A 1,153,433-nucleotide genomic window follows, 5' to 3' on the forward strand; every position below is an offset into this window, starting at 1 on the left:
TTAAACCACAGAGCCTAGGTCTTGCCGATCAGAAGGTCGGTGGTTTGAATCCCCATGACAGGGTGAGCTCCCATTGCTCGGTCCCTGCTCCTGCCAACCTACCAGTTCGAAAGCACAAAGTGCAAGTGTATAAATAGGTACCGCTCTGGTGGGAAGGTAAATGGCGTTTCTGTGTGCTGCTCTGGTTTGCCAAAATTGGCTTAGTCATGCTGGCCACATGACCCGGAAGCTGTACGCTGGCTCCCTCGGCCAATAAAGAGAGATGAGTGCCGCAACCCCAGAGTCGGCCACGACTGGACCTAATGGTCGGGGTCCCTTTACCTTTACCTAAGGCCCCTATTGGCTTTTCAGGTCACCTGGTTCTTTTGATTGCAATCTCCCTTCTTATCACTGTCAATGTGGAGCAGCAAGGCTCACACCAGCCAGTTCCTCTACCTTTTGGAAGGGCTGTAACCGAGAGGTAGATCACATGTTTTGCATGCAAAATGTCAGGTTCAGTCCCTGACATCTCCAGGGCTGGGAGAGAATCCTGTCTGAAACCCTGGAGGTATTAGAATCCCTGGTCAGTGTCAATAATAGATGGACCAACAGTCTAACTCAGCATAAGGCAGTTTCCTGAGCTCCAATGTCCCATTATGTAAGCACTGACACATATTATGGTAAGGGTTAACCAGGGTTATAACTTATACAGATTGTTTACTCAGAAACAAAAATCAAGGTTGCAACAGGGAAAACATGCAACTCGGCTTTACTTACTGCAGACAGCAATAATAAAATCTGTTTGCCCACAAAGCTGCAATACATTTGCATACAAGGCTCCAAGCACAACAGTACTTGCTGAACAAATAAGGCTCACTGTACCTGAACCTTTCATTTCAAATAAGGGGAATGCCAATCCTCTGATATTTGGGGGAAACCAAGACTTGGACATTTCCCAGCTATTCTAAGACAAGACTTCACTGATGGAACACTGATCCTATGATTCATTTTGGGGAAGGGCTGTAGCTCAGTGGTAGAGCATCTGCTTTTCAGGCAGAAGGTCTCCGTTTCCATCCCTGGCATCTTCAGGCAGGGTTGGGAAATATTCCTGTCTGAAACTTTGGAGAGCCATTGCCTGTTCATGTAGATCAGTGTTTCCCAAACTTGGGTACCCAGCTGTCTTTGGACTACAACTCCCATCATCCCTAGCCAGCAAGACCAGTTGTCAGGGATGATGGTAATTGTAGTCCAAAAACAGCTGGAGACCCAAGTTTGGGAAACACTGATGTAGACAATGATCTGCATAAGGAAGCTTCCTACTTGCCATCCTGAAATCAACTTGTAAAAGCCCAAATGCAATATTAAATCAACACAACTGAAGCTAACTCTCTTAGACAATTCTCACTTAACTGCCCCTTTATCTCTCCCCACTTGTATAAACCATTTTCCTGTGCAATGTTTTTTCCCTCCACCTTTTTTTAATTAAACGAGAGAGATAAATGACCTTATTCTTTGTACTATTTTCCATTTAAAGGCTGTATTTATTATGTGACATAGGATACTGGTATAAATGTCTTTGTAAGCATTTGCCTGAAAGCTGAACCCTCCCATAAAATATGGAACAAGGGCCATAGTATTAATTTCAATTAAGATTTCACTGGACCTCCCAGCCATCTGGTGCTAATATCACATACAACCCCTTGCCCCCAGTAATCACCTTCACAACTCTTCCACGGGACCATACATTTGCTTTTTCTTACTGTTCCTTCCAAGTTCTGCCAAGTCTGCACAGCCTTTTCAGTTCAAACTATTTTTCACCTGTCATCATCTGATCAGAGCCTCATTTCTTAACCACAGGTCACTGACCCATAGTACATCACCCATGCTTGTATTCTATTAACTGCAAGCATAAGCATAATGTTTCACATGAATTCAGAGCAATGGCTTCACGTCTGTCAGGCCCATAAGTGGTTTGCTGGGTGGGTCAGTCATGATGCTAGCTTCTCACCAGGGGGTTGCTGTCCCTTAACAGGAGGGAGATTGGGCAGGGTGAGGAGGAAGGGAACAGACATGGTTCAAACACACCAGCAGGAATGCAAGCTTGGTTCTGCTGGTGCCTGAGCACCTCAGTGATCCCCCATCACCTTTTGCCCAGTAAGCAAAAGTGACCCTTCTGGCAAAAAGCAATTGCTGTGACTTCTCCCTCACAGTGGGAGAGCCAGTGTGGTGTAGTGGTTAAGAGTGGTAGACTCATAATCTGGTGAACTGTGTGTCTCCACTCATCCACATGCAGCTACTGGGTGACCTTGGGCTAGTCACACTTCTTTGATGTCTCTCAGCCTCACTCACCTCACAGAGTGTTTGTTGCGGGGGAGGAAGGCAAAGGAGAATGTTAGCCGCTTTGAGACTCCTTCGGGTAGTGATAAAGCGGGATATCAAATCCAAATTATTATTCTTCTTCTCCTTACCCAGAGAGCTTCTAGGCAGGCAAATATTCTTACTATCCCAGAAAGGCTTTTGATACTTTTAACAGTATGAATGGTGTAACACAAGATGCCTCATCAAAAAGACTAGTTTTGAAGGTGCACAGATGTGAGATCGCTCTCATGGTTGTGCTTGTCTTCAACAATGTCAAACAATTCAATTGGGCTGACTGCAGGTGGTTGACAATCTATCACACAAGAGATCTTGGAAAAAGCAGGATTGCCTTAGTTACAGAGCTACAGTTCCCAGAGTTCCCTGGGAAGAGGGGTTGATTGTTAACTCACCCTGGGAACTGTCACTCTGTGAAGGTAACAGGGGTCTCCTAAGAACTCTCAGCACCTTTAACAAACTACAGTTCCCATGACTGTTAAAATAGCATCAGCGATTCAAATGTAGAGCGGCACACCACCTCAGTCTCCAAGCTGTGTGACGTTTCAGGGTATCCTCACACTTGCCCAGGGTTCAGTTAACTTGGAATGAGGGACAGCGGAGACTGGTGTCTTCACAATATATGGTTCATTTACAGCTGAGTTATGATGGAGCGGCTCACAGCATCAACGCCCCAGAAGGTCTTACTTCTTCCATGGTTGTAGCCTTGAAATCAAGCATAGCTCTCACTATGGCTTCTGCCAGCTTCTAGTCCAGCTCTCACACACCCTGCCTTTTTTCTTTCTCACTACTCGCTAGGTGAGGTAGAGGGCCAACACATTTGCCTTCTGACACAGAGCAGCTTCCTTTGTCAGACGATTAACCATACTTAGGTGTTAACTATGAGCCTTTCCTGGCTAATTCAGCAATGGATTCCTCCATTAGATTCTATCCCTTGGTGGATCGAGGACCCGAAGGATTAGAAGGGGCTCAGGCATCATGCAGCTGAGCCCAACCCAAAATTCACAACTGTGCGGATGTGACCTATTTCATACTTGCTCAGCTACTGTAGTTGTGAGGAAACCACTTCTTTAAAACAAAAGTAAGGTGCTAGTCCTTGTGGAAATGGACAAAAATGAATACATGCAATTACATGCTCGGAAGGGGGCGGAATTGTTTTGTTTGCACATTTGATTATTTTAAAGCAGTCTCACAGACTCTCCAAGTGTCCCTGTTTTCCAGGGACAGTCCCAGATTTACAGAAGCCATCCCAGTGTCTGATTTGATCCTGGAATGCCCACTTTTCCTTAGGAGGTTCCTATTTTGATTGGAGAAATGTTGGAGGGTATGGAGTTATGTGACCCCCCCCACACACACCATGGAGATACTACCTTTAGAAGACATCTGAAGGCAGTCCTGTATACGGAAGTTTCTTAATGTTTAAAGTTCTATTATGATTTATATATGTTGGAAGCTGCCCAGAGTGCCTGGGGCAACCCACTCAGATGGGCAGGGAAGAAGAAGAAGATTATTTCCCTATTTTAATCAGTGAAATTTTGGAGGATATACTTTCATCAGAGTTTAGCTCTTGCTTTTGAACATAACCCTGCGTGAACTTGCAGACTTTTGCCATTCTGGCAAGAGATGCAGCAGGTGCACGGAAAGATGAGAAGCGATATCAAGTGGCTAATCAGTCCTGTGTGGAATGCTGGCAAGCGCTCAATTATTGAACACAGACATATTCTCTTTCAGATTCCATATTGTGCGGGTCCGTATTGTATATGCCTTCTATCTAAATAACACACTGAAAAGTCAAGCTGAGTGAATGAAACAGCTGTGCCCCAAAACAGTACACTGTGCATGCATAGCTCCTTCAGAACTTTTCCTTGACCTCCCACTCCTTAAGCAGTTATCAGTCCCAATGGCTGGAAAGGGTCTAACAGCTCCACGTGGCTGTTTAAAGACAGAAGGGAACTTAATGAGTCCTGTACGCCATGAAGAATTGAATGTGGAGATCAGGCCCTCTGCTGGTTGTAGGCATAAGAGCTGAGAGTTGATGTTCCAGCTGCAAGATCAGCTCTTGCTTCAAGGAAGCTAATATAAATTCTCCTTTATGTGATTTATCTACAGATTTGAGAGCCAAAGGTTCTTGCTTTGGGATGAAGGAGGAATATATTTCTCATGCATGCCAGTTCACAGCGAAGAAATTGAAACAACTGAGAGAAGAAGATATGCTCAGCTACTTAATTAATCATGTGCTCAAATCCCTGCACCTTAATAATATCTTAGTGTCCTTGTTTAAAACAACAACAACCCAAAAGCAGCCATTAAAAAGGAGTCCAGAATATTATCATGGACTCCTACTGATAATTATTCAGGCATTTTGCTAAAGGTAGTAAATAGGATTCACTCATGTGCCCTTTGAGACCTTGAGACAATTCAGTATTCATAGTAAATATATCACTGAACTTCATAAGAGAACAGTTTTTTTAAAAACAAAGCCCAGCTAGCTACTTAATAATTTACCAATACCGATAGCAAGGAGAATATCTAATAACGAGCTGAGATTGACTTTCAAATAAGATTTGGTTTTTGCAACAAAAAAAGGAAAGAAAAGAAAAATGTTTAGTTTTGTTTAGTTTTTAAAAATCCTAAGCAACCGACCATTATTACAATTAGAATCAGGTTCTTGTGACATTACTAGCTTGCTTTACGGACATTTGGGGCTGGCAGAAGCAGGAAACAAAGGCTTGTGCTGGAGGAAGTTGCAGAGCCTCGTTCATATATATTTCAGAGCATTTTTTAAAAAAAAAATATATTTCAAACAGCTCTTTCAGCAGCTCTGTGGAATCAATGCCTTCAGTGAGAATCTTTGTTTATAACCATTCCTTCACAAAAGCAGGGAAACATGGCCTTGGTAGAACAGGGGACCATTCAGCATCTCTTATAGAACCATTACGAAGCAACCTTCACAAAAAAGGGAAAGACCCCACAGAGGAGAAGAATGCAAATTAATGCTGATATTTATATGGCGCTCAAATTATTTTCCCAAGCATTGTACGAGCATCCTCCTCCCTGTCAGCACTCCACTGGTTTCTAATAAAAGAAATTAAATTAGTGATTTATCTGCTAATTCCTGCCATTATTGGACCCTACAGGGAAGGGAATAATAGATGCTTTTTTGAGTATCAGTGACACTGGATTGGGCAGGGGGCACCTCTACATCATTCTCATTCATTATGGATCTCCAAGGAAACGGTAAGGCAGACTAGATGCACCTTTGATCGGATCCAGCAGTGATGCTCTTATGTTCTTATGATGGCCAGGCACAAAACCTCCCAGGAGACAGTGAATGAGTTGCACAAGTAAGGAAAGTGTTTATTTGTAGTCAGTTCTGAATCTTCCCTGAGATACTCAGCTTTGACTCTCTCTAAAGGAGCCTTTCTCAAGCAGGTTCCCATAACCATTGCTACCACAACAGGAATGTAGAAGCCACACAATGAGAGGTCCTTCAGTCACATTCCCTTCCTGGGGAAAATGCTAAAGAGTTTGGTTATGTTTATTGAATTCATGAATTGCTTCCCACAACAAGAAGTCTCAAAGCAATTCATGAGATTAAAATACAGTAATACAAATATGCAAACCTTAAACATGGTTAGAATAACAACATCCAGTCATTGATTCTGTCCAAATGCCTGGGAAAACACAACAAAAAACATCTTTGCTTGGTGCTGCTGAAACATGGATAAATGGATAAGTGTTGGAGCCAGCATGGCCTCTCTGGCGAGATCAGTCTACAGAAGGGGAGCTACTACAGAAAAGAGCTGCTCCCTTTGCACCACCCTCAGTTGTAGGAGGCAGAGAAGGGCATTGGACGACAATTTCAGGGTCCAGGCAAGTTCATATGGAAAAAGGTGGGTCTTTAGGTATAAAGGTAAAAAGGTAAAGGACCCCTGGACAGTTAAGGCCAGTCAAAGGTGACTGTGGGGTGCGGCGTTCATCTCGCTCTCTGGCCAAGGGAGCCAGCATTTGTCCACAGACAGCTTTCTGGGTCATGTGGCCAGCATGACAAAACCGCTTCTGGTGCAACAGAACACTGTGACGGAGACCAGAGCTCACGGAAATGCTGTTTACCTTCCTGCCACAATGGTACCCTATTTATCTACTTGCACTGGCATGCTTTTGATCTGCTAGGTTGGCAAGAGCTGGGACAGAGCAACGGGAGCTCACCCCATCACGGGGATTCGAACAGCTGACCTTCTGATCGGCAAGCCCAAGAGGCTCACTTGGAATGAGACCCAGAAACAAATTGGCAGCCAGTAGAGATCTCTGAGCAGGAGTGCCTCAATCCTGTCAGCAGTCACACTGCAACTTTCTTGTTTCCTTGACCAAATGCAAGAGGAGCAACCAGTTGATCTCATCAGGTTCTCGAAGGCTCCAGGAGTCCTTCTGCCTCCCACATTGGAAGTCAGCAGCCTATGGACCAGAAAGAATTCTGATGACCATCTACTAGAGGATGCAATGCAGAGAACAAATGCACTTTCCTACCCGACTGCCCAGCCACATGGTCGGCATGATTATGTGCACTAACCTGTACTCAGCTGACTTCAGAGTTTGACGCGCTCTACTCTTCATCCAGCTTGCTTCAGAGCCCATAGCTTTCTAAAATATGAAGGAGTGATTCAGACTTCTGTTGGCAATAAGTTGTTTTTTAAAAAATGGGGATTTGGATTAAATTGCTCTCTGCTTCCTGTTTTTAATTATATGTGAGGTCTTAGGAGAAAACCAGTCTTCTCATTCCATGATGGCAACGTTTACTTACTCATTTTTGGTAAGGTGTTTTGTTAAAAGCTTTTTTGGACATCCAAATATACAATGTCTGTTTCCCATGGAAGCTGGCTATGCGAAGGGATAATTGAATGGGTGAGTTTTTGTTTCTCTCCATTCCTCTTCCAATCTACAGTTATCCACGTTTCCCCATCAGTTTACAATTTGGTAAAAGTTCTCATGAAAATTCATCAGCACAATTTGTTAAATATATACATTTTTGCAAGCAGACAATTCCCTCTAACATTTTTGCATGTTATATACACAATAATACACATTTTTTTTAGAACAGCCCCCCCCCTCTAAATGCATTATTGTACAAATTACTTGTTTGGAGAACTGCAAAATTCAGAGCAGTGTAGCTTTCAACAGAAAACTGTTTTTCAGTTTGCACGTATTGTTTCGGGAAAGTGTGAATTAGGTAGTTTCACGTTAAAATGAGAACTGAAATAAATCTCTTCCCCATCCCTTGTCTAAATAGCAGCTTCACATGGGAGAACTGGGCTGGGCTCAGGAGTGGTTACATAAATGAATACAGAGAAGTTCTAATTGACTAACCAAGAAATAGCCAGCTTCCATTCTCCCTTATTGGCCTATTCAGCAACTGAAAATGTGCTGCCCATCTGTCATGTTAGAGGTGGGATGGCAGGTGGGCCTGAAGAGGTACAACCTGCATTACTCCTAAATGCCCAGTGCACAACATAAAGAGGCTGAGGGGCTCTGAGGAGGAAGAGACGACGAGAAATGGAAGGAAAAGGCTCACAAAGAGTGACATAAACACTTCAGAACGACGGGGTTTGAACAGCCTAAGTTGTCGCAAGGTGGAATGGGCCAAGGGCTATTCTAAGAAAAGCCATCTGAAGGGCATGCTGATCTGTCGGAAAAATGAAGTTTTCTCTGCATTTACAACAATAGTGGGATAATTTTTATCACTGCTTGTAACGACTGTAGCTACACTCACTGAGATAATAAGGGTAATCAAATCTCATGCTTCAGGGCATAAACTGATCGCCTGAGGGGATCAGGAGGAAACTTATTCCCTCTTTCCACCTACAGCATTGCATATTAACATTACAGTGCGGGGGGCATGTACCTCCCTCTGAAGCATCAGTGAATGCTGAAAATAGGCGCCTTGTTGAAATAGCCTAGGGAAATAATCGTAAACCAGTGACAAACATGCAAATCCTGCAGTCCTGGAAGGGACCTAAGATTCTAAATATTAAAAACACAAAAGCTCTGTATTAGTACAGTTTCCAAGAGGCATGTATCTGAAGGAGAATGGGAAAGCTGTTTCCTATTAACATTCCACTAGAAATTTGAATTTTCACTTTTAGAAACATCAGCATTATGTGATCCGAGTGGCCAGAGGATTGAACTATAAGCCAGGAGAACTGGGTTCAAGTTCTATATGCTGAGTGATCATGAGGACTAGTGTGATGCTGCCGAATGGAGCGTAGAGTTTGCTCTTTTCCTCAGGAACTGAAATGTTGGTGTTTGGATTTTCTGGTGGTTGAGGACTGAGGTTCTCACTATGAATGTGAACTCATGCTACCTGGTGCTATAGATAGCAGCAGCAGGAGCAGCGGCGGCGGCAATAAAATGACTGTTTCTTCACAGAAGTTTATTGTGAACTCAGTGTCTGGATTTGCTGTTCCCAACTTGTTGTTTTAATAGGTTTTCCACGAAGGTGGTAAATTCAGATTAAATGGAGAAAAAACACAGCACTGACCACAGTGTGTGAAGTGTGGCACCACCATTGCTCCACCCTCTTGGCTGTGGCAGCGCTGCCACTCACAAAGGTTGTGATGGGGTTATGGTGGTGTCAGGGGTGTGGGAAGCACTGGGTTGGTGACAGCAGCATTAGAATCTAAAAAATGACACCCCCTTCAATTATTTTCAAATGCCATTTTCTTCCTCATGAATTGATGGAGAATGGTTGCATGGAAATGTGGGGGAACATTTGGCACAGTGATGGAATTTGTCCTGGCATGCTTGATTTTTTTGAAAAATGTGGGCGAGGGGACTGGATTAGGGTTGTGGCATGGAAGGGGGGGGCATCAACATTTTCCGCCCACCACAGTCCAGATTGAGGCCTCTCCCTCAACTGTCACCAGGGAGCAACCATCAGTTTGCCATCAGTTTGCTTCAGCAGGAAAGATGGGAAGTAGGGCTCTTTCCATCAGCTTTGCTGAAACACCAGCTCCATCAGGTACCGCCTACTCTTGAAATGGGCCAGCAGGTCATTATAAGAACAAATGTTTAGGAATTGGTGCCTGGGTTTGCCCCGTCCCCATTCCGTCCCCATTCCGCCCCCATTCTGCCCCCATCCCCTTTCCCTTGTGTGTCATTTTTTTGTTAAGTCTGTGGGAAGGGAGTGTCTTGTTTTAATTGACTGCGTGTAAATCACTATGGGAGCCTTTTCAGAGGAATAGTGGGGCACATATGCTCTACATAAACACTAAAGTAAATAAATTGGAATTGATAGGCCTCATGCCAGCTATTTGAAATGGCAGTAAAGCACCCACTGACACCAGTGGAAGCTTTCCTGCCATTGCTAACAGCAGACACAGGAGGGTGGATACGGACTGAAACTTTAGCTGAGACGAAAGGTTCAACCCTGCCTCATCTCACACCAGGGTCCTGATCTGACTGACTAGTCTCTCAACCACCCCCAACATTGGCCATGGATGGGACATGGAGAAAAGCATCCTCAGTAGGGAGTGGGCAGGCTGGTGTGACAGCACAGAGGCCCTTGGAAAGCCTGAGGTGTAACAAAGTCATTGCATTGACTTCACCATATGCAATGGAACTTCCCCTCCTTTCCTCTGTCTGCTTTTCCTCTAAACTACCCTGTTCCTCAGGGCTGGGGCATTCCCCAGTCAGATATATTCACCTGCACAGTGACTTCACTGGATGCAATGGAGCTTATTATCAAATTCACACAGACACTGGTTCTATATTATTGCAATCTAGTACAGTGGTACCTCAGGTTACAGACGCTTCAGGTTACAGACGCTTCAGGTTACAGATTTCGCTAACCCAGAAATAGTACCTTGGGTTAAGAACTTTGCTTCAGGATGAGAACAGAAATCGTGTGGTGGCAGCGGGAGGCCCCATTAGCTAAAGTGGTACCTCAGGTTAAGAGCAGTTTCAGGTTAAGAACTGGCCTCCAGAATAAATTCAGTTCTTAACCCGAGGTACCACTGTATTTGTACTGACCAGTGTAGCCCCAAATAGTCTCCTAGATTTGAGGCATTCAGCCCACTCTGTAAAGAGATTTTTTTAAAAAAAGAAATCCTGTTGCAAAGGTGAAGTTGATATTCCTGACTTATTGATGCACGGTTGCTTAACTTCTCCCTAGGCAAGGAGGAGTATATTAAGGCAAATGGTATGTAGGAGATCAGTGCCAATGTGTCAGACATCTATTAGCAATTTCATATTGCAGCCAGATTTTTAAAAAGACAGCTGGTATCTGTGTTTATGCTCATACTTAGCTGCAAATATGCTAACAACTCTGGGAAGAGAAGTTGAGGGCAAAAAAAAAAAGGCAGTTACTTTCAAGGGTCTTGAGTGAAGGCAGGTGGTTCAATATTCATCCTTCTTTTCATTTGCTGGCAGCAATTCAGGAAGTCAAATAGTTCTGGACAGTTGTTCTCCTGGATGCTTCTTAACGAGAGACAGCTCTGTAAAATCTATTCTATCTGAACATTTGCATTTTCTGATATTTCGGGGGGGGGGGGAGAGCAGCCAACATTCCTCTAAAATTCCTCACTGGTGGGTGGGGCATAATATCTTCTTTTACTAGCTCGAGCAGCTGCTGAACCAAATCTGTGTTTGGCTTCTTCGGCACGGAGCAGCTGAAGAAACTAAGAGGAGTAAGAAAGACGTTCAAGGCAGATCTCATCTCTTATACTGTCGGTGAGATGGGGGAAGTTGGAAAGAGATCTCTGCAGAGCGTAATGGGAAGTCACAAAGCGAAATGTATATTTAACCAATCTGGAAACCTTTGCTGCAGGCGCAAACAGTTCAGTTAGAAGACGAACACATTCACTTGCACTGGACAGACACGCTGGCTAGACCAAGAGCCGTAGGGGCTTGCCTTATTCCAAGTCAAACTATTGGTTCACTTAGCTCAGAATATCTGATAGCAACTCTTCAGGGTTTCCCACCCCTATCTGAGATTGGACCTGGGACTTTCAATATGCAAATCAGATTCTCTTCTACTGAGCTGTGGCCCTTTCTAATTTTCGGACAGAGGAGACTGAATACTGACCAAATCTGCCTCTTGATTGTCGCACACATTAGAATAATTATTTAGCTCAGGTGTAAAATAAAATAAAATGGGAAGCCCTTTTTTAAAGGCTTCAAAAAGATAAAGAATCTTTGTGGTTTATTTTTTTTTAATTATTTTTTACTAAGCATCTCATGGGAAAAAACACTTTAACCTGCTGTTTGCAAAACATAGGTACAAAGAAAATTAGTCCAATTACAGACAACAGCAGCTGTGGTTCAATGTCAAATGTATGGGGGTAAGGGTTATTTTTCTCCTTTATGCAATTTTTAAAATTAGATGTCTTTTGCTAGGGCATCAAATTTCTCCCATTCTCGAATCATAAGGAATGGCAGCCCAAGTGTGCATGGATTAAATGCAAACATTCCAGTATCAGAAGAAAACATATTCTAATTCCTTAATTGGATACAGCATGTCAGTGTTACTTGTTTTAAGCTGCAAATCTGATGCAGGTTTACTTGCGAGTAAGCCCCATTGGACAACATGCAACTTATAGAGAATACTCATTGCAAAGTATTGGAAGACACAAGATTTCCCCACTTTGGAAGAATGGCAGATGAAGCTGATGGACTATATGGAACTGGCAGAAATGACTGGCAGAATCCGAGACCAGGGAGAAGAGGCGGTGGAAGAAGACTGGAAGAAATTTAAAGACTATCTGCAGAAATACTGTAAAATTAATGAATGTTAAAATGATGTTGGACTGAAAATAAGTGGCTTTGGTATTAAGGCTAATAAGAATATGTAAATATAGATAGTTATATGGATGAAAATTTATAGTTATAATAGGTTAAGAATATAGAGTAAAGATAAATGAAAGAGGGTAAGGATTTGCTGAAAGGATTTAATAAACAGGAATACAAAAAGGGGAGGAGGTCAAGGAAATAAGCAAATGAGCCTAAAGATATTGAAAAATGGATTATTATTATTTTTCTTTTTTTCTTCTTTTTCTACTTTTTTAAATGTCTGTCTTTTTTGTATTTTTTATTATACTGTTTTTCCTTTCTGTAAAATCTCAATAAACATTTTATAAAAAATAAATAAATCTATAGGATTGTGCTACATGTAATTTTTTTTAGCAATCACTTGGGATTTATATTTTTAAAAATAATGCATGAATAAAGTGAGTCGCTCGTACAGCATTGCACGGGAAGATGAGAAAATCTTTCTGAGTGCATTCATTAAACACATCATCCAGTGCTTACAAGATGCTGGGCTTCCACCCACAGCCTGTGTTAATTCCCTGCCTGTCTGTCCAGCAGATGCTTCATGCTGGGAACTATGAACTGTGCAAAAGAAGAACAGCAACCCATAAAGGGGATTATGTGATGGAAACACGCAAGCCCACATGGTATGCTGTCCACTCTTTTTCCAGATATTTCTGGTTTTGAACTAAAATAAGAGTGGGGAACCTGTTGCCTTCTAGATCTTGTTGGACTCCTGCTCCCATCAAGCCTAGCCAGTGTGGTCAGGGATGATGGGAGTTCATAGAGTTGGAAGGGACACTAAGGGTCATCTAGTCCAACCCCTGCAATGCAGGAATCACAGCTAAAGAATCCCCAAAAGATTGCCATCCAACCTCTGTTTAAAAAAAATCAGCAGTGAAGGAGAGTCCACCACTATCAAACAGCTCTTACTATCAGAAAGTTCTTCCTGATGCTTAGGTGGAATCTCCTTCCTTGAAACTGGAATCCATTGGTTCAGTAGAATATGAGTTTGCTCCATCTTCCATGTGACAGCCCTTAAGATATTTAAAGATGGTTTGTAATTCAGCAACAACTGGAGAGCCACAAGTTCCCAATTTCAGAACCAAAGCATTATATAACTACAGGGTTGAAGATTATTCATAAGTATTTCCAGTCTGCATCTGTAATGGAATTAACTTTAAACTGTTTGTATTGTTTGATCACTTGTTTTCTATCCTGGGCTCTTTTGGAAAGACAGTGCATAGATTCAATGCTATAGTAGAACTTCTGGTTGCGAATGGGATCCATTCCGGAGGCCCGTTCACAACATGAAAAGAGCGCAACCCGCAGCGGCACGTCTGTGCATGCACGGGTTGCAATTTGCCGCTTCTGCACATGTGCGTGACATCATTTTGCGCTTCTGCACATGTGCGAGCGGCCAAACCTGGAAGTTTCTGGTACTTCCAGGTTGCCATGGGACATAACCTGAAAGAACGTAACATGAAGTGGATGTAACATGAGGTATGACTGTACAGTAATACTAATACTAATACTCAGTGCTGTTTTTTCCTGGGGGGTACACAACGGTACACATACCCCTTAACATTTTGTGAACCTTTGTACTTTTGTCCATTTACTGTATTTATTTTTCCCGATTTGAACTATAAAATGGTGATTTTCTTGAGTCAAAATGAGAGTACTCCTAAACTTTTTTTTTAAGAAAACAGCATTGCTAATACCAATACCAATACCAATACTAGAGTAGGGTGCACCTGCTGAAATTCCCTCTTTGCATAACTATTAAAGGTGCAAGAGTCCTGTTCTGTTATGCATCTGGCCACCCTATTTACATGGTGCACTATGAAATTAGTAGCACATTCCTATACATACTTAAAGGTAAAGGTAAAGGGACCCCTGACCATTAGGTCCAGTCGCGGATGACTCTGGTGTTGCGGCACTCATCTCTCTTTATTGGCTGAGGGAGCCGGTGTACAGCTTCCGGGTCATGTGGCCAGCATGACTAAGCCACTTCTGGCGAACCAGAGCAGCACACGGAAACGCCGTTTACCTTCCCGCTGGAGCGGTACCTATTGATCTACTTGCACTTTGACGTGCTTTCGAACTGCTAGGTGGGCAGGAGCTGGGACCGAACAAGGGGAGCTCACCCTGTCGCGGGGATTCAAATGCCAACCTTCTGATCGGCAAGCCCTAGGCTCTGTGGTTTAGACCACAGTGCCGCATAATTACTTGGAAGTAAATTCCATTTTAGCTAGTGGACCTTAGGAAGGAAAATAGGGAGCTGCCTTATAGTGATCATTGATTGATTTAGCTCAGTATTGACTACAATAACTGATACTGGCTGCACAGGAACTCAAACAAAGCTATCTTCCAGATTCTTGTTTTGTTTTTTAAATTGTTATCTCATTTTTTGCTTCCCCATTCTCCCTTTCAAGAGCTGATTCACACAACCAAATTTGGAGTCTATTTCAAGCCGCAATGGAGACTTTTTTTTTTAAGCCTCTCCTCACAATGCATGCTGAAGTGGCCATCCCGCTTTCCAACTTGGAAGCCATCTACTTAGCTTTACCGTGCCACAACAAATGTTCATTTGGAAACATTCATAATGGCACACTCTACTGGAATATGGATATATATGGTGCTTGGATGACTGCTTCAGTGGACTCAAATTCAAAACCCCATCCAAACTGATGGATGGGGAAAGCAAGCCTGTATCCATATTAGAACTCCTTGAAAGATTCCATCAGTGGTGTCTCCGAAAAATTTTACCCATCACTTGGGAAGACAGGCGAACTAATGCCAATGTACTGGAAGAAGCAACTATCACCAGTATTGAAGCAATGATACTTCAACATTAACTTCATTGGACTGGTCACGTTGTTCAGATGCCTGATTATCATCTTCCAAAGCAACTACTCTATTCTGAACTTAAACATGGAAAGCGTAATGCTGGTGGTCAACGAAAACAGTTTAAAGACTCTCTCCAGGCAAAAAAAAATGTAGTATAAACACTGGCTTGCGAGCACTCCAATTGGAGAACAGCCTTTACCAAAGGTGTCATGGGCTTTGAAGACACTAGAACTCAGGACGCAAGGGAGAAACATGCTCAGAGGAAGGCATGCTTGGCAAATCCACATCGTGATCAGCTCCCACCCGGAAACCTATGTCCCCACTGTGGAAGAACGTGTAGATCCAGAATTGGCCTCCACAGTCACTTATGGACTCACTGTTAAGACCGTGTTCATGGAAGACAATCTTACTCGGCTACAAGTCATCGCCAAAGAAGAAGACCCGTTTTAGAACTGTGCTGTCCTGAAAGTATTAATGCCTTTTTGTGAATATTTGCAGAAAAAAACATGACTTTATATGATAATTTGAAGGTAGGGTCACTCTTGGGGGGAGGGACCTTAAGGAACAATCCTATAGCAAAATCTATTGGGATGAACCAGAAGGTGCCCATGTTGGGATACCTGGTTCACACCCCTTCAAAAATTGTGTGTTCATGGCCACGGCCCCCTGGCACCTCCCCCCCCCCACAGTGCCCCTGCATCCACCCACTGCTAAGATCCAGGCAGAGGGCAGGGAGTGGCGGTGAGTGGCGCTCCTGCCCACTCAGACTGGTATGGGGCCTTCTGAACCCCTGGTCAAGCCAACTCCTTGTGGTTTGCCTGTTGTTTACTGTATGATTGCTAACTGGATAGGATAACCCATGTGATTACTCCAGGAAGGAGGAAGATGAAGCTGAGGAAGATGAAGCTCAGTTGGCTGTGGGTTCGAGCCCCACATTGGGTGAAAGATTCCTGCATTGCAAGGGGTTGGACTACTAGAGCAGGGGTCTGCAACCCTCGGCTCCAGAGCCGCATGTGGCTTTTTTACACCTTTGCCGCGGCTCCGGGGCGGATACTAGCGAGGGGAGGAGGCGCATTGTGCGCCCCGACACTCCCCACTGTGGCGGGTGCTGTACTGGATGTGACGTCGCATGGGGGCGGTGCGTGCATTAGTCACGCACCGTCCCGACGTCACCTTCCCGCCCGCTGTCATATCGGACATTAAGGTAAGAAACAATATATGCAGTGTTATATTTGTTTTAAATGTTGCAGTGGTTTTGCGGCTCCCAGTGTTTTTTTTCTTCGGAAACGGGTCCAAGTGGCTCTTTTTGTCTTAAAGGTTGCAGACCCCTGTACTAGAGGATCTTCGTAGTTCCTCCCGACTCTACAATTCTATGAAGCCTCCAGAAAGAGAAAGTGGTGGCAGGAAGCAGCATCCAGGGACACAATAGTGCTGAACAAGGCATTTTAAAACAAACAAAGCATGATGATGGCATAAATTTTCAGAGAAATTATTTGGGATAGCTTTTGTCCCCAATGAAATGGCTAATTTTAATCTGCATGCTGAAAAAAGATTATTCCGCATAGCTTTAATTGAAATAATAAGCCGCAAGAGTGGTTATATGAGTTTGCCATGACACAGAATGGTGTTAGTTTCATTTTAAGCTGAAATGAGCCAGTGTTCTGTAGTGGTTAGAGTGTTGGACTAGGACCAGGGAAACCAGGTTCCAAATCCCCACTTGGTCATGAAGGTCTCATGGGCCAGTCAGTCACTGTTTCTTGGGCTGTCCTACCTTACAAGGTTGTTGTGAGAGTAAAATGGGGAAAGAGGAGAACCAATGTGCCACCTTGAGTTTCTCCGAGGCGGGATATAAACAATAACTAATGATTAAAGGAGATTAGAGGTTCAAGATTAGGAAGAGCAGACTTTTAAAAGGATGATTGCACTCCTGGATAGCTCGTTGGTTAGAGTGTGGTGCTGATAAAGCCAAGGTTGCAAGTTCGATCTCCGTATGAGATAGTTGCAAATTCCTGTATCCAGGGGGTTGGACTAGATGATCCTCAGGGTCCCTTCCATCTCTATAATACTGCAATGGTATGGTTATAATTCACGGAGGCTCTGAATGTGCACCACACAATCTACTAATGATGAGAGGTCTACTTCTTCTGCTCCAAGATCATGCATTTGTGTGAAGAGAGTAGGCTTTTGTATTATGGAGCACTAGCAGTTCCAGTATTTTCAGAAGAGACATTTTAAGGAAGTGAACTTCAGAATGTCATAGAACTTAAGGTATATTCAGCTGCAGTGCAGACCTAATGGGGAATGTGTCAGCACCATTCACAATAGATGTAGGTGCAAAAGAAACTGAGAAAGGTAGATTTTCCTCCTGACACTTCAACACCTGGTGGTAACCTGAGATAAACTCAGGGGTCTGACACAGCTGTCTTATATAAACTGTCTTTTGTACTACTAGCCGTTGCAGTGAAAAAGCTTTTTCACCTGTTATAGTTTAGAAAGTGATCATGATGAATGAGACTATGGACATTTTTACACCTACTGGCTGCTGCGCAATCCTATGGATACCCACTCTGCAGTGAGTTCCAGTGAATTGTCTTGCATAATGCAAGTTGTGTTGGCTGGCTGGCTGCTGAGTCCCAACAAAGTCTGTCGAGAACCACAACCCTAAAATAGCACCAACCTTTCTGACACAGCGTCTCCTTGCTGGCTGGCACCCATTGAACTAGTTGTTACAGTTGCATTCCTCTCGCTTTTTTCATTTTGTGGTTTTTGCACAGAACATTGGAAGCTGCCTTCTGCTGAGTCGGACCATTGGTCCATGTAGTTTAGTACATTGACTGGCAGCTTCTCCCCAGCGTTTCAGACAGAAGTTTCTCCTGGCCCTACCTGGAGATGCTGGGGATCAAACTAGGGACCTTCTGAATGTATGACAGATGCTCTGTCACTGTGCTATATGGCCCTTACCGAGACAGGGAAATTCTTCAGACTGACTCTTCTAGTTGCTTTTCATTGCTATCGGCCAGCTTCTTGAAATGAGTTAAAATTAGCCTATCCCCAAGGGTGGTGGATGCAATTCCTTCCACTTTGGTCTCACCTATAAATCTGGAGAGCAGTTCTGTGCTGCAGTACTTCAGCGTTGACAGCTTTGTAGTCCAGGGTTTGGACTCCAGTGCTACACCAAGCTCTCTTATCATTTCACCTGGGTAATGTTCTCTGTCCTTCTTCTAAAATTGCCAGTCTACCTATACGTTCCTCATCTTTTGATTTCCTCCTCTCCCTGGCACTCTGCCCCCCTCGGGTTGCTGAAGGGGTGGTGGTGTAATATGGAAATGAGTTACTCTTAATGCAACAGTACCCCCTACTGACCACGCGGGGAGTACCGCCGTTCCAATACACGGTATCCATCCAGTATATTCGAATCAAGTTGCTGTGTGAAATCAGTGCCATCGGCGGGGAGTCTTTTAGAGAACGGGGGAAAAAGGGGATGGTGGGGAGGTGGGGGTGGAGAGGCACTGTAGAGCGACGGTATGAGGCAGGATTATTAACAGCGCCATTAAAATAGCCGAGGAAGCTGCGCTCGTTAAGTCGGAAGCGCTTTGACTGAAACGCACGCAGAGACCCCCACAGAGGAGCGCAAAAAAGGCGTCCTTTGAAAGTTAAGAGATGCCATCAGAAACTCATCTCCCGCCGTGCCGGCGATGAAACCGGGGATGGGGTGGGGAGAACTAGGGGGCTCTTCGGCGGCCTTTCCCCCACCCTCTCTCTCTAAACCCAAGATCGGGCGGCAGGTGCGTCGCCACAGAGGTTCGCATTTGCTGCTGAAGCAAGGCGCGCTAGCTAGGTGACTGGATAGAGAGGTGCCGAGCAAGGCGTCCGCGACCACCCCGCGCACCCTTCGCTTTCCGGAAAGCAGAGCAGGTCGTGGGCCGCCTCGCCTCTGCGCGGCTGCTTCGCGGGCGCGCGCGCGCGTGTTGTGTTGCGAAACCTTGCGAGCGCGTGATGCCTCGCTCCCCGTGTGCGCCTGCTGAGCGTAGGTATTTAGCAGCCAACTCTATCCGAAGTTAAGTGAATAATGACGAAAATTACTATTTTCAGCTGGAAATGTCTGTAAGCGCTTTAGAAGATTTGATCTAATAATGGCCTCCCTGGAAACCTTGCATTTTGGTGACTTTCATGCTCCTAGCAGGGGGGCTCATCTTCTCTTCTCTCTCCTTAGCGCGGCTTAACCGCAATCCTTATTATGCTCTGGCTGAGCACGAAAGGGGTGTGTGTGTCGGCGTGCGTGCGCGCGCGCCAGCGGGAAGGTTGCTACCCCCCCCCCCCTTCATCGCTTTCCCTTCGCTCGATGTTTCGCCTTCTTCGCCACCACGAGAATCACCAGGCGGCTCTTCAAAGGAAACCCACCTCAGTTGCTTGTTGTCGCTGCTGCTCCGTTACAAAAGCAGTCGAGAGAGGCTCTTGGCACCGAGGTGGCACACAACGCAAACACGCTGGGTGGGGAAGCAACACCCGGGCACTCTTCCATTGATTTCGCTTTTGCGAGTGCTCCAACTCCTCTGCCTCCTTGCAGGAGTCCTTTCTCCGGCGTCGAGTTCCCGTGCAGAAGCATCATCTGCTTAATTACATTGATCTCCCCTTCCCTCCCTCCTCTCGGATCGCCTTGTGCCAAAACAAGACGGGATGCATTATTGGGGTTTTTGCAGTTGCTGAGGTCAAGGCAAGTGACGGGAGCGAGTGCGTGGCGTCCGCCCTCCCCTACTCTGAGCGAGAGACGGCGAGCGAGAAAAGGCAAGCGTTAGGACTCGGGGGAAATCTCTCTTTCTCTGCCCCCCCTTCCTCCTCCTCCTCCTTCCCCCTTCGCTTCTTCAATCAGCTTGTGCTACTCATCAGATCAGGGATAGCTGAGGCTTCAGCTGTGTGCGCCAGAGAGCCGCTCTCCCAACTCCTCGGTCTTTCCAATGCAAGGGATGTTTGCAAGGCGCGCGGAGAACCACCGGCTGTGCTGCTGCTGCTGCTGCTGCTCCCGCTACCACCCTGGGCAGGGGATGTGAACTCCCTTAAAGAATGACTAGGATTGCCACGATTGTCATTCTTTTGCAGCTGTTGCAAAAAACCGGGGGACAGGGCTTCGCAGGTAAGGGGCGTTGGGCTCTCGCCGCGTGCCTCCGTGCAGCGGGTGGAGGTGGGTGTCTTGAACTCCGAGCCGCGCTCCTCAAGACTACCGTGGGTTGCGCTGCGTCGCGTCCTCCCTTTCCTTCCGGGTGTGTAGCTGCGAGTGTGAAAGACTAGGTCAGATGGCCATTCCTTGCACGTTGGAAGCTGGACTCCTGGCCCCGTTTACTTGGGAGTCCGCTCCATTGAACTCAGTGGGACTTGCTTCTGAGTCGACCTGTATAATTTTTTTCCCTAAATATATATATAAATGCATTGTATTGGCTGGCTGTCTTGGCTTGTGGGAGATTGACTTCGCATGATGGGTGTTAAGAGCTTATCTGGCAAGCTCTAGGTAGAAGCTGAGCTATAGGGAATATAGGCGTTTTGCGTTTACCTTGCCCATCTTGTTACACACGCGCAGCCATAAAACGCCAATCAGGAGGCAGCCTTGAGCTTATTTACCCGGGAGTAAGTCCCATTGAACTCAAGGAAGCTTGTTTCTGTGTAGACATGCATAGTATTGCACTTTCTTCAAGTGTGATGAAGACAGCTGAGGAACGTGGCTTCCACAGGCAACTGAAAATAAGGAAGCAGGTTAGAGTATTGTTGCCTTTCAGTATCAGAAATGGAACTTCCAAATAAACTGTATTGTGTTTGGCTTCATGGGAATTTTTTGTTGGGGGGGGGCACCATTAGACATGTTTTTTTATTTTAGGGAGCATTGTGTGATATTTGAAGGCATTCCTTCATTTGCGGAGTCAAGGCACTCCAGTCCTTTTTATAGTAAACAGTTGGTCTCCCATCAAAGGAGGAGGAGGAGAAGTGCCAAGTGTTTCAGAAATGTGCCACATCAGGTTGAGGAGTCCGGCTGTACCTTTAAATCACAACTTGAGAATGTTTTAATTGAAAGTTCATTGGGTAACTCCTCCACCCCTTTCCCCACCAACCTCTGGGATCTAAAGGGCTGGAATAACTTTATTTGGATGGCTGACAAGTCTGATTTGTTCTTTGACACTTGTCCCATCGCTGTCATTTTAATCTTGAGAGAGGTTGTGTCTTGGAACATACACAGCCCTTTGGAATCTCATTCCCTTCATTCTTCAGTCGGAATTTCCTTGTGAGAGATGATTCCTCACATGGTTTCTTTATCCTGCTGTAAATTTCTCCCCCTCCCGCCGCCGTGTAGATTCCTCACATGCTTTCTTTGTCCTACTGTGGACTTTCTTTTATTTTTAAAAGTCTGTCTGAAAAGTAAATAATAATTACCTATATTTAAGAAAATGTCCATCTCACCTACCCAGTTATTGAAAATTATTATTTTAAATGCCTACAATCCATTTATGGAGACAACAGCTGTAAGGCATGGCTACTTGGGTATTACAAGTATTGAGGCTCGACTCCAGCAACCTTCAGGCTTGAGTGCAATTCAGCAGAATGGTCTTTTGGGCTAAGAAGATGCTGAAAGATCAAAGAACTCTTGGCTGCTCTGTGAAATATACTCCTATTGGCAGAGCATGCAAATAGGGAGATCACTGTTCAGAAGCCTGCAAAAAAATCTCTCCTTGAAGGCTTCTACTGAAAATGTTAAACTTAACTTTAAAAAAAAGGAGGGAATCATAATAATGGAAGTGACCCTATTAAGCTCTGCAAAAGGCAGAGTGATCTGCATAATGGTCAACAGAAAGTAACTGACTGAGTTACTGTATTCTGGACTTTCCTGGTCTGGTGTGGCTCAGATGTTTTGGACCACAGCTCCCATCATCCCTGACCACTGGCCACACTGTCTGGGGCTGGTGGGAGATGTAGTCCAAAAGTTTATCAGATTGGGAAGGCTGCTATATGCAACGTATATCATTGCGGGGAAAGGAATAAAAAACTGATAAATTCACCATTGTGACACTCATCCCATAAGAAGGGAGTTCACTCAAATATCATTTCCACTGTTGTGGCTGCTGAACAGAGGACTTCTGAGATGTGTAAATTTCAAGACAAGTTAAGTTTAGACTAACATCCTGTCAACATATTGACATGGAAATAATCCCCCATTTTCAGTAGACTTGCTTCTTCCTCTTTTAGGATTGTTACATGAATTATCAACTTGTGCTTGAATCTTTACCATGTTGGATTCTGTAGAACTTGCTTCATGCTTGCATCGTCGAAAAGCGGTGATCATATGAGCATTTGTTCTGCACCAAGTTCCACTTGACTCAGCAGAACTTGCATAATATTTGTGTGTTGCCCATTACCATTATTGGTAACATTATTGCCCATTATTGGTAACACAGCTTGCCAATGGCAGATCCCCTACCTGGAGGGGCAGCCTGGAAGGGGGAGAAGAATCTGTCAGATGGGGTAAGGGGGTAGATTGAGAGTTCATTATCAAACAGCAGCACTGTGGTCCTTTAATCTGAGTTTTGGTATCAATGTCCAAACTTTTATAAAGCGGAGGAGGAGATTGAGGTGGAGCCAGAAATGGGAGATGGCGAACAAATGTAATTATAAAACTTAAAAGTGAATTGGGCCCCACAGATTATCCAAGGGGTCAGAAGCTTCCATTATCACTGTTTGTTAAGGAAGAAAGCTAGTGTTTGCTTTCTGTGATTGTGAATGCCACCTTTCACCCCCTCCTTCAGTTTCCTGCTTTGCTGCTGAAAAAGATAAAAGAATCTTATTTATAGAAATAAACATGACTTTGGTGAGCCACTTCTGTAAATGAGGTTATGGGAAGCGCTGCCTGATTTATTTTTAAGATTACACTTAACCACCGAAGACTTAATGCCCTGTAACCAATTTGCACAGCTAATACTCTGATAATGAAAGCAAAGATGAAATAAACGTTCACAAACGCCTCACCTCTCTGATGGATTTTCATGCCTAACCACATGAAAGCTTCCATCTGTTGCAGCCAGTGTATTTTCCCCGTTGTCCATCAGATGGTGCTGCCTTCATAACTATTAGATGCAATTATAGACTCGTCCACACAGGCTTTCCCATTGAGCTATGCTTTCAGTGCCTTTCCGTCTTCTGTCAAAACTTCCAGGGTGTCCAGTTCTCTGAAGCTGGCTGTTGGAGTTTTGTTACTTGTTTGCAAAAAAAACACACAAAAAAACTGGATCGCAGAATATTGGATCAAGATTGAAAAACCCAAGACTGAAGTGGTATCTTGGTACTGCTTACACCTCCATGTCCCATAGAAGCCAGCAGAGCTGAGGCAAATGCAAATTACAGTCTTGTTTCTTGTGAAATTCTTGAGCATCAACTAGTAGACCTAGCAGTCCTAACCCCACTTACCTGGAAGTAAGCCCCACCAAATTCAGTAGGACATACTTCTGAGTAGACATGGTTAGGATTGCACTCTTAGAGCAGTACAGTAGTACCTCGGGTTAAGTACTTAATTCGTTTCGGAGGTCTCTTCTTAATCTAAAACTGTTCTTAACCTGAAGCACCACTTTAGCTAATGGGGCCTCCTGCTGCTGCCGTGCTGCCAGAGCACGATTTCTGTTCTTATCCTGAAGCAAAGTTATTAACCCGAGGTACTATTTCTGGGTTAGCACAGTCTGTTACCTGAAGTGTATGTAACCTGAAGCATATGTAACCCGAGGTACCACTGTAGTTTTCAAACTTTCCTGCTACAGAGAACACATTCCACACACATTTATCTGCTGATGAACTGTTGTCTTCTGTGGACAGTTATAGGGAGGCAATGACAGCTTGGGCAGAGAATATGTGTGAACTGAAAGTACCTTCTAGAGGCAGTTCTGAAAACCTCCACAGCTGCATATTGCATGGGGAAGATTGGTAGTGATGAACAGAGTGGGAATCTTCTCCATCATTACTGATTTTGTCACTGAGAAGCCCTTGGTAAGCTTGAATAAGAACAATCCAGCAATTTTTCCCCCATACTTTTGGAAAGACCACAAGTGGGACATGAAACCCGTAGCTTTCACCTGCTGTATTTGCCTCCAGTATTCTGTGGCCTGCTGCTTCTGCACATAAGAGATCCCATTTAGATCTCTCAACAGCTATTAGCATTGATAGCTATCCTTCATGAATGTGTCTATTCAACTTACAAAACCATCTAAGCCAATAACCATTACCACATCTTGTGGCAGTGAATCCTACAAATTACACATTGTGCGAAGGGCTTTGTTCTGCTGGTCCTGAATCTATAGCCAATCAATGTCTTTATGTGAGTTCTAGGATGACCGGGCTTTCCAAAGTTTGGAAAGCTGCGTCTTAGCACTTCACATTTTGGGTGGAAACAAATGACTGTTTGCCAAATGGGAATGTGTCACAATTAGGATGCAACTGACAGCAAGCCAGGGCAGTTTCCCCACACATCAGTGGAAGTTCTCACTTTGCTGTAAAGTGATCACTTCTCACATAGTTCTGTGTACCACTTGTTAAACAATCATCTGCACTCATCTTCTGTTAGAAGTTCCTTGCCAGACTGCTGCTGCTATTTCCTAATATGCATACCACTTGTGGCAAACGATCATGTTTTCTATGCTCGCTGGAGCAAATGTGCTTCCCTTAGGACTTTCAGATTTGTTCCATGGGTTTTCTTTGCAGGTTAGAATAGTAGAACGTTTCATGCACTCTTTACATTGGAGTAGTCCATTAGCTTCAGAGTTGACATCTGTGGGGAGTGAAATGCAGTATGTTTCATAAGTTCCCCTCAGACAGCAGTATTCCATTTCAGCATATGTTAAATCTAACCACTGGCAAAATTTTTATTGGCATATGCAGTTTGCATGAGCTTCACCAGTAAAGAATGGAGGGGAGTCTACCATGCTGTTGTTTACAATTGATACTGCTTTGGACTTACATATGAATTTGTTCTATGGAAGATCCCTGAATTAAGCAATCCATAGCATTGGATAACCACTAAGGGCATTGAAAATGGGTCGAGGATGGGTATTCCAGCATGACAATGACCCAAAACGCACGGCCAAGGCAACAAAGGAGTGGCTCGAGAAGAAGTACATTAAGGTCCTGGAGTGACCTAGCTGGTCTCCAGACCTTAATCCCATCAAAAATCTGTGGAGGGAGCTGAAGGTTTGAGTAGCTACACACCAGCCTCGAAATCTTACTGACTTGGAGAGGATCTGCAAAGAGGAGTGGGACAAAATACCTCCTGAGATGTGTGCAAACCTGGCGGCCACCTACAAAAAACCTCTGTAATTGCCAACAAGGGGTTTGCCACCAAGTACTAAGTCATCTTTTGCAAAGGGATCAAATACTTATTTCACTCATTATAATGCACATCAATCTCTGACTTTTGTCTTCTGGGTTTCTGGGGGTTTTCCCTGTTGTTATTCTGTCTCTCACAGCTACAATAAACCTACCGTTAAAATGATGGACAAGTCATTTCTTCGTCAGAAGGTAAACGGGCAAATTTAGCAGGGGATCAAATACTTCCCCCCCCTCACAAATAAGTAAAACCATTCCATCTTCTATCTACCTAACAGGTACTTACTTAGTGCCCAGCCCACCAAGTCATTTCCCTGACTATTAAGAGTCCAAAACATTTCCAAAAAGTGTTGCTAGATTTTTGCCTCAGGGATTTTATTGTTTTATTTGAATAGCAGTTTTTAGTTTCACCGTATGTTGATTTATTAGCATGTGTGTGTGTGTAGTCATATACACAATTTTTTGGAAACCACTTAGAAAACACATTATTTTTTGCCTCTTAGAAAGCACATTTCTTTAATATGAAAAAATATGAAATTCTATAGGTATGAATTAAATAAATAAATGCAACCCGGTGCCTTGTTATCATCCAGAATGCAAGAGTGTCTGGGGGTAACTTTGTATGCCTCGAGGTTTGTTTTGCCCTTTTCTCTGACCTTTCCTTTACATTACAAATTTTAGCTGTAGCAGAGGCGTCATTTTCCTTCCAAATGTGTAGAATGATATGAACGCTTGGAATATTATCAGATGGACCATTGCGAAGAAAAATACCACATCATTGTATGAGGCAGCAGTTAAGGGCATTTTAGGCGGTAGAGGCAATGGAAGTTGGAAGTGGGTGGGGGCAGAAATGCAGAGAGATTTGGGAGTATAGTTAATTCACGTTATTAGCCCCCTGCCTTTGGTATGTTGGTCCTGTGCAAATGTAAGATGTTGAACGTGGCAACTGTTAACAATATAGCAATTTAACTCCAAAATCACTTTCCCTTTCCTCTGGGGAACTCTTAGCTGTTCAGTCCAATGTTGTTTTCCTCTTGGCTGGCTTGATTTGTTTTTACATAAAAGAACAATTAATGCTAAAAAGGCACTTGGAAAATAACAGCAGGAACTGGGTCTTTGCATGTAAAAAGGCAAATGGTTACTGTACCTCCAATTTATATTGCATCCCCCTTTTTGCAAATGTTTAGCCTTCTCTCTACACACTGTTTTGTCCTGTGTTCGTTTGAGGGAGCCCTAGAGCCTGCCACCCCATAAATGGTTTTTGGAACAATGTGTGTGTGTGTATTAGACAATTATTATTGAATACTGAAGTATCCTTTCTTTAAAATACGGGATCACTGTTAGTTGCCATGGAAACTACTGTGCTGTCCAAAAAGGTAGATCTTAGTTTTGTGGAGCAGAGATTGGAGCAAAGGTTATTTCTTCTGGCAACTACTATTTATGATGTGTATTAAAACCTTTTGCGGCTAATAGACAAAATAAGATAAATTGATTTTGAGTATTTGTGGCTTTGAACGCTCCCTTAGTTCATGGATAGTTCATAGTCCTTGCCTTTAGCTTTTTTAAATGTCTTACTTAGCTACCCCTCTACAAACAACTTACTTCTAGAGAAGTTGCGCTGAAGTCCAGAGGGTTACAGCAGAGAAAGAGTAATAAAAAATTGCTGCTGTTAAGCACATCCACAGAAGAATGCAATATCTGTTTCCCTTACCCTTGTGAGGACAGCAGGTCACCTTTGAATGAATGGTGCTAAGCTAGGCAAGTGCCCACATCCGGCCAGGAACAGGCTGTAGCTCAGTGGTAGATCATCTGCTTTGAATGTCATGGTCCCAGCTTCATTCCCTATCTCTTCAGGTAGGACTGGACAAGACCCCCTGTTTGAGATCCTGGAGAGTTAACTGCCAAGCATTGTAGGCAGTTCTAAGCCAGATGAACCCGGGGTCTGATTCAGTATAAGGTAGCTCCCCATGTTCCTATGGCCTAGGCCATGGTTCATTCAAGGCAAGTTCTTCCAGCTGAGCTGTTTGCCCCCAAAGCAGATGATGCCTCTGAGCAAACAGAAGCTGTGGCAGATATGCTTAGACTGAAGTCCAGCTCCAAGGGCCTTCTAGCAGTTCCCTCACTGTGAGAAGTAAGGTTACAGGGAACCAGGTAGAGGGCCTTCTTGGCAGTGGCGCTCTCCCTGTGGAATGCCCTCCCATCAGATGTCAAGGAGATAAAATAACTACAACTTTTAGAAGACGTCTGGAGGCAGCCCTATATTGGGAAGTTTCTAATGTGTGGTGTTTTATTTAGGAGTTTTTATGAGTGATGGAAGCAGCCCAGGGTGGCTGAGGCAACCCATATAGATGGGCAAGGTAAATAAAAATAAAAAGAAGTGATGGAGACTGCAACAGCTATTCCTACCATCTTTTCTTCTTTGGTCCTCTCTCCTTCCACACCAACTTGTGGCATATCTGTAGCCCTGTTTGATCACACATGTGGGAAGGGAAGGGAAACCTCTCCTTGGAGGTGAGAACCCTATGGCTTGATTGAGTGCTGGGAGCTAAAGGAATTCCTGGTCACAGCCCTGCCAACACTACCTGCATGACAAAGATGGAAGCAAAATGCTTGGTTCTTTGGTCTCTGACCTTAAGAGTGGTTTGCCATCTGGATAAGGTGGGACAAACTTCTTTGACGGCTTATTATGATACCACTTTAATAGTTACATATTAATGTATACTGCTTATTATATTGCCTGATGGAGGGTTTTTTTTTTTTTTAATAGAGCAGACTGGCCGCCTTCTTTGCATTGTGTGCAGTCTTATTATATGCACTTTCCCTTTGTTCGACTCTTTTACTAAACTCCCACTTCTCATCATGTGGCATCATTTAGTGTGTGGAACTTCCTCCTCCCACTGGCCATTTTAATAAAGGTTATGCCTTTTCCCTTTGGATAACCTTCTCCTTGCAGATGGACTCTGCTTTTGCCGTTGTGGGAAGGTCATACCCATTAAGACACAGCCATGCTGTTTCTAAATGAACAACACTCTGCATATAAACGATGACTTTCTCATGAGTCAGAGCTCTGTAGTCTGGCCCTGTGGGGTGCTGTAACAGCCTAAGCTCCCGCTGCAACTTGCTATTACAGCAGCCAAGGATCATATTTCCTTTATGGGGGGGGGGGAGAGAGAGAGAGAGAGAGAGAGAGAAATTTTCTGTCTAATCTAAGCTAAGCATATCACATCCATCTTTTAATCAGGCCTTCTGTTTTCTCTCTCTCTCTGCCTAATAGCAGATAAGTGCATATAATCTTATCATGCAGTGATTCTGAATTGCAAAAAATGCCCAGAACCAGATCCTGGTGCATTAAATAATATCAGAAGAGAGACTGTGATGACTTTATGCAGCCCTTTGCTATAAAGTGAGCCGGTACTTATTTGGTGTCTGCCCTTGCACAAGGAAAGCAGAGCTTAGATTTTAGGTGTCAGTTTTCTACAAACAAGGCTTTGTAATGAGCAAAGCACAGACCTTGAGTCAGATAACTCCCCACTCTTTGTGTTAATGCTGAACTCTTCTCCTTGCCTTTTTATTTCACTCAACCGGAGCAGTAGGTTTTACTTTACTTGTCTTGATTCAGAGTTAAGAATGGCAGGGCTGGTGTTCAGTAAAACAAAGTGGCTGGTGGAACAATCCTGTGCACATCAGTCCTATTGAGTTCAAGGGGGTTTATTGCCAGGTGACTGCATATAGGATTGCACCCTCCGCCATTTACTTGACACATGTGTTTTAGATGACATGGAGTTTGATTGTGGTGGGAGAAGTTTGGTAGGGGGACTGTTTGTATTGAGTAAATTAGTGAGAACAACACCAAAATCAATGTATTTCTTTATGCAGGGTGTCGTGTGGCACTTACTCTAACAACTTCATGGTTAGTAATGGCATATATTTTTCTAGGGGGCAAAAAGCACTGGATGATAATCAGCTGGTGACTGTAGCTTAAAAGTGTTGACTTGCTTGCACGAATGAGCCAACGGACCACAGAGAATTTCCATATCCCCTCCAGCACAAAACGTTTAAAACACCACTGCTAAGACTGTCTCTCCACCTGCCCTTCCTAAATGGGTTTCCAGCTACCTGATATTTGCACCTCTTTTAAAAATTGAAAGGACTCTAGGTGCTGTGCAGGAAGGGGAAACCTGCGACCCTAAAGGCAATCTGTCAATGTCTTTCTAAATCTGTCATTTTTATTTTTTAAAAAGTTCAGATTTCCACATTTCTGCATTAGTTTGTGCTTTTCTGTAGGTCTGCATAAAAAAATCATTTAGTATTTAGTGCAAATTTATAGTACTAATAATTTTCATTTTGCAAGGAATTTCCCCAAAATATTTTATATGCTGTTTTTACTAATATATGCATTTTTTACACATACATATTCACCAGAGCTTTCCAAACTGTGTGTCATGATACATTAGTGTGTCAGCTGCAGTGTGCAGGTGCATTGCATAGATGCTCCCCGCGCTCTTCCCAGGGCTGGAATGGGGTAAGTTTAATCTTTGGTTTGCTAGTTAAACTGAATTACTGTGTTGTGAAATAATGCATGTCTAAAAAGTGTGTCACCAACATGAAAAGTTTGGAAAACTCAGATATACACTACTCTGGTGCACATTATTTGTATGTAGAACTGTGGATTGCAAAATTCAGAGAAGTGCAAATTTCAAAGGAGAGATGTTTTTCAATTTGCATATTGTTTCAAGAAGTGCTAATTAGGTAGATTCACATTAAAATCCTCCCAAACAAAATTTCTCCCCCACTCCTGGTGACAATATGCAAAGATGCTAGTTTGGAAATGTATGTACAGGCAAGTCGCTGGTTGCATATTGTAAGGGATGCAGGTGACGCTGTGGTCTGAACCACTGAGCCTCTTTGGCATGCTGATCTTTGGTCAGCAGTTTGAATCCGCACAATGGTGTGAGCTCCCATTGCTTTGTCCCAGCTTCTGCCAACCTAGCAGTTTGAAAGCATACCAGCGTAAGTAGATAAATGGGTATTGCTGTGGTGGGAAAGTAAATGGCATTTCCATGTGCTCTGGCACTTGTCCTGTTATGCCTGAAGTGGTTTAGTCCTGCTGGCCACATGACCCAGAAAGCTGTCTATGGACAAATGCCGGCTCCCTTGGCCTGAAAGCGAGATGAGCGCCGCAACTGCATAGTCACCTTTGACTATCCTTTACCTTTTTAACTGTGTACTGTAGGAAACCAAGAATGGACGCATGAAGATCCCCAAAAAGAAATGAGAGAGAAAACAACTGTTTTTTCAAAACATGCCAAATGTTATTGGTGTCTTTTTACAAAGGATTCCTTTATTTTTCAGGGGGCTGATTTCAAAACTGACTTCTTCACTCAAAGGCATCTTCGGTCAAAATCACATTTTCCTGTTACACTTTTGTGGTTACTGATTTTTAAGATGTAGGGAGCTCAGATGAAGGCAGCATCTGAGTCCTCCTTGCTTCACAGAACCCCTTCACCGAACAGAGATAGTGTGTGTGTGTGTGTGTGTGTGTGTGTGTGTGTGTGCCCCCCACTGTATATAGTCCTGACCTCCAGGTGTTCAGCAAGTGACATGAATGAGCCTGCTCACGTACAGTTGTATGTGCACAGAATACTATTTCAACTAGTTGCTGGCACTGACAAGGAGGAGAGCTGTCCTGGTTATGAGCTTTCCGTAGGCATCTGATTGGTCTGTCTTTGAGCTTTCTGTAGGCATCTGATTGGTCTGTGTGGAGGCTTAATAGTTGATCTAAAACTTGATGACACTCGAGCACACTTCTGATTCAAAAAAAAGTTTTGCAAATGGTTTGCCCTGGAGAATTAAATTCTTTCTGGATAAGCAAGTATCTTAACAGCACAGATAACCATTTAGCCTTGATACTGTATATTGGACTTCAATAACTGTAGGATATAGTTGTGATGACTCCCTCCCCTGTTAGATTTGTGTAGGCTTTGGAAGTTTTGATTTATTTAAAGTCTTTTAAACCTGCTCTTCAGCTGAAAAAGACTCCTAGCTTACAGTAATCAATAATAAGTTTGTCCCTGCCTTTGGAATTACAATGTAAGAGACATGACACAAAAGGAAAAGAAATTGAGGGAGGAGGAAAGCTTAGGCACTTCTTATAAAAGTTCTCCCCCCCCCCCTCGGGAATCAGCTGTTCCTTGTAGGAATAAAATAACCTCCACATATGGCTTATAAAACATGCTTTGATTAACTACAGGGTTTCAGACTGAGTCAGGTGGGTCTCTTTCTTGCTGTCCCTTGATCCTCTGGCAATAGGTATAGAGTCTGGTGTCCTTCAGATATTCCCCTGCGGTACTCATTTGCTTCACTTTGTGGTTTGTGTGTGTGTGTGTGTGTGTGTGAGAGAGAGAGAGAGAGAGAGAGAGAGAGAGAGAGAGAGAGACGGATGGCTCCATGTTAGAATTCTAACCGAGTTTTAAATAGATTTTTTTTTCTTTATAAATTTAGTTCTCATTAAAGTCACAATTGATTAAATCCACGGAGCGGTCTCCAATTAAATGTAACTTGTTTGACACTGCGTTCTGTTAGTGTGACTGTCTGTAAAGTGGCCTTTGCGCATAAGTATCAAGCATTCAGCCTGATATCAAAGAGGTTACGCCGTGGAATGTCTTCCTCCACAAACTACTTCCATGCCAGTAGAAGATCTCATTCCCCAGCTTCAGGTGTTTGCTGGATTTTGTTAAGTTCCTACAAATGGGTTTTACATAGTTTGAATTTTAACTGATTGGATTGTGCATACTATCTGGCATATTTTGCACGCCATAATAAAATGAGAACCTGAGCGAGCATGAGGATAAACTGGAGCACATTGGATACCAATGTAGGGGTGGCAAACTCACCGATAAGCAAGCATGTTTTTTTATCTGGCACAGAATTAACCCCAGAGGCTGCCAGAGCCAGGGCCTGAGAAATTAGAACTCAGCGAACAGCCTCTGAATAATTAGTTGTCCTTATGTGAACTTGCTAAGTAAATTGTATCTTTGCATAAGTATGTTTGTATAATACTATACATATGCATGGCTGTGCCTTCCTTCTCCCTTTGGGACAGCAATGAAATACCCATTATTTTAACAGTAGAGCTTTGTAGCGAAGTTGGAGAGCAGACGTTTTTAGCTTGGCAGTTTGTAAAATCTTGGGATCTAAATAAAAACAAGAGACATGGTTTTGATTAAACTCAGCAACAATAACCATCATGGCAGCTAAGCACTAATAATTTAGAGAGGGCAATTGTAGGTATGCCTATACAGTGGTATCTCGGGTTACATATGCTTCAGGTTACATATGCTTCAGGTTACACACTCCGCTATCCCAGAAATAGTGCTTCAGGTTAAGAACTTTGCTTCAGGATAAGAACAGAAATCGTGCTCTGGCGGCGCGGCAGCAGCAGGAGGTCCTATTAGCTAAAGTGTTGTTTCAGGTTAAGAACAGTTTCAGGTTAAGAACGGCCCTCCGGAATGAATTAAGTACTTAACCCAAGGTACCACTGTACTAGTCTTGATATCCAAAAGGAAGGCAGACATCTCATGAACATTCCAGACCCTAGAAATTGAGAAAAGTCAAAAGTCCTCATTGTTTAAGGGATCAGTTACATACCCACACACCCAGACAAATTTAACCATCTTGGTAGTACTGTATAGGATTTTAGAAGAAAGTACAGTGGTGCCCCGCAAGACGAATGCCTCGCAAGATGGAAAACTCGCTAGACGAAAGAGTTTTCCGTTTTGGAGGTGCTCCGCAAAACGAATCTCCTATGGGCTTGCTTCGCAAGACGACAATGTCTTGCGAGTTCCTGCTGGTTCCCCCCTTCCCCCCCTTTTTCTAAGCCGCTAAGCCGCTTATCAGCTGATCGGATCAGCAGATAAGCCACTAAAAGCCGCTAATAGCGCTAATAGCGCTAAGCCGCTTATCAGCTGATCCAATCAGCAGATAAGCCGCTAAAAGCCTCTAAAAGCTGCTAATAGCGCTAATCCGCTAATCCTTCAATGGGCTTGCTTCGCAAGAAGAAAAAAACCGCTAGACGAAGAGAATCACAGAACGGATTCTTTTCGTCTTGCGAGGCACCACTGTACCATATTCTCAGAGCAGTGGCAGTGGACTACAAGGACTATAAGGAACATCTCCCCCTGAAATAAACTCTTTGCTGCCACAATATTTTGGAGGAGCAGAGCCAGGAGCCCCATGACACTGGATCTCACCCATGTGCTTGTGTAACAAGAATGTTTCTCCACCACCCCATCCAGCAGTCCTCTGTACACCCTCATTATTGGCTCTGGAGGGTTGGGCTTGTCAAGAGCAGATTTTGAGGGCACATAGAGTGGTTTGGAACAGGCAGAAGGGAAACTGGAATACCCTTTGTGCAAGTGGCTGGACATCACTAGAAGTTGCTCATTGTTTGTTGCCCTTAGAAGCACCTGGTATTCTTAAAGGTAAAGGTAAAGGGACCCCTGACCATTAGGTCCAGTCGTGACTGACTCTGGGGTTGCGGCGCCCATCTCGCTTTATTGGCCGAGGGAGCCAGCGTACAGCTTCCGGGTCATGAGGCCAGCATGACTAAGCCACTTCTGGCGAACCAGAGCAGCACACGGAAATGCCGTTTACCTTCCTGCCGGAGCGGTACCTATTTATCTACTTGCACTTTGACGTGCTTTCGAACTGCTAGGTGGGCAGGAGCTGGTATTCTTAATGCCCCTGAAATAACAATACAGTATTAGGAATTGGTTAGTGTGAAGTGTTGTACATAGGATTTTTATATGGCGAATCATTATGATTGAAAAGCAGTATACAAATACTGATGATGGATCCCGAGTAAGTTGGTTACCCAGAGTGAGTAAAGCACCACATTGAAATATAATGTGAAAAGTGAGTCAGTAACAGAAGGCCGATTAGCTTCAATGAGAATTAAGTGCAACTAACTTAGGCTGCAGTCCTGTATCCACAATATGTGGATGTGTCTTTTGATAAACAAAATAGAGTGGATTGCTGGGTAGAGTGTGTGTATAAATTCAGCAGTGGTTTGATAATTTTTTGGTTGCTATTTTTTAATGTTGCCACTATTGGTTTATAGATTATGAACGTTGTAGTATCCTATAATACGACTTTTGATGTAATTGTGCTGTTTAGCTTTTTTTTAGTTGCTTTACTAATAGATTGTAATTGTTTTACTGATGGTTTGTTAATTATTCTATATGATTGATGTTGTATTTGTGATGTTCTATTTTGTGGCGCTGTGGGTAAAAACCTCAGCACCTAGGGCTTGCCGATCGAAAGGTCGGTGGTTCGAATCCCCGCTGCGGGGTGAGCTCCCGCTGCTCGGTCCCAGCGCCTGCCAACCTAGCAGTTCGAAAGCACCCCCGGGTGCAAGTAGATAAATAGGGACCGCTTACTGGTGGGAAGGTAAACGGCGTTTCCGTGTGCTGCCCTGGCTCGCCAGATGCAGCTTTGTCACGCTGGCCACGTGACCCGGAAGTGTCTCCGGACAGCGCTGGCCCCCGGCCTCTTAAGTGAGATGGGCGCACAACCCTAGAGTCTGTCAAGACTGGCCCGTACGGGCAGGGGTACCTTTACCTTATTTTGTTATTGACATTTATTGCTTGTAAGCTGCTTTGCAATTCATGTGAATGAGAAGTGGAATAGAAATTTAATAAATTAGTCAATTAATCAAAACTATGGCTTCTTCCATAAAATTCTGTGAGTTGTGGTCTGGTCTGGTCAGGGTGCTGAGTTTTGTTAGGAGACCCCCATTCCCCCCTCTGAGCTACAATTCCCAGAATGGCCCAACAACCAACCCCACTTCCCAGGGAACTCTGAGTATTGTAACTGTGAGGGGGAATAGGACTCTGATAACAACTCTCAGCATCCTTGGCAAATTACAGCTCCCATAAATCTTTGGGGGAAGCCATGACTCCTAAAGTGGAATAATAGTGCTTTGGATGTGTGATGTGGATGTGACCACAAATATCTCTAGGAAGCTGACCAGTAGGACATGATGGTGTTAAGCAATTTACCATTGTTTGTTCCCAGTATCTGGCAATTAGAGGCATACAGCGTATGAACATGGAGTTAATGTGATAATGCAATTTTCTAAATTTTAATTGAGAGGTGCAAAACATTCTCTCCAGTGTAGTGAGATACTCTGCATATTCTTTGGAATAATTTGTGTGGTTTCCCAAAGTTAACGATGGCATTTGCATGATGATGATGTACTGCAATCATGACCCAATACAAATGCATTATCTATAATATGTAATTATATGTGGAAGATGATTAAAGAGTAATGCATTCCAAGATGAATATGAATTGAGGACATTTCCCTCTGCTTTCCTTAGCAGCTCTTTGTAGTGTTCACCATTAATTAGTCTCTAAGTCAGCACATTCTAGTTATTTTGAAAAATGAATCTAACATGTTTTCTTCAGTATCAGAGCTGTACTGAGATTATTTTTTGTCATCTGAGAGGGGGAAAAATGAACTACTTGCTTTTCTTTGGCTGAATATGGAGTGCGGTTCTCTTAATACCCAGATAGGGGCCCTGTGGGGCTCCAAATCTTATTGGAGTACAACTCCCATTATCCCTAACCATTGGCTGTGCTCACTAAAGCTGCTGGGAGCTGGGCACCAATAAAATCTTGAGGCACACAGCTTCCCCATCACTGCCTTAATGGACAAATCTGTCTTCTGAATACTGTATATATTAAAGCTGTAAATTGTAGAAATAAGTTTCTACATTCAACTATTAAGCATGCACAGCCTTTATTTCACTAGGTAATAAAGAATGGTCTTCAAAGTTTTGAATGTGGAGAGTGAAATGCCCGAGTCTCTGGGCAGATGTTAGCTTCCCCAATTTGTAAATTAGGGCTGCATTCACTGGGCAGTTCATTGAATTCCCCTGACATTCCCTAACTGCATTATAAACCACTTCTGGAAAACTCATGGAATGGAGACCACGATTAGGGCTCATTTCTGTGTTATTTGATTCCATTGGGAGCGCCATGCGTTCAACATTTCTCTGGTGAAAATAGGGACGTCCTATTCCATCATCATCATCATGAGGATTGTTATGTACTGAAGTTCTCACCCTGGGCCAGCAGGGGGATACTGTAGATAGTTTTCACTCAGGTCCACATAAGCAAATAAGGAATTGAAAGTGATGTTCAGTGATTGGATAGTTACAGAAAGTTGTTACTGTTGCTTTGTAGTTGAGCACTATGTAAGCAGGTTGGCTGAACCCTTCAGCTGAGTTCTGTTCTGGGCCTGTGAATAAGCAAGAGCTCTTTGAAGAGTCACTGTGTCGTCTGATATGTTTACCCACAACTTAACAAGAATCATAATGATGATGATATTATTTATACCATACCATACCAGACTGAATTGCATCAGACACTCTGGGTGGCTTCCAAAATATATAAAAACATAATAAAACATTAAACATTAGAAAACATTCCTATACTGCCTTCAGATGTCTTCTAAAGGTTGTATAGTTACTTGTCTCTTTGTCTTGGGGGTCACATAACCTAGAAAATTGTGGGAGGGAAGGGACGAAATTTGGGGTAGTTTACTGGTATATAGTTCTTTCTTGCCATTTTCATGGAGGAATCATAGGGGAGCAGAAGCACAGGTGTGTAAAAAGTAGGGAATAGCGATGTCGTTCAGTGATGTTTATTGTTGTGACACATCCCCCCCCCCCCAGTGTGAATAAAATTTAGCATGACATCCCGGTCAAAACCCCACATTTCCATAAGACAAGAGGTACTGCAGTGTGAAAGTCAGGAAAACTAATTCAATATTCCCCACATCTGAATACACACTAGATTATCTGGCTGCCTGACTTTAATGGGCCTTTGGGGTTGAGGACTTGCTCTCTGATATTCCAGGCCAATTCCTAACATGTTTAACTTGTATTTTAAAGATATTAAGCTTAAAGCTTTTTTAATTAGTGAGAAACAGGAGGGGGAAAAATGCACACAGCATCCTACTCAGTTGTTAGGAAACTAGCAAACCTGTTTCTTCTTTCCAAAGTTTTGCCAATGCATGCTTTGGTCACTGAGATGACTTGGATGGCCCTTAATAATGTAATATTGATAACATTGCTAAGTATTAATTAGTATTTATTTAGGGATTTCCACCCCAATTTTGCACTAACTCATAACTCACCTCTGCCCCAGTGTGTATCCTGAGGCCTCCCATCATCATAAACACCAGAAGAAAAAAAGTCAGGCTTTGGGTATGCAACCAGTGAGTGACATTCTCCTTTCTAAAGGTCTGGAAAGCCTGACATTCAGATAGCTTTTAAATAAATGTTTTATTCTCTTCTCCTTTGTCTGATAAGGGAATTTGTTTCAGGAATAGCAGTGGCATTTGTTGAAATTTAGGTTTACTGAAAATGAGTTTTCCCCGCCTTTGGTTGACCTGTATGAAGTATCAGACATATGCAAATATTGTTGGCTTTTGCGACAGAATACAATGGCTGTTTGAGACAGTTGACAAAGGTATGCAGTGACATTAGTATCTGACTTAATGTGTCATATATGCAATGTTCACAGTTGTTGATAGTGGTTATGGAATAATGGTGGGTGTGCAAAATCATGGATGGGAAAGTGGAAGGCTGACTCCCACCCATGGCTTGGGCATGAGGGGCTTCTTCACCCATGGAATGTCTTTGCTTATGGTGTTTGACTGTGTTCTGTTGCCTGGTGAAAAAGACTCTTTTTATTCCATCAAATGTTTGCCTTAGTGGACAGATAATATTTTATCCAATGATTCTCACTTTTCATCTGCAATGCCTATTTCTGCATTGCTTTTTTTGTATAGTTCATTATGAAGTTGTGGTTTTACTTATCCTAAACTACTCTACGCACCATGAAGCTGGGATATATTCCCTCATCATCTGCAGGTTATTGGTTTTCTCCCAAGTTGGTGAGGCTTATTTGACAACAGGATATCAAACTTTGCAGTACTGTGGAACATTCTGCCAACAGAGATTCAGCAGACTTCTTCTGTTCCAACTTTTAAACACCTGCTGAAAACTTAACTATTCTGCCAGGCTTATGCTGGCAATTAAATATTGTGGAATAAACATTGTGATATTCTTATCTGATTTTAATTTCTTACATAGTTTTTATTGTATCTGTTTTCTTTATAAATTAGCAGTGTCTCCCTCTGTGTGTATAAATTTCAATTTAAAATAAATCAAATGGAGCAGTTAATGGTTTGCGGAACTTGATAAGCAACACTGTTTTCAAAGAAAAACCGATGATAGAGCTGATGGACCCAATTAAAAGAAATTAAAAGAAACAACTTCCAATAATAATAATAATAATAATTTATTATTTATACTTTGCCCATCTGGCTGGGTTTCCCCAGCCACTCTGGGCAGCTCCCAAAAGAATATTAAAAACATGATAAAAGATTAAACTTTAAAAACTTCCCTAAACAGGGCTGCTTTCAGATGTCTTCTAAAAGTCAGATAGTTGTTTATTTCCTTGACATCTGATTGGAGGGCGTTCCACAGGGTGGGCACCACTACCGAGAAGGCCCTCTGCCGAGTTCCCTGTAATCTCACTTCTCGTGTATATATCTTGCCGAGTAAGTATTTCTGTATCTCTAATAAAGGGGTAGCTAACCTTTGGACCTCCAAATGTTGCTGGACTACAACTCACATTAGCCTCAGACAGCCTCAGGTATTATGGAAGTTGTAGTCAAACAGTACCTGGAGGGGATACAGGTTAACCACCCCAGCTCTAATGGCTTTGATTGGTAAAGTCTATGAACAACAAGAGAGATCTGGAGTAGTTTGTGTGTCCTCGATGGAACTACCCATACAATACTCTCCAGATAACAGAATATCCTATATGAATGAGGAGTTGAAGCACACCTTAATAGTCTTAATGCTCTCTCATAATACTGCAACCCAGGTTCATCCAGCGAAGTTGACAAAAGAAAATCCTCATGCACAGCTCAGTGAAGACTTTAAAAATTCAGCATACATTTTAAGTGCATTTTCTGATTTTATGGTTAACTGGTTTCATGCTACGTCCACCACTGCATCCTTTTGGTTTCCACATTGTAGACTGCTTAGAAACCATAGTAGTGAGTAGCATACAAGTTATTTTAAACAAATGTCTAAACTATAGAATTCACTCTTGTGTGATGCATTGATGGCTGCAAACCTGGATGGCTTTCGAAGGGGATCCGACAAATTCATGGGAAATAAGGCTGAAAGTGGCTGCTATTCATAATGATGACAGTTTATGACCTCCAATGTCAGAGGTGTTATGCCTTTGGATATCAGATGCTGAAGACCATGAATGGAGAGAGTGCTGTGGCACAGATGTTCTTCTTGTGGGCTTCCCATAGACATCTGCATGGCTTTCGGAACAGAATGCTGGAGTAGATGGATTCCCCCCCCCCAAACCAGCAGTGCTGCTCTTACGGGCTCTCCTCGTAAATGGATATGTTAGAGGTTTTTTTGCACAATGCCCAGACCTCTCTCCTCTCCTCTCTCCAACTAGCAGTGGCTCAATAGAATGCTTCTGGAACATTTAGCAAGTGTGAGTTCACTAGTTTAGAGCAGTCAGCAGTAATATCTATTTGTGCAATTACTTTTTAATTTGTTTTCCTATATACAGCACTGATCTATTACTTCAGGGATCATTCTGGGTTAATTAATTAGCAAAGGCATCCTGGGCTATTAGCAGCTGCTGTTTTCTTAGGCTGCTTCCTAGGTGGCTCTAGCAATTCACGTACAGAATATGCTCTACGTTAGAGAACCCTTGAAATAGTTGCATGCCGTGGATTCCTATGTTTTCTCCCTGATGTCTTCATGCCTTTTTTGATATGACGGCGTTGAAAATCTATTTGGAGTTTGTGCTTGCAAAATATTGACTTGAACCCACTTCAGCTTTAGAATTGTTGACGAGAACTTGGAAGCATTCCAAAACAAATCAGTTGACTTAGTAAGAATTAAAGGCTCTGGAGAGAAGTAATTAGGTAAGCCAGGGATGGCCAGTGTTCTCAGACAATTCTACCAGGCATTATTAAGGGGGCCAGAACCATAAAATTAATGGTTGGCTGGTCAGGCTCTTGTTTATTAAAATATTTATATTTTAATAAATATCCTTTCCCCAAGGATGACAGTGGCTAACGTAAAGCAATTTAAAATACAGTTACTTCTTTAGGTAGATTGTATGTTAACAGCCTACAGTGGTTCGTCAACGTTTTGTCAAGGTAAGCAAATGATTGAAAGAGAGTTGGGACGAAAACGCAGCCCTGTTTCACACATCTTTTTCTAGGCATCCGAGGATGAACTTTCACACATCTTTTTCTAGGCATCCAAGGATGAACTGTCATACTAGATGTTGTTGTGCATGTTCTTGTGGAAGGACACAATCACCTTGTGAAGCTTAGGTGGGCATCCTATCTTACTGAGCAGTGTGAAGAGTCCTTTTCAGCTGATGAGGTCAAAGGCCTTTGTCAGGTCTTTGAAGGCGACGCCAGGTCTCTGCTCTCAGCATTTCTCCTGCAGCTGGCACAGTGAGAAAACCATGTTGACTGAGCACTCTAAAGACGCACTGTGACTCAGGATAGACCCTGTCCATGATCGATTGCAATCTATTGAGAACTACATGGGTGAAGGCTTTCCCCACAGTACTCAGCAGGGAGATTCCACATTAGTTGTTTCAGTCATGGCCGTCACCTTGGTTCTTGTAAAGGGTCACAGTGCTGGACTCCCACATGTCTTGTGGCACGGATAAGAAGAAGCCCATATTCTCCAACACCGCAAGAGAAAGCTGTGGAGGTACATCTTGAGGAAGGAGTTGAGGCCAGCTTTCAGCCTTGTGTTGTGATTCCATCTTGTCCCGGGGCTTTCTGACGTGCCTGAGAGTTGATGGCATTCTTTAGTTTGTCAAGGGAGGGAGGAACACCCAGTTTTTCCAAGACAGGCACAGTCTGGATGCTGTCAATTGCTTAGTTCGAGACCATGTTTCCCCATGAGTACAGTGCTTGATAGTGCTTTTCCCATGGGCTTCCTCTGCTTGCCGCGGTCTATGATTGTCAATCCAGACAAGTTTTTCAGTGGTGCAGTTTTCCTGACTGTTGGTGCAAAGGCTTTCTTCATGCCTTCGTACACTTTTTGAATGTTACCTTAGTCAGCAGCATGACACATAATAACAGAGCTGTTACCGCTCTTGGCTGGGGTTTACATTTGCATCAACAAATGCAGTGATCTCTAATTAACCCAAGGAAAGTATGGTTGAAAACACTCTGAAAGTCTTTGCACAGACATGAGTAGCATTCTGCCGATAGCAGCTTCCATCCGCACACCCTATAGCTCTAATTCTGACAGGAGCATCCCGCAGTTGCTATTTTTCAAGAAGAAAAAGCAAGGCATGATAAATGCATTTAACATATCCTCTCTCTTTTGGCCCTTAATCATCTTAAGCTGTGGCTGCAGCTTTGTTGTTTTTAGATTGTATTGTGGTTTTAAGAATATCATGAGCTCTCTTTTTTGTGTTGCTGTATAAAAAAAGAAGATACAAATATTTTGGAGTAGAGGAAGCATGGTTGTTCTTAAACTCTTGTCTGTCAGTAGGCAAACCACTGCAAATTCAACATCAGCAGAGAAATTTCTTGCTTCTCTTTTAATCAAGTAAATGGAAAGTGGGAGCACAGGCAGTGGGTATGCCAGTGAGAGAGAAATAAGAGCTTCATGGAGAACAGTGAACTATATTCATATCATGGTTAAGGAAGGGCAAGAGGATTGATGGAGTTCCAGGTGCATTTAGCCACTTTTGGACTTTGTGTGCAGGCAAGTGGGGGAGGGAGATTTAGTGCTTGAGGCTGTTAGGCATGAAATGTTGACAGTGTTCCATCTAAACCGTGCATGGCTAACTGCCTGAGGATTTATTTTGTTTTAAACTGCCTTGAGTTCTTTCTGTAGGAAATGTGAGATGTAAAGAGCCAGGTTGCATACACACCATGGATTAAAAGCACATGACTTCTCCCAAAGACTTCTGGAAACTGTACTTGACTCCTCACAGAGCTACAATTCCCAGCACCCTTAATAAACGACACTTCCCAGAATTCTTTGGGGCAGTCATGCTTTAAATGTATGCTGTGTATGCAGCTGCAGTGTGGTATAGTGTAGTGGTTAGAGCGTTGAACTGAGGAGACCAGGCCTCAAATCCCCACTCAACCATGAAGCTCTCTGGGAAACATCTCAGAGTTGTTCTGAGAACAAAATGGAGAGGGGGGAAGAAACATGTCTGCTACTTGAGCTCCTTGGAGGAAAGGTATGATAACAACGTAAAAATATACTAATACTTGTGGTGATACTTCCCAAAGGGATTTCCTTTTATTACAAGTTTCACTTTCTTTTTAGGAATGGATCTCCATTGCAGTAATGTACTTCCCTCCTACCCTGAAGGCTCAAGCACCTCTGCCCCCATATCATTTTAACATAAAAAAATACTCTTACCTAGTCCTACCCACTAATCACATCATTGTGTTCATTTTGAATCCCTATTCTGTCATTTGCGGCATTGGCTACTGCTTTGGTGTTGGCTGCAAATGTGATGACTATCCTCTCAATACCTTCACCTGAGTCATTTATAAAGACATTGAACCACAACAGGCCCAGAACAGAACCCCGCAGCACCCGACTTGTCACTTTTCCCCAGGACGTTGATGGACCATTAGTGAGCACTCTTTGGGGTCAGTCATTCAAGCAGCTGCAAATCTACCTAATGATAAGCTCATCCAGCCCACATTTTACCAGCTTCTCAGCAAGAATACAATGGGGAACTTTTTCTGAAGCCTTACTGAAATTAAAATACACTACATTCACAGCATTCCCCTTGTCTACCAAGCTTGTAACTTGTATATATATAAAAAGAAATGAGAGTGTGTGATATGACTTGTTTCTGAGAAACCCATACTGGGCCTCAATAATCACAGCATCCTTTTCTAAGTGCTCACAGATCAACTGTTTAATCATCTGATCTAGGACATTTCCTGGTATCAGCGTCAAGATCAGGTTGATAGTTACCTGAGCCTCCCCTCTCCTTTTGCAAATGGATACAACATAACAGAACACATGGGTACACTCACAAGCAAACTCACATTCAAGCCTCTGAAAAACTCAGTCAAGTAACCAGTCTTAATCCCAAAGACACAAACTCACTCTCTTCAGTCTCTTCCAATAATCCCTCACAAATGCCCATTAATCACCCAATCATATTGGGAGATTAAGTTTTGGAAACTGGTAGGTCATTTTCTGTGGCTTGGCATGCTGTATCTGGTCCAAGGGCTGTGGGTTTGTCTTACATCAACCCTGGTATAACACAAGTGCATTTCTCTGTGGATGCCAACCTCTGTGGATTTTCCAGGCAATAATATCTCAAGTCACATGTGATCCTGACAGCTTTGGGGAGTTGGGGAAGAAAGTAGATACTTCCTGGGCAAAGAGGAAGATAGCTATGGCTTGTAGAAAGTACCCCCGCCATTTTTGTTTTTCTTGCTAAGCAAGATTTATTTGCGAACATTGTGTGATTGAGAAGGGACCTGTCCTCTTTACGAAGTATAATTGTGGGGCAAGAGACCAACCTTTATCATTATGCTTTCACAATTTTGGCATGTTTGTGTAATCCTGTGGGTGTTTGATGCTCCACTTGTGAATGTAGGGGCTGGCTTTCTCCTCAGAAGGATCGTCAAGTGATGTTAGAAGAGGATTCTGCCGAGACAACTCAACAAAGTGCCCTTTAAAGGACATTGTGATAGCAAGCACATGAATGCTGGTAAATGCGGTAGTATTTGGAGAGGGTTGTAAAGAATGGATTTCATTTATGAGACTATCTCTTTCACATGTGACAATTTCTACTTTGTAGTGGAGGGAAAAGGTTAATGCATTTCTTCTGAGTGGCAAGAGCACTTATAATGGATTGGGGTCATTCTTCATCCTAAGTTTATGTGCTTGACCATTTGCCACTTTATTCAGAGATGTTTTTCTTTTGATCTACAGAAGGACTCAAGTGCAAGTGTTGCTTCTTTGAGTCTTTTTCTTTTTTTAAGTGACTTCTGTTTTTGTTGAGTTCATCTAATTGCAGTAGTATGGCCTGTTGCCTATGGGTGAATTGTTTGCCTTTGCTGGCTATACAGTGTCTCTCTTCTTGCGATGTCTAAAGTAAACTTTGATTTTGGATCGTAGTTGAAGATAGCCAGTGAGGATCTTGATTCCCAGAAGGTTACTTGTCTTATAAAACTTATGTGCCTCTTGACTTGGCCTGCATGATGGCACATTGTGTGCTTCCAAACTGATTTACTGTCTTATTTCTGTCTGTCTGGGTGAGAAGAAATAATGCAATGTCATTGGGGATTATGCTGAAGGTTTTTTCTTTAAAAAAATTAAGTGAAGTGACTTGGAGGGAAAGAAAGAGAAATATTTTAGTAACGTGTGAGTCTTTTTGTTCAGAAACTGCAAGCCTAATTGTCTAAAGCAGGTGTAAGGAACCTTTGGCCTCCCAGTTCTTGCTGAACCAGAACTCCCATCATCCCTGAACATTGGCCATGCTTACTGGGTCTGATGGGACTTGTAGTTGAGCAATATCTGGTACAATATGTCTGTACCAAACCAATTTGAAAAGACTAGCACCGCTGGAAATGAGAATGCATAATATGAGATTATGAGCAGTTGGCACTGAGAAAAGCAAGTACTGTAAAAAAGTAACAATAAATTTTGTTTTTTGGGAAGACAATGAGACCTTGGAGGAATGAAAAAGAATTCCCGCCTTGTTTGGTGCCCTGGAACAAGACTCCATCTTGAGGCAAGGTGGATCTGGAAGCATTCATCAAAAGTAAATGGATCATATGTGTAATCAGCTGTTTTCAAAAGAGACCCCCTTATTATTGAATTGAAGAGCCTAAGAAGAGCCATGCTGGCTCGGGGCAGGGACCACCGTTCCAGCACACTGTTCCATCATTCAGCCTGGACACTGAGGTCCAGCGCTGAGGGCCTTCTGGTGGTTCCCTCACTGCGAGATGTGAGGTTACAGGGAACCAGACAGAGGGCCTTCTTGGTAGTGGCGCCTGCCCTGTGGAACGCCCTCCCATCAGATGTCAAGGAAATAAACAACTATCCGACTTTTAGAAGACATCTGAAGGCAGCCCTTTTAAGGGAAGTTTTTAATGTTTGAAGTCCCCCCCCCCCCGTTTTTAATATTCTGCTGGGAGCTGCCCAGAGTGGCTGGAGAAACCCTGCCAGATGGGCGGGGTAGAAATAAATTATTATTATTATTATTATTATTATTATTATTATTATTATTATTATTATTATTTATATTCTTACAGTGGCCAAGCAGATGATGTGACACCTGTAAGTAACACCTGAGCTCAACTCTCTCTCTACCTGTGATTCCCTACAACTGGTATTCTGAGGCATATTGCAGTGGAGTCAGCACATAGCCATCATGGCTTGTAGCCTTATCCTCCATGAATTTGTCTGTTCTGTTCTAAGGAGGCCTTTTAGGCTTGTTTGATTTTCGTATTTAGAAAGCTGTTTGAAAACAACTTTTCCGCGAACAAAAGCTCTGGGGCTGGATTGGTAAATATTGCAGAACTCTGCTCGGAGTGGGGGGAGGTGGGGTCTAGCCTGCTGGAAGGCAAATGCCACCTCTGTGTGGTTAGAGAGCTATCATTGGCATATTTATTCATGACATTTTTATTCTGCTCACTCAGAGAGGTTTGCACAAATCTATATTAATGATAACTGCTACTTACATGCTTACAATATTTAATAATAATAATAGGAGGAGGAGGAAATGTATAAAATTAACCTCCTGACATTTCCTCTATTGAGTGAGTGGTTAAACTGCATTTAAAAAAATAAAACCACTTTTTGATGCTTAGCTCATTAGACACACAGTCAACTCATTGATGGCCCAGGCAGTTTTTAGGGGACAAACTATATGGACTACAAGCTTTGTTGAATCCTCTTATCTCTTCCACTAGAAGGAAGGTAGTTCAAGGTAATATTTCATAACTGTAAATGGAACTGCTGTAAATGGTTTTTTTTTTTAATCAGTAGATTCGGCTACTTTTTAAGAGATGTGAACCGTTGAGTGATGGTTCCAATTTGATTTCCTCCTCAAATTCCCTTTTATTGTTAGGGCTCTGCGAGTGGTAAGAAGTTATTTGCTAACCATAAACGGGAAAAGAGGCTTGCTGCAGGATTGCTGGGGTTTGCACTTTTAGAACTTAGTCTTTAATTTATTAGTGACCTAGAAAAAGTGCAAGGATTCCTTAACAGGAGAAAGTAAAGGGCGCTTTTAAGTTTTTGAGATCTAGCATGAGTAGTGCCAGCACCTCGTGTCATATGTATTGCACCTGAAAGGTCTCTAATTTCAATCGCTAATCACCTTGAGGGGACCACACTGACATTTGACTTTTTCTTCTACACATTAATAATATAGAGCATTCACTTTACGGACATTATATCATTCACATTATCAACAAACCTGTAACAAGCATGACACTCTCCTCTGTATAGCTGGAGAACTGAAGCTGTGAGTGCCTTGCCAAGGCCAACTAGGGAATTCATAGCATGATATGTGCCTTTGGACAGCATTAGGCTTGGTGGTCAGGTGCACGCTATGAATGATGATGTGAATGACGAACTTCCCAAGTTTAATCCCCTGGCATCTCCAGATCTTTGGGAGCAAGGCTGAAAAAAACCTGTGTGATGCTGAGAATCTACTAGCAGACAGAGTAGGTGATATTTGGTCATGGATGCACCAATGATCTAAGTTGATATAAAGCACCTTTCATTTTATTGTGCCATCCATTGGTCTCTACACTGTTTACTCTAGGTATGTGAACCTCTACTGCTAATCTTGATTACTCCATTTTCATTTTAGTTATAGCATTGTACTAAATACACTTTACATTCATTTAATTTAGAAATGCAAGGAACAGCCTTATACGGAATCAGATCATTACTCCATTTGGTTCCGTATTGTCCACACTACAGTTCTCTGTGTGTGTCTACACTGCGTGGATGTAATGAGAGTGGGCATGTTTATATCAGATTTTTTTTTCCAGTGCAACATCATCCCATGTCTTTTATTCTAAACTTCAATCCTGAAGAATTTGTACAACCACACCACTAAGCTTTCAATGTTCTTTGTAAGAGTATCATTGTGTTTTGGTTACATGGTTACATAGTTCCCCCATTCCCCAACCAGTATTCAGTTATTTTGTGGCTAGCTATAATAAAAGAATTTTACTTCTGCTTGTTTCCGGAATTTAATCCAAGGCAATTAAGTCAAGTTTCACCTTTTCTCCAGCATGGAAGTAAGGTTGTGATTCCTGTGCTTTGATTTCCATTCTGGAGGCGTTTTTTTTTCTTCTTCTTCCTCCTTGGCACTATTGTTTTGCTGCTACAGTGGGTTAAGCAGCAGTTGCGACAGTGCTCCAGAAACCCTCCAGTTCTGTCCCTGAAGACATAGCTGCTTGCAATGAATCTGGCAGCAGTAGCAGCTCATGTGCTCAGTACTGCTAGGGGAAGCAGCTGAGCTCAAGGCTTTAAATTGCTTTTGTTTGCTTTTATGGTATTTGGATCAGCTGTGTTGGCTTCTACATGTGGCTCCCCATCTGCTTTATCAGATTTCTCCTTAAATCTGCATGCATATAGTTGCAAGACAAGGACTAGAAATTAGCAGGATAAAGAGTCTTCATTGTTTTCTCTTGCAAAATCGATGTTGATACTTGATGGATTTTAAGGTTTCTCTTTCCTTTGGAAATGCACTATGGCTTGGCCTGTAGGAAAAATTCAGTCGCCTGCTGTTTTCTTTATAAAAAATGAAAATGTTTTTATAAAAACCGAAAATGTTGGGCTTTACTATGACTACCTTATAGCTGAATCTTACGACAACCTTATAGCTGAATCTCTGTTTTAGAAAATTGAGAGCAGACTTAGCAGCAGTTTCAAGAGCACATTTTATTTTTTAAAAAAATCCCTACAATTTACTGAACTGTCCTGGCCTCTTCCAAACGATACAGATACAAACTTCTTAGCTTTTATAGGTAATTGGACAGAGAAGGCTGAGAATATGAAATGAGAAAAATGGATGGCCAAAAAAACAGAGCAGGGACAAGATAATCAAATTAAGCACACATCTGGTCATTTGAGAGCCGCTTGTAGGACAGCCTATCTCTATTTTATAAGAAATTTGGAATATTCTTTGCAAAATTGGATGGGCTTGTTTGAGTATTCAAAGTGAATACAGGAAAAAAACCACACAACAACTCTTGAGCGCCTGTCGCCTCTTCCCCTTCTCCAAAAAAATGACATGTCTTTTTTCATTAAACAATGGTAGAGTCAACAGCGTTGTTCAAGGGGGCTTCGAGCAGGAATATGTTTGGTATGAATTCAGATGGGTGCTTACGTAGCTGAACACACCTATCGTGAATTCTAGATCCAGCCCTGTAATGCAGATATGGGGAAACCCTCAATTTATGAAAGAGGTTGGGCCACATTTCCCATCACCTCTGACAAGTGAATCTGCTACCTGGGGCTGAAGGGAGTTGGACTCCAACATCTAGAGCAGGGGTGGGCAACTGTCCTGGTGGCCAGATCCAAAAGTGGCCCATCCTCCACAGTCTTCTTTTAGTTAGATTGCACACCTCTCAGTCACCTGAAATCACATGTTGTCAGACAGTTCAGTGTTAAGCTCTCACCTCAGATTCTTCCGTTTTACCTTTGGAGACTCATCTTGAATCTGGGATTGTCCAGATTCTTACTAAAGGTGGAGCTTGCTTTCAGTCCCAAATGTAATCCTTGCTTTTGACTGAGATCACTTAGGAGCTTGGATCAGGTGTTCCTGTGCAGAATTAGTCCCAGTAGGGTTTGTGTTTGGTGACAAATGCAAGTCCCACTTGCAGGGGAACAATTGGGAGTGCACTCTGAGGTTCCCAATTGTCCTTTGCAGCTGAGACTTTACCTTCCCTGCACCTGACTTCATAAGGCATCAGGTGCGGGGCAGGTGAGCTACAGGGGAGAAAAGAGGAAATTGTGGGCCAAATAAGGACCACTGTAGGGCCAAATGTGGACTGCAGGCTGGATGTCTGCATGTCTGATCTAGAGAACTGCAGGTTCCCCATCCCTGCTAGAAGTTATCATGCCTCAAGCGCTCTCTCTCTCTCTCTCTCTCTCTCTCTCTCTCTCTCTCTCTCTCTCTCTCTCTCTGTGTGTGTGTGTGTGTGTGTGTAATATATACTGAACTTATTTCCCCCCATAAAAGTTATTGTGAAAGTCTGGGATCATTTCTCCTCGCTGTATCATAGAGCAGATTTAACAGCTCCTTCTCCAGAGATTTAGCGCTGTAAGCAACACTTTCATAGACATGAAAGAAAACGCTTTTGATCAGGAGTGAGAGGGAAAGGGGAGGAGGATGCAATCCTGAGCTTTTCACTTTAGTCTCAATGAATTCTGAAAGCTTGTCCTGGTTCTCTTCCCCATCTGAAAACCTTATTTAGGTGGAAGGCGGACATTCTGTAGGCTGATAAATGGACCTGTGGAATTCACTTACAAGAACTACTGCGGGGAATCCTATGCATTTTGTGATGGTGCGTGATGTAGGCTGAGGATGCAGCAAAGCACTGAGATGCAAATAAAAGACAGCTAGAGGATAAAAGCTATAATGTGAGAGGTGCCACTTAGCATGATTGAGGAGTGAAGTGAATTCATTGTCTTCTTAATCCTTGTTAGCTCAGGGGGTTTAGAAATATAAGTATCTTGCTAAATCAGACTAAGGTCCATCTCATCCAATATTCTAACAAAGGATGGCTAGGTGCCTCTGGGGAGTTTATGGCATGTCCCCAGCTTCAGCTGTTTGCAAGTACTAGTCTTGGTCTGCAACAAAATGTTACAGCATAGAATGCTTCTGTTCAAGTTTCCAGCTCCTGCATTCCACTCTCGCCCATTTCCCCTCTCTCACCTCCCTCTTAGTCAATATCAAATTCCTACTAAGCATGCTCAGTCTGCATTGGGAATTCAGTTTTCCCCTCCCCATTTTTGCTTTTTTTTTTTTAAAAAAAGGGTAAGAGCCCTCTTGGATAAGACCAAAGACTGATTAGTCCAGTGTCCTTTTCCTATAGTGGCCAACAAGGTACCAAAGTTCTTTATTGGGTTGTTTTGCAGCTATCTCCTCCTTTAGGATTTTTCTCATGACCTTTTTGTGTGTCTGCTTCTCTAAACCTTGGGATTACTGGAAATCAGAAATTCAGATGAAGCCTGACCATCTCATATGGAATCCATTGAAAACTGTAGAAGCGGGGAATTTAAGAAGCATCACTAAACCAATAAGCCAACTTTTAACCCATTTGTGGTTTCTTAATTGGCTGTGCTTTGAATACAGTCAGAGTGAAGGGAGCAGAATCCTTTGAGGAGGTCTTAAGAGGGCCATTCTAGTTTTTTTTATTAAAAAAATTAATAGATTGCAAATTGTTTAAAGGCCACTTAAGTAAGCAACGTGGCTAGATTTTGAATAAGTTTGCTATTAATCATAAAAAGTGATGCTTTAAAAAGAGACAGTATACAGGCTACAGTCCCCCATACAAGCTTTTAAAGCTAATAGGAATTAAATAGTTTAACTGTGTGCTTCTGTATAGTAATCAAAAAAGCTTTACAAAGTGGGTCTGTTTTGATGGCCAGCTTGTGTTAATGGCACCTAACACAGTGCCCTGCAGTTCAAGATTAATGGAAATTGACAAAGACACCAGAGATGGGGCTCATAATGGAAACTCTCCTTCTCGAAAGAAAAGTTGCAACCTCTTCTGTGTTTCTCTAGACTGGGGATAGGAAAATATTTTTCAGCTCAAGGGCCACATTCGATTTTGGGCAACTTCCTAGGGGTCAGAAGCAAAAGTGGGCAGAGAAACAAATGCCAGTAGGTTAATTTCTACAGATTCGTATGTACTTCTCTGTCCTCTATCCAGGCAAGCAAACACACGTTTGGTCTGAACACGGTTTGTTCCTTTTGCCTTGGACTTGAGCGGGTTGCAGAGAACAATCCATTCATATTACAGAGCTGTGTGTGCAAGTAATGATGAACTGAAATAGTTACATTATCATTAACCCAAAAGTTCAGCATTTAAAATGTTCAGAGCCAGCTTTGCAAATTCCTGCTATTGAAGTCTTGTTTTTATCTAGTTTCAGAATACTGTGTCACTGGATTTTATGTTGTATCTCTTTTTTTTTATGAAGCTGGGTTTTTGGTGTTGTATTTTTGTATAGCATTTAGAGATTTTTAAATAGTAAGTGGTTTAAAAATGCTGTTAAATAATAATAATTATAAAAATTTACTGGGGCCCAGTTTGCTGAACTCCTTCCAGTTACAGAAATTCTTTGCAATTACACTACCCTGATATTAATATAGCAGTGTGCTATTCAACATGGTATATATCCTTTCCTAGTGATGAAATGAGTCAGAGATTCTTTTCCTTTTCAGCCAGTTAATTGGTTTAGGAAGGCTTGGACTTTGAGGAGGCAAATCATTTTGAAGTGGGTTGATTAGGTAGAAAATCATCTCAGCATATCGCGTCTTTTTTTTGGGTTTGATGAATGTAAAATGAGACAACAGCAGCCAGCTTTTGCTCATGTAAAGATATTGCATGGGAATTACAGGCTGTCGCAGTCTGAATGGCACAGCACAGTCTTGGCTTTACAATGCAGCTTTTACAAAAAGAATCCAGTACCAAGAAAAGAAAAGGAGACATCTTAAGATATCTTGTGCATGTGGGGATCTTGTCCGCATGCCATTTGTGGTAGTCTGTCATAGCACTTTAGAAACTTTCCACCTTCTATACACTTTGATTTAATAGTTCTAGGTGTTAACAGGAAGCAATAGGGGTAACACAGCATTGCAAAAACAAAACAAAAACAAAACCAGTTGCCAATTATGTGAAGAGCGGAACAACAGTGGTACCTCGGGTTAAGAACTTAATTCATTCCGGAGGTCCGTTCTTAACCTGAAACGGTTCTTAACCTGAGGTACCACTTTAGCTAATGGGGCCTCCCGCTGCCACCGCTGCCTGATTTCTGTTCTCATCTTGAAGTAAAGTTCTTAACCCGAGGTACTATTTCTGGGTTAGCAGAGTCTGTAACCTGAAGCGTCTGTAACCTGAAGTGTCTGTAGCCTGAGGTACCACTGTAATACTAAATCCAGCCCAAGAATACTCTTATGGAAGACATGCAAATGATAGACGTGTGGCTTGACCACTCACTTTTTATGATCTCCTAACTCTTTCCCCATCTTTGGGATCAGTTGCAGAATGTCAGCCATCTATTGCCAGCAACACAACACAACACAACAACACATCCGACCAGTTGCCCTCACTTCCTGTTATTTCAGTGTGTATGCACTGTTTGTTTCTCCTCCTCCTCCACCCAAGTGTTGCAATACACCTTGACTACCCACTGGGACAACTAACTTGCTTTATATAACTTCACCATAAGGCAAACTGCTATAAAGTAACCATATCACTCTCTGTACCTGGGACTCTGATTTCATTATTTTATGCCACCTGCCAAATAGCTTCCAAATCAATGGGGGACATTTTGAAACCACCCGTCAATACTGTACGGTGCAAGAGCTGCAATCCATAATAGGAACTAAAGTAGGGTTACCATATTTCAAACAGTGGTACCTCAGGTTACATATGCTTCAGGTTACAGACTTTGCTAACCCAGAAATAGTACCTCGGGTTAAGAACTTTGCTTCAGGATGAGAACAGAAATCGTGCTCCGGCAGCACGGCGGCAGCAGGAGGCCCCATTAGCTAAAGTGGTGCTTCAGGTTAAGAACAGTTTCAGGTAAAGAATGGACCTCCGGAACGAATTAAGTACTTAACCCGAGGTACCGCTGTAAATCTGGACAGAAAAGTTGTTGTGTTTTTTTAGCAAAGTTGATGAGCTACTTTTATGGAAAAGCGGTACAGCCAGCATTGGATGCCTGATGTAGGATTGCCGGGTGTATGGCAACCCTAGACAAAAGGCCTCATTGCATGGATGTGGGAATCCACTGCATGGATGTGGGAATTGGCCTTGGACATCTGGTAGGATGTTAGCTTTAATGATTGCCACTCTGTGTGCACCAGTAGATTTAACTCAGAAAGGAATCCCATTGGAATAAAACTATTGTGCTTGTGGAGAACCGTGGTGTTCTAAGAATTCAGGCTGAGAGTTCTTGTAGAGTTCATGTCTGTGGTTAAGAAGATGAGCTGGAAGTTGTTAAACTCTTAACTCTGTCATGGACTCAGTGGATAGTCTTAAGACAATTATTTTCTTGCAGCACAATCCTAAATGTGTCTAGTCTAGTATGGACTCATCACACTTCTCCTTGTCCCATGCTTAGAAAGCATGGCTCCAAGTGGTTTTGCCTTTGCCTTGCTTCTTTCCATGCTTCTCTTTGCCCTACCACTTCCCCCCAGGAAAACCCACTGTTTACTGCTGAATTGGAACAAATGGCAATTGGGTTTTCTACAGATTGACATTTGTTCCAATTTAGCACTAAAGAGTGGGTTTTCCAGGAGGGAGTGGTAAAACTACTCAAACCTGTGCCTAGAAAAGACAGCGCAAGCAGAAAACTGCTCAGAGGCATGTTTTCTAGGCACAGGACAGGTGGAGAAGTTCAGTGGGGCTTGCTGCTCAGAAAGTGCACAGTGAGGTGGATGATACAGGCCGGCCTTGCAGGACTGTTGCAAGAAGTACTGCAATAATGCATGTTACCCTTTTTGAGCTCATAGTAATTATATAAACACTCTTCTTAACTTCTACTGCTGTGTGGGTTCACTGACTTTATTGATTTGACTCTTATGTTTATAAAGGTCCTTTCTGTTAAACACAGAAACCTAATATAATCAGTGCATCATTGGCCATGAAAGGAACTCTGTGGAGTCGGAGATGGCACGGTCAATAGAACAAAAAAATATGAGCAGATCAATAAGAGCGGATGGCTCTTGTGATCCAGGCAGCTGCGAAACATTGATTTGCAAAGAAGAATATGTGCACAGCAGTGAAAATATGTCGGGTGTTTGCACTTTAGATAATAAAATAATGTGAAGTGCCCTACGCCTCAATCAAAGGCAAACTGTAAATCAACAAATGGCAACATGCATGCATCCCCTCTAAAGAAAGGAAACCATGAAGCATGAAAATGAATATTAGGGCCTTGCAAAATAAAGTGACTGCAAGGAAGAGACTTAAATCCAGAAAGGCCCCCCCCCCATCAGTTTAAAGCTGAGCTGTCCTTGGTATTTGTGATGTCTTGTAAAAGGGAGAACAGCAGCCAGCCCAGACTGGATGCTGAATTCAGACACCGTGCTGAAGTAGCGTCTTTGAACCTTGCTGAAGGTCTGCAGTGATCAACTAGAAAATCTATCAAAAGAGATTTGTCTTTGCATCAATCTGTTGGGTATGTGTGAGGGCAGGGTTACAAGGACTCATTCCAGTGGGAGTTTTTCTAGCGCAGGCTCTATTTAAATGAATGGGTCTTCCACAGTAGCCCTTGAGTGAAGACGTGCCTACTGAATTGTGTCTAATATCTTCATAAGTGAATGCAATATCTTCAGTTTCACTTGAGGGCTGAGTCCTCCACCCAATCACTGCCCCATTGCTTTTATAGCAAAGGTCAAGTATTTATTTTCTTACTCAGCTTAAGGAAATTCTATTTTTGCTTATTTAGAAGCAAAAGTTCAGACCTGGCTTTCCCCCCCTCCCTGTTGAAACGGAAAAATAGTTTGTTTGTTTTTTAAAAAGTTGATACTTGACTAACAAAAGACATCAATTTAGTAAGCCATGAAGTTGGTCACACTTGCTATGCAGTCGATAACACATTTCTCCAAAACCTTGTAGGGGAAAATGCAGGAGTTGCCATCAAAAGAAATTGCAAATGTTTCAGTGCTGACATTTTTGGCAGAAGTGTTGCCTCCAGTTTTTGTTTAAAAAAGGAATAGATACCTTCTGTATGTGTGACAGGAGTCTATCAATAGGCATTGATTGGTCAGACATTAAATGTGGATTTGACATATTTATGAAGGGAAAAGCTGCAAATGTCTGCTCGTCTTGGAGGATATATGTTACTTCCAGTATTGGAGACACCAGGTCTCTGAATACTAGTTAAAGTGGAGAGCTTGAGCAATAGATGGCTATTGTGTTGGTCTTCTATGTGGGCTTCCAACAAACCTATGGATGTCCATTTTGGTAACAGAACATTGGACTAGATAGGACTTTGGTCAGATACAGTAGTGCTCTCACGTACTAACATAATGGATGTCAATTTAGTGGAGTCTTGTGGTGCTGGGCAGAAAATAAAAGGGGTCAGGATGGTGCACATTGAGTGCACCCATTTCAGAAGCATGGGTAGGGCATGCCATCAACATTTGGAGCTTTAAGAGGTGACACCTTGGGTTGGTTCACCCGAGTGTTTCCATCATTTCTTTAATGTGTGATGTTAGTGGCCAATGGTTCCTAAAACTCCAAGCCTTTTCAGACTTGTGGGTATTTATGCAAGGGTATGCTGATGGTCAAAAGGGATGCGGGTGGCGCTGTGGGTTAAACCACAGAGCCTAGGACTTGCCAATCAGAAGGTCGGTGGTTTGAATCCCCGCGACGGGGTGAGGTCCCGTTGCTCAGTCCCTGCTCCTGCCAACCTAGCAGTTTGAAAGCGCGTCAAAGTGCAAGTAGATAAATAGGTACCGCTCCGGCGGGAAGGTAAATGGCGTTTCTGTGACCTGCTCTGTTTTGCCAGAAGCGGCTTAATCATGCTGGCCACATGACATGGAAGCTGTAAGCTAGCTCCCTCAGCCAATAAAGCAAGATGAGCACTGCAATCCCAGAGTCGTCCGCGACTGGACCTAATGGTCATGGGTCCCTTTACCTTTATCTTTATGCTGATGGTCTGATTCACATGTCATACATTAAACCACCTTTTAAAATAAAATGGCTTATTGTGAACAAATAGCATGCTCATGATGTAACCCCCACCCTGTTGGGCATCTGCGCCAACCAAGTTTGGGCAGCGACTGAGGCGATGGCATAAAAACTTGCCTACAATATATTTGCTTACTTTTTATTTTCGAATATATAATAAATCAACAGCTGCAAAAACACCCCTTCTCACCACCATTCCTCGACAGTTCACACTACACCACCATACAAAACATTTGGTTAACTTAAATACAGTTTTCAAATATTCAATTACTCTATCACATCGCTGCATTCAGTGCAGCAGGTAAACTCCCCCTCTAATTAGTTAAATTGTTAAGATACCATAGATGTGCTGAATTGTCAAGAGCTCACAGGTGTGCTGCCATGCAGATTATGATTAAATAAAACAGGCCATGGTCAGACTTGTCATGTCATAAGCCAGGAACAGACCTTGGCTATAACTCTAGGTTTGTTTGGGAGAAAAAAAAAAACCACGGTCCCAGGTTTGGATGGTGTAACAAACCAGACTGTGGCTTGTTTCATCCAGTGCAGCAGTAGGAAGTGGCCATCTCGGGCAGAAGATGCAGTAGCCTGCATCGGCTGCCCAAAGCAAGGCTCAGCCACCCATCTGAGCATCTTCTGTACGTGGAATGGTGTGGGATGCCATGTCTTACACCTCAGGGTTCAAAATATATTCTACCCTAGAAAGGACCAAAGTTTAGAGTAATGTTTTTATTCTAGGACCAATGATGGGAAAAAACGAATTAACAACAAGTACCCTAAATCTAAAATATAATTAGACGAAAATACAAAAAACGCATGAAACAAGGTATCAATTTGCTGTTAATTTTTATTGTAAAGAATGCAGGGGGCGGAGGATGTGGGGAAGTCCAGTGGATTATGAAAAACTGTATGGAGAATATGAATGTTTTCTTTTCTTTTCTTCTTTTCTGTAAAGTCGCTTTTGATGAGATATTGTCTATGTTTTTGACCCTGGAAAAAAGCAATAAAAAATATTATATAAAAAAAAACCACAAAATATATTCTACCCTGAGAAGGATTCAGATTACAGCTGTGCTGCATGAGATGTGCAATTTGGAAGCCTCTGTGGGAGTGCACATAAGTACTGGAATAGGAAACTGAAAATTTAAACTTAGTTTAAACAAAACAAAAGTTCTCTTTTGTGGTCTTATAGAAGACACAAGGCTTCAAATATATTGCATGCCTATGCTTAGCTCTCCGCATCCCTCACAATGTGTACAACTCAATACATGACATGGCATGATTGTCACAGCAGGTTTCTCTACTGCCAGTGATGTATGCATTCTTAGGTGCTTTATACATTTAATAATAATAATAATAAATTATGGTGGGTGCTGGTGGTGGACTATATGCAGGGATGCCAGTTGCAGCTTCAAGCCAATGCATTTTGTAGCATACAGTTTTGCCACCTAACACTGAAAGTAAATGGAAAAAAAGATTCTCATAATTACTTGGAAAATATTGTCTAACATAGCAGTGGTTTTGAATGTAATTCTAATTTTGTGCATGCATGCACACAGCAAAAAGAAAAGGGAAAGGGGCTTATTAAACTCTGGCATTTAAATGTTTACAGTATGGCTTTGGATCAAAATGATTTACTGATCATAATAATATGTTACACAATGGAAGGTATGGTGCAATGCATATGTGGCCAAGTTAAAATTCAGGCAGGTTGCAGTGTGAGCCATTATATAAATAACTTATTAAGAAAGGCACAAAGATGTTTCTCTTAGCAAATTTAAAATAATCATTAGACTCCTTCAACAGATTGCTGTTAATTGGATTGGGAATTAAACAGCTTTGTATGAGTGCAGTTAATTAATAGCTCATTACTTTTTTAATAAGGCAAATTCACTTGTAAGTAAGGACGATGCCATGGAATTTATCACAGATTGGATATTAGACTGGGATTTAACATATCCTTATCCATGGAGGGAATTAATCTGTAACCTCGGAAGGCCTGGACTGTGTTTAGAAAGCCTTAAATTAGCTCATCTCATCCCCCAAACATTCATATCAAAGGTTTCCTAACTTTATTAGTTAAATCTACCAAGGAGAAGGCAGTTTCTTTTCTTTTGTTGGTACATTTAATCCATACAAGGAGAGAACGATTGAATCAAGAAACAAATAGTCCTTCAAAGATCGGCTTAAAGATGGGAAAGATATATGATCAATATAGGAGGATGTTGCCAAACCAACAAATAAATGGTCTTTTCCGTTTATAGCTGCTTAAATGCACAGTTTGTGTGTATATGTGATGTGCATTTGAAATCTCTTATCCAGAAAGTGTTGTGAGGAAATAACTTGCCAGAACTGAACCTCACAATACGTTTCCTTGCTAGAAAATTTTGTATCAAACTATTATACTGCTTTTCAACAAATGTTCTCCAAATGGAACCCACATAAATTACTAATTGCAATGAACATTTTTAAAAAAGTTCTAATCTAGCTAAATCAATCAATCAATCAATTATATAAGCACAGGACTAACAGAACCAGCAAGAATCAAGACCCCAAAGCATAACGACATCAGAGCAAGAGTATCCTCCCCAGAATAATATCTGTGAGGGAGCCTAATAAACAACTCATGTGGACGACATCCCAATGATACTAATGAAAAATGCATTCCTCCAGCTGCCATGTAAAATGTGGCTTGTAGTTACTTTGATCCTCTGAATCAAGGGAGGTTTTATTGAGGAGTGGTTTTACCACTCCCTCCTTCAAGCAGGCAGGGATGACTTGCTCTCTCAGCACTCCCAGCTGTCCCCTCCCTGCTAGTTTTTAACCAGACAAGAGGGGCAAGGCTCCACACCCATCATTCAGCCTGAGATCCAGCTCCGAGGGCCTTCTGGCGGTTCCCTCATTGTGAGAAGCAAAGCTACAGGGAACCAGGCAGGGGGTCTTCTCGGTAGTGGCGCCCGCCCTGTGGAACGCCCTCCCATCAGATGTCAAAGAGATAAATAACTACCTGACATTTAGAAGACATCTGAAGGCAGCCCTGTTCAGGGAAGTTTTTAATGTGTGACATTTTAGTGTATTTTTGGTGGCTGGCAAAACCCCACCAGATGGGCATTGTACAAATAATAAATTATTATTATTATTAGTAGTAGTAGTAGTAGTAGTAGTAGTAGTAGTACAGTGGTACCTCGAGTTAAGAACTTAATTCGTTCCGGAGGTCCGTTCTTAACCTGAAACTGTTCTTAACCTGAGGTACCACTTAAGCTAATGGTGCCTCCCGCTGCCGCTGCGCAATTTCTGTTCTTATCCTGAAGCAAAGTTCTTAACCCGAGGTACTATTTCTGGGTTAGCAGAGTCTGTAACCTGAAGCGTCTGTAACCTAAAGAATCTGTAAGCCGAGGTACCACTGTACTTTCACACATGACTAGTCTCTCTCTGAAATGTCCCAGCACAAATTCACATATGTACAATCATAGGGTCTATATACAGCTGAACAATCCAGGGTAGCATATTGAATGTGTGTGACGGTACTCTTGATGGTACAGTCTTCTTCATATCCATAGGAACATACTGTAGGAAGCTGCTCTATACTGACTCGGATCATTGGTTCATCTATCTCAGTTCTGTCAACTCAGACTGACAGTGGCTCTCCACAGTTAGGCAGGATCTTCTCAGCCCTGCCTGGAGACAACAGGGATTGAACTCAGGACCACAGTATCAGTGGGAGATGCTTTACTACTGAGCTTTTGTTGTTGTTTAGTCGTTTAGTTGTGTCCGACTCTTCATGACCCCATGGACCAGAGCATGCCAGGCACTCCTGTCTTCCACTGCCTCCCGCAGTTTGGTCAAACTCATGCTGGTAGCTTCGAGAACACTATCCAACCATCTCATCCTCTGTCATCCCCTTCTCCTTGTGCCCTCAATCTTTCTCAACATCAGGGGTCTTTTCCAGGGAGTCTTCTCTTCTCATGAGGTGGGCCAAAGTATTGGAGCCTCAGCTTCACGATCTGTCCTTCCAGTGAGCACTCGGGGCTGATTTCCTTCAGAATGGATAGGTTTGATCTTCTTGCAGTCCGTGGGACTCTCAAGAGTCTCCTCCAACACCAACTACTGAGCTACCATCCTAATAATAATCAGAGGGGCAGTTGAAACTCATTCTCATCAGATGCGCAGTCAAACTTCCAGTGCTTGGATAGGAGGGTTTCCTGGGGAGGGAGAGCTTGAAATATCTCCTAGAAGAGATTATTAGAGCCCCCCCAGCTTTGATTAAAATATCTTTCCTGCTTCCCCAGGTGGTGACAAGCAGTTGTGGGGAAAGCAAAGAAGGTCTCTGCCTCCTTTTTTTCTCTTGCATCTTGGGTTGTAGCATGCCAGGACAGATGACCATTTTGTAGCTCCAAACCAGGTGCTGAATTCCAAATTCTGTTAAAATGTCATTTAATCAGTGATTAAACTGCTTGACATAGAACTTCTGCACTGGAAATCCTACACAGTGTACAATTATCTGGTATATTTCTAACTTCAATGAATCTAAAATAAATTGATTCATGAGTAAGCGCCATTGATTTACTCCCTCCTTCCATTCAAGTGAGACTTGCTCATAAATAACAGTGTTTTGGACTTCAGGCCAAAATCTTTTGGGCTAAGTACAAATATTGTAATGTCCTCTGGGTTAATTTTCTCTGTGTAAAACACTTTCACCACAGGTGAAATGGGAAGTATTGATGAGAACAGTGGAAAGCAAAGCATCATATTGTTCTACAAACTTCAGGAAAGCACATTCAAGCTGAAAACATCCAAATTCAGTTTTTCTTTTTTAAATGTTGCAATGTCAGTTTCCCCCCTATTACTACTGTAAGTTTGGCAAGGTAAAGGACCCCTGGATGGTGAAGTCCAGTCAAAGGCAACTATGGGTTTGCGGTGCTCATTTTGCTTCCAGGCCGAGGAGGCTGGCATTTGTCCACAGACAGCTTTCTGGGTCATGTGGCCAGTATGACTAAACTAAATTGTTTTGAACACTTAACTTTTTGTGCAAAGAGAATAATTGTGCTGTGTTCATTAGTTTTACTGTTGGAAAAATCATCTTTATTATAATACTGTTCCTTCTCCCTTCAAAAAATGCTGCTAGAGAATGTATAGTCTCCTTTTCTGCTTAAAGCAAACATCATTTAAAGTGATGAATAACTGGGGTGATGAAATCTGCAACCTCGGCAGGCTCTCTGCCACCTCCCACGCACCTCCAGCTGCATATAAATCTAAAAGATATTTTCCCCTTTGCAGGCACTGCTTCGAGATGTCCCTGTCTTTTTCCCCAGCAACTTCATTACACTTTAGAATTGCGTCAAATAAATCCTTTAAACAAACAAACAAACAAACAAAAATAAGGGCAAGCTTACAATGCTGGAGAAGGTCTTTCTACAGGGCAACCTGGTTTTGTTTGCAGTATGTATGTGTCTTTATGTATGTGTGTGTGTGTGTGTGTGTGTGTGTGTACACACAGAGAGAGACAGCTAATCTGGAATGTTTGTGTATTTTAGGTTTGTGTGATGCAAGCAAGCTAAGTTCTCGTGGACTTGGGCCGACAATATTTTTCTTCCATGTCTTAGGAAAAATATTAGACTATAATAGGGAAAGATGCAACATAGGTGCCAACTCTGGGGGGCCCTGGGTACCGAGGCACCCACAATTTTTTTCTGTCGGTGCCCAGCTGGTTGACCCAATGTGACACATGGATGATGTCACATGGTATGCCAAGTTTTAATAGGGCTCATCACAGCTGTGGAAGTGTCGGACAGGGCCTGTTGCACCCTCCAAAAGGTGTGTGTATAATATTATATGGCACGTTGAAGCCAAATGGGACCTGTTGCACCCTCCAAAACATGGGCCTTTTGGAGGGCATGATGGTTACCATTGGGCCCTGTGGTGCTGTGTCATGTCATGTGTGTGCCGCACTGCGTGATGTCACACACACACCGGGCACTGACAATGTGTGGTGGAACCCGGTGCACCTGAGGTGCAAGGTTAGGCCTTGACTCCAGTAGTTCCAGCTACTGAATATGGCAAAGGGGGATGCTATTTGAAAGTGCATTGTGAACATATGAAGCTGCTCTATTGGTCCACCTAGCATAGGCTTCCCTAACTGGCTGTTCTCCACACCTTGTTGGACTTCAGCTCCCATCAACCCCACCCAGTGTGGCCAATGGTAAGAGATTATGGGAGTTGTAGTTCTACAATTTATGGCGGGCAGCAAGTCAGGGAGACAGATCTAACCCATTATTGATTCTTCTGAACAGCAACAGCACTTTGAGGTTTCGAGAAAGGGTCTTTCCTCACTCTGCTACCTGGGATCCTCTTTACTGAAAATGGTAGGGAATAAATCGGGGACCCTTTGCCTGTGGAATATGTGTTCTGCAGAGCTACAGGCTTGCAAGTTTTCCGTTTTGTTTTAAGTCTAATTTTAAAAATGAAGACGAATGCTTTAATGCTTTGATTTCAAGTGGGGAGGCAATGAAGCTGTTGATTGAGTCTTCAAAGGACAGTGCTGGAAACCATTCTGCTCCCTAGGGAAGGAGGCAGTGAGCAAAGCAAAGTAATTTGAGGAATCTAGGATAGCAATAAATTTAGCTAAATGTGCACAACTCAGGTATCTGCATTATCATCATCATTATATTTATAAGGTGGGTTGCAGATCTGTATAAAGCCTTATTATCCAATGGGACTGAAGTACTTACTTTGATGGTCACAAATCAATGAGTCAAGTTTTCATATGGTAATGTCACTGGTGTGAATGTTGTACTCCTGAGGTTGCACAAGAATGTAAGGAGAATGTAAGTTGTTTCTACTGTTTCCAGTTGTTTTTTAAAAAAGGAGGAAAGTAACTGAAAATTGAAACTAACTTCGGATTACTGAAACTGTGTTTAAAAGAGGACATATTGACCAATACAAATACAACCTGTTTTCCCCCAGTGGAAGCTTTTGAAATTGGTTACTTTATAGGAGCTGGGCTAGGGGAATTTCCAGCTGCAAGATAAGAAAAGTGTGAGACTTTGGAATTGACCTTGAATCTCTTAAGTGTTATGGCAAACGGAAAGGAAAAAACAGACGGGATGTCGACAGAGGAGGCCTTAATGGCTGCACTATTGAAAATAAACGATTCGCTGGAACAACTCCATAAGAAAACAGATGCGATAAATGTGAAATTGGATGTTGCAAATATTGAAACTGATTTAATTGTAGAAAGTTTAAATAATTTGGGACAAAAGGTGAATACCAATTCAGAAACCACCCAGAAACCGATACAGGAATCTACTCTGATACGGCAAACTGCAGATGAAGTCAGGGAAAAAACCCTTGCTGCTGAACTTAAAGTAATACAACTGGAGAGGAGAGTCCCATCCATACAAAGACAACTTGATGAACATAAGCTGACATTCGTTATGATGGAACTTAAAGAAGAACGGATGAATTTGAGGACCAGAGCCCTATCTGAATTGGAAAAGGAAAGCCTGACAGAGTTTCAGGAGGCGACAGGACTAACATTGGTTGAGAAAGAGAGGTATTTGGGGGTTAGTATGACCGCCAAAAATGTGAATCTGCTTAAGGACAACTGTGAAGGATGTTGGATTGAAGAGAAGGGGGATTTGGAAATATGGACAAATCAGAAGTTGTTACGGGTGGGCCGAGTCATTGTGGTGGGGTTGAGGGCTGCTGTGTTGCTGGGGATGTTGCTTTTGTTTCAAACATTGCAAGCTCTGGATGGGATGGAGGGTCTCAGGAGGTGGCAGAGGGATGCTCCTAGAGTTGTTTGGCAGGGCAGGAAGCCTTGAGTTAAGCTTAAGATATTGATGGATGCTAAAGAAGGAGGTGGACCTGCCCTGCCAGACTTTTAAACTTCGTTGTGACCCCATCTGCCTTTTGCTGGTTGAGAGAATGATTGCTTTTTGAAAACACTGAAGTGCTGGACAATGGCAGACGAAGTTGATGTACTATAGGGAATTGGTGGAAATGACTGGCAAGATCCGAGACCAGGGTGAAGAGTCGGTGGAAGAAGATTGGAAAAAGTTTAAAGACTATTTATAGAAATATTGTAAAATTAAGGAATGTTAGAAAAATGTTGGAATGAAATTACATGGCTTTAGTAGAAATGTTATAAGGAATTAAGTATAAATAGATTAACAGAAAATTAAAGGAAAAGTATGGTAAGAATGTGTTGAGATAATTATAGAACAGAAAACAGAGTAAGATGGAAAGGAATTGCTGAAACAAATAATAGAAGTGAAATACAAAAAGGGAGGTGTGAGGAAGTCGCTGGAAATAAGTGAATGAAATATAAGATATTGAAAATGTTTGAGGTGTTTTTAAATTGTTTTTGTTTGATTTGTTAGTCTATGTAGCGTTTTTGTATTGTATTCGTATTGTTTTTTCTTTTTTATCCTTTTTGTTTGTAGTGCTGTGTTGGAAATTTTGAAAAAGTAATAAATATCATTAAAAAAAAAAGAATGTAAGGAGAGCCTGCTGGATCAGGCCAGTGGCCCATCTAGTCTAGCATCATCCCACCAAATTTTCACAGTGGTCAACCAGTGGCCTGCGGGAAACCCACAAGCAGGACCCAAATCCTCCTGCGGTTCCAGCAACTGGTATTCAGAAGCATACAGCCTATGGCTGTGGAGGCTGAGGGTAGCCACCAATGGCCAGTAACATGTTTTGAGAACTATATCACATTTCATGCTGAAATCTGCCTATTTAAAATTATGTGTTTCATGGGAAAAGAGATACTGTTCTTGCACATTTGCTTCGTATGGAACAAGTTCTTCCCTTTGCCCTTTTGCCGTGAGGGTAGCATTGGAGTTGCACATAAGGCAAGTAGACTCTTTCTGTCTATAGCTATCGATGTGGTTGGGGAAACCTTTGGCCCTCCAGATGTACCAAGCATGGACAATGGCCAGGGATGATTATAATTGTAGTTTAGCAACATCTGGAAAGTTAAAGGTTCTCCACACCTGCTTTAGGTGATGAGAAACAGTGCAGTATACTGTTCCCTTATATTTTTTTAAAAAATGGTGCATGTTTATATATTCACCACATAATAGGCTCAACGTGGCAGGGAACCCAGCCAAATTCCAGAAACCAAATTAAAAAAACCCAAACATATTTGCATAACCTTTTACTGTTCCTGTCTTGCTAGACCAATATGGGCATGGCTTTAGGGAAGCATATAGGATGCAGGTGGCTCTGTGGTCTAAACTGCTGAGCCTTGGGCTTGCCGATCATGATGGGGTGAGCTCCTGTTGCTCAGTCCCAGCTCCTGCCAGCACCCCAAAGCACCCCAAAATGTGCAAGTAGGTTAATAGGTACCGCTCCGGCAGGATGGTAAACAGAGTTTCCTTGTGCTGCTCTGGTGTTGGTGTTCCATTGTGTGAGACACGGCTTAGTCATGCTGGCCACATGACCTGGAAAAACTGTCTGCAGAGCGGACAAATGCCAGCTCCTTCGGCCTTTAAAGCGAGATGAGCTCTGCAACCCCAGAATCGTTAATGACTGGACTTAACTGTCAGGGGTCCCTTTACCTTTAGGGAAGCAAATGCATCTGATACTCCAATTATCCCTATTAACCAGGACAGATCCCTGTTTCTTGTTCCCTTTTTAAATTTGACCCAATTTTTGGCTTATTGGGTGGATGCCTTGCTACATTTTTGGTACCGTGCTGTGTGTGAGTTGTCTGGCTTCAGGGCTGCATTTCTGGTTGGAGGGTCAATTCATTAGTGCACATGCATGTGCAGACACATGTGTGAGCCTGAGAACGAAAGCACCAGGCAGTTGCTTGGGTATATTTTGAACTTTGATCACACTTTATCAGATAATTACATGTTTTAACCCCAGGAACAAATTCTGTCTTCGCTTTTGAAATCAGTAGGGGTCAGGGATTTGCAGAGAAAATGAACACAGCAGAAAACAGACAGCTTAGAGCTTTCTGGAATGTGTAATAGCCTGTCTGTGTATGTGTGGGTGGTCTGAGACTTGGGAAATGATCTTCCGTATGAGAATAGTGATGTTAACAAAGGTGCCCCAGTTTTCATCTATGAAATATTGCAGGGTATGTAGTGTTTGTTCAAGCACTGTCAGTGCTCATAAGAACTGCAAACAGAGAGATTTTTCTTCCTGAATTCATCACCTTTACCCTTGCCCATACCCACCACTCATTACATGCCTGTTATTTTTATTTTACTAAAGCCACACAGTGCATATCATTTTATAGCTGTTGACCTCTAGTTGTATTTAAAAATTTTTTTAAAAAAAATGCATTTGAGTTTTCCAAGGATAGAGGAACACCCTCCCCACCATTTTATCCCATCTGGGAAAAGAGCTGTTGTCTTCCTGCCATCAAATTCCCATATCTATTTAATGCCACTTCCAAGCTGGCTAAGATGGTGTTGGATAGATCTCTGATGTTGTCATTTCTCATGGCAGTCAGTTTCTTCTTAAATGCATCTTTTGACCATTTAGGGAGTTAGTGCTATCCTGCCTTTGCAGCTGGTGCAAATCTATTGCCATTCAGATCAGGCACGGCCAAGATTCCCTGTGTGTTCTTGCCAAAAGGATCTAAAGAACAGAGTGGCACAAGCAGACCAGCTTATATTAGGCTGCAAATTGCAGGGTGGTGATGCAGGGTGGGGGACCCCTCCTACTGGCAACTGGTTGCAGAAATGGGCTGCTCTCATTTCTAAGCAGCCTTAGATCAGATCGTCTCATTATACTTTATTCTTTGACTATTTCCCCATTCTCCTACCCTAAACAAAGGTGACGACTTTACCTGTATGCCCACTGTGGTGTCCATGAAAGGTCTCAATAAATATCCTCTAAAAAATGCACAGTGAATGAGAGATGGATTGCTTTTCCTGCTCCATTCTGTTAGAATTCCTGGATCATGATTGCAGTCATGGGATTTTTGTCTTTCCATGACGGTATGTTTTGACTCCACACATGTTTTGTCCTTTGTTCTTTTTTCTCTTTGCTGCCTGATGCTAGAGAGAGAGGGAGCCATGTTGCAGTGCTCCGTGTGTGTTTATATGTAAATAAAGTAGATTAGCCCAAATTCTGAGTTGCTGAGGTCTGTTAATGCAACTGCGCAAACTCTGCGGATCCCTAAGTGTGCCGGTGTCGGTTGGCATCGGTCGCTGTGATGTTCGGGCAAAAGAAAGCTTATGAAGCTCCTCAACGATCGACCAGGAGGGAGAGAACATGTCAGTCGGGCATGCATCTCTGCCAGGGTCCTACTCGAGTGTAGGCTGAACTCCTGACACATTCCTCTCTCCACAGCTTGGCTTCTCCAACATTGAACATGCCCCCTTAAATAGGCCCACATTTCATTGGATGCTGGAATTGAACGCCCATCCTTCCATTCTGAACAGAGGAGAAGTTCTTTGAACTTCTCCCTGGGACCAGTTATGGCAATGGCTGATATGGGTGCCCTTTGAAGGGGGTGGGGATGCCTAAACCATTTTGTGGTCCTGACTCTTTTTTGTTCTTTTTGAAGAGGTATCCATTTTGTATTCAGCAACACACACATACACTGGCCATTTTGTGACTGACACAGACAGCACTTTCTTAAAATGTGCTCAAGGGACCCAAGAGATTAGAAACTCCTGCTGCAGTTTCTGTCTTGCCTGTTTAGAAAGAAGAAGAAATGGAGAATTGATGTCTGTTTGATTTTTGGGTTGTTTGGTGCCTTTTGTTCTAATTTCTTGAAATCTGATTTGCATTTATAGGCAGGGAAGAATAATAGCTCAGTGCCTTGCAAGTTGGAGGTCCCTGGTTCAATCCCTGGCATCTCCAGGTAGGTTTAGGAAAAATTCATTGCCTGAAGCCTTGGAGAGGCTCTGCCCAATCAGTTTACACAATATTGAGCTAGATGGAGCAGTGGTTTGACTCAGTATAAGGCATCTTCTTATGTGGCAGTGAAGTAGATATGTACTGCACTACCAATGCCCTTTACACTGCCTCCTTTGATGTAATGTCAGTTCTTCTGTGCCAGTGATGGCTAAACTTGGCCTTCCAGCTGTTTTGGGACTACAACTCCCATCATCCCTAGCTAACAGGACATGTGGCCAGGGATGATGGGAATTGTAGTCCCAAAACAGCTGGAGGGCCATGTTTGGCCATCACTGTTCTATGCAGTCTGGAAACCAAAGGCCTAACATTAGTTCACATATGCTTGCGGGGTCTGCAAATTCTGTCAGCAGCACTGGCTTCTGTTCCTGGAACCAAAACATCTCGGGTTTTTTATTTGCCAGTTTTCAGCCATAGGTTTCCCCTACTGGCCTTCCTAAGTGATCTGAGGCTCCTTTGTCTTGCATGTCTTTGCTTCACCCTCTTAAATTCTCTGTATGTTCTGGTAGACCAACAGGGAGGGGAGCTGGTCACAGCAGGAGAGGGAGACTCTCTGGCTTTTTCAGCAGCCTGCCTCATCTCTGTCTCCTGCCCACCTCTCTCCTGCTTGTCTGGACTTCTTTCTGCCACAGCCTCTTCCTGCTCACTAAACCTTCTTCCCTCTTCAGCTTCCAACATCACCTCCTCCAAGTCTGCTCCATCTTCTCCCTCTGACCATCATCATCATCCCACCACCATTTTCCTAGCTCTGAACCTTCTTGCCCTTCGGGTTCCCTTGGGGGTTCCCTTGCTCCCTTGTCTCCCACCACTCCTCTCCTTCCATCCAGTCCATGACAGAAGAATGTAAAAAGGCATTGTTCTCCATTGTACCCTGTATTAGTTGCATGTAGCACTGGTTCTGTTCTGCTTCCGTTCACCTTCCACCAAAACCTATCTTATTCATCTCACGGTTGGCTGTGTGGAAATTACATGAGTAAATTATGTAATTATGTCATCATTACATTATTATACCCCATTCATCTCAGTCCAAATGAAGCACAATGCAGTTTGGGAGAAATGTATTCAATCACATATTGTTTGCACACTGAAAGTGACAACAACAGCAAATACCAGTCATGGTATTTGCTCAGTTGATTTACATTCCAGACATGGGACAAATTCTGTTCCTTTTTGCATTTTCATGCCAGGATTCTTCATCAGCCCTACTGCAAAGGTTAAAACTGTTAAAACTGTTATTTGAATTGTATACAGTAGTATACTGGTCACCAGTGAAGTTGTTTTTGACAAGTAATACAAAACTGGAACAACAGCAACCCTGAAATGAAACCACTCGGTGGGATTAGTATATCAGTGCTTGAAAAATGCAGGGCCAAATAAAGCATTTCTTTATAACAAATGTTTCTCATGCTATTGCAATAAACTCACTTTATCAGATAATGGTTGTTGGTTCTCTCTGTGCAGACTCAAATAAGCAACTGAAGTATATTCAGCAATATTTCAAATGCAATCGTGAGTAAAATTCGGGGATGCAGTTTGACTGCTACCTTCTCCAGCAGCCGTAATAAAAGGTTACAAACTCCAAAATCAAAAATTACATCTTCTGGCAATATTCAGAGAAAAGCACATCAAAAAGCTGTTAAACCTCAGCATATGTCTTCAGCCATTAGCAATATAAGCACATTCCTTGACAATCGGCTGTGCAGCCTTACACGAATCCCCTACATCTGTATGCCAACACCAGAAACAAGAGCTCCCACGTAAAGATGGGCAACGGCTTGCTTTCTCCTCCAGGGGTTTTGACAGAGAGCTGTTTTGGGAGGGGCCCTAACTCAGTGGTAGAGCATCTGCTTTGCATGCAGAAGGTCTGAGGTTCAACCCCCAGTATGTGCAGGTAGGGCTGGGGATGCCCTTCTCTTGAAACCTTGAAGAGCCACTGCCAAGTCAGTGGAGAAAATACTGAGCTGGATGGACGAATAGTTAGACTCACTATAATGCAGCTTCCTATTAATCTGTTCTGACCTACCACTTGCTAGGGGTGGGGGAAGAACTCATTTTGTCTGCTTTTCACAGTGGACTGGCCTGATCCAGCATCCCAAAACTTCCTTGTGGATCAGAAGACGACTTCCAGTCAGAATACACTTATTGCCATGCATTTTCTGTCTGCAAAAAGCATGCTCAGAGATACACATTTTATACAAAAGGTTCACACCGATTGTGTATTTTACCCATGAATGCATTGGAAAGTGCATATCTTATATAATAGGGTTGCCATACATCTGGAAGCAGCGTCTGGGTGGAAATTGCTGAAATGTCCAGGAAAATCTGGATGTATGGCAACCGATGTCGGAAGTCTAGATTTTGGTGAATTTCCTTAAAAAGAGCTAAAAAGCTTACTGCAGAAAAAGCTCAACAAGTTTGGGCAAAACTTAAAAAAAAAAAGCTGAACAACTTGTCTGGATTTTTTTGAAATATAGCAACCCTATTATATAAGAATAATGCACAGAAATGCATACTGCAGAATGGAATGGGAGAGAATGGACCTCAGACTAAAGCAGAATCTCCTCCACAAAGAGAGTACAGATCTGAGTAGAATCGGCATGCGCTAATTTATATGTAGCTGTGCACATTTAGAAATAATTACTGTAATTAAAATAGAAATACGATACATCTCATAATGCCAAAACTCATGTATACAGTGGAAATCAGAAAGCAGCACTCGGTAGTATAAAATGTACACTCTTCTTTATTGTCTTTTTGACAGTCGCTGAAGACGTTCATCTTTCAATGAGTTCTCTAAATAGAGATCTTTGTCCCAGTTGGTATCTTTGTTGGCTTTGAATTGATTTTGCGTATGTGCTATTGGTGTTTCAAACTGCTTTTATATATACAGTAATTGTTTAAAATGTTCTTTATCCAGTGTGCAATTGTTTTAACTATTTTTATGCATGAAACAGCATTATGTATGTTATTTATTACTGCTTCGGGATGCCTCATGGGGAACAATTGATAAATCAAATAAACAGTGCAGGAATCCAAGGGTGAGGTAAACACCTCTGCTTCAGCTGAAAGCAGCAAATTCGAGGCAATCATAGGCTACCATGAATGGACCCTTTTCTCCATTCTGAACACACCCATGCTTCTACCACCTGCTCTCGTCTATTCCCTCCACAAGGAAGGAAAGCTCTACCTTGGGGGAAAGGATTGTGGTAGCAGGTTGCACAGAGGAGAGTTCTCAGGCTTGTCTGCTCCCTGGAAAAAGAGGCATGTGACCTCTCTCACTGGGAATTATGGGACTGAACTAGAGTTATTTTCCAGCTGGCAGGGAAACCTGAAGCCTTTATCATGCAACAGAGCCTTCTACCACCTCCAACTGATTGCTCCTTTGTCCTTGGGAAGAGGGACAAGGTGTTCCAGCAATTGCAACTGTTACGGTTAAGAGTCCAATGCTGGGGTGACCCGAGCCAATAATCACACCAGCATGAAAAAGCTTCAGTTTATTCAGACTGCAGAAAGAAGGTACAGACTGCACACCTTATGGGTGCCCGGGATATATTATTTATACATTTTGCTTACATCAAGCCATCAGGAGGGTAAATTGTCTTACGTGCTGATTGGGTACAAAGCACTGACGTATATGTTGTCATAGAATCAATATATTTGCACACTTCAACTTTTTCTACTTCTTCAGCTCTGTGGTCAGTGTGGTGTATCGCTTCCTTATCTTCACCCTTGTTACAGGGGTGTGTTTGTGTTCTGCTTGCTGCTCCTCAGCAGTACATGCCAAAGGGAGATGACAAAAAACAGAGCAAGCAAGACGTGACCCTTTCACTTTAGCATAGTGACGTGACCCTTTCACTTTAGCATAGTGGCTGCTGCTGGTCTAAAGTGGTGTTTGTCTGGTTCTGATCCTCTAGACCAGGGTTTCCCAAACTTGGCTCTCTAGCTGGAGACCCAAGTTTGGGAGATCCTGCTCTACACAATCCACGAGTAAATGCTTGTTGGGTGCCCACCTAGGTTTGTGAGCATGCCCCAGTAATGTTTGCAGGACACAGTTGTCATTGTTGCAGGCGCAGTGTTCTGCATTGTACTTTCTCACCCTTTTGCATGGTTGAAATCTACCTTTGGGATGGATTCATATCAAAGAACTGGCTGCATATAACTGTGTTTAGAGGTGGTGAATGTAACTCTCACAGGGGATTGCTTTTTTCCATCTTCTGCTTTGTGGCACCTATTCATCATGTGCAAGTGTTGCTTGTTAGTGAAGAGTTTTCACATGATCATTTTATAGTAATTGGTACAAATAATGTGACTGACAACGTTGATAGTTGTTTTTGAGAATATTTGTACTGCATATGTATGTGATATTCCTTTTTTGATGGTGTTGATTGCAAACAGATTTCATTCTAGGGAAAAAATGCTGCTAAAAATGCATTAAAGTTTATGCTCCAAATTAATGATGCTGCTTATCTTTCCTGGTCTATAGCAGCCTTGGTGTAAATGAATTGTGAGTTTTATTGGTTAGCGGTTGGAAAACATCAATAATATTTTTGTTGGCAGGAAAAACTGGCAGAACTCTCTCTGTGTGTGTTTGCATGTAAGCACACACATTTGTATTATAGAGGGGTTTTTTTTAACTCCTGCAATTTTTGGTTTCTACAACTTCTGTTTTCTTCAGAAATTGAACTAATATTTACACCTCACAGTAGCTTTACTGCCAGGGAAGTGTATGTATGGGATGAAAAATCAGTTTCCCCGCTTCCTTTATGAACGATGGAAAACATGACTATTCCTTGACCATTCCTAGATTTTGACTTTCAGTAGTGCAGCTTTTGGCCGAGAGTGTGTTAATTCTTCCCTGCCACGTTCCTGACATTGACCTCAAGAAACATCTAGGCAATGCCAATTCCTTTGTTTTCCCTCAGCTGCAGAGCTGAGTAAATTGGAGGCACCTGTGCTGTTCTCTTGTATTCTGTCAGAGCTGCTACCACAGCTGGGCAAGGGTGTAACTATAGAAATCTTTACAAGGAAATGTGTGGGTTAAAGGAATGTGCACACAGACACACAGACACCAAATTCCCTTCCACTGCCACTGCTAGAAAATAAAAGAAAAACCCAGTGTACGCTTCTTCCTTCAAAACTCGAGTGTCCCCACCTCCAGACTGTCAATATTTTACAGAAGGGATTCAAGTGCATGCTGGAAATTTAGGTTGGCACAATTAAAGTGGATTAAAGTATTCTGTCTTCCTGGCACAACAAACTCACTTTGAAAACAAACAAAAAGCCTTTTTGCAGTCAGGAAAGTGTGGGATGAAAGAATGATTAACAGGAAGGCATATAAACATTGCTCAAGCAAATAGGAATGAATGCTGGGGAAAAGACTGGATACAGTCTAAGCCAGGGGTCAGCAACCTTTTTCAGCCATGGGCCGGTCCACCGTCCCTCATACCATGTGGGGGGCCAGACTATATTTTTTTGGGAAAAATGAACGGATTCCTATGCCCCACAAATAACCCAGAGATGCATTTTAAATAAAAGCACACATTCTACTCATGTAAAAACATGCTGATTCCCGAACCGTTCGCGAGCCGGATTGAGAAGGCGATTGGGCTGCATCTGGCCCCTGGGCCTTAGGTTGTCTACTCCTTGTCCAAGCTCTGTGTAAGCTTTATGTAGTAGTCCACCAACATCCACAAATGCAGCCCCAAAGTTCTTATCCTTGCTTAGTTCACCTCACCTAAAAATGAGGTTCTTAATTTGCCCCAGCGGACAAGAGGGTGGTGACCAGGCTGGACTCAAGAAGCTAAACTCTAGAGTTGGAAGGGACCTTGAGGGTCATCTATTCCAACCCCCTGCAATGCAGGAATATGCAGCTGTCCCATATGGGGATCAAACCTGCAACCTTGGTGTTAGCAACACCATACTCTAACCAACTGAGTAATCTGTTTCGAAATATTTATTTTAAAGATATCAGCAGAAGACGAGTGAATGTATTTCAGCTTACGTATTTATTTAGTACAAGCGATGCACTGCTTGATTGTAATTTTTTTTAAGAGAATCAAACAATAAAATTAGGACCAGAGAAGGAATGGCCACTGGGAGGAGTGCAGAGAGAAGAATTGCCTAAGATCGTTCAAGAACAGCAGCACTTGTGCAGTTGACTGGCTCAATTCGGGGAATATTGCCACCCTCAATTGGAATGGGAGCACAGTATTCAAAGCTTCTCATTGCACATGGCCTTATTTGTAGGTGCTATGTCATGGACTTCTGTAACTGGAATTTTTAGAGGTACCACAGAGTGTACCCACATGCTTCTAGTACACATAGGATGTTTCTCTGCAAAACTGCGTACCCAGTGACATTTGCAGGCAGAAAGAAAGAAAGGAAAATGTCTGAATAGTCCATCTGAGTTGATCCATAGTTATAACTGGTAAGGCTTCAGCAACAATTTTGCTATGGCTGATCATGATGGCAGATCTGAGAATTCAGTATGAACTGGAGAACCTGGAATACAAAGAGTAATGTGGGCTTGCTTGCTGCTCATTCACTGGTGATTTGCAAGCCACTGATGAGCATTGGGTCCTTTTTCGTTGGTGGGGCAACCCTTCCCTAATAAACCTAATAAATAAGCTTTTCTGCTGTGCTCATGAAACTGACCCTGCTCCCCGCCTTGATCCCATGTCCCAATTCCCACAGGCTTTGTCGTCTGGGTTGTGTGGCCTCTACTTAATAGATAAGCATGGGTTAGGAGGCTGCAAGTTCCAGAATTAGGGACTAATTAAGTTCTTGGACACGAATCACTTCACAAGCTCCACTTAGAGGATTTGTCTAATTGACTGAGGAAATAGTTTGAAGTGGAAGAACATTTCTTTTCATTAGTGTTCAAATGAAGTGCAAATTATAGAACTTTGGAGCCTTCATATTTCCTAAAGATAAAAGCTATAAAGTGTGGGATGGGGGGAAATGGGCAAATAGAGTTTTGTTTTCAAATTAGAAACAAATGTATCCCCCCCCCTTTAATTTGGTTATTTTTAAAAAGAGTTTGGGCAATTTTCTGCATGAAGTATATGAAAGGAGCTGGCCTTTGCAAAAGCATAATTTGAGGTTGCTTTTGCTTTGTGCATGTTCATAGACATTAGAGCATGTTGGCACCCCCAACAAACTGAATTAGTACATTCCCAGGCCTGGGCATTGGTGGGAATTTTTCCAGGGGGGCAGTGGTGAATTTTAACACTGAAATGGGAAGCAGGGTAACCTCACACACAAAAAATGAGATCCGTTTATTTTGCCTCCTAACTCATGTTCTACAAATGCTCAAAATGTTTTTAAAATGATTTTTTTTTAAGGAATCTGAGGATTAGGATTGGGATTCACCACAGGGAGGGGGCAATGTTCCCTTTCCCCAGTGGACACCCAATGGTCCTCAGAAGTGTGCATCACCCTGTTTGTATAAATCTGAAAACAACCTCTAAAATGTTTAGCTTCAGTGTAGAGGAATATTTCTGTCACTATAAATACACTTTTCATTTGCATAAGAGCCAAGGGGCGCCTTCAATCCAGATACTATTGTTGGCATTTGTTGTATATCAGGGGAGGAGGAACATTAGATTTAGATTTAATATTTCATCTCTAGAAGTCTCTCAGGTCTCCTCTACCTCATTCTTCTCTTCCTGAGATCAGGTTTCAAGTAATGTTTAATATAAATTGGGGAAAAATATATATATAGTCAATAAGTTGCAGAGTTGTGTTTTGCAGAAATTAAAACACCTCAATACATATTTATTTCTTTTATTAAATTTATGTCATAGAACCCAAGGTTAGGTCCATGTGGTCCATCCAGGTACTGACCAGACCTAGTGATCTTTAACCAGGTGGAAGCCTTTGAATGTGATGTGGAAGGAATGGGGCAGGGATGTAGGCAGTTGTAACCTAACAACATCTGAAAAGCCCCGAGTACACTGCTGCATTTCACACTCTTCCAGGTTTGGGATGCAAGTGTGCTTAATTATGGTTTGTTGTGCTGAGAGTTGGGTGAAAATAGGATAAGAAGCCATATTTTAGTAAAGTATAAGATGTAACAAACAAAAAGCATTTGCATGCTTCTACAAAACTAGATGAGCGAAGTCTCTGCCATGGGTGTCTCTGAATTTTATTAAATCTGTTTTCTGTGCTGATTTTTAGTTGTTTTCATTGTACATTGTCTTGAGATGCATGTGTTGAAGGCAATAAATAAACATTTTTGTAAAGACATTACATCGAGGTACAGGAAAAATTCCCAGTATTGATATTCAACCTTAACACACAGGCAATATCAAAGTGCACTGTCAGCTGGATCAACCACTTTTCCAATTGAATCTCTTCATCCAGACTCATTTCCTTTCAATCCAAACAATATATTTGTAGCATTGTAACATGCATAGTATTTGCAGAGGCAGGGGGCTGGTTTGATTGTTGCTTCCCTTGCTAGAATTCATTTAGGCAGGAGGACTTGATTTAGGTTGCAACCCAATGCATGCTTACTGTAGGGTGCATAATTTGCTAGTATCCCGTAACTTTTTATACCGCAAACATTGGGCAGTGTGTGTCTTGATTTTGTTGTACTTCAGTGCAGAACATTGGAGAGGAATCACAGTGCAACTAATAAAGCAAAACGATGTGTGGATGGTCTACTATAAATTCACCACTTGTGCACTTATTATTGTGTCAATGACATGTTGCAGAATAGATCTGGAAAAAAACCCACCAGTCTGGAGAGATACTAACCCAGCATTTTAAGGCAAAATTTGAAACCTCCTGAGCTCCATTGAAAATTACGTAATTTGAGACACTTTGACCAATGTGTGTAGCTTTCTCAGTACCACATACGGCAGACACTGACTTACCCTACCAATACATTTAGATTGATCTGTTATAAATGGCTTCATGATAACCAGATTTCTTCGAGTACTGTGAGTGTACAAGATTTCAATGAATTTTAAGCTAATACGAAAAGCGTGCTCTATTATTGCTAAAATGATTTTGTGTGAAAGAAACATGATCCATTTTAAAAGCTAATCTGAGCTTACAATTGAATTATTGGATTTAGTTATAAATTTGCAGAAAAATTAATTCTGCACTTCCAGTCGATGTTTGAAAGGGATCTGTGTATTATTTGCTATACTTGTGAAAATGGTTGAAATCTTATTTCAGGAGCACGACAGAACTGAATGTGTATATATTGGACTGTGCTGAATGTTTGTTCATTTCATTTCAAAGCATTTGCCTCCTTTGATTGTTCTATCATACTGTTTTCCACCTCTGCTGCATCAGCAACATCCTCCAGCCCTAGATACTGGATTCTTCTTCTTCACATGGGCAGTCGAAACAAAATTAAAAAATTCCTTCCAGTAGCACCTAAGAGACCAACTAAGTTTGTTATTGGTATGAGCTTTCATGTGCATGCACACTTCTTCAGATACCTCACTTGGGGAGTATGAGCCAACTGGGGATGTTATAGTAAACAGCACAGTGCAGTAAACTCACAACTGACACACATTTAACTCGTGCACATTCACCTTTATGTGCTTGGCAAAAAGCCAACACAAATCAATAAAAACGGGGTGGACACCTTGGAAAAAAGACTTAGACATCCCCACCTGCCATTTGGGCTTTAGGTGTGATCCCCAGAACATATCTCCACTGTAAGCTGAGGGCTTGCTGTATTGGATTTGGTTAATGCTGATGCCACTGTTTGCAGGCAGAGCCAATTGCTGAAGCAGCGTCTTAGCTCTGAAGAGGTGTGCACAAAAATGCCATTTACCTTCCCGCCGCACCGGTACCTGTTTATTTACTTGCACAGGTATGCTTTGGAACCGCTAGATTGGCAAGAGCTGGGACAAAGCAACAGGAGCTCACCCTGTCACACAGATTCAGATGGCCAACCTTATGATTGGCAAGTCCAAGAGGCTCAATGTTTTAGACCACTTCACCACCCATGTCCCTGTTTTTGCAGGACTGACTTCAGGAACGAGGGACACTCTTTGCAAAATTCTTCCCATAGCCCCTTTCTGTGTTGATGCCCATCTCCCCCCACCCCATGGTTTACTAGTAGGTCCTACCATAGAGCTGGTACCTAGTTTTTCTTGAACTGCAGTTCACATCATCCTTGACAAATGTCTGCACTGGATGGCACTGGGGGGAATTGGTGGCCTAAAGCAGCTGGACTAGGTTGGGGAAGGCTGAGTGATAAAAATGAACAAAACACAGCTGCTACAAGCCCACAGTAAGTCTTGAGGATTCTTGATTTCAGAATATGCTTTTGGACATACCTAGACTGGGCATACCTAGTCTTCAGTTAAGTGCTGTGGTGTAAATGTTGAGAGTGTAGGAATTGTCACAGGCAGTACTAATGGACCTGTGTGAATGCAGGTTGACTGTTCAGACAACTATCAAATGGCTGGCGATTCCCAGTTCTCAAACATCTGTTGTCTTATGATGGCACAGGGGCTTCATGCTCTGCCCCAGGACTCCCTGCCTAGGAGGCCATAGCATGTTACGAGTGCCTTTTGTTGTTGTGTAAGTAGTCTGACCAGATGGAATTATCATGTTAACAAGGCATAATTACACACACTGTTTTCATGGCACAGATCCAAACTGCATGCTGCACACGTCTTTTAAGCTTCTTTTGAAGAGGAAAATGGGGCTTTTGATGCTGTTACGGTACAAATATATTTGCCTAGTATGGCGGTCCTCAAAGAAAATTAAACAGCTTGTGTTATGAAAACTGCATGTAGTGAGCTGGGTCAAGAAGAATATCTTCCAACCTCTGTCTTCCTATTTATTCTGTTGTAGTTTACATGCCAAGTTTAGAAACCATCTGCTGGCCATATTCTTGGACAGGATTTTACTTTGTTTCCTCTGCTCAGAAATTAAAATACATGCTTGAAGGCAAATTTGGAGCTAACTAAATAGGGTCTGGCAACTTGGTAGCTGGATAACTAACAATCAAGGGAACAGTTTGTGAACGTTTATGTTCTGCATTAAGTCTGAAAGCTTCTGAGATGGCAGTGCAGAAAATGTTTCGGGCTCTCAAGCGTTTTAATCATTGATTAGTGTAGTGAAAGTAGAGTGACACTTTAAAAGGGAAAGTGCCTACAACTTTGTTTACTTTGTCACATTCTTTATCAACTCTCTACTTGATGTATGATAGATGCACCTCCCGTGTAGTACTTGGCAGCATAATACTGATGACCAACCCTAAGCTGAAAGAGCTCACCTGGATGGACTAGTGTATCATCATGTGTAATGGGCCCTTGTCATCTCTAAACATCTGGGCTTATGGGACAATAACATTCACTGGACACCAGAAGCCCAGGAGCAGATGTGCTAAGCCTTAGTACAACTTGAATTTACTCCAGAGTCATGTTAAGATGCTCATTTTATGTTCTAGGGTCATTAAGACACCCAAGGGACAAGTACATTGAGCATCCACGGTTGCCTTGGTGAGTGAACCAGGTGGAAACAACCTGGATTGGATTCCCAAGTAAATTAAAAAGTATTTCACTGTAACAAGTAGACTCCCATCAACAATGTGGGACTTAGGCAGATATTGGGGAAAAGGACTCACCAGCAGTGACACAGGTCCATCTCAATGGTAAAGTCTTTGTCCAACAAATACTGTTGATTTTGCATACCTTTTGGAGTATATCCTGTGATATAGTCAGTTCTCCACTAAAGGTCCTGTACCAGTATTCAACTAATTAGTTGTGGTAGTGCAAAGGGATTCCCCCCCCCCCGCTCTCTGCTGCAAGCCCACACCTTACCCTAACCTGCTCCAGGGGCTTGGGGGAACCCCAGAATAGATTTGTGGGTACATTAGGGGACAGATTAGGAGGGAGGAATTCCATTGCATATGGGGAAATCCTTGTGCTGACAGATTCATTTGCTGAACACTTTGTTGTCCCAAAGTTAGATGTTTGTAGGACACGGAGATTTAAATATCTTTAGATTATGTGCCAGGAAAACCATTTCTCTACTGAATAACTCTTGTTGGTGAGTATTGACAGATCTGTTTCTCTGAAATAGTTACCCACCCCTCATTATAGATTATTACTTCTCTGCACATATTGAGGTGATGAAGCTTAAATATAATTTAACTATGCAAGTCCTACATAGTGAAAATCAGGCTACAGTGTTCTCCAAAGGTTTGCTTCATTGATGTAGCTTTTATTGATGGCAGCATCCTTTTATATCAGTTGCAGATGCCTTTAATGGTGTTGTCCTAGTATTCCGTTATGTTCTGCAGAGTTGCAATTTAACTAGAGCAAAAGCAGCTAACTCCCTGTTTGGGGGTACAGCACAGTTCTTCAAGCATTTTTCTCCCCCATGCAAGATCCTACTGATCTTGTCAGTAGCAGCAAACACACACACACACACACACACACACACACGGTAGTTAAAGTTCATAGGTAGAGTTCATTTAATGAGCAGGGATACATGATTGTCCCCAGCTCCTCAGCTGATCAGCACGATATGGGGGGCCATGTGCATGTGAGAGTGTGAGATAGTCACACCCAGTTTTGGCCACATTGTGTGTGTAGCCTGTCTTTTTAAGAGACATGTCTTATCTGTAATAGAAGCTCCCCTCCCCTCCATGGGTAGCTTTCCTTTATAGTTCAGTGGGAGCTAGTTGAATCTTGATCTTAGCTGTCTGGCAAGTCCAAGCTGCCATGCTGAGTTGTTTATCGGAGTTGTTGTTCACAAATATATGCAGCTACAGATGTTTACCTGACTTCTTCAGTCACGATATTAGGCAGACACATTGGACGGTTTCCTCACACAGTTGGTACCCTTCCCAAACCTTACAGAACACCACTTGCCTGCAGCAAGGGCCCAATGGATGGATATAAGTCCTGATTCTGAAGAACCCCATTCACGAAAAGTGTGCCTTTTAAATAAACATGTTTGTTAAATAAGCATCTGAAATATTTTGTATTGTTTCTGGCAAAACATATTACGTGGCAAAGTAATTTAAGTGGAGTTTGTATCAGACCATAGGCTGGAGAATTTCTCGTTGGCCTAATGCATTTCCTTTAACTTCTGTAAAAACTCAAGAGCAGATGTTTAAATGTTTTCTCTGTAGCAGGCATAGAATGAGATTGGAAAGCATTCCTAACAAGAAAGAAATCATGGACGTTAACACAGACCTGATTTCAAATCTCACTTGGAATAATCAATTTTTTATTCAGTCGACTGGCAACTCGCCATAGCCTACAAGAATTTACTCTCAGAAAGTGGTGATATTTTTGGAAAGAAATGTTTCTTTTCATCTGATAGCTAAAGGGTTCCTTTCACGGAGAGCAGTAGCAAGCTGAGCCTGGGAGTAACTTCTTAAATGCTAGGATAAGTTTTATTGTGATTATAATGATACCTTGCTATGATATGATATACTAATAATTATTCACGTATGCCTTATTTTTTATCACATATTCATGCTACAAATGTTTAAAAACATACTTGCCAATGCTTTAGGGATCGTTTTTCAGTTTTAGTTACTAAATGAAATGTGAATGATGGTTGCTCTGCTGCTCTGTTTTAAATACTTTCTTCCTGGAGAAGGTGATGGAGAGGGTTGTGGCAAAACATCTGCAGACATTCCTGGATGGTACTGACTATCTAGATCCATGCCAGTCTGGGTTCAAGCCTGCATTTGGGACTGAATCAGCCTTGGTCACCCAGATGGATTGGTACATGCAGCCATGCTCATTCTGCTCAGTAGCCTTCACGAGGGCCCAAGTCCATAGTGGGGCAAGCCCTGACCCATGCAATTCCCTAATAATAATAATAATAATAATAATAATAATAATAATAATACAGTGGTACCTTGGTTCTCAAACTTAATCCATTCCAGAAATCTGTTCCAAAACCAAAGTGTTCCAAAACCAAGGCACACTTTCCCATAGAAAGTAATGCAAAATGGATTAATGCATTCCAGTCTTTTAAAAACAACCCATAAAACAGCAATTTAACATGAATTTTACTATCTAATAAGACCATTGAGCCATAAAATGAGAGCAATAAACAATGTACTGCAGTCACACAATGAATCAATCAGTAGCTGAACTGGGTTCCACACAGTCACGCAAACAAAACAAAAAGAGCCGCAAAAACAAAAATGCAAAATAAATAGCAAAAACAGACTGACCTCATCGTAACACTCAAAACGGAAGTGTGGCACTCAAAATGGAGCATGTTTGGCTTCTGAAAAAAGCTTGCAAACCAGAACACTTACTTCCGGGTTTGCAGTGTTTGGTTTCAAGTTGTTTGAGTACCAAGGCATTTTAGAACAAGGTACCACTGTAATAATTTATTATTTACACCTCACCCATCTGACTGGGTTTCCCCAGCCACTCTAGGTAGCTCCCGATAGAATATTAAAAACACAGTAAAACATCAAACATTAAAAGCTTCCCTGAACAGGGCTGTCTTCAGATGTCTTCTAAAAGTCAGATAGTTGTTCGGCAGCAGTTGTTCTTGCTTTCTTTCAGACATCTTCTGAAAACTGTACTATTTAGATCAGCGTTCCCCAAAGTTGAGTCTCCAGCTATTTTTGGATTACAACTCCCATCATCCCTAGCTAGCATGACCAGTGGTCAGGGACAGTGGCGTAGCGTGGCTTGTCAGCACCCGGGGCAAGGCAAGTAATTTGCGCCCCCTAACCCGTGGATTTGCGCCCCCTAACCCTAACCCCCGGCCCCCCCTGCACCCCCCCCCACGCTACACCACTGTTTCCTGGCAGTTTTATTCTCTTGGCAAACCGCTTTTGTAGCTGTCAAGCGGTTTATAAATTTTAGGATTATTTTTTTTTTAAAAGGGCATTTTCAGAAAAAGCTGCTCGTGGCTCTCAGCTGTTCCCTCTCAGCTGCTCGCTCCTAGTTTGTGGGAGGGTGGATTTAAGGCGTGACGGGGGGGGGTGCGTGCGAAGAAGGGCAACCTCTCCCCACTCCGCCGCTTTGCTCCACCCTGGCTGGCTGGCAGGCTGGCTACACGCGACGCGCTCGGAGAGGGCCTCCGGATCGTCCCCCGGGCTGGGCAAGGGCTCGTTCTCACGCAGCGGCTGTTGCGCAGCCTCGCCGCCGCCGCCGCCCTTGCTCCTTCGCGTGCGGGGAAAGGCCGCCGGCAGCCCTGGGAGCGCCTCCCTCCGCGCCTTCACACGCAGCTGTGCCAGCCCAGCAGGCGGCTCCCATCCTCCCCGAGCCCCGGCCGGGCTAGCCGGGGTTGTGAGCCACCTGCAGGGAGCCGGGGGTCCTAGCAGGCTCCCTCGGAAGGTGGAGCGGGGCCCTCCTTCGCTGGAGGTTGGATGGCCAGCTGCGAGGAATTCTTAGCAGGCTCGCTCCACCTCCTCCTCCTCCCGACTTTGCAAGGAATTAGCAGGCTCGCTCCACCTCCTCCTCCTCCCGACTTTGCTGCTGCTGCTGCTCGGCTTTTTTCCTCTACCGACGGCACGCTGTGCCTTGGAGAGGTTCCCGCTTCCTTGAGGGGGGCCGGCCAAACGCGCCCCCCAAAATGTTGCGCCCGGTGCGGCTGGCACCCCTGGCACCCCCCACGCTACGCCACTGGTCAGGGATGATGGGAATTGTAGTCCAAAAACAGCTAAAGACCCAAGTTTGGGAAACACTGATTTAGATGGACAAAAAAGCCTTATTTTATTACTCCTCTTTGGATGTTTCTTCTTCTTCTAAGGCTCTTCATTCCTCTTCATCCCTATGCCTTTCTACAGAACATAAGGGAAATGTTAAGAACACAAGAATTACAACTGCTGAATTATAACTCTCCCCACCTGTGGTTCCCAACACCTGGTATTCAAAGGCATGCTAGCACCAATACTGGAGGTAGTATGCAACCCATCATGGTTAGAAGGCATTGATAGCCTTATCCTTCATCAATTGGTCTAGCTACCTTTAAAACTAACCAAGTTGGTGGCCATCACTACAATACTCTGGATTTTCTCCCTTTTTAACATATGTATCAGAACATTCTTTTCTGAGGAATTTCAGATTCTTGCACTGCAGGGGGTTGGGAAAGATGACCCGTTGGCTCCCTTCCAACTTTCCAATTCTATGAATCTATGAAATGTTCCCTTCCTCTGATAGAAGGAATCTTTCTCCAGCGGAGGAAGAGAACTTTTTGAGTGCAACCCACTGGTGATGGCACATTATGTACCCTTTACGTTCTTGAGGGTGTGATCTTATGCCAGTACAAGTATATCCTTGATTGCTCAGAACTGTAACACAAAGAAGAAAAGACACTTTAAAAAAGAAGGCAATTCACATTTTGTAAGCTTAAAATGCTATCACTAGTTAGGCACTGCTGAACCAATTGCCTGGATTTTGGTGCTGTTTTCTTTTAAAAAATGGAAATAACCAAGTTGTGGAAAATCTAATAATCCTGAGATCCTTTTAACAGGAAACTAAGTTAGGTACCATGTTTCATACTGCTCTTATTTAAAGTCAATGAGAGATTTACTGGTGTTGTCAAAAACGTAGGAAGAGGCCAGCTGAAGATACACTGCCACAGTAATGAATTACATAAAATGGACAAGGACCATCTCTTATATCTAATAACATACACATTTATAGCTTGCTGGGAAGGATTTTGAACTGGCAACAAGTACCCTCCATCTAATAGAGAAGAACTGTAAAGCTTCAACTGTGAATAATTTATTGACAAAATGAAGGATTCCAATTGCAAACTAAGCAAACTTGGCTTCATTTTTATGCTCTCTTAGTTTCAAATCAGTTCCATTAAAGTTAATGGTATGGGACTTCCAATTAAAATTTGGGTATCAAAGTGTTGGTCTTCTGACAATTTGATCCCCCGAATTTAATTGGAAGTCCCATACCATTATTTGAGAAACACTTAAGATACATGCAAATGACATTCGTATCCATGTAAAGATGGCCCTTTATCATCCATATAATTATGCCTCTCCCCATAGATCTTAAGTATTGCAGACACCCAGGGGAGGAATGTGAATTAGTGAAATTCATAATGGAATATTCATTGTTTCAAAAATGAATCTTGCATGGTGCCAATGCATGCATGTGTTGCAAATCAGACACCATTATGCTACTAGTTTCCATCTGGTTTGGTTTTAATTCACTCCTACCTCCCATTTCCACCATTAATTGACCTGGTTGTTTTTGTGACTTCTGTTGCTGTGGCTGGGAGATCTTTCTCTTTTCTCCATTCTCCCAGGCACCTGGAACACCACCAAGGGCACAGGGGCTCTGGGGAGTGCATTTTCCCCAGGGCAACCACATCATATTGGACATTGTTGTTGTTGTTTAGTCGTTTAGTCATGTCCGACTCTTCATGACCCCATGGACCAGAGCACCCCAGGCACTTCTGTCTTCCACTGCCTCCCACAGTTTGGTCAAACTCATGCTGGTAGCTTCGAGAACACTGTCCAACCATGTCATCCTCTGTCGTCCCCTTCTCCTTGTGGCCTCAATCTTTCCCAGCACCAGGGTCTTTTCCAGGGAGTCTGCTCTTCTCATGAGGTGGCCAAAGTATTGGAGCCTCAGCTTGAGGATCTGTCCTTCCAGTGAGCACTCAGGGCTGATTTCCTTCAGAATGGATAGGTTTGATCTTCTTGCAGTCCATGGGACTCTCAAGAGTCTCCTCCAGCACCATAATTCGACATTGTTGTTGTTGTCATTTAGTCGTGTCCGACTCTTTGTGACCCCATGGACCAGAGCACGCCAGGCACTTCTGTCTTCCACTGCCTCCCACAGTTTGGTCAAACTCATGCTGGTAGCTTCGAAAACACTATCCAACCATCTCGTCCTCTGTCGTCCCCTTCTCCTTGTGCCCTCCATCTTTCCCAACATCAGGGTCTTTTCCAGGGAGTCTTCTCTTCTCATGAGGTGGTCAAAGTATTGGGGCCTCAGCTTCACGATCTGTCCTTCCAGTGAGCAATTCGACATTATGGAACCTAAATATCCCAGGTCTCCTGGGGCCTGAGATGCTGCTTGTTTGTCAAATAGTTGAGATAGCAAGCAACAAGAACTGGTTGTGGGTGGCAGATTTGAGGGCTTACAGGGAGGCTATAGATGTGCTCCGGTTCTGTCCCACTCCCATTGAGGTATTCAGAAATGAAATGGATTTCCTATTGGGATTGGAATAAACCAAATATTTCCCGGGTTGAAGTGGGAATTTGGATTTCCAAGCCCAAGTCTAGAGGGAAACGGTTTTGCATCATAGCCAACAATAATTCTTCAGTTATCTGAATGAATCTGCTATATAAAAGAAGGAAAGTTTCCCTGTCACACATCCCAAGTGGTGTTTTATGGGAGACTGCCTTGAGTATATTAAGTAATATGCACCTAAAATAGGAATATATTGCTTTTCCGTACTGCAAATGCAGTTGCTAATGCAGTTAATAAAATCCATTGCTCTCAATACTTAGAGCAATCTTTGCTTTTGGGCAGGGTTTTTAATGGATAAATGATAAATTTCTAGTTTCTTATGATTCTGTGAGAGTCCTCTGCCAATAGTACTCCATTCTTTAACGGCAAGTGTCCAGTGGCAATTAGTGGCTTGTGGCACTCTGGCCTTATCCTGTAGATGATGCCGCCAGTGCAAGTCTCAAACATTCCAGCCTATTGGACATGCTTATGCTAGATTTCTATGTGTTTTATGTTACAAAGCATTTCAGTTTTCTCTTGAATCAAAGAAGAATCATGTGGGCTTGGGAAAGAGTATTGAAAAATCACATATACCTGGGTGCTTGACATTGCTCACTGAAATACAGCTGGTGAGCATGGCAGTGGATGAAGGGAGATCTGGGAAACTGTCCTCGTTTTGCTCTACACCCCACTAGTATTCTCAGTACAGTGGTACCTTGGTTTGCATACGTCTTGGATTACAAACACGTCAAACCCAGAAGTGCATGTCCCGGTTTGCAACCTTTTTGGGGATTACAACCCATTTTTTTGGATTACGAATAAATTTTTTTTGGAGTCCCCATTGGCGAAAGCATGCCTTGGGTTACAACCTGTTTTGCTTTACAAATGGACCTCCGGAACGGATTATGGTTGTAAACCAAGGTATCACTGTACAATACACTGGCTCTGTTATAGCTTTTGTACAGCTTTTCCTGCTCTTTTCCTCAGGAGCAGTTTAAATACCTGCTGGAGCAAAGCATCAGCAGTAGATGTGGCATACATGTCAGTCAACCTTGTGCATGTGTAAAAGAGGTTTCAGGCATTCACCCAACTCAGTGGCATATATGCCACTTCAGGGTTTGCAAAAAAATGTACTAGAAGTGAACAATGTTAACATTCAGCCACTCATCTGCTGCATCAAGGCATCAGCATGGAAGGGGTGAGGAACTTCACTGCTTCCACCTCTTCATGGATGACCTCTTGCATATCCTGGAATGCTTGACCAACAATATGATTTATAAAGTACTGTAATTTCTGTGAACAGAGTGATCTTCTGCAAATGCCACTTCACTGTCATGTCTTTGCTGGGCGTGAAGTCTGCTAGTCTGTAAGAGACACCTGATTTGTTGAAGTGAATGCTGCATAATTTGCGTCAAATGCAAGTTCAGTGACTGATTCAATATGAAGCACTTAAGGGATGTTTTTTTACTGAGCTTTTTTTGGGAAAGCGGAGTGGGCTATAATGCAACTTAACCAATCAGTCCCATTTTAAGATGCAACTGTCATCACTATTTATTTTTTACTTTGGCATTGGCTTATGGCAACGGCCATATATGCATTTTAAAATCAGGGAAATTTGTTGGGTTCACATTTCGAGGAAAATCAGCTTGATCTTTACCCCCCCTTTTCTTTTAGGTGCTATGTGATGTAATTTTACCCCTTGAACTTACACTATAGAAGAGTTAACCAGTTTCCTCTTTGGAAAAGGAAGGCTTAACTTGTTAATGCATATTCAGAAACAAAGCACTGTTCAAATTCTCTGTTCAGGATTTGCTACAGAGGTGTGAAATCTCAAGCATTCTAGTTGGCACTGCTTAGTTACTTGGAATATAGGGGTTCTGCACATAATAAAATAAAACAAAACTAAGGAACCAAGACTACTTCAGCCAAGTAATCTCTTGTTTAATGTCTGTGATTATAACTAGAAGAGTTCTCAGTCATCTGTGGCTTGGTTTAATGTGAACCTTCAATGAAAGAAATATCTCTCCATGTGTGTGTGTATGCGTCTGTTTGTGTTTGAGCTTGTGTGTTTGTGTACACACACACACACACACACACACACACACATACAAATGAGAGAGGAAATGATAGTCAGTGCCTTTAAATGAAACCAGGCTGCAAGTGCAACTCAAGAAAACTCAGGTGTGACAGAGAATACTATGAAAGCATCTTAGAGGAAATATGACAGCAATATGAAGCCCACAGCAAGTAGAAGTCAATCTTAACTGAGAAGGATGCTGCCTCCACTTAGAAGGGGGGGGGATTGCTGTACCCACCTCCCCCTGTAAACAAGCTTCTCATGGTTTCTCCCAGGACAGGTATGGAGTTAAACACATGTGCACTCTTTACCCTAATTGGGAAGAAGTGAAAATCAGGCTCTGAACTCTGCACTCTTCTTTTCACTGCACCCTCCCTCCTTTTACAAAGTGGCTATGCTAGCTGCCCAGTTTGGGGGTGGGGTGTTGAATATGATTTCTTTTTTGGGGAAGGAAGCCCCTGGTTGCCCTTGGAACTCTTTACTTATTGTCTGCTTTGAACAGTTGAGAGTTTGCAAGTGTGACTAAACACCCAAGGCATTATTGACACACTCTGGTCACTTTCCATTGCCTTTGGTTGGAGAGGTCTTTTCAGTTTGGCATGTGCAGCAGGGTGAACACTGGCCTGTAGGGCCACAGTGCACATGTCAGGTTCATGTACCCAAGGTGCACAGCAAGGATGGAGGAGTTCCCTTCAGTCCTTTGCTCTGTGGTTATAAACATGCTGAGTAGATGGGAATTCCTGTATTTTCCCTCCCCGCTTAGTCAATAACTCTCCTGCCTGGACTACTTTGATTGGGCTAATTGGTTTAATTGCACATCCCCTGAGTTATATTTTGATAAATATAACCTGCGTTCACCCTATTTTATACTTTATGAATCTTCTTGATGAGTGTACTGGCAAAAAAACTTAGAAGGCATCAATACACCTTGTTCAGATCATGGCTCAACATCTTCCACATTACAGTCTCATGCTAGGAAACAGTAAGACCCTGCCTTTACAAGCAATTAAGAGGACCGCCCTTGAGCCAAGCCAGATATATGTTTTTCATTGTTACTAAAATGTAACTTATCTAGAAACGTTGGAATAGTAAATATTAATCTGTGACTACTTTAGAGCCTAGTATCAGATGGAAGAAATCAAATGTTGGCTAGTCTACTTCATTGCTCAACAGCATGAGAAACCATGTACCTCTTTCCAGACCAAAATTACAAATAAAGTGTATTTAAAGCACAGGAGCCCAATATGCTCTAGAAGTAGCCTCTGAAACAGTACACTAGTCATCCATGGCTGTTAGCTAACTTGGGCTCTCATTTTATACTGACTCCAGATAGCTGGCCAGACGAACCCTGTATGAGAACAAACCCTTCAAATGATGTATTATATTGGAAGCCAGCACCTGGCATCTTGCTTCTTCTTGCAGTTTGGGTTCCATGGATTGGCTGGTTAAGTGTCCCACTGAGAATCAAATCCAACATGAAAAAGACCTGATTCTACATTTTGAAATGCAATATTCTTTTATTGGAATAATGAGAAGATGGGTCCTGGGGCCAATGATATTACAACAACATCCTTTCAGCTGCAGGAGGTTGTACTAGATAATATTCAGGGTCCTCTCCAACTCTCCAATTCTACGCTTCTATGACTTTGGGATCTGCAAGTCCTTCATGCCATGCCAACATCCTTGTTCTGCCAGAATATTCATCCACTGGTAATGACTCTTCTGTGTCATACTTTCCCAGAACAAATGAACCACAGTTATATTAGTCATTCTTTATCCATAAGTCAAAGTAATTTGTTTGAGTGCAATGACCATTTTGTTGCAGGAAGCTCCCAATGTTTATTAAAAAAGGGGGGAAACCAACTTTGAAACACCCTTCCTGAACTGGCTTGCATATGACAAATGACATTCACTTTACCCTGAAGATTATCAGTTGATTTCTTCCTGCCTCCTGCTTAAATATGCAACGCTGCTAAAATACTATTTTTGCTTTAACTATCCCTGGGCCCTTTTGTGTCCTAATTTATGCTACATTTCCAATTAGGCCACAAGAAGCTAGAAAAAAAAGTTGCATTTATTTTGTCCTATCTGTTTAGATCTTCTATCTTAAAGCCCCCAGCCACTGCATTGAAGTAACCAGCTCTTCAGTTCTCTCAAAGAAAAAGGTCAGGGCTGGCCCAATACATTTTGGCCAGGGAAGAAAGAGTGAAGATCTACATCAGGAGCAAGACAGAGAATCAAATCAAGCTTACTTGATGGTTGAAGTGGGAATCAAATGTTGTTGCAGGTGAGGAGAACGGGCCAGCTCTGATCATGCCAGGTGGGTGTAGAGCCCAGGACACCCTAGAAAGCAGCCCCCAATGTATCCTTCCTAAAGTGTGGGAGGGGACCAACAGTGCCCTCTATTTGCCAAGAGGCCACTGTAGAGGTGGCATTGCAGGTGGACTGCTGAGAAGGCAGCAGATCTTAGTAGGGGATGAGTTCGCCATTGTAGATAATGATTAATGATCAGTTTGGAGAACCCAGCTCTCTAATCCCTGGGACCTTATTCCACTAGGTTATCATTGCATTTGTCCCAGGACCACCTTTCAGAGGGAATTTGTAGGAGGCTACCTAGTGAGATCCAAAACCCTAACCTCCAGGCCTCGCTTTACTTATATCAAGGCTTTCCTCCCTATGTAGCCTAAGAAGAGAAGCTATGAAGTACATAGCAAAATGTAATGGAGCTAAACCCTCTTTTTCTGCCCCATAAATTGAACAATGTCTTGTTATTACAAGTTCTTGTAGCGCTGGCTCAGAAATGTCTGCATTTAGAAAAAGATACATTTTGTATTCTGAAAACAGAAAGAAGACTCCTTTTTTGGGCACTCGGCCTGCCTTGGCCCTCAGATATCACCCTGCTGTGCATTAGTTCAAGTTCACAACTCATTCATTATTGCTTAGTCTTCAATTTGCATTGTAACTCTAGGAAATGAGTGAACCATTGGAATGCTTGAAAGGCCTTCATTGCTGATTCACCTCCAGCCGCCTAAACTACAGATGAATTAATTATAAGCCGTGGTGATGGGAGAAAAATTAGACAGCAAGGATAAAAATCCAGGAACGGGAACAAAGCTTTGAGGGAGAAAAGGCAGCATCTAATTTTGAAGATATTTTCCTTTTTCTCTGTGTCTAGAAGTGTTCTGCCTAATTTGAATAGGCTCCCTTGCCACCAACTGTTTTGGCACATTTGAAATGTTATACTGAATTAGGATTAGTGTTTCAAGCAAAACCTGCAAGACTATCATCTCCCATTGAGTTCTAGGAAATGTTTCACAGTATTTCACGAGCCCCATTGATTTAATGATAGCATAACTCCCTGTAGGGGAAAGTTAGGGTTTTTTTTTAACTGGACGTCTGTAAAAAAACAAATAAGGACCTTAATCCCACACACTGTTTCTCATAAAGTATTTGTTAAACTTCCTGCAACAACCATCAGTGGCCTTCGTGGTCATTTATAACACACCAACATATAAAATAGGGTATGACACCTCTGTATTTTAACATTTTTAATGTGACTTGAAGTTGTTGATTTTTATAGGCTTCTATTGCAATGGTTTGTAGATAGACAGGTGAAGCTTTTTAAGCTTGGCTTCCTTCTAGTATCCAATTAGAGACTCTGTGGCCTTGATAACTCTAAAATTATTCCATCTGAGTTAGGAAACATCTGCCCCGTCAGTTCCCACAGGAACACTTTGCAGTAAGGATTACAGAACAGATACTAGCTTTAAAAAAAAAAAAGCAGTCACACAGGAATGGTGCATTCTGGGAAGCTCTGTTTTAACCTTCTTTTAGAAAATAAACAAAATAAGGAAAGGTCATTGTATTCACCCTCTGCTCCTGAACTGGTTGATACCCTGGAGAGTTACAGCCAATCAGTGTAGACAAAACTGAACTCGATTGCCCAATGGTATAACTCAGTATAAAGCAGCTCTCTAAATCCCTATGCATACATTGAGATAATTTCAGTTTTCAGTGATTCATGTGCTGTATTCACTCACAGGATTCATTGTTTCCAGATAGTGTTTACCATATCGAGTACTTTCATATAATATAATTTCAGAGCAAATATACCAATCCTTTGCGCAGTGTGTAATTAAGAATGGCTACTGAGTTAGCAGATCCTTTCAGTTAATGACTGATAACATGGGCCAATCCAATTTTCAGTTGGTTTTCTGTGGCATTCCTGCATAGCACAGTGGTATCTCCTACTCCCGGTTCAATTCTATAGTGGTATATAAAAAGTAAATAATGTAATATTACAAAGGGTAAGCCTGCATTGCACAATCTATGTCAGACTGCGTAGCCAGTGCTTGCTTTGTAAAGTCTGTGGCACAGGTGAGGAACACTTGTAATGGGTCCAGATCCTGTGAATTCCATGTATGAGTTTGCCTTAAACTCCCTCATACCTGTACAATGTTTGCAAAATATGCAGCAGTTCAAAATGTCGTCACCCTTGCAATCTGTCAAATTCAACAAAAAATAGAATTTTTCAGCAAACTGATCTTCTTTCAAACAGCTGCTTGGCCAGTGTGCAAACACATTATCATCCTCAGTGAATTCCCTGCCGTTTGTTGTTGTTGTTTACTGTTGACCACAAGAGCCACAAATCCAGCCATTCTGTTAAATCATTTATTCTGAGGACTCTTGAGTCTTGCCTCTCTGACAGGCCAGTGTGCTTCCTGGATTAAATTCTGTACGTTTCTCATCTCTCGCCCCCTTACCAGGCTCCTAGCTCTGTTCAGTGCTGCAGGCAGCCACCGGTTCCTGTATATCAGTACTCGGGCCTTACTGTTCAGGAGATGGCCATGATGCATCTGTCTGTCAAAGTGACAAGCACAAGACACTAGCATGAGGCAGCTGCTTATACTGCCAGTGTTCTAGGGTCAATGGATGTGGAGAGAGACGACCCTCTTGTTTCTGTTGTCTCGGTAGTTTGTATTTTATGATCCTGTCATCTTTCCTGATAAGGCCTGAAAAAGCCCTTCGTGCTATCCTCTCCCCAGCCCCAACCCAACTCCCCCCCCCATTAAAGCCGTGGGTAGATGAAGGGAATGCCTTCTCAGGGTCTGTCAAGGCAGGCTAGTGTGGGACTCTGAAGCTTTGATGGTATTAATTAATATCATTAATATTGTATTAGCTCATTATTTTTAATGTTAAGCCTAAAGTAATAGTTAATGATGCTGCAAAGTACACTAATAAAATTGCTTGTAGTAATTAAGGGAGAAGTAGGGAGGGTCTCGTGAGTATTCAGTCACATACAGTTACAAATAAATCAAGGCCCGGCTCACAACTTTGGATGGTATTTATTCTCTACTTTGCCACATCCCTCAGTTGTTTTTATCATGGGTCCTGAGTCCTGATAGTTCCATATTGGAAATGCCTTTGAGGGCCTTACATCACCATGGGAATAGGGCCCTTGCACATGATATGGTGGCCTTGTGGAACCTGCTTCAACATCTGTCTCAAGACACATACAGTAGTGCATATTACTGTGCAAATTTGTACAGTTTTGACTATATCAATAGTGATAGGTTGGCCCACCAGCTTGATCTGGAAGGGGCTCGGGTAAAATGGTTAATTTTCTTAACTTTAAGGCCCTACTGAGGTTCAGCTTGGCATGTTCCAGTGATGTCATAAGAGGCCCGATGAAACTTAAAGGTTTCCTCAACTTCTGTAAATTTCCCTAGTGTTCACATATGCATACGTCTTCCCTTTCCCCAAAGTGCAAGTCTGGCAGCATGAAGGATGCAATTACATGTACGCATACACACTGAAGTTCTCTTATATCTGGGATGTTAGCATTCATGGGAGCTATGTCATCATGGAAGCATGCAGCATTCTCCTGGGTGTGAAGGTTCTATAGAAGATGTTGTTTCTACATGTCTCAGAAGTAGCATCATGGGATATATTTTGCACATGGACTCTGGGATGGGAATGTAAATGGGACAGCCAAAAAAAATGAAAGAGTTACTGTCTAGGCAAGAATGGAATGAATTTTTCATTTTAAATGAATTGGAACTGTCCCGGAATGGGTGCTATCCAGTAGCTGAATACAGTGTGGTTGAAGTCTTCCGTATCCTCTCAAATAAGCAACAATTCTCGTGTGTTGCTACATGAGATGAACCAATTCCTAAATGGGTCTGAAGTTAGGGAAAGAGCCAGTGTGGTGTAGTGGTTAAGAATGGTAGTCTCGTAATCTGGGGAACCGGGTTCGCGTCTCTGCTCTTCCACATGCAGCTGCTGGGTGACCTTGGGCTAGTCACACTTCTCTGAAGTCTCTCAGCCCCACTCACCTCACAGTGTTTGTTGTGGGGGAGGAAGGGAAAGGAGAATGTTAGCCACTTTGAGACTCCTTCGGGTAGTGATAAAGCGGGATATCAAATCCAAACTCGTCTTTAGAGCCAGTGTGGTGTAGTGGTTAAGAGCAGTGGACTCGTAATCTGGTGAACTGGGTTTGATTCCCTGCTCCTCCACATGCAGCTACTGGGTGACCTTGGGCTAGTCACACTTCTCTGAAGTCTCTCAGCCCCACTCACCTCACAGAGTGTTTGTTGTGGGGGAGGAAGGGAAAGGAGATTGTGAGCTGCTTTGAGACTCCTTAGGGTAGTGATAAAGCAGGATATCAAATCCAAACTCTTCTTGGAATGGGCTTGGGAGGCAGAATAGGCCACTTCATATTTCAATCCACATTCACTCTTTAAATGTGGTACAATAATAATTTTGGAGATTTAGCACTGTTGTTTGATCAATAAACCACATAGATGAGTATTTTGGGCTGGTTGAAGCATGGGGCTCTAAGATGATGGTGGTGGTGGTGGTGGTGATGGTGATAATTTTAATATGTTAAATGTTACTGTATTTCATCTTTTCAAGAGGCAGACATAGTGTATATAATATATTGATTATTCTTTTGGTGATAAGATAATGTTGCTTAGCACAAACACCACTGTCCCTTTTTACCTTCCCCCTGCCCTCACAGAGTGGATAATTTTTGGATCAAGTAATCTTAATGCATTGAATAGATTTTATAATAGATAACAGGAGAATATAGCTGAATACCCTTGAGAGAGACAGTTTTTGTTGAATATTCAAACATGTTTCGTAGCTTTAAGAATCACTTATTGGTATTTATGGATTCATCAGATGTCAATGGTAGCTGATTTTAGGTGAAGGGCAGGAAGGATAATTGAGGATGGAGAAAAGAACAGAGGACAGTATTTCAGCAGAAGGGGCACTGGTTTCCTAAAGCACAGGTTAAGTGCAATGTTGGATCTTACTGCCCTCCTCCTTTTTGTTTTAAAAGATGCTTGAAATGTACAAAAGATAGAAGTGTTGTCAGATAAATATCTTAGGTTGTATTGTTAATCCTGCTTCCTAGACATTAAGTCCTCCCATTGGATTTAGTGTTGCTTATTTATTATTGTTTATCATTGAATCATTGAGTAATGTGTGTTGCATGCTCAATACTCTGCGCAAAATTTGGTATAGAAATGGGTGGCCCAGCCTAAGGCCATTCAATGTCAATTTCAGATTCACCTAACCAGCGCTGTCAGTAGAAGCCCTGCAGAAGGATTGCTCTTTTGCAACAGGGCTTTCCCCTCTCCTACCCTCTCCCCTGCACACCTCTCCCCTCCCAAAATAACGTGGCTTTGTGGGGTTAGGGAGAAACCCCAGCACAGCATGTGTGGGGAGGAGAGGAGGGATTGTTCCATCTGGCAAGCTGTGGTGCTTGTGCAGATGGAATGATTGGAAGAGCGCAACACTCAATTCCCCTGTAACTTTTGAGAATTTCTGACAGCATGTTTTTGAAGGAGAAAGCTGTTTTGACCACAGCACCAACCTAAGACATTTTGGCACCTGAGGGAAAGCTCAGCATGGTTCCTCCCTCCCTTCCAAAGAAGAAGGGGTGAGTGAAGATCTAAATCAAGAACAAAGGGGGCATAAAGATGTACATCAGGATCTGCTGCCCCTGTTGACCCTGATGCCTTATGGGTGAGCTTGACCACTCCATGGCTTCCATGTTACTTCCTTTCTCTAAACTCAGGTTAGTATTTGTGGAAGCATCTTTCATGGTTTATATGTTCTTCCAGTGAAATTCCCGGGAGGGAAAAACATCTTTTTATGCCTATTCTGAGACAGGAAATTAGACCATATTTTCAAAATAGTGGGGGAAAAGGCTAATGCTGAAGCAGTGGGAAGTGATATTTATTTCTAAGCCTATTTAACACATGGGGAAATTTGGAGCAATTGGCATTTTTCAAAGCAAACAAATAAACAAAACACTATTGAGTTGGCTTCAACATTAGCAAGAGAGATCGGGGTAAGGAGGACAACCTGGTTTATGAAAGTGCTGTCTGGGCAGATTGGAGCCTCACTTAATATTCATTGAACTGACAGCAAAGTCACACATTAAGATAGCACAAAGCTGACCTCGACATTCTTGTCTTGTTCTGCTTTAGGATCAATGAGTCGATAGTAACGAGCCTGACGAGAATCATGGGCTGAGTTCTAAACCTTGATTATGACATCTTTGAAGAGAAGATGTGTAGCTAATTACACCCCACTTCTTCCATATAATGATATGTTCCTAAGGACAGTGATTCCACTCTGTTATGGGGTTTGGCCATAACCATGGAATATATTGATAGTGGTAGCCACAGACATCACTATTGAGCTTCCAGGAAGATTCAGATGCAAACCCCGGGAAGAATGTGTAATGTTCAATCAATATTGATTAATATTTTCTTTCTCCTTGCAATGTGACCATTGTCTACCAATTCGTATCCACACTACCTCTTCATAGCTGTATTTTCCTACATGACTGGTATTGTTTTTGAAGTGTTCTTTGTTATTGGAAAGGGGTGCTTTTAATGCAGACAAACATTTAGGTGAGTGCAGCTAGCTGCTTTCTTGACATATTTCTGCAACATTAGAGAACTCAGTATTCCTCACCAATTTGCAGAAAATCATGTCCTCCACTAACTGCTGGAGTATACATCTCAGACAATGCACCAATACCAAGAGCATGAATAGCGGACTTAAAGTGGATTCTACAGAAATCTTCTCTATAGAGTCAGAGAAAATAAACTCTGAGGCAGAATAGAGAAAAATCTATTAATGGAATTTAAAAAGTTTACATTGAAAGGTTTAAAGTCATTTTCTCCTTTGCAGAGTCCTTTGTAAATAAAGCCTAAGCATTCCAGTGGCATAACAATAAGCTGTTCTAATGTGCTACTCTCATAGTCTTTTGTAAACTGGCATAGAAGAGCCTGTGCTCCAAAGGCATTGACCGCACAGGCCTTGAAGCCAGCTTAAAAGTGTGTGTGTGGACTTTGAATGTTTTAATCAAATAATGCTAAAAACACATAATAACAGCACAGCTACGCTATGGCATTTTTGCTACATCAGTGTCATAACAGTCATGTCTTGTTACTTATCCAAAACTAAGGCTCTTCAAACAAATTCTTTGTATTCATTAAGCTCAGTTTCGTATATCTAGATTTGAGTTACTCTACTTTATCCTTACAACAACCCCATGAGCCGCTTTTGCTATATCACAACCCTTTGGAATTGCTAGGCAATGTCCTATAAGAGGCAATGGAATGTCTTAAAGTTCCCTTTTTCCTTTCTCACCGGGGCTCATAATTATTTTTTGTCCCAATCCATATCAATAAAGAGGCTTTGGCTTCTGTTAGCAGCTAGGGTTACTTCTTGGGCTACCTTTGAGTATCAGCTGTAATGACCAGCATTAGGTCATGCAGTCACCCATGTAAGAGTTAATGAGCATTTTCTTCTTCCACAGATTGTGGAGGATTTGTGGCTCTGTTAGCTTCTTGCTATGGAATTTAAATGTCTTGTCCTTAGCTGCAGAAGGCCTTGAATTTGAATGCCAAATTATCAATCTTTGGTGCAACAGTGACCACATAAAGCTACAATGGCATTTAAATGCAAATGAGCAAAAACAGGTGAATAACTTTGGAGTCATGTGCTGCTGGTGACTGTATCAATTAGGCTTGGATTTAAAGCATGCTGTATCATTTACTGTGAAAGGCAGGTAGTGCAATCCAGAAAACCGAATTAAAAAACCAGGAAATGTGAGTATATATAAAATCTCTTACACGCATTGGAACCAATACACTTCCCACTCACTCAAGAAGATATTTGGTGTTCTTATAAACTTCTAGAATGGGGTAGCCAACTGGTGTCATCCAGCTGTTGTTGGACTGCAATGCCGATCATCCCCAGTCCGCATGGCCAGTGGTCAGTGATGATGGGTATTGTAGTCCCAACAATACCTGGATGGTGTTGCATTGGCTACACCTGCAGTAGTGTGTGTGTGTGTGTGTGTGTGTGTGTGAGAGAGAGAGAGAGAGAGAGAGAGAGAGAGAGAGGCGAAGAATTACACTCAATGTGAACTCACTGTTTGCCCTTAGCATTTTAAAGGAAGCCTTAAGAGGCTTGTTGTTATGGCTGCATTATCATTCAGTTGTTTAAATTAGAGAAAGGCGGTTCCTGCCGTTGTCTCACAATGCTTACGTTAGTAAATGTGTTTATCCTACATTTGTGTTCTGGGCTGCTTAAAAACAAATAATCAAAAAATCCTGTAGTGTCCAAAAGTAATTGTGACATCCTTCTTGCTTTGCAACATTATTGCTTTGGGAAAACACGAAATTGCTACTATTGCAATGTGGAAATTTTTCAACCTAGATTTGAGGCACATGGTAAAAGAAACATACTAAGAAGGTATAGCCCTCCTCAGACATCATCAAAGCCTCTACCATTGGCATGGTCAATCTGTGGTTCTAGAGATGTTGTTGGCCTGCAACTCTCATCATCCCCAGCCAGCCTGGCTAATGGCCAGGGATAATGGGCGGAATCTAGAGGGCCACAGGTTCCCCACCCCTAATCTACAATAAAAGATATCGAAGAAGAAAGGTTGTTGTTGTTGTTTGTTTAGTCATTTAGTCTTGTCCAACTCTTTGTGACCGCATGGATCAGAGCACGCCAGGCACTTCTGTCTTCCACTGCCTCCCGCAGTTTGGTCAAATTCATGCTGGTAGCTTCAATAACACTGTCCAACCATCTTGTCCTCTGTCGTCCCCTTCTCCTTATGCCCTCCATCTTTCCCAACATCAGGGTCTTTTTCCAGGGAGTCTTCTCTTCTTATGAGGTGGCCAAAGTATTGGAGCCTCAGCTTTAGGATCTGTCCTTCCAGTGAGCACTCAGGGCTGATTTCCTTAAGAATGGATAGGTTTGATCTTCTTGCAGTCCATGGGACTCTCAAGAGTCTCCTCCAGCACCATAATTCAAAAGCATCAATTCTTTGGTGATCAGCCTTCTTTATGGTCCAGCTCTCACTTCCATACATCACTACTGGGAAAACCATGGCTTTAACTATACGACCTTTGTTGGCAAGGTGATGTCTCTGCTTTTTAAGATGCTGTCTAGGTTTTCATTGCTTTTCTCCCAAGAAGCAGGTGTCTTTTAATTTCGTGACTGCTGTCACCATCTGCAGTGATCGTGGAGCCCAAGAAAGTCAAATCTCCCACTGCCTCCATTTCTTCCCCTTCTATTTGCCAGGAGGTGATGGGACCAGTGGCCATGATCTTCGTTTTTTTTGAAGTCAAGCTTTTTGAGGTCAAGCTTGGGAGGCACCATAGTTTAATGCTGGTGGACATACATTGATATCTCCAGTTAAAAGGATAATGTTTCAGGTGAAAGGCCTCTGCTTGAGACCCCGGAAAGCTACTGCAAGTCAGAGTAGCCAATACTGGCCAATATGGACAAAGAGTCTGACCTGATATCAGGCTGCATTATATATTCTGCGCCCTGTTCCTGATCTCCACATATTGGTTGGTTTTCAAACTGTGCGCTGGGATCCACTAGTGTAAATCATTATGTGGAGCCACTTTCAGGTGGACCTCAGTGGCACAACCTTCGCAATGACTCCTCACCTCCATGCCATAGTCTATAGCTTGGAACGGTGCCTGCACCAGCAACTCCTTACATGTTGAGTAAAGGTAGCTGGAGACAGAGAAATTTGGGCAGGGGCAGAAGATGCTGACCAAAATAAGAAAAAGATTAAAGGTTAATATTTCTTATGATTGTTTTCCTCATTGTTAATAAATAGAACAGGGAAAATGATTGTTATACAAAGAAGAAGTGGATGTAAAAGACCATGGAGCAGGAATGGATGAATCTGGCAGAATTCAAATTGAATGTGAAAGGCGAACAGGAGAAGAAATAGCAGGCGATGGGTAAAAATAATTTGAGAGAGGGGCTGGGAAGAGAAAATGTAAACAACAACAACAACACCCCACCCTTTTCCATTTACAGTGGTAACTAGAGTTAAGTACTTAATTCGTTCCAGAGGTCCATTCTTAACCTGAAACTGTTCTTAACCTGAAGCACCACTTTAGCTAATGGGACCTCCTGCTGCCACCGTGCCACCGGAGCACAATTTCTGTTCTCATCCTGAAACAAAGTTCTTAACCCAAAGTACTATTTCTGGGTTAGCGGAGTCTGTAACTTGAAGTGTATGTAACCCAAGGTACCACTATAGAACCCACTGATCTGCAAATTCTGCCTAAAATGGGGAGGTTGAGTCACACACACACAAAAAAAGAATTTCCAAAGATGGATTCTAGCCCATCAGTGGAAAGTCATGTTAGCCCTTGCCAGTGGATTATGCCCAACTCTGCCTGCATCTCCCACCATGTTTTGATGGGCTCTGTCCTTGCACTGCCATTGTGCATCTGGTAGGCCTCAGTAATTTCCAGCCATCTCAAGTGGGAGTTGAAAGTTTGAGAACCTGTGTAACTGGGGACACTGCATAGGCTCTCTCCATGTGCTTATGGTATGCACTTTCATGCACAAAAGAGATGCCACATGTTGGGACAGTCATTAGCAGACTGACTTATTCTTGAATGCCAGAAGGTGAAAACATATGACTTAGATGGTATTATGAAGCTGAATTTTATAATAGAGTTTAGGGGTTCTGTAAGATTTAATCCAGCACTGCTTGTGAAATATCTGTGCTCCCTCCTGACACCTATCCACATTTCATGCCTTTGAATATTAGGGGACACTGTGTCCTATATTTTCTGTCCAGCAGCTAATGCCTTTTTTTTTTGTCTTTTCCCATCTAATGTCTTACATATGCTGAATTCCTAGTAGGTTTGTTAGTAAGAATTTAATCCAAATTACCTTATTAATCCTCCTTTTGTAAATACCACAGAAAAAAAAAGCAAATTTCATATTCATACATCTTTTCACTATTATGGTAATGGCTTTCAATTTATGGCTAATTAATGCTGCTCTGTACCTAACCTACCCCTTATTAGCAGCCGCAAACAGGGGAATCACTGTGTGTATGAATGGCTGTTGCTGACGTGAGCATTGGCAGATGAGTTACCTAGCTGCCTCCATTCCACAAAGGTGAAGAGGAAGAAAAATAGGCGGGCGGGCGGGGGGGGGGGAGAAGGAGCTTAACTTGTCATGGAAGTGCGTAAGACGCTTGCATTCACCACATCTGTTCTCAGCCGCAACGACAGCAGAGTTTGTGTTGTTCTGTGATTTGTGGGGAGGAAGGGTGAGTAGTTTGGATGTCGGCTACTAATTAAATGCAACATACTTAGCAAATGGAACGTTATGAAATGCAAGCCAGCCTTGTGGAATGAGGAGGATGTAGAGAGAAGGTGGGTGGGAGGAGGAGGAAATATGATAATGCGGCACACAGACGCGCTTTGATCTTGGGTATAATTCAAAGCAGTCTAGTCCCACTGCCAGTGGCATTAGATAAAAGCACCATATTCCCTAGGTGGATTTTACTGGCACTGCAAAGTAATTAGCTTTTGCCTGTTTGTAAAGTGAACATAAACAGGTACTGGGGAAAAAAATCACACTTTCCCTTCTGGATTAATTAAAGGCTCATCTGCCAAAGGGATCAACAGTGGTGGGGGCTTGTTCCTTTTTTCATTATTGTTAAGAAATTTGCTAAAAATGGGACATCAGCTGCTGATGGACAAACTCTGAAGGTTCAGCTCACTGCTCCTACTCAAACACTCTTAATATTCAGATTACAGCCCAGGTTGACCATTAAAGACAAAATCATGGTGCATGCCTCTACACCTGTGTTTTAATTGTGTTTTCCATTTCTAAAATAAAGTATTAACTTATTTATTAATGTTTTTATTTTATATTTTAATTGCATTTTTAATTGTTGCATTTGTTTTGTAAGCTGCCATGAGAATTTATGGGGGAAATACATCAATGCAGGTAATGAATAAATGTCACCTCAGAATTAAGTTCCATTTAATTCAGTGGGATTTACTCTTAGTTATGAGTCTATAAGACTGCAATGCTACCCTTAGGATTCTAGCTTCAGTCACTAAGCAAATCCCCCTACTTTCCTAAATGGAGGCATGAGAATATCTCTCTTAGCTAGGATTACATCGATTTGCTGACCAAGAAGTAGCAATAGTTTGCATATTGGGGGCATGTTTGCAGGTGTATTTGATTCCCTTTCCTTTCTCTGGCTTCGAGAGTAGTGCTGTGCTGAAAAACTCCTCTCCTTATCATTCTGCAGCAAATAAATTTATTATTATTATTATTATTATTATTATTATTATTATTATTATTATTATTATTATTATTAATACCCTGCCCATCTGGCTGGGTTACCAAATATTGAAAACAATACAGCATCATTGAGAAAGCCTAGGTCCTTGCATGTTATTCACTAAGTTCCCATTCTGAAATCAACAGATCTGTCCTATGGTTGCAGCACACACTTGGGAAATACTGGAATAACCCTGATGTAACCCTAGTAGAGGGTGGGATAAAGGTAGTTCCTGACATATACTTCTGAAGACACAGGTGTTTTAAGATGTGTATTGGTATCAGTGAAGATTTTGTGTAATATAAATTAAAATACACAGGACAACCCTGCTTCTTTCTGCTTTCTGAATTGTGTTCCTTATTGTGGGTTTTGACATACTCTCCCTGAATCTCTTTAAGTTTTTGACATTGGTTAGGTTCAAGTTTGGGAGGTGGTGTGGAAAAATAGCCATAAGTTGTATTTGGATCCTAGCAGCCTGAGGCCCTCTTATTATAAGGAAGAAGTAGCCATTTAACAGGGTTTTCTGACTGGGTATCACTGGCCATACACTGAAAGGTTGTCAGTGAACTACCTTGCATGTGGGGATTTGGGCTGGGCTGCCTGTGTACACTTACGTCTCACAGTGCACCCCCATCTCCCATTTATCCTGATGAGCCCCGGTTCCCCCCCACTGGGGGGAATGGGAGGGATACACGCCCAAGGCCTAACCTAAGCCAAGGTCTTCCTACATTCGGAAATTCTGGCCTAATTTAGTTCCATATAATGTTGTCAGAGTCTTTATTCCTTTCCTATGATCCCTGGGGGCTGGGGCTGTCATGGCCTGGTCACACAATGAGGCAAAAAGCCCCTTTCTCTGAGAAAGAAAGGCTTTGAGAAAATGGAGGCTAGATTTCAGCACCATACTAGTTTTATAATTGTCTGCCCTACAAGTTTTTTTGTGTGTGTTGCTTGTAGAGAACAAGAATGGTAAACATGTGAGCATGAAAATTGGGGGATATTTTTGATGGTCAGTTTTCAAGTTGCTTCAGTTTTCTGTCTTTAAAATGCATTGCGATAATACTCAAGTGGAGGTGTTGGCTATTCTCCCAGTCATTGTGGCTCATGGGGTGGGATATTTTGTGCATCAGGAGAAATCATTGAAATCTCCACACCATATGCGGTGTAATATTTCTTTCATCATTTCATATTCTTTGATGGGGAAATTGAAACACCTGTACTTCTGCACATCCAAGAATTTGGAATAAGTTCAACAGTAATGATAAATGTGTGCATTTGTTGGGATTTGTCTCTGATGATTGTCAAAAAATTTTTCACAAAGAAAGTCTTATAGTGAGGTCAGGCAGACTGTGCTCTTGGTGAAAACAATATTTAACATTGTAAAGGATTTTTTAATAGTTGTAGTAGAATGTGTATAGTATCCCTTTTAGAAGAATCACAACCAGCAATCCAGCCTGTGTCTTTTCCCTAACATAAGGCCACATCTGCACTATATATTTAGAATATTAACATACCGCTTTAAAAGTTCTTGGCTTCCCTCAAAGCATCTTGGGAACTGAAGGGAGAGGGACGTTGTTAGCAAGCCTCTATTCCCCTCACAGAACTACAGTTCCCAATCAATCCCTCTTCCCAGGCAACTCTGTAGATGGTAGCACTGAGAGGTGCATACAGATCGCCTAACACCCTTCTCAGCACCCTTAACAAACTACAGTTCCCAGGAAAAACCATGACTGCTTAAATGGCATGATAATGCCTTCAATGTACAGCGGTACCTCGGGTTAAGTACTTAATTCATTCCAGAGAAGAAGAAGAAAAGAGTTTGGATTTGATATCCCGCCTTTCACTCCCTTTAAGGAGTCTCAAAGCGGCTAACATTCTCCTTTCCCTTCCTCCCCCACAACAAACACTCTGTGAGGTGAGTGGGGCTGAGAGACTTCAAAGAAGTGTGACTCGCCCAAGGTCACCCAGCAGCTGCATGTGGAGGAGTGGAGACGCGAACCCGGTTCCCCAGATTACGTGTCTATCGCTTTTAACCACCACACCACACTGGCTCCATTCTTAACCTGAAACTGTTCTTAACCTGAAGCACCACTTGATCTAATGGGGCCTCCTGCTGCCAACGCGCCACCAGAGCACGATTTCTGTTCTCATCCTGAAGCAAAGTTCTTAACCCGAGGTACTATTTCTGTGTTAGCGGAGTCTGTAACCTGAAGCGTCTGTAACCCGAAGCGTATGTAACCCGAGGTACCACTGTATAGCACAGCTGGGGCCATGAAATTCCCTGTGCCCTTCAAAAATCTTCAAAGAAAAATATTCTATAGACTTATGAAGCAATTGTCGCTGATGGATAATTTTCATAATGTGAAACCTAAAACTACTACTTCCTTCCCGTCCTATTTTTCTAACACTTCTGGGGTTAAGACTTTAATTACAGACACCACAGAGAACAGATGATCATGCCAATGAAACTTTTGCAAGTCTGAATATTCACCTCATACTTCTACCTCTATGTTCATTTGCCACCATAAATTATTTAAATCAATATTGGTAGCCAGATCCTTTTCTCTCCCACAAATGTGGTTTTTCTCTGCCCACCTGTCAACCCTCTTCGCAGGGTCCCACATTTGTGGTGGATGGGCAGCAGTTAGACTTTTGAGTGGGAGCCAAGTTTGGTTTCCAACCACAGCTGGCAACCACCATATTAATGCACCCAAAATACATATACAGATAAATGTAATTAAGTGCTTTCTTTTGTCCCTCTGAAATCTGCTGCCATTCAGTTTCATATGAATTGCCATGTGAAGAAGAAGCAGCAAACGAGAGGCAGGATATAACAATAACCTGCAATACCCTTCGCCCACACAGCTTTTCTTTGTTGTGCTATGGCAGCCCACAATAGTATTATAATTCCAGGTACTGGGGTGTGCAACATTTCAATTTTTCAATTTCAATATGATCCTACCTTAGAGATTTCCATCATATGTAGGAGGTAGTAGCCTTTTTTATGATGACCTTTTGGAGCCTGCAAATCAAACATTCTAGTCACCGCTGCTCATACCCTTATCACCACAAAATAGTTTGCTGGGGTGGGTGCAGGGGGAAAAGAAGAATCAGCTTTTGCAAGCTAGTTTGGCCATTTGCCGCTTCACAGTGTAATTGTGCATGACTCTCCCTCATTAGACAGCAGTATTTACCTCTGGGAAATGGGGCTTTGCAGAACAAGATGAATTAAATTGAAACTTTGGCAAATGTTGCTGCATTTGGCAGCTCTGAAATAAATGAGCACTTTCTCTGTAATTTGGTAGGGCTGGGAAGGAACAAGCAACGCCTGGGCTTTTTCTGATAGGCTCCAGAATGTACATTATTAGAGGGTCAGCTGGGAAGTTCAATAGCAAGAATCTATGGGAGTAAAGGGTTTGTTTAAATAAGAATTAGGGCATTTAACCTGCCTTCGTTGCAGTGAACCAGAGAGACACTCAGAAGGCTTCTTAGCCAAGAAATCTATTTGTGCCACTTTGCCGTGTCATGTTATATAGAAATACCCAGAGATTGTGGGTTGTCTCTTAGGGGTCCACATCTGTGATTCTGACTCAGACATGCACTAATAGCCTATCTTTGTTTGAAGCCAGAAGATGCCCTTTTAACTTGAGAAGATGCCAGCTGTGGATTCAGCGGTTCTTTTTAAGCTGCTTTATTCTTGTCATGTGATGCAACAGGGTTGCCAGTTTGTAAATGGACGGTCAGAGGCAGGATGGCAATGCCCTAGGGTGGACCAAGATGGGATGTGATCAACAAAACAACAAGCCCCCGCTGAGTTCCTCTCTTCAGCCCCAGCTACATGCATTTATGGAAAAATGTGGTGTGACATCAATCACATTACAATCGCGCTGGCTCCATGTTAATGGACGTCGCACCACACACTTAAAATAATTTCATGTTATAGGACAAGGGAGGAAAACAACAACATGAGTTGCTGTTTGTGGTGGTCATCCCATGTTTGTTGTCTCGTCTCATTCCAGCCAACATGCAAACACTGAGGCCATTTCTGACTCCTGAAGATTTGCCAAATATCCTGTTTTGACTATTCTATTGTTTGCCAACCAGGTGCTTCAACTTCCAGGCTGGCAAGGGCTGATAGGAGTCATCGCCCCAAACATCTGTTGGGTGAAGGTTAAACTATTATAATATTACCTATAACAATGTACCTGCCTCCCACTCCTTTGAAAATTTATTTTTCAAAGTTCCCTTTGTTTCAGTGCTTGACTATTTGTTGAGGTTGATGTGGTTTTATTACAACGGTTTGTAAAAGGAAGGCGGCTTCACACAGCAAAATGATGTGGCAAAACCAACAGATGTGAGATGCAGTAGTAAGCTGGCTTTGAAATCTTCCCATGTGTTTACAGGGAAGGTGCAACCATTGTGTTTTAATTCCTATGTGAATGGATTTCATGTCTAATTATTCTGCACTATATTCATTTTTCAGTTCTCTCAGAGGAAGAATATTTTATGTTTAAAATATATACTGTGAAATTTGCAAACCGGCTTAATTAACCTTCTTTGCATTTGTGGGTTTTGCCTTCTCATCACTTATCAGTTAAGAGAAGTGTTGTGAAGCCTGAACTGTTAAGAGTAAATGTGCTCCTTTTGCAAATGTGTTAGAATTGGCGAGATCCTGCTTCTACCAAGCAAAGGATCCTACTGGCTGGGAGGCTATACTATAACTGCAACAAACCTTAATTGCTCCATAGGGTCTCCAAATACAGATTTTCCCAACAGATTTTCAGGGTGTGCAAGGAACTGCAAGGGGAGTCAGCAAAAATCTATTATAATCCATAGAATTCATTTAAACCTGAGCTTCTTGATCTTTGTTTTTTAAAACATATTTGGAAGATGCTAGTAACTTTATCAACCAAAGCTACAGATACTTTGATTATAATTTGCACACTTCACCTAAACCAGTGTTTCTGCTTTCATTTAGCATATCGGAATGTGATCTGAATGAATTCAAATATCAGTACTCGTTGAGTTGTGCAGTGGTGGGAAATTTGTGGCCTCCCAAATAATGGGGGACTTCAGCTCCTGTTGTCCCTGACAATTGGCCATACTGTCTGAGGCCAATGGGAGTTTGAGTCCAATAGCATCTGGGGTGGGGGGCACAAGTTCTTTATCTGTTTGATAGCGGGAACAAGTGGCATCAAGGGAAGAGCCTAAACATCTCCTTAGTATTTTTTAAAAAAAGAATCTATACATCAGGAAGGGAACAGAAGGCTCTTCCCTTCTGTTATCTAGTCCTTTAGTGAAGATCTACTTTGCTTACTGTAAAAAAGGTAAAGGACCCCTGACCATTAGGTCCAGATGTGGCCAACTTTGGGGTTGCGGCGCTCATCTTGCTTCAGTCCGAGAGAGCCGGCGTTTGTCCACAGACAGCTTTCCGGATCACGTGGCCATCATAACTAAACCACTACTGGCGCACAGAGAACTGTGACAAGTGCCAGAGCGCATGCAAATGCCATTTACCTTCCTGCCACAGTGGTACCTATTTATTTACTTGCACAGGAATGCTTTTGAACTGCTAGGTTGGTAGAAGCTGGGACAGAGCAATGGGAACTCACCCGTCACATGGATTCAAACCGCCAACCTTTTGATCAGCAAGCCCAAGAGACTCAGTGGTTTACTGTATGGCCTGTTAACATCTGTGTTTAAAAAGATTCTGCTTCATGCTATGGGTTCCCATCCTCTGAATTCAGGCATGACAAGTTAATGAACAATTTGAGCTCCAATAAGTGACGATCTCCACTTAAGCTGAATAATGTGGCTGCAGCTGTCTGTGTTCCTGCCGTCAGCACTGATGGAGATGAGAAAATAGGGGAGGAGAAGTCTAATTTTATAGAAAGAAGCCAGGCAGGCTTGTCACAAGGAGGTTCTTAAGACTGATCGGTTTATATACAGGAGTGTGACTGATGGTGCTCATGCTTTGGGCTACTAAAGTATCTCTTTACTCAAAGCTGCTTTTTGTGACAACCGTGAAAACACCGGATGCTAGAAGGAGAAGAAGAATGAGATAGGAAGCAGAATGAAATCTGCTCTGCTGATCTGTCAGAAATACATTCTTGCAATTAGCTCTGTGCAGTGTAATGCATCTGATACTGAATGGCTTAGGAGCCATCTAATATGTTGGGAGAATTAACTGTTTGGATAAATGGGAGTGCTGTCGACATAGGATGCATCATTGGCTTAGAACTATGTGTAGGATGCAGAAGGAAAATCAGGAGTTTCAGATCAGCGAAGATTGGATAACAGAGATCGATCACATTTATTCTGTACTATAGTTACCCTGCAGATGTTGTTCAAATCCCATAAGCCCCAGCCAACATGGCCAGCGGTCAGGGATGATGGGGTGTGCAGGACCACGTTTCCCATTCCTGCTGTACATCATGCTTTTGGAATTGGCATAATTCATTGCCATCTGTCATGTATGATTTAGTTGAGATTCCTGCATTGCAGGGGGTTGAACTAGATGACCCTCAGAATCATTTCCAACTCTACAATTATACAGTTCTATGATTCATTATTTTCCAGCCACATATTAAATGAATGTAACACTTCTTTAAATTATTATATTTTTTTACATAAGTATGCCTGGCAGCACAATCCTGCACATGTTTCTGCAGAAGTAAGTCCCATTTAGTTCGGTATGGCTTGCTCTCAAGTGGGCATTGCATTTGATGATAATAATAATAATAATAATAATAATAAATTTACTGTCATTGTACAACCTGTGTACAATGAAATTAAACAAGCCTACCCCTCCCAAACACTCAGTTTCTTATCAAACAACACACCACCTCGCAAGTCAATTTTGCTATGTTATTTTTCGTTCAGCAGCCTAACAGCCCACGGATAGAAGCTATTTTTTAGCCTGTTGGCACTGCTGATTATACTTCTATATCTCCTGCTCAAAGATAGAAGATTAAAGCGGTGGTGGCTGGGGTGTGAGTCATCCCTGACAATTTTTCTCGCTCTCCTAAGGCAACGATCCCTTGCAATGTCATCTAGCGGACTCAAGGGACAGCCCATGATATCATGTGCTGTATTCACCACCCTCTGTAGAGACTTTCTGTCCGTGGCTGTCCATGGCTGCAGCTTAAATGGGGCAATGAGGCATAATGTGAGGTCTAAATGCTCCATCTTAGGGTTTCAGGAAACGTCAGTGGAGTCCAGTGGAGATATCTTAGTAGAAATTGTCAGAGTAGGAGAATGAATGGGATGAAAATGGGGAATCGGAGTAATGGAATCATGGGGAGGGTCTCAATCAGTTGTGGGGCACTAATCTGGATCCCTGGACTGACATGTGAACTGCCAAGGGGAGAGCCCACCCTGGTGTCCCCAGATGCCCAGGGCACCACATTACAGCAGACTGTTGTGACCTCAGCATTATCTCCTGTCAGCAAAAGGCCTTCCCTCTCTGGGGAGGTGGTTTCAGATGACAAAAAGTACAGCATAGGTAGCTAAGTGAATTGTAGTATATTTTGGCATGATTTTTGTGATGTTTCATTCTCAGTTCATCACAGGCTTATGGAGCTGAAAAGAAACAAGAGCTGCAGCAGGCAGCCAGCATTACAAGTGCTGTAAATATTATATATTAACAATTCAAAGTGCTCCTGGGAGGGCCCAAGTCAGTCTACTAAACCATGTTGTGAACATAGATTCCTGAATTGTATTGAGTATGTGGAGCAGATCAAGGCTATTTAACGTGTGGAAAGATAGTTGTAGGATTCCTTTGCCACTGATGGAATCTTCTTCTTCTTGTTGTTATTACTACTATTATTATCCTACCTTTCCTCCAAAAGGAGCCCAGGGAAGCAAACAAGCAAATAGTTAAACAATTAACACCTAGACACAATTCCAATGCAGACTGGGAAAGAGCTCTACGTGTTGGAAGTGGAAGGTAGGCGCCAAATGGAGAACAGCCTTCTTAAGATTTAACAGAAGAAATTTCCAATGAATAAGTGCCTCCAAACCCACATTTAGCATGTCGCTGCTCAACCAACAACCAGCAGTTTTGTATTAATTCAACACCAGGAAATTGAGGATGGCCGCCCTTATCTGTTATAGTTCTTGATTTCCATTTCTCCCAATGTGAAGTATTATTTATTGCCTTTTATTACTAGATTTGCAGAAGGATCCAACAGGGAGAAAATGTCCTCTCCAAAATAATCAGAGGAAATGCTTTATCATGGTGACTCATTTTGCTGTAGCCACACATAGGTTTAAGTGATGTTTTGTTTAGTCAAATGTCATGGATCGCACTGGCGACCTATTGGCATAAGTCTCCTGACAAAGCCAGGTTTCATGTGTTTAATATTTATATTTTGAACTTTTGTTTCAGCTTATTGGGCTTTGGATTTGCTATGGTTCTTGGCTAAACAAATAAGCCTCCTGATGGGCTAGTTTGCAATCTGTGCACATGGAGAGTAGGGAATTACACCACCAATTTACCCTGTGCAGTACAGATCCCATCCACCTATTTCTGTACCAAAGCTTCAGGTTGATTGTATGTATGAATTAGTCCTAATTCTAAATCATGGGAGGTTCTGAGCATAAGGCAGCTTCATGTGTTCATCACATGATTATCTGGGAGCTGAATATTGCCAGGTAATTCAGTTACAGAACAATATTTTGCTGTTATAAACAGCTTTAACCCATTTCTAGCACATGGTGTAGTGTTTCAACAATTTCCACATTCCAAGTGGTCTGTGTAAAATATAGGTTTGTTTGAAAACAATCCTCTTTCCGCCTTTTTACAAAGCCCAGATTTGAAATATAGGTTTATTAATATTCACAAACACTGCTTAGCTAAGCCTGCTTTAATTTCTCTGTGTGTATTGTAAACAGGGATTACAGGGATGTTTGGATTTTGCATGCCAGATTTCTGGCTATTGTGTAAATCCTTATTATTTTCATACAAAAATAAATGTGATCTTTCAAGTCTGCCTACCCTGCTCCCTGAAAAGTATGACATTCTTATTTTGTCTCCTCACAGTGTTGTTGCTGGAATGCTTAATTCAGTATTAGAAGCTGAGCCGCAGAGATATTTGGGGTGACTTGGAATCCCAAAGGCTGGAAACAAGTTTTTGCTCTGTGAGATAGGCATGTTTGGCAGGGATAGGGTAGCATTAATGCTAGGAAAATGAAGCCACAGTTTGGAAAGCATAGCCAGTCTCGGAGAAAAATACCCCTGTTGTTGAATCTTCCATTAAACTGTAACAGTTGTAGGCATTTGTTCCAAACCTCAATAACCCTGGCCAAATGAGCTGGAAAGTGCAGCAGCTTTTTCTAATTACGTTCCACTGTTGGACGTCGTCTTGCAGTGAAACATCTGCAGTCTTAGCCAGTGGCTGGGTGCAGATGAAGGTAAGCAAAGCAGAACGTTAATCCCTAGCCCCCTTTTCTACTTATTTTCTAAAATAATAACTGTTTATGAATATGTCATATTAATAGCAGAGTTTAATTTGAAGTATGACTCATTGTGGCCATCCCTCATGTCTGTTTTGATTGACTTGGCTTAGTCTTGGAACATGCAAGATAATGATAAAAGAGAGTACCATCGCCACTGGAAAACCATGGGCTGCTGTCACTCAACTCAGATTAAGGACTCAGCTCCACAGCTGCATATAAACCGTTTTAAATAAGTTGCAAAATGAAATATACAAATGTGACACTAGATGGTGAAAGTGAGCTATGCAAAATTCAATGTATTTTTCAAAAAAACCCAACACAAAACACATTTTTACAGTGTATGTAGATTCCACATAGGATGCAGAGTTACCATACAGAAAGTATGACTTTTGAGCAGACCAGCTTTGCTGGTCAAACCTCTGATTTCTTGCTTTCTTATTATTGGGTCCAGCATGTTTTCCCTTCTAGTTAATTCCCTTCTGCGCCTGGTATGTTGTGCCTCAAGAACGTTTAGTTTAAGAAGCCTCCCCCAGCTTGTTTCCCTCCAGTTGCTATGATTACCCTGACTTAGTACTGGCTGGGGCTGAAACGAATTGTCCAAAATGTCTGATGATGAACAGGTTTGGGAAGGCTGCTTTAAACTCTGTTCCTTTATGCCTTGTTACTGTACAAGTCTATTCATAGTTCCTCAGAAATAAGTCTCATTGACTTCAGCAGAGCTTATTCCCAGGTAACTGTGTATAGGACTGTAGCCTTAATATCAATTCAACATTGTGGATAGTAGCAGATTGACCCAAATATGTAGGAGTGTATCATGGCTTCAGGACAACCTGACCCAGTTTGTGGTGGGGTTCTATCAAGGGCATCTGGATTTGTGATTAGAATATCCTTGGAAAAAGGTGAAATCAAGAAGTGTGAAATATGGAAAGTTTATTTTTCATGAACCAGCCTAAGTCTGAGCCTTTCAGTTATATAGAACTGACAAATACAAGCACAAAACGCCTAGTCGTCTTTTCTTGGCTTTTTTCGGGGTTCAAGTGAAAATGAGCACATTTTGTACCCCCCAATTCTCCAGCCCCTGACAAAAGTGATATCCATTCATTTAAAAAACAACAACAACATTTGTATGAAGCAGTGCCATTGCTTTATTATGTGGTGGAAACAGCATATGAACTGCACGATCACACCAGTTTCTGATTCCAGAAAGGGACAAAAATCATAAGCGCAGGTTCAGTGAGGACACCATAGTTATTATTCCAACATTGCTACTTGCGATGTTCAGTAGGATTTTTACTTCTGTGTAGAGTTACTTAGACATGGCCTAAGATTGTGGGTTTTGAGAAGGATATTGGGTGTCTATTTTAGATATGAAAATCAGAAAACAGACCAGTTTTATACCCTTCTGCAGAATCAGGGGGAAGTAACCTGAAATAAACTCCTGGGCCAGTTTCTGAATGAGATCTTGAAATGAACTGCCCAGTTGTGATTCCTAAAAGCTTGGTATCATAAATGAAAAGTGTAAAAACAGATGTTAGAGTTCAGGAGGCTGTCATTTGTTCAGAATCCTGATGAGAAGTCCCACCTCCAGAGGTGTCAAGTGTTTCCCACTTCATTCTGCTTCATTGTTGTAAGTGTTTCAGCTCTGGTTTGATGTGAGAAGGTGTTTGTTTGTTTCTTGTTGCTTGCTAAATAATAAACTGCCTTAATCTACATTTATCTGTCTGCTTGTTGGCTGTGTGTCTAGTCCATTTGATGTGTGCTGCGTGTGGATAACCAGCCTCATATAACCAACATGCTTAAGTCTAATAAATGTATGAAGGGATTAATACCATAGACTAAGCTGTCTATGGAGGCAGTGAGAAATTTTACCTTCTTGGGCTCCATGATCACTGCAGATGGTGACAGCAGCCACGAAATCAAAAGACGCCTGTTTCTTGGGAGAAAAGCAATGACAAACCTAGACAGCATCTTTAAAAGCAGAGACATCACCTTGCCAACAAAGGTCCGTATAGTTAAAGCTATGGTTTCCCCAGTAGTAATGTATGGAAGTGAGAGCTGGACCATAAAGAAGGCTGATCGCCAAAGAATTGATGCTTTTGAATTATGGTGCTGGAGGAGACTCTTGAGAGTCCCATGGACTGCAAGAAGATCAAACCTATCCATTCTGAAGGAAATCAGCCCTGAGGCTGGAAGGACAGATCGTGAAGCTAAGGCTCCAATACTTTGGCCACCTCCTGAGAAGAGAAGACTCCCTGGGAAAAGACCCTGGTGCTGGGAAAGATGGAGGGCACAAGGAGAAGGGGACGACAGAGAACGAGATGGTTGGACAGTATTCTCGAAGCTACCAGCATGAGTTTGACCAAACTGTGGGAGGCAGTGGAAGACAGGAGTGCCTGGCGTGCTCTGGTCCATGGGGTCACGAAGAGTCGGACACGACTAAATGACTAAATGACAGCAACAAGCTGTCCTGCCAGGTTTAACTATGTCCTTCCCTTTCCTTGGGAGGAAATGGGTAATCAAGCCTGTTGTTGTAACCTTAATCTACATGTGAAACTCAAGGTGTGAAGAGGTTTGAGCTGGTTGCTCCAGTTGCATGGCTCTCATCAACCATTCTTGAGTTCCTATACCAATAATTTAGGAACTTTTTCCACTTTGTAACTAAGCCAAATTTTACTGCCTTCGCAGATGTAGGGAAAAACACAGGAACCAGAGTTTTGAAGAGTTTGCAAGTAAACCATCTTCAACTTACTAAATATGTGGTCTCTTTTGTTATGCAAGGAGAAGAGGGGAACTTGAAAAAGTTACAATTTAAGGTTTCACAGCCACACTTTACTGCATGTTTTGTGTTTTTAAATCTCTGCTGAGGTTCTCTCACCAAAGAGTACTTGCCCCAAACTTGGAACTTGGCATCTAGGAAATTCTCATTTTCATACCTATTTTTTTCCTTTGCACCAACATGCTGAACTTCCCATCTACAGGTTTAAAGGGTTGATGATTGTGAGCTGATTGGCTACTCTTGAATATTCAATAACTTCTAGACCTAACACTGTTTACTCAATCATTTGATGGCTGAAAGTTCTGACCCTGGCAAGAGCAGGTGTTTGATTTAAGGCGTTTTAAACTTTATAAAAGAAGCTTTAATTGTATTATTTTAGTACTGACACACTTGCTGCCCAGGGCTCCTTTGGAGGAGGGTGCAGAATATAGATTTAAATAATAATTCAGATGGTGATGATTATTATTCCAGGCCAGATTATTTCACATCTAGTTCAGTTTTGTTTACTTGGATGGGTAGCAGCTCTCTTGGGTAGGGTTTTCCCCATCACCTACTATCTATATTTGATCCTGATCCCTGGACATTTTAGGGGTTCAACCTAGTAGGACCTTTTTGTCATTCCCCCACATTGCATTTTGATACAAATTCATTGTACCGCAAATGCTGCATTACTTTGCTATGTCCCAATCTCTTATAATATATTATAAAGAGTGGCATCATTATACGCTTAGAAACAAAGAATGTTCCAAAAATGCTATGAAATGTGTTTATATGTTCCCATTCAGTTTCCAAATGTCCTTCCTTGGGGAATTATAAGATAGCTTTAATATTTCTTAGTTCCCCCACTTTCCTTTCAATCTTCTAAATACTTTTTTTTTAATTAAAAAAATGAGGTGTCTTTGTGTGTTTGGTGGAGGAAGCAGAATAATAGATATTTTTTAATACATTTTCAGAAACTGAATTCATCAGAGATAAAAATTCTAGTTCAATAAAGCCAATTGCTGCTAAATTAGTCATATTCTGCCTCCAGGCAGTCATATTCTCCCTCTAGGTGTTGCAAATAAGCTTTTGATTTGGAAACTTTTTTAAAAAAAATAATAATCTATTTCAACTACCCACTAACCTAAAAGTTTAGAAGAGCTTGGGACTTGTTTGCTAAAGATTTTGTGCAAAGAGCCGGAAAATGTCATCCCTGGTGCCTTTTGACAGTTTGCGGTTCAAATTACAAATTTAGTTATTCCAATAGATTAGCACTGTATACATTTGCTAAGTCACCTTTACCTTGGAATATTATACAGCCATGAGTGTGGGTCTAAAGCAATGTCAGGTTTTTCTTATTATGTTTTAAAACACCCTACCAAAATACAGCATAAAAATTCCCATTTTTGATACCAATACGTTTCCTTTTGGAAGCCATTCCACCCAAATTAGCAAGATCCATAATCTGCACCATTTCTCTAAGATTTCTCAGAAAGATGCTGGCTATATTAATTTTTTTACACAGCAGCTTTGCTAGATAACCCGCAGTTAGGCTTAACAAGGGGATTTACGCCAGGCTCACTGATGTCCACAGATACTCATATATATTAAAATTCATTCAAAACTCAGCAGTAGAAAAGTGAGTTTTGTGCCAAATGCGTCACTGAATTCCAGGGAGCGGCAGCTGTGAACTTGACATAACAGTGTTTCATGAGTTTTCCCCGAAGTGCTCTAATAGCACTTGACATCTGTGGACCACTCTGGGTTGCCAAAATGCTACAAGCCCACAATGAGACCACATGCACATAATGGATGCCCCATTTTTGCGCTAACCTCCAAGAACTGCATAGTGATGGGTTGACCACTGATACTTTATTAATGCCAGCCGCTAAAATGGTCTGTTTCCAGCCTCACATCCTGCTACCATCTTACTATGCCCATTTTTCACTACTATGCCCATTTGGTATAGATAAATTTAGGATTTTGCTTTTTTGTGTATGTTCTGAACTCTGAATGACTAAAACCAGTGCTTTTTTATGGGGGTACTCAGGGGTACGCACGCCTCTAAACATTTTGTGAATCTTTGCACTTTTCTCCATTTACTGTATTCATTTTTCCTGATTTGAACAATAAAATGGTGGTTTTCTTGAGTCAAAATGAGAGTACCCCTAAACTTTTTTTTTTTTAAAAAAATGACTAAAAACTATATAGGCCTGAGGAGAGCTTTGTTAGAGGCCTGATTTTTTAAAAAAGAAATGTGTGAAATAGTTACTGAAACCATTATTTGAACTGATAATTTCCTTTACAGGAGAAAGTAAAATCAACCTTAGGGAAATTAAACGAGTTACTAATGTTTCTTTCTCATAGAAGAGTGACATAGGAACACAGGGATCTGCCTTATGTTGCGTCAGATCATTGGTCCATGGAGCTCTATATTTTATGATGGGAACCATAGTCCACCACCCATCCCTGCTTTAGCTGATGTTCATGTAATTATGCAGATATTGGCATACACATGAGGCCAAACTTTGGTGCTCTACTCAGTTATTGACCTAAAAAGAGAGACGATTATCTTTCCTCTATTGCAGACATGTCCAACCAGCTGATCGCAATCAATCAGTAGATGGCGGGAGAGATCTTGATTGATCACAGGATTAAATAAAGTGGGCAAGGAATATCGCCGCCACCCCCCCCCGCCCCCAGCGCTGGGTCCCTCCGCCATTGCAGCAGGGAAGGCCGGGCCATGTGGCAAGTGCGAGGAATGTTGCCCAGCCCAGCCTTCATGGCTGCAACAGCGGTCCCAGCGCTGGGTCCCATTGACAATGAGGGGGGAGGCGGGGGGCAGACACGATTGGGATGCGTGTCAGCTCTGTGGCTCCCTTTGACAGGGAGGGGAGAGAGAGAAAGGGCTGGCTGGGGGGGGGAGAGATGGCGACTGGCTCCTCAGAGAGAGAACTTTTGCCTTCCTTTCCTCCCCCCCCTTAAACTCCCCCCTCCTGCATCCAGTTTGCCACCTCCTTCCACACAGCACCTTGTGCATGCTCCTCATCCATCCAATGGTAGATCACTGCCAGTTTTTTTATACTGGGAGTAGATTGCAGCCTTTCGGAAGTCGGACATGCCTGCTTAATAATAATAATAATAATAATAATAATAATAATAATAATAATAATTTATTTATACCCCGCCCATCTGGCTGAGTTTCCCCAGCCACTCTGGGCTGCTTCCAAAAAAATATTAAAATACTGTAATACATCAAACATTAAAAGCTTCCCTAAACAAGGCTGCCTTCAGATGTCTTCTAAAAGTCTGGTAGTTGTTGTTCTCTTTGACATCTGGTGGGAAGGCGTTCCACAGGGAGGACGCCACTACCAAGAAGGCCCTCTGCCTTGTTCCTTGTAACTTAGCTTCTCGCAGTGAGGGAACCGCCAGAAGGCCCTCAGTGCTGGACCTCGGTGTCTGGGTACAATGATGGGGGTGGAAACGCTCCTTCAGATATACTGGACCGAGGCCGTTTAGGGCTTTAAAGGTCAGCACCAACACTTTGAATTGTGCTCGGAAACGTACTGTGTTATGTTATGTGGTCACGGCAGCCACTCTGAGTCACCAGTCTAGCTGCCGTGTTCTGGATTAGTTGTAGTTTCCGCATCACCTTCAATGGTAGCCCCACGTAGAGCGCATTGCAGTAGTCCAAGCAGGAGATAACCAGAGCATGCACCACTTTGGCGAGGCAGTCCACAGGCAGATAGGGTCTCAGCTTGCGTACCAGATGGAGCTGGTAAACAGCTGCCCTGGACACAGATTTGACCTGTGCCTCCATGGGCAGCTGTGAGTCCAAAATGACTCCCAGGCTGCGCATCTGGTCCTTCAGGGGCACAGTTACCCCATTCAGGACCAGGGAGTCCTCCACACCTGCCCGCCTCCTGTCCCCCAAAAACAGTACTTCTGTCTTGTCAGGATTCAACCTCAATCTGTTAGCCGCCATCCATCCTCCAACCACCTCCAGACACACACACATGCCTTCAGATGCCTTCTAAAAGTCTGGTAGGACCTTCACTGCGTTCACTGGTTCTGATTTGAAAGAGAGGTAGAGCTGGGTATCATCCGCATACTGATGAACACCCAGCCCAAACCCCCTGATGATCTCTCCCAGCAGCTGAATGTAGATGTTGAAAATCTTATGTGGTTTCCCTTAAGCATAAGATTAATTTCTGCATGGGGGAGCATATGTTGAGATTCCTACATTGCAGGGGATTGGACTAGATGATCCTTTGGGTCCCTTTCAACTCTGTAATTCTGACTTGATCAGAAATTTCATGTGTGCACACACATATATCTCCCACGTCTGGTTGTTGGATAGCAGCAACCCATAATGCATTTTTATTTGAAGTTGTGCTGTATGAAAGTTAAGCGAATCTATAATCTGTTTATATTTCACCTGTCAGTCAATGCAACATCCTTAATCTACTTGCTGGTAAGAGGCAGGAAAGGGGAGACAATTGTGAATGCATAGGTTGCATTGACTTGATTGGCACATAAAACAGGAACAGACAGGTGGCTGCTTTTTGTTAAGGGAACTCTGCCGGTTTGATTCCAAGCAATTCTCAAAACAGGGCAATTCTTTCTTCCAAGGGAAATGCCAGTCCTGATTTATCTGTGTCAGAAGAAGGTGAGGGAAGCCACCTTCTTTTAAATAACTGTTGCTATTCCACATGTCACTTTTTCAAGTACTATCATCAGAACAGCAACTCTTAGCCATCTTTTATGAACAGACAAAACAAAAATGTTAAGATTTCTTTTCTTGCAGGGTTTTGTTTTGTATATTAAAAAGGTTATATGAAATGAGGTCATTAAGCTCTTTAATATCTAGAAACGAGTTTCTTGTCAGTGAAAATAGAACAGATATTAAAATAGAAATACTTCTGTATGTGAACACACATACTAGGGTTTCTTCAGATTTACAGCAGCTTTGTGTATGGAGAACTTAAACCACCCTGGTTAGATTGGTGCTGTTACCTTAAGTTGGAGAGTGGCTTCAGAGTGACAATTCAAGAAAGCAAGCAAGAGGACTTTGTCACCTAAATGACCTGGAAATCATTTTGATATATGAGAAAGGACTAAAATACAATAGCATTCTGTCTTACCATTTAGTGCTGGCTAACATGCCCCACCTTTCTTCTGTCTGGGAATTGATTTCCTCACCTCTTTTTTTTTTTTTAAAGTAGGCTTTTTGCAAAGCTTTCAAGGAAACACAGCTGTGACTTCCCTTTCTTGTTTGACTGCAAAACTGTCCTTGCAACTACAAGTTCCAGAAAATACATCTATACTCCTGTTGGCAACTTGGGGTTACACCCATTAATGATCATGTTCAGGGTTTATGATCTCTCTCTCCCTCCTTCCCTTTGTGTGTGTGTGTGTGTGTGTGTGAGTGAGAGAGAGAGAGAGAGAGAGAGAGAGAGAGAGAGAGAGAGACTTCTCATTCTGGCTAGCAGAAGGTGGTCCTTTTCAGTGAATGGGGAACTTCCCCACCAGGTGTTATGTACTGAGCTGAATCCTAGAACAATAGGATCCAGAATGCAGCAGTCTGATTGGTCCGCAGGAGCCACCCAGTCCAGCTCCAGGTGGAAGTGAATCAGTGACCTGATTGGCCTGCAGGAACAGCCAATCAGGCTCCTGGATGAAGTGAATCCACAACCTGATTGGCCTGCAGGAGCAGCCCGGAATTAGCCAAACACTCAGGGCCCATTGTGTAAATAATGTATATATAGCGAGATGTTTTGGGGAAAGTTTCATTCATTGCTGCTACAAGCTGAATAAAGAGCATGAAATTCACACTCGACTCCGAGGATCTTTCACCAACCACCCCAGTCTTCCCTCAGCCAGCCCCTGCCTCCCTGTCTTCTTTCTTAGCCACCAGTCCAGAAGGTGGCTCTGTCTGTCAGCTTCCTTCTCCTTATGCTTGGCATTGTGCCTTCTTGAACCAGGGAGGAGAAAGATGGTGGGTGGGTGGGAAACGTGAATCAGTTGGTTTCCTGGGTAGTGGCAACTGCCCTATTTTCATAATAATGGTAGCTATACAGAGTGAACTTCATCTTGAGACAAAGTGCCTACCAAGGTGGGTACTCTTTTTTTTCTGTGGAGTTCTCTTAAAATATAGTTTTGGGGCCAGTGTCTCTCCTTTGTCACGCTTCCAGAAAAAGAGTATAGATTTGGGGTTGCATTTGGCTCTCTACTGGCAAAACTGTTGTCTCTGTGCAGTTTTCATAACACCAAAATAGACACATTTCAGGCACAGTTGTGTGAAATGTTTTGATTTATTTTTAAAGCAGTCATTTAGCACAAATCAGCCATGAGGAAGAAAGTTGCTGTTGCTGTTTCATTTCTTTCCTTGAGAAAAAAAGAAAAAAGTCTATTGACATGCAGTGGGAGCTCACAGAGACAGCTAACCTAGAGGCTTAAGAGCTCTCAAACATGGTATGTCTATAAAAACCCCCAATGACTGTATCACACAGCTATCAAAAGAGATTTTCCATCTTCCGGCTGCATTTTTGTCACATATTCTTTGAATCAAAGGCCATGGGACTCAGAGCTGTCTCTCCAAGGCTGCGCCTGAAATTTTGTCTTCCTTTAGGGTTTAATCTGATGTACTGGGTTCTCCTCCCTGTGTGGGAATATAATGGGACAAAGCCAGGGTTGGATGCAGATCCTTCCTCCGGGTATGTTTTGTTCTGGTGCTTTGAAGAAAAGGTTGGCTTTTGAAATTTAGAAAAGCAAATTGCTTTGCAGATCTTGGCAACAATTTATTTTCTGGCACCGTTCATTGTTTAATATTAAAGCGGGAACTGCCCCAAACGGACAATCATGACATATTATAGCTCATGGAGGCATAGTATTGTAGAGTTGGCAGGGACCCGAATATCATCTAGTCCATCCCCCTGCAATGCAGGAATCTAAACTGAATCGTACATGGCAGATGGTCATGTAACCTCTGCTTCCTGATGATTAGTTGGAATCTCCTTTCTTGTAACTTGAATCCATTGATCTGGGTCCTAGCCTCTGGACCTCAGAATGTTAATTGTTGAATGTATTAATAATCAAATGAAAATTAGTCACTATGACAATACTCTGTGCTGTTTTAGATTGCCTCTGAATCATCCAATGTACTTCTTACAGAGACTGGTGCTCTGATAGCTAATCCAATTCAGTGTGGATGTTTTTATGTTCATCCTACTCACTTGACTAGGGTACAAGCAGCTTTGCTTCTGAATCAGTAGGTAGCAATAAAGATTTTATTTTGAGTTTCAGCTTTGGAAAGAAAAAGTCATATACCAATTAGAGGCAGATGCACTTTGTTGTGCAAGACTTTGTATCTAAAGCTGTTCACTGATCACATTAGACATTGTACTTGTGTTTGAGCAAATGCAAGCAGAAGCTTCCCTGCACACCTCTAGATATGTTTGGTAGGACATAGCTCTTGCAGATGTTTGTTTCTTCCTGCTTTTGTAAGCACCCCTGTTGGTCACATTCTGGACGAATGAGCCCTAAATAAGAAACATGCAGCTTGGATTATATCTGTTGCCTTGGTAGTTAAATGATTTTTGAATGGACTTTGAAATTTGCTTGCCAAGGGATATTGATGATTAAAGAGTGTAACTCCTAGAATTAACATATTGAGAACACGTGGATTACATACCTCTGAATGCTTTTGAATACCTGTACTATAGCTGGAAACCACAGGAGGGGAGGTTGCACTTGTGTTCAAATCCTGCTTGTGGATCTGGTTGGATCTGGTTGGCCACTGTGAGAACAGGATGCTGGAGCAGGCTAATGTTGGATCATAATTCTTCTTATGTTCTCAATTTTAATAGGATATGGACTTTTCCAGAGTGGTTTGATTACAGCAGTATTGCCACAAAACAGCAATTGTTGTGACCTGGTACTCTTATCTGACTTTTTAAGCCTGTTGACACAATTAAACTTTACTCCCCTCCCCTTCCCTTTCACCCTTGTTTCACTTTTATCATCTGCCTTCTCAGTTATCTGATCGAAAACAGAATCCTGGATTTCCAGTAATTCCTGCGGGACCAAGGCTGCAACAAAAGGGACATAATTGAATTATCAGAAGCTTCTTTCTTTTCCTTTCTTTCTTTTCTGTGTCAATCACTCAGGGATTATAGATATCTTTTCAACTCTTCTTCAGTCTTTTTAAATTCTAATTTAAGTTATAATTATTTCCCTTAATTTCTTTCATTATTTTTAGATAATGGAGAAAATTGCAATAAAGTGCTGCTAGAACTTTGTACACCACTGCCTTGCTTGGAATGCATGCTTGGTTTACTTGTAGCTTTTTTCAAAGCAAAAGTATGGCCCATAAGTTTAGGAGAAGGTAATGAATGTGGAGAATCCCTTGCTTTTCATCCATCCTGGGGAAATAGAAAACCATAATGTGTGAACAAGGGCTCGGTTACTATGGCAATGAAAGCTCTAGCATTATGCATCTCTGTGCTGAACTGTTAGCAAAGTGAAATATGTAGAAGGAAATCTGAAACTCTAGCTGTCTTGGAACTGTCCAGGGTGCTGAAATATCTAACTCTCTGAACATGTGGCAAGGAGTCTTTCTTAGTTTTGCTATTTAGTTACAAACTGTTATGTGGCCTCAAAAAAATAGAATTAGTGTCAGCTATATAAGTGCACTATTGCTGGAAGAAAAAGCTTTTGACTTTTTAAAATTTCCATGACATCATGGTGCAGTTCTGCTTCAAGTGCACAATCTTGTCAACGTAGAGCATTTTTAAACCCACTGATTATCATTTGGAGAGATGGAAGCTTTGGCTTAACTATGCCATTGAAATCAATAGGATTTAAAAGTGCAGCTGGATTGTTGTTTCTTGCACTGTACAGTAGTCATTAAAATACTTTTGTTGTGGATTATTTTTTTAATTTGGCATTTTTAATTTGGCATGTGTTATTCAGATTAGAAATATAAAGTTGTATATTCTAAACTAGCTTTGCTTTTAAATTTTTTGAATTAAGTTTGGATCCACCCTCTCTTGAGACTTTTATGGACATAATTTGGGGAACTATAATTATTTTGCTGAACACATTCCAGAGACTTGGCAAACTTGGACCTCATCCTAGTTCTCCATGTCATTTTCCCCTAGCAAGAAGAGTGCATATTTGGCACCATTTTAGGCCTTCCGGCACCTATAACATCTATGAATACTATTGCAAAAATATCTGGTAGTAGCCATAGTTTTTGGGAGGCATCACACAGCACTCAGCATGAATGCTATTTGTCACTATGGTAAATAGGGGGGAAGGGAAGACATAAGGAGGCCTGCATTGGTTGTTGCTTTGAGTGTGTGCATTTGTTTGATCCTGTTTGAATTGGATCCAGAGTTCTTTATTTATTTTACTTCCCTTCCCCATCTCTAGTAATGACGTTTCCCCATAGTATGCGAAGTATTTTTTAATCTGCCAATCACACATTCCTTAAGACATTTAAAGGTCCATGAAAGTAGCAGTCAATGAGAGAAGGACTTGTTGTCCTCTTCTTTTAAGAATAAGGACACATTCCTTGTAAAGTAAAACCAAATTCAAGTGGCATTCTGCAGTGCAACATTTAAGCTACCCATTTCTGCATAGTCCCATCATTGCTGCTTTCCAGCAAGCAATGTAAAGGTTGTGCACTAAGTTACTTTCTGATCATACTAGACCCCAAACGCCTTCATATTTCATGTTAGCAGACCCTATGCAGAGCATGTTTTGTGTAGCGTATGACGTGGATAACTATCATTATGGGCTGTGAAACAAATGCATAAATTGTGTTGCTTTTGCCTAATCACTAGATGCTCTGCAGATTAAAAAGTCCATACAGTGGTACCTCGGGTTACATATGCTTCAGGTTACATATGCTTCAGGTTATAGACTCCGCTAACCCAGAAATAGTGCTTCAGGTTAAGAACTTTGCTTCAGGATGAGAACAGAAATCGTGCTCTGGCAGCGCGGTGGCAGGAGGCCCCTTAGCTAAAGTGGTGTTTCGGGTTAAGAACAGTTTCAGGTTAAGAACGGACCTCTGGAACAAATTAAGTACTCAGTGGCGTAGCATGGGTTGTCAGCACCCGGGGCAAGGCAAGTAATTTGCGCCCCCTAACCCGTGGATTTTAGCACTGCGAGTGTGAGCGCCCCCCCCCAGATGTTGCACGCGGTGCGGCCAGCCCCCCTGCACCCCCACGCTACGCCACTGTAAGTACTTAATCCAAGGTACCACTGTTCTGTAGAACGCCCCCTTTCAGTATTAATATGGAATGAAATTGGCTGGGATAGGAAGGTACTGATGAACTTTTCTGTTGCCTTGATGCTTTTAATTCTTCAGAAGCTGACCACTGCTGAGTCATAGCAGTTAAATTCTGAAGTGAGGGGGAAGACATCTCTTCCTCTTTTTCTACACACATATAAGCTTGAGTGCCTTAAGCTGTAGCAAAATGAGGTAGAAATCTCTTCTCAGCAGTAAAACACTGCTGTTGAAGAGTTTCCCCACCAAGTGGCCAGCTACAGTGAATGCCAGTGTTTGTGACTGTGAATGAACTTTATCTTAAGTATAAACAATCACAGATAAGCGGCTTTTCCTACCTTGTATTTTGGGGAAATCTAAAAGAATCTTAAGACGAAGTCAGCATGTGGCAGAAAATGACGCTGTACATAAGGCATTGAAAAGCAAATTCAAAAATTTCATGCAGTACCGAGTCATTTTAAAGTGCAACGAACTGCAGGGGTGGGAGTAAGAATCACAGGAAAAGATAAGCATGTGGTGAATCATTATAAAATGCCATCCCTGAAAGATTACAGGTTGCAGAGGAGATCGTGGTGGCTTGGAGGAGGGATTGATAGCATCTCAGAACCTGAGTTCAGTTGTGTTATTTCACTCTTTGTTGCCTCTAGCATGTCAATCAGCCATTGGACACGAAATAAATTGGGATTATTATTTTTATTATTTTTTCCAGTGTGACAGGTGTTCACGGAAGATTAGCATCTAAAGTTTGGGTGATATCTAAGGGTCATCATACTTGGAATAAACCTTTTGATGTCAGTGGGTCCGTTCTGAGTATGACTAACATTGAATACCACCCACTATCTCTATATTCTGGCTTGGGTTTATTTGTATGGACAGTCTTTTCCTGACTCTCTTCCAAGAAATTGTGAAATGTATTTCACACACCATATAAAATTATTTGTGCATTATTTTTTCTGCTTCTTTAATTATTGACAATTAGTAAGCTATCGTTGGCATTAATATTTTAAGTACCAGCTATGTATTTAGATGCTGACAAAAACAGCACAACTTCCCCATGTCATGCCTTAATGAGGTCAGATAAGACAGTCCATTAAGTGCTATAACATCCTTTTGAAAAGTTATGGACCATACGGTCATTCGCCACAGAAAAGATGTTTGGAGCAGCATGCCTGTGACACGTGTAGCATGTTCACCAGCCCTTAGTGTTGGGACTGTAAATAGATGCAAGAAAGGAGGATTGCTGCCTTGTGATTGCTTGTGATTGCCTGTGGGATTCCTGTGGGATACAAGCATTTGAGTAAGGATGATTGCAGCAACCACCTATGAGATTCCACCTCTGTTTTTGAGGTTCCATATTCCCTGAAATGTTTTTCTGGCTATTAATTATGGGAGTATGGATCTTTCTTTTTTCCATACCATTGTATTTCCCGAATCTTTCAGGCTGCAAGAGAAATTAAAAAAAAAATAACCTGCCCTCTATTTTCTATAGAGTGCTATCATTGGTAGCATGTTGTGGACTGGAAGGGAGAGGTGAGGTTAGAAAACACTTCTCCACTCTGTACCAACTACAACTGATATCTGACTGTAGCAAATCTGCAGCTAAAAGAGAGAGAAGAGTTTCCTTACAGTCTTCATACTCTTTCAGGCAGTCCTGAAAGTTCACCCTAATATATATGCATGTCACTGATCTTTACAAGCTGAAACCTAACCAAACTAGAAAACCTGCCATTCCAAACATATCAACAGAAACATCCTTCACAGCTTAGGTCTCAGAATCAAACACATCTGCAACAATTAAAAAAATACTGGAGAAGAACCAACAAACTTAATAAACCCCACCCCAAGAATATATCCCGCATGTCATTGATTCCAAATCCACCAGATATCCATATTTTCTAGATAAACCCTTCTGAATGAACATGAAGTTCTGGCCAATGAAGAACAATATATCCCATTGACAGAAGGCTTCTCCACAGCATCTCCTAAGTACCACGTGGCCATCAGAGAAAGCTACCCATTGTTATCAAACTCTGAACATCCCGTGGAAGCAATCAGCAAGCCTCCAGTTATAGCACTTCACCAGTCTCCCAATCTATGCAGATTGTTTGTGAGAGCTGTACTTGAAGCACCAATCAACTTTCCTAGATCATATCCTTGTGAATTCAAACATTGTATCACCTGTGTTTATCTCAGGGCGACAGTTTTCTTCAAGAGCACTGTGACTGGCAGAACTTTATCAAGCCAAACATCACCTGCAAATCATGTAATGCAGTTTACATCATTGAATGCAAATTCCTAGGATGCCATCTTTAGTACATGGATAAAATAACTGATTTGCAGACATGTTTTGAGAACATAAATCCACTATGTTGAGCAAAAAGTAGAATAACTCATTGCCAAACTCTTACGTTTAGATAATCACAGCCTCTCCTAGCTCCCAGCCTTGAACAAAAGACTTGGAATTTTGGCCCAGGAAATCCTGAAAAATTTATTAAGGAAGTCAGCATTTGATCCTCCATGTCAGCCCAGCATGCAAGTCACAAAGCTCTAAAGATAATCCTTGGAGACCGGGAACCATGTCTAGGCATAGGTAAAGACATTGCCCCAACCCACTCCAATTTTAAAGGAATGGGGCAGGGGCAGTCATTCATCCAGTTCCCATCACAAGCAGGAAGAGTGAGCTTGCAAGTGTGCACTCCTGCGGGTGTTGGGGGGAGGTTGGGTCTCTTTGTGCCTGTGCTGGCAATGGCACATCCTTGATGATGGTGCTTGAATCCAAAGCCAGTTCCTCGACTGCCGTGGGAGCTGACTCTCTTTCTGGAATGTCTGGCTGTCCCAGGGCAGGACCCTCCTCACAGTCTCTGCTTGAACTGTCTCCATCCCCACACCTCAGGATCTTCTTCCCACTCTCACTCCATGACATATGGACAACACTTTTTTTCTGGAAAAACAGGTGCTGGTATTCACCATGAAGTTGTTGCAGTAAGTGCCTCAGTTTATAACAACAACAACAACAAAAGATGTGCCGGTACTGAGTACCCTTGAGTACCCCCTGAAAAGGGGGTCGTGGGGCCCAGAACACCTCAATGCTTTAAAATCTATCTACCAAGCTAGACACGTTTTGTGATCTGAATTGTGGTGAGCTCTTCTATATCTTCCAGGCCCGATTTGCCTAGATGGCTCGTGCCACAAAGTTTCCATTAAATGAATACAGTATGAAGATGTGTGACCAAGTGCAGTATTCATATTTTGCTGTTTCTTTACTTTCTCGTTACTGACCTACATTTTCTCTCTCCATCAGCTGAAAGGGTACTGGTATTATCTCATTCTCTTTAGCGGAGTAACTCTTGATTTACATTGAGTAGATAATCAGATGCTATCTCACAAATTGAAAGTAAGGCAGACTCAAAACCTTAGTTTCCCTTGTTGGCATTAAGAGAAGTAGTTCTAAAGAAGCGCCATTGCTCTTCAGCTGCCATTCCTTGTTCGACTCCCACAGTCCCTTTGGAATTGATCAGATTCTTTCCTCCTTAGTCTGAAATGTATGTAAAATACTCTTTGATGTGCTGATTTCTCTGTTTTTACTGGATTTAAGTTTCCTGCTTGAGGCAAAATAATAATAATCTGTGACACTCCATTAACTACCAGCAATGGTGCCTCTCGCCCATGTTATGAGAAATCAGCAGAAAAAAAGGTTCAAATTAGTTATTTTTTACAAAGCCCTGTAAGTATGTGGTGCTCTTCCAGTTTCTATTTTTGGGAGGTTTATACTGGAGCATATTGTGCAAGTATAAATCCCAGATGGAGACTTTTAAACAACTTTTTTTTTTTTTTGCAGTGTGGTATATTATACATTTTTCATGTTGTCTACAGTGTCTTATGCTAATATCCATTTATGGGGAAATTATCAAAGGAGTTACAGAATAATATATGCTTAATTCCTCTGAATGTCAGTGATACATGATCAGGGGTGCACTAAATGTTCTCCCAGTTTTAATTTTGGGGTCAATTAAAAAGTAATGCTTTAAGGGGGGGGATCTCTTCAGATCATGAAAATGGTGAAATTATTCACCTTTCAAAAATCCCACTTTTCCCTTTTGGAAGCTGCTGTGACAAGACTTCTAGTTGCTGTACCTTCCTCCTCTGTAGTCACATAGGCATTCAAGGGTCATAGTGTCAACAGATTCATATAATGAGACTTTATAGGCAATCAGATTTGGCCATGTTGCTTATTTTATGGAGGGCAAAGGAAGCTAATTCGTAGTGCACTTAATGCTTCCTGAGCACTCTCAAAGCAATTACCAAATTATCGCTTAAAAGTGGGTATTTCTGACACTGATCTTTATATATAGATATATAAAAATACACCCCTCTGTCAGCTCATCTCTAGAACTGATCACCTTATAACCTTTAACTCATCTGAAAAAATATGCCATTGCACTAGGAATTTTAGGTAGGTGCAGACTAATTGTTTAGGCTTAGATGAGAATTAAATGTTTCCCAAGGCACATCAGTGTTTGGTGAAAAGAGTGCACAATTCCAGTAGGAAACATGCTGAATGGGTTTTTAAAAACATAGATTTGTGCTCTACTCTGCTTCCTACCATGCTTGTTAATAGTTGGCAAAATGCTTAAGGCAAGGCTTAGGTTTATGAAGATAAGGTGACATTTAGACTGAATCCATAAATATCCCAAATACTGTACTTGATTCATGGCAATCGGGTTGAAGCTACACATGACGTTGAAGATTTGCTTCAGTTGGATTTCCTGGTTTTTTTTTGTTTTTTTGTTTTTTTGAAGGCAACTGCATTACATTTGATCAGAGTACCAGGATTGGGGAAAATATGCTTAACACTTTTCTGTCACTTTCCAGATATAAATTACTGCCCCCTGCAAAGCGGCTGTGTGTGCGTGCATGCAAGTAATCTGAACATTATTTGAATACTGAATTGAGCAGGTTTCATTGTTTGTTTAAATTCAGTGCAAATTCTTTTTTTAAAAAATAATAATTGCTTTATTAGTTTAAAAAAAAACCCAAAAGTAAAGGATAATACAAATTGCAAAAAGTAAATAGATTTCTTACAACACAACTTCTATTATGACTTCCAGTCACACCATCGAGGGTCCTGGATTTCTTATATGTAACACACTTTTCGTTATCACTCCAATCTTATCCCATATCTTTATTTTTATAAGATTATCTATGTTTCTACAGGGGTCATTTTAAGCCCGCCAAGGAATTCACATTTTTACAATGCCCTTTAAGACATTTTCATAAATATCTCACTCTCTAATAAATGTTTGGTCTGTATTATCTCTAATTCTTCCTGTCATCTTTGCTAATTCAGTAAATTCTAATAATTTTGTCTGCCAATCCTATTTGGTTGGGATAATAATAATAATAATAATAATAATAATAATAATAATAATAATTTATTATTTATACCCCGCCCATCTGGCTGGGTTTCCCCAGCCACTCTGGGCGGCTTCTAAAAGAATATTAAAATACTATGATACATCAAACATTAAAAGCTTCCCTAAACAGGGCTGCCTTCAGATGTCTTCTAAAAGTCAGGTAGTTGTTGTTCTCTTTGACATCTGGCGGGAGGGCGTTCCACAGGGAGGGCGCCACTACCGAGAAGGCCGAGAAGGGATGAAGAATTTGAACTTGATATCCCGCTTTATCACTACCCGAAGGAGTCTCAAAGCAGCTAACATTCTCCTTTTCCCTTCCAACCCCACAACAAACATTCTGTGAGGTGTGGGAGGCTGAGAGACTTCAGAGAAGTGTGACTAGCCCAAGGTCACCCAGCAGCTGCATGTGGAAGAGCAGAGACACGAACCCAGTTCACCAGATTGCAAGTCCACAGCTCTTAACCACTGCACCAGGCTGGGATGGAATCTGCTTTCCAATTTTTGGCTGCTAAGATTTTTGCTGCCACTGTTGCATGTAGGAAGATCTTCCTCATATTTTGGGGAATATCCATACCTGTAATACCCAGTAGAAAGGCTTCGGGGTGTTTTCCAATTGAAATTTTAAACATCTTTTTGAGCTCTTTATATATTAAGTCCCAAAATTCTCTTATTTTCCTACAATTCCACCACATGTGTATCATTGTACCCTCTGCCTCTCTACATCTCCAACAAATGCTTGACCTGATTCTGTACATTTTTGCCAACTTTGATGGTGTTAGATACCAACAGTAAAGCATTTTCATGAAGTTCTCTTTCAGGGTGTAACATGCTGTAAACTTCAGGTCTTCCTTCCATAATCTTTCCCATGTATCCATTGGAATATTATAACCAAAGTCTCTGGCCCATTGGACCATTACCGATTTAACTTCCTCCTCCTTGACTTCCCAGTCTAGGAGGAGTCTATACATTTTAGAAAGTGGTTTCACTTGGTTTTGAATTAGTTATTTTTTGAGTCTAGATTGTTCTGTGGAGAAACCTTTCCTTTTATCTGAATTAAATGTATCATTAAGCTAGTGATATTGTAACCAGTCAGATAAGTGAATTCGAATTTCCTCATTTTTTTTTTAGTCTGTTTTCTTCCTCTTCCAGTAGCACTCTGTAAGTTGCCCAATTTCCTTTCATGTTCTTTTTTTTTGACAGAGAATGCTTCTATCAGTAATAACCTTTATGGACGTTCACTTTGTCATCCCCTAGGTAGGTGTGCTATCCATAATGATTATTGAATCCTTTTAAGTCAAGCAGATTGGTATTTTGTAACAACATGCACTTCCAGTTCCAGGAGAGACAGGCGGCCTTGTGGTATAGTTTCAGGACTGGCAGGGAACACCCCCCTCCCTTTATATCTATAAATAATTTATGTTTAATCCTGGGGGTTTTTCCTGGCCAGATGAATCTAGAGATATCTCTCTGCCATTCCTTGAAATAGCCCATTCTCCCGATCATGGGAATTGATTGAAATAATAATAATAATAAAGCATCTTTGGAAGGACAGTCACCTTTATAGTGGATATTCTCCCCCCAAAAGACAGGTTAAGTCTATTCCAGATCTCCAGATTCTTTTTTATCTCTTTCCAAGTCTTGGTATCATTGTCTTGAAATAAATTAAGGTTTTTTGGTGTGAGCCACATTCCTAAGTATTTTACTTTCTTACTAATTGTCAATCCGGAAATCGTTTCTAATTCTTACTTTTCTTGGGTTTCCATGTTTTTAACTGGGAGTTTCATTTTTTTACTATCGAGTTTAAAACCCGCCACCTGTCCACATTCTTTAATCGTTTCCAGCATTTTTGGTAGGCATTCTTTTGGATTTTTGGTGGTAATTAACAGATCGTCAGTGAAGGCTTTAAGTTTAAATGATTTCTCTCCTACTACAATTCCACCTATATTTTATCACTTCTTATTTTCCTAGTTAGTATTTCAAATATTAAAATAAATATTAGCGGGGACAGAGGGCATCCCTGCCGTGTCCCCTTCTTTATACTACAACTTTCTTTGAGACTTCTGTTTATAATAAGTTTGGCTCGCTGCTCCAAATATATTGCCTGAATTCCTTTGCAAAATGTTTCTCCAAACCCCATTAAGTTAATTAGTTAATTAGTCTTTTCATGAAGGACCAAGAGATGTTATCAAAGGCTTTTTCTGCATTTGTTAACCTTAAAACGGGAGGTTTATCATTTCTTGCTTGCAAATATTTGAGTGCAAATTCTTATGGATATCATTTTTTCCATATCAAATGATAATTCTCCTAGAATCTAAGTTTGCTATCTGTAAAATGAAAGTAATGAAAGAAAAAGGGAAATAAATGCATTGAAGTGTGTGAAGCATTTAGAAAGCAGAGATCATAAAATGGAGATAAATTACATTCTTTAAACATAGGTTTCTAACTTAAAGCATCACTAATCCATGTGATGTCACCCTGTTTTGGTTATACTGCCAGTAGCAAGCTAAAAGAATAAGAGACTCTAGACAGCTCTATTACATTTCTAGAACTGAGGTGCCGTAGAATTATATTGTGTGTGTGCAGAATTGAGTGGAGTTCAGAATTCACTACCAAAAAAATGTAGTAGAAATCAGGGAAGTGCCCATATCACTAGCAAAACTATTTAGCAATCACAGTGAAAACAGAAGTCATTCCTCAAAATGCAAATAAGACTAATGGCTTGTTGTGGTTCGAAAACCAGATCCCCACTTTGTGGAATGAAGACACACAGACACATAATATAAGGTTAATGGGCAAGAAAAGGCCACAACTTTATTGAGAAGGTATTGGCTTAGGCATTGGACCACGACAGATTGACTCCACCCACTCGGAGAGGGGTGAGCCCAAAGGGGGTTTATTCACCAGAAGGTGGAGCCTGTTGATGCTAATACAAGTATAAGCTCTCCCCCTGATGTCACCGAGGGTCGTGCCATGGCCCCCCGCCACACAGGCATCAGACAGGATCCACGACCACCAGATTCCTTTAACGGAATACGCAACATTTGAAGGGGTAGGCCATGGCCACACCTAGCCCTTCCACACACCAACAACACATTCCAATGCCTAACCGCCACCCGAGCCCAAGAGGCTCACCGCCAATACCCTCACAGCTGTAACCAATCCCTAATACTGCTGATGATGCTACCTAACCAAATGTCATTCCCCTGATCTGAAAGATGAACCCTGTCATCCCGGAACAAGGCCTGATCGCCTATCCGGATACCATCATGAGAGATAACTAGGCCATTCATAAAGCACACTTTGTGGGTAATCACACGATTTAAGAGTTTCCTGGATTTTTCAATGGCCATAATGTTCTGCCCACCGTGCCAAACTATTCTCTTTAGGAGCGAGGACGAGAACACGGTTGTTCTGGGACATAGAGCAGCAAGCTCGTCCAAGTCTTTTTTCATGCTCCACAACAAGTCCACACTCCTTCTGCTGACGAGGTCATTCTCCCCCAGTTGAAGAATAAGGATGTCAGGGGGGCCAAATGCAGCAACTTTTCCTTTCATCAATGGCATGAGTTCCTCCCAACACATGCCCCACCTTGAAAACCAGGAAACTCGCACCCAAAACGGCAGCCCGAGGTTAGGGGTGAGGTCGCGGCTTGCAGACCAGATGCGGGCCCAATGGACAATACTGTGACCGCAGATCCAAACACTTTTCCTGAAGGCAGCTAAGGGTAAAGAGAAGAAAGGACGGGTAAGTGGAGGTAATGTAGCGAAGCTCAGAGCATGCTATCGAAGGTAACCTTTGTAAGCATCAGATTTCCAGCAGCCCATTTCTTTAATCCTATCTGCTAGCAGGCCCATGCGTGCAGCTGTTTTGGCGGCAACAATCCTAAATGAGTGTGCCGCGTAGTCCTGGGAAGAGAAACCACAAGCGTCTATAGCTTTACGAAGTAACCTTGTGAATTGGTGCCTCATCAATCATGATCCGCCCTCATGAACAAGGAGCAGGCCGGGGCCAGGAGGTCTGAGGTAGAGGTACCGCCTGGTGTCCTTCACCGGGCATGGGCCCTGTTGCGCAGAAGCTGTAAGTTTGACTAAGGTACCCTTACCGGCCTGATCGGTCTTAGATTGACGTACCCGCACTGTCATACTTGATCTGGACATCTGGACGTCCTCCATGAGGAGACCGCGCGTTGTGCCATTTGCGGTAGCCTCAGCTACAACGTCGCCAACCCTAAACATGCCAAAGAAGGCAATAGCGTAAGCCGCAGAAAAGAGCTGGGCCTCAAATGAGGCAGAATGGCTGGCACAGCAGTATCTTCAACTGCAAACCATGCCCCCTCCAAGCCATTGGGCGCTTACCTGTGGGCGTGGTGCACCAGCCAGGTGACTGGGGCAGGGGGCGTAATGCCCCCTGCATGACCCAGTAATCGCATCCCGCCCACAACACCTCCCCTCTTGGAGGAGGAGAGGCTTTGTTTGCAACACCAATTCAACACTGGCATGCATAATGAAAAGAAGTTCTGCTCTTTGGCAGAAATTCTGCGACCACAAGTACCAAAATTTACAGATAGTGGTGCTGGCTGCACTAAATGGTGTATAAAATTAAAAGTGCCCAGGGTCTGGGAACAATTACTTATTTCATAAGTTGGTAATCAGATCTCTATCGACAATGCTAAACTGTGAGCAGCCTCTGTGTTTGTACTGTTTGAAGCAAATCACTAATGTTAAAAGTCTGCACAGTTGCTGATCTGAGGTCCTGCCATTTTTAAAATCCCAAGCTTATATTCATGCCAGTCAAGAGGAAGACAAGGTTGCACAGTGCAGTTTAGCTGACACAGGTCCTCTGTTCAGACTCTTGCTTTTTAGCACAACAATTTGTCTGAGTTCTCACAAGTCAGACTTCCTATCAGGAAACAGCAGCATCTCTGGAACTAAAGTTCACAGCATGCGTGGTATAAAATTCTCCTGGGGAAGCTTCTTCTGTCAATCTGATAGTAGCGTGGTTAGCAAAGAGGAACCAAGATGAACACTCTTTAGTTTCCCACTATTCTCACTATGGTTTTTAAAGGAAAATGTACACAACTTGCAGGCCATAGAAGGCTGTCTCCAGTGCCCAATGATATTGCCCATTCTGCTGTATTCATAGGGACCTGACCCTCTGCTAGTTGGAATATATTGCAGAATGACATGATATATATATATATATATATATATATATATATATATATATATATATATATATCTCATATATACCTGAATGAACAAGGCATGTATATTGCTGGTATCTTTTTGCAGTGGCAGCTGATTGGGGTGGTGCAGGGGATCAAGGAATTTTGTTAGTATTAATCCACATAATTTATTATCTGATCTGAAACTTTACAGTGTGACAGTCTTGTTTAGTAATTTGCTTTTGTATTCTATGCTTTATTATCGGCCTGCATTCAGTTCTGTACAACAAGTTCTCTGCCTTTGTAAGGCTTAAAATGCTTGATTTTGGCTGGCTTGCGCTCCCCTCCTCTTTGTTCCAGCTTTTGAAAGAGGAGTTTCTCATAGGAGAAAACACACACTCTTTTAACCACACAAACACCAAGATCTTGTGGTTGGGGGAATTTAAGCTCTGGAGAAAAAGCTCAGCTAGAATATGAGTTTGTTAATAGAGTAAGTCATTGCAGATGCTATACCTAGCCTCAACTCCAAGCTATTCCTGGAAGTTTTCATTCAATTTTCAGGAACTTTATTGTTTTCATTTTCAGTTACATGCCTTTCTCTTTCCACTTTTGTCATTATTGATTTGCCCTTCATACGGCTCGTGTTTTTTAAAGATCTCCAAGGATAACAATCTACTGTTGGCTTCAGAGTGAAGTATTAACAATCATCCTGCCCACTCCAAGAACTGTGAGATACTTGCCAAAGAGAAGGAAAGCAATGGAAGAAAAAAGGCTCATGCCCATCAGCTGCATAACCAAGAGATAGCTCAGTTGGTAGAGCATGAGACTTTTAATCTCAGGGTTGTGGGTTCGATCCCCACATTGGGCAAAAGATTCCTGCATTGCATAGGGTTGTGCTAGACGCCCCTTGGGGTCTCTTCCAATCTTTGGTTCTGTGATTTTCTATTGAGAGGGGGAAAGCAGGGAATCCTTCTTTCAATCATCAGTCAGTATGAATTTGTGAAAGATGCACAATGGCACATGTAACATTGATTTGCTGAAAGGGCTAGTACCCCACTTCTTTGCAAACCCTAAAAATGAACAAATCTGGAATGATTGATGGAAGATCTGTCTAATTTTGAGATGCATCACCAGAGCATGTAATTACAGGGAGTGTGGAAGCAAATTGATTGGATGTGCTGCTTCTTTATGGATGGCCGAATACGGCAATTTAAGTTTCTCATTTATTTATTTTTAGTCATATGTTTGGTTCTCCACATTTCCATATTCATTTGTAATTTTTTCTAAGGTCCTCATCAGCATCTTAATGCAAATCTCTCCTAATATACACATTTGTATGCAATTTTACCTAATGTTCACATTTTTGCAACACATTTAGCCCTTGTACAATGCATTTTTGTATGATATTTTCAGAAATATATGCATTTACATGCACACTTTAATATATGACTTTTTGTACGCATTACTTGCCTGGAGAACTGCACTTTCAAATTTGGAGAAGTGTGAATTTTGAAGCATGACTGTGTTTCAGTTCTCATATTGTTTCTGAAAGTGCAAATTCAGTAGTTCGCCTTCAAATGTGAACCAAAATGATTTTCCTTCTCTATACCTGTTCTTCTCTAGTCAGTGGAGGGAGCCAGAATGATCTTCCTCTTGTCATGATGTTTTTTCTGGAAAGCAAGAAACACAGCCCAACCCCCACCCTGTGTCCCTTTATGTCCTGGCTGGTGGCAGAAGCAGATTGTGCACCCCTCCGCCTCTGCGGTCATTGGGCAGCAGGGTATATAAATACCTTAAGGAAAATTTAATAAGAAACAATGACTGATGTTTTGCCAATTATTTAATAAGCTTCTCATAATATTTTACCTACTGCTTCTTGTTGACGGATGGGAAGTGTGAGTAACTGAAGCCCACAGGAATAACTCATGGCAGCGATTGTGGAGTTTGATATTTTATTTCCCTTTTTTGAGGACAGATGATCTCTAGGAGTCTACACTTGCATAGTAAAAAAATATCCTTGATTGATCTTGGCATATTCACTGAGTGTTACACAGAGGGATAAGGTTCATATTCCCTTCTCAGAAAGAACAAAGGGAAACCAGGCAGGATAAGAAGATTCTGGGATTGCACTTCTCATAAATAGTAGATGGAACTGACAGGGCAGGCGCTGAAGTCAGGAATGAGTAAGTAACACAGAGCCCTGGGTGTGTGCCCTCATACAAACAGCCACCTGTCTCTACAAAAACAATCTACGTTGACAGAATACAATATTTTTGTCCTCACTTTATTACAGTGCTTCTGTTTCTATGGAAACCAAAGATTTAAAGGCAGATAGAGTATCCTAGAGGGAAGTGGGGAGAGGGCAGTGGAAGCATTCACTGCAGTCTATAAAGATTTTTCACCCAACATTGTAGTCCTGAGAAATATGTAATAAAGTGGGCTCCTGTGTCAGTCAAAGGTTCCTCAACACCAATGTCCTGTTTCCAGTATTGGTCATCTTTTTTCACTGTTGCCCCCTCCAGCAACTGGTATTTAGTGCAATGTCCCTTAATAGGGAGATTTCATATAATTACTTCTATCAGCTGTTCATAAGACATGAATTTGTCTGAACCCCTTAAATATACATTCATCACCAGGGCAGGCCCTACCATTAGACAAAGTGAGGCAGCAGAGGGTGGGGGGTAGTGGTGTTGGATCATAGTTCTTGTGTCTATCCTTTAGGCAAACCACCTGCCTTTAGCTGTTGATGGAAGCTGCTGCCTCATCGCCATTGTTCGGTCAGCTGAGGTACTGTACATGGAATGGGAGGAGCATCATCTTGTCTGTTTCCTCAGGCAGCAAAATGAATTGGGCCAGCCCTGATCAGTATAGTTGCACAGTTGTTGTTGCTTAATCATTTAGTCATGTCCAACTCTTCGCGACCCCAGGCACTCCTGTCTTCCACTGCCTCCCACAGTTTGGTCAAACTCATGTTGGTAGCTTCGAGTACAGTAGCACAGTACAGTATGCTAATTAATATATATGATGCATCCTATCTTATCTATATATATACTGAATGTGTGAAGAAGGTGAGGAGGGAGATCAGGATTCATTGCTCACCCTGCTCATATGATGTATGTGCCACTCGTCTGGCATACATACATTCAGTGAGATGCCTATAAGAGCACGTATATGTAGATGTATTTAATATACATATTTTTACTGTTAAAATGGAAAGGGGTCAAACCATCGCAAGAGGTGTTGAAATTTTGGGAGGTTGGATAGTTACAATGGAATGGTATCGGTGGTGGGGTGCACATTTTTATTCTTATTTATTTATGATTATTACTTAATAATATTAATAATAATAAATAGGGGAAAATTTGCAAATTCTAAAGGAAATAATAATAATAATATGCATATTTTATATTTGGTCCTCCTTAGCTTTATCTCCAACTGTGCATGCAGAGTGAAAAGATGGATGGAACATCACAGGATTTAATTAAACAATTAGCAACCTCCTACATAGTTTAGAACCTTGGAGCTGGCAAAGGACTAAGATGTTTTACTCTGTGGCTTGGGTGTATGCATGAGAGAGAAAGGGGAAAGAGAGAGTTCAGTGTGATAAATGAAGCATAAAACTCAGATCTTGGTAAATGTGATTTAAGAGAAAAATGCTGTGGTTTGGATAGAAAATGAAGAGAATTGCCTGCCAGTGCTGAAAACAGAGATGTTACGAGAGCAATTTGGAGTGATCTTCATCCTCACTGTGGTAATAGGTTAATGAAGGTGAGCGTGTAAGCTCCCTTAAATTTTGTTAGATGAATGTTGGCTTCTGGCAATGCATTAACGGTACTCCTATACCTTAGCATATTGCAATGGCCTATGACTTCCTTAGTGGTGGATAAATTGCAGTGTTCCGTGCTGATTCCTGTTGTTTTTGGCTGTGAAACAAAGTGATCTTCTCTCATTTCTCTGCAGTTAGCATTTAAAAAGAATACGTAGAACTCTGGATTAAACAGGAGATGAATATTTGTTTGTTTGTTTGTTTGTTCAGAAATGGCATGACACATCCAGTGTTAAACCGGTCCCCTCAAATTTAATGTGAAAATTATCATAGAATTTTATAATTGGAAGAAACCCCGAGGGTCATCCAGTCCAACCTCCTGCAATGCAGGAATTTCAACTAAAGCATCCATGGCAGATGACCACCTAACCTCTGCTTAAAAACCTCCAAGGAAGGAGAGTCCACAACCTCCTGAGGGAGACGGTTCCACTGTCAAATATCTCTTACTGTCAGAAAGTTATTGCTGGTGTTTAGTGGGAATCTCCTTTCTTCTAACTTGACTCCATTGGTCCAGAACAGGAGAAAACAAGCTCGCTCCATCTTCCATGCGACAGCCCTTTAGATATTTGAAGATAGCTTTTGTACCTTCTCTCAGTCACCTCTTATCTTCTTGGTTGCCCTCCTTGGCACACGTTCCAACTTGTCAACTTCCTTCTTAAATTGTGGCACTCAGAACTGGACCCAGGACTCCAGGTATGGTCTGACCAAGGCAGAATAGTGTGGTACTATTACTTCCCTTGATTGAGACACTATACTTCTGTTAATATAGCCTAGAATAGGATTTGCTTTTTTTGCTGCTGCATCACACTGTTGACACATGTTAAGTTTGTGATCTACTAAGACCTCTACACTCTTTTCACATCTACTACTGGCAAGCCAGTTTCCCCTCATCTTATATTTATGCAGCTGGTTCTTCCTGCCTAAGTATAAAACACTACATTTGTCCCTGTTGAAATTCATTTGTTTAGTTTGGGCCCAGTTCTCCAATCTTGTAAGGTCATATTAAATCCTGATTCTGGCATCTGTGGTATTAGCTACCCCTCCCAGTTTGGTGTTGTTACCAAAATTGATGCTTTCCCCCTCAATGCCGTCATCAGAATTGTTTATAAGATGTTGAACAACAACAGGCCCACGATAGAATCCTGTGACACCCCACTTGTCACTTTTTACCAGGATGATGAGTAGCCATTTGTGAGCACTGTTTGGGTTCAGTTACATAATCTCCTTCAGACCACATTTTACCATCCTTTTCGCAAGAATATCACGGGGGACTTTGTCAAAAGCCTTACTGGGACTAAGATTGGCTATGTCCATGGCATCCCCCTGATCCACCAAGCTTGTAACTCCTTAAAAAAAGAAGATTCATATGACATGACTTTTCTAAGTGCTCACGGGCTGACTCTTTAATTGCCTGTTCTAGGACCTTTCCCGGTATTGATGTCAAACTGGCTGGTCAATAGTTACCTGTGTCTTCTCCCATCTCCTTTTTGAAGATGGAGACAATGTTTGCTCACTTCCAGTCCTTAGAGACATTACCCTTTCTGCAAGAAGTCACAAAGATTATAGACAAAGGCTCTGAGATTACATCCATAAACCTCTTTGGTAACTATGGGTGAAGCCCATCAGGCCCTGGAGATCTGAATTTGTTTAAAGCAGCTAGCTACCACCTGTTTTCCTGTCCTGACCTGCAGCTCCTTACATCATTTATCTGGTTATAACCAGGTTGGCCACTGCTTTCCTTTTGGGTGTTCCACCTTCTCTGTGTCAGTTCCACCTGTCTCCATCTTCTGCATGCAGAGGTCCTACTACTTGCTTGTCCTTTCACTTGCTTCGAACATAACTGAAGAAATCTTTTGAAATTTATTTTTAACCTCTCTTACAAGCCTGAGTTCATTCTGAGCTTTGGCCCACCTGAGCTTCTCCCTGAAACTGTTGGCTATTCATGTATAATCCTCCTTTGTGATTCCCCACCCGCTAATATTGGCAGTAGCTGTAACTAGTCGCTTTGACATAATCATGGGACAGATATTTGAAGTAATTCCCATTTAATTATAAATTAATACAGTTCTTAAAAGTAATTTAAATTAAATTAGTATAACAGAACCTGCAGTAATCCATAGGGGTTTTAATCCTGATAGCATGGGATCTTGGTTCAACAAATTTTGAATCCTGATGGATGGATGTTGTCTGCAGAGCTACAAGTCAAACAGAATATGTAAAAAGTGACACATGGGATGTAAAAAAGTAGAGTGCAGAAGTTAGAGTTAACTGGCTTTTAAAACAACTGAAAGTGGAGACTGTCTACTCTTATGTTTTAAACTATTTCCTTCTCCAACTTTTTTTGTACCATCAGGATAGCTGTGCACCTTTTGACCTTCTGCTTGGGCAACCCTCTCTTGTGCAGGTAGAAAGTGACACGGCCTTGAAGTTTTTCAAATGACAGTTCAAGTATCTGCTGTCCATGAGAATGATGAACAGCTAGTTTGGGAAACCTCCTCCCACAAAAGGTCTTAAACTCTGTTCATTTGTCTCCCCTGGTACACAATGTACTTTTAATCTCTGTACAGTGGGAAGTGAAATCATTGTAGCAGAGAGAGAGAGAGAGAGGCACTAGTTGCTAAAGCGAATCTGTAATTATGAACAATGGCTTTTTTTGTTCTATCTCTTTTAGAATAATGAGATGTAAATTTTGCTTATATTGGTAAAAATGCTAAATGATTATTTTATGATATAGCGAATATTCTGTTACTCTTCTCTTGTGACTGGGGAAGGAAGTTAAGGAGAGTCTTGTTTTATTCCAGTGGAGAATATTTTGCAAGTCTTTTCCAGATCTCTAACCACCCAGAAACCAGGGGCAGGAGATTAAGCAGTCTCCTAGCCGCAGTTCCCTCAGGTAATGCAGGATCATGGAACCTCACCTGCTGAGTTTGACTCACCCACCAAAAATGGTGTAATCTCACTGTTATACTCTTGATTTGTACTCTGTTCTTCTGACCATTGACCCTTTTCATACCCATCAGCAGTACATGTCCAACAGATCTATTGATTTACCTTGTTTACACAAATACATGGTTTTGTACAATTGTTTTGGAAAACCATATACCAAGTAGAACCAAAGAGGAAGTAGGTTTTTACAGAGAAGCAACAATTTTGGATAGATACAATAGATTAGGCATTGGCAACATGGTGCCCTCCAAATGATGTTGCACTGCAATACCCACTGTCTCTGAACACTGGACATGCTGGCAGGGACTAATGGGAGTTGTGGCCCAATGGCTTCTGCAGGAAACTGAATTGGCTACTCCAGAATTATATACATAGCTCAGGTAACCAAATCCTGTAGCTGATCCTGGTGTCTGCTTGCTCCTGCAGTGGTTGCACCTGAACATAACCCTTTTATCCTAATAGTTAATGGCTCATCCATCTACATATATGCATCTCATAAGCTACCAGTGCTATCTGGGCATTTGCAGTGGCCAAATTTGTAGCTATATCATGGGATGTTCACAACTGGATGCTAAACATTGGCATATATGTGTGCAACCCTCCCCAGATTCTTTATTTCCATCCAGAATGTTACCGTGCATGGAATAGTTTTAAAATGTAGTTTTATTAGAAGGCAGGATATTCCCTGACATTATTCAGACATTATGTAGATGGATGGATTGAGTAAAATATTCTGTCAATGATGTCAATTTGTCCACATTCTCTGTTTAACTTGCAGTTATATTACAATCCAATTAATGCATTTCACGAAGTAGTAGTCTACTCAAACCTATGCCACAAAACCTGCATTGGTCTCTAAGGAAACATCTTGGATATTTTAGAAATTGAAATATGCTTTGGAAAAGCTGAGACATAAATGGCAAGAGCCTTTTAGTACCATAATTGTACTGCTTAACATGGCTAAAATAATGGACAGCACTGGATGTTTGCCTAATCTGACCATTTGTTTTCGCATCAGCCATTAGAGGCCACTGTGCTGTCTGCCTAAATTGCTTGAAGTTGCTTCGACCGCTAATTGCACATTGAAAAGGGTGGGTACCTTTTTAGTTTGCTATGTTCAAACAGAGCGGTCCATGGCTTCCCCCTCTGGCTACCTCTTCCCTCCAAGCATACTAGCAGAGAAAGAAAGCTTTCATTTGATACCAGCGTCAAATGCATAACCTTCCAATAGAATTTAAAGCCAGTGAATTGTGAGACACCAACCTTTTTAAGTTTCGGATTATTAACGTTTTGAATTAAATTATATTGTAAACTTATTTGTGATCCTCGGATGAAGGGCAGTATATAAATTTAATAAAAAAATAAACTATATAAAATAAAGATTGACACCCAGCCTTGTAAGAGTTGCATTCTAACACATGTAGTGACTTCAAAGTTCTTTTCAACTCAAGGTGCGTGTCTGCTATTATTCTGGGGTTAGCAGTTAGGTTTAGATGGAGTTTGCCACCCAATTTGGACTGCATTTTCCAAGCAAGGAGAAGGAAGGAAGGAAGGAAGGAAGGAAGGAAGGAAGGAAGGAAGGAAGGAAGGAAGGAAGGAGACCTCCAGGTGCACAATATTCCATTGAACTCCAACATATTACAGACAGAATTCTTCCTTGTGAGTGCTCTTGAGCTACTGTTTTCAAACCAGTGTCTGTACACTGCTGCAATTAAGTTGCAACAGTGGCAGCAATTAATTTGCAAAGGTTGAAATTGTTTGCTCAAGAGTGCCTCTGAGGAAGAATTGTATTTGAACCAATTTGGGCTCATTTTTTTTTTTTAAAGTCTTATGCACCTGGAAGCTTCTTTCATTGTTTTCCCTGAGACTGATGCCTATTCTTTTTTGCACTTCCAAACAACTAGAGCTGAACTGGAGGGGAAACCAATGATTCACATCTTCAAGCCATCTGACCTAATGCATACTTAATACATGGGTTGGAATATAATTACCTTTCAGGTTTCTTTTTTTAATGAAATTTTTATTGGTTTTACAAAGTTTTTATAAACACAAACAAACAAACAAACAAACACACTTACAAACATGTATAATTTCATATCCTTTTTTTTCTTAAACCTTACTTCGTCGACTTCCCCATACCTCCCCTTTCTACATCCCAATTTCCAAAATTATTTCAGCAAATCCTAACACTTGATTTTATCGAATTTTTCCCTTATTCTTTTCTTTTACTTAATCTTTTTCAGCTGTAAACCCCTTTTTTCCCTCAAATCTCGACATTTTAGCACTCATTAATTTTACAATATTTCTTAAGATAAACTTTAAATTTCTTCCAATCTTCTTCCGCCGTCTCTTTCCCCTGATCACGGATTCTGCCAGTCATTTCAGCCAGTCCCATATAGTCTATCACCTTCATCTGCCATTCTTCCAGAGTGGGTAGATCTTGAGTCTTCCAATGCTTTGCGATGAGTATTCTTGCTGCTGTAGTAGCATACATAAAGAAAATTCTATCTTTCTTTGGCACCAACTGGCCGACACAGGTTTCTACCTTTTAGGTATTGCATTATAGTTTTCAGCTCAAATGCATAAAGGTAAAGGTAAAGGGACCCCTGACCATTAAGTCCAGTCGTGACTGACTCTGGGGTTGCGGCGCTCATCTCACTTTATTGGCCGAGGGAGCCGGTGTACAGCTTCCGGGTCATGTGGCCAGCATGACAAAGCCGCTTCTGGTGAACCAGAGCAGCGCACGGAAACGCCGTTTACCTTCCTGCCGGAGCAGTACCTACTTATCTACTTGCTCTTTGACGTGGTTTCGAACTGCTAGGTTGGCAGGAGCAGGGACCGAGCAACAGGAGCTCACCCCGTCGCGGGGATTTGAACCGCCGACCTTCTGATGAGCAAGTCCTAGGCTCTGTGGTTTAACCCACAGTGCCACCCGCGTCCCTGCATATTTTAGGATAAAATACATGTAGTAATGTGCATACTGTGATGCATATCTAAATATGTGTTTACATATCTAAATATGTATTATTTGATTAAACTATGCATTTAAGTAAATACTTAAAGCATGAATTTTCATATGATTCTTAAAAAAATTCTGATTAATGTGGGAAATGGGATGGAACAGATTTATGAAAAGGCTGTGCAAAACTGTTGTCGAGCAGAAATAGGCTGATTTCTCCATCCCTATTTATTTATTTATTTGAATATATTTTTTCTATTGCTGTATCATAAAGATATATTTCAGCAGTATACAATATAAAAACAAAAAAAGTTTTCAGCAGGTATTTAAAAGTCGGCACAGAAGATGCTCACTGTCTCTTTGTTGGCAGGGTGTTTCACAGGACTGGACTGATGATACTAAAGGCTTGATTTCTCATTGTTGCCAACAAAGCATTGCCAACTTGGGGAACAACTAAAGATGCTTCTGCAGATGATCTCAGAGATCAAGCTGGAATATAAGGGTTCTGGCAATCCCCAAAGTACCCTGGACCCAAATTGTTCAGGGCTTTGTAAATCAATAGAAGAAGCTTGAACCTCACTTGGTAGCAGATGGGCAGCCAGTGCAGCTGTTTTAACAATGGTGTTGTTATGTATTCAGTGGTCTGTGTTTGCCTGAGCTTGAGTCTGGGCTAAGGATTCTGAGCTCCTGTGTTCTGATTCCATACATGATATCCAATCACAGAACATTTCAGGATTTGGGCCTCTGCCATTGGCCCTTAAACTCTGAGTCATGATTTGCAGCTTGGAAGTTTAGACAGCCAATCATGTTGGAAGCGGGAGTGGCCCATGCCTTCAGAAATGTTTATGAGCAGTTGCTTTGCCCCTGTTATCCAGTTATATAGTTCAATAAATGTCATATGCTTTCAGCCAGAAGCTCCCACCAGCAATCTGGATGCAGCATCCTGTACCAGCTGGAGCTTCTGAACAACACCCATAAACAGCCTCACATAGAGCGCATTACAGTAATCTAGTCTCAAGGTTCCCGCTGCATGGAATAGAGTGGCCAGGCTGTCTTTGTCCAGGAAGGGCCATAGTTTGCAAACCAGACATAGCTGGTCAAAGGCACTCCTAGCCACAGAGAACAGCTGGGCCACTGGTGACATATCCATGAATACCCCCCCAAATGTATGAATATCCCCAAACTATGCACTTGCTCCTGTTTGCAACCCCATCCAGAGCAAGTAATTTGCCCATCTCCTAAACATGGGAACCATCTACTCAAAGAGCCTCCGTCTTCCCAGTATTCAAACACAGTTTATTGGCCCTCATTCAGCCTACCACTGCATACAGTCCAAAGCTTTCTCAGCCTTTCTTGATTCAGATGTTATGGAGAAGTAGGACTACATGTCATCAGCATACATGTATCCTGGTTCACTACTAGCCTCCTTGCACCCACAGACACCTTTCTTTTTTTAAAAAAAAAATTTTTATTGGTTTTTCAACTTTTATAAAGACAAAACACACACAAAAATAACAGAAGACAAAAACATGTATAAATTCAGAAAATCTTAGTTTCCTAACCCTGTTCCCTGACTTCCCCCCACCCCCCCTCGTGCATCCCAATTCCCAAAATTGTGTCAGCAAATTGGTATTTCTCCTCTTAACCATCTTATTCATCTTGTTACCTCTTTTATAAAGAAATATAGATTTTCCTAAGTTGGACTCAAGTTCTCTTCCATCGATTTCTCATTTTGTCTTAGTTAAAAGTCATATTAACCAAACCTAAAGGTCTTGAGTGTGTTTAGAATTCTCTTCTTCCCTCCCTCCCGTCCCCGGTTTTTGTCCCTTCCCAATACAAATCCAAAATAACAGTTCTTAGCCTGGGTTCCTCACGTCCGAGGCTTTCATGTCTCTTTCAGTCCCTCTCCGCCGGTCTTGTTGGTAGTCCTTTATGCCAGTCGTCAAGTCTGGAAAAAGTTCTTTCACCATCGATTCTCTTCCCACCAGGAGATTTGAAAATAGCTGCTGGAAGATTTCCACAAATCCTGCATCTTCAAAGTCAAAGTCAGAGTGAAGGCCCCAGACATATTTCTTTGTTTTAAATTCCTGTATTCCATAAACTCCCGGGGCCTCCTCCTTCATCTTCTGCATCTTTCGCAGACTTGTAGTGAATGTGTTCCAATAATCTCCTTGTCTGTATTCCGCAGATGTCGGCTTTTGGTTATTACTTCCCAGCTTTACTTTCTCTTTTTCTTGTTTAGTCTCTTGGGCCTCTTTAGATATCATTTCCCATTCAGCTGTGGATTCTTTCTCATTCAAGTCCTCAATACAAACAGCAGAGTTGCCTGTTCCAGAAGTCAAGGTCAAAAGTTGTTTATTCATTGCTAAACTCTGCTCTTGTAGGATTCCCACCAGTTGAAACATCCTTTCGATTTCCGCTAGTAACTTTCCATCCACAGCCATTGTAGCCATTGTAGTTTCACAGAGTTCCCCCTAGGGGGAATCTGGTTACTTATTAGTCTTTTCTCCAACAATCCTTTAACTTATTATTGTTACTTTGTTTCCAGCAATTTTAGTTCAATTGTAACTCATCATAGTCCAGAGGGATCTTAAATAGCAACTTTTCCACTCTAAACTGCCTGTTTGACAGCTTTGACAGCTGTCAAACTCCGCAGCTCTTACACAGGCACAGAAACAGGACACTCCCGGGCCCGGGAGGAGGGTTGTTTAAAGCAAAAAGAAGGCTTCCAAAGCTCCACTCTCCAGCTCAAAATTTACTTTAGCTAAATCTTGGAAGTTAGTGTCCTTTTTAACTCACCCCTCCAAGGGTAGGCTCTCCAGCTTAGCTCTTATGTCGTTGCTTAGATGGTCTGCAGGGGGGGGTGCGGACTTCCTTTTAGCACACCCCCCGGTCGTCTCCAATTCAGGATAATATTTTTAGAATCCAATTCCGTCTCACTCACGGGTTTTTCTTTCAGTCCAAATTGCAAGGAAGAAAGTCAGCGCTCTCCGGTCATGGCTCGCGGCTTCGCTCCACCGAGGTAGCGATCGACTCTCAGTGCCACGCCACCCTCCGTATCCTCTCCGCAGCCTTTAAAAAGGCTCTTCATGGATCGGGGGGGCGCTTAAGGCACCCGCCGAGTCTTCAGTCCGCAGGCTTCCGCGCCTGCGGTTTTTAAGGGTCCCCGCGTCGCCGGCGCGGCAAAGACCCGTCCTCGGTTGAGCCGATTCCCTCCGCAGCTCGGAGGGAATCCGCCATTTCCAGGTCGCGCCAACCCGGAAGTCCCCCCACAGACACCTTTCAACTGTTTTGCAGCCTCTTGTATTTTAAAGTCAGAATGCTTAGAAGTGTGACATAACATGCATGACTTCCATTGTTCAGTTAGTGGGAAGCCGCACAAATTTGCCTGCAGGAAGACCCAAAGAAACCAAATCTCATGCTTGGAGTGCATCAGATTATGTTACTGTGCAATTTAGAAATACCTTCGGAGAGGTATAAGATTAGTCTTAAAGAAAAGGAAATTACTTCTCAATTAAATAGCTGCTGCAGCTTTCATTAGTTTATGGGATGTATATCTAGTCTTTGCTCCAGTTAACACTGGAGTGTAGTCAGTACCTATGGACCATTTCGTATGCAAAAAAATGCCTATATGGATATTAGTTCTGTGTGGGAAATCCAAAGGTAAACTACATGTGTAATGAATGCCCAAATATCTGTTTCAGCATATATACAACCTACATGTAAACTGTTTTGAGGTTTTTTTTCATTACTAACAATGGTATATAAATTCTAATGAATGGATGAACGAACGAACGAACGAACGAACGAACGTGGCTTTTCTGAAAGTGGGAATGCTTCTAAAATTCTTATTCAAGCTTTTCATGAAATGTTGGACATCTGAATAATCCAGAATTTCCCCCAAAGTCATCCTAGTGCGGTAGGAATCTTTCACTGTTCTAGCCAGCACACATTTTGGTAAGAGCTCAATTCATGTTGCTGGTTCCATTTCCTCCACCCACCCACCCACCCACCCACAATAACCAAGATCCCTGCTTCTTTCTGACTAAAGTTTGGAGCTGCAGGTGCTCTGTGGCTTTTCAGTGCGCTTACTTGGCAGCCGCCATTGTCCCAATGAAAGTTTTACTGTCATTCTGTTTCTTCTCTTCCTGTTATTACATGGAAGATGTCCCTGGAGCCATCTTGATGGCAACAGCTGCTAGTTTAAATTTTTTATCAGGCCTCTGGTAATTAAAACTCAAGGATCTATGGATATTTAAGTTCTATACAAATGAAGTAACAGATGTTTTGAACTGTGGTGGGGTGAGATGGAAAGAGGAGCAAAACGGTGAGTAAGTGAATGCTCTGAGGACTGAAGCAGGAAATTCATTACAAGTGTACATGTGGCTCATTCATTTGTGAGAATAATGCTCCTCTGCTGAAAATTAATCACTCTGTTATCCCAGATCTTGAAGCTGTGTGTTGGATATCCAGCAAGAAGTCTCTGCATCCTTTTCCTTTGGGGAAGGAGCAACAGCTCATTGGTAGAACATATGTCTTGGGTACAGTCTCCATATAGGGTTGGAAGAGATTCCTCCCTGAAACCTCAGCGATCTGATGCTAAGCAGTTCTGAGCAAGGTCAACCAATGGCCTGACTTGTTGCAATGTTCCTATGACATTTGGCTCCCATGGTGTTTCAGCGACTGCAATAGATGAGGTTTGTGGCATCTAGAAATGCAGTGTTTGTGTTTTGTCCTTGTGCAATCAAAGTTGGGTTGTTGTTGTTTTTTAAGTCCACAGCTCAATGTGACTAAGGGTCCCAACTTGCCTCTTAAATTTCATCTGAAGTGCATAGGAGCATTCCTTGCAAGATTAAACATCTGAAGAAATTTCAAAGGAAGCAAGAAGAATGTCAGGGTGGCCCTTCTCAGGGTGTTTTGCACATCCCTGGTATGAACAAGAGCATGGGATAGGAGAGGGCAGTTGTTGTTTTTGGTCTAGATTTCTTAGCCCAGCCCAGCCTTGCCTTGCAGAAGATAACACAAGCAACTCACTTGCCAAGACAGAGTTTCACTGAACTTTTTATCAGTCCTGGGTATCCTGCCTACTGGTCTTCCCTGCCTTAGGGGTTCTGTCATATTCCACCTCTGGTGTTGTTGAAGATTTGTAGCAAGAGCCTAAGCAATTCTCTTTTTGGCAAAGGAAAACTTGCTGTGCTGTGATCACATTTGGATGAGCAACATGATGTGGGTGAGTCCTTTGGGCTTTGCATCAAATGATCACATATATGCGACCATAAAAGCCATTTCCCTCCAAGCTAGAAAACCAAGCTGAGAAACCCAGAGTATGTTAAAAAGCAGAAGGTATTCAGTACAACAGAGCCCAAGCTGCATCCTTAGTAGTTACAAGACAAGGGAACATATGAATGCAATTGTGCAAAGTTACCATAGGGTAAGCCCATGGGTGTAGTCCTTGCAGAAGGACAACAGCACCAGCAATAAGTGGCAGACATCATTCTGGGGTGATGGTCTGTACAGTCAGCTTTTTGTTCATATGGTACAATTCGTTGTTGCTGTTTAGTTGTTTAGTTGTGTCCGACTCTTCGTGACCCCATGGACCAGAGCACGCCAGGCACTCCTGTCTTCCACTGCCTCTCGCAGTTTGGTCAAACTCATGCTGGTAGCTTCGAGAACACTGTCCAACCATCTCATCCTCTGTCAGCCCCTTCTCCTTGTGCCCTCCATCTTTCCCAACATCAGGGTCTTTTCCAGGGAGTCTTCTCTTCTCCTGAGGTGGCCAAAGTCTTGGAGCCTCAGCTTCAGGATCTATCCTTCCAGTGAGCACTCAGGGCTGATTTCCTTCAGAATGGATAGGTTTGATCTTCTTGCAGTCCATGGGACTCTCAAGAGTCTCCTCCAGCACCATAATTCAAAAGCATCAATTCTTTGGTGATCAGTCTTCTTTATGGTCCAGCTCTCACTTCCATACATTGCTACTGGGAAAACCATAGCTTTAACTATACAGACCTTTGTCAGCAAGGTGATGTCTCTGCTTTTTAAGATGCTGTCTAGGTTTGTCATTGCTTTTTTCCCAAGAAGCAGGCGTCTTTTAATTTTGTGACTGCTGTCACCATCTGCAGTTATCATGGAGCCCAAGAAAGTAAAATCTCTCACTGCCTCCATTTCTTCCCCTTCTATTTGCCAGGAGTTGATGGGACCAGTGGCCATGATCTTAGTTTTCTTGATGTTGAGCTTCAGATCATATTTTGCGCTCTCATTAAGAGGTTCTTTAATTTCTCCTTACTTTCTGCAATCAAAGTTGTTTCATCTGCATATCTGAGGTTGTTGATATTTCTTCCAGCAATCTTAATTCCGGCTTGGGATTCACCCAGTCCAGCCTTTTGCATGATGAATTTTGCATAGAAGTTAAATAATCAGGGAGACAATATACAGCCTTGTTGGACTCCTTTCCCAATTTTGAACCAATCAGTTGTTCTATATGGTACAATAAGCAAGTCCTTTCCCCCAGAAACAGTTATAATAACATGTAACTGAATGTGATTAACTGAAAACTGTTTGGAAGAATGTTTGCCTCCATACTTGAAACATTCTGGAATAGGGGGAAAATGAGGACAATATTAGAAATCCTGTTGTTGTTTTTTTAAATTATTATAAATCAATCAAAGACTGCTTGAGCAGTTCATTTCTGTGGAAGGTGGCTTGGTTGAGCTGTGGTCAGCTGTGGTCAAATCTTCACAGAAAGTACATCTTGATTACAACTTATTCAGTTAGAGCCTTTGATTCTGCTTCAGTAGAAAATACAAATGACTGTGGCAATGGAAAGTAGGTTGCAGGACCTCATTATTTTGAGGGCAATCCTTTGGCGCCCCTATTAGCTTTTTACTTAGACTGGGATTTTTTTTCCTCTTCCAAAGAGAGCTGTTTTAATAACAATGCTAGAATAAATACAGTAGTATTAGCCAGTGGAATAGAAAGACTGGAGTCAAATAGAAAAGTTTAAATGGAGCAGATCCCAAGCCACCCGATGGCCTTGACAGATTCCTCTCCACTTAGCAATGTCAATGATATTTAATGCCAGCGAATGCTACTCTTGGAGCTTAACATGTATTTTGTACTTGTTTTATGAATGTTATTTTATGGTTGATTTTATGCTGCTCAACACCGTGATATTTTCTCCTAATGTTGGCAACACAGAAAGTTTTGCAAATAAAGAAAATAAATGACACAGAAAGCGTTGAAGTGCCAGAACCCAGTAGAAATTCGACGTTGCAAATATTTTGAGAACAAGATCAATTAGTTCACTTTACTTCCTTCCAGTATCCCTGAAAGTTATGTTTATTTCCTGCAACTGCAGAGGACTTCTTCTCATGACCAGTGCCAGATTTATGTATAAACTAAACAAGCTATAGCTTAGGGCCCTTCTCTCTTGGGAGCCCACGAAAAAATTAAAGGAAAAAAACTGGATGTACATTTCCAAAATATAAGATAAAAAACAAATAAAACCTGTGTTTGCATTATTATGTTTGTTATGAATAAAAATCATTTTAAGTTAGAGCTTAATAATTATTTCACTACAATTCATATACTGTACTTTTTTTCAATTGTATTTCACTATACAGTGGTACCTCTGGTTACATACTTAATTCGTTCCAGAGGTCCGTTCTTAGCCCTTAACTGTTCTTAACCTGAAGCAGCACTTTAGCTAATGGGGCCTCCCACTGCTGCCACACCGCCGCCATGCGATTTCTGGTCTCATCCTGAAGCAAAGTTCTTAACCAGAGGTACTATTTCTGGGTTAGCGGAGTCTGTAACCTGAAGCGTATGTAACCTGAAGCATATGTAACCCGAGGTACCACTGTAAATATACTTCTTAATTGCATTTCACTTCAACAATTACTTTGATAAAATACATACTTTGTTATGTGCAAATGGCTTTAGATACCTATTAGCTCCATAAATTACCATATGGCATATATTCAACACAAAAAAACAGTGACAATTTGTTGTTGACAAAGGACAGCTGGACATATTAAGGGCCCCATTACCTTCAGTAGCTTAGAGCCTCATCAAACCTAAATCTGGCCTTCTCATGACATCTAGTAGCATTTAGGTTTTATGGCTACACTGGAAATATTGAGTTGTCAGGTTTCACTAGGTATAAGTCCAGTGATCCAATGATTCTTCTCTGTAAATAGATGCATATATGACTGCGCAGGAAGAGCTCTGTTCTGAGTAGATTTGTTGTCTGAAATGTGGATCAAATGCTCAAAGAACAAAGGTATGCATATCCTTTTCTACCTAAACCCCAAACTACATAATCTGCAGCAAAATGACCATATGGAAGAGTGTTCACAATGCATGTAGATGTGGTAAGTGGAAGATAATGTGCTCATTGCATTCTCTGCCCACTGCTTTGACCCATCCCTATCTCTCCAGCTTGGACTCCAGAGTCGTATTTGTGACAATCTAGAAGCCCACCTGGCAGAAATTGCACATTGTACCTCCTAGCAACCCTTGTTCTGAGAATGATAGCGTTACAAGCCTGTTCCTATTTTTATCTGTGAAATGTGTACATGTAGTACTGGGGTCTGCTCTGGTGGAAGTAAATAGGCTTGCAAGATAACTTGTTTGAATTGTGATTTGGCACCCCTGAAGGTTATACCTTTGAAGATGTATCCTCTTTTATTCATGGCAATATCATGGAGGGGGCAGGAAATAAAGTGGGGTGAGCGGTGCTTTGTAACTAAGCTGTGTGGATGAACGGATGGAGCAGTAATGCTAATCACCTACTGAACATCTGTGCAGGGACGAGAGAAAGGGAAGCTTTAACAATATAATGTGCTGAACTAAGCCTGTGTGCGTGTGCGTGCCTGTGTGTCTATAACATGTGCGTGTGTATTAAACTGTATGAGTAACTACAATTTACATAATGACATATTTGAAACAGTTGATATTGTGGCTGATTCTGTTAACAATGTTAGCCCGCCATTGAAGAGTGGGAGAAAGACTGGTTTGTAGAGAGGAATTTCTAGATTATTAACACATTTGCGCAAGGATCTTTAAACAGGTATAGCAGGTATAGTTTCATGGAGCAAAATATGAAATCAAGTGAGACAGCTTGTGACCCACAAAGCCAAATGCAGCCCATCAGTTATGCAGAAATGGCTCACCAGGTGGGGTGGAGCGATATATGAGCCTTCGGCTCAGCTTGGTTAGTCGTAAAAGTTGTTCAGAGACACTTGGAATCTCTTTTATGTTTTAGTAAATGCATGAAATGAAACTGATGACACTCTGAATCAAGTTAATCCATAATACCAAGGATTTATATGGCTCTCATTTGAGGTATCTCCAATACTTGTAGGACTTCTCCATCCTCAAGAGATTCTTACAAGCCACTCTATGACAGTAAAATACTTAAGACACTTCAGACAGGGGCTACAGCAAGTGAGATCAGGTGCTTTACTCTCTGCACCAGCTAGCAAGCAGAGGGAACCGCTAGCCTGGTCTTTACTACATGGACGTGTCATCATGACTGATAGATCCAAGGTGTACTACAGCTTTAAGCCCAGTAGGGATCAGGTGAAACAGGAAGTCCATAATTTGTTCACCCTGTCCTTCATCCCCATACTGAGCAACTCATTGCTGAGGTACAAGCTAGACTGACTTCCCGCTTGATCCTCCACCAAACCATCAACCTGTTTCTTCTTCTTCTTCTTTCTCTCCTGAATGATCTGTCTTCATCCAGGCCATCTGTGCTAATGTCACTCCTAGTTATTCTACATTCCCCCATAGGAAAAGAGGACTCAGGGTCCAAGTAAGATGCACACAAAAAACATGCAAAGTGTATTAGAGAAAATAGCATTTGGTAAAATTGGTTTGCAAAAAAAAAGAAAAGAAAAGAAAAAAGGGCAAAATTCCATATGAACTTGAGTATGTGTGGAGAAATTCACACTCAAATGTTGCTGGATATTTTTTTTAAAAAAACTGCCAATTGATGGGGAGAACTGAGAATGAGAAGCTGACAGAAAGCAAAGTTGACAGTTCTGCCTTTCCCTACTCTGGGCATTGCTGCTGCTTGTTGTAATGTCAAAGAGATTAAAAAAGAGATGGGGAGGGGGGGAAGGGGGGTGAAATATACTTATGCCACCTAACAATCAAAGGTTAGACCTTCACTTCAAAAATGAGTCAACTTCCATCAGCAGAAGGTTGGCAATATTTCCTCCTGTTGCTCACCCCCCCCCCCCCAGCCTCAGGAAAAGCTGTCAAGAAAATATTTGTAGCAGTACTAGAAATGAATAGGTTGAAATAAGTTTTGAGTCCATTGGACTTGTCACAGTTATAAATGAAAAAGTGTTCCTATGGGGTGCAGTGCCTTTAAGACTACTACTCCAATGGCTGCAATTTAAGTACATGGTAGCAGCTGGAGTAAGAATGTATGAGAACCCAAAACTCGTCTTTCTTTCCTCGGAATTATTATTTCAGATATTTGGTTTGAGGAGGAACCCCCAGTTTCATACAAAATCTCATTATACACTTTTTTTTTTTAATGGTGACAAATTTCAAATCTGCCATTAAGTTCTTTCTCTACATTGAATCACTTTGGGAGGATGGGACCATTAATTGGGGATGAGTAAATTAGTGTGTGTGTGTGTTTGGTCATTGTCACCTTCAGGTGTGTTCATCCAAAATTAAGACTAGGACCTGGGAGACCAGGGTTCAAGTCCCCCTTCAACGATGAAGCCTACTGGTGAACATGGGCTAGCCACTGCCTCTCAGCCTAACCTACCTCACAGGGTTGTTGTTGGGGATTAAATAAGGAGGGGGGACCATGTACATTACCTTGAAGTCCTTGGAGAAAAAAGTAGGATATAAATGCAGTGCTAAATGTGATAAATAAATCTATTCTGCCTCATTTCTGCATTAATCTCTTAATTGTTACTATTAATTGTTTTTAAAATCTGCATCTAGGTCTAAATACATTTGAGTGTTTTGATCTCTCTAAAAATGCATATTTGTAAATGTATTTCCATACTTTTTAAAAGCCAAAATGTTGCAACATTTGAGAAGTACAAAACCTGGAGGATAAGTGGGTTACAGTCTGTACTGTCGTCTGGCAAGTCCTAATCAGGTCAAGTCATATCAGAATTCATAGAGATTTTATTCTTCAGTTGTAATACCTTGGTTTCTGCAACACAAGTGACATTTGACTGCTGTGTAAGCATTCAACATGCTCTCCTCTAATTTAAAAATGTTCTTACTATGTATACTGGAACTGTATTATTTAATTAATCAAATTCATATCCCACTTTTCCTCCAAGGAGCTCTACCCCTGCTCTTCACAACAACCCTGTGAGGTAGGATAGGCTGAGTAGAAAGTGAATGGCTAATGGTCAGCGGGCTTTCATGGCTGAGCTAGGATTTAACCCTTGGTCTCCCAGGCCCTGGTCTAACACCTTAATCACTTCACCATAATAATATGTAGTGTTAATATGCTAGCACCTCAGTGGCTAGGGCCAAATACTGCTGGCTTGCATGTGGCTCCAGTACATATGGGGAAACCATTTTAAAAAGATGGGAGTTTCATGGCATGCTTACACAAGTAGCGATTTAGCTGTGGCTCACTCGTATCACATGTAAATCAGGCCAAACTTTGCCTTAGGCATTGCCTGCAAGAGAAAAGGGTCATTATTCCATGCAACAATAACATTATGGTTTGTTGTAGTTTCTCTTTTACAGCTTGTTTTTAATTCTGTTATGTTAAAAATCCCAATAAAAAAAATAATTACAGGGGGTGGAGCTCAATGAAATGCATTGAACTGTATAATTGTGATAGGTGCTTTCATTTTTCCTTGGCAGTAATATTTTTTTAATCTATTTATAAATTAATCATCTTCCACATGCATGACTCAAGATGATGCACAGAATGCAATAAAATAGCTAAAAAGCAGTTTAAAACAACGCCAAAGCAAAAACAGATAAATTTTAAAACACCACAAAGTATACACTCATGCTGCTGGGAAAGCTTGTCAGAACAAAAATGTCTTCAGTTGTTTCTGGAAAATGCAGATAGTGGGTGCATGTCATATCTCAACAGGTATGCTGTTGCACAGAACAGAGGCAGCCACACTGAAAGCCTTGCTTTGAGTGGCATCAGATCAGGCTTCTGGTATCTTTGAAACTTCAGGGAGAAGCTCTCCTGCAGACCACAGTGACTTTCCAAGTGTATTAGGGATAAGGTGGTCTCTCAAGTAACCTGGTCTTAAGCTGCATAGCTTCTTATGTGCTAGTATAAAAACCTTGAACTCAGCCAGTCCAGATCCCATAAGCAAGGTGTTTTTATGCTGGTTGTGGCTTGCCCCCACATGCAACCTTGCTGCCATGTTCTGCAGCTTTCAGAACCACCAAGGGTAGCCCCACACAGAGTTGTTGTTGTTGTTTAGTTGTTTAGTCGTGTCCGACTCTTCCGTGACCCCATGGACCAGAGCACGCCAGGCACTCCTGTCTTCCACTGCCTCCCGCAGTTTGGTCAAACTCATGTTGATAGCTTCGAGAACACTGTCCAACCATCTTGTCCTCTGTCGTCCCCTTCTCCTTGTGCCCTCCATCTTTCCCAGCACCAGGGTCTTTTCCAGGGAGTCTTCTCTTCTCATGAGGTGGCCAAAGTCTTGGAGCCTCAGCTTCACGATCTGTCCTTCCAGTGAGCACTCAGGGCTGATTTCCTTCAGAATGGATAGGTTTGATCTTCTTGCAGTCCATGGGACTCTCAAGAGTCTCCTCCAGTAGTAATCCAACCTTGACATTATCAATAAATGGACAACTGTGGCTGAATTTCATCTCAGCGAGATGCGTATATGTCAACTCAGCTTTCTCCAAGTTTTTTCATGAAATCCATGACATATCTGTTATTTTGGGGTTGAAGTTATATGAATATGGCAGCTACATCCAGTGCTTTTTTTCTGGGGGGACGCGGAGTTAAAATGAGAGTACCCCTAAACATTTTTTTAAATAGAAAAAAAAGTACTGGCTACATCCGAGTAGGTGCCAACATTCTGGACATTCTTAAACTGAAAGATTCAAGGGACAGTGATTCTCATTGTAAGTAGGTATAAGAAAAGAGAAAAATATTCATATGCACCCCACCCCCCCCAAAAAAGACAGGAGGATCTTGAGGTCAATACACCACCACTTTCTTAACTATATGAGAGGAATACATTTCTTCACTTTATTCCTGCTGTGTGTGAAATGCATGGAATAGAGGAATTTGTGAGAGGAATTAGGAAAGAGGCCTAGGGTACAGTTGATGCAGTCAGGCAGCAGCTGGCCGCCAGGCAGTCTTATTGCCTCTCCAGCCCACCTCATGGCTCCCCACCCAACCCTTTCATCTGTGAGGCTGATTTGGATTGTACCCGGCTCTCATTTTGTTCTTCAGTAGTTTGGAACCGATGGACTTAATGTACCAGTCACTCAGGCTCTGCCGTTAAAACTGCATTCGACATTAGGCTTCATTTTTTAAATGGATTTCATCAACATAATTATTACACAGCTTTATTACAGTAATAAAGTAACTCCAGGGGGCCTCTACCGGGGAGGTAATTGCAGGAACCAAGGCACTCCTAATATCGGCACATTCCCTCTTGCGGCCTTCCTGTGTTCACACCCCGTAGTGTACTTCTGTGTTTCACTGTGCTGGCATAAGAACTTACCGCTTCCCATACTGCGGAGGCCCTTTACGTAGAAATTCAAACACCTCACAAAAACACACACAGTTTTTTGAATCGCAGTCTTATAAAGGGATGACACACTAGACATTTTGCCCTACTTTTGTTTTAGAAAGGAGTCACTTCTATTTTTAATTTAATTTTATTTTTTGCAGACGGTGCCGTAAGCAGTCTTTTGTACATGGGAGGAGATGTCCTTAGAATTTCAAGTACCTGGAGCAATTAATTTTCCTTCTTCCCCTCCTCCTTTAGCCAGGTAGCTTAAAAAAACTATTTGTACAAAGCCTGTGAGATAATACTTGACAGGGAACACACATATTCCCGTGTGAATTATCTCCCCTACCCTTGGCCAATTTCAGGTGTTCTTGGAATCTAGGCAGGAAAATAGTTTTCATTGATTTTTTTTAAAAAAAATCCTAAATGTAGCACAAGGCCTCAGAGTCACTTACGTTCAAAGTAGTAGCTGTCAGTGGATGACATGGTGGGTCAATGGCATGGGGCATCTCTGTTGACAGAGGTGTCACAGCTGCTTACCTGGATGGGACAGTGAGGTTGTGGCTGGGCTGGCACACCAGCGGAAACAATGCATTGCTCATGCCCGTGTGCCCACAGAGCTGCAACTTTGCCAGCACCCTGCCCCATGCCTGTACCATCCAACTGTAATCTCCATGAAGATACTCCATACACACATCAATAAGCCCTGAAATAAGCCTTCTATTAGCTGCAATCGAAGATTCCTCTCAAGTGTAATTGTGGCGGTGACATGTTTGTTGGCGGTGGGGAGCACCTCCTCCTCCCCTCCTCCTGGCTTCTCCCTGCCGTGCCTAGAGGAAGAAGGGGGCTGGGTTGAGCTGGCTGAGCACCATTTTAAGCAGCCCCTCTCCAGAGCTAGCCCTCCAGAGCTAGCCCTTTCGCACCGCTCAGGGAGGGGGGTCACAGCTAGCCAAAGAAGTCACCCTCTTCTCAGTGGATGCCACCAGGTTTCAGAATTCCTTCCCTAGAGAAGCTTAGACTAGCTCCTTCCTTGTTGTGAGTCCCAGTTTTGGGGGAAAGGCAGGATATAAATAAAGAAAACCATCAGCATCTCTCCCTCCCCAACAGTAATTCCCCTCAGATAGTGCCTGTGCCACAATTAGGCCTAAATAAAATTCTTCCTATTGCTATAATGGAAGGCTTCTTGGGGGCAGCGGACTCCTGATGTAGGGGAAGACCTCTGTGGGGCCTTAGGTATGTGTGAGCACCATGTTAGCAAGCTATGTGGTCTCTTATGATCTCAGGCAAGTACCACAAAATGGAGACTGAACTGGGGAGGGATAGATGGCAATAACCTAGGGTAGGGGTTGGCAAACCAAGATCTGAGGGCCAAATCAGTCCCAATTGCCTTCAAGATCTGGCCCGTGGACTGTCCGTGGATCGGCGTGGGGATTCTGTTCGTTCGGGCTGCGCCATATTTTTTTCTGCACCATTCCATTCCCCTCCTTCCTCACACACATCGTGGCAGTGCCTCCTCCTCCTCCCCTCCTCCTGGCTTCTCCCCACCCTGCCTAGAGGAGGAAGGGGGCTGAACTGGCTGAGCACCATTTTAAGCAGCCCCTCTCTGGAGCTAGCCCTTTCGCACCGCTCATCTTCCCGCTGCCACTGCCGCCACCACCCTAGTGCTCCTGTGGGCCAGAGAGTGGAGCGGACGAGCTCGCTCTGCCTACCCACGAGAATCAGCGGTGGTGGTGGCGGCCTCTGGGAATGTAAGCGCTGGGGCGTGGAGAGGATGACTACTTGCCCCCCTCACCTCTTCTTCCAGCTCCCCCCCCCCCGGTGCCGCTTCTCCAGCCCACCACAAGGTCTGAGGGACAGTGGACCGGCCCACAGCTAAATTTTTTTGCCAGCCCCTGATCTAGGGGCTGTAACTATCTTCATGCTGTATGACACCAGTTGCTTGCATTTTTTCATAAAATATCACCAACTATATCTGCTCTGAACAATTAGCTCTTTTCAAATATTTGTCTTCTTCCCCCCCACTGAGAGACGGCAGCTTAAAAGTATGAAGCTTGGCCAACCCTGATTTCTGCAGAATTAAAATGGGAGATTAGCAGTATGTTAACAGAAGAGATGTGTTTCACTCCAGGTGTCTTAATAAATTTGGATATCCTTCTTGGTAGAGGTAAATTAACTAGAGTTGTTAGGGTAATTAAAAGATGGCACAAATTTGACACCTGTCATGAATACAAGTCCACAAAGCCAGAAGCTGCAATTAATTCTTGAATTAAATTATATTTAATCTAATACCCTTAAGGGGGAAATCTTGACATAGGTTAACTATACTTGTATGTGTTACCTTTCAACTGTCCTATTTTTAGAAACCTGAGCTCTCATGGTGATAGAATACGCTTATGTGCATTAAAATAAAAAATAAAAACCCCCGCAGCTTGACATTTCACAACATCACTAAATTGGAAGGAGAGGGTATGTGAACTTTTCATCTTCTGTAACTCCTAATGATCCACGAACTTGCATCTGAAACTACAGTATTACACCATACATTCCTGTCCTGGGAATAAAGTACTTATAATTGGATTCTCACTACACATTAGATCACACTTTTTGAAAGGTGTTTCAATTTTTGCTGGCCTAACATGGTCTTGAATATGAAGTTATACATGGGAGGATATGCTTTTCTGTACCGTGGGAAGAGACGTGCAGTCTCAGTGCTGAATTAAATTTTGCAGGGAAATGAAGACTGCAGGCAAGATCACACAGGGAACTATCTGGAGATGTGCAAAACTTTCCTATTATTTCCGCAGATGGTTCCACTTTGCTAAAAAGTGCATTGCACGTTCAGCACATTGATTCACAAAAGCTGAAATGCAATTTTTATTTTATTTTATTTTATTTTTTTGCAGCAGTAGAGTTCTCTAAAATGTTGCCTTCCATGTTACTTCCAATCTGTGACTTTCGAATCTGAAAGTCACAAAAACCTGACTTTGATTGTGTAGGGTTTCTGTGCTGGAAGTTAGTAGTTAGCTTTGTGTTTATTTTCAGTATGCCAAGTTCTTGGTTATTACTTTTCTAATACAGTGGTACCTCGGGTTACATACGCTTCAGGTTACATACGCTTCAGGTTACAGACCCCACTAACCCAGAAATAGTGCTTCAGGTTAAGAACTTTGCTTCAGGATGAGAACAGAAATCATGCTCTGGCGGCGCGGCAGCAACAGGAGCCCCCATTAGCTAAAGTGGTGCTTTAGGTTAAGAACAGTTTCAGGTTAAGTACGGACCTCCGGAACGAATTAAGTACTTAACCCGATGTACCACTGTACTCCAATTCAGTGTGCTGACTGGCTTGTTGTGGCTCTACTAGATTGCCATACTGATTGGTCTGCTATTTGGCAAGCCCCAAATAGAAATCCATTGAAAAAGCTCTTTCCCTGAGGCACATTTGACAGTGCTGCTGAAGGGGCCTACTCTGTGGCTGTGGAATTCCCTGCCTCAGGAGATCTGCTTCCCCTTTGCTGGATCTTCATTGCGTCCTTAAGATTTATTGTTCCACAGCTATTTATTTTATCTGCTTATGGTGGGCTGGTATTTCATCTGTATTTCATCTGTCTGTACTTTTTTGTTTTTAACGTACATTTTGATTGTGTTTAAATATGTTTTCATATTTGCATCATTAACTCTGATATATATTGTTAGCTTGGGCATTTTTCAGCTGGAAAGTGGGATAAATAACCACTTTTTAAAATAAATAAATATTGTATCTGTTTTGGCTTTATATTTCAAATGAACAAACATGAACCAGGCAGAGGGCCTTCTTGGTAGTGCTGCCCACCCTACTGAGCGCCCTACCATGAGATGTCAAGGAAATAAACAACTACCTGACTTTTAGAAGACATCTGAAAGCAACCCTGTATTGGGAATTTTTTAAATGTCTAATGGTTTTACAATTTTTATGTGCTTTAAGCTGCCCAGAGTGGCTGGGGAAACCCAGCCAGATGGGCGGGGTATAAATACTAATAATAATAATAATAGCCTTCGTTTGAGTCCCAGTTACTGCTCATGGGGAATGTATGGAGCTAGGTAGCTCTGCAATAGCTTTTCCCCTTTATGGGTTTTGGATGAGTCTCCTGGGCTCCTTTGTGAAAATGAGCAGTATATAAATTTAATAAATAATAGGTATCTAAACTTAACATGGGTAAAAAAAAAAAAAAATGCCCAATCCAACCTGTGGGAGAAGGCTCAACCTGGCTCTGAGTCAGAAAGGCTGAATTTGTTGGTTTTGATTTCTTTCAGTTTCTCATTTTCACAGTCTTAATTTCAGTTCTTCACAGTTCCATATCAGTTTATAAGGTGTTTTGTTGTTGTTTATATATTAAATCAAATTAATATAGTGTCCACAAAAATACATAAACATAGCATTAAGATCAAAATGACATTAAAATCTTAGTTCATAAATATATTTTTTAAAAAACATGCTGTCAGGGGTACAGGGGCAGAGGCACAGGGAAGGCAGGAAATGGAGAGCGATGGAGAGGAATCCCAGGACAGCGAGGAAGAGGATAGCAATGACACAGGGGATTCCATGAGTCTCTCCAGCGAATCAGAGGATTCCCAGAAGGGGGCGCCTGTGGTAAGGGCAAGGGGAGCCCCAGGGGGAAAGTGTCAGGAGCAGGGGGCCAGCAGGGGACCCCAAAGCGGCAGTTGGGAATCAGGGCCAGCCTCCCCACCAGAGCGCAGCGAAGGAGGGGGAGGTTCCAGTGTGTCAGAGGGAGCAGCTCCGGTGACAGAGAAAGGGGAGGGATCAGAGCAAGCCGTTCTCCCGGAAGGGGAGGAGGGCAGTGAGGGGAGTAGCATAACTGTCAAAAGGAAGGTCAGAGGTTGGGCGCGCGCGCCAAGTTCAAATGAGGAGGCGCGCGGGAGAACAGGGAGCCCGGAGGAGGAGGAGCCAGGTCCCAAAGCCCGCAGGAGGGGGGAGGAGCAGTCTGGAGACTCCGCTTCAGGAGAGAGCAGGAAGGGTGGAACCCCGGCGGGCAGAAAGACCCTGTGGAAAAGGAAAGAGAGAAAAAGGTGGAGCAACGTTAGCTTATTAAACTGGTGTAGGGGAGGGACCGATTCAGAGGGGACTTCTAATGTCTAAGGCTAAGAGACGCGGGGCTGCGCGCCTCGGTTGTGGAACCAATAATGAACTGCAGTAAACATCCTTGTATATAAGAAGAACTTGGCGTTGGTCTTTTGTGAGCTGAGACCTGGAGCAGCCCTGACACATGCCCTTATGAAACTTTTTGATATGGACATATTTGTATGCATTTTTACCTAAAATACACATTTTCGCAAAGCAATTTACCCATCAAAAATTCTATTTTCACTAACATGAGCATATTTGTAAACACTTTATCCTACGGAATGCATTTTTGTACATATTTCTTATACAAATAAGCATCTTTGTACACATTTGTAAACATGGATTTTATACACATTGCCCTTGGCTGGAGCACAGCATTGCAAAATTCAGAGAAGTGTGAATTTCAAAGGATAAATACTTTTTGGTTCATATATATTTTTTAGAAAGGGCAAACTAGGTAGGCTCACTGAATCTGAATCAGGTGTCTCCCCCATCCCTATGTATGACACCAGTCAGGTGAAACCAGGAGGTATGTGGAATGGGCTGCGTGCAGACAGAAGAATGTTTCTGGCCTGTACCATTCTGTTAATTTGTTAAATACAGATTTTGCTTTATTTTCATGAATTGTCTAAATGATCTTTTGATTCCCCCCACCGTTCTTACATTTAAGGAGCCTAACAGCAGACTGTTTGCATGGGACAGCAGTGAGCCATGCAAAGCACTGCAAATGCCTCTTTGACACTTCCATATAGATAGGTGGAAGAAGAATAAAATATTCTAATGATCCGAATGATGAGATTGCAGCCATGAAACATGGTCAGAATTAGCTTGATGATCCTGGCTTTAGATTACCTGCAATTTGTTAGGAGCCTCGGTTGGCCAGGGACAATTCCGAAGAGCAAGCTCAGCAGAATGATCTGCTGTGATAGATGAGGTGCAAGTAACAATTTTTATGCCTTCTGCTTGTAAGGTTAAGAATTGCAATTGTGGCAGAGAGAATTGGAATCATCGGGTGGCAGTGAGGAGAGAGAAAAAACAGCCAGAGTAGTTGAACTCGAGCAGGTTTCTGCAAAGCAGACAAGAATCTGAATTGTTGTATCCTCCTCTGGCCATCAACAATACAAATGTTTCCAACAAAAGTTATCCGGTTGTTGTTTTTTATCCTTGCTTTCATGGCACTTCCATTTTTTTGATGTCTCTATGGAGGTACTAGACATTTTTTTGTTGCTGCTGTTAATGTTACAAGGTGTCTATTTCTTTTTCTGTATCCCACCTGCTGTCCTTGCTTTTAATAGCTAGCTTCAGATAGCAAGAACAGCTGGGGCTTTATATGTGTGCCATGGATCAGGTATTTTAAATCTGAGATCTGCAGCTGTGTATTTGTAAATATAAAAGGAGGCTAAACAGATTACCTCTGTGAGCTTGGAAGAAGCCTCATCAAGTCAGGATTGTTCTGCCTGTTTGTGATGTTTTGTACAGGATGTCCAGTGTAGCAGGATCCTTGAAATCCTAGCAAACTATGGTTGGTATGATGAGCAAATGTTTCTGACACCACTCATAAGATACATAAGATAAGAAGAACCTAAGAATGGCCTACTGGAATGGGCCAAGAATACATATAAAGTGGTACCTTAGTTCTCAAACGCCTTGGTTCTCAAACGCCTTGGTTCCCAAATGATGAAAACCCAGAAGTGTTCTGGTTTTCGAATGTTTTTCAGAGGCTGAACATCCAGTGCGGCTGTTGACTATTGTTTCTGGGGCACCTGCACCAATCAGAAGCTGTGCCTTGGTTTTTGAACATTTTGGAAGTTAAACGGACTTCCGGAATGGATTAAGTTTGACGCTTTTGTTTTTGCTATTTATTCTGCATTTTTGTTTTTGAGGCTTTTTTGGTTAATTTGTTTTTGTGACTGTGTGGAACCCAGTTCAGCTACTGATTGGTTGATTGATTGATTGATTGTGTGACTGCGGAAATGGATAAAAGCCCCCCATCCAAACAATGACTATCATGAGTGCAGGTAAAGAAAAATAATTAATGTTAATTTTTATCATCTACAATACAGTCATTCATTCTATAGTACAGTACATTGATTATTGCTTTCATTTTATGGATCAGTGGTCTCATTAGATAGTAAAATTCATGTTTTAAGATTTGTTTTTAAAAGTCTAGAATGGATTAAACCATTTTGCATTACTTTCTATGGGAAAGCATGCCTTGGTTTTGGAACGCTTTGGTTTTGGAATGGAATTCCAGAACGGATTACGTTCCACTGTAGTGCCACTGTAGTATACTTAATCCGGAATGGATTAAGTACCACTGTAGTATTCTCAGAGTAGCCACCCAAATGCCTGCGGGAAACTTGCAAGCAGGGCTTGAACCCAAGAGAACTCTCCCCTCCTGCAGTTTCCAGCAAGCGGTATTCAAAAGCATTACTGGTACCAACTGTAGAGGCAGAGCATAGCTATCATGGCTGGTAGCTACTGAGATCCTCCTCCATGAATTTGTCCAATGCTCTTTTTAAGCCATTCATGATGCAGAAGGTAAGAAGCTTGGGCACGTCTCAGAATCTAGGTAGACAGGATTGTTCTTGGCTACAACTCATGGCTAGCCAGGGGAGAATTTGACCATCAGTCCAGGTTTGGACGACACACTAAGCGAAACCTTGGCTTAGCTTAGAATGGTCTGGGAGTGAAAGAAAAAAAAGCTCCTCCTCTGTATGTTTGGGAGGTCCTAGTAAGCCACATTTTGTTGTTTGAATGCAGTCGGACTGTACTATATCTTTAAAACATAACAGAAAAGTAGAGGAGCACCCCCACACACAAAAGGTGAAAAATAATATAGATTGGAAACCTCAACAAAGAGAGAATCTGCTTGCTAAAGATCTGCTATCATCGTTTTGTTGTCATAAATTATTTCCCTGAGGAGCAGCTTCAAGCTCAAAATAAACTGGAATCTGGAAATGTAGAATAAATAGTGGTTTAGTTGTGCAATTTACTACTTTTCTGTGTTGTGTTGGATCAGTTTGTGCCACCCTCTCACGGTGGGTAATTTTTTTAAAGAAGCAGCAGTAGTTTCTCAAAGACAAGAGCATACTCTTACAAGCTTTGGTGGAAATAAAAAAAAATTCCTTCCAGTAGCACCTTAAAGACCAACTAAGTTAGTTCTTGGTATGAGCTTTCGTGTGCATGCACACGAAAGCTCATACCAAGAACTAACTTAGTTGGTCTTTAAGGTGCTACTGGAAGGAATTTTTTTTTTATTTTGACTATGGCAGACCAACACGGCTACCTATCTACTACTGAAGCTTTGGTGGGAAAGCTTTTTCAGGTCAAGGGCCACATTTCCTTATGGACCACATATTATTTGTGAACAGGAACAGGGGCACAAATGAGTAGAGTAATCGATATGACCCTAACCTTGTATAGTAGATTACAGTCCAGCCACCCAAAAGACAGCATCTCACATGCACACACACCATAACTCTATCCTTCATCCAAGCAAGTTAAGGGCATTATCACAGTTCAGTGCCCTGTTCCAGGCAGGCAAAAAGATTTGAGGAGGGCTTAGAGAAGGGCCAGTGGAAATCATGGCCTGCAAAGTGACGGTTGCCTATCCAGAGCCCCAAAGACCACAGAGAGAGTCCTGGAGGGCTGCTTTTACAGCTTCCAAGTGTGCTTCTTGCCGCCCAGTTTTATATTTTATTTATTTATTACATTTACATACCACCTTTATATTCCAAGGCTCTCAAGGTGGTGTACATGATTCTCCTCCTCCCCATTTCCTCCTCACAACAAGCCTTTGATGTAGGTTAGGCTAAGAGGGACACGGGTGGCGCTGTAGGTTAAACCACAGAGCATAGGACTTGCCAATCAGAAGGTCAGCGGTTCGAATCCCCGCGACGGGGTGAGCTCCCGTTGTTGGTCCCTGCTCCTGCCAACCTAGCAGTTTGAAAGCACCTCAAATTGCAAGTAGATAAATAGGTACCGCTCCGGCGGGAAGGTAAACGGCGTTTCCGTGCGCTGCTCTGGTTCGCCAGAAGCGGCTTAGTCATGCTGGGCACATGACCCGGAAGCTGTACGCCAGCTCCCTCGGCCAGTAAAGCGAGATGAGCGCCGCAACCCCAGAGTTGGTCACAACTGGACCTAATGGTCAAGGGCCCTTTTACCTTTACCTAGGCTAAGAGAGGGTGACTGGCCTAAGGTCACCCCATGAGCTTCATGGCTGAGTGAGGATTCAAACCATGCTCTCTCAAGTCCTAGTGCAACACTCTAAACATTATGCTACACACAGGGGGTTTCGAAAGCCCCATATTGTCTTACTTTCACTAGTCACATCTATTTTTCCCCCATTTTTTACACCGCCTTTCAGCCAATAGACCCAATGCACTAAATGAGAAACAACCAACCTGTTTGAAATCATCACCGTAAAATAATTTTGCAGCCACAATTTAAATAAACCCAGTCTCTGGAAAGCTCTAACCATCTCAGTGATGTGTCGCCAAACTGTGTCTTCCTTCACCCACCGTGTGCCAGGTAGCTGTGACCTATATTTCTAGGTCTAGTAGCATCAGCTCACCATCAGTGCTTATTTAGCAATCTCTCAACACAACATAATTGCATCCCCGTAACATCATAAACAAGTTAGTCATCTGTGACCTGGAAACATTTATAGGCTATCAGCTTTATTAATAGAGGAAGGGAGCCCAGCATTCAACTCCCTCCCTTACTTTATTAAGCGTGTTGACACCAAAGACCCTGGAAAGACAACAGCTGGCAAGACGTAATCAGTTCAAAGCCACATTGCTCTTTGCTTACTGAAACATGATGATGGCAACTAACCTGAAGATGTAATAGAGAATGTGTCCCTATATATGCTCTACAGTTAATGTAAATTTAATAGGATACTTTTTGATAAATACAGTTGAGGGTTGATGAATATTTACTGACCTTCAACAGCTGCAATAAATGCAGGCACCATCCTGTAGTTATCTCTTTTTTTTTGAAGGTTTATTTATATTTATTTATATTTACTTATAACACTAACCCTTCACCAAATGTTCCCAGGCTGGGAAAAGTATTCAATGAAACACCCTGAATTTTGTGTTTGTTGTGTGCCATTAAATGATAATCGGCTAATAAAATGATTTGTGTTGGGAATTTAACAATGAAACGTGCCTGACTCATGTATTAATGTGCTTAAGATAATCTGCACAGATGCAGTCGATGCTTGTGGTGATTAGTGCTGCTGGTTCTAAAATAAATGTGCATTTTTAAACCTAATTAATCCTAGGTTTTGGAAACTATTCAAAAGATGAATCGTTGGAATTTATCTAGCAGGACAAAGGTCCTAAAGCTTTTGAGTTCTTTAGCTTAAGTCATCCTGTTGGAGGTGCGGAGCAGACTTTCAAATAATAGCTCAGCCATTATGCAGACTTCTCTATTTTCTGCCCTTTCCTCTTCTGTACTACCTGTACTCTATCAACTCTTTGCAGTTTTCAAGAATATACAAGAGCTAGGCCAAGGAGCTTCAGTGCTCTGCTGTGAAAATACAATACAGAGTCAAAATCACAACCTCAGAGCTAGAATGCCTGCAGAGAGTTTATAGAAGGAGTCGGGGAGGAGTTTATCACTCCTGTGCTGCTTCTGTCTGTGTTCTTCCTTTCCCACAGAGGAAAGAAGGAAGGAAGGAAAGCTCACTACCCAAGAGCTTTGCTATGTATCAAGGCTAAGAAACCTCAGGCCCTGTAGTCAGATGTGGCCTTCCAAACCTACCTGGGCTGCAGAACCATCCTAGGCCACACTCCCATCTTCCCAGGCCACACTTCTCACTGGTCCTGCTTTGTCACCATCTATGAGTGCTTGTCCCAGGTCTGAATGTTTCCTCAATTTCATATTAGGCACCCTGTTTGCCCGGATGGGAAACAGAGGTGTCTCAATGCTTGTAAAGCAACTATACAAAGTAATATTTACAGTTGCAACACCCACTTTAGCCTCTTACCATGCCCACTATGGGCATGTTGCCCCTGGAAGGTTTCCTAGAAAGGAACATACTGTAGTCCTCTGTTTGAAAAAGAAAGAGAAACCCAAGGAAGAAGTTGGTTCACACTGGAATGACCTTGTCTCCACAGTTATTGCAATTCCGAACAAGGTACCTCATGCCACAACCCGTGATGTGTTATGGGAATGGTTTCGGTTTGCACAGCCTTCGGTGAGGGGCTTGTGGCTATACAGCCAACCATGTGCTCTCTTGACCCATATCTAAATTGAACAAAGCTTTTTATTGTTCATTTGAACCCACACCCATACCTGCCCTGTACCAGTATGCTAGATGTAGGGAAGGTGGTCGTGGCTTCCCCAAAGCAGCCTCATGGACAAAATGGTGAAGCCTGACAGGCCAGAGTTTTCCCATACCTGTATTAGAAAATGGCATACTTCAGGTAATATGGTCATGAACATCATAGTAATTTAAAGCTGAAAACCTGCACTTTGAACTAGGCCAACCAACAAATTGTCTAAGCATTGGAATCTAATGCTAATGTATCAGAACCTTTGAAAAATAACATCAGAGCAAATCTATGAGGTAGTTTAGGCTAAAATAATGGGTTGCCCAGGGCAAGTGACTCTGGAATGGACTGGTGGTTTGTTGGTTGGAACTGTTGCTTGCTGACTAGAAGGCAACAGTTTGGGATGGGTTGTTGGTCTGTAGGCATGACAATTTGGGTGGGAGTGGCCTTGGGTTCACCTTCAGATAAGGCTTTGCACCAGGACAAAGAGGGACCATGCCATTAGCACTCAACACCAAAGCACATCCTGTAAAAGGTCCCAAGTTTCCAGGTAATTCCAGATAGCAGGTTATGGGAAAGACAACCTGGAGAGCTGGGTAAACAGTATTGGACCAGACAGAGAGACAGCCTGACCTGGTATAAGGCAGCTTCCTGTATTAACTGAGGATTTCACTCTGATTTTCCCTTGACCAAACTAGTATGCCATACTGTATCCGGAGAATGAGACACTAATTCACTATGTTGCAAGTTTAGGATGAAGCCCATATTCAGACATCTGTGACCTTAAAGTTTTTGATATTTTATCATACCATACTTTTGACAAAATAAAAAAATTCCTTCCTGTAGCACCTTAAAGACCAACTAAGTTAGTTCTTGGTATAAGCTTTCGTGTGCATGCACACTTCTTCAGATACACTGAAACAGAAGTTGCCAGATCCTTCTATATAGTGAGAAGGTGGGGAGGGGTATTACTCAGAAGGGTGGTGGGAATGGGAGATTGGCAGATGGCTGAGATGAGCCTGTTGACGACTCTTAACGACTGTAATAGGTCTTACAGGAAAAGGCAAGGGGTGAGAAGGTGAGAAATGGCTTAGTCATGTATAATCTCTGCTGCTTAGTCATGTATAGTCTCTGCTGCTCCAGAGAAGCGGACACGGAGCAATGGATCCAAACTACAAGAAAGAAGATTCCACCTAAACATTAGGAAGAACTTCCTGACAGTAAGAGCTGTTCGACAGTGGAATTTGCTGCCAAGGAGTGTGGTGGAGTCTCCTTCTTTGGAGGTCTTTAAGCAGAGGCTTGACAACCATATGTCAGGAGTGCTCTGATGGTGTTTCCTGCTTGGCAGGGGGTTGGACTCGATGGCCCTTGTGGTCTCTTCCAACTCTATGATTCTATGATTCTATTCTATAATGAGATAAGAATCCAATGTCTCTGTTCAGACCAGGTCTCTCCATTGTTTTAAGTTTGGTAATGAGTTGCACTTTTGACAAACTTTCCTAAATTATAATGGGTAAAGATATATTTTAATCAGAATAAATAGCATTCCTTAAAACCTAAAACCTCCATTTGTGAGAAATAATGTATCACCTTCCTGTAGGTTAACTGCAAAAGAAATGTTAATATAGAATGTACAGCTAAACCTTCTCTTTACTTTAATCCTGTATTGAGTGTTGAGTTACAGTATTCTGAGAAATGACTAATACCTTAACTATAGGAAAGTAAATAAACCCTTAGAAATCTTCTTTCAGATAGGATTTTCAATAGTGAACTGTAAGAAAAAAATGTAAGCACAATAGTTTATCTTGTCTCTTCTGATATGAAACAAAAAATCTGCCCTAATAGACTTCCCAGTGCTGATCTTTAAAGGGAAAGATGTAACAGATGGAGCTACACAGATGTGTACTAAATAATAAAATAACAATTATTATTTTAGCATTTTTGTTGTCTTTTGTCTTAAATGTGTGTTGCAGAGTTTATGCAACATTTTTAAGACAAGAGGCAACAACAAAACCAGCAAACATGAATCTTATAAATATCAGAAACCATTTAGGGAATCCATTCTGCACAGCTTTCTGTTCATCATTGCTCTTTTTCTAGAAAGAGATGTAGGAACTCACCGTGAAAACTTCCCTTGTTCTCTTAGAATGAATTGGTGCCCACCTGAGAGGTGCCAGAACTGAGCTCTGGTGAGTTCTGGCTGAAAAAAGGCCCTGCTTTTATAGTGTTATAGCTGCCGGTTTTGTTTTTGTTGTTCTACATGCTTCCACATTATGTTATCTTTACTCCACCAACATCCAAAAATCCAAAACCACTTTTTCTTCTATTGCAAATAACTTGGCATTTGTGAAAGTTACAGAATGGCTCCACAATAGTCTCATTGTGTAGAAGGTGTTTTGTGCAGTTTTCCACATCCAGCTGTTCAATTTAGTATCTTCTATTTTGCACCTTCCCCCCATCCTTTTGGACAGGAGGTCTGTCACTGCAGGCTCTGAAATAGTGGATAGCTCAGGCAGACACTGTGAACTTAAGTAGCTCCTGCCTCTGTTCTCCTAATACTGCCTTTTAAAAAAAGGTAAAGGAGCCCTGACAGTTAAATCCAGTCATGAACACCTCTAGGGTTGCGGCGCTCATCTCACTTTACTGGCTGAGGGAGCTGATGTTTGTCCGCAGATAGTTTTTCCGGGTCATGTGGCCAGCATGACTAAGCCACTTCTGGCGAAACCAGAGCAGTGCACGGAAACGCCGGTTACCTTCCCACCCGAGCGGTACCAATGTATCTACTTGTACTTTGACGTGCTTTTGAACTGCTAGGTTGGCAGGAGCTGGGACTGAGCAACGGAAGCTCACCCCATCGCGGGTGGTGCTGTGGTCTAAATCACTAAGCCTAGGGCTTGCTGATCAGAAGGTCGGCGGTTCGAATACTGCCTTCCTTCTCCTGATATTGTAATATCTCATGAAGTGAGAATTCTGGAATCCCAGAGCAGCTTTGTAGGGAAATAACCATCACATGAGTAGAAGATGCCATCTACTTGCACTTGTGCAACAGGATGTTACTTTCCTCTCTTCTTCCCTGTAGCCTCCGATAACCATCTAGAAACCCTCAAAAATCTGCTCCAAAGTGTTAGGGGACACTCTGAAATAGTTTTGGGGGTGCATGGAGGACTTCAGGGGAGAGGAGAGACAAGTCATATTGGGTGAGGAAAAGTCTGGACAACATTGGATTCTGTTCAGACTACAGGACAACCTGTATTCATCAAAGTAGACTGGCAACTTTTATATATATATATATATATATATATATATATATATATATATATATATATATATATATATGACCACTGAGAAGAGCACAAGTGAGAATAAATGTCATGGTGCATCTGCAGCAGCACAACTGTTGGGGTTGGCATTCATCTGTTTCAGGAGACAGTGGAGGAGTATGCCTTTGGGGCTGAGATCAAATGGTTGGAAGGTTGCAACACCTGCTGTTGCTGTAGAGACCGATATAGGAGAGACATGTTTTGTTGCAGCTGGGGCAGATGGGCAGGTGCCAAAGTCCTGCTGGAAAATGAAGTCAGCATCCCCATAAAGCTTGTCTGTGAAAGGAAGCAGGAAGTGCTCCAAAATCTCCTGGTAGACGGCTGTGTTGACCCTGGACTCAATGAAGCACAGTGAACCAACACCAGCTGATGACATGGCTCCCCAAATCTCTTTTCTGATGAGAGCAGCTCTTGCATCTCATTTGGAAACCAAGGCCCCAGAGTCTGGAGGAAGAATGGGGAGGCACACAATACCAGATGCTTGAAGTCCAGTGTGAAGTTTCCACAGTCTGTGTTTATTTGGGGAGCCATGTCATCAGTGTTGGAAAACTGGTGTTGGTCCACTGTGCTTCATTGAGTCCAGGGTCAATGCAGCCGTCTACCAGGAGATTTTGGAGCACTTCATGCTTCCTTCTGCAAACGAACTTTATGGGGATGCTGACTTCATTTTCCAGCAGGACTTTGGCACCTGTCCACACTGCCAAAAGTACCAAAACCTGGTTCAATGCCTATGGGATTACTGTGCTTGATTGGCCAGCAAACTCGCCTGACCTGAACCCCATAGAGAATCTATGGGGCATTGCCAAGAAAAAGATGAGAGACATGAGACTGAGCAATGCAGAAGAGCTGAAGGCTCCTATTGAAGCATCCTGATCTTCCATAACACCTCAGCAGTGCCACAGGCTGATAGCATCCATGCCATGTCGAATTGAGGCAGTAATTGATGCAAAAGGGGCCCAAACCAAGTACTGAGTACGTGTGCATGCTTCTACTTCTCAGAGGTCCAATATTGCTCTATTTGCATTCCTTGTTTTGCTGATTTCATTTAATATTCTGATTTTCTGAGATTGTTAATTTGGGGTTTTCATCAGCTGTATGCCATAATCATCACAATTATAACAAATAAAGGCTTGACATATCTCGCTTTACATGTCATGAGTCTATCTCATATATTAGTTTCACCTTTTAAGTTGAATTACTGGGATAAATGAACTTTTCCACAATATTCTAATTTTCTGAGTTTCACCTGTATATATGCTGGGAAAATACAGTTTAATATGGGATTCTTGAGAGATACTTCATAGGTTGGCAAGACTCACTGGCTATCTAACAACAAAGGCATCTACATTTTAGAAACTTATATATCCACTTGATTTATATAAGACTAGAAGTGTTGCTTCCTGGTATAAATACATAAGAAATATGATAGCTGAGGCAAGAATATATTACTTACTTAATGTTTACTTACAAGACAAGAATTCTAGCAAGCAAAGTCAGATTATCTATACACTTCATCTTTGAATCCGATTTGATAAATTTTAAGAAAATGCCATATAAATCTTCAGTCTCTTGCAAAAGAACCGACTTTCCCAGGTTCTGGTGGTTTGCTGCTAGGATAATAAAAGCATGACTATTCAACTTTGGCTAGGCATCTTAAATCAAACGATGGAAAATACAAGCAGTTTGTCTACTGAACAAGAAAAATGCCTTGCAAGATAAACTGTGAGACTTCAGTAGGAAGGCCTGGGTTCAAATCACCACTGAGCCATGACGTGCACAGGGTTATCTCTAAGCTGAATTTACCTTCAGTTGCTGGAAAATGTGGGAGATGAGAGTGCTGTTGTCTGCTGGCAGGCCTCCCATGGGCATCTGCTTGGTCACAGTGAGAGCAAGATGGTGGACTAAATCGGGCCCACTGGCCTGATCCAGAAGGACTAATCTTTTCTTCTTATGATTATTGTGAGTCTAAAATGAGAAGGAAACACTGAGATGAAGAGTCTCATGCTCTACCAACTGAACCTCTATCCATCTGCCATATATGCTGCCTTCAGAGGAGGGGTGTAATGCATATTTAACAACTCTTAATACAAGAGAGACAAATGTGAATCCAGCAAATATGCCCCCTTACTGTATATCATTGTTAATTATATGTCTTTGGTCAATAAGCCTCTTAAGTGAGTTCTCAGAAGATGACCTTGCGTGCCACAGAAAGAGTAAACCCCATAATAGGGATTTGGGGAGATCAAGCATGATTTTTTTCTTTTCTTTTGCCAATCCTCTTGCATTTTTTGATTTAATTTAGCACGGATCATTATCAGGCAAAATATTTTTGCAAAGCTTATACAGTTGGAGAGTTTTTGTTTTCTGTTTAGCATAGATGCAATATCTTGATTTATTCAAAACTGTTATATGGGGGGGTGGAACCCAAAGACTATCTATTATAATATAATATAATATAATATAATATAATATAATATAATATAATATAATATAATATAATATAATATAATTAATATAATATAATGTATAAAATAATGTAAAATATAATATAATATAATAATATAATATAATATAATGGCAATGGACAAGTTTCTGTGACTGTTTCTATTTGCCATAGAAGTAAAGAGTTTTGGTATCTGAAGCTGTGATGTTGCTTTTCAGCCTACAAATTGCACTTAATTTTTAATGTTTACATCAACGTGATTTTGTCCGTTTGAACCATATATCTTTTTCATTTCTGCTCCTTTAATTGTAAATAAAAAATGCCAAAATAAGATTGCAACGAATTTTATCTTTTTGATGCTTTTTAAATATGCATCACATTATAACGCTGAGTCTGCAAAATTATTATCCATGATAGAAATATATACTGTGAAATATATACCTTGTGTTAAGAGCTGAGATAATCAAGTGTTCCTTAAAGTGATGATTGGTGTGTTTATTTTGCATTACCTTTTGCAATTTGACACCACAATATCAGTGTTGGCTATCAAAGTACTGAACTGAATCTCCCACTAACAATCAGCAGAGGATGGGGCTATCCTTATGCTGCCACAAATATTGCTGTGCTGACCCAGAGAGTTGCAGGGTTTGGCTCAGCAGTTTTGATAATCCCCACTCTAAACTACTCACTTTCTCCTGATTGGCTTAGGGCTCCCATAAATACTTTCCAGGGTTATGCTGAACAATCCACATTTGGGGCATTGAAATAGACACCATTCATTTCACATATCGGAGGCTGCTTCTCAAAACATCTGAATTTTTAGAGGAAAATTCAGTTTGAATATGTGAGCACATAAAGACATGCAGGCCCATTGTGGTCCAGCACCCTGTTTTCACAGTAGCCAATCAGAGGCCTACTGGTATAGAGACGTACAGCCTCAAACACTGGAGAAATGACATAGCCATCAAGGCTTGTTGCCATTTATAGACTTATCCTCCTTAAATTTGTATAATCTTCTTTTAAAGCCTCAATGGTTAGTAGCCATTGCTACAGCTTGTGGGAGCGATTTCAATGGTTTAACCAGAGTGACTTGATTTCTTTTCAGCCTCTCCTCTGGAGACTAGCCAAAACTTCACATTCAGAAGCTGCTTTGAGCCAAGTGAGGTCATTGGTCTATCTGCCCTGACCCCAGTGGCTCTCTCAGGTTTTAGATAAGGAGTTTCTCCCATTACTATCTGAAAACGCCAGGGATTGAAGTTGGGACCTTCTTCACACAAGGCAGATGCTCTACCACTGAACTACAGCCCTTCCCCAGATTATTCAGGCTATTTTGTACTAGCTCTTGGTACATGAAGCTTATCAAGTGTGAGGGAATTTTCACAAGTTAAGAGCTTGACAGAATATCTTGTGTTGGTTATATCTGAAGGAGTGTCTCCACCCTATCGTTCTACCTGGACACTGAGGTCCAGTGCCAAGGGCCTTCTGGTGGTTCCCTCACTGCGAGAAGCCAAGTTACAGGGAACCAGGCAGAGGGCCTTCTCGGTAGTGGCGCCCACCCTGTGGAACGCCCTCCCACCAGATGTCAAAGAGAAAAACAACTACCAGACTTTTAGAAGACATCTGAAGGCAGCCCTGTTTAGGGAAGCTTTTAATGTTTGATGCATTACTGTATTTTAATATTTTGTTGGAAGCTGCCCAGAGTGGCTGGGGAAGCCCATTTAGATGGGCGGGGTATAAATATATTATTATTATTATTATTATTATTATTATTATTATTATTATTATTATTATTATTAGTTATGTTTGGTTTATTAAAGTCTACTTTCCCACCTCATGCTGCAGAAATGTCAACAGCAGAGCAATCCAACCCCCCTTTTTTTCATTGGGGTTTGGGTGGCTTCAGTCCTTTGCCAGACCCTGTCAGGTTCTTCCTGAGGAGTGATGCCAGCATCACTCTGCTGGCATTCAGTATCCTCTTATGGCTGCTGAAAGTGCAGGGAGATAGAAGTGCCTCTTGCAGGTATCTCACCATTGGAAGATCCCTAAACGGTGTTTTGGGATGGGAGGGGTCGAGCCGGCCTGGGATGAGTTAGATCCTGAAATGGCCATGCTGCCATCACTTTATGGTACGGGCCCTGATGCCCCACACCTTTTGCCCTGGTTGGCATGCTTGGCTGGGCTACAGATAAGCCCCACCCAGAAGTGGTGGGGTGAGGATTGCACATGAAATCATTACATCTAGGTTCTGATGGAACAACCATTTAAAACTTTTTCTTTTAGCTCAGAACAGTCTATTTAAATCACCCTTTGGAGAAATATAATCAAATATGCAGTTTTGTGAAAGTGCTAGGACACAGCAGCTATGCAAAGGGTTCATTCTTAAAAGGATCTTCGTGGTGCCAATTAAAATTATAATTTAAGGCAAAGCTATCATAATTAATGGGCTTAGCATTAACCTAACAGAACCTTTATCATTCAACTGTTCAATTACTCTTGATCTGAATTTGTCATAAAATTTTAGGGTTTCAGGAAATCTTTGCTTGTATTAATTGCTACTGCAATGGCTTGTAAAGATATCCATTATCTTCTTCCAAGACATTTGCACTCGTTGGTATTGCTTTGACCTTCTTCCTTAATTGTGTGATGTTGCATTGCAGTTCAGGGAAAGAGAGGCCAGGGGGTCCTTGCTTTCTGGAAAAATGCTTAGTTCTGTTCACATTTTTCTCCATTTCATCCTTATATCCCTGTTAGTAGGTGTCCTAACCTTTCCTGAAAGGGCTTGGAGAGATGGCCAGAAGACAGAGGACCATGGGTGTAGGAAGTGGTACTAGTGGCAAGTGTGCTTACCTGTTCTAGGCCCACTGCAAATCAGATGTGCTCCACTGGCAAAACTAGCTAGTAATCAGAGACCTAGAGCCTCTACAATGTGGGTGGATAGTTCTTAACATGTTCTAAACTGTCAAACTTGGATTTAGCCCTTTTCTACTGAAGGATCTGGTACAGATAATGGTTACATTGATGCCTGGGAATAAAGTTTGTATGTGGAAGTAATTGAGCCCTAAATTAGGAATATTGGTGCAGTTACCGTCCTGCTAGAAAAATGAATTTATAAGTGTTGTGCAACAACCCAATATTCACAGTGTAAAAATTTCATTCTAGTTGATAAAAGCTTTAGCCATAGTAAATCCGTTAGGGTTGTATCCAGCCATATCAGTGCATCAGCAAAACAGAATTTCACTCATGCATCAGATTGAGTCCTTTCCCCTCTTATTTGCGCCTCCCCTGTGTGTCCTTAACATCTGCTCTGGAAGGTTTAGAGGAGCTCTCCAGAGGAGATTTTGGGAGGCATGGGGAGGACATGAAGTCCCTTTGCATGAGCAGTCTCATCTCATGTGTCATTGGATTTCAATGGTTAGTCTTTAAAGTACTTTCCTGCCTTTCCAGCTGTGGACTAACACAGCGAGTGCCTGCTTGAGCTTGCCCTCAGCAGAATTCCTCCTGCAGAGTCCCTGGGGTCTTGGTCGTACCTCTTAGTTTTCCAAAAATGCAATGCCACAGAAAGTTTTTCTATGTTTTTGTGAAGGTAGTCATCTCCTCTCCAAAAAGTGCTGTGATGCTCCAGCTTCAATCTGCAGCATCTCCAGGGGTGATACGAAGACTGGACATAACTATCCTTTTTAAACTTACGTAGGGTGTTCCCTACCTAGGTTTAGGTTTCTACCCAACAAAGTTATCCCATGAGTGCAGGGACTTCTTCTCACACAATAGAGCATTCCCCTCCTTCCCCTCCTCTGCACAATTTAAAAGTAGTACCGTTTACCCAATGAGCCTCGCTTAATTTCTTCTCCTTTTCCAGTGCTCTTTCTTTAGAGAGTCCACGAGTTTTTGACATTGGATGACTTTATAAAACATTCTACTAATTGGATTTGTTAAAATAAATAAATCAAAAGCTAATTGGTACGTGCCCTGCCATTATTTTTGCTTACTGAATTAGATATAATGGCGTGAAGTCCTTTTTATCATATTTGTGCACTTATTTAAACACCCCCCTGGCGCACACTTCTGCAAATTCAATTATAGATTCAAAGAAAGCACTCAATTTATGCAAGGCTGGTTTACATTTAATCCAGGGGCAAGACTCAGTAACTGATGATAGGTCTGTTCAAAATTAATTAGGATCATTCAGAGGAACAGCAGCATTGTTAGCAGCGCACAATGTAAAACAGGGGTTATTTCAGCCTTTGCCGTAATGAGTCACAACTGCAAGCCTGTTGTGGGTCAAGGGAGCCTTTGTTTATTTGGGTTTCTTTTTCCGTGCTGGGAGGTCACTTGTTCTTTGTCTCGGCTTCATGTGGGACAGATTAATAAGAGGATTTCCACAGGAGGGTGCAAACAATGCAGAGAAGCTGAATGTCTTCTTTGTTTGCATCAGTATTCACCCAGGAAATGTTGGGTGGGAATCCATGGCTGAGTTGCTTTGTTTCCTCCCCACAGGAAGGGTGTCCAAAGAAGTAAGTCAGATGAAGGTGACATTCTGCAGCTTATCAACAAGTTGAAATTTAACATGGCACATGGGAGAAAATGAAGGTCTTTGAACAAAATTATGTACCTTCCCTTAAAATTGCCTCTGTGCCAGAGGATTGGACAATAGAGATATAGAAAGCATTTTCATAAGAGTGCCCTTGAAAGCACCTTTGGAAGCAGGTTCAAGGAGAGCATGGCTGAATAGATGCAGCTCCCTGTTGACAGCCAAGGTGCCTCTCAATGCCAGTGTCTGGCAGAGAAGCAACAGGGAAGGGACATGGTCTTCATGCTTTGCTCATGGGCTGACCATTGTTGGATTCAGGCTGTTGGACTAGATGAATATTTGCTCTGATTCAACAAGACTCTTTTTCTTTTCTCATTCATTTCTGTAAACTGTATCATTTTCTTTATATTTTCAAGCAACTCTCAACTACTTTATTTGTCTGCTGCAAGAAATATATCCCCTGTCCTCCTTCCCTTCCAAAATAACACTCCAACTAAATGTTTTTATTATAAATGTTATAATATTATAAATATTATATTATAAATGTTTATATTATATTATAAATGTTTCTTAGGGGTATTTGAAATGTCTAAATGCATCCGTTAGTTAAGTGGTTGATAGGTAGGTTTGTGCGGGACGCGGGTGGCGCTGTGGGTTAAACCACAGAGCCTAGGACTTGCCGATCAGAAGGTTGGCGGTTCGAATCCCCGCGACGGGGTGAGCTCCCGTTGCTCGGTCCCTGCTCCTGCCAACCTAGCAGTTTGAAAGCACCTCAAATTGCAAGTAGATAAATGGGTACCGCTCTGGCGGGAAGGTAAACGGTGTTTCCGTGCGCTGCTCTGGTTCACCAGAAGCGGCTTAGTCATGCTGGCCACATGACCCGGAAGCTGTACGCCAGCTCCCTTGGCCAATAAAGCGAGATGAGCGCCGCAACCCCAGAGTCGGCCACAACTGGACCTAATGGTCAGGGGTCCCTTTACCTTTACCTAGGTAGGTTTGTACTTTGTTTTTAAGACTGTATATCGACTTCTAACATTTTTCGTACCATGCCTGTTTGAAACCAATTGCACTGATAACCAATAGCTATGATAAATGTCCAAAATTGTAGGTAGCCTGTGAGTTGCTTTTGGTGGGGTGGGGCTTATACCTAAGTCCAGCTGCAACACATGAATGTACCATTTTACAAGCAGAAACCTCTTAGGCTAGTGGAACAGGAGTGATGGATGGCTTATTGCACCATCCAGTGTGTTACCAAAACCCTGATAGCATGTTTTCACTCAAAAGTCGGCAAAGTGATGCCATCTAATTATATGCATGTGTACTTGCTCTTTTCCTTGTTCTTGTGCATTATCTTAACCATAATGTTGTTGAGGAGCACTCATGCTGCCATAAGTAATTTTAGCAGCAGATGATAAATAATGCCATAAAGAACATGATCTCCTCTGATCTACCGGTCTTTAGGATAGCTTAATAATGGTGATCACAATAAATATGTTGAATAATTATTTGAAGTGACATTTTCCCTGCAATAGTCTGAGCTTCTAGAGAAAGATGGGAGTCTTTCCATGTATGTGCATAAAATACATTCTTCTTTATTAATTTCTTTTAAAATCTGTTAATCCTCTGAATGTGTCCAAAATCCAGATACTAGTGTCACTCCTTGTTAGCCCCAATTAATATGTGAACGTTCTTCCATATTCTTTGCAGCTGTCTGCTTCATGAGATAATGATGCCCTTTATGTTATTTCTGTTTACTTGGTTTACATTGTGACATTGACAAGCAATTAAACATTGGCCCGTTGTAGAAGTGTTTAATTACATTGTTAAAACAATTTACACCCCAGGGAACTCAGCCAGAGAACTCAGCCTTAGGGGGAATATTCAAGGTGGGACTTGGTATGAAACGGGTTCTTAGAAATCCATTTGACAAGTAATTATTTTAATAGTACATTAGAACTTTGTGAGCAGAATGGACAATGCTTATGTGTTTCTGCATATTTACGTGGAAGGCACAAAAGTTTCTGTATGAGACAGTTGGGCCCTCTTTGCATAAAAAACCCTGACGTTCCTGTTCTCAGCTCCTGACAATTACAACATTTTTTAATCTGGTTTTGAGAAATCTCATTTTGCCTCACCTTCCTCTACTGTTGTTGATAAAATAATCTTTGATTGCTTCCTTCAGTTTCATTATCCTTGCAATTTTCCTTCAATTTATGGAGCCATTATTGCTTGTTTTGTTTTGTTACTTTTTACATTTTCATATAATCATAGAATTAGAAGGAATCCCAAGGGTCTTGTAGTCCAACCCCCTGCCATGCAGGAATTTGTTTTGTTAAATATCTATTTATCTATTGTCGCATCTCCCTATCAACTCTTAGGGAAAAAAGGCAGGATCAGGTCCTGCTGTTGCTTTTTCAGGGGTTACTCTAGATGTGGTGAAGCAATTGTTTGAATGCTTTGCCCAGTGGCCTATCAGCAGAAGCCACACAGAACATCCTCATTTGATGCAGTGGGGTGCATGGGTCAATGGAAAGCATTCATGTGGCCTATCCTTCATGAATCATATCAAAATTCTCTTTTTGCTTTCTTCCAAAGAAGTCAGGTATGTTATTCAAGAAGCATTCCCCCAAAATGATCTTGACATTTTGCTTTCGCTGAAATTTGGTTACAACTCTTAAAAATCAGCCCACAAAAGTAGCCATGCATAAAGATGCTTAATTACCTATCTATATTTGGAAGTCATCTAGAGTGCTTAATTAATTTAGCTTTGGGCAATCTTCATAAGGAGAAGTGAAAGCAGGAACTAGTCCCCCCCCCAGTAGTTAGAAGAAGAATATGGGATGGGGGCCAGATAGTGACTATTTGAGTAAGTCATCATCAGGCATTTGTGTTTTTATTTCCTTGCAATGTTTTTAAGATGAAGCAGATGGTGAATACTGGACAGAAAGACACTGAACCCTTGTGCCTACCCTGTCTTGTCTAACACTGAACCACTCCAGTTTAGTTACACTGAATTTATCAGGGTACATGCATGGAGAATCTGGCTTATAGGGAGGAATAGAAGTCAAATAGCATCCCTATAGCTCTTTTGGTTGGCATCCTGCAGTCTTACTTGGGTGTTTCGCTTGCAGAGCAAGTCGGGGTGTTTTCAACCCTGCTAATTTACTTTAAGAATTTCCTCAATTCCAATGGGTGAACAGAATTCCAACTTGACTGGAGGAGGAAACAAAATATGTCATACCTTGCATGACAGATGAATAAACTCCAGTTTCCGTAGGAGAATTAGGAAAGGGATAGCTTACACTGAATACTGGATACATTCATTTATGACTTTTTCTCCTGAATGCTAAGCAGGTTTAATAGTGACTATGTGATTCCAGGTTGCATGTGGGCAATGTGGTACCATGCAGATTTTGTGGGACAAACACTCCTGTCCATAATCGGTGGGGCTGATGGGAGCTGGAGTCTAACAACATTGGCTACTGTTGCCCTAGTGAGGAACATTCTCTAAGATGACAAGCAGAAGCTTGTGCTGTGTAAAGCATCCCTTTTCAGTGGAGACTGGAAGTTCCAGGTCCTCTATCATTAACCAGCTCAAGCAAGCATGCATTTCTTCCACACATGCCATGAAACCTAGTGTGGAGCAAAAGCAGCTCTGCATGGGTACTGGTGGTATCAACTACTCATGGGCCGGGTATGCTGTCCACTATAATCATCTCTCCTTTCATGGCGACATATTGTAAAACATAATTTGCTCTAGAACAGTGTTTCCCAACCTTTTTTGGGCAAAGGCACACTTGTTTGATGAAAAAAATCTCGAGGCACACCACCATTACAGCCCCGTGTCATCAGCGCGCAGCGTCACGCCGGAGGGACGCACGAAAGTGTAAGTTTCAATTTTTTCCCCTCCCCCTTGCCGGGGAACCTCCACGCTTTGGGGGTGGGGGGGGAGGAGGCAGCAAAGCGAGGCAGGAAGGAGAGCGCGGCTTGGCTGGGTGAGCTTTGGCAGGGGCAGGGAATGAGAGCCGCGAGGCGGGCGCTGCGGACGGAGGCGCTGCCCGCCGAGCTCGCAGGCAGCCAGGCAGGCAGACGGCGAGAGCCCCGCGCTGGGCAGCCTCTCCTCGCCGCCGCCGCCCCACCTCTCGCCGCCCGACTCGCCCGCCTCCCTCCAGGCAACATCTCGCGGCACACCAGGCAACATCTCGCAGCACACTAGTGTGCCGCGGAACAGTGGTTGGGAAACACTGCTCTAGAAGGGCTGCTGCGCCTGCAAATTTCATACACTTCTGTGAAAAGGGGGGAAGTCATAGCAGTTTTAGATTCCCTATTAAACTGAACTGGGGGGGGGGCAGAACTTTGTTTTTAACAGATCTAGAATGCTTTATTATCAGTTGTTTATGAAAAACTTGTAATTTCATATTCATATATAAGCATGTGGCAAGATCAATGCCAGGAGAGACTTCTTTTTGTTTTAATGCAAAACTCACCTGGAATGGGGGGGGGATTAAAGTAGCCCTTTGCTAATGCTACTAAAAATAAATCTGGACCTTAGGGCACAAAAACTAGAATAGAAAGGCACATAAAACTGGGAAGACTTGTAACTGCAACACTCTTTTTTTGCACTTTCAAAGGGAAACCAAAGAGGCAAGGGAGCACCAAACTTTAATGTGCTGCTTATTCAAATATGAAGTTGTCTCCTTCCCCTCTGCGTGATCTTTTATGAACATTAGGTTTTACTGCACAATGCCTCAGGGACCATTAACTGAGATATGAGCACAAATCTTCAGATTAATGTGTGGCATATGACACTACTATCTATATTGTGAAGATTTAAAGCTGTGACTAGGAAAAGTGACCTAAGAAACAATTGCTTATTAAGTTTTTTAAAAAGGCAAGCCATATGTTCCAAGTATACATTTAAGACTCAGAAATCTTTGCTATATACCCCCAGGGCAGTGGAAACAATTTAATGTTCCAGAAATTCATTTTATTTTCCCCCTGCAAGTTTTTTTTCATATAAAAGGCACTGATTTAAATGGAGTAACATAACGAGACAGAAGTAATTAAGACAAAAGTATTTATTCATCTCTTTTCTCCTTAGGTGGTTGTTCGTTTGATGAACACTACAGTAACTGTGGTTATAGTGTGGCTCTGGGGACCAATGGATTTACTTGGGAGCAGATTAATACCTGGGAGAAACCAACAATGGATCCTGCTGTCCCAACTGGTGAGTAAAAAGCTGTTGGCTTTTTGCAGTTTGGTAACGCTGCAGAGAGCTTGCTGGGGAGACCATGCATTAAAAAGGGACTCAAAAAGTACTTAAACAAGGTTTTAATTACAAAAACAAAAACTCCATTTATACTAAATACATTAACTTAACAAACCAAACCAGACCCAACCACCAACCCATCCCCCAGGGTAATGGGAGAGCTAGGTGCTCCTCCTTATATACTCTACCCAATTGCTGACATAGTTTAATCAGTACAACTCAGCAGCACCTGCTATGTTTCACAGCTGTAAAGCTGGGTCTCGTTAGTTTGCTCTGGCCCTTGCTCCGGCCCCTTAAAGACACACACATCGGGTGGAACAATGATGAACCTTTACATGTAAAGAAACCATTCAACAAAAGCATGCTGGGTAAGAAAGTCTCTGAACAAAATTATTTATCTCGGGGTGAGAACTTCCAAAACTGCGATATGGGCTGATGTTGGCTGATACGGGTGTGTTTAGCTTTGGTGGTTACCAGTACTTAGTAACATTTGTCATTGCCCAGAGTATGTTGGTTTTGAATCCCATTTCCCCCACTTTCATGTACCAATTTGGATTCAAAATGTAAAGGCTAATCACCTGCCTATTGTCAGTCAAATCTTCTAGGAGCAATGATAACTGTTGGTTTTAAAGTCATATACGGCTTAGGATCAAGGTATCTCAGTTGTCTGCCTCCTTTCATATGAACCTTTTTTGGTTTTATCAATATCTGAGGCACAGTTAATGATGAGAGAGACAAAAAGGGGATTTTCAGTGGCTGCACGCAGGCTTTGGAATTTGTTTTCCCCATGAGAAACATTTAGCCCCCTTCATGATGACTTTTCGACATCAGAGAATTAAACTTAACCTTTGACTTTAAGAGCTGGCTTTCTGTTTCCTATTTCTTAATAGTTTTATCTAATTGTAATGGAAGTTTCTCCTTTTTGAGTAAAATTGTGGCTTGGTTTTATTGGCTCTTAAAGTGGTTTGCTAGCTTTGCAATGTATGCAGATTTGTGTTATTGTTTTTAATGGTTAATGCAAACTGCTTTGAGTAGATAGGTAGGGTAACAATTGCTTAAATAAATCACATAAATAAATTGTATTGTTCAACCAGTTAGGTGTTTAGAAAACTCGGTTCACATTTTAGTACAAAACCAAACCTGCATTACATCTGATTACTGTTTTTAATAGTAACATCTGACAGAGTAAAACAAGATTAAAGGTTGATACAATTATCTACATTAGTTTATACAAAGCACACTCTCAATTTCTGTGTTGCCACAGCAATATTCACTGCATGATAAGTAACAAACTTGTCACTGTTAGACAACATATAAACAATCTAATAAGGATCACTGGCATTAATGAAAGAGATGAAAGTTTTCTAATATAGCTTTCCCCTGGGTCATCATACAGGCTGCGCCAGAGAACATAATGACAAATATTTCCAGGTAGTCTTTGATCTATATATGTGGTGGTTGTGGGGATGATTTCATTAATTTGATTGTATATTAATTTGGCTCTGAGAAACCCAGGATATTCTCAATCCATTTTAGAGTTCTGGATGTCAACAAACCAGGGACACAATTTCCTAATTTTTGCACTCCCCCCCCCATGTACTTAGAGAGATTTGTGTCTGAAATAAATGATGACACTTGGATTAACTCTCAAATGTGTAACCAATATTTGACATGCCTTTGACTTGATTTTGAGAGGCAGCCAACTTTAATTTAATTAAATGTGGTGCATATCACCTATTATTTTACTATATTATTTTACTATATCACTTTTCTCTGGCACCCCCCTTTTCTGATAGGGCTGCCATTGACTTTACTGAAGATATTTCTGCTGTAATAAACCAAACTGATGCTCACCGCCACAGTGAGAACCATTCAGCATCCACTAAAGTGACAAAGAATTTCATTCAAGTTGACTTTTGCAAAATGGGGGTTTCCCATTTTAACTGGTGCGAAACTCATTAACTGTTAATTATATTTCTTTGCTAATACCACTATTGTCTTTTGGAGGACAGAAAAAGTTAATTTCTTAAAGGATGTGAGGTTTGAGTGCAGTTTCCTTTAAGAGATTGGTTTGATCTGCAAAATGGTGTGAAATCATGACCTCCCCTGAGCTTTAGAAATGGTAATAATCAAGATGTTAGTTTGCTTTGTTGAAACAGAGAAAGAGAAACTTTCTTGTCACTCCAGTTCTAAATATCTCTGCTGACACAACTGCCTGTGATAGCAGCAAAATGCCACTGCGGATGTCGCTGCTACAATATCACACTTTCTGACATTGTTCTATCATGACTGTTGGCATGCCATATCCAAAGCACTTCCAGCTGCAGAAAGACTGCCAGATCAGGTTACAAGGCATACTTGAAGGGAAATTTATACTAGCCGCCTTTTCATTGTTAGTTCATGGGTGATATCTCATGGCCTGAGTTTAAGCATGACATATGATTAGTTTCACAGAACTTGTTTTCTTTCCCCAGTTTCAATATATCACAATTTCATGCATTGCTACATAATGCCAACCTACTCACTGGTGGACATTAGACAGCTGGTTCATACGATAAGTGATAAATATGATAACTATCACTGTTGGTGTCTTTTTCAGACTGAGTGTGTTAGTGCACACAGCCTCATAAAAAGTGTTCAAGTGCCTGATTTTGTGTGTGTGTGTGTGTGTGTGTGTGTGTGAGAGAGAGAGAGAGAGAGAGAGAGAGAGAGAGAGAGTCAGTCAGTCAGTCCTCAGTGGCTTGTAGAGCTGTGTGATTTTTGCATTTTTGAAAGATAGACTCCTCTGATATTATGTAAGCAAACTGAAGATAAGTAATTGCAATGGGGGGGAATTGCTCCAAAAATGGTTAGGGCAAAATAGCTACCAATAAGAGGAAATTTCCTACCCACTTTTTTAAAAAAAACCAAGGGTTGTAACCAATGAATTTGTCCCATTAGTGTCAGGACTTCCATTTGTACAATAGGAAATCCTATTCCTCTACTCTCCCTGGGGGGCTCCCATGCTTATAGATATAAGATGATAGATCAGGAGTATGTCCTGGATCTAAGTTACCGAACAGTTACTTTCTCTTCAGATCTTCCTCCTTGCCTTTGGCAATTTGTACCCTTATGGAACTTTTTATTTATTTATTTTTTTAAAAAAATGTCAAATATTGGTTCCTGGCAGCTTATATGCAATGAACCTTTATGCAGGAAACCAGACATAGATTTATGTTTTCATTTCTTGAAGAAGAAAAAAATATATTCTGCAAAGCAATAATGGTTGTAGAGGGCGATACATAAAAATGTAGAAAATTGGCACTGTGTCTGAATTCATATAGTAAATTGTTAAGTGTTATGCCTTTACAACTTTGGCCAAGCTTTTTCTTTTTTCTTTTAAAGTTATTTAGTGATTCCATTTGTCAAGTTACACCATTAAGTATTTTAAATAGTGTTTAATAAAAGCCCTGCATAGTTCACAACTACGGTAATTTTGCCCATCAGCTGGGCACACTTTTGCTCATCACACATGCTTGAGTATCTTACACACTTCTGCTGACACAAAGAGCAGAAAACTTCACATTACTGCCATGGAAACAAACAAGTTGATCACAACTGATCTAGAAAGTGGTTCCATTTTGTTTAATTTTTAATCATTAAATTGACATGTCACCTTTCCCCTAAGCATTATGAGATGGTGTTAATGGTTCCCCCCTCCCCATTTTATCCTTACAATGGCCCTGTGAGGCTGACAGACACAGGCTGGCCCAAGTTCATCCAGTAAACTATTATGGGTGAGTGGAGATTAGAATTCTGCCTCTCACCCCAGGTCCCAATTTGACTCTTTAATCCATGGTTTCCAAATTTGGGTCCCCAGCTGTTTTTGGCCTACAATTCCCATCATCCCACTCGCCCTGCTAGCTAGGGATCATGAGAGTTGTAGTCCCAAAACAGCTGGAGAACCAAGTTTGGAAACCCTGCTCTAATTATTACACAACCCTGGCTTTCCATGAGATCCAGAACAATGGAATACCAGTTATGCATTTAAACACACACAAGTGAACTGCTTTCTCCTTCAGTTTGGCTCTTCTTGGGCATTATCCTTGTTCTGCCTTTGATTAACGAATGAACTTGTCAGGTGTATGCAAAATATGAAATGCAATAAAAATCAATTCTGCCAGGAATCTTCAGTCTCATTAGCATAACCCTTCGACTAGTTGTCAATTTAGTAATGAATCTATCTGCATGCCATCCAATATTATATAGCCCTGCTCTAAATAGATTCAAGGGCCATTCAGATATTCTTCCTTGGAAAGCATCTGTTTGGGTGAAGGATAATTGCCTGGCTCACTCCCACGAAATCAAGTTCACACTAGAAAGTTTCTTCTTTTTCACAGGAACTGAGAAAAAACAGCCGTAGGTTTAGTAAATGTTTAATGTAAACATTTAGTATCCAAGGGTACTAAAGGAGCTTGCGGATGTAATCTCCACCTATGATCTTGGAGAATTCTTGGAGAATAGGTGAGGTCCCTGCAGACTGGAGTTGGGAAAATGTGCTCATCTTCAAAAAGTGGGGGAAAGAATATTTAGGCAACTACCAACCAGTGAACTTGATGTCAATACTAGGAAAGGTCTAAGAATAGATAATTAAACAGTCAATCGGTGAACAAGAAAAAAATAATGCTGTGATTATTAAGACCCAGAATGGGTTTCTCAAAACAAGCCATGCCAGGGTACTATTAGGTGTATTTGTAGCTGGTTGCCTGGCCCAACCCAAAGACTGCTCACTAATGGTTCCTCATCACCCTGGATAAAAGTGACAAGTGGGGTGCCACAGGGTTCTATCCTGCACGTATTGTTGTTCAGTACCTTTATAAATGACTTGGAAGAGGGAATTGAGGGAATGCTCATCAAATTTGCAGATGACACCAAACTCAGAGGGGTAACTAGTGCTGCAGAAAACAGAATATAGGTTCAAAATGACCTTAACACAGTGGAGAACTGGGCCCAAATGAACAAAAATGAATTTCAGTAGGGACAATTTCACGCTTAGGCAGGAAGACCCAGCTGCATAAATATAAGATGGGTGACACCTGGCTTTCAGTAGCATATGTGGAAAGGATCTTGGGATCTTAGTAGACCACAATCTTAAAATGAGTCAACAGTGTGATGCAGCAGCAGCAAAAAAAATCAACAGGTAATGTCCAGATCAAGGGAAATAATAGTACCACTCTATTCTTCCTTGGTAAAACCACACCTGGAATACTGTGTCCACAAGTGCAGAGGAGGAACAAGTGCGGAGGAGGGTGGCCAAGATAATAAAGGGTCTGGAAACCAAACCAAGAGCTGTTTGGCAATGGAATGGATGCTCTTGGTAGGCTGTGGACTCTCCTTCCTTGGAGGTTTTTAAGCAGTGATTGGACGGCCAACTTTCATGGGTGCCGTAGTTGAGATTCCTGTATTGCAGTGGGTTGGACTAGATTACGCTTGGGATCCCTTCCAACATTACAATTCTATGATTCTATGCTTTAAAGACATGTTCTTAAGCAGCTGAACCATGGGTGTCATACAGTGTATAATCCAGTTAAATTATGGGCTTTCTGAGTTTCTTTGAAATCCTTGTTCTCAGATATAATGAGCTTGTATCAATGGCTTACAGTGAGGGGTATTTTAGTTCCAGGACATTTGATGGACACTAATTACTGCATTTCCCCCCTTTTTATTTGTTGAATAACCAAAAATAAAAAATCAAGAACAATTTAAACTATTTCTGTTTCCAGCCAGTTTTGGGGGTAGGGGGAGACACTTTGTTTTAGATCATTACAAACAAATGGTTTTTATAATGGGTTTCTCAGGATTGGAAACAAGCAACAACTTAATTAGAAGATTAAGAAGCAAATATTGATTTCCTCTCCACTTACCTTCCTTTTGAATGAATGTTCTATTAATGACATTTGTAAAACTAGTTCTGGGAGGCTAATGGAACTTTAGTTCATTCTCTTGCACTTTGTCCCAGCTGATTTGTGTGAACGTTCAATCATTACCCCTCTGTTCACTGTGAGATACTCACAGCCTTATTTTAAAGCATGGACTTGCAATCTCAGAAATGGCTCAGTGAAGAAATCCAGGGACTGGGGAGCTGGAAGCTAGAGAACAAGATAGGTCATGGGACTCTTAGCACGTAAAAGGAAGAGGTGTGGGTAATTGATCTCTAACAACTCTCAGCGCCCTTAGTAAACTACAATTCCCAGGATTCTTTGTGGGCATGTATGACCACTGAAGTAGTAAAACGGTGCAGTAAATATATGATGCTGATATTACCTTTGATGCTATGTTGCAGCCAAGGGCTGATTACATGTAGGTGGGTTAGTTGACACTCTTGTGAAAGGGGGTGGTCTTAGAAGAATCTTGTTTGCTTATTTTTGGCACGGCTTTAGAGCTTCTACATTATGCATCAGGTTTAGGGATGGGAGAGAGGTTGGCAAAACAAACCACAATCAAACAATACAAATTGGTAAAAATCAAAATCAAAAAATAACACCAAAACATGTAGCACAACACAATCAAAAAGCAAAAATAAGCCACAAAAATTTAAAAACAAATCCAATATTCCCAAATCCTTAACTGTCATTGCCTTATTTCATCGACCTCCTCACTCCTCCTTTTTTTGTATTCTAGTTGTTAATTATCACAGCAAATCCTTTCCATTTTTCATAGTATTCTGTCATTAAATTACCTTAATCTATTTTAACCTTATCTTACTATAAAAGACCCTAAAACTTAAAACTTAGATCTTATTTATACAAATTTCTCATAACCATAACATATTGTTACATAATTCTTTTAACATTTGTTTTCCTTTTGTTTTTTCTCTTTCTCTTTCTTTTTGTTTTTCCTGTAATTTTAAAATTTTTAATAAATATCATTTTTTTTAAAAAAAAGAGAGGTTGGCAAAACATTTGCATGTATTAATTAATTAATTAGTATGCCACCCTTCATCTGAAAATCACAGGGCAATTCACAACGTAAAAATACAAAATGAGAACGCAACATATGTAATATAACAAGAACAAAAACAAACCAATAGCCAGGCATTTGTGTTACTGGATTTATTTATTTATTATTCAAGAGCATTTATAACCCACTTAACCGTTCAAATATATCCAGCCCATTGTCTCTGTTTTGCCCGGTGAAGTAATTCTGTTGTTTCAAGACTCCTGAAGCTATTTGTGTATTTGGTGTCTGCAAGTGTTATATTTTACCTTCGGTCAGACAGGTTGCATTAATGAAAATGAGTAGCGTTTATCTGTAGAAAATTGGCTTCCTCTGCTTTCTCGTAGCGGTGTAAAAAAACAAAAAACAACAACCTTTTTGCAGCCCATACTACTGACACATGTGCAATCTACAGAGGATAAATTTAGACTTGGGGGGGGGGACAAATAAAAAACGTTTGGTGCTGCATACATAAAAACATGGGAATGTGTTTCCTACTTACTCCTCTTCAGTACTTTGACCTAGGTTCATTTTCTTTAGCAATGCATGGCCTTGGATGCTAACCGGTTTGGTTCCGGGTCCCACAGAATGTGTCTTAGTTCACTCTTCCTGATCCCAATGTGCCCATGGGCCTCTGTTTTCAAAAGCAAGCCTCTATAATGCAACAAATAAAAACCCTCTCTTGTAGACAACCAGACAGAAATAGATTTTTTTACAAGAGAAGTCAAGACGCACTTAGAATTCCAAGTACCCCGGAGAAGACTTGCCAATCACTTTTTATAGCACCAGCAAATCTTCATATTTTATATGTTCAAAGTGTGTCATAGGCATTAACTAATTAGCTGCAGTGGAGGCCTAAACAGGGCTAACTTGATTGGCGTAATTACTTTGATATCATTTTGTAAGGATGCCCTGTGAATACAAAACCAACACTGCACTTCCTGTTTATGAGCAGTTTTACCAAAATGACCTTCAGTAATGCTGGCTATTAACTTTTCCGTTCCGCTACCACTAGACTTTTTTAAAAAAAATAATACTAACAATCTGCTCAGTTCAGTACACAGTGCAGAAGTGGCACAGTCACTATCTACAAAACTTACTGTGGATATCTAAATGCCATTATGCAAATCTGTGGTACAATCACAGTTGGAATACTGTTGGTACAGTTGTGGAATTGGAAAAGGTTTAGAAAAGGGCAAGTGGAATAATCAAGGGATTGGAACAGCGACCCCGCTATGAGAAAATGCTTTAATTTAGAGAAAAGCTAAGAGGTGACAGGTTAGAAGTTTGTAGAATTATTCACTGCGTGGAGGAAGTAAATAGGGAAAAGTTTCTCTCATAACACTAGAACTCAAATGCATCCAAATGAAGCTGAATTTTGGAATATTCGGGGCAAAAATAAAGAAAGTTCTTTCCACATACACTTTTAAAAGCATGATTGAATTGTGTTTTTCTGTTTTCATTTTTCCAAATATGTGTCAGTTACCTGCTTAAGCACCTAGATTGTTTGGAAGATGAACCATTTATGATTAACCAAAAATCACTTATCCCCGTCTGAATTGACATGGATCCTGTGATGATCATCTGAAGTCCTTCTTTGTGTTTTCCCCTCCATGAGAGGTCCAGAGGGTGGCAACATGAGAATGGGCCTTTTCTGTGGTGACTCCCCATTTGTGGAATGCTCTCCCTAGGGAGGCTTGCCTGACGCCCGCATTACATATAGTTTGACGCCAGACGAAAATATTCTTCTATAATCAGGTCCTTGGCTGATTAAACAATCTATGGGCTTTTAAATGTCTTTGTGGGAGTGGGGTTATTGGTTTGTGCTTGTGTTTGTTTTATTTTGTATTTTCATCATGTCTTTTTATGCTATGTTCAGATAAGGACAGTATACTACGCACCCTGGAAATGATCTCTTTCAGCTTCTGCCTTCTGGAAGAAGGTATAGGGTTATAAAGGCCAGGACTAGCTGCCTGAGAAACAGTTTCTACGCAAATGCAATTCTGGTTCTAAACGCAGCATAAGGGGTCTCTATAGTATAGTGTGTTCTAAAATGGGGTTTCAGAGTTTTTAGGGGGGTTTGAATGTTTTATGACAATAAAGGTATCGTATCGTATCGTATCGTATCGTATAGAAATTCAATAAATAAAACAGTGGTAATAATAATGTGAACAGACAAAAGACTTCTCTACCTAGCAAACCTAGATCTAGAGTTGACCATATCCTGGGGTTGAGTCTAAATACAAAGCCACCTTGCCCCAGCCATCAGCATCCAGCCTTGGAACTTGTAGGGCCTGATATGGTTAACATTAAGAAAAGGGAAATATGTCATTTCTGTGCAATAGTATCAAATTACAGCCATGTTTTATGTGATTGTTTTGTCTGTCTTACACACAGAGTTGCAAAATGTTGATATTATGCATAGACTGATCAGGCAGCTTCCAGCATGTGTTAGGGTTGCAAGGTTTCTGGCAATTCACAACTAATACTTATTGCAGTTATAATTGTGCAACTGTTATAATTATGCTATATGCATATTAACAGGGTCAGTTAGACTCCATATGCCATTTGTTTAACTTTTTCCGCTTAGAACAGTAAGGTATTGTTTACATTCAACTATATTGATCTGCCGGTAAGTAGTGCACACTGAAACCAAATCCAAATGCAGATGAATGCATGGCAGAATACATGTCTATCGACCTCAATCTGGCAGGATACAGTGTGACAGGACAAGCTGAGGAACAAACTAGAAGACACTCCACACCAAGCAGGGAAATGGCCCAGAAGTGAAGTGGGGCCATATGCGACTTTATTCTCTAACATGTGGGCCAGACTCAGGGAGTGCAGCAGCAGGCCGTAGACCCATAAAGCAGTCTGTGTCGTGGAACTGGCTCTCCTGGATCACATCATTCACAAGTTCAGGAGGGTTGTAATCAACCAAGTCTCTTGTCTCTCTTAGTACAGTGGTGCCTCGCAAGACGAAATTAATTCGTTCCGCAAGTCTCTTCGTCTTGCGGTTTTTTCGTCTTGCGATGCACGGTTTCCCATAGGAATGCATTGAAAATCAATTAATGCGTTCCTAGGGAAACCGCCTTCAGACCAGGTCCGGGGACAGTCTGTCCCCTGACCTCTTCTGAAGGCTGGGGGGGGAGGGCTTTTCTTCCCACCCCCAGCATTTTAAAAAACCCCGGGACAGCGGAGGACTTCTCCGCTGTCCGGGGCGATCTTAAAATGCTGGCGGGCGGCATTTTAAAATTGCCCGGGACAGCGGAGGACTTCTCCGCTGTCCGGGGCGATGTAAAAGCCCCTGGGAAGGCAGGCAGGGGGGACAAAGACTTTTGCCCCCCGCCCGCCTTCAGAAGAGGTCCTGGACCTCTTCTGAAGGCGGGCGGGGGGCGAAAGTCTTTGCCCCCCCCGCCTGCCTTCAAAAGCTCTCCCGGGAAGGCAGGCAGGGGGGAGCAAAGACTTTCGCCCCCCGCCCGCCTTCAGAAGAGGTCCTGGACCTCTTCTGAAGGGGGGCGGGGGGCGAAAGTCTTTGCCCCCCCCCGCCTGCCTTCAAAAGTCGTCCGGGAAGGCAGGCAGGGGGGAGCAAAGACTTTCGCCCCCCGCCCGCCTGCGCCTCCGCCTCGGATGGAAGCGATCGTGCGTGCATCGGAGGAGGAGAAGCCTTGATCTCGCCGCCGTACCTGCGCTGCTTAGCTCCTGGATGCCCAGACCAAGGAGCAAGGCGCCGCCCCGATCGCCTGCTTTCTTCCACCCCACGTTCACAACGGTGAACGATGCAGCAGCTGCTCCCGCGTGCGGGGTGTGGGGGGGGGAGAGCTGCACCTCACGGAATTCTGCCTTCCGTGCAACTCTTAAAGGCACAGCGACCCTCTCAGGACCTGATCGAGACGCTGCGCCTGGGGACAGAGCAGAGAGGTGCCCTTTCCCTCTGCATTCAGCACACTGTTGTGAATGAGACGCAGCCCAGACGGTGAGAGAGAAGCCGCACTTACTCTGACAGCCTCCACGAAGGGAGAGAGGGACTTGAACCGGTCGAAAGGGACAAGGCGTGGCTTTCGTTTTTCTGCGATGCCTTTCCCTTTCTCCCGTCCTGATGTGGGCGGGCCCCTTTCGCCGGCGCCGTCAGCGGATCGGTGCCTGGAGCTCGCAGAAGGAAACCTCCGGGCGAGAGCCCTGCAGAGGCGGCGATCCTCCAGGCATCGATCCCGCAGGGGGCTGGGGTGGAAGAAAGCAGGCGATCGGGGCGCCTTGCTCCTTGGTCCGGGCATCCAGGAGCTAAGCAGCGCAGGTACGGCGGCGAGATCAAGGCTTCTCCTCCTCCGATGCGCGCACGATCGCTTCCAGGACCTCTTCTTTGCCCCCCCCCGCCTGCCTTCAAAAGCTCTCCCGGGAAGGCAGGCAGGGGGGAGCAAAGACTTTCGCCCCCCGCCCGCCTTCAGAAGAGGTCCTGGACCTCTTCTGAAGGCGGGCGGGGGGCGAATGTCTTTGCCCCCCCCGCCTGCCTTCAAAAGCCGTCTGGGACAGCGGAGAAACGCGCTGCCTTTCTCCGCTCTCCCGGGAAGGCAGGCGGGGGGAGCAAAGACTTTCGCCCCCCACCCGCCTTCAGAAGAGGTCCTGGACCTCTTCTGAAGGTGGGCGGGGGGCGAAAGTCTTTGCTCCCCCCCGCCTGCCTTCAAAAGCCGTCCGCGATAGCGGGAAGCTCTTCCCTGCTATCCCGGACTGCTTTTAAAATGCTGGCGGTGGGGAGCAAAGCCTTTCGGCCCCCGCCGGCCTTCCTGGACCTCTTCTGAAGGCCGGAGGGGGGGAAAGGCTTTGCTCCCCACCACCAGCATTTAAAAGAGGTCCCCGGAGATTTCCCTATGGGCTTTCGTCTTGCGAAGCAAGCCCATAGGGAAATTCGTCTTGCGAAGCACCTCCAAAACAGAAAACCCTTTCGTCTTGCGGGTTTTCCGTCTTGCGAGGCATTCGTCTTGCGGGGTACCACTGTAGTTACCTTGTTTGATCAACAGTGCTAGTGGTAAGCAAAGCAGGGAAACTGGTGCCTGGCTTTGAGGCAGTGGCGTAGCTAATTGCTTGGGCTCCTGGGGCGGCGCATATGCCCTGCACCCTGAACCTCCACGGAGTCCGCAAGCCACACGTTGCCATTTCAGGCAGTGCAGAGCCTGCAGTTGCCCAAGCCATCACTCCCCAGGAGAGATGTGTGGCTCGGGTGCACTGCAGGCCACCCGTGGTCACCCCCCTCAGTGATGACACCCAGGGCAGCCCACACCCACCGCACCCCCCTTCCTACGCCACTGCTTTGAGGATCTTGATTTGAGCACCATGATAGCAGGCACCCTTGAATTGACCTCACGAGGCTCATAATTCACCAGTATCTGAAGAAGCAAGGGTAGCCTATTATGGGATTTTTACCTCCAGTGGTCTGTTTCATTGATTTGCATATCTGGCACAGTCTGTCACCTTGTAACAGTGTCCACATTAAACCAGAATGGGATGGAGTTCTTTCCATACTCGATAAATTTTTAGTACAGTATACAGCCCTGAAAAACGGTGTGTTTCAAATCAAACAGCTTGTGCATCTCTGAGACATTACATTTATCTTTGTCTTTTTGATCAGGCTGCATTGGTTGTCAACAGCTGTTAGAAATAGCATTTTTATTATTATTATTCCAGAAGCAATGCGATAAAATTATTACTATATTTTTGACTCATACCTGGATGCATTAATTTTTGCTTACAAGGAAGTATGCAGACTTGTTAAAGGAACAGCTTTAGAATCTGACTGTGTACACATCATGAATTATTATTATCTGTTCTCATCTAAGCCTAGGGAGCATGAATGGTGGTGAAGGCATTTTCTTTGTGTTTCCAGAAATTACTTAGGATGTGCAAATAAACAGATTACTGTACAAGTTAGCATTGAGAGAACAACATCAATTGCATCAAGTATTGTAAATGTAGGTCTGGAATTCCCCTGAAATTTAAGGCTCGTGTATTTATTGCTTAGTAACAAGGCTTGGGCTACTTTCACCCTGTTTGGGGATTCGCCTGATTGGAAGGAGCCCTTTGGGATGAACACACAATAGAAATGTGCTTTCAGAGAAGTTGGGATGAAATGTTTTGAATAGAGGTTTTTTTGGGGGTGGGGGAGGTGCTTACAATGGCCATGGTGTTGGTGGCTTCCTTTTCGATTTTTTAAACTGTTTTTAAAAAAATGTTTTGATGGCAGAAGTTCTTTCCCACCCACCCAAAGTTTTTTGCTTAACTTCTGCTGCTACCATGTTCTCCTTCACAAATGCCCTTTGAATAGTGATAGAGGATTAGAAGCAGAAGTAGGATTTTTCAAACAGGAAGAAAGTAAAATAAGTGGAAGCTTACACCCATTTTGTGATAAAGGACCTCTGTGACAAAGCAGTGATAACTACAACCCCCCTACCCCCCCCCCAAGAAAACTATTAAAGCTGTCATCCCAAGTTTGAAATTGCAAAAAAATTCTCCATTGGATCTTATTAACTGGTCTAAAGTATAAATCTAATCACATAAGGTAAATTTGTAATAGTTGTTTATTTTTTATTGGAATGTTGTAAATTAGATGTTCAGGATCTTAGAGATGAATGAAATAGAGCAGTGGCGGTCAATTAGTTAAGTACTGCCCCTGTGTTTCAGAAGCCAAGCCACGCATGCCCCACTTTTGAAAGTTTTGATATCTCTGTGATAGTTTTTGCTGTGCGAATGGTACCACGGACCCCCTGGGTGGGTCATGTGGACCCCCTGGAGTCCATGGACCACAAACAGGAAACCGCTGGAATAGAGAGTTAAGAGTGTCCTGTTGAGCCAAATTAGTGAAAAATTGCTTCAGTAGCTATATGTAGTGTTTCATTAGATTTAAAATTGAGCTTGATTCAACAAAAAATGATATTTCAGGTAGCTTAGACTCCACAGTACCTTTATGGGAAGGAATTGGCTATTTTACGTAGAAGCTGGTGGTGTAACATTGGCAACGCTCCTTTCAGGCATACGATTTGGGCATTATGATTTTGGTCCTGTTCAGTGTTAGAAACTGAGATATGAAAGCTAGGAGCTAAATGGCACCTCAAACCTAGGTTATGGGCGCAACAACAGAATGCCCAGGCACTTTTTAAAAAATAACAAGAATACAAAGCTGAAAGTGAATGAACTCCAGCTAAAATATTATGTTCATTTTTTCACATGGTCTAGTCCTTCCCCTGCCCTCCCCCCATATATTTTAAAGAGGGTCTCTTCTCCAGTTTTCAGATAGTAGCTAGAAGTGGGGAGACAGAAAAGGGTCCTCCTTTCCTTCCACACTGCAGTTTTAATCTGAAATCTTAGGCGCAGTACTGTGCCCAGAGCTCAGAAACTGCTCGCGCTAATGAAATTCCCTGTTGCAAAATGTGCCTAGAACAATGGGAGTTTCGAACACTGGTCCTATGGTGTATTATTTCTGGTTAGATATTATTATCTGCGTTGACATAGTTTTGAAGGAATTCTTCCTATTTGCAGATGTTCACACACCCTTAAATTATATTTCTGTGCTGCGGAGACTAATGGATGTACAACAAAAGTGGACTTTGCAAGCATTTATGAGACTCAAATTGCCTAGTGGAAAGGACAAACACTAGACTTTTCCATGTTCAAGCATACCACTTATAATAATCAATCTTGTTTAGATACCAATTTGACACGTGTGTTTAAATTAGAATTGATATAATATTCTTTTAATGTCAGCTGGTGCTGTGTTTACCTTTTTTTTCCTTTCGATATAGTTGTAAATAGCTGTTACAGTTAATATAGTGGAAAATAAAAATTCAAGAAGAAGAAGAAATTGTCACCCCAATTGGCTACCTGTGGAGCTCGTGAATCAGGCCAGCTCTCTCTCTTTTTTCTCTGCATGCCAGCCACTTTTTGCAAGTACAAACTGCAGAACCATGTATTCCTCTCTCTGTGAGTAATTGAGTCTTGGCCCATTGGCAGGTAGATGACGAGATCAAGGTTATTGCAGTTTTGGACTAGAGTCAGGATGGAGCACTGCATCAGAGAATCACAGGCAGAACCCAGGTCTACAGCAGTATAGGATAAGGATTGAAACCCTGTCTCCCTTCAGACGATGTTTGACCACAACTCTCATGATGCCTGGTCACTGGCAATGCTGGAGTTTGGGTTCAACGGTTGCATTCCTTGGAATATGCTTCTAATTATTATACTTGAATCAACCCAGAAATTTGGGAAACTGTGGATAAGAAGGCATGTAGTTGCCATTGTGAAAACAGAATGCTGGACTAGACAGGTCTTTGGTCTGATCCACAGTGTGTGTGTAGCTTTTTCCCCAATATATTTGCTTCCAACTATCCCACATTCATTAAAATTTCTAGATAGATACCCTACAGACAGGTGAGATGTGTCCAGGCCTTCAAATGAACATATGGAAGTCAGAAGCAGATCAGTTCATCCCCTGTTCCACATGCATTCGATAAATATATGAAACGACTAGACCAGGGACAGGGAACCTTTGTGTTCTTCAAATGTTGTTGGGCTGCAACTCCTTATCAGCCCCAACCAGCATTGCCAATGGTGAGGAATGATGGAAACTGTTGTCCAACATCTTCTGGAGGGTCACAGGTTCCTCACTCCTGAGCTGAAGGCACAGTCTGTTGGAACTCAAGAAGTTCAAGCAAAGAATCCAGAAACAAATGTGTGAATAAAGAGCTGAAAAGAAAACAGGTAGGCAGATACAAAAAGGTTGGCATGCTGGGAGGGCATCAGGATAACAGAGAGTTAAGGATATCTAGATAGCAGCCAGGCAGCCACACATACAAGACCAGAATTTGACTATTTCTCAAACCAAGACCCAGGGCTGAACACAAAGTATAGCCAATATAAGAGGAACCAGTGGGCTGCTGGGGAGATTTCCTCGTGCCTGGGAGAATAATGTAGCTTTTCTCCCTTCTACCTTGCAGCCCTTAGTAGGCTTATCACAATTGGTACCAGGGAATTGACTAGAAAACTCCTAGTCTGACTCCTGAATTAACGTGTTATTTTGGGACTGCTCTGTTGTACACATGCATAGTTTAAAGGTTGGGGAAAATGATAGATTTGGTGTTTTAAAAGGGAGTTTAAATATCTGCTAAGTGCTCTTGAGTATATAACTGCAAAATACCTGGTTATCTATCACTGTTTGAAATCACTCTTTTCTTAATAAGAGGACTCTTTCACTATTCAGTTCATGTTTTCTTTCTGGGGAAGCGTCCTCATACTGTATATTCCTCCCTTCCCCACCAGGTGGGGGGAAAAATTGGCAAGGTCAGTTCATGTCCAGCATATATTCCAGAAGCACTTTTGTACAGAAATCATACATCTCCCACAGAGTTGCAGAGACACTTCATCAGTTGCCCACAGATACCATCTCCCTAAAAATGCGGAGGGGAGAAAGAAGTGTGTTGCGAAAGTGAGACTCCCAGGGAGGCTTTTAATGGCCCAGAATGAATTGTTCTCCTCGGGGGTCCATAAAATCACTACACCCTGGCTGTGTTAAATGGTACACTTGAGCTATTTTCAGTCTGCTCCCCCCCTCCTGCTCAGTGAAAGCAATCAAGAAGTGAGCGCTCCTGGCTGTGATTGTTGGCACCTTCCCATTATCACCATTATCAGGCTGGTAGCAGCATCAAGGACTCAGGGATGTGACCTGGCAGGGAAGGCGAGATAGGAAGAGAATATATCTGGGTGTGTGTGTGTGTTTTTAGCAAGTCCTGGATTGCCCAGTATCATCTTTTGAAGCATCCCATAATGGTCATCTTTGGAAATAGCACCTTCCTATCAATCCAGCAGAGGTTTATTTGGCATTAAAAGCAGGCATATATTAGGCAAGACACTCTGGGGCTGCAGAAGTCATTGTAGGTGATTGGCTTAGTGAAGCCAGATGGGCGGGGTATAAATAATAAAATTATCGTTATTATTATCATCATCATTTAACTTAAGGCAGAGGGTTTTTTTTAAAAAAAAAAATCCCCTTGTTTCAGAGGAGAACCAATAGTGGTAGGCAAGCTGTCTTGCAGGAAGTTTGTAATCTGTTGCTGACCTTGTGAGTGAGGAAACCCTGCTTATCTAGGGATCCTTGGATCTCAATTGGGAAAGCTTTATTTATTTATTTCATAAAATTTATATACCGCTGGATTGCAGGAAGAACCTCAAAGCGGTTTACAATTTGAGGAGGCAATAGTAGGCGATTCCATTGTTCGCAAGAGGGGAAAACGTGCTTGAGTTTAAAACAAAGAAACAAACACACACACACAGGTTTACTCAGCACTTCACGGTTATTTCTGTCAGGAGCTCGTCCTACACTCGAGTAGGACCCTGGCAGAGACACATGCCTGACTGGCATGTTCTCTCCTTCCTGGTCGATCGTTCGGGAGCTTCAAAAGCTATCCTCAGCCTGAACATCACAGTGACTGATGCCAACAGACACCGGCACACTTAGGGATCCACAGAGTCTACGCAGGTCGCGTGACAGACCTCAGCAAATCAGCATTTTGGCTAATCTACTTTATTTACATATAAACACACACGGAGCACTGCAACATGGCTCCCTCTTTCTCTAGCATCAGACAGCAAAGAACAAAGGACAATAGTCCCACTTCTCCGTCACTTCCCACTCTGTGGAGTCAAAACATACACCGTCATGTGACAGACAACAATCCCATGACTGCAATCACGGAGCAGGAATTCTAACAATTTCTCAGGTTTCTGATGACAATATAAATTCCAGTCAGACAATGTTTCCTCCACCTGTCATGGAAACAGACCAAACCCAGCAAAAAACCCAAACCAAATGGAAACAAAAATGAAATGGAACAGAACTGATGTGCTATGGTATGTCATTTTTTATAAAGTGGGTGTGTAGGTGCAATAACTCAACTTGTATGAATGCGAATTTATAGAACAACTGTTAACAGGGGAAAGTTGGCATGTGGGAACTTGCTTTCTTGCCTTGCTCCAATTGTGCATGTTGCCCATGATCCATGCCTACTGTGAGATCTGGAGCAGAAGCTGAGCAAGGCAGTGCTGGAGCTGACACTAAGGAGCTCAATGAGGGCTCTTGGCTGAACCAGTGAGGAAACTTAAAAGACTGATATCCTCACTGCCAGCTCCTCTTTTTTCCTGATTCTGTCATAGTTTACTGCTGGATCTTCTCCCCCCTCATAAGAAGAACCCTGTTGGATTAAGCCTGTGACTAACACATAAGCAGGACCTGAATGCAACAGTGTTCTTCTTGTCATGGCTAAAAATTGGCCACTGTTTCTTTAATGCTTAAAAAGCTGGGTCAGCATGAGTCAGCGGCCTGCAGTAACTCATGCAGCCTTTCACCGGGTTGTATATATAGAGTGGTAAATGTTAGTGTTGGGTTGGGTTGGTTGGTTGGTTAGCGAAAGCTGGTAGTGTTGATGTGTGTAGAGTTAGTCAGTCGCTTTTGCAAAAAAGACTTTTAAGAATAAAAGCAGAAAGTATTCTGCAAGGATGCTCTTCTCGTGGACTCTTTTATGCTGACAAGGGTCCAAGGACCAGGCTGAGGAGAAAAAGGGAGGTCAGAACCTTTTTTAAAAAAACAACAACACTGGCACGTCTGACTTGTGATTCCGTGGACAGTTAGGTCCAGTCAAAGGCAACTATGGGGTTGCGGCACTCATCTTACTCTGCAGGCCGAGGGAGGAGGCATTTGTCCACAGGCAGCTTTCTGGGTCATGTGGCCAGCATGACTGTACTGCTTCTGGTGTAATGGAACACCGTGATGGAAACCAGAGCACATGGAAATGCCGTTTACCTTCCTGCCGCAGCAGTACCTATTTATCTACTTGCACTGGTGTGCTTTTGAACTGCTAGGTTAGCAGGAGCTGGGACAGAGCAATGGGAGCTCACCCCGTTGCAGGGATTCAAACCGCCAACCTTCTGATCAGCAAGCCCAAGAGGCTCAGTGGTTTAGACCACAGCGCCACCCTGGTACTAGACACATATACCTCCAACAATGGAGGTACAACAGAGACATCATGGCTGGCAAAGATCAATAGCCTTATACTCCACAAATTTGTCTAATCCTCTTTTTAAAGCCATCCACGTTGGGGGCCATCATTACATACATGTCATGGGAGCAAATTCCATGTTTATGCACTATGTAAGAAGTACTCCTTTTCGTCTGTCCTGAATCTTTCAACAGTCAGCTTCACTTTATTTACCTGACTTAGTTCTAGTCTTGTGAGAGAATGGGGGGGAAACAACAACTATCCACTTTCTTGTCACAGTGCATAATCTTACACAACTCCTCTTGGGTAGACCCTTATTTGCAGAGAACCTCTGGCGATTGCTCCTTCTGGCAGCCAACTATGATCACCGTGGACTTTCAACTGCAGGCTGGCTGGAACCCTGAATAGGAGCACTACTGTTAGGAACTGAGGAGGCAATGCAGGACTCTGGATGTAATGTTTAGAAAGCTAAAAGGGAAAAAAACATACAGAGAGATAGTACTGTTCTGAAAACAAATGATTGCATAGAAAAGCACACTCCCATCACGACTTCTGAGCACAGTCTGAAGATCCAATGAAGTAGGCTTGATCCATACCAACCCGAACTATATCTCATTCTAGATAGTTTATTTAATAAGTCAACTTTACTTTGTGTAGATTCCACTTGATGAATGGAAAATGAATTCACTTAAACAAGTGCGCTATTTTCAGGAGGTTTTGTTATTTTTTTTGCAGAAGAGGCAGCTGATGATAATGGTGTAGAGAACATCCTCAGGGGAGGGTGAAATCTGTAGAAATCTTTTGAATTGTCTCTCCCCCTGGCACTCTTATCAGTATGGGTTGCAGATAGAGTGTCTGTAATCCTAGGAGATGTAAGCTGTAATATTGTAAATTATCACTTGTTTTGCAGTCTTGACTAGAAAAATAAATGCAATTATGTTTATGAATGTCGGGAAATGAAGCAGAGTAAAGCAATTTTGTATATTTTGAGGGTTTTTCAAATAAAAAGCATTGTTCAGTGAATTCGAATAGTCTTTTGCTCTTGCATATCTTTCGTTATACAATTCTCTCTGAAGTATGTGAACAGATGTAACTTATGATAGCAATGATATGAACGGTGGAATGTAAAAACAAAGATTTGTTTCCAAGACTTTTAAGAAGCGGCATGCATAGGCTTTCTGGATGTGCCCAGTTACCTTTTTCTGCACTACAGAGACAGAACAGTACAGTATTCTCAATATCAGCAGTTCTTCCTGGTCTTCTACTCCACATACTGTACTTTGCCCATCAGTCTAGTTCCAGTATCACATCTCCAACAGCAGAGTGTTCTAAACGCTTTTCAGGAAACCACAGGGTAGTTAAGGAAAGTTATATCCTTGATTAAACACACACACACACACACACATATACACACCTGTAAAGCACAGCTACTTTTGCATCTGAATACAGACCACTTTCAGTTAGTGAAGTTTGTCATGATATGAGAAAAACCTTCAGGGGGTTCTAATGATGAAATATGGGACAACTAATAATTAAATGTTCCAGTAAAGTTCTACCAAGCTGCCAAGATAGAACTTTGGGGGCTTGATAAAGCTCACTTCAAACCTGAGATAAGCTTTGTAAGTTCCAAAGTTCATCTCCAGCTCAGATTGTTGTATAAACCAGAGGAAAACTCCTGGCTTTTTCTCCTGAACCCAAAGTAATATTTGACAGTTCCCCTAATCCCCCTCACTTTCCTCAATTTGGTAGGGGTATGAGGAGACTCTCAATGCTCCTTTACTTGGTTAGCCTCTTCCTCTTAGACTCCACTCTTATTCTGTAGCTGTAGAGCTCTTGACATAGTGTTTAGAATTTTTGTTTTACCTCCAACAGCCTCTTTCTGAATTTTAATTAATTCTGCCATGAAATGTCACAGACTTCTTGTATTATGATGGGGCTAATGCTGGAGGTATTCCCTTTTATCTTTTACTGTTAAGTATCTGATAGGATGTGTATTCCAGAAGCCAATTGACTTGTTTTCATAGCATACTTTTAATTCTACAAGGGGGAAAAAGATGATGATCTGATCTAATTTAATTTTGTTCTTATCTTAGCAAAAAAAATAAAGGGTGGGGGGAGATCACTTGGCCAGCTGCTGTTCTGAGCACATGCAGAGCATGAAGGCTACGAGATAAGCTTTGAACTTTATGAAATCTCTCAGTGGTGTATGTTAATGAGTGCTGTTGGGAGACTTCTGAAACTTCTTGCTTCCAGTTGTATTAATTAGTGTGCCACTTCTGAACTGGCAAAACATCTTTTGATTGAGCTGTAACTCCAAACTAATAAGTACAAATGCATACAGTGTGTCTGTTGGTCCTGCTGCTGTGTAACAGATCAGGGATTTAGCACTGGCAGGGTGACTGCTCAGAGTGTTATGTGCTCCAAAGGGCACCAGCTAATTTTGCAAACTATTTTTAGTGACAGAGCTTAGTACTGGAAGCTGAAGAGTTGCAACCTGCTTTCGATGCCAAGGTTTAGTATTGGCAATTGAAAAGTAGTTAAAAAGGAGAAATTCCTCTGTTTAAGTGTAGAGTGCCTTTCTGGTGCCATGAGTAGGCATATCTATCCTCTACAAGCAGAGAGGATTTGTAGGGAGGCTTTCCAGAACTAAAAAGAAGGCAATCAGGGAAGCTTTGACTCTCACGCTTCAGAGATTTACCTTGTGCAAGTCTACATTTTGCTTCTCGGACATTCAGAGCTGCCTTATAATGAGTCAGACCACCAGATATACCCCAGTTATCTTTTTCTGAAAAGTGGAAGGAGGTGTCCAAGATCTGAATATACGCTATATCATGACTCTGTAACATGAAGCAAATGGAAGTTAATTTAACAGCTCTCGAAAAGATCAAGTGTTCAGCTAAAGTTGATGCTGGACTGTAATCATATTTTGACTGTGCTGTCTGGGGCTGATGGGAGTTGTAGGCTAGATATTTTGAACTACAACTCCCATTTGTCTCATTTGGTTTAACTGGCAGTCAGGCAGGATTGGAATTGTAGTCCAAAACATCTGGAGGAAATCATGTTGAGTCCTACATACTAATGTAGAGTCATCTATGGATGTGTTATGTTTTGGAAGGCAAGCCACGTTGGTGAAGGGTCTGCAAATAGTGCAAAAATGTCTCATATGTCTCTCTCAATTCCCAAACTTTTCCCCAGCATCACTTTTACTGCAAAACATACTGATGATTGGGGGAGAGTTTCTCATACATGTAGATGTCTCTCCACCAACTATTAGGAAGGACCTTAAGAAAATATGCTCAAAGACTAAAAGATTCAATTTAGATATACTCCTGAAATTCTCAACTAAATTCTTTCTGTGAGTTGAAAGTTTTAAATTGCTTGTTCTTGTTTCTGAAGTGGAATAAATGCCTCGGGAATCCTCCATTGTTCCACTTACAATTTTCCAATCTTGAACAGAGCACTGTACATGCAGTTTCCTACAGCTTTTAATTCCTTGAGTTAATTAATGTTGTCTCTCCATTTCTGTAATACTATTGTACACACGCTGAATGTTAGAACACTGCAAATAATCGTTATGGTGTAACTGTATGTTATGGGTGCATCAAGATTCTTTTTTGTATGGTGTTTTGCCATTCTGGAAGGGCACATCAACTAAACACCCAGGTGAAAGCTGCAGCAAACTTTGCATGCTCCATTTATGGAATTAATTCGATAAATGCCCCTAGTTAAACCAGAATTAGGGAGGGGCGTGATGCAGCACAGAGCACATCTATGGAACACTAAGGATATGAAGAAGGGAAAATCTGTTCTTATCCAATTCAGTCATGAATATATGCCTCAGAATCTGTGGCCAGCCATAGCAAAATACTTTGCAAGTGGTAGATGAAAATATAATTATTTATAGTACAGACAGTAGTAGAAAAAGTTAACTTATGCACAGCTAGATGATGCCACCAGGAAGGGGCAGCTTTGTCTGGAGTTACTTGTCACAAAACACTTGGAACAATGCCGATCTGTCTCAGCTATCTTAAGAATATGGTTCATCTAGAAGTGGTTGAATCCTGTCAGTGGCTACTCAACAGAACCAAATTCTTCAAACTACAAGCAACCTCAGTAGCTCTTAAAACTCTCAGGTGCTCAAAAACACCAGGAAGAACACAACAGCAGTTAGAATATACCAAGGCCGTCCAGGTGGAAAAATCAAAATTGGAAACATAATTGTTAGACCCAAAAATCAAGAATTTGTCAAGAATGTATAACTTGCTGTTGAAATGGAACACTCAGGATGAAATGGTGAAATCAGCTATGATTAAATGGGCACAAGATGTTTGACATAACATAATGATGGCTGACTGGGAACAGTTATGGAACACAGGTATGAAATTCACGGCATGTAATGCCCTAAGAGAAAATTTAATGAAAATGATTTATAGGTGGTACATGACACCAGTCAAGCTTGAAAAAAATTACCATTTGCCCGACAATAAATGTTGGAAATGTAATGAGGCTGAAGGTACAGTCTTTCACCTTTGGTGGATGTGCCCAAGGATTAAGACATTCTGGGAGATGATTTATAACGAAATGAAAAAGGTATTCAAATATACCTTCCTGAAGAAACCAGAGGCCTTTCTCCTGGGCATGGTTGGCCAAATGGTGCCAAAGAAGGATAGAACTTTTTTTATGTATGCAACAACAGCAGCAAGAATACTTATTGCGAAATATTGGAAGACACAAGATTTACCCACCCGGGAAGAATGACAGATGAAGTTGATGGACTATATGGAACTGGCGGAAATGACTGGCAGAATCCGAGACCAGAGAGAAGAGTCGGTGAAAGAAGATTGGAAAAAGTTTAAAGACTATTTACAGAAATATTGTAAAATTAATGAATGTTAGAAAAATGTTGGAATGAAGTTATCTGGCTTTAGTAGAAATGTTATAAGGAACTAAGTATAAATAGATTAATAGAGTATTAAAGGAAAAAATAAGGTTAGAATGTGTCAAGATAATTATAGGATAGAAAGCAGAGGAAGATGGAAAGGAATTGCTGAAACAATTAATAGAAGTGGAATACAAAAAAGGGAGGTGTGAGGAGGTCACTGAAATAAGTGAATGAAAGATAAGATATTGAAATTGGTTGATGTGTTTTAAATGGTTTTTGTTTTGTTTTGTTAGTTTAATGTGTTAGTGTTATGTAGTGTCTTTGTATTGTATTGTATTGTCTTTTTCTTTCTTTCTTTCTTTTTGTTGTGTTTAAATTGTTGGAAAAGTAATAAATATTATTTTTTTTAAAAAAAAATAGAATATACCAAGGCCTAGCAAAGCCTCTCTTCTCTTATGGAACTCAGGGACAATCCTATGAATATGAATGTTGGAAGATTCAGGACAGGCAAAAGAAAGTACTTCTTCTCAAAACACATAATTAAACTTTGGAGTCCACTTCCACAAGAAATAATAATGGCCACCAACTTGGATAGCTTTGTAAAGGATTAGATAAATTCACAAAGGGGAAAGCTGTCATCAGCCACTAGCTGCAATGGCTAAGTTCTCTCTTTACTGGTGGAGGCTGGGAATGCCAAGTTGGGAAAGTGCTATTATACTCAGGTTCCAAATGCAAGTTTCCCATGCACATCTGATTGGTGTTTGCTTGGCTAGATGAATCACTTGCTCAAACCAGCAGGATTCTTCTTATGTTTTTAAAAGAGTGAAAGTACAAGCCGAAGAAGGCCCTGAATCCACATCATAGCACACTTCAGCTCCATACAAAATGGAACCATTCACAATTGCCTACTAGTCCCCTGGAATAAAGGTAAAGGTAAAAGGTAAAGGATCCCTGGACGGTTAAGTCCAGTTAAAGGTGACTATGGGGCGTGGCACTCATCTCGCTTTCAGGCTGAGGGAGCAAGCATTTGTCCACAGGCAGCTTTCCGGGTCATGTGGCCAGCATGACTAAACTGGGGGGTACCTATTTCTCTACTTGCACTGGTGTGCTTTTGAACTGCTAGGTTGGCAGGAGTTGGGACAGAGCAATGGGAGCTCATCCCGTCACAGGGATTCGAACCACTAATCTTTTGATCGGCAAGCCCAAGTGGCTCAGTGGTTTAGACCACAGCGCCACCCATGTCCCGATCCCCTGGAATAGGATGCACATGGATTAGGCACTTCACATAATCCAGCAAAGTCTCTCGTAAACTCAAAAGTGGAAATGGAACAATTACTTTATCCTATGAGGAATTGAGCTGACAAAATCCTGATGTTGGTACCAGTCTTTGAAGAGAAGAACCCTTAGTATAGTGAAGTGGTAGATTCCTTTACAATTCATTTCATGGGGAAGAAAAATGTGATTTATGGGCAGGTTCGATTTAACCTTTCCAGTCAAGGACGCTTGATCGTAGACTGCTTTATCTCATCTTTTGAACACAAAGAATCCTGTATTACTATTTATTTATTTATTTATTTTAAAAAAGAAGATATTGTCCTATAATAGGACTTCAGGGTGATAAGCTGACACAACAATTACAACTGGATCCTGCTTTAGCTCTTCAAAAGGCCGATACATAGGCATGTTAAGCAGCAACAAAGATAATATAAAAGCACTCTTGGGCCTAATCAGTAGGTGTGGGTGTGCTGTTTGCGGAGACAAAGCAATACCAATCAAAGATGGATGCACATGTAGCATCCTCAGCATTCATCACTGCCATATGGAACAAAACATGTATAATAAGGGACCAGGCAAGGAAACGTAGCAAAAATCCAACACCTGCCTAAACTGCCTGCCCAGCAAGAGAAGTTATTTGCCAAAGGATCCCAAAGAAGGACGACTTTGCTGCAGACTGATAGTCTATTGTAGCAGTTCACATAGTTACAGAACTAATTTCACCCAAAGATGAAGCTACATTTTTCTGAGAACTCCATGAACCTTCATCTGACATGAATGTCTGGGTGACATACATACATATTCATGAACACCCAGTTGCTTTTTAAATAAATAGAGGGAACAGCAGCTACAGCTATGCATCATCATCATCATCATCATCATCATCATCATTATTATTATTATTATTATTATTATTATTGCAAGTCATACAGACATGGAATTTTCATCCCTGTTGAAAAAAAAAAATGTTTCAGAGATGTAACAATGCAGTCAATGTTTTGGGATTCTTTATGACAAGGGGAGGGGGGAGAATTGTGGAACAAGAGCCATATTTGCTCCACAATCTTGCTGTGCCATTCCTGTGGTTGCCAGCTGTTAAAATACTGTAATTTGCCAAAAGACTGAACGAAATAGAACAGACACTATCAGTACAACATTAGTCTGCAATGGGCACTTCAGTCTTAAAGGATATTGGCAAAATGTCAGGCGGTTACGAAATATGTTTGAAAGCAGCTAAAGCTACATATGCCATTGTGACATCCAGGCATGTGTTTTTGCCATAATTGAATACCACCCCTTTCATACAGGGATAGAAGATCTAGCCTGGCCTTCTTCCTTACATTCAAATTTTCTTTGCGCAGGGATTTGGGCAAAAAAAAATGAGAGGCACAAATACAAGATGGGTGACACCTGGCTTGAAAGCAGCACATGTGAAAAGGATCTAGGAGTCTTGGTTGACCACAAACTTGACATGAGCCAACAGTGTGACGCGGCAGCTAAAAAAGCCCATGCAATTCTGGGCTGCATCAATAGGAGTATAGCATCTAGATCAAGGGAAGTAATAGTGCCACTGTATTCTGCTCTGGTCAGACCTCACCTGGAGTACTGTGTCCAGTTCTGGGCACCACAGTTCAAGAAGGACACTGACAAACTGGAACGTGTCCAGAGGAGGGCAACCAAAATGGTCAAAGGCCTGGAAACAATGCCTTATGAGGAACGGCTAAGGGAGCTGGGCATGTTTAGCCTGGAGAAGAGGAGGTTAAGGGGTGATATGATAACCATGTTCAAATATATAAAAGGATGTCACATAGAGGAGGGAGAAAGGTTGTTTTCTGCTGCTTCAGAGAAGTGGACACGGAGCAATGGATCCAAACTACAAGAAAGAAGATTCCACCTAAACATTAGGAAGAACTTCCTGACAGTAAGAGCTGTTCGACAGTGGAATTTGCTGCCAAGGAGTGTGGTGGAGTCTCCTACTTTGGAGGTCTTTAAGCAGAGGCTTGACAACCATATGTCAGGAGTGCTCTGATGGTGTTTCCTGCTTGGCAGGGGGTTGGACTCGATGGCCCTTGTGGTCTATTCCAACTCTATGATTCTATGATTTTTTCCCCTTTAAGGGAGATTTCCATCATCAGTTTCCACTCATGGTTTGAAGTGGTACTGCTAGACAAGAGCCTCAGTCTTAAGTAAGAGAAGTGGGTATGATTGCATAGGAGAAATGGGAAAGGATCGTTTCCAAATGCTGTGAGTTGTGACACAACATTTCCATAAGTACGATGTAGCAAACTAAATGCAGCACTCCAGGCATAAATGGGAACCCACCAAGAATCAGTCAACATTTCTGTTGCTTGTGTGGGCTACACAAATTGCGTGTGTATGTGTGTGAGAGTGAGTTGCTAAGCACTTGGGCTTGTAACTTCCAACTAGGTGTGTCACATGTTTTGCACAGGATATGAGCTGGTGTTTTTTTTAAGAAGCCAGTTTCGATGCCCAAATTTCCTGATAGCAGCGACCAATCAGACTTACCATTTAAGTGTCCTACTACTTTTTTTTTTTTTTTTTTTTTTTTTTTGCTAGGAACATAATTTAGAGGGAAACACCACCTTCACAGCACTGAAGAGTTTGAGTTAATTGGATTTTTCTCCCAGGTGCTATCTTGCACATTGGCAGGAATAAGCAGTAAGAGATGGGAGTGGGTGGAATGAGAGGCTTAAAATTTCAGCAACAATTGCAAAAAAGATAGTGGTTTACTAATTGCCTTTTTGTCATTTCCTGACAGCTTGTGTCGCTTATCGTTGAGCACAATCTGTCTCTAGGTAGTAACATGCAGATACACCAAGGTAGCAGGAGAGGGGAAAGCTTCTACCTTCAAGACATTCTTTGGATCACAGAACATCCCTGGATTCCCAATGCTGCCAACCTTTTCCCTTCCCTGAAAGAAACCAAACAAACCTTAAGTCCATACTCATCTTAAATTGTTTATTTTAAAATACAACATTTATCTATTAATTTAAAATATTTATAACCTCCCCTCCATTAGCATAAATGCCAGGGAAGGCTACAGAGCACAAAATGAAAAATACACTAATATACGCCATCAAAAAATTAAAAGTAGATTAACAATAGGACAGAACATGTGATCCTTCCTGCACTGAAAAATAAAATGCATGCATGGAGGTTTAAAGCTGAAAGGTGTTTTAGGACAAGAGTTGTTGAAAGAAAAAAGGACATTATTCATATATGCTACAACAGCGGCAAGAATCTTGATAGCTCAAAACTGGAAGACCAGAGAAGTACCATCAAAAGCACAAGGGCAAGAAAAGTTGATGAACTATGCAGAGTTAGCAGAGTTAACGGACAAACTGTGTGAAAAGGACAATAGTGACTTTGAAGAAGAATGGGAACCCTTTACAATATATTTGCAGAAACAACAGAAAGAAATGGTCTCACTGGCAGGATTTAAATACACATTTGCAATTTTATTTACAGAGAACAAGAAGTACAACAATGTTTTAACATTGTATTGTATATAAACAGCAGAATGTATCATCTGATGTAATAAACCAGAAATAGTAGTTGAGGGAAGTCAACGGGGGGGGGGGACTGGAAAATGTATGTTCAGCAATGATATTGAATATTTGTTTTCAGAAAAGAAAATTAATAAAAATTATTTTCTAAAAATAAAAATAAATAAAGCTGAAAGGCAGATTCGTGGATAGTGCAAGGTTATTTGAATGGAATTGAAATTGCAGAAGTATAAGGAAATAGTACAAGTGGAGAAAGGGACACTTGCAGCTGTCAAGTACTAACCCTCTTTTCATATGGGAAGGACTGAGACACAGAAGCACAGCATCTGCTTTGCATGCAAAAAGTTCCCGGTTCAATCCCTACCACTTCCACATAGAGATCCTAGCCTGAAAACCTGAAGAAATTGTGCTAGCCAGCCTAGACAATACTGAGTTAGATGAACCAATGGTTTGGCTCCACATAATGCAACTTTGTACAATGTTCCACCTGGAGCATCAAACCACCAATCAAAGAATTAAGTCATAATCAAGCACTGGACTTAGGCTTGGAGAAGAGAACTGCTCTTCTCTGGGTCCAGTGGTTAAATAATTCCCTTCATATCAAGCAAGATGCTGCTGGATTATTATCAATTTAGGTTTCACAGTTTATATAGTCTTTAATTCATTGAAATGTATTAATTAAATTCATTTAATTAACATTGAACAAGCTCAAAGCATATGTAAACTGCTCTTCTCCAGAGAGTTCCTTCTGTTATGGATGCCAGGAAGAATGTCAGATGGTTTCAATAGCTTTTCTTTTTTTACCTCCATGAATGCATAACGTGTGTGTGTGTGTGTGCGCGCGCGTGCGCGTGTGTGTGTGTGTGTGTGTGTTCTGAGGGGTACACTCATGCTCTGCATGCTGAAGGTCTCAGCAGCCATCTCTGACTTCTGCAGGCAGCACTGGGGGAAAGAAGCCTGTTTGAAATGCTGAAGAGCCACTACCTGGCAGTGTCAGTAATTCTCAGTTAGGCAGACCAAGAGTCTGACTCTGGCTACATTCACAGTATACACTCAAAGCACTATAAGACCACTTTAGCTAGTCATGTGTCCCCATCCAATAATTCGGGGAGCTGTTAAGGGTGCTGAAAGCTCTTAGGAAACCCCTATTCCCCTCCCAGATCTCCAATTCCCAGAGTTGCATCATCAGCCCCTCTTCACAGCAAACTCTGGAAATTGTAGCTCTGGGAATTGTTGTCATGGGCCAGGAGTCAGCTTCGCCTGCTGAACAGAAGCCTGAATGGGGGAAAGGCAGGGTGACTCCACCTGATCAGCTTGCAAGGACACAGAGGAGAAGGCAATGATGAGAGCCAGCTGGCTGCAGCCTTCTTAAGCAGAGCATCCAGCAGCAGTCAGATGCTGGAAACAACACTTGTCATTCCTGGTTTGACCTTGCTGCTTCCTGGTTGCCCGGATTGCCTGACCACATAGATTGCTGTTTGCCTGACCCTAGGACTGGACCTGACTCTGCCTCCAGGCAAGTACACCTTAGAGACTCTTCCAGTTGGCTGGTCTCCCACTCTACTGAGCTCTGCACATTGCTGCTAAGCAAAGAGACTACGACAATTGTAGCTTTAGAAACAAGGGTCTCCCAACAACTCTCAGCATCCTTAACAAACTACAGTTCTCAGAATTGGGGGGAGAGCGAGCAATGACTGTTTAAAGTGGCATCATAGTGCTTTAAATGTATGGTGTGACTGTAGTCTGGTGTGTTATAGAACAGTGGGTTACAAATATCTTAAATAAATGCTAGCATGCGTCTTTGCCACCAGGTATTCTGCAGTGCTTATTTCTGAACCCTGCTATTCAAATAGTGCTAGGCTAAGGGGATGGATAGTGGCTCTTTTGTAAGAGATGCAGAGGAAACAGAGTCTGCCCCTGTTCTTCCACAAATGGATTTCTTCAATTACAAATAATCTAAGTGGGGCAGGATGTGCAGAGCTCTAACTACAGGATAGAGCCTTTGGAGTGGTAAAGCACAGCTTGTGAAACACATTTGCATGTGTGTTCGCTTTGGGTTAGAGAGGGAGAGAAAGTGGGAGAGCATTTGCCTCACGAGTAAGGATATAAAAATCTTTTATGTCAGGATGAGGGAAATTCTTTCTCAGATCTTTAAATTTTAAATTATCTGGGCTTAGAGATAGAATACATGTGAATCCTGTAAGTTCTGAAGTTTTCTCACCATCAGAAGCTTTGATCTCCCTTCCAACAGGAAAATTTTTCTGCCAGTACTTCTAAAGATACCGGACATTTTTTCTCCACTTTTACAGTTACTGGACTTTAAATGAATTTTCTTCTGAGCGACTGGAAGGAGGAAATGGGTTACTCTTTTTGGCAATTTAAATACTATAAACCAGCAGTTAAGGAATGTGAATCTAAAATCCAATGAGAGACAAGTTATTAATCCCATCTACTGAAGACAGTAAGGGAGAAAGTTCAAAATGTCCCGGAACAGCAGCATCCTTGATGTACATTCTTCTTTGACAACCTGAACAGAGGCTTCACTTTGGATGAGTGTAATGTGTTATCGTGTTATGCTTCTTGTCTCTTTAAAATCATACATTCCAGCTACAGCTGAAGCTGCTGCAGTGATGACAGGAGTGATGTGTCTCTGTGCCACAGCCAGACAAAGAGACTGGAAGGACCAGTCTCTGCTGCTGCAAGAGCAGCCAAGTTTGTGAAGTGGTATTGGTGGAAAGATGGGGGTTCATTGGGAATTAGAAATATGAATTTTGATCCTGTTGCTCTCTCAATTATGTCTTCTGGAGTTCCAGCGCATCCAAAATAGGCTCACAATTGTGTCCAGAAACAACTGATCTGTTTTCTAACATGTGATCTCTGACTAGTGTTATTGAGACTAATGCTAGAACACTCGGTAATGTGTTGAGGTTCCTACCACATTTGTCATGTGGTTCGAAATTCTATCTTATCAGAAAAATAAAGGAGCTGCTGTGAGACTTAGGGTGCTATTTGCTGAATTTTATGCAGAGCAGACCAGTTGAAATGAATGGACTTAGCTTAGACATGTTCATTAATTTCAGTGGATTTACTCTGAGTAAAATGTAATTGAATACCACCCTTGGATGATCATGGATTAATATGTTATAGGAAGCTGTGCTATTGGGCATGTTCTCTTTGGTGCAGGTGTGGTTTGGAACATGATGGCAGCTGTTTTGTACTGGCATCCACAACACTTATTGAAATATGAGGATAGACACTTCATTTTGTTATAAACAAAAAATCACTGTGTGTGTGCAATTTTGGAGAAATTAAGTGGGTTACAGGGGGGTTGTAACACTTAACTTACTTTCAAGGAGGCCAGTAAGTGTTTGTTGTGAGTCTTTTCTTTCATTCTTAAAAGGTTTCTTCATTGGCTGTGGTCTTCCTAGGTGACCATGCTTCCTTGCTATTTTCTTTACTATTAGTCAATCCCATCCAACAGAACCTGGTAGGAGTTGTAGTTCAACAACATATGGAGGGCCACAAGTTCCTTGCCCCTTATTTAGCAAAAGGATATATTACTTTACAATATGACACGTCCAACTCTCTGGAGACTGTGATCTACTCCCAGTAAAATAAAACTGGCAGTGATCTACCCATTGTCATTGCCCAGAGTTGCTGAGCCTTTTGGGGGAAGGAGTTATCACGGACACCAGGGGATCTACCTGTCAATTGCAGTCGACCGGTTGTACATTGAATAAGTGAAGCCATGCTGAATGGTGTTGAAGTGCTGTAGAAACATCACATGCACATAAACACAGCAGGCCAGGCTCAACTAACCCAAGGCACTAGTGGAAGCTAGAACAAGGACTGCTGCTGGCACAATGGGCCTTTCTTCTCTCCTCCCCATGGCCATCTACATCTTCCCAAATTTGCTTGCAGGGGGTTGAGAGAAGACCTAGAACAATACACAGTTGGAGGAGAAGGGAAATAATTTAATATGGGAAGTGGACATTGAGTTCCAGCCAACGGCTGTTTTCTGAAGTTCAAAAGAGCTGCAATAGTTTGCTTTGACAAGGTTCAAATGAGATAATTAACTCTAGTGGATATGGATATTCAAGGCAGTTCGGAGAGTTGTATAGCGTTATCAGTTTTTGAACTAGAGAAACACAATTACTGAAAATCCACAGCGATCTTAAGGGCGGCCCTTTAGATTTTGTAAAGCGACAGCAGATTAGAAAGTCTTCAGTAAGGTGATAATCCAAGTCTCTTCCCCTCCCCAAGTGAATTCAAAAGGGAAATACAATCTCAGTGACTTTGTTTGGACAGGTAAAGGAAGGAGCAAAGACTAGGTCATTATGGACAAAGGCATGTAATGGAATAAGTTGATGGCATCAAACAAAGCCCCAAGTCAGACAAGGAGCTCTATTCTCAGCACATGTACAGGAGGAAAAAATTAATGGGGGCCAGAGGGCAAAACTGCTGCCTTCCAGCACAGTGCTGAAAAGCATTAAAAAGCCCATTACAAAAAGCAAATACTTCTGGAATTAATACAACTGGAAGATACCATTCTTGCTCCATATCAAAAAGCTAGGGAGGTCATGTTTCTAGGTAAGCAATTTTCCGTGAATAGGAACTGTACTGGAGAACTGAGTTGTTGTACGATAGGAACTGGAACAGTCTGGTGTTTGATGTGTTACAAAACAAAACTTTTCAGCCAATATTAACCAGTTTGGCTCCTATATAATTTAGAAGGGGAAAAAACCCATTAGCTCCTCTAAAGTACTTTGAACATTGCCATGCGCTGGACCATCCCTCCTGCCAGCAAGATTGCTGTTACTTACCTGGATAGAATAAGGCTGGAGTGGGACAGTCTTAATGCTGGGAATTCATGGTTGCACCCCACAATCACCCCCTTCCCTCTTTTATTCTTAGAAGTCCAGGGACAACAGATTATTGCAGTCTTTAATGGCCATTTCTCCCCACTGATTCCAAAACTGTTGTTATGCTTAATGATTAATTTAGATTGCAGTCCTAATCCAACTAACCTGGGTGTAAACCCACTGAATTTAATAGGACTTACTTTTAGTAGATGCAGTTAATATTGCGGTGTTGGTCACTCTGCTAGGTAGCATAACTGCCTGACCACTTTGTTAGGTATCATTCCTCATGAAACAGGAAAAGGGTGCAGATAACTTTGAGGACATTTTCTATGAGTTCTGGGTGTGGTTTTCCAGGCCAATTAGGCACAGCTGGTGATGTGTATAAAGAGAGAAGTAGTTGCAGTTTGAATTTGCTTGCAGAAAGAGAACACCCACATGCTTTGTGTTTGTTGTTTCTATAGTCATAATAAAACTCTTGTTTGAGTATTTTACATTAGTCTCGTGGTTCTGTTGTCTGCTGCCAGGGAAAAATTCGCCTACCAATACACTTTTCCTAATAAAACTTGCTTGGAAATACAAAAAATCTAGTGAATGTGGAATGTGGAAGAACTATTAGATCCCAAATTCCCAAATTAGATCCCAGATTCTTACATTGATTACTTACCATGTAAATCCTTTGTATTTTCAATGATGTGGCTTTAAAAAGCATGAAAATATGTACCGTATTTTTCGCCCCATAAGACGCACCGGCCCATAAGACGCACCTAGATTTTAGGGGGGGAAATGAAGGAAAAAAATTTTATTTCCCCCCCAGGTGCGCTGCGCTACACCAGGAGCTTGGGGCGTGCGGAGCTCAGCGCGCCCCAAGCTTCTGCGTGCCGGCAAGGTCTCCGCTAGCGTGGGAGAGCCGGCGCCTCTCCCAGGGCTAGCGGACCCCTGCGCTAATCCAGAAGCTTGGGGCGTGCTGAGGTCAGCGCGCCCCAAGCTTCTGCATGCCGGCAAGCAGCCCGCTGCCGCCCCAAGCCTTGCGCACCCGGCGGGACCTCCTGCCGGGTGCGGGAGGCTTGGGGCGGCAGCGGACTGCTTGCCGGCATGCAGAAGCTTGGGGCGCGCTGACCTCAGCACGCCCCAAGCTTCTAGGTGCGCGCAAGCAGTCCGCTGCCGCCCCAAGCCTTGCGCACCCGGCGGGACCTCCTGCCGGGTGCGGGAGGCTTGGGGCGGCAGCGGACTGCTTGCCGGCATGCAGAAGCTTGGGGCGCGCTGACCTCAGCACGCCCCAAGCTTCTAGGTGCGCGCAAGCAGTCCGCTGCCGCCCCAAGCCTTGCGCACCCTGCATTCAGGGCGCTCGACGCTCCGAGAAGCAGGCTGCTATCCGCAGCCTAGGCAGCCCTGTGGGACCTCCCACAGGGCTGCCTGGGCGGCGGAATTGTTCCCGAAGCGTCGGGCGCTCTGCCTTCAGGGCGCCCGACGCTCCGAGAAGCAGGCTGCTATCCACAGCCTAGGCAACCCTGTGGGACCTCCCACAGGGCTGCCTGGGCTGCGGAATGGTTCCCGAAGCGTCGGGCGCTCTGCCTTCAGGGCGCTCAACGCTGCGAGAAGCAGGCTGCTATCCGCAGCCTAGGCAGCCCTGTGGGACCTCCCACAGGGCTGCCTGGGCTGCGGAATGGTTCCCGAAGCGTCGGGCGCTCTGCCTTCAGGGCGCTCGACGCTGCGAGAAGCAGGCTGCTATCCGCAGCCTAGGCAGCCCTGTGGGACCTCCCACAGGGCTGCCTGGGCGGCGGAATTGTTCCCGAAGCGTCGGGCGCTCTGCCTTCAGGGCGCCCGACGCTCCGAGAAGCAGGCTGCTATCCGCAGCCTAGGCAGCCCTGCGGGACCTCCCACAGGGCTGCCTGGGCGGCGGAATTGTTCCCGAAGCGTCGGGCGCTCTGCCTTCAGGGCGCCCGACGCTCCGAGAAGCAGGCTGCTATCCGCAGCCTAGGCAACCCTGTGGGACCTCCCACAGGGCTGCCTGGGTGGCGGATATCTTCCTGAAGCCTGGAGAGCGAGAGGGGTCGGTGCGCACCGACCCCTCTCGCTCTTCAAGCTTCAGCGAAAGCCTGCATTCGCCCCATAAGACGCACCCAGATTTTCCCTTCATTTTTGGAGGGGAAAAAGTGCGTCTTATGGGGCGAAAAATACGGTATTCCTTCTCTATTCAGGTGTAGGGACTTCAGTGTGTTAAAGCTGTGCTAGTTAATGAGCAAAGACTGAAGAGGGTGCATTTTATTCTGGGCAAATGTAACTGATGTAAAAAGGGTGGGATGTCATGCATGTTGCTGAAGTTAGCATGTCCATATTGCTCATGAAGCATGATTTCTGCCTACATTATATGCTTGAGGACTCTGTCCAGTCTAGTTGGGAGAAACTCAAGTGACGAGAGTTCCATATCTGCCCTGGGGTGATCATTTCACAGTCTAATGCATTTTCCTACAGAGAGAGTATTTTTTGATAGCCAACATAAATGTTCTTTTGCTCAGTTTCATCCATTTCCTCTTCACTGCACCCATTTGGAACTGTTAGTTTACCTGATGCTGAAAATGTAAATTGCAGAGTTTTCCACCTTGCTTAGGAAAGTATGGGATATCTTGACAGCAATTCCTGCCCCCCCCCCGCCCAATTTGCAGAAAAGAATATAGGTTGGGGAATCATACACTTCCTTTGTAAGCTTTAACGAGTCCGTACTTCAGATGAAATCGGCAACGTCCTCTTCAGTTAGAGCCGCTATTGCTTTAAACCCATCTATTTGTGTAGGCAAGAAAGCCTGGGCCCAAATGGAAATATTAGCCTTTTAAAACTCCTGTTTCTGTTTAAAGCAAGTGGAACTACAAGTGCCATTCAAGTTGTTTACAGAATTTTGAAAAGGTTACTTTGCTTAAGGTGCTTTTCTCCAGTTAACATGCTTGGATTTTGAAGGCAGTTCCACCTGTATGTTTGAAAAATAAAGCACTGTAAGTGGGTGTCTGCTTCAGGGATACATCTAGCACAAGATGCTGTACCCATTGGTACCCATAAACTTCCTGTCGTAAATTGCATTGATATTTTTTGTTATATAGCAACATATAAATATTTTTTATAAATGGAAAACAACTTCTTTCTATTCTGTTGAATGTGTCTTGGAGACAGAAGAAGGAAGCTCAAAGGAGGTGGAATGTTAATAGAACCAGTTAATAAAAACATAGGATAGCCCTGCTAGATCAGCTAAAATGTTCAGCTAATTCAGTGTCCTGTCATTCATGGTGGCCAACCGAATCCTTTCAGGAATCAAGGCATGAAGGCAATAGTCAACTCCCAGTACTGCTGTTCAGTGGTGTAGTGCTTGGTGTTCCACATAGCCAACATGAGTTATAGGTATCCTCCAATTTCCCTAGGAAATAATTCCAGAAAATGTACCTTGAAGTCCACCCTCTATGCAAATGTATGTGACAGGTGATGCAGCCCCTCTGAGGTTACCTCTGGGCCAAGCCTTTATTGGCTCCAAGTTGTACTATAGCAAGCGAAGGAAATGGCTGTTAACTTACCAAAAAAGTGAAGCGACTTTATGTAGTGCTCCTTGAAAATAGCTATATAGGACATGAGAAGGCTTTTTATAGAAACACTGGCACTGATTAGAATAGGGGTAGTCAACATGAAGTCCTTCAGATGTTTCAGACTATAGTTCCCATCATCCCTGATCACTTGCCACTCTGCCTGAGGCTGGTAAGAGCTGTAAGCACAGGTGAATCCCTACTTACACACATTCTACTCACTTGTAGACACATATATGCACGGTGCTGGGAAATATTTTTTTAAAAAATTGGATAGTCCCCATGGCTCACAAGGAGACCCTCCCTGGAGCCCAAAGAGAGTGTCACTGAGGATGGAGGAAAGCCCAAAGAGACCAGAGGCACAGTGGGACTTTGTTTAGGCTGCTCAGTCTCCCTGCCTAACAGCTGATGTGTGGGGTAGCGCAGCAGCAGCAGCAGCTACTGCTTTCCCATGTATCTTCCTGCCAGTCCCAGAGCTTCAATTCTGGTTTTGGATATTTTGGGGTACAGTATTTTTGTTATGGATTGAAGAGAGAGTGGCAGAGAGGGTGTTTAAAGGGTGTTTAGAGGGTGTTCCTCACTTTACAGGATTTCACTTATGTGTGCAGGAGCCCAGAATGTAACCCCCGTGTAAGTGGGGAGTCACTTGTAAAAGATGCCCCCAGCACTGGATTATACGTTTCCCATTTTCATTATTTTAATTGTCTCTTGTGAAAAGTCTGGGTGTAAAACCTAACCTTCCTGACACAAGTTTTCTCCTTCTTCAGCTGTGGGATTTACTAGCTCAGGATATAGTGATGGCATCCAACTTGGAAAGAGGATTATGTAAATCCATGGCAGATACCAGTGGCGACTTCCAATTTGTCTCTGAGAACATAGACCTTTGGCCTGATCTAGCACTTCTCTTCTTAGATTCTTAAGGAGAAAAATACATTGCAGTTCAATATATGAAATGTGCCTCTTGAACACTGTGTTTTACCACTTACTAAGCAAATTGAAGTGAGATTTAATAGTTAATCCTTGGGAAAACTGGTGGAGCAGTTTTCAATCTATCTATTGAATTTGCTGTCACTGCTGAATGATCAATAGTCTAGGTGAAAAAATGTACACAGGTACTTGCATTAGGCATGGTGGGTGCAAATACAAGCTGGATTTTAGTTATTTAGAACATTTGATCACATTCAGAGGGGAGTGAGCCTGTCCTTGTGTGCATGTCCACGCATCACATGTATGTCTGTTCATATATCCTACCTTATTTCCATTTGTAGAATGGAGTGTGTGTAGAAACAGGCATGTTTTCTTCCGTTGAGAACTATTCGAATTGTATTTCGCTTAAAAAGACCAATCTAAACTACAGTGTCACCTAGCATGTATCATTATTTGGACCTCTGCCATTTCAACATCAGAAAGTATGAATTCAACATGATAAGAAAGGAATGGTTTGTGCACATTCCGGGTTCACTGTCTCAGTGAGAATAGTTTTTTGCTCGCTGGCAGATCTATCCTCTCAATCTGTGGCAGATGCAATACTGTTCTCCTGAATCAGGCCATAGCACCCATTCAGCCTGTTGAAGCAAAACTGTCAGCAGCTGAATTTCAATTCCAGTCACAGGAATGAAGGCTCTTAAGGGGATTCTGGTTTATTGCACATGAGTACAATAAATTTTGTTTTGCTTAGACTGGACTTAGATAGATCTAATTTAACTATATTGCCACTGGGGCTTTTCTGTGCTGTTTGGCATCATATATTTATTGGGGAAAATGAAGGAACAAAATCAGCTTTGAGCAGAAAAGTAAATTTGCCCCACTAGAATCAGCTGTATAATGTCTACCTTGTGTTCTGAATTGGGAATGTGGAATGAATAATTAACTCTGTGTATTGCATAAGATGCTGGTCCAGGTTTCAGTTGGTATTTAGTATCCACAATGGGACAAGGAGCTATGTTTCCAAGACATCCCAGGACCATGGATATCTCAAATATCTCAAGGGCTGTCACATGGAAGAGGGAATAAGCTTGTTTTCTCCTGTTCTGGAGGACTCGTACCAACGACTTCAAGTTACAAGAAAGGAGATTCCAGCTAAATATCAGGAAGAACTTTCTAACAGTAAGAGCTGTTCGACAGTGGAACGGTCTCCCTTGGGAGGTTGTGGATTCTCCTTGCTTGGAGGTTTATAAGCAGAGGTTGGATGGCCATCTGTCATGGATGCTTTAGCTGAGATTCCTGCATTGCAGGAGGTTGGACTAGATGACCCTTGGGGTCCCTTCCAACTCTACGATTCTATGGTGGCTACAGCTCCCATGATCTCTTATGATCTCTAGATGTTTCAGGTGCACTGCACATTAAAGACAGCAGCTGAAGCCTTGTTGAAACCAGCAGCCTTTGGAGCCAGGATGTATCCCCCTTACCTCCAGTAAGCAGTGCAAAGTAAAGGGGATTGTAGGAAGGGTCCCATCCATACAGTGGTACCTTGGGTTACAGATGTTTCAGCTTACAGACTCCGCTAACCCAGAAATAGTACTTCGGGTTAAGAACTTTGCTTCAGGATGAGAACAGAAATCGTGCTCCAGCGGCACGGCGGCAGCGGGAGGCCCCATTAGCTAAAGTGGTGTTTCAGGTTAAGAACAGTTTCAGGTTAAGAACGGACCTCCAGAATGAATTAAGTTCTTAACCCGAGGTACCACTGTACTGGGATGGGGACAAGCCATTGGAAATCTGCTGATCACATCTCACTCCCAGTAACATCATTTAGAGTATGATAATTTTGTTAAAAATGTATTAAGGTATAATTTCGTTAAAAATGTATTAATGTAGAAAATAAGATGCAGGCCCTCCTAATTCATGTTAAATTGAGATATTATGAATCAAACACAGACGTCCACCACACAAAAAGGTCACACCAAAGAGAGGCAGCATGTTGATAAATGGTGCTAGACCTTTAACAGCCATATTGAAAAGCCATCTACAAGCCAAGCCACGTTCACATAAAGGAGTCAATAAAATTACTGCAAATTCACAGATGACAAGCTGTAGATAATGAGATGATTCATATGTATACGGGGGTGATGGAGGAAAGACTCTGATTTTGTTGGGCAAATTGCTTGATATGAACATCTTGCCTTGCTCTAGTCACAACAATGAGTCACATTTTGCACCAGCTGTGAGCTTGTGTTGTTTTTCATTTTTTCCCCTTAATGATACATTTTTGTTTAATATATTTACCCAGGAAGGGATTTAGATGGAACGAGCATCCCCCTGCCAGCTTGATTCCAAGCATTGACACTTGGCGACATGATTCTGATCAACAGGTGGTGGCGGCGGCACAAAATGGGCAGCAGGAAGGTGGGGGGAGCTGGAGTCTCTGCATTCATTAGTTCTAGCAAATGCGGAGTGTACATCTGCATGGGCAAGTTGAAAGAAAGGAAAGGGAAAGCATTTCTGAACATATATGTGACAAGAGCATATGGAGTCCTATCAGAAAAGAGTGTCATAAAGAAGTAGAAGAGAGAAAAAACAGTATCAGCAGTGTTCCTTCCAATCTTCTGTTGTGTGATTTGCTTTTAAAACTGGAGGTTATGTTTTTACCTGCTGTTGGCTTTGCTTCTTACTCTGTTATTCATTTAAAGTATGTTGTAAGGTAAAGGTAAAGGGACCCCTGACCATTAGGTCCAGTCGTGACCGACTCTGGGGTTGCAGCGCTCATCTCGCTTTATTGACCGAGGGAGCCGGCGTACAGCTTCTGGGTCATGTGGCCAGCATGACTAAGCCACTTCTGGCGAACCAGAGCAGCGCACGGAAATTCCATTTACTTTCCTGCCGGAGCGGTACCTATTTATCTACTTGAACTTTGACGTGCTTTCGAACTGCAAGGTAGGCAGGAGCGGGGACCAAGCAACAGGAGCTCACCCTGTTGTGGGGATTCGACCCCCCGACCTTCTGATCGGCAAGTCCTAGGCTTTGTGGTTTAACCCACAGCGCCACCCGTGTCCCTTAAGTATGTTGTACCTTTGTCTTATTTTTTATTTTGCCAATTTTGGGTAAAAGCCACCTTGTGCACTTCTGTAGAAAGGTGGGCATGATTAATTAGTAATAATTTTTATTAGCAACAAAGTGTTTGCTTTTTCAATATATTTTTTCTTTATATGGAAAGAATTGGTATCTGATGCTTTAACTAAGGCAAGGGTAGCTGGCATGATGTCCTCCAGATGCTGCTGGAGTACAACTCATGGCTGGTGATCAAGAGTGATGGGAGTTGTAGTCCGACACCTTATGGAGAGCATGACCTGCCAGTATGGCCAATAGTCAGGGATTATGGGAGTTGTAGTCTAACAACATCAGGAGGGAACCACATTTGGTACTGTGAACTAAGGTAAATGGTGATTATTTAACAGTTATGACATGGTCCTTTCAGGAAGTTTCTGGATAAACCTACTTATTTTCTGTGTCTTGATAACCTACAACTGAATGGGATTGTGCAATATTCACCTGTACCTCTTTGTCAATCCATGCAGCCAACTAATTCAAATGAAGATGATTTGCGCCAATCATTTGGGCCTCTGGGCAAAGGATTCAAACAGTTGCCTCATCACCCACCAGAATTAAGCCTTGCTGGTGGCGGTAATAGTTGTAGTGGGTTGTGGCAGTAGTGGTAAACAGTAATAGTAAATACAGAGAAAGCAACTGAAGTCTTCTTCATTCAAACCTGTGCAGTATTTTTACGGGACCATGGAACCACACAAATTAGATACTACTTTTTAAAAAAGGTAGAGGAAGCAATTAGCAAATGTTATTGCCTGTTATGATTGAGGTAATCCTTTTACTTTCAGCAATACAGTCTCAGAGTGCAAATAGGCATTGATGCAAGACATTCACGATTCAATCTCCTGCTGTTCTTTTAAAAGATTTAGAGGAATGCTTAGACCGCTCCCCTTCCCAGGGAGCCCTCCCCGGGAACAGCGGGGGGCGTGGTGATGCCGCCTGCATCATCGGGATTCCTGGCTGCATCACACTCCATGGCTGACCAATCAGGTCAACCTGGGGGCGTGGCTCACCTGGATTTAAACCTCCACATGGTTGGTCTCGGTTTCCTCTGCCTCCTGCAGCGGATCTCCCACCCGCCCGCCCCAATTTTATACGTTCTCCATTTGGCCTTGCTATGGACTACAGTTGGTTGCCTGTTTGCGAGGGCCAGGTACGAATTTTCCCACTTGGGAAATTGGCACCAGCCATGTGTTTTTCGCCTGCCTTGTAGCAATCGTCACACCTTTGTAAGGTTTGGCGGTTAGGCATTGGTAGACCTGGTTTGTGGGAGGGGAGCTTGTGGCCTTCGGCTGTCCCTCCTCTTTATGGGTATTCTGTGAAAGGGATCCGGGGGTGTGGTTCCTGTCTGAAGCCCAGGCGTGGGCTAGGGCCATGCCATGACCCCATCAGGGACCCGGGGGGGGGGGCTCGCAATTGATGTACATCAATAGGGCTCCCCCTACTGGTGGTTGACCCTTATGAGACTACCTGAGTGATGGGCAGGAGTCAGATATAGTTGGTTCAATTCCAATGCCTAAGCCAAAACCGCTCACATCTGAAACCAATAAAGTTGTGGCCTAATTTATCCCATTGACCCCAAACATTGATATCCATGTGTTTCATTAGCTAAGGAATGGGGGGGGGGGCTCGGGGAATCCAATCTTCATGACTTCTTATATACAATGCCTTGATTCTTGCCTCACAGACTAATGAGCAGATTGGAATTTAGCTATCCTCCAAAAGTTGCACTTTCCTATGGTTGCGGTTCTTTAATTGTTGTAAAAATACCTCTACGTTGGTTCACTTATGATTGATGCCAATGATACAACATATAGTACAGATGACTGTGATTTGTTGTTTGTCCTTTGGAAGATTGCATGATTTATTCTTGTACATTAGTATTACATTAGTTTTAAAAAGGAGGCACAGTTTGGAAAGAGATAGATGTACCATTCCTTAAGAGGTTTATAGCAGCCAGGAGGAAGCTGCTACACAAAGAGGATCATAGGGTTGTATCCTGCATAGAGCTAAGTAAGGCATTCCATCAGTGCAAGGATTTCTGCTTGTGCAGTTGGACTACCCCCTCCCTCTCTGTTTCCCATAAATCTGTTGTAGAGGTTCCTCAACCCTCTGCAGGAGATTTGAGGAGGGCTCAGGGTGAATCCAGTGGGAGGAGGGAACAAACTCTCACTACAGAAGTAGAAATTGTTGTACTGACAGGACGTATTGGTTTAATACAGCCCATGGTGATTTGAGAATGGGATTAATCCTTTGCCGAAATGGCAACGCTGACTGGAAAATTCAGGAATCAAGAGGACAAAACATTACAAAAGAATGGGGGGGATTATAACTTACCTAAGAGATCACTGTAAGCAGATGGAATCATTGGGAGGATTTTGATTTCACTTGTATGTGTAATAATTACCATGGACAATATGGAGTGATGTAAAATGTAGACTTTGGAAGAAGATGCAGTTTTAAATGCAGTTTAAAAATGGGACTCCAGGGGGGGTGGAGGGAAGCCCTGAGATTCAGAGGAATCTCTGTATATGGTGATATATTAGGATTTTTATAACTCTGTATTGGAAAAAATAAAATAAAAACAATTTCAAAAAATTTAAAAAAATCCTTTGCCCTACCATCTTTGCTGAGGAAAATTGCTTACCTTTGACACTTTTGTTTTACCCTTCTAATCAAAGGTTCCTCCTTGCTTCCCCACCTACCATTCCACTCCATTGCTCTTCATTCGGATTTTTATTTCAAAAAATCCTGCTGGGTTTTGTAGTTCTGAGGGGTGGGGGTTGTTTTGGAAAGAAACAAAAACAAAGACTGTACCCTGCTGGGCAGCAAGTCTTTACATGTCTATCATGGGAGTCCATGGATTGCAGCCATGGTGATTAACAAAGGGCATAATTCTGACTGTGTTTCAGCAATACAAAAGTGTAAATGCGGCAATAACAGGATAAGGAGTTTGGGTCAGAAATCTGTTCTTACATTTCTGTGATTTTCTTTGACCAGCTATTGTCTTCAGAGATTTATCCCAATTAAGTGATGTTGTGCTTCAGTAATCACTAGGGGGTGAATCTTTCATTACATTTCATGAAATAAGGGACACTGGGGAAGGTTCTGCAAAAAATAGAGAAATCTCCAGTATGCTTTTCAGAGCATAAACTCCATTGAAACATGTTGTTGCAGGAAGTAATATACACCTGCTTCTTCAAAAAGGCAGCAGATCTCATGTCAATGTTCAGTAGGCAATCCCTCTTCCCAGGGAATTTAGGGAATTGTAGCTCTGTGAATGGAATAAAAAGGTAAAGGACCCCCAACAGTTAGGTCCAGACGCGAACAACTCTGAGGTTGCGGCGTTTATCTCGCTTTACTGGCCAACGGAGCCGACGTTTGTCTGCAGACAGTTTTTCCAGGTCATGTGGCCAGCATGATTAAGCCGCTTCTGGTGAAGCCAGAGCAGTGCATGGAAATGCCTTTTACCTTCCCACCGGAGCCGTACCTATTTATCTACTTGCACTTTGATGTGCTTTCGAACTGCTAGGTTGGCAGGAGCTGGGACCGAGCAACGGGAGCTCACCCCGTCACAGGGATTCGAACCACCAATCTTCTGATCGGCAAGCCCTAGGCTCAGTGGTTTAGCCCACAGCACTACCCAGGTCCTGTGAGTGGAATAGAGGCACCCTTATCAAGCTGCCGTTCCTAGGATTATTTGAGGGAAGTCATGACTGTTACGGTATAAAAGTACTTTTAAATGCATAGTACAGATGGAACCTGATATGGCAAAAGCAAGACAGAGACTTGAGGCTAACAAATATATTGTGGTGTAAGCTTTCCTTAGCTGAAACCCACTTCATTCACTCTAGCAAAATGGGCTTTGGCTCATAAAAGCTATATGCCATAGTAAATATTTTAGTCTTTAAGATGCTGCAAGACTCTTAGTTATAAATAGGCCACAGATTTATAGGCAGTAAATGCCTGGTTTTCTTCACAAGTAATGCCAGATGGCATAAATAAGTGCAAGTTATCTGCTCTGTCGGATAAACTTAGAACTGATATGGGCCGATTTCCTGCTGGAATTTGGACACTTGATAAACATGTAAAGTTCTATTTTGGACCTGTGCAGGCAATCCACATTTTTAGAACAGCCATACATATGATCCCCCAAAATGAACTGTAAATAAAAGACGCAGTTGCAGTGCTGGAGCTACAAATATTTAGGCCATATGGAAGAGCAGGGTGTGGGAAATAAATAATAAAGTGCCCCCTGCATATTTCACCAAAGGTCAAGAGCTGTTAAATGGCACAGCCAAGTCTGATCTGTTTTCTATTTGCCAAAAAGACAGTCAACTTGAGCCAACTTGTCCTCTGTGGAAACTGAATGGCGTGTTAGTGCAACATTTAATAAGTGACTTAGGTCTAAGCTCTTCCAATTTTCAGTTTTGGTTTGGCTCTTCTCCACAGTTTTTTTATTGAAGAGGATTTAATGCTGGCTCTGGGTCAAATTGTGAAAGTCTATTAACGGGATTTTACAGTCTTACATCCTGATTACATCTATGAATTTGGGACATTGTTAAATGCTGTCATCTTGCAAATGCCCTCAGTAAAATGGCTGTGTTAAGGCATTGCTAATTGCAGCCTCAAATTTCTACAGATAAAAGAGAGTTATGTTTGAGGTCTTAAAAACATTCTAATCCCCCCCCCTTTTTAGATCCTACTTATTTCAGTCTCCAATGCCTTTTAATGGTTTTCTGTGTTTATTTTGTGTAAGTATCTTGATTACATAGCAGATAATACTGAATGATATCATTAAATGCATTGACAGTACTATGTGTCACCCCATTATCCATTCTGTATTTGCTGACAGCAAACTTTTCCCTAGGGAAATATCTACCACCATTAAAATCCAAGGGCTGGAGTCAACCCAAACTATCAACATGCCACACACAAGTTACACAAAAATACCACATGACTGATTTGATGAATGAATATTCTTAACACAATCTCCTCCATACATAGAGTAGATGTGTGGACTGCACCATGTCTATTGGTTCTCCCTTATCTGCACATTCAATGGCCCATCTGTCAAGGGACACTCAAATGCAAACTTCTTGTGCAGAGTACTGACAAATGTAAAAGTGTACACACAAAGGCACACCTTTACAGACTTTCCATTGAATGTGCAGATATTAGAGACAGCAGACCAGGCCCAACAGGTGTGTGGTACCACTCCCACTCAACAGATTAGCACTAATACAACAGGATTTTCCTATATGTATCCTGCACCATCCCCGTATCTGCTCAAGTGAGTTGGGGGAATGCTCAGAACAGATTTATGGGGTGCATGGGGGTAAGAGAGAGGGAGATTGTTCCATCAATGTAAGGATTTCTCCCTGAGCAATGGAACAATTTTGTTAGTACCGCAATGAATACAACCCATGTCTATGAATGGAAAGGACTTTGTACAGAGAACCGTGATGTCCACCATCTAGTGTTCTATAAGCAGAAGGCAATAGCTATCAAGGAATCAGTGCATTTAAAATAATTTGGAGGGTGGGTGTGGATGCTTAAAGTATATTACAACAGTAGCATAGCACCATAGTAATTTTTTATAAGGGGGGAGGGGGAGAGCACAGTTACTTTCTTCCAAATTGTCTTTAGTGTTTTGACTGTATTTAGACAACCAGACAAAACTCATCCTTTTATACACTCACTGTGTGGTGGGAAACACAGGGAACTGGGTGAGAAGATTAGCTGTTCAATCACTGTGCAGTCTCAGAAGTATAGCTGTTGAAAAAACAATTGTGTGTCTAGTGCTTTAAATGTGATTCAGTTCCATGTGCATCCTACCAAACACTGATGGAAATATATCTTGTGATAGGAAGAACTAATTATTTGCGTCCTCCCCGAGACTCATGTAATGAAGAAAAATAAACTTAACAGTGCTGAATTAGACTGTTAATAATAGCAGTTTTTCCTCAACTTTTTTTTTTTTTTTTTTGCAGTCTGGAAGCAAAAAATAGGGATGGACAAAATAGTCTAACTCGATATTGGTTCATTCCTTTCTGTCTATCTGATGCTGTTCAAGAATCATAATGCCATACCACAGTATCTATAATCTGTGCCTATGTCCTAATACTTGATTTGTTTGTACGCTCATTTTATTTCTGAAATTCCCAACCTTCAGTGGTCAACTGGCATTCCCAAGGGAGAGCTGGGTCTTCTACTATACTAGATAATGGAAATCCATTTTGGCTCTTCTTAGGCATTGCTTAGTAATAATGACTCTTATGATTTTTATTGGAAGCATTTAAAAGAACCTGGCACACTTGTACTGTCATGTCCAGCATAATGTTCCTGTACTCACATTTTACAATTTGCAACATCATCTTGTGCTTTGTACAGAGGAGCTGCAGTTCAGTGTTAGCATAGATGCTTTGCATGCAGAAACCCCCCCCCCCCCCAGTTACATCTTTGGTGTCTTCAGGTAGAGCTGGAAATGAATCTGACCTGAAACCCTGGAGAGCTGCTGCTAACCGTTGACCTCATTTTCTATAAGGCAGCTTCCTGTGTCCCTGTGTGACATTCTAGCTTGTGACTTGCCCTGCCCTAAGGCCTGAGGTGCTTGAAAGTGATGTTAAATGGGCCAGAAAAATTCAGATAAAAATGCACCCAACAGTACCAATGGTATAAGCAAGTTGCTTCAGTTTAACAGCCAGCTGTTTGCTCACTATTCATTGCCATTCTTTTCTTTATTACTACTACTCAGGTTCCAAAGCCAAGCTCAGGCATTAAAACCGGTTATGAACCAGTGAGTTCAGTCTCAAAAAATGTGACTTAGGATGATCTAACACATCTCTAAAGTATATTTTGAAGTTTGTCAAAGCTTGGAAGCAAGCAGCTGGCTTAAATGCTGTGGCGTCAGGCCAGAGTAAAGACTGGCCTTACCCAGTCTGTCACCGAAGGACCCTCCTTGACTGTGATTGGACAGTTTTATTTTCCACATTTTGGTGGGCTATCCTGTTGTCCCCTGTGATCAGCCGAGACCAAAAAAAGAGTCACCATTCACGTAGCACACCCTCTTTGCCACCCTGCCCGATTCCACGTGGCTGCACAGAGCCACAATTACTGCTTCCCTTGAAGAAAGCTAAGCAGTCTTTTTTTCCCTTTCTTTTTTGTCAGAGGGCAAGCTGGAGTATAAATGGACTTGCTAGATCAGCAGAAATCTAAGGGCAAAGAGTCAGGCAAGGGGCTAAACCCCCACAAAAACTACAAAGGGAGTTCAAGGGAGCATTGGCACAGAACATGGCAAAGGACATGAAAGAATGAACAAAGTGGTATGATGATGATGATGATGATGATGATGATGATGATGATGATGATGATGATAATTTATTATTTATACCCCGCCCATCTGGCTGGGTCTCCCCAGCCACCCTGGGCGGCTTCCAACAAAGTATTAAAATACAGTGGTCTGTTAAACATTAAAAGCTTCCCTAAACAGGGCTGCCTTAAGATGTCTTCTAAAAGTCTGGTAGTTGTTCTTCTTTTTGACATCTGGTGGGAGGGCGTTCCACAGGGAGGGCGCCACTACCGAGAAGGCCCTCTGCCTGGTTCCCTGTAACTTGGCTTCTCACAGTGAAGGAACCGCCAGAAGGCCCTCGGCACTGGACCTCAGTGTCCGGGCAGAACGATGGGGGTAAAGACGCTCCTTCAGGTATACTGGACTGAGGCCATTTAGGGCTTTAAAGGTCAGCACCAACACTTTGAATTGTGCTCAGAAGCGTACTGGTTCATAAGAACAGTGTGCTGGATCAGGCCAATGGTACATCTAGTCTGGCATTCTGTTCTCACAACAGCCAACCAGTTGCCTGTGAGAAATCCGTAAGCAGCAGCCGAGTACAAGAGTACTCTTTGCTCCTCAGATTCCCAGCAACTGGTATTACTGTCTCTGACGGTGGACACAAATAATAGCTAGTAGACATTGATAGCCTTAACCTGCATGGTTTTGTCTAATCCTCTTTAAAATCCATCCAAGCTGGTGGCTATCATAGGCAAGAAGCTCCAAATATAAGCTCTTGACCAGCCTGCCAGCAACATCTTCCTGCTTCCTTTTATAAGGGCTTCTGCAAAGCTGGAACCTTGGGACACCGATGCTGTAAGACAGGATGGTAGGAGAACCATTTCTATTCTGTCCATGTTCACGGTTCCAGTGGCTGTTCTCCAGAACTTATAATGCCAGCCCAAACCTCTTCATCATCAACCAGGCTTCTGCTAGTGCAGCATTTCCGAGAGTGAAAACTGCATAAGTTCCCAGCAGTGGGATATGATGAGCCTTTGCCTTGCTAAAGAGAAGTATAATTGGATGTGTTAAAAGCTGGAGCAGCAATCCACGAGTGTTAAAAATGGAAAGATGAATTTTTAAAATGGACTGCCTGTAGGCTGCGGAAATTGGATTCTTTCTCACAGTCAAATTTACAAAGCAAATTGTCAAAAAGGAGCCTGCTTGGAATTTTCCCTACAGCAACTCATACCATGATGCCCCATGTGCAGTAGTAATAAAAGGAAGGAAGCCAATGAGTAAGCTTTGTGTGTTTGGGTTCTAAACGTTACTTTTACATTTAGACTACAAAGCAACAGTAGCCCGTCTTGAGTTGAAGCCCATTGTGTCCAATCGCCGACAGAAGTGAGCTATGCTTATGAGTAATGTGGGATAAAGCATCACCAAGGGTTCTCTTTCAAGGTCTTAACATTTCTATTATCTGCTAGCTAAAGCATATCCTCAACAATGGTATGTAATTACGGCACTGCGACTCTTTGCAAAGTTGGTATTTTCATAGCAATTGATCGCCTCATGGGTTGGAGTATAAAGCAACGCTTCATTCTCCTTCCACAGTATTGCATTGGTTGCTGGATTCATTATGTTTTATCTTCCCCTGGAAAAAAGGCGGCTGTGCACAGAGCACATCAAATTTAAGGGGCCGCAGAGGTTCTTCTAACGCAGGTGCTCTCATATCTTGTCCTTGCAAACTTCACCATATGTTCATCTTCCACTTTCCAGGCACACAAGATGGAAATGCTAGGGAGGAAGAACTTCCATAACAGCAAAGGCAGTGGATCCCACCAGGATAGCTGAGGATCTGGCAGACCTCTGGCTCCCCACACGACCACATTCATAGAGATGCACAGATCAGCCTGTCTCCATCCTGTGCCAGTTCTGCATGTGTTTAATTACAGACCCATCTCAGCTTGTTTCCATGTGCATTTTTAAGGGGGAATCCTAGACAATTCTGCACATTTTCATGCACTTTACACACAAAATGCTGTGCTTACAAGGTGACCCGGGGGCTCCCTTCTGCACTCTCTCCCTGAGGAATTGTATGAGCGGAAGACTTGGCTGCCCCCGGTTGCTTTTTAAAATGCCTCACCGACATAACAGTGAAGTTATTCACTGCTCAAAGCAGCTCTGAAATGTTTTTTAAAAGAAAATACAAAACCTTGTAAGTTCCGTTGTGGGAACAATGCATATACAGTGGTACCTCGGGTTACAGATGCTTCAGGTTACAGACTCTGCTAACCCAGAAATACAACCTCGGGTTAAGAACTTTGCTTCAGGATGAGAACAGAAATCGTGCTCCAGCGGCATGGCGGCAGCGGGAAGCCCCATTAACTAAAGTGGTACCTCAGGTTAAGAACAGTTTCAGGTTAAGAACGGACCTCCAGAATGAAGTTCTTAACCCGAAGTACCACTGTATCAGTTTATAGAATATGCAAACTAATCCACATGTCTTATGTTCAGCTTTGTGCATGCGTCAGTGGGACTGAAATTAGTGTGTTTGACCCAAAATATGAAGCAAACCAAAATATTCCAGCATCCCTGTGCTTGTGGCATGATAATTGAACACAAAAAAGCAGTTATCTGCTGCATGTTTGAATAAACATAAAAATCTCCCAACAGCTGCTCAAGGATTTTTTACCATTTATATTGAGAACCAGTGATTGGCCCTCTGGATGTTGCTAAACCACAACTCCCATCATCACAAACCAGTGGCCAAGCTGACTGGGGCTGATGGAAGGTTGAGTCCAACAACTTCTGGAGGGCACCAGGTTGAGGAACTCTGCTGGGTTGCCATTCATTGTTTGTTTTCAAACAGGTCCCATGATTTAATGTCTTGTTTCTGTTTACCTACATACTGTGCCTTTGATATTCTAAAGGAGGGACCATGGAGAATACCCTACACCTTTTAGAAAATTAGAAGATCACAAGGGACTTCTGTGAGTACAGGAGGCTCTTTGTTTGCCCTCCAAGACATGAACAATAGCACACTCACCCCTAGGCTTCTCCCCACATGTTTACTGAACTCAGACACAGAACTCCTGAAGAGGATTAGCATGGCTAATTTTTTAAGGGAAGCACCTTCCAGTAGCATGTTAAGGAAAGTTCTCTAACAAGTTTTATAAACTGCTGTCTTAATAAAAGAGTCCAACACATCCTAAAGATAGACCTGAATAAATATAGATTTCCAATAATTTGTAGTGGGAAGGTGATTGAAGTTTTTAAAAACATACGCTTTGGCCATATTTAATTTCTTTCTCTAATTTCCTTAATTTTCTAATCAAGCCTTTAGTCTTTCAAATTGTTTCTATACATCTTGTTTAGGCTTATTATTTTTATTTCTGATTACGAATGAACATGGTTCATTAAGTAATCATTGTCTAATCATGATTCAAATGCATAGCCTGGCACAGATGCTCTATAACCACATAAAGTATCATGGATTTTCATAAAGAAATTTATTTCAATAAAACGGTAAGGCGGTTATTAAACCAATTCAACTCTGTGCCTCTCCTAACAGGGCTATAGGGCATTCCAATAACTTTTAATTGTAGTTGAAAGCTTCTATTGAGATTTAGTCCTATTCATAGTTACCTAAGTAAATTCAGTGAGACTTACAATGAATGGGATTGTGCTATAAGGATCCCCCCCACACACACACACTGTGAAGTACAATGTAATTAATTCAAAATTAGGGATAATATCCTTAAGATTTATCACAACATGGTATTACACTGTTCTAATTTCATTGCTAGCATTCAACGCTAACATTCAGTAAGCATATACATATAATGTCTCTGGCAGCCTCATCTTTTGTAAGGGTGGGGTGGAAGATGGTCAGTGGGCCCTCCATTTTCACCATCCTTTTCTCCCCCAGTTCTGCCTCACAATCTGTTCTAGTGGGTCCTCCAACAATCCATGAGGTCTTCATGAAAATTCACCAGCATTTATCCTAATATTGTAGGCAATTTTGCCCAGCATACACATTTTCTTTCTCAAAGCAATTCCCTGAGTGCAATCCATTTTGTATGCTATTTACACTAATATATGCATTTTCATGCAAGCTTTACTGTAGTATATGCATTTTTGTACACATTGCTAGGCTGGAGAACCGCACTGCAAAATTCAGAGAATTGTGAATACCAAAGGATAGCCGTGTTTCGGTTTAAGTATTGTTTCAGAATCTGCGAATTAGGTATGTTCTGAATCAAATCCTCACCAGATCCCTGACTCACATTAATGGGAGGGAGAATCTGAGAGGACCAGCAGAAAACAAGGCAACCTAAATCACAAGGCTTTAGTACATGGAAGTACAACAAGTGCTGGCTGACAGGTTGGCCATTCAACCTCTGCTTAAAAACCTCCAATGAAAGAAAGTCCACCAATGGTGTTTTTTGACAGTGCAATGGACCCCCTGCCTGGAAGGTTGTGGGCTATCCTCCATTGGGCTGGATGGCCACCTGTCACGGATAATTTAGTTGAGATTCCTGAATTGCAGGTGGTTGGCCTAGATGACCCTCAGGGGTCATGATTCTCTATGATTCTAAAACATTTTGAAACATCGCTACTTCCATGAGAATTGGCAACGTGAAGTAGCATAGATCTATGGAAACATGTGAAATTTGTACATATATTCTGAATGACACAGTAAGCTTTCAAAAGGCCCCCTCAAGCAGACTTGGCTCAAATTGAGTAATGCATTGGGCTTACCACCCAACTTACCCAATTAAAATTTGGGGTGAGCTTATCCCTAAATTCAAATCCAAGGTTTCAAGCTGTCCCTCTAGGCAAATTATCCACTCAAAGTGGCTTACTGTTTGTGTGTGTGCGTGCGTGTGTGCGCTTGTAATTGTAACCTGCCCTTCAAATACATTATTAGATGAGATTACAATAAAACACCAAACAATAACAAATACTCTGGTTACTTCCTTGCAAAATGAATGAATGAATAAAGATTCATTGTTAGGGAGTTTATTTCAATAATATCCATCATGAACATGATTGAGGGATAAAACTACTGTTTATTTGCTGGATTTTGGGCATAGCAACATAAAATGCTTGTGAGCATATGTATATTTTCTTTCTTTCTTCTGGAAAACACAGCATGTGACAACTACACCTCACTAGATTTGTATAAGAGGTATAATTTTTGAAGATATATGTGGTTTTCATTTCTGAAAAAAGGGAGGTGACTTCTCTGTAATTAATCATCATCCATCAAATGGAAGAAAATGTGCAATAACCTAGTCATATTTTTCATATGAAAACATTTGCAATTAAGGCTGCAGTGATACACTCACTTTATGTGTTTCTGTTTTGCCAAGAGCAAAGACCTGTGTAGATAAAAATTAAAAGGAAAAAAGCAGGGGAGAAATAGTAGAAGTTTTCTTCCAAACTGGAATGGTATGCAAAAGGTAAGTTTCTGTACCTTTAAGTGAAGAAGATGCAGTTATACTAGGATCCAAAATAACAATGTGGAGTTCTACCTCATGAAAATGCATAGCCACTTTCCTAAATTTTCATAATTACTGAGCTCACTTCATCCATATGAACATAGGCTTAATTTTAACTTTGCATTGCTTCGTCATTCTGTATGCTTTGTCAACTGCATACCTCACAATTCCAGCTATGTGATGGAGGCCCTGCATGACTAATTTCATAAGAAGTAACTCTGAAAGTAGGGTTTGTTTTGTGATGATGTTTGTTGCTTATTCTATAGAAGGTTCTGGTGGCTTGTAACTTTTGGTCCTTCCAAGATACTGCTTCATAGGATAGCATGTGTTTTGTGTGAATAGTTGAGCCATCTCATGGTACACAAACGTTGGAAGAAGGACTGTTGGCAAGAGATCCAATAAATATTGGGTGTGCTCAACAACTGCCTTTTACATCCAGGTGTTATATATCCAAGAAGCTAGTTGGACAACTGGTTGCCCCCAGCGTAACCTGTTGAGTGAGAGAGGGAATCATAGAATAACAAAGTTGGAAGGGACCCTGAGAATAATCTAGTCCAACCCCCTGCAATGCAGGAATATGCAGCTGTGCCATACGAGTATCAAAGCTGGCTGGTATCGTTCTCCTGCCTTCATCCCACATGCCAATACTCTCTTTTCATTTGAGCAGAAGAGCTTGTATCTTCATTATTGCTCTGTAAATTTGGATTAGCAGAATGACTTTAGATGTAGATCCACTTTCAATTTGCTGCCTTATTTGTCTATCCAGCTAATTCAAGTTAATTTTATTTCATGATGGAAACAATATTAAAGAGCTCCTTTTTTGCATTTTAATTGAATTCTGATTTTTCTCCAAATGCGGCTTGACAAAAAGCATTAGTAAAACTTAATTATCTAGTAAATAACAGAGATTTTCTAACATAATGAGAAAAGTAGAAATTAATTACTGATTAAGCCTATACTGTGCAAGGAACTTGTTCTCAGTTTGTGTGCGTTAGAATGTGGGGGCTGGGGAGGGGAGGTTACCAAACTCTGTGCGATAAGTGTGAGTGGAATAAATTGATACATCTGTCAAATTACTTTTGATTTACAGATTGTTTGAGTTGGAATATACTTAAAATATGGCTCTGTGTCTGAATACACTGAGGAAGCAGCAGAAATTATCACCAGTTCAATGAATTTTTTTACACCTCATTATTGCTTAAGACCTTTTTCTATCCTTCCGTTGCGTGGTTTACTGTAACTTTCTGTGTGCAATAAATAGGTTCAAGATAACAAAATATATAATTGCTTGAATATTAAGGATTTTGTGTTCTGTTTTAAGAACCTCAGCCCCAGCAAACTTAGCCATAAAATTAGGAATGAGGAAATGGACCAGTTCCATTTTGTAATACTTCTGGGATTACACCTGGTTTAATTTTGTTTGGAAGTTGCAATTCCAGAATGCAGCTGGTGAAATTATGCACCTGTTACCTAAAATTAAATATATTTGTAATTTCATTTCTGCACAATTAGAAGACTGTTTTTAATATAAATGAAAACAATAATGTTGATTTTTATGTGCAGTGGTGACATTTTCTGAAGATACGGTATGTCTTCCTATCATTAGAACTTTTGCAACTGTTTGTATTTGAAGGGTGGGTGAGAAGAGCTAACTGTCATCGGGGGGGGGGGACGACCCTGTTCTTTCAACAACAACAAAAAGTTCTGATTTTTCACCCCTCAAAATACAAACTGTTGCAAACTGAAGGAATCCTCCAGAATCTGTCATGGTTTATTTTTCCTGTGCAAGCCTATTTGCACAGATCCCCTCATCCAAGGAAAACTGAGCTGAGAATATTTCTTGCAAATTATACTTTTATCACAAAAAATGGTATCATACTGAATCATGGAAAAGAAGTAAAATTCCATCTATTTAGTTTATTAAACTGAGCCAGTGGTTCTCAAAGGGTGTGACAGGAGAGCACGGCAAGTGTGGCGGGAAGATTCAAGGACTATTGCAGAAACATTTGACATTTCAGTGTAGTAAAGTATATATATATAAAATATTTGCAAAATATGGATAGATAACTTTTCAAAATGAGAGCAAGAGCATCAAGTGATACTGAGAATACTCCTAGTACTTTTTTATTTTTAGGATAATCTTAGTGGCACTGTGGTCTAAACCACTGAGCCTAGGGTTTGCCGATCAGAAGGTCAGTGGTTCGAATCCCCACGACGGGGTGAGCTCCCATTGTTCGGTCCCTGCTCCTGCCAACCTAGCAGTTCAAAAGCACATCAAAATGCAAGTAGATAAATAGGTACCACTCTGGTGGGAAGGCAAACGGCGTTTCTGTGTGCTGCTCTGGTTCGCCAGAAGCGGCTTAGTCATGCTGGCCACATGACCCGGAAGCTGTACGCCGGCTCCCTCATCCAGTAAAGCGAGATGAGCGCTGCAACCCCAGAGTCGGCCACGACTGGACCTAATGGTCAGGGGTCCCTTTACCTTTACTAGTCCTGATCCAGCATCACCATTTGATCAGAGTGCTGTAGGTCTCATTTATAATTATATTTTGGGAATGATTCATGTTCTTATGTATTGCATTGTATTATACTTTCTGGATGTCCCATGATCACAAGGCAGTTGTGTTCTATGTTATAAATCAAACACGGCTAGGGGTTTTCTTTCTGTTTTCCAATGTATTTCTTGTCAATAAAAATTTGGTGCAGCGCAAACAAATATTCTGAAAGTGTGGCCCAGCTTTCTGGACAGCTTGCTTACCAGATTTTTTAAAAGCATGCTTTTCCATCCCCATTGTGATCATTTGTGCCATTACGCTGCAGACCTCTTCCACCCATTTTTTGGGGGGGATTTCTCTTCATATGGGTTGAAGAGGAAGAAGGAGGTATTAACTAGCTTTTAAGCATTTCAATGCTATTTCATGCCCCGTTGCTTCTTCCTCCCCATCCCCAATAGGTTGAAATTCAACCATTCCTTGTACAGTCTCCATTTTAAATTCTACCACCTTTGCTCTTGTCCTCTATTGTGTCACTCTTACAAAATGAAAGCACACATTAGCTGGGGAAATATTTGCTGCTGAATTTGAGTACTAAGGGTACTTCCAGTGTGTTGTGTACAGTATTATTACTGTTTTTCAGGTGCGTGCCTTCATCTTATTTGCCAGTGGACAAACTTGCTCTGATGCTACATCTGCCCACTTTTAGTTTGCTTTTTCCTACTGTGCAGGCAGACCTCCTCCCTACCAGAAGACATTCTTTCATTCTATCTCAAATTATCAGTTGGCTGGAAGCCAGCGAAAGATGCTGATGATTTAACAATGCTATTATTTAGCTGTCAGAGGCCTTTTAAAACCAGCATCTAGCTTGATAATACCTGTGATTGACCAGTGACCAGGTTTGCAAAGCCATTGAAAATGCCTGCAATCAGCTGTTGCTCAATCAGGGGCAGCTCCAAAGACCATGTGTGGGGTGCAATTATGAAGCTGTGGGGTAAGCCTGAATTCCTTAGTTCAAACCTTCTAAGGGACCTGAAGAACAGCAGTCTGTGAAGCTGCACATTTTTAAAAGGATGCTTTTGAGTGTGCAAACTGCTACGAAGTCAAGCAATTTTGTGATTGCCTTGTGAAATGATTCAATGTTCTTTTTAAAAAGAGGTCTACTGTTCGCTCGGCTGGTGTTACCCCTGAGGGCTCCTGAAATGTTTTTGAACGCAATCAATAGTGTTCTTTACCATGCATGATTTTGGACCTGTAAGCTTTAAAATAAAAATAAAAATCCAGTATTGTGAAACTTTTTAAATGAGCACTGTGCATATTTAGAGGTCTTTCAGCCGAATAACAAACAAAATTAGGACCGAGGGCACAATCTAAACTCCTTGCCATCAGCCGGATTTATGGAGACTCTTGCATTGCAGCTCTGATTCTCACAGTGGTGGAGAGTCGGGCAGCAGGATGGTCTTTCCTGGTCCTTACATATTAACTGCATGAATTCCAGGATCCAGGGCTGACTCAGCCCTCCCTGCCCTTGTAGCACCTTATTTCTGGGCTTACCACAGGCTACCATGGGTGGGCAGCTTGTCTGTCTGCCTGCACATTTGATCAGTGAAAGGGGGAGGTCAGGGTCAAAGGGAAGTCAGCTTAGCCAGGAAAACTGGGGAAGGGGAGGGAGGACACTCTCTGCTTAATCTAACCTTTCTAGCCCAGTGTAAGTGGAGGTGGATTTCTCTGTATATAAGCTGTATATAAATGTATATAAACATTTAATTCAGTGCAGTAGAGCAAGATTGCAACAGTTTGAGTAAGTAAAATAAATATGAAAATAAATATAAATATGAATACATCTCTGGTTTCCTCAGTTCAAAGTTTGCTATTGACACATCTTGACCCTGCCCAGCATCTGCCTTTAGGAAGAGTTTGCAAAGATGTATCGGAAGAGCAACATTTCAGCCCATGTGCCCCCAAATTCCATAGAACTTGAAGCAGTTGTAACAGTGACTAGTGACTCTGGGTACCAGGAATAAGTTTTCTATGCTGACTCTTGTCTGGCATCACCACCACCATTATTTTGATTCATGTGTTTTGGTATATTTTAGTTGCGCAGTGGGGCTCCTCCCCTCCCGCATGCACCTCTTGTGATTGGCTAGGGAACAGGCGGTTGAAAGAGATCCCAGAGCAGTGTGCAGGGGAAAGAAAGGAAGGATCAATGCTTTCCCTGATGCCGAAAGGCTTTCCCTGATGGAACAATTGCCTTAGTGAGATGTTCGATTCCTCCTCTTCATTTTTATTTGCGTGTTTGCTACATTGCTAAATCCATTACCTCAAATGTTGGTCATGGAGGCATCCATATATTTTAATGGGAAATTCCATTGTTTCGAAGCTGCGTTGTCTTGTTTATATTTGGGTTATTTTCTATTAGGGTTATTTTCTATTAGGGTTATTTTTTGTTCTTATTTTTTATGTTTAAACTTTGAAACTTTTTGATTGTTTGTAAAATTTCAATAAATATTACTTTAAAAAAAATAAAACCTCTCTCTTCTCTAAAGGTTGTCAATGATTACACCTGTTGAGGGTAGAAACATCAAATGTTGGAACATTGCGGATGCATTAAGCCACACATTATCCAGTCACAAAAAAAGATTAAGCAGCATATCAGTTGATGTATTTGTTGCTGGGAATCAAGGGGGAAAGTTCAGCTGCACTCAGTTCATGCTTGCAGACTTTTCATAGGCACCTGGTTGGCCAACGTGAGAGCAGGATGCTAGACAAGATGGGGTTCTGGTCTGATACAGTGGGGCTTTTCTTCTGTTCTTACCCTGCTTGGTGAAAGGTAAAACTGCTTACTGGAGTTGTCTTGCTTTAGTAATTCCTATCATAATCCAACAGGCAGGAACAGTAGACCCCCTCCAACCCGGCTGTGTGGAAGAAAGGAAATAGGTCTTGAGTTATCTGCATACAGAACTGGTGTGAACCGAGTGGTTACAGTTCCATTTACTATACTTTCCCCAGTAGTTTTGTGGACGCAAAATGTACCATGTGAACCAGTATGGCCAGTGGAAGTAGATTAAAGCACAACATGAAGTAAACAGATGTTTTGCAGTTAGGAAAGTGATGAGGAAATGTGTTCAACAGTGTGGAACTAAATGATTTAACAGGAAGATGTCTTAACAGCCTGTAAGCAAATCAGCATGAATGCTTATTGTCATACAACATCCCTGCAAACAAATCAGAAAGCTCAATAAGGACTGGATATATCTGTAAGCTTTGCACAAGGAAATCATGACAAATGTTAAATAAATCATTTTGAGGATCCCCTAGTCTAGGAGGCTCTCTTCTGCCCTCATATTAATGGTGTCTATTCTGAAGCCAAGTCAGAACAAGAGTAGAAGTTGGAAGCAATGCTTAATGTCAAATATTCTTTGGACAACAAATTTCTATCAACTTGACTCTCATTATAGGTTCCATAGTTTGACCTGCTGTAAGTGGTCTGCTCTTATACTTCTGTATTCTGGCACTCAATGACCATTACCCACTGAAAATACCTTGGTGAATTCTTCTGACGCCATCATTTAAGAATTACCAAAGAAGGTGTTTTGGCATTGCCGTCATCATCCCAAATTAACTGCACTGTTGAAAGAACATTTTTGTTAATGTAATTTATTGCTGTTTCCAGTTGAGCAGTCCTTTCATTTCTTCTTTATTATATTTCTAATAAAAAATGAAATGAAAAGGTTCTTTTTGTCCTCTGTTTTATCACAAAGCATTGCCAATGCAGTGTTCCTGTTTGGATGATGAATTGTGTAGGCCCTTCAGTAAGTAGATTTGTGTGTTGGGGTTTATTTTGTTTTTATCATTTGAGAATAGTATCCATGTTTTTTTCTGACACGAGTCTATTGATTAGCTTCTTTGCGGAGCAAAGGGGAGGTACCTTCAAGAACACCAAAGTTTGAAATAACTCCTTAAAATGGTCCCACTCCCCCCCCCCCGTAATTCAACATTAGGGGGATTCTTTTTTTCAGCCCAGGGGATGCATTCCCTTCTGACCACCTTGCAAGGGGCACATGCTAGTAGTGGGTGGGGCAGAGGCAAAAGTAAATGGAACAGTAACTTTGGTACTGTAGGTTACTTTCTGAACCCACCTACCTCTATATCATCCATCTAGACAAGCAAGAGGCATTATTGGTAGTTCAAGGACACATTTCAGCCAGGCAAAAACACTTGTGCTCCAAGCAGAATCAGTGAGGTGTGTGACCTGAGAAGACAGAGTGTGGTCTGGGGTGCATTTTGAGGGCCAGAGACAGAGGGACTTGGGGGGCTGCGTTTGGCCCCTATTCCTGAGGTTCCCCACTTCCCTAATTGATCCGAGCACAATTCAAAGTGTTGGTGCTGACCTTCAAAGCCCTAAACGGCCTCAGTCCAGTGTACCTGAAGGAGCATCTCCACCCCATCTTTCGGCCCGGACACTGAGGTCCAGCTCTGAGGAGTTCCCTCACTGTGAGAAGTGAAGTTACAGGGAACCAGGCAGAGGGCCTTCTTGGTAGTGGCGCCCACCCTGTGGAATGCCCTCCCATCAGATGTCAAAGAAATTAACAACTATCTGACTTTTAGAAGTCATCTGAAGGCAGCCCTGTTTAGGGAAGCTTTTAATATTTGACGAATTATTCTACAGTGGAACCTCGAGTTGCGGACATAATCCGTCCTGGAGGCACATCCGCAACTCGAAGCATTTGCATCCAGAAGCGGCGCGTCTGCGCATGCACACGGTTCAATTTAGCCCTTCTGCGCATGTGCGAGCGGCGAAACCCAGAAGTAACTGTTCCAGTACTTCCGGGTTGCCGCGGGGTGCAACTTGAAAAGACATAACCTGAATCGGATGCAACATGAGGTATGACTGTATTTAAATATTTTGTTGGAAGCCTCCCAGAGTGGCTGGGGAAACCCAGCCAGATGGGCGGGGTATAAATAAATTGTTGTTGTTGTTATTATTATTATTATTATTACAACAATAGTTTTTAGGTGCTGGGATTTAGATTTGCGCCAGAGTCATTCCACCTGCATCCTGTTAAATGTGCATTTGGTACTCTGGTGTCTATAATGATTTAGCTTTTAAGCAGTGTGGCAGCTGAAAGGTAATACTGAAGCAGCCTCAACTGAGCTGGTCACGAGGGGTCCTTCTTGGTGGCTCATTTCTTCAGCTGTCATCTGCAGGAACACAGTCATGTAATCTTAATGAACAATGTGCAAAGCCATTAAAAACTCAATTATGGCTTTCTTTTTTACTGTAGACATGAGAAAATGCAATCATAAAGTGCTGATGTGTAAACACAATAGGCACCATCTGCTACCAAGTACGATTTCGGCTCTGAAAAGAGGATATATGTTGCAGATGCATCAATAATAGGAGGCTTATCAAGGCATCATTATGCATCAGGGAGGGGGGAAATGAAATTTATGAGCATCTAGGGAGCACTTCGTGGTTTAATCCCCCAATTTTAGTGATATATTCAATAACTGTAGCAATGCAAGGACCAGTTTAGGCTTCATTTTTTTGGTATATATATTTAAAAGAATTCATGTTCTACTTAATCCTGATGATCTAAGCATATAATAAAATTATATATTTCAAAAATCTTGATGAAACTGGGAGCAACAAATATTAATTATGCTAACCTGTTGATCAAACCACATAAACCAGGCAGACTTGATATCAACTTGCTTGAAAGACCATGTGCCCCTGTGTCTACATTAATAAGTACAAAAACCCTGGCCTTTCACAGAATGCAAAATATCTCCTTTCCTCAGCTGTAGGATTATATTGTCTGTAGCCCTGACATGTTTGCAAATTTGAAGATGAAAATAGCAAATGGCAATATGGATGGATGAATGTTTAATTTAGGGAGGAAAATGATAAAACACAGATATAAGGTTGGCAGTGTTCCAGAAAACGAGTAGTGCTGGAAATATGAAGAGAAATAATATTTGATGTTATTCTCTGGTTCCTTTCTTCATTCATTCAGATAGAAAGAAATTCAGGTGATTCTTAATAGCAGCAAAATGATTGTTTATAACCATTCAAGTTTGGCCAATGTTTTCTTCTATGGCTGCAACTTAAAAGACATCTTTGCCTACCAGTCCCATTCAACAATATGGCCATATTGTCTGAATGCATTTGGGAATGGGTTGCCTACACTAACTCTGTCACTTATGCATGTTTACAGCTTCTGAACCAATCCTGCATGCATCATCAGCATGCAACATGGTGGCTCTGGTCTGCCTCCGTGGTCAGACGCTATAATCCTTTGAAATATCAGTCACTGGAAACCACAGGAGGGGAGTGTGCTTTTGTGCTGGAGTCCTGCTTGTGGGTTTCTCACGGGCATCTGGGTGGCCACTGTGAGAACAGAATGCTGAACTAGATGGGTCATTAGCCTGATCCCAGTGGCGGAGGAAGGGGGTAGGGGGGTCATCACTGGGGGGGGGGTGACAAAATGAGTTTTGTTTTGTTTTTTTAATGGGCTTAGGAAACCTTTTAGGAGTGACGTGGTGGCTTAGGCACCTGCAGGTTCCACACTGCCTGAAACGTCTGCCTACTTCCTCTCCCTCAGCTGCCCCACAGCTGAGGGGGAGGTGGCAGAGAAGCTCCAAGCGTTGGAGAGACTCGTCCTGCTCCCATGGGTGGATCGCCCTCCCCCATGGGCAGCTCGCCACGCCCCCACAGGTGGATTGCCCTGCCCCCGGCTGCAGGACACGCCCCTGCACCAGGCACCCAAGCAGCTAGCTACGCCGCTGCCTGATCCTTCTTTATGTGTTTAGTAGTGGGCTAGGTTCAGTTCAGTTTCAAGAGTATATGAATTTAGTGCTCTAAGTCTCTCTACATGGCCCATGTGACTTCTTCCAAGTCCCTCTATCAAGGCTGCATCCTCTTGTCTGATTGGAATATGTTCTTAAACTATGGCAATGCTTCTTGCTTGCCTCAGTAGAGGACAGAGGATGGTATATTAGATCAGTACAGTCATACCTAAGGTTACAGACGCTTTGGGTTGCGCAATTTTGGGTTGCGCACCGCGCTGAACCCATAAGTACCGGAACAGGTTACTTCTGGGTTTCGGCTGTTGCACATGCGCAGAAGTGCTAAATCGTGCTTTGCACATGCACAGAAGTGCAAAATCGTGACCCGTGTGTGCGCAGACGCGGCACTGCGGGTTGCGAACTCTGCGGGTTGCGAACGTGCTTCCTTCACGGATCACGTTTGCAACCTGAGCATCCACTATACTATTATCCTCCATATTTTAGGTGGTGGTGGAGGGTTGAATCTTAAATTCAGTTCTCCACATTTCTGCTGGTATTCACATTAAAAAAAATCCTCGTGAAAATGATTCAGCATTTCATTTCATTTTTCTTCATTTCATTTTCCTAAAAGGTATACATTGCTTGGTTGTAAAAAAACCCAACAACCCTCAAAGCCAACTCTCAAATCGAGAAAAATTTACAGCAATACTATAAAACACACAAAAGTTAAAGTACCAAAACAGATTAAAATTCCCTCAGCATTTCTAAGCATCTGGATAGGATAGTCTAAACCAGAATGTTTTTAGCAGATGCCAAAAAGAGTACAGTGAAGGTACTTGCTTGATATTGTTATTATTTTTATTGAAGCTTAAACACAGTGCAATAAAAACACTGTTCTAAATTACACACACCCACACCCCACACACCCTTGTCTCACACAGTGCCTTCTTGATATCAATAGATAGGGTGTTTCAAAGCATAGATGCTGCCACACTAAATGATTGAGTTCTTATAAATGCAGAACAGGAATTATGTGGTACTTCTAGGAGTGCCAATTCCACCAATCGATTCTCCCAATTTTTGTATAAATTTCTAACATTTTGGTATGCAGTTTGAATAGCATCCACATCTTTGCAATCAATCTTGCCTAGTATAATGTATTTTGTATGTGGTTTTCACAAATGTATTCATTTTAATGCAGAATTTTACCTAATAGGCATTTTTTGTAAACATGATTTGGTTGGGAAACTACCATAAAATTCGGATTAATGTGAATTTTGAAGGCCGGCTGTGTTTTGATTGCAATGTTGTTTCTCAACATTCAGATTTGATAAGATCAGCTTCAAATGTAAACTGAATCAAATTTCTCCCCCATCACTAGAAGAGACCTGGTGGATCAGTCCCAAGGCATCCTTTTTTCACAGTTACCAGCCAAATGCCTATGCAGCGCCCACAAGGAGGAGAGGATTGCAGCAGCAATTTCCCCTCTTCTGTTCCTCATGGAACTGTTGACCAATCTGCATAGTCCCAACTTAGCTGCTGCCTCAACCCCCCCAGCAGTAATACCTACCGAGAAGCTACAGCCCTGGCTGTGCCCACCAAACATGCCCCTCTTGGCTCCCCAGCAATTGGTATTCAGAAGCATTGGCATCTGTCAGTCTTGAGAGCCAATGGAAGAGTGTGCCATCAGGGGTGAAGTCAAACTGTTGGAGAGTTACAGATAGGTAGCCATGTTGGTCTGCCATAGTCAAAATAAAAAAATTCCTTCCAGTAGCACCTTAAAGACCAACTAAGTTAGTTCTTGGTATGAGCTTTTGTGTGCATGCACACTTCTTCAGATACACTGAAACAGAAGTTGCCAGATCCTTCTATATAGTGAGGCTATCTGCCATCTCAGCTATCTGCCATCTCAGCTATCTGCCAATCTCCCATTCCCACCACCCTTCTGAGTAACACCCCTCCCCACCTTCTCACTATATAGAAGGATCTGGCAACTTCTGTTTCAGTGTATCTGAAGAAGTGTGCATGCACACAAAAGCTCATACCAAGAACTAACTTAGTTGGTCTTTAAGGTGCTACTGGAAGGAATTTTTTTATGTTGGAGAGTTAGACTGCCTTCTGTGGCTGTAGAGACAGGAGATACGTGTTTTATTGTTGCTGGAGCAGATGAAGATGTCTAGTTATGCTGGGGCAGATGCACCATGGAATTTCTTCTCTGCATTCCTCCCAATGGTCATTTCTCCTCTGGTCATTGCCATGGCTACATGTCCTAACTGTCTGTCTCGAGGCATTGTGGTCATCAGCAGGGGATTCCCATACACTGGGCTTCACGTTGCCAGCCTTCGTGCCACATCTTTGTAATGCGGGCCAACAGGCCATGTGCCCAAGGCCAGCTCTCCACTAAGCACATCATTGGGGATCCTGCCATCTTCCATTCTGTGTACATGAGCAAGCCAGTGTAGACGTCGCTGAGACAGAATTCTCAACATGCTGGGAAAGTGGACTTGGAAGAGCACATCTTTGTTTGAGACTCTGCCCTGCCATTCAGAAGTGCACTGCCCCCAATATTGCAGGTTGTACACCCCAGACATGATTAAGTTAAAGGTAGGTAAAGGACCCCTGGATGGTTAAGTCCAGTCAAAGGCGACTATAGGGTTGCGGCGCTCATCTCGCTTTCAGGCTGAGGGAACTGGCGTTTGTCCACAGACAGGTTTCCGGGTCATGTGGCCAGCATGACTAAACCGCTTCTGGCACAACGAAACACCGTGGCGGAAACCAGAGCGCATGGAAACGCCGTTTACCTTCCTGCCGCAGTGGTACCTAATTATCTACTTGCACCGGTATGCTTTTGAACTGCTAGTTTGGCAGGAGCTGGGACAGAGCAAGGGGTGCTCACTCCATTGCAGGGATTTGAACCACCGGCCTTCTGATTGGCAAGCCCAAGAGGCTCAGTGGTTTAGACCACAACACCACCAGCATCCCAACAAGATTAGCATCCTTCATTGTAAATGGCAAGTGGCTAAATAGCATTGGTGATATTTGTACTGGGGACTTGCTGATTTTCCACAGCTTGGTCTCTTAGGTATTTAGGATGTTGATTGATTGATTGATTGATTGATTGATTGATTGATTGAGAGATTAAATTTATATCCCTTCCTCTGAAAGAACTGAAGATATCATAAATGGCAAAATTCAGGGCTGAATATTTGACTCTGAACCCCAAGAGCACAACCTTATCTGCTAGAAACAGAAGTTATTTTCACTGGATCTTAAATCATCTTGTAGGATATTTTAACTTTGGGATTTGGATTCAGAACATAGTTACTTAAAGCATTAGCTAATAATGTAATATTTTTAAAAATCTAAAACTACCGTTCAACATAAAAACAATAAAGAAAATCATTAAAATAAAAAGACAGTATAAAACTAGTAAAAATATAGTATAAAAGCATATAAAATAGTAATTTGGGGGATTTAAAAGTTCCCAAAGGCTAAAATAAGTACAGATAAAGATTTTTCTTAAGATGGTGTCTGCTCCAGATTATTTTTTCATAGCTGAATGCAGACTGCTCCCAGAGTACTTTGCTTGCTGTAAAACTGCTCCCCAGGTCCTGGAATATGTGATTTGGACTTTGGCCAAGCATCTATATGATGTGGTAAGCTCATTCATGCTTTTCCATTTAGCTGGGCTCTTCTCTTGAGAATCTGCATATTTTCTCTTGTCTAAAGGATGCTGTGTGGTTAGGAGACCAAGCAAGACTTCACACGCTTTTCCTCCACACCCCGAGTGTTCTCTTTGTATGCAAGTATGCACACTCATTCTCTCTCATCTCCATTTCTGCTGCCCATTGTGTCTATATTTGACATGATCCATTTTAAAACAGGGAGAGTCACACACATTTCTGTTGTGTGTAATTGCAAAGCAGTGGAAAAGCTTATTTGGGCAAATGCTGCCAGTGTCTCCTCCTCCTCTAAGCCTACTACATATGGCTGCTCATTGATCAGAAATGATCAGAATGTTTATCTGGCTCATCTGGGTGTCTGTCACATTGCTGCAACACGGCATACAAAAGAAAAAGTGAGGGGGGGACCCTAACTTCAATAGGTTACTAGTGAGGCAAGCTTTCCCAGATTCAATCTTCTATGAACTGCATGGGGGCCAGCAGAGAGATAACGTTTGTAGCATGACTTGGCAGCTGCATCGGAACTGAGAATGTCAAGAGGGCTGCATTTGATTAAAAATTACTATGCCTGACTGCTGAAATAGATACTCTTTCTTCTCTTTCTCTGCCCCCCTCTCCCAATCTCTTATTACTTTTGCTAGTTTTCCTCAAGGCATGTGTGCACACATCCACAAAGCAGATCTTTTAAAGAGAATTAAACCAACAGTTCTCATTATTTTTATTGCTAGAGAGGAGTGTTTTTTGTCACATCACTGCAGCCATGAAAGGGAGAATTTTAAACGCCTTTCTCAAAATATTCTTCTGTGGATTCCCATAGTTGTAGTGTGTGTGTGTGTGTGTGTGTGTGTGTGTGTGTGTGTGTGTATGAGAGAGAGACTAAGAGAGAAGGTCAACTGTGAGTATGGGTTGGAAAACAGCTGCAAATGTAACTCTAGCTGCACGGTGGGATGGACTGTGGAATACAACCCTTATGAAGAAACTAATAAAGCATATTAGAGTTCTCAGGAGCACGAAGTTTTGAACCTGTATACAGTGGTGCCTCGCAAGATGAAATTAATTCGTTCCGCGAGTTTTTTCGTCTAGCGAATTTTTCGTCTTGTGAAGCACGAAATCCCATAGGAATGCATTGAAATTTAATTAATGCGTTCCTATGGTCAAAAAAAGTCCAAACAAAGCCAAATTTGGTACAACAAGAGTTTATTAAGTGCTCTTTAAAGTCACACATACTGTAAAGAGCATTTCAAAAATTGAAAGAACAATAAATTAAGTTTCTAAACAAGACAGAAAAACATTTAAAAATCAACAAAGTACCGTATTTTGCGCCCCATAAGACGCTCCGGCCCATAAGACGCACCTAGTTTTTTGGGGGGGAAATAAAGGGAAAAAATTATTTCCCCCCCAGGCGCGGGGCTGGGGCAGCCCGAGCTTCCCCCGACCCCAGCCCGCAAACAGGCAGCTCTCTGCAAGCCGTGGGAGCCCAGCGGTGGTTCCCGCTGCTTGCGGAGAGATCCGCGAAGCCTGCAGGCGCTGGGATCAGCGCGGGCAGGCTTCGGGATGCCTGCAACTCTCCCCAAGCAGCGGGACCGTTTCCGCTGCTTGCGGAGAGATCCGCGAAGCCTGCAGGCGCTGGGATCAGCGCGGGCAGGCTTCGGGATGCCTGCAACTCTCCCCAAGCAGCGGGAACGTTCCCGCTGCTTGCGGAGAGATCCGCGAAGCCTGCAGGCGCTGGGATCAGCGCGCGCAGGCTTCGGGATGCCTGCAACTCTCCCCAAGCAGCGGGAACGTTCCCGCTGCTTGCGGAGAGATCCGCGAAGCCTGCTGGCGCTGGGATCAGCGCGGGCAGGCTTCGGGATGCCTGCAACTCTCCCCAAGCAGCGGGAACGTTCCCGCTGCTTGCGGAGAGATCCGCGAAGCCTGCAGGCGCTGGGATCAGCGCGCACAGGCTTCGGGATGCCGGCAACTCTCCCCAAGCAGCGGGAACGTTCCCGCTGCTTGCGGAGAGATCCGCGAAGCCTGCAGGCGCTGGGATCAGCGCGGGCAGGCTTCGGGATGCCTGCAACTCTCCCCAAGCAGCGGGAACGTTCCCGCTGCTTGCGGAGAGATCCGCGAAGCCTGCAGGCTCTGGGATCAGCGCGGGCAGGCTTCGGGATGCCTGCAACTCTCCCCAAGCAGCGGGAACGTTCCCGCTGCTTGCGGAGAGATCCGCGAAGCCTGCAGGCGCTGGGATCAGCGCGCGCAGGCTTCGGGATGCCGGCAACTCTCCCCAAGCAGCGGGAGCATTCCCGCTGCTTGGGGAGAGGTCCGCGAAGCCTGGAGAGCGAGAGGGGTCGGTGCGCACCTACCGCTCTCGCTCTCCAGGCTTCAGCGAAAGCCTGCATTCGCCCCATAAGACGCACCCACATTTCCCCTTCATTTTTGGAGGGGGAAAAGTGCGTCTTATAGGGCGAAAAATACGGTATACAGTACATTTTCTAAGACTCTGGGGGACAACTCGAAGAAGGTTCTTCTTCCACTCTTTGCTTCTTGCTGAAGAACCTGTCCGTGGTCTGCTGCTTCATCCGCCTTTTCAGCACCTCCCTGAAAGGCGACATGACCCTCGTATCAAAAGTGTTCACAAGGTCATGTGCCACGTGCTTGTCAGGGTGGTGCCGCTGTGCAAAAGCCTGCACATCCTTCCACTTCAGGCAAATGTCCCTCAGTTCTTTGGAGGACAGCTGTTCCTCAGTTGCTTCCTCCTCTTCCAACGAGGCCTGCTCCTGCGCAGCCTCTGCCTGCAGTTCGACCAGCTCCTGGTTGGTCAGCTCGTGGTCGTGCTCCTCCACCAGCTCGCTGATGTCCTCCTCTGTGACCTCCAGGCCCATGGTCCTCCCCAAGGCAACAATGTCCTGCACCACTGTTGACTCTGGTGCATCAGAGTCACTTGGTGCCACACAGTCCGGCCACAGGCTGCGCCAAGCGCAATTCAAATTTCTCTGGCTGATCCCGTTCCAGGCCGTGGTGATCATCTTCAAGCAGGTGACGATGTCAAAGTGGTCCTTCCAGAATTCCTGCAGGGTGATGGTGGTGCAATCAGTCACCTCGAAGCATCGCCTGAAAAGCTCCTTGGTGTAGAGTTTTTTGAAATTGGCGATGACCTGCTGATCCATCGGCTGGAGCAGTGCCGTGGTGTTAGGCGGCAGGAACATGATGCTGATGAAGCTGAACTCCTCCAACAAATCCTCCTCAAGGCCTTTAGGATGAGCAGGAGCATTGTCCATCAGAAGCAAAGCCTTCAGCGGCAGGTTGTTGTCCAGCAGGTACTGTTTGACAGCAGGGCCAAAAGCAAGATTGACCCAGTCCACAAACAGCACACGTGTGACCCAAGCCTTACTGTTGGATCGCCACATGACACTCAGCTGCTCCTTGCTGACCTTGTGTTTCTTGAAGGCCCGTGGGTTCTCCGAGTGGTACACCAGCAGGGGCTTGATCTTCAGGTCGCCGCTTGCGTTGGCACAGAAGAGCAGGGTCAGACGGTCCTTCATGGGCTTGTGGCCAGGCAACTTGGCCTCCTCCTGTGTGATGAAAGTCCTTTTGGGCATCCTCTTCCAAAACAGCCCGGTCGCAGTTGAAGACCTGCTGTGGAACGTAGCCCTCCGTCCTCACAACCTCCAGGAACTCTGCTGCAAAGTCTTCAGCCGCAGAAACATCAGAACTGGCAGCCTCTCCATGCCTGACCATGCTGTGGATTCCAGATCTTGTCTTGAACTGGTCAAACCAGCCTCTGCTTGCCTTGAAGACTTCTGGCTCGCCTGAGGTTCCTGGCTGTTTCCGGACGAGGTCTGCGTGCAAGGCCTTGGCCTTCTCACAAATGACGGCCTCAGTCACTGTGTCCCCTGCATGCTGCTTCTCTTCTAACCAGATGAGCAGCAACTTCTCCACCTCCTCCAGAACAGCTGGGCGGTTCTTCACAATCCTGGTGACTCCCTTGGCTGCATCAGTCGCAAGGATCTTCTCCCTCATCTTCAGGATGGTCCCGATGGTCGATGGATTCCTCCCGTACTCCCTGGCGAGGTCTGTCACACGCATTCCACCGTCATGCTTCTGGATGATCTCCTTCTTCATTTCCAGCGTAACCTTCGCCTTCTCCCCTCGCCAGCCTCTGCAGCAGCAGTCTTCTTGGGTCCCATGGCAGCACAGCTCCTACCTTCGCAAACCCAAATAAATAAATAAATAAATCAGTGCTTCACATCCACAAAATTTAAAAGCACCCAGCCACCCACCACACAGAAATTCAAACCCAGAACCAAGTCCTTGAATTCCAAACACCCCAACCCAAAATCCAAAACCCCCCAAAAAAGTTTTAAAAGTTTAACATACCGAATGGCTGCAAAAGAAGTTTTGGAAAAGCTTCAAAAATCACCAAAGTCTTCAAAAACCTCAACTATTCCCCCAGCCACCCACCACACAGAAATTGCAAACCCCTCCCCAACTGTTCCCCCAGCCACCCACCACACAGAAATTCAAATCCAGATTTTTTTTTAAAAAAACAACAACAGTGGAGTGGCCCAATGGTCACAAAAAATCATAAAAATGCAGATAAAAACCACACAAGCTTCCAGATTCTTGCAAACCCCTCCTCAACTGTTCCCCCAGCCACCCACCACACAGAAATTCAAACCCAGAATTTTTTTTTAAAAAAACCAGCAGAGTCGCCCAATGGTCACAAAAAATCATAAAAATGCAGGAAAAAAACACACAAGCTTCCAGATTCTTGCAAACCCCTCCCCAACACCAAGTCCTTGAATTCCAAACACCCCAACCCAAAATCCAAAAAAAACCCAAAAAGTTTTAAAAGTTTAACTTACCAAATGGCTGCAAAAGAAGTTTTGGAAAAGCTTCAAAAATCACCAAAGTCTTCAAAAACCTAAAAAAAAGGCTACCACACCGCATGCTATGAGTTGCTCCTCGAAGTCAAGTCGCAACTGCACCTCTTCAAGCAATGCTCCCTGGGTATTAACGGTTTTAAGAAAAAGGAAACAAACTTGCAAGACGTTTTCGTCTTGCGAAGCAAGCCCATAGGGAAATTCATCTTGCGAAGCAGCTCAAAAAACGCAAAACCCTTTCGTCTAGCGAGTTTTTCGTCTTGTGAGGCATTCGTCTTGCGGGGCACCACTGTAGTACAGTTTTGAACGTGTATAGTACCTATTTATTCAATACACTGTTGCCCCCTCACCACCAGCTACCCATTGCTTACTGTTTTTACTATTGTAGGCCACCCTGAAACCTTAGGGTGAAGGGCAGCTAAAATAATAATAATAATAATAATAATAATAATAATAATAATAATAATAATAATAATAATAATGCTGCCAAGGCTATTTTCTTTAACAAGAGGGGAATATGTGCTAGGTGATGCTAGGTGGAGCATCACAAGGTGATTTAACGTCCTTGGAATTGATCGCTTAATTAGTAGCAGGGTGTTGATCTGATTCAATTAGGATGTAAAGGAGATTGGCTTTTACATGTACCAAAATTCAGTTGCTTGGGGCCTTAGAGGATAGTATACCCTCCTTCCCTTCCTTCCTTTCAATTCAGGGTGGAAGCCAGTCAGGTTGGTACAGAATTCCTGTCTATGATTGTCAGCATTGGTCAGCTTAGCAGCTGTAGACAGATAAGAGACTCAGCTACATTTGTCAGTACAGTGGTACCTTGGGTTAAGAACTTAATTCGTTCTGGAGGTCTGTCCTGAAACGGTTCTTAACCTGAGGTACCACTTTAGCTAATGGGGCCTTCCTCTGCAGCTGTGCTGCCACTGCATGATTTCTGTTCTCATACTGAAGCAAAGTTCTTAACCCGAGGTACTATTTCTGGGTTAGCGGAGTCTGTAACCTGAAGTGTCTGTAACCCGAGGTACCACTGTACAGCAATTTGAATGCAACACCAGATGGCACCAGAGAGCACAAAACCTTTCTATAGCATTTTTACATAGGTTTTTCTTTTATTATAACGTTTTAATTTCTGACTTATTTATAGTGGTTTTTTTTCCTGTGTGTAGATCCATCCAAGGTGGATAATGGCAGACAAAGTGTGGGAACAAAAGGGAGGCAATCAGACAACAGAGCTTGGAACAGAACATTGTGGCCACTACTTTAAACTTTAAATTTAGTGAGACATAAACAAACCAACAATTTCAAATGGGTTTTTCCACCTTTCCCCAAAACGAACCATAATGAACATCCATCACAGTTTGCCAGTTTGGACAACACAACAAGCTGTGGATGGTTAAGCAAAAACAGAAGTGAAAGCTTCTCAGCTTCTCCTTGCATCTGTGCTAGAGAAGGAGAGGGAATGCAAGGTCATTTAGTGTAATGTCTGAATGCGGCCAGTGCAGAGTTAGATTTAGGGCAGTGTGATCGGTTCCATTGCACTGGGTGCTGAGTCTAGCGGGCACTGCAGGGCATTGCAACTATGACTTAGTGAATTGAGTAGAAGGCAAGAAATGAGGGGGGACCAAATTGTAGCTTTGCATAGGGTGCTGCTGAAATCTGAAAGATCCAAGTCTGCCCCTGGCCCATGTCTCAGATAAAGTTTTATTGGAGTAGAATTATGATCCCCACCTGATTCTGGAGACCCAGTAAAAACTGTAGCCAGATTGGGACTTAGGTGTGGCACCACCTGACAGTCAATAGGCAACATTGCAAGCTTGGAAAAAAAAAATGAGGAATTTAAACCAGAAGCTTCTGTCTCAGCTCATCCCAACTCCTTCCTTCCTTCAGTTTTTTTTCTTTCTACTTTGCCTCGCAGAAAGTGGTCGTTTGTTCATGAGACTCCTGGTGTTGTCCTTTCCAAACTGGTTATTTCCTTGTTTCTTTTACCTTTTGTGGAATTTCTTTGTGTGTTTAGCCTCATTTTTAGTTATTCTCAGCACTCCTTTCCCTGCTCCGGTGTTTTCATGCTGATTTCTTGAGACCTATTCAGTTGTTGGTTTCCTTCTCTACAGTCTCCTTAGACTCTATATTGTCCTTTGCATTGCTGACTTCATCCATAGTAGCCTCTGGATTCCACCCCCCCTCCAGCTTTTTGCTCAGTATAGGTAAAGCTTTTCAAACCTCTAGTCATTAGCTCTCAGTGGGAGGTTAGAGAGTTTCCCGTGTTTTTTGCTAACAATCACCTAATGATCGGCTATTGTTCAAACAGCTTCTTTTCCTGCGCTTAAATGGAAAGGCACAGAAGAAATGCACACTCTCCTGCCAGGAGCGAATTGCAGCAGCAAAATTACAGCCCATAAATGCAGTAGACAATATTACAGGTAGTTCTCCATCTACCCAAGTTTTGACTCCAGCCTTCCCCACCATGGTTCAGGAGCAGCACCTGCCACTTTCAACTCTGTTAGGCAGATCTTCCCAGCTTGCCAGCCTCTCCTGCCCCATCTCTAGGGGAGTTATATACAGATCATCTCAGAGCTAGATCAGGTGGTCCCATGAACTCCCCTCATTCTGGCATCAGCTCTGAGAACCAATTGCAGCTGGGGAGGCATAGCCAGGGGAGTTGACCAGGTAAGGGACGGGACTGCCCACCTGGCACAATAGAGGGTCCTCAGTCGGCTCCAGAGCTTCTCCCGCCCTACCCTCCCTTAGTTTAGGACATTTATTGCAGGTTAACAGCTTCTTTATAGGTATGTTGGCGCTGCAACAGTCATTGATGGTTGCTGTTGAAGGACCGGGAAGGAATTTCCCTGCATTGGCAGGTTTCGCCTTCACTGTAGCAAAACGTCACAACTTTGGTGGTTTCAGGCCTTGGGTGGAATCCTTTAGTCTATCTTCCCTAAATTGGGGGGGGGGCGTGAAGCAGTGACACTCCCCCCCCCCATGGTGGCGATCCCAGGGTTCCTCATTAAAGGGGTTGTGTTGACGGGAGTCACTGGCCATATGCTGAAAGGTTGTTAGTGCTCTCACTCTGTGTTGTGGCAAAATGGGGGGCAGGCTCTCTGCTTAAACATACATCTTCCAGAGCCAAGCCCAAACCCCAGACAGATTTATTAATCCTGGTGTGCCCCAGATCCCCGGCTGGGGACTGGGAGGGATAAAGGCCCAATGCCTAAGCCAGGGTCTTCCTACATCTGAAAATTTAATAAAGTTGTGGCCAATTTTAATCCCATAGCACGTTGTCATTATTCCACCTGGGTGTCGCCTAGGGTCAGGGGGTGTTCGCCTGGACACGCAATACAGAGCAATGCGGTTTGGCCTGGCCTCAGCATAGAGAGCATTCACCAAAGTAGTGGTAGCCCTTGTTTCACACATCCATCTTCAGTGCATATTGCCTTTTCTTTACCTTGATAACATACTGATTGCCTCTGCATCAAACAAGAGGAGATCTTTATGTGAGCCTATCAGCCTTCTAGGATCACAACTTCGTGAACAACTACAATAAGGGCCTTATCTTCCCTTTTTGCCAGTTGATTCATCTAGGAGGCCAGCGGAGAGAATTACGTTATCTCCAGAAAAACATAACCAAAATTCTCTCAGCTGTGTCCTCCATCCTACCCCATCAAGCTATCATTTTAATGCTGTTGTCAAAGATGCTATGGCTAATGATACTTGCCCTACCAATGATGCTTTGGGGCAGACTTTGCTCATATCCCAGTCAATGGCTCCTCTTGCACCATCAGAGATCCATTTACAAGTGCTTTTATGGGGTCTCCAGAAAAGTCTGTTAAACTTACTGTGAAAGGTGTTTCTGGATCCCATAAAAGCTGCCACCAGAACCCACTCAGGCTGTCAGCAGCTGTTTATTCTGTGGCACCTCACCACTTTTTTGCCAATAATATGCTCCGTCATACTTCTTTACCTTTCCTACCAGAGTGTCTCAGTGAGTTTTTAAGGCAACCTCTCCTGTTAAAAGCCATCTTCCATTCTCTTCTGACACTGAATCTCCTCATATTCTGGCTTGTTATTTAAAAACTGAAAAAGGAAGGAGCAGCAAAGAGCTAAGATGGCAGCTTCCTGTTCTTTATTTTATTTTTTTGCTCACTTGCAATGTTACCTATTGACTGCCAGGAGGTGTGAAACCTAAATCCCAATCTGGTGGCTGCTTTTTACAGGATCCAGGAATACCTTGCACGATAAGTATAATGGAATTTTTAAAAAACGCATTAGCAAACACACTGTCCCAAAGAAGAGACAAAAGTCAGGACAAGGCATTGGATTTGGTGGACTTCTCTTGCTTTGAGGTTCTTAAAATAGCTGTTCTTAAAAGGTTGCTTTACAAATGGCAATACTTTTCAGCATGAATCATTTCCCTTCTTGCTGTGCTACAGCAGTGCTATCTGTGTGACACACTGGAATTGAGGTTTTTGTTGATCAGAGTCTCAGCAGCTGTTACAGCATCCAGTCTCTAACTCCTGGACTTAAACCAAACAGAACTAAAAGTTAATATTTGATTGTAAAACTAGTAACACTTCCCTGTGTGGCCTGCGTTGTGTTAACTTTCCTTTCTTTCTTTAATTCATGAGGAACTAAAATAACATTGATGCCCACTCAAAAATTGTGTTCATTTGAGTGATTAGATCAGAGACAGGTACAAATTGACAATTCTAAATTGCACGGACATGCACAAATTGATAATCCTTAATTACAGAGAGAAGTCATGCATTCAAATGGGCTACAAATGTGATTAAAATATAAGGAATTCAAACAGAGGGAGTGTCAAGGTAGCTGTTCCAACGTGGCTCCATTTGGTCTAAGGCTCTCCTTTCTACATCTTAAGCTGGTGAAACCCCATAGTAATCCATGGCCTGCTCAGTATTTTAAGCTGGTGAAACCCCACAGTAATCTATGACCTGCACAGCGGCTAATTGCTGCCGTCCGGTGGAGGAGTCGCACTCCTTTGTGTGCCACTGTGCCTTGCTCTTTTCCAGTGATGTATTACAATACATTGGTACAATACAAAGCAATAAATTTAGATGTGTTATAAAGGCTGTCAGCTTCATACTGCTTGAAAATGCCACTGGGAGAGCCTGGCCACTTGGCAAGAGGTTTGTACAATGTGTATGCACTTCATGCTTGGTGTGGATATTTTACTGTCAGACAATTTGAAATCCAGGGTAGAAAATTTGAAAATAGTAATAAATAACCCTCTTTAAGTGATGGTGGAGGCAGTGGGTGCAAATTTATTTGCAGCTCCTGTAATTTTGATGTCTTCTTGTCTTTTTCAGATAAGTGTTGACATAAAATAATAGGTTTTCAGTTCTTTGAGATGAATACCTGTTTTGTTTTCTGACTGCTGGGCAGATTGTTTAGAATTATTGGCTCTTCATCATACTATTGTTCCAGGGGAAGAGAAGGAAACCACTGACCTTATTTTTCTCTGCTATTGTCCCTTTCTTTGTTTCACATTTATTTCCAGGCTCCTTCATGATGGTGAACAGCTCTGGGAGAGCATCTGGGCAAAAAGCTCACTTGCTTCTACCAACCTTGAAGGAAAATGACACACACTGTATTGACTTCCATTACTACCTGTCCAGTCGAGACCGCTCCAGCCCTGGATCGTTGAACGTTTATGTCAAGGTTAATGGTGGACCTCAAGGCAACCCTATCTGGAATGTGTCTGGGATTGTTACAGAAGGCTGGGTGAAGGTAGAACTTGCAATCAGCACATTCTGGCCACACTTCTATCAGGTGTGTTTGAGATTCCCCCATCCCTTGCATCAGATATTTTGTTATTCTTTCATATCATATCCTATCTATTCTGTGATAATAACCACTTCCCCTTTCCCCCAGATACTACAGATAACTCTCAATATGGTCTGTTTTGACCTTCACTAAGTAACAGATAGTAGTACTCAGAATCACACTCTGATTTAGCAGAGAGCAGCCATAGTATTTTCTCGGATTTGTCCCAATGCAAGTTAAGGAATGTTGGCATTTCTGTAAAAACTAAGATAAATGCTAGAAATGTAATTCAGGTGTTTGCTTGCTTCACCAGACACCTGAATTTACATAGGAACACATTTACAAGTTTGTTGCTAATACAAATTTCAGCTTTAACAAACTGTTTTGTCGTGCTGTTGTTGTTGTTTGATTGTTTTGCAGCAGAAACACTTAGCTGACATTTTCCTCACTGTTGAGGGATACTGAGTACAATCGACGCATGAAGACCCCGGGAGTAGGAGTGGTCAAATTTAGCCCCTTGCCCCTATACAGAAAATTATATGGGGAATGTGGAGAAGTACACTTACAGAAGCCTTGATGGAAAGTACATGGATAGACATGTCATGAAAATAGTAGCCATAATCAAAACTGAGTATTCTTGAGGATGTGGGGGGCAGATGGAGAGAGAGTGTTTAGCTCTTTCTCTGACATGATCCTGACAAAAATGGCATCTCTGAAGCAGCTGTTTACATTAGAGCTCCCATTTGTGCCAATGAAATAAGTTGGACATTAATAGGATTTGTGCAGTCAACATCACATTTGGTTTGGCACATAGCTGACCACAGTTATGTACTTTACAGTGAAGAGGTTGTCCTCTTCAAAGACGGATAAGAGGCAGGACTTTCTTCATCCAACAATTCCACTCCCCTTGATTTCATCCCTTCTACCTCCTGTATCTGGAGCTATGACCCACTGTGTGGATATCATTTCTTAAATATACACACATCTAATACATTGCATGCATGGACTAACCCAGGCATCCCCAAACTCGGCCCTCCAGATGTTTTGGGACTGCCATTCCCATCATCCCTGACCACTGGTTTTGCTAGCTAGGGATCATGGGAGTTGTAGGCCAAAAACATCTGGAGGGCCGAGTTTGAGGAAGCCTGTTTTAAGGTGTCAAAAAGTAACATATGCATCAGGCCTGGCTAGCAGTACTGAGTACTTGTAAGCCCTGACACGGAGGATATTTAATCATTTGAGGTAGATGAGATTTCAGTGTTTTTCTTCTATGGTCAGCATATTCCCTTAATATGGTTTACCTTAGGCTACTCTTTTCATCTTCTCTCTAGTTGTTTCAGTTTTGCCATGAATTTTCACATTGTCCCAGATTGGATGTCAAAGTCACAACTCAGCTATGTTGGGACATCCCAAAGTCCCAAAGAATGACTAATGCTGCATATTACATAAATCACTTGCAACAACTTAATACTCGCAGTAATATCTTTGAAAACTTGCCTAAACGGAAAGAAATATTGTGTGTTACATCAAATGCTTTTTTTTAATTAGGCATATGCATATGAATTAGAAATGAGAAATACATTCATTTCATTTCTGATTATTAATCCTTTAAGCATAATTATATTTTGACAGAACAGTGAAAGATTATAAATGAAATAAATGAGGAAGGTGACACAGTTTCATTTTAAACTGAAAGGGCTTCATTATTATTATTTTCTTTTAAAAAGTCTAATTCCAAACACAGAATATTTATAAATAAATTAACTTGGAAATGTTAATGTTTTTAAGAAGTTTTTCACAAGGTTAATTGGCAAACATTCTTCCATTGCTGTGAGTTGAATGCCTCTAAAAGGTGAAGAAGGCAGGGAAGCATCATTGGGCATCAAAGGGGTTGCCATTTTGATTCAGCCCATGTTTCAACAACAGCAAAGCCCCCTTCTGTGATACTTCCTGGGTGCTCTATTTAGGGTGCAGCAAGATGGGAACTGCTATTGAAATGAAATCGGAGATAGTACTCTGTTCCAGTGAGTACCAACACACACACACACACACACACACACACACACACAATTATCTTACAGAAAACTTTATAAATTCAGTATTATTTTTAAAATATTACAGTTACCTATAAATATACTGAATAAGTATAATAAATGCATTGCATATGTACATACATCACATACATGGTAAAATGTAAAATTGTCTAATTTATGATTTATTTCATATATCTCCTAATAACGAATATGGATTGACCAGATCTTGCCCTTTATCATTCCAACAAGCTCCATATTTCTGCAAAACTGACATGGCACTATTTATCTTCTCTAATTAACTTTGTCAACCTAACCTACGGACAGATGGATAGTGACACATTCTGCATGCCCAAATACGGCTCAGGTAGTTTATCCAAAGGTGTTCCCAGTGTGAAGTTTCCCTCCTTAAGAGTTGTATGAAATATTTGATGACTCAACATAATTATACTATGAGCTTTGGCATTTTTAATAACACAGGAGGAGAATTTACAGGGCAGCCATTTTGTTTACGTGTTTCTTATAACACAGAGACTGCAACCTAATCCCGTGGAGTAAGCCCCATTGAATTCAATAGGCCTTGTTCATGAGTAGACATGGTTAGGACCATGCTGTTAGTTCTGGCACTGAAATCCTTGGTCTTTGTCTGTTTTTATTAGCATTTAACCCATTTAACTTGGCTTCATGCTTATGCTTAAGAGCAAATCAGTGTGGTTCCTCCCCTGCCCCCCCCAAGGCTTCTCCCAAGTAGAAGTGTGATAGATATTTTCCGACATTATGTTCAGTGGAGACATATTGGAACAGGACAATGTGTGTATTTTTCTTCCTTGCACATTAATGAATAAACCTTCAAGGGGTTAAATTGGCTAGCTTATGAAAGCAATCAATATGTTGAGTTGTGAATCTCTGTCCCTGGATTTTGAACATTTTCAGCTTCAGCTATGCGAGAAAGAATAGGCGAGAGATCCTTTCAGACAGCTTACTTAAGCAGCTTGTTTCCCCCCTGTGTATTTCAGGTGATATTTGAATCGGTTTCGTTGAAGGGACACCCTGGGTACATAGCTGTGGATGAAGTCAGAGTTCTTGCCCATCCATGCAGTAAGCATACTCCCCCCTCCCTTTTCCTTCCTAACCGTAGTAATGTGTTACACTCGGCCTTGCATCAAGAGGAGTAATTCGCCCAATTCAATCAGTTCTGAAACATCTTCTTTTATCCTTTCCAAATGCTTACAGAGTGGAAGCAATCAACCCTGAATAAATACATAATTTATCAAGTTGTGCAACAGGCAGAACCGCTACAAATGTGCAGCTAGTGCCAAAATTCTAGTCCGTTATTAAGGAGATATAAAGCCCTGATTGTTAGCTCTGATTCAGGCCATTGAAGGAGAAGAATTGCAGGGTTCTGATGGTATCATATAGAAGTAAGTTAAAGGGGGAATTTTGGGATGTGGGGGAAGTTCTTTCATGTGCACACAACTAAGCAAATTAGTGCAACATTCACTCTGGAAGAAATGCCCTGGAGTATACTTTCTTTAAAGGAATGTAAATCTTTTCAGTAGCTCAATGAAAGAATTTAAAGAATATGTATCCCTTTCAAAGCACTCAATTCATACTGTGAAGTATAGAATAAGTCAAAAGATTGTTTCACTACATTCCCTCGGCTGTTGTATTTTGTACCAGCCATTTTATCCATGGAAACACTCAATTAGGAATTTGTATCCATTTGTTGTTACAGATGTCCAACTCATAACATTCAGATGCAAACTCCCCCAAATCCAGGACTAATTCAGAGGTAACACTAGGGCCATTTTTGTGCTCATGGTACCTGCCTGGTATCTAGAAGCCAACAGAAAGCTTAATACTTGGGCCAGTGCAGTCACAATAAAGCATATATGAGTCCTTCTAATTTCAACAGGCAAAAACTATGTAATATTCTTTTAGACACTTGTGTGACTTAAAAGGGATAATTATGGAAGATTTTGGGATCCAAAGGTGTCTTCTAATTTCTGTTCATGCTTTATATTTATCTGTTTATTACATTTATATCCTGGCTTTCTGCCAGTCACCCAACACAGTCTACAATTTTAAATGCTAAAAGAAATAAGTGTAAAGTTGACTGAGGAAGGGACAGGACAATTCCAGGAATGTTGTTAGGGACAGCATATATAAGGCATTTATGTTCTGTCAAAGTGCTGTTGTGCTTTCTTTTAATACTCACTTCCCCAGCATTGCTAGCTAGAAGAGAATTAGTTTCACTCATTAGAGTATTCTCTTAAAAAACTTTTTTATTCCTTTTGACTATCAGGTATTATACTATTGAGAGGGCCTTCTGGTGGTTTCCTCACTGCGAGAAGTGAGGTTACAGGAACCAGGCAGAGGGCCTTCTCTATAGTGGCTCCTGCCTTATGGAATACCCTCCCATCAGATGTTAAGGAAATAAACAACTATCTGACTTTTAGAAGACCTCTGAAGGCAGCCCTGTTTAGGGAAGTTTTTAATGTTTGATGTTTTATCGTATTTTTAATATTCTGTTGGGAGCCGCCCAGAGTGGCTGGGGAAACCCAGACAGATGGGTTCTGTATTATTATTATTATTATTATTAATCACATTATTATTATTATTATTATTATTATTATTATTATTATTATTATTATTAAATGTGATTGTGTTTGAACTCAAAGTCATCAACCATTTTTCCTTTCCTTTCCTTTATTCATTTCTTCTTTTCGTTCCTTTTTAAAACTGTAGAGGACTCAGTAGCAGTAGCATTGCCATCAATTAAAAAAAGGCCCATTTTGATACACTAAAGCTAAAAGGAATGGAAAGTACCAACTGTCATAATGGTTTGCTGTAAATATTCTGCAAAAGCAGTATTGTTTTATATCAAGGCTTCTCCATTTCAGGTGACAGATGAATGACCCTGTCTCAGCCAACAGCTAGTACATCAATAAATTGTGACATGGATAAACTGCCGGCCAGCTAAAAGGGATGGCATAACTCTCTTTGACTCTGCTGGCCAAGTGATACTGCTCACCAAATTGTAGCTGGCCTTTCATTGTGACAGAGCCTGCGAAGCTATGGTCCTCCATACATTGATAGACTCCTCATTATTATCCATGATAATTGATCATGGTAGGGATGTGGGTGGCGCTGTGGTCTAAACCACTGAGCCTTGGGCTTGCCAATCTAAAGATCGGCGGTTTGAATCCCCACAATGGGGTTAGCTCCCGTTGCTCGGTCCCAACTCCTGCCAACCTAGCAATTCGAAAGCACCCCAAAAAGTGCAAGTAGATAATAGGTACTGCTCCGGCGGCAAGGTAAACAGCATTTCCGTGCGCTGCTCTGGTGTTGGTGTTCCGTTGCACCAGAAGCGGCTTAGTCATGCTGGCCACATGACCTGGAAAAACTGTATGCAGAGTGGACAAACGCCGGCTCCCTCAGCCTGTAAAGCGAGATGAGCGCCACAACCCCAGAGTCGTTTGCGACTGGACTTAATTGTCAGGGGTCCCTTTACCTTTAATTGATCATGGTGGCTGAGGCTGATTGGAGCTGCCCATTATGTGTTTCCCCCTGTTATAGCAAATAGTAGAAAAGGGGCTTGGAGGAAAAAGTTAAACCCTCCCTGTGCCAGTGCTGCAGCAATGATCTGATTGCAATGCTGCAGAGCTGGCCCATTCATGAGGCAAGCTGAGGTGACTGCCTCAGGTGTCACGATCCACAGGCACAGCATATCCTGTCTCCAAGGAATTCATTGCCCAGTGCTGCTGCCACATCAACAGCTGTGTCGTGCTCTTTGGGAGCTGGATCTGCTGCCATCTTGGTAGTGCCTCTCCACAAAATAGCCATTTTACAGAAGGAAAAATGGTGATGCTCAGGGCCTTTCCTCCCCAAAACCAGGCAAAGCCCCTATGTGCAACGCAAAACAAATAAAACATACAAAAAATCAAGGAACAGTCCTGCAAAAAGAAAAGGCAGCACCCCTTCAAACAACAAAGATGCCAGTTAATCTCTTTAAATATAGAATATTGGGATTGGCCTTGGTGGGCACCACAGTGGGGTTATCTGAGGGTGTCCATGAGCACCACATTGAAGACCCCATATATAAAGCCTCTATGCTCTGTGTGCTTACTTGAATGTTGGCCCCATTGAGTTCGATTGAATTTGGTAATGGTAATATTTTAATAGGGTTGGACCATATCAAGTTGCTGTTGTTAGTTTTCTGTGAGTAGGAACCCAGGCTGCTTAGTAAAAAATACCTTGGCTCAGTTTTCCTTTGCCTACTTTTCCTTGTGAATGCTATATTCATTGATTTTGTACATATTATGTTATATGTATTATATATTTACATCCTTACACAGAAGAAATTTGCTATTTGCTTCCATCGTATATGAAATTTATTACTGGGGAATGTTGAATCCTTTTGGTGCGGAAGTGTTATTTATAGTACATTATCTGTGCCGAGATGGTTGATGCTTTTGTTTTCATACTGTTAGCTGAAAGCCATACTGTAGTATTTTAAACAAACCCCAAACTCAACAGTGCTATGATGAGTAGTTTGTTCTGTGGGAAACCGGACATCCTTGTTAAGAATGGCTGGTTCTCATAGCATACATATGAACTGTGAAGCTCTACCCAGATAATATTTTGCATTTTTGTTAGGAAAAGCTCCTCACTTCCTGCGGCTCCAGAACGTGGAGGTTAATGTTGGACAGAATGCAACGTTCCAGTGCATTGCTGGAGGAAAGTGGTCTCAACATGACAAACTGTGGCTACAGGTAAAGTAGAATGAGATTTTATGTGTTATTTTTCAGACACTCTAAAGAACAAATAGAGCTTCCTATTTTTTAAGACCACAAAACTCAAATAGAGCTCCATACTTTCCAGGGTTTCTCTGTTCCTTTCAGTGACTGGAGTGATACTCCTCTGAATTCCTTGACAGAGCATTTCCCTTTGTGCAAAACCAGCTGCATGCTTCTACTCAATACCTTATTGTCTCAGATTTGTGCATGGAAAAATTATTTAGCTGAATATGCTGGGAACATTAATCAATTGGGCACATTTATAGAAATTAACTACCCTTGTATAAATGCACCCCCTTTTCCTAATTTAGTCCATTTGCAAAAAATCAAAAGATCAGAGTTTGGCAAATTAGAAGCTTGGTTCAAAGGCTAGGAAGACAAAAGAAAAACAGGACATTAAAAGTTGGCAAATGAATAGTGTAGAAGAGGAAGGATGAGACACGTGGAAAGGAAGGCAGGAGTCTTCAAAAATTGAGTTTCTAGTATTCATGTTTGTTGAAAAACATTGAACACACATGTGCAAAATATGTTGAAATTCTGAAGTTTGCTGTTTGAATGCCCATAAAGTTAAACCAAAGTAAATTTTCATTCTTTGCACTACCCTTTCATTTTATACTTGACTGTGCTAGAGAAATGTTATTATTTTTATTATTATTTATGAAATAAATAGTTTTAAAAGCTATAGATTATTTAATTAGCCATAGGCTAATTATATTTGGCATGACAATAATTTCCAGAAGAACCATGGCTGTTCCTAGACCAGTAGGCACCCAACCCTGTGGTTTTCCAGATGTTTGGTCCACAGCTGTCAGGGAAGAGCCAGAACGCACAGTTTTGTCAGTAGCAGGGGAGGGTTCTGAGCAGGAACTGGCAGAAGAGGAAGACAGGGAACTGATGCAGGAAGCAGAGCAGGGGGCGAGGCATAGTCAGGAGGAGCAGGGGGTCAGGGATGGTGAAGAGCCCTACAACCCACCAGAGTTGGTAGGAGGAACTTCAGCCTCAGAAAAGGGGGTGGGACTTTCACACCAGCACAGGCAAGGAGGGAAATGAAACATAAAGAGCAAAGATGTATCACAAGGTTTCCATGCCTACTTTGTTGGTGCCGAAATCAAAGGAAGACACTCCCCGAATCTGACTCGACAGGTTCGGTTGCGTGATTTTGAATTGCAGCTGTTCTTTGTATATATGTAATAAATAAAAGACTGTAAATATCACGCTGCATATTTTGGAGTTTTACTGCGAAGAGGGAACAGCACCTTTACAACCGCTGGAATTATCTCTGACTATTGGACATGCTGGCTGGGGTTACTGGAGTCCTACAATATCTGGAGAGCCATAGCTTAATTAACCACCCCTGTACTCAACTAAATATCCACTCTCCACATTAGAAGTGTCTTTGTTGCTTTCATTGTTTGTTCATTTCCCCAACGCCTTATTTCTGTTGCATTCGTAGCCCATTCAACAGATTCAATACATGACATGTATGGAAGATTAATCCCTGTCAGATAATAAAATGTATGGCTCTGATCGCTGTGAACTCACAATTGCACCATATGTTGAAAATGAAATGGATGTAAATTTTCCTGGAAATGATGGCTCATACCCAACATTGTGTGAGCAAAAAGTAACTTGAATAATGCTTGTTTCCATTCCCCACCCCCCAGCTATCTGCTCTCTCCCCGGGCATCTCTGGATGGTCAGTGGAACCTATTGAACATTGTGGCTGTGTTGTATGGGACTGCAGGGGGAAGCTGGAATCAGAAGTGTCATCTGCCCATGTTTGGGAGAATCTTTCTTCCCACTGTAGTCCATAAAATGCTACAGTGGTACCTCTGGTTATGAACTTAATTCGTTTCGGAGGTCCGTTCTTAAGCTGAAACCATTCTTATCCTGAGGTGTGCTTTCTGCTAATGGGGCCTCCTGTTCCTGTGTGCAATTCCGTTCTCATCCTGGGGCAAAGTTCACAACCAGGAGCAGCTTCTTCCGGGTTAGCAGAGCTCGTAACCTGAAGTGTTCGTAACCAGAAGCGTTCGTAACCAGAGGTACTACTATATAAGGCTTGGTATGTCACCTGACCCTCTGGGCAGACTTTTTGAGGAGTCTGGGCAGAAGAAAAAGGAAGAGAACCATAGGCCAAGATTGCCTTCCACTCATACAGTGTTGGGCACAGCTTAAAAATAAAATGTTGTGCTGTCTATGAACATCAGGGTTTCCAATTTTTCTTTCAACTGTCTTGAGCAATCTTGAGTAAGCAGACTGTGACAAGCATTATCTAAGTTCAGCATCACCACCAGCACCTAGGCAATCATCTTTGTTTCCTGCAACTGAATCCAGCCCTGCGAGCAGCTCCTTTTTTCGTGTTAGTTTCCCAGATAATTAACATACAACACAAATACTAAGGAACTGTTGGAAGAGTAAGAATTACCGTACTGTGAATTTCCTAAAAGGACTTAAAGGCAATAAAGGTTACCACCATTCTTCTATCTTTCATAAGCCATGCAAGGTCACAGGACATAATGGAACAAAGTTCAGGCAAGCTTCTGGCTAGAATTTGTGCATATGTACAAACTGAAACTCTTGTTATCTATAGTGTTGTGTTTTTTTTTTTTTTTTACTTTACATAGCAACTTGATTACTGCAATCCTTAAAAAGTTAATTACAAATCATTAACATTACTTATGCCGGATTAAGACTTCAATTAATTCAATCAGAACCACTTTGAAAGTTAGTAGGATGAAGACATTAGAATAAGCAACTGTTATGAACACAGTATTAAATGCATTACATTTACGTGGTTCATCTTAAAAATGTATTGTGAGAAGTTAAAGATGCCTTTCACAACACTGAGCAAATAAGCAGTATCTGTGTGAACACATTCCCACTAATCTCACTAAAAATACTAGAATAAAAGAAGCAGGGGATCTAAAAATAATAATGAATATAAGAAGCATCTTCTCTCTGGAAGCTATTGCTGTTTGTTTGTTTGTTTGTTTGTTTGTTGCTTTATCTTGGCCAAGGCAACCCAAAGTGACTTACAACCAACCTACCAATCAACAAGTTCACCCATAGATATATTAAAAACAAGGAGGAGGGATATATTAAAAACATCCCACCCACTTTTAAAAAGGCCACAACCAAATCTCAGTCATAAGGTTGTATGAGCTGCTCATGTTAAGAGCTGGTTGTGCCCAACGCATATGTACACTTTTGCTTCATAATAGCTGACAATATATGCTTTATGTTTATTACTTTCTCAACTGAAGCCATGGAAGATTCCATGTCTTATCTATTAGCACAGGGCAGATTACCTTATGATCTGGCATTTCCTAAATTATAGGTTCCTGAAAAATGGGGATTGATTAGCAAGTAATAGAACATTCTGTTGAATTCTGTGGTTTCCTTGCAGGCTACTTTACACATCCCTGCCCAGCAAAAATTAAAGTGTTAACTCAGAAATATTTCCCATTGTATTCGACTGCATTTAATGTGGTCTATTCTCAGACAACCACACAACTATCTGGGAATAACTCCTATAGTGGCACTTCTGAATCAATATGTATATGTTCCACCGCATGCTATTACAGCCTTTCTTTATGTCAGGAAAGAGGGTGTTAGAGTTCTCATTCAGTGTTTTCATGAGCTGATTGAAAGATCCCACTAATGGAGGGGGGGGAATAGAAACTATTCTGGTTTTTGTAAACAAACTGTCTGTTGTGGGAGCAATTGTTTATAGTGGCTTTTTTGGGGGTACAAAATCCTTTAAGACAACGACTGCATGTCTTAGTAGAACTATTGAGCTTTGCTAATTTCTTAGAAAATTATTTAGGGGACGATTCCCTTAATTTTGTGTATGAATAAAAAACGATGAAGACTGAAGCATAAATGAATTAAATGATCATCTTGCATGATCATATCATATTTTCTCTCTCCCCTCCCCTCCGGTTGATTTGACAGCAGTGGAATGGCAGAGACACAGCTTTAATGGTCACCAGAGTCGTCAACCATAGACGTTTTTCTGCTACGGTCAGCGTAGCTGACACTTCTCAGCGCAGCATCAGTAAATACCGATGTGTCATCCGCTCAGATGGTGGATCAGGAGTTTCAAACTATGCAGAATTAATAGTGAAAGGTAAGTGGCAGCTAATGAAGTTTGTGTGTATACATGTGTATTGTCTTCAGCACCTGCGCAGGACACAGAGCTCTGACAGTGGACCAATGAATTCAATATTAAAACATTTAAGAGGGGGAAAACACGACCCACCAAGCAAATTTCAGTCCTTGAATTTCAGTCTCATGAACATGAACAGGAAGTACTTGGTGACCATAATTAGAGTACCAGATTTTATTAAGTCAATTTACTTTTTAAAATACATTTTAAATATTGTATTGATCTTTGATTTTTACGGACATCATCCTGGAATCCACGTTTTAGATGAAGGTGCAGTTTAGAAACATTGAGGATAATTTTAGAATTGAAATTTTAAAATATTACCAACAAATAACAAATGGGTATTTATTATTAATGCTACTGATATTTATCAAATATGTGCAGAAGGAGTACTAGCTTTTGAGTGAAAGTATCTGCGGACATCTATCCTTAGATAGAGAAGGCAAGAGCTGGCCATTGTTGCTGCAACTGTAATGCTATAATGCAGCGGTTCTCAACCTGTGGGTCCCCAGATGTTGTTGGACTACAACTCCCATCATCCCTGAACTCTGGCCTTGCTAGCTAGGGATGATGGGAGTTGTAGTCCAACAACATCTGGGGACCCACAGGTTGAGAACTGCTGCTTTAATGTGAGCTGTAAACAGTGATGAAGTGATGAACACCCAGGAGTCAAGACATTGATAGATTTTATGTCGAGAGTAAACAGATGGGGGAGGTGGAGAAGCTGTTGTGGTAGACATTGCTGGTTTTTTGGTTGTTGTTTTTTAAAGGGGGGGTCAAGATAATTAAGTGCAGATCAAGTATTATTTTGCCAAGACTTACTTTTCTTTGTTTCCATCCTCTTATTGATCAGGTAAATTTGTGAGAGCTTGATGCGAGGTTAGTCTAATGAAGTACTGCTGTCCCTTTGTAATTGTATGGATCAGTGCTTCCGAAAAGACCTAATTTGGTGAGGGTAATATCAAATTTGTAATGATGTGCTTGCACAGAATTTGAAATGAAAGCAAATTGGAATTGCCTAATCCCAAAGAGCCGCTTATTAAATTCCAGTGATGTGTTTGGATATACATTATATTAGTTTGTAATTGAAGACTAGGTCAATTGACAGTCTCGTCTCTAAATCTGTAGATCAAGGCAAGCTCAATTCACCCAAGTGCACAAAGGCAGAAGGGAAGTAAAATGTTCCTTTTCTCTTGTTGAAGAAAATCCTGCATGAAATACATGGCAATAGATGTGAAATGGGGGAAATGTGTTCACTTTGGAGAAGATGTAAAACAAAATGGTCACAATTGGGGCAAATTTAAGAATCAGCATTATGCCAAAAAAACTGAAGTCATTTTCAAATGTTTTTTTGAATTGGGGCAGCAACTTGATTAAAGAAAATTCATTGTGTGGGTGATATCTAAGGTGACTTACCACTAAAACTGTCAGTGAAATAGAGATGGAGGTAATTTTTGGCAATTCTCCTGCAGTACCCCATACCCTCCTTTATTTTTTTCTCAGAAGGGTTCCTATCCTCTGCAACAGATTAAGACAGGCACTACAGAAGGATCGCTGGAAATTGTCTTCCCCCTTTACTACTGATTCCATCAGTGGACAGTCACCATTGAGTATCACCTTATGGGTTTTAGTTGATTATTGATCTGAATCTATTGATCTGAATCTATCTATCTATTTCACATGTCATAGACGTGTGCATCACCTTAGAAGAGATATTATTTGTTATGAAAGAGAGAAAAGGGGGTTAAATACTTTCATAGGCAGTTTTATAAGTAATTGTTTAAAAGTTTTTTTAAAAATCTACTGACTAATTAATTCATTTGATGATAAAGTTTTAAAAATTTTAATCTAACACTCAATTAAAGATTGCAACCTTTCTTAAACTTTTATTTAAATGTTAGAATGGAGTCTACACTCCTTTCACTCAAGAATTCACAAATTGCATGTGGAGTCTCTCTCTCTCTCTCTCTCTCTCTCTCTCTCTCTCTCCCTCTCTCCCTCTCTCCCTCTCTCCCTCTCTCTCCCCTTCTAACTTTCCAGGCACAAATTAATATGCTGGTATTTATCTTTAAAGCCCTCATGGGTTTGGCCTATGTGTTTCCTAAGGACCATTTCCTTCTCACATGTTCAATAATTATCTAAGGAAATTCCCCTGATCCTTCAGTCTGGTGAGACACAGCTGACTACTAACAGGGCTGCCCATTTTCTGTAGCAGTGGAATGCTTTGGCAAGCAAGATGTGCTAAGCCCTGCCATTGTAATGCTTTAGGAAGCTGGTAGAGACATGGCATGACTTTTCAGAAAGACCTTCAGCTTCTTTTTTCATTGGCATTCTGTTTTGTTTTGGGTTTCTTATGTAAATATTGTTGTATTTTTACAATTATGCCCAATTTGGGGATCATTATGCATTTTAAATGCATAATGAAGTGTTGCTTTGTTAACTACCTTCTTTGTTGGATTGTGTGCTTTCTTTAAAAATGGAATAGGCAAGATCTAATTGTTTGAAAAAGCAAAACATTTTAAAACACTTGAAATCTGGGCTGCGTGTACACTACACCTGTAAAGCACATTTGGAGCACGTTCTTTCCCTCAAATAATTCTGGCCACTATGGTTTACCCTTCACAGGCTTAATATTCCCAGTAACCCATAAAAAAAACAAAGTTATAAAATGACTTTGTTAGTTGTTCAAGGCATACTACTAAGTAAGTGTTTATTTTGTGATGAAACAATATTTAAATAACATTTTTGTAAGGACTTTTAAAAATGCAAATTAATACAGGACAGATTTATGCAAATTTGACATGGACTGGAAATAGCCACTGATCCGTTTATCACTACTTATATGATCCCCCCAATTGGAAATAAGGATGCTAGTTAGATAGATTTTGCTTCATGAGTACCATCAAACCTTGGCTCCTGAATGCCTCCATTACTATACATTTTGGCTCCCAAACGCCGAAAATCCGGAAGTAAGTGTTCCAGTTTTCAAACGTTTTTCGGAATCCGAACATCCAATGTGGCTTCCGCTTGAGTGCAGGAAGTTCCTGCAGCCAATCAAAAGCCATGCCTCGGCTGTCAAACATTTCAGAAGGCGAAGCCGAACAGGCTTCCAGAATGGATTACATTCGACAACCAAGGTTGGACTGTAATAATAATAATAATAATAATAATAATCAAGGCCCTCCACATTTTCATGAAACCTTTTGTACCAGCATCGCTTTCCACGCAGGTTAAGCAACAGTAATGAGAGTTTATCCCCCAGGGTTGAGTGCTATAGTATTGTATTTTCAGCTTCAAGAAATGTGACTCAGCCAGTTGAATATGAATGTATGGTTTGCTATGAGAAGCAAATCGTGGATTTGATGTGCTGTGCAATGAGGTTGCTCCGTTCCACCTCTGTGTGTGCACATGTGTGTGTGTTTAAGCGTCCATAAAGGATATTGTGTTCCTGAGATAATTCACACATCTAAGGACAGCTCTGGTGTTATTTGATTTGGGGAAGGGAGAGCTGTTCCTTTATGTCTGCTTTTATTTGGTCATTGCAGTGAAGTGTTACATCACAGAATCATATAATTGTAGTGTTGTAGTCCAACCCCCTCCAATGCAGGAATCCTGCTCACAGCTGTTCCTGTGTGGGCTTGAACCACCAAGCTTCTGGTTAACAGCCAAACACACTGCCCCACTCTGCCACAGACTGTTGCAGTCCAGTGCTGGGATTGACCTTGAAATAATAGGGAGAGGGAAGAAGGGAGCAGAACATAATTTTATTTTACTCATTCACTTCAATTTGTGTCACACCAGATTCTGAAAGTTCAAGGTGAATTTACACGTCTTTTGAAAAATAGTAGGGCAATAATTTGTGTCTCAACTGATTATTCCTGTTCATTTATAGCACTGTACTGCACTCATTAGCCAAAAGACTCCCAGAGCAGATTCATATACTATTAATTAGAATGAAGTGGCTACATTTTTCAGGAGGAAGGCCGCATTGACAGTAAGACATCCATTCAAAGGCCATGTATTAGTGGCCATGTAGCCACATGTATAGACGACACATGTAGACTATGTGCACACAGACCACACATGCAGCACAAATAGTAACCGGAGAAACTTCTAGGAATGGGAGAGAAATCTGATTCAGTTCTCATTTATAGGTGAACCTAGTTCATTTATAGTTTCTTAAACAATATGCAAACTGGAACATAGCCATTTCCTGATCAGATCCAAAGATAAAGTTGCAGGGGCTGGCAGGCCACTCTCTGTGCATATACTGGCATAACTGTGTATAAAAGGTGTATGTTAGGAGAAATGTGTATGAATCTCCATGCAGACCTTTCTGTAAAACAAAGAAACAACAACCCTCAGATATTTTTGCAGACACTGTTGAAAACTGAAATTGACAGATTCCCCTGCCCCCCCATTTAGAATGTGGTTTTCCTTAATCTAAACTATTGAATAGGTAACAACGAGAGTCGGATCTAATGGTAGTAATCCTGTTCCCATGAGTTACCATGTGCTTAATTATAAATAATTTGTACGAATGTTGCAGACGAAACCATTGCTTTCTGGACATGAATAAAATGCACTTCACTGAGAAGGGTGAGCACATTCCATTTCTGTCACATCTTGAGAATATTCTGAGCACTTAATCTCTCCCCTTCCCCCATGAAAACTTTGACATTTCTCTTTTTGAATTCCATTGTTAGTATATGCCCTGTATTATTGTTTTTTAACTATTGATTCTGATTTTCCCCCCTTTGCTCATCCATCCTCAACTAACAACAGCAATCAATTCGCTATTCATCTTCTCAGCATTTGAATTACGCATCCTGAGTGTGGGGGAAAGATGCCCACAGTTTCAAATAGTGCAAATCACCTTTTGTAAAGCCATTAAGGAGACGTTCTTTTGTTTTTTAAGACAAAAATCCCCAAGGATAATTTGATACTGTGTTTAGACTTCTTTAGCTGCAGCTGGTAGCTCAGAGATTCAGCCAGGTCTCCTTGGTAGCATATCTTCCATTTACACAGTGCTATTACTTAATTTTGAGTTAGAAACAGGAGCTAACAAATGTGCTAACTTTAATTTGTATGTAGTCAGAAGTGGTGGTGGTGGGCTATCCTTCAGTAGGAAACATTTTATGTAAAAGAAGTGAAGTGGAACTGCAATGGCTATTCAGTGAGCCCTACAGACCCCTTCTGTACAAGGGAAGCAAACAAATTATAGGCAACTCTCCATTTGTGCGGGGGTTGTATTCTGGGTCATCATGCTCACCGGGGAAGCACGTGTAAGCCTGCCCTGCCCCATTCCACCCTTGTTAAACCCCCTTTCGATGCTACAAATGGTGTGTGCATTGGTGGTCACATGCCAATCAAACATACAGGTTGCTTGCCTGTATGTTTCATTTATGAATACCGGTATTATAAAAGGTAAAGGTAAAGGGACCCCTGACCATTAGGTCCAGTTGTGACCGATTCTGGGGTTGCAGCACTCAGCTCGCTTTACTGGCCGAGGGAGCCGGAATACAGCTTCCGGGTCATGTGGCCAGCATGACTGAGCTACTTCTGGCGAACCAGGGCAGCAAATGGAAACACTGTTTACCTTCCAACCGGAGCAGTACCTATTTATTTACTTGCACTTTGATGTGTTTTTGAACTACTAGGTTGGCAGGAGATGGGACCGAGCAACAAGAGCTCACCCCATCGCGGGGATTCGAACCACTGACCTTCTGATCGGCAAGCCCTAGGCACTGTGGCTTAACTCACAGTGCTACCCATGTCCCTGCGGTATTATAAGTCACTATAAAGGCAGAGCAATCCTATGGCAGAAGACTCACCACCCTGCTGGGCTAGAGCCATCCAAGATGGAGGGGTTGCATTTTACATTTACCTTTACATTTATCTCTTTTTTCTACTTGCTTTTCTTTTTCATTCCACCTCCCAATGGTTTCAGAAGGCAAAGGAACCTGCCATATACTGAGTCAGAACATTAGACCATCTTGCTCAGTACAGTGGTACCTTGGTACTCGAACGGCTTGGCTCCCAAACAAATTGGCTCCCCAACACTGCAAATCCAGAAGTAAGTTTTCCAGTTTGTGAATGTTTTTCAGAAGCTGAATGTGTGATGTGGCTTACGCGGCTTCCTATTTAGTGCTGGAAGCTGCTGCAGCCTATCAGAAGCTGCACCTTGGTTTTTGAACCGTTTTGGGAGTCAGACTCCTGGAACGGATTAAGTTCGAGAACCAAGGTACCACTGTATTTTCAACACTGACCAACAGCAGTAGTACAGGGTTTTAGACGGGAGTCTTTCCCAGCCTTACTTGGAGAGACCTGGGACCTCCTGCATGCAAAGTAGCTGCTCTACAACTGAGCTATGGCTCTTCCCGAATTAAGGAGAAGATTAATTAAACCAGCTTCATGGTTTAAAGGTTTCCCTTCCTTTTAGACAATATATTAGGGGAACTAAAAGGCTTTGGATCCTGCAGTTCCAATGACTTTTTTATTTGCCCACTTTCATCCTCTGCTGCTCTGATGGCAGAGCTGCAATGGTGGCAGATCTTTCTGCCTCTGTAACTATCTTTTGGTAGATATCCTCCTCCATCTTTGAACTCTCAGCATCCAGCAGCTCCTCAGCTACCCTCTCCAGGAGCTTAGGATTTCTCTACCTAAGAGAGCTTCTAACAGCTGTGCTAAGAAAGATATAAGTGGTAAATTGCTCAGCCTTCATTCAGTAATGTTGATGGGTCTTCTGTAAAGGTTTGGTATTGATACAACATACAAGCAGAGTTCAGCACATGAAATGTAAGGGCAGCCTGTTGATCCAAGAAAGGTGCAAATGAGTTGCATAGAAATTTTAAATGTACCTAATTCCCAGAGGCGAACAAAAATCTAGACTTTCATCTTCACTGGCAGCGTTCAACAGTGGAAGTAGAATGGAGCTTGATTATGCTCAGTTGTACTTTTTATTTCAATTGAGCTATTCACCCTAAGCCATTTCCCCCCTTCTCATGCTGCAAATGAGGTTGTAAAGGCTTGTTTAAAGTAAAGTGCTTGGGATTTTTGGAAGCCAAACTATTAGTTAGAGCTGCCTCTGACAACAGGCATGTTTTTGATGAGAACAAGTCAAGCCGTTTTCCACATTGATTTTTAAATGCATGGTTGTGCCCTTTTGAGCCATACCCATGTCAAAAAATTAATCAAAAGAATGTGTTCCATGGAAAAAACTGTGAAGAGTAGTTCACATAGTGAAAGAATCAAAATCTACTCCAGTTGCTACTGTACATTGGTATGTGTGGCTATCACTTTTTCCTCATCTTCTACCAGGACTGATGAGCTTGGTATTGCATCATTATTCCCTTGCCTGACAGATTAAAGCAACAACCGAGATGAGTATATGGAGAAGATTAATTTAGGAATTAGCATAAATTGACTTGGCTTTGTGAGCAGGTGATAGAGGTTTTTAAATGACTATGCAGCAGCATAATTTTGAAACATGCCCGTTTGAATTTTACCCAGGAACATGAAAGTGATAATTTGAATGAAAGGCTCACTATTTGATAAAAGTAACATGCCCTCGACTATCATTTTGGGCATCATGGACCAAAAACAATAAAATAAAATGCAAATTTTATTCAGGAACTTAAATGTGTAAGTTATCACATCTGTAGCCCTTTGGATCTTGATAGATTTCATGCAGGTAATTGATGATGGATAGAAATATGTTGCCCATTATGATTTCAGGGAAGAAAGCACCTTGTAAGAGGGATAGGGGCAGAAACATGGCCATACCTTAAAATCTTAATGTGAAGATAAGCCTTCAGGTTTTGCATGAAATACAAGCATCTGTTTCAGCATATCTGTGCCTGAAAAGCTGCTTTTCATAGCCCACCAACCCTCTGCCAAAATCTGGCACCTCCTCTTACCTTAGAAGAAGACATCCTCTGGCATGGCACCCCTTGCACTAAGAATTTAGGGTTCAGGAAACAGGAAGGAGTGCTTGTAGGAAGGTCTTAGGGCTCAAGAACAGCATGGCATGACACCCTATAATAATCTTTATTGTGGTCCAACTACCCATAACATGGATTCAGAATAAAATACAGATTCATACAGACAACCCCCCAGGGAAGGGAGACTGAAACCTTACTTGTTTAGTCATGGGTATGTTGATCTATATACTGCTATACCAGCTGCACTGGCTCCCGGTGGAGTACAGGATCAGGTTTAAGGTGCTGGTTTTAACCTTTAAAGCCCTATACGGCCTAGGACCCTCGTACCTACGGGACCGCCTCTCCTGGTATGCCCCACAGAGAAACTTACGGTCTTCAAATAAAAACATCTTGAAGGTCCCAGGCCACAGAGAGGTTAGGCTGTCCTTAACTAGAGCCAGGGCTTTTTCGGCTGTGGCTCTGATCTGGTGGAACACTCTGTCACAAGAGACCAGGGCCCTGCGGGACTTGACATCTTTCCGTAGGGCCTGCAAGACAGAGCTGTTCCACCAGGCCTTTGGCCAGGGCACAGCCTGACTCCCTCCCTCAGCAATCTTCGCGGAGCTCTGGCCCAATGGTTGCCAGTGGCTTGATTTGAATTAATTTTATAATGAATGATTTTAGAGTGTTGTTTGTGTTGTACTTTTGTACTGTTTTATTGTTGTTAGCTGCCCTGAGCCCAGCTTCGGCTGGGGAGGGCGGGATATAAATTATTATTATTATTATTATTATTATTATTATTATTATTATTATTATTGTTATTATATCTTTGATTCGTATGACTACTGTAAGAAACTTTGCCAGGGCCACTGTGATATCATCTAGAAGATATTTGGTATAGTAGACTTCAATTTGACCTGGCTGATTTACCAATAGTGGTTTAATCAATAGTTCCCTAGCTTGATCATATTGTCCACAATGCAATAAAATATGCCTCATGCAGTCAACGTCCTGAGAGCATCCACAGATCCTATTTTGATAAGGGATACCTCTCAGTCTGTCGTTTAACACTTCTGATGGGAATATATTTAATCTGGCTTTGGTGAAAAGACGCCAATATGTTGGTACAGACAAATTTCTAAGATATGCAGGTGCCTGAATATTGAACCCATAGTGAATTCCTACTGCTAATGGGCCACAGATAACATGAGATTGAGATCAGAGATCACTATGTGATATGTCCCAGAGCCTTTGCCTCAGAGATTTAAGGGTGGTATCATAGCCCAGATGTTACAGGAGAGAAGGTAGCATACCAATCAAAGTGGCTTTTCTAACCATAATTTTCATCCATGAGCTGGTAAACTTCTCGTTGTTTAGGTATGGAAGTAACCCCTTCCCTAGGCCAAAGACTGAGATCTTGAGTCAGTATCTCAGGGCAGCCCACCATGCTTTAGTTGATAGAGGACATTCACCTGTTTCTAAAAATAGTATTTCATTTGGAACACAATTTGGAACTTGTAGGAGGAACCGGAGGAACTTTGCCTGGAAGCCATTGAACCTGGAGAATGAGCCATTGAACCAGATGTTTGAGGCGTAGAGGAGTTGAGAGACAGATTTTGCATTAAATACTTTAATGGCTGATGGAACATAATGGCCTCCCTTTGTCTAAAAGAATGGAAGTATAGCCAGTTTGCTTACGTCCACCTTTTGATAGGCGGTCTGCCAATGATGTTTCCAGGAACTGGAATGATGGAATAGAAGCCCTAGGTACCGGAAGAATTTGGTCTGCGCTAGTTTGTGACCATCCAGTACCCATTTACTCGGGGAGAATCTCTTCTCAAACTCCAGGACTTTTGATTTTTCATAATTGATGAATAACCCATTACCAGAGCAGTAGTCTGAGAATTTCATGACACCGTAGCAAGAAGACCTTAAAGTTGAGGAAACAGGAAGGGTGCTCCTTTTAGAGGCAGAAGAGAAACTTTTCTAAGGTAAGAATAGGGGTTTGCTTTTCATTTTTCAATCCCATGGCAGCACTGCCAAGGGGAAGAAAAAAGCTGTTGAGAACCCATTCCCTCCCAATTAGCAGAAGAGAGGGGTCTCTCTGAATATGTGTCTGTCTGATTGTGTGGCAAGTGTACATATGTGAGTGTGTGCTGTATATGTGGCTAGTATGTGGTATATACTGTATGTTCTGTATGTGGTTTTCATGTCGTATGCAGTGTGTGTGTGTGTGTGTGTGTGTGTGTGTGTGTGTGTGTACATTAGCCATTTTGGCTACACGCCACTGGCAAGTAGCTCTTAGCTAAAGAATGAGATACAATATGGACCACTTCCCTTAAGAATCTTCAGAATTTTTTACAGGTATTAGCCTAACAGGAGCCTCTACAAAACAAAGCTGCAAGAGACATATTTAATGCTGGCAACCAGAACAACTTGACCGTCTGTCCCTGGCTGCCCATGGACCACCTGTCCCCCACCCTCTTTCCTTCTGCATCCTCTTTGGGACTTGTCCTTAGTCTGTCTGTCTTGAATGGATGGATTCCTTTTCTGAGGCTTCCCTGGTTATTTGTCTCATGTTATTTGCCTGTACCGCAGACCTCATTCTGTCCTTGATCCTCTGATATTGAAAGGCATTTAGAGCAGTAAATATTCTGCAACAAATTAGTTTAGAGCCATGCACTCATAGTATAGGATAGATGAAGGGAGGAAAACCTTTATGTGATCTGACAGATGAAGGGGGGAACTGTTATGTAGTGTAGTTTCACCCTGGGCCAACAGGGGGATACTGTATATAGTTTTCACTCAGGTCTGTAGATAGTTTTCACTGAGGTCCGCGGCAGTTAGTTTAGGCGGGAACTCTGAGCTGTTGTGGTTACAATGTTGACAGCTGGCTGCCTATAAATACAGGCCGGCTGAGCTGTTCGCAGTCAGTTCTATTCCAGCTTATCTTAATAAAGAGCTACTTGAAGAAATCGCTGTGCCGGCTGCTATGTCAACCCACTACTTAATACTGGTGACGAGGATGGGATGGATGGACATCAGAGCACAGCCAGATGCGGCCAGCCTCTGAACTGAGCTGAATCACAGAGCGAAATCACTGAGCGAAATCACTGAGCGAAATCACTGGGCAGAACCAATTCAGAGCTGACTGTTCTGGCTAGAGCACTGTGTTCCATCCATCGCCTTTCACGCCGGCATCGGAATCATGGCTTCACTTGTGCCTCTACCGCCGTTTGCGCCAGCCTCTGAGTCATGGGACTCCTACCTCGCTCGGTTCGACTGCTACCTCCAAGCCAACGAGCTGACAGCAGTATCATTGGATCGGAAGCGGGGCCTATTCCTCAGCCTCTGTGGGCCTGAGGTGTTTGAGACGGCCCGAGCATTGGTTGCGCCTGAAGCAGTCCAGGCAACACCATGGGACACGATCCAAGAGAAGCTCCGCAACCACTACGCACCAAAGCCGTCCAAGATTGCTGCCCGCCATGCGTTCTACCACCGGAACCAGGCAGAGGGGGAGTCAATCAACAACTACGCCACCGCCCTGCGACAGGCTGCAATGCACTGTGAGTTCCGAGACTTAGACGATGCCCTGATGGATCGAATCGTCTGCGGGGTCCGGGACATCCATCTGCAACGGCGTCTCCTAGCCAAGCCAGACCTCACGCTACAGAAAGCCATTGAGGAGGCCGTGGCCTCAGAAGCTGCTGAACGCTCCGCCCAGGAGATCCGCAAGTCCAGCAGCCCGCGTCTTGCTAGGGGGCCAGTTCCGGTGCATCATGAAGAGGCCAGCAGTGATGAGGCATCCTCCAGTGAAGACGATGACGTGCACCAGACAAAGCGGGAGCGCAGGAAGCTCCAACAGAAGTCCAAGAGCCAACCGGAATGTGCTGGCTGCGGAGGCGACCATTCCCGTGCCAAGTGTCGATTCAGAGACGCTATCTGTAGGAGGTGTTCCAGAAGGGGCCACATCGCTAAGGTCTGCCGATCGGCTCCGTCTGACACCCCCCCTTCATCGACTCGCAAGTTCAAGTCTTCACTCCAGTCTGCCAAGGAAAATTGTTTCGCTCTCACCAACTGCCGCTGCCCGTCTGGAACCACGATAGGCCAAACCGACTCGTCTACGCGACGCAAGCTGAACGTCACGGTGCTCATTGAAGAAGCTCCATGTGACATGGAGATCGACACCGGGTCTGCCCTGTCCGTCGTGTCATGGAGCACCATCAAAAGACTGGTACCCAGAGTATCCAAAAGGCAACTCGACTCTCACCGCGTACACCTGAGAGACTACCAGGGAAACGATATTCCCGTGGTAGGCGTTGGCCAGTTCCGGATCGCCTTCAAGGATTTTTCGGGCCTGCTCCGGTTGGTGGTGGTCGAAGGTCAGCGGCCAAGCCTCCTAGGGCTAGACTGGTTTGATGCCCTCGGCCTGGAAGTCACCGGCATCAACTGCATCTCTAACGCAGAGACTGAGGGTCTGGTCAAAGACTTTGCTGAGGTTTTTGACGGCACCTTGGGACAATATACTGGTACGCCCATCTCCTTTAGCCTTGATCCACAAGTCGCCCCCATCAAGCTTAAGCCACGCCGGGTTCCCTTTGCTCTCAAGGCTAAGGTGGACGAACAACTGGACAAACTGATCGCCCAAGGAGTTTTGGAGCCCGTTGACCACGCAAAGTGGGAAACCCCCATCGTCACGCCTGTCAAGCCAGATGGGTCGGTGAGAATCTGCGCTGACTACAAGTGCACAATCAACAAGGCACTTCAGCAGCACGCTTATCCGGTTCCTGTTGTCCAACACCTGCTGCATTCCCTGGGTGAGGGTAAGGTCTTCGCTAAGCTGGACCTTGCCCAAGCCTATCAACAACTGCCAGTCGATGATGCCACTGCTGAAGCCCAGACGATCGTCACCCACCGGGGGGCATTCCGTTGCCGCCGGTTGCAGTTCGGGGTGAGTGTGGCTCCTGGCATCTTCCAAAGCCTTATGGAGCGTCTCCTGCAAGGGCTTCCGGGCGTGGTACTATATTTTGATGACGTCTTGGTGTCTGCAGACTCACACCAGCAGCTGTTCGAGCGCCTCCGTGCCGTGCTGACCAGGTTCCAGGAGGCCGGGCTCAAGGTAAAGAGGGAGAAGTGCCTGATTGCCGTTCCACAGGTAGAGTTCCTGGGCTATCTTATCGATGCCTCCGGCCTTCATCCAACCACATCCAAGATCCGCGCTATCCAGCAGGCCCCCACCCCAAAGGACAAAACGGAGTTGCAGGCATTCCTGGGGCTGCTGAACTTTTATAACGTGTTCCTGCCCCACAAAGCCACAGTGGCTGAGCCTCTTCACCGACTCCTTAGCACTAAGACGCCTTGGGCCTGGGGTCATCGAGAGACGGCGGCCTTCAACGCGGTCAAGGCTCTCCTTTCTTCAGACAGTGTGCTGGTACAGTACAGTGAATCCAGGCCGCTGGTCCTTGCCTGCGACGCCTCACCTTTTGGCATCGGTGCTGTCCTTAGTCACCGTTTTCCAGATGGAAGAGAAGCACCGCTCGCCTACTTTTCCAGGACACTATCTCCGACGGAACGGAATTACAGCCAGCTCGACAAGGAGGCATTGGCACTTGTGGCTGGAGTGAAGAGGTTCCATGAATACCTCTATGGCAGGACTTTTGACCTCATCACTGACCACAAGCCACTCCTGGGCCTCCTCGCCGGTGATCGTCCAACTCCACCGGTCCTCTCACCACGCATGCTGCGATGGACTGTTTTCCTGGCTGCCTACCACTACCGGCTCATCCATCGCCCGGGGAAATCGATGGGCCATGCCGACGCCCTCAGCCGTTGCCCTCTTCCAGCATTTGTGGAAGACCCGGCTCCAGCTTCATCGCTCCTTCTGATTGAGGATCTTCCGGCAGCGCCTGTATCGGCTGCCACTGTGGCCTCCGCGTCTGCCCAGGATCGCACCATCAGCCGGGTGCTCAACTGGGTGTGGAGGGGGTGGCCACAAGGGCCTTTTGCATCAGAGTTCCAGCCCTTCGCAACCAGACAACATGAACTCTCAGCTCATCGCGGCTGTCTGCTGTGGGGAGACCGCGTCGTGATTCCCCAGGGACTCCGTCAGCGCGTCCTGGAGGCTCTGCACGTTGGCCACCCGGGAATTGTCAAAATGAAGGCGTTGGCTCGGTGTTACGTCTGGTGGCCTAATATGGACGATGCCATCACTGCCTGGGTATCCGCCTGTCAAGCGTGCCAAGAGTCGAGGCCTGCACCACCGGCAGCTAAGGGACACACCTGGGAGACGCCAAAGACACCCTGGTCGAGGGTGCACATTGATCTGGCTGGCCCCTTTCACGGCCGGACCTTTATGGTAGTGGTGGACGCCTATTCCAAATGGCTGGAGGTCGCCCTGATGCCCTCCACCACTACCGAAGCTGTCATCCGGGTGCTGCGAGGCCTGTTTGCAACGCATGGGTGTCCTGATGTCCTTGTCTCTGACAACGGACCGCAGTTCACGTCAGGCACGTTTGAGCGGTATCTTTTGGAACTGGGCATCCACCATGCCCTAACGGCACCTTTTCATCCATCCAGCAACGGGCAAGCGGAAAGAATGGTGCGCTCGACAAAAGAGGCATTGGCGCGCCTGGATCGGGGAGACTGGCATGAGCGGGTCGCCGAATACTTGTTCGTGCAACACATCACTCCTCATGCGGCCACAGGGAGGAGTCCTGCTGAACTGCTTATGGGCCGCCGCCTCAGGTCACCGCTCGACCGGCTACACCCAGACTTTGCCGTGGCTGAACCCCCAGGCTGTGCCAACGCACCACGGTCATTTGTCCCAGGAAACCAGGTCTTTGCCCGGAACTATGTGGGGGACATCCCTTGGGTGCCAGCCACAGTAGTGGGAGTCACTGGACCTCGCTCGTACCAGGTGGCACTCGAGGACGGACGTTTGTGGCGACGGCACATAGACCAGCTTAGGCGCAGGGTTGGCGACTTAGACACTACCGAGGTGCCCCCAACTGCGCTTGCGGCTCCAGAAGAGACACGTACAGATGGCGAGGCCCCACCTACACCTCCCTCGCAAACTGCCAGCGTGGAGCCGAACCAAGCCGTCTCAGAACAGACTCAGACCACTCCACTTGCGGAGGCTCCACCCACAGCAGCGGATCCAGGGGAGTTGGTTCCAACGCCACCTAGGGTCGCACCACAGCCTCAGCGAGAACTGTGTGGCCCTCCGGACTTGGCTACCAGTCCCCGGCGGTCTGGCAGAGTTTCCAAGCGCCCAACTCATTTAAAGGACTACGTGGTTGGACAGGTATCACTGTTGGTCTAAGTATGGGAAATGTAACCGATATGCTTTTGTGCCTAATTGAACCATTACGCGTAGTGCTGTATATAAGGAAACCATTACGATTGTAACTAACGCCTTATCTCGGTGGGGAGGGGTGTTATGTAGTGTAGTTTCACCCTGGGCCAACAGGGGGATACTGTATATAGTTTTCACTCAGGTCTGTAGATAGTTTTCACTCAGGTCCGCGGCAGTTAGTTTAGGCGGGAACTCTGAGCTGTTGTGGTTACAATGTTGACAGCCGGCTGCCTATAAATACAGGCCGGCTGAGCTGTTCGCAGTCAGTTCTATTCCAGCTTATCTTAATAAAGAGCTACTTGAAGAAATCGCTGTGCCGGCTGCTATGTCAACCCACTACTTAATAGGAACCTTCATGGGATATGTCATTGCTATCACTAGTTGTGTTACTAGCAAAATGTCTGGGGAACAAATTGGGCTTTATGCAGATAAGTATTATAGTAGTTAACACTGATGGGAGGAGCTTACAGAGCAGGGCACAGTAAACTGGTGTGTCCTATTAGAGTTAAGGTTTCTTGCACTTGCCCTGTCTATCCCTTTGCCTTTTCTTCGGGCAGATTATAACCTTGTTTGTTTTCAATGTATTTTCTAGTAAGTCTGCCGCAGGAAGTGTGTGTGTATGCATTTGAAACAGATGCAAATAGCAGAAAATTCTTGGGTTATCTATCCTTAGATCCCATAAATCAGACTTAGTGTGTGCTTTACTGCCCTATTTGGTAGCCTGAAGCTAGTATTGAATTGCACAACGGTACACAATATGCAAATTGTTTGTTCCTCAGCAGGCCTGTGTTGCTTTTTTCTGCTTTCTTTCTTTCCCCCATAATAGCAGATAAAAACTTTTTGTAATACCTCTCTGATCTCAATTTCCTTTGGAATTTTGCAGAAACTCTTGGAAGCTGCTAGCAACATTATTTAGAAGTAGTTTATCATATAAATATGATGATTAATCCAAAGTTTTGGTGAATTGGTGTCTCTTTACAGACAGTAGGTCATATGCAATACCTTTTTCTCTGCTGTTGAAGGCAGATTCCAAGAATGTTAGTGTGTACTTTTCCCATCCCTGTAATACATGTGATTATCTCATTGCACCTGGTTTCCAGTTGCTCTTTATGTTTGACACTTTATCATGTATGTATGTATGTATGTAAGGGACGCGGGTGGCACTGTGGGTTAAACCACAGAGCCTAGGACTTGCCGATCAGAAGGTTGGCGGTTTGAATCCCCGCAATGGGGTGAGCACCCGTTGCTCGGTCCCTGCCCCCTGTCAACCTAGCAGTTCGAAAGCACGTCAAAGTGCAAGTAGATAAATAGGTACCGCTCCAGCAGGAAGGTAAATGGTGTTTCTGTGCACTGCTCTGGTTCGCCAGAAGTGGCTTAGTCATGCTGGCCACATGACCCAGAAGCTGTACGCCGGCTCCCTCAGCCAATAAAGCAAGATGAGCGCCGCAACCCCAGAGTCGGTCACGCCTGGACCTAATGGTCAGGGGTCCTTTACCTTTATGTATGCATGTATGTATGTATGTCTGTATCTATCTATCATCTATCTATTTATCTATCTACCTACCTACCTATCTACAGTATCTATGTCTGTAACCCCCCAAAGACAATAGAAATGCAAGTTAGCAATAGAACTGCTTCATTGAACACTGCCATCCATCATTCTGCAAGGACTTCACTCTCTCTATATGTGTGTCCTTGTGCAGATCTGTTTTCTCACCAGTTGTCTATAACCCTCAACACATGTTTGCAAAAAACCCACACCCTTTGCTCACCAACAGCTCTCAAAGTTCCAATAAGTGGAAAACTAGGCATCCGATTTAAGTGTTTTGATGAGAGAGAAAGATAAAAAGGTAATGAATAACAGAAACAAAACCCTGTTGTCAAGAAGAAAGATTATACAGGATCTATGGAATAGGTTAATAGAGGTCTCGTAAGGTCTAGCTGAGTGGTAGAGCACCTGCTTTTTATTGGGGCGATCCCTCGTCAATATCCTGTAACGCTGCTGCTCATGAGTGTGGATAATACTGAGATAGATGAACCAATGGGAAGACTCAATATAAAATAGCTTCCTCTGTTCTTATGAGTTGTAACCTTGAAGAGTATTAGGAGAGCTGGTGCAGCATAATGGCCAATTGACTAAGTTGTGGATCCTGAATTATTCATTTTTAATCGTGCTTCTGCTATGGACTCGCTAGGCGCTCTTTGGCAAGCTGCTCTCTCCCAGTTTCAGACCCCTTCTCCTCTGGGAGATAATATTACTAATTATAAGGTTATTATAAGGATTGCATCCAGATAATGCATTTGAAGAGCTATGAGCACTTAGGTGCAAGTGCTGTACAAAGTGCTTATTAATTGTTTTTCTCCCACTGCAAGTCTTGGTGGAAACATAGTGGAACATGGGAACAGTGAATGAAGATTAGCCACATATTATGAAATAGACAGGAAAATTATTCTATGACATGAGGTGATGAGGTGCAGCTACCTCCGCACACATCAGAGAGACATCATGAGCATGGTTTCTGAGTAAATGTTTAGTGGATTGCAGCCAGTGGCTGTGTTCAAAGCATTATTTTTTGGAAGCAATTGATTCAATAAAAATCTGTAGGATCCTATTTCAAGAAAATAGGTTTGGATCTAGGCCAAGAAGGATGATTTCCCCAACTCTGTTTTAAAAGTAGCTCCTTTTAAAATGGAATTGCTGTGATGGAATGTAATGGAAGGACGGTAAGCAGAGGTTTTGATTGTGTCTAAAGTTTAGGACCCGGGTGCGGCTGTGGGTTAAACCACAGAGCCTAGGACTTGCCTATCGGAAGGTCAGCGGTTCGAATCCCCACGACCGGGTGAGCTCCCGTTGCTTGGTCCCAGCTCCTGCCCACCTAGCAGTTCGAAAGCACGTCAAAGCGCAAGTAGATAAATAGGTACCGCTCTGGCGGGAAGGTAAATGGCATTTCTGTGCACCGCTCTGGTTCGCCAGAAGTGGCTTAGTCATGCTGGCCACATGACCCAGAAGCTGTACGCCGGCTCCCTCGGCCAATAAAGCAAGATGAGCGCCGCAACCCCAGAGTTGGCCACGACTGGACTTAATGGTCAGGGGTCCCTTTACCTTTACCTAAAGTTTAGGAAAGACTCCTGCCTGAAACCCTGGAGTCTGCCAGTCAGTGAAGACATTATTGAGCTAGCGGGGCCAATAGTGGGAATCAGTTTTGAGGCAAAACAGCTTCCCATCTTCTTCTAAAAGTCGTAGGATTACTTTGGCTACATGTGGAAATGTCACAAAAGAAAGACCAAAGTGGTAACCTTGAGTCTGACTTTTCTTTCTCTACCCCAAAGCTATAACTTCTATAATTAACTTTCATCACTTTTCTCTGGCTTTTCAGCATATGACATGGATGAGTACCTATTCCGAGACACCCCATAGAAATAGGGACACAAGGAGAGAAGTATATGAGGCAGTAAGCTTTGCATATTCCTCAGATTTCCTTGATTTGAGTAGCTTTACTGTAAAGTGTTCAGGAATTAATGGAGTTGGGGAGGTGAGCATAGTCACAATGCAATGTACTGTGACAGGGTTGTGGGATTTGGGGCTGTCTGGCTTCCTCACTCTCACCAGCTTTCAGGCCTAATTTATATGTGACAGAAGCCATGAATGAAGAATTTATGTACCCATGTGCCCACACCAGGTTTAAATGCACTTAACGTGTGTGCATGTTAGGGACGGATGAATCTGTTCATTTCTCCTTTCTCTAAGTTTCTCATTCCAATATTAACTTCAGTACTCCACATTTCCACATTGGTTTTCTTTATTCTTCTTTTTTTGAATGTCCTCATTAAAATTCATTAGCATTCAGTGTGGATTTTCCTCATATGCACATTTCTACAAGCAACCCCCCCCCAATGCATTTTTTGTATATTATTTTCATTAATCTATGCATTTTGCGGGGGGGACACAGTTGCTAACATAAGCATTTCTGTACACATTACTTGGCTGGATAACTGCATTGCAAAATCCAGAGCGGTGTGAATTTTGAAATTGCATTTATTATGCAGGTTTGCCTTTAAATGCAAACTGAACTAAATTTCTCTCTCCTCTCCCCTCTATTCCTAGTGCCAGCACACTGGATGCTAATGAATAATAATAATAATAAATTTTTATTTATATCCCGCCCTCCCCAGCTGAAGCTCAGGGAGGCTAACAACAATAAAATAATACAACATTCTAAAATCATTTAATTATAAAATTAATTCAAGTCAAATTGATGGCAACCATTGGGCTAGAGTTCTGTGAAGATTGCCACAGGAGGGAGTCAGGCTGTGCCCTGGCCAAAGGCTTGATGGAACAGCTCTGTCTTGCAGGCCCTGCAGAAAGATGTCAAGTCCCGCAGAGCCCTAGTCTCCTGTGGCAGAGCGTTCCACCAGATCGGAGCCATAGCCGAAAAAGCCCTATGTTCCCCATAGCTTAAGGCTGTGTGTGGGCCCACGATAACTATAGAGAACTGGAGTCAAGGAACAGCCATTGTACTCAAGTATAGGTTGTTTTTCATCTGGCTCTGCTCTCTGCTCAGTTTTTAGCAGGTTCTTGAAGCATTGCAAAGCCTGTTTCAAGACTATGGTGGGCAAAGGCAATTCTGTTGTACCACCACAACAGGCCAGCCTGAAAAGCAGTCCGCTACTATAGAGGCTAACCACAAAATATGTTAACAAAGGAGATGTTGGATTTTTATTTTTTTTTAATGTTGACTAGGCAGAGTTTTGTACTACAGAACCAGTGGTCAGGCCTGAAATGTGGATGCAGCAGTTGGCAGCAAAATTGGTAGAAGCAAAACATCATGTTGGGCTTAATGTGAAACAAGAAAATACTGTGTTGTTTAGAATGAATATAATAGGGCTGCCATAAGTCCTGATTTTCCAGGAAATGTCCTGGAATGTGCCTCTGAAAATGGCATCCTGGATTATTTTTTTGGAAATCGGGCGATGGGGGTTAAATCATGCTGAATATGCCTCAAAAAGCTCCAGGTTTTTTACTTTTGGAAACATGGCAACCTTAAAATGTAACCCTTATTTAGTTAGTGACAATTATACTATCCTTCTCCCCCCCCCCCAAGTTTTAAGGCTTAGCCTGCAGGTTGGATTGAACTTCTTTCCCTTTCCTTTCTTACCATTAGTGTGTGTGTGTGTGTGTGTGTGTGTGTGTGTGTGTATGGAGAGAGAGAGAAAATAAAATTACCAAAACTTGTATGCCTGTCATTTCCAACCATTATCATTATGTGCACACACAATTGTAATGATATCAGACATTCAAACTTTTATTACCACTTCAAAATGCATTTTGCAAGGGAAAAAGAAAGAATTGATCTTTCAGTCAAATACTACATAGTCCCTTGTGGAGAGCAAACTAAATAAAGAAACATGTTTAAAAGTTTAGCTTTCAACTGATCACTTGTACATCAAAAGCAGGGGAGCTGGTCAGCACTGAGTAGCATGTACAGTGTTTCTGTCTTACACGGGCTGACTCTTCATCCTGCCAAAAGTAGAAAGAGGAAAGTGGAAAACGGGGTACCATAGGGGGAGTGGGGTTGGGGTTTTGCCACTGACTTTGGCTCAAATGTACAGGCTACATATCCTCAAGCAAGCAGAACCAGCCACCAGGATTTAAAACTGTAGTATCCTACAGTTAGCTTTCCATTGCATGAAGTTAATTTAGGCAACAGCTCGAAAAGGGGCTACATATCTGGAGTGCAAAATTTTACCTTTGGTTGGTGTCCAGGAGCATACAGAAGGGTTTATCTTAGTGGACAACATGTCAAAAATGTAACACTGTACAGTGGTACCTCGGTTTACAAACTTAATCCGTTCCGGAAGTCTGTTCTTAAACCAAAACTGTTCTTAAACTGAGGCGCGCTTTCCCTAATGAGGCCTCCCGCCGCCGGTGCCTTTCCACTGTTTGGATTCCGTTCTTAGACTGAGGTAAAGTTCGCAAACCAAGACACTGGTGTCTTGCTCAAATGCCTGCCTATCTGTCATCTATCACAATTCTATCATAGCACTCGTCCATGAAGTTCAAAGCCCCATTCCTTGGTTTAATCTCATTCTGTCTTCAAAATAACTCTGAGAGGTTAGGATGAGATCCTGGGCCATGATGATTTCTCAGTAAACTTTATGATTGCATCAGGATTTGAACTCAGGTCTCCCCATTCAAGACCCACCAGTTTTCACCTTACTGCTTCTGAAGGCACATCAGTAGTAGCAACAAAGTAATCATAAAGGTTATCTGCAACCTTTATGCTTTGAGGCATAATCTGAATACATGTTTTCACCCCCAGAATAGTCCCCTCAAGTATAGCATTGCACAAATGTCAAGGTACAAACAATTTCATTTCTTCTTGCCCTACTTGCAAAATATGGATTGTGCTGTTTGAAACAATTCTTATACAATTTATCACTAAGTTCTAGCTTCTATTCATTCTCGAGTCCAGCTGAAAGCTTTTGATAAGGGGAGACAGTGATTCTTTTATAGTGGCAGTTTCTGTAATTCTCTGAGGTCTTCTTGTTCCATGTTAACTTTTTCTGAGACCTGCAATTCCATTGAAAGACATTACCCATTTATTGCCATGTTTCTCAAGATCAGCAGGTTTAGCCATGGGAAGGCAATATTCTTTTTAGCAACTTGAGGGACATCTGAGGGAAAGGATAGCCTTGGGATTTTCTTACAGAATGTACTTTTTATGTTTTATGCTAACAATAAAAAGTAGTTATTTTTTGCAGTATTGTATAGGAGGAATCGTATGTGAAAACATGAATGATGTTGGTATATTTTCAAATAAGCAGTAGGACATTAGTAGCTGCCTTGTCTCTCCAACACGCCCCCCCCACACACCCCAGCGCAGTCCAAAATAGTGACACTTGTTGCTCTGGGATTTCATGCAAGAAAGCAAGTAGAAGATACTTAATGCAAGTGATCTGCTCTTCCATTTGTTTATGCACAAATATTGTCAGATATGGGACTGTTTGTCTTCTATAGAAAAAACTGGAATGTTGATCTAAGCATAAGTTAAAACTAGATTGGAAACCATTCCCAAATCACTTCCGGGTTGGCGCGACCGGCTAATGGCGGATTCCCTCCGAGCTCCGGAGGGAATCGGCTTAGCAGGGGGCTGGGTCTTGCCGTGCCGGCGACACGGGGACCCTTAAAAACCACGGGCACGGAGACCATGGACATGGTGACTCGGCGGGCACCGTAAGCGTCCTCCCGACTCGTGAAGAAGCGTTTTTAAAGGCTACGGAACGGGTGCCGGGGAGCGGCGTGGTGCTGTGAGTCCTCCGCTTCCCCTGCCGAGCGAAGCCGCATGCCATTCGTCGGATAGCGCTGACTTCTTCCTATCAAATTTGGACTTAAAAGCAAGAACAACCCGTGAGAAATTTGAAAATTGGATTACAAATTTGGATTTGGCACGAGCGGGGGAGGTGAAAAAAGAAAAAAAGGAAGTCCGTCTCCCCCTATTGTAAACAGTTCAAAGCAAGGACCTGTCAACTAAGGTTGCGGGAAGAATTGTCGTGATTGGATAAGGATATAAATTCCACGGATTTAAAGGACTAAGATATTGTGCTGGAGGACTAGAGTTTACTTTATTTGGATTAAGTACCACTTTTCTCAAGCCCGGGAGTAATCCGCGTAAAGAGCCTGCTGAGGATTTATAGGAACTTTTGACAGCTGTCAAACTAGCTGTCAAAGCGGGAAAAACTGAAAGCTGAAACTCTAACCGGTTATATTGCTACAAAATATTAAAAACTAAGAAAGATTGATACAAATAAATCGGACTTTTGGATCGGAAGGGAAAATAACACTAAGTAACCAGAATCCCTCTAGAGGGGATTCTTGGACATTACAAGAATGGAGTTAAAACAAGGAATACAGGAAATACGTGCTGGCCTGAAAAATCTGATCTTTCTCGTGAGAAAGTTGCAAGAGATGAATGAGAAAGGCCATGTTTTGTCTACGAGCCCTTCAAACCCGAAGTTATCTGAAAATATACCCATTGAGTTGGAAAGGGGCTCGATGTTTGAAACACAGGCAGCTGGACAAGAAAAAGAATCAAAGATTGAGGAGGAAAAGACATCTGCCAAGCAGGAGGAGCTGAAAGAAGGGATGGCTGAAACGTCACAGAAGAAAAAAGAGAGCTGGAGACCTACCAAGAAGAAGCTTAAACTGAACAAGGTGAAAGTTGGACTATTTGGGACATACAGACTTAAGAAACAGAGTTGGAGCATCATTTTTAAACAAGTAGGCCTCGCTGGAAGTACCATGGTCAGCATTGGGAAAATACTTCTTCGATCCTGGGTGTTTAGTATGAGAGACTTTCGAAGAAACCGGCTGAAAGGGATTGAGAGAGATTTGCGTGCCTCGGACGTAAGATCACCAGGCTAGAAAGATGGACTAATTGAACTTTGGTTAGGGATTGAAACCGGGGAGAGAAGGGTGGGATCTAGAAGTCCAAAGGGGGTTTGCTTTTTGTCTTTGCAGTATAAAAACTACAGACTTTTTATTTTTATAAGAACGGGGAATCCGTGGAGGGGAAATAATGGCAACCTTAGGAAAGGTATCTTTTTCAATCTTATTTTTACATTTCTGCTTTTTCTCTTTATATAGGGTTAAGGTATATATATTAAAAAAACTGGTAAGGTATAACAACGAATTAAAACTAAAAACTATCACAATAATTATTTTAATTAAAGTAAGGTTAAGTGATTTTAATAAACTATGTCTAGGACATTAAGGGAAAAAACTTGTTTGAATAAACATCTTGAGTTGGAATACAATAAGGGGAGACGTGGGGAAGTCCTGAAAAGAAGTTACTGAAAATGAGTTGTTAAAAGGTGGAAATTTTCTTTTTTGTCTTTTGTGTTTCTTTCTTTTTTGGTTTTCTTACTTTATTCTTTTCTATTTTTTCTTATCTGTTCTGTTATTTGTAACCTTTTGAAAACTTAATAAAGATTTTTTTTTTTTTAAAAAAGGAAACCATTCCCAAATCAGATAACTAGAAACATTCTGTCAATTCTTATGTCAATACTGGCTGCAACACAGATGTGTGTGGGCATATAAAAGAGAGCAATAAGAGGTGACATAAATTAACCCTTCTAAAATAGCTGTGGCTTCTCATTCAGAATGTGCCCTCCAAAACACTGTCACATAACTGTAATTCAAACATGTGATTCAAAGCACATAGTTCAGAATATAATTGAAATTGCTGCTATGCCACTCTACAATTGTAGACAACAGTGATTCAGTCCTGAAACTAAGAATTTCATGGCCACCCAGTTCCATCTATAGTACAGTCTCAGTGGTGCAGCCAGCAGATTGAGAAGAGTACACAGTGGATATTTCTCCCCCAGTCCTCTCAGATATCATGCTTTACAACTTCTGCACAACCACATTACTGATCCATTAGTAAAATCAACAGCAACATAAGTCTGGCAATCCACTGAGCACCTGCAACCATGTACATAGTTTGGGAAACGTGGTGAAGTAGATCATTTTATTAAACTATAATTATGTGGGAGTGGAGGAAAGACACTCTGCACATGATTAAGGACACTCCTTATTACTTCACACATCAATATTAAAGTCACAATTAAGATTTCTCTCTCGTTTCCATTCTGCTGCATGCTGATGTGTTAGGGTAAAGTTGGGCAACTTGTATATTCTGGTAACCTGTATATTTTTAAAAACAAAAACAAAAAATAAAATGAACATCAGTAACTATGTGGTTGTCTTATGGACTACTTGTGTAGTTAAACAAGACACTGTCATGACCTGCAGCCCAGAAACCATACTCTAAATGACTCAGGTGATAGTAAGACTTCAGCTCTGTTCTTGAAGGAAGAACTGCCAGAATCATCTTCCGGAGCCTCTTGTCCAAAGAACACATTCTTACCAACCTCCTCTAATTCAGAGAAGGAGTAATCTACAGTTCCCTAGTCTCCGTGGCTCCACAAAGGGTCTGCAAAAGAAGTTGAAGACCCTTTAACCAGCCAGCACTGGTACTCATAAAGCTTCTGGTAGGAAACTGGGAGCTCTCCAAGGTCCTGCAGGTGCTCTGAGTGCCTTGACATTTGATGGGACATTAGTGGGCTTTCCTTGCACAGTCCTTTCTGCAAAGAGGGAAATAAAATGCTTGGAGGCAGATAACATGTGTAGGATCAGTGCATCCATTGCAATATTTTACAAAAATAAAAAATAAAGACTTTCAAATAAGAATTATACTCCCTATAGGAAATATATTTTTTAAATGTGTGACATATGGACAAATGTCAAGAAAGCCAGGGCTAAGTTAATTGCATTTAAGGTAGCCTTGTAGACTTTCTCCTTTGATTCTTAGAGTTATCAGTTCCTGTTATCTCAAGTAGCTAAATGCAAGAAGGTCGCTAATCTGCCTCCAAGCTCCAAGTGTATATCACTTTTGACCAATTAGCATTTTATTTCCCTCTTTGCAGAAAGGATTGCAAATTTAGTTAGTCAACAAATGCCTTTCTTGTTCTTTAAAGGAAGCCTTAGGAGGAGCTGTTTTCATTTAGGTTAAAATTAGATTCAGTGTTTTTAATAAGGTCAGTCTGGATATTGTAATGGTTTATTTTAATACAAGAAGCTTTCCTACAAACTGATAAATGAAAGTGCCAAACACCTCATTAAAATTATATCACTTCCATGGAACATTTTGCTGGCAGGGGTGGAGAGGAGAGGAAGAATTATTTAAGATATACATTAAATAACATTGCCATCTGTTCTAAATCATTTATTTATTTATTTATTCAAAATGGGCTGGAAGTATGGATATAAGAACTCAAGCAATAATTAAAATCATGTTAGGCTCTTCTAGACTAAATTGGGGGTTACCTAAGCACATTAAAGTAGATGCAATTTGCTGTAAGCTTTTCTTGCTTTGTTTGTATTTATAGCTTCATATTAGAAGAGAAATTGTGGGAAAGTAGCTGCTTAAAACCTGAGAAGGAGGACTGAGGACAGAAGGACAATTATTTGCAGTCAATGAACCTTGACAGTAATAACAGCTTTGGTTCCTAAAACCATTTCTGCTTCTTTAGCAGGCAGGCAGGCAGGCAGGCAGGCAGGCAGACATTCATTCATTCATTCATTCATTCATTCATTTGGTTGGTTGGTTGGTTGGTTAGCAGAGGTCAGTGGCTCCCATGCAGTGATTGATGCAGGGATGCAGTGATTGTAAAGTTAGATGCAATGTTGGCTAATACTTAATTTATTTATTGCATTTATATACTATGTTCCTCCATGGAGCTCAAAGTGGCATACATGGTTCTCTCCCCCCCCCCCATTTTATCTTCACAACAGGTTAGTCTGACAGACAGTGACCGGCCCGAGGTCACATAGTGAGCTTCATGGCTGAGTGGGGGATTCAGGTCATAGTCCAACACTCTAAGCATTACACTGGTTTCCTCAGTTAAAACATGGGAACAGAGTTTGTGAATATTTAGCCCCACCCTCTGATTTTTTTCAAGTCAGTCTATTAAAGTGGGTGAATGTTTGTGCTTCATCCCACCCATGGTGCCATAGTCACATGCCCTTTGTCTTTGTCCTTCTCCTTGCCAGCTGTTTTGCCCATGTGTATCCTTGACAGGCTGATTATTTAGTGTCATTAAATGAATGAACAAACACCACTGTTCCTAGGAATAATAATAATAATAATAATAATAATAATAATAATAATAATAATAATAATAATAATAATGGTATATTACTTATATCTTTGACCAAACTGTGGGAGGCAGTGGAAGACAGGAGTGCCTGGCGTGCTCTGGTCCATGGGGTCACGAAGAGTCAGACATGACTAAATGACTAAACAACAACATTACTTATATCCCGCCCATCTGGCTGGGCTTCCCCAGCCACTCTGAGTGGAAGGACAATAAGTAAAGCCAATTGGTTATGTCTATGCAGTAGTACCTCAGAAGTCAAACGGAATCCGTTCCGGAAGTCCGTTTGACTTCCAAAACGTTCGGAAGCCAAGGCACAGCTTCCGATTGGCTGCAGGAAGCTCCTGCAGCCAACTGGAACCCACATCAGACATTTGGGTTCAAAAGAATGTTTGCAAACTGGAACACTCACTTCCGGGTTTGCAGCGTTCAGGAGCCAAAACATTCGACTCGTAAGGCGTTCGACTTCTGAGGTATGAATGTATAACAATATTGGCAAGGACAAGTTAAACTTATGAGGAGTGCCCTCACACTTAAAATTGCCTTCAGTGATGTCATCATTTAGATTGTACAGTGTCACTGGGGAATGTGACAGTAGAAGGAAGTACAAGTGACTGAAATAAAACAGCACTCCATGGGGACAGCAAAGAGCTGTTGATTGCTGCATTGTTTCTAAATGACGTACAGTTTTGAGAAACTTCAGAAAACCATATCTGCAATCACCCTTTCATGTATGTAGTGAATTCATGCAGCCATTCATATGGGAGTGTCCAGGAAGACAATAATAGATGAAAAATATTGCTCCGTTTACTGAATCCACATGTGCAGTTGACCATATATTAGCACTGGAAAAGAAACTGCTAAAAGATTAAGAGTAAAAATGGGGGGGGGGGTTACTGAGTGTTAAAACACTGTCAGATTTTATATATTCTTGGTGGAGCTGTTTTCAGGAGTTCATGCCTGCTAAAAGTAGAGCATGATTAGGTGTGGGGAGAGAGAGATACAGTATCATAGATGGTAGAAAACTGCAGTCATCAGTACATTGGTCCATATCAAGTGACACACCAGAGGCCAAAACCAGCTAACTGAAGCCTGGGAAAACCAGCAAAGACTGGATCCTGATGAAAAACAACTGGAGTAGCTGGGCAGCAAGATTTCTGATAAGTTCAAGTGCTCAAAGTGCTTGTGATATACATGATAATGGGACTGCAGTTGCACATTTTCTTGACTACATATTACAACAGACTTTCCCAGAGCCTGGTGCCCTCCATATAGTCTGGAGCATAGTTCCTGCCATCCCTGACCACAAAAAAATAGCGTAGTAAGAAACAAATACAATACTCCCCCCCCCAGTTTTAAATGCCATAGATTATCATTTGATGCAGTCTTACCAGTGCAGAATAGAGTGGAACTATTACTTCTTGTGATCTGTGCTTTTGCAGCCAGCCTAAGCTTTTTAATCCCCCCATTTATTAAATTTCTATACCACCTTTCATCTGAAGATCACAGGGTGATTGACAGTATAAGTAACAAACAAAAACAACAACCCCCCATTACAGTTTAAACCAGGCATAGGCAAACTCCGGCCCTCCAAATGTTTTGAGACAACAATTCCCATCATCCTTGACCGCTGGTCCTGTTAGCTAGGGATGGTGGGAGTTGTAGTTCCAAAACATCTGGAGGGCCGGAGTTTGCCTATGCCTGGTTTAAAAGGCTATAGATGGTTTAATTAGCAAAAAACCTTGGGTGTGAGTTCTATTACTAGGGCGCTACATGCAAAAAGCCCCTGTTACATATCACCACCAACTGCAGCAGTCCTGGTGGTGGACTTGAAGCAGGGGCTTGAATAAGGACCACAATTGATGGACAAAGGTATGCAACAGAAAGGCAGTGCTTCAAATACCCATGTCACAAGCAGGCCCAGCCCACCCATGAAGCAGGGTGAAGTAGCCTCCTCAGGTGGCAGAAGCCACTGAGGCACTGCCCCCCACAGGTGCCCCACCTACCCCGCTGCCTCCACTGCATATCAGCACCAAAACCAGTGGTAGAGGTGGTATGGCAGTACCATTGTAAATGGATGGTGAGGAAGCAGTATGGTTGGAGGCAGGTGGCACAGCGGCACTGCCAGTGGTACAGGTGGACGGGTGAGTGGCGAAGCAGAGTGGGGTTGCACTTTCTGTTTTGCCTCAAGTGCACCACCCCTGGTCACAAGCCATTTAGGAACTCCTAGGTTGGTACATCATGAGAAGCAGAGTCTTTCTCAATCTGATCACAATACTCTGGAACGCCTTCTCCTGAGAAGTTTCTATAGCCCCTTCACTAACTGTCTTTATGAAGGGAGCTAAAATCCTCTCTTTTCCCAGCAGCTCTTGATGTATCTAGTTAGCTTTGCTCCTGTTGTATTCCATCTGGTGATTTTTTTATTGGTCTTAAAAGCTTTATATCTCTGTATACTCCTTTGGAAGGTTTTGTTCTTTTTTTAAATTAAAAGTGGTCATAGTGAAGTTTGAAAATAAATGAGTGAATATAGCCAGGGGAAAAGAGGTTCAGATAGAATTCCAGTCAATCTGCTGTGATATAATATGATTTGCTTTGGATTAGATGGGTCAGTCGGGAAAAACTGAAGATTATCCCACCCTTCTAGTGTCCAGGTACAACCTAGGGTGGCTCCTTGATAAAGATTTCACACATTTTTAAAATCAGTTTGCTGTTTTTTTTGCTTTCAAAGCTTTTTTGGTGGTCCCAACAATTTCCATATCCTAGGTAGTGATATTGATAAATGCTAACTCAAAGAATGATTTGTTTAAGTCAAATTGGAGAAAGCCTATTAATTATGCTGATTGTGGCTGGGATTTTGAAAATACTTAAATCCCATCTTCAGAAGCCTTTCTAGGAGCTTAAACCACTTACTGCAGAATAATCCCATAATTGGGTCTGAAAGCCCTCAAGCCATGATGAAGTCATTTGAACTCAGCCCAGAAAGCCAGAAGTACTCTGTGGAGAATAGTTGAAGAATTGCAAGGAAAATCTTTCAGAAAACCAGTAAGACTAGGCTTTGAAGTTAAAAGTGTCATAATGTATAACATTGTCTCGTGTGTGCACTGCTCCAAATGAAAGATGACCCATGATTCTGCCTTTAAGGTGTTAGCTATTGAAAGGCACATGTGGGAGACTTAACAGATGAAAGTGAGCTATATAATTCTGAAGCAATTCTGTATGTTCTGAAATCCAAATGAATTTTAAACTGTCAAGAGAAACCTAATATTACAAAGTACTCTGTACTGCATTGTTTTTGCTTTCTGGAGAGAAGAGAAACTCTATACAAAGATATAAATATTTGAAAGACTTTGCATGTGCCATTTACAGCTCAATCATATACATGCCTACTCTGAAGTAAATCCATCTAAGTTCAGTAGCGCTTATTATAAGGGTATGTAAGTGTGGGATTGCAGCCTTAAAGTGCCTTTGAGCCTTTCCTCTCCTCTCATTGTACATTTGTTTGTTTGTTTCATAAATTTATATGAAATATAAGCCCAAAGGGGCTCCTAGGACAGCTAACAAATCCAAAGCATTAAGGGCAACAAACTATAATCTTCAAGCATGATAATAATGGCAGAACAGCAACATATGAGAAAAGGATATTAAAAGCAAATAAAAAGTAGGGCCAGCGAAAATGCAAACCGTTATTAAAACAGCATAACAACAACAACAAAATGTTTAAGCCTGGTGCTAAAAAGATAGAAGGCACCAGATGAGCAGTCTCCAATTAAAATTACAATTTCACCACCTTAGTTTTTCTTTTTCCTCAAAAGAATATGTATGCAAAATAGTGTGTGCGTGCGCGCGCGCGCACACACACACACACACACACACTTTATTTAAACAAACTCCCAACTCAACACTTGGTGAGGCATCCATGAAATTGAAAATCTTTCCCCTGATACTGTTGATTTCCCTGGAGAGCATTGACTCTCTGGCACAGAGAGACCAGGGCAAAGGAAATTGGAATCAGCGAAACTGACAAGAAATTGAGAGGCTCAAGAGACTGGGAACAGTGAAGGAAATGGCAGTGGATATGTATGCGGACATGTAGGAGAGTCTCCATTAATGTTATGGTAGCTCATTTTGAGAGCTGGTTTGGCACATAACAGTAACTTCGGGTCAGCAGACTGGGCTGAAAGGCTTATTAGCCTGCCTAATGTCTACGATTCCATGATCGCCAAAATTGGAGAACCCTTATGCACAGGCTATTGGTTGCTTACATAGAGTGCTTGATTAAAACTCCATCATTCAACTGTGATTTTTTGAGTGGTAATGAGTGGTTGACTTGTTGTCTGCTTCTGTGCCCCTTTGCCACTGATATGGAGATGAATCTACATGCAGTAACACACTGGTATGTAAAATATTAATGTCTTTCAATATGATAATACACAATAAAAAAATAAATGTTTTACTGTGTGTGTGGGGGGGTATTTTTTAAAACCAATTTTGCCCACAAACGTATTTTGCAATTGCATAAGGAACCTATGTTTTACTCTTCCCTATTACCTAGTTCTGTCTAAGGAATGTTATACACACTTTTAAGACCGTTGAACTGGCACACAAAATCGTAAGCAGCACAAATTTTCCCAATTATCCCACTCAGGGGTGCAATTAACTGCACTTTTCCTGGGTGTCTTTTTTCCTCTTAAGTGAAAATTACTAGGGAGGCTTTAAGCAAATCAGCCGTCATTCTCTTCCATTCTAACTAGCACAGGTCCTGAGGAAACTAGGTAGTTTTTGTGGTTGTTTTTGTCTCAAAAGCTGGAGAGAGAGAGAGAGAGAGAGAGAGAGAGAGAGAGAGAGAGAGAGAGAGAGACTTACTGAAGAACAATAGCTCATCAAATTCTTCATCTTTCTGGGAACAAAACAAAATGAATGTTGACAATTCTTACCTAAATCTTGATGTGCGTCTTGCTAAAACACACATCACCAAGTGCTCCATCATATCCTAGACAATCTGGCAGCTGTTTCTGCACTGTGGTGTGGTAACTCAAAGCACAACTCAGGAAGTCCACCTGCATTGTGTTCCAGCGCTGACTGGAAGGAGAGAAGAATTATTATTCCTATGATCAACATCAGAAGCTGCCTTACAGAAGGTCAGGCTGTTTTCCCACCTAGACCAGCTGTGGGGATCCTTTGACCCTCCAGATGTTGTTGTACTACAACTCCCATCATCCCTGGCCATGGTCCATAGTTTCTAGGTGTTGTTCAGCAACATCTGGAGGGCCAATGATTCTCCACAGCAGTATTATCTACTCTGACTGACAGCAGGGGCTCTCCACAGTCTTGGGAAGAAGTCTTCCGCATCACTTGCCCCATCCTTTAAAACAAAAACAACAACAAAAAAACAACTTCAGATGCTAGGACCTGGAGAAGCAACCTGGGGCCTTCTACAGACAAATATGTTCCGCCAAGTAAATGACCGTATTTACACAAAAGTAATGTGCACATTTTCCCAGTAGTGATGTATGGAAGTGAGAGCTGGACCATAAAGAAGGCTGATCGCCGAAGAATTGATGCTTCTGAATTATGGTGCTGGAGGAGACTCTTGAGAGTCCCATAGACTGCAAGAAGATCAAACCTCTCCATTCTTAAGGAAATCAGCCCTGAGTGCTCACTGGAAGGACAGATCGTGAAGCTGAGGCTCCAATACTTTGGCCCCCTCATGAGAAGAGAAGACTCCCTGGAAAAGACCCTGATGTCGGGAAAGATGGAGGGCACAAGGAGAAGGGGACAACAGAGGACGAGATGGTTGGATAGTGTTCTCGAAGCTACCAGCATGAGTTTGATCAAACTGCGGGAGGCAGTGGAAGACAGAAGTGCCTGGCGTGCTCTGGTCCATGGGGTCACGAAGAGTCAGACATGACTAAACGACTAAACAACAACAACAATGTGCACAAATTAGATTTGCAAAATTAGATTTGATGGTGCATTTACATTCACCAGCAAATACTTTTTTGGTTTCAAGGTTTTGAAAATTGAGGTGCGCATTAGATTTGATGACGCATTAGATTCGCGTAAATACGGTATGCTTCCTGTTAATAGCATGAATGACTTCCCCTCTTTTCTAGCCCATGCTATGTCCTGAGTACACACGCAGCCCAAGGAGGACAAATGGCTGGCAGTTTAATTCTTTATTGACAAAGCACAAACTTACAGTAGTAGTGCTAGAGGTGCACAGACCCACATGCTTCTGGTAGCTAGGCAGCTGCTACCCTCCCTGGTCTTATGCTGTGAGCTGAACTGTTGGAGCAAGCGGTAGCCATGCCACCACCCTAAAAACCCTCACCTGACGACATAAGCGCATGCAACCTGTGACTCTTTTGACGCAGAAGTTGTCACTTTGCCTGCCTCTTCAGGCCCCTCCTGGTCCCAGGGGACAGCGAGGGAAGGAGCAGAGGGAATTCCACCCCCCTCCTTTCAGGCACTGTCTCTCCATCAGCTCCTGGCATCTCATGCCCTTCAACCCCCATCATCCTCCAGCTCTGACTCCTGCTCACGGGAGGCACAAAACCCCATCAATCACTATCCCCTGGATCACTCTGGCCCAGCTACCTCTTCTGCCCATTCCACAGAGCCCTGCCAGTCCCTGGCATCCTTTGACTTGTAGGGCAGAAAGGGCAGTAATGTAATGCGGCCTCTTGGATCATTCTTCAAAAAGGGGGGATGAAAGGAAGGATTTCTTAACACTGATGAATAAGGGCTTTTGCTCTCATTTTGCATTGAGCACAGCAGAAGTAGAGCAGAAAGTCTTCAGTGTGGATATCAAACGGGACAGTTGGAGGTGGCATCTAACAGAATTTTTCATTCTTATTTCCTTAGTGTAGCTTCCAGCTTCAGCTTCAGTCTTAACAATCATTGCGAGCACCAACCTGTTCATCACTTTCTTTTTAAGCCCTGTTCTGTCTTTAAATCTCTGCTGTGGGGGATTCCCTCCATCTGCCTCCTTTTCTCTTTCTACTTTGAGAACAGATACCAAATACTCAAACTTTTACAGGCTTATTAGATGTGCTCTTGAGATCATTCTCATGTAAAAAAAATAATACTGTTTGCTTAAAACCAAATAAAAACACTATTAATCGATTGAACTAGATTGTTCAGTCTCGAGTGCATAGAGTTTTTAAAAGGACCATTCAATACAAACAAATGCTTGTCCTATGGGGTTAGGAAGATAACTATCTCTAATCATATTTAGGTAAGAGATTTTGTTTTTCAAAGTAGAATGAGTTCCCCCCCCCAAAAAAAAGTAGTTTGTGTGCATCTTTTTAAAAAAATACATGTCATAACTGGCAAGTGACACAGCTATTGCTAGAGTGAATAAGTGTGTTTCATTGTACAGATCAACAACGCAGTTTAAAACTTAATTATTGCTGTGGTTCAGCATTAATGCTAATTGACTGTCAAATCCGCTGTTGCCAGTTTTGATGTGTTATCAAAATTCCTAATCAGTGTATTGCTTACTATGTCAACATTGCCATACTCAATCAAAAAATGAATGAATAAGGTGGGAAAATGCTTCAATCTGGCCTTTGTAACCTGATGGCTTCGTGCATGCAGCCAAAGCTCAATGAATGGGCACATACATTGCTCAGACCAGATCTCAGGTTTCCATTTAGCTAGGTTTGGATGTCTCAACCAGGCAGGAACCATATATGTTCTGTCGCCTTAATCCCCCCCCCCCCAGCTTACAGTTCTCTGAAGCATTGCAGGAAGAATCTTCTCACAGCAAACACAACATTCTGTTATACGGATCACCGATTCTTATTCTTTCCCAGATGGACTGCCATGCCTAGGTGGAAAAGAGGCAGCAAATAATCTGTGATCACTCACCAGCTATTGTAATAGATGAACTTGCACTGTGACTCTTCAAAACGGGTTATGATCCAGGCTGCAACTTGAATGCGCTGACTTCTTAAAATGCTTTTCCAATGAGACTCACACAATGCAAAAGCACACTATATGCATGTAATGACTGCAGCTGATTGGGGTGGTTGTGGGTGACCCAAATGAATCTGGTCATCCTCTGCTATTATCAGAGGGCCTTTTGTTGGTTCCCTCACTGCGAGAAGCAAAGCTACAGGGAACCAGGCAGAGGGCATTCCTGGTAGTGGCGCCCGCCCGTGGAATGCCCTCCCATCAGATGTCAAAGAGATAAGCAACTACCTGACATTTAGAAGACATCTGAAGGCAGCCCTCTTAAGGGAAGTTTTTAATGTGTGACATTTTAATGCATTTTTAATCTTTGTTGGAAGCCACCCAGAGTGGCTGGGGAGACCCAGCCAGATGGGCAGGGTACAAGTAAATAATAATAATAATAATAATAATAATAATAATAATAATAATAATAATAATAATAATTATTATTATTATTATTATTATTATTATTATTATTATTATTATTATTATTATTTCAGTATGCAGCTGCTCGCTTTGAAGACTTTTGGAGCAGGCTGCATGTTAGGTTGTAGCCTATATCAGCATGGTTATGGTTACTATGATGCTGTACCAAAAAAGAGATGTAGCCTCTGTTGCTGGACTTAAGCCAGGTAGAGTTTGTGGTTTTTTTGTTTGTTTTATTTTTAATGTTTGTGCCCACAATCTTCTAAGCATCAAAATCTACTGAAAGGCTAGCTGCCAACTCCGTATTAGTGTGATGTGCATATTAATTGTTGTGTAAATAACTCCCAGGACTTATTGATCTCCCCAATGCTTGATTTTTCCCATTTAAAGGGTAATGTGAAAAGACAATGCACAAAGATGCAAATGGACTAAGCAACATCAGCTTATTTTGTGTATAATTTGCACATTTGTATTCTTTCCTGGTTTTTTTAAAAATGCAAATGACAATGCTATGAAGAATCTGTTCCAAACTCTATCAAGGATGCACATATTACATTTTGTGTGTTAAGCATAGTCTTATGAAAACTATAGAAGCTTAGCAGAGTCCCCCCTGAACACCAAGCTTCCAAGTAACATAAGCTGAATTGAAAGCTGATTAATTTGCTTTAAGCTAATGCTTTGTTGATAATCGCTCTTGCTGATAAATTTAATGCACTGAAGGCTGCCAAGAACCAAGTGAAACTTGCTTTGACTGACTGGAATTGTCTTGCTGCTGTTGGATTGATTGTTATTGAGGAGTCTCAGTTCTTAATATGGGATAAGGTATATGTATTTTCATCACTCGTTTTCTTTGATGTCCAATACAGGGCATCTCTCCCCCCCGCCCCATTTTCCCCATTTGGCTGTGGAAGTTTAGCATTATAGGCTTCCTTGCTTTCAAAGAGGTAGAGGATAGTGTGATTCATTGATAAATTAATCTGAAGAAGTAATTAACTTGTATCAGATAGGATTTCATGGAGCCAACGCTTTCATGTGGCACTTTCCCTTTCATGTGGCTACTATGGGTGTCTCAAGAGATGGTATTGATTTGAAGAGCCTGCATACAGCTATTATATTAAGTGCAGAGGTGGCGGCGTACAAATCAAAAAGGAACGTGCGGGTTCATAACATGCAATTTATGTGAAATCCACTTCAAAGATGCTTTCAGAAGTCATTAAGGTCGAGTTATTCAATTATCAGTGTTAGCTTATGCAGCACACTTTGACCAAAGAACGGTGGTGCTGGCTAGGATTTCAATGGGAAATGAGGTGCCACTGTCTGGGACTGACATCAGATATTCAGTCAGTATTCTTTTTGTCCATTTATTTTGGAAGTGCTGAAAATCCTATTGACCGATTGCATTTGCAAAATAGATTTCTGTGCACCAGAGCCAATAAATTCCTTCCCAAGTGCCTTATCACTTGGGCTTCATAGAATTGCACCAGGTAAGTTGTTAATAAGTCTTTGCCCTACATTTTCAGCCAAGCCAGCCTCTCTTTCACTTCTGCTCAGTCTGGTTCTACACACAAATGGGAGCTATAGCAACTAATAAAAAGTGCTTACTTCCTTTCCTACACACAATTATACACACACAAAGCAGTGAAGTATATATTTTAAGCACAAATAGCAGCAGAAGAGGGTTGAGAAAGGGATAAACTTCTGAAAGCTTATCCTTTCATTTCACAAATCCGTAATCCTTCTGTGGCTAAGTTGAAAGCAGGGCACTCAGGATATTTTTGTGTGGATGAAATTGGCCTCTGACTGTGTGTTTGTGTGTGCATGTGTTCAATACTTCCATAAGCAAGAAGCAGGTGGGGCAAGTAAACTTTGTACATAAATTTTAGCAAAGAATGTTCATAGGATGCAAATGGCATGCTGTAACAAAGGAGGGTCTCTATTTTCTGGGTAAAAACACTAGTGAAATGGAGATGTTTTAAACAAATGTTGTTAGCGTACATACACATGCATGGATACAGCATACACATACAGTGGTACCTGTGGTTGTGAACAGGATCCATTCCAGAGGCCCGTTCACAACATGAAAAGCTTGCAACCTGAAGTGCCGTATCTGCGCAGGTGTGCGGCACAATCTGGTGCTTGTGCACATGTGCAAGCGGTGAAACCCGGAAGTAACCCTTCAGGGTCACTGCGGGATGCAACCTGAAAAAAGTATCATGAAGCAAACGTAGCATGAGGTATGACTGTATAGCTATTTCAGTTCCCTCCCCCAGCACTTAAATTTCTAAGGTTGTGATCTAATACAGACTTCTGTGTAAGTCCCATTGAACTCCATGATAATTACTTTTGTGTAGGCAGTATTGAGGACTGCATTGAAAGTGATGGCGAGGAGGAGATGAAATATGAGTGTTCTGCTTCTCTTCTGTCTGTTCAAGGTAATAAATGTCATTGAACAGTAAGTGATAAAAAATAGCAAGGGAGCATGATTGGGTTTTTATTTTGATTATATATTTTGTGGTTTTTTATTTTGATTTTGTTCTGTGAACCACCCTGAGACCTAGGGCAGTATATAAATTCAATTAAGAAATAAATAAAAATAAATAGCAACTGGCATGATAGTTCAGGCGCAGCAAAGAGGTCCATCTTTAGTCACCACTTAAAGATGTTGATGACGTTGGCATCAGATGAAAGGACTAATTTTGTTATGGTTGTAGTTAGGCATCTTTTAATATGTCGTAAACCACCTTGAGCATGGTTTTAACTTTGGAAAGGCGGCATAGAAATAAAATGAGTGATTGGTTGATTTATCTTAATTTGCAGGCAGGTACATATATGAAGAAATATTCCCTTGGGTATTTGGGTCCCAAGTCTGCATTAGCACCTCACATTGACTCAGAAATGTCTAGACAGTCAGTGCAGTTCCTTCGAAGCAGGTGGATATGGTACCAAACTTTGTGCCAGTTAACATCCAGGGAGCTGCATTCAGGGCTACTTGCAACTGTCCAACTCTTCAAGGAAAGCCCCACATAGACAACATGAAATCCTTCCATGGTAGGCACACACAGACCAAATGGGAGGTTACCAGAGAACAGGTTACTCTTGAAAGAGATCTTCATCTAGGAATGGTCATAGGTGGTGCACCAGCCTGAATCTTGTGGGAGGCACTCCTTTCCAGTGACACCATTTGGGCCCCCATGTGACTTCGGCCATTGTTCTTACTGACTTTCCTGGCCACCCTTCTTCATTTTAAGAATTCATTCTTTGCTATGGACATTGACTAGCCACTAGCTGACAATGCTATAATTTTACCAGCAGTTGGCGTGTTCAGTGTGAGGTTGTTTGACTTTCCCCATAGTAGTACTGCTTGCCTGTTCTCTTGCATCTCTGACACAGGTTGTTCATTGCTGGCATTGGAGGCCAGATCTGTTAAAGTCACTAGCTACGATTGGGACTTCCCAAGAGATGTGCTCCCCATAAGGAATATTAGGACAGTGCTTCAATGGCCTTTCTCAGTTTGGGGGCTGGCATATCTACCATGCACCCAGAATGCAGAATGGATGCATGCTATCAGTTTGTGCCCTGCTGGGCTCAAGATTCCTCCCACTCCCACCAATGTTATCTCAGAACATAGGCTGGCCAATGACTGGATTCGATCTGTATACCAGTCTTTCCCAGCCTGCTTTCCTCCAGATACATTGGACATGCTGGCTGAAGCAGGTGGGTGAGGTTGCAGTCCAAAACAGCTGGAGGACACATAAAATCACAGAATTGTAGAGTTGGGTCATCTAGTGGCCAACACTGTAATTGATAACCAATAAAAACAATGCATTGAAATGCATTATTGCCTATGTGTGGTTGGCCCACAACAGACAATACCCACTAGATGTTGTTGGAGGGAGTGTGATGGATATGAAGCAGTGACTTTTGTGATAATTGGAGTGTGAGTATACAAACGTGTCTCTATATTCATCTGCAGTGTTAAAGGACATGTGAAAGCACCCATGTCCAGAGTTAATATCAGTGACAGTGATCCCAGAGTTTGTTGCTGAGACCAGTGATGAATGCCTGTATTACAGAGCCCAGTGATAAATTTTCGTGGACACCATCATACATCAACCTGCTCTTTGCTTGCCTGAATCATCTGGGTTTGGCATGCTTTGTGTCCTGCCCCAAATCTCTGTGTAGTCAAACTCCTTGCATCACTTGTTGAACAGCCACAGTATTGGGTTCAAAGGAAAGTGTAATTTCAGGCCAAACCAGGGAGACAGAAAGGACAAGAAAAATGTGTGGCTAAATATCAGAGGAACTCTGCATACAGATACTACAGGACAGTGAGCTTTTAGAGCAGCTGTAGGAATGCTGGAGACTAAAACATAGGCGCAAATGCAAACCATGTGTGAGAATATGTTGCTCATTGATTTTCTCAGGTATTATGCAATATTTAGTTTTAACAGTATATTAAAGCCGTCTGAAAGTTGGTTTGCTTTCAAACGGCAAATAGTATTCCAACTAGCACTCAATCACAGATGTATGTGCATTGGTTTTAAATCACCATGCAAACTCACTGCATTCTATATTTTGCTCAAAGATCTTTCAATAAAACATTTATAAAAATAAAATAGAGCTGTCAAATGGGATTGCCAAGGGGAATTGCAAAGACACAGACAAAAACATGTTAAAGGACTGCCAACGCTTTGTGGAAATTTATGAAACATATCTTGTTTGGAAACAAATCTGCCACTTTCTCTTCCGTGTTCAAAAATACGTTCATTATCACTTGCATTTAATTGCCCAGAGGGGGGGGGGAAATCAAATCTATTTTTTGCATAAAGAGTTTTGGAACATCTGATGAACCCTGCTGGATCAGACCTACCTTTGCTTCCAGCATTGGAAATACAATGTGGCCATCATGACTTGTAGCCACTGATAGCCTTACCTTCCACAAATTTGTCAAACTCTTTTAAAAGTAATGGCCAAGTGGGTGGTCATTACTACGGTACCTCTTTTGAGAGTGAATTCCATAGTTGAATATTGAATATTGAATATTCCAAGATTAAGCTTCATTGGATGGCCCTGGGTTCTAGTATTAGGAGAGAGGGATAAAAATATGTTTTTGTCTATATTCTCTACACCATTTGTAATGTTATAGACATCATCCCCCCTTACCTTCTTCCTAAACAAAAAAAGGTCAGCATGTAATAAACCTTCCTCACTGGGGAGTTGCTCCAGTACATTGATTATTTGGGTTGCTCTTTCCTGGAAGAAAAAGAGTTTGGATTTGGTATCCCGCTTTATCACTATCCGAAGGAGTCTCAAAGCGGCTAACATTCTCCTTTCCCTTCCTCCCCCACAACAAACACTCTGTGAGGTGAGTGGTGTTGAGAGACTTCAAAGAAGTGTGACTAGCCCAAGGTCACCCAGCAGCTGCATGTGGAGGAGTGGAGACGCGAACCCTGTTCACCAGATTACGAGTCTACCGCTCTTAACCACTACACCACACTGGCTCTCTTTTCCTGCTCTACATATCCTCTTTCAGGTGATCAGTTCACCTCACCTGTAGGATACTTGACACTAACCTTCACCCCCAGTTTTCTCACAGTAACCCTGTCTTTTGAGCAGGACTGTGTCACATAATGTGCTATATTTTGGATGACTTTAAGTCTGTCTTTAGAAGACAGAAATTGCCAGGCAAAGGCACATGGAGAAGCAAGGTTCTTCATACATATACAGTATGACAAAATCACTTCATGTTGGCTTTTCCATCTTGGCTAATCCAAAAAATATGCTGATATTTCCCAGACTTTAGCTGGATGGTTGACTCATAGATTATATCTGGGAGATATTGGCTGCTCAAACTGAGCCTATGAGTATTGGATTTTATGTATGCATAAATGTTGAATGTTGCACTCATCCTTGGCAGTGCATGTAGGATTGCTGCCCCAGTTGGAGAGGTGGTTTGAACTTGATCTTCACCATACATGCATTCAGGCAAACCACCCTCACATCAAATGGGATATGTTAACCAGACATCAGTCATTACTCAGATCATACAAAAGAGAATGGGATTTCAATTGAATGAGGTTTTAGAGTCATAACTTCTTAATCCACTCAAGCGCTTCATATATAGGCAATGAAAATTTATGCCATGTGGCATTTTATTTCATCGTGTGAACCGAGCACTAGTGGTTTTTATTAGATGCCTTCCCTTCCTTCAACTTTTGCATCATCAAGGCAATAATGCTGAAAAGAGCTTTATGACTGCTCCTCTTCCCTGCTCAAAATTTAGAAAGAACAAGTGAAACAAACCTACAATGTTTTAACAATCCACATCTTATTCCACATTTCTAGCAGCCATGGGCAGTAGGGCCCAAGTAATGGGAAGTGGGTACTTCACTTGGACATGGACATTCACAGATGAATGTTCTGGATTCCAAACTCATGACCATGAGAGGAAAAATGAGACTCAATCTTCATTGGCTATAAGGTCTGTATTAAAAAAGAAAATAAATAGGGGAGGGATTTAGGGACCAAAAACTCAATAGATGGCTAGAGTAGTAAGGTCAAGATTTATTTAAATATCATGCAAAGTGGCTCTTTATCTATTCTGTTCTTCACAAAAACCACTGCGCTGTGATAGAATAATTTTTGTAAGCTCTGAAATCTGTTGGAGTGTTTTTACTTCTGTAAGGATATTTCTATTGTAGCAGCAACCCAGGAGATGTATTTCAGACAACGTGCTTAGTACATTTTGAAACAATAAAGCTGTCTTGAATTCAACAGCTCCTAAACTGTGGAAGGAGCTGAAACATGGAATTGACATCATTTGACAGATTTAAGCAGATTCATTTACGCTTCTTCTTTTTGTTGGAAAGCTGCGCATTTGCATTTGTTTATCATTTAGTTAAATTTGTATCCCGCCTTCCACCCAGTGGTGTTCATGGCAGCTAGCAACAGTAGAATCCACAGTAAAATGCAAAATACAAAATAGCAATAGAAACTTTTTTTAATGGGAAAGGTAGCTAAAACAAATAAAAACTGATAGAATAGATTAGAATAAATTCGGCCAAAGGCTTATCGATCCAAAATGCATATCAACAGCAGCAATATATAATCTGCATGATCTGCTCCAGAGTCAACATCAGTTTAAGATCTGAAGACCTAGTCAAATAGATATATTTTTCACTTTTGCCTGAATGTGTCCCTTTTCAGATTTGGCCAAGCACAGGGGACTGGCTGCCATAGGAGCTAATGGATAGAAGGTGACTAGAATAAGACATGCCTTCCTACCACGTTGTGGCTTTTGTTTTCCTGTCCACAAGGACTGTTCAACATCCTCTATATCCCCTCTCCACAGGCAGTGACATCTACTGCATTTCAGTTCCCCAGTCCCACTCCTACTCACTGCATTAAGGACACTAAGGGTTTTTCCAAGTCTTCAGGCTCAGAGCAGAGAAAGTTTAATTCCAAAAATATATATTTATTGATGGAGTATGGAATAGCATTATCATACCATCGAACGTTTTGCAGAAAATAGGGGCATTCTACATCAGTATCACTGCTTTAAAGGAACAGGTGTCCCCTTTTGCCCAGAGTCTCTCGGCTCGCTTCTTCTCTGGTGCTCTGCCACCCTCCCACCCCAGCCTGCTGTGCAGAGGGATGAAATGTGTATGTGGTTGCTGCTGGTACTTCAATCTGCACTTCCATCTGTGTGCCAAAGAGAGAGAGGTTTGTCTTTTGCATACTACTACAGGCAGCAAAAGGGGGCTGGAGCACTCAAGTGATAGGAAGCTGTGGACGTGAAGGTCTCTCTCTCTCTCTCTCTCTCTCTCTCTCTCTCTCTCTCTCTCTCTCTGTGTGTGTGTATCTATCTATCATCTATCTATCTATCTATCTATCTATCTATCTATCTATCTATCTATCTATCATCTATCTATCTATCTATCTATCATCTACATATATTGTTTTCTATCTTTGCCTCCACTTCTCTCTTTTTTTACTTCTTCTTTTTTACTTTCATGGTGCAAGCCTGCCTGGATGCTTGTCTCTATGGAAGCAAACCCCATGGAGTACAATGAAATTTGCTCACAGGAAAGTGGTAGATATGTGTAGGATTGCACCTTCAGTTGCATTGTACTTTGAGTGTGTTGCAGGGGTGCCAAGTTGAATAAAATATTGTGGGGAGCCACATAATCAATCACATGATGTAGTGCACACACACACCATTTGAATGGGAATGCCTATCAACTTTGGGGGGAGCCCAGCCCCCTCAATATTTCATTATGGGGACCGAAGCCCCCATGACCCATAGGAGTTGGCTCCTATGGTGTGTTGTGCATATGGTGCACAGTTCCTGCAGGCGATGACCTGATTATTCCAACACTGCTCTCTGTAATTATATGCAACAACAAAATAAACAGCCATAATAAAGTATTAATGTGAAAGAGATATTTCCCCCACATTGATATTGGACACCTGGATACCTCCACATATATATTTAAGGCTACAGCCCTTTACAGTCTACATTTACCTGGGAGTAAGTCTCCCTGAACTTAACAGTGTGTGCTTGAGTAGGTCAAGCCCTATATTTTGATCCACTTCAAAGTCCATTTCAACCAAATCCCTGGTTTGAATGAGTTGAAAACAACCATTTCAGGTTACACTTCAGGGCCACAGTTGGTGCAGGAGAACAATGAACCTTATGTTCAGATTTTTCCTGAAATAATTTTGCCATGGACTAAATTTCAGGATTCTTTCTTGTTGTGAAGTACAGTACCTTAAAAATTCAACACTTGAGGGAGCGGGGGAGGCTCACAAATTGCTTCTCATTTCTTATCATATATACATATCAGCAGCTACCCTGTGAGGGAATCTTAAGCTAAATAATAGTATCTAGTTCTAGCCCAAAGTCAATATGGCACTCTTTCCACTGCATCAGATTTGCCCATGATACAAGCAAATATTGTATTCATTAATCATAAAACAGAACAGGGATTTGAATGTTAAATTTTAGCTAGCAGAATCTGACAAATTATGAATAAGACACTCTGTTTTCAGCAGGAGACATGAGCACAACAGTACACATAACACATGCTTCATACAGGTTTTTCAGGATGAAATTAAAATGCTTATCTTAAGGTAGAATGCAGCGCTTGAAATCTGCATTTTGGATTTTTGTCAGGAGGCCTGACTGTCTAATAATCGATTTTAAAAAGCCAGATTCAAAACTGGCTGAAACTGATTTTGAATGTAGAATCTGACAAATTTTTTCCAAGTCTGTCAAGGAACTAATCTGATTTTCATATATGCATATATATATTTGATATACCTATTTTTAGTAGCAGGTTGGTGGGGAGGGGAGAATATGGCTGTTAAGCAGCCAGTTGATACTTTCCTCAGCTGAATTATTTCTGAAACAGTGGCAGGGTTTTCACAGCCACTGCAAGCCTGTCAGATGTTTTAAGCAGTTGTGCTTCAGAGGCTGCAGGCCTGTTCAAAGTGTGTTCAGGCAAATTGGAATCGTCAGAGAAAGCATTCTGAAAAATGCCTCTTTGAGCTGGCACATGGTCAGGGCTAAAAGGCCTCACTCCCGGGTGTTTTCTAAATCAGACCAGGCAGTAGAAATAATGGAAAGCTTTGGGTTTTGTCTTTTTAAACTTAGCTTCCTTGAGGGAATTTTCAAACAGTAGTTTAAAAGCAGAAGTGCAGTCAAGTTCAGGTGCCCTGTTGCTTACTCTTCCATTTGGCGCACAGAATTAAGTGGTCCATTCATCAGAAAGGACAAGGTATTGCTTTGTATTTTATAGAGCCAACTTTCACTTAACGCATTTTAGTAGAAATTTTTATGTGACTGGTAGTCACAAACAACTGAGACCAAACCTCCCTGTTAGGAACGTAGAAAGCTGCCTTGTGCCAAATCAAACTGTTGATCCATCTAAGTCAGTATTGTTTTCACTGACTGGCAATGGCTCTCCAGGATTTCAGTCAAGAGTTCTCTCCAGTGCTCCTTGGGGTTGAACCTGACACCTTCTGCATGAAAAGCCCATGCTTGGTCTGTCATTGAGATACAGCCCTTCTCAAGGATCAGCTATGTCTGTTGGTGGAGACATAGCCATGGTTTAAGAAAACTATCAATCGATCACAAATGTGTGTTCCTTTCTTTCTGGAGCACATTTCTCCCTTCATCCAACATCAAGTCAAAAGAAACATCAGCACAAGCTTAAACGTGTTTGAGAGGCAGGGAGTTAAGTCCCTTTCAGTGCAGTTTCACTATATTCTCTATGCAACATCTTGCTCTGAGAGGAAATTGCACCCTTGCCTCTGGTGTTGCTACAATCCTGGTGTCAACAAAGCATGCTCTACTTTGCCATTAAGTCATGTATTCCCTCACCACCCTGGAGAATCACTGGGTGCTACATGGGTGGGGCGGGTCAGGAGACCAGACCCCCATGCTGCTACTGGGTGAGACACTTGTCCCTTATCTTATTCACAGAATGACTTCATTAGGGTCTTCAGAATTACCCACAAATGGCAGAACATTTAATTCTTCAGTACAGTGGTACCTCAGGTTAAATACTTAATTCGTTCCAGAGGTCCGTTCTTAACTTGAAACTGTTCTTAACCTGAAGCACCACTTTAGCTAATGGGGCCTCCTGCTGCTGCTGCTGCCGTGCCGCCGGAGCACAATTTCTGTTCTTATCCTGAAGCAAAGTTCTTAACCTGACGTACTATTTCTGGATTAATGGAGTCTGTAACCTGAAGCTTATGTAACCTGAAGCGTATGTAACCCGAGGTACCACTGTATGAGGAAGTCAGCCTCCTATGGAATCTGGACTGGGTGCCCCTTGGGATGGGGCCTTAGGGATTGCATTCCCTTCTCCTTTCTCTTCCTTCTGCCCACCTAGACTTGAACCTACAAAATGAAATATTTGTGCAGGGTGACAGAAAAGGCACCAAATCCGAAAAGTGCCAGTGTTTCACTGCAAAGGAGCACACTCCAAGTGTATTCCCGATTCTTCCTTTGCAGCTGTGGCATAAATTCAAGCCTTGGCTTGATTCTTCCTTGAACTTGCCCAATGCCTGGCATCACATGATACCAGGCCCAGGAAAGGTGAATGTGGTTTGCTTAAAGCACCCTTTCAGTCCAACCTGTGAGGCTTAGTGGGTCAAATTAGGCTTGCAAGCCAAAGATTCCCTAACATGGCCATAGACTATAGGCGGCAACCATTTTGCACATGTTCAACTGACACACAACCGCCAATGTGTGGGTTGTTTTGGACCAGGAAAAGGGCAGAATGGTGGGGTGAAGGGGGGGAGGCTTCTGTGCACTCTGTTGATGCGTGCAAATGCCCAGAATGCACAAACAGGAAGTTGCCTGTAGTGTTCTGAAGGTTCTACTGACTCCACATACTGTCTGGGCACAATTCAAGATGGTAGGCTTGATGAACAACACTAAGCATACTTGATCCTGTATACCTTTGCCCTATATTTAGTGTGATGGTTTCATGTTTGTGGCCTTTTAAGTCAGGTCTTCAGGCCTGTGACAATAAATCTCACTGGTAGTGCAGCACAGTGTCACCATTACTACTTCCACCCCCTCACCCCGTTTGAAACTATAAGCAACTGCTGCCTCAGTTCCAAGTTACTTGTCTTTCTCTCCACTGTGGGCAGGAGCAGTAGGGAGTGGAGGGTAAAGGGACTCTCTGTTCCTGAAACTTTATGAAAAATTCTGCCTTAGGCTCTTAGCTGCCAACCTAGCAGGTTGTTGCGTCTTAAACTGCATAATCAATCCAGACAAATTCATGTACAGAACTTTTGTTATGAATCCCTTCAGTAACTTGCTATTTCAGCAACTTATAGTATAGGCTAGCATCCTTCTCTTCCGCACAAAAGGAAAAGTGCCACACAGCCAAAAGTTTCTAATTGCCTCCATAGGTAAACGTTCTAAACTTCACTGCCCTAATCGCTTCCCTCCTTGTAAACAGGTAGTATAGGGGCTGATGGAGCTGCTTAAGCTCAAATTGACCTGAAATTACACATTTCACAGTTTGCATGGGTTCCCTCCCCATGGACATTATCTCCCCTCCCTTTTCTGCATAGTGCTTGTTGAGTGTAAATCGCCGGTACCTGTGGGAGATTAGCAGCTTGCTCTTGCAGAAAGCTGAAATGGATTTAATAACGTATGATAGACGAGCCAGAGCAGAACGCGGCACTAAGAATATGAGCCACAACTAAAGCTAGGCCAAACTACTTACTAGTGCAAAGAACCTTCCTTTTGAAAGGAAACCGGTGCCATTTGGGATTATATTAATCCACTCCACAGTAAGCTTCGCAGCTTTGCCGAGTGTCACTTCTGTAGCCTTGTAACTTGGTTAGCCAGCTATCATGATTCAACAAATCCTTGATAGGTGTGGTATAATGTATACATTGGCACAGACTGCAATTGATCCCCTGCATTTCTTTTTACAAAACACTGGAGGATACTCATGTCGTTAAGGGGCACACACTCAATTTTAGGGGCATATTGATTATTGTCATTTAAAATATCATTTTGACGTGACCAGTTATACTATTTCCCTTTAGAAAAGTCTTCCATTGCCTGGGTGGGAGGGTGGCCAGTGGGCGGGGGGTGGGGGCAGGCAGAAGAAAGCATTTTTTCCCCTATTTTGTGAATGGGAGATGGGTGATAGGTAATTTGTGCCAGACATGTCACGTAGCAGTACCCACTTCCCCAGACAAGGAATGCACTTACCTCATTTCCTTCTTCCTAATAGCTGCCATCAGAGCAGTAGCAGCACTTAGATTTGGGTGAAATGGGAGGGGGTTTGAAGATGGTGGTTGGGTGTATAGGTGGATGAGGGCAGGACAGCAATTCCTCTTCAGCTCTTAGCTAGAGAAGAATGAAAAGGCCATCATGCTTACCTCATGTTACCTTAAACAGCACTGTAATTGATATTTCTGAGCCTGGAGATTAAGAAAACAGAACAAATTAATCAGTTAAGGATTTTTAAAATAAATACATAACTGATGAATAATGGAAGGAAAGAGAAATAATAAATGGGGAAAAGTGACAGGTAAACCCAGTTTAATGCAGCAATTTTATAGGCTTGAAAATTAGATAAGTACAAGAATGAGAAAATTAAAGAGCAATAAATTTCTGAACTTAAAGATAGGGAACTATCTACACACATGAAGGGATGTCCCAATTATGAAAAGCAACAACACTAGGTAGTTCTTCCAAATGTTATTTGTCTGTATGAACTTCCTTTCATTTTTATTTGATCAATGTTAATTATTCCTCTTTGATTAACAGTAGGAAGGTTGAGAAGGCTCTTCCAGGTAAGACTTAGAAATAAACTGGGCATGGAGGCTCCTAAAAGCCTGCCGCAAACCACAGCCAAGTTGTTAAAGCTCCAAAATTCTTCTCAAACTCAGATAAAATCTAAGCCAAAGGAAAATTCCTGGCTTCCCACCAAACTACCACACTCCTCTTTCCCTCCAGCCATTACCTGAGTGCACAGTGGAGACAGTAGTGGCACACTGGTATTTTTGCATCCTTCTGTGTTGTTCAGCTGGAGAGGCCCTCTAGCATGTCACATAAATAGTGGACATAGGAATGCAAAACCTTGGCTAGGAGCAGCGGAGTCGTGGATCTTACCCAAATCTGTGGTGCTTGTGATGGCGAGGGCAAAAGGTGGAGATACAGTTTTTCACAAGTTTTGTGCTGCACCAGCTTTAGGCTGGTAGAGCTGAGGGACCCAAGGACTGGATCTCCCTGTGAATCCACAAAGCTTTGGATCCCAAGGTCCTAGTGTCCTGGCCCAACACATCTTGTGCCATGGCTTTTTGCTGCTTGGTAGCAGCAGTAGTTTCCCATGCACTGTGGCAGACCTTGCAACATCTGTCTTGGTGGAACCCCAAGAGGGGCCATGTGACATTGTAACCTACCCATCTAGCCATCAACATCAGAGACACAGGTTGTGGAAATCTAATAAATCCACCTCATCCCCTCATTGACAGGGGACTTACTTTGTTTCATCAAGAATTCATCTTTGCCTCCTGCTTGTCTGTCCCCCCATACTCTCCTCTTCTGTTGTCATACACCATTGTCCTGTTTATGATTTTATTATAAAATTTGAACTTACTTCAACTGTGTAACTGTCCCTTATATTGAATGTGCAGGGGAAAAAATATGGAATCCTATTAACCAGAAGTGAGAAAACTGACCTGTGGAAAATAAGGGGCAATGTTGTGCTAGGGTTTTATCATGCTTCCTTTGTGTGGACTGCATTTTATGTACTTATTCTGTTGTTCTGTGTGGTTTATGGTATGCAGGGAAGGGGCAGTTAACCTTAACTATGCAGTAGTGTTGCATGGTACATGCAAATCAGGTGGCCAAATCAAATTTCTATGCAGGTTCACCCTATGAATACCTCTCTTATCTACAAGTCAACATAACATAATGCAATATGTGTATATCTGCATAAATTCAGGCCTCCAGTTGATGCTCTTGGGCTTTCACAGCAATTTGATGTACAGAAACTAGCACCTGAAGGGAAAGGCTCTAGCTCTTTGATATAACATAGGTTTTGCCTGCAGAAAGTCCCAGGCTTAATTTTTGGCATCTCTAAGTCGGGTTGGAAATGTCCTCCGTCTAAAATCTTGGAGAGCTCTGGCAGTCAGTGTAGATAATGCTGAATTAGATGGATTAAATATAAGGCAGCTTGCCCTCTTTACAGATGCTGTAAAGAGTGCTGAAGCAGAGCCTAGTAAAAAAAAAAAAGTTGGCAATCAGAAATAGAAGATTTACAGAAATGAATATGAACTAATGGTGACTTGTGGGCTTCCATGTTTTCTTTGTGTGTGTGTGGACACACACTATATTTTAGTGATAGCTTTTTAGGGTTTTATAAGTTTCTGTTTAATGCTTCATTGCTCTGTGTGATGTCTTTAGTTTATCTCTTCATATTTTTCCTTATAAGCCATTATCTTATTTTCTAAAGCTATTATTTTCTTCTCCACTTCAGAGATTTTACTTCCTAATTTATTTTAACTCTCTCCTAAGAACAGAAGTGCTTACCGAGAAGTTCTGCCATCTGTTTAATGGCAAGTCTGTCCTAAATTTCTTTAACTATTGCTATATATGTCTTTCTTCCCTTCTTAAACTTATAATGCATCTTTATCTTTTTATCCATTAATTCTATATGTTTTAATTTCAAAATGAATTACTTGATAGTCATTCAGATTAAAGTTAATTTCTTACATGTAAATTTCAATTTAATTCCTTAAATTCAAAACAAGTTAATCAGCTTTTCCCATAATTACTTCAAAACAAATTAACCAGCTTCTACCATAATTATATTCTTCTCCTATCAATTAATTTAACTTACTGTATTTTGCTAATTAATCCACTTGTTTGGCTTCCATCCTTATTATTTTCTCCAAATTAACTCACTTCACTTAAATGCATTTACTTATGTCAATCAATATACCCCACAAGCAACAACCAATTCAGCTTGTAAGTGAAAGAAAGCTATTAACACCTAATATATCGCCACTTCAGCCATTCTTTATCTATTATAAATACGGGTAATAACTGATTGAAAGAATCTAGTTGATTAGCCCCATGCCTTATAATTGATTAATCAGTTGGTTTATGACTAATTGCAATTTAATTATAGCTAAATTGCTTCAGACTATTTCATGGGAACGGGTTCATAAATGAAATGAAATAAATAATAAAAAATGTCATTATTACAATTAATTTAATATAAATAAATTTGTGTATCATCCAAACTTAATGACTGGTATGTACTAAGGAAAACTAAGGATTTCTCCTTGTGCAACAGTTATGCTTACCACTGATGGTTTGAATCTGGCCCAGGTACAATTCGCCAATGGTAGCAGGGCCAGTAGGTGGGCACACACTCTTGGGGTGGGCCTGACTGAGTGCTTCAAGGACTTCACTCAGGTACTCTCCCAGGGTATTTAAAGATAATGCCAGCAGCATGCTGAACACTTGGGGTTCATCGGATCTCCCACCCTTTCTCCCTATTGTAAGGCTGTATCCTACTCATTCCAGGGGTAGGATAAGTTTAATGACCTTGCTATGGGTTATGATGGGCCGGGGAGGAATTTGCCCTTTGAGTCAATTATATACCCAGGGGTTTTGCCTTCCTCATAACAACCATCTCAACTTTGGTGGATAAGGCGTTGGGTTAAGCCTTAGAGTTGGTTGGAGGGGAGGTTGCAAGCATAAATGGGGCATAAATCTTAGCCTTGTGAACATAGCTGGTCTTCTTGAGCCTTCCTTGAATAGTAAGTACAGTGGTACCTCAGGTTAAGTACTTAATTCGTTCCGGAGGTCCGTTCTTAACCTGAAACTGTTCTTAACCTGAAGCACCACTTTAGCTAATGGGGCCTCCTGCTGCTGCTGCACCGCCGGAGCATGATTTGTGTTCTCATCCTGAAGCAAAGTTCTTAACCCGAGGCACTATTTCTGGGTAAGCGGAGTATGTAACCTGATGCATATGTAACCTGAAGTATAACGGTACCACCACCATATATATATATTCCCCCATGAACTCCTAGGTTTCTCAAAGCTTATTTCCTCCAGCTGCTCATAAGCCCCACTAACAAGATGCTAATATGAGTGATTACTCAAAAAGTCTCTCTTTTACCACCAAGTTCTGCACACAAGTGGAGAAAAGTCCTGAATGTTCAATGTATGAATATTATAAAAATAAATTATTGAATAATGGAATGGCATGCTTGGAAACAAACTACTGTGATGTTGTTGTTGTTGTTTGTAATGTTCCACAACCCACTTCATAAATTCCTGTATATACAAATAATGTGTGCCATCTTAAGTTGCTCAATTTCTTTCTTATTTTCTTTTTGCTATGAATCAGCTATATAGTTTGAGTAGGCCAAGGCCATTTGTCAAAATGGCAGGTGAAGACACGTCTTACAGAAATATTAAGCCCTTTTCCACCACCTGCCTAGCTATCGAAGTACACAACAACACTGAACTTTCCCTTAACATTTGTTATAAGGTTGTTTTCATGTTTTTTTTGGGTTTTTTTGTTCAAGCAAAAGTTTCTTTCAGTTTAGTCCAAGACTTTCCTTCCCTCCCACATATGTTCTCATCAGTGTTTGTAGGTTAGCTTTTGAGTATTGGTTGTTGTTGCAAACTAGACAACAAAATTCAGGGAAAAAAATGGCTGGCAAGATTTATACCTACTCTCTTTTTAACAGTTTTCAGAAAGGCACAGCTTTCTATGAGAAGATGCTTTTACAACTCACATTTTTTGTATGGCTAATGTTCCGCTGTTTAAAAAAAGTAGGAGAATAAAATGTTTGCAAAGATGAAGTTCTATGCATGTGAATAAAATGACTCATTGACTAGATATAATTAGTTTTGCTTATGTAGTCATGCACCATCCCTTTCAATTTGGCATTTTTTCAGTTCTTTTCTTTCAAAGCAGAGCAGTGGAATCCATGTCAAAAGTTCACCTACTTTTGCAAATTTGATCAAACAATAACTGAGGTTGGTTTTGCATTTCTTCATCCTCCCTCAAGCTCTCACTTCAAGTACTGCTTTTACTAATACTGGCTGTGAGATGGCTCTGACATGTCTTGATTTCTCTTCCCCTGAAAAGTGCAAACAAAGCGAAGCATTCAGTTCTAATATATTTGAGATCCGTAATAAGCTTCACAATTAGAGCAACACATCTTCCATCTAATTCACTTAATTTACACTGGGAAATGAGATACAATTCCACTAATCCAATGCTATTTTCCACTTTATCAAAGAATGAAAGCATCCTCTGAAGCTGTGTTGGGATTCAGAGTAAATCTAACGGGGTGGGAAGGGAGGGGAACAATGATAGATTCATGAAATAGAAAGGCTTGTTAATTCCCTCTTTTCCGCATCCTCTGTCTTTACACTTTAAGCTTGTTACTCATTTACAGCAGTGTAAAATTCCATTTTGCAAATGAGTTTCAACCAAAGTAATAAGGGGACAATGGAGTTAGGAAGCACTAACCTAATAGGGTAAGGGAAGATACTATAATTCTATTGGAGGGCAGGTGGTTAGAGTTCTCTTTTCCATACTCTCCAAATCTCAAGGGAAGTTGAGTCGCAAAAATTATTAGTAAGTAGCCTGTAGGCAGAAGGCCATCTCTCTCTAGGCTCTGTAGACTGGATGAATCAAGGAAAGAAATCAAGACGGCCCCAAGGTGAGGAAAGGAGGATAGATTGGACATTGATTGATCAGTTGAGAAACTGACTACAGATTCGCATAAACCTTACCTTCATAAATGAAGAATCTGGGATACTCAGCACCAGGGTAGTCACATAACATTTAGAAAGTGCCCACAGTATCAAGATAAGGATATGGTGATTGTATATATTTGCGTGTCGAGGTCCCCAAGCCACCCCCCAAATAACTCACAACGCACACTTAATTTTTGTTTAAGGTTTTTGGCATAATTTTGGCCACAACTTTATTTAAATACAAAACCGTGAGTGGTTGTTTAGGCATTGGCTAAGACTATCTGTCCCCCCACCTGGGGACAGAACTGACTTCCGGGCACCACCGAAAGACAGTGCGGGGGAAAGCAAGTCGGGGAGAAATGGAGCTGAGTCACAGACCCTCAATTCTCACCCGCATGCTCCCCGAAGGCTTTCCAGCCCTAGTCCCATTCCAGGGATTGGACAAAAAGATGGCAAGCCCCAGGATTCCTTTAACGGAATTCCCTTTCCGCAGCAACCATGGAGGGGCAGGCCCAGCCTATCCTAACCCCTCCTCCACCAATTTATAACCAATGCCTAACCGCAACCTTACAAGTTGTGACGATTTGCTACGCAGTAGGCAAAAACCAAATGGCCCAGCCAATCAGCCAGATGGACAAAATTCTTACCAGGCCCCTGCCCCAATGGCAGACGACCCCATGACAGGCATAGCAAGGTCAATGCAACAACCCCTTACTCAAGGGCGGGTGGGCGGGTGATTCGTTGCACGCAGCAAAGAGAAAGCTCCAGGCTGCGTGCAGAGTACTTAAACATTTTACCCCTTGTACTTGTATCTCCACAGCCAGATATCTCCCTTGTTCATCTTTAAATATCATTTTTGGAGCCCATTTCTCCTTCACATATATTACCACTCCTCTCTTCTTAACTTTGTCTGATGAAATAAATTCTTGTCCTAACCTTTTATTTGTGAGTAATCTCCTGTGGGCTCTAGTTATGTGAGTTTCTTGTAAACATATCAAATCCAATTGTTCTCTGTTCAAAATATGAAATACTTGTCTTCTCTTCAAAGGCCCATTCAGTCCATTACAATTCCAACTAAGGAATTGCAGAGCCATCTTGTTATTTTCTTAAGGCTCCTCCAACAGCTCCAAGTTGTTGCTCTTCTTCTGACGGTGGTGGTTTTTGTCCAAACGAGAGACTCAGGATGTCCAGTGCTCTCCTCTGTTCTGCAAGTACGTCCACAGTCCCCTTCTGTAGGTCCTCCTGATATCTTGCCAGAAATTTGTCTTTATCTTGAATTGTCTTTATTTTCACTTTCTTTGCCTTGTAGTCGAATGACAGTCCTTGTGGGAATTCCCACCTGAAGCGGATCTGATTTTTCTTTAACAAAAGCACCAAATCCTTGTAGAAGTTTCTTAAGTCCAAGATATATTTTGGTATGTCTTTAAAGATCTGTACTGCTGAATTTCCAATTTGGAGGGCTTTTCCAAAGTGTAGTCCTAAAATTTTATCTCTTTCCTCCTTAGATCTGAGTGTGATCAAACAATCTCTTGGTGTCTTTCTATCTTGCTTTTTGCCGAGTCTAAAGGCAGTTGTGATTTTGAAATCGTCTTCCTCCAAGTCCCAGCAATCCGCAAACTCCCGTGTCAAATATTCCACAAGGTTGTCACTTTCATTCTCCGGAATCAGTCTTAATTTTAAGTTTCTCTCTTTCCTCTGTAACTCCCACAAGGCCAAGGTTGCATCATGCTCATAGACCTTCTTGGCAAGTGGCTCTAATTTCTCCTGCGTCTCTCCAGCTGTGGCTTTGGCCTCTTCGGCAATTTGACGCGTGGTGGCATTTTCCTCGACCAATTTATTTATAGATTCTGTATTCTGGTTTAATCTTGTTGATATTTCTGTTAATTTTTGTGTGTTCTCTGAAGTCTGTTTTGTCAAAGACTCCAGAGTCTGGTTTATCTTAAGCAAAGCTTCTGTCACAGCATCCATAGAAACGGCTGCTCCTTTGTCCTGTCCTGTTGTTCCAGCTAGTCCGGCTGTTACGCCTAAGATCGAACCTCTTCTCTTTGCTTGTTGCAGCTGCAGCTGTTGCTGTTGTTGTTGCTTGGTCTTGGCTCTTGTAGTTATCTCTTCTTGTGGCCCACTCATGTCAAGGTCAATTCCCACGGGATTTATTCTCCCTTGGAAAATTCCACTGTCTTAGGCCGTGCTGGACCTCACTTTATCCTCTAGAGGGAGCAAATCAAAATGGCCATAGAAGGAAAATTCAAAATACATGAACAAAGGAGACCATCCAAGATGTAGAAAGAAAGGAGATTAATCCAGTCAAAATCAATGTTACTAAAGTCTTATAGCTTCCAATTGCCACAGTTGCCCAGTATACTGTTTATACTGTTTCTTCTTAAAATGTACAAAAGTCAGGCACTGTGGAAACTTTGTATCAAGGTGTCACTTCACAGGGAAAAGTCAGCTCAATGTACTAAGAAGGCAGACCGTTTCAGACTTTCAAGTAGATAAGATAGCAGAGGTTTTTTCCTTCAAATAAGTCATGCAGTTAATGTTCAGATTCGCCTCCCCTCTGCCCTGCTTGCTAGAGGGGAGATCAAAGGTTTAAATGTCCGGTTTAGCTGATCAAAGGACGAATTTAAACGGATGCAGGTTTAGAGCTCCGTTGCTTTCACTTTCATGCGGTCGGGGGGAGGCAGACTTCCTTTGTTTAAATCTCCCCCGTTTTTAGCCCAATTTTTAAAATTAAAAAAAAAGTCCCAGTTATTTTTCAGTTCTTACTCACGGGGAATCAGTCCGAATTTCTTTTCAGGAAGGAATCGGCGCTCTCCGCTTATGGCGACGCGGCTTCACTTCGCAGGCTGGGTAGCGACTCTCAGCACCGCGCTCACTCCCGATGTCGATCCGTAGCCTTTAAAAAGGCTCTTTCACGGTACCGGGGGGCGCGAAGGTGCCCACCGAGTCTCCTTGTTCTCAGGCTTCAGCGCCTGGGATTTTAGGGGTCCCCCGCTTGCCGTAGCGGGTAAGACCCGAACTTGCGAAGCAGTCCTTCTCCGGAGCTCGGAGGTAGGACCGCCATTAAGCGCTGGCACCGACCGGAAGTCCGGTTGTTGGAATTTACGCACCAAATGAAGGCAAATCTGACTTCTTTAAGGGACTTCATGAAACTTTGACGGACTATCTGGATTATAATATGATAATCATGGGAGACATGAATGGCGTGGTCTCCACTAATATGGACAAGGCACAAAGACTAACAGTCACTAAAGAAGGGAGACTCCCTAAGACTTTTTTCGAAATGACAGAAAACATGGACTTGATAGACATTTGGAGAACAAGGAACCCTCTGGAGAGAGAGGGAACCTTCTTCTCCCAAGCAATGATGACCTGGACCAGAATTGACCAAATCTGGGTTACTAGTGGATTGGCTCCAAAGATTAAGAAAGTGGAAATCTGCCCAAAAACTTGCTCCGACCATAACGCCGTGAAGATGGAGATGAAACTCACAATAACCGGTCAATTTAGATGGAGAATGAATGACACCCTCTTTCGAGATAAGGAGATTCTCACGAAGGCCCAAAAGACCTTAAAAGATTATTTTGAAATAAATTTGAGGACTGACGTGGAGAAAAGAGTGATCTGGGACGCAAGTAAAGCTGTTATGAGAGGATTTTTGATTCAACAAAATTCAATAAAGAGGAAAAAACAAAATGAGAAAAAAGAGAAGATCTTGGAAATGATAAAGGAAGGAGAGAGGAAACTAAGAACAAAACCAAAGTCTCAGGACATTTTAAGAGAGATTAAGTTATATCAAACTCAATATATGGAATTGATGAACCAAGAGATTGAATGGAAGATAAAGCAAATGAAACAAAAGACTTTTGAATCAGCAAATAAATGCGGTAAACTTTTGGCATGGCAATTGAAGAAAAGGCAGAAACTAAATACAGTTACAAGCCTAGAGGTTGATGGAAAGAGCATATCTAAACCTAATGAAATTAGAAATTGCTTTTTAAGTTATTTCAAAAAACTTTATACCCAAGGCCCGCAAAATGAAGAAGATATAGACAAATTCCTTGGAAGATATGGATTACAAAATATCTCTCAGCAAAGTAAGATGGACTTGAACCAGAGAATCTCAGAACAAGAGATAGAGGCTGCCATTCAGAATATGCAATTGGGCAAATCTCCGGGACCAGATGGACTGACTTCTAGATACTACAAATCGTTGAAGGAATGGTTGATTCAACCATTAAGAGAAGTTTGTAATGAGATCCTTGAAGGAAAAAGGGCACCTGAATCGTGGAAAGAGGCATATATCTCACTCATACCAAAGTCAGAGACTGAAAAGACCCAACTCAAGAACTACCGCCCGATATCACTCCTTAATGTGGATTACAAAATTTTTGCAGACATTTTGGCAAAAAGATTTAAAAGAGTTTTGATGGAGAAGATTCATAAGGACCAAGCAGGCTTTCTCCCTAAAAGACACCTAGCAGACAATGTAAGGAATGTAATAGACATTTTGGAAAAGCTGGAGGTGAATATAAACACTAAAGCAGTATTGATCTTTGTGGACGCGGAGAAAGCCTTTGATAATATCTCTTGGAGTTTTATGAGGAAGAATCTTCATGGGATGGGGGTAGGCCAGGGTTTTGAGAATGGTATGGCTGCAATATATTCCGAACAAAAAGCTAAGCTGATTGTAAATAATGTTGTGACTGAGGAACTTAAGATAGAAAAAGGAACTCGGCAGGGGTGCCCAATTTCCCCATTACTTTTCATTTCGGTTCTGGAGGTGTTGCTGAATATGATAAGAAATGACCAGCAGGTCAAAGGTGTGCAGGTCGGAGCTAAACATTATAAGTTAAGAGCGTATGCAGATGACCTAGTATTGACTTTGCAAGAGCCAAACACTAGTACGAAAAGGGTTTTAGAAATAATTCAACAATTTGGCCAGGTGGCTGGATTTAAGTTGAATAAACAAAAAACTAAAGTCTTAGGGAAAAACCTAACAGATATGGAAAAGGAGAAATTTCAGGAGGAAACAGGTTTGACAGTGGTTAAGAAAGTCAAATATCTAGGGGTTTATTTAACACCTAAGAATGTTAATTTGTATAAGGACAATTATGAAAAATGTTGGTCAGAGATCAAAAAAGATCTAGAAATATGGTCAAATCTGAAATTGTCAATGTTAGGCCGAATTGCAGTAATTAAAATGAATGTATTGCCTAGAATGTTATTTTTGTTTCAGACCTTGCAGATTCTTGACAAGATGGAATGTTTTAAGAGGTGGCACAAAGACATTTCGAAATTTGTCTGGCAGGGCAAAAAGCCCCGAATTAAATTCAAAATACTGACTGACGCTAAAGAAAGAGGGGGTTTTGCCCTGCCGGACCTAAAATTGTACTATGAGGCAGCAGCGTTCTGCTGGCTGAAAGAATGGATGCTCCTCGAGAACACGGACATCTTGGATCTGGAAGGCTTCAATAATGCTTTTGGTTGGCATGCATATCTTTGGTATGACAAGGTTAACAGTACCTTTAAAAATCACATTGTTAGAAAAGCATTAATTAATGTTTGGATAAGATACAAAGATTTATTGGAAAATAAAACCCCTAGATGGGTGTCACCAGTGGAGGCTAAAGCAGTGAAGAAACTCAATATGGAGGTCGGATGGCCGAAGTATTGGGAAATTTTAGAACAGGATGGAGACAAGTTTAAACTACAAAGTCAGGAGAAATTGAAGCACAAAGTAGAAAATTGGTTTCAATATCGCCAAATAATGGAATTCTTTAAACAGGATAGGAAAATCGGTTTCCAAGTGGAGAAATCAAAACTAGAGACCGAATTGCTAGAACCCAATACTAAGAATTTATCTAGAATGTATAACTTGCTGTTGAAATGGAACACACAGGATGAAACAGTTAAATCTGCTATGATTAAGTGGGCGCAGGATGTTGGACATAACATTATGTCAGATGACTGGGAATGGTTATGGAACACCGGTATTAAATTTACGGCATGTAATGCCTTAAAGGAAAACATTATGAAAATGGTATACAGGTGGTACATGACCCCAGTCAAGCTGGCAAAAATCTACCATTTGCCCGATAATAAATGTTGGAAATGTAAAGAGACTGAAGGTACTTTTTATCACCTTTGGTGGACATGCCCGAAGATAAAGGCCTTCTGGGAAATGATCTACAATGAAATGAAAAAGGTACTTAAATGTACATTTTCTAAAAAACCAGAGGCCTTTCTCTTGGGCATTGTCGGCCAATTGGTGACAAAGAAAGATAGAAATTTCTTTATGTATGCCACAACAGCAGCAAGAATACTCATCGCAAAGTATTGGAAGACACAAGATTTACCTACTCTGGAAGAATGGCAGATGAAAGTGATGGACTATATGACACTGGCTGAGATGACAGGCAGAATCCGTGACCAACGCAAAGAGATGGTGGAAGAAGAATGGAAAAAATTTAAAAGCTACCTTAAGGACTACTATAAACTTAACGAATGTTAAAATGTTGTGGTTGCTAGAAGTAACAGGGTACAGGGATGTAAGGTTAGATAATAAAGGAGGACTAAGACGACAGAGATTAGAAAGTAACAACTGGGAGTTGCTAGTTCAAATATGGACACTGGGATGCAGAGAGGGGGGGGTATGGGGAAGTCCAAGAAAAGAGGTTTATGAAAATATCTTTGAAATTATTTTGTATGTTTGTTTTGTTTTTTGTTTGTTTGTTTTTCTTAAAAATGCTGTAAAACCAATAAAAATTTATTAAAAAAAAAAAAAAAACATTTTACCCCTCCCACCAAAATTGCAACATAACTTTTACCCCAGCAACCCAGTGAACCAATCACTGCCCCAGGCCATCTTTAGAGACCCTGCCTGGTAACAGAGGGGTGGCTCAGCAGACCCCACCGCAACACGTGCTCTCCATGAAGGAGAACACGCTTTGCAAGACTAAGCTAGATCCCCTTCCCATTCATGCACATTTTATCAAGACTCCAATTTCCCACATCATGGTTTGAAATGAATTGCTGGAACCTGGCAAAACTTTAGCTGACTTTCATCAACTTTGGCTCCTACAATGTGTTATTTCAAGTAAACATTGCCACCAATGCTGAGCTTGAAATAAGATGTCTTGGAGCCCTGTGCAGAGGTTTATAGTGATGCAGTCCTCTAGTGAAAGTCGTAATAAAAATATGTGAGTCTTTTTCATCTCTAAAATAAAATAAAAGATTTGAAGGTTCAAGGAGATAGCCAGTAACAGACACATCATGTTTACAGTGCGTGCCATAGAAATGTCGTGTAAGAATTGCCAGCATAAATACTCCAATTCAGAGAATTCTGGCTGCTGATTGCTAAAGTGTTAAAAAGAGGAAGATGGGGGAAGGGAGAGAAAGCCCTTGGACAATAACTTAAAGTGAATGCTGAGGGGAGACTATGAAACGTTAACAGCAGGTAATAGTCATAAAACCATGTTAGTAAAGCAATACGTGAAACAGTGCTGACATCCTCTACCCCTTTGGAACAAATAACCAAGAGCCTCTAAATGTTCCCATTCTTTTCTGAAAAAAAGCTCCCTTAACATTTCAAATCCAAATGGAAGAAGTCCATCATGTGTTACAGCAGCTTTTAGCTTGTTATTTGCCCTGCAGCTATTGAGAAGGTGCCTATACAAACTTGGTTGGGTAATGTTTACTCTGCTCTCAGTGTAGAAAGCTTTCGTACTGCAGGCCTCTTCAGATGTTACGATATAAAGAATAAAGAAAACATGGGAAGCAGGGCAGGGCAGATGAGTATGCTGTCTGCATCACTTGTTGCGTGATGAGGTCCCCCAAACACCCTTACCCAAATAACTCACACATCACACATAATTTTTGTTTAAGGTTTTTGGCATAATTTTGGCCACAACTTTATTATCATACAAATCATGAGTGGTTGCTTAGGCATTGGTTATGACTAGCTGTCCTCCCCCCCCCCCCCGCCTTGGGGACAGCACTGGCTTCCGGATTCCAGTGAAAGCCAGTGTGGAGGAACAAATTCAGGGTTAACTGGAGCTGCGACACAGACCCTCAGCTTCTCCCTGCTTGCTCCTAGGGGCTTACACGGCCCAAACCCGATTCCAGGGGTTTGGACGAAAGGATGGTAAGCCCCTGAATTCCTTTAACGGAATTCCCGTGGAGCAACAGCATTGGAGGGGCAGGCACAGCCAATCCATACCCCTCCACCAACCAATTTAACCAATGCCTAACCGCCAACCTTACAAGTTGTGACGATTTGCTACGCAGTAGGCAAAACCCAAAAGGCACACACTAATCAGCCAATTGGAAAAATTCCTACCAGGCCCCCGCACCAATGCGGACGACCCCATGACAGGCATAGCAAGGTCAAAGCACAAGCCCAGCCTGGTGCAAGCAACAATAGAGAGAAGGGGGAAGGAGTGACCTCCTCTCCCTCCCTCCCCCCTTCTTTCCTTTCCTCTCACTGGTGCTCCTCCTCAGCTGCTGCCCACCTTTCTAGCAGGGTGTGGGTCTACCGCTGCTTGGCCCTCTCCATCACCCCAACCTGACTTCTCCTACCTCCTCCTCCATGCTTGAGTCTCTTCCGACGCCAGCATGGGCGAAAGGCTGGAGCTGAGGCTCAAGTTGCCTGCAGAAGCCTGCCTGCCTACATGAGTCGAGGGAAAGAGAGGAGCCAGGGGGGTGGGGGGTAAGGAGTGGGTGGGAGGCTGAATGCAGGGAACCCTCCTCAACAATGGGGGGAGGATTTGGTCTCATGAGAGTGTGTGTGCCACGCAATCCCCACCCCAGGCTGTCCTTCAGTTTGCCTGACCTGTCCCGTGTTTTGGCTGGTGAAAGGTTGCAACCCTATTGAAGGCAGTTTGATTAATTAAATTATAGAGCATAGGCCATGGGTAGGCGGACTAAGGCCTGAGGGCCGGATCTGGCCCATTCGCCTTCAAAATCCGGCCCGCAGACGGTCCGGGAATCAGCGTGTTATTACATGAGTAGAGTGTGTCTTTTTATTTAAAATGCATTTCTGGGTTATTTGTGGGGCTTAGGAATTCGTTCATTTTTCTTCTTCAAAATATAGTCTGGCCCCCCACAAGGTCTGAGGGACAGTGGACTGGCCCCTTGCTGAGAAAGTTTGCTGACCCCTGGCATCTGCCATAGGGGATGGAACAGGTACATTATCTCACAGTAGGATCCTGCACACATCCACTTGCCTCTGAGTAATCCACCTGATTTAGAATATAAAAGCAGAGTTGCCGGCTAAATTTCCAGAGCCAGCTTTGGAGAAGATGTTCAGGGACTCATTAACTTCTGCCTCGAAGGAGAGGAGAACAGAGTTTTACACGTCCCAGTTCGCTCCCCCCACCCCCCACCCAGGCTAGATTGAATTCCCATTTATTTTACTGAAATTTAAATGCATCCTTGTACTGCACTCAGTGTAAAGATTAAAGAGCACTTTCCATATATATAATGAAAGAGAGAGAACAAATATCTTTAAAGTTTTAAATATTACCAGTTGCAGTTTTAAAGACTTCCTATAGAGTTTGACCAAGCAACTATCAAAGAGTTGAGGCTTTAACCATGTCTGCGGAATATAAAGAAGGATTAATTGTAATGATGAAATTGTTAGCAGCTTGTAAACGACAGGCTTAGTTCTCCTAGAGATGAAAGATCTGTGCTCTCTATCATATTACAGCAAGTAGCTTCTAATCCTGAATCAGAGGAATCACTTTGCATAGTTTCTATAGTTGATAAGACAAAAATATAATTCAGAGCGAATGCTAATTATACACAGCTAAATTTGGTGTGAAAGAAGAATTGCCTGTGTGGGTGTTGCCAGTGCAACAATATCACAACTGTAGGAGCAAGCAAGGGACTGAGGGGCTGAGATTACAGATAAAGTAATGTTAGAAATTCTTCCATGGGTTTTGTGCAGCATGACCAGAGCATTATGCCGGTGTTGTGGTGAAGTATAACCATCTCAACAGAAGGATGCCATAGTTAAAAATGTGGAATCATACCTCATATCTATGTCAGAAAAGAAGGGATGCGGGTGGTGCTGTGGGTTAAACCACAGACCCTAGGACTTGCCGATCAGAAGGTCAGCGGGTCGAATCCCCGCGACGGGGTGAGCTCCCATTGCTCGGTCCCTGCTCCTGCCAACCTAGCAATTCGAAAGCATGTCAGAGTGCAAGTAGATAAAAAGGTACCGCTCTGGCGGGAAGCTAAACAGCGTTTCTGTGTGCTGCTCTGGTTCACCAGAAGCGGCTTAGTCATGCTGGCCACATGACCCGGAAACTGTACTTGCTCCCTCGGCCAATAAAGCGAGCTGAGCATGGCAGCCCCAGAGTCGGCCATGACTGGACCTAATGGTCAGGGGTACCTTTACCTTGGACGGCTTTTTGTCACAATAAAGTTTTGTAATACAGAAAAAAATGGTGATAAACCACATGGGTTGTTGACAGGAGAGGAAGGATTCTGGGGAAATATATGAGCTGGATTTGTTTCTGTCTGTGTGCAGGAGAAAGGAAGATGGGGGGGAGAGAGAATTTTTACTCATAATTGTTCAGCATTTTCAACTTGTTTTAAGTATGGGCTGCCTTTGATATACACTGCAATGCTACTTCCACAGTGACATATGCTATTGTTTCTTTTGGGTAGAATTAAGTGTCACACACTTCCAGCCATTCTATATGTGCAAACATTCAAGCTTGCCAGGCAGAATAATACATCCCCTCACCATTTGCAGTTCTGGGGGCTCTTCTCAGCCCCCTGAACCAATTTCAGGAGGTGGGAGAAAGAAAAGGGGGATAAGCTCCATTGTGCAAGCAGAAGTCCTTGTGCAGGTCTTCCCTTGATGGGGTTGGAGGGATGAATGCCATCCATAGTTTTCACATAGCCAGGGATATTTGTGTGCTAACATAGATTTTTGATCCAGCCTCTATTCTCTCATTTAGCATTACAAGCTCTGGTTCATGTACCCTCACGTTAAAGTTTCCAGCCAGCATAGCAATACATTTTGTCACCCTTAAATATTTACTTGGCATGGAAGTTTTTATTTCACATTTTAGAGGGGTGTTTTTAATAGGCTCTCACTGGCTACAGTGTGAAAAAGGCCTATCCAGGAAGCTCCAGCAAGTGTCTATTTAGTCTCAGACTGAAAATTATTTTGTCATATAATTTGCAAATATTATTTTGTCATAATTATAAGGACTGGATGGTTGCACTTTCTTGAAGAGCTAATATTGTACCATTTGAAACAATGAAGAATTTTGTTGGCACCATAAAAACTATTTAATTCATTATACCATAAGACCTCATGGACTTTTATCCACTTGCTCAGATGCGTGAAACTTTACCCTCTGTAGGTATAATGCATGCAGATGTAGAGAGGGGAAATTGTAAAAAGTGGAGTGCAAATAGCAAAAACATGCAAAACTTAAAGCCTGTAAATTTCAAAAGAAGCATTTGAAGTTTAAATGTATGTAAAAATATTTATTTTATTACTTAGATTCATATCCTTCCATTCATCACCTTTGCGATTCCAGAGTGGGCAAACAGAAAATTGAATATTTTAACAAAATTAAAACAAACAATTTACAATAAAACACAATATAATGCCCACAACAATGATCCTACCCTGACAATTTGTTGCAACAACATCTGACAAAATATCTCAGCAAGTTCCCACTAAAATCCTTGGAGAATAAAAATGTTTTTAATTGGTATCACAAGGTGACCAAAGATAACTCCGATCATAATTCATATGATTTATACACCCACACCCACACACCCATAGCTTGTGTGCTAGCACAGAAAAAAAGCCCAAGAAGGAAACAGATATTTTACTGGTTTCTGAATATTGCCGCTTCTGAAGTCAAATCCGTGCCCATTTATTCTTTTGCATAGACAGTAGGAAAGTATGTAATAATGACACCCATCATGCTGGAAGACAAGAATGTGAATGAACCCCTCATGCTATGATGTCTTGCGATATTGATGCCAAGATGGAGATGGACATAAAGTTGGCCTTTGGGACTGGTTCTTGTGTGTGTTTGTGTGGCACGTGGTGCTCATGAGTAAATCTGTTAGGCTAGTGGGCTGTCTGTAAACAAGTAGAGACTTATCACCCAGGGACTGTGAGGGGGGAAAATAGCATCACCCAGAATATGCAGCAGTGTTTATAGCTGTAAGTGGTGTGCTCTCACTTTCTCTTCTAGGTTTCTCCTGTAGCAAATTATTGCTAAATACCAATCTGATGGGTTTTTTGGGTTGAATCACCACTCCCCACCCATTGAGCCAGCCAGCGGTTTTTGGAAACATATTGTTATCTCCCTTATCCCCCTTCAATGGTTTAAATAACTACCACATGACTGTTCGGTACACCTTTATTATAAAACCTTAATATCCATAATTACCGCCAGAACGATGTTGTCTGCAAATCTGTCCATAGGTGCAACTATAGTTGTCACTTTCTGTGATACATAACTTGGATAAGAAATAAATTAGGGTACTGGTGGTCTATATGTTGAGACTGGAGTCCACCTATGGTGATAGTGCCAAAGCTTAAAACTATGGAGTGACAAGTTTGTTCATTTGGGTAGTAGACAGAAGGCCCTTGTTCATGTCCTGAGCTGCGCCTGTGCAGATTTGCTGCTACACAACTGTATTATAACGTTTCATCAGGTCACATAATTGCTTCTCATGTTACTCAGTGAGAAGAGGCCTATAAAATATATTGTTAGAGAGGTGCACTTAGCATTTGAGGTGCCTATGGAGTTTCCATCATGATTGATAGTATAATTGTGACTCTAGTCTTCTATTCAGAGCTCTTGCTTTCCCACTGTCTTGCCTGATACCAATCAGCATTTTCTTATGAGAATTTGTCCCTTGGCCACATTTTGCTCTGTTCTCTGAGCTGCTGCCCCTAGTTTTAATCACCTCTTGCAGTTTCTGCCACTAGCAGGATTTATGGGTGCGTGGAGATATTGTTAATTTAAAGCAATAAAGATTTGTAGGCTTTTGTATGGAGAAGAGGCACCTGCTGGAATAATGCTTCCCTCTAAGGCTTCATTTGGCATTTTCAGTGTGACACCCATTGTTGATTGGGCTGGTATCAGAATATAATGTATCATAGAGGCTAATTTTCAGAAGCAGTTTTACCTAATCTTTCTTCAGTTCTCTATAGATCTAATGATGTGCGTTAATCAGTAATTCCTAAGATTACTTATTTTCTCTTGAAATATATATCTGGCTGCTATTCTGCCATGGCTGACTATAAAAGGAAATTGCCTATTCCTGCTAAGCAGCCAAATCATTCCATTATTGACATGAATCCAAATGTTTTATACAGGGATTTGTCTACTTGACTAGTCATCATGTTCTAGCATCCCTGTTTCCACATCTTGTTATTGTTTCAAAGTGATGGATTAGCCATTATGTTGAAATGACCTGCTAAGTAGGGCTAAGACAAATGCACATTTTTTTTGTATTGTGAACTAGATCAAACATGCAAGTGTGTATATCCTGTCATAAAGCAGGGGGAATTCGTCACAATCTTAGTTGAAAGTAGCCCCTATTTAAATAATTTTCTTTCTTCTTTTAGGACATAAGATATGTCATTTGAGGCCAGAAATTCCTGTTTGAGTTCTCCCCCCAACACTATGAAATACAATATCATCATTGGAGAAAAGTTGTTGTTGTTGTTTAGTCATTTAGTCGTATCCGACTCTTCATGACCCCATGGACCAGAGCACGCCAGGCACTCCTGTCTTCCACTACCTCCCACAGTTTGGTCAAACTCATGTTGGTAGCTTCGAGAACACTATCCAACCATCTTGTCCTCTGTCGTCCCCTTCTCCTTGTGCCCTCCATCTTTCCCAACATCAGGGTCTTTTCCAGGGAGTCTTCTCTTCCCAGGAGGTGGCCATAGTACTGGAGCCTCAGCTTCAGGATCTGTCCTTCCAGGGCTGATTTCCTTAAGAATGGATAGGTTTGATCTTCTTGCAGTCCATGGGACTCTCAAGAGTCTCCTCCAGCACCATAATTCAAAAGCATCTATTTTTCGGCGATCAGCCTTCTTTATGGTCCAGCTCACACTTCCATACATCACTAGCTTTAACGATATATGGACCTTTGTTGGCAAGGTGTTGTCTCTGCAGCTGCTATAGGTCTTCCACCCTGAGGCTGGCATTGCAAATAGTGGGCAGAAACAGCAAAACATAGTATGGGATCATTTGGCAGTGGATCTTAGGTATACCATCCAACTGCATTGCAGGGAGCAACTGATCAAGGGAGAAGATCCACAACACCACACCACTATCAGCATGTTCATGATCCTATGAAGACAGCAACATTCAAGAGGCATGCAAGGCTAGTGCAAGAGAGATGTCTTTCTCTTGCTCTCATGCTTACTCCCCACCCCATGTTACAAGAAGTAGAAGCAGCTTAGGCAGCCAACCATGGATGATTTGGGGTGGGGAAAACATGGGTCCCGACCACAGAGTTCTCCTGTAATTTCACGGGCTTGGTTTTGCTTCCATCAAATGAGAAATAAGAGTTACAGCTTTTTAAAAATTCCTCAGTAGTGAATGGGAGAGAACAAAGCCATATTTTTCTTTAAGTGGACTTAGTCCTCGAATGAAGTTTGGCAGCTTCCAAAGTGCTTTGGACCAAGACAAAATATTTTCTTAAGTGGCAGTCAGTATCTACTGAAATTAGTCAGGAAGAACTTTTTGACATTAAGAGCTGCTAGACAATGGAACAGGCTCCCTCAGGAGGTGGTGGACTCTCCTCCCTTGGAGGTTTTTAAGCAGAGGTTGGATGGCCAACAGTCATGGATGCTTTATATGAGATTCCTGTATTGCAGGAGAGTGAATGAGATGACCCTCAGGGTCCTTTCCAACTCTATGATTCTATGATCTTGTGGTTGGAAACATCCCTATCAGTAATCAGGAGGTCCTGTTTTCATGCATACAGCTGTTTTATTGACTCATTGAAAAGCTGGCTATATCTATAGAAAAGCTTTAAGTGCAATTTATACATACACTTTACACATGTTTTCCCTATGATTATCAAGGAACGGGGGTATGGGGTACCCAGCCATCTGTAAAGATTGTGCATATGTCTGTTTTATCACTTGTACTTACAATGGGAAATTGCTGGTGGAAGTTGATTCTCAGTGTCTATAAAATGCACATAATAGAATACATTTGCATATTCTTTACACATGAGATTGCGTGTGTGAGGTTCATCTGCTTTCCACTTTACTAATGTAGGGAAAAAAGTATCATTTATGCAATGCCCCCTTAGATGGATGATTCAGCAGCTAAAATACAGGATCTGGATTGAACCTTGAATTTCATCTTTTCCAAATTGGTGCCCCACTTTGAAATTACTGGTGGTAGACTTGGAGCTGCAGTGTGCTTTGCCTTGCCAGCACTTTGCTAGTTTGTTTTGCTCCGTCTTTTGTTGTGCTTTACTCATTTGCAGTGATAGTGCTGCAGCTGTCTCTCAGCGAAATAGAAAGCAAAACAAACATTTTAGCAGGTTCCTTAGCATGTCCTCCTTGCATTTTGGAGGGGATAGATTGCTAGAAAACCCATTTCATTGAACAGGTGGTAGGCCTGTTGCCTATCCAAGAACAATGCAATAGATTCAGCTACCAGCCTGGCATTCTTCCAAAGTTTTATAAATTAGAGGCCTTTCAGAGGGGCATTTTTATTATGGTGACCTGGCTAACTCAGTTTTAATCCCTGTAGTAAATAACATTGCTTAAAATACATTTAGAATTAATTATTGAGGAGGACAATTAAGGATAATTAAGATAGCATTTTCAGAACAAGAGCAGGCAGTTCATCTGTATACTGTGCAAGATAAAGGCCATCAGCAAGTGGACCTGTTGCAGTTTTTTGAGATTATAGCTTTATTTTAATATATTATGTGATAAAATGCAAGTGTAAATGCTTAATTACGATTCAGTTAATGTCAGTGTTAACTCCATACTTGTCTTCAGTGGCACTGAAAATTTGCTCTAGCAAATCACTTAAATAGAAGATTTCATTACTTACTGAAATGCATGGCACTTTAAGAAATTACAAGCATATTGCTATTTCAAGTGAGTACCGGTAAGTCAGTTATTAGGTAGACTTGCCACCTATAGATTCTTCTATGTTAGTGAAGCCAGGTCAGTTTCTATTGGTACATCATCAAATTTTGATTTATTTATTTTTTAATGTGACTGTTACCTGTGGGAACTTCTGCACCTCTGAATATTTTTGCACCTTGTTTATTTTTTTAACATAATATGTGTACCACTCAATTGTAATAAAAAGCCCTCTAAACAGTTTACAAAAATCTAAAACGAAACATGAAAATTCTTGAATAAAAATTAGTTAAAACCAGGTATTTAAAAGCATTTGAAAGATTACTAAAACCAACAGATGCTGAGATATGAGCTTGTTCCGCATCCAGTGCAAAGTCTGTCTGCCGGTACCCCATTTTTGTCTTAGGAAGTTCCATTCCTTGCCACTTGCCTCAGCTGCTTCCTCTTCCCTCTCCTCGCTCAAATATTACCACCATCTCAGAGTGGGCTAGGTGAAAAAGAGTAGGTGAGTTGCCCATGAAGCCCCTCTCCCCATTTGTTGAATAATAAAACACATGGACACCAGTATTTGGGGTTAATGGGATGATTAAGGCCACAACTTTATTGGTTACAGAATGTGAGTGGTATTGGCTTAGGCCCTGTAATTGAACCAACTATATCTGACTCCTGCCTGCCATGCAGGTAGTCTATTAAGAGTCAACCACCAGTAAGGGGAGCCCCATTGATGTACATCAACTGAGGCCCCCCCCCCAGGGTCCCTGTTGGGGTCGTGGCATGGCCCTAGCCCATACTCAGGCTTCAGACAAGATCCACACACCCAAATCCCTTTAACAGGATACCTTTAAAGAGGAGGGGCAGGTGGGCGGCTGCTTAAATCGCCCAAGCCACGCCCCAGGTTTACTGGATTGGTCGGCCATGGAGCCGGGGGCTGCCTGCAACGCTGGTGGCATCGCCACGCCCCCCCCCCCATGCACAGGGAGAGTGTGTGGCCTGCCTGCAACACCGCCTCCCCCCCCCCCCAGGGAGGGAGAGCGACTCTAGCAGCTGTCATTTTCACCTACCATCGCTTCCTCCTCTTTGCCACCACTGGACACAAGGGAAAGATATGTGATGGCCACGTTAAATTGCATGTGCTAATAAACCATGAGTTTCTTTCATTCTCAATGGATGCATGCACTTTAAAAAAAAATAGAAATACTTTAGATAAAAATATCATTTGGGGGGTGGGAGGGAAAGGAAGTAATGATGGCAGGAGAGAGAGGAACTAACTTTCCTTCACTAGCAGTTGGCAGGAGAGAAAAATATATACACAGTACTGTAAATGGCCAAGCTGTTTATTCTTCACCCCCCCCCCCCTCAGTTGGTTGGCAACTTTCTGGTTACTCATTTGGAAGTATAGAACTCTCATTATCATTATTCATGGCTCAATTAGCCATATTCATTATCTCTGTGTGTAGGTCTAGGTTTGTATAACCTCATGTAAACAGCACTCTTTTTTCTGATCTAATTATCTGACTATATATATATATATATATATATATTACTTAGCATGCTTATTTTAGTCTTGCTCTCTAGAGGTTCTTAGCTTGTCATTGTCTGCTTCTCTCCTGCCCCCAACTCCACACACTGAATGTGATCGTGGTTTTGGGCGTCAAATATAAGTAAGCATAAATGATTCAAAGAGATTTGCCTGATCTCAGGCTTGACAGTAGATAATACATATCAGCTCTGTGTCTGTGTATAGGAAGACTTTGTCTCTAGTCTACCCAGGATATTTATTTATTTATATTTTATTTATTTATTACTTTTCTATACTACCCTTCACCCAATGATCATAGGGAAGTTTACAACATAAAAACACAAAAAATACATAATATAGTAACAAACAAAACAATAAGACACACACCCCAACACACAGCGTTTAAAAGGCCATATATTATTTTATTAGCTAAAGGCATGAGAGAAGAGGAATGTTTTTCCCTGGCACCTAAAGATATGTAATGAAGGCTTCAGGTGAGCTTCCCTGGGGAGAGCATTCCACAAAGGGGTGCCACTGCAAAAAAAAGGTATGTTCTCATGTTGCCACCCTCCAGACTCTCTAGAGCAGGGCATACGAAGAAGGGCCCCTGATGATGATCTCAGAGTCTGGGTTGGTTCATATAGTGAGAGGTGGTCCTTGAGGATATTGGATCTTACAGGGGTCATTGCAACTTACAGGGAACATTTGAAATCCCATCTGACATAGTGATGGGCATTTTCGGTGTTAGCATGGGATAGATGTGAAGAGGCATGTTATGCGAAGATGCTGACTCCCTCATATTGGATTAGCCACAGAAAACAGAGCCAGTGTGTTGTAGTGGTTAGAGAGCTGGCTGTTGAATTTCTATACCTCTCACTGTGCAGATATGTAGGATTGGTTCATCACATGTCTGTGTTATGCATTCCAGCACCGACTGTTGGAATCAGGGGAGCGGATGTTTACTGTACTCTGTTTCCATTTGGTTTTGCTTTCACTTCTGACTTCTGTCTGAGGAAGACCAGAGAGAAGAGACATGTTTTCTTTTGTTCTGCCTTACGCTTAATAAAGCTTTAATGCTTACAACCTTTAAATGCTTTAAAGCTTTAATGCTTACAACCTCAGCCTAGCTCTGACTGCATTTATCTCTGCTGGACTCTGAATATGTGCTCAGTGTCTCCAAGACATGAGTCCTTATAAATCGTTGGGGAAGGTGATTCAGAACTCCCTAGAGCTACACGCTGATGGGAGAGACAGGCTGGAATCGTTCCTGTTGTATGCCTGGGGGTCGTCCTTCCCCCTGCTGACCTGACACTGGCTCGGGGCCTAGGAAAACAGATTCAAATCCCTACTTGGCCATGTAGCCTTGGGCTAGTCATCTTCTCTCAGGCTAATGTGGTCCACAGGGTTGTTCAATAAAATATTTTTTTTTTTTTGCACAAAATCTACTCATCCAGTATTTTGAGTCACTGAGATGCCAATTGCACCTGTGAATGTCTGCAAGCAACCAGTGCCTTAGTAGATGGACTTAATGGCAGCTCTCAAAGATTTTTGGATATCAATTCTCAGGGCCAGCCCACCTATTAGGCATGGTAAGGTGGTTGCTTCAGCATGGCAGGCTCCCAGAGGCACTGCAGCCCTCCATCTGCTGGGCACTCATGACCCACTGTTGGGTGTTCACTGCTGCTGCTGCTGCGTGCTCTCCTCCTCCTCCTCCAGCTCCTGTGCAGTCACCACTGCGGTCACTTCACCTCTTCTATGGCCTACCAACTGCTGTGCCTCCTCCTCCTCTGTCTGGAGGTGGGCTGGGAAAGCCCCAGTGTGCTGAGGGCAAGGAGCATGGCAGCAGGCGGCTTGCAGTGGAGGGGACATGACCGTGGCAGGGTGTGGATGCAGCAGCAGAGGAGGAACAGGAGGTAGAAGTGAGCATGCAGTGGTGGTAAACATTGGAGTGACAAACACTGGAGTGACAAACTGGAGACTGGGGAGGGGTGTAACACTGGGAGGTGCCTCCAAGGGCAGGAGGTGGTATTGAGGTGTGGGGTTGCCTCTGGCAGCAAAACATCCCATCCATTTTTCTCTGTTCACAGAAAGATCTTAGCAAAATGTGTTGTTGAGGGTTTCCCTCAACATTTCTGGGGCAAAATGTTGTGGGCCTCCTTCAAAAGAATAACTGAAGTCCCCAGATTTAATGGTTGGTTCAATACCAAGCTATCCATATGAGAGGCAAGCTCACACCTGTCTGTAGCCTGTGAGATATGCTGACCAACATTCAGTCACAAGCCTCCATTCTAATATGAAAATTTTGCAGCTGATGAACAGTTAGTGCTATGCAAAGAGTGCTGTCCAATGGGGCAGTATATACCATGCAACACGGCATAAATTCTGTGTATGTTTATTGATGAAGACATATATGTGGTGGGGAAACTGAAGCTAGCCTAGCAACTCAAAACCAAAGCCAGACTTGTTGAGAAACTGTTGATACATTTATAATGTTCTGAATGGAATATTACAAATTGATAGCATCTTTTGCAGTGTCCCACTGGCAGCGGCGTAGCGTGAGTTGTCAGCACCCGGGGCAACGCAAGTAATTTGCGCCCCCTAACCCGGGGCAAGGCAAGTAATTTGCGCCCCCCCAACCCCTAACCTGCGAGTTGCCGCTGGCGCTGCCGCGCAAACAACGCTGCTTGCCCGGAGGAGGATGGAGGCAGAAGCAGCCGCCGCCTGTGGCTGGGCCGAGGGGATGGCGGCGGCGGCAGGGTGCAGAGGCTGCCCATGCCTGGCCAGGCGTCGGTGGCGGCGTCGGCGCTGCTGCAGTGGCTGCTCCTCCTGCGAGCAGTGAGCGGAGCGCAGCCACAGCGACGGCGGGGGGCACGCGCGCTAGGGCGCAAGGCTGGCGGTGGCGGCGGGGAGCCCAGCGGAGGAAGGAACTTGTCCCTTCCCTCTGGACTCGCGCCCCCCCCAGATGTTGCGCCCGGTGCGGTCGGCACCCCTGGCACCCCCCACGCCACGCCACTGCCCACTGGCCAGAGTGTTCACTCAGAACAACCTGACTCTGGCTCATGCATTCAAAAAAAAAAAAAAAAAGCCAACCAACCAACCAAAACCCCCGGAGTTCTTTGTCCACAAACCCAGAAGTGTCAACAGCAACTTTTTGAATAAGTGATGCATTGAGACTTTCCAGGACAGAGTAAGAAACAAAATCAAAACAAACCAAACTAGTAAAGAGAACTTCCAGAGAAAATGAAAAGAATGTCTTAATAATGTCCATTTCATTTAATGTTTTCAGTCCCACAAACTACAGACAATACTTTGAAGGTTCACAAAGTATAAATGGATTGCCAATAAAATAGCAATAATAAAAATGATCAGGGCAGCGACTGTAGATGTTATATTGATTTTATCAAAGGGTGCTGAAGAGATGTGCTTTTATTAACTTACTCTCTATTTTTCCACAAAAGTAACAGTATCTGATTCATATCTCCTAATGCTGTAATAGAGATCTTTCTTATGGAATCCATAAGCATTTTGAAGGCTTAGCTAAGTGCCCTTGAATATGAAGTTGCAAAACTTTTCTTGTTCTTGATTCGCATGGAGTGAACATGATGCATTAACAATGGTGACATTGTTGGCAACTACTCTGTTGTAGACTGAAGAGTACCTTTTCCATGATGCTGTTTCATATGGATTCTTTCCTCCACCCTCTATTTTAAGAACACTTTTAAGGACAAATGCGAACCCATATGGGGCTGGCAAGGTACTTGGATATGCTTCAGAGGACCTGATCATCTGTAAGGCTGATTCAGCTGACAGGCACAAGAGATGTGGCTTTTTCCATGATGGGACACCCCCCCCCTAAAAAAGCCTTCTTTATAAAGAAACAGGGTTCATCTGAACTCTTTCTTCAAAATAAAGCAGTATTGATTGTCTCGTTAGCATGTGAAATTTGGCTGCCCATTTTAATGTTGGTGTCATGGATAGTAATCTCTCTGTATAACTCTTGTGTGTTGTTTACTGCTCCCATTGCATAATGACAACCCATCTACTCCCCACCACCAAGAGCCTGTCACCCACAAATATCTCCATTCTTCTTGCTTGCAGAACCTCCCACACCTATTGCACCTCCAGAACTTCTAGCAGTTGGAGCCACCTATCTATGGATCAAGCCAAATGCCAACTCCATCATTGGAGATGGACCTATCATCCTGAAAGAGGTGGAGTACCGTACGACCAATGGGAACTGGGCTGAAACCCACATTGTTGATTCACCCAATTACAAGTTATGGCATCTAGACCCCGATGTGGAGTATGAGATCAGAGTGCTTCTTACCAGACCTGGAGAAGGAGGAACTGGACCTCCTGGACCTCCGCTCACAACAAGAACAAAATGTGCAGGTAAGTCATATTGATTTTAAGACTCTGTGAGTGTCATACAAACAGGGGCATGTTATGGTAAAGGCTGATTTTCTGTTGACCAAATAATCAGATGTAGTATATGGCCCAAGTAAGTTCCTCCACTCTTATTGTACTTCCCCTGCCTGCTGCATATTTCCTGCCCCTCATTTTTTTAAAAAAGAGGATATGTATTTCATTGTACAGTGGTGCCTCACAAGACGAAAAGAATCCGTTCTGTGATTCTCTTCGTCTAGCGGTTTTTTCGTCTTGCGAAGCAAGCCCACTGACGGATTAGCGGATTAGCGCTATTAGCGCTATTATTAGCGCTATTAGCGGCTTTTAGCGGCTTATCTGCTGATCGGATCAGCTGATAAGCGGCTTAGCGACTTAGAAAAAGGGGGGGGGACCAGCAGGAACTTGCAAGACATTTTCGTCTTGCGAAGCAAGCCCATAGGAGATTCATTTTGCGAAGCACCTCCAAAACGGAAAACTCTTTCATCTAGCGAGTTTTCCGTCTTGCGAGGCATTCGTCTTGCGGGGCACCACTGTATTTGCTTATGACCTTATGCCCATCCCTATCCCATAAGTTCAGGTTGTTTTATAATCAGTGCTTTTTTTCTAAAAAAATTAAAAATGTTTAGGGGTACTCTCATTTTCTTACTCGTATTGAAATACTGCCCATCAATGAGACCAAACTTAGATTCACAAACAAATTAGGGGTATGCGTACCGCTGCACCCTCCCAAAAAAGCACTGTTTATGATATATTGAAAAGTTTAAAATATATGAATTGTGGTACAATATAAATGACTCTGCTTTGTAATCACATTGGTGTATTCCATTTTGATTTGTGCACACACACACACACAGAGTCACTCACATAATGTGAGAAGGAACACATGGCAATGTAAGTGATGTGGGTTGCTCTTTTCTTATATATCCTTCAAAAAAGAATCGGGAATCATTGGGTCTCAACACTGAAGTCAGAGAACAGGCGTTTTGACCAGAGTTTTTCATTGTACTTCTACTTCTTGGAGGGCTCTTTCAAGAGTCTTCTCATTGTGATGGGACTTATGTAAGAAGAGTCGGTCCAGGTCATGTATGATACACTGCATAATACAACACGGTTAAATCAGCTTGTCCTCTGGCGTATCAATATACTGTTTCTGAATTTATGGTTTCTGTGTAGAAAACTGATAGTGGGACTGCAACATTGTACTCTAATGGACACATTTGCCTTACTGCATAGGGTTTATGGACAGTTTTATGGATGAACATGAAGGACAAAACAATGGGGCTTCTTCTGCTACCTTTTCATTGTTATGTCAGTAGTACTAGTAGCATGAGAATTTGGAGAGTTGCGGTGTAACACCAAGCACTGTAAGCGGGCCCTTGCAAGGGGGGGGAGGGGCAGCTAGGTACACTTGTCCTGGGCCTCAGAGGGCAAAGCCAGTTGGAGCAGTGTGTGGGGCTTCCAGGGTTCTGTTGGACTTAGGCTGTCATGCCAAGCACACCCCGTGCCTCCCAGTCAACCAGGGACTCCCAACCCTGGGCCTCAGACAAGCTCTACATGGGCCTGACTATAAACATACATTCAGAATATGCACTGTCTTGCTTTACATGTTGTGGTATGTCAGACTATGGTTTCCTGGGACCACACGAACGTGCAGGCTACTTAAGAGATTCTTGTAACCACTCTGCTCATCCCTGGCCTTTTTTGCTCTCACACTAAGCTAAGCTAAGCCAAACTAAAGCCAAGGTTTGGTTTGGTTCAGTATACCATCTGAACCAGACTCATGTTTAATCACTCTCCTCCCTAACCACATGGGGCAGCCAAGAATAAACCTTTACAGTCATACCTTGGGTTGAATATGCTTCATGTTGAGCGCGTTCGAGTTGCACTCCGCTGCAACATGGAAGTAACGGGTTACTTCCAGGTTTTGCTGCTTGCGCAGATGCTCAAAATGACATCACGCACATGTGCAGAAGCGGCAAAAAGCAACACGTGCGTGCGCAGACATGCCGTCGCTAGTCACGTTTGCTTCTGGATGTGAACGGGGCTCCGGAATGGATTCCGTTCATATCCAGAGGTACCACTGTATATTTTTTGGAGAAGACAGTGAGAAGTGATTCACACTGTTTTTGAGTAGGCTATCATCTCTATAGTGGCACTCCATAAAAGAATGATGGAGACAGTAACAGCCAGAGCTCTGTGAAGCAGGTGACTTTTTAAAAAGTGTTTAAATAATCATTTGCAAAATAAAAAGGGTGGGGGAGGTGAAAAGCTTCCCTTCCCCAGTGCAAACCCACTTCTCATATTGGTGGATGAATTGTAGGCCTTGAAAGGTCACCCAAAGGGGCACCCTCAACAGGCAGTGGATGGCTGGATGGGCTAGTTGAATTGACTGTAGACACTTCTGCCCTCAACTTAAACTCTGTGAAAACTTTGGGCCAGATCTTGCTTCATTGGTGGTCTTGGACTATAGCTCAGGTCTTTCCTCTTAGCACCCAGGTGTGGGTTGTTGTTGTTGTTTTGCTTTTGTTTTAATGTATTACAGGCAGTAATCAGCAGGTGGCTTTCAGAAGCTAGAGGGGAAGACAGGTTTTCTGTCGTTGTTGCTGGTGGTGTGAGAGGCACACAAAAAAAGTGAAAAAAATAAACTATCATCCCAACAGGCTCGTTATCTGAGAACATGCCAGTCTCATCTTCTGTAAATCCTCCAACGATGAAGTCACTGTCAAATCCTACAGCCTGAAGCCAAATTTTGTGTTGTAAAAGATTGTTTCAAATGACTCTGGTGGAAAACAGAGTGATTCTGAAAAGTCAAAGCTGCTAGAGATGGGAGGCTGGTTGCTTTATGAAACAGGATACTTGTGGCTGAGACTTGGTTGCCAATCACAGCTCACAGTTTCTAATGTGAGACTTCACTATTCACAAGAGCTGACAGTTAAATGACAGGATGTGCATGCCCTATGAAGTAATCTGATATGATACTCTGCATCTGCTGGGCTTCGTGCACCTTCCATTTTAGTGTCGAATCTCACCCGCCCCCCAAAGTATTTAATGCTGCCCTAAGTTGGGCCATAAAAGGGAGAATTTCCAGCATTTGTCTGGTTCTCATAGAGAAGAAAACCCATGGTTCAACATTTGTTTTACTGTAAAGGAAACATTTATAAGAATATTGAATTACAGAAAAACTACAAGAATTTCAAATCTCACACTTACTCAAATCTCAGAGTTTTCTAGAGGAAACACAAATTTGCCCACTCTTAATAAGAGAGCAATCCAGATAAATTAATAAAGGTTTTACTGTTGTAACAATTGTTTTCTCAAAAACTATCTTCTGTATCATGAAAATAAATAAAAACAGAGTAATAATAATAATAATAATAATAATAATAATAATAATAATAGTTTTTATGTTGTCACCAACAACATTTGGATGTAGCCCACCTTTGCACAGGCTAACTAGCATGGGTACAGTTAAATATTAAATTGGGTGGTGGAAAACAGTCACGTAGACAGTAATAGATAATTGACATTTGCTCACTTGCCACCTGTCTTTTCTTGTTGAAGAAAAACTCACCATCACAGAGATTTCACTTAGGTAGTGTCACACTCCATTATTTGCTTTTTGATGAGAATGAGAATTGAGACGGAAGTTCGCCAGTTTCAGATCATGAGCCTCCCCTATGTCAATACAATTGATTAAAAGTTCTTGGCTCTGAAGACAGAATAGCATGATAAATACCATTCCCTAAGTATGTTTTCAGCAGTTACTATCATTATACACACACACACACACACACACACACACACACACATATATATATATATATATATATATATATAATTTTATCGCACTTTCCCCCCTAATTTCAGCTGTTACAATAAAAAACAGCACAGCAGCCACCCTTTCATTAAAAGCAGTCAATTCCCAAAAGCCTGTTAGAAGAAAGTCTTCACCTGCCAGCAGAAAGACAGCAAAGAGGGAGCCAGTCTAACATATTTAGGGAGGGAGTTAAGCCTGGGAGCAGCCACCGAGAAGGCCCTGTCCCATATCCCTACAAGTATACCTGTGAGGGTGGCCTCTCTACCTGACTCTTGGGTCTCACTTCAGATGACACCCTCTCTCCTCAGGCCATAGCCCTCACTCATCCTGCTTTGTAACCAAAATATTTTTGCTTGGCTGGAATATGTCAATGAATCATGATAGTGCTCCTTATTTGCATAGCAGCAGGATGAGAGAGGTGTGTGAGTGTGTGTAGACACTAGTCTACTGTAGAAAAGTAAAATTGACATTTGATTTTCCACCGGCTGTTGCTTCTGCCTCCGCTCAACACTGGCATGTGGTCCTCAGAAGGTGGCCCAGAAAGAAATGTGGCTATTGGGTTGAAAAGGATTCCATACCCTTGAAGTAAGTGCTGACAGAGACAGTTTCAGCCATGCCTGATATATTCATTTTCCTAGAATTCTGGTACTCTGGAGAAATGAGGGTGTTGGCTTTGGCTGGACTCTGGAACTACCTTCTCTGGTACTTTCATGAACTGTGCACCCACTCCCCACACAAGGGAATAAATGAAAGTGGTGGTTACTGGACTACAGTACTACATACATTGCCACCCCAAACATCTGGTCCCAGACCTAGGTCTCACAGCCCATGGACAATGGCAGTACAGGGTGTAGAATTATTTTGCTGCATTTTATAAAATGAAGTGAGCCAAAATGCTCTCATACTGAAGTCTTATCTTTTAAAAAAGGGATCACAGATATATAGATCCACAATCCTCCTAGCCTAATATCATCTACCAGGCTTTTCCATGGATTAATAACTCGCTATTCCAAACTTGATTTATGTCTGCTGTTACAATATATCAATGTGCTTTATGCATCTTTCTCTTTCCCTTTCTATTCTGAGCATGGCTCTGTTGAAGTCATATTTATGGGCCCCCAAGGTGTCTGCAGAAACAAGAGTGCACTATATTGATGATACAATTAATACAATATCATTATCTTTTTCTAAGACGGCAGGTGGGCAGCATCACAATATATTAGTAAAATATTATGGGATTTTGAGATAAAATTCCCTGAGACTGAGGGGAAAGCATCATAGATGAAAATCTCGTTTTTTTTCAAATGCTTAATGCTCCAATCGATATGACCAGGGACTGCAGCATTTTGTGGCATTTTTTTGCCGGTTTGTCATAAGATTTTGCTCTCCAAAATAGGATTCTGTTTAGTAGAAGGAGGCAACTGTTTTCAATGCATCCTCTTTTTCTTATCTATTAGCTCCAAGTGGAGCACAGTACCTGGGAAGGCTTGTGTTTTTTTTCTGCTTCAGTGGTAAATTTGGAAAGTGACTTGATTATTATTTTAATAAATGCTCAGAAAGACAGGCTGTAACATGCCTATTCTTGCTGCTCATATTATCTCTCTAGCTTGAAACCTTTAAAACAAAAGATGTTGCTATTATGGTACAATGAAATTGAAGCAATTTGCTGGTGCAATATTTCCATAACATTTTCAGTCTGATAAGAACGGAACAAGAAATGTGAACTTTACTTATCATCATCATCACAATAACCTTATGATGTGGTCCGTTCTTAACCTGAAACTGTTCTTAACCTGAGGTACCACTTTAGCTAATGGGGCCTCCTGCTGCCGCTGCGCCGCCACCACGTGATTTCTGTTCTCATCCTGAAGCAATTCTTTTTAACTTGAGTTACTTTTTATGGGTTAGTGGAGTCTGTAACCTGAAGCGTCTGTAACCTGAAGCATCTGTAACCCGAGGTACCACTGTATCTCTTGTGCTTTCTGACTTCTTTACATAATGCACCCTGTTAATTTGTTAGTTTCTGAGCCTTTTCCATGTCCCCACCTGAATGTTGTCTATCTTCCTTTCACAATTATCTTCTCTTCAGCACCCAGCACATTGCTAGAGTACTTCTTCTTCTCTTCTTCTTCTTCTTCTTCTTCTTCTTCTTCTTCTTCTTCTTCTTCTGTGATCACTTGTAGCCGACTAAGATTGTCTTCCATGAATATGGTCTTAAAATTGTGTCCATAAGTGAGTGTGGCGGCCAATTCTGGATCTGCACATCCTTCCACAGTGTGGACAAAGGTTTCTGGGCAGGAGTTGATCACAGTGAGGATTTGACAAATGTGTCTTGCTCTTAGAGTACAACAAAGACCTGAACAACTTGAACAGTGCATTGTTTGGTATCCCCTGGCAAGGAAGCAAGTGGCAGAAATGAAATTACACCAAGTGACAAGAATTGTTGCATTCTACATTTGGTTAGTTGGTTGTGGATTTCCATAGCTGAAGCAAAGGGGAAATGTATATTTAGGAATTGTTCCATTTGAATGACAGAAGAATTACACGCTCACCTTTTCCCTCAGTGTGAGAAGGGAAAACCTTTACAAGACTTGGAATAAAAGTTTCCCCTATTGCTTCTGTCTCTGTTTTGTGTTGCTGCAGAATGGGAATCAGTGCAAGTTGCACTGTGAGTGTGTGGGTGACTCAGTCGAGAAAGGTGGCTCTTTTCATGATCAAAGGTGTAGCATGCCCTGGAGCAGATTTTGATGGGAGTCATCAAAATTGTGTGTTTGTCTCACTATACTTTTCTTCCTTTTCCCATTCCTTTTGACCTCCCTTGGCCCATAAAACCCACGTGTTCAAACTGCTGTGGCAGGAAAAATACAATGTACTTGCTGATGTTTATAGCCTGTGAAATAGTGAGACCTGGTGCACAGTTTGTCTGTCTTCTCCATAGAACTAATAATACTGGCAAACATTGTTATGTAAAGGAGGAGGTGTTCTCAGTTGCCAAATAAGTCTTCATTTCACATGTAGTTATTCATCATTTATTTTTATATACCACTTAATGCCAAAATAGGCTTCTAAGCAGCTTAACAAAGTATAAAAAAACAAAAACCCCACAAATAATCACTATCCATAATGAAAATATGCAATAAAACAATTTCACTTAAGCTACATAGCTATGAACATCAGAGATTGGGGTCCAGAGATCCAGGGAATACCTGAGTAAAGAGGTGCATCTTATATTTCAGCAAAGGGTGCGTTCCATAAATCTGGTACCACCAGTGAGAAAACACTGCAGTAAACTGGAAACCATCAGGACCTGGCAAGACTATCAGAATTTGTTGATCTTTATGCCCTTACCAGGCACTGGAGATGATGTCAGTCTTTGCCTGAGTGCCTCAGTATTATCTTTGAGACATGGAAGAGGTGAAAAGTAGAGTGTAAAGCACCAGCCTGAAGATGACGAGTGAGACCTCGTCGAAACGTCGCCTAGACACCCCAACTCTTACACGGGAAGACACCCGAAGACACCAAAACCTACATATATATATATATATATAAGAAAAGGCACATTAACCTAGGAACTTCCTATCTGCCCAGAACGTTGGAGGCTATAAACCACACCCCTCAACAGTATTTATAGGAACTCAAACACTGAGATCCTGCTCTGTTCTAGTAACAAGAAGCCGAAAGCACCAGCCTGAAGATGACGAGTGAGACCTCGTCGAAACGTCGCCTAGACACCCCAACTCTTACACGGGAAGACACCCGAAGACACCAAAACATATATATATATATATATATATATATATATGCACATCAATATAAATATCTTTTTTGTTCTCAGTGGCAATATGTTTTAAGAAGCTACCTTTTCTTTCTGTAACTGTCACAAAACACATACATACACAGTTCTGAGATTATTTCCATATTCAGTATTTGTGGTTTAAGTGGCCTCACCAGGAATAGTCATATATTGTGCAATGGTGCCGGAACTAAACTCAACAATTGAGCATCCCTCAATGGACAGATCTGTCAGTTTTGATTTCTCTCAGTTTCTCTCTTTTCCAGTCTTATGCTCTGTTATCCACCCTCCCAATTTTTGGGGTGATATATCCTTTTGAAAGCCTGCCAAAAAATCATCAGCATTTGGGCTCCCCATTTCAGTGTGCTTTTTTCCTCCTATATACATTTGCATCTGGGATGTTGCTTTATACACACACTTTTGTGAGCCATTTGCCCTAATATAATGCATGTGATATGTTATTTTCACTGACTTAATGGAGTCAATGGAGCACACTTTTTGCTCCAAATATGCATTGTTTGCACTTTATTTGGTAGGAGAGCTGCCTCACAAAATCCAGTAAAGTACAAATTTCAGAGTATAACTGCATGTCAGTATGAATATCATTTCAGGGGCTGTAAAGTAGGCAGACTCACAATAAAATGTGGATTGAACTGAATTTCTCCTTTATCCCAAGCAGAGAGTAGATGGAAGCAGAAAAACAGGAGACACATGCCAAGCTGGGATGAAAACACCCCTCAATTTTGTCCCTGGTATGCAATAATTAATATATTAAAATACACAATGAAACAACCCCATTGAGCATATTTTAAATATAAACATCCATAGTTATAATATGTAACGAAGCAATCCCATTAGAATTCAGTGATTAAAACAGGAGGCACAGGTCAATGTTGCTGACATCCCAGCAGTTGCTGACAGGAGAAAACCAAACCATCTTGCTTGTTGGGTTAACTGGGGGACGAAAGAGGGTATTAAGGCAAAATATGTTGTGAGCTGCTCATGTTGTCTGCAGCCACCAGTTTGAAGGTTTGGTTGGTATCCTATTTCAGTGGTGGACTGAGCTGTCTGCTCAGACCGCTAGGCATGCTTAAGCTCCTCCCATTAAGATTTGTGACCCCTCCCACTCCCTCCATCTTGCGGAGTTCTGATAACATCACTTAAGGTTGTATTCAGCACAGTGCTAACAAATTGTCTAGATTTGAGGATGGTGCAGGCATGCAAAAAGTGAGGACAGCTGGAGAATCCATTGCGCTAGCTAGCACAGGAGAGGATAACTTTTTAAAAATATATATATTTACTGTATTAAAATTATATACCACTCTTCATCTGAGGATCACAAGGCAGTTTACAGTATTAAAAATATATTTAACACAAAAACAAACATAACAATATCCCCCTCACACAAGGCCATAGATTGTTTAATTAGCCAAAGGTCTAGTAAAAGAGGAATGTTTTCACCTGGTGGGACTTAAAGGGCAGCGAAACTTGCAGAAAGGGTTTAAGACAGCCCTCACATTCCTGTTTGAGCCCCTGGATGCTCGAATGGGAGCACAGAAGCTGTCTTAATGTCTTTGTCAAAGCCTCTTTGATGTACCTTACACACACTTTTGCACATGGCTTTAATCTCATTTGGTGAGTGCTGATTAAATCCTGTTGCTTTGCTGTGTGATCTTGAGGCCTGCTTGGAATGTGAGTGCCCAGTGAATGCAGGATTAAATTCTGTCCTCCTGCTCATCAGCTGACACCACTAGTGACATCAACTAATGGATGAGTGGCTATGATTTGAGAAAACAGCCTTGTGGGCCAAATTAGGCTCCCTGGTAGGCTAAGACTGGCCTATAGGCCAGAGACTCCACACCCCTGCACTAGTGCAAATTACTGTACTGGCACAACAATTTAGTTGAATGCCTCCCATAGTTGTGAATCAAAACCCAGGTCTTTCCAGTATTTCCAGTTTGGGTGGAAAAGCGAAATATGTACTGCCCTTTCCCTGGATTTTCTCCCCTCTCTTTTTAAATGCCAGGCATAGACAACAGCAGAGTCTACTCCTCTCCAATAATCCAGCTCATTCCCAGCCTCCAGCCAATGAGTCCTGGCACTGTTGCTTACAGTCTCCCCCTTGATCCCCACCATGTCAGGAAGAAAATGGTTGCTTCCTCCTAAGTGTGCTTCTTCAGTTATTTCCAGATAATTAAAGAACACACATTTATCTTTGTGATATACTTTTGCTGGCTATGATCCAACATCATTATCCTATCCCTGCATGATGGCAGCAGCCTTGCTACAGGGGATTTAGTCTTGCTGTGAATGAATAACAACTTCTGATCCTAAAGTCCTAATAAATCAGGGCAGGGGCAGATGCTTGCAGCAGTACAGGAAAGAAAAGGTAGCAAAGCATTCCTGAAATAGCAGGTTATTGCTGTGGTTTATTATTGTTGTTGTTGTTGTTGTTGTTGTTGTTGTTGTTGTTGTTGTTGTTGTTGTTGTTGTTGTATGTCTATACAGCCCTTCATCCAAGGATCACAGGGCAATTTACAATATAAAAAGACATACCATAGTAACAAGCAAAAATAATCCCCTCCCCACAGTTTAAATGGCCATAGATTGGGGCAGGGGGCAAAATTTATAGTTCATTTTGGCTGGATGCATAGCTCCAAAGTGCTATGCACACTCTCCAATAAGAGTAAGCTCCAAGCAGAGTTTTAAAATCACAAAAGCAAGCAGCAGTACAGCATGTAAAACCTTTCAAGTATCCTGTTCTAGGTACTACCAAGGGCATCCTGATCAAATTTGCAGATGACACCAAACTGGGAGGGGTGGCTAACACCCCAGAGGACAGGATCACACTTCAAAACGACCTTGACAGATTAGAGAACTGGGCCAAAACAAACAAGATGAACTTTAACAGGGAGAAATGTAAAGTATTGCACTTGGGCAAAAAAAAAATGAGAGGCACAAATACAAGATGGGTGACACCTGGCTTGAGAGCAGTACATGTGAAAAGGATCTAGGAGTCTTGGTTGACCACAAACTTGACATGAGCCAACAGTGTGACGCGGCAGCTAAAAAAGCCAATGCAATTCTGGGCTGCATCAATAGGAGTATAGCATCTAGATCAAGGGAAGTAATAGTGCCACTGTATTCTGCTCTGGTCAGACCTCACCTGGAGTACTGTGTCCAGTTCTGGGCACCACAGTTCAAGAAGGACACTGACAAACTGGAACGTGTCCAGAGGAGGGCAACCAAAATGGTCAAAGGCCTGGAAACGATGCCTTATGAGGAACGGCTAAGGGAGCTGGGCATGTTTAGCCTGGAGAAGAGGAGGTTAAGGGGTGATATGATAGCCATGTTCAAATATATAAAAGGATGTCATATAGAGGAGGGAGAAAGGTTGTTTTCTGCTGCTCCAGAGAAGCGGACACGGAGCAATGGATCCAAACTACAAGAAAGAAGATTCCACCTAAACATTAGGAAGAACTTCCTGACAGTAAGAGCTGTTTGACAGTGGAATTTGCTGCCAAGGAGTGTGGTGGAGTCTCCTACTTTGGAGGTCTTTAAGCAGAGGCTTGACAACCATATGTCAGGAGTGCTCTGATGGTGTTTCCTGCTTGGCAGGGGGTTGGACTCAATGGCCCTTGTGGTGTATTCCAACTCTATGATTCTATGATTCCCCAATGCTACCCCTCTTAGCGTTGAAGAGAACACACACTTCATTGAGTTTAAAAATGCTTTACTTACAAAGTTCCAAAGGCCAAGTGCATGCATTTATCCAAGCAGCAGCAACTAAACACAGACAGAATTCTTGAAATGCAAAATATAGTGAAATAGCTCTAAGCATGCAGTCTGAGCTTCTAGCAAGCAAGCAAGCTCAGCTCTACTTCCGGGGGGGGGGGGGGCATGACCTAGCTTGACCCTCCAGATGCTTTTGGCCTACAACTCCCATGATCCCTAGCTAGCAGACCAGTGGTCAGGGATGATGAGAATTGTAGTTTCAAATCATCTGGAGGGCCAAGTTTGAGGAAGCCTGATTGAATCTGAGGAAGCCTAGCTGAATCTAGGAATACAATTATATGATCTCAGTGCCTATGCATTAACTAGCCCTAACCTTGCTACTTATAGTTGACTGCAATTTCCCACAGATTGTTTAATTAGCCAAAAGCCTGGTTGAAGATGAATCCTTTCGACTGGCACCTAAATGGGTATAATGAAGGTGCCAGGCGAGCCTCACTTGAGAGAGCATTCCACAAGCAGGGAGCCATGGCAGAAATGGTCCATTCTAATGTTGCCACACTCTGAACCTCTAGCATAGGAAGCACATGGAGAAGGGCCTCAGATGATGATTGGAGGGTCCAAGTTGTTTCATATGGCCCTTGAGGTGGTCCTTGAGAGATTGGCTGGGTGGGTGAGCTTCATGGGTAATAAATGCTTTGATTATTATTATTATAGGGCTAGATGAGCTATACACAGTTCAGTGACATCTTGTGTGAGCCCTAACCTTTCTTCATCATTAGGAACATCACAGACACTATCCAACAAGTGCCCTTGATACACACACAGCTATTTTTCACACAACATTTCAGCCATAACAGAAGGACATTTTTTTGGGGGGTGGAGTGAAGGAACTCTTAGAATTTCTGCTCCATGATTGCAGTCATGGGATCACTGCTGGAAAAACACCATGTTTTCAAGAGAATTCCCCACACCTCCAGAGCAGATTTTGAAGGGAGCTTTCAGGAGGGAAGAGAGGGGAAATGGAATTGTGTTGTGCCAGTGGAAGTCTGCTCTTCTCATGCAGATGGTGTAAGGGACTGGACTGAAGGGGACGAGATTGAGGAGGAATGGTGGAGACCACCCGCCTTCTCCTGAAGCTTCCAGAGAAGAGGAAGGCAGTATTGAATTACAGCAGAGGTTTGAGGAAGGTCACAGCTCAGAGACAGGCAAACAGAAGAGTTGGGACTTGTTTGGGGAGCAGGGAGGGGGGAGCCAGAGCCAGGGGAGACAGTTGACATGTTAACACTGGAGAGTATTTCTGACCCCCCTTCTCCCAGAACGTGGCATTCATTGAGAGTGCAAGTGCAAAGGAATCAGAGACAATTGGCCATTGGTGGCCACCGTAAAGGGAAGTGCTACTGCTAGGAAGGAAAGGGGGAGGGAACTCAAGCAACACCATTACTGGGAGGGAGATTTCATTCCTTTTGTCTGTCGCTGTGGTGATGGAATAAACTCACTGGTAGGAAACTTCCTTGTTTTCTCTGCTTCTTGCTGCCACAAGGGGAGGGATAGCATTCCCTGAAGCCTGGCACATGGACAGTGTTGGACATGACCCAAAGAGGCGATCCTCACAAGCCGCTAAAGTAAATTGCTAACGGAAATTTCATAAATTTATTTGTGAAAGCCCACTTCATTTTCAGTTATGCCTTACAGATATCAAGTTAACAACTCTTTGTCGGACACAATGGTCTGTTGTCTCCTGGATGGCGGGTTTAGGACCTAAAAATGTAGTAACCAAGAGGAATGATATTTGGATCCCTGTAACAAAGAAGTGAACAGCTGCACCTTCCATCTGGAAAGAGGCTGTGAATCTTGTCTTTCCGTGCAACAACATAGGAAATGGGCTTATATCAGGCCAGGATGTTTGTCTATCTATCCTAGTATTGCCTACTCTGATTAGCAGAGAAGCAAAGGTGAAACACTTAAAGCAGGGGTCAGCAAACTTTTTCTGCGGGGGCTGGTTCACTGTCCCTCAGAATTTGTGGCAGGCCAGACTGCACGCACACACACACACCTTCCCTCCTTTCCTTGGAGACAGAGCCGCTGAGATACCTCCATTCATTGCATTTAGACGGAGTGGGCTGGGCTGGGGAGGGCCGCAGCCCCCCCGCCAGGAAGGGCCCCTACCCCAGGGTGTCCATGACCGTGCTGCTAATGTGCCACCACCGAGCAGCACAGAGGAGTCCTCCTCCTCTTCCTCCTCCTCCTCCTCCCCCCTCCTCGCAGGCTCTCTGCTCCCGCTTCTTCCTGCCCCTTCGTTTCTCCTCCTCCCTTCTTGGAGTGAAGTGAAGGCCCAAGACAGGAGTTGATCATCATGTGAGCTGCGCACAGGTGGGCTGAAGCGAGCTGCTGCCAGTCCTGTGGAGCCTCCTTTTATTGAGACAAATATGCAAGCCAGGCAAATACATTTTGGGCTGTGACCTTTACACATCTTCCGTCCCGAGATCGTGGGGTGGTACAAAGTTATTTTGGCACCTGTTTCCACAGCGTCACTTTCCCCTTGCACAGTGTATGACGAAGGAGACAAAAGGTCTCAGGGACAGAGGTTACAGACAGGACACCGCTGACTGCTGAGACCGCAAAAGGTCAGACATAGGGAACGATGTTCCAGACAGCTGTGGCTTGTCTGAGGGGGAGTTTTTCCTGCACCCCAGGGTCACGCGTGCAGGCAGACTGTAGCTGCCTGCTGGTGGAGAGTGTGCTCCCTCCGGACCTCACTGTCCACTCCGCGATATCCCTACATCGGAGCTAGATGTCAACAAGGCACCCTGCCCTGCGCCTCGCCCCGATTGGAGCAGCAAGCCTCTGGAAGGGTCGCCATTGGCTGCCGGCTTGTGTCAAACCAGCTAATGGAGGGGAGGCCTGAGGTTGCTAAGGCTTCAGATTGGCCAGTGTCACGGAAGTCTGAGCATGCTGGCAGATGTAGTCCCGGGAAAGTGCCTCTCTGCAGAGCTAAACTGGAACTAAACCAGCATGGCACGGTGACTAACCAAGTGGGCGGCAGGCTCCATGGGCCAGATTTATGACCCTGGTGGGCCTTATCCGGCAGGCTCCATGGGCCAGATTTATGACCCTGGTGGGCCTTATCCGGCCCCCGGGCCTTAGTTTGCCAACCCATGATTTAAAGCAAGCCTTTTGCTTGTGAAGCAGTTATTATTATTATTATTATTATTATTATTATTATTATTATTATTATTATTTGTTCTCAGAGCACAATATTGCCTCCGAGTAATCTTTGGCACTGTATTAGTGCAACATGTTTGTCATCACAGGCAGATGTCTGCTTGGTTTCAAATGGGAAGGTATTTAACAGAAAGGGCACAGGTGTGTAATAAAGTGACTGGGTGCACCATGGGAGATGGAAAAGCAATGAAGTCTAAGCTAATTTGCCATAGCCATGTCACAGGAAGCAGTGATGAATTAACCAAGACATATTGTCCATCAGTAGAATTTAGGAGCAGAAAGGGACATGAGATTAAAAGATAAGAAATGGAGTTTGGGGGGTGCTTAATACGATTTGTCTAATTCTCCTTGGGATACAGACACATTATGGGTCTAATGCTTCCGTGGAGATGACAATATCCAGAAAGGTAGTGTTACATTCTTAATTGGATATAGTGGCAGCTTCTACAGCACGTTAGCTTTGGAGGGGCATTTTGTACTTTAACAAGACCAAGCCTTTGGCTGTTAGAGGAAGGAGAGTAATTCCTGGGATAGGAAGGTGGTAAGGAGAATCACATAATAATTGCCTTGCTGGTTAGGATAGGATTCTTTTTCTTTTTCTTCTTCGTCTTTGTCTTCTTCTATTGGGAGGGCCAAAGAGACCTCAGCCCCTAGGAGTTGGCTCCTCTTAGTATATCTGAGTTGCTGTTCTGGATGTTCTGCAATCATAGAGTCATAGAACTGTAGAGTTGGGTGGGACCCTGAGGGTCATCTAGTCCAACCCCCTGGAATGCAGGAAAATGCAGCTGTCCCACCCAGGGATTGAATCTGCTACCTTGACATTCTCAGCACCACACACTAACTGAGCTATCCAAGCTGACTGATGATTCCCTGCTCCTTGCAATACTCCTTACAAAACTGTGACCTGTTCTGTTTTATCTTCTGGGCCATTCATCCCTGACTCTTAAGTCCACAGTACTCACCCACATTGATTCAGAGACCCCACCCATTAAGGAATAATTTTTAATACTAAGAACCTGATACTGAAGCTTTCTGAAAGGTCTCAGCTCTTCCAAGTACAATCTGCGGTCCAATCAAGTCTGTTTGGGTGGTTGCAGCACATAAAATGGCAGAATAAGGTAACTCACCTGCTTGCTGAATATAGTGATTTGAATCAGGATGCAAACATTTCTGTATACATGAAGCTAGGAATTCCTCACAATCCCTTCTTTTTCCTGATCCGTGCATGAAATCAGCTTGTGTCTGGAGCATGAGATTTAAGTATAACTGTGTCTCGATGCACACATAAATGCAGCCCTTGTAAATGTTATTGAGAAGCAATCATCATAAGAGCATTAGGGCTTCCTTTATTCCCACAGAGATGCTTGCTAAAACTGGACAAATACTAAGGGATTTATTATTAAGAGTTGATTTTCTTTTTCTAAACCCAGATAAATAGTTCACAATTCTTTTCACACATTTTGTTTTGTGTTTAGCTATTCATTTCCACATCAAGCTGTGTTTCCATAAATTATTTTTGGTGTTTCGATTTTTGGCTGCTTTATAGCAGAGTGTGAATTTAGCATTCTGTTCTGAGCAGCTAGAGGCATGGCAATTAACAGGTTACCCTCAAGGAAGGCATGGGGTCTCGTGTGGACCTTATGCTGTTGTCACAATAAAAATATAGATGATATCAATAAAATGGCCTCTATTTGAAATTGCTCACTATACTTTGTAGACCATAAGTAGAATAAGCTGTTTTCCTTTTCTTTTGCATCTTGGGACATTTTAGCTATATCCTGCATCCTTCGAGGAGGCCCCCCCCCAAAAAAAAAAGTGGCTTAAGCCTACAGTTTTGACAAAGATTAATCTGAATCAAGATTTTGCCTCAACCCTGTTTCAAATGCCAGGGCTTTTCTCTGGAACATGTGAAATTGTGATACGACGAATGTTTGGATAACTTCTGTGTCACCTCTGACTAACCTCAGATTTCTGGGACTATGGGAAATTGCTTCCATTATAGAGGATGTGGGTTCAGTGTGGCCCTCGTGCTGAGCACGTCTTAGTTTATCTGTGAAGCATGGAAGTTGGACAGTTGCGTGTGAAGACCCCCAAACCCCCTCTAAAATAAATCACACAGGAATCAGAATATTTGTTTAGGATTTTTGGCATTAATTTGACCACAACTTTATTGTTTACAGCATGTAAGTGTTTGCTTAGGCATTGGTTAAGACTACCGGAACCTGCACCGACAGGAACAGGACTGACAACTGGAACCTCCAGAGGTCAGTAAGGGAAAACATACTGGGGGAGCCCAGAGGTGGATTTCTGCCTCTTAGTTCACCCCAGATGCTCCCAGGAACCCTGGCATGGCCCTACCTCTGAGAGGGAATTGGACAGAGCAAATTGAGCCCCTGCATTCCTTTAACAGAATTCCCTAATAGCAGCAACAAAATTGAGGGGCAGGCCACTCCATATTCCCCTCTACCAAAGAATGAACTAATGCCTAACCGCCAAACTTACAAAGTTGTGACGATTTGCTACACGGTAGGCAAAAACCAAATGGCATCAGCCAAGTGGCAAAATTCCTACCGGGCCCCTGCTCCAAAAACAGACGCCCCCTAGACAGGCATAGCAAGGTCAAAAACACAACCTAAAATTATAGGGAGGGAGGGTGGGAGATCCTGCTGCACGATGCGAAAGAGGAAGTACTTGGCCAAGTGCAGCCCCTTAAATAGCCCCTCAGTTGCCAATCAAACCCCAACCGACAGAAATTTGCCCCAGCAACAAAGGGGTGACCAATGAGGCAAGGAGGTCATCCAAACAGGCCCGCCCCAGAACAAGAAGGCAGTTTGGTGATCTCACCGCAACACGTGCCTTCCATGATTTGGAGGACACGATTTGTCAAGGCCCAGCAGAATCAGCAGCAAATGGGGTGATACATTCAGACCCATTGCAGAGGCAGATTTAGGGCAGCACGACCAGTTCCGCCACACTGGGCGCTTGGTGCCCAGGGCGCCACAGAGTGTTACAACTATGACATAGTAGTGAATTGAGCAGAACAGAAGGCAAGTGGCAAGGAGGCACCAATTTTTTATCTCACACAAGGCATCGCTGAAATTTGACAGACCAAAATTTGACAGCCCCTGTGTGTGTGTGTGTGTGTGTGTGTGTGTGTGTGTGTGAAGTCAAAGGCCTGGGTGAAGGGGAGCCTCTTCATGAGTGAATGTAAGGCAAGCCAAAAAGGTGTATGGCCTAAGTATAGAGTCAAACAAACCTCTATAGACATGGGAAAAAGAGTTCCTTCTGGACTCCTGGAACGACATGTTCCTGTCCAGCTGCATGTCACAACACAATAGCCATTATGGAATAATCTGTGCAGATCTGTTCAAAAAACTAGTGTTTGTATGTTTTATTTAAAACAAAAAATAAAACAACCCATGGGAGAAAAGAAAGGAGCATGGAAGATAAAATACAATTTGGCAAGTACATTCTTTTTCACATCTAGTAGTAAAAATGCTTTCAGTCCATAACAAATTGCTTATGAGTATATTGTGAATACTTGTGAAAGGACTGGAGGGGAAAACCTTTTTGCATCTTAATATCCCTCCTAGCCAACAGATGTGTCTTATGTGAATTTACCAAATGAAAATATTAACCTATCATTTATGAGGATGTGACTTGACTACCTCCAGTATTTTTTATTAAATATTATTTTTTTAAAAAAACACCTTGTCTTTTCAAACTGCATTTTAATAAGTATAATTACATTGAGGCAGTAGAATTGCATCAGCTGAGAATCTTCCCCTTCCTGCAATTTACATCATAATGTAAACTCTTAGAGAAATAGGAGAGAAATCTTTTCAGTTGTCATACAATTCTCAACTAAAAGCAGTTTGCTCAAATTGCATGGTGTCTTGTACTGCTTGGTTAAGTGGCACCTTTCTTAAGCTGATAGTCTTCCCGTGCCATATTATTATCATTGTTTTTGTGGGGTGACATATGAAATTAGGATTCTATATGTATTTTGCAGTAGAAATATGGAAAGTAAATGATATCAGATGAATTCCCTGATGCTAAGCCATAGCATAGATGCTGTGAACATGTTCTTAAGACTTTATAGGACATTTTCCATTGACATATGAAGTTATTTTAATCAAACAAACAAATATTGTTTCTGTTAGCTGCTGCCTTCCAAGGTGGCATATTTCCTCCAAAAAGGTTACTTTTTCCTTTCTGTACCATTCATACAGGTGATCCTAAAACATCAGGGATCATGGTAAACCTGCTAGTTTCACAACGAATTTGATTTTACTCAGAATATAAAGAATCAGAGTAAACAAGTTGGTTTCATGAGGAATCGGATTTGACTATGTGCTGGCATCACTGTGGACCATTTGTGTTAATGTAGATTCAGTGCATGCTTCCTTTCTGACTGATAATTGGCCAATCAGTGATCCATAGCTACATGATCACATTACATTGGTCAAATAAAAATCAGTTTAAGGTGGAGGCAATGCTTTCTGAATTGATGCACATATTTTGAATTGTCAAAATGGGGAGTATTTTTCAATACAGATAGTGAGCAAGTGTAGATCCAGTGCCTGACAAGAAGTTATCCCTTATTGGGTAAGCAGCTGGAAAGTAATCTAACTTTTATTTTGGAGAGACAGGCATAAATACAATGGTGGAATGACCACTGCATCCAAACAGAAACTCAATGGACAAAGGATCCAATGGATCACTGATCAGCCCAGATCCTCCTTTACTTGCACCCTTAATAATAATAATAATAATAATAATAATAATAATAATAATAATAATAATAATAATAATAATAATTTATTATTTATACCCAGACCATCTGGCTGGGTTTCCCCAGCCACTTTGGGCAGCTCTCAACAGAATATTTAAAATACAAAAAAAAATCAAACATTAAAAGCTTCCCTAAACAGGGATGCCTTCAGATGTCTTCTAGAAGTCAGATAGTTGTTTATGTGCTTGACATCTGATGGGAGGGCGTTCCACAGAGTAGGCGCCACTACCAAGAAGACTGTCTGCCTGGTTCCCTGTAACCTCACTTCTTGCAGTGAGGGAACCATCAGAAGGCCCCCGGAGCTGGACCTCACACCCCCCCACACACTTTTTTTTTGTAGTTTTCTGCGGGCTGCTTCCAGGGGTGGGGCACCAGTGGTAGTTTCCACCCTTCTGCACTTAACAGTGGGAACCTTCATGGGAGCAGAGGCTTCCCATCTGCAAACCTGACAGAGCTAAGCAGGGAAGGAACACCTCTACCATTGCAGAAGATTAGGGGTTTAGCTTGCCCTGTTACCAAAGTCCCTGGGCACTCACTTAAGTAATGACTTCCAAGGCCCTTTACTTGAGTGTGGCCAAACCTGACATCTTATTTCTGTTACTTACTAGACTGGAACATGTTTAACCTCCAGACAAGTGCAACATTATTTTGTTCCCTGTCATCTGTTGTACAAACATGTACACAGACAGCCCACCTCCTCACTATATCTCCAACAAAGTAGTAGGGAAAATATCCAAAAGTTCAAAACATAAAAATGCAGCAAATATTTGACAGTTGGTCGCAGGAATCTTATCCTCTTTCCCCCACCCCCTAGGAAAAATGAGAGTACAATCTTGCTTCAAAAGTTCTAAGGAACATCTGCAGGTGATCAAATATGTGTAAAGCACAAAAATTATACAAATCTTAAAACACAGATTGTGTTTTTCAGTCAACACACTTACAACAGGAAAGTGTTGAAAGCTGTTCTCCAATTTCCTGCTTCTCTGTTTGTACCTTTCGCTTTTCTGGAGACAGCTTGAAGCCTAAATGACGCTTCCATTTTTTCAAATGTATTTTTAATGTGCACAACTCTGCATTAAAAAGCACTCAAATAATAAGAGGCATTTTGGTTTACACACTTAAAGTGCCCAATTTTAGACATTACACAGAATAAAGTGTACTTTAATCGGCTTTTTGAAAGCTCTAATGTGCAACACAGAAGGTGAGAAAGGGGCCGGGTTTTAAAAGGACACTGTTAAATACATTTTTATAGAATTACGCTTTCAACCTCAGATATGTAAGCCATTTTGGAGTGAATTTTTTTGTCGCATATTGGATTGATTTTCATTATGGCAGAGATGAATATTGTATTGTTCCCTTAACCCCCATCCCATGAATCATGAAATCTTGCTTGGAACATGGAGTTTTGTGTAACCTTACACCATTCAGCTATTGCCATGGACTCAGTATCATCAACATTTCTCCCCTGTAGAGCAACTGAATATGTATTGCTGATATAAAGCGAGTAGCACAAGGCAACGAGCACAAAACAGCCAGTCACCCATGAGTGCTCGAGATAAAAGTCTGTACCTTGTGTACTACAGCAGTTCCAATTCCTTGTCACAGTTTTGCACCAGCATTTTCTTTGTGACACTGAAAGCACTATGTTTCTAAAATATGTTGGATTTCAGCTTCTGGAAGTAATGTTGGAAGGATGTGATGTTGCCTTCCAGCCATGAAAAGAATCGCTCGGAGCAAACATTTTGCTTCTAGCAACGTGGCAAGACCTATGTAGCACATTACCAAAGTAATGTACTGTCTGAGCATCCATGTCAGATTTTGTGATATTTAAATTTACGCAGGGCCAGCTCTACATGTTTTGCTGCTGTAGGAAGAATGTCTTGACCCCACCTCTGCCTCCACAACACTGCCCCCCAGATACAGGTCCCCATCCCACCCCCTTCCTGGACCCGCTGTTTCACCCACGCTGCTGCCAGCCCCTGTGGCTGCACCCATACTGCCACCACAATGCAGCAGCAGTGGGGGTGCAAAAATGAGGGCATTGGTGGTGTGGGTGAAGCTCTGGGAGGGCTTGCAGCCTTGCAATGGTGGGGAGATGGCGCTTGGATCTGCCTCCTGAAGCAAATGGCTTCACCTCACCTAATTCATGGGCTGCTCCTGCGTGTATGAGATAATTCACTGCTCCAGGGTCTCTGGTGAACACCCAAGAATGACTGACCGACTGCATGTACAATTCTGCCTTTCCTTGAAGGTGCTCAATGTGATGCAGATGAGGTTCCCAGATGGTCTCCTTTCCCAACACACCTTCATAGCTGCAGCAAGGTTGTTTCATCCTTAATAATAATATCACAAAAGGCGCATAGATGTCCTCCCTGCAGAGACTATGCCCGGTAATCTCCTGGTCCTCATATATACCTTCTTGCTTCATATCTTCACCTGCTGTTTCTTGTGCCAGGGATGATAGGAGTTGTAGCGCAAAACAATCTGGAGGGCATCAAGTTTCAGAAGGCTGGCCTAAGTTGTGCTAGCCATTGGTGACAAGCAATAGATGACTTCAAAACAGACGCTGTGTTTTATTTCTGTCAGTTATTCAAAAAGAACAATGTTTGCTGGAGATTCGGAAGTGAGCTTCTTTCAGCAGCTCTTAGCCTTGTGGTTAGTGACTACTGAATAAAGCTAACCTGCCTTTCACTAGTAGCCACAGACTATTTTCCTTGCTTTGAAACTTTTTTCCCACCTCCACATTTATAAGCTTATCTTTATAACCATGTCAGCTAGAAATATTGTGAAAGTTGGGGTGTCCATAATTCTAGCAAGAGCCAAAAACCATCACCAGCCTTTAGGGATATGAGGGCATTATTAAGGATGTCTCTAGGCTGTTACTGTTTTATGGGAGGGGTTGAAGTGCTTACTGGAAATTAAAGTGGATTAAAGCACTCAGTTAGAAAAGTTATGGGGAACCGGAGTGGAAGATGTGACCTGAACATATGATTAATGGGCAGACACAGAAGCACCCTGCAAGCAGATCAGGATGAATGCTCATTGTCATATAAACTCCCACAAACAAATCTCAGCAAACCTTCAGTGAAGAGCAGATATATACCAAACGCTGTGTAAACTTTGTTCAAGCAAACTGGGAAAAGTGCTCAATAAACAGGTTGTCTGGATGAGCCCTAAATGTTAATTTTGCTGCATCTCTTGATAAGAGCTCTTGCTGAATAATGTTTCGAATCTGGTTGCTGTCAGAACAGCACATACCTGACACATGCTGGATACATGTGGCTCTGTGCATTGGGACATGAAGTGTGCACCCTCTGCTAATCTGTTGTTGCCAGCCATAGAGGACTACTGGCCAATGTGCAGCATCTTCTTGACCTTGTTGGCAAAATAGAGCAAATATTTACTTTTTTCATACTGAAGTTAATTTCTCACTGTACAGGGATCTGTAATGTTTTCCCCTTTTTCCTGCAATTAGGTGATGCATAACATCTCATCATTTTTACATAAAATGATTAGTGTCTTAATCTGAGGTGGGTTCCCCCCCCCCTTGATTTATTTGTTCTACTCATTGATGCATCTGGACTCAGCCAGCTTCCTGCACACTAACCTCTTCTAACTGATTAGAACAGGCTCATTAGTATGAATGACTGTTTGTCTATCTTTATCTGTGCAAGCTTACAGCCAGAAGATATCCTCAGATGTACTAAGGGATAATCTCCAAATCTGATCAGGAAGACACAGGCTGAAAAGAATATTGTTTTGGTAAATTGCACTTTATCTTTAGGAAATGCACCTGCACCCAGAAGCTACAGTCATTATTTTATTTCAGATTTTGTCTAAATTTGCCAGATGGCACAAAACTCAAACCCAACAAACAGCAGTGGCTAATTTCTAAAGAGAGAGCTGTCTGGAAGTTGCATCCTCAGACCTGGAAGCTGTTAAATCATGCCAAGTGTGTCAGGGCTGCTTGTGATTACTCAGTAAGGTTGAGGAAGGCACTCTGCTTTGCTCAGAAACATTGTCTGGGACAATTAAAGCCCCAAATAACCATCCCTTGGTGTTGCTACCATGCTTGCTTGGGGGCATATGTGTGTCTACACATGTCTGATGACTACTTCTCCATCATCAGAGAATAACCCCTTTTGTATTGGATAAACAGGGAAAGTTTAGGTCAGATGTGTTAAGTCAAGTGAGAGTAACCTGCACTTCATGCAGGTGGCAAGAAGAGGCAAAGGGGGAAAGAGGAGAGAGGCTATGTGCCCCATATGATTTTGGGTCTTGTCTCCCACACTACATTGAGCCCCTAATAGGTTGTATCCCATTAGAACAGTTCCTGTGCTATGAGAACCCACTACAACTCTGGCTGTGTCCTTCTGGAGACCTGATTATTATCCAAGTCATTGTCCCCCCTCATCCTTGATGGTTTTTTGTTGTTTTGTTTGTCCTGGGAAGTGTTGGTCTTTAACTACTTTGTAAAGAGTAAATTTAAAGGCCATTTACTATTCTCAATTTTCCTTCATAAAAGCAGTCATCAAAATCCTATGCTTTAGATAGTTTTCTATATTGAAGGTTTTTCTGATCCTTTAAAATGTATAGCAAAATATTTAAAATTGTTGTAGAAATTCTCTTTGAAAATGCACACTCATCCATCAGTGTTTCTTCCCCTCACTCATTTACTCCCTTTCAATCACAGTTTCAGGTTATTTAAATCTGAATCCAATCCATTTACCTGCTAACCTTGTACTTTTTTACAGTTTGATGCCATCAGGACACTCTGATTGTTATTTTCTCCTTTGCTCCCTGCTGGCTAAGTCATGACTTTATAATGCTACAGTTTAATAGCAAGGTTGTTTTAATGCAACAAACACTGGCCAGTAAAATCGTCATTCTGGGTCTATGGAAAATGCATTTTGCAAACAAATAGCAGTGCAAATAGGTTTTAAGATACGGGGGGAAGGTATTATTTTCTTTTTCAAGGCAGGCTGTTACGAAAAGAAAAGAATAGCTCATAAAATCAAAAAGTTGTTTGAAATAGAAAGTCTTTCTTTTATAATTTGTACATGTTCATGTCAAGAACTTTCAGAGCTTCGAACATGGGGAATGAAAGAGAGTGCTGATGGCAGCATGTGTAGAAATCTAATTATTGTTCTACTGGATCAGACAAAAGATCTGACTTGCCCAGTGCTCTGACTCGAAAAGTTGCCAACCGAATGTACCCAGGAAATTTATAAGCAAAGTATGGTGGTAAAAGAAATGGCTTGTGTTGATGTGTGTATACAGAGAATGAGAGAGATACAGTAACTCTGAGCAGAGAGGTTCCATTTTTAGTTAGCACATCAACTACCCCCCCCCCATATTTGTAAGGAACTTCCTGTGATGTAGATCGTGAAAATTCCTGCTTTACAGAAGGGAAATTGAAGTTGAAAACATGCAATTTGCCCAATGCAACACAATTATTTAGCACGTCGATAAATATAAAACTCTGTCCAGATGGGCATCATCTAGCATGAGGGAAAAAGAAAGAAAACTACAAGGAACAATCTCTAAAGTTGTGTTTGTATTAATTAGGCATTTCACCAAAAAATCCATAAAGGTAAGGTGTAATTTTGGTTGAAAAACAAAGTGTGTCAGAAGGCAATCTTGACTGCCATGCATATATCATGCTAATGGGATATTAGTATGAACAAATCAATTTCCTTTTTAAGTTTGTGGGGAGGGGGTAGTTGACCTCTCTGTTTCACATTTGTATTTAGAAGGGCACACAGTGAAGTTTTCAATCCAGCAAGGGCCTTTGAACATTTTCTTCATTTGAAAAAGAAGCTGGAATAAACTGCTTTTGCAATAATTATAGAAATGGGTGTTGATGCATGTTTTGACTTAGCAGCAGAAGTAATATTTTCTCCTCTAGCTTAAATAATTTCTTTTGTTTCTAAACAGGGGCAGGAGGAGGAAATGGTGATTTTAAGAAATGTATAGATATAATCTGACTTGTTACATTCATACTGTGGCAGATAGATGGATGGGGGGAAAACTAATTATTCCGGTAGAATATTCATTGTAGCATAATGTATGTTCACTCAAGTGATATGGTATTATTAAATGTTCTGCGTGAATCATTAAATGCTGTGCAAGTTTCTCAGGAGCTGTTGACCTGGCAGATAGTTTCTCCTGCGTTTTTGATAGCTCAGCTGTGCAGGAGGGCAATGCAACAGTATTTCTTGGCTGATTTAAAATTGCAGTGGATATAATTGAAATTACAGTGACAACTGAATTGCTTGCTGGATGCCTCAGAAGAAGTGGATTACCAACGTTGCCTAGAATACATGACCTGTAGACGTCATTGAGGGGAGTGCTTCTCAAACCCATTGAACACCTTCACCTCCTTTCTTAATCACTCCCTCTAGTAGCAAACTCAGGTCGTGAGCACTGAGAGAAACTGAGCCAACAGATCCATTGAGAAACCAGGCAGAGTTATGAGCATATTTTGGGGAACTCTGCAGAAGAACAGAAGAACATATCAGAGTGTGTAATGGTACATGGAAACATAGGGACCAGCCTTAATCCAACTCAGACAATTTGTTCATGTAAGTCAGTACTGTTTAGTGTCATGGCGACTTTGTAGGGTTTCAGGCAGGGGTCTCTCTTAACTCCCTCTGAAGATGATGGGAATTGAAACTGCAACCTTCTGGATGCAAAGCAGATACTTCTGTGGCTCTTCCCTAATGGTGTTTCATGTCTTGAGGATAAACAAGGGAATAATAGGAAAGAGCGTTGATGACTGACGGTGTAGTGGGCTGCGATCAGGCAGACTGATGGACAGCCATATGAAATTTGGTGGTATTGATTTTGATGGGGTTCAAACCCAGCACAACTCTGAGCCAGGAAGAAGCTTGTGGTAATATTGCTTGCTATTTAATACCTGATCATAAAATGTTGAGGCAATGGTTGTCCTGACAGCGAACAAGAGAATTAGTTACTTTTCCTATTGCTTTTCAAATTAATCTTAACAATGACTGAGAGAATAGAGCTGATGTTACATTATTAGCTACCTTCCTATCAAGCTTAGCTACACTGTTATCTGTTTATAAGGGCAGGGGCAAAAAAAAAAACTATAAAACTCTGAAGAATTTATTGTGCTGTCATGCATGTCTGAATAGTATGTAGATCATAGCACAATTGGAAGCCCAGATGCCCTTAGAATAACTAGTTTGGAACAGGCAGCTATCTAAAAACGACAGGTACTTGGTAACAGTTATTTGTTCAGTGCTGGTTCTCTTGAGCTCCAAGCCTTCCTTCTGTTGGCTGAAGAGTCCTCAATGAATATAACATGGATGTGTTGCTTGTGCTGCGTGGGTGTATAACTCAAACACAATGCCACTAGCCAGGAAATGACACAGGAGCTGCAAACAAGTCATTCAGATACCACAAAAGGGTAGCAGATTGTGGTTTGTTGGGGGGGGGGGTTAATCAGATTTTCCTCAAGATTCAATTGGGGTGGGGATTGTGGGCTGGTATTTTGATGCCAACAACATTGTGTAGATGCTGCAAAAAATGTTTGCATGCATGGGCAGCGCTGATCCTACAGCAGTCATCCACCAAAAATGTTTATCCATTCAGTAAATATATAACCTGCTTTTCAACTTAGAGTCCCATAGATGCACATCACTCTACAATTCAGTGCTGGCCCTACCATTAGGTAGAGTAAGATTGCCACTTATGGGGACAGATTTGGTTTGGTGTTTCTTGGTGAGGTGTTGGAGAACAGAGCTGTGCATTCCACTTTGACTGCCCTGTGCCTCTAAGATATTCTACTGCAGAGTTTCCCAAACTTGAGTCTTCAGCTATTTTTTGGACTACAATCCCCATCATCCCTGACCACTAGTCTTTCTAGCTAGGGATGATGGGAGTTGTAGTCCAAAAACAGCTGGAGATCCAAGTTTGGGAAGCCCTGCACTCTGCCCTACTGCCATAGATATAATGGAGAATGCTGCCCTCTTACCAGTGTCTAAGTAAGGGCTCATCCAGACTTCTTTTTGTGCCATGTTTCTAAGCATAGGTTAGTGCTTTAAAGCTCCATTTCCAAGCGAACCCCCCCAAACCCAGTGCTTTCTCTACAAAAACTTGCTCTTTACCACTGAATCAGAGTAAATGGAAATCTGTAGAAAACTCAAGTTCCCATTTGTTCTGATTCAGTGTTAAAAAGTGGGTTTTTCTGGTGAAAGAGATGATACAACAACAACAAAAGTGCTTGGAAACTCAGCTTTAATGCCTGGACCTGTTCCTGGAAAGCTTGGGGCAAACGCTAAGTGTGAATGAATCTTAAGATTCACCTTCTTGTTTGGTTGACTTCTGGAGTTGAAATGGGAGGACAGGCCTGATCCTATCCTTCACCCAGGCAACCAAATATTTTAACCCTGTTTCAGTTGTCAATAAAATCATCTTCAGAGCCATATGAGGGGTACATTTTTTCCCCCAGAGCAGAAAACAGTGGATGAGATAGATTGACCTAGCAATCTATCTGTAATTAATGTGTATGCGAAGGTGGAGATAGATTATCGATCCTGGATTGCCAAAAGCTGACATACTTTAACTAGGGCTGCATAAATTTGCACTCAATTTTTTTTTTTGAAGTGAAAGAGGGAATGAGAAGAAGAAATGCAGGTTGAACGCTGCCCTTCAGCCAATAAAGGTTAGCTACCCCGCTACAGATATTGGCAACGTGATGGCATTATGTTCTCAAGCAGTCAATCAGATTTTGACACATTGGGAACCTGCTATGTGTATGAGCTGTGGTGAGCTTTGAGGTTTCATCTCCCCATCTGTTCCCCACCTCCTCTTTCATGGATCAGCAGCTTTTGGGTTGTATTCAACCTACTTAGTCCTACTAGTCTAGAGACACTGAAAGTAATGAACCTCACCTGGTCATATCAATTGACTTCAACAGGTCTACTCTGACCAGGACTAGTAGTGAATACCACTTTTGTTTCCTGCTTTAAATAAATCACTTTTACCGACTATGTCCAGACTTTGGGAACTGATTTGTTAAAGAATGACAGGATTTCAAATATAAATAGTATGGCTGAGGAAATCCATCCCAGCAATTCATGTAAAAGTGTCGAAAATTTCCTAGCTGCCGCCTGAACCTTAAAAAAAATAGCTGTTACATTGCGTACTAATTTATCCTTTAATAAAGAAGTGGATAGTTTTAGCAACAGTAGCTATTTTATTTAATCACTGAACAATTTCATATTAGAGTTATTTAAGAACTCTTGGAGAACGGCATCACTACCAATTACACACACATGATTATGAAAAATTGTGAGCTGGAAGCTCTATGCAATATATGGTATATAACACCTTGTGACCTTGACTGAATTAGCAAATGGAGGACAACTGAGGGTTAACAATGTCAAGACTCTGAGCTATACACTGGATACATTCCTGTCTATTATTTTGACAGGAAACTTTCAGCTGCATTTCATTTTAGTTTACCAGCTCCTTTCTAAGCTAGCTCACTTTTTTGAGACAAAATGCAACCTTGTGAGTCAAAGTGCTCATGGAAGGGCAAAAAAGTGGTAGGAAAATGTCCAGCAACACTAATGTTGCTTATGGAAATCTTGAAAAGCATCATTTGAGGGGCAGCAGTTCATTGAGGTACAGCTCTTTGGTATTGGGACACCCGTTAAAAAAGGCAGGGCTCAAGTAGGCAGGAGTAAAAGAGGACTGAGAATTTGGGTTTGAAACAGGATTGGGTTTCAACCTAGGCTGAAACAGAAGGCTAGGTAGGAAACAAGTCTGGTCTGGAAATGAGAGGAGTTCTGTTGCATAGGCAGAAATTATGGGCTGTAAGTGCTAGAGTTCACAATGTTAAAGAGTTTATCACAGGCTTCCTCGGCCCTCCAGATGTTTTTGGCCTACAACTCCCATGATCCCTGGCTAGCAGGGATCAGTGGTCAGGGATGATGGGAATTGTAGTCTCAAAACATCTGGAGGGCCGAGGTTGAGGAAGCCTGGTTTATCACATGTAAGAGCCCAGAAACACAGAGCACCAGAAACACAGAGCCGGGGCATTTTTTTCAGCCTGAACTCACCAGAACTCAGTTCTGGCACCTCTCAGGTGGACGCCATTGCTATCATAAGAGAACAAGGGAGGCATTCATGGTGAGATCTGACACCTCTTTTTCTAGAAAAATAGCACTGCACAGAGCTGTGATGGCCGAACAAGCAAGATTCCTGCCATTTTTCCAAAATGGCTTTCTAAGACCTAGCATGGTTAACAATGGCTTTCCACACTTTTTCTGAAGGGGGGGGCATAGTGACCACTTGGCTACCTTATCACTCTCTGGACTAGCACTGTAGCAATATGTTCATCTGTTGAGAGAGAAAGGAAAAGAGGAAGTAGCTTTGCCCAGGTATTGTCCCTCTGAGAGATTAGGATTCATCTGTTGGAACTAGACTTGCCAACTCCTGCCATTTATTTATTTTTTAATCAAGTTACTGGCAATAAGTCTAGTTTGGTCCATGCCCCTGCAGTTTTTGGCAGCTCTGGGACTGAGATAAATAGTTTCTGGCATCAGTAGCTGGCACAGTGGGGCAGTAGTGCAGAGTGCAATTTGCTGGAATTCTGTGGGGCAGTGCTATTTTTCTAGAAAAAGAGGTGCCGAAACTCACCACAAACACATCCCTTGTTCTCTTAGAATGGCAATGGCGCTCACCTGAGAGGTTCCGGAACAGATTTCTGGTGAGTTCTGGCTGAAAAAAAGAAGCAGTGGTTTGAGGGTGGGAAAGGTGGCAGTGAGTTTGGGGCTGCACTGTGGCACTGGTGGAACCAATTCAGTGTTCCCAATGGTGTACATCCACAGGCCTTTCTGTAGTATGAAAGAGGAGAGAGTTTTCAGTATGAATATAGTTGTGCCGTATATATCTGAGATATATATTTCCCCTTAAGCTTTGTGTTGCACTTTTAATTTGGAGAGAAAAATGCTTTGTCCTAACTCCATGAAGGCCATTTGTAAATCACCTGAGGCACAGGGCAGATTCTTTAATGCAGAGTTGTTGTCCAAAAGTGGTTGCATGAAGGGGATTTGGGATAATTTCACTCAGCAGGTAGCTGCTTAGACCAGGCTTTAAAAGGCGCCATTTAGGTGGGAAGGGAAGAGATGTTCAAAGCTGGCATTTTTCAAGTAAATAACTCTTTAACTTTGATATGCCTGTATCATGCTGCCTTGTCAGTCTTGAGGGAAAACATACCCTAAATCAAAGTAGATAGCTGAGAAGAAAAGCAAATAAAAGCTTATAATAAAGAGAAGAAACACAAGGCATGGTTTTATCCCATCACAGCAAGCACCCCCAGGAATGAATTTCTAGCATGCAGGCTAGAGTGGGATTCACTGGTGAACTTTTTATCATTGCTTATTTAAAACTCTGTAAGGCGATATCAAACATGGCAATACGAAAACCCCCACCGTGTATTCTCCATTGTAGTGAGTTTCTGGTATTGTTAACAACAGCAATCAGGGGTGAAAAGGCACTCAAATTGCAAGTAGCTCTGAAGCCTGGGAATGGGCCTTTCCCCATAGCTTCATATGTTGTGTTTGTTTGATCCAAATGTTTTTGGCAATGAAAAAAAACCAAGTACAATTAAATATTTGATCAGAATATTAACCAGCTGGTGATTTCTGGTTAAAAGGAATCTGAATTTGGTTGATACTGTGAACAGGAAAGTGTTTATTTACCACATTTTAATTTAAATTTATGAGGAAGAATACAATGGTGGTGTACAGTAAAATCATTTAAAAATCATAAAAAATACAATAATAAAATACAGTGCAAATGCTCAAAACCAAATCAAATTAGTTGTAAAAATGTTTTTGTCAGGCGACAGAATATCCAAATTGTAGGTCCCTGTTCAATTTCAATAGGAACCATGTTTCAAAACAATGGTGGAATCAATTAAAAATGGTGATCAGGAGGGCCTCTCCAGATTATCAGGGATCGAGCCAGTATAAAAGGGACAAGGTAGTCCTTCTGGTAACTTGGATCTTGGCTGTTTAGGACTTTGCACACTAACATTAATACTTTGAACTCTGCTAGATAATATACTGGCAGTAAGTGCAGAGCTTTCAGCACAGGTGTAATATGTTGATACAGGGCTGCTCTGGTTAAATGTCACACTGCAGCATTTTTTACTAGCTGCAATTTCTGAATTGACCTCAAGGGTAGCCCCACACAAAGTGCATTGCAATAGTCCAGTATAGAGTTTACAAAGGCCTGCAACACTGTGCCCAATGTTGCAGATATTAATATTGCACAGTTTTAAGCGACAGGAAACATAAGATGACTTCTTTTGGAAGTAAAACATTGTCCAGACTCATGAAAATATTACACTGGGCAACAATTTTTTACTTTTTGAATGTTGTCTAGATTTCTACAACTGATTTAGGGTATTTTTGCACTGCTGAATCAGGAAATGGCATCCGTTTCTCTCCATCAGGTCAGGTTTACTGTAAACTGAATGGTGGGTATTGATAAAGGTAAGTACACGTAAATTGCATGCTGCTTCACCATTTTTCAAACTTCAGGGCTTGAACTTCCGTTTCTTGGAACTCCAAAAATGCTCAGCGGCAGGGAGGTCTCTCTTCAGAGTCCAACAGTAGTCAGCCATCATGACTGCGTCCCAGTGACCCTGATACCTGGTCTCCATCTCTTTCATGTCCTGATGGAATCTCTCCCCCTGCTCGTCACTCATTGAACCCAGGTTCTCAGGAAACCGGTCCATATGTGAAAATAGTGCATCTTGACTCTTGACGCTCATGTTGCAGCCCAGGTTTCTGAAAGCAGTCAGCATGTTGTTGACAAGTTCTGCGTAGTTTCTGGCCTTATTGTTGCCAAGAAAGTTCTTCACTACCAGAACAAATACCTTCCACGCTTCCAGTTCCACTTCGTTCACTGAGTTTCTGAACTCTGGATCTCTGATGAGCTGATGGATCTGAGGACCGTCAAAGATGCCAGCTTTCAACTTCTCCATGGTCAATCCTGGAAAAGCCTGGCACAAGTAAGTGAAGCAGTCACCATCCTTGTCCAGAGCCTTGGGGAACTGCTTGATTAAGCCGAGCTTGATGTGCAGCAGTGGGAAGAGTATTCTGTCTCTGTTGTTGATGGAGTCGTTGAGGGTCGTTGATGACGTTCCTTTTTTTGCAAGGCACCAATTCCTCCCACACAGGCCAGTCCTTCTTCATGTAATGCTGAGCACGATCCCTACTATCCCACATGCACAGAAAACATGGGTACTTGGTGAAGCCAGACTGTAGTCCCAACAAAAAGTTCACCGTCTTCAGGTCAACACAAATAAACCACTTATGCTGATCATAACCAATTTTCTCCAGCACATACTTCACCGCTTCATAGTTCTCCTTCAGTGTACTCAAGTGAGCCAGGGGTATGGAGGCAAAACTGGTTGCCGTTGTGTAGCAGAACACATTTCAGTGATCGCTTGCTGCTGTCAATGAACAGTCTCCAATCTTTGGGTTCGTACTGTGGCACTCCAAGCTTGAGCAGAAGCTGCGCAATATCTGCACAGTACACCAAGTCCTTCTCTTCCGAGAAAAAATGGAGGTACTCTTGATGCCTGTTGCGGAAGAAGCTGATGCGAGCACTGTCAGAGAGGAGGTTTTTTCCCTTCAATCTGGATGCCAACAGTTCGGCAGAGTCCTTTGACAAGCTGAGGTCGTGAACTAGATCATTCAACTCCTTTTGGGAAAATGGATGTGGAGCATCATCTTCAAGAACCACTTCTTCTTCATGTCCTTCAACACTGGAGGCATCTTCGTCACTAATGTCAGGAAGTTCTCCAAAGATAGGCACTGAAATTTCATCACAATGAGATAAAGGACAATGTGCTGATTGAAGATCAGGATTAACTTAGTTTTGATCCCCCAACTTTATGCTTTGCCGCACCAATTTATGGAAGATTTCGAGGTTTTATGACTTCAAACTGATCCCTTTTCGACATAATCACCCAGAACTATTGGACCTGAATACTTCTTGTCATTAAAATAATCATTTCCAATCAAAACAATTATTCAACATGGCATTTTACCCCCACCAACTTCTTCTAAAATGCTCCACACAAGCGTACATGTGAACAAAAACGTAAAAAAAATGACAGGTGGCCATAACTCAAAAACTTGACCTGATTGAACAAAACCAATGTGATTTTTGGATTCAGCACATCAGATTCATCCTAAATCAACTGAAAAAACGCAGACAACAAATTTGTTGTTGACCAGTGTTATTCAAATTTTACTAGAAGAACTCTTCAAAACAAAACATAAGCATCAAAGATACAACCAGAATATCCATACAGTGTATTGTGCTGTCCAGCACAGGCTCAGCATCTTACAAGATATGAAATAACTCCAGCAGACCCAGAAGCCAAGGTTTCTGTCTCCACAACTGCATTCCAGCCTTCATTGGCCTTATGCTGTTTACTCTCCCTTCAGGAGAGCTTAATTTACATCTTCACTCCATGGAGTTTGGGAGACAGACTCAGAGACAACAGCCTTCAAAATGGAGATTTGTGACTCAATACCTTCATCACATGATCTAAGGTTACAACGCTCACATGTTAGCTAGCAGAGAACAACAATCAGTTAATCATTAACTCAGCAGGAGCTCAAAGTGGTGTTCTTGGCTTTAATATAGCCCCATGGAAAACCCCATGTTAACAATACACATTTAGCCATTTTCCATTTTAAACCTTCATTAATACACATACATTTTCCATTTCTGTCTGAATTAAATCAATTATACTTAACAGCCAAACTCTCCCTGTCAGGGAATGGTTGTTGATGGCAAAGCAGGAAGAAAGCACTCTTAGCCACTGAAGACCTCTGCGCCTCCAGTGACAGTCTAAGACTCTAAGAGTACTCCTAAGCTTTGCACCTTCTTCTTCATATTGGTTTTAACCAATCTTCTTTAAGGAAATGGATTGATGTTGTGCAATAAGGGTCAGCAACCAGAGAGCTCTGAGCCAAATGCAGTTCCTCCCCTTGGCAATCGCCAAACCCAAAGGCAAAAGTGAAACAGAAAAATGGGCAAAATAACAGATTGGCACAGGCAGAATCATGTTACACAAAGCGCTATTTCACGATAACTAGTGGCCTTTCAGGACTGTTCAGCCCCTATTTAGGATGTTTTGAGTCAAAATTATGTGTACATAGCATTCACTTCTGGGAGAAGGGTAACTTTTGTCATAAATACCTGGAACAGAAGTTGAGACAGAGTAAGTGAAATGGAGTATTCTATGGTTGTGGAATATTATAAGCAATGATTCTAATGGAGATATTCTAGGATGCATTCCGTACCCCATTTCAGCAAATGACAATTGCCCCTCTGATTGTAACAGAACAGGATTGAGCTGCATATCACTTTAGGAAAATGGTGTACTAATCACATTTAATACAGGACTATTATCTAGCGAGCAGCAGCAGTGGTGGTGGTGAGAGAGTACTATAATGTCTCAGAGAAGTCTGCCAGTAGCCACTTGCTGATTAATGGATTATGTCATGCATATTTCAAGTATAAAACTCTCTGATTAAGCCACTTGATATCTAAAGTAGCTGATTTGCATCATTAAATGACCTGCCAAACAATAACAAAAACTCTTTTCCTTTTTGTTCTTAATGAACCTGAAAAATTATTTACATTTTTTTTAAGGAATGAAACGTTGATGTGGCGGAGGTTGCAACATTGTATATGTGTTCTGATGGTTCTGAAGGCATGGTATTTGGAAGCAGAAAATTTATGTTCTTTGGTGCTTCACTTTTAGGAAGCAATGATTGTGTTTTGCTAAGTTCCCTTCTCACCAGTTGAGTGTTTTAGGCAGCTGGTTGGTGTCACAAAGAGCTTCAGAGTGTGTGTGTGGGGGGGAGAGAACCTTCAAAAATGTCCTTGGGAATAGTGAACTTTGAGAGCAACAAATATCAGTTATGCAGTCATCACGTTTTTCAATTTCTTCTCCTATCAAGAGGCAATTAAAAAAACGCATGACAATTGTGCTGATTCTCACAGCTCAGGGAACTAAATGGAACTGGCAACAGCAAAACCTTTTCTGAAAAGAACCCTCTCAGAATCATGCCATATTGAAGAATTACAAGTTTCTAACACTCCAATTTTGGACAAGTGATTCCAACCCATTTTCAGCTTTTTCTCTATGATGCATAGAATCTAGATCCATTCCAGTTTGCTTTTTCTCCTAGTTTTGGGGCTGCGACAGCTTTTGTCCCTTAGCAGAGATATGTGGAGTAGAGCCCTATTGGTTCTACTAGATGTTTAAGCAGTTTTTGGTACCATTGTACATGGTTTTTTCCTGGTTTTCCTGGCTGTGATAGCGACTGAGGGCACTGTTTTCTGGTGGTTTCAGTTTTTCCTAGATAGTAGATTCTTGATTATGGTACCAGGGGATTTTCTTCTTCTTCTCTACACCTTGCCCCCCTGCTGCTTGACAGGTAAAAGAAACCATTGAAGGATCTATGGAGTTAGTTGCCATCAATCAATTTCATCCGGAGTATTTGAGATTCTGCATCAGTGTCTAACAGCTGTAGTGGACTGGATATGTGCTAACAAACTGACATTTAATCCAGACAAGAGAAGGCAAGAGTCATTTTGATCAAGTTCATCCTGCTCTGAATCAGCTTGCACTCCCTCACTCAGATTCCACTATATCCCGAAACTCATCGACTATGTGAAGTTTTATAGTTATACAACTGTAAGGCCAACTGTCCAGATTGTGCCACCGTTGAAAAGAGTGAGCATACCTACTTGCCTTTCATTTGGGGGATCTGCCCTTCAGAAACTTCACCTTTCGCAAATAACCTTTTGTTCTTACCCAGTGTTTGGCATCTTCCACTTCTCGCTCGTCAAGTCTTCCTTAAGATCCAGTTGCATAGAATGAGGCCCATTCTATACATTATGCATCGTTTCTAACAAGAATTGATGCTTTTGAATTATGGTGGTGGAGGAGACTCTTGAGAGTCCCATGGACTGCAAGAAGATCAAACCTCTCCATTCTTAAGGAAATCAGCCCTGAGTGCTCACTGGAAGGACAGATCCTGAAGCTGAGGCTCCAACAGTGGCGTAGCGTGGGTTGTCAGCACCCGGGGCAAGGCAAGTAATTTGTGCCCCCTAACCCGTGGATTTGCGCCCCCTAACCCGTGGATTTGCGCCCCCTAACCCTAACCCCCAGATGTTGCGCCCGGTGCGGCCGGCCCCCCCTGCACCCCCCACGCTACGCCACTGGGCTCCAATACTTTGGCGACCTCATGAGAAGAGAAGAGAAGACTCCCTGGAAAAGACCCTGATGTTGGGAAAGATGGAGGGCACAAGGAGAAGGGGACGACAGAGGACGAGATGGTTGGGCAGTGTTCTCAAAGCTACAAACATGAGTCTGACCAAACTGCGGGAGGCAGTGGAAGACAGGAGTGCCTGGTGTTCTCTGGTCCATGGGGTCATGAAGAGTCGGACACGACTAAATGACTAAACAACAACAACTAACAAGAAAGTACTTTCATATAGGAAAAAGAATAGGGCTTGGGAACCTATGGCCCTTCAGAAGTTCTTGGACTCTTATCTTTCTTCTGCCCTGGCCATTGTCTATGCTGCCTGGTGCTGATGGCAGTTGGAGTCCAACAACAGCTGGAGGTCCACTGGTTCCCAGACCTGATGTAAACCATCACATATTACTGAACCTATATAGTATTTCAGTATATTTTGCCTTTTGCCTTTACCGAGTATTTCAGTACTAGAAAGTTATGGCTGACCAATAACATTGCAGTTCATAAGTAACTAGTGGACGTGTAGTGAAATGCACATGGGATTGCCATTGTCTAAGGGTGGGTTTTATATTCCCTTAGATGGAAGTAACTTTCATGTCTGACATGTATTCTACTTGAGGTGGCCCTGAGGGACATTTGGGGGAAACAAAGGGAGTCAAAAATAGCCCTTTGGGGGGTTCTCAATCTTAATCTAAATAGATAAAAACAAGTAGATAAGTTTTGTGAGGCTGGCAGATAATGTAATATTTGTGTCTTCCAGGGCCATACGCTGCTGTAGGTTTCTGTAAAAGTAATCGTGAGCCTCAGCTTTTTTAAAAACAGCCGCCCAGGCAGATCTGAACTCTCATGATCAAAGACAAAAATCTTAAAGTGATTGAACAGATTTTGAGTCAAAGACTTAGAATGTATGTTCTAGTTTTAACTTGTCAGTTATTCCAGTATGTTTGCCTGCATATGGTGGCATGGAATACCAAATTAACTTCCTCCACTGCTGCATTTCTTCCATATTTCATCGGTTTCTGTAGATGGTTGTTTCTAATTTGGGCAGGAAATGAGGATTAACAGTACAATCCTGTACATGTTTACACTTAAATAAATTCCACTGAGTTCAGTAGAACTTACTTTCAGGTAAGCGTCTCCCACTGGGGAAAAAATCTGACATTTATGATTGGATGGTTCTGCTGTATTTTCACTGGTGTTTTGAGCAATTTCCATTTCATGTCTTTCCGCCATTTTTTCTGACAGGAGGCCTGTCACTGCAGTCTCCGAAATGGCGGGTAGCTCAGACAGATGCAATTGGCTCAAATAGTTCCTGCCATCTAATGTCTTAGGATGTAGTCCTCAGCTCAGATTGTCCTGGATGAGAAGTTTAGGATCCAGCTGCCATCTCACTGTGGAACAGATGGGTGACACCAGAGGGCACCAAGCAGCTGCATGGCACAGACTGGGGTGGGGTTGGGGAGACACTTCATGGCCTGAATAATTCCCTGACTATTATTGCAGTGGGAGAGTTAAATATTACCCATTGCAGTAATTGTAATCAATTAAATCTAGAAGTGCTTAACTTTGGTTTGCTTGTGCTTTAGATACTTGAATTTACTGGTGTTAATATTTTCAGCTGTCTCATCTGTAGGGCATAAGGTTGTGTTTTAAGTGGGGGGGGGAATACCTCATTGCATTGTTTTTCACAACATAAAAAGGTATGTTCTTCCCTCCCTCTAGTCTCAGTGAAAACAAAGGACAGGAAAATGTAGTGTCTCACTACACTGTGACCTTGAAGTCTTTCAGGCAAACTTTCAAATGAATATGCCTTCTTTAAAAAATGCCAAGATTGGATGCCATCCTGGAACTGAAATATTCCGAGTACTTAAATTAGAAAAGAAATCTGAAATGCACACATGAGCTTTACTGCCCAGGGCTCTGTGGAGTGTGCTCTGAGTAGAAGAGGCTGTCAGCAAACAATACAGCATGTTCCAAGAGAACAGTAAAAGCAATTATCTTCCTTGGCACCCTTGCTTTGAAAAACAACAGTGTTGTAGGGCAGGGAGCTAATTGTTCCATCTGTTGCGTTGGGTCTGCGATGAAGAAAGTGCTGTTTTGCTTCATTGTCTCACGCTTGCAGTGCCCAATATGAAGAGGGCTACCATAGCAGAAGGTGATGGGCTGTGAGCTATAAATGCTAAATTTGTGGCTGCAAAAAGTGGGAAAATTTTACTGTTTTTATTAGGCCCATCTGGGAAACATATTTGCTGTAGTGAGGTGTGATTGCTGCAGACTTTTGTGGACTTGCTGAAGAAGGAAAAATTACAATCAGGCGGTACAGGGAAGTCCTTCTGAGAAAAGGCCCTACCATCATCTCCTTCAAGGTTGTAGACATCTCCCTCTTCCTTCCAGCTAGCTCATTTTTAGTCATGTCTGGCAAGGGTCAAGAGTTCATGTGGAATCATGAACCCCTGCAAGTGTCCTGTCTACATCCTTAAGCTACAATAACTTAAACTGATTCACAGAATGAGACCAGACAGTACTCTGGCGTCAAGCTGGGTGTGAATGTGAGTGACTTGATCCTCAAAGTGCTTTGCAAATTTGTCATATCAAGTTCCTGGACCAACTTTTGACCAACATTTTCACCACACTAAAAAGCACTGCAGGACAGCTACTTAAGAATGCAGTGATTGCAGAAAAGCACAACTTCTTTGCCACTGCCATATGGTATGCACACTTATGTGCTTTCACCTAAGCTGAATCATAGTCACTGGGCACCTTGAACCATCTCCCAGTTCCTTCCTGTGAATCTATGTGCATCTCACCTGACAACTTCTAACCCAGGGGGTTATGACTGACATGGTTAGGCAAGATGAAGATGTAAGGGCCAATGGTAACCTCTTGTTCAAGAACTATGGGAACCTGCAGCCAGTCCTGGATGGTTCCAGGTGCTAATTTCATGACCCATAAAAGATGTGAGATGAAGAAAATATCCATGTGCTGATAGTGATAAGCAGACTCCCCTCAGGTCCATTTGGAAATGGGTCAGAAATTACAAACACCTAGCAAGTTATTGTTGCTCAGTATCATTTATTTGTTTGTTTAGGAAATTAGTATACCACATTTCTCCATAAGAATGCACTCCAAGCAGCTGAAAATAACTCCATTAAAATAACATTAAAACAGTCACAACAACACAACAGAAGCAGAAACAGTGGGGGGGGGGGGAAATATCAGTATAGCAAAAAAGATAAAATAAACAGGTTACCAGCAGATTAACCATAATTCATCCACCTTCAGCAGCTTCCAAGAAATGCAAGGCACAGGGTAAAACACAAACATATCAAAACTTCTTTCAGAGTAAATATTCATCTGATTCAGCTCTAAGTCTTATTAAGATTGCAGTCCTATATACACTTACCTGGGAGTAAGCCCTGTTGAAAGCCTACAGCAGCTGAAAAGTGTCCAGTTCAGGATAAATATTCCCCAAAGTTTGACAGTGAAAATGCTTGTGATTATCCATTGGGAAAGCAGTATGAAAGTGGAGGAGGAATATGTTAGCAATTCAAAGGTACCAGTGCACCATTGGGTAAAAAAAATATGCCAGGGACATTTGGAGAGAGCCAACATATTTATATGCTAATACTAGAGGCCTGTGACCCAAACTGGGTAAGCTGGAATGCTTGGTTTTAAAGAAGAACATAGATTTAATAGTTGGCAACTTCAATCCTGCCATGTGGGAATCCTTTACAGCCGACTGCAGTGCCTGAAGACAGATAGTCAGGTTGTGTATCCATAGCAGTGAGCAGAGGATGAATGACTGCTGGGAGGAGCACAGAGTGAAGAAAAGCCATGGTGCATCTGCTGCAGCACAATTGGACACCTTCACCTGCCTTGACTGCAACCAAACATGCCTCTCCTGTATTGGTCTCTACAGCCACAGCAGGTGCTGTAACTCTCAGACAGTTTGACTTCACCCCCAAAGGCACACTCCTCCATTGTCTCCCAAGACAGACAGATGCCAACTAATGGAAACCTGGTGGAATGGAGAGAACCAGTGGGATGCATTTACATTTGGATGCAAACTTTTGGAAGGGCATGGTGGAGCTAGTGTCTCTTGTACGTCAAAGTGGACATAAGTGGCAAGCTAGCAATCCTGAAAGGGCCCGAGTATTTCACAGAATCAGTATGGATGGATAGCAATACCAGTTCTCATGAGTAATGAGGATGGCGACCACAAATAACCTTGAAGACTTATTTTTCCATGGTGTGGGTTAAAATGTTGTGTCTAATTTATATCGAATGCTGTAAAATTAACAGCTGCTTGTCTGGAAATACTCTTTCTAAATTCTTGCCGAGTTAATTTTAACAATGGAAATTACTTCCTCCTCCTCATGAAACTATTCTTAAATTATGTAAGTATAACCTAAATAAGAAGCTACTTTCTGTGTACAGTCTCAGATTCCCCAGAGTAGAAGTTTAAGGATAAGTTCTGTTATAGCAACCACTTACAAAAAGGTTATTGAGCAAGGGAGGAATAGTCTCCTTCCTAAGACACATTTAAATCTTCCTAGAAACAGAATCTGGGGTTCATGGGCTGGTACTGGAGGAAATGAATAGCAACTCAGTTGGGCAGCAGTTCAATTAAATACAGTTGATCAGAGACTGAAGTGTGCTATGCAATTGCTCTTCCTAATATTTCTGCCATGAGAAAATGAAGGCTTTCACATCACTCTTATTTACCTTTCCCCATTGATTTCTTCTTCAAGTGACTGGGGAGTGGGTGTATAAACAAGTCTAAAGCTGTTTATGGTCTTTTTCTAGGATTCATTAATCTGGATCATTAATCTGGATCTATTAACCTGGATCATATTCTTGAATTAGTGGTCTTACATTTTACATTAAAAATCTGACAGTACCAAACTATCGAAGGCTTTCACCAAAGCTAGACTAAATGTCCTTCTGCAGTGTTGGATGGTAGGTTGAGAGGAGTTCCCTACCAGGACAGACTTTGCTCGTGTGCTCAAGACATTGATTCCATAAAACATATTTTGTTGCATTGTGCAAAATATGAGCAAGCCAGGGCTGAACTGATACTACCCTTGCTGGTACCTTCCCCAGGAAAATCAGAGGCTTACTGTGTCAGGTTCCTACTGGAAGACCGGACAAATGCTAGAACATTAGCAGTGGCAAAGTTTTTATCAGTGGTTGCAAGAACAAATGATCCCTATATTCTAAACAAAATGCTTGTTTAACCTGGAGGTAGGCTGTATGAATTGTGTATTGCTTTGTAATGATTTGTTGGGTCTCTGGATCGTAATAAAGATTGATGATGATTAAAATGTTATCTCTAAATTTGTTCTGATAGTATCCAAGAATAGTGCTGATCAGTGTTGTTTTTCTAGAAAAAGAGGTGCTGGAACTCACCATGAAGGCCTCCCTTGTTCTCTTATAAAGGCAGTGGTGCCCACCTGAGAGGTGTTGGAACTGGGTTTCAGCGAGTTCTGGATGAAAGCAAGCCCTGGTGCTGATCCACATTGAATGATTTTGTGCATAATCATAACCTTAATGAGAGGAAGGATGCTTTTCTTGCCATCATTTTTAGGCCATAAAACATGGGTAGCCAACATGAGGTGCTCTAGGTGTTGCCAGACTGCAGCTCCCAATACACTTGTCCATTGGCCTGAGAGCTGGGACTTGAGAATTGGAGTTCAACAACATCTGAAGGGCACTACCTTAGCAACCCCCGCCATAAGCAATTTAATAATTTGTTTCTTCTGTTTTGTTCTCTCTTTTCCTGAGAGAATGATGACATAAATATATCAATTTATAATAAAGCCATAAGAAACTAATGAGTGAAACAATCATTTAAGCACACAGTTTTAAAACATAATTAATTTTAAAGGCCAAACTGCAAGCAGCATAGACTTTATAATCAAGAAAATGGTACCATATTTGACCACTTTACAAAGGGTAAAACCTTCTGTAATGAATCACTGTAATGAACCTGTAGACTTAAGCAGCCTACTAAAGGCTAGTGCATACTGTATCACTTATTGTTGTATTGTGTTTAGAGAGAGGAAGGTGAGGCAGTGGAAAGCGGAAAGCAAAACAGCAGAATAAGGGGAGAGAGAGAGGAAGGGAGGGAGAGAAAGAAAGAGTAGAGAAAAAGGTGAGAAGGATGGCAGCCATTAGAATGACAGCTGCTTCAAGGAGACACAGGCTGCATGGAAAGGAGTGCTCATGGTCATAATACCGTTTTAGAAGTCTAGTGTGCAAGTGCATTTGGAATACAGAGTACAGTGGTACCTTGGGTTAAGTACTTAATTCGTTCTGAAGGTCCGTTCTTAACCTGAAACTGCTCTTAACCTGAAGCACCGCTTTAGCTAATGGGGCCTTCTGCTGCCGCCGTGCTGCCGGAGCACAATTTCTGTTCTCATCCTGAAGCAAAGTTCTTAACCTGAAGCACTATTTCTGGGTTAGTGGAGTCTGTAACCTGAAGCGTATGTAACCTGAAGCGTATGTAACCTGACGTACCACTGTACAGTTCTGGTTGCCTCACCAGTTATTGTAAAACGGATATTGCAGAGTTTGAAAAGGTTCAGAAACGGGCAACCAAAAAGATCAAGGGGGTGGAGCAAGTTGCAGTATCTAGGAATTATTTGTTTAGAGAAGGCAAGCGAGAGGTGATATGATAGCAGTTTACCAAAATTATGCATGTTATGGAGAAAAGTTCTTCTCCCTCTGGAAATCATGGACATCCATTGAAGGTGAATGCTGGATGATTCAGGACATATATAATAAATGACTTCTTCATGCAATGCATATAGTTAACTGTGGAACTTGCTCTCACAGGAGGCAGTGATGGCCACCAACTTGGGTGGCTTTAAAAGAGGATTAGAGAAATCCATGGAGGACGAGGCTATCCATGGCTACCAGGAATGATGGAGGCCATGCTCTGCAGTTAGAGTCTGTATGCCTCTGAACACCAGCTGTGGGAAACTGCAAGAGGGGAGAGTGCTATTGTACTCAGGTCCTGCTAGTGGGCTTCCCACAGGCATCTGGTGGACCACTGCAATGCTAGACTAGATAACCCATTGGCCTGATCCAGCAGGACCGTTCTTATGTGTTTTTTTTTTTTTTTTTGAGGGAAAGATGAGAGGTTGCAACAGGGTGTCACCCCAGCAGGGGACAGCAAGTAACAGGCAGCTTATGACAGAAGGCTGCTAGCAGGCCTGGGGTGTGTGTGTCATTTTATCCCTAAAAGGCACAGCCCCGATGACAGGCAGCCCCGATGACAGGCAGTGACAGACCCCAAGAACCAGGCACAACAGCTCAAGGTCTTCCTACCTTGGTTTCTCCTACTGGTCCACAGAAGGGCCAATAAGTCATTTTCATGCACTTCCCCAAGTTTCCATATTTTGTTTCCATTACTCAATTATGGAATATGGAAGGTTTAATGCACCCTTCCCAACAGAGCATGTGACAGCCACAATTTTTTAAAAAATGAACCACACTATAATAAACTTTTGGGGCTTTCTGTATTTTTATTATCTGGGCAACCCAGAAACATGATTAACTATAATTAGTATATCTAGATTTCTTGTTGCTTTTCTCTCTGTTGAATCCCACAGAATACAAGTTGTAAGCTATGTTCATACTGTTACATGCAACTGTTTCCTGAATATATGCAAAGTGGTTTACTTAAAAGTTCCACACTTCAGTAATCATTTGGGCCTTCATGTGTCTTCTTCCCTTATTATTGAGACAGCTGTGTAAGACATGGGCAGCTCACCATTAGAGAATAAATATGAAGTTTAAAAAAAGTTCCTAAGCTTTCAAGAAATGAGGAAGGACTGCCTTGAGCTCTGTGCTTGTCATGTACAAATCTTTTTAAAAGTCTCTGCCCCCTCCCTTAACTGAATTTATTTAATGGCTTTTCTGCACTAGCTTTTATTTCCGTTTCTCATGGAGAATAAAGTTGTAAACGCACATTTAAGGCTGGTGAAAGTCAACAGCTTGGCAGCCTTTTGGAAATTGTCTTCCAGACAATTTCCCTGAAAATAGTAGCAAAATAAGCTCCTTTCTTTTGTCTTGCTTTTCTCCACCTGCTCTCACAGCTGCTGCAACTCCACACATATAGGATAATTAAATATTCTCTCTCTCTCTCTCTCTCTCTCTCTCTCTCTCTCTCTCTCTCGTTTTGCACCCCACATTTTTCATAACTAGCAGCACAATCCTATCATGTCTACTCAGAAGTGCAGTTCAATGGGGCTAACTTCCAGGTTAATAACTATCGGATTGCAATTCAGCAGACTTTGGACATTGTAAGGACAGATGTGAAGCCATCTTGACTTGACTTCCAAAAATCTTTTGGATATCTGAGCAAAACAGACTCCTTTTGCCTTCTTACTGAGACTTTCCAAATCTAGTTGTCAGTGATAAGATTTTTTTTTGCTAAAGAAGGAATGCAGATTTTAAGTACTGCAGGAACTCAGGTGATAATGCTCTTCACATCACTTTCAGAAGCCTATAATGAAGCACTCTAATGAGTTACGAGTGTGCTGTAATCACAGGTTTTTCTACTCAAGAATGTGAGCCATTGCATCTTTAGAACTGCTAGGTTTGGGTTTTGTTTTTGTTTTTTCATTTGCTCTTTGGTATAATCAGATAAGTCTTTGTGTAGATCCTAAAATTTATCCAAAGTATGAGTCTTCATACTTAAAAGAATTTATCTGGTGAGATGACAGCGACAAATATAGCAAGTAGCTGTAGCTGTTATGGCTGGCATCAAATTCTCTAACATTTCACAAGTACATGTATGTACTATAATACTGCTAAAGCCTCTTACATGGGGTTCCCTAAATGAGCACCCCCTCCACTATTAGACTTTGTTTAAACCTTTTCACACTCTTATGTGTGCTGCCTGAAACTCCCCTTCCATAGCTAACTGTTCACTGGCTTCCAAAACTTTGCACACCCACACACCCAAAAAGAGAGAAAACAACAACTTCAGAGAGGGGAGAAAGAGATAAAGAGAGAAAACAAAACAGCAGCAAAACATCTGAACTGCTCAACAGTCTGTTTCCATCTCATAATTTTAATGTGATTTGTACTGGTTGCCAGTTTCCAGGCTCATTTCAAATTTGTGGCTTTAAAGCCCTGAACAGCTCAGGACCTGGCCCATTCCCTTCCTTTGCCACAATGCCACAGGCTTATTCATTTCTCCTTGCATCTGTTTCTTATTTCCCCTGGCTTATTGCACCTCTGGCATTCTCTTCCTTACTGCCTGATTTGCCTCTCATTTCGCTCCCCTCACCTTCTTGTAGCTCTGTGGCTCGTTGCTTCTTCCCTTCTCTCTGCCACTGCTCTAGGGTGGCCATATGCCCTACTTTACAGAGGACAATCATCTATATATGAAGGAATTCTCTGTCTGAAGTGCTGTCTGATTAAAAAACAACAACCCAAGAAAGGAGAGCAGGGGTTTTGAAGCTCCCCATCAACGTCATTTGGAAAGCAGACTGAGCAGGCAAACAGGCCACCTGACCACAATGTTAAGATGCATTGTTTTTCTATTTAAAAAGCATAGTATTTTTTCCCCTAAATGAACATCCATACATATAAATTAGTCTATGCGAATCTGTTTCCTCTTTTGTCCTTTTGTTTGGGTGATGTATTACCTCTCTTTTGGCAATGTGTAGGCAACCTAGGGACGTGGGTGGTGCTATGGTCTAAATCACAGAGCCTAGGGCTTGCCGATCAGAAGGTCGGCGGTTCGAATCCCGCGACGGGGTGAGCTCCTGTTCCTCGGTCCCTTCTCCTGCCAACCTAGCAGTTCGATAGCACGTCAAAGTGCAAGTAGGTGGGAAGGTAAACGGCGTTTCCGTGCACTGTTCTGGTTTCACCAGAAGTGGATTAGTCATGCTGGCCACATGACCCGGAAGCTGTCTGCTGACAAACGCCAGCTCCCTCGGCCTATAGAGTTAGATGAGCATGCAACTCCAGAGTCGTCCACGTCTGGACCTAATGGTCAGGGGTACCTTTACCTTTACCTTTAGGAAACTATCCTAAGCTGCTCTCACCTCCTGCACCTCTTATTTCCTCCTAGACTCCTTTCCACTTGTATCTCACATTCCTTCACCTGGCTTTGAGAGATGGGGAGGACCTGGTTGTGCATATGCAAGGTCCAGCCCTGTGCTGAGGGAATGTTACTAGCCAACGATGCTGAGTGCATGCACACCTAGTTCTCAACACCCAGTGTGGTGTGTGTGTATGTTTGTGCTCCTTTGAGGGGCAGAATTTTAAGTGTTGTGTGCACACCCTAGGGTTCCTCTGGGTATGCTGAATTCTGTGGTTTGTTGGTTTATGAGAAGAAATGATACATGGACTAATGTAAAGAGACAGAAAATAGTCCTCATTTCTGCTTGAGATTTTCTGCCTGTACCATAGAGAGATGTGAACAACAGATCAGCATGGGGTACCATTGCAGGCACTTGGGCACCACAAAAAGAACAGTTAACAATGGGGCCACAAACCTCGAGGGATTTTATGTGGATTACAGCTGTGAACAGTTGCATTTCACACTCTTGAGGCAAAGTATTATTTACAACAATAATGTTGTTTCAAATTTACAGAACGGGGAGGAAAATCAGTTTAGACTGAAATAAACACATTTTTTTTCCATTAGCCCGCAATGTTTCCTCCCTGCTCCCCCTTAAATGTTCCATATGATAAAACTCCACAGTTCCACTGTTTCATCTTCTCTTAAACCTTGACATTTCTTATCAGAATTTAGTTTTTAACATTGTTTTGCCAAAAGTATTTAATGGTACAGTTTGAACTTCTTTTAAAAAAAGTACTTTTCATTAAGAAGGAAATGAAGGTGCTTATTCCCTCAGCATTGTGCTGAAGCAATCTTGACCCAATCTGCAACTGCAGATTAGTCCTTTCTTAGTCCTAAAGCTGCCCTTGTTTTAAAAAGAAAAGATTCATTGGAAATGCATTGTGGTTTTAAGAAAGTCAAGAGAACTTCATTCAAGCATTCAGTGTGAAACTTTATTCAGATGGGAAAAGTTCCATCAATTTCAAATGACTCCTTAGTGAATGAGAGGTTGAGATAATTATTTCCATTGTGAATAAAGGCTGAACTGTATAAAGCATATAAGACATCTAGGGCTCAGTTTATGCTTTCCACCATTCTGTTGTGGTGGTGAGTCTTACTCTGTGGAGTTCTGAGAAAAGGATGGGATTCAGAGGGCTGGATTCAACTAAACAATTGCTCTAGTGCAAGCCAGCACTAGTCTCAATAGCCAACTGACCTTTTCCCTCCCACTCCTTTGCTGTGCGTCCCTTGCACCTCTGTCTCCCAAATCAGCTTCTAAGGGTGGAGAGACCCCCCCCCAAAAAAAACCCCCACACAAAACACCATTCTGTGTGGCAAGCACAGATGTTTGTGCCGGTGGAATGACTGTAATAGTGTGGCATTGAATTTGACCCTGAGAAAAGAATTGAACTAGTCAGCCAAGGCAATAAAGGGCATTTGCAGAGTACATCATCATAGTCTTGTTCCCTGGGTTCAGGAAGAAGAAGTCGTGCATCAGCAGTGCATGGAGAGGGAAGCAACAGCAATGTCTTCTGGCGGTGTTGTTGCTGCTCTCTGGGACAAGATGGAGTGTGCCAAGGTGGCAGGAAGATTGGAGGAGCTCTGAGCTGGCATTGGTGCTATAGGTGTGCAGACCACCAGGGCTACCACAAAAGTGGAGGTCCCTCAACCTTTCCCATTCCAATTCAACAGACACTGCTGCCATCTGGAGAGTGCTGCCACCACTTCACACCTTCAGGAACTGCTGCTTGGGCCATGTTGTTGTTTAGTCATTTAGTTGTGTCCGACTCTTCATAACCCCATGGACCAGAGCACACCAGGCACTCCTGTCTTCCACTGCCCCCCGCAGTTTGGTCAAACTCATGCTGGTAGCTCCAAGAACACCATCCAACCATCTCATCCTCTGTCGTCCCCTTCTCCTTGTGCCCTCCATCTTTCTCAACATCAGGGTCTTTTCCAGGGAGTCTTCTCTTCGCATGAGGTGGCCAAAGTACTGGAGCCTCAGCTTCAGGATCTGTCCTTCCAGTGCGCACATCAGGGTCTTTTCCAGGGAGTCTTCTCTTCGCATGAGGTGGCCAAAGTACTGGAGCCTCAGCTTCACGATCTGTCCTTCCAGTGAGCATTCAGGGCTGATTTCCTTCAGAATGAATAGGTTTGAACTTCTTGCAGTCCATGGGACTCTCAAGAGTCTCCTCCAGCACCATAATTCAAAAGCATCAATTCTTCGGTGATCAGCCTTCTTGATGGTCCAGCTCTCACTTCCATACATCACTAATGGGAAAACCATAGCTTTAACTATACAGACCTTTGTTGGCAAGGTGATGTCTCTGCTTTTTAAGATGCTGTCTAGGTTGCTTGGGCCATACTGTTGCTGATTTCCCCACCCCAACCAACCCCCAGCAGTTGCTAATTTGCTTTGTCTAAGTGTGAGAGGAACCTAATGGTTCCATTGAAGAATGTTTCTGTGGAGCAGGCAGGAGGCCCTCTAGATGCCAGAATAGTGCCTAGCACCTCTGGGAGGTCCCTCAAGTACCCTATTTTCTTTCTGAGAACCACAGTATGTCAAGCAGGGACGCGGACTTAGAAAAAAATATTGGGGGGGCCCGGGAAAGCTCATGAATAATAAATAAGCTCATGAATATGCAAATAAAGTGGCTCCGGCCCTAAATAGGGAAAGCCACGCCCCCCAGCCAGCCGATTGGCTGGCTGGGAGGTGTGGCCAGTCGGGATTCCCCTGTTCTCGCGGGATTTCCGGCAGTGCCTCCAATTAGGGCGCGCGGCTGGCTGGCTGGCGAAGGAGCAGGTGAGGAGGAGGCGGCGGGGGACGGCGGCGGCGCTCTGCTGAAAGGGCGCCCGCCCGAGATTATTGGGGGGGCTGAGCCCCCCCAAAAATTTTTTTGAGGGGGCTCGAGCCCCCTCAAGCCCCATGGAGTCGGCGCCTATGATGTCAAGGTGGATAAGATATTAGCCTCAGACTAGGTTAGTTGAGAAGTGGGGAACACATGGCCCTCCCAGTGTAGCTGCACAACAACTTCAATCCCATCATGCTGGCTAGGGCTGATTGGGCTTGGAGTTTGTTTGATGAGGCCTTGCATGCAGCCATGGTGCTCCACTAAGTCTTCTCTCCTGTTCTACTATGTGTTAGATGTACTGCAGGTAGAATTATATTGCCCATTCTGGAATACATGAAGGGTCGATGCCACTAAGCCATTGCCTGCTGCACCAAACCCACCTAAAATATCTGGTGATTCCCAGCTCAGTTGATAGGGCAGTGATATTACCTCCCCAATGACAGCTTCAGAGTCATCTGAGCCAGGAAAGAAGATTGACCATGATCTGGGAATAGTCTCTAAATCTTTGCCAGGTATGCAGTCATCTGCTACAAAGCATGTGGGCTTTATACATGTAGGAAGGGACTGGCCAGGCACATATATGCCCCACTCTCTCTGCCACCACCTGTTCCACCCCTAACCTTCATGCATTGGGGGAAATTCTGAGGTGGCTTCAAAATATTTTGGCTGAACACACATAGAAGCCTCCAGTAATCACGGTTTGCTCTCTTGAGGAGACTTCTAAGTGTGTTCAGCCAAACATGATTAGAAGCCTATGGCAGATCTTCCTTTTCAATTTGGAAGAATGGGCATCAAGGAAGAATGCCCCCAATATGCAAAAATGTTGGGGACCATGCACATACACCCAGTCCTCCTGCACAATTTATGCCCACACATTTCCTTTTTGGATGCATAAAGAAGTCTATAGGAGGACTCAAATAATCTATTTTGGTGGTGCAAATGGATCTAGACACACATGAGTGTTCCCACTGATTTGACTGGGACCATACATGTTTTAGCATAAATATGTCAGGTTAAACAATTTCCTGACCACACTGTAAAATACTCTGACCCCTTTTCCAGATAAAACATCTGAAAGCAAATGCTTATGGAAGCAAAAGCCATTTTTTAAAAAAATTAAGCAACCAAATATCCATGGAATTTGAGTTACTCATTTTCCAACTGATGTTGGAAATTGGGTCTATAGGAAAGTGATTCAGGACTTAATTTCTCTGAGAGATGCTGCCTGTATTGTCTGTTCCAGCCATCAAAGCACATCTTGCTTTGATGGTGGTAATATTTGTTTTAATCTGTCTTTCACCATGATGGATAACACACTTATTCAAAAGCTCAGTACATCAAGACGAGCAATGTATAAAAGCAGGAATGGCTTATTCCTTAGTGTTATAAAAATAGATACCATTTCAATCTACACTGCATCAAAATAATATCACAAGGAAGACTCCCTGAAAGGTATATTCATACCAGTGAGAATGCTTGTGTAGAAGAGTGGCTGATTTAGAAGATTTGCAGTGGTTTATAAATTACCGTAATATGGCTCAGTTTGGGGATTGATTTGTTCATTCTAAAGAAGAGTTGAGCCCTAAATGTGAGCAGGGGCAAGTGTGTTAGGTCCCATTGACCACCTCACTATGCCTGTCACTCTTGACAAGTCTGAATCAGGCAGCCTCTTTTGCTCCTGTAGATTCCCTGCTTGATTTAGAACCCCGGTTTTTCAAGGTTCTTATACAAGTGAGCTCCCCACTTCACACACACAAATGTATACACACAGAAAGACACCTACCCTTGAACAATGCTAGGGTTAGCTCAGGGACCGTACAGCTTTTAGAGCCTTAAAAATATTATTGGGTTTTGCTTCAAGTTTGGGACTCGGATTTTAATAATAAATAAATGCTTTTATATCTAGTCAACAGGACTTGCAACATTTATTCTTTTTAAAGTGTTTTTCAGTAATAGAAAACCGATAGCTTTGGCTAACTACAAATAATTAAAGTATGCTGTCAGGGCTGCCACTCAGTCCCAGCTCACATAGGACCACGTTAGCCAGCGTTCAGGTTAAAAGAGTCTTTATTGGATTACAGCTTCCATTTCCAAACTGCAATATGCAGCCCTACTTCTTCTAGGTCAGACCGGCGAAGACCCGTCTGAGTCTCCGCCTCTAGCACACCAGCTTAATACCCTAGCCTTGCTCCACCTCCTGCGCCTTTCCCTCCGTCTCTGGGTCCTTCTCCCCCCCGGGGTCTCCTTTTTCCTACTCTCTTCTGACGCGGACCCCCCTGACCCTTCCGCCTCCTTGCGGCGGGCTTTGGGACCTGGTTCACTCTCTGGGCTGCTTACTGCGCCAGCTTCCGCTACATTTGAACTTGGCGCGCGCGCCCAACTCTCAACCTTCCTCTTGATCGTTTCGTCGCTCCCCGAGGTGGGCGTGACTACTCCTGACTCATGCCCTCCCTCCTTCTGAAAGCCTCCGGAACCCGATATCTGGTCCCCTTTCTCCCCGCTGTTCCCGTCTGGGTACGTGGGTCCCGATCTCCAACTGCTGCTCTCTGATTCCTCTCTGGACCCTTCTTCCTGGGGTGTCCCCCTGCTTTCCCCCCTTGCTCTGACTGCTGGCGCTCCCTTCTGGGAATCCTCGGACTCACTGGATAAGCTCGGCGATCTCGGTTCGTCATCCCCACTCATCTTTCCTTCGTATTCCTCCCCCTCGCTCTCTGTCTCCTCCCTTCTCTGCGTCTCTGCTTCTGAACCCCTGACATATGCTATCAAGGTTGTTCTTTATGCTGTACCTACAACCTTGTGCAGACCACTGTAGAATAATCATAAACAATAAACCCAGTAATGCACTTTGAAAATTCAATGTTTTTCTGCACAGATTAACCCATAAAAATTAAGGTGTCAAGTTTCCTGTATAAATACTTCATGGTTATTTAAAAAATCTTGACAATACTGTGGGTTTCTATTATAATAATCTATAGGAGTCTTATAAGTGATTTTCATTTGACTTATTTCACTTCTTCCATGTCTTAGGCTATTCAATTAATGTTTTTCCCCCATAGAGGAAAAAGACGTAATATGATGCATACATCAACATAAAACCACCTTCCACAATGTGAAATTATTGGGGAAAAATAAGTGTGTTAGCAGTAATCCTATGCACACACTTGGGATTAAGAACCTTTGAATTCAGTGGGGCTTCTCAACATGATTCAGATTGCACAGTAATTGAAACCTATATAGAAGCAGGGCAGCATCTATGCTAGGTGCTTCTTACAATTGCACTTTTGTGAAAGTGTACACAATGTGCCATTTTAGCAATACTTCTCAGCATAGTTAGCAGAAATAAAAAGATCTATAGGTCCTGTTATTGTTGTTGTTTCCAAAAATAATGTTTCTAGATAAACCTATGAGTTAGAAAATTTTTTAAAAGAGTAAAGGACCCCTGGACAGTTAAGTCCAGTCAAAGGCGACTGTGGGATGTGGTGCTCATCTTGCTTTTCTGGCCGAGGGAGACGGCTTTTGTTCACAGACAGCTTTCTGGGTCATGTGGCCAGCATGACTAAACCGCTTCTGCTGCAATGGGACACCGGAGTACCAGAGTGCATGGAAAAGCCATCTACCTTCCCACCACAGTGGTACCTACTTATCTCCTTGCACTGGTTTGCTTTTGAACTGCTAGGTTGGTTTAAGTTGGGACAGAGCAGCAGAAGCAAACCCCATCACATGGATTAAGTCCACCGACCTTCCGATCAGCAAGCCCAAGAGATTCAGTTGTTTAGATCACAGCACCACCCACATTCCTTTTTAGAAAGGATAAGATAAGCTGAAGTTCCTCCTGCCATACCCCAGTCTGCATGTTGATGTTCCTGCTGATGGTCCACAGTACAGTAATGTACAAGATGTTCAGCATTACTGTCATTGTTAGGCTCCAAAATGACTCCAAGTACATACAACGCATTGATTTTCTCTGGCCTGGCCTGGCTATAAATGCTTCCAAGTGAAGCCTGAGTCTTTTGTTAAAGCAACATTCAATGTCTTGCATGTTGGTTGCAGCCAGCCTTAAGCCTGCCAGTTTCGCTGCTTCTCTGCTACCTTCCTTCTCCCTTGGACTTACAGCTCTGCCTGGATTCTGGCATTTGGCCATTGGACATCCCATTTGAAATATATTCCAAACCAGGGCTGGGAACCATGAAACTGTCCACATGTGTTTGAACTACAATGCCCATCATACTGGCCATTGTCCGTGTTGGCTGGGACCGATTGCTGTTAGAGTCCAATACAATTTAGAGGGCCAGAGCCTCCCCAGACCTTTATTAAATCTTGGAGTAATGGCTGCTGGAGCTTCTTAGCCCCTGACTATGCCTGCGACCCAGCACTGACACCATGGTGAGAAAGCACTACACAGAGAAAGATGTGTCAAAAATGGACATGCACACCCACTCTAATTAAGAAACACTGGACCCCATAAATCTCAGTATGAACTGTCAGCCAAACCACCTTAATTCTGTCATAGTTTGGCAGGAAGGTATCTAACTAAAACTTTTGATCTATTAGCCAATTCCATGAGTTTTCAATAGCCTGACATTGTGAATGCCCCCCCCCTTTTTAAGCAGACAAAGAATTCTGAAGAAATACAAGGGTTGGGATCTTATTTATATCTCTGGCCCTTGGCAAGCATAGGCTGCTATAAATTCTGTTTACAGTGGTTAGATCTTCCATGTGTTTGCAATGTTAAGAAGAAAGGGTATTATGCCATAGAATCCAAGCATGAATAAAACACAAACTGATGGGGTACCAGGAGGACATAGGAAAGAAAACAGATTTCTGGAAGGCAGCAATTCATCTACAGAAAACCAAGGAAGATAGATGAGTGGACTGTAAGATTACAGTTATTTCGGCCCTTGCCTTGATTTTTCCATATCTTTTCAGCTCAGTTTTCTGAAATGATGTGCATATCATCTTGAGGCCATGCATAAATGTTTTTTTTTTTTTAAAAAAAGTATTTCTTTTCCTTTTCCAAAGATAACTCTAAAGGATGGTGGAGTAGATAAAATAGACTGCTGTGTCTTGAATACTAGGGATTAGTTACACAATCTGCCGCAGTATCATCTTTGAGCCAAATGAAATGGATTATTTCCAAAGTACATCCACACACTTTTTGCACCTTTCCACATGCAAAGGTTTTATTTTATGGTGTTTTATTTAATTGTGCAGTAGGCCTCAAAAATACAGAGTTATGATTTGAGACCCAACACAGAATCTTTAGATACTTAGACACATACCTTGAGCAGGTACAGTGGTACCCCGCAAGACGAACGCCTCGCAAGACGGAAAACCCGCTAGATGAAAGGGTTTTCCGTTTTGGAGGTGCTTCGCAAAACGAATTTCCCTATGGGCTTGCCTCGCAAGACGACAGCCCATAGGGAAATCTCCGGGAAATCTCCTCGGACCTCCTCCCGCCGCGCGGCATCGGAACGAAGCTCCGATGCCGGGCGGGGGGGGAACGCCTCCTCCCCCCCGCGCGGCATCGGAACGAAGCTCCGATGCCGGGCGGGGGGGGGGAACGCCTCCTCCCGGCGCGCGGCATCGGAACAAAGCTCCGATGCCGGGCGGGGGGGGGAACGCCTCCTCCCCCCCGTGCGGCATCGGAACGAAGCTCCGATGCCGGGTGGGGGGGGAACGCCTCCTCCCGGCGCGCGGCATCGGAACGAAGCTCCGATGCTGGGCGGGGGGGGGGAAGCCTCCTCCCGGCGCGCGGCATCGGAACGAAGCTCCGATGCCGGGCGGGGGGGGGGACGCCTCCTCCTGCCGCGCGGCATCCGATGGCTTTCCTGAAGACTTGGGGTGGGAGGAGGGTTTTCCTTCCCACCGCCAACATTCAGAATGCTGTTCTGAATGTTGGCGGTGGGGAGGAAAAACCCTCCTCCCACGCAAGCCCCGGGAACAGAGGGAAAGCACTGCGCGCCTTCCCCTCTGTTCCCGTACCTGTCCTGAAGGCTTGCGGTGTGGAGAAAAGCCCTTCTCCGCACCGCCAGCCTGGCAAGCGGTTTCCCTAGGAACGCATTAATTGATTTTCAATGCATTCCTATGGGAAACCCTGCATCGCAAGACGAAAAAACCGCAAGACGAAGAGACTTGCGGAACGAATTAATTTCGTCTTGCGAGGCACCACTGTATATTGGCAAATATAGTGGAGAGCTTCTTCCTCTCTGACATTTTTGACCTTCACACATTAAAAATGTCAGAGGTGGACTTTGGTCTGTCAAATTTCAGTTGCGCCCTGTGCAAGGCAAAATTTGGTGTCCCCAGATCTCTCATCTTCTGTTCTGCTCAATTCACTACATCATAATTGTGATGCCCTACAGTAACCCCTAGACTTGGCACTGAGTGTGGCAGTGCTGCCCTAAATATGCCTCTGAAAATGTTATTCAGTAGACCATCATAATCATGGCCCAGTTGTCAGACCGTGAGATGAAAAAGAGGAGCACATTCTTAGAGGGTGTGATGATGAAGATAAGAAGAGCTCTCCTGGATCAGGCCAGTGATCCATCTAGTCCTGCATCCTCTTCACAGAGTGTCCAACCAGAGGCCTACTTTGAAGATCTCTCCCAGTTGAACGACGTGGCCCAGGGAGAGAGGAAAAAATAGTGGAAGTGAACAGCTGGCTTCGCAAATGGTGTAAACAGGAACAGTTGGGATTCTTAGATCACGGACTGCAGTTTCTTGAAGATGGGCTTCTGGCAAGTGATGGGCTGCACCTCACAACGGTTGGGAGGAATGTTTTTGTCAAAAATCTCAGAAACCTCATCAGGAGGGCTTTAAACTGACTAATGTGGGGGAGGGAGACAGTGCTCCTGAACGTAGGAGTCTATCAATTGATGAAGATGATCATCCAAATGTCATAGACCAAATGGAGCAAACAGCACGCAGACCTAGTGGTGGGAGGAAAAAATCCTTAAATAAGAGACATGGGGGAATGATTAATGGACTTCAATGTCTGTACACTAATGCGCAAAGCATGGGAAATAAACAAGATGAGCTTGAGCTCTTGGTACAGCAAACTAAATATGACATAATAGGCATCACTGAAACCTGGTGGGATAAGTCCCACGATTCGAATGTAATAATGGAGGGATACAATCTATTTCAGAGAAACAGACCAGACAGGAAAGGAGGAGGAGTGGCGTTATATGTCAGGGATGTGTATACCTGTGAAGAGATCCAAGATTTAGAACCTCAAAGCCAAAGTGAGAGCATTTGGGTCAAAATTAAGGGAGAGAAGAATAACAGAGACCTCATTGTGGGAGTTTACTATAGATCCCCAAGCCAAACGGAGGACATAGATGATGCCTTCCTGGAACAGATGGCCAAGCATGCAAAAAGAAGGGAGATAGTAGTAATGGGGGACTTCAATTACCCGGATATTTGTTGGATGTCAAACTCAGCCAAGAGCATAAGGTCAAACAGATTCCTCACTGTCCTTGCAGACAACTTCATTGTCCAGAAAGTGGGAGAAGCAACAAGAGGAACAGCCATTTTAGATCTAGTCCTAACCAATGTTGATGACCTGGTTAGTGGGGTAGAAGTGGAAGGATCATTAGGCGCGAGTGATCATGCTCTTCTGAAGTTTACTATACAGCGGAAAGGAGCAGCCAAGCATACTAGGACTCAATTTCTTGACTTTAAGAAAGCCGACTTCATAAAACTTAGGGAAGTGCTGGGTGAGATCCCATGGACAGTAATACTAAAAGGAAAGGGAGTTCATGATGGCTGGGAGTTTGTTAAGAGGGAGATAGTAAAAGCACAACTTCAGGCAATACCAATGAGACGGAAACATGGAAGGTGCCTAAAGAAGCCAGGGTGGCTATCTAAAGGACTTTTAACTGAGTTAAGATTTAAAAAGCATGTGTACAAAAAATGGAAAAGGGGGGAAACCACCAAAGAGGAATTCAAACAAATAGCCAGCACATGTAGACACAAAGTCAGAAAAGCTAAAGCACAGAATGAACTCAGGCTTGCTAGAGAGGTTAAAAGCAACAAAAAAGGCTTTTATGGGTATGTCTGTAGCAAAAGGAAGAACAAAGAAACAGTGGGGTCACTCAGAGGAGAAGATGGAGAAATGCAAACAGGGACACAGAAAGGGCTGAACTACTCAATGCCTTCTTTGCCTTAGTCTTCTCCGATAAAGAAAACAATGCCCGACCTGAAGAATTTGGAACAAATGATTCAGCAGAGGAAACACAGCCCAGAATAACTAAGGATACAAGAGTACAAGAATACTTGGCTAGTTTAGATGTATTCAAGTCTCCAGGGCCAGATGAACTGCATCCAAGAGTATTAAAAGAACTGGCAGATGTGATCTCAGAAGCACTGGCAGTCATCTTTGAGAATTCCTGGAGAGCAGGCGAAGTCCCGGCAGACTGGAGGAGGGCAAATGTTTTCCCTATTTTCAAAAAGGGGGGAAGAGAGGACCCAAATAATTACCGCCCAGTCAGTCTGACATCAATACCAGGGAAGATTCTGGAGCAGATCATTAAGCAAACAGTCTGTGAGCACCTAGAAAGGAATGCTGTGATCACCAATAGTCAGCATGGATTTCTGAAAAATAAGTCATGTCAGACTAACCTGATCTCATTTTTTGACAGAATTACAAGCCTGGTAGATGAAGGGAACGCAGTGGATGTAGCCTACCTTGATTTCAGCAAGGCATTTGACAAGGTGCCCCATGATATTCTTGTAAAGAAGCTGGTAAAATGCGGTCTTGACTATGCTACCACTCAGTGGATTTGTAACTGGCTGACTGACTGAATCCAAAGGGTGCTCATCAATGGTTCCTCTTCATCCTGGAGAAGAGTGACTAGTGGGGTGCCACAGGGTTCTGTCTTGGGCCCGGTCTTATTCAAAATCTTTATCAACGACTTGGATGATGGACTCAAGGGCATCCTGATCAAATTTGCAGATGACACCAAACTGGGAGGGGTGGCTAACACCCCAGAGGACAGGATCACACTTCAAAATGACCTTGACAGATTAGAGAACTGGGCACAAACAAACAAAATGAATTTTAACAGGGAGAAATGTAAAGTATTGCACTTGGGCAAAAAAAATGAGAGGCACAAATACAAGATGGGTGACACCTGGCTTGAGAGCAGTACATGTGAAAAGGATCTAGGAGTCTTGGTTGACCAGAAACTTGACATGAGCCAACAGTGTGACGCGGCAGCTAAAAAAGCCAATGCAATTCTGGGCTGCATCAATAGGAGTATAGCATCTAGATCAAGGGAAGTAATAGTGCCACTGTATTCTGCTCTGGTCAGACCTCACCTGGAGTACTGTGTCCAGTTCTGGGCACCACAGTTCCAGAAGGACACTGACAAACTGGAACGTGTCCAGAGGAGGGCAACCAAAATGGTCAAAGGCCTGGAAACGATGCCTTATGAGGAATGGCTAAGGGAGCTTGGCATGTTTAGCCTGGAGAAGAGGAGGTTAAGGGGTGATATGATAGCCATGTTCAAATATATAAAAGGATGTCATATAGAGGAGGGAGAAAGGTTGTTTTCTGCTGCTCCAGAGAAGCGGACACGGAGCAATGGATCCAAACTACAAGAAAGAAGATTCCACCTAAACATTAGGAAGAACTTCCTGACAGTAAGAGCTGTTCGACAGTGGAATTTGCTGCCAAGGAGTGTGGTGGAGTCTCCTACTTTGGAGGTCTTTAAGCAGAGGCTTGACAACCATATGTCAGGAGTGCTCTGATGGTGTTTCCTGCTTGGCAGGGGGTTGGACTCAATGGCCCTTGTGGTCTATTCCAACTCTATGATTCTATGATTCTATGATTCTAACATCAAAAACAGGATCTGTGCACAACAGCACTCTCCCTCATGTGATCCCTAGCAACTGGTATTCATGGGTATACTGTCTCCAAAAGTGGAGGTAGAACCTGAAGATAAATATTACTGTAATGGATATTCTTATGATTATCAAAAGTCAGTGAAGTCTCATCTGGTATACAATCCTAAGAAGCTCTTCTATGGAAGAGTATTGTCTATTTATTTTAGTTCAGCTTGTGAAAGAGAAGATTTTAATATATTACACCCATTAAATCCTACTATACCTGGGTTGTGGGGCAAAGATAAGCTGAATAGTGATGTTCTTGTGCAAATAACTATCTGTCTGTTACTGTGAAGGAAAGGTAAAAGTATTTTGGGATTTTCTGCCTCAAGTGTCAAAATGATTTAAGTGGCTTAGGGTACAATGCACTTTGTGTTGTTCTTGGGTGGGTGTGCAATTAGCTGTTTCATTTCAGGCACCACATTTTGCCCAGATGCTTCCCTCCCTGCAGCTCCCCACTCATTGTGCATTGTAGATTGTAAACAAGTTGAGAAAAGGGACCTATGTGCATTTCCTACATAATGCTGTAAGGTGTTGTGCATGCTGATAGCTCAGCTGTAATGTGGATATGTTATTATGCTTTATAATTTTACTGCTTTGTTGCTTTCTTGGTAAATAACTCTGAGATGCTGTGTGAAAAGTTAACTAGAAATGTTTTAGATAAATGCACATTTACTTTGTGTAGTTTATCAGATATATTTGCTGTAGATTGAAGTCTGTTTTTACGCCACGTTGGCAGATTCCCTGTTTTAAAAAATGGCACCACAGTTATTTTTACAGGTGTTGGGTTGTTGTTTTTTAACACCATCAGCAAATGGGTAACTGCTTGTGTTGGTTTGAACATGTGCACTGTCCTATGCAGTGGGAACTCCTGCACAATCCAACGTATGTGTGCTCCACTGGGCTGCCCAAGAGGCAGGATGAGGCAGATGCCTCACATTGCACACCCCAGGGCTGCAATGAACCCCCCAGGGCACAGCCCAGCTTTGCCACCTGGTACTCTGGTCTAGGGGCAGATAGGGACCGGGGTTAAAACTCTGCAGAATGCCTCCCCTACTGCCGAGTAAGCAAGAGGGGAGGCATTCTGCCGCCCAGCTTTTTTACTACACAGGAGGGGGAAGAAGTCCCCCCAGTCAAGCAATGTGGTGAAGCTTTGGACCAGCTTTCCCCAAAGGAAGAAGCTGGTGCAAAGCCCTTCCACTGAATGGGGAGGGGGTATCTGGAGAAGCTCTTATGGAGACCCCCTCAATTGTGGGGGCAGCAATGAAGTATTTCACCTCAGGTGCGAAAACGCTTCAGACTTCACTTGGGCAGGGGCACTAGGGTTGCCATATTTCAAAAAGTGAACATCTGGGCAAAAATGTTGTTGACCTTTTTTTAGTTTTGCTTTTTTTTTTTTGGTTTTTTTTTTGCGTGTTCAGACCCAGAAACCTCCCCCTAAATAAATTCACACTTGACTCACACATGGTTTGGTTTTTGGCAGAATTTCAGCCACAACTTTCTTGATTACAGAAGGTAACTGGTTGCATAGGCTCTGGTTCGACTAGCTGCCTGCCATGCAGGTAGCGCTGACCCAGGGCACCAGCAGAGGTCAGCCAAGGATGAACACCTGGATAAGCGGAAAGCCAGGCATGGGCTAACTCCGCCACCCAAATGTCCCCCTGGACTCAGGCACGGGCACAACCCCCTCACAGGGGTTGACCAAACCATCAAGTCCCTGGATTCCTTTAACGGAATACCCTTCACATAGTGATGGCGAGACCGTTCTCTCATGCCTATCACATGAACCAGTGCCTATCCGCAACCTTACAAGTTGTGACGAATTGCTACGTGGCAGCGAAACCCAAATGGCAACAGCCAATCAGCCAAGTGGGGGAAATTCCTGCTGTGCCCCTGTCCCAACGACAGACGACACACGGCGGCATAGCAAGGTCAAGTGCAAAGCCCTAAAAGTAGGGAGAGGTGTGGGGGGTTCTGAATGTACGCGCCGAAAGAGGAAGCTCTGGGTCATGTGCATGGGCATAAATAGGTCCCTCAAACCATTTGGACTGTGCCAGATTTGAGGGACCAACCAATCGGGTGTTGTGGTCAACCAATTGTACCCACCACAATATGTGTCCTCTTTAAAGGAGGACCCGATTTGGCAATTTTGAGCTATTTTTATGAAAAATCGGCAAAAACAACACTGCTGAGGTTTTGGAAACACAATATCAGGAGCAGGAGGTGTGCTCCCACTCTCTATCCATGCATTTTACATCATCTATAGAGGGCTCTGACATTCCTTCACTTCAGCTCTTTAAGGAGATAAAACCAAGTTGTGGTCTACTGACAGGGTTGCCAAGCAATAACTGGAAAATGTGTCATGTCAAAGTGGGAGGGATCTCAGCACAGCTTAAGTTCCACATCCTATATTTAAGTTCTTGCCTTGTTCATGTAACATTTTGAGTGTGATTTCCTACGACAGGTAAAAATAAGATTGAGGAAGGTACGGGTTTGATGAACCACACCTGCAGTTTTGCCCACTTGCGTGGATACTTTTAAGGAGCAGAACAGGCAACCCTGTTGACTGACTGTGGATATTTTGAATTATAGGTATTTTAGCAGCCAATGATGAGAACCCATGCGTACAGTAATTTATAGAGAGTGCTTGGTTAAAATTATCTCTGGAGATGCTGGGCTTGGAATGCAAGGGTTAAAACCAAAATAAAGTAAAATTTGTTTGGCTTTTTATGTGTGAACAGTTTTGCAATGCAATAGTAGTAGAACAAAGTGCTTGATTAAAAAATACAAGAAAAATCACCATTCTACTTCATATAAGAAGACATTTCCATTTATTTTACTTTTGTCATACCCTGAAGCTGCTCTGTTCATTTAACACCTTTAATAGAATTCAGAAAGTGTGCTAAATGGAAAATGTAGTTTGTTCATTTGTTTCTTTTCTGTTCTTGAAATGAAGGGAGATGGGGCCATTATTCTGAATCTTTTTGACTGGTTTTGGTTTTAAGTGAATATTTCTCTGCACACACCCATCTTTCCAATACACATCACTCAGAATATTAGATCTATACCTTAAAACACATATTGTCTCTCTTCAAGGAAGTGTGTGTGTGTGTGTGTGTGTGTGTGTGTGTGTGTGTGTGATCTTTTTTTATATCTGAGGAGAAGAAAAAAGATATCTTAAGACTGGTTTCACCTGCCCAAGTGGAATAATTGGAAATACATTTTCAAGTAAGGCTCTGCTTCACATTGTAGCATTTATTCTTCTCTTTCAGTTATCCTACTTATTTGCATGTATTTTGCCCTGTTTTAGAAAGATCAAGTTGATGAATTACCTGATTACCAATTGGTGTCATGGCAGGTGTATCAATAAAACCCAGTGCCTTCCTCCAAGCACTGAGGCCTAGGCTGTACTTAGTCTTAATTAGTAATAACTCATGGAGCTGTGTAAGAGATGTTCAAAACAGTTTTATTCCTAAATGGTTGCTTGGCACCTACCGATCTATTATAGCGCATTTAGTGAGTTGCAAGGATACTGTTAGTATTATCCGTTTATGATATTTAGAATGTAGTAACATTTATATCATTTTTTAAAAAAATATGGGAATATTGTTGAGTATTAACATGTGCTGCACAATGATGTAGCTCCATGAATAGGGGATAATTTATTTACCCCCCTCGCCCCGCCCCGAGTAGTAGAATTCCATGAAAAATCTGTTCAGCAAGTGCCACTACCTGCCTGAAGGGTGTGTGATGCTGGTTGTTTTATATGGAAGTTGTAGCTCTAGAAAGAACTATGTGAGTCTAACTGTAGGCATGAATTTGGGGAAAATTGTGGAGAAATCATGGTATGTGTGCCTGTATGTTTGTGGTTTGTATCAAGCCCACTACAGTTTATTAGGCTTCCATATGTGCCCACAGAATTATAGTTGGCAACTCCACACATACCATAAATTATGGCCCATAACAAACTGTTTATGAAATGAAGGTGTCACAATATTAGGTTTATTTTCTGCAGCAGACCAACAGAGCTACCCCTTCGGAAACTAATTGGACCCAGGCCTGTTTAGCTTCCCAGTCCTCACAGATAAAACCTGCCATTGTTGACTCCTATGTGTCAGTGACTGAAAGGGGGTTGGTTATCATTTTGTGGCTTCGTATAGCATTTTGTGAATTCGTATAAGTCAGCAAGGCATTTCAGAACACCTTCCGGACTTAAGGAAACTGTAACTTTTGACCTGAATTTCACATTTATGGAAATAGCCTCTCCACAAGCTATTTGCACCAGATTATTCCTATTCTATTAAAGTTGATAAAGTTTTAACAGAATATGTAGGATGTTAATTGCACTCACACAGCAATGCTTTTAAAAAGATAGATGGTATTTTATTCAAATTAGACTATGTTTATAACTATACTTATAGTTTTGTAGTAATTGTGTTTAAAAAGCAGAAGCTAGCCATTGTGATTGGAGCCAAGATGAATATTAGCATTAAATACCTTTATAATGGGACTGCATTCATTCAAACTTAAAATGTGAAACTCAACACTGTATTTATTATCATGTAAGAAAAGAAAATTGCATATGTTGATGTTATTTGAATTTACCTCTTAATATTTCCATATCTCATGTATTCATGCATATCTACACATACAGACACATTATCTTTCTACCTATCTATTTATGCACACACATACAATTTCAGTGTAGCAAATTGGGACAAGAGAGTCAATTGTTCTCTAAAACACAGTAGTAGCTGAAAAAATTATCCAAGTAAACTTTTGTCTGAATATGGGACCAGAGGTCAAGAAAAATACAGTTTCCAAGTATTTTTTTAATAAAAAAAATAGAATTACTATAGCACTTAATATATTTAAAATATCTCTAAGCGGTGTACAAAAAACTGAAACAGCAACAGAAAACACAGTTACATATAAAAATGTTGCAACAAATGAACTTTTTGGTGGAGCTGGGATAAAAGCCCCTCTTCATTTTGCCACCCCAAAATGGGGGTGATAAGTGGGGTGAGTGAGTGGTTTGGAAATTGTGATTTGTTTCTGAGTAAGCATGTGCAGGATTAGGTTACATGTCAAAATGCAAAACAGAGAGTGAGGACAGGCATTTCTTTCCACTATTATGGAATCCCATGAGTTGAACTGAGAAACATCTTGTATAATCAGATTTCATTCCTTCAAAGGAGAAGCAGGATTGCAAACTTAATTGTTGAAAGAGCAACTTATCTGTTACTTGCAGAACAAAGGACAAGAATTTCCATTGTTGAAGAAAAATATTGTTGGGCTGTTTTTCTTTTTAAAACCCTGCCTTCATTGAATAGACCCCTCTCAGGAGACTTGAGAAATGAACCACAATCCCAAAAATGCTTCTGCTTTTTTTAATGTGATAGAAATGGGAGGAAAGTGCTGTACATAGAATACAATAGTCAATTCTTGGGTCCTCTTTTGTGTGAACCGTTTTCACAATGTGTTCTTTCACAACCCTTAGGATGAAATTATGGACTGAGTGGGAAATTTAGGGATCCCTATAGCTAAAGCTCATGACCTGGAACTCTTCTATTACCTCAGTGGGTCACTAGAGGTCTTTATGTTTGTAAGATCATTCACCCCTGGTTGAAGTACAAAAGTAGGAGGTCACAGAGATTCACTGGAACAGGAGCACAGAGTGCTTTGAATAGCAGCAAAGCTATTTTCTTAGGGACATACACTTTGAAGAGATAAGCACAGAAAACACAGATCTGTCAAAGTGTACATAACCAAAGAATACAGAATGAGTAGAATTTTCAGATCTCAGTTCTTTGAGTGCTGATGCTTAATGTAGCCAAACTGGCACAACCACATGCTTAACAGGAAGGCACCATCAGGTTTTGGGGACCTTTCACACAGACCACTACTGAGTTCACAACAACCCTGCAGTACTATCTATTGCATTTATTCCCATTTTACAGCTTGGGCTGAGAGAGTACTGAAGTGCAGTATTGTCCATGGTTATTTCCCTTTTGCAGCTGAAGGACTATGCTGAGAGAGAGAAGTTATGACAGTCTTGCAGTGTAGTCCACTGATATAACTAAATTGCAAACCTTCTGCTCTGTTGATTTGCATGTGGGCTAGTTGTGCTTTCAAATGTTCAGTAACTAAATAGATAAATACTGTACGTTTGCACATGAAGCAAATAGATAAATACGTTTTGCACATGAAGCAAGACCAAAGTTAGAACAGGGACTTCTGCCTTGTATGGTAATTTTTGTTTTGTTTTTCTGACTCCCTCAGATGACACATGTACACAGCAAGGATACATTTGGTCATAGGGCCATCACTTTTTAAAGCTAACATCTGGTTTGTAGGGGCATTCTTGCTTTGCTATTCTGTATGGATCTTGTCAACAGGTAGAAAGGAAGTATATGTCAGGAATGAGCCAGCTCCAAGCAAAGGTTTGCAGCCAACTGCAGAAAGCAGCCAGGAACAGAGAGGCTTAGATGTTAGTCAGGCAGGGGAGAGCTGGCAGCTGCAGGCTTCGGCTCTTCCTGACCTGGATGGGCAAGCTGATAAGGCAGTAGCTGAGAGCAGGCTAGAACACAGCCAAAGCTTGCAGGAAGCACAAAAGGTGTGAACAGTCTCAGAGACAGCCTCTCAGGCCAGGAAGTGGTTGGAGCTCATCCGCTAAGTCCGAAGAGTCAGCAAATGGGAGGGCTGCTAGATAGGAAGCAAAACAAGAGATGTAAAAGTCGTAAGTTCAATATATTCTGTAGATGCCGGAAGAAGTCTTCAGAAGGGTCATCTTGAGTAATGATGCTGGAGGCTTTGTTAGAGCTGTCCAGAGCTATCTGTTTTTGCAATAAATCCTCATTTTAAATTACCTACGCTTACTGTGTTATCAAGCTGAGAACAGGGACTCCTGGCAGTATATAATTGAAACCATATTACTTTTCTAAGGCTTTGTAGTGAACCTTGCATGGAAATAGCTGGTTGGAATGCATGAGGTGAGTAAAAATAACATTTTAAATGGGGCTCATGGTGAGTGTAGAGAGAGAGGCGGGGAGGAAAGTGGACAGCTGGAAAAGATGCCTATTTATGATCTAAGGAAGATCTGAGAAGAAGGCGTGAGAAGGATGTGGAAGCTAAGGGAAATACTTTGTAGAGGAAGCACTTTGCCTTCTGGTTCCTAGAAAGAAATCCTCATGCCAAAGAAAGGACTGAGAATGGAGTTGGGAAGATCCGAGAAGTCTAGGAGAAATTTTGACTTGAGTGGAAAGATACACCATTTGCCACTGTAAAAATAAAAGCTAGGAAATCAAAATCAAAAGACAGTGTTCTAAAATCAAAACAAAAACAGCCAAGGAAGGAATGGCATATTGGCGTGGGGAGGAGATCTGTATTATTATGGGGATGTTGTTGTTTAGTCGTTTAGTTGTGCCCGACTCTTCGTGACCACATGGACCAGAGCACACCAGGCACTTCTGTCTTGCACTGCCTCCTGCAGTTTGGTCAAACTCATGCTTCGAGAACACTGTCCAACCATCTCGTCCTCTGTCATCCCCTTCTCCTTGTGCCTTCAATCTTTCCCAACATCAGGGTCTTTTCTAAGGAGTCTTCTCTTCTCATGAGGTGGCCAAAATATTGGAGTCTCGGCTTCAGGATCTGTCCTTCCAGTGAGCACTCAGGGATATATAACCAATTATTATGGGGATATATAACCAATAAACTACATGAACCATGAGGTTTTCACCTTCCCCAGAATATGGGTGGGTGGGTGCGCACGCATGCACAAATGTTAGAAACCTAGTTATGTTTATGTCACAGATATGGCAGGAAAGGACATTGGGCAGGATTCATAGCTTATACGGGGCTGCACTTCACGGCTTCAGTTCTAGCTTGGTTTGGAACCAGCTGTTGCAAACCTGAGGAGCCTTGGTTTGACTCATTCATTGTCTCTACAAATATCATTCCTGTATAAACCATATGGAGGGAAGACAGTGGTTCAAAATTCCAATCTTCCATAATATGTATCATGTTAACTTGCCTGTCACTTCACTGCCTCCGAGCCATTTTCTTCTCTCTCACCTTTCAATCTCTGTTTTAGTTGAGTCTTTTATAAATCAGAGCTTCTAATCCTGCAATTATATGCGCAGCTGGCTGCAGTTTCCACTGTGTCTCTGAGCAAATGACTACCAGGGTCCCCTCTAACAGATTTCCTTACAGCTTACATGGAATATCAGATGTTTATAATGGTTCCCATCATGTTCTCGCAGCATCCTTCTGTCTTGGGAGACAGTGGAGGGCTGTGCTTTTGGGAGTGAAGTCAAACTGTTGGAAGGTTGCAGTGCCTGCTTTGGCTGTTGAGACTGATATGGTTCTGCTTTGTTACAAAATCCCTCCCAGTAAATCAGCAAAGCAACCCCGCAAGTGGATTGGGAACAGCTTAGATACTTTCATATACATGTCCTGTGACTATTTATAAAGCAATTACATGCATCAGTTACTTCTGAATACCTAATTATAGGTACAAATAGTAGACTATGTCCTCAAAATGTGCTTCATTATTTTGTATTTGCTTATTGTTTTGTTTATTTTATGTCTTGAATCCCACCCTGGTATCTGTACACACGAAGCACAGATTACCAATAAGTGTAATTAATTACCGTATTTTTCGCTCTATAAGACGCAGCAGACCACAAGACGCACCTCGTTTTTGGAGGAGGAAAACAAGAAAAAAAATATTCTGAATCTCAGAAGCCAGAACAGCAAGAGGGATCGCTGCGCATTGAAAGCAGCAATCCCTCTTGCTGTTCTGGCTTCTGGGATAGCTGCGCAGCCTGCATTCGCTCCATAAGACGCACACACATTTCCCCTTACTTTTTAGGAGGGAAAAAGTGAGTCTTATAGAGCAAAAAATACGGTAAATAATCTAACTAAATCTACTGGCCTGGTAGAATACCAGTTTTTTTCTTGGATTCATGTCAGAATGAAACATTTTGCTTATATATAAGGAGTTTTAATTAGAACCAGGGCTGTAGCCATATTTTTTCTTTTCTTTTAAGAGGGCAAGAAATCCTGCTGGGGCTGGTTCTTTTGTGACAAAATGTTAATGGGTGTGTGCATGGACTCCAGGATACTTCACGTGGGCAGAGTTTTAATGGGTTATTGCTGGGTCTGATGATGCCCCTAAGGCTTTCTGCTGTAAAAGCACAGCACCCACCTCCTTTTTGCCACACAGAATCATTGACTGGGAAAAATTTTCCAGTGGCAGATTCAGCCAATCCACCGTAAGGGTGAAGGATGACTTAGGATCCTCGTTATTTTCCTGGTTGAGATATGGAAATGTAAAAAACTGAAAATCTTGGTAGAACTACCTAGCCGAGGTAAAATGTTGGTCGTACCCTGTGGTTAGCAGTGGGGATGAAGAGAACAAAGTGGGGGGTGGGGATAATGAATTACCGTATTTTTTGCTCAATAAGACACACTTTTTTCCTCCTAAAAGGTAAGGGGAAATGTGGGTGCGCCTTATGGAGCGAATGGCGCTGTGCAGAGAGGGAGAGCTGCGCAACGCCCGTTCAGTGTAGCGGGAGGAGGAACAGAAGGAGACCCTTCTGTTCCTCCTCCCGCTTCGCTGAAGGGATGCTGCGCAGCTCTCCCTCTCTGTGCAGTGCCTCTCCTGTGAAGGAAACGTACTGTGCAGAGAAGAACTGCACAGCGCCCCTTCAGCGACGCACCTGTCCTGGCTTCTGCCTTAGCAGCGCACAGTCTCTTCGGGCAGGGGGAGCCTTCATCCCGCTGCCCTGAAGAGGCTTGGCGCGGTTATCCCAGAAGCCAGAACAGCCACACAGTATCCCAGAAGCCAGATCCCTCTTGCTGTTCTGGCTTCTGGGATTCAGAATAATTTTTTCTTGTTTTCCTCCTCCCAAACCTAGGTGCGCCTTATGGTCTGGTGCATCTTACAGAGCGAAAAATATGGTATCTTACTTAGCTAAAGAGTTGGGGGAGCACTAGTGTTCAGATTCAGATTAAACATCTAGCAATATGCAAGCAACTTACCTTCATCATTAAGAATTCAAGCACATTAGGCAATGTTGTGGTAGGTGATACGTTTGGCCTCAGCTGACACTGTAAGGCACAAGATCAGAAATTGATTGCTTTTAGCCACCTGAGAACTTAATCAGTCACTTTGCTATTTCCTCTTTGAAGTGTTTTGGTTACATGTTCAAAATGACAATGCTACGCTACGCTGGCAGTGGGAAGCATGCTGCCCAGATTGAATAGACCTGTTCATGTTGCATTTATGATCATCCACCATGTGAATAAGGAAAGGGAAGACATGTGAAAGAAACTGGCTCACAATGAAATGTCCCACTGCTGGCTATAGAGGTCAAAACATTGCATAAGCTTCTCCCCAGAAATGAGCACCATCAGCAACCCATCTCATGGAAATCTCACTCATCATTAAAAGCATTTTGCTCTTGGATGTTTCACGAGGACAGCCATCCACACATTTGCTGTGAAATCTTACTTGGAGGGAAATTGGGTGGCAGCTACAATATGAGGGTGTGAGTGAACACATGCAATTATCCATTATGATAGCTGTACTCAAGATGTTGTCATCAGCAACTTTGTCAATGATTGCAATAGTACAAATATTTTAATGGTTCATAAGGCCCAACATTGACCAATTCTAGACTCACATGAGAATCACGTGAGCAGTTTTCTCCTTTCTGCAATGCAGATCACACTTACATGCCTAAATGATGCCTTCTCCACATGGTGGATGATCACAGACCCCTGTGTTTCTGCTTGAGCAGATAGACACTAAACAAATGGAAATGAGCTTCAAGGTAAACCTAGAGAAATACCCCAGCATTTTCTGACTTCCCCAGTCTATTCCTAGTTACGCTGGTAGCGAGACCTATAAAATGATGGGATCAGGTGCTATTTTCCTTTGAAAGGATATTTTAATATCTCCATATGCACTGTTCACCAAGTAAATTATTATTTTATCAGTGGGTGGAGAAATGCAAATGTGGAGGGCTTGAAAGGTGGGAAGTATTTTGTTTCTTCTGTTACCCCCTCCCACACATTCTGGGAGTTTTCCTTTAAGAGCCATCTTCATAAACTAGGTTTAAAAAGGTAAAGGACCCCTGGACAGTTACGTCCAATCAAAGGTGACTATGGGGTTGTGGTATTCATCTCGCTTTCATGCCAAGGGAGCCGGCGTTTGTCCACAGACAGCTTCCCGGGTCATGTGGCCAGCATGGCTAAACCACTTCTGGTGCAATGGGACACCGTGATGGAAGCCAGAGCACACGGAAAAGCCATTTATCTTCCCACCATAACGGTACCTATTTATCTACTTGCACTGGTGTGCTTTCGAACTGCTAGTTTGGCAGGAGCTGGGACAGAGCAACGGGCGCTCACTTCATCGCAGGGATTCAAACCGTCGACCTTCCGATCGGCAAGCCCAAGAGGCTCAGTGGTTTAGACTACAGAAACTACATCAGCTCCAGGACGGGGACAGATTGCCATTCATGCTAGGAGGATGCTGGGGAACAGGAGAGCTTTGGATGCTGCAGAACCACAGCCTCACTCAGCATCCTCCTAACACATGTCCTTTTTGCCTGCCGCAGTGTTGGAGCACAAGCTCCTGGTGGGAATTAATTTTAGTTTTTGCTTGGGATGAGCAGTTTTTGCAATTAGGATTTATTCAAATATAATAGCCTACTCTCCGTTCAGCTGTTGATGGCCACAAACAAGCCTGTCCCAGTCAGGACATGACTGACATGGAGTTACAGAAGATAGTTCCGCTTGTCATCTAAGATATGATGCCTGTCATCTCTGTGTGTTTTTTGTTGGATGAAATATAATTGCTCCTGTGGTTGACATTGATGAATGGTGTTGACTGGAATGCATTCTTCTGATTGCTTCAATGAACGATGCGTACACCATGCTGATTTCTGAGTGACATTAAAAAAATATCTGCTTCTTGGAGCAGCCTTATGATTAACCTCTAAACAATGGCATTGCTTTTGGGATACTAATATTTCAGCAGGGTTTTTGTTTTTTTGTTTTTGTTTTGTCAAAGTTCTTGCTTGTAGAAAGGTTAAGTCTTCTGAAACAGAAATTGTGTGGATAAGTAGATATATTAACTTTGTGATCATTCTGTTGCACTAGGAATCACATTAGAGAAACATCCTTAACCTAAGAACTGAGCATTCCCACTATACTGTCCCACTGTAGCCATAAGGAAATGACCTTGCATACTCCAAATATTTTGAGCACTCCCCCAAGGTTGATTAAATAGGCTGTGCAAATAAATGAATTTATACCAAGGAAGCACTTCTTCATGCAATGCATAATTAAACTATGAAACTCGCTCCCACAGGAGCGAGGTGATAGCCATCAAATTCAATAGCTTTAAAAGAAGATTGGACAACTTCATTGAGGATAAGACTATTGGTGGCTACTAGCCATGATGGATATGTTCTGCCTCCACAGCCAGAGTCAGTAATGCTTATGAATACCAGTTGCTGGAAAATGCAGAAGGAGAGTGTGTTCTATTGTTTGGGTCCTGTTTAAGGGTTTCTCACAGGCAAATGGGCAGCCACTGTGTGTGCAGGATGCTGGACTAGAATCATAGAATCATAGAATTCTACTGTGTGTGCAGGATGCTGGACTAGATTGGCTATTGGCCTGATCCAGCAGGCTCTTCTTCTTTATATGCTGTTCGAAACATAATTGCCATAGTACTAATAATATTCAAATAGAGACAGTGCTTTATCCAGGTTTTCAAAGAACTACAAATATATTCTCGGCAATCCGTACAAGAATCCTGTGAGGTAGACCAGTAGCACTGTCCTCAAGAAAGAGATGTGAAAGATAGTAGTTGTGTGATTGATTGATTGATTGATTGATTGATTGATTGATTGAGACTACTGTGCAAATTCATCATGGGTGACATGATATTTCCATCATGGAGCGCCTCACTCAGTTTCTTTACTTCTCCGTGTTGCATATTGATTTTAGTAGTCCCTCACGAAAAAGGATTTCTGTTACCTAAGTGATATGGACAGGGCAAGGATAAAAGGAAGAGCAAGGCCTAATAAAGCAGTAAGGAAAGACGCCAGTATGGTGTAGTAGATAATCCAAGATGAACACCTGAAGAAGGCTTGTAGAGATAAACCATTCTGATGTCATGGGTTTGCAGCAGAAGGAAGGGACTGATGGAGTAGGTTGGTGTTAGAACACACAAGCAGAATGAGCTCCATTTACTAAAACAGCTAAAACTTTGTTTGGGCTCTGAACAGACATGGAATCTAAGAAATGGTCCACGTCCCATTTTTGGTTTTGGTTACTTTTGTCAGGAAATTTACCTCAAGCTCATATATCTACTTATTAAATGAGAATATAAAAGCAGCTGAAAAGGAAGCAATTAAAACAGGCCTAGGGCATCCACTCTTACATGTACTTGACAAACTCATTTTCTACCCTGGCTACTCATAATAACCTACTTATTTCCCCCACCCTTTCTTCTACCTGTTTCCCCTTTAAATTCTTGCTTCCACACACTTAACTTAGTTTGGCATGGTTTTCTAGAGCTCTCATATCTAGCATTGGCATTGTACCGACTTCTTCTCAGTTTCCAATTTCCAGTGTGGTATAGTTGTTAGAGCATAGGACTAGGACCTGGGAGACCAGGGTTCAAATCAACACACAACCATGAAGCTCACTGTGTGACCTTAGGTCAGTCCACTGGTGGAGGAAGAGGAGTGCAGGAGGGAGTGCACCGCCTCCAGCAGCGCGATCCCAGTGGGGTGCCTGTTGGGATGCGACCGGGGAGACGGGGGCATTTGGCAGGCCCCCAGCTGGCTCCAGCCACCGGCCGGCAGCCGGGCGAACTCCGGTTCTCGGAACAGCATCAATCAGAGACACAAGCCTCAGAGACCTTTAGAGACTTGGCACGCTCTAATCAGCAGAGTGAATAACTTCTTACAACACAAGTGGCAGACAGAGACATGTGTAAGCATTATTTACAGGCGTTTATTCAGCATAGTTCAGGAACAAAGGAAAAAACATGTCTGCTTCCCTTCGTGTCCAAGCAAACAGCCGTATAGCAAAAGCAAAATACAACGGAAGTTCCCAGCAGACTGTGCTGGACTGTAAACAGGCATGTGACACACAACAGACATGCCTGTTCCTAACAGTGCCATCGCGGCTGCCCCCTGCCTGCACTGGGTGCCATGCCCCTGCAGGCGGCATGCCACGCCTCCAGGACACGCACCACACCCCTGTGAGTGCCCTGCCCCACCCCCGGGATGCGCGCCAGCCCCGCCCCACCTGCTCTCGGAAGCTCCGCCACTGGGTCATGTACCCTATCTTGAGCTCTTTGGAGGGAAAATGGGACATAGCTTAAATAAATAAATAAATAAATAAATAAATAAATTCTACCCCGTCCATCCGGCTGGATTTCCCCAGCCACTCTGGGTAGCTTCCAAAAGAAAGTTAAAAATACATTAAAACATCAGTCATTAAAAATGATTCTTACAGAGTGGGGGGAGTTAAGAATACAGTTCAGAATATGGAAGAGCTCTCGGGCACACACATTAGCACACTGTTCAAAAGTATGGTTACTGGAAATTGGTGTCTTGACCACTCAACACTGAGTCTACTTTGTCTAGAGCATTGTTTCCCAAACTTGGGTTTCCAGCTGTTTTTGGAATACAACTCACATCATCCCTAGCTAGCGGGACCAGTGGTCAGGGATGATGGGAATTGTAGTACAAAAAATAGCTAGAGACTCAAGTCTGGGAAACAATGGTCTAGAGGGAGGGGGAGGGGGAGGAAGAAAAAGGAGATGAATCATGCTGATCAAGGTGGATACAGAGCTCTTGAGCCCCATCTTGCCAAAAGATGCTGTCTTCTGGAAAATCCTTTATGCTCCTCTTTCCCCACCAGCTCTGGGGATCAAAGTCTCTTTCATTCACCTGCTTTGTTATCTTAAAAAGGTAAAGGACCCCTGACAGTTAACTCCAGTCGTGAACGACTCTGGGATTGTGGTGCTTATCTCGCTTTACTGGCTGAGGGAACTGACATTTGTCCGCAGACAGTTTTTCCAGGTCACGTGGCCAGCATGACTAAGCCGCTTCTGGTGGAACCAGAGCAGCGCAAGGAAACACAGTTTACCTTCCCGCTGGAGTGGTACCTATTTATCTACTTGCATTTTGGCATGCTTTTGAACTACTAGGTTGGCAGGAGCTGGGACCGAGCAGCAGGAGCTCACCCCATCGCAGGAATTCAAACCGCCGACCTTCCGATCGGCAAGTCCTAGGCTCAGTGGTTTAGACCACAGTGCCACCTGCGTTGTTATCTTAAGCATAGGCTATTAGCACATGATGAAACAGATGTTAGACCTGTGGCATCAGAGACTGGGTATGTGTGTTCTTCCAGACCTAGCTCACATTTACAAAGACCTAGATGGCTTCTATTTTTTGTAGTTCCAAGGAGATTAAGCATTTCAAGCTTAGCTAAGGCTTTGGGACAGTTTTGTATACCAACCATTATGATTATGAAGCTAGTGTTGCCTGGTAGCAGAGTGTTCTTTTCTAAGCTAAATATTCATTCTTCACTCATACAGTTTATAACTTGATTTATACTGCACTGAAAGCATCAAAGGCTGGTACACATTTGCAGGCAACACTATAAAAATGGACAGGCAGTTTAGCAGGTTGAGGGAAGAAAAAAGTTTATACTTAGAAGTTTTGCGAGAGGCACAACATGTCTCTTATAAAAGAACATACATGAATACTTGATATGGAGAACACACATGAGTGTATACATCATAATAATATACCCAACAGTAGAATGCTTAATCTGTTTGCTTAACAAATAACACTGCACACTGTGAGAAGGAATAATAAGAGGACTTCAGCAAGAAAATACAGCAAGGTGAAAAGCCAGCTGAAAAGATCTAGAGCCTTAAAATCTGTTATTGGAAGAACTTTAGTTCAAATTGTAGACTGATAAAATGAAATTAACCCCCGCAGTGAAAATTTGCCATATGATATCTAAGATAAAAGGTAAAGGGACCCCTGACCATTAGGTCCAGTCGTGGCCGACTCTGGGGTTGCGGCGCTCATCTCGCTTTATTGGCCGAGGGAGCCAGCATACAGCTTCCAGGTCATGTGGCCAGCATGACTAAGTCGCTTCTGGCGAACCAGAGCAGCACACGGAAACGCCGCTTACCTTCCTGCCAGAGTGGTACCTATTTATCTATTTGCACTTGGACATGCTTTCAAACTGCTAGGTTGGCAAGAGAAATGATATCTACGTAAAATTAAGACTGGGGCACAAATAGGAATGGGAGAGAAACTTGTTTCAGTTCAGTTTTTCATGTGAAACTCCCTCATTCACACCTCTGAAAACAATAGTTGCATTTCAAGTCCTACAATGTTTGAAATTTGCATTTCTCCAAAATTTGTGATGGAATCATCCAATCAAATGTTTACAGAAAATATAGATATATAGATTATAGATAGATAGATGAAAACAACATACAAAATTCATTTTATTAAGGAACATAAAAATTGCCCTTGCAAAATGTGTAATTTAGGAGAAAGTCATACTAAAATAAAGATTAATTTTCATAGAGAAATTTAAAACAACTTTTGCATACTTGATGTGGAAATGTGGAGAACTGAACTTTGTAAAAATTAGAAACTGAGATAAACTAAAATGGACAGATATGTAGACACAAACTAGACAAAGAGAATGACAAATCATATTATTCCACACAATGCTTGTGCTATCCCATAGACATTACCTTTGTTGTGGTGCCATGGTATCCTATATTTCCATAGTTCCCATAATTTCCCTGATTGGCTTCTCACTTAGCTATGTTGCAGGCACCCTTGGGTCACAGAAAGATGATTCATACAGGGATGACAGCAAGATTTCTATCTTGATTTAGTCCCATACTAATGCATTCATTCTAGCACACACTTGACTTCATTGTTTTCTTCACAGTATAATGTGCATGCAAGGTTCGCCTATTTGAATGCAAAATAAAACTCTCAGAAGTAGATGTAAATTGTCCTCAATTTGTATTCAAATACAAGAAGGAAACTATTGAAATACAAAATAAGCAGTGCACTAACAAATATGCAAGCAAACAAACGTAAATGTATTCATGCTTAGCAAGGGAGATTTCATAGTTTGTTTTACGGAACCTACCATACCAGGACAATTACACAGAAACTAACAGCTCACCCTCAAGTATTTGTTCTGTGATCTTATGCATGTAATTGAAAAGCCACAAGCATGCCAGCTACTTTCTCTGTGGTTTATATGAAGATGTAAATAATCCACTACTAAACGTCATAAGGGCACCAGCCAAGATGCTTGATGATTCAAGAACAATTTGTCTCCAAGGTAACCTTTTTAGACAACAGATAACACACCACAGATAGAAATCTGTGGTATGTTTAGGGAAACTAAAAACCCCAATAAAAATGATTTAAAAGTTATCATCTTACTCCACTGCAACTGCTTAGATAGTTCATAGGAACTCTGCTAACATTGAATACCCATCTCAGAAACAAGTGGGACCTCAGAATAAAATGTTGAAGGGTATCTATCCATAGTGTGTATGTGTTACTCCAGTTTGTGGCATCAAAGCTAGTTCTTGTGTGGCCGCTGCTGGAAATTAAGTTTTTTAAGTCAACACCCTTAACAAACTACAGTTCCCAAGATTCTTTGGGGGAAGCCATCCATGACACTTCCAAGTGGTATGATACTCCTTTAAATGTACAGTACTGGTGGGGCTCAGGTCAAGCATTGGGAGGAGATGGGGAGACAGAGCCAATGGTCATGACATCTGCTTGCTCAAATTTAATTGGGCTGTTACTTGAAGAGTGGGCTTTGGGGCTCCCCACTTTTTTGCACTTCTGCAAAGCTTTGGATTTCTCCAAGATCACCAATACGTTCATGGTGTGGGTGGGTGGTTCTGTTTGGCCTGCATAGGAATTGAAATCTGTGGCAGCTGCTCAGCATTAATAGGAACGATGATGACTAATTCCTGGTTTCTTGCTAATTTCTAAGAATTATGCTAATAAAGCTGTTATAAACCTGTGCCTTGTGGTAAAAAGCCAGCCTTTTTTTGCTTCATTTCATTGAAGCTGTTGTAACCATCTTTAAGATCCCCATAGTCTTCAGAAACTTTGTGCCAGAAAACTTTTGAATAAGGATCTACTATAGAATGTTTTGAGCTCAAAAACATGTTTTTGTGCTACTGGAGTTTCTGCCCTACTCTCCCCCCTCCCCCCTTGCAATTTCCTTTTTTATTTTGTTTACCAAAGTTGTGCCTGAACATGGAGCAGAATGTAGCTTCTGCCTTCTAATTAGAAAGTGGAAAAACTTTTGAATTAAGGTGACTTTCTCGTTCTCTCTCTTTGGAGGGTGAGATTTGTATTGGAAAGGATTGGCTGAAGGACAGATTTTCAAATGTCAGGAATAATAGCAAGTCATCCAGTCCACTCCCCTGGGTAAAGGTTAGTGTTCATTTTCCTACCCTGGAGATTCACACTACTTAATTGTTCACCCTACCCCACCCTCTGTCAGGATTTTGTGACAGCCAGGAGCATGTGGGGCTTGCAGCTGAAAGGAAATGTCCTCCTCCTTATGCTTATTATATTCTAGGTATAATATGTCAAGTGCAGCTCTGTCATTCATATTCCTATCATGCCAGATTTAAGAACAGGCCACACTGGTGTTTTCTTCTTTCTCTCCCCCAGCTCTTTCTTTATAAAAGTCATAAAGGACTGGGTGTATAAGAAATTTGAAGCACAGCTAAGGCAAGAACCTATCTCAAAAAGCTAATGCAGTCCAACCCTTGCAGCCGGCTGTATCCGACTACGCACATATAAGTATGCCTTGTAATTTAAAGCCTTGTTTGCAAAGGACTTCAAAGGAAGTTTTTTGCTGGATCAAGCTTAAAGTGCTGACTACCTGCCTGGCAAGCATCCGTAATTGACATGCTTGCAAATGGCGTGCTTTGCCCTCCCACTGGGTTTGAGTAGGGTGACAAATGCAGAGTTGAGTTTTGAACAGAACGGGTTTCCTAACGTTGTCATTATTTCTTAATACGAATAGCAGGCTGCGAGCACCGCTTCTCCTCTTCATATGCAATTAGCAAACCTGGATTTACTGACAGTATAGGCTTTCCGCCCCTTCTTCTCCCCCCCCCAACCCCATTGCATTTGAAATATCAGCTTGGAAATGCCAAAATGCGTTCTCGTGTACAGCTGGTATTTCAGCTGATGGGGCTCAGTAAGGCTGATTTATAGTTATTTCTACCTCGGTATTAATTTCCTTTTACAAAGCGCTAGACACATTCACAGCCACTGGCTGCCACATGCAGGCATTCACTTTTCAAAAACATCTCTTAAGAAGCATCGTTTGTCACAATCTCGGATAGAGGAATTAGCTTCAGGAAGATATTAGGCCTGCAGTTAATAATGTTGAGCTCCCTCCTTTTCTAAAAACAAAAAAACCATCCCCCCTTCTCTGTTTCTTTCCATCCTGGGGTGATCGTCAGTATGAGATATACATGTCTGTTCATTTTCTAATGCCTGCTGATCAAAACCATGTCCCTTTGGGAGGGAAGAGGAAAGCTCATTCATCTTTATTATTAGGCCACCAGATTTGCATATTTTTGGTGCTGTCATCACTGCTGACAACGTAACCACTGTTCTTGCAGGAAGCCTGCCCTGTTTTGTACTCTTCTCACGAATTCTGACAGCAAACTGTTGCAGTGTCAATACATGTCCTTACCACATTGGGGAAGGGATAGATTGATTAATATGTAACATTAATTGAAATATTTAATGCAAAGCACTGTGGAGTATCCCCCTCCCCTTTTTGCAATAGGAACAGGATTTCCTGTATACCATTTAGCACAATAATTTTCCATCCAGTCAAAGAAAGCAACAGGTTTTCTTCCATGATTCCTCCTCTGCTCTGCCCTGTGCTATTCTCACAACAACTCTGTGTGTGGTTTGGGGAGAGGTATAGAAACTCATGACAGAGTGGCAGTTTGAACCTGGGTCTCCTCAGACATAGTCTGGCACTCTAACCACTAAACTGCACTGGATCTCAGGTGGTTTGCCTGAGTCACTTTACATCATAACCTCAAGCTGGCCAAAACTGCATGCTTTGCTTTGGCATGCCCTTGCATACAATTGAGGTTCCCAAGCATGCCACTTAAGGATACCCAGCTAGATACACTAATAGTCAGAGAAATATATAATGCTTGAGGTTGTGTTTACTTTCATGGCATGTGATTAATCCATTCTACATATAAGGTTAATTCAGTAAGCGTTATGAATCACATACTATGTGATACACTAAGTGGTCATGTTACACAAACATACTGTAATTAGTTTTGCAGATATTGGAGGCGGGGGTAACCTTATGTCAGCCATGACAAAACTTGGTCTTTGTAGACTCCCAACGAGATTAACTTTAGACAGTTCTAGAGGATAGTTTTAGCTGTAATGGCAGGAATAACAACTTGCTTCGTACCAGCTAATGACTTGAAACTTGACTTGCAAAAATGAAGCTCCTTTGTTGGCTTAATCTCAACCCTCTCCTATTTCCCCATAAGGAACAGGGGTTTAGGATTATGCTGCTTAAGGTCTACAGAAGTGCTACTAGGTCTAAAGTCTGGCCAAACCAGGCATGGAGTACAGTTGGAAGCATTATAAAAAAACTACTCTGCTGGGCGTCAGATGCGGTCACAGAATTAGCACAAGGGAAATGTTCTCTCAAGTGAGAATTAGTTCAGTCAAGGCCCTATACATCTCAAGACCAGGTTACTTGAGAGACTGCCTTATATACCAGTTGATTTCTGTGGCCTGCAGGAGAGTTCTTAAGCTCTCAGAAGCCTAATCTACATTGACTCTGTGCAGGGCTTTCAATATGACTGCCTCTGCTCTGTGGAACTGGAGAACAGCATGCCTGTTGAGATACGACAGGTGCTCACTACCTGCACTTTCTGGAAACAATAAAATACTTTTTTGTCGCAGCAGGCTTTCCTGAACATTACCAAGATTTCAAAAAAGCTCAACAATTGTGTGGGTTCCCTAAAAAAATATCTCCACAACTTTCAGGGTGTCCTGGTTTTTTACTTTTTGAAATATAGAAACCTTATAAATGGGTGTTTGTCACAAATTTCTATTTTGTATTGTTTTAGTTTTGTTTTAAATACCTCGACCGCTCTTTGTATTTATAACAGTTTTCTGCTGTTTTCATTGTGAATCACTTTGAAAATTGCATAAAAGAGAACTGATGTTGTTGTTACTGCTACTACTACTACTAATGGGCAGTGCCTGACACACTGAATCTAAAAAGTGTTCTGTTGTTGTTTGTTTGTCTTTTTAATGGAAAGTGTAATTTTTGAGTTTGGACCAGACACATCAAAAATCATGTGAAGTCACACCAAAGTCACATTTGGTCTGCCATCCTGATTCAGAACAGTGTTTGGCATCCAAATGTTGGCAAAGAGTGCCACTCCCACCTCACGAACCCTCATTCTAAGTATGGCAATGATATCTCGAGAGGCAGACAAACCCATGCCAAAAAATTGGGCCAAGTTACACAAAAGTAACGTTTCAGTCTGCTATATTGATTCAAAATGGCTGCTAGGATCCAAACACCAATGAAAACTTCCACCCTCATATTGAGAGCACTCAGCCAAATTTGGTGATGATATTCATAGAATCATAGAATCATAGAGTTGGAAGAGACCACAAGGGCCATCGAGTCCAACCCCCTGCCAAGCAGGAAACACCATCAGAGCACTCCTGACATATGGTTTTCAAGCCTCTGCTTAAAGACCTCCAAAGTAGGAGACTCCACCACACTCCTTGGCAGCAAATTCCACTGTCGAACAGCTCTTACTGTCAGGAAGTTCTTCCTAATGTTTAGGTGGAATCTTCTTTCTTGTAGTTTGCATCCATTGTTCCGTGTCCGCTTCTCTGGAGCAGCAGAAAACAACCTTTCTCCCTCCTCTATGTGACATCCTTTTATATATTTGAACATGGCTATCATATCACCCCTTAACCTCCTCTTCTCCAGGCTAAACATGCCCAGCTCCCTTAGCTGTTCCTCATAAGGCATCGTTTCCAGGCCTTTGACCATTTTGGTTGCCCTCCTCTGGACACGTTCCAGTTTGTCAGTGTCCTTCTTGAATTGTGGTGCCCAGAACTGGACACAGTACTCCAGGTGAGGTCTGACCAGAGCAGAATACAGTGGCACTGTTACTTCCCTTGATCTAGATACTATACTCCTATTTATGCAGCCCAGAATTGCATGGGCTTTTTTAGCTGCCGCGTCACACTGTTGGCTCATGTCAAGTTTGTGGTCAACCAAGACTCCTAGATCCTTTTCACATGTACTGCTCTCAAGCCAGGTGTCACCCATCTTGTATTTGTGCCTCTCATTTTTTTTTTTTTTTTTTTTGCCCAAGTGCAATACTTTACATTTCTCCCTGTTAAAATTCATCTTGTTTGTTTTGGCCCAGTTCTCTAATCTGTCAAGGTCATTTTGAAGTGTGATCCTGTCCTCTGGGGTGTTAGCCACCCCTCCCAGTTTGGTGTCATCTGCAAATTTGATCAGGATGCCCTTGAGTCCATCATCCAAGTCATTGATAAAGATGTTGAATAAGACCGGGCCCAAGACAGAACCCTGTGGCACCCCACTAGTCACTCTTCTCCAGGATGAAGAGGAACCATTGATGAGCACCCTTTGGGTTCGGTCAGTCAGCAAGTTACAAATCCACTGAGTGGTAGCATAGTCAAGACCGCATTTTACCAGCTTCTTTACAAGAATATCATGGGGCACCTTGTCAAATGCCTTGCTGAAATCAAGGTAGGCTACATCCACTGCGTTCCCTTCATCTACCAGGCTTGTAATTCTGTCAAAAAACGAGATCAGGTTAGTCTGACATGACTTATTTTTCAGAAATCCATGCTGACTATTGGTGATCACAGCATTCCTTTCTAGGTGCTCACAGACTGTTTGCTTAATGATCTGCTCCAGAATCTTCCCTGGTATTGATGTCAGACTGACTGGGCGATAATTATTTGGGTCCTCTCTTTCCCCCTTTTTGAAAATAGGGACAACATTTGCCCTCCTCCAGTCTGCCGGGACTTCGCCTGTTCTCCAGGAATTCTCAAAGATGACTGCCAGTGGTTCTGAGATCACATCTGCCAGTTCTTTTAATACTCTTGGATGCAGTTCATCTGGCCCTGGAGACTTGAATACATCTAAACTAGCCAAGTATTCTTGTACTATCTCCTTAGTTATTCTGGGCTGTGTTTCCTTTGCTGAATCATTTGCTCCAAATTCTTCAGGTCGGGCATTGTTTTCTTTATCGGAGAAGACTGAGGCAAAGAAGGCATTGAGGAGTTCAGCCCTTTCTGTGTCCCCTGTTTGCATTTCAACATCTTCTCCTCTGAGTGACCCCACTGTTTCTTTGTTCTTCCTTTTGCTATGAACATACCCATAAAAGCCTTTTTTGTTGCTTTTAACCTCTCTAGCAAGCCTGAGTTCATTCTGTGCTTTAGCTTTTCTGACTTTGTGTCTACCCGGTTTGGCTATTTGTTTGAATTCCTCTTTGGTGGTTCCCCCCCTTTTCCATTTTTTGTACACATCCTTTTTTAATCTTAACTCAGTTAAAAGTTCTTTAGATAGCCAACCTGGCTTCTTTAGGCACCTTCCATGTTCCCGTCTCATTGGTATTGCCTGACGTTGTGCTTTTACTATCTCCCTCTTAACAAACTCCCAGCCATCATGAACTCCCTTTCCTTTTAGTATTACTGTCCATGGGATCTCACCCAGCACTTCCCTAAATTTTATGAAGTCGGCTTTCTTAAAGTCAAGAAATTGAGTCCTAGTATGCTTGGCTGCTCCTTTCCGCTGTATTGACAATATCTAAGCCTGCAGATAACTAAAAGACAGACAAACCACTTTCCAAAATATATAGTAGATTAACAACAACAGTAATAGCAATAACAGAAGCTGTACTACTCAGGAAAAAACCCAAAGACCTCAGTATACTGAGCCAATAGATTTTTGTCTATCAAATGCTGAGAATAATGATGGTTGTTCTGCCCATCATATTGCCCTTATGAACCAGTTGATCACTGTCAAAGATAGAATTGTAAACAAGATGAACTATTAGTCTGGTCCAGAATATCAATACTTATCTCAGGCTTGAACGGCCTCCCCTCATTCTTCATTTTCAACGAGTGCAGAGATTGTAAAGCAACTTTATGCTAAATGTGAATCATGGGTTTGACTGCAGGTGATTTCATAGTTTATTTAGCAGTCTCAGTTTCATCCCATGTGTAAAGGCTTCCACTTGGCTGCTTTAATGTTTCGTTGTAGGTTTTGAGATGTACTTTGCGTTGTACATTAATGCTTTCAAGATCAGTTCTGCTGTGCATACCATGATGGGCATTCAACATGAAATGTGTGGCTACACTCAAATGCGGCTTCCTAAAAAGGTGGGGGAAATTAAAGGGAATGATGGAGATGGCTGGTGTTTGGACGTGCCTTCTTGCAATTTTCATTATGAGCATGTGAGAAGAATGTTTTATTTCTGAGAATGGTAATGGGGATGCAATGGTTCGTGAAAAGAAGTGCAGTTGCAGAACAGTGTATATGTGAGTATGTGTATAAACACACACACACACACACACACACACTACATTCTGTTAGTTGTTATGAGGGCTGAGTCTTCATGTTTAAATAATAATAATAATAATAATAATAATAATAATAATAATAATAATAATATAATTTATTTATACCCTGCCCATCTGGCTGGGTTTCCCCAGTCACTCTGGGCAGCTTCCAGCTGAATATTAAAAACAATACAGCATCAAACATTAAAAACTTCCCTAAACAGGGCTGCCTTCAGTTGTCTTTTAAAAGTAAAATAGTTGTTTATTGCCTTGACATCTGATGGGAGGGCGGTCCACAGGGCAGGCGCCGCTACTGAGAAGGCCCTCTGCTTGGTTCCCTGTAACCTCACTTCTCACAGCGAGGGAACTGCCAGAAGGCCTTCGGCACTGGACCTCAGTGTCTGGGATAGATGATGGGGGTGGAGACGCTCCTTCAGGTATACAGGACCGAGGCCGTTTAGGGCTTTAAAGGTCAGCACCAACACTTTGAATTGTGCTTGGAAACATACTGGGAGCCAATGAAGATCTTTGAGGACCGGTGTTATATGGTCTCGGCGGCCACTCCCAGTTACCAGTCTAGCTGCTGCATTCTGAATTAATTGCAGTTTCCGAGTCACCTTCAAAGGGAGCCCCACATAGAGCGCATTGCAGTAGTCCAAGCAGGAGATAACTAGAGCAGGCGCCACTCTAGTTTGGAAGAGGGAGGAACTAATTGATGAAGTGGAAGTACTGGGAACCTTGGGTGGAAATGATCATGTTCTCTTGGGTTTCATGATACAGAGGCAGGGCCAAATTTAGGTGTGATGAGGCCCTAGGCTATTGAAGGTAATGGGACCCTTTATATGTCCACAATTTGTCAACAACAAATTGTCACTGTTTTTTGTGTTGAATATATGCTATATAGTAATTTATGGACCTAATAGGTATCTAAATCCATTTGCACATGTTGCCATGCAACCATTCCCTGTAGAATGTAGGCACCCTATATATAGAAATGAGCAAACCCGTGATATTTTAGGAAGCAGATGTGGGCCATGACATCATGGGAGCCTACACAACACAAAACACTGTTGCTGTATGTAGGCTTTGTTTTATTTTTATTTTTATCTTATATTTTTGAAATGTACATCCAGTTTTTTTCCTTTAATTTTTTTTGGGGGGCCCAAGAGAATGGGGCCCTAAGCTATAGCTTGCTTAGCTTATACATAAATCTGGCACTGTACAGAGGCAAGGGAAAGCTGAGTGTAGCCAGGCTTACACTCTGGACTTGAAGTCTGATTTCAGAAAGCTTAAGGAACTACTGATTCTTAAGATCCCATGGGCAGAAATACTCAAAGAGAAGAGAGTCCAAGACGAATGGGAGATTCTGAAAGGTGAAATACTGAAGGAAGAAATGCAGACATTTTCGGGGGGGGGAGTGGGAGGCATCTAAAAAAATCAGCAAGCTGCATAAGGAGCTTACAGCTGAGCTGAGATTTAAGAAGGGCATGCATAAGAAATGGAAGAAAGGGGAAATCATGAAGGAAGAGTATACACGAGTAGCCAACAATTACAGGAAGAAGGTCAGCCAGGCCAAAGCTCAGAATGAACTCAGGCTTACAAGAGAGGTTAAAGAGGATAAAAAACGGTTTCTTCTGCTATGTTCAAAGCAAGAGGAAGAACAAGCAAGTAGTAGGTCCTTTGTTTTAATTGAGATTCCTGCATCACAGGGAGTTGGAATTGATGACGCTCAGGGTCCTTCCACCTCTGCAACTGATGCTGTGAACCTTAGGAACCACGAGACCGATCCTAATAAATTCATGCTATAGTTGATCCATACAAACCTCCATTCATTTATGTCATGTTCTGTTTCTATCTTACCTGTCTTCAGTATGTATAGAGAGATTAGGGTGTCTTTCACCCTGCTTAGCTTCAGCAAGGTTTCTCTGTTATGATGTCTACCATGCCCTGCAATATTCTGAAGCTGAACGTTCTAAGCGTGTGTTTTACTTCATTATTTTAACTCCGTATTCTGTTTCTTCATTCAAAGAGATTGCAGGACAGTTTAGAACTTAAAAACACAAAAACACATAACATAGTATGTGCTTTATGTTACCCATTATCCTATTTTCCCCTACTTTTTCTGCTTTCATTTCTTTGTCAAATAGGCCTCTTCATTCCATTGCTTCTAGAAACGTGCCTGCCACTTTTAAAGCATTACATTTGCAAATTTATTGCTAATGGACTTTTAAACATGCCTCTCCATGTTGTAAAGTACTTTTCCTTCTTCTACTCAGAAAAGGCATCGGTGTCAGTATAGGGAACCTTTCTTGTTGCTTCTGTTATTATGTTTATGATAGCATTCCTACTGGATTGCTGTTTAGTGATATTGTATGAATTCTCCTTCTTTTTTGAAGTAACTTCATGATCTCAGTGGCGGAGGAAGGGGGTCGGGGTGCGGTTCACCCCAAGTATTATCACTGGGGTGTGTGTGTGTGTGACAAAATGAGTTGTTGTTTTTTTAAAAAATAAAAATGGGCTCACAAAACTTTTTAGGAATGACGTGGTAGCTTGGGCGCCTGCAGGTTCCGTGCTGCCTGAAACCGCAGTGTGGGACTTGTGTCTGCCTACTGCCTCTCCCTCAGCCACCCAACAGCTGAGGGGGAGGCAGTGGAGAGCCTCCAAGCGATGGAGAGGCTTGGCCCGCCTCCACGGGCAAATTGCCCTACACCCATGGACACAGATCGCCCCACCCCCAATTGCAGGACACGTCCCTGCACCATGCACCCGAGCGGCTAGCTACGCCACTGCATGATCCTACTATTTTATGTGTATAATATTTGTTAGAATCATAGACTTTAGGTATAGATAGGTCTGGGCGCTGTGATGGGCTGAATGAGGGTGAGTTTTTCATTTGAGACCATGAGAGGGCTTGATAGTGCCTGAAACATGCAACAGAATTTGCTGCTATTGTTACTACTGCTATGGCACTGAATTTCATTCTCAAGCAGACCTGAACCATAGGTTCCAGATGGAATGATCCCACCTCCCCACCTCCAAAGACTACACAATTCACACTGGAGTTCGGGTAGAGCAAATGATTTTACCCCCAAACTCCATCAACACCTCCTGGAGCAATGTGAAGCAACTCGCCCCTAACTGTAGACTGTGATTCAGCAAAAAGAACTGAACAGATGTCAATTTGCTTATGGATGATGTTCAACTGCTACTGAAATTTTCTCTTCGGTGTCGTTTAAAAAACAAAACAACACGAAAATGTTTATTTACTTATTTTAAGGCTGAACCACTCAAAGGGTCCGCATATTGCAGCTATAAGTTTGTAAAGGAAAAGTTGCAGTCACCTGTTGGAACAAATGTCCATACGTTTCTGCTACTCAGTGTCAGGGACTGGCTCCCTTGACACTTATTTATTAATTGCATGGTCACCTCTTCATTTTATTCTCACAACAGCCCTATGAAGTAGGCCAGACTGAGAGTCAGTGATTGACTTTCTGGCTGAGTGGGGATTCAAACCCATGTCTCTCATGCTCGCCATCTTTTCTCCACCATGAACCCAAAGGAAAATTATTAGCAGCTGGAGGCAGGCAGTAGATCATCAGAAAGAGACCATCTGAATTCTCTCCATGCAACATGTGCATGCATTCATATACATGAATATGCTACTGGAGAACAAACGGACTGTATGACATGTCTTCCCTTCACAGAACAAATGAGAGAAAAACATTGTCTCTGCAAGCATCCACAAAGGCTGCCTGGACTATATGCGCACAATATTACAGCTGTGGGGGAGTCATTGAAGCTTTGCAGCCTAAGCTTTCCCACATCTGTTCAGTAAAAGCAGATGCTGCTTTCTCTGCTCTCTTCTTTCCGCTGCACTTTCACAGTGTAATGCACTGATACTGTAAAACATTGGTCGGGGGAGCATTAGTGTGAAAATGGTGCTGGAAAAAGAATTTGCAGGTAATGGCTGTTTCTGCACTGGGCTTTCTAAGTTCCCTGGATAGCATCACTTTCAGCAGTTGGCTCTCAGAGCTTCACTTAAAGCAGTGAGGAGGAAAACTAATCTTTTGTGCTTGCTTTTCTTCAGTGGCCCTGTCTCATACTCTGATCCTAATGGGGCGGAAATGAGCTCAGCTGCCTAATTCTATTAAAAATGCTGGCTGTTATTTGCACATGGATGCTCATATGCTTGCTTGCAGCCTTGCTGCTATAATGCCATAGCAAAATGGAAGTGAGCCAAAGTCCCTTACAGTCTGGATCTCTGTCTGTCTGTCTGTCTCTCACTGCACCAACACTACCCACACAAACCTTTCCAGCAATCTGCAATGAGATAAACCATTGCACAGAGGTGAACTTGAAAAAAAGATACATGAAATCCCACTAGTTAATTCCCGAAAAGAAAGATGCCGTGGCCTAGAACGCACATTCACTACTCTGGATGCAAGAATCCTTAACTCCAGATGGGTAAGGGGGCAATCCTAACTATTGTCAGCTAGGCTAAGCCTCCCAAAGTCTACCTGAGAGGGATCAGGATGAGGCAGAAGTGTAATTCTTCTGGCAAGGCAGCACTCTCGGCAACCTCTGGTACACTTGCAGAAAGTTACATAGGTAGATGATCCTGGTGGTGATTCTGCCAGTGCAAAGGGCTGAAACAGGACAGGTTGGAAATGTTAGGTATCTGTTATGCCACTGTGCAGTTCTTGGAGTCACAAGACTCTGTTGACATTCCAGAATGTTGGAAATCTCACAGGAGACGGGAGACGGATGTTGATGTTACTGGTTTCCTGTTCAGTTGTTTTCTGACTCTCACAGAGAGCAGGTGCATATTCTTTTCTGTCTTGCATAGTTACAAACAAAGTAGCAATGTAGCACATATTTCTGGCTCTTTCTGCTGCTGTCTGGGTACTCTGCGCAATGGAGAGCATGCCTGAATCCTCATACAAAGGCTTAGGTTGTGAATCACCGTCGGAGGAGAGCCTGGATGGGTTCCGAAGATACGGCCGGAGGAGTAGCCATTACAACTCGATCGTGCGGAGGCTATGACAGGAAGTAGCCTGTAACCCACAAGATCCAAAGACCTCACACTTCCTAAACAAATCCACCAGATTAGACCCCATTGCTTCATTGAAACAGCCCCGTACTGTACCCCTTAACTGTACTAGTAAGGCAGAAGCTGGCTAATTTCCCACTAGTTCCAATGGAAGCAGAGGTGTAGGAAGGTCAGGTGGTATCTGGTGTGGAAAATTTCTTGTCACTCCCCCACATCAATTTTTTTTATATTTATTTTTTTTGCCTGCAAAAATGGTTTTACATTATTTCCTATATTCTTACAAAGGAAGAATTAATTAATTAATAATAATAATAATAATAATAATAATAAACTTTTATTTATATCCCACCCTCCCCGGCCAAAGTCAGTCTCAGTGTGGCTAACATCAGATACATAACGTTGGTATAAAATCAAACAATAATTAAATTACCTCTTAAAAACACGTCAAAATCAAATTAAAGACTCATTAGATGGCTTTCCGCAGGGTTAGGGTTGGGTTGGGAACAGTAAGTGATCCACTGAATTGAAATTTCAGCTTCACGACATTTACCACCAATCTCTCCCCTACCCCATACTTAAGATTGTTCTTCCATTAGTGCTGGTTTTAAGTATTGGATACAGTATAACTCTGTAGATTTCAGGCAGGCAAAAGCATTCCCCTCTTTACATATACCTACAAATATTTTGTGAATCTTCTGGGGTAGAGGAGGGAAATTTTTATAATTTTTGTGTCGTCTTTAAATATGAGGTTGTTAAAGGTTTGGGTTTTTTTTCTCCTTTCTTTTGCAACAAAAAAGAATAACTGGCTTCCAATCATTTGGAATTTTGGTTTGGCTTGGTTTAGGCATGCCATTTTCTGGACAGAATGCTCTAGGGAATGATGCTACATCATGACGTAGAATTGCTTGCATTGGCATTTTTTATTTTTCTTTTGTGGGGGTGGTTGCTTCCATTGTGGTAGGTTTTTGTTTTGTTTCTTTGTTTGTTTAAAAAGGGGGGGGGCGCTTGACCACTTTGCATTTTAGAAAAACCTAACATGATTTAAATCCTTCTCTCCCAAACCCACCAAATATCACTCCATTTTTGCAAGGGACAAATGGCCCTGCCAAAGTGGAGGTGGTATATTCTGTGCATGTTTAGTATTGATGGCTTAGCTGGTTGCAGAGACAACTCACATTCTGAGAGACACTCTGTTCGTTGTTCTTGTTTAACTTCCATTCTCAACTTTGGGTTATATAGACTCATCTTAAAAACATTTGTAATTTGTTTTTATTTTAATACTGAATGTGAGTGGTTCTGTTATTGTTTACATGGTTATGTGTTAGTTTGCACATATCTTTACGACAAATCAACTAAAAAATGATGAACACTAGCACTGACAATGCATCTTGCGGTTGAGCACTGACCAGTATTAAACCCTATAAGGATCTCTGCAAGACTGACTACTTTATATTGATCTCTCATTCTCACTCATTTACTGTTATGATCATTTGCAACTAAAGCCCACTTTGAGTTTCCTAAGTGGGAAATGTAGATTTCAGTTGCCATCTATTTCGTGCCGAGCCTTCTGTCAATTTATTCAGTGTTCAGTACAAGTCAGGCTTGACGCTTCCAGTATAAGAAATGCACAATTCTGTACCTCTTGCTATGTCAAATGTTGCATCCTGAACAAACTCAGAGCATGCCCAGGTAATAGATGTGTTCAGTCATGCATTTCTTGCCAGGGGACTATGGGAAGATTATAGGTATTAGAAGCTTCAAAATCTGAAGTGAGTCATTTGCTGAGGAGGTAATTAATCCATTGCATTAAAAAAAAAAAAAGCTTATGGGTTTTCAGCAAAGTATGCTTGGACTTAAAAGAAAAATCGTGACTTAAAATATAGTGGATTTTGTCAAGGCTATAGTAATTTCACTCCTGTGGCCCGCATAATGCTTCTTGCCAAATCACATTGGGAATACCAACTCTGGAAGCTAGTTTACTTCAAAGGATTCATTTATTTGAATGGGAAAAGAGGATAGATCCTTAAAAGTTCACCAACATTATGCAGAGACGGGAACATTCATGATCTAAGTTAGCCAGTCTAAGTTGCATAGATTTTATGTCATTTTGGTTGTTCTGCTAAACCTCATTGAACAGCACAAGAACAAAGGTGTGCGTGCATGAGGACATCAAAGTATAATAAATGTATATGGGCAAGGCTTGGTTTTCTTGTAGCTATATGCTGTTGATTTTATATGTGCGTATGTGTATATATAATTGTGCGCTTAGTCAACTGTGGGGAAAATCAAAGTACAGGACATTTAATGTATGCTTGATTTACTCTGCTTCAGCTAGCCATGAGACAGAAGTCATGAAGGGCAATAGTTCTTGGTTTCATTAAGCAATGTCCACACATTTTCAAGCAATAAATGCTGGGAAACATAGTTTAGGGCTGTCATACATCCGGAATTTCTCGGACATAGCCAGGATTAGTCCGTCAAAAATGGCGTCCAGGTGAAAATTTTGGATATCGTTTAAAAAGCTCAGCAACCTTTGTGTCCGGATTTTCACTTTTTGAAATATGGCGACCCTAACATAGTTAATTGGACACGGGTGGCGCTGTGGGTAAAACCTCAGTGCCTAGGACTTGCCGATCGTATGGTCGGCGGTTCGAATCCCCGCGGCAGGGTGAGCTCCCGTCGTTTGGTCCCAGCTCCTGCCCACCTAGCAGTTCGAAAGCACTCTTAAGTGCAAGTAGATAAATAGATACCACTTTATAGCGGGAAGGTAAACGGCGTTTCCGTGTGCTGCGCTGGTGCTGGCTCGCCAGAGCAGCTTCGTCACGCTGGCCACGTGACCCGGAAGTGTCTCCGGACAGCGCTGGCTCCCGGCCTCTTAAGCAAGATGAGCACGCAACCCCAGAGTCGGTCACGACTGGCCCGTACGGACAGGGGTTCCTTTACCTTTACCTTTTTTAACATAGTTAATCTGTGCATAGCAAAATCCAGAAAATGGTATAATCCAAAAGGGAGTTTCATTTTGATGTGCAAGCCAGCTGGGGAGCTTCAAATCTGCTTGATCTGCTGTCAAAGGTAGACCAAACAAATTCCTTTCTCATCCCTACCTGGACAAAAATATATGAAAATGTAGAGCATTTACTTGTCAAACAACAACTCTCATGGGGCAAAGGTCTCAAGGGGTGGGGAGCCTTCTCCAAAGACACTTGTAACTGATTACCTGCTTCTGCACCAAGCTGAGGGGAGCGTGTCCATAACTAAGTACCCCCTACCTTCCCAGTTTTAATCTAATTATATGCAGATGCACAATAAATGCATAGGCACATATTGAAAGCTGAGCAATGCCTTCTATTTTGGGCTACAATCCTAACCTCCCTTCCCTAAGGGCAAGCCCCATTGAATTCAGAGGGACTTCTGACTAGTCATAGTAAGGTTTGCAGCCTAAAGTCTTGCATGCGCATTCTCATATGTTGCACATCAGAGACTCCTGGAGCTTCAAAGGAATTCTGCCCTGGACTGGAACCCAACGTTAAGTAGTTTCATATGGACCAGTTGGCTGATCTCTAGGTACCATATGGACAGATGCCGAAAGAACAATGTTGATAGTTCTTGTGTTATCACAAAAAAGACGGAGAGCTGTGATGAGGCGGGGCTGGACTGAGCTCAGCCAAAATGGTTGTTCTTTTGGCTAAAGTTGACATGTCATCTGTGGTGTTTGGGACACTGCTATATCCAGTGCTATTTTTCTAGAAAAATAGGTGCTGAACTCACAATGAACTCCTCCCTTGCTCTCTTAAAATGGTAAAGCCATTTCCGCCTTGGAGGAGATGGGGTTGCGGGCTAACTCCTCCCACACGTGCGCGGGGGCTGGCCTTTGCCCCCGCGCGAGCAGGGAATCCCCGGGCGTGTCACCGAGCCAGCCAGCCAATCAGCTGGCCGGGGAGGTGGGGCCTGGCCTATTTAAGGGCGGGCACGCCCGGAGACCGCCCTCTTTCCACCTGGGCAGCCGAGAGGTTTTCCCGTCCCACCCACCCTTAGGCTTAGCTAGACACGACCTTGCTATGGACTTCGGTTGGTCGCCGCAAGGGGCCTGGTAGGAATTTTTCCAAGTTGGCGCAATTTTAGCCTTTTGGTTTTTTCGCCTACCTCGTAGCAAACGTCACAACTTCCATGGTTTTGGCGGTTAGGCAATGGCAGGGGGAATTGTTATGCAAATGAGAGGGGGGAAGGAAGCGCCATCACCTTCCCCAAATAAAAGGGGTAGTCCGGTAGAGGACTCCGGGGGCGTTGCCTTGTCCGAAACCTAGGGAGGTAAGGGCCTCCGGCACGCCCCCGAGCGGTGACACCCGTGGGATCCTAGTTGGCATACTTCAACAGGACCCCCACGGTTTGTGTACAACCCTTCCCGGTCTCCATGCCGGGTAGTCGATAGGAGCCAATGCCTAAAGCCAATACCTTTCAATTCTGTAATCAATAAAGTTGTGGCCTTTTATGCCCATTAACCTAAAATATTGTGTCCAGTGTCTTCATTTCATATGGGGGGGGGAGACTTGCCACACAATGGTGCCCACCTGAGAGGTGCTGGAACTGAGTTGCAGCTGGAAAAAAAGCCCTGGCTATATCCGTCATGTTGACTGCTCTGAGAAGGCCTCTCTGTAGTGACTCTCTATCACCAAAGAAAGTCATTTTGGGAAGAACATAATGGATGGAACACTGCTGCAGTCTGATGGTGAGCTTTTTCATCTGTTGTTTTGAGAAAGAGAGAGATGCCATCAGTACACTAAATACTAATGGGAACTCTCTAGTTAATTCATACCTGAACCATGAATTCACTTAGGTGACCTTAGGCAAGTCACTATCTCTCAATCTTGGCCTCCCTCTCTCCTGCATCTGTGATATGTGGATAATAATAGTAGCCTTTTTGACATGATTGGAGCTAGGGATTACAGAGTTTTGGATGTTTGCTGTGCTGTATAAAATGCCAAGCAGTATTATTGCTGAAAATAAATAAGCTGTTAACATTAAAGTTTGAAGGTTGCAGGCAAGTTATATGGAAAAAATAATTCTACCAGAAACCGCAGAGGAATAACCTCTTATAATAACCACTTCAATAAGATCATGTCCCTGCCTGTTAATTAATGAAAGCAATAAGAATTGGTTTTGTTTCTTCTTTGGAAGTGTTTATATTTGTGATAAAGGAGCCCCATAAGTAATTCATGTAAGCAGTTTTCTGTTTTTCTTATTAGCATTAGCTGTTTGACATAATCATCCTTTCCCCAGGATTGTGGTGTTCTTGTTCCTTGCAAATATTTATCAGCTGAAAACTGCTGACAGAATAGTGGCAGAGGACTCTTGTCAGCAGGTTCTTTAAATGGACACTAGGAAGATGAAAATCATATGAAAAGTCATTCCTTGTCTGGCAGTTACTTGTAATGCCCTGTCTTATGAATATTTTAAATCACTTGATGAACATTAGAGCCAAGAATGCAGAATTGTGTATGTGAAAAAGGAAAAAGGAACGAAAAGAGGATTCTCATTAGTATGTCTAATTTGTGTGCATAAAAACCCAATTGCCCATTTGTGCCCATTTGTTGTGTTTGAATATGTAGAATGAAGTTGAAAAATGATGCTGAGCTTAAACCAAAGCTCTATATGTTCACAGAGTGAGAAAACTCAGTGATTGATTGTGTGTGTGTGTGTGTGTGTGTGTGTGTGTGTGTGGCTTTCACTCTGACCTTTCCCAATATGTGGCCTAATTGTCTCAGGATGTAGAGTGACGACTTTTACACTCCCAGTGGCCACAATAACCACATGTGCTTGCCTGTCCATTTTCATATAAGCTGCTGTCAGAGCTGTCAGGCAGGCAGGATCACCCACAGGTCAGAATGAAGACTCAAGACTCAACAGGAAGTCAGCTTTTTTATTCAGAAAAAGAAAGCAGAGTTCACCTTCACCTAGGCTCAACTACCCTAGTTGACAGGGCTGTCTTAAGCGTATGCGGCACTGGGGTACAAAGATATTCCTGGTGCCCCCCCAATTGCCCAGTCCCAGGAGCGTGGAGATGGCCAGCCACCTCAGCGTCTCACTGGCTCCGTCCCGAACTCGTGGTGCAGAAGAGCCCGCTACAGTTCTCTGACCGATGGGTGGGCTCTTCCCCGGACTCAACTCTTGGGCCCTGGACTCTCTGCCTGGTGCCCCTGAGAGCCTGGCACCCGGGTGCCCCACACCCCTAGTGCCTATGGGTAAGGCGGCCCTGCTAGTTGAAGATGTTGCTGGGACTGGGGTCTGGTCCCTGCTTCTTTCTCTAGCCCTCTGCCTCTGGAATCCTCCCAAGCAGACGTAAACTATGGTGAGGAAGAGGGACCCTCCTTCTGGGCATGTCTGGCCCATTGCTCAGCAACGTACAAGGCTCTTTGCAATGATGATGTCAGTGGATGAGGAGAATCCACTTTAGAAGGACTTGCCCACTGCTGTGAAATTGAGGCAACGTCTGGCTCCTCTTGGTCAGAGTCTGCACTCCAACTGAGATCCTCGGCACCCCGTCCTGTCCTGGAATGGTGTTCTTCTTCTGACTCCCCATGCTCACTCCCACCTTGCCCCCTCCTGTGCCCCCTTCCCTGTGTCCCACCACCACTGCCCTGGTTCTAAGTCTTCTTCCTTTGTGTCATCCCTGGGGGGTTCTTGGGCTGGCACCTCCCACCGCTCTTCATCATCCAGCCGGTCCCCAACAGTTACATATAAATCAGACCCTTGATTTTTTTTTAAATGTTGCAAGCAATGTATTACTCTTTGCTCCCTAAATAAATTGAGAAATCTTCCTGTCATGTAGCCCTGTTACCATTCTTAATCGTTCTTTTATAATTAATCCTCAGAATAGTTAATAATGTAGATTCCATTCCTAGCTTTGAAATAATATCTAGTTCGGTGAATGTATGATGGATGCTTTTAATAAAGTCAGTAATTATCTTTTATTGTTGATGGGTGCTGGTTTATTTTTAATTGTTCTTTTTGTTCTTTTGTGGTTAGAGAGCACTAGAGTGTTGGGTTTGACAAAGGATTGAGCTATTTTTAAATCTTTATATAATGCGGCTACAATGAGGTTAACAACAGACTAATATAGATGGGAGGGGGGACATACAAAAAAAAATCAGTGTTTTTGAATGGTACCTAATCCAAAATGTATTTAAATAGATCCAAGATGAATTATAACTATGTAAATTGCCTCTTGTGGTCATGATCTTAAAGGATTCATTTGCTAAAGGATGCTCTTCCCATGCCAATTGCATGTGCCCCAGGCCTAATCTACACCATCTAGATCAGGCATAGGCAAACTCGGCCCTCTGGATGTTTTGAGACTACAACTTCCATCACCCCTAGCTAACAGGACCAGTGGTCAGGGATGATGGGAATTTTAGTCTCAAAACATCTGAAGGGCCGAGTTTGCCTATGCCTGATGCAGATCATACCATGCAGGAAGCAGAGGTGTGAATAAAACTGCCCGCGCCAGTGGCAGCTTCATGGTTTACCATCAGCCTTCTCCAACCTGGTCTCCTGCAGGTGTTATGGACTCCAATTCCCATCAGTTACAGCCAGCATGGAAAATGGTCAAGGATGATGGGAATTGTAGTCCAAAACATCTGGAGTGTTAACAGGTTTGGGAAGATAATAGCTCACACAAATGAGATTAACCACATATAATGAACAAAATAACCAACATTGCCAGTTAGTTTGGCCTAGAGGAGAAATGATTTCCTGGCCTCAAATGTGACAGTTGTGAATTATGAAGAACGTAACGTCCTCACAGCTACATAAAAAGCCCTTCCAATGAATGGAAGGGAAATATTAGTATTTAAATACCTTTGTGAAGGAGGGTCAAAATAAATATAAGCTTTGAATCCCCATGCCTTGCAACTGAAAGACTAATTTTCTGCCTGATAGAACTCTGTCACATACTTCTAGACTAAAGCAGTAGAAGATAATATTCTTTGTTTATTTTGTGTTTCTTATACTATCTGTAAAATATGGCATCAGTTGTGTATATAAAATTGTAGCTTATACATTGCTCAAACAAGCAACATTCATAACCCTTCTCCTTGCATTTATGGTCAACAAAACGTTTCATACCCACGTTTCAAAGAGAAGGAAAACTGACTGAAATGAATACAAGGGATGTGAACCATGGAATTTTTTTTAAAAAAACTGATTGCTCTTTTTTCTACTGCAAGATTCTAATTCTGTGTGACCATATAATTTGGAGAATATTTTTGTTTGCTTTTTTTGAAGTATGATTCCTTTTCAATTCAAACCACTTAAAATGTATAGTGTAGCTGTAGCTTTCAAAACAGAAAAAAGAGCTCTGGTCTTAAGTCTCTTGTCTATTTGATTCCTCCAGTGGTTTGAGTATCTTAAAAATCAGTTCTGCTCTGCTTTCATTACCAGGAGTTCTGTAGTTCCTGAATTTGATAGAATATGTTATACCACCTCAGCTTGCTTATTACAACATGGTAATGAGTTATTTTTCCTCAAGAACAGCCTGAGAACAAGCAAGAGAGGAGAATATATTTTCAGTCCTTTATTTTTAAATCAATTGGCCGTCAATATATTAAAGTGTGAAATGTGTCTAGTCAGGTTCTGATCTTTGGAATGAAGGGCTTCCTTACCCAGTGCAGTATGGAGGCTTTATGCTAGGGATAGAAAACACTGCATGTCAGTAGTTACATAATTTAATGAAGTGCTGAAGCCACTACCACATTCATGCCTGTTTTTTGGAGGAAGACAATGGGCCAGTAAGTCTTGTGCAGCAATAACATCGAAAAAAGAAAAGCTGAAGAGCTGAAGCAGAACAACAGATAAAAATCCAAATAATAGGCAGGTGAAAGCTCAAGAATATTACAAGATCAAGCCACGATTAAAATGACCTCACAGAGCAGACTCAGTAATAAGTAGTAAGTAAGAAAATAAGTAGGGACACGGGTGGTGCTGTGGTCTAAACCACTGAGCCTCTTGGCGACGGGGTGAGCTCCTGTTGCTCGGTCCAGCTCCTGCCAACCTAGCAGTTTGAAAGCGCATCAAAGTGCAAGTAGATAAATAGGTACCACTCTGGCGGGAAGGTAAACAGCATTTCCGTGTGCTGCTCTGGTTTCTGTGTTCTGTTGCGCCAGAAGCGGCTTAGTCATGCTGGCCACATGACCCAGAAAAACTTTCTGTGGACAAACGCAGGCTCCTTCAGCCTTTAAAGCAAGATGAGTGCCGCAACCCCAGAGTCAGCTGTGATTGGACTTAACTGTCAGGAGTCCTTTACCTTTACCTTTAATAAAATAAGTACAAAACATACACCGGAAGAGAGTGGCATAGTTTATTGCAGTCATAGTGAACAATGGCAGCAAACCTGGACTGAATTTAGAATGACATTTAGAGTGTCATGAACTAATGGCAAAAGTGTGGGTGGGGTGGGGTGGGAAGAAAAGTGTGTGGCTATGGGAGGAGGGCATGGGCATATATACCTGGTTGCACCAAGACCTGCTAGGAACAATAAGTATAACAATGGCTGATATTTGCCAAAAGATGGAGACAGTGCTGGGTAACAGTGAGTTCTCTTGTGTGTTTTCAGACACGGAGTATCGGCCATTGTTATGCTTCTTGGCCCCAGCTGGTTTTTGTGCAACCTTAAAGGTAAAGGTAAAGGGACCCCTGACCATTAGATCCAGTCGTGACCGACTCTGGGATTGCAGCACTCATCTCGCTTTACTGGCCAAGGGAGCTGGCGTACAGCTTCCGGGTCACAGTGCCACCTGCGTCCCCTTGTGCAACCTTACATGGAACCAAAAAGCCTGCATTTATATGTCTGCTATCTCTCCTGCCGCTGCATATTAAGATGGACCAGATGGTTTCAACAACAGCCAAAACCCCTTTTCTTTCTTCTCCCTGCATTGCACTGCTTACCACCTAGCTTGTTTAAGAGTACCAGAGAATTTGAAAATTTGCACACTGTTTTGTGATGCTTTGGTTGGCCTAAGTGTGGTGTAGTGGTTAAGAGCGGTAGTCTCGTAATCTGGGGAACCGGGTTCGCGTCTCCGCTCCTCCACATGCAGCTGCTGGGTGACCTTGGGCCAGTCTCACTTCTCTGAAGTCTCTCAGCCCCACTCACCTCACAGAGTGTTTGTTGTGGGGGAGGAAGGGAAAGGAGAATGTTAGCCGCTTTGAGACTCCTGAAGGGGAGTGAAAGGCGGGATATCAAATCCAAACTCTTCTTCTTCTTCTAATTAAGGTATTGCCCTGTTGTGGATTTAGAGATTCTTATGGAGTAACATGACTGGCTATCTTTACTTTCTGTGTGACGCTGAAGCACTTTTTGGTTAGCTGAAGCCAATTACCCCTTCTTATGCCTTAATTGGATCTCTCTCCTGCTATAATATTGTCTTCTGTTTGAAGGCCCCGATTTCCCCTTACACTGATGACCTCATTATCATCTCAAGAAAAAAGTTGACTATTGTGAATCTGCTACAATTAGAAGTATCCCACTTTCTGTTATTCCTTTTTCTTAACATTCCTTTTTGACGGATGAAGATGATTTTCTTTCTTGTTTCTTTCCTGTTCTGAGATTTTTTGGTTTGTAGCAAGCTGTGGAATTGGGAATTTTGATTTAGGCTCTTGTTAATAACAGCTATCCGCTTTGTCTCCTACTGCCAGGCAAGCAGAGGGGGAGGGAAGGCAGAGCTCGTATCAAAGCGTAGCACTCTGAATGAGAGGCTTCAGCTGAGCAATGGAGCTAAATGGAGACAATCAGCCACTGCCCTTTAGGTTAACTACCTGCTGCAGGAGTCTAATTGCAAGAAATTGTTCCTGTCACTAATGAAACAGCACTACTGAGTAGAAGATGTCCATATTGCTCTGAGCCCCCCAAAGCCCATCTTTTGTGACCCTGTCGATGGCACGCAGCACAGTTTATTAATGGTGTAGATGCCTACTGATTAAATTCTGTTTCCTTCCAGTAAGATACACAGGGACGATTCGGAAGGAAAAGAAATGAGCGTGACATATGGAATAGCTTTTAAAGAGAACTCTTCTCCACCTTTGATCTCTCAGATCAATATATAATACTGCGAAGAAAAAAAAGAGATGAATGCACCTCACATACTGATGCTTGCCCCCACTCCATGCCTAAGAAACTGAGCAGGGGACATAGAATGCCTTGACTTGGGTAAATTCTACTGGGTATCATTAGATGTGCAGTTGGCAGTAACGTATGTGTTTCAGATTGATCCAGCTTAATAGTGATTAGATAGATAGATAGATGATAGATAGATAGATATAGAGATAGAGATAGAGATAGAGAGAGATAGATAGATAGATGGATGCTGTGCATTAAGCCACTATATTATTTATTTATTTTTCATACTGCCCTTCATTCAAAGACCTCAGGGTGGTTTACAATATAAAAACACAAAAATACATACCATAGTATCAAACAAAAACAGTGCCCCCACAGTTTAAAAGACAATACAGTGGTACCTCGGGTTAAGAACTTAATTCATTCTGGAGGTCCGTTCTTAACCTGAAACTGTTCTTAACCTGAGGTAACACTTTAGCTAATGCGGCCTCCCGCTGCCGCCGTGCCGCCAGAGCATGATTTCGGTTCTCATCCTGAAGCAAAGTTCTTAACCTGAGGTACTATTTTTGGGTTAGTGGAGTCTGTATTCTGAAGCGTCTGTAACCTGAAGCATCTGTAACCCAAGGTACCACTGTAGATGATTGCATTAGCCAAAGGCCTGGGAGAAGAGGAATGTTTTCGCCTGGCACCTAAAGATACTTAATGAGGGCACCAGACGAGTTTCCCTGGGGAGAGGGAACCAGGCAGAGGGCCTTCTCAGTAGTGGCGCCCGCCCTGTGGAATGCCCTCCCATCAGATGTCAAGGATATAAATAACTGACTTTTAGAAGACATCTGAAGGCAACCCTGTATTGGGAAATTTTTAATGTTGAATGTGTTACAATTTTTTATGTGCTGCCCAGAGTGGCTGGGGAAACCCAGCCAGATGGGTGGAGTATAAATAATAATAAATTTTATTATTATTATTATTATTATTATTATTATTATTATTATTATTATGCAACAGGGGAGCGACCACAGAAAAGTCACATTCTCATGTGGCTGCCCTCCAGATCTCTCGCAGAGCCGTCACACAAAGAAGGGCCTCAGATAATGATCCCAGTGTCTGGGTTCAAATAATGATAGATGTTCATGTGGGGTGGTTTTCTGCAGAATAGTTTTGAAGCAACCATCAGTATAAATGGCTGCTGGTCATATGAACACACTTTCTGAAGCTAGGAGAAGGCCATCTGACGGCAGTAAATGCTGCTTATGGGACCTAGGAAGTATTATAGGCCTGTGTACGTGCAATGTTGCATAATCATTATGAGTAATTAATAACAGATAGCTAACGATTATGATTTATAAAGTGCTTGCACTGCACAGTAACAAAATTTAAGACAGGCACTGGTCACTAACAAAAGGAAAAAAGAAATCAGAGGAACCCACTAGGAAGGGAAATTAAATCACCAATGGGTAGCTCAAGGTTACTCAACCTATATGACTGCCGGTGCTCTATAGTTTTGGTCTGCACAATAAACTGTGTTTTGCAAAGCTAAATGCAGCTTACCAGCCACAGTTTGTAACTTATGAGGTGCTTGGCAACCAACAACTACCAAAAACTAAAACACGCAGGTTTATTAACCCCATAGAGGGACATCTAATATTGCTAGTGGGCTGCACCTGCCTTGGAGAATCACAGCTTGGGAAGACTTTGGCTGTGGAATTTATGTTGGTTGATTCCTGTTCTGGAGGACAAGGGTCACCACTGTTTGAACTGCTGCTTTTGGCTACAGGTGGGAATGACAGGTAGAAAAAGGTGCTTGAATCATGTGACACTTTTGTTGCTTCACTTGCTTGACGTACTCTGTCACTGTCTTTATTCTTCAGGAGGTTGCTCTTTTTGCAGAAATGTACACTTTTAATTGCCTGTTAGTTGGCTGCCGAAATATTTATTGTTCACATTTTGTAAGCCCCTGTTGGCTAGGCATCTGTGATAAATAAAAGGATGGTGTAGAAAGCAATTTTTAATGTCAACCAGGAGAAGAAGAAAATAGAGAGATTGATCTTAGTTCTCATCTTTGTCTCTCTCTTTTTTATTTCTAGAAAAGTCATGCTAAGAATCCCTCTTTGATTAATTGCTTTACATGCTTATTCTGTTGTGCTTTGTGCAGTATTACAGGAACCATGGGGTTGGAAAAGCTATCAGTCTCTGCATGAGAAACCTGCACTCGTTTAACTGAAGCATGTGGATTAAAATATTGTTTAGTTACATTTGGGCAGATGCTCGAAATGACACTTTTGAAGAAATAGCAACCTTTGCTTCAAACAAAACAGGATTCTTAATTCCATGAGCCTAGTCTGCACAAACCGGGTTCTGATTCAAGGACCACCACCCTCCCCCACCTGCTTGGGGATAAGAAAGACACAAGGACACAGTATATAAGGTTAATGGGCTAGAAAAGGCCACAACTTTATTGATTACAGCATGTGAGAGGTATTGGCTTAGGCATTGGATAAACAGCAGAGCTTGACTCTACCCCCTCAGGGAGGGGTGAGTCTAACAAGGGTTAACTACCAGTAGGGGGAGCCTGTTGATGCAAATACAACTGTAAGCTCTCCCCTGATGTCACCGAGGGTCATGCCATGGCCCCCAGCCACAGCAGGGCATTGGACAGGATCCACGACCGCCGGATTCCTTTAATGGAATACCCATAAAGTGAAGGGGTAGGTGATGGCCACACCCTGCCCTTCCATACACCAGCAACATATTCCAATGCCTAACTGTCACACACTCTCACCTCAAAATCAGCCCCGCTTCAAAAGTAATGCTAACACTGGGGAAATGGCAAGGCACACACACTCTCTCAGTCAGAATCATCCACCCAAGGGCAAAAAAACCCCACACAGCCACGCCACCAAACCTCACAGCCGGAGCTGGTCACAAGCACCCACTTTGCAAGCTGCTGTTGCCTCCTGGAGCTTCCTTCTGCCTGCAAAAGAGCGAGCGACGACGTCCTGTCCTCCAGTCTTGACCTGTTGAAACCCGGCAGCACAATGAGGGGAAAGAGCTGCCGCGGCCGCATTTGAACAGCTAAACCCCGCCCCCGAGCTTCCCTACAATTGGAAGACTAACTGGGGAGCGTGGTGCGGCAGCAATGACGGCAAGCAGGGGCCGGAACGCCCCCTGTGAAGTGCGAGAACGGCTCCAGATCGCAACCCCTCCCCTCCGGGAGGAGGAGAGGCTTTGTAAACAACTCAGGCTCAAAGTCCTAGAAGACTCGCACACAACCTTGTCCTTGACAGCCTTGGACATCCAGGTGAAGGGATACCTGGCTACCGCTGTCAGGACCAAATAGCTTTGAGTAGGTGGAGTGTACAGGCCCCAAAGTATACCAGTTCCAGATCTCACTTACCATAGTAGTTTTGATATTCAAGTCTAGAAAAGCACTCTTTCACAACTGAAGGGTGGCCATGCAATATATAAGCATTTTAAAAAATGGGGGTTCCACAATTAAAAACTCGCCCTCTCTGGTTGTCAACCACCTGAATTTGGTGGTACCCGAGGAAAGCCTCATCTGCTGACCTAAGTTCCCAGACAGGTGGATATGGGAACAGGTGTGTTTTTTTCAGGTACCAAAGTCTCAGGCAGGTAGGGTGGTCGTAATGCTTGTATTCTCCTTGTGATTTAAGCTGGGTGGCAGTACATTTCCACACTTGCCTCCTTGTGAATAGTCCAAGTGCCTATTCCCGTAGGCAGGCCTTATTTGGTTATCCTTTTTGAATACAGCTGCTGGATATTCTAGAGCAGAGATGGGGAACGTGGCTTTCCAGATATTGTTAAACAGTAGCTCCCATCAGCACCAGCCAGCTGGGCACTATAGTTTGTTAAGGGTGTTAAGAGTTGCTAGGACACCCCTCACAGCCACAATTCCCAACACCTCTAACAAAGGATGGTTCACAGGATTCTCTGGGAGAAGCCATGGCTGGTGAAGCGGTATAAGAAGTGTGTTAAATGTGTGGTGTGTTTGCAGGTCGCGAGGTACATCGAGAGAGCTGCGAAATTGAGGGCCACCATCTGAGTGACAGACCTGTTCACCCGACGGACCTCCTTTGCCTGTTCTTTTCTTCCTTTTATCCCTATTCTCACTTTTAACTCTTGTACAGCTGTGGCCTGTTGGCTTTGCTAATAAAGTTTTGAATTTGAATTTGTGGTGTGTTTGCTAATTTTTAAGTCAGTCTTAAAAGCCTCTCTCTCTCTTGAAACACTTCCTCTTAAAAGCTGCTATCTTAGCATTGGTTATATTTTAGTATTGACAGTTCTGTTGGTTGGGTTGTAATTGATATTGATATTTGTAAACCATTCCAGCTGGCCTAGGTTTTTAAGATTGCTAGCATCATTGTTGTTGTCATGTTTATTTTATATGGGTCATATTCAACTGTCCAGTTCTGGTAGCAAAAGAAAGTGCATGGGGCTTCTCCTCTCACACATTCCTTTCAACTCCACCAAATCTGCTCTGGAGAATTAGGAGAACCCTTAAAAGAGAGTGAAGGGAGAGGAAAGAGGAGTTCATTCTGGTTGGCAGGCAGAAAGGCTTCCACTGATGGAACAATCTCCTTAGTGCTATGTTGAATTTTACCCTATCCAGGGCCGTCTTACTCATAGGCACTAGGGGTGCGGGGCACCCAGGCGCTGGGCTTTCAGAAGTGCCAGGCCAAGAGTCCAGGGCCCAAGAGTTGAGTCCAGGGAAGAGCCCGCCTGTCGATTAGAGCGCCGCAGCAGGCTCTTCTGCTGCAGGCGGCTCTGCACTGTGAGTTGGGGGGCAACCGAGCCAGCAAGATGCTGAAGTGGCCTTCCAACTCTGCCCTCCTACGTGCCTGGGACTGGGCAACTGGGGGGGGGGGGCTGGGCGGATCTTTGCAGCCCAGCACCGCATATGCTTACGACAGCCCTGACCCTATCTGTACTGCTTTATAATGTTATGAGTTGTTCTGGCTTTGCCCAGAAGTGCAGCTCACAAGATACTTTAAAAATAAAAATAAATTAAACACTTCTTTAAAATAGCAGCACACCGGGCCTGTTTCCCCATCCATGCAAGATAAAATTATTTTGCATATTTAGAATGTTGAGCCAAATTTGTATTTGTTAAAACAGGCTTCAAAATAAATGTGACTATATTGAAGCTTTTTTCCTTCAAAAAAAATGGTCATCTATTTCATAGATAGAAACAGCACACCAGCTGCTCAACAAATCTATTCCTTGTTCATGAGCAGAAGTAAAAACAATGTTTTGCTTGTTCTCTTCTGCAACAATTTTTAGATTTTCTTCTTCATGTCACATGTGGTTTTTAGGACAGATGTCTACAGGTTTCCTTAGTTTTTTGTGTGTTTTGTTATTATTATTTTTTAAAAAAATAAAATATCTTTCTTATATATTTTGCTTCTACAAACTAATACAAGGAGAATATAGAATTAGCAGGCAATATAATTTTATAACACCTTGAAATATTTTTTTATTTAACAAAATGTAAATACCACCTGATAGCAGTAACACCTCAAAGAGGTTTGGAAAAAGAAACTCTTTAAAATTATCAGTAAAAACAGTTAAAAGTAGGCATTTAAAAACATTCAAAACTCATTAAACTTATAGAAAAAGCTAAAGTCAGATTTAAACACATGTAACTTCTACATGTCTGGATAGGTATGCTTTAACAAAAATGCTTTAAGTAGGTGCCAAAAAGAGTACAGTGATGGCACCAGCCTGATGTCAGTAGAAGAGTTATGAGAAAAAGAGGAATTATGAGTGGAAATTATATATAATCTATCACTATGGTATGCATGTCCATATGTGCTCTCATGGTGAACAGTTGGTGAATACAGTATTTGAGTTTTACTGTACACAGTATCGAAATGCACACAGTAATATTGTATATTATTGCATTCATAATAATGTACCACCACTGACATCTGCAAGGGATGAAGGTAACAAGACCCTTCCTGTGATGATTTAAGCTGGTCACAAGCCAGCTCTCTCAGGAAGAACTGGGTGGCAAGAGTTGCCCTGACTTCCTAACCTAGATGTTGCCACTGGATATGATTTGGGGATGAAGAGTGCTTCTGGGAAGGGACTGCTCCTCTGAAGTGTAACACAGTGACAAACTACCATGAACACTGGCGTGTACTGGAATTTGCTTTCTCCTCTTCTCTCCCATTCCTTTTTCCTCATGTGCCAAGGATCTTTAGATTGTGAGCCTGAGGAACAGGTGCATCAAATTTTGTAAGCTGCTTTAAGAGCCTTTCAAGAACAACGCACACTTTAATGTTCAAAAAGTTAAGATATGCACAATGGGCTGTTGGGGTCATATGGTGAAAGCTTGCATGCTTTCTTTCTAATAGAAGACAGAAACAACAGGTAATGCAGTTCAAAGCATGTTACAAATAAGCCGCTTATAATTAGAATTAGAAGAGGAGAGCACAAAATATGGTCTGAAGCTCAACATCAAAAAAACTAAGATCATGGCCACTGGTCCCATCACCTCCTGGCAAATAGAAGGGGAAGAAATGGAGGCAGTGAGAGATTTTACTTTCTTGGGCTCCATGATCACTGCAGATGGTGACAGCAGTCACGAAATTAAAAGACACCTGCTTCTTGGGAGAAAAGCAATCACAAACCTAGACAGCATCTTAAAAAGCAGAGACATCACATTGCTGACAAAGGTCTGCATAGCTCAAGCTATGGTTTTCCCAGTAGTGACGTATGGAAGTGAGAGCTGGACCATAAAGAAGGCTGATCGCCGAAGAATTGATGCTTTTGAATTATGGTGCTGGTGAATCTTGAGAGTCCCATGGACTGCAAGAAGATCAAACCTCTCCATTCTGAAGGAAATCAGCCCTGAGTGCTCACTGGAAGGACAGATCGTGAAGCTGAGGCTCCAATACTTTATCCGCCTCATGAGAAGAGAAGACTCCCTGGAAAAGACCCTGATGCTGGGAAAGATTGAGGGCACTAGGAGAAGGGGATGACAGAGGACGAGATGGTTGGACAGTGTTCTCGAAGCTACCAACATGAGTTTGACCAAACTGCGGGAGGCAGTGGAAGATAGGAGTGCCTGGCGTGCTCTGGTCCATGGGGTCACGAAGAGTCGGACACGACTAAACGACAACATATTTAGAGGGGGCAAGAGAGTGGGGCCCTAAGTTATAGCTTGTTTAGCTTATACGTAAATCCGACACTATTTGGGCTGAATGTGTGTTGGCTCTTCTACAGATCTCACATCCAGTGATGGCAGTCAGTCATGTAGCAAATCCAGTGGAGATAATCCTTAAGACACACACATAAACAGCATTTATCTTCTGCACGGGGCTTCAGCTGCTACAAAGCAAGCTCTATTTGTTGATCTTATGAAAGGAATCCCATATATCGTTGGCTTTCTGTTCACCACATGAACATGCATTGTGGCTTGGATGCATAATGAGGCAGCAAATCTGAGTAAATTATGACCAGGTTACATTTTGCAGAGGTCACAGAAAGCCAAAGAGAATGCAATTTTGTCTCCTTGTAATTACTTTTCTCTTCTAAATTACCTCCATACAAGAACGGTGGCTGAAAAGCACCAGGACATCTATTTAAATGAGTTCAGTAGCCCTGTTAGTGTACACCAAACATTTTTAATGCATGTTAGTGCTGGAAGAAAACTATTTACCTAATCCAAACAACAAGATGTTATAAGGACTGAAGAAGATTCACTGTGCTAATATGTCTGCAGATGGTATGTCTGCATAGGCTTCATGGAATGAGTCAAGCAACACATTACATGGTCATTGTCATTTGTTCAAAGCATTTTGCACACACTGTTGTAGAGACCATAGGAGTGTTGTGAAGTTAAAAATACATTTCTGGTATTAAAAGTTTTCTGCATCTTCATACTAGTGATATTAGTTACTGGTCATGGTGCAGGTATGAAATTTTGCTTTATGCTAGTGTTGTTTTATTATGCATTGTTTGCTTTTCATTATTTTGTACACTGCTTTGAGATTTTTGTACCTTAAACTGTTTTATAATATGAATTCATGATTCCCCTGAGAGTACCCAAGGCATTTTGATTCCTGATGAAGAAATTCAAATGGCAACTTCTGTGGTACGAAAATATAATAAGTGACATTATTGACCATTCATTGACCCAGACAATCCCATCCTATAAGTCCTTCAGCTTTTCTTCCCTATGATTAATTGCCTCTCTGACCAAAATAACTGAGTTTTTCATCAAGTACTTAAATAGAACAACTATTATTTATTTAAGTAACCTTAATGTATTTCTACCAGCAAACTTAACATATGAGAAGAGAGAAAGGTGTACCTGTTGGATGCCTACTTACCTAAAGACCATGTGCTTGCTCCACAGATCCTGTACACGGTCCACAGAATGTGGAGGTTGTTGACATCCGATCTCGGCAGCTGACCTTGCAGTGGGAGCCCTTCGGATATGCTGTGACTCGTTGCCACAGCTATAACCTGACAGTCCATTACCAGTATGTGTTCAACCAGCAGAAATATGAGGCAGAGGAACTAATTCAGACGTCATCACACTATACTTTGCGGGGACTGCGACCATTCATGACTATCCGACTGAGGTTGGCTCTTTCAAACCCAGAGGGCAAGATGGAGAGTGAAGAGCTGCTAGTTCAAACTGAGGAGGATGGTAAGGAAAAAAGAAAGCGCTAATGACTTAAAATGTTAAAGTAGTTGAAAACACAAGTTGTGATTATCAGTGTGTACACGTGCACACACATAGACAGCCACAAAATGCAAGGGAGGCAATAATAAAAATAATCAATAAAAATAAAAATGTATATCACAATCTTGTAACTAGCCCTGAATGCCCTATTTAAGTTGATGACCTGAGCATTTCTGAATACTCCTTTCTTGTGGGTGGAAATTTTAGAAGAAGAAGGTATAAGTATTGTAAACAATAACTGCTTTTTCTCATGTCCTTCCTAGTTCCTGGACCTGTTCCCCTTGAATCGATTCAGGGTGGACCTTTTGAAGAGAAGATCTATGTTCAGTGGAAGCCACCAAATGAGACTAATGGGATAATTACACTCTATGAGGTAAGGGGAATTGATTGTTAGATGATGCAAGATGTACTTCTACCTGTGGTGAATGTGGTGTAGACGCCTTTTAGGTGTTGGCTGTGTGTCCCAAGGCCTGCATCTGGTGTTGGGAAGAAAAATCTATGAAAAATACTGCAGACCAAAACTCTGGAATAAAAGAGGCCTAGGCGCTGCCTTATTTCCAGGTATAATTAGCACTACATGAGTAGTTTTACTGCATTGCATGTACAAATGCATTTACACTTAAATCTGTGTGGCTGATATTGTCTCATGCCCACCAGTTGGTGGTCATCTTCTGATATAGGTTCATAGATAATGGCATCCACCTTGCACCTTCTCTGTGCAGTGTCTGGCATTTGCTGTATGACAATGTATTTGCTAATAACTGCTTGGAATCTTAGGGCCTGCAGACCACATCTAGTCATTTTACTTCTCACTGTAATTCCTTTTGTTCTCTAGGGGAAAACAAATATCCTCTTTTCGTATGAGTTGAGTTGTTGGTAGAAATCCTTTCTGGGTTGGAAACAACCCACAGTCCTTACAATATGTACTCTTGGCCTGCATACAAATTTCCCTGAGCTTTTCTGTTAAGTGAAATAATAGTCTTTTGGGATCATTATCCACATCATAATGGATAACGGCCATAGCAGAGAACGGGGGGGGGGGAGGAGAGATGGGGTTGCCTGTGGGCAGGATATCATTATTACTTTAATTTTAATCCACTCTGAGAGTCCTGTGTGCTCAAGAGTGGGGTAATCATTACCAATATAAAATAGAGGAAGTGAAAAATCAGCAGTGTTGACAAGGTAGCCAAATGAAGTTCATGAACTCTTGTACAAAACTTAGGTCCTGAACTCTGTATGACAGCAGCAAGGGATTAAATGTGAATACTAAAATTCCATCTAGTTTCCTGCCTATAATTTTCTTGAAAGGCCCATTTGATGCACTGAAAGAAAATATTTTAAGGTAGAATACGATCTTGCCTGTTGCGTCTCATTTCAACCACTTCTATGACTGTAGCAATTCTACCAGTTGTCTGTGCTGTAAAAACAGATGGCAGAGGGCTGGCTGTTTGCAGCAAGGTTAATGTGCTGAGCCTCTCACATCTGGAAACATGATTTTCGAAAGTGGTTTGGGTCAAAGTAAGAAATTGAGTTGAATAGTTTCAGCTGAGTCTCTGGTGGATGTTTGCACATGTCACTAAAAGGCTTCCACAATTTGTTCTTCCTTGCAATGTCTGGGCAAAGGAAATCCTCAGCTACATGAGGCATTAGTGTTGAACATTGCAGCTGAGGCACATGGCAGATTGGTACACGGGAAATGGTTTGCAAATGAATTAAGACAATACTGTTTTGTTTCACTGTTTGGCATGACAGGTGTGTTGCAGATCCCAGAATGTGAAGGCAGATAATAAGCTGCACATTGAATCTTACCTCAGTGGAAACTGTTTTCTGGGAATTTGTATGATCTTGTGAGTTACTATGAAAATAAAAGAGCAGCAGTTACAATGAGAAATATAACACCTTGTAATTTTTAAGAGACAGTTTGTCATTTACACTGCCTGCAGGTACAGAACACTGGAAGGGTTTTCCCACTCCTGAAGTTACTTGTCCGACTGAACAGATATAGAGTGGGGATGATGCATCATAAAAATCACCTTGGTTGATTCCACATAAAAGTGTTTAATTGATAATGGTCATCATTTATTCATTCAGCTTGTTATAGAGCTTCCAGATGAGATGGCTGAGAATGTGCACTGACCACAAAATTGGTTCAGGCTCTACTTCAGATCTGTTGGTCCACAGTGATTTGGAGATTTTTTCCTGTGTGTGTGTGTGTACACACACACACAATTTTAAAAATAAATCATGCAATTATGGCCAAATTAATAATAAATGAATGAACAAGAAACTTCCCACACTGCAAATAAATAAGTTAGAAAGAATCCACCACTAGGAAACAAGAAATTGATAATTAAAGCCATGTTGTGGCTGCAAGGGGAGGAAATCTGTGGTTTAACAACTGTGAATGTGTGGAGAGGAAATTCACCTCTTACTGGATTTCAGGTGGGGGAGCAAGGGACCTAGGTCATCATAAAACTCATCTCCCCTCCATTTCCCCCTTTGCTTTGCCCTTCAGTCCCAGGCATGACATTACTGATATCACCTATTTAAGGAGGCATTTCCTGTTTCCTGGCGGTCTCTTTAATTACTTCATTTTATTTTATTTTTAGGGTAATTGCATAGCTGCATAATTATGATTATAAATTGGTTTTGTGTTTTTTTTTTTAAAAACGAGCAATTAAATAGTACACTGTAGGGTCATGGTGGTGACCCTACAGTGTGCAGAGTTGTGTCCTTAATGAATGAGCATTTCTTTTCCCCTGGCACTTACACTTACCTAGAAGTAAATCCTACTGAAAACTACCTTCTAAATATATATGCTTAGGATAAAGCTGTATTGGGCAGGTTTTCATGTGGTGCAGAAGTGAAGTGGTCACTCTCGTGAAGTTCGTTCTTCATTTGACAACCAGGAGAGGCAAAATACATTAGAATGGAAGATTTGGAAGAGGGGAAGCTACTGCTGATATTTATCAAGAATCCTGTCATTTGGGGCATGCAAGGGAACCCAGACTGAAATACCCCCAATATTTTAGCTTCTAGATGCTAGTGGAACCATACAGTCCATGACCCACAAAAGCTGGTGGCTTGTTCTTTCCAGGACTGGTCCTTTTATTAGGCAGAATGATGCAGGCATCTATCATGATGGGTGCTGGTGGTTGGGGGGGCAGGTGTGTAGCACTCTCTGCTTCCTTGGTCATTTTTCTTGAGTCCCTGACCATTTACCTATGTTGGAACAGAGATATGTGTGCACTGTGTACACTGTGCCTCTTAAGCCTGGGACAATGATATCTAAGGAAGTGTCTCACCCACTTCTCAGATACAGAACTGCTGAAAATATCATACGCCCCAGAGTTGCACTCTGTTTGTTTGTTTTTTGAGTTTGTATGGATGATTTTATTGGTTTTTTAAAAAAGAGTCTGTTGAGTGGATTTTATAATTTTTAGAACTTTTGTTTGTGTGTTCTGTTCTGTTTTTATTTTGTATACCACTCTGATGGTCTTATGTTGTCAAGCAGTCTATAAATTTGTATAATAATAATAATCTAACCTGCTGACTTCACATGCAGTGGAAGATGCTGTCTCATAACTGGTGTTGACATAATATTCAGCTCTCAGTCTAGTTTGACTTCCGTAAATTGAGTGAGGACTACCTTCTCCTTTGCCTCAGGCAGTAAAATGTCTTGAGATAGCCTTGAGTCTTTCTGGCAAAAGTTGGAATGCTATGCTTACCTAGACAGGCTGCCACCATAACATCTGTCCCAGTGCTTCAAATACAAGCTGTCTTGCCTAGCAGTTTTAGTTTGCAAGTTATTATCTCCTTGCCATAATGTTGATTCATTCAGTCAATCAATAACAATGGCTGACCTTACAGACTCTATACATCCAGACACTGTATAGCTAAATAGAGCCATGAGTGCCCGAAGGGACCAAAAAGCCATCAACGTAAACCCATCCTTCAAGGAGATCATCATGTTAACAACCTGCAGATCTAAAAGCCTAACTATCTCCACACCCCTATGAAGACTTCTTACGATATAGGACACTGTTATGGCTAGCACATGCAGACCAACTGTGAGAAGGAAGTTGCCAACATCAACCTCCAAGCCATGATAAATTTTGTCAGATATGGGGAAGAAGCTTTGGCCCACCAGTTGTTAGTGAGCTACAACTCCCATCACCCCTGGCCATTGATCATGGTTGCTGGGGTTGATTGGAGTTGTAGTTCAGCAACATTTGGAGGGCCAAAGATTCCTTGCACCTATCTTTAGTTCATAAATAACTACCTCAAAGTGTAAAACAGTTTATGCTTCCAATGTCCCCGATGAGCCTTTTATGACTCCCTTGCTGCAGTGTAGTGTATTCTTCACACAAACACTATTTGCAGTGTTTAATAAATCAAAACTACAGCCTTGCTAATTAAGAAAGAGGTTTTAAAACGTCGAGTTTCACTTTTCCCAGTGATTCATTGAATCCAGGCAGAAAGGGGTTATAACACACATCACACAGAATGCACCCCCTCAGAACGCAGACAGAATCTATTCCAAAGTGGCAGGTAGCTAACTATTCAAGGCAGGCAGGCAGATGATTGTGGATGTGATGACTAGAGGATGTTGCTCAGATGGAGACATGGGTTACAAGAAAAAAGAGAGATCACAGTTGCATTTTAAAATCAGTCAGGAAAGAAAACTGATAGGTGACAGAGCTAAAGAGAGACACTTGATGTAGCGATGTGGAATGATTGCAGGCATGCCTGCGCAAATGTTTAAACTATGAATCCGATAGGCAGTGTAACTTTTGCAAATAAATAAATGTTTAAAATGGAGCAGAATGGATACTTTAAGTCTGATCCTTTAAGCATCTGCAGTAGTGGTGGGGCTAATGCAAAGACACACGCCCTGAACCCCAGCATAGTGATGTATTAGGAAAGGGATGTGGGTGTGTTGAGAAGCATTGTATGGATGCTCCGTTAAGTCCATTTGTGAATGGCAGACCTAATACAGTTCGTTAAGGTTTCTCTATTCCTCTGAAAGCTTCTCCCCTATGAGTCAAATGTTCAAAATGCCCAAGAGGCATCACTCTGAATGATGTAGACTGCATGATGAGGGCACTCCTGCAGCATTAATGTCATTGTCCTGAATTTGTAAATACAATTATGTCAAACGTATTGAAGAAGATGATGACATTTACCCTAACCATAAATTTGTAAGCCTCGTAGCCACAGCCATCTGCGTTTCTGTGCCGTGTGTGTGTGTGTGTATTATGGAGGGAAGTTTTGAAGAGGACACAGATTTTCACAGGTTTTCATGGTATCTTGAGCTGCGTTCTAAGAACTAGTGTTCTTGTTTTTTTAAAATTTGAAATGCTTTTTTTAAAGTCACCGTGACAGTCTGGAGCAATGCAAGCATTCTTCTGTCCATCTTTCCCAGAATACCTAGTTAGCGGAAGAGAAGGGGGAATGAAGGCAAGCGGTTGGGAGTGGAATTAGGGTAGCAATGACACAGTTGACAAAAAGAGGGTTGGGGGTCCCGTACTGGCAGTGGGATCCATAAATCAGGATCTTCTTATGTTCTTAAGATGCTACGTCAGGGGTAGAGGCATAGGTTGTGCCACAGCTGGTGTGTCAGCAGATCATGCTGCCTGCATCCTCTTGTTAACCTTCACACATCCTTAAAATCCTGCAGTATCACTCAAATGTCATATGAGTGAAGCGAGCTATTCATATGTGACTTTCTCAGTTAATCTAATTGTGTCACACATTTCAAATTATGGTAATTTAAAGATACCACACATGGGGGGGGGAATGAATTAATTATTAAGAATCAATTAAGCCTTGGCACTATTTAAACACGGGGCGGGGTGGATATGTCCTATATCTGAACTTAACCTTCTTTCTGATTTTCCTTCTTATTGCGTTCATAACAATTCTGCAGTTGCAATTAGATGACTCTAGTAGAATGTCTAATGTTTTCAAGGGGAAAGAGTTGGGATTCATTTTAAAGCATTTCTGCTTTTATCTCAGTCAAAAGGAGTTTGTAGTTACTGGTATGTATTTTAGCTTGCATTTAAATGCAGGCTTCTAGAATACCTCTGGGATTCATACAAGCCAGAAAGGATCCCCATCTCCACTTTTGTCCTTCAGGCTAGATGGAATGTATACTAGATTTCTTGCAGTTCCTTATTCATAAAAGATCCCCCCCCCCGACCACCAGTAGAGAAGAAGAATTGGTTCTTAAGAGTTTATAATCTTCCCAAGAGGCAAATTTGGGGGAATATAAATAATGTTATTTTTAAAACAATACAACATCTCCAACTTTGCATTAGGACACCATCACTACTCTAAAATGGAACAAAGACTAGAAAGCATCATATTATTTCTTCAGTCAAACTGCCTTTACTTTGGCTCAATATTCTTTATCCTCCATTTAGCAAATAATGCACTTTTTAAAGGGAAAAAGAACTTATTTGGGTGTTGAGCAATTGGCTTAATTGTACTGGGGGTGGGCGGGAAGCAATAGTAATATCAAGGTGACATTCTTCATCGATATGGAGGGAAGGCAAAAGAAATCACAATGAAATGGATAGCTGGGCTCCACCAAAATGCAGTCCAGAATCCCACCACCACTACCAAAGTGGTGGAAAATGGGTTTCTACAAGAAAGCAATTATCTGATTGCTTCATCATTTGCCTTTCAACAATGTGGTGAACAATCCACATTCTACTGAGCAGAAAGGAAAACTGAGAATCCTCCCAGAGTAAAAAATAAATTTAAAAATCACACTTCAAAGGTGTTTTTTTAAAAAGCCAGTCCAGGACACACATTCAGTTATGTGAAGATAACTCCTCAACAATTGAAATAAAAATCCCAGGCCTGTTTCTGTAAGCACCCAGCCATAACTATGGGGTGAGAAAGAGGAAAGGGGCTCTGTAGAGCAAATCCTAGAACAAACTCTGAGGAGCATCATAAGGGAATGTGCCTGTCTTTACTTGGGAAATGGCTACCTTACGGGCTCCATAGGCAGAATCAGTTTAAACTGGCTCCACCGAGCTCCAAGTTACCCTCACGCCAGTCCTGGTTCACCCTGTTCCAAGGTAATAAGGGAACAAATGATGGGTATTCAGTCCCAAAACAGCTCTAAAATAAACTTCTCTGTAAATTCTAAATACTGCAGTAGCTTCAGATGCCGTGTACAGCAAAAAGATGAAAAGAGAGAGGATTAAAAGCATTATGTGGATCATTTCTTCAGGATATTTAGAATCAGGCACATTCCAGAGTGATCTCTCCTGTTACTGAGGCATTGTGGAATTCTGCATACTAGGTTTGTTAACCTCCTTCTGGAAACATTCTGCTGCTTCTCCAAATTGTCTTGGCTTCCTCCAGTTCAGGAGTATGGCCAAAAGCTCTTCTTATCCATTTTTTTTTTTAAATTGAATTGCTGAAGCAGTGCAAAGTGAAACTAATCTGGATTGTACCACTGTAGACTGGAGGTGGGCAAGTGCATGACTGAATGTTCTGCCTACTAAAAAGTTATCTGCACACAGAAAGGAAAACGTCAGGGGGAAACGTTCTCGATTCACTGTCTCCCCGGTATAGAGATGGATGAACCCACTGAAGTCTGGCCCATTTGAGTTCTACATAGGGAGGTACATAAAATTCTGCAAGAAATATGATTAAAAGCACATTGAGGCAGTCCGCAGGCTAAAGCACTGCCCTTTTTAAAAACCCTTTCTAAAGACTACCAAAATAATGTCACCTAAATATGTCACCCCAGCCTGGTGTAATTATTATGCAGGGCTTCTTACTGTCATACCCTTTGAGTTAGAGCAGGCATGGGCAAACTTGGCCCTTCAGATGTTTTGAGGCTACAATTCCCATCATCCCTGACCACTGGTCCTGTTAGCTAGGATTGATGGGAGTTGTAGTCCCAAAACATCTGGACAGCCGAGTTTGCCTATGCCTGAGTTAGCGTGATAGTACTTGTGTGGTGGCAGAGGCAGGGCGGAGTGGGGGCAGCGGCAGAGCTTATGCCCGCGCTGCCCAGGGCGAGCGCACTCCTGAGGGGGCTGAGGCACCCTGCCCTCCCAGGCGTGGGATAGCTTAGGGGTGGAGGAAGGGGGTGTGGTGGGGGCGGATGGCGGCGGTTGTCTTCGTGGGGGGGGTGACATTTGGCGCGCCGCCCGCCTGCGACTCCCAAGCCTCCCCCAGCTGTCAAAACAAAGCGGTACAGCACCCCCCTTACCCTGAAGGCTTGGGGTAAGCTTGGGAGGTGCGGGCGGGTGGAGTGCCAAATGTCACTCCCCTCAGCGAAGGCACCTGGGGCAGCCCACCCCCACCGCACCCTCCTTCCTCTGCCCCTGAGTGGGGGGGGGATGTTATATTCAACAGGAAAGTCACCTGACTTTGGAAAATCAGACAAAGCACCACTTTAAGGGCAAGGCACAGTGTGATGTCAGGCCTTGGTGCAGCAATCTGAGCCAATCAGACAGACACCAAGGTGACTTTGCTGTTGTTGTACACCCTTAATTTCTAACACACCTGAAACATTGGCCAATATTTAAGAGCATCTTTTGGTTTCGCTTTTTCTACATGCATTCCTGCAGTACTGTAAAACAATTTACAGATGAGGTATTCTCTGTGCTTTTCCAAGGAGCCTATTTTTTAAAAAGAAAAAAAAAACTTATACAGTTCACAGGAAGCGCTGGCACAGCAAGTTGTATGTGTATTATAGCAAAATATTCTTAGCCCCAAGGACTGAGAGGGGTACAGTACAGGAGATTGAATAACCTCTAGATGCTTTAATCTTATCAAAGCAATTTCTATAGTTGTCATTTTATGTGCTATTAAACTGAACAATGCTGTTCTCCAATAAAGCCATTTGAAATAACAGCTCATTAAAATTGCTTCTCTAATATATAGCTTTCTAATTAATGTCAATGGGTTACAGAGCTTGGGAAGCAGAATTGACTATAATGTTTGGGAAGTAGGTAAAATAAAAAATAATATATATTTTATCACTAATGACCTTTTAGTAAACCTAATGAAATCCTTAATGGTCTGTATACATCACAGTAGAGCTCATGGTTGCTTTGTTATCCACTTCATTTTCCCACTTTACGTTTACGTTGCTCCATTTAGCTTTATTTATAGCCAATGAATAAAACACCATTTTCAGGGAAGCATGAGTAAGACGGCAGGAACCCAGAAAATAAGGTGGATTGTGATCATAATACGCTGTGGTCCCAGTTTGGAGGGCAAGGGGGCAGCTAGCTATGAATGGGGGGGGGGCACACCACACCTCCTTGTCTTTATTAGTATTGTTAGAAAAAAGTTGGGTGCCACCCCCCCTCTCTACCAAGCTGCAGCTAGATTCCAAGGGGTTCCAGGCACTCACCTTGGGTCTATGGTCCTTTGCAGAATTCAGACACGGCAGAGACTGTCGTAGCTTTAAGAAATACAGTTTGTTCACCTATTTATGCCCTCAGTCTTTATGGAGGGAGTTGAGATCTTACAGCATGGTCATTTCAAGAGGGTCTTGTACCCCACAGCAGTGCAGCCCTGGATTCCAAGGCATGTCTCCCATTCCAAGGCATGTCTCCCATCCAGCCTGCAGCCAGCCAGCCCAAGATGGATCCCAGTCTTCCTTACTTCCTTCTTCTTCCCAGCAACACTTGCTCAAGAATCTTTTCCTGCCACGTCACACCCAGTTACCTTGGCAACCTTCCAAACCCCCCGATCTCTCTTCCCACCTCAGGCAAGGGGGGAGGACAGTTCTTTTGCATTGCCAATGGTCCTCAGTGGCCCTCTAGTGTTTCTGAATGGCCCTACCTTGACCGAGTCATTTTGCACAGGCTTGCCCAGAAATTCCTCTGCAGCTTGTTTTTCTCCCTTCACATCCCCAATAATCGAAATCCCACCATTTATAAATTTCTAGAATTTAGGGGGGGCCCTCCCAAATCTATAACACTGACCCCCCATTTAGCAAAAGGGACAGCTTTACACAGCTGTGCAACAGAAAACAGAACAGCTGCTGGCAACATTCAGGGCAATCCATCAAAGCAGATACAGTGGTACCTCGGGTTACATACGCTTCAGGTTTCAGACTCCACTAACCCAGAAATATTACCTTGGGTTAAGAACTTTGCTTCAGCATGAGAACAGAAATTGTGCAGCGGCGGCGCAGCAGCAGCAGGAGGCCCCATTAGCTAAAGTGGTGCTTCAGGTTAAGAACAGTTTCAGGTTAAGAACGGACCCCTGGAACGAATTAAGTTCTTAACCCGAAGTACCACTGTAATAGCACAGTGACACATTAACACAACAAAAGTTCCTCTCTAAGTGATCTCCAGCTTCTTGGATTCTTTCAGGACTTCTCTTTCCTCCTGTGGTATCCTCTGGTCACCATTCTACACCCCAGTATGGCTTACTCAGTTATCCACACTTGGCAGCAGTGGCGTAGCGTGGGGGGTGCAGGGGGGGCCGGCCGCACCGGGTGCAACATCTGGGGGTTAGGGTTAGGGTGCGCAAATCCACGGGTTAGGGGGCGCAAATCCACGGGTTAGGGGGCGCAAATTACTTGCCTTGCCCCGGGTGCTGACAACCCACGCTACGCCACTGCTTGGCAGCCAAGATGATGAGCTTCCATGGCATGTTTAAGCCAGAGATCTCCCACCCACTGTCTTGGACTGAATAGTTTTATTTTCAGAAAGTAAGCATGGGTTTAGGTTGCAAGCAGGTTAACACCTAGTGATTTTAATACTGTCACCATCCTGCCACATAGTCTCCTGATGTATGCCTAGCTGCAGTAAAATATAAAAATAAATAAATATAAATAAATTGTCTAGTAGTACCTTAGATACCAACTAAGTTTGTTCTTGCTTACGTGTATCTGAAGAAGTGTGCATGCACACAGAAGCTTATACCAATAACAAACTTAGTTGGTCTCTAAGGTGCTGCGTCAGACCAACATGGCTGCCTGCCTGAATCTAGCTGCAGTAAATGGATCTTCTCCCCCAATCCATGAATTCCAAGAGTAGTATGAAAATTGTAGGTGGGTGAATACAGTCATGTACAGATTGCAATTGAAATAATGATATTTTGATTCTCCAAAGAAATCACCCCCCCCCCAAGTTCATGTTTTGTCTAAAATTCAGTGTTATTCTTGATCAACCTTTAAATAAATTAGACCCCATACACAGCTTTGCCCCCGAGATACTTTGGTATAGTTGACTTTGTTCCTATTCTGTGTTGCCTACCATCCTTAGGCAACCCAAATCTTAATATTACTGATATAATTAGATACCTCTGATCATATTACAATATGACATAATCATCCTGTTAAAATAATATGGAGATATCACATTTATCCAGTTAGCTGCTTAGATAAGAAGACACAATAATTTATTTGTACTTCACAAAATACAAGCTTTCTTTCAATTTAGTTGTCCATAATTTTTTATGTTATTGATGTGGACATCTCCTAATCCCTAGCTTTACCAAAGAAAACTATATTTATACTGTCCCTATTATTTGATGTTAAAATATTCACTACTACATAGCTACTGTGTGTGTGGTTTTTTTTGGGGTGGGGGTAGGGAAATCACCAAGGAAATGTTTGCTCACTTGTTTCCCATGAAGATTAGACATCTTGGCTACTGCACCACAGCAGTGTAGGCAAGGGAATCAGCAAGCCCATTGCACTACTAATGCATGATGTTCTAACGACCTTGGCTAGGCAGAAATAATGAGGCATAGCCTTGGGCTATAAATCACACTGATTTGGGAACTGTAGGAACTCATTCTGTTTCGCCATTGGCAAAGGTCTGCTCTGCTGTCAGCAGAGTTTCTTAGACTCCTAGCTTCCTCTGTCATGGTAATCAAGTGCCAAGAAGATGGCTTATAAAAAGAGTTTTTAGGAAGCACCCAGTTACTTACTACTGGTTTAACTCACATAATCCCAGCAGCAATATGGCTGTGCCAAGAAGGAAGGTGTTGCTTCTCTTAGCTTATTTTGTTGAGAGGTTTTAAATAAAGAAAACATTATACACTTTTACAAAAAGCCTGCCTGGACCACAAAATCCCCTACAGCAAGTGTGTGTTATTTTATTGTCCACAATAAGTCATATTGATGAACTGCTATCTTTCCTTGTAAGCAAAAAATAAAAAAAAGCCTGGGGTTTGTTTGTTTTTCAAGTGGTTACTTTTCATTTAGCAGCTTGTGGTTTCTTTAAGGAACAATAAGGATAATGGGATAATGATAACAGTTTAAAATCTCTAGCAAGGAAAGTGTAAGGTGGTTTTTTATGCTTTCAAAAGCATAACAGCTTAGTTGGAAACCAATATTTTAGAGGCTTGGGAGCCATTTTTTAAAAGTGTCTAGTTAGCTGTAAATGTTTCTTGTGCCTGCAGAGGATATTGGGAGAAGTGAGGAGGCCAAGAAGGCTGCAAGTTTATTGCGTATACCCAGCCCAATGAAGCATCCATGTGTATTAGCCAGGGCCCCAGGAGTGTTTGCCTCCGCAACCCCTAGCATGAATTAGAGGAGTGTAAAATGGAAAGTGAATGGCTTCCGGCAGAAGAAGACGCTGCCTTATGTCATCTGCTATTATCATCCCTCTGGAGGTGTGGCTTATAGCCTTTCAGGCCATAAGTCTTTTCTGCAAAAACAAAAAACACACACACCAAGATATCCAAAGAAGCTATGAAAATGTTTTCAATGAAATAGCCCACAAGCCGGTTCTAAATTAGATGTTACTTGACATCTGTGTGTAGTTCTCTGCCCTTTTTTTTAATCAAATAGAATCCAAAGGAAGCAGTGATCATGGGTGGAGGAATGATGGAGTCAGAGGCTGATTAACCCTTTATTATCTTGTTATTTTGACTCAAAATCACCACCCAATTTGGCTTTCTATTCAGGGGGCAAAAACCAAGTATCTTTTCCTAAACAAGTGGGGAGAAGCTTCAACAGGCGGTTTAATTGGAAGCAGCTGGCATGGTAGGGTGTGATGGGGCAGGATGGCAGTGAGCCCATTCCAGCATTGCCACACAGACTCGACCTTGCTGCCATCCTGCCCATAGCTGTCAACGTTTCCCTTTTTAAAAAGGGAAATTCCCTTATTCCGCATAGGATTCCTCGCAAGAAAAGGGAAAAATTGACAGCTATGAATTACTGCCACATCCCATCCAACAAAGCAGCAATGATGCTACTTTTGCAAAATCTGCAGAGCAGCACAACCAGTTGCTACTACATTTGAAATATTTCAAATGTGTGTTGCTTTTCTATAAGGCAGTATATACTCCTTTTAATGTAATTGAAAAGAATATAATAAACGATTTTTTTAAAAAAAAAACTACATACTTTTGCATATCTTTCATTTTGTTTCATTTTTAATTGGTACATTAAAAATTAATGGAGATATATACCTTTTAAAAAAACAAAACAGATATACAACCATTAATATTTTTGAGTATTATAAAACTCAGGAAATTGACAACAAGTACATATCAAAAGGCTGTTGATCTGGTGTACGTCAACATAAAAATATATTGCTTTTCTGTGGAAGAGAAGAAACATCAATATAGAAAATGGGTGTAGGGTGTGTTAAAAATACTCTTAGTAGAAGTACTCTAGCTTGATTGAGATGGGGTCTAATGAGAAACTCAACAAAATGTTATTGTTTTTCAGTTTATCTAGGAAATCCAGTGACTTTGTAGGCCATACATATAAAAGTGTGTGGTGTGTGTGTGTGTGCGCGCGCGCACAATCAAAAAGTGCATTGCTATTCTCATTTCCTTTAGCTTCTGGCCTTAGAGATTTTGCATTTTAGCCAATGTAGAGCTGTTGTGCTCAGTACTGCATTTAACAACATACCACTCTCTGGCTTCACTGCTGCAAAACATTTTCGCTCCTAAAATTTATTGCTTATAAATATTGCCAGCAGCTAAACACATTGCAGTCTGCTGCAAGCCCATTCTGCCTTGGCAGGGCCTTGAAAAGTGCTTGTTTTTGTAATGAAAAGTTAAGATCTGATATGGCAGACCTCCTCACTAAGGTTGTGACTGTTTTGCTTGTCCAGTGTCATCCTGGTAGACATGTCCCTGGATAAATATTTAGATGAAGGAATAGTGCCTTCCGTTTGACAGCATTTGTGCTATACACAAAAGGCCCTGGAGTTAACTCTTTTTGTTGCAACATGCCAGATACCTCGTACTGTGAAGAATATGTTCAGTTTTATATCAACGTTGCAGTCTTAAATGAATCAGATCAGAAAATGAGGAATGGAACATAAATGAGTATTATTCTAACTCCCATTTTGGCTTACTGGAAGTGATCACAAGGCAGCAGAGGTTCCTTTCCACACAAAAGGGCATTTCCTTCATAGAAGCACCTGCTCTGCAAGTATGGAGTTAACAGTGACCGTTCTTTAGGCCTTCGGTAGTCAGTGTTATGTCTCCAAATGGGTAGGTAAAGCAGGAGAGAGAGACACTAGGACAGAGGCCTTCCTCTTCACCAGCTTAGAGCTGTGGTAACTCATTGCTTCCCTGCTGGGACCAAAGGATACTTAAAAAAAAAAAAAAGCAAACACAATTTGCTTTTGTTTTTTAATGTCCATTTAAAATGTCTCTTTAAATAATAAATAAAAGATTGCAGCTTTTATAGTAGCAGAAACAGGACATGGGATGAAAGTGAGTATGTTCATGCTTTAATTAATTTTAAAAATGTGTCACGTCTAGGGAAAGTATATCTTTAAAATAATCTTTTTTATTAGACATGTTTATGGAACCTGAATTGATGTCACGCTCAGGTTCGCAAACTATAAATGTTACATTCATGGTTTATGTTTATTTTAGTGTTGGCTGATTAGAATTATTCTCTGGAATTATTTGTAGTCGGAAACCATAAGGATATGTTTTAGTCTTAAAACTTCTACCTCTAAGTGGAGTAGCAATAAATGTATTGTAGGGTGTTAATAATATTTATTCAGGTATAGATGCCTTGGAACATATAACGTATCCTAACCATATGTATAAAATGGTCTAAAAGTGTAGTATGTAAGGTGTAAAACTACGTATTCAGAAATTCCTAAAATGTGCATAGTACCATGTCTTATGTTTGACTAATGTATTATACTTCTCACTTTCTTGTTCTTGAAGCAAATGACTAGCTAAAGCTGAGAGAGGTAGTAATTTGTCCAGAACTGCCCATGAAGCTTCATGGCTGGGCGAGGATTATATCATGTTGGTTCACATTCAGACTTAGCCCTGTAACCACTAGTCCTTGGTCTCTCAGCACAGATCAGAATTAGAGTGTATGATGTATAGGGCTTTCTCTGTGTCACTGGGGAGGGCTTTTCTTCTAGAAAAAATTGTGCTTGTACTCATCATAAAGTTGTTACAGTAAATGCCACACATTTAACCAGTGTTTTTCTTCTAGAAAAAAGATGTACCAATCAGTATCCCCAGAAGAAAAGCAGTGGCTATGTTCCTTGTGTGATGGCTTTCAACTAAGCCTTCCAATGTTTAGCAGTTGGTAAAATATTCCCATAACGTTTCAAGGCTCTAACTTTTCTATGTAGACCCCTTTTCCTGCATGAAATGAAAGAGTGTATCACAAACTGTGAGTTAGCCTTAGACAAGCAAAGTCTGAAGATAATCGGTAGGATCATAGCATTGATACATAATTTCTTGTGCATCTTTGCCATGCCAGGGTATTATTGTTAGGCGTAGGGTGATGTACATAATTTGTTTTCTTGATATAGAGGGAAAATGTGTTCATAGAGATTGAGTTAAGCTGAATGACTCGAATATTCCTCAACAGATTGGTTTGTATCAAATGCTGTCCCTCCAGTGACAGAAGGATCTGGGATCCAGTGGAGGCTGTCAGCAATGGAAGGATTCCACCCCCTTCCAGCACACTGAGCCATTTCCTGCATTGTTCCAAAGAGTCCCTCATCTCTTGGAGTAGGGTCTGAGACAGTGATAGGTGCTGCTGGGTGCAGAGAATGAATATGGGGAAATTCCTTCTCCATTCCTCTGACAGAAGCCCCCACTAGTTCAGGCAGTATTCATTCATCAGAGGAACATGGTTGGATGTCGTCAACTCCCTACTGAATGAAATATATCTCCTCCATACTAGGATCTACAGTACATTCCCTCACAATGGCCAGGAATGCAGGAAAAAAATTCTGCCACATTTCTTGCCACTTCTTACGAAACCATTCAGAATATGTAGTACTTACTCATCCCAGTCATCAGTGATACATGTTTTAAATGCAATGCAGAATATTTTTTTAGTAGAAACTAATTACATGGCTAGTAATGTTCAAAGAAGACTTGAAGGTGCATCTTCGATATTGAAATACCAATAAATGCTGTTTCATATAATAACTTCTCCAGAAAGGAGACATTTCAATATCCAAGAAGCGAAAGTTGTTTTATCTTGTAAAATAAGAAGTTTGTATAGCAATCAAAACACACTCCAGCAACTCTTTGAAGCCCTATCATTCCTATTCCTACCAAGAAATGTCCTTTCATTGACATTTCCTTCTAGTTGCTTGCATTGTTTCCTCAATCTTTCAGCTTGAAAATGTAGCTGCAATAAAACAAAATGTCAGAGGAAAAAGCAACTACTGTATAAGTGATCTCTTATCCCAGTTCTGATTTATTTTTGTACAGTAAATTGCATGCTTTGCTGATATTAGGTCATCTTTTATTCTTGCGGACAAAGGCTATAGGATTTTTATCTGTTAACTATACTTTAGCACAGCTTTCCCAACTTGGTTTCTTCCAGGTGTTTTGGATTACAACTCCCATCAACCACTGCTAATGTGGCTGTGGTGGCAGGGGCTGATTGGAATTGAATTATTTTATTTTTATTTAATACATTTGAACGCCACTCTTCATCTGAAGATCACAGGGAGGATCACAACATAAAAACACAAAATACATACTAAAACAAAAACTGTAGTTCAAAGCATCTGAAGGGTGCCAGGCTAAGGAAGCCTGTGTATTGGTTTTGCAGTCAAAAATCAATTGAGGGTATTGTTATTGTGTATGTAATGGTCATGGTTTAGAATGGTGTAGGTTGTATACCCAAAGTGGTATTGCAAAGTAACAACCCTGCCTGATATTTATGGACAGTTTCACATGGCCTTGCTTCAGTTTTATATGTTCCTTTGACATGCATATTTTTGAACTTAAGGCACCAGGCAGCTTTTTGACTCTTGTTGCTCTGGGGCTAAACTCTTTCATTTATACCAGTATTTAACAGACAATATGCTGCTTATGTGAATGTGATATAGATACCTGCCTTTTCATGTATTATACACGTGCAAACTAAGATCTAGCCATATGTGTGTATCTGCTGCACTTACTGCAAGGTAGCTGTCAATTTTATAACATGCAAGGCTGCCTTCTCTCCCCAGTGCTGAAATTAGATGTTTCCATATCAGAATCAAACAGCCACTGCCATACCATTTCTCAGCTCATATTTAAATGACGCACAGAGATGGAGGTTGATGGCAGTATAATATTATTGCCTCTGGTCTCTGCCACTCAAAACAATTGCTTCATGTTCCTTCATGGTCACACCAGCCTAGTTCCGTCTGACATTGTCTCTATATCTTAAGCTTCTTTTCACAATTGCAATGCCTAGAAGAGAATTGAGGGACCTCCCCACCCCAAGTCAAATTCAATCCAGGAAAAGTGGGAGCGGATGCCCATCGACCCAAAGTGGGTGTGGGAGAAACACCCAAAATGGTTGTGCGGAAAACACACATACATCCCATTCTCTCTCTCTCTCTGCTGACACACAGACACCCTGAAGGGATTGGGCCATGGAGGAATCTCCCGTCACTGACAGATTCCTTTGTTTAGTCTCCGTGTGCTGAAAAAATGGCTTCCTTTTCTCATTGTTTGGAGAGAATAAATAGCAGTGGATGGGATATGATGGGAGAAATCAGGTGGTCTAGATCTGGTGTATGGGCTGAAGGGTCAGATAAAGTGGCATAATGCATCCTGAGCTAGAAGCCAAATTATATAATGTGTGGAGCTGATACTTAGCTGTAGTGTCTTTTGCGGAGGCCTCTAATAAATGAGATAAAAATTAGCAATAGATTCAGGATAGAAAAAAAGGACATAATTCAAATACAAAAGTCAGTGCTCTCTTGTATAGTCTAGAATACAGTAAGATACCATCCTACTTAATACATAATAAAATAATAATAATACATATTGAAACTTTCTTATGCATCCTAGTTTCCAAACTAGGGCTTGGAACATGGTTCTTGTAGAGCTGTACTGTCAGACAACAGAGAGGAATGCAATCACTAGTTGCCGCAATGGCTACTGCAGTTCTTCACAATACTTTGTGAACTTCCAAATCCATGTAGTCCAGAAAACTCTGAACTAACATGAAAGTCCAAATATCCATGAAAGTAGTTACTCAGAGGGGTCAGCCCCCGCCCTACTGATTTATAATAGGCTTCTTTATACATTACTCTTTTCAGAAGGATACGGCAGAAACTTGATTTGGCTAAAAACTCACACGGGTGAGCTAAGAGGTGGGACTTGTGGATTTCATTATCCGCTTCCTTACCTTCTCCTACCAGTCATTCAAGCATTTTTGGAAATAGGGAACTTTCTCAATCAGTTGGTGGTGTGTTCCGCCACTCTGCTTTTCAAAGCAAGATTAAAAAAATATATTAATCGTCATGCATGTTCTTTGATTTGCAAAAGCCTTTGAATGCCAACCACGGTTGGTTTCCACAGCATAGTTAATGTCATATTATTAAGCAGATCTGGTCATTCAGTAATTCCAAAACACCAAACATCTTCTCTCTTTTGCAGTGAGCAAAAATTCAGTTGACAGATACAGAAGCTCCAATTATTTTGTTTAGAGTTTATGGTAGAGAAATCATTAACTTCTTTTTATTTAGGTCAATCAACTGGGCATCATTTGACAATCAAAAGCAGCGGGGGCACATGTATATATAAAATGTATCAAAGCATTCTTCAGTTGCTGGGTCTTTAGGCAATCACTTTGATGCAAATCATTACTTTTCCAATAATTACTCTTAATTTGAATTAATTACCAAAAAACCTTGATTTTCTATTACTTTGTGATGATTTCCCCACTTCCCCAGTGGATTGGTAATCCTGTTTAATTTTCAAGCTTCTGGTATTTTCCCACAAGAATAAGTAAAAGCTGTTTGAAACATGTTTCTTTCATAAGTATTTAGTCACAGGCAGAAAGACTGCAATATCACCAACTTCAAACAATAGTCTATTCCAAGTTGGAATTGACTTTTTATAGTTTTGGGTTTTTTTACACTGTCAGGATCTCTTTTGTACTTCATATTGGAGTCTCGTGTGCTAGAGGGCTCACACAGGAACTGCACCCTGTTTTGAAGCAGTAACACTGGATATTGTTTGCTAAATATTCTCCCAGCGATGAGAAATTATCTACCACAGTGGTTCCCCAACTCTCTCCACCCCGCACAGAGCACTTGAAAATTGCTGAGGGTCTTTGCAGACTATTTAATGATTTTTCTGGCTGTTGTAGCAATTATAACATACAGCAATAAATTTACAGGCACAGGTTCTGAGAAAAGGAAATCCAAGACATATCGCATAACAGTGGTACCTCGGTTTTCAAATGTAATTCGCCCTGGAAGACCGTTTGCGTTCTGAAATGTTCGAAAATCAAAAACTCAAAACAGAAATCTCAATACAGAAGCCACATTTCCATTTCAGCTTCCGAGGCACGTTCGAAAACTGAAGGATTTCCTTCTGGGTTTACAATGTCCGAGTTCCGAAATGTTCATCAACGGAGAGCCAGTATGGTGTAGTGGTTAAGAGCGGTAGTCACGTAATCTGGTGAACCGGGTTCGATTCCCCGCTCCTCCACATGCAGCTGCTGGGTGACCTTGGGCCAGTCACACTTCTCTGAAGTCTCTCAGCCCCACTCAACTCACAGAGTGTTTGTTGTGGGGGAGGAAGGGAAAGGAGAATGTTAGCCGCTTTGAGACTCCTTAAAGGGAGTGAAAGGCGGGATATCAAATCCAAACTCTTCTTCTTCTTCTTCTTCAAGGTACCGCTGTATATCCATGCAGCAAGTAATGACCACAAAATTATGGCTGTCAGAAGGTCATTCCAGAGGCTCTTTGCATCACTATGTTTCCAAATCATGGCTTTTGCCCTTAATACAGTACATTTTGCATTAGTATTAAAAAAAATCCTTTTTTAATACAGCGATGAGACAAGCTGCATTAAAAGCTTTGTCCCTGGCTACACCTCAGGGGTAGCCTATTGCATTTCACCACCTGAGGTGAAATGGGAATTGCCCCCTCCTGTCCCGCTTCCGCCACCGATGTGCCCCGCTGCTCACTGAACTTGGTGGGACCCAGAGTGCTCCTCAAAGTGTTGCCAATTGGCTCGCCTCCTGCCCTGCTGGGGGGGGGGGGACATAGACAATTGACAGCTGGATAACAAGGACATCCCAGCTCTCAATGAACTCAACAGGAGCTGGGGCGCTCCTCAATCTGTTACCACTTGCTTAGCTTCTCTGCTGGGGGGGGGCAGGGAAGACAAGCAGCAATGCTCTGTTCCCAGAATGCCTCCTTCTGTGGCAGAAGCAGTGGGGGGGGGGTGGAGCACTTCTGCTGCCTGAGGGAGGCACTTCACCCCAAGTCCTGGGCAGGCTGACTCTGCTACAACTCATGGTCAGCGAAGGGAGAGCCTAGCTACAAGTCCCAGTTCAGAAGCCATAGAATCGTAGAATCAGAAGGGACCACAAGAGTCATCTAGTCCAACCCTCTGGAATACAAGCATCTTTTGCCCGACGTGGGGCTCAAACCCATGACCCTGATATTAAGAGTCTCATACTCTACCGGCTGAGCTATCCGTGCTTAAGCAAACTTTGGCTCAGATCAGCACAGCATGACAATAAAAAGGACCAGAGAGGAGCAAAACCAGCTCCTTTCTAGAGTCCCTCTCCATGACCTTGCTAAGCCACCATTTGGCTTGTTGTGTTGTGCAAACCAGCATCGTGTGTATGTGTGTAGAGGGAACAGAAGGCAACTTACACACAAAAAATGGTGCAGAATATTTGGGGAATATTCGTCAAAGTGACCATCTTTTTGGATCAGTTGTATTTTTTTAAAAAAGTCTGATTTTACATGCTCTGCAGTTTTACACAGGGCAGCAAATGCTACGGCAGCACAGTTCCCCTGTGGAGAGAAGTACAAGTGTGGGAACAGCTTGCACAGTGTCCCATGAGTGGAGCTACGAAGCTTGTATTGAACTTAGCGCTTGTTCTTCCTGTTACTAAGTGGAATAGGAACACTACAAAGAGACAGGAAAGCTACTCAGAGAAAGTGTGCATTATGATAAATGTGTTAAAGACAAGGAAAATAATTCCTTCTTCAGCAGGGAAATTGTCCAAATGTCTCCCTCTCTGGCTTTCCAATTTTCCTCTGCTACTAAAGCCTAATGAGGTATAACTTTTAAGGAACTGCCAGATCCTATCAAGATCAGTTCAGTTCCGAGACTCTCAGCATGAGAAGCTTAAGCCTACATCCTCGGCAATTAACCTCGCTCACCTTCACACCACTCACAATTTTTAAAATGCTTGGCTTCCTCTGTGGGCTACTCACCAAGGTACAACTCTTCCCAGATTTACTTACTTATTTATTTAACAAACCCTCTTCAGCAGCACTTTTGCAGCCCGTGGTATGGACAGCAACCTAGCACCTGTGGGGCAATGAACAAATACAGTGGTACCTCGGGTTAAGAACTTAATTCGTTCTGGAGGTCCGTTCTTAACCTGAAACAGTTCTTAATCTGAGATAACACTTTAGTTAATGGGGCCTCCCACTGCTGCCATGCCACCGCACGATTTCTGTTCTCATCCTGAGGTAAAGTTCTTAACCTGAGGTACTATTTCTGGGTTAGCGGAGTCTGTAACCTGAAGCGTCTATAACCTGAAGCGTCTGTAACCTGAGGTACCACTGTAGTACTCTCTCTTCTTCAGTGTTTACTTATTTAATAGATTTGTATCCTGCCTTTCACAATATCTCTCAAAGCCACCTGCAGGGAAAATAAGACAAAACATACAATATACAACATCCAAAGTGCCCATTGAAACACCAGAAAATAGCAAACAGCGGGGCGAAGGCTTCCTGATATAAAACTGTTTTAAACTGGCATCTGAAACTCAGCCTGATTTCTTACAAGATGCTGCCTGCCTGGTTTCTATTTGGAGGGAGTTCCATAGGACTGGATGCAGCACAGTGAAAGCACGACACATCATTTGCATGAGTCTTGCTTCTGGGCCGTGGAGGACCACTAATGAGGCTCCTCTCACCCCTGATGATCTCAGTACACTGGCCAAAATAAGTTGCTAACTAGGAGAACCTCCCAGAAAAGTTTTTGGGGGGGAGATGACGGCCAATGGTTTCATAGTGCCAAAATGAAAACAAACGAACACCCCATTCAGGTTTTCTTTTTCTTATTGGGCAATTTCTTGTTTTCCATCTCTAAATCAAAGAGTTCTGGAGAAGGGAGCCCTTCAGTCTCATCTGGCAGCCTGGAGGAGGATTTTCCACCTCATTAGTAAAAGGGCAAAAAGCTGAATTCCCCCCAGGGGGAAGGATTAAAAAGCATATATTCATATTCAGCTACACTTTCATTATTTTAGTGCCTGGCTAATTGTGATTTGGTTTGATTGCATTAAAAGCAAGCAAGGATGCATTTTATAGGAACACTTGATGGGAGGGGGATAGGTTTTTTTTTCTCAGTTTAAGCAATCCTATAAAATTACCTTGTTGCATGGCCAGTAGGTCTTTCTTACCTGGCCTAAATTTTCAGTTCAAGGAAATGGGTGCAGGAAAGGATGATGCACAAATTAGAAGTTGTGTCTTTTTGTCCCTATTTATGTAAATAATTTCTACCCTGCCTTCCCTACACTGAAGTGTACAAAACCATACTGCAGATACATCACAAATGCCTGACATGGTTTTGGGCATGTAAAATGAATCTGGTTTTGGAACATAGCTCTTGTCAACTTCATTCTGACAGACAAAATCTACTCTACCTGTTCCTAGTTAATTTTGAATAGGTTGAATTTCTGTGGTTCTCAAACTGTACATGGCTAGTCAGGCTATACTTTTAGGAAATTATTGCTGGGTGGGAAGTGTATAGGTATTAATTTTGAAAAATAGAAAAATAGGGCTGCGAAATTGCACAGGCTATTTCCTCCTTTCTCTTGCATTGAAACAGCTTCTTTTCAATCTTTCTTGGCGAGTAGAAACTCAATCTAGGACAGCTTGACAGTGTAACTTGTGAAGGCACTTATACAAACAGCAATCAGAGTCATTGTTTCGTACAGACAATGACAGGAAATGATCACACCTTCCACTTTTGTGCTTTTTTTCTCTCACTCTGCCATCTTGGGGCAAGCTCAGCGGTTAACTATAGGAGCAGATAGAATTATTCTTTTCAGCCAGCAAGGCTCCTTGATTGGCTAAATCATCTTTTTTCTTGCAAATACCCATTGAGGATGCCCCCTACAAGGGAGATTCAGATTTTTCATTTTCTCTCTGTACGTCTAGAAGAAGAGAGCTTTGTGAATCCCAATGAAATCAGTCTGGATACTAGCCAATGTGGTGCAGTGATTATAGGGGCAACCCACCCGATTTAGCTGCTTGAAGTGAAACAGGAAAGTGCCACCTCCCATGGCTGCTGCTGCTGCCTCCCCCGCCCCTAACCAAAGCCAGGGTTGCACAACTTACCAGGTTGCATGGCTGCAGTGAGAAGCTTCTGGCAGTGGAACAGTGGGTGAACTTGGGCGAGTCACTGCCACTCAAACTTATCTACCATACAGGATTGTTGTGGGGATGAAGTGAGGAGGGGGGAGAACCTTGAGCCCATGGGAAGGGGGATATCATGCACATCTCCACACCAAGACAAAAGTGAACCAGGAAGATCTTGGGCATCACGTGGCAGGACAGAGTCTCAAACAAAGATGGCCTTTCCCAAGCTGACATTTCCAGCATGTTTGCCCTCCTGTCTCAGTGATGTCTAGGCTTTGGTCATATCCACAGAATGGAAGATAGCAGGATCCCCATGGATGTGCTCTACGGGGAGCTGGCTTCAGGACCATTGGCAGAACAACTCTGTGTTGCAAAGAGTCTGCAGGTGGGATGTGGATAGACAGGTAATTCATTACGGTCAAAGACCAGCTCGCATAACACACTAAAAACAGTGTTCACAAAGATAAAATATACAATCAGAGCAGATTGCAGCAATAGCTCGTGAGTTAAAATTGAGATATATACATACACCCGTACAACTGAGATTTGGGCTACCATAAAAATTGACCCTGAGGTGCCCCAAAGGGCGACTTCAGCATTTCCCTAGTAAGTTATTTTATTCTAGAGGATGATCTGTGCCTACAAACCTGGGCGCAGAAACTGGCTACCAGCCACGTTGTCTTGTGATCTTTGCCTAAGAGGAGAGAATTAAGTTTAGACTTATCTGAAAGATCGGCAAGCCTCTTCAGCAAAGGATCAATGGTGTCTCTACGACTCTCAACATAAAAAGGAGATCTAAAAAATATATGTTCGGGGTGTCCTATTCCCCCTAATGGGCAGGCGCAAAGTTTCTGTGCGTATGGAACTCTTCTATAGGAGCCTTCCAGAACTGGTGAGGGCAAGGCCAAGCTTCTAGCAAGAGTGAAAGCCCTTCTTGCGTTTCTGGATGTGAGGAAATAGAGATATGTTGCTGGAGCGGCTACGTATCTCCCTAAATGGGATGTGAAGACTGGCAACATTAACCCCACTGTATGGGAATCCCTTGCAAGTGACTGCTGTGTCTGGAGACTATCATTCAGGTCATGTATCCACAGCAGGAACCAGAGGAGAGGAGGGAGGAGCACAGGGAGAAGAAACACCATGGTGCATCTGTAAAAGTGAAACCGGATGCCTTCATCTTCCCCAGCTGCAACAAAACGTGTCTCTCCCATATCAGTCTTTGCAGCCACAGCAGGCATCTCCAATGGTTTGGCTTTACCCCCGATGACACACTCTTCCATTGTCTCTTGAGATAAATGGATACTAACAACAACATTTGAAAGAAATAGTGTTAGACACATTCCTGTGGTGGGTGGAGGCTAGGGACGAAAGTGGGCTTGCCCAGAGGCAAAACAGTTCAGGGCTCAACACTTAAGACTGACATTCCCCACTGGTGTACTAAATCATTGGAGGAGGGGCAGGGAGAATAGTAAACTCAATGAAATCCTAGGTACAGAATGATGATCATGTTGTAAACAGACACATCTATCGCTCCCTGGTTGAAGAAGAAAGTTTTTGCCTGGCACCTAAAGGTGTATAATGAAGACACCAGGTGAACCTTCCTGGAGAGATCATTCCACAAATGGGCAGCCACTGCAGAAAAGGCCTGTTCTCGTGTCGTCACCCTCTGGATCTCTCATGGAGGAGGCACACAAAGAAGGGCCTCAGAGGATAATCTCACAGTCCAGGTAGCTTCATATGGGGAGAGGTGGTCCTTGTGGTTTTGCGGTCCTGAGTTGTTTACAGCTTTAGATGTCAAAAACAGCACTTTGAATTGGGTCCAGAAACTAATTGACAGCCAGTGTAGAACTCTGCTGTGCTCCCTGGTGGGCACTATGATCTGTATGCAAGATCACTGGTATGTTCAGCTGTTTCAGATTATCTTCTTCTAATGAATTTTAACTCCATGCTTAGCTTTATAAAAAACCCAAAACCGGGCTTGAAAGAGAAATCCCTGAGCAGCAAATAAATAATCCAAGATTTAGCTGTTAAGTTTGATCCGGCTCTGCCTGCTAATGTTGCTCCACATAGGGCATTGTGTGATGGCTACACAGGTAAATTTTATATGCCAGTTAGCTCAAATTGCATTTCATGTCACATCACATGAGGAAGTAGCAAAAACTGACAGAAATGTGGAAGCACTGAAGACTAGGAGGGTGGGAAGTGTTGTATTCTCCTAAGACCAAACTCCCTTGTCAAAGACAAAGGCTGAAATCAAAGAAAACACTTCCTTCCCAAAGCACCATGAACTCTAAATCTAGTTACGGTTTCACTTTGAGATAGAAATGAGTTAGCAGCACTCTGCAAGCAACTTGGCAGGAACATGTCAAATTCCTGGAAAAACAGACTCTGGGCAAAACAGGCTCCCTTAATTCTTTTTCTTTTATATTTTGAAAATGGAAAGTAATCTTGATACAGGGAGCTTTTGTTAAGAAGCAGGATTATGAGGGCTTATTTGTTTGCTACGTGGAACAAGGAAATCAAGATTGCAGCTGATGTATTTACATTGGCAGCTGTTTACAAAATTGTATTGCTGGCTTTATCAAATGCATCAGGGTTCAAGGCGGGTACTGAGCCCCGTGATAATGACTTTGGTTTACAAGGCCTTAGTACTTAGAACAGAAAGCCAAAGTTTTGCCATCACTAAGTCCCTGATTGAAGGCTAGGATACAGGACTAAAGTCCAGGCCCTGCAACTCTGAAGGTCCCCAAAGAATGACAGAGAAGAAGCAGTTGCAGCAGGAAGCAGCACCATGCAAGTAAGTGAAGCCCTCCACAGGCAGCTAAGACTGTGGCAGAACACATTTCCTCAGGATGCAAGTGTCATTGAGCTCAGCCAAGCACATTCCACATTTTGAGCTACGGAGCCAATGAGGGCACCAGAGCAATTTAAGGGTGTGTCAACCCCACTTTCCAGCATTCTCACTGAGCCTGTGCCCCTAATCTTGTGGAACACCCTCCCACCAGATGTCAAGGAGATGAGTAACTATATAATTACATAACCTTTAGAAGACACCTGAAGGCAGCTCTATACAGGGAATCTTTTTTTTAAAATGTGTATTGATTTATTATATTTTTATATATGTTGGAAGCCACCCAGAGTGACTGGGGCAACCCAGTCATGTGAGTGGGGTACAAATATGATGGTGATGCAACCATGCTTCAATCCTGGGGCAGGACATAGAGAAGCAGCAAAAAAAAAAAGGGGGGGTAATTCAGTTCTAGGCTGTATCAACAGAAGTATAGTATCCAGGTCAAGAGAAGTAAGAGAAGTAATAGTGCTTCTCTAGTCTGCCTTGGACAGATCCCACATGGAGTACTGTGTCCAGTTGTGAGCACCACAGTCTAAGGATACTGACAAGCTGGAGTTTGTGAAGAAGAGAAGGGCGGCTAAGATGATAATGGCCTTATGAGGAATGGTTACGAGTGTTGAGTAAACAAGACTTAGAGGAGAAGACAAGACTTAGAGGTGACATGATAACCTTCGTCCAATATCTGAAGGGCTGTCACGGTGCAGCTGCCACACAAGCAGTAGAATGTAATTCCATGGGTGAGCACCGACCAACATATTTGCAACTGCATTCTGGGCCAACTTGACGCTTCGGAAGAATCTGTAAAGGAAGTTCCCTGTAAAGCACATTGCAGGAATCCAACCTGAATGTAGCTAAGGTGTGTGTCATAGCAACCTTTTATCTCTGACATTCTTCCTCATAGGAAGAATGCTTTTATTTGTGATAGACGATCTCATGCTTGGGAAAGCAGGCAGCTCTTCTTCTTCTTTTTTTGGTACAATGCAGTCATAGGATTTATGCCTCGATCAAGGTCATTAATGTCAGGAGAGATTTACTTCTTTTTGCCAAAGGTGAGCCCAGCTGAACTGTCACCAGTCTACTTTTTGAAGAGCAGCAGGCAGAGACAACTTAGTTGACCTGCCTCAAATAGGGACTAGTGATACCACCAAATTAGACATTAATGAGCCCGCAACAACAAAAATTCTAAGCTTGTAGTACTGATATATATTCAAAGGAGACCTCTTTCATTCCATCTCTTTCTCAAATTTTAACTTGAGATTATTTCGAGTGTGTGTGCTGATTTTGTGCCCATAAAGTGCGCATTCATCTGCTATGCACACTGGCAGCCACAGTTGGCACATGCTCAGATTGCTTTAACCCCTTACACTCAATTAAACTGTGTTTGATTGCTGAGATTTACTCAAGCTTTTTGCCAAATTGGAAAGGCAATTTGCAATACTACACCTTTGCTCCAAGTAATCAAATTTTGCAGAGAATTTCTAAAGTTTGAAAAGGTAGGTATGCCTCCCCCGCAAGGGTGTGCAGCATGTAAATGGGAAGTTTAAAGCAATTCACAAGTCCAGCAGTTTATAAAAAAATGAAGAGCATGGATTCACCATCTTTCTTTACTGTAAGCCCTGCAATTCCCAAATGGCAGTGTGAGTTGTATCCAATTAAGAACTTTGAAAAGTAGTCAACTTCAGGGGCAGATCTTCTATGAAACTAATGAAGCTTCAGGGCCTCTCATCCCAGAGCGGCCCCAGACTTGACTTTAGTCCACGATGCTTAAGAATTTTGGGTTTAGTAGATCCAATCCGAGTTGCATTGATTTGAGTCAAATTGATTCATTTTTTTTAATATATATTTCAACAATCCCAAAGTTTGAGAGTCAGTAGCCACAGACATTGTAACCGTGTGGTGATCTGTCGTGGAACAACCCCACTGAAGAAGATAACAGTGGTTACCCAGACTTTGTTGCTGGTTGTGAAGGGGCCCCCATAACAGTTCAAGCTTCAGGGCCCCCAGAATGTAAGTCCACCACTAGTCAACCTATATGTGCTGCTCTCTGATCATTCTGATGGCTGTTGTTATTAAGTTTACCACTGTTATAATTTATTTATTTACTGCCTTCTAACTAGCCAAGGCAATATACACTAAAGATAATTTTGAAAAAAACAGATAAAAACACAAAACCAGCAAATACATTTAAAACCATACTAAGTAGACACTGGTGGTTCATAAAACCCCATTTATCCAGTTGGAAAAACCTGTTGGAGTAAAACTGTAGGCCTCTTATACCCTTAAACTGGGTTAATTTTCATTTAAGATGAATGCATGGCAGCTGTAAGAAGTGTGTTCTGCTGCCACCACATGTTGACTGAGAGCAGGGAGAAGAAAATGTCCTACGAGGGGAGGTTGTATGTCCCTGAGAGGGAGACTTGCATTGGTATCTTCTGGGACCTCAACCATGAACTCAGCCCTCTCTCCCTCCACTGCCCATCAGGTTTGCCAAAAAGTTTATAATACTAGTTAATTAAACAGGAATTGTGAAGTGTGTATTAAATGATTCCTCTATTTTGAAATGTGTATTTTATATTGAAAGCTACTCTAGATGTTGAAATGTATATTGATGCATTTTATTGTTTTAAATTTCCTTGATGGGTTTAAAAATTCACATAAATAAATAGCAACCCTTTATTTCAATTTATTGTAGAGTAATTGCAGAGTATCAATGAACAATATGGATGACCCATGTTTCATAGTGTCTTGGAACGCAACAGACTAGAGATGGTAGCTCAGCCATTATCTTTCATTTTATAAATTTTGATCTAGTGACCCTAATTACCCCAACACTGGACTACTTAACACAGCTATAATGGGCAAATAATTGTTATTCACAAAAACAGCAATAATCAAGGCTTCAAAAAGAGAAATGCCATAAAAATCCATCAGTCATTTAATTAGCAAAAGGGGGAAAACAGTCAGGGGAAACAGTCCGCTGCCTTTATTTTAATCTTGTGGGGTTCATCAGTGCTATCCACATAATGAAGGATTATGCTTGAAAAGCATTTATCATTCAATATTCACATTTGTCTCCAAGAAAGTGAGTCAGTGGTGGTTTCTAGAATAATAGAATAATAGAATCATAGAGTTGGAAGAGACCACAAGGGCCATTGAGTCCAACCCCCTGCCAAGCAGGAAACACCATCAGAGCACTCCTGACATATGGTTGTCAAGCCTCTGCTTAAAGACCTCCAAAGTAGGAGACTCCACCACACTCCTTGGCAGCAAATTCCACTGTCGAACAGCTCTTACTGTCAGGAAGTTCTTCCTAATGTTTAGGTGGAATCTTCTTTCTTGTAGTTTGGATCCATTGCTCCGTGTCCGCTTCTCTGGAGCAGCAGAAAACAACCTTTCTCCCTCCTCTATGTGACATCCTTTTATATATTTGAACATGGCTATCATATCACCCCTTAACCTCCTCTTCTCCAGGCTAAACATGCCCAGCTCCCTTAGCCGTTCCTCATAAGGCATCGTTTCCAGGCCTTTGACCATTTTGGTTGCCCTCCTCTGGATACGTTCCAGTTTGTCAGCGTCCTTCTTGAATTGTGGTGCCCAGAACTGGACACAGTACTCCAGGTGAGGTCTGACCAGAGCAGAATACAGGTGGCACTATTACTTCCCTTGATCTAGATGCTATACTCCTATTGATGCAGCCCAGAATTGCATTGGCTTTTTTAGCTGCCGAGTCACACTGTTGGCTCATGTCAAGTTTGTGGTCAACCTAGATGGCCTTTTGTTGTGGAATCAGCATTCCTTGTACATCCAAGTTTATCACAGCATCCATGCACCATTGTTGACTTGCCAGATCATAAAAAAACAAATTCAGACTCGACCTTCATGTGGAAAATGTAATAAGTTGGGGGGGAATTGCCAATAACCTGTTTCTGATATCTGAACAACAATGCTAAGTCCAGTCTAGAAGGACCCAATACTTAATGCTAGGTGAGATGTAAACCGTACAAACTGCCAATGGAATGAATGAGTGTGCTGCTGTTTCTTGTTTGTTTGTTTGTTTTTGTTTCTTAACCTTAAATGCTTTAGCAATTGAGCTCACATCTGTAGCAGTCACCCGATAATCCCTAGTTTATTCTCTCAACTGGTCTGCTCCAGCTATGTGTACAAGGCTGTGACAAGCCTCAACATATAAATAGCTCTGTTTCCAGGGTTTTGGCTCCCAGAAGAAGTAAAGAATTGGTTTCTTTGTTTTGTTTTCTTTAAGCCAAGAAGAGATGCATTCCCCAGAGGGCCAGAGTTCAGATGCTGGCAAGGTCACAAATGCAGTGATTTCTTAAGTCTCCCCTTTCCCTGCTCCTCACTTGTCAGTGTCACAAGACCATTTGGATTTTGTGGCATGAATAAACATTTGCAGCTTCTAGACTCAATATAGCATTGGAATTAGGACAGAAGGGTTAGCCAGGCTGTGTCCTGTGATGGGAAGTACACAGAATTAATTGCAACCTATATGGGGGAGGGCAATGTGATGAGGCTTATATTGGAGTTACCATAATAATTTGCATGCATTATAGTGGTGATTAGGTGTAACCTGCACCAGAAATACCTAATTTCAATGTAAACAAATAACCACTTAGAACAAAGCATATTGTTTAAGCAAATCTTCACATACATACTCTGGGGAAAACATAATTATTCTGCATCTAAGATTATTCACTATATTTTCCCCTCTCCTCCCCACTTTGTTTGTCTCCCCCCTCCGCCTTTGGCAAAAACTGGAGCTCTAATTTAGCCTGGCCTGGAGCTGTCCAAGGTACCATTGGAGCCCAGCCTGACTTCTGTAGAGCTAAGGCCATTGCTCAAAATTGAACAGTGGTTCTCTTGCTGGTGGTAGTCTGTGGAAAACCCTCTAAATGGGATGTTTTGTGGTGGGGTGCAAACACTGGTGGAGGAAGAGGAGTGCGGGGGGAGCGCACCGCCCCTGGCAGCGCAATCCCAGCAGGGTGCCATCGTGGCTGCCAGCCCACCTGTGCTGGGCTCCCTGCCCTTACAGGTGGCATGCCCCGCCCCCAATATGCACGCCCTGCCCCTGTGGGTGGTGTGCCAGCCCCACCCCCACCTGCTCTCCGCCCCCCCCAGTGTCAGAGCATGAAGCTCCGCCATTGGGTGCAAGTGGCTTTAGATTTGCAGGATCCAAAAGCCCATGGAAACCATGAAAAACTTGCTCCTAAGGCTACTTAGCTGTGCCTGCTTGAAGATGACCTGGCCAGTCCCTGCCTTCAGGTATGACGGTGAATTTGCTGCTTCATTCAGCTGCTCCCTGGATGGGTTTTGTATTGCTCTATTAGTTCTTCTCTTTCATCATACTTGCAGTCAGGCTGATAAAAGGGTAGGTTTTCTATCACTGCAAGCAACAAGGTAGCTACTGCATTGGTGGATGTTTGGAGCATGTTCATTCATTGCTAAAATTGACGTAAACTTTTTAAAATGGGCACTGTGCAATTCATTGTGTCTCCCAACATGTTATGTCCTGAGGGCAGGGCATATATCATGGAAGTGTGACCTTTACAAATGCAAGTCTGACGGTTAGAAAAACAAACACCTTCAATCATTTGGGAGGAGGGGAAAAACTCATAGAAATTCTTGTTTGAAAAAACCAATAATCAAAATTCAAATTATTGGGGGCCCACAGGATGATTTACTGGGATCAAATCACACAATATTTGCCAACTATGGGGCAGGGTATAGTGCACCATGTATGATACATGGCAACTACAGAAATAGAGGGAGTGTTGCACTCTTGCCTAGGTAATGCACTGACACCAGTGAGAAGTTCCCAAGCAGCTATTTAAGAAATAGCTGGGGGAAAATGATCCAGTTTAGGACTGTCTCAAAAAGCAATCTGCCCCCAACCCCCTGCCAAGTATACACAGATTAGACTCAGAATTGGTGAGCATACTTCACTTCAGGAGATGAGGATCAAGTCAGTTCATATTGGACTCCTCAATGATCAAATTCTCTGCCTCCCCTCATTTGGCAACCACTGGAATTGGATGTTAGAGAGGACTCGAGAACCTAAGCATCTGTTTTTTAATACCTTCATTTCTCTTGCAAAAATCTTGTTGCAGGGGATTAATTTTGTCATGGGAAGTAAAATCCCATATGTATTTTTATTAGCACTGTTGCTTGCAGGACAAGGAATGAGAGTTTATTTTACACTTCAGTTTGTAAAATTCCACGGCACTTTTTCCGAGCCATGTCCAATAGGCCTTGACAAAGCAGGGAATGCAAAGCCAAGCACTTTTAGGTGCCATTGAATTCAATGGGAGATGGTTAAGCCTTTGCATAACACCTTCGTTGATATCAACAGGATGTAAAGCTGCTCACCTTTAGCTGGAATAAATATAAGAAGCCACTTTACACTGAGTCAGAACATCGGCCCATCTAGCTCAGCATTGTCTAAACTGAACAGCAGCTACTCTCCAGGATTCAGGCAGGGAACATACCCAGAAATGCCAGTAACTGAGCCTGGGACCTTCTGCATGCGAAGCAGGAGCTCTGCCTCTAAGCTTCCCCTGGGCCACTTGGTGTATTTGTTGCCAGCAGAAATCTCTACATAACAAAAGGTTTGGCATTGATCAATCAGTAGCACATTTCCCGATTAAATCCATTTGCTTTAGATAATAGAATCAGCCACACTTTGCAACCTTTCCCCATTCTCATGCCACCCAGGTGCATTATTTAACATTTCATACTTCCATATTCAAAGGATTTTGTTTAGCTGTTTGTTTGGCATGCAATATGTTCCTCCTAATATAAAATAGTGGTTTCCCCCCCCCCCCGCCGCCCCAAGACTTTCTTATAACCTGTGAATTTGATTTTTGTGAAGCCCTTCATAAAAATTTGAAGATGTGTGTATATTAACATACATTGATTTATTCACAGTGTTATATTACATATAAGCGAGGACCCTGTAATATCAAGAAAGGTTAAGGGAGCAGTAGAGCGTGGTATATTTTATTGACAGTTCCACCGAAATTGAGCCACCTTTATATTGAATTTGGAACACAGAAAAGAAATTAGCTGGTAAATAAGTCATGAGGTTTACCTCTGAATATGTGTGTACATCTGCACAGTGGCCATTGATAAGTATAATGGAACTTGGACAGAATTTCAAAAGGTCTGCTTTAAGCTTGTAGCTCTCCAAAGGGGTGTTAGTAGCTGCAGCAACATATTTATTCATGAATATTTGCTTGGGTTTGTACTAAAGTGCCTGCTTTCTGAGGTGTATAGCAACTCTGAAAGCCAAGGACAGTGATCAGAAGAGGAGGAGGAAGAATCAAGGAGAATTGAATAAGTGGTCTCTGGCTTGCAGCCGATGCTTTCTCAAATATAGAAAAGCACTGAAATGCATAGCAAAGGTTTATTAAACATTTCACTGTTTTGTATTTGAGAAGCACTACCTGTAAACCAGAGGCCATTTAGCCCTAATGAAACGTAATGAAGTTAGGGTTCTTTCATATCTTCTTCTTCTTCTTCTTCTTCTTCTTCTTCTTCTTCTTCTTCTTCTTCTTCTTCGGCAATCACTCGTAGCTGAGTAAGATTGTCTTCCATAAACATGGTTTTAACAGTGTCTGTAAGTGTCTGTGGAGGCCAATTCTGGATCCACACGTCCTTCCACAGTGGAGACCTAGGTTTCCGGATGGGAGTTGATCACGGTGAAGGTTTTCCTCTTAGCACGTTTCTCCCTTTCGTCCCGAGTTCGAGCGTCTTTGAGTCCCATGACACCTTTGTTAAAGGCTATTCTCTAATTGGAGCGCTCGCAGGCTAGTGTTTTCCAGTTGTTTGTGTTTATGTTACATTACCGTCATCAAGACCCAGCATTGTGTGGCCAATGTCCTAAGTGAAACATTAGCTATGAAAAGTAGCTGCAAAGGTAGGAAGATACTCATCCCTTTGTTGCCAGCTCATTTGAGTTGGGGAGCTTCCTCAAGCTTGTTTAGAGAAGCTTAGGGATTGCTCATCTTCCTTAGTCCTAAAAGCTTTCCTATGCCATACCTGTGTCAGTAGCTCAGAGGCTGCCTAATTCCCCAGATACGTACAAACCAGCTGTTGTATGAGCTGTGGTTGCTACTGGAATGGGGGGAGGGGGAACAAATAAGACGCTTTGAGGGGTGATTGCAAAGGTGCAAGGATCTTGCTTTACACAGTCCCAGTCAGATGTGAGCTTTTTAGATAAACAATTTCAATCCATATATCAAAGCACTATGAAGTGGAACATTTGTAATCTAATTAAGATTGATAGCAAGATCGCATGTTACCAGACCAAACTGGTCTTGGATATCTATGAGACGAGTTAATATAGCAAAAAGCTTTGGGTCAATCTTGAGATTTATTGATAAATAGCATCATTTTCTGATGTTTCCCATTAACCTGCTAATATGTTGCAAATCACTACCAAAAAACAACAATAAAAAATGTCCTGTGACATTTACTATAGCATGTACAAACGGTGTAATTATGATCTGATGAGAAGAGCCGCCGGGTGCCAAGTTATTTAACTTAAGACAGTTGCATTCGTATCACATCTGCTGTATAGATTTTTCCAGGCATTCTAATTGAAAGTTAGATCTTTATGGGAATAGGAAAGGGAATTAGTAAAACATTACAAAATGACACAAGACCTCTGATATTCTCTTTCCTTCATTTCAGATTACATACAAGGCTGTTGGGTCCCTAGATCCCACTGCTGACCTGTCTAACCAAAGAGGGAAGGTCTTCAAACTAAGGAATGAAACTCATCATCTCTTTGTAGGGCTGTATCCAGGGACTACTTACTCATTCACCATCAAAGCCAGCACAGTGAAGGGCTTTGGGCCCCCCATCACCACAAGGATTGCAACTAAAATTTCAGGTACTATGCTGTGAAGAAAAGAGAGGTTTCAGTTTTCACAGGGGTACAGCCAGTGGGGTAGTCCTCTAGAAACTCAAAGCTCGGGTGTTGTATTCCACTGGGGATAATATTGGGAAAATTGGCTTTTAAGCCAATGTTGGTTATTCTCAGAGTAGACCCACTGAAATAATTGACATTACTCACTTAGGTCCATTAATTTCAGTGGGTCTACTCTGAGCGCAAGTTGGATACAACACTCAGTTTTTTCATATCTGCTCTAGCAGTGAAACTAATGGTACAACAAACCATCTAGCACTGTCAAGGCTAACAAAGAACTAGTCTCAAAGGAAGCTCTTCAGCATTTGTGAAATGTGGTTTTTTCTCCCCCCAGTCAAGCACTGCTTCCTGGATCCATTTACCATAAGCCAGGGATTGCTCTTGAAAAGATGCAAAGCATACACTCTATCACTGAGCTTTGTGCAATCTCAGTTTTCACCTGCGGAAGCTCCTAGTGGTAAATGTCTTTGAGATTTATGACTAAATTATACTAGTAGATGAAAAATGTTTGCATTTTCACCCAGCGAGGTGGCATAGTAATACTACCTCCCTAAACATTGGATATTATGAATTATAAGTGATTGCCATATAGAACTCATTGTGCAAACCTTTTGCCCATCCCCAGCCACTTTCTGCTTAATACATTTTGTGATTGGGGCTCATGGGTGCTTTTCTTTTGGGGTATAAATAAGAGCATGAATATTTCTTCCTGGCTACTAAGAAGGCTTAATCCTGGTTATGGTCTGTGTAAAGGTCTGTTAATATCACTTCAAGCTGTGTTTAATATCATAGGTGGTTTGCTAAACATATGGGGAACGGAGCCTTGTGGGTTCCCATCCCATGGATCCCATACAGTAAGGGATGCAACTCTGAGGTGTGTTTAAAAGTCCAGCACGTTTTAATTATAGAACTACAAATTCCCTTAATTGTATCACTCTACTACTACAGTTTTACATTTATTGTACAAATATATATGTGGATAGAGGGGGAGAGATGGGTTTAAGAGATGGGTGAGTAGATCAGCCCCAAAGTTCTCCACAGATTGGCAGCCATAATCTGTCGGTGGGCAGACCACTCATTGGCATCTCTCAGAGTTTCCCTCCAAAGAACCCCAACATGGTGTTTTGATTCTCCCCAGTTCATCAAGCTGTTTGGGAATGTAGTACAGTGGTACCTCGGGTTACATACGCTTCAGGTTACAGACTCCGCTAACCCAGAAATAGTGCTTCAGGTTAAGAACTTTGCTTCAGGATGAGAACAGAAATCATTCTCTGGCAGCGCAGCAGCAGCAGGAGGCCCCATTAGCTAAAGTGGTGCTTCAGGTTAAGAACAGTTTCAGGTTAAGTACGGACCTCCGGAACGAATTAAGTACTTAACCCGAGGTACCACTGTAGAGGAATTTACATAATGGCATCATACTGGAGCCATTTGTTGGATAAAAGGCTCTGGCAAGAGATCAGCTGTAAGTCAAGATCTGAAACTGCAGGGAGAGCAGAATAATAAATAATTTTCTTCTGCATCCCTTAAAAGCATTATATAGGAAGCTGAGCAGAATTCAAGCAACAAATTGCTTGGTTCCGAACCCCTTTCATTCACAGATGGGACCAACATCCAAAAGAGGATCCCGCTGGGGAAGGGGGAGAAGGCAATTTCAGTCTAACCCTGCAGAACTCAATGCCGCTTTAGAGAGTCCCTCAGCCATCTAGAACAGATTTGTTCTAGGGACTTAGTGGGAAGGGAGACTTGGCAGATGTAGATATGAGTGTTCTGTGAGTAGCAGTCTGTTTGGGGGAGACTTCTCACAGTGGGAGTCAGCGGTGGAGCGAGCCAATCGGGTGCCTGGGGTGGCGTGTGTGCCAGCTGCCCATGGGGCGGGGCAAGCCAGGGCAGGATGCTCTGTGGGGCCTCTGAGGAGTCTGCCTGCCTCCTCTCACCCAGCCACCCTACAGCTGAGGGGGAGGCAGCAGACAGACCATTTGACACAGCACGGAGTCTGCGGGCACCCAGGAGAGGCACGTGGCTTGGACGTGCTGCAGGCCCCGTGGTGAGTGCTGCCTGGCATTTTGTCACCTCCCTTAGTGGTGACTCCCAGGACGGACCGCCCCTGCCGCATCCTCCTTCCTTCACCCCTGGTAGGGGCAAACTTGGGATCCCAGTCATTTTCCCTTGGAACTTTAAATATATCCAAAGCTATACTAAGGTGTCCTAAAGTACTAAGGTTGAAATCAAGAGTGGCTAAGAATGTCCAGCTCTTCCTAATTGCTTTAAAATAGCAATCAAGTGCCCAGGTCATTGCCAACCAAGAATTTAAATTGCAGTGTTGATTCTCAAATGTCAATGTACCGTGACTAGCTTCAAATCTCATGACATGACAGAGATCAGATTTAACCCATGGATCTCCCCTCTACTGCACAGCACCATCAATGCCTGAATATGATGCAGACTCTCCTCTGAATGAAACAGAGACAACCATCACAGTCTTGCTGAAACCTGCACAATCTCGTGGGGCACCTGTCAGGTAATATGCTCTTCTCTTCTATTCTCAGCTCTCTCTTCTCCCTTCTTTTACAAACATACCACAAGACATGCTTTTTTTATATTAAAACATGGCTTATTTTAGTTCCACATTTTAGTTTTCAGTGTGGCTAACAAGAATTGCAACGATTTTTTTTTTAAAAAAATAGAAACAACAACAAAAAACCACTAATAAAAAAGCAAAGAAGCAGGATAAAGCAGTGCAGCGGCGTAGCGTGGGTTGTCAGCACCCGGGGCAAGGCAAGTAATTTGCGCCCCCAAACCCCTCACCTGCCGTGGCTGCCAGCTTCTTCTTGCTGCTGCCTGGTCTGGTCTGGTGTGGTTCTCTCCCGCGCTCAGCGCTGTGCTGGGCGGCCACTGCACTGTCCCTCCCCCAGATAGTCCCTCGCTCTCTCTCCGCACCGCACGCCTGGCACCCACCCCCTCCACAGTGGGTGGCGACCCGGCGGATCGGATCGGATTCGCACAGCCAGCACTGCAGTGAGAGAGAGTGAGTGAGCCAGGTAGGGGCAGAGAGCTGAGAGTGCGAGCGCGCCCCCCCGATGTTGCACCCGGTGCAGACGCCCCCCCCCCTGCACCCCCACCCTACGCCACTGAAGCAGTGGCAAAAGAAAGCAAAGGTAGAAACATAATGAATAGTCCATGAAAAGCTTGGAAGAATAATGTAGGAAATGTTCTTCAGGAGAGGTTAGGCAAGCTAAGGGCAGTTCTGTTTCTTCTGGACTTCCTGGACATTGTGTTTCAGAAGATGGAAAATTCTGTTTTGGAGGCATTTGTTTAGCTCTGAGTAAAAATTTGTGCCCAGTTTGTGGACAAAAAATTGACTCCCCACCACCACCAAAAGTGTATGTGGGAGGAACCACTTACTATAAATATATGTGGAACCCTATTTTACAAACTGAGAGTTTGAAGAATGTGTCCTGTCTAAAATGTTCTGAGCTAGGCAAATCTTCATTCTGAACCACATAATCATCAAGAAGGTTCAGAGAGGACACTAATCTGCACTGGTGCTTTTGCTAACCATACTTAGCACCAAACCACAGTTTGTAATTATGGATAGTTACTTAGACATGTATGCCTAAGGACTTCAGTATTTCCAGTGGATATTTTGAACTTTCTGTGAACAGTAGATCCCCATACCATAGCCAATATTTGTATATGTTGTTTCCAACATATGTTGTCGAATTCCAGTTTCTGTCAGTTACAGCCATCATGGCCAATAGTTAGGGGTGGAGGGAGAAATACATAAAAATGTCTGCAGGGCACCAGGTTGGAGAATGCTGGAATATAAAAATATACTCCTTTTTTGTTGTTTAGGTATATAGAAGGGGAAACTTGTAGCTTTATTAAAAGTACGGTAATATTCTCTGGTATTCTAGATACAGTACTGTATAGCAAATGTAACTTTAGCTGACTTTGAGTGATTTTAGAAAGATATTGAAAAAGAGAAAATTCCAAAATAAAAAAATATATTTAACAATATTTTTTTTCATATTTCATTTTACCACCTGCTGTCATAAGCATTGCTATTTTCTTTCTTTTTTATTGAACAATCTTTACACTCTTCACTTTTTAAAAAAGTCTAATTTACCACACTTTTCCTATATTCAATAAATGTCTCTGTGGAAAAATGAGGCCATTATGAAAACCTTTCTGAGAACACACACACACACACACAGGGACACACACACAAATTATTATTTGACTTATTATTCTACAAATACAGAGGTAATTGAAATGTCACAAATATTATATACATTATTTCCAGAGTCTGATATTTCTATTACATTAATAATATTTTCCTCACATATAGGACACAGGTTCTTTTGAAAAGTTAACAAGGGTCATGGGAGACTTTTCTTTCCTCAACTCCTACAAAAGTTTGCATAGACCTGAAATACACCTCTAAGGAAGGGAATGCAGTAAATAGTTTTTGTTCTGTGGTGATGGTGGTGTAATCTATAATTTAGCAATTATAAAGTACCTAAAATTATCCAAACACAGTATGTATATTCATTTGGTAATTTCCAAGGTGGCTTCAAAGTAGTAAACAAATGTAAAAACAATTACAAACACACACAATTAAATACACAATAAAGCAAATTTTCAAAACATTGAAACAAACTACCACAATTAAAATGTACAATAAAACATGCTGTCAAAACAGCACAACAATAAAAACCAGTTACAATATTAGTTAGAAAAATTAAAACAGGGAATTCGAGACAGGGAATCAGGGAGATGCTTATTTAAACAGGTGTGTCTTCAAGATAATTTGACATAGAGGTGAAAAAACAGTATGAACCAGCAGAATGCCACCATCTCTAGCTAACAGGGCCAGTGGTCAGGGATGATGGGAACTGTAGTCCCAAACATCTGGAGGGCCAGAGTTTGTCTGTGCCTGCTTGTCTGCTTTGTCTAGTAGGTAAGTGTCAGGCAGACTTACAGAGAGTCCCTACTTGAAAGTCTATGACAGGGGCTAATAGCACAATAAGAAGTCATTTTTTGTATCAGACCTAGTCTTTCAACACCCTGACTTCCAATGAAAAACATATCCATTTGCTTCAGAACACCAAGTACATTTTTGAAAACTGACTTGGTGGTGTTTGATGCCTTCCCTGGTTTGGACACAAATGCACTTTAACAAGAATTTCACTGGCAGAAAACTCTAGCTTATAATTGCCATATAAACCCAGCTCACAAACTCCCATTCCACCATTCCACCATGCCACTATCTATTATATATGGTAGTAGCATCAAGTATCTTGTGCCTAAATGTTCTGAATGCATAATGAACAATCCAAGGAGTGTGAAACTCCTGTTAAGTAATATATTGGAGGCAAGTTCATTATCTCCAAGGTAATGTTAGTGTCAGATGTTGATCTTCTAGCTGCTGCTGTAGATCAGCTCAAGAAGTAAGCTAAGAATCATTGCATTGTTGAGATTTCTATGCAAAATGAAATTGATATTCACCACTGATGAGGCATGCAAGGAAGAGCTTAGTGCCGGAGCAGGTTCATCATAGAGCTCTCCATTAATTTTGAATGACTTCTTCATTCTCTGTTTGTCTTCTGGGGGGGGGGGGGATGTACATTTGCTCTATACAACCATTAAACAAATACAGGGGAAATATGTTTACAGAGAGCAGGTAGAGAATAAGCAACGTAAAGGTGCAGGTGGAAAAGGACAACGTGAATTTTCTCTTGTTCTGCATACATCTGTTGCCGTCGATCTGTCGCATACTGATATCACTCAAAAGTAGAATCCAGAGCACAGCTATGTGGTTATACTGAGATTGAACTCCCATAGTGGCAAGGGGCAGCTGGACACTGAAGGCCTGGCCTGACCAGACGACCCTCGAGCAAAATTAAGGTGCCCTAGGATGACCTGCAGGACGTGGGTGGCGCTGTGGGTTAAATCACAGAGCCTAGGACTTGCCGATAAGAAGGTCAGCGGTTCGAATCCCCATGACAGGGTGAGCTCCCATTGCTCGGTCCCTGCTCCTGCCAACCTAGCAGTTCGAAAGCACGTCAAAGTGCAAGTAAATAAATAGGTACCACTCCGGCGGGAAGGTAAACAGTGTTTCTGTGTGCTGCTCTGGTTCGCCAGAAGCGGCTTAGTCATGCTGGCCACATGACCCGGAAGCTGTACGCCGGCTCCCTTGGCCAGTACAGTGAGATGAGCACCGCAACCCCAGAGTCGGTCACGACTGGACCTAATGATCCGGGGTCCCTTTACCTTTACCTAGGATGACCTGCAACTCTTGAAAATTACACCCTGCTCATCATTAAGCCCTGGTGGTGTCTAGCTTATTTTGAGGAAATATAAGAAGGGCTGCCTCTAAGATTTTAACTGGGTGCCCAAATAATTTCACGTATCTGAAGGGCCTTTGGGTTTTGTGGGGGGCAGCAGTTCTGGCAGCCCCATTGCCAGCTGCCGCCACTGCAGGATAGCTGCAGCCTTTATGCGCTCTGCCACACCTGGCCTGGAGTTCTTGTCAGATCCCACATCTTTCCACAGTATCTTATAAGAGTTTGTCTACAGCAGGCACCCCCAACCTCAGCCCTCCAGATGTTTTGGGACTACAATTCCCACCATCCCTGACCACTGTTCCTGTTAGCTAGGGATGATGGGAGTTGTAGTCCCAAAACATCTGGAGGGTCAAGTTTGGGGATGGGGTTGATCCAGGGGGAGGGGTGGATCCCATGATCCAGAGCTGCCACATCATTGGGCCATGCAGCAGTGATTTGCTGTGTGCAAGCACTTTGATTCTCCCCCACCCCTAATTGTGTCATGTAGGCATATGGTGTGTTTCCTCTAAGCCTTGGATTCTACTCATGGTTTGGAGAGAAACAAACCAGGAACACAGCTATGACTCTGACTTGTTTCATCTCCCATGCAGCACAGTCAGCAGCACGAGAGAAGCAAAATGCTTGTGGGAATTAAACCATAGTTTGCTTATGAGCTATGATTTTATGTTATGTGCAACTGCGCCATTGGCTATTTTGTAGCCTGTTTACTAAATCTGAAGAAATTGCTTTTGAGGTTTTTACTATCTGCTTGGATTTTCACCATCCTGAAAAGTGTGGTCCCATAAATTTGTCTTCTGCGCTGCTCACCCCCGACTCCTGATCATTTATGAAAAAATTGCTGTGGGATCCCACAGCAGATTCTTTAGACCAGGTTGAGAGCCAAGTCTCTGATTAGACAGAGAGTTAACTCTGCACATCTTTTCGATGCTTATATCCAGGCCACCTGGTTCACAGTGTACCTAGATACATTTGCACCTCAATACAAAGAAAGGGGAGATGACTCAGCTCCACTTCTGCTGCTGTAGACTGAGGCATTTCAGGACTTAATTATACCACAGGTATATAAATTACGGAAACATGTTAATGTTCCCATGATTAAAATTATAGAGGGCCTAATTGAAAAAGCATAAACTGAATTGAAGAATTCCTAATTATAGTTTGCTTTGCAGTGTTAATTTTCCACCATAATGAATGCATAATTTCTTGGAACTAGAAAAGGGGGCTGCTGCATTAATGCGTGGGCTGCAGATGGAATGAGGGGATTATCATAAATGCACAGCAAAGATACAAAGGAAAGCACAGCGGCAATTATGGCATTTCAACCAAGAATTCTTCAATAGTTCCCCTAAAAGCAAAAGTAAGACTTCCAATAAAGCATGGGATGGGCTCCACATATACAATACCAAATCTAAATTTCAGGATTTTTATATTTGCCTGTCTATTCTGCACCCCAAACCATGTGGCCCCTTTGGTAGAAAAACTGAAGATAGATAGAATATTTCAGAAAAATCAATGAATGTTTATAGGAGAGGTTAAGAATGTATTCGCATATATAAATGGCAGAGTTATTATATTTGTCTTTCTACTTTCGGAAGCGCATGATTTAGGTGGGCACATTTAAAATATATAGAACAGAGCTTGGGGGGGGGAGTTTCAGTTAGTCTTTGTTTCATAAAAGGCTCTCTTGGTTTTGTTGCAACAGACTAAGTTGGCTACCCCTCTGAAGATCATTCCAATTTCATTTGTAAGCAGGGCCCTTGCTCCAGTATTGGGAGCTGGCCTGTACTAATGTGCAATCAGTTGGGGGGGGGTCTTATACAAAATGCATATGCTATACAAATGGGAGGGGCAGAAATTTAGTAGGATCATATGCTCCACTCTAAATCTTCTGATCTTCCTTACAGCTCTTAATGTTGATCCTACGCCCCTTGTATAGGTGGTCATCCCCTTGGTCTTTTGAAATTGTAGAGTCTCCATACTAACAATGCTTTATTCCATTGGTGTGAATTACCTTTTGCCACATGCCCTGCATATGTCTATTTTAGCTTTGCAGCTTTTTCCACTACATCTGTAACTACATATCTACTTTGTAACATACCACAGGTAATATGCACATATTGGACACCTTAGCCATCAAGTCTAAGGAAATCATTATAAAGCTTGAGTTTCCCCAAGGCTGTTCATGATTGTGTTATTCTCCTCTTTATTTCTAATAATATAGCTGTTGCTGCTGCTGCTGCTGTTAATTTATATCCCTCACCCTCATCCAAAGAAGTCCAGGGCAGCAATATTACTGTTACTATTGTGACAGAATAACATTCATTGAAATCAGGTTGTTTAGTCTGATACAGTGTTTGCTTTTTCTTCAAAATACCAGATATTTGACACCTCTACCTATGAGCTTTGCACATGCAGGATAAGTTCTGGAATTTCCGCAGTTGCTATAAGCCACAGTGGTTTCTTTCAGACAACTTGGCTAGCGCATCTCCAGTCTTTGCTGAGTATTTGTTCTGATTTGTTTGTGGGGAGATTACACAACAATATGCACTCAGCAATTACAATTCATCCTGATTTGCTTGGGTAACAGTTGTGCACCTTCCCATTAATTATTCTTTCATTCCAAACTTTTTTGCGCATTTCCCTGTCACTTTCCTAACTGCAAAAAGTCTATGTATGTGTATGTATGTTTAAGTAGATTGGTCACACCCAGGCAATAGAGCATTTTAATGGTGCAAACCTCAATTTCTGGTCCTGCAAAATACTGACAATCTGGACGCGGCCAGTGTTTTGTCAAAATATGTCATCTACAAAATGTTTTGGGAGATAATGTGAGCTTTGTCCCACATTCCTGGTAATGCAGGCTATGTGAACACAATTTAACATGCTGTATGGATGATAAACTCCAGTGTAACATTTTCATGCATATTGATCCATATGAATCATAACATAAAGCAGCCTCAGGGGTTTTAGTGTGTTGCATACATATCAGCTCTTGTCCTTGGATCTTTCCTTGTCACTCTGAAATAAAGCATTGGGTACCAAAAAAAAAAAAAAAAAAAAAAAAAGACTAGAAGATCCCAGCCAACAAAAATCTGCTTAATGCTCAATAACATGAGCACCTTTTGGTAGCTCTATTTTGCAAATCAAATGAATAACAGGTGGTTCACAAGGGGAAAGGCACCTCTAAATCCACTAGCATAGCTCCTCTCACAGCAGGTCGTAGCTGTAGACAGTCATTATCTTTAATCTGCCAGCAAGGAGTAACATCGAACTGGAATGATAGGGGCCATGGAGGCAGCAGCTATTATGCCTAATCTGTGTTACAAGGCAGGTCAGGTTTATGGAGAAGATGTTGTTAGAACTTGCAAACTTGAGATGTCCGCTGCTGCTTCTCAGTTCTCTCCAGGTGATTTTGATGTAGAAAAGTGGAGCAGGGAATTTTATGCTACACTATAAACATGTATTTTATGAAAAGCTATATAATTTCACTCACCTCGTGTGTGCTGTACACAGGTTCAGGTAAAATGAATGTGTAGAGAGAAAGGTGAGTATTAAATTCTATTAGGGAAGTAATAGTGCCACTGTATTCTGCTCTGGTCAGACCTCACCTGGAGTACTGTGTCCAGTTCTGGGCACCACAGTTCAAGAAGGACACTGACAAACTGGAATGTGTCCAGAGGAGGGCAACCAAAATGGTCAAAGGCCTGGAAATGATGCCTTATGAGGAATGGCTAAGGGAGCTGGGCATGTTTAGCCTGGAGAAGAGGAGGTTAAGGGGTGATATGATAGCCATGTTCAAATATATAAAAGGATGTCACATAGAGGAGGGAGAAAGGCTGTTTTCTGCTGCTCCAGAGAAGCGGACACGGAGCAATGGAGCCAAACTACAAGAAAGAAGATTCCACCTAAACATTAGGAAGAACTTCCTGACAGTAAGAGCTGTTTGACAGTGGAATTTGCTGCCAAGGAGTGTGGTGGAGTCTCCTACTTTGGAGGTCTTTAAGCAGAGGCTTGACAACCATATGTCAGGAGTGCTCTGATGGTGTTTCCTGCTTGGCAGGGGGTTGGACTCGATGGCCCTTGTGGTCTATTCCAACTCTATGAATCTATGATTCTATGAAATTGACCGCCCCTGCTTCAATTGATTTCAGGTGATTTCCCCCTTCTGCTTCAGCCCTGTATGACAGAACCTACAGTGTTCCCCAGGTCACCCACAACATTGTGCAAAAGTTTTCAGGGGGTTGTGGGTTGGGGAAGAGAAGGGAAATGTCTGATCTCTGAGTTGCCTTCTGCTTGCACAACACCGACTACACTGTTTTCAGTTTTTATTTCCTAATCTTACCTGATCCTAATTTTCATTGCCCCGTTGAGCTGCACTATTAATTTATTATGATAAATTTACTTGGGGTTGACTTGACTGTACACATTTCTCCGAAAGGGATTACACATCCCACTTTGTCTGCTTGAAATCCTTGAGTAGATTGATCAAAGATAGCAAAAGAATTAGAAAATTGCATGAATGCAAATTACTCTGAATACCTTGCCACAATTTTAGAAATAGGCATTTGAATAGCATTTCTGAGCATCTCAGCAAAATGGTTGTTGCATTTATAACTAGATTTCTGACATAATCCAGGTTTTGAAAACTAGGAAGTTCTTTATGATTACCTGTATAAAAATCTCCTTTAGTTTGAAAGCTTTTTGTCTGATTCTTTATGGATTAAATTTATTCTTGAGAGGAATCAAGGTTGTTGGGATTAGAAGAGTGTTTGTATAAAGGAGGGAGTTGTAGATCTCTGTCCCCTCCTCCCCTGAGGAATATACGCTTTAAAAACAAATTTTGAGCACTTTTTCTCCCAGAAACTTCTGTTTTAACTCCAAATTGGGCTCTTTTAGTTTTTACTGTGTTCTCAGTGGCTCCATTATGCAATTTATTTCATCGTTTTTAAGAATGCTACATGACTAATTGAACAGTTATATCTTAAAAGTCTAAGCCACCCTCTGAAGACTAAGAGTTTGTAAACTGTCGAGGTTTCTTTGAAAGGGACTTCAGTTTCATAAGTTTGCCCTGCAGGCTGCTTAACTTTCAGAGCCAAAGTAATTTGTCCAGTTTGAAGGATTATAATGTTGGAGTATTCCTTACAAGTGGGAAGCCAAGACTCATTTTGTAAAACATTATTTAATTGGAATTGTTGTTTGTACTGCATGCATTGGCCTGTTTCAGAGTGGCAAGGATATGCACATTAGCAGGGAATGTTTTTGGAGTAATTGTACTTTACTCATTGGTAATTAAAGGTAAAGGGACCCCTGACCGTTAAGTCCAGTTGCGGACGACTCTGGGGTTGCGGTGCTCATCTTGCTTTACTGGCCGAGGGAGCTGGTCTTTGTCCAAACCAGAGCAGCGCACGGAAATGCTGTTTACCTTCCTGCCGGAGCAGTACCTATTTGTCTGCTTGCACTTGACGTGCTTTCGAACTGCTAAGTGGGCAGGAGCAGGGACTGAGCAAAGGGAGCTCACCCCATTGTGGGGATTCGAACCGCCAACCTTCCGATCGGAAAGCCCTAGGCTCAGTGGTTTAGACCACAGTGCCACCCGCACCCCTTGATAATTAGGACCTGTTAAAAACAGGTTGTGTCTGAGCATCACATTAAACCAGAGTATAGAATGACATAAAGAAGCCTAGGGAGGCAATGGGCTCTTTTGGAGGATTCAGCTACCTTGGTTCATAGTTATGATAGCCCTGTTACCTCCATTAACAGAGTCAGCATGCCTTTGAGTTGCTGGAAATCACAAGTAGGAGAGGACGATTTTGCTTATGACTTTGTTGATGGGCTTCCAAAAGGCATTTAGGTATCCACTGTAAGAACAGAATGGGCTATTCAGAAGGTCTCTTGCATTTTCTCATCACTGCTTTTATTATTATTTTAGCTTGACTTATGCAAAAAAACAATTTATTTTTTTAGAAGAGTATGTCACAGAATCGTAAAAAGGAGACAATGATTGTTCCAACAAGTGAGCTAAATGTTCGGATTCTTTTTCTTGCTTTAGCTGCCATTCCATTGTTTCCTACAATAACATTGGCGAGACATTACTCGAAATGTTTTAGGCCCGTCTTCCTGCCACAACAAGCTTCTGAAAGCAGCTAGAATGATGGGCTACTGGCTGTTCCCAGGCCTTCCATCGATCTTTCCTGTCTAATGAGACAAAGAGCCAGCCTCATATAGACAGCTGAGGGCAGCATATATGAATACTCTGATGAGAAGAGAAGCGACTTGCAGTGATACCTTTCTTTTTGTCAAATGGGTGACTAGTGTTAAGACTCAAGTATGTCTGCCTCTGCTGCCAAGTCTGAGAGCTGTAGGAATGACAGAGAGAACAAGACGCTCTGTGGCTACATTCACATGGCAGTTTATTCTGATTTCCTGTCGTTTCTCTAACTTAATTTCCACAGTATAGTTGAACTTTTACACAGTGTAAAAGCTGCTTCCAGAAATATAACAGAATATTGTGCAAGTTGTTGTTGCTGTTGTGGTGGTGGTGTGTGCTGTGTCTTTCTGCAGTGCTGCTGTAAAGTATGTATTGGCCCAAATGTACAATTGCATTATCTTTTTGCATTCTCTGGTATATTAATAACACTCACATCTGACGAAGCAAAGTACTGTAACAGACATGCATACTGTATGTGCTTTGATGTGAAATTGCTCTAAAACTGATGGGTGGTCTTTTGAAAATTGACATGACTGCTTACCTTTTTATAGTTGTGTTATTGAATAATTACGCTATTTGCTGGCAACATGCTATAGTTAATAAAAGTTAATTTGAGTTATTTTTTTTATAGCTACTGGCTTGTCTGCACTGGCAACTTGCCTCTGGCTTACTGCTGGAGCTATCGCTCAAATCATGTTTTACTACTGATCTTTTGTAAGCCATTCTGTGAGCATTTTTGGTTACAGAGCAGGGTACAAATCCTTCACATAAATAAATGATTATCACTGTGGGGTTTGCACTTCGTGAGCAGTAGTTTGGTCGTAATTTGATCAGTTTACTAGTGCTTCTTTTGAGATTAGAAATACCATCCAATTACACCATTCAGCATTCATTATTGGGCTGTGCCTTGGCAGAACTCGCCCTAGGCTTTCAGGTGAGTGCACCATGTTTCTAGACTATGACATCACATCGCATCATATCCTGGCTGTGACATCTTAGCCCATCAAACCCGACAATCCACACTTCTGTTGTGATTCATCCCCTTGGATCTGGGGTATGGAAGCTGGTTTAAATATTTTTATTTATTTTGCTCCTTTGCCTTTCACTTTGACATGTTTCATCCCATAACTCCAGCCATGCCTCTGGTGCTTTAGGAAAACTAGGAATATGCTGTTGCCTCCACCCTGTTAGACTTACACAAGTATGGGGGTGTGGACTTCCATCTGATTTGAGATTTTTCTATATGTAGATATTTGATTATTATTTAGATTGACATTTTAATTTCATGTACTTTAAAAATTTATTTACTGGATTGGGAATTGTTGGTTTACTCAAACAGAGTCTTTTTTGTGAAGCATTTTGCTCTGATTACTCACATGGCCCGTTCATCCTCAACTTGTTGAATGGTGCTGTTCTTTCTCTCTCTTTCAGTGTTTATCAGCTTGTTGTGAAAGAAGAGAGGCCACAGAAGTCACGAAGAGCTGCCGACATCATTGAGTGTTTCTCTGTTCCAGTGAGCTACAAAAATGCTTCAAATCTCGACTCTCCGCATTACTTTGCAGCCGAGTTGAAACCAGTCAACCTTCCTGTCACACAGCCCTTCACGGTGGGAGACAACAAAACTTATAACGGCTACTGGAATGCTCCACTTTCGCCGCTGAAAAGCTACAGTATTTATTTCCAGGCACTCAGTAAAGCAAATGGGGTAAGTGTTGAACTTTCTGGCTTCAGCCAGTCTCGTAATTGTCATCTGTGGCCTGGCTGGGATGAACTCAGTTCCATCCACCATTTTGTTAAGAATAAACGCTCTGGATTTCTAAAATAACATATCAGATGAAAACCTTATAACACTATTAGTATTTAAGGTGCTGCAAGGCTGCAGTCATATTTGCACCATACATAGGAAGTGCATGGCTTCCCTCAAAGTGTCCTGGGAACCGTAGTTTATCTCTGACAGAGCTGTAATTCCAAGTACAGTGGTACCTCAGGTTAAGTACTTAATTCGTTCTGGAGGTCCGTTCTTAAGCTGAAACTGTTCTTAACCTGAAGCACCACTTTAGCTAATGGGGCCTCCTGCTGCCGCCACACCGCCGGAGCACGATTTCTGTTCTCATCCTGAAGCAAAGTTCTTAACCTGAGGTACTATTTCTGGGTTAGCGGAGTCTGTAACCTGAAGCGTATGTAACCTGAAGCGTATGTAACCCGAGGTACCACTGTGCCTTAATAAACTACAGTTCCCAGTATCCTTTGTGGGAAGCCATGTGCTTTAGATGTATGATGTGGATATTATCTTCTTGTGTTTATCCTCTGACCCTTTCCTGGTTCCTATTCCCCATTGCCATATATTCCAATTGTCATTGGTTCTTCTACGAAGTTAAGAAAAGCTTGCATAAGCCTAAAATACCTGATGACAACTGATTTAGGCCATGCAACAAGAGAGGAGGAGTGGCGGCTTACACAGTCCTGCACCCCACATTACTGAATCATAACTGCGAGACTGCAGTTCAAACCTCCTGCTTCAAGGAAAACTGTTTGAAAATAATGAATGCCTACACTTTTAATATGATGTAATCTTCTGCATCTATATCTGCCAGGATAGTCCATTTGCCAGTGTGTACCCCAGCCTTTTGGATTTGTTTAGAGCAATTATGTAATATGCAGTTCAGCTTCAAACAAGAATTAGTGGAGCAACGAACGTAGAAAGTTACCATGGTTTCGTCAAGAAGCATTGTTTGCGTTCGGTATATTTGTGAGGGTGGGGTGGATCTGTGTGGGAAATTAATTTGGGACAATTGACTTGTTTTGGTAAAAGAAGCTGATTGTATTTCTCCCTCACTGACAAGTAAGAAACTTGGCTTAGAATTTTGTTTTGTTGTTTTCCTTTTTATCAAACTCTGACTCATTTCAGTTAAGCATCTGGCTTTTGGCAAGCCCAAGGAGCAAAATTCACACCATTCAGAAAACAGGTGCTTTGTATAACAAAGCCAAAGAATATTCTGTTTCACACATGTTCTATTTAGATTACCTTCTGGGAGAAACACCAGATAGCCCAGCTCCCTCATGACAGCCCGCAAGAAGAACTCAAATGAGCGTCTGTCTTATCCTACACCCAAATATATGCGCATACACACAAATATAGTGTTGCATAACAAAAGGCAAGAGAACTTGTGATCTAAATCAGCTGCAGTTTACCACATTTGTTATATAACTGGCTATTAATTGTGCTGTTTTTCAGTGCAGCCCTCACAGCTAATGGTAACAGAGATAATGAGAACTTGGAACTGAGCTCCCTTTGCTACAAAGTGTAACAGTGAAAAAATCTTGCACTACTGTTATTGCTGTTTAGTAGCTTTTAAAGTGCTCAATTAATTTATTTCAAATAAAATTTTAGCAAAGGTTTAGAATAAAACAAAAATTTACCCCCCCCCCGTATTTGTACTCCTTTTTCATTTCCCATTGGACACCTGTAGAATAACACATGACTAAATTATAGTTTGTGGAGTTGCCAAATTTGGAATTGGTGGATTCTTCGTATGTATGTATGTATGTATGTATGTATGTATGTATTGTTAAAACATTTCGTGCTTTTGGAAGCCTGGTCAAAAAGGTTCACCACACCTGTAGTTAGTGCCTGTGATGAGTAGAGATAGTGTGGGGCAAGAATAGCCAATATAACCAATGCAGTGATAGACAACAGTTTCCATCTTCTCTGAACACGGCCTAAGTTTGCGAGGGCTTATGATAATAGGAAAAAGGGTCCAGAGCTCTGAGCACCAAAAGTGTTCTTCCAGGATGTTTTATCAAATATTCCACTACTCAACAGCCATCTTTTGCTGATTCTTAGTTGCCTTTTGGAAGCGCGCTCTCTCTCTCTCTCTCTCTCTCTCGCTCTCTCTCTCTCTCTCTCGCTCTCTCTCTCTCACACACACACACAATCCAATGAAAAAGGAAAAAAAAACAGAAAACGTATCTCCAGATGTTAAAGAGTATTGCACTTTTTCTTAATGCCCAGTGTGGTTTTGGCCAGAACAGGCCTTTCTCGAGGGCTTTTCTGTTGGAGGGCTAGTCATTATTCCCCAGTTCTGAGGCTGATAAATTAGTGGGAAGATTTTCAGTTGCTGACGTGGAGGTCTAAAATACTCCTAAAGCTTGCACAAGTAGTGCTTTAGGGGGAAGAAATCATCAACATCCATGCCATGAGATATAGAGGCATCTTTTTATCTAATCCAGCCCATGGAGAACATATTTGCCATAAGGGGGTGTTATTGAAACTGAACAATATTTTCGCCTTTTGAAATTACTGTTCAGATATGGTGATGTAGAAATTTCATACTGCAATGCCATGCTGATGCTTGCAAAATGTGCACAAAACGTATCCATATTAATGGGGCCCTGTTTCCTACAGTAATTTATGCAGTATTCATTACACCAGAGACTTGTACATGACAGTGTAAAAACATACCGTAAGTGGAAAGGAAAGCCTGCAGCCTATTACTGCCTGACAAAGTAACTTTTCAGAACCACAAAGGCTTGCTATGTTCTGCACATGTTCATGGGCCATATGGGTGTGATCTGTGTCAATAAATAATGTAGCAAAGGGGGAGAGATTCTGAAGCCTGGCAGTAGCACATATTTACAGTGAATTAGGTGTTACTGTTATTAGAAAGGGTGGTCCACAACATAAAATCACAATATATAAAGCACAAAATACATAATGAAAACAAAAAAAACAAAGACAGCCCAATAATAATAATAATAATAATAATAATAATAATAATAATAATAATAATAATTATTATTATTATTATTATTATTATTATTATTATTATTATTATTATTATTTATTTATACCCTGCCCATCTGGCTGAGTTTCCCCAATCACTCTGGGAGGCTCCCAATTGAGTGTTAAAAACAATGCAGCATTAAATATTTAAAAAATTCCTAAACAGGGCTGCCTTCAGATGTATTTTACAGATAAGATAGCTGCTTATTTCCTTCACATCTGATGGGAGGGCATTCCACAGGGAGGGTGCCACTACTGAGAAGACCCTCTGCCTGGTTCCCTGTAACTTGGCTTCTCGCAATGAGGGAACCACCAGAAGGCCCTCGGCACTGGATCTCAGTGTCTGTGCTGAACGATGGGGATGGACCTGCCCCCCCCCAACACCTTTTAAAAGGACATTGGATGCCAATCAGCCAAAGGCCTGGTTAAAGAGAGCCATTTTTGCCTGGCATCTAAAGGTGTACAATGAAGACGCTCCCTGGGGAGAGCATTCCACAAATGGGGAGCCATTGCAGAAAAGGCCATTCTCGTGTCTCCATTCTCCAGGCCTCTTTTGGACTTTTCTGCAGTTCCAGGGACAAGGCAGGGAGTAACCATAATCTAAAAATACCTATGTCTACTAGCCATGATGACTATGTTCTGCCTCCATGGTCGAAAGTAGTAATGCTTCTGAATAGCAATTGCTGAAAGCCACAAGAGGCAAGAGTGCACATGTTCAGGTCCCGATTCCAGGTTTCTCACAGGCATCTAGTTGGCCCCCTGAGAACAGGATGCAGGACTAGATAGGTCATTGGATTCATCCGGAAGGGCTGTTCTAATGTTCTTAGGGGGAATTAGAGCCTGCTGTCAGTTAAGCTGGGCTCCTTGTCTGAGCAACTACTCACACTCATTGAATGTGCTTCTTCAGGACCTTCTGATCTCCTCCCATTTGGTGGTGCCTTTAGGCCTGAACGTCAGGACCCCACAGACCAGAAGCCCCCAAACAAGTCCTAGAGATAGTCTACAAATGATGGGGATGGCTGCAAAGAAGTCCAGCTTTAGCATCTGGCATGCAAATATAGGGGCTGATACAATGCATTGCAACATACCATCGTGTAAAATATTACTGATTGTATGTTTGTGTGTTTGCAGGGGACATGGCTACCTTAAACAATACATTATCAATGGGTTGCATCCAGTGCTGCACATGTGGAGATCCACTCATGCAGTGGGACTTCCCCTTCCCCTACTCTCCTTCTGTGCCCCCCAAATCTGCTTTGCAGAGCCTACCAACCCATTGAAGGAGATTTTGAGGGTGGCGGCTACAAGGATAAGTTCCATTGTGCAAGACGAAGTCCACTGTACAATGGAATGACAGCAACAGATACAACTCATTATTTTTAAAAGAGGGCACTTGGTTTACTACTTTTGTAAATGGTACAATAAAACATAACCAGCAGATATTTCTGTAGTACATTAATACATAGAGTCTTTTGGATTAGTGCAGAAAAGTAATGGTTGAAAAGCAGCTCGTGCTGATATATAAATCATTTAAGAAAATAGGTACCTAAGGGGAGACATATTTTTTTCTAGTATCTGGTAGACATCTTCTAGGCTTATAAGATATTATTGCTTTCAAGTGTCTGATAGTGAAAGTTTTAATAGAGTGTTTTGGCTCTTTATGTGAATCAGTTAAGTGCTTATCCCTACTTTTCTGATAAATACTGTATGAGTTATTCAGCAACATCTTTTTCAGAATAGTTTCTATCTGAACAGGCACCCATCAATTGACGTGATACTCATAAAGTCATATTCCACAAGGCAACTGCAATAGCTATGGATGCTATTGCAGTATTAGTGGGCATTATCATTTTTTCCCTAGGTATGAAATACCGTTGTTTGAATCCCATTGATGAAGACGTGTGATACCCTTGCAAGAGATGTACAACATCTGAATTTTGCACAACAATTTTGCACTTATTATGCTACACATTCCAGCAGATAGTTCAAAAAGACTCTGTCATCCACTGTGGCTCAGAGTGCTACTTCTTAAACTATTCTTACACAAAGAAGCAGACATACCTGATGCTTTCTCATATTCTGTCATTTTCAGGAGACCAAAATCAACTGTGTCCGGCTGGCAACAAAAGGTATGTTGAAGACCTTTTTTTAGAAAAACAAAATTCCTAGTTCTAAGCATAATGCTCATATGGAAACCAGTTCTGTTGTGATTGAAAATACAGCCACCAGGTAATCTTTAAGGTGCCATAGGACACTTTGTAGTTCTGTTGTAATGGAATAACTTGGTTCTCTTATCAAAAGTGGGGGTTTTTTGCCCCTTAAAATATATGTGGTTCATTCAGAAAATGTGAGTTATCAAATATGTTGGTGGGATTTGGGGAAGACCTGCTTCTGTTTCTTCATACCAGACAGACCGTGGTTGTTGTTTTAACTTCCCAACATTTCCCTTTTGTTTTCTGTAGTTTCATTGCTACAGTTCTTATTACTCTTGTGAGAACATAATCCTCTAGTATCTTTGTCTTCATTATGGATGGGGAGTGAGGATGGGATATTCAAACTTGCAAACAGTTCAAAGATAACCGCATGTATTAATTCCCAATGGGGATGGATTTAACAGTTTCTGAAAAGTCAGTCTTGCCTTGATACTGGTTGGCAGTTGTTCCTGGTTTATCTCCAGTGACCTTGACAAGAAAGACTTCAGATTAAAACTAATATGAGACAAGGAATCAAACCACTGGCCACATACCAGTGTCTAGCTTGAGCCAAGTGAAATGGCAGTGCTTTGTTAAAATAATACATTTGTCACCTCTCAGTCTAAATGACAAGGTTGTGGCTCCTGTGGGAAAGCATTATATGTGTCCTAATATGTTTTTTTGATTATAGTAGTTCATATGAACCTCCTGAGAATGGAAGAGAATCACCCCGGAGGTAGCTTTGCTAGCAAAGGTGTCAATAAAGCAATTTATTTTGTAACAAAATGTAAAGAAAAGAAAAAGAATATCTCTCAGCCAATTCTACATTCTCAATAAACATGCCCTTGAACACAATTATAGAAATGAGGAGGGGAATTGTGGTTAAAAAGACTGCCTGGCAAACAGCTTTGTGTTGTCAAAATTTTGCCCTACCTTTGCACTGATATCATGCTGAATAGTATAATGATCATATAGCCCAGTTTATCTCAGTGTAATTGACAGTGGGCTTCACAGCTCTTGCACAATTTTTAAAACTCATGTCCTTTCTTCTTCCTCATTTCTTGTAGTCACATGTGAAATGTTAGCCTATTGTTTGGGTACTTCTATGCCTTATCAAATTGGTCCAGGACAAGCCCAGCAAGGAAATCTCATTGTACAATAAACCATCAAGGAATAAGATGGTGGTCAAATGATGGGCATGGAGTGATATAAAAACTGGAATGCCCTTGACTACTCTTAACCTTTGGTTTCTGTTGTGTGCCTTGTTCGTTGCCAATGTAGGTTTAACCAGAAAATGACTTGCTCATATGAGCAATTAAATTGTGTGTCTGGGTCATCCCTTTTCTGACAAAAAAAGTATTGTTTCTCATATTGATTAATAATAACAATAATGTATCAAAACAAGGTGAACTCTTGGATAATTTCTTGCTTACACGTGAATGTAAGACTGCACCTAGCACACATTTATACACACACACACACCAGTTGAAAACACTGAAGCAACAACTGAGAAAGATCTCATGTCAGTACCCATCTATGATCTGCTACCTAAATCATATGGGAAAAACTAGTTTTCCAAAGCTCAGGCTTGCAAAGCCAGATCTGAGCACCCACAATATCCACCTCAAAAGGAGAAGGAAAATTCTTGTCTGGCTCATATTGAAATTGGAGCCAGGCAGGAATTCACAGCTTCCCTCTGCCCCACAACCTGCCTTTACCACCCCAAAGTTCTTCCCCACCAGTCCTTTCAACACATCCCCACTTTCCTTCCCTCCCAAGCACCAGTGAAAGCTTGCATGGAGAAGGGAGAGGGGAGATTCTCTCCCCCCCCCCAATCGGGAAACAAAGTCTGATGGCTGAGAGGTCTGTGTTCTGTCAGCCACCCAGCTTTGTTCTTTGACATGCTGCTAATCACCATGTCAGGAAGAGGACAGGAAGAGAAGAATGGGAGAAAAAAATGTATATATTCTTGCATGCTGCTATTGCTTTTCTCAGCACCACTGGCATTTGGAAAGAATGTGAAGGATGATTTGAAGGATGGGGATGACTTTTGAGGATGGAGAGGAATGATGGGGATGAGAGTGGGCATTTTGGCTTGCAATCCTTTAAAGAGGTTGCATCATTTCTGTGCCAAAATAAAGGAGAGCTTTGTAGAGCTTGCTAGTCTCTAGTAGCAGCCCATAGCAGTTCTGTTGCATTTAGCAAATGCTACAGAACCTGGTAGAGATGCTGAGATCATAAACCTGTTAAGATGTGATGCAGCAAATGGGTTATGTCATCTCTCTATAGCCAACAGAGTGTGTTTCTTTCTTCTCCCTTGCATGCTGTTGTCTTGTGGAGTTGTTTTAGTATATTGCTCACACTTTCTCCTTGTCGTTTTCCTCTGTAGAAGTTCTTTGTCAATGCATTACCTTAACTCCTATGTGTGTAGTAGCAATAGCAACAAAAGCAAAATGGGTTTCAGATAATTTATTTTCTCATGCCCTTGCATTAAAACTTTAACAAACACCGTGAGATACAATAATGCCATTGAAATTATAATGTTAATTCTTTTTAACTAGGCTCTCCCCCCCCTCCCGGATTTAGCAATACTGAGACCATTTTTCACCATGTTAGTATATGATGTCCAGCGTAGGCTGGTGCTTGCCTGTCTTTACTCCCAGTTTCATTGAGTGCATGGCACAATGAGCAGTTAAGCATCACCCAAAAAGAGGGAGTCTGTTACCAACATAGAGGACAGAGATTTGCATAAAATTGGCCTGAATTAGCATATGCAATAGTTAACAAATGTAATGGCATAGTTGAAAATTTAATAATTACATGTTTGTTTTAGTGGTTGCTTGCCACATGAAGTCTTGATGTAGAAAGACAAAATCCCATCACACAGGGCAAAAACAGCAACAACAACACACTTAAGGCAAAGAGGCCATAAAAGCAAATACCTCCATCCTTCCAACACAGGCTTCATCACAAAAAAAAGGGCCAAGGGGTTGGGGGGGGGGAATCCATTAGCTGGTACAGAAGATTAACACTCAATGCCTGGAGGAAAATTTAACATCTTTGTCTGATACTAAAAACCTGTTAGCACCAAGCAGGACTCCCTGGGGAGAGCATTCCCATGGCTGAAAAGGCCAATTCTCTTGCTGCTGGAGGGAGGGACAGAGAGAAGAGATGCAATGAAGACATTTGGGTTCTATACAGTATCTCCAGAGTTTAACTGGAGAGCTGTTTAAATAGAGGACTTCTTCAAATAGGGAGCTGTCCTCCGTAAAGTAAGACACACAAATGCCCTGGCTCATGGTGATCTGGATTTGCCATGAACCTGAATGAACATGTTCCACCAGTAAAGCCCTAATATGATGTTGTGGTAATCTATTTCTGTATATGGTGTAGACAATGCATTTCTATAGTGACTAAGAATGAACATGCAGTTGGTTTCTCCTCCGGATCACCATGAACAGGCTGGTTCAAGATAATAAGCTCTCACATATGTTTGGATTATTATGGACTGCTTTCACTCTCTTTACTGTCTGATAGCAAAGAGGATTTGGTGGAAAGATAATTTGGACATGGGCAAAAATATATGGAGCAGAAAAGATACTTAATGAACCTTCTTCCAAATTGCCAATGGCAGCTAGTTTTCTAAAATAGCTCAGACAGAAAACTTAAAATGTCCTTTTAAAAGCAAGCTCTGCTGAAAATCGCTTGTTAATTTTGCAACAAGATGTGAAAGCTGGAAGGTAGATGTGGGAAGGGATGGTGAACAAGTTTTATTGATTAAGATAAATAAAATAAAATAAAATAGGCTGGTTTCAATTAATCTTGAAAAGAAGTGAAAAGCATTATTCCCTTTGTTGTGGATACATGCAAGCATTGGAGTTACTCACATAATTAGGGAAAGCATGGTGACAGGATGTCATTGCCATTTTCTGCAGAAGCTTCCCATGACACTTAGAGACCTGGATCAGGCCATCTGGAACAGGTTCCCTGCTGCACATGTTGTGAAAAACACAGTGATGGCGGGTGGGAGAAGAGCCATATGACTTTGATGGGTGGGGCAAGATATGCAGCCCTAAAACCCCTGTTGGAGGGGTGGTCAGCAGGGACTGATGCCACTGTGGACCTTACCTCCAGGCAGCACCATCCCTGCTGCTTACCAGGATGCCATGGGAGCCAGTCTAGCACTGAGGTCAGGAGGGAGGTGCCTGTGTAATGGAACAAGCATCAGATTGGCTCCGCAAATGCACGGACTCCACACTGACCTCACCACCCCCCTGCTTCACCCCTGCCCCTACACAGTGGTTGGGAGGCCAGATCTGCAGTGCCACCTCTTCCTGCCAACCGCTTCTGCCCTGCCATCATAGATATCCTCTTCTCATGTATAATATACAAAGAGGGCTAAAATCTTATTCAAGAAAGGATACAGGCATGCCACCTGGAAACCTTTTTCTTTAATGTAATTGCATCTGTTAAGGGGAGAGTTTTGCTGATAATAATAGGAATAATGTAGGTTTTGCTGATAATAACAATAATAATAATAGTGGAGGTTTAAAATGGAATGTAAGCATTACTAGACATTATGTCTTCTTCTTCTAATATAAGTATGTGTTATAATACTAGTATTATATAATCCCAAGAGTGCTTCCATGTAACTGGGGATGCAGTCCTAATGGGAGGAAACCCAGTCAGTTGGGTGGTGTATAAGTAATAAATTATTATTATTATTATTATTATTATTATTATTATTATTATTATTATTATTGAATTGAACTCACCATCCAGGCATTAGCTGGTTGTTCTGGCACAGGGGCTCATTTAGGCAAGGGTTCTAAAACCATTCTGAAAGCTACTATTATTCCTAATCCTAAATCAAATCTTTATTTTGGTCATAGACCAGCATATAATCCTAAATCCTTCAGGAAAAGGACATGGTTCTCTACAGCATAAAACAGGAAAGATTTACATAGTAGTTGGGTTCTTTAAGAAAGGAACGAAATACTGTTCCCTACAAGGGCACAATTCTGTTCATCACTAGTTCTCCCTTCTTGTGCATGCATTGTGTGCCTTAGAGTTATTTTTTCCATTCTAGGCTCTGCTGTGGTCAGACCACCTGCTCTCTGTTTGGTGTTTGTGTCTTGAACTGGAGACAGTCTGGAATGGCATCTTGTTCCTTTAGCCATTACCTTCCCCTTGGAAAACCACAAAACAGCTTGATCCCAAACAGCTTAACCAATATACTTTCCTCAGTCCTCCTCCTTGCATGGCTGCTCACCCTTCCATTCCTGCATAAGTTGGGAAAATCTCTGTCTCTCCTGTTTTGTGAGCACCAGACGCTCTAATTCTCTTTCTCCTTGCCCAAATAATACATGAATTGAAAATGGTGCATGACATCCATCCAGCACATATCATGCCAGTGGCACCCTGCATGAAACTCTACAGTATGAATCTCCATGACAATTTAAAAGAACAAAAGAACTAGGACCAAGCTGATTTCATTTCACTTTACCAATTGTAATAACAATAACAATGACAATAATTTATTTTTTATACCCCACCCATCTGGCTGGATTTCCCCAATTGTGAAATTTGGGGTGGCATGTTAGCTAAAACTTCAGTTAAACTAAAGGAAAACCTCCTAACAATTTAGGAGCAGGCTCATTTTAGCACACTAGGGTGGGAATATTCCCATCCTTTCTGTTGTTGCATGCCACTTCAATCTCCCAGCGATTCCAGGGATTCCAGGCGCTTACCCAGGGTTCATATTTCCTTCAGAATGAGGGACAGCAGAGGCTGTGTTGTCTTTTCGAACCTATCAGTTCGAAAGCATACCAGTGTGAGTAGATAAATAGGTACCGCTGCAGCGGGAAGGTAAATGGCATTTCCATGCACTCTGGTACATGTCACGGTCTTCTGTGCACCAGAAGTGGCATAGTCATGCTGGCCACATGACCCGGAAAGCTGTTTGCAGACAAACACCGGCTCCCTTGGCCTGAAAGCGGAGGTGAGCGCTGCAACCCATAGTCAAATTCGACTGGACTTAACCATCCAGGGATCCTTTACCTTATGTTTACCTTTACCCTTTAGGATATATGATTTATTTACAAATAAAATGTATACAACCTGAGCCTATGATGGAATGTCTTTCTTCTCTTGGCCTTGGATACAAGCATAAATCAGGCATGTCTTTACCTCAAAGGATTCTAGCTTCTAGCATACACACACACAACTCAGCTCTCTCCTTCTTTTAACTAACTACCATTGAGTTGAGGGAGAGGGGCCACCCGTTTGCTCTCTGATACAGAACCACTTCCATTGTTATGTTAACAACCCAAATTTAGAGGAATGGTTATATTATTATTATTATTATTATTATTATTATTATTATTATTATTATATCAAGTTAATATACCACCCTTCACCTAAAGATCTGAGGGCAGTTCACTGGATAAAAATACAGGATAAATCACAAAGTAATTTCTGGCTATTCTAACAACTCAAACCCTTCTTTAGATTTTAACACTTGCTGGATCCAGGAATTCTGTATTGGCACCCAGCCTACCCACCCACCCCGCCAAACTCATAACACTGTTTTCTTTCAATATTTCTTTCTTTCTTTGTAATGGTTTGTTTGTTTCACCACCTTCAGCAGAACCCTGGCCACTGCTGTCAATATTTGTCCCTCCTGGAAGCCCTATTCAGGCATCTGGTACCCGTGAGTACCGAATCTGCAAAGCCCCAGGGCATCGATTTTGTAACTACCCTACCCCAAACCACCCTGACACAACTGCTCCAATGCTACCTGTGAGTGGGGTGACAAATTGGGGGTCAGCATTCACAATAAATAGTGAATTGCTAAATCTGTCCACCTAGTCTGGTGTTCCGTCTCGGAGAGCTACCAAACATTTGTTGTTGTGCATAATCTTGAGCACTTATCACATGATCAACCCCACTCCTCGCATGTTTACTGAAGTCATTTTTAGAACACCTGAATTAACATGTTTCTCTATTAGCTAAACTAAAAGGTAAGACTGAGTACCTGCACCTGTTTTTGTGCCCTTCCTTCTGGACTTACTATTTCCCCCCACAATTACCATAAATGTACATTCACGTTGACATGTTTGTTTTAAAAATATCTGTGTTTTGCCTGTTTGTCTGTGACTACTTTAGATTCACTTACACTGTCTGCCCATTAAAACCAAAATGATTTTCCTCCTTCCTTTTATTTACTGGTGGTATTATCTCCTTTGTATCTTTTGCCTTTTTCATCCATAAAATGATACCCACCAATTAAATTAGAATGAAGTGGGGGGTCGGCTCAGGAAAACAATAATAATCTAACAGATTTGGGAACTTGAATGCATATCATTTGTGTAACAAGAACCCCTTTAATATCAGCTGATAATTAAACCCCAATTTGCCAGTTCTGTGCTACAGAATTTTAATTCAAAAAGGATTTTTAATCAGTTTTTGCCCCTTTAGTTTCCTTAATGACATGTATTTTATGTTCTTATTTTAATTTGAGCCGTTCTTTTGGCATGAACTGATTTTCCCCTCCTCTCCCCAAACAATATATGTTAGTATTGACACTTTATTAGTGAAAATTGCATTCTCTTGCTAAGGGGGAAACAATTACCTCCTATGTTCTCAAAGCGTGTTTCATTAATTTTACCACCTAATTGAAACGAAGGCAGAGGGCTCATAAATGGTTCCATATCTCTCAAGGTTCATTTTTTCTGAGTACAAGTTCTTGGAATTAAAATGCAGTTTTATTAAGTGGCACAATTTTATTTTTATTTTCCTTTTTTCTTTTCTCTCTTGTGCATGCTGCCTGGGGACCGTTTTCCTTGTTCTTAGCAGTAATAAGTAGGCAACAGGTGACCACCCGAAACCCGCCCAGCCTCATGAGCACAGGTGATTATCAGTTCAGGAAAGGGGGTGTCATAAAAATGCAAACCATTTTGGCAGTTGCAAGATTGTCGTGTCATGTTTTGCCTGCATGCCGAAACAAGTATGATGCCAGGCTGATTTGTTTACAGGAGATTTTTAAATACTTTCTGCATTAGGCCATCTCAAATCCAGTTTGAATGTTTACATGTAGTAGTTAAGTGGATTGCTGCACTTAGAATGGCACCCAGAACCACGTGGAGATAACATGGTATTGCCAAACTATCCTTGAAATGTTAATTATGGTTCAGGTCCTAACGCCAAGAGAGGGTGACTCATCTTTTCATTGATTCCATTTCTAGATACCTTTCTAGTAGACAATTAAAACGTGAAGGCCACTGGCACTACTATTCCACTCTCTGGAAAGTAGCAGGCAGAAAGGTCACAAGTGGCTTTTGAAGTGATGCTATAAGATATCCTTTCAGGATATCTGCTGAAATGTTTGGAAGGATTACATCAGCAGACATGCAGTCCAATTTTCAACTTGCACATCCGAGAAAATATATTGATGGCATTCTTAAAGCTGTTTCCCAGTAGATGTTGTCATGGCCATATCCATGCACACAGCAGGGCATACTGAGCTACACACAACGTGCACACCAGTGGGATAGCCCTTGAAAGCACAAGAGTAATTTGCTAAAGGGCTAAATCTCTATAAATTGGCCAAGCTTGTCAGCATTATATTGGGATACGAGATAATGAAGTCTGCATTCTATCCAGAGTTTCTTTGTTACCTGTCACCCAGTTCAGGCACCTCTCAGCTAATTCAGACACCTGTATCTTTAAGATTTCCAAAACTATGAAAGGAAAAACATATTGGTGTTATTACTCTTACTTCATGAGGAAGGTGATGAAACCTGAACAACATCCCTAGAGCTAACGTCTTCAAGAGACAGCCCTCCGTTTCCCAGTCTCCAGACGTCGTCGTCGTCTTCTTCTTCTTCTTCTTCTTCTTCTTCTTCTTCTTCTTCTTCTTCTTCCCTTCTATCCTGAATTACAGTCATGACCTGTTTCCACTAGTTCTTACTGAGCTGTTGCGCAATATGAAGTGCTGACGTATTCAAGCATTCTGGATTGGGTAGATGAGCCATATTCACTTACAAGTTGAATGCTTAAGGATGGGAGAGGATGATATGTGCCTCTGCAAATACTGAGAAATGTCATCCCTGGTCATGGAAAGAACCTTCTGAGCATTGAATGTAGACTCTACGACATACATGCATTAAACTAATCATACATAGATACAGAGTGTGGACAGTGTATGTGATTCTGCTTTCTGGCATTACAAGCAAAAAATGATAGGAATAATAAACTAGCTTAGAAAATGGGAGGAAATAACTATTCCTCCTTGTCTCAGAAGAGTTGAGGCTAGAGGATCTTTGGTGTGGTTAATAAGTTTTGGTGTTGGTGTTGTTTGTAGACTGTAGTCTGACAGTACTATTTGATTGTGAACTGCACATGAGAACTGGGAAGAATTTTCTATTCATTTTGGTTTGGCTCTTATTCTTGCAGAAATATTCAACAGCAGTGGATCAGGTAGATAAATAAAATGCTACCAAATGAGTTCCTTGAAATATGGATCCTATTTTGTTTAATGCTTTATTAGCAAAAAGCCATTCCATGAAATAGCTGCTTTGGAGTGCATAGTATTAGCAGCTTGCTCTTCGAAGACCTTTCCCACTGACTTTAATTGGGGGGGGGATTCTGTGCACTTATTGTCACTGTGTGCACATGGAAGTGTTTGCAAAAGTCAATGGAAAAGTCATATGAAACAGGAAGAGCATATACTAAACTTAGTGCACATTGAATCAGTGACAGGAGCTCAAAAATGCACAGAGACCTTAATGTACTGATTGCAACACATAAAATCAATTTCCTGTAAAATAAAAAGGAAATTCAGGTTGAACCCGCTCCTCAATCAATACATGAATAACTTTGCAAGATCAGAAAGCTGTTCTTTAAAAAGGTTGCTCGTTTAATAGGTCTTGTTCATTCAGATTAAATTAGAACAGCTCTATTGTTTTTCAAAATGTATTCCAGCTTCGTAGACAGATAATGCATCCTTAAAACAGACCTAGTCTCATGTCAAATTTATTATTGCAATTTATCTTTTTACACTTGAATGCTATTCCTTTGACAGGTCTATTTCATTACAAACTCATTTTCAAATGGCTTGCTGCATTTCATCCTAGGGTTGATCCATGAATATTTTCCTTCTGTCACTTCTATTCTTTCCAAAAGATATTTTGAGTGTAGGCTCCTGTATCACCTGATGAAGTATTAGCAACAATGGTTTCTAGAACTCTTACCAAGTGATATCCTAGATCAGAAAAGCAAATCTGCTGAAATGCACATATTTGTTTGGTTTACGGGGACACTTTTCTCCAGAACTTCAGCGCCCTGCATTTCCAACTTGTTTGAAACGTACATGTTGAGAACTTGCTGCTTCTGCAGCATAGTCTTACAAATGAAATGAATGCCAGCCTAATTGAGTTGGGGGGAGGAGAATTGGAGGCATTCTGACATCACTAGATCCAGAAATAGAAAACAGGCTATAGGAGTACGTTTGAAGATGACATAGACAACATCTCCATTTATTATAACAAATGGAGTACATGAAAAAGGTCTTTAGCTCAGCCAAGGCATCTAGCACCCCTCTGCATTGCATAAAGCTTTATCCAGATGACTGCCATAAGCATCAAGGCAAAAGGGTGCATCAAACCAGAAGGAATATTACAGCTTTAAAAGAATATATCTGTGAACAGTCACTGGATTGACATTCTCTTAATAATTTACATGCCTTAGCACCTTTGCTTGAGGTGTGCTCGCCTGATCCCGAAGGAGAAAAGCTGTTTCACTGGAACAACATGAATTACAATTGTTCATTCTCTCTGGGTTGCTTCAAAAGGTTACCATGAATATATGATTGTCATTAAATGTCCATAAAGTTAAGCTTCCAAAGGCATGACAAGCCCGAAGCTATTATTATTAATACATGATGCCTTAGTTTCTTAAATAGATTTCTCTGGGAGCCCATCACCCGCTGCAGCCATTATTATTATTAATGCATTTAGGTTCTTATTTCAGGTATAATGTCTAAGAACTCTGTAACAGCAATAGACTTTTAATAATGATGAAAGAAAGAGGCAGCTGTTGAAAAGAGAGGGCCTAGCCAGCAACCCACCCACACAACATGAGTATCTTAAGAATACATGGGGTTGTGGCTGATATTGCAGTCCGGAAGAAAAAGAAGAAGAGTTTGGATTTGATATCCCGCCTTTCACTCCCCTTCAGGAGTCTCAAAGCGGCTAACATTCTCCTTTCCCTTCCTCCCCCACAACAAACACTCTGTGAGGTGAGTGGGGCTGAGAGACTTCACAGAAGTGTGACTGGCCCAAGGTCACCCAGCAGCTGCATGTGGAGGAGCGGAGACACGAACCCGGTTTCCCAGATTACAAGACTACCACTCTTAACCACTACACTACACTGGCTCTGGAAGTGTTTACATGGAAGATTCGCTATGTTTGAATTGGTGCCTTCACTTAAAGATCAAACAAGTGGCAGTTGCAGTTTGAGCATCTGCAGATAAGATGTTTTCCTTGGGCCCAAGGGGAAAAAGGGGGAAGAATCAAAAACCAAGAGGAGCAAGAGGCGAAACCTCAAAATGGTGCTAAACACCAAATCATTATAACTTACGGTTCTTATACTGAAAAACCCAGTGTGTTTCATTTGTCCTCTGCCCATTTCACCTACACCACACAGGACTGTAAGGAGGCTCAGATGTCATTTCAAGCTCCATCTCTCCATAGAACACTTTACTGAAGTTATTTGCTATGCAGGATCCGCCAAAGATTATTTCCCATCTGGGTTGGTGAGAAGGAAAACATTTCAGTGCTTGGAGCCCTTTGATATGTAAACCAAACACTACTGAGATGAAATGGCTTCCTTTTGACTCCAGGGATGATTGCAGGTTCTATAGTGCCAACAGTTGTACTTAAGTTGGCTTTGTTTTCCCCCTGGAGTGAGGAGGATCAAAAAGAAGCACCTTTTCCAACATATATTGTCAGCTGGAACAGGCAAATTGGGCACAAAAGACCAGAGCATTTCCAACAATTCATCCCAACAAGCAACAAAAGTGTGCAATTATTACATCAGCCTTTAATGTAATGCCATTCTGTTTTCTCCTCCTTATTTGTGAACTTGGGTGGCTGTGGTGATATCAGAACCTTCATTAATTTTCTCTTATGTCATAGGAACAAGATACAACTTTCACTCTTATCACTGTATCATATATATTCTTATAAATTCATTCCCCCCCCCCTTAGTTTGTGATTTCAACTTTAGCTAAGAAATCTTTGGCTCATTGTCTGTATGGCATGCCTTAATATCCTAAACTTTTCTTCTCTAGTAGATAGGTAGCCGTGTTGGTCTGCCATAGTCAAAATAAAAAAAATTCTTCCAGTAGCACCTTAAAGACCAACTAAGTTAGTTCTTAGTATGAGAAAGCTCATACCAAGAACTAACTTAGTTGGTCTTTAAGGTGCTACTGGAAGAATTTTTTTATTTTTCTTCTCTAGTTACTTCTGTGTAATGCACCAAGTTATTTTTAAAGGAAATTCATTTTACATATTACAACTTCTTCTGAGAAGACAAATACTTAGCCTGCTAGTTTCTTACTTCCAGATTGTACTACAATCCATTAACTCTCCAGCTGAAAAAGCCAATTTAAAAATTTCCCAAGAATCTTAGCTAGGACCTAAGCTCCTTATGCTTGCCTTTCTTTTTTATTTGATATCCCCCTTGTTGTTATTTAGTCATGTCCGACTCTTCGTGACCCCATGGACCAGAGCACGCCAGGCACTCCTGTCTTCTACTGCCTCCCGCAATTTGGTCAAACTCATGTTAGTAGCTTCAATATCCCCCTACATATGCACATATCATTCTATTGCACAGCCAAAATATGCAGCAGAGTCTGTAGGAAGTCTAGGCTGCTCCATTTTCCTATGCTAAGTTAAATTCATTTAAAAAATGGCATGTGTAACCACATTCATTTCTATGGCTATAAAAACAAATCTTCATGTGATGTTCTTGGAGTTGTGCTGGGGGCTCCTTCAATGGAAGTTGGTTTGTATTTCTCTTTTCCAAGAACTTCCCATAAGCACTGTTTATATATGGAGTTGGACACATAGCATGCCTTGGGACTGGATTTTCCTTTTCATCTTTTGTTCTGTTTCCCCATTCAGTTACTTTATAGTTAAGAAATGTGATGGCTAACACCTGCTGATCATTTTGTGCATGTATGTATGCATATATTCATGACGGGAGCAGCTTAAAAGTTGCTAAAAGGAATCTTCCCAGCAAAAAGTGATATAAAAGTTTTGAAAAATATCTAATTGTTACAGGAATGCTATCAGATCCTCCCTACGATTGATTTTAATCCTTGTTAACTAAGTAGCTTAAAAATGTGTCATCTTCATACCCTAAAATAAGAATCATGAATTAAATATTTTATTCATCAAAGCCATAAATAGGATTTAGCTGCTTTTCATTTTATCAGCATCTCAAGGATCAGTTTAGCATCTTCCACGCGTCTTCGCAGAATTCTCTTGATCACATTAGTATGAATAAAACTCAGTATTAACTAGTAGAATAGAATGGAGGAATGTAGTGAACTGTAATGAAACTTACCATGTATTGCGTAGGAAGTGCACCAAAACATCCTTAGTATAACACATTGGCTAAGGAATGAAAAGTGAATGTAAGAAACCACTTTAAAGCAAATCAGATAATTGGAGCATCTAGCTCTCCAGTATTATATGCAATAGTCTGTTTAAATGCTGGGGGGGGGGGGTGAATGTCACTGAGCTACAGCCCTTTTCCACAGACAAGGAATGTCCTATTTCTCCCTGTATTTCAAATTTACTTGTGTGTTTATTTATTTTTGAAACATTTCTATGGTGCCTTTCAGTTTTGTGCTTGCAAAAGCAGCTTACGAGAATTTAAAATTAGTTAAAAGATGCAGAGAAACACATATCAAGAATGCAAAATGGCAGGGATCCTTTTCTACAAATGTTAGCGACCCCATTGAAGAAAAGGAGCTTACCCATGTACATAATTGACATAAATTGGTGAGGAATGTACTCTGTCCTCATGATACTAAGGAATCCTTGCAGCAGAAGGAAACGCAGAAGCTTAAGAGGTCAGTCTCCAACAGTTTTATAGGATAAAAAGAAGCTTTCTACTTCTTTGTTTCAGCTTGGGACCTAAAGAGGGCCACAGAACTGGACTTGGACTCGGAGGACACATGACTCTGAGCTCAATTTCCACACCATAAGGAGCCTAGGATTCTCTGCTGCTGAAATTTGGCAGCAAGCAACAGAGATTTTCCTTGAAGGGCACTTGCTGTCCCCGAGGATCATCTCAGTGACAACAGTTGATAGGTTATGAAGATTGGCCTCCTCTTTTTTTTTAATGTTTTTATTATTTTCTTCCTTAAACAATATTTTCAACAATGCAATAACAAACATAAAACTTTCTGCTCTGCCGAGCATACGACTTCCCTCCTTCCCTTCAGCAGGTTTTCCACTTTCAAGTCCTGTCTCAAATTTTAGTTCTTTCACGTCTATTATCCACATTGTAGGATTTATTTCAATCCTGCTAATGTCTTCAGATTTTTGCAATTATGATTCAAATATACAATAAATTTACTCCAGTCCCTTTGAAATTTTTGATCGTCCTGGTCCTGAATCCTGCAGGTCAGTCTGGCCAATTCTGCAAAGTCCATCATCTTCACCCGCCACTCTGCAATCGTAGGTACTTCCTGTAACTTCCACTTTGGGGCCATTAAAGTTCTTGCTACTGCTGTGGCGTACATAAATAGTCTTTGATCTATTTCCTCTCCCATCAAACCTAGCAAAAATGCTTCCGTTTTTTTGAGAAAGGTATATCTAAACATCTATTTTTAGTTCATTGTAGATCAATTCCCAAAATGTTTTTACTTTATCACACGTCCACCACATATGATAAAAGTCTCCGTCTGATTCTTTGCATTTCAAAGACTGGCCTCAGAGTGAATTACTCTCAAATCCTTTCAAGTAGTGAAAGGGACTTGCAACAAAGACACACACCCATTATCTGTATGTGTTTAATTACTTCTTTTATTTTTTCTCAAAACAATACCTCATGTCACCAGCAATGAATATCTTCAGGAAAATTTACGTTAGATGAAGATTTTGCACGTGTAGTTCAAATTCTAAAACAATTCACCATTAACTTGGCAGTCATTACAGCACCAGGTGTGTTCATGGCCAAAATCAAAAGAATGAGTTAGAAAGGTTGAAAGCTCTAGAGAGCTTTGAAACCTAACATCCTGACACAATTCAAATGTCTTTTATCAAAGTTGCATGTGTAGCTCTATGTGTCAGATTGATGGGATTTGAAATTGTATGGATATCCTTTCAATTGTACAATTGTTTCCTGTGGATAAATGATCTATCACCTTAAGACATATTATTTTCTGGGTTGATGAGATTTGTGACTTTTGGGCAACAGTATCAACAAACTTTTGAGATTCCATCTGAAAAGGACAATTCTCAAAATGTATGTAACTTCGTCATGCAAATCAAGATATGCAAAAGCCTCATGCAAAGAACATGAGGAAACCTTAGGGACATTAAACCAAGTGAAATTAATTGAAAAACATATACATTCTGTTTGAGTATAAATACCAAGGTTAGGTGATACTACAGTTCATAATGGGGAAAAACAAAAACACAAAATACATAAAGGAGGATTGGATGGTGTGAGTGCAAGTTCAATGATCCATCAGAATGTGCATGATTGGAGACATTAATATCTTCCGGATTCACTAGAAGCAGTGAGAGTTTGAAAACTGACTTTAATGAAAGAAAGATTGCACATGTAATTTGTGGACTAAGATTGATTTTCATTTCAGTTTTGATCAGTGCTCTTTTTTTTTAGAAAAAGAGGTGGGGGTACTCACCAGGAGGTTCTTACACTAAGGGCCACACTTTTAACATATCCTCCAAATAAATGCAGTCACAGCTCTGACAGGAATACATGGAAAAAGCAGCCAGCTGTAGAACCATAGAATTTTAGAGGGACCCTGTTTCTGATCATTATTTTTATCTAGCAAGGCAGGTTTTCCTTTACATTTGGAACATATATGCAGCAGAGCATTCTGCAATGTGATGTGAAACTTTATTGATCAATTTGATGAACAGCTACTTGTACTCCACACATTATGGGGTATTATATACACCCTGAATTTACTGCAATTTGTTCTTTCAATATACCACATTTACTCAAATGTGCTCAGCACAACAGATGGTTTTATAGTCGACTATACCCAGAACTATATTGATCATGTATGATCTCCACATGCTTCTTGGGACTGCTCCATTATGAAAGCAGCTCTTCTGCTGTCAAACAAATAACTATATAGAAACCTGAGGGAACTTCATAAAGACTTCTGGTACTATGTGTGGGGAAAAATCAGTTTGGGTGGATGGAGTATGTGTGTGTGTGTGTGTGTGTGTGTGTGAGAGAGAGAGAGAGAGAGAGAGAGAGAGAGAGAGAGAGAGAGAAGAGAAATCCCTTTTGCACTCAAATGTGTATTCTAAAGGATCCTGGACAACAACATACTGCCATATTTCCTTTCCATTTTCTTAGCATATTTCTCTTAACCAAATAATACTGCTCTAGCCTTGTGATATAATGGGAATATGTATCATTATTATTTTTTACATTGGGCTATATAAAATTTGGAAAAATCATTGCAAGTCTTTACAGAAGATTTCTGGACAAGCTCTGATGCCGATAATATAAATTTTCTTCAAGCATATAATTCCTAACAACAGCTTAGGGCTTTGAGCAAGAATGGCAATAGGTACTGACAGTGCTAATTATGGGCAGGGAATTCTGTTGTGTCATTTTACAGCTAAGCATTATCTTCAAAAAATTCTGGTGGCTGGAATCTACTTTCTGAACACCTACCCAGATTTTGATTTGATACTACCCAAAGCAACACTTAGAATCTAGTTTTCGTCTGACCATCTCAGTTGTCACAGAGAGATTCTACACTTATTTTTGCTTGGTCACTTGCTATTCTTCCTCCATAGCCTTTCTAGATTATTCTGTCATATAGCATCCCTTTAATATGGCCCTTCTGCTGAGGATAGCCTTCCTAGTTCCACCCACTTGCTAAGTATAGAACCAACCACAGAGGTCCTCAAAAGCATGATTTTTTGGTGGACCTTTTGTTTGTTAAAGTACTAAACAAATACACAGAAATGCATCAAGAAAGTGCTGCTATAGTTTTATGCAGATTTCTGCAAGATCTTGAAAGCCACCCCCTCTTTATTCAGTTTGATAAGCCTCCCCCTCTTTATTCAGTTTGTCTGCCCTTTCAAACTTGAGAATAATCATCCTTACCTCAATGGCTCCTATTTCAGGTTTAGCTTCTATTTTCTGCCAGTATTAATACTTCTTTCCTAGATGTCTATTTGAGAAGTTAGTTATTACAGAAGTGGGAGGATGAGCTGTGAAAAGGTGTGAAACATGTAGGTCCTACCTGTGATTTTGAGATAAATGCACAATCCATATTTTTCTAAGTATGTAGCCAAATCTACCTTGTAGATCCAATCTCTCATCTTTTTTTATTTACTCACTTTCTTTTCACAGCCACTCAAAGTGACTTTCAATAAACAATGCAGCATAATGCAAACAAGACTCTTCCACTGTAGATTGATAGCTGAAGACTCTTCATATTCTTCTGTTGGTTCTCCACACATCCTCTTAAAACATCTTCTTTCATTGGCTTTGCTTCTAGCTTCATTTCATTTTGTTTAAATGCCTCCAGATCATGAAAATCCAGTTTTGCCACTGTCGTCAGAATTCCCCATGATTTATTAGGAATCTCAAAGGACATAAGAAGCTCCTTTGATATTACAAAATGCTCTTGGACAATTGTTTGAGATGGATGAAATACATTTTATTCAAATGGTCATCTAGTGACCAGTATTTGGAGACATTCATCGATGGGGTAAAAGGCTTTTAAGAGTTCTACGGGCCAGCTCAAAGGTTGGGTAGAATTAGGACAGTGTTTTAAATTTCTGGCAGGCATCTCCCAGCCTGAGAGCTAACAGTTAAGTAGGGATGGAAGAGAAAACCATTGGGTTTGTATTTTAATGAGAATTTACCCAATTTGCACTTCTCAAATCAATACAAAAACCAAAATACAGCTTGCCTTTGAATTTTGTACTTCTGTGAATTTTGTAATGCAGTTCTCCAATCAATGCATGCATACAAACATGTGTCTTAGTGGAAAGAGCATGCAAAAATGCATAAATGAGTGAAAACAATGTACAAAAATGCATTCTCCTATGGAAAAACTGCTTGTCAGAATGCATACATTAGGCAAAAGGTGCATATATTTGGAGGAATGTTCACAAATGTGTGTACAAATTTTCACAAGAAAAAATGAATGTGAAAATGGGGTGAATTGAACTTAGGACTAGAAAAATGAGAAACTAATATAAAGCAAAATCAAGAGATTTGCTCATCCCTGCTTGAAATATTTGCTGGTTGGAAAGAGAGAAGATTTAGGGTACCTGTTGAAGTCTTATTAGGTGGACAGAGCCAGGTTCATATTCTCCCACTTTCCAGCCATTAAGCTTTGGCAATTCAGATAGTGTTCAATGATTTTTGGTGTTGGTGATGAGGAGACAGGACAGTTGTTGAAACCAGTGGAATGTGATGTGGGAATGTCAATTTTAATTGTTTTATAGAAACTAGTCAAAGTGAACTTTGTCACAAAGAGCATGTAAAGTAGAGACATAAGGATCTAAGGAAATAAAACTTTTCCATTTCATTTCAGTCATCGCTCAATATTCCATAGTTTTGATATCTACAATACAGAAATGTCATACTATAAGCGTGTGCTGATGGATTATAACAAGTGAGTCTGAGAGCCTAGAAAGCAATAATAATGGGCCTTAAAACCATCAGATTCCCTTTGGGAGGATGAGCTGTAAAACTATTTGGTTACATAACTTTGCAGCATTTACTTAAAGTCTGCTTGCTGTTTAGTCTCTTGTGTCAGTGTGTAATTGTATACCATCTATGAAAAATTTGCCTCATGCTACATCATACTTGGAATAAGGTTACATCTTCCTTTCTCTGATGATCTAATGCAGGACTGGTCTTCTGAAATGTTACCGTGAAATTGTTGTTGAAAAATGATTTGCCTGGGATATTTCAACAATACTTTTTATTGTCATTATTATTTCCCTTTTTTCTACAACTTCTTAAGGAGCATCTACACAGAATTCCAATGCCGTGGAGCCAGAAAAGCAGGTTGACAACACTGTGAAAATGGCAGGAGTTATAGCTGGCCTTCTGATGTTTGTAATTATCCTTCTGGGAGCAATGCTTACCATCAAGAGAAGGTAAGTTTCTAAGATCTCTAATTTGCTTTGTTTTGGGAATGGTTAATACCTTTTGTTTTAAATTTTCATACCTTGTTTGAGCATATTTTATGCTCATTTGGGGGAGCAGAGGCATAGATAGTTTAGGGCTGTTGTTTTTCTTAAATGGAGTTTTAGATACATGCCTGAAAAGCTAATCTGCCCTTCATGTGTTCACTGAATATGTGGGAATCACTTCTCTGTGGTTGTATCCCACTGGCTGTGATGCATGGTGTTAGTATTTCTCGTGTGCACAATTTGATGAGGGCAATGATTTGGGTCTTTCCCTTCTCCATTGACATCTTTCTTTCTGGCATGGTAAGTGTGTGAAGATGATAGAACATTTTGGATTTTCATTTTCCAATATGAATGTACAAACATATAAGCAAAACAAGAATACAATTGGAAGTCCTGAGTTCTAGACCCAATTCTATCACTCGGCATATCCACACTGCAGACTTATATTGGTGATGTAGTCTATTCCCTCTTCCCAGCAAATTCTGGGAATTGTACTGAAGGCAGCAAGGGGTGTGTGTGTGTGTGTGTGCATGTGCGTGTGCGTGCGTGTGTGCTTTCTACCAGAGTGTTCAACACTTCACCAAACTGCAATTCCCAGAATTCTTTGTTGAAGCTATTAATAAAACCAATATAAGTTTGTAGTTTAGATAGGGCCATCTTGTACTATCTGAGCAAGTCATTTCACTTAGCTATAAAAAGGAAACAGTGCCTCATGGAGGTGCCGAGGAACCTAATTAGCAAGCACTTCTACTCTCTCAGATGTTAAGTAGCATTTCTGTAAGCGTAGAAACAATGTTATTAAAGCTGAATTTCTTCTGTTTTCATACTGGAATAGTAAATTATGAGGACACGGTCTGCAAACTTTATTTTCTGATTGTGTAAGTGTTGTGTATTTAGAGAAGACAAAATATGCAAAAAAATGAATGTGTATGGTGTTTCCCATCTGACTTCAATATTACAAACTGTGAAATGTGTGGGATGCTTCAAAAAACTGCCTTTCTATTCTTTTTTGAAGGAGCGGTGCAGTAGACCCAAGGTGATTATTAACCTTCTAAGTGTGGCTTGACTGTGCATGCTCACTGACAGCCATTTCCTCTGGACCGTCCATTCAGATGGACAAAGTTATTAAAAACTTGCCTGGGGAAGAGAGGTTGTCTGAGGATTTGTTTCAACCCATATATGATCTCACCACTTTCTGAAGTCGTTGCTGGCATGTGTTGGGAACAAAGTTATCAAGCAGTTCCATCCAAATCCTTTTTTTGCATCTGTATATGCTTTCTTTGTGAACCACTGGCTCTCACACTCTGAACCAGCATGGCATGTCAGCTGAGTTTCCTTGCTCTCATTTTATGATCACCACACCTATCACGTACTGTGAAGTAGTGATTCCGTTGAGCTGGTATTTTAAAAGAATGGGGGGCGGGGTTGTCCTTGTTTAACACATGTCATTATTTTGACATTATACTCATATTTCCCAAAGCACAGTTTTAAAGGAAGCCCATAGTTTGCTACATCCCAGCAATGCGATGGTAACGTGAGTTTGCACATGCAAGTAGCTCAGTTTCCCATCTTTAGTCACACTGTTTGTAGTGTTGTTGTTTTAATTGTAGGAGTATGACTGCTTGATAATGATTGTAGCTACATTTGTGTTGTCACTGTGCCGTAAAAGCTGTCCTGGGACAAACAATATGGCAGGTGTAGCCAATGAGGTACCTCTCCCCCGAAATGTTGTCAGACTACAATTCCTACAACCCCTGAGAATTGACTGATGGGAGTTGTAGTTTAACAATGTCTGGAGGGCATCATGTTGGCTACTTATGTGTTATTGTCTCAGGAAAACCATTTCTACAACTTGTTCAATACACTTGTTCCCATTTTCTGTACGCTCATTTCTGAAGAGCTGCATCTTCAGAGTTGCAAAAGCAATCACTCCACTGAGAACCATGAATAAAAGAAATGCTGATGCACTAAAGTTGACCTCAGCTTCCATTTGCTTCAGTAAATGTTGAAGATGCTTAGAAACTCTTAAGATAATATCTGCAAATACGACTTTGTACATTAGGATTAGGACATTCTTCTGTATCCTGCATTCATTTTCTTGTATTCATGTTTAAAATTCAGCCTCGTGTGTTCTGAATCCCTTATACTCTTCTGCCTCTTTAGCAGCTTTTATAATCCATGAGAGGGAAAAATAATAATCCCCTTTATTGTGAAAAGGAAATTTAACAAGAGTCCTGTGTGCTTGTCAGGTTACCAGAGCTTTTGAAATCTGATAACATCTTCCTGTGCTCTTGTTTATTGTCTCAAATTTGTCTTCATTCATGTGAAGGAAAATAGCATTTCCCCCCTTTTGATAGGATTCTGGGAGTTTGTACTTTTCATATCTGGAATTTCTGAACCATAATAGAATGTAAAGAGGCTGGAACAAAATTACAAATAACAAAGAGATTATATTTTTCTGCTACTTCTGTTTTACATTTTTAGTACAAATTTGGCAAATATATTAAGCTAATAACAGTACAATGCTGGTTAATATTAATTCAAAAACTGGAGAGATCAATTAATTCCCTCTGATTTTAATAGTTTTAATGAGTGGCAAAGCATCACAAACCATGCTTTATCCAAATAACATTTCATATTGATTTGTTATAACTTACCTTTTTTGTTTTTTGTTTATTCTAGACTCCTAGAGGCATCATATGTGTGTTAAATTGCCTTCTGCTATAATCCTTAACAGCATTCACTATTACCATTGACAAATGTATGTAAAAGATCTGTACTAGGATATGGTTTTTAAATGGATGCAGGTTCCATTTATTTCAGTGGAATTTGTTTGCATGTGAGAATATTTATGATCAGTAGTAGGGTTAAACTGCAAGTTCAAGTGCAGAATTTAAAGTGGTTAATGGACTTGGTTTCAGTTTCTGCTGAGTTTTCCAATATATGGTCTCTTATGTCCACAGAAACTCCACTGAGAGTCTTGTTTTAAGAACTGCAAGCGCACATTGCTCATTGGAATTTTTTCCTGGACACGAACCCAAATGTGGATGTTCTCCATTCATTTATAAATATGGCTGCTGCCCACTGCTTCAATACAATGTACATTTAAATGTACATTCCCCTATAGCATATCCCATTCGTAAACACCTGCACAAGAGTTAACACATCTAGCTACTTCCCAACCCCTGATAAAAATTCAATCAGATAAAAACTGAATGGCGTAAAAGTGCGCATCTGCTGAACTTCTGCATTCACAATGGAAGTTTACCTTTCTCAATTACTGTATAGCATTCCTTGCGTTAGCATACAGCATATATTTGTCACCAACAGATCACTCTAACACAAGCTGTAAGGTGCTTAGTTACTAATATCAAGTTGTGATATGCTTATAACTACTGCGAATGAAGGCATTGTTGTTTGATTTACAGAGGTCAGTTAGAGTATCTGGTTACCAGATTTTACTACAGTGTGTTGCATAATAATTTCCGTAAACTAAAGTGGTCTCCTAGATGAAGACTTTGAAGCATCCTAGACATTTTTAAACATTGGACAGGACATGAAGTCCATTTGTTAATTCACCCTGTGCTTCTAAATTACCATGTACTGTTCCACATTTCTCAGTAATGATATTCATGCCTCCAAAGCTGATTTAGAAAGTTGATGAATGGCAGAGTTATAGCGCGTCCCATTATTTCCAGCTATATAGAAGATATAAATCCATTGTTGAGCTAGGTTATCAAGCAGAGTTAAAAACCCAGTGATTCCACAGCTAAACGAAGATTTGAAATCTGGCCACAAAGTCAGCCATCAGCATTCCAAATTGTTCTGCACTCACCCTCATTTTGAATGTTTGTCTCAACTGAAAATGGGGAAAGCTAACATTCTTTCACAACTACCAAATCAACATGATTTTCAGAATTCCAGAAATCTTCCTTTAACTTGTAAACCAAAGGCACTTAATTGATGCTGTGCAAAACCAGTCTCAGAAAATTCCGAAGCAAGCTTTAGAAAGTAAAGGCTGTTGTACCAGAAAGTCTGGTCCAGCCTAGACTTTTAAAGCAGACTGTACTCATACCATCTTATTGTTATACAAACAAATTTGTGAGAAGCCCTGTTCCATGCCCAATAAGCATGGAACGCCTTTGCCAGGTGGCACTGTGGCTCATAGATTGCCACAGTGCAAGGTTTTGCCCATTATCTTCTCTGTGTGATGGGCTCATGGGGAAAAGCTGTCCCACGAGCCCTTGCTGAAGTGGGGAGGGGAGCCATTTTGCTCTGAGAGCTTCCTGCCCACCCACCCTCAGGTTGGAGCCTTCACTGAGCAATTTTGGGTCATTGGTTGACAGGGACTGAAAGGAATTTTTTTGGCATTTGGTTGGGGTTTCTTCTCGCCTTTCCCTCAGTGAAATTATAGCTTTCCTTTGTTAGGCGGAAGAACATTGTTTGTATGAGGGTGGAAATGACATTGGTCAGGATCAGCATAGTATTGGGAGGGGCCATAAGGGGCCTGATGGGAGGATTGACCATGGCAGACCCAAGTGTGAGTTTGGTATCTGCCTGGTTGGAATCTCTAGCCTGGTCCCCCAGTGAGACCTTGCCTGCTTGGCTTGTACCATGACAAGGTTCAACACTGGCTGACTCCCGTCATACAGATTCAGAGCAATGCAAACCCAGCAGATCCATTCCATCAACATGGGGCTTTTGGAATGATGAACTCATCCTGACACCCAATGCCATGATAACCCTTGCCCTGCCTGTTAATAAATATTTAGCCTGATTTTATCCCATCACCGTTGTACAGTCTGCTTATTTTGCTGCTCTCATGGGTCACATAATACTCCTGCCTGAGCAACATCCACTATATATTTTGGAAGGTTAACTGTTTGCCTGTTCGCTGTACATTTGAATACCTCTTGAGATATCATAACCAGATTTTGCATGAAGATATCAAGGAGCAGGATTTAATTTATCTTTGGATACAGTTGGTTGCCATTTTGAATCAAGATTGTGAAACGAAGCCTTTGGAACTGTGCTGATTTTAGCCACTGATTTCAAAACTGCACTATTTTTTAATTATTATTATTTCTCAGAATCCCAAGCAACATTGGATATAGTATATTATAGACTTTAAGAAAACTATGGTAGGGCTTCTCAGCATGAATGAGCCAAAGTGCTTTAATCTAGTTCAGTTGGTTCCAGTCTGTACAATATAGATCAGTCTTTCCCATCCTAGCTCCTTTCAGATGTTTGGGACTACAGTATTTGGATTTGGGTTCAAATAAATGCATCTATGTGAATTAAAAGTCAGAAACATGTTCGAAAACAGAACAGGGAAGGGGAGAAAATAGCAAGTATTATTCTCTGTCCCACAGATTGCTGACCACAAGTGTACAGCCAGCATTGTCCTCTAAGGTCAAAGCCATATCTGAGTTTCTTCAACTTATTTGTATGAAAGCCTTTTTTCCAGGGGAATCTGTGTTCCCAGTGTTGTTGGACTAAAACTCCCACCATCCCTCCCCATTGCCCATGCTGGCTGAAGCTGGTGGGGGCCAGAGTCCAAAATTTCCAGAGGGCACAGACCAGGGACGGCTGTTAAAGATATTAAACTATACATAAGTATAGACTCAAAATAGGACCCTCTTCTGCACTAAACCAGTTGATGCCCTCAACAAATGAATATTAAATCTGTTCATCCGATCATTTTGATCTGTAGTTGCACAATAGGATCATAGAGTCAAACTGAGAGATGCATTTGCCGCATGTATCTTATTTTAAAGCTAATGCAGATTAAACTACAATGAGATGAGAAACTATCCAAAATATTGATGGACTGGAACAGTCTGTATAATAAATGGATTATTTCTTTTTTTAAACGGCAACTCCTAAATACATAATTTTAAAATAAAGATTAGTCCTTACATTATACAAAAAGAAAAAAAAGCAACCATATGTGTCTTAGCTACATTGTACTCAGACTTCCATAATAATCTCTTAGCCCACAGAGAATCTAGTATGAGATTCTCTTGCTTTTCAAGGCAATGAGGCAGAAAAGTAGTGAGTTAATTAGACAAACTTGAGGCACTACCTTCAGACATCAGAGTGACATCTGCTCATGGCCCAGGGCATGATAACTGATCAGTAATAGACACATCTGATTTTTCTGAATGTAGCATTTGCTATCCAAATGGGGGAAACAATGGCATTGTGGGATTGTATAAGGAGAAAATGTTTCAGGGTGAAAAAGACCACATTGCCAGAAGAAGTAAACATGACTGAAATTAGGGATGGGTGAACAGTCAAAGATTCTATCTAACTGACGTAAACTCACTCAGTTTGAAATACTTCTTGAGAGCTTACAATTACCTTCAAAAATTAAGATTCAGGTAGTGAATGTCAGGTAGTGTTGGTCTGGCGCAGTCAAAAAACATTAAAAAAGTGTCCAGTAGCACCTTAGAGACCAATTAAGTTTGTTCTGGGTATAAGCTTTCATGTGTATGCACACTTCTTCAGATACGAAAGCTTATACCCAGAGCAAACTTAGTTGGTCTCTAAGGTGCTACTGGACAATTTTATATATTTTTTTAAAAAATTAAGGTTGACCCTTGTTGAATATTAGTGCCTCAAATCTATTTGGCGGCACTATTTATCTCTTATCAACTATCTATCTTGCCTTTCCAAAGGAGCCAAACAAAACATTTAAATATGTAAACAATCCAAAACATTTGAAAACTATCAAATATCCTCATCACTAGTGATTGTAGGGTTGTTAGGAGCAGTGCATTTCAGCCATCAAATGCCTAGGTCAACAGGAATGTACAGTGGTACCTCTGGTTGTGGATGGGATCCGTTCCGGAGCTTCGGTCAGATCCCGAGGTTTCTGCAACCTGAGGACCCCTTCTGTGCATGTGTGTGCAGCACTACCCAGTAAAATACTTCCAGGTTTGCCCCTGCGCAACCCAAAGTTTACGTAACCAGAGGGTTACGCAACCGGAGGTACTACTGTATTTAGTTTCCTTTGAATGTTGATAATGAGGAATGCATCTGTACCTTACTAAGTTGGGAGATGCTACTGAGAAGGTCCTTTCATGAGTCGGCACCACGAACAGGGTCTCTCATACCAACACATGGGAGTGACTGGGACACCCCAATCAGATGGGCAGCGTACAAATAATAAAATTATTATTATTATTATTATTAACACATTGTCCTAGATGCTCATCTGGTCATTCCTAAGATATCTTCCACTGAAATGTTTGTTGACCAGAGCAAGCTGCCTTCACAGAACTCTCCAGGCCTGTCACCCATGAAGATCAGCAAAAGTCAGTATCGATTGGAATATCCTGCATATCTGGACTGCAGGCATCAGAAATGCTAAATTGTAATCCCCCTTATCCTTAAAGTAAGATTTAAATGGGCAAGGCCATGTGGCTTAACTCCTATACTTTTGAAGCCTGTGATGGTTATCCATTATGTGCAATCCCCAGAAGTCAGAAATTAAGTTTAGAATATGCATAGGCCACCCCTCTGAATAATACACTCTCAATGCAGTTTACATAACAATTTTAAAATTACAGCTTCATAATAATAGAATAAAAAATGCAATACAATTTCTTCTAAACACCCACAGCATGCATAAAACAGCAGTACTAAAAAGTAGATTTCCATCCCAGAATATCATATACTTTTTCAACAATGTAATCTGCTCAGAGAACCGCAGTACCAAAAAGAAAATATTCCTGCATAGGCCAGCTGAAACAAACAGGCCCCCATTGGGTGCTTAATAGAAAGACAAAGGTGCTTATGAAAGGGGAACATCAGCTTAAGAACTTAATTTCTTAACACACACATCTGTGCACCCAGTTCTGAACAAAAACTGTTTTTTGGAAACGCTTGCTAAATATTCATAGAATTCATAGAACTCATTTTAAGGGAAGATATGAATGTAGTTATGGATAATTTCCCTGATAAAATAGGAAGAAAAGGAAACACTTAAACCTTTGAATACATTATTTAAGAAAAGGCATGATGTATTTTTAGAGGTTATCTGTCAGCACATAGAAAATAATGATTATATGCTTTTTTCCAAGGCAAGAAACAGTTATTCCAAAATCAATACATCCTTCATTTCACATGCATTAGGTAATAACTTTATCAGTGATATCAGAGAGGTTAACCTATGTGAAATATTGGAGGGCACTGGCTCTTCCTTCAATAACTGAATGGAAAGATAAAATGTGTGAATATGCCTTTCATGTCAAAATTCACACTATATTAGGATGGAGGAAAGTAGTCAAGGATATAATAGCTTTGCTTGAAGCATCATTTAGTTTTATTTATATTGGCAACAATACTCAAACTACTAATTCTCTATGTGGAGATGATTCTGTACATCCAGCATACATGGAATTGAAGCTTTGCAAAGAAAAGGGTATAAAACTTAATTTTAACATACAGTGGTGCCCCGCAAGACGAATGCCTCGCAAGACGGAAAACTCGCTAGACGAAAGAGTTTTCCGTTTTGGAGGTGCTTCGCAAAACGAATCTCCTATGGGCTTGCTTCGAAAATGTCTTGCGAGTTCCTGTGGGTTTTTTCCCTTCCCCCCCTTTTTCTAAGCCACTAAGCCGCTTATCAGCTGATCCGATAAGCCGCTAAAAGCCGCTAATAGCGCTAATCCGCTAATCCGTCAATGGGCTTGCTTCGCAAGACGAAAAAACCGCTAGACGAAGAGAATCACAGAACGGATTCTTTTCGTCTTGCAAGGCACCACTGTACAATGAGCTGTTTAGCAAAAGGTGAATATACATCAGTGCTGTTCTGTGAACTCTTGCACAAGTAACAGAAGTCTGCTCATTGACAGTGTACCGCAATAATATACCAATGGTACATTACAGAATAAATATGTGGTAAGTTGCTATTTCCATATTGGTATTGTTATTTATTGTGTTTTCAACCAAGTATGCTGCTGTTAGCCTCCTTGAAACTTTGGTGGGAAGGCAAAATATAAATCCTGAAAATAAATAAATACTGTAAATAACATGAATGAATAAGAAGGAGGTAGGTTGTAGCTTATCAGCTCCAGTGGACTGAGAAAGCTTATGAGAAGCAACTTGTAGAAGTCTAATGCAAGAGCTTGCAGAAACATAACAATTTTTTGGATGGGGCGGGATCACTTTTCTCATACAACCCTCTCCTGCTAAGTTTGAAACACCCCTTCAGTGAGCAGAAGAGCGCTCTTCTAGAGGAACCGTTCTAGAGGACCCATTCTCCACACCAAAGCATGTTCTCCATGTACAATAGGGTAATTGCCAGGGCATTCCAGGACATCTTGTGCATCACTGGATAGCATCTGTAGTGGACTTGCTTGTAGTACTTATCATATAATGACTGAGACAGAGACACTAACATTTGTCCTGTCATCCTCAGCACCTGTTGACTGTAGAGGTGGTCCAAGGGAGTATGACATAGAACAGGAATAGAGGAAACCTGGTCCCCCAGATGTTATTGGACTCCAGCTCTAATCAGCCATAGCCACCATTGACCAATGGACAAGGATTGTGAGAGTGGTAGTCCAAAAACACTGGGGGGAGGGCACTAGTTTCCAACCCCCAGTGTAGAAACTCACTATCCACAGAACAAATAACAGCAATTCTACTTCTACAAGCCCTGCAACACTTATTTGGAAAGGGAGAGGAAGGAGCAGTTGGATCTTGCAAATGCCTAGCAACTCACAAGCAGAGGGGAGATTAAATGGCTTCTATCAGTGTGAATTCAGCATGGCAACTGAATTATACTTAAAATCTGAGACTTGAGAAAATGTACCCTCATCCCTGCCTGCAATCCACAAATCATTTATTCTGGATCAATCTTCCAAAATTCTTCTCATCTGAATTTCTCCTCATATTTTGGAGTCATAGAGTAGATGCTTCCAGAGTGGAATCTGTGCATTAGGGAATCTTCTGTGGTTCCATGGTTTGTTTGTTTTTTGTTTTGTTTTACAGAGCAATGGTCAGTGCATGTCGTCTTTCAATGCCTTCAGTTTATTGACATCTTTCCTCCATTTCGAATGTGCCTATCTGCATTAATAAAACACTGCAAAAAAAACCCAGTATCTAACCACGGGTATGATTGCACTGTGATAGTTTTTATGTGGTGTTTTAACAATGCATATGTGAACTTTTGTGCTCTGATAAAACACTGTAGTAAAGAATCTTGATGTGATTGTACATACAGTTACATGAGTAAGCTTTTTCCTTGGTAGTTTACCATTGTGCAGGACAACATATGTATATCAGTGAAACACCTGACAGAATGTCATTCTGATGCAGTCATGTACATGATCACATGAAGATCTCTTTGTTCCAGTATTGTATTGATGGGTACATGCTCACTGGTAACATAGAGATGAGTAAAGAGGCAAAAGAACTGTAATCTGTAGCAAACTGTGCATGCTTCAGTTCCAGAGTTAATTTCAGAAGTTTTCCTAGTTAAACTGGAATTCAAGAGAAATAGAATGCAGGGCAGACTAAATTAATGGAAGAGCTAAGGAAGAGAATGGGGAAAATCTTATCCCTAATCTTCTCAACAAGACCACATGACAACTCTTAATTTATACTAGAGCAACTGGTTTGTTAATTGCAGACAAAATAGTTCAGACTGTAATAGTCATCTTGCTGGTGACAGTGTTCAAGAACTGCCAACCTCCTCCATTTTTTTGGACACAGAACACTGTTGCAATCTTTTCAAGTAGTTCTGTGTTGAGCTGAATTTCCCTGTGTTTCATTGTACTGTTCTTGCTCTTGTCTGTTCTCCTATGATAGTGTGTCATTGTCATGTTTGTCAAGACAGGACAACTTCTACCATGATGCATTGCTACACAGGTCTATGTTGGGGCCAAACTCTCAGATGTCCAATGCAAAAGAACACCCCAAATTGCATTAACAGTACTTTGGAAGCTGAGAGGTAGTGTGTTGTATATTGTCAGTAGGGTAGTCTTAGAAACTATATACGTAGAAGTCGATTGCCCCTCATAGTGAATAATATTTGGGAGAAAAGAATGAGATTTCAAAATGAGACAATAATATTATGCACTCTGTTCCGGGACTATAATTGGCTGCATTCCTGCAGTTTGTATGCAGCACTGCCAGGGCTGGGCATGTCCAGCTCTGTTAAACAATTGACAATCACAACAGTTACCTGTTTCACAGAGAGGATGAGAAGATTAAATTGTGTCCCCCAAGCAGTTTATTGGCATGATCACTGATTTTCTAAGTGGGCTATGTGGGCTCCAGCAGACTGAGGAGTCTTGTGGGCTCCTTTTGTGCATCACCATAGCTGTTTTGGGGCTGGTGTATAATAATTGATAATATATCAGTATTCAAATTAGGCAATGCATCAGTGGAATACTATGCACAACTGTACAAGGTGTATATGCATGTGTGATCATGATGCATGAAAATCTACATGCAGGTTTAATTCTCATTTCTAAGAACAGGAGATTTCTCAAGAAGAACACAGCTTAAGTGTGTGTGTGTGTGTGTGTGTGTGTGTGTGTGTGTGTGTGTCTGTAGATAGTGGTCTGGGTATTTTTTTCAACTCCCTTTCAAGCCAATACACTTTTAAATGAATCATATTATTGTGAAATAATGAGATATCATTTATATACAGAATACATAATTATGCATTTTCATATCTGCAGGGTTTTTTAAAAAAACAGAAACAATTTCATATACTAGCAATATACATTTTGTAGAGCTGAGCCAAAAACTCTCCTACCTCATCCACATTGTTGGCACCCTACAAACAGGGGGTGCCTCTCTCAATTATTTTTTTTTGGGGGGGGGATATCCCTACACACAGAGACAGCATGTTTTCCTTATTCAGTCTGGTGCCACTGCTTTGGGGCATTATTTTATTCATATTTTTTTTTAAAAAAAAATCAAGACTCCAGACAGAGTGAGGGCAATGCTGTTTTGACTTCAGGTGCCATGTAGCCAAATATCATTGTGTACATTGCAATGAGATTTGACTATGTAGTAACATTAGAAGCCAAATCAGATTAAGGACAAAACATGCCAGTTCAGTTTGGAATCCTATGTGCAAATAATAGAAGTGGAAAATTGTGCTCTGCAGCAGCAGGAAGGGCAGTTCACTGCTGCTGTCAGGATCACAAATAAGCAACCAATAAGGTTAGCAGTGAGGGCTTTGTGAACTATTTTAGCCCCTGAAAGCCCCTCTTTTCAGAGCAAAAGTGTCTGCTAGTGATCTTTCAGTTCTATCCTAGTATTAAGTTAAAACCTCCTACTATTACAGTACTAAACGTGTGTTTTTTCTTCTTCACATTTTTCATTGCTAGACTTCCCACGGATAGACTTTAAACTGTTTTGCAGCAATGGGTAGTTTCGTGTTACTCCTTGGTGAGGAACTCAAAGCACAGTGAAGTGACTTGCCCAGGGCCGTGCAATGCATTAGTGGCAGTTATAGTTGTAGAACCCAGGAATTCCTGTTCGCGGAGATTAGCTATCAGACCTTGGAGCAATGCTCAGAAATCTATAAAAGATAAAGCCAAACTGGGTGAAGCACTGCAATACTGTGTGCATTTCAAGCTTAACATAATGGATATAAAGTCTAATCATGCTTTTTTCCCTTCTTCCCCACTTTTGGACATTTTCTTCATCTGACTGCATATTTAGAAGAAATGCATATTCCTACTCCTATTACTTGTAAGTACCTAGCTGAATATGACTTTTCTTGAGCATGTTCATTACAGTTGCAGGGTTTTGTTTTGCTTTTTAATTTTTACAAATTCCTTTTTATTTTACCAGTCACATTTTCTTTTCTTTTTCTCTTTGTTCGTTTTGGTTTTTGTAGCACACTACATTTTTAAAGCACATCATCTATCCAATATCCACACAACCACCTTTTTGTATTCAGGAAGCTATTAAAAAAAAAAGTCACGGGGACTCAATATGGCTACTTCCATATTGAGAGCCAGTGTGGTATACTAGTTAAGAGCGGTGGACACGTAATCTGGTGAACCGGGTTTGCTTCCCCGCTCCTCCACATGCAGCTGCTGGGTGACCTTGGGCCAGTCATACTTCTCTGAAGTCTCTCGGCCCCACTCACCTCACAGAGTGTTTGTTGTGGGGGAGGAAGGGAAAGGAGATTGTTAGCTGCTTTGAGACTACTTAAGGGGAGTGAAAGGCGGGATATCAAGTCTAAACACCTCTTCTTCTTCTTCTTCTTCCTTTTGCAGTTAAAACCCATGCCTTTATATCTCACTCACCCCTTGCAGTCTTGCTGATAATCATTTCTTTCTGGTGTAGACTAATAGGAAAATAGCAGGCTAAGCACCAAGTTACTGTAAACTATCCTTCACTTTGAAAAATACTGTTTCCAAAAGCAGGTGGTGAGCATCTAGGGTACTCACTGTCTTTGCTGCAACTGCTCAAGAATCGTGAACCTTTCTCTTTTCTAGCTGATGGGAAAGGAGGGTTGAGCAGCAATGGCTGGTGTCCGTTAGGACTGGTAGGGTGGAAGGGTGGGAGGCCAACAGTAGGTGGAGCTATAACCAGTGGCAGGCAGAGCCCTGTCTCACATTATTCTTTCTGCTGAGTTCTACAAGGAACCAAGTGCCAATCTAGATGTGATGTGGGACATCCATGATTAGGTTATCCTGCACTGTAATCTGCCGTGTCATTTAGGGTGGCAGGGAATGCAGCCCCCCTCCCCCAACACAGCTTTCTTTCTGAAGGGACTCTTTCTTGTCAACTTCATTGCCCAGATAAACTCTAATATTACATTGTATTGCGCTAATATATGACTATGGATACTGTGAATATAGTTTCTAATTTTTATTGTTTACTTTCTTGTTATTTGTTCCTGGAAAATCATTAATGAACAGAGAGGTTTTTTTAAAAAAAAAAAATCCATGGTGGTGGAAGTTTCAGATAAGAACCACACTACTTATGAAACTGCAGGTCCCTAATACCCAGATGTATAGGGTGACTAGTTATTCAGTGGATTGGAAAGCACATATAGTGTATCCTCCTGGGCACGCTTGTATTCGAGGAATTTGTTTAAATAGTGGAGCAGACATGGTAATGAGGAGGAGGAAATAGTAAAGGTAAAGGTAAAGGGACCCCTGACCATTAGGTCCAGTCATGGCGGACTCTGGGGTTGCGGCGCTCATCTCGCTTTATTGGCCAAGGGAGCCGGCGTTTGTCCGCAGACAGCTTCCGGGTGATGTGGCCAGCATGACTAAGCCGCTTCTGGTGAACCAGAGCAGCGCACGGAAACACCGTTTACCTTCCCGCCGGAGCGGCACCTATTGATCTACTTGCAGTTTGACGTGCTTTCGAACTGCTAGGTTGGCAGGAGCAGGGACCAAGCAACGGGAGCTCACCCCATCGCGGGGATTCGAACCGCCGACCATTTGATTGGCAAGTCCTAGGCTCTGCGGTTTAACCCACAGCGCCACCCGCGTCCCTGAGGAAATAGTAGAGAATTGCAAAACTTTGATAAATCCTTTCTGTCTTGCTCTCAGATAGCAAAACCCTTCTATCGAATAGCACCACCCTTCTGCCTTGCTTTCAAATGTTTCTGGGGGTGCTTGGCAAATGATCAGTGAGTGCACAGTAAAAAGATGCCCCCTCAGGTGTTCAGGGGCACTTTGAGATGGAAATGAGTTGAAATGAAATCAAAGGCAGGTGGCTCTTTCATGGGGGAAGAAACCTTTCAAGAAACCAGAGGACAGATTTCAGCACAGCACTAGATAAATTAATGAGGGGTGGAAGAACCACATAGCACATTTCCTGCCTCATCACTTGTTGAGGTGCCACACAAGTCATATTGGGATCTACAATTTGTGAGTGAAGTGTAGCTACAATGTTCTGTGAACCGCCCTGAGACCTCTGGGTATAGGGCGGTATATAAATTCAATAAATAAATACAATAAAATAAAATAAAATAAAATGTGTTATGCAGAATACACTCCTGAAAGCTGTTTAAAAAACATTTGTCTCAGGAGCTTTTAATAAAGGTGTGTACACACTCCCATTTACTCCACATCTAATGCACTGTTACCACTGTTTTGTGAAGCCATGCGCACACAATATTTGCTACATCCTACATTGTTCCTGTTGTTGTTTTTTAGAAATACTGTGTTTTGATGTAGTCCCCCACCATCAGCTTACAACCTATTAGAAAATATAAGCTATAAGGAGCATCCATGCCCTCCTCTCTGCCCACTGGTGTGACAATATAGGATATATCCAGCCATGCTGATGTGTACAATGAGGTGCAAATGTGATTTGAAATGCAGCCAGGGTGTGTGTATGTGACCTTGCTGCATTTTAAGCTGGTAATGTGTACACAGCTTAAATTTGTTTTAAAGGGTTAATTTGTTTCACAGGGAATTCCCGTGTGCAATCACTTCTTACTGAAATAATAATCTTCCAGACATAAGGTCTGCTTTACATGTTAATTGAAGCACATGGTTCCTGTGACCTTTGTAATTGCTCCCATGCTGCTCTGGGAATGTATAATCTTACACTCGTATTGTTCAGCTGCACTTGCATGTTTACATAACATGCCACTGAATCCCTGGGGTGGTGTGAGTTACTGGTGTATGACATAAACACTTATGACAAGTACAACCAAACAGTATGGACTTGAAGGTTCGCTATACTCCTTGGAGTGTAATTGGAGCAGCCACAAGTATGGCAGCAACCACAGCATGCCAGGCAGTCTGCAAAAATCATTCAAAGGTATAAATGCTGGTGGGCAGCTCTGAGTTCAAGTTCAGATATAAATTTCAGGGGCTCATAAACATTGCATACGGAATAGACAGGGACTTTACAAAACTCTAAAATTCTTCTACGGCTCAGATTAAAATCTGAGCCATAGAAGAATTCACAACTCCTCTGAATTGACCATCCAAAACACACTTTTTTTTTCTTTCTTTCCTTACTTCTTGGCAGATAATGGCAGCAGATAGAGGCAGCGGGGGGGATTAGGTTGATAGAGCTGCATACAATTCTTAATGACTATTACTGTTATACCAATATTGTTGTTGGAGTGTAATATAGGCTACAGCCTCTTTTTTTGTTGCATTTGGCTATCTTTATGAGTTTGAGGAATCTGTGGCACTACATCTTGTCCCATCTAAAATATTTGGAGACTTCAACAACTCCAGTATGAATTCCCAGCCACCATTTCACCGCACACTTAACATCTACTATAGAAAACTGGTATTGTGCAGGGAATACTTTTCATTCTCACTTCAATCACGTACATAAGGCAATAGATGGAGTAGTTCCTAAAGAATAATTTTGGGGAAAATTATACCTGCGGTTTTGGAAAATGGCACCATTTACATGCTGAATCTATTTCTTGTTTTCTTGAGATACATGAAGCTAAATAAAACATCGATTCTCTTTCTAGTTTGAAGAAACCTTTGATCTTACATACTTCACATAAGGTTCCCATGCCAAGCCCCTTTGAGATCATTGAAAAGAAAGCTGCACAACGGCACTACCTATTAGAAGGATTACATTTGGGCAGACCCTTTTTATGGGCTGCTTGAGCAGTGGCCAGACAAGCAAGTGTTGCAGATGGAATAGCACTTTGTACAATAAAAAAAATCCTTCCTGTAGCACCTTAAAGACCAACTAAGTTAGTTCTTGGTATAAGCTTTCGTTTTAAAGACCAACTAAGTTAGTTCTTGGTATAAGCTTTCATTTTAAAGACCAACTAAGTTAGTTCTTGGTATAAGCTTTCGTTTTAAAGACCAACTAAGTTAGTTCTTGGTATAAGCTTTCGTTTTTTAAAGACCAACTAAGTTAGTTCTTGGTATAAGCTTTCGTTTTTAAAGACCAACTAAGTTAGTTCTTGGTATAAGCTTTCGTTTTTAAAGACCAACTAAGTTGGTCTTATACGAAAGCTTATACCAAGAACTAACTTAGTTCGTCTTTAAGGTGCTACAGGAAGGATTTTTTTTTATTTTGACTATGGCAGACCAACACGGCTACCTATCTGTCACTTTGTACAATGGAAGTGAAGCAGAACAGATACCTTCAGAGAGACAGAGCCTATTATATCCAAGGCTCATTGTGTCCACAGTCACACATTTCGCCTCCTTCACATATGTTGCTCAGCCTCGCTGTTTCTCTCTATCTTCTCACCCCCATCAAAGAATTTATCATATCACTTCTTCCTAGTTTCCATCCTCTGTCTCAGCCCTTATGAGTTGAGGACATAATTTTGTAGCATTTATATCACTGTCTTCCATCACAGAACCCAAGATGAAGCACATGTGGTTCCCAGGTGGTCACCACCCAGTTCTAGACCTAGTTAGCTTCAGAAAGGTGGTGGCCTCATGTGCCTTCAGACCATATACTGGAATAGCCTTGAACAGAGAATGTCATTGAGAAGACTAGAGCACAAAGGTTCTTTATCCCCACATAATTTAAGTAAATAGCTCTGTAGCCATTGCACATCTTAATTGAAACCTGGTCCTTATTAGGTGCTAATTATAAATAACTTCTACCCTGCTGCCTCAAAAGCATTCTGATAGACTGCAACCCCACATTCTTTCTTTGCTCTTCGGCAAATGAGCGCAATATATGCAGTAATTCTTTGATATCGACATGTTGATGTTAAATTTATGTCAGCACACACTGGTTACTTCTGTTACATTCTTCTCTGAAGTATTCATCCAGCAGCTGTTTCTTCAGACACTTTCCATTTACATAATGAATGAAACACACACATACGATAGTGAGTTTCTTGCTAGCTTCACACTTTATACAGCCTATGCTCTGTGATTGACATTAATGTGATGAAAGCCACTTCCCCTGGATGTTCCAGTTGTTGTGTTTATGGGAAACTGGTCAGAGAAGAGAGCAGGAGTTGTCATTGATACAGGTTGTCAGGACTTCAGAGATAGCATTTCAATTGCCTTATTTGTAGAAGGGAAGCATTTTCAGATAAATGCTTCTGTCACTCTGAAGACAGCTCAACACACCGGCTGACTATCCTCTGCCTTGGTTCTGCATGTTAGTTAGAGCTCAAGGTCTAGCAATTGTAGTTTCTTTAACTTTTTGTCATTTTATTTACCCCTTCCCAAGAAGGATCTCAATGCCTTCAATAGCTTAAAAAGCAACAAACTAATTTGAGTTTGAGAATTTGAGTTGAGTTTGACTTTTTCATTTGGGTGATGGTGGTTGAAGAAGGGTCTCTAGATATTGAATTAATGGCTCTTTTTTAAAAAGTTGTCAAAAGCTGTCTATTTTGTATGCTCCCCTCCCCTTGTAATATCTCTGCATCTTGAATCACAAATGCTCACTCCAAAGTAAAAGTGTCTTGTTTTCACAGTTCTGATTTACCTTTTTTATTGCACTGCTACAGTCACAGTTAGGTGGAAGAGAGAAACTCTTTTAGTGTCACCTAAATGAGACACTATTGACACCTCTTCCAGAACCATCAGCAGCTCACCAACATATTTGAAATTCATCTGAAAACATTGTGTGGTTTTGCACAAAGTAATTGAATAGTTAACTCAGAGACAATTCAGCATAGTGGAGATGTTGACAGCTATGGCCTACACATAATGAACTGGTTGACTATTAACCATATGCCTTATTGCAGCGTGGATCAACCCATGTCCTGTGTGAAATGGCTCTCAAGCAAGCAAGAGTAGAGGCTGCTAATCACCATTGGAATGCCTTCTATGACTTGTTCTATGACTTGTTGCTGTTTAGTCGTGTCTGACTCTTTGTGACCCCATGGACCAGAGCATGCCAGGCACTCCTGTCTTCCACTGCCTCCCACAGTTTGGTCAAAGTCATGTTGGTAGCTTCGAGAACACTGTCCAACCATCTCGTCCTCTGTCGTCCCCTTCTCCTTGTGCCCTCACTCTTTCCCAACATCAGGGTCTTTTCCAGGGAGTCTTCTCTTCTCATGAGGTGGCCAAAGTATTGGAGCCTCAGCTTCAGGATCTGTCCTTCCAGTGAGCACTCAGGGCTGATTTCCTTAAGAATGGAGAGGTTTGATCTTCTTGCAGTCCATGGGACTCTCAAGAGTCTCCTCCAGCACCATAATTCAAAAGCATAAATTCTTCGGCGATCAGCCTTCTTTATGTCTACATATTAGAGCTTGTTTTGGGAAGGGCTGTAGTTTAAGTAGTAAGCACAGGCTTTGTATACCGAAGGTCAAGAAATCCTTGTCTGAAACCCTGTAAAGCCACTGCTAGATGGCCCAATAGTCTGACTTATGAAAAAGCAGGTTCTTCTGTTCCTGGAATTCCCTACCATGCAGTATAACATTCATTTGAAATTCCCTATTCTAAATGTTGAGCTACAGCTCTTATAATGATTAGGAAAGCCATGAAAGGTTCAGGGAGGACTGGAGTACAGCTCAAAGAATGTTTCTTCACTACTTAGCTCTCCTAATGTTCAACATGCTGGCCCTCATCTATGCAGGGCAGAAAACTGAGCTATGGTTTTGCTTTTCTTAGTGCTAAGCGAACGGAACAGAACTCTAGCAAATTCCAGCAAACCTCTCTGTTAGTGTCCAGGTTAGTGTGTCTCAGAAACCCCTTGTGTCCACTACAGGAAAGAGAATCACTTTGCTGGCTTTGGAAATGCTTTGGAAATGCTTTGGTGCACATGCATTTGAAGCCAAAATATTCCATTTTGTGGGGACTATTCAGTCTCAAAACAGCATTGTTCATTTCCTGCAAAAGCAAACGAAGCCTGCCAGATCCAGCCCTTTGTCATTATCAACATTGTGAAGAAACTGAAGCATCAGAGCATCCAGCCACCTATTGCCAGAGATAATTTAAGCTGAATTTAATAAGCAATTCTCAGCTTTGTTTACAAACCCCTTTTAAAGCCTCAATAGTAGCCCAGAGTGCTCATTATTAAGGACATATTCATTTTAGATTAGCATTTCCCACTGAGAAATCTGACAAACTTCTGGTGCCAAGTACTTTATGTACCTGTGTTCCATTAGCAAATCCAGAAATCTGCCATTATTCCAGATCACACAGACCAAAATACTGAAGTCATGTATGGTAAAAAGATATATAAAAACAAACTTCACCTGAACATTTACAGCAATAATATGGCCCTTCTGCGATATATATAATATGCTCCTTTCATAAAGTATATATCTATACATTGTTTTCTTGGACTCTCAGCTCAGTGCTTTTGTGCTTAGCTTGAAACAACAGAAAATAGGAAAATGGGTTCCTTTTTCCATCCACTGAAAATGTGATACCTGCCAGGCAAATTACACCACACTGGTACTGCAGCCACCCCTGTCTGTCATGCCAGGATAAGCAAAAGAATGGCATAGGCTGACATCACCAGTGTGTGTGGACTTTGGGGGTTGAATGTTTAACTCCCCCATCCAAACAGTCATATATTATCTCCCTCAGCTTTTAGTACTGTGCACACCCTTCTGGGAGTGAGCTCCTTTGAATTCATTTGGGCTTATCTCAGAGGGGACATGCATTGTATTGGGCTGTTGTATGAAGGCTGATACATCACCCTAAGGTTTGTGTCTTGAGAACATAAATGTCGGTAGGAAATGGTTGGTGATAACTGGTTTTGCTATCAAGTAGTTGGCTTTTCGGTGAAAGGGGGTGCAAGAATGGTGGAGTAGAGTGGTAGAGATGTCCTCCTGAGAGTAGTCTCATGGCCACTTACCATGATGGGGTACGGGCAGGGGAGGGAGACTATGAGGTCAATGCTGCGTGGCCACACTGGCAGAGCTGGCTGAAGTAGAATCACAGAATGAGCCATTTGTTGTTGTTGTTTAGTCATTTAGTCGTGTCCGACTCTCTGTGACCCCATGGACCAGAGCACGCCAGGCACTCCTGTCTTCCATTGCCTCCTGCAGTTTGGTCAGACTCATGTTGGTAGCTTCGACAACCATCTCGTCCTCTGTTGTCCCCTTCTCCCTGTGCCCCCAATCTTCTCCAACATCAGGGTCTTTTCCAGGGAGTCTTCTCTTCCCATGAGGTGGCCAAAGTATTGGAGCCTCAGCTTCACAATCTGTCCTTCAAGTGAGCACTCAGGGCTGATTTCCTTCAGAATGGATAGGTTTGATCTTCTTGTAGTCCATGGGACTCCCAAGAGTCTCCTCCAGCACCATAATTCAAAACATCAATTCTTCGGCGATCGATGAGCCATAGAAGCATAGAATTGTAGAGTTGGAAGGGACCATGAGGGTCATCTGGTCCAACCCCCTACAGTGCAGGAATCTTTTGCCCAACGTGGGACGGGAACCCATGACCCTGAGATTAAGAGTCTCATTCTCTATGCATCATGAGCTATCTTGAGCACCTTAATTCCGCCGAAAAGTTATGTAGTAGTTGATTGTTTCTTTCCTTCATTGCAAACAATTGAAATGTTCAGAATCCTGTAATAAGATTGTGATGGTGTTCATTAAAACTCACTAAAGGTTGTAAAGGTACATCAGTGGAAACAAAGTGCCATATAGTGATCGCTTCTCCTGCTGGAGCTCCCTTTGTTTCAGAACCATCTCAGATGTAAGAGCAGCACTCTGAAGGTGTTGGTTGCCAAAATTGCCCCAAACCAAAATACTGCAGGACCACTGATGTACAGACACAGCCTTAGAAACTGCGAGTTTTCCCATTTCAGGAGTGGCTTGATATTTTAGATGTCCCTTCCATTGCAATAAATAAAGAAGCTCACATTAGTGACAGCTCCTCCTCAAAAGTGCACTGGACCTTCGTTCTGTACAACAACCCACTAAGAATGGGATTATATATCCTGTGCTGCTGGAACTGCTAATTTCAATTCATTTCAGTAGGGGTTGAACATAGCATCCCTTGTAAATATTTAGGTATTGATGTTCTTTCCATTATTTATACTCTGCATTTTGACTCAAGGCAGCTTGCAAAAATTATGGCTGCAGTTTACACAGCTAGTCTTGGGTCTGGCTGCCCATATTTGGTAAACATGAAATGTAATTGAGGCTCCAAAGCTTTAATGTCTCTATCCAACTTCCTGTCAAAAAGGATTAACAGCAAAACAGACTGAGGCTGCAGTTCTGGACCTGCTTACTAAGGAGTAAGCCCAATGGGACTTACATCTGAGTAAACATGAATTGGCTCCCACTGACAAACCTTTTTAGTGCCTTCCCCTCCCCCCTCATTCTCACATTTTGAAATAAATTGATTTACATTTTACTATATTTGTTCAATGTTTTGTTCCCCCCCCCCCAAAAAAAAAATCACAGAAGATTAGTTACTTTATTGCACAGTGGTCAGCATTAAACCAAAAGAAACACATTTGGATATATATTTTAGCAGCATGTGATATTTTGAAAAGTTTCTGCAATAGATTTGTCTTAGGTGAGACTCTAGGTCCTATTATTTATCTTTATATATTTTCAATATTTCTATGCTGCCTCTCAGGACAAGACCTCTGGAGGCAGTCCACATATAGGAACGAAGAAGAAATTAATTTGGTTCCCACTTTAATGTGAACCTAGCTACTCAGGAATTTGCAGTCCCTTAACAGATAGACAAACCCAAATGAAGCTGCTTTAACACACACACACACACACACACACACACACACACTTTTCCAAATGCCGTTCTTCAACAAAACTATGGATACAAATTACAAAAATACATACCGTATATTAGGGGAAAGTGCATACAGAAATGTGCACATTGGTGAAAGTAACTTGTGAAAATGTATAAAGGGAAATTGCTTGCAAAATATGTATGCCAAGCACAGCATAGGTCAGCATAACAAAACAGAAGGAACCATTTAAAACAGACACACGTTTTCAAATTAAAATAGGCAGCCCAGAATCAAAACAAGAAGCAGATCAAAGCAGGTTCCCAGCAACACAAACTTTCTGAACTTGCTCCATACAAAAAAGTGTGGCCATGTCATTGTTGTAATCAAGATGCTGTATGCAAATGGTATTTTCAATCCCTGGCATGGTTCAAACAGCCATAGTAGAGAGACTGAGGGAAACAGACAACAGCAGTAAGCTCTGGAAAAACATGTGATTCCTATTTGTTGCCTCACAGCAAATGAATGCAAAGGCCACTCTGGGTAGGAGTCATCCCATCAGTTGACAAGGCTTCAGCAGTCACCTTATTCTGATGTTTAAATGTGATTCATTGTCATTAAAATTTCAGTTCTGTTGTGACTTTTCTAAATAAGGAGCAACCTATGGTCCTAAAGCAGCCTTCCCCAACCTGGTGCCCTCCATATTTTGTTAGACTACTACAACAACAGCATCCCTAACCGCTACCCATACTGGCTGAGGGCTGGTGGAAGTTGCAACCAAAGCCAATCTGTAGGGTACCCAATCAGCTTGGGGAATTCTTTCTAGGTATATGTGCAACCATGGCTTTTCAGCAAGGCTTACTTGGCAGACTGCAGTATTAAATAAGCATGGTTGATAAATAATTGAAAAGAAAGATTTTCTGTGCAAGGATCCAATTAATTTTTCCTTAAAGATGGAGGCATGTTTTAGGCTCATCATTGATTGTGAGCAAGTCAATTTAGTTTGTGGGAAACTGCAATCTCTTAACATAATTTAATTACATTATTCACATTTCAATAACAAAGAAAATAAGATTAAAGTCCCTGCTTACAGTAATCTTCCTTTCTTTCCTTATATTTGTTTGTTTTATTTTCTTATCAATGGAGGCCATGTGAGCAAACTTCTTTGCTGGTGCAGAAGATTTATGTGGTATCTTTCCGGGCTGCTGGTTTATAGAATGTCAAATATTCATTCTGAATGAGTCTCCCCACCCCACCCACCACCTTCAGATATGAATGAAGACTTGAGCAGCCAAATGTCAACAGAAGCCGAGTTGATCACTCTTCTCCATTTTCATACAGCTGGTAGTCAGAGGCAAACAATGGGATCTCCCATTGTTGGGTAGGTTTGGGGTGGGGGCGAGGAGAGCAATTTTAGAGCTGACAGTGGACTGGTTGTTTATTATTTCAAAGGTTTTGCTGTCACTCTTAATCATTTCTGATTTTTACACTCAACACAGGCAAATCTCCTGTAGAAGGGTGGTTAATTTAATGTGACTTCTCTCTCTCTTACAGGCCTAGTGCCTTATTTTAGGATATTTCTGCAGTCCATTTTAGGAAAGTGTGAGAAAGAAGTCACATACAGTTGCTCTTACACCAATTCTGTCTCAGTGGGTAGCTTTGCTCTGTCTAAGTGAAATGATGAGCCTTGTTCAAAGAACTGCAGCCACATCCCAAAATGGTTTATAGTTGATAGAGGTAGGGTAGTACACTACTAGTAATTCTGGTGAGATGTTATATCTCCACAGATGAATATGACATCTCAACATTTGAGATCAGTGTGCTGAAATGTTTCTTTTATTGATGTTTCTTGGTGCAAGACGAAGAAAATTTCATGCAAACATTTTATATATAATATTACTTGGCCTCTTTTCTCATATTCAGTTTTAATGTGGCAAAGCCAACATAAGATGACATTTCTCAGGTGAGCTGTTTCTTCTCAGTGAATTTCCACAAGGAAAGAGTTGGGACCTAGTGTTTACTAAAGAGGGGAACTTCTAATTCACATCAAATTCACTAGTAAAATAAAGAGAGAAATAACTCTGCTTATTTTCTGACCAAGTACATTTTCAGAAATACATTAGCCTACTCTCTTACAGCCCCTCCCTATCACACACTCAACCTCGTGGAGCCCAAATAACCATTCCTTTTACCTTTTAAGTGAAGTTCTGTCAGCTATGAAGGGGAAGGAGGGCTTCTTGCTCTCCCCTCTATGACAGCATATCAGCAGCATGTCAGGTGTCAGAAAGAGGATGGTGAGAAAAGCTTAGTTTGTTCTGCTGCTAATGCTCCTTTGTTGTGATCATGTAGGTGCTCTCAAGCCTGTATCTAGACTTGAGGCCAGTGTGTGTCATTGACAACAGAGGCATCAATAATTTTCTGAAGATCCTTGACATGTAGAGGGTTCACAAGGTACAATAAATACAGGATTTGGGGATCTTATGATTCATAGTTGCTCATAGTGCTTGCAAGGAGCACCAAATATCCTATGAGCTCTGCTCCCTATTCCGATCTTAAGACCCTAGAAATGTACCTTGGAGAAGGAAAGGAGGTAGCAGTGGTAGGTTCTCCTCAAGGCCCCAGCAACCCACTATCTTCTCCTGCCCTCAAACATACTAATACTGGATCATTCTCACCACATGGGACCAAATTCAGTAGAACTACTCACCACCTGAAAATGATAGGTAGGAATTAATCAGTAGTATTTCCAACCAAATCTGATGTGTATATGAAATGTGGACTGTGTCTTCTGTAACTAATGTGGTATATGCTTCTGTTTAGAAATGGCAAACAGGAAATTACTAGGTGGCACTCAGTAGGCCATTTTAAGAACATAAGACTCCTGCAGTATTAGACCAAGAGTCCATCTCCATAATCCTGTTTCCAACAGTGGCCAGCTAGATGCTTTCAGGAAAAGTCCACACACAAATAGTGTGTGAAGGAAACAACCTTCTTCTGCTGTTTTCTGCCTTCTCTCACAGCATCTAATATTTAGATGGATATTGCCTCTGGAAACAGAGCAGTGGTGAGGAAACTCTGGCCCACAGGACAAATTAGGCCCATGAGCCTATCTAATTTGGACTTCAAGGCTGTTATGGGAACAACCAAGAGCCTCAGTGTGCGCTTCTGATTTCCTTGGCTTGCATTTTTGGACTGTTTAAATTGGACATGGAATGCAAGTCCTGCTGCCTCAGGCAGGATCATTTCTACTCGGGAGCTCCCCTAAAACCACAACTGCAAAGGGACAATTGGGTACTTTAGAAAGAGTTGTCAGCTGCTCCTTTGCAGCCCGGACTTGTATTTGGTGCTGCTTCGATTTGGAGCCAAATACAAACCTTATTGCTTTTGGGGAGTCTGAATTTATCTGATGTCATATCACACCGTTGAACTTTTCCCCGAGCCAAAACCATAATGTATGTCTTCCAGGATCTGCTCCCGGGTGAGTCTCGTGACCTGTGTTATGCTCTCAAGTGCTTTATTCAGGGTGAGAGAGCAGGGCATGAAAGTGAGAGAGAGAGTGGCAGCCAAAATGGCTGCCGTGATCTCACACACCAGGATGTCCCTTTTTTCGGAGCACTTGCGAAGTATGCCATATCATGTCAGGTAACTAAAACAGGTGTATAGGTCAAATGTGAACCACAGAGGGTTGCCACTTTTGATCCTACCCATCAGATGAAAATGGTTCACTGCCCATGACATCGAGGGTTTCACAAGTGAATAATACCCCAAACAAGAATGTTTTTCAGCCCAGGATATATATATAAAGTGTCACTGTTGCTCTTGATGTCGTAGGAATCAGGGAGAAAAACATATATATTTTTATAAAAAATATGAAAATGCAACTATTTAATGGTAGCTTTTCATTACATTTACACTCAGGTATGGGGAATCAAAAACTCAGTTTAAGCAACTGTGTCAACAGCACCTTAAAGAGTGTTTCCTTTTGTGTGATACCTGCTCTTTTCTGTTAGGCTTCTTTGGAAACAAGGTAAAGTGACAAAGCCCCAACCTGAAATCCCCACACATTGCCCCAAGGTGACAACCAGCTTTCCACTTTGGATTGGTATATGGGGAAGAGACAAGGCATTTCCCAAGGGAAGTAGATTTGGCCCGGGACTTTTAGGTATTGATCTAGTGTAAACTTATCACTGGGGAATTCCAGGCTGGATTTAGGCAGTTGCCTGGTATTTTCCCATTAATATCTCATTCTGCCGTTTTCTCTTTTCCTTGGCCCTCCTTTTGTTTGCTCTCAGTTTACATGACACTCCATTGCTAGTTTCCATATGCACTCTCCATTGCTAATGCTTACAATGGAGATGCAATGTGATGCTTCCTCACATTTGCAAATAGACCTGCATGTTGCTCAAAACCAGAAATATGTTTTCTCTCTCTCTTTTAAGGTATTATTTGGTCAGCTTTCAGTTGTTTTCTTTCAGTTTGATCAGTTAAGAAATGGTAAAACCAAAACAAAAACTCTAACAATGGTTTCTTCCCTCTTCAAAACACCCTGAAGGAAACTAGCCAAGAAGCAAAAGGAGACACAGAGCAGCAGTCAGAGAGAAATGGGACCTGTTGCTTCTTCAGACAAGACTGCTACGAAACTCAGTTCTGCTCATAATGAAGAAGCCTTTTCTTCAAGCTGCCAAGATGTTAATGGATTCAGTAAGTTTTACTTGTTTGCAATTGGTGCCTCCATATTCAGAAAGCTTTATGGTAATTAAAACTCTTGGATCCCATGGGAACAAAAATCTTAAGGATTTGAAACGTATTGTAAGGGAAACAACAGTAATAAAAATAACTGGGAGAGTGAAATGTCTCCATTTCCGTTCCTGAGATGTTTCTCTTTCTGCTACAGGTCTCTGTTTTTCTAATGTCACTTGAATAAAAGTATTAAAATAATTCATTTTAGCACCTGAGCAATTTAGGCAAGTTTCTGTTTCACTGAATTCTGACTTAAGTAGAACAACTGCACATGGTTCTTGAACTGACTGTGCAACCCCCAAACAGACAAACCAACCCCAGGGATATTTGAAGGTTGGGGTTCTTCATGACCTAGTGGCCATACATCAACCATACAGTTGCCACAGTTCATCAGAGCAGGAACAACAGCTCCAGGTCAGGTGTTACATGCCCATAGCAACCTATTCCTCCATTACTAGCTCCAGATCAACCCAGCATTGTTACACAGCTGCTGAGCTCTGCCACATCCCATGTCTGTGGTTTGACTGCCCCCTGCCCTGGCACTGGAAGGGAATATCACATCAGTACAGTGCAGCTGATGATGGTGCTGATAGAATTTAAATTTCCTCTAAGATTGAAGGATATGTCTTGCAGGACAGCTGAGGAAACACACAGAAAACAGAGCACTGCATTTTTGTTACAATCCTCTGTGCTTAATTTTTTCCTCTCCAAAACAACACATGGCTCAGTTATTAATCAATACTATCTAAAACTATGCTAAGCTGTTTTAGTTAGAGAGTGCAGGTTCACAGGAAAAGTTAGAAACCAGAAATGTGGTCAGTGTTAGGGGACACCTGGAACCTACAGACATTCCACTTCCACCTGCAACCATTCTCAGTAGCTGTTAATGGAAGGGCTGTAGCTCAGTAGCAGAGCATTGGCTTTACATGAAGAAGGTCCCAGGTTATATCCCTAGAATGTCCAGGGAGGGCTAGGAGCCACAGAAGCAGAAATGGCCCCAGCTTTTGTGCTCATTTGTGGTCAGGAATAGGACTCTGGCAACTGTGAGGGAGCCAGTGTGGTGTAGTGGTTAAGAGCAGTAGACTCGTAATCTGGTGAACTGGGTTCGCGTCTCCGCTCCTCCGCATGCAGCTGCTGGGTGACCTTGGGCTAGTCACACTTCTTTGAAGTCTCTCAGCCCCACTCACCTCACAGAGTGTTTGTTGTGAGGGAGGAAGGGAAAGGAGATTGTTAGCCGCTTTGAGACTCCTTCGGGTAGTGATAAAGTGGGATATCAAATCCAAACTCTTCTTCTTCTTCCAAACTGTAATGTCTTAAAAACCAGGAAACATAAAATAATTCTGTGGAGTGTGGAATCTGCCATGTAAGAAGCCTTGTATTGAAGCTGCTGTGATTTTACCCAGTACCCTATGGAACAAATGGATATAGGTACCTACTCAGTGAAGAAAAGAGATGGCAAGGAAGATCAGACTAGGGAGCTAAAATTATCCACAAGTATCTGTAGCATCCAGTGAGGTACATTACACAGAGCAGATCTCCTGAAGCCTGGCATCCCATGAGCATGATGAGTGAGACGCCGTATCAAATGAACAATGATACACTAATGATCCATCCAGCACAGAGGCACTGCTGCGCTGACACCACACTGATGGACTGTCATGCACTAGGTCATACATAAAGCAGATGTGGCAGGAGTGGTCCAAAGGAGTACTCTGCATCATGGACACAACCAGGTTGACAGCTGTTGGAAAGTAAGAGAAGAAAAAGGAAGATAAAGTTTAGGATTTTATCACAGGTTGCTTATTCAGGAATCTCAGTTTGGAAGCCAAGCAGTTTTGCTTTGAAACTAAAGGGCGTGAAATATTCACTTCTGAAACAGAGGACATTGCCTAAGGAAGTCCACGGGAAGGTGTTATGCTAGCATGACATCTGATGTTGCATTCAAAGCCATGCTGTCATGTGCAGTTATAAAGTTAGCATTGCCTACTGGGAACTTAGATGGGAACAATAAGGGCAAAGATGATGAGTGCAGAAAAAAGTTCCTTATGAGTATTATTAGAGCTGACACTGAAGTTCACCAGTTGTGAAATTCAGGTTGAATACCTAACTCCTGCAATAGCTAAAGCTTTCCTCCAGATCCTGAAAGCCTCAGCAAAAGCTGCAAGACTTTCAGCATATTTCCTCCACAAAAATCAGTTGAGTACATTCACTATACTGTGTATAGAACAAGAGAAAGGTTGTGATTGTTCTATTTGTATAGAATAGTAAACCCTTGTTAGTTTGGGGGCAAAAGAACACAGTGGTGGTTCATGAAGGGGTTTCATCCTCCCAATTGTGGTGGAGCTGAACTTGGGTGGGGATGGGACAATGTAGGAGTAGCAAACCATGGGGAGCTCCAGAGTTGGAGGTGGTGGCTCTGCAGATGTGGGCATACTGGTGGGGCTGCTGCCACCAGCCTGGAACTCCATCAACCTTGCTGCTTCACTCTACCTGATCCCTGTCTAAATAAGCACAACACGATCACGGCTGGGAACACACTACTGCTTCCATATACACACAAAGCCTCAGAAGCCACTGCTGTGTTGCTTTGAAAGCACTGGCAAACCAATTCTTACATATTAGAAATCAACGTTTTAAGGTCTGTATGACACAGTGTGCTATCACTTTGGGTTATATCCAGTGTAGTGGTAAAGTAAGCATCCTGTCAGTGACAGAATTTCTGCTTGTGCAACTGGGCTTTTTCTCCCTTCTCCCCTTGCATATCCCCTAAATCTGTTCTGTGTTTCCCCCCCAACCCTTCCTAGGAGATTTGGGGAGGGGAGAGGGCAAGAAGAGGAGGAAAGTACCATTGTCCAAGCGGAAACCCTTGCACTAATGAGACGAGGAAGTTGAGTACTTCAATTTGCCTTAGCAATCTGAAACTGTATTTATTGAGGCACTTTTGTTTTGTTTAATAATAATTGAACAATTAACAGTAATTAATGATGATGATTTTAGAAAAAGAGAGAGGTTTCCGTCTGGAAACCCAGGAAGTCCCAAACCTTGAGAACAACAGAGTCTTGTGTAAGGGTGTGTGTGTGTGTGTGTGTGTGTGTGTGTGTGTGTGTGTGTGTTAGTTTACTTGGTTCTAGCTGCTCTTTGTCAGCTCAGTTACTAGCACATTTTTAGCCCTGGCTCAGGACTTCCAAAGAAAATCCGACTTCTGGATTTGACTTGGCAGAACAAGGCATATGCTTCTCCATGGAGATGCAAAGCATCTCTTGGTATCTTATTCTGGCTTGTCTTCCTTCTGAATCTCCTATTGTCTGCATAACTGCCAGGGCCACTTGGAATCAGAGGCAAATGGTGTGCTCAAGGGTAGGCACAGGTTAAAACAATGACAAGCTTGAAGAGCCAGGTGCAGGCACTATAGACCACATCAAGCCAATGATTAGGTTACAGGGAAGAGAGAAAAAGTGCAGAATGGGCAGAGGCAGAAGGCATCGGCCAAGAGAGTCAGGCTCTGGAAGGCTTGAGAGGTGATGCAAGGCACAAGATTGTGTGACTACTCAAACAACAAATTGCTTAGATTTGGGATGCAAAGGTTAAGAGAGTTTTTACGCAAAGCCAACAAGACTTCTGAGTCCTCTGGGCTGGGAACAGCAAGGCCTTCAAGCTGTCCTGGTGTCTGCAATAGCAATAGGAAATCTAGCATTTGTTCTAAGATTTACTAGTTTATTTTTTAATGGCAGTTGAAGTCACAAGAGTCACTTGCATTTACTGGATAATTCAGCGTGATGCTGCCTGTGGTGCTGTAAAACTGAGTTCACTAGTGAAATTTAGGGTTTCCTATAGAACTTGTTTGGGGGATGTGGGTGGTGCTGTGGTATAAACCACAGAGCCTGGGGCTTGCCGATCAGAAGGTCGGTGGTTCAAATCCCTGCGATGGGGTGAGCTCCCATTGCTCGGTCCCTGCTCCTGCCAACCTAGTAGTTCGAAAGCACATCCCAGTGGGATGGTAAACGGTGTTTCCATGCACTGCTCTGGTTCGCCAGAAGTGGCTTAGTCATGCTGGCCACATGAACCGGAAGCTGTACGCCGGCTCCCTCGCCCAGTAAAACGAGATGAACACCGCAACCCCAGAGTCATCCACGAATGGACCTAACAGTCAGGGGTCCCTTTACCTTTTTAATAGAACCTGTGCAGAAAGTTTACTATAAAGGTAAAGGGATCCCTGACCATTAGGTCCACCCGTGACCGACTCTGGGGTTGCAGCGCTCATCTCGCTTTATTGACCGAGGGAGCCGGCATACAGCTTCCGGGTCATGTGGCCAGCATGACTAAGCCGCTTCTGGCGAACCAGAGCAGCACATGGAAATGCCATTTACCTTCCCGCCGGAGTGGTACCTATTTATCTACTTGCACTTTGATGTGTTTTTGAACTGCTAGATTGGCAGGAGCAGGGACCGAGCAACGGGAGCTCACCTTGTCACGGGGATTTGAACCGCTGACCTTCTGATCAGCAAGTCCTAGGCGCTGTGGTTTAACCCACAGTGCCACCCGTGTCCCTCATCTACTTTAGGCGATGGTTTTTAAAGACTCGTGTTCATCGATACATATCCAGAGAACCAGTCTATCGAGTGCCTATATGCTTAGTAGTATACACTTCCTTTTCTTAAGGGAAGACTTTGGCTCCATAAGAGATTTGTACAGCATGTGAGTTAGGTGCATTAAATGCCATCAGTGAAATCTTACGCGGTACAGTTCCCTTGTTATAAACAACCTTGTTAACAGTAGATTCTACTGGCACACTAGTACTTTGTTCAGTTTCCCATGGGACAATACTTTGGAAAATTGCTTGACCTGCTTTTTTTTAAGTGTAATAGAAATATCTGTAGGCTTGATACAACTCCACCTGGAGTCTGTTAGAATAGCACTGTTCGTCCCATGGAGTAATTCTGATGAGTTTTTATTCATTTGTAAATAATGTTTACTCTGGAGATCTAGAAATTGCTTCTGAAATTGCTTTGATGTATATTGGATTTTATCTACTTTTATATGGTATTATGGAACAATTATTTCTATTTTATCTATTGACATCTCTCTTTCTAATGTACTGTGGGTTTTTTGCATTAACTCATTTCCCGTCACAGTGAAGGTGAAGACAAATATATAATAGTAACACTGGAAACAAATGTGAAAGGACTGCAAACCACATTTTCTGAGACCTGAGTACCATAAATCCTTAAATGTTGGCTGACCCATGTAAAGCCAGCTTCCAAGACGTATTAAAATGTAAAAGTGTTGCATATACTATGATTTTGATGATTAAAAAGCTTGAAGATTGAAGGAAGACATCTTAAATCTAGAGAATGTGTGGGTTTCTTGTTTGAATCCCCACCCCCACCCCCTGCCTCCAATTGTGGGGGTACCTCTCTTCATGTACAAAGCTAACATGTACAAAGCTGAATTTGATCTCACCACCCCACATTCATAACAACACTCATATCAGCATTTTGCACTAGCCGAAGTCTGTGAATTCTCTTCAAGGGCAGTCCCATATAAAGCACATTACATCAGTTGATCCTTAAGGGTTTGGAGAAATAAACGTTCTTTGGAAGCCAAATGTCCGATGGGGCTTCCGTGGCTTCCGATTGGCTGCAGGAGCTTCCTACAGCCGATTAGAAGCCACGCTTCGGAAGTTGAACGTTTTGGAAATCGAATGGACTTCTGGAACAGATTCTGTTCAACTTCCGAGGTACGACTCTAATGTGTGTACATGTAGTTCCTGGGAAATGGAATGAGTTGACATCAGGTATCAGCCAAGATGCAAGTAGGATGAGACAAAGTTGGCTTAGGAGAGCCTTGGAATATGATACTAAAACTGACTCATAAGAAGGGGAAGAAACTAGCTTGATGAAAAGTGAAGAGGAGACTGTTGCAGCTATAGAGAGCATTGACCACCAGGGATATCAGATTCCAATAACAATTCCAATAACAACAGAAAAGGAAGCAGAAATTGCAGGTGTTTGCTTATTCATCCCATGTTCATCCTACTGCCCACTCCAGTCTCAATATGCAGAAAAGTTAACTTCAAATTCTCACATAATTTCAAGCCAACTTGTGTTGTCAAGAACCATCTGTTTGAGAGTCAGGCTTCTGTTGCATCTGCTAATTTCCTTCCAATTTGTGCTTTTTGTGTACATATTTAACATTATTCACCCCATCAACCCAAACCCATGAACCTGTTTAAAAGAGAACTCCCTAATTTTTATTTTGTGAAAGTTGCGATACTGCAAATTGATAATACATGGCTGGAATTGATAGACATGGCTGGAAGTCCACCTCCATTAACATGTTTTAGCCCAATGCAATTCAGATAACTTGTGTTGTTCTTGTGGGTCCAAACCTCAACTATGGATTTATGCTTCCATATTCTTATTCTGCAGTCTTCTCCAAATGTATGTGTGGTGTTTGAGAAGGAGGAACATATGTAGCTTAGCAGGAGTGCCCTGTATGTGTTATGTTGCCTGTCTCTGCTGTATATGAGCAGTTCTAGGGTTTTTGGCACCCATTTTATTTGTGTATTTTTATTTATTTTTTAAATACCATCTATTGGTGGTATTAGAAGACTATATTTGCTTCTAGGCAGTTTAATTATGTCACATCCAGTGAATTAAATGCTACTCTGTTCTCTAAGGAGCTTTTCTCTCTGTTCTGTTATCTTTCTCTATACATTTCTAAAGCTTCTTCCTTATGTCTTTCCTACCTAGCACCATCCTCTCCTTGTTCATTTTCTGTCCAAAGCAAAACCCTTCAGAGCAAATCTTTGTTGAATTCCTACTACTCAGGTACTTATGTAGACTTTATTCTTGATTGTGTGCTTTTGTGCCTTTCCCTGTAGATACATAAATATGGCAGTAAAGAACCGAGTCTTTGGGATGTTGGAAACAGCTAACTTTGTGTTTTTATTTTATTTTCCACATTATTTTTCTCCTGTTGACCTTCTGTTGGGTTCCATTGATCCGTGTTCTGTGCGCAAATGGAATTTCATCTCAAAGTATCATCAGACACTGTTCCATCGACCACACTGTTAGGTAAGAGGACTGTTATGATGCACAATAGCCTGTTGATGAGAAAACACATCCATTCTATCTGAAAATGGCTCAATAGAATATTGGCAGACATATTCCAAAACTGTTGTTTGTTTGAGGTGGCCCCCATTTTGGATGGTAAACATCTCCTCATGGTCACCAAAATGTGTAACTGATTTTACCATATGTTCAGTGTCAAAACTCTGCCACCTTATCAGTCTTATTCCTTCAAAGGCTATGATGCAGTCTCAAACGATAATTAAACACACATACACACTCTCCAAAGCAGCATTGTGGAGATGCTGTTTAAAAGTTAAAGAATTAGAATTAACCCCAAAGATGAATTTAAGGGACTTTGATTTGGAAGAAATGGTTAGGAACATTTCTTCTGACTTCTACCAATACAGAAAGAAAAAGAAAAAATCATGAAAATGTGGCTCTCTGCTAAGCCCCCGAATGAAGAACATTTAAATCACATAATGGAATTCATTTCTTTTTTATTGATTCCCCTTTCAATAAAAAAGATTGGATTATTCCTTTACTCTCAAATCTTGTCATTCTGTTTTTTCATTTTTTAAGATTAGATATTTGTATGCTTAGGGATAAAAGGCTTAAAAATATGTTTGTCATTTTTGCACACCTAGTAGAGCAAATAAAATAGATCGCGCCTGCAAAGCTGATGCACAGATGTTGCATGTCTGAAGATAAAACCCAGGACCCCTGATTTGTATAAGCAGAGCATTGATTTTTTTAAAAAAAAAACAAATAAATAGTAATTTCCTCTATGGTGTATCAGAGAGCAGCACATTGAGTTCTTCCAGAGGCTGAGTATTGCTCTAGGCAGAAACATAACACAAGCAAGGTGCAACCATTTGTGCATTAAAAATAATCCAAGAGGTAGGGAAGTAAAGAAGGAAGGAAGGACCACAAGGGTAGGAGCCTCACAGACCCAGAGATTTGAGTATGCATGCATTGTCTGCATACTGGAACCTTAGGATACTTGAGCAACTCCTCTGGAATATAAAGGACTTGGATATACACTTTAATTCACAGGACTTATCCTCATACCAGAGGAATTGGAGGTGGATGCAGTTTTCACTGACTCCTCCTTTCCCTCAGTGGCCCTCCCTGTGGCCACTGAAAACATGATCTGGAGATTTGTTTCTATGGGCTATAGAAAGAAGGGGAAATCAGTGAAAATCACTGTCCCACATGCCCCAGAGGAGAACCTCCATTGAATCAATCACCAGTTATGATGGCTGTGCTCTACCTCCACATTTGGAAGCGATTGCTCTTGTGCTCAGGTGTTTGAGGGTTTCACACAGATATCTGGTTGGCCCCTGTGAGAGCAGGATACTGGACTACATGGGCCATTGGCCTGATCCAGTAGGTTCTTCTTTTGTTTCTATTATCCTGATTCTCTCCCTCAAATGGAAGACTTGAAGGAGCAAGTCTGGATCCAACCCACAATGATTTTTTCCAGCCACACATGGTTTTCCAAGAGGATAAGAACATGCTTGCTCATAAACCACATTTTCTTGTGAAATCAGCCACAACTGGAAGCTGGGCCAACCTGATCTGAGCCAAACATGAACAAACAAAACATCTCAACATTCCTTTTTTTTTAAAGGACTTCTCCCATTTTTTATTTTTTTGTTTGTTTGATGATTTCAGACTGGAATATCCTGTGCAGAATAGATCTACTAAATTCTGTATCCTCCTTGAAAAAGAACAGTGGTTTGGAACACCTCTTGAGGAAAGTTGTACTTATCATGTGTGTGAAAATAGTTGAGTTCTGCTCCTAGCCCTCTGTAGGGTGTGGTGTTTGGGGGCCCCAGATTCCAATGTGTAGTTTCAAAGTGGGTTTTGAGTGGTCAAAGGTTTATTAGTATCCACAAGACAAAATAAATATTGTATGAGGCAGGCAATAGATATTTTGAGCAAAAAATATTTCCTATCCCTATTGATAGCTTACCTGATGGCTCACCTCCATCTGTAGCAACCTCTTAGCACAGCTCTTTGGACAGTGAAGATGGGAAGTCTTCCATCATTATACCAAAGCTGCAGGAACAAACTTCTGTTTAAGGTCCAGGAGCCAACTAACAATCACAAGTTCCCTCTCAGCTCCGCTTCCCAGTCCAACCACGGAAGGCCACTAGTGCTGTCATTTGGTTCGCACGAGTGACACTTTCTGTGGCCTCAGCAGGGCACCACTGTTGTTTGTGAGCCACATGCTACTCATTTACTCATAAATATGTACCTGCCTCCCCCAAGTCCCAGGCCCGTCTCCATTTATGTAGGACCCGGGACTTAAGTTTATTTGCTTAAAGTTGACGTTATTTATGAAATTTTAAGATCACGAAATTGAAACCTCTAAGCCAGCAAATGTTATTCATTTAGAAAACATTTTGCATTATAGACAGCACACCATGGTATTGTATATTAACTCCACCATAGATGTCTGTGATGTTGCTTTACCACACTCCATAGTCATGTTCCTGTTTCTTGACAATCTGTCCATAATTTTGTATGCGGCATAGTTATTTAATATATTGTAAACTTTTGGGAATTATTGGTATAACTGGAGGTGGACTGAGCAGTGTAATTCTGTCCCATTTCAATTTCATTAACACTGTCATAGACCCACACATGAAAAAAATTGCATTTAAATTATACTCATCTTGTACAAATTGTATCTGCAATTTTCATGTGATATAAGCACATTTCAAATATATATATTTTAAAAAATAACTGCTTTGTTTTTGACAAAAAGTCAAAGCAAGAATGGTTTTCATTCCATTCTAGAGAGAATATTCAAAGCAATTGATAAAGATGGGTGAGGTCTTTCTTGTTTACATTTGACTCAACCTAAATGATTAAAGTGCTTTCCTTCCTAAAAAAAAGCTCAACAATGTTGACCTGAACCCCCAAAAGGGGGGTAGATCACTGTCAGTTTTTATTCTGTGAGTAGATCGCAGTCTCTTGGGAGTTGGCCACCCCTGAAATAGATCTAGGATAATTTCCTGAGCCAAAGTAAGTCTTGGAAAATGACCTCCTTTCACACCAACCTTTGGGGTTCCCAAAACACAATCACTCTCAGGCTCCTATTTCCCATAACATATTTTCCCCCTGTCTTATTACTTACCCAGCCAGTGGTGATGAGAGTTGTGACAGCATGAGAGAAGGAAGCCAACCCACCTCTTTTCCGCGTCAACCTGTCACCAGCCATTGTGGAGTAGCAGCAATTGCATGTGAGGAGTGAGAGAATCGAGTACCCCTTCCTGCTTTCTTACTATTGCACTGATGGCTTATTGGATTTGTTGTCTTCCCAAGGGCTATGACAGTGGTGATGGAAGACAGAACACAAGGTCCACAACACATTTCCTTGAGGCCCACTTCCTTGCAGTGTGGCACAGTGAAAGAGAGAAAGCATGGAAGGGACAAACCGCTGGCCTTTCCTCATTCTGCCTCCTAGCAGTTTGAAGTGCAAGTAAATAAATGGGTACCACTGCAGCGGGAAGGTAAAAGGCATTTCCATGCATTCTGGCACTCGTCATGGTCCTCCATGTGCCAGTAGCAGTTTAGTCGTGTTGGCCACATGACCTGGAAAACTGTCTGTGGACAAACGCCGGCTCCCTTGGTCTGAAAAGTGAGATAAATGCCACACCCCATAGCCTTTGACTGGACTTAACCATCCAGGGGTCCTTTACCTTTTTACCTTTACGTTGGCTCATCCTCCCTCAATGCTGCTGGCCCGATAATTAAATAGAAGGTAGAATGGTGCTTTTCAGAGTGGGGAATTGGCAGATGAGGTTGGCAGGCCAGTCAGAACTTCTCTGGCTTGATTTTAACACAAGATGCGGGGGGGGGGGGGAGAAGGTGCCTTGTAAAGCTCTTCTCTCTTTGGGATGTGAACATTTATGTGTTCCCAAAGTTCTCTTCTGTGACACCACCTTCAGAGAACTTCACTTGAAGCTCTACTCATAAATTCACAATGCACGTGAACAAATACATAGGTGAACAAATAATGAACAAACAGGTGAAAAACAGCTGCATTTTGTAGTCTTCTAGCAAGTGCTGCTATATGCATCTAAACAGCTGAAAAGGCAAAGTTGATGATGGTGTGTTATAACTGAGTTTCAGCATCATTAACTTGATCTGAAGCTTAGATTATTTTATAGTGGGGTTTTTTATTTTAAAAAGTGGAAGTTTCAAAACTGACAACTCAATCCATGATACATTAGCTGCCATGCTGCAGTCTATTCCAGAGTTTATGCAAGGACAGGATCCTAACTTCATCTGCAATGAAAAAAATCCACTGATATGTCAAGGCGAAGTGATTGATGAACCACTTTAACAATATTCCACTGTACAATTTTGACTCATTTTGAGGAATTTAGTAGATAATGATGGGTATGATACAAGGGAAGTCCTGCAAACGGGGGGGGGAGTAGGGCAAAATTTGTATTTATTTATTTATAATAAGAGGGTGGTCTATTTATAGTTTTCAGATATTCATGCAATACCAGAAATGAGAGAGATGGACCAGTTGATTATCATAGCCAATACGGATATGACAAAAAGCAGGGAGTTAATTACATAAGCTATACTATTATTGGGCGGGGGGGAATCTCAGTATAAGAAGAGTTCATCAATGGAACAAGTTTCTGAAGTAAACTATGGACTCTCTTCCATTCGAACGTTCAAGACAAGATTTGACATTGAATAGACAATCTGTTTTTGTTTTTTTAGGAATAGACATATTCATGCAGAAAAGACATATTTTAAATGGTGAAATATAAATAATATTTTGGTATGAACTGCTTTCATTTTAAAATAGCCATCCAAAATAATGTCTTAAGACATTACTTAGACATCTTGAAATTCTCCACCCCATTTGTGAGCAGGGAAACTGAAGGTACCATTTAACTGAAATTCTCTGGGTGTGGGTGTGTGGAGATAAGTTATCCTACAGTTTCGCGTAGTTGGGACTTACCATTTGAAGTGGCAATAGTACAGCTTCTTTTCTTTTATGTTGCCATTGTCAGTGGCAGCAGCAGCATCTGTGTTGACAGACTGGCCTCCATTTTGCATCACCCCCAATGCACATGACATTCTGGGGCAGTGTGAGGAGAAAATGGCAGCTACCACATGCACATACATGAAGGTTGAGACTAATCAGATAATATTCTGCAAAGCTGCCTTCTTTTTCTAGGGGGGTGGGGTTTGGGAATTCTCTGAGAAATGTCAGTCCAGCTAAATAATTCTTACTTTGCTCCTAGGAGTAGGATCCAATCATTTTCTACTTAGGTTGATAGCTCCAGATTTTACCATTGGCACCAGATCCCCACAGGGTATAAATGTACCCATGCCTGTGTTCACACTATTAAAATGATTGCCAGCATGGTGCTTGTGGGAACCAGTGTGCCTACCAGTGCCTCCTATGGTACTTCCAAAGTTCCCCTCTTTTCTTAACGTAGAAAGTGATCATGTTTTGTGAATTAAATATGGTTTGCTTACAAATGCTTCAAAGGTCAGATTCATGTGCTTTTCCATAAAGCAGCAATAAAAGACAGGCAGTATTACTAAGGTTGCAACATGTTAAGAGTTTCTAAATTACTTGTATAGAAATACAAAGATTGTTTGCTTAAGCTTGGAGCATCCATCTTAGACCTCCTTACTGGTAGGGTTCACAGGATGGAAGCATGGAAAGTGGGAGTTTGGTAGCCCTTCCTCCCAAGGTGAGGGGGTGTGTGACCTGGCTAAGCTTGGCAGGACAGCTTACTCTATGGTCTTAACCCCTTCATGCATTAATTAGAGTTAAGCATGTTAGTTATATAATGCTGGAATGGCATGTAATTTCTTTCTCTGACCAGCAGCCTCAGTTTCAGAAGCTAATGGTTGATCCACTGGGTTTTTGTATGAACCCTGAAGTGTCTGGCACACATTTTCTTAAAGCACATGCTTAGTTGTGTATGATAGTTTTTCACTTTGGGCCATGTTTATGTTTTATTAGCATATCACCTTGAAATGAGTCATTTGTCACATCATAACCTAGACGCGCATGAAAACAAATAAAACTTGTAAGCCAATTTTGCAAGTGTTTCCATTACCACTGGGGTAATGCAGAGAGTGATATTAGCCATTCTGGAGCCATCCTTAGGAGATGTCAAATAAATGACAACCCTTTACTCCAGGAAAGTGAGATTGGATGTGTGTGTAATTAAATCCATTGCAGACACCAGCCCAAAAATAATTTATTTTGTGCAAAGGATGTCTTATCATGTTACACACTTGCCAAGGCTAACCGAATAAAAATATAAATGGATATGATAGCCTTATCGTGTCAAAATCAGAGAGTCTATGGATATTAAAGGAAGAGTTTTGAAACAAAACTTTGTTTTTTGTATTCAGGGCACACTCCATTGTGGTAGTGCTTGAGATGTTTCCAGCAGAGCTTGGCCTTATCGCTGACAGGCTTCCTCGTCCCCCACTCTCCCATCCTATTCTCATTTTACCAGATTAGTAGTATGGATAGAAGAAAGAAATATCTGGATTATTTTATTCCCTGCTAACTGTGCAAGTTTCCCCCTCCATTTTATTGTGATCTGTGAAGCAATATTAAAAACTGTTTGAAACAGTAAATGATTAGCTATGATGAGAAGATCAAGATATATGTTAGTGTGTTTTACATCAGGAATAGCTAATCCCCCTTTTGAGAATCCTGATCTGGCCCACCAAGCAAATTTTCATGACCCCCTAAGACTCCTCTGATTTTGGCAGCAGTAGTGTAAAGGAGAGAGAATAAATTCTTCTTCTTCTTCTTCTTCTTCTTCTTCTTCTTCTTCTTCTTCTTCTTATTATTATTATTATTATTATTATTATTATTATTATTATTTTCCCATCCTTCCTTCCTTGCAGAGGAACCAGGGCATCAAACACACAAACATCTAGAACAATTCCAGTACAGGTGCAGACTCGGAAAGAGCTCTAGAGAAAAGACTTTCTTCTTCAGTAGGTACCAAAAAGACAACAGGGATAGCACCTTTCCAATATTTAGCAGGAGGATCCGATTTCCATATAGTGAAAAAGGGGCTCCTGATAAGATGGTATTTGCAGGAGGCCCTCACCTACTGAGTGCATTAATCAGTTGGGTATATAAGACAACACTAGGATGGGATGTAAATTGCCCCCTCGCTGCTCATCCAATTGATAATTGGATGAGCAGAAAGGGGGTGATATCTGATTTGTTGGATCAGCTGTGGAGGTGTGACTGCCTGCCTGTGTATTTATGCTGGTCACACCCATTTTTTGCCTTTCCCATAACTGATATGGGCCCCTTTGGGGGTTGGCCAAGGTTGAAAAAAGGACCTCAGGCCAAAAAAAGGTTAGCTACTCCTGTTTTGCATTATTGCTCATATTACAGCACCTTGTTGTTTGCCTCTGTCTATCCTGGGAGACAATGGGAGTGTTTGCCTTTGGGAGTAAGGTCAAACCATTGGAAAGTTACTAGTGCCTGCTGTGACTGTAAAGACCGATATGGGCGAGACATGTTTTATTGCAGGTGAGGCAGATGAAGGTGTCCTCTTTCACTTTTAACAGGTGCACCATGGTGTTTCTTCTCTCTTCATTCCTCCTCTTCCTCTGGTCCCTGCTGCAGATACACTGTATGTCAGCACACTTTCTGTATTGAATACATATAGTTAAGAAGTAGACAGCATGTTGCTTTTATAGATCAACCCTATGGTCTGCTGTTCAACTAAAAAAGCTGATTGGATTTGGTGCAATTGCTGATACACAAGTACAGTACTGCATTGTATAAGAAGAACAATGTTCTTGCATTGATGTGACTCAGTGAGGTTCTTGTGCACCATAAAAGGTGCTGAAGGAATTGTATGGGAGAGGGTGGGGTGGGGATGGCTGAGCAGGGCCAGCCCAAGGCATGTTGACACCTGAAGCAAACCATAAAATGGTGCCTCTCATCCCTGCCCGGGAAGAAGGGGTGAGTGAAGATCTACATCAGAAACAGAGTGGGGGGAATAAGGATCTACATTGGGATCAGCTGCCGCTGTGGAACCTGCTTCCTTCCACATACATGTGCATCTCGAGGGAATGTACAAACTGCAGTAAAAACAGCCTCAAAAAGAACAGTTTAAAACAATATCCAAAATAACAGCAGATTGATTTTATTTTATTATTATTTTTTAAAAAAACAAATAGACGCCCAAGACAGATCCATCTGGGAAGGCTTTTTGGGACCAAAAGGTCTGCAGTGGTTTTTCAAAAAGACGAGGGGCAGCCACAAGAAAAGTCCTACACCGAGTTACTGCGGCTTCTGAGATCTAAAGGGATAGACCATAAATTTTTATCTGCAAAGGCTGTTCTTCTTAATGATTATCTTAAATTAGAAATAATAACTTCTTCTTCAGTTAGATATTGAATTGTTCATACAGGTATTGTAATCAGCACTTCTAAAATGTCCAACTAGAATGTATCATTAGTCTTGGTGGCATTCAGACTTAGACCGTGATTAGACATATTGCGAGCATCATTTTTCTCACACATGCAGAATATTTTAATACCAGTCTCATTTTGCAGTTTGTCTATGAGGAAATATCTTTTTCTGCTCGCTCTTTTACAGAGAGAGAGAAAGAGAGAGAGAATCAAGATCTGGCTGCGATATCAGATGTTGTCCATTTTGTGTTGGCACAAAAAATATGGTTTATGGATACTTCAAGGAATCTGGGGCAAAGAATACAGACTCTTTTATCTTTTTCCCCCATTGCTTTGGGATGAGTTTAGAACCTCTATTTCCACTTCACTAGCAAACTTGGCTTGGTGTCAGCTATGTCTTATGAATTAATGGAATAGTATATAGTTGATTACTTCACAAAAACAATGGAAGGCATTTGATCCAGATGATGGATCCTGCAGGTGGAAAGGAGGAGGTTATTTTTTGCAAATTTCTTGCTACTCTAAAGCCTCCCCTTTTCAAAATTATTCCCCAATACTCCAGTCCAGAACAGATTTTTTTTGTAGGGCTCAAGTGGCTGCAGGCAGATTTGACAAAAGTCACCTTCCTGTTTTCTACCAGCTGGAATATCCCCTGAGTGGAATTCCATTCAAGAAATGGACTTGCAAGAGACACCAAAGTCTAGTTCCAAGCTTCTATCTCCTGTTGGGTAGGATTCACCTAACAAACCTCATCAGTGGAAGACCCTTTCCTCTCTCTGCACGCTCTCCACCCCCACTGACATTGACTATGGATCAGGAAGACCCCTCCAGAACAGTGCATGGGGAAAGGAGAAGAGGGGTTGTTCCATCTGGGAAGCTGATATGCTTGTGACAAGTGAACATGCCACATAAAGCAATATTGAATTCCACCCCTTCTTTCTGTACCATAAACCCCCACTGCCATATACTTCAGCTGTTATATTTCCAACTATAGAACTGGAAAAGGAGGCTATCAAAAACAACAAAAAATAAAGCCCAGAATAGAATTCATTCTGAATATGGAAAATAATGATTACACCTGAATATGCTGAGCTGAGTAGCTTTGAGTTTAACTTTATGACAAATCCAAAGGCCTGAGTGTGCTTTTATAGGCCAGCTCATTACTTTTTGTTTTGTTTCTTTGGTTGTGACTCCTTCTTGGAATGGAAACTTGTAATGTTTTTAAACTGAGGCTGATAGAAGATTATTGTCCTTGGAGAATTCAGTTGTGCAACTGGGTTTGGATTCAACCTAATGGTAGCAAATTAAGCAGATTATGCAGCCTATTGCAAGTAGTTCACCATTTTTAAAGAAAATGGCCCCATTCTCTATTGCAAAGGGTTAATGGGGAACAGTAAAGATGCATTGGGAAAGTAAATCCAGCCCGGAGAACTAATAAGCCTTGAAAATACCCTCTGTTCAGAGTCCTCACATTATCATTAGTAACGGCATTAGGCGGGTTATTGTATAAATAAATGCTTAGCTTTGCTGTCTGGCTTCCCCCTACACAAAAAAAATGGCTTTCGGCAAGCTTGCGAATATTTGTGTTTCATGTCTAATTAATATGCTTACATTGATGAAATTTTGAACTTTGCGTTACTACTCAGTGCTGTATTCCATAGATGCAGATTTCTTCATCAGGAGTTGCCGGGACTTTGGGGACAAAAAAATAAAATAAAAATCAATCTATTTTCCTTTATCAATATCGGGAGGAGAACCTGTAGGGAAAGTGTTAAGCAATCCTTTTCTCTGCCGTGCTGCTTCAGTGAATTTAGAGTCTGCTTCCTACCTCCCTGGCAGCTGCAGTAAACTGAAATCAAAAAATCATGAAGAAACATAGGTGTCTCCTCCACATCATGTTTAGTGTGACCCAAAAGCCCTGCCCCCATCATTATGTTGTACTTCATCTTCCTTAACTTCCCAAGAACCCCAGAAAAACACCCTTCTTTCCCCGCTCCAGGACTTAATAGAAAAACAAAGGAATACAAAATACTACTGTACACTCACACGTACAAACATCCCAGTCACAAAATTTGGGATTTGCAATGAAGAATTCTAGTTAACTTCTCTGTCATTTCCTATCCCCTGCCCAGTTCCCATTCAAAATGCAAAATATCAAACTTTGTTCCATGGTCTGTGAAGCTGTATAAGGAATTATGGCAGGCACATCACCTAAGTTGATTCTGCTTTTGAAGGAAAAGTGTAGAATACGTTCCAGTACATGCAAAGTTTGAGAACTAGTACAGCATAAAGCATCCCTGAACCACCCCTTAAAGGAGTGTTTAATTTAGGGTGGGGAAATTCTGATCCTCTGGAGGTTGCTGGACTACGAAGACTATTATCCTTGTCCATTGGCCAAACTGGCAAAGGCTGAAGGGAACTGGAGTTCAGCTGGAGGGCCACATGTTTCCATCTCTGATCTAATGCTAAATCAGTACAGATGAGCAACAAAGAGAATTTCCACACATACACCCCCTGCCTTCTAGCTCTCCTGCTAGGGTTCCCATCTCTTATCCTGAAGCAGAACCTGTTGCTTTCACATGTCCAAGGCATGGAACCATTGCATCACAGAGCATTTCAGGTTTCCCTGCTGTGATACTGCACCTGTCCTTCACTTTCTCCTTCCTGTCTACCTACTGAAAAGTGGCATTGGAGTCTTGCTTGGCAAGGGCTAAAGGTAGGAGAACTGACCAGAGGCAGGATATGCCCTTTCTGTATAGTCTTTCTGCCCTCAAGCTGTAAAAGCAACAAGCAGGACAAGAGATGGGGACCTTATCGAATGTGATTAGGTAGCATGAAAGAAATTCCAGTTTCTGATGTAATGTGCATCAAATAACCATATTTCCTCCTCCTGTTGTTGTCACCGTTGGGTAATTTGCTGCTTCTGTGTTTTCTTCATTCCCTGTCACACAAAATCCAGCATGTGTGTGCATTAGCTTGGGCGGGGGTCAGGGGGGAATGGCTCTGGGCAGGTACAGTTTTCCTACTGTGATTCATTTCAGCCATGGGAGGGAGGGGAATTGACCTTGGGGCGGAAGACAACAAATAAATAACAGCTGGGTGAAAGTTTGTTTTGCCTCCCTATTTTTTAAAACAGACAGTAGCCATGGGGAGATGACTCAGCCGACACTGACAATCCAGACCCATCCCTATCGAAGCTGCGACCCAGTGGAAATGTCCTACCCCAGGGGACAGTTCCAGCCAGCAATCCGAGTGGCCGACCTGTTGCAGCACATCACTCAGATGAAACGGGGACAGGGCTATGGCTTTAAAGAGGAGTATGAGGTGAGAGCAACATTCACTCACTTGAATGCCGAGCTAAAGAATGAAAATTAAGGCTATTGTCAAATCGGAACAAGTGTTCTTGAGAAGCGTCTCGATAGCTTAAGTGGCTTATTTTATATGCTAACCAGAATGCCTTCCCCCTATTTGCTCCTGCCTCCTTGTCTTGAGTCCTATTTCTGTTATATGTAGTGGCCGTCATCCTAGATGTTTCTGCCCCAGTCCACTGATGTGGGGAAAGGGCTTGGCTTTTCCATAACGGCTTCCCGGTAACCCCACTTATGGAAAAAGACATGGCAAAGCTTTCTCTTTTCATTGAAACTCTCATACAGCAGAGCATACTGGGTTAGGGATCATGGCGGTAGCCACCTTATCTCTTGTATAAACTCCACCAAACCATAATATGGTGTAGTATAGGTGCAAACCAAAGACTCACTGTTTTGAGTTTATTGTTAGTTGAACTACTCAGAGTTTGTTCACACAGCAGCCTCTGGACCAGCATCCATATGATGAGAAGCCTCCAGGTGGCTGTAGTATCTAGTCCTACTGACAGCTCTCTCTGGCAGAGATGAGCACGCAGCTCCCTTCATCATCACTTTCTGCCGACAGGACCAGGTGCTGCTGGAGGGTAAGCAGATGGATGACAGACCTGACAGTGTTGGTAAGAGGCTTTCCACAGGTGACAACCAGCTGCCAGAAGAACTGCTAGCTGGTACAGCCACCCAGAGGCTTCTGGCTCTATGAAGGTTTGTTCAGAGACTGTTTTGCGAACTAAAGATTCCTGAAAATCTAGTCATTTCTGTCCCACTGCCCCCAGGAGTGTGTCAGAGATTGCGCTGGGAAATGGAGCAGTATTTCCAGATTTGGGGTGCCACACCAACCATATCACATTTGAAGAAATACAGAGCTACATTGCACTGGGGAAATATTTTTTGGGTGCCAGAGAGATGAAAATAATATTCCAAAATGTATGGAGGAGACCACATTGGCTGCCCTGCCTTATTCCCCAGCTACTTCCATGTATGAAGTGATGAAATACAAGTTTGCAATTTAGGGAGGGGATTTGCTGATGGCATGGTGAGCAACTGGAGTATCTCTGCTGATGGCCTTCCATTTAAACAAGACACTCCTGGCTATCTCAGGACTGGCATCAGCACCTGGCACCTGTCCGCTGGCAGCCCCATCAGGCTCTGCTGGTGCTGACACCAGCCCTAGACTCGCATGCTTACCTGGTGGTGAGAGATGATCAATTTAATTCCCCATTACTTTCCTAATGGAGCATTTGAGGACATAGTGAGAAATTAAAATTGCAGCCCCTGAGCATTCTGGGAAATTAAAGTGGCTGCCCATTACCGCTGCTGCCAGAGGGCTTTCTCAGACTTGAAGCTGCCCCTGGCTATCTATCTATATATGTCTCTCTACCCTTCATCAATGGATGAGTTTTCAGACTGTTGCCAAACAAGACACTGAGAGGCAGGAAGGCTGCTTCTGCCTGGGTCGGTGTGTGCTGCTAGAGCCTTGTTGCTGCAATTAAACCGTTATTGTCTTTGGCAGAAGTATTGAATCCCCATAATCAACATCTGATAGATGTGGTATAGCAGCTGTGATCAAATGCCGGCCTGGGAGATGGCTGGAAATATTTTCTCTTGGCTGCCTTTGTTCCTTAGTTGCGTATCGCCCAAGGCTTTTCAGAATTTCGCCATGATCAAATGCAACGTGGGATGTTTGAATTTAGTTCTAAGTTTGGGCAAATCCAACCTTCGAGCCCCATGGAAAAAACCACTGAATATTTTATAGAAATGGTATTAGAGGCAGGGAAGTGGCCTGGGACTGTATTGGAATAGTAATGGTGGAAAGGAGAGAAATAAGTAAGAAGAAACTTTCCTGTGCCTCGGCTCCACAGGCATTGGAGAGAAAACTGTAGCGGAATAGGTGTTGAGGTGCACTGGGGTTAGCTTAAATATGAGATAACCAAACATATTTTTAGCTATCTACCTTGACACACTGTGGTCATCTATCATATAACATGTACAACCTTTACTGCCAGGGTGGGGAACCACAGGCCTAGAAACCAAATGCAGCCCAATAACTCTCTCTATGAGGTTCTTGAGATTCTCCCTACATCAGACTCCCATTTCCCAGACCTGGCACCAGCCCTCCTTCACACCTTCCTTGAGTGTTTTTGCCTAACTAGACTGTGTCCTTAGACTCTGAGAAAGCCTCTTGCTTTCTGGGATAAAGATGGGTATGAGTATATGTAGAAATTAGCCTATTGTAGAAAGCTAAAATTTACACTCCTTACTCTATGCACTTTTGTTCCTGGCCCTCGCTATTGGCATGCGGCCCCCAGAAAGTTCCACAGAAGGGAATGCAGCTCTCAGACTGGAAGAGGTTCCCTAAACCTTGTTTACAACATGGGGGTGGGGTTTAGTCTCTCCTATCAATCTCCGTATAGCACATTGTGGTGAAACGGCTCTCCACTGCGATATTTGGTGGCCATTTCTAGTCTCCAACAAGCTGGGGACCAAGATTTACAAACAAAATTAAATAGATGCTCATTCCATCCCATGCCAGTCTTACTGTCAGTACAGACTTTCAGGTAAATCAGATGAACAAAGAGTGCTCGGCTCGATGAAGGATGCAAAGGGGAATTTTCTCTTGCAACTCCTGGTTCCTTTGTGTGACAAGTGAATTGCATGTGTGGTTCTTGAATTATGAAAGGACAGATGTTTGAAAAATTGTCCCAATGCTGAAGGGGCAGGTAAATCAGTGGCTACTGCAATAATACCATACAGTATCATTTATCTGAAGGGCTGGTATGTCATTGAAATCTATATCCTATTTCAAAGCTTGTGGACATGATTTTAAGGTACTTCCAGGGGTCAAACTGATGTGGTTCAGACCTTAAATTAAACTGTACTATCTTTAGATGCCTAGAAGAATTACTGTTAACCTCCATTTGTTCTTAAGGGAAAACAACTGTCACAAGTCAGTGAGCAAGTGCATGTTCAGAGTCTGTACAATTGAATTAAAACTGGGCAGTTCCATTTTGTGGGATGGGGTAGAGGGAGTGAAAATATTGCAGCTTGGTGGAAGCAGCTGATGGGGAAGAGGGGAACTGAGTTCTGGTGAGTTCCTGTTGAAAAAAACCCCTGTTTAAATCCACACATCTTGTCAATCTGTCACAAAGCATCTACCTCTATCCTGTTTCGTGGGAGCACAAATAGATCAAGCCCTAAAAGAATTATGTGCTTTGTGTTTCACATTGGGGATGAAGCTGGATTCTGGGTCTGAAGAAGTCTGTAGTGATGAAGGAGATAGTGAGCAATCATATGCTCATCTGTTTCGTCCAGAGGAATGTGTACATGTTTTTGGGTGGAATATAAACTACTAATATAAGGACTGCTTCTGTGCTGTCATGTTTTTCAGCTTCAGTTCAGTGGGTAATGGAGAGTGAACTTTCTCCCATAAGGTGACTGCACGTTTTGGGATATACTTCCATAATGTGCCCAGTCATATAACTTAATTATTTCCCTCACTGAAGGTGCTGACTCTAATTTTGCACACCTGATGTTTTATTTGTCCTGTAGAATATGTCCTTGTATGGCTGACTATGTGGCTCATAATTTCAAATTACCATACTTTAGCCAAGCTTGCATTGCAGCTTCTCTTTGAACAACAAACAAGAGCTGAAACATGGTTTTCATAATTTTACAATTACTGAACTAGTCTACCTAATTTGGTATAATATGGGGGTGGGGAATGTGACTAGAAGGTTGCTTCCGTAATTTAAAATTTATTGCAAAGTTCTGCACTTTCAAAGTGCTACATAAATAATCAGTAGGAATTTTTTATTTTTATTTTAGTTTAGAGGGCATGATGCCATCCCAGATTCATGAAAGACAGAAGATTAATGACCTTATCTTTGATGTCCAGGAGCTGTATTTCAAAATGTGATGTATTCTAGCTTGGTTTCTGTCTCACATACAAATATACTTGGCCTTTTAAGATATATTTTTTGTCCTTTACCCTGTAAACAAGTTTCATAAATTACGGTCTATTTAGTGACATGGTACCAAATAATTTTTCTATTATGAAAACGCTCTGTGAGTTGCCTTCATCAATCACTAACTCCATTAGACTCCCCCCCTCTTCATTTCTTGTCTCAACTATACATAGTCTTTCCCTTTCTCCCCCTCGCTCTTTCTCTTGAACAGTCTTTCATGCAAGCACACACACACAATTGATTTTAAACCATATCCCTTCCCCCAAATTTGAGAAGTAGTTTGGTAGATATCCTGGGAGTCTTGCTCAAGGGTAAACTGAAGAAGACCCACTTTTGTGCTTTCTACATTTTATTTGTATTTGTTTAAGGATATTTACATACTGCTTTTAAGGCAAACCTCACAAAGCAGCTTATATAAGATTGTTGTAACAATAAACATCAATGTCTTTTTAAAAATAGCTGCAATGAAAGAAACCTGGCTTGTTTTCTAGAAGAAGCTGGTAGTGCTTCTTCTCCCATCCCATTCCTTCAGGGGAATGCGTCCGCTTGAGCTTTCTTCTCTTGCCAGACTGGAAAAGCATGGCCTCCATGGGGCTGTCCCTGAATAAGTCTGGCCCAACCCATAGCCGCGGACATGCCTTGGACCTGGTGTTTACCTCTATGGATGTTGGTGATCTGACACTAAGTAAAAACGAAACGAAAGAAGTGCCATGGTCAGATCACTTCCTTGTGCAACTGGACTTCTCTGCGACCCATCCCCTCTGCAGGGAGGTGGGACCAATTTGGATGGTCTGCCCCCGCCACTTAATGGATCCAAATGGTTTCCAGAGAGTGGTAGGGGATGCTTTATCCCATGTTGATGGCCTTTCAGCTGATTCCCTGGTGGCCCGCTGGAATGTGGAGTTAACCAGGGCTATTGACTGTTTGGCTCCGAAGTTCCCTCTCCGATTGCATGGAGCCCGGACAGCCCCGTGGTTTTCCACGGATCTGAGGGCAATGAAACAATCGTTGAGACGGCTAGAGCGCCGGTGGCAGATAACTCATTCCGAATCTGACCAGACACAGGTTAGAGCTCAACGTCGAGCCTACCAAGTGGCCATAGCGACGGCGAAGAAGAATTTCTTCACCGCCTCTATTGCATCTGCAGAAAACAGCAGCAGGAGACTTTTTCAGGTGGTTCAAAATTTAGCGGAACCACCTGCGACATCGGGGCCCAGTACGGGCCACATGTTCTCCTGCAATGATTTTGCAAAGTTTTTTGCAGATAAAATCGCTCAGATTCGGGAAGAAGTAGACTCCACCGTGGGAGCAGGGCCGGGGTGGGAGAGTGCTAGAGTCCTGTCTAGTCAAGTTGCGTGGGATCAATTCCAATCTGTTACCTCCGAGGATGTGGACAGGCTGCTTGGACGAGTGAAGCCAACCACCTGTCTCCTGGATCCTTGCCCATCCTGGCTTATAAAAGCTAGCCGGGAAGGACTGGGTGATGGGCTTCGTGGGGTGGTGAATGCTTCCCTCCGTGAGGGAGCCTTCCCAGACCCGCTGAAAGAGGCGGTTATTAAATCTTTAGATGATGCCACGATGGCCAACTATCGCCCAGTCTCAAATCTTCCATTCTTGGGCAAGGTGATTGAGCGAGTGGTTGCTGAACAACTACAGGCACGCCTGGAAGAAGCGGACCATTTGGATCCCTTCCAGTCGGGATTCAGGCCTCATCATGGGACTGAAACTGCCTTGGTCGCACTGGTTGATGATCTCCGGCGGGCTAGGGACAAAGGTGAGAGCTGTTTCCTAGTTTTGCTGGATCTCTCAGCGGCGTTTGATACCATCGACCATAACATCCTTCTGGACCGTCTTGAGGGGCTGGGAGCTGGGGGCACTGTCATACAGTGGTTCTGCTCCTTCCTCCTGGGCTGTGTTCAGAAAGTGGTGGTGGGGGATGAGTGTTCAGTCCCCTGGGCTCTCACTTGTGGGGTGCCTCAGGGTTCTGTCCTCTCCCCCATGCTTTTCAACAATTACATGCAGCCGCTGGGAGAGATCATCAGGAGGTTTGGGCTGGGTGTTCATCAGTATGCAGATGATACCCAGCTCTACCTCTCTTTTAAAACAGAACCAGTGAAGGCGGTGAAGGTCCCGTGTGAGTGTCTGGAGGCGGTTGGAGGATGGATGGCGGCTAACAGATTGAGGTTGAATCCTGACAAGACAGAAGTACTGTTTTTGGGGGACAGGAGGCGGACAGGTGTGGAGGATTCCCTGGTCCTGAATGGGGTAACTGTGCCCCTGAAGGACCAGGTGCACAGCCTGGGAGTCATTTTGGACTCACAGCTGTCCATGGAGGCACAGGTCAAATCTGTGTCCAGGGCAGCTGTTTACCAGCTCCATCTGGTACGTGGGCTGAGACCCTATCTGCCTGCGGACTGTCTCGACAGAGTGGTGCATGCTCTAGTTATCTCCCACTTGGACTACTGCAATGCACTCTACATGGGGCTACCTTTGAAGGTGACTCGGAAACTACAACTAATCCAGAATGCAGCAGCTAGACTGGTGACTGGGGGCGGCCGCCAAGACCATATAACACCGGTCTTGAAAGACCTACATTGGCTCCCAGTACGTTTCCGAGCACAATTCAAAGTGTTGGTGCTGACCTTTAAAGCCCTAAACGGCCTCGGTCCAGTATACCTGAAGGAGCGTGTCCACCCCCATTGTTCAGCGCCGAGGGCCTTCTGGCGGTTCCCTCATTGCGAGAACCAAAGCTACAGGGAACCAGGCAGAGGGCCTTCTCGGTAGTGGCACCCGCCCTGTGGAACGCCCTTCCAGCAGATGTCAAAGCGATAAACAACTACCTGACATTCAGAAGACATCTTAAGGCAGGCCTGTTCAGGGAGGTTTTTAACGTGTGATACTTTAGTGTATTTTTGGTTTCTATGGAGGCTGCCCAGAGTGGCTGGGGAAGCCCAGCCAGATGGGTGGGGTATAAATAAATTATTATTATTATTATTATTATTATTATTATTATTATTTACATATAAGCTAAAAAAGATCTCTCTTGGGGGCCCCCAAAGCCGATCCAGCAAAAGATGCCAATTTATAGGACACCATAGCTGCAATCCTCAGCAGAATTCCAATAATATTTCTGAATCTGGTTCTATGCATGCAGCAGAATACTGGGGTAAAGTCAAGACCTGGAAGAAGGGTCAGTGCCAATTAAAACTGGAGCTAGAACCACTTTTGAATGTTCTCCCATGTTAAAAAAGCCACGCCCCAAAATAAACACTTCCTTGCCAGAAGAATACTAGCATAGAAGGGGGGAAGGTTCAAGCCAGTCATCTAGCTGCTCTCTTTGTTTTCTACCTACAGGGAGAGATTTGGGGCGGGGAATGGGACCAGTGATAATGAGATTGGTGCCTGAAGGTCCCATAGAATGCCTACATTTTTCTGATGAATTTAGAATGCTAGTGAGATCATTGGTGGTACCACTATTGCTCTTAAAACTGGTTAATTGTTGCTACAATTCTATTGTTAAGTTGACAACAGTTATGAAAGAAGTGCAGATTAGCCATACTTAGTCAGTGTTGGCAGTGATGTCTAAAAAATTCCTGATTTTATCTGTTTTGGATACATTATTTATTCCACTGCACTTTGCTATTTTTCTCATTGTAACAGGTTATTGTTCCATCTATATCAGTAGTCTGAATTTTCCAAGACAAGTTTACCAGTTATGTCATTGTGTTAAGTGCTTTAAAATGACAGCCATACAGTGTGAAGAAAATTTGAAGAAAAGAATATAGATATAGACCGAGAAGTTTAATCCATCATTACTATAGTTGTTGAAATCTCAAATGGCATTTGATTTTATCCTGAGCTGTTTATATACAAATCAGTGGTTCTCAATCTTCTTTTCCCATGGGCCACTTCCAAATTACTGCAGGTCTTCATGAACCACTTAATGGTTGTTGTTTTTCTGCCTGTTGGAGCAGTTGTGCTAACTCCAGGAGGATTTTTAATTGTATTTTTTGCAGGCATATGACAGACCACCTTGTGGACCACTGATAGTCCATTGAGTGCAGTTTAAGAACCCCTGGTGTAAATCATACTATAGCAGAAAGTTTTATACATATGTATATCAGAGATTTGATTATATTTTTAGTGAACAGAAGGGGCATATGTTTTCTATACACACACTGGATCTTTGTATTTTAAAGCAAAAACCTGCTGTTTTGATAAGACGCCTATTGATCAAAGCAATTAATATCTGATAATAGCTGAATTGTGCATTTCTTTGGAAAAGTCACTTTTACCATCCTATGTATAATGCTTAGAAGGATTTTGTAACCTTCCTCATCTTTTTTCATATCAATAGCACATGATGAGATCCCAAATGACTGCTACCATTCTCTGAGCAATCATTTGTAACTAGACTCTAATGTACAAATAACGCGTCATTTCTTCTCTATCTTTGATGATAGAAATGCGATCCCTAATTTATGTTTTTTGTGCTGCCCCCCTCCGCTCTAAAAATTTGCCACTATTAAGCAGCACTTTCTTGGTACAAGGAAATAGGTGTGTGATCAAAGATCTTCCCGTTTGCTGATACATTACTTCATACATGTGGAGATTTGAGCCAGAACTGCTTTTATTATCCTTCTCTGACACAAACAGGATCCATAGCGTATCCTGACATTATTTCCAGAGGGAACCATTTGTGAACTGTGGTTTGGCATGATTATAATATCATTTTTAGCACATTTCACCACTATCAGCCAGCCCAAATGCAATGGCTAGCACTACAAGAAACAAACAAGTGCAATTTCTGTTTTGGTTTTTTAAGCAAATTATCTGTTATTGAGCAGCAGGAAATGTGCTTTCCTACGAATGGGTATGTTATAAAGATAATTATTATTTGGGCGTAATTCTTGAACACAGAATAAGGTTTCAGAAACCATAAAAAGCGTCATCTTTAAAGCATGCCAAACAAAACTGGGTTTATGAGTGGTGTGTGGGAGCTCCCCTTTACTATCTTCATCGCAGGAAAAGGCCAAAATATGGTATCAGTTCTGTGAAAAGGGAGAAGATCCTTCAGTGTTACTCAAGAGTATCATGGGCATTTCATCTTGATTAGACTTATTATCAGCCTACCATTCTCAACATGAAGGGGAGTTCATATGGTTGCATTTTAATGAAAGCAACCTAATTTTCACCTCCTGACCACATGGGTCAAAACATAATTATCATTTGGATTTTGCACTTCACCAGATTTTCAGTACAGTTCTTGGCTCGAAAAAAGTGGGGGAGCCAAAATGCATCAATATGTGTACAGTGTTAAAAAAAATTCATAATGGATTTCCTTTTGTACAGAGTGGTTTTTTTAAAAAAATAGATAAATAAATCACTGATTAAGGTGGAAGTCAGAAAAAGAAGAATGCTAAGAATGTATCTTGTGCTCTTGTGATATAGACTTGGTGGGTTGATTTCATGTATTTTTTCAGCTGAAATTAAATGCAAGAAAAGTCGTAGCTCTCTAAATTAAAGGAGCCTTGATCTGAATTTAATCAGCACTTTGAATTGTGCTCACATTAGCAGGCATCACTATATACAGCTACAATGCAGTATATGGATATATTACATGTGACATTCAAATAGCTCGTGAGTTTGAGAAACCTTTATGCCTTGTTTTATATTACAAAAACATTGCCTCTGTCCTCTGTCAATTTAAATATTTTACAAGGCAACTTGTATTTCTCAGAGGCAAAAGAGAAGCAATCTATGTCCCTGTGTTAGAGATGGTGCATTGAAAAAGAACCCAATGATTACAAAGCCAGAAGCAAAATGTTTCCCACTTGTTTTTAGTGCCATTTGCATTGGGAAAGCAATTGTAAGCCAGTTTAAGCCATAGGATGCTAATGGTCTCTTCATCATTTTCTTATTAAATGTGCCCTTTCCTTGAGAAAAACAGTTGGCTTGGCTGGGTGTTAAATTGCATGCTGCCTTTTCCCCTACCACTATTTCGTTATGTTAAAACACCTGAAGGCATTGGCCATTTCATATAAACACTCTGCTGTTGTTTATTTTGCAGGCTCTACCTGAGGGGCAGACAGCATCTTGGGATACAGCCAAAGAAGATGAAAACCGCAATAAGAATAGATATGGCAACATCATCTCCTGTAGGTGCAAATTCAAACTGAACTGAACTTCCTGTGTGTATCTGTAAACATCTAGCTGAGAGAGGGGGTATGTCTGTCAGCGTAACTGTGAAAAAGAATAAGAGCACAGAATTCTGAGCACTCTTAACCTTTCCCGTTTGATAATTTCATGCTCAAGTTTTTTTGTTGCCATTCTCACCCTCTTCCTCTCCACTTTTTCTCCCTTTATCTTTCTAATATTATGGGATTCTTATTTTTCTCAATGAATTGCAGTGCCAGTGCCCTGTCATTTTTTGCCCTTTCCAAATATAATAGGTTATGTACGAAAATGCATGGGGGAATGGTCTCAGGGCTGAAGGTTCTTTTCCTCTCTATGTAGAACACATATTGTCCTTCATGCAATCATCAACTCTGTTTTTGATTTTTTTTGCTGGGTAAACAGACCTGCTGACTGCATTAAATAGCCCTCTGCATGTGCACAGGGCTGTCTTTACATATTCTAAAGAAGTGGTTAGATTTGGGAATATGTCCATCACCACAGGCTATTATTTCTCCTATGCACTTATGCAAAAGCCGTACAATGTCTGAAAACAGAAGGGATAGGGGGAAATGTGCTTCTAGACGTTGTTGGACTTCAGCCTTCACCATGCCTAGCCGGCATAGTCAATGATAATGGATGATGGGAATTTGGGTCTCAACACCCGGACAGTCACAGGTTCACAGACCTAGAAGAGTCTTTCATAACATGGGTTGTAACCAGCTTAGACACTGAACGAGCAGAACAACTTCCACTTGTGCAACTGAACTTTCCGTTCTTCTCTGCCCCACATGCTCTCCACACACACACCCCATTTGCAAATCTGGAGAGAGGGGAGAAGAGGAAAAGCAAAATTTTGTGCAATGACTTCATTAAATACAACGCGAAGAAGAGTTGAAACTCAGTTGTGGCCTTGATTACAGAGAATTGTGGCTTTAGACTAATGGTCAGAAGTTTGTGGGACACAGAACAATACTTGTTGTTGTTTTTTCCTTCAGTGCTCCTATTTTCCTTCAATGCTCCTATTTTCAAGCCTTTTCCTGACCTTTAATTGACACAGATTCTTTCTTTGAACCAAAACCTGAAGCATTCGTCTTCATGGCTTTACACGACAGGGAGCGCCAAGGGGCTAAATGTACACATACTTTCTCATTTTATCTCCTTTCACCATTTGTTGGCATTATCTATACATATTGGAAGCTATTGCTTGTGACAAACACTTCTAGCTCCGGTGCTCTTCACTCCTAAAAGTGCCTGGGCCTTAAGGGACAGGTTTATCACCTCGCTTACAGATAAATGGCGAGCACAAAATCTCTAGGTACTAATCACATCGGCTACTTCGTCTTCCTTGCTGTGGATTCTGACTGAGGAAGCATGGGGCATCTGCAAATACCAGGTGGAACGTAATGATCCTCAAGCAATAAACTTAGGTGAATTCACCAGGGAGGAATCAAATCCAAGAAGAATTGAAAAGTTAAGAACTCGAAAGCAGTGAAAAGGAAACTTAGGCCAAGAGGAAAACTATTAGGTTCCCTCCTGTACTGGGCTGCTGTGCCTTTCTTTTGTTGTTGTTTAGTCGTTTAGTTGTGTCCGACTAATGGAAATAATAATAATAATAATAATAATAAATAATAAATAATTTTTATTTATACCCCGCCCTCCCCAGCCAAGGCTGGGCTCAGGGCGGCTAACAAGGAATAATAAAAACAGGAAAGGAGAATTCTACCTGGTGCAGCTTGCACCACACTTGCAAAATATATTTATTCCTACAGACTATTTGTTTTTCATGCTGAATTTGGTGACTCTAGTACTGAAGCATTCTGTGCAGCATTGCCACACCCTCCAACACTTCTCTGATTAAAATAGGGACATCCCATTCCATAATGATAACTTTAATATTTATATTCCACACATCTTTCTGGGTTGCCCCAGCCACTCTGGGTGGTTTCCAACATATTTAAAAATTATAATAAAAAAATAAACATTTAAAAACTTCCATATACAGGATTGCCTTCAGATGGCTTGGGGGGTCACATAACTCCATACCCTCCAACATTTCTCCGATGAAAATAGGGACATCCTAAGGAAAAGTGGGACATTCCAGGATCACATCAGAAACTGGGATGGCTTCTCTAAATCAAGGACTTCCCTGGAAAATAGTAATGCTTGGAGAGTCTGCATTACTAGCAAGCTCAATCCTTAAATGGGACTGGTCCTATTCACATTGAGTTCCACATACTCACTGGAGCACAAATTTCTTTCAATTGCAGGATTTATCTGGCTTTCACAAAAGACACTTCCTCGCTCCCTTAATTATAAAACATTTCTATATAGCATTTACGTTTTTTAGCACTGCTGCAGTGATTGATGATCCTGAGTTTGTGATCTCGAGAATTTGTTGTGCATGTGCAATAAGGCTTCCTATCAGCAGCACCACAACAACACACAGCTTCACAAGCAGCCCCTGAAACTTCTCTAAAACACAGAAAATGCCCTCATAGCAAATTTCAAAAAAGCTAATAATAATAATAATAATTTTATTATTTATACCCCGCCCATCTGGCTGGGTTTCCAGTGAACAATTGGAATAACAAAAGGAACAACAATGATAACAACAATACTATTGCAGCTATTTGCAAGTTAGGATTAGTGGTACAGGGCTGAAGAGCAAAGTGGAAGATACACATATCTAGCAGTTGGTGTGATGATTGAACAGTCTTTTCGCATGTGTCATTTTTCAGTATCTCAACCTCTTTTCTGTTCCCGCTATTCCACTGGCAATCATCCGTTATTAATAATACATAAACGCCTTGCAGCCTATATATGTATCTTCCCAACACCTTCCAAACAGATAGAAATATAAACTTTAAAAGATAAGTTATGCTGTTAGTCTTAACCAAGCATAGCCCACTAAAAATATGAATAAAATAAAAGGCCTCATTACCTTCTGAAGGTTGAGCTGTGGTCGTTTATATTTCTTAGCCTTGCTTTCGAAGCAAAGGGTTCTCCCGTGCCATTCACACTTTTGAGCAAAAGAACTCCGCATGGGAGATAAAACATTGTGAATGTTGCGATGTTCAGTCACTTGGCAACAAAATTAACCGCCCAGAACTGTTAAAAACCAAACAGGACACAAACATTTGAAAATCTTCATCATTGTCAGAATTGTTTTCTAAGTTCAGGATAGCATCTTAAATAATCTCACAAATGTTTTCCCCAGCGTTACAGATTTCCACTTGTCTCACCATAAAGCTACAGCTCTCCATCCATTTATAAATCCCTATTAACAATTTATTTATCCACCCTGGCATTCTGATGCTTTCTTTCTCCCTTTCTAGTCTCTCTTGTATCCCATCTTCTGCATAGTAGCTCAGGAGCCAAAGTCTTTTTTAAATTAAAAAAAACACTCTGCACACTACATCATTGTAGATGCATGAACAAATGAGTTCTAATAATCAGCCTATGGAAAAAACCTGAATCCTAATAATTTTCATCTATCTTCATTGCACTATAAATTATCTTCCCAGCTCTATATCTACCTCATTTAACAACAAGTATTTTAGCTTGTACCAAAATACGGAATATCCCTAGCCTGCCTAGAGATAATTCTTATGCAAAAAAGTTTGCCTTTTGTGTCTGATTCAACTGCTTTTCTGCAATGATTCAGCTGTGCAATCCAGTCAAGATGTTACAAAAGGTGCTAGTTTTTCAGAACTTCTTGAAGGAAATACTAAGGCCAAGCAGTGTGTTAATTAGATCAGAAATCATACTAAGGGTGTCTGAGAAACGTGAATTTTATGAGTTCAAATAAATAACAGTCAAGCTTCTGAATAACTCAGACAGGCATTGAGTTGAAGCAATGTGCATTTAGTAGTTGAAGAAACATCAGTTAGTGTTGAAAATCCTTTCACCCTGAATCTTCTATGTTCTTTCTTCTTTCTGCTGTTCCTGTTTTCTTTGATACATATGTTCCTGCCTTCAAGTAACAAAACAACATATTTTCTTTGATTATTTTCAGATGATCACTCCAGAGTAAGACTGCAATTGCTGGAAGGAGATCCCCATTCAGACTACATAAATGCCAACTATATAGATGTAAGTGCTATGGAAACTTTTAAGGATCTTAATGGTGGGTGGAGTAAGTGAGATGATAATGTTTGTTCTTGGATCAATGCCTTGAAGTAAAATAGAATTTGGAGCCTCCAAGACTTTTTTTCACAAGCTGTAACTTTTCAGTCCCACCTGAAATAATCCTTTGAAATGCTTGCAACATTCCGAAATGCACAGTGATTTTATCAAAGCCCCAGCCCCGTGCAGATGTAGTGACTTCCTGATCTCCTGACCAGGATGATTAGATCAGAAACAAGCTCCTTTCTGTTGCTTCTCTTGTATCTATTTGTTCTCTATAACTAGCACATGCAAAGTGTGAATTGACATAGTAGTCATTTTGTCTAATGGAAAGCAGGAGACAATGGGAGATTGTGATTTACAGTGCAATGATCCTGCCTCACGTTATTTGTTTTAGGAAAGAGGAAGCAGCCGGACCAGGTTAGATTATTTGTTCAACTAGGCTTGTATTGTTTAGTCTGAAAGGCAGCAACTCTAGGGTCTCAAACAGGTTTTTTGTTGGGGGGTTTTAAGATTACCTGTCAGCTTATCATTTTTAAATGGAACAAGGCCATAGCTTAGTGGTAGAGCACATGCTTTCCATGTAGAAATCCAGGTTCAGTCCTTGTTATTACTATATTAAAAAAAAATCAGGTAACAAGTGATGGGAAAGAGCTCTTCTTGAACCCATAGCAGTGGCGTAGCATGGGGGGTGCAGGGGGGGCGGCCGCACCGGGCGCAACATCTGGGGGTTAGGGTTAGGGGGCGCAAATCCATGGGTTAGGGGGCGCAAATCCACGGGTTAGGGGGCGCAAATTACTTGCCTTGCCCCGGGTGCTGACAACCCACGCTACGCCACTGACCCATAGAACAAGTGTGGAGAACCTTTGGCCCTCCAGATATTGCTGAACTACAAATCCCATATTCATCACCTTCATCATCTATTAAATTTGTATACCACCCTTCATTTGAAGATCACAGGATGGTTCACAACATAAAAATACAAAATGAGAACACAAAATACATGATAAAAAACCAAACCAAACCAAAAACTCACCTCCTACAAAGACATTTTAAAAGGCTATAGCATGTTTAATTAGCCCAAGGCATGGTTATAAAGAAATATTTTTTGCCTGGCACCTAAGGATGTGTAGGGGATGCGGGTGGCGCTGTGGGTAAAACCTCAGCGCCTAGGATATGCCGATCGTATGGTCAGCGGTTTGAATCCCCACGGCGGGGTAAGCTCCCGTTGCTCGGTCCCTGCTCCTGCCCACCTAGCAGTTCGAAAGCACCCTTAAGTGCAAGTAGATAAATAGGTACCACTTTATAGTGGGAAGGTAAACGGCGTTTCTGTGTGCTGCGCTGGCTCGCCAGAGCAGCTTCGTCACGCTGGCCACGTGACCCGGAAGTGTCTTCGGACAGCGCTGGCCCCTGGCCTCTTAAGCGAGATGGGCGCGCAACCCCAGAGTCGGTCACGACTGGCCCGTATGGGCAGGGGTACCTTTACCTTTACCTTTAAGGATGTGTAATGAAGGCACCAGGTAAGCCTCCCTGGAAAGAGCATTCCACAAATGGGGAGCCTCTGCAGAAAAGGCCCCTTCTCATGTGGCTGCCCTCTGGCCTCTCGTGGAGTGGGCACATAAAGAAGGGCCTCAGAAGATGAGTGTAGGGTCCAGGTTAGTGCATATGGAGAGAGGCAGTCCATGAGGTATTGTAGCCCTGAGCCATTTAAGGCTTGAATAGGGCCCAGAAACTAATTGGCAGCCAGTGCAGTAGGGCTAGGATTGGTGTTATATGCTCAAACCACCTTGCCCCAGTGAGGAACTTGGCCCCTGAATTCTGCACCAGTTGAAATTTCCAAACCATCTCCAGCGGCAGCCGCATGTATAATGTGTTGCAGTAATCTAACCTAGTGGTTACCAGAGCATATACGACATAAATTGGGCTATCCCTGCCCATATAGGGGTGCAGCTGGGTCACCAGCTGAAGCTGATGAAACCAGAAGTACCTCTAAGCTATGTACCTGCTCCTTCAGAGGTGTGTAACCCCATCAAGAGCAGGCAGCCTCCCATCCAATCCCATCCAATCCCCTTTAACAGTGCCTCTGCCTTATTGAGACTGAGCTTTAGTTTGTTGGCTCTTGTCTAGTCCATTAACAAGGCAAGACACTGGTCCAGCACTTCCACTGCCTCACCTGCAGATGTAAAGGAGAAATAGAGCTGTGTGTCATCCGCATACTGCTGAGCACATGCCCTCAGACCCCTGGCCATTGGTCATGCTTGCTGGGAATGATGGGAGTTGTAGACCAGCAACAACTGAAGGGCCACAGGTTCTCCATAGCTGCTCTATGAAACAACTTTCTGTGTTCATATGATTAAACCTGGAACTTGTATTCTAGGCATATGCCCGATTGTCGAGCAATGTTCCAAATACTACAGAGACAAGAACAACTCTGTGTCTAATATGATGTCTAGTTTGGCTTTGAACTCAATGGGACTTTTCTACCAAGAAACAGAACAATCCAACTCATCAGGTTTTGGGTTTGGGTTGTTCAGTTGAGTGGAAGTGTCCCTCTGCTCACCTCTGTCGCTTTCACAGCCATCAGATGTCCTGGGCTTGACACAGACCTCATCACTGCACCATCCTGGCACTGAAATTAGGCTCAGTTATTTGCTCCCCTCTAACTACCACTGCAGTTGCAGAGAATTGCAGGGCTATGGGATGTTGGGGGTGGGGTGCGGGTGGGGAGTTTGGCTTGTGCCCTAAGTGTACAAAGTAGTGCAGTTTAGTATTTTGAAGCACAGGACATGTAACTACTTGTATGCATCCTGATAATGTATAGCAATGGAAAGAAGGATGCAGACATCGTTTTGAACACTTTCCATCTCATTAATAGAGAGCTGTGGATTCATGACTAAATGGAAAATGTATTAAGCAAAGTATTTAATAGCAGTCCTGCTTCTAATGTAAGTCTCTTTAATCCTTAATGATATCACAATATTTTAAAGAGATCCTTCAATTAAGGGAAAGGAAAAACATATTTAATATAGAGCAACCCACACAGTTTTAAAAATCACTGATGCCTGAGTCAGTTTTGACAAGAAACAGATGTGTTGTTTTCAGATGAGGGGACACAGATTTCTCCATGTTCAATCTATTAATGACTAAGTAAGTAAGTCTTCCTAAAGTGAAAGCAGTTTTAATAGAAAATATGAAAATGGGAGCCCTAGCTTTCATCTTTGCAAGGTCACATGGGGTGATATTCCCTACTGGTCCTACTCAGAGTAGACCCTTTGAAGTTAATCGGCACAAGTAACTTAGGATCATTAATGTCAGGAGGTCTACTCTGAGTAGGACTTGCTTGAATAAAACCATTCTCCCCTCCCTTTCTTGCTTTTGAAATATAAATGGTTTCAGAATTTTCATGACAGTAAGAAACATTGAAGCAGTTCCTGTGATGAGTTTACTGAATCATCAATGATACCGTGTGCTTTGGCAGCCTCATTTGAAGGCCAACAGATAGATGGTAAAGTGGGAAGCGCGTCAGCAGTAGAGATGCTGGTGAATCTTGCTCCATCCCAGCTCAACGTTGACCTTTGGGATCCTGTATGTCTCACCTTAAAGGGCCATAAATTGTACTTCACCTGAGATTTAGAAGCTAGAGATTAATTCCCAGTTTACCTGCTTTTCCTACCCTCCCACAACACTCTGTCCCCCAATCCCCATCCCTCACTTACAATTAAACCACATTTACTGGGCAATTACAAGCATCATTGGTGCTCTGACCATAGACAGATGGTTCTCCTATCTCTGGCACCTGGAGCTCTATGTAGAAATGAACCACAATGCAGTGTTCCTGTATTTCTTGGAAAATGTCGTTTACACCGTATAGTAGCATGCACAATGCTCCAGGTATCTAAGGAGGGAGAGAATTCCCCGCTTCCCTCTCCCCACCGCAGAGCACTACTTCTCTTTCAGATGAACATTGATATGCATGGTACCAAGCAAGCTTCTAACCTTATAGATGCATATCTGAAGTGCCCCTGAGATGGGAGCCTACAGAATTCCTTTCTTTTGTTTTCTTTGCAGGGTTACCATCGGCCTCACCATTACATTGCAACTCAAGGCAAGTATAGCGAAACCACTCAGTTGTCCAAATGACATGGTATAAACATTTGAAAATAAATACATATTAATTGACCTAAAGGTTTCTAGAAGTGACCTGTTGAGATTAATCAGTAATAAAGGCACATTCACAATTCTAGGTTTCTGCATTGATTAATGTATTTTTTAATGAAATGAAATAAAATCTGAATGGATGGCTAGTGGATGAATGGTGTTCATATTTGTGCAAATGTCTGTGGTAGAAAGACAGAATAAATAGATGATGAGTGGTGTCTCAGAGAGAAAACTGGTGTCCCTGCCTACTTTGACTTTGCCCATTCTTCGGCTTTGACCCTGACATGACCAGCTCCGATCGCACTGGTCATCAATGTCTGTGGCCCTTCACTTTTGTTTAATTGAAAAAATGAATTCCTGGTGTACACAAGCAGATCTCCCTCTTTTGCTAGGTCAATATACAATAGCAGTGAGCACTGTTTTCTCCTGCCAGTGGTAATGATCTGTCTGCTCCCAATGTAGATATTTATTTTCCCCTTGTTTTGGAGGTAGATCTTCACTCACCCCTTCTTCCCTGGTGGGTGGTTCACCTCAGGTGTCAACATTTCTTGGGCTGGCCCTGGATTACTCTCAAATGAGTATAACAGGTGTGGGGAACGTGTGGCCCTTCAGATGTTGCTGCACCCCAACTCACATCAAACCCAACCAGCATGGTCAATGGTCAAGGATGATGGAATTTATAATCCAGCAACATCTGAAGGAGCCCATGTTCTCCTTCCCTGTTATACAGATTATATATTCATATAACAGATCAATGCAGCTACTGTTCTGGAAAGCAATTCCTTTCTGACTTTAGTACGTTATGTGTCAGAAGCACGGACCACTGGGAGAGGCAAGCTTATTTGCCTCAAGCCTGGAAAAGATTATTTTTTATCAAATAAAATAGTGCCTCTTTCAATTGTTCTGAGACTACATAAAAAGAGGGAAAGTGGACTTTTAAAAGACAGGAGACATAAGGAGGAAATAAACAATCTGATGGGATGAAGAAATGGACAACTTGAGGAGGCATCAAAGGCCACACTGAGATGGGGGCCATAGGTTGCCCATCTGTGATCTACAAGAAATGAAATGATACAAAATCTCAGAGCTTGAAGGATAATTTGTCTTCTGCTACAGAAGCACACACTGTATCATAACTGGAAGATGGCAGAAAAAGCCTGTTTGGTTTATGTCACTCCAGAAAGCAGAGACTAAAGAGATTGGTATCCCTGCAGCCTACACATGAGAAAAGTTTTAAAGCTCCAAGAGGCAGGCTGATAAAGCTGAGTAGAGACTATAGATTTTTGAAGACTCTTTAATGTGGTGTGATAGATCTTTCGCTGCCCACTGCTATATACATTCAATAAACAACAAGAGCTGTTTCTGATCAGAGGCCACAACGGGGAAAAGAAAATGAATATGTATACTCACGGGCACCAGGAGTTCTTACTACCTTCAAGTCTCCAAAAATCTATCTTTTATACATTTGCTGAAAAGGAACAATCTACAAAAAATATACCTGAATTTCTCGGGCTGTTATTGGAGTGGGTGATTCATTTTTATTACAAACTGAACTTTTAGTGAGCCCATTCAAGGGGACCCACAATGTTGCTTTTGATTAAGGAAAATAATCCAACATTTTGCCTTTGATTTGAACAACAGGAAGCCCTTTTCAAGCCACAATATTCTTAGCACTACGTTTCAGTACTGTTAACGATACTTTCAAAAATAAAGTAATGCAGAACAAAGTCATAAATATGAAAAGAAGCATCTAGCAACATATCCAAGGGAAGGCAGCTTTCTGTTAAATGCCACACATTTTAATAATTAAACAACAATTAAGTTGTGGCCCAGAAGTGTTAGGTTGATTCCAATGAAGTCTTTGTACAAGTGGAATGACTTCTGTCCATGCAATAGAAGACCTCACCTCACCCAATTTTACCTCACACATGCTCAATATGTTTTGGAGAGCCCCCAACCTTTTGGAGCAGATTTGAGGGAGACAAGGTGGAAAGAAATGGAAGGAAAGTGATGAGCACTGACTTTGTTGGATTGAACCCACTATCACCAAAAATCTCATCAAGTAACTTGGGATTCTAGCCCTCATGTTTATCTAGTAATTACCCTTCCCAGGCCCAGCACTGTAGATTTTATTGAGAGTTGTGTCTTCACTTCCTTCCTCATTTGTCTCCTCCATGGCTCCAAATTGAGCTACCAGTGTATCATTTTACATTCTGATCACTTCGATGATTTAAAAGTTTTGTCACTCAAGAAAACATACAGGCAGTCCAGTCCACGCTTTAGGAGGTTTGGCCTTTCAGCTGCGGTGGAGAAAGAAATGGATTGTGCTGCAATCAGCACATGGATGTGCATTCTCTCTCACACACTTCTTTTCGCCCTCAGGACCAATGCAAGAGACGGTCAAGGATTTTTGGAGAATGATCTGGCAGGAGAACTCTGCAAGCGTAGTCATGGTCACGAACCTGGTGGAAGTTGGCAGGGTAGGATGACGATTGTTCAAAGCAAATGTGGGGACAGATCTTTGTCTCCTCCCACTTTGACAGATGGACAGGGCAACCAACATATCAAGGCATTGACCTGCAAGGTGGGGGGGAAGGGTCTCCTTCACTGGAGGTTTTTAAACACAAGTTGGATGGCCATCTGTCAGGGATTCTTTAGCTGTGATTCCTACATTGCAGGGGTTGGATCAGATGACTCTTGGGGTCCTTGCCAACCTATGGTTCTATTTGTAGCCATACATAATGTGCTAGCATTCAGTTTGTGATCTTTATTGTCATAGGTGAAGTGTGTCAGATACTGGCCTGATGATACAGAAGTCTATGGAGATATTAAAGTCACCCTAATTGAAACAGAGCCATTGGCAGAATATATCATACGCACTTTTACAGTTCAAAAGGTAAGGACACACTAGCCCTCCCCTCACCAGCAGATTCTTTTTCTTGCCACTAGGTCAAAGCTGTTCGACATTTCATTCAGATTACTGATGGGTAGCTATGGGGTTGCCAATACTATTTCTAGGTGTACTAGAGACAGCTTAAAGGAGGATAAAACTGTCAGTGACAGCTATATTCTACCCAGTGGCGTCGCTATGGGGGCGGTGCATTCCGGGTGCCATGTCTAGGGGGGTGACAAGAAGGCACCATGCGGGGGCTCGTTGGGCACAAGCAGCCATCGCGGAGCTGCAAGCAGAGGATCCCAGCACCGGCAGGAAACCACTATGTACAGCACATGTGTGGCATCGCACACATGCACTGTATATAATGATGCCACACATGTGCTGTACATAGCGGTTTGCCACCGGCTCCGTTCGAGCGCTGTACAGACGGCAGTGGGATCCCTCCAGTGCCGCTACAGCCGCATATAGAGTTCACGTCTGTAGCGGCGATGGAGGGATCCCGGCACCATCTGTACAGCACTGGAGCGGCGCCGCTGGCAAATCGCTATGTACAGCGCATGTGTGGTGTCACTACATACAAAGCATGTGTCGTACGTAGCACGCCGCACATGCGCCCTACGTAGCGATGCCCCACCCCGGATGTCACGACTCCTTCGTTCGCCCCTGATTCTACCTTCCAGAATCAGAGGCAGCATACCAGTTGCTAGATGGCACAAGCTGGCACAACACTTTTGCCCTTGCATCCTGCTTGTGGGTTTCCCACTGGCCTCTGGTGGGGCCACTGTGGGGAAATAGAACGCTAATCTACATAGGCCTTTAATCAGACAGGGGTCTACTTATTTCTTAAGCATTGTTCCTATATGATCAGAATGGTGATGGTTAACTTTTATTTGTATATCTCAGAGAGGTATAACCTGCTCTCAGATTTAGAAAATGTAAACGTTTAGGCTTGTGTCCAATGCAGCGCTAAGTAACCATCCCTTTTCTGCAAGGATTTATGCTTACGCAACAAGCCTTTCACTTCTCTCCCACACCTCTAATATGTTATGGGAGTTTCCCCAGCCATTTTAAAGCAGATTTGGAGAGGACACAGGACACATGGAGAGAGGAGAGGAGAAGCCATGTTGCACGAGTGTATACCTTTGCACTGATGCAACAGTTACTTAGTGCTGCATTAGATACTAGCCTCCCGCTTTGTTCATTTTATACATTTCAATTAATTCAAGACAATAATATATTTTAGAAGCACAAGTACACACAACACCAAAGAGCAGAAGAGAAACTTAAAAACAGAATTAAATTAGTGAAAACATTAAAAGAGTAGATAAAAAGGAAGACCACTGCCATTTCCACTATGTTAGGATTTTCTGAATTGTTATTCCTCATTTCACTTCTGTTATTAATTGGGAATGTAGCCTAACTGAATATGGTTCCCCATTGAAAGGCAGGGAGGCCTGGCATAATTGTGTACCATTTCTACTTTGGAAGGAGTCAGATCCTTTCATAGTCTGTTTTTTTAAAAAAATCCAGCTTGCTGTTGGGTAGGTTGCCAGGCCATTTCTCACTATGGCATAAATGTTCTCCATTCAAAGCTTGGACCAGCTTTCAACATATTTCTGCATGCAAAGGCTTAATCAGCTTGCTAGTGTTCATCTTGTTCCCCACACAAAGCCCTGATTGGACTCGGGCTATTGTGTATCCTTTCCTCTTCTGTGAAATTAACTGTTCAACATCTCCTGCTAAAATGAATCCATCATAACTGGTTGGAAACCTGTTGTTGTCTTAGAGCCATCAAAGTGGCTTTTTCAGTTTTTCTCCTCTACCATGAAAAGCTGTGTATACAAAGTATATATGAAATGTTTTTGGGTGGAATTAGGTTTAAAATATGACACCATTGTAAAGAAGTGGCTGGTTGGGGTGGGTGGGAAGGGTAGATGGCAGAGAATTGATGGTGGTGGTGATGATGATACTACTATTACAGAAAAAAACACTTGTTTTTTTGTATCCTTCTTAGAAAGGCTACCATGAGATCCGAGAGATCCGCCAATTCCATTTCACCAGCTGGCCAGACCACGGGGTTCCTTGTTATGCCACTGGCCTCTTGGGCTTTGTTCGACAAGTGAAGTTCCTCAATCCACCAGAGGCGGGGCCTATTGTTGTGCACTGCAGGTATGCCTTTAATTCTCTCCCTCACTTTTCATCCATTTTCCTCCTGGTTGTGCTCATTCCTTTGGCCCAGAAGGCACTCCACCACCTTGCCCTAGGGGGTCATGGGAATGAATATTGTGCAGCCCAAATCCCTGCTTTATAACAGGCTCCTCCCCCAAATTTGCTTCATGCATTAGCCTACTGCAGATTAACCCCTATTAGGTAAGTGTGTCACAACCAAATGGGAGAGATGTGTGCTGTCACACAGAAGATGGAGCAAGCTTGTTTTCTCCTGCTGTTGGAGGGTAAGACCCAAACTAATGGATTCAAGTTAACAGAATGGAGATTCCAACTAAACATCAGGAAGAACTTTCTGACGGTAAGAGTGGAATGGACACTTTCAGAAGGTGGTGGACTCTCCTACCTTGGAGGTTTTTAAAGTAGAAGTTGGGTGGCCATCTGTCATGTATGATTTAGTTGCAATTCCTGGACTAGATGACCCTCAGGGTCACTTCCAACTCTACAATTCTGTGATTTTGTGGTAGCCCCCTGCCTGAGGTGGTTGCTTCAGCCTTCCACATTGGTGGACCATCCTTGATTGCGCTACACATTTCTGAAGTCTTCCACTTGGAGGCTGGGTGGTGGAACTTACCCATAATAAGCTGCAAAGTTTAAAACAGGCATCTTTCCTTTGCAACAGTTATTTTAGAGGGGGACAACTTTTTTTTCTTTTCAGCCCAAGGGATGTGTTTCCTCATGGGCAACCTTTTGGGGTCTATATGCTTGTGGTGAGTGGGGCCAGGGACAAATGTGGCAGAGCCAGAGGCAGAAGTGGGTGGAGCAATGGATGTGAACCTTCCCTCTGTATGCAAGATTGTTCCAGCCGTACAAGACCCAGATTTATCTTCACACACACATTTCTCCATCCTCATAAGCAAATGGCATTACCACAAGTTCAACAACACATTGCAGCCAGGCGAAACTCTCAAGGAGTGCACACAGTAAAGCCAAGGAGGAGGGTGGACGGCATGGAGAAAGTCTCAAGGGCTGGAATGAATGGTCTGATGGGTCATATTATTTCCCCAGGCCTGATGTTCCTCATCCCTATTTCAAAGCATGTCGATAGCTAGCTGCTGGTTCAGGTCATGCCCCTAGTGGCACTGATGAACCCGAACATTTGATTCCTTTTCTTTTTAATTTTAGTGATCAAATGACATTCCCTCCTTTTAAAAATTTAAATGACTAACCCAAAGTAGTAATTACTAAATTTTCCCTAATGCTTCCTTGGACAGTATTACTGTCATTCAGTATTTATGAAGTGCAGGGTTCCTCTAAATATAGAAATCTTACAGCTATTTGTTATAATTTTGAATTGCAGGAAGAGAGTTAACGTTAGGGAAGGGCCATTTATTCACTAAGATTATTCATATAATTCCTTCCCAGCTGTCGATTGATCTGGGCCATTGATTCATTGCCATTAATGTTTCTCTGCTTTGCGCATACTTCCTGCATCTGAAATTTCTCATGCCTTTAGGAAAAAGAGAAAGACTTTCTAGTTTCTTCTGTTCTTTACAGATTGGGAGAAGGGAGATCTGTGATAAGGCTTGTATTTAGAGCCTAAACATTTGTTCATCCAAACCTGAGCTTTTGTGCCTGGGACAAGTAGCTGGTAGATATTACTGGGACTTGTTGATGGTCGTGTGGATCAATGAAGGGTAGAGGTGGTGGCTGAGGGGTACAGCAGTCACCACTGTGGAAATGTGTGGTTGCTAGCAAACTTTTCTTTTCCTGGGGTGAATAGTCAATCAGCCACTGAGTGCTTGCCCAGTATTGACTGAGGTGCAGCCACCACCACCTCCCAGCTACTACTGGTGCCACTTGCCAGCACTGATTGTCCCATAACAGGAGCCAGTGAATCCTATGAGTGGCCTTCTTCACCAGCCAGTAATAAGTAGCTACTTCAGCACCACTTCACTTCAGCACCATATTCAAGGTTCTGTCTCAAAATCTGGTTTCCAGAAGCTCGTGTCTTGAATACTGGAATTAATATCAGATAGAGCATCCTGGGTAATGGCAGATCACATCACCCTCATCACAAAAAGGCAAACTACCAGAGAGCCAGAATCCTCACAATATGTTGGTGCACTGCGTGTCTTCAGATGATAGGTTTCTACATTTCAGTTAGAAGGTTTAGAAATTCCTCCCCACAGCGGGGAAGAAACAAATGCCTGCGAATACAAAATTAGCATGTTGGGGGAAAAGGTCTAGACCAGCAGTTCTCAACCTGTGGGTCCCTGGATGTTGTTGGACTACAAGTCCCATCATCCCTGAGCTCTGGCCTTGATAGCTAAGGGTGATGAGAATTGTAGTTCAACAACATCTGGGGACCCACAGGTTGAGAAAGGCTGCTCTAGCCCATATTGGCTGTGAGTCCTGAAAGACCTGCACCCTACCTTGCAGGCCTTTTTATACCTGGCCTGGGAGGATGGGGCCCTGACTGACTCCAGCTACAAAAGCCAAGGCTGCTGAACAGAGTCTTGGGCTGGGGTGCTGGTTGGGGAGGGGGGGTTGTTGAGGGGAAGGTTGTTGCTGTTTTGCTGTTTGATTTTTGATGTTTTAAAATACATTTTTAATTGATATCTATCAACTGGTTTTATTATCTTTTGCATGTTGTAATCCACCTTCAGTATACTATATAAAAGTGAGGCAATATTTAAACAAATAAATAAGTGCAAACATTACTGGACAGTCTTAATACCCCAGATACTCAGAACGGTGAGATGCTTGCTTTGAAACTTCTTGCGACCAGGTCTGGATATCCACCTGTATAATCTGAATAATTTGCATAGGCCAAAGATTAGAAGGAAACCACTAAGCATTGTCCAAATGTGTCTGTCTTGGAGAAAATAGAAGTTTGCTTTTAAAAAATGAAAACCTGAAGAAAGACCCCTTTGAAATCTGACTTCAGAGTCTCTCTCTCTCTCTCTCTCTGCTTGTCAACAGAAATGAGTACCACACCTGCTGTTCCAAGCTGTTCAACATACATATGTGTTTTTGTTTTTAATTTAGTGTATTGCAGATAGTACGACTTGCTATCTTGGGTCTTCTTTTCCCTTTTGGTATTTTCTCCATTCTTTCTTTTAATATCTCTGCTCTGTACCATTTCCTGAAGTTTTCTAGCCTTGCCTTCCCCAGAGAACTGGAGTGACACTGCAGTGCTGTCCAGACCTTCAGGGCAAAGAGGGACTAATGAAGGAAGACAGCTGAATTTACAACGCTCATTCCCACCACCACCACTGAATGCTCTGCCTTTTCACGGTCCATTGATCTGGTCCCTGTTTCTCTCCCCCCCCCCACCTCTCCTTCAGTGCTGGTGCTGGGAGGACAGGGTGCTTTATTGCCATTGACATCATGCTTGACATGGCAGAGAACGAAGGTGTGGTGGACATATTTAACTGTGTGCGGGAGCTGCGATCCCAGAGGGTCAACTTGGTGCAGACGGAGGTAGGTGTAAGGATGCATTTTCTTGCCTGTCAGCTTGTTTCCAAGAAACAGCTCCACACTACCAGATGGATGTAGCCTATATAATGGAAGAAAAGGCAAACATGTGAGCGTATCTAGTATGCCTGCGAAGCCTAGTCAATTAATCCCTTGGTGCGATTTGTGGAATTATGTTGAAGGGTTTGCAAAGTGCCCCTAATTAGTGGGCCAGCAGATATAATTTATTAAATTTATATCCTTCCTCTGGAAGGAGCCCAGGGTGGCAATAATCTATATTTATTTTTAATACAAGTACCTAAAAAAACACAGGCTGCTGGCTCTATCTGAGAAGAGGCATTTCATGCACACATACAAGGAAATGTCTCATAATCTAGTGCCTGAATATGACATGCACATGCATCATTGAAAAAACAAAGTCTGCTTTCATCACTGGAATCACACAGCGTAATTTGTAACGTGCAAGCTAACATTAAACATCTATCATTAGCTTCCAAATGCATCTCACAAAGCTGCTGCTATTAAACCCACCAGTTTCCATTAATTGAAACACAGTCTGAACTATATCCAGCCTCTTTAAATTTCCCCAGCAATCATTCAATTCAAATCTACTTTTTAGCTGGGAAAATCTGAGGTGGCCATAGTCTTTGTTTTGCATTCAGCACCTGTAATCCAGGCAACTTCAAAATGAGAGATTTGACATGATTATCATCACAAGTTCGTATACATTATGTTCATCCCACCACTCACTAGAACCGGATGTCTTAAGTATTGGGTTACTTCACACATTACACCTCTTAGCCATACACATATTTTATATTTATACGCCAAATGTAAGAGATTATTTTGACAAACAAGTTTTTGCAAACATATCACAATGCAGACATGCGGATCAAGGGTCAACATCCTGTTGAACGTAAATATGGTGGCAAACCTGGGTTTGTCTCCACTGACATAAGTAGTGAAATGGCCCTTTTAGAAAAAGCAGTTATGTTCTCAGAACAATCAATAATTAAAAACCAGGTAAAATATTTCATAGGTAGAATATGTCGCCGAATAAAAGTCTGTGTCTACTTGTTCGCCATTGCTTAAGCATGTACACCAGGAATTGTAGTTACATGTTGTAGAATGTAAATTGTCGTATGCATGAATGGTGCTATAGAAATAATTAACTGGGATCAGTTTTAATGCTGGAGATGGATTAAGATCCAGGCAAAACTTTGCCTATCATTCCACCTGCCCAAATGCTTTTTAAAATGTATCTGTTACCCATGTTTTGACATGTGTTTGCCTTGGCATTGGGTTTGCTTTTATCCAGGAGGGGAAAACACACACACACAGTGATAAAATGCAAGCATTTCCCACTCCAGTTGGACGGTAGGAGTGTTTTGTTGACCCAAGAACTCTGAGAGGGAATGTTGAGCATTTCATTATTAAAGTAGGATGTGTAAGATTGATCCTGAGGAGACTGACAATGATCAGTGTACAACTTCTTACTGCGTAGGAACAGTATGTCTTCGTTCATGATGCCATTCTAGAAGCATGCCTTTGTGGCAACACAGCCATCCCTGTTTGTGAATTCAGATCCATATACTACAACATCAGCAGACTGGATCCGCAGACGAATTCCAGCCAGATTAAAGATGAATTCCAGGTAAAATAAAAATAAAAATGCAGACCTTGTATTTTGTCAGTCATGGAATAGGTGATGACTGGCATGTCTCAAATTATAACAGGGTGCCAAGGATGCTCGCATGTATATTGTCAAAATGTCCACATTTGTCACCTCCCGTGTATTAGATACAAAAGAGAGTGTACATAGCTCACAATGGTATATAGTCAGATTATAGATTTTCCCTCCCTTCTGGGAATGTGGAAGCACCATTTATAGTAAAAACACATGGTTCAGTAATGGAAACCAAAAGAGGGTCAGGCTGGCTGAAAAGACAGTGGCTATTGGGAGGGACCCGTTGCATGGATATGTAAGTATGAACAAGTATGTTCATGTATGGGGAGTGGGGGAGAAATTTGAATCAATTCACATTTGAAGGCAAACCTATCTAGTTCACACTTTATGAAATGCTACCATCTTCCAAATTCACACTTTGAATTTCGAAAGTCATCCTTCAAAATTTGCACTTTTCTGAATTTTGCATTGCAGTTTTCCAGGCAAGTGAAGTGTACAAAAATTCATTTACAAGAGTAAAGTATACAAAAAGTGCATAAACAACTGGAAATAACATTCCAAATTATTAAGGGTATATGAGTATATTAGAAAAAATGCACACCAGAATACTCATTCTTACTTTTACTTCTACATAGCCACAGGCTGTCCTCACACACCTGATGTTATGGGACTGGGCTCCCAGTCAGTATGTGTTTAAGCCAGGCATAAATTAACTACTGAGGTGAGTTTCTTAGTTTGCAGTTTTGTTTGTGTAGCAGATGTCTGTGCATCAGATTGCATTATTTCTCTCCATTTGCAAGACTGCTGAAAAGTTACAGTTCCATGAATCGAAGAAAAGGTGATCAACGGGTACCACAACTTCTGCTGCAGATATTTAGTGCTTACACGAAGGAAACATTTAGGTTGAATGGACGCTTTCGCTAATGTTTGCCTGGGGCTGTGAAACAAAAATGTAACCATTTCTCTCACAGCAGTGAACAAAATGTTCTGCTTCCATTCACCAAATTGTTTGTAAATTGGTTTATGTTACAAAGCTCACCTTGCTTCATCTGAAAATGGCCATTATGAAGCTAGAAGATGGACTTTCTCCCTTTGAAGTATGCCCCAATCTCATTAACATTTTGTTTTACAGCTTTTCTGTTTGTTTCTTCGCAGAGAATCGAAAGGTCATATATCTCTTCCAAAACACTGCTTTACACAAAATAAAAGTGCACTTTTAACCAATAGATTCCATCAGTTTGCTGCTGCCCACTTTTGAACAGGGTCTGGTGGGAAACATCAGCGATTTTGCTGTTTGGCTGAACAACATTAAGACGCCCTAATTTAAGTTTCACAATCCTGCTTCAGTACCATCTCCAATATGCACAAGAGGTGCATTCCATATATTATTTGTGTAGAATGTTGCAAGCGGTTATGAAGATCTGGTTTTAGGGAAATGTAATATGCACCCCATAAGTTACTACAGCGCCCCACTCATCTTCTCTGATTCAGAAAAATAAACACCTTCCTGGCTCTTTGAAAACTGCAAGACCAGTAATCAAAGCACCAAGAAGATAGACAAGCATCTATCTCCAGTGAGATATTCTCAATGTATTTGCCACAGGGAAAGCAGTTGGACTGTGTAAGAAGTTGCCACCAGGTAAATGGTTGGAGGCTTGCTGGTGGGGGATGTCGAGACCCTATCGGGAATGTGGTGGTGTTAGACCTTTGAAATTAAGAGCACCAGCAGAGCCATGCTGGATCAGGCCAAAGGCCCATCTAGTCCAGCATCCTGTTCTCACAGTGGCCAACCAGATGGCAATGGGAAGCCCGAAAGGAGGACTTGAGCACATCAGGAGCTCAGGTCCTGGTTAAGGGCTAGATCAAATCTACAGATCTGGGCTCTGGCACCTTCTTTATATAAATGATGAATGGGCCAGATCTCACTGTGAAACTCCTGTGTAGTCACTATGCAATGTACACACTGAAAAAGTGGCTGCCATACATAAAACTAGAGTAGATTCTGATTCATGATCACTCTATGTATCTGAATGACACCCAGAGGCCTTTGTTGGTACCATGACTTTAGTTTGCTGATCTGTATAAAAAAGATTTAGTTTCCAGCTCCTGCCTCTTAAATAAACCCTATGTGCATTAACTGAATGGCTGCAGGGATGGAGAGAAGAGACCAGGGTGACTTTAAAAGGTGCAGGTTTGCTTGTTTTTACAGCTAACTGCATGATCTGGAGCTGTGGGCATGCTTGAGTGTTGGTTTATCAAGATTAGTGGGAAAGAGACATTGATGAATCACTAAGAGGCCAAATGTCTAGCCCTTCTCATGATGCAGCTCATCATGTGCATCCGGGCAAAGGAGTGTCATTACAAGGAATTTTAGGTTCTACTTTGTGCCAGACAGTTGCCTGAGAGAACTCCATCAAAAGGATTTAGCGCTGCAGGAGAGCATTCTGGCCTAAATAATTTTTTTGGATGGCTCTAGTTATCTATAGCATGCATCAATTCCCACTGAGATCACAGATTTGAGCATCACACATGGCTTTGACAGTTTGAAGTCTTTTTATTCAAGTTCTGATTTTAATGTTTGGAATACCATGGATCTATGTGAAATAATAAATGAGTGTTATTCAGTATGGTGTTGGTTCAATCAATTTAATAGCTACGTAGGAAAAACTGGTTGAGCTTCCAACCTTAATATGCTTTCTTAGATGAACCGTAATGATTTTACAAGTTTAAAGGCATGAACAAAGGCTCTGAGTGCACCCATTTTTAGCAAAAGCTGATATAATCGAAAGATACACAGTACCTTCTGGTTTGCATTTGACTGAGAATACAGAAGTTCAAACATCATATTAATACGTCACTATGATACAGAATACTGCTGAATAATATTCCTTGATTTAGCTCTTTAAACAGGAAGAAATGAAAACACCCAATAACATATGAAGTGTAGCTGGAGTACAATGTAATAATAAATATGAACATTTAAAGCTGAACTTTAGTCAAGATGGGCAGATTTCACCCATCACAAGCTTGGAAGCTTCAGTGACTCTTGCATGGTATGGACATTATCTGGTCTTACTGTTAGCATAGACATCCAAAATAGCCACAACTAAGGTGATTATCAGAGATGACTTGCACCATTATGTTTTATGTGTTGTCACTTGGTCATATTTTTCATGCTCTTTGGCTGCTCAGATACCTTATTGGGTTCCTGCAGAAAAGAATATTAGACAGATACATTGTCTGAAATATTAAAAATAGTCTCAAAGCAAGTGTTCTGTTTTCATTTAAACCTGTAGTTTTCAGCACTCTGCAAGCACTGGGGAAGTTTCAAACCTGAATTATGAAGGAAGGTGATTCTATCCTCCCTCACCCCAATGTAGCAGTATGAGTTCCAGCCTTGCATGTTGAGAAGATTTATGAGTTCAGTCTGGCTGCTGTCAGATAGATTGGCAAAAGAGAACGCTTGCATTTTATGTGTAAAATCACATCTTTTTATGTTAAACACTAATCAGCTCCTGTTTCTTCCCTTGCTTACAGACCCTTAATATAGTAACGCCTCGAGTACGGCCAGAAGATTGCAGCATTGGACTCTTGCCAAGGAACCATGACAAGAATCGCTGCATGGATGTACTCCCCTTGGATCGGTGCCTCCCCTTCCTTATCTCCGTTGATGGGGAATCAAGTAACTACATTAACGCTGCACTCATGGATGTAAGCAAACCTCACTCTGAGGTCACGTTTTCTTCTGTATAGATAATTAGAAAATGGGCAGCTCTAGCTAAATACTGTCTGCCTGTTACAGTGGTATGTTTAGTAGGATAATTTCTCACAATAATGCTGACAAGTTTTCCATAATGATTTTTAAAAATATGAAAGCTTCATGGTGGCACATCTCATTGAGTTTGCTCTTACTGTCTGCTGTGATACAGCCTAGGCACAGGTTTCCCACCACAGTGAGAATTAAGCAACAGCAAAATCTCTGTAAGAGAGGGCAGTGCTTGTCCCAAGAAGACTAGGAAAAGGCATCAGGCTGTCATTTTCTTAGAAATGAATCAAAGGGTTGCAGCTCAGGGGTAGAGAATGTGCTTGGCACATGAAAGGTTTCAGACTTAATCCCTGGAATCTTCAGTTAAGGCGTGTGAGGACCTTGGCTTGAGACCATGGCTAACAGTACCGAGAAATGTAGCCCATACTGATTAATGGTCTGCCTCCATATAATGCAGCTTCTTCTGAGAATACAGTGGTGCCTCGCAAGACGAAATTAATTCGTTCCGCAAGTTTTTTCTTCTTGCGAGTTTTTCGTCTTGCGAAGCACGGTTTCCCATAGGAATGCATTGAAAATCAATCAATGCGTTCCTATGGAGACCGTCCGGGGACAGAGGGGAAGCGCCGCGCGCCTTCCCCTCTGTCCCCTCTTTTGAAGCAAGGGGTGGAGGGGAGAAGATCGCTTCTCCCCGTTGCTGCCCCTTGGTTCAAAAGGGGTCCGGGGACAGAGGGAGACTGTCCCCGGAGATTGCGGGGCTGGCAACGTGGAGAAGCTATCTTCTCCCCGCCGCCCCTTGCTTCAAAAGAGGTCCGGGGACAGCAGGGAAGACGCGCTGCGCTTCCCCGCTATCCCCGGAGCTTGCGGGGCAAGCTTCGTTTTGCGAAGCAAGCCCATAGGGAAATGCGTCTTGCGAAGCGGCTAAGAAAACGAAAAACTCCTTCGTCTAGCGAGTTTTTCGTCTTCCGAGGCGTTCGTCTTGCGGGGTACCACTGTAGAATCATTCAACTGTATGATTCTGCAATGTGGGAATCTCAACTCAAGCTTCCATGGCAGATGGCCATCCAACCTCTGCTTAAAAACCTCCAAGGAAGGAGAGTCCACCATCTCCCAAGGGAGACGGTTCCACTGTTGGAAAGTTAGAAAATTATTTCTGATGTTTCGTCAGAATCTCCTTTGTTGTAACATGAATCCTCTCTTCCTATGGATGGTCATTCCTAAGAGCAGTCTCCACTGCAAAGTGGCCGCAGAAATATCCCCCCATAATTGGGAAGGGGGCACTTGTGTGTGTCTTCCTTGCAAGCACTCTCATATATTTTCCTTTAGGATGTGTTTTTATCTTCCAATTGATTTTGTTGTTATTCCCTAAACTGAGTGTCAATGGAAATGAACCACAAGCATACTGGTCCCACAAACCTGTCTGCTTATTCCTTTTCCATTGTCTATTATGTGCTCAGTTCAGGCTATCGTTGTTGTGAGAACCTCTGCTGTACAATCAAATGTTTGCATCTCTTACCAGAAAAAAAGGCTTAAGATACATTCAGACACAGTATGTAGTCTTGTCAAAGTGATTCAGAGGCACTGTGATAGTGGGTACATATCCGTTATCTCACAGCCGAGTGAGCAAAGGCCTTTACTGCTTCACTAAGCAGAAGCTGTTTTCTGCACAACCCGTCTGTGTCTAACTCTGAGTTGTGCTGCTGCCAGCAATGAAACCGCTGTATTTTTCACATTTACAGAGATTGGACAGTGATCAATTCCACTATGAAGCTGAGATCATCCTCATGTCTTACAAACCCCTTCTGATCTTTCACCCCCTGCCCTTATTACAGATTGGAATTTTTAAAAAGTGTTTATTGACTAATAATCAGTAGTGACCTGTGAGGGAGTAGAGATGTGGCAGGCAGAATAGGCCACCATTTTTGGACAGGAATTGAATGCAATACAGACACACACATAAGGGCCTGCCGTCCTTAACTGTGGTTCAGATCTATGTCTGCGTCAACATTAACAGTGGTTAATTGTTTCCCAGATGTGCTTCTACCCTGCATTTGAACCAAAATTGGTTTCAAATGCTGAGTTAGAGGCATTTCATAGTTGGGATGAACTATGGTTAATAGTGCAGGCATAATATCAAACCATGGCTAATGGGAAATTGTATAATGGAAGCAATAGAAACAAAGGGGGAGAGAGCAAAGATCAAGAAAGCAGGCAGTATTGTGGCCCATTCCCAATCTCTTAATGTTTGGCATTACACCAGCACTAGTCCTGATCCACGTTGGTCTGATCTCTATTTTTGAGTAGGAACAGAAGGTTATGTATCCCCCAATTACACTGGCCAATTGTTTCAAGGAGTTAAATGTCTGCTTTTTAGACTGATCCCTTATGCTAATCCACGTGCACTCCACAGATGTTTAGAAGGGATTGTTTACTCACTTAAACCGTAAGCCAAAGTCAAAATACAATAATGCTTTACATATGTAATCTCTTTTCATGCCAGCATTTTCTTATACTTTAAAGGACAGACGAAGCACAGGAATTTTGTAAATCCACATGATGGCAAAGGCATTGTCAATTGCAGACTCTAGGCATGGTGGGTAGGCTAATCAGAACAAATAATGGGTAGCTCTTCACAGTTCTGTAGAAGAAGCAATATTGTCAGGTGCAGTTTGTCAAGTGTAGTGTTTCAGGCAGGAGGCAAATTGCACACACCCAAACTCCTTCTTCTACATAGCTATTAAAGGTACTTATGATATGTCCATAATCTTCAGAATACAAAGTGGTGGGGTTTTGTTGTTGTTGTTAAAAAAGAAATAAAATTAATTGCTCAAAATGGTGAAGAAAAAATGTCAAGCCTTCAGCAAATGTGCAAATAGGATGGAGGGGGAATTTAATCAGTTCACAATTATGGGCAAACTTACTGAATTTCCCCTTTCCAAAGCAATGCATGAACTGAAAAAACAGCCATTCTTTGCAATTTACACTTCTCTGAATTTTGCAAAGCAGTTCTCTAAGCCAGGTAATGTGTGAAATTTGCATTTTACTAGGGCAAAGTGCATAAAATTGCATATATTAGTGAACACAGCATATAAACATGCATTGTTGAAGAGAGAAATACAAAGATGTGCATGTTATTGCATACAAATGCATATATTAGGATAAATTTGCACTGGACCTGATTCTTTTTCTTTTCTTCATAAAGCAGCCTTCGCAAACTGCATCACAAACTGGTTTTGGAACTGTGTGGAATTGAAAGAGTAGCCTTTGTTACAACACAGGGCTGAATTGTTAAATGAAAAGAAGTAAACAACTCCTGTTGTGGCGGGTGGGTGGGCAGCTGTAGCAGATGCCCATTTTGCAAGCTTGCTTAGATCTTCATATTCCGGCCACTCTGCTTTCGATGTCTTTAGGAAAAGGGAAGTCCTTCTTCCAGCTGTCCCCTTCAGTCATTTCCTCAAATTATCATCGTTATTTTGCCGAGTCTTGACACATAAATAATTCATAAGGGATAATCCTTGTTCTTATGACACTTCTCTAATGAAATGTCTTCATTGGGATCCCATTACAAAGGCTTCATTCATTCAATGTGCAGCGATAACAAGGAGTGTGAGGTGCGATTTGTATAATCTGGTTACATGGCTTCGTTTGCCTGCCCACAGCCTCCTGGGTTTAATATTCTTCTGAAATCAATGGTGATTGATTTTCCCCACTAACATTAATCCCTTCTTTTTCTTTCTCTCCCTCCCCGCCAACTCTTTTGTCAGAGCCACAAGCAACCTGCTGCCTTTATAGTTACCCAGCATCCTTTACCCAACACAGTAGCAGATTTTTGGAGGCTGGTGTTTGATTACAACTGCTCCTCTATTGTGATGCTGAACGAAATGGATGCTGCACAAGTAGGTAGTTTCTTGGGGGGGGGGAGTTGTGAGTTCCTACAGACCAGGCATCTTCCACCAGTCTTTTCTCGGCTAATTACTCTGAACAAAACAATTAAATATATGCATCCAAACTGATTTCTAGAAAACTTATTTATTTCAAAGCAGTTGCTTCTCAGGTAATCTTAAGATCAGAGATAAGCCTTGGCAGTCATGGGCTCCTCCCAGATTTCTTTGGACAATTATGCTGATCTTTGTTGCAGTGAGGGGAGAGATTCTCACATGCTGAGACTGCCATATCTGGGGGTTGGCTCAAGACTTCAGGCAGTATACTACTAATGTGTCACATCAGCACAAGGATTTCTGCTTACACAATGAAACATTCCCATTCATTTTCTCATGCCGGCCCTGCACCATCTCCAAATCTGATCCGGAGGGTTGAGGGGGGACCCCTAGAACTGATTAAAAGGATGTGCAGGGGGAGGGAGGTAGCAGAAATCCTTGTGCTGATGGAACATTTGCCTTAGTGCTATGTTGGATTCCACCTTTGATTTCTACCATGGCAGTCATGAGGCTGTCTCATCACAACATGTCATTGGCCTACAACATGTAGCAAGGCACACACTCAATTTGGTTTGTTCTATCTTGAAGGGTCCTGTTGAAGTGATGTGCCCCCAGAGGCTAATGGATTCTGAAGGATTCCAAGGGGCTCTAGGGAATGTTCATATTTAGTCAGCTGATGCTCCCTATTGAAACTTTGGCCACTCTGAGGAATGTAGGGACCACTCTGGATGCAGTCTCAATCCCAAATTCAATCTTCAGGCTTCAGAAGAGAGTCTAGCTGCTGCTTGAAGCACCATTTAGACCACTTTCTTGCATAGACAGAAAGAAAGGAAAGGGAGATACCTTGGCCACTTCATGTTTAACGCTAAGTGCACTCCTTCTGAAAAGTTCTTAGAATCACTCCCATGCAAAAAAAGGCACTGCCCCTCAGCCCATGTTCATGGATGACAAATAGTCCCACAGAAATATGGAAGGAAAAATTTGTCTTTGCCTTATGTGTGAGACACTGTTGAAAGCTTTATCTGAACAAAATCACTTCTGGCTTCATCCAACAAGAGTAAGCTACAAGGCATGAATCAGTTTGCTGGATGCCTTTGCCTTACGAAGTTCTGGGTTCTGAACAGCATGGAGAGGAGAAATGTTATCAAACATCTGCTCTTGATAGGTTTTTAAATTCCCATGCATGCAACATCCTCTAAGAAATTATTGGTTTGGTCAATTCTGACACTGATGATTGCCAATATGATGTTGGGGGTCAGGAGGCTGAATACAGACTCCCCCCATATTCTATATTCAATATGTTATATGTAGATGACAAATCATGTTAAAGGTTTAACTATTATAGCTGGCTATATTATCATTGGATGTAATGGGTTTTAGTGTAAAAGCTGGTATGTTGCGTTTTCCTCCATTCTAATTTTGGTTTGTTGTGTGCTTCCCTTTTCTCTCTGAGCAGCTCTGCATGCAGTACTGGCCAGAGAAGACATCCTGTTGTTATGGGCCAATCCAAGTGGAATTCGTTTCTGCTGATATTGATGAGGACATCATCAATAGGATATTCCGGATCTGCAACATGGCAAGGGTAAAAAGATACAATCCCTGGTTCTAACACTGGCATTTAGTCTGGGGTTGGTCTCCTGGACAACTCCATCAGATCAGTAAGCTTTAAGTATACAGAGGTCTGGCTGCAAAGTTCTCATACACAGGAACAGACTTATACCAAATAAGGTAATTGAGTGGCAGTGGCGCTCCAAGGTTTCAGGTGGGGGGTATTCCCAGCCCTCCCTGGAGAGGTCAGGGGTTGAACCTGGGACCTGAGTTACGGCCCTTCCCCAAGTTGCTTCTTTCCCACTCAGGTGGGCTTCTACCACAGGCTTTGTGAGCTCTCTCTTCCTCTCTAGCTCCCTACTCCTCACACCGAACCTCAGCTTCTACTTCTTATGGTTGAGGGCTCCCTCTCTAGCTCCCTAGCAGTTGTGGTCTCTTGTCATTCCACAGCTTGAGTTATCTTTAAAATACTATTCACACTATAGCTGCAGCATATCTCCTTCTGCCTCCAGTTCTGTTTCCCTGGAGACTACACCTCCTTCCAGTTGTCCTTGAATTCCCCTGATTGCCCTTGATCTTGGAGGAGCTACGCTGGGCAGATCCTGCAGCAAGGAAGTGGGCAGGAAGCCAGGGTGGGCAGTGCTAGTGGGAGGCAAGTGCCTCCCCAAAGGAGGAGTTCATATCCCACAACCCTCCCCAATTGCTGGACTCCTGTCATTAACAAACCTGGTGTGTGTCCCCCCCCCACAGCTTATCCACCTAGAAATATACTTTGCCCCTTTTGTTCTCTCCCCCCCCCCAATTAATTTCCATTGCCATCACTGGATGGATCCAGGATCTGCCATAGGGGTGGTTAGGGAAAGGATCTGAGTCAAATTCAGCTTCCACATTTTCAAAGAATTTAATGTTGCTTTTTAGCACTCAGACATTTATTAGTACAGAAGGGTCATTTGAGGTAAAACTTTTTTGCCATTTCCCAACAGCAGGAACTTGCATACCTCCCCCACATATTACTAGAATGTCCCTACACACTCTTCTGTCTCTAGATGTGACCCATTCCTGGCAAATGTCTGATCCCTCTAACCTGTTACCTATCCTTACCCTTGAGCCTGAAGATGAAAGGGAAACAGAGTGCTTACAAACTATGATTCTCTGAAAAGTCTCGTGAAATCTTGTACTGCCAATGGCAAAGATTACATTGATGTTCACCATCCGTCAGAGTAATTTGTCCCACGCAATTAAGTACCAACTCTCTATTGATTGCTTGTCTGTTAAAAAGGTGGTCATAGTGGGCCTCGGGGAGAAAAAAAGACATACCTTTTTTGTCAGCTACTGTATAAATCAGATACTAATTCCAAGAACTAGCTTTCTGCAAATGTTTGCTCATGACATTCAGGAGAGGAAATTATTGATCCTGTTAGCTACCAGCCATCTCTTCCATGCTCTAAACCAGCGGTTTTCAACCAGTGTGCCATGGCACCCCTGGGTGCCTTGAATGATGGTCAGGGGTGCCATGGACAACACTGGCCTCCTTCTCACCCCCTTTTAAATAACATTTTTTTAATTTTCCAAAAATAACAAAAACATCATCAAAAAATTTAAACCATAATTTTGCTTGACTTCCCTCCACTCCCCCTCTTGTTTAGGGGTACTCTCATTTTCATACTCATATTGAAATACTGCCCCTCAATGAGGCCAAACTTACATTCACAAAATGTTTAGGGGTATGTGTTCTCCTGTGTCCCCCCAGAAAAAAAGCACTGGGTGAGAGGCTGCCAGCTCTGCAGGCAAGGGGAGACATAACTGGGTTTCTGAGCCCAACGGGTGCCACAGAAAGAATGCAGTTGGTCAAGTGAGCTGAGGACTAAAAAAGGTTGAAAACCTCTGTTCTAAATGGTGGATGAAGAACCTGTGGAAATTCAGGCACTGCTGGACTCCAAATTCCCATGAGCCCCAGCCCTGTTTGCCAGGAATGATGGGAGTTTAGTGATATACACACCATACATTTAAAACACATTTATGTCACCTTAGCAGTCATGGTTTCCCTCAAAGAATCCTGCAAACTGTATTTTATCCCTCACAGAGCTATAATTCCCAGCACCCTTACCAAACTACAGGTCCAAGGATTCCTTGGGGGGGGGGCATGACTGTAACAAGAATATTTTACATGTATGGTGTAGATGTGACCCTGGAAACCAATATCTGCAGAACCACAGGTTCCCCACACCTAGTATAGATCCATCTCATTCCATGTGTCTCCAGACAGTGATTACAAGAGGTCTGATTTGCCTTGTCTTGACATGGCACCTCCAGCCTCATTTCCTCAAGCAGGAAAAATAAGCAAGTAAAAATGAGCAAACCTTGCATCAGTTCATCTAGCATAACTGAATACCTTCCTGTTCTCATTGTTTACTTTCCTGATGTGCCAACATGAATAAACTTCTTTGGGGAACCTTCCCTGCAAGTGAAAACAGCCTGAAGTTGCTTCCATTGGTCTCCTTTTACAGTGGGCAGTAGGACTGGGAAGTAGGAAGCCTCTTTCTTACAATGGGATATAGAGGAGGACTCTCAGAAGACCAGAACATGGACTTCTGAGAGTACATAACAGGTTTCATACAAGTCCTTCACACAGTCCAACCAAGATGTATTTCTTTTCTTTTAGCCCCAGGATGGGTACCGTATTGTCCAGCATTTGCAGTACATTGGTTGGCCAGCATATAGAGACATACCTCCTTCCAAGCGCTCCCTCTTGAAGGTGGTCAGGAGGCTGGAGAAGTGGCAGGAGCAGTATGATGGGCGAGATGGGAGAACTGTGGTCCATTGCCTGTAAGTAGTTTGCCTTTGTTTTCTGTGCTAAATATTGGTTACAAAGCAGAAAAGCAGGGAAGCACTGCTGATGAACTGAGCCTTCAGGTTTGCTGCTTTGATGGAACACCATACCCTGCATTTGTACATGTGTATGCCATAGTGCTGCTGATCCAAATGCCTGCTGAGCAGAATTGCATGGAATTGAAGGGCCAGAAAACATCATCTAGTTCAGGGCTGGGACAAGTTGAATAGGCCTTGATCAGCGTCCTGTGGAGGGCTCCTTTGTCCATTGGTAGATCCTGGGGGCTTATCAGGGGAGAGCAGCAAGATCTAGTCGCCACTTAAATTTCACAAAGTAACCCCAAGCAAGCAGTGTTCCAGGGCATTGTTGGAAATCTAAAGAGCAGCTAGATCTGGTATGCATCCATGCTGATGAAATGCTAGACAGGAATGTTTTGTTTTTGTTTTTTTATGGCCCTGATCTGCTTAAGTATTGGGCTGCTAAGATCCTTCAAACCAAACACTCCTGATCTTTAAAATAATATTCCAGTCTATCATAGAATACAGCCTGCTCAAACCTTTGGAATATTTGTGTATCCCTCTCAGTTCATGAAGGAGGGAAGTGGATCCCATAGTTGGTGTCTGCTACTTCCATGGGCAGCTTTGCAAATGCAATAGGGCACATTGCATGGCAGGATGGGGGGGGGGAGGAGAGAGAGACAAATAAGCCACTCCTCGAAGTCCTCAGCTAATACAAATTCCCCTACTTTCCCCATGTCTTTCCTTATGCACCTAGGAATGGGGGTGGCCGCAGTGGCACCTTCTGTGCAATCTGCAGTGTTTGTGAAATGATCCAGCAGCAGAACATCATTGATGTTTTTCACATAGTGAAAACCCTACGGAACAACAAATCCAACATGGTGGAGACACTGGTAAGTACTGCAGGCTGGGCTAGGGTGTAGGAATGCATCTCTAGTGAGATGCTTACACAATGGGCCAGTTTTTAATTAAATTCTGTGGGTGGAATTCAACATCAGGCTAAGGAGAGCCGTTCCATCAGCCAGCACAAGCATTCGTGTTTGCAAGATGAAATGTGCTACCCTCCTGCCCCCCGCACAGTGAGTTCTCCTGAACCTTCTGAGCAGATCTGGGGAGAACCAGAGTAGGTCCCATTATGCTAGTGGGATTCAACATGCTGGCTTCTGCTAGTGCAAGAACTTAATTGAATTTGGCCCTACGCTTCAGCTCGGATGCTTTGTGTTTTTGGAGCGATTGCCAATTAATTTGATTCACTTCCACCTCACCCTTCATTGTTGAGGCACTAGGCACCAACTTAAACTGGGGTGCCACCACACAGAAGGCCCTCTAGTGTTAATGCATAACATACCATTTCTCTCTGTGGAACATTGAGAAGGGATCTCAAAGGCCTCTTATGTTGGCCTTTGGAGGAATACAAGTGAAGGTTCAAGTAACAAAGAGACACAAGTATTAGAAATGAATAGTGCTGGGTATGCATTATCTTGGCCACATTTCATTCTGGATATTGAAAGATAAAGAATTTTCCCCTGAAAATAAACAAATGTTATCACCCCCACTGCCACCCAGCTTCACTTGGTTGTGACTGTCTCCATCAGTTTCAATAGACATCAGACAGCTAACAAGGAGCTTTAAAAGCTTTATGCTTCCTACATGTGCACACATAACTCCTCCCAATAAGTTGCAAGCCATAAATATTTGTGCTATACAATGGTGCCTCGCAAGACGAAAAGAATCCGTTCCACGAGTCTCTTCGTCTTGCGGTTTTTTCGTCTTGCGAAGCAAGCCCATTAGCGGATTAGCGGATTAGCGCTATTAGCGGCTTAGCGGGCTTAGCGGATCAGCTGATAAGCAGTTTAGCGGCTTAGTGGATCAGCTGATAAGTGGCTTAGCGGATCAGCTGATAAGCGGCTTAGCGGGTCAGCTGATAAGCGGCTTAGCGGGTCAGCTGATAAGCGCCTTAGCGGATCAGCTGATAAGCGCCTTAGCGGCTTAGGATCAGCTGATAAGCGGCTTAGCGGCTTGGGAAAAGGGGGGGAGGAAAAAACCCCGCAGGAACTCGCAAGACATTTTCGTCTTGCGAAGCAAGCCCATAGGAAATTCGTTTTGCGAAGCACCTCCAAAACGGAAAACCCTTTCGTCTAGCGGGTTTTCCGTCTTGCGAGGCATTCGTCTTGCGGGGCACCACTGTAATTTAAAGCCCTTTTAGAATTACATGTCAACATGCATAGCCCATTGGAACTAGTGTGCCCCCCTACTAGTTTGCAAACGTTAAGGAAATAATTATGTTATTTACTGCATTGTTTTTGATGTTTAACCTCTACTGAAATTAATCATGTCACCGCATTCCCAGCCTCAGAACCTGATTTCTGGTGGTACCTGATGACCTCATGAGACCTCAGAGATGCTTTCCGAGGTCTTGCGAGACCTCAGAAGTTGCATGCAGGCCCTGTGGTATGGGTGCTGAGCACCCACATTTTTTTGTGCGTGGTTCAGACACCTAGAGCCCACTATAGTTGGCACCCCTGAAATGGATACAGTGCTTATCACAATAAACCCAAAAATGGATGGAAATAACCAGTGCTTTTTTCTGGGTGGACACATACCCCTAAACGTTTTGTGAATTTAAGTTTGGCTTCTTTGAGGGGCAGTAATTCAATATGAGTAGGAAAATGAGAGTAACCCTAAACATTTTTTTTAAGAAAAAAGCAGTGGAAATAGCCATCTCCTTACACCCCTGCTCAGAGTAGACACATTGTCCATTAATTTCAATGGGCATACTCTGAACAGGACTCATATTGGAGACAATCTAAACTCACGTGCTCAAGTAGAACAGAAGGATGAGGCTTGAAATCACTCTTTTTTCTCATTAGGCTCTCTTTTTCTTCTCTTTTAGGAACAATATAAATTTGTATACGAGGTTGCACTGGAATACTTGAGTTCATTTTAGCCCATGAAAGGTGGAGAGCTTGCTGAATTCCCAAAGCCCTGATGTCTGAAGGGCACTGGTTCCCCTCGTACTTAAAAGGAGCAATGGGGTGAGGAAAGCAAAGCTCTTCACCCTGGAGCGAGAGACCAGGTCAGATCTCAGTGCCACTGGAAGGAGGAGGGATCTGCTACCATCTGCTTTCTCCAGGAACATCTCTCACTTTTTAAACAACCTACTGTACAAATTGGCAAGCCACGAGGCAGGCTGGAAGACTCTGATTTCTAATCCTTTCTGACTGCTTCACTCTGCCATTTTGGATGTGTATTTTTGTTTCTCCTTGATACGAATGGGGAAGGGGGATTACTGGAATAATCAGTTGCCTTTCAACTCCTCTTTCTGTTCGCCTCCCCCACAAATCCTCACTTTATGTTTTTAGTTTTCTATATCAGCCATTTGGCAAAAGAGGAAAGCTTCAGTAGACCCACGTTAAGGCTTTCAGCACAGTGAGTCTTTGTGATCAGTTTTTCAAATGAAAAGGCCACTGCAATGAAGCTGTAATTTTCTGTCTGCTCCCATTGTCTTAGAAGCAGGCCATGGAACCAAGAGGCTGTTGGTGAATTTGCTGCTTTGGTTGCTACACAGTGCTACTCAATTTCCAATGTTGTGCATGGGTTGGTTCATAGCGGCTGCAGCACTGGTGAAGCAGTTATGTTAAATTGCACCTCCTAGCCATCTAAATCAAAGACACCCTAAAATTATCTTCATGCTTCAAACAATTATTGGTCTTTGGTTTGTAATGAAGTTAATTGAGTTTTACCTTAAGTACTTGTTTGTGTACAGTGTCTCTTTAAAAGCAGGATGTCATGGAGGGGCAGGCTTGTTATATATCTGCTGGTTGTTTTGCAGTACACGCAGCTTGGAGGTTGTCTGCACCTTCTATATAGTCATTTTCTGAGGGCAAGTTCTGTAAGAGAATATGTGATAATGGTCAGTCTGGCAGGCTCATCAGAGATGCAACTCCCTGTTTTGCCAAGGGGCACTAGTCTGCTATAACTGAACCTGTAAGAATGGGTGACAGAAGTTTCACACCATCTAATGAATTGAGTTATTAGGGGAAATATAACATGTGAACTCATGAGTTTGCAGCATAGTCAGGTTTACAGGTTAACCTTGCCAATCAAAATTCTCAAAACAAGGAATGTGATGTAGACCTATCTGACTGTGAGAGTTGAGAGATGATGTGGAGTATTCGTAACTCAGAACAAAGGAGATTGGTAAAGTATAGAATTGTTGCAATGTACGTGAGATCTGACAGCTCTCCAAACAATCTGATTCCAGATTGGTACATGGTAAATTGATGGTTATGCCTCAAAACAGAACACTTGGCTTTTCTAAATTTGTAAAAGGCAAGAGGAGTATGCTATACCCATCTCCAAATATAGGAACTGGTGTTTTTTCCCCCCTTTCAAAAGGACAGAATTCAGGTAGAAGTTGGCAAGCACACAGAGAAGGTTGTTGTTGGTATATTAAGGAAGACAGGGGGAAGTTTTATTCTGCAGTTTTTTTCTGTGAAATCCTAAGAAGCAATTCTTGGAAATAGACACTGGACAATTCTGCCTTGCTGTCTCAGGTCAACAATTATATTTTGAAGCTGTAGAACCGTGTGTAAATTGGATAATATGAAATGGCTGGTTGCTGTTTCATTGTGGGCAGCCAACCCTATTGAAATGATGCAGCTGTTATAGCTGTTCATGTATTTTTATATGTTTAGCCATCAGGCTTCTTTAAAGAGGTGCAGAAAGAAAGAAAAAATATTGTCTCCATCGGTTTCAACCCAGTCCATCATGTTTGCTAGTGTGGGGTTGTGCAGCAGCAGCTCTATCCTCCCAGATGACAGGAGCCATTGTGCAAGATGTGATGGCCAAACGTGACACATGACAAGTATAATTACCTGGAAAGTAGTCTTAGCTGTAGCATCTCCCAAGAGCTCTTCGCCCATCTTGGCTCATCACATCCCAGCTTTATGGTCTCACAGATGCCCCTTTATATTTTTATCTTTCCAAATGCTTGCCTCATATATTCTACCAAGAAGTAAGTCTGAATGATTCCAGTGGGTCTTACACTCCAGGTAACTGTATTTAGGCGTACATGCAAAAGAGGATATGCACTGCCATATTCACAGTGCATTTTCCCATCGTCATTACACATGTAACTGGCGTCGTCGTACATCGCTTATCCTATTTGAAAGCACAGAAGTCTCTAAAATACTATAATGTAGGCCTGAACCATTATCACTCATTGCATCCATATAATTTGCAAATGTTCAACAATTTTCACAAGTGATTAATGCTCCCACCATCCACTCTGGTAGACTCACGCAATTCTGGTAGACTCACGTCACCCCAATCTCTGAGTAATGCGAAATTCCAGGGGTTCCAAGCAGTTACCCAGGGTTCATGTTTCCTTTCTTTCCAACCAACCACAAGCTGGGAGAGGGCTCCACCCATTTGCCACCTTGCACAGAGCCCCTTTCCTTTGCTTCCCTTAACATCACCTCAACAGAAAGCTAGCCTGGCTTATATTTTACATTTGCTGGATCCAGGGGTTAGGAGGGTCTCCGCATTCAGCCTACTTTTCCCCTCCCCAAACCCATAACGATAATATTGTCGAATTACTTCCTGTACAGGCTACTTATCTGCAACAGGAAGGTCAAACCTGCCTAGAGTTCAATATACTTTTAAAAATCTGTTTCAAAATAGAGCAAGAACACTGTCTTAGTCAAGTAGAATTAGGAAGCTATTCCACAGTGCCCCACAAACTGCACTAATTGGGACTAATAAGCCCCAGAACCCCAACCCCAATCAATTCCTATTTCAGTCTCCTCATGAAAACTCCAAACAACTGGGCAGAAAGTTGGGTTGTTGTTGCTGTTTTACCTTTGTTGAAGATTTCAGCAGAAAAGCTCACAATTGAAACAAAGATGAACAACATAACAGTTAAATACACAATAATAATCAACAGTTCAGTCGTGAGTAGATCAGTCATCAAATAAATTTGAGTCACAAAATGGTCCACTCAACAGAGAGTGCAGGTGGTAAAAGCTGAGAGAAGAACTAAGAATGGGTTTTACAGTGGGGTGGGGTGGGGTGGGAAAGCGTGCTGTGTACTGTAGTAAAAATGCTGATTGCCTGACTCAGGTGATGCAGTTTAAAATCCAGCCAATTTCTCACACAGGCCAGAGCTGGCATCCTGGCCTGATCCCTGCAAGGAATCAAACCAGACATGATGGCCAAGATGTGTGGACATATCCCCTGCCATGTAGTTTTCTCAATGAAAATCACTGACCCCCAAAGCTGCTATTTGTCCAGATTAGAACAACATATAGGAAACCGAACTAAGGCAGGAGGATCAAATCCTTCTCCTTACATGTCAAGTCCGGAGGCTCATGACATCTCTTTTTCAGCATTGTGAAAGTTGCACCTTTCTTGAAACATTTTGTTTGGCCCTGATTATCTGTGTAAGAAACACTTGAATTGCTGGCATGGGTATTTCTACTTTCCTTGGCTTATTCATTTCAACTGCAGGTTGGCGATTGAGGGGGGGGGGGAGTTTTTCTGTTAATCAGAAATAATTCCATACAAACCCCTGCTGATGTGATTCTATCCTCTGGTCATTTCATTAATAACTAGGCACTCAGGCTTTAGACACATTGATTTTTGGCCTTTGAAATATAGTGTTAATTTCCTTTTTTAAAAAAGATATAATAAATAAATAAATAACAGTCGCAATACTGCAAGACATTTTAATTTAGAAGGCACCTTTAATTAGTAATCCCTTTTGCTCTCAAGATATATATTTTTACAAGTTCACTGGGAGGGTAAAATCATTAAATCCCAGTGAAACAATCTTTGTTTTAAATGTGGAAGTAAATAACACTATTGCAGCTAAGGAAGTTGCAGCATTGAAAGCCAATGTATCTGATACAGGGGTGATGGTGGAACCATTGTGAATTGCATACCAGGCCTACCATTGCCAATGCAGTGGGGTCATGTTGCAATTCCTCTGCACCCAGGGAGGGGAGAAAACCTGTTTGGGGCATATAATAATCTGGAAGAAACAGATGGCTCTGGTGTTGTTGGAAACATGTGAACCTGTTCTTTGGTCAAAATCTGGAGCTGATGAATGGCCCATTTTATGATCAGATACTGGAATCAAGAATCACAAAAGGTGAACTATAGCATACATATGTTCAATGTTATTTAGAGAGAGAGAGAAGGGACATGGAAGAAAGGCAGCCACAAGGATGAGCTGAAGATATGTCTAAATGGGAGCATCCCATGCTCTCAGTTTGGCATGGAGCTAGAAGAGGAGACAACAGTACCTGAAAACAGATACTATGGTATGTTTGACGCCGCATGCCATTTTCTAGTGCTAATCCCTTTACTGATGTTGATCCCTTGATTCCACCCAGTCTGCTATGCACACACCAGTGCGTGTAGATGCGGTGGGAAGATCCACATTGGCTCATGGCATGAAGTTGGTGGGAATGGTGCACTGAATCAGCACACCAGCCCCGAAAAATTATCAGGCTGGGAATGCAAACACTGAAAGAGTGAAAGAGAGGGGAGGGGGAGGTAGAGAGGAACAGAGAGAAGAGAGAAGAGAAGTATCACAAGTGAGAGTGCAGCCTTTCTGGGAATTCAGTTGGTAAAAGGAAAAGTACAGATTTGAACTCCTTTGTTTCTGATGCTGTATGTGAGAGTACAAAGAGAAGCTTGTGGAAGTCAAGAATGTCATTATTAGCTAATGTACTTGGTCACAGACCTTGTTACATTGCACCAGGAAATGTTTTGTGAACTCAGAGCACTGGCGCATCTGCTTGGTAAAAACATGATGCTGAATGAGAGAGCTCATCCTAGAATCAGACCTTCTTTTTTTATAGCTCAATGTGATATATGCACACATATTTCAAATCTAAGAAAATGCACTTTGAAAAAAATCACATATATAAATTAGAATACCTAAAACCAAATTAAATCAGTGCAGTCAACAGCTGAGTGGCCGGGGCAGGGGGGAAGACAGAGATGCACTAAGCAAGATTCACTCAGCAAGGTTGAAGACAAGACAATAGACCTGAAGAGCATTTTGGAAGTGGTATGAAAGAGGGAACACTGCCATGGTAGACTCCTTTCAGGTCCCTGCCGATTAACTGATTGTAGGTCTTGTTTTCTTAGATTTGTTCCCTGTTCACATTAAGAACAAGTAACGCAAAGCAAACCACTCCATGATGTCAAATAAATGCTTTTTTTTCCCCTTCAGCTGCAGCATTCACATGCAAAACTGTGTAGGAGGTCTTATTATGATTATTTTCTAATGACATAATAGCAGAAGTCCTTGAGATGAACTCCCAGCTTCCAAAGGGGCTCCATGTGGGCAGTTAATTAGAACAGATATGTATAGTGTTTACTGGTGTGTGTGTGTGTGTGTGTGTGTGTGTGTGTGTGTGAGAAAGAGGGCAGAAATGTGACCTGATTTTGTTAACTGAGCTAGGAAAAAATGTGTGCAGCATTAGACTGTACACAGATGATCGTTATATTGACCATTGACTGTGCATTAAAGAGCCAAAAGGCTGTGCTTGATATGTTCCTTGAAATTTGAGCATCAGTGATACAATAGTGCTGAGTGATGACTCATTGGTATAATTGCTGTTATTTTTATTTACTTATTTATATTTTGTTTTTCTGCAAACCTTAGTGCAAGCTTTGTTTTTAGCAATTACAATGTGCAAGCTTGTTGTCCTTATCAGAAGGCCATCTCCAGCTAATATCCAAATGTACTTCCCCCAAATCCTACTGGACAAGCAATCCATCCTATCATCATTTATTGCTGCATATATAACATTTTTTAAAAATGCAACTCCCTGGGCACATCTTGTGTGGAATGCTTTACATTATCTGATTCATCAGCCTTACGAGACTGCTCACTTTTATTTTGCTGTCACAGGTCAATGAGCTAGAGAGCAGGGGCTTCACCATGACTACCTAACGGACCCTTAATGAAGCTCCAGTAGGATAGCTGTGGGAAGCCTGGTAAAGTTGGGATGGCAGTTGAAATATATTCGGAGTCGAAAGTGGATTTCATGCTCTTTATTCAGCTCACAGTGGTGAAAAGGAATGGAAGTTCCCCCAGAATGTCTGCTTTATATACATTATTTACACAATGGGCCCCACGTGATTGGCTAATTCCGGGATTCTCCTGTAGGCCAATCAGGTCGCGGATTCACTTCCACCTGGAGCTGGATTGGATGGCTCCTGTGGACCAATCAGACTGCTGCATTCTGAATCCTATTGTTCTAGGACCAATCAGACTGCTGCATTTTGGATCTTATTCAACTCAGTACATAACAGCAGTGGATTTTGTTGCATTTTAAATACTGGCAGGTTACATTTGGTTTCCACCATTGTGTGGAAGCAGAATCACTGGTTGTTGAAAAACATGGCTGCCTGAATCCAGCAATGGTGTTACTAAAGTTTATCCTACTGCAGCAATAGTCCAGGTATGTGTATACAGTGGTATCTTGGTTCTCAAACTTAATCCGTTCCCGAAGTCCATTCCAAAACCAAGATGCGCCTTCCCAGAGAAAGTAATGCAAAATGGATTAATCTGTTCCAGACTTTTAAAAACAACCCCTAAAACAGCAATTTAGCATGAATTTTACTATCTAATGAGACCATTAGCTGAAAGCAACAAAAATGTATTGCAGTCAAACAATCAATCAGTAGCTGAACTGGGTTCCACACAGTCACAAAAACAAAACAAAAAGAGCTGCAAAAACAAAAATGCAAAATAAATAGCAAAAACAGACAGACCTCAGAGTAACACTCAAATTGGAAGCATGGCACTAAAATCAGAAGCGTGGTGCTCAAATCGGAGCACGTTCAGCTTCTGAAAAAAGCTTGCAAACCAGAACACTTACTTCCGGGTTTGCAGTGTTTGGATTCCAAGTTGTTTGAGTACCAAGGCATTTGAGAACCAAGGTACCACTGTATATGTGTTAGGGAAAGAGGGATGGGGAGATGTCAGAGAGAGGGAGAAGGAAGATAAGTTGGAGTTATTGGAGTTTGTAGTTTTGCACAATCTGGTTTGTATGCCATGTCGTAGAACACAAATAGTCTTTTCATGCTTGGTCCATATGGATTCCAAAGTTAAGAGATTTACCATGAGCTGCATCTGGGACATTCCAGAGAGAAAACTCTTCTGTGGTATATAGCACAATCCTACACTTTTCTACACATCCTGCTGAGTTAAAGGAGTCGTACTTCCAGGTAATGGCAGCCTTACCTGCTGCTCCCTGCATCCCTCACCAACCTATGCTTTAGTTCATGCTCGCCAGCCATTCAAGGCTATAAAGCTCATTCAGCAGTGCCTTTGAGAAGAGTATTGATTCTGTATTGTTAAAGATTATTTTAGGCTTGAGGAGTGCTTGACATTCTCCAGCCTCCACCACCCTTGAAATAAATGAGACAAGCTGAAATGAAATTAATATTGAGCACAGGATGATGGGAGTGGGGGGGGGGAATCTATTCAAATCATGCCAGTATGCTGTATGTGCTTCTTATGTGGATGCTGACAAGTTGGCCTTGAACAGATCAAAAAGTGCATTTAGGTTTCAGCATTGTTCCTCCGCCTTGTTGGCAGAGATATTTAACCAGGAAGAAATTTCCCAATATGCCTCACAACTTTCAAAGTCAAAACGATGCTGCCTTGGAACTAATTAAGCAACACCGCTGTATTCTTCTCGCTCACCTTTGTTATGTCAGGAATAGAACTGCAAATGTTAGCGTCTATTTTTCTATCACAGTCTGGCTGGGGAGGCAGGGTGGTGGAGGAAAAACACCTCACTGAGGAGATGAAGAATTTCACACACACAAACACACACAGAGAAGCATTTGTTCGAGGTTTCGTGCACAGTCAATGTGAACATCTCCTCACCTTATGATTGGCTTACTTTCTTGAGGAGCTCTTCACAGACCTAACAGCTAGAGACTATTTTTAAAAGTAGCTCATCTGTTTTTTAAGAGAAGGCGGCAGCAGCTGCGGCAAGCGCCTGGCTGAACCCAAACACGTTAACAGTAAATCTCTGAAATCTCTCTGCGCCACTAGAAACCAGATTGCCCTTTACGAAAAAGAGATCATTTTTCTTGTACTTTTTCAACAAAGGTGTCTCTGCCATAAATTCTTGCCCATGTCTCGGACACCAAAACAACTCAAGCTTCTTAATGAGAAAAAATGTATGACAAAAAAGGTGGTGTTTATAGGTTTTGGGGCAGAGCGAATGTTTGAGAAATGAGGCCTGAACACACTTCTCCTTTTCAAACCCAAAGAACAGTTTTTGCCACTAATTTGGACCTCATGCTGGTTTCATTCATTGCAGTTATTCATCCCAATGGTGGTAGCTTTAACTGATCATGTGGTGCTATACTAAGAAGGTGCATGTAAAACACTGATAACAGCTTGAGGGTGTGGGGGGAAATATGGAGGTTTGGTGTCTTGCTTTGTGTGTGTAGCTTTCCAGAAGCAATGTTAGGTTGCAGCTGCAAAAGGAAGAGTTAACATGTCTCATCATTTGCTGTTTGCCAGCAAGCTTTTGATAAAAAGTCCAAGCAGTTATGGCTGAAATTAATTGTTCATATTTGTGACATTCTTGCCCTGTTATCATCTCTCTCTGCCATTCCTTTCTTTTTAAATCATTTAAGACCCAATTCACAGAACCCTTTGTGCCTGAGAAATGTCACACAAAGGTTACTTTTACATTTGGCATCAAAAAGCAGTCCTGTAAATTTTGTTTAGAATGCAACTTACCCTATCCTGAAAAACATACAAACACACATACCCCTACTGTGACTGGGTGTGTGTGTGTGTCACATTTTGGTGGCTTCTCCCCCAGTTAAAAATAGCTTTGAGAATCAGGTCCTATTCATACATTTTTAAAAAAACAAAATTGCAATTGCAAATTCACTTCATCTGGCCTACACAGATCATTTAGGAAGGGCTGGGTTAAGCACTGATCTACCCCTTTCTATTTCCTCTTTTCTCCCCCCGCTCCCACCCACTCCCTGTTGAAACCAAGAGGTACTGGCATCCAACAAAGGTATTGTGCCAACAGCATTCTTGTTATGTTCTCCCTGCAAGGCTAAGGGGGTTATAACTGTGCCATCAATATCCCAAGCTAGCTAGAAGTTCCCTGTATTAGCTCCTTTGATCCAGCTCTTTGCTAGCTGGGAGGGGTTGTTGCATGAGAGCTAAATTTATTTTCATTTGCAGTATCCCCCGGATGCTTAAGGTTACCAATTAAGCTCACTTGTGTACAGTTTGGATGTTTGATAGATAAAGCACGTATTTAAAAAAGGGGGGAAAGAAAAAATATATAAATACAAAAAAATCAGCACTGTGCGTTCAGAGTTCTTTTCTTTCTAGTTTACAAGAAGGGAAGGTTAAAAAAAAATGTCAAGTCAATGAATATCAGATATATTTTTTGACTGTACATTACAGTGGTGTAATCTTTTTTTACAACTGCAAGTCCATCTTATTTATTCTTGTAAATGTTTCCCAGACAATGTTTGTAAAATGGGCTGTGTTGCAAAATCCATACAATAAACCTGTGATCCAAGATTAATGTTTTACTAAGAGATTCTTGCACTGGTGCTTTTTTCTTTTGCATGGAATTCAGTGAATGTGAACAGAAAGGGGGTTTCAAAATCTGGTTGCCAAGAACAAGGCACACTATGGTCCTCCTGTAAAGCTCAGTAAGAAGATAAGCCTTGGAACTAACACTGTGTTTACAATACAGAAGCGTCAATGCCATGCAAATCTGTCTGGGAAGCATGGGAACCTATTCTCTAGGTTGGTGTGGAGCAGATGCATTCCTAGGCTGCCTTGCCCCCTTGGCAAGGAACTGTATCCATGCACCGCCGCCCCCGCCCAAAAATCACTTTACCACAACATCCCCATTATTTGTCTAAAAATAATTTGTCTAAAATGAAATGAGTCCCCATCAATTTAGTTGTGAATGCTTTAATTCCATGGATTAAATGTTCTATATGGATGTGAAGGTCTGATGAGGGCTGGTGTGTCCTAGTATTGGGTCACCCAACAGTGCTCAGGCAATGAGTCCACTGGCTGAATTTGGGCTAAGAAACCCAGAGCCCACAGTCTCTCATCTGCTTGGTTTGTGGGACCAGGGGGCTGAAGACACAGGAAGAAGAGCAGCCAAAAGTGGCTGTTGGGAGGGGCTGCCCTGAGCTTAGACTCTCTCTTAACACTTCACAGCCAGTCTGCCCCCCCCCCAAATAAGGCATACATGATGGCCAACTTATTTGCAAACAGTCAACCTTGTAATGTTTACATGGGACAAAGGCTGCAGCCCTAGCCATACTTACCTGGGAGTAAGCTTCGTTAAATTCCTTTACTTCCAAGTACGCATGGCTAGAACTGAGCTGTCACTTCCCAGCTACCGATCACTATCCACACTTACTGGGAAAAGCATCTCCTTCCAAGTTCAATGGGGCAACGACACTGACTTGGGACTGATAATGCTCACTGAACGGAGGCATGTGCAGCCCTCCTTCGTAACTAGGCTAGAGCAATGAGCTTCCCGTTGAATAAAGCAGCTTGAGAACTGTTGTGCTGAACCCCAGGAAGCTGCAGACCAGAGAGGCACATTAGCGTCCTGCAAAAGCTTAGAGGTCTCAGAGTCCTGAAGTCTGGCAATTCTCCAAGTTTTTTCTTATATGTGCAAAGCATTCGGCTAACTTCACAGTTCTGCAACGATTCAATCCTTCCTGCCAATGACCAACAACCCACTTCCAAAGATGCACAGCCCACAATGTAAGATGAGCCCCTTTATACACAAAGTTATATGCCTAATCTGTCCAGTCAGCAGATTCAGCCAAGTGCATCTTAAGAATGAGAAGGGGTCAGCTCTTTGCTCCTTAATGCAATTAGCCCATTACCTGCACTCCTTAACAGTCTTATCCTGCATGAATTAGACATTTAAAGTCATCTAAGTTGGTAGCCATCACCGCCTCTTGTGGGAACATAGGTTCATTATGTGCCAGTGAAGCAACAGCTTGGAAAGTGAAAAAGCTGGGTTGGAAGGCACTTTGGCTGTTGGGCATGTTCCTTTAGACCACAAGAAGGAACCTGCCAGATCAGGCCAAAGGCCCACCAATCTAGAATTCTGTTCTTACAGCAGTCAGACAGATGTTTATGGGGAGGGAGCTCACTAGCAAGACATGAGTGCAGTGGACTTCTCTGGCAGTTTTTTCCTAGCATCTGGCGCATAAATCGTGTCCTCCCTAAAAGAGGGCATGTGTTGCGGTGAGATCTGGAGACTGACCTCTTGGTTGTGGGTGGGTCCATTGGATAGCCACAACACCCAATTGGCAGGTCCCCCCATGCTGGGTTTCAATCTGGCCAATGGGGTTGCAGTCTAAACAGATCAAGGGACCTATATAAACCCATGCACGTGACCCATAGCTTCCTCTTTCGGCTTGTGCATTGGAACACCCGCCCACCTCTCCCTATATTTAGGGCCTTTTGTGATTGACCTTGCTATGCCATCGTTTGTCATCTGTCGTTGGGACAGGGGCACAGGAGGAATTTCCCCATTTAGCTGATTGGCTGTTGCCATTTGGGTTTCGCCTGCCGCGTAGCAATTCATCACAACTTGTAACGTTGTGGATAGGCACTGGTTCATGAGATAGGGATGGGATAACGGTCTCGCCATCCCTATGTGAAGGGTATTCCGTTAAAGGAATCCAGGGACTCAACTTGGTTTGGCCAACCCCCAAAAAGGGGTTGTGCCCGTGCCTGAGTCCAGGGGAGCATCTGGGGAGTGAATAGAGTCTGCTCCCAGGCTTTTCACCTTCCTCAGGTGTTCACTCTTGGCTGACCTATGATAGAGCGCTACCTGCAAGGGTGTAGGGAGCTAGTCAAACCAGAGCCTATGCAGCCACTCACTTTTCTGTAATCAATAAAGTTGTGGCCCAAATTCTGCCAAAAACCAAAACTAAAATTTGAGTCAAATGTGTCTTTATTTAGGAGGGTGGTCTCTGGGTCTGAACACGCAACTGCATATGTTCCTGAAAGTAGTTTATAGCCATTGTGACTAATAGCCATTATTCGTCATTTAATCTCATTTTAAGGCCAAATTGGTGGCCATCACAACATTGTGTTGTAGCCAATTCCATCATTCAACTATATGCTGTGTGTACTTGCTTAGAAACTGCATCGACCCTTGAAAATTATCAGTTTTGGGGGAATGAGTGTGATACACACACATAAGCTAATAATTCCTGTATCCAAAAACAAACCTTTAGGAATAGTCTGGGTTCAATCCTACTCAAAGCAGGTTTCTTGCTTTACAGACACCGCAAATGTTTAGCAAGTTGTTGGGTTCCCCCCACAAATATATCAAAAACTCCATTAACTGTGCTGTCACTTTGTCATGAAAAATATTTATACCCTAATGGCCTAATCCTGTGACCTGCTGCACCAGCAGCATGGTGCTTAAGAGGCGATGGCCAGACTGCTGTGCCAATGTACTGTCACAAAGCATGAATTATGACGGGTTTTACAGGCAGATGTGCTGATTCAAACATTTAGGGTCAGCAGGCCACTCAGGAAGAAAAGACTGCTGGAAGGGATTAGAAGGAGTAGTTAAGCATAGAAGGAACATACTCGCTCTGTCATAGAAGACTAATCTCCAGCAAATAAATTCTTAGGTGGGAGTGAATCAACTACTGAAAATATGTGGCTTTTTGACATCTCCCAAAAGGGGGGGGGAGAAAGAGAGATCTCCAAAGGGGGATTAGGGCCATAACTTAGTGATAGAAGATCTGCTTTGCATGCATAAGGTCCCTGGTGCAATCCTTAGCACCTCCAGATAGCTTACCATATCTGAAACCATTGAGAGCCACTCTCAATTAATGTTGACAAGGAGGAGCTAGATGGACAAAGGGCCTGACTTTGGTATAAGGCAGCATCCTATGCTTCTGTGTAAATAGCATCTACTGGTGAATGTTGCTTTTTAGCTTGGGGAAGGACCATAGCTCAGTGGCAGAGTATCTGTTTTGCATGCAAAACGGCCTGGACTCAATCCCCAGCATCTCCACTGCCAAGCAGCGTAGACAGTTCTGATCTAGATGGACCAAGGTTCACACAGATGGCAAATGAATGCCACTTTAGAGTAAGCCACACACAACTCAATGAGTTTTACTTCTGAGTAAGTATATCTAGGATTGTGATGTCAGGCTTCCATTTATAAAAGTTATGGAGGAGCCTGATCCAGGGCTGGAAAGATGCTTAGTATAACGTGTTTGAGTAGTAAAACCAATATACGAATGAGAAGAGATTTTATATATATATATATATATATATGTAGGTTTTGGTGTCTTCGGGTGTCTTCCCGTGTAAGAGTTGGGGTGTCTAGGCGACGTTTCGACGAGGTCTCACTCGTCATCTTCAGGCTGGTGCTTTCGGCTTCTAGTTACTAGAACAGAGCAGGATCTCAGTGTTTGAGTTCCTATAAATACTGTTGAGGGGGTGTCAACAGTATTTATAGGAACTCAAACACTGAGATCCTGCTCTGTTCTAGTAACTAGAAGCCGAAAGCACCAGCCTGAAGATGACGAGTGAGACCTCGTCGAAACGTCGCCTAGACACCCCAACTCTTACACGGGAAGACACCCGAAGACACCAAAACCTACATTCCTGTACCCGTGAAAATCTACGAAAGCATATATATATATGCTTTCGTAGATTTTCACGGGTACAGGAATGTAGGTTTTGGTGTCTTCGGGTGTCTTCCCGTGTAAGAGTTGGGGTGTCTAGGCGACGTTTCGACGAGGTCTCACTCGTCATCTTCAGGCTGGTGCTTTCGGCTTCTTGTTACTAGAACAGAGCTCTGTTCTAGTAACAAGAAGCCGAAAGCACCAGCCTGAAGATGACGAGTGAGACCTCGTCGAAACGTCGCCTAGACACCCCAACTCTTACACGGGAAGACACCCGAAGACACCAAAACCTACATATATATATATATATATATATATATATATATATATATATATATATATATATATTTCATATGTTCACTTACTTCCATGGGACAGGGAAGGGAAGAGAAGAGGTATAGCTAAGCCAAAATGCTATTCAGTGATACCCATTCCACTTTCTTTCACTTGAATTGCTATTGCACCACTCTCAATGCCACAAAATAGGAGTTTTGCACATGCATTTCTTTATCACACATGTTCTGTATCCATCCTTTCTTCCAAGGAGACCATACATGGAATAATCCGTTCTTCACTTCACAGCAGCCATGTAAACTGATTTTGACTAAGAGTTATCATTTGCTATAGGTCATTCAAAGAGCATCATGGCCCAGCAGAATTTGAATCCCAGTCCCTGCAGTACAAGCTCAACAATATATCCTGTTTCACATGGGCTCTGCACCATACTGGCCACAGTTATCCAGATCCAGCAAATCTGGATTATAATATTCTGTTACCAGGAATAAAGCACACAAACACTCAATCCCTGAGAACTGTAGTTTACCCCTCACAGAACTACAATCCCTCCCCTTAGTAAACTATAGTTCACAGGATTTTTTGAGGGGAATGTATGCTTTAAATATTATTTAAATAAGTGTGTAAGCAGCCCAGAGAAAGGTCTGCTAAAGCAGCCTGTGGCATATTTGCTAAATCATTAGTTCTTTTTATTGTTATTTGCTAACACTGATTTATTTAGTAATTTCAAGAAATTCACTGATAATTTAATTAGTATTAATCCTCAATTCTCCAGGGATGAGTGATATAAATAAATGTGAACTAATTTCCTCCAAGTCATGGGAAGATCATGTTTAGGGGATCAATGGAACAGTTTCCCAATCCTGTTTGTTTGGTTGTGCAGATGCCGAGATTGTTCAACCCACTCATTGGTTCTAACCACATGTTTTAGCTATTGTAACATACTCTCTACTTTTCTGAGCTGTGAAAAGTTCTGGCCTGGCTTAGGAAATTGCTACAGAGTTTGTATGAAAGAGCAATGAAGATTTGTGGAAGCTTCATGTTTTCCTCTTTTATTTAGAAATACAGTATAAACGAAGAACAGGTAAGCAAGCAATCACTCCTACAGCAGGTAAGTACAGTTGCCAATCTTGCATCAGGGTTGCAAAGAGCAATGGTACTTGAATAATATTTCAGTTTTTCTGATACAACAAAACACGATTAAGAAAAAATTCTGGAATGGGAAAAAGGACAAGATATTAGAGAAGATAAAAGATGGAGAGAAAAAATTAAGATTGAATCCAAAATCAAAAGAGACTTTAAGAGAAATTAAATTCCATCAGTCACAATATATGAAATTGATTAACCAAGAAGTGGAATGGAAAATCAAACAAATGAAACAAAGATCTTTTGAATCTGCAAATAAATGTGGGAAACTGCTAGCTTGGCAGTTGAAAAAGAGACAAAAACTAAATTACGTTACCAATTTAGAAGTTGAAGGAAAAAGTATTCAGAAACCGGGAGAAATAAGAAAGTGCTTCCAGAAATATTTTAAAAAACTATACACCCAAGGGCCCGAGGAACTGACTGAGATAGAACAATTCTTGAAAGACAATGGCCTACCAGAACTATCCCAAGAGAAGAGATCAATCTTGAATTGTAAAATAACACAACAGGAAATTGAGGTTGCCATCCAGAATATGCAGCTAGGCAAATCTCCAGGCCCTGATGGACTTACCTCCAAGTACTACAGGATGTTAAAGGACTACTTGATACAGCCATTACTGGAGGTTTGTAACCAGATTATGGGGGGAGGGAGGGCACCAGAAACGTGGAAAGAAGCATTCATCACATTGATACCCAAAGTGGAAACTGAAAAGACTCAACTTAAGAACTACCGTCCCATCTCACTCCTAAACGTGGATTACAAAATATTTGCAGATATTTTGGCAAACAGATTTAAAAAAGTATTAAATGAAGTAATCCATAAGGACCAAGCAGGCTTTCTCCCAGGTAGACATTTGTTTGATAACACTAGGAATATTATCGATATTCTGGAACTTTTACAAACAAATATTAATACTAAAGCAGTGTTAATTTTTATTGATGCGGAGAAGGCCTTTGATAATATTTCTTGGAAATTTATGAAGAAAAACTTGGAAGGGATGGTACAGGTCACAGGTCTCTCTTCCACTTAAATTCCAACTACAAAACTCCCCAAAGTTTTTGTGACCCTCCTCTCACTACTTGCGAGAGTCTTCTTCTAAAACAGGGAAGATAGGCTTTGCAGCCATAAAGGCACATTAACATTCTTTAGTTAATTTCATGGTGTGCATTGCAGACTGCAGAAGGGATCAGAAGTTCAGCCTTGGTAGAGCAATTAACACTGGAAAATCACATACAACTCACATATCATAGTACCTGTATTCAAGCACTGCTTCCTCCACTTAGTTAAAGCTTGAACTGCCCACTGAGCAAATGATAGGTGATGATTGCTAACCATTTGCAACCAAAACAGCTTGAGAAAGGATAGCCAGCCAATATCCAGAGCACCATATTGTATTGTGACAGCTTTTGCATAGAACTGAGAGTGAAACTAAGGTATTAGGCTGTCAACACTCTACTTTTTACCCGTTTCTGGTAACGTCCTATCTTGTATTACACAATGTGATGCCAATGAGAGTTTCCTCACGCCACAAGAATGGTTGTCAATAGCAGTGAAGAAGAAAAGGCACTCTGAGATAATGTCACATCCAGTATTGTGTGATAGAGGTCCGTATCACTTGTATTTAAAAAACTGAGTTTCATTTAGGGCTTCAATTCAATTAAATAAATGTTAACGGAATACCTTATGACTGATCAATCAGTGTGGAAATTCCATCATTGCTTACATTTTTTGTGGAGGCTCCCCAGTGCATTTTGGAAACCTGGAAAAGCAGGAGTCTAAATTATTTGGGAAGCATTCATGGATTCAAAAGGCTCCCCATTTCATAAAGTCACTTTCCATGACATGAGGAAAATATAGCAATGGAGAGGCAGACCTAGTGTGGCTATCCAATCTGCCCTCTGTAAAATGCTTCAGTGCCCTTTTTGTGAGTCCTGAAAAGAGTTATTGTCTCTCCTTCAACGTAGCCAGTGATCTTGGAAAGGGAAGGTCATCTCCCACTAACTACTTGGAAGAGATGCCTGCTGTTCCTCTAAATAGGATCAGAAAATAGAAATTTTCTCCCCTTTACATAATTAAAGTCATTCAATAAAGCCAAATGCTGGAAGACTCAGGACACACAAAAGGAACTTCTTCCGACAGTGAATAATTAAACTATGGCATTCGTTGCTGCAAGATTTCAGGAGTGCTCTGATGGTGTTTCCTGCTTGGCAGGGGGTTGGACTCGATGGCCCTTGTGGTCTCTTCCAACTCTATGATTCTAAGATTTAGTGATGGCCATCAACTTGGGTGACTCTGAGAGGCTTTATGAAATATGCCAGAGGAATAAAGTTGGCAATTACTATTAACCATGATGGCTGTGTACCAATTTCAGCACTGCAGGTAGTATATCTCTGGGTACCAAGTGTTGGGCTCTACCAGTAGGCTTGGTGCTATTGCGCTTATGCCCTACTTGTGAGCTTCCCAAAGGCCACTGACTGGCCACTAAGAGAACACAATGATAGTTTCGATGGGCCTACGGCTTGATCCAAAAGGACACTTCTTGTTTTCTTTGCTTCTGGGGGTGGGGGTTGTGTACTGCTAGATGCTCTGCATCTAGTGAGAAGCTCTTCCCAGGCAAACTGGCAAGTAGATTTGCAGGTGCTTGCCATTAAATAACATCAAAAACAAAAAAGCAACATATTGGTGTGAAAAAATATAACAAAGAAATAAAAGCAGAACGCATAACAGAGCTGTGTATATCTTTTTGTGATGGAGGCCACAACCACTTTTGTGTTCGTTCCTTAGCAGCCTGCAATTCCTGCCTTCACAATAATTATCTCTATTATGGCACCAAATGGGGGCTCAGCAAGGAGTTCTCTGGGATCTTCTATCTGATGTAATTTCTAAGTTAATGGGGAAGCACAAGATGATCTGAGAGTAGGATACATTCCAGGGGAACGAATCATATTTTCATGGTGATAAACCTGTTACTGCAGGAGGCAATTATTTCCAATTTGGTTCTCTCTCCTGCCTCCTTGCAGAAATGTGAAAACAGGGGAGATTTAAGGGTTATCAAACCCATGGCAAGCTCTTTGGGTTTGATAAGAGTACACTATACCTACTGAACTCAGAGATAACCTTTAAAAAAATTATGCCTGCAGATGGATTTAATCTTTTTGAAAATGAAGTTATTTACTGTGGCGGGATCATCATTAGACACTTTGCTTAACAGATTCCACCTACTCTCAAGAACCAGCTCACAAATCGCTGTTCCCCCACGAACTTTCTCTAAGGGCCAAGCTACATGACTAACCTGACATACCGAAAATGTTGGTTATTCAGTGGCTCTGTAGAGAATTGGTACATGGGAACAAAGTCCAGGCAAAGACTTATCTCCAGAGTTGACCTATTGAAATAAATGAACCTAAGATTGTCATGTTTATTCTTTCAATGAGCCTACTTTGAGTAGAACTAACACTGGTTACAACCTCCAAATATTTAAACAGGTTCACATCTTACAGTCACTGACTGTACAGTCACTGTACATAATAGTTGTGCTGTGCAACTCAACAAGTGTACACTTCCATAGGAAAAACTTGTACATGCATAAAAACCATCTGTTCTTTTATTCATTGTAACACATGAGCAAGCCTTTGAGTTGAATGTGTAAGCCGTCCTAAAGAGAAGAACTGGGGGGGGGGGGCAAGGAATAACGATAGTCTTTATTCTCTTTCCCCCCAGCAATTCCTCACTGTTTCCTACTTCTCTTTGAGTTTGCATCCCGTCCAACCTAGTCATTGCTCTTCTTCCCAATTTTGACTCATCTGTACATTTGCAAATGTGATAAGCTCATATGCCCCTGTTAAGAGAATCTGAGACGCCATCAGGGGTGTGTGTGTTAGCAAATGGATGAACGCTGAAGAGAAAAGCTCACATTTAAAAATCTGAAGACCTTTAGAAACCTGCTCTAATCTCTGTGCTCTGCAGATAAGGATTGACCACTGCACGAACTTCTGCAATGAAAATTTGGCATAACAGTGATGCATTTGGATTGTAAAAAGATTATTTCTCCCATCCAGTCCCCTTTGTCTCTCACACACTTTCAGTGTGGGATGATAAATGAAAAGTTCATCTTCAGCTTTCAAAATATATATTTTAAATGTTGAAATTGGGGCTGGGGTGAGAGAATCAAAGGTTACAAAGAGCAAACAAGGAGCCTAGGCAAACATCAGTAGCCATGCCAAAAGAAAATGTCTGTTGTCAAATGTTGTCACTGGCTTCGTCTCCTATACCTCTGAGTCTGGGGACAATTTTGATGTTAATTTTGGTGCAAAATTTCCTGTAAGGAACTTGAGCGCCCACCTCCCCCCCCCCCGGGACCTTTCCTTGACAACCTGGGGACCAGAATTTATATGAAAAGCAAGTCTGGTAAGGAATTGCTCCTTCGTTCAAAGGCTCACCCCACTGCACAACACCTCCCCATTGTTGTGAAGCAATGTCAGTAACAAGCTTGAGGTTTCTGACAGATTCTAACCCAAATTTCTTCTTCTTTCAGAATAAAAAGTTTTTTGCACCATACTGAATTTTTATTGATGGAAAATAGATTGGAAAAACAAGAAGAAACAACCCCTAACAGTGCTTGATTTATAGCACAGAACATAACTGCTTTATAATATGATCATGGGACATCCTTGAAATATAAAATAATACAGGTACATAAGAACACGAATCTGCAGGGATTCTCGCTTTTGATTTTCAGGCATGTCTGGAAGTCCCTTTTATGCCAACAGGCCTTTGGAGCTGTTTAAATTTATTAGCCAGCCACTTTCAAGATTATTTGTAAGGTTTTTAATGGTGTTTTGTTTTCTACTGCTCTTCACCAGTGTTTCCCAAACATACGATGATTGTGTAACCCTTTAGAAAGTTGAGTCTTACTGGGGTATCCCTTCTTCGGCAAAGATAATTTGAAGGTAGTTTTAATGACACTATTTTATCTTTGAATAATTTTCTGCAGTTAAAACAACTGTGATAATGTTTTACATTTTTTTGCCATGTACCCTTTGAAACCATTTCATGTATTCCTGGGTATTTGAGAACCACACTTAGGGAAACACTGCTGTACATCATATTGATATTTTGTGATATGGTGGTGTAGAAATACTGTTATGAATGAATGAATGAATATCTCCATTCACAAGTCATCCAGCCGTGTTTGTCGGGCTCCCCAGCTTGATCTTAGTCGGGGAGCAAAGTAATTCCTTCCTGCATGCTCTCTTCACAATGAAAATCTGACTCTACATTTCCTTATAGTTGGTTGAGGAAAAATAAGATACATAGTTGCCTCCTATGGAAATTAAGCACATAGCTCATCTGGCATTTAGTGGCAAATATCTGAAAAAAAATAGGCATGGCTCCCAGGAATATAATTATATGAAACAAATAATTGCAAAGTTTGATGCTGTCTTCTACTTCCAGTGCTATGAAGCAAGATCAGCCTATAAAAGAGAGAAATCATCTTTGGAGGAAAGCATCTATCTATAGCAGCTGCTGTGCCCAAAATTTGGTCTCTCTCCCTCAACTTTCACTAACCTGTATTGATTACGGGTACTATTTGCACAGAATCAGGTATATAGGCCCAAATAATTCTGTATTTAATAGCTCTAAAAAGCATTTTCATGTCTTCAAGTTGTGACAGTCCTCATTGTTTTGGCATCCCCTTCAATATCCTAAACCAGATTGTCTCTGCCTAGCACTGTAGGCAGAAACATTATGGTGAAGGGGAACTTTGGCAGCAGTGAATCATTGCAGAGCAGCCAAAACATAAATATAAGGAAGCTAACATGTTTGTTGTTTGATTGTGTTGCTTAGTGAGCAACTGCCTACAACACTGCCTGTGTGCTTTTCCTTATATCTTATTTTAGCTATACAGTGGTACCTCGGGTTAAGAACTTAATTCATTATGCAGGTCCGTTCTTAACCTGAAACTGTTCTTAACCCGAGGTACCACTTTAGCTAATGGGGCCTCCCACTGCTGCCGCCACGCGATTTCTGTTCTCATCCTGAAACAAATTTCTTAACCCGAGGTACTAATTCTGGGTTAGCGGAGTCTGTAACCTGAAGCGTCTGTAAACCTGAAGCGTCTGTAACCTGAGGTACCACTGTACAGTTTTTTCTTTGGAATGAAACCTGAAAATTCATGGATGGGCTTAGGGAGGAAATCATAGAGCATTCCTCAAGGGGACAAGCCCTAGTGGAAACCAGCCTTATCCCCACCATTCATGTCATCAGTTTAAATGCCATCATACCATGCAATGTTAATCATGACTTTCTTCTACCGCAGGAGTGGGAAACCTTTGGTCTGGGGGTAAAAACATGGCCCTCCAGTCCTCTGTAACCCAGCCCAGGCCACATACCCCAATTTCCACACACTTCCATACCCTGCAGTTGAAAACTGCAACAACAACATTTATACCACATCCATCTGACTGGGTAGCCCCAGCCACTCTGGGCAACTTCCAGCCTATACAAAAAACATGATTAAACATTTTAAAACTTCCCTGTACTGGGGAGCCATCAGAAGTCTTCTAAAGGTTGTACAGTTACTTTTCTCCTTGACTCAGGGGTCGCATAACTCCACACCCTCCAACATTTCAAATAGGGATGTCCTACCATACTCTCCTAGATTTCTCTGATGAAAATAGGGACATCCTAAGGAAAAGTGGGACATTCCAGGATCAAATCAGAAACCAGGATGGCTTCTGTAAATCCGGGACTGTCCCTGGAAAGTAGGGACACTTGAAAGGTCTGCACTTCTCAGTGGCTCTGTTCCACATCTTCAAGTGCTTCTGCACATTCTTGAACTTTGAGAGAACCTCTTGTTTAAATGGATGGAAAGATGTGTGTATGCGGGTGAGTATTGAAACCCACAACAGAATGTAGGCTACACTTTTTGCTCAATCCACTTTTGCCACTGGCCTTGCTCACCAGTGGCATGTAGCCTTCAGAAGCTCAAGCTGTAAAAGGTTCCCCCCCTCCCCTGCTCTACTGCAGACACGGATGTGGTCCAGTCTTAGCAGATTTTGCCTAGCCTTTACTGAATATGTATCACAACCTTGGAGCTATCAGAACAAGACCCAGCAGTGGCAGCTCTAAGCCACTTAGGAACAGAGTGCACTTTCTGCCAGAGTTTCCACAGAGACACGAAGTTTCATCAATCAACCAACTGCTTGCAGGGAACTCTTTTTAAAAAAACAAAAGCCATTGATGGATAGAACCACTACCTGGATCTTTAGATTCAGGTGGATGCGTGCAATCCTCTGTGAGTACTTAAAGCATCTTTATTTTGGGGGGAAGAAACACAAAAACCTTTTATCTTCTTACATATGACACACAATGCGAGACATTGGGGAAATCTATATCATAGGATAAACCTGAAGAGGCAAGACACAGAATAGTCTGTAAACCTTATCTGCAAACAAAAAGTCATGTTGTGAGGTGACACCAGGGATCTTGTTCAAATCAAAGCAACCCAACAAACACAAGCTGATTCAGAGCAATAACTGAAAGGGTATCAAATTCCAAAAGACTAGCCATGGAAGTGGGCTATGAAGCTGGGAGTTATAGATACCTACAAAGTTCATTAGAAAACTAACCAGGATGCCAAGCAGAAAACTATGCAGTAGCTACAAGTGGTGGTAAACTCCAGATTTTGGGTCCATGTCACAGTGGCGTCCAGATCTTTTTAGGTTAGAGTCGAGTCTGAAGTGGATCCTGAATGGGGCATTTAAAGCACCCAAGTCCATCCATGCCATGAACGTGGCCTGCCTCACACCACCATTTTGTATTGGCCTAAGCAACTACATACAACTAGGAGAACATGTTTTGCCATATTTCCATCCTGTGCCAGGCTCCATCTTGTTTCATTTGTGGGTGGATCTTTTTAGTGAAAATTCTTAAAAACCCTTTATAAAAATCCATATAGCTTTACAAACAAATAAAAATGTAGCTACAAGGAAGTCTGAGATGGCATCTTTCTTTCTTTTAACATTTTACAGCTGCTTGGAGCAGGTCTGTTGCTGCGTAGTAAAAATATCTACATGTAAACAACTGTACAAATGTACAGCTCAACTTCTTATGTACACGGGTACGCAGATTGTACATCTGTTGAGTGTAATATGTAAACAGCCCTATTGTGTGATGAGTTGTACATGCAACTGAGAAGTGCCTAGCCTATTGTGCGTACATCCAGACCAAGCTGGAAATCATGTAACGTCCCCATGGCACAACCCTTCCCACTAGCCCAGGTTAAATGGGTTCTTGTGCAGGCAGCTTCAGGGGACACCTCTTCCCCTGTTGGGAAACCTTCCGTCAGGGCTAAATGGAGTCAGGGGTTGTTCCTTGCATGTGGGAGCTTTCTATCCATACATGCAAACAACTCTTTTCAGTGAACATCACATTCATTGGGGGGATGGACCTATAACCGCCTCTGTGCATTCATTCAATGAGCTCAGTGGAGTGGGAGACCAGCCAACCAGAAGAGTCTCTGAGGTGTACTTGCCTGGAGGCAGCATCAGCATCCAAAGTTAGGTCCAGTCCAAGGGTTGGGCAAACAGCAATCCACATGGTCCAAGGGTCAAGGAATCCAATAATTATGTGGTCCAGGGTCAAGATGAGCAGGAAGCTGCAAGGTAGAGCCAGGAACTACTAGCAGTGTTTCCAGCATTTGGCTCTGCTTGAGAAGGCTGAAGCCAGCTGGTTCTCATCAGTGCCTTCTCCTCTGTGTCCTTGAAGGCTGATCAGCTGCAGGTGGAATCACTCCCTCTCTCTTCAGGCTGCTGTTCTGCAGGTGAAGCTGATTCCTGTCCCATGACAGTATACCCGGTTCTCTATACTATTGAGACATCCCCATGGTTTCAGCATTTTCCATTATTGCTACTGCCTGATTTTGTCCATTGTTGCATGATTTGCTCGGCCCTTTTGTTCTTACTGTGCACGTTTTAAAGTTCTTCACTGTTAGCTGTATTTAAACATTGTTTTATACAGTTCAAATTGCCTCAGAAGGCCATATATTGAGATCTAATATTCATGGTAGTGATATCCATATTTTATAACCTGAAACAATAATGGCCCCACGACCATCAATGTACCAGAGAGGAAGAGAGAACAAGCATAAAACAGAGCTGGAATGTAAACTCTGTATATTCAAAGGTGCCAATAAATATGCATCCAGCTGGAGGTTTGCATAAATGCTGCCCTGGTATTATGACAAAGGGCTGGATATTGTGTTTTAAATTATTAAATGGAAAATATGCGCTAACAAAAAACAACAACAAGCCATTTGGCATTACATAATTCCCAAACAAAATGCTAGCTTTTTTAAAAAATGGATTAAAAATGCAAATAAACTAGCCCTGTACAGCTTGAGATCAACCAGGCCAAATGGAGCAATGAACTGTGGTGTGTGAATCTCACTGGCCTCAAAATAAAATCGAGGTACCATCTGCACTAAGCATTGAAAGCAGTATCATACCACTTCCTCCAAAGATTTCTGGGAACTGAATTCACGCCTTCCCCCAAAGAATTCTGGGAACTGAAGTTTGGTCAGGGCCCTGACATTTGTTATCACCAACACTATTCCCCTCAAAGAGTTACAGTTTTCAGAGTGGTTTAACCACCAATCCCTCTTCCCAAGGGACTCTGAGTGTTGGAACTCTGTGAGGAGAACAAGAATCTCCTAGCAACTCTTGGCCCTCTTAACAAACTATACTTCCCAGAATTCTTTCAAGGATGCCATGGCTGTTTAAAGAGGTATGATGCTGCTTTAAATGTATAGTGCAGATGGGGGCTGCATCACAAATTGCATGAGTCATGAGCCCTCCTCACACTGCTGATCCTGCACACAGCTATCCTTTGAAACCTGCACTTCTACAAGTTTTGCAGTGAGATTAGATTCTCCAGAAAAATAATGTGCACAAAAATGAATGTACTGAGGTAAAGTATGCATATAAGTGCTTATATTAGCGGGGGGGGGGGGGAGAGAAAAGCATTATTGTTAAGTTGTGGGTGAACATATCAGACGACACAGTGATTCTTCAAACAGCTCTTGTTTATTCACAGAACAGAACTGAACTGAAGGGTTCAGCCAGCCTGCTTATATAGAGCTCCACTAGAATGCAACAGTAACCATTTTCTGTAACTATCCAATCACTGAACGTCACTTTCGATCCCTTATTTGCATATCTGGACCTGAACTATCTACAGTATCCCCCTCCTGGCCCAGGGTGAGAACTTCAGTACATAGAAATTATATTAGTGAAAGAAATGTTTATATTAGGAGAAATTGGCACTAAAATGGTGAGGGATTTTCATGGGGTCTTTAAAAATATCACAGAGAAAGGGTTTTGCTGTGTTTGTAGAGTTCTAAATTGGCTCTAAGTATTTTGCACATGCCTAGGATTTGTTATGTAGGATTTTATATATCATTTGTCTCTACAGTGATGCTTAGGATTGGAAAGCAATGGGTTCCCTAGACCAGAAGGCTTGTCCTGGCATCCAAACAATTGCCTGAAGCTGCAAGTGGTTTATGACACTTTCACCATCATGTTCTACTTCCATTGTCAGAGGTGGCACGCTTTCTGATGTCAGTGGCTGGGAATCAAAAGTGGGGAGAGGGCTGTTGCGCACAGATCACACTTGTGGGCTTGTCAAAGGCATCTGGTTGGCCACAATTTAGTATCATCAGCAAAATGGTCAGGTATGGTGGGAGCTGCCAGCTTGACAACACCTGGAAGGCCGCACATTGGCTCCTGCTGAGCTAGGTGGACCAATGGTGTGACTCAATATAAGTCTAATCTCCATGAATCAGTTCCCATTGATCAGTCCAACTCAGATTTACATGCAGAGGCATCTTTCCTTGTGCAAACCATGTTTGTTGGAGAAGGGACAATTCATTTTCACTGCTTTGTGGGGAAAGTATCTTCTTCTAAAATTCTTCATGCAATTAAGTGTTAGAGTTCAGCAACATCAAACAGGTTACACACAAAAACACACATATTCCCAGAAGCCTGGAACAACTTATTTAGCTGATGGAATATTTCACAAGACAATTTTTTTGTAATTGATTTTATTGCAGTCTGACAACACCTCCATATTTCTTGGCAGTATAGAGCAATTAATCTGCCTTTAAGTGGTTAATTGGGTACCATTTGTACAAACTGTATGCACACATCCCATTTTGCAGTGGTGTTCTTCTTGAATAAAGCAATTGCTGTGGGCTCTTTTCACTCTTCGAGCTCTCTGGGAGAAAGAGAGTCCAACTCTTGACGGCAATAATTGCTTTTAATTTCTGCTTGTTGTTTTTTGTTTAAGTTTTTTGGAAAAAAAATTCTTGTCCATGAGTGATCATTCTAAAAATAGCCAGGTGAGGGATTAATTTCTTTTGTCAGAAAAACAAAAAACTGAAGACCAAAAAGAATTTGCTGTTGTTTGGGTTATTTTTATGTATTAATTATAGGTCATGATACTTGCCGGCTGCTGAAATGTTTGCAATAATAATAATACTAATACTGTGAGTGCTCAATCAGGCCAATTCTTCCATAATCAGGAGTCTTTTGAGGGGCAGATTGTTAGCAATGAGCGAAAGTATCCTATTCATTGGAGTCACAGGTGAGACTCTGTCATGTCAGTGCTGAATTGCCAGCAGCATCTTTGAGTGGGGTGAGGAGGATAAAAATATGGGCAGATGAGCTGGCTACTTGGTGCAGCACTATTCCAAATCAGAGGGGCAGGCATGGGAGGGGGTGCAGTCCATAAAAATTCAATCTCCTTCACCAGAAGACTTCACTGTGCCTGGGTTTCTGGGATTGTTTGTGGTGACAGGCCAAAGAGACAGTATGGGGGATGTATGATAGTATACTATCCACCCCATTGTTCTACAACCTCCTTGACCAAGTCAATGGAAGTAGTCTCAGATGTGGTGCTGGAGAGCACTTTCATGGTGGTGTTGATGGATTTCAATATCCAGACCAAGGCTGCTTCAAAGGGGCAGCTCAGGACTTCATGGCCTCTGTGGCAACCATGGGGCTGTCTCAGTATGGAACTGGTCCAGCACATGTGACATGTCTGGTGCTAGGTGGAAGAACACCATAGAATGGTGCAAGACAACACCAAATAAGAGGACAAAGAGGCCTAAAATTCAGATATCGGATGCAAAATTTGAAATAATTTACCATAATTTAAATAGAAGTACACTTCATCTCTGCATAGTGGAGAAGACTGTGACCAGGTGATCTATGTACCTGTCGGCTATTTAGGTGTTAACTTTTGATGGGCTTCTCCATAGACCCTGCTCTCCTTTCTTATGGTTCTTTTGCTTTAAACTGGACTTGGACCAGAGAGACATTCAACTAAAGAACGCTATCAAATAGAGAACTATCCTCTGACAGTCCTTCAAATAATGGACTGTCCTCTGTAAAAATGTCACTGAGATGTTCTCTTTTGCATTTCATTGAAGGGTGGAGGCTACTCTGGTCAATTCTGTATCCCTATCCTTGGTTGTCAACCCTTGCCAGTTTGGCAGCCAATGATAGACAAGATGAACCCTGAGAGACAAAATGGAAATATGAGAAGGGAATACAGGCATTCTTGCATCATACTGCCTTGTGGTAGGTAGTTCCCCTTATTTGGAGTCAAGAATAATACAAATCTCTATGACCCCTTGGCACATCAGGAAAACTCAAAGGTGGTGTCGCCAGACTCAGATTGAGACTGTCTTATTCAAAGACGGGAATTTGCATTTTCAGCCTACACTTCTCAAAAAAAAAAACACCCAACCCTTTCCTGATCAAAAGTAGGAAAAAAAGATTAGCGATTAACGAAATTGTGGCCTCTATGACCCCTTGGCACATCAGGAAAACTCATAGGTGGTGTCACCAGACTCAGATCAAGACTGTCTTATTCAAAGACGGGAATTTGCATTTTCAGCCTACACTTCTCAAAAAAAACCACCCAACCCTTTCCTGATCAAAAGTAGGAAAAAAAGATTAGCGATTAACGAAATTGTGGCAATAATAAATAATATGACAGCAAACTGAGAGATAAACAGAGAAACTGAAAGCAGTGATGGAAAGAAGCCAGAAAAGTCCAATAAATATTTCTATTTCCTATATGAAAACAAAACATTCCCATTCAATTATTGTAGTAATCTGCTTTCAGTTCTCATCTGCAGAGCAGAATAAATGAAGTTCATTGAAAAGAGCTGTCACTTTCTTCAGAGCATCTTTGAAGCTGCTACGTCCTCCTCCCATATATTATTAGAACCATTCATGTTTAACTGTTTGTATTTAAACAATACTTAAATGCTCACCACCAGAGGTTTGTACAAATGTTAGGCAAATGCCAAGCCCATTTCATTGAGAACTTGTAGAATTTCAAGAAGCATAGCAATTGAAGCTGCTTATGTATGGATCTGTGTGCGTGCAATATTCCAGGTTTAAAATAAATAAATACAATAATAATTAATAATTAATAATTAACTTTTATTTATATCCCGCCCTTCCCGGCTGAAGTCAGGCTCAGGTCAGCTAATATCAGATATATAACATTGGTATAAAATCAAACAATAATTAAATTACCTCCTAAAAACAGGTCAAAATCAAATTAAAGTCTAATTGGATGGCTTTCCTCAGAGTTAGGGCTGGGAACAGTAAGTGCACATTGGCCCAACTGTTTATGCTGAACTTATATGGGCCTGTGAGAATGCTGGGAAGCCTCTTTCATATTAGTTCTTATACAAAAAGAAAAGGGGAGTCAGGCTGGGCCCTGACCAAAGGCCTGGCGGAACAACTCCGTCTCGCAGGCCCTGTGGAAAGATGTCAAATCTTGCAAATTACATTCTAATTCTGTAGCGGTCGCTGATGGGTACAAATACCTGATTCTTTGTGGGGTTCCACATACAGCAACTTAGCTGCATTGTCTTCTGTGGTGGGTGGAAAACCTCAGGTCCAGAGGCTGAATGAGGTTCTTCAGGTCTTTCTATCCAGTCACTAGGGTTTCCCCAAGCCACAGCCCCTTGCCAACACCATTACATGCCCTTCTTGATATACTTGCCTGGCTGCAATGTATCCTTGAACTGTGACTTCTTGACCGAAGCACAGATGAGTGCTGAGAAGCATCTGGCTTTTGCGTGTCTGCCTACTGTACAAGGATAAACATCTATTCTCATTACCCCTGTGTGGGCAGGGGTTGATAACATACCACATGTGGTCACAGAGGGCTTCCTGGTGTCTGTTGGCCCTCTTCCCCTGCTGCTCCTCCATCTCAACCAATTACTTCCAGAGGTTTCATCATTATCACCCCTACCAAATCACTGCTTGAGGGTTCATCACAGTAACATCTCTTACTACACTGTAATATAAACCAGAATTGTCAACAATAACTCCTGACAATCTGCTGTACTCTCTGCCCTACCCTTGATGCTTCTTCTTCATTTATTCTGCAGCATTTGCTTTTGTTTTCCTAAGTTTTAGGAACTTTTTATCTTATTTGCGTCACTCTGGTTGACATTCACATTCCCTCTTTTTGAAACCTTTTATGCTTTCAACTTAAATTCTGTGTCCCTTTAGTGTTAAAGCACCCAATTATTATGTTAATTCTTCTCATGTTCTTTTGGCTTCCACCCATTACCTTTTCATTGATTATGGCCAGTTAGATGGATTTCAAAGCTGTGTATTTGCCCTTACACAGGAAATCCTGACTTAGACTCCTCCTTCAATGTCCACTTATATGTTGTTGTCCATTCTTTGCCCAATGATGCATGGCTCAGTCTAAGTCATTTGCCAACTGCATCTACTAAACACTTTGGATTCTCCATTTCTTTCAAAGCTATACAATATTTCCCTTGATTTCTTCTTAGAAAACAAAGCCAGTTTGTATTTGTTTGCCAGCCTCTTCAGTCCATTTCATATTTATTTAGAAACTTGACTGTATGTTAAAGACATTACTTGTTTCCAAGGAGGGCACAAAATACTCGATAGCACTGGGCCCATAGCAGTGGTTGACCTTTTAATTTATTGCATCTCCTAACAAAAAACAGCTCCAAGTGGGAGAAAAATATGGCATACCTTTAACAACAGGATTTGGCAGCTGAATGCAAGCTAACAGTTCATTATCTCTGGATTGCTTCCAAAGCCCACCTATGCAGGGTTTTAGAAAGTTAACAAATCCTTTAAAAAATAGGTTTCATTTTAGTTGTAGGAATTTCATCAGGTTCAGTGATCATATTTAATTACTCATCTCTATGGTCCCTGGGAAGTATCAGTTCTCCCTCTCCAAGGACAGAGAGAGGTCCAACCTTGAAGTGGAAGATATAATCTTTGATCCCCCAACTATGCCACTGCATAAATGTCCACTGCTTTTGCCCTAGTGATGTTGGAACTCTGGGGTCAGTAGGGCTGAAAATGGTGTGTGTCCAGGATTATAAAACAACAACAACAACAACAACAACAACAACAACAACAACAACAACTACCCTGCCTATCTGACTGGGTTGCCCCAGCCATGCTGGGCAGCTTCCAGCATATACAGAAACATAATAAAACATCAAACATTTAAAAAATCCCTATACAAGGCTGCCTTCAGATGTATTCTAAAAGTTGTATAGTTCTTTATCTCCTTGACATCTGATGGGAGTGACGTGCAGCGTAAATTAATAATGCAGAGTTTTTAAAGAATAAAAGCTTTACTGAGTTAAAATAAACTTCTTCATAAACAACATGGTTCCAAACAGTTTGACTGAGATTACATACTGACTGTTCACAGCTGAGGCAGACGACTCTCATTGAAATCTTACACAGAGAGCACAAAGAGAAACTGGCTGCTAAGTCACATGTCAGAGTGACTCGAACAGTTAGCAATTAGGCCTGAACAACTTCAGTAGGCCCAAATGATTGTGCAGTCCCAGCACTTCCCAGCCTGTTTTTGCTGCTTCTGCCCTCATGTGTCTTTGTCACATGACAGGGAGAGCATTCCACAGGTGGGTGCCACTACCGAGAAGGCCCTCTGTCTGGATCTCAGTGTCCAGGCTGAACCAGGATGAGCCAGGAGAAACCATAGACCAGATGCACCTATAGACTTGCTAGTCCTCCAACATGCCCTCAAGCAAGTGAGAAAACTACACCCTGGAGCTGAGGTAGTTCATTTCTTTCTCATTGTTTAAAGTGGGAGGGACATTATAAAGGAATGAAAGGTAACAACAACAACAACAACCACAGAATAGAACACAGATGTGCAAAAGTGTTGCTAGGAACATAGGAAGCTGCCTTAGAGCATGTCAGAACATTTGCCCATCTAGCTCTGTCCTGTCCTGCCTTGGAGGCAGTGGCACTCCAAGGTTTCTGGCAGGGAGTCTTTTCTAGCTCCATCTAGAGATGTTGGGGATTGAATCTGGGAACTTCTGCTATCAAAACAGATGCTCTACAAACTCTCTCCACCCCCTTTCTAGAAATGTAGCCTTAATAAAGCTGATTATTTATTTTATAATGCTGATTGTTCACAACTTTGATTTGTAGCTAGAGGCTTCTATGAATAAGGCCCATATGCATTAGGTAAAAGTAATCAGACTCTGTCTACAACTTCTCTCTTTGAACAGAGGCTAATAAACTTCAAGACTGTTATTAGACTGGGGGAGGGCACTAGGGGCGCATTGGAAGATGGCCGACAATAACATCTCTCCGTCTCACACGAGGTAATTAAGAGGCTGCTATGGAAGTATGCAGCCTCCCTTGTTACCCCAAGGGAATGGGGAACACTGCCTTGCCTGTGGTTGCCATAAATCACCCCTGGATTCGAAAGAAGGGGGTGAGGGCACTAGGCGCACAGCCCTCATGTGGGATGGCTCTCCCGGACGCTGTCTCTGATTGTGCGGCCTGGTTGCAGGAGCTCAAAATAAACAATTAGAGAGAAGCAAATGCACATATTTCGAGTGAAGATCAGGAGTAAAGACTGCTAATTGAAGTGACCTCTGTGAAGTGGAGCGACAGGCTGGATTTAACAATATATCAAGAAGAAGATACATCAAAGGGTCGGTATGTCGGAACGGGACTGAAGGGGGGGGGACTTTTCTTTTTTTTATCTTATGTGAGTACCTAATAACTCCCCCCCCCCAAGAAGAATCGTTGCAATTACTGATTACAAGCAGGATAATTAAGAACTGTGTGGAAATAAATTACTAATCAAAGACATGGCTTGTGGAATGTCTGGAAAGGAATGAAAGGTCTTTGTGACGCAGTTATAAAAAGAGACTTGTTAGGGCAGGCCTGGCTACAGATTTATGATCGAGGGGGAGGAGACCATGGCTTCTTATATGTGAGTTTGACCTGGCAGAACCCCCTAAGAGACTGACAGGCCTGCGAGGATTAATGGACAGACTTTAAGAATGTTTTGTACGGAAGTGGCATCTGTCTGTTTGAATATGGCTCTTGGAGGAAAGAAAATCCACACAGGATATAACAACGTTTGTTATCAACCCGCTTGTGGAGACTATCAGAGGTCACAAAGAAAGGAATATATGACAACAACAAGAAGATGAGGAAAATAATAAAGAGAAGATTGAACAGAACTGTGAATACTATTTGGACAGAATTGTGAACATTAAAGCAGCAGCAAAAGAGATGTTTGGATCCCTTTCTGAGCTCGAAGCATGGGTACCCCCAACAAAAATGTAAAAATTTGGCTGTGTAATTTGGAATTAATGTGATTTGATTGGTTTGTTAATAAAAATTATATTTTTTAAAAAGACTGTTATTAGACTGCATAAGCTTTCATACAATGGTTCTGTATGAAGTTGAACGATCTGTCCTTGCATGCTCCACTGAGATATGAATGGTCACTGAATCTAAGAACAAAACAGAGATAGCGGCAGATGTATTTTAACCACTTGTGCTCAGAAGGCATGCACAAACCTCCCCAAACTCACCTAACTATTTCTCTGCTAAATTCCATCTAGATTCTCTATAGCACAACATTTACAATGCAATCCTACACAGAGTTAGGCATGCCTGCACCCACTCAAGTCAATAGGCTTATAGGAATTTAACTCTGTATAGGATTAAGTATCTAAGAGTTCTTTCTTTTTGCTGTTTCTGTTAATATTATTACCCCACCCCACCCCACCCTGAAAATAAGTATTGCTTCAAGCAGCCAAAAACAGCTCTTAATCTCCTATAATGAAAATAGATTTAGAGAAATGCGTGCAAAAGGCATTGCCAATGCACTGTGATGGTGTTCTTAATGGCAACAACAGGAATATGCACCACTGAGTTCAGAAGTGGCACTTCATACTCGCAAAGTTCTTACCTGAGCATTGCTTTTGGATGGGGACCTTCCTGAGAAGGGAGGTGAAAATTCCCGCAAGAGCAGCTGCTTCGACACTTCTTGTAGTATGTGTACAGCTGTAAAGGAAGAAGTTGGACTCATCTCATCCTTGATGAGACAAATAATTTGTTTTCTCTGTCATTTTATGGAACTTGGGACAAGTTCCTTTAAGGTTTTTTTCTTTTTCTGAAACTTCTCTTCAGCCAAGGGAGGAAGTTATCCTCTTTTCGAGACACATTTTTTATGAGTTTAATTATAAGCAGGTAATGGAGTCTATGTAAAAATTACCTCTTAACTCTGCAGTAAAAATACAGTCCCCCAGAGCAAAACAAATCTATAAAATGGAAAGAGATCACTATGGCGAGCCTATGGGGAAAGTGTCTCCGAAAAGAAAGCAAATGAGATTCACTTACTTAAAAACCCATGTGTCTTCATCCCTTGGCATAGGCCTTAGCTTCTTTCTTGTTTATATCTGTTTCCATTTCGGTTAATATCAGTTCCACTGGGCAATTACAACTTTATATTCCAAACTTCCTTGCTAAACATGTGGGGCGGAATTTACTTAACCAGTCTCGTCCACAGAGGCCCTGCTCAAGGATTTCCACTCATGCAATGGGGCCTCCCCTCCCCTCCTCTCCCCACGTATCCCTCCACCCACCAGAACTGACTCAGGGGGTGTCAGGAGAATCCCTAGAACAGTGCATGTAGGGAGGAGATGGGATATTGTCCCACCTGGCAAGCTGGAATGCTTGCACGAACGAAAGGATTGGAAGAGCATAATGTTGCATTCCATCTGTGATTTCTGGGTTGTATAGCCTATCCCCCATTCTCCATGTTCTCCCTAGAGTAGCCATCTCTCATGTGTAGAGAGAGGATGCACTGCGCACGCAAGAGCCTATCTTCGGTCCTCAGCATCTCCAGGGACGGACTAATCTGTCAACTTCAATTGATACGGGTTTCTCATTTTTCAAATCTTAAATTCAGTTTGCACCATTTCCATATCAGTTTGCAAAGAATCTGCATGAAAATACATACAAATCTTTGTGTGCATTTATTAGGGGGAAAAGGCTCATATATGCATTTAAAAACAATTTCCCCTAATATAATGAATTTATGTATGCTATTTTCACCAATACTGTATACACATTTTGTGAAGTTTTTTCCTATTGTATGTTTGTATGTGAACATTTTGGGGGAGTTCACAAATTTTGTGAATATTTTGTGCATATTTTGAAGGAAGGCATTATTTCAGTTCCCCTTAAAGCTGAATGAATGTCTTCCCCAACCCTAGTGGTCATTGACCAGGCATTCACACAATCAGTAGAAGCAATCTAAGCTTTACCGCTTTGAATCCCAAGGTAAAACACATTTAAACAGAAGCAAAAATATTTATTCTAGAAAAGAAAGAAGACATGTAATCACATCATACTTTTTTTAAAAAAATGCATAGGTCTAGAAAGTTTTGTCTTTTTAAAATCTAAATGGGGGTGGGTGAAATCTCCCATCACCAACCCAGTTAAAGCAGCAAGCTGTTTCCATTATGAATGACGATAACTTTCTCTTAAGTCAGAATCCACCGTTGCTACTTTAAGTGTCTGATTTTAATGCCCTTTATGTAAAAGCAGAAGACTCCTTTCTGGGTTTAATGAAGTAAATTTATAGGTAGTCAATATGAGTTCTAATTGCATGCGGAGAACTGCAGGATTGATAGCAAGAGAAGGAGTAGGGCAGGCAGTTTGTGCTGGGTGACCATAATTAGTTGTCACTTGGCTCTCTCTGTAAATCATTTATAAACATATTCCAAATGTTATGGCCTGTCAATAGCACATCTAATGGTTAATGAGATGCCTTTTCACTTTGCAGATTGAATGTCATAACAGCCCATGTGTTTTTCACGGCCTTTTAGCTCTAGCTTTGTTCCCTGTGCAAAGAAGCCTGTACAACTCCATCAGTCTAGCTCTTTAGATGGCAGTTTCTTTCTTTCCAGGAACAGAAACAGGGTTTCACCTTAATATATATCTGTTTTTCCTATGGCATTGCTTTTTGTCAAAAACATGGCATGATTCCTTGAGAGAAGTGATAAATAGAGACAAGGCCAGCCCCAGGCTTAGGAGGTCCTCAGTAAGATGGGCCCCCTCCTATCTTGCATTCATTCATTCATTCATTCATTCATTCATTTATTACAATATTAAGATAACACTTTTCATAAAAAATATACAGTCATACCTCATGTTACGGACACTTCAGGTTACGTGTTTTCAGGTTGCGTGTTGAGTCACAGTAGCCCCCCAATAATTCACACTTCACACATCAATTTTTGTTTAAGGTTTTTGGCATAATTTTGGCCACGACTTTATTCAAATACAAAAATGTGAGTGGTTGCTTAGGCATTGGTTATGACTATCTGTCCATGCCCTCAGGGACAGAGCTGGCCTTCCGGACACCAGCGGAAGCCAGCGTGGGAAACAAGTATTGGGTGAGAGATGAAGCTGGGACACAGACCCACACCTCTCACCCTCATGTTCCATTGGGGCTTGCACGGCCCAAGTCCGACTCCGGGGACAAGGACGAAAGAATGGCAAGCCCCTGGATTTCCTTTAACGGAATTCCCCTTCGCATCATTTGGAGGGATAGGCACTTACCCCTCCAAGCACCAATTTAACCAATGCCTAACCGCCATGGAGCCCTCAGCTCACCGCCAAACCACTCACAGCCCCAACCAAGACCTCAGCTTGGTCACCACCGCACCAATCCAAGCCTCATTCCCTGAAGCGGAAAGGTGCACGCCATCAGCTCGGAAAAAGGATGGCCTCTCAAAAAGAATCTCGGGGTGGGAAATTGCATCGCCACCAGCTCCAAAACTTTTTTGACCACAGCAGAATTGATGCGTTTTCTGGCCCTTTCAGTGGCAGCCGGGCAACGACTGCCCTTCCAAACGCAGCGTTGCAAAAGCTTTGACCAAAATTTTTTTCGCTGTCGGCACCATTGCACGCAGCGTCTCCAGGTCACCAAAATTGCAGCACGTAGTGACAAACAGTCCATGGGCACCAGGTCGTTCTCACCAAGCTGCACCACAATAGCAGCTGGCGGCCCCTCCAAGAGCAACTGCCTCCGGATACTTGGCAGGAACTCCGACCAGCGCATCCCACATCTGGACAGCCAAGACAAGCGAATATGTGGAGGAAAGCCGGAATCTGGACCCAATCCAGATTGCCGTGCTGCGACGCCAGCCCAATGGACGATACTGTGCCCCACAATCCAAACACGGGTCACCGCTAAACCTGATAAATAAGATAAAACAAGCAAAATTTATAAGACACCAATAATGTTAACGAACATAATCTTTGAATGCATTTGATTTCCAACGACCTGTATTTTATTTCCACTGCCTTATTAACATGCTTTTCGGCCTTCTTGGTGGTACGTTTGTCTAGGCATTGGTTCCCGACTAGCTGCACCTGACCTCAGCAGGGCAGCACTGACGACTGGGCCCCACCATATCGTCAGTACCAGCAAACATTGTGGGGGAGCAATGAATCCCAAGGCAATCACATCCCACCAGGTGTCGTTCCCCATAGGGGAAAGATGCACCCCATCTGCCCTAAAGAGGGCAATTGCCTTGAAGAAAAATAGGAGGGTGCAATATTACAGAACCACCTAAAGCAAGGACCTATTTTATTTTATTTGTTATTTTATTTGCTTTATTTATTTTATTCTATTATCCACCGCCTTATTAACATGCTTTCTGGCCTGCTCGGTGGTAGTTTGTCTAGGCATTGGTTCCCGACTAGCTGCACCTGACCTCAGCAGGGCAGCACTGACGACTGGGCCCCACCATATCGTCAGTTCCAGTAAACAGCATGGGGGAGCAATGAACCAGGATCAGACTCAAGCTCACCCCAAATGCTCCCAGAGACTCTTGCATGGCCCTACCCCTCAAAAGGGGTCGACAAAAGCATGGCGAATCCTTGGATTCCCTTAATAGAACATCTTTGCGCATTGGAGGGGACAGGTGCTCCAACCCCCCCTCCAAACCACCTTGAACCAATGCCTTAAATTATTTTGAGTCCAGGGAGAGCTGCCATCAACTCAATCCAAGCCCTCTTGCATGCAGGAATGCAAACTTATGCTGGAGGAAGACCGCAAACATTCTCGCCCAGCTGTACCACCAGCACTGCGGGAGGACCTGCACAGGTCACACTCGACCGCACCAAAGGAAGGATCTCCTCCCAAAGCATTCCCCATCTGGAGATCCAGTATATGTTCACATGGGCAGGAAGACTGAGATGGCGCCCCAGTCCAGACTCGTCAGCGCGCTTGCCAGCCTAGTGTACAAAGCTGTGGCCCAAAAGTGCACAGCTGTTCCTATGGGGAAAAAAGAGGAAATAACAGGCAAGCATCAGCACAGATATCATTATGACACCTCCTGATATAACCCTTGTCAGCGTCAAACTTCCAATGACCCGTATTCACAATCCTGTCTACTGACAGGCCCCCAGTGTGCAGCCTTTGCAGCAGCACCTAATCGTAAGGAATGAGGAGTGTTCAGCGGTAAGCAAGCCGCAGGCTGTAATAACTGGTGCACGACGTAAGCACATTGATGCTGGGCTAACGGGAACCCATTTTCATGCACTAGGAGCGGGCCAGCCCCCAGGGAATAAAAAGCCAAATATTCTGTTATCCATAACCGGGCAAGGGCCCTCCTCACCTGTGGCGGGAAGCCTGATTGTGGCACTCCTGCCCACTAAGTCTGTTTTAGAGTTACCAAATCTAATGACAAGCTCCAAAGGATAAGGAAAAGTCCTGAAGCAATAAGCCTCCAGACTCTCAGCCCCATGCTGGCTCCAACAACCATTTTCCCAACCCTCAGTGCGAAAATGCAATGGACTACTGAAAGGAGTCTCACCTTGATCTTTAACCCGCAGACAAGTTTTAACTTGTTGCAGATACTGCATAGGTAAAAATTGACCAACTTCCTGCCCACTGTCCTATGAGGTTGGAGCCTATTCCAACCTTCCAAGGCCCTGCGCACTGCAAACTTTATACAAGGGTCTCTGAAAAATAAAGCTTCAATGTAACAGACATTGCAGCGGACTGAATTCGGATAGTTATAACCGCATGCCCCAATCTGCAGCAGGTGGACCAAATACTGCAGGATCTGCTCAGAGGATGGGGGCCAATTCTTCTGAATGGCCGAGAACTGCCAGCTTAAGGCTAAGAAATCCATCCAGGCCTTCCCATAAGAGGTAAAAGCAGAAGGGGAAATGGAAGCTGCCGCTCTCTGAAATTACTAATTGTTGTCAAAATGCCACAGGTCTGGAAAAGTCTGGCAATAGCTGAGTCTGGAGCCCAGGATCTGAAGCGCTTCATCTGAAAATCGGATAGTGTCAGCGTAATTTGGAGAGTAGAAAGCACAATATTAAACCTTAAGTGGCGCAGCTTGAAAGCATGAGCGGAGGGGCAGAGACTGTGCTAGAGCGTGAGGACTGTTTTGCCAAGACGCTCACCACTACCTGGTTATCAGACCAAAAGCAGATCCGATGGTCACTGAACTCCTCGGGCCACATGTGAACTGCTACTACAATGGGGAAAACTCAAGAAAAGTTATGTCACATGATTGCCTCACCACACCAGGCTTGAGGCCATAGCTTTGCACACCAGCAGCCCTTGAAATAAAAACCAAAGGGCAAAGATCCAGCAGCACCAGCATGAACCTGAAAATCCCTGAGCGGGTTCAAGGTATCCTGCCATGGCGAACTACTATTGCATACATTCAGGAATTGCTACCATCGCCTGATATCTGCCTTCACCACACTTGGTAGGCATACACGAAGGTAAGGGGACCTCTGTCAGCATCGCCCTTGAGCCAGTGCCACCAACTGGACTCATCCACTTCAGCCCCAACTGGGCTAGGCGAGCTGGGTAGCACTTCCAGAGACCACCTTCTGCACAGGAACAGGTCAAAGTGCTGTGGACTCACAGCTTAGAGTTGTGAGCACCAGATTCACTCCAACAAAAAGACAGTCGTCGCACAGCAGAGTACAGCAGAGTATATAAACAACTCGGAGAGCAGCTCTGTAAAATATCTTCTTTATTCTATCTACAACTATACAAACTATATACAGAGCTTAATAGGTCTAAGTATAAATAAATGCTGCACTGCACTGAGTGTCTGCAGCTGCCCTTAGCAGCAACCTTATCTCTACACATGATCTCTAACACTCAGTCTCTCTCCCTCTCCGACACTCACTGACTGACTGACTTGGTGCTGGAGCAGAATAAGTAGAGACCAGAACACGCCTCCTCCTCTCTGGAGAATCAGCAGACTCCTCAGGAGATTCTTGGATATGGGAGGGGTGAAATCTAGGCAGCCTGGCCTAGTGGGAAGATTAGTTAAGTGACCCAGCAAGATCGGATCTGGTGAAGCATCACTTGCTACAGAGGAAGTATTACAAATTAACTTCCTTCAAGGCAGACAGCTTCTCCATAGCCAAGTGGTATGTTTTAGCAACGATATCCAACGGGATCCCTAAATAAAATGGGAATATGGGCAAAAGGTATTGAGCTATTGCTTGCCAGCTTCCAGCCCCCGCTTGGGCAGGAGGCATCTTGTGCTGCCATCATGATATGTACATTTACAGGGCCGACGCTGGCCAGAACCCCTAAAGAAGTCCCAACCAAGCTGCCGCCAAGCCAGCTTCCTTTACAGACACACACTCTGTGCAATGCAAAAAACACACTCCGTGCAGTGCACACACTCTCCATGCAATGCAACTACACACTCCGTGCAATGCAAAAAGCATGCTCTGTGCAATGCAACTACACACTCCGTGCAATGCACACACAAACCCTCCGTGCAATGCAACTACACACCCCGTGCAATGCAAAACACACTCCCTGCAATGCACACACCCTTCATGCAATGCAACTACATTCCATGCAATGCAACTACACACCCTGTGCAATGCAAAACACACTCCCTGCAATGCACACACCCTTCATGCAATGCAACTACATTCCATGCAATGCAACTACACACTCCGTGCACTGCACACCCTCTGTTCAATGCAACTACATATTCCGTGCAATGCACACACTCCGTGCAATGCAAAAACAAAACAAAACAACACACTCTGAGCAATACAACTACACCCTCCATGCAATGCAGCTACACACTCCCTGCAATGCACACACCCTTCATGCAATGCAACTACACTCCATGCAATGCAACTACACACTCCGTGCACTGCACACCCTCTGTTCAATGCGACAACAAACTCCGTGCAATGCAACTACACACTCCGTGCAATGCAACTACACACTCCGTGCAATGCACACACACCCTCCATGCAATGCACACACCCTCCGTGCAATGCAACTGCAAATTTCCTAGCAATGCAATGCAATTGCAGCCCGTGCAGCGCCGTGCTCTGCAACGCACGCAAAGGTGCTTTCTCCCAGTTGCATATTGCAAACATGGCGCCCGTTACATCCCTCGCAGTGAGGTAACCACCAAAAGGACCTAAGTGTCCAGGTAGAGCAATGGGGGAGCATGCAGCTGTCCCATACAGCGACCAATCCTGCAACCTAGGCATTACCGGCACTATCCGCTGACCCAGTGAAACCAATGCTTCATGGACCACATGGGGACACTATTGAGGCCGGAAACGCTTCCAGGCCATCGAATTCTAGGGCAAAGCTCTAGGATCACCTGCTAGGCCAGGCATAAATGTTTCCAGTGAAATAGCAGAGTTGAGGTAGCCCACAGCTTGTCCAGGTACCCCTGCTTCCCTTTTAGAGGGAAGCACCCCTTCAAGAAACCCAAAGTTCTTTTATCACAAATGGGCCAAACTACCCAGCAACAGAATAGCCCCAAAGGAGCAGTTTGTTTTGTTTTGTTATAACAATGGCTAAGAGGGGTATATGAACCCTGTCTCCCAGGTCCTAGTCCTACACTTTAGCCACTAATCCACAATGGCTCATCTCTAAAATGGCAGTCGCCACTATCAGGGCAAAACAAACTTAAAGAAAATAAACTTGTTCAGAAACAGCATAGTTCAAGAGCATATACAGAGTGCTCATAGTCCTTGGAGACACAGGGAGCCATAAAGCCAACCTTCGGGGATACTATAAACGAAAGTGATACCAGCTAAGCTGGGAACAGCCCTGACTAGCCCCACAATTTCAACAAGAGAAATGGGGAAAACCTTTTTGCGAAAGAAAGCCCCTAACGGGGGCTCTCTCCCTATTGGGAAAGGCAAGCCACAAATACAGGGAGAATCTTCCTACAGGGCAGGGTAAGGGGTGGGGTGGGAAATTGAACAGGAAAAGGCGGGAATTAAATTATTTAAGGGACTAGAGAGGATTAAAAAGAAGGGGAAAATAAAGAAATAAAGAAATGTAACCAGACAATGAGAAGATTGTCCAAGTGCTCCATGTGATCCGATGCAAAACGGCCAAGAGGCCGTGCCAACGTCTGGCCCCTGTATATATAGACTCTGACCCCTCCTCCGAATTGGCAACAATCAAAACACCCCAGTAACCCAGTTTAACCATTTAAATGGTCGGGATTCAACTAAATTTGCCTAGTCACTGGAGGGTGGCCTGTTCCCAACCGCAACACGTGCTCTCTGCTAGGGAGAACACGCTTTGTGGACCGCGGGAAATCCGGAAGTACCGGAACGGGTTACTTCCAGGTTTTGCTGCTCGCACATGTGCAGAAGCGCTAAATCGCGCCAGCACCTGCACAGACGCGGCGCTTCAGGATGTGAACGCTGTGGGTTGTGGATGTGCCTCTGTCACGGATTATGTCCACAACTCAAGGTTCCACTGTAATAGCAATCTAGAACAAGTATACATGAAACCATACAATAAAAACTATTCGAAATGTTGCAATCAGAAATGCATATACAGACATACATAATTTTCTTTGTATGCTGCCTTTCCATAGTCAAAACCAGGCTTCCTCAACCTCAGCCCTCCAGATGTTTTGAGACTACAATTCCCATCATTCCTGACCACTGGTCCTGCTAGCTAGGGATCATGGGAGTTGTAGGCCAAAAACATCTGGAGGGCCGAGGTTGAGGAAGCCTGGTCAAAACCATGCTCAAGATAGTTTATAAAATGGGAAAAATACATAATTAAAAACATTGTAGTCATAAAGAATAAATAAAACAACAAAAAGGACACAACCACATTAAGCAAATTCCAGATAAACCATAGGGAGATCTAAAATAAAGATACAAAATAATATCATAAACAGCAACAATCCCCCCAAACAAAGAGTCTGTTCAACAGCCTCAGCTTCTGCAGCTGGAGTCAGTCAGGTCCCCGCCCTCCCAGGCCAGGTGAGAAAAGGCCTGTAAGGAAGGGAACAGTTCTTCCAGGACTCACAGCCTCTGACCTCTTCATAGCAGCCTCAGCTGCCATTTTCATTTCTCACCAATGTCCCAGAGCAACATTATGTTGGGGGCATTGTGGGATGTCAGTATGGCAGCTCCCAAGCCCAACTGCCTGGTGCAAACCTTTAAGAGTAAGGTATCGGTACTAAGCCTTGCTAGGGCTCTGGGGCCCTGACAACTGTCAAATGATGCTACCTGACACTAGGCCTGCCAATAAGTCTTTGCTACTTATTTGCTGTAGGATTTCTGAAACAGAAAAGAAATCCCTTATGGACTATGCCTGTCAGACAGAGGGGAATTTGTACTAATAGGAACCCCCACAGAGACTGTATGACTTAGTGAAAGAAGTCATGAAACTTGTAGTTCGAAATGAATTGGTAGCGCAAACCTACATATTATTACATACGATGGCTGGTGTAGAGCCCCACCAACCTGTCAAAACTGATGAGTTAAGGGCTGGGGTTGTAATGATTTGGACCACTGGCTGGATTCAGCTCCCTGCTTCTCTTGGTAGATAGGTAGGTAGTTAGGTAGACATGCATTTAAAAAACCCATCTCTTTGCTAATATTTATGTCAGGGCTTACCAGAGCTTTAGGCAAATGTCTAGCTCATGAGAATGTGGAAAAGCTGGAGTCAGTAGACACTACTCTTTGGAATAGGCAAGGACTACTCATCATCAATTTTTTGTACTCCTTTGCCCAGAAGTATGAATTTCTGCTGCTTGTTATGTTCTCCCGTAACAACCTTTGAAAATTCTACTCTGAAATGAAGTCTTCCCTTTGATGGCTGTGAGCCAGGTGCCAGCAGCCCCAAAATATGAAATTTCTCCATTTGTCAGTAGAGCTAGGAAACTTATATCTCCCAGTGCTTCTGGCACCTGGCTTGCAGTTGTAGCCAGACAAAGGGGCTAGGGGAGGGACACAACATACTTCTCCCCCCTCCCCACTGCCACTGGTTCCACTGGAGCAATAAGCAGGTGGTTGTGAAGAAAGAGGAGGCAGAGGGTTTGAAAGCTCTCGGGGAAGGCTGGGGAAGAGTTAGACCCCACTGTGCTTCCACTGATGTGACAGGGTTTAATTTTGCTCAGAACTGGGTTCAGCAGTGGGCAGGGGCAGCAGTATCAACACTGGGTTCAGTGCTGCAATGGAGGAGACCTTTAAAAATCCAGTGGAATAGATGATGTTCTTGTGATGTTCCATAAAAAGCATGGAACTGTAGAGGAGGGGGCGAAAATGAAAGGAAAAATGTGTGCAGGTAATGCCTGACTTGAAGGAAATGTTGAAGGGAGGTCACCAATTGTGCTTCATACCTGCTTCTGAATGCTTGCTTTGATTAGAATGTGTGGGTACATGTCGGAGGAACTTAAAACTTCCATGTGTGTGTATGAGGGGAGTGTCACACCAATGTAGAGATGGGCAAATACTGTAGGTCAATTTCAATTTCTCTCAGTTTCTCATTTTTCCTATATTTAGTTCCATTCTCTATATTTCCACATCAGTTTGCATTTTTAAAAAACAAACAAACAAACATGTTCTTTTTAAAAAACCAACAACGCTCATGAAAATTCATCAACATTTTAGTGTGGCTTTCTCCTAATATATACCATATTTTTTGCTCTATAGGACACACTTTTTCCCCTCCAAAAATTAAGGGGAAATGTGTGTGCATCCTATGGAGCGAATGCAGGCTCCTTGGCTTCAGCGATAGCAACGCGAAGCCTCCAAAGCGCAGAGACTCTCCCGGCTTCAGCAGAGAGGGAGAACTGTGCAACGCCCCTTCAGGCATGCGGGAGGAGAATGAAAGGGGCTCCGTTTCTCCTGCCACTTCACTGAAGGGGCGCTGAGCAGAGAGAGGGAGATTTTTTTCTCCTTGTTCTCCCCCTCTAAAACAAGGTGTGTCCTATGGTTGGGTGTGTCCTATAGAGCGAAAAATATTTAGAAAGGCCCCCTCCCCCAGCCTAATTCAATGCATTTTTGTATGCTATTTTCACAAACATATGCATCTATATGCCTACTTTACCCTAGCACGTGCATTTTTGTATATATTATTTGGAGACGTGCCAATTTTGAAGGATGCCTGTGTTTGAGTTTGCATTTTAGAAAATACCAATGAGGTAAGTTTGCAGGTAAATGCAAATTGAATTGGATTACTTCCCCATCCTTATACACATGTGACTGTACAGCCCCTATGTGTGTGCCCCACACTCACTGTCCCCCACTGCTTGTGGCTCACAGGGCCAAAATGTTTGCCCACTCCTGCCCTATCCCATTTCAGGGCGCTCACCAAGCTATGTTCCTGCTTGAGAATGTATGTTTTATGTTGTAACACCAGAGTCCCCCACATTCAGTCTCTGAGATCACACATCTGTTTTTGTCTTCTTTCCTGATAACTTCGCAAAAGAAGCGATGGACTTTGATGCACACACCTGATAAATAAACCATGGCACACTTGAATGAGGAGTTGTTGCCTCCGTTGACAAATGACTTTCCTTTTCAGACATTCTCCCCCAGTCTGCAAATTTTGCTTACACTAGAAAGGGGCCAGAATGTCACCGGTTTGATTTCTACAATCCCTTGGAAGCTGTTACATGGTATGTGGTTTTTTTGCAATTCATGGAAGGAAAACCCATTTTATGGAAGGGAGGGTGCTATTGTTAACCTGCATGAAAAGGAAACCTGCCATTCTCTTTGGCGAAGCTTTCCTCACAACCTTTTTTATTTCCTGGTGAGAAGGCAATTCTATTAAAATTACATTTTGTGTATTTCAGAGACAGAGAGAAGAAAAAAGCTAGAGAGAAATGAGAAAATGAGCTCAAAGGGCTAGGCATACTTTTGAAGTGGGTTTTAAAAAACTCTTTTCTCCTGAAACATGCTACTCTCAAGGACAGAAATGCTTATCTCAGCCCTACTGAAGTTTTATTGAATGATAAGGATCTCTTTAAAATCTGACGCTCCATAAGGCCTTTCCTAAATTGTTTGTGACTATCTATTTAGATGGAATTGATATCTAATCTCCTAGGGATTCATTCCCTTCCTTTCTTTTTTTTACTACCCCCCCATACCCATACTCACACTCCATCATCTTCTGCTCTCACCCTCCCAGATTATATTAAGACATATCACAAAGTACTTTAAACATTTGATTCAGATGCCATTCAAACCAGTGAGGAAACCTTTTCACTCATTTAGAACAACGAGACATTCCTAACCTGTCTCTGGGCTTCTGTCAGACTTATTTCCTTCACAAGGATTATTTCACCCAACGTTTGTCATTTGTTCTGTCATGTCAATAGCACCTTGCAGGGTGCTGCCATTTTCTTCAGCTTGATCTGTTGTGTAAGATAGGACTTGGGTTAGGGGATGTCATATAGGTAACGCTTGAGAGAGGCAGGGAACAAAGCAGTGGTGGTTATCCTTTTCAACAAGTGGCACAAGTCCCAAACGTATTTTATTCCATTTACAGTATCTCCTTCCTGGCTTTCTTCTGTGCAACTAGGCATACACCGCCTAGGCACAGAGCTGCTTAGTTGTAGCAACATTGCTGCATCATGTGCATTCAGAACATGCCCTTGGTTTTGAGAAATAATGCTCCATTGTGTTTGCAGCCCTTGTGCCTTGCTATAGTATTGCAAGGTTGCAATACTTTACTACATCTCCCATCATCTCTGGCCATTGTTCATGCTGGCTAGCGCTGATGGAAGTTGGGGACCCACATCTGAAGGCTCATAGGTTCCCCATCCTTGGCTTAATCAGGTATTTTAGGAGTCCTCGGTACAACTTGCAGCATCCCTCACATAGTTTACCCAAACTATTCAGTCTTATTTAGGTGCTACGCCACACTTTGTTATGCATCGATTTGTGCAAAGAAACATTGTCCAAGTATAATGTACACAACAGATACATTATGCTGAATATTTTTCATAAATCTCATTTGAGGTCTGATTAAGGGGTTGAAATTTGGCAGAACTACAATTTTTTTGGAGAGAAAATTATGGAAGTTGCCTCAAAGATCTGCTTTGGGTTTGAGTAATAAACCAGCTGCATACAATCCATTAAGTAGTCTATTTCCCTATGCAACCAATTTTCACATGTGCCTTTGTTTAATTATTGTTCTGAGGTCTGTATTAGAAACCTGTGTGGCAAGACATCCTTCAACCAAACTTCTCTCTGAAGCTCTCTTTTAAATTAAAAGCAACATAGAAGGTAAGAGGCAAATCAATCCTTTAAAAATCTTTGTTCTGCCAGTGCAGACTGAAGTTTGCATAAGGCTTAACAGTTCTCCCCAAATGATTGGTGCTTTCTTTTCTGGGGGATTGATTTTATTATGCTTTTAATAACCTTTTACAGCAAAGCATGGTGATTATAATAAAAATAAACAACAGTTGGTCAATATTGCTTTGACTGTGTCTGCAGTGCTCCAGAATGGAACACCGTGAGCCATTCTGCTTATGAGCATCACTGTCAAAATAAAGAGAAGCAGCAGCAAAGGCCCAGGTTTTTCAACTTTGCACCAAAGTGCAAGTATTGATAATTTTGGAGATTTGCTTCAAGACACCGCAGTTGTGATTAATTTACTTGTCTTTTGAAGTTAAAAAAGGTAAAGGACCCCTGACAGTTAAGTCCAGTCACAGACGACTCTGGGGTTGCGGTGCTCATCTCGCTTTGAGGCCGAGGGAACCGGCGTTTGTCCATAGAGAGTTTTTCCGGGTCATGTGGCCAGCATGACTAAGCCGCTTCTGGCGAAACCAGAGCAACACACAGAAACGCTGTTTACCTCCCCGCCGGAGTGGTACCTATTTATCTATTTGCACTTTTTGGTGTGCTTTCTAACTGCTAGGTTGGTAGGGGCAGGGACCGAGCAACGGGAGCTCACCCCATTGCAGGGATACAAACCGCCAACCTTCTGATCGGCAAGCCCAAGAGGCTCAGTGGTTTAGACCACAGCACCACCCAAAGTGCTTAATTTCGAGTGACTTTAAATACTTAATTCTTCACTTGTTTTAATTTATGCGCCTTTAGCAATACACCAGCTCATACCATTACTGTAAATGAAACAAAAAAGAAATAGAGACACGGGAACAATACCCACCCACACCTGGTAGTAGGTAAATAGATGCATTTTTAATTCTGGGTTAGCACTAAGGCAAAAGCCAGGCAGAAGACCTAATGCAAAGAATATTAAATCTGTTTGCTTAAGTGAGCATGGCTGGCTGGTGGTTACTAGCTTTTGCACACATCCCACCTGCTTGTTTAGAAAGAAACAAGTTGGCCATTGGGAGCTCTTACACCTGACTAGCATACAACAGTGGAGAGGGCATGCTGTTTGGTTTGGTTTTGGGGGACTGATGCTGGTACTGTCTGTGTGCTTTTCTGTACTACCATATTCAAATTGCACATTTGTAAATAAGCGTATTATTAAAACACACAATTGGCTTCCTCATGTCGAATTGGCCTGCAATTGCAATAGACAGCCATGGGAAAGGGAATGGATGTACTTGCACAATTACTCTCATCCAAAGGAACATGCATGCTGTAGCTATAGAAAGCTAAAGTCTTGCTAGTCTGCTGTTTTTCAGGAAAGGAGGGTGCTATGGATGTTCAGCAGTGTCAAGAAGCAAGAAGGAGCCTCCCTACCTCACTGTCCTTGAAATTTGTGATTTTACTAGCCTTGACATTTTCCTGAACACTGAAAAGGTTTAAACATCCCCCCTTTCACTTTGTATAGATTGGGCCCATCAGACTCTCTCTCTCTCTCTCTCTCTCTCTCTCTCTCTCTCTCTCTCTCTGTTGTTTTTGCTCAAACTTACCTGTAATCTTTTTGTAAGGCCTCTGCATGTACATCCAAAGCTGATTTTTTTTTTTTTTTGCCAATAAGGCTTTTCATTTGCAGCTGTTTAATTTCTTTAATTTTGATCAGCCAGTCCCCTTAATGGTGTGTGTGCGTGTGGTTTTAACACTGTATGGGTGGATCTACACAAAGGGAAAAACCCGCTATAAATAAGTCATAAACGAAATTGTTAAAACAAAAGAGAAAAACGCTATGGAAAATCACATAGATTTTTTTTACTCTCTATCGCCATCTGGTGCTGCATGTTTATAACACATTCAAAACTTTGTTTTTTGACTAATGTAGCTGAGTCCGATGTCATCCGGATGCTTTTATGCTATGGGAGTATCGAAATAAATAATATTGCAATAGTTTTATCTGTTTTATTAATGGTGTGTTGTGTTGTTGTAACCTACCCTGGGACCATAATGGTGAAGAGTTAGGGTTAAAAAATATCACGAATAAATAAAAGATTGGATCTGAGCTAGGAATATGGATCCAGGGTCTGTTTGCACATGCATTTTGCCATCCTATTGACTCAGGGTACATAGTGCTAAAATATGAACTCCTTATCAGATCTAAGATATTTCAAGCAGCCTTTGCCAAGCATTAAGGCTATTTAGTTACCAAGTTAATGAGTTAGGAAAGTTTCTCAGTTAACTCCAAATATAACAATATGGAGCATTATTATTATTATTTTCTTTACACAAAGTGCTATTACTATTATTATTATTATTATATTATTATTATTATTATTAAAAAGAACTGGAGAAAAGTGAAAGAGAAGAAAGAATAATATAGTATATCACTATAAAAAATATGAAGCTTGTTGTTATTTTTAATTACCTTTACCATGGGCAACATGTTGGGGAAAGAGGTTGGGGAACTCCAGGTCAGAGCGAGGAACGCGAGCTCCCCTCTCTCTTTATTTTAACAGATTAGTAGGTATGGACTCAAATGCCACCAGAAGCAAGATATGCACATTTAAATGAAGAGCCACCAGCTCCAAGGCAAAAGCTCTCCAGGGAAATGTGAGTGAGTACCTTGATCAATTCAGCCATAGTTGCTTCTTATTCTCACCCAGCCACTACACAACCTCATTTACCATCATAAGCCTGGTATGTCAGATTGAAAGGAAAGAGCTTCAAATATCACTGGTGTTGCTAAATTGCTCCCCTAGGAGGTCAACTGCACGGGTGCACCTGATTTTATTACTGTTTCCTGATCTTAATCCCTCTATTTATTTTTTGCACATCATTTGTTCAAAGCAAACCAGTAATTTTGCAGGAACATTTCTGGGCTGCATTTGCATCTGATTAGCCAGAAGGTAAATCCGCTCACCTTTTCATCAGTGGGTAGCATTGCAGCCAGGCAGCCGTGCCTCAATAGTTTTCCAGCTTAGGAGTGGAGGCAGGCCACCTCCCCGCTACATCACGGCCAGCCATGTCATCTGTGCTGGGGGACAGCCCTAACCAATCAGCCAGCAGGGTGAGTGGGGCCGCAGGTAATTGAATTGTGGCGCGGCCGGCTGGCACCCTCTTCTTGCCTCTTTGTTGGACCACCCTACCCACCCACCATCTTTTCATGGCAATTGTCGGTCACCATGTTGTTGGGGTTGGGTAGGAATTTTTTCCACTTGGCAAATTGGCACCGGCCATTTGGTTTTTGCCTACCTGGTAGCAATTGTCACAACATTTGCGAGGTTAGGTATTGGGTAAACCTTTGTTCAGTTGGAGGGGAGTTTGTTGCCTTCACCTGCCCCTCCTCACTAAGGGTATCCTGTTAAAGGGATCCAGAGTGTGAATACTGTCTGAAGCCTAGGTATGGGCTAGGGCCATATCACACTACCTACGGGAACCCCTCAGGGTGCCACTATTTGATGTAAGTTCTAGGGCACCCCTTAAGACACTGGTGGTGCTGTGGTCTAAAGCACTGAGCCTCTTTGGTTTGCCAATCAGAAGTTTGGCGGTTTGAATCCCTGCAACGGGGTGAGCTCCAGTTGCTTGGTCCCAACTCCTGCCAACCTAGCAGTTCGAAAGCATGCCAAAAAAAGTGCAAGTAGATAAAAGGTGCCGCTCTGGCGGGAAGGTAAACGGCATTTTCATGCGCTGCTCTGGTTTCGGTGTTCCGTTGTGCCAGAAGCAGCTTAGTCATGCTGGCCACATGACCCAGAAAAACTGTCTGCAGAGAAACGCTGGCTCCCTCGACCTGTAAAGCAAGATGAGAGCCGCAACCCCAGAGTCGTCTGCGACTGGACTTAACTATCAGGGGACCTTTACCTTTACCTTTACAGGACACCCCTTATCAGTGGTTTACCATTCCGTGGACTCCCTGCAGATGGGCAGGAGTCAAGATATAGCCTGGCTTCACCCAGCGGCAAGGAAGCCGCTCAGGCTCCTGGGGCGGTGTGCCTATAGGGGTGGGGCGAGCTGCCCATGGGGTGGGACAAGCCACCCATAGGGGTAGGGCGCACTGCAGGGCCTCCGGAGTCTGCCTGCCTCCTTCCACTCAGCTGTGCTGGTCCTTGGGGCTAACCGAGAGGCAAGGTCCGAGTCCAGTCCGAGGTCGATGGTGCAAAATGAAGGCAGTCTGTAGAAGTCGAAGGCTGGGTGCAGGGCAGATAGTCGGGTGAGGTCAGGAGCTTCGGCAGGGAAGCAGGTCAGAGATCAGGCTGGAACTGACAACCAATGATGTTGCTCCCGCAACTTGGGACTGCGGCTGGCTGGCTTTTATCTGCCCCCGAGGCATAGGGCGGCCCCGATCCTCAGGTGACGCTCCTCTCCTGGCATGGAGGCAAGCACTCCTCCTGCGGGAACTTAGTTCCCTCCGCCTCTCTGCCTTGAGCCTCTGCAGCTCAGGAGACGCTGGAGGGTTACTGGACCCAGAGGCAACCTCAGCTTCCTCTGCCGGGGCTGAGAGTGGAGCACCTGCAGGCAATGGGTCCTCCATCCCCTCAGGAGCCAGAGCAGACTCAGCTGGTGCCTGCACCTGAGGATCCAGCACAGGTGAGGATCCTTCAGGCTCATGCCCCAGCCCCGGCTCAGCTGGTTCTGGAGGTGGGGACTTCTGTGCAGGCTGGGATTCTCAGGTTCAGCATCCAAATCCAATTCCCAGGCCATCACACCAGCTGCCCTACAGCTGGGGGAGGGGGAGGCAGTGGGCAGACCGTTTGGGCAGGGCAGAGCTTGTGTGTGCCGAAGCCACTGCGTCTCTCCCAGGAGAGATGCAGGCGCCGCGATAAGTGCTACATGGCATTTTGTCACCCCCCAGTGGCAACCTGCACCCACTGCACCCCTTCTTCCTCCACCCCTGGCTTCACCCCAATGCCCAAGCCAAACCGCTCATATCTGTAACCAATAAAGTTGTGGCCTAGCTGAACCCATAAACCAAAATACTCCATGTCAGTGTGTTTTATTGTTCTCCTGGGAACTTTGTGGCCCAGGTGCCTTGGCACGCAAATAAGCAATGGTTCACCATCCATAGAACAGGAATTATGAAGGAGAGTTTTTCCCCCCTTTCCCGAGTGATACCAGATTTTATATTTCTTAGGGTTAACACACTAGATTTCCAGATCAGGTAATCTGCGACAAAACTGGAAAAGTGCAGAGTTGGAAAGAAGGGCTGCAAACTTTTCATATGAAAGGGAAAAAACAATAGGGGCACTTCTAGACTGTCGCTATTTTGGGTTGGGATGCAGTCACATCCCAGCAGATTCAAGCTGTGCAATTAAAACAGATTTGCAGCTCTTGCAAAATAAGCTTTCCTCAAAGTTCAGAGTTTTAGTGATGAAGAAAGTACAGTAGTGAGAAAATGCAATGGAAAGTGTGGGATAACACTTGGCTTGGCACAACACCATCTAATCTTCCCTCAAACAAATCAGGCTGAATGTTCTTTAAATAGTTGATGTTTCCTAATGCCCTTGCAAACAAATCAGGCTGAGTGAGCATTAAACAGGTTGTCTGGGAGTGATGTAGGACTTTCCTCTATTTCCTGCAAATGGCACTGTGTCACTATTTCATGTAGGTACTGGAGAGACAAAGAACTACTGTACTGTGAATCTGCTTTCTTGGAGTGGGGGGATACAGTGGTACCTTGGGTAAAGCACTTAATTCGTTCCGGAGGTCCGTACTTAACCTGAAACTGTTCTTAACCTAAAGCACCACTTTAGCTAATGGGGCCTCCTGCTGCCGCCGCGCCGCCAGAGCACAATTTCTGTTCTCATCCTGAAGCAAAGTTCTTAACTTGAAGCAATATTTCTGGGTTAACGGAGTCTGTAACCTGAAGCGTATGTAACCTGAAGCGTATGTAACCCGAGGTACCACTGTATACTGGGAAAGATTTCTCTCTTCAGCACCCCTGTCAATGACTGCATGCCCTCTGAGCTCATGCATTCCACACAGCTCAAGCCTAGGTGATACTAACTTTACTGAAGAGCTTAACTATGCTCTATGCAAAGTAGGGCAGAGGTGATTCTAGTCCCTGGACTAGAGAACATTTTGCTACAAAAGAGGACCAACCCCATGCTAAACTGTTCTGATGAGGATTTTGATGCAATACCATGCTTGAGCTTGGTTTTGGTCCTGAGGTTTTAGCAGACCTGCAATCCTAGCTTTTTAATATTTACCTTTTCTCCATGCACACTACTGTTTCAAACGAACACAGGTTGTGTTTTATTTTCCTGTGCTAACCAATCTCCACAATGCAGGACGGTCTTGTTCCATAATAGCCTCGCTATGCTTCAGTGGTGCATCAAGTAGTTCTTGCATAACAAGGGCCTGATTCCAGCATCACCCGCACCAATATCAGTCAAGAGTAACTCCACTAAAATCAATGGGCCTTGCATGCCTAATGCGAGAGGAGAGGCAAGCCCCATCATTTACAGAATGTTATACTGGAAGGTATAAAGGTGCAATAGAAATGCAAGGTATTATGGCGCTATTTATTACTGTACATTAAATCCATGTACCGTAGAAGTGCAAGTCAAATATAAGTGCTAGGTGCAATTTGGTGGGTTCTTGGGATAACTGTTGCTTTCTTTCTCCATAGAGCGATGCCATGAATAAAGAGATCAGAGATATAAACTGCATATGGCCTAATAAAAAACCCAGCTCTTTTTTATAGTACTGTGCCAAAATTTGTCCCTCAGTTCCTTTCTATTTCTGTGAAACAGGCCTCGGTTTTTCTGCCTCATTCTCGCGGTGCTTTATTGCAAGGTAGCAAAGGAGGTATAGGCCTTTTCCCCACCCGTGAACATTTCCTCACCACTCTGCAGCCTCCCTGGTTGCTTTTGCTTGCTGATCTGAAAAAGTCGCATGGGAGGAGTCACCTCTTGATGTCTTGCCCTGGACTTTATTTGAAGAGCAGAAGGTGGGGAAGCTACAGAGCACAGACCAGTGAGGAGAGGCTTTGTAGAATGAAAGAAAGAATGGTCATCACCCCTTGGCCACCTCAAAAGTAAGGTAAGTGCATTAAAAAAAAACACACTTGTAAGATTGTCAGCAAAATTTTCTCTTCCTTTTGGTAATTTCTGAATGCAATATATATTTTTTTCATGAATTGATGAAGAATGGTAGAGGGTGGGGAATGCAGGAGGGGTTTTTTTGCACAACACTAGTACAGTGGTACCTCAGTTTCCAAACGCCTCTGTTGTCGTATGTTTTGGTTCTTGAATGCCGAAAACCCAGAAGTAAATGCTTCTGCTTTTGAACGTTTTTCGGAACCCAAATGTGTGACACGTCTTCTGCTGACTGCAAGAAGCTCTTGCAACCAATGGCAAGCTGTGCCTTGGTTTTCAAATGTTTCGCAAGCCAAATGGGCTTCCAGAATGGATTACATTTGAGAACCAAGGTACCACAGTAACTGGAAATTTCAACAACAACTTCTCTTTGTCCTCATGCTTCCTCCTTTTCATAGTTTGGAGGGCACTAATCAGTCAGGAAGAGTGTTCTGCCCAAGCTTCTGTAACACCCATGTTCACTTACCTTTATCCAGTTTTTAAGGTACCTAAACGCAAAAAAATAAAAATAAATAAAATTAGGGGTACTCTCATTTTGACTCAAGAAAATCACCATTTTATAGTTCAAATCAGGAAAAATGAATACAGTAAATGGACAAAATTACAAAGATCCATGAAATGTTTAGGGGTATACGTACCCCTGTGCTGCCCCCAAAAGTACTGCGTAAACATTCCTCTCACTTCATCTGCTTCATGGCAGAGCTTACCCCCAGAATTACATGTCTAAAAACTGGATTTTTAGAGTCACAGTTCCAGTTCTCTGGAATAAATTACCAGCCAAAATCAGACTGGTGCCTAATGAGATGATGCTTAGAAACCTACTGTATACATTTTTGTTGTTTAGGAAGGCTTCCTGTGAGGAATACATTTTATATTTGATTAAATGTTTCCATTGTTTTTAGAGTTTCTACGGGTGGTTTTATTGTTGTAGAATTTGTTGAATTGATTTTATTGCATGTGTTTCTTTTTCTTACCCTGTACACCACTTTGATGACTTCATGCCATGAAGTTGTCTATACATTTGTTTAATAAAATAATAATAATACCAATATTAACAACAACAACTTGATTTTGTTTACAGAGGGAAATACACAGGCTGTCCAGAAGTCTTAGGACTCCATTTCCCATCAGTTCCAGCCAACATGGCCAATGGTCATGCATGATGGGAGTTGTAGTCCAAAAACATCTGGAGAGTCACAGGTTCCCCACCCCAATACAGACAAAGGATAGTTGCTGCCATTTTGGACTTTTAATATGCAGCAGTTGAAATACAACCAAAGCACATTTCTCCATGGGGAATATATTCACAAAGCAGGTGGTAGCTGCACCTTTCAGAACTTATTGTTAAATGAGGACTAGTGTAATGAATGGCCCACATCAGACTGCCTCAAAATGAGACATCTGTACAAAGGCAAATCTATTCCCCACATCCTACTAGCGCAGGCTTTCTTTTCTCTCCACTGCTCTTCTATACACAATTCTCCTTGGGCCATTGGGCCTTGATAGCCTTAGTGATATACATGGGCGGTTGTCCATCATCCATCACTTTTCAAATGAAGAATTGCACTGTAGCTCATTCCATACACTCCGTCAACTGCTTTATGATTTACTTCAGGATTTTTATGCACTCATCCCAGACTCAGCTGATGTCAGGAGTAACAGCATCTTTGAAATGAACAATATGCCATGGTAGATCGAAAGCTCATGCTATTGTTTAATGTACCAAGTATAATAGGCAGTCCCTCTTACTTTGACTTTTATCTGTATCCTTTCTGCTTGAGCGTTCTGAGTGCAAAATGCCAAGTGGCAAATAAAGGAGCCACAAGGTGCACTTACAGTGCATATATTTCCCTTAAAAGATCAACAGAAGGACAGTGGTTCCCTTGTTTGCATTCTTCCGAGAGCAAGGAGGGAGCTTACACAACTTGGCTGAATTTCACTTGTTCCCCTGCTCAACATATGTGTACCTCCAGAAGAAGAAATATGCACTGGAGAGACCATAGATCTTGCATAGGTGCAAGTTAATCATTGGCATCTCCAGTTAGCAATATCAGGTCATATAAGTCTTCTGTCTGAAACCCCAGAGAGCTGCTGCCAGTCAGTCATGGAACTTTGGAGTGTCAGGCATAGCCCTACTGGCTTTAGCCCATACGTAGCAGAGTTTTCCTGCACAGCGAGGAAGCTAGTTGCGGCAGTAATGACTAGTCAGCTAGACTCAGAATAACTATTTACAGGATTTATTAAAAAGGAAAAATAAAACCAGCAGAGTTTCTGCATACAAATAAAAGCAAAATAAACCCTCTCTTTCTCTCTCTCAAAACCATACACAGCACTTCTGACTCCTAACACACCTCACATCAAACTGTGCTAGCAATCCCTAGATAACAGAGTTGAGTGCTGCTCGTTAACCAATCAGAGTGAGTAGTTTCTAGGTCAAGCAGACCTGGGCTTTCTGCCAAGAGTAAATTGCCACCAGCTGGAGTTAATTGGTGAAGCTAGAATCTGCAAGTTTCTCACGAGAACCAATTAACAGAAACTGAAACCGAAACTGAACACCCCCTCACAGATTCTGCTGAACAATTAACACCAAATACACCTATGTAGGAGATTATTTTTCCAGCAAACCTAAACCCTTGCACATTCGCTTGTTCTTTATCTTTGCCAATGGTTTAGTTAACACATCTGCTACATTTTCTTCACTTGACACATAAGTACAGGTGATTACATTGTCTTGTACACAGCAACGTACATTTTGGTATTTTACAGAGATATGTTTGGAACGCGATTTGAAACCCTCTGTTTTACTTAAGGTTATACAAGCTTGATTATCAATGTAAACTTGTACTGGTTCTCCACAATTTACATTTAAATCTGTTAACAAATGCTTGAAATAAATCACCTCGTTGCACAATTCACTCAATGCAGCGTACTCTGATTCCGTTGATGACACACTTACAACGTCTTGCTTGCGTGACCGCCAGCTGATTAAAGCTCCACCGACCATTATGACTAGTCCTGTGACAGATTTTCTATCCGGCAAATTTCCCCAGTCACTATCACAGTAGCAACTCAACATTTCATCCTCTGAAGAATTTAATTGTAACATATAGCCAATTGTCTGTTTGAGGTATCTCAGAACTTGTTTTACCCCTTTCCAGGCATTTAGTGTGGGTTTTGAGACCAATCTACTTAATATGCCCACTGCATAGCTAATATCAGGTCTGGACCACTGTGCTATATACAATAAACTTCCAATTACAGAGTGATATACATCAGGATGTTCAAATTCAGGACTCTCATTTATGTGAAGTGTTTTTATGAAACCTGGATCCATAGGCACCGCTGCCCCTTTGCAATCCTGCATCCTGTATGTAGTCAGTAGTTGTTTAACTTTGTTCTGCTGACTAATTAGGCAGCTGCCATCTTGGGCCCAGCACACTTCCAACCCTAGATATGTCCTAACCGGGCCTAAGTCTTTCACTTTGAACTTAGAAGAAGAAGAAGAAGAAGAAGAAGAGTTTGGATTTGATATCCCGCCTTTCACTCCCCTTCAGAAGTCTCAAAGCGGCTAACATTCTCCTTTCCCTTCCTCCCCCACAACAAACACTCTGTGAGGTGAGTGGGGCTGAGAGACTTCACAGAAGTGTGACTGGCCCAAGGTCACCCAGCAGCTGCATGTGGAGGAGCGGAGACACGAACCCGGTTTCCCAGATTACGTGACTACCGCTCTTAACCACTACACCACACTGGCTCAATTACTGGACAATTGCTTGGCAAACCTTTTAGTTTGTTTATCTGTTTTACAGGCATACAAAACATCATCTACATAAATCAGACAAAACTCTTGATCACTGCCTGTACCACGTACATAAACACAATTGTCAGCTGTACTCTGCTTGAAACCAAATGACACTAAGGCCTCATGGAAACATCTGTTCCAAGATCTTGCAGCCTGTTTGAGACCATATAGAGCTTTGTTTAATTTCAACACTCTATTGGAACCTGTCTCATAACCAGGCGGTTCAGCTAGATACAGGTCTTCTGATATTGGTGCATGTAAATATGCAGTCTGAATGTCAAAATGGTTTAACAGGAGTTTTCTCTTTGCTCCAAGCGTTAGAATCAGCCTTACACTGTCCCCCTTAGCAGTAGGGGAAAAAATCTCGTCATAATCTTTTCCAGGCCTCTGAGAATATCCTTGAGCAACTAAACGAGCTTTGTATTTGTACTCTCCTGTCACCAGAGGTTTAAGTTTGTACACCCACCTGCAGCCTACAATCTTTGCCCCCTCAGGCGCTGCTACTGGTGTAAAAACCTTGTGCTCATTCAGAGAGGACATCTCTTCCTCCATTGCCTGTTTCCAGCGCTCTGCCTCCTCTTTTGGTAACTTTAACACCTCCTGAAAACTCTTGGGCTCTGCACTTACACTAAACACATTTGCAGTATCAGGAGAAAAACGCACCGGAGGCACTCCTTTGTTTTGTCTTTTAGATCTTCTGGGAGAAAAATTTTCTTCTGACCCACTTTCCTCCTCAGAACTACGACCTCTCTTTTGTTGCTTAGCAACTGGTCTTCCACTTTCTTGAGAGCTCTTATCTGAACTTTCCTCCCCCTCAGACTCTGATTCTCTGTGTCTACTTTCAGAGTCATGAAGCTCCTGGGAAGGTTCAAACCAAACCTCAGTATTGGCATGTAGTCTCTCCCAGCCACTATGTTCACAAAAACTGGCATTCCTGGAGATCACAATGCCATTTGTCCCTTCAGCAAAGCGGAAACCTTTTCCCAGCTCCTGGTAACCCACAAACACTAACTGTTTGGTCTTAGGATCTCCCTTCTTTCTCATTTGTTTCGGAATTAATACCCAGGCTTTTGATCCAAACACATGCAAATGGTCAATTTTAGGTTTTTTCTGAAACAATTTAAAGTACGGGGTTGTACCTATTGTTTGATGAAAGAGCCTATTTTGGAGATAACACGCGGTGAGCATGCTCTCCCCCCAATAAGACATGGGCAAATCAGCATCATCAAGCATGGCAAACATCATATCTTGTAAAGATCTGTTTTTTCGTTCTGCAACGCCATTCTCCTCTGGGGAAAAAACGTTCGTTTTTCTATGCCCAATGCCACGCTTTTGTAACCAATCTTTAAAGGCATTTGACATAAATTCGCCACCTCTGTCCGTCTGAATCCTTTTGAGTTTAATGGACAGAAATCTTTCCACAGATGCCACCCAGCCTTTAAACTTAGTGAACACGTCACCCTTATTCTTCATGGGAAAAACCCAGGAGTAACGCGTGGCGTCATCCACAATTGTTAGTGAAAAACGCGATCCACCCCTGCTTACAGCAAATGGACCAATTACGTCCATGTGAACCAGCTGTAGCGGTGACTCACTAACTCTGTCACTTCTGGGGTAAGAGACTCTGTGGGTTTTAACCTTTTTACACACATTACAATCAAGGTACTTGTTACAACTCTTTAAATTACCCCCATCAGCCAATTCAGACATTTTTAGTACACTTTTCCAGCAAGCATGCCCCATTTTCCTATGCAATAAGTGCACACAGTTGTCATGTATAGCTTTGTTAGCAGGCTGAGATTTACTGACTACTGCTGCAACTTGAGATCCTGCTTTAAGCCAAAACAAGCCTCCCTCTGACTTAGCAGTGCCTAAAATCTCACCAGCCTTCTTAATAATGCAACTGTCTCCTTCAAAATGCACTTTAAACCCAGCTTTTAGCAAACAATCTACAGACATCAGATTGCTCCTTAATGACGGCACACAAAGTACATTTTGCAGGCATTCACGAAGACAAGGAACAAAAACTGCACCCCCCGAAATCACTTCGGAAGTACTTCCGTCTGCTAGAGCCACCTGGCTGCGCTGTGCTGAGTTCTTGGAAACAAACAATTCATCTGAATTCACGATGTGGCGAGACGCTCCCGAATCGACCACCCAGACCGCTTGTTTCTCATCAGCACTCTTGACCTCGCCGGTCACCAGCTGAGCCGACTGTTTTTGTTTGAAGAATTTCCTTTTACGCTGCTGCTGCTGCTGCTGCTGCTGATCTCGTCTCTGCTCCTGCACCGGCAACTGAGACTTGACCAACTCCGGACATTGTCGTTTTAGATGCGCTGAAGACCCACATCGGAAACAACGCCTAACAGCAAACGCTGACTCCTCACCAGTACGCTGCTTTTGCTTCACCTCTGGCACGGCATGAGAACTCCTTCCAAACCGCCCACCAGTAGAAGCCTCTGCAGCCACCGACCTTTCTTGCCTCTTCTGCCATTCTTCAATCAAACGCCCAGTAACGTAACTGACTGATAAATCACGCTCCTGTATGCCTTCTAGAGACAAAACTAAATTATCCCAGCTTTCCGGGAGAGAACTCAAAATGATAGCCACCTTCTCCTGCTGGTCTAATGCACAGTCTCTTTCCTGTAGCGCAGAAAACTTTAACTGTAAACTGTGTAGGTGTTCCTGCATTGTAACCCCAGGCTGTAACATTGCCTTGTACAATGCCTTGCGAATGAACAGCTTGGAAACCGCTGTCTCACGCACATGGAGTTCTTTAAGTGCTTGCCACACACCTCTAGCTGTCTTGATTCCCCTCACATACGGCAACTGGGAATCTTCCAGCCCCAAGACAATTGTGGCCCTTGCTCTTTGGTCTTTATCGAGGTCTTCATCATCAGGCTTCGCAGGAAACTTACTCACCACTTGCCAGAGACGATCCCTCTGCAGCACTGCCTGCATGCGTTCCGACCACAGCAAGTAATTGGAGTCATTCAGACGCTCAAAAGCCATCTGAACTGGTTGTGAGGCCATCTTGAGAGCGATGTCCCTGGAACCCGGAACCAGCTACTCACGACCACCGAGAGAGAAAACAGGAACCACAGCACCCAGCACTCACACGCTGCAGCTGTTGTCCTTGTGTCCGCTGCGTCACCAGCTCACCACAGTCAGGAACCAGCCAGAGTCCATCTGCTGCACCAACAGGAACAACAACTTCTGGAACTACTGGAACCAACGCCGTTGATGCTGACACCACCACAACTCAGGCTGGCAGCACAATGCCCATGACCTCATGGAACTTTGGAGTGTCAGGCATAGCCCTACTGGCTTTAGCCCATACGTAGCAGAGTTTTCCTGCACAGCGAGGAAGCTAGTTGCGGCAGTAATGACTAGTCAGCTAGACTCAGAATAACTATTTACAGGATTTATTAAAAAGGAAAAATAAAACCAGCAGAGTTTCTGCATACAAATAAAAGCAAAATAAACCCTCTCTTTCTCTCTCTCAAAACCATACACAGCACTTCTGACTCCTAACACACCTCACATCAAACTGTGCTAGCAATCCCTAGATAACAGAGTTGAGTGCTGCTCGTTAACCAATCAGAGTGAGTAGTTTCTAGGTCAAGCAGACCTGGGCTTTCTGCCAAGAGTAAATTGCCACCAGCTGGAGTTAATTGGTGAAGCTAGAATCTGCAAGTTTCTCACGAGAACCAATTAACAGAAACTGAAACCGAAACTGAACAGTCAGAGCAGACAGTGCAGGGCTGGAAAGACCAATAATCTGACCTATTATGTCAGCTTCCTATGTTCCAAAAAATTTGCATGACCTCCAACATCTGCCCTTTGTTGGTGTTGGTGTTGTTTAGTCATTTAGTCGTGTCCAACTTTTCATGACCCCATGGACCAGAGCACGCCAGGCACTCCTGTCTTCCACTGCCTCCCGCAGTTTGGTCAGACTCATGTTTGCAGCTTCGAGAACACTGTCCAACCATCTTGTCCTCTGTCGTCCCCTTCTCCTTGTGCCCTCTATCTTTCCCAACATCAGGGTCTTTTTCAGGGAGTCTTCTCTTCTCAGGAGGTGGCCAAAGTATTGGAGCCTCAGCTTCAGGATCTGTCCTTCCAGTGAGCACTCAGGGCTGATTTCCTTCAGAATGGATAGGTTTGATCTTCGTGCAGTCCATGGGACTCTCAAGAGTCTCCTCCAGCACCATAATTCAAAAGCATCAATTCTTCGGTGATCAGCCTTCTTTATGGTCCAGCTCTCACTTCCATACATCACTACTGGGGAAACCATAGCTTTAACTATACGGACCTTTGTTAGCAAGGTGATGTCTCTGTTGGTAGTCACCTTTTAAATCAGGGATGGGGAGTTCTCCAGGTGTCATTGGGAATGACAGGAGGAATGGCTGGAGTGGGGGAGATACTGCAACACACACCGGTGGCGCAGTGATCTAAACCACTGAGCCTAGGACTTGCCAATCAGAAGGTCAGCGGTTTGAATCCCTGCAACGGGGTGAGCTCCCGTTGCTCGGTCCCTACTCCTGCCAACCTAGCAGTTCGAAAGCACGTCAAAGTGCAAGTAGATAAATAGGTACCACTCCGGCGGGAAGGTAAACGGTGTTTCCGTGCGCTGCTCTAGTTCGCCAGAAGCAGCTTAGTCATGCCGGCCACATGACCTGGAAGCTGTCTGCAGACAAAGGCCAGCTCCCTTGGCCTATAGAGAGAAATGAGCGCCGCAACTGCAGAGTCGTCCGTGACTGGACCTAACGGTCAGGGGTACCTTTATCTTTAATGACAGAGCTGGTCCCAGAGACATTGGGCCATCTATCTCGAGCCAGAAAACAGGACTAAATGAGCACTGGTTCAGTTCTGTAGAACTGTTATTATACTTTAAAACCACATGGTCTTAGGATGACATTAGAATAGAATTCAGTCTGCTTTCACAACAAAGTGAGTGTGGTTAAATGACATGTTTTCAAGATGCATCCTGGATTAGGCAAAGTGAAGTGACTGTATCAGGTGGCAGTTGCTGGGGAGGGGGCACCACTGGCAGCTCTCTGGCTGTCCCTCCTGAACCCCATGCGTGTGTGTCGTGTGGCATGTCCTGCACCCCCACAATTAGCCTGCTGTTCAGTGGCGTGTATGGAAATAAGATTCTGTTACAAATTCAGATGACTTCTGTACATTGATTGGTGAGGGCACCATCTTGTAGCAAAATATCCTGGATCGGCCATGCTTGGGGAAGTTGAAACTTTGGAAATCTGGCTATAACACAAGCTAGTAAGTGTACTCTGTGATGATGAGGTTCAGTTATATGTATAAATGCTGTGTTTGTGTAGCCTACTTAGGGATATTGACTGGCCTTGCATGGTAGATTAAAACAGGACCCTCCCCCACAACACTCCATAATAACTGTTTTCATTGCATAAAGTGAAAAAAAAGGATAATCAAATTTTATGCTTCAGATAGCATGTGCAGGACTCCCACTGAAGTTGATAAAAGCTCTGTGGCTACTCAAACCCTTTATTTTTTCTGCTTTACTTGTTCAGAGTGGCTCAGGATATTTGCCAACTGTTATTGAATTTAAGCACTGAACGCTAACAGAGTTCAGCTGACCCTGAAAGAATATTTTTTTAAAAGCAGTGATATTTTTGAAGTACTTACGAACAGGCCATAATTGTCTCCCATACACTTCTGTGTTTTGGGGTAGAGATGAGTACATTTAATGCTAATTCTATGCAAATTGGTTTAAAAGCACAGCCGGTCCATCTCTTTAAAAGCAATAGCAATGGCATCATCAAAAGGTGCTGGCAAATATAATTAGCCAACTGAAGAGCTTCTGCTTCCAACGCTAGAATCAAAGAAAGGAGTTGGAGCAATTTATGAAAAAGAGGAAGTGTAGAAGAAGTCCAGGGAGCAGCAGAAAAGACAACATTCTTCCCAGTGAGACCACTCTTACCAAAGACTTCCTTGTAGCTAAGACTTACTGAAATCACACTCGCTATAGAGCTCAGATCCAGTACAGTGGTACCTCAGGTTAAGTACTTAATTTGTTCTGGAGGCCCGTACTTAACCTGAAACTGTTCTTAACCTGAAGCACCACTTTAGCTAATGGAGCCTCCTGCTGCCGCCACGCCGCCGGAGCACAATTTCTGTTCTGAACCTGAAGCAAAGTTCTTAACCTGAAGCACTATTTCTGGGTTAGCGGAGTCTGTAACCTGAAGCATATGTAACATGAAGCGTATGTAACCTGAGGTACTACTGTAAATAACTCAGTTATCCTGGCCGTTGTCAGCAGTGCCTGGAAGTAATATTATCTAAGTCAGGGATGGGCCACTTACAACCCTCAGCCCAATTTTATACAACCTGGGGCCTTATTTCATTCAGGTGGAAAGAACAGAGAAAACAGGTGGGAAGAGGCTGGCCTGGGCCTCACTTTTGGTTCTCGTCCCTCAACATTTGACTTTGGTTGCGCAAGTGAGAAGGTGGCATGACAGATGTTCCATTAGTGGCTGCTGACCTTCACCCATACAGAGAAGATGCCAATGAAAGACATCCTGGATGAGGAATCTAGTCCACAGGAGAGGGCAAAGCTTCCTATGAAGGAACACAAAAGAGCCAATTACATTTCTTTCTTTTTTTACCCTTCCCTTGTGCAGGCTGTACAAGACCTGAAGGGAGAGGTTGGTCAACGTAGAAAGTGATGAGGGAAAATGTATCTGGGCAGAGACTCATGTGCAAGGAAAAAGTGATAGAGCATATATTTTGACAACATAGCCACAAAGTCCTATGATCTACACCACCTTTCTGCCCTGGTAAACATCACATTTCTTCAACAGAGTGTATAGGGCTGTATTCAGACATGAGGATTATTGCCGGTACGTTAGTTTTCATGGTTATAATGCCAGTGCTTCTGTCCCAGTTTCTAATGTTCCTTTTACATTGCACCCTGTTGCCTTATAGAACTGTGGCTTTTTTAAATAAAGATACTGCTATGTTGGGCTGCATTTCACTCACACCAGTGGACATGATGTGACACAACGACAGACTTCTTTAGACATCTCGACACCCTGTGTGCTTGCATTCCCCCATGAAAATAGCAGGAATGAACTGTGTGCTGTGTTACTGCCTCATGATTTTCCCAGTTACCAATCTTTTATTGTTGTTTTACTTTTCTGTATGACACTAATAGAATTTATTTTAAGAACTGGTTATCTCTCTCTTTTTCCTTCCATATCCAAGTCATTGTAAAATTGTGCAGCCTTTTCTCTTCTGTACTTTAAAATCCACAAGTTATACTTTTCACTTGAAACCATCTCATCTACACTATTAAAAACCCTCCTTGATAACCTCCCCCGCCAACAATCTCCCCTTCAGCCAATTCAACAGCCATTTCTCTCCCCAACCTAAGAAGTATGTATGCATATGAATGAGCAAAATGTGGATTTTAATTAAAGTAGTTCCTTGCAAACAGTTTCCAATATTGATTCCATCTTTGCAAGCCATCTATGAATTACTCTTCAGTCCCTACAATTAAGGTCATTTACCTAACAATAAATTATGTGTCTAGGTGGTTAAATCACAAGAAATGGATGACTTCATTGAATATTGTTCAATGAAAAATAAGATAGAAAAAGTCCCTTTGAAAAACAATTTGGCTTCAGTCAATGGTGTGATTAATTTGTCTCACTGGCTTCATTGGAACTTTGGTACTGTGCTGTATTCAAACACAGTGGCTTAACTGAGCACTGTCCCATTATTGTACAAGCAACAACATTGCCTGCCTTGAGAATCCATCACCTCTTTCTTTCCTCGGCCTAGAAGGAAGTCAGCTTGCAAACTCGGATTAGTAGCCCTGCTAGGAAGCTGTATAAAACCCTACCAAGAAGTTACCAACACCTAAACGGAACCTAAATTTCATAGTCAAGGTTCAACACATGTATGAATAACTGTAGTTGGTTAGGTAGTTAAAATAAAATAAATTTAGGAACATGAATTTGTTCATCGCCACTGGGTGTTGCCCTGTTTGTAGAAAGTATGTAACAGAGGGGCAGGGACCATTGCGTGGCGATTCCCGCCTCCCCCCAATTGGAATAAATAAAGACACAGGACACCATTGATTAAGGTTAATGGGCAAAAATTGGCCACAACTTTATTGGTTACAGGTAAGAGCGATATTGGCTTTAGGCATTGGTCCTATCAGACTATCCGGCTTCAGCCTGTTAGCATAAAAACTGGAAAGGGTTAACACCAGCAGGGGAAGCCCTGGGATGCATATCACTAGGAACTCCCCCAGGGGTCACCGCTCGGGGGCGTGCTTTAGGCCCTGGCCTCCATAGGTTTTGGACGAGGCAACGCCCCCTGGAATCCTTTACCGGGTTACCCTTAAATATTCGGGGGAGGTGATGGCGCTCCTCCTCCCCCAACACATCTGCATAACAATGCCCCTACCAATGCCTAACCGCCACAACCAAGAGATGTTGTGACGATTTGCTACGAGGTAGGCGAAAAAACCCAAATGGCCGGTGCCAATTCGCCAAGTGGAAAAAAATCCTACCAGGCCCCTTAACGGCGACCAACCGAAGTCCATAGCAAGGTCATAAGGAAAACCTAGAGGGTGAGTGGATGGGAAACCAAATCTGTGGAGCAGACAAAAAGGGGAGATCCCGGGGCCACGCCAGCCTTAAATGACCCAGGCCACGCTCCTGGAGCCAGCTGATTGGCTGGCTCTGGGGCTGACGCGGCCCAAGGATTCCCCTGGTCGCGCGGGGCTGCTTGCAGGTTGTTAGGGGCGTGAGCCCGCAACACCACCTCCTCCTTATGTCGGAAGTGGCTTTACAGGCTAATGGGGCTGATAGCTTCTGAAGGTCCTAAACATATTCACTTGGAAATGCAGTCCAATCCCACTTATTTATTTCATTGAATGTATATCCCTCCCTTCCTCCCCAAGGATCTCAGGACACAATTTGAAAACAAAGAGGGGCTGGAATCCTGAAACATTTAAGATGCTCTCAAAATAATTACCATTAAAATCATCTAAAAGCAGTTACACTTAAAAGCATTCTAAAAGCAATTCCAGTTAAAAACATTCTTCTATCCAATGATCTTGGGGTTGCCAGGAACAGTATTCAGTATTATATTCCATGGTGCACAAGGTGCTCTTTAGGATTACATCATCTTCTGCTTATCATTTGATCTCTGTTCTTTCTAGATGCTATAGGTGAACGTTTCACTTTTAGAAAAATGAGCTGCAGCTGATTTCTAATACCTTCTTCAACAATGGGTGTGAAATAGAATTCCATGGAAGCTTTCAAATTACGGCCCACTTACATGTGTGCATTGTATCAGCGGTGACACTTTGATATATTGATAGCGGGCTGACAGTTCTTTTGACTGAGTAGAATTTGCCCCAAGCACTGAGAAAGCAGGGGCACTTGCAGTCACAAGACGTATTGCATGCACAAACCAAGATGAAATTTTGGTTAAACAGCTACATGAGGCTGTGTCTTGGAGAGTAAAAGGTTAGGCAGTAACATGATTAGGAAAATTGTGCACAACTCAGAAAGCAAGCAGAGGCCTTGCAGTGCTAGGCTGAATATTCCACTCAGAGTGATCTCAGTGATTTTTGGGATTGGTAGTAGAGTGAATCCCTCCCTAAGAACACATATGGTGGCATGTTCAGGATGGGATGGATGTCCTTTCTGTTTTTAATGAATTGCTCCATGAGGTTTTTCTTATTAGGTTTAAAAAGCCATGCCACTTAGCTGTAGGCTAGCTACCACATTCTTTGAAATAGGGCTGCTCTGAGAAGGAAGCAACATGGTGACATAGTGTTGCTGCCAGGGACACAGTTGTCTGAGGCTGATGGGAGTTGTAGTTGAAAACATCTGCAGGGCACCAGGTTGGGGAAATCAATCATAGCTAATAGGCACTGGGAAGCCTATGCTTCATGAATTTGTCTATTCTTCTTTGATAGCCAACTAAGCTAGCGGCCAGCAGCAAACCAGGAAGTGGTGAATCTCATTGATCAGGGAAGGAGAATCTGAATCAATGGTCAGGGATTATGGTCAATATCTGGAGAGCTACAGGTTCCCTACCCCTGCCAAACGTCAACCGTTCACCATGTGAGCAAATGTTCCTGTTTTTCTGTTCTGAAACTCTGTTTCATTTGGGTGGCTCTGGAATCTAGTGTTATAAGAGAGGGAGGAAAAACTGTCCACACTAGGAATAATTGTACAAATCTCAATCATCTCCCAATTTACTTGCTTTTGGACTAGCGTGCCTCAGACCTTGCAACTTACTCTTCATTTTGACTGAACATTTTGGCACCTTTCCCACTGTTTTGTGAGATGCCGTGGTCAGAACTGTATGATGCAGTATGCTCTATAATCATTTGTATAAAGGCATGACAAAACTGAAAAATTATCCCACATCACATTCAGTCAATGTCATAAGAATAGATCCAGGATAATGATCTTACTCCAGTTCCTTGAAGTGCCAAGATTTGTTGTTTAGTCGTTTAGTCGTGTCCGACTCTTCATGACCCCATGGACCAGAGCACACCAGGTACTCCTGTCTTCCACTGCCTCCCGCAGTTTGGTCAAACTCATGCTGGTAGCTTCGAGAACACTATCCAACCATCTCGTCCTTTGTCGTCCCCTTCTCCTTGTGCCCTCCATCTTTCCCAACATCAGGGTCTTATCCAGGGAGTCTTCTCTTCTCATGAGGTGGCCAAAGTATTGGTGCCTCAGGATCTGTCCTTCCAGTGAGCACTCAGGGCTGATTTCCTTAAGAATGGAGAGGTTTGATCTTCTTGCAGTCCATGGGACTCTCAAGAGTCTCCTCCAGCGCCATAATTCAAAAGCATCAATTCTTCGGCGATCAGCCTTCTTTATGGTCCAGCTCTCACTTCCATACATCACTACTGGGAAAACCATGGCTTTCACTACACGGACCTTTGTTGGCAAGGTGCTGTCTCTACTTTTTGGCAGTCTATAAACATAGAAAGGCTTGAGAAGAATTGTACAGGTTCAAACACCATCTAGAACTTTCATAGAGAGCTAGGTATTTCACACAGAGACTTGACTTTCTTTTGTTTCATTTCTAAGCTATAACTCTCCTGCCTCATTAGATATCCTGAAGACACCAAGACTGGGAAGAAATATCATCTCCCATGCCCTCATTATGTTGCAGACAACTAAAACACATTTATGGCATTTTTGTTTGTTTGCTTGTTTCCTGATCTGCAGCAAACCTCTTACTGTATTTATTTCTGATTCTTCATGAACCTCATTGCCTCATGGAAGAGTGATTGCTGCAGCTCTGCTAATGGGGTGAGATGCCTATTTCATTATTTATTCTTCTGATATCTAGGTGTATTGAAGTGAGGGTGAAATTATAATTTACTTAGGATAGCCTTTTTTGTTCTCTATTTTTGCACTCCAAGAACAAGGCTGTTTATGTCTGATGCTTCTTTATGTTGCTTAGGGTTGCCACTTGATCATTCTCATTGCTCACTGCAAATTTGCCATGTTTTGGATTAACAAAGCACTAGGCAGCACAACAGCAATTTTAATAACAGGGTTACACTAGACACCTAGATTCTGGCCAGGACAGGAATTATCTGTCCGTCTGTCACTCTTTCTCTTTCTCTCTCTCTCTCTCTCACACACAAACATTTAAAACAACATAATTGTACTTCAGGAGACGCAACTGCTTTTACAGAATGAAAGCGGTTGGGAACTAGCTTTGTCTGTTGAGATGTGTGTGGAAAAAATGAGGAGAGCGAGAAACTGGATAGAGCATCCTGGGTGGCTGTTTTGTTTAAACCAGTGTTTCCCAAACTTGGGTTTCCTGCTGTTTTTGGATTACAATTCCCATCATTCCTAGATAGCAGGACCAGTGGTCAGGGATGATGGGAACTGTAGTTCCAAAACAGTTGGAGACCCAGGTTTGGGAAACACTGGTTTTAAAGCATGATTAGTCATTCAATATTTGTTGTAGGTCCAGCAGTGGCTGGTTCCCATTAGGGCTGGTAGTCAAGTAGGCCAACAGTAGGTGAAGCTAGAACCAATGAGAGGCAAAGCCCACCCTCTTCCCTGATGAGTTCTACAGGGCAAAACTGTGACTAAGGAGGAGGAAGCTGAGAACCAAGGCCACCCTCTGGGCTAATTGCATTTATTTATTGAAAATTTATCACCTGCTCTTTCAAAAATATAACAAGACAGCTTATAACATATAACATGCAATAAACTCACTGTATAAAAAACATAATTTAACATAATTTAAAAACACCAGTAGATGTAAGAAAGAAGTAAGTTTGGGAGGGAGGAGGGAGGAAAGCAAGCACAGTCACTACTTTATAGTTACAGTGGTACCTCAGGTTACAGACGCTTCAGGTTACAGACTCCGCTAACCCAGAAATAGTACCTTAGGTTAAGAACTTTACCTCAGGATGAGAATAGAAATTGCGTGGTGGCGGTGCGGCGGCAGCGGGAGGCCCCATTAGCTAAAGTGGTACCTCAGGTTAAGAACAGTTTCAGGTTAAGAACGGACCTCCAGAACGAATTAAGTTCTTAACCCGAGGTACCACGGTATAGAATTTTTGTAATGATGAACTGGAATGGAGAGATTTGGAGAAAATGAGTTTTCTTTCCGCTCCTTTTCCTAATGATCTCTGGCATTTTCACAGCTACTGCATACTGGGTTGACGTCTTCATTGAGCTATCCATGACATCCTCAAGTTGTTGGTTTTTTTAATTGTTAATAGTTGTTAAATTAAATAAATTGATAAAAGGTGGGGGAGAGAAATGAAAGGGGTGAAGTAACATAATGAAAATGAAATTATCTGTGCAATTTCTGTAATTATGCAAATTACGCAAGTTGTGTAATTTCACCACAGTGGACAGTGAGACGAATAGAATAGTTTTTGGTGGAAGGCAAAACGCAGTGTAATGGAAACAGTTCTGCATCTGGCAAATCAAGAGGGGAATGGAAAATGATGCCTTCTTGCAGCCCTATCTGCCACTGAGCCACACATCCCTCCTTCCTTTCTCAGTGACACAGGAGACAATGTGACTTCCAAGAGGGTGTCTCAAGGATATGCATACCTTATCTAAAAGCAGAGGATGTTTTTTTATACATCCCTAATGATTGTTTTGTTCAAAAATTAATAGATAGATTAATTGATTTAAATCCACATGATTAATTGAGGGATATTTAATTGTTCCTTCTTAATTGGGTGACAGCCCTGCTTCTCATTTTTATGTAATGAGAGGGAAGCTGACTGTATCTTTTCCCAAGGTGCTTCTTTCTATTTATCGCAAGGACAATGGCTAGTAGAATAATGATCGTTAAAAACATGGATTGCCTTCCTAATATTAGTTTATATGAATCTACTCCTTTGGCTAGAAATCAGATTTCTGGAAAGCCAGGCTTTGTTCTGGAATTTATTGTATTTCCTGCAGATGTTGGGGTTAGACATAATGTGAGATCACTGCAGTGTTCAATGACAGCATCATTGCTGCTGTATATATCACAGTTGGATGAGTAGTAAGAAATAATTGATTTGCAAATAAAAGCACAGAGTTCAGCATTCTGCTATGATTCACTGGGTCACATAATTTATTACACACAGGTAGAAGGGCAATAGAAGAATAATTCATAACAACATGGTTTGCAAAACTAAAACTTTTCATGGATTTCAGCATGATTGAATATTCATCTAAAAATTCATGCTCAGTAATACTTTTTATTTTTAAAAAATTATTATTACAACCAGGGATGCTTGAGAAATCCAATTTATGTGAATTCCGGTGCTAACTGACCTGATTTGCACCACTATCCTTTGGATTTTGCAAATTTTGTGAAATGGTTCTCAGCTCAGAAGAAGTATCGAAATACATTAAAAACCACATATTTCAGGATTAAATACATTCAGAAATGCATGCATTGAAAAGCACATTTAAATAATATGTTGTGATCTAATGTATATTTAAAATATGTAGTTAAATACAAAACTTTGTACAGATATTTTTTAAGGCAAAAAGCATAGCTTAATGTGGCAGAACTGACTTACGAATGAAAACATGCAAGGCTGGCACAAACCAGTCACCCCTAATTACAACTATATATTTGCAAACCAATCAAACACATGTATAATTTTTGAGTATGGCTATCTACAGGATCCATGCAAGTAAACTGGCCAATGGGGTTCAGTAACATTCATCAAAATGCATGGAGTTATTTCTGGATGAGGCAGCATGTTTTGGGAATTATCCAAACAACCTCGGAGCACAAATAATGAACAAGACAACAAAATAAGCAAGTAACAAACAACTGGTGCCAGAGGCAGAAAAATAATTTCTCCACATTTATTGGCAAATACTAACAACGCAAGCATTCACGAAGAGCCACGAGCTGTTTGTGATAGATTTGCTAATCCCAAAGCAGTTATGAAGTGTATTTGAAACACATAGTTAAAGATCTTCATGGGGAAATGTAGGGAAACATATAGAGGAAATTACAGGAATTAAGGAACCATGGCAAAGTGTTGCAAGCTGAGAAGGTAAATTCATTACTCATTGCAAGTCTGCTTAGGTTTGTGTTTTGTTAACCTGCAATCATACATTTATTCTGATGTCTACTTAAATCTCATATTTCTGCACCCCCTACGTTTTCCCATTATATAATGGGAGAGGAGTTCATTGAAAAAACCCCAACCTGGGAACACTAAATGATAGAAATGGCCATTTCAACAAAGATTCTGCGAGCGCAGCATACCATGCATCTGAAAAGACTGTTCAAAGCAACACTTGATGTCCATAGGCACACATTTGCTGGACTGGAGGAGTGGATGTGCTCCTCTGTCCGGTATTGCTGTCATGAATGAGCCAGCTCCCAGGGAAGGTGTGTAGCCAGGGAAGAGTTGCTGCTAACTGAAGAAAGCAGCCAGGAACAGAGAGGATTAACGGCCATGCAGGATGAGCATCGACTAGTGCCAACTCCCCTGCCCCTTGGAATGGTGGCTGATAAGGGAATAGCGGAGAGTCGGCTAGAACGCTGTCAAAGCTCACCAGAAGCAGAAACAGGTAGGAAAGAGTTAAGAGACAGCCTCTCAGAGAACAGAGAAAAGGTGGGAGATGACCCACCCTCTGTGAGGTCTCAGTGAATGGGAGGGCTGCAAGACAGGAAGCAAGACAAAATACATCTGAAATGAAAGTTCAGTTGCTTCTGGGCTAGCAGGAAGCAGTCTTCAGAAGGGTCAACTTGAATAATGGTGCCGGCAGCTTGTTAGAGCCGTCCAGAGATATTTGTTTGTTTTTGCAATAAATCCTGCTTTTTAATTAGCTACACTTACTGTGTTATAAGGTTGAGAACCTGGACTCCAGACAATTGCCTACGGAAGCCAAACTCCCCCAGTGAGGGAACTGTGCAGCCATGAGGCACCTCAAAGTGGTTAAATGGTAGATGGGCAGAAGCTACCAATAGTGGTAGCCCTGCCAGACGTAGCCAGTGGAGTCCCACAAAACAGGACAGCTGGGCTGCCAAGGACCTGGTGGTTGAAGATCCAGTCATGCTGCCTGTCACCACATGCCTCTTTTCCATGCCACCCTGGGAGATGGCATAGCAAAAAGACATTTTGCCTCTCCCCCACCTGCTCAGTTGTGCCCTAGCTCACGCAATCAGTGAGGCTGTAGGTGCAGCAGTGATTATGCTGATCCGTTAAGCCCCTCTGCTGTCATAAAGTGAGGACATACAAAGACCCTGCTGGATTAGGCCAGTGTGGCCCATCTAGTCCAGCATCCTATGTGCAAAAAAAGCATATATTAATGAGTGCATAAAAACAAGCATACAAAATGCACTGTAGCAAGGAATAGTGCTTGCAAAAATGTGTCTATCAGAGAAATTGCATACAAAAATGTGTATGTTAGGAGGAATGTGCATTAAAATGCTGACAAATTATCATGAGGACATCTTAACAAAATCACAAACTGATGCATAATTGTGAGGAACTGAATTTAAGCTTCAAAAAAGAAGAAGAAACTAAAAGAAACAGACATTTATAGAGTCGTCTAAAAAGCCCATTTGTACATAAGAGAATATTTTAAAACTGGATGAGATGTCAATGAGATGTTATAACTTTTGTAAGGGATACATGGTATCTGCAATAAAATGTTGTGGTGTGGAACAACACTTACCACTGCAAACAATTAAAGATGATATATTCTTGGTGTGAGTGACTAAGTCCTACTAGAAACACAAAATGCAATTTTGTGTTAATTCCATTTGCTAGAATCAAGACAAATGGTCAACAGAGAAAACTCCACAAGCTGAATTTTGTGGCGTATTGAATAGCCTCACAAAAGAACAACTAGCTTCGTGCCAACTCTTGAAAATGTGTTCTTATTAAGTGGAGCTAGCAGCTAGCATTTATCATTTTTGGTGAGCCCCACATCAATGCTTCACTAAACAACTTAGATTATTTCCCTGTAATTGCATCCCCAAGCTACCTAATAACCTCAATTCATTTCCATTAAATCTCAGGAGGGTTAGATCATTTAGCAACTCTACACCCATTCCCTGCTTTCTCACTTTCTCCCATTCTGTAAATATATGCAATTGCTGTCATGCGAGTGGAGAAGTCCAAATAGAAACAAAAGCAATGGCAGCAATCTTTTTCATTTTCTTTTTGGCATATATTTTTCCTTCATTGTGCTGTACCGCATATGTCAATGAACAGCAGAAACTGAGTCTCTAGTGAGCTTGGTTGCTGCTGGCTCTCCAGGAATTTCTCAGCTGAATTTTGCCTTCGGTGGTTTCCCCCCATCCCTCAATTAACAATCCTTCCCTCCCAATGTTCCCATCCCTGGTTTTCAAGTGAGAATTCCGTGAGCCTTGAAAAATGGATAGACCTTCCGTCTCCAGTGCAAAAATATTTGAGAACCTGTCATTTCCAAAACATATTAAAGTTTCACATTAACTGTACACTCTTGACCCGACCAACCACCAACATTTGACCTCTGTGATCTTGAATCTCCATTTTTCCTCAGCCCTGGCAAGCCTCAAAGTAGTTTCTTTCCCACCTCAGTGGGTCTCAAACCTGAAGTACCAGTCCAGGGAATTACCCACCATTATGGTTTTCCCAGTAGTGATGTATGAAAGTGAGAGCTGGACCATAAAGAAGGCTGATCGCCGAAGAATTGATGCTTTTGAATTATGGTGCTGGAGGAGACTCTTGAGAGTCCCATGGACTGCAAGAAGATCCAACCTATCCATTCTTAAAGAAATCAGCCCTGAGTGCTCATTGGAAGGACAGATCGTGAAGCTGAGGCTCCAGTACTTTGGCCACCTCATGAGAAGAGAAGACTCCCTGGAAAAGACCCTGATGTTGGGAAAGATTGAGGGCACAAGGAGAAGGGGACGACAGAGGACGAGATGGTTGGATAGTGTTCTTGAAGCTACGAACATGAGTTTGACCAAACTGCGGGAGGCAATGGAAGACAGGAGTGCCTGGCGTGCTCTGGTCCATGGGGTCATGAAGAGTCAGACACAGCTAAACAACAACAACATAAATATACCTCTGGGTGCTTCCTGGTTGCCTTCTTTGCCCTCAGGTTATGGGAGCCCAGTGCATCCCTCCCCCCACCTTGGTACCTGACTTCTGGTAGCACCAGAAGTCAGATGCCAAGACCTTGTGAGACCTCAGAAAGCATTGTGATCAACCTATTTTACTCTCACCAGTTCACCTATTTCCCCTGGGTGCAATGCAGATTAGGCACACACAAACATTATTCCCATGGCCAATCAGGTGTACAGGTAAAACATTCTGACTCAGTCCTCAGAGCCATCATCCTCTCAAGGGTGGATGATATGATGTTAGGAAAGAGGACCAATAAGTAGTAGCACTCAAGGTCAGCCCAAGACATTTTGGCACCTAAGGCAAAATGCCTCACCACCACCACAAGGGGGTGGGGATGTGAGGCTCTACAGGGCCTGACCCTCAAGGAAATGCTCTTGCAAAATTATACTACCAGGCGGGATGGGTGCCAAACTCTGCAAGCCTTTGGAATGCCTCCCTCTCACTGAGATTCAGCGAGAGGAGGGTGTTCTCCAAAGCTTTGCTGCTGGTTTCTCTCTGCCCCTCTCTCTGCAGAATGCTATGCTACTCTACCACTGCCAAAGCCTCCCTTACCTGAGTTGTTTCTCCAGCACTAGAGAGCCAGTGTGGTGTAGTGGTTAAGAGCGGTAGTCTCGTAATCTGGGGAACCGGGTTCGCGTCTCCGCTCCTCCACATGCAGCTGCTGGGTGACCTTGGGCCAGTCACACTTCTTTGAAGTCTCTCAGCCCCACTCACCTCACAGAGTGTTTGTTGTGGGGGAGGAAGGGAAAGGAGAATGTTAGCCGCTTTGAGACTCCTTAAAGGGAGTGAAAGGCAGGATATCAAATCCAAACTCTTCTTCTTCTTCAATAGCAAAAACCTACCTCATGGGTTGGCTGGCTCTGGCAGCTCTGGCTTTTATACACCAATGTCCAACTTGTGTGAGTCCACAGGCAATTGCTCAGTGCATTTACATTCTTGCTGATACTGCCTCACCTTGAGAAGGTGAGGTGCAAAACTGCCCACACTTCATCTGTCACTGAGATGCACCTGAAGGAGGGCATTCTCCCCAATGACACTTGATGTGATAACCCATGGGTAGGCAAACTAAGGCCCAGGGGCCAGATCCGGCCCAATTGCCATCTAAATCCGGCCCGCAGACAGTCCGGGAATCAGCGTGTTTTTACATAAGTAGAATGTGTCCTTTTATTTAAAATGCATCCCTGGGTTATTTGTGGGGCCTGACTGGTGTTTTTACATGAGCAGAATGTGTGCCTTTATTTAAAATGCATCTCTGGGTTATTTGTGGGTCATAGGAATTTGTTCATCCCCCCAAAAAATATATAGTCAAGACCCTAACAAGGTCTGAGGGACAGTGGACCAGCCCCCTGCTGAAAAAGTCTGCGGACTCCTGTAACCAAATACCTGTATGACTCTAGCCAATTCAGGAAAGTTTTTTTGTGAGTGTAATCAACTCACATTTTGAAGCATTAAGGTTCCAAAAAAGGGTTAATGCAATCTGGGCCCTGGGCTTTTAAATATAGCTCCTCAAACACTATGTTCCCATTTAAAATCAAATCTTTGTTTTTCATCATTCTTCCAGAAGTTCACTTATTACAAGATGCTCCTTATTCTTCTGATAATTGTTATCACATGAACATATTATCAGCCATTTTGAAATCTCTCATGTCCTAGTTATTATTCTGGTTTATTGCAGTTTCTTTTGAAGTTCCCATGACCAATATGTTCATTAATTTGAGATCCCAATCATCCTCATTGCAATTTAAATTGTTGATTTTATTGCCATGGGGGGGGGAGCTGCAGAGAATCGTTGGCCAGGATTAATTCCCATCTGATTTGCTGTGGGTCAGCCATTCTCTAGAGCCTTCTGGCTGCCAACTAGTAAAAGGGAAACATAAACTAACTAGCAAAGTATTAAAATGTCAGAGATCGGGCTGAGGAGTGCCGCTCTGAGAAGGAATGGTGGGAGTCTCCCCTTCTCCATGACCAGGATCCTGAAGCTGCCCAGGAGCAGTGGAGCAGTATAGATTTGGAGCAGTGGTTTGCAGAGGGACATAGTTCGGAAGACAAAAGCTGGGCAGAGTTGAGTGGGGAACAGCTAGGAGAAGAAAAACAGGGAGAGAGAGAGAGAGACTCCGGTTCGCTGGAAAGTGTCCAGCTGCTCAGTCCAAGGTCAAGGAGATTAGATAAGGTAGCTACACAGAAGGCACAGTGTTTGCAAGATCAGGTTGCAAGACGAGGAAGTGACTCGGGTGACTCGGGGGGGGGGAATAGGTGGAAACCTTAACTGGGAGCACCTTTACTCCGAGAATGGACTCTTTGTCCTTTCGCTGCGAATATTAAAATCTATTTAAATGGTAAGAGACTCTTTTCACTTTGTTCTGCTTATCCACGGCCAAAGGGAGGGAAGAAGCCACTTCCCCAAAGCCTGACAGAAAAAGAATCAGCACATTTTTCATATAGATTCAGTTTCCCTCCCAACCCAATGTAGGCAGGATTCATCGTACCCAGTGCACTAATGGAAACCAGCACCAGGACTCCCATTAGTGCAACAGGGGTTTTACACTGCACTCCCCCCCCCCAAGTCTGCTCTGGAGAACAGGTACAACACCTAGAGAAGTGTTTGAGAGGGGAGAGGGCAAGCAGAAATTATTGTGCTTATGGAACAAGCGTAATAGCACCATGAATTCCATCCTCAGCAATATTCAGGTAGGGGTGCTCATCAAAGGAGACCTGCTTATCCTTGTGTAACTGCCTAGAGTAAAATCAGAAGCAAAGGCCCCATCAACAACTTCATTTCAGAGCCTCTTTCTTGAAGCGTCTGACTCAAAAATAATAGCAGAAGGGCATAACACAACACAACCCCAGGATAGAACCAAGAGCCCTGATGGATCATACCAAGCACCAATTTCAAGGGGGGGGGGTCAGGTCTAAGGGCTAAAGGTCGCCCTCCAGGCATCTCTGGGAGGCCCATGGCTTCGTCCCCAAGCCATGTCCCTTCCTTAGGGCACTCCCTTCGCTAGCCCTGCTCCATGCCCTGCTTGAGTGATTTTGCCTGACTGGAATGTGTCCTTGAGCTCTAATAATGCCTTTTGCTTGCCTGGGCAGAGATGTGCAAAAATTTTCTCTGTCCATGTTTGCTTCAGACCCTGCCCACCACTAGCATGCAGCACCTGGGAAGTTGCTGATGATGGGAGGGGCTCCTCAGGTTGGAAAACATTCCTCATCCCTGGCCTATCAAGTCCAGCATCCACTCTCCCAACCAGATGGGTGTGTGAGGCTCGCAAGTATGACATGAGGCAAATAGCCCTTCCTTTCCTTTTCCTCCAGCAACTGGTATTTGGGACTGGCTAGTAGATTCTGAGCAACCACTGCTATGCAGCAAATCAGAGAGAGGAGGGGGCTCCACAAAAGACCTCTCCTGAGCACCATGGAATTCAGAAATGGGATTGATGTGAGATTTTTCTCTAACTTTCTAGCATATGCACTGATAGCACTACTGTAGCTTGGTAGGCAGAGAGGAACTTTTAGCTCAAAGGAAACATAAACTTGATGCCTGGCTGACTAATGTAAATGGACACCTGGAAAGTCATCATTCCACTGCACAAAGCCTTTTTATTTAAATTCCTTAAAAAGAAAACACAGTCGATAAATCCCGGATTATAGTATCTGTGCTTTGTGTCTCTTATACCCTGTGTCAGCCCAGGAGTGTCACTGTGTAGATCACATCCAGCTTTGCTAGGCCTCCAGGGCTATTAAGTCAAATGAGGGATTGCTGCAGACTCATTCTCAAACAGCTGCTGATGTTTAATTTTTTTCCATCAAATGCACTGGAAATGAAGATATAATGCACTTAGCATCTGCTAGACTCACTTTTGCTTGTACCTGGTATGTGAAAAATGGGGGGGGTGGGGGTCTGTTTTATCTCCAAATCTACTTCTGATGTGCAATCTCCCTTGAACATCTAGATACTCATTTAATAGCACACTCCAAGCCCTCAAAATCACAGCGTGAGTTACTGGACTTTAAAACAGTCTCAAGTCTGGGCTCACATTCTAAAGATAGCCATGCTTAGTTCAGCTGCCAGAAATTGCTTCAAAGCATGCAATCGTTTTTCTTCTCCATCATTTATGTACATCAAAGGATGATGAATTTTGTTTTCCATAACATGAGAAACCATATAGCATGTTCTCACTGCTTTCTCTGACATCCTCATTCGCTCCCTTCCTCTCTCTCCCTCCCTCCCCCCCCTCTCTCTCTCACACACACACACAAACACACACACACAATATGGTCACTTATGGCAAATTTACAGAAGGAAAGGCCTAAGGAATTTTGATAGGTTTCAAAGTAGGGAAAGGAGTCACCAGGGCTTTTACCTCATTGGAACATTAGAAAGAAACAAGTGATAGGTTCTCCCAGTCAAGGTGTTTCAAAATTATTTTTATCAGACAGTCGTCGTCCCCCCCCCCCAATCATAACAGGATTCCCCTTCTCCATATTTAAGATTCTGTAGTGAGAGGGAAACACTCATTACATTGCTTTGCTCATTGCTTTGCAGCTAATGCATTTTTTTAAAGGTACCAATCTCCTGTAGGGCTGAAAACAAAATACTTGGAACTAACATAAAGCTGGATCCACCACCACTGTTCCACAATAACAACTCTGGATTTTAAAATTATCAGAAGTGAAGTAAGACTGAGCTGAAACCACTCAGCTTGCAAACAATCCAGGGTTCTCCGAAAGATAGTCTGAAAATGAGTGACATCTCATATTTGACCATTTGATGGTTCATGTGCGATATGAATTAGTGGTCATCTCCACTGCTTTTCATTACAAAAAGAAATATCAAGGAGGTTCACAAACCAAAGAAGTTGACAGTTTTTCTTGCATACATTGTATGTGTGTTACATGGGCAGAGGGTCTCCCTGTCACGGGCGCCATGATCTTGACTGGCTCATGGCTAAGGTTGGAGTTGTGGTCAGATGAGATGCCACTACAGGAGGGTGTAGATGGCGCCCTTGGTGGAGAGCAGCCCTGGAGGGAGGAGGGAGCTCTTGCCAGCTGAGGCGAGGGAGGGGGATTCAGTCCTTTTGGTTCCATCTCCTGCTCCATTCATGAAAGTGAGAGATTCCCTAGTAAGAGGGAGGGTGTTGACTGGCCAGGTGGGGCGGCTGGACAGCTGGAGAAGGAGTCAGTGGGGCTGACCTTTATTATTATTATTATTATTATTATTATTATTATTATTATTATTATTATTATATTAAAATTTATATACCACCCTACAGGTCTCAGGGCTGTTCACAGTAAAGATCACGATATATAAAATAAAAATAAAAACAATAACCCAATTAACCCCCCCCCAAAAAAAGAGCCACATTTTAAAAGGGTATAGGATGTCAATCAGGTCAACCAAAAGTCTGGTTAAAAAGGAACCTTTTTGCCTGGCGCCTAAAGGTGTATAATGAAGGCGCCAGGCAAACTTCCTTGGGGAGAGCATTCCAGAGCCACTGCTGAGAAGGCACATTCTTGTGTTGCCACCCTCCAGACCTCTCAAGGAGGCACATGAAGAAGCGCCTCACAAGATGATCTCAGAGTCCAGGTAGATTCATATGGAAAGAGGTAGTCCTTAAGATATTGTGGTCCTGAGCTGTTTAAGGCTTTATAGGTCAAAACCAGCACTTTGTATTGAGCCTGGCAGCTAATTGGTAGCTAGTGTATTCAGACCAGGATCAGTGTACTATGCTCAAACCATCTTGCTCCAATGAGCAACCTGGCCACTGAATTCTGCACCAGTTGAAGTTTTCGAACCATCTTCAGAGGCAGCCCTACGTTTAACACATTGCAGTAATCTAACCTTGAAGTTACCAGAGCATAGGCAACAGTAGTTAGGCCAGGCATCCCCAAACTTGGCCCTCCAGATGTTTTGGGACTACAATTACCATCATTCCTGACCACTGGTCCTGTTAGCCAGGGATGATGGGAGTTGTAGTCCCAACACATCTGGAGGGCTGAGTTTGGGGATGCCTGAGTTAGGCTATCCCTGTCCAGACAGGGGCGTAGCTGGCCCACTGGCCGAAGCTGATGGAAGGCACTCCAGGCCAATGAGGCTACCTCGAGTGACAGCAAAGGATCCAGGAGTACCGCAAGCTGCGAACCTGCTCCTTCAGGAGAAGTGTAACCCCATCAAGAGCAGGTGACCTCCCACCCATCTGTTCTAGGGAACCACTCATTAACAGTACTTCAGTCTTATCTGGATTGAGCTTCAGTTTGTTGGCTCTCATCCAGTGCATTACCAAGGCAATACACTGGCCCAGCACTTCCACTGACTCACCTGCAGAGGTAAAGGAGCAATAGAGCTGGGTGTCATCAGCATACTGCTAATAACATACTCCAAACCTCCAGATAAAGCCCTGTAGGACCCCGCATTGAAGGTTCCACAGGGCTGAAAAGCACTCCCCAAGTAACATCTTCTGCGAACGACCATCCAAGTAAAACTGGAACCACTGCAAAGCAGTGCCACCCACCCCTAGTTCGGAGAGTCACTCCAGAAGGATACCATGGTTGGTGGTATCGAAAGCCGCTGAGAGGTTGAGAACAATTACCAGGGACATGTTTCCCTTGTCTCTCTCTCTCGACAGAGGTCATCATTCAGGGCAATCAAAGCAGTTTCTGTGCCAAAGCCAGGCCTTAACCCCAATTGAAATGGATCCAGAAAATCAGTCGATCCCATCACCGTGGGCCTGTGCAGAGTGGGTGCACGTAAGTACACTTGCCCCAGGCCTTGGAGGACTAAGCTAGGGGCCTGCCAGACTTACAGTGTCATGTCACAAATGACCTGTGCCTTCCATCTGCTCTAGGCCTCAGACAAGCTCTGCATGGGCCTGCATCACCAAGAACACAGTTCCATTGGAAACAGACCTGTGTCCCTCAGATCAGCCCACACCCAACCAGCCTCATAAGAACAGTTTCACAAGTGAGAGGACTGCTTCTCACCATTAAAACCTGGTAGGAAGGGTGTGTCAATTTGTTGAGACATCACTGCAGTTTTCATGCAGTCTCAAACTCCTGATATTGTTCTTGAATTCTCTAGCTGCACCTTTGATGTTCTGCGCCTGTAAGATGTTGCTAACTAGTTTTTTCCCCTACTAATACATACTAATTTTGGTCATTGGGGGCAGGAGCCAGGGCATTCCTTCTGACTGTGAACTCTTTTATTTTTTTATTTTTTTAAAGAAATAATAATTTAGATGCACTTAGCTACAGTGGTCTGTAAGCAGCATAGTGATTATGCAGAGTTTCTCAACATGTCTTGATGGTGTTGGGAAGGACCAGCAGGGGATGTAATGGCAGAGGCGAGTCAGCTGGCTCACCACTACATGGCTTGCAATCATGGGGAATGATTGCCTGAAAAAGGCTATTGAAATCTTAAAATACCTGACACCACCCTTGTGGGAGTCCAATGAGCAGCTGCCCATTATTTCCCCTTTCTATAAAAACAGAAACCATGTTTATTCCTATCTAACCATCTAGCACCTTTCTTGTCCCCTATGAGTATACAAATATAAATGCTAACGACTTCTCGATTTCTGCAGCAATTTCCATCAGCATCCTGGGGTGTAATTCATCAGCCCCTGCTGGCTGAATTCATATGCATTGGACAAATATTCTTTAATTTGCTGCATTTCCGGGGCTGACCTACAAACCTTCCTCCACCTTGCATATTGTTTGACTGTGATTTACATTTGCCTTTGAAGTCTCGTACAAAGTAAAAGTTAAGCAATTTATTTTTGTCTTGCATGAATAGTGTTTTTTTCCTCAAGCTGAGCCATAAGTTAAGACATGTTCTCACTTTGTGTTGCCTTCCTTTTGCTTCTACCAGATGATTTGTTCGTAGAAGACTTTGCAAACAGCAATTTGCTGTTCGTTAGTACTTGCCTGGCTGAATTTGACATCTGATACTAATTCTAACCATGCACCGAGTTCTGTCAGCACCCGTATGTTCCCATTCATGGCCTGTCAGGTTCTGTGGGTGATACTTATAAAATGCTGCTGCTGAATGGTAATTATGGTGGGGTGACCTGTCCATGGTGCTGAAATCCTTTCTTATACAGAGATCTGCACAACTGGTAGCATTATGTACCTGGCCGTCCACAGTTGATGCTTGGTAGCAACTGTTCTGTGGCTACTCTTTGGGTTCTTTCTTTCTTTTCTTTCTTTCTTCTTTTTTTTTAAAAAAAATGAATTTTATTAGTATTTTCCACACAACAACAACATGAAAGCTATCAAAAAATAACAATACGCACCACACAAAAATCAGCATTCGAAAACTAAAAAAACAAACAAAACAAAAACAAATCCATATCTTACAAATTAATATTATAAACACTAAAACAACAACAACAAGACATTGACTTCCACCAATCCCACAGCACCTCCTTTATCTCTCATTGTGTCTTCCTGTTTTCCTCTTTTCTTTATCCACTGTATCCTAACATCTAGATATAAATCCTTCTTTCATATCCTTTCACTTCACAAGGTTATTCCAGACTCAGCCAGATTTCTGCCCTCAAACCTTGACTTTTGAGGTATTCATTTAGGCACTCCCATTGTTTTTTTACTTCACTTTTTGGTTTTTGTCTTATTATATCTGTCAGTTTGGCTAATTCTAAGTATTCTGAGAGCTTACATAGCCACTCTCCCCTAGTGAGTAACTCTTTGGGTTCTTTCAAAAACCTGCTTGTAAATACAACAAAGTCCTCTTCTCTCCTTATTAGCCTCCATGATCATCACTTTCTGGGTTATATAGAAATAAGTCTCAAAGCTCTGCCACTTGCCTTTTGCTCAAAACTTCAAAACCAATGGACAAAACCAAGCCTGCTTTCCCACCAGCTGTATTTTAGTATAATAGAAAGGAAGCCAGTGTGATGCCCTCCAGGTGTTGTGGACTACAACTCCCATGAGCCACAGCCTGCATGGTCAGTGATCAAGAATGATGGGAGTTGTAGTCCACAATATCTGGACTACCTGTGTGCAAAACCTCCCCCTATTTGCTGCTGTCTCAGAGACAACATACAAGAAGACATGAACAATTTAAGCCCAAATGTTGTTTTGTGATTAATTTGTATTCACTTGGATAAATTTGTATTCAGTCATAACTAGAACTTTATTTGATGTTTTACATGAACAGGCAGTCACTTAGGACCATGTTACGCTAATGTGTTTGGGATGTGTGTGCGTTTTATCCATAGATTAATTTTATTCAACAAGATTACTCTTGGTGAATAGGATTTGTCTTCTAATGCCTTAAAGAAAACATATCTTTGGTTGCCTCTAAGTTCTTTTAAGTATATCTCAGAGTAGATTTGTTCCAACAAAGAGTTCATATTGAAGAAGGCTTTGAAATACAATGAAAGAGACAAACGTATTTAGTGTGTCAGGCAGTGTATACTAAATCAGAATTAATGGAAACAGACAAATGAGCAGAGAATTATCATGATCAATTAAACATATGCATTAATAATGGGGCGGGAGGGTAAGTTGACACAGAGTGCATTTCTGGAGTATATTTCCTAGTGTTAAATTTTCTATATTAAATGACCTGCTCTATGAAGATTGGAACTTGCCTACTATGGACTGGATTTTGCGTTTCTCTGAAGGCTGTGTGGCAGTTCTCTGAAGCTTAAACAAATCAATATGATTTTTTTTGAGACAAAATATGCATTTAAAATACGTATTTTGAGAGGTTTGGGAGGGGTACTGCAGATTAGCACAGAAACAGGATAGAATGGAATTATGAGCATCAGCATGTGAAAGAGATTTCGCCCTCCCTAAAATGGAAGAATGGTAAATAATTCTCTCTCTCTCTCTCTCTGAAGTTAGAATGTAAAAAAGTTAGAATGTGTGTGATTGTTTTGATGAAAGCACACATCAAATTAAAAATGCTGTAATCTATCCAGATCCTAATGTACCAGATACCACTGCATGTTATCAATTAAATGCCATTAGATTAAAATGCTGCTGATAATAATAATAATAATAATAATAATAATAATAATAATAATAATAATAATAATTTATTTATACCCCACCCATCTGGCTGGGTTTCCATCAAATGGTCAAATATGAGATGCCACTCATTTTCAGACTGCTTTTCTGGGAACCCTGGATTGCAAGCTTAATATGAATTACTCAAAGAGGAGATCCATACAGGTGCACCAGCATCTGTGAAAGAAAGCTTGACCTTTCACTGCTATGAAACAATTGTGTAGGCTTCTAAGGAAGCATTATCAGGGCACAGCTGGGATTATGAAACTGGATAGAAACCTGTATATTAATTTATTGTTTTATTTATTACATATATGCATTGCCTTTTCTCTAAGAAGCTCAAGGTGCAGCGTCCACAAGATGAGATGGGCAAGGGGTGGTGACTTGTCTACAGTGTCTCAATGAGTTACATAGTGGAGTGTGAGTTTGAACCAAGATCTTCCTACTTCATGTCAGATAGTCTAACCACCATACAACACTGGCTCTCATATACTAAGAGTGAAATCTAATGCCCCAGAATCCTCTGCAATATGGAGATGGGCTTTTTGACAGACAAGGTTATGTTTGGAATTCAACATGATAGACTAATGCATATCAGTTTCCAATACAGTGATCCCTCCGGTTACATACCACTCTGGATATGTAACTTTCAGGTTACGAACGCGGCAAACCCGGAAGTGTATTCTTCCGGGTTTCACTGCACGCGTATGCACAGAAGCCCTCTATCGTGCTGCGTGTGTGCGTGCACAAAAGCGGCACCTCTGGTTACAGAATTTTTTGGGGTGCGCACAGACCCCAGTAATGAATTAAATCCATAATCAGAGGGTCCACTGTACTGTCATACGCCACCATTGCATACAAACTGACAAATAAAAAGGCAGGGATTAAATATTGAAGTAAAATATCACTGGGTGCCAAATAGAGAAACCAAATATTTGATGAATATTTAGGAGCTTTTTGAGGTTTCATAAAATACGTGAAGAACATTTAACACTAAATGTCACAAAAGAGTTTGGGGTGAAAATTGGTTTCAATTCGACAGTACCCTCTCCACCCCACCCCACAAAAGGAAAATTGTGCCATAGTCTGTTAAAACCTGCAATTACTGTCTATCTCCCAAAAATTATGACCTGCTTTTAATTTAAAAATGAATATTATATAACAACTAGGATAAATTATCATGGCTTAATTTAACCCAGGTCTCTGCAGTTCATCCCTGGGGGAAAAAAAGAGGATATTCTCAGACCATGTGCAGACTGAATTTTTGTCACACAGTTATTGTCAACCTACACACAGGATTACATTGATATTGAATATTGTTTATGAAATAAGAAACATGAATAGCAAATACTGAATAGTGAATCAAGTATTATTTATAGTGTAGAAGAAACTTGTAGGTTTTCAAATATCTCCTGGAGTGGGGGGAGAACCACTCTTGCCTATCAAGTCTGGAGAGGAACTGTAGCTCAGTTGTGGAGCCAATGTCCAGCATGCATGAGTCCTTGGAATCATGCTGAAAGGAACAGTCAGAGACCTTGGAGATCTGCTGGCAGACAGTATTGGGCTAGGTGGACAAATGCTCTGAGGTTATAGAACAGGAGGGGACCTTTGGCCCTCTAGATGTTGCCATCAGGCACTGCCAACAGCCCAAGCAAACATGGGTAATTACCAGGGAATATGGGAGCTGTAGTTCACCAACATTCAGAAGACCACAGGTTCCTCGCTTTTGTTGTAGAAGACAGTTTTGTACATTTCTTTGTGCTGTCTGAAATCAGATACCCATCTGATATGGAAAAGTGCCATACAAACAGCTTCTGCTGTTGCAATCCCCAAAAGACATTCCGAAAATTCAAGAGCTTCTAACAAAGCACAAGGGGTTGTAAAAAGGACTCAAACCAGGCAGTACTTTCTGTATGTAGGAGCACTTGAATTCATACTCAGGCTTCTTTAGATTGTGGCACAAATTCATCTGTACGGTTGCAGCATTGGCTTGGCAGATCGCAGGATTGTTTAAACCCGCATTCTGAATGGCATTTTGCAAATGCTAACAAAAGCATCATCATTAGCACAGGTAGCTGTCCCTTACTGCTGTCAGAACAGATACTCTAAGGCTCTGCTGTTCAGTACTTTCAGAGTTCCAATAATAATGGCTAAACTACATTGCATGTGAAGCATCAAATGTTGTCAGATATCAACTATCAGGTATAAAATGTGCCCCCCCAATGGATATTATTACATTTATATCCTGCCTTTCTTCCATCCTGGAATGCAAGGTGGGATAAATGGGGTTCCCAACTGGTTATCCATCCAGACACTAACCAGAGCCGGACCTCCAGCTGTAGTCAAATATTCAGGAAACCTCCCTAAGTTTTCTGCCTGGGATGGTTTTATATCCATAAGTCAGTGAACATTAGATAAAGGAATTATCAGAGGACAATATGGGAAGACTTTAGCAGTGCAAATTCGTTGTAGCTCTGCCCAGTATAATAATGCCCCCTTCATTCAGCTTTCATACCATTGGCATGGACTTTGAGCACCAATAACCTTTTAAAATGAATGTTTCATGTAAGCGTCTAATAAAAAGAAAACCTCTACGTAAAGAATATTTAACACTAAATGTCACAAAAGTGTTAAATATTCTCTGCACAATAGCTTTATTTGTCCATTGATCTTTCTTTTAAAAAACAACAACGAAAGGCTTTGCCAGAAAACGTGACACATTTTCCTTTTTTATTTATATACACACAATAGGCAAGGAATCATTTCTGAACAAGTAAATCCTTCCTGTTCCCATAAATAAAGAATAATTTGGCATGGGGAGACACATGGATTGAGGGTGGGTGGAACTGAGTAATAGAGCTCTCAGTTTTTCTGTAAATTAGGAACGCCCGGTTTGACAACCAACAAGTTGTCTTCATCAATTTGCTTTCTCCACACAGTGCAAGTCCTCAAAAATAAAGCTTCCTGTCCATTTCATACCTAATCATGTATATCATAAATCCAACAGAACAGAGACTGCTTGTCAAGCTCAAAAGATCACCAGGGGCGTTTGTGTGGAAGTGTGATAATGGCAAGACGTTTGCTTTCATATTCTCAGTCTGCCTTAACAGGATCATGGAAACTCAGATGCTCCAGGGAAGAAATATGTAGTAATTAGTGCTGTGCTGAAAATTTATCCCATGTTTTTCCCCAACCACCACCACCATTCTCCATCAGTGAAGGAGAAAAGAAATTGGGTTCAAAGCTATCAAAGAGCAGGGAGAAAAATTCAGTGAAACTTTCAGGAGTAGGTATATTTTAGCCTTATTTGCCACTTGTCACATCCTTGTGGTGAGCTGATGAACTGTTTGATCCTCAGCACATCTCTTCTGTATCTTATACATCCTTTGATAATGCCATGGCTATGGTGTGCTACCAGGGTCAGAAAGTTTCATATGGTAAGAAAGGCACAATGTTTGGTTTCTGCCTCCTGCCTGTTCACACCCAGAACTTTGATGTTTGTTTGTTTTCCCTTTAATGACACATTTTATGTTGATAGGGATTTGCCTATGGGATGTTCTGTCTCATGCATGGCCTTTGAGATGTTTAGCGCAGTGCCTGAGTGGGCGGTGAGGTCATAGGAGCCAACTCGTAGGGGTCAAGGTCCCTTCGCCACACCCAGTAAAATATTTGAGGGGGCTCCCCCCAAAGTTGATGGGCATTGCCATTCAAATGGTGTTTGTGCACCACATCATGTGATCAGTTATGCAGGGCGGGGCTTACCTGCCCCCCACAATAGTTTATTCAAGTTGGCATCCCGGGTGACACACAGGATTGGCTCTGAGTTTGTTTCCCATTATTTGTATAATTTTCTCTTTGCTGGTGTGATGAACTTGGATGTTTGTTGCTGACTTATTTGCCTAATTGGCATTCAGTGTGGGTAGATAAGGAAAGGTAAGATCTGAATTTACTGCAATTTTGAGGCATTGAGGGTGTTGGGGTGCTCTTGAGTTATTTCCCAAAGCCAGAGGCTTGGGGGTTCCCTTAGTGCCTGATGTGCACGTCATGGTGAACGTTTGACTGTGTGGCCCAGTTGCACCAGTTGGACTTCACTTACCCAAGGCTCACTTAACAAGGAGGGAATATTTTTCCCCATCCTTGGCTGGGGAGCAGCTAACCCATGTTACATGCCACAGTGTGAGGGATAATTTTCTTATGTGTAAGCATTGACTCCCTCTATCCAAACATAGTTGTTTGGCTAATTTGGCAGATCCTCACATTTGTTCTATTTTAATAGATATAAGCCTTTTACCACTTATTAAAGTTTCTTGAGTTTTCTTTCTGGGTGTAGGGGCAATTCTACCTTTTAATTTCCTCCTTAGCTATATCTCCATAGCACAGTCCTTGTTTGGCAAGGTTTATTTTCTGTGCTAGGTGTTTTAGAGAGGGTTAGTGTTTGCTAGTTTACAAATTCTTCCTCGTTCGAGCCTTAATTTCTCTTGTAAATTTCTAACTGGGGTCATCTCAGCAGGGGCTGGGAAAGGGAATGTGCCTCATTTCATACAAAGCACTACAGCCAATATGAGAACAAGCCCTTGATGCCTAACTACAATTGTTCAAGTGGAACTAGAGTAACCTAAATGAAGCTGCGCCTTGGGAGACCAAGCTGAACCGACTGCGAGCAGAGGCAAAATTCCCCAGGCAGATGGCAAAAGTTTTGCGGCTGACATGCTTAAAAATGCAGCAGTACTTCTTCAGTCCCATAGAGTCCAATATTAGCTCCATAAAGCGCTGCTATTAGGGAGATGGGAGCAGCTATAAGTGTCTCTTAATGCCAGTGGGGAGGCAGGGAGCAGAGCGAGAGAGAGACTAATATAAAGGAAAGAGGAGTACATTCACCAAATTAGACTGGGCTGCTTGAGGTCTAGCTGCTGAGGTCTGCTTATTTCAATTAGCAATTGTGCAGCAAAGTTCCCTGGAGGCTACCATTAGCTCTCAACATGTTTCTTTACACACAAATATATACAGCAGCAGCAGCAGCAGCAGTGTAGGCTAGCTTGACCATATCTATATAAGAATTCTTCAGTGTTTGGAAGGAACTGATTCAGATGAAGTATTGCATTGTATTAATTAAAAAGTCTCTTACTCCTATAATTTCTGAGTGAACTGGACATGAATCATATTCCTCTTGCAGTTCAACTGTGGGTGATTTTCAGTTCAGTTCAGTTTTAATTTTAATTCGTATAGGTTTCATTGCTCTTAAATCTCTGTTTGACTGTGGCTGTTGCATTTGCCATTTTTCCTGTGTGAAAAATGATGCGGCTGTTTAAGCTTAAGGATCATAATTGTTGAGGAAATTAATAAAACAACAGTTCGCTTTACACTGTGTGGGTGTTTTGATGTTTTCTTATGTATATTTTATACTTTAGCAGAGCCGCTTGTGAAATTCTGAAGGCTGTTGGAGGGGGCGGGAAATACGGAGGAGCACACGAATGAATTGTGAAGTGAATTGTGAAATGAAGTGGAATGGAATTAGGTCCATTTTGGAGGAGGTAAACTGGAAGTGGAACTAATTCCTTTTTCAAATCAACTTTCCAAGCACAAGAATGCTTACTCTCCAAGGTGTATATGCAAATAGATTCAAGAACTGACCTGGGGGACAAAAAACCTGGCCCTACCTTCTGCATTTAAAAGTGGCTTGGAATGCAAAAAAATGAGCTGGTTATGCTTTTTACAGCATGGAGGAAAGCAGAATCACCTGCATATCAGACAGCTATGAGCATCCACTACTGCTGTGTCCATTTGAAAATTTGCTGAGAAACCTGTTGCTCTGCCGCACAGGTTCATACAGGGAGACATACTCCTCAAAATATTTAAGTTTCAGATCATTCAGAGTTTTATATATTGCAATATATTGAATTCAGCTCGGAAACATATTGATACCTAGAGTCAGTCTTTCAGCACTGGGGCAACATGGAGTAAGATGGCATCTGCTGGTAGCTGCGCTCAAAAGATGAACTGCCACATTTCATGTTTCGTTCAGTTTCCACACCATTTCCAGAGACTGCCCATATCGAGTGTGTTACAGTAGCAGGTTACCAGAGTGTGCATTATTGTGGCCAAGCTACCGCTTTTCCAGGAACAGACACAGCTGGTGCAACAGCCCAAATTGAACATAGGCACTCTGAACTGCTGTTTCTCCAGTGACAGATTCACATGAGGATTACCTATGCACCTGCTCTTCCAAGGCAAATGAAAGTCCATCAAGAACAGGTCATTCTCTTGTTTCCTGGGCCTTGCTAGCTAGGAAAAGGACTGGTAAGGAGGACTGATCTCACACATTTCCCACTGTATTAAGAGAGAGCACACTTGCTGGCCGTGTTAGTAAATGATGTTAGTTAATGATGTTGTTTATTGCTTGTATCCTGCCTATCTGACTGTTTTGCCCCAACCCTCCACCATGTTCCACACAGTCTGGCCCTACCACATTCCATGAATTGGGGCATTTTTATTGTGAACCACCCTGAGATTCTGTGATGAAGGTGATGAAGGGCAATATATTAATCTAATAAATACATTTACAGTGCTGAATGTCTGCAGCAGGGAGCTGGCTCTAGTCACAGGGGCTTCTTGTGGAAACACTGCTTCAAAATAATAATAATAATAATAATAATAATAATAATAATAATAATAATAATAATAATAATTTATTATTTATACCCCGCCCATCTGGCTGGGTTTCCTCAGCCACTCTGGGCAGCTTCCAACTGAATATTAAAAACAGTACAGCATCAAACATTAAAAACTTCCCTAAAGAGGGCTGCCTTCAGATGACTGTATGGGGAGCATTTATGACTAGAGTCGACTCTCTGCCACAGATATTCATCTCCACAATGCATGGAATGCAGCTGAGCCAGGCAATCAGGAGTGTACAGTGATACCTCGAGTTAAGAACTTAATTCATTCTGGAGGTCTGTTCTTAACCTGAAACTGTTCTTAACCTGAGGTACCACTTTAGCTAATGGGCCCTCCCGCTGCCGCTGCACCACCGCCGCACGATTTCTGTTCTCATCCTGAAGCAAAGTTCTTAACCCGAGGTACTATTTCTGGGTTAGCGGAGTCTGTAACCTGAAGCGTCTGTAACCTGAAGCGTCTGTAACCCAAGGTTATGGCACTGGGGCCAGCCAGTGTGCCTTCAGTCATCCTTTTCCCACCACCGCAAAAAAAAAAGTTGCAAACTGAAATTCCTGTTTCAGTTACCTGTGGAAATAGATTAAAGGATTGGATTCTCTGACAGTGTGTGGAAGTCACATGGCTAAACCTTCTTCCTTGTTTTCTGCACAATCATTAGAGTGGAAGGAAGCGTATCTTCTGAATGTAGTCACCATACCCAGCATATACTTGCCTGTAAATGGGGCAGCAGTGGTATAGTGGTTGGAGGAGGGTGCAAATCCCAACTTAGCCTTGGGCTAATCACTATCTCCCAGGCTGACCTACCTCATAGGATTATTGTCAGATAAAAATAAATTTGGGAATCAAATTTTCCTTCAGTGTCCTGTTCTATAAAAGTACTACCTGCCCCCTCACCCCCCCCCCCCAATGAAGCAAGCTACTTTGGTTTGTTCCCTGAAACCTCTAAATCGTTAAATATGGATGCATAAAAAAACAACAAAGGGTTGTTTTTCTCTTAGATAAAGAAAGCAAAATTATCTTTACGGCTGATATATTTCAGTTATGTGGAAATAGTCCTATGAGGAGTATATCTCCAAATTGCTTTAAATACGTAAGTAAACAATAAACCAACGGGATAACTTCTTCCGTGCCAGACATATGTATCTGCTGCATTCAATAAAATTACAGCGGGGGTAGGATTTTTAAAAAACAACAACAACACAAAACCCTCTGCAGTTTATTTTCTCATTTTCTTTTGTATGGCTTCATTGAGTGCTGCCGCATTGAGAAGGAGCTGGAAGCCATTTGAAAAACCCAGGGTGGCAATTTAATAAAAGTTCAACAGATGTGAAATGAGATGAGAGGGTGGCTTTCAAGATGTTTTAGAGGCCCATACACCACAAAGCTCTTTAGACACTGGCAGTTAACACACACCTTGTTCCCGCTTTGCTTTCTGACTCCTGTTCCCTGAAGGAACAGAAAACTAAATTAAGGGCATAAGTGTAAACAGTTCCTGAACCTGTCCCTCCACTCACTCTCTCCTGAAAATCAACATGAAAGCAGAATGAGGAAATCATCAGTACGGACAGAACATTTACATGGGGCAAATATCTAAAATTTGTAGGCCTGGCAACTTTTCCCACCAGCTAAGATAACTTTAACAGCAGATTGATGTGGAGACATTAGCAGCCAACAAGACTTGTCTCAGTGTTGTAGTTGGACTGTCCTGAAATGCACCCCCCCCCCGTATAGTTTGTAGCCCCATTCACAGGATGTGATAATAGGAGCAGTGGAGCAGGGCTGGGGAGGTATGTGGGGAGAAACACAGAGAAAGGAGCAAAACTCAATCGTGCCTCATATGAACCAAGTGTGCGCTATAGAACACTCTCTGGAATCCTATGGAACATGGAGGAGTTCCATGGAGGAGCCACATATGAAGCTATGTTGTGGAAAATGTTCCCTAAAAGTAGAAAGTTTAAAAAGTTTGGTATCCAATTGTGACATATCAGCTATTGATGTTTTCAAAACTTAATTCGGTGATGACCTGTTCCTTCAGATCAGCGGCACAGCAATGGGCACCCACATGGCCCCACAGTATGCCAACATCTTCATGGCAGATTTAGAACAACGTTTCCTAAACTCCTACCCACTCAAACCTCTCTTGTACCTGCGATACATTGATGATATTTTTATCATCTGGACACATGGTCAACAGACCCTGGACACCTTTCACCAGAAATTTAATGATTTTCACCCCACAATCAACCTAACAATGAATCAATCTATGCAAGAAATACATTTTTTGGACACTACTATAAAAATACAGGATGGGCGCATAGACACCACCTTATACCGTAAACCAACTGACCAACAAACATATCTACATGCCTCTAGCTACCATCCCAAACATACCAAACAGTCCATTGTATATAGCCAGGCACTACGTTACAGCCGCATCTGTTCCAATTCTACTGACAGAGACTCTCACCTAAGAGATCTACAGCAAACCTTTTTAGAACAAAAATACCCAGCAGATGAAGTTAGACAACAGATCAACAGAGCCAGACTGATACCCAGAGAGAACTTGCTGCAAGACAGACCCAAAAAAGAAAATAACAGAACACCTCTAGTCATCACATACAGCTCCCAAGTTAAAACAGTACAACGCATCATCAGAGATCTACAACCTCTCCTGGACAATGACAGTTCTTTCTCAAGCTCTGGGAGGAAGACCTTTCATTGCCTACAGACAGCCACCCAATCTTAAACAACTCCTAACCCACAATAATACTACAACCAGACTTAACACGGACACTGGCACCAGAGCCTGCAATAAACCCAGATGCCAACTTTGCTGCCACATACACCCAGACAACACCATTACTGGCTCCAACAACATCACACATACCATCTCGGGACTATTTAATTGCTCATCGTCTAACATTGTGTATGCCATCAAATGCCAACAGTGTCCTTCAGCTCTCTATATTGGACAAACAGGCCAAACCTTACGACAAAGAATAAACGGACATAAATCAGACATCAAGAATCACAAAACAGAGAAACCAGTAGGAGAACACTTCAATCTCCCAGGACATTCTATACAAGATCTCAAAGTAGCTGTTTTACTACAAAGGAATTTCAGAAATAGACTGGAAAGAGAAGCTGCTGAATTGCAACACATTACCAAACTTAAAACCATGGAGAGACCTGGTTTGAACAAAGACATTGGATTCTTATCTCATTATACATGACTAAGCCATTTTTCACCTTCTCACCCCCTGCCTTTTCCTGTAGGACCTATTGCAGTCGTTAAGAGTCGTCAACAGGCTCATCTCAGCTATCTGCCAATCTCCCATTCCCACCACCCTTCTGAGTAATACCCCTCCCCACCTTCTCACTATATAGAAGGGTCTGGCAACTTCTGTTTCAGTGTATCTGAAGAAGTGTGCATGCACACGAAAGCTCATACCAAGAACTAACTTAGTTGGTCTTTAAGGTGCTACTGGAAGGAATTTTTTTATTTCAAAACTTAAATATCATTATACATCTGATATTGAAAACAATATCATTAGTCAGCAAATGCAGGTATCCAGTAGAACTGTGTGTGTGTGTGTGTGTGTGTGTGTGTGTGTGTGTGTAAGGCAGCAAGAGGCTATCTGGACATATTTGAAATATATACACACAGACACACACACATATAAAATTGTCCAGCAGCACCTTAGAGACCAACTAAGTTTGTTCTTGGTATGAGCTTTCTTGTGCATGCACACTTCTTCAGATACACTGAAACAGAAGTCGCAGACCTTTATACATAGTGAGAGGGGTATTACTCAGAAGGGTGGTGGGAATGGGTGATTGGCTGATAGGTGTGGTAAAACTGTTGACGACTGTTAATGACTGCAATTGGTCTTATAGGAAAAAGCAAGGGATGAGATGGCCAAAAATAGTTTTATCATATATAATGAGATAAGAATCCAATGTCTCTATTCGGACCAGGTCTTTCCATGGTTTTAAGTTTGTTAATAAGTTGTAATTCAGCAACTTCTCTTTCCAGTCTATTTCTGAAATTATTTTTTTAATATGACAGCTACTTTGAGATCTTGTATAGAATGTCCTGGGAGATTGAAGTGTTCTTCTACTGGTTTCTCTGTCTTGTGATTCCTGATGTCAGATTTATGTCCGTTTATCCTTTGGCATAGAGTTTGTCCTGTTTGTCCAATATAGAGAGTTGAAGGGCACTGCTGGCATTTGATAGCATACACAATGTTAGAAGATGAGCAATTAAATACCTGAATCTAGACATATTTGACACAGACAAGATCAGAATGGAGATCCCCACCCCCTTGCTTAAATTCATCTCAGATTTTTCTAATCGGTGGGAGATTCTGCTGCAGAAAGAACTCTGTTCATGTCAAGAATGCTATGTACTCCCCCCCTCGTGTGTGTGTGTGTGCGTGCATATCCATGCCTGTGTAAATGTTTGTGGATAGCAACTGGTTTTTTTATAGTATCAAAAGGGATGTCATCTATAGTTTCCTCCTTTCAAATATGAAGATGGTCTTAGAGTTTATGCAGTATTTTATATTTTGATGTGCATTTGATTTGATTGGTTTTATTGTGATTGAAGACTTAAGATGTGGAGGGTTAGAAATTTAGCATTAAAAATAATAATAACTACAGTGACTTTCTGTCCATCTCTCATAACAGAATGCTTTGTAGTATACTTAGGGGTTCCCAGATAGCCTCACATTCAGCCACTGATAAGACCTGGACTTGTTTAGCTTAAGTGAGCTTACTGCATCACATGCCTACAGGCCTTACTATTAAATCACAGTTACACTGAAATGCAATGTTCATGAAGTCTCTAGACATAAAGCATTAACATTTTTGAAGTACCATGTCCCCTATCCAGTCTCTCCTACCCAACACCCAATATGACTGTGTAGGGGGGACAAATGTCGCAAATCTCATCTCATAAACTTGGTCCTAAACTGCTTCCTTGTAATGACTTTTTTTGGGGGGGGAGCTGTGAAGCTGTTAGGGCAGGATTTGCAGACAGAAATCCAGGGCCCCCCGCTCAGCAGGAGGCTCTCCAAGCACAGCATAACTGGCTTGCCAGATTTTGAAGTAACTGATGTAGTACACATCTAAAGAGAACAGCAGTGTAAGGCCATTAAATACAAAATCTAAAATTATTTAAGTATTTGGGGCATTTCTATGTTTGTGTGCAAAGGTGATGTTGCATACCACAAATCTATCACATCTACAAGGGATATGGCACAGGGAACTTTTTCACATTTAGGTTTCTGAGTGCCAAGCACAGCTATTTATTATAACGCTGTTGTACATTCTCTTTGGTTCCAGTAAAAGTTTATAGTCTGTTTAATTTCCTATGTCACAATGCCAGGAGAAAACAAGGTAAGAAAACAACACTCATAAAAGCAATGACCTAATAAATTTGGGGAGAATTTAGCAACTTTTGTTTTCCTTCTAAGACTTCATGTACGTGTCCATGTGTAACAAGAGGCAGCTTCACTCCTCCTTCTCTCTCTGTGGATTCTGCGGAGACATATTTCACTGAAAGAACTGCTTGCCACAGGATTTGACACTAAGAGAAAATGAATGATTTGAAGAGTCCAAAAATGGTCACTACAAGGAATGAGGAGCAAGGACAGCTATTTTTATTCTCTGGGCCAATTGTGGCATGGTTGTCTGCTGCTTCAGTTGTGTTTGACTTGTTCACAATGCCCTTCTCTGTAGGTCTCTCATACATTAGGATTAAAGGCATAACCCATGCCCTGTATATGACTTAATTAATATCAGTCATATTATAAATAACTTGCCTGTAAATAGCAAATGGCAGGGAAAAGGCTGGAGGCTGAGCAATTGTAGACAGCAGTCACATGCAACCTATTCAGCCATTCCCAGGTCCTGAAAACCCTTAGTTAATCCTTCTCCAACCCGCTGTGCTGCAGATGTTTGGAACTACAGCTCCTACCAGCTCAGCCAGCCATCCCTGGTCCATGATCAGGGATGATGAGAACAGTAGGATGGGTCCTAGCTCAACAGTCTAAACATTACCCCACACTGGCTCTCGTATATCTTTAGAGAAATATTTTCCTCTGTACTCAGGTCTTTGGCCTTTAACTATCTGTGGCCTTTTAGAAGTGGGTGGGCTGTTTTAAAAATATTTCTTTTTCGTCTTGATTTTGATGTATCTATGTGGGGTTTATTGCCCATTTGGTTGGTTGTAAGCCACTTTGGGTTGCCTGGGCAAGATAAAGTGACTGACAAATTTAATTAATAATGCTAGTATTAATAATGCTGCTGCTGCTGCTACTACTACTACTACTACTACTAATGGCTATGCTTTGCCTCCATAGTCAGAGGTCCAGTTCTGAGGGCCTTCTGGCGGTTCTCTCTCTCACTGCAAGAAGTGAGGTTACAGGGAACCAGGCAGTTTTTAATGTTTGATGTTTTATTGTGTTTTTAATATTCTGTTGGGAGCCACCCAGAGTGGCTGAGGAAACCCAGCCAGATGGGCGGTGTATAAATAATACATTAGTTGTTGTTGTTGTTGTTGTTGTTGTTGTTGGAAACTGAAGAAAGAGAGAGTGCTTTTGCACTTGAGTCCTGCTTGTGGGCTTCACACAGATCCAGCAGTACTATTCTTAACATTTTGTGTTGGGGGTCTGGATACTGAACACTGACCCAGCAGAGCTGCCAAAGCATATTTTGTCCAAAGACATTCATGGAAGTTAGAGATAGCAGGAGGGAATTCTTGTTTAGTGTACCCCACATATTGCAGATGGGGAAGAGATGATAAGAATGGAAGGTACCTTCCACATGGGCTCCACAATTCTAAAGCCAGGACTGTGCTGATACTCAGTGCATCTCAGTATGGCTTCCTAGGCATTTAACTGCTGTTATTGCAAAGGCAACAATTTAGGTCTGAGCTGCAGAGCTCAATGTGTAGCTTTAAAAGAAGAATGGTTGCACTTTTCACAGGAACAAATCGCACATTGATGCGGTGGTGGGGAGATGAGATGTCAGCAATTAGATTAGATGGTCAGACAATTAAATATCAAGAACAAAGAGATGTTACAGTGCACAGCAACTTTCTCTTAACTCATTTAAATGTAATTGAATGGAAATTGCTTCTATGTAGGCCACAGATGAAAGAGCAAAGGGCCTCTGTTAATTATTAGCCTAGATTTCCACATCCTCCAACATTTCACAAATGAAAACCAGGACATGTTTGTACGAGCATCCTCATTTCTATACCAAGTTTTGCTGCCTGAGCCCTTTGTACTATATTATACATTGTTGTTGCCTCTATTCCACTGGCTCTATGTATTTGTTTTTGGGGATTTGTTTTTGAAATAATCTATCTTCTGTTGATTTCAAGGCCAAGAGGATGTTTGTTCTTTTGATTAAAGATAAAGATAGCAGCGCAATCCTATAAATGTCTACTCAGAAGTAAGTCCCAATGGCACACTGAGTGCTGTGTGGTGGATAGGGATGTTGGAGAATTTGATGGAAATGGAAATTGCTGCAGTTCGCATGTTCACCTGTTGTCAGAAACAGAAAGCAGTCAAGTGAATATGATCAACAATCACTCACATTCTTGTTTATTAAAGCTAGCAAACAATACAGTGTTAATGACTTTTTTTACATTGTTTTGACATTTCCTTTACACTGAAATGTGGAACTTATTTTTATCTTTTTAAAACCTACAGTAGTGGAGTTTTCAAGACAATTCTTTTGTGTTTAGCTTTATTTATTCTTCCATTCTTCCATGACAGAATCTATCCCAACATCCCAAGATGGAGACATGCTGCCAGAATGCAACTGAAAATGGATGAAAGGGATGTGCAAACTTAGGATAATGGTTGAATGGAACTGAAGGAATCTTGTTGTTGTTTAGTCATTTAGTCGTGTTCGACTCTTCGTGACCCCATGGACCAGAGCACGCCAGGCACTTCTGTCTTCCACTGCCTCCCGCAGTTTAGTCAAACTCATGCTGGTAGCTTCGAGAACACTATCCAACCATCTCGTCCTCTGTTGTCCCCTTCTCCTTGTGCCCTCCATCTTTCCCAGGGTCTTTTCCAGGGAGTCTTCTCTTCTCATGAGGTGGCCAAAGTATTGGAGCCTCAGCTTCAGGATCTGTCCTTCCAGTGAGCACTCAGGGCTGATTTCTTTAAGAATGGATAGGTTTGATCTTCTTGCAGTCCATGGGACTCTCAAGAGTCTCCTCCAGCACCATAATTCATTCGTCCCTTGATATTTGTGGAAGCGGAGAAAGCTTTTGACAATATTTCTTGGAGCTTTATGAAGAAGAACCTACAGGGGATGGGGGTAGGCCAAGGCTTTGAAAACGGTATAAGTGCAATTTATTCAGAACAAAAGGCTAAACTAATTGTAAATAATGTGGTGACGGAAGAATTTAAGATACAAAAAGGGACACAACAAGGTTGCCCAATCTCCCCATTGCTCTTTATATCGGTCCTGCAGGTTTTGCTGAATATGATTAGAAGGGACCAGTTGGTTAAAGGTATACAAGTCGGAGCTAAACAGTACAAATTGAGAGCATTTGCAGATGACTTAGTATTGACGTTACAGGAGCCAGAATCTAGTACCAAAAGGGTTTTAGAACTGATTCAAGAATTTGGTCAGGTTGCAGGATTTAAACTGAATAAGTTAAAAACCAAGGTTTTAGAGAAAAATTTAACACCAATTGAGAGAGAGAGGTTTCAGAATGAGACAGGTTTAACAGTGGTTAAGAAAGTGAAATACCTGGGGATTAACATGATTTTATTCCAAGAAAACTGCATGGTGATAAGGGTTAAACACTGCCCTTAAAATAAAAATAAAAGCTGAGAGTCACTGAGGAATCTTCTACATAAAAACAAGAACACCAGGAAATCAAATCATTGAGCTCCTACATGACGTGCAATGTGGTCATGAATGTCAACAAGCACAATATTTCAGACATTCATTGCCTGTTAACATATGGAACATTTCTATAAACAACTGATAAAGATAGCATTAAACTGTAAATGGCTTGTTGCCCTATTTTGTATTTCAAGAAGATTATTCAGAATTAATGTAATGGACAGATGCATTTGTATGAATCTGCCTTTTACAGAGACACAATGTCTAGTGGTATACAATTGAAATGGAGCCATTTTAAAATTCAGCTTGATCCAGGCGACCTCTGTCAGAAGAAAATAATCCCAAACAAATGTGCTCAAGATTAGTAGTGCTGGGAATGCAAGACAGCCCAGCAGGTCAAGTTCCCAATTATGCGGTTAAGCAACGTATTCCACTAACGGAATGTTCTTAAAATGATATGATAGGAGCACTGCTCTAGTTAAGGCAAGTAGCGAAAACAAGGCTCTGTCACTATAAGCCTCAACATTTGGTAGCTTATACAAATGGCATCTGCTGAGCTAATAACCTGAAACTTGGCAGACATGGTCTAATTTGGAAGTTCTACAGAAGTACCAAATTTAACACTGATTTGATAAAATTGCCAATGATATGGCAAATCAAAGAGTGCTGAGAGTTGACATTTTGAGCTCCTTTTTCGTGTCATTAAAGAGCATCTATATTTCTTTTCAGTTTTGCCGAAAAACCTACTGATGTACTTTATACAGGCTTTTTGCAGAGTATATTCTTTTCCTGGTTTGTCTGATGACCAGTGAGCTGCAGCTGGACTATAGTCCTGTACCGAGCACACAGAAAATGATTACCGTACTCTTAGTTTCACTCGCCGCAGTCCTTGTCTTCTGAATTAATTTCACGAAAAAGTAATTAGCACCTCTATTAAATTAGTGGCACTTTTTAATTTAGTACCATTTACCATGCATGACAGGCAAAACAAACACTATTGGCACCTAAGAGTGTACAGTCAGTATCACACCAGAGATTAGCTGTTAATGCATGTTAAGAACAATGTCCTGTGCAAAGGCAAGCCATCTAAAAATGAATGCAAAAAAGGAATTTCCCCATTCTTTCATTTCCGGTTGTTGTACCCTGGGAATTTTAATCCATGAGACTGGGATGCCAACCCCTGGTCGTGTCACTAAAAACGTGCTTGCAGATACGACAACCCAACTTTTAATTGTAATGTTTTGCTAATGTGGATTTAAATATCATTATGACATAATGATATTTAAATAATGTGGATTTAAATATCATTATGAGAGCCAGTGTGGTGTAGTGGTTAAGAGCGGTAGTCTCATAATCTGGGGAACCGGGTTCGCGTCTCCGCTCCTCCACATGCAGCTGCTGGGTGACCTTGGGCTAGTCACACTTCTCTGAAGTCTCTCAGCCTCACTCACCTCACAGAGTGTTTGTTGTGGGGGAGGAAGGGAAAGGAGAATGTTAGCCGCTTTGAGACTCCTTAAAGGGAGTGAAAGGCGGGATATCAAATCCAAGCTCTTCTTCTTCTTCTTCATATAATTTGTTCACCGTTCTTGTGAGCTGCTTTCAACATAAATGTGGAAAAGTGGTATATAAATAAATTGACGATAACAAAAGGGAAATAGCCCCTTTCACTCACCACAAAGACATAAGGTAAGTGTGTGTGTGTGTGTGTGTGTGTGTGTGTGTGTGTGTGTGTGTCCATTACCCATCTCAGCAAAAGATCTTGGGAATAAAATGTTTTATTTTAAATAATGCAGAAGCAGATTTAGTTGTATCCACAAAATCCTGCTTAATCCACGGATTTGTATCATTTGCTGACTACGCTGAGAATTTTGCCTGCATTTAATCCTTCAGCTTGTGAAGATAAATGGTTTATTTAAATATTTAGCTGCACTTTGTCAACATCAGAGGAGTAGGGGGGAGGGGGGTGATGGATGGCAGCAATTATACAGGGTGCATCTCCATTAACACACAATTTTTGTCCAGGTATGAAGTCTGCCTCTCAGAGGAGTCGCTTAATGATGAGGACTCAAAAGGAATTTTAATTACCACTTTAGAGTTATCATGCTCATTTGCAGTTGGATCTCAGAGTAGTTAAATTTGACGTCTAAGTATAGTTAGGTACTGTATGTGAACTTTTGCTTATCTACTTAGCAATGTTAATTTCCAATGCCTGGGAGTTAAAGTAGGCCATCACCTGTTGGAACCAAACTCCTCCATGCAAGATCTTAAAAAAAAACAACCATTGCTGGCTCTTGGGAAGGAGGAGCTTCTCTCTTCATCTGAACATCAGTGACTGGCCCACTTAGAAAAAAAGAAAACCAATGCTGTGGAATTGCAGGTTTCTTCCACCCAAAGAAATACCCTTCATTCTGGGAGACTATGAGCTAATTCAAACAAGCAGACATCTATGTAGACATCCTAATTTCTGAAGAATCCTTGCATTGGTGCTAGTGATAGGGATGTAAGGAGACAGTGATTTCCATCCAGTGCTGTGTCCACCACAATCAGTGCTATTTCCATTCCACTGCAGTTCGACTTTTGGTAACACCTATGTTGTTGTGTGCCATGCTGTCTGCTGTTGCCCAAACTACTATAATTATGTACAGTGGTACCTCGGGTTAAGTACTTAATTCGTTCCGGAGGTCCGTTCTTAACCTGAAACTGTTCTTAACCTGAAGCACCACTTTAGCTAATGGGGCCTCGATTTCTGTTCTCATCCTGAAGCAAAGTTCTTAACCTGAGGTACAATTTCTGGGTTAGCGGAGTCTGTAACCTGAAGCATATGTAACCTGAGGTACCACTGTAATCAGTTTTGAGGGAGACAGCATAGGACTAGTTAGTGCACAAAGGGGTAGAGGACCACAGAGTTGTATTGCTGCTAGATCACGCACCCCTAGATATAATGAGGCCACCAGAGGCAAAATGTTGCTCCCCATCCACAAGTTGTCACAGCAAACACATGGAATAATAAAGCAAGGATAAAAGGGAATCCTTTCATCCTTAGCCAGCAACATGAATGTAATATTGGAGTCATTTATATGGTAATTACCATTTATATGGTAATAATATGGTGCCATCCCGCTCTGGATAAAGAATGAAGGAATGCCCATGTGCATAGCGGTAGGTGTGTAATTCTAAAACTTCAAAAGATAACCTTTGATCATCTGTTCGGTATGGTAGATGTGTGGAGACAACTTGAAATGCCTCCTCATGCCGGTAGCTCTGTCTTGCTGCTGTATCATATGGATTGTGGAAACCATCCATCGGAGTAAATCCACATACCATGTGACTCTATTGCCAGACAGAAAGATCTGCAGAGATTTCCATCTGGCTGCTGTAACATTTCAATTGACCTGCATGGTAATGTAAACCAGACATTAAATCCTATAAAAGCAATGTGATTACTCTTCTGCAATAAGAGCATAAGAACATAAGATGAGACTGATGGATCAGGCCAAAGGCCCATCTGATAATGATGGTTAAGTAAGAGGAGGATCAGAAATGCTGACAGAGTCTGCTCCAAATGGGAAATGTTGAGAAATACACCACCTCAACCCTTACGGATCTACACTGGAATGGCTTGGGGCTTAACAGAACCTGACAGGCACCACCAAGAATTGACAAAGCTTCATCAGTAAAGGAGTCAATACTCCTTAACTCGAGGCACTATTTCTGGGCTAGTGGAGTCTGTAACCTGAAGTGTCTGTAACCTGAAGCATCTGTAAACTGAGGTACCACTGTATATTCTATGGGTTCCTGGTTAAACTTATATTGCTAATGTTAAGGTCACTGTTAAGGGATGCCATAGGATTTAGAAACATTAAAAAAAAAAAACCAGGGACATTAAAAGCAATTGAATTATAACTTAGAACACGGCAAGCTTCCACCAAAGTAAAAAAAGGGAGGCAATACAAGCCCTTGACTTCTGTAAATAAAAACTACGCTAAATACAATATTCAAAATATTTCTGTGGCTATAGGGCAATGTTTCTATCGACAAGTCTAAGAATACAATGGCTACTAATCTCAATTCTGTATTTCACTTGCTGCTGCAAAGAAACATACAGTAGCCTCCTTAAAAAGTAATTAAAACCAGACCACACAATATATCTGCCCAGCATTGCCATCCATTAATGGGAATGATGGATGCTCTGCATTAATCCTGCCACAGTTACAGCCCTATGTCCAACATGAAAAAAAGCAATGTGATTCAGTAAAGTTACCTCCTGCAAATTGTGTCCATATTTCACCCAAATAGCAGAAATCCTGTCTTGGTAGACTAATTCTTGCTTTAACTGATGCAGGGCTGAGCTAATCTCATGTTACTAAGAGATACTGTGAGGTTCCTGACAAAGCTAACGGTGGTATTGGTTGCTGGCAAACAATACCAGTTGCTGGGAACTGCAAGTGGGGATAATGTTGCTGCACTCCTGTCTAGCTTGTGGACTTCCCATAGACATCTGGTTGGCCACTGGGAGAACAGGATGCTAGACTAGTTGGGCCATTTTCTTATGTCTTTATGGCAGCAAAATCTGTCGTAAGATAAGTAGCAGCTGTTCACACTGAGAGTGGTGCTGCAATTATGAAATGGAATATGCGGGGTGGTCCTCAAAGAAATCCACAAGCCCCACCCTGAATGCCCTCAGCTTTAATCAGATGGTGACTCCTGGTAGATTTCCAAAAACAGTAGTAAAGAAGGTCATCACAAAAGGAAAGATGGTGAGACCACCTCTGGTCACTGTGTAACTCAAACATAGGCCTTTCCTGATAATCAGGGGGGAAACAGCAACACTAACATGTTTGAAATATAAGGAATTAAAGGCCAAACATCATTATTTGCTGAAGTCACATGAATAATCTCCTGATACGTTTGTGCGTGCAAGACACAACAGTAAGACAAGACACAAGGTTGTTGGGTAAACTAGGGCTACAATATTTCACAATATGATCTGCAACTTAACATGCACAGGGTTCATACACTTACCTATCCAGTCTGGCTCCTGGGTTTTGGGATAGTCACCCCACTATTGCTTCCCTAGTGGCCACGTGTCAGAGAAAACAGAGATGCACAATCAGCAGCCAGATAAAAAGGCAGCTACCAGTTTGCCTGATACAGGTACCAGGTTGGAGAGCAGAGAGAGTGGGAGAAAGTGAGACATTAGCAGGAAGGAGATTAAGAGAAGCGGGATGGAGTTAGAACGAAACAACAATACCAGGAGTTGAAGGAGAATCTAAAGTGAAAAAGAGCAGAGAGCAGCCGTTACTAGGCTGATAGATGCTGACAGAAAGGGTAACATAGAGGAAGCCGCCAAAGACCAGGAGAAGAGGAAGGAGGGAGAACAGAATGAGAAGGCCAGGAGGAATTGGCAAGCTCTTCTCCAGGAGTGAAAGAATCACTAGCCAAGGAGCTGCTTAACGCTATCACTCATCCTGTCATTCTCAACTCAAAATTTCCCTCTCCATATTAGTGGTACTATAGGTCTATGAATATTCGGAATTAAGGTTTAATTATTTTTGTTACTTCAATCCATCTCAATGTATTATTTACTTTAAGATTTTGCACTATATTTTTGGTTTTCTTTTATATGTGTATTGTGATTTAGTATTTAGTCATTTTTATTCGTAGTAGTATATATAATTGGTAGTTTGATTAGTTTGTCTTTTTATTTTATGATTTTGTATGTTACATTGGCTTAACACCAAATCAGTTATTACGTATGTTACTAAATATGGAAATTCCAATTTACAGCTTCTAGTTTAGAAATATGTTTGTGGTTCTTACTGCTATTTATATGAGGTCCTTGTGTCTTTTCTGCTGTGGGAAGAAAAGCTGGATGATTCTGAGCAAACGAATATGACACAGGGAATTGTTGTGTAACCTGTTCTATTTCCACGGAAACTGACAACTTCCAAGCCTGCTTTTCATTTAAAAACCAAGCAGGAGGCTATTAACTTGCTTACAAGGAGGGAATCAAATCCAATTCAAGGGTCCATTTAGCAATAACCACACGAGGTCTCAGGTATTTCCCAGCCCATTTCCCAAGATCTTGGGATATATGCCTTCCCGTTCCATTGCACTATACATCCTAGGGCTGTTCTCATGCTGGTGTTGATCTAGCAGTAGTCCCTGTGATATCCTCCTACCCAATAATACCTAAGACTGTAGCAGGGGACTTATTGAAGGTGGCATATGCAAAGGTCAGTAGAACACACTGCTTTCAGAAACAATGAGTGCAACCTTTCTCTTGTTTACCTGGAAATAAATCCCACTGTGTTCAATGGGACCTATCCTCAGAGTTTGCATAGGATTGCAGATTAATCCTGCATATAATGAAGGGCAGGTCTTTGCACTTTGCTGTGATTCTTTCATCACTGTCATCCTGAGATGAAACCTATTTGATTCATCCCTTGAAATGGCATTTCTGCAGTGCAGAGCAAAGAGAAAAGGGAGGAATTAAAAACAGAGCCCTGCCTTTGGAGTACAGTGTTGATGCAGTGGGGTAGCTTTTTAGTGCCTTGACAGAATAATACTAAACAATATATTCTCAGAGTTTGCTATTTTAGGAATGTTTAGAAAAGCAGCCATGATCCATGTGAGTAAGCAATCTCTGGGAACCACACAGAGCACTAACTTCTATTGGCAGTATATTTGAAAATACAGGGTTTTTTATATATATTTCCCAGAAAGGCGTAAAACCCAGAACGGTAGGCAAACTTTGGATGCCAAGTTTCAAGAGTCGCATCTAAATTTTACTAAAATTGAGGAAATTCATTATAAGCGGTTGGCCAGAGGAGAAGACTCTGAGATTGCATTCAGACATGGGGTTTACTGCAATAGTTTTATAAAATTGTCCAGTAGCACCTTAGAGACCAACTAAGTTTGTTCTGGGTATAAGCTTTTGTGTGCATGCACACTTCTTCAGAAAGCTTATACCCAGAACAAACTTAGTTGATCTCTAAGTTGCTATTGGACTATTTATTTATTTATTTATTTATTTATTTATTTATTTATTTATTTTGACTGCATCAGACCAACACAGCTACTTACCAGAATATGCAATAGTTTTACTGATTCTTATGCTTAGTGCTTCTGTTCAAATTTCAAGCATTCCTTTTACATTGCTGTACCTGTTACACTTTGGATCAGGGGCTTTTTGATCGATACACCATCATGTCACTCTAGATTTTAAACAGCAGGAGAAAACTCTATGGAATATCATAGGAAATTGCAGTGTAAAAACTCCTGTGATTTTCCCAGTCAACAGTGTTGGAAATGCCCCCCCCCCCCCGCCGGAACATTTAACACAGAAATCAGCACTAACTTCCCACTAAATTTCCAGAAGGGGCTTTTGCATTGTAGTGAAAGATCATGCCAAACACAGAATGTGTCAGGTAAGTAAACATCAGGAAAATTAGGCTAAAGTACTGTCTAAACATTCCTGTTGTCTATGGGCTACTGGTCTCATCACTTCCTGGCAAACAGAAGGGGAAGAAATGGAGGCAGTGAGAGATTTTACTTTCTTGGGCTCCATTATCACTGCAGATGGTGACAGCAGTCACAAAATCAAAAGACACCTGCTTCTTGGGAGAAAAGCAATGACAAACCTAGACAGCATCTTAAAAAGCAGAGAAATCACCTTGCCGACCAAGGTCCGTATAATTAAAGCTACGGTTTCCGCAGTAGTGACATATGGAAGTGAGAGCTGGACCATAAAGAAGGCTGATCGCCAAAGAATTGACGCTTTGGAATTATGGTGCTGGAGGAGACTCTTGAGAGTCCCATGGACTGCAAGAAGATCGAACACATTCATTCTTAAGGAAATTAGCCCTGAGTGCTCACTGGAAGGACAGATTGTGAAGCTGAGGCTCCAATACTTTGGCCGCCTCATGAGAAGAGAAGACTCCCTGGAAAAGATGTTGGGAAAGATGGAGGGCACAAGGAGAAGAGGATGACAGAGGACGAGATGGTTGGACAGTGTTCTCGAAGCTACCAGCATGAGTTTGACCAAACTGTGGGAGGCAATGGAAGACAGGAGTGCCTGGAGTGCTCTGGTCCATGGGGTCATGAAGAGTTGGACACAACTAAATGACTAAACAACAACACTGTCTGAATGCAGTCTTGGTCAAAGGTAACCATTGTGGTGTTCTCCAGTTGTTGTTGGAGTCCAAAACACATTAGACTCAGCCAGTATGGTCAATGGTCAGGTATGATGGGGGGTTGCAGTCCTGCAACATCTGGATGGCCAAAGGGTCCCCAACCATTGGTGTCAATCAAAGAACATCATTCAAAGCCTCACTGCTGTGCAAGGGCAGAATCAGGAAATGAGTTCATGGAGAAGGTAGGGAGGCCCTTCAGGCCAGAGATGTCCTACCTCTGCTCCAAGTGATGATGCAGTAATGATAGAATTGGTTCAAGCCAGGGATTAGAAGTCGCTGTGTAACCTGTATGGTCTGAATCAGGCCCTTCTGGAAAGGACGTCTGTAGAAACAGAGAGGACCCTCTTCATGTCAGAGCCTGTATAGCCTTTACAACGTCCACAAGTCACCTTCATTTCTAAAGTGCATGCATGTTCCTGGTATCCAGACACATGCACCTTGATGGGAAGCCAAACTCCTTTCCATTGGTGTAGTGAAGTGCATGGCTACGTAGGGCTACTTTGGAATGAAATACCTACTTTCATTCTTGACCATAGTCAGGACATTTTTTTCCTGCCGAAACTCTACCTCTCAGGTGGGTGCCATTGCTATTCTAAGAGAACAAGGAAGGCATTCATGGTGAGTTCTGTCACCTCTTTTTCTAGAAAAACAGCACTGACTATAGTCAAGTTAAGTATATATATATGTTTTTCCTTTGCCCCTAGAGTCTTCTCATTTGACTTATTTTCCATCTTGCATTTCTCAGTCATTTCTGGTTTGCAGAAAGTAAGGTCGGTAAGTTGCCCCCATTGATGAGCACTTGGCTGATTACAGGATACAATTGTCATCTTAGTGGGAAGGCAATCAAAGTATGGAGAGACGATACTTGCTAGTACTTGGCAATGCTCCTTGATTAAAAAGGAAGCTCTTAGCTATCCCAAGCCGGAGGAATGTAAACAGCTAGACTGGTGAGGAGGCGTTCATTATATCATTGTTCCTGAACTGAGTGCTTGCCTATGTTCATGTATGATTCACCATGCAAAAGTAACCTTTCTGTATGAGGGCATACATGTTATGCTGAAGATTTCCAAACTAAAATGAATAGTGATCTGATCATGTAAATGTTTACCAGTGTTATAAATGGAGTTTTAAAAACAAATAATGGTGTTCTACTTTACAAATTTGGCCACCCCTGCCAATTTATAATATACTTTAAATCTTGAATGTGATATGGTTTGTCACATCTTTCTCATTTACTTGGAATATGATCACAGATGTCCATCTAACAGAACCATGAAAATTATCTCTATGTGGCAGGAGGGCATTCTCCCTCTTACTTTGTCAGCTAATAATTTTAGGATATTTATTTCTACACTTGGCTACCATCTTTGTCCTTTAAAGTTCATTCATATTTAAGCATTAGAACATAAAAAATTCTATTTTACAAGAGTTTAACAAAGACATTTCGTACCATGAAAGTAAGAAGTCATTGCTTAGTTACTTTACTACCAGTCAGTTCTCCATCATATCCTAATTCAGAGTTAGGTATTAATATGAATAGATCATTCTGGGCTTAGGTGGCAAGCACTCATTGCTTCTGCTTTTGTAGTCCAAGGGATGAGAAAGTCTGAGGTCTTAGCCAAATGCATGTGGAGTTTTAACAGGAGCACCCCCTCCCCAAATAATGGCCACTCCCAGCAGAGTGTTTGTTGTGGGGGAGGAAGGGAAAGGAGATTGTTAGTCGCTTTGAGACTCCTGAAGGGGAGTGAAAGGCGGGATATCAAATCCAAACTCCTCCCCTTCTTCTTCTTCTTCTTCTTCTTCTTCTTCTTCTTCTTCTTCTTCTTCTTCTTCTTCTTCTTCTTCTTCTTCCAATACTGGATTGTAACCAATGTTACAGTACTGTAACAGTAAATATATTGTAAACTCCACATGGTTTTTATGTTTATCCAACTACCATCTATACTAACCATGACAAAATTGGAATTTGGGGGTTCTCTGTAACAGTGCAGATAACAGAATGCCAGTTTGAGTGTTGGGGAGGGACCTTCAATTCAAAACAAGAAGAGCCTTAGATGATTGACCAATCTCTTATTTTGCAACCGAGAGAGAGAGAAATATGTAAATCAGTGAGATCAAGCCCTTCATCTTGCTAAGGAGAAATGAAATGTTGTTCTTTGCCAGATGACACTGTAATAATTACCTGCTGGACCTTTCAAGTCATCTAGATAGGCTCAGATCAAAAGAGTATCCTTACACTCATAATTTCCATGTGTTAAAATACATGATGTGCTATCAGTTACCATTTCAAAAGAGACTAGCATAAGAACCATTAAAATAATGTTATGAATTGCTTGAGCTCTAGGATAATTACATGACTCTGATAAGAGGTTTCTAAAACTTGCCTATATATTTTCATTAAGAAATACCACCACCCGAATCTAAATACAGAAAACTTACTTTTTTTTTTGAAGGAACGTTCACTCATAGTTCCTTATTGATAGACTTCAAAGAGATAGCTCCATTCCTTATTCACCGTTGACTAGTTATGATAATTATAGTGAAAGCAAATTGCAGCTGCTTTAATTATCAATGACTGTTTAACCTTTCAGAAGATTTAAGAATGTGGTGGTGGCAGGAAGAATGTGCTTTCTGCTTAGCACTGAAGTTTCTCCAGGCAAGCAGAAATGAGGACAATTTTCCTATGTGGCATTTGGGAATGGACCCAGGGTGCAGGAAGCATAATCCTGAAATGGTGTGACATTCAATCATCACAGAGGCTGAACAAAATTCAGCCACTGCCACCCAGTTCTCAATGGAATTTCCATAAAGGAAAATGTTCACATTTCTCGTTCTGCTCCCATTCACTACAGATGAATTTGGGAAGAGTCTGGCTTGAAGGGGGTTCACCTTATCTTGCTAACATACTGTAAACTTGTCCCTGGAAAAATAAATCCTTTCTCTGTGGTTTCTGAAGCACTCTCTATGAGGCCACTAGAAACTCATTTGGGTTTATCCATTCAGTCTAACTTCATAAAGAAAACCAGAAAATTTGATAAACACATAGAAATAACTCCATTCCATGCACTTGATCTGGATGGGTTTGGATTGGGTTAGCAGCATTGCATCCAGCCTTGAAATAGGGTAGGATATGTTGGCATCGCATGAACGCATGTGTAACATCTTTGAACGCTCACCAGGGTAGACCCAGAAAGCCCTATACCACTCCCAGCAGACTATAATTGACAGTGGTCCCATCACCGTTGTTATTGTTGCTGCTGCTGCTACAACTGCTGTTGTGATGGCTTGTTTGTTGCTTGTTACCTGGATTTCACTAAGTGACTTACAGAAAAAACCCAGAACAAAGCAACCTCCATAACAGCCACAGGAAACTTGGCAGCACACTAATAACAAAGCAACACCATCTCAATCTGTCAAAAGCCTGGAAAAAGTGATAAATCTTTACCTGGTGCCCCAAATATGTCAACCAAGGCACAAAGCAGAACTTACTGAAGAGAGCATTCAACAAATGGGGAACCACAACTGATAAGGTCCTCCATTTTGTCACCACCCTCTAAGCCTCCCTCAGAGAAGGAACCTTGAGAAGGGCCTCAGAAGGAGATTGAAGTATCTGGGCAGTTTTCTGTTATGTTTCAAGTTAATAAAATTGTGTTTTATTAGTTAACACAATGAAAATGTCTTGTCTCTTTAGTCCTAGTTTCCTAGTCAGTTGTATACATTGCCTTTTAAGTGTCTGAACTGTTAAGTTAGAACTAAATGTGTTCCTGAATCAAATTTGAGTATTGATTTTCTTTGTTGAACACTTACATTCAAATTCGTACACCTTGAAAACTTTCAGCTTCTATCATTTTCTCAATTCAGATTTTAATAGAAGACAGACTTCAGCTTGGACTAGTTTGATTGGTTTGATTGGATTGTTTAAAACCAAACTTAATTGGAGTTAAAAGTCTACTGTCATTAAAATACCAACATAGTAGTCAGAAAAAGGTTGTTACTCAATTGTTCTAGCCATACAGTGAATGTCAAGGTTCCAGCGAAGTTCCTTAACTCCCCTAGATATTTTGATGGATAACATATAGATGAAATAATAGTTTTATATGGAAATAATGATGCTTTGCACTGACATATTGTGGAATTAGTAAATTACAGCTGAATTAATTTAGGAGCCCGAACAGATAAATTCAGATGAAGCTTATGAAATTTCAAATATTTATTATATTTATTAAATTAAATTTCCCAGACTGAGTTACAGTGCAATCCTAACCTCTGGTCTGTGGATGTCTCTCTCTCTCATATATATATATATATATATATATATATATATATATATATATATATATATATATATTTGCTTTCGTAGATTTTCACGGGTACAGGAATGCAGGTTTTGGTGTTTTCGGGTATCTTCCCGTGTAAGAGTTGGGGTGTCTAGGCGACGTTTCGACGAGGTCTCACTCGTCATCTTCAGGCTGGTGCTTTCGGCTTCTTGTTACTAGAACAGAGCAGGATCTCAGTGTTTGAGTTCCTATAAATACTGTTGAGGGGGTGTGGTGTATAGCCTCCAACGTTCTGGGCAGAGAGGAAGTTCCCAGGTTATTGTGCCTTTTCTTCTTTTGTTCATTAATTACTTGAGGGATATCTTGAGTGATTTCTTGAGTGATATTCTGAGTACCACTTAGGAGGGTCATTAGGTGTGGATTAGTTGCTAAAGCTTTCGTGTCTTGACCTCTTGAGCTTGTGAAGAGTTTTTCTGAGTTTTTCTGAGAAGAGTTTTTCTGAGAAGATGGCTGTACTGCACTTAGTTGTGCTCTGGCTTGGCTTCGTGTATAGGGGCGAGCTGTGGTTTTGTGCCCTGTGCCAGCCAGATCTGTGTAGGGATTGCAGGGGGGTGCAGCATCCGGAGGTGCCACTATGGTTTGGCTACTGGATGGTATCTGTAATTTATCTGTGGAGAGGGTCTGGGTTTGGGTCTGGTGTGGTTGATTGGAGATGGCGTTCTGTGTGCCTCTGGTTCTGGTGTCGGTTTTTGTGGGGAGGGCTAATTTCCAGATGTCTGGCAGGCGGGACGTGTCGTCACGCTTGTTCATGTTGTGAGGGTGTTTCTCTATCTCGATGGCTTCCATGATTATTCTCTTGTGGTGATGTTCCATGTTAAAGAGCAATTTGGAATCTGCAAAATTAATTTCGTGTCCTGTTTCTTTCATGTGTTGGTAAAGAGAGGAAGTTTTTTCTTCTTTTTTGACGGCATTCTTGTGTTCTGCGATACGTGCATTTATTCGTCTGTTTGTTTGTCCAATGTACGTGGCTGGGCAGACTTTGCAGGGTATTTCATAGACCCCTTGGTTTTCTAACTGGATTTTATCTTTTGGGTTTCTGAGGATATTGGCTATTTTTTGGTTGGTGCAAAAGGCTGTTTTGATATTGTGTTTATGGAGGATTTTGCTAATTTTATCTGTGGTGCCCTTGATATAAGGAAGGAGGGCCATGCCATTGTTTTCTTCTGTGTCTTGGTTTTTGGGGGGTGTTTCTTTTTGGATTAGCTTCGTAACCCTGTTTTGCTGGTATCCGTTGGCGATTAACACATTTGAGAGATTCTGTAACTCAGTTGTCAAGTGGTCTTCGTCAGCCAGGCGTTTGGTTCTGGAGATGAGAGTCTTGGCTACGGAGTTTATTTGTGCAGGGTGGTGGTGTGATTGTGCATGTAAGTAGCGGTTGGTGTGTGTTTTTTTCCGGTAGATAGCAAAACTATCAAATCTACTCCAAGACCCTACCTACCAACCTATAAAAACAGATCCCACCACCTATCTGGAAAAAACCACCAAATCCAAAATAAAAGCCTCTCCTATCAGTGAAGAAATCCAGCTAAGAATCATCCCCAGAGAAAAATCATCCAGATGCCCCAAACTCTACGGTCTCCCCAAGATACACAAAGAAGGAACACCACTCAGACCAATAGTCAGCTCCATAGGCTCACCTCTACAAAATCTCGCTAAATTTCTCGCTAAGCAACTTCAGCCCTATGCAGAATCTATCGCTTCACACGTTACAAACTCCTTCCAGTTCATAGAAACAATAAAGAAGCAAAACCTACATCCCGATGACCTACTTGTGAGCTTCGATGTTGTATCTCTCTTCACACAAGTGCCCATTAATGAAGCCTTGACAGCCATTCAAAACAAATACAATCCCCCCGAATACATCCTGGACCTGACCAACCACTGCCTAACCAACACGTACTTCATCCACAATGGACAAAGATACAAACAGATAGAAGGAGCACCTATGGGATCACCCCTCTCACCGGTCATCGCAAATCTGTACATGGAACACTTTGAAACCAATGCTTTAGACAAGTCAGAACACAAACCCAAACTTTGGCTCAGATATGTTGACGACACCTTTGTAATTTGGCCACACGGGAAGGAAAAACTAGATAGCTTCCTCACACATCTCAACAGCCTACACCCCAAAATACAATTCACTATGGAAATAGAAGCCAACAACCAACTTCCCTTCCTTGACGTCCTAATCTACAAAAAACCTGATGGCTCCCTAGGACACACTATCTACCGGAAAAAAACACACACCAACCGCTACTTACATGCACAATCACACCACCACCCTGCACAAATAAACTCCGTAGCCAAGACTCTCATCTCCAGAACCAAACGCCTGGCTGACGAAGACCACTTGACAACTGAGTTACAGAATCTCTCAAATGTGTTAATCGCCAACGGATACCAGCAAAACAGGGTTACGAAGCTAATCCAAAAAGAAACACCCCCCAAAAACCAAGACACAGAAGAAAACAATGGCATGGCCCTCCTTCCTTATATCAAGGGCACCACAGATAAAATTAGCAAAATCCTCCATAAACACAATATCAAAACAGCCTTTTGCACCAACCAAAAAATAGCCAATATCCTCAGAAACCCAAAAGATAAAATCCAGTTAGAAAACCAAGGGGTCTATGAAATACCCTGCAAAGTCTGCCCAGCCACGTACATTGGACAAACAAACAGACGAATAAATGCACGTATCGCAGAACACAAGAATGCCGTCAAAAAAGAAGAAAAAACTTCCTCTCTTTACCAACACATGAAAGAAACAGGACACGAAATTAATTTTGCAGATTCCAAATTGCTCTTTAACATGGAACATCACCACAAGAGAATAATCATGGAAGCCATCGAGATAGAGAAACACCCTCACAACATGAACAAGCGTGACGACACGTCCCGCCTGCCAGACATCTGGAAATTAGCCCTCCCCACAAAAACCGACACCAGAACCAGAGGCACACAGAACGCCATCTCCAATCAACCACACCAGACCCAAACCCAGACCCTCTCCACAGATAAATTACAGATACCATCCAGTAGCCAAACCATAGTGGCACCTCCGGATGCTGCACCCCCCTGCAATCCCTACACAGATCTGGCTGGCACAGGGCACAAAACCACAGCTCGCCCCTATACACGAAGCCAAGCCAGAGCACAACTAAGTGCAGTACAGCCATCTTCTCAGAAAAACTCTTCTCAGAAAAACTCAGAAAAACTCTTCACAAGCTCAAGAGGTCAAGACACGAAAGCTTTAGCAACTAATCCACACCTAATGACCCTCCTAAGTGGTACTCAGAATATCACTCAAGAAATCACTCAAGATATCCCTCAAGTAATTAATGAACAAAAGAAGAAAAGGCACAATAACCTGGGAACTTCCTCTCTGCCCAGAACGTTGGAGGCTATACACCACACCCCCTCAACAGTATTTATAGGAACTCAAACACTGAGATCCTGCTCTGTTCTAGTAACAAGAAGCCGAAAGCACCAGCCTGAAGATGACGAGTGAGACCTCGTCGAAACGTCGCCTAGACACCCCAACTCTTACACGGGAAGATACCCGAAAACACCAAAACCTGCATATATATATATATATATATTTGCTTTCGTGTATATATATATATATATATATATATATATATATATATATATATTTGCTTTCGTGTATATATATATATATATATATATATATATATATATATATATATATATATTTGCTTTCGTAGATTTTCACGGGTACAGGAATGTAGGTTTTGGTGTCTTCGGGTGTCTTCCCGTGTAAGAGTTGGGGTGTCTAGGCGACGTTTCGACGAGGTCTCACTCGTCATCTTCAGGCTGGTGCTTTCGGCTTCTTGTTACTAGGAACTCAAACACTGAGATCCTGCTCTGTTCTAGTAACAAGAAGCCGAAAGCACCAGCCTGAAGATGACGAGTGAGACCTCGTCGAAACGTCGCCTAGACACCCCAACTCTTACACGGGAAGACACCCGAAGACACCAAAACCTACATATATATATATATATATATATGCTTTCGTAGATTTTCACGGGTACAGGAATGCAGGTTTTGGTGTCTTCGGGTGTCTTCCCGTGTAAGAGTTGGGGTGTCTAGGCGACGTTTCGACGAGGTCTCACTCGTCATCTTCAGGCTGGTGCTTTCGGCTTCTTGTTACTGGAACAGAGCAGGATCTCAGTGTTTGAGTTCCTATAAATACTGTTGAGGGGGTGTGGTGTATAGCCTCCAACGTTCTGGGCAGAGAGGAAGTTCCCAGGTTAGTGTGCCTTTTCTTCTTTTGTTCATTAATTACTTGAGGGATATCTTGAGTGATTTCTTGAGTGATATTCTGAGTGATATTCTGATTTCTTGAGTGATATTCTTGAGTGATATTCTGAGTACCACTTAGGAGGGTCATTAGGTGTGGATTAGTTGCTAAAGCTTTCGTGTCTTGACCTCTTGAGCTTGTGAAGAGTTTTTCTGAGAAGATGGCTGTACTGCAAATAGTTGTGCTCTGTACTGCAAATAGTTGTGCTCTGGCTTGGCTTCGTGTATAGGGGCGAGCTGTGGTTTTGTGCCCTGTGCCAGCCAGATCTGTGTAGGGATTGCAGGGGGGTGCAGCATCCGGAGGTGCCACTATGGTTTGGCTACTGGATGGTGTCTGTAATTTATCTGTGGAGAGGGTCTGGGTTTGGGTCTGGTGTGGTTGATTGGAGATGGCGTTCTGTGTGCCTCTGGTTCTGGTGTCGGTTTTTGTGGGGAGGGCTAATTTCCAGATGTCTGGCAGGCGGGACGTGTCGTCACGCTTGTTCATGTTGTGAGGGTGTTTCTCTATCTCGATGGCTTCCATGATTATTCTCTTGTGGTGATGTTCCATGTTAAAGAGCAATTTGGAATCTGCAAAATTAATTTCGTGTCCTGTTTCTTTCATGTGTTGGTAAAGAGAGGAAGTTTTTTCTTCTTTTTTGACGGCATTCTTGTGTTCTGCGATACGTGCATTTATTCGTCTGTTTGTTTGTCCAATGTACGTGGCTGGGCAGACTTTGCAGGGTATTTCATAGACCCCTTGGTTTTCTAACTGGATTTTATCTTTTGGGTTTCTGAGGATATTGGCTATTTTTTGGTTGGTGCAAAAGGCTGTTTTGATATTGTGTTTATGGAGGATTTTGCTAATTTTATCTGTAGTGCCCTTGATATAAGGAAGGAGGGCCATGCCATTGTTTTCTTCTGTGTCTTGGTTTTTGGGGGGTGTTTCTTTTTGGAGTAGCTTCGTAACCCTGTTTTGCTGGTATCCGTTGGCGATTAACACATTTGAGAGATTCTGTAACTCAGTTGTCAAGTGGTCTTTGTCAGCCAGGCGTTTGGTTCTGGAGATGAGAGTCTTGGCTACGGAGTTTATTTGTGCAGGGTGGTGGTGTGATTGTGCATGTAAGTAGCGGTTGGTGTGTGTTTTTTTCCGGTAGATAGTGTGTCCTAGGGAGCCATCAGGTTTTTTGTAGATTAGGACGTCAAGGAAGGGAAGTTGGTTGTTGGCTTCTATTTCCATAGTGAATTGTATTTTGGGGTGTAGGCTGTTGAGATGTGTGAGGAAGCTATCTAGTTTTTCCTTCCCGTGTGGCCAAATTACAAAGGTGTCGTCAACATATCTGAGCCAAAGTTTGGGTTTGTGTTCTGACTTGTCTAAAGCATTGGTTTCAAAGTGTTCCATGTACAGATTTGCGATGACCGGAGAGACAAGTCAGAACACAAACCCAAACTTTGGCTCAGATATGTTGACGACACCTTTGTAATTTGGCCACACGGGAAGGAAAAACTAGATAGCTTCCTCACACATCTCAACAGCCTACACCCCAAAATACAATTCACTATGGAAATAGAAGCCAACAACCAACTTCCCTTCCTTGACGTCCTAATCTACAAAAAACCTGATGGCTCCCTAGGACACACTATCTACTGGAAAAAAACACACACCAACCGCTACTTACATGCACAATCACACCACCACCCTGCACAAATAAACTCCGTAGCCAAGACTCTCATCTCCAGAACCAAACGCCTGGCTGACAAAGACCACTTGACAACTGAGTTACAGAATCTCTCAAATGTGTTAATCGCCAACGGATACCAGCAAAACAGGGTTACGAAGCTACTCCAAAAAGAAACACCCCCCAAAAACCAAGACACAGAAGAAAACAATGGCATGGCCCTCCTTCCTTATATCAAGGGCACTACAGATAAAATTAGCAAAATCCTCCATAAACACAATATCAAAACAGCCTTTTGCACCAACCAAAAAATAGCCAATATCCTCAGAAACCCCAAAGATAAAATCCAGCTAGAAAACCAAGGGGTCTATGAAATACCCTGCAAAGTCTGCCCAGCCACGTACATTGGACAAACAAACAGACGAATAAATGCACGTATCGCAGAACACAAGAATGCCGTCAAAAAAGAAGAAAAAACTTCCTCTCTTTACCAACACATGAAAGAAACAGGACACGAAATTAATTTTGCAGATTCCAAATTGCTCTTTAACATGGAACATCACCACAAGAGAATAATCATGGAAGCCATCGAGATAGAGAAACACCCTCACAACATGAACAAGCGTGACGACACGTCCCGCCTGCCAGACATCTGGAAATTAGCCCTCCCCACAAAAACCGACACCAGAACCAGAGGCACACAGAACGCCATCTCCAATCAACCACACCAGACCCAAACCCAGACCCTCTCCACAGATAAATTACAGACACCATCCAGTAGCCAAACCATAGTGGCACCTCCGGATGCTGCACCCCCCTGCAATCCCTACACAGATCTGGCTGGCACAGGGCACAAAACCACAGCTCGCCCCTATACACGAAGCCAAGCCAGAGCACAACTATTTGCAGTACAGCCATCTTCTCAGAAAAACTCTTCACAAGCTCAAGAGGTCAAGACACGAAAGCTTTAGCAACTAATCCACACCTAATGACCCTCCTAAGTGGTACTCAGAATATCACTCAAGAAATCACTCAAGATATCCCTCAAGTAATTAATTTTTTTTTTAAAGATTTTTATTAGTTTTACAAATTTTAAAAAACAGACAAACACTTAAGAAAACAAACATACACGTATAAATTCATAACATATTTTCATAAACCTCTTTTCTGGGACTTCCCCATACCCCCCCTTTCTGCATCCCAATGTCTATAATTTTATAGCAACTCCCAGTTGTTACTTTCCAACCTCAGTCATCTTAGTCATCTCTATATTCTAAGCTTATGTCACTGTATCCCTTTGCTCCTAAGAACCAAAACACTCTAACATTCATTGAGTTTATAATAGTCCTTAAGGTAACTTTTGAATTTTCTCCATTCTTCTTCCGCTGTCTCTTTTCCTTGGTCACGGATTCTGCATGTCATCTCAGCCAATGTCATATAGTCCATCACTTTCATCTGCCATTCTTCCAGAGTGGGTAGGTCTTGTGTCTTCCAATACTTTGCGATGAGTATTCTAGCTGCTGTTGTAGCGTACATGAAAAAAGCTCTATCCTTCTTTGACACCAATTGGCCGACAATGCCCAAGAGAAAGGCCTCTGGTTTTTTAGGAAAGGTACATTTAAGTACCTTTTTCATTTCATTATAGATCATTTCCCAGAAAGCCTTAATCTTCGGGCATGTCCACCAAAGGTGGTAGAAGGTACCTTCAGTCTCTTTGCATTTCCAACATTTGTTATCGGGCAAATGATAAATTTTTGCCAGCTTGACTGGGGTCATGTACCACCTGTATACCATTTTCATAATGTTTTCCTTTAAGGCATTACATGCCGTAAATTTGATACCGGTGTTCCATAACCATTCCCAGTCATCTGACATGATGTTATGACCAACATCCTGTGCCCACTTAATCATAGCTGATTTGACTGTTTCCTCCTGTGTGTTCCACTTCAGCAACAAGTTATACATTCTAGATAGATTCTTAGTAGTAGGTTCTAACAATTCAGTTTCTAGTTTTGATTTTTCCATCTGGAAGCCAATTTTCCTGTCCTGTTTGAAAAATTCCACTATTTGATGGTATTGAAACCAATTTTGTACCTTATGCTTCAGTTTCTCATAACTTTGCAATTTCAACTTATCTCCATCCTGTTCCAAAATTTCCCAATACTTCGGCCATCCGACCTCCATATTGAGTTTCTTCACTGCCTTGGCCTCCACTGGTGAGACCCATCTAGGGGTTTTGTTTTCCAACAGATCTTTATATCTTCTCCAAACATTAAACAGTGCTTTTCTAACAATGTGATTCTTAAAGACACTATTAACTTTGTCATACCATAGATATGCATGCCAACCAAAAGCATTGTTAAAACCTTCCAGATCTAAGATGTCTGTATTTTCGAGGAGCATCCATTCTTTCAGCCAGCAAAATGCTGCTGCCTCATAGTACAATTTCAAGTCCGGCAGGGCAAAACCCCCTCTTTCTTTCGCGTCTGTCAATATTTTAAATTTAATCCTGGGCTTTTTGCCCTGCCAGACAAATTTCGAAATATCTTTCTGCCACCTCTTGAAACATTCCATCTTATCAAGAATCTGCAAGGTCTGAAACAAGAATAACATTCTAGGCAATACATTCATTTTGATCACAGCAATTCGGCCTAACATTGACAATTTCAGATTTGACCATATTTCTAGATCTTTTTTAATTTCCGACCAGCATTTTTCATAGTTGTCTTTATACAAATTCACATTTTTAGATGTCAAATAAACCCCTAGATATTTCACCTTCTTAACCAGTGTCAACCCTGTCTCCTCTTGAAACTTCTCCTTTTCTGCCTCTGTTAAGTTTTTTCCTAAGACTTTGGTTTTTTGTTTATTCAGCTTAAATCCAGCTACCTGGCCAAACTGTTGAATTATTTCTAAAACCTTTTTCGTACTAGTGTTTGGCTCTTGCAAAGTCAATACTAGGTCATCTGCAAACGCTCTTAGCTTGTAATGTTTGGCTCCGACCTGCACTCCCTTAACCTGCTGGTCTTCCCTTATTATATTCAGCAACACCTCCAGAACCGTGATAAAAAGTAATGGGGAAATTGGACACCCCTGTCGTGTTCCTTTTTCTATCTTAAGTTCCTCCGTCACTACATTATTTACAATCAATTTGGCTTTTTGTTCAGAATATATTGCGGCCATACCATTCTCAAAACCTTGACCTACCCCCATCCCATGGAGATTCTTTATCATGAAGCTCCAAGAAATATTGTCAAAGGCTTTCTCCGCGTCCACAAAGATCAATACTGCTTTAGTGTTTATATTCACCTCTAGCTTTTCCAAAATATCTATCACATTCCTTACATTGTCTGCTAGGTGTCTTTTAGGGAGAAAGCCTGCTTGGTCCCCATGAATCTTCTCCATCAACACTCTTTTAAATCTTTTTGCCAAAATGTCTGCAAAGATTTTGTAATCCACATTAAGTAGTGATATTGGGCGGTAGTTCTTCAGTTGAGTCTTTTCAGTCTCTGTCTTCGGTATGAGTGAAATATATGCTTCTTTCCACGATTCAGGTGTCTTTTTTCCTTCAAGGATCTCATTGCAGACTTCTTTCAGTGGTTGAATCAGCCATTCCTTCAGCGATTTGTAGTATCTTGAAGTCAATCCATCTGGTCCTGGGGACTTGCCCAGTTGCATATTCTGAATGGCAGCCTCTATCTCTTGTTCTGTTATTCTCTGGTTCAAATCCATCTTGTTTTGTTGAGAGATTTTTTGTAATCCATATTTATCAAGGAATTTATCTATATCTTCTTCATTTTGCGGGCCTTGAGTATAAAGCTTTTTAAAATAACTCAGGAAGCAATTTCTAATTTCATTAGGTTTAGATATATTCTTTCCATCCACTTCTAAGCTTGTGACTGTATTTAGTTTCTGCCTTTTCTTCAGTTGCCAAGCCAGAAGTTTACCACATTTATTTGCTGATTCAAATGTCTTTTGCTTCATCTGCTTTATCTTCCATTCAATCTCCAAGTTCATCAGTTCCATATATTGTGATTGATATAACTTGATCTCTCTTAAAATCTCCTGGGACTTTGGTTTTACTCTTAGTTTTTTCTCTGCTTCTTTTATCTTTTCCAAAATCTTTTCTTTTTTCTCATTTTGTTTTTTTCTCATTATTGAGTTTTGTTGAATCAAGAAACCTCGCATCACCGCTTTACTTGCGTCCCAGATCACTCTTTTCTCAACGTCAGCCCTCAAATTTATTTCGAAATAGTCTTTTAAGGTTTTTTGGGCCTTCATCAGGATTTCCTTGTCTCGAAAGAGGGCGTCATTCATTCTCCATCTAAATTGACCAGTTGTTGTTAGTTTCATTTCCATCTTCACGGCGTTATGGTCGGAGCAAGTTTTTGGGCAGATTTCTACCTTCTTAATCTTCGGGGCCATGCCACTAGTAATCCAAATTTGATCAATTCTGGTCCAGGTCAACATTGCTTGGGAGAAAAAGGTTCCCTCTCTCTCCAGAGGGTTCCTTGTTCTCCATATGTCTATCAAGTCCATGTTTTCAGTCATTTCAAAAAAAGTCTTAGGAAGTCTCCCTTCCTTACTGATTGTTAGTCTTTGTGCCTTATCCATATTAGTGGAGACCACGCCATTCATATCTCCCATAATTATCATATTGTAATCCAGGTAGTCCGTCAGGGTTTCATGAAGTCTCTTAAAGAAGTCAGATTTGCCTTCATTTGGTGCATAAATTCCAACAACTAAAAGTTTTTCTCCTTGTACTTGTATCTCCACTGCCAAGTATCTCCCTTGTTCATCTTTAAATATCATTTTTGGAGCCCATTTTTCTTTCACATATATTACAACTCCTCTTTTCTTAACTTTGTCTGATGAAACAAATTCTTGTCCTAGCCTTTTATTCGTAAGTAGTCTCCTGTGGGTTCTAGTTATGTGCGTTTCTTGTAGGCATATCAAGTCCAGTTGTTCTCTGTTCAAAATATGAAATACTTGTCTTCTCTTCAATGGCCCATTCAGTCCATTACAATTCCAGCTAAGGAATTGCAAAGCCATCTTGTTATTTTCTTAAGACTCCTCCAACAGCTCCAAGTTGTTGCTCTTCTTCTGATGGTGGTGGTTTTTGTCCAATCGAGAGATTCAGGATATCTAGTGCTCTCCTCTGTTCTGCCAGTACATCCACAGTCCCCTTCTGTAAGTCCTCCTGATTTCTTGCCAAAAATTTGTCTTTATCTTGAATTGTCTTTATTTTCACCTTTTTTGCCTTGTAATCAAATGACAGTCCTTGTGGAAATTCCCACCTAAAGCGGATGGAATTTTTCTTTAACAGAAGAGCCAGGTCCTTGTAGAAGTTTCTTAAGTCCAAGATATATTTTGGGATATCTTTGAAAATCTGTACAGTTGAGTTGCCAATTTGCAGGGCCTTTTCAAAGTGGAGTCCTAATATTTTGTCTCTTTCCTCCTTGGATCTGAATGTAATCAGGCAGTCTCTCGGGGTCTTTCTGTCCTGTTTTTTACCCAGTCTAAAAGCTGTTGTAATTTTAAATTCGTCTTCCTCCAGATCCCAGCAGTCCGCAAACTCCCGTGTCAGGTATTCCGCAAGGTTGTCTCTCTCGTTCTCCGGGATTGATCTTAATTTCAGATTTCTCTCTTTTCTCTGTAACTCCCACAAGGCCAGAGTTGCATCATGCTCATAGACCTTCTTGGCAATCGGCTCTAATTTCTCTTGCGTCTCTCCAGCAACAGCTTTGGCATCTTCGGCAATTTGGCGTGTAGTAGCGTTTTCCTCGACCAATTTATTAATGGATTCTGTGTTCTGGTTTAATCTTACTGATATTTCTGTTAATTTTTGTGTATTTTCTGAAGTCTGTTTTGTCAAAGACTCCAGAGTTTGATTTATCTTAAGCAGAGCGTCTGTCACAGCTTCCATAGAGGCAGCTGCTCCTTTTTCCTGTTCTGTTGATCCTGCTGGTCCTGGAGTTGTAGCTGAAATTGAGCCTCTTTTCTTTGTCTGTTGCTGTTGCAGCTGTTGTTGTTGTTGCCTAATTTTGGCTCTTGTGACAATCTCTTCTTGTGCGCCACTCATGTCAAGGTCACTTCCCACGGGAGCTGTTTCCTGTTGGAAAATTCCACTGTCCTAGGCCGTGTCGAACTTTACTTACCCTCTAGGGGGAGCAAATCAAAATGGCCATAAAATAAAATGTCCAAATACAAGAACAAAGGAGAATGTCCAAAGGTATAGAAGAAAGAGATTAACTCAGTCAAAGTCAATATTGCTATAAGCTTGTAGCTATAAATTGCCACAGTTTCCCAGTCTATGCTGATTCTCCTTGTAACACACTGTAGCCAGTCACTATGTGGACTTTGTATCACAGTATCACTTTACAGGCAAAAGTCAGTTCAGTGACCTATTGTTCTGAGAAGGCAGACCGTTTCGTGCTTTCAATAGATGAGACAGCAGAGGATTTTACTTCAGGTAAATCATGCAGTTTTTAAAGTCTTATTCACCTCCCCTCTGCCCTGCTAGCTAGAGGGGAGATCCAAAGTCTCAGTGCCCGGTTAAGTTAATTAAAAAGCAGGTTTCATCGGATGCAAGTTTAAAGTTCCGTTGCTTTCACTTTCATGCAGTCGGGGGGAGGCAGACTTCCTTGATTTAATCCCCCGCTTTCGGCTCAATTTTCAAGATTTAAAAGGGTCCCAATTGTTTTTCAAATCTTACTCACGGGAATTCCGTCCAGAATTTCTTTTCAGGAAGAAATCGGCGCTCTCCGCTTATGGCGACGCGGCTTCACTTCGCAGGCTGGGTAACGACTCTCAGCACCGCGCTCACCCCGATGTCGATCCGTAGCCTTTAAAAAGGCTCTTTCACGGTACCGGGGGGCGCAAAGGTGCCCACCGAGTCTCCTTGTTCTCAGGCTTCAGCGCCTGAGATTTTAGGGGTCCCCCGCTCGCCGTAGCGGGTAAGACCCGAACTTGCGAAGCAGTCCTTCTCCGGAGCTCGGAGGCAGGACCGCCATTAAGCGCTGGCACCGACCGGAAGTTTTCTCCCTCAAGTAATTAATGAACAAAAGAAGAAAAGGCACACTAACCTGGGAACTTCCTCTCTGCCCAGAACGTTGGAGGCTATACACCACACCCCCTCAACAGTATTTATAGGAACTCAAACACTGAGATCCTGCTCTGTTCCAGTAACAAGAAGCCGAAAGCACCAGCCTGAAGATGATGAGTGAGACCTCGTCGAAACGTCGCCTAGACACCCCAACTCTTACACGGGAAGACACCCGAAGACACCAAAACCTGCATATATATATATATATATATATATATATATATATATATATATATATATACATATGCAGTTTATAGCAATAAAAACATAAAGCCATAAAGTTAAAAACAGACAGAAATGTGGAAAGATGTATTCTTAACAGCCTGCACAGGCCTGGAAGTATAAAAAAGTTTTCAGTTGGCACAGAAAGTGGTTGCTGACTCTGCTAGGCTTTGTCAGTGGGGAGTGTGTTCAGCCCAGCTTTATTCAGCATTTTTTTAAAGGGGGGTGGAATTAGGATTAATTTCTAACATTTTTTAGCAGGAGGCACATACCATAGTAGGCAGAGAAAGCAGCATGAGTCTTTCTTTTAAAACAATGTTATAAGTTTCAGTGGCCAATTGACAACAATCTGCTGGCATTTCTTCCTGAGAACAGCACAATAGAACGGTTCCACATGCTGATGTAACACTGTTATCAGTGGCATTCTTGGTAGCAGGAAATCTTAAACATTTTTTTAAAAAAGAATGTCAGATGCAACTCTTTGCCATCTCATATCTGTTGAAATTTGCCCCGCTCTTCCAAGAACGTCTCTGACAATGCTCTTCTCACTTTTATGGAAGATGAATGGCCCTGTGAAAGGAGGGGGGGGACGTTCAAGCCCTTTTGATGTGCTCACCATTGTATTCCATTGTATTTCATTGCAGCATTAATCTGGCGTTTGTTTTTTTTAATGAAAAATGCACAATACCTATATAACTCTCAAAATACACATTTAAACTCATTAAAAATATATATTTTTAAGCTGTGGGAACTGTGCCACATTTGAAGCTGTGCCCAATCTGTTGGGTAGCTAAGTTCTGATGTGCATACTAGACTGAGAGCTGTGGATCAATACTTTTTTTTGCATAGGAATTCAACAAAAAAAACCAAACAAATTTCTCATGCATCTGGAATTGGAAATCTCATCAGGTTGGTGTCCAAATTTTGGACCAGCCATAAAAATGTAGAAATCCTAGATGGGGCTCAGCCATACCTCACACCTGCAACATACTTTCATCCTTCCCCTCTGAACCTTGCTTCCATCCTCCCTAACAAGCAATCTTGAGCCTAGTCAAAGCTTCACACTACCCTATTTCCATTCTTACTGGGTCTATGCTTTCAGCTTTCATTTAGTTCTGCTTATATTTGGTGACTACCCTTGCCACTGCTGCTTCTTCATAGGAACCTAGATCAGTGCTCTGGCTCAGTATAATACAGTTTTCTATCTAGTACAGTGGTACCTTGGGTTAAGTACTTAATTTGTTCCAGAGGTCCGTTCTTAATCTGAAACTGTTCTTAACCTGAAGCACCACTTTAGCTAATGGGGCCTCCTGCTGCCACTGCGCCACCAGAGCACGATTTCTGTTCTCATCCGCAAGCAAAGTTCTTAACCTGAAGTAATCCTTCCGGGTTAGCGAAGTCTGTAACTTGAAGCATATGTAACCTGAAGCATATGTAACCCAAGGTACCACTGTACTAAGTTCACACTAGGATACTATGGAATGGTTATTTGCTTGGTTCACACTTCATGGGTTCTCCAAATCCCCCTTCTATGACCCCATCTGCACTAAGCAATTAAAGCAGCATTGTGCCACTTTAAACAGCCATGGAAACTGTAGTTTGTTATGGATGCTGAGAAGGGTTCCCTTCCTAGAGCTTCCATTTCCCTTCCTAGAGATACAATTTCCAGAGTGGTTTAACAGTCAATCCCTCTTCTCCAGTGGTAGCATCACAGGGCTTTCCATGCACAGTGTGAATATGGCATAGCTCAATTTTGTCCATACTGACTGGCTGTGGTTTCCAGGCAGGACGCCCTCCCGTACCTGGAATTGGACCTGAAACCTTCTGTGTGCAACACAGATAATCTGCAATAGAGCCACAGCCTTACAACCTGTCCAGATAAAGCCAGGACCAATGGAATTTCCAGTGCAGAGGCTGGAAGAAGTACAGCAGAAATGCCAGTTCATTCAGCGGCACAGATGGGTCTTATTCACATTAAGCAGCAGAACTGAGATTCTAAGCAATGGCGTTTGGGCGTGTTCCCAGTTTAGTAAAATAGTTGCAATACTTGGAGCACTTCAGCCTTCTTTGAGCACAGCACTTCACATTCTCCGGGAGGAGGGACCTCTTAGATATAGTCCAACAGCTTTGCTGGCAGGCTGACTGAACCTCAAAATCAAAGCGGGTTCTCTACGTATAATGAACAGCTCTTCTGAGAAGGGGGATGCTGCATCAGCACCCATTTCACTACACCAGTGGAAAGGAGTTTGGCTTCCAAGCATGAGTAGCTGTCATCAGCCGTCAACATTAAAAAGGGGAAAGAAGGTAAAAGGAAAAAGGAAATGCTTTTATAAGCAGAAGCAGGCTGCAGAATCCTGTTCGGATCTGAAATCTTCCATTAAAGAATGCAAAAGTGAGGATTAACTTCTTGCCTGCAATTTTGAACTATCATTATCACAATGAAAATCTGAGTGCTGTTACATATGCAAAGGATAATGTTGGATCACATGCGGTCATTGCCTTGCCAATTTGTGTTATGCATGTCACAAATATTTGAGTTACTAAGAAGCTTCTGTTTCTTATTTGCTTAATGGTGATATAGCTCATTGCCAATGTACCAGGACTCTAGACAACAGGAATGTGGGTAAACAGGCTATATTTATTAAAATATAACAACTGTTGTGCAGCATGCAAAATGGTGGCCATGCTGTCCCAAAGTGGTGGTGATGCAAACAGAGCTACAATTCTCTTGGTGGTTTAACAACCAATCCCTCTTCAAAGGGAACTGTAGGAATTGTAACTCTGGAAGGAGAATATGGGGTCTCCTAACAACTCTCAGCACCTATAATAAACTACAGCTCCCAGAGTTCTTTGGAGGAAGCTATGACTGTTAAAATGGTATGATAGTGCTTTAAATATATGGTATTAATGTGACCCCTGAAAGGTTTGGTAGAGACAGTAGTGAGGAGGCTAATACGCCCTTACTTCTCCCTTGCCCTAGAAGTAAATCCTTTTGTGTATTTTTTGGCTTTGTTTAAAAAAGCAGAGGATGAATAGATCTCTCTGTGTGTTTAACAGATTAAAACAATCTTTGTTGCTTCATTTAACTAAAGCATTTTTCCAGGCAAGTTCCCCTGCTCAAATGTTCCTTCTAATTACCATTTTCTTTTTACAATATGTTGTGTCACACTGTTTGGGAGGGCACACATAGTGAGAGAGAGCACTGGGGTTGCATAGGAAATATGCCCTGGCTATTAGGAAGTTCAGTGAAGCGCTGGTTTTTATATCATCATGTAGGGACGGGTGAAACGGTCCAGAAAAAACTACCCCTAGCTGGGCTCCTAGGTCGACTGGGAAAAACAGAAAGACTAAACTGTGCGTGTGCTTTTTCTAAAACAACTCTCTGTCATTTGCAAAGGGCTTCTGCACACTTTCTAATGTTTTCATTCTAACAGTGTGGGTCTCAATGATGGAGATTTGTTGATATCTGAATTTGTCTAGCCTCTCTTACAGATCTCTTCAGTCATGCTGTTTTATGCCAGGATTATCGCTGGGCCTCTCATTAGGGCCAGATAGAACCATTTCTTCTATCTAAGAAAAAACAAGCTGATAACCCAGTCTTCTGGGTGCTTACTTGAAAGTAAGTGCCACAGTGTTCAGTGGGGTTTACTCCCAGGTAAATCTGCTTGCAGCCTTTGAGTAGAATTCAGAAACTTTCACTCATGTCAACTTCCTGAATCATTCACAGCTGTTAGTTTTACACAGTTAAGAATGCTAATCTTCTTAAGGCAACAGCATCTGTTGCAATGCTTTAGACGATGCAGCCCAGATGAAAAGTTAAGAAGCAATGGGAGTTCAAAGAATAGGGATTGGAAGATCGGTGCCGGCATGTCTTCAAAATAGAATCAGCATGGTATCTATGCTTCTTAATGCAATATGATCGCAGATAAAGTTTTTCCATTTTCCTCTCAGCTGCAGCCCTCGGGGTCAACAACAGTGAGCCATTTGGGCTGTACATAGGCAAGGAGGCACAGGAGATATACAACACCACTGGGGATGCCATTTAGAAAAGATAGGGGGAGCTGTGACTCAAACCCTCTGTGATTATTCCAAATTATTAACTCAAGTTGACCTTTGCTTCAATTGAGCTCCAAAGAGTGGGTTTTTGCAGGAAAAGCTCCGGGGCAAAAGCAACAGCAACAATCAGACACCGAGCTTTTAAATGTGGGTCTGTGCCTGGAAAGAGCAAGGCAAAAGGTAAGTGTGGTTAAGCCCTTAGACTGTGGCTGAAAGTGGAGTCAAGGATGAGCTGACAGGTAGGTAGCTTGGTACTTGACCCTTGCTTTGCTTTAGGTCATTTAGCTGAGAGATATATGAGATGCTTTGCTTATGGTCTGTATCAGGGATGAAGAACCATTTTTCATCCAGAGGACTGCATTCCTTTCTGAGCGACCTACCAAGGTCCACATGCCATTGGTGGGTGGGCTTAGAGGCAAAACTGGCAGAGCAACAAATGCAAATTTTGCCTTTGTACAGGAGGTTATCTTCTGCATGCTCACACACAAATACCCCTATCTATCCTCCATCCAGGCTAGTAAAAAGCATTATGAGAGTTCAAGGACCGATCCAGCTAGGTCGAAAACACTGGAGGATGCGAAGCAGAGTCAGTAGCAGGTGTGGGTGGAGAGGCTGTGTGATCTCAGGTGAGTTCAGAGGTCCACATAAGAGATGCCTGGAGGGCCAGCTACATTTGACTCCTGGGCCATCCCTGGTATGTTTGCTGCTTTCATTGATTTGAAATTTGCCTTCATTTCCAAGGGATAGATTATGAGCTAATTGTGCCTTTTGTCTATTGATGAGAGCTTGCTTTGTCTTAATTTATCAATAGGTGGCTCCTAGTGGTGTTTGCCAGGGTTGCATACATGTTCCCATATTGTTTAATAGTTAGATTGCAGCTTTCTCATCTTCTGATTTTCATTTACCTTATGTGCAGCCCCTGCTTTTCTTCTTTCTTTAAATACAGTGGGCCTGAAACAATTACTTTATAGAGCATTCTCTATAGTAACCCACCCTCATTGCAGAATATACTTCTCTCGCAATTTTGCTTTTTGCCAACCTAGATGGGTTTTAGGCACCTTATAAAGATGTTTATATTTAGGCATTTGGTTACTTAAACAACTCTAGGAACTGCACCTCTGGACACAACTCTCAGCACCCTTACCAAACTACAGCTTCCAGAATTATTTGGGGGAAACCACAAGTATTTTAAGTGGCATTTTAGTGCTTTAAATGTATGTTGTGAATGTGGCTCTAGCCATTCCAGAAGCTTCATACTATCTAGCCAATCTAGAGTCTTAATACAACCTGCCAGTTGCAGGGTTCACTTTGCACACTCTATTTCTCTCTGCAACTGAAAAATAAATAAAAGTGAGGCTTTGTCCCTTTCAAGCAGATTGCCAAGCCAGGTCCAAGCACCAGATCATGAGATTCCTTGTTCAAGCTCCAGAATACTGAACAGTCATAGTGCTATTTGACACTATGAATTTAGCCAGCTTATTTGTTGTATCAAACTGCAGCCTTTTCCTTTTTGTCACTGATGGCAGTAAGACGTCTACACCACATACGCATGGCATTTTGGAGGAAAAATTCAAGACTGCATGCAACAATCCCCCACAAAGTAAATTTCATTGATATTTGGGTTTCAGAGGTGGCTTTGGACCTCTTTGACATTTTCCTTTTGGTCTCCTGGCCACATCCAGGCAAACAAAGTCAAAGCGAAATGTTGAGATGCTCATGAATGCTGCTTAATAGGTTGTGCTGTGCCCTGTTTTCCCACTCTGCTTTCTATGTAAGCTTGTCACAGCTCTGTTGACGTGCTAGAATACTGAAGGCTTTAAAAATAACTTTTCATGTACTTGCTCGCAATTATTAGTAGCAGTTTGATACAATGGATTGAATTTTTTTTATTTTTTATTTGCAATGAGGTTGGGCGATAAGGTTTTCTTGAGAATGATTTTTCTGTTTCATTTGCACAAAATTACAAACAGACGTTCTTGATTCCAGCATCCCTTTTGTATTATGTCACTAACAAGCAAAGGAAACTGTTTCTTTGGTGCCCTAGAAGAAAGAGCTGGATCTAAAGACCTTAAGTTACAGGAAGGTTCAGTTTTGGTTTGAAGATTAGAGAAACTTTATAACAGTAAGAGCAGTTTGACAATGAATCCAGTTACCTATAAGGGACCTGGGCTCTTTCTTGCTGTAAGTCTCCAAGCAAAGGTTGGACAGCCATCTGCTGGGCATGTGCTAACTACTTCTTCTTCTTCTCCTCCTCCTCCTCCTCCTCCTCCTCCTCCTTCGTCTTCTTCTTCTTCTTCTTTGTTGAATTTATACACCACCCTATATCCAGAGGTCTCAGGACGGTTCACAGAATAAAATCAAAATATAAAACCACAAAATACATAATCAAAATAAAAACAACAACCCAGGGGTAGGCAACCTAAGGCCTGGGGGTAGGCAACCTAATCACCTTCTCAATCCAGCCCGCGGATGGTCTGGGAATCAGCGTGTTTTTACCTGAGTAGAATGTGTCCTTCCATTTAAAATGCATCTCTGGATTATTTGTGGGGCTTAGGGATTTGTTCATCTCCCCCCCCCCAAAAAAAAATAGTCCGGCCCACCACATGGTCTGAAGGAGGGTGGACCAGCCCACGGCTGAAAAAGGTTGCTGACCCCTGCAATATCTTGTATTGGGTTAGACTGGATGGCCCACAAAGACCACTATAACTCATTGATCTATTACCTGGAACCAGAATAAAGCCCTATGCAGGTGTTCTGCATGCTTAAGACCTATTAGTGAGCAGAAAGCGCAGAAAGACTAGCAGAGGAACTGCCACCCCCTTCCTGTTGACCTCTAACTTGTGGGGCATTAGTCTAAAGCCTGCACATATGGAGACTTCCTGCACAATGTAGAACCTGAATTAAGCAGAGTTCTAAGTCACATAGGGAACCTCTGTATATACAGGAGGCTCCCAGCCCTCGAGCAAGTTGGTGAGCAATGGGAAGGGAATAATAATAATAATAATAATAATAATAATAATAATAATAATAATAATTTATTATTTGTACCCCACCCATCTGTCTGGGTTTCCCCAGCCACTCTGGGCGGCTTCCAACAAAGATGAAAAATACACTAAAATGTCACATATTAAAAACTTCCCTGAACAGGGCTGCCTTCAGATGTCTTCTGAATGTCAGGTAGTTGTTTATCGCTTTGACATCTGATGGGAGGGCATTCCACAGGGCGGGCGCCACTACCGAGAAGGCCCTCTGCCTGGTTCCCTGTAACTTGGCCTCTCGCGGTGAGGGAACCGCCAGAAGGCCCTCAGAGCTGGACCTCAGTGTCCGGGCAGAACGATGGGGGTGGAGACGCTCCTTCAGATATACTGGACCGAGGCCGTTTAGGGCTGTTTAGGAAGTGGGAGGGCAAAGCTTAGCACTACAATCCTAGCATGTCATGCTCCTATGTAGGTTTTACATGTTGCAGAACACCTGCATAGGGCTTAAGTTAGTCTTGCTGGGCAGAACAAATCCTAAATGGAATGCAGATGGGAGTTAACCTTTCCAAAACCTTATTGCTTCACTTTGGAAGGATTTTAACTTTTAAGCTCTCACATTTGTTTGCCTATTTCTTTTTGAATCTCTTAAACTGGTTTCAAAGGGATGGGAAATGTATTGTATGTTTGTATGTTTATTCATTTATGTGTTTAAGAAAATGTATATACCACTCACAAGACCTCTAGGTCATTTGGCATAAAATACATATGCCACATCAAGGTTAGTGTAAGTACAGGAGAGGGACAGACTTTGGTAATACAGTGCCCTGAGCAAAGACAAAAATTATCACCCCACCCCCAAAAAACTATCTTATTTCCACAACAATTCCTTTTGGTGGTTGCTTTTTAATGGATCTTCTCAATAGGTACTTGTATAAATATAGATATTATTATTTTATTTTATTGAATTTATATACCACCCTATACCTGGAGGTCTCGGGGCGGTTCACAGAAAAGATCACTACATATAAAATGAAGATAAAAAGAATAACCCAATAATACACACATACACACAATATTATTATATTGTGGAGGAACCACCTGCACTATCCTAATTCCAGCACTCTACAGGGACCATTTCAGAGCATGCTAGGGTAGTGAATTGACTTAGATTTGGCAGATCCAAGGTTGCCCCCGGCCCACACTTGAGATGTCCTGAATAGTCCCTACTGCCAGTGAGAATTCCACCAGATATAGACCTCCAGAGTTTTCTGTGGACATACTGTGTGCCTCTGGGTAAATGTGCTACCCTACCAGCAGAGCCCCTCTCCAATGACACAGGGCTCTTCTCAACCATCCTAACTCCCTTAGTTAGCCTGTGGCGGGGGTTATGATTGCTCCATTATCCCAGATCCATAGGAACATGGGGAACTGCCTTACACCAAGTCGGACCACTAGCCTATCTAGTTCGGTATTGTCTGCATGACTTTTATGGCTTTCTGACATTTGAGGCAGGGCTCTCTCAGTCGTACCTGAAGGTGTAGAAGATGGAACCTGGGACCTTCTGGCTAGAAAGCAAGTGCACTACCACCGAGCTACAGCCCTTCCCTAACCTTAACTAAGCTAAGCCCCATTGATTTGAAGGGGACTAAAGAAAGGCTGGGCTGGATGAATCCCTAGCCGGAATTAAGATTGCCGGAAGAAATATCAACAACCTCAGATATGCAGATGACACAACCTTGATGGCAGAAAGTGAGGAGGAATTAAAGAACCTTTTATTGAGGGCGAAAGAGGAGAGCGCAAAATATGGTCCGAAGCTCAACATCAAAAAAATGAAGATCATGGCCATTGGGCCCATCACCTCCTGGCAAATAGAAGGGGAAGAAATTGAGGCAGTGAGAGATTTTACTTTATTGGGCTCCATGATCACTGCAGATGGTGACAGCAGCCACAAAATTAAAAGACGCCTGCTCCTTGGGAGAAAAGCAATGACAAACCTAGACAGCATCTTAAAAAGCAGAGACATCACCTTGCCAACAAAGGTCCGTATAGTAAAAGCTATGGTTTTCCCAGTAGTGATGTATGGAAGTGAAAGCTGGACCATAAAGAAGGCTGATCACCGAAGAATTGATGCTTTTGAATTATGGTGCTGGAGGAGACTCTTGAGAGTCCCATGGCCTGCAAGAAGATCAAACCTATCCATTCTGAAGGAAATCAGCCCTGAGGGCTCACTGGAAGGACAGATTGTGAAGCTTAGGCTCCAATACTTTGGCCACGTCATGAGAAGAGAAGACTCCATGGAAAAGACCCTGATATTGGGAAAGATTGAGGGCACAAGGAGAAGGGGACGACAGAGGACGAGATGGTTGGATAGTGTTCTCGAAGCTACCAGCATGAGTTTGACCAAACTGCGGGAGGCAGTGGAAGACAGGAGTGCCTGGCGTGCTCTGGTCCATGGGGTCACAAAGAGTCGGACACGACTAAAGAGCTAAACAACAACAACAAAGAATGGCTAGCTCAGTCTGGATCTAACCTTAGAATTGAGTGTGACGTTAACATATGAGAGAGTGCTAGAGGTGAAATAGTTAATCAGGTTGCCCAGTCAGGACCCAGGGAGGTGGAGTCAGTGGGACTATAAAACCAGCTCTAGGAGGGGCAAAGGAGGGGGTTCGTTGAAGAGTTGGGTGGTTGGTTGGAGTGGGAGTGAATTGGGATAGAGTTTGTGGGTAGGTTGAATTAGTGTAGTGAAATAGGCTGTGTCAGGAACAGTTAGGGGCTAGGCAGACAAGTAAATATCTGAGAGGTGGTTTAGTGAGTGAGAACAGGTAGTGAAAGTTATGGGTCTGGATAGGCACTCCATGAATGTAATTGACTGATACTGTTGATGAAACCACACGCTTGTTAAACTGCAATAAATAAACAAAAGTTTATTTTTCAATTTAACCCTGACTGGACTCAGTGTTGTCCCAGGTAGGGCCAGGGTGGTGGCAGCGAGAAATAAAGTGGTGGCACAGGGATCAATAGACGGTGAAACGTCCGGGGACCCTGTGTGGTCGCCACATTGAGTACAGTGGTACCTCGGGTTAAGTACTTAATTTGTTCCGGAGGTCTGTTCTTAACCTGAAGCACCACTTTAGATAATGGGGGCCTCCCGCTGCTGCCGCGCCGCCGGAGCCCGATTTCTGTTCTCACCTTGAAGCAAAGTTCTTAACCTGAAGCACTATTTCTGGGTTAGCGGAGTATGTAACCTGAAGCGTATGTAACCCAAGGTACCACTGTACTCTGATTTTTATTTCACAGGCTAAAAAAGTGCAAGTATTGTACTAGAATGATACATTTCACAATAATATTTGACCATATGCACCCCTCATACGATGATTTTAAATCCTGGCATTTTGTGTGGTATATGTTTGTATCTACTTCCTATTTTAAAAATTCTAGGACCTCTGAGTACCTTACAGTAGTCACATGTAGTAGCATCCACAATAGGTTTTATCATACAAAGGCAGGTGCTTTTCAGACAAGGGAAGAACCAACAATTGATGCTTATTTACAATGGCTCGTATGAATCAAAGCTCTCTCTGGGCACATGTAACGGCAAACAGAAAGGAAGTGAAAGCTTTTAAGAAATCTTCTTTATAGTGCCGCATTGATGACATGCATTTAAATTTTCTTCATGCCATCAAATGTGAATTCCAATTTAAATGTCAGACTGGAAACTCAAACTCTCGTCCTTTCGTAAAATAATTTGTTACCCTCCAATACCTTGCAATGAAGGAACAGAGATATAAAAGAAAAACTAAGCAAACGAAAATATGATTTTAGGACCTAAAATCCTAGAAAAATCCCCTGCCCTTCTTTTTATACCTTCCCTTCAGAAAAAAGAGGATTTTAAAAATAAAATAAAAATAACGAAGCCAAAATACCAGTTTTAGAAAGGTAGTGGAAAAACAAAGATTTCACCCCCCCACCAGGTTAAAATACCAGCTGTAATCATACAAAATATCCTTTCTTGCTCATCACTTGACTCCCATCAGCAGATGATTTACCTCTTTATTTATTACTACTGCTATTGTGATGAACTTGAATATGTGCTGCTGGTGGAAAGTCCTTAATATTAAATATGCAGCTTTTGCTCATCCTTTCATGCAAACTTAATGAAAAACACTCCAATTCCTTGCCCCCTTACAAAAACTTGTTTCAGCTAAAGTCATTTTTACAAAATGACTTCAATATTTCCTGATTTATTGTTCTTGGGGAAAATCTGACTTAGTGAAACAAAGCAGGAATACAAAGATCATATATACATGGTGGTGGGGGGTGGGATACTTTGATCAAAGGGATCTTTGGTAATATGGTTTGTGCAGTGATTGATCGTTCAGCACTAGTGATCACCCAATGTCCAAATCCAGACCAGGCAGGTTCATCATGGCTTTTTAATAACACTTCCATATACATCCTTAAAAGTACACACAAGCACTGACAAAATATCTGAGTTGTGAGCACTTACAATATGGTCTGAGGGCTACACCCCTTCTCTTGCCATCATGCACATTGAAACCAATATAGCAAGTCTGTCTAGGAGTGATGGCTCTTGACTGGTTTCTGATTGGTTTAGAATGCTTTCAAGGGGTTGCAACTATCGAGAGCCAGTGTGGTGTAGTGGTTAAGAGCGATAGACTCGTAATCTGGTGAACCAGGTTCGATTCCCCGCTCCTCCACATGCAGCTGCTGGGTGACCTTGGGGTAGTCACACTTCTTGAAGTCTCTCAGCCTCACTCACCTCACAGAGTGTTTGTTGTGGGGGAGGAAGGGAAAGGAGAATGTTAGCCGCTTTGAGACTCCTTCAGGTATAAAGCAGGATATCAAATCCAAACTCCTCTTCTTCATCTTCTTTTGCTATAATTGTCTGATTGGTTAAGCAGTAATCGCCTGTGTAGTTGGACATGTATTGAAGATGATACCTGACAAGGTCAACGTGCAGCCTCCTTTTGATATTTTAAGAGGCTCACTCTATGTACGTTTATATTAACCAAGGCCTAACTTTTAACTTAAAGCTCATGTCTATTGGTGTTCCTTTGGGGAACCCCAGTTAGGGTGAACACTTTACAATTTTTTTCCAACAGATGTACCATCCCTCTCAGGGGTAATTTTATGTATGAGACATTCGATTTCCCCAGAGACTATAAAAGGGAATTGGACATAAAGTCAGTAAATGTACATAAAACACATAGATGAGTCAGACCCAATGGTCCATCTAGCTGGCAGCACCTCTCCAGGGTTTCAGGCAGGGGTCTCAACCAACCCTACCTGAAGATACCATGGGTTGAAGCTGGAACCTTCTGCATGCAAAAGCAGGTGCTCAGCCACTGAGCTACAGTCCTTTCCCCTGAGAGTCGACAGCACATCAGCAAGGCCCATCGCTCCTAGAATGGGATGTTACATTAAATTCAATGCACATGGCAGCAGGAGCTAGCTGCTTGCAAGGGGCTTAAATTTATACTGAAAAACAACAAGGCAGATAGGCTGCCATCAGATCACTTCATGTGTGAATCCAGAGGGCGAGTGGGAATCCAGCAGTGTGCAACCCTGCCCTGATCCCTGAATTGATTTGTGGAGATCAAATGCATTGTATCTGCTTTGGCACCATGCCCAGGTGGATGCATCTCCAATCCCTGCTCAGTGATACAGAGCTGAAAATATGAACTGACTTCACTGAAAGTGACATATAAACAGACATTGGATGACATTAAAAATCTACCTGTGGTGTTAGATCAGTGATGGCTAGCCCTTTCAGGTCTGTGATCAGGTCTGTGATCTGAAAGGACTAGTGGGGGAAAGTGATTTTGAATGGTCAAATGTTTAGTGGTGGGGGCAGGGGGGGATTCTGTTGCCTGGGAGTGTTTTTCTTTTTCTTTTTCTGGTAGGTAGTATTGTTCCACTGATATCAGACTGAGTACAGTCATACCTCGGGTTGAATGTGCTTCAGGATGAGCACATTCGAGTTGTGCTCCGTGGCAACCCGGAAGTAACGCACTCCATTACTGTAACGCGTTCGCTGCTTGTGCATGCACAGACGATCAAAATGATGTCACGCGCAGAAGTGGCAGAAAGCGACACGTGTGTGCGCAGATGTGCCATCGCTGGTTACGTTTGCTTCTAGATGCAAACAGGGCTCCGGAACAGATCCCGTTCGCATCTAGAAGTACCACTGTATATACTTTCTGAGACATTGTTCTAATGCTGATACTATCACATTATGTTCAAGCATGTGTATCTGAATACAAGCCTATTCTGTCATTAATTATTAGTGGTCCCTTATTTCCATGCACCACAGCTGTGGCACAGATCCTTCTAAGTAGACCCCCATGAAACATATGACATTTCTGTACTTAGAATAGTGAGTGTCTCCTGTTCCAATTGGAAAAATGAAAGCTTCAGTAGTGATGCCATCAAAGGTTCTAATTTCCAGGTTGGAATATGAATTTGTCCTGCTCGTAATGCATTGCAAATCAAGTGTAATTTCTTCAAGAAATTATCTGGCCCAGAAAGTGTTACTGTACACTCAGTGAGTTTTCAACTGCCCATCAAAATACTTTGTAAGGCATCGTGGAACTGACTGGTCTTTGAGCACCGGCTCAAGGCATGCTGTTCAGGAAAGAACCTCAACCGTGAGAGCAAGGACACTGTGTAATCCCTGAGCTTGTCTGTTGAAGCTTAGGTAAACTCACCAACCGAAGGTTAGACCAAGGATGAGAACCTGTGGTCTTCCAATATTGTTGCACACCAGCTCCCATCAACCCCAGCTAGCATGGCCAGTGGCCAGGGATGATGGGATCTGGAGTCCACTGACAATCTGGATGGCCACAGGCTACCTTTTCCTGGCTTAGGCAGAATACCTTTGCAAACCTCAAACCTCAAACCCCTGTGACCCCTAGCAGTCTAAGAGCACCACCATGGCACCAGGTACAATCACATAGTCTAATAAGTGATCATATAAAGACCAGCATTTGGACAAATACATTGCTTCATGTGATTATGGAATATCTTCTAATTTACTTCATAGGAAATACATTTACAGTGGTGCCTCGCAAGACGACATTAATTCGTTCCGCGAGTTTTTCCGTCTAGTGAATTTTTTGTCTTGCGAAGCACGGTGTCAGAAAAGTTTTGGAAAAGCTTCAAAAATCGCCAAAAACCTCAAAAAAGGCTACCACACCGCTTTCTATGAGTTGCTCCTTGAAGTCAAGTTGCAACTGTATTAACGGTGTTAAGAAAAAGGAAACAAACTTGCAAAAAACGCAAGACGTTTTCGTCTTGCAAAGCAAGCCCATAGGGAAATTTGTCTTGCGAAGCAGCTCAAAAACCGCAAAACCCTTTCGTCTAGCGAGTTTTTCGTCTTGCGAGGCATTCGTCTTGCGGGGCACCACTGTATGCTGAAACTAAATGCAGTTTGGATGAGTAAGCCAATGGCAACAAATGAAGTTGAGATTAGGCTGCTGCTAAATGACCTGGAAAGCTGTCTGTCGACAAACGCCGCCTCTCTTGGCCTGAAAGCGAGATGAGTGCCGCACCCCATAGCTGCCTTTGACTGGACTTAACTGTCCAGGGGACCTTTACCTTTTTTACCTAAGACTACTGCAAAGTGACAGAAGGCAAGTTGCATGAGTCAGATATTTTGGATGAAGCTGATAGCCCCCCCACCACCCTCAATATCTCAGCATGAAAACACCAACTTAATTAATGTGGGGCTCCAGATGTCAAGATTCCTTACTTTAAAAACTAATTGCCCAGACTACCATGAGAAGAAGGCTAGTTACAAAGGGCTAGCCCTTGGGGGATGTGCTCGAACTATCGGCAACCAAACTGGAGAGAAAAGAAGGAGCAACAGCCAAAAAGAATGGCTGCTTATCCATCATCTTCCCTAAAATTTGTCAAGTTACTTTGCTGGCTGAAAGAATGGATGCTCCTCGAGAACACAGACATTTTAGATCTGGAAGGTTTTAACAATGCTTTTGGTTGGCATGCATATCTATGGTATGACAAAATCAAGCTGCATAGTGCCTTTAAAAATCACATTGTTAGAAAAGCATTGTTCAATGTTTGGATAAGATATAAAGATCTGTTGGAAAACAAAACCCCTAGATGGGTGTCACCAGTGGAGGCCAAGGCAGTGAAGAAACTCAATATGGAGGTCGGATGGCCGAAGTATTGGGAAATTTTGGAACAGGATGGAGATAAGTTGAAATTACAAAGTCATGAGAAATTGAAACATAAAGTACAAAATTGGTTTCAATACCATCAAATAATGGAGTTTTTCAAACAGGACAGGAAAATTGGCTTTCAGATGGAAAAATCAAAACTAGAGACTGAATTGTTAGAACCCAATACTAAGAATTTATCCAGAATGTATAACTTGTTGCTGAAATGGAATACACAGGATGAAACAGTCAAATCGGCTATGATTAAGTGGGCACAGGATGTTGGTCATAACATTATGTCAGCTGACTGGGAATGGTTATGGAACACCGGTATTAAATTCACGGCATGTAATGCCTTAAAGGAAAACATTATGAAAATGGTCTATAGGTGGTACATGACCCCAGTCAAGCTGGCAAAAATTTATCATTTGCCCGACAACAAATGTTGGAAATGTAATGAGACTGAAGGTACCTTCTACCACCTTTGGTGGACATGCCCGAAGATTAAGGCTTTCTGGGAAATGATCTATAATGAAATGAAAAAGGTACTTAAATGTACTTTTCCTAAAAAACCAGAGGCCTTTCTCTTGGGCATTGTCGGCCAATTGGTGTCAAAGAGGGATAGAACTTTTTTCATGTACGCTACAACAGCAGCAAGAATACTCATCGCAAAGTATTGGAAGACACAAGATCTACCCACTCTGGAAGAATGGCAGATGAAAGTGATGGACTATATGACATTGGCCGAGATGACAGGCAGAATCCGTGACCAAGGAAAAGAGACGGCGGAAGAAGAATGGAGAAAATTTAAAAGTTATCTTAAGGACTATTATAAACTTAATGAATGTTAGAGTGTTGTGGTTTTCAGGAACAAAGGGATACAGTGATATAAGGTCAGAATATAGAGATGACTAAGATGACAGAGGTTGGAAAGTAACAAATGGGAGTTGCTATAAAATTATGGACATTGGGATGCAGAAAGGGGGGGTATGGGGAAGTCCCTGAAAAGAGGTTTATGAAAATATGATATGAAATTATACGTGTATGTTTGTCTTTTTAAGTGTTTGTTTGTTCTATAAAATTTTGTAAAATCAATAAAAATTTTATTAAAAAAAAATAAAATTTGTCAAGTTACATCAGTTATAATTCATCAAACAAATTGTGGGAATTATGGCAGCCCTGTAAATGGAGAAGAATCATGCTGACAATTCCAAAGCTCAAAGAATATTCTGCATGAAATGTTGCCTTAGCATCTCTTTAGGCAGATATTTGCCCTGCTTCTCCTTGGTTGCTGTTGTGTCTAGACTTCAGGATCTGAGGGGGAGGATTTGCTGAAACTAATTTGGAAATTGGGATGCAGAAAGGGGAGGTATGGGGAAGTCGGTGAAGTAAGGTTTAAGAAAAAAGGATTCAAAATTATACATGTTTGTTTATGTGTTTGTATGTTTGTATTGTGTATTGTGTATTGTTTGTGTTTACATAAATTGTGAAAAACCAATAATTTTTTTTAAAAAAAAATAGACTTCAGGATCTGGAAGTGCTGAAGCAGGATATATATAAGCCGTGGAATTTGGACCGTGCCTATCTGGATCTGGTCAGCATGAAATCTCTTGTGAACATCTGCAGTTCACCCTTCATGCAAATACATTGTCACAAGTGTTCCCCAGCCAAAGGAATCCATGTGGCATAGAGTTAACTTTTCATTCTCAAAAGCAGACACAGTAATTTCTATGGCTCTGAATACCCATGCAAACCAGTCAAGTGTCCAGGCAGCTACTGACTGGTCTGCACTCCAGGGAACAGCTGCAGCAACCGGGGACCATGCTCCCCCCACCAGTTTATGTACCTTCCCCTGCCAGGCTGCATGCACACAGCCAGAGACTATGCCTGCATGAAAGCTGTCTCTGCTCTTCCCTCTTCAATCCTCTCCTGGTTCTGGGATATAGTGGTGCAGAAGAGGTTGGGGAAGCACCTGGTGCTTCACTTGCCTGACCTGCCTCTTTCTCCTCTTCCTCTCACCCCTCAAGTGTGCCACCCTCCAGCTCGGAAGCCTCTTGGCTGATATAAAGGTAAAGGTAAAGGGACCCCTGACCATTAGGTCCAGTCGTGACTGACTCTGGGGTTGCGGCGCTCATCTCGATTTATTGGCCGAGGGAGCCAGCGTACAGCTTCCGGGTCATGTGGCCAGCATGACTAAGCTGCTTCTGGTGAACCAGAGCAATGCACAGAAATGTCGTTTACCTTCCCACCGGAGCGATACCTATTTATCTACTTGCACTTTGACATGCTTTCAAACTGCTAGGTTGGCAGGAGCTGGGACCGAGCAACAGGAGCTCACCCCGTCACTGGGATTTGAACCGCCGACCTTCTGATCAGCAAGTCCTAGGCTCTGTGGTTTAACCCACAGCACCACCCGCATCCCCCTGGCTGATATAGGTCCCCACAAATCACTGTTCCCCTCTCCCAAGTCAGATTCCAGTCCCCCTCCCCCCAATGCACACTCATCAGAGTCCTGCATCTATGAAGATTTTGGCAGAAATCTCCTTATCGTTGAATGAGGGCATGGCTTACGGAAGAGAATCCACAAGTTTCAAGAACAAGACCAAACAAGTCAGAAAATACTGATCATTTAAAATATTTGATCTATGAATCACATTAGGAATGGGGGAGAAAGTCAAAGTAGGTCACATTCAAAGTTGGACCTACCTAATTTCCACTTTCCAAAACAATATGCAAACTGAAACATTTCATTTCTCCAACTATTTCAGTGCTGTTCTCCAGCTAGGGTGTAAAAAATATATATGCATAATTAGGATAAGATGTGCAGAAAAATAACACATAAAATGCATTATATTATAGTTGAAGTTTCTGAGTAGTTTTATTTTTACAAAAGAATAATGGATGATAATACAGAAGAATATGTAGTCTGAAAATAAGTCGGCTGTAGGAAAACGTCATGATAGCTACAGGGAATTGGTGAATAGCTACTTAGCACTTTGAAATTCTACATATAAATACATATAAATAAATTCAGTATCCCACTAACTCCTGTAATCATATTTATTTACCCTAATTTTACCTGTGTGTGGGTTGCAGTTCAGTGGTAGAGCACATCCTTTGCATAAAGAAGGTCCCAGGATCAATTCTTGGCAATAAGAACCTGAGCTGGCAGGCCTTGAGAGCTGCTGCCAGTCAGAGCCTTGATCTCAATAGACCAATAATCTGATTCACCTATAACTGTCCAAATATGTTGGCGATTTCCAACCAACGTGGAAAATTGCTCTTTCTTATTTTAAGTAGAACTTTCAGAGCCTAGACTCCTTTGTCAGATACATGAGTCTGAAGTTGTGCGGCTAACTCACGGACATGAGGTGTACATATCCAGTCCTGAACGGAAGAAATAAAGGTTAATAGATGCAGATGAAGGAGCAACTGATGCTGTCAGGAAGTGATTAAACTGCAGAATAATCTTCCACCTGGAGCTGTCATGCCGCAGCCTGATGTTTCACTCTCACCACTCCTGATGAGTAAATGACAGAGAAGATTTGAATTAGGCATGTGGCTGAAACTCAATGCTGACATGTTCAGGAGCTTCTCTTTCTATTCTCCTGCTGTTCTTTAAGAGATGTTGGGCTATTATTAACACACCTATGGGTTGGGATTACAGGTGGGAACTGGAAACAGTCGTGCCAAACCTATGTTATTTCTTGCACGGTACTGATAGTGATGGCCCACTATTCTTGCTTCAAAAATTACTATTGATTTTTTTCCAGTTACTTTATCTATTTCTCTCATTGTTTCCCCAATTTTATGAACTGAACTCCGTGACATGTATCTTTAATAAATTTCAATCAATGTAATTTTTAAAATAAGAAAATTCCAAGTTCTGTGCTCTGTGCATGACACATTTCATTCTCCCAATCCATAGTGAGGCATTTCATTGAACACAAGGCAATATTATTCTCTGTGGGAATGTTCAGGGTGGAAGGAGAGAATATATTGTTTATTAATATCCTTCCTAACTTGCGCTAGCAAGTTCCTTTACTTAGCAGAGTGCATTCCCCTTTACACAGCAGAAAACTAGTTGCAAACTCGTGTGAGTTTCTTAAGACAATAAGCAATTCAATCTGGCTTCTCCAAATTGAAATGTGGCAAAACCCCTTGTAAAGGTAAAGGTAAAGGGACCCCTGACCGTTAGGTCCAGTCGTGACCGACTCTGGGGTTGCGGCGCTCATCTCGCTTTATTGGCAGAGGGAGCCGGCGTACAGCTTCCGGGTCACATGGCCAGCATGACTAAGCCACTTCTGGCAAAACAGAGCAGCGCACGGAAACGCCATTTACCTTCCTGCCGGAGCGGTACCTATTTATCTACTTGAACTTTGACGTGCTTTCGAACTGCTAGGTTGACAGGAGCAGGGACCAAGCAACAGGAGCTCACCCCGTTGCGAGGATTCGAACTGCCGACCTTCTGATCGGCAAGTCCTAGGCTCTGTGGTTTAACCCCAGTGCCACCGGCATCCCCTTGAATTCCTCCTAAAAGAATAAAGACACCACCGTCTTATTCATAAGCAACAAAAAGGAAGTTTACTCATGATCATGCAGAGCATAGTGTGATCCCTGAAGGCAGGCTTAAGGCTTAAAGTTACAAGCATATACAAACAGATTTATCCCATATATGGGTTGAACTAGTGACTGCAGTTAGCAGTCTGGGAAGTTCGCAGGACGAAAGGAAAATGGGAAAGAAAGAGTAGCAGCATGCCTTGACCTTTTATCAGGTCTGGAAAGGTCACGCTCACCCACTAGTCACATGCAAGGAAGGATGCTCTAGGCCAGGAGGAACAGGAGGTTTCGACTGGCTGGACCAAACATTTCCTTGCATGTCCACTCTAGCAAAACAAGGAATGTTGTATTTGACTGCTCCCAGTGGATTATATCCCACATTCTACAGACGTGATGGCTGCTAACATTACTGGCCACACTGCATCCAGAAGCTGTGAGATATAGGGTTATTCAGTTTCCCTGCTGACCAAGAATCAAAGCATTGCCAGTGTGGTCAGTGCAGCACATTAAGCTACCAAATAGCATGCTGGGTTATTTATTTTAAATGGTATATGTAAAATATATGCCGCAGCCAGGCCCCCGCAAATCCCAAAAGGATTTACAAATGACGCAAATGTGTGGGCTCCCCAGTCACAGCCTAAGAGGGGTCCAGGACATGCCTTTAATACTGTTAGAATAAATCCAAACCTTTTACACTACATTAAGTTGAAACAAAAGACTTTGCCTGACTAAAGTAACCCATCTCCTGTAATCCCCTGGAGCATGGAGAGTGATTCACTCGGCTGCCTTGTCCTTAGCCTTCCGCAGGCTCTTATTTATATATGTGTTTGCTCTTTTCTTTGTTTGAACCAGTGATATTTCAGGCTGTAAGGAGGTCATACAGACGAGGTCTCATCTCAAGCCATCTGTCTCTAATCTCTACCCTGTCCAAAAATAAGAAATTGCTTTATACTCAGTTAGTCCCATGGTCTCCCTGGTTCAACGCCTGTGATTAGTGGTAGCAGGTCTCAGACAGAAGGTCTTTCTCTGGAAGTCTCCAGAACTTCATATTTTCTGTTTTGTATCCAATAGCCCGTTTCTGAATACGACAACAACAAAAATGGTGTCATCAAAGGAAAATTGTATGCACAGTACTTTTTTCTGGGGGTATGCATACCCCTAAACATGTTTTGAATCTAAGTTTGGCCTCATTGAGAGGCAATGTTTCAATATGAGTAGGAAAATGAGAGTAACTCTAGTGTTACTCACTCTAGTGTTAACTAGAGTGAGGGCAATGCTTGCTCTCACTCTGGAGTGCTGCAGGTAAAAAAAAAAGGGTGCATCAGCAGCCAAGATCACAATGACAAAAAAGATGAAAAGCCCAGTTCATTCACAGCCACACTTGCGTACATCAAGGAGAAGTAGAGATGTGTGTCATCGGCAAATTGTGGACAACGTACAGTGGTACCTCGGGTTAAGTACTTAATTCTTTCCGGAGGTCTGTTCTCAACCTGAAACTGTTCTTAACCTGAAGCACCACTTTAGCTAATGGGGCCTCCTGCTGCTGCTGCACCGCCGGAACCCGATTTCTGTTCTTATCCTGAAGCAAAGTTCTTAACCTGAAGCACTATTTCTGGGTTAGCGAAGTCTGTAACTTGAAGCATATGTAACCTGAAGCATATGTAACCCGAGGTACCACTGTACTAAGTTCACACTAGGATACTACAGAATGGTTATTTGCTTGGTTCACACTTCATGGGTTCTCCAAATCCCCCTTCTATGACTCCATCTGCACTAAGCGATTAAAGCAGCATTGTGCCACTTTAAACAGCCATGGAAACTGTTCTTAACCTGAAGCACCACTTTAGCTAATGGGGCCTCCTCCTGCTGCCGCGCCGCCGGAACCTGATTTCTGTTCTTATCCTGAAGCAAAGTTCTTAACCTGAAGCACTATTTCTGGGTTAGCGGAGTCTGTAACCTGAATCGTATGTAACCTGAAGCGTATGTAACCCAAAGTACCACTGTATTCCAAAACTCCATCCAGCTGTTTCATGTAGATATTAAACAGTATGGGGGATAAAATCAAACCCTGAGGAACTCCACATTGAAGGCTCCACAGAGCTGAAGAGTACTCCCCAAGCATCACCTTCTGTAAATGACCCAAGCCACTGCAAAGAAGTGCCATCCACCCTCAACTCAGACAACCGCTCCGGAAGGATGCCATGGTTGATTGAGAATCTGCTGCTGAAATGAATATAGGCACCAGCTTGCTAAGGAACGGGCCTCCATTCTCATCTACTCTGCATGCCAATGTCATAATGTATATATGTGTGTTCTGTTCAAAAACGATGCTGTTTCCAGCACCTTGCAAGGAACTGCTTGTCATGGCCATGCCTGGTTATTGAATTTGATAGCACGCAGTTCCACACCAGAATCCTAAATAGTGATTACATTAAAACAAGGAGTGAACATTTTCCCTTGAGCACAGCCTGAAGTAGTTCTCTTCAGGGACTACCTCACCACATATAAAGCATACTTGTTGAAACTTTTTTCACACTGACATTCTCTGACTGAGACATGGAAAAAGAGGGCTTTTGCCCCAGTTACAAACAACAGAAATTATATTTTAAAGTAAAAATGTTGTGGTAATACTGCAAACTTTCTAGAAAAAAACTTTACTTAAACTGAACACCAACATTAACTTTTTGGGGTGTGTGTATGTTTCTCATGCCGTTAAGAAACCTGCAAGGCAACTGTTCTTTGTGTTCATACAATATTATGAACACAATATTATATATTCAGACAATATTATATTATATTATACACACACACACACACACACACACACACACACACACACACACACACACAATATTATATGGTGTGTGCCAACCTCTTGACACACACCACACATGGCTTCTTGGCCTTACCCTTACCATTTTTCTGTGGAAAAATGATGTGGTATTTTAGTCCCCCAATCTGCTAACGTGGACTAAGATAATAAACCTACCCATAGAACAAAAATCAATGCATTTCTGGGATATTTCATGTTCCAGGTCGTTCTTTTTGTTTCCAGAAGGAAAACTGTAAGATTAACTGGCTGAAACTGGGGAATGCCATAGTAGAGACGATTTGTGACAATGTCCCACAAGGACTACCCTGCAGGTCTAGAGATTCAGTGTGGAGATCGCACAAAGAAAAGTGCACCTAGGGTACATTTTTTCACCCAAGAAAACTGGATGCTTGAAGCATGCAAAACAAGGACACAATCCAGCTGAAGTTAAGCACTTTTTTGTTCCATTGATTTCAATGGGAATAAGATGAAGCACATCCTTATCTCTCCCACTAAAATCATTGGGAAGTAAAAGTGCTAAATTCTGGCCAAATTGTGGTCAAATTCTGCAAATCATATCTGAGAAAATACATCTAAACTGGCAATTCATAGATGATTTTATATGGGGCACAGTGCATCTGGACTAGGATCAAACTTCATGCCTCCTTGCAATAAACAAACTTTAACACAGTGTATTTAAACTGGTTACTTTTAGGTTTTTTTAAAAAGCATATGAAATATGCTTCCAATCCGGAGCAGGGGCTGATGGCAGTTTCTACTGAAAAATCTACAAAATCTTTGTTCTACAAAGGTGCTTGGTACAGCAGACAAGCCCATTTAGGAATATATTCCAACAAGGCGGGTAACTTTCAGCAGGAAACTAGTGTGGAATGGGGTCTACAGCTGCTTTTTCTTCACAATAGGAGCAATCAATTTCCTTTTAAGCGCACTTTTTCAAGGCAGTGTGTTTATTGCAATAGGCAGGCATGGCTCTGCTCTACACTGGGGGATGGGATCCCTGTGTTTTCCCCCAAAGCAGTCCGTTTTCTTCAGAGAGGGTACATATTTGTCATTTCTCCTCCTCATCTTTCGTTGATCACTCAAAGTCAATCCGTTTTTAATGTGTTTTTTAGATTCGATTAAAAAAACCTGCTAATACTTTAGGCTGCTTTTTGTAATCCACTGAGAGGCTTTCTGTTGAGTAAGCGGTATATAAATTTGGCCAAATAAATAAATAAATTCTCTCCCACTTTTCTTTTTGCCCTCCTTTCTCTTAGCTTCCCTTTTATGCTTCCTCTCTGCTTCTGTTGTATGCTGCTCATGCCTCGGCATGAGGAAGAAATTTGATTCAGTTCACATTTAAAGGTAAAGGTAAAGGGACCCCTGACCATTAGGTCCAGTCGTGGGTGACTTTGGGGTTACGGCGCTCATCTCGCTCTATTGGCTGATGGAGCCGCTGTACAGCTTCCGGGTCATGTGGCCAGCATGATCAATCCGCTACTGGCGAACCAGAGCAGCGCACGGAAATGCCGTTTACGTTCCCGCTGGAGCGGTACCTATTTATCTACTTGCACTCTGATGTGCTTTCAAACTGCTAGGTTGGCAGGAGCAGGGACTGAGGAGTGGGAGCTTACCCCATCACAAGGATTCGAACCACCGACCTTCTGATTGGCAAGTCCTAGGCTCTGTGGTTTAACCCACAGTGCCACCCGCATCCTTAATTTGCACTTTCTGATCTGAAACAATACAGAAACTGAAACACAGCCATTCTTCAAAATCCACACTTGGCCGAATTTTGCAATGCACTTCTCCAGCCAAGAAATTTGAACAAAAATGTGCATCATATTAGGTTAAAGTCTGCATATAAATGCAAATGTTCATAAAGACAACATACGGAAGTGCTTGCAAATTGTATGTCAAAGCTGCATCCAAAAATCTGTGTATTGGGATAAATCCTCACTAAAATACTGACAAATTTTCATGAGGATTTTTTTTTAAATAAATAAATCACAAATTGCTGTAGAAATGTGGAGAACTGAATTTAAGGGGGGGGTTGAGGGGGGGACTGAAACTGACAGATTTTCCCATCCCTGCTCACTTAGAAATTGTTCACACCTTATTTAGGCAGCTGGACACCCTATGGAAAGAGCCAGAGCGAGACAGTGAGGCTTCTTTGCTGACACTTTCCTTGTTTATATGCATCTCGTCTCCACATGTCTTCTGTTTCCCCTGATTTACCAGTGCTATGTAGCCAGTAAATCTCTCAGCAAACAGCCACAGAGCTAACATTTTGAGAGTTTGGGTGCCCCACTTATTTATAGGGAAAGAGAGGACGGGGAGGAAGTGACACTGGAGCTCAGCCTCAATGGGAGATGGAGAGGCTGTGGACAATTGATTCTTCCCTTATTGTGGCTTGTTTCCCCCAGAGGCTGAGGCATGGATTTGTGACTTCAGTCCCCCTTGGTTATTGACTGGCCTTCACTTTAATGAGCACTCGGAGGGCAATTCAGTATTACATTGCAGCCTAAAGGGCACTGCATCTGGGGAGATTTAAGACTTCACACCTGCTTTTCCAGGGACGGGCCTGCTATAATGCTTAATCTTTCTATGACAGTAAATAGAAAACCTTAAGGAAAACAAAGTTTTCCACGGTTTTACCATGCAACTCCTAGCTGTCTTTCTTAGGCCAAATCCATACCATACATTTTACCATACTATTAAAAGGTAAGGTAAAGGACCCCTGGACGGTTAAGTTCAGTCAAAGGTTGTTGACGGGGTTGTGGCGCTCTTCTCGCTTTCAGGCCAAGGGAGCCAGCGTTTGTCCACAGATAGCTTTCTGGGTCATGTGGCCAGCAGCACTAAACTGCTTCTGGCGCAATAGAACACCATGACAGAAACCAGAGCTCACGGAAACAATGTTTACCTTCCCGCCACAGCAGTACCTATTCCTGTGTGTGTGTTTTTAGAGTATTTAATATTTGGAGTTCAACACCTATTTCCAGCTTTTGATCAAAAACAGCATTTGGCTTGTTGTTGTTTAGTCGTTTAGTTGTGTCCGATTCTTCGTGACCCCATGGACCAGAGCACGCCAGGCACTCCTGTCTTCCACTGCCTCCCGCAGTTTGGTCAAACTCATGCTGGTAGCTTCGAGAACACTATCCAACCATCTCGTCCCCTTCTCCTTGTGCCCTCCATCTTTCCCAACATCAGGGTCTTTTTCCAGGGAGTCTTCTCTTCTCATGAGGTGGCCAAAGTATTGGAGCCTCAGCTTCACGATCTGTCATTCCACTGGGCACCCAGGGCTGATTTCCTTCAGAATGGAGAGGTTTGATCTTCTTGCAGTCCATGGGACTCTCAAGAGTCTCCTCCAGCACCATAATTCAAAAGCATCAATTCTTCAGCTTCCCGTTCATGGATCACTTCCTTGCCATGGCGAAGGGGCTTGAATAACCCAGAGAAGCTATGAACTATGCCGAGCAGGGCACCCAAGATGAGCAGGTCATAGTGGAGAGTTTTGACCAAACGTGATCCACCTGGAGGAGGAACTGGCAAGCCACTCCAGTATCCCTGCCAAGAAAACTCCATGGACAAAGACAACAGCATTTGGCTACAACTCTATATAGGTAGCTCCCCATTTGCGCACAAACAGGGAGTTGCCTGTTCACACTTACTTGGGAGTAAGTCCACTGAGTTTTTGAGTAAATATGCACAAGATGGGGCCTTTAATGAAGAAGAGCTTTTCACACCTGCCTATGTTCCAGAGTTCCCAGGGAATCAACACTTCACATCCATCCTATTTTTGCAGTGCTCATGCAGCACTTTGGAATATTCCTAAGAAGAGCCTGCTGGATCAGACCAACAGCCCATCCAGTCCAGCATCCTGTTTTCACAGCGGCTGAACTGTGAACATCCTGTGGGAAACCAGCAAGTAGGATTTGACCACAACAGCCCTCTCCTCTCCTCTCCTGTGGTCTCCAGAGAATGCTCCTCAATCTCTTTTAACTTCCAAAGGGTGTCAGCCATGGATGCAGAAGGGAAGGGGTGAAATACATGGCTGCCAGGCTTCCTTCCCCTGCATTTGTGACTGGTGGGTTTTAGGCATCTGGGAAAATACATGGGCGTAATGAAAGTTTGCTCTGTCTATCATTCACTGTAAACCAGACCCCTCCCACCCTCTCCCAGGACCGCTTCCTCCCCTTCTCTTTGTTAGCAGAGCACAGGCACACAAGGGTATGCTGCTCATCCTCTTGCTTATTGTTGAGTAGCTGACTGGGCAGAGATCCTGCACTGTACCGGAAGCAAGAGTCAGGTATTTGGGGCATGCATGCATTTAACTGAAATCATTCTGCTTGCTTTGAGAGATGAAGCTTTGCTAATGCTACGCAGATTCACTTTTTAATAAAGTGGAGGAAAGCAAAAATGGAGGAAGTGAGAAAGGAGAAAGTGAACTCCCAGCGATCATTAACTGGCGGACTCTCTTTGACATGCAGGTCTTAGTGAGTGTGCTTGTTGAAAGTTTAGTGGTGGAGACAGTACACCTAATGGGATCTCAAGGGAGGCATCCTCTTGCCCATGGATAACATACTGAAGAGACAAAGCTGTCAGCTTGCTCTGATTTACTTCTTCCTCTAGCAGAGGAGAGAGATAAAAGTTCCCACATCTCCTAGCAAAGCAGGCAAGTGGCTCCTGGCAGAAACAGTACATTTGTTCGGACTGGAAAAAGGGCGCATGTCAGCGTTGATCGGAGATGTGATGCGACCCTTAAATGAGTATGAGGGCAAAATAAACAAAAGCAGAAGCGACTCACCTGCACAGCCAGGGGGAAAGTATATAATGAAGCAGAAGAATCTCTCAGGCTTGGCGAGGTGCAGAGAAGGTCCAATTCACACAATATTTTGAAGGTAAAAAGCCACACGCACATACAGATTACCCTCCCCACTATTTTCACATGGTAAAATAGTATTGCAAAGATTCCCTGTAAGGTTAAGAATGCAAAATAGCAAATCTCAGATACTACTTTTAAAAAGGGATGTGGTAGCATGGTGATACTATTTGGACTACCTTTAACAAGAGTGCTTTCTCATGAGAAGAATAAGGGATTAATATTAATACAGCCCGAGCTGAAAAGCCACTGAGGTGTAGTGGTTAGAGTCCTGGGCTTAGACTTGGGAGACCAGGGTTAAGTCCCTGCTCAAACATCAAACACTCTAGGTGACCTTGGGGAAGTCACTCTGTCTCATCCTAACTTACCTCACAGTGTTGCAGGAAGGAATAAATGAGGAGACAGGGGACCATGCATGCCACCTTGAGCTCCTTGGAGGAGATGTGGGATATGAATGGATGGATGTTCTCATGGAAAATGACTTAGATTCAGTGTGAAGCAGCAATGGATATGGAAAGAAGGAAATGGAGATTGTGACTCCTCCTTCTTTTGGCTCTATGAGTACACCAAAAGAAAAAAAAGTAACTAGTTGCGCTAGTGATAACCAGAAGAACAAGTCCTCTCCCCACCCATGTGCCCCAACCCCAAATTGCCTTCGGGGTGGTGGTATCAGAACTACCTCCAGAGCAGCTCGTGGAGGGAACAAGGGGAGATCATCCCACCAGACAAGCAGAAATGTTTGCACGGATGGAATGATTTCCTTAGTGCTACTTTGAATTTAACCCATTCCGTTTAATGTTATATCTCTATCAACAAGTGGCATGTTGTCTTTGTGTCATTTGGTTAAGAAACTCAAGAGCAGATTGTGTCACTCAGGGCCAGTGGTGGTTAGCAGGTGGTACTGCTCAGTTGGTAGAGCACGAGGCTCTTAAACCGTGTTAATGTGTGCAAGAAAAAATAGAGAAGCTCATATGAAATAAACAAGAGAAAAGTGAAAGGACTCACAATGCTCTCCTTTTGTGAGTTGCGGCAGCGCGCTTTTGGTGTTCTGGATCCTTTCTTATCTATAGATATGAAATAACGACATGGGAAAGATGCAGAGGGAGATCCTAAATGCCAGTGACTGGTATCATTTGACCATGGCTCCCTAGGTCTGATGAATGCCTAACCTTAAGAGAGTGCCCGCCCACACACACACACAAAAAAACAAACCCAAAAACAAGCATGCCTTTTGAAGAACCTTTTTCAAATGTTCTTCTGAAACTTCTGATAATAGAAAATCAAGCATGTAAAGGAATTTTTTTTATGCCAGACCTCCAACCATTTGAATGCTGAGAGTGTACTTTTTCTCTACAGAAAGAACGTTTATAAGACAGTGGGTAGCAAAAAAATTATACAATCAGTTCCCCGATACCATCATGGGATTAATTAGAAATACCATTTAACTAAAGAGTTCTTCCTGCTCTTCAGTTTTGCAAACCCCCCCCCCCTTTCCTGGCTGCACAACTTTTTCATCTCTCATCTTACGACAAATCTTTTCTCCCCTGACTATGGTGCTTAATTTCCCTCCCTCCTGCTCCCATCTCTCTTTCTCTTAATGGCTTTGCAACTCGGTGCTTTGATTTATTCTGTATATTGTGCTTTTCTATAATTTGCATCATACCCTCTTGTTTGCGGGCTCTTATTTAATTCTATAGAGACACTATACCTAATTAAGTTCTATTGTACAGACGTCGAGCCTATTGGAATGCTGTGACTAATATGCAGAAAACAAATGGTGAGAAATGAGAATTAAGACGGCGAGGGCAGTGGGGAAGTAATAAATAATGACGCCTAATAAGAAATCATACATAGATTCGCAAAGCGTTTTGCAAAGCCGGTGTCGGTTTTCAATATTATTGTTATTAAAAAGGCCAGATTCAAATGATATGCTGGTAGTGCACAGTTGCTGCCAAGAATGCAAAATACATGGCTGCCACTCAGCACATAAACTCTTTGCATGAAGCTGTGGTTCAAGCAGATTTTAACTAAAGCTGTACCTGCCAAATGTTTTCTCAGCTTTTATTTTTAGGTTTAAAAAACAGTCATTTTTCTGCAGTAGAAATGTTCCCAAATTTCCCCAGATAGTGTGAATGTTTCGCATCCCCTTCCCCGCATTTAAAGTCTGTTTAGCATCATCATATCAGCTGGTTTCTGCTTCTGTACTATCTGTCCCCTCTACACCCCGACTGGTTGTGCTTCCTGGATAGCATCAGTCAGGGATCATGTATATATATATTTAGTTCACAGGGTGACAGGACTGCCAACTTGGCCCCATGACTGTGGATGCCCAGGGGCCATGGGTGCCATGCAACGTGCATGGCCCTGGCACCAAAATTTGTGGGTGCCTGGCCCCTTCATGGGAAATTTTGTGGGTGCCTGGGCAGCCAGGGCCCCAGGGAGTTAGCACCTATGCAGGGTGAAATCACAATGCTGCACAGCCAATCAGATTCATTCATGTTATTATGGCATCGTCCCAGAAGGCAAGTGAAGGCAATGGAGAGTGAGAACAAATATGGGGGCTGTGGATGAATATTGTTGCATGCCACCCCAATCTCTGCCCAATGCAAAATCCCAGGGGTTCCAGGGACTTACCCAGTTAGGTCAATTGGAAACCAATCTGAACATGAATAGCAAGGGAAGAACAATCACACCAGAGTTCCCAGTCACACACCAATCTGTATCTCAAATGTTAAAGATACTACTGGATTAGGGCTGTTATCACAGTCTGGCACGACGTTCTGGCTTTTCTGATCTAATCCTGATGCAATCTGACTCTGCTTTTTTAATTGAAGAATAATCCATCATGCCCTGATTTTGGGCAACGTTAGATGTTGACAAATGGGCTATTTGCTGCAGTAATAACAGACTGATTGATGACTGGAGTAGGAGAATTATAGCCACCAGGGCTCTGGCATGTGAGTAAGAGGATGTCATTGTCGCAGTAGCAAAAAAAAAATTTTTAGAGGCTAATGTTTACTATCTAATGCGATGAGAGGATGAGCAAAATTGGAATCAATCATTCCTTCAGAAGAGGCTCCTGAGAAATAACATTTTGTAAGCAGTATCCTGAGCAGTGTTGCTTTCATAGTAGCTATGTGTGAGTGTCTGGCTGCCATATCTGGAATGGGCTGCTGGTATCAGTAAGGAAGGTGTTAGGAAGTGTGCAATTTGCACACAAGTATTCAGTTCTCACATGCAATCCCAACACTCCTTCCGGGAACCTTTTGACACTGAGACCTGAACACACCTCAGAAGTAAGCACCCTAAGGCAGGGCAGCCTGACTTTTCATAGCAAGTGGGCCACAAGAGAATTTTGACATGGAATCCATGAGCTGCGCACTGCCTTGTCATGCAGGGGAAGGGGGTGGGGCACAAGCACAAAATTTGACACCCTCCTCAGCCCTCATGCTGCCTTCCCAAAGCTGTCTAAGTGAGGCACCAGGCTTTGGGAAGGATTTGCAAGGCTGTCAATGTTCTAGTGCCCTCTCACCTCCTTCCAAAAGGTGGGAAAGCACTACCTAGGCTTTGGGAGGAGGGTGTCAAGTGTTGCCAAGGGCTGCCCAAAAAAGACCTTGAGGGCCACATGGACCTCATGTGTATGACCACCTTGATGTAAGAAAGTATCACATTTGTCACATTCTGCTGTACTTCATTTTCTGCCCAAAATGACATTATTTGTCTCACAATGCACAATGGGAAAAGTTATGTAACTTGCATAATTTAAGTAATTAATTGCATAAAATTATGAAATTGCATTGTCATTAAGTTACCCCATTCGTTTCACTGTAAAGGAAATGCAATGCAAATGGTGACAAGTGTAATCAGGTACATAAATTTTGTGGACTGAAAGGAACAATTGCAAATACCAATCATGTTGGCTGGACTGATTTCTCTTCCAGACAAGGGATGAATAAGTGAACATGAACAATTTCTGCTTCCATTTCAGTTTTGTTGGAATTCTCCGATAACCCCTAGTTGGGGGTATTTCTGTAGTGACAGAATGAAATAGAGAAGGGGAGAAGGAGGAGAGAAGTGAGGGAGGGAAATGAGGACTCTTTGGTGTCTAAAAGATTCCTAGTGGGTAAAATTAAAGGCATAATCTTTCATGCTCCAGTTGGGCTTAACAATTAAAACAAAGACAAAGACTACAAATCCTGTCTTCCTGGCAGTGACCAGGTGTTCGAAAGTTTTCAAATGGTGCCAGTCAGGAAGAATTTGTCCTAAATGTCTGAGAAATGGCTTCTGAAAATGCATGTTTATTCTGCTTTCCCGCTGACTGGTGGAAAAAGGGATTAACATATATTTTGGGCTTCTCTGTCGGGATCCTTAGGCCATTGGAACTTCTGGGTTAGCTATGGTAGGGAGGGGGAAATTGGCATTTAGGTGATTTGTAGGCTTAACGCTCCTAGAAGGAATGCAATGCTCCTTTGTTTACTTTAAATTTACAAGTGGGAGCAGTGATTTACAGTGAAAGAGGCAGCAATCCATGGATTTAGCAGAAGGCAGCGATGCAACTCAGCTTGCTTGAACATTCAAGCCTGGGTTCCCATAATTGTCAGGCTTTGGGGCCTTGGCTTCCTCCCCCACCCCCTTTGCCCGTAGATAACCAGGAGAAAGCGAAAGGAATTACTTCCCATTTAAAGAGTCTTTAATGATCAGAGCAAAAGAACACCTTCTGGGAATGAAGGTGTTCCCAATTAAGGTTTCCACACACTTCCCCCCTAGTCTCTTCTGCATCTTGCAACTTGATCTTGCAACCACTGTGCTTTTTGTGTAGCCACCTTATCTGCCACCTTATCTGTATGTGACCTTGGACTGATAAGCTGAACACTTTCCAGCGGGAGAGAGTCTGTTAGCTCTCTCTCTTCCAGTTCTTCTTCACTTTGCAGTTCATCCCAACTTTTTTTTCAGAACTATGCCCCTCTGCAAACCACTGTTCCAAATCTATACTGCTCCACTGCTCCTGGGCAGCTTCAGAATCCTGGTCAGGAGCAGGGTGGGGGAGGCTCCCACCTTTCCTCATCAAAGCAGTACTGGTCTCTGACAATAGTGGAAACACAACAGACTCACCCAGGTCAAAGCAGACCTTCCTTCTTAGGTGCAGACTACCATAGCAAAAGATGGATTTTATGGGTGCTTTGTAAAGGTTGGCCAGTCAGCAAACATGCGTTTCCTGAATGCTGAGGTGCATTCTGCCTCCACCACAATTTGTTTAATTTCAGGTAAGGGTAGGAAACCACCTTCCTCTTCAAACACCCAAGACTCTAGAGAGTAAAATCTGGTACCCAGAGATCTCTGGGATCCATGTTCCCACACTAACCCATAACATTTTTAAATATGGTTTAAAATTGCTTTCAATGCTGTAAGCTGTCATGGGGAAATATAACATGTTGAATGATGCCTAGGAAATTTATTAAATAAATAGAAATTATATATAGCCTGCAAATCAGGTACCTAGGCACCCAGTCTAATATCTAAGAGTCCTCTGGACTTCACATCAGGTCTTTAGGGGGGAGTGTGATGCCAGCAAAGTCAGACCACCGACCATCAGTGTTTCCATCTTGTCCAGCACAAGTGTTAGCTTTTGTCTGCATCCAAATCCATCACTGCTCATACACACCTGCCATGGGAATTCACAGCCACATCTAGATCAGATAGAGGGAGAAGAAGCAGCTCAGATAGAGAACCTTTGACATAGCCCTATGATGTGTGCAGTGCAGTTCCTTTCACTTTGATAAGTAAACTGTTAGATAGAGGGGTTTTTTTATCCATTCAGCACTTTTAAAATAGAATCAAAGGATACAGCAAGTTAAACTGTGAGTGACAGATGTTTGGTAATAGATGATTGCATAAGAAGTCAGATACAGAACGTGTCCTATCTTTTAATTGGATCTCTTCTTTTTTGCCTCCTCTCTTTCTCTGTCCTTTCTGCCTCAAACAAAAGATTAATTTTATGGATAATGACAATATTTATACTTACATTAGATGAGTTAAAATAAGTTAGTGATATGCATCCTCATGTAAAGGGTATAAACCAACCATCTGTAATCACGGTTCTCTCTTGGATCACGCTAGGAATATTATTACAGAATTGTTCACTGATATTGCTATTTCATGTGCCAGTGGTATAACCTGTTGACCATTCTTATGAAGATGCATTAGCTGAGCCAGATGCTTCAAGGATTGCTAACTTGGTGTGTACAACAAGCTTACATAAACATCTGACAAAACAGTCACTTTCCTGCTCTTTGCAGCCACCCGCTGCCCCAAAACCAATACACAGCTCTGTGAAACATGTTTCAGTGTCATCCAAGACAGGCACCAGACGACAGGAGAGTCCCATTGTGTTTTTGCCCAAAATCCGTGTTATGTGTGAAGAGACCCAGCTGAATGTCGACGCTACCACTGCCAGGATATGAGGACCCTCAAAGGCATGGGCTAAGCTTCAGATATACACATTAATCCCAATCTGTAGCTTTTGCTTCAAACAATAGCCAGGAAGCATCTCGTCACCTCTGACCTCTCCATCACATAGCTTCTTTCCAGTCCACCAGCTGCCTATATAACCCACCCACCCTTTAAATTATATTTTCCTTTTTCTAGGCATCGCCCACTGATGAAATCACCAGCTAGCTTGTCAGTTGCTTTTAGCAAGCCTCCTGCCACTGCCAGCCTTACCAGGTCCTGCCACCTTCAAGCAGGATCCGTGGAGAGATGGTGCCACTACAGCGATTGCCCTTCTCAGAAGTTGCTGAGGGTGCCATCTCACCACACTTTAAAAAACTGGGACAGCTCTTGAATTAGGTTAGTGTTAAGTGAAGGGCGGGGAAGCCAAGCTCCTTTACATAACTCTGCTGTGCAGAGAAGACACAAAGGATGATGCTGACAGTAAATCAGTTAGCAAGAAAGGATGGAGATGAGAAGGCACATAAACATGAATTAAACATCACATCTGAGAAAGGAGCCCAAGTGTGAAGCACTTCAACTAACAGTGCTAAAAATATAAATTGAACCCCTAAAACCATGGCATGGAAAACCATTCTAGTTGCTCTAATAAAGGAGTAATAGGAGACCTACAGGTGTCATGGAAGATTAAATGTATCTCTTAGTCTTAGGTAGACAGTAAATATTTATTGAATGAGTAAAGAAGGAGAAATAAGACATTAGGGGAACAATCCAGTTAAGAAATGGTGTTGTCCAGAGGCCAGGCTTGGAACAATAATCTAGGGGACCCTCCCTCAACTGATGCTGACTTTCTATGATGGAATGAATCACAGTCCTAATTTCAGCATTTCCATGAAAGCTATGGTAGGTTTCCCAGAGCGTCCCAGGAGAGTTACACCATCAGAAAGTGAGGTCTGACCCTGTAAGGCTCCTGACAACTTTCCTCCCCAATGCTGGAACTGTTCCATTGGTATGGCATGCCAGGGGCAGATCTGAGGAAGAAGGCATGGATCCAAAGGATCCAGGGCCTTCAGAATCCCATGGGACACCCCTAAAAGCAAGAGGAAAAGGCACAGAAAGGCATGAAAGTGGTAGGCAACTGTGTCACCCTCACTTCTGTCCCATGAGCATGAACCTAGCAGGGCATAGGGAATGTTGTTTCATTGAATGTTGTCTCTGTCTCCTTCTTCCCTTTAAGATCACTCTGTGAAGCTGCCATCAAGTGATGGACCTTGGCGTCTCAACCCTCAGCAGCACCCTGTGCAATGCCAAAATTTGGCGAGCCTCTGCCTCTTGCATTCCATTCTAAGTCATAGTTGTGCCATTCCTGGCAGCGCCCCCAAGGCTTCATGCCCAGTGTGAACAAACTGAGCATGCTCCCCATAGTTCTTTTCTGCCACTTACCTGAGAGAAGGGATAGGTGAATTTGTCAATTTTTTTCCTCTCCATTTCTTATTTTTCTCAAATTTAAGTTCAGTTCTCCACATTTCCACATCAGTTTGTGATTATTATTATTTAAAATCTTCGTGGAAGTTTGTCAGCATTTTGTTGTGAATTTCTTCTGATATACACATTTTTGGATGCAAAAATACTATTTCACTTCAATGAACTCTGCTGTCAGTACCAAACATGGAATACCCTGGATCTGGTACATGGAAAGTTAGGAAGCTCATCCCCACTTTCCCTGAAACATTACCATTTGACTCTTTCTTGAAAGTAATCACACTGATTTTAGTAGAACTTGCTTCCCTGCAGAATGTAATTAGGGCTGTAGATTTCATCATTCTTTCTGACAATTTCAGTTTGGTAAGACACAGATAATGACACAGAGCCATCTGTAAGACAGGAGTAGAGAGGTTGTGATGGGAAGTGGTGCAATCTGTATTCCGCGGGTCTCAAGTATTTCAATTAACACAGAGAAATTATTCAGCCATGAAAGGGAGCCTTGGTGACATGTTAGGGCTAAATCATAACATGCAATACTGTGCACTGGAAACATTTTTCATCTTCAAAGTGATTTACAAGCAATTAATTAATCACTTCTCCCAGCAATATTCTGAGGCAGATAAAGATCATAACAATTTTACAGAATGCTGGGAAAGTGAAAATCTATGCGTCTCCTATCACTTTGTAAAGACAAAAGCTTCAGATTCACACACAATCCTGAAGCTTCGTCACTTTCTTGCATTTCGTTATTTTCCTCGTTATTTTCTTGCATTTATACTCTACTTTCTTCTAATATGGAAGCCAATGAGGCTTCCCAACCAATCACCCATCTGGACACTGACCAGATCCAAACCTCCTTAACTTCAGCAAGGTGTTTGCCTTATGTTCTTTAAGACCATAGTCTGGGACATGTGAACACAGGGCTCATCCAGACATCCTTTTGTGCCATGTTTCTAGGCACAAATCTATGCTTTCATAGTCCATGTCTGAGCACTTCGTCTTATTTTTTTTGCCTCTGTGCTTTCCCCACAAAAACTTGTTCTTTATGTTCAAATCAGAGCAAACAGCAATTTGCGAAAAACCCAAGTTGCTGTTTATTCCGAATCAGCACTAAAGTGAGGGTTTTCCTGGGGAAAGCGGTGGTGTGTGTGGAAGTGCTCATACACAGACTGGGACAGCATAGACTAGAAAGCAAAAGTATGTATGAGCTCACTATAAATACATGTCCTCAAAAAAATCCCATTGTATAATGCATATAAAGATGCTTGCGACTGACTGGCTGACTGAGGTAAGAAAATTGTTCGACTGTTTCAGTTACGTTGGAAGTTTTTTAACAGAGGTAGGATGGCCATCTGTCAGGGATTCTTTAACTATGATCTGTGAATTGCAGGGGATTCTATCAAGTGGCCCTTTTCCTTCCCAGAGCTCCATGTACAGATATGTTTTGCTGCTTTTTAAAAATGTTATTAACTGATGTGGTTCACTTGAGGGCCTGAGGCAAGTCAAAGTCTCTCACCCTAACCCTGCTACAAAGGGTTGTAAAGGTAAAGGTAAAGGTACCCCTGCCCGTAGGGTTGTGTGCTCATCTCACTTAAGAGGCCGGCAGACACTTCCGGATCACGTGGCCAGCATGACGAAGCTGCTCTGGCGAGCCAGCACCAGTGCAGCACACGGAAACGCCGTTTACCTTCCCACTATAATGCGGTACCTATTTATCTACTTGCACTTAGGGGTGCTTTCGAACTGCTAGGTGGGCAGGAGCTGGGACCGAAAGACGGGAGCTCACCCCGCCGCGGGGATTCGAACTGCCGACCATGCGATCGGTAAGTCCTAGGCACTGAGGTTTTACCCACAGCGCCACCCGCGTCCCACAAAGAGTTGAGGTAAGGTTAAATAGCTTGGAGCAGGGGCACCAAATGTAAGGGGCTCTGGGTGCCCGAATACCAACAACAATTTTGTTGTGGGTGCTCAGCACCCACACCACAGGGCCCCCGATGCAATTTCCGGTGCCTCGGGAAGCACCGGAACTCATGTCTGAGGCCTCACGAGACCTCAGAGATTCTGTTCAAGGCCTCACAAGACCTCAAAGATGCTGCTCAAGGCCTCACGAGACCTCGGAAACCAACTTCCAGTGCCACCAGAGGTCAGGTCCGAGGTCTCGCAAGACCTTGGAAAGCATATCTGAGGCCTCACAAGACCTCAGAGATGCTTTCTGAGCTCTTGTATGGTCTCAGCACCTAACTTTTGGTGGCACTGGAATTCAGATTCCGAGGCCGGGGGGATGGGTTTGCATGTGATTTCATCATATCCTGGGGCCCAAGTTGGCTCTGCTGGCTTGGAGGAATTGCAGTATACAAATGAGGAAACTGTGATGTGTTGTTGGGCTACAACTCCCAGAATCCTTGGTCACTGACCATGCTGGATGGGGGTGATGGGAGTTGCAGTCCAAAAATATCTAGAGTGCCACTTGTTCCCTGTCCATATTATATAGCTATCTCCATAGAGTGGCCTCTTATAGGGTGACTAAAGCAGTGGACAAAAGAGAACACATATTTGCATGCACAAATTTATACATAAAGAGGCAAATTTGGGAATAATGGCTTTAAACAGAAATACACTGCACAGACTATGATGATTTGTGTTTCTGCTCAGTCTGCTGCCCAGGTGCCAGCAAGGCCTGTCCTATCCCTTTTCGGGGCTCTTTTTCTGTAAAATGGGCAGCCCTTCAAATAAAGGTCATCTTCAAATGCTGGACTGTCCTTGGACACATGAACAGCCTATATCTTCTTCTCTGCAAAGATGAAAGGACTTCTCAGTCTTGTTTTGGAGCGTGATGGTGGTCTTCCATGTCTTCTGAAAACCAGAAACCACGATTGCAGCATTTAGTCAACAGTAAATGACAGAGCCTCCCAGAACAGATATTAGGTGCCAACTGGCTGGAAGGCAGAAGGAGATAAATGAATGCCTTTGAAATAAAATGCAATCATCAAACCATTAGCAATTTTTCTGATAAGGTCATGGCTAGCAGCAGAAGCATCAGAGAAAACCTTTGATACCCTAAGAAAGTTTTCCCTGCACACTCCTGACAGCTTTCAGAGACTGGGCCTTCTATCACTCAAGACTATCCATGGGCATTAATTCTCTGATTTAGACGGCCTTGAGGAATCATCTGTCTAAATGTCAGTTTCTGAGTAAGGACAGATAAGTCAGAAACAAAAGGCTATGCAGCAGAGGAGCTCTTTGCACATGGAAGTGGAGAATTTGATGCTTACATGAAAGAAGGAACTGAAAGCCGTGTCAAGAAAGGCTGGTACACACTTTGAGATTGTAATGATTTTGAAGCCTGGGATAGCTTTTCACTACAATCATGGGTTTATATCTTGAACATGTCTTTTGTATCATATGCATTTTCTACAGACTTGCATTAAAGTTAAACACAAGACGTATGCACCAAAATCAAGATTTGGCTCATGCACCACTACAGTGCTGTGGCAGAGACCCACTTCACCTTGGCCTGAAGCAGAACCTCTTTACAGAAAACCTGAATCTTTGTGTCTCCCCATGAAATATTATGAAGAAATGGTATGTGTGTGTTGAATCTCACCTCCTGGCAAGGACTCTTGGGGCAACAGGGTTCTTGGCTGGCTTGTGCATAAGCTCTTCCAGGTGTCTTCAAAGCTGCAAGCTTTTTTTTTTTTTTTTTTTTTTTTGCTGAATGCTGGACTAGATGGGCCAATGACATGATCTTCATATGTTCTTTTGTGCAAACCAATGAAGACATATGTACATGTCTCCACTGGTTTGTGTAGGGGGGGACCTGAGTTCCCAGAAAAGCGGGTTCCTTCAAGAATCCTTGATAGATCCTGAACTTTGTCCCTTATCAACTGTTTTCAAGGGTGCAATCCTTCCCCGTATCAAGTGCTTGCAGCACCGGCTTCATTGCATCCCTTTCCAAGAGGTAAGGTGAGACACTGAACTCAGGTTCTGGATTTACAGACATCTTTTAGGGTGGCTGAATGTTGGGATCCTGCAAGCACCAATATCTGGCTGTCCAGTGAGCAGCCCCACTTCTCCTTGATCAGTCACTCCAGTAAGCTCATCAATAGACTCCCCTTCATCTTTCCTTGAAAAGAAAGTCTGTAAACTCTTTCCCCATCTCCTATTGGTCATTGATCAGGAGGACCAAAGCTATTTGGGAGCCAAACTGAAGCCAGAAGTCAAAATGAAACAAGTCCAGACAATTTGCTTCATCAAGACACCTGTTTCAACTCCATATGGCATTTTGGACGCTTTAAAAAATCTATTACAATAAATAGTTGCTGTAGTAGTAGATTTTCCAACAGTGGCAGGGAGTTGGACTCGAAGCCTTTGAAGGCCCCTTCCATCTCTGTGATTCTAATATAATATAAATATGAAATATCTTAGAGATGTGACATTAGTCATCATAGTTGTACGAATCAGCAAAACAAATTGTCATTTAAACCAACCAATAACTACTGATGTTTAATTGATATTTTTAATTTCATGTTTATAGATAGTTTTTCTGATTTAATTATATTTTGTATAATACCCTAATATATTTTATGAAAGTATGAATTATACATGTTTAAGCTATTAAACAAACAAATAAACAAATATCCATTGTCAAAGGCAGCTTCACTCTGAATATCAGTTGTTGGAAATTGCAGGAGAGGAGAGTGCTGTTGAGCTGAAGTTCTGGTGGTGGCCTTCCCATGGGCATTTGCTTGGCTTATGGGCTAAATGGGCCACTGGCCTGATCCAGTGGGCTCTTCTTATGGTCTTAAGGAACACTCTTTACAAGACCAGTGAAAATCCAAACTGTGCCATTTTTGTGCAGCCTCACGTTCATATTCAAGCATGCATACAAGGCTGCTAGACCTTGTGAACACCAGGTGTCAGAGACTGGGCAGAGGAGGAATGGTGGAAACTGCCTCCCCATCCTGACACCTCCAGGGAGGAGGAAGAGGAAGACAGTATAGATTTACAACAGGGGTTTGAGGGAGGTCGCAGCTCAGAGGCAGAGGAGGGGGAAAGCTGGGAAGTCATAGGAAATCATGGGAGAGCCAGAACAACACCCAGCTGACACGTTGTTATTAGAAAGCATTCCAGATCCTCTATCTCCCAGAGCCTGGTGAGCCTTAAAAGTAGGAGAGCAAAGAGCTCAAAGACAAAGGGCATGTAGCAGCACCCATAGAAGAGACGTTGAGAATGAGGAATGAGGAAGTGGGAGAGACGGGGGGTGGAGAGTCATTCAGGACAATACCATTATCCAAGAGGCTGGGTTCTACAGCCTCGCTCTATAAAGATTGAAATAAAAAAGGACTGCAAGAAACTTTTCCTTGTCTTTATGCTTTCCTAGGCAACCAGCTGGGAGCCGCTGACAGCATCCTGACATCAGGAGAGAGAGAGAGAGAGAGAGAGAGAGAGCGCGCATAGGGGCTGTGTCTACTGATATTCCTGGTATGGCCAACCCAGCAATGGGTGGGTGGGTGTTAGCAGGTACTCTACTTGAGTCTTCATACTTTGCATCTTTGGCCACTGAAAGTAGCAAATGGGAATAAGCCAAATATGCTCCAACTCCCCAGGAGTGTTAACAATGGCATGTGGCTAGTTCTCTTGCAATCATAGACCTGTGCAATGGAAAATGAAACTCTTTATTTCTTTTTTCTTTTTATTTCTTTTTCCAAATGAAGTTTTATTGGATGCCTCTCCCAGCCAGTGTGAAGTTACTAATCATCTCTGTCTTGGATGATTGATAATTGATTAGGAAGGCCATGGAGAAAAAAAACATGCACAGCCTGTCATCTGTAAGAGCTGAAATAGCTCCAGCCCAATGTTGCGATCGACTTTGCCTCATAACCCAAGCCAGCTCCCTATCGCCAACCCCTGATATGTGCTTCGCATCAAATCTTCCTGCTGAATTAAATGCAACGACGCAGAAAGCGCCTCAAAAGCATTGTAGGAGCTGAGCTTCAGTCTGCTCTTTTATTCCCCATTTAGAAGTGAATTCAATACCATCCTTTATACTCCACTGTGCTTAGAGGCCCAAGAAACTATAATTAGACGTCATAAGAATAATGATTTCATTAAGACTTATTGGATGGATTAAGTCGTGTACAAGGCAGGGTGTTGTAAGACACCGTCAAACAGTTTATCTTTCTGCTATAATTGGAGTTGCAGGGATTACAGCGTAAGAGCACCAAAAGGTAATTTCCAATTTGGCCAAGGCTCTCCCCAATTCCCTCCAGGCCCGAATTATCATTTTTCTTCTTTGAATCAGATCTCCCCCTCCATTCTCAAGCTGCTTTGAGCTCAAAGCTATTAACAGCAAACTCTAATCCTCACACATATAGCACTGGAGTCATCTTTCCCTCTTTACACAAGCCCCACATTTCCTGCTGAATGGCAGCAGGGATGCTAATTCAGGTAGCAGGAAGGCAAAGGAAAGCACCCAGAGCTGAAACACAACATAGCAAACATTATTTTACAAACCTAATGATAGGATACTTAGGCCTCATGCAAGAACAGGCCACAAATCATCCACCATATGGATCAGCCGGAAGCCACTTGCAAAAAAAGAAAACAGCTCAGAGACCCTAGCAGCAGCTCAACATGAAACCTTTGCAAGTCAAACACTGTAATTCTATTAATATGCTACCTCTGTCACATTAAGAATGAAGAAAATAGTGGGATGACGCTTATCTCTGATCTCAGAGCTTATGTGTATACAAATGTCTGCATATAGAATCTGAACTGTTTGGAATCCAGCGAAATGCATGCACAGAAGTCATGTAGGGAGGTCCTATGTGGTTATTTTTCTATGCACTGGGGATGAAGTTAGCAATGTCCATTCTGTCATGCATTTGCCTGATGAAGAGCTGATTCCTTTGTGCTGCAGTTCAGTTTCTGCAAAACACACCATTATTCAACTCATGTTTCCCTATGCTCAGAACGGTACATGCTTTTTGTTGTTATCGTCACCTGATTTCATGTTAAAGTGTTTCCTGCTTCTTCTGTGTTTTAGAATTGCATTTTTGAAGTAAATGAAGTAGCTAATGACCCATCAAGATGCCCAGCACACTTGGACAGTTGAAGGAGAATGGTAGTAGCACAGGCTGCAAGCATAAATATGTCTACTCAGAGGCGAGACCCGTTGAATTCAATTGGGTTTACTTTCAGGTAAGGAGTTAAGGATTGCAGCCTCAATCCTATACACAAAAGACAAGAAGGAGCAGATATTGACTAATTTCAGTTGCGCCTCATGCCTTCAGGGGGCTAATGATGTTTGACACAGCTACAGATGACGGGGGGCGAGGACTGAGCAAATTTCTCACAGGTGTTTTTTGGGGGGGAGTACAAATGTATAATTTGTAAGCCTTCTCTACTCAGAAATAAATGCTATAGAATTCAATGGGGTTTACATCCAGTTAAGGCAGTGGTTCTCAAAAGGTGTGGTGCACATATTTACTCAGAAGTCGGTTTCAGTGGAGTTTATATCCAAGTAAATGCGTGGAGCATCATAGCACGCACAACAAGAAGTTAGAATATAGCAAAGGGTACAATCAACAACCATCATCACCTCATCATGACAGGAGGAGTTGAAGAATATGTAAATTGTATTTATCTTTTCTCTGCCATTATAGTCTACAGAATGCAAATGCAAGATTAGTAACCATGTTAAAATAAACAGCTAATCAAGCTTCATTAATGCTATTAATTGCATATCTGTGAGGGTGGCGGTGGGGGTGAATCTACTGGCAACAAATGCAACCTCCATTTTCACGATCCATTCCTGACAATGAGCAAATACATGAACAGATTTTTTTTTGCACACTTATTCTTTTCTGTTGGAATTCTGTGACATCCCAAATCATGACATCACCCTGTTCACTTGTGATTCCCAATTTCTTAGTTTAGTGAAAGTCTTACAGCAAATTACAAAACAAGAAATGAACATACAGAAGGTACAATATATAACCAGGCATCCATTAAAAGAATTGTCTGGGATGAGCCATGATGCCTATCAGGAAGAAGATGCAATAATGAGAAGTGGAGGAATGATGCTAATCCATAACAGAGAGGAGAAATAATGAGCAGCAAGAATACTCATCACAAAGTATTGGAAGACACAAGATTTACCCACTCTGGAAGAATGGCAGATGAAGGTGATAGATTACATGGGACTGGCTGAAATGACTGGCAGAATCCGAGATCAGGGAAAAGAGACGGCGGAAGAAGATTGGAAGAAATTTAAGATCTATCTTAAGAGACATTGTAAAATTAATGAGTGTTAAAATGTTGCGGCTATAGAAGTAAGCGGATTACAGCTGTAAAGATTAGGTTAAAGGAAAAGAAAGGATTACAATTAGATTAAATTAAGGGTGAGGATTTGCTGAACTAATATTTGAAATTGGAATGCAGAAAGGGGAGGTATGAGGAGGTCGGTGAAGTAAGTTTTAAGAGAATAAGGATTTGAAATGATACTTGTTTGTCTTTGTGTGTTTGTTTGTATTGTGTTTGATTTTATAATTTGTGAAAATTTAATAAATATCTTTTTTAAAAAAAAAATGAAAGAGACCAAGACTAAAGGAATACTTTCAATAGGAGAACATTCAGTGCAGTCCTTATAGTCACAGTTGAAAATGCCTTTAGCACCATTCCTTAATGTGCTTTTACTGACACTTTCATCATTGTTTAGTTAAATATCATGGCTCTGTCTTGATTTAAAAGAAAAATATCTCCAAAACTTTAATTGATGAGGAACTTGCAAAAGGCAACAGCAAGAAATAAGTGCCAAACACTAAGCTGCTCGGAAATGGGACAGCATATTAGAAAAGAGCTTTGATGCAGCCGTTCCAATGAGAAAAGGAAAAGCCAACTTCAATAAAGAACAGTTTGTCCATTAAAGGACGTGACATGGGTGGAAAGAGCCACCTTTCAATAGGAGCCATTTAATGTAGCCATTTAAAGGAGGACACAATTAGAGCTTAGTTACTCCCCTCAAAGCCAAGAGTTGCCAAATCAGTCCACATCGGACTTTGCTTGGCTTTAGCGTTTGAAGATGAATACTTCTTTGTGAAGGTTCTCGTAGCAATATCACAGCATTCTATGGCCAAAATATTTGATTTTCCTGGATAGGCTTTAATCTCTCACTTCTGGCATGAGTTATTGAGATAGATAGCCCTCACACTAGTTGTATCCTATATTCGTGTCACCCTACATGCAGCCTTCCTGCTTTTAGAACTTAGTTTACTTTCATCTTTATTGTCACTGTAGGTTGGTTTTATATATATATATGAAAAAGTTGTTTAATGCGTTGATTTTCTTTTCTTTTTTTAAAGTTTTATAGTACACCATAAACAGAAGGGAAGCACATTTACTTTCTGCTAATGGCAAAAGTTACAATGAAAATTGCTAGCATTCTTTATAATTTTATGCAGTTGTGAGAAAGTTTTAGTTACTTATTTACCAGTATTTCCAAGCAAAGGCTGATATCCAATGCTCTTCTCTGGGAAATCGGGTCCTCCCTTAAAGAGGGCACGTATTGTGGTGAGACCTAGACACCGACACCCTGTGTTGTGGGTGTGTACGATTGGTCAGCCACAACACCTGATTGGTAGGTCCCTCGTAGCTGGGTGCAATCTGGCCAATGGGACACAGTCCAAACGCTTCAAGGGACCTATTTATACCCATGCACATGACCCAGAGCTTCCTCTTTCGGCGCGTGCATTCAGAACACCCCCCCACACACACCTCTCCCTACTTTTAGGGCTTTGTGCTTGACCTTGCTATGCCTTCATGTGTCACCTGTCGTTGGGACAGGGGCACGGCAGGAATTTTCCCCACTTGGCTGATTGGCTGTTGCCATTTGGGTTTCGCCTGCCACGTAGCAAATCTTCACAACTTGTAAGGTTGCGGATAGGCTCTGGTTCAGGTGATAGGGATGGGAGAACGGTCTCGCCATCCCTATGGGAAGGGTATTCCGTTAAAGGAATCCAGGGACTCGATGGTTTGGTCAACCCCTGAGAGGGGGTTGTGCCCGTGCCTCAGTCCAGGGGGACATTTGGGTGGTGGAGATAGCCTGTTCCCGGCTTTCTGCTTATCCAGGTGTTCACCCTTGGCTGACCTATGCTGGAACCCTGGGTCAGCACTACAGTACCTGCATGGCAGGCAGCTAGTTGAACCCCAGCCTATGCAACCATTCACTTTCTGTAATCAATAAAGCTGTGACCTAAATTCTGCCTAAAACCAAAAACCAAATTTGAGTCAAGTGTGAATTTATTTAGGGGCGAGGTTTCTGGGTCTGAACATGCAAAAGCTTTTAATCCAGTGGAGGTATCTGTTAAAATGGAAGAAGGTGTGTGTGTGTGTTTGTGTGTGTGTGTTTTCTTTTTCTGACAACTCCCTTTTCTGGTGTTGCTCCCTACACCTCACAAGCAATATTACACACTCGTCTGGTGGGTCCTGCACTTTGTTGTGGGGTGTACACAGGGGGATTCCATGGGGATGGGAACTTGGGGGGAAATGCCTCCCCTCTGCCTGTGTTAACGATTTCCTCTGCCAGTTCAAAGGTCATTCCACCAGTGGAATGGCATCATCTGATATTGCCTGAAATGCCCAGCTAAATTTAATGTTGTGCATTATGCTCTGTGCTTGTAGGTAAAGCTGAATATTTTAAGATTAAAGAATGTAATGTGGAGCTGAGTTCTGACTGAATTTTGAAGGCAAAGTATAGCGGCCAGAGGGAATGAATTACCTATGCTAAAGATGAATTGCCCAGACAGTGCGCATAGTAAATAGCATGTCACAGCTGAAAGATTTGGACCCGTTCCATAGACCTAGATGCTCAGTAGTGCATATGCATGCAGTCACAATATTCTGTTGGGAGGAATGGAAAAAAGAGGGGGTGCATGAATCCAGTCTCTTTCACTCCAAATATGCCATTGGGGCATGCCTCTTCAGCATTATTCTTGAAATCTCTGTTCTATAGGGGAAACAGTCCACACTGCCCTGGGGGCTGGATATGGGGATCTAGCAAGATGAACCACCTATAGGTAGGTAGGGTTGGGGTTGAAGTCTGATCGTGTTCACATTTAAATGGGGACTTACCTAATCTGCAACTTCTGAAACAGTATGCAATCCAAAACACAGCTATTCTTTGATTTCTCTGAATTTTTCAGTGCAGTGCAAATAGTGTGCACAAAAATGTATATACAAGGGTGAAGAGTGTGTAGAAATGCAGATATTGTTGAAAATAACATCTATTAAGGAGAATTACTTTGCAAAAATGTGTCTATTAGGCAGACTTGCATACCGAAATGCTGATGAACTTTCACGAGGACCTTTAAAAAAAACCCAAAAAAACCAAAGTGATACCTAAATGTGGTGAATCACACTGAAGATTTTTTTAAAAAACTGAGACACAGAGAGAAGCCACAGTTGTCATATTCGGCCATTGAGGAGATTTCACCCCTCCCATACCCAAGAATCTCCTGACCATCTCCTGATGGTCTCTGCTGACTCCACAGAGAGAAGGAGGCGTGTCCTGCCTATCTACTTATTCTGCCCAGCAACATATCTGTGTGTGTGAGAGAGAGTCAGTCAGTCAGTGTATCGGAGAGAGTGAGAGTGTTAGAGATCCTAGAGATAAGATTGCTGCTAAGAGCAGCTGCAGACTCTCAGTGTAGCATTGATTTATGCTTAGAATATACAGCTCTGTATATAGCTTTGTATCATAGTTGTAGTTATAGAATAAAAGGAAGATATTTTACAGAGCTGCTCTCCGAGTGGTTTATACTCTGCAAGACTCTGCAAAACTCTGCTGCGCAACGACTGTATCATTGAGACAGTGAATCCGGTGCTCTCAGCTCTAAGCTGTGAGTCCACAGCACTGTGACCGTTTCCTGTGAGAAGGAGGTCTCTGGCGGTGCTACCCAGCTCGCCTAGCCCAGTCGGGGTTGAGGTACATGAGTCCAGTCGGCGCACTGGCTCTAGGGCGATGCTGACATCGGTTATGGGCCCAGTCGTTGTTCCAGTCGTCTGACCTGACATTGTCCCAGGCGTCCCAGGCGTCCCAGGTTTCTGTTGCTGATTGCCGGGCGGTGGAACGGACGCTGCATGCTGGACTGATTTGTGGGGCCCAGAAGCAGAGCTGTTTTGGAGCAGAGTGTTCAATCTGCCGCTGTTGCTGTTGCTGCTGCTTGATTTATGGAGGTATGTTGCTGACTGCCAAAGGAAGAAGATAGCATCCCTGTTTGCCTGTTAATTGCGCTCTGAGTGGGAGAGAGAGTAGCTGAAGGAGTCAAGGCTTTATCTGTGTTGCACGAGGGAAGTGTCTTGCTCTAAGTAATAGCAGACATGGCCTGTGCACATTCTGGCCAGATGGCTCTGTCCTTTCCTCTCCTCACGCCTGAAAACTATGCAGTTTGGCAAGTAAAGATGAAAGCGCTTTTACAGAGGGAAAAGCTATTTCACACGATAGAAGATGACCCTCCAGATAAGGATGATGATGATTGGGCTGAATGGCATGCTGCAGATATGAAAGCCCGAGGGACAATTATTTTGAGTGTTTCAGACCACTTGCTGGTGAACTTAGAGGGTCAAGAGACTGCACAAGCTGTTTGGCATAAGTTGAGAGATATGCATCTCAGGCAGAATGCTGGTTCCAGTGTGATTTTCTTTAAGAAGCTGTGCAGGCTGCAGTTGGAGAAAGGTGGTGATTTGCCTAGCCATCTATCTCAATTAAAGCGTCTCAGACAGGACCTTGTTCAGCGAGACCTGGCTATTTCAGAGGCTGTGTTTGCAATGCTAATGATCAATAGCCAAGATGAGTCTTATGATGGAGTGGCTGCCCAGATATCCACAATGCCTTCTGACCGGCTAACAGAAGATTATGTGTCTAGTGTGCTTCTGAATGAGTGGGATCGCAGACAGGCTGTTAGAGAAAGCCGGGAAAACTGTGCTGTTAAAAATGTGCTTGAAAATGTGCCTGAGTCTTCAGCAGGGGAAAGTGAAAGTGAAACTGCTGCTGTTAAAGCTTTGGAATTGAAGCGGTGCTTTTCATGTGGAGCACAAGGCCATTTGAGTTTCCAGTGCAAGAAGTCTTCAAAGAAGAAGGGAAACTTCAGAGGCAGAGGGGGAGGAGGAAGAAATCCCCAAGCACCTGCTACTTCAAAGGCCTTGATCTCTCGCTGTTCCAGTCAACGTGGGCGGAGTTTCTTCGTGGTCGACTCTGGCTGTTCAAACCACATGGCCAAAGATAAGAATCTCTTTGTTCAGCTTGAGAAGCAAGAGAAAGAAATTCATCAAGCAGATGGGACAGTTCTCACGAGTGTGGCTCAGGGAACTGTGTTCTTAAAGAGCCTGAATGCAACTATTAAGAATGTCCTGTATGCGCCTGATATTCAGGACAATTTGTTGAGTGTTTCCCAGCTTGATCGTCAAGGGTTTAAGGTGGTGTTTGCTAAATCTCGCTGTGAAATTCTTAGAGATGGCAAGCTCATTCTGTATGCAAAATGTGTAAATGGATTGTACCAATTGCCTTTTGTTTCAGGTACAGGCACTGCAGAAGCAACTGAGAAAGAGTGTTGCAATTTATCTGTAGATGAGAATGAGAAGTTGCATGACCAATGTATTCATTATTACCACCGTATTTATGCTCATTTGAATTTCCAGGCTGTGGCAAAAATGCCTGATATGGTTCAGGGTATGAGGTTGAAAGAATGTCCCTACCACATGAAATGTGTTTCTTGTGCTGAGAGTAAGGCAAGGCAAGCTCCCAAAGGTACAGAGTCTGGGAGAGAGGCCAAGAAACCATATGAAGTCATTCATGCAGACTTAGTGGGGCCTCTAGCGCTCTCTAGAGGCAATTCAAGGTTTTTCATGGTTCTGATAGACTCCTATTCGAAATATGTTTGGGTCTATATGCTGCAGAAAAAGTCTGAAGCCTTTACCAAGTTTCGCCAGTTTTGTAAATGGCTCAGAAATGTACATAATGGAATGTACGTTTTCTTTTCACAGACAAGGGTGGAGAGTTTTGTTCAGAAGAGTTTGAGAGTTTTCTTTCTGAACAGGGCATTGAGCATAGGACCGCCACGCCCAGATCACCCTGGCAGAATGGTTTATGTGAGAGAGTAAACCAGACCCTGCAGCAAGGAATCAGAACGCTGTTACATGATTCGGGGCTGCCCAATCCCTTTTGGGCTGAAGCTCTTTCGTTTTTCTGTCACGTGTATAACAGGAGGTACCAGTCTAGTGTAAATTGCACCCCATATGAGATGCTTCATGGAAGAAAGCCATGTGTAAAGCATTTTAAAATTTTTGGTTCGGAGGTTTGGGTGCACACCTCGCAGGGTGACAAACTGAGCAAGTGTGGAGAACATGGTATTTTCCTAGGATATGAGAAAGGGTCTTATCGTGTCCTGATCACAGACACGAAAACCATAAGGCTGACCAGGAGTATTGATGACAATCCACAATGGGACAGAGTTGGCGTTTTTCAGTGCCATCCCATTTGTGATGGTGGTGCAAAAGGGGCAAAGAAAGTTAAGAGGGAGGCAAGTGTTGGTGGCGATAATCCTGATGCCAATGTAGTTCCAGATGATGGCACAGATTATCAGAGCCCAAAAGCCTCAGGTGAGTCTGATGCTGACTCAGACTTAGCAGCTTCATATACTTTAGCTCCCCATTCTCCCAAAGAGGAGGAAGCACCAGAACAAGAGGATCAAAGAGTTCTGCGCAGGTCCGAGAGAACAACCAAGGGTGTACCACCGAAAAGGTTTTCTGAAGAGTTTGCAAAGACTGCGGTCACGAGCAACTCTGGTGGGGTTTTTAAACCAGGCATGAAGTGTGCTGAGAGTAATAGCACAAAACGCTGCATTTATTTCCTTACTTGATATTTGAAGGAAAGCGTGTATTTGAGTTCTGAAAATGGTTTGTTCAAATCTGCCTAATTAGAGATGTCAATTTGCATGTGAGAAAGAGAAATGTGTATGAAGATTTTTCTAGAAGCTGCTTATTCAATGGTATTGTAAAAGTGTTTTATATGCCGGGAGAGAGATACCTGCAGATATGTTAACCAAGGTTGTAAGCAGAGAACAACTTTTGGAGTGTATGTGTAAATTGCAGTTATGTTAAAGATTCTTGAAATGGTCGGATGAAATGGGGGAGGATGAGGAGATTTCACCCCTCCCATACCCAAGAATCTCCTGACCATCTCCTGATGGTCTCTGCTGACTCCACAGAGAGAAGGAGACGTGTCCTGCCTATCTACTTATTCTGCCCAGCAACATATCTGTGTGTGAGAGAGTCAGTCAGTCAGTGTATCGGAGAGAGTGAGAGTGTTAGAGATCCTAGAGATAAGATTGCTGCTAAGAGCAGCTGCAGACTCTCAGTGTAGCATTGATTTATGCTTAGAATATACAGCTCTGTATATAGCTTTGTATCATAGTTGTAGTTATAGAATAAAAGGAAGATATTTTACAGAGCTGCTCTCCGAGTGGTTTATACTCTGCAAGACTCTGCAAAACTCTGCTGCGCAACGACTGTATCATTGAGACAGTGAATCCGGTGCTCTCAGCTCTAAGCTGTGAGTCCACAGCACTGTGACCGTTTCCTGTGAGAAGGAGGTCTCTGGCGGTGCTACCCAGCTCGCCTAGCCCAGTCGGGGTTGAGGTACATGAGTCCAGTCAGCGCACTGGCTCTAGGGCGATGCTGACAGCCATCCCAATCCATGAAAGAAATATTCTAAAGGAGGAGCCCTGTAGTGGAGGTTATGGGCAGGATTTCATATTTCCTAAACTGTGCGCTCTTTCACAGCAAACTGGCAGCCTTAGAATCCTGATTTATCTGAACAGCATCTGAAACAAAGCTATCTTCAAGGATGCAGACAAGATGCTGCTCAGTGGTGGAAGCATGGAGAACGTAAGCCTTGTTCCCAATTGATTTAGCATTAACAAATCAAACCTCCGTGAAGAATTCCAAATTGCCATCTGCCCATTCCTCTCCAGCAAGCTGATCCCCCTTCCCAGTGTGCACTACACACATGCAATGTGCTCTGCTAAAAGCATTTAGAATTGGATACCTTCCATCCCTATGAGTACTTCTCTTCCCCTGAGCCAAATCACAGAAGCAAGCAAGGAAGGAGAAAGGTGGTCACAGCAATGAGATATATTTTTTTGAACTACTAAAATGATTTCTTGCCTATCTGCAAGGTGAAGTGACTCTAGCCTATGGAGAGTTTAGTCCAGGGGAAGCCAACATGGTGACCTCCAGATGTTTTGGAGTTCCAGACAGTATGGCCGATGGCTAGGAATGGTGGGAGTTGACACATCTCCTCTTGCCTTGATTGATCCTCCTATCTGTGATCGCTGCTGCAACTGCGATGGATCTTCAGGACTGCGCCTGCACCACTGGTGGCTCTTGTTCCTGTGCCGGCTCCTGCAAATGCAAAAATTGGAAATGTACTTCATGCAAAAAAAAGCTCCTCCTCCTGTTGCCCAGCTGGATGCAACAAATGTGCCAAGGGTTGTGTCTGCAAAGAGGCGCTATCAGATAAATGCAGCTGCTGCCACTAAAAATGCAGTTTTCTTGGTGTAAATATTATGTATGATAATGGAAAAGAGACAATTTTCCTATTTTGTAACTGCTCTTTCGTGCAGTTGAAAGGAAGAAAAATGTTGTTTTCAGAAAAATAAAAGTATTCTAAACTTGAAAAAAAGGAATGGTGGGCGTTGCAGTAAAAACATGTTGGCTACCCCTCTTCCTCCATATTCTGACATATTTTATTTATCTGTCCTTACTTCTTTAAAATATTTGATACTGTTTGGTTTACAAACTTCCAGAGTATCTTAAATTAGTATTTGAATGGCTCTGAATAGCCATCTTCCTGTTAAACATGGCATCAAAGAACCCACTAGCTAGTTGGCCACCTTTGTATTCTAAACCAAAGCCCTCACTACTCCTTTCAGGGAACAAAAAGAGCTTTTGTGAACACGGTGAGATTTGTTCCTCTCCCCTTTAAGGCTTCTGCAATTTTCTGTTCATGGCAGAAACTGTGTAGGATTTGCAAAGTAGGGTGGGTGGGACTAGGAATCCTGCAAAACCAACAGTGCCTTGACAACACTCCCTACTGAAAACATCACTTAACTTGACAAACAACCTGTAATAGTGCATGTGAAAATACAGGGTTAGACAGGTACAGAGATAATGTATGAAGAACATGCTGAGCAAATAACAGCCTTTTGAGAATCAACATTAGCATAATTGCTAAACATGGATAATTGCTGAAATAGCATTTGCTGGCACCGTTTGTATTTCCAAGTGCAACTGCTTTTTCCTCCAGCCCATGTAATATTCCACTAGAATCCGGCTTTAGTGGAGAGCCATCAAGAGGGAATTGGCACTATCCAAGAGCCAGGGGCAATGAGAGGGATAAACTTGTAAAACAAGCGAGAGTCCAACCATCCTTTTAGTCCTAGGTTGTCATTTCCAGCATTCTAGGCTTTGTTAAAATCCATACGCAGTACTATCTTCTCAGTCAATACCTGATAAGGCTGGACATTTCAAAATCAATTCCCATTGATTTCTTTCTACTGAAATAGGATAAGAAGGTGGCAGATACAATGAACATTTAGTAGAGTGTATTGAACCAGTCCAAGCGCTAGCAGAAGCCTGGCTGTAAAACAAGAGGAATAAATTGTAAAAATATGCAGAGGAAATCTTGGCTACCATTGCTATGATCAGCCCGTTCTTTTCATTTTTTTTCTTCTTAAAAAAAAAAGCATTTGGCTATTGCCTAGTAATAGCCAATCAAGAGAGCCAATGAAGTTGAAAAGGCAAATAAATGAGGTATACACATTTCTCCAGAAGGCAGAGAAAGACAAACTGCAGGTCTCCGACACCAAAAATACATGCTCAGTGCCCACCAGCCCCCACCTTGCAATCAGGAATATTTCCTGAGTTTGCCTTCCTATATAAATCGCTATGACAGAACAGGTGGAAGAAAGGAGTGTGATGTTAGCCATTGGTCATGAACACATTTGGCCCGTGCCATAGCTGACACTGAGCACCTGCATTTCCTGAGACAGAGGTTTGGCTGCTATGAATGTGGAAGAAACATAGGGCATCTTTCTCACTATTGGGAATGCAACAAATTTGGATGCAAAGACAGAAGTGGACAGTCTGTGCATGCGGTACGGCCAGATCCAGAAAGAATGAACACGTGGGCTGCCATCTAGCTATATGGTAGCAAATGGTGCAATGACAAGGGAAAGTGCCCCATGTACTCAAAGAGTTCCATCTGCCACAGTTGGCAATGGGTTTCCTGTGCATATTTATTTGTTTATTTAAAATATTTATTCCCTGCTTTTTACCAAAAATGTAAAACACAACATAAATAATAAGCAGGAATAAAAACCACTCTCAGCAAACAGTAATTCTGAAACAATAGCAACAGGCATAGACACAAACAGTAATACCTCTAAAATGTGCAAAAGCAAAAAGGTTGCATCAGCAGCAGGTGCCTAAGATTCATAAAGCAATAGGTATACACATTCTTCTTGAGAGTAGAGATGGGCATACAAAGTTATTTCTGATCTGTGTTGTCTTAAAATTTGTATCTCACATGTCAAAGGCCAGGGCAAAGAGGTGTGCCTTCAGCATCTGATGAAAACTTTAGAATGAAGATGCCAGATACACCTTTGCAGAGAGGGAATTCCACAGCTTAAGGGCTTCTACAGAGAATGCCCTCTCCCGGGATGCCACCTCCATCTAGGGTAGAGAACTTCCAAAAGATGCTCACTCTGACAATATTAACCTGTGACATGAACTTTGGGGGAGGAAATGGTATTTCCAATTTGGGAGGCCAAAAGGTTTAAACACTGAGTACCTTGAACTGAGCCTGAAAACAAACTGGCAGCCAATGCTTTGCAATATATACCTGTATACCTGAAGGAGCGTCTCCACCCCCATCATCCAGCCCAGACATGGAGATCTAGCTCCAAGGGCCTTCTGGCGGTTCCCTCGCTGCAAGAAGTGAGGTTACAGGGAACCAGGCAGAGGGTCTTCTCGGTAGTGGCACCCACCTTGTGGAATGTCCTCCCAGCAGATGTCAAGGCAATAAACAACTATTTTACTTTTAAAAAACAACTGAAGGTGGCCCTGTTCAGGAAAGTTTTTAATGTCTGATGCTGTATTGTTTTTAATATTCAGTTGGAAGCCACCCAGAGTGGCTGGGGAAACCCAGCCAGATGGGTGGAGTATAAATAAATTATTATTATTATTATTATTATTATTATTATTATTATTATTATTATTATTATTATTATATCTGATTCAAGATAGATGAAATATGCATGGTTTAATTATACATTGAGTAAATTATAAGTAAATAAATAAATATGGTGGCTCTGGTTTCTTCAAAAATGGCATTTAAAGAAGTTATTTCTTTATAGACGTTCAGTCTTTTGCTGTCACTTATTAACAGTTTACCAGACAGGTATTGATCTTGTTGTGTGGCCTGTGATATACTCTAATTGTTAGAACAGAAAATCAAGTTGCTGCAGTGCTTGACATTTCTTTTCTGAGAGGCTGGCAAAAGGATTACAAGAACCTCTGGTAGATAGGTTCATTAATTAACCTGGTATGAAAAATAAAAAAAGATGACGGAGGCTACAATTCTCTAGCCATTTATTTGGGAGAAAGCCCCAATAAAATCAATGGTGCTTCTGAGTAGATATGCAGAGTATTGCGCTATGAAACATCTTATGCAGCTTTCACAATCCTATTAATTACTATAGAAGAGCTGCCCATTGTCCATCATCCTTGGGTTAGCTTGCCTCTCCTGACTTTAGCAAATTCTTCTAACATCACTTATATGGCCACTTCCATGTTAAAATCAATTAGCATAAAATCAGTGTGCCCATGCTGAGCTGTACACACCGATAGTTATTCAAATCTAATAATCATTGGGTATGTAGTGCATGTACCTGTGTGCGCAATAGCTCAGTTGCACAATTCAACAAGTCTCATCACCCCCAAAATAATTTTATTATTTGTAGCCCATCTGACTGGGTTAATCCAACCACTCTGGGCAGCTTCCAGCATATATACAAACATAACAAAACATTGAACATTAAAAACTTTCTGATACAGGACAGCCTTCAGACGTCTTCTAAAGGTTGTATAGTTACCTATTATTTCCTTGACATTTGAAGGGAGGGCGTTCCACAAGGTGGGTGCCACTACCAATAAGGCCCTCTGCCTGGTTCCCTTAATCTCACTTCTTGCAGTGAGGGAACTTCCAGAAGGCCCTTGGAGCTAGATCTCAGCATCTGAGCTGAATAGTGAACATGCTTTCACACAAACATGTGTACATGCGTACGGACAGTTTGTACATGTGTTTGGTGTAACATATGAACAAGTCTTTGGTCTATGAATAATGAGCTGAAAATTGGTCTTCCCTGAGATCACATCAGCAGCACAGATTCTAAACATGCTCAGAAGCTTTCATTGCAGAGTTGAATGATTTAAAAAGTCTTCTCAGCCGTTGTTTTGTCCTCCCCTTCTTTCCCCCATCATAACTTGGTAAACTTGAAAAAAAGGAAGAAAGGGAGGAGAGCCTGGTGCCAAACCAAAATTCAGAAGAGGGTTGGCCTTAGGTGGTAATGGCTGGATGATTTCTGTAATTCCTGACCTCACTCATTTCCAAAATACTTTTTCATCATCCCCGAGAAGGTGCCTTTTCCACTTATGCAAAAATGCTTGGTACACAGAAGTAAACATGCCCAACTTATTGATGAGAAATACGTCAATCAAGCTGCTGATGCGGCTTCTGGAAACAATTATCATGAGATGTTTTGACTTGTGTGTCTTCTAACTCAAGCTCTCAGATGAATTCACACTAGATTTAAAAATAAACTGCAACCTGGGCCTAGAGATACATGGTGCTGCAGAGGTGCAAGAAGACATCAAAGTAGCACCAGCAGCACCATGAAACAAGTGAAGCATGTCCACTCAATGTTTCCTATCAATTGCAGTTTGGTTGTAATAGGGGCATTTAACCAGTGCCCCTGATTGTTGCTTTCCCTACATGGAAATGCATATACAGTGATACCTCCAGTTACGAACTTAATTCATTCTGGAGGTCCGTTCTTAACCTGAACCCGTTCTTAACCTGAGGCGCTCTTTCACTAATGGGGCCTCCGCTGCTGCCGCACCACCAGCACACGACTTCTGCTCGCATCCTGGAGCAAAGTTCGCTACCAGGAGCACCTACTTTCCAATTAGCGGAGCTCGTAACCTGAAGCATTCGTAAGGAGGATGGTACGTAGCCCAAGGTTCCACTGTACAGTGTAGACAGCACAATATGTAAAGTAGGTCCAGCCCAGACTCTATAGACAACTGGTTTTCAGCAGCAAAACTGGTCCTGTTTCCCCCCCCCACTCTTCCTTCAGTTCAGTGAGACAGCTCATTAATAATTGAGCAGGGATCACATTTACTGAACCCTATAAAAACAGGAATGGTACACCGATAGCATTAATGATGGCTCTTTGGTTTTGCATCACTCTTGGACCAGCTTTTACAAAAGATCTTCCTGAATGAATCTGGAAAATGCAACAGTACACCATTTGGGACTACAAGGCTGTCCAATGAGTGCTACAGTGCTGCAGCAGCAAGACACAATTTTACTATGGAAGATTGCTGAAGAGCAAATGACTGACATGAAGAAACTTAAAGACCCTCCTTTTATTTTCTGTTCCTTTTTTAATATGGGATCTGCAAAAAGAAAAAGAAAGCCATAGGAATTGACTTGGCTGGGTCTTCTATGGGAGGAACTGGGCTTAGAGAACAAACACCCTCAGATGCACATTCTTCATGACCAAATTCTCTCCTTGCAATACCTTAAATCACACACAAAATATTTAAAGGATCCTACAGAGAGTCTGTGCTCCAGACCCTGATCGGTACTAGCTAATTTTGGTATAAAAGGTAAAGGCAAAGGACCCCTGACAGTTAAGTCCAGTCGTGAACGACTCTGGGGTTGCGGCGCTCATCTCGCTTTACTGGCTGAGGGAGCCGACTTTTGTCCGCAGACAGTAGCCAGCATGACTAAGCCGCTTCTTGCAAAACCAGAGCAGCACATGGAAACGCCGTTTACCTTCCCGCCAGAGCGGTACCTATTTATCTACTTGCACTTTGACGTGCTTTCGAACTGCTAGGTTGACAGGAGCAGGGACCAAGCAATGGGAGCTCACCCCATCGCGGGAATTCAAACCGCCGACCTTCCGATCGGCAAGCCCTAGGCTCAGTGGTTTAGGCCACAGTGCCACCTGTGTCCCAAATTTTGGTATACAACCATACATTTCAACTTTTTTCACACCCAAAAAACAGGACGTGCAACTCCTGGGGTGTACACCTGGGTGAGTCACGTTTTTGGGGGGTGAGAGTGTGGCACCTAAAAAGGCCACCACAATCTCACACAACAAAGCAGGATGTCCGAGTTTTTTTCTGGGGCACTTGGCAGGTATGTATAGCATGTTTATATGCATGACATTCACTTCACTAATAGGGCAAGTGAGGCTATAAACAATGAATTCCCTAAACAAAAGCGAGTTAGCCATCAAGTCAACTTGAGTTGCCACTGAAATGTAACCAAAAGTGAAATTCAAAGCAAAGTTCTTCCTGGTGCAACAACTAAGGAATTTCAAGAAAAACCATGGGAGTTTTAATAAGTAGTAAAATATTGTTGTTGTTGTTGTTTAGTCGTTTAGTCATGTCCGACTCTTCGTGACCCCATGGATCAGAGCACGCCAGGCACTCCTGTCTCCCTCTGCCTCCCGCAGTTTGGTCAAACTCATGCTGGTAGCTTCAAGAACACTGTCCAACCATCTCGTCCTCTGTCGTCCCCTTTTCCTTGTGCCCTCCATCTTTCCCAACATCAGGGTCTTTTCCATGGAGTCTTCTCTTCTCATGAGGTGGCCAAAGTATTGGAGTCTCAGCTTCAGGATTTGACTTGAAAAAAGAGGTGCTAGCTACTCCAAACTATTAATGATGGGATGAAACTTATTGGCTTCAACAGACCTGAATCAATAAAATGACAGCAGCATGCAAGAAAGAGAGAGAAAGATAATAATCTACATTGTAAAATCTAAGACAACAATAGAATGAAATTGCTTGAATTAAGACTAACAAATCTTTCCTTTACTGGAAATTGTCTACTAGCTCAGTATGCCTTTTTACCTTGAAAAAAATGCGCTGCAAAAGAAAAGGGGGGAAAGTGACATGGTTATTATGCAGCAACTACATGATTGTCCCTACAAAGGAAAATGTCAGGTTCATTGCCAGTGGTGTCTTAGCAGAATGTTACATGAATTTATTTGGATTTTTTAAAGCCTTCCCTATAGTGACTCAGAGCAGATAAGGTAATAACTTTTAGAACAGAATCTAACCAGTTCTATCTTAAGAAAAATGAAACCAACTTTTAAGAAGAGTAAAATCTTCCCTGCTCCAACTATTATTCTGAATGTAGGGGCATTCATTATCAGCTGCTACGCAAATGACACAAACCCATCATTAAGAAAGGCATTTATAAGCATACCTGGAAATACTGGAAGAAACAAGGTCCTTCTGTTATTCTGCCTAGTCTGGTATTCCTATTGATCCTTTGTTTCCTGTGTCTGTTTAGACAAGGACTTTGAAGGATGAAAATTTGTTCACACAAGGATCTCAGGTGTTTTCTTTTTCCATACTGGAGGGCCAAATATTTATTTTCTTGCAATTGAAACAGAACCCAATTAACAGTGGGAAATGCCAGAACAATCTTTTAAGGACCCTTAGAAATTAGGAATTCACAGAGAAGAGCTAATTAATTTGAACCAGTAACTTGCTAAAAGGGTAAAGAGAAAAAATACAGACCTTCCTTCTTGTTCCTGATTTGTACCCAATACTATGCATGCCTACTTGAAAATGAAACCTAATGTTCTCAATAGACCAAGTAAGGGCTTATCCACACTTATCTTTCCTCTGCACTTTCCAGGCATGGTCCATGCTTTGAAGCTCTGTGTCTGAGTGCCCCCCCTTTTGGCTTTGTATCCTTCTCTGTGAAAATTCACTCTTTAAAGCTGAATCGGAGCAAATGGTAATCCATGGAAAACCCAAATAGCCATTCGCTCCAATTCAGCTTTAAAGAATGGGTTTTTGCTGGAAGAGCTCCAGAGGGGGAAAAAGGGAGGCACTCAGACACAGAGCTTTAAAGCATGGACCTGTGCCTGGAAAGAGTGGGTCAAAAGTTAAGTGTGGATAAGCCCTAAGTGACCTTCTACTTTTCTCTCCCTACTCACTCTCTGTGGTCACTTTCAGCCTGACTTATTTGCATAGAGCAGGCTTCTTCATCCTCGGCCCTCCAGATGTTTCGAGACTACAATTCCCATCATCCCTGACCACTGGTCCTGCTAGCTAGGGATCATGGGAGTTGTAGGCCAAAAACATCTGGAGGGCCGAGGTTGAGAAAGCCTGGCATAGAGCTTAGACAATTTCAGCTATTTAATGAATATTAATCCTGATTTGTGGGGTCGTTACACATTGTTGAGTCAAAGCAACACATTCCAATGCATATTCTGGTCACTTTCCATATTGCAAAAAGGACTTGTCTTTTTCTGAAGAAGGCTTGTTTTGCAAGAGCTTTAATTGTGTAGTCTGAATTTGCTGGGATGCAATGAATCCCACCTGAAAACAATGACAGTCTAGAAGTGCCCTCAGTCTTTTTGACTTTGTGACATTTCTTCCCTCTCAGCTTTCCTCCCTTCTGCACTCTGCCCTCCTCTCTGTCTTTTGAGGTAGTAGTCAATCAGTTTCACACAGAGTAGAAATGCCTGTCCATGAGTAAGTTAGGTCCATTCATTTTGAGGTGTCCACTCCGAGTAAAACCTACCTGAATACCTTCCCATGTCTCCTCATGCCACCCATGTCTTCTTCCAGCAAAACCTATCTAGTACTGCTATGTAATTTGGTTCCAGTCTACGCTGGCCTAGTGATGCCACTTTGTGATATCATTTCTGGGTGACAGGCCAGTCAGTTTCTCTCTTGGGGTGCGGGTGGGTAGGTATGAATATTTAGCAATTCAGTCTCTTTGCATGACACAATCTGAGTTCAAAACTGCACCTAGAGGTTCTGCAAGTAGAGAAGTTTCCTCTCCTCTCAAACTCACGAGGGCTGCAAAAGGTAAAAGGTGACTCACTAGATGTGAGGAGACAGGAGCCTGGAAGAACCCCCCCCCCATGTATTTGTTTACATGTGAGGAGACTCACAAGTGAGGGTTATTGTATGATGGCAACCAGCCATCATGATTGGTGTCTAGGACTTGGCCCTCAGATGAGTGAGGTTTTAAACCAAATTAGTATCAGCTGCATACACACTGTATATTTAAATCATATTGCTTCCCCCACAGAAACCTGGGAACTGTGCTTGACCCTTCAGTGAGCTAGAATGCCTAGCATCCTTAAGGAGCTACAGTCCCCAGGATTCCTTGGGGTAAGTCAAGTGCTTTAAATGCATGGTGTGCACGTAGCCATAGTGCAAATTAACATTAGGACGGTCATATTTCATCCCAAGCTGTAGAACAATTTTTAGCAAATAATCTTCAGTCTGTATTACTTCCAAGTATTAATTACATGGTGAGCAAATTCATTTCCCCAAAGCAGGTAATCGTGAGTTTTGGGAACACCACAAGTTGTGGGAAGAACCACATATACAGAAAACAAATTATCTTGGCCTTTGCTGCAGTGAAATAAGCAATTTTTCCAGACTGCATCACATTCTGCCTAAGAACACCCCCGATTTTCTGTTGCTCAGTTGTGTCTGCACAACACAATGTCCATCATTCCAGGCATCTTGTCAGAAAAAAATGGTAATCTGTAAATGATCTTATTGTTTGCCTCTGAAGAGCAAATCCTGCAATATTAAGTATGGTGTGGAACCCCTCTTTTAATTCCACTTATGGATGATTGTGTTTAGCAAAGACCCAGTAATGCTAAAGTGTTCCAGTATGGAAAAAAAACCATGATTCAAAAACTTTGAATCCATCCTCAATGTGGCATAGTTCAAAGTCCTTCCTATAAGCAATTTCCATGCTATTCAAATAACCTTTTTAAAAAGGTATGAAATTTCAAGGCAGCTTTTTTCCCCCAGGCACATTTGTCTTCATTTTGATTGCATCCTTTAAAATAATCAATGGAGGAAAAACAATAAAATTGCAGATCCTCAGCAGACTTATTGTCTTGACATTCTATCTGACTTCTGATCTTAAAGACCCAGACTTGTTCTGAAAGTTTAGTTCAGAAACCAAATGCCACAGAGTGAGAAAAGAGCCATTGCCAAGTAATAATTTACACAGGGAGGAAGATGACATAATGAGAGAACAGTTCGATATTGGGAGTCTAGTCATTAAATGGCTCAGAAGATGGCTTGATGAGGATAAATAAAGAATGCTGGTAGTTTAGATGACAAGACTCTGAAAAGAACATTGATAACAACTAAAAATGGAAAGAGGAAAGGATGCTGAAGTTCTTGTTAAGCCTTCAAAACAGAATAAAACAGCATGGATTTTTACATAGGTGGAGTTTGGTGTACAGGTGTCACTCACCACACAAATGCATAACTATGTTTTGGCCAAATATCATATGAAATAGAAGTATTTATACCTATATGACTCTTTAGTTGGGATTTGTTAGTACAAATGTGGGATCTTTAAATAAGCAAGTTGAAGGCTTTGCAGATCAGAGAAAGTCTTTTTGCAGGGTTGCTGAGGGAATAGACGTTTTCACAATCAACCACTAGGCAATTGTAGTCCCTGTTAAAGTTGCTGTGGTCCACGTTTCCTTTCTAACTGGATGGGGGCTCCAATAGGAATCCTCAAAGCTATCTAGCAGACATAGGGCCAAAAAGCTTATTAGATTCCTGTGGAGTTTTCCCTCTGAGCCTCTCTGATGGTCTCTGAATATGCTAGGCTAGACATACTTTAGGTAAAAATGACACAAAAGGCCACAATCAAGTGAGTAGGAAGATTGTGCTAAAGTGTGATGCCCTTCTTTCAGACTTCCTTGCTTCTTCCTCCTAGCCAGATTGGCTAATGATACTCCTAGTCATTATACTGACCAGACAAGAATAAGACCTTCCTATATTCCTTTCTAATGTTGGCCCTTTTTAGTCATGAGCACAGAGGGATTGGTTCCCTGGTAATAGACAATGTGGCACAAAAGTAGCAACGTGGCACCACTGAGATGTTATTGCACTACCATTTCTATCAACCCCAGTCTGCATGGACAGAGGCCAGGGATGATGGGAATTGTAGTCCAGCATCATTTGTGGCATGTTTATCTCTTTGAGGGGACTCCCTCCTGCTTGCTTGGGGTTGAGCTTGTGAGGAAAAAAATGAAAATTTTGGTTTCTTTGGATGCTAGGCCCAAAGACATATGTCCTGACACATCACTCCTAATAAGTAGATTGCCATTCATGTGCCTCTATTAATATTAGGGAGCATTCCCTAATTCCAGGTCTTAACCTGCTCTGCCTTCCTGAAAGCTTCCAAAGAAATCCTCACAATGCATTGATAGCAGGTGCTACCACTAATAACATAAAAGCTAGCTCACCCAGGACTTGACTGCTTCAAATCTAGATGGTAGTCCCTCACAACCCAAGGTCAGGAAACACTGAAACTTTTCTCCCTCTAGTGTTGCAAAACCATATAGCCAGTTGACATTCATGCCACATACATCAATTGTTGACTACAGAATCAAGAAATGACTTTCAAGTGTGAGTGGACCATCTACCGCCACAGAGAGCCATTTTGTATCACCTTGACAGTACAGCAAGGATATTATTTACTTATCAAACGTATCACTGCTTCATATCAGGATGAAACTTAAAATAGAACACATGGTCCACACTGAGAGGTTTAATTTTCTGGTACCTCTCACAGCCATTGGTTATAACTGTCATTCTATAATGTTACTGGCAATTCAACAAATAAATGAAAAAAGTTTTAGATATTTTTTCCCCAGACTGCCAATCTATTTCCTCTCTAAGTTATCTCAGTTTTATGTCACTGTGGTAAATGTGTATCTTGGTTATGTTGTTAATATTACATTAAAGTGTACCAATTCTCATTTTGCTATAATATGTTCTAACATTCTCCCCCCCTTGGTACGATATGACAGAGATCAATTACAAAACCATTAAACATCAATTAGCGTCTTCGGAAACTATATACAAAATGATCTTGCAAAAGCTACCTTGTTATATGCCATTTGTATGTGGAAATGCTGGTTAAATGTTTAATGAACGTGTGGGGAAAGCAATTAGCAATTGCTCTGCTTATATAGTGTAGAGTAACAAATTCCATTAGGGTTTGTTTAGACTGCCAAAGCATAGAGGCTAGACATTTTTATGACTGAGTGACTGTGGTGATTGATGCTTTGGCTGGTGGAGGGGGGCAGGGAGATTCATCGTGGGCCCCGTGTCCCCAACCCATCCCAATTCAACCAGACATCAGTATTCTCTGTGGATATTATCAGGCAGTTTATTTTGAGCAGTGTGCCATGAGTCCCAACGCAGGCAGAGATGGATGAGGAGGGAGAAGAGAAGCATGCAATGGGGGGGGGGGCAAGGAACAGAGGCTGGATAAAATGGGTGCTTCTCTCTCCTAGGATACAGCTTCTCTGGATGCAGAAGCCGGAGTTCTGCCTCCTCACTTCCCTCCTGGGAGGAGGAGAGCCTCAGTGGAATGAGGGGAGGGTGTCAACTAACTGTTGGGGGTGAAGGAACTGGAGCCAGAAGAGCAGTGGCAGACGTAGGTACTATGGTGTGAGATGCCCTGTGTGAGGTCAAATTTTGCCCCCAGCCCTCTTGCTGCCTTCCCAAATCCTGCTACACGAGGTGCCAGGCTTTGGAAAACAGGCAGAGACCCTGACAGAGTCCCAGAGCCCCCCTCTTTCCCAAGTTGGGAAAACACTTACTAGCCTTTGGGAAGGAGGTGGATTGTCAAGTAAGAGCCTCTGTTGTGGTGGGAGCCAAGGCACAGTGCTTCAAGGTAAGATGAGGCCTCCAGAGAATCAGGATCTCCAAAGTATATCACTACTGAGGGTCAAGAATGAGTAGAAAACAAACAGCAGGGACACAGGTTGAGGCAGGACAAATAGGGATAGTTCCAGACATGGAACTGGTACATAGGAATCGGTCTTACACCAGGTCAAACCATTGGGCCAGCCAATGTCTACGTTGTATTGTCCACATTGACTGGCAGTGATTCTCCGGGATTTTAGACAGGAAGTTCTTTTCCCAGGCCTACCTGGAGATGCTGGGGATTGAACCTGGGATCATCCACATGCAAAACAGACATTGTACCACTGAGCTGCAGCTCCTTCCCTCTAGGAGTGTGAGAATCAGTGCAGATCCCGAGAGTTATTTAATTGAATATTTGTGCCCCACATTTCAGACTCAATGGCGCCTGCAAGGCCCCTATCAACAATCAAATACAACAGTACATTAATAATACCCAAGTCCATACATATCAGAGTAACAAATAATAAATAAGTAATAGTAATTTATTATTACGGTCAAAGACCAGTTCAGAAAAATAATAAATAAAAGCATCTAAATGGACTACAGCAGCAGCAATAAATCACAGTGGCCAGAATACATAGGAATCAAAGTAAGCAGAGGTAGGCAAGAGCAACAGGAAGAAGGCATTTAGAGCGTGGCAGGGTAGAAGTGTTGATAAGCTAGCCAGGTATTCAAAAGTGGACCAAGGAGTGATGGCATCAGAACCTATTCGGCCCAGAGGTTGTGCTCACGACTGATTTGGCAAAGCTCTAACCAAACAAATGCAGCTCAAAACTAGGATGGAATCTACACACATATAAAAACCATTCTGAAAATGCTTTTTTAAAAGCGTTTTTAAAAATACATTGAATTTTCCATAAGGCTCACCATCGCCAGCTAGTGCCACATTGTATATTGCACTTAAAACACACTTAAAACATTTTATTTGCAGCTGCATGGCTGAGTCCTAGGTATCTCTTGGTGGAATAAGCTTTGGGCTTCAGTTAGATGTGTTGGTAACAAAGTTTCTGTTTTCTATATTATACATATATGGGACTTGTTCATTATCCTTATGAGTTCCTAACACCACAGCAATTCTCCTATGAAGAGAACAGTGACAAGATAGGCACAATGGCACTCAGGTAATACTCCAAAGGTTTGGTGGGGAGAGGATCATTATGCTTCATGTGTAGGCACAACCAAATTCACAGCCAGCCAATAGGGAAGAGAAGGGCTGGTACAGCCAGGATGAGGATCCCAAGGTCCACAGAGTGAAAGAAATGACCCCATTGTAAAGGGCAGCCATTTTCTCACTATTGAATGACCTTGTGCAATAGGAAGCAACAGTACCAGGACATAGGCACTGGCGGCAGGAATAACATTTTTGTGCCTAATAGAATGGAGTTTGTGAAGAGAACTTCTTTCATTGATTGATGCTGAACTAATGTTCACAGCCAATTTCAAATTCAACAGGTCTCATCAGTTTGCCTGATGCGAATTCAAATATGCATATTTGTCAAAGAAAGTGCTGCCCAAGTTTGATTTGTGAATTAATTTTGCCATGAACTTCTAGTGTGATGAATTCCCTGGGTTTGTATGGCACAACGCTGTATCGGGAAATTCATTACGATTATGTGGCTGGAAAAAAAGCCTACTTAAATGTCACCCAACCCAATCTCCTGTGCTGACACCAGATTTCTCATGCCAAAGATTTCTAACATTATTTGAGCACTAAATTCCATTTTGGAAATTTTGTAAGATCCCTCTCTCTCAAAATGCCATGCAACATTTATGAAGCAAATAGGCTTGTGATTTCATTAAAGATTCAACCTTAATAATTTAGCAAAAATTGCTGGCCACGCAGCAGGACTAGTACCTAGGTCCTTATAAAGTTTTCTGTTTTTACAATTGGGATAGCCCCTCTTTCCGCACATAATATCTTAAATTATATTAAAATAGAGGTAGACGAGCCTATTCACCAAGTGATTTTCACATAGGCAACTTAAACGTTGGGGAATCAAGAACAAAATGTTTAAATAGAAATACCTCTTACTATGGTGGATAAGACTGTGGCCTGGTGTCCTGAGTGCCGGCTTTGCTTGCTGCCCATGTGCTAACAATTGATGGGCAATTACAAAGCCCTTCCTGCTCTCCTTTCTTGTGGTTCTTTATCTTTAAACTAGACTTGGACTGAGTAGCCCTTCAAATAGAGAACTTCCACAAAGGTCTGTCCTCTCAAAGCCCTTCAGATAGTGGATTGTCTTCTGTAAAGTAGGAGGACACAGGAACATAGGAAGCTACCAAACACTGAGTCAGACCATTAATCTATACTCTGTATCATCTAAACTGACTGGCAGTGACTCTCCAGGATTTCAGACATGGGACCCTGCTAGCCCTACCTGGAGATGCCAGGGCTTGAACCTGGAACCATGATGACCACATGCTGCACTCCTGAGCTGTGGAGTGCATTCCCTACTTCTAGCATTAGCAATGATGCATTAGCAACGATGAGGGAGGGAGGTTTGGTTAATTTCATTGTACACAAGTTGTACATTGACAATAAAGGTATTATATTATTATTATTAGTATTAGTATTAGTATTATTAGTGGGTGCAAAAAAGGTGGCAGGCTTTCAATATATCAGAAAGGCTATTTCTGGAAACTTTGAGCACAAAGATTTCTGGGAGATGAAGTTTACGAGGCAGTTCACATCCTTACTAAGCTTTCCAGCTGAGGAGTCACCCTTCTCCCCCATTTGTTGTTGTTGCTTGGTTGTTTAGTCGTGTCCGACTCTTCGTGACCCCATGGACCAGAGCACGCCAAGCACTCCTGTCTTCCACTGCCTCCCGCAGTTTGGTCAAACTCATGTTAGTAGCTTTGAGAACACTGTCCAACCATCTCATCCTCTGTCGTCCCCTTCTCCTTGTGCCCTCAATATTTCCCAACATCAGGGTCTTTTCCAGGGAGTCTTCTCAGGAGGTGGCCAAAGTATTGGAGCCTCAGCTTCAGGATCTGTCCTTCCAGTGAGCACTCAGGGCTGATTTCCTTCAGAATGGCTAGGTTTGATCTTCTTGCAGTCCATGAGACTTTCAAGAGTCTCCTCCAGCACCATAATTCAAAAGCATCAATTATTTGGCAATCAGTCTACTGGGAAATCACTACTGGGAAATCCATAGCTTTAACTATACGGACCTTTGTTGGCAAGGTGTTGTCTCTGCTTTGTACGATGCTGTTTAGGTTTGTCATTGCTTTTCTCCCCAGAAGCAAGCGTCTTTTGATTTCATGACTGCTGTCACCATCTGCAGTGATCATGGAGCCCAATGAAGTAAAATCTCTCACTGCCTCCATTTCTTCCCCTTCTATTTGCCAGGGGGTGATAGGACCAGTGGCCATGATCTTTGTTTTTTTGATGTTGAGCTTCAGCCCATATTTTGCACTCTCCTCTTTCACCCTCATTAAGAGGTTCTTAATTCCTCCTCACTTTGATTCTGCCATCAAAGTTGTGTCATCTGCATACTTGGTCACAATTGTTTGCAGCACACACACATTCAGGAGAACACCTCAGCTGGCTCATTAACATTTTGAGAACTGGAGAAGCAATTTTTGGTTGTGTATCTGCTTTTTAACAAGGAAAATAGCATCATGTTCTTTGTTGAAAATATGGCCTCTGGTGGGAATTTTTTTTTTTTTTTTTTGCCCTCAGGAGAAGCTATTTTTTATTGTGCAAGTCTCAGAGGACTATAACTTGGGAATCATTGTGATTACTGTATAGTTACCAGAACTCTGATCCTTCAGAGGAGCTCTTCATACATTTTGTTTCCTAGGTTAGGGGTATGATGTATATCTAAATACAGATATTGTTTATCACTGTTGTTTTCAATGGAATATACATTCCGATGTGATTTGCCATCCACATCCTGACACAACTAATCATTGGCCTGAGAGGCTTAAATGCACTCATACAGGGGAAATGGAGATAATATTTTGCTTTTATTTAATGGTTATAGCACAAAGTGGAACTTTCTTAGGTTGTTTGAGTGCTCAGAGAGCTGAGTTTGATAATTAAGTATCTTATCTGATAAATGGCAGCCTCGCAATCCCTATAATGAGAGATGAAATGAAATGTTACTTGCTTTGACAGACAAAATGTGTTTATGAGTCCCAAGTCACATTTAAGCAGCCTGGGGCGGGCGGGCGGGGGAAACCATTACTGCAAATTAGAGTTTCATATTCCCCTCATTTGAACAATACTAAACTAACTTGAAGCTAGAAATGAACAAGTCTTTAAATAGTATGAGCCTGTGAATGCTTAACAACTGTGGCTTACAGCAATCTCAACATGACCAATGAGAGACCACCATTAATATGGCAAATCCCATATTAATGAGAGACCACCATTAATATGGCATGGGGACGTAAAGAGATATTCTTGGTGGCCACTTCCAAGCTCCAGAGTTATCTTCCCAAAACTTATCAATCTCTTGGATATAATGTAAGATGCTGAACTTGTTAAGTAGCTCCCAACTAGTGTCAGGGGTTGGTCAGAATTGGATGCCAGAAACTGGGCTGACTCTGAAGATGAAGGAATGAAGTCACAGACAGAGCAGCCTCTGACAGAGGAAGAAGGGAAGGATTTGCCCCCCACACACACACACACATTCCCAGCAGTACAGTGGTACCTTGGGTTATAGACGCTTCAGGTTACAGACGCTTCAGGTTACAGACTCCGCTAACCCAGAAATAGTACCTCGGGTTAAGAAATTTGCTTTAGGATGAGAATAGAAATCATGCAGCAGCAGTGCAGTGGTGCTTCAGGTTAAGAACAGTTTCAGGTTAAGAACGGACTTCCAGAACGAATTAAGTTCTTAACCCAAGGTACCACTGTAGATTTAACAGCCGTATAGTCTGGAGAAGAGTTGCACAGCTTTGAGATAGTAGCTAAGCAACCAGGAGATAGGGAGCATTTGGAAGGCTCTTCATTCAAAGGGAGGGGTTCCCCCCAAACTCGGGGGGCTGAAAGGCTTAAAGAACAACAGAAGTACATGTGAGGGAGAACTGGACACTGGCGCACTTCTTGCTGCAGAAGGGGAGGGGATTCAGAGTGACCAACTGCTATCCTGATGGAGGGTGACTCGGGGCTGCTCTCTGTATGTTGTTGTAAATAAAATAGACTATAAACCTGCCAGAGGTTCATTAATTCTTATCGGAAGCTCTCTGAGAGAAGGGAAAACTCCCATGCCCAACACCATATCTGACAACTAGAGATGGAAGGAGAATCCAATTGAAATGAATTTATACATGGATTTTGATGGTGCCAACCCAGCTGAGCTTTGCTCACATTGGACCACCTCTTGCATTAAATGCCACTTAACTCTGAGCCAATCACACATTGCTGTTTATTTTTCAGAAGCCTGCATGCAGAATTGTCATTATTATTATTATTCATTTCATTGACAATTCCCACCTCAAAGCAATTTACAATAAAAGCATATATAAAACAAATACATATTTAAAACAGTTAAAACAACTGCATATATAAAAACAATTTTTAAAACCAATTACATACGGTATATAATAAAGCACATACATAAATTCTATTCAAATCCAATACAGATACTAACTGTTATCTTTCAGCAATAGTGGATGAAGTGGAATTGGACAGACACTGAGCTGAACCAGACAGTCTATGAAGTCCGTTGGACCAAGGTGGGCAGTTTTCTGATGTGCTGAATCAGGGCATGAACCAATACTTGTGGTCTGTGCACAGCTCACTATTTCTCTGCCTAACATGGTTCTAAACCATTGAATCATAGAATCATAGAGTTGGAAGAGACCACAAGGGCCATCGAGTCCAAACCCCTGCCAAGCAGGAAACACCATCAGAGCACTCCTGACATATGGTTGTCAAGCCTCTGCTTAAAGACCTCCAAAGTAGGAGACTCCACCACACTCTTTGGCAGCAAATTCCACTGTCGAACAGCTCTTACTGTCAGGAGGTTCTTCCTAATGTTTAGGTGGAATCTTCTTTCTTGTAGTTTGGATCCATTGCTCCGTGTCCACTTCTCTGGAGCAGCAGAAAACAACCTTTCTCCCTCCTCTATGTGACATCCTTTTATATATTTGAACATGGCTATCATATCACCCCTTAACCTCCTCTTCTCCAGGCTAAACATGCCCAGCTCCCTTAGCCGTTCCTCATAAGGCATCGTTTCCAGGCCTTTGACCATTTTGGTTGCCCTCCTCTGGACACGTTCCAGTTTGTCAGTGTCCTTCTTGAATTGTGGTGCCCAGAACTGGACACAGTACTCCAGGTGAGGTCTGACTAGAGCAGAATACAGTGGCACTATTACTTCCCTTGATCTAGATGCTATACTCCTATTGATGCAGCCCAGAATTGCATTGGCTTTTTTCTGATCTCAGTTAACAAGGATAGGATACAAATAGGTTGGGCAGGTGACATCAACTTCCATACTGGAGAGAATTGAGGAAGAAACCATTGCGGGGGGGGGGGTCCATGTGTTCCATGACACATTACCTTGAGCTCTCAGGATATGGCAGGAAATAAATATAAAGTGCAAATATGATGGGAGGAGGGAGGGAACTCTGCACTTTGCCCTCCTTAAGGCACTAGGCAAATGTAGCATTCAATATGCCAGCTATTACTAATAATATGCAAAGTATTCAACAGATAACATTAACATTTGTGAGAAAACAACAGCAGAAAATATAACTGGTCCTCCTAAAAGGTCAAATGGCACCCAGAAGCAGCTCCCCCACTGAAGCAGAGCCACAATACTTGCTTCCTGTCTGATGTGTGATTGCCATTTACCAACAGGGAGAAGGGCAAGGGTGTGAGCATGTTAGCATGATGTGGGTGCAGAGTGGTTGACATGGGTAGGAACAATGCTGCTGGAATAGTGGGGGTGATTGCCCTTGCACTGTGTTATTAGTCACCCTCCCAATATGCTGTCAGTGTCACAGCATTTAGCAAGAGGCACCCTGGAAAAAAAATTGCATAGGGGAAAGCTAAATCCACCTTCTCCTCCCTAATCTGTGCCTGTGATCTGTATTTGAAACTAGTTTGCATTATGTGTATTGCTTTCATGTACGGATGCGACTTAGATACATCAGTGTGAAACAATGGATAATAATAATAATATAAATAAATAAATAAATAAATAAATAAATAACAGATATCTAATTAGCCCCCATTCCAACACTGTCAAATAATTTCAGCACCATACTGATTGGTTGGAAGATAAGATAGCCAATTAGGGACTGAAGGCTCAGATTAGTTACAGCGGACCCTCTGGATATGAATGTAACTCGTTTCAGGGGTCCGTACATACCCTGAAAAATCTGCAAATAGAGGCGCCGCTTTTGCACATGCATGCAGCGCAATAGAACACTTCTACGCATGTGGTGAAACCCGGAAGAATACACTTCCGAGTTTGCTGCGCTTGCAACCCAAAAGTTACGTTACCCCAAGGTTATGCTTAAAATTCTACAAGGCAGGCTTAAGCAGTATGTGGACCGAGAACTCCCAGAAGTGCAAGCTGGATTTAGAAGAGGCAGAGGAACCAGAGACCAAATTGCAATCATGCTCTGGATTATGGAGAAAGCTAGAGAGTTCCAGAAATACATCTACTTCTGCTTCATTGACTATGCAAAATCCTTTGACTGTGTCGACCACAGCAAACTATGGCAAGTTCTTAAAGAAATGGGAGTGCCTGATCACCTCATCTGTCTCCTGAGAAATCTCTATGTGGGACAAGAAGCTACAGTTAGAACTGAATATGGAACAACTCATTGGTTCAAAATTAGGAAAGGAGTATGGCAAGGCTGTATATTGTCTCCCTGCTTATTTAACTTATATGCAGAATTCATCATGCGAAAGGCTGGGCTGGATGAATCCCAAGCTGGAATTAAGATCGCCGGAAGAAATATCAACAACCTCAGATATGCAGATGACACAACCTTGATGGCAGAAAGTGAGGAGGAATTAAAGAACCTTTTAATGAGGGTGAAAGAAGGGAGAGCAAAATATGGTCTGAAGCTCAACATCAAAAAAACGAAGATCATGGCCACTGGGCCCATCACCTCCTGGCAAATAGAAGGGGAAGAGATGGAGGCAGTGAGAGATTTTACTTTCTTGGGCTCGATGATCACTGCAGACAGTGACAGCAGTCACAAAATTAAAAGATGCCTGCTCCTTGGGAGAAAGGCGATGGCAAACCTAGACAGCGTCTTAAAAAGCAGAGACATCACCTTGCCAACAAAGGTCCGTATAGTTAAAGCCATGGTTTTCCCAGTAGTGATGTATGAAAGTGAGAGCTGGACCATAAAGAAGGTTGATCGCCGAAGAATTGGTGCTTTTGAATTATGGTGCTGGAGGAGACTCTTGAGAGTCCCATGGACTGCAAGATCAAACGTATCCATTCTTAAGGAAATCAGCCCTGAGTGCTCACTGGAAGGACAGGTCCTGAAGCTGAGGCTCCAATACTTTGGCCACCTCATGAGAAGAGAAGACTCCCTGGAAAAGACCCTGATGTTTGGAAAGATTGAGGGCACAAGAAGAAGGGGATGACAGAGGATGAGATGGTTGGACAGTGTTCTCGAAGCTACAAACATGAATCTGACCAAACTGCGGGAGGCTGTGGAAGACAGAAGTGCCTTGCGTGCTCTGGTCCATGGGGTCACGAAGAGTCATAGAATCATAGAATCCTAGAGTTGGAAGAGACCACAAGGGCCATCGAGTCCAACCCCCTGCCAAGCAGGAAACACCATCAGAGCACTCCTGACATATGGTTGTCAAGCCTCTGCTTAAAGACCTCCAAAGTAGGAGACTCCACCACACTCCTTGGCAGCAAATTCCACTGTCGAACAGCTCTTACTGTCAGGAAGTTCTTCCTAATGTTTAGGTGGAATCTTCTTTCTTGTAGTTTGGATCCATTGCTCCGTGTCCGCTTCTCTGGAAGAGTCAGACACGACTAAATGACTAAACAACAACAACAAGGTAACATAACCCGAAGGTCTGCTGTATTTAATAACATTGCAGCCTCTGTCTAATTCCAACCTGTTCCCTATACAGTGGTACCTCAGGTTACAGATGCTTCAGATTACAGACTCCGCTAACCCTGAAATAGTACCTCGGGTTAAGTACTTTGCTTCAGATTGAGAACAGAAATCGCGTGGCGGTGGCATGGTGGCAGTGGGAGGCCCCTTTAGCTAAAGTGGTTAAGAAACTTTCAGGTTAAGAACGGACCTCCAGAACGAATTAAGTTCTTAACCCAAGGTACCACTCTCTTGGTATCTTCTGCCTTTCTTTTGGGGTGCAGGGGCAAGTGAACAAGTTTTAAGTAGTCTATGTTTAAGTATGAGGAAAGAGAGAGAAAATGACTAGGGAACAAGAGCAAGAGAGTCTGCTGAGCAAACAGGCTGATTACGTCAAGGGACAAGAAGAGCAGCACTTGGAAATCAATACAGATGAGGCTTTGAAAAGGTTGACTGAGTGCACTGGATTAGCTATTGATTTTTGTCATTTTCACAGCTAGTGCTGCGCTCTCCACCCGCTGAGGCCATTAAACACGGAGACCTTAAACCTCTAATCCCTTGTTAATAACAAACAAGACAATGGCCCTGAAAGCTAAGGATCTAACAGAATGTCCAATAGCTTCAGAGCTGTATTGAGTGCTCTGCTGCCTAAAAAGCAATCCAAAGAAAGCCCAGGGACACTGGTTAGAAGCAAAATGCTGCTGCAGATAGAGACATGGATCATTAAGCTAGAAATTGGAGCTTAGACTTTCACTGTAACCAACTGTGGCCTGTTTCCCATCCATGTGCTTTTGGGAAGGTGGGATATTTCCTTTTGTTACACTCACTCTCTGGCTGTCACTAGGGTTGCTGACTCTTGAAATAAAAGGGTGAGGCACCCTTTGGATCAACGTAGTGGAGCCCACAGTGAGTAGAGGGTAGGTCTAGGGTTTTGTGCATATCACCCAAAAAGAGGGTACCTATTTGCATAAAATGTCCTATGCAACATTTAGGCTATGCATAATCTGAATCTGCTTGGAAACAGTGATGGAGTGGATGAGGGTCAATAGACTGAAACTGAATCCTGCTAAGACAGAGGCATTGCAGGTAGATGGTTCCCAGTTTGGAGAATTGAAAAGTCTGGCTCTAAATCAACTGGTACGCAGTTTAGGGGTGTTCTTGTAAACACCCTTGTCCATGGAAGCTCCAGTTGCCTTTGTGGTGAAGAGCACCTATCACCAACCTATAAAACCAATGGAATCTGCACCAACATATTGGATTTTCTTATCTTGCAAGTTTGCACACCGCTTCAAATCCTAATATGCAGCTTTCTGGTCTCTGTGGTTAAGCTGTATAAGCATGCAAAAGCATAGCAACAATAAAAGCCATTATTTGTGCATATGTTTGCATTCACAGACATGCAAAGATAGTCTATATAAAGCACTTATGTGGTCATTCATTGTCACAGGGTAAGTGTGTGTCATTTTTATGCAGATACAGAACAACCACATGAGACTAAGCTTTGACACCTAGCCTGATGTAACTCCCTTGGCCCTCCCTGCAAGTTGACATGGATATACTGATGATTATCATGCCAGGACTGGTGGACTGAAGGCAAGCAGGCAAATCTTAGGCTATATATATATATATATATATATAGAGAGAGAGAGAGAGAGAGAGAGAGAGGACATGATAGATAGATAGATAGATATAGATAGATAGATGATAGATAGATAGATAGATAGATAGATAGATAGATAGATGATAGATAGACAGATAGATGATAGATAGATAGATAGATATAGACAGACAGATAGATAGATGATAGATAGATAGATAGATAGATAGATGATAGATGATAGATAGATAGATAGATAGATAGATATAGATAGATATAGATAGATAGATAGATAGATAGATAGATAGATAGATAGACAGACAGATAGATAGATAGATGATAGATAGATAGATGATAGATAGATAGATAGATAGATGATAGATAGATAGATAGATAGATAGATAGATAGATAGATAGATAGATAGATGATAGATAGATAGATAGATAGATAGATAGAGATAGATAGATGATAGATGATAGATGATAGATAGATAGATAGATAGATAGAGATGTATTAAATTCCCATACTTCTTCATCTGAGGATCACAGGGCAGTTTACAATATAAAAACACAAAAATGCATAGCATATTAACAAATGAAACAATACCCCACCAAGCAACAATTTGCTTAGACTAAGAAGTTCAGAGTCAGCCTTGAGTCACCGGACGCCTGCTAAGTTGGACACTGCAATACCATCATTTGGCCACCTGCAATGGTGGAGCTGAAGTGGTAGCATCTCTCTCTCCCAGACAATCCACAACAGAGGCATGGGGAATAAGGTGTTTAGGTCCTTTTTCAGTCCTTAGTTCAGACTGTCGTTGCCTTATTGATGTCAGCATGCACAACAGGATTTCCGAGGCGCTAAGTACTTTGTAATCTCTTATTTTTCTCCGGCTGCATTAGAGAGGATGGGAGGTGGGGGGTAAAGTGAGAAAGCTTCAGGTGCCTTTGAATGCCTGCAATTTCCACTTTCCTTGCAACCTGATGGTAAATGATGATTATTGCCAGTATACAACACAAATGGGCTCTGCTAGAATTCATCATTCTCTGGAATAAGAGGAGTTAATGCCTTTGAAATACCAGACATCCTTGGGCACACACATGAATGGATAACAAAGGCAACTGGAAGGCATCAAGTGAGAGACAAAATGCCGGTATGTTCACAAATTACTGTCAAATCCATACACAGAGTCGGGATGCTATGTCCTCTGATCTTCAGTCAGGGGAACAGAACAGAAATTCCACTCAGTTGTTGCTGAATGAAATGTTACTGGTAGAGGGCGGAAGCAATGAGCAAGGACTGAAAGGACAAAAGGACCGTGCCCATTCCTTCCTTCAACAATCTTAAACTCCATGGTATGGAGAAACAGTTCTGCTTCAAATTCTCTGTGCTGTTTCCAGGCAGTGACATGCTTTTCCGGGGAAGGGATTTTGCTGGATGAACAAATTTTTCCAACAGTTTGGGGAGAGCTCCCTGCCCCCCACCCCAAGGAAAAAAAATCCAGAGAGTTCCTCAGAAAATTGTTTTCTTTTAGGCCTTTGCTCTCCAATTGCAAAACAAACACAGAACAATATCTACATGACCTAGAAGATTAAATAATATTATTTGTTAGGATTTCCATTCAAAAACCAAACTGTTCACTCTTGTCTTCTTCTTTGCAACCCTGGATATTTATGACCATTGGTATCACCATAGTATCAAAACACCTGTGTGGCTCTGATATGGCCTTATCTGCTGTGTCCGCATTCCCCCTTGAGAAACAAGTCCTTTCCCAGGCTCGGTTAAGTAAGCCTTTGCAAGCCTCCCCCCACCTTCTCTCATGAAGAACTGGCATTCTTGCCTGTCCAGATCCTATTGTGCTCGGAGGCCCTGAAAGCCACAAGGTAACAGAAACACGCAGCTTGCTATTTATTTCACAGGAGGTGGAACACATTTTTGTTTTATCTCTTTCCAGACAGTTAGCTTGGTTTAATGGACTGTCTTTCAGTCTGTGCATAATTCTTCTTCAAATTAAATTCTCTTAGAAGCCCAGCATAATACACACCGGGTTGTCAGCTCATTACTTTTACATCCTTTCTTGTTCTGTTTATGTGAGCAGAGGTTTAATTAACAATAATCTACTGTGTAGGCAACAGGAAAAGAGCCTACCCGAAGGTGTGTATTTATGTCCTATTATTATATTTTGGAGCTCTTTCTTATAGCACAATAATTTGCTTCTGCAGATGGGCCACTTTCCCCCTATATAAACACTGGCATGGAAACCTTTCTTTTGAGAAATGCTTTATGCATTAATCCATTACATTCTTAATACGGCATTGGCAATGACCTAAAGCTATAATCAGTAATGTTAATGTCTCAGCATTACTGTGGACTGTATGAACATCATCACAATGATTGGCAGCCTGGAAGAAAGAATCAGCGGTTGCCTTGATTTTGTCAGGAGAGATCAGGAAATTGCCCACTTTTAATGAATTAGGAAACTTTACTTTCAGGAGAAAATAGTACTATATCTCAAACTCATTCCAGAAGAAAGAAAGGAGTGGATGCAGTGGCAAAGCTCATTAGAATTATACTTTTAAACTTTTTTAAAGGAGATTTTATTGAAATGTGGTTTCCTTTCTTTGGTTATACAAACAAGTCTGCTTCTACATTTCAGCTTCCAGCAATGCACAACTCCTTTTGGAAAGATCTTCTGAAATGAGGTTTCTGATGGCCCTTCTGTACTATATGGCTAACTGTCTTTACGTGGGAACAAGCTGTTTTGTTTGTGCTGCTTTTGTATGATGTTGTTGTATATCACCTTAAAACAGATGATTAAGCCTCCTTCCACCCTTTCTGAATGTAAACAGACCATTCTATTCTCGAACCACCTCTATGTGAATGAAGAACAAAGTATAGGAAAAGGTGATTCATTTGATTCCTTCTTTGGCATAAATGAGCAAATCCTACTTGTGGGCTTCCCACAGGCATCTGGTTGGCCACTGTGAGAACAGGATGCTGGACTAGATGGGCCATTGGCCTGATCCAGCAGGCTTTTCTTATGTTGACAGTGATAGATATAAGTGGGCAGGCTACTAGCTAAGGACAAATAGTTGCTGTGGGTGGTAGCAGCAATTTTTTTCCTAATAGGCATGGGGAATAGATTAAAAGTCTTAAACTTGTGTCCCAGTCTGTATTTCCTCTGATCAGCATGGCTCCTTTTAGTTGTAGGGTAGTGATGGTTATCTCATTGTCTTACCTAGTTTGGTCCTATATCATGGTTTGTCTGGAAGCAAGACTATTTTTGTGTATTCAGAGGATTTAATAATAGCCAACATTCCTGGAATGTTACAAAATTCATGGGGTGGAATTCAACATTGTGCTATGGTGAACATCCAGCCAACACAAGCATTGCAGCTTGCCAGATGGAATGATCCACCTGTCTTCTCCTCCTACTGTATTGTTCTGTAGGTTCTTCCAACCCCATTGGAACCAATTTTGGGGGGCACTGGAGGATCAGAGAGGAGAGGGGTAAACCCCATTACATGTACAGAAGTTTGCACTGACAGGACTCATTGGGTGACTTCTACCCATGGCTTATAACTTTTAACCATGAAGATCTGCAGCACATAGTCTTACAGGAATAAATGTGAAGTATGGAATTTTATCAGCATCTTAAAAGTAGAGACATCACCTTGCCAACAAAGGTCCATATAGTAAAAGCTATGGTTTTCCCAGTAGTGATGTATGGAAGTGAAAGCTGGACCATAAAGAAGGCTGGTCACCAAAGAATTGATGCTTTGGAATTATGGTGCTGGAGGAGACTCTTGATAGTCCCATGGACTGCAAGAAGATCAAACCTATCCATTCTGAAAGAAATAAGCCCTGAGTGCTCATTGGAAGGACAGATCCTGAAGCTGAGGCTCCAATACTTTGGCCACCTCATGAGAAGAGAAGACTCCCTGGAAAAGACCCTGATGTTGTGAGAGATGGAGGGCACAAGGAGAAGGGGACGACAGAGGACGAGATGGTTGGATAGTGTTCTTGAAGTTACCAGCATGAGTTTGACCAAACTGTGTGAGGCAGTGGAAGACATGAGTGCCTGGCGTGCTCTGGTCCATGGGGTCACAAAGAGTCAGACACGACTAAACGACTAAACAACAACAATGGAATTTTATACATATTTTATCTTTTCCCCCAAATGCAAGAATGAATCTCCTTATCCTGCCAGATGCTCAGCTCCTCTAACTTCTCATTGAAATCGGGATGAGCAGAATGTTGTACTCTTCATGCTGCAGATGCTTAGCAGTATGGAAGATTAGGCCATAAATTCCAGGCCATGGTATTATTAGCAAAGGAAGACAATATAGGATATGAATTATGGAGCCCCCTTCATTCCTTGTGAATTATTAAGTGTAAGGCCAAAGACTGAAAATATTCTCAGCACAACAAGGACTTAGTTAATAAACCATAATTCAAGGAGTAGAGTGTCTGATTGCAGCACTGAAACATTATGAAGTGTGGTGGGTTGTGTGTGTATGTGTGTAAGTAGACATCTATGTTAATTAAGATAGTGGTTAGTTCGGAGTAGTAAATTACCTTGTGTTATTTTCACTGCCCGTACTTCTCATTAGCCCATGTGATTGCTTGATTTCGCCAGCTTGTTTTGTAGCAAAGCTTTTTAACAGAACAACGCAGTGTCATGTAATTTACTTATGGGTGGCTTTTGCTGCATTGAGCAGTGCAAAGGCCTTGGAAGCCATTCAGAGGACCAGTTCTTACACAGACCATGCATGTACCAGTTTCTGCATAATGAACTAGAAGGTATGAGTCTCTGGTTTCCACTCATTACCACCAAACTCAATATATCATATGGAATCCAAGTCCAACACACAAATTCCCCACTCATACTTGCCCCATGTGAGTGTTTGTCTCCTCACATGTAAACCAACTTGTGAGGAGAATTAGGGGCATGCTTTCAAGTCCCTCTTCCTCCAGCCTCTTATTTTTACCAAGCTTCCAGAAGTTTGAGGGTGAAGCAGGGATTCCCTTCTAGTCCTGGAGGCGCCTCTCATTGCTCAGAGACCCCTCATGGGAAGAGAAGTTCCCCCATTTAAGATCTTCACCCTCACATTCATGGAGAGTCCTAAACATGGTAAAAATGATGTGTTGGAGACTGTGAAACTTGGCAGCTCCCCCCCAGCTTTTCCTTGAATGTTTGTTTAAACACAAGGAGATTGAATGCCTGGATAACTATCTGTCCATGTTCTTGTCCCACAGGGACAGATTGCATGGGTGGATTTACCTGGTTTTTATAGCTGGTGGTGGGGCTCAGTATCCCACATCATACTCTGTGCACAGTAGGATAGAGGGCATGTCTGTGTCTCAGCCTTGCTTTTGACACTAGAGCTACCAGTCATCTCAGAGGCAAAAAAAGGAGACATTGCAAACAAATTGATCTGGGGGCTTTTGTGCTAATTGATTACAAGCTTGACTTGTCAGTCATAACAGCACTCTTCCTCTGCAGCCTCTCCTCTCTCTGGTGTTATGGAATTATTATTAGCTGAGAGACATTGTGTCTACTTTTAGCAGCTGCCTGTCTATAGCTATCTACGAAGAAGAAGAAGAAGAAGAAGAAGAAGAAGAAGAAGAAGAAGAAGAAGAAGAAGAGGAGGAGGAGGAGGAGGAGGAGGAGGAGGAGGAGGAGGAGGAGGAGGAGGAGGAGGTCTGATCACTGGGGCAAGCCTACATCAGGGTCCCCACTTTGACTTGTGCAGACCTCACTTCACCTCTGCCAAGCCAAAAATCCCTCTGAAGCACCCAATGCACACTGTTACCTAAAATAACAAGGAAGAGAGGGATGTAAAATGATGATAAAACAACAACAGTTTACCTGAACTGCTATTTTCATGCTGGTTCTTGTTCAAGTATTGCTGAGTTTATTTTCACTTTCCTTGCAGAACAATTCAGTAAAACATATCACCCATAAGAGGAAGACACCTTTATGTGGAAAGGCACCACTAGATACAGCACACTTGCTCCAAAGGAAAGGAGAAAGGGAATCTCTACAGTTTCAGCAATGTTACTTGTTATCATCAATGGCTATGTTTTCAAGTGAAAAGCGAATTGAAACCATTGCAGTCAACTTGGAAAATCTATGTGAGTCTACATGTGAGTAGATTCTGCACCTAGACAGATGGTCAGCAGATGGGGCCAGATTCAGCTCATGTGTCGCACTAGTGGCAGTCAGAGCTTGCACAACAGGGCTGTCCCCACTCTCCCTCCTGTGTACCCCCTGCATCACCACCCCCAGAATTTCTCTGGGGGTCAGAAGATGCTCCAGAACAGTACACAAAGGGATGAGAGGGGGGGGGTTGTTCCATCTGGCAAGCTGAAAAGCATGTGCTAATGCAACACTTGCCATAGTGCTATGTTGCATTCCTCCTCTGGAGTTGAAGCAGACAGTGAGCACAACCTCTTTCTCCACATGCTGATTAAGCATTGAATCTAAAAGGAGATGGGGGACTACAGAGGACTAATGTTGTTTGTTTATATGACTTATGATGGTGCTTCTTTCTCACTCCTATTATAATAAGTTGTTATTCTAAAGCATTATGCTCAAGCAATGTTTCTTTAAAATTCTATTTCACTACTTTGCCTCCAAAAACAAACCCAAGCTGGCTCATTTGCTCTGCCCACTTAGGACTGGTTGTGAGCAAATAAGAAGTAATTTTGTTTGTATATGTGTGTTCCCTTTTATGTCACTGATATTACATTTGCATATAGGATGCTATTTCATAGAAAGAAAGGAGGTGGCGGTTGCTGTTTAATCGCCATCTCACCTTATCATTCTGGACAACTTAAAATGAAATTAGCATGAAATAACCACATAGAAAATATGATAATTCGTGTCAGTTAACTGGGTTGCTATAGAAACATGACCAATACTAAGTAGAAATTAAAGATGGGTTCAAGGTGAATGGGAAATGTAAGTGTTTGGCAAAGTGATGTTTCTTGAGCTTATTAGGCTTTTAGCCCTGAAGGCTAGCAACCAATTATCAGTAGCCTTTAATCCATTTAATAATCCAGCAATCATGTTAATCCAGTTTGCTTGGCAGCTGCACAAAATTTGTTGTCCTGTTTAATTAGTAATTGTCTTCTAGGCAAATAAGCATCATCTGATTGCATATTCTTCAGCATTTTGAAATAGATAGTTTTCTGCTGCAGAAAAATTGAATGCATACGTAAGTGAATCTTTGCACATTATGAATGCACAGTTTTAGCAGAATGTATCCTTTCAGTATCTTTAACTGGTTCCACCAGCATGCCTGAAAACTGGAGCCAAAGTGAAGAACACTTTACCCACCTGTGAATAAAATTGTAATATTGGTTTCTTCTCCTAAACGGCCAAATTCATATTATCCAGGGTAAAAAGGAAGGGAAGGAAAGAAAACCAGCACACTGACTGACCTTCCTGGGAGTATTCGGAAGAGAAGAATGGACTTAGAGCAAGAAATTTATCAAATACAATGACACGGGATTAATAATGTGCTTACTGTTAATCAGTACCATTATGTGTTCTGCACATACCCAAATAAAATGAAATTTTAATTTCCAGGGGATGAAAGCACATTGGCAACTGATGGCATTTTCCTAATATTTCCTTTGCTCACAATTCTACATGTGAAGCAGAAATGAAGACAAACAAAGCCCTAGTTGCAGGCAGAAGATCCTCTCCCCCAAGCATAAATTGGGTACCTCTCGGGGACTTCCGGGTTGGCGCCATCGCCGAATGGCGGACTCTCTCCGAGCTCCGGAGGGAGTCTGCTCGGCAGGGGCTGGGTCCTACCGCGCCGGCGACGCGGGGACCCTCAAAAACCACGGGCACGGAGCCTGTGGACATGGGGACTTGGCTGGTACCGTCAGCGCCCTCCCGACTCGTGAAGGAGCCTTTTTAAAGGCTACGGATCGGGTGCCGGGGAGCGGCGTGGTACTGTGAGTCTATCGCTTCCCCTGCCGAGCGCAGCCGCATGCCATTCGATGGAGAGCGCTGGCTTCTTCCATTGGAAATTCGGACATTTAACAACAACCCGTGAGTAATTGGGTAACCGGGTATAAAAGGAGAAAAAAAGGAATTTTTTCGGATTCGGCACGAGCGGGGGGGGGGATCTAAAAAGGAAGTCAGTCCCCTCCCTGATTGTAAACATGCTAAAACAAGGACTGAGAAACCAAGATCGATTCAGAAGTTTATTGCTGACAAAAAATATCAATTCCATGATGGGATACTACAAGAATTGTGCTGGAGGAGAAAAGTCGAGGGTGAGAGGGAAAAGGCAACCCCCCCCCCCCCTGGGAACCGGGGCAATTCGGAGAACCTGGCGGAGAGAGATGGAGAGTTTGACAGCTGTCAAAGTAGCTGTCAAAGCTTGAGAATATAAAGAGGACTTTGTTACAAGTATTTTGCTGGCTAATTTGGTTACAAATTGACATTATATGGATATAAATTGTCGGGGGAAAAAGAAACAACAACTTGACTTTTGGATTAGAGGACACAAAGTTACTGCAACCCCCCTAGAGGGGCTTTGGGACATTACAAGTGGCGTATGTGGAAAACTACTCCGGGATGTGTACTGGTTTTAGCTCCTGGGAAAGTAGCAAAACTGAAATATTGTTTTGTCTACAGAGGTGACAACACAATAGAATCTTTCTATTGAAGCAAGGTAGGAACTGGACGTAAGTTTTTGTTCCTGAATAACAAACCTCTGTAGAGATACTAGATTTCAGAATAAGAATGGTTTTGCAGCTGAACAAGACAGAAACCTGAGAAAGTAAGAAACAAAAGAGCAAAGGACCAACTACGCCACGGAAAGAACAATGGGAGGAGCAACAATGACCAAGGGAAATTAAAGGCCTCTAATAGACTGGATTTTTGAAGTTAAACATTATCAAAACAAGCAAATTCAAAGAAAACCGGCAAGATGGATTGAGGAAAATCTGGCTGTGGACTTGAGACCTCCAGGCCGACAACATACAGACTGATGGACATGGGGAATCCAAACCGGGGAAGGGAGGGGGAATTCTAGAATCCAAAGGCTATGTAACCAACTTTTGGAATCTTCTTCTATCTTCTATCTTTTATCTTTCTATATAACTTTGGTATTTTGATTTAACATGTTTTGGGGGAAAAAGGGGGAATTTGTGGAAGGAAACGGGGCAGATCTTGGGGGAAAAATCTTTGTTCTATTTTGTTAAAGATGAGGAGTGATGTTAAGATTGTAATTTAAATTGGCTAATAGGCACAACATATTAGGTTTAAATTGGGAATGAGAACTTGTGGAACCAACGTAGGGAAAGGGGAATACAGTCGGGAGGGGAGGGAGGGAGTCCCAGAAAGAAGGTTATGAAAATAAGGGTTTAAAATTGGTCTTTCCTTTTCTTTCTTTTCTTTATCTTTTCTATTTTTTCTATTCTGTTATTATTGGAAATTTTAATAAATATGATTATAAAAAAAAAAAATTGGGTACCTCTCCAGGGCTGCACCCTCAGTTTTAGCTGACCTAAAGGTAAAGGTAAAGGTACCCCTGCCCGAACGGGCCAGTCTTGACAGACTCTAGGGTTGTGCGCTCATCTCACTCTAGAGGCCGGGAGCCAGCGCTGTCCGCAGACACTTCCGGGTCACGTGGCCAGCGTAACGAAGCTGCTCTGGTGAGCCAGCACCAGCACAGCACACGGAACGCCGTTTACCTTCCCGCTAGTAAGCGGTCCCTATTTATCTACTTGCACCCGGAGGTGCTTTAGAACTGCTAGGTTGGCAGGCGCTGGGACTGAACGACGGGAGCGCACCCCGCCGCGGGGATTCGAACCGCCGACCTTTCGATCGGCAAGTCCTAGGCGCTGAGGCTTTTACCCACAGCACCACCCGCGCTATAAATGCTTAATTCTTTCTCTCCCCACACACTGACAGGTGAATTGCCCATTCAAGAAACATTCACAGTCATTAAGAAACATTAACATTCCATTGCCACAGCTCTGACAACTCATTCAGAGTGATCAAGTCAGTTGACTAACAATAATATTCTGCTTCTAAATATCAACTCCCTCATATGAGGTTGCATTTTTGTATATTTACCAGTGCTTTAAAGCAATGAGAAAAGGATTAAATGAAAGTCAGAATCCAGAGTGACTTCAGTGGATAGCAAGTTATGGTGTGCGCTTCTCCAAAGATATTTCCCCGTACCCCTTCTGGTGCCCCACATCTCTGACCCCAAACAAGCACAATTCCATCAATAACAGCAACTAAGTCCTGAATTTAATTTTATTGTGTGACCATCACAGTAAATCAATGCAGGTGTGACTGGCATAGTGGGGGCTAGCAAATGGCCCTGGATAATAGGCTATTAAACATATATTGGACCTGAACATTAAACAATAAAGAGGATTATCCCAAATCTCATCTCCTTGCCCCTTCACTAACAAGGCAATGGCTTATATCCCTTGGTTTAGAAGCTATGAACCATGGCGTGCTAGTAGAACATCTGGAAGGGCCTGGTTGGCGAAAGCTGGTCTAACCTGGTTGTTTTAACTGGAGGTGCTGGTGTCTGAAGCTTGGATTCTCTTCAGGCAGTGTATGCACTTTCTCACTGAACTGTGGTCCCTCTCCAATTATTTTAAAGGTATAGCCCCCTTCTTATCCCCACTTAACAAGGAGGTGTTTGACCCTCTCACAATGATACCTGGAAAGACACTTAAATCCTGGGCCTTCGTATTTAAAGTGTGATGCTGTGATCTTCTTCTTTGCAATCATTCGTAGCCGAGTAAGATTGGCTTCCATAAACACAGTTTTAACAATGAGTCTGTAAGTGACTGTGGAAGCCAATTCTGGATCCACACATCCTTCCACAGTAGGGACATTAGTTTCCAGGTGGGAGTTGATCACAGTGTGGATTTGCCAAGCACGCCTTCCTCTTAACAAGGTTGGTGGTTCGAATCCCCACAACGGAGTGAGCTCCTGTTGCTCTGCCCCATTTCCTGCCAACCTAGCAGTTCGAAAGCAGGCCGGTGCAAGTAGATAAATAGGTACTGCTGTGGCAGGAAAGTAAACGGTTTTTCCGTGTGCTCTGGTTTCTGTCACGGTGTTCCGTTGTGCCAGAAGCGGTTTAGTCCTGCTGGCCACATGAGCTGGAAAGCTGTCTGTGGACAAACGCCGGCTCCATCAGCCTGAAAGCAAGATGAGCACCGCAACGCCATAGCTGCCTTTGACAACCCTCCAGGGGTTCTTTACCTTACCTTTGCTGCAATCCAGGGATGGGGAATCTCAGGCCTGGGGGTCAACACTCTATTTGACCCTTGGCACTCTTCCAAGGCCATAACCCACTAGCCCATCAGCCTGGCAAAGCTGCTTTCTGCAGTTGCTCAGTTGATCCAGTGGGCCTGAACTCACCACCCAGTAGTGATAGCCAGTGACATCAACCCTTTTCTCCTTTTTATTGCACCATCAAGTTTCCTGTCAGAAACTCAGTCAATCCAACCATGTCTCTACCTGCCCTGCATCTGTCAGGTGTGGAAAAGATCACCATGATTTGAGTGAAATAGTCTCTCAGGTCAAACCAAATTTGTGGGCCAAATTTGGCCTATGGTCTGAAGGTTCTCCACCCCTGTTGAAATCCCTTACACTATTCATCTTTTATAGTAGATTGTGCCTGATACCCTCTCTCCCTCAACCTGCAGATTCTGTAGTCTACCAGTTAAAAATAGTTGCATTACAGTCCCTGTAGAATGGGCTGTGTGCATTCAAGCTTGAGAATGCAATAATTATGGCAGCTGATTGGCGCTGAGAGAAGCACACTGTTTCTCTGCCCAACAGCATAGCAAGCTCTAACACAAACACATTTAAATACGATATGGGTTTGCCTTACTACCTTGGTCTTTAGAAAACAAACCTTTGTCTCACATTTTATAGCGTTCCATATTCAATCACTTACAAGAGAATAATTGCCCATTCCACAAGCAATTATTGCTGTGAACTCCGAGTCGGTATAATGCTTAGGGTAGGAGGCTTGTTCCCAATAATTAGTAATTAGCAGTAACTGTTTTGTGGAGCAGTTGATTACTGTTGTTTCATCATCTGGCATGACAATGGGAAACTGCTGGCTTTGGGAAAGAACAGGGCAGGGCATGAGCTTGGTTGTCCCTTGCTTTAACTCACTGGTGGCTGGTGCGTACTGAGACTGTTAGGGTGGAAGGCAAGGAGACCAACAGTAGGTAGGGCCAGAGCCAATGATAGGCAGAGCCAAGTAAGTCTACTTTTATCCCCACCCTCCGCCCTGCTGAGTTCTACAAGGACAACACCGAGACTAAGGGGCAGGAAGCTGGTGGGCAGTTCTACCTCCTGGTGTCAAAGAGCATGCTGGTCAGTAATCACCCAGTCCAAAGTTGGAATTAACTCTTTATTAGCAAAAATATGATCTCCACAGACTTGGCATACAGCAGCTTGTTCCTGGGGTTCCTCAGTTGCCAAGACTGAAGGTCCCCCCTCCCCACAGTTGCCTATGGACCCAGCTAGATTAGTAAAGAAAAAAGTGTTTTACAGTGGTACCTTGGTTCTCAAATGCCTTGGTACTCAAACAACTTGGAACCCAAACACTGCAAACCTGGAAGTGTTCCGGTTTGCAAACTTTTTTTTGGAAGCCGAACGTGCTCCGTTTTGAGTGTTATGCTTCCGATTTGAGTGCCATGCTGCTCCAGAGAAGCGGACACGGAGCAATGGATCCAAACTACAAGAAAGAAGATTCCACCTAAACATTAGGAAGAACTTCCTGACAGTAAGAGCTGTTCGACAGTGGAATTTGCTGCCAAGGAGTGTGGTGGAGTCTCCTACTTTGGAGGTCTTTAAGCAGAGGCTTGACAACCATATGTCAGGAGTGCTCTGATGGTGTTTCCTGCTTGGCAGGGGGTTGGACTCGATGGCCCTTGTGGTCTATTCCAACTCTATGATTCTATGATTCATTTTGAATGTTACGCTTTCAGTTTAGAGTGCCACACTTCCATTTTCAGTGTTACACTGAGGTCTTTCTGTTTTTGCTATTTATTTTGCGGTTTTGTTTTTGTGGCTCTTTTTGTTTTGTTTTTGTGACTGTGTGGAACCCAGTTCAGCTACTGATTGATTGATTGATTGATTGTGTGACTGCAGTACATTGTTTATTGCTCTCATTTTATGGATCAATGGTCTCGTTAGACAGTAAAGTTCATGTTAAATTGCTGTTTTAGGGGTCGTTTTTAGAAGTCTGGAATGGATTGATCCATTTTGCATTACTTTCTATGGGAAAGTGTGTGTTTGGTTTTGGAATGGACTTCTGGGATGGATTAAGTTTGAGAACCAAGGTACCACTGTATATGCTGGAGTGTGTCTTGGAACTCTTGCTTGCCTGGATGAAGGACAGGTAAGGAAGTGTGAGAGTGTGTAGAAGCTTGGCTATTATATAAAGGTAGAAGTTACATCCATTGCTCCACTCACTTTTTTCTCTGCCCTCTTAGCCACTGGTGTGTGTGTGGTACCCAGAGGCTGAACAAGGTTCCTTCTCCTTGCTGTACATTTTGCATCATTCACAGTTGTTCCATTCACAAACTTGGATTTGGCCATGAGGATGGGAGTAGTGAAACAATCTTCCTAATCCCCATTGTTGTCATATCAAAATCTTCGTAAGAGATTCTGATATGGTGTTCTCTGTGTGTACTGCACTGTGTATTTAGAGTATGGATGAAGAACCTGTGATCCCTCAAAATCTTCTGGACTACAACTCCCATGACCATTGGCCATGATGACTGGGGCTGATGGGAACTGGAGTCTAACAACATCTGGAAGGCCAAAGGTTCCTTCTGCCTTTAAGTCCACTACTGCATACAGCCCACAAAAATCTAAAAAACAGAAATGAGAATTAAGTATTGCTTGATTTAGTATAGCTCTTCTAATGGAACTGAAGGGGTGTAGCAGCTACTAAAACACATCTTGCGCTGATAGCAATGGTAAGAACATGGGATGCATTATCAGGGTGTCATGTGTCTGTCCTCTGGCACCTGTGAACCAGAGACAGGCACACAGATTGATCTCTCCAGCGTCTGCATGCCTGAGCGCTGTAATGCTGGCTCATAAGCCTAAATCCTAAAATCAGGCACTTCACTTCTGCCAAGCTCAAAATCTCCTCAGTGCTAATCTTTGGAAACCTGCTCAAATTCCACTGCTGAGCATTTATGCTCTGATTCCTTCCTTCCAAAGGCCTGGCTAGGTCCATAAGCCTTCATTTCCTTTCTCTTTTGGTGGAACAAAGCCTGAGCATTTCTGTGCACTTGTGTGTGTCTTCAAACAGATGACCTGGCTAGCTGCTGATGTCAAGCACTGCAACCCGAAAATCATGCACTTTGATGAAAAATGGGCCTGCTGCCAAAGCTAATTTCTTTTCCTGTCTCCTACATAAATTCAACGGGCCCTTTTCCTCTGTGGTACAAAGCGTGATAGTATCGAGGCCAAGGAGGTGGAGGGATGCACCTTTAAGAAGAAAAGAGGCAAATGTTTTGTCTTCTCATGGTATTTGACCAATGTTTTATTTTTTCACCTTTGGGTTTATATTAGCTTCCCTAACGTTCTCCTCCTCCTCCACTTTCCTGCCCCATTTTCTGCAAGATAGCTTTCTGGTAAATGATAGTGGGGCAGCAAGTGTCCTGAATACAAAAGGGCTTCAGATTCACTGTGTCATTAGTCTTAAGAATAGGCAGCCTGTTTCTATCTTGAAAGCCAAGAAAGCCCCTCAATGGTAACAGCCTAAGAACAGATATGCTAGATGAGACCAAGGGTCAGTCTGGTCCAACACTGCACACAGCCAGATGCCTCTAGGAAACCTAGAAGCAGAGCAAGTGGGGAGAGATGGGGAAAAATTAGATTCAGATTGCATTTAAAGGCAAACTTGCCTAGTTCACATTGCTTGACCTTTCATCCATCAGAGGGGTTTTTAGGGTAGCACGAATGGTGCAGTCTAGGGGGAAGGGGAAGGGGGCACCAAAACAAAGCTGCAGAATGCAATGCAAAAAGGTGAAGGGTGCCAAATTTTAGCGGCCCACAGGGCGCCCCTGAAATTTGAGAGCCCAAACCACTGCATCCATGAATTTCTCGGAGTTCCTTTTAAAGCCATTGAAGCCAGTGGCCACCGCCACATCTTAAGGTATTTAAATTAAGAAAAGATTTCTCAGATGAGAGCAGTGACAGTCTCAGCATCAGGTAGAAAATGCACCAAAATCTGAGATGAAAGAATCTTCATTCATTTGAAAAAAATGGGAGACTATTCAGTGTCCCCGAGGCCTGAAAAAACACCTCCCTTTCATTTTACTGGAGGCCTCCTATATTTCTGGATTGTCCTTGAACCTTCCAGGAAGCAGTAGGCCCTGGCAATTATATCAAAGTGGTAAATTTCTCTACTATAACTCGGTAGGAAGATCAAATCCATTTACTAAGTGTTTAGATGGACACGTCTGTAAATTATGACTCCACCCATAAACCCTCTCCCTGATAACATCTCTTTTCTGACAGCCCAATCACCAAGATCATTCAGAGGAGCACCATTCGCTGTCCCTCATGTCACAAAGGCCTGACTAACCTCAAACCCCAAGCCAGACATTTAGTGTTGCTGATCCCATGCTGTGGAACATGCTTCCAGTAGAGATGGGGCAAGCATTCTCACTTTCAACTACTGCTAGAAGACTTTTTAATACCAACAGGCCTGTGCAGTCCCCACCCCCTCCCAAAATCCCTCGCTTTATTGATTATTCTGTACTGCTTTTAATGGGTTTTTTTATGTTATTATATTACTGTACACTGCCCTGATATATTACGAGAGGATGACATTACATTTATACATAAGTAAGCAAACAAAATGTCCTTTTGTGTCATAAAATCCATTCACTTCTAGACATATACACCTCCAAATCTTATACAGTGGTGCCCCGCAAGACGAATGCCTCGCAAGACGGAAAACCCACTAAACGAAAGGGTTTTCCGTTTTTGAGCTGATTCGCAAGACGATTTTCCCTATGGACTTGCTTTGCAAGACGAAAACGTCTTGCGAGTGTTCCGATTTTTCCCCCGCTTCCCCCCTTTTTCTAAGCCGCTAAGCTGCTAATAGCCTTTTAGCCGCTAATCCGCTAAGCCTTTAATAGCCGCTAAGCCTTTAATAGCCGCTAAACCGCTAATAGCGATAATCCGCTAAGCCGCTAATAGGGTTGCTTCGCAAGACGAAAAAGCCGCTAGACGAAGAGACTCGCGGAACGGATTAATTTCGTCTTGCGAGGCACCACTGTACGCTCTCATGTACAGCTCCCCAGTGATCCAGGAGTCAGACTCGTGCATGTTCTCTATAACAGGCAAAAAGAACAACCAAAAGCCCTGTATTGGATGCTGTATTTATTTACCTTTGTTTCTGGTTACTGAGTTGAAGATCAACTGCCACCAGGTGATGGGCGTCCCTGATCAGTATGCAACAAGGTTGTTCTACCACTAAATCCATTCCACATAACAGCTGCACCAAATGCCATCAGATAGCTTAGTAGCAATTCTGAAACACCACCAGGGCTCTGCTTTTAAGACCGGAAATTGGACCATAATGGTGCTGTATCCCACTAGAATAGAAAATAAACCTTTACTGAATTACCCTGTTACAAAGGGCTTGGCAGAACAAGGGAAAAGTCTGGGCAAAGGTCACAAGAAGAAAGAGAGCTTCCCTCCTCCTATTTTCCACTTATGTTTCCCTCCTTTTTAAATTACAGTAAATCTATTACTTTCCCAGAGTGCTACCCCTGCCATTTGTGATCGTGTGTGTGTGTGTGTGTGTGTGTGTGTGTAGAGTATTGATAATGGCATGTGACATGGAAGGAAATAAAATGCAAAGGCTGTGCACTTTAAGTGAGTATCAGAGCTAGCTGGCCAGTTTGTCATCATTTGAAACCGCAAGTTACTCAATGCCAGCGATACTCAGAGTAGCCCCATTTAAATGAAGAGATCTATGCAGAGTATGATTTATCAAGAGTATGATTTATCACCCTATGTGCATCTCTTTCAGATTCACATTTCGAACTCATAAATCTGAGTATGTCATTTCCCTCCAAAATAAGATGTAAACGAAGTGCTACTTTGCTTAAAAATCCATTGGTGTACATTCTAGCTTCTCTTATCCTGACATTTCACATCACAGCAATAACCCAGGCCTTTAATAATCAGGTGTTAGTATCAGGGGCTCCTGTCTCCATTTTCAAAGAAAACAAATCTTTGGTGTTATTAATAAATTATACTTTTTTTTTACCATTAACAGGAAGATTTGCCTGAAATGCTTCCTAAGAAGAAAACTGAAGGCACCCATGGACGTAGCCAAAGGGGGTCAAGGAGGGGCAGCTGCCCCACCCCCTAAATCAATAAAAAACCCCAATAAAAATACATAGCAAACTGAAGTTCTGCCCCCCAAAGGTCCTGGCAAACAAAAATCCTGGCTATACCCATGAGGGCACCTCAGGTGACACAAGGTCTGCTGTCGCAAGCCTGCTATCTAAAATGACTTGCATTTTGAATGGCATATAAACTATTAAATAAGCAAGAGTTTCTTGCCCATCCATGCTACCGCTTGGCAAACCTGCTTCTAAGAGTTTAGGACTCCCCATAATTACTTTCTTTATAGTTCTTTTGTCAGAGGAACTTCAATGAGGCACTCTAGGTTTCTGAAGTGCTAGATTGGGGTGGGAAAGCTGGTGCCCTGGGGTCCAACACAGCCCTCCCAGCCTTTCTATCTGGCATCTTCTTGGGCCACACTTTTTCCTCAAGCTGCACCACATCTCCCCAGGCCACCTCCCTTACCAGCCCTGGTCTGTGTCCTCATTGAGTGCTTTTGGCTGGCTGGGATGTTCCTTGCGCTGCGATCATGCTTGTTGCTTGCTTGGTTAAAGAATAGAGTCATGTGCAGGTGATGGAGAGAAGTTGGAGTAATTTGTGTTTGTAGGAACCTTAGACATTGGTGTCTGAATAGGGTGTATTCAGCCATCGGGAATATGGCATTAGTTTTCCCGATTATAATGTTAGTGCAACTGTCACATTTCCTAATAACGTTCATGTCACACTACAGTACCTGTTGCATTATGGAACTGTGACTTTTGACCAATATCCTGGCTTGTCACATGAAGTTTCGTTTACACCAGCGGTAATGAAATCCAACGTAACAACTAATGCCACTGGACAACCCTTTCTGTGCATGAATATTTCTGTTCCCCCATGAAAACCACAAGAAGAACTGTATGCCAATGTACTGCCCTAAATTTCCCTTTACTCCCACAGTTTTCCTGGTTAAGGGGGCTACAAACAATTTTTTTTCTAGAATAAAAAAAAAACAACAACTTGGAAAGGAGTCCTAAAACATACACTATATTCCATTAGTTTTCGGGAAGTAGTCTTTATGTCATGTGAAAGCTCAAATATAATGTGGAAATTAAAAATTAGGGAAACATTAGGCAAGTTGAATTTGCCTCTGGCTCCACCCACTTTCCCATCTGACCCTACCCAACACTGGCATGAGGCCCCTGGAAACTTGCCCCTGGAGAAATGTGGCCCTCAGACTGGAATCCTCAATCCCTGTGCTAGATGGATTCATTTTTATAAGGTTTTTTTTGGGGGGGGTCTCTATGCCCTTCATTTGTCCCTGGTCCATTCCCATACATGCATTGCAGAGACAAAAAAAGTATTCTGGGGGATAGTGTCAGACAGGATTTTCTTCCTTTCCCTATTTGTGCCCTCAGAGGACGGTTTGGTATGCCTACTTTGAGCACTAAAGATCTAAACTCTTATTTGCTACATCCCTTAAGAGAGCACTTTCACTTTTCGTTACAGTGAGATATCTATATGCAAAATCAACAACAGGCTGGCTTGAGTTCCAATTGATTCTATTTGAAATGTGTGAATTGTTGCACGGTAAAACGCTAGCAGATATTTAATGAAATCAGAATGCACATTTCCAGCTGTAGAGCCCTATAATTTACCATTGTGGGTGATGCTTCCATTACTGATAGTTATGTGACTACGAGGTGCAACAAGGGTGAAGCTGCAATGGCCGCTAATTGTTTCCTGAAATGTTGCATTTTGCACTTACATTTGGCTCTGTTGGAGCATTTTTCCCCCCTGTCTGGTTATTCGAGCAAATAAATTATATCTGCAATTTAGAGCTGTTTGCATTAATGAGACAGTCACCAGGCAAGTTTGATTTCTTTCACTGCATTAGCTCTTTGAAAGTGATGGCCAATTGATTTATAGGGTTTAATCACTCAGGCCGGTTGCTTTTTATAAGCTGAAGTGTGTGATTGGCCATCAGTGACACATGGAATTGGTTCACCTGTCCGACTGAGGATCTCCAGTATTTGGGATAGGAGAAATGGAGAAAATAATAACGTCTTGGCAAACAAAAATGTGTCGCATTTGTTGCACATTTCTGCCTGTTGTGCCTGGAATTAAATGTAACACTCCTCAGCTAACACATAATGGAGGCTGGCCTATTAGGGGAAATAAGGCATCGCCTCACCAACTTCAGCCAGCCAATAGCCAGCCCCCGTCTGTCTGCCTTCTTGCTTACAACCATTCCAGAGGGTGGAAGTGACTGTCAGTCTAGTCTGTGTCACTCTTGAATAACTCTGCAGAGTTATTCCACACTAGGAGTCCCAGCACGCACCAGTCACCACTGCTACTACACAGCCCTTGACAGTGAGGGACTCTGCTCCTCTGGGGTACAGTGCTATGTCCCTGGGAAAGTTGCATGAATTAAATGGCTGAAGGAGCAGAGCCAATCATATGGGTCCCTCTCATCTGACTGGTGGGGGGGGTGTACTGACCCCCAAGAGAAGGAAACTACTTTCAGGCAATGCCCTTCCCAGCAAGGTCTATTAGGGGAATGCAATGGAGGAAATATCAGGGTCATCCCAGCCACGCAGCAGGGTAAATCAACCAACTTCAAGTGAGCACCATGAATGGTGATGAAGACAGGGTTTGAGTGCCTGAAATTATTTATTAAATGTACATACTTTATATCCCCTCATCTGAGGATCACAGAGCAGTTTACTGCATATAAACACAATAATACGTAATAACTAAACAAAACAATGACCCCCAGTTTAAAATGTCATACAGTCATACCTTGGGTTGTAGTAGCTTCAGGATGAATATTTTCGGGTTGCGCTCCATGGCCACCCAGAAGTAACGGAGCGCGTTACTTCCGGGTTTCACCGCTTGCATATGCACAGACACTCAAAATGACGTCACGCGCATGTGCAGAAGCGGCGAAACGTAACCCGCACACGCGCAGACGCACAGTCACGTCTTACATTTACTTCAGGATGCGAATGGAGCTCCGGAACGGATCCCGTTCATATCCAGAGGTACCACTGTAGATTGGTTTTTTAGCCAAAGGCCTGGGAAAAGAGGAATGCTTTTGTCTGATGCCTAAAGGTGGCCAGTGAAGGTGTCAGGTGGGCCTCTCTGGGGAGAGCATTCCACAAATGGGAGAGCATTCCACAAATGGGGAGCCATTTTTTAAAAAAGGCCCGTTCTCATGTTGCCACCCTTTGGACTTCTCAGGGAAGGGGCACACAAAGAAGGGCCTCAGATGATGATCACAGGGTCTTGGCTGGTTCTTGTGGGGAGAGGCGGTCCTTGAGGTACCGGTATTTTAGTCATGAGTCTTTTAAGAATTTATACGTCAAAATCAGCATTTTGACTTGGGACCAGAAACTAATTGGCAGTGAGTGCAATCAGCCAGGACTGGTACTAAATGCTCAATATGGTGTAGCATGAATGGTGCAGCATGACTTCTTAAAGCGTTGCTCCTAGCAAGGTGAAGGGCTCCACTTGAATTCTGGGGTGATAACCTGAGATTCACATTCAAAATCTTGAGCTGGCATGGGGTGAAAAATCTCTTCCCTCAAGACGACGGAATAAGGGACAAAACAGCTGGGTGAACTGCCAAGTCCCTCTCCCAACTGCCTTATACCGATTCAGACTATGGGTCCATTTAGCCCTGTATTACCTAGTCACTGCTGGTGGTTCTCCAGAGAGGTTCAGCTAGGGAGTTGTTTTCCTGACCCTCTCTGGAGATGCCAGAGATTGAGCCTGTGTCTTTCTGCATACAAGGCAGATTCCCTGCCACAGACCTATGGTCTTTCATGGGGATTTTGAGGAACTGTCTTGCACTGAGCAGAGAAGAGAAGAAGCAGATAAGCAGAGGTTGGGGACCTGTAGCCCTCCATATGTTCTTGGACTACAAACCCGTCCTCTCTTAAAACCTACCTACGTACCCAGGTTGTTGTTGCCTACTAATTTCCTGCTTGGAGTAAGATATATGGCTGGCTACAGCAGGAGGGATTTTCTAGTGGTTTTCTGTTTAGATATGTATTTTATCTTGCTGTATTTTGTGAACTGCTCTGGTGTTGCTCAGATGAAAAATTGTATAAAATAAATCCTTGACCATTGGCTGTGCTGGCTGAGGCTGATGAAATGCAATCTCAGCTGGAGGACCACCGTTTCCTCGTCCCTGAAATTCAGCTTCTTCAAAATGAACAGTTGCCTTTTCTGCTTTTTTTGTAAAAAGTAGGCATATATTGGTGCCTAAAGTGATCGTTCCAATTATGCGACAACTCACTTTGTGACGGCCACCTGGAAAAAAAGAGGTATATAAAATACTCAAACAAACATGGCAAGGTTCCCCCAGATACACAAACATCTGTGCAGAAGGCGGGCGGGGAATACACTGAGCTTTAAATTTCCTTTTCGCATCTAAGAGAAGCTTTAGCATCTTAGCATGATGTAGCAAGATGTGGAGATGGTCTCAGAAAACATACATTCTTTTAGGGATTGAAGCAACTGGAGAATGGATTATTTGTTAGGATATTTCCGTTCCACCTTAAAAGGGAGCAGGCTTTCTGTAAGAGTCTGCGCATGTCCTGATCACAGGATGTTTATTGTTCTGATATTCCTTTCGGTTTTGTCAGTTGGCCAGAGATGCTGACACAGAACGGTCACGTTTTCTTTTGTTCTGTTAAACGCTAAATAAAGTCTGTAAATTATGCTCTTCTGTGATGCAAGCTTTTGGCTGCGTTTCTGCTGAAAGAGGGTGCACCAAGCCCTGGAATGTGGCTAGGAATTTCTAAGGCTTTGTGCCCCTAACTGTTGGATCTGCGTGACTACGGGAGGCCGATGGATGTCCAGAACTCCGGCTTGGGGGCTCATGATGGACGTTATCTCCCTGGCAGTTTCCCAACAACAAGGTTATGGGCCCAGCACGCTTCCGCTGCGCCAAAGAGAGTTCGTGATTAATGAGCTGCCAAGATAAGGAGTCTTTGAAGGCATAGGGCTCACGGCTCAAGTAAAAAGCTGAGATGGATCTCTTACAGACCTCAGAAACTGCTCCGTGTCCACTAAAGCTGAATGGCCACAACTATCAGACCTGGGCAAGGTACTGTGAGGGCCAGATGAGAAGGCTTGGAGTATGGAATACCGTTTCTGAGAACCCCCCAGCCCCTGTGACAGATGAGTGGAAAGCACAAGATTCGAGAGCCATGGGAATAATTTTGCTCTCAGTAGCTCCTGAAGCGTTAATCACCTTGGCTGGCAAGGCAACTGCCCGTGAGATGTGGGACGGGCTTAGAGCCTGTCATCTCCGACAAGAGGCTGGGTCTGTGTTGCTTTATTTCAGAAAGCTGCACAGGAAGCGTTTCGAGCCAGGGGAAGATCTTAGAGCCCACGTTTTACAGTTGCAGCATCTCAGACAGGAATTGGCTCAGAGAGGTTTCAATATGCCTGAGTCACTGTTTGCTATTCTCATCCTGGACTCCCTGGATGAAAGATATCATGCCGTGGCAAGTCAGCTGGCGACCCTCCCTGCGCAAGACCTCACTGCTACAAAGGTCTTGGCAACTTTGCAGAATGAATACGATAGAAGGAATGCAGCTGAGTCGGCTTGTGCGCTTCAGGGGGAGCAAAGTGGGACAACATTCCAGCCTCCAGGGGGAGCCAAAGCGTTGGCAGCTGTGAAGTGCTGGAACTGTGGGAACCAAGGTCATACTCAGAGGTTTTGTCCAAAGACTGGAAATAAACAGAGGAAAAAGCCTGCAGGTGGCCCGAAGCAGAAGGGGGGTGGAAAGCCCGCGGCGCCAGGGAAAAACAAAGCGATGTTTGCTGGCACAGCTTCACCAAAGGCTAAAGGCACGTCTGCTGGCCAGGAGCAGCGGGGGGGCAAGCTGCAAAAGCCCACGTCGCTGCAAAACAAGGGTTTGCTTGCTGTAAGGACTGCTCCAACAGCCAAAGGCAGGTTTATTGTGGATTCAGGTGCCACCCGCCACGTTTCCAAGGACAGGCATCTCTTTATCTCCTTCAAGCCTCAGGAAGGTGAGATCCACCTGGCTGATGGAAGGACGTTGCAAATTGCAGGAGAAGGGACTGTGAAACTTGCAAGTTTGCATACAACCATCAGCGGTGTACTTTATATTCCAGGAGCGGCGAGCAACTTGTTGAGTGTCCCACAGCTTACTGGACGTGGTTTTCAGATTTCCTTCAGGAGGAGCGTCTGTGTCATCAGTAAAGGCAAAGAGGACTATTTGCATGCAAAGTTTATGGATGGTTTGTTCCATATAACTTATGATGACACTGCTGTTGTGAATAATGCTGATTCTTGTTGTGTTGCACAAACTAACAAAGTTCTTCATGCAGGTTGCATTCATGATGCGCATCGAAGATTTGGTCACCTCTCTTGGAAGGCACTGGCCAAGATGCCAGAGGTGGTTGAGGGTTTGAACATCAAACCTTGTAAATTTCACATGAAGTGTGTATCTTGTGCAGAGAACAAGGTGAAGGTTGCTCCAAAAGGCAAGGAGTCTAGCAGGCAGGCTTCCAAACCCTACCAGCTAGTGCATGCAGACCTGGTTGGTCCACTTGCGCCCTCTATAGGAGGAGCAAGGTACTTCATGATTCTGATTGATTCTTTTTCCAGGTACATTCATGTGTTTTTGCTCGAACAGAAATCGCAAGCGTTTCCAAAGTTTAAGGCATTCTGTGCTTGGTTGGAGAATGTGCACGGTAAACGTATTTCTTGTTTTTTTACTGATCGGGGCGGGGAGTTTACTTCTCAGCAGTTTGAAGCTTTCCTGACTGAGAAGGGAATCCAGCATGACATGTCAACGCCCAGATCGCCATGGATGAATGGGCTTGCGGAGAGAGCAAATCAGACATTGCTGCAAGGAATCAAAACCTTGTTGCATGATGCCAATCTCCCTGATAAGTTTTGGGGGGAGGCTTTGGGGAATTTGGTTTATACCTTTAATCGCAGATTGTCATCACCCATTGGTTGTACCCCCTATGAGAAGATGTTTGGCAAGAAACCCAACACCAAACACATGAAAATATTTGGTTCGGACATGTGGGTATGCACACAACAAACCAACAAGCTTGGGAAGCGTGGGGCACATGGTTTGTTCATGGGGTACGAAAAAGGTGCATACAGGGTATGGATGACTGACTCTAAGTCCATTAAATTCACAAGGAGTGTTGAGTACAATCCTAAGTGGGGGGAAAATGTGGGAATTTTCCAGAGTTACCCAGAGGAGGATGAAGGTGATGTCAAGCAAGCAGCTAAAGATGAGAAAGCCGAGGAAGCTGCTGCTGATGATGAGGATGAGGATGATGATGATGATGATGATGATGATCAGAGTTCGGATTCCAGTTCAGTGGGCGGCGCTGCTGCTGCTGCTGCTGGTGTCAGTGACAGTGATGACACAGCAGACTACCAGAGCGCAAAGGCCTCAGTCAGACCATCTGATGCGTCTGACAATGAACTGGAAGAACCACTGTTCACCATTGGTCACTTTTCTCCTAAGAAAGAGGAGATGAGTCCAGAAGACTTGCGTCTAGTACGCAGATCTGAAAGGGCGACCAAGGGCAGACCTCCAAAGAGGTATGCTGATGAGTTTGCTAAGACAGCAACTGCTGTTCTTAGTAGCTCAGAGAAGGTGTGGGAACCTTCAAGCTTCAAAGAGGTTCAGGAGTTAACCTCTAAAGATGCTGAGCCTTGGCTTAATGCCATGAAGGCTGAAGTTGATTCCTTGAACAGGAACCAAACTTGGGAACTGGTACCGGTAGTCCCAGGAATGAGACTGGTTGGCAGCAAATGGGTCTTCAAGGCCAAGACAGACCAGAATGGCAAGGTAGTCAGACACAAAGCCAGATTGGTTGCCAGAGGTTTTTCACAGGTACCAGGACAGGATTACCACGAGACCTACTCTCCCACAGTCAAATATGAGAGCATTCGGCTGATGCTCAAGGTCGCTGCGGAGGAGAAACTGCGTGTTTCCCACCATGACATTAATACAGTTTTTTTGTACGGGGTTTTGGGGGAGGAGCTGTTCATGCTTCCACCTGATGGGATGCAGATACAGAAGGGAATGGTCTGTAAACTGCGGAAATCCTTATATGGTCTCAAGCAGAGTGCCAGGTGTTGGAACACAAAACTCACTGAGACATTGCTTTCTCTAGGTTTTCACCAGGGCAAAGCTGATCCATGTGTGTTTGTCAAAGAGGAGGGGCAAAACAAACTGTATTGTTTATGTTTTGTTGATGATCTTCTGATGTTTTGGAAGAATCAGGCTTTTTACCAAAGCACCCTAGCTCAGCTGAAGGAGCACTTTGACATGAAGGATCTTGGTGAGGTATCCAACTATCTTTCTCTGCAGGTGGAGAAGGACCAAGCAGGTAATTTTCTGGTACATCAAACACAGAAAATTGCTGATGTGTTAACCAGGTTGAATTTGGTTGATGCAAACCCAGCAGACACACCGATGGTGACAGGTTACCAGGTAGACAGTACTGCTGAAGCGTTTTCTGACACAACGCTGTACAGATGCATTCTAGGCAAGATGAACTTCATTGCCAGATGTTCAAGACCTGACATAGCTGTAAGCTGTAATCTGCTTAGCAGACATGCCAACAATCCTACGGTTCAGGATTGGAAAGCTCTGAAGCGCATAGCCCGCTATTTGAAAGGGACTATGCACTACAGGCTGAGGTTCACCAGTCAGAAGACTGGAGGTCTTGAAATCTTTGCTGATGCAGGTTTTGGAAGTGACACCACGGATGGTACAAGCACTTCTGGAGTATGCTACATGTACAACCACTGCCTGTTTGACTGGTTGTGCAAGAAGCAGACAACAGTGAGCCTAAGTTCCTGTGAAGCAGAACTCAATGCTCTGTCGTTTTCACTCATGGATTGTGAATGGTTGATGCAACTGTTTAAGGACATCAGGGTGTCTGTGAAATGTCCTATACAAGTGTATCAAGACAATAGATCTTGTTTGGCTTTGCTGAACTCCGAGAGTTGCAAGCAGAGAACCAAGTACTTGCAGATTAAGCTACATCGTGCAAGAGAGTGTATTCAGAAAGGACTGATTCAGGTGTCCTACATGGCAGGAAATGAAATTCCTGCTGATCTGTTGTCTAAGGTTGTTAACAAAGAACAACTTAAGGTTTATGTACAAAGGTTGCAATTGGGTGAACCACAGGTACAACAGGTTACACGGAAAGGGGGAGGATGTTAGGATATTTCCGTTCCACCTTAAAAGGGAGCAGGCTTTCTGTAAGAGTCTGCGCATGTCCTGATCACAGGATGTTTATTGTTCTGATATTCCTTTCGTTTTTGTCAGTTGGCCAGAGATGCTGACACAGAACGGTCACGTTTTCTTTTGTTCTGTTAAACGCTAAATAAAGTCTGTAAATTATGCTCTTCTGTGATGCAAGCTTTTGGCTGCGTTTCTGCTGAAAGAGGGTGCACCAAGCCCTGGAATGTGGCTAGGAATTTCTAAGGCTTTGTGCCCCTAACTGTTGGATCTGCGTGACTACGGGAGGCCGATGGATGTCCAGAACTCCGGCTTGGGGGCTCATGATGGACGTTATCTCCCTGGCAGTTTCCCAACATTATTCCCCTCCCCTCCCCCCAAAAGAAAATCAATTCTAAAACATAAGATTCATGGATAATGGCAGGTTCATAGCGGATGTGAGGTGTAGCGTGAATGTTCATTTTGACTGCAACAATGAGAAGCCGGCCTCTGAGATTTTGCTTTCCCTCCTTCAGACATCACAGTTCTGGCCACACACACAACACTGATGCTCAAGATGCGGGGAGGGTGTTCGTCTCCAGCTGAGAGGGATTCTGACAAGGCTTTGATAGAACTCTCCAGCTGCCCTTCAGGCTTCCTGCTGCTGCTCCTGCTGTTTAACACGGACCGGTGAAGGAAGCATCAAGAGAGCATATCGATGCTCACTCAGCATAGCGGAGAATAATAAAGGTTAAAAAAAGAAGCCGTCTGCATATTACTCCCGGATTTTCTATTATTACTGTATCGCTGTGTTAAAATTGAAAGCCGTGGTACGATTTCTCAAGAGGCGCCATTCATAATGCATTGCTATGTATAGGTGTTTCCTTTGAAATGTGTTTTATTCAGAAACCAGTATATAGTATATACAACCCTAACATTATTAAAAGAAATTGAAGGCCTGGTCTTCTCTCCCTAATATATTCATTATTCGTGTTATAGTCCTTTAACAAAAACTAAAGCCAAATACATATTCTATTTGGTCTCTCCCTCTGCAAGTTACCTGCTATTCATCTCTAGTGTCCAATAAAGATGAAACGTCCTCCCCTTATTATTCCCGTATTAGTTTCTGACAGTTCAATTTCTCTGAGTGCTATGCCTCAGACAACCCTAAAGAATCACCATGAAGGTAATTGCTTTGATCCAAATTTCGTCTTACCAAATCTCTTAGATCTAATGCAGATTGCAGGCGGCAGAATGTTGACACATTCCGATGCAGCCCAGACAAGTGATGCTACGGGGATTTTTCTGCTGATAAATATTATTAGAGGAGTTCTCAATTCACATGGTTTAAAAAATGTAAAGCCTTTTTTTCATATATGCTTCATAATGTTTCCTCTCCCCACTTAAGTTTTCACTTACACTGGTATGTTGCAATTTGCATGCACAACAATAACTTTTATAAATTACCAAATGGGCTGATTATTCTTAAAGTTTGCACAAACAATTCCCAATTCTTCCATTCCAGAAACAGAAAAGCACATATTTATTAGCTTCCCTGTGATTGACTATCAGCCATAGTGGTAGAGCACATATTTTGTAGAAAAAGGTCACAGGTTCACTTCCTAGCATCTTGCAGTGTTTGCGAAGATCTCCACTGGAATGCTTGAAGATCCACTACAGACAATGCAGAGCTTTCTATGTTCCTAAAAGCTCGTTGTGAGCTTTGGAATTCTTTGCTGTCATCCCAGCCGACAATCTGCATAGTTTTGGTGCTGTGCATCTTCTGTTTCAGGGATCATCAATAGTTTGCAGCCCATGGGTATATTTCAAAAATTGGGAAATTGTCGTGGGTACCTCCATCCTACTCCTAAAATTCCAAATGGACCCAAGCAACTCTCATACCCTCACAGCCCTTCTTCCTAATCTCCATGCAACACAACACTTCTACCTGCCTTCAAGACACATAAAAGCAACACAAAATCACATACTACTTGAAAACAGGCAACGTTCCCCAGTGTTCTACAGCACCCCTCAGAAGCTCCTGCCCCTCTGACACTTACAATGGATCAATGTAACCAGAAGGTTGGTGGTTCGAGCCCACCCAAGGATGTCTGTGGGCAAGATTATTGCACTGCAGGTGGTAGGACTAGATTACCCTTGGGGTCCCTTCCAACTCTACAGTTCTATGATTCTATAAAGCAGCAGGTTTTTTCTTTTTCTCCATGCTCTTTTCTTTCTATTTCTTAAAAAACACACACACACACAAAAACAGCCACCACCAGTTTGGGCACTCTGGAAAACAAAGCCCTGTCTCTTCCTTTCCCATCCTGATAATGCCTCTGGACCATTGTGAAGCCGAGGGGCATTCTGAAGAGAAAGAAGTAAGAGGGTGAGAAGGTGGAACTTCCCCACCAAATGTATTTTTTTAAAAATCAGGAGGGGCAATGTGCCTTGGGTCACTATGACAAGGATGGGTGAATCTGTCCACTTTGGTTTCTTTCAGTTTCTCATTTTTCCACTTTCCCCGCTCATATAGCTTATTGTTTACACTTATTTATACAAAGAGCAACATTTTTCAAATTTTAAGCTCAGTTCTCCACACTGCCACATCAGTTTGTGATCGTATTTTATTTTTTAAAGTCCTCTTGAAAGCTCATCAGCAATTTACTGCAAATGTCTCCTAACAGTCACAAGATTGTATGCAATTTCCCCTAATATGCACATTTCTACAAAGCAATTTCCCCTAATTTGATGCACTTTTGTATGCTATTATCACTGATATATGCATTTTTATTCACACTTTATTATGTGCAACCTTTTTAACACATCACTTGGTTGAAGAACTAGTTTGCAAAATTCAGAGAAGTTGATAAGACTCCTATGAATATTCAGCTTAAACTCTTTGTCCCCAACGCACAACTAAAACAACTCCCATTGCCTTTGCCTATCATTTTGTGCTACATCCTCTGCTTTCTTATTATCTATCAAAATTTAAATGATAAACTGCTTAGGGCACCCAACTGTATGTTTTGCTTGTATTGCTTACTCAAGCACATTGATAGCTATATAATAATATCTATGTGTCATATAATCTTATGTTTGTTTTGTTAGACATACACCCACCCACACTCAATTCCAAGATTCTGTTACATTCTAGTATGGCCAACTAACAGAAAAAGCCTGCTGGGTTGTATTAATGTGTTTATTGTATTAGCAGCAAGCAAGGCATGCTGTTTCCAACAGAGGCCAATAACAGACAATCCCAGGCATATCAACACCCAGAGCTTGGAATTCCTTGGGCCTCCTTTGCTCTGCATCCTTTGGTTGTCAGTGATTTAGCCTCACCTTCATTGATGGAGCCCCAGCTGCTTTGCCTAACTATCACATTTTTTTGGAGAAGCAATTTCCCCATACAGTGGTACCTCTGGTTACAAACTTAATTCGTTCCAGAGGTCCATTCATAAGCTGAAACCGTTCTTATCCTGAGGCCTGCTTTTGCTAATGGGGTCTCCCACTGCGAGCACGCCCCGGGCGCGTGATTTCCATTCACATCCTGGAGCGAAGTTCGCAACCAGGAGCAGCTACTTCCGGGTTAGCGGAGTTTGTAACCCGAAGCGATCGTAACCAGAAGCGTTCGCAACCAGAGGTACCACCATTTTGTACGCATTTTTACTCCTGTAAATGCAGTTTTGTACACATTACTCAGCTGAAGAGCTGCATTGCCAAGTTTGAAGAAGTGTGCATTTCAAAGAAAGGCTGTGTTTTGGTTCAGGTGCAGAAAGTGCAGATTCGTCTGTAAATGAGTACTGAATTGAGTTTGTACCCCAACTCTACTTTAAAAAGCAGGTGCTGCCTGCTCTTCCCAGAGTTTCCGGTCCTCCTCCATCCCTCAGGATCTGCAGTGTTTTATTGGCCAGTCTCCTGTGGAAGGTGAGTAGGAATTGTTTAGGGGGGCGGTTCACAATAGACAAAATGGGAACACTTGGTTTTCACTTACTTCCTTCTCCAAGACCTTTTAAAGAAAATAATATTGGATTTGGCAGATTTTGCATAGTTTAGCTTGGTCACAGCTGGCCTTTACCAAAGACTGTGCCTTTAGTGTGGCAGGTCCCGTGGAACTCCCTGCCACTAGAGACTCAGCAGGAATCATCCCTGCCTTATTTAAGTCTTCTCTGAAAACTGTTACAGTGGTACCTCGGGTTAAGAACTGGAGGTCCGTTCTTAACCTGAGACTCTTCTTAACCTGAGGTACCACTTTAGCTAATGGGGACTCCCGCAGCAGCTGCGCCGCCGCCGCCCAATTTCTGTTCTCATCCTGAAGAAAAGTTCTCAACCCGAGGTACTATTTCGGGGTTAGGGGAGTCTGTAACCTGAAGTGTCTGTAACCCGAAGTACCACTGTATTCAGGCAGGCCTTTGGAATATGAGCTTTTCCCCCAAGTAGTGTTTACTGACGTATGTATGATTTTTCCCTGTGGTGTTTTCATTGATCTGATTATAATGTTGTTGCCAGCGGCGTAGCGTGAGTTGTCAGCACCCGGGGCGAGGCAAGTAATTTGCGCCCCCTAACCCGGGGCAAGGCAAGTAATTTGCGCCCCCCCAACCCCTAACCTGCTGATCTGAGGTGAGTTGCCGCTGGCGCTGCCGCCCAAACCACGCCGCTTGCCCGGAGGAGGAGGGGGGCAGAGAGGCGAGGAAAATGCAACATGGCTCAGCAGCAGCAGCAGCAGCGGAGTCGGGGCTGTGAGGAGGGGCTGCCTGGCGTGTCCTCCGCGGCCCTGACGCACGGGGCTGAGAGCCGCTGCCTGCCGGACGCCTTCAGCCCGGGCGCGCGCACAGCTCGCCGGCTCCACGAGACATGGGGCTCCGCTACAGCCTGCGCCGGAGGCTCTTCGGGGACTCCGGAGGCAGCGAGCGCGCCCCCCCAGATGTTGCGCCCGGTGCGGCTGGCCCCCCTGGCACCCCCCACGCTACGCCACTGGTTGTTGCATATTGTCTATGGCCTTGCTGTATTTTTTTATGAAAGCACAGCCTTAAATAAACAAACAATACATTGTGAGAGTCCCCCATTTCATCTCATGCACAAGCCACATAAAACTGAACTGAAGGCAGGTCAGCTTCCAGCAGCCAATCTGAAGCCAAGGCATCATGACTCAAATGCAGAATTCCTGGGAGCCAGTGCCAGCTCATCCCTGCATTCTAGTTCCCCAATGGCATTGTGCTAATTTGCATGTACCAAAAATTATGAGCAAACTGGAGCAGTCTCTGCACACACACAAAATCTTTTTTCCTAATCATTCATGGAGGGAACTCATAATTAGTGGTCCAAATATGATTTGAGTAGAAAAGGATTTGCAGCACAGCACTCCAAATAAAATAGAGCAGATAAGGACAGATACTTTAGTTTGATGAGAAATGAATGCTGCACACTTGGAAAATAAAACAGTTATCTGTGGCATATTCTTTGGAGTGTGCAAATAATAAGAATACATCAGTGAGGACCTATAATCAGTTACTAATTTGGCTGCCAGTTGGCGATGGGAGGGAGGAAACCCTTCTAGACATTTTAGCTGGCTCCTTGTTGGTAATTGATTTACTAGATTTGAGTGAATCACCAATGATAATCACATTATCATTTCCATTAGTCTTTTTTTTAGCCTTATTTTCTAGAGTTTTTATAGCTCGGTGTTTCATGCTGGCTAATGCTTCAGTTTGTTTTCGGTGGGGCTAGAAGGAATTTATGTTGGATCTGGATCCATTCCAGTCCGGCTTCCGCGCTGGTCATGGGACCGAGACGGCTCTGGTCGCCCTAACAGATGATCTCCGCAGGCAGCTGGATCGAGGCGGGTCGGGGCTGCTGATTCTTCTAGATCTGTCAGCAGCCTTTGACATGGTCGATCACGAACTCCTGGACCACCGCCTTGCCGACGTGGGGATCCAGGGCACAGTCCTTCAATGGCTGCGCTCGTTTCTCTCTGGTCGGGGACAGAGGGTGGCGCTTGGGGGGGAATTGTGATCACGCCACTCCTTGGTGTGTGGAGTGCCTCAGGGTGCAATTCTCTCCCCGATGCTTTTTAACATCTTTATGCGCCCCCTCGCCCAGCTTGTCCGGAGTTTTGGGCTGGGTTGCCATCAGTATGCTGATGACACCCAACTCTATCTGTTGATGGATGGCCATCCTGACTCGGCCCCAGACACACTGACCAGATGTCTGGAAGCTGTGGCTGGATGGTTACGTGGGAGCCGGTTGAAGTTAAATCCTTCGAAGACAGAGGTCCTCTGGCTGGGGCGGGACGATATGGGATCGAGGGGGCAACTCCCATCTCTTGCGGGGGTGCAATTAGTGCCAGCACCGGCCGTTAAGAGTGTGGGTGTAATCTTCAATACCTCCCTCTCTATGGAGGCGCAGATTACAGCTATAACAAAGGCGGCACTTTTTCATCTCCGCCAAGCTAAGCAGTTGGCCCCTTATCTCTCTCGTCCTGACCTAGCCACTGTGATCCATGCGACGGTCACCTCCAGACTGGATTATTGTAACTCGCTCTACGTGGGGCTGCCCTTGAGACTGACCCAGAAACTCCAGCGGGTGCAGAATGCCGCGGCGAGACTCCTTATGGGGTCTTCGCTGCGAGAACACATTCATCCGGTATTATACCAGCTGCACTGGCTCCCAGTGGAGTACAGGATCAGGTTTAAGGTGCTGGTTTTAACCTTTAAAGCCCTATACGGCCTAGGACCCTCGTACCTACGGGACCGCCTCTCCTGGTATGCCCCAAAGAGAAACCTACGGTCTGCAAATAATAACATCCTCAAGGTCCCAGGCCTCAGAGAGGTTAGGCTGGCCTCAACTAGAGCCAGGGCCTTCTCGGCTGCGGCTCCAAACTGGTGGAATGCTCTGTCACAAGAGACTAGGGCCCTGCGGGACCTGACATCTTTCCGCAGGGCCTGCAAGACAGAGTTGTTCCGCCAGGCTTTTGGTCAGGGCGCAGCCTGACTCCCTCCTCTGGCAACCTGCTCAGAATTTTGCTTAATTGGTTGCCATCAATTTGATTTAATTAATTTTTATAATGAAATATTTTTAGATTGTGTGATTATTTGACTGATTATTTGATTGTTGTTAGCCGCCCTGAGCCCGGCTTCGGCTGGGGAGGGCGGGATATAAATAAAATTTATTATTATTATTATTATTATTATTATTATTATTATTATTATTATGTTCAAATTATTATAAGTCAGCTAATTTCTCACAAGTCAATGATTTTTTTAATCCCCCCGCCGCTGCCCTGCTTCTAGACACCATTATAGTGGAATATAAAAACCAAAGAGAAAACTGGGGGACAATAGGAGGCAAGGAAGAATAATAATCAGGTACATTGTACCTTGGTTGTCAAACAGAATTAGTTCCGGAAGTCCGTTTGACTTTTGAAAACGTTTGACAACCAAGGCATGGCTTCCAATTGGCTGCAGGAGCTTCCCACACTCAATTGGAAGCTGTGCCGGACGTTTGGCTTCCAAAGAACATTCGCAAACCAGAACACTTACTTCTGGGTTTGCGGCATTCGGGAGGCAAAACGTTCGAGTCGCAAGGCGTTCGGGATCCAAGGTATGACTGTAGAATCATTGCACACTGATGGCTCAGTCAGATGATCTTGTCCTCAGTAAACAATATTCCTACTTGCATACAACATTCTAAGCAGTCTATGAATGTGGGGATGTTGAAGAGAAGAAGAAGAGTTTGGATTCAATATCGCACTTGAAGGAGTCTCAAAGCGGCTAACATTCTCCTTTCCCTTCCTCCCCCACAACAAACACTCTGTGAGGTGAGTGGGGCTGAGAGACTTCAGAGAAGTGTGACTAGCCCAAGATCACCCAGCAGCTGCATGTGGAGGAGCGGGGACGCGAACCCGGTTCACCAGATTACGAGTCCACCACTATTAACCACTACACCACACTGGCTCTCAGGGCCACCCCATAGAATGCTCCCATAGATCTATACTCTTTCCTGAATGGGAGTTTGAAATATAAAGGACCTTTCTTGAGTTTTCAATACAACAACACAATGACAAGTCAAACAATAGAAGAACAGGAATTGTGTGGAGCACATTACTGTAGTTTAAATGAAATAGAAGGTTTAGTACACTTTTGCAAACAACATAAAATAGATTCCACAAAGCAACATTTTGGAAGTACGAGTCACGTCCATGGACAATGCCCAGGCTTGTGCCCTGGGATGGTCATTTTGGTGCTACTAACACCATGGTTTGTTGTCTCTCAAGACAGACAGATGGCAGCAACACTATGAGTATGACTAGCATGGGATCGCTCTCATTTCATCGCATACAACTGAGCCATACTCTAATTCAGGCTTCCTCAACCGTGGCCCTCCAGATATTTTGAGACTACAATTCCCACCATCCCTGACCACTGGTCCTGCTAGCTAGGGATCATGGGAGTTGTAGGCCAAAAACATCTGGGGGGCCGAGGTTGAAGAAGCCTGCTCTAATTAGATTCACTGAAACCTAAGTTATTAAAGCATACTGACTTCACTTGATATACTCTAAGCAAGCCCATGCAGAGCTTGTCTGAGGCCCAGGGCAGGAGTCTTGTTAGTATAAAGTAATAAATTGAAACAAAAGAGCAGCTAGTCCATGGCTGCCCCCCACCCCAACCAGCTGAGCCCACCGAGGTCCAGGTACCCGGCAGCCCACCCCCTCTTGAGTGCTTGAATTGTGCATTTACAATGCACTTCTTGTAAGTATTAAATAAAAAGGAGTTCTGGGGGTGGAATGAATGGAAAATGGATATTCCAGTGAGACACTAAAGTTGACATAGCATTATTAAATTCAGTTCTAAACAAAAATCTTAAAAAGTTCCTGAAATATATACAGTATTATTATAATAGAGATCTGTTGAAACACCGATTTCTTTTTTAATGCTTACTATGGTGTTTTAAAAATAAATTCATTTCAGGTTGATAATACATCTAAGAATTACAGTAGCACTTTAAATTAAAATGTCAGCTGCAATAATTTTCATCACAAGCAAAGCATAAATGTGTCATTTAAAAGGGAGCATTAACCACACCTCTCTCAAATTTAATGTGAAGGAAATGATGATTTTGCACTAAACTAAGAGTATGATTAACACCGTTATGCCCCCACCCCTAATATTTACCAACATGTACTTTGATTTGCATAGTTGACAATTTCACATGAACTTGTGTAAATAGCCTTTATAGTTTGCAATCCACTCTTGGCTGATCTTGTTTCAGTTTGAGAGAAAAGGCAGCCATCTTTGCCCTTTAACCTGCCTTTAAATTTACCAGACAGATTACGGATAAGTAATCCTAAAACCTTGCTCTCTCTGTAAACTCGCCATCATCTCCTTTACCACCATACCTTCTTGGTTATTTTAACAGACACACACAGATATATATCCAGTTGTTTTAGATACATTTTTATTGTGTTGTGAAATTGTTTTGAGATGCAGTTCAAAAATGAAATAAGTGTAATAAGTAATTAGACTAATTAAAGAAAAGCAAGATTGCTACATAATCAAAACTTGTCTCTTGTTTCCTTTCCTACCCCAGCTGCAAACTCCCCACCCCCACAAGTTATGTTGCTTAGGATAAACGTTGTTATAGCAGTGCAAAAGGAACTTTTTTTCTTGAGTTTTGTAGTCCAAGATATAGGGTTAGCCCAGGGGTCAGCAAACTTACCGTGCCTTGGGATGGTGTCTCCAGCACCGATCACACGGTGGGCCAGAGGGTGGGGGAGTGCATGCCCATACGTGTGCACACATGCTATTTCTGGCACACTTCTGGGTCAGAGGAGCACTGGAAATAACTTGTGTGCATGTGCACGGACCTCCTCCGACCTGGATGTGCACCAGAAACTACGCTTGCGCATGCACAAATAATGCTTGCACATGCACACAAACTATTTCTGGTGCTCCTCCAACCCGAAAGTGGGCAGCCACGCAGCGAAGCGCCGGTAAGAGCGGGCAGTAGCAGGCAGCAAATGTTGGCAGGCAGTGGGAGAAGTCCCCTTAGCTGTTCCTCCAAGCCTGCTGGCTTTACTCTTCTGTTGCAGAACAGAATTGTATTTTAAGCCCATGTGCGTTCAGGATGTCTAAACTGTATATTATGTTAACGTTAATTTGAAAACTGGATGATCAGAAATGTAGATGCATTTCAATTGGAATCTAGGATGAAATCGTTCAGCTGTATTTGAATGATCTACTCATCCCTATATACTGGCTGTGATTACTTTCTTTTCTAAAACTCCAGAGATGTTACAGCACATTCATTGCTGGAGTCTCCTGCTTGGAGGCTGATTTCTGTCTCCTTGAATTTGGTTATTACTTCACCGGATTGAAAATGTAAACATCACATGAGTTAGAGGGCCATATTTGCCACCAGCAAAAGCTTAGGAACCATGCCCATAATTGTTCACTTAAAAATTTTACTTGCCTTTGAAACTTACATAAATTTCACCTCAGTTGGTCATTAAAATGATAATTGATTACTGTAACTCTAGGAAATTTGCTTAAACAGCATAATAACCAAAAGTCAATATGGATATATGCATTTGCCCTACTGCATCCTAGAGTCCCCCCAAAGCCAAGCATCTCTATCCCAAAGCTATTGACTATTGCCCTACAGAAAGTATCAGCTTCTTAGTGCTGAAATTGGCTCAGTTTCTGTAGAGTTCAGCTGGAACCACACTGGGATCCTTAAAGGGACTGATATGCCCTTTTGTATTTAAACACCCCTACACTAGCCTTTTGATACAAGCTAAGAAAACTTGCTTTGCAACTACATTTTTCTTTTCCTTCAGGCCTGTATCATATGATATGCTCATCTCCTGTGTACCACAAACAAGAGGCTAATAAATCTTGCAGGGACGTTAGCCTTAAAGAAGCCTGATAGGCTCCCAGTTCTACCACTATCATTCTTCCAGAGGATCAGACTCTTTCTCCAGCTTGTGTAAATGGCAACATACCTAGTAACTTTGCTGCTGTTCTCCAGTAAGTGCATCTTGGCAGTATCTGCTTGACTGTCACCCACCATCTGCATTTCTTAAATTAACTTGCATGGCTAGATCTCCAAATAAAGCCGTTTTCCGAGTGCAATGTACCATAGAAAACGATTTGTTTCCTTAGAATTCTGCACAAAGCATCAAAATCAATTCTGATTTCCAGGATGGCAGCTATTGGCAAGATGAGTAATTTGAAACTTAACATATTTCTCCTCCCAAAGATCTGAGCACATTAAAACGAGGTGCAAAGTGCTTCTAATTTGTCAATCATTTCCTTGTATAATTCTATTCCTCCATTACCTTGAAAATTGCCCAAGAGGAATTTTGTTTTGTTCAGCTCCCTTTCATCAATCCACTGTTCACTTCTTACGTGGGCAAGAGCCACCCCCACACCTTCCTAGGTGCCCTTTCTTCCACAGTGCCAGCTGTTGCTCCAGATGGTGTGTTGCCAGTGCCATCTGTAGCAAGGATGGAGGAAAAGAGCCCGTATTTATTTAGTTGTGTTTTTTTTTTAAAGAACTGGATGCAACCTTAAAAGGTAAGGCAAACAGAATTAAGGCTCTTGCCAAAATTTCAGTGCATTTGTAGGCTAGAAAACGGGGGGGGGGGACCAGCTAAATACAAGGATACCTTGAATATGTTGGAAGCTTCAGCTAGTGGGAATGGCTCCTATTCACTGACAGAGGTGGAGAGAAGAGGAAATATTCAGGCAACTTTCTCTCAGTTGCACTGGCTATTGGGATGTATTCGGGGATCTATTTATTTAATGGAACTTATCAGTCGCTGCTGAAAAGTATAAAATACAGCCATGAAAATACATGAGCATATTAATAGCCTATTCAGAGTAAAAACATCCAATCATTGGTGCTGCCCAAAGGCCCAGGAAAACAAAAATGTCTTAGGCTAGAGCCAAAATGATGCAAAGCTGGTGCCAGTGGGCCTTCCTGGAAAGAACATTCCATAACTGTGGAGGAACCACAGAAAATGCTTTTCAGGTGTTGTCAAAGACAGGGGCCAAGAGGGTACCCTGGAAAAAACCAAACCATGTAGGTCCAGAACGTGTGTCTACAGGTCACACAAGCACTGCAATAAACAGAAAGCTGTGCTTTCCTACATGAGTGTCACAGGCAGTATGTTTCTGTATACCAGTTGCTGGAAACTGTCGTAGTCTCCTTGCTTAGCAAGGCTCAGTGGAATGGGAGGCCAGCCAACCAGAAGAACCTGTGACGTGTACTTGCTGGGGGGCAGAGGCAGCATCCAAAGTCAAGTCCAGCCCTAGAGTCAGGTGAACAGCAGTCCACATGATCAGATGGTCCAGGGGTCAGGGAGTCTGATAATCATAGGGTCAAGTCGAGCAGGAAACAGCAAGGTAGAACCAGGAACTACAAGTGTTGTTACCAGCATTTGACTGGTGCTGGAAGCTCTGCTTAAGAAGACTGGAGCCAGCTGTTTCTCATCAGTGCCTTCTCTGTGTCCTTGAAGGCTAACCAGCTGCAGATGGAATCACTCTGCCTTCTCCCCCTTCAGGCTGTTGTTCAGCAGGTGAAGCTGACTCCTGCAGGAAGGGATAGTCCTGTTGTGCTCAGGTCCTGATTTGGGCCACTGCAAGAACAAGGGTGCTGGATTGGATAGGTTGCTGGCTTGATCCAACAGACTCTTATGTTCAATTCCTGATCATCTGCAGGTTGGGGATGACCCTTTAGATATCAGTTGCTGGCTCCTGATATAGAAAATGAGCTCTGGAAGACTAGCACCTAACACTGGGCAGCACCTGATGGGCATGTTTACCTTGTATTATGTACAAGAACAGACAAGAAGGAAAAGTACAGTCCTAGAATATGCCACTTTCCCTAGGAAGATGGTTCTGTTTTCCTGAGCTTGATACGAAAATGGGCTGGGGATTACCATGGACAGCATCACATAGCCTGCAGATTTTAGTGCCGTGAATGAACGTGTCCCAGCCCTGGTAGTGGTAACCGGATGTAGATGCTCTTTATGAATAGATCAAAGCCACCAGGACTCCACACAGTCTCCTATTGTGCTCCTACAGAATTATTAGTAGGATATACTGCTTTCTTAAAATCAGCAGCCTATAGTTTTATTCCTAGCGCTGCATGTAATTGCAGGCATTATTCATGGTAATAAAATTATCCAGAGATGTATTTTTAATGCAACCACAATCTTGGACTCATTGCTCTCCGTGGCACATTGAGTGGCACATGGTGATTACATTCAGCATGAAGAAAGATAAAAATAAATAAATACACGATTGACATAATGGGAGTGCCTTTCTCAAACTACAACATTGTAAGACTGCAGTAAAGTATAACAAGTAGCAATTTGCATGATCCTCCTTCCTTGAATATGTGTTCAAGTCCTTTTTAGCCCACAGGCTGATCCAAGACAGAAGTGATGCCATACGTGTCTTCTTAAGAAGCAAGCTTCTTGCACAGATTCTTCCACCACAACTCCTTGTAGCCAGGGTGAGAAACTTCAGGTCTAGGGACCAGATGCAGACCTCAAGAGTTTTCTGTTTAGCCTGTGGAATTCTCCCAAGGCAACACCACTCACTTGCCCTGCTTCATATCCCTTTAGTTTTGCTTCGCTCAAATATGTCCTTGAACTTTGATGTTGATTCTTGCTTGCTTGCTTGGATAATGGCTAGAGAGTGGTGAGGGCGTGTTGAAACTACTCTGCTATACAAAGTTAAAATTGGCATCCATTGTTCTGTCTGTTTTTGCTTCTTGCCCTGCCTTCAGAAGGTTTTTAGAAGGAATTGGCTGAACAAGGTCCTCCAGCCCTTCCTTATAGAATACAGTGCTCCTGAGATTAAGGACTGCATTTTTATTATTGGAGAGACATCACATATCTAATAATAAATTAGCTCAATTATCTGAGATTGTAAAACAACCAGCGATCTTCAGATGAAGGGCAGCTTATAAATTTAATAAATAATGATGATAAAAACAATTTTGTCATCCTAGAAATAAGCCCAGCATTGCACACACAAAGAAAGTTTTCCTGTATTGAGCGTCCAAACTGGTGTGACCTCATGAGTTTAAACCATTAGCATTTCTTCTCATAATTATGTAACTGTGATCCTACAAGTTTCACCCTCTGGTAGATAAAGAAAGCCTTAGGTCATGCGTAGGCAAGCTAAGGCCCGGAGGGCCGGATCTAATTCCGGCCCATGGATGGTCCGGGAATCAGTGTGTTTTTACATGAGTAAAATGTGTCCTTTTATTTAAAACGCATCTCTGGGTTATTTGTGGGGCATAGGAATTTGTTCATTTCCCCACCAAAAAATATAGTTCAGTCCCCCACAAGGTCTGAGGGACAGTGGACCAGCCCCCTGCTGAAAAAGTTTGCTGACTCCTGCTTTAGTTTCAAGAACTGCTGCTAAGCCAGCTACTTAGTGGAGTAATTATCCAGTGTCATTGCAATATAGAGCTATTCTGTTCAGTGATAAGAGTGTTTACTTTTGGACATAGGCTTCTAGGTACAGTAGCAGTAGACATATATCAGTGAGTGCTTTAGAGCATTGGGGATTATGACCATGCTCATGGCTGGGCAGTGCTCACACAGAGCCACAGTTTGTAAAAATTGACACTCCATGTGGAGACTGTACCCGTGATCACTGAGTTTTGTGGAATTACAGCTTGCCTTTACAGGGCCATGGAGATCATGGAAATAATTGTAGCAGCTTTTATAGTCCTCATGTGGAGATGCCAATTTTCATAAAGAGTATGGTGCCACCATAAATGTTAATTGCCCTAAGATACAAGAAAACAGAAATACTTGCACTCCAAATATGCTGTGATTAAACTGTGAGAAGGATAAGGGGGATACATCAGTCTTACATTATAACCAGTTGGGTCCAGTGAGGACCCAACCATAGCAAAAACATTGTTGATCTTCCTCACAATTTGCCCATCACCTTTGAGCCAGGGACATTGTCCTAAAGGCAGAGATCTTTATATTGTTATATTGTTGAATGGCTCCCCATAGCTGTGAAGCCTTTGCAGATGAAGTTATAGATAAAAATAAAAGTCCACTGAAAATAAGATACAAGATTAAACATCTGAGTTGTCTTTGTCCCAAACAATCAAATATTTCATGGAACCGCGCAAGCTGCTAGAATGAATGATTGCCGCACAATAATATATTTTCACCGCACCACCCTGGAATCCAAGATAACCCTTTTAAAAAATGGTCAGGAAGAATGGCTGTAAAATGGCATCACCGTGTCCCTGTATTTATTCGACATCTGTTCTCTTTATATCAGTTTTGTTCAGTTTACAGATCCAAACTAGATTTTATTTTCAGTCATTTGGCAGGGCTTCGGAGGGCCTCAACATTTCCAACTGAAAGCTAAACTATGTTCTGTTTTATGGAAACACCAACAAAAACTATTGGAAACTGTACTTTGGTACAGTCTGGAGAACAACTGAAGTTTCTCTGTGCCTTCAAGCTGGTATTTAAGGCTTGTGCTAGCAAAACCAGACATTCTATATTTGTGCTAACAAGCAGGCCAAGAATGCTATTTTATTTGCAATAATATGGGCATACCAATGCAGAGGACCTTGGAGTTCAGACAAGTGCAATTTTTTTGCTTACACGGCTGCAAGATTTGCATTGTGGATGTCGCTGAAATACTGCTAACCTTAGATTCATATTGCCCATCACCTCCTGCTGCAAAATGACTTCTAAATAAAAATAAGCGCATTGGCATGTATTGCACTGATGTGCATAATTTATTCTGAGTACAGAATTTGAGTGCAATTTTCAAGTATGTTATGTAGCATAACAACCTCCTGAAATCTAACTAACATAAATAGGTTTTGAATCCAATCCAACAGATCATACACAGAGCATCTGGGCTGTTGTGAGAAACCCTTGCATATAGCTGGAATTCCACTGATAAGCTGTTTAGTGGGGACAGGGAAGCAATGTAGACTGCATTCAGCCCCTCTGTGCCTCCTTCTAAATAGCTGATTAATAAGTTTTGAGTTTAGATTCAAGATACAAACATACAAGGCCCTGCTGGTTGGACCAGGCTATTTGTCGTATAATGGCTTTGGCCTGTCTTAATTACTTTGAAGGGACGCAGGTGGCGCTGTGGGTTAAACCACAGAGCCTAGGACTTGCCGATCAGAAGGTTAGCGGTTCGAATCCCCGCGACGGAGTGAGCTCCCGTTGTTCAGTCCCTACTCCTGCCAACCTAGCAGTTCGAAAGCATGTCAAAATGCAAGTAGATAAATAGGTACTGCTCCGGCGGGAAGGTAAACGGCGTTTCCGTGCGTTGCTCTGGTTCGCCAGAAGTGGCTTAGTCATGCTGGCCACATGACCCGGAAGCTGTACGCCGGCTCCCTCAGCCAATAAGGCGAGATGAGCGCCGCAACCCCAGAGTCGGTCACGACTGGACCTAATGGTCAGGGGTCCCTTTACCTTTTTTAATTACTTTAAAGAGGTTCAGTTTCTATCTCTGATTCTGGACTTCTCTCTGCCAAAGACTTTCCCAGCTCACTAAGCCCTGTTACTTCTTCAGCTTCTGACACCTCCTCTTCCCAGTCTCCTCCATCTTCTTCCTCTGACCACTCAATCTTGTCCCATCACCCCTCCCTGGGCTCTCAACATTCTTACCCTTGGTGGTTCCCTAGCTGGTTCCTCCCACCATTCCTCTGTGTCCAACCAGTTCATGACACCAGAATAGGAGTTATATGTTTGAGGCATCAACATTGTTGGTGTTGTTGTTAGCTGTTAGTTTGGCTGCAGGATTGTACATTAGCTACAGTTTCCACATAGTTTTCCAAGGCAGCCCAACATATAATGCTTTGCAGTAATCTAAACAAGAGGTTAGCAAAAGGTAGACAACTGAAATCAGGTGATTCACATCCAGATAGGAGCCTGTCTGGGCTGCCTGCCAAAGCTAATAAAAAAATGCTCCCTGTTACTTAATCCTGCAGTGATGGTAATGAATCCAAGTGTGTCCCCAAGCTATGAACCTTGCAACAATATTTCAGTACAAAGTTTACTTTCACTGCCAATGAAAAATTATTTACATATTCTTTTAATTTTAGAAAAATGGTTAAGACAATGGTCAACATTTTAACAGCCTGAAAAACACTACACAATATGTTCATTTCTATTTACATACTATGGCTAGCCACATAACTTTATGGGTAGAGAGATAAAATTTCATTGGCATAGAAATAAAAATTGGCACAAAGACTATGGTCACTGAAATAAGCATGCCTTCAACGGAATATATAAGAAAGGAAATTAAATAATAATAATAATAATAATAATAATAATAATAATAATAAATTTTATTTATATCCCGCCCTCCCCAGCCGAAGCCGGGCTCAGGGCGGCTAACAACAATAAAACAGTATAAAAGTATAGCATAAACAACACTCTAAAATCATTCATTATAAAATTAATTGATTCAGGCCACTGGCAACCATTGGGCCAGAGCTCCGCGAAGATTGCCGAGGGAGGGAGTCAGGCTGTGCCCTGGCCAAAGGCCTGGTGGAACAGCTCTGTCTTGCAGGCCCTGCGGAAAGATGTCAAGTCCCGCAGGGCCCTGGTCTCTTGTGACAGAGTGTTCCACCAGATCGGAGCCACAGCCGAAAAAGCCCTGGCTCTAGTTGAGGCCAGCCTAACTTCTCTGTGGCCTGGGACCTTCAAGATGTTATGCCTTCCGTTTCTTTGACATCTGGCATATAGGTCATCCTTTTCTGTTTTCATAGCTTCCTTTACTGTTGCAATGGCAGATTTTTAAATATTTTTTTCATTTCTTCTGAAATTGCTGGGAATCAGACAATGCCAATTTGACCACTGGATTAGATAAAGTGAGTGGGTTATTTTACAGGACAGGAAGAAAAAGTATCTAAGACGAATCTTAATGCATTTTCAAACACCTGTATAATATTTATTTTGGGGTATTTCTTGCTGGTCTTTTCTTAAAAGTGGAGAACCAAGGCAGAGTATAAAAAAATATATCATTGAACTATCCCAGTAAATTAAATGTAGGCCTTTTAAAATTACCTGACATCACAATTTTAAAATCTCTTCCAAAAAAATAAAGGTCTTCAGTTGTTTTCAGAATCAATGGAGGATTGTGCATGGGGAAAGAGTTCAACATTTGTGGTGTCACAACAGAAAAGGCATTGCTCTCTATAGTGATCAGCCTAAACTTTGATTTTGGCAGCATGTGAAAGAGGGCATCACTAGGTGACTTTAAGGACATGAAGAGCAATGATATAAGTAGAGGTGCTGTAAGTTTACAGAGCGGTTTAGGGCTTTAAAGGTTTGCCTGTGGCAGCCCCTTGAGTGAGACTGAAAGAAACTGGCAAAAAATGGGTGATCTACAAATATTTTGTTTCTCCACCCTACTCCAACCCTGTTTCTAACCTAATCTGTGTTCTTGAAAAATGGATGGCATATTCAATATCTTTTACTTGGTGTCAAAACATTTTTTTTAAAAAAAAAAACTAATTGCTGATGTGCAAAAATTCCGTGATCTGCTGCAGGTCTCCTAGTCATTAATGCTAATTATCAAAGTTCTGCTAGTAATTAATGATAGCAAAACATGTTTCGATCCTCAGATGAAAAGATATACAGAAGGGGCAAAGCATCATTAATGTACTCATTAATTTTTTGTTTCAGTGTATGAAAAGAAAAATAGTTTTCTAATGCTTCTTTTCTTACAGGTACTTTCATAAATGAATCCCTATGATTTGATTCACTTGAAAATGCACATTTTTTTAAAAAAAAGGGAGGCACCAGTCAAACTGTTTGAAATTCCTCTCCAATTACATTCTCATTAGATTTTTTTTCTCTAGCATGGGTGAGCAGATCGTTCTGCGATACTGGGCAAAAAATCAAAATATAAATATAAACTTCAGTGATTGAAGTTTTCAGATAAAAAGTATTCCAATCAGAATTCTTGCAGAACTGAAGATCCTATCAACTAGTGTATCGAGAGGTTATTAACAGTTCTCGGGAATGAAAGCAGCTTCAGATAGTTATCTTCTTTAGTCATCACATTATCATACTGTAGATAAAAAGGACAACCAAGTTTTGTGAGTTATGAACTCCTGGTGCAACTTTTAGCATATTTTCTCTTTCTATCAGATACGCACCCATCTAACTAGGGGGGCATGCATGCATAGACCCTTTCTCACTGCACAGCACAGAAGCCAAGAAATGAGAAGAGCTGTGACACAGAGAGGCTGGCATGACACTAGGAGGCTGAAGAGATGGTCCAAAAGTACATGTGGGCTGGATTTGACTCATGAGCCACTATTTCTCCACTCCTGGTTTAAAGAAATGAGAGTGGATCAGAATTCGAAGTGGAAAAGAAATCAAAGTGTAGATATTGCTACAGTGGCATAGAGTGGGTTGCTGGTGTCCAGGGCAGGCAAGCTGCTGACACTGCCAGAGTCCCACCACCACCACCACCAAGCCAAGTGGGGCTGTGCTGCACCTCCTGCCTGTCTTTGCAGAGGGGAAGCCTGACTGGCCAATGCAGCTCTTGGAGGGCAAATCCCTGCAAACGTCTGCAGAAAGGAGTGCTGTGCTTTGTTGTGCTGGGGTTGCCCCTTGCCTGCCTGCCTCCATCCATGCCCACTCACCATGGGCCTGAGCTGCTCTGCCACCTTTGCCACAGCAAAGCAGGGATCCCTGTAGAAGTCGGGGCCTTCATGGGGAGAGCTGGTTGTGCCCCTCATGTGCTCAGGGCCATGACCCCCTGCCCCCATGCAACACCACTGTATTATTATTCCAAAGTGATGGGGAAAGGGCCTTCTTTTTTGATTCTCCAAGAATCTGGAGGTTGTTAGCTGGTGCCAGGCCACTGATGTTGCCCTTTCAAGTCTCTGATAACCCTTTCAGATTCTTTCAGCCCTGTGCAATATGAGGAACAAAAGCCATCTGGAGACTTGAATAGAGCAAATACAAAAAACTAGGGTGAAGATGAAGAAAAGAAAACTGGGAGATGAGGATAGGGTAGAAAGCGAAGTTTACTAATCCAGTCCAGCCTTGTCTGGATACTGAATTCTAGTTACCTACTTCTCTTATAAGTTTAGTGACCTGTGGGAGGTTTCCAAGATCAAAGTGGGAGGCTGCTACCTAGAGAGCTAGTAGGATCTACATTTTCTCACAATGGGTGGTGATGAGCACAAAATAAAATCACGTGCACAATTCCTAGCCAAGTTGTTCTCCTGTGGTTGCAGTGTTGCAGGTATGGATCTTTCCTTCACCAGTGGTTTTGGATTATAAATAGCTTGGATGACTTCACACACTCTTCGGAGCCCAACAGTCCCTGACAGGCAGTCCCAGTATTGCTGCGATGAACTTCCTTATCCTTGCTCAGCTTACTTTCACCTATCATTCACTTTTTCAACATTAAGAAATCACACTTTTCAGGTTTAGGCTCCCTTTGTGACTCTCCCATGATGGCTATGTTCTACCTGCACTGTTGAAGGCAGGATACTCTGAATGCAAGTTTCCAGGGATCACAAATGGTGGTGAGTGCTGTTGGACTCAGGTTCTCCTTCTGGGATTCCCAAACATCTGGTTGGACACTGTGAAAGCAGAAGGCCGGACTTGATGAGCCTCAGGCCTTGTGCAGCAAGGCTCTTTTTATGTTTATGCACATGGCTGCACACACACGGCCATGCAGAAATCACTGTCCTGTCTTTCAATCTCATGCATGAGTAAAACAGTCATGTGAGGAGAGCCAATCACATGGCTTTTGAAGGGAGAGACCCATATTATAAGCTCTGAATATGTGGTTGTGATATTCTGCAAGCCACACATGTATCTCCTACTCAGAAACAGACTGGGTGTATATAAAGGGAAACTTAACTGTGGGGGTCATTTGAACTATCCATTAGTTTTTATGAGATCTTCCACGTTGCTCATGATGGGCTGGAGCCTCCTGGGAATTTGTGATTGCCTGACAAAATATAGTTGTACAGTTTCAAAAGTGTCTTTGCTTATGTTATAAAAAAGCTTTTCTCACTCAGTGCCTCCCTGTGCAGTTCAATTAGTTATTCAGCCACAATCACTTTTAGAGTCATTAAGAAGGCAAACATGTACTGTATATTCTGGCACCTCGGCGCTTAGAAGCCCAGGTGGCCATTTACCTCTAAAGATACAGTTTTTATTAATGAGTTATTGCTTTTTTGTAGTTGTGCTTTTCCATATAAGAAAGAATCTTCTATCCCAATAAAAAGGGATCTTGGGAAATCTCATTTAAATTTCAAGGACCTCTTAGGGGATAGTTGCTAATGGTTATGCTAATTGGCATAGGGTCTGAGTGACAGTTATGTCAGAGAATGATTTGCAAATCACATTTTCTTGGAGCTTATTAGCAGACTCATTAACTGTACAACAGTACATTACTTCCAGAAACTCAGATCTAAGCAGAAAATTAAAATTATTTGCTAAATGACCTAATAAAATTGAATAAAATGTGCTGAGAAATTGAAAACAAAAGTGTATCGAGACACTAGATTTTGACAAAAAAAGCAAGCATGCGCATTGGCTGCTCATGTTGAGCTCCGTTGGACGGCATCTGCACACCATATGGAGGTTATTAAAAGGTCATTCAACTATGGGTGATGAAGGACTGTGAGAAATAGTAACAATCTTGTTTCACCACACCCCTGAATCTACTGACACACGAGGCAACAGAGATGCACTCAACCTGCTAGCTCACTCCCCTCCAGCTGCTTCTCTCACAGCACTTTCCAAACTTCGCTCACCAGTGGCAAGTCACACACTCCTTCTTTAATGATCCATGTTGTGTCCGTTCCATGCCAAGCTGCTAGAGGAAGAAATCTCAACCTGCCAGGGCACTCTGGCTTTCTGTAAGAAGTCATACCCGATACCTACTTAGAAAAGAGCCACCTCATGTGGCTTATATATCCTCTGGCCTGGTTCCCTTCCAATTCTGACCTACCAATCCCTTTAGTTGTCACTGAAGCATTGACTCATTCTCAATAGACAGATGAAGCAGCAATACCCACCCTGCCTCTGCATGCTTTACTGTTCTGACATAATCTACTTCTAGTCAAGAGGCATGCTACACCACCTATCTATGCATGTTACTCAGAAGAAAACTGTTGAGTTGAACTGAGCCTATTCCTAAATAAGAGTCTATAGGATTTCAGTCTCACAAATATATTGCATCATAAGCTTTTGTGGACTAGAGCCCACTTGTGGACTAGATGCATGTAATGTATTCTTAGTTAGCCTACCTACCTATCATCCATCCATCCATTTATTTATATGTCTCTTCATGTAGATCCTGAGTAAAGAGAGAAATTCTAACTAGGGCCATAATGCTATGAAATATGCAGCTGTGACATTTTCCTGCAATGCTTATAGGTAACATGATTACACGAAATAAGGACAATCTTACCCTTCACAGGTATTAGCACTAATGGTCACAGTGCTTATCTTGTAAGCATTTGAATTTTGCAGGGAAATGTCACAGACACTGCTGCTTTCATTTTTTAGCCTCTTTGGATCCATGGTTTCCAGTTTCTCTCTATATCCATACATGTCACATGCAGGCACACACACATGTATGTGGGCATCAAGAAGAAATGTAAACTGTAGGCAGATAATAGAGATATATAGGAAGTGGATTCTATAAAAGCTTACAATACTTTTTTTAGACACAAGATTTTGTTGTTGTTTTTGCTGCAACAGACTCACACAACCACCCCCTCTGGAAAGTGTTATATATTGTTGCACGCCACCCAAATCTCTGAGCGGTGTGAGATTCAAGGGGTCCCAAGTGCACACCCAGAGTCTGTGCTTCCTTTTGGAAATGAGGCACAGTGGAGACTGTGGTGTCTTTATGATATGTGGTATGTTTACACATATATGCAACCTGAGCCTACGATGGAGGGGTTCACAGCATTAACACCCCAAAAGGGTCTTGTTTCTCCCATAGCTGCAGCCTTGGATTCAAACAGGAATCAAACATCATGCTCTGCCTCTCTGGCTTTTCAACCTGCAGCTTTTTTTAGGTCGCATAACACAAGCCTTCAGCTCTAAACTCTGGCTTCTATTACCATCTTGCTATATGTGAGTGGAGTGATTGAAGCAGTTATAATGCTGCCACTCCTCTGACTGACCAACCAGAAACCTAGAAAAAGTAACCAAAACAGCATCCAGCAAAACCCTGTCTAATAACTTATAGTGATATAGCCCCTCTGGACTTGAGGTGTCATCATAGTAGCCCAAACACGGCTAGAGAAGTACCCCAAGGCTCTGAGGAACTGCGGGTTTGACAGGGGTCCTGTCAGAACTCCAGGCCCTCTCCTGTCCTCTGGCTGTGTTGTTGGGATAATGACTGGAAGTTGGGAGGGGACATCTTGACATTTGCCTCAGAGACCAAAATGTCTGGGGTTGGTCTTGGAGAAGGGAGGCTAACCCTTACTTCTCTATTTGTGATACTCTAAAATCTGCTTCTTTCTCTCACACAGAGAGAGTACAAGGTAGAGAGAGAGATTCTATCAGAGTCAGAGCCATGTCTCAGTGTTTATTTTCTATACTATACAAGCTAAGTTTTTGTTTATCTGCTCTGATGCAGAGTTCTTTATGGTGAAGTGGATTTGATGAGCACTCCATCTTGAATACAAACCTTGATTCATCATAGTAGCCCAAACACGGCTAGAGTGAGTTGAATTGCTGTGAATAGTATCTTGTCCTTGTAAAAGATTGCTCATAATAACCACACTTGCCCCAATCACACTTGGTTCCAAATTGATGCAAGCAAGTAGCTTGTTTGATTACCAAAGTGGCAGATCATATGAAATTCATATTTACACATTGTCCCCATTCTTTTATGTACAGTGGTACCTCGGGTTACAAACGCTTCGGGTTACAAATGCTTCATGTTACAGACTCCGCTAACCTGGAAATAGTACCTCAGGTTAAGAACTTTACTTCAGGATGAGAACAGAAATCGTGCAGGGCGGCACAGCGGCAGCGGGAGGCCCCATTAGCTAAAGTGGTACCTCAGGTTAAGAGCACTTTCAGGTTAAGAACAGACCTCCGGAATGAATTAAGTTCTTAACCAGAGGTACCACTGTACTTTGTAAACTGGGCACATGAGTGACAATTTGGTGTTCAGGCACCGTATGAGTGAGTAGCACCATTTGCAGATACAAAACCCCACTTGGCTGCGGCAGGAATAACTCAGGATGGAATGAGTCAAAGGGAACCAAACAGAGGGGATCCTCTCCTCCTTACCTCTCAAAGCATGTTACATAGACAATGTGTCTATGTATGCAGTGTGCCTCCCATTGGTTCTGTGTAGCATTCAAGCTCTCATACACACCACCTGCTATTATAATAGTTATTTTGCTAAGACCTGCTTCGATGCTCATTTCTGTGTAAAAAACATTCATGAACTCAGGATGGTGGGAGAGGGAAACAAAAAGGTAAAGTGGCCATGTGTCCTACTTTACAGAGAAAAGTCTCTGTTTTGAAGGGTTGTTAGAAGACTGTCCTTTCTTTGGATGCTGCCAAATCCTTAAAAGGGTAAGGAACAGGAACCAGGAAGAGACTGAACAGGCACACAAGTCACTCACCTCAGTATGGTGTGAAGCGTTGTTTAAAAGCCTATTTAAATGGTGGTAATTACTGGTATTTCTAAATTTGTACCTATGCATATAAATGACCACATGCACATTTTATGCAAGCTGGGCCCCGCACCTCTTAGGTTTAATGTCATTTGCTCAGGGGTCTTCAAGCATATATACTCAAACAGACATAGGTCACAGAACCATGTATATTGATCAGTACACATGTATGTTCCTGTGTAAATGCCAATGTATTGATTTTGGTCAGAGTTACCTCACTGTATATTCTTTAAGCCCTTAATAATGCTGAACATATTTGAACCCCAAGAATTGTGCTTCACCTTTTTTACTCCTGAGTCTGTGGGGAATGCCAGAACAAGCTTATTAGGTAGAAAAGACTAAGGCTCGTACATTGTTCACTCATTATCCTCTTTTTCCTCAGCCTTTTCAAGCTTCCTCCCAAGCTCATCTGTTCTCTGTCAGGGCCACCAGTCTTGTCAATTAGGTACTTTATCCATCAGGTGTGGTTCATCAGCAGTCTAAAAGAAAGAGAAAATTAAAGTCATCAAGGCAACACACCCCAGAATGTATATGCTGCAAAAAGGAACCTGCAGCAATGGTTATTTCTCATATCCTATTTTGCTCGAACAACATATTAACCTCCCACACAAATTAATGTTGTGTGGCATAGGCTGGAGGGAGAAGAAAAAGGTTAATACACCCTGTCACAAGCCACTCCACAGCATTATAACCCATTTAGCTGTCCCAGGAGCACTGCAAAAAGAACTGAATATATAGCAATTACTTTTTCTCTCCCTCAGAGTGGCTCCATTGTTTAAATTCATTAATCCAGAGTTTCCTAAAGAGAGAGAGAGAGAGAGAGAGAGAGAGAGAGAGAGAGAGAGAGATGTACTCCTACTCTGTAAACTGCAAAAAGTGAGCTATTGCCTTTAAACTGTTCAAATTTTAAGTACTGCACATTCTAACCATTTCAGTGAAGATGGCAGCAGTATCATGTTTTTGAGGGTCAGTTGTAAATCTGGGAGAAAATCTGGAGAGATGAGAAAGAAGGATGAATGGCATGAAGATCTTTCATGAGGACAGCCCTGTTAATTTCAATATGGGGGGCCCTTTTGGCATTCAAATGGTATAATTGGAGGTGGCGATTGGGGTCATTCTCATTTGTCTTTCTTCCCCTTGCCCAAATCAATACATTGGCATGTTATACATTGGCATGGCGGAAAAAAGCACAGAAGGATTATTTACTTGATTCACACTTCATGGGTTCCCCAAAATTCCATACTATGGCCTGCTCTGCACCGTACAATTAAAGCATGCCACTTTAAGCAGCCATGCCTTCCCCCAAAGAATCATGGGAACTGTAGTTTGCTAAGCACGCTGAGCATTGTTAGGAGACCCCCTACTGACCTCACAGAACTACAATTCCCAGTGTGCTTTAACAATCAACCCTTTTCATAGGGGACCCCGAGAACTGTAGCTCTGTGAGGGAAATAGGTGTCTCCTAGCAATTTTCAGTTCCCTTAACAAACTAACTTCCCAGGACTCTTCAGAGGAGACCATGGCTGTTCAAAGTGCTATGATACTACTTTAAATGTCTAGTGCAGATGGGGTCTATGTGTAGGAAAGAAGAAATAAACTTGAAAAAAAAACTTTTTGGCACCAGAATTCAGCTTTCTACAGAGTTTAACCTGTGGCCCCCTAAAGCTGTCCCAGCTCGTTTTACTATTTATATTTTGTTTTAGGTTGCCTTTAACCTCATGGTGACATGTGAGGTAGGTTACTGTTATCCCTGACGCACAGAGGCTTGAGAGCATCTTCAGACATTATAGGAAGTGCAAGGGCTCAGGCTTCCTGTCCTCCTCATTTATTTTGAACATCCAAAGCTGAACTCCCCTTTCAGTGAGATGTGTGAGCACAAGGTACAGAGACAGATCTTGCCTCTTACAATGTTACAAAACCCAGCAAGGAAAAGGAAATATGAGTCCCTTGTGTTTCTCATGCCGCTTTCTTTACAAGTTACAATATCAAAGTATTCTAACATAGCAAAAAGAACGACAAGCAAAAGACATCCAGTTCAATCATTTCAATAGTTCCTGGGTTTGTGTAACTTGTTGGAACACTGAACCTTACTCTTTCAGTGAAAACCTAAATTTTTGGCTTATTTTAATTTTTTTTAATTTTTGGTGGGGAGGAGATTTGGAATTTGAAAATCCTCTTCTTTTTTTACAATGTTTTGATGTAGGGGCAATTTAGGGCTCGTCTCCGTTCTTCTTGGCTGGCAGCCACCATTTTGTTTTCCCAAGAGTGCCCTGAAATAACACAATGCCATGACACAGCAGCATTCTAAGGAGTCTGCTGGAGAAAACCAAAGAGAAGACAGTGGCAAAGAGAAGCCTGGAGGGTTGCTATTGAGGTCCCCTGGTCCCCTGCATTCATGGCTTGATAGCAGGGCTGCAAAATTAGATGGAATAATTCTGGCCCAGCACTAAACTTCAAAAGTACAGATGAAATGTTTATTTCATCATGTGTTCACAGGGCAAGGAACTAACTGCTTATGTTGATTCCTCGGCCTGTGTGCTTGTGGTAAAATGGATCCGTGCTGCATTTCACAAATGACGGGGTACACGTTTTTACAACCAAACAGATTATTTCCTTGAAGCAAATGTGTAAAAAAAAAGCAGCCCTGAATATGTGATTAATTTGGGGTTTGAATCATCACACCCAACTCATTGTAATTTTATGTTGTGAACTGCACTCACTGAAACCTAGAGGTATAGGGTGGTATACAAATTAAATCAATTAATTAATCAATTAATAATAATTGACCACCCTACAAGTTTGCTAATAACATGAAGGTCTATTAGTTCTTCCCACATAGAAGACTGAGCAGTCATCACAGTCAGTTGGCTAACTCTATATTTATTATTCCTTCTAGGGCTGACCTTTCTGCTGTCGCATATCTATTGGGTCTTTGCACCTTTACTGTATTTTGACTTCAGTTGTCAAGAGTCTACGCTACCCAAGAGCACGGAGAGAGTGAAGTTCAGTCTTCCTACAAGTTATGTAAGCTCTTGAATTAATTGAACTGGATGTGTGTCTTTTCTCAAATGGCTTGAGTGTCTCCTGGTGATCTTTCCCTTTTTTGCCAAGTTAGAAGACTTCATTCCACGTGAGGAAAGGTTAACCAGACCCTGGAGAAAGCTCAAGGGACGGATGGGCAGATTTCTATTGACAAGTATACTGTAGGGTACAGCAAATCTACACACATTAGACAAAAAACTTTTGATTGGTCAATGAACATTGGGGGGAAAATGGAGAATAGAGCTACAACAGATCCAGTGAACTTTGCTTTCTTTAAGACATGCTTATAGCATCTGGATCTACATCTTCTGCAAAGCAACTTCCATGTTGCACCTCCATCACACTCTGGTGGGCTTCTGCTGTTATCTAATCTGCATGGTATAGGTCGATCTGTGAAAGACTGGGAAAATAATTATCCTGTCTCTCAGGATGTCTTCCACCAATTTCCCAATGATGTGTAATAGCAGAAATATAAAATATGGAAGTAGAAACATAGTATAACATTCTTTCAAATAAAAAAAGAACTACATATATAAAAAGTTTATTTGCTATAAGAATATATGCCAATGGCCTCTGGCTTTCAAAAACAGTAGAAAGGCATTGTCTAGCCATAACTATTAGCTAATACAGCTTAGTCGAACTTCCACATTCATAAGTAGGGTATCTTGGCTTGTGAGATGCAGGGCAAGCAGCAGGGAACAGCAATTTTCTTCTGCTTGTGAGCTTCTCAGCATTTGATTAGCCACCATGAAAATGACTTTGGTGAACTCTTGGCATAGGAAGTTCTTACCATCCCAAGGGTCATGTGCAGTGATAAGATCTATGATGATTCTCAAAGAAGTGCTTTTCACCTTAAAAATGTGGGACATGGCATGTTTTTCCTCTTGTCTTTTTCTTTTGAAGTCTTCTTCCTCTGAGTACAACAAAGATTCTATTTTAATCCGCAAGTTACTTCCTCTCTTTAATTGTATTCAAATTTCTCCAACTTGTCAAGTGGAAGCCAACATCCCGGGTGGGAGGAGAAGACCCCCATTTCTTCAAAGGCACTGGTAGAAGAAGAAAGAGGCACTGGGGAGATGGAATACAAGAGAAAGTTGCTGATGAGGAAAAAAAGGATGGGGGGAGGTTCTTTTGTTGTTGTTGCTTACTCTCCCTGTTTCTGCTTTGGAAGTAGCAAGAAAATAGCATCCATAAAAAAAGCTATAAGTCTGTATCTTACTCTCTCTCCAGCATGTTGTTGCTGCAAATCAGTGCAATGCATTTTGAAATTTGTTATTATTTCTTGTATTTATAATGGAGCCTTCGAGCCAAAGTTTTCCAGGGCAATACAACATGGCATTGGAAGGCTGATTATGTGGGGAACAGCATATTTTTCAATGGGAGGAAGTTTCACAATTGGGTCATAATAGATAAGGCCCTGGTCTGTGCTGTTGGATGTTTCCTGGAGCAGAAAATAGAACTACAAGGACAGCCTCTCCTTCAAATCTGGGCTGTGGACAGTGGAAAAAGATGTGCATTCAAATACCTGGGTCCCTAGCTGTCTAGGGCTTTATACACCAAGGTCAATAATAGTTCTCTATCAAAAATCTATCCTGCATCTTTCAACCATTCCCCATCAACTAGTGAGAAGAGAAAGGGGAGGTGACATGTTGGTGAAATTCTCATGGTTAGGATGCAGGATTTTTTTGTGTTTGCCTTACTTCTGAAGTGGTCAAGGGTTAAGGTGGTTTGTGAATATGAGCTTCATTCTACAGATCATCCCACCAGTGGTCAACACTTCCCATGTGCCCATGTTTCAATCAAAGCTCAAGGTGAAATGTAGTGAGATACCTTACCTTTGGGGGATTTTTCAAATCAGGAAGAGGGAGCAATCAGTAAAGCTGCAGAGTACTCACTGGGGGTGGGGAGAAGAATTATACTACTCTTGACCGCTTTGCAGTGCTTGTGTGTGTGAGAACCAGCCCTGTCAACTGGCCATGAAAGTGAGGGGTGGTGGTTGAGTGACATGCTCAGAGGGGGCAGAAAAGTCCTTTTGAATTTCCAGCAGAAAAAAGTGGGGGCTACATAACAATAAAGGCAGAGGTAGTACTATAATTATAATAAATAAGCAAAGAAAGAAAGTAATTACCGTAGTTTGGACGGAAATTCTGACCACTTGCACTTATGGAAGCCACCATGTTCTTCCATAAAGCTACATTTGGAATGATGCTCTATCATAAGCTGTGTTTGGTACTCAGTAAGCATGGGGCACCTTTGTCTGGCGGTGCTGTGGTCCATAGATAGCAGCAAAATACTGGGCAAGCTGGAATGAAGAGCAGATTCAAACAACTAGACCCCAGCTAGGCTCATAGAATGAGTGAAGAGGCCCTAAAATAGCAACTTATCTGAGAAACATGGGGAAAATAAGGCAAATTCACAGGCATTCATGATGTATGGTGACAATTTTTGCTAATACACAAAGTAAATGTGAGCAGTTACTCACAGATAACATGAAAACCATTTTGTAGGTGTCTCTATACCGTTGTATTTTTCTAGTCCTCATACATTTCTGGAATGATTAATGTTATCACATCTTTGTACTTTATCATTCCTTATAGATAAAATACTTGCTAACGTTGGTAGAGATCAGGGATTCACAAACTGTCAAAGCAAGCCTCCTTAGTTCCAGGGAGAATTGTCTGAGCTTCCTCGAGTGTAAAGCAGAATATAGATATCACATTCTGTATTGTGATTAAAATCACAAATGAGTCTGTGAGCTGAAGATTTCCTTTTCCAAAAATAGAAAGAAAGAAAAAACAGTGAAAACAGTGAATGGAAGGAGAATTTTGGTGAACAGCTCTGTGTAGGATCTGATGGGACTGTATACAGGAGCTGTATTATTGACATCAAGGAGCATTAGGAACCACTGTACCACTGTCATCAGAAGACTTTGATTTCCCTTTTCCCTTTTGCTACACTATAATTCTTCCATCTCTTTTCTTTCTCATTCCACTTCAGAACCACTACTATGCAGTTGATAAAGTGCTGGGCTTGGGCCAGTCACTTTCTCTCAGCCTAATGTTCCTCACAGGGTTGTTGTGACAGGGAGCCATGTAATAAGCTAGATGCAATGCTTTTTTCTAGAAAAAAGAGGTGTGGAACTAACCATGAATTCATCCTTGGCAATAGCACCCACCTGAGTGCTGCCAGAACAGATGTTCCACCTGAAAAAAAGCCCTGGCTAGATGTCTGGAAGTATACATACCGAGAGCAGTGGAGACTTCACCTTTCTTGCATCTGATCTGTTGGTTTTGGCTAGGCATGAGTGCATTGCAGCAGGCCTGGCTACTAGTTTGGTTTAATATTTGTGGCCCACTTTTCTGTGAGAACAATCAAAATGGCTAAAAGTAAGAATAGGGAGATATAGTAGGCAAAAAAAAATCAAAACAATAACTCAAGGATAACAACAAGCAAAAATTAATCTTTTAAGCCAGCAGTACAAAACGAGAAACTAGAGGGAAATAGTGTTAAAAGGTTAAAGCAGCAGATCATGTATTAAAAGCTGACTGGGAAGGATTCTACCTGTATTAGACTTTTGTAAATTTTCTTTTCCACATGCCAGGACTGAATTATGAACAGAGGGCTGAGGAGAGTCAGAACCAGAACCCATGAGACAGCGCAGTGGTCAGAACCAGGAACGGCTGGCAGGGTCAGTAGCACACACCTGGCCTCCTGGCATTGATGCTGCTGTAGCTTTCCAGGAGGCAGAGTGGAGGGACAAGTGGGCAGGAAGATCACTGCCATGCAAGCAGTGGAGCCAGCCCAGCACTCCTACTGGTGCATCTACTGCCCAGTGCTGGGATGCTATGTGTCCAAAGCTGCCCCACCACCTGCTGGCCACCCCCAGGGCATGATCAAGGAAGAACTTGGGCGTCAGAACCAAAGAGCAAGTCAGGGATGGAGGACAAATTAGGAAGTAGGGCAGAAAATAAGAAACCAGGGTGACAGCAACACTCAGCAAAACACAAAGTTGGAAAAGAACATCCTTTATTATATTTCTTCCTGCCCAGAAATATCCAGTTTGGTTGGGTAGAGTCAGTCCATCTGTACTCTAGTAGTCCACCTCAAGGGGCAATCACACACAGATTACTATAGCTCCTGATTGAACGAATTGGCTCCTCACCAAAGCAGTGTATGCAGGTTATTCCTACTGGAGCACCATTTACATCCTGTGCGGTCCTGATAAAAAGCTGGAGGATCACTTAAACCCTTGAAACTGCCCTGAAATCTTGCATGCAGTCCCATGATTTAGCATGAACTGAAGGTGTATTTTTAAACCATGACATTTTTGTTAAGTTTTTGATGAGCCAACCAAGCTGTGAAATAAACATCCTTACTTTCTCTGTCTTCCTCCACACACAGCAAAGCAGACATGGCTAGGACTTTCCATTTCTTGGGTGTGTGGGAATAAAGGCTGAGAAATGAAACCATGGGATGCAGTCTTGTGGTTTAAGACAAAGGAAAACTATATGAGGCAATCTTTCATCTCTGACCCTGTACACTGGAGCATATATAAGATATATTGGCTCTGAATGGGGAACATAAGAGAGTGGATATAAATCATAAAATTATTGCTGCACCTTTATAGCCAGGAACACAGAAATGCAAGGGAAGGAAGGCATAACCAATATATTTCTTCATATCCCCCGTTCCTTGAGCAGTGCCAAGTTCTGGGCAGCCTTTACACGGGGTAAATGTCCTTTGGAGGAGAAAGCATAGGAGCCTGGAATAATCTATCTTCAAAAAGGCTGTTTGAGCAGGCATTACGGGACTGCAGCAGCAAGCTTGGTCCCAAAGTAACCCTGAAAATGGAATCTACAATTACCTTTCCCTGTTACCTAGAGCAGGAGTTACAGCACCTTGACACTGTTCACACTGTTAACCAACAGAGTTTCATTCATTGGGACAGTTTACAAAGATCTAATATGACCAGCTGAGTCATTCCAGGAGTTGATCCTGGGTGGCTATGTGCCCAGCTTTTCAGAGGACAGTCCTCTATTTGGAGGGCTGTCCTCTATTCGAAGGAATCAGCTGCTTGAAGGGCTGTCCAAGTCCAGCTGAAGAACCATAATAAAGTGAGCAGGGTTCTTCAGTTGTCCATCAATACCTAGCCAGCAGACTGAGAGGGCGCATAGCTCACCTGGTCAATCTTCCCCACTATGGTGAAGTATATTATATTCTATTTACATTATCATGTTCCTTTTTAGATTTTCTATCTATCCATATAAATCCACATATGCAAATATTTTGCAAATCTGTGTCCTCTTTTGTGTTTATGTGTGTGTTGTTTCCTTTTTAGGGGTGATTTGAAAGCTCTCATCCTAAGGTAATCATGTTGAGTTGATGCACCAGTCTTCGCTAGGGCCTTGAAGTGGGAAGAGCAGTGGCAACTACCAGGCAGGAGAAGTCTCAGGTTATGACTGCACAACCTGTCAGGGGAGGATATATAGGCCAGCAGAGAGGCGGGGTCTCCCTGTTGCTTCAACTGCCCTGCAGGGCCTCAACCTGTGGACAGCTGCCTAGTTTTTGATATTCGGTTGGAGGACGCCCAGAGTGGCTGGGGAAGCCCAGCCAGATGGGCAGGGTATAAATAATAAATTATTACTATTACTATTATTATTTAGAGGCAAGAAGCATGTGCATATTTGGAGCACTGTGGGAGCTGCTGTGAGTGCTTATTATTATCAGTAAAGAGTTAACTATCAGACGTGGGCCTTCCTTGGCTAGGGAGGGCCAGGACATAAAACTTGTTTCTAAAAATCCATCAACAACAGGGAGCTTTGTGAGTTTTTTTTAAATTCGAAGGTTGGTACAGGAATGTGAGGCATGACACAAGCTGACCTTCACATCTTATCTTATCTTAACTTATCTATCTCTGTTCCAGGTCTGGAGTTTTCGCTAACCAGCATATTCCAAGCACCAGACACAAAGTCTGCATGCAATCAACTCATGTAATGGCTGTCTGTGAATCAAAATGGTCTGTGCCCTTAGGCAGAGGACTTTGTCCCCTCCCATAAAAACCTCCCAGGTACATTATCCGACTGTCAGACTGTGGCCAGCGTGGTGTAGTGGTCAAGAGCAGTGGACTCGTAATCTGGTGAACTGGGTTCGCTTCCCTGCTCCTCCACATGCAGCTGCTGGGTGACCTTGGGCTAGTCACACTTCTCTGAAGTCTCTCAGCCTCACTCACCTCACAGAGTGTTTGTTGTGGGGGAGGAAGGGAATAGGAGATTGTTAGCTGCCTTGAGACTCCTTAAGGGGAGTGAAAGGCAGGATATCAAGTCCAAACTCCTCCTCCTCTTCTTCCTCTTCTTTCAGGAGCATCTGCAAGAACAAGGCCTAACAATAGGTCCTCCTTCCATAATTAGAGCAATGTGACTCACATCATGTTGTTCTCATTATAAGGAAGCCTCATTTCTCAGTGGCAGAGCACCTGATTTGATGCAGAGGTCCCAGATTCAATCCTTGGCTGCTCCAGGTAAGGCAGGAAATGTCCCTGGTGCAACCCTGGAGCCTCACTGCCATTCAGTGTGGACAATACTGAGCTAGATGGTCTGATGGTCTGATTGGGTATAATGAGCATTCACACTTTACACTGTGGGTGCAGTTTGCGGGATTGCGGGATTGCGCGACGTGCTTCAGACCTCAGGGAACTTACCAGTTTGTGTGGGCTGGCCTGCCTCTCAGTGTTATTCCTTGGAGGCTCACGCCCAACCTCAGTAGTCAAGTTACATTGCTGGGAGGTGGGGCCAGTCACATAAATAGGGGGTGGAGCCAGGCAGGTCGGCTCAGGAGCTTCACCCTCCAAACCTCCTTTCTTGTTTACAGGTTAAACTTTTTCTTCCTGTTTAGCGGGCACTGCTGCAGTCTTTTGACTGGTTGATGTTGAAGGACCGGGAAGAAATTTTCCTGCATTGGCAGGTTTTGTCTTCCCCACAGCAATTCGTCACAACTTTGGCAGTTTAAGGCCTTGCGTGGAATCCTTTAGTCTTTTCTTCCCTATAATGGAGAGGGAGATGTGAAGTGGTGACTCACCTCCCCCCCCCCCCGTGGCGGCAATTCCAGGGTCCCCTCTTAAAAGGGTGGTAATATGGGTGTCACTGACCATACACTGAAAGGTTGTCAGCTGTTACTGTCAGAAAAAAGCAGCAATGCAAAAGCCAGCTGCAGGTGGCTGGAAAGCAAAACAGGATGCTGATGTCTGGAACTGTACTAGTGGAGAAAGGGGGCAGTCCATTTTCTGTACTGAGCACCGGATGTTAGCTCAGAGTGTCATCTGACCTGTACTGGAAGTACAGGGGTAGAGTTGTGACTCTACTGCTAGAGTCTGGAGAATGCAGTAACGTTTCTCTGTACTGCTGAAATGACAGGAATAAAAGACATGTAAATAGACTCCTGTCTGTCTCTTCTCCCCTCCCTGGGGAATGCAGGGAGGAGGGAGTGTTCTTCTCACGTTTGAGGAGGATCGCCGATTTATGGCCTTGCCTGGATCCTGCCGGGAGACGCAGATCGGAAGGTTAACAAGGATCCCAGCCGAATGCCTGGAGTGAGGCCAGTTACCTCTGACTGCGGCTGGGAATACTGACAGTTACGGCTTGGTCTCTCTCACAAATGTGAGACGACTCTGGCTGGTAATTATTTCAGATTTATTGCTAAAACAACAAACTAGGACAGAGCTCCTCTACTCATCGTCCTCCCCAGAAGATGGAGTTGCCTGGACTGAGCTCCTCCCCCTTCCCCAGCACGGAAGCCCCACCTTCTCTTCTCTTTGCCACTTTTGAAATCCTGCTAGATTTGGGAGAGAATGTTTCCTGCATTCCAACGTCTGTCTCACTATTGGAGCTCTCACACAGCTGTCTGTCCCTTTGTTCAGAGCTCAGATTACAGCTGCTCTCCCCCTCCTCTCTGCTTTCTGCTGCTAACTGTCCTCTTCCTATGCCTGCTTCTTCTCCTCCTGTCAGCATCTGAGCTTCGCTGACATCAGTGAACTACTCTCTGTGAGGGGATATGGGGTGAGCTGCCTGCATACACATACATCTTGCAGAGCACCCCCATATCCCATTTACCCTGATGAGCCCCAGTTCCCCCAGCTGCAAGGCTGGGAGGGATACACGCCCAATGCCAAAGCCAAGGTCTTTGAGAGTTTAATAAAGTTGTGGCCAAATTTTAATTCCATAACATGTTGTCATGAGTCATCATTCATTTCTGGTGGTCCCTGGGGGCTGGGGCAGTCGCCGCCTGATCATGCAAAGCAATTCCCTATTAAGAGGCATTTCAATGCATTATACTTTAAATGCCCCCTATAGGTTTGCACTGATATTAGTGCAGTGTATAGTAGGACAAGAGGTAGTCTCCTTGTTTTCTTGCTTCATCTTAGTCTTTGTGCAAGAAGTCAACTGTGATGGGCCAGAACTAGGAGCAAGAAATGTAAGTGGACAAACTACATGTTAGGTTGTTCTCTGTGAGAACATGATGTTGGACTAAATGGACTCTTCTTATGTTCTTATGCTGGAAAACTAGAGCATTGGCAGGTTCAAACAGGCCGGAGAATAACAAGCATCATTATTTTTTTACAAGTGGAATGGCGAGTCAGGGAATAACGGAGCAACGAGGGTGATTTGACTACGTGGGAAGATATTAAAGGAAATTATGAAACAATCATTTTTAAATACCTAGAGGACTATGTGGGTGATTATATTACACTGCACAGCACAAAGTGAAATGATTACCTAATGTATTATATATGCTGTTCATGAAAGTTGCTTAATGGCTGAATCTGTGAAGAATGGAGGAAAGGGAAAAGGGGAGTGAGAAGGGAAACAAAAGAAAGGAATGAATGCGTGCAACGTTCCTCTAAATGTCCATTAGGTAGTTTCATGTTTTCACAAGAAACAGTTCCCCAACCATGAAATAAGAGACTTGATGCCACCTTCCAGAAATGTTTTCCCTTTAACATTTCAGGACAGAGCAAAAGAGAAATGGCAGCTTGATTTTCCAGGGATTAAGTCTGTAGAAAAACTGCATTCAGTAAATCTCCTATGGAGATTTCCCTTATCAACCACTGTGTAATGCCCCATAATGGCAGTGAATAATTCACTTATGAGCTACAGCAACTCCTAGTTATCTGTGCATTAAGAGTTATTTATGAGGTAATTTCAACAATTTCACACTAGTTGGTCATTGTGTTTCTGGATGCATAGTGGTGGCATTTCCCATATAAGAAAATGTGTGTATGTATTTGTGCTTATTCCCAGTGTTGTAGTGAACCTGGTATTCTTGGTGTTTTTGTGTGTGCTGCAGCTCTTAAAAGAGCAAATCAACAGAAAAGACATCTACAAAGCTATTATGTTAGAAAAGGAGTATGCAAATATTGCAAATAAGATAAAATACTTTATTCTCATAGGCACCTGTCTGGCGACTATGAAAAGTGAGTGCTGTAATAGATGGTCTCTTTTTCACCTCTTTTGGCCTAGTGAGAAATTTCCATGATTAAGGAAACTCCTTACCTTACAATTAGGCAGGCACCCTTTTTTTATTTAGACAAGACTTCCCAGACATGTGATTTTATTATGTACGTGTGTGTGTGTTTTCACTGTTATTTCATTCTATATTTTTATAATTTTATTATCTCTGCTGTTTGTTTGTTTGTTTAAAAAATCTGCCTTTATATTTGTTTTTAATGACTAGTTCATACATTTGCATGTCAAACCCTTAGAAGGCTTCCCCTCCCCCATTATGAAATGGTGTGCAGATCCTATGAGGTAAATAAATAAATGAAGCTTATGCATAGGGAGAACTCAAAGCAAGGGGAATGAATGGAGGTAGAGGGAGAAGACTTTAAAAGAAGGAAACCTAAGAAAAGCCCTGCTTGCTGTGCCAACCATGTTTTGGGGTCTTTGGGAAAGATGCTTTTATAGGGAACCTTCTCTGAGTCAAGCCAGAACAATGGTACCTCGGTTTAAGAACAGTCCTGTTTTAAAACTATTCGGTTTACAAACTCTGCAAAACTGGAAGTAGTGTCCTGGTTTGCAAACTTTACCTTGGTCTAAGAATGGAAGCCGAAACATGGAAGGGCACCGGCAGTGGGAGGCCTCATTGGGGAAAGCATGCCTCAGTTTAAGAACGGACTTCCGGAATGGATTAAGTTCGTAAACTGAGGTACCACTGGAGACCATTTTCTCCAGTCACTGCTTCGCAGTCACTGTCCCCTTCCTTTGGTGTCATCAGCCCACTGCTAGGATGACCAGGTGCATCCTATTTTACAGAGGACAGGATGTGAAGGGCTCCTCTACTTGAGGGCTATTCAGTCCAAGTCTGGTTTAAAGATAAATGAACCATAAAAAGAGAGCGATTAAGAGTCTTGACTGGTAGCATTTTGATAGTAAACCTACAGCAGTGCAACCAGCTGTAGCTTCATAGTATTCTTTCATAGTCTTCTGTCAGCCTTTCCAGAATTGATGGTGAAGAAAACTCCTTGCTCACACTGTTCAGTGTAAAGTGTTTCATTGCCTCAAGACACAAGGCAATTCAAGCACACTGTATACCTAAAGTTAAGAGATGCTGGTGCATAATAAGCTATGTTACAAAGTATAGTCGCCTGGTCTTAGAGTTTAAACTGAAGAGATCCAAATATACAGAGAGATCCATGTTTGGAGACAGATCCACCACCGCCACAATTCATGACCCACTACTCCCACATTGCTGCTAAATGCAGCCTTGGCTTTATTCTCACCAATGAACATATACACGTTCTTTGGAGAAAGGGAGGGTGGATGAGTCATGCCAGAGGCCTGTGGCCTTGAACTGTTTCAAGAGGCCCACCACAGCTGGTGTCCTAGCCCTGAACAGAAATCAGATGAAGGGAACGGGAAACTTGAGACCCAGACCAAGCAGTTAGTGCAATTTAGCACATATTTCCAAATTACAGCAACATTGACATTGCGCATTATTATTATCAGTTGACAGGACCTAGTCAGCTGACTAAGCAGGCAATATTTCTTCTTCTTCTTCCTGTCTCCAGCTCTCCTCTGCCACTGATCTGCAGACCTGACCTCAGATAAGGAGAAGGAGTGAAATCCTTTGTGTAAATAGATTTATAGGCGATACCTCTTGGGTAAGTATATTACATGGCTTTGGGGCTTCAATTCAGATAGAAAACTCAAAATAACTTTGGTTTCCCCTATCCACATTTTCCCCTAAGATGATTTTCAGCCCTGAGGCTGGGTCTTTGAGATATTTTCCAGTTTAAAGCTCTTCTTCAAGTTCCGCCTCCCAAGTGAATCTCACTGTGTGAACTCTAGCAGTCAAAGGATGAGTAATAATAATAATAATAATAATAATTTATTATTTATACCCCGCCCATCTGGCTGGGTTTCCCCAGCCACTCTGGGCGGCTTCCAAAAGAATATTAAAATACTATGGTACATCAAACATTAAAAGCTTCCCTAAACAGGGCTGCCTTCAGATGTCTTCTAAAAGTCTGGTAGTTGTTGTTCTCTTTGACATCTGGTGGGAGGGCATTCCACAGGGAGGGTGCCACTACCGAGAAGGCCCTCTGCCTGGTTCCCTGTAACTTGGCTTCTTGCAATGAGGGAACCGCCAGAAGGCCCTCGGTGCTGGACCTCAGTGTCCGGGTAGAACGATGGAGGTGGAGACGCTCCTTCAGGTATACTGGACCGAGGCCGTTTAGGGCTTTAAAGGTCAGCACCAACACTTTGAATTGTGCTCGGAAACGTACTGGGAGCCAATGTAAGTCTTTCAAGACCGGTGTTATATGGTCTCGGCGGCCGCTCCCAGTCACCAGTCTGGCTGCTGCATTCTGGATTAGTTGTAGTTTCCGGGTCACCTTCAAAGGTAGCCCCACGTAGAGCGCATTGCAGTAGTCCAAGCGGGAGATAACCAGAGCATGCACCACTCTGGCGAGGCAGTCCGCGGGCAGATAGGGTCTCAGCCTACGTACCAGATGGAGCTGATACACAGCTGCCCTGGACACGGATTTAACCTGTGCCTCCATGGACAGCTGTGAGTCCAAAATGACTCCCAGGCTGCACACCTGGTCCTTCAGGGGCACGGTTACCCCATTCAGGACCAGGGAATCCCCCACACCTGCCCGCCTCCTGTCCCCCAGAAACAGTACTTCTGTCTTGTCAGGATTCAATCTCAATCTGTTTGCCGCCATCCATCCTCCAACCACCTCCAGACACTGACACAGGACTGTCACCGCCTTCACTGGTTCTGATTTGAAAGAAAGGTAGAGCTGGGTATCATCTGCATACTGATGAACACCCAGCCCAAACCCCCTGATGATCTCTCCCAGCGGCTGCATGTAGATGTTGAAAAGCATGGGGGAGAGGACAGAACCCTGAGGCACCCCACAAGTGAGAGCCCAGGGGTCTGAACACTCATCCCCCACCACCACTTTCTGAACACGGCCCAGGAGGAAGGAGCGGAACCACTGTATGACAGTGCCCCCAGCTCCCAGCCCCTCAAGACGGTCCAGAAGGATGTTATGGTCGATGGTATCAAACGCCGCTGAGAGATCCAGCAGAACTAGGAAACAGCTCTCACCTTTGTCCCTAGCCCGCCGGAGATCATCAACCAGTGCGACCAAGGCAGTTTCAGTCCCGTGATGAGGCCTGAATCCCGATTGGAAGGGATCCAAATGGTCCGCTTCTTCCAGGCGTGCCTGGAGTTGTTCAGCAACCACTCGCTCAATCACCTTGCCCAAGAATGGAAGATTTGAGACTGGGCGATAGTTGGCCATCGTGGCCGCATCTAAAGATGGTTTTTTAAGAAGCGGTTTAATAACCGCCTCTTTCAGCGGGTCTGGGAAGGCTCCCTCACGGAGGGAAGCATTCACCACCCCACGAAGCCCATCGCCCAGCCCTTCCCGGCTAGCTTTTATAAGCCAGGATGGGCAAGGATCAAGGAGACAGGTGGTTGGTTTCACTCGTCCAAGCAGCCTGTCCACATCCTCGGAGGTAACAGATTGGAATTGATCCCACGCAATTTGACTAGACAGGACTCTAGCACTCTCCCGCCCCGGCCCTGCTCCCACGGTGGCGTCTACCTCTTCCCGAATCTGAGCGACTTTATCTGCAAAAAACTTTGCAAAATCATTGCAGGAGATCATGTGGCCCGTACTGGGCCCCGATGTAGCAGGTGGTTCCGCTAAATTGCGGACCACCTGAAAAAGTCTCCTGCTGCTGTTTTCTGCAGATGCAATAGAGGCGGCGAAGAAAGCCTTCTTCGCCGTCGCTACCGCCACTTGGTAGGCTCGACACTGAGCTCTAACCTGTGTCCGGTCAGCTTCAGAATGGGTCGTCCGCCACCGGCGCTCTAGCCGTCTCAACGATTGTTTCATTGCCCTCAGATCCGTGGAAAACCACGGGGCTGTCCGGGCTCCATGCAATCGGAGAGGGCGCTTCGGAGCCAAACAGTCAATAGCCCTGGTTAACTCCACATTCCAGCGGGCCACCAGGGAATCAGCTGAAAGGCCATCAACATGGGATAAAGCATCCCCTACCACTCTCTGGAAACCATTTGGATCCATTAAGTGGCGGGGGCGGACCATCCGAATCGGTCCCACCTCCCTGCAGAGGGGAAGGGTTGCGGAGAAGTCAAGTTGCACCAGGAAGTGGTCAGAGTTCTATATGAAGCAATCCAGAGGAAGAAAGGAAGCTTTAGACAAGCTTTCCCCCACCCTGGCATGACACCTAAGTTGCTCCCTCCTCCACAGCAATATATCTTGTTTCCATTCTAATTCTTGCTATGAAGGTTCCTCTTTTCATCCTAGGGGTTGAGAAGGAGGGGTTGTGGGTTGCACTGAGCTTGAAACGGGTGAAAGTTAAGAATTATGTGACCTTGTTAGCAACCTGTTAGTTTAGGACAGGGAAGGGGAAGCTGTGGTCCTCAAGATGTTGCTGGACTCCAACATCCATCAGCTCCAGCCAGCAAGGCCGATTGACCAGGAATGATGGGAGCTGTGGTGGCCCAGCAACATCAGGAATACTAATGGTTTTGCCTCAAGCCCGATTTAGGAACTTGTTGTTGGGAGTAAAGCAATAATACTTGCAATAAGCTACCTGAAACAGTGGGGTGTGGAAGGCAGAAAGGCAACCTATGATCCCTTCTTGAATAAGCACCTGCAGATTCTCACTTCTCCAACTTTTACTTTCTTCTCACTTCTTCTGCTTGTCAGTTAGTGTTAATGTTAACCTATTGCCTCCATGATGGCCACCTGTAAGCTTGTGCTTACAATGGATTTGTTTGCCTGAAGTAATCAACCTTAAGTTTCTTTATTCTTTCAATCGGCACTCTTACCATGCTATTTATTTCGGCATTCCAGTGCAACATATACTGAACTGCGGCAGCTGCTTAAGGCAGGTGAAGACAATATATGAAGCAACATCCTCCCTGATGGAAGGGCAAGCTCATCCCAGCACAAAGTAGATTGGCTTGGAAATAAACTGGGCTATTTCTCCAATTAATCAGAAAATAGTTCAGTTTATATAGGAATCAAACCAAACTGATACCTATATTCAGATGGAGACAAATCATGGGCGACAGTGCTTACTTCATATTTGAGACAAGCATTTTGAACCTTCAAGACTCATTTTTCCTTTTTTTAAAAAAATAATATTTATTAGTAGTTTCAAAGTTATAAAGAAAAAAGAAAAATTAAAAACAACTGTAATACATAGAAAGAAAGAAAAGAAACAACAATACAACAAAAAAAGAAAAAGAAAAATGGAAAACACAAGAAAAAAGAAAACAACATAGATCCCAAATTACATATCTATAACTTCCATTTGCTTGTTTCGTTGACCTCCTCACACCTCCCTTTTTGTATTCTAGTTTAATTAATTATTTCAGCAAATTCTTTCCATCTTTCTTTTCTCCTGCTTCCAAGGGGGTTTCAGTAGTTCTGAATGAAGGAAATTTGGACTTTTTTGACAGCTTTCCAGGCTTTAGCTTACGAAGTTTTTGCTTTAGTCTATATACAAAACACGGAATGCGGACTTCCTGTTTTGAACCTTCCCGCTTCGATGCCAAATTAAGATATTTCTTGATCCAATTTTCCGTTTCTATTCACGGGTACTTGTTTTAAATCCAATTGTCCACAGGAAAAAGTCAGCGCTCTCCGGCAATGGCTGTGCGGCTTCACTCCGTGAAAGTAGCAATCAGTTCGCAGCACCACGCCGCTCACCCCGCTTCAATCCGGCGCCCCAAAAAGCGGTTCCCGGTGAGTAGGGGGGCGCTTTTGGTGCCCTGCCAAACCCCACGTTCCCAGGCTTTCTCCGCCTGGGATTTCTAGCGGGTCCCCGCCTTCGGTGCGGCGGGAAGACCCAGTTTTCATGGAACTAGTTCCTCCGGTCGGAGGAACTCCGCCATTTACCAATAGCGCTGACCCAGAAGTCCCAAGACTCATTTTTCCAAGTGCAGCAGTGTGAGTCCTGGTCAGTAATTTCATGGGCCGCGTGTGGTCAACCTTGGGTTCTTCCCTGGCCACTCATGAGAAGCCATAAAACACTGGTCTTCTGTAAAGAAGCAGTGCCTCACTTACCTGTGGAATACTAAAACAAGTACTTTTATTTACAGGCCACTGAAATCTCACTTTTGATTTCAATGGGTCCTCCATTTGCTAGAGCAGTCCTTTTTTCATTATAGCCCATTGTGATAATCTCCTACATTAATATCATCACATGGAAAACCACTTCCAAAACCTGAGTTTCTTCTATACTGTGATACTGAAATAAATTGTTTCCTACCAAGAGCACCCAAAGTTAACCTTAGCAACCCCCTCTTTCACCCCTTTGGTGAGTGCTCACCCACAGCACTATTTTATACAAGTGGGGTTTAGTCAGACAAACTCAAGAGTTCCTTGTTCCCTAGGCTCTGCTCTTCAAGACCTTTTGGGAAGCATTTAAACAGCTCTGTGTAGCTGTCCATGACTAGGAACACCCCCCCAAAAAAAAACACACCATATAGACTACAGTGGTATCTCGGGTTAAGAACTTAATTTGTTCTGGAGGTCCGTGCTTAACCTGAAACTGTTCTTAACCTGAAGCACCACTTTAGCTAATGGGGCCTCCCGCTGCCACCGTGCTGCCATCGTGCAATTTCTGTTCTCATCCTGAAGCAAAGTTCTTAACCCAAGGTACTATTTCTGGGTTAGCGGAGTCTGTAACCTGAAGTGTCTGTAACCTGAAGCGTATGTAACCCAAGGTACCACTGTATACATATTAATATGTTTCTCAAAGGCCAGTTCAGATATTCCAATTACCGTATTTTTTGCACCATAACACTCACTTTTTTCCTCCTAGAAAGTAAGGGGAAATGTCTGTGCGTGTTATGGAGTGAATGCCTGCGGGTGGCGGGGGGGGGGGAATCTGCTGCAGTCGTGAGCAGAGGATCCATTGTTTCCCTTCCTTCCCTCCTCCATGGTTACAAAGCATGGATCCACATGGATCCTCAGGATTTTTGCATTGGGCTACTCCAAACTCACTGTCAGATCACATGTCTGTGGCCACAGCATGAACCACAAAAATCATATATCCACTATTTCGTTTAGAATATTTTTTTTCTTGTTTTCCTCCTCTAAAAACTATGTGCGTGTTATGGTCTGGTGCGTGTTATAGAGCGAAAAATACGGTAGTTAATAAACTAAGAACTTAGGTTGTGTGGCTTCACACACAGCAGTTGACATGTGGCAATGTGGTCAAGAAATTTCTTACCTGAATGCCCAGCCCTAAGGTCAACTCAAAATTATGATCAGTAAAGCATTTGCCACATAGCTTCAACATATTCAAAATTCAGACAGCACTACGTTCATATGCAGGGCCAGGAGGTTGGTGGTTTTGGACACAGCCCCCTAGACTTCTGTTCCTTTTTTTTATATATATAAAATTTTTATTGGTTTTACAAAATTTTAAAGAACAAACAAACACTTAATAAGACAAACATACACGTATAATTTCATAACATATTTTCATAAACCTCTTTTCTGGGACTTCCCCATACCCCCCCTTTCTGCATCCCAATGTCCATAATTTTATAGCAACTCCCAATTGTTACTTTCCGACCTCTGTCATCTTAGTCATCTCTGTATTCTGACCTTATATCACTGTATCCCTTTGTTCCTAAAAACCACAACACTCTAACATTCTTCAAGTTTATAATAGTCCTTAAGATAACTTTTGAATTTTCTCCATTCTTCTTCCGCCGTCTCTTTTCCTTGGTCACGGATTCTGCCTGTCATCTCAGCCAGTGTCATATAGTCCATCACTTTCATCTGCCATTCTTCCAGAGTGGGTAGATCTTGTGTCTTCCAATACTTTGCGATGAGTATTCTTGCTGCTGTTGTGGCATACATAAAAAAAGTTCTATCCCTCTTTGACACCAATTGGCCGACAATGCCCAAGAGAAAGGCCTCTGGTTTTTTTAGGGAAAGTACATTTAAGTACCTTTTTCATTTCATTATAGATCATTTCCCAGAAAGCCTTAATCTTCGGGCATGTCCACCAAAGGTGATAGAAGGTACCTTCGGTCTCTTTACATTTCCAACATTTGTTATCGGGCAAATGATAAATTTTTGCCAGCTTGACTGGGGTCATGTACCACCTATAGACCATTTTCATAATGTTTTCCTTTAAGGCATTACATGCCGTGAATTTAATACCGGTGTTCCATAACCATTCCCAGTCAGCTGACATGATGTTATGTCCAACATCCTGTGCCCACTTAATCATAGCCGATTTAACTGTTTCATCCTGTGTATTCCATTTCAGCAGCAAGTTATACATTCTTGATAGATTCTTAGTATTGGATTCTAACAGTTCAGTCTCTAGTTTTGATTTTTCCACCTGAAAGCTAATTTTCCTGTCCTGTTTGAAAAACTCCATTATTTGATGATATTGAAACCAATTTTGTACTTTATGTTTCATTTTCTCATGACTTTGTAATTTCAATTTATCTCCCTCCTGTTCCAAAATTTCCCAATACTTCGGCCATCCGACCTCCATATTGAGTTTCTTCACTGCCTTAGCCTCCACTGGTGACTAGACTTGTGTTCCTTTTGTCATTGCTCACCCACTTGATTTAGTCCAAAGGGAGAATGCCTGCAAGCAATGAGAGTGAGCAGGAAGAAACAACAGTGCCACTACCTGTTCACTTCTCTACTCCTTTTTCTTGGGGAAGCATTGGAGACTGGCAGAGGGAGAACAGGTGGGGAACTGTAGGGAGAAGGCCACTCATAACATCTTGCCTGGCAGCCTCGCAAAACCTAGAGCTGCCATTGTTCCTATGAACTGGCTTTTAAATATGCATGTTCATTGATTTATAGTCTTTGCCAATAAGTGGCTGCATGTCCTTTGATAAACTAACAAATTTGATTCTGAAATATCTCGACTCACTATAAAAGTCACAAGCCCTGTATATTCTATAAAGGAAAAGGAGATTATAATGTTCTGGAAACATTCCCGTAAACCCGAGCACAGCTTTGATCATTCTAAACTCCAAATCAATTGCACAGCAGTTTACCCTGAATAAAGCATTTCAACCTTTCAGGTTCTAGCTTCATGTCTATGAAATAAGAACTGAAACATACTTTTAAAAATAAAAAAAATGGGAGAGGTGATTGCAGAAGAACCATTTTCCTAATTTTCCTTTCTCCCTCAATCAGAATGATGCCTTGATTGGGCTGAATCATTCATCAGTATGGAACTATTAATTATATTACCCCATTCAGATGTCTATCAATCCACTGCCTTATAATATGGAATGGGAGTGAAATGTCTGCTAATGGCCATTAATATGCTATTTGTAAGAGCACTGCAACAGTATTTTGGAGCTATTCAAATGCTCCCGAGAGAGTATCACAAAGTTCTTTGGGGAGTGAGGACAAGGGGCTGAGGGGTGTGTGTGTGAGAGAGAGAGAGTGAAAGAGAAAGGGAAAGAGAAAGAGATATTTTATTAAATCTACCCTTTACAATTTTAGAATTTGGCCTTGATTGCAATGATATAATTCAGGTAGACTTGCAAAGAGCACTGATAGAGGAAAAGTTGTATTAGTACAATCAGATTTCGGCCTATTTCGTACAAAAGAGGCTGCTTCTCTGCACCCAGCTCTTGAGGGGGGGGGGCATTAAGAGAATATTATGTGGGAAGATTGTGTAGGGAGAATATCAAACAAAATTGTAATAGGTATGAGTTACTCGTGCATAATTTGCCTTGTTAAACCTTTCTGACTGCACAGCCCCTTCTCATCGTGGCTGCCTCAGTCACTGGCAGAATCCGTCAGTGGGCGTTTCTTGAACCTCTTCCAACATAAAAGTTGTTTGACACCCAGTCTCCTCCTCCTCTCACTGAGCGGGAGTCTTCTGCGCAGGGAAGGCGTGGGTAGCGGAGGACCTGGGCTCTCCTCACTGATGTCCAGTGAAGAGTCCTGGAGCCCTCTCCCCAATTCCCCCGTCTGCCCCCCTTTATCCCTGGTGTTGCGCTGATTGGCTTCCCCCTCTACTGAGCTGTTTCTCCCCCTGCTGCTGGGTCCTTCGCCAGCATCATCTGGGAGCCTCCCCTTCGCCTCTCGCTCCGATGTCAGTTCCCTGACAAAAATCACAGGAGCCCCCCAAAACAATGAAAAGTGTGGATAAATATTTGAAAATTGTGAATAAAAATTCTTTGTTTTTATTACTTGTTATTTTTATTCTATGTTTTTATTACTTGTTATTACTTGTTGTTTTTATTACTTTTATTACTTTTATTACAAAATTTCTTACCTGCCCTTACTGTAAGATAAGAGGGTGGGTTAAAACAATAGAAATATTGTTATTTTTTAAAAGAAGAAAAAAGCATTGAGATTTAAAAATACACAAAACCATTCCAAATGGAACAAAACCATATAAATTCAGCAAAGGAGGCTGTTATCAAATTGTTATGATCAAGATTTCCTGGCTGCATCCCATTTCATGCTGCATCAGAACCACTGCTTTTTTGGAGGGGCAGGGATACGCATATCCCTAAACATTTTGTGAATCTAAGTTTGGCCCCATGGAGGGGCAGTATTTCAATATAAGTAGGAAAATGAGAGTACCACTAAACTTTTTTTTAAGAAAAAAGTACTGATCAGAACAAAATGGAGAATAAACTTTGGCAACACATCTATCTAGCTCAATATTCTCAAGTCAACACTGACTGGCAATGGATCTCCAAGGTTTTGGAAAGGAGACTTTTCTAGGGTTACCTGAAAATTCTAGGGATTGAACTTGGAACTTTTCACATATAAAGCATATGTTCTACCACTGAGATAGAGCAGCTCACAGACTGGGTCAATATACCTGTATTTTATACAATGATATCGGTCTGTGTATGCAGTGAGCCCAATCCTCAACTTTTGCTTTTAACAATTCTTGACCTGCATTGATAACATTGCTCCATTTGTGAGTTATTAAAAACAATAAACACAGTAAATGCTCTCTCTCTTTTCTTTTTTCTTTTTTTCCAGTTGAATCACAAATGGATCCAACAGTGGGCTTTAAATGTGTCCTGTATACTTTTCTTGGTGAAATCTATTGCTGCACCTCCAAATCAAGAAGGGGAGATGCTACTTGTCTCCTCTGATTGCGTGTCGAGGTCCCCAGGGCCACCCCAATAACTCACGCATCACACAGAAATTTTTGTTTAAGGTTTTTGGCATAATTTTGGCCACAACTTTATTAAAATTCAAAAATGTGAGTGGTTGCTTAGGCATTGATTGCGACTATCTGCCCCCCAGTGGGGGACAGACTGACATTCCACACACCTGCAAAAGTAAGAAAGGGGAATACACTTGGGGGTAGCGACGGAGCAAGGAACTTGCCCTCAGCCCTTCCCAAATGCAACCAGGGGCTCTTGCATGGCCCGAGCCCCTTGACAGGGTGGACAAAAGCAATAGTGAGCCCCTGTATTCCTTGAATGGAATCCCTTGCAGCAACACCATTAGAGGGGCAGGCACAGCCAATCCATGTCCCTCAACCAACCAAACCATAAACCAATGCCTAACCGCAACCTTACAAGTTGTGACGATTTGCTACGCAGTAGGCAAAAACCAAATGGCCCCAGCCAATCAGCCAGATGGACAAAATTCCTACCGGGCCCCTGCCCCAAGAGCAGACAACACCATGACAGGCATAGCAAGGTCAAAGCGAACAACCCTAAATATAGGGGGGGGGACGGGCAATCCGATGCACGGGGAGAAAAGATGAAACTCTACTCCTTGTGCAGGGAGTTTTAGCATTTCTGGCTGTCAATCAACAAATGGCAAAATTAACTTCTTCCCAACAACAAGGGAAGCCTAATCGCATCAGTGGCCAACGATCAATTAGCCCGCCCCACAACTTTGGAGTGTCCTGTCGGCCCCCACCACAACACGTGCTCTCCATGAAGGAGAACACGCTTTGTAAAGAAAACCTACAAGACGAGGGGGAACTCTAAGCACTAAACAGGTTCTACATAGTAAAAAAGATGGCAGGAAATTGAGTCTGCTCTATGAAAATGCACATAGTTCTGTTTCTGCACCGAGAAGGAGAGAGGATTGTGACTGTAACAAATATACTTTATTATAGACATTTCCACTTGCTCGCCATCAGCTTAACAATATCACCCCCCCCCATGGTTCCCTTCAGGATTCCTGCTTGAAGTCAAGATGACCATCCTGCACACCACTGAGCAATTGGGCCAATCTTTGACACCATGATAAAAGAGGGTGACACATGATGAATGACTTTCACACAGGGTTATGGCTTCCAGCAGGATACCTGGAACACGCCATCCTTTGGAACAACAATAGCTCTGCAGCATTCTGCTTCTCAGTGATATTCCCTAGCAGTGCAGCCAAAATAAATTGGGACAGCGCATCTGCTACTTGCCACCTTTGTTCATCTGCGATTGACCTCCTTTGTTCCTGTCCTGCCACTGTACCTCTGCTATACTGCTCCCTCCGCCTGCAATAGCCACACCGCCGGCACATGTGGATAAAGCCTGCTCTCTATCTTTATGCTCCATTTCAAAGCTAACTTATTACAGCTGTACCTCCATAGTTTGTTTCGTTTCCTCTCTTACCACTTAATCCTCTCCTTGACCATCTGTCATATTGCTTTCTCTATTCCACTCCTATTCTCTTCTTCTTTCCAAAACAGACAAGAATCACACAGCACTTTTCTGTTTCATGCAATGCTCAGTATGCTTTGGACACCAAAGAAAGCTTTAGCAGTAGTAGTATTGGCAGCAACTATATCTTATTATGATATTACACCTATCTATCTATCTATCTATCTATCTATCTATCTATCTATCTATCTGGAGGTACAGCTCTCTCTCTTGCTCTTGCTCTCTCTGTGTATGTACACACACACACACACACACACACACACACACACAGTGGTACCTTGGTTCTCAAACGCCAGCTCCCTAGAATCCAGTGAGTTCTAGAGCAGGCATCCCCAAACTCGGCCCTCCAGATGTTTTGAGACTACAACTCCCATCATCCCTAGCTAACAGGACCAGTGGTCAGGGATGATGGGAATTGTAGTCCCAAAACACCTGGAGGGCCGAGTTTGGGGGTGCCTGTTCTAGAGGTTTTGCTGGATATCATGCTGGTGTGTCTTGTTGATGTTATGGTTTCAAAACAGCACACACTGTCTTTGTGTGTGCATAGCATCCAGTGACCAATGCTCCAGACCTGTAACTGAAACCACTAGATTAAAGCCCTAGATCAGCTCAAAGTTTTATAGCTATTATCTATTTGGCATAACTATTTGGTATAAATAAAAAAATTCCTTCCAGTAGCACCTTAAAGACCAACTAAGTTAGTTCTTGGTATGAGCTTTCGTGTGCATGCACACTTCTTCAGATACACAGTACACAGTATTCTTCAGTGTGTATCTGAAGAAGTGTGCATGCACACGAAAGCTCATACCAAGAACTAACTTAGTTGGTCTTTAAGGTGCTACTGGAAGGAATTTTTTTATTTTGACTATGGCAGACCAACACGGCTACCTATCTGTATTTGGTATAACTTTAGGAATAACTATTTGGCTTCAAATCTAGCAAAGGATCCTATTCTTCTTAAATGAAATGCTATCAGATTCTATTGTACCCCAAAACAAGATGACTAGCATTTCTTAGACATAGATGGATGCAGAATCACAAAGGGGCTATTCTATGATTTGGCAACCTGTGCATCAAAAGTGCAACCTGGTATCTTCCCTTGGGACATTACAGGTTGGTTGGATGGAGGGTGGGATAAAAATGCAATAAATATTCTCCTTTAGCTGAAAACAGCAGGGACTTAGAAATCCTGTTTTCTGTTAAAAATGCCTGGGCTTTGATAATAGCAGCAATGCTCCATAATCATTCAAAGCTATAAACATTTGACAAGGAGATTTTCAGAGTTTGGGTCCACAGCCATATCATCAAGTGTGCAATCCAATATCTTTCTCTTATTTGAAAGTTGAGGCTCACAGCAGGCGTCACCCATCCTATTTTGCCTACAAATGAACAAACTTGATAATGCCAGAATTAATCTAGAGCCATTCAGGGATAGAGGGTTTCTGGAGGAGATAGTCAGCATTTTTTGCCCACATGTATATCATCAAGTATGCAATCTTCTGTACAGTCTTCTTAGATGAAGTCTGCAGCTCCCAGCAGGAGTTCGGAAGCGTGGGAAGGATAAACAGATGCTATCAGCGCTCTACCTTTTCAAAAGAGAAATGCAGTTTCCATTTCTGATCCTCTCAATCTGGTGTTTTTGCTAATGTAGGGCATATAAAAGGCATCCTCCGTATTTTTTTTATTCTTATTTTTGCCCTTCACATTGGGAGCCACAGCACCAGGAGCAAGACAAGAAAAAGGAGACTCTGATAATAACTCAGGTTACCCTCCTGGAATAACTCTGCCTCTCCTTTGGCAAAAGGTGATTGGCAAAAAAAAAAAGAGTTCAAAAACCATTTGAAGACAGGAAGCAACAGCTTGTATTTATTAATCTGACCTTCTCCCTTTAATTCATAGGGAGATAGAACCATTTTTGTTTCATCCTGAAAGCAGTCCAGCATGTTGCTGCACCCTATATTCTAAAAAAATAAATATGCACATGGAATTATGTCTATGCAAATGCCATTTGAATCACCCACTTCACTGAAGTGGAACTCCATGCATGGAACTCCATGCAATGCACCTTCTCAGTGTCATGCTGCTGTTTATATATTAAGAAAACAATTTCTGTGCCAACTTTACCAGGCAGAATTAAGATGACTTTCAACTTTCTGCAGATATTAATATTGTGCAGCATGAAGTAACTGGATGCATAAAAACTGAGTCCTTTTGGAATGAAGCATTGCCCAGACCCATGAAAATATTATTCCAAGCTTACTTTGCAGAACTTTCTTTAAAATAAACAGTAAATGATGCATCCAATCTTGTGCATATCCAGGACAGCATCTTCTTAGAAATATCTTTAAACAGGATTGAGACCTTAACTCTGTCTCTCCCCCATTCCAGCCTCCATTTCCCCTGGATCTGTTTATATGGAGAGCTTCATTTACATCCTCACTCCACAGAGTTGGGGAGAACAAAGCACCAAAGGCAACTCCCTGAAAAACAGAGATTTGCAACCAAATACCTTTGTCATGTGATCTAGGGTTAAACACTCATGTGTTAGTTGCTGCTAGAGAATTATTAACCTGCAAAAAGCTTAGAGAGCTCTTCTTGCTTTTCTAAACCTTCAGTGGAATCATTCCATGTTAAACCTTTTTACCAATACACAGGCATTATCATTTCAGTGTGAATTAAACCAATTATACTTAACACATCTCCTTTTCTAGAGAGTAGGACCCAAACCCATGGCTTCAAGTTACAAGAAAGGAGATTCTGACTAAACATCAGGAATAATTATTGTTTTAATTAGTGTCTTTATAGTTGTTTTGATTTTGTGTGGAGTGCCCTACCTGGGTGGATGGAGCAGCCAAGTAATTTCGTTGTCCCCGAGAGGGGGCAATGACAATAAAGATATTATTATTATTATTATTATATTATTATAACTTTTTGACAGTAAGAGTCACTTGACAGTGTAGCGGATTCATAGAATCATAGCATCGTATGATTGGAAGGGACCCCAAGGGTCATCTAGTCCAACCCCCTGCAATGCAGGAATCTCAGCTAAAGCATCCATGACAGATGGCCATCCAACCTCTGCTTTAAAACCTCCAAGCAAGGAGAGTCCACAACCTCCCAAGAAAGACTGTTCCACTGTCAAACAGCTCTTAGTGTCGGAAAGTTCTTCCTGATGCTTAATTGGGATCTCCTTTCTTGTAACTTGAAGCCATTGGTTTGAGTCCTACACTCTAGAGCAGGAGAAAACAAGCTTCTTCCCTCTTCCAACCCTTTATATATTTGAAGGTAGCTATCATATCTCCTCTTAGCCTCCTCTTTTCTAGGCTCCTTCAACCTTTCAACCGTTCTCCATAAGGCTTGGTTTCCCTTGGGAGGTTGTGCACTATCCTTCCTTGGAGGTTATTAAGCAGAAGTTAAATGGATGCTTTAGCTGAGATTCTTGCACTGCAGGGGGCTGGACTAGGTGACACTCAGGGTCATAGCTGTCAACCCTTTTTTAAGGGAAATTCCCTTATTCCGAATAGGATTCCTCACAAGAAAAGGGAAAAGTTGACAGCTATGCTCAGGGTCCCTTCCATCTCTATGATTCTATATACACAAGCCAGTTACCAGTTTATATTGTGGTCACATTCTAGAACTAAAACAAAACAAAAAACAGGCAACCCAGAATGTGTCAAGGTTAAGCAATTAAGAACAGCTTCAGTTTTCAGCAGTTCACATTGCATTCTATGGCCTTCTAAATCTTAAGACTGACCAGCACATGTCAACATTCATTGGATTTCTGACATTCCTTGGACTGTACACATTACTTAATTAATTACTCTCAACTCATAATCTAGTGGCTTCCGATGGAGCATAATTGGATTTGACTTTTTAATTACTGGCAAAAAAAAAATAATTGTGACAGTTTTATTAAGTCAGTGGACAAATGGTTATTGTTTGCTGTATATTCTAGAATCATAACGAACTTAGGTTTTTTTAAAAAAAACTTCTGACATAAAGTCTTTTGTGTGTGTGTCTGCACGTGCATGTCAGCTTCCCTATCCATATTAAATTTCATTTTATCAGTTTTGGAACCCACAACTTAACTATTGAAGCTTGATTTCTAAACCATAAATGCTTAGCCAAAGTCCTCCCTATCCCATCCTATATTCATGACCTGGCTCTGAATGGATTGTTAATGTATGCCTCTTATAGATAAGTTCTCACACCCCATTCAGAAATCCCAAGTTCATGGCAGTTCTTAGCGGAATTGTATGGATATTAAATTTGGATTAAATTACTTGAGAGAAAGGTGTGTGTTTTCAAGTAATTTACTTCAAAATACTAAATAATGGTTACATAATAACAAGATATCATATGACAGCATAGCACATGTACAGGACTCATGTAATAAGCAAAAACAAAAGATTTCTAAGAATTCTTAAGGAGCATTTCTTACCCAAACGGTCTGAGTTTGTCCCAAAGAAGGTGAGAATAGGAGAGAGCATAATGATGTGAGTGTTAAGGTGTCAAAACTCTTATTCAAATTCTCTCTGAACCATCTCTATTTATACCATCCAACACATATTGATATTTCTTTGGAAAAAATGCCTTCGATCATCACTCTTAAATAATGAATTGTTTGAAGTTCAGTTTATTGCTCACATGTCATCATTTCCTAAATGATGAGCTTTGCTAAGGTCCAAAACAAAATACTTGGCTTTAGGTCAGGTAAGAGTTCCCTGTCTGTGACCTTCAATATAACTGCTTCAAAAATATTTGCATTACAACTTCATCTTACTGTGCAAGCAAGCAATATTAACAAAGTTAAGCCCCTCAACAGACTTCCTTACTCTTCTGGTGATAGAAATAAAGCAGGTGAAATGCAGATGAACAAATATCTAACCATGTTGGCAGACAATGACTAGGAAACACTAAGTTATGAGGAAACAGCTAGCTGGAGAGGACAGAATGAAAAAGGCAAAGACAAAAGGATTAACTATGAAGCACAAGCTTAACAAGATATTGAATATAACTCATATTTTCATTCTCTCTCTTATTATTTCCTATGAGCTCATAGACAACAATCCTGTCATAAAGTAAATATTACTGTGCAGGCAGCGAGAATTGACAAAGTTCACTTTAATTAAGTAAATTTATGCATTAGACACTAGTGCAGAGACTTTTGAGATCACAGTATCAATATATTTTGCTGTAATATCCATGAAAAGACATCAAACATAAGTGCCTGGAGGCTACTGTCTGGCATTCAAGATTGTAATGGCCAGGATGTTTAGATTTGATCCACCTGATAACTTTCAAAAGAAACCTCGACATCTCTTGAGAGTTATCGTCTCATGTTATTGTAGTGGCCAGTTTCACCTCCCACAATGTCCACTTGCGTGTTGAGTCACAGTAGCCCCCCAATAATTCACACTTCACACATCAATTTTTGTTTAAGGTTTTTGGCATAATTTTGGCCACAACTTTATTCAATACAAAAATGTGAGTGGTTGCTTAGGCATTGGTTATGACTATCTGTCCTTGCCCTCAGGGACAGAGCTGGCCCTTCCAGACTCCACCGGAAGCCAGCGTGGGAAACAAGTATTGGATGAGAAAGTGAGGTCGGGAAACAGACCCTCACTTCTCACCCTCATGTTCCTGTGGGGCTTGCACGGCCCAAGTCCGGCTCCACGGACAAGGACGAAAGAATGGCAAGCCCCTGGATTTCCTTTAACGGAATTCCCATTCGCATCATTTGGAGGGGTAGGCACTTACCCCTCCAAGCACCAATTTAACCAATGCCTAACCGCCAACCTTACAAGTTGTGACGATTTGCTACGCAGTAGGCAAAAACCAAATGGCACCAGCCAATCAGCCAGATGGCAAAATTCCTACCAGGCCCTCGCACCAAGGCGAACGACCCCATGACAGGCATAGCAAGGTCAAGCAATCCTTCAATACCCCCCTTAAACAAGGGAGGGAGGGCGGGTGATCCGATGCAAAACGGCCAAGAGGCCGTGCCAACGTCTGGCCCCTGTATATATAGACTCTGACCCCTCCTCCGAATTGGCAACAATCAAAACACCCCAGCAACCCAGTTTAACCATTTAAATGGTCGGGATTCAACTAAATTTGCCTAGTCACTGGAGGGTGGCCTGTTCCCAACCGCAACACGTGCTCTCTGCTAGGGAGAACACGCTTTCACATTGCTATACTTTTCCTTTTACCAACTCTTTGTTAGAACTTCTGTTTCTTTCTCAGCGATGTGATTCAGTAAACCTCCCTCTTCACATGTATGTGAACAAGATATTGCTTTCCTGATAAGAAGAAAATGAACTGTCATTGGTCCTTCACTCCCTGCTCGCAGGTTTCGCCCCATTGCTCATGGCTGAAACTTAAGACAGAAATCTTCCTGCTTCCTTGTTGCTGGTTTGTCCAGTGACAGTTCTGTTACCAGTGAGAAATGAATATTTATATGTGCAGCAAGGCCAGTCTGCTAGTAGGCTAACGGAAACCCAACTAAAATAGGACGCTACACATGTCTGAGATCAGTTCCTTCTGCTTCTCCATGTCTCTTTACTTCTCCCAGAATGCATTTTGCTTTGCACAAGCCTTGAATTCCTCAGAGACGTTTGTTATACTCAGGTGTTCTCAAAGTTTTCAATTTTTCCTCTTTCACAGCCTGCCCCACCTTGTCACAGCAACACTCAGCTATCAGCATTCTGTAGACTTTTGACTAAAATCTAGTTAGCCATTCTGCCTTTGACAGATCACCAACACTAGGCAGTTCAGGAAAGAGTGGAAGGAATAGATTTTTCTTCAGCAGAAAATTCTAGTCCAGTCTGGGATTGCACTCAAAATCTTAGGGCACTTTCTCAGAGAAAGTAACTTATATGACGGTCACTGTGATTCATAGCTTTTACCTCAAGTCTTCAAACTTAGTTTCTTAATTTCCCTTTAATGTCTATTTGAAATCTTTAAGACCCTCTACATCAGGCATCCCCAACCTGTGGCCCTCCAGATGTTTTGGCCTACAACTCCCATGATCCCAAGCTAAGAGGGCCAGTGGTCAGGGATGATGGGAATTGTAGTCCAAAACATCTGGAGGGCCAAAGGTTGGGGTGCCTGCTCTACATTATTGTGGCATGCTTCTTCTCTAGATCACACGTTCTCATCGGTCCATGTGAGAACAACAAAATTTTGTGGCTCCAGACTCCAAGATCCATGTTGTTATATGCACATGCGTGAGAATGTTTGACATCTGAAGGCAGCCCTGCTTAGGGAAGTTTTTAATGTTTGAAGTTTTATTCTGTTTTTAATGTTCTGTTGAAAGCTGCCCAGAGTGGCTGGGTGGGGTAGAAGTAAATTATTATTATTACTATTATTATTATTACTATTATTATTATTGAAAAATTGGGAATAGTAACATGGATTGAAGCAGCTGAAATTCAGATTATGGAGATAGCTACCGATGGATAGGCTTGAAAATGGCATTCCACCTGCATATTTTGCAAATGTCTACTTTCAAATGCTTGACACTTCAGAACCTCGGCAATATTAAAGGGAGAAGATCAGAGGTGTACAATAGGCTGGAGAGATACTGGGATGTTCATTCTAGGAAGCATTCATTTCCTGCTTCAGCTGCCTGTGTGGGTTGAGCATGAAGAAATAAAAGCATGACAAATAAAAAACACTAACAATTAGAAAATTGGCAGGGCATGAGATAATAGAAGCAGGGCACTGAAAGATGTCATCTTAGCAGTGCACTGTCACACAGCCACCACAACAAGAATAAGAAAATGCCTGCGGGCAAAGGCACTATTTCATAACTGCAAGGTTTTACTTCACTATTAGGAAATGAACCATTTTTGAGAAGCCAGCAAAGGAATGGGGCTCTTAATTTCTCATCAGCCAGCACAATCCACCCCCTGCAGGGTGATGGCTAGCACCTGCATGCTGCCCTTGGAGGTGGCTTGAGGGGGGAAATTGATCATTTCAACCTGCCAACAATTTTCAGCAAAGACAGGACGAGGTCCTCTTCCATCCTGCCTGACCTCTAAATGTGCTACCTTCTGAGCCTCAGGAGGTTACAGAAGACAAGTGAGAGTAAAGCTGATGAGCTGCATCCTTTTCCCTTTTTAAAAAGGATAATTCCAAAACTTAGTTTTTATTACTGGACAGTAGCCATTTTATAAACAATCAGTGCTTTCTATATATAAAACTGACTGTAAGGAACGTTCTCTCCTCTACTGTTTGGTTTGAGAATCAATGAGTGGAAGCTCCAGTTTGCTCATTTTGGCAAGCCTAATTGCCTCATGTTAGATTTTACAAGTTCCCCTACATTTTTTTCTCGGGAGAACATGACACAGCTACCTAAAAAGCAAAGCATTAATCCCTGTCAGAAACATTTCCTTTTTTTAATTCTATGCATGCTTATTCCAAAGTAAGTCCCACTGAGTTACTTCTATGTAAGGATGCTTAGGATTGCAGCATTAGAAATTCTTACTTAGTGGGCTCCACTATCTAGGGCAAAGCATCTGAAAAACTTGGAAGAAAGGAAGAGTTTTGATCAAACCAGCAAAATATCTGTGTGCTTGCAGATCCTTACTGGGATAAAAAATAATAATAATGCTGTAATAATACTTATTTCCATGCTTATTTATGAAATTTTTATACATTTCTTCATTAAAAAATAATTTCAATAGTGTACATAAAGTATAATGCTCAACAACATACAGACCATCCTAATTTAAACATAAGTATACATAACTAAAATATGGGCCATATTCAACTAAGTAGGTGCAATGGCAGGAGCCAATAAAGGAAGTCCTTCTAGTGTAAAAAGGATTCCTTTGTGTGCCCTCTCAATGGGCTCAGTGGAAGGGGGGAGGCGTTCTGGAGAATTCCCAGTGTTTAGGGAGAGGAGAGGAGAGGAGAAATTGTTCCATCAGGGATATGAAATTAAATGCTTGTACTGATGGAACAATTGAAAGTGTGTGATGTTCAATTCCTCCCTATATGTCTAGACAGGGTTGTTAAAATAACAAGAAAGGGTTTAGCAGGCAGCCAAGAATGCAATCCTAACCTTTCTCTATATTAGCAGGACTTTGCATTGCATCAAAACCACCACAACTGCATGCTCACAGCATTCACAGTGGAAGGAAGCATGGCAGGGATGCCAGCTTAGGGTCCAAATCAGTCGTACCCCACCCTTCAAATACCTGGTCTCAGAGCCCATTTTGGAGATTTGGGCAAAGACAACAACTCCCCCTCCCTATCTTTACAAAATAGCAGCACTCACAGTAGATCTAATACACAAATAACCTGCCTATTTTATGAAGGCAAAAACAGTCAAATGTATAATTTATGCCCACAGAATACTGTGAGGGCACAATTCTGGAGCAGATTTTTTTTGATCTGGAACTTCAGATCAATCTGGACTTCAAACTTGCTCTTTGCTGAACACATTGCTTTAAATGGCATGTGCCAACAGGCCTTGCCAATAGAGTTCTAAGGTGATACTATATTAAATTGTATTTTAATACTCTGTTTGATCATTCCTAGCATACTGAGCAGTTGTGAAAGACTCTTAAAATGAGGAACAGCAGTGAACTGTTGCCTGTTTTCCATGGTTTATCTTTTAGAGCAGAAGGTCTGTTAGCTTGGCAGGTTACCCTGACACCTTTGCTGCCCTCCACCCACCCACCCACTTCAAGGCCATTGTTTGCAACTGGGCAAAGTAGCAGAATTAATACATTATCTGACTGCTCCATAGGAACAGGGGAAAACTCTCACCCTTCAGTTGAGCCAACACTTTCAGCTGACATTGCTGGAATTGCCAAGTAATAACTGAAACTATCAGTAAAGGTTGTTAGCAAGTTTACTACTGTGGGTACCAATTTCATCCTGAAGATAAAGTGTGACACCCAGTTAACCTGGGAGACCTGTGATTCAAAAACCAAAGAATGGTACATTAACACTGTTTTGACAATGTGAGAACCTCACATTGAAATCCTAGCAAATGTAAACCTTCTTCACCTGAGCCCCTCATACTTTCCCCATCACATGACAGGGAGAGTGGGATCATGCTTGATGACCTTTCCTGATGGTCCACCACCCTCCACACTTTGGGGCTGAATATCTACAGCTTGGAATCTTTTCTCCAGAGGCCCGTGGAATTAGAATCGTGCATGATCAGGGCTCTGCATCACACAGGGATCCTCCATGACTATAGGCAGCTCACCAGTGTAGATGCTTATCCCCAAAGCATGGGGGGCAATGAGGGCAGGACATTAGGAATGCAACAAAGGGACGGGGGTGGAGTGGCTAGACAACATTGCAAGTCTTATCCCACACCTTCCAGCACATTTCTTCATCACTTTCCTTATTGCAAAAAGTCCCATTTTACTGGGGAAGCAGATTTGTTGCACAATACTATGCAATCAACTATACTTTTGCAACCTGCATTTGTGATTGAATCCCACCCCCAAATACCCATAATTTTGCTTTCAGTAGATACTGTTGGAAATATCTATCAATAAGCTTGAACTTATTGATCTCAACAAAATTTGTGTTGGCCTGTAAGTGGAAAGCCCTACAACACGTGCCATTAATGGGGTGTCTTTTGAACTGTTTGGTTCTTGCAGAGATTGACACACTAACAGAATTGATAACCTAGAAGGTGTGGTAGTAACTGGATAGTGACTGTTGCTGGAGGGAAACAAACATGCTTTAGGGATAATTGGGAGGAACAGTATGAGAATATAATGGGAGCTTATCTGTGTGAGCACTGGAAGTTGCAGCTTAAACAACTTTCTGTATGAAAGATTACTTTTACTGACTTTGTTTCCCCTGAAAAATAGCCAACGCTGAATTCAAGCAGTATTGCCATGAGCCAAGCCATTTCTGTGCAATCAGATGTCTTGTGCTGAACTCTGCAGGACTGGATGGTGCTGGCATCCACACAGACAGTTCAGGCCATGCAGCTGGAACTAGTCCTGTGCCAAAAATTTCTCCCACACTTCCCCCAACCATTCATAACAATTAATAAGGAAAGAATATGCACCTGAAAATTATCAAAAAGGGAGAGAAAATGTTAGAGAAATTCTCATGGGTGAGTGAGATGTGGGTTGTTTTGGTCATCCTAACCTTACTTTTGAGTAGGCTGAGGAGTGTTTATGAGCACCCTTGCTTTCATTCCCTTGGTCTGCACTCTGCAGTCTTATTAGCTTCCTTTCACTTCAGCAAAAGCCCAGAGAAAGACATCATAAGGTAACTTGTGTGGGATAAGCAGCCTCATATAACCAACATGCTTAATTCTAATTAATGCATGAAAAGGTTAATGCCAGAGATCAAACCTATCCATTCTTAAGAAAGTCAGCTCTGAGTGCTCACTGGAAGGACAGATCCTGAAGCTGAGGCTCCAATACTTTGGCCACCTCATGAGAAGAGAAGACTCCCTGGAAAAGACCCTGATATTGGGAAAGATGGAGGGCACAAGGAGAAGGGGACGACAGAGGATAAGATGGTTGGACGGTGTTCTCAAAGCTACTAACATGAGTTTGACCAAACTGTGGGAGGCAGTGGAAGACAGGAGTGCCTGGCGTGCTCTGGTCCATGGGGTCACGAACAGTCGGACACGATAAACGACTAAACAACAACAAAGATGTCCTGCCAGGCTTAACTATGTCACTCTTCCTTACCTTGGGAGAAAGATAATCAAGCCTTTTATTCACTCTCCAGCCTACCCAGTTTCATGGCTCTAGTCAGCCTCTTTAGAGTTCCTATACCAAAAATGGAGGAACTTTCATCACTATAACTAAGCCAAGTTCTACTGCCTGTGCTTTCTCACTGATGTATGGAAAAGCACATGAGCCTGACCTTTGGAGAGTTTGTAAGCAAATTATTTTTAACTTACTAAATGTGTGGCCTGTTTCGATACTAAGTGAAGAGGGAAGTTTTGGAACTCACAACAGCATATTTTAAAGGTCTAACAGCCAATATTTCCACACTTTGCTGCCTTTAAAAAATAATAATAATCTGCTGTGCTTCTCTCACAAAAAAGTACTTGCTCCAAACCTGGATCTAGGCATCCAGGGATTTCTCCTTTCTATACACCTGTTTCCCCCTTTGTGTAACCAAATAACTTTTTCCATGGGACTTTTTCAGATCAGGAAGTGTGGGCAGCCAGGGAGACTGCGGAGTGCTAGAGAAATATTTCAGTTCTCTTGCATAGCCAATGGCCTTCAGTGTCCCTATTTTGTTTCTTAATGGCCCTAGCTTGGCCAGATCATTTTCCATCGGCTAGCCCAGGAATTCCTCTGCAGCTTGTAATTTCCCTTCGTAGCCTACCCCACAAAATCAAAATCCCTTCCAACGCTACAATTCTAGGATGAAAACCACTCTTGGCCGCCTCATAATGATGAGGGAAGCTGCAAGCCCTGAACCCACAGCAGTTCTAAATAAATTCTAAAGAGCCCGAGAAAGAGGCAGAAAAGGGAGATGCCTCTTACAGAGAGGAATAAAGCATCTGAGAAACAGCAAAACAGTTTTTGGCACACAGTACTTGCTGGAACTATGCTTGGGTTAAAAGCATTGGTAGTCATGAACTGAAACAGTTGCAAAAGTTGCTCTCCAGAGAGAGGCCATTCTTGGCACTACATCTCAAAAGTGAGATTTATATGGTTGTATCCCAGTATTAGTTCAAACAATAACAGGTTATCTTTCTAGAAGCTGTGTTACCAAAGAATCCGGGCTTTCTTAAGAGCTAAATCAGGCACAGGCAAACTCCGGCCCTCCAGATGTTTTGGACTACAATTCCTATCATCCCTAGCTAACAGGACCAGTGGTCAGGGATGATGGGAATTGTAGTCCCAAACATCTGGAGGGTGAGAGTTTACCTATGCCTGAGCTAAATATTCCAGAGACCTCTTGCACCCCTTGGCTGAAACTAAAAAGAAAATGTTGTTTCTGTTAAGCAAGAAGCTGAAGAAAGCTGTGGATAATATACATAAATGTGTCTACATTATCTGTATCTAAGGGATTTTTTCTGTGACTTGGTTCAAGTGCTCTTGGGGCCCTGATTCACTTGCCTGGGGGCAAACCTGAAGAAGCTTGCTGGCTTGACCTGACCAAGATCACACAGAAACATGGATTTCAGGTAAAAGGCTAAAACCCACCTGCTATGATTCATCCAATAGCATCAGCTCAAAGGGGGCCAATTTTGGAAATTGCAGAAGCCATGCATGTAAAGTTCAAATTCAGGGTTTCCCAAACTTGGGTCTCCAGCTGTTTTTGGACTACAACTCCCATCATCCCTAGGCAGCAGGAACAGTGGTCAAGGATAATGGGAATTGTAGTCGTCCAAAAATAGCTGGAGACCCAAGTTTGAGAAACCTTGCTCTAATTCATCTGAATAAATTAAACTGAAGGCTGCCTTCAACTTCCCTCTTGTTATTATAAATGCATAGCTCCCATTGCAGGCCCTTCACCAGTAAGGAAAGGCTTGAGGAAGGACAATGAAAGGACATATGTTTTGTGTGCTTCCTCCTTTGCATCAAAACATGCAAATAATTAAAGGAAAAGATAATTAAAAATGAAGAGCTTATAGCAATTAAATGGCAGAGCCAAACCTAGCACCCAAGTGTGCTGAAAAACAATGAACTGTCCAGTGCCAAAAATAGTGCTGGCTTTGGCAAAAGACAAGCTGTTCAATTACTAAGGGAGGTCCATACCTACTTCCTAAGGTTTGTAAGTTTGGACTAAAATTTTGAATCCAAGCATCCCTCTAGTGGTAGTAATGGTTGAAGGCGTCTCATTTAAAAAACAACAACCACTGAACAGCAAAAATTTCAGTCTGTCCTTTTCACATCTTAGTAATTCTAGTGAATCGTTCCAGTGGTGATTATTCTCAATTATCGTTATTTATAGAATACTGGTCCATATGGAAATAGCAATTCTGAAATGCCCTTTTCCTATAAATACAGCAACTCTGTAATTATCCTGTGGCTGATTCATTGTCTATAAGGAATGAGGACAGTCACATGCTCCTTTGTTAGTATTCATGGAGATATAAACTCAGTACAGCATTTAACCCTTGATGAATCCATCCCCATGATTATATCAGTCTTCTTAAAGAAAATATTGGTGTAAGTGGGAGAGATCATTTAGATAGCAAAATATTTAATAATGAAGATCAGCTTTACCATATTAAACATGACCACAATTGCATTTCATATTAAGTCTAATTTACAAATGAATGTACAGATTTTGAAGTAGGCTGCAATCCTCTACACATTTCTGACTGTTGTACAGCTCTTACCTACATGCCCTCTCTTTCTGCACTTTCTGTGGCAATTCCAATCCTTGCCCTTGTGGTGCTGTGCTAATCATGGAGGACAAAGAGATTCATCCAGTTGTCTTGGCAAATGAAGTGCATCCCCTGTTTTCCCACACTGCACTGCAAAGCTGGGTAATGAATCCACTGTGCTGTAGCACAGCAAATGAAGAAATTTAATTCATTCACTTTCCCTTGAACACAACCCACCCTAAAAAGCATAACCGACAATACTAAATCCTTTCCACAGACTCCAAACAAAAAGCAGATGCCAGTTGTTTTGCCTTAGCCCTGAGTTTCTTATATATTTTGTTGAAAAAAGTATACCCTGATTTATATATATATATAATTAACCCAAATCAGCTTATAATGTAAAAAACACAATCAAACCAGGTTTAAGATGTCATTACTGCTTTTCATTATCAAAAGAAGCCCCACCACTTGTTTAACTATGTCCTCCCTATTCACAGTCATCCAGCCATGAAAATTCAGCAATATTAATAAAAACCAGTGTGATGCATCCACATGGTTTTTATTGGGCTACAATCCACAGCTGAGAGCTCTGACCTTGACCTCTATCATTGTAGTGAATTAGGTCCCTAAGTGTACATGAACTTGGAGTGGGCATATGAGAGCTGAATGAATTCCAACCCAATTTACAAGCTAGTCCATGATGTTGCCACCATGCTTCGTAACTCATGGTTAGCTACTTGCATGGACAGGAACGTACAAAGCACATGAAAATTACAATTAGGGATGAGCAACCATCACAAAAATAGGGGGGTGGGGAGAGACTCAAAAGTACAGAAGGAAATGAAAAATGTGCTAAACTGAGCTTGCAAAGTCCAGAAAGAAACACAGATGGTATCTTCCTCCTAGTGTTGCAGCAATAAAACTACTAGCACATTTGCAAAGCTAAGCAGGGTTCAAATTGATGGGGGAACCCTTGTTGGGATTCCTGCATTGCAGGGGGCTGGACTAGATGACCCTCAGGATCCCTTCCAACTCTACAGTTCTAAGATTCTGATTCTAAATAGGACCAGGTAATTTGGAACCCTAACCAAAATCCAAGAGGAAACTGGGATAGGGAGAATTTTATAAGTATTTTAAATTACAGCCACATTGAGGAAAGCTTGCCTCTTTGGGACAAGGTTGTAGCTGGTCTGAATAATATGGGTACCAATTAATGCAAACAGGTTTGTGATCACTAGTGCAATGTGTACATTTCAGCCTCCAGCTTGCAGCCTTGAAAGAAGTTGGCCAAGTGTTCTCTAATAATGTATTGCTCTGTAAGCCATTCCACTTCAGCCTACTTTCTGCATATTTATAACTCCATCAAGCACCAATGTTACAAATATTAGAATTTATTTCGCTCTCTGTTTCCCTGTAATCTGTACTATTATCATGACAGTGACAAAGAACAGGGCCTGAAAATAATGTAAGCTATAGAATGCATTGGCAGAGTGCAAGGTTGTCAAACAAGTCCTTCTATCTGGTTCTTTGTGCAAATGTCAAAGTCTGTTAAATTTGAAGATTACATCATAATAGTCCATAATTAATGTTTGTCATTTTTCTGGAGATTGCTGGATTATCATTAGCTCATCTCTTGTGTTTGCAAGAGAAACTGTGCAAATCATCAGGAAATTATTTACAATTATGCTGTTAAGAGCTGTTGGCTAATTTCACCTATTAATTAACACAACTTTCATAAGTAGACAGCTATGAATATAACACTGAATTTGTGTCATGTTTGTGCCAGATCTTTCATTTGAGAATTGGAAGAACAACTTTTTGAAGGCTGCTTATGAGACAAATGTGGAGAGTTCTGCAAAATAATAACAACAACAACAATAATAATCTTCTGCAAAACGGGACAAAAATGTTACTTATTCAGAGTGAGAATAAGGAGCATTGTACTCACTCTGACTTGACTTTGTTATGTGATTGAAAGGAGCCCCTGTCTGAAAAATGATGCTAAAGTTCCAAATTGGGGGTGGCACAGTTACAGTAAACAGAATGCAAAACAGGTATACAAAGTCAGGGTTTGTTAAATATTTATCTCCCAAAGTTTCACCCCCACATATTTTCAGCATAGCTGGAATGAGATTTTTATTTCTTTCTGCACAAATGAAGCTCTTTCCCAAAACACTTGGGGGGATGACTGCAACTGATATTTGAAGACTCATGTTCATAACGATGTATTTTAGATCATAACCACCCTTGAACAATAGTAAATAAATAGCCCAGAGATCTGAATACACTGACCCTGCAAGTATCCCTATTTTCCAGGGATGTCCCTGATTTAGAGAAGCCGTCCTGTTTTCTGATTTGATCCTGGAATGCCCTGCTTTTCCTTAGGATGTCTCTATTTTCATTGGAGAAATTTTGGAGGGTATGGTAAGGTAAAGGTAAAGGGACCCCTGACCATTAGGTCCAGTCGTGACCGACTCTGGGGTTGCAGCACTCATCTCGCTTTATTGGCCAAGGGAGCCGGCGTATAGCTTCCGGGTCATGTGGCCAGCATGACTAAGCCGCTTCTGGTGAACTAGAGCAGTGCACGGAAACGCCGTTTACCTTCCTGACGGAGCAGTACCTATTTATCTACTTGCACTTTGATGTGCTTTGGTAGGATGTCCCTATTTTCGTTGGAGAAATGTTGGAGGGTATGGAGTGATCCAATATGTTAGAAGCTGCCCAGAATGCTGAGGCAACTCAATAATATGTGTGGGGTATGAATAGTGAAATTATGGAATGGGAAGTCCCTATTTTCATCGGAGTAATGTTGGAGGGTATGGAATACATACATAAACAACTCATCTGTACTGGGTGACTTTCACCTGAAATCATGGATGGGCAAATATGCCAATTTCAAAGTAAGATTCAACTAATGAGCATTTTCCCCTTGGTCCTGTCATGTGATGAGGGGAACTAATATATAAGTAGGGCTCAAGTCCATGGTGAACCAGATGTACAATGAATAAGGAGATAGGCACATAGGTGGTTAGTCAGGGCTCAGTGCAGTCTTTCATAGTATTGTAGCCTTTCAGACATTGGGCAACCTCTCTTATGCACCTTGGAGAAAGAATGTGGTTTTCATTTTGTTTTTTACAATCATTTTTACAATAGGAATTTTATGAAATAAATAAATACCTATGAATCATAGGCATCCCTCATTCCTTTCTAGAAAGGATTTCTGGGCTGCAGATAAGGGCCCTGTGGTGTTACAATGGCTGGTGTTTTTGGAATTGTAATTTTCTAAAATAGCAGGCAGTAATTCTGGTTTTTCTTTTTCTTTTTTCACAGCTACTGTGAAGTTCTGGAATGAACCCAATTTCCTTAAATTAAGAGACATTTCTTTCAAATAATATAGGCATCTAACAATCCCATGTCTCTGAAAGTGTAGTCTGCCTGGTTTGCTCAGACTGATATCACCTTCTTCTGTCCTTTTTCTCTAATGGTTGTGGTTTTGTTTTTTTATATAAATAAATAAAAACACCTCTCTGAAATATCCAAAATCTTGTGTATTATGTTATTTTCCCATTTTGGACATTTCCCCACCTGTCTTCTCTTTCTCTCTCTCTCTAAATGGTGCATTGCCAGTATTATACTGCCCGTAAGGCCATATTTTTTCCTGCAGAGTCTTTGAACACTCCCAAACATTGCCCTGAGGATCCACCAATTTCAGCTTTTCCTATATACTCACAGATGAAGTAGCCTGATAATACGCTACCAGATAATTTCTGGTTGTTTTTGTTAACAGCGCCCAGAATAATCTGCGCAACGTTGCAAAAGGCACTCAAGCCTGCACCAGCCACGAGAAGTCATGAAGTCTGAGTGTCAATCTAAGCTGGCATTTCAGCCTAGCAGTTATGGAAGCAAGACAGTGAATTGCCTGTTAACAATCCTCAGGGAAGGACATTCAGACACTAGCAAGTGTCTCTGGATGTGTATGTATGTTTGCATTCTGTCTTGATAAGTCAGAGGCAGGAATGACTCTGATACGATCCAACTTGCAGCATCTCCTCTGGGCCAGCAGATATCAAGAATATGTGATGCGATGAGAATTGAGAAAGGAAGTCCAGACTTCGCAAGTATGTATTTTCCAGGCAAGCTTAAAAAGTCAGCCAAATAACAGTTTTTTTCCTCTTTCCAATTGAAAGAACCCACATGTGTTGATGCTTTATTCTTATTCTTTTTGGTTTGGTTTTGTATTCCTGGAGTCTGCATGAAAAGACGCATCAGCAGACCACTGGTGCATGTCAAGATATGAGCCATAAAGCATTGCCTCATTAAACACTTGAGTGTTTGGGGTTCAAATTATAGGCCAGTACACACACAAGAGACAGGATTATAATTAAGATCAGGACTCCTGAGTGGTGAATCACAACACAGTATTATATACAACAGAGTCTTGAGTCGCTGAATGGGTCAAAGGCCAAGGAGCATTACTAGAGGGAGTGGTTACAGCTACTGTGTGGAATATTTCACATTTCAGTGCTGCCACTGCATTCTTCAATGTTCTTTGAAGTGGCACCAGAGCTTGGTGCTATTTCAGATTTCACAGTCTTAATGCCCCTATAAACTTAAACAGGGCAATTCCTCAATAGACAGTCTGCAGGCCATGTCAGGCCCAGCAACCTTTCCTGATGTGTCTGTCATGCCTTTGCCTCTTTCCTACATGCTGTCAACATTTATCCCATATCTTTCTTTGCTGTTTCTTTTATATGGCCAGTCCTATCATTAGGCAGAGTGAGGCAGCCACATTAGATCAGAAGAAAACGTTGCAAGACCAACATTCGTGTGCCACACAGCTGGTCTGCTGCCCTTGGATGTGATGGAAGACATTCTCCTGTCACCAGTGTTCAAGCAAAATTCAATTTTAGGCTGCTATTGGCTATCTTCAGATGAGCAGGAAGGATGCCATCTGGTTCTGAACCTCAATGTAGCAAAATGTCTACAGCCATCCCTGTATTTTGAAGATGACAGTCTCCCCTTATGAAATAACTCATGCATGCATATGCTGCAGATTAAAAAATAATAATCTGGGCCAGGACTGGAGGGACCACCAGGAGCAGATGGACCAGCATTAAGGATGCCCTGCCTTTCAATGTAATAAAGTTTGCCATATTATTATTTGGCATTATATACAGTGGTACCTCGGTTTACCAACTTAATCCATTCCGGAATTCCGTTCTTAAACTGAAACTGTTATTAAACCAAGGCGCGCTTTCCCACTGTTCGGATTCCGTATAAAATACTGTTTCATTCCTGGCATTGCCCGTGAACCAGAGGAAAACTGTAGTTTTGAAGTCAGTGGGTAAGATCAGTGCAGTTTCAAAAGGCTCAGTCTATCATCTTGACTCAAATGGAGTTCAATTATATTTAAACATAGACCGAAACCTGCTCCTCCAATTCAGGCAACGTCACACTGAATTGGGCAACAATATATTCAGAAATGTCCAAATCAGTGCAGTTTGGGATGGTTCCTTTTGCCATCTTGATTCAAAATGGTGTCTGACTGTTTCCAAAGACCAAAACTCACTGCTCCATCTTGGGAACCATCATACCAAATTGGGTGATGATGTCTTTGGAAGGGTCTGAATGCACACAGAACAGACAAACAACTTTCCAAAAATATATAATAGATCCTAGGAAGCAGATGTGAAGAACCTGTGACCCTCCAGATTTTGCTAGACTACAACTCCCATCGTATCTGACCATGTAGAGACTGTGGTTGATGGGAGTTTGAAGTCTAACAGCATCTGGAAAGTCATAGCCTTGTTGAGGTATGAACAGGTAAGCTTCCAAAGTGTGGTCTGAAAGCACAGGAAGCTACTGATTTGCTGAAGCTGAGCACGTCTGGATCTGGTCAATGCCTGAATGGATGTCCATGTTCATTGCCTTGGGTTCTGTGATGGAAGGCAGGGAGGATATAAATGTAAGAAAAGAAACAAATAAAACCAGCAGTTATCATTAGCAGCAGTCATAAAAAGAAAAGAAGGATCATTTGTCCAATCTGCAATAACTTATTTCATGAAACCAGGCAGTCTGGATAATCCATGCAGAAAGGGTTATTGCTTGCCCGATGTGTTGTTCAATTATTTTATTCTCACATCCAGTTCCCAAGACCCGCAAAGGAAGAGGTTTGGTGCTGACAAACCAAAGGAAAGTGTGGTGTATGAGGTTATAAGAGAATACAATATATGAGACTGTAGAACATATGTCACTGCTTACATAACATACAAATTAACTTAGTACTTTCATTAATGTGTGTGTGAGTTTGTTATAACCATCCTAACTTTTCTCTTAAAACCAAAGGTTTTTTGATCTTACAATTCTTGCACAGGATGAACCTAATTCTGCCTTTAATATCCCAAAGATTTGCTAACAAAATCCATTGCTGTGTAATTAGTACTACAAATGAGTCTCTTTTATCTGTGAAATATTCCCTGAGAAAAATTCAACAGCTTCCAGAAGACTGGTTTAAAAGCCTAATGTATCTATTAGAATTAGGGATGACATCAATAAGTTCTGACATTTGCCAGCTCTGCTTAGAAATTCTGAGGCCATTAGCAGAACAATGTGAAAAGGGCAGGAGGCAGATGCCTGCGTTTAGCAAAAAGGCACTTTCTTAAGATGGGTTGTACGCTGATAGTGCAACTGCAGAATAGAGAAAATGTATGTTGTCCTATCCAAAACAAAGTCCCTGCACATAGGGAAAATAGCAGGTCAGAAAGAAGGGTTCTAACATAACCTTCTTCAAAGTTTTTGATGTTTCAAATGTGGGAGGTGTTCGTACATTTATCTACTGCCTCCTGCTGTTTGAAGTAAACTAGGGGGACCATGAGTGCCTCTTAAATCTGAACCCCTAGTTCCACCCTTATGGCTATAGTATATAGTATAAAAAACCATCCAGTTTTAGCCCATTGTTTTAGAAACACAATTGTTCCAGAGGTGTTGCTTTTCATACCAACACCCTATGTTCTTAGAGACCACCTACTACACACATTTGAAGCTGCATTATTGTGAGGCCCCATTTTCCACAGTAGTTGTTAAGAGACCTGTTCTCCATCCTGTCCCATTCTCCACTGAGTTCCCTGGGAAGAGACATTGGTTGTTAAACCATTCTGGGAATTGTAGCTCAACAAGGTGGAACAGGGGTCTGCTAGCAACTCTCAGGATCCTTAACAAACTACACTTTCACATGTGTGTGTGTGTGTGTGTGTGTGTGTACGTACGTACAGTGGTGCCCCGCAAGACGAATGCCTCGCAAGACGGAAAACTCGCTAGACGAAAGAGTTTTCCGTTTTGGAGGTGCTTCGCAAAACGAATTTCCTATGGGCTTGCTTCGCAAGACGACAATGTCTTGCGAGTTCCTGCTGGTTTTTTTTCCTCCCCCCCTTTTTCTAAGCTGCTAAGCCGCTTATCAGCTGATCCGATCAGCAGATAAGCCGCTAAAAGCCGCTAATAGCGCTAATCCGCTATTCCGTCAATGGGCTTGCTTCGCAAGACGAAAAAACCGCTAGACGAAGAGAATCACAGAACGGATTCTTTTCGTCTTGCGAGGCACCACTGTATTGTGGAGGGAAACATGATTGTTTAAAGTGGTATGATACTTCTTTAAATTTATAGTTCAGATCATTAATTCATTTAGCCCAGAGTGTTTATTCCGACTATTCAGTGGCTCTCTGGGGTCTCAGGCAGACATCTTTCCAGGCCTGAGGTCCATTAACTAAAGGTGCTGGGGAGTGAATCTGCAACTTCATCCATGTATGAAAAGCATGTGCCCTAACCCCAAGCTATGACCACACCCTTAAAATTAAAATAAATCCATTTAGTTCTTGGAGCTCTCCATAAACTACCCATCAGATGCAATTATTTTAAGGCTTCCTCAAATTTATGTTCTATGGTGCTTCCAAATGGAGGACTTTAAGCACTGCCCATTCATTGTTCTGCTAGCTGCAGAACTTTCCATGCTCTAGCCAGTACATTTCCTATCATGTCAATGGTTCCTCACTTTTTACAGGGAAAAGATGGGCAATTCTATATTAAAACTCCTAGGGCAGCATTCCATTACAGCATCTCATCAATGCAAGGATTGCTGTCACTCAGCTAAACTTCTCTCCCTCTCCTCCCCCTGTGTCTGCCCCATACCCTCTCCAAATGTGGTATAGAGGGTTGGAGGAGCCCCTAGAACAGATTTAGGAGATGCACGGGTTGGGAAGGGGTGAATGTCCCATTGCACAGGCAGAAATCCTTGCTGAATCCTACCCCTAATGTAGAAGTACCTCCATTGCCCATATTTTTCAGCAACACATACTTCCTGTCTGTTGGCTTCAACCTATAGTAGATTTCACAATAACCCCATGTCACTGAGGATTAAAAAAACACAGCTATGGTCTGCTTTACCTATGCCATCCACTCATCTGAATTTTTTGCCACAGCATACAACATTAGCTATCTTAACTATGTACAAGTACAGCAGAAGGCCCAGAGGTCCAGACTCGTTATTCAGTTTTGTTTATTTACCATTTCCCTCATGAACACAGTAACCTGCACATTGTAATTCAGTATGCGAAGGACTGGCTAAACTTTTATGAACATTCTAATATGTGTAAATCGAATTCCCCCATTTGAATGCATCCTGCCTGCAGCGCTTTCCTGCCTTTAAAAACATAAGAAATAATAAAAATTACAACTGCATATTTCAATTACAAAACTACCCCACTTCTTAACCTCGGGTGATTTTGCTGTCCCTGCAGAAGTAAGCACTGACAGTGAACAGACTTGGAGGTGGCTTGGAAAATGTGTTGTTTCTCAGTTCAATGGTGCTGATTAGGGAAAGTGATCCAATGAACTGGATGAAATGATATTCACGGGCAGATCAGTTGGAAGGCTGGTGCAATCAATTAAAGCATCAGAGAACAAATGCACATTTAGGCAGTGAACAGTTTCTACTTTTTAGTAGGAATGTTTATGGCGTGCATAAAATGAATGAAAACCAGGAAAAGAATGCTTCTATACTGACTGTCCCATAATCATAGTAATGTAGACATGACAATCACTTGTGATGTGTGTGCACTGCTCCTACTAACTTGATTCATATTTGGCTTGGCATTCCTGTGTTTTTCAGGGTACATTGTGTGGCAATTTCAGCTTTTGTAAGAGTTCCCAGAAAGACCAAGGAGCACTCTTCAGTCATCACTGCTATGCCATTACTATCAAGACCCCTAAAGGATCCGCTGCTGCTGGAAAACCTGAAGACTATAGTTTTCCAATGCCCTGACCTTTAATCTGTTTAGCTTGAATGAATGGAAAATAACTGCTCCCTGGCTTCCCAGCTGCTGAGTTTGAATGGTGCCAATTCAAGCCTATCGTAAGCAAGGCCCAAATTGGGGTGGGCATTTGGGTTTGCCCTGTCATGAGATCAGAGGGTAGCAGATTGGCAACTTTGTTTGTTATAACCAGGGTCTGGAGCCTCCCAAGCAAGCGAGGACAGCTGGAAAATGGCTCTTCCATGATTTAAATGTACTGCTTCCATTACCTATGTTTTAATACAATTGTCTGAGCATGTGGAAATTCAAACCTGCAGTATCTGAAAGCAGAACAAAATACAGTGGTACCTTGGTTCTTGAACTTAATCCATTCCAGGAGTCCATTCGACTCCCAAAATGGTTTGAAAACCAAGGCATCGCTTCCGATTGGCTACAGGAGCTTCCTGCACTCAGTTGGAAGCCACAGAATGTTAGGCTTCCAAAAAACACTCGCAAACACTCATTTCTGAGTTTGCAGCATTCAGGAGCCAATTTGTTTGGGAGCCAAGCCGTTTGAGTTCCAAGGTACCACTGTAGACCTCTGTCAGGTGGTCCTTAAGCAATTCAGTAGCACAGGAGTGGTTGGTGCGGAGGGACAACGAGGTACACAGCACTTAACTCCTCATCTTCTTGTCCCCTTCCCTTCCAGTAACCTGCAGTGAAGCTGGAGCTAGGAGGCTAGATGTGTACTGTCACCCACCCTGCTGGGATTCCTCTCCAGAAAACACACACACGCACACAATCAGAAGGGTCTACAAAGCAAATGCTGGCAACTTTAACAGGGGCTGCAACATCTCACTGCTTTCTGCACCTCAGCCAAAACAGTCTCCGTGATTTTCTATGGATATCTACTTTTTGAAAGAATTGCTGGTCCTGAAATTCTGCTCTAAAAATGATGACTTATCCCCAGGTGGCATAATGTCACTCTACTTCAAAAAGGCTATGGCAAAATGAAAAGGACTTCAGAGGGATGAAGGAAAAAATATGCCTGGAAGTGTAGACAGATGCCTTCAGAGTGAAAATATGATGATGTTCAGAAGGATCTGTTCAGCATATTAGTGAAAATTTAAAATGGGATGTGACACTGGTTAATATATAAAAATGTCCGGGATTCTGAGTTAAAGATTCTTATCTACCCTTCATTGGTATGGCATGCATGAAAGCCAGCCCAGCTCTGCATCACAGTCTAGGTAGATCCCATTTTCAGAGACATAAAAGAAGCTCCTTTTTATTTAAGCTGTAAAATCATGGTAATCTCGATTGAAATTGAAACCCCCGCAATCTAATACTGCCTTCAAGTTGCCATGTTGTAATAGAATAACACAACCTGTTCAATTATGTATAGATCTGTGCAATTTGTTCACCAAACAATTGAAATGAAAAGAGGAAAAAGGCTATCCAGCCAAATCTGTCTTCAGGACAAGGCTATCCATCCACCAGGGCTCCCAAGCATCAATCTGCACTGCAGGGATGTGTAACAAGCAAGAAGGAGGTCCACTGCAGTAAGTTATCGGAAACAGACCATGCTGCATACTACAGCAGAGTGTATCACAATCTGCAGCATGTTCTTAGGAACATTATAGTGTAAGTATGCAGTATAACCTAGTATCCAGTATCATGTGTTCATGTTCCAGAGCCTTCATGAGGCATGGAATAACACCAGCCCCTGTGGGAAGAAAGCGATAAAAGACTGGGCTAGATATAAATCCTGGAAGCCTAAACTGTTATTTGTTATCAGATAGAACCACCTGCTTGTTGCAGCCTATGCTCTAGTTTCCAGCCTCCCACTCCTGACTGTTGGGAACCTGGATTGGAAGGTCTAGTACCTAAGATGACCACACCTGTTCCCGGTGCAGCCTTGGTTTAAGACACAGATGGGCAGAGTGTCATAGATGCCATCTTCACCATACCTGAGACCGAGCTTTCATCCTCTTTCAGTCTAGCCCTTGCTTCATCACTTTCCCATCAGTTGTTGCTGACAGCTGATGCTGTGGCAGGAAAGGTGGACATTGTGAGTAAAGATACAGGTAATTCCTGAGCAAAGCGGCAGAAACACGATCACCGCCACACCTGGGATCAGAATATGTGCCTTTGCGGTACTGTTAAAACAAATAGCCATTTAGCAAGTGACGCCCTACTTTGACTAACCATTTAGCAAGTGACATCCTATTTTAATAACTTTAACCTAGATTCAGTACATTACACACACATCTGACGCACCCTTCTCCCCAGCAAAAAGATGAGAGGTGGACTCTGCAGCAAGGGTAATGTGGGCAACTGTCACAGTCCGGGTTACGGGCAGTCAGAGTCCCGGCTTGGTACGTCAGGACTGGGGTACAGGTCGGGAAGCAGGAATCAGCAGTCCAGGGTCAGCAGTCCAGGGGTCAGGAAGCCAAGAGTCCATGAATCAGGAAACCAGGAGTCAGGAAGCCAAGGGTCAAAGAGTCAGGATACCAGGAGTCAGGAAGCCAAGGGTCAAAGAGTCAGGATACCAGGAGTCAGGAAGCCAAGGGTCAAAGAGTCAGGATACCAGGAGTCAGGAAGCCAAAGCACAGCTAGGTGGGTAGCATGTTGCTGTGGCAAAGAGCCAGAGGGAAATGCTGGTCTTATATACCCCTCCCGGCCCTTGCCACCAGGTGCTACGAATCTTCTGTCAAGCCTTACCTGTGTGGCTGCACCTTGCCCTTCCAGGCCAAACTCAGGAAGGCCCCAGTCCTGTGAGGCCCTACCAGTCACAGGGCCTGGCACACACTCCTGACAGCAACCCTGTTTAGGGAATTTTTTATGTTTGGTGTTTTTAATATTCTGTTGGGAGCTGCCCAGAGTGGCTGGGGAAACCCAGCCAGATGGGCAGGGTATAAAAAACAAATTATTATTATTATTATTATTATTATTATTATTATTATTATTATTATTATTATTATTATTATTATTATTATGTTCCACCCCACACTCTCATCTCTTCTCACTGAGACCCACCCTCCACCGTTTTACAGTGTGGGTTCTGCTAGTTGCCTTCTTTGAGGAAACAGAGTAGGATTTCTTTTAGTTGACAACTCTCTTTTACCTACTTCACAGCTGGGTGTTGTCTGTGTGACTGGCACAGTGTTTTGTTTGTATTTGGCTACTTGCCATTTGGTCTGGGCATGTAAGTAGATTCATAATCTGAACTAGAGTGGTGTTTGAGCCTGTCAGGCTAACTAGTGTGAACGTTGGCCAGTGGTTCATATTGGCAGATTCTATATTTTAATAAATATAACCTGTTATCCATTTTTTCTTGTCTCAAGTTTTCTTGGGTGTGTTGGTAATGAGACAAATGTAATAATTCTTGTTCATTGTGGTACTGTTGTGGGTGGGTGGGTTGGAGCCTCTACTGCCTCAAAGGCCTTTCTGACCATGGAAGAACTCTTTCCATGCATGGATTGAAATCTATGTATGCTATGTCATTTTTATTTCATTCAGCTTCTTTTATCCTCTGAACACTTTCATTATGTGGATAATGAGTGCATTTGGGAAAACAGTGTTGACATTTGGGGAGTGAACTGCTATAAGCTACTCTCGGCCAATGAGAGATAAATCTAATAAATAAGTATTTTTATTGCTAGCCAAAATTCATTCCCCAATTCACCAATATTAACAAAACAGATTTTAAGAGGAAGGAAAACACATGCTTCCCTTCTCCCATAACGAAAAGTTATTGGACCACATTCAGCACATTTTGTATGAATAGAATATATAAGCATAAAAACCCATTGATTAACTCTTGAGAGTAGAGATTAATATTCTTTATTGGATGAGAACAAAGAAGTCTAGAAAAAGGTTCAAGGAAGCAAATTCAAAGGAGGAAAATCACTGCTAACTCGAAGCATCATGTTACACAATACACAATTAACCTGTGTAAGCACCTCCTTGTTACACAGCAGAGAGACCAAGAGCTTAATTAGATTAACATAGACCTTCTTGTGAACCCATTGCAATAACAACACCAAGAATTATTAGACCAACCAAGATTAAAAAATATTTACAATGCAAGCTCATCATGTTTCATGGCCCTAAATGATGAGAGCTGCACAAAACAAATTAATAGGCCTACGACCAATAAATGCATCATTGCAGAAGCTGCCTTCTACTGAGTGAGACCCTTGGTTGATCTAGCTCAGCATTGTCCACACTAATTGGCAGTAACTTCCCAGGTTTTCAGACTGGAATCTCCCCAATCCCACTTGTAGATGTCATTGATTGAATCTAGGACCTTCTGTGGGCAGAAAAAGTGCTCTGCCACTAAGCTGTGGCCCTTTCTTTGAAGAACCTAGGTTTGTGTTTTGCTTCAGCCAAGCTAAGGGCTGGACTAATACTGCAGAACCAACTTGAGGCACAAGGCAACCAGTAGCAGAGAACACATCTGTAACTGAGGCCCAGTTGCAAGGCATTTGGTTAGGCTTAGGTACTACAGGACCTGGGACAGCTCCCCAGGATACCAAGAGTTGATCCACTATGGCCCAAAGCTCAACTCCATTCTTATATCCAGAAACAGCGCATGATGACTTCCAGAATTCTGCCTACTAGGGAAATTTAATGGAAAACATGCATCCTTCTACCCATTTACTATAGCTCCATTGACTGGACTTGGTTTAAAGTATTTTTCACTGAATGTATGGCAGGGGGACAGGATCATGACTAGTGGACCCCATATTTGATATTTATATGGTCAGTAGGTGTAGCTGGAGCTTCACACAGGGCCTTCCACATGATCAGAAACCCTGATCATCCAGTCTTCCCAGTCATATGAAACACCTGTACAAATAATTACCTGTGCATAAACTCCCCCAAGATCAGAGGCAGGGCCAGCAGGTGTGTTGTGACTCCCCTCAGCTCAGCATTTATTTATTTAAAAATTCTCTATCTTGCCATTCTAGCTCACTTCCAATATTGATATCCAATTTCAATCTGATACCCAAGGTAATCAAAAAGTCATATATTATTAAAACAGCAATACACTAATATAGTATATGCATGGAGGGAAGATATCAAAGGCAGTGTTCAAAACTCCCATTGTTCTAGGTGCATTTTGCGACAGAGAATTTCATCAGCACAGGCAGTTTCTGAGCTCTGGGAGCAGTACTGTGCCTAAGATTTCAGATTAAAACTGCAGAGTGGAAGGAAAGGAAGACCTTTTTCTAACAACCCACTTCCAGCTACTCTCTGAAGACAGGAGAAGAAACCCTCTTAAGAATATTGGGCAGACGGGCAGGGGAAGGACTAGACCACATGAAAAATGAACACAATATTTCAGCTGCAGTTCATTCATTTTCAGCTTTGTATTCTTGTTATAAGAAAGTGTGCCTAGACATTCCATTGTTGCGCCCATAACCCAGGTTTAAGGTGCCATTGAGCTCCTAGTTTTCATATCTCAGCTTCCAACACTGATCAAAGGGGATTGTGTCTTTTCCCTCTATCACTTGGAATATGAAGAAAAAAAGCTGCACTGGAATGGTGAACATATTACTTAGACTCCTCTTCTCAAAGATGTGAACTGCTATTCTTCAGTTGGGACTCTGATCAGGGCTACCCCAAGGTAGTGCAACAAATCCCCACCCACTTAAGTAAAGGTGCACAATACCCATGTTATTTCGGGCAGAAAATCCCAGAAGCACCTCTCAGCCCCTTAATGGCAAAAACACAACATATACAATGCATGAAATATCTAACAATTTGCTGTCTTTTCATGACATCTCAGTGGTCACCTCCACCTGCTTATTCTGAGATCATTCTGTAAAGCCCTCTAATGCTCTGCCTGGCATGTTCATGGGACACAAGTTCTCCTGAGCAGATGATTCTGGCTTGGGCCGATTATCAGAAGACACATGCTCAAATGAATCTGGGAGATGAATCTCAACAGATTGGTATTCTCATGGCATTACGATCTGTGATTGAACTGTCCGCTTCCATGAAATCTGTTAATGTGTGAACCAGCAATTTGTTACAACATAGAAAAATGTGTGTGTGTTACATAATTACTACCATTGTGATAAAAGGGAGTATTAGCATTTCCTAATATTACAGTATCCACCTTATACTTTGGGGGGCGGGGATAGTTAGCAATAAATTTGTCTGCTAGACAATGCCTGGCATCCCTAATAGCCGATGTAAAGAACAAAAACATCTTTGAAGAAAAATTAACGATGGGCCCTTCCCCAAGGGACACCCACCCCAAAGACAGTGATTTTTTTTTTTGCAAATAATTATAGGATGTTGGTTAGGGCTATTGTACCAGGTTTTTGAATTTGCGTTTTTGATGCATTAATTATTTCCCCAACAGGCATGAATGAGATCTGATGTTTTTAAAGATTGTTGAATGTAATTATATCATTAGAGTCGCAGGATCTGACAGCACTTCCAGCTATTCCCTGGGCTGTGGCACTCCTATCAGAGTTAATTATCTGCACAGAGAGATGGCTTCCTTATAGCCCTTGAGGAAGGGTACCAGATGCACTGCCTAATGTCACAGCCACAGATTCACCTTCATTACAGGATGGGGCCCAGAATAATCTCTCTTTTAGGGAAAGCTGTTTATTGACTCCAGAGGGAGTGGCAAGCATTTGATTCCTATCTAATGCATTTATGAAACATGGGTGAATATGAAAACAATTGCCTTGAGAATCAGAAATTGCTTTCTTCCTCTCCCAAGTCACCTTCCTATTATGAGTTCCAGGGAATGGCTGGAGGAGGACCAATGTTGCCCTGCTGCCACTTTATTAAACATGACCAGGGAGATCTTGAGAATGGATACTGGATGACCTTGGAATTTCAGGCTAAATTAATTATCTGTAAATTGGGAAAATAATTGCTGGGTTTCTTAGGAATGCTGTAAGATGCATTGCAACTGGTTTCTGTATCCTTAATATTATATTCATTCTCTCTCTCTCTCTCTCTCTCTCTCTCTCTCTCTCTCTGTAGTTCACCAAATATAAGTTGGACTTTCCCTGGGAGCTATGACAAATTGTCCTGTAAAGAATAAACCAGCATATCTATAATATCTATTTTAAGCTAGGAAAACATTTTTAGCCTTGTAATTATCATCCATTTATGGTAGTATCAACAGATCTGTTTCATTTTGATATGTTAATATGCAGAATGAAACTTTCCGCTTCAGTTTGGTATACATTAGAATTCCTTCAATAATCTCTTACATTTAGTGCCTGTCCTTTAACAAACATTATTATTGATAATATTTTACTGAGAATATTTTGACTGAACAAAGTATAATGGAAATAAAAAGTGAATACAAAATAAGCAAAAGGGAAAAGTTATACTATATTACTGTATATGCAAACAACTACAATTCCATATATGCTTATCTAGTACAGTATAGTATAATAAATGTTATTATCCAAATACATATAGGGTTGTTAATACCCTACTATGGGTTTTTTAATGAATGCATTATGAATATCACTATACTTGTCCATACAAAATCTTCAAGCAATCAGTTCATAAGCTGTGAGTGTTGTCATCCATTGACCAATGGGGACCATAGATTTTTCTTTCCAGGGCATCGATATCAGCCTCTTGGCCACAATAAGGACACAAGTTATCCATTTATATTATCCATTTGTCAAATTCCATACGGTAGGTATGTAATTCAAAATATATTTTTCCTCTGAAAATTTTAACTTTTTCTGCACAGTCAAGTTTATACAATCCAATATTTTCTCCCAAAACTTACTAACCAAAGGACATTGTAAAAACATATGTTTCAAAGAATTATTGTCCTTATTACATCTCCAAAAATTTGCTGTCGTTTTCTATAGAAATGTAATAGAGTCCGGTAATTCTAAATATTACTTTTCAGCTACCAAAGCTAAAGCACTTTCCCACTGTCTAGGTAATATAGGAACCTCCAATTCTTTGTTCCATTCATTTCTTAAAATATGCATAGCAAATTGATGTCCTTTGACAAACCTAATAACTTAAATTTTGAGGTGAATGATACTTAATAGGTCTGAGATATTCGGCCTGCAATTGTCTCTGTGAATGAAGAGTCTTCCATGCAATTACCACATCATACTTGTTTTCTATTTCCAACTAATTTTTTCCCTTAACAAAATCTGGGGCAATGTTCAATCATTTGAGCCACCTTCTGTGGCCTGAAATGGTACAGTCCAAAAACAGGTGTATCAGCTCAGTGAAAACACACTGAGTTGTTGCACACTCAGGGTCAGGTCCTAATGCGTCATACTTACCGTATTTTTCTGTGTATTAGATGCCCCCATGTATAAGACTATTTTGGGAACTCAAATTTAAGAAAATGGGGGGAGATGGCCCAGAGTTGTTGAACTTTTTTGGGGGGGTGCGTTGCCCAGAGTTTTTGAGCTTTGGGGGGGGGGGCAGAGATTCACTAACCCGAATGGCAAACGCTAAAAATTGTGTGCATCAAAGAAGCCAACAAGCATCTGTCCACTCGCAAACAGCAGCCCACAATCGCACAGGAAATTGCCTCAACATCAGCCAATCCAAAGCAGCCCTTGCTGCAGGCACAAATAAACAACCAAATTGCCACTTACAAGCTGCAGCTCACGGCTGCAACCAATCACCAGCCACCCCAATGCACTGCCCGTGTATAAGATGTCCTTTAAACTTATTTGAGAGTTAAAAAAAAAACAACTAGTCTTGTACATGGAAAAGTATGGTATCTGTTCAGAAATAAGCCCCACTGATTTCTGTGGGGCTTACTCTTGGACCACTGTGTAGGGTCTGCAGCTTTAACCCTCAGCAAATGAATCCATTTCCTCCCGGCAGCTAACTAGGTCTCTTCTGCTAGGTGGGTCACAAGTGTGCAATTTCAGCTCCTCTGTTACTGTGAATTCTATTACAACATTGCAAAGAGGAATGATTATGGAAAAGACAGGGCCCACAGCATGCCTTCCTTTATGACAAGGGTGCTGTGTGTGTGTGTGTGTGTGTGTGTGTGTGTGAGAGAGAGAGAGAGAGAGAGAGAGAGAGAGAGAGAGAGAGAGAGAGAGAGAGAATTGCATAGATACACAATTTATTTTTCATTGCTCTATGATGAATATGAATTCAATTATGCACAGAGAACTGTGTGGCAGTCCATCAGAATTATGCACAGCTACTAGTGAATATAATGGCTTTTAACAAGGAGAGCTTATCATCCAGGTTCAGACAAGCTTGAGTCCATGTTGCACCAGATGAACCAATGAAAGGAGATGATGCCAATCAAGGCAAAGGATTAATGTGGCTTTCTCACAGCTCCGGATGGGGAGTGGAAGCAAAATGCTAATGGAGAACTCTATCTGCTGTAAATCCATAATGCTAAGCTCATGTCAGTGAAACCATGATTTCCTAACACATAGCAGATGGTTGGTCCACATTACTATGAACATTATTATTTGTTATGACTGTTAACCCCATCCGGTCAGGATACTTAGGGTCTTAGGCAGTAATCTTAACAAGAGGGGGGATCCATATTCTATGCTGTGCCAAGAAAGGAAAAGTGAATAAATTATGTAAATGAAGACAAATTGGCAAATCCATTGCTTACTGTATTCTGCTTTTGCTGCCATGCATGAGAGGAACATTGAAGTTGCCTTATACAGAGTTGGACCATTGCTCCATCTAACTCAGTATTGTCTCTGTTGACGGGGAGCAGCTTTCTAGGATTTCAGAGAAAAGACATTTCCAGCTCTACCAAGAGCCAGTGTGGTGTAGTGATTAAGAACGGTAGTCTCATAATCTGATGAACAAGATTTGATTCCCCACTCCTCCACATGCAGCTGCTGGGTGACCTTGGGCAAGTCACACTTCTTTGAAGTCTCTCAGCCCCACTCACCTCACAGAGTGTTTGTTGTGGGGGAGGAAGGGAAAGGAGATGGTTGGCCACTTTGAGACTCCTTAGGGTAGTGATAAAGCGGGATATCAAATCCAAACTCTTCTTCTTCTTCTTCTACTTGGAGATGCTAGGGATTGAATTTGGAACTTTCTGCAGGCAAGGCAAGTGCTCTGCTGCTGAGCTATGGCCCTTCTGTAAAGAGGCAAGAAGTCTGGAGCCTGACCCTTCCTAGACCACTAGGAGTCCTGCTCAGTTTACTGAGCCTTATTTTTATTACCCCTCTCCCCCCAAAACCCATTACACAGCTTTGACAGGCATTGTTTCCACCCAAACAATCCTGGGGACTAGAGTTTGTTAAGGTTGCTAGGAGTTGTTTGGAGACCCCTATTCTCCTCAAAGAGTTGCAACTGACAGAGTAGCTTTAACAATCAATTCCTCTGGAAACTCTGGAAATTATAGCTCTGTGAGGGGAATAGAGGACATCTCTCAACCCCCTTAACAAACTACAGTTCGTAGGATGCTTTGGGGGGGAGCCTTGGCTGTTAAAGTGATACCATAGTGCTTTGAATGTATGGTGCGGATGTGGCTAGAACTTCCTTTTCCCTACTCACACTGCAGCCTAGACTGACTTGTCAGTGCAGTTGGCTATTGTACATGGAATTTAGAAGGAGACTCCATCTTGTCCTTCAAAATGCCACAAGCAGGCCCCTGCCACAAGGTGAGCACCAATGGCTCTGGCTCTGGCAAATGATTTCACTGATGCAGATATTGAAAGCCAGCCTGCACAGGTCTCTTAGAACCAACTAACTGTTCCCTGCTTAATATCTTTATTTCTCAAATAGGTGGCAAGACATGGTTCAGCACTGATGAAAAGGGCTCTTGAGTGAGTCTTGGTAAGGGTAAATAAATTAAACCAGTCATGGAACAGGCTGTATACTTGTCAGGAGCTCTTTATGGAAAGGCAATAAAGAAGATTTCCAGTTCCTCTCTCTGACTTATTCTACCTCAAGGAGTAACATTTTAACCTGTTTTGGAACTTCAATGCAATTTCCATTAAGAGTAATCGGGGCTGAAAAAAACTTCATGGGGAGATCATTGTTTCCTGACATGCAAATAATTTATTGCTCAAACTTCATAATGATGTGCTAGAAAACACCAATTCTCAGATAATAAATAACACTCAAGGCTCCTTTCAGTATACATTCCCTATAGTGTTCCTTGATCATTATTAATTTCTTTGTCCATAGCTGCCTTGAGGTATCGTTCGATTTTATATAATACTTATGCGCTGCAATCACATTCCACAGTCAATAAATACACCACAACTGCTGCTTACAAGTCTTTTTTCAAGATTGTTATTCCCATCATAGAGCAAGTGACTTTATTCATATTGTGGTTAGGGCATTCAAATACTTTGAGCTAAGAAGGGGCCACATCTCAGTACATCACTACCTCAAGGTTACTGACACTTAATTACCACATTCATATGGCACCTTCCTCCAAAGAACTGAAGAAGGTGTGCACGGTTATCCTCCCTTAGCCTGATTCTCACATCAGCCCTGCGAGCTAGGTTAGGCTGAGGGGTATTGGCCCAAGGTCAACCAATGATCTTCATGACAAAGTGAAGATTTGAAGCTGGATCTCTCTGGTCCTAGCCCAGCACTCTAGCCACTAAACCACACTATACCACATGCTTGGGCTGAAAGCTGGAGGAAGTTGGAACCTGAAGCTCTGCTAGCAGAATAAATTGATCTGCTGATGAGGCAAAGATACTAGACTCCCAGTACTCATACTAGATCTGGCCTCAGGTTCAAATCTCAGCATCTCCAGGTAAAACAGGTGAGTTTCAGGCCAGTGGGTCAAATGTACCTTCCATGCCTCTTTGTCTGATCCTGTGGACTCTCCCCAGGCCACACCTTCCTGACTTCCTCCTTTTTTGCCTGGCTGGCATATGTCCTTGAACTCTGATCATTCCTCTTTCTTCCTCAGATGGAGGACAGAGAGGCTTGTGTGTTTGCAGAAACCAGATTGTGATACAAAGGTAATATTCACATGTATTGTTCTGCCTTTTTTTTTGCCTCCCAGAAGGTTGCCCAGAAGGGAATGTGACCCTTGGGTTGAAAATGCAAATGTATTCTATGTTTGATGACTCACAGCACCATGTGTCGGCTAAATTCAATGAATAATTTTATGTTTGAGTTGACATGATGTTATTTGGAAGTTCTAGTTGTAACATTTGATTGGTAATATACAGGACACTCATTCAGGCAAGTCATCAATAACCGAGTGGTAGTCAAGCAGAAGTAAGCCAGACCTAACTAAGTTGTCTACAGCCTGTAAAGGTTAAGCCTTGCCAAGCATTTCTTAATGAAATATGTGTCACTTGTCCCTGCTTGTGGGAGCTTACAGACTAACCAGTCTATTATCCATGCTGGCTGGGGATGATGGGAGTTGTAGTCCAGCAACATTTGCTAGGCACCAGCTTGGCAAAGGCTGTACTATAGCATAAGCTGCACTGTAGTCCAATTCGTCAGCTGCACTTCACTTCATTGCAGTGCTACAAGATCTTTGTTCATTTTGGAGGGTAAATCATTTCTTCCCATTCTAGCTAGAAACAACTCATTTGATAAAGTTTAGAAATCGGGGACTTTTTTGTCAAGTGAAGCAGGGATTTCCCCTCCCAGAATGCATTTTGCATTTTTCCTCACAGCAATTCAGATTTATTTTTAATGTTTCTTCCATCACTGACAATGAGGTGGTGAGACACCCCTAAAATACTAGAATTCTCCATAGATGGGATATATAGCTATGATCTTTTGACTCCCACTCCTTTGCTGCCTGGAGAGTTGGCTCAAATCTTTCCTTCCCATGAAATAATTCTTCTGCTTTCATCCTTTCCTTCCAGCATTTCAGTCCCTCTGGGCAAAAAAGGAAAAAGAAAATGTGCTACATTACATGGATCCAAATCTCTGCACAAACGTTCGGGGGTTGGGATAGGAGAGTGTGATATTTATGTTAATCTTCTTGTGTGACTGCTGTCCTATGTATGTAAAATGGGCTGTATTCAGAGGTGAATTCGCAGATGCCCAAACATTCTAAGCCCTGAGGGATAAATTGCTGACTTCTCTATTTGTATCTGAATCCACTGCCCCTCCCTTTTAACACAATTCCATTGTCAGCCTACTATTTGAACCCTTCTAACATCTTATGCAAAGTAACATCTTAATAATATCCTGCTAGGTAGAAAAAATGTATAGGGAGCAACATATTTGCCCATTGCTTCCAAACAAAATAATAATACTGATGCAGGTTATTAGCAAGCCTTGAGTGACATACCCCCATGTCGTGATTTGCATCCGCTGGGGCACCCACTTGCCTAGTGCATAGTGCAATTTATCCACGTCCTTCTGAGCCCTTCCAAAACCTTTATGTGTGGATGCACTCTAATTAGTCCCAGATTCACCAGATGGAAACCTCTTGAGCAACAGCCTTCTCTGAAAGGGAACAATTATTCTGTCTCCTGCTCATTGTCAGAATAAGCAACAAATGGGACTAGTCATCAGACAACATCACTCCCCACTTGGCATGGCTGTTCTTTTGTATATCCAGTAAAACCAAGACATGAGATGCTTGGAGTGGGACTCATGCTCTCCAACTTAGGAGGGGGGAAAGGAGTAGAGGATTGCAACAAGCCAGTTACAAATCACAGATGGCAGATGTTCAGTTCAGTCCCCTTTGGCTGTCAGCCGTGGCAGATTCAGAGCTGTTGCAGAGTATTAATGTGCTGCACCCGAGTACTTAGCTTTGGGAAATCCTGACTGTCTGTTCTCATTCACTCTCCTGTAGCCATCTTAATTCCTTTTCAAGGTTGCCTTTTGGCTCTCCACTTGCAGTTCAGCACTCAAAGGAATGTCAGCACCAAGCAACCTTGTTCTGGATCCTCAAACCTACTTATTTTAGTTGAACGCGATAGATTTCAGTTGGTCCTCTCTGGACTGCATGGTTTCAGGACTGAAGACTTTGGTCTTCTCCACAAGTTACCAGCATCACACAGAAACCTATACCTTGATCAGTTAGATCATGCATGACAGATGACATCTGAACGATGTAACATATGGGAATTGGAGGAAAATTGTTCATTAAAAAAAAGAACACAAAAAGAAAGAAAAATGCACTTTCCCACACCTTCTGTACTGTCACGGTAGGCCAGGAGGGCATAGAAAAAAACCCAATTGATTTTCATTCCTGCCTCTTCCCCTTTGAATTTCTCTACCCATTTTTTATTGGTTATAGCTGTAATTCACCTATTTGTTTAGTTATTATTTAATAACTTATGTCCCTTTTCCCACAAGGTGAACTGAAAGCCGCTCAGGTGATAAAGCACAATGCATAAAACACGTCCAATCGCAACGTAGTTTTAACAAGAAACAAAACACAGACAAGATATAAACCATCTTTTGTAAGGCTACATATATATAACTACATAAAAGATACAGAATGAATGACTGCATCAGGCAAACAAAGGGTATCACTCATGTTTTGAAATTAATTGATAAATACCTTTACTGTTTACAGCTACAGTGTAAATGTATTACTTATAATAAATCATTGCAGGTACTGCAGCAAATAATGTCATTCTGTACATAGTAAATATATTTGTGTTTTATAGTAGACCACATATTCTTGAATAAGCTAGCCAGCCTCCATCAAAGGTCCATATCACAGAAAGGGCTCTTTCTAGGGCATAGTGCTAAATTTGCTCGACCATATTCCTTGCTAGCATCACAACATACATCCCAGTCTCTGCTGGCCAGGGATGGGGGTGAAATATGATTCAGTCCACGTTTAAAGACAAACTTACCAAATCTGCACCTTCCACAACAATACTTGAACCAAACCACAGCAATCTTTCAAAATCTACACTTCTCCGAATTACTCATAGTTATTCATGTGCAACATTCAACAGCTGTACAGTCTGTGTGCCTGTCCACATGACAGCTAAAGCTGCACAATTCAACAAGTTTCACTCTTCCACACAAACACTTATACAGGCTTAAAGAGAGCTTGTATCTGTGTTCAGTGAGCCAAAACCGAGACGTGCGCCACTCTCTCAACCTTGAAAGGGTGCTTTTTGGAGTGAGTTCTAACGTGTTGCCCCCAAACATGCGATCTTGGTGCCACGCAAGATCACGCCACCAACAAAGGTGCTTTTCTGAGGCGAGTGCATGGTGTGAGAGCACACAAGATCACAATGCTCAAAATGGCCACCGTGATCTCACATGAAAAAAACGGGTTTTCCCCCAGGGCGCTTGGGAAGTATGGAACAAGCCTACAGTCAGATGGCAAAAAGGTGAAACAGAAGTGGTGTTGGGGAATCCTACTTCCCTCAGCTTCTAAGGAACACCAAACATGAAATGTGGATTTCCTGTTAGGAAAAAAGGAAAGACAGGACTTCCAAGTCCTGTTTCAAGATAGGCCTTGCCCCCACTCAAAGACAGAAGCATTTTATGTAGCTGGTACATTCCATGAGTGGAAGACTAGCACTGAAATAGAATTAAATCAAAGCTGCTAATTAGGCTTTTTCAATTCATCTGGGGTGAGGCTGAATCTCTGTGCTTAAATCTAAAGGCCTTAAATAATTCACAACAAACACTGTGCCACTAAAAAGAGAGAGGCAGGAGTCCTGTTATGAAGTACTTGGTATTGTTTTTCTTTATTAGACAAGTCAGGCTGAAAAGGAAATATTTTTTCCTGTAAAGTATGTATTCTTATTAATTACAGCAGTGTGCAATGTAACATTGCCGCAAGAGAGAGTTTGCAGGGTTCTGTTGCCTTCTTAATTCCAGAAAGTACCCCTGTGCCTTCTCTGCAAAGGATTCAAATTGCTCATTGTCCTAATTGTGGCTGAGGGCTTGCTTAGAAAGCCCATTTGGACACTCCCCTTATTATTCTGATGATTGGTAGCACTGTAAATGCCTATAAAAATGTCACCTCGCATGCAAATTTCAGCCCCAGGAGCTGAATCTCCTCTTGCTGTTGCCAGTGCAAATTGGGAACAACGCGGCTGATATTCACGGTGTTTCTCTTGCACTGGTATATAAGATGCAAAGGACTGAGTTGGATGCTGCTTGCATCCTGATCAGGCCATTCTTCCTTCAGAGGAAAGGCACTAAGGCAGCATTATCAATATTTTGTATGGAATAGCTAAACAGCTTCTCATTGTTGTTTTCCAGAGATGCATTCAGCAAAGCATCGCAACACCAGCTACCACTGTTTGCCCACATATGCAGGTGCTGTCTTGCTTTTGCCAAATGGAGGCAAAGCCCTAAGGGCCCACATTTTCAGTTGTTGTGCCCTAGGTTTTCATGCACCCTTGGCACTACGTGTAAATGGTTCTTGTACACAGGTTTCTTTTGCATGCAAGTGAGTCCACAAACATTTTGCTCATTGTCATTTGATTAACATTAAGCTTGAGACCAAGTTTTCCCCAGGAGGGAAATAAAATGGGCATCACTCACTTACGCATTTCAATACATTTAATGCATGCCAACATTTTGGTTAATCGTTTACCAACATTTTGGTTAATCTGGGCATGATGGGGTGGGTTAAACACTTGAGGTGGATCAAGTCTGGATGGTTTAAATCAGCAGCCAGTTGGCAATAGGAAGTATCTTGATGGAAATATCAATGTGGGAGTGAATAAATAGTTTTCTCTTGTTCACCATGTTGCAATTTCAAATCCAGAAAAAGAAACATGAATTCTCATGATGTCATTCAATTAGTGCCATTGAGAAACTGCCTCTATGTTGAGCCAGGATAAGGATGGTGATGGATGTTGGAAGAGTGTGGCCTCCTATTCCTTTATCTGGGGATGTAGAGAGTTCTTCACCCCAAGGACAGCATCCCTTCCTGGAAAGCCTTCTAGGGGTTGCATGCCAGTGGTGCGCAGGGCCAAAGGCAAAGGTGAATTTGTAACACATATGTAACTGCACAGTAGGCTACATTCCACCCGTACAAAACTGAGAGATATCTACTATGGGTGGGAATAGGCCGCCAGATCTGATTTGGGGCCCAATCTGGCACTTTGGAGTGGCCCCAGTCTGACCTCAGATGATCTGGGGTTGACCCAACTTAGATTTGGGTTTGAAAGACCAAGAAACAGTGTGGGTGTATGGAGGGTGTGTTATAAGCAAACACAATTTACAACGCCATTAGTGATCATGGGACATGTCTGTTAAGCTATTAGCCTTAGTTTCCCATTTCCCAGGGTTGATCCAACATGAGACAACTTTAATGCTGATCTTAAACCAGCAGGTTTTGGGGGGTCACTGAATATGATCAGTGTACCATGGTTGTTGCTTCAATATGGCTCAGTCCCACAGAACTCTAGAAATGTATGCAATGCAGTGGAGATTCACAAAGAATAGACATTTCACATGAAACTAGTAATCCACCCATCCCACATGGGTCTCTTTTAATGAATCTCCTTGCAAACTATTTCTACACAACTGGAAGGACAATACCATAGCTATTAACATATTCACACTCGATTCATATTAGAACACAGCAAGTGGAGAATTCAGCCTTCAGGCTACAGTTCTCATGAGAAACTTCTTTGTTATATGAATTTACAGTAATGCTAATGGTCAGAATAACAGAGATGTCTGGATGGATTCTCAAAGAAAACCCTCAGCAGCAATTAGACCTGTAAGTGATCATAATCCTTTTGCATAGAGTAGAGCCATTGGAGGAGAGCAGGGCTGGAAGAATGGGGTGGAGTCAATCTCTTTATTACATTTTAGACCACATATGGTTTATTGCTCAGGAGCATTTTATCTTTGTTTTGTTTTTGTGGTTTTTTTTGAGAATAATATTTATTACTTTTCCAACAATTTAAACACTACAAAAAATGAACAATACAATACAAAAACACTACATAACACTAACACATTCAACTAACAAAACAAAACAAAAACAGTTTAAAACACATCAATTTCAATATCTTATCTTTCATTCCCTTATTTCAATGACCTCCTCGCACCTCCCTTTTTGTATTCCACTTCTATTAATTGTTTCAGCAATTCCTTTCCATCTTCCTCTGCTTTCTATCCTATAATTATCTTAACACATTCTAACCTTATTTTTCCCTTTAATACTCTATTAATCTATTTATACTTAATTCCTTATAACATTTCTACTAAAGCCATATAACTTCATTGCAACATTTTTCTAACATTCATTAATTTTACAATATTTCTGTAAATAGTCTTTAAACTTTTTCCAGTCTTCTTCCACCGACTCTTCTCCCTGGTCTCGGATTCTGCCAGTCATTTCCGCCAATTCCATATAGTCCATCAACTTCATCTGCCATTCTTCCCGGGTGGGTAAATCTTGTGTCTTCCAATACTTCGCGATGAGTATTCTTGCTGCTGTTGTTGCATACATAAAAAAAAGTTCTATCCTTCTTTGACACCAATTGGCCAACCATGCCCAGGAAGGAGCATTTTATCTTCGGACATAAAAAAGTTAACACAACAAATATTCTTAATATATGCTGCCACCACTGCCGCTGCCACTACCATGGCTGCTGCTGATCCGCAATGTTTGGGTATACCAAAGTGGAGATCAGGAAACCTTTTGTGAATCTTGCACACAACCTGAAATCTTTCTGTCTCTACCCCCCATCCTTGGGCTTCAATGGAAATGTGAACACCCAGTAAGGATATGAAGTGCAGTCCACTGGCGAAATGCTTTGCATATGAAGACCCCCCCCAAACCACCCCCAAATAAATACACAATAGACACAGAATTTTAGTTTAAGGTTTTTGGCAATAATTTTGGCCACAACTTTATTGATTACAACATGTGAGTGGTTGCTTAGGCATGGTTCCAGACTACCTGAACCTGCACTGTGGCGGGAACAGGACTGACAACTGAGCACCACCAGATGTCAGTAAGGGAAAGCATTCTGGGGGAGCACGAAGCTGGCTTCAGTCTCTCAGCTCACCCCAGATGCTCCCAGGGACTCTGGCGTAGCCCTAGCCCCCCAACAGGGTTCGGACAAAAGCAAGGCAAGCCTCTGGATTCCTTTAACGGAATTCCCTAGCAGCAGCAAATGGAGGGGCAGACACAGCCAACCACTTCCCCTCTGAAAACATTGAACCAATGCCTAACCGCCAACCTTACAAAGTTGTGATGATTTGCTACACAGTAGGCAAAAACCAGATGGCAACAGCCAAACAGCCAAATGGCAAAATTCCTACCGGTGCACGTCGCAAGAAAGAGGAAGCTCCCAGCAACATACAGCGATGTACAGCAACATACAGTGATGTACAGCAACTTAAATAGCCCCTCGGTAGCCAATAGACAACCCAACAGGCCAAATTTCTGCCCCAGCAACTGAGGGGCAACCAATGGGGTGTTGTGGCTATCCAAACAGTCCCACCCCACAACAAGGAGGCAGTTTTAGGTGATCTCACTGCAACATGTGCTCTCCATGATGGAGGACACAATTTGTAGAATGGAAGGACATTTGCAAATACCTACTGCAATTCAGCTACTGCAAAAGTAAGAGAAGTGCAACTACTTGGTAAAATGAGAAACAGAGAGAAACCAAAATTCACCCATCCCTAATCCCATTACTACAGATATAAAGCAAAATAATGCCTTGGCAGGACTGTCCATGGTAAGTGGATGGTGCTACTACTTGCTGCCTCCTGAGCCTCTTACCCAATTTCGCATTCCTTTCCTTCTGCTGCTGCCTTCCTTTCTGAAATATTTCTAAGTCTTTGAAGCTTAGAAACAGAATAATATTTGCAAAATGAGAAATTTGTACCCTTTTACTTAAAAGGCACCGTTAATTGTAATTGCACAATCTGAAGGTCCCTTGACTAACACATATCCTTTATTGTCTGAAGCACTAGGAACAGGAATGACCCAAAATACATAAACAAACTTGAAGTGCACTTTAAATCACTGCATTCTGCTCCCCCCCCTCCTTCCTCCCCTGCTGTCTGTCCCACCCCCCACCCCCCATCTCAGAGATTACAAAAAATCCTTGGGGAAACATGTAATATCCTCCGCTATTCTGTTCACTTACATGGTCCTAAGAAATGTTGGGAACAGTAGTGATCCTGACAGTGACAAATGACTTGGAGCAGCCTGGCGTTAATAAAACATATTGCAAGATGTGGCGGCTACCGCTAAAAGTATCTGTTTGCATGTTTAATATATGATGCTCTAAATCTCAATATGTTGTACCAAGGCGAGCTACGAGCCAGCTAATGGTGCCTAATGTCTAATACAAGAGGGGAGAAGGTGAAAAAAAATTATCCCACTTAATCTCAGGAAGTGCTGTTTAGAAGATATCAAGTCGGTTGTCAAATAGAGAGCACAGGAGAGGAAGACATCAATGGGACAGGGAAATCAAAGTAGAGAAGGGAGTGTTAATCGAGAACATCAGTGGGGCTATGCACAAAACAGGGAAACAGGGAATGTAAAGGGAGACCTTATGTGGAAACAAAGCAATATATCTGGTGCCTTTTACATAATGCTAAATAAGAAGCAAAGTCACACTTGGTCCTTTGCAGCCAGAGATGAGGAAGAGAGAAGAAAGGAGCAACTGCAGTGGTTTGTGAAGCAGTACATCAGAAGAACCCTGTTGCATCAGGGCCAGTAGCCCATTGAGTCCAGCATCCTGTTCTCACTGTGGTCAACCAGGTGCCTATGGAAAGCACACAAGCAGGAGCTGAGCACAACAGCACTCTCCACTCCTGTGCCACTGGTATGCAGAAGCGCACTGCCTCTGACAGTGGAGGTAGAACGCAGTCATTAGGGTTAGTAGCCACAATAGCCTCGTTCGCCATGAATTTGTCTAATCCTCTTCTAAAGCCTTCCAGTATTGTTTAAAATTTCTGAAAAGCACTTGAGAAAATCTTTGCCTCCTTGTTCAGGGGTTTCTCTGAAAGCTCCCAAGGGAATTTACCCATGGTTTGCCTAAATACCTTGGTCCCTGCCCCATAAGTCCTGTGTTGTGACCTTTGAAAGGCCTCATATTCAAGGATTTGGGGCCATTTGCTCAGCAGAGAGCTTAAAAGCACCTCTTGTGTCATGCCCACTTGAGTTACTTGGGATAGAGAGAAATTTTACGTTCTCTGTCTTGCTTGTGGGGTGGGGTTGGGGAGGTAAGGCCTGCTAAGTTCACTGCGTCAGGAAGGCTATTGATGCTCATGTGAAGCTGGTTTGAGTATACATATTTTTGTGTACACGTAGAACACTTGGACCCGAACCCCTTTGTAATATGTGATCGTACTGTATCGGAAACAGTTTTATCCAGTAATTTAGTCTTTAGCAGAAGTACTGAAATATATACACTCTTAAATCTTGGGTGGGAAATGCAGAACTACAGAAATGCCTCTTTGCTGCATAAAATGGTGTGGTCTTTAATTTACCTTTATTGTGTAAAGCCATTAGGCATGGCTTTCTCTGAAGTTGCAGCATCATAAGCTAACCAACCAACCTTGTCATTGCAATTTTTCAGAATTTCTTCTGTTTGTGTATCTGGGAACTCTAATTGCAGTACAGTTTCATCTCCCTAGTGTACTTTCATATGGAGCAAACTTCCTAGGCAATTACAAGGTAAAGACGAGCTGGAAGTTTCTAACGTAACTTTTTCAGATAGAATTTTAAGTTGGGGAGCTGATTGAAAGGCTTCCTGAAACCACACTCCTCTCAACTTTTTGACTGCTCTCATCTGCTCATATGGTCTTGACAGTGGACTGTGCTCCCTGCTGCTGCTGCTGCTGCTGCTTCTGCTGCTTCTGCTGCTGCTGCTGGGTGCTATTTATCTTCAGGGCTCCTATCTGCTCATAGCAGAGGTGGTTTGGGGATAGTGCAACCAGTGCAATCACAATGGGTGTTGTACTGCAGGGGGCGCCACAACAATGCTGCAGAATGGAGCATGAGAGGTAGGAGGTGTCACATAGAGTGCCACTTAAATTTGAGAGCCCAAAGTTTGTCACTGCTCACAGCACTCCAAAGGGCAGGAAACATGGCAGTTCTCACCCATGGGGGGGGGGGTTACAATATCCCACCCACAGATGGAATGATGGGTTAATGTGGAGGGGATTGTTTTCATGGGTTTTATATATGCAATATTTTAGCTATTTTTATATATGTAGTTGTTTTACATTTGTTTTTATTTTGTTGTGAAATCACTGCTCGTTATGTGTCATGGGAAGCAGTTCAGAAATGAAATTAAGAAGAAATAATTCAAGCCCTCCCCTGTCTTCATGGCTACATTTAGGACACATACATACTCATATATGGAGACTGTTCCTGTATCTCTCACATATAATCTAATTTGCCATAAGAACCTCAGTTCCAAAGCCTAGCATGTTTTCTCTCCCAAAGCATTAACATTCACTTAGAATCAGAGGCACCTTGTTCCAGTTCTATCCACTCAAGCAGCAGGATTTGTAAGCCTTCCAAGAACAGAGGCATGTAGTATTGATAGAGTATAAGCCACATTGTCACAACCAAGACATATACAGTGGTACCTCGGGTTAAGTACTTAATTCGTTCCGGAGGTCCATTCTTAACCTGAAACTGTTCTTAACCTGAGACTGTTCTTAACCTTAACCACTTTAGCTAATGGGGCCTCCTGCTGCTGCTGCTGCCGCACCGCGGGAGCAAGATTTCTGTTCTTATCCTGAAGCAATGTTCTTAACCTGAAGCACTATTTCTGGGTTAGCGGAGTCTGTAACCTGAAGTGTATGTAACCTGAGGTACCACTGTACTGGAAGGGTTGGAGCCATTCTTACCTTACCTTAAGAATTCTGGAGGAGGTTGCTGAAATGTAAGCATTCTCGTTGTGACTTAGATTGTGGAACAAAAGACAACCTAACCCAATGGGCCCAAGCAAACAAACCAGTCCTCCTAAAAATGAGTGAGCAACTTTTCTTTCAAATCATGTTTCCTGGGTTCCTTGTCCCTGTAATGTACAGTGGTACTTTGGTTTTCAAATGTAATCCATTCAGGAAGACCATTCGAGTTCCGAAATGTTCAAAAACAGAAAACTCAAAACAGAAGCCTCAAAACAGAAATCTCAATACGGAAAACTTAATACAAGCATTTACTTCTGGATTTACAGCATTTCAGTTCTGAAATGTTTGTCAGTGGAGATGTTCGAAAACCAAGGTACCACTGTATTTAATCTCAACAAGCCACTTAGAACATTAGCAATTCAGCAATCTCTTTTGGGTTTTCTGTCAGTAAATAATGATAGAAAGCTGGACTGTGTTTATGCATCAGAAAGCAGTGGGTTTGTTTTTGTTTGTTTTAATTTCCTCGACAGTATTGCAATGGGCAGGCACCAAGTAAGGAACTGGAGATAAGCTGTGCTTCCATAATGCATCCCTTTGGTATTACGGCTTTCATCTCAGCTTTGCTTGGCTTGGTTGGCGTTCTTTCACTTTAAAACAAAAATATATAATGTGATATGGTCCTCTTGAACAACAAAGCACGTGTCCCAAAAAGCAGAGGCCAAAAGCCAGGCAAAATTTCCCTCTGATGTTGTTATTTCCAGTGTTGTCTGGCAGATGCCAGAGGGAAGGGAGATGAGCAGCTGTGACTAGGCGCGGTTGCAAGCTGCTACAGGCCCAACCATTTCAAAGCAAAGGACATCAAGTTTTGCATGAGATGGTCTCCAGTAATCGGGGGGAAAGCCGCTATTTGTTAGCCCCTCGTGGTCCCTTGACTTTGCATCTTGATTAAAAATTACAGTGAATGATGGAATTAGCCGTGTTGTGACAATAATCCTTTTCGGTTGGTCCAGAATCAGTTGCTTGGCTGCTGCTCGCACACTCTTCCTCAGGGCTACCAATTAGTGGCACCAGCTGCTAGCCTAGGTTCCAGGGCCAGGAGCGATTATACACAGACCATTAGCTTTCAAAGGCATTTGGAAGTTCTGACTACGTTGTTGGGGACCATGCGATATGAACATACTGCATGGCCATATGCAACTCGACTGGCCTCCCTTGCAGCCATTCCTCATCCAAAAACCTGTTGGTGAACAGTTTGATGATGCAGGAGGAATGCTTATAAAGTTCAAGCGGGGGCACCTTGTCATGGAAAGAGTTTCTTTCTTTTCAATCATCAGGTAAATGTCATCTTAACTTTGCATGACTGAAGTGGGCACCTACTTAAACAGGTTAAGGCTACAGTTCTGTGTATACTTGGCAAACAATCCATACAGAAATTCAGAGGATTAATGGAAGCTTATCCATTAGGGCATTTGAGACACTGACCCACCAACCTCAGCCAGCGCCCTCCTATTTGCCTTCACAGATGTGCCAGATTTTATTATTATTTTTTTGGGGGGGGGAGGTCTAACATGCTCTCACTCTCCTCAGTGTGATGGGACATATCAGGAGAAAAGCACTGTCTGATCTTTGTTGCTCCTGTCTGTCAATACCCATAAAATGTGGTGTGAAAACCCAATGATGTAATTTGGGCCAGATACCCATTATTCTGACTTGTTGTCTTGAGGCTTATGTCACCTCCTGGCATTACCAGTTTTGTCATGGTGTGTTGTGACTTTAAGTTCAAGAACCAAACACATGTTCCCTAGGAGTACATTAGTAATAATGTATGTGTAGATGAGGACACATAGAGTGATATCCACTAGACTATCAGAAGTCCACTTGTGCAATGGGCCTTCCCCCTCCAAGCCTCTGGAGCAGATTTTGAGGTCATACGGGCAGAGGGGAGGAAGAAGTCCCACTGCACAAGCAGAACTCCACACAGAGAGAGCACTAAATACAATGCCTTGTAACAATCTGATATTGCTCATTATCTTTTTTGGTCCAGTTAGCTGATATCCACGCTGTGGTCTAAACCACTGAGCCTCTTGGGCTTGCTGATTGGAAGGTCAGCAGTTTGAAACTGTGCGAAGGGGTGAGCTCCCGTTGCTCTGTCCCAGCTTCTGCCAACCTAGCAGTTTGAAAGCATACCAGTGCAAGAAGATAAATAGGTACTCCTGCGGCGGGAAGGTAAATGACGTTTCTGTGCACTCTGGCTTCTGTCACAGTGTTCCGTTGCACCAGAAGTGGTTTAATCATGCTGGCCACATCACCTGGAAAGCTGTCTGTGGACAAACGCCAGCTCCCTTGACCTGAAAGCGAGATGAGCGCTGCAACCCCATAGTTGTCTTTGACTGGACTCAACCATCCAGGGGTCATTTACTAATATGGCATTACTAAATACCGCATGAAAACTCAAGGTGTATTTTGGCTGCAAATATTTGTAAATTGTTTGACAGCAAATGCCACGCCAAACCAAAATCTGGGCCAATGCAGGTGATGCTCTTAATTTATAGCTCTAGTCAGCATCTCTATGCAAATAACACTTTGAAAGGCATGAAGGAAATGCTGCAGAGTGCATAAAGGAGTTGTTACAGCATAAAAGAAAAATAAGCCTAGTTGGCTATATAGATTTTATTTTTTGCCCTCAAAATAATAATCAGAATCTAGGATCTGGGTAACCAGACAGACTGTGATATAGGAAAGATGCCTGAGAGCATTATCATTTCACAATGGTACTAATTCTGCTCCATGACTCATTCATGCACTGATGCATACTTCGCATGCGATGCCTTCCTGTAGAGGGGTTAATCTCCAGTTGGGATGTTTTGGAAAAGAGATATATTTTCCCTATATGTCATTCTAATTAGTTTGGAAATGGGAAAAAAGCAAGCAGGGAATGTTAATAAGGGAAAGTTTATACAGTCAGAAGAACTAAGTGTTATTTCTGGAGTGCAGGCTGCAGTTAGAGGATAGAATCCTGATGCTCTATGCCTAGGAAGTGTTGGGGGAACATGCTAAGGAGAAGAGTCCTGCCTATGTTTCTTTGTAACTAATAACAAGCTATATTTTAGTATACAGAGAGGTCTCTCCCCACCTCTCTATAAGGGAGTGCTCAGAAATGCAAGACACTATTGGCAGCCTGAAATGAATCATTCTAGGAAAACTTTACCACTTGAATATACTTAACACATAAGCTGTCCTCAATCATAACAAGGTATGAACCAAATCAACAACCAAAAAGCCTGGGCAAAAAGGAATGTTTTAAAGTAGCACCTGAAAGTTGACAGTGATGGTGCCAGATGTTCTGTTCCACCTTAAAAAGGGAACAGGCTGTTGTGTATCACATGCCTGTTTACTTCTAACTTCTCGCTGAGAACTTCCATTTTGTATATAGCTTTTGTTCCGGCTGTTTTCCTGGACACGGAGGCAAGCAGTCATGTTGTTCCTTTGTTCAACTACGTTGAATAAAGCTGTAAATATGCTCTTCTGTCTGCATCCTTTCGTTGTGGAGACTCCGCTGAAAAGGGTGTGCACGGGCCTTTGAATGTCTCTGAGGCTCGTGTCGCTAATTGACTGATGCTGTTCCACGGGAGACCGGTGATCGTCCAGAGACGACTGGGGGCCTGCCTGATGCCTCTGTCTCCCTGGCAGTATCCCAACACCAGGTGCGTTTCCCTCAGGATAGCATTCCATGAAAGTGGTGGCACCACTGAAAAAGCTGGTTGTTATTTTTTGTGTTATATCACACACACAGAGTAGCCATTTTGCAATATACCATGGCCCATTGCAGCCATTTTGTGACAGGTGTCCATGGCACTTCCACAATGTTCTGCCCTGCCCTGCTGCCACCCCACCAATCCCCTTACCTGGATTGTGTGACAGTGCCTGTGAAGCAGTGGTGGTGATGGGTTCTGGTGCAATCTTGCCAAAAATTGTGAAATTTCAGTCAGAGCTTCTCTGCTGGCAACAGAGGTGGTGGGGCACCCATTGAGGCACTGCTTCTTGGGCTTCCTCCACCCAAGCCTGCTGCCTCACCCTGTTACATGGGCAGGCCAGCCCTGTGTTTAACATCTATATGAAGGTGTTGGGAAAGCTGCTGGGGGTTTAGACCATGTCAAGCTGCTGTTTGCTAATAGATGATAGATAGATATAGATGATAGATAGATAGATAGATAGATAGATAGATAGATAGATAGATAGATATAGATAGATGATAGATATAGATGATAGATAGATAGACAGATAGATGATAGATAGATAGATAGATAGATAGATAGATAGATGATAGATAGATAGATAGATAGATAGATAGATAGATAGATAGATAGATGATAGATAGATAGATGATAGATAGATGATAGATGACTAAGCATTTTCAGGTGACTAATAGCCAGTCTTTTGCAATTTTCCTGGTTTCTCCAGCTGTTACTGTATTTTTATTAGAAAGTCGAATTTATTTATCTTGCTTTAGATTCCTATAAACTGTTTTGGAGCCCAACAATATTGAAACAGAGATGCCAAGCCTAAAGCTTTCATATTTTAACTCGAAACAATATTTACCTGCAAAACGAAAAATTGAATTTTTGCATCAGAATCTCTCCCTCAAACATTTGAACAGTACGGAATGAAAAGTTACCTGCCTTCTATTTGCCAATGCATGTTTCAGCTCTGCTCTTTACATTTCTCTTATTGTCCATATTAGACTGCCTCTCTCACACACCCCTTCGGCTAGTCTTCCTTGACTATGCCCACATACAGTACAATTTCATTTTCAATGCTACTTGTGTTGAATAAGAACATTTTCAGTTTTGATTTGCATTTTCAGCCAGCCGACATTCTTCTGATTCAATACAAAAATGTCAAGAAGACTGTATATTTTATTTCCATTTGCAATCAGCTCTAATATTTATACATCAAGACTACTGTCAACCCAGTTAGGTCTACTGTGCATGTTATAAATTATAATAAAAAGTATGATAATACACCTGGGAATCCTCAACTGTGTCCCTGAATGACATTGTCAGAGGCAGAGTAAACCCAGCACCTCAACAGTTACTATTTTTCCTGCTCCTTTATCAAGACAGCAAGTGTTTTATTAGTAGGGAGCAAACACTTTCCTTCCTGATTCCTCCGGCAGCTGAAGAAGCCTCACGCACATACAGATGTTGTCTCCTTCACGCCTAAGGACAGGAGCATGTAAAGCTTTCAACATAAATGTGTCATTTCCCATTACAGACCACCACTGGGGCACATGCTGTGACCAAGCCTGCATGATCTCTGGGAGTTTTCTCAGGGCAGTGTGCTCAAAGTACATGCTGATTTCTATAGGCTGTTAAAGAGCAGTGTCTTAGATCATTCTTATCAACTGAAATGCCATGAATGTTACCACATGTGGCAGAGCAGGGTCACAGATTTTCTGTATACAAGTTGTAGGGGCACGGCTGACTTTTACATTGTGCCCTTCCTCCTCCTCCTCCTCCTCTTGTTTTTGCAAAGCTAACTGCATGAAATGCTGTCTTGCATAGGAACTGGGCTGAAAAATCACAAGTGGAGCTACAATACAAATGCTGTGTGTGTGTGTGTGTGTGTGTGTGTGTGTGTGTGTGTGTGTGTGTGTCTGACATGTTGTCACTGATCAGGATGACTTAGCCACCTCCAATCACTTTTGTGGGACACATTTGTATATTCCCCTCTTCATTTGCCCAATATTCTGCACTGCCATCAGATGGAGAGCTCTTAAGAACTCTGGGGGCATTTTCTTTAGCTAGGCTCAGAAAAACTGGGGTGGGAGCCTCATAGAAACCCAGCTCAAAGGAGAGGCAAGCTTTTAAAGCCCCCACATTCTTTTCAGTATGAAATTCTCAGATTGAAATCTGAGAAGGAGAAGCAACGCAGGTTTCCTTGGTTTGTGCAGAGCTTCAGCATATCTTTTGTGAGCCAAGGGCTGGGCGGGGGGAGGGGGAGGTGATTATCCCTCTTAAAATTGTCCTTATGTGATGTAATGAAGCTGGACCATTCCACTCCATTATACAGGGTGGATTTTAAGAGGTGCACAGATGAAATCATGAGGTGGGTGCCAAAAGTCACTTTCCCATAAATGATTTGTGGCAGGTAGATTTTGGCCTCAGGCTCTGATTTTAGCTCTGCGTTGTTTCTCTCACTCACATAGAGACTAATGGAGGCATTAGTTCACCATACATTGGGAATAATAACCTCAGGGCAGTTCACAGGGTAATAATATAGATTATCAATCATTAAAACACACCAACTGATATCAGTTGGTTAAAACATATTAACCAGAATCAGATATGATAAACATTTCCATTGCATTCAGATGTCAACAATAATATAACCAGCAGCTACTATATAAAACATTTTTCAGTGGAGACAAGGCCAGCCCTATCATTAGGTGAACTCAGGCACCTGCCTCAGGCAGTTGGTTGTGGGTATCCTGAAATGACAGCAAATTTGTGGTTCCCTAGTGTAGTAGTATTGCATTTTTATTATGTGCAGGGAGTACTTGTGGTGCCAAAATAACTTGTCCAGACTATGCAACTTAACTTTGGGTGACTAGTACAAACATGAGGGCCAGGGCACGCCTCCTTTGGCTTTCATGTCATTATCCTTCCCGCCAATCACTTTCACCACCACTGACTGCGAAGCCCACTCATTCAGAGACAGTTTGAAACAACCATGGTAGGAAGACTTATTTGAACAAACGAAGCATTTCTGTACTGGCCTGGCCACTATTTTGAATATACAATACATGCATGCCAAACCCTTGTGAATGGCAGTAGCAAAATTTGCAGCATATATGAGGACGGAGCGCTCCAGACTGCTGGCAGGTGGCAATAGCTTGGGAATGTGAATCGGCCATTTCTGGCCTTACCCGAAGCTGTGTTTTCAACCCCTAATTCAGTTTATGTTGGAATACGAGAAGAAAGCTACATCAAGTTAATAAGCAGAGACAGAAACATCGGAATACAACATATAGCATGAGCTGGTGTCTCATGGAAGCTGACATCATGTTTAAACTAGACCTCATGCTGGTCCCATCATTACCAAATAGCAGAAGTGATCCAACCTCTGTTCCTGCAGGGGATCTGGACCCTGGTCTAAGCAGGTGTAACACCAATGAAATCCGTTGTGCTACATATGTTTGCAACAGGCCTGAATTTGGCCTCAGAGCATTCTTGGCATGGCATCGGGATCTGTGCAAGAACAGAACTGGAATGGGGAAAATATTTGGCTCTTCTTTGCAATGGGTTTGGCAAACGAGACAGCTGCATGCCACTTCTCTCAATTTCACGAGTCTCTCCCTGTTTATTGCAGACGGATCTCGAAATGGGCTCCCTGCCAATGCCATACATTTTTGTTGTTCTCTTGGCTGCAGCGTCTTATGCTATAAATGGAGATGACCTGGCTGTATTAATTAAAGGCTGTTTGCTCTACAAAAGGGAGCCAAGTTTCAGAAGAACCAGGGAGGAGGAGACGGAGATGTAAAGTCGCATCTGCCTAAAGCCGTGTCATTAACAATCATCTTTGCTTTGAGATCTCATAAAACCTGTCACTGACATGCAACATGTTCTAATAGTGATTTGCTTTGTCTTTTTAACACGAAGGGGGGCGAGGGGCACCCTACTCACATGAACAGAATGGAGCAGGTGAACAGAGGTGCACCCCAAAGTCAATTGGGGAACACCCCAAAATTATGCTCAACCCCCACAAAGGTAAGTGGCTAACAAGAACATAAGAAGAGCATCTTGTTCTTAGAGTGGCCACCCAGATGCCTGTGGGAAACCCTCAAGCACAACTCTCCACTCCTGCGATTTCCATCACCTGGTATTCAGAAGAATTACGGGAGTCAGAGCAGAGCCATCGTGGCTAATTCCACACTGCTGTTAAGGGATGGTGAAGGGAGGGGGTTGTTGGACAAGCTGGAAAAGAGCCAGGGGGAGAAGCACTTTATAAAGGCCAGCACCTACTCATCAGCCATGTGTCACCAGCATGCCCCTCACACATGCCCCTACATTGCGGCCTTACTGAGTGTAGAGGCAAATCCATTTTGCTAAAGAAGGTAAAAAGGTAAAGGTAAAGGTACCCCTGCCCGTACGGGCCAGTCGTGACCGACTCTGGGGTTGCGCGCTCATCTCGCTTAAGAGGCCGGGGGCCAGCGCTGTCCGGAGACACTTCCGGGTCACGTGGCCAGCGTGACGAAGCTGCTCTGGCGAGCCAGCACCAGCGCAGCACACGGAAACGCCGTTTACCTTCCCGCTATAAAGCGGTACCTATTTATCTACTTGCACTTAGGGGTGCTTTCGAACTGCTAGGTGGGCAGGAGCTGGGACCGAACGACGGGAGCTCACCCCGCCGCGGGGATTCGAACCGCCGACCATACAATCGGCAAGTCCTAGGCACTGAGGTTTTACCCACAGCGCCACACGCGTCCCGCTAAAGAAGGTAAACCTATGCAAACCTATACAGTGGTACCTCTGGATATGAACGGGATCTGTTCTGGAGCCCCATTCGCATCCTGAAGTAAACGTAAGACGCGTCTGCGTGTCTACACATGCACGGGTCACGTTTCGCCACTTCCGGGCATGCGCGTGACGTCATTTTGAGCGTCTGCGCATGCACGAGTGGCGAAACCTGGAAGCAATGTGCTCCGTTACTTCCAGGTCACCGCGGAGCGCAACCCGAAAATATTCATCCCGAAGCTACTTCAACCCAAGGTATAACTATAATGCTTCATCTACAGCCAATCTATCGACCATATGTTTGGGGTCCAAAACAGGGCTTCCATGGACACTTTGACACCCAAAGACACCCTACTCGGTTCCTGCTCAAACTAAAAATTGAGAGGTTTTCAAAAATTTCATTTTGTTTTGAGAGTTGCCTCTTTTGAGTGGGAGTTGACTGCATTTCTGTCTGTTTTATTGGGGGGCGGTGCATTGTTTTGCCTGTAGTTTTGGAGGAGGGGTGTTTCTTAAAATCACCACTTTTCCTTCTGTCAAATGGGCATTCTGTGGTGCCCATGACTGTATCTCAGATTCTTAAATGTTGCTTTGCGGCCAAAACAGTGATTTTTCCCATTACTGGCATAGAAAAGGAATTTGCAGCAATATGACAGAAGAGCTAAAATGTAATCAGGAGTGTTACTTGGTAGCTCTGTTGACTACTGATTTATTAGTTCAATTGTCTTTATTAATAGTCGTGGGCTAATGGGATATAATGAGTACAGTGCAGTAATACGAGCAATGTTATTATTTATTTGTTATAGCTCCTCAAAACTAAGCCCGTTTTTGAATATAATAGCTTAAATAAATGAGAAAAACGAAACACCACTGAATTTAAAGTAGCTAAAACAACATTCCTTTAAGCAGATTAAACATTTCTCTTTCAATGGGGAAAATCCATCATTTGAATGACAGGGCCATTCCATTGACTTTGATAAGTGGCCATTGTGACTCGGGGAATGAAAACCTGAATATTTCTTTTACATGAAAATATATACAATCCATTTTCCCTTTGCTCTGTGATATAGAATATAGATCTGCTCCAGACTTAATTTGTGCTAAAGCTCACCAAAGCCTAGCTCTGGAACTTGTTTTAAACCCAGCTGAACATAAGCTGCACACACCATATTTTTTGAATATGATTCCTTCTATTTTAGTAACTTGCAATTAAGTGTTAACTCATACATTTAAATTTCCATCACTTGCCTTACCTCTGATTGGGGGCCACCATTTGCCCTCAGTGATTATCACACAGCCAGACCTGGTTAGCTATGTCAAGCTATGAGATTCTATTTGCTCACATCTCACAACATTAACATGTCAAAGCACCATGACATCATCCCATTCACAATGTGATCTATGAGTGGATAGTTCATCCATGTGATGGAGTTCAAGAAGAAGCAACCGTGCACAAGAGTGACACTGATGGAACTGTCGGCATCCGGGGCTCGAACGGCCAGCTGGCTAGCCCCCAGCTGGATCGTCTCCTTCCAGTCATTCCGCTGCAAAGATTCCTCGACCTCTGGTGCAACATAAATCAGCAACTCAGGCCTCAAGACCCAAGCACACTATATTCAGCAAAGCAAAAGAGGCTTGAGGCTTGTGGAGACATACTAACAAACTACAGATTTATTAAACATAAATCAGGACAAAGAAACATGTTGCCTCTCTTTGCCATCTCTTCCGAGAGAGAGAAAAGCAAAAGCAAAAACAACACAGCAGAAGTTCCGCTTACACCAGCAAAACTGTGCTGGAATATAAACAGACATGTGACATGTAACAATCCCACGTCTGTAAGGTGGAATGGAAAATCCCAACAGGAACAGTATTGAATCAAGAGAAATAAAGAATAATATATTTTTTATTTAAAATGTTTATTAAGAGTTTCATTGCATGGTACAATGTAGCACACCAAATAAACAAAAACATAGCATCCATTCTCAGACAATTATAGCACCTCAGGTTGCAATTATAACAGCTCAAAATGTCCACAGCAGTTCTGACCTCCACTTGATATTTAAACTCCTGGAAACATCATTCCCTTCATTTAGCTTTACCATGACTGAAGACCATTCTGAATACATCCTGGTGTCTCATCTTATCATTCCTTGGATCTAGTTTAATCTCCATTCCTCTAGTAGATATGCTCAGAAAGGTTACCGTATCTATCGAACTACTTTTCTTTCATGTCCCTTTAAAAACAGATGTGGTATGTCAACCAATTTTTGTGTGTGAGAGAGAGCAGAGAGATTGCTAAGATTTGTTTGGGGAGGGAGGAGAGAGAAATCACATTTTTAGGGAGGGCAGAAAATTACAAAATACCAGACTCTTGAGATGAAATCGGATTAATCTGAACTTTCCCCCAAATGGGGAACATTCTTCAAAAGTCAAAACCCAAGTTTCAGCCTGTGTTCTCTGCAGTAACCTTTAGAGTCGAAAATGCATTTCTGTTCATTCCCCCCACCATACCCCCAAACAGTGGCGTTTCCAAATGGCACAAACATTTGAAGATTATATGTGCTTTCCTTAAATATAACACAGGCTTGTGCATGCACCTTGTAACAATTTTCTCCGGAGCAAGTGCAAGTGCAATTTCAGCCCACTGGTAGCTGTCATCGACTGTGTCATCTGAATCTTTTCCAGCTTAGATGAGGAGAAAGGTCACCTTCTATTCCTGGTGTGTTCCCTCGAAGTTCTAATTGGAGAAAGAGTGAGTGAAAACTAGAGTTTTCATTTCTCTGCCAAAGTATAAATCCTTTTCTTCTTTTCACATTTCATCTCTTGACAGTAAAACAATTCAGAAATAGAAATGGGGGGGAAATCCCTGTGTTAGACATGACAGCATGTGAACAGAAGTTTACAAAAACATTTGGTGGTGATTACTTTCCGAACTGGAAGAGCTTGTGGGTCTCATTCCAGCATCCTTTTACACAATGCCCATTCTCATTGCCATGAGGAGATGGACACACTCCCAGACACTATTGTTGTGTTCAATTAATGCTTCTGTCCTTCTACAGTGTGTGGTCAAGGGCTGTGAATTATTTCCCAGCCTGTGCTCCAAGAGCATCATCTTTACATTCTACTGTTACTCCGAAGGGAGAAGAAGGTGTCATCAGCGATACACTGGGATCAGATCCCTATCTTGTCTAATGGGCACAAAAACTGCTTAATACCTCTTTGGGGTAAGTTTCAGATCAAACCAAATGAACTGGTTACGAATAGCCAAGGTGCATAACTGAAGACTACAGGAGCTTACTGTTCTGTGGTGGTCCAAGATATTTCTACCTGAAGCAGAACCCAAAAGCTTCCCTGCTAAAGCCAACATTTTAGAAAGTCTTGCTACACAGTACAGACACTCATTCCTGCCTTCATCAATATACACACACAGTTCATGATGTCACCTGACATAGGTTGCTTCACCCTGCTGAATGGTTGAGCTTGTATGGCCGAGAGGATAAGAAAGAAAGTGACAAATCTGGGGGCTCCTGGTTCATATTTGACCTGTGCCATGATCTCACTTTGACCAGTCATTCCTTTTCAGTACCCAGGATCTGTAATATGGGAATAGAAGCATTTTCCAGGAATGTCCCTGATAAGCTGTTCTGGTTTCTGATTTGATCCCTGAATGTGCCCGCTTCCCTTAGGATGTCCCTATTTTCACTGGAGAAATGTTGGAGGGTATGGAGTTATCCAAACCCCCAAGCTGTCTGAAGGCAATCCTGTAGAGAGAAGGATTTTAATGTTCAATGTTTTATTATGTTTTTATATATGTTGGAAGCCGCCCAGAGTGGCTGGGAAAACCCAGTAAGATGTGTGGGGTATAAATAGTAAAATTATCATTATGGAATGGGACATCCCTATTTTCATCAGAGAAATGTTGGCAGGTATGTAACAATACTACTTTAACACACAAGGTTGTTTAGAAGGATTGTTGGGTGCTGAAGAAAAGGGTTAACTCAGGAATGACAATCTTTCCAGTCCATTTTAAAGTACTCTTTAATGTGCAGTTTACATAATTAATAAAGTAAAGTACAGTGGTACCTAGCAGGGATGCGGGTGGCGCTGTGGGTAAAACCTCAGTGCCTAGGACTTGCCGATCGTATAGTCGGTGGTTCGAATCCCCGCGGCAGGGTGAGCTCCCGTCTTTCGGTCTCAGCTCCTGCCCACCTAGCAGTTCGAAAGCACCCCTAAGTGCAAGTAGATAAGTAGGTACCGCTTTATAGTGGGAAGGTAAACGGCGTTTCCGTGTGCTGCGCTGGTGCTGGCTCGCCAGAGCAGCTTCGACATGCTGGCCACGTGACCCGGAAGTGTCTGCAGACAGCGCTGGCTCCCGGCCTCTTAAGTGAGATGAGCGCACAACCCTAGAGTCGGACACAACTGGCCCGTACGGGCAGGGGTACCTTTACTTACAGCCGTACCTCAGGTTAACTACTTAATTTGTTCCGGAGGTCTGTTCTTAACCTGAAACTGTTCTTAACCTGAGACACCACTTTAGCTAATGGGGTCTCCTGCTGCCGCCGTACTGCCGTCGTGCAATTTCTGTTCTCATCCTGAAGCAAAGTTCTTAACCCGAGGTACTATTTCTGGGTTAGGGGAGTCTGTAACCTAAAGCGTATGTAACCTGAAGCATATTTAACCCGAGGTACCACTGTACATAACTTTTCCAGAGCAGACAGTGAGGTGAATAATGTAGTTTTGGGGAAAAGATGAACTGTGGCCGGAACAGAAACAATGCTGCATTCTACCAGGCAGAATAGCAAATGATACCTTCTTACATTGCTACATTGCTGTTGCTTACCTAGATGGGATTTGAGCAGGCCAGCGCAGTGGGGGGGGGTGTAGTGAAGCTATGTGAATTCACTGGCATGAGTGCCAGCCTCAGCCTCACCACCACCCTGACCTGTCCCATCTAGGCATTCTAAAAGTATTTATTGTTTTGTTGACTAATTTCACTTCCTTCCCAGGGTGGCCACTTTCCTCTTCCAGTGTTCGGAAGGTGGCTCCATGGCTCGGACTCACCATTTGCACCACTATTCCAACATGAAAAGATCTCTATATTATTTTTATGATGATCCAAGTGTTCCTTTCACTGTATGGAAGGAAATAAAGTGTTCTGTAGAATTCCTTCCAATTATACTCAGGGGAAAAAATGTCTTTCCTTGAAGAACTTTCCTGCACTGGTGGTTGGGGGAATCTACAAAGACACACCCCAAGCCTTTGCTGTGATTTGTATAATAGAAACTCTAAACAAAGTGTTAATTTAAAATCTGAAACAAATGTCCATGTTAGAGCTTTTGAAGAGAAATGAACCAAACAGGTCTGCTGTTGCTTGTGTGTAGGGTAAGTTTAAATATTTCACACCACCAACAACAAAAAAGAAAGAAAGCAAGTTGTCCTTGCATTATAGCAAGAATGATAGCTCCAGGCACCAACATTTTTGAACCGATAAGGAGTGACTAGGCTCCACAGTCTTTGGAAGACTATTTGCTGCTATTCTCTTTATTGACCTTGCTATAAATTAGAAAGGATGTTGAGGTTATTACAGGCATTCAGATATAGAAACTATGTTCTTTTATTTCATTGTAACCAACCTTTGTGTTGACATCTAAGAGAATCCAATAACGGTTTTATTAGCTGGAGGAAGTGTAGTCAAGACAACATCATATTCCAGCATGACAGCCTTCTAAGAACGCTTAAGACATATGGACTTGGAAGAATAACTGTGGGAGCTCTGGGTTTGTTAAATATAGCATACAGAAAGCATAACAATTAGACATCAAACTGGAAAAATGTATCAGGGGGATTAGCAGACCAGATATTGGGTTTGATGCTATTCAACAACTTCATTCATTTTTACCTGGTTGAGTGAACAGGCCACATATCAAATTCTTAGAGGATACAACTTGGGGAATAAGATCAACAATTTTAGAGGAAATTATACTGCCAGTAAACCGGGAGGCTAGGAAGCTTCAATGAGACCAGTACAGTGGTACCTCGGGTTACATACGCTTCAGGTTACATACGCTTCAGGTTACAGACTCCACTAACCCAGAAATATTACCTTGGGTTAAGAACTTTGCTTCGGGATGAGAACATAAATAGTGCTCCAGCGGCGCGGAGGCAGCAGGAGGCCCCATTAGCTAAAGTGGTGCTTCAGGTTAAGAACGGACCTCCGGAACAAATTAAGTACTTAACCCAAGGTACCACTGTACATGGAAATTTAGCCGATATAAATGATTATATAGAGGGCAAATAAGAAATATATACTGTATAAGCATAAAATGAGGGGTGATTCACTAGTGATCAGCCAAAATTAAAAAGAAATGAAAGATTCACTGGAAATCTTTCATTGTTCTTTTCTGATGGACCTTTCATACATTGTTTCTTCTGATAGTGAACTCAAGTGGGGAGTGCTGACAGGACTGGAGCCAGGATTGGGTCACTGAAAAAACAGTATGTGTAATCTGCTCATGAGAATTCTGGGTTGTCCAGGTACAAACTTAGGCATCCTTAAACCAGACTTGGACAGGACTGGCCTTCATAGAATCATAGAATCATAGAATGAGTTGGAATAGACCACAAGGGCCATCGAGTCCAACCCCCTGCCAAGCAGGAAACGCCATCAGAGCACTCCTGACATATGGTTGTCAAGCCTCTGCTTCAGATAATGGACTCTTTCAAATTGGAGAACGTTCTTTTGTAAAGTAGAACATATGGTCGGCATAACTGGCAGACTAGAGAACAAAGCCATGGGTGCTGATCTTAAATTTCAGGTAGCTTCATGCAGGTGTAAATGTCCCTTCATTCAATCTGGCCCCAAACCATTTAGGGTTTTAGAGGCTAATAGCAACGCCTTAAATTAGGCCAAGGAACATCATTGTAACTGTTGCAAGATAACTGTAATGTGACCCAAATATTTTGTTCTTACCTTTCTATTCCAGCTGCCAGCTTCAGCAGTTACTGACCTTTCCAGACTTTAAGGTGGTCCTGTATAGAGTGCATGGCAGTAATTTGGACTGGATGTAGCCAAAGTATTTTTCACTGAGGCAAGGTCTGCTTGCTTCAGAAGAGTCAATCTGGCAATCCTGCTGGTGTGTTTGCACCATGTCAACCTCTCTGCCCCCTCAGTGCCACCCCTTCTACTCCCGGTAAGCAGCAGCAATGTGACCAACCAGAGATCAAGTGAGCGTTGGCACACCACCAACCATTGTTCTATCGATAAGGTTGCAGGTGGAAAAGCAGTCAAAGCTTTTAAATGGAACTTCTGGTCACTGGAACCACCTGCTGCTCCATAGATGATGGCATGTCTAGAGCCATCTTCAGGCATTTCTCTCCATGGAGGCCAGTAGCAGGTGCAGCCAGAGCCAGTGAGACGGAGAGCCAACTAATTCTACTTCTGGCCCATCCTCTTCCCTGTTGCATTCTGCAATGGCAGCACTGAAACTGAAGAGGATGAAGCCAACAGCCAGAACCACATCCTGGGCAAGCTGTAAGTAAGAAAGTGGGGGGCTGACTGATGGCAGACAGAGCTTGGTGGAGCAACACCCTATTTGCCTTACTCGGACAGCTTCCACTGGCAAATGCATATAACTTGTCTCCATTAGCAGGGACTCAGCCTTCTCCCAAAGTTCTCCCAGTTCACAGGGGTAGGTTTCATGCAGGGATGGCCCAACCATGAGGCAAGGTGAGGCAACAGCCTCAGGTGACAGGATCCACAGGGGCAGCAGATCCTGATGTAGAACTCCTCCCCGCCCACTTGTTCCTTCACACACCCCTTGTTCCCTGTTGGGGAGAGGAGCGCCATTTTGTGGTTTGCCCCAGGTGCCAAAAAGTCTTGGGTCATTCCTGGCAACAGGCATTCAGAAAGCTTCCCCTCTTCTGACCTGCCCTCAACACATGGGGGCACAGTAGCAAGTGCACATAGCCCCACTATTGTTACCCTACAAAGGGGGTCTGGAAATACGCCAGTCCTCTTTAGCCAAATAAAGACAGCAGCGTTGTGGAAAGAGTTCATATTTATTGCAGGCTGCAGCAAGAATAAATGATCCAGAGGAACTCTCCAAATTCTGGACCCCAAATGCAAAATTCAAGACACTTTTACAACAATTACATGCGTGATTACCTCGTGTACGATTCTTTTCAGGATCACGCTCCACTTAATCTCTTATTGCATACAGAGACATGAGTGAAGAGTGCTTGGGATTACTTCTAAGAACCTGCCCCTTCTGAGGGGTGGGAGCAAAAGGTTCTATTTACTTCCCTTACAGACTTCTTGTAAGGATTGCATAGGTAATGACTGTGATGTGCTTTGAACACATGAAAGCACTATACATATGTTTAAGTGTCATTATTAATAATAATCAGAGTCCCAAGGTATCCACATATTGGATAAAAATGTGTAACTAGGATCAATTGTTATAATAATTATTAAAACTTATTCCCCATCCCACCCCCACCCCAAAAGACATACCGTAGTTTTACCTTTTAAATCCATGCCTTGTGGGGGCGAAGTTTAAAATTTAGCTACTGCGAGATTCAAATCAGAGTCACGAAAAGGAAAATTATAGCTATCCACTTATTAGTCTCCAGAGCTATTTAGGCTCATCTTACTGAAACTACTGAGAAAGGAATAAAAACAATAGCATAGTCAAGGCCATATGCAGGCAGTAGTTGTGGATGTGGCTTTCCCAACATAAAAGAACACAAGTGTAGATATTTTTATTGTTAGTTTATTCTTCGTACCTGGAGTGCAGCAGCCTCCTGCATTCCTTTTTATCAGTGATTTTTTTTTAATAAAGCACGTTTGCACTTTCAGCTCTTTAAAGTTCTCCTGTGCCCTGATAGACATCGGATCACTTTATGACTGTGTTTGTTGAGTGTCCAAATATTTGCCAGCACAAGTAAAGTTTGCATAAGCTACATGACGAACTTACATAGCAGGAAGTCATATTTGAAGAAATGTGCAGATCATATCCTCTAGGGAGCAAGAGAAATGAAAGTAAAGCCTGGTACTTGCATTTAGCGATGTAGGGACAAAAACCAGAAGCATTTTCTCTACAACATTCATTTTTACATAAGCACATTAGACATAAGACTTTATACACGGTCTTGCGTCTTCAGTTTCAGCATATTGTTATTTTGTTTGCACAGTACTTTTTAACGTGCAAAGTATATTTTGCTGGCCTTGGAAGCTTTTTTTAAAAAAATGGCAGCAAAATCGTAGAAAGCATCGTTAAGCTGTATAATTTGCTCCCACAAGAAGCAGTGATGGCTTCCAGTTTGGGTGGCTTTCAAAGAAGATTAGACAAATTCATGGAGGAGAAGGCTAGCAATGTCGACTAACCCTAATAGATATGTTCTGCCTTCTGTCAGAGGCGATATGTTTCTGAATTCCAGTTACTGGGAACCAAAGGAGGACAGAGTACTGCATGCTCAGATCCTGCTTGAGGACATAGGTATCTGGTTGATCATTGTGAGAGCAGGATTCTGGACTTAAAGGGCCATTGGCCTGATCCAGCAAGCTCTTCGTATGTTCTAAGCTGCCTGCCCTTCCATCATATACTGATGGAAGTACAGTTCACACAGTACTTTCCTTGCATGTACCTTGCACCATACTTAAGAATGTGCTTATATGAGGAACATAATATTACAGAGCTCAGATAGATTACTTCTTTTATTTCCCCACCCCACTCATATTCTACCAAGCATCTCTTCCTGAATAAATAATCTTCCTTATGACTTAGCAAGATGAGACAGAATTACTCTGGGCATCCAGTGGTATTGATTGACAAGAGATTTGGCACTCCTTCATACAATGCCTGGCTTAAGCTTTTGGAACGACGTGTGAGGCTCCAGAAGGACCCTAGAGCCCTCCCATCTCCTTCCCAACACCCGGTAAGCACTTGTTTGGCTTTGGGGAGGAGGTAGGTGGACTCCAGGACCTTGTTTGAGTTCACAGATCTCCTACCCAAAACCAGGCAACTGCTTACTGGGCTTTGAGAAGGTGCCATACTTGGCTGTGCACCCAGTGCCTCTACATCTGGCATGGTGTACTAGCTTGAGTGTCAAACCAGGCCTGAAGGGTCTAGAGTTCAAATTTTGACTCAAGTCAATTTAGCTCACTGAATCACGCCCTCTAAGACTAATCTACCTGCAGAGTAGCTGTGGGGGCAAAGAGAGGAGCAGAAGAATTGCATCTATTGTCCTGAGCTCATTGGAGGAAGAGTGGAATGAAAATGTAATAAATAATAGTGACTGACGGGCCTTGTGGGTATTCCAAACCATTTCCAGTACTGACAAGATCAATTGCCTACTTGTTTGTTTCTTTTGTCTGGGCTGAGCAAGCTGAAGTTTCAATGTGTGCATTCACAAGATGAGTCACCATGCCAACAAAATATCCCAACTCAGCATGGTCATGTATGACTTAGCCTCAATGGACTTCTGACTTTTCTGGCAGATAAAGGCTACAATGATTTATCACCCATGGCATTTCCATCCAGATTGTACAGGCCCAACTCCTTCTGAACTTTTTCTTTTTTAAAAGAAGTCTCATTTCCCCAAATACTTCTTGCATTTTTTAAAATTTTATTGCTCTCTGAATTCATTCCAATTCATGCTCTTTATCTTAAAAGCTCAGCTGTTCGGAGCAGCCTACTTTCCCAATGGCTCTGAGATGTGTGAAGTAATTACCCCACTTGTTTTAGGCCTCGGTTGGAGTCCAAAATTATACACTTAGGCAATTATGATTGTTGCTATCATTTTGTTTGGTTTCTATAGGAGCATGCAAAGTAAGATTTTGCACTCCCCATCCCCTGAAAAGCGTAAAAAGAACTAACTTTCAAATGCAGGATAAAAACAAATATGAAAATTATTTCCTGTGGAGATGGTCTGTGGTATGAACACTCCAGATGCTGTTTGACCACACACCCATTGTCCCTGACCATTGGTCATGATGGCTGGGGCTGATGGGAGCTGGCAAATCAGAACATCTGGTCACCGCCAGAGGCAGTTTTCAAGGTAAAGGTAAAGGACCCCTGACAGTTAAGTACACTCGGAGAGGTCTCTGGGGTTGTGGTGCTCATCTCACTTTACAGTCCGAGGGAGCCGGCATTTGTCCACCGACAGTTTTTCCGGGTCATGTGGCCAGCATGACTAAGCCGCTTCTGGCGCAACGGAACACCAAAACCAGAGCAGCGCATGGAAATGCCGTTTACCTTCCCACTGGAGCAGTACCTATTTATATACTTGCACTTTCTGGCTTGCTTTCAAACTGCTAGGTTGGCAGGAACTGGGACCAAGCAAGGGGAACTCACCCCATCATGGGGATTTGAACTGCCGATCTTCTGATCAGCAAGCCCAAAAGGCTCAGTGGTTTAGACCACAGTGCCACTCGCATCCCTAGAAGCAGTTTTAGGGCAGTGCAACTGGATTGGCCACACTGGGTGTCATGCTGTAGGGGTCATCACAACGATGCTGTATAATGGAGTGCAAGAGGTGGGGGGGCACTGAATTTTGGTGTTGCACAAGGCACCGCTGAAATTTGAGAGTCCAAAGTCCACCACTGTCACTGTGTTATGTCTAGAAGTAACTGGAATTACACTGACGGGACCAATTGTGTGCATATTTCCTACTTAGTCATCAGCTAATATGCAAGCCATACGAATTTGGTTAGTAAAATAATATTGCATGGCTTGGCTTTGGTTACTGATAGAAGGTTGCTTTTCTTGGCACAATTTCACAGCTTTCCTAGCAAACATTTATTTTTGGATATTTAATATTTTCTGTGGGATATGCTGCAGCACCACAAAAATGCATGCATTTCAGCTACTGATGGGGAGAAAGTAAACTATTTTCCTAGAACTTAAACACTGCTTGGTAAATTCCAAGATGAGCTGCAAATTCAGTTTGAACCCCACAGGGTGCCTTGTCCAAATATTCCCTGCCCCCACTTCCCAGCTAGTGTTTGGCAGAAATTCATCATGGCTTGAAGGGATGGAGAGGCATACAGGTTGTTCTGAACACCCTGAGACATCAGGGCAATGAAGGGAGGTTTATTTTAATGAAGTTCTCGTGCTGAACTGCCTTAAGGGGACCTGGAGGTAGGAGGTCCACTGTGAGCCTTGACATATTCATCGACCACAAGGTGTGCTGGCTCATGGGCTGATGATGCTGACAGGGCATCCTTGGTACACCTTTCATGTCTTTAGGCACTGAAAAGCAAAGACTAGTTATATCATTCATTCAACGCTTGGACTAGTGGTAGAATCACTTCCACACAACAAGCATCAGAAGATGCCATTTCCAAGCTCTCAAATAGCAAATATACTTGCACTAAGTCAGGGTAGGTAGGTTTGGATTAATTAATGATGCAAATTAGACTTATGTATTAATAACAACCCATTTTGTCTGTTAAGTCTAACCATATGAGGACAGTAAAGGAATAAAGGGAGATGTCTACTTACTCACATCAGCAACACATTCCATTGAATAAATACAACTTACTTCCCAAAAGATTTATATTAGGATTGCAGCCATTTTAATTCTAATTCCATGTCCATGTTCCATTAAGTCTTTATCTTGGATTGGATTGGGGGGGGGGTGTACCATGCTGCTGGTTGAGAACCATTGCAATTCACAATTTATGTCACGATCCAAGAACTAATTGATATTCATCACACATGCAAATGTTACAGTAGTACGTGAAACTAAATGAATGTGTGACAATACACAACAGCCACCTGGTTGTTTCTAATTAGTGCTGTCAACCAAGTACAGGCTGTTTTTGTTGCTGATTAGGTGTTTTGCTTTTAATCAGTTCATATAAATGTTGTAGGTGATACATTCAGAATCTTGATGGAAGATTAAGCCTGGAGTGACATCATCTGTGTGTGGCAATGCCCTGTCTATGGTGAAGGATCCAAAGGAAGGTTGCTGGGTGTGAATCCTATATAACGAAAGGGAAATCCTCTATAGATAGGAGGGGAATATGGAATGGAGGCCTCCTCGGGTGCTGGGAGCTTGAGTTAGCTTGCGTAATTTAGTGCAGTGACCAAATTGGTCTTGCAGTGTCTTTTTTTTTAAAAAAAAAAACTTCTTCCAAAGATTCTTCCATTTTTTTTGTCTCATTCTCAAAGCACCCAGAAGAACCCAGAAAACAAATTTTGGCACAATGCACCTGGTAATTGTACACTTAGACTATTGCAATGTGCTGCATGTGGGGTTGCCCTTGAAGACTGACCAGCGACTGCCTCCTTCTGACATTCTTATACCCAATATTTTGATTTCCCCCTATTTTCCCCACACTTTTCCAATTTATTTATAATGTTGTGATCATATAAGTAAATTGAGCGTAACCTATTGCAGGTTTACTGTGAACTCACCAATATGGAGTACTGGGAGCCATTTTGTGGTGGCACCTATGACACTTTTATTGCTCTTGTTTCTTACAACAGCAACAAAGCACTTTATAGGACTGCAATCCAGGAGAAGAAAATATCATCTGGTTTGCTTTGATTTTGAAAAGAAAAAAATCAGACAGAAAAAAACCAAAAACACCTTTTTACCAATTAAAAACAAAGAAACCCACAACACAATCAACAAGCAACTGATCAAAAATGTAACTTTGCAGTGAAGCGTGGGGTGGGGAGACACAGCCAAATCAGCCTCACTAAAATGTTTCCTAAAATATTGAAGCATTAACAAGATAGTAGAATGGAAAATGAAGAGGCCAGGAAGGTTTCTCTGGGGAAGGCATTCCAATTGAACAGGCTCTTCTCTTAATACTCACCTGCATGGGAGAAGGACTTGTTGATCAGTCTGTGGCACAGAGAACAGATGAGAAGAGATGGTCTTAAACGTTAAAAGTAAAACTAAGCACTTTGAACTGAACCCGGAAACAATAGGGAGCCAGTGAATATTGCAAAGTGTTGGAATAATATACAGTGATACCTTGGGTTATGAACTTAATTCGTTCCGGAGGTCCGTTCTTAAACCGAAACCATTCTTAACCTGAGGCACGCTAATGGGGCCTCCTGCTGCCACCGTGCTGCCGGCACACAATTTCCATTCTCATCCTGGGGCAAAGTTTGCAACCCGAGGTACTACTTCCGGGTTAGCAGAGTTTGTAACCCAAAGCAGAGTTTTTGTAACCTGAAGCGTTTGTAACCCAAGGTACTCCTTTGGACAAGTCCTGGGCAACAATCTGGCAGTGACATTTTGGCTTAGTGGATGTTTCCAAATGCTTTTCACATACAGTCAGTACAGTAGTGCAGATTCCCACCCAGAGACTGAAAAGCATGAAAAGCACTGGCCTCCATTCGAGGCTGTGTTTTTGTTCTCTGCACTGTGATCTGGGTTCTATTATTAAGATGGCCTCTTTGCATTCCTTGGTGCTTTCATGGTACAAACGCATCAGAACTCTGCCAGTATCCTCTCTTGCTCCTTTTCTTATTTCCATAGACACTAGATCACTGTGTGATGGAATCAGTGAAGAGTGAAGAAGAAAGCAGCCTACCAATACAAAAGGTTGGGAGAAGTTAACGTTGCATCCCTCTTTGCCGTGAGGCTTCCTCCCTCCTCTTCTCTTCAAGCTTCCTGTGCATCCTTTCCCCAGAGAAGCCTGGGAATAAATATGAAGTCTGCGATGTCAACTGATTTCTCCTCCCCGCTCACCCTCCCTTGCCTGCTCCTCTTTCACTACCTTAATAAATTAAGCTGAACAACAGTAGAGATGAAAGGAAGCAGGACAATGTGGTAAATGTAGCAGAAAGAAATTTGAATTGTAATGAGGAGAGCTAATCAGGAAAAGAATGGACTATGTAGAAAGCACTAATGAGTTTCTAAATAAATTCAAAAGGTTAATATTGCTCTAACAGATACGAGGAGAATCTTAATGTGGAAAAAAGAGGAGGCTTTGCTTTGCTGCTGTGTAATGGTTGTGCTATGTGGTGCTTTTCTATATCATATATTGTATACCTTTCCCTCTGGCTCTGAGGCTGTACCCCAGTCCTCACTCACCCACGAGTAAGTCTTGATGAATGTAATTTGACTTGCTTCTGAGTAGGCACATATATAGGAGTACTCTGCAAGTCTTCTTCTTCTTCTTTGGCAATCACTCATAACCAGGTAAGATTGTCTTCCATAAACACAGTTTTAACAGTGAGTCCGTAAGTGACTGTGGAGGCCAATTCTGGATCTACACGTCCTTCCATAGTTGGGACATTCCTTCCACAATGGGGACATTGTTGGGTTTTTGGAAGACGCCTGTGCATGAATTTGTTTTATGTGTGCACACTGACCAATGCACAGTCTTTGCAGTAGGGCTGTGTTCCAATGGCATGAAGTGATCACAACAAACTGGTAGATTCCTATCTGCTGCAGCCTTCATCCGCCTTCACAGCCATTGTAACATATCACTTATGATCATCCGCCTGTTCTGCCATTGAGGACTTCTTGGATCATTCTTTGTCTGGCTCCTTCCCTTTGACCTTACCGCCTTGGGTGACCCTGCTGGGAGTACGAGATTCCCAACGGCTTCACTCACAAGGGTCATAGGAACATGCAAGCCCACTCACCACGACAAGGTGATGATCCAGCGAGTGGGACTCTGCAAGTACTGAGTGATGTTGTCAGATTTAATTTCATTTGACTTCTCATAGAATCATAGAATTGTAGAGTTGGAAGGGTCCACGAGGACCATCTAGTAGTCCATGCAGGAATCTTTTGCCCAATATAGGGCTCCTTGAACCCATGACCCTGCAATTGAGACTCTCATGCTCTACCAGCTGAGTTTTGCTGTTCCATAATTGATTTTCATGTTTCAATTTCATACACATGTATTTCTCCCTCTTGAATGTGTGCAACTGTGTTCAAGCACTTATGTCAAGGGCAGATAATCTGTGGCTCTCCAGAACTTGCTGGACTTTAATTTCCATCATCTTGATCACTGGCCATGCTGGCTGAAGCTGATGGGAGTTTAAGTAAGGGCTTGTCCACATTAAGAGTTTACATTGTGTTTGCAGCTGTTTGCATTCCCATTTAATTTGCATAATCCACTTTACATTACTCTCCAAAAAGCCACCAATCTTGATGCTTCTTCCTTGTAAATTCATTTACACAATACATGAAAAATCCAACAAATTGGGGAAAATTGGGCTTCAAAGCACTCCCTCTAGGGCTGCAGACTACTTGTTTTGCTGTTTATAGGTGGGCAGTTCTATAGTCAATTTCTGTTACGCCCCCTTTTTATGCTCACAATTCCTCATTTCTTTTCTGGTCATGCTCACAACTATTTCCAGTGCTCTCCTGAAGAGAGGAGTACTCTCCTCACCCTTTTGATCCCTTAGATTTGCACAAAACCAGAAAACTGCACAAACAACATTAACAATTTCCACCCCACATATATTGGGCAGCAATTTGAAAAGTATGTGCATAATTTTATATATTTTCCTCCATGCTCGTTAGGGTGTGACAGCAGCTTAAACTTTTATATGTATATAGTTTTTGTTTGATACCTCAGATTTGCACAAAACTAAAAAAAACAGCACAAGCAAATTTAAAATGGCCTGACTGTGCACTTTGCACACTTCTTGGGAAGGGCTTTATATATATATCTATACAAAAGGTGCACAAACAGCTATCTGCACATATGCCCTGTTGGTACTGAATTGACATAATTGACTCAGCAAATTAGAAGGAGGGGAGAAACTCAAATGCCTACTGGTATGAAGGGAGAAACCAAAGCTGCTTCCCATATGCATATTCAACTAAATGTGGGTATAGGCTACTCCAGTCTCATTTGAATGGGAGTGAAGTGCATGTGTGCAGTTTGTTCACCTACTCAGCAGCAACTGTGGCAGTTCAGAAGTCACACTAAGTGAAGCTATGAGCCGTTAGCCTGAACACACTGGCTGAGCCAACCATGAAATATGACTAAGGTGGCAGAGTCAGCAACTTTGGATGCATGGTCTAGAACTCTGATCACTGTTGCCCACCTTAGTTCCCAACATGGTGGAGGAAAGCAACTGGGTGATTACAGCACCTGTGGGCCTGGCAGCAGCAGCAGCAGCAGCAGCAGCAGCAGCAGCAGCAGCAAACCCAGCATTTCCCAGCAGTGAACCCAGTAACCTATGTGCTGGTACCAGGCATTGCAAGTACAATGTTGCAGAGATTAATGGAAGAGCAGCGATAGCGTTTCCTCTTTTAAATGGTGGTCATATGCATAATTGGTAAGGCTTTGATGTATGCCTGAAGTGTCAGTACTTGAATTTTAATTTATTTTGGGGAGGGGGGAGGATATGTCACCCAGTGCGTAATAGGGATTTATTTATTTATTTTGAGATAAAGGCAGAGAGAGAGTGGAATTGCTAACTGTGAGTAAACAAGATAGTTGTGCGGCTCATCATAGCCCTAATGAACCTCTTTAAATCATATAGGCCTGTCACCTAGATCTATTGGTTCCATTAGAAGACTGCCGAGCTCAGGAAATGTGCAGACAATGATGTCTAAAGGGGGCTTGGAGCTTGTTGAGGACTCATCTAACAGGCTCTAAAACAGATGGAGAAATATGAAATGTATGCAAATTCATTGTCAGCAAATGTAAATAAGCAAATGTAAGTGTGTGTGCGTGTGCGCAGATCTTCCATTAAGCAAACCCAGCAAACTAAGCAAAGATAACAGGGTTGCTGTAGCTTCATCCTGCATCATGAATTAGGTCAAGATAATTGGCTATGGAGGCACAGAGAATATTAAAGATTTTTTTTAACATAATAATAATAATACATTTTCACTTGGAACTTCCTCCTCAGAGGAGGTGCAACAGGTCTCTTTTCCCCCTCTTCTTCAGATGGAGGGTGAAAACAAAACTTTTTCACTGGGTTTTTCTCTTTTGGGTCTTTAGTGAAACGAGACATTCCTAGAACTATATGCAGATTGCCTCTTGGAATTCTCCACCCTATTTGTGGGCAGAGAAAGGGAGAGTAGCATTTCAGTGAATGGCTCTAGGGGGAGAGAAAATACCCAACACTTTCTTGGGGAAAGGGTAGCGTTTTCACTATTGGCAAAGCCTCAGCTTCTGTCTCACAGACTGTCATCAATGCTTGGCTTCTGCATTTGAAGCTTAGTGGACACTTTTAGATCTTCCCGTGGAAGCATTAGCAATTAGCACTGACCTTTAGGGAACAGCAATGATACATTTTCTCCAGGATGTAGTATTGATAGAGGTAAGTGGCCATGCTAATCAAAACTAGCTGCTTGAGTTGTATGTCTGGGATATCCAGCCTCATGCTTAATTCTAAATAATGCATGAAGGGGTTAAGACCATAGAGTAAGCTGTCCTGTCAGGCTTAGCTAAGTCACTCCCCCTCACTTTTGGAGGAAGGGCTAGGAAACTCTTTCTTCTTTCACATTCCACTCTTCTATCATGTGAACTCTACCAGTAAGGAGGTCCAAGTTGGAAGTTCCAGGCTTAGAGTGAACGGCTTAAGCAAGCCATCTTTGTGTTTCTATACAAATAATTTAGAAACTCTTACCATTTTGGAACCTAAGTTATACTGTCTGTTTCTTTTTGCCGCTGTATGGAAAAGCACATGAATCTGACCTTTGAAGTGTTTGTAAGTAAACCATTTTTAACTTGCTAAATGTGTGGTCTCTTTCTATATAAGGGAAGTGGGAAACTCTGGAAGCAACTTAGAAGGGGGTATTTTAAAGGCCCAACAACCTAAATTTCCACTGCTTTGCTTAAATAGTTTAATTTTACTGAGCCCAAGTAACATCACACTGAGTTCAATTCTGCATATGAGATCCCCCTGACAATCTTTCTGTTGCAGTGAAACTATCTCTTGGTGTGATCTTTGCTCCTGCTGGTGGACAGCCAGGGTTCAGGGGATCTGTCTCATCTCTGAGCATTTGGATACCCACCATGGGAGGCAGACATGAATTTGCTGACTTATTTTGCTTTTTGGCAAAGTAATCTATGTTCACATTAACTTCAGATTGGGGCCAGTTCCCTAGGTCCATTCCCTGGACACCTTGGTGCAATCATTAATCTAATTTCATACTCCCATTCCTTCTTTAGCTTTGCCTCTATCTTGCCATCTCTTGCTCCACTTACTGTGGGTCACTGGGTCAGCCTTCCACTTGAACACCCCAAGTGGGCACCAGCCACTATGGTTTTCAGGTGCATTTTTGCCCCTTTGCAGGCAGTGATTTTCCAGAGATTGACAGCCAACCTATGCTCAGTCTAAGGCTGGTGAGAGGAATGTGCCAGGGAGTATTGTTTGTGGTGCCCCCTGAATGCAGAGTTGGGCCCCAAAGTTTGTGCCTAGGAGCATTAATGATCTCTTCCAATATGTCTGTGGCTTAAGGATGGCAGAAAATTCTCATGAAAACGGAAAGAGGAGCGGAGATTGCCAGCATTCACTTATTCATTCCCATATCTGGAACGGAAATCAATCCGGTGAATACAATCAACATTCATTGTTGTTGCTTTCAGTCTGCAAACAATACATGATTGATTGCATACACCCACAACCCCACACACCATTTGCACCCAGTTCCCTTTGCATTGAAATGAATGGGGTGGGCAAATATGACTAAGTGATTTATATAATTAATTATATGCATTACATGTGCTAGGTTATTTCAACACAGCCAACAGCAAGATTAATAATCCAGTTCTTGGTGGAGGGTGAACTGCAGCCGAATGGAAACAGTTCTGCATGTGTCAAGTCCATGGAACAGAATAGAAAACAATGCCTTCTTAAATCTTTCCCCTGGTTTAGCCCTTTTTCTCTCCACCTCCATAGAAAGCAGTGCCTAAGCTTAACTGCATTTCTGCACATTCTTCTCCTATTACCCTTGACTTCTCTTTCCCTCTCCCATTTCCAATCTTTGTTGTTGCCATCACTGTCAAAATCTTCAAGGCAAGTTCCACAGGGAAGAGACCCATCTCTATTTTTGCTTATTTTGCATCGATGTGCAATAAACACTTCTGTTGTTAACTAGCTTTCCACAACACTGAAATTTCCCAAAACGATTCTATGCAACTGCTATGCTGTTTTGTAACTTGCAGGATATCAGAGCATTACCAACAGAGTGATAAGATTATTTCCTATTACAAGGCTTGTAATGAAACAAATCAAGTGTAATGATTTCTGTTGCCCTGTGGTGGTTGCTATTATTGATTGTTTTAGCATGCAGGCACGTTCCAAGGAGATCGGCGAAAATGAGCAGCGATTTAAGAAAGTGGAAACTCAACTTTTAAGCCATAAAAATTGGCTCAAGTTTATTGCAGCGTTTGGGCAAATATTTAGATTAACTTCATACCCTTAATACTTGTCAATGATGCCTCTTACCAACAATGCATGTCAATTTCCCAAAATATAGCAGGCGATATGAAAATAAACAAAAAATAGGAAGCTCTTTCATTCTTATTTTCTCTCCCCTGCCCCTTGCAGCTACAAATTCTCTATTAATATTCTCTGCCTTATTTGGCCCTTAATATTTCAAATTAAAAGGTGTTCCCCTCACTAATAATAATAATAATAATAATAATAATAATAATAATAATAATAATAATAATGTTATATTTGATACTAGATTCAGTTTCTCCAAGTGTAAGATAAGACTTCTAGGGAGGACATGTATGGGTTTAAAGGTAGATATTTGTTCACCTCTGAAATTTCCCTCCCATTTTTTTCTAGATTGGTTCAGTCACGAGTCAAATTATACATTCACTTCTCCAGCTATTACAAAAGGTAAATGTGACAATTATTATGTTCAGGAATAATGATGCCATTTCTAACCATTTGTAAAGGGTTTCTTCCTCTCTCAGGTCATCCCCCAGAGGTTTTGAAGTTTGTTCATTTGTTTATTTCTTTAAAAACTTCAAAAAGGATACACAAGGCAGCTCATAACCATTTGCAGTTAAAGCAATCTAAAACCATTTGAAACCAGCATAAAAATACCTGAGCAAGAATCTCACAAGTCAGAGCCTCCTGCTTAAAAAAAGGGGGGGGAGTGGAGTGGGTTTCAATATATTCCTTTCAAGAACAAACTTCTGAGATTTTTCCACACTGTGGAAGCCGGGAGAAAGTGTCATGTGCGGCAGCAGTGGAACATCTCAGTGCAGTGACGGACTTGATACTCTGTTGGACATGCCACGACATAGAATGTACACATGGGAAAAGATAAACCAAGAAGGGGAAAGAGCTTTCGACAGCTTCTCTATCCTAATGGGGGCAATTGTCTACTGCTTAAGAATTGTAACTGTTGGCTAGCCTGCTTATGAAAGACAGCCAACCATTACCCAGAGGGACGCAGGTAAATATGTTCTGAGCAGAGATGAAACAAAGGGACACAGCACTTTCCGCTCTGCTGATATGTGGGTGATGAGATGACAAAAAGGCAGCAGGTTCGTTGGAAAAGAGTGCAGTGATGTGAAGATTTTATATATATATATATATATATATATATATATATATATATATATATATAGTGAGTAATTGCCCATTTTATCCCATCCTTTCATGCTGCATCAGTTTGAATTGGTGCTTAGCATTTATATGTATACATTGTTTGATTGTAAAAAAATAATAATTAAAAAAGATAAATCAAGAACAATTCACAACCACTCTTTAAAATATGCAAAAGTTAAAATACTGATACAAAGGTTGGACGCCACCCCCAATCTCTGCTGAATTGTGGCAAGATTCCAGGGGGGTCCCAGGCCCTCACCAGGGGTCTGTGTTCCTTTGAGAATCAATAAGAAGCAGATGCTGTCACAGCTTTAAGAAATATTATTTATTCACATATTTACACCTGGAGGGAGTCCTGATCTTACAGCATGGTCATCTCAAGAGGTGATTGTTCTACACAGTAGTGTAGCCTGACTCCAAGACATCTCTCTCAGCTTGCCAAGATGGTTTCGGACTTCCAGCATGGAGTTCTGGCTTCTGCAGCAGCACATTGAGGACTCCTCTGTTCCCCTTTCTTCTTCCCAGCATACCTTGCACAAAACCCCAACACCCTCCTGTCACCTTGGTAACCTCTGCTTGGCACAGACCTGAAGGATTCCTCTTGAGCTGATAACAACTGTCTATTGTTTCATAATGGCTTGTATTTAAACTAGCCCAGGAGAACTGCTGCAGCCTGTATTTTCCCCTTCAATATTCCAAATATTAGCTGGATTCTGAAATCCTTCAGGGGGAGTGCAGCCACATCCAGGGTAGGCAACTGACCAATTTCTCGAATGCAGTGCCAGCATTCAAATTCAGCTTATTTTACCCACCCATTTCACCACTGTCTCCACTCCTCTCCCACAGACTGTATGACCTCTTCTGATTCAGATGTTATGGAGAAATAGAGCTGAATGTCCTCAGCATACTGATGGCACCTCAGCCCCCAAATTCCTAATGACCACTCTTGAAGGCTTCATGTAGATATCAAAGAGCAATGAAAAGAAGATCATCCCCTATTCTAATAATTGACTCTCACCTTCCTTCCCAGGGTTTGCTTTTGACACAGCTTGTAGCTGCCATGAATTTTGCTTTCCGTCTACAGGCCATGACTGCCCAATCATCTCTTGAGCTTCACATTCCTCATTCTGGTTGGCGAACTGTCACTTCACTTTACATAAATGATTGCATAATTTATCTTTGTGTGCCGTCTGACCAACACATTAGTTCTCGATTCTCTCAAAGTGATGGCCAGTGCCATCTGTTCTAGCCTCCTACAACTTGCCTTGAAGCACTTTTCCCATCCAAATGTTCACAGCAGGATTGATGACAGACAAGATGCACATGTACAGTACTTTTTTGGTTGGTTGGTTTCATGAAAATCTGTGTCCTCCTACTAATCCTCCTCCTGCAGAGTCAGAAGATCTGTCTAGGCAACGTAAGTACAGAGAATGCATACCTGGAGTGAACCTGGAAACACACCCACATAACGTCTGCACATGTACACAAATGCAGTCTTGAGGAATGAGAACAGGATCCTGACCAGCTCCCTCTACCATACATTATGTTTTGCATTGCCTTTATGATATCCACAAGCATCAGCCCTCTAGCAAAGTTTCAGGGAATTTAAATATTTGGCTTGCATCTCGATTGGACTGTCACCATCGCTTTTGTATCAACTGGGCTATGATACCGCCCTTGTATCCCTGAGGCAAAGGCTTTGGGACATCTCACATAGCGACCTGCGATCCAGATCCAATGTAATCTGTGGCCTGACTGCAGCTGGAATCCAATACTGACACGACTTTCAGTTAGCGTCATATCTTCGGAATTTGTCCGTACCCACCTATCAGCATTTATTTACCAAAGCTAGATTAAATTTATTTCCATCGGAAGTTTTAAATGGCAGATTGAGAGGCATCTGTTTATGTTTTCAGGACATTGATTGCATGAACTATATCCTACTGCATTGTGGTCAGTACAAGCAAGCAAGGGATCAACTGATCAAACCCTTACTAGCAAATTTGCTGGGAAAATCTGAAGCTTCCCATATTAAATACCTTCTGGAGGATAGGTCAAATGATATTACACTGACCGTGGCAAAGTTTCTTCTGGAGGTCACAAGAAAAAAAAGACCTTCATGCTCTAGACATAACAAAATGACTACCTTGGTCTCTTTCGTCTGTTGTTTGGTTGTTTTAACTGTATTTTGTTTTGAAACTGTTTTGAGGGTCTATGGATCACAATTTTTTTTTTAAATAGTCAGTTGAGGATTCCAGGTAAGTTCCACCCTCTATTGTGTGAGCAGGGCGGTCTCTCCCCTTACCTGGCCAAATCTCCTTGCAACACCTCCCCAGCCAGAATAGGATAACTGGCAGAAGTAAGTGGAGACCTCCAGGAGTCCGGCGGGGGGGGGGCAAAGCTAGGCTGTACTGCCAGGAGCCGCATAGGTTCGGGGGGCTGCGCGCAACCATGCAAAAGGTGCCCCCATTTGATGTGGGGAGTGGTCATTCGGTTTTATTGTTTGATTTTCAGTTGTACTTTCATCCTTCTCCACTGCGGACCCTCAAAGAATGTGTTAGAAACAGTACTTCGAAAGAACTAATTCAGATTAACTAATTCACTGAATTAATTAAAAAATCTATGAATTACATCTGAAGTAGTTCTTATACTTTCCAGGTCAACTGAATGTGAATTAAATTTCTTTTGTGGTGGAACTTTGGGCAGTTTTAAATTCAATTCAATTTCATAATGCTTCATTACAATTGGTGTTTGATTGTGGCAATTGTGTTTTCCATTTCTACCTATGTGAAAAATGATGCTGCTGTTTAAGTTTAAATATCATAAATGTTGGAGGAAATAAATAGCACTAATATTGGCACTATATTGTTTGTGTTGATATTTTATTTTCTTTTTTTCCCTTAAGTATAGTTTAGCAACACAGCTTGTAAAATTCTGGTGGGGGGGGATGCCAAGGACCACATGAACGAACTGTGAATTAAACTGGATTGGAATCAGAATCACTTTTTGGGAGGAGGCAAACTCTAGAGCAAATTTTGGGGCACCAATAGTTGGGGGAGTGAGTGGAAAGAGAGGAAGACCCGTTGCACATCTGTTTGCAATGTGTGGGATACAAGCCATAATGCCCTGCTAGTGCAAGCCTGTTACCACACTTAATCTTACATAAATTCACTGGTGTAGCATATCAGAATCCTACCCCATACACGACAGGCATCACTCACAGATAGGATCACTCTGTGGTTTCCAAAACACACTGCAAACGCTGTAAAAACAATGGTGACATTAGCATTCATGGAAATGTAGTTGGCAAAGCAATGAAATTCATCACAGAGTGGAGCCATTAGACTAACAGTACCCTTGTTTTCAAAATCTGAGTATGCAGGCGTGGAATATATATTACACAGCAATCTCCATGCACAAGCTCCATCTACAGGCTATGAAAGAGAATTAGTGTCGATGGGAAGGAAGCCTCCCCACCACCAATTCTTTTTACCAGCAAAAAAGTGCTGAAATTCACTGGTAGTCTGATTCAGAATCAAGCAAGAAAGTACCTTTAACAGTTCTCAAGCCTTTTCTCTAACAGTGAAGATAAAGGGGAAGGAATTAGGTTTATGAATCATGATGAGGGCAAGCACAATTTATCTAGTTAAGTCATCTCTAACATGGTGCCCTCCAGACAGAGAAGGGGCATAGCTCAGTCGTGGACAATCTGCTTTGCACACAGAAGGACCCAGGTTCCATCTCCAGCAACTCGAAGTAGGGTTAGGAATGTTTCTTGCCTCAAATCCTGAAGAGCTACTGCCTTTCAGTGTGGAAATCCGGAACTAGATGGACTATTGGTCTGGCACAGTAAAAGGCCGCTTCCTGTATTTTGGGCGTTAGTCCAAAACTTCAAAATGGGAGGGCACCAGGATGGCTAATGGTGGCTGAGAGTTATGTCTTGTTGTCTGGGCAGCCCAGACAGGTCACTTCAGTGCTGCTAATGCAGCAGAGACAACACGGGAGGCAGCAGTTGTTGTTGTTTTATAATATGTGGTTTTATTTCTAAGAAATGTCATCATTCTTAATGAATACACAAATAACTTTCCAAGGCAGTTAACAAAAGTCACTATTAAAAAAAACCAACCAACCACCTCTCTTTTTTAAAAAATAATTTTTATTAAGTTTTCCATTTAACAATCCAATCATATCACACTAGTTAAACCGAATTATACCAATACATATCATAAAATCCAAATATTTTGCTGAATTTTTAAAATTTTTGCTGGGGGTACCCATGCTTTGAGTTCAGTAAGGGTCCAATCATCTCATATTTCTGCTGCTTTAATGATCACAAGTTCCATCTTCCAATCTTCTTGTTGTTATCATTTTTCTTCTTAATAACCTCTGAGTTGTTTCCACAGGCGAGTTGAAGCAAGCATTATTATGTTTCTGTGTGGACTTTCATGCTGATCCAAAAATCCTATTCGAGCGGCAACCAACCAACCACCTCTCAATCAGATTAATACCCATATCATCAAAGACCAACAACCAAAAAGATAAAACATGTTGAGCCATAAAAGGAAAGCTGTGATTCTAAGTATGCCTATGTGGCTGTGCATCCCATAAGAGCATAAGAAGAGCCTGCTGGGAGGCAGCAGTTATGAAGTGCTGGTTTCCGCAGCCGCAGCAGGCGCTGTGATTCTCCAGCAGATTGACTTTGACATCCTCAGGCACATTCCATTGTCTCTTGAGATGGATGCCAGCAGCAACAACATACTGTTGTGCCTGTACAGGTGTGCTGCAAGAGGAACTGAGAGTTAAGCAGTGAGCAAGGCAGGTGGTAACCCTTTTCTCCATATCTGAGGACTCTTGAAAGACTCTTGTTCCCTGTTGGAAGTAGGCGCTGTCTCCTGGCTGTTTGCCAAGGCCAGACTTATTAATATGCTGAGTTTTTTCCAGGGGGCAAAACAGAAGACCAGGAAGGGCAAGAGGTTCCTGCTTTTTAGGATCATTAAGATCATGCCCTAGCATGAGAGGGATTGTGTGACCTTAGAAGGAGGTGAAGGAACACAAAAGTTCTCTGCCACATCTAAGTAGCACATAAAAGGAAAGAGGGGTGTAAATGTGATATGTCTGCAATAAACCACCACCTTGATTTGAGTCCATTTAAAGCACAACGGAGTGACCACATTTGCAAAGGTAGGTATGAACTCCCTTCTCCCATTCTCATCCATGGACATAAATGCAGAAGCCTGCAGGAAATGTCAGTGGAGAACAGCAGCACAAAATCATCTCAAGCGTAATTCAACTTTGGATGCAAAATGGAAAAGGGAAAAAAAATCACCCGGCTTGAGTCATTAAAATTTAATTACAACAGACAGCTGGATTTGGTTTTAAGGTCTGGCTCTGAGGACCCAAGCAAAAAAGAAAAAGAAAAACTAATAGTAAAAAAAAAAAAATTACCTTACCCAACAGCAGGCTGTCCACTACTGGGAAAAAGGAACTCTAGCCAAATACTGTTCTTAGCCTAATGAAAGCAGGTACTGGCAGCAACAAGCTAGATCATATAGCCGTGCAGTTGGTGTTTATTGAAATTCTTCAATAAAACTCAATTCCATTTATTACCGAGATGGAAAGGTCAGGTGTTTTAGGCTGACTGTATGCAAATCTTACCACTGCATGTGGAAACTTTTTTCAGCCTGAGTGCCATATTCCCTTTTGGCTTTCTTTTGGAAGCCGCCCAGAGTGGCTGGGGAAGCCCAGCCAGATGGGCGGGGTATAAATAAATTATTATTATTATTATTATTATTATTATTATTATTATTATTATTATTATTATTATATGCCACTGAAGGGTAGAACCAGATGCAAAAGTGGCAGGGGCAACAAATGTGAATTTTGCCTTTGGACAGTAGTCTAGGTTCTTCGCCTTGGCACATCCCTCTCTGTCTTCCATCCAGGCAAGCAAGAAGCATTAAATTGAAGGGCACATTCCAGCCAGGCAAAAACATTAAAGGAAGGTACAAAGAAAGGCTGTGGTGGGGAGGGGCTGTTGTTTGGGAAGACTCATGAGGGTGCATTTGAGGACTCCAACACTGAGGTTCCCCAGTTCTGCCTTGCCATGTGTTACAATGTTGTTGTTGAGTGTGCTCTTTCCTTTTTTTCTGTTTCGGAAATAATTTCTATAGGATTTTACAAGTGTAGAATTATAACAATACAAAATACATATCCATATTTAGAGATTTCTCCAAATCTCTGGACTTCCCACCTTCTCCTCCATGGGTCCTGTTGTCAACCTTTTCAACTGCATATTCTTCAGTAATCCATATTTTATGTCTCTCCATTTTGTCCATAATATTTGCTATTATTACAAGTGTTATTGCAATCCTGCTAATGTTTCCATCTGCTTACAGTAGTCTCCCAGGTAAATTATAAATTTTCCCCATTCTTTATTAAAGTTTTGGTCTTCTTGGTTCGTGAGCTTTCCAGTCAATTTTGCCATTTTGGCATAGTCCAACAGTTTAATTTGCCATTCTTCTCTGGTAGGGACCTTGTCTTCTTTCCATCTCTGGGCTAGTAACATCCGTACAGCTGTTGTCACGTACATAAAAAGTCTTTTCTGCTCCTCAGGAATCTCGATACCTACAATAAAAAAAGCTTCTGGGTTTTTTAAAAAAATAAAAGTTATTTTAAACATTTTTTTTCAATTCATTATATATCATTTCCCAGAATGCTTTTATTACCTTGCACATCCACCACATATGATAAAAAGTGCCTTCGAGTGTCCTCTTCCCTTGGCACTAGATGCAAAAATATTAACAAAGGATCAAAGTTCATATTGCTTGGAGGTTCCCTGCACCATTAACCAAACAGCTCTTTTTAAGTTGCAAGGCATATCTAAGGAGGCAGGGGTTGTATCAGAAAGTAGTTAAAGCAGCTAGGTGTAATGTCAGGAGAAAGATAGGTGGCAATGAAAGGCTTAAACAATCCCTTTCCCCTTCTTTGCCACTTTCCCACTGCAAAGCACTCCCTACCAAGAGCACTTTGTAATAGAGAAAGAGCTATGGGGCTCATATGCCAAGCAGATGCAATGTGACTGATAGCTTTGGCTTAAGTGATTCATCACTTAAAGACTTGAAGCTGAAGATGTGAAATGCATCAATTGATGAGTATTAAGTTCAAGGTGATATCAGCTGACATGAGAAGCTCATTTTGTGGCATTTGATTTATGAAGGTTATTCTGTATGTTCAAGTAACTGTTTGATACAGCCGTCATTGAGTGATGAACATGTATGTGTGAACTCACTCTTAAAGTACAGGGAATTAGATCAGGCTGGTTCAATTTCACAGTATCTGTAATAATTCTGAATTTGGGATGTGGCAAGTATTCAAGAATGGTGGGCTAAAATGGTTCACACACACACACACACACGCCACATTTCAGATTTGGACCAGGCTGCCATCAAAAGGCTCACATCTCATGACACACAGTCTTCTTGCCAGTGCTCATCCTCTTTCACCCTTACCTTGGGGAAGGTGGAGATGGTATCAGAGAATGGAAGAGAATGCGTTAGTAGATGTCTTGCAGGGCCTCTTCTCAGCATCAAATTACATGCTCCACATTTCATTTCCTGCTGGATCATGGGACTTGATGGCAAATATAGCAGACAAAGATATTTGCAATTGTTGTTGTTGTTGTTTTTTTAAAAATGATATTTTATTAGGAGATGAAATACAACATTAAATTCTGTCTGAGTTGGGGTGAGGAAGGAGAGGATTTTGCAGTTAGTTTACTCTGGACAGAATTCATTTCTAGTGCACACACAAACACACATTTCCAGTACACACACAAACAGCAACAGCAGGTGCCCATCAAGAATTTCCAAAGCAATTGCCTCCAAGCATTTCTGCACAGTTTAAGAATTCTAAAGAGAGAAGAAACTGCAAAGAATGCACAGAAAACAGGATTGAAAATATTCACCAGTTATGCTACAGCTGGGCCAATCTTGAAGCCTTGAAAAGCTGGAACAATAAAGTGGGTTATAAAGAGATTTGTTGTGTTGGGCGCATATTTCTTTCCACCAAGAGAAAAACAACAACAATGAAGCAAGAGATGTCTAGAATTTCAGTTTATTGGAACGCTTCCTATAAAAGTACATAAAGCATATTTCACCTCTGGCACACGGCTAAACATTCAGGAAGCTAAACGTGCCTGTCTTTTGAACTGCAATCTTTTCACGAGCATTAACATGTAACATTAATGTTGTAACTAAAGATCTGCTAGATGCGGTACAGAACACAAATCATGAGGATGATGATGATGATAAGGTTCCAGGCCAGAGAGTTTGCAATCTAGTAGGGATAGCCAAGACATGGATGGGGAACAGATCAGGGATTCAAAGAAGAGTAATGAGCATTGGATAGGAGATAATCAAGGGATGACAAAGGAGCAAGTAAGATCCAAAGCACGTCATCACAACCGGTTGCTAAAACTGCACACCTGAAAAGATCTGTCCCCAAACATTTTCTTCGTGCCGTTTCCCTGCTGTTTATTGTCACAATTGAAAATGGCATTGGTACAGCTGGCACAGCCTTTAGGCAATTGAAAATGGCATCAGGTGGCAGAAGATCTCCAAGCCACACCTTTGTCGGCAGCAGAGAAGCTGTGCCACCAGCAGCACCGATACTGGGTAAGATTTTAGATGAGATTTTGCCTGAGCATACAGGACCTCGCATGCTTTGGGGTGAGGTCTCACCTAAAATTGGTGCAATCTTGCCTGAAATTGGCACCAATTGTGGCAGCACTTCTCCACCAGTGGCAGATGCTGCAGGATGCATGGCGGCAGCAGAAGCAAGTAGGTGGTGCTGGAAGCAGCGGCAGTGTAGCACTTCCCATTTTGATTCAAGCAGTGAATCAGGACACACTGCCCTGAGCATTGGTGTTCTTGTTGGTTATGCAATCAAGCCAATCAGAGATCATGTAGTCAATGCAATGATGCCACAGTGCACACAGCCAATCAGATTGCTATGTGACCATAAATGAGAGGGACAGCAATGCTTCTCTCTGCCAAACAGGACAATCTTTTCACCCCATTTCCAAGGCCCACTGCATTATCATGGAAACTGGTGACACATTTTGCAGGAGTGATTTCCTCTTCTGCTTTTCAGCTTAGCCCTAATACTTACAGATACCAGAATGGGAGAGGGATGCTAAAAGGTCTGGCTGTTGCATTGCACTGGGGGGAAATGAGAGCAGATTCACTGACCCCCATCATGAGCCTGGAAACAAAACTTCATGATTCTTCTGCAGCAGCTTCTTTCATACTATATAATGCATTCACATCATGAACAAATGTCTGTGAAAATGAATCTAGGTGAATAAATGTCTTAAATATCTGAAAGCACAATGTTGTCCTTTCAACCTTCCTCCTCTCCACTGGAAAATGCTTTTGCAAAGGGTAACAGAGTGCACCGCACAGCTAACATATGCCAGGAGCTCAGGTCGAGAGTCGAGGCAGGAACTTGCATTTGTTTATATTATCAGGTGGCTCTTTCAATTATTCTGATGCTCCCTTTATCTTTGTCATCTTTCAAGCCTTTCATTTGGACAAGATAGAGAGATCTTTTATTCCTGCTCTGCTTTGATGAAAAAAAGGACATTTTCTGAAGTCTCTGCTTGAATTCCTTACACATGGAGCTGAAGCTCGGGCTGCTGATGAGGGCCATGTCTCAGTGGGAGAGCACATCCTTTGCATGCAGAAGGGCCTGGCATTTCCACCTACGGATGGGGAAAACTCTTGTGTGAAAGCGTAGAGAGATGCTGCTGCTCAGTGTTCACAATACTGACCTGGAAGGACCAATGGTCTGACTCGGTAGAGCAGCTTCATATATATATATATATATAGAGAGAGAGAGAGAGTTGCCAAAGGAGCAAAAGGTGCTGGCCATATCTTAAGGACTAGCTGTTTTATTCTGGCATAGGTAAAGGTAAAGGTACCCCTGCCCGTACGGGCCAGTCGTGTCCGACTCTAGGGTTGCGCGCTCATCTCGCTTAAGAGGCCGGGAGCCAGTGCTGTCTGAAGACACTTCCAGGTCACGTGGCCAGCGTGACGAAGCTGCTCTGGTGAGCCAGCACCAGCGCAGCACACGGAAACGCCGTTTACCTTCCCGCTATAAAGCGGTACCTATTTATCTACTTGCACTTAGGGGTGCTTTCGAACTGCTAGGTGGGCAGGAGCTCGGACCGAAAGACGGGAGCTCACCCCGCCGCGGGGATTCGAACCGCCGACCATACGATCGGGAAGTCCTAGGCACTGAGGTTTTACCCACAGTGCCACCCGCATCTGGCATAGTTGGGTACAAATCCACAACTTGTAGATTTCACAAGTTGTTTTTCCACTGCCACAGATGAAATGGCTCATCTAAAATATATTACCCTAAAGAGAAAGGGTTAACCTGCGTACTACATTAAATGAACTTTCAAAATATGTATTTCAGAGGTTCCTGTATATTTTCTTTCACTAACTAGAGAGTGGAAGAATGGTGTAAGGAAGGGTGGGAATTACCCTTCCCCCCCTTCTATGAACGGCTTCAGGGGCAAATCACAGCTTTGTGGAGGTGATTTTTAGCAGAGAGAAATGGGTAAATTCCCTTCACCATGTCATGTCCCAATCTTGATTGCATGCACTGCCATGGTCGCCATCAGTGAAAAAATATAAGAGAAGATCATTCCAATCTCAAGATTCAAAGACGGAACATTGTAATTAGCCTCAAATAGTTTTAGACAACCTCAAGGAGTTTTGGGTGGCTTCAGTGGGATTTCAAAGGGGCTTTAGAAGAGCCTCAAAGGAAGGGAGGATGTTTAAAATGCTGTCCGGCGACTCCCGGAGTCCTTATTTGGCTGGGATACAAGCTTGTTTTCCGGGAGTGTGTCTTTTTCCCTTATTATTTTTTTAAAAATAAGGTTCTCACAGGAGACTTGCATCAGGCGCCATCTTCTTTCCGGAAGTCAACACTGAATGTACCAGAGAGATGGATAAAGGATTAAAGAACCTGGTAATTGGGGACAGGAACAGGGTTCAAGTTAAGGGTGGAAAGAGAAGAATTCAAAAATGCATTTAATGCTATGTATAATTTGTTCCGAAGAACAATCCTTAACACACACCTGGAATGTCTGACCTATAGATTGAACTTTCTCCCATTCTACAGAGAAAAGGGGCAGAAATGAAAGGTGTCTGTCTGTAGTGAATCTGGGTGAATCTGGCCAGTGGCCATGCTTAGGAGAGCTTGGGTTCCTCACTCCTGATCTAAAACATGCTATTTTAGCATGTTTATATTTTGTTGTTGATTTTAACTGTGGAGTATAAACAAGCAGTTTTCATACCATGCTACTTTAAAGCTGAATGACATTATATTTTGCTTCAACTAGAGGGTATCATGGGAATATAAGAACATAAGAAGAGTCTGCTGGTTCAGGCCAATGGCCCATTCTAGTTCAGCATCCTGTTCTCAGTGGCCGAATGAAACTCATAAGCAGGATTTGAAAACAAGAGCAGTCACTCTCCCTTCCTGTGGTTTACAGCAACTGGTTTTCCAAAGCATTGCTGCCTCCAACTGCAGGGTACCCCAGATGCTCAGTTTCATCAGTGTTTTCATCTTCCCTGCACGAAAGCATTATAGTAACTCAGGTCAAGTTGACCAAGCATGATCACTGATGGAGAGCATGTAGAAATTGCATAATTTGAAAGCATCAAATAATTGATGCAATTTTCCCCAGCTTTACTGAATTTCACTAATTCACTAATGATCTGCTATCCACTGAGTCAGCTGGAAGTTTCCGAATAAATGTGTATTTGCGGCATCCCTCTACTTCCTGAAGTGGAACCTTCCCCCCCCCCCTTCCTTGATTTGTAACTTTTGCTCTGTTTTATGGAAATAAAGGTGTCTTGCCTAGATATGGCAGTGGAATCCATTGAAAATGAACTACCAACCAAATTTTCTTCCATCTGCCCATTTAACCCTAATTGTGGCATAATTATTATAATTATAATATTATTAATTGTACCCAGTCTATCAGACTGGGTTGCCCCGGCCATTCTGGATGGAATGAACTCTTGCTATAAAAAGTGTTTGCCGTAGTGGTCTAAAACTTTTTAAATATTCACCCTTGTGTTGTTCTTCATGTAAATTCACTGATATGTACAGATGTCTTTGCTTTTCTTGTTTCTGAAGTGTTGTTTGTTGCCAAAGGCAGCCTATATTCACTAAGACTAGCTATGTCTACTCAGAAGTAAATCCCATAGAATTCAGTGATACTTGCTCTCCACTTTATTCCAGGGGTTAGGATTTTCACCTCATGCTGTGAATTTTAAAAACCAATGGAATGTGTCGCTCATTATTGTACTTTCACATGGAAAGTAGTGATCTCTTTTGCTACCTGTGGATTTTATTTATGCTCCTCACTTAAAGTCTTACCCCCTTTCATAACATGGGGAGAACCATTGGGATTTGACTGCTCCTTTTCACCACCCTAAATCCTCGTTTTAAAAACTGTATGACCTTCTGATGAGACTTTCCTTCTCTAATGGCCAGTGATAAAAAGATAGTCTAGGTACTGAACTGAAAAATCAAGATATAGTGGCTGAAATCCTAACCCTTCTTCTATGGAAGAAAGCCCCAGGAGTAAGGAGTAAGTTTTTACTTAGGCTAATTCAACTCTGGTGTGTTAGAGGAATGAAAGCGGAAAAATAATACATTCAAGGTGACTCTTTCCTTTTAATCATGAATTATAGCTTTTGTTTATTAATTTAAATTCTTTCAATACAACAAAAAGGCATCAATGCTGAGGTTCGGTGATATGCAACCTGGTTAACTACAACATTATCTAAGAGCTTTTACCCCTGCTTACCTGTTCTGTAGGGACGTGGGTGGCACTGCGGGTTAAACCACAGAGCCTAGGACTTGCCGATCAGAAGGTCGCGGTTCAAATCCCCGTGATGGGGTGAACTCCTGTTGCTCGGTCCCTGCTCCTGCCAACCAGCAGTTTGAAAGGAAGCAGTGCAAGTAGATAAATAGGTACCGTTCTGGCAGGAAGTTAAACAGCGTTTCTGTGTGCTGCTCTGGTTCACCAGAAGTGGCTTAGTCATGCTGGCCACATGACCCGGAAGCTGTACTCTGGCTCCCTCGGCCAATAAAGCGAGATGAGTGCCGCAACCCCAGAGTCGGTCACGACTGGACCTAATGGTCAGGGGTCCCTTTACCTTTTACCGGTTCTGTATTTCTTAGAACAGATGAAAATACTTACATGATACTGAACCAAGTATACAATATAAAGCAGAGCTCTGATGAATTTAATGAACAGAAGAATAACACTAGCACGGACCCACCTCTGGGACTTCATCAGACTTCTGTTTTTTATTGGAGTTTTCTTTTTTTCTTTTTTCCAATTCTTTTTATTTATTTTCAGTAACCAAACAACAAAGAAAAAGAAAAACAAATAAACACACCAAAGAAAAAAGAAAGCATCGATCAAAACAGAAAACATAAACAGACCAAAAGACAAACATTAATTAACAACAAAGTTGACTTCCCTCCATCTCGGTTTTGGGTTATGTAAAATAATAATTCCATTCCGCAGTTTTCATTTTATATCATCTACACATCGCAAGGATTCTGTTAAACCTACTGTGATTTTTAAATCTCTAGAGTTTGTTTCCATGTATGTTATAAATTTGGTCCAATCGTCAATAAACTTTGTACCTTTTTGCTGTCTGATGTTCTGCGTCATTTTTGCCAATTCTATATATTCAAATAATTTAATTTGCCAATCTTTAACGGTTGGGATATTTGGGGTTTTCCAATTTTGTGCTAACAGGATCCTGACAGCTACAGTTGCATATTGAAACATTATGTGATCTTCTTTCTTAATCTCGTCTCCGATCATTCCCAGAAGGAAGGCTTCGGGTTTTTTAACGAAGTTGTATTTAAATATTTTTTTCAATTCGTTGTATATGGATTCCCAAAAATTTTTAATTTCTTCACACTTCCACCACATATGGTAGAAACTTCCTTCTTTAATTTTACACTTCCAGCACCTTTTATCTCCAGTCTTATACATTTTATCCAATTTCACAGGAGTGATGTACCAACGGTACATCATCTTTTCCATATTTTCTCTAAGGGTAGTACAGGCTGTGAATTTCATTCCTATACTCCACAACCTCGTCCATTTGTCAAAATCCAAATTGTATCCAATGTCTATCGCCCATTTTACCATAACTTCCTTGACCTCCTCGTCCTTAGTGTCCCATTCTAATAACTGATTATACATTTTGGATAGAAGTTTGGTTTTACTTTCTATTATCTCTACCTGGAACCTAGATTTTTCCTCATTCATCCCAATCTTTTTATCTTCCTTCCATAAGGTGTTAATTTGACGATACTGCAACCAACCTGTTAATTTGTTTTTTAACTCTTCATATGGTCTAATTTTCCATCCTCTTTCTGATCTTTCCAGGAGGTCTTCATAGGTCCATCTCTCACCTTCTATATTTGTTTTTTAGTAGTTAAGATCAAATATAGAAGGTGAGAGATGGACCTATGAAGACCTCCTGGAAAGATTGGAGTTTTCAATTTTCCTTGATATATTTGGATTCCTTCATACTCGTTTACTTTGCAAGGTATGTGGTGGCCTCTAGTGGCCCATGTGTGTAGAGAAAACACCACAGTACTTTCTTAATTTATCTCCCATCTCCATTGTAAAAAATCACTCAGGGAATAGCAGAGCTTAAGTTTCCTACCCAGTCCCCAAAACTCTTGCACCACTGAGCTTCCCATTGAAGTTAACGTTGCTTGCATTGGCAAAATGTATGAGAGCTCGAACTCAGCATCCTATAAAGCAAAGGCACATTCCCAGTGATAATTCAACTCCTTTCATACGAGCTAGGATTTGCCTTCCAAAGACAGAGAACTGTATAATTCAAAATGTGAAGCCCTCTCATCCTGCAAATGTGGAATATTAAAAAAGGCTAGTAAAATTATTAATTGTAAAAGGTTAAAACAAAAATAAGTAAAGCAATTAATATATAGCTTGTCAGCTGAATATTCATGAAATCTGAAGGCCAATGCATTCTTACCTGGTTTATTACCCCAGTAAACTTACTTCTGAGTAAACAGGCACAGGTTTATGCTTTGCAACTCTATCTTGCTTGTCACTATGATGACTAGCTGCATGCCTTACTTTCCATCAGGCATAGGCAACCTCGGCCCACCAGATGTTTTGGGACTACAGTTGCCATCATCCGTGACCACTAGTCCTGTTAGCTAGGGATCATGGGAGTTGTAGTCCCAAAACATCTGGCAGGCCGAGGTTACCTATGCCTGCTTTCCATGGTCATTTTCTCTCTCTCTCTCTCTCTCTATATATATATATATATAATAAATGAAGGGTTGCATCTTGCTGGATCACTCACTGATTCAGTCACAGGACACTAGAAATGAATGTCTGTGCTGTGGATAGTTCTATAATACTGTCAAAAATTGCTTTATTTATATCCCAATTTACTTCTCTCTTGTAATTCATGACAGCAGCATGCTTGTTGTTTCCCCTTGGTCTCCTACCCACGACCTCACTAGATGGAGACCTGCTTAGCTTCTGCAAAGTGGTAGCCTCATGTGAAATATGTCCCCCTCACAGTTTTACTTAGCACTACAGTACATACTTTGCATGCAGAATATCCCAAATTCAGTTCCCAGAATCTCCAGGTGGGGCTGGGAGATAACTCTGCCTGAAATCCTGGAGAGTTGTTGTCAGCCAGTGTTGACAATACTGAGCTGCATGGCCCAATGGCCTGTTTGTCAGCTTTCTGTGTTCCTACGATGTTTCAATTGTTATTCACTTTGGGATGTTTCATTGGAAGCAATTCATAAATGAAATAAGCGCGCCTTCAGACCATACCTTGAGCCAAAAGTACCATGACTATCTTTAGCCCTGCAAAATCACGGTCCCCATACTTAATGACAGCTTTGCCTTTGTTAATTGCATATTTTTCATGGCAGCCTGTGTACCTTTAGGAACATATAGACCCCTGATAGGCATATTTGCATTTATTATCTCCATTAATGCAGCTGGGTTTGCCGTGCGTTCACCCTATAACTCTGGTAATTGAAGCCGAACAACACAGAAAATGGATCACTTTTCTCAGAGGGAATTTAAATTGAATTGGTCAAGAAAGAAACTGATAACAGGGTCTGGGCACAGACAGTAAAATAGAAACAATTTGCCTTGCCACGTCCAGCAGATTTCCCAATCTGAAGATGCCTTTTACTCTTACGGAATAGGTTTTCACTAAACATTAGAATTAGGTTCCTGAAGTGTACTAGCAGTTGTTAATAAAAGGCATGCTTTCCCTGGGGTTTGTCAGCTCAGCACTTCAAAGCTCATTTTACAAGCCGGCCAGCTTTGTATTTAAATGGGGGATGTTAACATAACGCTCTGTAGTCAAATGAATAAAAGTGTTGTGTTCTCTCTTTTTTTTTTATTTCCCTTTAATGTTAAAAGATTGCAAAATGGGCTTTGGTGAGAGCTTTTGTTCTCCACCTCCCTCCCAGACACCTTAACTTGAAAAATAAAGAAGTACAAGTCTTGTGCTGCATTGGCGTTGTACTTCTCCCTTTGGGGCTACGCTGTAGTTGGCTGCGGATGACCTGCTGCACTTGTGAGGTCCCCAAGGGTCTATTACTGGCACTTTCCAATGGCGGCTCCAAAGGATTTGCTGTTGTGTGGCCACCCACAGATAGCAAGTTTCCTAAGCACACATACATACATACATGGGATTTAGGCATCGCACAGAATAGATCCTAGGATGCATTTCACTCAAGCACATGACAGCTTATCATTTGCTGGCAGAAAGAGGGAAGAGGGGGGCATACCAATGGAGTAACTTCTCTCTTAGGAATGAGAATTACAAACATAAGCAAAGAACGAAAAAGCACATCAAATCCCTCGGATCTGAAGAGGATGAAAGAATCAGAGGGACACAGCAGATTCCTCTATGGAGCTCCATCTCTACAAATTGTGTCTTAGTCTGTAATTGCAAAACAAGAAAACAGAAGCCAGAAAAAGATCAAGAAGCAAGAGAGCATTCACGTGTCCAACGGGATTTTTATTTCATTGTTTTCTTTTCGAAATGTGTGTGGTTGGTTGTTGTGTATAGGTGTGTCCTGCTCTTTTCTTTTCTCTTTCTGTTTTTGACTAAGGTTGACGCTGACATGGGCTGTGCAGGAAATAATTGATGGAGCTTGAGGCAATATCTGGAAAAGGAAGAAGAGCTGCTGGGCAGGGAATACCAAGACTTTATTCACCTCTGATCCACATGGCCAGATGGTTTTAAAGAAACTTGCTCTTTCCCTCCATGTACCCACCATAATCTTTTCTCCTATTCTCCTCTCCCAACTGAGCACAAGCAATATCTCTCTGCTTGTTTTACACATGCCTTCCGTGTTGACATGAAAATATCTTTCAGAATATTCATTCCCCAGGCACAGTTCCTTTTGCTCCCATTGCTGCATTGATATAGCTAGGCTTAGACTCAGTATGGCATACTGCTGTCATCTGATTAGTGACAGGCAAACTCATCTCATCTGAGAACTGACAAGCTTTCTCATAAGATTCATGTGAAAATCTAATCTGTTTCCAGAGAATTATCTCCAGTTCATATAGTAGCTTTTGCCTAACTCACACTCAGAGTTGTTGTTTAATTGTGCCTGACTCTTCGTGACCCCATGGACCAGAGCATGCCAGGCACTCCTGTCTTCAACTGCCTCCCACAGTTTGGTCAAACTCATATTAGTAGCTTCGAGAACACTGTCCAACCATCTCGTCCTCTGTCATCCCCTTCTCCTTGTGCCCTTAATCTTTCCCAACATCAGGGTCTTTTCCAGGGAGTCTTCTCTTCTCATGAGGTGACCAAAGTATTGGAGCCTCAGCTTCAGGATCTGTCCTTCCAGTGAGCACTCAGGGCTGATTTCCTTAAGAATGGATAGGTTTGATCTTCTTGCAGTCCATGGGACTCTCAAGAGTCTCCTCCAGCACTATAACACAAAAACATCAATTCAGAGTAGACCCATTGAATCAATCACTTTGAATCACAGAATTGTAGAACTGTAGAGTTGGACGGAATCGGAAAAATCATCTAGTCCAGCCTCCTGAAATGCAGGAATAACAACTAAAGGATTCCTGAGAGATGGCCATCCAACCTCTGTTTAAAAGCCTCCAATGAAGAAAAGTACACCACTTTCCAAGGAAGTCCAGAAGTTTTTCAAGACTAGGGATGGAAGGATCTCTCCATTTCTCGTTTTTAATAAACTTGAATTCAGTTCTCCTTAACCTGTCTTAATCTGTGATCATTTTTAATCCCAAGGGAGCAGGAAAGACTATTTATGTATGTGGCCATGGCTGCACGGATGTTATTGGCTCAGAGATGGAAGGGAGGTAAAGTCCCTACCAGAGAAGAATGGCAGATCAGGTTGATGGATTATGCTGAAATGTCTAAAGTGACATAAGGATCAGAAATCAGGAAGACCAAAATTTTAATAAGAGATTAAGAACCCATAGACAGACATCCCTGGGAACAAGAGAGGGTTGTGGAGCTGGACAGAGAATGACTACATAAAACATTCCCCAAAATAATCCAGGTAATTGATTGAAACAAACGTTAACCAACCCAAACGGTGCTTGATCAGGAAGATTTGTCCCGCAGTTTACAGCAGTCAATGAGAGTTTAATTGAGAGTAAGGGTCTAATATTAAAGAACTTTTGTATGTGCCTACAAAACAGCTGATCTGGAGTGCATGGTCTTCTGATCATTAACGCTGTGTGTACATTATCACATTTTCTATTTGAAGCCAGCAAAGTACTTTCAGAGGAGGAGAAATGATGCTCAATTCATAAGACATCCAATCATGGCATACTGGACAGGTTTGTATTCCAAACCAGGTAACTGAAAACTTCAGTGATGTCTCTATATCTGATGAGTTTGCTCTCCAGTTAGTGATGGGCTGCCTTGGAAGGGCCTTCTGTCTTCTAGGGTACAAATACTGTCTGAAATATTTACTATGTGTTTGTTTTTGTTTCCAATTGCATTTTTAATCAGATAGTACTTATTAAGACAGCAGTGCCCTGCTCCAGAATGGGACAAAGGAAGCTGTACCTCTTTCACAGATAACAGCAGTTATGAGACACAGAGAGATGATTTCCAGATCACAGCACAGTAGCAGCAGCCCAGGGAATCCTATCAAACCTGCTGCTCCTTTTTGTTTGCAAAGTGAAGCAAAGCAATAATTCCATCTACAGGCAATTAAAGAAATAGCTACACAGGCATGGATTTCAGTGCTGTTCTATTAACGTTCACTATGTTTTGAATGAAACTGTAAAACCCATCCAGAGAGGTAATAATGACTCCAAATGAAACATAAATGGCTGCTGGAGGGGATTTAATCATTAGTCTATGGCTATTGCATTGCATAAAGAGAAATGAAAAGAACCAAAATAAAGTTATAGTGATCAAGGTAGATGTTAACAACGTGTGTCCATGCACTACAAAGGTAGAGAAGCAATCAGATCTAAAAAGAACTCGCTCCTGCAATTATCAGTGTTCAGGACTGACCACCAATTGCATTTCTAATATTTCTTAATGATATAAGCCACTTTGGGTTTATAATAATAAATGAAAATATGCTAACAACAACAATAACAGTACTAGCTGGGATTGGGAAAAGGAAACTGCTACTTCCACTACAAATCCCACTCTAAGAAAATGTTGGGAGAATTCTCATCCCAATGGTTCCCCTAATTTCTCTTCTTACAAACAGGATGGAGACTTTCAAGAAGGCATTTGTGCATAGCTCTAAGTCAGAGCATTTGTACAGACACCTACAATATCTTAAACAAAAGCCAGTAAAATTGCTTGTAGCAGATAAACTTTCCTAGAGCACCATGGAGAATTATGATGGTTGGCATTTTCCAGTTTTTATCTTATTTACTCATCACAAAGCTTTCCTTCTCTCAGGCTACTGTTGTGCAGGCTTAGAATTTGTTTCAGCCTCCATTACATGGCTAACATACTCTGACTTTTTTATTTTTCAGTAGGTCTTCCTTTGTCCTTGAGATCTATCTACATGGCTGAATTTTGGAAAAAGAATGAACTGAGTCATCTCACAGCAATGACATGAACCAAGACAGAGATGACAGGCCCCCTTACTTCAACCATTTGTCTCTACTACTAAGAATAGAGAAGAGCAAGTAAAAGAAGTGCATGATAGTTGGGAGGCCTAAAACGACCTATTCAACAAGATGGAAGTATTACACAAATCCGCACTGGCAGAAGTGCCTGGAGCCAGAGGGCAGGTACAGATAAACTGACTTAGATTTACAATGAAACACAGTGAACTGTGAGAAAAGAACCTAAAGGACAGCAAATCTGTGCGCAGCAAGGCAGAAATGCAACACAGGCAATTCAGAAGAAGGTAGAACAGGTAACCCAAAATGCTAAAGAAAAATCATCTACATGAAGCATTTGTCGGTTCCCCTAGTCTTGCAGAAGAGAAAGTGGCATATAACATTCTTTTATTTATTAAATATGTATATGCCACTCTTCATCCTAAAACACAAGCAATTTGCAACACAGAAAGCTTCCTTGTGTCAAGTAAGGCTGTTTGTCCATTTTGCCCAGAAATGTCTACTCAGACCAGCTAATGGTTATTTGGGGTCTTAAACGGCAGCCTTTGACAGCAGCTTCTAGCTGATCCCTTTAGCTAAGGGATGGGGGACCTGTGGTTCTCCAGAAGTTGTTGGACACCGGTCAAGGATCATGAAAGATGGGTGACAGGTTCCCCCATGCCTGTTCAACAGGACATACCAGAGATTTAACTTGGGATATGTTGCTTTGGATATGTTGCATGTAAAACAAGGGCTCTACCACTGAGCTATGGACCTACCACTAATTTTTTGTTGCACTCAAAGGCATGACCATCTGTGAAGTTCTCAGTATTATAGACAATACTGAGTTAACAAAGACTGACCTGATTCAATATAAGGCAGCTTCCTATGTCGCTATGGCTATTTGCAGATATGATTAGGGTAGCACATAATGACCAAGAGCTATACTTATATTTCTGATATTTGTGATGGGTGATGGGTGGATTCAATATTCCATGGCTCTATTAGTTTACAAGCCTGTCAGCCCCTGCTGGTCAAGTCACTCATAAGCCAGCTATCTGTTCCTCATGTCTTCTCTGATTTCAACATTATCTTTCTTTATGCTTCACCGCCATATATGTGTAGCTAGCTGTGCCCCAGAATCTTTGACCTCAGTAGGCAGCCCTTGTTGCTCAAGCTCATGAAAATGTGTCAGCCTGAAATTTTGTAAGGGCCAGGGAGTATCCCACTTTGCCACAACTGCCTTGCAGTTTTCTTAAAGCCCCTCCATACTGGTGGGTATTTGGCAGATATCTTGCACAACATGTAATGGGTGCAATAATATTGCATTAGTGGTGAATGTATATGGGACAATCCATCCATCATTCTGCTTCATTAGTTTATTAGATGCTTCCGTGTGGCCACCACATTATTGGCATCAAGAGGGCCACACACAAAGGTGGAACTCAGAAAAACGCTACAACTCCACAAACCCCCAAAGGTCAAATTAATCTCTTTTATAAACTAAAAGTCATTTTTTTTGTCAGATACAGTGCCATTTGGAATCTCATTTAGATTTCAGTTTGGAAGACTAAGCATCTTTTGGAGTAGTTGACTGGGTGGGTTGCTGAGATTAGGTTGTGAGGAAAGTTTAGCCATATTGTTTTATTTTTTATTATTAAAAAACAAAACTAGGAACAGTCTATGATATAGACTGTTGACATAGAATCTGCTTGTTTCTATCTGAGGATAGGAAAAATTAAATTTAATAAAACAAAGCCACTACAATTAATATGGGGTAGGGAAAATAAAAAACAAAGAGATTTCTGGCTTCCAGTGGAAGCTGAAATTATTCATCTTTCTCTGGATAGTTTACATTGTCTTTAATGGGAGCAATATGTTATTAATTGCCTGTAGCATTTTCCTTATCCAAATATGTAGACAGCTCCCCTCTGACCCACAAACACCCCAAACTGATCATCTATGCTTGGTTCATCTGGAAAGCTGGCTGCGAATGATCTCCTCCACTAGTTACTGTGTCAGTCTTGACAGCTGATGTGGTGAAGAGTAAAAAGAACGAAAGGAAAGAAACTGACTATGGCAGACCAAGCAAAGGATTTACAGTTGTACTTTGTAGCTAAGACGGCACTGGGTCACCATGAATCATAAACAGTTTTACAGCACATAAAATTTAACAGACCCAAAGAATATGACGGTAGGGGCCATAAACGTAAAAAATTAACTACAGGAGCACTCTGCCATCAAATGGGGATCAGGAAACTAGCTAAGGAGCCTGAATTAGATCAAGAGGCTGTCAAGGAAATTTGAATATTTAGCAAACTGCAGCAAGAGCACGAGAGCAGCTTTGCTGGATCAGACTGGGGGTCCACCTAGTTCAGAGTCATTCTACCCGCCGTGGTCAATCAGTGCCTCCAAAAATAAGGCTATAACACAATTTCCCTCTTCCACTGCTGTTCCACAACAATTGGTGTTCAGAGATGCAGGTGTATTGTCTTTTAACCTGGATGATTCATAAAGTCCTCAGTGATGAAGCTAACATGTAAATTCGTCTAATCTCCTTTTTAAAGTAGGCCAAATGGTAGCAGATTATGCAAATTATCCTGCCACTTATCAGGGCTGGCCCACGACATTTTGCTGCCTGAGGCAATGGACAAAATGGCCTCTCTCCCAACCCATAAACAAAATCCAATCAGACTGGCAGCTAAATCTTACTTCAACACCGATGACGGGACCATGTCCTACACTGCACTGAACTCAACAGACAAACTTTGGGAGTGCAAGGCGGGCTGCATGACACACACAGTTTTTCCAATCACCACCCTTGAGAATATGCTACCTGAGGCAGCCACTTCACTTTGCCTAGTGGTAGGGCTTGCCACTTAGTTATCTTTTCTTTTGCAGCACACCTCTGCTTACACTGTTTGCTATTATGATTAGAGCTGTTCACAATGACTAAAAGCACACCACAGTTCACTCCAGCAGCAACCCACTAAAACAGGCATAGGCAAACTCAGCCCTCCAGATGTTTTGGGACCACAACTCCCATCATCCCTGACCACTGGTCCTGTTAGCTAGGGATGATGGGAGTTGTAGTCCCAAAACATCTGGAGGGCCAACTTTGCCTATGCCTGCACTAAAACTTGAAGCATTTTGTAGTTGCCCTAGCAGTGACTGTAGCAACACTGCACTGCCCTAACACAACACTATCACTCCTCCTCCACAGTTTCTTATCTATCTATCTATTCACCTGTCTGTTTTATATAGTCATCTATTGTCCACGCACACACCCCTTCATTTTCTCAATTACCTGTGAGGTAAGTTAGGTTGAGAGATGATGACTGGCACAAGTTCTTTCAGTGAGTTTCATAAGTAAACAGAAATTTGAATGCAGGTTTCCCTAGTTCTAGTCCAGTGCTCATCACATTGCTTCAGTTGTCCTTTGTGTAACATTTTGCTAATGTAAGAAGAGCTGGGACTGATCCTATCCCACCCAGTTTCCCTGACGATAAATTCCAACTCCTCTCCAATCTTGCAGCAGCAGCAAGTTTCACCAGTTCTGCCACTCATAATTTAACATGCAGCATGTACAAATCCTTGAGGCTGTAATGCAATATAAACCATAAAGTCTAAATCACGCGCTTTGCCTTAGCCTGATTTTCTATGCAACAGCTCGGCAAGATTAATTACTTTATTGCCCTCCGTAACAAAGGTTAAGATGTCTTTGCTTTTGGCAATAAACCGAGGTGTGGGAAAGTTAAACCACAATGATAGTCACTCCAATTGTGATCGCTTTAACTCTCAAGTTACATGAAAATTAAGTCTGAAACAGGAGTGCATGCACACAAAAGCTCATACCAATAACTAACTTAGTTGGTCTCTAAGGTGCTACTGGAAGGAATTTTATTTATTTATTTTTATTTTATTTATTTATTTTGTTTCGACTATGGCAGATCAACACGGCTCCCTACCTGTAACCGAAAACAAAGACCATGTCTCAGGAGGCTGATGAATTTTTATTATTAACCCAACAATGAAGAAATGTGTCAACATATGGAGGTGTGGTGTGTCTTTTAGGCAGTGTGGTACCACCTTCCCCAGTCAGCATGGGCAATGGCCAGGAATGATGATAGATGTAGTCCAATCCAATGCCATCTGGAGGGCACCTGCATAGGCTATCTCTGTGCCAAAATAACAGGATGCTCAAGGTACTATGTTCTTCTACTGGGACCTAAAGCCTACCAGGGAAGTGGTAGTGATTACTAATGGCCAGTCAAGACAGATCAAGATCATGGGCAATTTCCAGTAGATCCCACTGGCTAGGCAAGACATTATCTCAACCAGAGTCATCTGAAGGCTTAAGACAGCTGGCCGGACCTTCTCTAGAAGTGGCTCCACCCCTAAATCTGTGTTGTGTGCAATCTGTTTAAAGATTGTAGCTAATTCTTCAGTTGCACATTCCTGCATAGCTGTAGAGCAGAAGCTTTAATGATTGTAGCCAATTCTTCAGTTGCACATTCCTGCATAGCTGTAGGGCAAAAGCTGTAGAGCAGAAGAGGGAACGCATCCTGAAACTGAGGATGGTATTCAGTACCCATGGCACAGGGCTAAGGAACAGGAAACAAGGGAGCTAAATTCAGAACTAAGGCTAGCTGCCAGATAGATAACATTAGGCTGCATGGATTAGCATTTCCTAGAAAGCATATACAGGATGAATTCAGAAGAGATTTTGTTCTTCCCTTTCTTAGGAGGGCATTGTGAGGGAAAGACCATAAAGTCATCGGCCTTGAGCAAAACCCTTTGGAGTATGTATCCATTTCTACTACCTCCCTTTAGCATTACATCAGGACAATGTGAAATGCACACGTGTGTTTGTCTTTGCCAAGTTTGCTATACTGTAAGATACACGCCGTACCCTCAGTTTCACATTGTGAAAATCGTTCATGTCTTTACCATGTCAGAGAAAATTGCTTTTCTTTGGCAGATAATGCGCTCCATTTTGGATAGCCTTTAAAGATCCTCCAAGGGATGGAAGCATTACATAAATGTCTTATTAAACTGAAGCTTCTGGATAAGGGCTGAAAAGAGAGAACTAGGGAAAACAGTTTGCAAATGCCACCTCCCTTTACAAGCTGTAATTGGAATGCACTCTTTAAAAAACATAACTAGCCAAAGGAGTAAAGGACTCTACTAAACCAGCTGGATTTGCTACATGTTTTACAATACCCAGGGAGAAAGAAGCAAGTTAATAAATCTGGGAGCTGGTGGCCACAGCAACAAATTGTGTTTCTCCTCTGGATGGCTTTCTGCCCCCACCAATCAACTGCAATTACTAGAAACCTTGGGGTAATATAGCACAGGATAAATTTATTTAGCATCTGCAAGGTGCAGTTGATTCATTACCATGTATTACATGGAGGGCTCATTTGGATGGCCGGTGAAAAAATAAAAACAACAAAGGCCCTAAAATATTTTGGCTGTTTTGGATTATTTCCAACATCTCTTAAAGGGGACAGAGCTTTGGGTTTACAAAACAAACATCTAGTATAATTTTGACTAACCTATGGAAAGAAAGAGAAGGAAGAGAAAAATAAAAGCATTTGAAAAGAGGGAAACCGGAACAGAGAGTTAAAACTGTTCTTGCTTGAAGGAATCGATCTGGACTTCGGAACCTGTCTAGATTCACAGTCATTCAGACACAGCCTCATATTAGAATTGGATTTTCTGTGCATATTCTGTAGGAAAATACATCTGCGATATAGTTTGTTTGTTTTTATCTGTGATATAGCTGTTGCTCATGTCCAAAATTTCATCAGTTGCTCAGTTTGAAGGCACAGAAGCACATGAGATGGAAAGCAAAAAGATTGTCTATAGCTTCCTGAGTTCCTTCTGGCTAGTGTAAAATTATATACAGGGTTTCATTAGAAGAATGACCCTGCGTGATTTTTCTTTTTGCACAATCTGTTTTATTCATCTAATCTGCCAGGTTGCTTTTTATGCTAGCAAATGGGCATTAATAAAATTGCTAGTCAAGTTAAGCCTCATTTTCTTCACTGCATTTGCAATTCTCTTGCACTTGGCATATGTTTGCATAACATGAGATTGGCTCAACCTAGCCCACCTAGGGACTTGAAACTCAATTTGCAATATGCAAAAGTAACAAACACAGGGAAACATTGTGATTGAGTGCCTGATGGCCTCCTTTGCTTCTAGCCATCTCATTGCGGCTCTGCTTGTAATAATAGTGGGTTTTGTTTTGTTCCATTTTAGATAAATAAAAAAAATAAGGATTAGAGAAACCACTGAGAATGGCCAGAGAAATATATACTTCATGTCAAATCTGCAGAAGTTACTACACATGATATTCAGGTAATCTGATATTATAGCCACATTTGTATCCCCCTGTCTCCAAGGTGCTCAGGATGATATTCATGGAATTATTCTATTGTCTTCTCACAGCAGCCCTGCAATGTAGTTTAGCTTGAAGAGGGATAGTGACTAATCTAAGAACATTTCAGCAGGTATTTGAACCCGTGTTTCTATAGTCCAAGTCGATTGTCCTACCCACTAGCTAACACACACACACACACACAAACACACACACCTGTTTAGGAATGTTTTTCTTGAGCAAAGCAGTCCTAATTCAGTAGATGCAAATGAATCCATTGCTGCTTCCTCCCCTCCACCCTCTATTCTTTTCTAATGATCAAATAACTGAGTTACAGTGGAACATTTTCCTACAATATGGAACTTATTTACATATAGTACATAACTGTGAATGGAATAAAACTGTGGTACAAATAGCTTGAAGTAGTGCCTCAATTTGTGGTTGTTTTACATCAGTATGTTTTATAGCTGTGTTTATTCCTAACTGTGGAGAAAAAAAGAGAGAGAAACTTTAATATTTTACATATTCTGAAGCTAAATCTATTTTATATTGAACAACAGTTAGGGTGTATAAAAGCTACTGCTACTTGCTTTCTACAATTTGCTATGATGTGAATGCTACAAACCACACAGAACTTTTACAATTGTGCTTAAACTGTGCTTGCAACCAGTCATATGAATTCCCATGTTCAAGGGTCCTGATGGGGTTATTTAGGCTTGGATCAAATTCACATCTACTCAGATGCCAGTCCCATCGAGTTCAATGGTAGTTACTCCCAGTTTAAGTAAGTACAGTGGTACTCAGATTACATACACTTCAGGTTACATATGCTTCAGGTTACAGACTCCGCTAACCCAGAAATAATGCTTCATGTTAAGAACTTTGCTTCAGGATGAGAACAGAAATCGTGCTCTAGCGGCACGGCGGCAGCGGGAGACCCCATTAGCTAAAGTGGTGCTTCAGGTTAAGAACAGTTTCAGGTTAAGAACGGACCTCCAGAACGAATTAAGTACAGTACTTAACCTGAGGTACCACTGTATAGGATTTTAGACCAAGGGCAAATCCACCCCATACATTTTAAAAGATATTCAAAGCACATGAATCCCCACAAATAATCCTGAGAATTTGTAATCTCCCCTTCTCAGAGCTACGGTTTCCAGCACGCTTAGCAAACTACAGTTCCCGGGAAAGGTTGTTGCAGGAGAGCTCAGCCTCACTGTTGTTTTAAGGATGCCCCTAGCACACCGACTCCAAAAATCTCAACATGAGATATCAAGCAGATGCTTGAAACAGCGAGGACAAAGTTATAGTTTGAGTCTGCAAACCTCAAGTGATCAGTGATGGATTCTCATTGGCTAGTCATACCAGCAATCTTCTGGGCAAGGATGGCTAATGAATTGAAATGAACAACAACCAACAACAACTTACATTTAGAGCCAGCCAACAGATATTGTGAAGTATAATGTCTCACCTAATGTGCAGTCCAAATGCCTGCCCCACCAGTGGAACAGCAGAGCCACTGGTACATCCATAGATCAGCTACTCACAGTGTCCACAGTGGAAGGTCGGAGCAGGGGCAGATCAATCAGTCCTGGCTACACTCCCACTTGGAACTCCCCACTGGGGAGATTCATCAGCTGGGCTCCCAGCTCCACATCCTAAGCCAGCACGAGGCCAGTTTCACCAGCAGCGCTAACTCCATTGAATCCAACCCCCTACCAGCCTGGTGCAGGGGTGGGGTGTGGGTTAACTGAGCTATCCCTTTACTTGGAGAGCAAAAGGATAAAATATCGACAAGAACAACAGCTACATTCAACCAAGCAGGCCTACAGTTCCCTCATTGGTGCAATCTCACAGCTCTAGAGTCAACAACCAAGCTTTGTTCCTTAAAGCTAAAAGGTAAAGGTAAAGGACCCCTGACAGTTAAGTACAGTCGCAAATGAATGGGTTGTGGCGCTCATCTTGCTTTACTGGCTGAGGGAGCCGGCGTTTGTCTGCAGGCAGTTTTTCCAGGTCATGTGGCCAGCATGACTAAGCTGCTTCTGGCAAAACCAGAGCAGCGTACGGAAACGGCATTTACCTTCCCGCCGGAGTGGTACCTACCGTATTTTTCGCTCTATAACACGCACCTGACCATAACACGCACATCGTTTTTAGAGGAGGAAAACAAGGGAAAAATATTCTGAATGAAACAGTGGACGTATCATTTTTGTGCTTCATGCTGTGGCCACAGACATGTGATCTGATGGTGAATTTGGGGTGACCCAATGCAAAAATCCTGAGAATCCCTGTGGATCCATGCTTTGTAACCACGTTTTTGCACCATTGCAGCCCCAGGCAACAGTGGGTGCGTGATTTTTTTTGGGGGGGGGGCAGGCTGTAGCCATGGACATGCTATGTGCTCTGATGGTGAATTTTGGCTGACCCAATGCAAAGATCCTGAGGATCCATGTGGACCCATACTTTTTAACCACGTTTTTGCACCATTGCAGCCCCAGGCAACAGTGGGTGCGTGATTTTTTTTGGGGGGGACAGGCTGTAGCCATGGACATGCTATGTGCTCTGATGGTGAATTTTGGCTGACCCAATGCAAAGATCCTGAGGATCCATGTGGATCCATGCTTTGTAACCACGTTTTTGCACCATTGCAGCCCCAGGCAACAATGGGTGTGTGATTTTTTTGGGGGGGCAGGCTGTAGCCATGGACATGCTGTGTGCTCTGATGGTGAATTTGGGGTGACCCAATGCAAAGATCCTGAGGATCCATGTGGATCCATGCTTTGTAACCACATTTTAAGTGGGGAGGGAAGGAAAAACACAGAAGGCTAAGAATGCAGGAGAGGGCTATAACGTGAGGAAAGGAAGGCAAAAGTTTCCCCCCACCCAAGCCAGCCGTATCTCTCTCTCTCTCTCTCTCTCTCTCTCTCTCTCTCTCTCTCTCCCTCCCTCCCACCAGCATGACAGAAGAAAGCATTTTAACTGCATTAAGAACTATTTAGCAGCGAAACCTAAGCTTTGCCATCCCTTAAGAGGTACAGACACTGTAATCTTCCAGATCGCATGAATTTACAGGCAAAACACTGTTTAAGGATTTCATCCTTTTAAATGGAAGAAAGCATATTTGAATGCTGTGTGTCTCCAAAAACAAAAAGCAGGAAGTCAAACCTGTAATCTCTCTTCCCTTCACAAACATTGTTCCCTCCGGAGCCGGGAGAGGATAGAACAAAGGACGCTCTGCTTTTCCTCTCTTCTTGCCTGGAGGGGAGGGGCTTTCCCTGCTCTTTGTTCCGTTTGAGCAAACACAGTAACGAAACAGAGCGGGTGGGCAGTAAGACCCTGAGGCAGAATGCAGGAATGCTGCCACTTCCTCTCTCACGGAGCTCCCTTCTCCCTGAAGCGCGGTTTGATTTTTGCCTCATTTTTCGGCTCCAGGGACCACACATTCGCTGCATAACACGCACAGACATTTCCCCTTCCTTTTTAGGAGAAAAAATCTGCGTGTTATAGAGCGAAAAATACGGTATTTATCTACTTGCACTTTGATGTGCTTTAGAACTGCTAGGTTGGCAGGAGCTGGGACCGAGCAAAGGGAGCTCACCCCATCGCGGGGATTTGAACCGCCAACCTTCCAATCAGCAAGCCCTAGGGTCAGTGATTTAGACCACAGCACCACCCGTGTCCCATTCCTTAAAGCTACAGCAGTGCTATTTTACAGAACTGGTTCATACACCGCAGGTGTTGGCACACAGTACTCTATTTGCACACTGCATACCCTTACATTTGTCACCTTTCATGGTCAGTGATGATGAGTGATTAATACATGAGGCTGTTTCCCCAAAGCATACCCATATGTCCCACACCTACCATCATATGTGGGGCTGAGTAAAGATGCAGCATTAAAATGAATACCTGGTTATTCCCAGTTAAGCAAGTCTGGGATTGACTGTATCATGGAGTTCAGAATTAGGAACTTCATGGTGCAGCTAATCTTTAACCAAAGCAATGCTTGATGTCAACACTGACTGGCTGATTGACACTGGCAGGAAACCCAACAGGGAAATTCTTCCTTTGCCTATGTGGTTTGAAATCAAACCACACTTGCAAAGGAAGGGAGGTTTGCAGCAGCTGTTATAAGCCCTGTTAAAAAAGGGGGGAATGCTTTCTTTGACCATGAGGTTTGAAATCAAAGGAAGCAGGGTTCAATTTTAATGCATGAGTGGCTCAGAAATAAGTGGGTGCATGATTCACAACAGCAAGAGGTGGTTCTGGATTGGAGCTAACAGATTTCATGTATAAATCGGTTTAAAATGGATTTCTCATTCATGCCTATTATACAGACTTCTTTACAGTGTAATAACCGCTAGGGGATGGATGCTGTCCAGTAACTATTAGGCTGCTTCCTGCTACCACCACAACCCCTTGTGTGGTGCATGAGACCATGAAGAAACTGCAGATCACATATGTGTTGTAGCATAAAGTCCCAAAAGCAGATGGTGTCAGAAGTGGCCAGCTTTGCAGTGATCTGTAAACCTGTCTGCATGGCTCTTCCTTCTTTTCAGCATTAAGTTAGTGGGACAGGCTGTCTGATTTTACCTCCTTGCTTTAAACAAGAGCTGAGATGCAAATATGATTTCCCAAGAGCTTAAAACCCCAGGGAGTCAGGTAATAAGCAATTACTCTAACCAGAGAATATCAACATCTAAAATTTAATTTCTGTGTTAAAGCATGACCTTTTAAAAGTTCTGACTTTCAAAGCGCACTGCAGTACCTTTTTTAAAAAATGAACATAGCCGTGCAATTGAGCTCCATGGACATCTGTATTTATGCAACCCTGTGATATATTTGAACTCCGTTTGCATAGATGTTTTCAAGTCTACTAGTAGTGACAGTGTGCACCTTTAATCTAATGAAATGGGTTGATCTCATAGTGCCCATTTGTACTCAAAGAGCTGAATAAATATCTATTTGCAAAGGTCCATGGGGATTTTTCAGCCTCAACATTATACCTTTCAGTAGGCAATTCAATTCCTTTAAGGGCCCATAACAGTTGGCATATCTTTAAAATAGAGCAGTCATATGCATGTTTATTCAGAAGGAACAACTATGCCACAATTCAATATATCACTATAAGTAACCAACAATTTATTTGCACAGGGGCAATAAATAGTCCAGATATTGGGATGTCCTGCTTTGCAACTTTATTCTATGCAGGTTTATCCAGAAGTAAATTCCTTTGTGTCTAATGGGCCTTACTCCTCAGTGTGTTTAGAATGGCAGACTTCATCTGGAATCTAACAGGTGACCCTCGAGAAGTCGTGGTGTTTTATTAGCAAATTCTTATCTGTCTATTTCCTGTGGATCTTTGCTTTGAGTAAGGGCTCATGTAGAAGGTGAGTTGTGTCACCCCCACAACTACACCTTGGGGTGTTTTCTTAAGGAGCCCTAGGTGCTTTTGTTCCAGCAGCTGGAAAAAAAGTACAGCCACATGTGCAAAGGGATGGCTGAGGAAGTCAGGGCTTACTTGGTTCTGGGTTTTACCTACGGCACTATTCTTTCTCCTACACTAGATGCGTTCTTCTGGGCTTCCTGCCCTCATGCACCCTACTCCGGGTACTGCAAATTATGATGATCTGTTTTTCTCCCACTGCCAAGTTTGATGCCTCATTTTCTCTTTCCTGAACAGGGAACACAATGTAGATCCCTTGCCCCCATCAAATGAGACTTCTTTTGTTTTTCTGTCACAGATTTGCCGATGAAACTGTACTCACTCCAGACTCATATTTTGCATCACATTGCTTCATATAAGGGGCACCTGTAGCCTAAAGTAGAGATTGGGAACCTGTGGCCCTCCAAATATTGCTGGACTCCAACCCCCATCATTCCTGACCATTGGCCATGCTGGCTCGGGTTGATGGGAGCTGGAGTTCAACAACATCTGGAGGGCCACAGATTCCCCATTCCTGGCCTAAGGAATCTATCTATAGACACTCACATGGTGTTAAATACAAGACCACAGATCTGCTAGTGATTTCCTCTTCTTGTCTTCAAATAGAGATATATGGATATATAAATAGATATATTTGGATGTCACATATAATGTGTTGAAAGATTGTGTACTCTGTTCTGCTTCATTATTTAACTACAGAGTGCTGGTTTTTTGTGAAGCTCTGAGCTTCTCCACCTTTCCTTTCAGTTAATATCACTGATCAGTATATTTTCTCTACTTACTATTAAATTAATGGTCATAGTTCTTCATTTGTTTATCTTTCTTATTTCGAGGGGGTGGGAATACTGATTGCAAACTGCTGCACTTAACTCTTTATGATTTCAAATAAACACAGATAAATGATGGCAATGTTTTGCCAGTCTTCCAATTTAGCTGAAACATGTGCCGTACATCTTCATTATGTCATGTTTTATTCCCCATCTTATGAAGATGCCAGGGAGCAATGTACTCTGACAGCAAGACGAAGAAGCAAACAGCATGTTCCATTGACAGGGTGTTTTATTTTTCCTGTTGGACTTTATGCAATCACAAATAACCGGATTAACTCCCCTTTACGCTTAAAACAAACATTCAACACAAACCTAACACACACACACGAATTTGCAAATTTAAGTTCCAAATTGAATTTTCATTTCCAAATCAAACTGTTGTCTAGATTGGACAGGAATCCTTTCACACACCTTTTTCTGTTTGCCTCAGTAGCTGATTGATGGTTAGTCAAAAGCCCTCTCTAGGCATGCCTCCACATAAATGCTGAAACAAGGGTTTCCACCAGAGTGCCAGTATCCCTGGCAGTGCCTGCGAGCATGCCTCTAAAAGGTCCCAGTAAATAACCCCTCAGGAATCCACAAGACACTGTTTGTTCTTCCTACCAAATTCCTATTTGCATTTGCTTTATCTCTCTTACATTAAACACAAACCATTAAACACCTAAACAGAAAACACCCACTCCTTCCTTTGTTCTGAACAGAGAAAAGTTGCACTCTGTGTAACTCTGTGTGAGTGATCATGGCTGATGCTGCCTTTTTTGCTGTTGGTTGAGGAGTTGTGGGTGTGTGCCTCTACCATTTTGTAAACTGCTATTCAGAAACAGGACCAGTGCAGCCATTAGGTGAGGTGAGGCCACCGCTGTGGTATAAATGCCCACCGCTTGCCTTACCACTTCTGAATGGGAATGCCCATCAACATTGTGCATGAAGGTTCCTGAGGTAGAAATGGCAGTTTTTGCCTGCATTTGAACACCGGACATGACCTGGAATCAAGATGGTAGACCCAAATGTGTCTTTGTCATGGCTTTGACCAAATTGGTGTGACGGTTACAAATGAGGTATCTTGAGGTGGAGGAGACATTTTCCACCTATATTTGGATGCCGTCAGATGCAATGAGCCATGTAGCAGTGTGTATGTATGGGCCTGGATGTCAGGCTTTGGGGAATCAGCTTCCTCCCCCCCCCCATGGCAGTAGATAAGGAGATCAAACAAAAGGAACATCTTACCAGTTAGAATCTTTAATAATCACAGTGAGAGAACAAAGAACCAATCTCCTAGAAATGGCAGTGCTCCCAGTTAAGACTTATACCCCCTCCGTCCCTATTAATCTACGTCACTCCCACGTCTTGTAATCTGAGTTTGTACCCTCTGTGCTTTCTGTTCTGAGACTTTCTGAGCTCTTTGTGACTTTGGGGAGGGCGGTGGAGGAATGCTGTCCAAAGACTGTGAATCTGTTAACCCTCTCTCTTCCAGTGTTACTTCTGCTAACTGTTCCCCATCCTGTATTTCCCAGCTTCTGCTTTCTGAACTATGCCCCTCTGCAAACCACTGTTCCAAATCTATACTGTCTTCTTGCTCCTGGGAAGATTCAGGATCAGGGGGAGGGAGTGGCTCCCACCATTCCTTCTCAGTGCAGTCCTCCTCAGCACGGTCCCTGACACTGGATAGCTCAGTTGGTTAGAGTGTGGTGCTGATAACACCAAGGTTGCAAGTTTAATCCCCATATTGGACAGCAGCATATTTCTGCATTGCAGGGGGTTGGACCAGATGATTCTCAGGTTCCCTTGCAGCTCTGCAATTCTTTGATTCTATACACAGCACCCAAACCCACAAATTACATTATCCAGTAAAAAGAACCCCACATCTTTCTTTCTTTCTTTCTTTCTTTCTTTCTTTCTTTCTTTCTTTCTTTCTAGTCCTGAGCAGTGCTGGGCTCTCCCTGTTAGTTCAGAATAAAATGTACTTGCATAAGTTTGGTCCCTAAATCCTTCCTGACAAAAGAAAGAAAGAAAAGATAAAGAGGAAAAAGAATGTTAATATCCACTAGTACGAAAAGGGTCTTAGAAATAATCCAATTGTTTGGCCAGGTGGCTGGATTTAAGCTGAATAAACAAAAAACTAAAGTTTTAGGGAAAAACTTAACAGATATGGAAAAAGAGGAGTTCCAAGAGGAGACAGGGCTGACGGTGGTCAAGAAGGTTAAATATCTAGGGGTTTACTTGACATCTAAAAATGTGAATTTGTATAAGGATAACTATGAAAAATGTTGGTCAGAGATTAAAAAAGATCTAGAAATATGGTCAAATTTGAAATTGTCAATGTTAGGCCGAATTGCAGTGATTAAAATGAATGTATTGCCTAGAATGTTATTCTTGTTTCAAACCTTGCAGATACTTGATAAGATGGAATGTTTCAAGAGGTGGCAGAAAGATATTTCGAAATTTGTCTGGCAGGGCAAAAAGCCCAGAATCAAATTCAAAATACTGACAGATGCCAAAGAAAGAGGGGGGTTTGCCCTGCCGGACTTAAAACTGTATTATGAGGCAGCAGCATTTTGCTGGCTGAAAGAATGGATGCTCCTCGAGAATACAGACATTTTAGATCTGGAAGGTTTTAACAATGCTTTTGGTTGGCATGCATATTTATGGTATGACAAAATCAAACTGAATAGTGCCTTCAAAAATCACATTGTTAGGAAAGCATTGTTTAATGTTTGGATAAGATATAAAGATCTGTTGGAAAACAAAACCCCTAGATGGGTCTCACCAGTGGAGGCCAAGGCAGTGAAGAAACTCAATATGGAGGTCGGATGGCCGAAGTATTGGGAAATTTTGGAACAGGATGGAGATAAGTTCAAATTACAAAGCCATGAGAAATTGAAACATAAAGTAGAAAATTGGTTTCAATATCACCAAATAATGGAGTTTTTCAAACAGGACAGGAAAATTGGCTTCCAGGTGGAAAAATCAAAACTAGAAACTGAATTGCTAGAACCCAATACTAAGAATCTATCTAGAATGTACAACTTGTTGCTGAAATGGAATACACAGGATGAAACAGTCAAATCGGTTATGATTAAGTGGGCACAAGATATTGGTCATAACATTATGTCTGCTGACTGGGAATGGTTATGGAACACCGGTATCAAATTCACGGCATGTAATGCCTTAAAGGAAAACATTATGAAAATGGTCTATAGGTGGTACATGACCCCAGTCAAGCTGGCAAAAATTTATCATCTGCCCGATAACAAATGTTGGAAATGTAAAGAGACTGAAGGTACCTTCTATCACCTTTGGTGGACGTGCCCGAAGATTAAGGCTTTCTGGGAAATGATCTATAATGAAATGAAAAAGGTACTTAAATGTACGTTTCCTAAAAAACCAGAGGCCTTTCTCTTGGGCATTGTCGGCCAATTGGTGACAAAGAGGGATAGAACTTTTTTTATGTATGCTACGACAGCAGCAAGAATACTCATCGCAAAGCATTGGAAGACACAAGATCTACCCACTCTGGAAGAATGGCAGATGAAAGTGATGGACTATATGATATTGGCTGAGATGACAGGCAGAATCCGTGATCAACGCAAAGAGACGGTGGAAGAAGAATGGCGAAAATTTAAAAGCTATCTCAAGGACTATCATAAACTTAATGAATGTTAAAGTGTTGTGGTTCCTAGAAACAAAGGGATACAGCGATATAAGATTAGAATACAGAGAGGATTAGGATGACAGAGATTGAAAGTAACAATTGGGAGTTGCTAAAAATTTTGGACATTGGGATGCAGAAAGGGGGGGGGGTATGGGGAAGTCCTAGAAAAGAGGTTTAGGAAAATATGTTATGATATTATATGTGTATGTTTGTCTTTTTAAGTGTTTGTTTGTCTTTAAAAAAGTTTGTAAAGCCAATAAAAATTTTATAAAAAAAAAAAAGAATGTTAATATCAATACAGCCATGGATCATATAAATAATCTACCCTCCCAACCTTTGGTATATCTGCTCAGCTGCAAAGGTACGTAAATACATATTTCAGGTATTTTTTAAATATAGAATTAAATTATTCCCCTTTCTTTTCTGTGGAAGTATATTTATTTGTACAATGTGATATTGGAAAGCAAGCAGTGAAAGGTACTTGACTTTAACTAGTCCTTGAGGCTGAATGAGAATTATCCTTAGAATGGTTACAGCCTGATATTGACTTCATCTAATTGACTCCAGTCAGTTACATAGAGAAGAAATGCATTGCGTTTCTTCATACAAATTGAATGGTTGAGAATTCCTGCAACATTGACCTCCCAACTTAGTGAAGAGGATGAAGCAAGAGCCTTAAGAGGAAGCATCTTTTAAGTCTATTGGTGCAATAAAGGCTTGCCACATCCCCACTTCACTTGAAGAAAGTCTGCAACTAGAACATTTAATCTTCAAACAGAAAAAAAATGAAAGTGAAGCTCCCATGGGAAGCAGTGCCGGCCACCAAGCAGAATAGCTTCTAAAGAGGATTAGACAAATTGGGGGAAGAGAAGGCTACAAATAGCTGCTAGCCATGATGGCTTAGCTTCCTCCACGGTTGGAGGCAGTTGTGCTTCTGAGCAAGGGTGGCAAATCCCATTTTGCCTCTTGAGGTGAAACAGGAAGTGTGCCCTGCTCTGCCACCACCACCTGTGCTACCCACCCCACCACCTTCACCAGTGAAGAAGCGCCATTGGTATTGGCACTGATTTCAGGTAAGATTGCACTGATTTCCAGTGAGATCTTGCTGAAATCCCATGAGATCTCACACACTCAGCAAGGTCTCATGCAATGTTGGTGAGATCATGCCAGAAATTGACGTGATCAGTGCTGGCACCAGAAATTGACATGATCAATGCTGGCAGATAGACAGATAAGCCAAAATATATGCCAAAGCATATAGAAGACTGTTCTTTTAGTATTGTTGTTGTAGGTTAATGTTAGCGGATAAAATTCATATATCATAAAACAGTCCACCTGGGATAAATAATGGTCCCTTTGGGTGTTTTCTTTGTTACATAAGAAAGCAAAGGCAGTAAATAATAAACCCAATTCTTCTATCGCTTGCAGTAATAGCCCCAATGCATTTCATTGACCAGATGTCTCCCACTGATATAAGAACTTTGAATATTGGTCTCATGTCTTTCCCAAAGTCAAAAGATAGATTCATTTCCATTACAAAAGCTTTGACTCAGAGCTAGGGGATATTGACATATGGAAGCAAGCTTCCATCACTGGTTTGATGTGGAATGTGCCCACAAATGGGTGCTACACATACATGACTACCCACTTTGCTCATGCAGCTGAGGCGGAACACATGTAAACAAAGTTGGAACTGACCAATCAACTGTGGGGCTTTTGGAGATAACCTCCGATGCTCCATCAGTTTGGGGGGATTCCCCCCACCTTGATGCTACTGCTTGTTGTTGATGATGATATCTCAAGAAGCATCCAAATCATCACTCTTGTAACCCATCATGCCAAACGGGGTAGAGTACCACCTCAGGAAACATTGCACTGAGTTTGGTGACAATATCTCAAGAGGTGGTTAAACCTATGCCAAAATTTTGGCAAAGTCATGCCAAAGTCATGTTTTGGTCCACTACATTTTCACTCATGCCAAGAGCCAGTGGGTTCTTGCAAATAGGCAACAGTGGCAAGACACAGGATTTACCACATATCTCCTCTAGGCCTAATTTCCCGCCCCCTGCACTTTGCTTTTGCTGACCCAGTGAAGCAGATGACCAAGCAAGGAGGAGGAGGAGTGGTTGGTCTGGAGTTGGCAGTGGGCCCCTGCACACAGGGGTGGAGGAAGGGGTGAGTGGTGGGTGCAGTGTGCCCCGAGTGCCACCACTGAGGGAGTGACAAAATGCCAGGCAGCACTCACCGTGGGGCCTGCAGCACACCCAAGCCACGCATCTCTCTCTGCTGCCCAAACAGTCTGCCCACTGCCTCCCCGCTCCCAGCTATAGGGTGGCTGAGTGGAAGGAGACAGGCAGACTCCGGGGGCCCCGCAGTGAGTCCTGCCCCTATGGGCGGTTTGACCCACCCTCACCCTGCCCCTGGATGCCCCAGCAGCTTCCTCCGCTGCTGCCTCCACAGCAAATGGGCCTCATCAGCTGCACATCAATGCGAACTCTTACTGCCAGTCCTGGGGCTCGGTCTTCCTTACACACAACATACAAGGGATTATCCCATATCCTGGCTGTATTCCTGTTTTCCTAATGTCCTAGAGAGAAGCCAACACTACGTACATCAGGAAACTGGCATTCACTTCAACACTAACTGGCTCCCCCCCTCCTCACTCTCTCTCTCTCCAAAGAAGCATCTTTTGCTCTGTAACAAATGGTCCCCTTGCAAGGCAGTTTTCCTTGCACTCTATTAATCTCTCTGGCACCTTCAATTTCAAAGGCTCACCTTAAGTTGGTTCAGCAACCTGACAACTGTCACTTCTACTGCATGAGCACAAAGAAAGGGCAATAAATTAGGTAAAGTTGGGTTTGACTCCTCATTAATCAGGCATCGGCAAGACTTTATTAATAGCGGTAATTAGGAGAATTGAAGTGCCATGGCAGCAGTGCAAGAAAATTCCCCCATTTGAATGCTCCTTGGTATTGACCCACCAAGTGCCTTCCTGTTAGAGAGCATCATGGATCATTTCTGTTTTGTATCACTAAGGGAGAAGAAAAGCCTTGAAATCCTAAAGCGCTTTATATGCCAGCAGCGGCATTGCTTTTTCAAACAGCTTCCCTTTACTGCCTGCCTAACTTAGAAATAAAAACTTTGATTAGGGATGGGAGATCCCTAATCTCCAAACTTACTGCTTGCCAAACTTAGACAGGATATAAATTTCATCCCTGCTACTTTTGAGACAGCAGTCGAACATTCTAACATTGGGAATTTGTCATGATTTTCAGCAAAGCTTTTAGGCATCAAAGATCCAGGATCCTTAATTGTAAATTTTTATGTTGCTAGACAAGAATGTGGGAGGATTGTGTGTGTTAGTCACACATGCGCAGGCATTATTTAAAAAGTCAGCGTGAGTCTTTCAAAGTGGAGACACTCTCCTACGGCACCGACTGCAGGACAAAGAAGCTAAAATTTATTTTAGTTATTTATTCTATTTCCTAAAATTTATGTACGACTTGTTTGTAAAAACAAAAACAAGCAAAACATTCAAAGTTCCAGGGATAGAGGAGAAATTTAAGTAAATTTAGGGCTTATCCACACCTTCATTTGCCACACCACTTTCCCCCGGAGAATTCCACAGTTTAGCACTGAATTGGAACAAGTGGCAATCAGTATTTCCATGGATTACTGTTTGTTCCAATTTAGCACTAAAGAGCAGGTTTTCCAGGAGAAAGTGGTGGGTCAAAGGAAAAACCGCTTAGACCAGTGCCTAGAAAATGCAGGACAAGTGAAAAACTGTTCAAACCCATACTTTATAGGAACGGGACAGGCAAAAGTATAGATAATAATAATAATAATAATAATAATAATAATAATAATAATAATGATAATAATAATTTTTATTTATACCCCGCCCTCCCCAGCCAAGGCTGGGCTCAGGGTGGCTAACAAGCAATAATAAAAATAAGTTGAATGAATACAACTTAAAAACAAAATTAAAATACAACATTAAAATATTGAAGCATTAAAATATTAAAATGTAGCCTCATCGCAGAAGGAGAAAGGGGGGGGGGAGAAAAAGGGGAGGGAATCAAATTGGCTCCAAGCCAAAGGCCAGGCAGAACAACTCTGTCTTACAGGCCCTGCGGAAAGAAATCAGATCCTGCAGGGCCCTGGTCTCATGAGGCAGAGTGTTCCACCAGAGTTGAAAAGGCCCTGGCTCTGGTTGAAGCCAATCCTTAGGGCCTGGGACCACTAGGGTGTTGCTATTTATGGACCTTGAGGCTCTCCATGGGGCATACCGGGAGAGGCGGTCCCGTAGGTACGAGGGTCCTAGACCGTGAAGGGCTTTAAAGGTCAAAACCAGCACCTTAAATCTGACCCTCTACTCCACCGGGAGCCAGTGCAGCTGGAAAAGCACTGGGTGAATATGCTCCCATGGCAGAGACCCCGTGAGGAGCCTTGCTGCAGCATTCTGCACCCGCTGGAGTTTCTGGGACAGCTTCAAGGGCAGCCCCGCGTAGAGCGAATTACAGTAGTCAAGCCTGGAGGTGACCGTCGCATGGATCACTGATATGATATGATCATATCATCTATGGATCATAGATGAGCCCTTTGGGATGGTGTAACACATTTACCCTTCTGTATCCTGCATCAAGGTAAGCAAAAGTCATTATTGGAGTTCCAGAATATATTCCAGTCAGACAAAAATATGCACGGTGGTTGCGACTGGGGAGGAAGTGTGGCCTAGGGAGAGTCCCATAGGCCAGGCAGAGAGGCCTGGAGGGTTCACGTTTGGCTTCCAGTACTGAAGTTCCTTATCCCCGGTCTATAGCTAGTGCACTGATGTACTTGCTTTTTTAAAAAAGCAAAAGGGGGAGGGAGAGAGACTTGTATTTACTCAGGCACATGTTTACTAAAACAACTCCCTCCCTGCCTTCTATCTTTATCCATTCTTTATATCTACCACCTGACAACTATGATTGGCATCTCTAGCATTTACTTCATTAGCCCCCTTCCAAATTGATCGTTTCTGAAGAGACAAGAACGGGTGAGAAGCATGAGGAAAACACAATTACATGGTTTCATGGGAGGGGGGAGAAATAAGGAAATGCCCCCCTCCGGGTTTGATCAATAATGCAGCACTTGTTATCTTGATCTTCCTAATAAACCACAAACAGCCTAGATAAATTTCTCTGCGAAATCAATCCCTTGCAAGAGTTCTGTCACTGCATTGCCAATATGGGCAGCCGCAAAAATGCAAAATAAAATGAGCCAGTTTTATTGACCATATGTTATCTAGCCCTTGCAGGATATGTAGATTATCATAATAGAGATAGACATGGAAGTATGTGAACTTGTCTTAATTTCCCCTGATTTGTTTGTGCGGGGACCCATCTCTGGGAGGAATTCAGTCGAGTGCTAAGCAGGTTGCTCAGTCAGCTGAAGCACTTTTGCATGCCTGATGGAATGCTGGAACGATCTGCCCTCCCTCCCAGTATACTGTTCTGGGTGTCCCTCTCTCCCTCCTGCTGCAACAAGCTTTGCTCTATCCTCCCAGAAGCAGAAGAGGCATAAAATGGGGGAAGCAAAGACAGGCATGCAGACGCAGTTTCTGTTTGCTTGGGGAAAGACTTGGAGAGGAGGGGACTTAGATGGCTGTGAGGAGGTGGGGGCTTCCAATCTCAGCAATTGATTTCCAAGGAGTAAGACCACCAGGAGTGAGCTGTTCTGCTCAATAGGCTTGAAACCCAATCAAGGACTCAGCTATACAGCTGCAAATAAAACGTTTTAAGTGTGTTTTAAGTGCATTATACAAAAGTGACACTACATGGAGATGGCTTATGGGAAATTCAATATTCTTTTCAAAACGTGTTTTCTTTTTTAGCATTTTCACAGTCTTTTTCATATGTATCTAGATTCCACCCAAGTCTAGGGGATTGTGTTTTTGCTAATAAAGAGTTAATTCTGACTTTGAACTGCGTGATTCCTGACCACCACATGCCTGTGACAGGGAGAAAGCTGCACTGCAGTAGTGGAAATCCTTGTGCAGGTTTCCCCTGGTTGAGTCCCACTTAGTTGCATCCCACTTCCCGTGTTTGTGCATGTGTGTTGAAAAACAGGTTATGTTGCTGTAATGGGAATTGGGGTTGCTTGTGCATAAACTGCAAACTGCTCCAAGCTGGTCGTATAGCTAAACCTTTCCCCGGTTTGACAGCCCTTACAACGCGACTGTCTTAGTCACTGGCAGAATCCGTTAGTGGGCGTCTCCTAAACTTCCTCCAACATAGAAATTCTTTGACTCCAAGTCTCCTCCTAGATTCTCTGCGCGGAAGCCTTCTGCGCAGCGTGGGCGTGCCAAGCGGAGGTCCAGTGCTCTCTCCGCTGATTTCACTGGAAGAGTCTCGGAGCCTCCCCTCCGCAGTACTCTCAGCCTCTCCTTTCTCCCTGGTGTCCCCTGGATTTCCTTCCCCAGCGGAAGCTCTCTCTATCTCCTTGCTAGTTCCCTCCCCTGCATCATTGGAGCGTCTTACCTCTCCTCTTGCCTCTGATGGCAGTTCCCTGACAGTTGCCTTAGGATTTCAGGCTCCCCAACTCCTTACTGTAACGCAGAAGGAGGAAAACCTATGTTCTAGGAAATGTGGCTCTCCATGCCTCTCTGTCTAGCCCTAAGTCATGCCCATCCCCAGGTCACACCCCTGAGTAACCCCCTCCTTGAATGCTTTTGCCTGGCTAGAATGTGTCCTTGAAGTCTGATGATGTTGCTTGCTTGCCTTAACTGAGAGATGTGGGTATATAAATCTTTGGTTTATACTGTGCTGGGAGATTCCTCCCTCTGCAGTCATAGCTCCCTCACCCAAATAAAGACACTTGGCAATATTTGAGATGAACCAGGGCCACAACTCTATTAATACACTTATCCATGAAGGGTAGTGTGACAATTTTGCGCTGTTCCAGATGGCAAAAACTGAGTCTGACAGTTACATTTTTCACTTTCGTTCCCTCTGTAACAACTGCCACATGGAGGTGGGGGAGTTAGACCCCCCTCCGTTTCGGCACACAGAAAATCTAGTGTCCAGGGATGAGATTTCAGGCACATAGTGTATACATTTCGTTTACTTAATAGAGCTTAATCAGGAACTACAGAAAAGAAGATGAATGAGCATAAAACATTACAAAATATTAGCATTACAAAATTAAAGTATCCATTACTGATGCAGAGCTGAGAAACTCTACTTAAATTATAATTACCTGAATCAGCAAGGCTGGAATTGGACCCAAGAAAAGGTGATATGGGCCTCCCAAAATAAAAGACTGGGAGATGCTCAAAAGAGGGAAATATTTGTGCCCTTCTTTTTTTTCTTCGAAGGAAGTGAAGTTTTCTAACCTTACTCAGTTATCAAAGAAAAATATTCCATAAAATATCCAGCTTCATGAAAGGATTTTATAAATCATATGCCTAAAAGATATACCGTACATTGCAGCTTCTGCACGACTTTTAATTAAACATAATTTGCTATCATCAAAGCAAGATAATTTTAGCAACATCTAATAAAACTACATCAAATGCAAACAAATGCTATTTTTAAAACGTGTATCTGGACAGAAGTTTCACAGAAGTTATCAAAACCTAAATTGTACAAGAATGTGTTTAGCTCACATCTGAGTATGCTGAAAGTATCGATGTTAAAAATAACATTCACTGTGAAAACAACTTGTTTAACAATAAAGGTGGATTGATTAATTCAAGATTTTCTTTTTCTAACAGGAGACATTTGCACATTGGTGCAAGATAGGAACTGGGGACTGCTGATTATACCTGTTAAGGTGTGGGTGAACATATCAGATCACACAGCGATTCTTCAAACAGCTCTTGTTTATTCAGTGGCCAGAACAGAACTGAACTGAAGAGCTCAGTCAGCCTGCTTATATAGAGCTCCAGAACAACGTAAGTATAGCAACTTTCTAAAACTATCCAATCACTGAACGTCACTTTTGATCCTTCATTTGCATAACTATCTACAGTATCCACCTGCTGGCCCAGGGTGAGAACTTCAGTACATAACAATACCAGTCTGGTATGCAAGTCTGACCTATCTCTGAAGAACATCACAAAAACAGAAAGATGCTCCCATTTTGCTCCCATTTTAAGAAGTTTAATTGTGTTACACTGTGGTAAAGATAATCAGCTACGAGGTCTGTTCCAATGTCTCTGGAACCAGGCAACTTGAGTGGAAAAAAATTGAATATTTGCCATGGTGAGATAAAGCCCACTATCACCCCATTGCACCAATCAGCAGTGGGAAATGTCAGTATTTCTGAAATCTGATGTACGAGGCTGTGACAGGAGCATGAAAGCCAGCATGGACGTAATGCCTATATATGTAGTAAAGGGTAAGATAATAATAATAATATAGAGGGTGGGAGGCAGAGAGGAGAGCAGCTAGTGTGCCACCCCCTGTAGAATTTCCATATTTCTATTACACCTGAACAAGGGCCGAGGTCTAACTTATAACCATATTTGTGACCACAAGGAATATTCCACAGATTAGAGAACACTCAACCTATGACACACACCCAGGCCAAATACAGCCCATCAGCAATGTACTGTGGCCCAGTGCCAGGGATAGGCTCTGGGTAGTAATCTGGAGCTGGGAACAAGGAAGAGTGAAACAGACCAATGGACAAAACCAATAAGCAATACACAACTGAGGAACAAGGCAGATGTCAGAATCAAAGAACACGTCAGGATCACAGGGCAAACCAGGAAACAAGACAAACAATACTCCATCAGATGGCATTGAATGTGGTAATATTTGCTGGCTGTACCAGTTAAGATCCTGATGCACTTGTATGTTGGCATATTTCAACTGAGTACATTCTAGAGGTTTTAATTATTTGTCATATTTTGTATATTTGATTTTTGTGAAGAGATAAAAATGGATTATTTCCATGTATATCTATGCATATTAATTTGCAGATGTATATACTCATGCCTAATTTTGCATTTTGGTTCATCATTTGAAGGTGAGTTGTGTGGTGTGTTTTTTTGCATTTCCTTCGTGTTTTTTATCTTTGACTCAACAGAACCAGTGAGAACACCTTGCACAAATCATTGGAGCTAGAATGTGGGGGATTGAATTCAGTTAATTCAGATTTAGTTGTAACTTGTTCCAGTTCAAACCAGTCATATTTGTTATTATTTAAACATTTATTTAAACTATAACTTTCAGAGTTACAGTTCAGTAATATTTGTAAGACAGAAGGCATTATGGAAGCCTTCAAAGAGCTTCATGTAAAAAATCCAAATAGCATACAGTGCTATTACTGATTTACAAAAGTTGGTGGAGCAATTAGGCAAGCTGAATTTGTCACTATGAAGAATGAAGAATTAGTTGAGATTGTGCAATTACAAGTTTGTAATGACTTTTTTTAATTTCTTCCACGACTCTTTAAGAATCATAAATAACCACTGCAGATGCTCTCGTTCCCCCATTTTTGTGGTTAATCATCTAATAACTACACAGCTGTAATAATTACCTTCTTCCATTTCAGATAAAAGTTTTTGGTGTTTTTTTAAATGTTGTGATCTCACTGTGAGTCAACGAAGGTTTTGCAGTGGGTGAGTGAGTGGGATTCATGATTATTGTCTGTTCTGGCCAACGCTGCACCAGAATCTGTCCTCCAATCTCTTGAAATTTTTCTTCTTCTGTGAAAGAGCCTTCTGCCTCACTCTCAGGACACTGGAGAGTTTCTTTATAAATCTTTACTAATTTTTGTTGGCACGTCACTTTAGCTGTGAGGTGGCCAAAGGTGGCATATGTGTGTGGTTTCCCCCCCTTGTAATTCTTAATCCAGCACTATGCAGCCTCCCTGGCTGCCTGTGCTTCCTGATTTGAAAAAGGCCCCTGAGAGGAGTCACTGCTTGATAGCTTCCCCTGGGCTTTACTTGAAGTGTAGTCACCTGGGGAGGCTGCAGTGTGCAAACCATTGATGTGATGATTTGTAGAAAGAAAGGATGCTCGCAAATACCTCTCAGCCACCTCAAAAGTAAGGTACACATGACAAAAACCTTTACACCGTACCCACGAAAATGTCCCCTTCCCTTTGATAATTTTAGAATGTAATTTCTTTTCTTTTTAATTGATGGAGAATGGCTCGAGAAGACATTTTTAAGCCAGCATTACTTCTGGCTCAGTCCTCCACCAATCTCCTTTTTGCCTGAATAACTAGACACTGATTCTTGGAAGAAGCACTGGAAAGATTCCTCAGATGTGCGGTACCAGTTTGTTTTCCAGTGTCCCAATAGCTACCTATTTTTTGTTGGTAACCTATAGAAGATGAGGTGGAGGGGGTTCCATCACATAATTATTCCCCACCTCTTCACTACAGATACACACATGCCATAATATATGTAGATGAACATGCTGTGAGAGGGTAAGTTTCTTGAAGAAGAAAAAGCTAATCCCATCAGCCTCGTGATCTGTAATGAGGTTCTATTACACCCTGCTGACAGTAGCAGCAACATCTGAAAATTGTTTTTGCACTGTCTACAACCAAGCAAACATATCCTTTGTTAAATACAGGGATGAAACAGAGAATTTGAGGAGGATTTTACAGTCCCAAAGTTCCTTTTTTAAAGAAAGGGAAGGGTTTCCAAAGAAGGTGCAATTGACTAACACTTCATTATTACTGGGGAATAAATAGCAATGCAAATTATACGTGTAAAAAAGACCTATGAAAAAATCAAATAATTCTCTTTTAAATCTAAAAATTTGTAATACTTGCCAGGATATTTTGTTTTCAATTAGCATATTTGGTGGTGTTAGGAAAAACTTTATTTGTCCTTTATCCAAAGCAACAGCAGTGGCTCTGAATAACTATAATATTTGTTGTTATTTTTAAAATTATAACTTAAGATAGGGTAGGACTTGTCTTCAGAACAAGAAAAACCTTGAAATTTATGTTAACACATTATAAGCTAAACACATATAATTAGCAGATAAACACAGTATATGTCTTTACATTTTTAGCTCACCCTAATCTCTGAGTTACAAGGAAAATTCCCCAGTTTCAGTTTGTTAATTTTCAAGGCAAAAACAGCACTATCAGTGAAATGGCGGGGGGGGGGTCTTAAGGAAGGGGCCCACCAGAATGGCAATGGGGAGAAGTGGTGCAGAGGTGGGGGGGGGGGCAAATTGTCCTTGAGCCATCCCTGAGACAACGAGAACATCATTTATACCAGTTTCTTTTTATAGTGGAAAGATCATCTGAAAATTTCAAAAAAGCATCTTTTGGAATTTTCTGATATGGCATATTAAATATAATGCAAACCATGTTGGGACATATTAATTGTTCACCTACCACTGGAGACCATTTAACAAGGATCTTTTACATTTGGCACACTTAATTGAAAGTATTGTGGCATTTGCAGGGAGAGAAAATGTGTTGAACTCAGAAATGCATTACTTGTTTGCATACCATTTCTAGGTATGTCTTTTTCTCTAAATTGAATTTGATACAGAAACACCAGTAAGAGACTGTATTTACCTGTCAGAGACTGGACTGAGGGGGCTGAGACTGAGGAGGAATGATGGAGGCTAACTCCCCCCCCCCGAACTTCCCAGAGTAGAAGAAGGCTGTATTGAATTACAGCAGTGGTCTGAGGAAGGTCACAGCTCAGAGACAGGCAAACAGAAGAGTTGTGAGAAGAGAAGGGGGAGACAGAGACAGAGCAGGCAGCTGACATGTTATCACTGGAGAGCATTTCTGACCCCTCTTCTCCCAGAACCCGGCGTGCATTGAAAGTGGAAGAGCAAAGGACTCAAAGACAATTAGCCCCTGCAGCCACCATAAGGGAAAGTGCTGTTGCTAGGAAGGGAGGCGGGAGGAGCTCAGTTGGAGCAATGCCATTTTTGGGAAGGCTGCATTCCCGCATCATTCTCTGTGAATTATTGAATAAATTGCTTGGTAAGAACTCCTCTCGTTTCTCTGATTCCGGACTTCCCCATGGCAGAGAGCTGATTCCCAGAAGCCTGACATTACCTTTACATTTATGCTTCTGTAAAATGAAATATTTTTCAACATTGTCTGGGTTGTGATCAAGACGACAACAGCCTTAGGTATAAAATGTGCTAGTACAGTGAATAGTGTTTGGAGCCTCCTAGCAAACACACCCAACCTGTCAATCCCATCTCTCTAATGAAGAATGAGGTGGCAGAATGGACTGGACCATTTCAGACTCTGAACGCAGTACCACACATTTTTTACTGCTTCCATGGCCACATTCGAACCATAAATTTAAATCACTATTGTAGCATTTAACTATCATAGCTTCTCCCAAAGAATCCTGGGAACTGTACTGGGTGCTGAGAGCTACAGTTCCCAGAGTTTAATTCCCACTGTTAATCCACTCTGGGATTTGCAGCTCTGTGTGGTGAATAAGATCTAACAACTTGTCTAACACCTGTAACAAAGTACAGATTCCAGGATTCTTTAGGGGAAGGTATGACTATTAAAGTGGCATAATAGTGCTTTAAATGTATGGTGCAGATGTGGCCAGATGCATTTTGTATTAGAAACTCTCTGCAAACAGCAAACCAGAATTGCAGGAAAAGGGCTTGCCTAAGCCTTCACCCCACCTGATGTGCTAGCTTTCTCTTTGCAAGCAATTTTTTGCTAAGGGAAGCAAGAGGTTCTCTTGCTGCTTGAAGTGGCATATTTCTGCTGAATGTGCAGAAGACTGAGCCTCTGCTCCATCCTGGAGTATGTACAGTCCTGTATCCCCACTACTGACATCATCAGCATCTCTTCCAGGTACAACTCCAGTAGGTGGAAATTGACCATAGCCTACTTAAGGCCAAGAGGAACAGAACCATTTTTATCAGAAGCTGAGTGCTAGATCTATATGCATTTCCAGATGCCAATGATGACCCAGCTCTCAGAGAAACTCTCAGAGTTAAACCCAAATGACTTACCGTATTTTTCGCTCTATAAGACGCACCCGACCATAAGACGCACCTAGTTTTCAGAGGAGGAAGACAAGAAAAAAAATATCCTGAATCTTTTATTTCTGTAGAGCCTCTTTTCAAAAGCTTGATTTTGCAAGTGAACAGTAGAAGCATTTTAACAGGCATTAGTGCTTGGATTTCATTCTCTCACAGAAAGCCCCAGGGGAAAAAACGGGATCATCTGGCCGTTTGGAGAGACAGAGGCACATGGTTTGGGCAGTGATGGAATCCAAGACTGACTGAAGAAGGAAAACAAGAATAATGTTCTCCTGTCTGTTTGTTAAGTTGCTCAGGGGACTAAACAAGGGCTATCACACAACAACCTCACAACAACCCAGTGAGGTTAAGGTGGCCCTCTCTGCTCGGCGCCTCTTCAGCACTGAAGAGGCACTGTGCAGCTCTCCCTCTCTGCGCAGCACCTCTCCAGCAAAGCGGGAGGAGAAACGGAGCCCCTTCCATTTCTCCTCCCGCTTCGCTGAAGGGGTGCTGCACAGAGAGGAAGAGCTGCACAGCGCCATTCACTCCATAAGACACACACACATTTCCCCTTACTTTTTAGGAGGAAAAAAGTGTGTCTTATAAAGTGAAAAATACGGTAACTCACCTGACGGCCTATGTACATGGTGCTTGTATGCATGACTGAATACTGACACCCCCTCTTTCAAAGACAAGCCTGCAGAAAAATGCTGCGTATATAGCTGTCTATTTATGTTTTATGCTTTGAGAAATATCCCTGTGACCTCTGTTGTTATCAGAATGTATCTGTTAAAGATCAAGCCCTGGGGATGTTTAACACATTGCAGGAATGTTTCGCAGTAGCTGCTTGGTGGCAGGTTCTGGAAGCGGGCGGCAGGAAGAGATAGCCATTTTTAATATTTATAGATGGTAAATAGATCAGGTAGATTCATTCTAATTGGTCTGGGAAACAATAGACCCTGATTGGCTGGAGGTCCTGGAGGTCAGTGAAGAATGGACAAGTTGACTGTCAGTTGTGGATTTTTCCACAAAGTTACTTACAGAGTGGATGCTGTGTACATACATTAAAAGCCCTCTCTTCCCAAGAATCCTGGGAACAATAGTTGGTGAAGGGTGCTGGAAACTGTAGCTCTGTGAGAGGAAATTTGTGTACACCAGGGGTGCCAACTTGAAGAAAATATTAGGGGGGGGGAGGTAAGCCCCATCCTGCATAATCAATCACATGATGCAGTGCATGCACACCATTTGAATGGCAATGCCCATCAACTTTGGGGGAGCCCGGCCCCCTCAAATATTTTATTAAGGGGGCTGAAGCCCCAACTGTCCCTAGGAGTTGGCTCCTATGGTGTGCACCCCATACATTTAAAGCACATTTTCCCCAAAGAATCCTGGGAATTGTAGCAGCACAAAGCAACAATTCCCAGCATCCTTAGCTGGAAACCTATCATTCCCAGGGTTCTTGGGGCGAGGGAAATATGTTTTAAATGTATGGGTTATATGCACCATGAATGGAGTGGGGAAGCAGCAGCTGAAAAGAAATTTGTACCCCTTCTTCGCTCACAAAACATGTTTAGAATACTTCACGGAGAAAAGGAACATGGGGGGGGCAGTACTTGGAGCTGTCAATCATGCTCACTTCAGACTTTCCCCTTCTGAAGCAGCATTTCCTAGGGCAAGATGGAATGGATTGCTGGTGTTCAGATGCATCCTAGTTAAGGCCATCACCTCTTATTCTGTTGCTCAGAAACGTGTTCCTTTTTTGGTAGGTGCTTTGCTCTCTCTTCATGAAGGATGAAGGAGAACCAATCAATACATACCTCTCAGAGGCCCATATGCCCATGCTAAAAGCTAGCATTTATATGTCTGAAAAACAACTTTGCTTTCTGTTTGGTAGGCTGCCGTTTTCCTCTATTTGATGGGGAAAGGTGGGCCATCATCAGCCAGCTAAACTGCACATAAAAGCTTCATCAAGCAAATGGAGAAGTGGATAATTATTGAAATAATAGCACAGGCTGTCCCAGAAGCAGAGGTTGCTTAGTTTGTTGTTTAGCAGGCAGGAAATGTGACACACATACTGTTCCCACAGAGGGCTTTTAGTGATATTGTCAGGGGCTGGGCAAAGGAGGAGGAGAGGTAGAGACTGCCTCCCCATCCTGACCCTCCCAGGGCGAAGGAAGAGGAAGGCAGTATCGATTTACAGTGGCACCTCGGGTTACATACGCTTCAGGTTACAGACTCCGCTAGCACAGAAATAGTACCTCGGGTTAAGAACTTTGCTTCACGATGAGAACAGAAATCGCGCGGCAGTGGCGTGGCAGCAGCGAGATGCCCCATTAGCTAAAGCGGTGCTTCAGGTTAAGAACAGTTTCAGGCTAAGAACGGACCTCCAGAATGAATTAAGTACGTAACCAGAGCTACCATTGTACAACAGTGGTTTGCCAGAGGTCACAGCTCAGAGGCAGATGAGGGGGAAAGTTGGGAAATAATGGGAGAGGAGGAGCAGGCAGAGCTGAAGGAACAGCTGGCTGACATGTTGTCAATAGAAAGCATTCCAGACCCACCACCTCCCAGAAGCCGGCAAGCCTTAAAAGTAGGAGAGCAAAGAACTCGAAGACAGAGGGCACTTAGCAGCTTCCAAGTGAATCTCTACCCCCCCTTCTCTCCCACGTCCTCATTCGTCATCATCTCCACAATGGGTGCCGCTAAGTGCCCAGACCCTGACATCACACACCCCTCCAGTGTCCTCCTCCTTTGCCCAGTCTCTGACAGATATTGATGTTCTCTGGTGGTTACACAACATATCTCTCCAATGTGGGAGAGGTAAAGGTAAAGGTAAAGGGACCCCTGACCATTAGGTCCAGTCGTGACCGACTCTGGGGTTGCGGCGCTCATCTCGCTTTACTGGCCGAGAGAGCTGGCGTACAGCTTCCGGGTCATGTGGCCAGCAGGACTAAGCCACTTCTGGCAAACCAGAGCAGCGCATGGAAACGCTGTTTACCTTCCCGCCAGAGCGGTACCTATTTATCTACTTGCACTTGACGTGCTTTTGAACTGCTAGGTTGGCAGGAGCTGAGACTGAGCAACGGGAGCTCACCCCATCACAGGGATTCGAACCGCTGACCTTCCAATCGGCAAGTCCTAGGCTCTGTGGTTTAACCCACAGCACCACCTTATTTTAAGAAAGCATCAAGACCAGCAGTGCAGCTTGGCAACAGTTCTTAATGGTTTTCATTGCCCTAGGTCAGGTATGTCCAAAGTCCGTTTCAGGGGCTTAATCTGGCCTGCTGGCCGGTTTAATCCAGCCCCTATGGCAGTTTATTTCCTGGGGTAAAATCCTTAAAAAAGCTCAACAACTTTGGCTGGTCCTTTGGTCGGCCCTCACACATGTTCACTTCATCAGATCTGGCCCTCTTTGAAAAAAGTTTGGACACCCCTGCCCTAGGTAGTCCCTTTCTGTCTAGATGTGACTCTTCCCATATCGCGGACCCACTCATAGTGACTCCTCCCGCAAGAGCAAAGCCTAGTCTGCTAAATAATAATAATAATAATAATTTATTATTTATACCCCGCCCATCTGGCTGGGCCTCCCCAGCCACTCTGGGCGGCTTCCATAAAAACCAAAAATACAGTAAAATGTCATATGTTAAAAACTTCCCTGAACAGGGCTGCCTTAAGATGTCTCCTGAATGTCAGGTAGTTGTTTATCGCTTTGACATCTGCTGGAAGGGCGTTCCACAGGGCGGGCGCCACTACTGAGAAGGCCCTCTGCCTGGTTCCCTGTAGCTTTGCTTCTCGCAGTGAGGGAACCGCCAGAAGGCCCTCGGCGCTGGACCTCAGTGTCCGGGCAGACTGATGGGGGTGGAGACGCTCCTTCAGGTATACTGGACCGAGGCCGTTTAGGGCTTTAAAGGTCAGCACCAACACTTTGAATTGTGCTCGGAAACGTACTGGGAGCCAATGCAGGTCTTTCAAGACCGGTGTTATATGGTCTCGGCGGCCGCTCCCAGTCACCAGTCTAGCTGCCGCATTCTGGATTAGTTGTAGTTTCCGCGTCACCTTCAAAGGTAGCCCCACGTAGAGCGCATTGCAGTAGTCCAAGCGGGAGATAACCAGAGCATGCACCACTCTGGCGAGACAGTCCGCAGGCAGATAGGGTCTCAGCCTACGTACCAGATGGAGCTGGTAAACAGCTGCCCTGGACACAGATTTGACCTGTGCCTCCATGGACAGCTGTGAGTCCAAAATGACTCCCAGGCTGCGCACCTGGTCCTTCAGGGGCACAGTTACCCCATTCAGGACCAGGGAATCCTCCACACCTGCCCGCCTCCTGTCCCCCAAAAACAGTACTTCTGTCTTGTCAGGATTCAACCTCAATCTGTTAGCCGCCATCCATCCTCCAACCGCCTCCAGACACTCACACAGGACCTTCACCGCCTTCACTGGTTCTGATTTAAAAGAGAGGTAGAGCTGGGTGTCATCCGCATACTGATGAACACCCAGCCCAAACCTCCTGATGATCTCTCCCAGCGGCTTCATATAGATGTTAAAAAGCATGGGGGAGAGGACAGAACCCTGAGGCACCCCACAAGTGAGGGCCCAAGGGTCTGAACACTCATCCCCCACCACCACTTTCTGAACACGGCCCAGGAGGAAGGAGCGGAACCACTGTATAACAGTGCCCCCAGCTCCCAGCCCCTCAAGACGGTCCAGAAGGATGCTATGGTCGATGGTATCAAACGCCGCTGAGAGATCCAGCAGAACTAGGAAACAGCTCTCACCTTTGTCCCTAGCCCGCCGGAGATCATCAACCAGTGCGACCAAGGCAGTTTCAGTCCCATGATGAGGCCTGAATCCCGACTGGAAGGGATCCAAATGGTCCGCTTCTTCCAGGCGTGCCTGGAGTTGTTCAGCAACCACTCGCTCAATCACCTTGCCCAGGAATGGAAGATTTGAGACTGGGCGATAGTTGGCCATCGTGGCCGCATCTAAAGATGGTTTTTTAAGAAGCGGTTTAATAACCGCCTCTTTCAGCGGGTCTGGGAAGGCTCCCTCACGGAGGGAAGCATTCACCACCCCACGAAGCCCATCGCCCAGTCCTTCCCGGCTAGCTTTTATAAGCCAGGATGGGCAAGGATCCAGGAGACAGGTGGTTGGTTTCACTCGTCCAAGCAGCCTGTCCACACCCTCGGAGGTAACAGATTGAAATTGATCCCACTCAACTTGACTAGACAGAACTCTAGCACTCTCCCGCCCCGGCCCTGCTCCCACGGTGGAGTCTACTTCTTCCCGAATCTGGGCGATTTTATCTGCAAAAAACTTTGCAAAATCATTGCAGGAGAACATGTGGCCCGTACTGGGCCCCGATGTTGCAGGTGGTTCCGCTAAATTGTGAACCACCTGAAAAAGTCTCCTGCTGCTGTTTTCTGCAGATGCAATAGAGGCGGTGAAGAAATTCTTCTTCGCCGTCGCTATCGCCACTTGGTAGGCTCGACGTTGAGCTCTAACCTGTGTCCGGTCAGATTCGGAATGAGTTATCCGCCACCGGCGCTCTAGCCGTCTCAACGATTGTTTCATTGCCCTCAGATCCGTGGAAAACCACGGGGCTGTCCGGGCTCCATGCAATCGGAGAGGGCGCTTCGGAGCCAAACAGTCAATAGCCCTGGTTAACTCCACATTCCAGCGGGCCACCAGGGAATCGGCTGAAAGGCCATCAACATGGGATAAAGCATCCCCTACCACTCTCTGGAAACCATTTGGATCCATTAAGTGGCGGGGGCGGACCATCCGAATTGGTCCCACCTCCCTGCAGAGGGGATGGGTCGCAGAGAAGTCCAGTTGCACCAGGAAGTGATCTGACCATGGCACTTCTTTCATTTCGCTTTTACTTAGTGTCAGATCACCAACATCCATAGAGGTAAACACCAGGTCCAAGGCATGTCCACGGCTATGGGTTGGGCCAGACTTATTCAGGGACAGCCCCATGGAGGCCATGCTTTCCACGAAGTCCCGAGCGGCCCCTTGTAAGGTCGTGTCGGCATGGATGTTAAAATCCCCTAGGACGACCAGGCTAGGTGTCTCCAGGAGAACATCCGCCACGACCTGAAGCAGCTCGGGCAGGGAATCCTTGGTGCAGCGGGGAGGTCGGTACACCAAAAGGAATCCTGTACTGCCCCTATTGCCCAACTTCCAGAACATGCACTCAGAAAACTGGGTCTTCCCAATAGGACGCCTGGTGCAAACTAATGACTTCCTAAAAATCACTGCAACCCCCCCTCCCCGCCCACGTGACCTGGGTTGCTGTGCGTAAGAGAAACCTGGTGGACAAGCAGCGGCAAGGACAGGCCCATCTGCTTCATCCAACCAAGTCTCTGTTACACATGCCAGGTCAAATCCTCCATCCATGATCAAGTCATGGATGGCAGTGGTCTTACGAATCATTGACCTGGCATTGCACAGCAGCACCTTCAGGTCACGTGGGTATCCCTTGCTGATTCTAGTATCCATCCGGACAGGACCAGACCCGGAGGCAGGGATAGTCCTCAGACAACGACTAAACCTGCCTCCTCTGTAATGACATGGTCTGGTCTTAGCGTAACTCCTCCTCCTACCCGTGATCACTGAGATCGGTTGTCCCAGTGCATCCCCCCCTGTGGAACATGCCCCAGCCATTTTGTGGGCTGGGGCCCACTCCCCGGCAGCCCTGAACCCTCCCCCTAAAAACAAAATAACACCTTAAACAAACAAACAAAACCAATAAAACAATACAAACAAAAAATGTAAAAATTACAAAAACATCAAAATAAAAAAAATAATAATTCCCCAAGCCCAACCAAACATCCATCCCACCCCCACCCCCCACATACAAAAAATCCAAAGAAAATTTTTAAAAAACATTTTAAAAACACTCTGTGCCTCTCCGGCAGTAACAACTGTCCTATTGAGGCCTGTCAGGCCCCGCCCCGGGCCAGGTGGTAAGTGGCAGGGAGGAGCAGGGCCCTCAGGCACTCACTCAGGGGACTCCTCCTGGGCAGCAGGCAGCAAGCAGCACGCAGTCCTTGTGAGGCTTCAGGCCCCGCCCCAGGCCAGATGGTAAGTGGCAAAAGCAGGGCCCACAAGCACTCACTCAGGGAGTCTTCCTGGGCAGCAGGCAGCAAGCAGCACGCAGTCCTTGTGAGGCTTCAGGCCCCGCCCCAGGCCAGATGGTAAGTGGCAAAAGCAGGGCCCACAAGCACTCACTCAGGGAGTCTTCCTGGGCAGCAGGCCGCAAGCAGCACGCAGTCCTTATGAGGCCCCAGGCCCCGCCCCAAGCCAGATGGTAAGTGGCAAAAGCAGGGCCCACAAGCACTCACTCAGGGAGTCTTCCTGGGCAGCAGGCAGCAAGCAGCACGCAGTCCTTGTGAGGCCCCAGGCCCCGCCCCAAGCCAGATGGTAAGTGGCAAAAGCAGGGCCCACAAGCACTCACTCAGGGAGTCTTCCTGGGCAGCAGGCAGCAAGCAGCGCGCAGTCCTTGTGAGGCCCCAGGCCCCGCCCCAAGCCAGATGGTAAGTGGCAAAAGCAGGGCCCACAAGCACTCACTCAGGGAGTCTTCCTGGGCAGCAGGCCGCAAGCAGCACACAGTCCTTATGAGGCCCCAGGCCCCGCCCCAAGCCAGATGGTAAGTGGCAAAAGCAGGGCCCACAAGCACTCACTCAGGGAGTCTTCCTGGGCAGCAGGCCGCAAGCAGCACGCAGTCCTTATGAGGCCCCAGGCCCCGCCCCAGGCCAGATGGTAAGTGGCAAAAGCAGGGCCCACAAGCACTCACTCAGGGAGTCTTCCTGACATTGTTCTGGGATTTTAAATGGGCCACAGCTTTCTTGACTCCAGAAGTAGGTTGGATTTGGCTCAGGCACTGGGTTTAAATCGCTTTCAGCTCCAAGGTGGAGGGCTGATGCATGACAGGGTTGAGCACAGGATTAATGGGTCATCAGCAAAATGCAGGTCTATAGTGATGACCCTCCCAAGCCACTGAAAGAAGCTCTATGACCCATCTGCCACACGTCTTTGTGGCAGTCATCTAGTTAGATCCCTCTATCGGGGTACCTTGTTATTGCACTGCAGCTTGGTGAGAATGACCTCATCACCCAATAACCATGGACCTAGTGCTGGCCACAATTTCCAAGAAGCTGCTAGAAGCCATGCATAAATTATCCTATACAAATTTCCTTTTAAATTAGCGGGAATGCCCCAAAAAGTCTGTTGTATGAGAGGGAGGATCAAGAATGAACAGCAAGAGAGATGGTGGCATGATTTCCAAGAGAAAGAATGGTTTCTCTTAGAAAACATGACACTTTAAGGCTCTTAGAGAATATCAGCTTCCAGTACCCCTTAACAATGAAGACTAGGCTTGTCAAAAATAGAGTTGTGAATCAGAAGAAGAGATTTTTTTGAAAACAGACACATCGCTGTGACATTTTCATCTCCACGCAAGCGTCTCCATGCACATATGTGCAAATCATAGTAGCATCTGGTTTGGAAGCTGGTGACCTTCCAAAGTGGAAAAAAGTATCAGAACTGTACTGGAAAGAGGGCTCTGAAGAGTGGCTGTCATGCTGCCAAATATGTAAGATTTTTCACAATTAACCGTGTGTCTTTATTTCTTAGAAATCCATCCCACCATTCAATCTTAGCTATTGATACTAGATTAACCTGAGGGTAGAAATTTGATAAAGGATTTTGATAAAGGGTAGAAGTTTGATAAAGGATTTTGATAAAGGGTAGAAGTCTGATAAAGGATTTTAATGCAAAGCTACCTAATTCACACCTTCTCAAACAATATGCAAAGCAAAAGATAGCTATCCTTTGAAATCTGCACTTCTTTGAATTTTGTGATGCAATCCTCCAACCAAATTACATGTACAAAACTTGTAAGTTCTGGGGAAGTGTGCATGAAAAAGCATATATTACTGAAAATAACTTATACAATACATCATATTGAGGGTAAATGCTTGCAAAAATGTGTGTAACAGGCAAAGTGGCACCAGAAAAAAAGTTTATTAAGAGAAATTTGCAGTGAAATGCAGACAAATTTTCATGAGAACTTCAAAAAACCTCACAAAAAGCATCAAATACATCCACCTCTTCCTCCATGACCTCTGGGACAAGTAACTTGTTCTATATTCACCTTGGCTGGAAGAAACACAACCATAATCCTTCTCCTCCTTATTTGACCCTCAACTTCTTAGTTGTCAACTTAACCTTTATATAGCAATATTGTCAACAACTGTTATTGCCCTGTGCCTTGTGTTTGTTTTTCTGTAATGTATTTACAAAACATTTGTTTTGAAACTCTTAATAACTACTACTGCTGCTACTACTACTACTGCTATAAGTACTACTACTACAACTTAGATCCATGGTGAACTGAAGATGAGAAAAATAAGAAGTTGAGAGAAATCCAAATTTGAGATATTTATCCATCTCTACTTGAGGGTAGCTGAAAGATAACCCAAATCAACCCTCAGTCAATCCAAAATAGGTTCAGCCCTCAGTCCCTTTAGGTGGAGTCTCCACAAGCCTCACCATGGCTAAGATAAATGCATGGCTACTAACTATTTTGCCATCTCTTCAGTTTTGAAATCAGCTCCACAACTGCTAGAACTTGAAAGATTTTTATTTTTAAAAAGTTTACCCTGGTAAGCAAGCTCCCTCACTCAATTTTACATATCAGATTAGCTCAGAAATAAGTAGAGTTTTATGTGTGTGTGTTTTAAACAATAGAATTAACTTTTTTCTGAGCCAATCGGATGTTTGGTAGGCCCAGAAAAGTGAGGGAGGATGGGCCAATTCTTCCGAAATATTCTCTCTCTTTGAATACTGTTGCTGGTTCTGCCAAGCCTTTAAAGTTTAAGAGGGAATGAGCAAAGAGGTCTTGGGGATCTGGGAGGGCTGGCAGGAAGGGTGGTAGAGAAGGAGCCAACAATACTTACTGTACCTAGTTTGGAATTATTAATCTTAAACAGGGAAGAATGTAGAAGCTCCTAAAGTTCACCTGGTTTTGAGCTCCAGAAGCTAGCAACTGGACCTGGATATGCATACATAGTTCTTCAGACAGAATTTTTATTTCATTTATTTTTCCATTTGTGCCTTGCTTCCTATGAAACGTTATGAAGCATATTCCATCAACTGCTTGCAATCTATGCTTCTACCTAAAACAGATACATTGCACATTTGCAGAAAATATTAAAACCTTGTGCCATTCCTCACAAAGGAGGTCCATGGTGGTAGCTTTGCTTCAGGTGTGGGCAATATGCTAGCAAACACCAGTACATTCATCATAATGGCCTCTGTGTTGGGGATTGGGCAGAGGAGGAATGGTGGGGACTGCCTCAACAGCTTGACCCTTCCAGGGAGGAGGAAGAGGAAGACAGTTTAGATCAGGGGTAGGCAACCTAAGGCCCATGGGCCACAAGCAGCCCACAGGGGTTGTTTAACCGGCCCATAAGCTGCCCCCAAACTGAGCCGCCTGCTCAGCGAGTCCCTGTGCACTGCACTAAACCAGCACAGCACGGCGCAGGGACTCGCTTCCGTGGTGCCAGAAATCACATGTGCACATGCGCAGGTGCTGAAAATTGCATCTGCACAGACGCAGACGCCGGAAATCACTGGTGCGATCCAGCCCACAGAGGGATCTCCGCTGGAGTGAACTGGCCCAGACGAGGTAAACCTTGCCGACCCCTGGTTTAGATTTACAACAGATGTTTGAGGGAGGTCACAGTTCAGAGGCAGATGAGGGGGAAAGTTGGGAGGGGGAGAGGGTGAAGCACCAGGGGGGCGACAGCTGACGGACACAGTGTCTTTAGAAAGCATTCCAGACCCGACCCTCTCCCCAAACCTGACGAGCCTTGAAAGTAGGAAAGCAAAGAACTCAAAGACAGAGAGCACGTAGCAGCACCCGTAGAGGGAGGAGACAATGAGAATGACAAAAGTGGGAGAGAAAGGGGGGGTGGAGATTCACTTGGGTCATTATCCAAGAGGCTGGGTTCTATAGCCTCTCTCTGTAAAATACTGAAAAAAGGCAGATGGTAAGAAACATTTCCTTGTCTTTGTACGTTCCTGGGCAACCGGCCGGGAGTCGCTGGCAGCAGCCTGACACTCTGTAGGCAAAGCACAATAAAATAAAAAGCGTCATGGGAGGAAGCCTTGGGGAGATTTGTCTGCAATACTGAAATGCATACATAGAGGAAGACAGCCTCCCACAGATGTAGCCAGGAATATCCTCAACGTGCAGTGTAACAAATCTGAGTAATTTATCTGAAGTCCATGGAAAGACGGAGACATTTTTCGTACAGCCTTCACAACTGGAAATGACCTGAGTAGTTGCTGTCACATAATTGCAAAATTTCACCATTCCCGCTACTAGGAAATATATAGGTATACTAGTTGAAGCAATAGTGTCAGATTTTAGACAGATACAATCACAATGTCAACAGAAAGTGTAAATCACTCCAATCAATACTGCCTAAAGTTAGATCTTTGGTTGCTCCTGTCTGCCAGTCACTTACCTTTTACAAGTTAGTGACTTCCTTCAAAATATAATTTGAAAGAAGAAAGTACACACACAATATTGCAGGTTGTTTTGCTCCTTTTTACTTAAAGCAGAAGGAAAGTATTAATTACATCCTGTCAAGTTCTGCAGAGAAGAATTCAATATTGTCTTTTACTGTGACTAAGAAATGAATTCAGGCTTGGTTCCAAGATCCAGCAACAGCAGCAGCAGCAGCCCCCGACTTTGACACACCGAGGAAGATAATAACTTTCATCACATACTAATTGTCTTGTTAACATGGATTGTTCAGCCAGCCAAATAAATGTCATTCAGATTTATTTATTTATTTCCATGGAGAAGAACATAAATCCTGAAATTGGAAGTGCATCATGTGTTTTCCTCCTCTCCCCCCCCCCTTCGATTTTTCAACCTTGTCTACATTTTGCAACCTAAAATAAAATTTGCATTTTTAATCCAAACAAAACAAAACAACATTCTGGAGCGGTATTTTGTTTCTCCTGAGAGATGACAAATATAAGGTGAATTTAAAAGCCAACGAGTCTGATTCCCTGAGACACTACAGTTAGCTGTTTTGCTTAAATCAGTGCGCAATTCCAGCAACCAGTATGTGAGACGTTCAATAAAATCAAGGTGTTAACACAGTCGAGCAGCACTTCAGCAATCAAAACAAATGTGCTAGACCTCCCTGCATCCAAATGATGCATCAAGTAGCCTTGGAAGTGTACACCTGCTGCACTTGGAATCACCTGGGGGGCATGTTTTTCTTGTTCATGTCACAAATGCACCATTGCTAAGGCAAAAGTCATGGGCTGGCCGAACCATCTGACAGAGTGAGGCATAACTGCCTCCAGCTGCTGATTTGGGGTAGCATGAAAGGGCAGCAAATTGTTTGTTGTTTAATTTATTACTGTTGTCACTGCATTTTTGCTGCACACAAGAGAAAAAGGCACTTGTGGGATTTTCTGCCTCGGGTGTCAAAAAATCTTGACCACCCTGGGGTACTACAGCTTGGAAGGTTTCCACCTCAGACAGCACAATGGATTGGGCCAGCCCTGCAAAAGCCCTGGATGCATTAATTTTCCGAAGGATTTCTTTCTAATAATCCAAAGGCCTATTCTGAGATCACCTGAGATGCATCATTGCAACTTCCCACAATCAACAATTTACAAAGTATATGATAATGTGAGCATTTGTGCAAGGAAAATAGTGTAAATGTCCTGCCCCTTCCAGAACATGCCCTAGCAGAGAATAAGAGCTTCCTAGTATTCTCTGAAAGAATAAGGATTTGTTTCCGCATCACTTTTTAGGATAGTTTGACCAAGTTCTCTTTTGTATCCTTTGGCAGCAGGCAATGGCTCACTACTAGGGCTGCCGGACGTCTGGGTTTTGCCAGACACATCCGGGAATTGGATCAAAATGGTGTTGGGGCAGATTTGCGCTGAATTGGCGAAATGTCCAGGAAAACCCGGATGTATAGCAAGTAGGGCAATTAATAAAAAAGCTTTAAAAATCTGAAAGAAGAAACCCCAAAACTTAATTTTCTGGGGGAAATGTTCTCCAAAAAAAGTGGTGCCGGCAGGAGCTCAACAACTTTGTTCAGATTTTCATTTTTGGGAATATTGCAACCCTACTCACTACATTATCATGATTCATGGGGGTGTTCAACTCTGGCTAAGAATAGAACTTGAAAGTGTGGGCCCTTTGAAGACGCAATCCATGAATTTGTGGGACATTCACTAGGGGGGAAAGTCTTACCATTAAAAGTACATATATTAAAGACAATCAGATTGCAAAGCTCTCTGATCTTTTCCTTCTCTGAGGCTTTTTTATTCATGGAGGGAAGCTGCTGTTGCTGATCAGAAAACGGCCCAAACCATGGGAGAGGGTATGTAACCATCTTGATTAGACTTCTCAGCATCTTTTTGCATCAACAATTTGGTGTTCTTCTGAACCAGTTGTGTAAGTTGGTTATAAGGCATTACAATAATTCTGTTCTTACCTTGAGGGATGGATCCAGGAGGTGCTGGGAAATCACTGCTCTTTCATTTTTAAAAAATAATATTAATTTTTTAATTGATTTTTCCACATATTTTTAAACATAACAGCCAACCTATGTATAGCATGGCAAACATTTGGCTACACGAGCCTACGACTTCCATCCTCTTCAACTGATGGTTTTCCAGCTTACTCTCTGATATTGCATTTTGTTATTATAGTTATTACTATTAAGTCATTTTCGTAAATAAACAGATTGTAAATTATATTTCGCAATAATTAATAAAAATTATCCTTACAAAACTTCTTGTAACCCTACTAGCGATGTCAGTTGTTTACAGTTGTCTTTCAAATATACCATAAATTCATCCCAGTCTTTCAGGAAAGTTTGGTCTTTCTGGTTCCAAATTTTCCCAGTTAATTTAGCCAACTCAGCATAGACCATCAAATCACTGCTCTTTCCAATGGTATTTCTGCCACTGGGTTCGAAGAACTTAAGATGAGCCTGATGGCTCGGGGCAATGATTGTGAACACTGCCTCTCTTCACAGCACACAGTTAAGCTATGAGACTTGCTCCCACTTGTGGTAGTGATGGCCACCAGCTTGGATGCCTTTAGAAAAGGATTTGACAAATTCGTGGAGGACAAGGCTATCAATGGTTAGTAGTCAAACTGGTTATGTTCTGCCTTCACTGCTCCTCTGAATACCAGTTGCTGGAATCACAAGTGGGCAGAGTGCTGTTGCACGGCACAGGGTACTGGTCCAAACAAGAGATTAATGACTTCCCAGTACTGTTAACTGTGTTATTCCTACCCTTAACTGTGAAAATGGCATCCCCCATTTGCAGTCCAGAATGATGCAATCCATTCAACGCTGTTAGAATTTTGCCATCCCATTTTCCTGTATGTATGGCTCAGACCGCATATTCTAGAAGTGCTGATATATTCAGAAGATTACCCTCTCGTTGTGGATTTGTTCTGCTCAGCACTGATGTTTGCTGCACTTTTGTACTGTGCCGGCTGGTTTCGCTTTATCGATACCCCATAACAAAATACCATAACATGCAGGCACTTGGCTCTCTGGGGGAGCTATTGGGCTGGAAGGCTGTTCAAGCACAACTTTCTGGAAAGACCCAATTAATACAAGCCCTGTAGTTTTCAATTAACTCTTCTTTGCAGCAGCATAGACTTGGAAAACACTCTTTAATAGATCTCTTCCACTACAGTGCACAAATTCTATTGCAATCGCTTCACCAATTATTGAAAGTTAGTAGAGTGAGGCAGTTCTCTCACAACACTTTCAATTGTGATTTGAGGATCTGTCTGTTATTATCCAGGTGGTTCGTGTACTGAGAGTCTAAGCATGTACAGCCATCTTTCGCCATCGACTTCCTATTTTAAGCCACCACCCTGCATTGCAGCTATTTAGAGGGATGTAGTGTGTTCCCACCCACTGGACCAACCACGCACTGTAACACAATTCTATGTGCATGTCTGCTCTCAGGAAGGATGGCTAAACCGAGATGGGCACTCCCACATGACAGGTGTTTGAAGCTCTGGCTTCAAGCTAGATGTTTTAAAGAGGCTTGAATGTAGTATAATAGAGCCACTGCTTCCTGCTTCGTTTGTATCACAGTTTTCCTTAGCCAAACAGATTTCACAGGTTTCCGTAGCACCAAAAATAGAAGCCATCCCAGTTTCTGATATGATCCCGAAATGTCCCGCTTTTCCTTAGGACGTCCCTATTTTCATCAGAGAAAGGTTGGAGCGTATGAAGTTATGAGACCCCCCAAACCAATGAGATAGGTAACTATACAACCTTTAGAAGACATGTAAAGGCAGGGGAGATTTTTAATGTTTTATTATGTTTTTATATATGTTGGAAGCCGCCCAGAGTGGCTGGGGCAACCCAGTCAGATGGGCAGGGCATTAATAATAAAATTACTAATATTATTATGGAATAAAATGTCCCTATTTTCACTGGAGAAATGCTGGAGGGTATGTTGAATCAGCTCCCAGGCTAAGCTACTTTTCTCCTGCCTTTCCTTGGGGCTTATAAACCTATGAAGTTGCCTTTTACTGAGTTAGGCTATTGGTCCATCTAGCTGAGTATTGTCTAAACTGGCTGGTAGTGGTTCTTTAGGATATCAGACAGGGAGTCTCTCCCAGGCCTACCTGGATACGCCGGGGATACAAAGCAGATGCTTTTGCCATCAGCTTTTTAACAACCAAAGGCCTGGTTGAAGAGGAATGTTTTCGCCTGGTGCCTAAAGATATGTAATCAAGGTGCCAGGCAAGTGTCCCTAGTGAGAGCATTCCACAAGTGGGAAGCCACCAGAGAAAAGGCCTATTCTTGTGTTGCCACCCTCCAGGCCTCTTGTGGAGGGACACAAGAAGAAGGGCCTCAGACGATGATCACAGTGTCTGGGTCAGTTCATATGAGGAGAAGTGATACTTGAGGGATTGTGGTCCTGAACCATTTGAAGCGTTATAGGTCCATAAACTAATTGGCAGTCAGTGCTGTCAGGCTAGGATTGGATGTTATATATGCACAAATGGTCTTACTCTGGTGAGCAACTTGGCTGCTGAATTCTGCACTAGTTGAAGTTTCCAAACCATCTTCAGAGGCAGCCCCACATCTATCCTGGGGGAGAGGGTGTCCCAACCATTCTCATGGACCACTGATGTCATTTCAGGTGTTGATGGCATGATGATGACAGTTCTTTATCCATAGCAACCCTCTGTGTCTCATGTCTCCAGTGCACTCAGTTATCATTATCATCTTAATTTGCCAATAATAATAGTCCAGTGAGTGAGTGAGTGTGTGTGTGTGTGTTACAAAAACTTGAGCCACACACTGCTAGAGTATTGCCTCCCAGTACTTTTGTCCCCCCCCCCATCCCCTCTGTGCTATGATAATAAATGGAAATTTATTTCCTTTACCATTTAACTTACTGGGAGAATCTGTGTGACAGCTATACCTACACCAGAGAGCTTCTCCCGGAGATAAATTCATATGACAAGTCATTTCTGGATTGGCGGGTTATTAATGAAGAGCCAGCACGGGTCAGATAACTGAAGACTGTTGTAATTTGCAATTATTTATTGCATTTGAGCGTGCCCACGAAAGTCGTAGCATCATCAAGGTTTGGGAGGATAGATTGATGCATATCATCTGACTGAAATTGTATAGAAGACAATTACTGTAAAGACATAGGGTATTAAATGATAAACATTGCTGGTTAGGAACCTCATGTAAATTATTTATTCCCCTCCTTTACAGCTTTATGTGTTTGCTGATTTGCATCTAACACTGCCAAAGAAGGATTCCCGCTAGGCAGGAAACAGACAACATAAAATGGTACAAAGAGATAAATGTTCTGTAGCTAAGGCTTGAATAGAAAGCTAGAGCAGAGCTTTGTTATCAGAATGGGCAGAGGATCACTGTGCTACGCAGAACAGAAAGACTACTTAAGATGCACCCATGGGGAAGTGTCTGGGTCTGGGAAATGGTCTGAAGGAATATGGTGAAGTTAAAAAGATATGAAGAGCCTTGCAGGATCACACCAAAGGGCCCATCTAATCGAGCACTCTGTTCTCACTGTGGCCAACCAGACACATATGGAATTCCCACAAACAAAACTTGAATTCGCCTGTTTCAATACAATGCTAAACAATGGTTTAGCACTACATGAATGAATAGAATCAAGCCCTGGGCTCATGTCCTCGTCCTCCCCCCCTGATGCAGCCAGAAGCATAGCATAATAATAATAATAATAATAATAATAATAATAATAATAATAATAATTTATTATTTATACCCCGCCCATCTGGCTGGGCCTCCCCAGCCACTCTGGGCGGCTTCCATAAAAACCAAAAATACAATAAAATATCACACGTTAAAAACTTCCCTGAACAGGGCTGCCTTAAGATGTCTCCTGAATGTCAGGTAGTTGTTTATCGTTTTGACATCTGCTGGAAGGGCGTTCCACAGGGCGGGCGCCACTACCGAGAAGGCCCTCTGCCTGGTTCCCTGTAGCTTTGCTTCTCGCAATGAGGGAACCGCCAGAAGGCCCTCGGCGCTGGACCTCAGCGTCCGGGCAGAATGATGGGGGTGGAGACGCTCCTTCAGGTATACTGGACCGAGGCCGTTTAGGGCTTTAAAGGTCAGCACCAACACTTTGAATTGTGCTCGGAAACGTACTGGGAGCCAATGCAGGTCTTTCAAGACCGGTGTTATATGGTCTCGGCGGCCGCTCCCAGTCACCAGTCTAGCTGCCGCATTCTGGATTAGTTGTAGTTTCCGAATCACCTTCAAAGGTAGCCCCACGTAGAGTGCATTGCAGTAGTCCAAGCGGGAGATAACCAGAGCATGCACCACTCTGGTGAGACAGTCCGCAGGCAGATAGGGTCTCAGCCTACGTACCAGATGGAGCTGGTAAACAGCTGCCCTGGACACAGATTTGACCTGTGCCTCCGTGGACAGCTGTGAGTCCAAAATGACTCCCAGGCTGCGCACCTGGTCCTTCAGGGGCACAGTTACCCCATTCAGGACCAGGGAATCCTCCACACCTGCCCGCCTCCTGTCCCCCAAAAACAGTACTTCTGTCTTGTCAGGATTCAACCTCAATCTGTTAGCCGCCATCCATCCTCCAACCGCATCCAGACACTCACACAGGACCTTCACCGCCTTCACTGGTTCTGATTTAAAAGAGAGGTAGAGCTGGGTATCATCCGCATACTGATGAACACCCAGCCCAAACCTCCTGATGATCTCTCCCAGCGGCCGCATGTAAATGTTGAAAAGCATGGGGGAGAGGACAGAACCCTGAGGCACCCCACAAGTGAGAGCCCAGGGGAACACTGAACATAGGGGTGCCAGGGGGGCCATGGCCCTGGGCACACAATTTTTGAGTGGGTACAAACCAGGTGACCCCACGCAGGCGACCCCAGTGCAGCCTGGCCTGGTGCTCCTCTCCATCTATATCAGCCAGCCAGGCTCCCCTCTGCAAAGGTGGCTCAACACAGCTCTGCTTTGTTCTGGTGGGGGGCGCTCCAACGGCATCAGTCGCAAGGGCTGAGCTGGTGCCCCACCACCCGGTAAACCCCCTCCCAGCACACACATGCCCCCACCCCGGGTACCGACAACCAATGCTATGCCACTGGGTGCAATCACTGAGATGTCTGCAGAGAAAAGACCATGTCTAGTTCATTTTTTATGTGTAGCAATTAGTTAGCTGTCTGACCTAGTTAAGCATATATTTTCACTCTCCGTTGTTTTTATTGTGCATGTCACATGCAAGAAAGTTAGCTACAAAATGTCAAACCACACAGGTGATGGCAGTCAACCATAAAAAACTTTTCCTTGGAGAGCGTTTGAGAAAGACCCTTTTGACATGCTGGGAAGCATCTAATGGCAGCCAGAGGAGTTTGTTGTCAACTTCCATTGTTGCTATTGCCACAGCTTAAGGTACACCATGCAATCCATCGCAGCTGCTGATCTCTGCTCCTAGCTCCATCCGAAGGCTCAGTAATGAAACTAGCGTAATTGGATATGCTGCCACAGCAGTGGATGACAACAAAAATCTGAAAGCATCCCCTCCCCAACCGCATTGCCAAATGATTACATCTGATGTGATAAATTGGCATCTCTCCTAAGTAATTTAACCTTCTGGGGAAGCTTTTTTGTTATTGCAGAAGTGCAGGCATTTAGGCAAATTTATTTCCATCAAACTAGGGAGGGGGAAGACCTCGGAATTTTCTTTCAACTGTTCAGTAATTCAGCCCCCTTGGAGGAAGGATGATATGTAGGTATGAAGTGGGAATTAGAGAACAGTCATTACTGAGCACTGTTCTGAAAGGATAAAGTCAAGAGGAACATACCTAAATGTACAGATACATTGATAAATGATGCATATTATCTGAATGTTCTGTGGTTGTAGGAGCATCCCCTTAATATTCACTGTGTGTATTCACATTTGCCATACAAAGGGTTTTGCCACATTTGACTGTGCCTGACAGCTAGCAGAAAGCAGGAGCATGTTTTTTGGCTGCATTTCACACGTCACAGCAAATATCTGTCGAGATTTGACAGCTGACATGCAGTAGCAGTCAGTATTTGGCAGTGTCTGACATGCAGCACAGACAACATTTGGGAAACTGATAGGTGGCATGCAGTAGAATATGGCAAATGCTATTTTTATTTCATTCATGTAACTGAAAAAAAAACACACAGTTCCACATATTTGAGATGACAGAAATCAAATTTCTGGATGAGCCCTTCAGGCTTCCAAGCAATATTTTTTGGGGGGGTCACCCCCATCCCAAGTGTCCTACACTGAAAAGAGCTTAAGAGTGCTTGGATCCAAATCCAAATTTCATTGCTCATTAGCAATGAAAACAACAAAATAAGCACGTAAAAATTCATTAATCCATTCTAAATGATGATTAAAAACTGTTCCATTACAACTCTTTGGCATATGTTAACATCTGAAACGGTGAGCAACTCCCACTTCCCTAAGCCCAATTTAACAATCTGTCATGAAATAGTCTGTTCCAACCAATGTAACTAAATTTTGCTCAAAGGAGAGTCATTTCTAATCCTTACAATAAGGGGCTTGAGATATCAGATCCTCAGCTCTGAATACAAAGGGTGTTCTAAGAAGAAGTGTATCAGGTCCTCTGCCTTCAAGCATTCAACTTGGCAATGGCTACAGAGTTCTGGAAAGTCCCATCAGAGCGTTCAGTCTGCTTTTGCTCAGAAGCCAGCTCAACTCACATGAACAGCATGCCTCTGGATCACTGCACCTAGAAGCCCTTGCACAGACAGGCAGAAACCCTGATAATGCCGGACTCCTGATCATGCAGAGGCTTCCAAGTGCCTTCTGCTGAATGTGATTAGAATGTGATTCTGCACTGAACATGGGAAGACGGTTAGGTCAGCAGACAGCTCCTCTACCTTCCTGCATTCAAATCTGAACACTTGAAGAGGGCTGTGGTTACACAAGTGGGGATCACAAGTGGATGAAGGCAATTAAATGAAAAATAATTGTGGCTTAGGAGAGTGGTGGTCACTCACTTTTCCACCATACAAGGAAGATTACTGGCTGATACATTTATATAATGGGGATTGTGGGTGATGATGCTTTTAGTTTACTCAGTTTGCTTTAGAAAGCTTCACAATATGTGAATTAACTTGATTACATTGTTATATTTTCAGTTATTCTGGGACTAGGAGGGGATGGTCTAGGAACACTGTCTGTACTGCTTGAATTGCTCTTCAAATTATTTGCCAACCTGTCAGTTTTTAAATAAGTAAAATATTAGATAAAGTGCAAAACTGTTGTGTGCCCCGAGAAAATTACTCCTACAGGAGCAGCTTTGAACTTTGTATTGACCAGGGAAAGGAGAACTGAATATTATTCTCGAAGAAATATTTCGCTTTGCTTTTCAATGTGCTGTTTTTTGTTCATATGAAACCTCTGTGTGAAAGAATGTCAAAATTGAACTCACCATAATATAAACACATGCATCAAGCAGGTGTTTGCCTATTCCAACTATCTCCCCTATAAATCACCCTACAACACCCTACAAAAACATATGTAGGTAATGAGGAAGGATCTGGAAGGAACATGGCTTTCTGGCTGCGGCAGTAGTCAACAAGGATCAGGTTCCATCTTTGTTTTCCATTAAAACAACGTGAGCTGGAGATGAAATTTACAAAAAGGGAATTGAGGTATAAGAAAAAAGTGCCTGCTGGATCAGGCCAATGGTCTAGTCAACGATGAGACCAATGGCCTATCAAGTCCTTCTCAGTGGCTGCTCCTGAACTTTGGAACTCTCTCCCTAGAAAAGCTAGACCAGCTCCCTCCTTGCTGTCCTTCCACCAGCAGATGAAGACTTTCTTCTTCCAACAGGCCTCTGGAAATTGACTGCTTTTAATGAAAGGGCTGGTGCCATGCTGTTTTCATTGTAATCCTTGGTATGTCTTTAACAGATTTTATATATGTATATAGTTTTAATTCTATCAATGCTTAATTGTATTTTAATTATTTTAATTATTGATTTTCAACTGAAGCACTTATATCTTATGCCAGACTTCTAGAAAAGGAAGATTTCCACTCAAGCAGGGTATAAATTCTTATCTAAAACTCGTCACATTGCTGGCATTAATAAACCAATCTTCCTCTTCTATATTTTTCTTCAGCTTTCCTTGTGCATCTCCTGTCTTTTTTATTTTGTCCCTTTCTTATTGGGAAGACGATATTTGTCTGAAAAGTGAATAAAATATAAGTGCTGAAGAAATAAACTATATCACTGTTTCTCTTCTCCTTGGGACAACTAGAATATTACTTGGGAAAGTAGGTACAGATCTCAGAAACCTATTTAGCAGTGGTTCAAACACCATCATATTCCTAAGTTCTGCACCATATACTATCTAAGAGGAAATTTTCAGTTTCAGCAGCTTTAAGGATGGGCAGATTAAGTGACTGCCTCTGCTTCTCCAGAATTTTAAAAAGGCCTGGATTGATTTTTCCACTTGGAGTTTAGTGCAAGTTAGATCCAACTTTCACCCTTTGGAAAATGAAAAATGTACCTCTAAATATTTAAAAGACTGAACTTGCTCGATGGATGCTAGACCCCGATTCCTTGCATGGAAAAGAGGATTTCTCATTCTCCAATTGTTACTTTGAGTTTATCATAACCAATGACAAGTTGTTTATGCACACAGAAGGACCTTAAGCAATTTCATAAACCTATCTTGTGAGAAGGGCATGCAAATCATATTACCTGCATAGAGTAGAAAGGGAATTTTACGTGGGATGACAGAAGAGGCAAAGAAATAGAACCCTTGTAAGTCAGTTACTGTACTATTATGGCAGGCTCCAGATGAGTTTAATGGGAATTTACGTCTAAGTTAGTGCCTTTAGGATTGCACCCTAAATCTCTCATACTGAAATCAATAAGAATTTGATGTGCTTAGGTTTAGGAGTATTGTTCTCCTAAATATTCAATAGGAAAGGGAGCAAGAGGACAGCCCTGCTTCACATCAAATAAGAACATAAACTTTCTGGATAGTCCTTACCATCTGAGTAGAGAGCCTACCAATGTAATCTTCTTCATGTTCCTTCTGAAATCATTTCCAATGCGTTCAGTGGGTACCAGCTTCTTCCTAGTAAGTGTGCTCAGGATTTCAGCTTCAATCAAACACAAAAGTCCAAGAGTCAATGACACAACTGGATGACTTTCCTTGGGTCTGCAGTATGAAAACACAGTATTACAGGAAGCTTTTAATGTTTAATAGACTGTTGTATTTTAATATTCTGTTGGAAGCCACCCAGAGTGGCTGGGGAAACCCAGCCAGATGGGTGGGGTATAAATTATTATTATTATTATTATTATTATTATTATTATTATTATTATATGCTCCCTCTGTGATGGCCACCAGCTTGAATGTTTTTAGAGCTTTAAACAAATTTATGGAGGCATGTTAGTGGATATCACAGCAGGGAAACTGGATGTCTTTGAAAATGCTATATGAGATGCATCTCAAAACCACATACCAATGGTTCTGAAGATTGTGGTGGCATCCCAAAACTTACTGTGCGAGTAAGGGGGTGTACATGCATTTCTTAAGGGACTGGCCAACAGTGGCATGGTTTTGGTCTGCAGCAACATGGGAAATATAGCAGTGGTATAATGACTGACACATCACCAGCATGTGTTAAGGGGCAAAGCGGCAGCATAAAGTCTTTGTGGTATTTGGCATTGTTTCATTGAATACATTTCATGGCTTCAAACAAAAAAGATCCTCCCTCAGTAATGCAAAGATGTGTCTGGCTGTTGGGCTGACTCTTCCTGCGAAGCTATTTGCTGGGAGAGGATACTTCACGCCTGGACCTCAGAGGCTCTGATCTGGATGGAGGAAAAGAAGACAGGATCTTTATTACTGGTCTGGTGACAGACTAGGGTAACCTTTATCATAGCCTCCACAGGAAGGACTGTGTGTTTTATTTATTTTATTTTAGACTTTTCCTTCCCCTGCCATCTATTCTGAAAAACAAAGCTTTTGAAAATGAAAATAAAATAGTTGGACTATTCACAAGATTCAGTTCAATATGAAGCTCATCACAGGTTGATTGAGAAAGAAGCATGTGGTGCCAGAAGAAGCATCTGACTATGCCTTTGAAGAGGGGATGCTGCGGGAGCTGTTCCTCATGATATAGCTAGGTACCACTAATTAATCTTCTTTGTTCGGTGCCAGCAGGGTGCTAGGCTTCAGCATACAAAGCTGAAATGGAAATCAGATCAGTTGGAGCAGGGCAGGTCCAAAACAATTGGACGTAGTTCTGATTAATTACATAAGCTTTAGAAGTCATCTAGCCCAAACTCTTTCCACCAAAAAGTTGGAAAGGACTCTGTAAACATCCTCAACTACAAAATGGTGATTGGAGAGTAGACAAGTGGTTCTTTTTGCGGGTGGGTAGGTGGGTGACTATGCACGTAAATTTTTCAGCCCTACAATAATGGAAACTGCTGCAAAACAACCCACTGCCCACAATCAAATCTGTACAGGCCTGGTGTCTTGGCATGGTATGAAGCTGTCGATGGCAAAACATTCAAAGGAAAAAAGGAAAAATAGCAGGGGGTGGAGAAACCACCTGCCCATCATAGCAAAAACTGTGAAACAGAAGGATGGACAGCAGCACAACTAAATGAAGAGGGGGAAATGCCCCCTCCATCATTCAATCTTCTTCACTGCCTTGGAAATGGTGGGGTTAGGGTTCCCACACAAAGATAGCTGCACTCGCCGTTCCTGCATGGTGAGGGGAATTTGACTTTGGGGTTCTGTGAGTAACAGGGCTTTCCCCCTATAAACTGAATGTCTTCCTGCCTCATCTGTGTGAGAGAGATGCCCATTAACTGTTGACTAATAGGAATAGCTTAGCCACTTCACAGTTTTCCCATATTGCAAGGCCAAGGAACAATCACTCTGTTGGGCATGAGTGCTCTGTCTGTATGCCATTAGATGTTTTATGGAGGATGGCTGCAAGGTGCTCAGAGGAGTTCAGACATGGTCTCCCCCTGTTTGCTGTGTTCTCTTACCTTTGGAGTCCCAGTGAATGTCTGTGTCTGGAGGACTCTGAGAACAAAAGTTACCCATCTGCCATGGTTATTCTGTGTTGTTATCCTCTACTGGGTGTTTCTCATCCCTGAAAGCCCTCCCTTTTCCTTTTCTCTGGGAAATGTGGGAAACTCCTTTGTACAAAGATCCCCACCATTAAGCTGCCACATCAGCTAGTGCTTCCCTTGAAAGAAAGCTGAAATTTAGCCATGTGACACCTCTTCATATGTCATCTGTGGCTCTTGAGCCTGTGCTGTGATTGGCTCCTGGCACAGCCAGAATACTGCTCTCTGATATGACCATGGGGCAGCTGTCTGGGGCTCCACATTATTCCACTGGGAGTGTTTGAGACTTGTGCTACCTCTTCCATCAGTGTAATGTTACACCAGCACAGCAGCAAGCAAATCCAGAAGAAGCATAGGATTCTAAGTAAGGCTGTCTCCTGCCACAACCACAACCCTATCTGCTTTTCCTCCTTCCACTGGCAGTGTGTCACTGTGTAGGAGTTTCACCACCAGTCACCTACCAAGCACAAGTTTGGATTAGATGACCCTTGGGATCCCTTCCAAGTAGATTTCCCTGTTAGTCACTTGGGGCTCAGTTCACATGCCCCTCCCTCCACTGCCTATAAGATGTTGTGCTGATGACCCCACAACCCCCCCCCCTTAATCCAATGCCATGAGTCAGAAGATCCACTGTCTTCTTCCTTCTAGCAAAAGTGCTGAGATGGGAAGAGAGGAGAAGATGAGTAGAGATGGATGAATCTCTCAATTTCAGGTTCATTTTCTCAAGTTCAACTCTTAACATTTTCACATCCCCTTGCAATTTAGTTTTTAGAAGTCCTCATGAAAAATTGTCAGCATTTGGATGCAAATTTCAAATGCACACATTTTTGTATCTAATTTTGTGGAATATATACATTTCCTATGTTATTTTCTCAAATATATGCATATTAATGCACATTTTACCCCAGGATATGCACACATTATTCAGCTGGAGAACTGCATTGCACAGTTCAAAAATGTGCAGAATTTGAAGGCTGTCTGTGTTCTGGTTCTGGCATGGTTTTGGAAAGTGAGAATTGGAGAAATTCTCATTTAAATCCCAGCTGCATCAATTTTCCCCCATCCCTAAGAATGAATGAGCAATAAACAGCTCCCAGACATGACAAGTAGACCTATGGCACGCTCTTCAAACAACAGCAGCCCATTGGAAGAGGTCAGGCAAAGTAAATGCATAGATAGCAATGAATCATGACATCTCAGTCATGGCCAGCATCAAGATCACTTGAACAAATGTAGCTGTAATCACTGCTATTGATCCTACAAGCTCCATCTGCCTCTGACTTCAAGAAACTGCATGCCCCAATAAAGAAGGGGATTCAATCATTTCACCCTTTTGACACCCCCAGGCCTTTCACATTTGCCTGGCCTGGTTCTTGAGTCCAAGTACCACATCATGCAACACTGAAAGGCAGGAGGATTAGCTCAGCAATATTACTGCAACCCTGCTGCTAACAATGGGACATTAAGCTGTATACAAATAATGAGAACACTGGGAAAAGGAATGCAGACAAGAGATTATTAGGCAATAAATTATCAATGCGCCCAAACTGCTCAGTGTTATTTCTTTCTCTCCTCCCACACTAAGGTCTCAGGAATGTGACAATTATACAAATTAAAGAGGTTAAGTTTATTAAAGTCCCTTGATTCTTCCTTTTTTTACTGTTTTTTTCCCTTTTTTTAAAAAAAAGAATCATAGAGGTAGCTGATTGCAGGAACATCACAGAATAAACTACTTGGCTGAAATAGACTGAGCACTCCGACACCATCCTTAGGAACTCTACCCAAATCCACCAATCACTTGCTGCTAATGGACCCCACCAAAGGCCTCTCCACTCTGGCTCGGAGTGTCTTGGAGCCCACCTGCCAGTCTGTGTGCTGCACAGGCTGCTCCTCCACTGCTCTGGGCAGCTAAGGAGGTGCTCTGGCACCTCGGTGGAGAAATCCAGTTGCTGGCATGGGCCATCACAGCAGCCCTGTGGGGACCCCTCCCTGGTCAGTTGGCAGCATTCTAAGAAGTCTGAGCAGAGTGCCCAACAGTGTTCCAAGGTTACAAGGCATGGGGGGTGTCAATACAGCTCCTTGCCTAGGGCACAGGGACAGGGGGCATTGGTGCAGCTCCTTGTCAAGGGTGGAAGGCAGCTTAGGTGTGCCTCTGTGAAAAGAAAGCACAAATCAATGTGATTATCAACCTCATGATAATGCCCCTATATTCAGGACATGCATTGCAGAGAGAGAGAGAGAGAGAGAGAGAGAGAGAGAGAGAGAGAGAGAGAGAGAGAGAGAGAGAGGGTTGTCCTGAGAAGACATCATAGGGAGGCTGGTCAGACCAGGATGAAGGGTGGGAGTTCATCATACTGCTCATTGCCATCTAGTGGTATTGGCGATCATTGATGGAAGCAAGGGGCTGTATTAACCTAAACCTTTACTGAACACCAGGACGCGGGTGGCACTGTGGGTTAAACCACAGAGTCTAGGACTTGCCAATCAGAAGGTCGGCGGTTCGAATCCCTGCAACAGGGTAAGCTCCTGTTGCTTGGTCCCTGCTCCTGCCAACCTAGTTGTTCAAAAGCACATCAAAGTGCAAGTAGATAAATAGGTACCGCTCTGGCGGGAAGGTAAACGGCGTTTCTGTGCGCTGCTCTGGTTTGCCAGAAGCAGCTTAGTCATGCTGGCCACATGACCCAGAAGCTGTACGCTGACTCCCTCGGCCAATAAAGCGAGATGAGCGCTGCAACCCCAGAGTCGGCCATGACTAGACCTAATGGTCAGGGCTCCCTTTACCTTTTACCTTACTGAACACAGACCTGTTGGAACGAACAACCACAACAAACTCCAGTTCATTCATTATGATGGGTTAATTCTGAGTAGAAGTTAGTTGACTGCAACAACGCAAGCTGCTTCTTTTCCTTGTCAAGGAGATACAATGGATATGAGTAGAAACAGGAACAGAAAAGCTCACAGGGTGTAGAACCAAGAGGTGATGGGAGAGGCTGACTGCTACCATGGAGGCACATTGAAGACAACCTCGGTACAGCAGACTACTTCAGAGTGACATTCTGGATCAGTTCTGGGAGTGCAAATGAAAGCTATTAAGTAGCTTAAAAGCAATAGTGAGAGAGGCTGTTGCCCCCTGGTAGGGCTCTCATTATATGAGTGAGTGGGCTGCTAGAAGTAGGAAAAAATTGGAGTGGAAACTGTTGCTAAGACTATGTGTTTGAATGCCCTTTGTTTTGTACCTAGGTATTGGTAAAACTGGAAATGTCAATGTTTGCCCTTGTTATATGCTTTCCTTGTTGAACTTATGGCAGAATTGCTAATTTGTTGTTTATTGGGCCTGTTTATATGACTTTGTAATTTCTGTGCATTGGTTTTCCCCTCTGTTTATCTTTACTACTTTGATCCCTGCTCTGCAACTGAAAATATCCAGTGAAGAGCATGCTATAAAAAAACTATAAACAAACAAATAAAACACCATTCGCTCAAGCACAGGGAAGAAGTATCTGAAAACTATGCCCACTTCAAAAGTCTGACTGGAAAGTCTACAAGGAGAAGGCTTGCCGCTGAGGTGTCCCTTGAGGGAAGGCCATTCCCAACAGTAAGTGATTTGTCCCAGGCAGCAGTCCCATTTGGGGGACTTACACTAGGCCCAGAGACATGAGGTCATGTACGGATAGTGCCAGTCCCAAATCCAGGAAGCAAAGTCAGGACCACCAACATGGCAAGGCCAGAAAGAGCAGTGGTCAAAGTCCTAAAGGCAAACAAAGAACATAGACTAAAAGTCAAAGAGTGAGGGTAAGAGTGTTGCTCCAGTAAGCAGCAAACAGAGACCTGGCCTTAAACAGGAGTGCTGCCTGGTGCTGGAAGTTTCAAGGAGACAGAGATGCCACAGGCTAGTTCGGAATGCACATGTATTGTAAAGGCACTGTAAATTTTACTTGAAATAAAAAGGATGCGAGTAGAATTGAAGAACTGTGTTGTTGATGCCCTGATTCCTCAGTCGCAAAAGGAAAACAGGTGCAATGTATCAGACACTTCCAAGAAGTCACAGAATTACATTTCCTGGATTTTATAAGGTAGTTCTAGACCAGATGTAAATGAGGATATGTACCACGAAATCCAGAGAGCCCAGCTGTTCCAGACAGACTAGAGGACCTTAAGGATACTTCTATAATTTGTCATTAGATCTACGTTTTACATTTGTTTTGCAAAAACAGCTTTGTGTTTTATCAAGTGCCCTTTTTAAAAACAGCATAGGGGGAAATTTCTTTGAAATACAAAACAGATCTGGAAGCAAAGTGCTAATGATTATCAGTATAATTTCTGGTCTTGTTTTAATTAGGCACTTTGCAAAGCCCTGCCTGTGACTCACAGGAGCAGTTTTATCAACTGGCGGTACCATATGTGTTATAATCATAATATAACGCACAAGAATTGGAGACAGAAGCTAAAACGGTTGCAAAGGGCACATCTTTTGGACAACTGCCAAGAACCTCATCAGAGAACTAAAACATCAGCAGAGGGGGAAATGGAGAGTAGTGTTTAGATCTCTGTATATTTCTGTGACTGGCTGAAGAAGTGCACCGAGCCTACAATTCTCAGGCTTATTTAAAATTGGATGCAGCCTAGTATCTCCTGCTCAAGAGGACTACTATGGCAATTAAAACCATGTAACATGTGTGATGAGGTTAGGAAGTTGAATCATAGTTCAGAAAATATTTTTAGCCTCTGGAGCACAGGTCGTCTACATTTACCTGGTTCTGCCTCCTTAGCAAGTGCCTTGTCTTGGGATACACCCAGTGAAGTACTGAAATCATATACAGTGGTAGCTTGGTTGTCAAACGGCTTGGCTCCCGAACAAATTGGCTCCCAAACGTTGCAAACCCGGAAGTGAGTATTCTGGTTTGTGAACGTTTTTCGGAAGCCGAACGTCTGACGCGGCTTCCACTTGAATGCAGGAAGCTCCTGCAGCCAACTGGAATCCGTGCCTTGGTTTTCAAACTGTTCCGGGAGTCAAATGGACTCCCAGAATGGATTAAGTCCAAAAACCAAGGTACCACTGTAACTCATGCCTGTTCCAGGTTTTAGGGGTGCACTGTGTGGACTCTGGTCTTCCTTGCCACTTGTCACTCCTGCCCATTCATGTCAATACTTCTTCTGAGACCAATCTCCATGGCTGGCTGGAGGGAGGGAGAAGGCAAGAAGAGCAGATGCTGGTCCTGACACAGCTTGATTGTTAAGGCCCCCCATCTGCATACATTTAAAGTTGCATCAGATGGCCCTTGGGGTCCCTTCCAACTCTGGGATTCTATGATTCTATCATATCACTTGAAACAGTTGTGGCTTGCCCCAAAGAATCCTGGGTAATGTAGTTTGTTAAGGATGCTGAGAGTTGTTAGGAAACCCTGTTCCCTACACAGAGCTACAATTCCCAGTGTTCCCTGGGACTGTTAAATCCTCTGGCACTGTAGCTCTGTGGGAAGGAACAGAGGTCTTCTAACAACTGTCAGCACCATTAACACACAACAGTACCCAGGATTTTGGAGGGAAAGGCCTGACTCTTTGAAGTGGTGTAATAATGCTTTAAACGCATAGTTTAGGTGGGGCCTAAGAGATCACAGGTAGAAACTGCAAGAGAGAAGAGCAGAGGAGGGGACTTAGGAGAGGGTTGCCAACATGGTGCCTATGGGTGCAATGTTAATATTGAGGTCTTGCCATACTGTGTGCAAAATCTCTTGCCCACTATCCACTCCCTGCATTCTTGGTCATGAAGTGGTGAGAGTGGTTACTTTTTTCTTCCTTGAGCAACTGAAGTAGGAAGTTGGAAGAGTGATGCTTTCTCCCACTTCCTCTTTCAGATCTATGTGTTTTTCAGGGTTAAGTTTGATTATACTGTATCGAACCTGCTTATACTCAGATTGCTTAGAAAAGCGAGAAGTTTTGAAGGGGAGGAGGACAGAACTGAACAGAGTGCTCCCACAGCACTCAGAAATCTCATGTGCCCATTGGCACCCCCTAGCTTAGGGAAATAGGAGGTTTTCTCTCTATACAGACTGGCAGCAGCTCTCCAGGTTCCTGACTAGTAATGGGCCAATCTGTCACTTCTGGTTTCTCACTTCCTCATTCTCTTCAATCATAAGTTCAGTTCGTCACATTTTATGGTTCTTGCACCCACTGCATCCTACTGCATCCCACAACGCCAAAAGGACCCTCTGGGAAATTAGATAAATTTTCCACTTGCATAGGACATCTCTGAATCCAAGCCAAGATCCATGAAAACTCTGCTAGCTATGGGGGGATTCACACACTCACATAGCTGTTTATATCCTGGTGAACATGCACTCAGTAACACTGTCATTTCCTTTTTGCACCTTTCTCAATAGCAAAGCTTGCCTGTTCCCCCTCAAACAAGTATATCTTCAGCACAGATTACCAGTTTGCAAATGATTCTGTCTAAATCAAAGGGGACTAATATGCAACCCTATTATGCACATTTCCAATTACGTATCAAGTCAGAAGCTACAGAACTAATCATCTCTGCTATTAAACCGTCCCCACTAATATATTAATAATGGTTTTCAAATGTTACTGTGCATTATATAGTAACTTCTTTTTATTACTACCGTAACTGTGCTTTGATGCATAGTTTATTCTATATAGGTTTGAAAAGAGCAGTTCAGTTCAGAGAGAAAGCTGGTAACCCTCCTAAGTGTAGTATATAAACACTCTTAGAAGCTTAGGAGTGATCGATTCTGCTCTTAAAATAGGGACACTTCAAGCTGGTGCCAAATGTATTGCTCTGGTTTCCTTTGGACCACATCAGCCAGGCCAAGAGGTGGGTTTTGTCATTTGGGCAGCCCAAGACCTCCATCCACACTGCCCAGGCTTATGCCCCAGGAAGGTCACCTCAGTCCTCATAGTGAAGCAATTTGAATTCACCATCAGAGGCACACCCCATTGTCTCTGAGATAGTCCTATACAAAAAGTGTTGTATAGGACTTGGCACACTGACTATACAGAGAGAGAGAGAGAGAGAGAGAGAGAGAGAGAGAGAGAGAGAGAGAGAGAGAGAGAGAGAGAGGCATTTTGATTCTGGGAAGATATGCATATATTTTTCACTTTAAAAAGTGGAATACACACACACACACACTTCATAGCTCCATTCCCAGTTTAGCTGTTGACTTATTGACTGCTACTTTAGTCACAGGTAGAACTTCCTTGAGGTATAAATTCTGCTTGACACTTTTACAGGGAGGGCGTCCCAAAAAAATATAGTTAGGCAGCTGGGAGTGGGTAGCAGCAAGCATTATAAATACCAAGAACTAATTCATCTTCCAACTTTCAAAGGGGAAAATTAAATCACTTAAGAATGCCAAAGCCTTCAAAGAATTGGACTTGCTTGCATGACTGCAGGGTTTCCTTTGCAGTGAGCAAAACAGCACAGATAAATTAGCCTGGATTGGTTTTCACTTGCATTTAAAAATGGCATTTACCTTTTTGCCACCAGTGGGGTAAAAAAGGATTCCAGCTAACCACAGTAAGATCATGAGCAACTGGTGTGCTTTTAAAAAATTGTTTACTTATTAAATCCATAATTAGAAAGCAGGTCATTAATGCCTAGTGATCATCATAGTAGCTTGCTATTCTACGCAGTGATTTCAATTCTCAGTGGGGATGGCAAACAAAAGAACACTATGCATTATATTTCTCTAATGCAACTTAGCCTTATTAGTTTTGTACTTCCCTTTTTTTCTTTTGAAAGCATGCTTGCTGCTAAGAGTGATTCTATCAAGAAACTGTGGTTGTTAGCAGAGCAAACCTAAAACAAGGAATTTATTTCATGGGCTTTGATGCACATAAGGTGCCAGGAAAAACCATTACTCTTCTCCCAGACCTTTGGCTAGTTAAGCAATCTATGGCCTTTTAAAGAGGGTGGGGGAGAAGAGAGAGAGAAAGAGAGTTGTTTTGGTTTGTTATTATGGTATGCATTTTGGTTTGTTATTATGGTATGCAAGAAGAAGAAGAAGAAGAAGAAGAAGAAGAAGAAGAAGAAGAGGAAGAGGAAGAGGAAGAAGAAGAAGAAGAAATTTTCTTCTTTGGCAATCACTCGTAGCTGAGTAAGATTGTCTTCCATAAACACGGTCTTAACAGTGAGTCCGTAAGTGACTGTGGAGGCCAATTCTGGATCCACACATCCTTCCACAGTGGGGACATAGGTTTCTGGGCAGGAGTTGATCACAATGAGGGTTTGCCAAATGTGCCTTCCTCTTAGCTCATTTCTCATTTTTGCCCTGAGTTTGTGCTTCTTCAAATTCCATGACACCTTTGGTAAAGGCTATTCTCCAACTGGAGTGCTCGCAGGCCAGTGTTTCCCAGTTATAGGTGCTGATACTATATTTTTTAATATTTGCCTTGAGAGCGTCTTTAAACCTCTTTTGTTGTCCACTGGCATTTTGCTTTCCATTCTTAAACTGGGAACAGAGCAGTTGCTTTGGAAGACATATTCACTGATATCTTATTGCTGCTGTCCATACATATACTGTATCGCTTTTCTTTTCTTTTTTCCTGAAGTGTTATTTGTTGACTTTAAGACTGCAATAAGCAACTTGCACAACTTGGAAACATGTCTACTCAGAAGTAAGTCCCACTGACTTCAATGGGGCCTACACAGTGCTTTTTTACTGGGGGGACATGGGAAGATGCATAACCCTAAACATTTTGTGAATCTAGGTTTGGCCTCATTGAGGGGCAGTATTTCAATATGAGTAGGAAAATAGAGTACCCCTAAACATTTTTTTAGGGGGGAAAAGAAAAACACTCGGCCGATACCCAGGTTAGTGGAGTTAGGATTATAGCCTTAATCCACTTCCTACTGTGTATTTAAAAAAATCAAAAACTGAAATGCATTATTCATTACTATTGTCACATAGAAGGAAATGGTTTCTTTTGTAACCTGTAGACTATCTCTACACCTCAGTTAAAGTCTATGGACTAATCTACACTCATCATTTAAACCGTTATAAATGTGTTATTAAAATGTGAAACAAGAGGTCACTTCAGAGCAATGAGCCACCAACAATGGGAAACTCCTATCAAGCTTTATAAAAAAAATTAAAAAACAGTTAACAGGTCAATGTAGATCCAGCCCAACTCTATCAAACTGGGAAGAACCACCTGGATCTCCCTGCTCATTTTTGATCATCCATCCATCCTTTAAAACTTTGTTTAAAAATATTGGTTTTAAAGGTATGTTGCACTGCATAACAAAGCAGATAAAACGGAGCAGGTAGGCTTGACACAAAATGTAGAGCTTGAAATTTTATTAAGTGCATGTTTTTCAATAAACAGATAATCAAATGATAAATTTTGAAATTTATTTCCTAGGCTTCACTAAAGCATTGCCATTAACACAAAATCATGTTTACTACAAACATTTAAAACATAAATTAGCTTGTGCGTTTTGTTTCAGCAGCCACACACACACACACACACACACACACACACACCATTTTCTGCCTATAATATGCACTTATGGGGGGATTGCAGTCAGAGAAGGAATTACAGTATATGTGGTTAAATGTCATAACAAGAGTGAAGAGGTAAGTCATACAATCCAAAATAAAAAGAGCAAAATATAAGCAGAGTGCTGAACTGTTCCTCCTTGATGTCTGGGTGAGTGAAATGAGACAAAATTGTGTCCATACTAAACTGTGAAATCAAATTAGCAAGATAAGCTGCCATCCTAACCTTACTCACCTGTAAGTAAGCCCCATTGTATTCTGAGCAGAATGGCAACCATACATAACTTTCTGAGGGGCCACCAACTTTGTCTTTAAGGTGCCACAAGAGTCTTCATTTGTTTTTCATTTGTTTGTTTTGCAGGAAAATTGCTAACAAAGCTACCTCTCTAGAAATGTATTAACTTTTGAACATGAACACACAGAAGGTAATTCATTTGTAAATAACTGTTGATGGCTGAGATATGCACACCTACTGTGTGCTATTATATGCATAACAAATATGTATATTTCCGCTTCAGCAGGTAACGAAACAGAAGAAAGAGTTGTGCAAAATAAATCAGTAGCTGTGGAATGGAAAGTAGCAGATCAAAGAATGGAATGAACTGTTCATCCCTAGATCAGTACTGGCATACTCCAGAAACTGGTTAAACTCTCACAATCAAACATTTGCTTTGCTAGATGAACACTGTGCCCATAGTAGCTATTTTGTAGTGAGTCATGGCACTGCATTCCTGAGATAATGGGGAGCCTACTCACAAAGAAAGGGGGAGTAAATGCATAGAAGGCAAAGTCTACCACTGGATAAAGATGAAAATATCTTGTTTATGTTCATGTGTTTTCTGTAGAGGAAGGCCAGGCATCCCTGTCAAATAGAGATGAACTGGCTGAAGTTCCTGTTTCTGGTAACTGACTCATAGGGGACAAGAGGTTTCTTGTATATACCAGCAAAGAAATGGCTCTTCAGATTCAATTGGTTACAGCTTGTGCTTTCTCCCATTCAGTCCTCTTCTGCAATGCACAGTGAACCAAAGGATCCAAAGCCCTCATCTGCTAAATGCATCAAGTTTAAAGAACATCCGAATGTAAACATCTTCCTAAGAGTCCAATTATACCTGCAAATATTAGTCTTATGGACTTCCTAGCTAAATGCTCTTATCTATTGAAGACTACGAACTGAGCCACAGCAGACAAAGGAGGATCAAAAACAGCCATGGGACAAGGCCAAACAAATTGTAGCTATGCCAATGGTTCAGCCCAAGTGTATTTTGTTTTTGTTTTGTTTTGTGTGTTTTTTGTTAATAAAGATTTCTTAGTTTACAAAAATAGGTGCATTGTCTCTTTTTTCAAGTTGTGTTTTCTACAGATTATTATTATGATTGGCAGGTGGGTGGCCCCATCCATGTGTCAGTTAGTTCATGGAATAGGGGAAGTAAAGATCTGACCCACCAAGCAAAAATGGTTCCCAGCCCTGTGCTATGGTGTCATGGTAGACCTAAACTTCCTTTGTTTAGCCTCCCAGAGTCAAAATTCGGATTCAAAAGACCTTATGGTGGAGACCTGCACTTTTTTGGTTTTTGTTATTCCATGTTCATTATTAGAAGGTAAATCATGAATAGCTTTAAAATACTTACAATCCCATCAGTATTTAGAACAGATTTTAAAAGTGTGTTGGCACTTACTTCAAATGGCAGCAAGCTTCACATGCTGCCTGAAGAAAATTATGGTGATTAAACCCTGACATGCAAAGTTAGCTGAAATGGCTCTTAAGTAAAGGCAACATTCACCAAGTTGGTGTCTAATGGAAAAAGAAAAGAAAATTAAAGTAGCCAGAGAAAATGACTGAAGCAATTCAGGATGGTAAACTAAGCTTGGGGATATCGTCTTCCCACTGAATGATTTTCATAAACAGAATGACTTACAGGGGAAAAAAATAAATATAAAATTTATTAGTAGCTAGAAAAAATTAGGTATAAAAGGATAATTCATGGATGCCAAGACTCAAGTTTGGGGCAAGTACCCTTTGGTGAGAGAACCCCAGCAGATATTTAAAACTACAAAATATGCAACAAAGCAAAGCGTGGAAATATAGACTCTTTAAAACATGCCCTTGTGAGTTTCAAAATATGCCCTTATGAGTTCCAAAAACTTCCCTCTTTTCTCAGCATAGGAAAGGACCACATGCTTGGTAAGTTAAAAAATAATTTACTTAAAAACTTTTCAAACGGCAGATTGATACAAAGTTGCACAGGCAGTAAAACCTAGCTTAGATGCAATGTGGGGAAATTTCCTAAATTATTGTTATAGAAATTCAAGAGAGGTTTGTTAGAGCCATGCAGTCTGAGCTTGGAGCAACCAGCTCAGCGCTCCTCACACGTTGAACTTCTCAGGTAGACTGGAGGGTGAACAATAGGCTTCATAGCCTGGTCCCTCCTAAGGTGAGCATTAATTAGACTTAAGCATGTTGGTTATATGAAGTTTGTTATCGCACAAAATGCTGGTCATGAGATAGAAAAAAAGTGAGATGTTTTCTTTTAAATAACATTGCAAAGTTGCTTGTGTGACTAAATGTGGGGTTTTAGCAGTGATTTTCAGGCTTTAATCTTATTAAGATGAGTTAAAGTCACTTTGCTAGGCCCGAGGCTAAAATCCATCTTAAAAGGTTGCAGTTCAATAAATTACCATTCCATAACTGTGCATCTTAATCAAATTGAAGATCATATCTAGAGTTCATTACCATAACCACGTATTTATTTTCTATTAGCAAAGTGATGCCAATGCTCCCAATAGAGAAGCAGGACCCCAAGACCCTTATTTTCCCCTCAACAGGCATGAGAAGAGCTGTTTCCTTAACAGTGTGAGCAAACTGGTCATGCTCCCTTAAATCTGCCTCTGCTCCACACAGTGTTGGGTGGCATGGTGGCTCAGCAGCACACCACTGGAGTCTGACACTTCAGCATGTCTGTGCTTCAATGGCCTTCCTGCTGCCTTGGCCCTCCCCTCTGCCTCCTAGTAAGTAGCAGTGACATGACCAGCTGGAGGTCAGGTGAGCACAGCAACCCCACACACCATCTACCTGTGAAAACTCTTTGGGAAAACTGGCTGGCCCTTTCCCACCACTTAAGAAACACAGAGCTTTGTGAACCAAAATATTGGCTAACGGCATGTGAGAAGTGATGACCAATCAGCATGAAATGATCAAGGGACTGTGCTGCACCACAAACTCAGTGTTTTCTTTGTTTCAAAAAATACTGTGAATTAGATTGGCCCAAATAATGCATGAGACTGCACTCTCTCTTCCCCTTATAGAAAGGTGCTACAATCAGAGGTGGAGCTAGCTGCTCTGGCACCTGGAGCGGCACACATGCTGTGCACCCAGGGTGGGGCTAGCCACCCGTGGGGGCACGGCTAGTGTCCCAGGGGGGGTTCAGTGAGGCCTTGAGTTCCATCCTTCTATTCATCTCTCAGCCCCCCAACAGCCTCCTTTGCATCCCCCGTTGCCCCAGAACCTCCCCATTGCCCAAAGGTCTCACCACCCCAGAGGCCTCCCAAGACAAGCATGGAGAGGAAATGAGATGAGGTGGGGAGACGGAGAGGGGGGCCTTTTCTGGGCCGCTCTAGGGAACCCAGCTCTGTCGCTCCCCTTAAATTTTACATGGCCTCACCACTTGTGGATTCCTGCCCCGGGGGAAACTGCTAGATTCAGGACATGACTCAGCAATGCTTGGCTATGCTCCCACACTGGGAAAGGGGCATACATGGGGGCCAACTCCCAGGGGCGAACTCCCCAGCTCCCTGGGGGGCGGGGTGATGACATATTGGAGGGCGATAGGTGGGGTGGCTCAGTAGGTGCTCGTTTTTTTACATGGAGGCTTCCTAGCTCTCTGAGGCAGCAAGCAAGAAAGTTGGCTTTAAGAGCGCATGAGAGGAGAAACATGTCCATTTCTGTGCTGTTTTTGCTCCCCACTGAGATTTGTAAAGTTAACTGAGCCGCTCAAGAAAAGAGATGACATGCGCCAACCCCCCCCCCCCCATCTCCCTCGTTGAGGGAAGGGAAAAGGCAGGTGGAGGAGGGGGGTGGGAAATAGAACAGCGTGCTCCTGCCAGTCCAAGGCAACACACGCACAGCCGGGTCATCACGTGGCCTCCCTGAGAGGAGGAGACAGAGCCGCAGGCTTGATGGTTGGTGTCCTGGAGGTTCAGGCTTGCACTGACCTCTCCCCGTCCTCAGCCTCCACCCCCACCCCGCCCCACTTCTCTTTTCCCACTAGGGCAACTGGCGGGGGCAGAAGGAGCATGGTGGTGGTGTTTGCCCAAAGCAGCTGCTTTCTTTCAGGGGCTGGGAGCGGGCACGTTTAGCTGGCATTTTGTCACACCTACCCCCTCATGATGGCACCCAGGGCGGCCTACCCCCACTGCACCCCCCCTTCCTACACCACTGACTACAATGTTCCCTTATAAGGTAGAGAATAAAGGATGCTTAGCCCAAATGCTAAGTCTGCATTTCCCTGCTCTCAGCATTACATTCTGTCTCCACCTCTCCTGTTTATGCCTCTGCACTTTGCATTATTACGGAAAATTTATATTCCCTTTGACATATCATTTGCCTCAGTCTGCATCCTCAAAATTGTCATTTCACTTTCCGTGCTATGGGAGTTTCAGACATAAATCAGAAGGGCTGCCTCCTCTCTATCAGCTGCGAATGGGTAATATTCTCTCATGCCATTTTCTCTCTTTTAAAATATCCCTGCACTTCCATACCACCTAATGGGGCACTTCCAGACAGCATATATTATTCATATCAAACAACAGAAGGCGCCTCTCTGAGAGCGCTAGCTGCCATTGACAAACACTTAAGATTGCAATACAGAAACAGAACTGCTGATGGGGCAAAAAAGAAGGGAAAAGAATGAATGAGCTGCTGTTCATCAGGTCAGTCCAGTTCATAGCAATATGGTCTTCTGGTTTAGATGGCTATCAATGATACACAGCACAAATGAACTGGGCTGCACAATAACATGTCAGCCCTCTCTCCTACCTTGCAAACAGGATGGTGAACACTTCTCCATTAGTCAGTTCTCCCAAGCATATTTCTACCTACTGATCCATGGTAGAATACCCTCTAACATTTCTCCGATGAAAATAGGGACATCCCATTCCATGATGATAATTTTACTATTTATACCCCACACTTCTGTTGCCCCAGCCACTCTGGGCAGCTTCCAACATATATAAAAATATAATAAAACATTAAAACATTTTTGAAAAAATCTTCCCTATACAGGATTGCCTTCAGGTAGCTCAGAGGTTGGATAACTCCATACAGGGGCATCACAAGGGGGGTACGGTCTGCCACGGATGTCATGCCTAGGGGGGTGACAAAATCCCCCTGGTCAGATCGGTGTGGCGGTGCTTGCACCCCCAGCGGGTGGATTTTCTCAATTGGTGCAACTGTCATCGTGAAAATCCACCCACTTATCACGCAAATACACCTGGCGTCCCTGTCGGGCAGCACTGGCACCCCCGAGAGGATTGGGCACTGCCTCTGGCACCCCTGGGAGGATAGGCACACTGCTGATGGCACCCCCGGGAAGATCAGGTGCCGCTGATGGCATGTCGGGAGGATTGGGCGCCGCCAATGGCACCACCAGGAGGATCGCCGTGCCCCCGTGGGCAGATCGTCCCACCTCCGTGGGCGCATTGCCCCGCCCCCGGGCGAATCACCCCACCCCTGGGTGCACTTCATGTTTGCCACTCCGGGTGCCCCAGTGGCTTCCTCCGCCACTGACTCCATACCTTCCAACATTTCTCCAATGAAAATAGGGACATCCTAAGGAAAAGTGGGACATTCTGGGATCAAAGCAGAAACCAAGCATTGCTTCTCTAAATCAGGGATGTCCCTGGAAAATAGGGACGCTTGGAGGGTCTGCAGTAGTATTATGGTTGGAAGGCCTGTATCTGCTTCATAATGTGTACTTGTACCTTAAAGAAGCAATGCTATGGTTGCTCAGTGCCACTCAGCTTCCCACTTTCTCTGCTTCTACAGCATGCAGAGAAAAATCTGCAAAACTCTTATTGCATACAAAAAAGTCAGCATGGTGCTGCTTTCAGAAAACAATAGCCGATTTGCACCTCACTAGCATGCTGATAGTAATTTTTCTTCTGCTCGCTTTTTACCAGCCACATTACATGACAACAACAAAGTCAATTGAAAACCAATGAAAAGGGAATATGCTCTATTCTCCAGGTTTTACTTTTTGTTCTTTTCTTTATTTGTTCAATTATTTATTTATTTATTTATTTATTTATTTATTCGACTCGTCTACCGCACTTCAGCCAAAGGATCTCAGGATGTTTCACAGCATAAAAATAGAAAATAAAAACACAAAAACAAGAACAAAACAAACCCATAAGCCCTTCCCTTCGTTGTGTAAAAAAAAGAGATACGAAACAGTAAATCGTCTGCCTTTTCTCTCTCACTCTCTTTCTGCACTAAATTGAAATCTTTCGAGGATTTCAGGTCACTTTTCTGATTAAGAATGAACAGAGGAAATATATTGAAGGTCACCATCAAGCATTATTTCGACTGCATGTATGAAATTTAATGACTATTGGCTTGGGTTTATGAAACATGGAACTTCAGTGCAACAAACGGAAGTCAGTTGTTTGATTGCTATTTACAACATGCCTGACTAACCCTTTTTGGCCCAAGGGTTGCACTGAACATTAGCCTCTCAGGCAGGCATGTGAACACATCCCCACACTCAGCAGAAGTGTGTGGGGGGGTGTCAAATGAACAACTTATAAACAGAGATTTAGCAGAGGGGAGAACAGATGCAGCAGACCCTCAACAGGTCACACACAGCATCAGTAGGGTCTTGGCACCTGAAGGTAGTGCTGGAGGAAGAGGAGGGGAACCTCTCTTCCGACCCCATTGTGGGATGGGAAGGCCTCTTCACATCTTTCATCAGGTGCCTGTTCTCCCCCTGGGATGCCACCTTTGCAAGAGGATCCCCCCTAAAAGACCCAAACAGCTAGCCAAGACTAACAAATAAGAGGAGAAAGCAGAAAATAGAATTCAAAAATTTGGTAAAAATCTGCTCCCATCCCTGATGTTCGCTTATAGGGATCCTGCTGTTGGCTGCCACGTTATGGGCATTCAGCTAGTTTGCCTTCTCTGTTACATTTTCTGCCTTTTTTTTTAAGATCCCTCCTACAGCTCTGCTTTGCTTCTCCGTCCAGCTCAAATTTGTACAGCTGTTTCCACATGTGTGTTTGCTAGAGACTAATTGCCAGAGTCCCCCATGGATCCTTTTCAGAGGGAAGAGAGATTCAATTTTGCACTCGGGGCTGTAATGTACGCATGAACACCTCACATGATTATCTAAAGCAGGCAGGCTAATTAGGTATCATGAAAAAGGAGAAATTGTTTGAAGTTAGAGAGAGATTAAAAATGAAATGTGGCTGAACCAAGTGATAAGACTCAGAAAGATGGTTATGCTCAGCTAAACTACTGGAGGCAAATTAACATTCAGCATATCATCGCGAAGCTAAAATGACATCAAGGTGAAATGGCAAGGTATTTTTTTTTTTTTGGGGGGGGGAGGTCCAACCTGAAAAGGGTTTAATGGTTTTTAGATATTTTCCCTTCCCCCCCCTCTTTTGTCACACTTTCATCTTAGTGAGTTTCTATAAAGCAGTTGCAAATATATTTTCCCCATGCTTCATATAAGGAGCTATTTATATATTACATGTCTACCCACGTTTCCTATGGGGAGTTAATAGCAGAGCACATGGTTCTTCTCTTCCCGCCCCATTTCTTATCCTCACACATTTTAGTTCCACAATAATAGCATTAGGTTAGGTTGAGAGATAGTAGCTGGCCTAAGGTCAGGTTGTGTGCAGCAGCTGTGAAGAAAGGCACATTCCTCACTAGGGATCATTAGGAAAGCAATTTAAAATAAAACAGCATGAGAATGCTATTCTACAAATCTATGGTGCGGCTGCATTTGGAATACTGTGCGCAGCTCTGTTTGCCATGCCTCAAGAACGATATTACAGAGCTGAGTGAAGGTCTAGAAAGGGGCAACCAATATGATCGAGGGGGTGGAGCAACTCCCATTTGAGACTTTTGGGTTTAGAGGAATAGTAAGTAAGATCCATTCTGAAGGAAGTCAGCCCTGAGTGCTCACTGGAAGGACAGATCCTGAAGCTGAGACTCCAATACTTTGGCCACCTCATGAGAAGAGAAGACTCCCTGGAAAAGACCCTGATGTTGGGAAAGATGGAGGGCACAAGGAGAAGGGGACGACAGAGGATGAGATGGTTGGATAGTGTTCTCGAAGCTACCAGCATAAGTTTGACCAAACTGTGGGAGGCAGTGGAAGACAGGAGTGCCTGGTGTGCTCTGGTCCATGGGGTCACGAATAGTCGGACATGACTAAACGACTAAACAACAACAACAACAAGTAAGAGGGGGCATGAAAATTATCCACAGCATGGAAAAAACAGGTACAAATCTCTCTCTCTCTCTCTCTCTTTCACTCTCTGTTGGATATCTAGCAAAGCTGAATGTTGGAACTATGGGAGTCACTCTTTCATGAGACACCAACTTGGTTGGCTTAAAAAGAGTTAGACAAATCCATGGTGGACGAATGCATGGAGGACAATCATCAGCTACTAGCCACAACGGCTGTCTTCTAATTCCATTGTCAGAGGCAGCATGCGTCTAAATACCAGCTGCTGGGAATCACAGGTAGGCAGAGCATTGTTGTATTCATGCCTGCTTCCCATAAAGATCTGGTTGGCCACTGTGAAAACAAGACATTGGACTAGTTGGGCCATTGGCCTGATTCACCAGGCTCTCCTTAGATTCTTGGTGAGTTTTGTGGTATGAGTAGAGATTTGAACCTAGGTCTTTCCAAACTTAGTCCAGTGTGGGATGCTGGAGGAATCCACACAGGACAAAATTATTATTTTTACCTTAATGGCCACATCAGCACCATACATTCAAAGCACTCTTATCACACTTTGACAAGCGTGGCCCCCCCCCCCAGCCAAGAATCTTAGAAACTGTAGTTTGTTTTGCCTGCAAAATACATCAGGTTCAATCTCTGGCACCCCCACGTAGGTCTGGGGAGGACACCTGTTTGAAACATGGCAGAGCTGCCTCCAGTGTAAAAGATACTGAGCTGGTTGGACTAACAGGCTTGGTATAAAACAGCTTCCTATATATAGTGACATCAGAAAAGTAATGCTAGCAGTTACAGGTCAGGGGATCTAGATGTGCAGCTGCTATTTTTAGCAGTGGCTATATCAGGCATCCCCACACTCAGCCCTCCAGGTGTTTTTGGGACTACAATTCCCATCATCCCTGACCACTGTTCCTGTTAGCTAGGGGTGATGGGAATTGTAGTCCCAAAACATCTGGAGGGCCGAGTTTGGGGATGCCTGGGCTATACATACACCATATAGTGTGGCCTTGAGAGAACTCTCCCACTGAATATTTACAATATTTTCACCCAGAGCTAAGCAGGTTAGTTAGCGTGCATGGATGAGTTCCATATTCCGTAATTTTGAATATCTGCTGCTGAGTACATCCAGGAACCTGGAAATGCTCCATAATAATCATCGTTATTATTTTGTTTACCAAAGGCAGCCAGCCTGCAAGCTTTGAGGGTGCCCTGTGGAGATCTAGAGGCAAGAATGGTTAAGCAGAGACATTTCAAAACCCATGTAATTGCATAGAAAGTTCATGTTTGGCTATTGGCAAACACCTTTAGTGTTTTCTCACGGGGAATTCATTCACGGACACACACTGTTATTTCAGAAATTGGAATTCTTCATTTTGAGCCATGCAGCTTGATCCTATGCAGCGTTAAGCATGCTAAAACCCAGTGGAGTTCAATGGGTTTAGGCTCACCAAGCTCTGGGTAGGACGGCAGCCTTGAAGGCACTTTCCACCTCCCTTATCACTCATTCCAAACAGCAACTCCAGCAAATGTAACATGCATCCATGGGATTTCAGATGTTTGTCTAGGCAGAGGGAAAGCAACTGCCTGGGGTCTCAAGACCAACCATCAATATACTGTAGCTTTAACCAGAGGCTCTCCACCCCTCCACTTCCTTGAAAGAATAAGAAGTGTTATTTGTGATTTAAATTGGAGTCTTCACATAACTGGAAAATGGCTTGCAATTCATAAAACATGAATAATATTGCATAATTTTCTTTTGCATCAAAAGCTTGTCTCCTTAGAACACTGTTTGCAAGCAAGGGAGGAATTGAGTTAAAAAAAAACAAAAACCCTTCCAGCAATGATGAAAATGTGCAGTGCATTTGTTACTTTAAAGTGAAATTAATCATTTTTTTCCAAAAGAATTAAAATGAACCTAAGGGTTGAAAGTGACTAGGATGCAGCCCCATTCATAACATATTGTGATGCCGACCAGTGCAGCATGTCACATGATTCAGCAATTGATTAGCTAACTTAGCAGAACCTCATATGATCTAATGAATCAGCTGACCTAAGATGCATCATATGGGTTCAGTAAGGGGGCTGGTCTGAATGCAGGAATACGAAAAAAGGAACTTTCAGTGCAAAAACTATTTAGGGCTGAGGGGAAAGTTACAAGTTAACTTGTTATATAATACTTATGCCTCTGCTAAGATGCCCTCCTTCCCTGCTGTCTGCTACTTTATGTATTTGGGAGTGTCACTGAAATCATATGCCTAGGATCAAGGAGTATGGTTCAGATTAAGCCTTCACTATTCATACTATAGGGACGCGGGTAGCACTGTGGGTTAAACCACAGAGCCTAGGACTTGCCGATCAGAAGGTCAGCAGTTCAAATCCCCACGGTGGGATGAGCTCCTGTTGCTTGGTCCCTGCTCCTGCCAACCTAGCAGTTTGAAAGCACGTCAAAGTGCAAGTAGATAAATAGGTACCACTCTGGTGGGAAGGTAAACGGCGTTTCTGTGCACTGCTCTGGTTCGCCAGAAGCGGCTTAGTCATGCTGGCCACATGACCCGGAAGCTGTACGCCGGCTCCCTCGGCCAATAAAGCAAGATGAGTGCCACAACCCCAGAGTCGGTCACGACTGGACCTAATGGTCAGGGGTCCCTTTACCTTTACCTATTCGTACTATACCATTTCAAATATGTATTGGTCAAGAGATGAAGATTTATTAGTGACAGAAGAGGAAGAATTATAGACTGTAGTTCAACCCTTTGCAATGCAGGAATATGAAGCTGTCCATGGGGGTTGAACCTGCAACTTTGGCAACAACAACAACAACACCGTGCTCCAACCAACTGAGCTATCTCAAGGCCCCAGAATGATTGCCAATCCCATACCAGGAGTAGAACCCGGGGCACTTGGGTGAAAACCAGGAATCCTAACCACTAGACCATGTGGGAAAGAATAATGAGAGCCACTGTGGTGTAGTGGTTAAGAGCAGTAGACTTGTAATCTGGTGAACCGGGTTCGTGTCTCTGCTCCTCCACATGCAGCTGCTGGGTGACCTTGGGCTAGTCACACTTCTCTGAAGTCTCTCAGCCCCACTCACCTCACAGAGTGTTTGTTTTGGGGGAGGAAGGGAGAATGAGAGTTGAGACTCCTTCGGGTAGTGATAAAGCGGGATATCAAATCCAAACTCTTCTTCTACAATCCTATACAAGTCTACACAAAGGTGAATGCCATTGTGTTCGATGGTGCTTACTCCCAGATATGTGTACATAGCAGGGATGTGGACCTTTTTTCTGTTGAAGGTCACATTTGCTTGGGGATAATCTTTCAGAGGCCACATGCCAGAGGTAGATGAGGCCAAAGTCAGCCATAAGTGAGCAGGATCAGAGATCATAGTGGGTATGGCACTCCTTGTCTCTCTGTGTTTCCCACCCCCGCACCAATTTCTCCTCTTTTGCTACCTACCTGAAATTAGGCTAAGGGAGGCATAAAATTTGATCAAAGGCAACAGGTTGTCTATGCCTGGCTTGTGATGAGGATTTTAGCCAAAGTCACCTCAAGGAGATGTACCCATTTGCCCTCCACCTGATGGGCAACCTTGTCTCATGTTTGCTAAATGGGCACGTCACAAAATGGGATTCTTGTGAAGACAGTTTTGTGATGTATGAGATGGCTCAAATGCTCACTTATATTAAATGAACAGTTGCCCAACACTCTGGCTTCACACAAGCCAGCAATGCTTATCATTATTCTTTTTTGCAAGAGTGTTGTTTGATTGTTGTTATAACCTTGAAATGTCGGAGGACCTGAAGAAAATGTTACCTTTGAGGTTAGATTTATTCATCTTCTGTGGCAGGTTCAGCAGGTCAACTAGGGTTTGATTTTGTTTTGATATTTAATGGCGATGGTATTAAGAAAATTCCCAACCATGAGCAGCTTGAGTCCATTTGAAAAGAAAAGCGTTAACGCTGACATTTCCCAAAGTAATCTTTGAGGGCCATAACAAGGTTCACTGCAGCACTGACTCTGCATGATAATGAAAATTACCGGCCACTTTAGTCTGATTTGTGTAAAATATTCCCAACATATTCCATCCTCTGAAGAGTGGAAAGGACAAGTGAAATGTCATTACCACACGGAATGAATGACTGCAGCTGAGAAACAATACTGGAGAAAGGAAGAGGAAATGACTTGAGATGAATTCTACAGATGACCAAAAACTCAAGAGAGATGCTGTTGAATATTAATGGTTACCTGAATGAGGTTGTATGCATATAACAATGTGTGACCCAGCAAGCAGGAACTTGCACCAGCAAATATTCCTCCGGGACTGTCAGTGCTCACCTGTGAAAGTTGACATTCAACAAATTTGGACCCTCTCATATATTCCTTACACCAAATTTCTGAAAACCCACATAATGTTGATATTCTCATATTAGTCCTGACAGTCCCAGACAAATATGAATGTCCAAACAACTCAGGGCCAAAGCACCCATGGCATTTAGCACCTAGGAGCCCTCCGAACATCATTTTTATCACACATAGATGGTCATTTGTGCTCACAATGTTTTCAGGGCAGTTCTGCTTTCAATACCGTTTGCCCCTGGATGGGACAGCCACACTGCTTCATTCCCAGTCAGTGCACAAATGGCTTCAAGTTACAAAAAATAAGATTCTGACTAAACTTCAGGAAGAACTTTTTGATGGTAAGAGCTGTTCAACCATGGAACAGATTCCTTTGGAAGGTGGTAGGCTATCCTTGGAGGTTTCTAAGCGGAGGTTGGATGGCCATCTGTCATGGATGCTTCAGTTGAGATTCCTGCATTTTAAGGAGTTGGAATAGATGACCACCTGGATCCCTTCCAATTCTACGGTTCCACGAACTCCAAAGAACTGGTACCACAATGCTGAAAGCCTGCACCTGAGTCACAGCCCACAATGACCAAGCAGTTGACACACCTTCCTTACAAACCTTTGAGGCTCACCAGCCACCAACCTTCTTTTTTAAAAAAAAGGACAAATAAGGACATGGCAGAGATTCCTACAATTATTCACAGCATGGAGAAAGCAAACAGGGAGGATTCCCCCCCTCCCTCTCCCATAATACTAGAATTTAGGATTTAGGACAGACAAAAGAAAGTGCTTTCTCACAAAACACCAGCACACAATTAACTTATGGAAATGTGCCCCCGGTGCAAGACTGGAAAGATTTGAAAGGTGATTAAAAGGCAAGATTAAAACATGATTAGACATTCACAGAAGAAGCTAGGTCTATCAGTGGTTATTAGCTATGATGACTAAAATGAAATCTCCCAATGCAAAGGGTGCATACCCATAATACTAATTTCAAATACAGTACAGGCAGCCTGAAGCAGATGAATATGGGTGTATTCAGACAATGAAAATACCTACTGTAGCTGTGAAGCCTGGTCTGGGAGAATCAATGGCAGAACTTCCTTTTGGCAAGAGTATGGAAGGCACACACCTCCACACACTATTCTTGCACAATGTGCTCTTCTTGGGTTTTTCTTTTTCTTTTTAATATTCCACTTATTCTACTCATGCATTCATGCCAAAGAAGGCAATGGAGCAGCCCAGCTCAATTGTCCTTTAAATCCTCAAGATTGGGGATGCTAGTTAATCACCTAATGGCGGATTAGGAATAATTATTCCTTGGGAGGCAGTTCTGAACAGCTGGCCAGGTATTGCATTAATTGGTGTACTTTCGCAGGCTCTGAGCAAGCAGATTTTAACCGCTGTAAAATTCAGAGAGTAAACTAGATACCTTTGGTTTATCAGCCGAACTGTCACAAAGAAGACAGCAGGCGCAAAATGGATTTAAATAGGCTGCAATTTTATCGGTGTGAAAAAGTGAATAATTACGATTTTAATACAGCACCCCATTGTCTGCTGACACTCAGGGCGCTTTACAAAACTCACTCAATCTGACTCAAATTCAGGTTTCCTGGTGCTTACATAAAATAACAACATTACCTTGGAATAGCACTGTGCTGGAACTTGTCACCATTTTCTCAAAAGTTTCATTCTCCTCTGAAATAGGTTTCTGCTGCTGCAGCTGTTGTTTTGCTTCATTCACAGGATTCCAATGAGTACAGGGCTGAGCTTAACTTGTTTGTTAAGGGAAGTGCCATAGCTCAGTGGCATCATTTCACTCCCTGGCATCACCAGCTAGGACTGGAGATGTCCCATCTGAAGAGGCACTGCTAGTCAGTGTAGACAGAACTGAACTAGATGGACCAATGGTCTGAGAAAGCATAGGGTGGCTGGTTTGTGTGCATTTCTTTCATTAAGAATTTATCCATTGATCTGAAGCCTCCTGGCTGCCTCTGCCTCCTAATCTGGTGAGGCAGGTAGGGGGATGCACCATGGGAAGAGTTACATCATGATGTCATCTCCTGGACTTCAATTAAAGCCAGTGTGGAGCCAGTGTGGTGTAGTGGTTAAGAGCAGTAGTCTTGTAATCTGGGGAACCGGGTTCACGTCTCCGCTCCTCCACATGCAGCTGCTGGGTGACCTTGGGCTAGTCACACTTCTCTGAAGTCTATCAGCCCCACTCACCTCACAGAGTGTTTGTTGTTGGGGAGGAAGGGAAAGGAGAATGTTAGCCGCTTTGAGGCTCCTTCGGGTAGTGATAAAGCAGGATATCAAATCCAAACTCTTCTTAAAGCACAGAAAGCCTGAGAGGCTGGCTAGCAAGTGCACTTGCTAGAGAGTGTGTGTGAGCAGGATAGAGTTAGTCTCATCCAGCTGTGGCCACCTGGGCACTCAGTAAAGAATCAGGTCAGACTTGAAGGGCGGAGGGTGTTGTAGTTTATAGAGATACCATCTCTTTCTCCAGGCTCTGTGTCCAGTAGAGTGTTTGTTCCTGGCACTGTGCAATTGGGGCACATTATGGATTCTGCTGGGTTACTGTCCACCTTGTTACCCAAGAGTCTCCCTGCCTGAGCTGACAGAGCTGGTCTCAGAGGCAGTGTTGAGGATTTTCAGACTGCTAGTGTTGGGGAACTTCAACATCCACATTGAAACAGTTACCTTTGAGGTGGCTCAAGACTTCAGGATGGTCATAGGGTTGTCTCAACATGTCATCGGCCCAATGCATGTGGCAGGTCACACTCTGGACCTTGTTTTCTTGGTTGGGCAGGAAGCAAGTGATCTGAAAGTGGGGGGTGCTGACATCAGTCCTTTGTCATGGTTAGATCACTTCCTGTTGAGGTTTAGGCTCTCAACACCTTTCCTCCTCTGCAAAGGTGAGGAACTGCCCATCTGGTTTCTGTAATGGGCAGGCAAGTGGTTACAGCAAAAGTGGCCCCAGCAACAGTAATAGTGGCCCATACTGGATCCTGGAACTTGCCTCAGTTTGTGGCATACTGGCACCCCACTTATAACAGATGATGGGAATTTAGAAATCCACTGCCAATAAGCAGGTGAAAGTAGACTAGGTAGACATATGGTCTGCCCTGGTAGAAGCCAGAACCCACACAGGGTTGCCATAAGTCCAGAATTTTCCAGACATACCCAGAATACTGCAGCCGAAAGCAGTGTCCAGGCAGAAATCAGCTGAATGTCCGGGAAAATATGGATGTGTGGCAACCGATGCTGGCAGTGTCATTTTTGCAAATTTCCATCAACAATTTTTGAAATATGGCAGCCCTATCACCACATGACTATTTGGATCATATCTCCTACCTTGTACCATAACCCCACAGTCACATGGAACAGCTATAGCCCCAGAGAAGGTCTGGTGAATGTCAAATAAATAGAAAATGCAATTGCACTTGCATAAGAATAGAGACTTTGTATTGTTATTGAATTATCCACATATCTGTGTGACTCAGGATTCAGAGGTGCTGTGAATCTGAATCAGGTAGAGCAGCTCCTGCTTATCTTCACATCTTACAGAGTTGCACAGTTCCTTCCATAATGATCTCCTAGAGCCGCCGCTGGGATGAATTTACTATTTGGTTGGCTGTATTGCACATTAATAATTCAAATATATAGGACAATATATCAGAGATATTTAAAATAGTGCAAACTTGCCACATTTTTATGCTGCTTCAAAATTGATAGTGGGGGCAGTGTTTTAAATGTACTCAAAACCTGATATATATTTAATGGCTGCTGTACTTTGTCATAACATCCATTTTTAATTATCAAGAATATTGGCCAAGTTGCTAATATTTCTTAAGCAGATTTTATATATTGTCAAAGTAGTTAAATTACCGACACACACTTCATTTTTCACTTCATTTTTTTAAGCATAGCATTTCAGGAGAGAGAGAGAGAGCTCTGTCTGGATCTTTCCAATTAAGGGTAGGTGCAGGTTACTGAGGTGGCAGAAAGAACATGCAGAGATTATCTGCTCTTTAGCCAGACATGTGGGGAAACTCAAGATCTGTGATCCTTTTTGAACAATGGAAGCAAGGAATAGAGAAATACTTTGATATATTTTGAATAAAATATTGCGGGGGCCCAGGTAAGCCCCACCCCATACAATCAGTCACATGACACGGTGCACAAGCACCATTTGAATGGCAGTGCCCATCAACTTTTTTTGGGGGGACAGCCCCTCAAATATTTTATTGTGGGGACTGAAGCGCCCATGGCCTCTAGGAGTATAGGCATTCTTGCATGGTGGTCCAACCTTCTAGCTGAGGTCAGACAAGACCCCTCCTGCTTGATCATCCAGTACTTACTGAACTCTGCGCAACTCTGCTGAGCAGGGTTTGAATTTGGTGTAATTTTATGCTCGCTTAATTTACACCAGCTTGCTGAATGGAGAAACATAATCACTAGATCCCACAGCAGACCCTGATAGCGACAGGCTTCGAGAAAGCTAGGACTACAATTCGCCAGCGTATCTGGGACGTAGAATTACAATGCCACATGAGCGAAATGATCAAACATCCAGCAATAAGGGACCATGGGAGAGGTTTCTCTTCAGCTAACTATCTGTCAGGTCTTCAGGTACCCAAATACAGACGGTCTTTTACCCTCGCCAGATTCAACGTTCTCCCTTCTGCCTTACTTCAGGGCAGATTTGAGGGTAAACCATACACAGCACGGGTCTGCCTTTGTGGCCCGTTGGAAGTTGAAACTGCTTCACATGTACTACTACGTTGTCGTCTTTATGAGGATATACGTTTGACTTTTATTACACCTGTTTTGCAAAAGTCCAGAAAAAGTTCATTCATTCATTCATTCATAATCACTAGGAAAACCAGAAACTTGGGGAAATGCTATTGTGTGGACAGGCGGAGTCCCCCAAACCCTGGGCGGCCCGCCCTCCATGTGGAATAACGACTCAAGACAACATGCTATGGGATTAAATTGGCCACAACTTTATTATATTTCAGATGTGGGTAGACCTTGGCTCGGGCATTGGGCGTTATCCCTCCCCAGTCCCCAGCCGGGGATCTAGGGAACATCAGGGTTATCCAGTGTGTATGTGGGGGATGGGCTGGCTCTGGAGAACATATGTTCAAGCAGAGATAGCCGCCCCCATTACGCCACCGTCGCAGGGGAGAGCAACGACGACCTCTCGGCGTACGGTCAAAGCCTCCCCTCAGAAACCCCTTTAACAGGGAACCCTGGTATCGCCACTGCAAAGAGGAAGGGGGCGTGGGTCACCGCTGCACGCCCCCCCCCCCATTCAGGAAGATAGACTAAAGGATTCTGCCCAAGGTCTGATACCGCCAAAGTTGTGACGTTTTGCTACGGGAAAGGCAAAACCTGCCAATGCAGGGGAATTCCTTTCCGGCCCTTCAACAGCGACCTTGATGTAGCAGCACCCGCATACCTGTGAAGAAAAGGTTAACCTGCAAAATAAGACTTAACTGAGGGTGGGTAGGGTGGGAGAAGCTCTGGAGCCAACTGAGGATTCCCAGGTAAGATCCTCCCTCTATTGTGTGGGCAGGTAGTCCCTCCCCTACCTGGCCTAGTCTCCTTGGCAACGCTTCCCCCAGGCGGGATTGGACAACTGACTGAGGTAGGCGGAGACCTCCAGGTATCCCACCTGGGGAAAGGCGAAGCCAAGCCTGTGCTGATGGAGCCGCACCGGGTCCAGGGGCTGCGCGCGACCACGCAAAGGACACCCCCCGTTTAATGTGGGGAGCAGTCACTGTCGCCTAAGACCAAAGTTGGGCAGCAGGAATTAAAATGGGGTATACAAACTGACCAGCAAGAAACACTGAAGAACTAGAAAACAGAATAAGACAAAATAGAATGTGGTCTTCATGCTGAAAGAGATTCCTACTCTTTAGATAAACATTTTTGCTCAGCCCCCACCCCAGCCCCCACTATAAATCATACCTTCCCATCACTTCTTTGCAGAGAAGGAGTCAAAGGTTTAGTACACCATGTGAGCATGTAGGGTTTTGTTTTTATTTCCAGATACTATGCAGATATTATTTCCAGAGTTCTCTGCACGGTGCTTGGCTCCTTCCAACGCTCCTGGATTAGAAGTGCATCCAGTATGTAGCCACACTGGGTTATTATGGACTTTCATTCACTCTTTGCCAAGAATTGGGCATTTGCAATTACCCACTCCTGAAAGCAAATTAGCAAGTTTTGTAGTTCATTCTATGTCCTTGGTTGGCAATTGCTTTTTAATTAAGAAGCTGTATTTTGAATTGAGCAAGGAGGCCAGAATTATTGGCGTAACCACAGACATGCTCCCTTGACACAGTCAAGGAGCCCTTTAACCCTTTCATTCCCCAGCCCATGGTGAAGAATTAGAAGTATTAAGAAGCATCTGCAGTGTTTGCCTTTTAGTGCATCTCAGCTGCGCTAAAATGTCTACTGAGTTGTGCAAGGAAGCGCTTTGCCAAAGGAGGGGGCTATAGACAGCACAATATATTTTGCCACTGTAAGCAATAATAATAATAATAATAATAATAATAATAATAATAATAATAATAATAATAGTAAAATAATTTATTTATACCCTGCCAATCTGGCTGGCTTTCCCCAGTCACTCTGGGTGGCCTCCAACTGAATATTAAAAGCACAATACAGTAGAACCTTGACTTACCACCAGCCTTAAAGGTAAAGGGACCCCTGACCATTAGGTCCAGTCGTGGCCGACTCTGGGGTTGTGGCACTCATCTCGCTTTATTGGCCAAGGTGGTCATGTGGCCAGCATGACTAAGCCGCTTCTGGCAAACCAGAGCAACGCACGGAAATGCCATTTACCTTCCCACCAGAGCGGTACCTATTTATCTACTTGCACTTTGAGGTGCTTTCGAACTGCTAGGTTGGCAGGAGCAGGGACCGAGCAACGGGAGCTCACCCCGTCGCTGGGATTTGAACCACCGACCTTCTGATCAGCAAGTCCTAGGCTCTGTGGTTTAACCCACAGCGCCACCTGCATCCCTACCATCCCTACTCGTGAACAATTCGACTCGCGACCGTGGCAAACCCTGAAGTAAATACCGGATTTGCCATGATTCGTGCACATACAGAAGCGGCTGCCGCCGTCTGCACATGCGCAGAACGGCACTGCCACCGAATGCGCATGTGCAGAACGGCGCTTCTACCAGTGACCTGGATCGACTCACGAACAGACCTCTGGAACGGATTCCATACGTGAGTAGAGGTTCTCCTGTACAGCATTAAACATTAAAAACTTCAGATAACAACAACAACAACACCTTTATTGTCAATGTACAACCTGTGTACAATGAAAATAAACAAGCCTCCCTCCCCCGCCACTCAAACACTCAGTCTCATTGCACTCTGTGTGCTTATCGTACAACACACCACCTCGCAAGTCAGTTGTGCTATGTTATTTTCCATTCAACAGCTTAACAACCCACAGATAAAAGCTATTTTTTAGCCTGTTGGTATGGTGGATTATATCACCTGCCTGAGGGTAGAAGATTAAAGAGGTGGTGGCCAGGGTGTGAGTGATCCCTGAGAATTTTTCTCACTCTCCTAAGGCAACGATCCCTTGCGATGTCATCTAGCGGGCTCAAGGGACAGACCATGATGTCATGTGCTGTATTCACCACATTCTGTAGAGACTTTCTGTCCGTGGCTGTCAAGCCAGCATACCACACTGTGATACAATATGAAAGGACACTTTCTATTGTGGACCAGTAAAAGGAGTTCATTAATTGTTGCTTAATATTATTCTTTCGCTATGGAGTCTCTGTTGGGCCTTTCTGACCACCTGAGGTATGTTGATTTTCCAAGTGAGGTCCTCACTAAGGTAAACTCCCAGGAATTTAAAGGAGGAGACTCTCTCCACACACCCCCCCCCCCATATACAGCAGGGCAGGTTCCCCTCTCATGGTAGGATCAATGCTATTGGAGACGGAACTGGACACCCGAGACCTCTAGCTGCCTTTGCTTGTGCTACATTGTCTCTTATCATAGGGAATTGTCATTATTATGTACCAGGCCCTGGTGATCATCTTAGTGAAGATGCAACCTGTCGTACAAATTTATGCTCCTTGTAAACTATAAAAGAAGGGCTTCAAGACACTTCCAGGCCATCGTTATTTCTGAATGAGATTGAAGGATGTACCAACAAATTCAGGTTGCACGATGATAGTTGATTTGGGAGGGCTACCATTAAAGGGTTTTTTAAAAAAACTTTTTGTGGTTTTATTGTAAGGTTTTATGTTTTTATTGCTGTAAACCACTTTGTCCTGCCCTCCAGGAATTGAGCTGTGACTACTTTTCCCATTCACTTTTATTGAGAGAAAGCTTTGGTACATTAGCCCCTCGAGGCACTTCAGACAATACACATAGATAAGCCTTTATTCTTTCCTACACAATGCAGACTTTGCTAATCCTCTCTTTCGCTACCCTAACAGCCAAGCTACGCTCTAGAAAGTTGAATGGACCTTGTAGCTGGGGCAGACTTTGGTAATATGTTGCCCTGAATGAGGACAAAATTTGGTGCCCGCCTTTATTTATGATTTATGTTATTTATTAGATGTATATATTAGATTTATTATATATTAGATACATTAGATTTATATTTATTCCTTATTTCCGCAATAATTCATTCGTTATTTGTTATTATTTTGTGCCTCCCTCAGCTCTGTGCTCTGTGTGGGAGAACCACCCACACTGCCCTAAATCCAGCACTGCTTGTAGCCTCTCTGTCAGCCCTAAATACCAAGGGGGTTGAAGGCAGGATGTTCTCTCAGACGGTCACTCTGTCTTACCATCTGTTGCCCCGTCCGCTGCCTGCGTTTCTCCTTTGCGATCAAGTGAATAGGGGTGGTGTTATGTACTGATGTTCTCACCCTGGGCCAGCAGGGGGATACTGTAGATAGTTTTCACTCAGGTCCACATATGCAAATAAGGGATTGAAAGTGATGTTCATTGATTGGATAGTTACAGAAAATGGTTACTGTTGTGTTCTAGTGGAGCTCTATATAAGCAGGCTGGCTGAACCCTTCAGTTCAGTTCTGTTCTGGCCTGTGAATAAACAAGAGCTGTTTGAAGAATCGCTGTGTTGTCTGATATGTTCACCCACAACTTAACAGGTGGCACCTCCAAGAATTGCTCTTCCTACTGCAGGGAGTAAAACAAATGAACAAAAACCCTGCTTACTCTGAAAATGCAGAGATTGTCTCACACACCTCCTCCTTTCTGGAAGGAGCTGGCATGTGGAGATAGGATAAGGTTGCTTGGGTGAGGGCATGAATAGTCTCTGATTCTTTCCCTCATGACAGTGGGCCCCACCACAACCTGCTGGGCTGCTGCCAAGGATTTTCATTTCCCATTCCTGCACTCCTCCCCACCCTGGACTCATTCTCTTCCTGGCTCTGCCAGCCCCTGACACACTTATATACAGTGCTTCTTTTCTGGGGGGACGCAGGGGTACGCATACCCCTAAACATTTTGTGAATCTAAGCTTTGCCTCTGTGAGGGGCAGTATTTCAATATGAGTAGGAAAATGAGAATACCCCTAAACATTTTTTAAGAAAAAAAGCACTGCTTAAATATATATACTTTTTATGATATAGCGGTATACAAATATTTTAATAAATAGCAGGTAAAAAGGTAAAGATAAGGATTCGAACCACCAACCTTCTGATTAGCAAGCCCAAGAGGCTTGGTGGTTTAGAATGCAGCGCCACCTGCTCCCAATAGCATTTATAATTTGCAGGAGGTTAGACTAAGATGAGCCTTGGGGTCACTTCCAACTCCACAGTTCGATGATTCAATGAAGTAAAATAATACATAAAATATCCCTAAAGATGAGTGTCAATTATGGGTGGTATCCAGCTAATGCATACTGACATGCAGGGATTTACACTTGTGAAACAGAAGTTTTCCCTCTCTTTCCCCTTGCACCCTCTCCCAAAACTGTTCTAAGGGTTCCTCCAACCCTCTACAGAAGATTTGGAAAGAGTGGGGGGCACATGATGGGAGAGAAGATGGGAAAACTCAAATGTGCCAGCATAAATCCTTTCTCTGACAGGACACATTAGTAAGATATTGCCATACATTTTCTTGGGCTGAACCCAAAAACGTTTTGGAGAACTTGTTCATTTACTGAGTGTCCTGGCTAGTGAAAATAGGATAAGCAAAATTCTGCACTAGTTGCTCTGGGTTTTAAAAAAACAACAATTTATTTATTTTATTTTTTTATAAATAGGCTAGCTCTGCTGGGTGCAGTTATTTTTCTTTCATGACTGCAGTTTGAACAAGCTGCCCCAGGGAGTCATTATGGAAGCAGTTGCAATGTTTATTATCAGTGCAGGCAGCTTTTCTTATTCCTTTAGCAACAATCCATCATGTCCCCTTTGATTAGGCACTATTTCTCATTCACTCTGTTTGACGGGGCTGGAAACCTTTCCTTTTCTTTCCTTCCCCCAAACTGGATGAAGCATAGCAGTTTGAGCTCTGGAGCCTTCTGAGTCCAAATGCATCTTAACTGAAAGAAAGTAACATCCTCTCCATCCACAAGGGTGTGCCTGTTGCTATTTTTGTTGATTTGATTAATCAGCAATTAAAACAAGAATTCCTTAGATACCTAGATCCTGGTTTGGGGCAAGTACTCCTTGGTGAGAAAGCCCCAGCAGTGATTTAAAATCACAAAACATACAGCAAGGTAAAATGTGGAAATAAAGGCTGTTATACCTTTAAAATCTCCTATTCTAAGTTGCTTACAAAGTTCCTCACTTCCCCTAGCATAGAAAGAGATCACACGTTTGGTAAGTTAAAATTGGTTTACTTACAAACTCCTCAAAGGTCAGATTCAATTGCTTTTCCATATAGCAGGGGGAGGAAACCAGGCAGTTTAACTGATAAATGATAAATGCTTCTATGTCATTGTATAGAAACATAGTGATGGCTTGCTAAAGCCATGCAGTCTAAGCTTGGAGCATCCAGCATAGATATGGACTGGACAGTTCACATGGTGGAAAGAGGAAGAAAAAAGGCTTTGGCAACCATTCCACTCAAGGTTTGACCTAGCTAAGCCTGGCAGGACAGCTTTGTCTATGGCCTTAACTCTTTCTCACTTCCATAAGAGCAGTGGTTTTCAACCAGTGTGCTGTGGCACCCTGGGGTGCCTTGAAGGATGGTCAGGGTGCCGCAGGCAACACTGACCTCTGTCCCGCTTTCCTTCCTTCCCTTCTCTGATGCTCTCTCACATCTCTGCCTCACAAAGGCTTGCACAGCTGTTTGTTGCAGCAGCCCTGGCTACAGGTTCTGCAGGTGAATGGTGCCTCTGGGGCAGGTCAGGGGGTGCTGGTTGCCAGGAGCTGAGGTGGCCTCGGTGTAAACAAGCAAGCAGGTGAGGAAGCCCAGCCAGCCCACAAGCCCTTGCTGTTGGGAATGGACAGATAAGTCCCAGGCCCTTGTGGGGCAGTGTGAGGAGACACCTCAGAGATCAGGGTGGCAGCTGCCTGGAGGACTCTCAAGAAGAGGGAAGAGGAGTGGAGGCTGAGGGAACACTCCACAAGAGAGGATGTTCAGAAAAGGGTCAGAGGCTGCCAATTCTGCAGGCAAGGGGTGACATAACTGGGCTCATGAGTCCCACAGGGGTGTCACAGAAAGAATGTAGTTGACCAAGGGAGCCGTGGACTCAAAAAGATTGAAAACCTCTGCATTAGAGTTTAGCATGTGGGTTATATGAGGCTTTGTATATCCCACAAAACTTTTCTCAGGCAAATATAACAGCAGCATGCACAATTAATGAACTACCCAGAGTCCCATCTTCACTCAAAGGTTCTCAAAACTGTCTCTTGGTAGAGGCTTTGTGAGAATATCAGCTGTCATTTCTTTGGTTTGACAATACGCCAATTCAACGTCCATATTGTATCACCTCATGTACATAGTGGTATTTCACCCCAATGTGTTTGGTTGTTGCTTTGAGATCATTTCAAACAGCTTTGGCTGTTCTCCATCAGTCAGACAGATTTCTCACCACACAACCCAAAGTCCATAGTTAGTTTTTCAGTCCAGACCCGTTCTCTGCATGCCTCAGTTGCAGCTATATACTCTGACTCTGTGGAAGACAAAGCTACAGATTCTTGTTTATAACTGGTCGAGAAAACAGAACCATTTCAAACATAAGGCGAAATCCACCTGTTGATTTGTGTCTCTGTGTAACCTAATAGTTTTGGATTGGCTGTCAGCTGGCTATTTAAGTTTACAGTTTCACATAAGAGTGCAGTGGTCAGGCTATCATGTAGTTACACACCTCACCACTCTGAGGGATGAGATCCAGGTTATAGCACTTATTCATGTTTGGTTTGCCCTTGGAAGACAATCTTTAGGTACTGTCAGGGCTGCCTCAGGTCTCAGCTCACAAAAGACCAACGCCAGGTTCTTCTTATATACAAGGATATTTATTGCAGTTCATTATTGGTTCCACAACCGAGGCGCGCAGCCCCGCGTCTCTTAGCCTAGACGTTTTAAGTCCCCTCTGAATCGGTCCCGCCCCTACACCAGCTTAAGAGGCTTGTGCTAGTCCACCTCTTCCTGTCTTTCCTTTTCCGCAGGGTCTTTCTGCCCCCCTGGGTTCCTTCCCTCCTGCTCTCTCCTGAAGCAGATTCCTCAGATGCCTGTTCCCCCCTCCTTCGTGCTTGGGGGCCAGGCTCCTCCTCCGGGCTTTCTCCATTTCCGCGCACCTCCACATTTGAACTTGGCGCGCGTTCGCTACCCCTGACCTTCCTCTTGACACTTACACTACTCCCTGTACTACTCTCCGCCTCTTCCGGCAGGACGTCCTGCCCCGATCTCCTTCCCCTGTCTCTTTCCTGCTCCGCTCCGTGTGTCACACTGGGAACTCCACTCTCTTCACTTCGTTCCTGCTGGGAAGCCGGCCCCGATCTCCCACTCCCACTCGGGGTTTCCCTGCTGCTTCCCTGCTCCTGGCAGGTCCCCCCTGTGACCCCCCTTGGCCTGACTAGGGGCGCCCCCTTCTGGGAATCCTCCGATTCACTTGAGAGACTCATGGAAGACCTCAAGTCATTGTCATCCTCTTCCTCACTGTCCTGTGATTCTTCCCCATCGCTCTCCGTCTCCCCCCTCACCTGTGCCTCTGTCTCTGAACCCCTGACAGGTACTTATTGACATTTTGTAATGTTTGTATTTGTTTACAAGCATTGGTGCATACCCATAAATTAAACACTCCAACAGACATCCAAAGTCCACTGTTCCCATATTAGATCTTTTAGAGGAACACCTAGCCCTCAAGATGCTTTTCAAGAGCCCAAGCTCAGCTGACTGTATCTAAGAATTTCTCAGTCATTTCTTCCCCAAACATCAGCCTGTCTTTGGTAAACACATACCTGAACTGCATCATCATTTGCTATGGGCAGCGTGTGCCTCAGACTCTGATGGATCTTCCTATTCAGAACATGCCTCAGAAAGGAACCATTTGTTAAGGAGCATCTAGTTATGCATGGTTATGTATCTAGTTCCCATAGCAATATATTGCTTTTCTTTGCCTAACAAAGGAATGTACCAAACCAGAGCTATCTGGCAAAGTTGCCAATTCCTCCTCATCCCTGCAAAAATTACATCTGTATACTTGCAAATATGAAATAATTTTGCATGCCAACTGTGACATGGAAAAAACTTGTGTGATTATTGCTAAGGTGCAGTTGCAACTTGTGTTTCGTGTTAATAACCTTAATCAATGTTTCGAATCATGTTCCCAAACCATACATGTAACACATAATGAACTGTAGAGTGCTGGTGCTTGTTCTTTATTTATACAACTCACAACTTTTTTATCCAAAGAAAACACATGACACAAAATCATCACAATATAAAGAGGCAACACATACAAAAAGGAACAACAACAATGACGACAACAACAACAAAAGATTCCTGGGATATTGTGTAATGTAAAACTAAGAAAAAAATTAAGTTTATGCATCGGTCTTACTTTAAACTTATCTGTCAGGGAAGTATTTAGTCACATTTATTTATAAAAATGAATTTATTTTCCATATCTTGACTAAAAGGCTCTCAAAGCTTATAACCGTCACTTAAAATGCTAAAGTAGTATGAAATGATAAAAACAAATCACAAACCGACAAAAGCATAACTAATAAACAGAAGCTAAAAGCTAAAAGGAGATTGTCTTATTAAATTAAATGTCTCCAAAAGCATAGTGAAAAAGACTTTTCAGGTGGTGTGTAAAATGACAGTAAAGTATTCCATCCACAAATGCTAGAAAGGGGTGCCAAATGGTCATGGTCATGGCTAAGCCAGCTTTTTGCATCCACAATATGATACGTTAATAAAATGATGGAACCGCAGAGACAAATCTGTGTCTTCATTGTAGATGGGTTTCAAAGTGTGCTGCTATTTCTGCCCAGGGCTTTTTTTGAGCTGGAACTCACTGGAACTCAGTTCAGGCACCTCTCAGGTGGGTACCATTGCCATTATTAGAGAACAAGGGAGGCGTTCATGGTGAGTTCCAGCACCTCTTTTTCTAGAAAAACAACACTGTTTCTGCCCAAGCTGCTCATAGAGGATAAGCAGTTTGGTCCTTATACAGAACTTTGTGAAGGGCAGTAGCTCATCAGTAGATCATCTGCCTTTACATGCAGGAGGACCCAGGTCCAATCCCTGGGATTTCCAGGTAGGGGAGGGAGAGACACCCCTACCCCATCTGAAACCCTAGACCAGTGTTGGCAAAACTTAGGTCTCCAGCTGTTTTTGGACTACAACTCCCATCATCCCTAGCTAACAGGACCAATGGTCAGGGATGATGGGAATTGTAGTCCCAAAACAGTTGGAGACCCAAGTTTGGCCAACACTGCCCTAGACAGTGTTGCCAATCAGAGTAGACAACACTGAGCTCGACAGACAGGTGACTGACTACTCAAGAAATTTTAAAACTGCACAGGCCTGTCTACATAAACCTGTCTGCATAAAATGGTTGGCATAAATCACTTAGAGGCAACAACAACAATGTCAACTTCAAGGCTTTTCTCTACCTTCTTATGGTTTTTTTATTTTTATTTTTAAGCTGGAACTGAACCACATACTGCTTCAGACAGAGAACTCTGTAAAATAGGGCACACAGCCACTGTAGCTAGCCTTCGTCATATTGGCGCTTTCAACCTTAAGATATTTCATATGCAGGTTCATTCTATGCAATTGGTGCCCTAATTTCTACTTATTTTTGGCAGATGATTCGTCTGGATGCCCATTTCAAAGACCTCACCTAGCTGTAGCTGCCACCTCATCTAATTCAAATACTTCCTAAGTGAAGGCTTCACAGAAGCCAATTCCATTTTCCATTTCCTTTTTGAAGGGGCCAAGCTTTTCTGTCATGGTAATTCCTTTAGTAAAAGGACTCAGCTTCTTTCAACAATCTCTGCTGTTTTGGTGCCATTTTCCCCCCAGACAGATCTTCATCCACCTCTAAGCCTGACACATCATCATGTTTTATTATGCTAAAGCTTCCCCTCTTGTTCTGGCAACAGAGAATCTCTGTCTTGTATCACATAAAAAATTATCGAAGCCAGAGCTGGACCCATGAACTTTGGCTTTGTTATTCAGTCAGGGAACAGAACTCTGGGAGTAAGGTGCCAACCTGACTGGATACACACACACACACACACATTTTAACAAGCTATAACATTTGCAAGTGACCGAAACAAAGTTGCATTTGGCAAAAAGACCTCAGTGTCTAATGCACACCAGTCTCTCTTTTCATATTTGTGCTTCCCTTCTTGATATCAGACACATTCAGGCAGCTGGCAGCTATCCAGGCCTCAGCCGGGGTCCATAGCGACTGTGTCTGTGTGTGTAATATCTAGAGATGTGAAGGGCAACTGTTCAGAAATCAATGCTAATATTGTCTCTGAAAGGTAAATGAACTGGACAAGAGAGCAAATTGATTTGGGCACCCGTAATTACTTAAGAACTCATTAATGCCTAGCTAGAATCACTTAATAAACCAGACATGGGGAGTTGTCTGAAAACTGTCAATCAGGGAGGGCAGTGGAGTCTGTCATTCTTTCCCTCTCTTCTTCAGAGAAACGCTTCCTGTGTAAAAGCATCAAGCAGCACTTGAAATTTAGAGTGCTTCACATGCATTGTTTTGTATTCCCGAAGTGGGGAACCTGTGGTCTTCCAGGTGTGGCTAGATTCCTCATCCCTGGCTGGGGCTGATGAGAGCTGGACTCCAACAATGCTGTATGATTGGTCAACATTATTATCTCCATCGTCCAACATTATGATCTCCATTGTGAGGGATCCAAAAGAGGATGACTTGCCTGAGGCTCCTTTGTGAGTTTATAGCAGAGATGATGCTTGAACTGAGGACTCTGACGCGTAGCATAGGCTCATCACCACTATGCTATACCAGCCCTCTAAACCCTGAGGAAAGAGGTTCCAAAAGGCTGTATATATTCTGCAAAAGTGCACAATCTGATGTTCTTTGTGCATCCTGACCCCCTTTCCATGATTAGGAAGGGTGAAATAACTTAGAATCATAGACTCAGAGAACTGTGGAATTGGAAGGGTGCCTGGGGGTCATCAAGTCCAACGCCCTGCAATGCAGGAATCACAACTAAAACATCCATGACAAATGGCTTAAAAACCTCCAATGAAACCTCCAATATGACTCTACAAGCCCCTGAGGGAGGTTACATATCATTAATATGGTTACATATAATTAACATTAATGTACATTTAATTAATATGGTTCTACAAAATCAAATTTTTCCTTTTTGCAGAATCTTGATCTCTTTCTCCCACTACCAATAATGCAGACAAATCAAGCCTATATGACAGAAGTGCAGATGGTTCCCAACCTAGCTTTAATTTTTAGCCTTTGCTTTGTGCAACAGTTTGGATTGTCTACATCTGAGAATGGTTGGATTGTCTTAAGATAGTAGGATCATAGAATCATAGAACTGTAGAGTTGGAAGGGATCTCAAGGGTCATTTTGTCCAACCGCCTTCAATTCAAGAATCACAGCTAAAGAATTTCTGACAGATAACCATCCAACCTCTTTAAACAGAGGTGAAAATCTTCCAGTGAAGGATAGTCCACCACATTCCAAGGTAGTCCAGCTCTTATCTTCGAACAGCTCATACCATCAGAAAGTTTCTCCTAATGTTTAGTTGCAATCTCCTTTCTTGTAATTTGAATCCATTGGTTTGGACACTCTGGAGTGGCAGAAAACAAGTTTTCTCCTTCTTCCATGTGGCAGCCCTTCAGATATTTGAAGACCGTTGTCATATCATCTCTTGGTCTTCTCTGCTCCAGGCTAGACACAGTAACCTGATGTATGGATGGTAAAGTATGGCAGGGCCCCTGTAAACACTATCCATTCTTAAGGAAATCACCCCTGAGTGCTCACTGGAAGGACAGATCCTGAAGCTGAGACTCCAATACTTTGGCCACCTCATGAGAAGAGAAGACTCCCTGGAAAACACCCTGATGTTGGGAAAGATGGATGGCACAAGGAGAAGGGGACGACAGAGGACGAGATGGTTGGATAGTGTTTTCGAAACTACCAGCATGAGTTTGACCAAACTGCGGGAGGCAGTGGAAGACAGAAGTGCCTGGCGTGCTCTGGTCCATGGGGTCACAAAGAGTCGGACACGACTAAACGACTAAACAACAACATCAATTAAAACAATATGACTCCAATATTTAAAATAGCAGTGGCTAGAGACACATGATTATATGGCTATATGACATGACTATGACTACTTGGCCACATAAAACCTCTGATGTCCTACATCACTAATTTAGTGAATAGCTGGATTGTCTACAATCAAAAGGTGGTGATTCTGTTCAAGTGTCAGGAACTGAGGAAAGAAGTGAAAGTCTTATGAAGCCAGTTACTTAATGAAAACATCTGCTTCACTAATGCGACATTGAAGAAAAGTGCTGGTACATTTACTCCTGAGAAGATAATGAGAGAAGTGAAAACTGGAGATGGAGGGGATAACAGAGGCGAGTAGGAGAAGGAAGATAGAAGCAGATCAATTCCCAAATGGATTCCTAAAAATAGTGTTTTTAATAACAACAACAACAACCTCAGGAGGCACAGAGACATCCGCTGAAAAATGTAGGCGGGCCCACAAAGAGGCAGCAAACATGTTTAATGAGGTTCCACATCCTCTATATTATTCTAACCTTTGAATATTTGTATTCTTATTCCTTCCTGCCTTGGCCAAACAATACAGAGGAATGAACCATGAGCAGACAGAAGGGAGGGATGAGAGTGCACCCAGCTCCCAGCTCTAGATATGTGGTATGTGGTTAACTCAGGGTTAAATTTGGTAACCTGCATGAGAATAGGAATATCAGATGTTGAATGAGTAGTCAATTCACACACTCAGGTATGCAAGGGGGGTGCTTCCTTGTGGCACAATCCCCCATACCTGCAGTATATGTGTATATCCCATAGCTCAGTGTTTCCCAACCACTGTTCCGCGGCACACTAGTGTGCCACGAGATGTTGCCTGGTGTGCCGCGAGATGTTGCCTGGAGGGAGGCGGGCGAGTCGGGCGGCGAGAGGCGGGGCGGCGGCGGCGAGGAGAGGCCGCCCAGTGCGGGGCTCTCGCCGTCTGCCTGCCTGGCTGCCTGCGAGCTCGGCGGGCAGCACCTCCGTCCGCAGCGCCCGCCTCGCGGCTCTCATTCCCTGCCCCTGCCAAAGCTCACCCAGCCAAGCCGCGCTCTCCTTCCTGCCTCGCTTTGCTGCCTCCTCCCCCCCCACCCCCAAAGCTTGGAGGTTCCCCGGCAAGGGGGAGGGGAAAAAATTGAAACTTACACTTTCGTGCGTCCCTCCCGGCGTGACGCTGCGCACTGACGTCACGGGGCTGTAATGGTGGTGTGCCTCGAGATTTTTTTCATCAAACAAGTGTGCCTTTGCCCAAAAAAGGTTGGGAAACACTGCCATAGCTGATGCAAAAAAGGTCATGTGTGCATCTTTTCTATCCAACTGGCCAGTACGGAGGAGACTCCATTCTATCAAAACCTGCCACAAAATGTCCAGTTGCAATTTTGGCACAAGAACAACAAGGAAAATCAGATCACTTAGGCCTGGTGATAGTGGCTGACCAAAGGTAAAATTTCTAATACTGTTTAGACCTCACCAGTAAACTTTAGGCCAGCCTTTCTCAACCTTGGATCACCAAATGCTGTTGGACTACAACACCCATCAACCCCGACCACTGGTCCTGCTAGCTAGAGATGATGGGAGTTGTAGTCCAATAACATGTGGTGAGGGGAAGAAAGAACAGATTTGGAGTTAATGTAATAAATGTCGGCGGTTCGAATCCCCATGACAGAGTGAGCTCCCATAGCTCGGTCCCTGCTCCTGCCCACCTAGCAGTTCGAAAGCACCTCAAAGTGCAAGTAGATAAATAGGTACTGCTCCGACGGGAAGGTAAACGGCATTTCCGTGCGCTGCTCTGGTACGCCAGAAGCGGCTTAGTCATGCTGGCCACATGACCCGGAAGCTGTCTGCGGACAAATGCCAGCTCCCTTGGCCAATAAAGCGAGATGAGCACCACAACCGCAGAGTCGGTCACGACTGGACCTAATGGTCAGGGGTCCCTTTACCTTTAATAAATGCTCAGAAGTAATGTAGTAATGTTACTACCTTTCTAATAATGGCGCTTTAATGATATTTTTTATTATTGCCGCAGCAGGCAGTACTGCATTGAAATCATAACCTGGTTTCCTGTTATAGAGCCTTCTTTACAGAACCAGAACATTTAATGTCCTTTTAAAAATTTAATATAAGTTAACTAACTAATTGCTGCATTATTGCAAGGCTGCTAGCACACCTGCTTAGCCGCCCACAACAGTTTAAAAGAACAGCACGGTAGGAGGGTTTGTTTGCTCTTTCCCATACCAACTGTGAACAGAAGCCTGCAAATGTTTCCAATAGCCCTTGGCCTAGAACAATCCTTACTGGAAACTCTTAACACTTACTCTGCACATTAGCAGTCAGGCAGCAACCCAGACTGTATATTTGATTTCAACCTTATTTATGACTTCCAAAATGAAGGTAGAAAGAAACAGATGGAATCATCGGAAGCTTTACTTCTAGCCCTTTACAAAGAGTCTAACAGAAAGCCCTGCAAAACTGATTCCATTTGGCAGACTTTGACCAGATTGGGCATACTCTCCGAATGCAAGATGCCTAGGGAGGTACCTGCCAGCTGTAACAAATAATGGCGAGATGTGCCAACATCTGTGATTCAGTTTTGTCTTAACAGCACAGTTTGTACCTTTAGTGTGTGCCGTTTCAGCTTCCAGCTTTTTCCTTATAACAAGCGCACAAACACTTCCACTGAGGGTTCAAAGTATCTGAACAGTGGTGATGATGGATCTCCTTTCTACCCTAGCTGTCTTCCCCACCTTCCATCCCCATGTTGGTCGTGGTGCCCTGGGATCACCTCGGACTGCTCTGCTTTCAAACCAATTTATTATTATGCCCTTTTCTTCTTCCTCCATCTTTCCCCTTGTCTTTCTTTCCCCTTTTCTCCCAAAGCATAGTGAGATGCCTAGTCCTGAGAACCAGAGTATTTTTCTATGAGAAGCCATTAACCTACAGGAAACATCCATTACAGCCAGAGGCAATTGTGGGAACAGAGTTCTCAGCATTGCAGGACTCAGAGCTGGGATAGATGCAGGATTCAAAGGTGGGATAGATGAGGCGGCAATCAGTTTGCATTAAAGTGGTTTTGAAAGTGCACGATAGGAGTTGAAAAACATGGCATGGCAGGAATAGGAGTAAAGAAGGGCTGCCATACAGCGGTACCTAAGGTTAAGAACTTAATTCCTTCTGGAGGTCCGTTCTTAACCTGAAACTGTTCTTAACCTGAGGTACCACTTTAGCTAATGGGGCCTCCTGCTGCCACACTGCTGCCATGCGATTTCTGTTCTCATCCTAAAGCAAAGTTCTTAACCCCAGGTACTATTTCTGGGTTAGCGGAGTCTGTAACCTGAAGCCTCTGTAACCCAAGGTACCACTGCATTTTAAAAGGTTGACTTATATTTCAATGCAGGGGAAATGAAACGGTGTAGCAACAATGATCAAGGGTCCAGTCCTATGCCTGTTTACTTGGAAGGAATTCTCATGGAGTTCCCCAGGGAATAACCTCTCACTACATAAAAGTTACATGAGGATATGACATTGTCCTATGCCCACCATAACTGGGTATTTTAATGTTATTTTCACCTCAGTCTTTTTCTTCTACCAGTTAGGATAAATTGTCTCCATTTGTGCATTATTTGCGACTGCAAGAGCCATTTATGGATAAAATACAGGTGCAGGACATTGGAAGAAAAACAGAATTACACCGCTCTGTGATTTTATTTTTACTTTATGTATTTTGGTGCCAGAGAACCTTAGGCACAGCACTTGAGTGCAGAAAAGTTCGAAATGCATTGCCAGTGCTGGTTCATCATTTTCAAAGTACCAATCTTCCAAGGGAAAGTGGTCCTCCAAAGGGTGCTGCTGCATCCACCCCCCCACCCCCACTGCCTTTTTTTAGTTTTTAAATGCAGAAGCATTACAGGGAGAGAGGGAAGGCATTGTAATTCATGGTTTTATTTGTTTTTTCAAGGATATGCCTGTGTTAGTGGTTGCACACCATCCATTCTTTCGACTGCCGTAGGCACAGCGCCGTGATGCTGCCTACACTATTAACGTAATGCAATTCAGCTTGCTTGAACAGCACGTTGCACAATGCAGCCGAAGCAAGCCTGGAGAAATATCAGGCCATATGACAGCACTGCAAAAGTCAGAGATGGGAAAGCTAAAAACTCAACAATAAAAATCAATGACTTTTAAAATATAGTTTGGAGTCTACCCGTTATGTTTTTGGAACTGATGTGTAATTATTATGATATGGTACTACCTAGAATCCACTTATCTTCGAATCATAGACTTGTAGAGCTGGAAAGGATCCTAAGGATCACCTAATCAAATCCTGCAAAAATATGCAGCTGTCCCATATGGGGATCAAACCTGCAACCTTGGTGTTATCAGCACCATGCTCTAACCAACGGAACTATCCAGGAAATCCAGGATCTTATTATTTACTGAAAAGAATTGTGAGTTGAACTGCAATCATAACTGTATGATATTATTAAGGCTGTGCTCAGCAAGCATGGCTCATAGGAAGGTGGGCATTCTTGGCTGTAGCGCCACAGTTATGGAGCTCCCTTGCACAGGAGCTTGGACTGCCCCCCCCCCAGTGTTTTCTTTCATGTGAAAACTTAAAATGTCTCTATCTGTCTGGGACTTTGGCACGTAGCCGGAGGGGAGTCAATCATTTCATTTACTGCTGCTGCTCTACTGTATTTTATTATCTTATTTTATTGCATTGTGTATAGGCTTTAATCATTGTCCCATGTTGATTTTATCTGTATGATTCAAGTAGGTAGCCGTGTTGGTCTAACGCTGTCAAAATAAATAAATAAATTGTCCTGTAGCACCTTAGAGACCAACTAAGTTTGTTCTGGGTATAAGCTGTGCATACACACGAAAGCTTATACCCAGAACAAACTTAGTTGGTCTCTAAGGTGCTACTGGACAATTTTTTTATTATTTTTTTATTTGTATGGTTCTTGTTAGCCGCTCTCGGCACATTTGGAGGAAGGTTGGGATGCAAGAACAAAGATATGAGTTAAACATAAATAAATCTGCACAGATCCAGTTCACGAATATTGACATAATTTTCACAGGTTGCACAGCCACATGGTTAAGGGTTGTTGTTCTGAAAAGAGAAAGCACAAATCTATTGTTATGGCTTTTTGTGTCTTGAATCCACTCATGCTTAAGTGCAACACAATTGAACGCGGAAGATAAGAATCAACACACTCCTACAAGCTAAGGCACTCCTGGAGGGGTAAAAGGATGAGGTTGGTACCTTGCCAATGCTAGGCACATCATCTCATCTTGTGACATTGGCACAGCAACTAGTAGAGCCAATGGTTTGCTGCTATGTCAATTGTGTTTCTAAACGTTACACACAATACAGCCACAACACCAGTTTCATTTTAAAGGAAAGCATATTCACAGGTGATAGGTGGTATGACTGACAACCCATGCAGAAAAACCCAAGAGCTGTCAGACTGGCCTCAGGTCTCCAGCACCGTGGATTTTGGACAACAAATATACATTAAGGCTGGGCCATATGGGAGGAAAAGACACAGCACCAGTACTGAGAAAGTATATGTCAATATGCCATATCTTCTGAGCTCAACAAATGTCCTTAGTTCACATCCCAAACTTTTTTGCCAGGCTGGAACGCATCCTTGAACTCTTACAATGCCACATGCTTCCCTGAATAGAAAGACATTTGTGAGTGTGTGTAGAAACTTAACTGCTGCCCAGAAGTAAAATTTAGATTCATTCATTTCATTATGCACCCATCACTGGCATGTGGCCCTCAGAAAGTCACCTAGAATGGAATGTGGCCCTTGAGCTAAAAAAATCGATGGCCTGACTCAGTGTAAGATGGCTTTCTGTGTATCATATATATATTCTTATTGGTTCCAGAGCAACCTATGAACTTAGGTTGAACCCTTTCTTACCCTTAAAGGATGACAGTGGGTATCTATGGGCATGAAAGAGAGTGTGGATTTTACCACTTTTCTGCCTTTTACTGCAAAACTTTTGAGCCTTTTTCTCTCCCATAAGGAAAACTTCAGCTGAGTGAAAACCATTGGCTGTAGACAGGGTATTGATTGATTGCTTTGAAAGTACAGCTGTCTTGTTGCTGGTGAGCTGCAAGCCCAATACGTAGCTGTGATATCCTGTCTCAATTGTTCTTTGATGGGAGGAGGGTATGGTCAAATGTATACCACAGTAATATGTACTTTTTTATAATAATAAAAAACACACCATACAATACTGTTCAACTCCTTTAGAAAAATGCTTTGTATATACTATTTTAGACTGAAAGGTAGTGATTGATTGATTGACACAAACAACATTTCCCAACCAATTTTGCAATTATGCTGCGCTCTGGGAGGTAACATTTCAATAGCAATGCTTCTTGTCAAGCATAAGGCAATAAATACTTGGCAGACCTGCAACTATACATTTAAAGCACATTTAAAGCATGTGATTTTCCCCCAAAACAATCCTGGGAACTGTAGTTTTCCCCTCACAAGAGCTACCATTTCCAGCACCTTTAACGAACTCAAGTTCCCAGGAGTCTTTAGGGGGAAGTCAAGTGCTTTCAATGTGCATTGGATATGCTTTAAATGTATAGTGTGGATCTGTTCAAAGGCAAATTCGGGGCAAGGGGCTAAAATCCACTAGAATTTAAGCAAATATTTTTCTAGGGACAAGGAGAATCTAAATACTACTTTTCCAATCAGGTAAATGAAAGAGATGTTTGCTGTCTTTTTGCTGTCTTGCACCAGCATTGCAAACAACCGAATCAAAATCTCCTAACAGTTTTGTGCTGATAGCTCAGTGAAACCCTTAAAGATTACACATGGCCACCTCAAACTAGCTTCACTCCCTTCATCCTCCATATCCATCCACATGTCTATAGAATGTACGAAACATTTCATATAGACTTGCCCTACAAGCAAAACCCATCTCATAATTGTACACTGGATGGTTGTTTTAAAGGGTTGTATCTTATCTAACTTCTGTTAGGCTGCCTCTATTAGGGTCAATCCTTAGTAATGATTAACTTAAGTTTGTTGATTTAAATGGGTCTACTCTGAATATGACTCGGGTGTGTACACTCCAATATTTCTGCACACACAGCCTGCAGCTGTGCTGGCTGGGGCTGATGGAAGCTATAGTCCAAAGCAAACGCAGAGCTTCAGGTTGATGACGGGTATCCTACACTCACCAGAGCTGTCACAAATCAGAGATCAAGAATAAATCATAGGGATGGGTGAATCTGTCAATTTCACTTTCTCTCAGGTTCTCATTTTTTTCCGCGTCTTAATTTCAATTCCCCACACTTCCACATCAGTTTGAAAATCCATCACCGTCTTCCGCAGATGTCTGCTAATATGCACATTATATATGCAATTTTCTCGTAACGCACACTATTTTTTTGCACACAATCTTTCTCTAATATAATGCATTTTGTGTGTTATTTTCACTGATGTATACACATTTTCCCTAGTTATATGCACATTACGTGGCTGAAAAACTGCACTCCAAGATGTAAAGAGACCCCTGACCATTAGGTCCAGTAGTGGCCAACTCTGGGGTTGCGGCGCTCATCTCACTTTATTGGCCGAGGGAGCCGGCGTACAGCTTCCGGGTCATGTGGCCAGCATGACTAAGCCGCTTCTGGCAAACCAGAGCAGCGCACGGAAATGCCATTTACCTTCCTGCCAGAAGCACCTTGATGTGCTTTCAAATTGCTAGGCTGGCAGGAGCAGGGACCGAGCAACAGGAGCTCACCCCGTTGTGGGGATTCGAACCGCCAACCTTCTGATCGGCAAGTCCTAGGCTCTGCGGTTTAACCCACAGCGCCACCCGCATCCAAGATGTGGGTAAGCGCAAATTGGAGGGGGGATGTTAGGAAAGTTCTCCCTTGAATGTGAACTGAACCAAAATTATGCCCTGTCCCGAACTGACCCTAATTGTGGCAAGAGAACAGAAGTTACTTAACATTCTTCTTGGGTCCAAAATAATAATAGTCAACTAAATAAAAGGCAAGTGCTCATTTGTATGCAAGCAGCTGGTTCTGGCAGGCCTATTTGTGTCTGCTGTGCCTTCCAGCTACAAAGATTTATGACTCAGCACCCAAGGGACCTTTATATATCTATCCAAATTCATGCATTTTTTCCATTAACCTGTGTACTAGCATCTTGTACAACATGGCAGGAAACAATGATATACACTTTTTGCTTCTGTTCAGGCATGAAAGGCATGGAGGACAGTCACCTTTCAGAAACTAATAATGAGGGGGAGCGGGAGCGGAGCTTGAGCCACATCTGAGCTAGTTTACCGAGATGTAATTCTGTTCAAAGGACAAGTCTTTGTGCCTGGTTGTGGTACACAATTCGATTCTCTCTCCTCGCCCCCAAAAGAACCCCCTTATCTTTGCATATCCCAGTGATGCAGCGGCTCTGTTCTTTTCTCTGGCAACAGTGCCATGAGTAAAAGAATTGCAATCTATAATGCCATTAAAACACACACACACACACACACACACACACACACAAACATCTGCAGTGGGTAAGTCTGGAAAGAAAAGAAAGTTTGTCCACAGTCATTTTTAAACTCACAAAAAGTCACTGTCTGACGTGAGAGATGGAAAGCTGGAGGCATAGCTAACACTATGTCTAATGTTAACAATAAACACTTTTCATCTTCCAAATAGCTTGCAGACATTAACTAATCAATCCTCACATGTCCTGTGTCAGTTAGGGGAGCATCATTTTCCTCACCGTGGAGCCAAAGAAACCTAATAAATGAAGCACAAAAAGAGGGGATCTGTTGCTTCGTGTGCTCAGACATTCGGCAGCTTTTTGTTTAAGTTGAACAATATTTCACCCTCACTTGCAATCCACTTAAACCTTCACTTACACTAGGAGAAGCATGAGGCTTAGACTAGGCGTGGCAGAAGCCCATCTGCCATCTCAACTCTACCTGCTTTCTGGGCTTCTTTGAGGGAAGCCATGTTTGTTGTGGTGTGATACTTCTTTAAATGTATAGCGCAGCTGGGGCCTGTGGCGCTATTCCAGTGCTCCTCTCCTTCCTGCAACACTTCCCTCTGTCTTCTCTTTTCCCTTCACCATTGGTAAAGAGTGGGTTTTCTTGAGAGAAAGTGGCGGGGAAAATGGAAATCTGCCAAGAAAGCACGAGACAAGCAGAAAAACACTCAGCCCCATGCTTTCTAAGCACAGGACAAGTGAAAGTGTGGACGAACGCCAAATGTAGCAGAAAAACACAACAGAGAAACCTGATATCACATCACTATGATTTACCCAGATGGCAGTTTCTCCCAGGCTGTGAGTGACTTTCTATAACAGCTCTAGATATGGGGCAGGGAAGAAATAAAGAAATAAATATAAGTAGTAACAACTAAAATGTTGGGGAAGATTTGCCAGTTTGTCGCTCATATTGACAGTGATGATGATGATGATGATGATGATGATGATGATGATGATAATAAATTATTATTATTTCTATCCCGCCCATCTGGCTGGGTTTCCCCAGCCACTCTGGGCAGCTTTCAACAGAACACTAAAAACAGATTAAAACTTCAAACATTAAAAACTTCCCTAAACAGGGTTGCCTTCAGATGTCTTCTAAAAGTCAGATAGTTGTTTCCTTGACATCTGACAGGAGGGCATTCTACAGGGCAGGCACCACTACCAAGAAGGCCCTCCGCCTGGTTCCCTGTAACCTCACTTCTTGCAGTGAGGGAACTGCCAGAAGGCCCTTTGAATTGTGCTCGAAAACGTACTGGGAGCCAATGTAGGTCTTTCAAGACCAGTGTTATATGGTCTCGGCAGCCACTCCCAGTCACCAGTCTAGCTGCTGCATTCTGGATTAGTTGTAGTTTCCAGGTCACCTTCAAAGGTAGCCCCACGTAGAGCGCATTGCAGTAATCCAAGCGGGAGATAACTAGAGCATGCACCACTCTGGCGAGACAGTCCGCGGGCAGATAGGGCAGTGGATTCACACTGATCCTTATTGACTCCAGTTTCCCTCTGCTAATGGGAAGTCAACATTTCCAGTGTATTCTTTACCACTTCTGCAGCACACACACATGCACACACACACACACACACACACACACACACACACACACAGTATGCATACAAACACATAATTCTTCTAGACACTGGTCCTGGGAGTTGCCCTTCCTTATGCATATTAGAGGCCCTAAAGCAAAGCTGTAAAACAAATGTAGTCATTGGGCAAGGAACCTTGGGCATAAATCTCTGCTATAATATATCTTATTCCCTCACATCCTTGTGTAAGTTTTATGTTTAATAACACATGTTCAGGCAAGATGATCAATCCTGAGAGAAAAGGGCAGTTTATATATATTCACACGCACTCAGAGAGAGAGAATTCACCTTAAACTTAAGCAATGTTCCACAACCATTTTTCTCACATTAAAACATGGTGCTGAACCAAAGAATAACAATACCGCCATTGCTGCTTCAAGCAGCAGGCTAGTGGACCAGAGAAGTTCCTGCCATCCACCACTGGAGAAGCGAGGAGAAGTGGCTGAAGCGTTGAGAACAACCAGACTTTGCCACTGCTTCACCTCACTTCTCACTTGATGGAAAGAGGAGGTGCCCATGGTGGTACCAGACAAGCCAGGAGAAGTGGCAGAGATACCACAAGAGCTTGTCGGAACTTCTGCAGCCACCACTTCTCCAGAGGTGGGTGCCTCAGTGTACCTCATGCGTGGTACAACCTTGGACTTGGCCACCTCACAGAGTGCAACCCACCCAACACAGCAGCTGATCAATCTCCATTCTTCTAATGCAGGCATAGGCAAACTCGGCCCTCCAGATGGTTTGGGACTACAACTCCCATCATCCCTAGCTAACAGGATCAGTGGTCAGGGATGATGGGAGTTGTAGTCCCAAAACATCTGGAGGGCTGAGTTTGCCTATGCATGTTCTAGTGCATGGGCTTTTTTTGGATTTGGTGATGCTACAAGCAGGAAGACTGAGCACACTACCCAGATACAGGTTGGTGATAGGACAAAGGATCCCTGCAGGAGAATGCTGCTTATAAGAGGCAGGGCAAGGGAAGATTGTGTTACCAGCCCATGCTGACCACTGCTACTTACTTTCTTGGCATGTGGCTTGCACCATAGAGTTTAGTGAAGCCCTGGCCTGCTCCTTGCCTCTACTGCTACCAAGTGGCACCCTTCAGTAATGAAAGGAAGTGCTTAATTTCAACTTAAGACACTTTGCAGTTTCACTGACTACACACCTCTCCTCATTTCAAAGTGAGAGTTTCAAACCTACTTCTAAATCATTATTAGCTGATCTTTATAACAGCCCTGCAAAATTACCTTTATCTGAGTTAAGATGCATATTAGTCAAACAAAGAAAACACAGGAAGCCAGTGACAACGACTACATTCCTTAGATTGCTTTCTTCCTGTTTTAATGTTTTATTTAAGTATTAGCACACATCCAACCTTGGTGCTGATTTGCAACTTTTATTTTCTGCCTCAATGGTCCCAATCCATGGCATAGGAAGGCAAGGTATGAATTCCACCTCGGGTTAATATGATTTTGATCCCCTGTCAGCGTTACGATACCAAAGGCTGCATGAGAGATGCACTATAATCCATTTGTGCCCCCATGACACCAGTGTGATGCAAGAATCCAGGCTTTATATCTTCAGAGAGCTAATGAGAATTCACCTCCTTGAAAGGCTCAGCAACACATTTGCCGAAGAAAATTAAGCACTACATCTTCCCCTGATAGATTCCCTTGCTCAGCAACCAGTCATAACTCTTTATCCCCCCCTCCCCAATCCCAGGATATGATATTCCGTACACTTTAACACTTAGAGACTAAATTAGGTCTCCGGGGGACAGTTCATTCTTAAAATTTAATTTAAATATTCATTAGATGGCAGGCTTCCACCTAGGCCCATGCTTCTCAGCAGGACACAGGATAGGCTGATGGAATGACAGTCATACATAAGCTATTAATGCCTTGCTGTTGGGTTCCAGAACAGTATGAGGCCTCACTTCCTGTGCTCAATCAGCACGGTAATAGCGGTCGCCAGAACATCTAACATGAGAGAGAAGAAAGTATAAATTGAACGGGAACAAGAACAAAAACATGACCTTCCCAAAGCTGAAAGCCAACTGCCACACGAAGCTGGCCCGGTTGGCGTCATTTCTATAAATATACCCATCTTCGCTCCCACCCTCTTCTGAAAGCTAGGTGGATCACACACAGTTTTACTGAGTCTCCATGGAAACCAGGTCAAGGGGGGTGCAGATATTTGCGTCTCCATTTTATGGCTTGAAGGAAAAGGGTGCTTTTTTAAACAAAACAAAAAAAGCCAAGTGTGGTTTTTTTAATTTATTTATTTGACTGAAAGAATTCTGTATGGTGGGAGGCTGCCATTTTGAATGAGAAGACTTTCTGATCACGTAGAGGAAAATGACCACTAGAAACCAGAAGACTTTAACCAACTGCCTAAGGCTGCATACAAACCCTACATTCACGGCACGTATTAAGCACGTTACTTCTCTTAAACAATCATGGGAACTGTAGTATACCCCTAGGTAAAGGTAAAGGCACCTCTGAACATTAGGTCCAGTCACAGACGACTCTGGGGTTGTGGCGCTCATCTCGCTTTACTGGCTGAGGGAGCCGACGTTTGTCCACAGACAGTTTTTCTGGGTCATGTGGACAGCATGACTAAGCCACTTATGGCGAACCAGAGCAGTGCATGGAAACGCCGTTTACCTTCCCACCAGAGCGGTACCTATTTATCTACTTGCACTTTGACGTGCTTTTGAACTGCTAGGTTGGCAGGAGCAGGGACCAAGCAATGGGAGCTCACCCCATCACGGGGATTCGAACCGCCGACCTTCTGATCGGCAAGCCCTAGGCTCTGTGGTTTAACCCACAACACCCCTAAGAGAGCCACAATTCCCAAACCCCTAAAAATCTACAGTCCCCCCAAAAAATGCAGGAAGTCATGTGTGTTGAACGTGTGGTGTGTACATAGCCTTAAACGCTCTTTCAATGCTCCTGGGGTATGTTAAAGATCAGAGGTTTTACCGTCTTGGTTACACAGCTGTTAATTGCAGCATGGATCTTGTTAGCAAAATCCTGGGGGGCGCAGCATATAGAAATTTATCATTGAATGAGGAAGATTTGGAACATCATTTTCATGAATAAAGCCACCTGTCAATTAAGGGACAGAAGAACCCAATCAGGGGGGGGGGGGGACCTAGATGTTGTTTCTTCTGCAGTGCAACTAGAGCAGACCAGATGAACTAGTGACTTTGGATATACAAAGTAAGAGATATGCTATTGTACATAAAAGCCTGTATGTAAATAATAATAATAATAATAATAATAATAATAATAATAATAATATCCAGTTCCTTCACACATTGCCAGCTTCAGATGCTTTTCCAAGCCACTAGTGAATTGAAGGTTTTCAGTGTGCCACTACATTGGATTTTCATAGAATCATAGAATCCTAGAGTTGGAAGAGACCACAAGGGCCATCGAGTCCAACCCCCTGCCAAGCAGGAAACACCATCAGAGCACTCCTGACATATGGTTGTCAAGCCTCTGCTTAAAGACCTCCAAAGAAGGAGACTCCACCACACTCCTTGGCAGCAAATTCCACTGTCGAACAGCTCTTACTGTCAGGAAGTAATTCAAATAATAGACATTTGGGAAACTGTTTCATTCCAAACCATTGCACAACCATTTTGTTCTTTTTCATATTGAATATACCTAATGAATGTTTCCACATTGATTCTTTAATCACCAGTGCCAGGATACAGATTTGCTCCACTATTTCCCAGTGTGAAGTGGCAGCATGCAATTTACAGCAAGCCAGTCTCTATGCAACCACCCATCATGAAGAATTGGAAATACAAAGAGCTTAACTGTCAGACAGGTCACTAGTCATAGTCAATTTATTTATATACTGTAGAGATTACCAACCTTTTTGGGCCAATGGGTACACTTGCAAACTGGAGGAATTGTTGTGGGCACTGTGCCCAGGCAATTGCCACAACCTATTCTGTTGGCTTATTTAAAACCTATTTTAAGTAGGAAAGGGGAAGGGTGCCCTGTGAGTGCCCAGGAAGGTTATAAAATATAGGATCGCCATGTCTTGAAAGTAAGATTCCTGACACCCGCAAAGTTGTTAAGCTTTGGGAACTGTTTCCACTGCTTTTTCCACCACGTTGCCATACATCCAGGTTTTCCCTGACTTTTTGCCAGTTTGGCAAAATTACCCCCTGACGCCATTTCTACACCCAACAACCAGGACGTGTCAGGAATTTTCCTGATGGGTGACAAGTCTATAACATAACCCTGGGAAAGCTCAGTTCATAGACCATGAGACTCTAATCTCAGAGTCATGAGTTTGATCCCCACTTTGGGCAAAAGATTCCTGCATTGAAAGGAGTTTGACTAGATGGCCCCTACGATCAGTGCTGGATTTATGTATAAGCTAAACAAGGTATAGCTTAGGGCCCCACTCTTGCGGGGGGGGGGGGAATTTAAAGGGAAAAAACCTGTCTGTACATTTCCAAAATGTAAGATAAAAAACAAATAAAATAAAACCTGCATACAGCAACAGTGTTTTGTTTTGTGTTGTGTAGGCTCCATGTTAGGTCCATAAATTACCATATAGCATATATTCAACACAAAAAACAGCAACAATTTGTTGTTGACAAAGGACAGCTGGACATATAAAGGGCCCCATTACCTTCAATAGCTTAGGGCCTCATCAAACCTAAATCTGGCCCTGCCTATGATATATGGCATAACAATAATAATACATAATGCTAATCCATCCCTCTTTTAACTGGAGTTGAAAAGAATTGGGACTTTATGTATGTCCCTTTACCCTTTCCTAGAAGCCAGGGCATATCATGGTCTTCCCACCCATAACTCCTGTAGGTGGGAAGAAAATAAGCTATATGCAATTTATTTCCTAAAGAACATGATGAATTCTGTGCCTCTCTATAACTGTTCTTACTGCATCTCAACATCTCTCTCAAGTTTGACAAGAAAGGCATAGCTCTACTTAGTCTAGCTTTGTACGTGTTCAGAAAACAGTGATTTTCTTGACTAAATGGATGGGAGAGTTACAGAACATGATGTCAGCTCACTAAGTGCCTCATCACAGGCTTACACACACAATTATTCTCTCTCTCTCTAAAAAAGGCAATCCATCAATTACTGTCTTTTTAACACCCCCCCCCAAACTTTTCTATTATTTTCTACTTTTAATATATCGCTTGTAATAACGGCATGGAATTACAGCACATATATTGATTTTTCCATTAATCTTGCTTTACTTGAAAGTCTAAAAAAGTAAAACTAACAATTTCTGCCACAAGCCAAGCATGGGCAGTTGTTAACCGAGCTATCAGTATCCCTGGCTGGGAGGTTGTAAAACAGTCTTTAATGACTTTATGTGCATGATATCCAGAAGAGGTTCTTTGGGTGTCATATGAGCTTCGAGGGCCAGAAAACATGCAATGAAAAACACAATGAAGCAGGCAAGTTTAGGAAGGAAGGAAGGAAGGAAGGAAGGAAGGAAGGAAGGAAGGAAGGAAGGAAGGAAGGAAGGAAGGAAACTTATGTTGGCAAATCCAGCTTTAATCTTTGGGGGGAGGATATGAATGAATAAAATGAATAATCTCACTATATGAATATCTCATGCCAGAATTGGAGTCAATATAGCTGGGATGGATCCAAAATAAGTTAGTTGAACTGAAGTCAATGGGGCAAGATTGTTCCTATTGAAATAAATGGGATGTAATGACTATGTTCAATTAACTTAGCAAAGTGCTTCAGAGGATGTAGAGTTTGTCAGAGACCTATGACACCTTGGCAATCCAGATGTCAAAAAATCCTATCGACAAGTGTCTCCTAAAAGCAAAACTAAAATTCTCTAAGCTTACTGTATAAAGACAATGCAATATATAATGAAAATGCCAGGGTCGGGTGATGGGTGAAGAGAGAGCAAATATGAGCATGAGAAAAGGGAGAGGTGCATTGTGACTGATTAGTCAAACTTGAAATCAGAGGAAAATATTTGATCAAGAAAGCAAATCCCTTTTAATTCTTTAAACATGCCTTACATAAAAGCCCTAGGACCTATTTGTCTGCCATTTAACAGTCTTGTTACCATGTGCACCTCTCTCATACCTGAACTACTTCCCTCAAATCATCTCCTTTTCTTCTTTACCACATTCTTGAAATCCATCTTATCGACAGGAACTATTGGACTTTGCCAGTGCAAGAAATTTAGAGCTAGACTATCTAGGCTGTTTAGTCAGTGCCTGAAGACCTCCAGCAAGGGAATGCCCCCCTTCCCAGAAATTTCTCCAAATGTTCCACCAAAATCTATTCTCCTCTAACAAAGTCCTATCAGACTTTATCTTCTCTCTTATACAGCAAAACACAAGTCCTTGCCTTTTCCATGTGACCATGTTTCTGTCTTCCTCTATGCCCATTCCAAGTCTAGTACAGTCAAACCTTGGTTTTCAAACGTCTTGGGTGCCGAACGTTTCGGAAGCTGGACGCCAAAAGCCCGGAAGTGAATGCTTCCATTTTCGAATGCGCCTCGGAAGTCAAATGGCTTCCAAGGCATGTTTTTCTTTTCTTTTCTTTTCCATTGAACTTGCTGACAGCCCTTTGATCCTCAGTTTTAGAAAGTTTCAGAAGTCAAACAGTTCCACTGTACATCATCCAACTCCATTGGCATGTGAGATATCCTTTTGAGAACATACGAAATGCCCTGCTGGATCAGGTCAAAGGCCCATCTAGTCCAGAATCTTGTTATCACAGTGGCCAGCCAGATGTCTATGGGAAGGCCACACGCAGGGCCTGAGCTCCCCAGCAACTAATATTCAAAGGCATACTGCTCCCAATACTGAAGGTAATAAATAATCATCATAACTAGTAGCCACTGAAAGCCTTATCCTCTGTGAATTTGTTGAAACCTTTTTTAAACCATCCAAAGACAATTGTTGTTGTTTAGTCATTTGGTCGTGTCCAACTCTTTGTGACTCCATGGACCAGAGCACGCCAGGCACTCCTGTCTTCCACTGCCTCCCGCAGTTTGGTCAAACTCATGCTGGTAGCTTCGAGAACACTGTCCAACCATCTCATCCTCTGTCGTCCCCTTCTCCTTGTGGCCTCCATCTTTCCCAACATCAGGGTCTTTTCCAGGGAGTCTTCTCTTCCCATGAGGTGGTCAAAGTACTGGAGCCTCAGCTTCACGATCTGTCCTTCCAGTGAGCACTCAGGGCTGATTTCCTTAAGAATGGAGAGGTTTGATCTTCTTGCAGTCCATGGGACTCTCAAGAGTCTCCTCCAGCACCATAACTCAAAAGCATCAATTCTTCGGCGATCAGCCTTCTTTATGGTCCAGCTCTCACTTCCATACATCACTACCAGGAAAACCATGGCTTTAACTATACAGACTTTTGTTGGCAAGGTGATGTGTCTGCTTTTTAAGATGCTGTCTAGGTTTGCCATCGCTTTTCTCCCAAGAAGCAGGCATCTTTTAATTTTGTGACTGCTGTCACCATCTGCAGTGATCATGGAGCCCAAGAAAGTAAAATCTCTCACTGCCTCCATTTCTTCCCCTTCTATTTGCCAGGAGGTGATGGGCCCAGTGGCCATGATCTTCATTTTTTTGATGTTGCGCTTCAGACAATAAGGAGGGCCAAATCATTCCCACATCACAACACATGAAGTTCACTCATCATCAATTTTGGAATTTGCTGCCAAGGAGTGTGGTGGAGTCTCCTTCTTTGGAGGTCTTTAAGCAGAGGCTTGACAACCATATGTCAGGAGTGCTCTGATGGTGTTTCCTGCTTGGCAGGGGGTTGGACTCGATGGCCCTTGTGGTCTATTCCAACTCTATGATTCTATGATTCTATTCTATGATCAATTGCATACCCCTCACTACATTGCCAGTGCATTGTAAGGACCAGACTAAAACTAGAACTGACTGAACAGCCTTTACTATACTTTCAGATTTACAGATCATGGTATTATTTCTCAGCAGAAAACCCAACGCCGCACAGCAGAGGAATGTGGGCCCAGTTCTCCCTACTTCATGACAGGTTTCCTCTGTCTCTAGGGGGAGAATAGAGAGGGAGTGGTGGGCTGAGTTTTTGACATTTCATGGAGCTTGAATGAGCTTCTGCTCCTATCTGTAGGTGCCAATAATTACCATTCATGCTGATAAGTCTGATAAAAGCAGGTACAGCGATTATCCTTCCATGCAGGGCATTGCAAACAGAGCTTTAAAATGGCATGGTTGGGTGTTAAACGATCCTTCAAGCTGTCCTATTATTTCACACAGACGCTATGCCATCCATGGGAGCCAAGAAGATGAGGAGCAGTAAGCCGTGGCTCTTTCTTTCTCCCCTCCGAGTACAGAAGATTAATTCAGAGGATATTAATTACATTTGCATATATGTCTCTAAGACAATGTAAGCACGGAAAAACAGGCAGAATTCTGTCAGCAGCGGTGATCTCCCAACCCCACATGGAAAATTACAGGACAGGATTCTTCCCTTCTTTTATGGTGGGTGGAAGGAAATGACAGACAGCACAGGAAGGACAGGGACAAGAGTTAATTGATAATAACGTAAGGTCACACTCTTAGCAGGGCTGTGATGCTACAATTGAGAGTTTTCCTTCTATCAGCTTAAAAGGTCTGTGTGATCTGGTGGGACTTCTCACATGAGTCCAAGAGACTATCACATAAACAGAAGAACAGAAGAGAGGCCTGCAGGATCAGGCCAGTATCCTGATCTCACAGTGTCCAGCCAGAGATGCCTGTGGGAAACCTGCAAGCAGGATCTGAGCACAGGAGCCCACTCCTCTCCTGAGGTTTCCAGCAACCGGAATTCAGAGGCAGAGCATAGTCCCCATGGCTAGTATAGAATCATAAAATCATAGAATCATAAAGCTGGAAGGGACCCAAGTGTCATCTAGTCCAACCCCCTGCAATGCAGGGGTCATCAATAGCCCTCATGCTCACATGCTAAGTCTTTTGTGTATGTGCCCTCTGATGGTAAGAGATGGTATTTACCCAGGCAAATTCAGAGTTCTCCCTGGCATACCAGAAGGAGCACCCAGCATGGTGGGGTGGTGTCAACAGCATACCCTCCAAACATGCCCCAGAGTAAAACACATGTCTTTCAGGGTTCCGACCTCATGGAAACCAGGTGACTCATGTGAGAGCAAAGCCCCCTTCCCAATGAAGGCGAAAAACAAATGGCAATCTTTTCATTTCATTTCTCGTAGAAGAAATTCCTGAAACTGACAAGAGACATGGCATTGCGTTGCATAGCAAATTGATAAATAATGTTACATCCTGGGAACATTCTGTAGGGAAGGAGAGGATCTTGCAGCCCTCTGAAAGGAATTGCCTGAGTGGGGCAGTCAAGCAGCTATCATGTCTCCTGACTGAGAGACCACACATTGCAATAGACACTCACTCTCTCCTTGGAGGAAGAACTGCCAGGGCCATCTTCAGGTTCTTCCCAAATGAAGAACACAGCCTTGCCACTCTCCTCTGATTCAGAGGAGTCTCCTGTGGTATCCTTGCTTCCACACATGAGCCAAAGGCTGTAGAATACTTTAAAGGACCCTCTAACAACCAGACAGCAAGCTTTACTGAACTGCAGTCCAGGCAAGAAACATATATAAGGCTTCAGTTAGAAGCTAGGTGCCTGCAGAGACAACAGCTCATATAGCTATTGCAGCCGGACCCTGGATGCTCTCCAAGGTCCTGAAGACATGTTGAACTCTTGCCTTAAAACTCTTGGAAGAGATACCGTACCTATGAGTTTCTTCTTGGTGGAACAAACAGAGCAAGCCTGATCCAGATCTTTGGGAAATTGGAACTTGTCCCCTGAAATAAGTGCCCATTAAGAAGACTGTATTATTTTCAACTGCTCACTTAACACTAGCTCTGCAACAATAACAGCTTTGCCATTCTCCCTGCGTCAAATGAGAAGTCAGTCATTCCTCTGAACTGAAATATATCTTTTTTCCTTGATAGTTCTATTGTCATATTTGGATCCACTGGGTATTTTACATTTTCTACAGAATGTTGAGATGGAGCTTGGCACTCATTCCAGAAATAATATGTCAAGAGAGAAATACCAAGTCTAGCGCCATGCCAGGGAACATATTTTTTTCCTATGTGAAGGTTAAATTATAACTTCTCTGACAGCTATAATAGGGAACATAACACCTCTGAAAATTAGCAGATTTTTTTTTGTTCTTCCTTAACTGTTAAAGAGCTGTTAGCATTCAGTGATATTCCCAAATGTACATTCCACCTTAGTGGAAAGTAACCTAGCTAGAACCAGTAGTAATTAAATAGAGTGGCATGACACCCATTTCAGACTTAAAGTGTCACAAAGGGCTCGTTCATGCTATCAGTTACTCTGGTATACATACTTAGGAGGAGGGAAAGTAATTGGGGGGTTGAGAGTATAATAAATACAGGAGCAGATGGTGTGGTGGAACAGTGGCACTCACCTGACCTGTGGCTGGCCACAGTCACATGGCTACTGATTACCAGGAGGTTGTGGGACTCCGCTGGTGTGTTTGCACCATGCAGACTTTCCTCCTTCCCAATAAGCCAGTGAAGCTGCTGAGGCCAGCTAATGGCAGACCTTTCCTGCCAGGAAGTCTGAGATCTAATCTCCCATCCCACTAATTTATCTGGCCAAGGACAATACAAAAAAACAACAACACCCATTCTTCTTCCCCTACCATTTATTCAGATTGTTTACCTACTCTGAATAAATTATTCCAGTGTCACCCCTGTTGAGTGTATGTTAAGAGGCATACTCAGTACTAGCTCCCAGGTTACAAGATCTATTCCAAACAGTTCATTTGGGATAGATATTTATTACTTTCTAGGGTCAATGTGACACTTTGGGCTTAGCTTAATATATTTACATCCTACCTTTCTTCCATGGAACTCAAAGCAGTGCATAAAAGGACCAAACATAGCCTCCCATTCACACACAGACCAGCCCCAAACCTGTTTTGCTTCCACGCAGTTACTGCCTCCAAGGTCTTCATGTCATACTTTTAAACTCTTGAAGGAACAATGCATGTCAGTAAGGGTAATGGCAAATTTGAAGGTTTCTATTTTTAGTTTGCTGTGCACCAGTTTTACTGTTTTTATTACATTTTATGGCTAGTTTGATGTACTGACATATTGATCTGCTTCTGGGGCATTGCCTTCAGCCATGGGTTAGCGACATAAAAATCCCCCCAAAATAGGAAATACAAATATGCTGACTCCCAACAATTTTTAAAACTTGCCACTTGCAATAAAACTGACTCGTATCTTTATGTCACTTTCACAAGAGACGCTAATTTGATTTTAATTGTTAATTTTCTATGCTGAGCAATGATGTCACATCACATCAAGAATATATTCGGATGGTAGTAACATTGTATTTTGTCATGGATAAAGAACCCAGGAGCTACGTTTATTTGTAAACGGGAACAATCAAGTGTTGTGTAGTGGTTAGAGTTTTGGATTCTAGTCCCCAGTAAACCACTGGGTGATCTTGGGACAGTCACTGCCTAATCTACCTCACAGGGTTGTTGTGAGGAAAGGGACAACTATATACACTACCTTGAGCTTCTTGGAGGAAAGGTGAGATAAAAGTGTAATAATAAATAAATAAAATGTAGTTTAGCCATGATGCCAAACAGGCATGGCTACAGAGCTACGCCAACCAAAATATGCCCCACAGTCCTCTGGAGTGTGCAGAGATTCTGTGTGAAGTATTATTATTACTACAATTATTATTTTACTATTTTTTTAATCCCACCCTTGTGGCAGACACACAAACAATAAAACAATTAGAGCATTATAAAAATAAAAAAAATCTAGAAACAATTCCAATACAGATGCAGATGGGGGGATCTCTACTTAAAAGCCTTGATGGAAGACAAAGGTCTTCAGTAGGCACTGGAAAGACAACAAAGACATTAGCTGTATAAAATTAAAGGGGAGAGCATTTCAAAGATTAGGTGCCCCAACACTAAAGTCACAATTCCTGCATTGTGGGGAAGGAACAGACTACCTAGTAAGATGGCATCTGCAGGAATCCCTCACCTGTGAAGTGCACTGATGGATTGGGTATGCAAGCAAGAGATTAGATATTCTTTCTAGTACCCTGGTGTCAAGGTGTGCAGGGCTTTGTATACCAAAATCAGGTCCTTGAACTTTGTCTGGTAGCTAATTGGCAGCCACTGTAGGGCAGCCTTTCCAACCCGGAGGGTCCACATGTTTCGGACTGCAACTTCCATCAGCCCTGGCCATTGACCTACGGTAACTCCTTTGAGCAACAAGGTCTGGTTGACCTGTGGTGCATTCCTGTACTCTTGGTTAGTCTCTGGTCCTGCCTCCTGGCCTATCCTCTAGCCTCTTGCTTTTTGACAATGCTTGCCCTGTGCTTTCAACTTATTCTTTGGGTCCTGACTAGTCCCATGGTTCCTGGTTTCTGGCTCACCCCACCCCAGATATCCCAGATATGACACAAGGAAAGCTTTCCCTGCAGGACACTTGACAGATGACTATTTTTCCCCACATGATGATGGTTTCCATGCCACCGGCTTCCTAGAATATGTTTTCACAGCAAAGTAGATATTCAAGTACCCTTAAATGTGATGATGTGCATGTACATAATTTCCCCTACTTGGGAAGTACGGAAAGATAGTTGCAGGAAATAAACCAAAAACATGATAAAAGCAACAGTCTATCACAGACACCCAAAATCACTGAGCAAAAGCAGGCTTTGGTGATGTTAAACAGGAATGAGCAACCTGTTGCCCTTAACTGCTTTTCCTGTGGCCTACCAAGCCGCAGGAAGACTTACTGGTCTTTCCTCATTGCCCAGCTGCTCCACCATAAGCTGAACAGCAAGGAGAAAGCTGATGTCCCTACATAGCTAACAATAGCACAGGGGCAGCATTCTTGCATACATCACAAGGGTTGTTGGGAGGCATTAATCTCTTCTCCCCATGCTTTTCATCCACCAAAGATCACTGTCGCTGGGCAGCTAGTGGCAGTGCAAGGACAGCAATCTTTTTCTTGATTTCAATGGGGAGATAAACATGGAGGGATGATCGGTATGAATCTATCTCTCCCCGAATGTCTGTATGCATGGATATGTGTGAGATGAGCATTAATGGGGAGGGAGCTAGCTCCAACCATGCCAACTGGCTTGCAATCCCTAGTCTCCAACCCACCGATCACTGCATACATTTCAGCCCCAGGGCTAAAAAATTTGCCCACCCAAAACTGCATCAAAGAGAAAAACCAAGAATATTGGCCACTACCCCCCTAGCTGCTTTGTTCCCAACTGCAAACTTGCAAAGCATGACTACTCAAGAAACACTGTACCTTCATTTGGGGAGGTAGAGAGAAGCAATAAAGTCTGGAATGAACTGGCTCTTGTTCTTGTGTAATAAGACATCCAACGTTGCGGTTATCACTTCGGCATTACAGGAAATGTTAACCTTTTTCTCTCACTCTCTTCCCCTGTGTTCAATCTATTTTTAGAACCCACAAGATACCATCAGGAAGAATCAATATAACTGGTGTTGTTTCTCCCCTTCTCTTGATATAAAGCATTCCATCTGATTCTGGCTCCTCCAAATCAAAAGGCAGAATGTTTATCTTCCAACCCCAGGAGAGGAGTGCTGGGACAGGCCATACTGGGGGTGCCTGCATGGGGGTGCCTGCTTTGTGCCCCCTCAAAAATCTGTGCCTCGGGCCATGGCCCCTCTGGCACACACACACACACACACACACACCATGCTATGCCATTGTTTCCTGGAAATCAATCCCACTCTCTCATTCTCTCCAAAAGTTTGCAGATCCGCTTCTGTGAGTCCTTAATTCATGAGGTGTCACTGAGTACTCCAGTCCTCAGAATGCTGAACAGATTTATGCTAGATTATAATGCAGGTATCCAAGTGACAACATGCAAGATTTAAATAGGGAGAGAGGGCAAATGCAAACCTTGCCTCCCAATGTCCCTGCAAGTGTTGACTTCATTTCCTACCCTGCTTATTTAGTGTGGAGGTCTGGAGTCCTTGTGTGGGCTTCTACTGATGGGACTAATTAGTTGACTCCCACCCAGGGGTTCTGTTTGAATAAGGTTCCTAAAGCTAGAGGCTACAAAGATGGCAGGGCAGCAGGGAATTTGGACAGCAAAGGGTTTAGCTGCTGAGGATTCTACTGTGAATGATGAACCCATGTCACAGGAGTTTTAATTTCCATCTCAGAAAAGATCTGGAAAGCTGAGTGCCAACCAATGCAGTCAGTTGTCTCAGACTCCTGTTGGTTTCATAACAATATTTATTTCAAGAACCAACACATTAAGCTGGTGACATGTTGCAGCATTTCATTAAAAGTGCCGGGCTGTTATGTGCAGCAAGCGTCAAATGCATTTATTTCATTTCCTCTCTGGTTGGCTGTACCCCTCCATCCTTGCATCCTCCCTGGCTTTCCTTTTATACTCCATGCCTTCTCAGCTCTTTCCCCTTATTGCATTCCAGCCCCTGTGCCCTCATCAATAGCTATGCCAAAGAATATATTACAGCCATTCTCCTGTGTTTAAAACTCTTACAGCAATCGGATGCGGAAAGTGCAATCTCAGTGCTGAGTCTTCTGAAATTACCTCTTAAATTCAGTGGCGGTCCTGTGTCCTGAAGTCATATGGGGATTGACCAACTGCCCCATTGCTCATCGGTGACTGGTGGATGAGGCCAAAGGCAATATAGGTGAGGGATGGAAACTGATTGTTCTGGGGCTGCTGTGACATCCCCAAGATCAAAATATACACAGTCCAGGTCCTCTATTTAAACTCCTGCCTGAAATCTTTATTTAGCTCACAGAGTCTTCCTGATATTATTATGCAGTGTTATATTGGTGAAAATGTTTTCTCCCCCAAGTACTATTTACAGGAATCTTCACCAGCCAAGCTGCTGATTGCTTTGCTAGCTCTTCACTGCCTATTTAGCAAAAGATTATCTCCCTTGGCCATGAGAAATGAAAAGGTTTATGGATGTTAGTTCTTCCATTAAGCAGCTAATCTGACTTCCCTAGGAGGGGAGATTTCAAGAGGAAATATCCCTGGAAGACATTTTTTGGGGACATTTCACATGTCTACCTATACCCTGGCAAATAACTGTTTTTCATACACAGAAAGCGCTTGCAGTGCAATAAACTCTGGTGATGGCCATATAAAACAGAGATAGCCAACATGGTGCCTTCCAGTGGAGATGGAACCTAGGGCCTTTTGCATGCAGAGCATGTGCTCTACCCAAGCCTATGCAGAAGGAAGGCAGCTGGGTATACTTGCCCTGGGCCTCAGAGAGCTAAGCCAGCTGGGGGGGGGCACCAGGGGCCTGTTGGACTTATGCTGTCATGCCAAGAAGAAGACTTCCACCCCAGACCTCAAACAAGCTCTGCATGGGCCTGGCTCTACCACTGAGCTACAGCCCTTCCTCTAACCTCCCTTTAACAAAAGCTCGATAACCCAGAAAGGCTGCAGGTGATGCTTTTGCCATCATTTATGTCCACGCTAGGCAAAGATACTGGAGGCAGAGAGCCCTAAACGTTGTCAGCTCTTCTGCATTGGAATCCAATAATAATCTAGGACAGTCAGCAAACTGTAAGTCAGGTGGTTTCAAGGACACTGGTGGTTTCTTGCTTTCTTTCTTTCTTTCTTCTTTTTTTAATTGCTCTTAGCCTGGTTTTGCATTTGGAGCTGGGGAACAAGAAGCCAGAGGAAGCAAAGTGACAAAGCCGCACAGGGGCTTCCGGGCTAAGGCACCTTTTATTAAGCTGACATTTTGAGATGATGTGTTTGGAGAAGATTTTAAATGCAAGGAGAGAATAGAAGCTGCATGAAGGGGGTAGGGGGTGGAATTGAATAATTCAAATGTGCATATAAAAGCTTCTGTCCTCCAGACACCTTGGGCAGAAAGCTACAGGTTTGTTTCCATTTCAATCATTTTCTTTTTCTTTCCACTTTATTTCTTCCTCTGATTACTGGGCCCCGTGAAACTTGTCCCCAGTAAGAAGCTGTTCCGTTTCAGCCTCCATATTAGGAACAAAAGAGATCCAAATTCCCTCCCTCTGCTGCCACTGCAACACAGCAATCATGCCACACTATGAACATAATAGCTATAATAGCAGAAAGAGTTTTCATTCCAGCATGTGGACTAGAGAAATCACCTAGGGCTGGCTTTTATGTTTACTACCCTGAGCTGGCAACTTCTTATGTCAGTTTTATATACATGTTCATAGGCGTCAGAAGAGCTGGTTCACAGATGCACATTCACCATCTGATGACTCAAGTCATTACTTAACTGTGCAAACCATCAGGCATCATCATCAAAGCTTTTGCTTCACTTGATGCCAACTCAGATCCAATATTTTTCAGTGGAGATTTCCCATGTAAGGATCACCCAAGCCTTTTCATGCATTAAGAAAGGAAATAAAGAACTCCAATATGGCAAAGAGAACAGAGTGCTGGTCTAGGACCAGGGAGACTTGGGACTCAGCTGCATTAGAAAAGAAAAAGCGTTTTAAACGTGTTATAACACTGTGACACTGTGATGGCGCTGTGGAGTTCCATCTTTCAGCAATGTGATTTCCCATTATGAGGTTTACAATGCGTTTTCCTGAAATGCTTTTTTGATGTGTCTAGATCCAGTCTTGGCTGAAATCCCTGATCAGCCATAACATTCACAGGGCCAATCAATTAATATTTCTCTTTTTAAAAAAAATATTAATCTTTATTGGTTTAAAATCAACACATACACACAAAGAACATTTAGGGGGGAAAGCAAAGAAGAAAACAAAAATAAAACAGACAAAGAAATAGCAAAATTATACAAAAGAAAAATATATTTTACATCTTTTACAAACAAACAAAGATATGTAACAATCAATATTTCTCAACCTAGACTATATCTCAGGTTGTTGTGAGGATAGGCGGCAGGAGACAACCACATATGCCTCCCTAAACTCCTTTGGGGAAAGTAAAATTAAAAGGAATAAATGTACATGGGAATGTGTCAGCATCTAACAAGGCTGTCCCTACTGCTAGCAGAGTGAGGCAGCTTTAAGTGGCAGATCCTGGGAGGCAAGGAGAGGTGGCAACATGTTGGAAGAAAGATAGGCCTTTCCTTAAAAATGGGATCAGCATATGCATATGCAGCCCTCTTCCCATACTGTTTTCACTCATCCTTGCATTTTTCTTCACATTTTACCCAAGCATGTGGATTTTTGTACACATTACTTCACTGGGGAACTGCACTGCAAAATTCAGAGAAGTGTGAATTTTGAGGGAAGGCTGCATTTCAGTTTGCATATTATTTCGGGGAGTGTGGGTTAGATATGCAATACACTCATGAGAAGCTTACGGTATGTTTAATCTGTCCAAACCATTAGGACCTGTTTTGTGTCAAGGGTAGGAGTGGTTTCTACCTGTACTCCCTCCCAAACTAAGCAGAAGGCCAATGGCTAGGGGATATCTGCTTGGGTCTGAAAAGGTAGCTAAGGGTAATTGAAGGTGGCTTTCTTGAGGTCAGGCTTGCTGGTGCTAAATAAAAACACCCTCAGAAATTTCCAAATTCAGAGTTTTAAAGCACTCAATCATCTAAAGCATTTCAAAGGCTAGATGGCAAAATCCCACTTTCTTTTTAGTTGCCTCTGGGCTCCACAGAGGAAAGGGGAGAGAAAGAGGAAAAATTCACATTGCATTATTCCAGGGATCATAATTTCTCTCTTCCATCTTCAGCAGATTTGTCAGTAGAGTGGAAATACATCCTCAAGTCTTAACTATACTTTCCACCTCTGGACAGATTGCAACCCTCCCTCTTTCCTTGCAGGTGCAATATGTTCCATGTCACACCTGGCTCCATGGAAAATGAAGCTGAGGGAGAGCATTAATATGCTGCTGACCCTTCCTCTCATTTTCAGACGAGGAGAGAAATCAATGAGAAAGTGCCAGAAGAACTCTGTGATGCACTTATGTTCAGGCAGGGCTAAATCCTTCCACCTTATCCTTGGCTGACAGGCCAAGTCACTAAAGCCAGTAGAGGGGATAGTCAGTTTGAAGTGGCAAAGGCAGCTAAGCCGATAGCACCATATGATCCATTACTTTGAAGATGGCCACACCAGGGATCAATCTAGGGGCCTTCAGATTTTAAAGCACAGGGACTGAGACATTGAGTTAAGGAACTAAGCTTCTTTGTGTGAGTTTGATCAGATTCATTTAGGCCATATTCACACCATACATTTAAAGTGATTCAACAGTCAATCCCCTCTTCTCAGGGAATGCTAGGACCTGTAGCTCTGAGAGGTGAAGAAAGGCCTCCTAACAATTCACAGCACCATTAACAAAGGTTCCAAAAATGCTTGTGAATCCATGACTGGTATCACAGCACTTTAAATGTCTCGATCCAAGTCTGTGCTATGCAGGAACAAAACAGAATTCAAGATGTTTAGCCCTTGAAAGTACCTCGCTTTTGGAGAATAGAACACACACACAAACTACAATCACAAACACAAGATTCCACTACGAACGCAAATCTTAAATGAAAATATTGCAGAGTTTTTGTCTCTGGATTATATCTTGTTTCATTAGTATGTCAAAAGCAACATGGGGACTTTCTCATGGTTGGCAGCTGAAAATAGGCCCCTGGCATGTTCCAGAATGTGTTGTCTGATTTGAATCATCCAAAGTCACTTAGCCAGCAGAACTTCTTCAACAGGGTGTATTGCTCTCCAGAAGCTTCAACACTTAAATCAACAGGGCTGCTGCACAGCTGCTTGTGCAGTAGTGCAGATGGTTGACTCATGCCAATTGTTGCATTGATACAGAGGTGCTTTATGCTCTGCTAAAGACAGCAGAAATGAAAAGGTAGTCAGAGAAATGATAGCCCAAGTAATTGCATTCCCAGGGAGGGAGATGAGAACACACAAGGAGAAATATGTTCAGTGGACAATATGGGATAAACCACTTTGATGGGGGGGCAGGCACAGGTAACCAAGGGACACATGAAGCTGCTGTACATGGAGTCAGGCCAATGGTGTTGTCAAGGCGGACTGGGAGTAGCTCTCCAGGGGTCCCTTCCTAGCCCTACCTGGAGATGCCAGGGATTGAACCAAGGATTATCTGTGTGCAAAGCAAATGCTCTACCACTGACCTATGGCCCTTCTCATAGAATCATAGAATTGTAGAGTTGGAGGAGACATCAAGAGTCATCTAGTCCAACCCCCTGCAATGCAAGAATCTTCTGCCCACAGCCATCACTGGGTGGGATCGAGCTGCCAAACTTTTGGTTAACAGCCAGATGTATTGACCCATTGAGCTCAGACAAACATCTATCCATCAGGATTTATCCATCCTGTAGCCTGATAGACTGGCTGCCATCTCCAATTCCTCAAAAGATTCCATCAACAGTGTCTCCGAAAAATTATACACATCACTTGGGAAGACGGGTGAACTAATACCAGTTTACTGGAAGAAGCAAAGCGCACCAGTGTTGAAACAATGACTCTTCAACATCAACTTCGTTGGACTGGTCATGTTGTGTGGATGCCTGATTATCATCTTCCAAAGCAACTACTCTATTCTGAACTTAAAGATGGAAAGAGTAATGCTGGTGGTCAACAAAAGAGGTTTAAAGACTGTCTCAAGGCAAATCTTTAAAAATGTAGTATAAACACTGACAACTGGGAAACACTGGCCTGCGAGCGCTCCAGTTGGAGAACAGCCTTTACCAAAGGTGTCATGGGCTTTGAAGACACTCGAACTCAGGACGCAAGGGAGAAACGTGCTAGGAGGAAGGCATGCTTGGCAAATCCACACCGTGATCAGCTCCCGCCCAGAAACCAATGTCCCCACTGTGGAAGGACGTGTGGATCCAGAATTGGCCTCCACAGTCACTTATGGACTCACTGTTAAGACTGTGTTCATGGAAGACAATCTTATTTGGCTACGAGTGATCGTCAAAGAAGAAGAAGAAGAGACTGGCTGCTGATAGATTACTATTGAAGGGGGAGCCTGATGAAGCTGATCTTTCCGCAGAACATATCTGTTTATTTGTTCTGTTTGCATTTAACATGCATTTCCTTGTTTAAACATACAAATAGGGGTGGGGGGGTGATAATAATTGTAACCATATCAGGTGCAGAAGGTAATTTTCCTTCCCCTGCTGTGCTCCTGATAAAAACACACCTCTGAGGAATGTATTTGCATCAGGATGAAATCATTCATTGGAGCTAATGGAAAGAATTAAGCTTCCACATTTGAGGACAGGAATTACTGGAAATATGCAATAGCTTTCCTAATTGCAGTTTGAAATCTACTGGACTCATAAATAAAATGTACTATCTATATTAATTGTATGTCCACATATACAATAATATTTTGCAACTTTTCACGTGTGGTACTTTTAGTATGTAACTTTCGTAGCTGAACAAGTTGCTTGACATCAATACAGGGTGTATATGCATGTATATATTTTCACATCACTCATGCCACTAGGGGTGACTGAATGTCTCTGCCAAATATCCTTGCAGACAGACAAGAGGGGTATTCAAGCAGGAAACAAATTGCTTATCTGAAAAGCAACAGCAAGTTAAATCTCATGCTACAAATGAAAGAAAGGCAAATGCAGGGGGGCGGGGGAGACGGATTCTTCCTGAGTGTCTTCTTTTGATGCCATAAAGCTTCAAATGCGCCAACAGCAGTTTGAGAAGGTGGTTCTCAAAATGAAGAGCCAGAAATGGAGGAAGAAGGAGAGGGCTGATTACAAAAAGAAAAGTAAATGTGGGTAATTGAAGAGGGATGTGGTCTGAAATCTCAGCTCTATTATTTAGTGGATGCAGATGAAATGAAATCAATCAAACCGAAAGCTTGAATTAAAGCCCACTTCGATTTGTTCAAAGGACATTTTTGCAGCTGCAGCCAAGAGGCATTATGGGAAGGGAGCGACGCTAAACTCTTGCTGTTTGGAATTTCTTCTCATTCACCATTTCTCTGGAGGAAACGGGGCTGACAGAGAACCCAGATGAGAAAGGGGACCGGGGGGAGAGGAGGAGGTCACAGTCTATCTCACCAATTGCAAGGCATCATAGGCTGGCCTCAGACCATACAGCGAAGTCTTTCAAAATTCTGTTGCATCTTTATTATTATTCTCTCCCATTGCCTTTCCCTCCCCAGCTCATCCACCCCCTTCTTTTTTCTTCTTTTTTGTTTCTTGCAAGAACGCATGAGATTAATTTCCTTGGATCCCTTCTTTGCTCACGTTTGAGAAATTTCCTATTAAGCACTCTGCATAGCATGTGCATTTTGCTGCCACTCTGCAGCCGACCTCCCTTGGCTTTCACAGCAGCTGTGCTGTCTAGATACCTTTTTCCAAGTCAAGGCACTTGCATACATTGTCTCTTTTTTATCGTAGTTTATGGAACATCTGCTGTTTCTGAATTATTTCCTTTGAATGCTATAATCTTTTTAGTTCTGTGCTCCAATAAGCAACTTTGAGCAGCTAGAAATTGCAGTAAGCATCATTCTCAGCTGGTTCTTCCTACAAACTCCATCTGACAACAAAACAAGCCATTTTCCTCCAGTGTCAAATACTCTGCAGAATGATGCTATCCCCGATTTACACTGGTTTGGGATGTGATCACTCCAAATTCCCCTGCTGTCATTGAAGTCTGAATATATGGTAAATCTATGCCATTAGAGCTACATACTTGTGCAGTCAGAAGCCAGTGCCATGGGATTGACAAATCTGTCAGTTTCAGTTTCTCTCTATGTCTCATTTTATCAGTCTTAAATTCAGTTAATTCCACTTCTACATCAATTTGCAATCTTTAAAAATAAGTCCTCATAAAGAGTTGTACTAATTTTGGGGGGCATTTATCTTAATATACACACATTTACAATCATTTTCCTTGTTATAATGCATTTTTGTACATTATTTTCACAAATTTATACATTTTGGTGCATAATTTCCCCCTATGAAAGCTTTTTGTGCACTTTTTTGTTGGGAGGGAAGAGGAGTAGCACTTTTTGTAAAGGATGTGTACACTTGAGAAGACAACCATAACCTGGAGCATGGAAGCATACAAGACTTGGGCATGATGCCTTCCTAGGGCAGATTACCAAACATTCAAAAAGGAAAGATATAGTAGTCATGAAGGAAGAGTGTATACACGAGTGGCTAACAGTTGCAGAGAGAAGGTCAGACGCGCCAAAACTCAGAATGAGCTCAGGCTTACAAGAAAGGTTAAGAATCAGAATCAGAATCAGAATCAGAATATATTTTCAAAGGAAGAGGAAGAGCAAGCAAGTAGTAAGTCCTCTGTGTGGAGAAGACAAATAAATGCTACTGAGTGACACAGAGAGGGTGGAACTGCGCAACACCTACTTTACCTCTGTCTTCAACCAAACAGAAAGCAGTGCCCAACCTGGTGATAGCAAAATAAATGATGCAAGTGGGGGACTGAAGTCCAACACAGGGAAAGAAATGGTAAGGGAACACCTAGTTACTGTCAATGCATTCAAATCTCCAGTACCTGGTGAGCTGCACCCAAAGGTAATAAAGGAGCTTGCAGGTCTAATCTCAGAGCCTCTGTGTATAGTCTTTGAGAATTCTCAGAGAACAGGTGAGGTCCCTGAAGACTAGAGGGCAAATATTGTCCCCTTCTTTTCCTAACCAGAAACCCTTGTGTTTCACTTAAGCTGTGAGATAGATCTGGGTAATAACCGGACTTACCTTTTCCAGAATGGGAATCATCCACGGCTGCTTTGTCCCAGCATCCTAGCAGCAAGAGGTGAGCCTATGCAGGGGAAGGCTTTGGGTTTATCCATCATCACAGTTTGTCAGATGTGTTCATGCAGCATATTCATACAAACATTTGCACATAGAATAAATTTTTGCCTTTGTTGTTATCAAAAGTTCTCCTGCGTAAATAATGAAAGCCAATGAAGTGTTCTATTTTTATTTTATTTATTAAGCCAATGTCTTATATCCAGATATCAAAGCATACTTGCCTAGTGCGCCTTATTATTTATGACTTCTTTGATGGTTCAGTTTTGTTGTTTTTCAAAGATGAAGGAAAGAAGCTAACTAAGCCTTTGGGGAGTCTTGAATCTTCCCGTTACTTATTAAAAAGAGATAATTGTAAAAAGACAGTGAAATCAATATGAGATTATCAGTGCCAACAATCCAGGCACTGAATCACCTTGATATAAATCATTCCTTGCATCACCTTGTTAGCCAGCTTATAGGTAAACCGATGATCTATGATGAATATTAGTTTTATGAAACATTAGCAAGCCAAAATAACTTATCAGTACATAAATAAATAGAGAGACTAAGTTTTCATCTAATTCTAAGGTAAACTCATACTTTGCACAGCTGCTGATGTTCATATAACAAAGGTTACTTTGTGATGCTGTTGCCCCCCACCCCACCCCCACCCCCCAAAAAATCAATCACCATTTGGGACTCTGTTTGAAAAAAGCATTATATACAAGAAAACATAAATCCATGTAATGGAAATTCTTTTGTGTGGTGCCAAGGGAAGACAGAGTGGTGGTTTTAATAATTTGCTTGAGTAATGTATTCTGATGATCAGGACATATTTCTTAAATGATCATTAATATCTACAACATACATTCATTTCATTTGTTTGTTCGTTTTATTTTAAGCTGCTTTTCCACACAATAAAATCATGCTCAAAGCGGCTTACAACAAAGAAATAGGGATGCATTTCAAACAAACACTGCAGAAACAATTTCATAGTAACATAGCAAAACAGTAGCAAATATAATAGTATACAAAAAAGCACATTCCAATAGCACAATAAGATTACTTAAACAACATGCAGCATCCACGAGCAAAAATAACAAGCTGCGGTTTATGTAGCCAGAATGGCACCACCCAGGTACAAGATGGAGTTGTCAACCAGGCTTGGTGGAAACTAAGGTTTGCATAAATATAAAAGATCTTGGAGGTGGGGGAACCTTAAGAGGGGAAACATCCAAAACCTTCCCAACAAGGATTGAGCATGCTGAGTAGTCACAGAATGCTCACTGCCTGTTGAGATGGAAGATGGAGAAAACATATAGAGGAGTAACGAAATGGAGTGTTTGGAATCCTGAGCATCAGCACTCCACACTGTGGAGTGAAATAATTGAAATACTTGCAAACTGCTTAGATGCCTAATTTTGCATTAAGTGGTTTATTCTTCTTACTCTTTTGAAAGCCAACTTAAGTACAGAACTAAACATACCCTACCAATCGATGCACTGTTTCCCACAAAGTGCATGATAAGACTGACCGTTCTTCTGCTTTTACACTCACAACAGCAACAACAACAAAAGCCAGGAGGTTTACTGAGCCACTTATAAGCTTCCATAAGTGGTTGTTGAGTTGCGTGTGAGTCACAGGTTGTGCTGGCATAACGTATTTTAATAGCACAAACCCAGCATGGCACCCCAGAGACAAACTACGGTAGCTGAAATGGGCTTCTGGCTCGAGCTGTTCTGCTGCCCTAGGAGCAATGAATTCCTCCCCCTCCCCGCGAGTCTAGTCGCCTGCTAGACAACACAATACTGGCACATTAAATGATGATGAGTTCACCAGGATACTGTTTTTATATTCTGTTCCAGTAACACTGTAGTACTGAGACGATGAATTCTGAATGCGGGGATGGGGGGTAGTTATTCTAGGTTAATATGCATGGACCAGGATGTTTTCCTCTAATACTATGTATGGGGAGTCCTAAGAAACTGCTAAACCAGATAATCACCAAAAAGTAAAGGAACATTTCAGACATTAATTCAAAGAAAGGGTGTGATTAATTTGGCCAGGACCAACCAGAGGAAAAACCTCAGCATTCAATGCTCAGGTCTGATCCCAGTTGCACTAGCAGGAGCCAAATTAATGAGTCCCAGTAGTGCAACACAGTTTTCGCCCCTTTCCTCCCCCTGCCAATCGACGTTGGGCATTCAGGAGATAGAGCATCTGTGCTGGATGTTTTTGTGTGTGCTGGAAGCCTCCCAGAGCAGCTGGGGAAACCAATCCAGATGGGCGGAGTATGAATGAATATATTATTATTACTACTACTACTACTACAGTGGTGCCTCGCAAGACGAAAATAATCCGTTCTGCGAGTCTCTTCGTCTAGCGGTTTTTTCGTCTTGCGAAGCAACCCTATTAGCGGATTAGCGCTATTAGCGGTTTAGCAGTTTAGCGGCTATTAAAGGCTTAGCGGCTTAGCGGCTAAAAGGCTATTAGCGGCTTAGCGGCTTAGAAAAAGGGGGGAAGCGAAAAAAATCGCAAGACTTGCAATACGTTTTCGTCTTGCGAAGCAAGCCCATAGGGAAATTTGTCTTGCGAAGCGCATCGAAAAACAGAAAACCCTTTCGTCTAGCGGGTTTTTCGTCTTGCGAGGCATTCGTCTTGCGGGGCACCACTGTATTACTACTATTATGTGGGGGGAGGGGAGAGAATCCTACATCTAGCAAGCAAGAATGCTTGTGCTGAAGGAACAATCATATTAATGCAACATTGAATTCCACCCTCAGTCCTGATGTATGCAAAGAAAGAATAAAGAAAATGCCTGAACATCCATACCAATGCAGGAGGAAGGAGAGCTAGAATGAGATTACTCTAGGCAACATTAAGTCCCAATACTTTTTTTAAAAAAAGTAAATGAAAAGAAGGCTGTAGTTCCCCTCTGTGATGGAGTTTGTCTTAGAAACTAAGTGGCACTGAAAAGTGTCAGTCCAATGCTAGGTTGAGATTGACATAGACCAGTGTTTCCCAACCACTGTTCCGCGGCACACTAGTGTGCCGCAAGATGTTGCCTGGTGTGCCGCGGGAAAAATTAAAAAATTCAAAAGATTATTTTTTTAAAGTCAAATTTTTGATTGGGGCGCCGTCACTAGATGACCCCTGGGGTTCCCTCCCTCCCTCCCGCTCTGCGCCTCCTCCCTCCTCCTCCTCCTCCGGGGAGGCCCTTCCTGGCTCTCGGCCAAGGCTTGGCGGCTGCCACTCACTCACTCGCTGGCCCACCCGTCCCTCCATCCCTGCACCCGGCCTCTCCCCCTCCGTCCCCGGCACGGGGGCTGCCGGGATCCGTAGTCCCCTCACCCTTGGGCTCCGCGCCCGTGCGGGGTGCACGAACTACATTTCCCAGCGTGGCCTGGCAGGCCGGGCGTTTTGTTTGAAGCGCTCTTCTCCCGGCCATGGAATGAGCACAGCGGCGGCGGCCGGGCGGGCAGGGGCTCTTCCGCGCAGACCCCGCACAGCCTGCCTGCGCCCCCGCGGAGATCAGGCGGCAGGATGGAGCCCGGGGATCCCCGCGGAGGCGGAGCGGCGGAGGCGGAGGCTGCCCCCCAGGTAGGGCTGCGTCGGGGGGGGGTTATTTTTGCAATGCTGCATCTGCGCCGGAGGGGACGCATCGGACCGCGGGGAGACCCCTTGGCAGGCGTGCAAGGCAATGCATGCGTGCAGGCATTGCATGGAGTGCAGTGCAATGCAATGGAAACGCGGCGCCCTGCATGCATGCATGCAACTTCCACCAGCGCTCCGGACTTGGCAGGTGAGGGGGGTCCCCAGTGGGCGGCAGAGAGAGCCGGGAGGGCGAAGGGAAGCCGGGGGGGAGCAGCGCTGCTCCCCGAGCCGAGCCCGGGGGGAAACTTCGGCGTCGTTGCGCCGGGTGTTGGAAGCGGAGGCTGGCAGGGGCCCCTCACCTGCAAAACCTGGTCGCCTCTCATATATTTCGTGCATCTCCTCCAAGGAGCTCCCGGGGGCGCGCGTGGTTCTCCCCGTGTTATCCTCGCAACAACAGCCCTGCGAGGTGGGTCAGGCGAGTGGCCCAAGGGAGCACCCAGGGATTGTCCTGGCCAGGTGGGGTGATGTGAACCCTGCTCTCTGCCCGTCTTCGTCCTCATTTAGCCCCCACATGTGCATGACTGTGCATGACTGAGGTTTTCCCCCCTCGTCTTAGCTATGGTGTGAGTCTGTGCTGTTAATTAATGGGGTTCTGCCTTCGGAGAAGATGAGCCAGCCCTCAAGGAGGTGATTATGTAATTTGCTAGCAATTCATGTCCCTCCCGGCGTGACGCTGCGCGCTGACGTCACGGGGCTGTAATGGTGGTGTGCCTCGAGATTTTTTTGATGAAACAAGTGTGCCTTTGCCCAAAAAAGGTTGGGAAACACTGACATAGACAATCTTACCATAACACAGAATCATAGAATTGTACAGTTGGATGGGACCACAAGGGTCATCTAGTTCAATCCCCTGCAATGCAAGAATCTTTTACCCAACATGGAGCACAAACCCACGTGAGATTAAGAGTCTCATGCTCTACTAACTAAAATATCCAGGTGTATAATGTTGGACTCCAGCTCCCATCAGTCCAGCCAGCATGGCCAATGGTCAAGGATGATAGGAGTTATAGTATAAAATGGGGGGGGAGAGAGAGAGATGAGAGGATAATGAAGTACGAACTAAATAAGATATCAGTTTAATATGAAACGATAGCCTTGTGTCAGGATGCTTTCACTGGTTCCCAGCTGGTTGCCCAGGAAAGTATAAAGACATGGAAAAGTTTCTTACAGTCCTTTTTTATTTCAATCTTTACAAAGAGAGGCTATAGAACCCTGCCTCTTGGATAATGGCATTGTCCCAAGTGAATCTCCAACCCCTTCTCTCCCACTTCCTCATTTGCCGTCATCATCACCTCTTCTATGGGTGCCATTAAGTGTCCTCTGTCTTTGAGCTCTTTGCTCTCCTACTTTTGAGGCTTGCCGGGTTCTGGGAGATGGTGGGTCTGGGATGCTTACTAATGACAACATGTCAGCCAAGTGTTGCTCTGGCTCTCCCATGATTTCCCAACTTTTCCCCTCATCCACCTCTGAGCTGTGACCTCCCTCAACCCCCTGTAGTAAATCTATACTGTCTTCCTCCTCCCTGGAAGGGTCAGGATGGGGAGGCAGTCTCCACCATTCCTCCTCTGCCCAGTCCCTAACACCTTGTCTTCGTTTTGTAATTTACTTCACTTGGTTTATCCTGTAATGTGTCTGACAAACTGTCATGTACACAACATTCTCACTATCTTAGTCTATGTCTGACAGCATGTATCACCTCTGTTAACACATCTACACTGGCTCTAAACAACTTGTGCCCAGGATACCTTAAGGCCCACCTGAGCCCTTATATTCCAGCCTGATCACTGAGATAATCCAGAGAAGCACTGCTAGTGGTCCGCCATGTTATAGTTGCTCCCCTACTGAACCTTATGAGAGCCACTGACTTACTAAACCTGCTAAAGGCCTATTTAAGCAACAACACCATCCCATGATGATGATAAACAACAACTGAATAAGGAATATTTGCTTTTAAATGATCTACTATGCAAATTCTGGCTTTAACAACATTACGAAGACACAAGTATTATACATGCACAGTTCTGAATAAGAGTATTCTTCAATTTAATTTTCACCTGGTGAAGAGCTGATTCAGGTTTGAAAAAGGCTCGTTGAATTTCCATAATGAATCTATCTCTGCACCATATTACCGCTTCTTTGTTCCCCTTATCAACAAATTAAATATTTTCTTTTGAAACAGGGACTCCAGCCTTTTCAGACTTTCACAGCTGGTACTTTGAAGCAAATAGGCATAAGGAAATATTATTAGGTAATTTTTATACCTTCTAAAACAGAGGTGGTGTAGTGCAAATTGATTTTGCACCAACACATTCCCATCTCTTTCAAACATTACTCCTGTCATTGTCCTTTATTATTAGGGCCAGTTCATTCATTGGCCTGGTAGCCATGCTTGTACAACGTGCCTATTTCTCACCCAAGTTTCCTCATGGATTTCAAATTATGTTATCTTTGTTCTGAAGCAAAACTGATGCCTTAGGAATTCCCTATTGCTGCACAAGAACATAAGATGAGCCCTGCTGGAACAGCCAAAAGGCCTATCAAGTCCAAAATTCTCTTCGCACATTGGGCACCAACCAATTGCCTTTGAGAAGCCAGCAAGCAGGACCTGAGTGCAACAACACTCTCTCTATTTGCAATACCCAGCAATTGGTATTCCAAGGCATACTGCCTCCAACAATGGTTTCTTCAACTCCTTCATGTACCATATTTTTTGCTCTATAAGACACACTTTTCCCCTCCTAAAAAGTAAGGGGAAATGTGTGTGCATCTTATGGAGCGAATGCTAGCTGTGCGGCTATCCCAGAGGCCAGAACAGCGAGAGGGATCACTGCGCAGTGCTCCCTCTTGCTGTTCTAGCTTCTGGCTTAGCCGCACGATGCCTCCTCAGGGCAACGGGAGCCTTTATCCCGCTGCCCTGAGGAGGCTTCGCGTGGCTATCCCAGAAGCCAGAACAGTGAGAGGGAGCACTGTGCAGTGCTCCCTCTCGCTGTTCTAGCTTCTGGCTTAGACCCTCTGTCCCTTCCCCCACCTCCTGGAAAAGCCCCCAAGAGCTCCCTTTAAAAAGCCATGTGGAGCGTGTGTGCATCTCTTGGGGGCTTTTTCCCAAGGAGGGAGAAGGAGGGAGTGACTGGCTGCCCTTCTCCCTCCTTGGGGAAAAGCCTGCAAGCGCCGCACACACGCTCCACACGGCTCGTGAAAGGGGACGCTGAGCAGAGCCTGGGATGCATACAGGCTCTGCTCAGCGCTCGCTTTAAATAATATTTCTTTTCTTGCATCCCCCCTCTAAAAACTAGGTGCGTCTTATGGAGTAAAAAATACAGTATTTCCCATCTTTTGCATCACCAACGGGTATGTGGGCACTGATTAAATACTGCAAAAATGCAATATTGATGTGACTTTAAGGACAGATACATCTGGATTATTTTCCTACAGTGTTTTACTGGTGCAGTTGTACGCTTGCAGGTGTACAAAAGGAGTAAATTTTTATGTGATTTCTTTTTATCTGTTTGTATCAGTATTCTTTTGTGTGTCCTTTTACCAATGTGCAGGACTGCATGTGCACATTGTTAAAACACCATGCAAAACAAAACAAATCCTGATATAACAATCTATACGATCACATCAAAATTGTTTTGGTGCACTGGTAAATTTGGGGAGGGGAAAGAGGGATATAAATGAACTAAAAGTTCTGAAAGCAGTGCTCTAGTTCTGGAGGGGGAAGTATAGAAATTCTTGTTGGTAAACCTGAATTTAAAAGTGGCATGCAGAGCAGAATGAACAAGAGAAGCAATAAGATAGCAGACTGGGGGGATCCACTCACTAGCCAATCATTTTGCCAAGTCCTGGGAAAAGAGGTTAAAACACTGCAGCTGTTCCAGCAGTTGGGCAAAAATAATCCACAGTTTCCCCATGTATGGATCCTCTGCTAACAGCAGTGCTTTGCACCCACTGTGTTTTGTGCAACATAGGCCCAAGGGAAGGAAACCTTTCTCAGCCCAAGGGCCACATGGCCTCCTGAGCAAAGGATCAGAGGTCACATACAAATGGTGGACATAGCCAGAGGTAAAAAGTGGGCAGAATGATAGGCTATATTCAGTGCTATTTTTCTAGAAAAAGAGGTGTTGGAACTCACTATGAACACCTTTCTCGTTCTCTTAGAATGGCAATGGTGCCCGCTTGAGAGGTGCACAAACCCACATGAGAGATGCTGGAACTGGGTTCCAGCTGAAAAAAAACACAAAACCCTGACTACATTCAAGCCTTGTAAAATCCCAAGGTTTCTGTGCACACTTCCCTGTTCAGATAATTAAAAGTTACACCAGACCCCTATTCCCCACACAAAGCTGCAATTTCCAGAGTTCCCTATTAAGATTGTTAAAACCAATCTTTAAATGTATGGTGCTTTAAATGTATTGTGTGAATGTGTCCAGAGAGGCTTGAAGGACATTTGGTCCTTGGGCCTGAGATTCTCCACTCTTCTACCTTAGTTAGTCCACCTTTCACTTTGTTGCATTTACAGGTACAGCTGAAAGTTGCATTCAGCCTAACTGACTACTACAGAAAAGTGAAGAGTGCCATTGGTACTCCCAGGGCCATCACCCTAGAGCAAATCCAAATGCTTGATTTTTCACAGTTGCATGTGATCAATTTGCAGGTATGAAGACAGGTATAGTATAAACCAGAGATAAATTCTCACTCAGTTTCTGCCACTTCTCATTTCAGACATATATGTTGAGTTGGCTACATGGGAATCTGCCTGTGCATTTGGTTTTGTGTCTGAGAATAATTTCACCAGTTTACGGAGCAATTTGCTGGGTCTCTTCTGCTCAGTGGTTTAGTATGTAATGAGCAACTCTTACAGGGTAAAGTTTGTTGCATTTTTAATGGTGGAGTTATGACTTTAGGGCTGCATTTTTATCATCTCCCCTTGTTTTTAACACTTTTTTCCCACTGTGCAGCTGTTGAAAGATAAATAAAAAATGATAAAAAATGAATAAAAACGTCTGGAAAGATCAAGATGCTTTATGCAAGCAATGTGACTGAGACATAACTCGCAGAATTAATAGCAAACTAGGTGAAGCAGAGGACTTCCTTTCCTCTCTTTTTTTCAGAGGAAAAGCTAGCAGCATCAGTCGCAATTTGCATAGCTCTGCCCGTGGACAAAAGGTTTTACAAGATGCCAACGGGAATACTCCCTAGACTCATTTCTGTCCTGTAAACAATATGTTGGACTGCAACGTAATGCAGCGCATTTCCTGGAAGTTTCATCAGCACAGCTGCACAAACATTTTTGCTCAGTAATTAGAGCAGCCAGAGCCAAATCTGCAGTGCTCCTCCCTTGACCGGGTGTCATTTTTGCAGCAAAGGAAAGCAAATGAGGAGAACACCATGAAAAGCTACAGGCAAGAAGCTCTGCTTAGACAGTTTCACTGCCTTTCACAGGTGCTGAGCATGTTTCACAATGAGGGAATAGCAAAGCATTGGGATGCACTGGGGCAAGAAGGGTTGTTGTTGTTGTTTAGTTAGGTCCGATTCTTTGTGACCCCATGGACCAGAGCACGCCAGGCACTCCTGTCTTCCACTGCCTCCCGCAGTTTGGTCAAGCTCATGTTAGTAGCTTCGAGAACACTGTCCAACCACCTCGTCCTCTGTTGTCCCCTTCTCCTTGTGCCCTCAATCTTTCCAAACATCAGGGTCTAGTCCACTGCTGAAACCTGTCTATGCCCCACTTAATTTCTTTGGCGTAGCACTCCAAGTTGGAAGATTCAGGACTGATAAGTGAACTATGGGATTCACTCCCACAGAAGGCCATGATGGCCACCAACTTGAATGGCTAGACAAAGTCATGGAAGATATGGCTGTCAATAACTTCTAGCCATGATCGCTCTGCTTTGCTTCCATGGTTGGAGACAGTAATTGTTATGTACTGAAGTTCTCACCCTGGGCCAGCAGGGGGATACTGTAGATAGTTATGCAAATGAAGGATCGAAAGTGACGTTCAATGATTGGATAGTTTTAGAAAGTTGCTACAGTAATGTTCTACTGGAGCTCTATATAAGCAGGCTGACCGAGCCCTTCAGTTCAGTTCTGCTCTGGCCTCTGAATAAACAAGAGCTGTTTGAAGAATCGCTGTGTCGTCTGATATGTTCACCCACAACTTAACAGTAATGCTTCTGAATACCGGTTGCTGGAAACTTCAGGAGGGGAGAGTTCTCTTGTACTCAGAAGCTGTTTGCAGGCTTCCGGCTGGCCCTTGTGAGAACAGCATGCTCAACTAGACGGGCTGTTGGCCTGATCCAGCAGGCTTTTCTCATGTTCTTATGTAGGTAGCTGGACTTAGTTTCCCACAGTGCTCCTAGCATCATTCCAGTGGATTGTGGGAAATTAAAAGGATGGCCACCCGGCACTTCTTGAGGTGCTGCCAATACTGCTTGGAGCACTCTTTCAGCACTGCCGGATAAGCCTGCCAGTGCTCACTTACAGTGGACTGGGGAGGGGTGGCACCAGAGGACACTTTGCCCAAGGTCAAGCCTTGAGCTGTGCCTATGAACGCAAAGTTGCCATGTCTACACACACTGACCAACGGCAGCTTACACAGTCTGTGGCATATTCTTTTGTGATGGATAATAGAATGGAAATTGGTCTGGGAGATGTCACAATCGGCACCAGACTTCAAGGTGCCCTCAGCACAGAGCCATCACACCCACTCCTCATCACACACACACACACACACACACACACACACACACCAGGGTTGATGCACTTTGTTCCCTCTCCTGCCTCCATTGCCACAGCACCAACAATATCACTTATCACCCGCTTCTCTGGTCTCTCATGTGTTGCTGTGGGCAGGTGGAACTGCCACTTTTGAGCAAGAGCCAAGCTTAGCTTCCATCCGCATTTGGGGTAAATTAAAATGGTGGCTGATCACCACAGATGGCAGCCATCTTGGTTACCAGTCCCAAGTGGCACCAATGACCAACCACTGCTAAAATGGCTTTGGGGGGCAGTGTAGAGGGTAGGAAGCAGAATAATCAAGATCTCTTTAAGTCCTAACCACTCAATTTTCAATTTCAAACCTCAGGTGTCAATTTTTGCATTTACAGTTTGAATGGCACCCTTGCCAATGTTGACAAGTTTTGAATTTATGCAGGATTTTGTTTTCAGTTCAGTACGCAATCCCTTTTGCACTTTGAGAAGATTATGTGTGTAGGGCACTAGAACTTACCATCTGTGCTCTTCTCCTGGTGGACTAGAAAATGGTAGGCATGTTATTTCTAAGAGCGTAAAGATTTTGACATTTCAATTACACATAGTCTGTGCTACTGTAACACAATTGCACAGATGCGGGAATTTAAAGGAACAATTGTAGGGTCTCTTATGAAATTGCCTAGCAGAGCTCAAATCTGTAATGGAGAAAGTTAGAAGCACTGACGGAATAAGCTTAGGAGCCAGTCATCATAAAACACATGGGCACCCATATTCACACATTCACCACATGGCATGTTTAAACAAACTCTGATGAGGGTCTATAGTTCAATGGAAAAAATATATATCAATCTTTAGTTAAAAGATCTGAGGCACTAGGGCTGAGAGAGGGGAGCAGAACATGAGTAAGGCCACACCCCTTACTGGTCCTGCATTGACCCTCCATCAGTGTTTTTGCCTGGATGGGGTGTATCCTTGAACTCTGATAAAGTCTCTTGCCTGCTTGGATGTAGGAATAGAGAGGGGTGTGTGAGTGTATGTAGAAACTAGCTTGCTGTACAATGGTAAAATTCACATCCGTTGCTCTGACCACTTTTGTTTCTGGCCTTGCCCACCACTAGCATACAGTGACTACCTCAGGATGCGGGATACTGCTGAGATCCTGAGACGGCATATCCTACCACTGAAGATACAGCCTGAGGGTGCCACTTGGGTGGGTGGCCTGCTGCTGAAGCAGCTGCCGAGGCTGATTCCAAAATGGCGCCGAGGCTGTTGCCAATGCCTGTGGCCTACCCGGGAACCTCTGGCCTCCCCAGCAGTGTCGACTTCCAGCTTCTGACAATGCCCACCACCACCACCATGATGGGAGAAGCAGCAGTGGCTTCTGGCAATATCTCACCAGAATCCAGAAACCAGTGTTGCAAGCCAGAACCCTGATAAGCCATGCAGGCAGGGGGGCTGCAGGAGGCCCATGGAGGTGTCAGTGGCCAGGGGAGGCAGCATGTTCCCATTTCACTTCAGGTGACAAAACAGGACAGGCCGCCCCTGGTTCCCAGGATTCTTCTGGGGCGGCAAAGTGATTTAAATATATGGCATTGAAGCGCTGTTGAAAAGCCACCAGCAGTCAGTAGCTAGGTGGACCAGAGACCTGTCTTAATATGAGGGAGCTTATGAAGGCTTATGGAATGGTTTCAAAAAGTGTTTTATTTTCTTTTGATGAACTTTTAAAACACAGACCTTTCAAAACCTAATCCAATAATGCTGTTCTTTTTTAATGAATGCCAGTGGACTTGCTTTTTATTTGGTACCTTATGCATTTACATATAAATTGCTGCATAATGGCTCTGCCCTCTATCTCTTTAGCATTTGATGTTAATGAGCTGGAAGAAAGGTCATTGGCTTGAGATTAATGATGTTTTGGGGCTATCGTAAGAGCACCGTCCCAGAGAAAAGGATTCACTGAAACTGTTCCCACCACCTTAAAAAGCATGACCTCCTCAAATCCAAGCAAAAATTTTATTAATACTGTACAGACATGTCAGTAAAACCAACTGTCGTCCAAGGCAAACAGTCCATGAAAAGGTTGATAAGTACTGAGAAGATGACAAGGCAGTTCAAAGCCCAAAGCTTGGAGCAGGAGATGGGTTCTAGTTGCCTCCATTAAGCAGTCACAGTGATAGCTTTATAGGAAGCCGTCAGAACAGCTATGTGGGAGAAATACTCCACTTTGTAAAACAGCATTTGCTGGCCCTAGAAACAGATTTTGAGATTAGAGCGTAACAGATACAGAAAACTGCCAGAGGTGGGGGACTGGTTTAATAATGCATGTAGGGGCTGGATTAGTCATTATGCTAAAGTCACCAAAGCCAACTTGGAGCCACTGGTGCAATGAAATCTCTGAGCTCACTTCCAAGGATAACTATTTCCATTTCTATGTACTGTTCCTTTAACGTCCTCCATCACCCCCAGCTAAAATAGTTGCTGCCTTGGCATATCACAGGAGAGCAGAGTTCATGCTTCCTGTTCTGGTATCTGCTTCAAGGAGCCTTTTGAAAACGCTTTTTAAAATCTCCTTGCTATTGTCACACAGTAGGTCATTGAATGCACACATCTTCCCACAAAGGACACTGGGAACTGTAGTTAATCCCTCACACAACAGTAATTCCCAGCACCCTTAACAAACTACAGTCCTCGGGACAATTTGGGGGGTGGAGGAAGTCATGTGTGTTAAATGTATGGTGTGGGTGTGACTCTATCAGTCCTAGACATCTTTGCTAATACAGTGGTGCCTCGGGTTACATACGCTTCAGGTTACAGACTCCGCTAAGCCAGAAATATTACCTTGGGTTAAGAACTTTGCTTCAGGATGAGAACAGAAATCGTGCAGCGGCGGCGCAGGAGGCCCCATTAGCTAAAGTGGTGCTTCAGGTTAAGAACAGTTTCAGATTAAGAACAGACCTCTAGAATGAATTAAGTACTTAACCCGAGGTACTACTGTAGTTAGTGATGGGGGGGGGTGTTTAGTACCACAACAGCTGGAGGTCCTTAGATTCTCCACCACAATTTATAGAAATCATAGATTCCTAAGTCCCTTCAATTCCCAGAATTAGTGTGTTGCAGCAAAAGCAACCAAGAGTTTTGTGGCCCTTAAAGACCAACAAATTTATTATGGCATAAAGTTTCATGGACTAGACTTCATCCCTAGGATAGCTCATTTGGTAGAGCATAAGACTCTTGTGGGTTTGAGCCCCACCTTGGGCAAAATATTCCTCCATTGCAGGGGTTGGACTAAATGACCCTCATGGTCCCTTCCAACTCTACAATTCTATGATTCTAAATGCAAGCAAGCCACAATAAATCTTTTGTGGAATTTGAGGTGCCACAAAACTGTTTGTTGTTGCTTTTTAATGGGACTTAAATTAGTCACTTGTTCTCAGTTTCAAATTATCCACTGAGCTATGGCCTCATGCTGGGGCTGATGGGAGTTAAGAGTTCAGTGATATCTGGAAGTCCACTGGTTTCTGAGTCCCTGTGCTAAGGTTCAGCTCCCAAGAGATAAGGACAATGGGTAGAAAGCATGGAAGGTGGATAGTCATACAGATAGAAATGTTAGCTGCTGGAGTTTGCCACCCATATTCCTTCTCCTTTAAAAAGCTGGTGAGGTGACCTATTTTCTTTGGGAAGGGCTTGTCACTAGAACTGGATAAGGCTGCCTTTGATCAAAGTAGGAACTCTGTGAGTGAAGTACTTCTTTGTCCATAAAGAATTAGCACACAGAAAGGGAAGGATTGGGGAAAGCCTTGTGCAAAAAGGGAGTGGAAACAAATTTCATCAAGAGTGATTGGCTTTGATGTGACAGAGCCAGAAGGTCTGTGCCACTGTGAAACAGCACAAATATAGTTCTCTAACAAGACCAAGGAGTCTCTGAGTATGATCAGGACTTGGGATATCAAACAACTCTAACGGCAAGGGATTCTTGATCACCCACATCGATATCTTTCCTTTGTAAATGGATTTACAGGTCTCAAATAGTTGTGCATATGGCATTCCTCTCCTGGAACCTTTCCTGTTGCTATTTGTACTTAGGACACATTCACATAACACAACTAAACCAGTTTCAAACCAGGGGAATGTTTGTTTTTACAAGATTCCTGAGGATTGCAGCCTTGTGAAGATGATGAGATATTGAGCGTGATGGGATTTCATAGATTGTAGAGTTAGAAGGGACCTCAAAGGTCAAATAGTCCAACAAATAGTCAATACAACTCCAATCAGTCCCAGCCCACATGGCCAATGGCAAAGGGTGATGGGAGCTGTAGGTCAGCCAAAATTCCCCTGCATTGGCAGGAAATTGACAGGAAATCTACTACTGCATCTGTATTGCCATATCACAGAAGACTATTGTCATCTCAAGGAGATTAGGGTGGTGCCCATCAATTGCCTCTCTCCAGCCCAAAGAATTCCTGAAGATCCTATGGATTTAAGCTGAATTTAAGTGGTTAATTCTGCTTACTTCATATAATAGTTTCCTACAGCTAGTTTTGCTGATTGTGACCTTCTGGGGGAAATTCTGCAGGAGTCCCATGTGACACCTGCTATAGGAAGTATTGGCTAGTATTAGAAATTCTCTATGTGCAAAGTACATAGGGACGCAGATGGCGCTGTGGGTTAAACCACAGAGCCTAGGACTTGCTGATCAGAAGGTCAGCGGTTGGAATCCCTGCGACGGGGTGAGCTCCCATTGTTCAGTCCCTGCTCCTGCCAACCTAGCAGTTCAAAAGCACGTCAAAGTGCAAGTAGATAAATAGGTACTGCTCCAGCGGGAAGGTAAACAGCATTTCCGTGTGCTGCTCTGGTTCGCCAGAAGTGGCTTAGTCATGCTGGCCACATGACCTGGAAGCTGTACGCCAACTCCCTCGGCCAATAAAATGAGATGAACGCCACAACCCCAGAGTTACCTATGTGCAAAGTATGATGTTGCCTTTCCCTTTGGGGTGGGAACAGTTGTATCACCCAGTACTAGCTCTGATTTCTGCAACCCCCAGAGCATATAAGTCCTAAGAACACATCTCCATGGGATCTCCATACAGGCTAGACCACAGAACGTACAAACCACATATAGTACAGAATCCTGTTCTCTCACAATTGCCAACTAGATGCCCACAGGAAACCAACAAGCAGGACCTGAGTACAATAGCACTGTCCTCTCTGCAGAATTTTTAATCATTAAAAGGAGGGCATTAGAAAACTATTTGTTTTTTAAAGTGCAAACCACATCTATATTAATGGTTGCAGCACAGAGCTAAGGGCCAGTCTAGACATTGACATCATTCAATGAAACATTACTATAATTGTGGGAAGGGATGTTGTCTTTTTCAAGAAGTAAATAGCAGGTAAAGGATATTCAGAATGGGGACCCAGCAGGAGGGATGAGGGAATCTTTACTTTGCCTCCCCGTCCCCCACTTGCAGTACCAATCTTTTCCTGCTATCTGGAGCAGGGGGAAAAGGCTCCCGTTCTCACCCTTCACCCCCATTGGTACCTAAATGTAGCAGGAAATGAAAGGGGCAGATGCTATTTTCACATTCTTAATCACAATCTAGGGAAGAAAATTCTTTGGCTCATAGCCGACTAAGATTGTCTTCCATAAATACGGTAAAATTGTCTTTTACGACTGCTAGGTGGTGACCCCACTGGGCGCGGTAATCCAGTCAGGGGAAAAGGGAGGCAGACTATGTTTAGGGCACCTTTTCTAGCCCCTCCCCCTTTTCGGGGTGAGCAGAGTGGATCCTAAAAAGGGCTGCTCAGTCATGGATACAGCTGCCGAGCTGCTCAACTGCCTCATTCCTTGAGTCAGAACGATTGAATCTGTATCTACCGCCCATGTGCCGGTTCATGACTAGGGGCTTCCAGATTTTACAATCCTGCCTCCGTTACCATTTGCCGATCACCATGGGACTTTGGGGGTTTGGGTTGGGTTTTCAGAAGACGCCTGTGCGTGAATTTATTTTTTGTGTGTAGATCAGTGCACGTTGACCAATGCACGTTGACCAACGCACGTTGACCAACACACGTTGACCAACGCACATCCTTCCAAATGTTTAGGGCTACAATTCCCACTAGCCCAATCAGCATATGGAGGGCACCAGGTTGGTGGAGGCTGCAATTTAGCAATAGTGAAATGATGGCCTGGCATGGTTTTTTTCAACCTCTGCTTTAAAATGGGCATTGGGAATCTTTTCATATTGTTAGTAGTTACATTTTTGCATATTAATAGAGACATCTGTCTCTGGGCAGATAAAAAAAATATGATACATACGGTTTACTCTCTGCTCACATAAGCTTTATTGCTACAGCATTTTAGGGTTTTTTCCTGGGAAAAAGCTGGAATAGAAAGAAAAACTTGGCAGATAAAAGTATATGGCAATGTTATGCTGAAGACATTGTATCTTACTATAGCTGGTAGAATAAATAAGGAAACTCATGGATTTTCCTTATCATTAAATAACCCGTAGAAGAATTGTAAGTCGGGGATGAAAAATAGTTGTTTTTATTCTTTTAACAAGAAAGACACTTATCGCCACTCAACCTGATCAAATGTTTCCAATTATGATCTAAAGCTGCAGCCTTGGCGCTAAAGAAAGGGTTTTTAAAAAATAAATAAATAAAGGTGTCGTTCTATTAAAGCTACAACATTATTTCAGGCTTCTTTTTCTTTTCTTTTTTCTTGCTCTTACTGCCAGGCAGAGAGAGAAAGAAATCTGTCAAATGCTTTAAGAGGGTGATATTTCCCCTCCATTCTCCTTGCAACACTATCAGAAGCTGTCTAGAGAAGAACAAAATGTGTTCTTGTCTGCTTTGTGCTAGTGTGTCGCTTACTAGTTTAGCGTGTCTGGCCATGTCCCCAGGTACTGGCTGAGCCATAGGATCATGGGAATATCCTATGGCTGGGATGGGCTCTCTGTCAGAAGTTATCTTCTTTGCTCAGCTCACAGCTTCTACACCACCGTCAGCTATCAGGCAGCTCAGAATATTGTTATGTGAGCCCCATTTCCCAGCCAAAGTCTGCAAGCAATGGCAGACAGGTCCACTTTCTGCTATGGAAGAAGAAGTGTCATTTCATTCATAAAAATTGCCCATGCCCATGCAGAGATGGAAAACCTCCATATGTGGTTGGACTCCAACTCCCATAAGCCCCAGCCAATTTAGCTACTGGTTATGGGTGGTGGGAGCTGTAATCCAACAACATCTAGAGGGCTACAGGTTCCCCATCCCTTGTCTAGACTGACCTAGTAGCTAGAAGGATTGTGTCCAAAACCCACAAGCTCCCTGGGACAAGGGAACGAGATTTGATGTGGTACCAAGAATTCCATGCAGACCACATTCAGACCATGTGCACATTTCAGGGGCAGTGCTTACCCAAGTTTAGTTTCTGTTGGAGATCACTGGAGACTTAAACATGTCCATACTTTTTGCATTTATTTACAAATACAGTGGTACCCCGCAAGACGAACGCCTCGCAAGACGGAAAACCCGCTAGACGAAAGGGTTTTCCGTTTTGGAGGCGCTTCGCAAAACGAATTTCCCTATGGGCTTGCTTCGCAAGACGAAAGCCCATAGGGAAATCTCCGGGGACCTCTTTTAAATGCTAGCGGTGGGGAGCAAAGCCTTTCCCCCCCCCTCCGGCCTTCAGAAGAGGTACAGGAAGGCTGGCGGGGGCCGAAAGGCTTTGCTCCCCAGCGCCAGCATTTTAAAAGCAGTCCGGGATAGCAGGGAAGCGCTTCCTGCTATCCCGGACGGCTTTTGAAGGCAGGAGAGTCTCCGCCAGCAGCGGCAGCGCTGCCGCTGCTGGCGGAGAGGTCCGCGAAGCCTGGGCGCGCTGCGCGCAGGCTTCTGCATGCCGGCAAGTCTCCGCCAGCAGCGGCAGCGCTGCCGCTGCTGGCGGAGAGATCCGCGAAGCCTGGGCGCTCTGCGCACAGGCTTCTGCATGCCGGCAAGTCTCCGCCAGCAGCGGCAGCGCTGCCGCTGCTGGCGGAGAGATCCGCGAAGCCTGGGCGCGCTGCGCGCAAGCTTCTGCATGCTGGCAAGTCTCCGCCAGCAGCGGCAGCGCTGCCGCTGCTGGTGGAGAGATCCGCGAAGCCTGGGCGCGCTGCGCGCAGGCTTCGACATGCCGGCAAGTCTCCGCCAGCAGCGGCAGCGCTGCCGCTGCTGGCGGAGAGGTCCGCGAAGCCTGGGCGCGCTGCGCGCAGGCTTCTGCATGCCGGCAAGTCTCCGCCAGCAGCGGCAGCGCTGCCGCTGCTGGCGGAAAGGTCCGGGAAGCCTGGGCCGGACAGCTTTTGAAGGCAGGCGGGGGGAGCAAAGACTTTCGCCCCCGCCAGCCTTCAGAAGAGGTCCAGGACCTCTTCTGAAGGCTGGCGGGGGGCAAAAGTCTTTGTCCCCCCTGCCTGCCTTCCCAGGGGCTTTTAAGATCGCCCCGGACAGCGGAGAAGTCCTCCGCTGTCCCGGGGTTTTTTAAAATGCTGGGGGTGGGAAGAAAAGCCCTTGGTCCCCCCCCAGCCTTCAGAAGAGGTCCGGGGACAGACTGTCCCCGGACCTGGTCTGAAGGCGGTTTCCCTAGGAACGCATTAATTGATTTTCAATGCATTCCTATGGGAAACCGTGCATCGCAAGACGAAAAAACCGCAAGACGAAGAGAATTGCGGAACGAATTAATTTCGTCTTGCGAGGCACCACAGTAGTACCTCGGGTTACAGACGCTTCAGGTTACAAACTCCGCTAACCTAGAAATAGTACCTGGGGTTAAGAACTTTGCTTCAGGATGAGAACAGAAATCGCAGCATGGCGGCAGCGGGAGGCCCCATTAGCTAAAGTGGTACCTCAGGTTAAGAATGGTTTCAGGTTAAGAACGGACCTCCAGAACAAATTAAGTTCTTAACCAGAGGTACCACTGTACAAGATGTGCAAAATCAGAAGGTCACTGTAGCAAAACCCACTGCTCCAATGTCAGATCTCCAGTGAGAGGTATCTGCATCTAAAACTCTGTTTAGCCCTTCCCGTCCCTTTCTCAAAACTACAATTTATTTTCTTTTTTAAAAAATGCATGCATTATGTGATCCATCACTGGGTAGGGTAGATAAGAAGTATATGCCCCCATTCAGAACAGAGCAGTCCAGGACCTTCCAGCTATTTCTAGCCATTCTGTTGTAGTCCCAAATGCTTCTTCAACCAAAAGAAGTGCCAGCACAGTCTGTTGTGTACATTGCCTAAACACGGTCTATACAGAATCCCTGGTACAACAGTAGGTCTGGTTCCTTTGTCCTAAGGAGACTATGGGTTCTAGACAGAAGCCTCCTAGTTACAAGCCATTCTAGTGCAGGGATTTGACCCTCCAGATGTTTTTGACTACAACTCCCATCATCCCTGTTGCCTAGGGCTGATGAGAGCTGCGGTCCAACAAAGTCCAGAAGGCCACAGACTCCACCCTGTGAATTTTCACTGCAACTGAGAAATTTCACGATTGTCAATAAACAAGCATGAACTGCAGAAAAATCAAGCTCTCTTAGATTTGACCATCTAGTGCAGGGCTATCTATTCTGTGTGCCTTCAACACCCACCATCCAGCCCATTGGCCGTGCTGGTTAAGACTGATGGAAGCTGGAGTCCAGTAGATTCTCCATCTCTGCACAAGATTATAGAGTGTGCAGTTGTAGTATGAAACTCATTTCTTCCTTATCAGAGTTGCCTGAAGACTGTGGCTGTTTTTTTCCATTCTAATTGGTTGCTTGTGGTGTTTAGGGCTTTGATTATCTTGATGTGGGGTTGCTTTCCATGCCAGCTAGGTCTGATGGGAATTGTAGTTCAAGATATCTGGAGACCACCGTTGGGAAAGGCTGCCCTAGAGAGTCAGCAACTGCAAGAAATGAAGACAAAACATTTCTCTAATGGTAAGTTTTATGTTTTGTATATGTGCAGGCTAATCAACCACATCAGCACAACCCAAGTGTTCGGTCTGTGTGTCTTAAATGATAGATCGACGCAAATCTACAAAGATGGTGGACTTAATCTGTACATAGAGGGTAATAACAATTGAGGTTTTAGGAAAAATGCTTCTCCTCCAGTCTCACATTTGCAGAACTCCTACAGACCTAAGCATTTAATCAGCAGAATTGGGATAGGAGTTGATGGGGGTTCTGAGGCTGGTCTAGAGGCAGTTGGTTTTGGCAAGGATCTGATAACAGCAAGTCCATCTGAAGTGGCATCAGAGAGGCTGTAACCAGTTTCCAATTAGCAATGCCTGGGGCAAGGCTCAAGGCTCTTCGCTTTTCATCAATTTGTACTTCAAAAAAATCCCTGCTTTGAGCTCTGGCATTGAATAAGTGCAGTGGCTAAGCCCTGACACTGTGACTAATTTGCCCTCATTACCTAGGGAAAGACCCAAACCTAGCAGTATGTCTAGGCAAGCCATGCAGGGGAGAAACAGTGGGCTGTAAGGGTGGATGGAACCATGCTGGGACCTAGGGACATGTATTATCCCTGCAGCTTCAGAGTTGTTGTTTGTTTGTTTGTTTGTTACCCACCCTTCACCCTAAGGTTCACCAAAAGGGGTGCCAGGAAAGAGAGTAGGAGTGTTCCTAGTTTGAATTCCAGCTGAATTTGACGTATGCAGGACATGAATTGCCATTAAACCGCTCCAGCAAGCAACGATCAGAACCATATTTCTGAGGTTTACAAGAACAGCTTACATTTAGAGTTTGGCAGTAAGTAAAAGCAAACTAGCAAGCGGGAGGACTTAAAGCCACTTTAAGCATCTTTTCCCCTATGGGATACATTTAAGGACAGCGCATCAGTCCATTTCAAACACCAAATCTGCAGAAGAGAGCATTCCCAAAAGACACATCAGAGGGGGGGAGGGAAGGAAGGAAGGTAGGGGAGGGGAGAGAGAGAGAGAGAGAGAGAGAGAGAGAGAGAGAGAGAGAGAGAGAGAGAGAGAGAATCCATAAACAACAAACTATTGCTTTTCAAACTGGCAAATACTGCAAGAATTGTCAGCGGTTTAGGACAGTTTAGAGGACAACATTGTCTAAGGCCACCAATCATTTCACCAATCCAAAAGGAAACATGGAGGGAAGGGAGGTGGTTGTAAAAGACTGAGTGATGTTCTGTCAATCCCAGCAGGGACCCGTTTTCTCCCTTTTTATCATGGCTATCCTATACTCTCATACAAATAGCTTCCCCAAAGAAACAAAATGTTCACCCAGTTCAATTGCTGAAATTTCTGTTATAGCATGTGGGAGCAGGTGGTCTTGCTGGCACTGCTTTGACTATTGTCAGAGAAGCCTCCAGGGGAACCCATGTCTGCTTCTGTTGGAAGGAAATGGCAGGCATGACTCATAACAAAAACCTTACAAGCCTTATTATTTGTAGCGCGGTTGTATCTACACATCAATATAAAGCCCCAGAGTGCTACATGCTGTCTGGACAATAAGAGGCATGGCCTCTGCCACAGAGAGATTACACCATAACTCCCTAGAGGGAAGAAACAATAGCTTCTTGTATAAACGGTTGACCGAAAGCTTATTAGAGAGATAACCTATTATGAATGAACTGCTATTCCACATGATTCATTAGATGCACAAACCTATTGGAACAGAACCATCAAAATGTCATAAGATGGGTTTTGGTAAAGAGGCAGGAACATTTGGCAGAGAACGTTAGAAGATCAGGCCAATGGTCCAAGTAACCCAGCATCCTTGTTCTTACAATGGTCAGCCAGTTGCCTATGGGAAGCACATAAACAGGACCTGAGCACAACAACACTCTCCCCACCAATGATTCCCAGGAGCTGGTATTCAGAAGCATAACGCATCTGACAGTGGAGGTAGAACAAAGGCATTGCAGATGCACAAGCTCACCTTTACCATTTCTAAATGCCTCCTGAGAGGCGGTAGGCTGAAACAGACACTTCCAGTCCATAACCCCATTTATACTTGGCAAATTGTCAGTTAACTGAGGTTTATAAACCAATTAGAAAGCTTGGTTAATAAACAACCTTTAACCATAGTTAATAAACCATTTTTATGCTGCTGGTCTGGGTTCACACACAATGCAAAGCCATGACTTCATAGTTTAATAAGCCATGGTTTAGCATTATGTGTGAGCCAAACCATTATCTCTTGAGTGATCACCAAAATATGATAACTGGGTTTAAAACAAATAAAACTGGCCATCATGATGTCCTGCTTGAACACTAGGCTCTTTCTCCAATTCAGGAGTAGTAAATCTGTAGAGAGGGCATTTGTTCCAGTCTGGTGGGCAGTCAGAAATTGCTGCATGCGAGGATCTCTTGGCTGAAACACCATCACTCTCTTCTCCAGGCATAGAAAAATGTGGTCACTGATTGTCAAAAATCTGTACTTGTCAGGATCTCCTACTGGGATACTAATTCTTTCTCCATCCCAGGATCTCATATCTGGAACAAGATCTCCCTCTCCAGGTCAGGCACAGACATACACAAGTATAATTGCGAAATTCAGGTCTGAGCTAAAGTTTGCAAAACTTGAAAAAGAGGGATCTAGAGTCCTAATAAACTTGTTCAACTTAAAGTTTGTTTCACCACACTAAAGCAAATGGGGTGCATTAATTCTGAGAGTTCTTTTTTAAATACATTTATAATAAAATGCAAACACATGGAAGTTATTACATTTCTGTATTTTTTAACCGACATACCTCCTTGCTCATTCTGTAAACCTGATCATGATCTGCTTATATCCACCACAATGCACAAATTCTTAAAATTGTATGAATAAGGATGGACATGTAAATAGGTAACTAACCGTGCCTACTCAGATTTCCTATTTAATTCAATGAGGCTTCAAGTTTTGCACATGTAAAGTGGACTAAAGTCCCCAAAAAGGGGCATGAGCAGTGGCGTGGGAAGGGGGGTGCGGTGGGTGCGGGCTGCCTGGGTGTAACACGCTGTGTAACACGGTGATTCGGACACCTGCAGGCTCCACACTGCCCAAAACAGCAGCATGGGGCTTGCAACCGCTTCTCCTTCAGCCACCCTACAGCTGGGGGGGGGGGAGGCTCGATGCAATTTGCCCTGCCCCAACTCACCCCGCCCAATGGGTGGCTTGCCCTGCCCCTGGGGGTGGGGAACCAGCTACAGATTGCAAACAACAGTAGCAAAGCATAGCAAACAGGTCTGCAACCAACTACCCCTCTAAGAAGGCATCAGCTGGGCAATTTGGAATGGACAGCAAGAAGAGGGGTGCTGTGGGTGCCGTAGTCCCGGGCTCAATTCTGAAAGGGGGCACAAACAGGCTCTTTCATTGGAGCCTGACTCCGCGCCAGAAGGAGATCCGCTTTGGCTGCGGAACTTGTGCCTGGCACAGCTCCATGGGGCTCGGGTCAAGCCTGACCCAGAGAAGAGGAGCAGGAGAGTTGGCAGCAATGCTGCTGCCCACCCTCCTTGGCTGCGAGGAACCTCCTGCCTGGCTGCAGCAGCTCCACTGCCAGGTCAGACCAGTGGAGTAGCGTGGGTTGTCAGCACCCAGGGCAAGGCAAGTAATTTGCGCCCCCTAACCCGTGGATTTGCGCCCCCTAGCCCTAACCCCCAGATGTTGCGCCCGGTGCGGCCGGGCCCCCCTGCACCCCCCACGCTACGCCACTGGGTCAGACTGCAACAGGAGGAGAGTGGGCAGCAGCCCTCCGCCCTGCAGAGGGTGCCCTCTGCACACCACTCCCTTGGGGGAGTACCCCGCGTGTCCGCCCCAGGCAGCGCGGGCATACGCTCTGCTGCTGAGCATGAGATGGGGCAAACAGAGACGTACACCTATTCCAAACCTCACTCAGCTCAATCACATAGCGACTGGGCAGAACTTACACAGGCGAAAAGGGTGGTGGAAGTCAACCTGTTTTAAAGGCTTGTTTTCCCACTTGAAAGTTGAGGCTAGCTTAGCCAGCAGCTGCCGTCCTCCTAAACAATGTTTGCAATGAACCAGCATAAGTTCTGTCAACTTCCTATACTTAAATTTGTTCTGTAAATGATGCTTCGGAAGGGGCATGCTGTGCAAACAGCACTGCATAGGGCACAGTGTCCCCAGTAATGCAGGCGTATGATTTAAGATGGTCCAAACCTTGTTTTGAGATGCAGTATTTTTAAAATCCCAGTTCCTTGTTAAGGCTGATTTGGCAGCCCTGAATTAATAAGGAGTTACCAGTTTCAGCTGCACCATATATCCAACCCCTGATGCCATCCTTTATCCAGTCCTGGCCAGATACTTAATTCTGTTCTGTTTCTCATTGAAAGAACAAGCCTGAATTCTTTCAGCCCTTTGCTCACCTGCTGAGAAAAAACCTCTCTGTACAGTAATAAATGGGCACAATTCATAGCAATTAGTATTTCCACAGCAGGTAGTTAACCCCCAGAATAAAGTGTGATTCTCTCTAGTTTCTCTTATTCTGTTATGAATTCAGAACAGGCACTTTATAATGCTTCCTCTATATATAAATCTCTTGTGTGTGCGTGTTTTCTCACCTCCAGAACAGCCATCATCGCTCACAGTCTGATGCCAAGAATACTAGTTATGCTAAGAGGCCCTCTACCTGCACATGTGCCCTATCCAATTCATTTGTTATTTTGTACCAAATTACATTTGCCCAGCAGATGTAAAAAATTCAGTTGCAGAGGGAATTTTTTAAATAATCTCACTGTGCAGTGCTGTCTAAAAAAGGTCACTGAACATGTGGAAAGAGGTGCAAGTAGGAAGGGAGGGGTGAGAGGAAAGCATAAATGGGTGAGCTGAAGCTGTCCACTAGCTGGATTTCAAAGAAGCACATTCAGATCCAGGAATTTAGGTCCCCAAAACTACTGATAGTACAGTGGTACCTCAGGTTAAGAACTTAATTCGTTCCGGAGGTTCGTTCTTAACCTGAAACTGTTCTTAACCTAAGGTACCACTTTAGCTAATGGGGCCTCCCGCTGCCACTGCGCTGCCGCCACGCAATTTCTGTTCTCATCCTGAGGTAAAGTTCTTAACCCGAGGTACTATTTCTAGGTTAGTGGAGTCTGTAACCTGAAGCGTCTGTAACCTGAAGCGTCTGTAACCCGAGGTACCACTGTATACCTCTAACCTATATAAATCTGCTCAGAAGTAGGGATGGGGGAAATTCAATTCATTTCACATTTAAAGGAGAACCTACTAAGTTTGCTTTTTCAGAAACAATATGACAACCAAAAATGCAGCTGTTCTTCAAAACATGGACATGTGCCTGGAAAGATCAGGGCAAAAGTTGTGTGGGATAATCCCTTAGATCTTGATTCAACCAAGAGATCAGTTAGTCCAGTTAGCTGCATTTATTTTTTTCCTTTGCTTATTTTAGGATATAATCCCACAGACTCCCAGCGTCTTACAAAACGTTATCATTGCAATAGAATTACAACAGAAATATTAAAATATCATAATACAGTGGTACCTTGGGTTACAGACGCTTCAAGTTACAGACTCCGCTAATCCAGAAATAGTACCTCGGGTTAAGAACTTTGCTTTAGGATGAGAACAGAGACCCCATTAGATAAAGTGGTGCTTCAGGTTAAGAACAGTTTTAGGTTAAGAACAGACCTCCAGAATAACCCGAGGTACCACTGTATAATAGAGAAGCATAAGAACAAGCAGCAGAAATAAAGCAGATGCAAAGCAACATTAAAAATCAACATTGTGTTTTATCTAGCCTATTGTTAGATAAACATTGTTTGCTTGGGCACTATGACTGGGCCAGACAAAATGGCTGGAAGGGTGCAAACCCAGTGGAAATTATTTCCCATTGCTGTTTGCCCCAGGAAGTAAATTGCTAGTTAGCAGGACAAAATGGTGTTGCTTACTTCTGTGCCTTTGACCAAGATTTGCTGCAGAAGCCAGCAAGCTTTTTTGCAATATTGAGATGGTCTCCTACTACAGATGTAAGTAGACATCATTTTCTGTTCTGCTTTGTATTTGTTGAATGCAATACTGTTTCTGACTTCATTCACACAGCACTTTGTTCCTTTCCCCTAATGTTTCCCTAACGATTAATTTCTGCATTATATTTGAGCTTTCACCCAACCAAAAAACCACTTCTGGAAATCTAGTGGAATCTGGTGGA

At 42.5% G+C, this 1,153,433-nt stretch overlaps 1 protein-coding gene, 1 long non-coding RNA gene and 1 pseudogene across 19 annotated transcripts; 2 read left to right on the forward strand and 1 right to left on the reverse strand.

Annotated features, from left to right (window-relative positions):
* Positions 1 to 19,389: 19,389 nt before the first annotated feature.
* Positions 19,390 to 634,134, forward strand: PTPRT (protein tyrosine phosphatase receptor type T). Of its 17 annotated transcripts, none has more exons than XM_081195978.1 (35): positions 19,390 to 20,134; positions 186,485 to 186,610; positions 263,934 to 264,205; positions 267,246 to 267,327; positions 270,889 to 271,004; positions 274,983 to 275,157; positions 350,578 to 350,871; positions 459,683 to 459,979; positions 460,279 to 460,388; positions 495,374 to 495,575; positions 498,027 to 498,129; positions 509,598 to 509,871; positions 515,042 to 515,078; positions 522,996 to 523,052; positions 534,418 to 534,553; positions 535,605 to 535,625; positions 547,280 to 547,309; positions 561,699 to 561,847; positions 568,639 to 568,716; positions 568,927 to 568,962; positions 580,550 to 580,737; positions 590,811 to 590,898; positions 594,933 to 595,009; positions 599,111 to 599,147; positions 601,583 to 601,680; positions 601,980 to 602,096; positions 604,111 to 604,265; positions 607,613 to 607,748; positions 609,247 to 609,396; positions 612,967 to 613,140; positions 616,957 to 617,088; positions 618,587 to 618,712; positions 621,341 to 621,504; positions 622,283 to 622,418; positions 624,419 to 634,134. In XM_081195978.1, exons 1-35 carry the CDS (start codon positions 20,065 to 20,067, stop codon positions 624,470 to 624,472), a joined length of 4,497 nt encoding a protein of 1,498 aa, XP_081052104.1. In that variant the 5' UTR covers positions 19,390 to 20,064; the 3' UTR covers positions 624,473 to 634,134. The 17 variants fall into 17 exon arrangements, with proteins under 17 accessions (XP_081052104.1, XP_081052114.1, XP_081052113.1 ...); XM_081195988.1 differs by having other exon boundaries at positions 547,283 to 547,309; XM_081195987.1 differs by having other exon boundaries at positions 522,999 to 523,052.
* On the reverse strand, positions 306,757 to 310,003 carry LOC308588464. Its single transcript, XR_014008793.1, has 3 exons — positions 309,922 to 310,003; positions 307,125 to 307,269; positions 306,757 to 306,993 (listed from the first exon to the last, which is right to left on the reverse strand). It is a non-coding gene; the product is annotated as an uncharacterized lncRNA (long non-coding RNA).
* Positions 634,135 to 803,403: 169,269 nt separating the features above from the next.
* Positions 803,404 to 803,658, forward strand: LOC308587452 (metallothionein pseudogene; annotated as a pseudogene). Its single transcript has one exon. The product of its transcript is annotated as a metallothionein pseudogene (transcript).
* The last annotated feature ends 349,775 nt before the right edge of the window (positions 803,659 to 1,153,433 follow it).

This window comes from Podarcis bocagei (genome assembly GCF_964188305.1).
Source record: "Podarcis bocagei genome assembly, chromosome: 5".
NCBI classification, from domain to species: domain Eukaryota; kingdom Metazoa; phylum Chordata; class Lepidosauria; order Squamata; family Lacertidae; genus Podarcis; species Podarcis bocagei.

Coding starts and splice junctions, on each gene's coding strand:
- PTPRT (XM_081195978.1), top strand. CDS start 20,065: ATGACTAGGATTGCCACGATTGTCATTCTTTTGCAGCTGTTGCAAAAA. Junction 561,848..568,638: donor CCAAGATGTTAATGGATTCA/GTAAGTTTTACT, acceptor TTTCCTACCTAG/CACCATCCTCTCCTTGTTCA. Junction 618,713..621,340: donor GGATCTGCAACATGGCAAGG/GTAAAAAGATAC, acceptor CTTTTCTTTTAG/CCCCAGGATGGGTACCGTAT.